Here is a 1,106,883-nt window from a genome sequence, read left to right on the forward strand (position 1 = left end):
GTTATGTTACTCATGGATCATCATGCCTTTCAGTTAGACATTTTTTTTTTGGACCAAGTGATGCCATCTTTATCTTCAACACCAAACTACCCATCTCCTAACTGCTATAGCTGATTAGATAAAAAGTGTAACTGACAAAAAAAAAAATAGCCAATCCTTGGAGTGGCAAGAGGCTTATGCAATTGCTGCAGTGAAAGGAAGGAGGTGGGCAATCGATTTTCTATGGAATTTTAATCTGCAACTAAGGAGAGAATGTGTTTAACTAGGGGTTAAAAATGATGGACTCTACAGAGATACTGGAGAGTGTGCCTATGAGGAAGGTTTAGGACAAATCAGATTCATGTGTGCAGCAGTCTCCCAAGAGAGGAAGGCCACACATTCCAACTTATCAATAGAGGCCAGGGGGCATAGCTGGTGCTTGAGGGCTTTCTTGTTTTGGTGGCAATCTGTCGTATTTTTCTATAAGAACTATATTTTTCTTAAGATAACTTGGAGTGTGTCTCTGTTTCTTGCAACCAAAAGATTCTAAGTAGAATCCTAGTCCAATTCCTGCATTTTCCAAGTGAAAAGACCAATGCTTGAGAACATGATACAATACAAGGTTGATGGCGGCTTTTCCAGGAAGTGATGATGGTTTCCACAGACAGCTGCAACAACATCTCCTAATCAGCATGCCCTTCTGCAATGTGATCTTGCCACTTCTTCATTTAGAGGCAGAGTGTATGTCTCCTCTCCCTTGAATCTAGGCAGACTCTGAGTGCTTTGACCAATAGAATATAGCACAAGTGACATTGTGCCAGTTCTGGGCATTGTTCTTAACTGGCATGGAAGCAGTAGTTACTGCTTCCTCTCTCTTAGAAGCCAGCATCATAAAAGAAGCATGCCTTCCTTGAGACCACAGAAACCCCAGGCACATGGAGACTCCCTGGATGACGAGATGCTGCATGGAAAGACAGACCAAGAGAAAGAAAGAGAAAAGAAGAAAGGGAGCGAGGAGGACACAGAGAGACCAAAGAGTACTTAGATGTCAGTCACCTTAGCAATAAGCCATCCTGGAAGTGAATCCTCTAACCTCAGTCCCTCCAGTTGCTGTCACACATATTAGAGATGAAGCCTTCAGCCAAGTCCTGTCCAAGTTCCTGACCTATAAAATCTTGAGCAAAATAGAGTACTGTAGTTATTTTAAATCATTCAGCTTTGGGTTAGCTTGTTATGCAACAACAATAATCAAAACACAGGGTCACTTGGCTTTCAAATGAGTTTTCTGTCTATGGTGTGTCAATTTTATTGGAATAAAACAATGTATTTAGCAACACATCCAAATGCTTTTTCAAGCTAACACTTTCTTTGGTAAACAAAAAAACACAGGAATGTCACCTTAAAGTCACAGGGACATTTCAGACAAAAACTCAAATGGTGTGAGGCATGTAATTTCATTAATCCTCATTTACAACACCATGGAGGAAGATATAATTTGACTTCACTGTATGGGTGGAGAAGATGAACAATTTAGAAACATAGCCTCAAGATTCTACCATGTGTCAGTGATGCCAAATTTTCAGATTTTCTCACTGATGGTTACTCATTGTCTGGGTTCCAATAGCTGGAGATGGTTATATTTACATCATGGGATACCCATGCCATAAAATTGGTAATTGGTCAGATTCCATTTGTGTTACCAATTTGTGACTAATATCTGACTGGTCAGAAAGAAACTGCTTCCAATTTTTTCAAATCCACATCAACACTTGTTATCATCTGTCTTTCTTATGTTAACCATTCTCATGGGTATTAAGTGGTATTCCTAATGACTGATGATGCTGATTATCTTTGCATGCATTTATTGACCATGTGTATATCTTCTTTGAAGAATGTTCCCATTTTAAAATTCAGTTATTTATCTTTTTATTGTTGGATTGCAAGAGTTCTTTATGTATACTGCAAGAGTTCTTTATATATACTGCATATTAGACCCTTATCAAATATATTATTTGCAAATATTTTTTCTCCTGTTAGACATTGATTCTTAACCAATTTTTGTATCATGTGCAGCATTTTAAGTATCTGATGAAGGCATGGACACTCATCCAGTCGAGTGTACATGCCCATGAAATTTTGAATACATTTTCAGATATTTTTACAAAGATCCCAAAGGCTTAAGAAACCCCAAGAGCTTGTGTCTTTCCCCTATCTCCCCAGGTTTTGCTTTTCTCTAGGATTATGTACATACAGTCTTACAAAAGGAAACTCCTTGCAATGAGAGGAAGAAAACAATTCTCTTGGTGGGTAGCTTGAAGATTCCATTTGGTGACAGAATAGCCTTATTGGGACCACACAATTCTCTATAAGGCTGAGTATGCTGGGTCTTCAGAGAAGAGAGGAAAACTGTGTATGAGACAAACAGATATTTTTTTCTACTCCTGGATGGAGTAGGAAGAAGGGAGAGAACTATAGGCAACGGAGAAACTGAGAGGGGGTTAGAGAAGATAATTCCCAGGGCATATCCTGATGAATTGCAAGTAAATGGATGTTTTTCTAGGGCTGATCAATGGCACTTTCTTAACTACCTTTGTCATGTCTGCTTCTCAACTGGAGAGAAAACGATGAAGTGGAACAGTGAGAACTATTTAAACAGACAACTGGGAGCCAGAGGCTGAGTAAACATTTAGACCTTCCTATTTTTCTAAGGTCTGTTGGAAAAAAAAATCATGAATCTGAATACTAATTTTTTAGACATGCAAAGTTACCATTTAAGCCAAACTCAATGTCTTGTGACAAATTTGCTCCTTTCTGTCTAATATCATTATCTTTGGTTTAAAAAAATAATCAGAAAAATTGTGCTCATTGTTTCAGAAGCTATCAGGAACTTCAAGCCATCATAGAAATTTAGCATTTAAATGTTAGAATTTAAGTCTTTTACCTAATTCCCTACTCATCATGCCTGGTAAAAGGTCATTTAGATTTTGCTTGAAGGCTTTTGATGATGGGGAAGTCACCACCTCATAATAAGGAATCCAGTTGACTTGATCTTTGGGCAGTTCTAACTCTTAGAAAATTCCTTCTTCACTGAGCTGAATTAAGCCTGTACTATCATCACTGATATGTAGCATCATACCAATGTTCCAAATGTCCTACCTAGTGGACATAAACCATAGGTATTCTTTATTTAGCACCATCTATAAGTCAAACACTTACGTGATAGGTGTTGTATATTAATATGTACTTATGATTAATCTTTACAATTCAGGAAGGCAGGAGTATCCTTCCTATTCAATAGGTCGGATTGAGAATTGTATTCATGTTTCAGAGATAATAACAGAAAAACTGGAATATGAACCTTGGTCTATATGATGCCAGAGTTTGAGTGATTGCTACCATGCAACACTGTCTAGCTAAGAATGGTCTACTTTTTTTTTTTTTTGAGACCGAGTCTTGCTCTGTCGTCAGGCTGGAGTGTAGTGGCAGAATCTCGGCTCACTGCAACCTCTGCTTCCCGGGTTCAAGCGATTCTCCTGCCTCAGCCTCCGGAGTGGCTGGGACTACAGGCACATGCCACCATGCCCTGCTGATTTTGTATTTTTAGTAGAGACGGGGTTTCACCATGTTGGCCAGGGTGGTCTTGATCTCCTGACCTCATGATCCACCTGCCTTGGCCTCCCAAGGTGCTGGGATTACATACTTTGTTTTTACCTGAAAGGTTTAAATAATAGAAGATCATGCTGTTTTTCACTGTGCCTACCTTCTGTTCCCTCCTCAGCAAGCAAATAGCATTAGATTCTTTGAATCAAAATCATCTGTTGAATATTTTTATTACAAAGCTCTGTGCCAGCTGCTCTAAACAACATGATTTTTGAGTGGGAATTTGGCTTCTTAATGAATTAACTCACAACCTAGTAGCTACACCAGAAAGTAATACTATTAAGGACTATTTTTGTGGGACAAAGCACAATGGAATATGGATGATGAATAACCAGGTCCATCAAATGCTCTGCCTTTGGAATTATTTTGTTAGTTCATAGTTTTTTCATCTCTTTACAGCTTCAATTTTCACTTTCTTGATGTTGCCTTTCTGCTGGAAATAAGTAGAAACCTAGTCGATAGCTCGATAAATGGTAACATGTTTCTATTTCTTTGTTCTGGTGGGCAACTAGATTTAAACATAAGATTTAGACAAGCTAGCTGGGAAATTTCTATTTATCAGTTGAGTTAGATGTGTATCAAGGCAGATGGTCCTAAAGAGACAGAAGTGGAATTGAGAAGTCTCCATTCTTGAAGAATAGAGTCTGTAGAGGCAATGTGGCCAATGGGGTCTCACTTTTAACCACAGATTTTTAAGTTTTAAAAGTTTGTTTACTCATATTGATATTATACAGCAGGCTCTTGAATAACAAGTGCTAAATAACTGTTATCTGTAGGCCTTGAAGATTTCTGCAACACCAGGCATGGGCTGTTAAATGGAACTTTCATTGTATTCCCCATCTTGTGATGCATAATGGGGTCTTATGTTAGACGAGAGACATTGTAGATGAGTGCACACTACAACATTTATGGGAACAAGAGAGTACATTGATATCATGTTTCATATATATTTATAACTTTGAACTCCTCATGGACTTGTTCTTAGACTTTTGACTAGAAATAAATTCTTCACTATTTAAACAATGTTTTCCCAAACCTTTATGTACCTAGCACCATCCAATTTCTTTTTTATGCCTTGTTATCTCATGGACACAGTGGGAATTGAAAACCAGTGTTTTTAATAAAAAGGTCTTATATTGGTGAACAGGGAATTGAGGACTTGGAAGCTTCTAATTATGTAGCACAGGCAATGAATGCAGGCTGCCTCTGAGTTTACCCTGGTTCCTTCATCCAGCCTGGCAGGCACTGTGGAGGGGCCTTGCACACTGTGTGCTGGGAAGGCATGGTGGGGGGAGAAGAATCTTTTACTGAGAAGGCAAGAATAAAAGGGGTAGAGAGAACTAGGCATGTGATAAAAGCACATAAATCTGTTTAAATATATTCTTAAGATTGCTTTAAAATATTTGGTTCTGGCCTTTCAGAAGAGTCCTGGGGTTTTCAGACTTGAGGCGAAAGGATGATTGTATGAGTCAAGCTGCCTCAGGAATGTTGTTTGTAAATGATAATTTCTTCATTAGTTCTCATTAATTCATTCATTCTGCCAATATTTGCTGAGTGCCAGCCGCTGTCCTAAAGCTGGAGTTCTAGTGATGAACAAGATTGACACAGCCGCAACTCTCATGAAATTCTGGAGACTCTCAGAGGCGTGTGGCCTCTGATCTCACAAGGTAAAAAGAACCCAAATTTCAGATAAAAAGGCATTTATTTTTGGTTAAAAATATTTCCTTTAAGAAACCATCTCCATGTAGTGCAATAATGTCACAGGATTTTAAGACTGAAAGGCTCATGCATTCACGTGATAAATATTTATGAGCTAATATGTTACAAAGCAGTGCCACTGTCTCCGCTAACATTGTTAAAATGGTCAAGACATACAGGTCTGGTGTCCCCCCTTCCCTGAAGGATGGGACTTTACATACCTATGCTGTGGTTCAAGATGTGTTGATTGTGTATTTTGATCTCAGATAGCAATCTCCTCTCACTCCACAGTAATTTCTGAATTCTAAAAAAAGCCTTAATGTAAGCTCCAGGTATTCACAATTTGTTGTGTCTGTCACATGAGATGTCATGGGGTTGTAGCTAATAGGAGAGGAAGAATGAAAGGCAGTGTTCAAGTTTATTTATTCTGTTCTCTCATTTGTAAACAAATTACCTGAACTCAAGAGAGCAGAAGGCACATAGGAGTGACAGAGCCAGTGCCAGGCTGTCCAGTTTTCAGGCAAGTCACCTTTCTAGCTCATCATCTTTCTGTATGGCCATTATGATATTTCTTTGGAATAAAAATTGCTTACCAGGATAAAGGGCAGGTCTTTGTCTCTCTCATTTACCACTGTATCCCCAGTGTCACAATAATGTCTGGTATGTAGCGGATGCTCAATGAATGTTGGTGAAGGAATTAATAAATGAATGCTATAAAGGCTTTTATCAAAAGTAAGTACGACTTAGAGAATATAGTGAAAAGTCAATTAATCCAGCTTTGCCAATAACATACAAAATCAATATGCATGTAGAGTTGGAATTTTTCGTTGGCTTTACTGATCTTTACGATGAGTGTCTTATTAGTCATCTGAATCGCTTTCTGCTGCCTGAATTTCTAGAATAAAACAGCAGGGAGGAGGGTTCCATGGTGTAATGGTTAGCACTCTGGACTCTGAATCCAGCGATCCGAGTTCAAATCTCGGTGGAACCTTTCATATTGGCTGGGTGCTGTGGGAGGCCAAGGTGGGCAGATCACGTGAGGCCATGAGTTCAAACTCAGCCTGGCCAACATGGTAAAACTAAAAATACAAAAATTCAAAATTAGCCGGCATGGTAGCAGGCGCCTATAATCCTAGCTACTTGGGAGGCAGAGGCTGCCATGAGCTTTGCCACTGAACTCCAGCCTGGGTGACAGAAGGAGATTCTGTCTCAGAAAAAAAAAAAAAAGGTCCACAAAATCAGAAATTATTCTTTCATCCAACAGACAGTTGGTCATATACAGAGATTGCAAAGGAATTCCTTACAGATTCTTATTTTTAAAATAACACTAGTTAGAGAGGAGAGGTCATAGGATGGTTTAATTCATGCCATGTACCCTGACCCACAGACACTTGTCACAATGTGTCTGTGTCACAATGTGTCACTGACACATTAGTAAGTGCAGTGATGGGCTGTATAATGAGGTTTCAGCCAATGATGAACAGCATGTGTGGTGGTGGTGCCCTAAGATTATAATACCATATTTTTACTGTACCTTTTGTATGCTTAGATACACAAATATTTACCATGGTATTTCAGTTGCCTACAGTATTCATACAGCGCTATGATGTACAGAGTTGTAGCCTAGGAGCCATAAGCTATACCATGTAGCTTAGGTGTGTAGCACAGATGGCTGTGCCATCTAGGTTTGTGTAATGTTTCCACAGCAATGAAATCACGTAATGACACATTTCTGAGAATGTATCCCTACTGTTAAATGGTGTATGACTGTAAACGACATCCCAGAATGGAGAAGGTTGCTTACGTAAAGAAGATTGCTGTTTAGCTAGAAGATGCAGTTGATAAATACAACAGTTATTTGAGAAAAGAGAAAGGGCTCAGTTTCTTTGGGATACTATGCTGGCAGTTAAATAATCTGTTTTTAATTTTGTCTCTCTAATCTAATGACCCAAAATGAATTATTTCTTGGCATATGCACTGAAGAGAAAGGTTCCAGCTTGTCCTATGTACCACAGACTATTCCAAGTTTATTTCACCACCATTCACAGTGTCCAAAGAATGTTTGGGGTTATGAATGGAATCAGTTAAAGAATAGCCTATTATTTATGCACCTAAGTTAGCTGAAAGTAGACACCATAAAACATATTTTGGAAATGAAATATGTTTTTCCCTATCAAAGTTATCTAATAAGGTACAATTATACCCAAAGGCGGTAGGATTTGATTTTTATAAATGACAACATAGCAGGGACCCATGTTCAAGCAGTTTGGACTTGATGTAAGTCAGCTGTCTAGATAATTAAATGATGCAAGTTCTGATTCTAGGCAAATCATTACCTGATTTAGTAACCTTCTGTGCTCCTTTGCCTGACTTAAGAGTTAGGAGACAGTATATTTTGTCTCTTTTCTGCCAATAACATTCTGTATGACCTTGGAGAAGCCACTTAGATACTCCATGTCTTAGTTCACTTATTTATAAAATGGAAATAATAACCACACCAAGGCCACTTATTACAGGTTGAATTGTATCCTCCAAAAATATGTCGAAACCCCAACCCCAGGAACTATGAATGTGACCTTATTTGGAAATAAGGTCTCTGCAGAGGTAATGAAGTTAAGATGAGGTCATTAGAGTGGACCCTAATCCAATTTGACTGGTTTCCTTATAAGAAGAGGGAAATTTGACCATGGAAAACATACAGAGAGAACTCCATAAGGCAACAGGTGAGAGATTGCAGGGATGCAGCTGTACACCAAAGGATGGGGGCACCGACGGCACCAGAACAGCTGGGAAGAGCTGGTGTAATGGATGCTACCTGGAGTCTCAGGAAGGATGGGAAGGTTGGTACTCAGAGTCTCGGGGGGAGCATGGCCCTGCTGACACCTTGATTTTGGACTTCTGGCTTCCAGAACTGTAGGAATATAAATTTGTGTTGTTTTAAGCTACTGTATTTGTGGTAATTTGTTACAACTGCCTTAGGATTTGATTTTTATAAATGATAAATAGGATTTTATTTTATCCAATCAAATATAATAAATTCCCTAACTAATAAACTAATAAATTGCCTAACTCACAGGGTAGTATGAAACTAATAAATTGCCTAAATCATAGGGTGGTATGATATGATATTAATACTATATGTAAAAATATTTCTACATCTATTAGAACAGGATAAATTGCTGTAGCAATATATAGATCACTTTATCTTTCTTAACCCCAAGAGATATCCAAAAGGAACTTCTGTAAAGCAGACAGTGTTAGGGAAAAGCCAAATTAAGAACTCTGTTAGAAATGCTTTTTATGATTAAAAGAAGATTTTGTTAACAAGATTTTAGCCTTGACAAATTATCTCTAGTAGAACCCTGAAAATACAGCATTTCACTAACATGTTGGAACAACCATTTTCTGCCTTCTTTGATTTTTATATGTTTAAACCATTTCTTTCCCTGAGTATATGAGTTTTCTTCAAGGAAACTTGAGTGCCTTATTCATTACACTTAGAGTGTTGGCTTTGCCACAGGCTACACAACAATCAGAAAATAAAAACGTAGTAAAACTTTTAAAAAATTTTATGATCCTTAACCACAAAAATCCCCTCCATAGGTCTGATTCTCCATTAGACACCCTCAAACAAACCACGGTAATGAAATTCTATCACAGTGTAGTCATTGCACAATTATCTCTGTTAACCTAAAAGAATCATTAGTCCGAAAAACACATTCAGCATTTAAAAAATTATGTTGAGCTTTAGAAAGTATTGTGGCATATTGCCCCCTCTATATACACATATGAAAGGAGTGACTATTGTTTTATATGTATATATACACACAAACATATACACAAATGTATATAATAATAATTATAGATAATTCTTATTAGTTCCTTTTTATTTTTCAGAATTTTCTTCTACTTCTATTGGTCTAATCAGGAGAGAGTTAAATGTATCAGACTGAAAACTGGAGAAACTTTGGAGGTTATCAGGTTTAAATCCCCTCATTTTAGAGATAAGGGAAGCAGAGCATAGCTTTTCAGTGACCTGTTGAAGGTTGCACAGGGATTTGGTGACAGAATAGATTTCCAGTTGCCTGACTTTCAGTCCAGCGCTCTTTCTTCTCTAAAACCATAGTGGTCATACAGACTTGTATTAGTTCTTGGAACTCTCACTAGCTCTGTGACCTTGGATGAGACTCTCAAATTCTCTAAACATGCCTTTACTTGTTTGTAAAATGAGATTAAAAAACCAGGCTGGTAAAAGCTGGAGTACAACCAAAACAAAAATATGCAGGCCACACAGTATTACCCAAGCTGAAAAAAGTTCAGCTTCCCATTATCCCATCCCCACACTACATCAATGACTGCTTGTCTCTCTGTCTCAGCTCAGTCATCAGTTTCTGGGGCATTTCTTCATTGACCCTTGGGGACTTGCACAGGATCCTTCTTTCTGAGCTTGTAGTCCCTGGGGCTCTACCTAGTGTATATGTACCACGTTGCTGTAGTCCAGTTGCCAGGTTATTGAGCTGTAGGTACTTGATAGCAGAAACTATTTATACTCATTATTATGCCTTGTCATTTAAGACAGTACTTAACAAATAAGAATTGCTCAATGAATGATCAATCGATAAATAACAAATACTAGGGGTAGATATATTGAAAATAGGTCTGTATTCTCGTGGAAGGAATTCCATAACTGCTACCAGTGTAAAGGTTGGATGAGCTCTCACACATTGTATGGATCACTTTTCCAAATGATTTTTTTTTAACCTTTGTAATTATATTTTGCTTGGGGTACTGATAAAATAAATTTCCTTGTAGTGCTTGAGCACATACTGACTAAAAGTGGAGAAAAGATAGCTAGTTTAGAGCAATCATAGTTTCCCTGCAGAAAATTCAGTTTAGAATCATGTCCTTGCTGAGTATAAGCTATGGAATACTGTTATTTGTAAATAAACTGAAGATGCATGAAGTGTGAGAAGTGGTTGTAGAAGAGGTGAAAGAGTTCCAAGATTGTTGTCAAATTTCCTGGGCCTGAGTCTGTGTTTCAGTGTCCTATTAATAATGCAGGATAACAAAGTCCACCTCAAAATTTTTGAGGAGAATCAATAAGAAAATGTTCATGAGCACGCCTATGAATGGGAGGAAGTATAATTATTAGTTTGATTAGACAACTGGAGAATAACCATGAGGTCCTCTGCTTGCTTTAGTATCCAGGACCAGAAAATTAAGAAAATTGGCCATTTAATCTTATTAAAAAGGCTTGGAATCTGTTGACAATATGCTAGGGTTTGCTCGGCCATTGATGCTCAGTGACTCTGTGGGAATGCTCCAGGCAGAACTTGGCATGGACAGACGTTAACTGCTAGAACATCTGATGCTAACAGTAGAGATCTGAATACATAGTAGCACTCTTCCTTTGATCCTAGAGTTCTGTTCTAACATGTATTTCAGAGGATTAAAGCCTGAAAATTTCAAATTATTTCTTTCCAATGGACCTCTTATCTGCATGGTTCCTGAAACGTGAGTTTACGTCTACCCCAGGATACATGGAGTTGAAGGTCATAATGCCAATCACACTTGCCTGAGAAATTCAGGTAAACTGTATTGTTGTGCATACAGTTCTTCTGAGGGAACAATACATCAAGCCAGGTCCCATGGACTGCTCTATGAAAGGTCCCATACCAGTGGGCTGAGGCAATGGTTTCTAGAGGCAACAAATATCTCCAGCTATTACTAAAACATATTCTGAGAATGATACCATTTAGTCAATCTCACGATTATCAAGACAGAATCTCCTCTATCATACCCATCTTGTCTTCCAAGAACACACGAGACCTTCGGACTTATTTTTTCCTTCAAGTATTCTTTAGTTTAACCCATTGTAGACAAGTAGTTTACGGATTGGTTAGAAGAGACACAGCCACTACCACTAACATGCACACCTGGTATAAAATTCTTTATTTCTTTATTATTTGTTTTAAGACGGAGTCTCGCTCTGTCTCCCAGGCTGGAGTGTAGTGGCGTGATCTCAGCTCACTGCAAGCTCCGCCTCCCGGGTTCACGCCATTCTCCTGCCTCAGCCTCCCGAGTAGCTGGTACTATAGGCGCCCGCTACCACGCCGGCTAATTTTTTGTGTTTTTAGTAGAGACGGGGTTTCACCGTGTTAGCCAGGATGGTCTCAATCTCCTGACCTCGTGATCCGCCTGCCTCGGCCTCCCAAGGTGCTGGGATTACAGGCGTGAGCCACCGCGCCCGGCCACCTGGTATAAAATTCTAAGGATACTTGGCATATTTAGCCAAAGATACAGAACTTCCCGTAAGTGAGGAGGGTGCACGGGTACACCATGTAGGATCAGATGCAATGTCCCCTTAGACAAAGGGTCTTCTTTTGTCTCCAGATGCCATAGCTGCTGACATTCTCTAAATAGGTGAGATCCCATCAGAATTGAGAAAAAAGTCGAATTCGTGCTAGGCTACTGCCCTTTTATGTTCGGGCTTAAATTTTCAATTCCTTAATTCTGGGAGAACTTATGTTAATCATCTATGCCTTCCACTTAAAGGAATATTTACAAAACTATGTCCTTCTGATTCTCAAACCAAATACATCATCAACAAATCCACATCCTCATCTAGGCAACAAGAACAGATTAAGTATTCCTTGAATAAACATGTACATTTTCAGCTTCTCTGTGTCCTAGAAATCTTACATCCTTTATACCTGTTGAAAAATATTTTTTGGTGGAACTTGTAACGATAGCATCGAGTATAATTTTCCCATAAGTAGAATTATAGGGGTGACTATGTTACTTTGCTCTCTCCAGAATGATACCTTGGAGAGGGTTCAAAAATCCCATCCCTCGGCAGTTACGGTATCTCCCAGCCATGGGCATAGAGGATGGGAGATGCTGCAAGTTGTGAAGAAATCATTCTACTTAGTCTACTGCTGACACTTGCTCTTTTGGTTTATAATGCACAAAAGAGGATTTTCTTTGTTATCTCCCTAGAGCTCTCTCTCATTTTTTAGAGAATGCGAAAGTTCAAGGAAGGTTTTTAATATTTTAATACTATTTGTTTAATACATTTTCACCCTTTTTGCAGAAGGTTCATAGAATAGGACGTATAGATGGCCTCATCTCTTTGTTTTTAATTTTTAGATAAAACCAGGTAGATTTCCAATATAATGACTGTTTAAAAATCTCCCTCTCCATGTATTTTATCAACTTTATATAAAGACATTTGTCTTTTATATTACAGATGAGACATTATAGATTTCCGCAATTTTTTTAATGTTACATGGGATTTAGTCATTTCAATTATGACTTAATATTTGAGTAATGCCACTACTCTCCAGATCTTCTATAATTACAATTCAATTTGTCAGAATTTACTTAATAGCCATGTGCCTAAGCATAAGGGAAACACTTGGTCTGTTTAGCAAACCTTCTGTCAGAGCAGAAATACAAGAAGATTGTAGCTGGTGATTACTGTTTTAGTGTGGGTAGGGTGTGCCATATGATGCAAGATGACTCCTGCCAACTAAGTCAGCAAAGGCTTTTGTTTAGCAGAATTCTGTTTAATAAAAGAAAGAGTTTTGATAAATAGTCTTGTCTCAGATGGATTAAACTATTGATTTACCAATACTGTTCCTATCTTGACCCAAGGGGACACAGTGGATGCCACTTAGAATATTACAAACCCTCTGCCATATGCATGTTGTCTAGCCCATGCTTCAACCCTATCACCTTTCAGCAGATTGCTTTAGACAAGAGATCTCATGGGCAAGGAATCTGCAATGCATATAAGCTTACTTGCTGATTTAATACAAGAGAGTCCTAGACATTGACCTTGTCTTGAGTTATTCTAACTTGGCAGGGCTGTAACACTGCAAAGACCTGCAAATCCCTTTTTAACAAGGCTACCTGAACCAAATGGCACTGATCCAAATACATGAAAATTTAAAGATGTCCAGGAGATCAATAGATTACAGTATTAAAGAGTAGGAAGACTGACACTGCACTTAACTCAGGTCTACTTGTTTATCCAGTCAAGGATTCTGTCTTCAAGCATAATAGCTGCTCTGTTATCACTTTATAAATTGCTGTGCATATCATTTCAGTAATGAACTGAGAGAAGGCATTCTGTTTGAAGATGTTAAAGATACGAAATGCCTCACTAATATCCCCAGATGTTCAATTATTTGAAGGAAATTATTTAATCTCTAAGCAGGTTGTATTTTTAATTTTCCCAAAAACAGCAGGTAGGATGGATATTATAATGTCGATAGAGCCCAAGGCCTTTGAAGCACCCAAAGGCATTGTAGGCCAACCAAAGTGGTTCTCAAGGTAAGAGGCAGTCCAAGAATGGGACGCAGGTGCTTACAATTCTGCTTACAATTCCTTTCTTTCATCATAAAAAATATTCTATAATTTTTCAGGGTGAGAGAGAAATTGGAATACCTATTAACTTGGCACTAAGTAAATCTAAGTTGGCAAGATTTATAGTGTGCCCAGTGCAGAAAAGTTCATATGTGTGCATTATATACCGTGTCTAAAACGGCAGCCTAACACACTGCTACTCTAACGACAATATATTTTGCACAAATGCTCTGTGAGTTTTGTATGGAGAGTTTTCCCTTGGTGATGTGTTTCTAACACATCTCCATTATGATGTGCTGAAAATATCAGTTGTCAAAACCATGGTAAAGGAAGCTCGCAAGTATACGTATATACATATATTTGCTTCTACAGCAAGGCATCTAAACTTAAATATTTATATAATATTTTATTATATAAAGTTTTCTTCAGGTTCCCAGTATAGTCTAGGTTTAACATTCCTAGTGAAAAGCAAAAAATAAAATAAAATTAATGGGTACAAATAAAGGGCTGGAGACTGGCAAAAGCAATATTACTAGAAGAGAAGGCCTGGGTCCTAGTGGTAAGCACCCTATTAATATTATGTGTGCTCTGGGAAGTGTCTTTCTTTAGCAGAGCTTCAGTTTCCACATTGTAACATGATCAAATTTGAATAGGTGATTTTTAAAGTTTATATTTAGTCTAATTTCTATAATAACTATGGTTAAACCAGAACAAAAGTGTAGACAAACTTTTAACATTACAATTCTGTACCTACATGCTGTTCATCCACTTGGTCCATGAAGTTCTCAGCTTTAAATGTGTCCCTGTTATTACAAAGACAGATAAAGGACTTTTCTGTGAAAAGATGTTTGGGGAGGTATTGATGGTTGAGGGCAAATGAAGAAGGGAATGTGCTTTCATTTTGGGTTGGCAGGCACCCCACCAAAAATGAAATAAAGGTGTAATGGGTTCATTGAATAAGATGGGCTCTGTAGAGCACAAGCATAAAACAAGGCAATGTCATTTTCCCTTCAAAGTGTGTCTTCAGTCTCTTTTAGTACTCTCTCTGTGGATTAGTTCTTTTTCTGCCCCTGGATGAAACTTAGGCTGATTTTACTTCTCCAATGATAAACAAACGGTCTCTTGTTTGGGGATTAAAACTTTAGTCTGATCCAATAATCACACAACTCCAGTCCATTGCAGAATATTAATCAAGACTTCAAATGTGTATCCAGGTAAATCTTCTTTCTCCCGTCTTGGGCCTGGCCCAGTCATGGAATCCTAGAGTCCAGAGAAAGGTCAGTGTTGTTTCTTCAATCCTTCCTGATTTTGGTTTCTGACCCATCTCGCTTTGGAGAGGATGATGAGGGAATCAATAGGGAAACAGCAGAGTCTTATCTACTTGGTTACTGCTGCCATCTGTCCTCGGTGCCAGCTACAACTGGGCCGATGTCCAAAAGTGAACCTATCTTTTGGTGAGATTTTATGGGTTTCCAGAGGATCCACTACTGAGATTTATGACTGCAGTTCCCTGAATTTGGTAAATGCTTCTCTTTCAGCTGGTCAGAAATGTCTTCTACCTCAGCTTCTGTGCTCCTTGCAATTCATTTTTTTTTTTTTTTGGAGAGTTAGAAACAAGGTTTATTGAATGGAGAAGGAGATGGGGTGAGGTTTTGAACTGAGCTTAGGGTTAGACAAGAGAGGAGTAACTGAATATGCCCCTTACTTTTTAAGCTTCCAAGCCTGGAGGAGGCCTGAACTAAAAGACAGGAGCAGTTTTACATTGGATAAGAGTTTATAGTTTTGAGAATCACCCTGGGTGAGACTAAGATATTTAGATTGGACAAATTCTTAATGCCCAAACTAAGATACAAGTTGTTTATTATCTTGATGTAATTGTTAAGTAGTGTGACCTATTTTTCATTTTGCTTTGAGACAAAAAAAAGGAGTTGCATCTTGCATCCTATTTTAACTGTAAAATAATTACACCACATAGTTAAGATTAAGGTTCTTAAAATATAACTTGAAGTTTGAACACCATCTCTCCTGTGTCATTAATTAAATATCACCATCAATAATGCAATCACTGTTTCTGTAGACTAAGCAACTTTTTGTGCTTTCTACTTTGGGCTAAGATTATTTCTCTGTGAATCCCCAGTGGTGACTGAAAAAGATGAAGAGAAATCTTAGGAGATATAAATGTGTAAGAAACATTTTGAAGATAGATTGGTTCATCCAGGAGTCTGGCACTATAGCTTCTTTATCTCCGTGTCATCTGCTATGATGACTTGGAAATGAGCAGCTGCAATGAGACAGCACATTGTCTGAATGCATTGGAAAGGGAACATCTCTAATAATAATGCTAGCACTAATGAGCTTCACATTAATTAATGATAGTGACAGTAGTTGAATCTTATTCAAATAACATGAACACAAATAAAAACATGCCCGGGCTTGCTTGTCACACTGCTGCACTGAATGCTACAGTCTGTTAAATAGTTGGGCAACAGCCAAATACCTGGAGTGCATCACAGAATACTACCTGATAATTCTTCAGTCAGTTTCTGTATAAATGAAAACTATTCTTTTATGGCCTTAGATACAAGAAGTGAAGTACAGGCTAAACATCTATATTTGTAGGAGAAAAGCTTCTCCTATATTTTCCATGTAACTGTAAAGTTTCCATTACTGGGGGTTTTTACTGACCCCATTTTACCAACAGTGGTGTCCTGAGATTATGTCCGTAGGCTTATCTCAGAAGGCTAGTGAATTGCTTCCAGAATAATCTTAGAGAGCAGGGTAGGTCCCTCAACAGACCATTGTAAAGTTCTGAGAATATGACTTCTGTGTTCCCCTGTAGACACCTGGATTTTGCTTAGACATGTTGTGCTAGTGTATCAACATGTGCAAATGTCCTGTGGTTGCAACTTTACATATGCTGAGTTTTGCACGGTTCTTCCTAGTGGGTGGAACTCAGTGGGTAGAATTTTAGCATCTAGCTATATATTTTTCCTTTTTGGTACATGTTCCCTCAAACTGGAGTATTTTGACTCGGCATTGCCAGAGAATTTCATGAATCCCTGTAGGCTAAGGTTTCTTAGAGCAAGGTTTCTCAATCTCAACACTATTGAAATTTGCATGGGATAATTGTTGTGGGGAGCGTCCTGTGCCCTCTAGGGTGGTTTGGAGCATCCCTCTCCTCCACCTATTAGATGCCAGTAGAAAACCTAGCCCAATTGTGACAACTAACAATATCTCTAGATATTGCCAAATATCCTCTGGGAGGGGAGCAAAATTATTCCATACCCCCATTTCGGACCACTGCCCTTAGAGGGAGGGTCTTCTTTCTTATTCAAGGACTTCCAAAGAATATTAACAGAGCACCTATGATTCACATTTGTTAGCAAACCTGAAAATACCTTAAAAGGCCCTTGCCAGAGTCACCTTTTAAACTGCAAAATGTGAATAATGCCAATTTTTAGATAGAATGTGCTTTATCTCAGATTCATTGAGATGGGAAATATGGATTCAGCCTTTAAATAGATAATGATATTTTTGAAAGAGCAGGTGCATTTTAATAACATGCTTCTATTTTTGAATGACAACACTACTAATAATGCTACAATCCTAATATTGTAATGATTCAGATATTACCATTAGTAAAATCATCCAGCGAGATGAATTTGTGCATTTTGATCTTTTCATTATATATACATAATGCAAATGTGAAAAAACTTACAGAATAAAATGTTACTACAGATTTTTTTCAAAAGTGAAAAACAAATTTATCTGTTATACGAATAGGGCTGGGAGACAGAAAAAAAAAACAGACAGAAAACTTTAATTGTTATGAGATAGATGGTAGGCAGAAGAGGAGAATAGATGAGCAAAGTGGTCCAAAATAAATATGTTCAAGAGAAAATGGTTTAAAATGACTCTTCTCTCAGAGCTCCAAGGAAGAATTGTTGTGCACAGTTTAGTCTTGGGTAATTTACAGCTCTGAATGTCAGTGCGAACCTTCTCTCCAAGGGAAGGGCATTTACTGAGTGCCTGTAAACGCATTACCTATGCTATCTAATTTAGTAATCCTTTCTACAAGCCTGGAACATTCAGAGGTGCTTGCTTGCTTGCTTGCTTGCTTGCTTGCTTGCTTGCTTGCTTGCTTGCTTGCTTGCTTTCTTTCTTTCTTTCTTTCTTTCTTTCTTTCTTTCTTTCTTTCTTTCTTTCTTTCTCTCTTTTCTTTCTTCCTTTCTTCCTTTCCTCCTTTCCTCCTTTTTCTCTCTCTCTTTCTTTCTTTCTTTCTTTTCTTCCTTCCTTCCTTCCTTTCTCTTTCTTTCTTTTTGTTGTTGTTGTTGTTGTTGTTGTTGTTGTTTTCTCAGAATAAGGGTGGGTGAAAAAACTGGGATGCCTCTGCCCAGAAACCCTAGGGATCACACCGAAAATGAATAAAACTGAAAATACATCACAATGGTACAAGTGATCTAAGAGCTTTCTCTGCCCCATCTTTAAAAGCTGCTTGAATCTACCCAAGCTTCAGGAGTGATAATCTAACCACTATGAAGTTTTAAATCATGATTGTTAGTAGAAAATATCACCTACATTTTTAGAAAATAGGAATATGCGGCCAGGCGCGGTGGCTCACTCCTGTAATCTCAGCACTTTGGGAGGCTGAGGCAGGCAGATCACCTGAGGTTCAGGAGTTCAAGACCAGCCTGACCAACATGCAGAAACCCCGTCTCTACTTAAAAATACAAAATTAGCCAGATGTGGTGGTGCCTGCCTGTAATCCCAGCTACTCAGGAGGCTGAGGCAGGAGAATTGCTTGAACTGGTGAGGTGGAGGTTGCGGTGAGCTGAGACCATGCCACTGCACTCCAGCCTGGGCAACAAAAGCGAAACTCCGTCACACACACACACACACACACACACACACACACACACACACACACACACAAGATTTTGCCTTCTTTGCCAAAAGAAGCTGCTTCTCTTTAATATAGGAAATGAAGTTTCTATGCCATGAGCATGTTTACAGGTTGATTAGTTTATTTTTCTTTGAAGCATTTCTAAAAATATTTTCCTTTCTAATACCAGGTTATTAACTTGAATGCATTCTCATCAGGCCCTGTCTTGGTTCCTGCATAATTCTTAAAGCAAAGGGCTATCTGCTAAGTATCCTAGGAACTTATCAGACTCCCACAAAGTTACCAAGGCTGAAAGAATTGTTTATACAATGTGAATAAAAATACTTTATGCACTGCGATTATAAACCACTGACTCTCAGCTCATACTATAAAAATTCTTCAAGAAGCTGGTATTTTATTTTTGCATGAAAATTTCATTCAGATACATTTCAACTTATAGGACTAGGAAACTAAAAATACTGAAACTCAGTTTCAAGCAAGGAATTGACTTTAATGGAAAAAAAGCATAAAATTTATTGTGGGTCAAGAGACAGGAATACAAGTGTCATCTAGCCTATGTATTTGTCATGTGTAGTAGGAAAGATACTGTTATGTTGCACAATTATAGGTATATTTCCTCCATTTCAATTTTTTGCCGAAGACCTGCCCCCCCATTTGAGTTAATGATGTTTATTCTTTGAGACTTTGTGTCAGACTAAGTATCAGTCTGATACAAAGTATGAGACTGTATCTGTTCACCTTTTTGGGGATTCTTGACCCAGAATGCAGTATCCACACCAACTGTATTGCTTAATTTTTGTAACTTTTTATTTTAAAGTAATTTCAAACTTATAGAAATGTTGTAAATATAATAAAAACACTCTCATATACCATATACTCGAAATCCCAGTTATTGACAATTTATCACATTTGCTTTGTTATGTTCTCTCTTCCTTTCTTCTCCTTCTCATGTGGGTGTACACAGACATAAACACAAACAGATACCATTTTCTTTAAACACAAACAGATACCATTTTCTTTAAACCGTAAGAAAGTAAGTTGTAGAAATGAAATCCCTTTACCTCTAAATCCTTTAGTGTATATTAGTTAAGAAAAACCATGTTCTCTTATATAACCGCAGTACAATTATAAAGATGATAGAATTGCATTCATAAAATATTAATATCTAATTTATAGACTTAATCAAATTTCAATCACTGACACATTTAAGCATTTTATAGAAAAAAATTGTGGTCCAAAATCCAATCATGGGTTGCATTCTGTTACTGTCTTGTCTACTTTTCTCTGGAACAGGTCCTTGGGATTTATTTTTTGATCTTTCATGACTTTGATATATTTTTATAGTATAGACAAGTAGTTTTGTAGAATGTCTATCAATTTGGGTTTGTCTAATATTTCCTCATTATTAGATTTAGCCTATATTTCTTTGCAAGAATACCTTGTGATACTGTGTCCTTAGCACATTGTACCAGGAGGCACATGATGTCATTTTAAACATTACTGGCAATGTTAGTTTTGATCACTTGGTTAAAATGGTGTTTACCAGGGTTCTCCCCTTTAAGTCACCCTATTTTTCTTTGCAATTAATAACTATTTTGTGGGGAGATACTTTAAAGTTATATTTAAGTATCCTCTTCCTTATTGAACTCTCCACCCGTTGGTTTTAGCATCCATTGATGATTGTTCCCTGAATCAATTACTATTATAAGGATTAACAAATTGAGATCTAACTCCATAATTTTCTCTTCATTTATTAGTACTAAATACTATTTTACACAAAATGGAGGCTGAATCCCCGAAGAATGGCTAATTCCAGGGCAAGGGATAGAAAAGGCAAAATAAGCCTGAACTATCTTGTATAGCAAGAAAGCATGGAGTTTCTATAAAAATGATGGGAATATGTCAAAATGATACCAGAGCTGGCCTGAAGGGGCTCTACTCAATACATCTTGGATAATTAGAGCACCAAAATGAATACAATAATATGAAAGGTGGGCTATAATCCATTGACTAAAATAAGAATAATAATGTAAGAATCTATGAGGCCATTGCATGGATGGAGATGGAAGCCATTATCCTCAGCAAAGTAATGCAAGAACAGAAAACCAAATACCACGTGTTCTCACTTATAAGTGGGAGCTGAATGATGAGAACACATGGACACACTGTGGAGTACAACACACACTGGGGCCTGTCAGAGTGTGGGGGTTGGGAGGAGAGAGAGCATTAGGAAGAATAACTAATGGATGCTGGGCTCAATATCTAGGTGATGGGATGATCTGTGCAGCAGACTGCCTTGGCACACATTTGCCTGTGTAACAAACCTACACATCCTGCACACTTACCCCTGAACATAAAATAAAAATTGGAAATAAAAACATAAAAATTAAAAAATAATGAATGAATGAATAGAATATGAATGAATGAATAGAATATGAATGAATAGAATAATGAATGAATAAATAGAAAGTTGTAAATATAAAGCTCTTTCTATTAGAAAGAAAAGAAGACTAGAATGCCCATTTTCTTTTTAAAGAGCCATTGGTTTGATGGAAGTGTGTTAAAAATCTAGTCAACAAGCCAGAACTTCATTACCTCCTCAAAGGTACTTCCAACACATTCCTGAGAGACATAACGGCATCCTTGCTACAGAGAAATGTGAAATTCTTGAGAGGTGTCTCTGCTATGAGACAGAAAAGAATACTGACCCACCGCCATTAGTTCCGGGGAGCATGACACAGAAAAATATTTCAGGGGCTTTAAATCACCAGACTTTAAATCACCAGATTAAGACTTCTAGTCTTATGCCTTTAATAAGAGCTACAGTTAAATATGTTTTATAATACTCCAAGCTGTAATTTAAACCTTGATGCCTCCCTACCTGTCGACAGATAAAGAGGCTCCCTGCTTAGTCAGAACCCTGGCCATCACCTAGTGTTTACTGCTGGTAAGTGTGTCTGTAACATTTTGGAGACTGGAATAGGAAGCTCACTCACCATATGCCTAAATATTTACAAAGTTATATCTCTAGCTAACAATTTTGCTAAGTAAAATATGTTCCACCTTCCTATTCTGAAAAATGTACCATCAAAATTACAAATAAAAGTGTTAATGTATGGCTTTTTATGACTACAAATAAGCAAAAAAGCCAAGTTGGATGAATTTTATTATTGTTGCACATACCTGAACATTCTTTTGATGGTACAGTGATGTTTCCCCCATGAAAGCAGGTTCTGAGGAAAGGACTCTGGTGCAGGCAAACATATTTAGATGGTTTTCCCAGGAAGTACAAGAGATGGAGCAAGAAAATAGAGGCAGGAAAGGATGAAAAGCTAAATAAGTATGTGTTAGTCAATAGTTTACCACCGTGGAAAACTGGGCCTCACTTCCACTGGAGGAAATCTTTAACTAAAACACCCTCCACCATCCTTGCCTTTGTACACATACATGAGGTTGTTTTTCTTCAATACATAGTTCAATTTTAGGAAATTAATTTTCTATGCCAAAAGCATATTTGCAGATTGATTAGTTTATTTTCCTCTAAAGCATTTCTGAAACTCTTTCTTCTTTCTAATAATAGTTGTTTAACCTGAATGCATTTTCATTAGTGCAGTCCACCTCTAAGAATTGTCGCACACTGAGACAGGGAAGCTTGGATATTTTAAAATATATTTTGACTTTCCTTGATTGATGATTGTCTATGAAAGTATTAAATTCTCAGTACTTGAGGCTGTTACATTCACTGTCTGAGCAAGACCCCCATAGCACCAGAGAGAGCTCTCAGAGAAGAAGGAAGTCACAAGCCCTTGAGTTTTTTTTCCAAAAAATTATTTTTTAGATTTTATAATCAAGATTTTTATATGTGTTCTATCCCAAGTAATAAGCTAAATGCATTTTAAGTTCACAAAATTTGTATTTTCATCAAAGATGAAATTCAGAGTAAGTATAAAGTTAAAAATAGTAATATTTCCAGACTTTTAAAGGTCTTTGAAAAAATATTTAAATGACAAGGCAAAGCACAAATTAAACCAACATCAAAATGTTAAATCAAAATCATTTTTAGACAGGTGACTTTTTTATGTTTTATTTTGAAAACTGATTAAATCTTTTAAGACATTTTAAAATAACGTATTTTGTTATAATTTTATATTTACAAAAGTCGTAAAAATAATGAGATAATTCCTCATCTCATTTCCCCTATTGTTAACATCTTACTTTACCATGCTATATTTCTCACAATTAAGAAAGCAACATTGGCCCATCATTATGAACTGAATTCCATATTTTATTCAAATTTCATCAGTTTTCCACTAGTGTTCTTTTCTGTTTTAGAATCCAATCTGGGATACCATATTGCATTTTATTTTTGTGTCTCCTTAGTCTTCTCTGGTCTATGATGGTTTCATAGTCTTTCTCTCTTTTTCATCTTTCTCTCTTGAAAGATGTTAGGAGTACTGGTATTTTGTAGAGTGTCCTTCAGTTGGGGTTTATCTGATGTTTTTCTCATGATTAGATGGTGGTCATAGATTTAGGGGAAGAATACCAAAAAGTGAGGTACTCTTCTTGTCATATGTCAGGGGACACCTGTTATACACATGAGAAGCTGATGTTTGCCACTTCTTCAGTGTAAGTTTACATACTCTATCTTTTGGAGGTGAGCCACTAAATCCAGCTCATAATCACGAGGATGGGGAAATTAAGGTTTGTTTCATATTTTTTGTTATTAATTTATTTTAGGTTCAGAGGGTACATGTACATGTTTGTTAACTGTATATATTGCATAATGGTGAGGTTTGGGTTTCTAGTAAACCATTACCAAATAGTGAACATTGTACTCAATAGGTAATTTTTCAACCCTCAGCCCCTTCTAGCTTTCCCTCTATTGGAATCCCCAGTGTCTATTATTTCCATTTTTATGTCGATGTATATGCATTGTTTAGCTCCAACTTATACGTGAGAACATATACTACTTTGTGTTAGTCCGTTCTCACACTGCTATAAAGAAATACCTGAGACTGGGTAATATATGAAGGAAAGAGGTTTAATTAACTCACAATTCCACAGGGCTAGGGAGGCCTCAGAAAACTTACAATCATGGTGGAAGGGGAAGCAGACACCTCTTACAGGGTGGCAGCAGAGAAAGAGGAGCACGTGTGAAGGAGGAACTGTCAAACACTTATAAAACCATCAGATCTCATGAGAACACACTGACTATCACAAGAAAGGCATTGGGAAAACTGCCTCCATGATCCAATCACCTCCAACCAGGTCCCTCCCTTGACATGTGGGGATAATGGGGATTACAATTAAAGATGAGATTTGGGTGGAGACACAGATTCAAACCGTATCATACTTTATTTTCTCTTTCTGAGTTATTTCACTTAGGATAATGGCCTCCAGCTCCGTTCATGTTTCTGTAAAGATCATAATTTTATTCTTTTCTATGGCTGCATAGTATTTCATGGTGTATTTGTACTATGTTACCTTTATTCAATGTACCATTGATGGACATGTAGGTTGATTTCATGACTTTGCTGTTGTGAATAGTGCTGCAATAAACATATGAGTGTGGGGGTCTTTTTGATAAAACTATTTCTTTTTCTTTGCATAGATACCTAATAGTAAGGTTGCTGGGTTGAATAGTAGTTTGATTTTTACTTCTTTGAGAAATCTCTATGCTGTTTTCAATAGAGATTGAACTAATTTACAGTCCCATCAACAGTGAATATGCATTCCCTTTTCTCCACATCCATGCCAACATCTGTTTGACTTTTTAATAATAGGCACTCTAACTGATGTGAGATGATATTTTATTATGACTTTAATTATGTTTCTCTGATAATTAGTGATGCTGAGCATTTTTTATATATTTATTGGCCACTTGTATGTCTTCTTTTGAGAAGCTTCTGAAGGTTCACTTTCTTTGCCTACTTTTTAATGGGGTTATTTGGTTTTTTCTTGTTGAATTGTTTGAGTTCCTTATATATTCTTGACATTAGTCTTTTTGTTCTGGTTATTATATATTTGTAGTCATTAATCCTTTGTATTTGTATTTTTTTTGGTCTCAATTTCATTTAGTTCTTCTCTCACCTTTGTTATTTTTTTATCTGCTGCTGGCTTTGAGGTTTTTTGTTGTTGTTTTTGTTTTTCTAGTTCCTTGATGTGTGATGTTAGGTTTTTAATTTGAAAGCTTTCTTTTTGGTGTAGGCATATATAGCACTGCTTTTGTTATATTCCAGAGGTTTTGGTATTTTGTGTCTCTATTTTCATTAATTTCAAAAAAAAATTTATTTCTGTCTTAATTTTATTGTTTACCCCAAAGTCATTCAGGAGCAAGTTGTGTAGTTTCCTTGTACTTGTGTGGTTTTGAGAGATACTGTTAGTATTGATTTCTAATTTTATTTCACTGTGGTCTGAGAAGTTACTTCATATGATTTCATTTTTAAAAAATTTATTGAGATTTGCTTTATGTCCAAGCATACAGCGAATTTTAGAGAATGTTACATGCACAGATGAGAAAAATATGTAATCTGCAGTTATTGGGTAGAATGTTCTATAGATGTCTATTAAGTATATTTAGTCAAGAGTCCAGTTTAAGTTCAGTTTCCTTGTTAATTTTCTGTCTTGATTATTTGAGTAGTGCAGTTAGTGAAGTGTTGAAGTCCCCCACTATTACTGTATGGCTGTCTATCTCTTTAGGTCTAGTAGTATTTGTTACATTTTTTCCCCTTGAGGGTGTGACTATGGTATATGTTTTTTCTGATCATTTGACTTTGTTTCTGCATGCTTTCAGGGCCAAGACTCTGTATGGGTTCCTTGGTTATGGGTAGCTTTTGTGAAGTGGCTTTCTCAAATGCTCCTTGTTATAGAGAAGTATTGGATATATGAGCTGACTCACTATCTTCTGTGAGGCTAGGAGTGCAGAAGTCTCAGGATGCTTTTCTTGGACACTAGAACTATGCCCTTCTTACAGAAAGTTTTTTGTTTGGTGGTGCAGTTCAATCTTCAGTCAGGTAGGTGGTGCTTAAGGTTAAGATCTGGCTCATCCTTAGGTAGGTTGGTAATGAGTGGAAGCACCCACCATCATGGTGTGGGGGAGTGGTGAGGAGATTTTATAATGGGATACACTGAAGTCTCTGGGATAGGGGTAACACAGGGGGCCTCACAAGCAACTTGCCATAGACAGACAGGAATGCAATCCACTTTCCTATCATCCCCCTGTTGCAGAGCTCACAAGCTTCAGTTCATATAGACATTGTCTTCTGGCTCCCAGCTGCAGTGCAACTAAAGTCTGCAGGAATGCCCCTCTGGCAGCTACCTCTGAAACGGGCTTGGGGCAAAGGCTCTTCCTCCAGTCCAGAGCAGATAGCTCTGTGACTTGTCTTCCCTCTGTTGCTGGGACCCTGCTGCTCTCTGTAGGGAAAGAAAGATAGTCTCTGCCTTTCATGCATGCCTGAGTGGTGCAGGTTCACTTTAAACAGGGGTGAAGCTGCTGTGAAATGTCCTGGAAAGGCTGTCTCCAAGTGCACTACTCCAGCCCCCAGCAAGGAGAGCCTCTGCTGTGTCTGCAACAGTGGATCGGGGAGTGGGAGATGACCCACTTAATAATAATTAAGTAGTCATTTGGGGAAAATACAAATAAAACCTCAAGTGATATTATTATTGGTGAGGCAAAAATTAGAAGGACTGATGATACCAAATGTTGGACAATATGTAGAGCACTGGAGTTCCCATATACTGTTGGAAAGAGTGTAATTTGGTACGATTGCTTTGGAAATCTGTCAGTATCTACTAAATCCAAATAGTTGGCTATTTATTATCCAGAAATTCCACTCTTATTTACATACTTTCAGAAATGCATTTATTTCTTCACCAAAATGTGTAAGAATGTTTGTAGCAGCTTTACCAAGCAATAGCTCAAAACTTTAAAGAAGCAAAATGAACAGATCCAACAAATATAGGGTAGAAATATCAGATGTTAGTGTGATTTTATGTGGGGGATATGGAAGAATGAGGAGTCCATGATGAATGTCAGGTTTCTATCTTGGCAACTGAGTGGAAATGTGATGACATTTATTGCAAACAAACACAGAACATGGAGCTGATTTGAGGGAAAGGATGAGTTCCTTTTTGGACCCATTGACTTTGAGGTGCATAAAAATCCGGCCAAATGGAGATATTTAGTAGCATAAGGGTATAAATCCCAGGAGAAGAATCTGAATCATAGATGTATTTTCTGAGATATGAACTTTTAGTTCGCAATTAAAATGAATAACATCTCCCATAGAGATCGTGCAGATTGAGATGTTGAGAGGACATATGACAGAACTGAATTGACATTTAAGGAAAAGTACAGAAAATAAAAGTCCACAAAATCTATTAAATCATTCAAAATCTAGAAAGTGCTTGAACACCTAATATAGGCCAAACACAGTTTCGGGCAATGGAGATATATAATTATACTGAACATGTAAATCCTTGCCCTCATGTAGTTTACATTCGATTGGGAGAAACAGACAATAAATAACAAGTTTTTATATTACTTGCCAATAAATGCTGTGACGAAACATAAAACAGGAAATAAATATAGAGATGTTGTTGCGGAAATTTTAAATTTTTAAATTTTTTTATTGTGGTAAATTGTATGTAACATAAAATTTACCATCCTAACCATTTTTAGGCATATAGTTCAGTACTGTAGATACCTTCATTTATATTGTTGAGCAACAAGTCCCCAGAATTCTCTTCATGTTAAAAAATAGAAACTTTATACCCATTAAATAACTCTCCATTCCCCACCTCCCAGCCCCTGGCAATCACCATTCTACTCTCTGTCTCTATGAGTCTGACTACTTTAGGTACCTCAGACAAGGGGAATTGCATAGCTGTTTGTCCTTTTGTAACTGGCTTGTTTTACTTAGCATAATGGCCTCGAGGTTCATTCACGTTGTAGCATGTGTCATAATTTCCTTTATTTTTAAGGCTAACTAATATCCCATTGTACATATAGGTTACATTTTGTTTATTCATTCATCAGTGAACACTTGGATTTCTTCCACTTTTTTGTAATTGTGAATAATGCTACTTTGAACATGGGTGTCCAAATACCTGTTCAAGTCTCTGTTTTCAGTTCTTTAGTGTATATACCCAGCAGGGAAATTGCTAGATCATATGGTAATTCTATTTTTTTATTTTTTGAGGAACTGTCATATTGTTTTTCATAGCAACTGCACCATTTTATATTCCCACACACAGTGCACAAGTGTTCAATTTTTACATGCCTCACCAACACTTGTTACTTTCTGTTGGAAGTTTGTACTTTTAAATAGGGTGATGGAGGTAGGCTTTATTGAGTTGGTAAAATTTGAGTAATGATCTTAAGAAAGTCAGGGCATGCTCCAAATTATGAGAAAGAATAGGTAAATGGCAAGAGGAGTGAGAAAAGAAATAACAAAAATGAAGTCTTCCAAAAAATCACGAGAGGAGGAAAAAAACTTAACATTCTACAGAGAAAAAAATCAGTACTAACAATTATCCATTGATTCATCACCATGAACATCACTGGTGGACCTGACAAGATACATTCTGGTGGAGCAGCGTAAGCACAAACTCCATCACAGGGGACTGAACAATGAATGAATATGGGCTCTTTCCATGCAGAAAATGTTGAATATTTTTAAAAAGTTAGTTGTAAAAGGGAAGACAATGGTAGTGAAGTTGCTGTGGGAGATAGCAGGCTGAAGAAAGGTTTCGTTTGTTTGTCTTTAAGATAGGAAAGTCTTGAGTATGTAGAAAATATTGATGAGAAGAAGCCAGTAGAAAAGAAGAGTTAGTGGTAGAAGACACAGGAATAAGAGGTTAACTAACAAGATCAAGAGATCTCTGGAGATACTGGAGGGATTGAGATCTGAGCCATGAAACTCAATGTATTAGGCCATTCTTGCATTGCTATAAAGAAATATCTGAGACAAGGTAATTTATAAAGAAAAGAGGTTTAATTGGCTTATGGTTCTGCAGGCTTTGCAGGAAGCATGGTGTGGCATCTGCTTGGTTTCTGGAGAGGCCTCAGGGAGCTTTTACTTATGGCAGAAGGTGAAGCAGGAGGAGACATGTCATGTGGTGAGAGCAGGAGCAAGAGAGAGGTGGGAGGTGCCACTCATTTTGAAACAGCCAGATCCCATGAGAATTCACTCACTATCATGAGGACAGCACCAAGCCATGGGGGATCCACCCCCATGACCCAGACACCTCCCACCAGGCCTCACTTCCAATACTGTGGATTACATTTCAACTTGAGATCTGGGGGAATAAATATCCAAACTATATTATTCAGTGAATATCTTTGATGGAAGGCAGATGGAGGAGTTGTTATGTGTGGATGAAGGGAATTTATGTAGCAGACATTTCATGGCTTTTTGATGATGATGTCTATCGTCACTGTAAGGTAGGGTGAGTTCATCTGCTCAGACTGGCAGCAGAGATGGTAGGATTGGATGTTTAAGACAAAGAGATCCACAATTTGTGAGCGTCTGTGAAGTATCTGACTCGAAAAAAAATGAAAGGCTTTGTGGGCAACATTGAGAGTACATTTGAGATAGAAGACTGCAACTAAATTTTTATACTAGCTATTTAATAATTTATAGACACTAAATCATACCTGAGGAAAGCCTAGGTTGTTGTTTCATTAATCCCTAAATTGAGTTAGGAACCTCTAATGACACCTTATCTAATGACAGCTACCTGTGTTGGAGGAATAATGCTGGGAAGGTAAGAATTCAATCCAGTGGGCTCAATCTTTTAATCTCTAACTGGAAAAGTGATGGAAAAGACACATATGTGAACTGAAAACAAGGAAGAATATTTTAATTCATAATAAACTTTTACAATGTAAATGAATACCAATTTAGAAACTGCACTTTTGAAATACTTCTGTTATCTTTGCTGCCATAGGAATTTCTTGGTGAAAGACTGAACTAGCAATTACAAACTTTACAAATGAGGAATACACATGTCCCCTGCCTGGTATCTGTTGCAATTGCCCTTTATTCAATCACCCACAGCTGGAGTAATTGGATCTTTAGGTACAGGTTAATGGGATAATTAGGCAAACACGATCAAACTTGTATACTATGAGGAAATGGATGGCTGCTGTCTCTGAGCCTCCTGTTGTACGCTGTGCTTGTGCAACCTGTTCTTCATTTCTATGGGCAATAAAGTAGGAGATGGATTAGCTGCAAGTGATTTCGTCTGTCTGTAAGTGGAAGTGTGGTTTGATTTAAATGATTTTTAAGAGGCAGTTACAGAAATAACTAGCTAGAGATGAAATGGATGAGGTATGCCTGCTTCACAAAGAGCCAATGTAATTTGGCCCTGGTATTTCATAGTCTTTTGGATGCCATTTTCTCCCTAATACATTAATAGCATGCTCATCCAGGAGGCTGTTTTCTCATAGATCTTACAGAGGAAATAGAAAATGACATGATTCCATGGAAGAATATAATAGAAAGCAAACACCCAGCAGTAAATGCCCAAATAGAGTAAAGCCCATGAAATGGGGAAGGCCCATCACACTGTCTTCTGAAGATTAATATAATTTCATTTATCTTTTTCATGGTTATTTCTATGAGTTCTGACTTCCTAGAACTCTGTGTTATGAGAAATCATGGGAAAGCTGGTGCCTGATTTCCCATTGCCTTTCCAGAAAGATAGACCTACTTTAGGTGCACAGCTATACATACGGGAGTGGGGACTTAACATCACCTATCTTAATATGCACCTGCTACTGAACTCCACCCCTCTTCTTCCTAGTTTGACAACTTCACTATGGGAGTGTTAAGTGAAGAGAATGTCTTATCTCCAATGGTTACAATTGAAATGTCACTATGTTAACCTGAAGTTGCTTTTTCACCTTCTGTTACCATAGATTTGCTTGTTGAGTGATGGTGTATGGGCCAGTAATATGACTTAAGGGAGGAGTCTAATAACTGGTTACAACAGGCCCTTTCAGAGAAAGGCACTGAGATATGACTATCAGGTTTAGACTAATTATATTCTGGAACAATAATTGGGGTCATCAGTTTGGCACTATGCAGATGCTCCTTGACCTACAATAGGGTTGGTTTCCAGTAAACCTATTGTAAGTTGTAAATGCATTTAGTGCACCTAACCTAGCAAACATCATAGCTTAGCCTAGCCTCCCCAAAACATGCTCAGAACACTTAACATTAGCCCACAGTTGGACAACGTTGTCTAACATAAAGCCTATTTTATAATAAAGTGTTGAATATTTCATGTAACTTATTGAATACCATGCTGGAAATGAAAAACAGAGAGCAGTTGTATGGGTACTCAAGGTATGTCAAGGTATGGCTTCTACTGAATGCATATTGCTTTTGTATCATTGTAATGTCAAAATATTTTAAGTCAAGCCATCATAAATTGGGGACTGCCTGTATACAATTTTCATATATTTGGCTCTGCCCAGGGTCTACCTCACATTTTCAAAAATGTAGAAAATTAAAATAAAAACTTTTTATTTATTTATTAAAATAATCCTTTCCTTTTAGAATACTTTTAGAATGACAGAATTATTGTGAAGTTAGTACAAAGTGCCTGTATATTCCATACTCAGTTTCCCCTATCATCTTACATAAGTATATTTCACTTGCAACAATTAATGAACCAATATTGGCACATTATTAATAAATGTTCATAATTTATTCAGATTCTATCTGTTTTTTTTCTAATGTCCTTTTTCTGTTCCAGGATCCCATCCAGGGTACCACGTTGCATTTAGTTGTCATGTCTCCATAGGTTCCTCTTGGTTGTGACTGTTTTTTTACACTCATTTTTAATTGATATTGATGGTTTTGAGGAATATTGGTCAGGTACTTTGTAGGATGTCCCTCAATTTGGGTTGTCTGATATTTTTTCTCATGATTAGACTGGGGTTATGAATTCTGGGGAGGAAAACCAAAGTTGAAGTACTGTTCTTATAGCATCATATCAAGGGTACACACTGTCAATATACCTTAACACTACTGATGTTGACCTTGACCACCTGGCTTGAGGTAGAGTTTTCCAAGTTTTTCCACTATAAAGTTGCTCATTCCCCCTCCACTTTCACACTATGCTTTTTGGAAGAAAGTCGCTGCACACTGCTAACATATAAAGAGTGGTATTATGCTCTACCTCTTTAGTGCAGAGGATCTACAGAAATTATTTGGAAGTCTTCTGCACAGGGATATTTGTCTATTCTCTCCATTTATTTCTTTATTCAGTCACTTATTTACATTAATATAGACTCGTGGATATTTATTTTATACATTGGGTCATAACCCAATAATGTTGTTTTATCATTGTGGAGGGTTGATTTTTTTTTTTTTAGCACTTTCTTTCTGGGTGATATAGTCTGGATATGTGTCCCTGCCCAAATCTCATGTTGAAATATAATCCCAGTGTTGGAGGTGGGGCCCAGTGGAAGGTGATTGGATCATGGGGGTGGATCCCTTATGAATGGCTCAGGCCATCCCCTTGGTGATAAGTGAGCTTTTGTTCTGAGTTTGCAGGAGATCCAGTTGTTTAAAAGTGTGTGGCACCTCCCCACTCCATGCTCTCTCTCACCTGTTTCTGCTTTTGCCATGTGACCTGCCTGTTCCCCCTTTGACTTCTGCCATGATTCAAAGCTCTATGAGGCTTCACCAGAAGCTGACCAGGTGCTAGCACCATGCTTCCTGTAAAGTCTGCAGAGCTGTGAGCCAATTAAACTTCTTTTCTTTATAAATTACCCTGTCTCAGGTATTTTTTATAGCAGTGCAAGAATGGCCTAATACACTGGGACTACAAGAACTTCTAATATCATCATGTGTGTTTCTTTCCTTAGTCCTAGAATCAGCGATTTCTCCAAGAAACTTTTAAATATGGTCTGGAGTCTTTACTAGGTTTTCAGCTTTGTTTCCTTTTCTAGAAATAATCTTCATAAATTCACTAATGTCTAGTTTTTGAAAATTCAGAAACATTAATAAACAAAAACATTTGAGGGAATATAAATTGAGTAAAGGTATGTGAAGCACAGAGGGATCTTGGGGTAGTGACAAACTCTCTATGAGACGGTAATGATGGAGACACATCATTATACATTTGTCCAAATTTATAGAATGTACACATCAAGAACGAACCCTAATGTAAGCTATAGACTTTGGGTGAAAATGATGTGTCACTATAGTTTATCTACTGTAAGAATTTAAAGATGGCTCTGGTGGAGGATGTTGTTAATGGGGAAGCTATGCTGTGTATGGGCAGGGGTAAATGTAAAATCTCTATACATTCCTCTTAATTTTGCTACGAACCTAAAACTGCTCTAAAAATAGTCTTTAAATTATTAAAAAAATGCAGTCATAAGGTTGTTGCTACCTTCTCATATACCTCATCTGTACAGTGTTGTGAGAGATCAAAGACCAAAAATAGAAACTCTTAGGATAAGGCTTTTTGTTCAGTTACTAAAATATTTTTTTGAAAAAAGTTAAAAAGATGATTTGGTGAGAATAATACTGAACCAACACAGGCAGGGGTACTTCAGATAAAGCCTTGGAACCTCACTCTATTTTACTTTTTATTTGAGACAAACCAAAGCAATAACATGCTTAATCATAGTCCATCTATTAGCATATACAAATACAGTTATTATTAACTATTTCTAGAAGTCATACTGGAATATTGGGATGTATAAATTGACCTAAAAATTGTTGGTTGTCTAACAATCTAAATAAATCGTCTTTTTTCAACGTTATTTTTTGCTACAGAAAACTTTTTTTTTTTTTTGGAATGGGGTAGTTATGAGTGTCTTTCTAACTCCCAGTGGAGGTGGTGTTCTATTGTAGAAGGTTGATATTTTATTTTGAAATTTTGAAGTGAGATATGGCAAGATAAGAACTGCTTGACATACTAACTTTACAGTAGTTTGTACAAGAAAATTATCTTCCAGTCCTGAGGCATTCTAGATGGAAAGATCAAAGTGAGTAGCATCTTGACATAGAATATGCTGTTCTACTTTCAAGTCCAGTACTGCTGCTGTCACCCTGACAAAAAGTAAAGTCAATGTTGAGTTAGCCATGAAGGGTTCTAAGGCTATTTTGACTGGAAAGGGGAGAAGATTGAATGAGATAACAATGCAAAATGAGCTGTCTAGATTTTGCAATTGACTTTCCATTTCCTATTCTTTTACTTTTTAGGGCTGTACATTTTATCAATTTTCATAGTGATTAATGTACAAAGAGAAGCCATGGTGGAAGACACCTATGGGAGGCTGGTGGTAAAATCAGAAAGAGGACTGGGGCACATAAAATAATAAAGGTTATAGTAAAATATTTAAAGAGCCAGGCAGCCTCTCCTTGCTGCCTACCAAAATTCTAATATTCATACAGCGAAGGGAGATATGTAGGGACAGGCATTTAAACATCACAGGGAAACTGCTATAAAGTCTGTACCATCTGTGGGAGAAAGCCATGAAACACACATGAACATTATGGGAGGAGTTGCATGAGGGCAGCACCTTGGAATAGAGAAAGTGTAGATTATTTTTCTTTCTCCTTTACACTGAGTATATGCAATCATAAAAAAGGAGGATGGAACCTGGGCAGGAAAAGTGAGGAGAATATATTCCTAGAGAAGATGAGGGTTTTGGTCATGGATCTAAAGTAGGGTTCCTCAACCTCAGTGGCATTACTGACATTTGGGTCCAGATAATTCTCTGTAATGGAAGAGACCGTGCTGAGTGTTAGAAGATGTTTAGCAGCATCCCTGGCCTCTACCCACGAGATGCTACTAGTATCCTGTCAATTATGAGAACCAAAAATATCTCCAGAGATTGGTGAAATGTTCCCTGCAGGACAAAACTGTACCCACATGAGAACCATTGGTCTAGAGGCTTCTAAACAAAAAAAGTGTGTGTTTGGTTCTTTCTCTTTATATATAAGCCAAGTAAAATGAGAATAAAGAAAATATTCACATGAAATTTCTTGTTTAAAGTGTTTAGCAAATAGTAAATGCTCAATTAATTTTAGCCAAGATGATTTGATGCACGGATTAAATGTTACAATGTATGTAAATGATCTGGCATATGTAAGGGAACTTTGATAAATGGTATTAATTTCTTGCAACTCTACTCTTCTAACACAAATTACTACTTAAAAGCTTAACAGGTGTATAGTGTGATATAGTTATTTCACCTATAATAGTACTTTAAGTGCTACGTGGAAAATGAACAAACACATCATATGTAGAATATGTATGATATCTACAGATGTATATTTATTATTATATTTACATATTTATTATTTTTAAGAATGCACACAGCACATAAGTCTTGATTGCATAATCCTTTGTTTGGTCACAAATATATTTTAGAAATATCTAGGAGTGAAGTGACAGATGTAAGTTTAACTTTTTAAGAAAAAACAGTTTTCTAAGTTGTATTATTTTGCATTCACACAAAAAGTTACAAATCCTCTCCAATACTTGGCATGATATGTATTTTTAATTTCAGCCATTTTATTGGAAAGTAGTGATATTCCATGTGGTTTGAATTTGCATTTTCCTGATAACTGGCAATGCAGCTAATATTTTTGGCCATTTGTATGTTTTCCATTGTGAAGTGTCTCTTCAAAGCTTTTACTTTTTGTAAATTGAGTTGTTTGTCTTATTGTGGGTTGAAAGAGATTTCTAAAACCATGGTAAAATATACATACCATAGAATTGAACACCTTAACCATTTTCAAGTGTGCAGTTCAGTAATGTTAAGTACATTCACATATTTGTTCAACTAATCTCCAGAAGTCTTTCCATGTTATAAAACCCATTGAACAAAACTTCTTATTGTCCCCTCTCCCCAGCTGCTGGCAACCAAATTCTCTATGAATTTGACTACTACAGGCACTTCGTATAAGTGAAATCATACAGTATTTGTCTGTTTTGTGATTGACTTATTTTATATGGCATAATGTCCCTCCACATTCATCCATGTTGTAGCATGTGTTAGAATGTCCTTCTTTTTAAAGACTGTATAAATATGCACCTAACACAGGAGCACCCAAACTTATAAAACAATTACTAATAGACCTAAGAAATGAGATAGACAGCAGCACAATAATAGTGGGGACTTCAATACTCCACTGACAGCACTAGACAGGTCATCAAGACAGAAAGTCAACAAAGAAACAATGGATTTAAACTGTACCTTGGAGCAAATGGACTTAACAGACATATACAGAACATTTCATCCAACAACTGCAGCATATACATTCTATTCAACAGCACATGGAACTTTCGCCAAGATAGACAATATGATAGGCCATAAAACGAGCCTCAATAAATTTAAGAAAATTGAAATTATAACAAGCACTCTCTCAGACCACAGTGGAATAAAACTGGAAATCAACCTCAGAAGGAACCTTCAGAACCATGCAAATACATGGAAATTAAATAACCTGCTCCTCAATGAGCCTTGGGTCAAAAATGAAATCAAGATGAAAATTTAAACATTCTTCAAACTGAATGACAATAATGACACAACCCAATCTATCAAAACCTCTGGGATACAGCAAAGGCGGTGCTAAGAGAAAAGTTTGTAGCCCTAAGTGCCTGCATCAAAAAGACTGAAAGAGCACAAATTGACTTTCTAAGGTCACACCTCAAGCAACTAGAAAAACCTGAACAAGGCCGGCCACAGTGGCTCATGCCTGTAATCCCAGCACTTTGGGAGGCTGAGGCGGTGGATCACGAGGTCAGGAGATTGAGACCATCCTGGCTAACACAGTGAAACCCCATCTCTACTAAAAATACAAAAAAGGAGCTGGGCGTGGTGGCGGGCACCTGTAGTCCCAGCTACTCGGGAGGCTGAGGCAGGAGAATAGCATGAACCCGGGAGGCAGAGCTTGCAGTGAGCTGAGATCGCGCCACTACAGTCCAGCCTGGGCGACAGAGTGAGACTCTGTCTCAAAAGAAAAAAAAAAACCAGAACAAACCAAACCCAAACCCAGCAGAAGAAAGGAAATTACCAAGATAAGAGTAGAACTAAATGAAACTGAAACAAACAAACAAACAAAATACAAAAGATAAATGAAACAAAAAACTTGATCTTTGAAAAGATAAATAAAATTGATAGGCCATTAGCAAGATTAGCCAAGAAAAGAAGAGAGAAAATCCAAATAACCTCACTAAGAAACAAAACAGGAGATATTACAACTGACACTACAGAGATACAAAAGATCTTTCAAGGCTACTATGAACACCTTTACACACATAAACTAGAAAACCTAGAAGAGATGGGTAAATTCCTGGAAAAATACAACCCTCCTAGCTTAAATCAGGAAGAATTAGATACCTTGAGCAGACCAATAACAAGCAGCAAGATTAAAATGGTAATTAAAAAATTATCAAACAAAAAAGTCCAGGACCAGGCGGATTCACAGCAGAATTTTACCAAACATTCAAAGAATTGATACCAATCCTTTTGACACTATTCCACAAGATAGAAAAAGAAGGAATCCTCTCTAATTCATTTTATGAAGCCAGCATCATGCTAATACCCAAACCAGGAAAGGCCATAACCAAAAAAGAAAATTACAGACCAATACTTATGATGAACATTGATGCTAAAATCCTTAACAAAATACTAGCTAACTTAATCCAACAACATATCAAAAAGATAATCCACCATGATCAAATAGGTTTTGTACCAGGAATGCAGGGATGGTTTAACATATGCAAGTCAATAAATGTGATGCACCACATAAACAGAGTTAAAAACAAAAATCACATGATCATCTCAATAGATGCTGAAAAAGCATTAGACAAAATCCAGCATTCCTTTAAGATTAAAACTCTCAGCAAAATCGACATATAAGGGACATACCTTAATGTAATAAAAGTCATCTATGACAAACCCACAGCCAACATAATACTGAATGGAGAAAGATTGAAAGCACTCCCTCTGAGAACTGGAACAGGACAAGAATGCCAACTCTCACCACTCCTCTTCAACATAGTACTGGAAGTCCTAGTTAGAGCAATCAGACAAAAGAAAGAAATAACGGGTATCAGAATTGATAAAGAGAAAACGAACCTGTCACTGTTTGCTGATGATATGATCATTTACCTTGAAAACCCTAAGGACTCCTCCAGAAAGCTCCTAGAACTGATAAAAGAATTCAGCAAAGTTTCTGGATACAAGATTAATGTACACAAATCAGTAGCTTTTCTATACACCAACAGTGACCAAGCAGAGAATCAAATCAAGAACTCAACCTCTTTTACAATAGCTGCAAAAATAAAATAAAATAAAATAAAATAAAATAAAATAAAATAAAATAAAATACTTAGGAATATACCTAATGAAGGAATCTAAAGACCTCTACAAGGAAAACTACAAAATGCTGCTGAAAGAAATCATAGATGACACAAACAAATAGAAACACATCCCATGCTCATGGATGGGTAAAATTAATATTGTGAAAATGACCATACTGCCAAAGCAATCTACAAATTCAACACAATCCCCATCAAAATACCACCATCATTCTTCACAGAATTAGAACAATTCTAAAATTCACATGGAACCAAAAAAGAGCCCATGTAGCCAAAGCAAGACTAACCAAAAAGAACAAATCTGGAGACATCATACTATCTGATTTCAACCTATACTATAAGGCCATAGTCACCAAAACAGCATGGTACTGGTAGAAAAATAAGCACATCGACCAATGGAACAGAATAGAGAACCCAGAAAGAAACCCAAAGACTTACAGCCAACTGATCTTTGACAAAACAAACAAAAACATACAGTGGGGAAAGGACACCCTTTTCAACAAATGATGCTGGGATAATTGGCTAGCCACATGTAGGAGAATTAAACTGGGTCCTCATCTCTCACCTTATACAAAAATCAACTCAAGGCCAGGCGCAGTGGCTCACGCCTGTAATCCCAGCACTTTGGGAGGCTGAAGCAGATGGATCACGAGGTCAGGAGATCAAGACCATCCTGGCCAACATAGTGAAACTCCATCTCTACTAAAAATATAAAAATTAGCTGGATGTGGTGGCATGTGCCTGTAGTCCCAGCTACTCATGAGGCTGAAGCAGGAGAACTGCTTGAACCTGAGAGGCGGAGGTTGCAGTCAGCCCAGATTGTGCCACTGAACTCCAGCCTGGTGACAGAGCAAGACTCTGTCTCAAAAAAAAAAAAAAAAAAAAATCAAAATGGATTAAGGACTTAAACCTAAGACCTGAAACTACAAAAATTCTAGAAGATAACATTGAAAAAACCCTTCTAGACGTTGGGTTAGGCAAGGGTTTCATGACCAAGAACCTAAAAGCAAATGCAGTAAAAACAAAGATAAACAGCTGGGACCTAATTAAACTAAAGAGCTTTTGCATGGCAAAAGGAACAGTCAGCAGAGTAAACGACAACCCACAGAGTGGAAGAAAATCTTCACAATCTATACATCTGGCAAAGGACTAATATCCAGAATCTACAATAAACTCAAACAAATTGGTAAGAAAAAAAAAAAACAATCCCATCAAAAGTGGGCTAAGGACATGAACAGACAGTTCTCAAAAGAAGATATACAAATGGCCAATAAACATATGAAAAATGCTCAACATCACTAATGATCAGGGAAATGCAAATAAAAGCCACAACGCATACCACCTTACTCCTGCAAGAATGGCCATAATCAAAAATTCAAAAAACAGTAGAGGTTGGCATGGATGCAGTGAACAGGGAACACTTCTACACTGCTGGTGGGAATGTAAACTAGTACAGCCACTGTGGAAAACAGTGTAGAGATTCCTTACAGAACTAAAAGTAGAACTACCATTTGATCTAGCAATCCCACTACTAGGTATCTGCCCAGAAGAAAAGAAGTCATTATACGAAAAAGATACTTGCATATGCATGTTTATAGCAGCACAATTCACAAGAGTAAAATCGTGGAACCAACCCAAATACCCATCAATCAACAAGTAGATAAAGAAGCTGTGGTATATATTATATATATACCACATATATATATATATGATGGAATACTATGCGCCATAAAAAGGAATGAATTAACAGCATTTGCAGTGACCTGGATGAGATTGGAGACTATTATTCTAACTGAAGTAACTCAGGAATGGAAAACCAAACATCATATGTTCTCACTGATATGTGGGAGCTAAGCTATGAGGATTCAAAGGCATAAGAATGACACAATGGACTTTGAGGACTTGGAGGGAAGAGTAGGAGGGGGTCAAGGGATAAAAAACTACAAATATGGTGCAGTGTATACTGCTTTGGTGATGGGTGACCAATGTCTCACAAATCACCAGTAAAGAACTTACTCATGTAACCAAATGCCACCTGTACAGCAATAACTTATGAAAAAATAAAAAAATTAAAATTAAAATAGAATAAAATCTTTATAATGAAAAAAATTCAAAAAGGCTGAATAATATTCCACAGTATGTATAGACATTTTATTTATCTGTTTATCAGCTGATGGTCCCTTGGGTTGGTTGCTTCTACCTTTTGGCTATTGTGATAATGCTGCTATAAATATAGGTGTACAAATATCTTTCAAGACTTCACTTTCAGCTCTTTTGGGTATAAACTCAGAAGTGAAATAGCTGGATCATATGGCAGTTCTATTTTTAATTTTTTGAGTAACTGTCATACAGTTTTCCATAGCAGTGACAGCAGTTTGCATTCCTTTGAAAGAATATTTTATACATTCTGAGTGCACACCTTTTATTGATATGTGCTGCAAAAATTTCTCCCAGGCTGTGGTTTGCCTTATATTTTCAAAATATACATTTTGAAGGGCAAAAGTTTTTAAATATTATTCAATCTATCAATTTTTCTCATATTGTTTATCTTTTTTTTTTTTTTTAACAGAGTCTCACTCTGTCCCTCAGGCTGGAGTGCAGTGGCGTGATCTCTGCTCACTGCAAGCTCTGCCTCCTGGGTTCATATTCACACCATTCTTCTGCCTCAGCCTCCCGAGTAGCTGGGACTACAGGCGCCTGCCACCACGCCCGGGTAATTTTTTTTGTATTTTTAGTAGAGATGGGGTTTCACCATGTTAGCCAGGATGGTCTCGATCTCCTGACCTCGTGATCTGCCCACCTCGGCCTCCCAAAGCGCTGGGATATTTATCTTCTAAGTTGTCTACCCAGAACCTCAAAGATTTCTTCTTGTTTTCTTTTAGAAGTTAGTTTTACAATTGCAACTCTTGCATTTAGTCTGTGATTCACTTTGAGGTAAGTTGTGCGTATGGTATGAGGTAAGGGTCAATTTACAGTCTTTTTCTATATGAATATTTAGTTAGGCTCACAATATTTGGTAACGACATTTCTTTCCCCATTTATTAATCTCAGCATCTTTGTTGATGTCAATTGGCCATGAATGTGTGGGACTGTATTTCTGTACTTGTTGTGGGAAGTCAGGAACCCCGAACGGAGGGACTGGCTGAAGCCATGGCAGAAGAACATAAATTGTGAAGATTTCATGGACATTTATTAGTTCCCCAAATTAATACTTTTATAATTTCTTACACCTGTCTTTACTGCAATCTCTGAACATAAACTGTGAAGATTTCATGGACACTTATATCACTTCCCCAATCAATACCCTTGTGATTTCCTATGCCTGTCTTTAATCTCTTAATCCCATCATCTTCGCAAGCTGAGGAGGATGTATGTTGCCTCAGGACCCTGTGATAATTGCGTTAGCTGCACAAATTGTTTGTAGAGCATGTGTGTTTGAACAATATGAAATCTAGGCACCTTGAAAAAAGAACAGGATAACAGCAATGTTAAGGGAACAAGAGAGACAACCTTAAACTCTGACTGCTGGTGAGCCAGGTGGAACAGAGCCATATTTCTCTTCTTTCAAAAGCAAATGGGAGAAATATCGCTGAATTATTTTTCTCAGCAAGGAACATCCCTGAGAAAGAGAATGCGTCCCTGAGGGTAGGCCTCTGAAATGGCTGCTTTAGGGGCGGCTGTCTTTTACGGTCTCAGCTGTAGGGATGAAATAAGCCCCAGTCTCCCGTAGTGCTCCCAGGCTTATTAGGATGAGGAAATTCCCACCTAATAAATTTTGGTCAGACCTGTTGTCTGCTCTCAAACCCTGTCTCCTGATAAGATGTTATCAATGACAATGCGTGCCTGAAACTTCATTAGCAATTTTAATTTCACCCCAGTCCTGTGGTCCTGTGATCTCACCCTGCCTGCATTTGCCTTGTGATATCTTATTACCTTGTGAAGCGTGTGATCTCTGTGACCCACACCCTATTCATACACTCCCTCCCCTTTTGAAAATCACTAATAAAAACTTGCTGGTTTTATGGCTCAGGGGGCATCATGGAACCTGCCGACATGTGATGTCTTCCCCAGACACCCAGCTTTAAAATTTCTCTCTTTTGTACTCTGTCTCTTTATTTCTCAGACTGGCCAACACTTAGGGAAAATAGAAAAGAACCTACATGAAATATCGGGGGTGAATTTTGCCCGATATCTGGTGCCTTAATATTACTGCATATGAGTTAACACAATCTCCCCAAATTAAAGTTTTAGATGGGCCCTCAAAATTTTTAGGGCATGGTTTTCCTGCAGGTTTATACTGAAAGTATGGGTATCTCCCATTATGTACTCCATTGTTCCACTGACTTATTTCTAACCTTTCACTAACACCAAGCTGTCTTGATTTTTACAACTCTGTAGTTAGTCTTGAAATCAGATAAGGCAAGTCTTCCAACTTTGTTCTTATTTTAAAAATAGTTTTATTTATTCTATGCCCTTGACTTTCCATGTACATTTGAGATTTTTCTTGGCAATTTATACAAAAACCTTAATGAAACTTAGGATTGTAGCCAATGTATAAATTAATTTGGGGAGAATTTTCATCTTAACAATATTAAGTTTTCCAATCCATGAATGTGATGTATTGCTCCTTTTATTTAGGTATTTTTTTCTCTTTTTCAGTAATGTTTTGAGGTATAGATTTTCAAAATTTTTGTTAGATTTTTCTTACATATCATGTATTTTTCAAGCTACTATGTGTGGAATTTTAAAATTTCCCATTTCCAGTTGCTTGCTGCCAATTTATGAATACAATTAATTTTTACAATTTATTTTAATTGGCAAAAATTATATATATTTATGTGTACAACATAGTGTTTTAATTTATGTATACATTGTGGAATGGTAAATCAAGCTAATTAAGATATGCATTACCTCATGTACTTGTCAGTTTATTTGTAGCAATAACAATTAAAATCTACTCTTTTAGCAATTTTTAAGTATACAATATGTAGTTATATTGTTATTAACTATAGTCACCATGATTTACAATAGAGCAGTTTAACTTATTTTTTTCTGTATAGCTGAAATGTTGTGTCCTTTGACTAACATCTCCCCAATTTCCCCACCCCCCAGCCTCTAGTGACCACCATTTTGCTCTCTATTTCTACTCTATTTCTATGAATTTGACTTCTTTAGATTCAGCATATGAGTGAGATCATGCAGTATTTGTCTTTCTGTGCCTGGTGGCTTATTTTATTTAATATGATGTCCTCCAGGTTTATCTATGTTGTGACAAATGACAAGACTCCTTATTTATTTATTTATTTTATTTTATTATTATTATACTTTAAGTTTTAGGGTACATGTACACAATGTGCAGGTTAGTTACATATGTATACATGTGCCATGCTGGTGTGCTGCACCCGTTAACTCGTCATTTAGCATTAGATATATCTCCTAATGCTATCCCCCCCCCCTCCACCTACCCCACAACAGTCCCCAGAGTGTGATGTTTTATTAAAGCTAAATAGTATCCCATTTTGTATGTATACCACATTTTCTTTATCCATTTATCTGTTGACAGACCCTTAGGTTGATTTCATATTTCAGTTATTGTGAATAGTGCTGCAATGAACATGGAAGTGCAGATATCTCTTTGACATCCTGATTTTATATCCTTTGGATATACACCCAGTAATGGGATTGCTGGGTCAGGTGGTAGTTCTACTTTTAATTTTTTGAGAAACTGATTTTCGTATTTTAACCTATTTCCTGTAACTTTGCTAAAATCACTTCTTGCTTTTGGTAGATTTCTGAGATTTTTCTCAGAACAATCATACCTTCTGCAAATAGAAAAATAGGGATAGTTTTTATCTTTTTTTTTTTACAATGTTTATGATTTTTCTTGATTAGTTTTGCCTTGTTACAATGACTAATACTTCCAATTCATTATTAAATACAAGTGGTTAAAGTGTGCCTCTTTGCCTTGTTTTTGATCTTAGGGGGAACAATTTAGTCTTTGTCCATTAGGCATGATGTTAGCTCTGGGTTTTTTGTAGTTTCTCTTTTTCAATTTAAAAGTTTTATTCCTATTTGCTAGTTGGTCGAGAGATTTTAGAGTGAATTTTGTCAAATGATATATGTACATGTATTGAAGTGATGAAATAGGTTTCTCTTTTATTCTTAATATAGTAAATTACATTGATTTTCACATGTTAAAGCAACCTTGAGTTCCTATAATACATTAATTAGTATTGATGCATTATTGGATTAAGTTTGTGAATATTTGGTTAAGGATTTTTTTATCTAAAGGCATAAAATACCTCTATTGTATTATATGTAATTGTAATATTCTCTATTTTTTGAAAAATTTAGTGTAAAATCAATGTTTTTTAGTTATTATTATTATTATTATTATTATTATTATGAGACTGAGTCTTGCTCTGTTGCTTAGGCTAGAGTGCAGGGGCACCTTCTCAGCTCACTGCAATCTCTGCGTCCCGGGTTCAAGCGATTCTCATGCCTCAAACTCCCAAATATCTGGGAATACAGGCTTCCACCATCATGCCCGGCTAATTTTTTATTTTTTTATCTTTTATTTTTTTGTATTTTTAATAGAGATGATGTTTTGCCATGTTGGCCAGGCTGGTCTCCAACACCTGGGCTCAAGCAATCTGCCTGCCTCAGAATCCCAAAGTGCTGGGATTACAGGCATGAGCCACTGCGCCTGGCCGGTATTCTTTTTGACACTGAGTGTTTGATAGACTTCACCAGTGAAGCCATCTGGAACTGAAATTTTCCTTTTAGAAAGATTTTTGATAGTTAATTCAATTTCTTTAATAGCTGTTAGGTTATTCATATCATCTGTTTCTTCTTGTGTAAATTGTATTTTTCAAAAATTTTTAAAAATTTTATCTAAGTTTTCAAATTTGTTGGCACAAAATTATAATATATATTGTTATAATATATTATATATAAGATAATATTGCATATTATCTTATTATCCTTTTAATATCTTAGGAATCTGTGGTGTAAATCTCTTTTTCTTTCCTAATATTGGAGACTTGTATTCTCTTTCTTTTTGTCTGATCAATCTAGCTAAGAATTTGTTGATTTTATTATCTTTTCAAAGAACTAAGTTTTGGCTTTGTTAATTTCCTCATTGTTTTTCTGTGTTTTTATTACATTGATTTCTGTACTTACATTTATTATTTCTTCCTTTTACTTGTTTTAGGTTTACTTTCTACCTTTATTGCTTTTTAAGACAGAACTTTAAGTCATTTTTAATGTTTAATATGTACATTTAAACCTATGAATTTCCCTTTAGACACTGCTTTCCACAAATGTCGGCATGTTTTATTTTTGTTGTTTTCTATTCAAAATGTGTCTTAATTCCTGTTGTAATATTGTCTTTGACCCAAGCATTATTTCAAAGCATGCTATTTAGTTTTCATATATGTGAAGTTTTCTGAGGTATCTTGTTATTGATTTCAAATGTAATTGTTTTGATCAGCAACTTGCTGTGCGTGATTTTAAACTTTGTGAATACTAATTTAATGGTCCAGCATATCATCTAATTTGGTGAGTATATCATGAGACATAAAAGAACATGAAACCTGCAGTTGTTAAATATAGTATTCTTTAAGTATCGATTAGGTAAAGGTGGTTTATAATGTTGCTCAACTATTCCATGACCTTACCAATTTTGTTTTATTTAATTATTCAATCCATTGCTAAGAGAATGATATAATGCATTAGTATTATCTAGTTCTCCCTCTAACTCTATCAATTTTTACTCCATTATTTTGAAGCTGTTTTATTAAGCACAGTTACAATTTTTGTCCTCCTGTTGAACTTTTATCAATATGAAATGTCCCTCTTTACGTCTGACAATTATTTTTTGTCTTGAAGTGTATTTAGTCTGCTATGAATTTATCTACCGCAGCCTTCTCATACTTATTATTTGCATGGTATATGGTTTCCCATTCACTTAGTTCTAACCTCCTTGGGTATTTTTATTTAAAGGATTTTCCTTATAGGTAGTACTTACTTACTTCAATTTAGTTCTACTCCCTTAATTTTTTTGTTTTCTGTTTTTCTTTTCTTCTGTTCCCACTTTCTTTCCTTCTTTTGGATTATTTGCATATTTAAAATATTTTAATTGACCTCTCGGCATTTTTGGTTCTATTTCTTTGCACTGTTTTCTTATTGGTGGCTTATTGGGGATTATAATATACATGTTTAATCTTTCATAGTCCACTTAGAGCTAAAATTGTACCATGTCGCATAAATGTGGAAACCCAGCAAAAAGGTCCCATTGCCCAAACCCACTCTGGTTTATGCTAAATTTTTATATTTATTAACTGTATGTATTTTGACAACCCCATCAGGTGTTATACTTTTGCTTTAAATATTTTCATATATAAACTAAAGATTTAAATGTAGTGTTTAAATTAACCTAGATATATACTATTTTTGAGCCTCTTTTTCAACTTCTGAAGATCGTAGTTTCCCTCTGGGGTCATTTTTCTTCAGTTGGAGTAAACTCTTTTACCATTCTTTATAAACACGTTTGCTGATAACAAATTCTGTTAGTTTTACTTTGTCTAAAAATGTTTCCTCTGAAACGTTGAAGGATACTTTATGTAGGGATAAAATTTTGTTTTAAATTTTTCACTTACAGTCCTTTGTAAACGTTCTCCATTTTCTTCTGACAAGAAATTTACAGCAGCATATCATATTTTCTCTAGTTGTTTCTCATACTTTATCTTTGATGTTTAACAGATTGATTATGATGTATGCAGGCATTGATTTCTTTGAAATTACCCTATTTAGATTTGCTGACCTTCTTAAATTGTAAATTTGTAAATTTATGTCTTTCACCTAATTTGGGATTTTTTCATTATTTCTTCAAATATTATTTCTTCCCAATGTAGTCGCAGTGGAATTCAAATTATATTTTGTTTTTAATATTATCTCACAGGTTTCTGAGACTCATTTAATTTTTTTATCAATTTTTTTCTGTTTTCCAAATTGGATAACTTCTTCTATGAACCATCCTCAAGTTAACTAACTTTTTCTCTTCAATTCCATTCTGATATTAAGTCCGTCTGATACATTTTTAATTCAGATATTTTATTTTTAAATTATTAAATTTCTTTTGTACCTATATGTAGTTCCATTTCCCTGTGGAAATTTTCTGTCTTTTCATGTATTAAAAAAATAATTTTTTTCTACATTGTTCTTTGTTATGCTTGCTGTTTTAAACTCTTTGTCTGATAATTCCAACATCTGCTCATTATTTTTTTCCCCTCCAGTTTTTCAGGTTCTTTTTCTGTTGAATAAGTTTGATATGTATCATGGACATTGTAATTGTTGTGTTGTGTAGTCACTGGGTTCTGCTACAATCCTCTGGAAAATCTTGCGTTTTTGTGTTAGCTGGATATTAATTCAGTTTGTTCAGACGGCAAATTCTCTTTCACCTCGTGTTTAGTTTTTCAAATCTCAGTTTAGTTCTCAAAGACTTTGCTATGAAGATTCAAATTCTTCCATTTGATTTTAAAGATAAAAAATCCTATTTATCTGCTGAAGTTCTGATTTTATAATGGAAATTAATTTTATAATGGAAATTAAACTTTATAATGGAAATTTAAAATTTTTGTCATATTGTCATTGTGCATTTTAATTAAAAAAGTATAATGGAAATTTAAAAATGTACTTAATGTCTTCGTGCTTATTAATCACAAATATCTTAAATACCATGTTTAATACCTCTAATAGCTCTACTTTTTTGGTCTATTTCTTTATGTTTTTCCTTTCGGTTTTTGGTTACCTGGTTTTGTCCTGATAATACCTGGTAATTATTTCTTAAATGCACAACATTACATAATGTTATATAAACCGCTTTAAAGAAATTTGAGGCTATGATGTTATTTTCCTAGACAGTCTATATATTTTTTTCCTTTTGGGCAGTGGTTATCACTTTTTCCAGTGATTGAGTTTATTTGAAACTGATCTTCAGTCTTTGTGAAAGATGGTTAATTCTAGTTAACCTTTTGGGATTATTTTTGAGAATCCCAAGCAAACAGCTGTTATGATTATCAGACTCCTTCTCTTTAGAGATCCTGAACCGTAATCACATAAAACTGTTGGAATCTCTTCTCAGTTTTTCTCACCCACAATTTCTTGTTTACCTTCTCAGCTTGTTAGCCACTGCGTTAGAATCAGCAAATGTTTCAATAGGAAAAGTAGACTCAAACTGTCATGTTCTCTTTCTCTTCACATTTGGCCTCTCATGTCTTTGCTACCTTGGTAATTTTCCAATGTACTTAAACAGATGGGTTTTTTTTTTGTTTGTATTTTTTTCTAAATTTTATAGTTGTTCTCAAAATGAGAAATTGTCTGTGAGAGACAGGTTTACCAGTACTAAAAACAGAAATCTCTTTGTAGTTAACTTTTTATCTACAGATAAATCTTTGTGTATATTGCGTATGGATTGAATGTTTAAAAAGTAGAAAAATTGTGATTATCATTTAAAAATATTAGATATTATATTTTAACATCATCATATTTATCCTCATGAACATCACAATCATCATCATCATCATCCTAGGCAAAGTGGATCACATGAGGAAAGCCAAACAAAACAAATTTTCTAAAAATACAAAGCAATTTAGTATGACTTGGGCATAAATGTTGAGACAGGAACCATGAAAGTAGCAGTTGGAATCAGATCATAGTTGGCACCCTATATCCAGAAAAAATTTGAAACTTATTCTCTGAGGCATGTAGAGCCTTTGAAAGGTATAAAGCAGATGATCAGTGATGGCCATATAATTTTTAGAAGAGCGAGTTTTAGATTTCATATCATTGAGGGGACTCCTGCCACTTAGTGGGAGGGTATCTGAGATTCTACTTCTCTTCAATGTGTAGGATATTTTCATAACACAAATAAATTTTTCTTTCCCTCCTGTGACTTTCAAATGTTGGATGTTCATTTACATTAAAACTGAGTTATAATAATCTGAACCTAGACTTTAACTCTGTTTTATATTTAAGTGCATACTATTTGTTTTAATATACATGAAATTTTCCAGGAATGCAACTACCATGTAAATACAAAAAGATTTTTATTGCATTGCTGGTAACTTTATCAAGAGTTGTATATTTTTAAAGGAATTATGTCCTAAATGTCAGTGCTGTACATGCTATTTGTTCACAGCCACACATATCTGCATCCAGCTGTGTTTGTCCATTTATCCATTGAGATTCTATATGTGGGTCCAGACAATAATGTACATAATTATGTCTTTGGGTATATTGGTGCCTGAGCATTTGTATATGGAAATATATTATCATATCACAAATTACATTTATTTTATTTCATTGTTAGTGTTTTTATGTCATTTTATTAGTTTTTAAAATTAAGCCCACTGATATGTTAAAATATCTATAAATTTGAATTTAGAACAGTAAAACTACATTAAAAAGCAAATCATATTAAAAGGAGATGTTATGTCCCACAGTGCCATTGGTTGGAAGCACTGTCGTAACATGTATTTTTATTGCATAAAAACCATTCCTATGGCTATGCATGAAACATATATATCATGGATAAAGTAAAAGAAAAGGTGACCAGCTTAGTGACCATGATATTAAATCATGCAAGGTAAAATTCTGAAAAAATCAATGAGTGTGGTGATAGAGAGAAAGAGATGTATTGGTGGTATATGAAAAAGTACAAATGGAAAGAAAGTAGGACTTGAAGCAAATCCAAGTTGGGAAAATGTTTTGTCCTATATAGACTTCAAGATACCAATGTTTTTTAACATAAAAGGCTAGGTATGCATAATCCTAGAAATGTGTGTGTACAAGGCAGCTTTTCTGTTTTCTAGCTCTGTAGAAACTCTTGTTACTGCACCTAGTTGTCACCAATAGACTCCAAAAACACGCATATGCCAAAAAACCTCAGTATCTTCCTACTTAAGCATTTTATCCCTATACTTTCATTACTGATGGTTGATGCCATTACCAACTATTTAGTTACTCAAACTGAAAATCAACATTATGGTTTTTTATTGTAACCACAATTCACCTTTCACCAAGTTCTATCGGATATTGATACGGTTTGGATCTGTGTCGCTACCCAAATCTTGCCGAGACCATCGGTCTTGGAGACCCAAACCCAGCGGTGTTAGAGGAATTAAAGACACACACACAGAAATACAGAGTGCAGAGTGGGAATCAGAGTGCTGACAGCCTTCAGATCTGAGAGCCACGAACAAGTTTTATCCACATATTTATTAACAGCAAGCCAGTGATAAGCATTCTTTCTATAGATTATAGATTAACTAAAACAGGAAACAAAGGGATGGGCTCTGGCTAGTTATCTGCAGCAGGAACATGTCCTTAAGACACAGATCTCTCATGCTATTGTTTGTGGTTCAGGAACGCCTTAAGCAGTTTTCTGCCCTGGGTGGGCCAGGCGTTCCTTGCCCTCATTCTGGTAAACCAGCAACCTTCAGTGTGGGCATCATAGCCATCATGAGCATGTCACAGTGCTGCAGAGATTTTGTTTATGGCCAATTTGGGGGCCTGTTTATGGCCAGATTTGGGGTCCTGTTCCCAACAAAATCTCATGTCAAATTATAATCCCCAGTGTTGGAGGCAGGGCCTGGTTGGAGGTGATTGGATCATGAATGGTTTAGCACCATCCTCTTGGTGATGCTCTCGTGAGAGTGAGTGCTTGTGAGATCTGATTATTTGAAAGTGTGTAGTATCTCCTCCCTCATTCTCTCTCTCTTGCTCCTGCTCTGGCCATGTAAGACAGCCTGCTCCCACTTGGCCTTCCACCATGAGTGTAAGCTCCCTGAGGCCTCCCAAGAAGCAGGTGCCTCCTGTACAGCCTGCAGAACTGTGAGCCAATTAAACCTCCTTTCTTATAAATTACCCAGTCTCAAGTGTTTCTTTAAAGCAATGCAAAAATTGGCTAATACAGATACTCTTTAGAAAGGTTCATCATTTATCTCATTTCTCTCCTTACTGCCCTGTCTACCAAGTATAGGTGCTTGCCATCTTTCATTAGTCTCATGAAACTGCCTTCCAAAAGGTTTATGTGTCTCCAGACTTTACAACCCAAACTGATACTGTCTATTGTGCAGAGTTGCTTAAAACTTCAATCAAATTATGTTTTTCTCCACTTAATACGCATTAACCAGTGGATGCTTCCTGACTCCCTTTTACTTTAGGTGAAACATTTGCAACTTTTATAATCTAAGATGGGTTCCAAAACAATTTTCTATTTTATCTTCTAACTATTCTTTCTCTTTGTCCAGTCCTTGGCTCTCACCATAGTAGATCATTTTGAATTCACCAAGCACATCATGTACAATCCCCATTCCATACTTTTGTTTTCTTCTTCATGCATTCCAGAGGCTTAGTGCTGGGTCCATTGTCCTTTATCAATTGTAGATTAAATAGGGTGTTTATGATTACTTCAATAAAAAGTATTGGGCATCATGCTGTTGGTAAGAAGCATAATTGCCCATTATGTCACCTTATTCCATGTGAAAATAAACTCTAACTTGTATCTTTTGACCTCCTACTCTTATATAGAACAAAATTTTCTTAAGGCTAACAAGCGTCTGTTTCAACCAAATCAGACAAAAGTAGTAAATTATTCCTGCTAAACAGATTGTAGTCCTCAACAAAGCCCATAAAATGTGTTTAGCTTAATCAACTATTATTGGAAATGAGAATCATTTTCAAATTGCTCCAAAGGAAAACAAACCAACAAACTTGTAAACATGTACTTGGCACAGAAATTCAGCTTAATTGAGCTGAAATTTTAAAGAGAGAGAGAGTGAAAGAGAGCTAGAGTGAGAAGCATGTTTGATGAGGGCTGGAAAACCTACATGTCAGCAATAATAAACTTGTTATTTAATAAGGTTAATAATAGATAAAGTAACCTAAAGATGAATTGTTATCACAGTTGACGACCGTTTTATTAAAATGTTAATGGCCTGAGGCAAAAGCAAACTGTTCTCTTAATCTGCCAGAGAACTGCTTTTTTTTTTTGTTTTAGGGATTATCATACCCCATAGCACATGGGATTTGAACAAGCCATGATAAGCATATTTGAAATTTGGACTAGACACCACTCCTGAGATCTTAACTTGACTTAAATTATGAATGCCTTTCACATGCTCATTCATGGTCATACCTCTTCCTGTTATCAGCAAAATGTATGACACATTTTCACACATGGAAATTTATTGAAAGAAATTTCTATGTATGAGTTTCATTTTTCTTTTCAAGGTTGAAAGGCATAACTAGCGAGGTTTTCTTTTGTTTTGTTCTGTTTCTATTTGTTTGTTTTTTTTTCTTCTCACCTACCTCCACGCACATAATAGCAAGCAAAAGACATTCTCTAGCAAATGCAGTTGCCCACACCATACAATGGGCCTTTTCTATAACGGCTGGACTAAAAATGAAAGTATTCAGCAGCACTGTCAAGGACAATCAAGTGAGTCAACCCAAAGCTGACTGTGTATAAATGTGATGAATTACATTGTGATTTGTTTGGGCCCATAACTAGAACCCTGAAAGACCTCTGTCAGATAATAGTGTTTTCTACCAATGTGATACTAGCCCAGATCACAAAGAAAACAGAATTCACATTCAATTCTTTCTTATCAACATTTTTCACAATTTTTTTCTTATAGATATATAGCTATATGTAGTGTATGTTAGTGAAAAAATGCAAATTATAAATATGACATAATATTAACTGTAGTATTGTGTCTCTGAAAGAGGAATAATAAGAACTATTCAATATATTTTGCATTATAAGTGATTTTACATTGTAAGTGACGGGCAGTTGCAAGAAGATGAAGTTGACAGCTATGAAAAGCTGTCATGCTAGCGTGAGAAGAGCATCAATTCAGGGCAGGAAAAGACCTGGAATCTACCTTTTCTAGGAGGGCTAGTGAACACCCAAGGTTACATGCTAGAGTTTTAATACAGAAATCCCATTAGAAAGAGGGAAGCAAAAATCTTCATAAGTCCAAATATGAAGAAAAAATAGAAAATCCAAACAATTGCTAGACCCAGGGAGTAGGAAGTAGTCTATACACAAGTCAGCACAAGCAAATTGGGCTGTAGCATCTGATCTTGTTTTTATGTTCCTTATACATTGGAGAAAAGGGTAGGGTAGAGATTTTGAACCTAAAGACAATTATCTATATCTTTAATGACAATATTTTTATTGTTGGTTTTCTGACTATAAAAAATACATAGTTTTAATAACATTAGGAGTTTGATTATGTGTAATTCATAAATATGTTTTCATGCTAGTAAATACATCATTACCTACTGGGGTAAAAGGAAAACATGGCCATAGTGTTTTTCAGCTTCTCCCATCAAAAGGCAAAACTAATTCTTTTCCTTCCCTCCCTTTCTCCCTTCCTTCCTTCTTTCCTTCCTTCCTCCATTTCTGTTTCTCTCTTTCCTTCTTTCTTTCTTTCTTTTTCTTTTCTTTTCTTTTTTCTTTTCTTTCTTCTTTCTCTCTCTCTTTCTTTCTCTCTCTTTCTTTCCTTCTTGTTGAAATGCATAGTTTTAAAAAATCATCCACATTTTTGTTTATTTTGTGTTTTGCTTGCTATTTTTGAAGCTATAAATATACATTTTATTTGCATTTTTGGTAAGCCTTAGTAAAAAATTATTTGCAGTTTTAAATACAAATTCGTTTTAAAAAACACCATGAATGTTCATGTGCCCATTAACAAATTCAATAATAAAAAGTTACTAATAGAGTTGAAGAATTTATACTAATAGAACCCACCTTGTCTGCCCATTGCTCACAGAGCACACCATGATTCACTTATGCAGTCTTATATATATAATATCCACTTTTTGGCTACTACTTACAGTGCTGCTAGAAACTTTCTTTTGCATGTCTTTTGGTACATACATATATATGATAGGTTTATATACATAGAAGTGATATTGCTGTTCATAGGATATGAAAAGTTCAGCTTTTTGTTGATGTTCCCAAATACTTTACAAAGAGTTTCAAAGAATTTGTGCTGCTGCCCACACAGAATAAGAATTCCAGTTATTTAAAATTCCTTGACAAAATTTGAAATCATCATTTTTTTCACTAGTCGTTCTATTTGGTTTGTATACTTTTTGGTTTTAATTCGTATTTCCCTTATACATAATGAAATTGAGAACTTATCATTGGCCTTTTGGACCATTTGGATATTTTACTTGTATAATTTGATATTAAAAAATTTATTTGAAGACCTTTGATGTTTATTAAGGGATAAACAAAAATTTACATTCTATATAGCACACTTTAAAAATTTGCAGGCTAATGCCAATATAGCCATGTGCTATGTAACGACATTTGGTCAGCAATGGACCCTAAGATTATAATGGAGATGAAAATCCCTATCTCTTAGTGGCACTATAGCTGTCTTAATGTCATATTACAACACATTACTCACATGGTCGTGGTGATGCTGATGTAAACAAACCTACTGCCAATTGTATAAAAGTATAGCACATACTATTATCTATAGTCTACAATATTTTATAATAATAAACTACTATGTATTTGGTTTATGTACTTATTATGCTTTTTATCATTATTTTAGAATGTACATCTTCTACTTATTAAAAAAGTTAACTGTAAAAGAGCCTCAGGCAGTGCCTTCTTCTGGGATACTTCTTCCGTATCCCAGAAGAAGGCATTGTTATCATAGAAGATGACAATTTCATGCATGTTATTGCCTCTGAAAACCTCCCAGCGGGACAAGATGTGGAGGTTGAACACAACGATAGTGATGATCCTGTTCCTGTGCAGGCCTGGGTTCATGTGTGTGTTTGTGTATTAGTTTTTAACAAAAATTTGAAAAGTAAAAAAAAAAAAAACTTTAGAATAAATATGTAAACAAAGTATTTTATAGCGATACAATGCGTTTGTGCTTTCAGTGAAATGTCATTATAAAAGGATCAAAAAGTTAAAAAAATTTAAAAGTACATAAAGTAAAATAGTTATAGTAAGCTAAGGTTAATTTATTATTAAATAAAGAAAAAAAATAAGTAAATGTCATGTAGCCTAAGTGTACGGTGTTTGTAAAGTCTACAGTAGTGAACAGCTAATGTCCTAGGCCTTCACATTCACTCACCACTCATTCACTGACTCACTCAGAGCAGCTTTCAGTCCTGCAAGCTCCATTTGTGGAAAGTGTCCTTTACAGATGTACCATTGTTTTTTGTCTTTAAACAGTATTTTTACTGTACATTTTCTGTTTAGATATACAAATATCGTTGTGTCCAATTGCCTGCAGTATTCAGTATGGTAACATGCTGTATATGTTTATAGACTAGAAGCAATAAGCTGCTGTATAGACTCGGTGTGTAGTGGGCTATATCATCTAGGTTTGTGTAAATACACTCTATAATGTTCATGCAACCACAAAATCACCTAATGAAGCATTTCTCAGTAGGTATCCTCATCATTAAGAGACTGTGATTTGTCTGTAGATTCTTGTGAATTTTATGAGACTAGTTTTATTTCCTTCCTTCCTTCTTTCCATTCTTCCTTCATTTCTTTCTTTTTCCTTTTTTACTTTTTCTACTAGCTATGACCTTTAATAAAATATCAAATAAAAGTAGTGATTGAAATCCGAGGGGGGTTTCTATATTTCACCATTGAATTAGTTTTAACTGTTTATATCTTTTAGTCTTAATTAGATTAAGGGAGTTCCCTTTTTCTTCCTAGTTTGCTAAGGATTTTATGATGAGTGGATGTGATGGTTAATACTGAGTGTCAACTTGATTGGACTGAAAGATACAAAGTATTGATCCTGGTGTGTCTGTGTGAGTGTTGCCAAAAGAGATCAGCATTTGCGTCAGTGGTCTGGGGAAGGCAGATCCACCCTTAATCTGGTGGGCACAATCTAACCAGCTGCCATCGAATGTAAAGCAGGCAGAAAAACGTGAAAAAGAGAGACTGGCCTAGGCTCCCAGCCTACATCTTTCTCCTGTGCTGGATGCTTCTTGCCCTCGAAAATCAGACACCAAGTTCTTCAGCTGTGGCACTCAGACTGGCTCCCCTGCTCCTCAGCTTGCAGACAGCCTATTGTGGGACCTTGTGATTGTGTAAGTTAATAATTAATAAATTCCCATAAAAAATATATATATCCATATGATATATATATCTATATGATATATATCCATATGATATATATATCTATATGATATATATATCTATATGATATATGTATCCATATAGATATATATATCATATTTTTTATGGGAATTTCATATATCCATATGATATATATATCTACATGATATATATATCATATGGATATATATATCATGTAGATATATATATCTACATGATATATATATCCATATGATATATATATCTACATGATATATATATCCATATGATATATATATCTACATGATATATATATCCATATGATATATATATCCACATGATATATATATCCATATGATATATATATCCACATGATATATATATCCATATGATATATATATCTATATGATATATATATCCATATGATATATATATCCATATGATATATATATCCATATGATATATATATCCATATGATATATATCCATATGATATATATATCCATATGATATATATATCTATATGATATATATATCCATATGATATATATATCTATATGATATATATATCCATATGATATATATCTATATGATATATATCCATATGATATATATATCTCTATGATATATATCCATATGATATGGATATATGATATATATGATATATATCTATATGATATATATATCCATATGATATATATCTATATGATATATATATCCATATGATATATATCTATATGATATATATCCATATGATATATATCTATATGATATATATCCATATGATATATATCTATATGATATATATATCCATATGATATATATCATATGATATATATATCATATGGATATATATCCGTATGATATATATATCCGTATGATATATATATCCATATGATATATATATCCATATGATATGTGATATATATATCCGTGTGATATATATATCCGTGTGATATATATATCCGTATGATATATATATCCATATGATATATATATCATATGGATATGGATATATATATCAATATGGATATATATATCCATATGATATATATATCCATATGGATATATATCCATATATATCATATAGATATATATATCCATATGATATATATATCCATATGGATATATATCCATGTGATATATATATCCATATGATATATATATCCATGTGATATATATATCCATATGATATATATATGCATGTGATATATATATCCATATGATATATATATGCATGTGATATATATATCCATATGGAGATATATATCCATATGGAGATATATATCCATATGGAGATATATCTCCATATGGATATATATCTCCATATGGATATATATCTCCATATGGATATATATCCATATGATATATATATCCATATGATATCTATATCCATATGGATATATATCCATATGGAGATATATATCCATTATGATATATATCCATATGATATATATATCCATATGATATATATCCATATGGATATATATCCATATATATCATATGGATATATAGATCCATATATATCATATGGATCTATATATCCATATATATCATATGGATATATAGATCCATATATATCATATGGATCTATATATCCATGTGGATATAGATCCATATATATCATATGGATCTATATATCCATGTGGATATATATCATATATATCATATGGATATATATCCACATGGATATATAGATCCATATGATATATATGGATCTATATCCATATGGATATATATCCATATGATATATATGATATATATCATATGGATATATATCCATATGGATATATATGATATATATCCAATGGATATATATCCATATGATATATATGATATATATCCATATGATATATATCTATATGATATATATGATATATATATCTATCTATATGATATATATGATATATCTATATGATAGATATATCTATCTATATGATATATGATATATCTATCTATGATATCTATGATATATCTATCTATGTGATATCTATGATATATCTATGATATCTATGATATATCTATCTATGATATCTATGATATATCTATGATATCTATGATATATATATCTATGTTATCTATGATATATATATCTATGATATCTATGATATATATCTATGATATCTATGATATATCTATGATATATCTATGATATCTATGATATATCTATGATATATCTATGATATCTATGATATAGATATCTATGATATATATCTATGATATCTATGATATATATATCTATGATATATATATCTATATATCTATGATATATATATCTATGATATATATGATATATATATATCTATGATATGTATCCTATTAGGATATCTATATTTCTATATGACTAATAGGATATCTATATATATGATATCTATATATCTATATATCTATATAACTAATAGCATATATATATTATATATATATCTTATTAGTTCCTATATAGGAGATCTATATATATATATATTCTATTAGTTCTATTCCTCTAGAGAACCCTGACTAACACAGTAGACATTAATTTTTAGTTAACTTTTTAATCAAAATATAACACATACACAGAAGTGTACAACTTATAAAGATACAACATAGGTGTACCAATAAATTCACATTACCAGTAAAACTTGGTATTATCTGTTATTTTCTTGTGGTATTATAGTGGGTATGGAATAGTAGCAACAGTTTAGTTTACATTTTACTTTTTTTTTTTTTTTGAGACCAAGTTTTCCTCTTGTCACCCAGCGTGGAGTGCAATGGCAAGATCTCGGCTCAATGCAACCTCTGCCTCTTGGGTTCAAGCAATTCTCCTGCCTCAGCCTCCAGAGTAGCTGGGATTACAGGCGCCCTCCACCACACCTGGCTAATTTTTGTATTTTTAGTAGAGACAGGGTTTCACCTTGTTGGCCAGGCTGGTCTCAAACTTCTGAGTTCAGGTGATTTGCCTGTCTTGGCCTCCCAAAGTGCTGGGATTACAGGAATGAGCCACTATGCCTGGCCTACATTTTACTATTAAGTGATGACATTGAGCATATTTTTTCTCTGCATATTGACAATGTGGATATCCTCCTTGGTAAAGAGATAAAGTTTTTCTTCTATTTTTCTATTTGATATTCTGTCATATTCTTATTGATTTGTAGGTTTTCTTTTTATATTCTGATGTGAATTATTTGTCAATTCTATGCATTGAAAACATCTTCTATGCTCTATGACTGGTCTTTGCACTTTTGTTAGTGGTGTCTTTTGATAAGCAGCCATATTTAATTTTATAGTAATCTAATTGAAATTTCTTTTTGTTGATAGTTATTGACTTGGGGTTCTGTTTGATTGTATCTGTATTAGCATTATGAATACATTCTCCTAAGCTACCTTTTATAAAACACATATGCATGCAGGCACATATTTATTCTTCGCACTTACACCTATAATCTGTCTGGGATTTATTTGTGTGTGGAGTGAGAGTGGCTAATTTTTTTTTCCTAGTTGATATTCATTTAATGTAGCTCAATTTCCTGGAACAACAATTCATTATCCACTGCTGGATTCTTTTTTTTTCTTCATCCATTTTCCTAGCCCTGTACCAACATCACATTTTCTGATGTATAATTTTGGAAATAAATATTTTTATCTTTTAATTTGAGTCCTCCTGCTTTGTTCTTTTTCAATATTGCCAAGTCTTTGGTTTTCCTTTATCAATTTCAGAATCTGTTTTGTTGATTTAAGCAACAACTCTGTTGAAATTTTGATTGTAATTACATTTAATCTGTAGATGAATGTGGTATATTTGATGACATTCCTATACTAGAAAAAATGCACAAAAGCAAAAATATATAGAGAGTAGAAATGGGCACATGGGAGATCACAATATTGAAGTGTTCATTCATGAATTTAAAAATAACTATAATTAATATTTTCAAGAAAATGGAGCAAAAGAGAATTTTGGCAGAAAATTGGAAGCTGTAAAAGGTATCAACTAAAAAGGAAATAATAGAAGCTTAAAACTACAGTAACTAAAAATAAAAATCCAATATCCAAAGAAAAGCCCTTCTGAACAAAACAAAACAAAACAAAAAACTAAACTACTTCTCTGGAAAAAAAGGAAAGAAAATCCTGAAGAGAATATGAGACCTGTGGAACACATATATATAACACGAGTATAATTGGAGTCCCAGAAAAAGAGAAAGACAATTTAAAATTTAAATAGTTGAACAATTTTCAAAGTCCACTAAAGACATCAAGCTATAAACATTGTATATTTTAATGTAGGTATATTAAAGAGAAACAACACCTATGTGCATCATAGTTACACTATCATTGTAATTTCTGAACATAGAATCAGAAAGTCTAAAACAAAGTACTAGGAATCCAGATTAATAAGTAAAAGATAATGCATCATTATAAATATTTTATTTCAGAAATGCAAAATTAACTCAACGTTATAATATAAATGAAATAATCAAATATAGAAAAGCCGTATGACCACTTAAAATATATAGAAAAAACATTTGATTAAATTCAACATTCAATCATCATAAACCATTTAGCAAACTAAGGAAGGAGGATAACTTCCTTAATTTGGTATAGAGTGTCTTTAAAAATTTACAGATAATATCACCCTTAATGGTGGAATATTGAGATGTTCCTCTCTTAGATTTAGTGTGAGAAGAAATGCTATCAACATTTTTATTCTTTATAGTCCTGGAGGTCCTAGTCAGTGCAATCAAACAAGGGAAATAATATAAGGATTATAGATACAATTATTCTTATTGTCAGATAACACTATTGTGAATTTAGATAACTCAATTCACAGTTGGAATATTCAAGCTAATCAATTAACTTAACAAGTTTCTGGCTTACAAATTCAATATAAACATTAGTGAAGTTCCACATTCCACCAACCACAAAATAATGTCACTTGTAGTAGCATCAAAATGCATACAAATAAGAAGCTGGAAGCAAACTAGGTGTTCAGCAAGTTAGATATATTTTGATATTTCCATACTCAAGAGTTACTATGTATAAAAATGTTGAAAATAATAAAGTAGATCAATAGTATTGAATTAGAAAGATTTATAATGATATACATGTATATTTTTAAAATCCGTAGTGGCTTAAGTATCCAGTAGAAAGTATAAAATTATCTTGTCAGTCAATAAATAAATATATTCTGGTATAGTTTGGATATTTGTCCTCAACAAAATCTCATATTGAATTGTAATCCTCAATGCTGGAAGCGAGGCCTGGTATTTGGGTCATGGGGGTGGATCTCTCATGGCTTGGTGCTGTCTTCTTGACAGTGAGTAAGTTCTCATGAGATCTGGTTGTTAAGTGTGTGGCATCTCCTGCCTCTCTCTCTTGCTCTGGCTCTGGCCATGTGATGTACCTGCTCCCCCTTCACCTTCCACCATGATTGTAAATTTCCACAGGCCTCCTCAGAAGCTGAGCAGATATCAGCACCATGCTTCCTGTAAAGCCTGTATAACTATGAACCAATTCAAACTATTTTCTTTATAAGTTACCCACTCTCAGGTATTTCTTTATAGCCATGCAAAAATGGCCTAAGGCATATTCAAAATGAACAAATGAATAGTGAAAATAAATACTTACTGATTTTAATTTTAGGACTTACACACAAACTTTGCTTAGCACACCCATTTTCTCTACTTCTTATAAAGGTTTTATTTTTCTGTTACTGAAAGTTTGGATTTCCTATATTAATCTATTCCTCTTTTACAAAGATTAAAATGATCTAGTGTAGGGAATTAGAATATCCTTTAAAATATCATAATAGAAATTCTGAGTAGAAAAGTGGGAGGAGGAGAAATGTAGATCACTTTCTATTTTGGCAGCCCATAACCTGTGGAAAGACGGCAAGAAACATTCGTTGAAACTTCTGAACTCCAAATCCTGTGCTAATTAAATGCTTCATATATATCAACTGTCTTTATCCTCTTTGGTAATGCATGTTACTGTACTCTTTGTACAAAAGAAGAATATGACATTTAAAGAAGTTTGGAAATTTGTCTAAAGTCAAAAGTCGTGAACTTATCTGAGATCTTCTCTGTGGGACTAAAAAAGTCCAGGCTCATTCTTTATCCCAAAGCTACTTATATTATCATGTATATCTGAACCACCTAGAGATCTTGGTAAAATGTAGGTTCTGAATCGGTAAGGGTGGAGTGAAAAATACTGCTTTTTCAACAAACTCTTAGGTGGTACCAATGCTGAAAGTCCAAGGTGCACACTAGGAGCAGCAAAGCAGTTTACAACTTATTGCACGACATTTTGATGCAGGCAAACCCCCATATCAGGGCTCAGCTTGGGAGGGTTCTTGGCTTCACTCAGGAAAAAATTCAAGAGTGAGCCAACAGTGGAAGAAAGCGAGTTTATTAGAGCGATAGCGTACAGGAAAATTGCTGCTCCGTAGACAGAGCAGGGGTATCCCACAGGCAGAGTAGCACTCCTGGATTGCTGGCTAGCTATATTTACACCTACTTCTAATTATACGCTGAATCAGGGGAGGATTAGTAATGAGCTTTCTAAAAAAGCATCAGGGAGTTCCCAGAACCATATATGGAAACTTCTGGCCATTGCTATGTCATTTGTAAACTGCCATGGTGTTGGTGGGAGTGTCTTATAGCATACAAATGTATTATAATTCCCAGTCCTAGCTGGTTGGCTGGTTTCTTTGCTACATCCTGTTTTGATCAGCAGGGTCGTGAAAACAAGTCCTGTTGACCTCCTACCTCATTTAAATTAATAAAATAATTGAAATGCAAAATAGCATTTGTAATAAAACCTAAAGAATAATTATATAAAATGTGAAAGGTAAGTATGTAAAATAGATACAGTTGTTACATTGGTAAAACTCAGGTGTTTTCACAGAATGTTTGAATTCTCTATGAATCTAGGACTTAATTGCTCTAAAAGTGTTTGCTTAGCCATTGCAATTTATGGTTATTTTTCTTTCTTGTTCTGATGCATTGGTAGAGATTAATTTGGTTTTTATTTTCCATCATTGACTTAACTAGAAATAGTCATTTCCAAAAGTAAAAGTACATTTTAAAAAAAGGACCAAGATTAATAATTCAGGAATTATAATACGAATTAGATGGGAAGGGAATGTATTCTCTTAAAAGAACTATTTCACCCTGAACTTCTTACAAGTTGCTGTTACATATTGCCTAGAGATCACTTTTGAGTTGAAAAAGTGGTATTTTTGTATACAGTAATCCAAGAATCGTTCTGACCCCTATTCCTTACAGCTAAATAAACTGCAAGGCATGCAGTCTTTGGTGTTCTGCCAGCAGGAGCATTGAGATAAGAATTCCCACTATGAACACCGTGTTATCCTTTTGCCACTATCTACTGATTAAACCTCAAAGGCCCTTTCAAACTGTCAGGGAAAGCACACACAAGGCGTTCTATGTGGATATGTGTGGCAGGGAAGGGCAGGGAGTTCTTGAATTCTACGTTTTGTGAATACCTGACTTTCATCCTTAAAGCACCTTGTGTCCCAGTTTTTGGACATAGTGCAGGATTGTAGCTAGGAAGCTGCGGGACATAGACTGCTAGGAAGGCTTCTGGTAATCAAGGAAACACCAGGTGCATGCTGTAACTAGAACTCAGGGGAAATTATTAGACTCTAGCATATGAGGCAGTTGAGGGTCAAGTCCAGGGCTAAGTAGGAGGGAGCTTAAGTTTGATTAGCAAATAAACAACTTAAACCTATTAGGTCACAGGTGGCAGGAAGCTTATATTATCAGCAAAGGGAAAATATGTATCACAAGGGAGGCACTCCGAACTGGAATGTGTAATAGACGTTTTCATCAGTTAGATAAGGGTGGAGAGGGGAGAAGTTTAGAAATAACTTTTTAAAAATATGTCAATTAGATTCTCAGATGGTGAACAAAAGTGTCTGTGGATTTAAACACAAGTAATATCACTCAGAAACCTGGATCATTTAATGTTATAGATACCCTGAGCAAGAGAGATTTTTTTGTGTGTGTGTGAAGACAGAGTTTTGTTATGTTGCCCAGGCTGGAGAACAGTGGCTATTCACAGGTTTGAACATAACACATTACAACCCTGAACTCCTGGGCTCAAGTGATCCTCCTGCCTCAGCATCCTGAGTAGCTGAGACTATAGGCATGTGTTACTGTGCTTGGCTCTCAGCAGGGATTCTTAATTCTGGTGGGAATAATAGTTTGCTGGGGTATCTGCCTGGTTGACAGACATTTGCCTGAGACCTCATTTATCTAAAGATGGTTCTTGAGTTTTGAGGTTATCTCTGCTTGAAGATCTGGACTGGTGAGTTGTGATTTATAGGAAGGGATGACTGAGGGAGAAGAGAGAGACTGTGATAGCTGGGGAGCAGTCTGACATTCTCTCACTAACAAGGCCCTAGTGGCCCCTATGGTGGTTACCCCACCTGCCTTAAAGCAGAGCTATAGCTGTTTGGTCCTTCCTTACCCAGGGGCTTTGAAACTGTCTTTGAAACAATAAATATGAAATCATATTTATTGCAGGGCTTCTCTTCTTCTAGATTTCATAACAAATACTCTGCGGACGTTGCTTATAATATATCATACACCTGAATGAGAGATGTCAGGGAAGAAGACGTGTACTTTTTCCCTCATTTAGAGATCAAGCTACATATTTTCAGATAGGGAGAAACATCACTGGTTATGAAAATTTTATATGAAATGGTCTGTGTCCAAACACAAGTTATTATAATAACATAATCTTCCTATATGTCCCTTTCAAATATGTGTTAAGCTCTGAATTAGGGTTTTTCATTTAATTTTGACTGTTTCTTTCTTCTCCACTGAGGTCAATCCTAGACTTAAAGGTGGAAAGACTGTAGGCATGATCTATTTTAGCAGTGGCAAATAAGACTCAGATTGCTGGCCAACTCTAATTCTTTGGTTGTAGCTTTCTAGAGCCCTGGATTGAATAGATTTTCCTCCTGAGGGTCAACTGAAAAACTAGTCATGATCAGTTAGTAATCATTTCCATGGATGAAGGTGGAGAAATGGCAATACATACCCTTGACCTTGACCAACTCTATTATTTTATGGTTAAGGAAACCTCACATTAAACAGTATAAATCAGGGGTCCCCAACCCCCAGGTCATGGAACAGTACCAGTCTGTGGCCCATTAGAACCCAGGCTGCACAGCAGGAGGTTAGCGGCACGTGAGTGAGCAAGCTTCATCTGTATTTACAGCCACTCCCCATCATGTGCATTACCTCCTGAGCTCCTCCTCCTGTCAGATCAGGGATGGCATTAGATTCTCATAGGAGTGCAAACTCTATTGTGAAATGAACATGTGAGGGATCTAGGTTTTATGCTTTTTATGAGAATCTAATGCCTGATGATCTGTCACTGTCACCCATCACCCTCAGATGGGATGGTCTAGCTGCAGGAAAACAAGCACAGGGCTCCCACTGATTCTACATTATGGTGAGTATATAATTATTTAATTATATATTACAGTGTAATAGTAATAGAAATAAAGTGCACAGTAACAGTAATGTGATTGAATTATCTCAAAAACATCTTCCCTCCTGGTCCACAGAAAATTTGTCTTCCACAAAATCAGTACCTGGTGCCAATAAGGTTGGGGACTGCTGGTATAAATGACTTCCTAGATAGTAAAGGAGGGCCAGGCTTGGTGGCTGATGCCTGTAATTCTAGCATTTTGAGAGGCTGAGGGGGGAGGATCACTTGAGCCCAGAAGTTTGAGACCAGTGTGGGAAAAATAGTGAGATCCCATGTCTACTAAATAAATAAATATATATTCTATATAAATATAAATATATACATATTATACATATATGCCACCACACTTGTGTGTGTGTGCATATGCCTGTGGTTCCAGATATTTAGGAGGCTGAGGTGGGAAGATGGCTTGAGCCAGGAGGTGGAGGTTGCGGTGAGTCGTGATTGCACCTCTGCACTTCAGCCAGGGTGACAGAGTGAGACCCTGTCCCCTTCATGCAAAAACAATAATGAAAGTAAAGGAGATAAATTTAAAAGCTGTGGAGGCTTACTCCAATCTCTGTGTTCTTTCCATTACACCATCCAAATGATGTCTTTTACTTTTGATGTCTACAAAGAAAATGAGGTAATAAAAACTAGCCATGATTTGTTTGTTAATTATCATACGCTCTTGGGAAGAGACTACGGGGTCCACTCACACATGCTTATCTCCCTTTCATTCACCCATGCACTTTCTCAATGAAGGTACACTGCATTATTTGGAGAATGCCATAAATACCAGTATGACCTAGGGATAAAAATTTGATACTGCAATGTAACTGAAACTTTTGGTAACATTTTGAAAGGTAGGAAGGAACGTTTGGAGCCACTGATTAATGGGTCATTTCATGTGTACAGATGGGTTTAAATGAGAAAGCAAAATAGTGTAGTGGAAAAACATTGAACTAAACAGATGTGGGTCCAAACCTTGGAACTGCTGTGTAGATGTCTATAAAGTCCTAGGAAAGTCACTAATTTTCTCTGGGTCTTGGATTCCTCAGCTGGAAAAATTCAGAGTTAAAAAATGCCTTTTATGATTATTCTAAGGGTTGGAATAATATATCTAAAGCTCATGGCAGTGTAACTGATGAAAGATAACCACTCAATAAATATTAATTTTTACTATATAAAAGCTACAAAGAATTAAATAAAAAATAAAATGCCAATGAATTAGGAAAATTGTTTTTTAAAATCTTCCTGATGCTGAGGCATTAACAGCAACTCCTAAATGCACTTAAAACAATGCATTTCCAGAGTCACTGGGAACCTCTTATCGTCCTACCTGCAAATCTTGTTAAAAATAAAGATGTCTAGGGGTTGTTCCATTCAAGATCTACTACATGAAAATATCTGGGGATAACGCCTCATTGCCTATATTGTTTAACGCACCCAATTCTTGTTGGAAGCCTCAACAACCCTCTTCACCTCATGAATTAGAAATCAATTGAGACATAAGAAAAAGAAGTCAAAATAATACATCAGGTGCTTTCAAGATTTAGGCTGGAAGAGGTAGTTTGTATCTGTGGTCAAGTCTGCCTTCTAATGCTGAGCCCCAGAATTAGAAAAGCATCTCTTCAGTCATAGGCAATGCTAGACCAGGAAGGGCTCACCACAGGGCTGCAGACTTTCAGAACGGAGAGAATGTGAGCCTCCTAAGGCCAACCATCCCACCAGGAAGAGCAGAATCACTTAGGCTAACATACCCTGAGTCAAGTAAACTGTTTTACTTCCTACAGATAAGAAAGGGCAGTGATGTATCAAATAGCCAGGATTATCACTTTAATTTATACCCCTTCCAATACACATGAAAGGAAAGCTCATTAGTGGAAAAAAAAAAAATCTACCACCACCCCCTCACACATCTCCTGAGCAGTTTTTATGCTCATATTTTTAAAGTTTTCTGGTCTAAAGAGTCTACTTTTCTTTCTTTTCTTCTCTTCTTTTTTCTTTTTTTCTTTTCTTTCTTTTCTTTTCTGTCTTTCGCTCTTCTCTCTCTCTCTCTTTCTTTCTCTCTCTCTCTCTCTTTTTTTAATACAGAGTTTCACTCTTGTCGCTCAGGCTGGAGTGCAGTGGTGTGATCTTGACTCACTGCAACCTCCGCCTCCTGGGTTCAAGCGATTCTCCTGCCTCAGTCTCCAGAGTAGCTGGGATTACAGGCACCCACCAGCACACCTGGCTAATTTTTGTATTTTTAGTAGAGACTGAGTTTCACCACATTGATCATGCTGGTCTCGAATTCCTGACCTCAGGTGATCCACCCGCCTTGGCCTCCCAAAGTACTGGGGATTACAGGGGTAAGCCACTGTGCCCAGCCAAGAGTCTACATTTCTGTTCAGTAGCCCTCCACAAACCATTTCAAGTGTCACTCTGATGTAGACTACACCACATTGTGTGCCTGAAATATTTGCAGGGCCTGAGTGTGCAAGTAAAGATGGAGCCGATGCGATGCTGCTACCGCCGTCCTGAACTGCTGTTATGTGTGGTTCTCTTCCCTGCTCCTGGGACACCTCTGACTCTGCTTACCCTCCTCCCAGAGTGGTGACAGGCCATGGGGAATGAAGGTTTAATGTGCCTTTGTCAGTTCACCATATTTTCAAACACCAAGGTTTTAAAGAGCAAGGAAAGTAGAAATAGAAGGAAAATAATCAACACATACATAAAGTAATAGATATGAGGAAAAATAATTACTATGTATGAACACAAATTACATGGAAAAATCCAGATGCTTCTGGTCCTGTATCATCAAAAAGTCATCATATACACAAAATAAATGTACTTATTTTTTATTTGTGGATTTTTTCTTTTGCAAGATGTTGGCAATAAAGACCTCATTTCAACATTACTGTTACCATTATTACTATTGCTATGAGTTATTAAACAGTACTACAGGTTATTTCCTGTTTGAAAGATGAAACCTAGAAATGGGAGAATGGAGTGGTTTCATTGGCTGAAAAGGGCAAGAAAACAAAAGAACTTCATGTTTGCTACTTTCAATCCCAACTCTTCCTCTAACTATCATTCTTTTATTTTTATTTTTTATTTATTTTTTATTTTTTTGAGACAGGGTCTAACTCTGTCACCTAGGCTGGATGGCTCGATCTCAGCTCACTGCAACCTCCACCTCCCGGGTTCAAGCAATTCTCCTGCCTCAGCCTCCCAAGTAGCTGAGATTACAGGTGTGTGCCACCACACCTGGCTAATTTTTGTATTTTTAGTAGAGACAGGGTTTCACCACGTTGGCCAGGCTGTTCTCAAACCCCTGACCTCAAATGATTTGCCTGCCTCGGCTAAGATTACAGGTGTGAGCCACTGCACCCAGCCACTGTCATTCTTTTAATAGTATGCAGCTATGAATTATTTAAATTAGAATTGGATGCTTGGTTGCAAGAAGACATTTGCAACATTTCTGTTGAAGATTAGTATAAAATATATGAGAAATAATTCTAAAATATGCAAGAGAAAGATAAAACATTCTATAGATAATGTGGCAAAAGAAATAATCAATTTACAAAACAGAAATCTGAATGGCTGAGAAATACATGAAGAGACATTCATTCTCACTGATAAAGAAGTGAAAATAAAGATAAAACACCAACTTGTGTCTATGCGATTGGCAAAAAACAACTCAGACAATATCAAGTGCTGACAAGCATGAGGAGAAACCAGTATCATCCATCACTGCTGATTGTCACGAGGGCTGGTCCAGCCCTGTTGAGGTGCAATTTAACTGTGAAATTAAGTTAAAAATGCTCTGTGCTTCAACAATTCTTTTGTAGGTTTTTCTACAGGGAAAACCTGTACAAATATTTTTCTGTAAGAAAACCTGTACAAAGATGAAGTACTTTGTTGAACTACTACAGATTGTAGCGTAGAATTGAAGACAACCCAAGCTACCATCTCATGAGTAACAGGGAAGTTAAGTGTAGAAAATGCACAAAAAGTGATTGTATACAGGAGGAATGATTGTATACAGAAGCCTTCTTTAGGAAGAAAGTGAGGCTCCCACTTGGCACAAGCTATCATGGGCTTCACGTAGTTTTCAGAAGACCTTATGGAAGAAGTTTTAGCTCTTTGAAGTCTGAGAGACCAGGCACCCTCCTCTTTCATCCCATAAGGAGCTGAGTTCAGAAAAAGGAAAGCAGCCAAATTCAAGAGCAAACCAGAGGAAGCAACCATGGGAATGCTTGGGACCCAGCCGAGGTCTCCTGCCAAGAGCCAACACTGTTACAGAGAAGCTAACTCTGCATGTACAGGCCTTGAGGGTTCAATAGCCGTGTTCTGGTTTTTAGCTCAGCCTTTAAGAAAGTGAGTTTCCCCAGGTTCCCCCTTTGTGGGAGCTTTCTTTAAACTCATGCCTCACACAAATCTTTGACCAGCTGAACAGTAGAGTCATTTAGTAAACATTGCGTAGTTACTACACCCCCATTTACATAGGAAAACATGGATAGATTTCAAATACATAATGCTACAATGATAAAAGATGAGAAATACGAAATTAGTAGCAAAATAAAATTCATATACATCTAAAAATACAGAATATAATGCTATATTTTTTCATAGAAACACATATAAGGAAGGAGGGTCTGAAATGTAGAATGAATAGACATACCTTAAATATTTGAGAATGAATGCTGAAGGGGAGGGAAGTGGGATTGGATATGAAATGCAGCAGAGGGAGAGTGAGAGTAAGAGCAAGTGAGAGAGAGAGAGAAAGAGAGAGAAAGGGAGAGAGAATGTCACAACAGTTGATAATGCTAGTATGTCAGGAATAAGGTACAATTAGTGTAATTATGCACATTTGTGTATTACAAATACATAATTAAATATTATAAATAACATATAGAACTATAAATAAAATAGAGATCAATGAGCAGTTCCTGATACAGCATCTCACAATTGTCCACTAAAATACTAATGTGGGCAAAAAGACAAAAATAATACAGAAAACCGTAGCAGAATCTAGAATGAACTTCTACTCTTAGGTCAAAGAAGGTGGAATATAACTATATTATGGCCTGGTAATATTTGGCTTCATAGCATCTGAAAGAAGTTAGGAAGGTGTTTTAACCTGCCTCTCCAATCCTGTCTCCAACCCCGGCTTCTAGCTGAATGACCAGGATGTGTGTTAACCAAAAAACTGGACCACTATCCCTTGATCACAAAGGGCCTGTTCATAGCAATGACCAGAAAGTAATCTCAAATCTCACTTTCTATATCAGAGGCTATCCAGAAGTGGACCAAAAATTATCAGTCACGTCTATGTGCTGCAGCATTATTTGTGATAGTTAGTTCCTTAGTCCAGTTTTGCTGCTGTAGCAAAATACCTCAGACTGTGTAATTTATAGACATTTACTTCTCATAGTTCTAAAGGTTGGGAAGCCCAAGATCAAGGTTCTTGCAGGTTTGGTGTCATATAAGGGCCATTCTCTCTGCTTCCAAGGTGGTGCCTTGTTGCTGCATTCTCCAGGGGGAACCAATGCTGTGTCCTCACATGGTGGAAGATTGAAGGGTAAAAAGGGATAGACTTCCTCTGTCAAGCCCCTTTAATAAGGGGACCAAATCCTATTCATGAGAGTGGAGCCCTCGTGACTTAATCACTTCCCAAAGTCCACACCTATTAATACTGCAGCATCAGGGATTAAGTTTCCACATGAATTTTGGAAGGGACACTGTCATTCAAAGCACAGAAGTAGGCCAGAAGCTCAGTAGCCAGCTGAGAAATAGTAAAATAAATTATAGCCATCTTGTGGCATATAACACACCCATCATAATCATGTTTTTGAAGAAGAGTAAGAAACATAAGAAAATATTCACGATATTACCCAAAAAGTGCAGAAAACAAAAATTATATAGTACTGCACTACTTTTGTTTAAACATTAAATATATGTATATGTACGCTAAGGGTAAATATACCAACATACTGACAATGGATTATATTTGGATGTTAGGAACGGTCATGGTTTTACTTGTTTTCTTTACTCATCTCTATTCCTCTAATTTCTGATAATTAATAGCAATTCCTTTTATAAGTGGTAAAAATAAAAGACAGTGGCAGCTAATGCTAATTGCTTACTCTATGCTGGGCACCATTCTAAGTCCTGTGTATACTTCGTGTGTATAAAGTCTTTTTTATCCTTGTAACAGATCTATGGAGTGAGTACCGTAATTGTACCTGTTTATCTGCAGTTGGAGGTCCCTGAGACAGAAGCTGAGCTCAATGGCACTTGGGCTCGGGAGTCTCAACAGTGTATATGCTGTCATCTAAGTTTCTTTATTCCATGCTTGGAGATAAGTCTTAGTGCAACTTTACAATGTAAGATGGTGGTTTCCTAATAACAGCTTTGGGGCTGGGAGAGTCCAATGGTACCAGGTGAAGGAACTAAAAGAGGGAAGGAAAAGCAAGAGCCTGAAAGACATAAAACTTTTTTTCAAGCTAGTGCTCTCAGTTCTAAAGTCAAGTAGCAAACACACAGTTGTTTAAAGGAGAAAAGTAATTAGTCTGGCTTAATTTTGTTTTATGTACTTCTTCCAAGAAGACAATACAAGAAGCAAAAGAGACATATATTAGCTCCATGATTAGCACACAAACATCTTCTGAGTTGCAAGTTGCATGCTTTATTAGACACTGACATGGATTTTTTTTTTTTGAGACAGAGTCTTGCTCTGTTGCCCAGGCTGGAGTGCAGTGGCTTGATCATGTCTCAGTACAGCCTGGACCTCCTGGGCTCAAGCGATCCTCCTACCTCAGCCTTCCGAGTAGTTGGGACCAAAGGCGTGTGTCACCACACATGGGAAATATTTAAATTATTTTTGCAGAGACAGGGTTTCACTATGTGGCCCGGGCTTGTCTTGAACTCCTGGGCTCAAATGATCCTCCTGCCTTGGCACAGGCATGAGCCACCATGCCTGGCACTGACGTTGGTTTTTGATGAAGGGAGGTACTCAGTAGGGGGTCTACTTTGGAGAGACCACCGAATGCAGAATACTTCCCCCTTGGGGAAATCCACAGAGAGGCAGGTCTTCATCTCTACTGAGATCTTGACACAGAGATGGGCCAATGTGATTCTGCCTCCAGCCTACTCCATATGTAATAAGGCCCTGGTCTAGCTGTTGTTCTCTGTTTTGCTTCATTTATTTGCAATTTCCTGATGGGAAACCCCAGTAAATGTCAGGGTCCAAACAGTAAGGTGAGTCTAGGTAAACTGACCAACTCAGACAAAGCTTGCCTTTCATACCTGAGTAATGATCAGGTGCCATCGTTCAAATTCATTCATTGATCCTTCAGCAGTTGGGGTAACTGAAAAGGTGTCTGTGGTCACCATGTATTTGATGACCTCATTCTGCCCGCTGTGAAAGAGGTAGCTTTTCGTGATGGGCAGACCAAAGCTATTTGCCTCAAGTTCTGATGCTGGGATCTTTTACTGCCACAAAGAACTGATTAAACTTTTAGGTGCTTCATCGGGTCTGTTGGCTCTTGTTAACACTAACCTGTTGTGGTGCCCTTCAAAGTACTTTTTCTTCAGGGTTGCAGTGAACTGAGAGATCTTATTTAGCATTTATTAAATAGTAAATAGCTAATTACTCAAAGTAGCTATTTACATATTGAATTTATTTTTCTTGGCATCTTTAATGTCTGATTAACATTTTCTTCCTACAGCTGGAAGATACTTACACAGAATAAAACATTCCCTTATTTAATCTCAAGTGGAATATACTATAAGTGTGATCATTTTAATTTGTGTCATTTATTAGCAGGAGAGAGGTATCGTACAGGTGGGATGCTCTATCACATGCCAATTAGCAGGTGGCTTAGAGGGCAAGAGGGAAAATTCTTTTACCGGGGGATTATAGAAGTCACAGAAGGAGAAGTTCAGCTGTGGGAAAAATAGAAGAGATGACATTGGGATGCCTAATTTTGGAGACTGGGGACAGAGCTTAAAGAAATGACAATAATACTGTACAGACATCCTAAGAGAATACTTAAAATAGAAAGTCTGGCATCCTCTTTGTAAAAATCACTATTTCTTTTTCTAATCATATGAGAACCAAAGTTAACACTAAAGGAGACCTGACTGACCTAATTAAAGTGTGTTATATGAATGAAGAAATGAAGGCATAGAAAAGTCTTGCCCCAGTGTGGCTTAAATCAGCAGTGTGGATAGATGTAAAAAACTCACCTGCAGTCTCCTTTTCCACTGAATGTTTTAGGAACCCATATGGCAGGATTTCTTGTCTGTAGCATGTTTTTTTTCAATTGCTTCCCAATGGCCCACATCAGGATGTTTGACTACACCACACTTATATCTGGGAGACTTCCAAAGTATGTTTTAAAAAGAGGAATGTGGCAGGTTCATACAAAGCAAGAGAGAGCAAACAATTTCTCCAAGCAGCACATGGCTTCATAATTTAGAAATAGCATTGTGGGAAAATGGTGTCCACCACAAAAGGAAGGAGGAGTCAGCTTTGCAAGGGAGCACAACTCATTTACTGTTATTCTCATTGACCTGTTGAGCTTCTTTTATCCTCTGGCTTCTGGCAGCCAATAGTTAGTTGTACATTGAGGCAATCTCTGTTAGGATTAACTCAAGTGTTTGGCTTATGGCCTACCCACACCACAGCTGTTTGGTACCCTTCCTAGCCAGATTGGAAAACTAAAATATTGCAAAGCAACTTCTCATCTTGGTATGTAATAAGTACTGGATACATATTTCTCAAGTGAGTGAATGCAGAGTGCCTTTTATGATTATGCAGGTTGTGCTTCAGAGGCCCAGCCAAGGGGCATAAATGGGAACTGAAATCCAACTGCCCTCTGGGTGCCAAGCCAGGTGCCCTGGCATGTGGCTGCTCCCCAACTCCTGAAAGAGGTGCTATTTGCTAACTGGTTCACACTCTGAGATGTCTTTTATTCTAGTTTGCACAAAGATGCAAGACAGACTAGCTGTAACCTTGAAGAAATTTATGCAACCTGTGATGAAGTGGGCAGAGCTGACTGTGAGCTTCATGCCCTGCTAAATATAGGTAGCTTTTCAAAGTGCTGCTATTGCAGCAGGAGCTCCCAGAAATTTATAAGGGATCTAGACAAGTGTCTGGGAATTGCCAGTGTTTTCTTCCTGTGCACGTATTATTCTTTTTTTATGAATTCATAATATTCTTAGAGTTGGCACCACATCATTTAATAATTTTTTTCTCTTTATCTCTCTTTTACTCTTTAAGGTTTTCAAGTGAATCTTTTACTATTATATATATTTGAATGCATAGATGCAATATCTCTGTGTCCTTTAACATATATTAGGAATTCAACAAATATTTCTTTAAAAAACTAGATTGTAAAATCCTTAAAAACAAGAAGTATGTCATATGCTTCTGTTCAAGCCTCTTCAGTTTCCAGCACTCTGTGCAGAATTAAATTTGTTAACTGTTTAGCAAAGTACCTTGGACTGACTGAACTCAACACTACTCTCAGAAGTTTTTGGAGACTCCAACCTTCTTCCATGGATTGGTATACTTGGGGTTTCTTGGCATGCTGCAGGTTTTCTAAAGAAAGTCTGTTACTTAAAGGCAGATACCTTCGACTGGATTTTCTGCCTTCACTCTCTACCATTCTCTACCCTACTCCAGGCATTGGGAAGCTGATTCACATGAACTATACAATCAAACTCTCATGCCCTCAGGCTTCTGGTTGGATTTAGTCAGTGGGCATCCCTGGTAGGAGGTTGGAGGGGAGTGGATATTGAGATCTGGATGTTTATTCCTCTAGCTTTCTCCCTGGGAAGTCACTTCAAGGTTGTCTGTGTTCCTCCACCTAAGGTCTCAAGGTCTACGGTCTCACCACGGTCTCTTTCTAAGTGATAATGACTATTCCCTTGTCTCACTCCATGGGGTCCAGGAATAATGGTGGACCTATTATTTCTAGCAAGTTATTTTGCTATTCCTGTAGTTTTCCTACATCCCTACCTCCATCTTTATAAATAGTTACTATATTATGCCCTCTTTAAATTACCCTTGTTTGAGTGTGCCAGTTGTTTCATCTTGCATCCAATGTCGGATTAACTAGCACCATGCTAAAACATAGGTAAACGATGTGAAGCAGCTGGAGTCCCTGCCCTGCACCTTAGTCCTGCCATATGCTGTCTTGGAATAACCCTCTAACTTGGTCTTCTGGCTCCTCTCATTTTTAACTCCATGTTCAGCCTTTGCATCTTGGTTTGCCAGCTTTCTTCATGTGACCCTCAGCTCCAGGGTCTGGTGCAATGTTATTTTCTTCACTTGGATTCAACCATATTTAGAATGATTTTACCTCCCTTTCATATCCCCAGAGGACATTACCCAGAATTTTCCGGGACTTCTCTCTTTATAAGACCAACCCCTGAAGATAGATTTCTAACAAGTCACAACTATATTAAGAGTGAGCAACTTATACGCCCCTTTTCTTATTTACAGGGTGACAATTGTTGAGAGTGGTCTCACCTTTTTCCATTTATAAGAAGACCGCTACCTATACTGCATCAGCTTTAACTTCAGTCTGCTCCCTGCTACCCAGGCTTAGTGTCTTGGAGTACATATTTTACAAAGTTACTGGCCCTTAGTCTAACAGAGCAACAACTTTAACAGATTAATTCCTTAAGTTTGGGACCTTGGGTTATATAAAAGTAAATGAGTTCCCTGATGTTATCAGTTCTATAAATCCAACATTCTGTTATATTTACATAAAATAAAGGTTCATTAAATTTTATCCTCCTTGTACTCTATCCCCAAAATGGTATTATAAATTTTCTTTTCCTAGAGTTCTTAATGATCCAAAATGTACTCTTTAAGGAGATCCACTGGCAATGTTCTGAAATACAGAAGTGCTACCCCTAAGTGTATATATATATTTTTTAACAAAAGATCTGGCTGTTGCTTTTTGTGGATTCATCTTGAAATCTGTGTAAGTGAAATAGTAAACACTAAATGCTGAGACAGGATAGATAAAAATATTAATGTCTCTTTGTTTGCATGTTAGGTGAGAGGCGTTGCTCAGGAAATATTCATGAGAAGGTAAAAGGCTGTAGAAGAAACAGGGTTGATATGCTCCTTAAATGTCAAGTCAGAATTGGTAACAGCACTGAGACTTGATCCTAGTAGCAATGAAGTATGAAAACGGGATACGCTCCAGTATAGCCTTCTGCAGGCCATGAATGGAGGAGTAATTGATGAGGACCTATCAATAAAGAATTCAGGTGATTTTGAGTTCAACACTAGTATTTACTAGGAATCAGAGTGGGTGTCTGACAGACATGAATATACAGAATCTTCTAGAGATCTGACTGATGTGTACATTTGAGTCACAACTGCCGTCTAAGAAGTTATAGGGTTGAGAAAGTGTTCCTAATTTCACTGGTTCATGAGAGTGGTATCCTCATGAGAATAGATCAAGAAAATTTCAGGCTACCGGTAGAGCACCCCATCATCTAAAAGTCTCTAAGGCATTAAGAAGTCCCCTAAGATGATCCCCTGAAGGTCATCAGAACTTGACATTATAGGAAAATGATTTTACCTCAGAGACCTCTGAGAATTGTTTAGGAGAGAAAGGAAAACACCTACCTATCTGCTTCTTGATCTAAGAAACTGTAGTAGAACAGGTGAGTAGTGACAAATAAAAGAATGAACATTAACTATTTACAATAGCAAAGACTTGGAACCAACCCAAATGCCCATCAGTGATAGACTGGATAAAGAAAATGTGGCACATATATACCATGGAATACTATGAAGCCATAAAAAATGAGTTCATGTTCTTTGCAGGGACATTGATGAAGCTGGAAGTCATCATTCTCAGCAAACTAACATAGGAACAGAAAACCAAAAACCACATGTTCTCACTCATAAGTGAGAGCTGATCAATTAGAACACATGGACACAGGGAGGGTAACATCACACACTGGGGCCTGTCGGGGGGTGGAAGGCAAAGGGATGGAGAGCATTAGGTCAAATACCTAATGCATATAGGGTTTAAAACCTAGATGATGGGTTGATAGGTGCAGCAAACCACTATGGCACATGTATACCTATGTAACAAACCTGCATGTTCTGCACATGTATCCCAGAACTTAAAGTAAAATTTAATAAAAAGAATATTAAAAAAGAGAGAAATTTAATTCACATCCAAGAAAAAAAAAACAAAACTACCAAAGAATGAGCATTAGTTTGCTGGATCTGATCATGACAATGGAGGGTTGGAAAGGGTTGGAGGCCCAGGAGCAGATGGGTGGCAATGTTGCTGTTGGTATGCTTGGATCAGAAACCAAACATAAAGGTGGCTTCAGAATGTTTCTTTCTTAAAGAAAATAAATAGAAAGCAAAAAGATATTATCTTACTAGCAGCCATCTCTGGTTGCGCCAGACTGTCTTTCCTAAACTCTGTAACTTCCCATCTCTGCAGCACTGAGTACTTCCCTTTCTCCTCCAGAAAGCCTCTTCTGACTAACCTGGCCCACTGTAAAGTCACTCACCCAGGTGTTGACTCTCCTTCAATACTTACACGTTCCTATCGTATATGTTTGGTCAGCTTACACTTAGATTATAGTCTCATGAAATGAGGGGCAGAATTTCTCAGGCTTCTTTAATTCTCCTCCATCAGCTCTGAGTCTGCCTTATACAAGTAAGTGCTTGATAAATACCTTGATTGAAAGGCTAATAAGACAATACATAATAAACGCACTGGTTGTTAAACTGATCCTGATACTGCCATTGTATTTTAGAATATTCGCAGTGAGTAAAGTCAGGTCATTTTGGCCACGACCATTGGCTAGTTATCTATTTGTCTATTGCTGATATTGTGCCAGGCATTTGATCTTAGAGAGATACCTGAAACGTATTGCACATGTATTAGGTTTTCCTAGGTGTTCTGTCATATTCAATATGTATTCAATTATTGAGCAAAAAATGGATGCTTTGCTAGGATGGCCTGCTCTATGAATGTATATTGAATGAATAAATGCAGTAAGGAACTAAAGGAAAAATGAATGAATCATTAATTGATGACCCTGTATCCCTCTAATCCCTCTAATCATTGGAACTGAGTCTTCCACATTGTAGGTTGAGCCTCATGCCAGACCTTATTACCTAGGACAAGGAGTGAGAGGAATCCTGTCAGGAGGTCTTAAATTCATGATCAACCTAGTCCTTCTGCTGGTCATGCTTTGAATTGGTAACTCAGTTCCTATGTGGCGTGTCTGTGACAAAGTCTTTGTTCAATGCTGTGTCCCAAACTGGATTTCCTATCTCCAAACTTCAGGGTCCTCTTTACTGGATCTCTGATTTCTCATGCTATGCTTCGTAGTGCCATACTAGCCCAGGTAAGGGGATTAGGTTTGATCCTATAGTCATTGGTAAGGCATTGAAGGGATTTAAATCTGAATGTGTTCATCCTTCGGTCAAAGCTCACTGCTGTTTGGATAAGTTTCCCGTTCTTCAGCACAGCACACAAAGTCACTCAGCATCCAGACAGTGTCAAAGTCTCCTGCTTCTTTCCCTGACTCTCTTCCCAGCAGTCTCCATTACTTCTAGAATTTGCCATGTTCCTTCACTTCTGACCTCTCCAATATGGACTATTTTCCCCTCTCATCTTTTCCTGGTTAACTCCTACTCAGTCTTTAGATTTCATCCTTAGCTATCACTTCCTCTGGTAAACTTCCTGTGATAAAGCCTCTGGTATATTCCCAAGATACCACATAATTGCCTCATCAAAACATAATATCACATTGGTTCTGAATACCTTATATTTCTATTTTCTTCATTAGATGTTAAGTTTCATGAGGGATGGGACCATGACAGTCTTCTGTACCATTTTATCTTCAATGATTAATTTTTGAATTGAGAATAATTGTATGGATGAATGGATGGTGATATGGTTTGTTTCTCTGTCCCTACCCAAATCTCATGTTGAATTATAATTTCCAATGTTGGGGAAGGGACCTGGTGGGAGGTGATTGGATCATGGAGGTGGATTTCCCACTTGCTGTTCTCATGATAGAGAGTGAGATATTATGAGATCTGATGGTTTAAAAGTGTGTGGCACTTCCCCATTTGCTCTCTCTCTCTTTCTCCTGTCACCATGTGAAGATGTGCTTGTTCCCCCTTCAACTCCTGCTATGATTATGTTTCCTCAGGCCTCCCTAGCCATGCTTCCTGTACATCCTGTGGAATGATGAGTCAATTAAAACTCTTTTCTTCATAAACTACCCAGTCTTAGGTAGTTCTTTATAGCAATGTGAGAACGGACTAATACAGAGGATATCAATCTCTTTCCTACTTAGATATCCTGTGATTATATTTTAGATTCCTGAAATAGTATAGGATCCAAATATGATCTAGAATAAGGAAACGTATCTGATTTTCTTGTAGGCTTTTGAAAGGGCAGGTGTCACAATGACAGAGAGAGGGAAAAAAATGGAGATCAGAGCAGGTGTCAAGAACCCAAGGAAAGCTTTACCTTACTTAATAGAAAATATGTGTTCTAGAAATGTACTCAATAAAGTGAATTATTACTAAACTAAATGAAGCTACTTAAAATCAAGAGGCATTTGACAGATCATATAGCATGGTGATTTCTACCCAAGCCCAGATGTCATCTTGTCTGCCTATTCTCAACATGGGTAAAACACTCAGAACACTCAGTTTGTCAAGTGACAGGAATCTCTTGCATGGAGAAAATGTTCCATCAATTTCAGAGACCCACTTCTTTAATGAAACAAAAATCCACTTTTCCTGATTTGTAAATTTGGGGCTTTGCAAAATGGATTTTCATTAGGGGCTTATTGATGACTTAGCAAAGGCTTGTTGGGTGAATTGACAAATTGATGAAGGTGAAATGGTTGAAGATAAAACAGATGTGAGGATCATGCAGGGACACAAATGTCTCTTTGGGTCTCCTAAAATCACTGTAGAGAGCAGATGCTCAGAGAGGTTGAAACAATGATGATTCTTCCCAAATTTTTATTTGGGCTTGGAATATATCATTCTTAAGCATTCAGAGTGTATCAGGGCTCTTGCCTTTGTGGAAAGGGGAGTGGGTTCTAAAATGAAAGGGAAATGGCACTTGACTTCTTAGATGGCGGGAACATGCTTTCATTTCAGAGAAACTGCCCTTGTAACTGACATGGAGCAGCGTTGCCAGGAGCAGGCTGCTGGAGCCTACAACAGATGCCACTCTGCATATGGCTGCCTTCTCAACTTTCAAGAAAACAGGTTACCCAAACCCATCTACCTGTCCTTCTTCAGCTGGTGTGTACAGTTGAAAGGAAAACAGAATGTCCTGAAGGGGAAATAAATTAGTGCTTTATTCTTTGGAATTTTATATAACTCTTACCTCCAGGATGTTAGAAATACCATGTTTCCCAAACACTTCTCACTTTGAAATGTACACCTTGGCCATGCTGAGACCCTTAGGGCTCTGGCTTTCCTTTTTTACTCGTCATTCTGTTTTGCCATTACATAAAGTGTGAATTTAGGAGTGTGGCTGTCTGAGACATGGGGATAAAGGCAGCTTTTGGTCATTAGATTGGCTGAAAGCCAGTTCTTTTCTCCTCCTCTGCTGTGGCTCTGAAGCTAACTGCCTGCTGCCATTTCTTAGGGTGAAAAGGGGGAGCTGTCCCTTCCAGGGACCATGAGTCAGGGACCCCTTTGCTTTACCACCTGGAAACTCTACCACTCTTACCACCCTTTATACTTTTGCTTTCATGAAAAATTCAAGTTCACAAAATGTGAGAGAAATTCAGGATTTTGTCTGTATGCAATGGAGGCAAATTGAACATAGCATCTCATGTTACCCAGTACTTTTTAGTTTGGGTTTAAAGTATTAAATTTGTTCCTTCTGTTTTCAATCCTTTTGTTCTTTAGATCTTTCTCTTAGATTCCAGTTGCTTCAGGGAAAGATCTGGTCATTTTATTGTACTTTCTCTCCCGTTCTACTCTATGACCGAACTACCTTTATGTAACTTTGATTTCTGGAGGAATGTATTATTTCTTATGTGAGTACAACACAGTTCGGGAGCCCTCAAGACCACTCTCACTTCTAACACTAACTGCACATTTGAGGGACTCCCAAAGAGTCACTCACATCTAACATTAGCTGCAAGTTCATGGTTTTCCAAGACCACATTGAGGTTCAATAATTTGCTAGATGGACTCAGGCAACTCACTGAGAGCTGTTATACTCATGGTTATGTTTTATACAGCAAGAGAGTACACTACAATCAACCAAGGGAAGAGGAGCATAGGGCAAAGTCTAGGAAGGTTGCAAGCATGGAGTTTCTAGTTGTCTTCTCAGTGGAGCTGTGTGGACAACACTTATTAGTTTCAGCAATGATGTGTGATGATACATAAAAAGGATTGACAACCAGAGAAACTCATCCCTTCCTTGGTGTCTGGAGTTTTGTTGGGGCTCAGCCTTGAGACTTGGCTGACCTCCCGGGTGGCTGACTTTAGTCTTCAGCTCCTCCAAAGGTTAAGCTGACACTGCATGGTCTGAAACACCCTCACCATAAATCACATTTTTAACATAGACTCTGGCATGGCCCAAGGCCCACAGGTAAACAAAGACATTCTTATGAGGCAGGACATTCTAAAGTGTTAGAGGTTACCTCCTAGGAGCCAAACCTGTCTTTGTGCAAGATGAATCCCTTGCTGCACAGAAACTTCATGCCTTTAGTTGAAAATGTCTGGTTTTCTAGTTGTTTCATTAATTCAGCTGGTATCTGCCACTTATTTTCTGTCTTTTTTCAGAGCTTTTTTTCTAGCCTCTATTATGACATAATTTTGTTCTTCCCCAACTGTTGGTTTTCTAACGGTTTTGTTGTTGTTGTTGTTATTGTTGTTTTGTTTTTTAACCACCAGAAGCTTTGTTTGAGATAAATGAAGATTTGGGATTTCCTTCTTGACAACTTTGTTATTCAGAAGGCAAGTCTCCAACTGAATTCTCAAACATACAAATTATTATTAGCTGGCAGGCAAGAAAATTAGTTTTTATTTTTTAAAAAATAGCAGAACCTTTTTTAACTTGATAAAGTCTTGACTTTCTATCCTTTTAAGGTGTTCTGCCAACCTTGAGTAAAGGTTTACTTGAGGTAGATGTGAAATATTCTAGCTTCATGACTCAGGTTAGTAGTGAGGTGACAGAATCCATTTGAGTCTGAATATAGAACCCAGTGCCTGGGCCCAAGGTACCTTTTCCCCGAGCTGTAGGTTGCCATTCTCCTCAGATCCTTATACTCAGTCCAGGAAAGGCAGAGGCACTGATATGATATACTGCCAATCTTGAACTCACTTCACCAATGAAAAGCTATTTCTTGTGTAATTATAAAACACTTCAGGGATGCTAAAGCCATCAAGAGAGTTGAGGTTGGTCGCTTTCTGGAGTGTGGACTCTTGATTATTCTCTCAAATCTTAACTAAACACTGTGTAGTGTGTAATCCGAATTAGAATGCACCAAATGTTAACTAATTGCCCTTAGGATACACATGAAAACTAGCTGAGTATAGCACACAATCTGTGCGGGAATACTTTAAAGTACACGTTAGATAATATAAAAGGCCCTTCAAGAAGTAGCTGTTTCTTTAGCTTCTCCATTGTCGCAAGTTCCCCCTGGATTCTTTGATTCTCGTTCTTTCTTTCTTTTCTTTCTTTTTTTTAAATCTGTCACTTTTGCCAAAAGACTTCTTGGCTCCTTATATCTCCCTTCTCTCACCGTCACTTCTGTAGTCCAATTTGGGCCCCTCCTATACAGGCCCTAGGCAGGAAAGTATTACCCATTCTAGCAAATTTGGTTGGTGCATCATTCTTAAAGCAGTTAAAGAATCCCACACTTAGAGCTTTCCTATTTATTCAACAAATATCTATAAAAACATACTCCTTGTCCACAGACATCTTTTTTGTTGTTAAGGACAGTGGTTCCCAAAAGTGGTCCATTGAGACCAGTAATCTTCAAGACACATTTAGGGGGTCCATAGGTCAAAACTACTTTTATAGTAACTCTAAGGTGTTATTTGCCTTTTTCACTTTGCTGACATTTGCAGTGATGATGAATAAAAAGTAATAACGGGTAAAACTTCTAGTATCTTAACATTAATCAAGACAATAGCACCAAACTGAAGAGAGCCCATTGCAGTTTTCACAGCAATAATAATAATTAATTAATTAAAAAGCCAAGTTTTTCTTGACGTCTTTAATGAAACAATACAATTCAATAATTTTATTAAATCTTCACTCTCAAGTACACAAATATTTTGTGTGACAACTTGAGAAGTATCCATAGGGAATTTCTGCTTTATATTGAAGTATAAATGTTGTCTTATGGTTAAGTTGTGAGCTGAACAACCAGCTTTTTGCATGGAATACTCTTTTTACTCAAAGAAAACACTGATACACAAGCTATGGCTTTTCAGAGTTATGCATTTGATAGACATTTCCTTGAAAATGCCAATTCAAGAAAAAAGACCATGGTATTTGTTGCCAATGATAAAATTTCAACTTTCAGGTAAAAAATGGACGTTTTCAAAACTTGTATCCATGAGCTTTATGACTTTCTAATTCTTAATGATTTTCTGATAAACTCAATGGCAGTATTAACAAATGTGACTTTTTGATATTTTATAATGAAAGATAATATATCTTTCATATTGAACATTTGGAAGATGGACATAACTCAGTAACCAATATTTTCTAACATATCAATGCATGATATCACAAATTCATGTGTAGTAAAATACGATTCCATGTACAAGGTAGACAAATGGATTTTAATGTAGTAGAATAAAAATGTTTACTTATGATTTAAGATTCCACATTGTATCTACATTTTAGGGAACTTTGACTTAATGAGTTTTGGTGTAGTTTCAAAAAAGAATACCTAGAATTATCTGAAAAGGACTATTAAAGTACTCCTCCTTCTTTCCTCAAATTTTTATCTGTGTGAATTCATATTTTGTTCATATGCTTCAGGAAGAGAAGCATGTCTCAACAGATTGAGTACAGAACCATATATGTGAACCCAGCTGTTTCTATTAAGTCAGACATTAAAAAGATTTGCAAAAATGGAAAAGATCATCACTTTTCTCACAAATTTTTTCTTTCAGGAAATATAATTATTTTTATAAAATATTTTTGTAATATTGTTCATTTTAAATAAGTGTATATGTTTACATTTTTTAGTTTTAATTCTAATAAAGTAAATAGCGACAACTATAACTTGTATAAACAAAACTCTTTGGAGCCTAGATAATTTTAGACTTTTATTCATGTTCTGAGACCTACATTTTGACAACATGGTTTCAGAGAAAGGGAATCAGCAGCAGCAGTTTGCCATACAACCCTTAAGAGTAGAAAGTGGTCAGATTTCTTAGAAGTTGATTGTGATTTCATAGCGGTGTTGTTGTTATTGTTGTTGTTGTTGTTTAGACAAGCTTAGGCTGGAGTACAATGGTACAATCAAGGCTCACTCCAGCCTTGAACTCCCGGACTCCAGTGATTTTTCCACTCCAGCCTCCCAAATAGCTGGGACCACAGGTATGCAAAACCATGTCTAATTAATTTTTTTTTTTCCTGTGGAGACAGGGGTCTTGCCATGTTGCCCAGGTTGGTCTCAAACTCTGGCACTCAAGTGATCCTCTCACCTTGGCCTCCCGAAGTGCTGGGATTACAGAGGTGAGCCACTGCGCCTGGCTGCAATTTAATCAATTGACCTCAATATGTTCTCAGAGAAATAGACAAGAATGATTGAATAGAAACTATTTGAAGAGTTAAAAAAATATTGCCCCTATGCTTAACAATATTTTTGGAAGAAATTTTAATTTTTACCTATCAAAGAATTTCTTCCAAAGCATATATAGAGTCATCTTTAACTACTATGGGTGTTTCTATATTTTTTCTATTCCTGAACATAAGACCCAGTATACATTACCTCTTTGCTGGATGTTCCTCTGAATTGGTTTGTTTTACCTAGAATTTTGTTTTACATTTAAGTTTTAATTCCAAATATTAGTTGTTTTTCTCAACTGAGAACTAATTAAAGTATCAACTTGTTTGATAAATTTCTGTGCTCACCAGTCTTCACTGTCTTCTGGGGTTCAAATTGCTTCTTGTTGATGTATACGTTTTAATAATTCTTTCAGATAGGGTTGACTGCAGGTGATTAACTCTTCATATGCTTCAGAAGTAAATGATAATTTTCTATACATTCTATTTTCATGGTTATGTTATTAGCTTTTAGTTTTTTTGTTTTTTTGTTTTTTGCTAATGAAAAATCTAATTACCATTCCTTGGTAGACAACCTGTTTTTGGGGGGTCTAAAAGTAGGCAATAAAAAAGAAAATGTAGGATAAAAGAGGGACATATTTGGGGCAGGGGATGCTTCCAAATCCCACTACATAGAAAAATGTCAATTTTGCTTCTGAAATCTGAATTAGACATATCCCTGAGGCCTATTTCTATTCCCAGCCCATAAGAGATACTTAGTTTAATTTTTTGTTGTTATTTTGTTTTACTTGTATTTTTAAAAGTAAAACATAAATAGTAAATAAATGAGTGAATGAAAGAATGGATAAATGGATAAGGCTTGCTAACTATGTTGACAATAATTTGAAGATTCAAACCTATTGATAATGGAGATGTTGTTGAAGGATCTTTTTCTGCGAATTTAGACTCTAAAGCATTTGTTGATCATAGAGATAAATTAAGAAGTCAGCTTACTGGTCGTATTGGTAGAAACATTGTGTTTCATTCCCCTTTGGAAGGGCTCATGTATTCTTGCTAAGTCTCGCAGGCTGGGTTGGAGTGGGCTTCTGATCCAGAGTGATCAGAAACAGGTGTAATTAGAGGAGCTCGCACACATCATTCCTAGGAGGAAAGTCCTCAGGAATATTTCACAGGCTTGAGCGAAAGGCAAGAAGCCAGGAAGAGAAGGGCTCAGAACTCCATCAATTAATGAAACACAAGTTGATATGAGGCAAAAGATCTAGGGTTATAGTCCCAACCAGAACAAGGGAACTATATGCAAGCCATGGGGACAGGTAACCTGGTTCAATTATAGTCAGATCAGATATCTTGGAAAATTTATTGTGATACCATGCTAACAGACTTTGCAAACTAAATTTAAATTTAGAGAAATAGTTCTTAGTTTCATTTCTCTAAAAATCAATTTGTGTATAGGTGGTCAACACCAGATGTTTGTGAAATCCTAGTATCTGATTCTGCTTGTTAGAATCATACTCTAATTCTAGTATTCTGCTCTGGGCATTTTGTAGGTAATATTGTATGGATTAACAATGATTTTTAAAATATCTTTTAACCATTGAGGATACATAAGCTATTATACCCACTGCTTAAATCTCTCTCTCTTTCTCAGACACACACACACACACACACACACACACACACACACACTCTCACAAACATACTTAAGGATAGGTCTAGGGAGATGTGATATTGCACATGGAAACCCGAAGCAAAATCTTTGAGGTTGATAAACTAAAATTTTGTTAGAACACACACACAAAAAATGTTTACAAACCGTCTTTTAAAATAATGCTCTGCCTAACTTTCCCCCCCCCCCCCCCGCCAGTTTAGGTACATGGCTTAAGTGCTGCCTTGTCTTTAATGCCATCTTCTTGTCAGTTGCTCTGTATGATTAAATCCCGCTACACTCCTTCCCTGTATTATTTATCTCCAGCTTTTCCCTATTGTCAAGCTCCTCCTCCCCACCCTGTTGATGCAAATAGGGGTGTCATCTTTTTGTGGCATTTGTTTTTGTGATGGTCTTTGACCCTACTCTCCTTTTCTTGAGCGACAAGGTCAAAACGGTTTCCTGGTTTTGTTTAGTCTGGAGGTGGCAATGTACATTTGCCTTTAAATCCCTCCCTGGGAAAACCTTGGTTTCCCTTAGAAGCTGGCTAACCCTGCTCCCAACTCACACCTGCTTCCAGCTGCCACGTTTCATTAGCCTGCTGTGCTAAAACACATTCAAATGGCAGGTGCTGACAATTTTACATGATCCCAAAAACCAGGGAAGCTGGATCAAGAGGAAGCTTTTTACCCTGTGAAAATCACACTGAAGAGAAGTGAAAGAATTCAGCTCTTTATTAGTCATTTTGAGTTCCCCGTCTTGAAGAGCTGAGAATGCATGCCTCCGTGAGCTTGAAGCAGGGTATTAGGTGGTTGATAATGGGACTGAAATTTGTAGGCAAAACTCAAATGTACAGAAGGGTGGCTTTATTTCTCCCAAAGTGGAATCTGTTTCCTAAGTCAGTTTAAAATCTCAATCAAGGCATCTTCCCTTTTCAAATATTCTTCCCTCCTCTTCTTCCCCATGACAACGTGGGGATAGAGAGTGAGAAGTTCCACGGGAACAAGGAGGAGGTTTCTGCTTTGCAGACTGTCCCTGCTCCTTGTGTCCTTCTTGCCTCTGCTGAGGTATATCCTGTCCCTGGGGCTGTGGCTATCAGGTTCTTTCTCTTATGCACTCCCTGCTGAGGGAGCCAGCCCATTGTTTGTTGCTCTGAGTGAGGATGCCAGGACTATTGCAGGTTGCTGGGCCATCTGCTGACCAAATGCCCCATCTCAGTTCTCAGGGTACTCTTTGAAGTTCAATGACACTATCTACCTGACTCTTGGATTTGAACTTAGTCTGAATTCTCTGCTATGAGACCTCTCTGCCCCCTTGCTTTGGCAACCTCTGGCAGGAAATTCTACTCTAGATTCTTAGCTAACCCATGTACCCATCTTGGGCTGGTGAATGAATTGGATGATAGGAATTTTTCCAAATATTCTCCATGCCACGCTATTATTATGGAAGACTAGGGGTAGGTATATAGGGGAGCTTTTTCCGGCCCTCACTGCCCACGGCTGTCTTCCAGCTTACCTCTAGTGTGCTTGCACAAGGCTGGGCTGGGCCTGCAATTAGTTCTGTAGACTAATTGGGGTGAGGGCTTGCTGTGCTTTCCTTACCCAAGAGACCTCTTTTACTTGCTTTGTTTGGATTCATAGGACCTAGGAGTAGGATAATTTGAATAAGCATGAGATCTTTAAAGATTCTTATTCTGGGCAGAAGAGTACCTGAAACTTTGGCCCAATGCAAAATTTAATATCCATGCACATAATGTATTCATCATATTTTCTCTTTAGATCATCACAACTTGCATTTAAAAATTCTAACTTCCAAATAGCCCTTGGTGGTTCATTGTAACTTTTAATAGTTAATTTTACATGCTAATATGTTCTAGTCATCTATGATTTGGTAATTTGCTTATTTTTTTAAAAAACATAAAATAACATTTAAAGGCCCTATCCATGCATCAAGAATAAAATATAATTTCTGATAAACTTGGTCACTTGTATTAAGTCTGTTCCCACATGAGCAGCTATATAAAATAATTTATCTCAATTGATGATGTAACAAAAGAAGATGTAGTTCAAATAACTGAAGCAGAGATTGGTGAGGAGATTCCCAGTTTTTAGAAGTTTGAACATCTGCTTGCTGTCCTCAAAACCTGCAAAGTATAGGGTTTCATAGCTGGACTCTAGCATCTCAGATGCTTCAGTAAGTTCAGAGAAACAACTATCTCTTTTGATTTGACAATGCTGGTCTCTTAACATTACCAGGAAAGATGTAAGGTGAGTTACAAATTAAAACGTATACTGAGAGAATTATCTTCAATAAACATAAATGACTATATGTGTGCATGCATATGTTAACTTTTATTGGAAATAAGATACTAGTCTTTCTTTCCTAGCCAGATAACAGAAAAATAGTAAATGTATTTGAAGATGTTAATGTTTATAATTTTGAATCTAGGGATACATTCCTACTCCTAAGTGGAGGAGGAGTGTGTTCATTGTTATTAGAAAATTAACTGTAAGGCAAGAGCCAGTTTAGAACTAGAGTTATTAATACAAGTAGCATTTGTATCACAACGTATAGCTTATAAAGCATTACCATTTGATCCTCACAACAACATTTTGAGAGAAGAGAAAGTTCTAATAATTTATTAGTGAACCCAGATGTTGACACTTTTACAAGATAAATCAAGTAGGAAATAAAACAGGATTCAAGTTTTATAACAATTATTTTGCAAAATAATTTCCTAATAATAGATATATGGCTGCATTTATGTACATTATTTTATCTAATATTTTTTAAGTGGTGAAACAATGTCACCTCTATAAAACAACATGGTTAACCAGCTTGGTTGGTTAACAGATTCATTTGTTAGAAAAAGTTAGAAAAAATTTAAATACATAGAAAAGTAAACAGAATGGTATCATGGACACCCATGTATTCAGTAGCTAAATATAATAATTGTGTGTCTTTTACCATACTTTCTTTATACCATTTTGCTATATCACTTAAAATAAGTTATAGACTTTACGATATTTCATTTCTAAATGCTTTAGAAGCCTTTCTCTAAAAATAGATATATTCCTACTTCACCACTATTATATAATTAACTCTAATTCCCCAATATTTTTTCTATTTCTGTTTTTTAATTTTGGGGGGTACATAGTAGGTGTATGTATTTGTGGGTTACATGAGATCTTTTGATACAGGCATACAATGTGTAATAATTACATCAGGGTAAATGGGTATCCATCACCTCAAGCATTTAACCTTTCTTTACAATCTAATTATGCTCTTTTAGTTATTTTTAAATGTACGATAAACTATTGTTGGCTCTAGTCACCCTGTTGTGCTATCAAATACTATATCATATTCATTCTAACTATATTTTTGTACCCATTAACCATCCCCACTTCCTACCCCACCCCCTACTACTCTTCCCAGCCTCTGGTAACCATCCTTTTACTCTCTATCTCCATGAGTCCAGTTGTTTTAATTTGTGGTTCTGCAAATAAATGAGAACATGTGATGTTTATCTTTCTGTGCATGACTTATTTCACTTAACATAATGACTTCCAGTTCTATCCATGTTGTTGGAAATGACAGAGTCTCATTCTTATGGCTGAGTCGTAGTACTCCATTGTGTATATGAACCACATTTTCTTTATCCATTCATCTGTTGGTGGACCCTTAAGTTGCTTCTAAATCTTAGCTGTTGTGAATAGTGCTGCAATAAACATGGAAGTGCAGGTATCTTTTTGATATAGTTTTCCTTTCTTTTGGGCATGTACCTAGCAGTGGAATAATGGATCATATGGTAGCTTTATTTTTATTTTCTTGAGGAACCTCCAAACTATTCTCTATAGTAATTGTACAAATTTACATTCTCACCAACAGTGTACAAGGTTTCCTTTTTCTCCACATCCTCAGCAGCATTTGCTATTGCCTGTCTTTTGGATAAAAGTCATTTTAACTGGGATGAGATGACATCTCATTGTACTTTTGATTTGCATTTTTCTGATGATTGACAATGTTGAGCACCTTTTCATATACCTGTTTGCCATTTCTATGTCTTCTTTTGAGAAGTATCTATGTAGATCAATTTTGTCAATTTTTTAACCAGATTATTAGATTTTTTTTTCTATAGAGTTGCTTGGGCTACTTATATATTCTTGTTATTAATTCCTTATCAGATGAATAGTTTGCAAATATTTTCTCCCATTCTGTGAGTTGTCTCTTCACTTTGTTGATTGTTTCCTTTGCTTTGCAGAAGCTTTTAACTTGATGTGATCCTGTTTATCCATGTTTGCTTTGGTTGCCTGTGCTTGTAGAGTATTACTCAAGAAATCTTTGTCCAGGCCAGTGTCCCAGAGAATTTCCCCAATGTTTTCTTTTCGTACTTTCGTAGTTTGAGGTCTTAGATTTAAGTCCTTAATTTATGTGATTTGATTTTTGTATACTGTGAGAAATGGAGTTCTAGGATCATTCTTCTGCATCATATGGATATCCAGTTTTCCCAGCACTATTTGTTGAAGAAATTATCTTTTCTCCAATGTATGTTCTTGACAACTTTGCCAAAAATGAATTCATTGTAGATGTATGGATTTGTTTCTGGGTTCTCTATTCTATTCCATTGGTCTTCGTGTCTGTTTTTATGCCAGTATCATGCTGTTTTGGTGACTACAGCTCTTTAGTATAATTTGAAGTCAGGTAATGTGATTCCTCCGGTTTTGTTCTTTTTGCTCAGGATGGCTTTGGCTATTCTGGGTCTTTTGTTGTTCTGTATACATTATAGGATTGGTTTTCCTATTTCTGTGAAGAATGTCATTGGTATTGTGATAGGAATTGCGTTGAATCTGTAGACTGGTTTGGGTAGTATGGTTATTTTAACAATATTGAATCTTCCAACTCATGAACATGGAATATCTTTTCTTTTTTTGTGTTCTTTTTAATTTCTTGCATCAATGTTTTATAGTTTTTATTGTAGAGATCTTTTACTTATTTGGTTAAGTTTATTCCTAGGTGTTTTAATTTATTTGTAGCTATTGTAAATGACATTACTTTCTTGATTTCTTTTTCAAATTGTTCACTGTTAGCATACAGAATTTTTGCTAATTAGTGTATATTGATTTTGTATCCTGCAAATTTACTGAATTTGTTTATCAATTCCAATAGTTTTTGGTGGAGTCATTAGGTTTTTCTAAATATAAGACTATGTCATCTCCAAACAGGGATAATTTGACTTCTTTTCCATTTTGGGTGCCCTTTGTTTCTTTCTCTTGTGTGATTGCTCTAGCTAGGACTTTCAGTATTATGTTGAATAACATGGTGAAAGTGGCATGTTTGTCCGAACCCAGATCTTAGAGTAAAGGCTTTCAGTTTTTCCCCATTCAGTAGGATACTAGCTATGGGTCTATTGTATATGGCTTTTATTGTGTTGAGGTATGTTTCTTCTATACTCAATTTTTCCCAGGGCTTTTATCATGAAGAGATGTGGGATTGTATCCAATGCTTTTTCAGCATCAGTTGAAATGATCACATTATTTTTGTCCTTCATTCTGTTGATATGATGTATCACATTGCTTGATTTTCATATATTGAATCATTCTTGCATTCCTGGGATAAATGACACTTGGTCATGATAAATTATCATTTTAATGGTTGTTGAATTCAGTTTGCTAGTATTTTGTTGAGATTTTTACACCAATATTCATGAGGGATATTGGCCTGCAGTTTTCTTTTTTTGATGTGTCTTTGGTTTTGGTGTTAGGGTAATACTGTTCTCATAGAATGAGTTTAGAAGTATTCCATCCTCCTCTCTCTCTCTCTTTTTTTTTAATACCTTAAGTAGGAATGTATTTGTTCTTTAAATATTTGGCAAAATTCAGCAGTGAAGCCATTGAGTCCTGAACTTGTCTTTGCCGGGAGACTTTATTACTGCTTTGATCTCATTACTTGTTATTGGTCTGTTCAGGTTTTGAATTTCCTCATGGTTTAATATTGGTAGATTGTATGTGTCTAGGAATTTATTCATGTCTTCTAATGTTTTGGCATATAGTTGCTCATAGTAGCCTCTAATGATCCTTTGAACTTCTGCAGTATTGGTTGTAATGTCTCTTTTTTCATCTCTGATTTTATTTGCACCTTTTCTCTTTTTTCTTATTTAGCCTGGCTCCAGTTTTGCCAATTTTATTTATCTTTCCAAAAAACCCACTTTTTTTCACTAAACTTTTGTATTGTCTTTTTTGTTTCAATTTCATTTATTTCTGCAATGATCTTTATTATTTCTTTTCTTCTACTAACTTGGGGTTTGTTTCACTCTTGATTTTCTAGTTCTTCAAGATATATTGTTAGGTTGATTATTTCAAGTTTTCATACTATTTTGGTGTAGGTATTTCTTGCTATAGACTTTCATCTTAGTACTGCTTTTATGGTACCCTATAGGTTTTGGTATGTTGTGTTTTCATTTTCATTTAAGTAATTTTTAAATTTCCATCTTAATTACTTCATTGATCCACTGGTCATTCAGGAGCCTATTGTTTAATTTTCATATGTTTGTATAATTTCCAAAATTCCTCTGATTGTTAATTTCTAGTTTTATTCCATTGTTGTCAGAGAAGATACTTGATATGATTTCTAATTTTTTGAAAGTTTTAAGATTTGTTTTATGACCTAAAATATAGTCTATCCTCGAGAATAACGCATATGCAGGCGAGAAGGATGTGTCTTCTGCAGCTGTTGGATTAAATGTTCTATAAGCATCTATTAGATCCATTTAATCTATAATGCAGATTAAGTCCAATGTGTCTTTGTTGATTTTCTATCTGTATGATCTATCCAATGCTGAAAGTTGGATGTTGAAGTCTCCAGCTATTATCACATTGGGGTTTATCTGTCTCCTTATCTCTATTAATATTTGCTCTAAATATATGGGTGCTGCAATGTTGGGTGTACATATTTACATTGTTATACCCTCTTGCTGAATTGACCCCTTTATCATTATATAATAATATTCTTTGTCTCTTTTTATAGTTTTTGTCTTGAAATCTATTTTGTCTGATATAAGTACAGGTACTCCTGTTCTTTTTTTATTTTCGCTTGCCTAGGATATCTTTTTTCATCCCTTTATTTTATTTCTATGTGTGTCTTTATAACTGAAGTGTGTTTCCTATATGCAAGAGATTGCTGGGTCTTTTTAAAATACATTCAGCCATTTGTGTTTTCATTGGACAGTTAATCCATTTATATCAATGTTATTATTGATAAGTAAGGACTTACTTCTGGCACTTTGTTATTTATTTTCTGGTTGTTGTGTGGTCTTCTCTTCCTTCTTTCCTTCCTATCTTCCTTTTAGTGAAGGTGATTTTCTGAGGTAATATATTTTAATTTCTTGCTCTTTATTTTTTGTGTATTTGTTGTATGTTTTTTATTTGAGGTTACCACAAGTCTTGCAAATAATATCTTATAATCCATTATTTTAAACTGATGAAGAATTAACACTGATTATGTAAAGAAACAAACAAATAAGCAAAGAGAAAACTAATAAAAACTCTGCACTTGTACTTTATCCCCCTGCTTTTAAACTTTTTATTGTTTCTATTTACATCTTATTATATTGTCTATGTCTTAAAAACTTGTTGTAGTTATAATTTTTGATTAGTTCATCTTTTAGTGTTTCTACTCAAGATACAAGTAGTTTATGCACCACAATTACAATGTAATGATATTCTGTGTTTTTCTGTGCACTATTACCAGTGAGTTTTGTACCTTCAGATAATTTTTTGTTGCTCATTTAATATCCTTTTCTTTCAGACTGAGTAACTCCCTTTAGCATTTCTTGTAAGAAAGGTCTAGTGTTGATGATATCCCTCAGCTTTTGTTTGTCTAGGAAGTATTTCTCCTGCATGTTCTGAAGGATATTTTTGCTGGATGTACTACTTCAGGAGAAAAGTTTTTTTCCTTCGGCACTTTAAATATGTCATGCCAGCTCTCCTGGCCTGTAAGGTTTCCACTGAGAAGCCTGTGGCCAGACAGGTCAGAGCTCCTTTGTATGTTATTTGTGTCCTTTCTCTTGCTGCTTTACCATCCTTTCTTTATCCTTGACTTTTGGGAATTTGATTATTTAATATCTTGAGATGGTCTTCTTTGGGTTAAATCTGTTTGGTGTTCTATAACCTTCTTGTACTTGAATACTGATATCTTTCTCCAGGTTTGGGAAATTCTCTGTTATAATTCTCTGAATTATCCCTTTGATGGTTTATTTTGGCCATCTTGCTCTGCATTTCTCTCACTAAGTCCTCAATATTAAGTAATATTCTGTCTATATTCAAATTTCGTGCATTAGCCTTAAAATAGCTTTTAGTGTTGGTGTGTTCAAAGAAAGATCCAGCTCAGGTTCACCGATACCATTTGGTTGTTGTATCTTAATAGTTTTACACTGGGAATCCATACACCCTACCTTCCCGCTTCCCTTCCATTCTATGTACTTCTTGAGCTGACCCAAGTCATTATCCTATGGAAATTTCTATCCTCTATATTTCTCAGATTGCTTTTTTGTTTAACTTGTTCCTCTGATGGCTGCTGTTCCTGTCAACTGGAAGCTAGATCTGCAATCTCAATGAGGTTCAAGTGAGGGATTTTTAGAATCCTTCATCATGGGTAAGGCACAAGGAGCAGAGGTCTGATTGGTCCACCCTTAGTGATGCTGATATTAATAACAATATGAAGGTGATTGGCATTTGCTTGTACTGCATTTTTTGCAGTTTTCATACTTCATAATTAATTTTACTTAATTCTGGACTCGAACTTGAACACATATACTCATCAAATTTTAGAAGTCACCTCTTACTTAAATATGTATACATGTGCTGTTGGTGTGCTGCACCCAGTAACTCGTCATTTAACATTAGGTATATCTCCAAATGCTATCCCTCCCCCCTCCCCCCACCCCACAACAGACCCCGGTGTGTGATGTTCCCCTTCCTGTGTCCATGTGTTCTCATTGTTCAATTCCCACCTATGAGTGAGAACATGCGGTGTTTGGTTTTTTGTCCTTGTGATAGTTTGCTGAGAATGATGGTTTCCAGCTTCATCCATGTCCCTAAAAAGGACATGAACTCATCATTTTTTATGGCTGCATAGTATTCCATGGTGTATATGTGCCACATTTTCTTAATCCAGTCTATCATTGTTGGACATTTGGGTTGGTTCCAAGTCTTTGCTATTGTGAATAGTGCCGCAATAAACATACGTGTGCATGCGTCTTTATAGCAGCATGATTTATAATCCTAACTAACCTGCACATTGTGCACATGTACACTAAAACTTAAAGTATAATAATAAAAAAGAACTCTTAAAGCTAGAAAAAAAAAAGTCACCTCTTACTTTAGGACGTTGCTTGGGTTGTGTAGAAAATGGTATATAAGTGTTTAACCAATATGAAAAGAAACATGCGGAGAGTGTATTTAATTTATCTTTCAAGTCAAACTGAAATTACTATCATTTTCTAATGAGATGCTTTTGATGAAAGAAGAGATAGCCACATCTAGACCACTACTTTTCATTCATTTTTTTCCCCCCTTCAGTGGCCATCTATTTTTTTGGCAAACCATATTCCTTGAGCAGCTTCGCATGTGAGCTCTGCCTTACAAACACTTTAGAGTTCACAAGAACAAATGCAAACTTTAAAGTTTTCTTTTATTCTCTTCATTTTTCTCCAGCACACACATACATATACATATACATATACATACACATATACATATACATATACGGAGAAAGAGAATTGAAAAAAAAGTAACTGATTTACTGAATTTTATGACACGCTTTTCACCTTATAATGATAATCAGGTTAGGGCTCACTATTAATGTGTACATTGGTGTGTGCATGTGTATATTCATATGTGCATATGTACACACACGTATACCTATATGTATACACATATGTATACCCATACACACACATATACACACGGTCATACACATGTATACATATTTATGTCTGTCTTTCTATCTATCTATTTATCTCCAAAAGCTAATTTGAATCTAAGGTATGCTTTGCAATTGATTACATCTTAGAAACAAGGTAATATGTGAGAAAGCCTGGATTAGCTCGATTAAGATGTTTAAAGAGAAATCTCTTTGTTCTATATTCTGTATACTCACATACTTTTCTACATAGTGGTCCTGACATGTTAATAATTTTTAAAGGAGTTTTGCTTTCACTGAGAGTAGCACTTTTACAGCTCTTTGGTGGAGGGACATGTGGCCTGGCTTCACTGATCTGCAAACAACTCCCCCTCTGAGTACTATTATCATCCAGACGGTTTTCTTACTGAGCAGTTATGAAGGTTTATGACCAAGTTATAAACAGGAGAAAGAAGCTTATGTTAATGAGGTCAACACTGTTTCTGTTATGTCTTTGACTTATTAAACAGTCTCCCAAAGGGAATACCTTTTCCAAATGGGCTAAACAGAGAAAGTTTTACCAGCTGAAGACTTAAACTGCAACTGTGCTTAATTATGTGGAACTGCATCTTCATCTACATGTAACCATACAATGATACCTACTTTAATACAACTATTATGTTAATATTTATTTATGTATTTGTACATATAATACTTTATATAATGGTATCTTTGTGTTAGACATCTTGGGCTGCCACAACAAAATACTGCAGACTGGGTGGCTTAAACAACAAGAATTTTTCTCACTGTTGTAGAGGCTGAAAGCCCAAGATCAAGGCGACTGCTGATTCAGTTTCTACATAGGACTCTTTTTGGCTGCCTTCCTCACATGCGACAGAGAGACAGATATTGAACAAGCTCTCCGATGTTTCTTCTTATAAGGACACTAATCCTATTGTGAGGGCCCTGCCCTCATGACCTCTTCTAACCCTACAAAATGGGGATCAGGGCATCAGCATATGAATTTTGGGGAGACACAAACATTCACCCTATAATAATCTTTATATTGAGAGTGAGTGAATGAAAGGAAATACTTATCTCTATTTTGTTGGGTTGATTGATTTACAAATCATCCTGTGAAGATTTGGATCGTATGTGTCTTATTCTCCAGCTGCTGGCTTCTGTATCAGAGAAGGTGCTTCAATTATGGTAAGGATGACACCTGATTAGGTGAGAATGTGCACACCATCAAGTCAGAGTAAGGGCAGGCATTACAGAAAAGTTCAAATATTGAGTGTACGGTTGATTGTCAAAATAGATTAGTTGATCTCAGCACAATGAATACGAGTCCGCTGGTTGCAATTTTGTGGTCAATGCGTCAATGCTTTATCAATTGGCAATTACAGTCTTAGTCCACGATGTATATAGCCTTTGATAAGGAAGTCACCAGCTTGCTACTGGGTGGAATGGATAACGAGACAGCTGCTCATGCATACCAATGAAGGTTTTGTGAATGCAATTTTGGAGAGCCCTTGTAACAATTTAAACCTAAGTGTCTACATTTAGCTTCTGTGTGATATGTGATATGAGACCACTTAATCAGCAAGTTTACCTCTAATTTTCGCTTCACTTGAATTAAAGCTGGCATGATATTGCATACTCTCACAGATATTAGCAACTTTAAAGAGCAGAAAGAAAGAATCTGAAATTAGATGCAGTCCAAGGGAAGAATCACAAGAAAGTCACTGGTGGTTTTGTGTTGTTTTCAAAATTTCACAAATCTCTGATGAATATTCTGGTAAAAGAAACAATTTGCTTCTTCACGGGAACACATTTTTAATGCCATTTATTTCCTACTTTGGCAGCTTAAGACAATCTGCCTACATACAAAGGAAGCAAAACAAAACAAAACAAGCTGTTTGGGGAATTGATTCTTCAGCAAATCCCTCTTGAATGAGCCAGTGTCCCCAGTAAAGAGGAAGAATGCTTTACATCCCCTACTTACCACTCAAATGCCTGACCATTGGGCAGCTGAAAGGTTTCATCAACCTAGATGGCTGAAAAGTCATTGTTGTACCATTTTGTTCTGGATATGTGGCCAGCCCAGGGGTATGAGCTTTGTTCTTTGTGTGAAGAGAAAGAGAATGCAAGCTTCTCATCTCCCCTGTTAGATTATTGAAGAAGTGACTGCTTCATGTATTATTGTAACATTGCTGCTTCCTTTCTGTACATCTGGCAGGACTGAATTCATCTGCAGCCCCAATAATGTTGATATCCACATGCCAATAAAGCAAATTGAGACTTACCCGAAGCAAAGATAGTTGCTTCAGGAGGATGACAAATAGTAAAAGGGATAGTTACAGTTACATAATAACAACAACAAAAAACCCAGAAAATAGCCTACAATTAGGGAAGGCTACCTCTGCAGGAGTTTATGGTAATAAGTGATCAAACAAATATTTATTTTGTGCTGTGAAGTATTATAAGATTTAAGACCTAAAGATGTTAAGGTATTGTCTGTACCTTCAAGGGACCGGCAGAAAGGGAGATCAACATTAAGACAAATGAAAGTATTATGCAAGATGTAATACAAGTTTGTACCATTCACAGGAGAAACTCTTAGGAGAGAGCCAGGCCCCTTCCTGAGGAGGTCAGGAAAGGCTTCAAAAGAGAGGCAAGACATAAAATGTTGAAGGGAGAAAACTTACAATAAATATCACTAGATAGTATATGATAAGTTAACATGAAGACAGCAAAGATCCTATTTAATAACAGCTTAGAGAAGGAAAATTACTTCCACTGGAGAAAAATAACATATAGAGGAACATATAGAGGAAGAAACTGAAGTGAGTCTTGAGTTTCTTGTGTAGTTTGAAGGTGAAAGAAATCTTAAAGCTAAACTATGCTTACATTGCCTTAGTCCCTTCTTGTGTACAATCTTTGGGGGTCCAGATCTAGTGATTCTAAGATATTTTGGGGTAACAGAAAGTTGTTCCCTTTTGGATGTGTATGGAAATAGGAAACATAAGGCTAAGTCATCCCAAGCTGGCTTTGAAATAACCATGTGCTTTCTTTTTTAACATAGTGCCTTTTGTTTTTGTTTTTAAACATGTACAGAAATGCATATAGAACTAGCTTGTCCTTCATTGCAAAAATAGCTCCCAGTGAAACAGCAAGAGGTAAAAGTTATATAGCAGGCAACAACATTATAATACTTGAGAAGGAGAAAGGTGAAGTTCATTTCCTTTAAACATAAATTCAGGAGGGAAAAAATATCTCAGTTTTCATTTTGAATTTGACTCTGTGCCTCTTAGAATATTCTCAAGAATTTTTTAAGTAAATGAATCATTTAGTACATCTTTTAGTCCTCGAATTCCTGAGTGGGTCACTTTCCCTCTGTGTGTTAAGTGAGATATCCTTACAACTATGTAAAGAATGGATTCTTGGTTGGGCAGACTATGTGATCATTAATGATCACTGAGGATCAGTTCTCAGTTTGACATGAGATGGGAGTAGGTTTATCAGCTTTCTTCAAAGATGTGTCTTTCCAATTGAGGAAATTTCGCATGCTTAGGCAACCAGCCACCCACACATGCTAGCGCCAGATAGTAATTTCTGAATATGAGTGTGTGCAACTCCTGGATGTGTGTGGTTTTCTGTGGAAAGTAAACACCCTGTAAACGGTTGGATGGATTAAATAGAGACTTAAATCGGTATACGACATTGGTTACATTTTCGTTAACTCTTCCCTTTCAATTTTGAAATAATTCTTTCTCATACAACAGTGCATGAAACCATTGTGAGAAGGTTTTATGGTGTGGTAAAAAGACTCTAGGACTGTAGAAGTAGTTGGATGAAGCCCTCATTTCTTAGTTGTGCCTTGAATTACCTTCTGAGACCACACCTTCATTTCAGGAGGCTTTGTCTTCTTTCTTTATAAATACATGGGAGTGAGCTAAATTAATGATATAAACAAATCCTCCATATTCACTATTCTATGATTCTAGGGATTCTGTAAATAAATTGGAGTGCCCTTAGTTTCAGAAATGTGACTTTTAGAAATACCTCTGAAATTCCATCTTTAGGAATACTTACGTCTTTGGGTTCCTACAGTGTCTAATTCAACTTGACTACCAGGACACAGCTCCCTATCACTTCGTCATGAGACTGATAGAGGGTTTGGCAATATTGTTTGGATTTTGAAGTTGAGTCACTTAGAACACAGATAGGAAGAGATGATTTACATAAGGTCATATTTGTCATGTGCGTAACAAAACCTGTTTCAAGATAAAGCCACCTTTCTCTGCAGCTCTTAGCTGCGTCAGAGAAGCTTTACTTCTGCCACTATTTCTACTATCTGAGTTTATCCTATGATGACAGAAAAATTAATAGGTGATTATGCCCCTTTGGTAATTTCGGGTAGCTCTGTTGTGTAATGGTAGGGAGGCTGTCAGGTTGAACCAAGACTTTTTATTTGGAATCTTGTGGGAAACCAATTTGCAAGATTCGTCCCATTAGTACTTTGCTTAATTTTCTATGTATTTAGCCAGTGATATCAACAATTATTTTCATCCTAAAGCATTAATTACTTGCCATTATATGCAAGGGATTGTTTTAAGCTCTATGGAAAACACAAGAATGGCCCTTTTCTTCAAAAAGAAAAAAAATCTAGTGAGGATGATTCAGTATATGTTATATATTTATTAATTATTATTGAAAAACAATACTATGTTTTGCTATTTATTCTATTGATATGGTAAAATAATACCTAAGAGACACAGAACAAAATTATAAAGATGTTTGGGTTTTTTATTTATAAGTGATGTTAAATCGTGTAATAGGCAATGACTAGTTATGTTCAGAAACCTAATCTACTTCAGGCCTAAAGGATAAACTTCCAAGTGACCCATGAAAAATTCTTGCATATTAGAGCTACTTTTTCCATTTGATAGAAAGTGAATAATTTAATTTTTTCCAACTTAAAATATATAGGAAAATTATACTACACTAATTTACTTATTAAGAAACTATAATTATTTGGCTTGCATGATGCTCTGTCATTTAAAATGCTTTCACTCTATAGCTTCTTAGTTTTTCTAGTCCAATTTCAAGTCATAGTGTGTGGATATTGATACTTTTGATATTGATATTTCAATTAAAGCTTAGGATGTGGAAAATGATAAGTCAGAAGTATAATTCTCTTTTACTTATAAATGTAGAATATATTTGAACCTCTTTCCAGAGTTTAAAGACGATGACAGGAGAGTAAAATTCCTTGTCTTCTAAGAGTAAAGCCTGCAGGACCATGGGCCAAATAAACCTCTTTTCTTTATAAATTACCCAGCTTCGAGTATTCCTTTATTGCAATACAAATGGACTAAGGCATCTGTTTGGGGAAAGATGAAATTGAAAAAAAAAAGAGTCTACACATTGGAACACATTTCAGAATACTGGATGAAATTGATAGCTATGTCTATGTCAGGTCTTCTCATAGCCATTCATCTGCTAATGCTCATTATGAATATCCTGGTAGGGGATACTGTGGGCATGGTCTTCTAAGCTTATTTGACCAGGAACCACCTTTCTCTTAGACATCTATTAAATATGGAAGAAGTAAAATTTTGAGGAGAAGAGAGCGGACAATGCTGCCTTAGCAGCCATAGAATTTACTCCTTAGGTGAGGAGGCTTGCATGAGAAGAAAGATCTGGAAGGCTCTAATGGTGTCAGCAGACGGGTGCTTCTTCCCTTCCTGCTGTAAAGCCTGTGCAGCACTCAGCTCCAGCCTCTTGCAGCTACCTCAACACTCTCTCCTGCCTCCCTCATCTCCTTTGTTCCAGAAAGAACTTTCTTTGTCTCCATGAATTTTCTCCAAACTCGCTGGCTTTCTGTCTTGTGGCTCACCTCAACACTATCTGAAGATGGAGTCTTCATGCATGTGGGCATCTCTAGTGTCACTTTCCTAGGATAGTCTTTCTTCCATTCACCTCTCATTTTTAATCTTGTCCTTGGGAATCTTCTTGCCAGAGATATTTTTAGTGACTTTTAAAAATAGCATTAAAAACCCTTATCTGAATTCATTAAAACAGTTGTTATATTCTGTAGGATTTGTGTGTGTGTGTCTATGTTTGCAATAGCACCTTTTTTGAACATTTCTCTCCTTTCTTTTGATGCCAGTTTATGAAGTACAGAGAAGCAAATATTAGGCCATGCTTACTGTATTATGGATGTTCATGAATGTGCAGCAACCTAAGAACAGGAATGGAATTCTGTTCTTTTTTTTCCTCAAAATATAAGTATGAAAATGCAGTGTCTAGTTTGTCTCTAGGATTCTGCCCCTAACTAGGTCTGTAACTTTGTGGAATGTAACCACTCTGTGCTTAGCATCTTCATGTGAAAAGTAAGGGTAATTGGAAAGATTAGATGAGAAAGCACATACAAAACATAGAGGAAGGTGCCTGGCATTCCACAGTTGGTGTTTGTACTTCTCTCATTGTTTTTGCCTGCCTTGTTCACTGTTATGGTTTGGCTGTGTCCCCACCCAAATCTCATCTTGAATTGAGGTTCCCATAATCCCCACATGTCATGAGAGGGACCTGGTGGGAAGTAATTGAATCATGAGGGCAGTTACCCTCATGCTGTTCTTGTGATGGTGAGTGAGTTCTCATGAGATCTGATGGTTTTATAAGGGGCTTTTCCCTCTCTTCACTCAGCACTTCTCCTTTCTGCCACAATGTTAAGAAGGACATGTTTGCTTTCCCTTCCACGATGATTGTAAGTTTCCTGAGGCCTCCCAGCCATGCTGAACTGTGAGTCAATTAAACCTGTTTGCTTTATAAATTACCCAGGCTCAGGTATGTCTTTATTAGCAGCATGAGAATCCACTGATACATTGACCTTGCAATTGATTGGGTTCAGATGACGCCCCGAGTGCTCCCCTGGGAGAATTCAGTTGGTTTCAAAGTCACATCAGTGCAGTTGGGCTATAGGAAGAAACCCAATTTCTGGTTGTCTGCTCTAAGACTTCTTTGTGGGTAAAGGCTTCTGTGTGACATGGTTAGTCCAGAGCATGACTCCCAATGACAGAGTATTGCAACATGAATCAGCAGAGACATCTCTGAGGGGGACAGCAGTGTTGGAACTATATTTGAAGGTCATAATAACTGGTAGGTACTGGGATACTGATGACAGACTAAGGATTCAGGCATAGGCCCATATGTTTCACTGCCTGGTGCAAAGCTGTTGCATAGTAAAATGTTCTTTCACTGCAAAAATGGAAAGCAGCCATTTGAACATAAAGGTGCAGATCAGACAAATCCAAGACCAGCCAGAGGGCCCAGGCTACTTCCTCTCAGTGTTCATAAAGGAATATAACTTTTCATTTCTTTTCATCCACTTAGAAAGTAAGATATCTCAGAGTTTCTGAGATTTAATGGAATAATCCACCAAATTAACACAGGTAAACAATATATACAAGTTTGTTCTCCAATAGGTTTAGTTTGCTCTCTCTCTCTCTCTGTGTGTGTGTGTGTGTGTGTGTGTGTGTGTGTGTGTGTCTTTTCCTTTGTGTCCGTCTTTCTGCCTGTTGGGCTACCCTCTCTTTGTGCCTCTGTTTCTACCTTTCTTTATCTCATCTCTCTCTCTTTCTTACTCGCTCCTCTTTCTCCCTCTCTTAGCACATAGAAATGCTACTTAAAAATCTTTTCTCCAACAGCATTTGAAAGAAAATATTCTTTTTTAAATATTCTTTTACCTGTAATTGTTACACACTAAACATCACAAGGCAAGTGATACTTTTCTTTGCCCGAGAGGAAATATCTAATATTTTGGAAACAACCAACTTTTTGAAAATAATAATTTTCACTTCTGTGGTATTCCTGTACAATTTACAGAGAACATCCACATACCTAATCTCATTTAATCCTTGCTGATATTGTTATCATCTCCACATTGTAAATGTGAAAAATTTAGGGATTTTCAGACAGCTGAATGGAGCAATTTATGTGAAATACCTTAATAAGAGTCTGGAATGTGGTAGGAGGCCCGAATTTCCTTTGTCTTTCTTTCTTAGATAACACTTCCAGTCTCAATTAACAATTTTCTTACAACAAAGGACAAACTCTTTCCACATTAAACCATAGCCTGTAAGATAAAGCAGTTAGATGAACTACATACTTCTGGAATAGAAGAAAGAGGAGGTCAGCTATGTGATTTTTTTTTCTACTTCCTTGTATCTGCTGTCTGAAAGCATTTCTCTGTAGATGTAAAGGGCTAAAGCCCATGAGTGACAATTTGGTAAGAGAAAGAAAATGTATATGCTTTTGATTTTTTTGTAAACTTGAAATTTCAGTACACGCATCTGTAGAAACAGACAGTTTTCTATTTTATTTGCTTTCCCCCATCTATTCATTTATCTTAGGTGGACTGCCATGCAGAAAACACAATAAAATACCCTGCCCTGCAGAGCCCTGAATTTGAGGCACACTTGGGGATATGAGAGCCATACACACAAATACAATATAAGCGGTGGCACAGAACAGTGAGCGCCAAGTGGTCATTTTTGTTGGAATGCTTCACAGAACAGATGGGCTTTTATGAGTTTTCTGAAGTTTGTTATTATAAATCTAAACTGTTGTTCTGAGGATTCTTTTCTTCTATATACATTTTAATATCTCTCCTTTTATTTGGTGCGTATGAAATGCAAAGAAAGTTGCTCCTTGGAACTGGGCATCTCAAGGCAGAATAAACTTCCCTTGCTAGTCTCTCCAGTAATCCTCACTCCATATATTCAAGCTGTTTGGTTGGGGGAAAAGACTTGGTAGTAGATCTGTGACCACACCTTAGGTATTAGTTAGCAGATCTCACAGTACACCCAAAGTTTATCTTTTGTTCATGCATTCTAATCCAAGTTATAGAGGTGCAGGATAGGGGTTGGGGATGGCACTCTCCTCCACATGGTCACTCAGGGATCCAGGCTGACAGAATTTTCAACATTGCCAGATGAGGCTTCAGGGTTTGCTAGAGCAAGAAAAGGAAGGACCTGGAGAATAATGAACAGAATATCCATTGCCATAGCTCATGCATCATTTCTTCCCAAATTTCACTGGCCAGAAGTAGTCACCTGACCTTGTCTGTGAGCAAAGGGTTTGGAAAGTATAGTTTTCTTTAAGTTAAAAAGGAGGAATAGAAAATAGAATTTGATGAACGCTGATCTTTTTCTCAGCCTTATTTGATGTTTGGAGAAATAGAAAGTTCAGCATTATTGGGGATTTTGCCATAGGCACACATTTTGCAGCCTTCTCCTTTATTCAGAACAGAAATACATGTAAAGAGGACAATCATATAATTAAAAACATCTATATTTGCCTTAAATTAAAATGACAATTATAAAATAACGAAAATTTCTACATGACAGTCACATTTTGATGGTTATTTTCTTACATTCTCTAAGTACACATTAATGATTGAGCCAGGAAAGACTCTAAAATTTTCTGGGTGGCCAGGACAGGCCAAGCTGGCATAAACTAGATGTGTCTTTAATATTAGGCTCTTGACATTTAAAAATTTAATGAGAAGGGATTTGAAATCAGAATTTTTGCTATTTTCTTTGCTGCTTCAGGCTGAGAAGGGCACTTCTTAATAGTTTTTTTAATGCATATTTTCACCTACTTTTAAAAATAGAAAAAAATTAAAGGCAAAGTCCAAAAACCTGAAGGTAAAAGGAATTCACTTGTCTCATGCACTTCTGGTAGCATTATAAATTAGTAACTCCTTTGGGAAAATAACTCAGTAAAACATATCAAAAGCTTTGCAAGTGCAGTATTGCTACCAATATGTCAAGAGTCATAAAACTGCTCATAACCTCACTAATCCCACCTCTGGGAACCTAACTCCAAGAAACACAGTAATCCCTTATCAACCATTTCAGGTAACATTCATGAAAGGCAGTGTGGTTGGCCACTACTCCAAAAAACTACTTAGGTTAGGTTGTGACTTGATTAAAATTAATGGATTAGGGATATAGAAAATATGGCATTATATAGATTTTTTCAAAATTGAGTAAATAAACATTCTAGAAAGCATCTATTAGCCAAAATGAACTAGCCTATTTGGCATAGACACTGTTTCTTCCTTTTTTTGTTTTTTTTTTTAATTTTTTTTATTTTTTTTTGCAAGCTGACTATTGACTTTGTAAGTTCCTGTGACAGACTTACCCAGAAGTTTTCTTTTCTATAGACTGTATCTCTCCATTTTTTTTTTTTTTTTGAGATAGAGTTTTTTGCTCCTGTGGTCCACGTTGGAGTGCAATGGTGCGATCCCGGCTCACTGCAACCTCCACCTCCTGGGTTCAAGCAATTCTCATGCCTCAGCCTCCAGAGTAGCTGGGACTACAGGTGCACACCACCACACCCAGCTAATTTTTTTTTTTTTTTTGGTATTTTTAGTAGTGGGGTTTCACCATGTCAGCCAGGCTGGTCTTGAACTCCTGAGCTCAGATGATCCACCCGCCTAGGCCTCCCAAAGTGCTGGGATTACAGGTGTGAGCCACCGTGCCCAGCCTTATCTCTCCAGTTTTTAAAATAAACTTGTGCTGGTTGGAAATCTAAAGTGTTTTTCGCTTGTGTTCTTGTGTGTTTTATGTCTTAAGTTTATGTCATAAGTGGCCTTATGCTCCATATTGGCACATTTTTCTAGGTCGAGTCTTCCATTCATATATTAAATAAACTTACTGTCTTCATGTTATGTCTATATTCTGTCACATAAAGAGCAGAAATTATGCTGGGGTTTTTGGCTGTGTTTTGTTTTGTTTTAGGGGACCAGTTTGAATGGGCTATTTATACATTGCCAGGTTAAATATTTGTTTATCCCTAAACTCTAGTTTGTAAGAAATTACCATTTCATAATTCGGGCAGTAAAGGCTATTTGCCTAAAGAACATTTTATATTTATTTCAGCATTATTGATTTCAAAGGAAATAAGTACCCTCAAATAATAAAAAATACAAAGTAATAAATGATCTACTATTAGTATATGAACTATTATGAAACCAAATTAATTGTTATGATGACTATGACTCACCCCATTAGAATGTAAATTCTAAAGAATAAAAATAACAGCTATTTTCTATTGTCTTTTACTCCGTGCCAACTATGCTGTCTCTTACCCCACCCTCACCCTAGTGTAAACATTTATCCTAGATGAAATTCACTGTTAGACTGACACAGGGATCTAAGGTGAATATAGCCAGGCTTTGGGCAGCATCTTTCCCTCCCTCCTGAGCATTTCTAAGCCACTCCCCATCTCAGAGTTTCTGGATTCTGGAAAGCTTGGGTACATAGTGAATCCGCCACAGGATAGGACAAATTCTGCTTTCACCTTTTTCAAAGCCCCTAACCCCAAGTCTAACCTGGAGGCCATATCACTAAGAGACCATGATGTTATGGCTTGCTGAGCAGCTGAGCAGAAATTTGTTCTACTGTTTTACTAGATACTCTGGCCAATACGAGACTGAATGTGTAGGTTTACACTGAGGGAAGATCTAATACAAAACAGGAGCTGCAATAATGAAAAAGGGCTGCAATACAAGAGTTATGAGGAACCCAAATTTATTGAATAGCCTGTGATGTTAACAGACATGACAAAATTCAGTTTTTTTAACACAAAGATGAACTGTAAGCTAACTGCTTGAAAACACATACAAACCAAAAGTCAGAAGAAGCTTTCTTCTGTAAGTATTCAGGGATCCCTTTGGTTTTTCTGGATTTGGCTTCTTAAGAGATCCCATGAAGCTTCTGAACACAACCTTGCATAAATTTTCTTTCAGCACTCCCAAAAGCATCCATAAAAAAACTCACTAATGTTTGAGAATCTCGCTTTATAATGTCCTGATCCTTAATAAGGTTTATTTCTCTTAATAAAAATCAATGGGAATCCTGGTTTCCCTTCGATTTCATCTTTAACGAAGGTTTAAGCACCTGCATCACATATCTCACTTCAAGATAGCTAAGGATTTCTCACTTGGGAGCTAAAACGGGGTTCAGACTCAATGATTATTTTAAGCCCAGTAATTCTGATGGTTTCATTTAACAATGAGGAAACATTGAGCTGTAACATTTGTCACAGTTCTATAGAGCTCTTTCTAAGTTCACGTACCTAAATGCTTTGATTCAAACATATTTATCATCAGATATGTAAAATTATCGACAACATTTCTTTTGATAATTTTTCCAGAAAGAAACTGTCTCCCTCTCATTTTTCTCTAATCCCAGAACTATCACAAACTCTGTTCAAGAATGTCCCATTTAATTATTTACTTGGAATATTTTTACCTTTCTATAAAGCAAGCACCTTGTTATCTCATCTCCCTATAATTACATTTCCATGAAGCTTTGGTCTAAAAGGATGTATGACAGGCACCACAGAGTCTTAGTGTTTTTTGTTTGTTTGTTTGTTTTTTGAGACAGAGTCTCGCTCTGTCACCCAGGCTGGAGTGCAGTGGTTTGATCTCGACTCACTGCAACCTCTGCCTCCTGGGTTCAAGGGATTTTCCTGCCTTAGCCTCTGGAGCAGTTGGGATTACAGGCACCCGCCACCAAACCCAGCTAATTTTTGTATTTTAGGTAGAGATGGAGTTTCTCCATGTTGGCCAGGCTGGTCTCGAACTCCTGACCTTGGGTAATCCGTCTGCCTCGGCCTCCCAAAGTGTTGGGATTACAGGTGTGAGCCACTGCACCCAAGTCTTAGTGTTCTCATAACAGTAAGCTGAAGGAGCAAGTCTGTTAAATTAATCCATTTTTATTAGAAAACAGAGAGAGAAAACAATTTTTTTAATGAAGAAGCTGCAAAACTATAACTTGAAAGTGAAATTACTTATTTGAAACCTCAGTGCCTAGATAAGTGGCAGACACCTTAAAAACATTTAATTTCTGTTTGTTGAACAAATGAATTAATATATGCCCTAAAGATTCATTGCATGGCATTGATCACCACAGGTGTGAAGGATGCTAGACACAGCAAAGTAGTTATAATCAGTGCAGATATATATTTCCATTATTTTAGATTTTTGTTTTTTTCCTAAAAAATAAAATATCACCATCCATATTTCTCATGTAATTTTAAATGCCATTATAAATTGGTATTTGCAGCTATATTTAAGCAAATAGTGAAGAGTAATTTTTAACGGATCAAAAAGTAACATATGTAATACAGTGAAAAATCTTCCTTTCTTTCCAAGTAGCTAAGTGAAAAAGAGGAAACTAAAAGTAATCCCGTGTGTGTGTTATTGGTGTGTGTATGCACTCTCTTCCACTCTGTTGTTGCCCCATGAACATTCACATATTTAATCCTTTCCATAACATGCTGAGGCAGTTACTCTGCTTATTTTCATTTTACAGTTTTTTGCAGAAAACCGAGACTAAGATTATTTAAGTAACTTACCTCAAATTATATAACTGAGTACTGGTAGAACTGAGATTTTAAATCAAACAGTGATTTTGGGACCCATGCTTTTAGGTACTATTCTACATTCTCTTTCTACTAGAATAGTAACACTTCCATAGGTTCTTGGCTAGAATATTACAATTTTAATACTGCGTAGGAAGCTCAGGAATTAATAAAAAAAAGACAGGGAAACAAAAACTGTAAAAATGGATTTCACTGTGACTCACTGAATTCAGAAATAGTTTCCCAGAAATGTGACTACTGGAATTTATCTCTGGGAAATAAATAATAATCTTTCTCTTTTTTTCATTTTGCATCCTTAAAAACTCTATTTCAATGTGTTCTCTGAATGTTCTAGTATCTCTGTGCTTTAATTAGCAGCTGTTTCCAAGTGTGATAGGTGATTCATGCTAGTCTTAATATTGTATATAATTGGATCTCTAAGGCAAATTTATCTGTCAGAGTAAAATTGATCTACAAGTAGCTCCCTCTAGCTAATACCTAAATTAGTTTCACCTGGACTCTGCCCTTTGATTCTTTCTGAATTATACCCAAGGAAGGAAAGATAACAGCTGGTGTAGGAAGCAGCAATTTTATCCTAAAGAGTCTAAGGTGAGTCCAAAATGATTATAAAAGGAACAAGAAGACTAAACATATTTATAGGCTAACTTTGGAAAATCAAGCTTACAACCCATTATATCTTAGAATATTTAGAACCCACTATTAAGAATGGACACTTTGAAGAGTACTGGCCAAGACTCTTACATCAGTGAACAGAATAAAATTATGACTAGGGGTTTTGGATTCCATTATACCTTTTTTTATGGTGTAAATATAGATCCTATGTATTCGCCTGTTCCTCTTGTTTTCTTCTTAGTATTAAGTAACTCCAAACCTACTTACTTTTCTTGAGCAAAGTACACAACGGTCTCTCATTAAACAGATAATCAGTAAGGCTTACTCAGAGGTAGAGTAAATAATGGTTTATTTGTCATGGTTAGAAAAGGCCCTTTCATTCCCAAGTTATATTATAAGGAGTCCCTTACTTCACCAGGCTGTGCCCCTGAGCTCTGTGCAAAATTTGTAACCTGGGCTCCATGTCTTTTCTCCTCCCATCACCTGCAGAACCTCCCCATAATAGTCATCTTTCTTAAAACAGATATCTCAGTGTCCTTATTGCCTAGAACTGGTCCTGCTAGATTATAATATCTTAAATTCTCTTTTTTAAATATCTAACTCCCCAAGCAATGATCTCCCAAAAAGGTGAGAATTTTGTCATCACTATTTAATAGAAAGAATGCTAAAGAAGAAATTGCAAGATCCCGACTTTGGAAATTGCATTTGCTCTCTCTGATCATCAGTATATTCTTCTGTCACATGTAAGATATTGGCCTCACTAGTTTTTCCCAATGTGTTTTCTGAAGAACTCTAATTTTGTTAGATACTCTGCAAACAAAATGAGCCTGCTCTCAAAAAATTGGGAAAATACTCATGTATTCCTCTTAGACATCAGTGACATATGGGAAAGACTCTCAGAAATCCTGTAGTTAAAAAATAATACAAACAGGGATTAGGTTTGTTTCATACATGATTTCCCCTAAATTGTAGACCTCTTTTAAGAAAACATATTAGTATCTTATAACACCAGGATTTCGAGAGAGAATGTTAGGGACAATCAATCTGCAAAATCTCTTCCAACACAAAACCTTCGAAGATTATGATCACTGTGTACCATCCATCAGCATATCACTGTTAAAGTCAAAATATACCCGTGGAGGTAAAATATTAATTGGTTGCCTACTATTAACCTTGCATTTATATTCACCTGAAAAACAAGTTGTTCCATAACCATTATGTAGTAGAAACGATATTAGAACCCATCGATAAGCAGATGAAATTAGTAGTACTTTACTAAAAGAAGTTTAGATGTAGAAGGAGGAGACCAAAGTGTAAAATATAAGAAAAGGCCAGGAGTGGTGGCTTATGCCTGTAATCCTAGCACTTTGGGAGGCAGGAGGATGGCTCAAGCCCAGCAGTTCCAGACCAGCCGGGGCAACATAGCGAGGACCCCTTTCTACAGAAAAAAATGAAAATGAAAATGAAAATTAAAAAATAAAAAAGAATTAGCCAGGCATGGTGGCAGACTTATTTAGTCCCAGCAAATTGGAAGGCTTTGCTTGCGCCCAGGAGTTCAAGGCTACAGTGAGCTATGATTGAGCCACTGCATTCCAGACTGGTTGACAGAGTGAGATCCTGTCTCCCTAGATTTAATAACAGTAAGTATTCTGATGGAATTATATATGGAGTACAATGGAGATACAAGGAATGTTTGGCTAAGCTGGGGAATAAACTGACTACATCAATATAAGAAGGTGTGTCTTGAGATGAGCATTAAGAAGGAGCCAGGATTTATCAATGAAGAACAAATGATTTTCTCAGAATATGATCATCCTCAGGATGGAGGAAGCAGGATGAGATGGAACAAGAAGCAGCGGTGAAGCATCAGAAAACTGCTGATGGGAGGGGAGAAAAATTCAGGGCATTGCCTACAAGGGATATATGGGGCTGAGATTCTCCAGTTAGGCAGCTTAAAAGGGAGTTGAGAAAGTATGGAAGACACAGACACATTTCCCCTGAAACCTTGGCTGTGATAAAAAACAAAACCTATGTAACAAATTCAGATTTCTAACTTCAAATATCCAGAAGGCTTGCTTTATATGATTTAGTATAACAGGGTGACATTTCATTCAGCTGCTTCATAAAAATAGAAAATTGCCTTTTGTTTTCTTCTAGGCTTATATATACCTTGAGGGTATCCAAAGTGTTTCAGAGCAGGCTGTATAATATGTTGCCCTGAGGTAGATAAATCCAAAGATGAAGCAAAATGTAACCAGCACAGAGTTACTGGCCTGATTTTAAGAACTGTTTTCTAGGGAAAGGGAATATAATTCATAATATACATTTCTGGGGAGATAGCATTCCCAGCAAAGAGACCTATATTATTGTAAATATCAAGCAAGCCCAATCCTCTGCTTTCTCCTTACAATTTATCTGCCTCAGGTTGATAATAATAATAATGCACTCACTTCTACAGCATCTCAAATCCAAGGATTTCTGAGTGCTTTGTAAATGTGAATCAATTCTTAAGACACTCCTGTGAGGCAGGTAAAAACTGTTACTAATATTTTATAGAGAAAGTAATATATGAGAGACTTAACAAGTTCTCCATCATTTATTTCTTGGTGCCTGAGATTCTGAGATGAAAATATGCATGCCTGTGTACACACATACACATACACAGAGTGGGCCCTGACATCTGTGGGGCCACAGGATAGAAAGAGGCATGTGTTTAAAAAAAATCGTTGTGATAAAATAGAAGGTGAGTTACAGAATACAGCCATGACTCCAAGGATGCCATGATCACCGTTGCTTGCAGAAATCAGCACGAGCTTCAAAGGGAACACGCTGTTTGGTCACACTCATGAAGGATGATGAGGTGTTCAAGGCACAGGAGGTGAAGGAGGCAGAAGATACATTGTATAAAAAGCCATGAAGACATGAAACTGCATGATATATATAAAGAACTGAAAGGAGTCTTGTATGGCTAGAGCAAGGGGCCACAAACTCACATGCCTACCAGGCTAGGCAAATCATGTAAATGGTAAGTATCTGCATGGAGAGTCTGGTGACCTGTAAATCATGTCTTTGCCACAGAAGGCAGGGGCTGCTACTCATTTCTACTGGATTGTTGCCCTATAGGACTGGAGGCTCAGTGGTGTCATATGTTCTGCTTTTGCAAGATGAACTAGACATCAGAATTTTGAAATCCTCCTAGAGTGAGGAGGATGGTATGGTCCCTCCAATTCCACAGTGAGAGATGTTAGGGTCTTGCCTCTCATCGCAACTCACGCAATGAGGAAGGGTGTTCAGTGCTAGGTGGCTCAAAATGAAAATTTTTTACCCAGCGTATATTGAGATGGTGGTATAGACAGTACTCTCATCTTGGCTTAGAAAGATTACTTCTTGTGTGCTTGAAGGCAAGTCACTTAACTTCTCTGGTCTTAGTTTCCATATCTGTAAAACTAAAGGGCTTGGGCCAGAGGAGCTCTAATAGTCCCCTAAAACTCTCTAATGTAATTGTTTTCGTTGGCATTTCCACACATATAAAAAAGTCCCCAAACGAGACACAACTTCTGTGAAATTTCTACAGTTCATAGTCGTTATTAAGATAATATACAAGAATACAAAAAGGGAAGGTTGGAAAGACAAAAAGAATGAACACACAGAAAACAAATAAAGTAGTATACCTAATTTTAATCACATTACAAACTACATAAAATATTAACGAATTATGCATGCTAATTAAAAGACAAAAATAGAACAGATACAACGTAAGACCAACTCTATGCTGTAAACAAGAGATACAACTTAATATAAAGTCATATATAGCCTGAAAGTGCATGGGAAAAAATATATCAAGAATAAATATAAGAAGACTGGAATATCTATATTAATATCAAGTAAAATAAATGTCAAAACAGTGAATATTACCAAAAGATAAAAAGAAGCATTTAATAATGATGAGGGCTAATGAATTAGGAAGAAGTCATGACCATATGTATGTATTTACTTAATAACAGAGCCTAAAAATATTGAAAGCAAAAATTGACAGAAATGCAAGGAGAAATGAAGATTTCCACCAGACCTCAGGGGGAGATTTCAACTCCCAATTCTCTGCACTAGACAAAGATACCAAGAACATACATTAGGGAAAGGACTGTCTCTTCAATAAATAGTATTGAGAAAACTGGATATCCATTTGCAAAAGGATGAAACTACACCCTTATCTCTTTGTGCTTAACAGGACAACTAGACAAAACAATCAGTAAAGACCTACATGATCTGAACAGCACTATCAGCTAACTTGACAAGAAACTACAAAACATATTTTTTTAAGTGCACATGATACATGATACACTGTCCAAGATGTACTATTTATGGGGTCATGAAAAAAGACTCAGTACATTTAAAAGAATTGAAATCATGCAGAGCATGTCCTTTTACACTGATTGCATTAAAATAAAAATTAATAAAAATGAGTTATCTAGGAAACCTTCAAACATTTAGAAATTAATACATTTTAAGTGATCTATGGGTCAAATAGGAAATTATATGCATTTAAAAATATTCTGAAAATAATAAATATTAAAACAACATCAAAATTTATGAGATGCAGTTAAAGTAGTGATTTAAAAAAATTTATAGCTTTAAATGATTATACTAGAAGTGAGGTCTAAAATTACTTGAGATGATCATATGGTTTTTGTCCTTCATTCTGTTAATATATAATGTATTTTGCTTATTGATTTGTGTATGTTGAATCATTTTTGCATTGCAGGAATAAATCCCTCTTGATCATTTTGAATGATCTTTTTGAGGTGCTGTTGGATTGGGCTGGCTAGTATTTTGTTGAGAATTTTTGCATCTGTGTTCATCAGGGATATCAGCCTAGAGCTTTTTGTTGTTGTTGTGTCTTTTTCTGGTTTTGGTATCATCGTAATGCTTACTTCTTGCAAGGAGTTTGGAAGAATTCTCTCCAATATTTTTGTAATAGTTTGAAAAGAATTGGTATTAGTTCATCTTTAAATATTTGGTAGAATTCAGCTGTGAAGTCTTGGATCCTTGGCTTTTTCTTTTTAGTTTAATTTTTATGGGTATGTATTAGGTACACATATTTATGGGGTACATGAGGTATTTTGGTACAGAAATGCAATGCACAATAATATCAGGGAAAATTGGATATTCATCCCTTCAAGCATTTATCCTTTGTCTTACAAACAATCTAATTATGCTCTTTCAGTTATTTTAGAATGTACAATTAAATTCTATTTACTTTTATTTATTTATTTACATGAGACAGAGTCTTGCTCTGTCACCCGGGCTGGAGTGCAGTGGTGCTATCTTTGCTCACTGCAACCTCTGCCTCCTGGGTTCAAGAGATTCTCATGCCTCAGTCTCCTGAGTAGCTGGGATTACAGGCATTTGTCATGACACCTGGCTAATTTTTTATAATTTTTAGTAGAGATGGAGCTTTGCTATGTTGGCCAGGCTGGTCTTGAACTCCTGGCCTCAAGTGATCCACCTGCTTCAGACTCCCAAAGTGTTAGGATTACTTACAGGCATAAGCCACCATGCCCATCCAATTAAATTTGTATTGACTGTAGTCCTCTTGTGCTATCAAGTATAAGGTCTTATTCATTCTTTTTATTTTATTTGTACTGGGATTTTTTGATGGAAGACTTTTTATTACTGATTCAATTTTGTTACTTCTTATTGGTCTGTTCAGGTTTTCTATTTCATCATGGTTCAGTCTTGGGAGGTTGTCTGTATGTAGGAATTTATCCATTTCTTCTAAGTTTTCCAATTTCTCGGTGTATAGTTGTTCATAGTAGTCTCTACTGATCCTGTGTATTTGTGTGGTGTCAATTGTGAGGTTTCCTTTCTCACCTCTGATTTTATTTCAGTCTTCTCTCTTTTTTTTCTTAGTCTAGCTAAAGGTTTGTCTATTTTGTTTATCTATTCAAAAAACCAACTCTTCATTTCATTGGTCTTTAGTATTTTTAATCTGTATTTTGTTTATTTCTGCTCTGATCTTTATTACTAAGCATCAGTGAACTGTAAATCAAAACCACAATGAGATATGATCTCACCCCAGTTAGAATGGTTATTATCAAAGAGACCAAAAGTAACAAATTTGGGCAAGGATGTAGAGAAAGGGGAACTCGTACTCTGTTGGTGGGAATGTAAATTAGTGCATCCATTATTGGACTAGCGCATTCATACTGTCCATCTAGTGATGGACAATAATATGGAGGTTCCTCAAAAAATTAAAAATATAAGTACCATATGATCCAACAATTCCACTGATGCATATATATCTGAGGGAAAGGAAATCAGTATTTCAATGAGAGATCTGCACTCTCATGTTTATTGCTGCACTGTTCACAATAGCCAAGATATGGAATCAACCTAGGTATCCATCAATGAATGAATGGATTTAAAAATGTAGTATACTTGGGAATACTTTGCAGCCATAAAAAGAACAAAATAATATCCTTTGCAGTTGTATGGATAGAGCTGGAGGCCATTATCCTAAGCAAAATAACCCAGGAACAGAAAACCAAATACCACATGTTCTCATTTTTATAAAGGAGCTAAACAGTGAGAACACATGGATGCTAGGAGGGAAACAACAGATCTGGGGCCTACTTGAGAGTGGAGGGTAGGAGGAAGGAGAGGATCAGAAAAAATACCTATTGGGTACTATGCTTATTACGTGGGTGATGAAATTATCTGTACCCCAGAGCCCCATGACACAGAGTTTACCTATATAATGGATCTGTACCTGTACTCCTGAGCCTAACATAAAAGTTAAAAAAAATCAAGAATCTTTTAAAAAATGTTATATATATATATATATATATATATATATATATAGACACACACACACACACACACAATTGAATGCTATTCAGCCATAAAAAATAATAAAATCCGGCTGGGCACAATGCTCACTCCTGTAATCCTAGCACTATGGGAGGCCAAGCTGAGTGGAGATTGCGTCACTGCACTCCAGCCTGGGCAACAGAGCAAGACTCCATCTCAAAAAAATAATAAAAATAATAAATAAAATTAATGAAATCCTGTCATTTGTGCAACATGGATGAACCTGGAGGACATTATATGAAGTGAATTAAGACAAGCACAAAAGGACAAATACTGCACGATATCACTCATATGTGTAATCTAAAAATTTTGATCTCGTGCAAGTAGAAAGTTAAATAGAGGTTACCAGAGGCTGGGGAGAGCAGGAAGGTGGGGAGGATGGGGAGAAGTTGGTCAATGGATACAAAGTTACAGTTAGGTAGCTGTAATAAGTTCTGGTGTTCTATCACACAGTAGGGTAACTATAGTTAATAATGTATTTTATATTTCAAAATATCCAGAAGAGACAATTTTGAATGTTCTCACCACAAAGAAATGACAAGTATTTGAGGTGATGGATATTCTAATTACTCTGATTTGATCATTATACAATGTATACATATATCAGAACATCACAGTGTACCCCATAAATATATAAAATTATGATGTATTAAGAGAATAAAATTTAAAATAAATCAATTACTTGAGACACTAAAACAATATAGTCCAATTGGGAGAAAAAACCTTTTCAATAAATAGTGCTGGAATAATATAGAAAAAATAAGCTTCAACCCTTACCTCACACCATACATAAAATTTAATTTGAAATAGATCATGGACTTACATGTAAAGAATAAAACCATAAGACTTTTAGAAGACACATAAGAAGATTTTTCATGACTTGAAAGTAGGCAAAGGTAATTTACATAGATCACAGAACAAAATAACTGTGTAGTCAAATATGGTATATTAGTCTTCATAGAATCTACAAATTCCTACTAATAAAAAGCTCCTTTAAAATGAATAGATAAGCTGCACAGTCAGAGAAAAACACCTGTAATATGTATTGGACAAGGGACACTGAGATCCAAGATTTATAAATAATTCCTAAATTTTGAAGAAAAAAGACAATGCAATTAAAATGAGCAAAAGATTTGTCCATATACTTCCTAAAAGAAGATATATGAAGGACCAATAAGCGCATAAAGAGTTGTTCTATGTCATTAATTATTAGAGAAATAAAAATTAAAACCACAGTATGTGTTATTACGTACCTGCTAACATTTTAAAAATGGACAAAACCAAATGCTATCGAGGATGTGGAATAACTAGAACTTTTGTACATTGTTGGTTGTGATGTAAGATGGTTCAGCCTCTGGAGATAAAAGTCTGGTGGTTTCTTATCAAAATGAGTATACCTACCTCAGGACCAAGTAACTTTACTTTTAGATTTCAACCTAAAAGAAATTAAAACATGTTCACAAAACAAATACAACCATGTGTCACTTAATGATGGGGATATGTTCTGAGAAATGTGTCATTAAACATTTGAAATGCTTCATTAAGTAATTTTGTTTTGTAATAACAGAGTGTACTTACACAAATCTAGATGGCACATATATATATGGAAAACCAAATGTCCCAGCACCATTACCGAATATTAATCATTTCCCCTACTCAATCTGCAATGCCAATATCAAATGACATATATCAGGTTTCTATATGCTTCATTATAATCTTTTTTTAAATTATACTTTAAGTTTTAGGGTACATGTGCACAATGTGCAGGTTAGTTACATATGTATACATGTGCCATGTTGGCATACTGCACCCATTAACTCGTCATTTAACATTATGTATATCTCCTAATGCTATCCCTCCCCCTCCCCCCATTCCACAACAGACCCCGGTGTGTGATGTTCCCCTTCCTGTGTCCATGTGTTCTCATTGTTCAATTCCCACCTATGAGTGAGAACATGCGGTGTTTGGTTTTTTGTCCTTGGGACCTCTATTATATATGCTCCGTCATTGACCAAATCATGATTATGTGGCAAATAATTGCACATGAATTTTCACAGCAGTTTTATTCATGATGGCCAAGAAACTGGACATAGCTTACTTATAGAAGAATGAACCAGCAAACTGTGGTATGTTCATATGTTAGAGTACTATTCATTCAAAAGAAAGGAACAAACTACTGTTACATGAAGTAATATGGATGATCTCAAAACTGTTAGGGTAAGTAAAAGAAGTCTTATGCAACTGATAAACTGTTTGATCAGAGTTATATGAAATTGTGAAATGTTCCAAACAATCTTATAATGTAAAAAAGAAAGAATGGAAGGGAGGAAAGGGAGGAAGGAAAGAAGGAAGGAAGGGAGGGAGGGAGGGAGGGAGGGGGGGAGGGAGGGAGGAAGGGGAGGGAGGGAGGGAAGGAAGAAGGAAGGAAGGAAGGGAAGGAAGGAAAGAAGGAAGGAAGGATGGAAGGAAGGAAAGAAGGAAGGAAGGAAAGAAGGAAGGAAGGAAAGAAGGAAGGAAGGAGAAAGAAAGAAAAAGAAAGAAAGAAAAAGAAAGAAAGAAAGGTTGGTTGCTCCTTATGTTCTCAGCAGCAAGGGAAGAATATATTGCAAAAGGGAATAAGGGGGTTTTTAGATTGATGATAATGGTCTATATCTTGATAGGAATTTCAGATATACAGTTACATGCATTTGTCAAAACTCAGTGAATGCACATGTAATATTTGTGCAATTCTTTGAATGTACAGTTTATACCAAAATAGAAATAAAATCAAATATATTGAATTCAGTAGATGATATGCATGTTGAAGTACAAAGACAAAGTGAGGTCTGGTGTAGTGGCTGAGATGGGAGGATTCCTTAAGGTCAGAAGCCCAAGACCAGCTTGGGCAACATAGTGAGGCCTCGTTTCTACAAAATAAACAAACAAATAAATAAAGACAAAGAGAAATAATATCTACAGTTTATTTTGAAATGAATAAAAATGAATATGGATTCGATGGATAGATAAGTGGATAGATGGATAGATATGTGATAAACCAATTACAATGATAGCAATAGAATCAGTGATGATATATGGAAGTTCACTGTGAAATGTTGCTGTTTGAATATTCCCTTAAATAGTGTGAAAATTAATTTTATTTTGAATACTAGCAAGAAAAAAATGAAAAATAAAATTTAAAAATATTTTCAATTACAACAGCATTAAAAAGAAAATATTTAGGAATAAATTTAAAATATATATGTATAAGACCACATACTGAAAACTACAGAATATTGCTGAGTGAAAGACCTAAGCAAATGAAGACATGTGCTTTGAGTCACCAGGGAAATGCAGATTTTAACAACAATGGGATACTACTATACAACCACTAGAAAGCTTTAAAAAGATAGAAAACATCAAGAGTTAGTGAGGAATGGAGAGCAACTGGAACTCTCATATATTATTTGTAAGAATGTAAAATTTTATAAATTCTTTGGGAACATTCAGGCAGTTTAAACTTAAGCATGCACTTACCATGTGACCCAGAAATTCTACTCCTAGGTATCAACCCCAGAGAAATGAAAACGTGTGTCTACACTAAAGTCTTTTACCTGAATGTTCATAACAGCTTTACTCATAATACCACCAAAGTAAATATAACTCAATATTCATCAACAGATGAATAGGTAAGCAAGTTATGTTTTATTTATAATGCAGAACTATATTATATTTTATAATAAAATTTGTATCTGATAAAACATACAGAATATTGATATACGTAACAACATGGATAATTATAAAAACAACAGCTACAACAATAAACACAGAATGAAGAACTCTAAACACAAATTTTATCCATAGAAATTCTAAAAGAGACAATAATTTACTATGAGAGTGCACCCGTGATTGCTTAGGGTCACAATTAGGGACTTGGTTGGGAAGGGCACAGAGGAAGTTCTTTGCATGATGGAAATGCTCTATAGTTGATTGTTGTGGTGGTTACTTAGGCATATGCGTTTGTGTCGAAAATGTCATTCTTCCTTCCAATCTCCATCTATGACCTAATCTCTTTCTAAACTTTTTCTTACTAGGAAATGATATCACCATCTACTTGATCGATTGAGCCTATATCCCATGCATTCTTCTTGACTATTTACTTATGCCCTCCATCTAAAACACCACAAAGTTTATGCTGTATCTTGAAAATATTATTTAATCTGTTCACTTCTCTTTCTTTGTAGTGCTACTCTCCTTCTAAGCTGTCATTATCTCTAGCCTAAATTACAGCAATAGCTTCCTCATTGGCTGTGGTCTTCTATTCTTGGATCCCATAGCTCATTGTTTACACAACAGCTAGAGTGGATGTAAAAAAAATACCTAATAAATAAACAAATAATAATTCAACTTTTTTTGTGGCCTACATAGACTTCCTTGATCTGGCATTGCCTATTTCCCAGCCCCTTCTCCTTCTTCATTGTACTCTACCCACACTGAGCCTCTGTCTGTATTCTGAATTTGCTGAGCTTGTTGCCACCTTTGGAATACTGTATTACCATTCTTTCTGTCATCACCCTTTCACAGTCTCATTGAATTGTTCTTTTCCATACTTCAGGCCTCAACACAAATGTCTCCTAAGTAATGTCCACTTAGAGCATCCTTTTGAAATTAACTGCTCGCCTCTCCCCCCTGCACACACCTCTTATTCTCTATCACATCATCTGTTCTTTTTTATTTTATAGTATTTATTGCATTCTGAAATGACTTATTTGTGTTTTTGTTTAATGGTTTATGTTTTCTGTCACTTGAATGAAAACATGTAAGATAATTTTCAGCCTTGTTTACTGCTGTATCTTGACAGCCCAAAACAATGCCTTGCACAGAAGACTTTCATAAATATTTGTTGTATGAATAAATATGATGACCAGCACTTTGATTAAATATAGGAAGAAAATCAGATGAGTATTTAAAAAATTATTACATTTTGTGATGATTAAAGTAATATATGTTCACTGAAAAAATTTGAAAAATATACAAATCATAAAAGGGCAATAAAATCACTATCTAGGGGTAAAATATGTACAATTTTGGTGACTGTCCTTCTCATTTCTTTCTCTATCTTCTCTTCTCTCTCCTCATTTCCATCAAAAAGGATTATTCTGAATTACCACTATTGGTACTTACCTATATATATCATGAATTTTTTTCAATTGATCAAGTATTTATATAAAGCATGATTTTTAATGGATGCATAGTATTCAATTCTAAGTTGGTATTTACCTGCTTCCTTATTGTTAAACATTAAAGTCTTTGTGCCTAATTTCCTTATTTGCAAATTGGGATAACAAGACCCATCGTTTTCTAGGATTATCATGAGGATTAAAAAAGTCTGATAAATGTTAACTGTTTAGAACAGCTCCTGGCACAGCACTCAATAAAAATGAGATGATGATAATAATTGTTAAGATTACTAATTTTTTTAGTCAGGTCTATAAAACTTTTTCTTTTTAGATAAAGCTATAAAATGTCATGAGAAGCATGGAACCTGAATAAGCCAATGAGCCTAGGAAGTACCATGTGTGAGGACAACATATGAAATATCAAGGACTTGTGCTTCTTAGTTCTTCTTATTCTAGGGGCTATATTGGTTGACTCTGAGATAGCTTGATGTAGAGTATAATTATTAATAAATAGTTCAAGCCTTTGAAGTGCCACATAAAATTCCAGAGGAATGTATCTCCAGCAGTCTCAATTTCCCAATTTAGTATATAATTAATTTAAGCTTCATAGAGGAGAAGCGATGTGGTCACTTTTAACATAAGGCATTCATTGCTGGGGTATTCATTTCTCTCATTGTCTGTCTCCTATAATATTTAGCTTCCTCTAAAATATTAATGCTCTATGAACGACTTAACATAAATGTTTGAGGAAAAGATACTACTATATGGAAAGAATTATAGCAATCCTGACTTTAACTCTTCTACTCTCTGTGGATGGCTTGTTTTGCTTTCTCAAGAGCCCTCTTCTTATGAGGATTTAGTCTCCTCAACAGTCATTACATTGTCTTACTAAGACTGCTTTTCCCATCCTGGAGCTTCTGACCTACAGGCTGTTGGTATCCTCTAAAGACATTTTATATGTGTGGCAAACCCAGATTCATGTTCTGATCATTGTCTGAAACCTCTCATTTATGACATTGAGTTCGTTGTTAATTATATGTATTTGGGGTAGAGTGTCATCTAGCTGATTGCTTACTGCTTTCTCTATGGGCTGCTGAACACAAGTTTCATTTCATGTTCTTAGTAGCTGTAACCAGGTAAATGGATTAGTGAAAAGATAACAATCTAATGTAGCTCTATGTGGGAAATTGTATATGGTCCATTTTTCAAACAACAAGAGAAAAACAGAATCCCTGAATATAAGTACCTTTGAAGGTACTTATATTTAAGGTACTTATATTTAGACTTACAGTTTTAGAAATGGTTTTAAGAGGATCCCATCCTCTGCCTTCAGGGATGAAACCTATCAAAATCCATCCACCACACTATTCATGTTTAAGGGTTCAAGTGCTCCATAGCCACATGTGGGTAGTGGCTACTATATTTGATGTTTCCATCACCACAGATAAATCTAGCAGATTCTAGGAGATTCACGACTTATGTGTTTCTGTAAATACTTTGAAAAGCAAGTGAAAATTACTACTGATGTGGGGGGTGCTAATGGGCTAGCCTATGGAGGAGGGGGACAGCAAGGCCACTTCTAGTGACAAAAGGAGGTGGAGGCAGGACACGAGCCCAAGAAAGTGGGCAGTGAAAGTAGAGCTCACTAGGCGAATGTAGATAAGTCGGATATTCTAGAGAGGCAGAACGATAGACCTGAGCTGAAGAATAAATTATGGAAGAAACTAAGATATTGTCTAATTGCAAGTTGGATTAGTGATAGCTTTTCACAATTCCTTTAATAATCTTTATATGGTTAAATAATTTTATATATTATATACATATTTATAACATATAAAAATACTAAAGTCAAAATTCAAAAATAAAAGAATGAGCAACATGGGCATTCCACAGCAATCTTAAAATAATTAAGGCAAGGACAGAGTTCCAAGATTGATTTTAAGACTGAATCTCTCGAGTCATTCATGGTTGTGGGATTCGAGACAGAATGGCCATTTGTCATGAAAAGACTGGTTATGTGCAAAATCAGAGCTTCAGACTGAGCACTAAGTCATCCTTCAACGGATGCACTTGCAGCTGCATTAAGCGGGGGCCCAGTGAGATCTGAACCGAGGCTGTCTAGGCATTAACAGACAAGGAAGAAGTCAGGGAAAATATTATCCCACAGAAGTAGCCAATGAGTGTAAGATTCAGTCTGTGATACATGGGTATTCCGAGCCTGGGAGCGGGCATCATATATTTCTCAATCAATGGGCAATTCCATGGCTGCCTTGGGGCTGAAATAGTGGAGAACAAAAACAATTGCTAATTCTCAGGCTTATTTACAAAGGGATACAATTCTATTAGAACCATTTTAACAAGTTCCTAAAAGGAAAGGTAGTATACTGTGTACTTTTGTCACCCCAAATCAACGTAACCCCCCATTTCCAGCTCCAACAATGGTACCTTCCCCTTTTCTGAGGCAGAATGGGAGCTGGAATTTTCTATGAGGGTCATTCTGACCTTTATTCCCCTCAGGCACAGACTGAGAAGAAATGAAAGCTCAACTGTATCTCAAAGTCTGTGGTTTGGTAAGTCTCAGCCTTTTCCCACCATCTTTTGCTGGCTCTGCATTTACCATGTTACTACCAAATAGTAATAATAATAAGAAGAAGAAGAAGCAGCAGATCTAGATGATCTTAAGACTGAAGGTGGAGCTAGTGGAAATGGATCTGCTTCTAATGGATTTTCATAAAAATCTCATACACTTCTCAAGGGTGGTGATTCCTATTTGAGAAACTTTTCTAGATTAGCGGTTTTATTTCTTGTTATTTTTAATTAGTCAAAAATATAGACATAAAGAATTCTTTTCAATAGGTAGAGACCTGGGTTTTAAATGAAACCTGATAATTTAGTGTGACTTCTTCCATACGCTGAAATGCATAAGGAGAAGGTTCTTTTAGTTTATTGAGCTATTTACTCTGTGATACTGTAGTGTTTAGAATGAGGACTGAGTGTTATCAAGAAAAGATCAAATGTTTAGCAAGGATAAAACAAGCATGATGTCTTTCAGAAATTTTAATCTAAAATGACTAAAGTATATACTAGCTTTTTAATTACAGAAAAATTTAAACATATACCAAAGTACAAAATATAAGAAAAGCCCATGTGCCCATCTCCCAGCTTCAACAATTATCAACATATACAATATTGTTTCACCTACAGCCCTTCTCTCTATAGCCCTACCTCTGACTGTTTCAGTTTGCTGGAAAGCCTAGAAATTATATCATTTCATCAGCATGCATCTCTGAAGCAAAAGGACATTTTTTTTTTAACATCACAAGCTTCTAGTTTTAACTACAGAAAATACAGGATAGCACATTAAAGGATGTCAAAAGAATACAATCAGCAAAATTCCCAATGCTAATAATTCTACAGGATGAAAACTCAGTTTCCTTAACAAATAAATTACAATGGATAAAATAAGATTAAGGGAAAACCTATAAATGGAAGAGACTCAGACACACATTGATTCTAACCAACAATTATGAGACAATTAAGGAAATTTAAACAGTGACTGGATATTTGATGATATTAAGTGATATTAAGAAATTACCACGTACTTCACACCCCCTCTTTTTTAAAGGTAGGTGAGATAATGACTTTATGGTTGTGGCAAGAATGTAGTTTAATACTTTGCCATTGAAAAATAATATTAAATCCTCATCTATCTGGACAGGTTGATAACCCAGAATGATTCTTAACTGAAGAGTTGTGGGTAATTCTCTTCTTTCTGTGGTAATTTTCATTTACTAAATAGTAGAAGGAGAAAAGTGACAATGAAATATGAAATAAAATGAAATGAAATAAAATAAAATAAAATAAAATAAAATAAAATAAAATAAAATAAGAAATCCTGAGCTCGAAGGTAAACCTACTGACGTCTGAGTCCTTTTGTTTTGAGAAGCCAAGAGCTGGTATTTTTTTAAGGGTTAAAGAACAGTGCAGGGAAGCCATTGCTATTTAAGTGTTTTGGTTTTTTTTCTAATATATCTAGAAACAAACCTGGAGTTTAGTAGTACTTCTCTGCTTTTATGAGTTTTGCCTTATTAAAAGTAGAGGAACCTGTTATCTTATGAATAGTTTACACACCCTCCTCTGTCCTGCAGGGGTGACATAGGCAATTGAAAAAGGCACAGAGAAGATTTCTTGGGCTTTTTTTTTTTTAAAGCTTTCCACACCAAGCCATATATTTAAATAACAGTCTAAGACAGGGAGTGATGAGTCTCTCAAGGAAATAAAGACGGTGCACTCATTACAAGGCTCATTAAGAATAAAGTGCAGGAAGGGGGCTCTGAGAACAGACTCTCATCCTGGTATTTATTAGGACAAAGCACTCTCTTTAATGCGGCACCTAAAAAGCTCTCTGCTGCAATTATTATTAGGCATTAGTGCTTTTACTAACTTCTTGGGATCGTCTTTGCCCTTCTGTCTGCCTTGGCAAACAGTTGACAACAACACCCTTGTGTTCCAGGCTCCTGTGGCAAATTCATTCTCACTTTTCCTGTCTGTGCTCAGGAGTCCTATGTTTCCAGTCTGTGAGGGCACTTGAAAATTGGACCTCCCTTCAGAGCAAATTGAAGGATATCACCACACTTTATTGCTTATTTCTTCTCCTGAGTCCTTCTTTTTTTCCTTCATTGTAGATACAACTCAACTCGTTAGCTCCCTTTTTCTCTCTCTCCCCAAAGGCAACTGTTGGGAAACTTTTTGAAGTATCAAATAATACAACTAGTAAAGAGTTTAAGCTTTGTGGCCCATAGGGTTTCTGTTGCATGTGGTAGTGCAAAAGCAGCCACCAACCATACATAAATAAATGTGTATGGTTGTATTTCAATAAAATTTTACTTACAAAAATAAGTGGTGGCCAGGTTTGGCCACAGGCTGTAATTTGTTAACTTGTATTATAATGTTCTAAAAGGGAAGTTCTCATTCCACTTATGAAATAAAAGTAGCAATGTAGTATTTTCAAAGTTTTAATTTTGTTCAGATGATGGTTCATCAGTTAAATTGTTTTTGTTTTTGTTTTTGTTTTGAGATGGAGTTTTGCTCTCATTGCCCAGGCTGCAGTGCAATGGCATGATCTCGGCTCACCACAACCTCCGCCTCCCGGGTCCAAGTGATTCTCCTGCCTCAACCTCCCGAGTAGCTGGGATTACAGGCATGCGCCACCACACGCAGCTAATTTTCTATTTTTGGTAGAGACAGGGTTTCTCCATGTTGGTCAGGCTGGTTTCGAACTCCTGACCTCAGGTGATCTGCCCACCTTGGCCTTCCAAAGTGCTAGGATTAGAGGCGTGAGCCACCACACCTGGCCTGTCATTTAAGTTTTTAATACCAGCTATGTGCCAGGCTCTGTGCTAGGTACTAAGAATACAGAATCATAAAACCCGAGATTACCATCTTGTAAACAGTTGGACAGACAAGCAGATAGCTACAAAGTGATCTACTTAATGCTATAATAGACATGTGGGTGTATGAGACTGTAGGTTAAGGGAATGAAAGCATTCCTGAGACTTAAAGCATTAAGAAGATTTTACCAGGCAGTGGGCATTTTGAGAGGAAACAGCCTAGGAAAATGCATAGACACCCAAGAAAATAGACCTGTTCCTGGGCCTTTAAGAATTTGAGTGTTACTGCAGCACCAGTATATGTACAGGCTTTAAGGAAGGAGGCTTTAAGCAGGGATGGGAGGAGGAATTATTTAGGAGAACAGGAGGCTGGGCAGGTGGGAAAGTCATGCTCTGTGCTAAGGTGTTAAGCTTTTATTTTGTAGGACATGGGTGCCGTTGAACAACTTTCATCATAGGAATGCCACGGTCAGGTTTCCCTGCTACTGGCTGGGAAAGAATGTGAAAGATGCAATCCATAAGTCCTTAAAGGTTTTGACTGTTCCTCTGGAAAGCTGTCAAAAAGAAGCAAAAGTTTCCAGAACTTGGATGTAGAAAACCAGTAAGACAACTTAAATAGTATGAATATCTTTCCTGTTCACTTTCCATTTGAGCTCCTGGGGCCAACTATGTTAGCAGTGGATGGTAAATGTTTGTTTGCTGCAGAAAGGAATAAATCTCACTTAGTTCAGTGACAAGAGGAGGAGAATCATTAGGGCTAATAATTACACGATCTATAGTGAATAGCTTCCTTCTGAGTATGATTTGAGGGCTGCTAGTAATCCCCTTGCCCTGAAATGACATCCATCCAGCTTCTGCAGCATCTAAAATTACACAACGGGAGATTTGACTTCTTCAGGTTGAGCGTTGCCCTCTCTAGGAAAGGTATTTTAAGATGCAAATGCTCCTAGGAAACATGATATATGATGTCAATCATAACCTAGTGTGAATGAGGATATAAATCTGACAGAGACTCAGGAAAACATAGACCCCTGAAAAGGAAATTAGGAGAAGGCTTTTAAAATAACAAAAAGACTACATAACCAAGGATGCAGAGAGCAAAGGACAAAGACTAACTGCCTCCTTCTCAATATGGCCTAGGGCAGCATTGAGCGTAATAAGGTGGACAAGGAGAGGCATAAAATAGCAACTGATTAATAAACATGGGCAGGAGACGTGTATATTTTTCAGACTCAATGGAATTTTTACTGCTTAACAATTCCAGAGCCAATTTGTAAAGCTGTCTGGGAGTGTTCAGTCTGTGTGAGGCAGACACAGGAAAGGGGAGGGAGACAATTAGGAGGTAAAAGATGCTTCAGACAAGGAATGGGCTGCAAGTGACAACTGAATGAACCCCCCTCTCTCACTTCTGGCAGCTCTTATTCTTTTCCCAACAAGCTCCGACTTGCTGCTTTGTCTTCTGAATGCAAAACTAAAGTGCTTGGGTGAATAAACAAGAACTCTTTATCAAGGAGAGACAGTGTCCACTTTCTCTGGGCTTGGCGTCTGTTCCTGTGCGAGGCCCATTGATTGGAAGCTGGTGAGAGATGCGAGGGCACATTGCCTCCTTGATGACAAAGCAACCAAGTCTGGGATCGCAGACTGAACTCATCAGAAATTGTCCATTTACTTCTGGCGTCATGATGTGAACCTAAGAAATATATTTCTGAAGCAGGGGCCTGCCTAGATAAGGCCAAAAAACCACCTCAGGCTTTCTTGATTGATTCATTTATACATTGAACATTTAACCACATTTACTGCAGACCCACTCTGTGTGCATGTCCTGATTAGATGCTGAGGACATTCAAAGGCACATGCAGGGATGATTATAACACAAGGCAGGTGCACAAGACTGACGGAGAAGTATGCCAAATAACACAGAAGCAAGGTTACCATCTGAGCATAAAGGATAAATAAAAGCTGATATTCCTCAACTGCAGAGGCAACCTAAGAGATGGGACAAGTGTGAAAGAAGAGTCTACATGATAACTTAATGTGCCTAGCAATGTGATTTGAGATAATATGAACAAGTCTGACCGGAATGTGAAGTAATTCAGGAAGTTGAAACCAGGGCCAGCTATATAGTTGCCTGGTCCTATGCAAAACAAAACTGCAGGACCTCTTGTTCAAAGAGCAGGAGATAAAGGGCATTTTAGTGCCCTTAAAGGTACCAAAGTGTGAAACATATCTCTTTCTTCTGTGGTATCTCTCCTGGTCTGTCTTTTTCTTGTCTTTTTGTATTTAATGTCATGTTCCTTGGGAACAGGGCTACATGCTGGCTGAGTGCAAGTCCTCACATATGCCCAGGGCCCTGATCCATGACTCGGCATGTGACAGCACAAGACTCACCAGCTGCCAGGTTTTGTGTCCCACCAGCCACCCTACAGAGGCACCCTGTGACATCCAGAGGTGGGGAAGTCAATCTCCCCTTCCTGTGTGTCTGCACCTCAGCCCATCAGACAGGTGTCCCCCAAAGGATTGCACCCTCCTTTCAGGGACGTACTGTATTTGGATGGGTGTGGGCAAGAAGCTCAGCTCCATTCCCTCTACTGGGTCGGTGCCTCCATCCCCCAGCTGCTCTGAGCATTGGGTCTACCCTTCTCCAGAGTACTGTGCGCAGCCAGTGGTGCTGCCTTGAGAAAAGACGCCTAGGAAGTTATGCATCCTCTCACCTCAGGATTGGGGTGGGACGGGGGGAGGGGCTGGCCTGCAGGTAATAATTGACTGATATGGAGTTGTCATTGTGCTCAACGTGGGACAACTCTGAGGTACCGTTTGCATGCTAGGCTAGACCTCCTACGGACTCCCGCCAGCATTCTCCAAGTGAACCCACATCTTTGTCTAGCTTCTTTCCCCACCATATCCTGATTCTCTCTCTCCTTCAGGTTTCACCTGAAAACACTTCCTCATTAAATCACTTGCACAGGAGCCTCGGTCTCAGATTCTGCTTCTAAGGAAATTCAGCCAAGACAAAGTGAAAATGGAATCAGATGTGCTCATGGTGGGGCTGGGGTCATGTTGCAGGATTTAATAGATAGTCAAAATAGGCTTCATTGAGAAAGTAAGCCTTTCATCAAAGACCTAAAGAGGATGAGAGAAATAACCAAGAGTAGAAACATTCCAGGCAGAGGGCACAATTAGAGCAAAGGCTGTATAGTAGTAAGAATAATACACACTGCCACATCTCCCACTGCCAGATTAGAGGTCTTAATCTGCAGAACTTGTGAATATGTTAAGTTACACAGCAAAGGGAAATTGATGTTGCAGATAAATTAGGGTTGCTAAACAGCTGACTTTAAGATAGAGAAATAAGCCTGGATTATCCAGGTGAGGCCAGTGTAATCACAAGCGTCCTTAAAAGTAGAAGAGAAAGGCAGAAAAGGAGGTTGGAGGAAAGTGTGACCACAGAAGAAAGGCATGGAGATGTAATACTACTGGCTTTGAAGACAGAGGAATAGGATGTGAGCCAGAGGATGTGGATGTCTCTGGAAACTGGAAATGGCAAGGACGTGGATTCTCTCCTAGAGCCTTCAAAAGGAAATACCTTGATTTTAGCCCAGTGAGACTCATGTTCGACTTCTGACCCACAGAATTGCAAGGTAACACATTTCTATTGTTTCAAGGCAAAATTTTGTAATAATTTGTTATGGCAGCCATAGAAAATGAATACAGGCCCTAAGGCAGAAGCATACCTGATATGTGAGATGACCAGTAAGGATGTGTATTAGTCCATTTTCACGCTGCTGATAAAGACATACCCGAGATTGGGCAATTTACAAACGAAAGAGGTTTAATTGGACTTATAGTTGTACGTGGCTAGGGAAGGTCTCAGAATCACAGCAGAGGGTGAAAGGCACTTCTTACAGGTCAGTGGCAAGAGAGAATGAGGAGGAAGCAAAAGTGGTAACCCCTGATAAACCCATCAGATCTCATGAGACTTATTCACTATCATGAGAATAGCACAGGAAAGACCGGCCCCCATGATTCAATTACCTCCCCCTGGGTCCCTCCCACAACATATGGGAATTCTGGGAGATACAACTCAATATGAGATTTGGGCGGGGACACAGCCAAACCATATCAGGAGGCTACCATGACTTGAATCAAGGGAGTGAGAGGAGCATTAGGAGAGGAGGGTAGAGAGGTGTGGTGGACCAGATTGTGGAGGGCCCCATGGGTCATTTCAAGCAAGCAGGGAGGTGTTTATTCTGAAGTGAGGAACGAGCGCACAGTTTTGAGTGACGAAATCTGACACAACTGTTAAAAGGTTCCCTGTGACTGTTATAAGACTAGGCAGCGGTGAGCAAGGGAGACCTGTTAGGAGGCCTTTGCAATCATACAGGTAAGATATAATGGTAGCAAGAATCAGGAGGATAGCAGGGGAGGTGGTACAAAGTAAATACATTTTGAAGATAGTGCCAGCAGGATTTTCTGCTAGACTGAATACGGGAGTGTGAGAGAAAGGTCAGGCAAGAGTGGCTCTAAGGATTTTTCTTGAGCGACTAGAAGAATGAAGCTGCTATCAATTGAGATGGAAAGGGCTTGGAAGTAGAGCTGGTTTTGAATGTGGAGCATGAGACTGGGTGTTCTTTGGAACTTGTTTCACTGGAGATGTCTGTTCTAGCCAAATGAAGATGTTGAGTAGGCAGTTGAGGATACGGTTCTGGAGTTTGTAGACATTTGAACTGTGCATAGACATTTGGGAAGGGCCATCATACAGATCCAACTTAATGCCATGGTACTGAGTGACATGACCATGAGAATGAGGGGACAAGAGGAACAAGAAGTGAGCCTGAAGGAAGGCCAACATTAAGAGGTTAAAGAGAGATAAAGGACACTAAAATGGAGTGGTCATAAGGTAAAATTAGATTCAGGAGAGTGTGTGGTCCTAGAAGTGAAGAGAAGAAAAAATAACAGATAGATGAACTGCATAAAATACATCAAGGAAGACAAGGATTGGTCAGCTACCTTAGTAATAAAGTTATGGGAAACCTTGATGAGAAGAGTTTAATGAAATGGTGGGGAGGAGAGCTTAATTGGAGTAGATAGAAGAGAGAATGGGAAGAAAAACTTGGAGCCAACAAGAATAGATAAGGATTTCTAGAAGTTTTGAAATCTGCAGGCATATTAGCAGGCTGGAAACCCAGGGGACAGTGGATATTGCAGCTGGAGCCTGGAGACAGTCTAGAGGCAGAATTCGTCTTCCTCAGGGGACCTCAATCTTTGCTCTTAAGGCTCTCAACTGATTATATGAGGCCCACCCACATTATGTAGGGTAATCTGCTTTACCCAAATTCTACCAATTTGAGTGTTAACTATATATAAAATACCTTCATAATAACATCTAGACTGGTGTTTAACCAAAAGCTAGGTATCATGGCCAAACCAGTTTAACACATAAAATCAGTTATCATAGCCATAGTGAAGAAAAGTTGTTGATTTTTTTTAAATTTTATTTTTAATTTTTTTTTAGTATGTATGTATGTATTTATTTTATTTTATTATTATTATACTTTAAGTTTTAGGGTACATGTGCACAATGTGCAGGTTAGTTACATATGTATACATGTGCCATGCTGGTGTGCTGCACCCATTAACTTGTCGTTTAGCATTAAGTATATCTCCTAATGCTATCCCTCCCCCCTCCCCCACCCCACAACAGTCCCCAGAGTGTGATGTTCCCCTTCCTGTGTCCATGTGTTCTCATTGTTCAATTCCCACCTATGAGTGAGAATATGCGGTGTTTGGTTTTTTGTTCTTGCGATAGTTTACTGAGAATGATGATTTCCAGTTTCATCCATGTCCCTACAAAGGTCATGAACTCATCATTTTTTATGGCTGCATAGTATCCCATGGTGTATATGTGCCACATTTTCTTAATCCAGTCTATCGTTGTTGGACATTTGGGTTGGTTCCAAGTCTTTGCTATTGTGAATAGAGCTACAATAAACATATGTGTGCATGTGTCGTTATAGCAGCATGATTTATAGTCCTTTGAGTATATACCCAGTAATGGGATGGCTGGGTCAAATGGTATTTCTAGTTCTAGATCCCTGAGGAATCACCACACTGACTTCCACAATGGTTGAACTAGTTTACAGTCCCACCAACAGTGTAAAAGTGTTCCTATTTCTCCACATCCTCTCCAGCACCTGTTGTTTCCTGACTTTTTAATGATTGCCATTCTAACTGGTGTGAGATGGTATCTCATTGTGGTTTTGATTTGCATTTCTCTGATGGCCAGTGATGGTGAGCATTTTTTCATGTGTTTTTTGGCTGCATTAATGTCTTCTTCTGAGAAGTGTCTGTTCATGTCCTTCGCCCACTTTTTGATGGCGTTGTTTGTTTTTTTCTTGTAAATTTGTTTGAGTTCATTGTAGATTCTGGATATTAGCCCTTTGTCAGATGAGTAGGTTGCAAAAATTTTCTCCCATTTTGTAGGTTGCCTGTTCACTCTGATGGTAGTTTCTTTTGCTGTGCAGAAGCTCTTTAGTTTAATTAGATCCCATTTGTCAAATTTGGCTTTTGTTGCCATTGCTTTTGGTGTTTTAGACATGAAGTCCTTGCCCATGCCTATGTCCTGAATGTTTATTTTTTTATGATGAGGATAGATTTGTATATCAATGAAAATAACCTATGAGAGAGAAAAATATTTGATAATGTGGAAGAGAGAGGGGGGAGACTAGCTGGAAGACTGTCCTTGAGAAGGAAAGAAGGATGGGATCTAATATGTTGTGGAGGGATTGAGTTTGGATAAAGCTAGTTCATCTACTTTAACTGGCAGGAACATACAGTCTTCAAATACAAATGCTGCTTAGTGAGAGAAGTTCTTCGGATTGCTTCAAGGATTTCTAATTAAGAAGGAAGCAACATCATCGGATAAAGGCAGAACAGAAGATGATGTAGTGGGAGACTGAGGAAACTGAAAGTGTCTAAAATAATCCAGTGGGAAAGTGACAAAGTGAGTGGACCAGGCATATAGTGTGCTTACCTGGAAGTATAGAGGCTCTCTTGAAATTCGTGGTCGTGAATTTATCAGTCAGTGTGGACAGCCACAGGGCTGTCAGCATGACTAGGCAGAGAACTGTAATTTTCTTGAGTGTGATGAAAAGAGTGACGGAAAGGGAGGTAAGGGGGTCAAGGGTATATGTAAGGAAGTGATTATAATATTTGGCTAGGGAATATTAATGGAATAGGAAGGGAGCCAGTGGAGGGAGGGAATTGGGGTAGGGGGTATAAATGAGTTGGGAAAACCAAGTGATAAAAATGTACAGCCAGCAAATCTGTAGAGAGAGTAAAAAGGTAAGGTGGTTGCCAGGGTTGAGGGAGAATGAATAGATGGAAAACAGGAGATTTATTTTTAGGGAAGTGAAACTATTATATATGATACCATGATGGTGGATAGTGCCATTATACCTTTGCCTATACAATATATAATATACAACACCAAGAATCAACCCTAGATAGACTGTATTTAGTAATTATCAATATCAGCTCATCAGTTTTAACAACTGTACCACAAAAATAGATGATGATAATAGAAAAAAACTTGGGAGTTGGTATAGAGGAACTCTGTACTTTCCACTCAATTTTTCCATAAATCTAAAACTCCTTTTAAAGAGGTTATTTTTTAAATTGTAGGACTGAGTATAATTCTCCATGATACTACTTTATTTTTTTTCTGCATCCACTGCAGCAAATAGAACAGAGCCAGACCCATTAGATAATCAATAGTGAGTTAAACACAGTTCCATTAAATTCAAAGTTGTTTCCTTCAGATTAAAGGAAACAATCAACAGTAAAGAAACAACCTGCAGAATGGGAAGAAATATTTGCAAACTATTCATCAGACAGGGATGGAATATACAAGGAACTCAAACAATTCAACAGCAATAATAATAATCTCACTAAAGTGGGCAAAGGATCTGAAAAGATATTTCTCAAAGAAGAAATAGAAATGGCCAACAAACGTATGAAAAAAAGACTCAACATCATTAATCATCAGGGAGATGCAAATCAAAACCACAATGAGCTATCATCTCACCCCAGTTATTAGGGCTATTATCAAACACAGAAAATAACAGATGCTGGTGAAGATGCAGAGAAAAGGGGATTCTTAAGCATTGTTGATTGGAATGTAAATTAGCATAGCCATTATAAAGACAGTATGGAGGTTCCCAAAAAATTAAAAATAGAACTATCATAGAATGGTAGTCCAATTAAAACTAGAACTATCATATGACAAAATTGCATGTTCTCACTCATATATGGGAGCTTAAAAAGTTGATTTCATGGAGATGGAGAGTAAAATGATTAGTTACCAGAGGCTGGGAAGGGTGTGGGGGATGGCGAGGAGGAGGGGATGAAAAGTTGGCTAATAGCTACACATATACGGTTAGATATATGGGATAAGTTCTAATGTTCAAAAGCACAGTAGGGTAACTATAGTTAAAAACAATGTATTGTATATTTAGAGAGGGCTTGGAATGTTCCTGACACAAATGATGAAAGCTTCAGATGACAGATATCCTAAATACCTGACTTGATCATTACATATTCTATGCATGTATCACTATATCCATGTATCCCATGAATATGTACAAATATTATGTATCAACAAAAGAATTATAAAAAATGTATATACTTACCCAGAAAATCCAACAATAGGAATAAATAATTGTAACATTGAATTTTTAAAATATAGGGTCATGGTTTTAAAATTGAATAAGTAAATAAAACCTATTTAAAAATTAATTTTTGGGTTAGAGAGGCCACACACTTACTTTGTTGGTTTTCAAGTTGGGAAAATGATACAATTTGAATGTTTAAGGGAGGAATGTCAAGGGAGGCTGCGAGCCTGGAGGAAGACAAAATTCCCAAGCCTTGGTCTTCCCATCCAAAGGAAAAGGCACTTTTGATACCTTCTATACAACCTCTCTCTAACAATCTATAAGTCATAGACCGGGATGATAAGAATTTATCTGAGGCCTAAGAAAAGGACCTACTGAGGCCATGTGATCACCAAACTCTCCAATCCCTTAGTGAAAGGCGTACATTGCAATTTTACCAAATACTGTATGTGCCTCTTTCTTTACTGAGGATTTAATGATGAGGTAGTTTTACTTGAAAGATGAAGCTGGTTTAAACATTTTCCATAACAAAGGCTCTAAATACTAAATTCTGTGAAATTCCCACTTGGCTTAAAATAAGAAAAGACATGATCATCATGATGGTACTGGTAAAGGACCTTACACTTTACTGAAAGAGATCATTGTAAATGCAGTCCTTAAGTGATCAAAATGTATTAAAAGGCTTATAGCATGTGGAATAAAGTTATGTTAACTAATTAAATAATTCCAGGTGCAATTAACTTGTTCTTTCATAAAATTGTTAGAAAATATTTTCTCAAGTGTTTGGTTCTTTATTCAGGAATGATTGTATTTCAAAAATTAAATGGTGGAGATGATAAATTAATAGTGGCATTAGATGCATATTAAGTTATCTCTATTATCCGCACACACAGGCATGTTAGCACGGACTCATCATTCAATTAATTGCTTTTTGCTACAGTGAGCTTTCAGTCTTGGGAATGCAACGATCACACACACAGAAAACCAGATGAGCTTTTCGGCCACGTTTTAGAAATAAGAAATCAGATTTTCACTGCTGATGCATACTGGGTCTCTCTCTGTATGACCAGCAGATTTTTGTACTAAATCCTTTCAACTATTGCCATGTGTTCTGAAGGAACATAGTTAGTGAGGCCAAAATGGGAAATTGTCCGTCGACTGGAAGAGTATTTAATTCCTTGTTTGTTTGTTTCTATTAGATTAAAAACCCATTAGGGTGAAGGAGGAGATGAGAGATCATCCATTCAGTCCTGCAAAGAATCTGTCTTGTTTTCTAAAGTGCTTTAGGAAAGGAACTTGCCCAATCTCATTTAGGATCAGATATTTCAGGATCTCATGCTGTCTGGTAACCTTTATGTATGTCTCATTTAACTGCCTCATGCTACTTTTTAGTCTGTCTATACTTTGCTGATTATTGGAAGTGGAGAGTAGACTTGTACCAATCTCTAATTGGAATCTTGATATATTTGAAGATTTGTTATTAATGCCCTATTCATTTTTCTTTTTCATGGCCCAATTTTTTATTGTTTAGGCTTTGAATAATTATCTTTATGGCTTGCTTTATGCTGTTTCTCAAAGTCTTCTGTGTCTTCCTATATTGTGGCATTCAAAATTAGACAAGTTTAGGGGAATGGTAAAAACCCGGCTCTGATGGACTGCACATATTTATAAACAATAGAGCTATATTGTTTAGAAGGGGTATATTCTAATGTCTTCCAAAGCCCCCTCTGCAGTAATATTTCTTGATCATTCCCCATCTTTTATTTTTGTCCTTTGTTTTTATGTATATTTATTTCATAAGTTATTGAAAGACAGCACCATTGCTTTTAGACAACCTTGTATAATGTGAAAAATTCCCCATCTATAATTGTGAAATTCAGTGGATTATTTCCATATTTCAATATTAAATCTTTGCAGAAAATATAAGTAGTCCTAGAACTTTGTAAAGGCATCTTTAGGTGCAAGTTAGAAGCAACCATAAAAATACAGATGTACCTCCTGTGCTTTTTGTCAGTCAATAAGTAATTATTGAGTGCCTCTTATGTATCAGGCAAAGATCAAGATAGGCATCGTCTTTGACTTTATCAGATGGCCTCCTAACGAAGTATATTGAAATATATCTTTATAACTTGGGTCATATTCCAGAAATAAAAGATCACAATGTAAAGAGAAGCTTGGTGACTCTTTTGGATGGGGGGAAAATGATACACATGAACTAGGTTTTAAAACTTAGTCTTAACTTTCCATCCATATAGTAAGCACAGCATGTCAGGACGTAGCATCTTGACTTTTCTCCTGAAGGGACTAGCTGTCTTCGAGGCACATAGTTCGTGTCGGTTGCACACACTAATTTGTAGGATAGTGGTTTTGAATATTGTACATGAAAATCTAGTGAAAGCCATGGATTCTCATTTCAAGAAAAACAATGAACTTGAAACTTAGGATGTTCCCATGGTCCTTGGAATCCATTTATAAAGTCTAGGATAGTAACTATTGATGGCTCAGCATCTTTGTACTAAACCCACTTTCACACCATTTCAGTTGAAGGTGGACAATATCTCAGATGGGTCAAAACGAGGCTTCAGGGGCCAATATGGGACCTCAAGGGGAGAGTTGTAATCTGGCAGAAATCACAAAAATCCATTTTGCCTTCCTTCAGGCATGAAATGGTAAGATGGAAGAATCAAAGAGGACCACAGTGGAGACTAGGGGGAGGTGTTACACAACTCGAAGTTCAGGCTTGCTTCTAGTCTAAGTTTTGAGCTACAGGGATACAGATGGCCTTTGAGTCTCATAATATTCTAACTGGCCCATTACTAAAACAGCACATACAGAGGAAAATTAGGAGCCAAACCTCAGCTATTTCATTCATTCATCAAATATTCATTGAGGGGCTGAAATATCCCAAGCTCCTGTGGAGACCCAGTACCTGGTCTCACAGAGCTCATTTGTTCCACCCCTTGTGATTCACTGATGCAGTGGTAGTTTTTTAAAAAACTACTTGGAGATACAGAAGCTCCTGATCTTGGTCAGCTCCGGCGAGACCATCAATAGGTACTCAATAAATACTTGTTGGTTGATTGGTTTATTACTTTCCCTGATGCATTCTTTTTGTTACAGAATCAGAACAGCTGGGGTTAATAAAAAGAAAAGTTTAGTTTTTAGAGGAGCACAAAGCTACATACACTAATTATAATAAAATATTAAAAAGCTACTTAGGGTAACATAGTTATGAACTTGAAGTGCATACTAATGTGAGATTCATTTTGATGTAAAGCATTTTCAAAATCAGCTATCTATCCTCAGAGTGGCCAAAATAGCAGTCCAGAGACGGACATGGAGCATTTCAAATTCAGCAGTATGCTCTTATTGGCCCAGGGATGGCAATAACACAAGCAGCAGCTGGTAAGAATCTGAGTCTATTCTGACTAGATCATGCTGCCTGAGAGTCTAATTTTGCTTCAAAAATAGTCTAATTTTGCTCACAGTGGAAAAAGTGGTATATTCCTTTAGTGTCAACAGACCAGATTGCATCTCCAGTTTGTTTGATGGGAGAACTTGGTTCTGTTCCCAGATACGGCTCTCCTTCATGGATCATTGAATTACACTAAGTGTTTTGAACAAAGTCAGTTTCAAAACATACTGCTTTCCTCCCAAACCTTGGAATTTCTCTTCATACCAAAGTTCCAAGAGCCTATGCTAGTAGGAAGAGAATCTATGAATACGGGTCATTTCAGTTCCAGACATCAGCTTCTTCATCTGTGGATAGGTAAACCCAAAAGACCCTTCAGGATCTAACATTCTAGGATTTTATAGTGAGTCCTAGAGTTTCTGATATTCTGAAATTTGTGTGAAGATATGTGGCTTATAAGTCTACAAATTGGTGGATAAAAAAAGTAAGTCATTTATGTCAAAAAATACCCAGATTTGAGTATATTATACTTTGGCTTTCAGTGAGGAGACTTTTGATATTGTTCTACTTATCTTTATCGTCACATTTTTTCAGGCAGTAACTATATGTAAAAGAATGTATTACTTCATCAGTTTTTTTTTTAGAGTATTTCTAAGTGAGGGCCCATTACCTGCTTCTAATTCACTTAGTTTCAAACTCTCTGGCCCTAAGTAATGAGCCATGAAGGAGACCAGGTTAGAGAATGACCCGGGAAGGACTTGCAGCCTCCCCAGGGCTCAGGCTTGTTGTCTGGTTGAGGTGCCCTTTCTTTCCAGCATGTGCTCCTCTGTGCAGCCGCCTGTGGCTGCGACAAATCCAGGAGCCTTGCTCCAGGCAGACCACGTTCCACTGAAAACCTGACTTTCTTAAAAATGAACCTGGAAAACTGCAGATGATATAACTTTCTCTCTAATCCATCCCCCAGGAGCATGAGACTGAAGGAAAACCATGGGGAGGATTGATGAGCAGCTCTATTTATATTCTATTGATGGGCTAATCTTGCACACACCTGGAGGTGATCTGAGCTTCTACCCACACAAAGGGATCCTGATGTTGGCTCTGGTACTAACAAGTCCAAACTGAGCTCCGGCACAGCTGGGCTGGAATGGGTAGGTGTATTACCTGGATTCTCAGGGGGACCCAGCTGGGGGTACTCTAGCTGGCAGTTGATCTTGTGGTAAGGGGTGGAAAGAATGGTAAGAAAGGGATGACAGTTCCTAAAAGGAAGCTCCCTGTGACAATTTAAGAGAAAAGAATTCCTCGTTCCTATTCCTCCATTAAAAAAAAAAAAATCCCATTATGTTTCCAGGGTTTTGGTTCTTTTGCTTTTCTCTTTAATTTTTAAGAGTCAAAGAATGTGTCACTTAGCTTCATTATATGATAAATGAAGTTTTATTTTTCTTTAACAACGTCTTACTCCATTTGGTGCCATCCAGAATAGGAGGTTCCCTTTAACACCTAGAGGTTGGATTTTACTCGATCCCATGTCTGAAATCCACTGAGTATTTAGAATTCTTAGCTTTTCTTCAGAATTTCTGGTTGGACTGGGCATACTCACAGGGGGAAAGCCTTTGGAATGTGATAGAAAGCTGTGCTTTGCTGGCTGTTCCCTTATGACTTATTTGGATTGAACAAAGCCAGCTACAGAAGTGGGTGAGGCTATCCCTCATGCTGACAGTTAATTTACCTGGGAGTACAATAATCTGAGGAAGAATCAAATACTTGAAAATTTTGCTTCAGTGAGCAAAAGCTAAATGTTTGTACCATATTGAAAAGTGATACTTTTCTTTGGAATTTAAAGAAAGGAAAAGAGTAATACATTCACTGATGAAAAGCCAGAGGAAAGAGCAGAACTCTTCTTTGGAATATTCACAATTATGAAGCTGGAGAAAACATTGAAATTTTGCACATAATAATTTTTCAGCTGCCGTTTGATAGAACAAGGTCAATGAGGTCTAGATAAAGGATGGGGTGATAAAGCCTTAAAAAGAAAGGGTGTTTTTAAATGTGGCACAGAAAAGAAAGCAGCTGGAGTTAATATCTGATAATATATGGGAGGTGAAAACATGTTGAATCTTGTACAGAAGTTTGATCAGAGAAAGAGTGGGTAATGTTGCTGTCCAAATCAAAGTAACCATTTATAATTAGTTCCACCTGTGCTAAAAAATTATGCTCAGACTGTTCTCAATTCATTGAAATTTACAATCATACAATATTATGAGTAATAGTTACTTCTGAACCAAAGTTAATATGCATCTCTCTATTGACAAAACTTGAGTCTATATTATGTTCCTCTTTGTATCCTCAGCCATTGACACCATATCTGACACCTGGTAGATGTTCCACATGCTGACTACTTGAATGAAATGGCAAATCTATAGCACACTTAAGCTCTCTGGTTTCCCTTTAATATATATCTGGCTAGTCTTAATTGTTTGCTGTAATGAGTTGAGTGATTATTTTTGTCCATGGAAATCTGGCACTGTATGTCATATTTTTTTGCCATGCATTAATAATAGGGCATTTGAAGCTAATGTCTGCTTTAGATCAAGCTTACAAGGTAGTCATCATGATGGCAAATAGAATATTTGGATGAAATGACCAGATTTCCAACATGCCAAAGCAAGGATCATGGCCAATACTTTTTTCCTCACCTGTCTTTGTGTTTCATGACCACATGCTCATTTAGGATCATGTTTCCAGAAAGTAAGAGCAGGTGTTCCAGCCACCACTCCACTGCATACCTCTCCTCTCCCATCAAATGTCTTTCCCTATGTCCTGGACCTCTGGCGGTGGTTTGTGGTGGCATACCAGACTGTCTCATAATGGCACATACTATCTCCCCACAACTCTCCCAAAGGTGAGTGACTAGACTTCTTACAACAGCTTGGAATATTTCTCATATAGCCAAGTTCTACATAAGTTACGGAGAGACCAATTTCACAACTGTCCTACAAATCAGGAATGTTAGCTCTTCCATGTGAGACATGCAGTAGTCAAACCTTCTGGTCTCTTAGCTATCTCAATTGCTGACTAAAAAATGAATCTGCCTAACACATAAGGCATCAAATGCAAAAAGACCTGAAACTTAGCTGTACATAAAGTTTCAAGGAATGCGTAGCCCTAATCTATGCTGAAGCAATATATCAAAAAAGTTGGCCAGGCACAGTGGCTCATGCCTATAATCTCAGCACATTGGGAGGCCGAGGCAGGCAGATCATGAGGTCAGGGGTTTGAGACCAGCTCAGCCAACATGGTGAAACCCTGTGTCTACTAAAGATACAAAAAATTAGCCAGGTATGGTGGCATGTGCCTACAATTCCAGCTACTAGGGAGGCTGAGGAAGGAGAATTGCTCGAATCCGGGAGGTGGAGGTTGCAGTGAGCCGAGATCACACCATTGCACTCCAGCCTGGGCGACAAGGTAAGAGTTCATCTCCAAAAAAAAAAAAAAAAAAAAAAAAAAAAAAAAAAATGTTAAGAGCAAAGATTTTGGAGCTAGACAAACAAGCTGTGGGACCTTGCACAAATCACTTAGACTCTCTACATTTCAGTTTTCTCATGTGTAAAGTGATAATTTTTAAAAATCAGTGGTGGTGTTGTAAGGATTATATGAGGTAATGCATATAAAAAGCTCAGCAGAGCACCTGGAAAATAGTCATCAAAAATTTTACACCATCATCCTCACCACCATCATTATTTCATCATAACATAATCTATGAGAATTCCCAGTAGTGCCATGGTAACTTGAGTCTGAGTTTGCAAAGTGAAAGTTTCCTGGAGATGGAAAAACACAAGAGCTGCCTCAGATGGTAAGATTACCTTGGGTCTCCTACTGTTACCATCACACACACCAAAAGGAGACCCTTGCTAGGCAAAACTTGCAATGAGTGGAAAGCAGTGGTAACAGCACTTAATAACCACTCAGCTACAGTTATTTCCCTTGGGCTGCAGTATGTGTGATTCATAACATAATGCATATAAACTCTCCCAACAGTGAAAAAGCCCTATTTGGGCATCTGATGATCCGTGAATTGAACCAAAGAAGTAATGATACAATCAGCCTGTAAAATGACCAACCCATTTTAAGAACTAAAAATCTATTTTTTAAGCAGAACTGAAACCCATCAGCTCTTTACTGGTGTCCAGATTAATTTGCAGCTACAGAAATCTGTGGACAATGATAATAATTTCTTCAAGACCACAGAAAGACAGAAATAAAAACTCAAGAAAGCCTTATAAATAAGAAAACCTTACAAATGAGAATGTTCAGAAAGTGCTTTACTCAATGTCTTTATGCAAACTGCACTAATTAATCTCATACAAACATGGATATTTTTGTAAAGCATAAGCCCAAGTGCCATTTTATGACCATATATAATTTACAAGTCCTCAAATTACATTAAAATCACCACACACAGTGTTTACAGTTTAATTGCATGGTTATTTACCATTCCCAATCAAGTGTTATTCATTCAGTACCTCTTTTCCTGATCTTACCTAAAAAAGAAGACACTTTTATGCTGGATTTGAGTGGTAAACATTAAAGCATGGTAATACTCAAAGGCAACAAAGATGTGATTTGGAGTAAACAAATTCCATTGACAGAGATTTCAGAGAATGTCCAGGGAGAAAGAATGAAAAGAGATCAACATTTACTAAAATAACATTTCTTTGATTGTTTCAGTTCTACTGAAAAAAGGAAACTTCACTATCTATTGCCCAATATTTATGTAAAGCCAGCTAGGACTATTATCCATATTTTACATAATAAAAACATAGTTCTTCAGTCAAGAAATGTTTATTAAGTGCCATACACATTCCAGATTCTGGGGTAAGAGTAAAGTGTAAAAATAAATGAAGCACGGCCCTTTGATGAACCCACAGATTAGATAACCACTAAGTGTGTTATAGGCATTTCCACAGTTAAGAAATATTTACTACTTATCATCCTTTTGTCACTAAACAATACCATCCTGAAATTAGAAAATCTCACTACCTACCGCCATAGAATATCTGTCTTCAGGAAACTTTCTAAGGCTTAGTTTGTAAAACATGGAGGTGGGGAACATAATAGTACTAATTTTCCTTCAATGGTAATATGATTGTAAAGGCTGAGTAAGACTAAAAACTCTCTACAGATTCCTTCTTTGGGATCTGCCTCTGTAGCTGACTTACATTCCTACCCAGGCAAAATGAAGCTTTATTTGCTTTCCTACGTTGCCTAGCAACTCACAATGCCTCACACCCCTGTTAGGATACTAGACAGTTATATCAGGAAACAGTTATTAGATAAATTAACTAGAATGACCCTTAATTCCTAGGATATAACTTTGAGTTTTGTCTTTGGGGAGCTAAAATTTTTAATAAAGTGGTCCTTATTATGAAGTCCTCGGACCACCTGCATTTACATTTTATCACATTTTGAAATAGTCTTAGGGAATAGACATTATTATCCATATTTTCAATGTGAAAAATTGTTAAACCAGTTAAATAACTTTCTAAAATTTAAATGATTAGAAACTGGGATTCAAACTGATCTCTGCCTGTTTGTCCAGCACATAACCTTTGTACTACATCATGTCACCTTTGGAAAAGTCAGTTTTAACATGTTGATGACTAATCTAATTTCCCAATTAATTGCTCAGTGTTTTCATTAGGCCTCAGCACCTATGTAGATGCTAATATGTTTTATTCAATATTAAATCACAAAAAAAATCTGTAGACCATATACAGCATGCATGTAATTCGTATCTATACAACCACACACATTTTCCTTTAGGGAACTAAGAATGATACATGTAAAATGGTATTTATGTTCTTCATTGCCAATTTTCAAAACAGTGTCACCTTCTGTCTGTAATACATGCAAGTGAAATGTAGCAAACTAAGGTGATTACCTTTTGAAATTGTTGGCCCTAAGATATAGATATTTAAATGACTTTCAATCTGGAAAGTACATTAAACATATGACATGTCATTACCATCCAACAATTATCCAAATGGAATCTGAAATATAAAATTATTTCAAATGCTAAGGCTTTGGAGAAGCTTTGGAAAGATATGCGTAGAGGAATATAAGTCCATTTTGTGCAGTGAATTTTGATAATTGAGTCAAGAATGTAGTTACAAATTCTATATCTCCAACTTTATATCTGGCTCTAAATCAAAGAAACTAAGTACAAAATGAGAGCATAGGATTTAGAGACTGGCATAAAACTGGAAGAAAATAAAACACAATAGGCACAGGCCTCACAGTTTTTGTGGAATATCAGTAACTGAGGATTTTCTTTGGGCTCTGGCTGTGGAATATTAGATATCCATACATCCACTGGGAAGTTATTTAGTTGGTAGTCCTTTAGATGATACATGTATTATAAAGCATGCATGTTTCAAACATGTACATGATGGCTAAAATACAAGATAAGTATTAATATTAAAAAATCCATAAAAGATTTTTAAGGATGTAATTTTTTTCTAAGTATGTGTTATCAAGTGGAATTTGTGGATAAGCTGTTGTAGATCATGATTGGAACATGTCATTATTAAAGAGTGATTAATATTTTAACCCAGTAAAGGAAAATTACAATTAAAGTTTTCAGAGCTGGAACTCCTTAGAGGTGATCTTTTCTGACTCTCTGATTTCACAAGTTAGGAAACAGAGGCAGGAAATTAAATGATTTGTCTAATGTCATTCAGCTAATAGATGGAGGAAGAGATGGTGCTTGAATGATCTTTCTGGAAGAACATTCTTTCAAGTTCACATTTTTCATGGAAATGAGTAAATAAAAGAAACAAAACAGCTTTTGTCAAAACTAAATTTAAAAACTACCATTATTTACAAAAAAGTCTTTTTGAATCCATACTGTATGCTATATGAATAGATATATCCCCCCAAATTTTACTGGATGTTAAATGGCTAAATTTCTACCTCTCACATTAAACATTACCTTGTATATGTAGAGTACTGCACCGTTAGAGCAGAGAAAACAGAAGTTAATACAAATTGTGTTTTTCAAAGATCATACAGTAAGTGAAAAAGCTAGAGCTTCTATTTAGGACCTTGTGATTCTAGAACACACATCCTTTCTGCCTGGCTATGCTACCTTTCACTGAGATGGACTAGGAGAACAAGAAACTTATAACACAGATCCAGCTAACAAAGTGATAATTTAAAAAAAATACACAGAGAAAACAAAGAAAAATAGAAAGTGAGAAAAGAGCTGGAGTAAACATAGAAGATAGGGAGAATGATCCAAATGAAACATAATAGGCTTTGTTTGTCTTTATCATCAAACATTTTGTCATCATATAAGTATAATTCATTTGAAGAATCTCAGTGTTGTGCAAAAATGTAGAATATTACAATCAACTTAGGAATTATCGTAATAAAACCCCTAGGAAAAATTACAATTAACTTGAGTCAATTAGATTTCTCAAGGATCCCTGACTCCAGCTCTGGCTAACAGGAATCCTAATGAGACAATTAATATTAGCTAATATCAGTATGATTGATTTAAAGGGAACATATAATTATATAGATGTGTGTATATAAAAGTGTAGGTTTCTGTATGACTGTGCTTTACATCTATTCAAGTATTCAAAATTCTCAAAATATTTTGAAAGCATGTAAAGATAAGAGAATTCTCATTCCATAGATAAAAAGCTGAGATTTGAAAATCATGCATACTAGGGCTCAGAGGCAAGGTAAACAGCCTTAGAAAACCAGGCTTTTGTGTGAAGCAGCCTATTGAAATGTCAGTACAGTTAAGGAGAGAGTTTGGGGAATATTTGTTGAGTGCCAACCATGTATCAGTCACTTTCGGCAAATTATCTCCTTACCCTTCAGTCTCAGAGGGATATGTTGTTATCCCTATTTTACAGATTAGGAAACTGAAGCTAAATAAGCTTAAATAATGACCAAAAAGAGTGGTCAGCATTGCCATGTATTGTTGTATACTGCACAACAGCATCTGGTAGTGAGGAGAGGCAAATTGGGTCTGCCATACGTTTGTGCTCTGCCTGCCCAGGGATGATCTCTGCTGTGGGGCTGTTATTACGGAGAAAGGAAGTGCCATTTTCTAATTTGCTCAAAGGTCAGTGGTCTCACAGAATTACAGAATAAAAATTTGAGCCCATTTATGCCTGAGGCATAGATCAAGCTTTTTCTACCATGTCTTGAAGCCCCTGGCCCCCCTCAGAAAGATGCAATCAGAGTAAGTCATGAGTAGCTGCAGCCCATCTCATTCTGAAAGGGCTGGACAATCTGAATCTTAAAGAGTTATTGAGGACAATGGAGGAAACTCTCATGGAATTCTCCCCTGACTCTTTGAGACAAAACATTATCTGACCTTGAGATCTGAGTATAGATAGAGGGGGAGGAAAAAAACACAATTTAATATTGATTGAGCTGTTTCATTTGTACGATTTTCTAAAATAATAGAGTCACTGTACCATAAATCATCCTTTGTGGTTTCACAAATCAGTGACAAGAGAATTGGCCCCATGCCTGGCACATAACAGGCACTCAATTCACGTAATTATCAAATCGTACCAAAGGATTTCTGATGTTCTCATCAGTAAGAAAAGTGTTTGAGGATGGTAATGTAAATGGATGTATACTACCATTGATGCTAGAGACTTCATATCTGGCTAATGACTAAACTCACATGCATTATGGAAGTCACAGTGGCTGCAAAAGAAAAGAAAGCCCAGGAAAAGGATTGGTGTTCACACTTTTCTCAGCCCTGGCATCTTGGCTTTTTCTGTCTCCTCCACTAGTCAATAAATTCCTTGGGGATAAGGCTCATGGAGAATCTAGTTTATCTTCAGCAGTTCACACTTAACAAGTGCTCTGTGCATAGTAGGTGCTTAGTGACTGCTATTAAAGATATCAATGTTTCTATCTCCTCCCTCTCCTAATACTCAGAGTCATAAAATTGCCCTCTGGACACTCAGACCTCATATTCTATGTTAGAAAAGGTAGACAAAAGTTATGAAGAAAGTCTGCTTGGGGAGCAAAATATTAAAGAGCAATGGAAAACAGATTGTGTTTATGTTCTGCAATGCATGATCCAGAAATAGCCAGGATTCAGAGAAGAGAGACATTCCAAGAGCTCAGGCTGCTAGAAAAGGTCAAATTAAAACTTAAAGATAGAGATGATGGGGACAAATTGTGCAGGAAGAAAGAGCATCATAAGTGTAGAGAAAGGGGTTGAGAAGAATGAGTGTTCAAGAAAGGACTGTGAGAAGCTATTGACCTGGAGTAGAAAATCCTCATTAGAGGTGTTAAAGTTGGAAATTTAAACCTTAAATCCGTGGGACCCTTAAACTTGACCTTCTATCTTTAGTGAGAGGAGTGGAGTAGGGCTAGGGGTGAGCCACAAAAAGCTGAAGTGCTTCAGACAGTTTTATTTATTAATGTTTCAAAGTTTTAGATGATATCATGTTTTGCTTAATATAATTTTACTCCACCCGGGTTAAATATTTCAATTTTAACAACAACTTTGTAGGAAATAATGTCTCATCCCAAAGTCAAGAGGTGGAGAGGTGAGGAGGAAATATTTTTGAGTCTTTGGGCTTTCTGGAGTTCTTTCGAAATCATACTTTGAAAGGGAAAGTCTACTTGCAACTATGTACAAACTACTCAGTTTTCTTTTTTTTCTTTTCCTTTCTTTTTTTTTTTTTTCTTTTTTTTCTTTTTTTTGAGAGGGAGTCTCGCTCTGTCGCCCAGGCTGGAGTGCAGTGGTGCGATCTCGGCTCACTGCAAGCTCCGCCTCCCAGGTTCACGCCATTCTCCTGCCTCAGCCTCCTGAGTAGCTGGGACTACAGGCACCCGCCACCATGCCCAGCTAATTTTTTTGTATTTTTAGTAGAGATGGGGTTTCACCGTGTAAGCCAGGATGGTCTCGATCTCCTGACCTCGTGATCCACCCGTCTCGGCCTCCCAAAGTGCTGGGATTACAGGCATGAGGCACCGCGCCCCGCCTCTAAGTTTTCTTAAATTCAATCACAGTGTTGGCGCACTATATCGGAGGCAAGATGTGCATGGATGTGGAGTGACATATTGGTATTACCACCATAGGTGCTGCCAACAGCCTGAAAAGTCACAAGAGATCTGTCTGTTCCAAGTTTCACTTCAGAAGCGTTCGTCTTTGCCTTCCTGCTTTTCAGTTAACCCATGGCTAAAATGGTTTTCACTTTTATAAATTGATTTAAAGATGATAGGAATACAAACAAGTCTAGTCCCAGATCAGCAGTCAGTATCAAATAATGTTGCTCTGTTGCCTGCTAGAATACTATGTTATTATAAAGCCAGATGTAGGAAAATGAATGCTAGCTTGGGAGGGTGATGACCCAGGTTTGAATCTCACATCTGTCATAGACCCACTGCCTGGTCACTGTGTAGTGCTGGCTGCCAATAAGGATTAGTATCAGAGCTTTTAGTTGTATCATTTCAGGGAAGGTAATCCAATTCTTCTCAGATCTGTATAGCAATGTTTTGTGGTGAAATATATTTCCATGATAATAGATTTGAAATCCCAGTACACCAGAAGAAATATAAATATAATACAAACTGTTGCCATTGGGCGTTGGTTTTTCCATAGATTTGCTCTAGGGTCCCAGAAAGCAAGTTGCAGCATATACTGATTCTACATATGCAGTATTGACTGACTTGGGATAAACTGCCCCTTCATCCTGTATTTAGTTGCGTGAATCACAAATTTTTCTCTTCTCTATGACCTTCCTTTCTTTCAGAAAGGGAGGGAAGCACAAACTGTAAGTTTTATTAGGCAAAATGATATAATACATTCCAGAGAAGTATGTTTATTCTTCAATGGACATATAGAAGTATTAATCTTTGGAATCATTTAAGACAATTTTAGGAATTGAAAGATTTCCAGCTACAAGACTTGTCTGTGATATGGTCAGAGTATGTTATAGGTGGGGAAGACCCTAGATCCTTTTAGGACTATAACTAGTAGAAATCTCTAAATAAGATGGGGACTCAAAGGCAGACAAGTGTATTCTTGTTTGAGCTTTGCCATTGTCTCTGATACCCTGGACCAATCACTTAGGTCTTCTTTGTTTTAATTGTTTTATTTTAAAATTGGGGAAGGAGGGTTGGAAACACTGGGTTAGATTATTTAGTTTTAACACTTGCTGTTTTAGAGTCAATTTCATTTTTGAATGGGCAAATAAATAGATCCCAATAAAATAAACTTTAACAGAATTATGTTTGCTCTTAAATAGGGTCTCTTGTCAACTTACATGCCACCTGTTGATCCTAGACTCCCCAAATTTCTCAATATGAACGCTGGTATTATTCTTATTATATAGTATAAGTATCAGTCATTTTCCTTGAATATCATGGTCTAAATGCGCTGAACAGGTCAGAGGTAATGTTCCAGTGTTGTAATATAATTATCCTTTTGGTTTCTACCCTCCAACCCATCTTTGAAGATTCTTTGAAGGTTTTTTGTTTGTTTGTTTGTTTGTTTTGAGACGGAGTCTCACTCTGTTGCCCAGGCTGGAGTGCAGTGGCATGTTCTCAGCTCACTGCAACCTCCGTCTCCTGGGTTGAAGCAATTCTGCCTCAGCCTCCCAAGTAGCTGGGGTTACAGGTGTGTGCTACCACACCTGGCTAATTATTTTGTATTTTTAGTAGAGACAGGGTTTCACCATGTTGGCCAGGCTGGTCTCGATCTCCTGACCTCAGGTGATCCACCCACCTTGGCCTCCCAAAGTGCTAGGATTACAGGCCCGAGCCACTGTTCCCAGCCCTTTGAAGGTTTTCTACGTAGACTGTGGCCTATACCTAAATATAGCTTTTTGTATGAAACCCCTTGGGCACTTTCTGGTCTCTCACCTGTGGTGTGCTTTCTGCAGCCGTTGAACACATCGAAAGGTTTCGCTGTTATAGAATGATTTGTCCAAATCACACTGTTTCTCCCCTAAGGCTTGTCTTTTCATAGCACATTCAGGTGTGTCTGCCTCTACTGGGAGCAGGGCAAATAGCTGGTTGGGGTTATGTTTTTCTTGGAGGTAAGAGGAATGACTGTGTTGTTTGTCTAGGTGGTTTGGTTATCATCGTTCTTTTTTAACCTATTATTTTATGAATGGCTTCACTGTAATTAGCTTGTCTAAAGGTTTTACTTTCCAACAGAACTGATTTAATGTCCTCCCCATTTTTTGTGATTTCATCACCTACCACTAGAGCAGTATTTTACCTTATTCACGGTGACCTAGGTTCCATGATTATTGAAGATAAAAGGAAAATGGAGATAGTATTCCCTGGAAATGCAACCTTGGACCACGGAGCTCTTGAAGCTGGTTTCTATATTCTTCTGCTAAGCTTTTAGGGAGCATATGTGAAACTTAAATGGACAAGAATGATTTCAAAAGCATGCCTGCACAGAAAGTCCAGTGTGAAGCAGAGCCTGGAAAAGATTGAACAGATGTAGCAGGTGTAAACATGTTTCCTTATCTTGGTTCCTGGATTTTACATCCTCCTAGAAGACTCTCTGAACTGCAGAAAAGGGTTATTGGTACAGATGGTAAACTGCTAAAATGCCCAGAAGGTTCAAGCTCATCTGTGCTTTTAAAGAAGGGGAGGTTTGTGTGTCGTCTGACTCACAGGTGTTTGGAAGGCTCCAAATTACCTTCAGGTTTTTCTGTTTTACTTTGCTTTAACAGATGTCTTGGGTTATATGTTGGAAGCAGCCACTCCTTATGGTGTCCAAGTGTTTAAAATTGGAAAGAGTGTCCCAAGAGCAAGGGGGTGGAGTTGAGCTATTGGCACACAAGCCTGTGCAGTCATTGCAAATTGAGGCTCTGGGCCTTTCTTGTCTCTGAGCTTCTGCCACTGATTTTTTCCTCTGGTCACTGGTTCTTTATTTTCCTGCATTGCAGAGTTTGTATTGTACAATCTTCTTGGCGTAGACACTTCATTATTCCTGAACCTTAATGTGTCTTGTTCCTGTTTCTTTCTCAGCCTGTGGCTGCAACAGGTGCAAACAGGCTATGACCATATGCATTCAGGTGCTCTATTAGCGTGATTTCTCTGAAGTTAGCTACCCTTCTGTTACAGCCAAAGACTAGCACTGAAATGTATTAGCTTCCTTTCCCAGAACAGGAAACTTTCAGTGAAAAAAGCAAAGCTACATTAGACTAACGTATAGTACAACAGCCTTCATTCTAAAACCTATGCCAATTCTATCATTCAGCCTGAATGTTTGTTCCTGCCATTTATCTCCTCCTACTTTGAATAAGAAGATGTAACATTTCCAGAGAAGAGCATTTTGTAAAATGTATTCCATGGGAGTTTTAATATGTCATATTCGGGGAAAATTCTATGTTGTCAAAAAGTTGAGGAAGTCCTGTATTATATAAAAGTAAACATTTTTTTAAAAACTCTAGGATTTCTTGGGGCCTTTAAATGTGCTAATTTGTGAGTTGAGATCTTGATAAATGCATTATATAGGATTTATCATTATTTATTTAAACAGGAGTTCTTTTCAGTATGTCATGAGACTAGCACTCCTTAGAATACACTTTTGAAAATATTTGCTTAGACAAAACAATAAGGCCCAGGAGACCCACATTTAGTAGCAGTTTGCCCTGGGGAAATTCAATACACTGTTAATGATGTTTTTAAAAATCATCATTAATTTGATGGGTAAAGGGAACTTTTAAGGGTTTAAGATTTTTTTGGATTTTCATGAACATTTTGGTTGATTCCCCAGTACCTTTCTCCCCTGTACTTTTGTAGTCAAGTTATTTGAAAGAGATTGTTCCAGTTCTCAGCTGCTGTTACGGGCTGAGTTCTGTCCTCCAAATTCATATGTTAAAGCCCTAACCTCCAATGTGACTATATTCGGATATGGGACCTTTAAAGAGGTAATTAAAGTTAAATAAGGTGGTGAGATGGGAACCCAATCCAATATGACTGATGTCCTTATAAGAAGAGGGAGGGACTAAGTCCTTATAGACAGACAAGAAAACAGAAAAAAATGCATTTGGAGCTCTCTTTAGTCCCTGCCTGAAGGCTGAAGTTTTCAATTATGTGAACTAAGAAGTTTCTTCTATTACTTAAGCCACATTGTATTGTTTTATCTGGAATGAAAATCACTGTAACTGATGTACAGTTTATATACTATAGGGGCCATAGTGAATCAAGCTTTGATATCAGGTTATATGCCTCAATTTGTGGTTCTTTTGGGTCTTTTAATTAGAAGAAAGGCCAGGTGAGGGCACAGTAGGAAAGTATCATCTGCATGCCAAGGAAAGAGTCCTCAGGAGAAACCAGGCCTGCCAATGCCTTGATCTTGGCCTTCTAGACTCTGAAACTGTGAGAAAATAAATTTCCATTGTTTAAGGTACCCACCTGGTCTATGGTACCTTGTTACAGCAGCTTTGGCAGGCCAATACAGTGCCCATGGGGCCTGTACTGGAATATCAGGGTAATCCCTCCCATCACCCCACTGCAATAGCTTTATATAACCCTGACCTAAGCAGGTCAGTCTCATGATATTTCTTTGGACACAAGGATTAATGTAGTGGTACTATTATTAACATAATCCTTGGACTTTTGTTTAATAGTGTCGAAACGTGCCCTTTTGTTCCCCATGCACACGACTGAGGAAACACACAGCTTCAGGTGCTGCAGGCAGTCATCTTGTGAAGCTAGTCAGAGGGTAAGGGATGGAAGAGACACAGACAAGAAAACAGAAGAGAAATGCATTTGGAGCTCTGATCAGTCCCAGCCTGAAGGCTGAGGTTTTCAGTTATGTGAACTAATAAGTTTCCTCTATTGCTTATGCCACATTGTATTGTTTTATTTGCAATGAAAATTATTCCAGCTGATACACAGGCTACACAGGGGCCATAGTGAATCAAGCTTTTATATCAGGTTACATGCCTCAATTTGTGGTTCTCTCAGGTCTTTTAATTAGATAGATTTCTAAATCCTTTATAAGTAATCAAATTGTAGGTTTCGAAATATGATCCCCTTAATGGGTATAAGGCCACTAGACAGTCTAATAGTGGACATATATAGGGGTAGGAACTATGTCTGTTAAGATTCAGCCAGTTATTAATAAAATCTGGCCCTGGAAATGTATAAGATGAGAAAGTGTGTCCCACTTAGGCTGTAGAAATTGGGGTCTTCTCAAGACATTTAACAATATGAATTTCTAAGACCTGGGTGGCCCTTGATGCTGAAAAATGCATCTCTACAGCTTAATTCCTGGTTTCACTTGGGTAAAGCTGGCAAACTGGATCCATCCACTTTGGCTTTTCTTTTAAGCAAACCACATGTAAGCTTTCCTGAGCTTAAAAACAGAAATGAGGCCACCGCTGGAAGTAGACTGAGTCGAATTTCTCACAGGAGAGGGACATGTTAGCTGGACAGTGTCTTATGCACTAGCAAACACTGCTGTGTCCAATTCTGGCTTGGCAGCTTACTCATTTTCTTGGAATTGGTCACTTTTTCATTTCCTGGATCTAGGTTTTGTCAACTGTATTTGTCAATTTTTGTCAAAATTAATGATCCCGACTCAGGTTTTGTCCACAGGTAAAATTCAAAGGCTAGCAATCAAAACTTCAATCAATAAATATTCATTAAATATTTACTATGTGCCAAGCATAGTAAATATTTACTATGTGCCAAGACACTGAGGTATGTAAAACAGATAAAAATCCCTGTACTCATAGAATTTAGAATTGTGTGCGTGTGTATGTGCACATACAGGGGTACAAATCTATATAATTGTATACAGTATGTCAGATGGGGAAAGGGGTTAAACACTTGTAGGTTTGTACTGTGTCTAACTGCCTAAGCTGGAACAATGTTTCCCAGCATCCCTTTCCTCGTATGGTTCCTGGGTAGAATTGGCCAAAGAGGAATTTTCGCAAGGTTTGGAGGTTGGAAATGAAGCAGCAGCCCTGCTATCTGCACATCATCATGGCTACATGCTGTGAAAGACGGATGCAGAGGTGCCAGAGCCTTCTGCCTCCTCCTCTCCCCTTGCTCTGTGTCCAGCTCTTTCTCCTGTCTGTCCTGCTGACCTACGGCAATCTCAGGCCGACCAATAGAAGCAGAGGCAAGAGCCTTCTGCTGACTTTACCAGCTCTCCGATGCTGCCCAATTCCAGCTCCACGTGCCTCACCACCAGTATTCTTTTGGAAAGCTCCTATTTGTCCATCATCTGCAACAGTGCTTCAGGAGGGCTGCTTCAGGACATTTCTCCAGCCTCCTAGTTCCCTTCTTAGAGGCTTTGTTCCCCAGTTGTTCTTCGTGTAAGGCCTTATTTCTATAATACACCCATGTTTCATCCCACTCTTAGTGGTCCTGCTTCCCTAGTTGAACTGTGACTGATACAAGCATTACGGAAAAGTAAGTAGGGTCAGAAACAGGAAGTGCTTATGGGAAGTGGGCTGTACTTTTAAATAATATAATTGGAGAAGTCTTCACTAAGAAAGAGATATTGGAACATAAAGCCGAAGTGGTAAAGAAAATAATTTAAAAAAAATCCTTTCTCAAGCACATGAAGACTATTCGAAGTATAATCAAAGTAATAAAAGATTTGGCGGAGCAACACCTACAACTTTATATATCTTATAATGCTGCATAAATATAGTAATCGCAAAAATACTCTATGATTTTCTTCAGAGTCTTCTTTTGAAGTTGTATTTTCTTAAACGTTATGGCATCTTGCTGAGGCAAAATCAAGACCAGAATTGTTCTTTGAGCTTTTAGAAGGAAAAGAGCTCTGCAGGTATGAAGCCATAAGGATAAAATATCATCGTTAAGTCACATCGCTCCCTGACTACTGGAGCTCAGCCATCTATTTCCCCAAACACACTCCTCCAGCTTTGTCTCGCGTTTGCAAGAGCAACTATGAAAAGCAAACATGAAAAGTGTAAGGAAATCAGGGGAGACAGCCCCTGAGAAGGAGAAAGTGATATAGGAAAGTGTCTCCGTTGGGATTCGTGGAGATGAACTTCTTGGCTTTAGAGTGTTAAGACAGGATCTGCACTCAGCTGGTGTGCTAGAGAGAGACCAAGCCGCCTAACCAAACAATGCACAGAAAGGAGACCCTCTGCTCCTGTGTTTTTCTATCAGCCGCACCAAGGGCTTGGTTTCCTGGCAACCTGCCACGGTGCCTTCCCTCCGCGGAGGCTCGTCTGCCCCTAGGGGGAGCCAATCGGCTGTCAGCCTCCAAAGAGTGCCTGCTCATGGGATGGCAAGCTGGCTCTCTTGCAGAGCGCAATTAAAGCATCTGCCAGGAAAAGATTGTTTTGAGGCAGGTATGCATTTGATAAATTGGTGTTGTGGGCATCCCATGCCAAGGTATCGGCGGTTGCTAATGGACAATTGTGAACTTTCTTCAAACTCCGAAGTCTTAAGCTAAATACAGGGCGGATGTCTATACACAGTACTCTTTAGATCGTGGCAAATAGTACTCTCACCTATTTGATAATAAATCTGCCAAATTCCGATTTTGCAATGAAAAATGCTTGTTTCATTCTTGGTTTCGGTTTTTCTTAACTAGATAAAATTGGTTGAAATGAATATGTAATAATTTCATACATTTTAATACTTCAAAACGTATGACATTTTGCACATGTATTTCCCTACTTCTAATGTTCTCTCTCTTTCTCTCTCTCTCTCTTTTTTTTTTTTTTTTTTTTTAATCGAGACGAGGTCTCATTATGTTGCCCAGACTGGTCTTGATCTCCTTTGCTTAAGCAGTCTTCCCGCCTCAGCTGCCTAAAGTGCTGGGATTACAGGCATGAGCCATCATGCCTGGTCTCGAACGTTCTCTTGAGGAAGCAATATGCACAAACTAGAAAGTGGGCAGACAGGGAACAGGAGTTTTCACTTGGAGAGGTAAAAGCTGAACATGGCCTTCCATGCATGTGGAAGGCAACTTGGCAAAGAAAAATGTGTCCTACCTACATTCTCTGTTTCTACAACTTCACTTTTTGGACCCACTAACATCAGCTCAGAAGCAAATTCTCCCCACACACTGTGGATGTAGCTTAAATCAAGTCAAAGGGAAGGCCTAAGGGCTAGAGTAGGAAAGTGCCTAACCTTTGCATATGACAACTCACCCAATGACTCGCCTATTTAGAATGGTTCCCATTTACTCAAAATTTGGAAAGAAAGAAAGAAACCAAGCCAAGTTCATGGCAAAGTTCAGCACCAGGAAGAATCTCTTTACTTTAATAATCTCCTCCCATCTTCTTGATTTGATTTTTCACACATTCATTTATTCATCTTACATTCCAGAGAAACTTCTGGTGTAGGCCAAGACAACATCTATAGTTTCATAGAAACTACTCATTGAATTGAAGTAAACAAACTGGAAAGCAAAAGCCAAACAAGCTTGTCCAATCTGCGGCCTGTGGGCTGCAATGTGGCCCAGGGCAGCTCTCAATACTGCCCAACACAAATTCACAAACTTTCTTAAAACATTATATCTTTTTGTGAATTTTTTTTTAGTGTATTTTATGTGTGGCCCAAGACAATTCTTCTTCCAATGTGGTCTAGGGAAGCCAAAAGATTAGACACCCCTGGTCTAGTATTTGTCTGTTTAAACTGTTTCACAAAAGCCAGCAGGAGACACTAGCTGTATTATGAACATCACGTGAATGTTTCTTATCTGACCATACTGCTCAGATATGTTGATTTCCTCCCCCATATATAGTATAAGCTTGCTCCTAGGACAGAATAGGAAAATATCTAATATTATCCTTTGAGTTCAGAAACCTCACTGTGCACACTGATATGCTAGTTTTACATCTTAATGTAGTGAAAATCTAACCTTCCCACCTACGATAAATACACGTAACTTGACCTGTAACTAGATACTTTTCAAATACCAGTGACTGGGCATTCATTCTTTTAAAAAATCCCTCTTCAGTGCTAGCTTCTTCCATTCCTTCTGTAATCACTTGCATATGGGAAATGAAACAGTCCATTGCCTCTATTGTGTTACCTTCGGGATCCCACAGGACTCCCTCTTTACCAAACAAGCAAGGACTATATAAGTAAAATGAGGGCAAATTTTGTAGAACAGCAGGAGAGAAGAATATGAAGATATTTTTTCATCTTTCTTTTTTTTTAAAAAAAAATTCTTATTTGCAAGTTTGCAAGTCTTTCCTTATGACCGAGTAGCTGGAACTCCATTTGGCATACAAAGGTTTATTTTTTGTCTTATTCATCTCATTGAGAATTAGCTTTAAAAAGGAAAAAATATGTATCTTCTTGATATTAAGTTAGTAATGTACTGCTCTAACTAGTCATAATTTATGCTTGAGTCAGTTTGTATCATAAGTATACTTAGAATAAGAATGCCTTACAAGCATTTACCTTTCAAAATAAAATTTTTATGATTTAAAAATATGACATTAAAAACAAATTCTAAAAGAAAAATTATTTTTACGTTTTCCACAGCTCTCCCTAGCTCTTATTTTAATGTTTTATGATGTTTACAAGGCTAGAGTACCAGAAGCCTGCTTTTTTTTCTTTCTCATAATTATTCATGAAATTCAATTAACTTGTCATCAAATGAACTATTATGTTATCTTGGTCTTTTTGACCCTAGCAGTCAGACGTCCTGTAAGATACCTGAATCAAAGTTTTACCTCATTTTCTTCTAAATTTTATTCTTTATGGAAATTAAACCCTTTATGAAGACATCCAAGCATCATTTTAAGCCAACTATTTACAAATCAGCAAAACTATTTATAGCAACATTTAAATAATATAAACATAACGATATATTAAACTCTCTATCCTAACCCTATTTCTCACAGAAAATTTTCAGAAATCGCTCGTAATATATCTCTGATAAAAAACAACAACACCACTTTCTGGGCCTGTGTATAACTTCAATAACATTTTTGAACATTTTTGACTTAATGTCAAAAACCCTCATAAACAGTGTCTCTTCAGTCTCTGCCCTGCAGCAGGAAGGACATGCTATCTTCTGCTCACCTTTTAAAAGATACAAAGACCTGCTTGCCTTTCCAGATTTCCCTGATTTTCTCCCTGTTCCCCATGCAAAAAAAAAAAAAAAAGAAAAAAAGAAAAAAAGAAAATCTCAGAAACAATAAATAAAACTACAGAAGACGATAAAGGACAAAGTAAAGAGAAAGCCTCAAAACAAAAAGAAAAAAATATGCAGCAGTGCAGTGCTGCTGGTGTGCATGAAATACCCTGTGATAGCCTTTTCCTAATCATTAGGGAATAATTTTTCCTTCTCAAGTGAGAGACCTCCTTAGCCCTTTGAAACCTGGGTTGATGTTTACTAATTAATTTATATAGAATGGTCCCTTAGCAACCATTTCAAACAGGATCTGTTACCTCTGCTCTCTGGGTTTAAAGGAACGCATCCTTTTCCGAGACAACCGTGTTTGTAAAGGCCAGCAGCATGCGGCAGTATTCTAGAGACTGGTATCAAGTGATGCTTCCACAACACTTCAATGATGAAAGAACATCTTAGAAGTTGTGATGTTGCTATTTGATGGTGAAATAAGTTTTTCATATCATTTAATTTGTAGTTATTGTTTTACCAGATGGGAAGACTTTTAAACCAATAAATAATCACTGTCTGCCATGCTGTATATATTTACTTATTTACTGGCTTATTGTCATCTCTCACTTACTCTAAAGTATATAAGCTCTACAAGGAAATGATATTTAGTCTGTTTTGTTCATTGCATTCTCAGAATCTAGTCCCTGGCATAAAGTAGCCACTCAATAAATATTTGCGAGCTGAATAAATGAATACATGAATAAGGATTTTCCCGTATTTTGATAAGAGGATAAAGGACAAAGATGAATAATATTTACAAATTTCTTAAGTCACTCTTTGAAGGGATTTTTAATGAATGATTATAAGTGCTTCCCAGGGATTTACAAATTATAATGGGAATTTGATTTTATTTTCACTGTAGTATGTGTTATGATGGGATCCTCCTATTGTGAACCTTGTCACCTAACCCATATCTCCCTACCCTTACTTATAATGTCTTTTTTCTTTTAATAGATTTTATTTTTTAAAAGCAGTTTTAGGTTCATAGCAAAATTTAGAGGAAGGTACAGAGATTTCCCATATATCCCCTGCCCCCACATATGTGTAGCCTTCCCCATTACCAACATTCCTCGGACCAGAGTGGTACATTTGTTACAAACAACCTACATGTCACATCATAATCACCCATAGTCTACAGTCTACATTAAAGTTCACTCTTTCCATCTGGTCCAGGGGTTTATTAGGTTGATAGTTTTTTTTTTTTTAATCACTAATTGAATTCTGGAATTCAATATTGTTCTGTTCAGGGTTTCAATTTCTTCCTGATTCAATCTTGGAAGATTGTGTTTCCGGGAATTTATCCATTTCCTCTAGATTTTCTAATTGTGTGCATAGAGGTGCTCATAATAATCTCTAAGGATCCTTTGTCTTTCTGTGGGATTATTTGTAAAGTCACCTTTGTCATTTCTGATTGTGCTTATTTGGCTCTTCTATCTTGTTTTCTTTGTTGATCTAGCTAGCAGTCTATTGATCTTGTTTATCCTTTCAGAAAACAAACTTTTGGTTTTGTCGATTCTTTATATGGATTTTTGGATCTCAATTTCGTTCAGTTCTGCCCTGGTTTAGTTTTTTTCTTCTCTAGATTTGAGGTTAGTTTGTTCTTGATTTTCTAGTTCCTATAGTTGTGATGTCAGATTGTTAATTTGAGATTTTTCTAACTTTGTGAGGTAGGTGTTCAGAGCTATCAATTTTCCTCTTAACACCACTTTTGCTGCATCCCAGAGATTTTGATATTGTGTCTCCGTTTTCACTGATTTCAAAGATTGTTTTCATTTCTGCTTCAATTTCTTTGTTTACCCAAAAGTCATTCAAGAGAGAGTTGTTTAATTTTCCTATAATTGTGTGGTTTTGAGAGGTCTTCTTGGTATTGATTTCTATTTTTATTCCACTGTGGTTCAAGAGTATGGTTGGTATGATTTTGATATTTTTGCATTTATGGAGACTTGCTGTATGACTGAGCATGTGGTTGACCTTAGAGTATGTTCTGTGTGCAGATGAGAAAAATGTATACTCTGTGGTTGGTGTATAGAATATTAAGTGTCTATTATGTCCAATTGATTGTATCAAATTTAAGTCTAGAATTCTTATTTTTCTGCCTCAATGCTCTAACACTGTCAGTAAGTGTTGAAGTCCCATGTTATTATTGTTTTGCTGTCTGTGTCTTTTTTGTAGACCTATAAGTACTTGTTTTGTAATCTGGGTGCTCTTATGTTGGGTGAGTATATATTTAGGATAGTTGGGTCTTCTTATTGAATTGAACCCTTTATCATTATGTAATGCCCTTCCTTGTCCCTTTTTACTGTTGTTGGTTCAAAGTCTGTTTTATCTGATATAAAAATAGTGACCTTTGCTCTTTTTAGTTTTCTATTTGTGTGATAGATTTCTCTCTAGCCCTTTACTTTGAGCCTATGGATGTCATTAGATGTGAGATGTGTCTCTTGAAGACAGAAGATGGATGGGTTTTACTTTTGTATCCAACGTGCCACTCTATGCCTTTTAAGTGGGGTGTTTAAACCATTTACATTCAAAGTTAATATTGATATGTAATGTTTTGATCATATTGTGAAGTTGTTAGCTGGTTGCTTTGCAGTTTCTATTGTGTGATTGCTTTATAGGGTGTATGGGCTATGTACTTAAGGTGTTTTTGTGGTAGTAGATATTTTATTTTTATATTTAGAACTGTCTTAAAGATCTCTTGTAAGGCTGGTCTAATAGTAACAAATTCCCTTAGTCTTTGCTTGTCTGGAAAATATATTATTCCTCCACTTATGAAGCATATTTTGACAGGATATGAAATTCTTGGTTGGAATTTCTTTTCATTAAGAATGCTGAAACTAGACATCCAATCTCTACTGGCTTGTAAAGTTTCTGCTGAGAAGTCCACTATCAGCCTGATGGGGTTCTCTTCATGTATGATCTGACATTTTTCTCTAGCTGCCTTTAAGAGTTTTTTGTTTGTTTGTTTGTTTTTGGGTTTTTTTTTTTTTAGCATTGACCTTGGACAGTCTGATGAATAAATGACTTGGGGATGCTCTTTTTTTAGAGCGACAGGTGTCCTCTGGATTTCTTGCATCTGGATGTCTATCTCTTTATCATGATTAGGGAAATTTTCTTGAGTTATTCTCTCAAATATATTTTCCCGGTTTTTTACTTTTTCTCATGTCTCTCAGAAATCCCAACAATTTGTAGGTTTGGTTGCTTTATATAATCACATATTTCTTGAAGACTTCATTTGTTTTTCTTAATTCCTTTTCCTTTATTTTTGTCTGACTGGGTTCATTTGAAAGGCCAGTCTTCGAGTCCTGAAATTGTTTCTTCTGCTCAGTCCAGTCTACTGATAGAATTTTCTATTGTATTTTTTTTTTTTTTGAGACAGAGTCTCGCTCTGTCGCCCAGGCTGGAGTGCAATGGCATGAACTCGGCTCACTGTGCCTCAGCCTCCCAAAGTGTTGGGATTTCAGGTGTGAGCCACTGCGCCTGGCCTTCAATTGTATTTTGAAATTCCTTAGGTAAATTTTTCAATTCCAGAAGCCCTGATTGATTTCTTTTAAAAATGTTTATCTCTTCCTGTGTTTCCTGGATTGCTTTAAAAGTTTCTTCTTGTTAATTTTCAACCTTACCTTGCATTTCATTCAGCTTCCTTGCAATCCACGCTTTGAATTTTTTACCTTTTTGTCATTTTTGAGTTTCCATTTTGGTTAGGGATCATTTCTGGAGAGCAAATGTGATATTTTGGTGGTGTCACTACATTCAGATTTTTCATAGTGCCATAATTTTTGCACTAGTACCTTCTCATCTGGAGACACTGACACTTCTAGTTTTTGTAATTATTTTTGTGCACATAGGAATTTTTCTTTTTCTTTCTTTCCACATAATATTATTGTTCTTTTTTCTTCCTCTTTTATTTCTTTTTATTATTTTTTCTTTTCCTCTCTCCTTCCCTTCCTCCCTAGGGGCTGAGACTGTAGAGAATGCTGAGTAAGGTCTTTTGGTTTTGCTTCTATAGACGTAAGTACTTCTATTGGCAGGTTCTTTATTGGGCTGTGTTTTATGACCTATAAGCCAGTAGATGGCACTTATGAGTAAGTGTTTGCTGTGGCCAGTGTGGCTGGATATACACCTGATCCGTGTTTACTGGGAGAAGCTCTCTGTTACTTCAGACAATGGGCTAATCCATGAAGTGCACAGTGGCCTGAGCTCTCTGCCCAGCCCTGAGGAGACGAGGGGCAAAATGGGTGGGGACATATAAGGCAGGTCTGCCTACAGGTCCTCTAATGGCAGGCACAAGCACCAGCACCAGCTCTAAGGGATAATTCAGTAGGCATCCATAAAGCACTCAGAAGCCTGACTAGGTGTGAAGCTGGGAAACTCCCTCAGCCCCAAGTTCTTGCACAGGGGGAGCAGGACAGCCTAAACTCCTAATCCAGAAGAGTGGGTGCTCCAGAGGCCTGGAGAATCTCCCTGCATGTGGAGTGTAGAGTGCCCTCCTGCACCATAATCTCTGGAATTTTTAATATTAATGATTTCCAGCTTAATCCTTTATTTCATGGATTATGACTTTGGTGTCGTATCTTGAAAGTTATCCCCAATACTAAGGTCACCTAGATTTTCTCCTATATTATCTTCCAGAAGTTTTAGAGTTTTGCATTTTACATTTAGGTTAGTGATTTGTTTCAAGTTTATTTTTGTGAAGGTTGAAGGTTTATGCCTAGATTCATTTATTTTTTGCCTGTTATTGTTCACTTCTTCCAGCACCATTTGCTGAAAAGATCACCTCTTCTCCATTGTATTGCTTTTGTTTCCTTTTCAAAGATCAGTTGACTAAATTTATGTGGGTCTATTTCTGGGCTCTCTCTTCTCCTCCATTGATCTATTTGTCTGTTCTTTTGCCAGTGTCACACTGTCTTGATTACTGTAGCTTTATAGTCCAACTTGAAGCCAGGTAGTGTCAGTCTTCCAACTTTGTTCTTCTCCTTCAATATTGTGTATTCTGGGTCTTTTGCCTATCTATATAAACTTTAGAATCAATTTATTGATATTCACAAAATAACTTGCTGGGATTTTGATTAGGATTGCATTGAATTTATAAATCAAGTTGGGAAGAACTGAACTGACAACATGGAGTCTTCCTATTCATGAGCATGAAATATCTTCCATTTATTCTTTGATTTCTTTCATCGGACTTGTATAATTTTTAGTACAGTTTTTTAAATGCCATCTTTACCCAGTTCTGAGGCCCTGCATAAAATTCAGTGAATTCCTCTTCTTGACCAGCCAAATTAAGTCTATACCCCAGTCGCCTCCATTATGGAATTTTCATGAGACTCAGGCCATGATCCCCTTTTGCTAAGCACCTCAGGGCCAGGTACCAAACAACTAAAGACAGCCCCTATGCACCAGTGCTTGCTGAACTTATTCAGAGCAGCCAATCGTAAACTCATTTACCCTCTCTTGCCTATTCCTTCCCTTGGAAACCAGCATGTTTGCCCACAGTTCTGCTTTCTCCCTCTGCCTCAGGACTGACCCTGTTGCTTCCTCTGAGTGGTCTTATGTTAGAGATAGTGGGGTTGGTGGGTATCTGTGTTCTCCCAAGAAAATTGGGCATAAAACTACAACTCTTTCCAATTAGCCTCTCTTGATCTATGCATGGCCTTACCATACCTCACCCAAGGTAACAGAGTTATTAATGAAACATACCACCATCGCAAGATCTCTAACTGATGTATCTGTGCTTCTTTTTGTGGGCTTACTCTCTTGCTGCTGGAGTGAACTTTGCTGTTCATATGGAAAGCTGAAAGCTCTGGAGAAATAACACCCCCAGAGAAGAGCTCTCAGCCAATGGCTAACTGGAATGAGTGTATAAATACTCTAGTTCCCCTCTCCTCAGATCCATTAACTTTGATGCATGCATTTTATGCCACCTCCCAGCCTTTCCCCAGCATCCATCTTCTTACATTGCTAGCTAGATAACCATCTTTATTGCTTGCCTCTTCTTTGCTATCTCACTTTCCCATTCCCCAACCCATGTTTTCCTTTACCTTATCAGTAAACTACTTGGACCTTACTTTGGTTTTCTGTGGTGGCCATGAGAAATTGACATGACAAAAATGTATTCTCCTACAGTTCTAGAGGCCAGAACTCCTTTTGCCAGCTTTACAGGAGCTTCGTTGCTTACCTCTCCCAGCTGCTAGTGCCTTCACAGATAGCTTGGCTTGTGGAAGGATAACTTCAATCTCTGCTTCCATCATCACGTTGCCTTCTCCTCTCCTATAGTCAAAGATCCTTCTGTCCCCATTTTCTAAGGGAAATTGTCATTGGACTTAGGGTCCCCTAATTAAAGATAATCTCATTTCAAGAACCTTAGCTTAATTACATCTCAAAGGCTCTTTTTCCAAATAAGGTCACATTCACAGGTTCTGAGTGGATGTATCTTTTGGAGGAGAATGCCATTCAACTCACTGTAGATCTGAATCCTTGTCTAAGTGTATGCTTCTGGAGGGAACCCAAACTATGACTTTTGGGTCATGTAAAATGAGTTTAGATTGTTTCAGTTAGTTAAGAGTTCACAATGTAGTGACTAGGATCCAGACCCATCCTTTCTTCTGTGGATGCTCTCAGAAGACTGCTGTCTGTACAGAGAAATGGTTTCTATTTCTTAGTCTCAACTTGGCTTCTATCCAATTGAAATAAGTAATGAAGCAAATTTTCATTCTTATCTGTAAATGTTTACAGTCTTTGGAGCATTTCTATAGTAAGAGGAGAAGTGAACCTCATTACTCCAGAAAGAATTACTTTTCTTCTTTATCTCTTTTTTTATTTTCCATGACATTCTTTCCCAACATATAGAAGCATGTCTGAATCCAGAATCCCCAACCTCTCCTTTTAGGCAGGTCACTTCTCCTAAAGATTAATGCAAATGAAGGTCTTGCACAAATATCTCTAATCAGCGTCAGACAAATACCAATCAGGTTCTTTGTGCTCTGGCTCAGTAGGGTGCTATTAAGATGATTGAAAACCAGACCTGTGCATCCCGCCAGCGCTAGTCCTGCCCTGCGCAGTCACATCATGGTGATCTTCTCCACTTTTCTTAGCTGCCAGCCCAGTGTGGTTGATCATCTGGAGAAAAACAATGCGTATTGGGACTCAAACTATGGTGTGGTACAGATTTTGTTTTGAAACCCCAGTTTGAAAATATCCTGTCTGTCGTATGTACAGCAAAGACTGCTGATCATAATTAATATGCATTCAATTTTGTTTATGCTTAAAGAAAAGACATATTCAGAAAGCTTACCTGCAATGTACGTAAGAACATGTCATAATTTAAAAGCTATCTTGGCATGCTGCACTATACAGAACAGGATGCTACATCCCACAGACTACCACGGTGCTTAATTCCTAGCCTAAGAAACAGAAAGAGGGCAAATGGTCTGAAAAATGGACCTCCACCCCAAAATACGTATGAACATATATAATATTATAATATATACTATATATAATGTGACTAATGATAAATATATATAATATGTGCATATTATGTATTACAAACACACATATATACCTATTATATTATGAACATGTATTACATATACACATAATACAGCATACTTTATATATAATATCAGAGCATGTATATAGTTGTATGTGTTATTTATCTATAACTTATTTGAACCTCAATCTCCTCATCTATAAAATGAGGGTTACAATATCTAACTCTAAGATTAGTTTGAAGATTAAATTAGTTATATAAATAGTGTACTTAAAGCCTAGCATACAAGAGGAACTCAATTGTAGTGAGTTTCTTTTTCCTGACATTTATGCATTTAAACTAAATACATGGAAATGTAACCAGGTAGAAAAATTTTAATATGTATTACTTACAATGGTTACCAGAGAAAAGAAACAAGGATCATACTTATTTTCTAAGTGGAAGAGTCTAAATTTATTTCCAGTAAATCAAGGCATCAAAAATAATTGAGTTAATTTTCAGTCTTTCTCTGCTTTCACCATATCTGTTATTTAATACCATCTATAAATATTCCGAATTCTCTATTTCATTTTTATTCTGAAATTTTCATTCCATATATTACCAGGTTCAGATCTGTATACATCATCTGTCTTTTTAAAAAGAGACTAATTAATATACTTTATTAAACTGGACTATTTTTAGGTTTGCTTTTATTTTTAAAATCTATGTTAGTATACACAAAACATTTAGTAAACAGAACCATAAATGAATTATTATTACATTTGTGTAGTGAATTAAAGAAAACTTCAAATTATTTGATATTCCTCCCATCAAGAGTTAGGGTCTACACCCTTCCTCTTGAATCTGAATGGTTTCTGTGACTGTTTAACAAAATTGCCAAAACAATGCTGTACTGGCTCAGGCCTTAAGAAATTAGCAATGTTCCCTTCTTTTCTCTAAGAATGCTGTCTCCAGGCACCCTGAAACACCGTGTAAGAAGTCCGATTACTCTAAGACCACCGTGATGGAGAGAGGGGTCACTTGCAGGTGCTTCAGTTGATGGTCACATTGAGCCCATACCTCCAGCCACCCCTGCCAAGATGCCAAACATGTGAGTGGCATCATCTTCAGCCCTCTATGTAGTACAACCTCTAGCTGAATTCCACTAATGTGCCTCAGTTAATGCCACAGGGAGCAGAACAGTTGCCCTGCTGGGCACTGCCAGCATTCCTAACCCCTAGAACTGTGTCATATAATCAAACAGGGACTGTTTTAAGCTACTAAGTTTTGGAGGTAATTGGCTACATAACAATAGATAATCACAACAATAGATTTACCAAAAGGGAGTACAATGTGTTTCTCTCACTATAGGAATTATTAGTATGGATTCAGAGGATGTGTTGTGATTGCCAGTAAATTGAAATGGATCAACAGAATAAAAAAAAACTATGATATTTTTAGCAACCAAGATAGTTTTATAATTACTTATTGGCCATCTTATTCAAACCTGGGAATATTTCATGATCAATGCTGATTTAAAATGGGGTTCTTCTAAAAAATATTCATTTTTCAGGAAATTATTACGAATATCTGATTCAGACCTCTGAAATTCCCTTGTGAGGCTGTAAATATGATGTTAACATCAGTTTTACTTAAGTTGTAAAATATTCCTGAAATAACTGACATTATAACAGATTCAATGTAATACTGTTCTCTGGTAACACTACAGTTCAGAAGTGAGTGATAAATTAAGTTTTGTGGAATACCAGGTACTATTTGTAATGCTTTTAATAATTTTTATATTTAGAAAATAAATACCAGAGGACAACAAGAGAGTGTAATAATTACCTAGGTCAGCTGAGTATTGAGACATGTTGGGAATACTTAAAATATAAGTAGTTAAGATGAATTGCAAATGGATTCCTTGCTTGAAATCTCCTTCACTTCACTTTCCACCTCTGTCAATTATTCTCTCCTTTCTTTATACTGCACATTTCCCCAGGATAATGAAGTGGGTATTGCATCTATTTTCAAGGCTTTAGCCATAAAATGTACATTCAAGACATAAAACACATTTGAAGAGACCCAGATTTATATTTCTACTCTTGTTCTTTTCACTAAGTTCTAGACCTATATTTTCAATTGCATAAAAATATGTCCTGACTCTCTAACACCACAAACATGTCCAACATTAAAAAAAAGACTCATTAGATCCAACTGCATAATCATTCAAATCTATCAAGCTAGAAACTTTAGGGTGACTTTTATCTTCCTCTTCCATCATCCCACAGATAACTGAACTTCCAATCCTGTGATTTCTATCTCTGAAACATTGCTTCTAGTCTGCCTCATGTCCCTCTCTCCACACAATTTAGGCTCTCATCATCTATTTTCTGCACTTGTGTGATAATCTCTCTCTCTGTAAAGGCAAATCACTTCCAGATTTGTTTTTAAAAACATGTCCAAGAGAAAACAAAATACAGCAAGAAAAAAGTTTTCTTTCAACATAATGCTATAAAAAGCCATGTCCCATCTGAGAAAATGACATGCTTCCTTCATTCTAATTAAATTACTGCAAAAATGTTTAATGTGAATTTTATTAAATTATAAATGACAGAAGTGTGCATGAATCATAAGTGTACAGTTCAGTGAATTTTCAAAAAATGAACACACTAGTAACTTTTTATGTGTAACCACCACACATAAAAAAAGAACACTAGCATTGCCCAAAGCCTCTTGCTTTTTCTCTTCCTAAAGGTAACCACTCGTAGGACTTCTATTGTTATCAATTAGCTTTTTCAGTTTTTGAACTTTACATAAATGGAATAATGGTATAATTCACTTGTGTCAGTTTTCTTTTGTCCAACTATAAAGTTGATGTTTATGTTACGTATAGCAGTACTTTGTTGATTCTTGTTGTTACATACTATTCCCATTGTGTGAATATACTACAGTTAATTTATCCAGTCTGCCATTGATAGACATTTGAATTTTTCAGTTTTAGGCTACTGTAAAGAGTGCATTGTGAACATATTTTACTCATCTTTGGGTTAAATATATATGCAATTTTATTAGCTATGTCCCTAGGAAGGCAACTGTTGGGTTGTAGAAACGTTCATATTTATAAATACTGCTAAATGCTTTTCCCAAGTGGTTATAGCGTTTTTTGGTTTCTTGTAACAGTATATAGGAGTGTCTCTTAATTCAAATCTTGGTAGCAGTTTGTGTCATTAGTATGTTCAATCTTAGCATTTAGTGAGCATATAGTTTTATTCATTGGATTTAAATTACACTCTGTGCTGACTAATGAGATTTGTTCTATTTCTATATGTTTATTGATGATTTGAATACCTTTTTTGATGAAATGCCCTTTCAAACATTTTAAACATTTTTTAAAAGTTGGTTGGTTGCTTTGACTTGATTTTTTGGTAGAAGTTCTTTACATATTTCACACATGATTCCATTCTCGACATATGCATGGCAAGAATTTTTTACTCTGTGGCCTGCCTTATTACTCTTATGAATCTTTTGATAAACATAGGCTTTTCATTTCAATATGATCCAATTTTTCAAGGCTTTTCATTTTGGTTAGTTTTTCTTTAAAAAAAAATCTCTGCATAGATGCGATTTTTTAGAATGGTTATTAATTTACCTTTAACTGGCTGGGCACTATGGCTCATTCCTGTAGTTCCAGCACTTTGGGAGTCTGAGGCGACCAGATCACTTGAGCCCAGGAGTTTAAGACTACCCTTGGAAAATGGCAAAACCCTATCTCTATAAAAAATACAAAAAATTAACTGGATGTGGTGATGCATGCCAGCAGTCCCAGATACTCGGGAGGCTGAAGTGGGAAGATTGCCTGAGCCCAGGAGGTTGAGGTTGCAGTGAGCCAAGAACGTACCACTACACTCCAGCCTGGGTGACAGAGCAAAACCCTATCTCAAAAAGAAAATTACCTTTAACTTTTTGATCTATGGATCATCTGGAATTAATTTTTGTGCATGGTGTGAGGTATGGATAAAATTTATGTTTTTTCCATATAGATATTCAATGAACCTAATGCTGTTTATTGAAAAGGTCATCTTTTTTTCACTGTGGTATAGTGGTATCTCTTTATAAACTGATTATTGCATATTTGAGTGCATTTCTTTATTCTACTAATATTCTTTATTAATATTTTTTCTATTCCATTGATCTATTTAGCTACCCTTATAATAATACCATGCTGCCTGAATCATTATAGCTTTAAAGTAAGTCACAAGATTTCAGAGTAAGACCTCTAACTTTGTTCTGTTTCTTCAAAATTATCTTGACTATTTTTTTTTTTTTTTTTCTGAGACGGGGTTTTGCTCTGTCACCCAGGCTGGAGTGCAATGGCCTGATCTCAGCTCACTGCAACCTCCGCCTCCCAGGATCGAACGATTCTCCTGCCTCAGCCTCACAAGTAGCTGGGATTACAGGTGCCCGCCACCACGCCCAGCTAATTTTTTGTATTTTTAGTAGAGATGGGGTTTCACCATGTTACCCAGGCTGGTCGTGAACTCCTGACCTCGGATGATCCACCCGCCTTGGCCTCACAAAGTGCTAGGATTACAGGCGTGAACCACTGTGCCCGGTCTATCTTGGCTATTTTTTGACCTCATAATTTGTACACAAATTTTAGGATGGGTTTACCTACTTTCACAAAACTAATCAAATATTAATTCTGATTGTTTTATATTTATGCTTCAATTAAAAAATGTTTATGTTTAAAATATGGAGTCTTTCAATCTATGAGTATAGCGCATTCCTTCATTTACTTAGGTGTCTATTTTCTCTCATAATGATCCTCATTTTGTCATAGCAGATTGTAGTATAGTCTCAAGGCTCTCTCCTGCCCACCTTATTTCCCTCCATTCCCCATCATTTGTGCATCTTTCTAAACTCTTTGAACTTTGTAGCATGTCTAGAATACAAAAGGCTATTTCTTACTTCCTTGCCTTTGCATGATATTTTTTTTCCTATTTCTCAAAATTTTTCTTCTCTTCTGTGTCTTGCAATTTCCAGCAATAGTTGAAAACAAAGCTCAACTCCAATTGTCTCTGTTAAATCTTCCCTTGCAGAGTAAATTATATTGTCCTACAAGCACTGATAACACTTTTTCATATCACTGTATTTAATTAATTTATATCACTGTTCCTTCCACTAAAATGAACTCCTCAAGGGGCAAGAACTGCATTTCATTTGCCTTTGTGCCACCAGTACCTTGCACAATTCTTAGCTGAGCAAGAGTTCAACTAGGCCAGGCACAGTGGCTCATGCCTGTGATCCCAACACTTTAGGAGGCCAAGGCAGGAGGATTGCTTGAGCCCAGGAGTTCAAGACCAGCCTGGGCAACATGGCAAGACCCTCTCTCCATGAAAAAAAAAATTAAGAGAAAAAAAATTAGCTGGGTGTGGTGGCATACGCCTCTGGTCCCAACTACTTGAGAATCTGAGGCAGGAGGATTGCTTAAGCCCAGGGGTTCAAGGCTGCAGTGAGCTGTGTTCATGCCACTGCACTCTAGCCTGGGTAACAGAGCAAGATTATCTCAAAAAAAAAAGTTTAACTATTATTTGCCAAATGAATGAATGTGTCCTCATTAGCTAATCTGAACCAATTTATGTACTCAGGCACACTAAATTAGACATAACTTTATATGACTTTCAGGTTTCAGTGTGTCTCAGGGTTACCTGGTATTTAAAATAAACTAAGAGAAAATATAACAAATATACCTTAAAATCCACATCTCAAGAAAAATCTAAGAAACTTCCTATTTCTGTGTTCCCAAGTCTATTGTAGTTTAGTTTAGTGACTCTTATTGTGTATTCCACAGAACGACTACATCAGGATCATATGCAGTGAAATATCAGATCCCCTGGCCCCAAACCTGAACTCAGAACTTCCGAATCAGAACAAAGGGGCTTGAATGTACGCATTTCTTACAAGTGTCTGAGATAATACTCATCGACATTGACTTTTGAGATTCACGAGCCTAGAAATGGCCTTTTGAGTCATTCTTTTAAATGAAAGCCCTAGATCTGCAAGCAGAACTATCCTTTGAGGATTTTGGCTTTAGAATCTCTCCCTGGCTTTCGTTCCCTCTGAGAGGAGGCAGAGTAGTCTGAAATTAGGCTTCCAGAATTAGAGTAGTCTGAAGGCTTTAGCAGCAGGCTGTTTCAGTTAAAAACATAGAATATGTAAGAATCTAATATATCAGAGCTAAGGATAAAGGGAAGCCTAAAGAGAACTGTGTCCTGTTATTATTACGGAAATCCTCCATATTGGATGCCAATCCAGGTCAAAGTTGATTGACTCCTTAGTTCCTGTCCATCCTAGTTTAACCATTGTGTTTCCACCTGTGGTGACATGGACATGGTCCAGAAACTGACACTTCCAATTCTATTTCAATTTTAAGAACACTTAAAGAGCAGTCCCTGAGGGTCAGGATTGGCCATTCGTGGTAGTCCATATAAAAAGCAAAAGAAGAAGTAAGTGGATTATTTCTTCCCCATCCAGGGCACCATGGCCATCTGGATTGCAGATATACAGGTGTGTGTGTGTGTGTGTGTGTGTGTGTGTGTGTGTGTGTGTGTGTGTGTGTGTGTGTTTTCTAGAAAGAAAATACTCATTTCTTGTCCCCCTTTTCCCTTCAACAATGTAAGCCATTTTATTCCACCCAGGAGCTTTGTAATGAAAAAGGTCCCTTGTCTTTTGATGACTTCCAATGAATAATGGTTTGTAACACTAAAATGCCAAACTGCAGGGAAATGGAGGGAACTCGGTTGGTTTACAGGTAAGCAAAGTCAGAACTAAGTAAAAACCCTTTAAACTCCTAGGCAGAATACCAACTAGAAGAATATTTCTGCATCACCTAATTATGATAAGGATTTTTTTATTTCTTCATTATAAATATCTTTCTACACTCACTTTGGCTTCCTGAAGTTTGCATGCTCAGAGATAGGTGAATAACAGCATGAAGAGAGAAAACTGTGCTGCATTTGGAATCAAAGTGTTCAATTATTGGGAGAATGTAGTCCCTGGGACATATGCTGAGGCAGTAAGGGCTGGTCCATTTCCAGATGGAGCTCTTGCACCAAAACCACAGAAGGATTGTGAATTTGATTTCTCATCTAACGAAGCTTCATTTCAAATACAGCTGCCTGAGGATCCTGCTCTGAAACAGATTTACAAGAGAGCCAACAAAGACCGTGTAAAAATAGTTCTAAGCAAAGATCATGTAATAAATGCATAATAATCTCTAGTATCTATAGACTACCATAATTATCACTAAGTCAAATTACTCAATAATTCCAGACCAATGCTTCCTTTGCTATTTGAGGGAAGATACTGATCACAAACGTGACAGTTCTTCTTTGGGGACAGGTCATATCAAGGTGTCAATATTAAGATGAAGCTTCCTTGAAACTTCTCTAATGTTGGAGCGTGATGAGCTTTAGACAAATGGTGATAAGTAAAAGGGACCTACACTTCCCTACGATATTCAAAAGATCTTCTGAAATTAGCAGATATTAAAGAGTCATGAGCATGAAGGGTATAGTCTAACCCAACACCGGCTGCACAGTTAAATGTGCCTAAAATGTGACATATATCGGTGGTATCAAAATTTCCAGCAAAGGAATAGAGACCCCAGTGCTCGTGAAATCATGAATTGCCCACAGGCAATTCCAGGACGAAATTTACTCACATGGAATGATATTAATATTTGCTCAGAGTAGACTATTAGTTCTCAAAATATTGTGAAAGCAAATATGTCAGAAACACTAGAGGCAATTCTCTGATCACTGACACAATGTTCATCTTAGTAAAGGTATGATAGAACCTGAAATTAATTTTGTTAATTCTATATGTGAAACAAAGATGAGGTGCCTAATATGAGTCCCAGCTGCAGTGAGTTGAGATATAAGGCGGGATAATGAATCATTTGATGCCTAATGTACATCATAATCATTGTATCACTGGCAGAGCACAGGCAGTGTCTCTCAACCCAGGTAGCCCATGCTGGGGAGTTTTAAAAATATTGATGACTGTGGTTCTCCCCTCTTATTCTTATTATTTAATAAATCTGGGGTATGCCCTGGGAATCAGTATTTTTTGAAGCTCCCCCAGGTGACTGTAATGTACTACCAAGGCCATGTGCCACTAATCACTGGTGTAGGGCATTATTTCTCAACTTTGTACATGTTAAAAATCACCCGAGAAACTTTTTAAATATCCCAATGTAGTCTGTATCCCAATGTAGTCATCCCAGACCAATTAAATCAGAATGAGAAACTTCTAGATATAGGATTAAAAAAAAAAAAAGGCAGCCTAGGTCATTGCATTTTGCAACCAGGGTTGGGAGTTACAGACAAAGGGTTAGCTTTCTCACAAAGCAAGTTAAATGCATTTTAGTAGCTTTCTAATTTAAAGAATTCTTGCCTGTAAAACATTATTTTGATTGTCAGGAGTCTATCATATATATATGTATACGTATTCATTCATACACATACGCTCATGATGGGATTGCATTGAACTTGCATGTTTGTATCAGAATTTCAACATCAGAAAATACTGGCAGAAAAGGCACTGGAGTTTCTCTTTTCCTTTTTAATTTGTAAAACTGGGACAGATGATTCTCATCTCAGGTTCTGTGAGTAGAAAATCTTTCCTCCAGGAGATACTGTCATTCAGCTGTTCAAATCCTAATGTGCTTGAAAATTGCTGATGTGCTACTTTTTTTTCTTTCCAAAGGAGTTGGTTATGAAATATCTAAAAATGAAGCATGAAACAAAAGAGAGAGTTAACTTATAATTGCTCTGTTGAAACATTTCATGCAGATCTTGGCAGATTGGTGAATCCATTTGCAAATCTCGAAATTTGGAAATCAGCAGTTCTTAGGTATACAGAGTCATTATATTCAAGGATTATGTCACTGTATTTGCAAATGCTAAGTGGGTTTTGAACAAATGAAAGATTGAATAAAAGATTAATTAATATTATATGTAGCAAACATATCACTAGGTGCTTCTAAAATCTTTTACTCATATAACACTGATAAAATTTCTGTGATTCATAATTTTATTATACATGTTCTTAAAATTAAGAAAATGCAAGCTCATAGAAGTTAAGGAATTTTCTCAATATCATACCACTACAAAGTATCAGAGATAGATGATCTCAGATCATCTGCTCCATTGAAGGGCCAGTTTTCATTAATATGTCCAATAAGGTTTTTTTCTCCTTATTTCCTCTATCTCTACATAACTAACATTTGTGAATGGCCTTCTATACCCTCATTTAATTGATGATAAATGCACAATATGGTCTCCATTAACCAGAACTCAAGGGATTGTGACCTTCTGCTGGTGTCAATCCCTTTGCTGTTCCAGTTTCTGTTAGATCATCCTAAAATGTATCATTTAGAAATTTTGCCTTAGTAGGTACAGGACAGTGAATAAAATTTCTACTTTGATGATTTATTGCTTTTCAGAGCCCACGGGGAAAATCAGGTACCATTGTAAAACATAGAAAAAGATAAACTTTTTCAGGTCATTTATGAGTTCCTCCTAAAAGCAATGTTCAGAAAAATATTAAGTTATTCAAAACATCATATAATATTTTATTGATAGCAGAGGCCAAATGTTTAATTTTATGTATCTTCAGTACATAGCAACATAACTTCCATCCAGGAGGCAATTGGCAGATTGTTGTGGCAAGGATAGCAATAGAGATTTGAGGCTTTCTGATATTACCTACCTATACCAACCATTTCTCTAATTCTATTTTTTTATTTTAATCTCAGATATGCATAGGCATGGACACACAACATTATGGAGGGAAAAGAAAACCTCTTGTTAAATACTTTTACCTTGAAGAGAAAATTTCATTCTCCAAGAATGCTTATCTATTCAAAGGCTTTAAAAATAATACTTTTAAGTCTGGGGTAAAGGATGCTCAAGTGTTCATCTGGAAACAGCTGGACATTCTTAGAAAATGCCTCTTTTACTTATCCCTATTCATTCCCACTATATTAGTTTCCTTTTGTGCTGTAACAAATTACCACAAGCAATGATGTAAAACAACACAATTTTATTATCTTATGGTCTGTAGGTTCAGATCTCTACCATGGTTCTTACCGATCTAAAATCAAGGTGTTGGCAGGGCTGTATGCCTTTCTGGAGGCAGAATCTGATTCCTTTCATTTTTCAGCTTCTAGGGAATGTCTTCATTTCTTGGCTAGTGGTCCCTTCCTCTATTTTCAAAGCCAACAACAATACATCTCCCTGATATTTCTTCCATTCTCTCTCTCACCTCAACCAGGACAAGGGATTAGGTTGGGCCCAACTATACAATTCAGGAAAACTTTTTCATCTCAGGGACCTTAACTTACCTGGAAAAAGAGCCTTTGCAGATTAAGGTAACATATCCACAGGTTTCAGGAATTAGAGGACAATATTTGGGGGGGAAAGGGGCAATGTTTTGCCTACCACACCCTTTTTTATCCAATGTCCTCTAGCCTTCTCTCTTTTCTAATATCTTCAGATTTTTTTTTTTTTTTGTGGTGCTGTGGGGAAAACTACATATTTGCTGCAGCCCAAAGTGGCATTATTGGTATAAGGAACTCTGAGATCTGAAATATCTCTTCATGATTTTGGAGGCAGGAAATTCTGGGACATTTGAAGAGTGAAAAATCTCAAAGATAGATCAGTTGTAACAACCAAAAGGAGAGAAGAAAAGATTGGAACAGAAAGCAGGATGTGAACAAACTATTTATGAGCACTGGGCATGGATCATCAGCCTCTCTGAAAGGAGAGGAGGCAAGGGTAAAACTTTCTCCAGTATATCGTGTCAAGGATGCTGCCCTTCATTGCAAAGGCTGAAGGGGAAGAGCAGTCCACTTCCTTTTGCAGATGGTGGGATATTATTCCATGGTGGTCCTCAACTCTTCTGATACCTGTAAGATTTCTCTCCAATAAACTAGAGTGAAGTGAAAAGATATTTAAGTTAAACAAAAACCAAATCTCTCTTTTCTCCTTCATATTCATCTTCTTTCCAACCCACTTCTGTAAAGGTACAAGAGCCCACTTGTGTTCTACAGTAATTGCCATTAAAGCAGACCTGCATTCTGAGACACAGAAGAGAATTAAGTGAACAAGGAACAAGTCCCTATTATGTGTCAGACCCTCTCCCTCTCTCTTAGTTCTTTTAATATTGAGTTAATATTGGTAAGCTTTTGGAAAGAATCTCAGGATGAATAACACTTGAGAAGTAGCAGTGAGAGATTTGAATTTAATCTCTTTCTCCAAAGACCTGTTTTTTTTTTCCTCCCCAAAACTGATTAGGCAGCAGAGCAGGCATTGGCTGAAATTTTGTAATATTGATTGAAGTTAAGATGTAGGCAACAATGAAGAATTACTAGTTTTCCTTAATGATTTTTTTAACATTTTAAGAACAGTATTTGGATGCAGAATACAATAAATGATTGCTATTAATATTTAGAGTCTTGATTTAAATTACCATTAAAGCCTTTCTTTCTGCACATTAGAAAAGCAGCCACGGCATGTACGCAATAATGTATTTCTCACTCAGCTTATTCAATGGTGCAACTATTATGTAAAAGGCTATGAGTTAATCTTGAAGAAGATGCAAAGTATAAAGGACATGATTTTGGCTTCAAAGATTATATGGCATAGGGGAGGATCACACAATAGAACAAATAAAATGAAAGGTAAAATATAAATGCCATAAGGGTGATGGTACAAAGTGCTATGAAAATATATTCTCCAAGGCACTTAGGATAGATTTCATGAAATGGTATTTGCTTCATCATAAGTTGTGACATATTTACAGGATCTGGCAAAACAAAAAACAAGAAGATGGAGGCAGTAATAGGCAGAGGCCTGAGGAGACAGATATAGATGGCTGATTAATGAGATTCCCTAGCGTTCCCATTGCCCATATGCTAGACTGAGTCATCATGATCAGTGAAGCTTAGCAGAGAAAACTTCAGATCACTGTAATCTGAGTCATTAGTCAGTTTCCAAAAATAAGATCATTTTACATAGGTAAAGTTTATATGGTAGATTAATTGTAAAAATAGCCCAAACTTCCCACTGCTTTTCATATCCAAACTTTTTGCAATGTCATACAGCTTTCCTCATCAAGAGACTGCAGGGGTGGAGGAGCGTATCTCTTTCTCCAACCCTTAAACATGGTTTGACCCTATGATTTGCACTGGCCAAAAGAATGCAAGTAAAAGTGTGTGTTGGTTCAAGAAGACTTAAACAATTCCACTTCCTTTTTTGGAAAATTGCGAAAACCATGGGACTAAGCATAGAGCACATGAAATAGGGCTAAGTCATTCCAGTTGTTTCAACTGAGTCCTGAGATATAGGAGACAGTCCAGCTAGAGCAACATAACTGGAAGTCAAAAAGGAGGAGGGGAATATAAATCTACTCTTTCAAGTTTCTTATAGTGTTATTGAAGTGGTATATTATTTGAAGGCAGACTCATCAATCGAAGATGCAAATGACTATTACAAAATAAAATCACATTATTATAGATACAGAAAATAAAAATAGTCTACAAGAAGACACAAAATGAAGTAAAAAAGAATAAAGAACAAATGAAACAGAAAAATATCAAGAGGATTTATATAATACCAACTATATAGAAATTGCATTGAATTTAAACAGTCTAATTAAAAAAATTAGCTGTTAGACTGGGTTACAAAGCAAACACAGCTATACACTGTCTACAAGAATATACTCCAAATATAAAAATATATTTAGTTTAATATAACATGCAGATACAAATCAAGAGGATATTAGAATGGCCATACTAATACTGATCAAAGCACATATCAGATAAAGGAATATTATCAGAAATAAAAAGGGACATTTCATCACGGAGTAAATTCACCAAGATGGTATAACACCCTTAAATGTGTATGCACCAAATAACAGAACCTCAAAACATACCAGGAGAAAAATCTTACCAAACTGAAATTAGCAATAGACAAACTCTCTGTTATAGCTGGCTATTTCAATACTTCTTTCTCAGTAGTTAATAAAACAAGTAGTTATAAATGTCAGTTGGATATTGAAGACTTGAAAAACACAATCACCAACTTCACTGAAGTAGCACTGTTGATGGAAATGTGAAATCTTTCAACCATATATATATATATGGTTGAATATAATTTTTTTTTGAGCCCGAGTCTCACTCTGTCACCCAGGCTGGAGTGCAATGGCAGTCTTGGCTCACTGCAACCTCCACCTCCCAGGTTCAAGCGATTCTCCTGCCTCAGCCTCCTGAGTAGCTGGGATTACAGGTGCACACCACCACGCCTGGCTAATTTTGTATTTTTAGTAGAGATGAGAGTAGACCATGTTGGTCAGGCCAGTCTTGAACTCCTGATCTTTTGATCCACTTGCCTTGGCCTCCCAAAGTGCTGGGATTACAGGCATGAGCCACCATGCCTGGCCAATTTTTTTTTGCATTTTTAGTAGAGACAGGGTTTCACCATGTTGGCCAGGCTGGTCTTGAACTCTTGACCTCAGGTGCTCCACCTGCCTTGGCCTCCCAAAGTGCTGGGATTACAGGTGTGAGCCACCATGCCCAGCCAATTTCAACCACTTTGGAAAACAGTTTGGAAGCTCCTTATCTTTATATCCCTAACACTTCATTCCTAGGTATTTACCCAGGAGAAATGGAGCTGTGTATACACACAAAGACAAGTATATGAATGTTCTTGAAACTTATTCATTAACTTCCAGCCCCAAAGTAGAAAAAAGTAGTGCATCACAATAAACAAATTGTAGTATATTCACGTGAGAGAAAACTACTCAGAAACAAAAATCAAGATCCATGCAACAAGTGGGTCTCTAAAAACATCATACTGTGCAAATGACCCAGAAGAGTTGATTGCTATGGTTCAATTCACATGAAATTCCAAAAAATGCAAGTGACAGATGTAGGTAAATACTTTCCCTAGGGTTAAGGAGGAATGAAGGCCCCTCATGCAAAGGGGCACAGATAAACTTTTTGGTTTTATGAAAATGTTCTATACCTTTATTATGAAGGTTGTTACACAGATGTATATAGCTGCCAAAACTCAGTGAACTGTACACTTAAAATAGGTGTAGTTTACTGAAGGAGGGTCATACTTGTATAAGATTGATTATCAAAAAGAATGTGTCTTACCCCATTCTTAACACCAGCTCCATTTAGATAAATATAACATATACCCAGTGTGTTAATTAGGAAATAATGATCTTAAGAAAGAACATTCTGTAGAATAACATCTGGCTAGGTGAATTTATATCTTGAGATTTTTAATTAAAATTGGTGCTGCCTTCCTCTTTTCTGAAATGGAAATGTGAACACAAATGAGTTTCATCTAGAAGGGAAATCCACAGCTATTACAAGTTCCTTTTCTTGATTAAGATGATACAACAAGGAACACAAATGAAGCACCCAAATAAAAATAGACTGTCTATACTTGTGTTATTCTTGAATGTCTGATGAATGATGCATTGTGGTTACCTAGATATGTTAGCTACATGGACAACTGAGCACTAACCCCCTGCTTTACAATTCTTTAAGTCCTTATTGAACATGAAGAATCAAAAACAGAAAACATTCTAAGTGATATTTATAAGTGGGTTGAGAGATAGCAGAGAAGGAGACTATTTTAGCAAATGGAAAATAATAAATCTGGTTTCAGACATATTAAATTAGAGGTGCCTATAGAATCTCCAGTTGAAGATATCCAGTAAGTAGATAGTGCCACAAGCTTGGAGCTTTAATAAAAGTCAGAGGTGCTGCTGGGGATATGGATATGGAAAGAAAGATTTGGAGGTTGAAGAGAAGAGAAGGGGAAAGAAGGAAATGGTTAATATCTGTTATATACTTTTTTAAAGTTGTATGGTTAAAGACAGGAGAACTTAAAGAGAACTTGCTAGGGATAAAAAAAGTCAGAATATATTTCCCAGCTGAAGCATAGAAATTAGCAAAGAGAATTAAATATAAGATAGAAACATTGGATTTGTGTGGTCTCCATGGAGATGGAAATGCAATAAAGAGCACAACCCGAGTGGCAACGTTGAATTTGAAAAGGAAGAAGAAGATATTGATCTGGGGAATACAGGAAAGAGAACTGGCTGGATTCAAATTATTGTCTATCTTACACACACACACACACACATACACATACACACACCGCTCTCATATTTAAAGTTTGACAGCAAGAAAATTGAAGGGGCTTGAGAGGACAGAAAAAACTGGGGTAAAGTCAGAGGCTTTCTTACAAAGCTGACATTTATAAACTTGTAAAGGCCCACTCTGAAACTTTATTACAAAATTACTCAACAACACTGATGACCTGGAAGCAAGAGTTGAATGACAACTGGTTTATTAGGAATTTCATTTGGGATTAGTGTATGACCAATATAAGAGGAAACTTTCATATGACCTTTTGTGTTTCAAACTTGTGACATATCTATTGATTGGGCATCTGAAGATTGCAAAGCAAGGATTTGGGAAAACTTTTAGAGCAAGAAAAAGTAGTAGATAATGGGGACCTGTTGGGTGTTAGAGAAGGAAATAAGGCCATTGAGTATGGAAGATTAATTTTCAAGGTGGATGTCCTGCTGGAGAGAGAAGGAATTCACTGGAGAAAGAACATTTAGTATGTTTAGGGACTGGAGAACTTGGAGGAACAGGCTCAGAACCAAGTTTATGTCAGAGGAAGGAATAGTGGCTGAAAATGTACTGTGAGAAGCTTATAAAAATTGTCTTCCTTATGATTTTTTATTTCTAACTACAGTTCTACATCTTCAGTACCACCTCCCTTTTTCCATCTCATTCAGTGCACTGGGACAATGGAAGAAGCAAATATAGATGTGAGGGAGAACAGTAGAGGCCATGTTTTCTTTTTGGTCTGTGGATCTCAAAATCAACACCTGGGACAATGGAAGAAGCAAATATAGATGTGAGGGAGAACAGTAGAGGCCATGTTTTCTTTTTGGTCCGTGGATCTCAAAATCAACACCTGGGACAGGGTAGAGGGGAGGAAATGGATCAGAGGTGGGAGGTAGGAGTGAGAAGATCTGAGTAAAATTGGAAACTGAAAATAAGGTCCCAGTGAATGGTGATGGGAGCAATTTGAGCTTTAGGTTCTCCTAAGTACGAAATGGCCTTACGTTGGATATGTGTGTACGTGCCCCAAACCGACTATTCATTCTGTTTATTTACTACTAGTGTAAATATTCTGTGTATACTATCATAATGTTATTGTCATTGTTTTCAAGACTTAGATTGGCTAAGTGGTACCGGGGTTCTGGGTTCTGGTCACCTGTGAGCCAGGAAATTTTTCATTGATATTCTCTCTGATCACTTCCAATCCTCTTTATTTCATACTTGGCTTTTAATATTCACTTGAAGAAGAAGAAAAATATATGTGTGTACATTTATATACACACATAAGACAGCTGAATGAAGCAATTTTGTATATCTGAGATCTGAATTCAGTGTGCTTGTCATTTAAACTCTCTATTTGCATGAGATGTATTAAATACTTCTTAAGAGAATAGGGCCCTAGGGGTCATATTTTCTTAAAACAAGACATATACTTCCATTATGTGCTTCTGTGTCTGAAAAGGATGCACAAGTTATATGTATGGGAGTGAAGAATAGTAACACTGAAATGCATCTTATTCCTGAAGGACTTTTCACAGTTGTGAACTACTTTACTTTGTATTACTCAAGTTGATTTTTTTTATCTCTGTGAAATGGTAATAGAGTTTTATGCCGATCACCATAATATAATGATGGCCTGAAATAGAGCAAGAGTTCCCATACAATTTTAAATGATTCATAGCCACTTATAGAATTGAGATCCTTATTACAACTTTTAAAAAGTAAATACAAATGTGTAAAAAAATAGGGCCAAGGTCTGTCATATCCTTATGTATCCAGCTACTATCAAGACAATAATCTCTGGCAGCTGATTAACATGGAGGAAGACATATGTAAGTTGAAAAAGTTCACTTTTAACGTGCTCTGCTAATGTTTCTCTACCTAGTAATTTGGTGAAACAATTTAGCGAGTGCTTCCACAGTAAATAGGTTTATCTTCAAACCTAATGCTCTTTTCCATCTTAACTGAGCATAAAATTATATCTTTAAAGATCTGCAAGTAAGAAAGGCTTGATGCCTCTTGAGCAGTTCAGTGTGACATATGGTTTTAAATGCAACAATTTTATCTGTATCACACAGTATCTGCAAATTTGAGCTAACGTTCCTGTGGAAACAAGAAGGGATTTATGCCCAAAACTAAAGAAGAAGAAGAAAGAATCTTTTTAGCTGCCATATGTAGAACACTGAAAACTGTATATAAATAGAAAACAATATTGACACTTATGCATCTATAATTTCTTTGGAAACATGTTTTTATGTCTAACTATTCAAACATTTATGGTAACAGAAACCTTGAATAAAAATTCCTACAGGGGTCAGGCAGGTAATAAATATACATGAGTGAAACAGGCCCAGTGAGGATTCAGGTAAACCTGAGTGGGTTGCCCTGTCTTAAGCTGGCAAATGTTTCACAAAATCCAACAGACTGTTGCTATGGAATACTGTTGGCCTGCGGTTGCCAGATCTGCCAAATTTTCAAGAGATGCCCCATAATTTGATCTCATGTAAATTCTCACAATCATATTGGCAACAGGATTTATTTTTAACACAAAGTGTTTTAAAATAACTATTCAGGTCATAGTTGGCATGTGGGCTGCTGATTTGTAACCACTGATGTCTGATGTATGTTGTTAGATTAATGAAAAAACAAATGGTGGGAAGGTGGAAAGTAAAGGAAGAAGGGAAAAAGGAAGGAAAGAAGGGAAAAAGGGAGAAGAAAATCAGTTTTCCACAATATACATAAGGATTTTTTTTTAATTTTTATGGGTACATAATATGTGCATATATTTATGGGGTACATGAGATGTTTTGATACAGACATGCAATGTGAAAGAAACACATCATGAAGAATGGGGTATTCATCCCCTCAAGCATTTATCCATTGAATTGCAAACAATCCCACTATACTCTTTAAGTTATTTAAAATGTACAGTTATTATTGACTATAGACTCCCTGTTGTGCTATCAAATAGTAGGTGTTGTTCATTCTATCTATTTTTCTTAATACCCATTAACCACCCCCACTAGTCTCAATAAAGAAAATATCAGGAGTTCTAATTTGAATTTTAATACGAATGAAAATAAAGTTTATTAAAGGATATATGCAACTGATTAAGCCTTGGAACTTCATTTCTTTCTGATGAACTGTATACACCTGGTAAAGAGTGCAAACCTCAGATAGACCATGGAATTGATTTTGTATATTGTGTGAGACAGGGATTAAGATTTATTCTTTTCAAAATTGATATAATATTGACCTCATACCATGTATTGAAAAGACCATTCTTTCCACAATAGTCAACAATGTCATCTTTATTGTAAATCAAATCTATATATAATATACAAATGTATACACACACACATTAACATCTACAGGGAAAGAAAGAAGGAAAGAAAGAAAGAATGAACGAAAGAAAAAGAAAAAGACAGAAAAGAGGGAGGAAGGAAGGAAGAAAGGATAGTTCTTGACTCCATGTTATATTCCATTATTTGACTATTGCAACAGTACCACACTGTCTTGATTAGTGCAGTTTCATAATAAGTCATATTTGGTAGTGTCTTTCCACTTTGATGGTAGTGGTGTTTTGTTTTTTTCCTAGAATGTCTTGGGTGTATGTAGCCCTACATATTAACATATACATTTTAAATGATCTTGTTAATTTCCAATTCCTTTGGAAAGCATTTGAGTACATAGTTAAACCTGTGTACCCAGGCACTCCACTTTAAGTACCTTCCCCAAAGCACTGTAAGCATGATGTAGCAAAAGACATTCAAGAATCCTCATAACAGCACTCTGAAATAGGCAAAATCTAGAAAAACTAAAATGTTCAATACAGTAGAATGAATACATTGTCTTATATTTATACAAGTAAATGCTACACATAGCAATGAAAATGAACTACTACTATAAGTAATGATATGGATGAATCTTACAATATTGAATTAAAGAAACCAGATACATTTGAGTATAAATTGTGATTCTATGTATACAAACCTTAGAAACCAGCAAAGTAAATTGATGGTATTAGAAGTCAGTATATCAGCTCTCTTTGGAGTGTAAGTAATGACTGAGAGTGGTATAGGGAGGGTAATTGGGTACTTGTAATCTTCTTGGCCTGTGTGCTAGTTACACAAGAGGATTTATTTTGTGAAAATTTCTCAAGCTGTACATTTATGATTTATGTACTCTTTTTCTATGCATCTTGTACCTCAATGAAAATTATTTGAACATATGGATATCATACATGAGCCATAATAGCTTCATTTTGGTTCTGTTTTATTTTGTTCTTACAGAGCAAAATTTGGGAACAAATGGAAAAGTCTGTGGATCCATAGTTTCTGCTATAACAAACAAAGCTTTTATGTTTATATTGCACTTCCATGTCAGAAGAACCTGTGGAAGAATCCAGGAAAATGCCTAGTGTCAATGTGAGGAACGTACATGGATGGCAGCAGACTACCAGGTAACCCAGGAAAGAAACTGTGGAGGAAAAGAGAGAATAAGAGTGGACCAAATGGGCACCTGTATCCTAGACAGGATGTAGAAGTCATATAATTTTGCTTCGTGTTTAGTGAGAATTTTTCTTCCCTTTCCTTCCTTTTCCCTTCCATTTCCTTTCCTTTCCTTTCTTGAAACTTGTATTAACAGCAAACTCATATCGATGCAGCATCAACAGATGAAGCCAAATTTTGCACAAACATCGTAAGATTTCTAACTAACCACTTTAGGGTATGTGTGACTTGTGTCCAGTGGCTTATTAGTGCGAACAAAATCACGGAATCAAACGAGCCTGATGACAACTGCATGGAGTGAGAGATTGGGTCTGGGCCACATGGCATACTCCTATTAGTTTTATATTATCAGTTAATAATAATCGTGTGTTACTGTCTCAACAACCCTGTCATGTAGACAAGAAAACGAATGCTGGGGATATTATGTACTTGATTTCAGGTTGTACTAGTGGTAAATCTTGGGCTCTTGCTGCCAAGATTTGAGCCTTTTTCTTAGACTGATTATTTTCAAATGCCTTTTATCTCCATAATTTTATTTTTAAGGAAACTAAAACGGAGAAGTGTAATGCAAAAAACAGACAAAATGGGGCTACTCTGAGTGAGGCTGCATGAGAAGAATATACCAAGGGCTCTTTGTCCCTCCCCTTCACCCTCTCCTTCTTGGTTTCCAGAGCCAGTCTCTCAGGTGAACCTTCCCTGAGCCTGTGTTCTTCTCAGATGGCAGAGTTTGCAGCAAGAGCTCCCATGTAGTAGTTTACTTTTGGATAAGTGGTTTACTTTTGGACTGGGAAGAGAAGAAGAGTTATATAGCTGGCCATCCCTGTGGGCAACTGGAATTCATACCTGCTAGGACACTCTGGGGGAATTATACAGAATAAGTTTCAGAAAATTGTCCTGAGGAATGGCAACTTGGGAATGTTTACCTACTGGCTCCTGCCTCCATTGGTCAAGCAATCCCCCTGGGAGTTTTAGCCCTCCTCACATTTCCAGTTTTGCCCCTGTGTGAGCACAGAGTAGGTTCCTGCAGGCGTCGCACGCAGCAGCCTGCGTGGGAGGTGACCCACTCGGAAGAGAAGGTGAGAGATGCATGGTGCCAATGAGGAGAGGAGCTCTCAGTCTCAACTTTCCCAAAGCTGGTTTGTCCAGGAATGTTGCTGGAGCAAATGGCAGTTTGAGAGATGGAAGGAGGGGTGCAAGCACCGAATACAAACCCTGGGTTAGGCTTTCTGAAACCTGTTTCACAGTGGCCCACTGCCTATATTAGAATCAACTGGCATGCTCCTAAACTGTAAACTGCTGGGCCATGCCCCAGAACTGCTGCATTGGAATCACCTCAGCTGTGATTCTGGAATCTTCATGTTACATGAACATTGTTAGGTGAGTTATGCACAGTAAAGTTTAAGAACAGCTATTGAACATTTGGATTTGGATTCAGCTGTGACCAGTTTTTGCTGGCTTAAACATCCTGACTCAGGGATACGTCTTTTATAAAAGGGCTGATACCGTTTCTTATCAGGCAAAGCAGTTGCTAATATTAAGTACTGTGAAACAGGAAGGTGATGGAACAATTATTGTGTAAATAGAGATACACACCCCACATGCTTGTATTCTCCTCGGAGATCTTCTCTATTCCCCTTTTCTCATACCTGCTTCAACTTCGAGCCTTTTGGGTTTTATTCAAATACTCTTGACATTTATGCTTGGACACTTGAAAAGTTTTTTCTCTTTACACTATTAAGCATTTTGTTGATTGACTTTGGCCTTTGTGCTTTCTCCAAATCTGTTCTTTTCCTTACCTTTCTCACTCTTCAGGGTATTTCCGGTCTAAATATTGGCCAAATAATTCTCTGCGCTATAATTTATAAAATATTTCCTCTTGGGTCAGGAAAATAAGAGGTTTTATTGCAGTTCAGTTCCAAAAGTAGTAGACAGAGACTGGGTGTTTAAACAGGGCCTGAAGCAAGGTTTTGCCAACCTTTCAGAGGCTGCATAACAAATATTTTTTATTTGCTCCGTCAGGTGTTGGAGTTAGCTATAGCCTCCTGAAGGTCATCTCTGAGCCTTCACTCCCTGTTACCCACACCAACCTTTATGAGTCCCCTATGAAAATAAAATCACCCTAGGAGGGATCATACTAAGCTATAATCAGTTAATACCTTGCTTTTCAATTAACACTCTAGCAGGGATTATTTGAAAGTCGGCTGAGAATAGAAATAGAGGTAGGCTGGCACTTGGAAAGCCTGGTTAGAATAAGAAGAAAGAAAGAAAAAGACAGGAAATCTTTACAATTTTGTTTAAAACTGGTAGGTGGCCCAGGCACTCCAAATCACTTGGGCTGTCTCAGTTTTCCAACCTGTGGTTTAAAGGCACGTGATTGTGAAAATTTGGCTTTTAAGGAGAATCAGGGTCTTCTTGAAGAAACAAACAAATCCAGCAGATCATCCACCTACTCCCTGTTGTTACATATGGTATTATGCCCCTACCAGTGTATGACTACAGTGTATAGAAAGAGAGAGACAGAGACAGAGAGAGAAATGTCTTAACAATCCCCATGCTATCCTTTATTTGCTTTGTGTTCTTTGTGTTTATTGCCAACATAACTTAAAGGTAAGGGGTGCTTAAGTCAACAATATTGATGTGATGGTTGCTACTCTAGTGAGCTACTGGGACAGACCTCATGAGATAAATTACACTCAAGAGATAAATTCATGTTAGGATTAGGATTTTGAACCTAGTCCTAACATAAAAAGAGCAGCATCTCCTCTCCAAAAGGACAAAAGCAAGTTGGTTGCTGTAATTTCAGGTAGTTCCTTGTGTGGTTATATTGTACAATCTACCTCTCCACATCTGCCTGATTAATGATTTTTATTTACTTAATTTTAATACAATAGTACAAAAGAATATATGTGACATATGTATGTTTGTATGTATGTATATATATGTATATGTAAGTCAGGGGTCCTCGACTCCCAGGCCATGGATGGGTACTGGTACTGGTACTGGTTGCTCTTAGAAACTGACATAGCAGGAGGTGAGCAGTGGGTGAGCAGAGCTTCATCTGTATTTACAGCCACTTCCCATTGATTGAATTAACACCTGAGCTCCGCCTCCTGTCAGATCAGCAGTGGCATTAGATTCTCATAGGTGCGTGAACCCTACTGTGAACTGCACATTCAAGGGATCTAGGTTGCCTGCTCTTTATGAGAATCTAATGCCTGATGATCTGTCACTGTCTCCCATCACCCTCAGATGGGACTGTCTAGTTGCAAAAAACAAAAACAAACAGAAAAAAACAAGCTCAGGGCTCCCACTGATTTTACATTATGGTGAGTTGTATAATTATTTCATTAAGTGTTGTAATAGAAATAAAGTGTACAATAAATGTATCAATAATACATTTATTATTAATAAATGTATCAATAATACATTTATTATTAATAAATGTATCCCCAAATTGTCCCTAATATCCCTGTTCTGTGGAAAAATTGTCTTCCATGAAACCTGCCCCTGGTGCCAAAAAGTTGGGAACTGCTGATGTAAGTTATAAAGTGTGATAGTGTAATGAGCAACTGTGAACCTATCATCCAATGAAAATATTCGAACATGGTTGCAATGCTTCCCTGTATTTATCCCCTGCTTCCATGCTGAAATATTCCCCTCATTTTGCACAAACAGTAACCAGTACTTTGAATTTTGTGTAATTATTGCTTACTCTACTTTTATACTCTTGTCATTTGCTTGTTGGTAGGCCTAAATAACAGACTTTTTCAGTTGTGCTTCTTTTTGAGCAGTTCATTAAACATATTACATGGGATATCTTCTTATGAAATTTATTGTTTTTCACTTTGCATCATGGTTGTCTGTAGCTATAGTTCAATCGTGTATTCCATGGAATAGCTATGTCACAATTGATTTATCTATTCTCCTGTTAAAGGAGAATTATGGCTTCCAGTTAGCTGTTGCTGTCATGAGTATACTCTTCTACATCTCCTGTTGCACATCTATGCAAGTGTCACTAACACATATACCTAGGACAGAGTTTCTCAACCTCAGCAGTACTGATGTGTGGAGCCAGATAATTCTTTGTTGTGGGAAACTGTCCTATGCATCGTAACATGTTCAGCAGCATCCCTGGCCTCTACCCACTAGATGTCAGTAGTGTCTCCAAGTTGTGACAACCAAAAATGTCTCCAGACGTTGCCAAAGGTACTCTAGGGGTCAAAATCACTTACCTAGAAATACAGCTGCTGGGTAGAGACAATATGTAAGTATTCACTTTCACAAGAGAAAGCCCAGTTGTTTTCCAAAGTGATTGTAACCACTTAGTGCCTACTGGCTTTCCCATTGATTCACTTCTTCTCTGATACTGGGTATTGTCAGATCTTCTAATCTGAGATAATTAAATAGGTGTAAAACTGTATCTTATTATGGTCATAACTTGTATTTCCTTGATTATTAGCTAGGTTGAGCACCTCATTATATCTGTTTTGGCCATGCTTCTTTCTCTTATCAGTGTTTTGGCTTTTGCCTGTTTTTCTGTTGGGTTGTCTGTTATTGATTTGTAGAAATTATGTATGTATTCTGGAATATATTAATCCTTTGTTGTTAAGTGACTTGTAAATATCTCCCTTTGTTTGCCATTTATTTTTCTTATTCTCTGATGGTGTATTTGCTGAACACAATTTTTAATTTTAATTAAAATATAAAAATTTAACTTAAATACTACAATCTTAATTTAAATATTAAAATATGATAGGATTTTTTTTTTATGGTTAGCATTTTTTACCCCAAGATTACAAAGGAATTTGCCCCTGTTTTCATTTCTGGTTAGGACATGAAAAGAATAGCTCCTTCCTGACTTACTCTCTCTTGGATCAATTACTGTGATGGAAACCAGCTGCCATGTCAGGAGTACACTCAGCTGGCCTAATGGGAGGCCCACACAGAGAGGCACTGAGGTCGCCAATCAATAACCAACACCAATACAGCGCAGGTGAGTGGGTACTTTTGGAATTGGATCCTCCAGCACTCATGAAGCCTTCAAATGACCGTAAGTTTATGAGAAACCCTCATTTAAACCTAATACCCAATGTTATAGCATTAAGAGGTAGAACCTTTTGGAAAGTGATTAGGTTATGAGTGCTTTGCCCTCATGAATGGGATCAGTGCCCTTATGAAAAACATTGACCCACTCCCCAAATTCTAGGTTCTCCTATTCTGACCCTCAGAAAATGGCAGGGATAATGAATATTTATAGTCATTTCATAAAACTTTACGTTTTAGAGTAATTTGCTATTCTGCAATAGATAACTAATACAGCTTCCTTTCTACTTTGCTAATGATCTTTGATTGTGAGCACATTACTTGATCTCTTTGGTGGAAATCCTGCAGCTCAAAAATTGAGAAGGCTTTCTTTCAGTCTGGGTATGCTTTCTGACTATGGCTTCTGTCATTAATGGTAGAAAACTTCTGTTTATCTTGGGTCAGTTCAAGAATTCTAGACTCAGATTCTCTACTTTAATATTTGCTCAAGACTTAGTAACCAACAGCATTGCTACTCTCCTGATCTACCCTTAGGTCATCCTGTTCCTCCTGACCCCTGATTGTTCTGATCCCAGTTCTTCACTGCAGTTCATATGGCAGGAATTTGGGGAGAAGGTTTGAAAATCTCCACCAATTTAAAGGCAAACAATGCTTTGAAGACTTTGTCCTATGTAATAGATAGTAACAGGAGGTTTTCAGAGCACCTAGTCAGCCATAGTGCTAAAAGCAGATAGCCAAAAAGATTTTCCCAAGGCCTTCTCATCTAGAGGAATGGAGCAGACAGCTTCTTTTCAATACATGGGCATTTGATATATGTTATCCAGGGCTTGTGGCACCATATGATGAAGTTGAAACCCTTCTTTTAAGCAACCATTGACCTACTGATGGACAAAAACAAACTGGTTTAGATGTCCCTTCAACATGAGGGTCCACAAATTAGACCTATATCTTCAGCCTTCTCAGATAACACATGCTAAATTATTTAGCTTGCTAAGTGCCAAAAATTCAAACCTCTAATCAGTGTCAGTTTTCCCAAGGCAGAATTTCTGGGAACTACTGACCTGGAAATATGATGGGAATGAGGATGGCCTCTGGCAATAACTCTCTTGCCTCTCTACATCTCAGTTACCAAATGTATAAAATGTAGACATGGTTTGAGATGACTGTCAAAATCTTTTCCAGCTCCCACAATTTTTAAAATATCTATAGATAATGTCCATTACCAGTAAAAAAAAAAAAAAAAAAAAAAAAAAAAGATATATCAAATAGACCCCTCCTAGCTATCAAGCTGCTGAGGTGGTCAAGAAAGAATAAAATTATTTCCAAATTGCCAGTTATCAAGTCCACATTTCTTACTCACAGCCTTGAAGACCCTCTCGTTTTCTCTAAAAAGGCCTCAGATATAGCAGCACTTTTCAAATACTTGCTGCTGTGGTGTGAATGATACTGTCCCCCATAAACCTCATATATTGAAACCTAATACCCAATGTTATAGCATTAAGAGGTAGAACCTTTTGGAGAGTGATTAGGTTATGACTGCTTTGCCCTCATGAATGGGATTAATGCCCTTATGAAAAACATTGAAGGGAGTGCCCCTGCTCCTTCTGCCATGTGAACATGTAGCACCAAGGCACTATCTTTATTTAGAGACAAGGTCTCACTCTGTTGCCCAGGCTGGAGTGCAGTGGTGCTATCATAGCTCATTGCAGCCTTGAACTCCTGGGCTCAAGGGATCCTCCTGTCTCAGCCTCCTGAGGAGCTAGGGCTACAGGCATGTTCTATTATGTCTGGCTATATATTTTTTTACATTTTATTTTTTGTAGAGATAGGATCTTGATATATTGCCCAGGCTGGTCTCGAACTCCTGGCCTCAAGTAATCCTCCTGCCTTAGCCTCCCAAAGTGCTGGGATCACAAGCATGAGCCACCACACCTGGCCAAGGCTCCATCATTAAAGCAGAGAGCCCTCACCAGACACCAAAACTGCTAGCATTTTCATCTTGTACTTCCAGCTTCTAGAACTATGAGAAATACATTTCTGTCGCTTATAAATTACCCAGTTTAAGATGTTTTGTTATAACTTGAATAGGCTAAAACAGTTATTAGTTAGCACATTAACAGGGAGGCGCTTAAAGCTGTCAGAGACAACAGGAATGAGACTCTTGAGTAAGATAAGGGGCAAAAAGGTAGCATTAAAAGAAATGAGAAGACAGCAAGTCAAACTTTGCTAAATTACTATTTTGCTCAGGGGCCAGCCCTGCTTTCAGAAAGAGCTTTATCCTCATTTAAAATACTGGTTTTGTATGCGTGCACATGTATGTATAAATATTTGTATATTATGTATTCACAAGCAGGAAGAATCCATTGACAATCTTGAGGCTGTTTTGTCAGAGAACTTCTTCAGTGGAATCATGGTTTCTTCTTATCCTTTCTAAGCAAAGGGTATTTTTTGCAAAATGAAGGTGAGGAAGCAACTGGGATTTAGGTCTGATGAGAAAGGCTTTGTCTTCACTTGCCTGGGTGAGTCATTCTTAAGCTGCTCCCACCTCCACCTGTCCCCCACCATGCTCTCAACTGTTGCCTGTGCTGTGATCTTGACCTTGAGCGCATTCCCTTGAGCGTACCTTGCAGCCCACTCTAAGGGTTGGTGGCAAACTGAAAGACAACCATGCACCTCTTACACTCTGTGGTTTCCTTTGTCATGTCACTCATATACTGAATGCATTTATGATGACTTGTTCAATTAAATGTACCTTCATTTATCTGGTGGCATTTTCTCATAAAATTCACAAATTCCCTTAATTTTGCTGCTTCCTGCATCAAAAACAGAAAGTTGAAGAAAGATTGTAAGGAAGGTTTCACATTCACATTAAGGATTCTGGTGACAACAGCCTGGTGATTTTTCAGTCAATCAGGATTTCTTTTAGGAAATATAAAGTAGGTGGATAATTATTTAGTTGAGCTTAAAATGTTTCTTCTGCATGAGTTCCAGAGAAAATGAAGATGCTTTTGTTATTAGCAAAGTAATGAAAGGAGGGCCTGAGGTTCTAGAGGTAGGGGAATTTGAGAGGAGGTGGAATTGAGGGAGAGTTTTTCAATTGTGGTGTTAAGGGAAGGGGGAAATGAAAGAAAGAGAAAGGGAGTAAGTGGCTTTTTAAAACAAAACCTGGAGCATTATGTGCCAAGGAAACTAAAATTGACGGAAGAAAGCTAAGTCTAAAGTTGCCATTAGAAATCGTGAATTCAAAATTCATAATTATAGCAAGTTTGATTTGTTCTTCTAATGAAATATTGAATATCTCATGCCATGGAAACAGTCTTTGATTAAATGAGAGATTTTTTTTTTTTTTTAAGACAGAGTCTCACTCTGTTGCCCAGGCTGGAATGCAATGGCGTGATCTCAGCTCACTGCAACCTCCGCCTCCCGGATTCATGAGATTCCCCTGCCTCAGCCTCCTGGGTAGCTGGGATTACAGGCGTACACTGCCACGCCCAGCCAATTTTTGTATTTTTAGTAGAGGCGGGGTTTCACCATGTTGGTCAGGCTGGTCTCAAACCCCTGACCTTGTGATCCACCTGTCTCGGCCTCCCAAAGTGCTGGGATTACAGGTATGAGCCACCGCACCTGGCCTAAATGAGATATTATTAAATGGCAGGAAAATAGTTACATGTACCATCGGGTATACATCTCATTGGGTATTTGCTTGACTATCAAACCCTGGATTCAAGTCTTTCTTTCTAGGCAAACCCTTGACTCACTGGGAAGAGATGCTATGATTCAGGCATGTGAGTATAGAAAATTAAAGTAACATATTTGTTGAGGTAAATTAGCTATCTCTAACATAGGAAGGAGACATTTGTCATTTGATGATGACATATATTCTCCTAGGTCTCTTTTTAGTATTAATATTAGAATAGAATTATAAAATGTTGACACTGGAACAAACCAGCCCATCTGGTTTTTAAGGTTGATTGATTTCCCCAATTTTTGTGTAACTGTATACTTACAAATCTTTAGTTCTTAGTTTATTTATAAGTTGGTGAAGACTAGAGTAGATTAATTCTTAGGTCCTTCCACATTCTATAATTCATGTGTTATCTAACATATTTAATTGTGTTCAAGACACACATCTTTTTCACATTTTAGTGTCTCTAAAATTGAAGTGTGTCTTACAATCAATATTTCTTAGTTACTGTCACAGAATTGTTATTTATCAGGTTTTCCTTTACTATTTTGAAGGTACATAAAATAATGGTGCATTTTACAATGAACGCTATCTTAGCTTTGATGAAATATGCTGTGTAATTGATAACTGCGCCCCAAAGATACCAAACTCAGATAATGGCATCATCCATCAGCCAATCATATCAAAACCAACTTAGTTCATATTCGTGGGCATCTTTGAGAAGTGAATGGAATTTCAATTCCAGAAAAGGATTTAGTTGATGTAGGTTCCATAAATAAATTCTTTTTATATTTCTCTGGACATCTACTTTGGAGATATCCATTCCTCTTTATCTGAAACTGTTTTCTTTTCCTAAGTTTTGACCAAAAGTCAATACATTCAGTGCCCGGATATTCCGGTATAGGAGTGTAAAATAAGCAATTAGAAAGATAGTTCTTTCCTTATAGCTAAATATGTCTGTTTAATAGTTAATTCACAAAGAATTTTTTGAATTTCCATGTATTATGCTATCAACTAAGATAATAAACTGGAAGCAATATCTATCTTCATGGAATAGGCTGTTAAACAATGCAGTGCAAAAAGGACTGCATTGGGGTGAATGGAAGAAATTGCACAGAAAATCTTAAGTCATTAGAAAAGGCTTTCTGTAGAAGGAGATAGCTGAGGACTGAAAGACAAGTCGGCTTAGCCAAGTGAATTATATGGAAAGAAGAGAAGGGCATTCTAAGGAAAGAAAGCAGAGTGTTCAATGACCCATGATTCAAAAGAAAAAGCAACCCATTAGGCTAAGGGAACTAAATCTTGTACACACTGGCTAGACACTCAGAAGGACATCAAGTTTTCTTTCTTTTTCTTTTTTCTTTTTTCTTTTTTTTTTGAGACAGAGTCTTACTCAGTCTGTTGCCCAGGCTGGAATGCAGTGGCATGATCTTGGCTCACTGAAACCTCTGCCTCCTGGTTTCAATTGATTCTCTTGCCTCAGCCTCCCAAGTAGCTGGGATTATAGGCACCCACCACCACGCCTGGCTAATTTTGGTAATTTTTGTAGAGACAGGGTTTCACCATGTTGGCCAGGTTGGTCTCGGACTCCTGACCTCAAATGATTCACCAGCCTTGGCTTCCCAAAGTGCTGGGATTACAGACATGAGCCACCATGCCCTGCCCAACATCAAGTTTTCTAAATCAGTCCTTCCATTTAAAAGCATTTCATCTAATCTGAGCTAAACTCTGCACAAAGCATGAGAAAATTGCAAGTAGACTATTGTCTTGACCACATAAAGCTTGAAATTTCAAAATAGGATTACATAAAAATATTCAGATAATAATACAGTTCTGAAGAAGCCACCAAGGACTTTTTGGTTCTCTCACAGATCTTGAAACTAATAATATTTTTTTACAAAAAAACCTCATCTCTTTAATGTTCACATCTATTGTTCCTTCTCTTTCCCAATCTCAGTGAATAGCCATACCCTGACAACCAAACTGCAAATCTCAAAATCATATTCATCTGTTCAATAACACTCTCCAAATATAATCCATCATCTAGTTTTCTTTCTTGTTCACCTCATTTTTTAGCTATGCTAATATCAGACAAAATGGACTTTAGAACAAAATTTGTTGCTAGAGAAAAAGGACATTTTATGATAATAAAATCATGTGCACCTAATAAGAGGGCCCCAAAATACATGAAGCATAACCTGACAGAACTGAAAGGAGAAATAGACAGTGAGTGATAACCGGGAAGAAGCTACAAATGAGGATATTCTAATGGATTTCTGTTATCTTTGTTTTAATATCTGTGGGTTGTTCAATATTCCCTCTTCTTAATAGAACCCCTATTTTGGGGGAACTCATTTCTCATGGTTTATGTGAGGCTGACCCTAATTTTCCCACCACAGGAATGGGCATATGATGTACATTTCACCAATTAGAATACCACAGGCTCTAGAGTTAAGACAGAATCCAAGACAGGTCAGTTAGAGAACTCAATGGAAATTTACTGCTATGGTACCCCACTTTTTTTGTGTGTGCAAGATTTATTAAGCTGGCATGGTATGATCCATCATGCCTACAACTGAGAAAGAATATGCATGCAAAATTAAGCCAAGCAGAGACAAATGGATTTCAAATAACAAGAGAGCCAGGGCCTTGATAACATTATTTTGAGGTCCTGGATTATTCCTGAGTCTAAAATACCTGTAGACATCTTTGTTATGTGAGCTCTTTTGCTTAAGCCTATTTGAGTTAGGATTTCATCACTTGCAACTGGAAGAGACATAAACAAAAAAGCAGCAGTTAACAATAAAAGTGTATCAGTAAACTAGGTATTTGTAAACATGTATAACTAGTTATTGAGCAGGGATATACACATTAAATGTCTTTATTTTTCTGTAATCCCTGTTTTCTGACCTGACTGGTCATATCTTTCCTTCCTTCATCTGATTTCCTGAGACGATTCCACAGTTTCCTAGAAATGTTCAATTATAAGAATGTTTAGATACATATAACACTTTCAGGAAGTAAAATTTCTGGATAAGGTTAAGCCAAAATTCCAGTCTCACTTCTGATTTGATTTGAATATCTTTCTTCTCACAGCTCAAGCCAGACCCATGGCTCTGGGCCTGCAGTAGGGGAGGGGCCATGTTCTCAACTTTCAGATTTCCTTCTTAGCCTTTCAAGCCTTTATTTAGCTGCTGTTTTTTTGTAGTTCTTTCTTGGCTGATAGTAAATGCCTAGTGTGTTCTCCATTAGAGCAGGCTTCTAAATACTGCTCTGTCATGGATAACTTTTCTTTTTTCTCCCTTTATTTTCCTTTTGAGTTCTTCAGCCAATATCTCTAAACATTGTTCACTGAGATTGTTCCAGGTTATTATTTGATGACATGGGTAATGTGCTTTCCAGCTGACCTGGAGTGACATCCTTTCAGTCTTTGTCCACAGGGATCCATCCTGTTAGGATCCACTCACCCCCAGCACTTTTTAAAGTAGGATCCCATAGAGACAGCCTAAGCTCACTTGGACTAAAGGAAACTCATGCCTCATTTCCATGCCAGACTCTGGGTAGTCTGCTGCCCCCAGGCTCCACTTTCCCTTCCTTGTCTTGCCATGGAAGACAGCTCCAGCCAGCCTTTTATCTTCTGATTTTTTCCACTTTGGCAGCAGACACCAGTATCTATTTTTATGTACACTGTCAAACTTCAGGGGACACAAATAAATTCCTCCTAAATGTCAAGTGCTCCCAAGGCCTCCCTCATCAAACTCTGATGTACTGACTAAACCTAAAACTGTCTGCGAGTTGAAAGTATCCAACTGGAGAGGACAATATGGTGTCTCTTCTTTTGCAGACATCCACAATCTCTACAAAGGTCTCTTTCAGAGCTCCCCTTACTTGGTTAGGTGGGGAGAGCCCTCATTCCTTTTCTTCATGTGCATTTCCCCCTAGTAACAGCTCTTGTCCCTAGGCAGATAATTCTTTCCAACTTACGTCTCTTTTCAGGAACTCCTGTCCATTGCTAACATTGGATAGATGGAAAAGGTAAGTGGGAGAAGTAAGTTCCAGTTTGATCACCCCTTAGTAAACACTTGAAGGATTGCTGGCTGCTCTTTAGAACACAGAAGCACTTATTGACAGTGGTGGTCCTCAATGTGTTTAATGGCGAGTGTGTTTAATGGCTCCTATGGCAGGTCATTAGATGGATTCAGACCATAATGTTGAAACAGTATTCTGTAAAGGCCTTGATGATCCAGAATTTAATCTTTTAGTTTCTGAGCCATTAGGAAATCAAGGGGTTCCAGGCAAGAGGCTAAGGCAGTAGAATGGTGGGGCTCAGGGAAGTGGCTATTTGTCAGTTCTCTAGAAGTATTTCTATGTTTTAGCAACCAAGTACCTGAGAGCCCTGCCTATTTCCTATTCTCCTCAGGATTATTTGCAAGCCCTTCTCATCATTAAGAAACAGGGGCAAAGCACAACATGTACTTGAAAAGAATTGAAGCTTGAGCTAAAATCTCCAGATAATAAAAAAAGTTTTACTCCACATTTTGTTGGAGTCAATGTCCAAGAAATGTTTGAAAAACTTAACTGAGTTAAGGTCAGAGCCTTGGGGAGAGGAACTGCTGAAGGAGAGCAGTAGGCATAAAAGGAGAAGGAAATCAGGAGAATGTGATAAACAGAAAACAAGAGTTTTATGAAAAGTAGACCATTTGCAGCATGGAAGACAAAGACACTGAAGGTGAAGGAAACATCCTTATTTTTATTGATGGCCTTCATAAGAAAATTCTTAGAATGGTGGTGAAGCTGAAAGTGAGAAAAGAGAGATAAGAGAGTAGAGGAGGTGAGATGAAGAAATAAAAGTGACAGATGCAGGCAATTCAAGTGTGGAGTTATAAGGATGGGAAGAAGTTGGATGGTAGTGAGAAGGGCATATGGAACAAGAAAGCTTGCTCGGAAGTGTTTTGTTTTTGTTTTTCAAACATTTAAGTATGTTTGAAGGCAGAAGAGTAGGAGTTGGTTGAGAATAAATGGCTGTGACTGTGAAGAAAATATAAAGCATAGTCCCTTTGCATCTGGAAGGCCTGAGCTCACAAAGATGGGATTGGCTTTGGGAAAGAGGAATTTCACTTCCCCTCCAAGACTGGATGGCAACTTCTGAGTATTTACCAGGGTGTGAAAAAAGAGTGAGTGTGGGAAAAATTAGGAGCTTGAGCCAGTAAACCCCTGTCTTCTGAGTCAAGAGGCAAGAAGATTATTGAGAGTGGCAGAGAGAAAGGAGAGGTCTAGAATATTTTGCAAAGGGTGGGAGAGAATTTGCAGAACTGAATTACCAGGCATCAGGGTGGGTTCCAGCTCGAGTCAACACCAGATTGTTTGGTGAACAGACCCCCATGCTGTGAGGCTCAGGAAAATAAGCAGAGAGAGAGACAGTGGATTTGCTTTTGGGAAAGGAACTGATATAGCTTAGTGGTTAGGCACAGTTAGGGTGAGGAGAAGACAATAGCACAAAGCTGAGTGGCTATGAGTCCAGGCTGAGGAGAGAATCCAGAGAATGAACAGGATGAAGCCGGGGGTTCTGAATAAAATGGCAGACTCCATTTATATAGGAAGCAGATTGTCTAACCATCAAATGGGAGGAGGGGTTGAAATGTTTATTCTTTGGAAAGAGGACCGGGCTCCATGGATGTTGAGGTCCTGGAAGGCCTTGCTGAATTGTGACTGGTGTGGGAAGTTAGGAAGAACTAAAACTTTTCATTAGCTTGGCTTTTGATCTGAAATAAGTTTTGAAAGAGCTATATGCTGGAGAAATAAAGAGGAGTGGCCCTGGAGTCAGACAATAGTGGAGCCACACGGACATATGCAAATATGTGTGTGTTCCCTTGCTTTTGAAAGCAAACATTTTGTTTTCAGCAAACAGCTTGCATCTTGTGCTTCCTTAATAAAAAAAAAAAGTGGGGGAGAAAAGTACATACACAAAACAGCCTGTCACTGCTGGCTTCACAGAGGAGGAAGACAGGCCCTTGAGTGTTTTCCAGTAAGCAGCTCCCTAAGCTGGTTCTCACACGAGAAAGAAACTCAGAGTAACAAAAGGTGCCCGTGAAAGGTTCTTTTAGACTAAAATTTGGTGGAGATTAAAAGAGGGCAAAAGTTCAAATGAGAGGGAGCCACTGCCAAGTAGGCAGAAATCTTAGCCAAGGGGAAGGAAAAGGAGACACTGGTTTAGAATGCAAGTAACCATGGCGAGCCAACAGCTCAATGCTAGAATCTGGTTAAGAAGTAATATCACACAGAGCTGTGATTGTTTATTCAAAGCAGGCCATGAGAGAACAGTTGTCTCCAATGGGTACTTGCACAGCTTGGATTCAAAATTATAAGTACATTTTTAAAAGCGTCCAGCGCTTCTCCCTGACCCATTTGGTATTAAGCAAAAAAGAAAAGAAAGCACAAAGTTTATTCTCAGTGTCTCTTGTGGGTTTAAGACGGCTTTACATATGGAAAAGCATTTTGGTGTCAGCTGTTGAACTGGTTTCTTGCTATTCTGCTTTCAGTTGCCATTGGAAACTTTGGCTGGCTGTGTGGTAACATCACCCATTTCCCAAGGTTCAGAAACCAATGCCCCTCTAAAGGGAAGCAGAGCATTTCTTTCTTTTCAAGTACATGTTGTGCTTTGCCGCTGTTTCTTAGTGCTTGGAAACAGCTAAAGAACTGTGGGAATAAAGATGAAGTATTGAAATGCTTCATCTTGATGAAGCTAAGCATGAAGATAAGCATGATACAATGTAACAAGAGGTTCTGCAGTAGCCAGAAACACAGCTTCACATAAATGCCAAGTCTTCCAACGTAGATTTTCCATTTGCTGTTGTCATCACTATATAGATTGTAGATAGAGGCTGTTATCCTTTCTGTGTAAATGAAATAGTATTACTAGAGAAAGGGCTTTCGGAAGGGAGAGTGGGCTTCTGTTGGTCCTTGAGTCCCTGAAATTTATGAAAAAGCTCCTATATCATTTTGCATGTGCATTTTTTTTTTCTGGGGCAATATGTCCATAACTTTCCTCAAATTATTAGAGTGGTCCATTACCCAAAACACATTAAGAACCAAGGACCTGAAGTATCACCAAGTGAGGCACATTGGCTACACTCCCACATATGGAAAGAATGTAACCTAATGGTTTCAATTATGACAATGCAGTAATATGGACAGTGTACTGGGAAAACTTTCTCCCTAGTTAATGGATACAACATGGTCAACGGGAGGAAATTTCCAGGAGAAGATTGACTCTCTGCTGGTTGGCAGCTGGGAGAAGCGGTGTTCAGCTTTAAAAAAGAATGTGTCATGTTGGTGTTCTCCTTTTATATCTTGAGCTATCGAGGAGTTGGAGAGATACAAAGAGAATCTGCTTTGTCAGGAAAGGAAGAGGTGTGCTTCAGAGCTCAACCTGATGATTTCACAGACCAATTTAGAGCAAAAGGGAAGGGCAGCCTCATCACATGGTCTAGTTCAAGGAGGTAGTCTAGCATAGTGTTCTGGCACTTAAAATATATCATCTGGAATCAGACTGCATGGGTTTGAAACCAGGTCCGTTAAGCAGTAGATAGGAAAGTCAGGTGTTAGTTAAATATCATCCCTTTGCCCAAGTTTCCTTATTCTTAAAGTGGAATTACAATAGTACAACCAGTACTTACTGTTTTAGTCTGCTTTGGGCCACCATAACAAAATACTAGACTGTGTGGCTTAAACAACAGAAATGGATTTTTTCAAAATTCTGGAGGCTGGGAAGTCCAAGATCAAGGTTCCGGCTAATCTGGCTTTAGGTGAGGGCTCTTTTCGTGTCTTACAGATAGCCACCTTCTCACTGTGTCCTTACATGTCCTTTCTTCAGAGCATGAGGTGCAGAAAGAGAAAACTCTCCAGTGTCTCTTCCTTATAAGGAAATTAGCCGTATCTGATCAGGACCCCACACTTAGGACTTTATTTAACATTAGTTACTTCCTTACACGCCCCATCTCCAAATACATCCACACTGTGGGATAGGGGACCTACCTATCAATTCAGGGCACAAATATTTCATCTTTAACACTCATTATTCACAGATTTCATATTTGCAAATTTGTCTGCTCACTACAATTTATTTATAACTCCAAAATCAATACTTGCGGCACTTTCATGGTTATTTGAAGACATGCACAGAGCTGTGAAAAATTTTATTCACCTGATATACATGCTCCCAGCTGAGGTCAAACAAGGCAATGCTCTGCTTTCTGGTTTCAGCTCACATGCTGTAAACACGTGTCCTTTCCACAGTCTAGGTGACGCAACATTTTCACATTTTTGTGCATTTCTGTTGGTGATTTCACCTTCTAAAATGGCCCTAAGTGTAGTGCCAAAGTGCTGTCTGTCTAGTGTTTGTGTGTGCAAGAAGGCTGTGGTGTGTTTTATGGAGAAAATACATGTGTTAGATAAGTTTTATTCAGGCAGGAGTTATAGTGCTGTTGGCCATGAGTTTAATGTAAATAAAACAACATTATATGTTACATGAGGTGCCTTTAAACACAAGCACACATAAAACAGGGTTGTATAGATGTTCAGTTGATGAAAATGCTATCACCGGGGGCTCAAAGGAACCTGACCATTTATTTTTTCTAGGAGCAGCAGTCCAGTTCATTGTTTGTACAGAACATAAGTACTGTGAATAATGTGAATTGATTGACTATGACTCATCAAGCTATTATGAAGATTAAATACGTTTTTATTCATAAAGTCCTTACAAGACTGCTGTCCTACTTTAGGCTGCTATAACAAATACCATAGACAGGGTGGCATAAACAACATTTATTTTCCATTTTTGAGGCAGTGAAATCCAAGATCAAGCTACTAGCTTGACATGGTTTGGATCTGTGTCCCCATGCAAATCTCATGTTGAATTGTAATCCCCAGTGTTGGAGGTGGGGCCTGGTGGGAGGTGATTGGATCATGGCAGCAGGTGGTTTCTCATGACTGGTTTAGCACCATCCCCCTAGTGCTGTTCTCGTGATAGAGTTCTCACAAGATGTGGTTGTTTAAAATGGTGTAGCATGCCCCTCCTTCTCTCTTGCTCCTGCTCCAGCTGTGTAAGACAGGCCTGCTTCCCCTTTGCCTTCCACCATGATTGGAAAGTTCCTGAGGCCTCCCCAGAAGCTGAAACAACTGTGCTTCCTGTGTAACCTCCAGAACCAGGAGACAATTAAGCCTCTTTTCTTTATAAATTACCCAGTCTAGATTTCTTTATAGCAGTGTGAGAACAAACTAACACTTGGCTGATTCGTTTCCTTGTGAAGACCTGCTTCCAGGTTTGCAGATGGGTGACTTCTTGCTGTATTCTTACATGGTAGAGAAAGAGAAAGATCCTCTCTCTCATATCTCTTTAAGAGACAGGAATCTCATTCATGAGGGCTCCATCCTCATGACCTAATTACCTCCTGAAGGCCCCACCTCCTAATGTCGTCATATTGGGAATTAGGACTTCAATACATGAATTTTGGGAAATAAGCATTCAGTCCATAGCAACTGCCTAACTCACAGTAAATGCTCAATATATGCCCTCTATTATTATTTTCTCAGTACTAGAACAGTAAAAGATCCCTCCACAGTTGGAAACAACAACACAAGATATTAAATAACACTCATTGAAAGTGTTATATAGTTAGGCTTTATAGTCAGGCAGAAAAAAAATATATTTACTGCTATGTATTGTCTACCCTGCCATTTATAGGGTAGGGTAGACAGAAATATCCAAAAGTGCTTAAATTTTAGCAGTGGATTATGGCTTAACTTGTATTAATTAGTTTACTCATTCTTCATTTGCATCATCTGTAAAACATTTACTCTGCATATTCATGTTGTGAAATACATGCTGTGGGCATACTAATATGAATAAATCTTGTATATAACTAACTAAATAAATAAAGATATGGGATAAGCAGTGACTTGATGGAAAGGTAAAGAAGATATTAAAGGAATGTAGAGATGGGATAAATTCCCTGAGAGTTCTCTTAGCATTTTCCTGAGAACTTCCTGGTCTTAAAGCCAAGCTGACGTTTGTGATAAAATAGGAGGGAAGCAGCAGCTTCAGTAAGGCCCATGGGCAAGGACCAGGTTGGCCATGATGATCTGTTAGGACTCCATCCCCTGCATTGATTCAACTATAACACTATCATCAATACAGTTTTTTGGTTAAGAGCTTAGGTGCTGACGCCAAGTCTGGCTGTTTTCAAGTTTCAATATTTCCTACTACCAGCTCTGTGACCTTGAGCAAGTTCCTTAATTTCTCTGTGACCCAGTTTCCTTAATATATAGAATGAGGGTGATGATAGTGCCTTCTAGCATTTCTAGATTAAATGTTTGACAAGCACCCTAGAACTGTGTCTGGTACATGACATAGTTTACTTCAATATTTAACAAATAATTAAGTGACCTGAATGTCCCACACCAGACACACAGTAGTAGTCAGATAACATAATTAACAATCAATTGTTGAATGAATAAGTGAAAAGTAAAAGACCCTGGAAAATGCTGGGAGGAAAAAAATATGAAGGCATGACTTAAAAAGAGCTAATTTGATAGTTAAGATACTTTAGATTGCTGCTGCCTTGCATGAAAGCTTCTAATGAGCTGACTTGGTTAATATTTAAAAGTCCAAACTTTATGGCATGGCATATTGACAAGAAAAGGACAGGGTTTGTGGCAGCAACATATAAACCCCCAAATCTCAATGGTTTGGAAACAAAAGTGTGTTTCTTTCTCTAGCAAATTCTGATGAAAGAGTTCTCATCTATTTGATCACTGAGAAATTCAGGCTGAGTTTATCTTGTGATACTATCATCTCATGTCACCCTGTGTGTGAAGAGAAGAATGGAGAAGGGAAATTGATTCTTAGTTGCCGTGGCCTAGATGTGACATATGTCATTTCTGCTCACAGTCCATTCCTCAGCACTGTCGTGTTCCAAAGGCAGCTGAGGGCTGGAAAATGTAGGGCACATATGGATATGCAATGAACAGCTTTCTCAGCCCCATATGGCATGCAAAGACCTCAGTAATCTGTGAGTGGCTATTTCCACCTGTCTTTCAAACCCAGTGAAGGCCTGAGGTCTCATGACACTGACAAATAATCACTCTATGTATGGAACAGGCTTTCATCACATGAAGTCTGGTAATGACACTTGCTAGGTGCTGGCTCTATAGGAGTGACAAATATAGGATATAGCTTCTGCCTTTGAGGAACTTACAGTATGGTAAAGGAAATGCGAAGGTAAGAGTAGAAGGCAATGTAGAATCAATCGCAACTGAGTGCCAGAGATAAGCTAGCTTGGTTTTAGTACAAGGACCTTGAGATCTGGAATCAGGCAGCCCTGGGCCCCAAAGTTCACTACTTGCATTATCTTAAGCAAGTCACTTAATCTCTAACTGTGTGTGTGTGTGTTTATGTGTATGTGTGTGTGTGTGTGTACACACACACACACACACACACATACACATATATACAGGGTGAGAATCCAAAAATCTGATATTGAAAATGCTCCCAAATCCAATATTATTTAAGTGGTGACATGATACCACGGTGGAAAATTCTACACATAAGTACTCAACACAATTTTGTTTCAGGCACAAAATTAATACAAATGTATAAAATTATCTTCAGGCTATGTGTAGAAAGTATAAAAACCATAAATGAATTTTGTGTTTAGACTTAACGTCCTTTTCCCAAGATATATATCTACAAATATTCTAAAATATGGAAGAAAAGTACAAATCCAAAACACTTCTGGTCCCAAGCATTTCAGATAAGGAATACTCAATCTGTATGTATCCTTAAGACTCAATAACTCAAGAAGTAGTAGCTGCTGTTATTTTTAATAAAAGACATCCTTGATAAGAAATAGGTTTTTTTTTCAGACATGGGATAAAATAGGACATTATCCCAGTTACCCTTTTTAAACCTCTGTTGAACAGCAGCCCAAAAGCAAAGGTAAAGATATTATTCATCTAGTCTGAAAGAATTTCTTCTAGATTATCTGGTTGATAGGTATCTCTCATAAGTGGCTCGTCACTCACTCTCCCTTGGTGGAAACACAGACCGTGATAACTCAGAACCTAAGCTTAAAAGATGTTTTCTGCTATGTTTCAGGGGAAAACAGGACCACAAAACCTACACCCAGCAAGACTGCAGTAGCACTTGGTTAGGGATACCTCTGCAGTGGTAAGCAGTACTAGATTTATGCCTCACCAGAGGTACTGCCACTGGTACCCACAGTGCCTGTAACACCCTTTCAGAGGCATGCAGTTGGGATGAAGGGGGCACATAAAATATGAAAGTAACCAATGAACTTCTCATTTTAGCAAACACCTCCCCACTTTCTAGCCTCCACATCCTTAGATATGGGGGACTTCCTTTTCCCAAGTCCATCGCTACTGGTTTTCAAATCATAGTTTACTGAATTATTTCAAAACTTACTGAATGAGAAGTTATTATCCACTTGGCTCTCTTGATTTCCAGAGTCAATTTAGAAGAGCAGATGTTCCGTTTCTTTCCCCAGGCGCTATCTATCCCAGATCGGGGGCCCTGGGAACTGACAGAGGTGTCGACAGATCTCCCATATACATCCTGATTCATGATAAAGGGAGCCTGACTGAATAAAGTTCTCACTCTCTTGTATCACACTACTGACTGTGACAAACATCAGTAGATCCTTTTTTTTCCTACTACCATGAATAAGAATATCATTTTACCATTTCTCTCAGAGCACAGAAGCAAATAGAAAGGAAGAATCCCATTATTTTCATTGCATAAAGCTATCTTGGGCTCTGTTCATCAGAGAGTTCAATTTTGCTGAATAATTCTCTATAGACACGAATGATAGAAGAGGGGATCATTACCCATCTGTTTGCCCTCTCGGCTTTTGTTCAGCCCTTATTGTCTTTTCAATCTGGATCCATCTGATTGCTTTAGTGACGCAGGAAGACATCACCAAATATGAGCACATTCCCAGGCCCAGGAGCCTCTCGCCACACTGAGGCAGAATGATACAGAGTATTTTGCCTTGGAGCATTTCAGCAAACTGGGGCTGGAATACAATGCTTAAGGTCAAGGCAATGGCATCTGTAGCTGGGAAAGGGCCAATGGAGATCATTTTTATCTTCTACTGTACACATGCAGTCTATTCATCACCAGGCATCAAGACCTTTACTGAACAGCCAGGAAAATCACAGAGAGCAGAGCTCTGGTCTCTGCTGTCAGAGTTGCTGTTTGTATTATTTTGCCTTGTTTTTCCCTGGAACCTCATATAAAGCTTTTTCAGGCTTGGGCAAAGCTTTGCTTGGAGTTTCGTGTCAAGAAGACAAATTTAAACTGGAGTTTGGAAAGGAAGGAGAGACTTTTGAGCAGTATTATTTCTGACTTCCAGTTTGTAGAATCCACAGGAAATTCTTTTTGGGAAATGGATATGGTTGCCAAATTGTATAAACTTAATTAGAAAATAAAATGATTGTTTTCTATCAAACCACATCCACTTAAGCCCCATGTGGAAAACCCATCTCTAATTCTCTTCTGACATTCTTTTTGATGTGAGCAGAATTACAGATTATTAAATAGAGACAGTTTAGAATCAAAACCTTTTCATTGCTGAAAATTGCCTTTCACTTATTTTGTAAAGTCCACCTGACTTTCTACGAGCCCTATTATAGAAAGGAAATTGTAGCTATACTTAAATCCTTTCAATTCACGCTCTTAGATCCAATAGGATGTAAAAGGTAAGAGAAACACTAACATCTTACAGGGCCTGGGTTCAATTCTACACTGAAAACACACACACACACACACACACACACACACACACACAAAACACCCTATGTCCTTTACATCTCAGAACTTCATTTTCCTCACCAATAAAAATACAGTTGAACAAAATTGCTTCTAAAGTCCTCTCTTTTTCTGAAAGTGTCTTTTCCTTGATAGTATTTCCTTCGAGTAACATTTGCACTATGTATTTACTATTTCTCTATATTGATTTTGTGGCTACTCTATTAACTAGAAACATACTTACCTTTGTCTTCATGAGTGTAATAGAGGCCAAAATGGAGAAAGTGACATGAACTTCAACCTTTAAAAGCACGTTGTCCTAGACAATTTCTGGGCTGTGCTCCTAATGTACTTGTGATTATGCCTCTTGTTTCATTTAAGATTTGGCAATAAGAAATTTAGAAAGAAGATGCCTATTATGTTTTCATTCTCTCCCCTACCCATTTTCATTTAACAATGCACTGCTATGCTATCATGTACTTATTTTGTAATTTACTGTTAATTTTTGTGACACCATCATAATCAGCATTTCAAAGCATGTGTGAAAGATGCATTGTTTCATGCCGTTTTTGTACAGTAAATTGCATTTTGATGTTATCCATTTTCAAGGTTGCTAAAGCACGCTCATAACAGGTCATCATGATCCTAGATAAAAACAACCCAGAAGCACCAGATTACACATCCCAACTTAAAAAAATACAGGAATCTGATTTTGCCTTTCAGATTCAAAGAACTGGCTTCATCCTGCACTTCTTCAGTGCTTGAGGGAAAAATATAATAAGGTATTAAGATATAGCTTCAAAATTCTGCTCCTCAAAAGTCCTGTGTAGTGTTCACTTACATTTCTGAGAAATAAAGAGAAGAGGTTAATAAGCCACATTTATTAAGTCTCTTCTATCATATATTCCAGATGCTGAATACTTTTGCTTCTAATCCCTAAGTGGGTAGTAGTATGCTTATACTACAGATGAGAGCTAAATGTTTGCAAATATTTTAGAAATTGCTGTATGTGTCACAAAAAGAAAATACACATCTTTTCGGATTTGTTTTTTCTCTGTCTGGTATTTCACAACGAGGACCAAGATTTAAATATTTTTCCGTCTTGCAAAGGATCTTTACTGAGCCAACCATAATGGAGCATGTAATTCATGAGCCCAAAGTCCTTCTCTGCTATAGAAGCATCTACTTGCCCTACACTTTTTATGATAAAAGAGGACACAGTCCCTCCCTCCCTCCCTCCCTCCCTTTTTCTTTTGTTCCTTTATTTTTCATTTACTTAACGACTATGTTTTTAGAATATTTAAAGCTCACAGCAAAATTAGGAGAAATGTACAGAGATTTTCCATATGACCCTTGCCCCTTCACATGCATAGTCTGCCTTATTATCAACATCCCTCTTCTGAGTGGTACATTAGTTAGCATTAATAAGCCTACATTCACACATCATTATCACCCAGAGTCCATAGTTTACCATAGTATAATCTATGGGTTTGACGAAACATATAATGACATATATCCACCATTATAGTATCATATAGAATAGTTTCACTCCCCTAAAAATACTGTGTGCTCTGTCTATTCATGGCCCCCTCCCCAACTCCTGGCAACCACTGATCTTTTTACTGTCCCCATAGCTTTGCCTTTTCCAGAATGTCATATAATTGGAATAATAAGTATGTATCCTTTTCATATTGTCTTCTTTCACTTAATTATATGCATTTAAGTTTCCTCTATGTCTTTTCATGGCTTGATAACTAATTTCTTTTTAACACTGAATAATATTCCATGGTCTGGATGTACCACAGTTTATCTATTCACCTACTAAAGGACATTTTGGTCACTTCCAAGTTTTGGTAATCATGAATAAAACTGCTGTAAACACCTGAGTAACAGTTTAGTCCACAAGCTTATGTGTGGACATAAGTTTTCATCTCCTTTGAGTAAATACCATGGAGAGTAATTGCTAGATCATATGGTAAGAATATGTTTAGTCTGGTAAGAAACTTCTGTTTTCCAAAGCTGCAGTACCATTTTGTATTCCCACCAGCAATGATTGACAGTACCTGTTGTTCCACATTCTTGTCAGCATTTGGTGTTGTCCGTGTTACAGATTTTGGCCATTCTAATACGTGTGTATTGCTGTCTCATTATTGTTTTAATTTGTATTTTCCTGATGACATAGGAAGTGGAACATATTTTCATATGCTTATTTGTCACCTGTATATCTTCTTTCAGATGTTTGTTGCAGTCTTTGGTTTATTGTTTAAATCAGGTTATTTTCTTATTGTTGAGTTTTAAAGTTTCTAATATATTTGATATATATAAATAATATATCAAAATAGTTGTATTTTGGGGCTGATGCTTTGTGTTTTAAAAATTTTTAAATTAGAAACTCAAATTTTTAATAGATATAATATATCCAAATAGTTGTATTTTGATATATTGTATCAAAATATAGTTGTATTTTGATATATTATTTGATATATATTATTTTATATATTAATATATTATTTTGATATAAAAGTATTTGCAAAAAGACTCATGTGATAAAGACCTATATAATAGTACTAATAGGACTATGTAATAGTCCTTTATGATTTATGTCTTTTTGCAGATATTTTCTCCCAGTCTGTGGCTTGTCTTCTTATTCTCTTGTCATTGTATTTAAAAAACCAGAAGTTTTTGGGGTTTTTTTAAGTGTAGCTTCTCAATTTTTATCTCATTATTTGTGACTGGTGTTTTATTCAAAAAGTCATTACCATACCCAAAGTTTTTTATATTTTCTTTGATGCTATCTTCTAGGAGTTTTATAGTTTTTCTTTTTTTCACTGAGGTCTATGATGCATTTTGAGTTAATTTTTGTAAAGTGTGTGTGGTCTTTGTCTAGTTCACTGTTTTGCATGTGGCTCTCCAGTTCTAGCACCATTCACTGAAAGACTATCGGTTGCCTATCTTGATGTGGGTCTCTTTCTGGGATCTCAATTCTCTTCTGTTGATCTATTTCTTTATTCTTTAACTAATATGACATTATCTTGATTTCTATAGATTCATGGTAAGTCCTGAAGTCATGTAGTGTCAGTTCTCAAACTTTGTTCTTCTTCAATTTTGCATCAGGAATTATGGGTTTTTGCCCTCCATAAAAACATTAGAATCAGTTTGTTGATATCTACACAATAACTGATTGGGATTTTTGTTAGGATTGCATTGGATCTATTTTTTCTATTTTTTTCTTCTTCTTTTTTTTTTTTTTTTTTTTGAGATGGAGTCTCGCTCTGTCACCCAGGCTGGAGTGCAGTGGCGCTATTTGAGCTCACTGCAAGCTCCGCCTCCCTGGTTCACGCCATTCCCCTACCTCAGCCTCCTGAGTAGCTGGGACTACAGGCACCCACCACCATGCCCGGCTATTTTTTTTTTTTTTTGTATTTTTTAGTAGAGACGGGGTTTCACTGTGTTAGCCAGGATGGTCTTGATCTCCTGACCTCGTAATCCGCCTGCCCCAGCCTCCCAAAGTGCTGGGATTACAGGCGTGAGCCACCGTGCCTAGCCTGCATTGAATCTATATATCAATTTGGGAGTAACTGACATCTTGAAAATACTGAGTCTTCCTAACTATGAACATGGAATAGCTCTCCATTTATTTAGTTCTTTCTTGATTTCATTGATCACAATTTCATTGTTTTTTGCATATAGATCTTATACATATATTATTAGATTTATAATTAACTATTTTATTTTGGGGGATGCTAATGTAAATGGCATAGTGTTTTGGATCTAGAATTTCACTTGTTCATTGCTGGTATATAGGAAAGCAATTGACTTTTGTATATGAATCTTATATCCTACAACTTTGCCATAATTGTGTAATAGTGTTTTTGTTTCATCAATTTTTAAAGACTTTCTTCATAAATGATTATGTCATCTGCAAACAAAACAGTTTTATTTTCCTTTCCTGTCTGTATATTTTTTACTTCCTTTTCTTGTGTTATTGCATTAGCTAGTACTTCCAATATGATGCTCAAAAGTAGTAGTGAGAGAAGACATCCTTGCCTTCCTCCTAATTTTTAAATCATTGGAAAAGCTTCAGGCTTCTCATCATTAATTAAGATGTTAGCTATAGGTTTTTGTAGATTTTTAAAAAAAATTATCAAGTTAAAGACATTCCAGAATTTTTATCATGAATGAGTATTGGATTTTTTAAAATTCTTTTTTTCTGCATCTATGGATATGATCATGTGAATTTTCTTTTTTTTAATGTTAATGTGATAGATTACATTGATTGATTTTTAAATGTTTATCCAGTCTTGAATACCTGGGATACATCTCACTTGGTGATGGTGTATACTTCTTTTTATACATTGTTGGATTTGATTTGCTGGGGTTTTTTTTGAGAATTTTTACATCTATCTTTATGAGAGATATTGGTTTGTAGTCTTCCTTACTTTTAACACTTTTTCCTGGTTTTAGTATTAGGGTTACTCTTGCCTCATAGAATGAGTTAGGAAGTATCGCCTCTGCTGCTATCCCCTGAAGGAGATTGTGGAGAATTGAAATAATTTCTCCCTTAAATTTGTGGTAGAATTTACCAGTGACTACATCTGGGCCTGATGCTTTGTGTTTTAGAAATTTTAAAATTAGAAACTCAAATTTTTAATAGACGATAATTCAGATTGTCTATTACTTCTTGTGGAATTTTTGGCAAATTGTATCTTTCAGGGAATTGATTCACTTCATTTAGATTACCAAACTTGAGAGCATAGAGGTATTTATACTATTCCTTTATTATCCATTTAATATTTACAGGATCTGTAGTATTGTTCTCTGTTTCATTTCTGATGTAATTTATATCCTTTCTCTTTTTGCATATTAGGCATGGAAGAGGCTTATTAATTTTATTGATCTTTTCAAAGAAACAGCTTTGGGTTTTATTGCTTTACCCTATTGATTTCAGGTTTTTTATTTCACTGATTTCTGCTTTAATTTTTATTACTGCTTTCCTTCTTGTTACTTTGGATTTCATTTGCTTTTCCTTTTCTAGTTTGCTAAGGTAGAAACTTGTATTGTTGATTTTAGATTTTTCTTCTTTTCTAATGTATGCATTCAATGCTATAAATTTCCCTGTAAGCTTTGCTTTTGTACATCCCACAAATTTCAATCTGTGTTTTCCATTTTCATTTAGTTCAAAGTATTTTTAAATGTGTCTTGAGATTTCTTATTTAATTCATGTGTTATTTAGAAGTACGTTGTTTAATCTTCATGTATTTGGGATTTTTCATTTATTTTTTCAGTAATCTCTAGTTTAAGTGTATTTTGGTCTGAGAGCAGAACTTATATGATTTTTATTTTTTAAAATGTGTTAAGGTATGTTTTATGGCCCACAATGTGGTCTACCTTGGTAAATGCTCTATGTGAGCTTCAGAAAAATGTGTTTTCTGCTGTTGTTGCGTGAAGTTGATTATATCCAGCTGATTGATGGTATTGTTGAATTCAAATATATCCTTGCTGCCTTTCTGCCTGCTGGATTTCTCTATTTCTGATGGGGGTGTTGATGTCTCCAACTATAATAATGAGTTCACCTTTTCCTTCTTGCAGCTGTATGAGATTTTGCTTCACTCAGTTCGACTGTCTGTTGTCACATTAAGAATTGTTATGTCTTCTTGTAGCATTGACTGCTTTATTGTAATATAATGCTTCTCTTTATCTCTGATAATTCTCCTTGCTTTGAAGTCTGTTCTGGTTGTGTGTGTGTGTGTGTGTGTGTGTGTGTGTGTGTGTGTAGCATGGTATATCTTTCTCCATCCATTTACTTTTAATCTATGTGTGTCTTTATATTTAAAGTGGGTATCTTGTAGACAACATGTGGTTGGGTCTTGTTTTTAATTCATTCTGACAATCTTTTTTCTTTAAGTAGATCATTTAGACCATTGACATTCAAAGTGATTATTGATATTTAGATATTTAGATTAATATTTACCTGGAACAGTTCTCTAGTTCTTTTTCTTGTTCTTATTTTTGTCCTTTTTTCTGCTATATGTGGTTTTAATCGAGCATTTTATATGATACCATTTTATCTCCTTTCTTAGCATATCAGTTATATTTCTATTTTTATTTTTAGTGGTTGCCCTAGAGTTTGTAGTGTATGTTTACAACTATATATTATATATAAATAAGCACACATAATTATTATGGTTTGGATTTTTCCATCCTCTCCAAAATTCATAGCTTGAAACCTAATCACCAAATCTGCAATGTAATAGTATCGAAAGGTGGGGTCTTTAAGAGGTAATTAAGTAATAAAGACAGAGCTCCCATAGATGAGATTAGGACTCATAAAAAGGCTCAAGGTGGAAGAGGGAGTATACTTCCTCTCTTGCCCTTCCACCTTATATCATGTGAGGACACAGTGTTCCTCCCTTCTAGAAGTCAGGAAGAAAGGGCCTTGCCAGATGCTGGTGCCTTGGTCTTAGACTTCTCAGCATCCATAACTGTAAGAAATAAATTTCTGTTCATTATACATTACCTAGTCTTTGGTATTCTGTTATAGCTGCAGAAAATGGACAAGGACAATAATCAAATACATTGCTGTTATTATGAATTTTGAACAAACTGTTGTCTAATCAATTAAGAATAAGAAAAACAAAAATTTCTATTATCTTCACTTATTCTTTTTTTAATACTCTTCTTTATGTAAATATGAGTTCTGAACTATATTATTTTCCTTCTCTCTAAGGAACTTCTTTTAACATTTCTTACATGGCAGTTCTACTGGCAACAAATTTCTCAATTATTTTTGTTTTTCTGAGAAAATCTTACTACATCTTCAGTTTGGGAGGATAATTTTGCAGAGGGCAGAATTCTAGGTCAGTGGCATTTTTTTTTCTCAACACTTTAAAAATCTCTTCCACTCTCTTCTTACATGTATTATTTCTGAGGAAAAGTCATATATAATTATTTTCCTTGTTCCTCTAAAGGTAAAGTGTTTTTATCCTGATGTTTTCAGGGCTTTTCCTTCATCTTCGGTTTTCTGTAGTTTGAAAATAATGTGCCTAGGGAGGTGGGACAAGATGGCCTACTAGATACAACCAGGAAGTGCTACTCCCACCAAGGAGACCAAATTATTGAGTAAACCACAACTTGGGTGTATCTTCAGATAGAAAATGCAAAGAGTGGATGTAGAAACAATACTGAAGCTGAAGCTAAAGAGGAAGGAAGTTTAGACCCTTGAGTGGGGTACTAGGAGTACTAGGAGTAGTTTCTGGCCCTGAATGGTTCATGGGAAAAGGATGAGTGAGGGAACTGAAGGATGGCTCACTCTCACTGTGGACCTCTTAGATCCTAGCTACAGGTGACTGCATCCCCTGTGATTATGTGAGCAGGCATAGGGACCTGCCTCTCCACAGAAACAGAGACAGGCCTTCAGATGACATAGAGCTGGGAAGCTTTTGTGAGCTGGGCAGCTTCGCCAGAGAGTGGCCATGGACGCCCATCCCCCAGGGCTCCCCATCCCTTTCCAGGAGCTGTAAGTCTCAACTGACCTCTAAGCCAGGAGGCAGCAGGGCTAGCTCCCCATTGGACCTAGGATGCATCTGTTCCAATGGGAAGATGCAAGCTCCCCTGCCCACCAGCCCTTCCCAGGGCTAGCCAACTGCAGGAGCAGGTGCACAGTGCTGTCCTTGCATGCCATACTGAGTGCATTTCTGTACCTGAGTACTTTCCTGGTGACCTGGGAGCACATAAGATCCCCCTGTGCAGCTGGAACCCGACCCCAAGCTGTGGGATGTTCTGGTGTCCCAAGAGCTGTGGTGCTCAGCTGGGGAATATGGAGATATTGCAGGGGAGAACCCCGACCCTCAGAGCATTGAGAAGGGCAAGATGCATGGGTTCCTGGGCCAGGGCAGGAGTGGGGCATGCCTTCCTCTACAAGGCCAGTCTAGAAGTGGTGTGGCTTATTTCCCTGCTGCAGCCTCTGCCTGAGAGAGCCCCACAGCCCAGAACATCTAACAAAAGCAATGTGGATGCATTGCCAGTGATCAGAATGGCTCCCCCAAGTCCCAGGAATGAACCTGGTGAGGAGGCTAGGCCCCACCTCAACCACAGAGCACACTGTGAATGTCAGAAAATACAAAAGAGCTGTGAGAGTGGGTATTAACCTAGCTACCGACCATTACTCTTAAGTGACATCTACTGGATTGCAGCCCAAAAGACAATACCATAAAGATTGCCGCTAATATGTATACCTGTGAACCCAACTGCAAGAATTCATCCACACATAAAGGTCCTGTACAGAGCCCTTGCCCTATGAAAACAACAGAAACAAAGCCAACTGCTTATACCTAACTTACACCAGAGTTAAAGGAACACCAACCACCCAGATGAGAATCAGTGCAAGAACTCTGGTAATTCAAAAAACTAGAGTGTCCCCTTACCTCCAAATGAATCCATTAATTCCCCAACAATGGTTATTAACCACTTTAAAGTAACTGAAGTGGCAGACAGCATCCAGGATTTGGATTGGCAAGGAAATTCATCAAGATTGAGGATAAAGTTAAAACCAAATCCAGAGTCCAGTAAAATAATCCAAGAGCTGAGAGATTACATAGCCATTTAAAGAAAGAACCGAACTAAACTTCTAGAGCTGAAAAACTCACTATAAGCATTTCATAATACAATCAGAAATATTAATATTAGAATAGATAAAGATGAGGAAAGAATCTCAAGAGTTTGAAGACTGGTTCTTCAAATCAACTCAGACAGGAAAGAAAAAAAGAATTTTTAAAAATGAGCAAAACCTCTGAGAAATACGGGATTATGTAAAGATACCAAATCTATGACTCATTGGCATTCCTAAGACAGAAGGAGAGAGAATATGCAACTTAGAAGCTATATTTGAGGACTGTAATTAGGTCATTCTTGCTTTGCTATAAAGAAATACCTGAGACTGGGTAATTTATAAAGAAAAGATGTTTAATTGGCTCACAGTTGTGCAGGTTGTACACAAAGCATAACACAGGTATCTGCTTCTGGGGAGACCTCAGGAAGCTCCCAATTATGGTGAAAGGTATAGGGGGAGCAGACATCTCACATTGGGGAGCAAGAGAGAGAGGAGGAGGTGCCACACACTTTTAAACAACCAGATCTTGCAAGAACTCACTCACTATTACAAAGACAGCACCAAGGAGATGGTGCTAAACCATTCATGAGAAATCCACCCCCATGATCCAGTCACCTTCCTGCCTGGCCCTACCACCAACATTGAGGATTACATTTCAACATGAGATTTGGGCAGGGATAAATATCCAAACTATATCGAGGACATAGTCCACAAAAATTTTCTTAATCTCACTAGAGAGATTTTACATGCAAATCTAAGAGATACAGAGAACCCCAGCTAGATACTGTGTAAGATGACTATCTATCTCTAAGGCACATAGTCTGATTCACAGAGGTCAATGTAAAAGAAAAAATCTTAAATGCATCTAGAGAGAAGGGTCGATTTACATAAAGAGGGAACCCCTTCAAGGTAGCAGCAGACCTGTCAGTAGAAGCCTTGCAAGCCAGAAGAGAATGGTGTACTATTTTTAACAGCCTTAAAGGAAAGAAATTTCAACCAAGAATTTTTATATTCTGCCAAACTAAGCTTCATAAGTGAAGAAGTAAAGTCCTTTTCCAGACAAGCAAATGCTAAGTTGATGCCTTTCAACTAGACCAGCCTTACAAGAGGTCCTTAAGGGAGTGCTAAACAGGGAAACAAAAGACCATTATTGGCCACCACAAAAACATACTTAGGCACATAGCTCACAGGCATAAATATAAAGCAAGGATACAATCAAGTCTATGTAAAAAACAGCTAACAACAGGATGAAAGGATCAAATTCACACATATCTATACTAACCTTGAATGTCAATGGGCTAAATGCCCCATGTAAAAGACAGACTGGATAAAAACATCAGACCAAATCATCTGTTGTCTTCAAGAGACCAATCTCACATGTAACAACACCAACAGCCTCAAAGTAAAAGATGGCAAAAAAAAAAAAAAAAATCTACCATGCAATGAAAAACAAAAAAAGAGCAAGAGTCACAATTCTTATATCAGATGAAACAGATTTTAAATCAATAAAAATGAAGAAGGACAATGAAGGGCATTACATAATGATAAAGGGTGCCATCTGACAAGAAGACTGAATTATCCTAAATATATATGCCCCCAACATTGGAGCACCTACATTTAAAAAACAAGTTCTTCTTTCCCTATGGAAAAACGTAGGCAACCACACAATAATAGTGAAGATTTTAACTCCCCACTGACAGCATTAGATAGATCACCAAGGCAGAAAACTAACAAAGAAACTCTGGACTTAAACTCAACACTTGACCAATTGGACATAAGAGACATCTACAGAACATTCCACCCAACAACTATAGAATAGATCTTTCTCATCTGCACATGGAACATATTCTAAGATTGATCAGATACTCAGTGATAAAGCAACACTCAACAACAAAAAAATAGGGAAAAAATAGGGAAATCATACTAAGCACATTTTTGGACCATAGTGCAATAAAAATAGAAGTAAATATCAAAAAGACCTCTCAAAACTATACAAACATATGGAAATTAAACAACTTGTTCCTAAATAATTCTTGAGAGAACATTGAAATTAAGACGGAAATAAAAAAATTATTTGAAATTGACAAAAATAGGGAGAGAACTTACCAAAATCTCTGGGATGCAGCTATAGCAGTGTTAAGAGGAAAGTTTATAGCCATAAATGCCTTCATCAGGAAGTTAGAAATATCTCAAATTGACAATCTAACTTTCCACTTAAAAGAACTAGAAATAAAAGGAACAAACAAACCCCAAACCTAGTAGAAGATAAATAACTAAAATTAGAGAAAAATTTATGAAAATTTAGATGTAAAAATCCATACAAAAGATCAGTGAAACCAAAAGTGGATTATTTAAAAAAATTAACAAGATTGATAGAGTGCTAGTTAGACTAGCAAAGAAAAAAGAGAAGATCCAAATAAGTACAATCAGAAACTACAATGATGATATTAAAACCTATCCCACAGAAATAAAAAAAGCTCTTTAGAGAATACTATAAACAAATTTATACACACAATTTAGAAAATCTAGAGGAAATGGACAAATTCCTGGAAACACACAATCTCTTAAGATTGAATCAGGAAGAGATTGAAATCCTGAATAGACCAATATCGAGCTCTATAATTGAAGCAGTAATAAACAACCTACAAACAAAATAAGTCCTAGACCAGATGGATGCACAGCTGAATTCTACCAGATGTACAAAGAACTGGTGCCAATCCTACTGAAACTATTCCAAAAAATCAAAGAGGAGGGATTCCTCCCTAACTTATTCTATGAAACCAGCATCAGCCTAATACCTAAATCTGACAGAGACACAATGAAGAAAGAAAAATTCATGCCAATATTCCTGATGAATACAGATGAAAAAATCCTTAAAAAACATTAGCAAACTGCATCTAGCAGCACATCAAAAAGTTAATTCAACATGATCAACTAGGCTTTATTCATGGGATACAAGGTTGGTTCAACATACACAAATTAATGTGATGCACCACATAAACAGCATTAAATATCATATGATCATCTCAACAGATGCAGAAAAAATGATTAATAATATCCAAAATCCTTCCTTCATGATAAAAACCCTCCACAGACTAGCTATCGAAGGAGCATACCTCAAAATAATAAGAGCCATCTTTGACAAACCCACAGCCAACATCATACTGAATGGGCAAAAGTTGGAAGTATTCCCCTTGAAAACTGGAACAAGGCAAGGATGCTCACTTTCACCACTCCTATTCAACATATTACTAGATGTCCTAACCAGAGCAATCAGGCAGGAGAAAGAAATAAAAGGCATCCAAATAGAAAAGTAAAAGTCAAATTATCTCTTTTGGCTGATCACATGATTCTATACTTAGGCAACCCTAAAGACTCTGCCAAAAGGCTACTAGAACTAATAAAAGATTTTAGCAAGGTTTTAGAATGCAAAACCTATATGCAGAAATTGGTGGCATTTCTGTACGCCAGTAACAGCAAGGCTAATAGTCAAATGAAGAACACAATCCCGTTTACAATAGCCACAAAGAAAATGAAATAGCTAGAAATACATCTAACCAATGAGGTGAAAAATTTTTACAATGAGAACTACAAAACACTGTTCAGATAAATCAAAGATGACACAAATAAATCAGAAAACACCCCATGCTCATGGAGTAGGAGAGTCAATATTATTAAAATGGCCATAGAGCCCAAAACTATTTAGAGGTTCAACACTATTCCTATCAAACTGCCAAAATAATTATTAACAGAATTATTTTAAAAATTTTTAAATTTATATGGAACCAAAAAGAGCCCAACTAGCCAAGGCAATCCTAAACAAAAAGAACAAAGCCAGAGGCATCACACTACCTGATAAGGTTTGGCTCTTTGTTGCCATCTAAGTCTCATGTTGAATTGTAATCCCCAATGTTGGAGGAGGGACCTGGTGGGAGGTGATGGGATCATGGGAGTGGATTTACCCCTTGCTGTTGTCATGAGAGTGAGTTCTTACAAGATCCGGTTGCTTGAAAGTGTATAGCACTTCCTTCTTCACTCTCTCCTCTTTCTCCTGCCAGCTTGTGAAGATGTGCTTGCTTTCCCTTCACCTTCCTCCATAATTGTAAGTTTCCTAAGGCTTCCCCAGCCATGCCTGCTATACTCCATGACACTATAAAGATACGTCAACCAAAACAGCCTGATACTGGTACAAAAACAGATGCATAGACCAATGGAACAGAACAGAAATCTCAGAAATAAAGCCACACATCTACAACCATCTGATCTTCAACAGGGCTAACAAAAACAAGCAATGGGGAAAGGACTACCTATTCAATAAATGGTACTGGGATAACTAGCTAGCCATATGCAGAAGAATGAAATTAGACCCTTACTTTTCACCATATACAAAGAATAACTTAAGATAGATTAAAGATGTAAATGTAAGACCTCAAACTATAAAAAGCTTAGAAGAAAACCTAGGAAATACCTTTCTCAGCATCAGCCCTAGCAAAGAAATTTTGACTAAGTCCCTCCAAATAGTTGCAACACAACAGATATTGACAAGTGGGAGCTAATTAAAGAGCTTCTGTACAGTGGAAGAAACCATCAACAGAGTAAACCGACAACCTACAGAATGCGAAAAAATATCTACAAACCATGTATCTGACAGAGGTCTAATATCCAGCTTCTATAAAGAACTTAACCAATCAGCAAGCAAAAACCCACCCCATTAAAAAATGGGCAAAAGATATGAACAGACACGTCTCAAAAGAAGATATGTAAGTGGCAGACAAATATATGAAAACAAGTTCATCATTACTAATAATCAGAGAAATACAAATCAAAACCACAGTAAATGCCATCTCACACCAGTAAGAATGGCTATTATTAAAAAGTCAAAAAATAACAGATATTGGTGAGGTTGCAGAGAAAAAGGAATGCTTATACACTGCTAGTAGAAGTGTAAATTAGTTCAGCCACTGTGGAAAACAGTTTGGAGATGTCTCAATGGACTTAAAATAGAACTACTATTTGACCCAGCAATCCCATTAGTCAGTATATACCCCAAGGAATATAAATTGTTCTGTGATAGGTCACATGCATGTGTATGTTCATTGTAGCACTATTCACAATATCAAAGACATGGAATCAACCTAAACGCCCATCAATGGTGGACTGGATAATGAAAATATGGTACATTTATAACATGGAATACTACGTAGCCATAAAAAAAAACCTCAAATCATGCCCTTTGCAGCATCATGGATGGAGGTGGAGGCCATTATCCCATGTGAGCTAACAGAGCATCAGAAACCAAATACTGCATATTCTCACTTGTAAATGGGAGCAAAAAATTGAATACACATGGACACAAAGAAGAGAACAATAGACACTAGGGCCTACTTGGGGGTAGAGGGTGGGAGGAGGGTGAGGGTCAAAAAACTACCTGTCAGGTCTTATGCTTATTACCTGGGTGGCAAAATAATCTGTGCACCAATTTCCTGCAACACGTAATTTACCTATTTAATGAGATTTAAAAGCAACTTAAGTGTCCTTCAACAGATGAATAAAGGAAATGTGGTACATATACCCAATATAGTATATTCAGCCATAAAAAAAGAAGATCCCACCATTTGCAAAAACATGGATGAAATCGGAGGTCATTATGTTAAGGGAAATAAGCCAGGCATAGAAAGACATACTTCACGCGTTCTCACTTATTTTTGGGAGCTAAAAATTAAAATAATTGAACTCATGGAGATAAAGAGTAGAAGGACGGTTACCAGAGTCTGGGAAGAGTAGTTGGGGTGTGGTAGGAGGGAAGTGCAGATGGTTAATGAGTGCAAAAAAAAATTATAAAGAATGAATAAGATCTAATATTTGCTAGCACAACAAGCTGATTATAGTAAAAAATAATTGTACATTTAAAAATAACAAAGTGTATTGTTAGATTGTTTATAACACAAAGGATGAATGCTTGAGGTGGTGGATACACCATTTATCCTGGTGTTATTATGCACTGCATGCCTGTGTCAAAATATCTCACATAACCTATAAATATGTACACCTACTATGAATCCACAAAAATTAAAAAATTAAAACACGCACAAGTACCCCGAACCTAAAAGTTGGAAAGAAAATATTAAAATTGCATCTAGTAATTTTAATTTGACACGATTTTATTTAAAGCAATAAATTACTTAAAATAGAAATCTCTATCACTAATATTCCCTATAGATTATTTATGCAATCTCTCTATATATATTGAGAGGGAAATAAATAAAATTGAAACAGAAAATATGTAGATGAGAGAGAAAAAGGTAATTTTAAAGTAATATGCTTACATAAATACCCCTACCTTTGCCAAAAGCCCGAAGGGATTTGTTTTCTCCCTTATTTACTGTGGGAACCTGGACAAGATCCTGGAGGTAAATCTCGCAAAATTGGGAGGGTCCCCCTATGACTGGGTGCCCCCTAGAGTTTTTAAGTCTTAGAGTTGCCTGCACGGGGCCTCTAGCAATTTGTCAATTACAGTTCAGATTTTTCCTTCCCTGGTACTGATTCCTGCAGAGGTTTCTGCTTGTGAGTCTCTGCTCCAGTAAGCTGTGACTTCCTGCATTCGACTATCTCTCCAATCTTAGGGGCAATGCTTTGCCCTGTGTCTCACCTCTCTTGCAGATTCAAGAAGAGTTGTTGATATTTTCAGTTTGTTCTGCTTTCTCCATGTTATTAGGACAGAGTGGTAACTTCCAAGCTCCTTACATGTAAAACTAGGTGGGGATATAGTTCTCAGGGACAGTGAACCCAGGCAAGTACACAAAAGTTATCAGTGGGGAATAACTGCTGGAGTCTTATGAACAAGTTGAGTACATTTAAATTTAATTTTCTTAAATCTTTCTATAGCAGGTGAGATTTCTGGACTTTTTTCTATGATGAATACATTTGTATATCTGTCTAAAAATTAAAATTAGAGATTGTGAAAAGCTCCATGAAGTGACCTAGAAACTATGGAAATTTCTTGCAAATGCTAGATGAAGGAAAGTCAACACCAAAGGCAATCTACAAGCTGCACGCACGTTGAAAATACTGAAGGTCACACGTATGTCGTTTTACCAGATGTGCATATCATCACAAATGTACATCCTCAGCAATCCCTATGGCAGGATGCCCAGGGGGAAGAGAAACGGAGACTGTATCTAGGGAAACATCCTTGGCTTCTGCCATCAAATACTGAGATTTAATATTCTTTTTACTTTTATCCAATTAGCAAGTACTTCAGTCATAAGACAGAGTCCTGGAACACACCTCCCCTCCAAAAATTAATGATTTTTATTTTTAACAAGGTGTTGTATTTCTAGGAACAGGAATTTCTTTGTAAGTTTTTCATTTTGTCATTTTCTAGTGCTGGAGCACTTTCCAGGATTCTATAGCTTTTTGACATTGCTGGTTACACCCTAGATATGACAACGACCTATAATCGGAGATAATGTTAAAGGTTCAGTATTTGGAAGTTGTTCTTATGAATTTAATATATTTTATTTTTCTTCTTAGCAGTATCTAGTTGAGTATCTGGTTTTTGTAGAATGAAATTATTGGCACTCATATTCAAGTGATTACCCTGAGGAAATGCTCACTTCTTGCTGTTTCTCTTAGAGAATATGATAATGAATTGACAAAAAAAAAAAAAGATATAAAGGAAAAATGCCAGATTGGTTTAAATCCAGATTCCTGTTGGTACTTTGATAATGGCATATGCTGTTCTTTGTGCTAAGAACAAGAAATCCCAGTCTTCAAAACATTTGGAAGGTAATTTTATTGACAGACAAATTGTCTCACAACAAAGACCCTAGCTCATATGTAAGAATTGGAAACCTGGTCAAGAATTAAATAAATAACATGCTGCCCTTTGTTTTCCCTTGAACGGCTCAGATAGAAAGATGCTTAGCACCCTGGCTGCATATTAGAGTCACCTGGGGAGTGCTGTAAACATACCATTGCTCAGGCTTTCCCCATCTCCTAGGTTTGGGTTCTGTTTTTCTGGAGTAGGGCCAGTCTTTTCAGTTCTAAAACCTGCCTGCGTGAGCCTAATATGTAGTGAGGCTTGAGAACCACTGCAACTTCGGGCAATTCTCATCCATGGAGTGGAACAAAAAGATGGGAACCAGAAACGTGTAACTCAGCCAGAGGAAGAGGGGAAGGAGAGGCAATGAAAAGTTAATGTTAGTTTAGTTTGAACTTTCCTAAATTATTGAAAATCACTATTTTATGTTCCTACTCCATGACAGTGACATGGCTGATTGGAAAGACCCTGATCTTGGTGTTGAGCAAGTGATCAGGTTTCCAATGTTAGAGTCACCCCAATATTTTAGGCTCAAAGCCTCAGAAGCAAGCTTGTTAGAGTTTCTGCTTTAATTATGCCACTTTCCATATTAAGACACCAATTGATGAGAGTGAGATCAGTTTCAAGCTGGAGCTGAGACTCAGGAGTGAAAAATAAACATAAAAAATTGTTTTGTATTCCTACCCCCTCCTTCCTTCTGCTCATGGTTTGCAATCACCACTACTCCCCAACCCCTGTCACTGGCCCACAACTGGTGGAAGCCTCCACTTCTGGCCCAACTTCGTCTTTATCATATATTTATGAGATAAAGATATATATGTGTATGTATATGTGTATGATGTATATATAATATATGTATATATATCCATCTCTAGCCTACTTCAAACTTCTCCTCCCAGTTGAGAATATGACTGCATTTTTTTCCTTTTGTTTCCTTTTTTTTTTTTTTAGTAGGGACAGGTCTCACTATATTGCCTAGGCTGGTCTTGAACTCCTGGCCATAAGCAATCTTCATGTCTTGGCATCCCGAAGTGCTGGCATTACATGCGTGAGCCAGAATGCCCGGCCATAGCTGCCTTTCTTATCCTCTCTTGGTTCTGTAATGCTGCTTTCCTTTCTGAGGATTCTTCAACTCCAGTTCGCCTCGTTTATAGTCTCTCCTACTTCTAGTTCATAGGACTATTTCTACAGTTTTGTCTCCTATTCAAGGCCACTGGCCAAGTTCAGTTTTTTTCATATAATCCTGACAAATAAGCTGGATAAAAATGCTGTCTCTTTTTACAACCAGGGAATTTGAGTACCTGGAGAACGAGACTACAAAATAAAACGTGTTTGTAACATCAAATCCTGACCTTGCCTCATGCAAAATTTTAATAAAGTGAGAATGATAATGTCTGCTTAAAAGTTAGAGTTTAAAATGATATAATGCATTTCATATTGCTGCCATACATTGGCGTGTTCCAACATTTAATCAGTCTCCCCTGTGCTCCCTAGAGGCAGGCTCTCATACAGATTGTTACTTTTATTTAATATCTCAGGTTTGGAACATATGGGATATATTCCTGTAATCCCCCAAAAGGAAGGGTGTGAAGCTTTTCTTGTTTTCTCTAAATTACTCAGGAAACTTTTACAAAATTTTTACCTACATCCATATAATTTATTATTGACAAAATATTGGTGTTTATAAATTGGGAATAGAAATGTCCACAGATGGACTTTAGGGCTGTATTTGTGTTGTTGGAATCTGGATTGCACTGAGGATATTAACAGTTGTTTCAGATGAACTACATTTTCCCTCATTTAAAGTAGACTTGACTTTTTAGACTCGTTTTGGGTTCACAGCAAACTTCTTAAGTGCAAAGTACAGAGATTTCCCATATACTCTCTCCCCACACAAATGCATAGCCTCCCCCATTATCAATATCCACCAGAGTACTACATTTGTTTCAATTGATGAACCTGTATTGACACATCATAATCATCCAGAGTCCATAGTTGGTTTACATCAGGGTTCACTTTTTGTGTTGTGCATTCTGTGGGTATGGAAAAATGTGTAATGGCGTGTCTAACATTGTTGTATCATACAGAGTAGGTTCACTGCTCTAGAAATCCTCCGTGCTCAGCTATTCACCCTTCCTTCTCTCTAATCCCTGGAAACCACTGATCTTTTAACTGTCTCCATAGTTTTGCCTTTTTCAGAATGTTATCTAGTTGGAATCATGCAATATGTAGTCTTTGTCAATTAGCTTCTTTCACTTAGTAATATACATTTAAGTTTCTTGCATGTCTTTTTGTACCTTGGTAACTCATTTTTCAAACACTGAATAATATTTTGTTGTCTGCATGTACTACAGTTTACTTACTCATTCACCCACTGAAGGACATCTTGGTTACTTTTTGGCAATTATGAATGGAACTAAAACATCGTGTGGAAGTTTTTGTTTGGACATAAGTTATGGGATACATGTACAGAAGAATGTGCAGGTTTGTTACATAGGTATACATGTGCCATGGTGGTTTCCTGCACCTATCAACCTGTCATCTAGGTTTGAAGCCCTGCATGCATTAGATATTTGTGCTAATGCTCTCCGTCCCCTTGCCCCCTACCCGCCGACAGGTCCTGGTATGTGTTGTTCCCCTCCCTGTGTCCTCGTGTTCTCATTGTTCAACTCCCACTTAGGAGTGAGAACATGTGGTGTTTGGTTTTCTGTTCCTGTGTTAGTTTGCTGAGAATAATGGCTTCCAGCTTCATCCATGTCCCTGCAAAGGACATGAACTCATTCTTTTTTATGGCTGCATAGTATTCCATGGTGTATATTTGCCACATTTTCTTTATCCAGTCTGTCATTGATGGGCTTTTGGGTTGGTTCTAAGTCTTTGCTATTGTAAATAGTGCTGCAATAAACATACGTGTGCACGTGTTTTTATAGTGGAATGATTTATAATCTTTTGGGTATGTACCCAGTAATGGGTTGCTGGGTCAAACGGTATTTCTGGTTCTAGATCCTTGAGGAATCGCCACACTGTCTTCCACAATGGTTGAACTAATTTACACTTCCACCAACAGTGTAAAAGCGTTCCTATTTCTTGACAGCCTTGCCAGCATCTGTTGTTTCCTGAATTTTAAAAAATCACCATTCTGACTGGTGTGAGATAGTATCTTATTGCAGTTTTTAACTCTTTTGTGTAAATACTAAGGAGTACTATTGCTGTATTGTTAAAAAATGACATTTTTGTTTCAAAATTAATATTTACTGACATTTACAACATGGTAGATTAAATCCACTTTAGAATTGTAATAGAACTTTCAATCAATAGACCCAACACTGAAGCAGGATGCTATACCCAATAGTTGGCTACTTTGAATAATACAAATGTCACAATTTGAGACACTTTTACTGTCTTGAATAGTATACCTCATGCTATGAGGGGCTCCCAATGAACAAACTGATGCATTGTTCTGTTTCTCATGTGTTACGATTTTCAAAGTATTATGCCCCAACTTATTTCCTTGTGCCAATGCTGTGTCTAGTTGAACTTCACTTTAAATATAAGTGATCAGAGCATGCCACTGAACTGGTGGGGAAGGTCTAACAGAAGATATTTAGAGGGGTAGCATGAGGACAGGAGATCTTGTTTGGGGGAATGGGGAGCCTAGGTAAATGAGCTTACTATAATAGAGATATAGTTGTAAGTTAGGGGAAGTGATTCTGAATACAGCGTGATTGTTATCTTCCATGTGTATCTTACAACTTAGCTCCTCTTGGATTAGAGCAGTGGAGAATAGGGACTGTCCATTAAAGCTGAAATTATTTTATTTAGTTTTTTTCTGAGAAAAATTTACAGAACACTGGATAAACAATCTTACTTTGGAAACTCTAGCCCATGGTGTAACCAGAAGAGAAAGAAGCATTTTCCCCTACCTAACCACAGATAACCCTACAGATTTAGCAAAACAAACAGTCAGTGGGCATTAGAGCCTGTCAGAGCCCAGTAGGATCCATCAATGCCAGTGTTGCCACCTATTGGGTATCTAGTAGTGACAAGAAGGCTGTACCAGGGATGTGACCAAGTAGAGTGGCAATGGGGCTTGGCAGAGCAGACTTGATCGAAAGCACAGGTGTAATAAACTTGGGAATTTTCAGCCTGTAGTAGTGAGACCTGGAGGGAAAGTAACACTTCAGGGATGTGGAGCAACAAGGTAGAAGGAGCCTGGGTCCCCAGATGACCCCATGGAGCCGACTCACAATGCTAGCCCTGCCCATGTCTCTCTGGGCCATTAAACAACAGAGATAAAGTTGTCTCCATTTGCCGCAGTGTTATTTTGGGTCTCTTCTAACTGCAGCAGATCTTATATTCTAGTAATGCCTCTCTTTCTCAGTTAGACCATCCTCCACACCATGCTCTTTTGCTAACTTCTGTCTTCCCCTGTGGATATTCCTCTATACAGCCTGTACTTCAGTTATTTCCTATCCCCCTGCCCTATTTCCTGTGAAAACATACATGTGATTTGAAAAATGGCTCAGAGCCCTATTAAGATGTTCTTTAAGAAACTAAATTTTGATTTGTTTGTTTTTTAGAGACAAGGTCTCACTCTGTTGCCCAGGCTGGAGTGCAGTGGTGAGATCATGGCTCACTGCAACTTTAAACTCCTGGGCTCAACCAATTCTCCCACCTCAGCCCCCCTAGTAGCAGGGACTACAGGTGCTCATACCATGCCTGGCTAATGTGTGTGTGTGTGTGTGTGCGTGCATGTGCATAGAGAAAGGATTTCACCAAGTTGCCGAGGCTGGTCTCAAACTGATGGTCTCAAGCGACCCTCTCACCTCAGCCTCCCAAAATGCTGGGATTACAGGTGAGGGCTACCTTGCACAGCTGAAACTAAAATTTTATAAGTGGTAAATATTACTTACATTTTTAAGAAAGGCTTTTGTTGTAAAAGGAAGAAGGAGAGGCTGATGGTAGGGATGTCAGGCAGGTGACTGACAAAGGAGCTGACACTTTTGTGCCTGGGCCCTGTAGGCATCCTTCAACTAACATTTTAATTGTAATCACTGCCCCAACTTGATGTGTGTATTTGTCTGACACTGAGGGAGGAAATGCGGAGGAAATGCACAGAGCTCTCCTGCAAGTATCCTTTATAGTAATCTCAGTGTATTTCCTACAGTATGGCTCATCTGAACTGCTTCCACTCTGAGAACTTAATATTTCCCAAGATGTAAGGCTAAGAAAATAAAAATAATTAAGTGAAAGACATTCACATGGTCAATATTCAAGAGTATTCAGACTAATACAGTTACAAACAGGTTACTATGCTTTGCTATAATAGTCTTTTTACTATATATATGTATCCCATAACATCGCGTAGTATACTAACTACACACAATGAAATTTATATTAAAAATGAAAACAAATATGGAACTGTTGATTTCAAACCCAAATCAGAGCAGAATGGACCTGCCTGAAGTCTGTATCTTCTCTCTGTTTTAGCATATACCTTATGAGATGTTGCTCTGTAGGATATAATATGTCTAGAACGGTGTCTCTCACATCACAGGTGATTAACAAACATTATTGAATTGATGATGAAAGACTGTGCTATGTGAATAACATTAAGCAGGTAAATCACCCCTTGTTATACTTCTCATGCATTTCTAGTCCCTAAGAAACCCTGTGTATGTGACAGACATGGAAAACATGTCAGCTAGAGAAAAAAATTAGAAGAATAGTTAAGGAGAAAAGGGTCGAGGAGAGAAAATGAAAAGAAAGACAAAATTGATGACTCTCTTTTTGTATTCAGCACTGTATTCCTAGAATAAAATTTCTTTATTCAGCAGCAGAGTTAATTTACATCCACTAAGCCCAGGGCAAGGCATCAGAAGGTGGGAAGGAGCAACTCTAAGGCATTGAGAGTATTAATTTCTTTCAAAAATGGGAAAACACAGACACAATTGCTGGCAATTTCTAGCAGTAACTTAAGATGTTGTAGAAAATATTCCTACAGAAACACAAGTACCATGACAGGCTTCAGGTAGGTGGTATGTATTTTTACTTCTTGCAGTAGATACAAACAAACAAACAGGAAGAAAGTGCCAGCTTCCACTTGTAAGGCTCACTGAAGCTAAATCAAGCATTGCTTAGTTCAGAGGAATGGGTTAATTTTCTATTCACTGAATTCCGCATGCCTGACAGGTTGTTGATGACTTATTTTTATTTGCTTAGCTTATTCCAGGTTGTATCACCTGGAATTCTCTCAGCTTGATCAAAATGTAGTTCTAATCAATGAACAGCCACTGATTCCAGTCTTTTAAGGAGGACCATGCCTGCACCTGCTCAGCACACACTCACCCGGTGACCTTTGGCAGAGGATGCTGCTTCTTTCATGAACATGTTCTCATGCGACACCTTCCTTAGTGCTCATTGCAACAACCTGTCCCCAAATTGAAGCTGCAGCAGATCAGTGGTGTGCTGGTAAAGGTTTAATAATAGGCTCTGGGGTTGATAGTTGACTTTGTGAGAAGGAAACCCTCATCTGTAGCATTTGCCAGTTTCTATGGGTAGAACTACACCTACCATGACATATTTTGGTGTTTATGTGCAGCCACAGAGCCCAGAGTTGGAAAGAGATGTGCACAATTGATTCTCAGGAGCTGGTGCAAGCTGGCTGCAGCACACCTCTATGTGTGCAGCTGACCACCCTCCAGGTCCTTCCCAAAACCCACTATTCCTTAACCTCTGAGGTCAAATACTACATCAAGATTTCTCTTAAGAATGTATACTTAGAAAGGTCTCATGGCTGGTTTTCCTCTCTAGAATTCCCACGGGGGCTAATATATATTTGTTCAACTTTCCGACAACGTGACTCTCTGATCCTGCCATTAAAAATCACCATCCCATCCTCTGCCATCCCTTTTCCTTCTCTCTTTCCTCTTTAGCTCTGTTCCACCTGTCCCCGCTCCACTGCTGCCTTCCTTCTACTAGTCCCACAAATAGTTCCCTTATCTCCTGTCCTTCATTTTTTTTTTCTTAACTACTTCCCTCACAATGACCCAAATCATGGAAGTACCCTGCCCCTCCTGATCCAAGCAAGTGTCTAAAGACTATGCTGCCTTTGTCCAAGAAAATAAATGGCATTCTTCCTGTTCACCTCATTGAGTGAGATGGAGGAATCAGAGTACTGCTTTCTCCCTACTGCCTCTTCTTGGCCACTGTTACACTCACATTTCTAAAAACTAACTCATATTTTGTAGTACCTCTTATGTTCTGATGTCATTTCTCTCCACTCCTGTTGCTTTTATCTGTAATTTCCAGGAAAGGTGCCAAACATCCCTGAGGAGTTAAGCACCAGAGTCATACGTTTTTTCGTTTCCCTTTATTTTGTCATTATTCTGATGAGTTTCAGCTACCACTTACTTTTATAAGCACACTCTGGCTTTTTGCCCTCATGCATCATTTATTCTAGCCAAAACGAACTGTTTTCTCATATACACATTTTCTTCTCTCCTGTCTCAGTAGCTATGGCAATTATTTTCCACTTGGTCCCTACCCTGCTCCATTTTCTACCTCAAGCTGTGCTCCAGAGCTGTTCCTACTGACTGTTTCTTGTTGGGATCAGCTGGTGAGAGTTCAAGCAGGGAGGTTGGAGAGTGGGAAGGGAGAGGCTGAGGCTTTTCCTCCTGTCTCTTCCTGTCTCCTCCTGCATCAGCATCATGGCTCTTGCAGCAGCTGCATCCCTCTAGGATGAATGCTCTGTCAGGCCATTCTTTCTACATGGCTACACTCTTCACTGGCTCCCTGAACACTCTTTCCTAGGAGTGACTTCTCACTGTTGCCTGTCCCTAGGCCCCTCATGTCCCTTGTCCATGTCCTTAACTTTGCCAGTCATCTCCATAAATAGTTATTTTGTTACAGTCTTTCCAGAGGTCCATAAGATTACACCTGAGGTTTCCTGCAAAGATAGTAACTACTCTGGGACCAGAGCTAATACCAATTATTCCATCTGGAGTTCCCCATACAGCATTCTCTCCATGTGAACATTCTAGTTCTCTATAAGGTCTAGACCAAATGCTACTTAGTATATAAAATGAGATTCCTGTGTTTCTCCCAGTTGAAAATAATATCTTCCCTCTTAGAAATCCAAAGGCATTTATCTACAGATCTTTTAATGGGTATGAATAATTTACCCAAATAAAAAACAGTCTATGTCTTATCTCTGTCAGATTTGAAGGTGGGATTTAAGTTTGATTCCTAAGTACCAGTGCAGGGTCCTTCAATAAATACTCTGCAAGTATCTGTTGCATGAATGAGCGAGTTATGAGTGTTGTCATCTTTCATTTCTCTACCATTTATATTTTGCCTAGCTCATCTTAACTACTAATAAGCGCTCCTTTAAGCATAGACTTTATGTTGCATATTATCTTTCTTACCTTTCTGTCTATCTCACAAGTTACATTTCTTTATTTGAATCTGCTCAGGCTGCTGTAAAAAAATACTGTGGACTGGATGGCTTCAACAGCAGACATTTATTTCTCACAGTTCTGGAGGCTGGGAGTCTCATGATCAGGGTGCCCGCTGATTTGGTTCCTTGTGAAGGCTCTCTTCCTGGCTTGTAGACAACCATCTTCTTGTTGTGTCCTCACGTGGTGGGGGTTGAGGAGAGAGAGAGAATACAAGAGCATATGCGAACAAGTGAGCACGCTGGCCTCTCCTTATAAGGGCACTACTCCCTTCATGAGGACCCCATCCTCATAACCTCATCTAAACCCAATTACCACCCCAAAGTTCCATCTCTGGAGATCATCATATTTAGGATTAGAGCTTTGACATATAAATTTTGGGGGGACACCATTCAGTCCCTAGTGCATTTCTATAGTTGAACGAACTCATTGATAAGGTTGAGTCCTAAGTTTCTTACATTTTTCTTTTGCAGTATCAGACTTGCGTCTCTCACTTCAACTTTGTATTTCTATATGTAGTCATCACTACTTTAATCTTCCACTATCCCATGTTGATAGAAAGACCCTGCTCTTCAAAAAAGCTCCTCAGCTTGATGTTCACACTTCTTCTGAAAGTCATCTGTATTCTCCTAATAAGCCCAAATCAGAAACTTAGAGTCATCTTTTCATACAATTATTTGACTTCTTGACTCTACCTTTGTAAATTCCCTTGCATATAAAATATTTTTTCTATAAACACTTCAATTGTAATTTATTTTTCCATGTATTTTTTTGCCAACCTTATGCTATATACTAAAAAGTTTCCATATTTCCCATGTTTTCATCATTATATAGACCTATGCTATTTAGAGCTAGAATAAATATTAGAAGCCAAGTTCACCATCTTTATTTTACAGAGAGCTCAATGGGACCAAAAGGGGTCAAATGATTCACTTAATCTCACACATATGGGTAGTGTGGCAAAGCTGGACCAAGAGACTAAATCTCATGACACCCAGTGTAGCATTTTTTCCACTTTCCCAGGATTCAACCTCTATCCTGCTGCCGGATTAATGTTTATCCTCACTAGTCTATTCATGTTGTACTCTTGCTTATTAACTACGTGTGGTTTTTATTCTCCGTTACCTTACAGAGTTAAGTCACTCCAACATTCAGTTAAGTACACTACATCTACATACTCCACTTTCAGCTTTTTTCACTGCTCCAATGTGTGTAAAATTATTTGCATATTATATAGCTTGTTCTTTTCTAGCTACACTCTATGCTCTTCTACCTTCATATCTAATGCTTATCCTTTTACTTTCTTTTCTTTAAATGTACCTGCCCCCATCCCTGACCATCTTTGGAATACATTATAAATGTCATGTTTTTCATTATGCATTTTGATATTCTCTTAACTGGATATACTGTCTCCCTCCTTTAACTCACCTTTACATTTTGTCTGTGATTTGTTATTGGAAGTAATTAATTCTTCCTTATAAAATTGTCTAAGCATATTTGCCTCTTTCCATTTTCCTGTCCCAACTTATGCACCTTTATGTCTCTCATAGCACCAGGCCTAGTATTTTTTTGTACAAAATGGAAACTAAATGTTGATAAGTGTTAATATTTGATAGTCCAAGCCATCGAAGTTAGGTGTTTCATGCACTTGCTTGCTTATTTTTATACATTAGTATCTCTTTGCTCTAATCTCTTAAGATGCATGTTTCATGCACTTGCTTGCTTATTTTTATACATTAGTATCTTTGCTCTAATCTCTTAAGATGCATATCTCACAAATACATTTGAAAATAGTTATTTATCTGCGGGATGGTGGTGCTGTAAAGTTATGGTACAGAATCTTCCTCCTCCAATAAACAAAAGCAAAACAAAAACAACCCTGCCAATTTTCCCATCAGCAGGAAGAAATGGGGAAGGATTATAACCTCAAAAATGATGACCAGTGAAGTAACAGAAAATTCTGATGTCATGGCCAGGTCAACAGAATTCCCAACTCTTATTCCACCTCCAGAAGTGGCACTGAGGATAACTGAGGATATAAGAAGTGACACAAATCCTGAATCTGAATGCTCTGTAACTTGAAAGGAGTGGTTTGAAGGGATGAATTGATGGGTCTGGGAAAATCAAGATAAAACACTTAGTGGATGCTCTACAAATCACATCTGGACCTTGGCAGAAGCAGGAAGGGCCATAGATTCTCTTGCTCCAGCACACAGTGCTAAATTAGGGAAGTAAGCCGAAGCCCAAAAGACTTGAATTCATGCCAAGCTTGGTGTAATGGAGTCCAATGAAGAACATCTGGTGGGATCTCAGCAAGAAGAGTAAACCCAGGACCTCCTCAATCAGTCCCAGCTGTGCTTCCCACTCTCTTCTGTCTGTTCTCTGTACCTTCTAGTACACAGGGGGAAGATAAATAATCCCAGATAAGGTAAGAGTGATGTCAAGGAGAAACCACATACACCATTTCCTAGTAAATATAAGATATTAACAAAGGTACAAGAGGAAAAAAATGGTTTGAGAGTGATGAAAATATATTACAGCCCCCAAATAAAAATATATTAATATATAAATGGAGAAAGGCATTGATTTTAAAACATAACACAGATAATCCAATTTGAAAGAATATACAATCCAAGGAACTAAAATTCCTTTGCTGGTGTTTTGCATTTATTGAATAATCCAATAAGGACATAGATTTAAGGACATAGATTTAGGAAAACAATAATGTAATAAAAGATCAGAATTATGAGAAAAGGAATATTATAAGGAAAAGAAAAAACTGATACAAAACAAACAGTATAGATAAAATAAATTAATTAGAAGCAGCAGGAAACAGAAGTCATCATGGAGATAATGATTTATTTAGTTATAGACAATAGGTATATAAACTATAGTGCATCCACCATAGGGCTATTGATACTGCTGAAGTAAAGACACCAACAAATAGAACAGAAAATAATGAGGGATATAAAAGAGGGAAACTTACCTAAAGTAAATGAATGACTAAATATTTCAGTTAATAGGGCAAATGCCAAGAAAAGTTAATAAAAAGCTAATACTAAAAGACATATTTAGTTATTAAATTTCAAAAATAAAAGCATTCAGAAATTGATGAGTCTGGGAAAATCAAGATAAAACACTTAGTTTCAGAAAAAAAATAGCAAGTTACATAACAAGTGGGAAATCTGATTGGCCTCAGAATAAATATTGAGTTTCAGAAACAATGTAACAAAGTTTCCATTATATATAGCAAATTGCTCTTCAGTTATAAATACAACAGAAAGGCATTTCTATACATTAAATAACAGGTTTAATGAAATTTTACAACAATGAAACTTAAAAAAACCCTCCTTGGAGATTAAATGCAACCAATGAAGAGATAAATCATAATAAAGAATAGAGAAATTAGGAAACCATGGTTATATAACAGGTGGCTGAACACTTACTTCATTTAAGTATGACCTAAGATAAAACAACTGAGGTAATTATTATTGCAGAGTAGAACAGATATATAATAAAACCATCACAAATTAAATATTATAAAAGCAACAAACTCAGAAGAAAAGAGAAATAGAGGTTCTTAATTATATCATCTTTCAGAGGAGTTAATGATGATTACTGAAATTAATATATGTAATTTAAATAAATCTATGCTGAATACAAGTTATTAATTTTTTTTAATTTAGAGGGACATTTTGGTACCTATTACCTGATATGATGAAGACAATATGAAGTCCTACAATGTTTTCATTCACCTTAGTTGCATTTTTCATTATATTCATGTCAAATTAAAATTACTAGCTTCTATTTTAAAACAGCATTTATCCAAGCATATTACTTAGAAATTATGTTGTCGTTTTCTTTCTCATCTACAAAATTTTGTCTAAATTTTTATTTCCCTCTCCACATATGTAGAAAAGTTGTTTAAGTAATCTATATGGAATATTAATGGTAATGATTTCTATTTCAAGTAATTTATTGCTTTCATTAAAATCATGTCAAATTAAAATTGCTAGATGCAATTTTTTAATAACTTTTTCCCAGTTTTTAGTTTGGCTTAATTTAGTTTAGGTTGAATATGCATTATCACTTAAAATTGTCATATTCATATTGCTTCAAAATTATTTTGGTAAATTAATTTTTGACAAAATTATTAAAAGTCCATAGAAAATTATTGGGAAGACCAAGCTACAAAGATAAGACTCCTACTGAAGGAGGTGGAGCAAGATGGCCGACTAGAACCCTTCAGAAATTCCCTCCCTCATCCTCTGCAGGAACATAAAATCAAACAATTATCCATGCAAAAAGCACCTTCATAAGAACCAAAAATATCAGGTGAGTGATCAGAGTACCTGGGTTTAGCATAATAACAAGGACACATTGAAGAGGGTAGGAAGGACAGTCTCTGATGTTCCCTACACTACCCCTACCTCCACTCCCAGCAGTACAGCCAAGAGAGAAAATCTGTGCTTGGAGGAGGCAGAGCAAAGTGAGTTTGGAACTTGGCATTGGAACTCAGTCCCACCCTGTCACAGTCAGAACATAGCACAGGGCAGAATTCTGTTGATGCCATTAAGACAAGCCCTGGGCCCGAGGAGACTTCATCACCCAAGGAGGAGGAAACTGAGTCCCAAACAAACAAGGCCAGACTGTGAAGACTAGAACAAATACCTAACTCTTCAATGCCCAAATAAGGACAAATGTTCATAAGCATGAAGGACATCCAGGAAAATATTACCTCACCAAACAGACTAAATAAGGCACCAGTGAACAACCCTCGAGTGACAGAGATATATAACCTCTCAGATAGGGAATTCAAAATAAATATTTTGAGGCAGCTTGGCGATCTTCAAGATAACACAGAGAAGGAATTCATAAATCTATCTAAGAAATTTAACAAAGACATTGACATTTAAAAAAAATAAATACTGGAGCAGAAAAATTCAATAGATAAACTAAAAAATGTAACACAGTCTTAACAACAGAATTAAGCAGAATAAGGAACTAGTGAACTCAAAGATGAGCTATTTAAAAAATAGGAAGATAAAAAATAATTAAAAAGAATAAAGTGTGCTTACAAGATCTAAAAAATAGTCTCAAAATGGCAAATTTAAGAGTTATTGTCCATAAAGAGGATGTAGATAAAGAGATCAGGGTAGAAAACTTATTCAAATAAATAATAACAAAGTACTTTCCAAACCTATAGAAAATTATTAATATCCAGGTACCAGAAGTTCACAGAACATCAAAGAAGACACAATCCATATAAGACTATCCCAAGGCATATAATCAACTCCCAAAAGTCAAAAACAAAGGATCCTAAAAGCAGCAAGATAAAAGCAAATAATATCTAAGGTCTGATACATCTAGCAATAGACTTCTCAGAGGAAACCTTACAGGCCTGGAGGGAATGGGAATGACATATCCAAAGTACTAAAGGAAATAAAAGCTCCAACTAAGGAAACTGTACCCAGCATAGCTATTTTTCAGACACAAAGGAGAAATAAAAACTTTCCCAGACCAACAAAACCTGAGGGAATTACTCATCACCATACCTGTCTTATAAGAAATGTTAAAGGGAGTTTTCCAACTGAAAAAAAGGATGCTATCATGCAGCAAGAAATCACCTAAAGGTAGAAAAGTCACTGGTAAAAGTTAAGTACACAGAATTATCTAATACTGCCATTGCAGTGTGTAAGCCATGCATATATTTAGTATAAAGACCAAGAGGCAAATCTATAAGAAATAATAACTACACAGGTTTGTTAAGAGATAGGAATTATAAGAAGATATATAGACACAACAAAAAGTCAAAAACCAGGGGAATGGAGTTAAACTGTGGAGTATTTTAATTTTTCTTTGCTTCTGTCTTTTCTTCTTTGGGATCAAAGTTAAGTTGTCATCAGTTTAAAATAACTTGTTACAATTCTGATATGTTTGTTTCAACCATTATTATAACCACAAAGCAAAAATCTAACAGACACACTAAAAAGAAAAAATGAATTAAAACATACTGCCAGAGAAAATCATTTATCCACAAAGCCAGTAAGAAAGAAAGAGGTTCACAAAACAACTGGAAAACAACTAGCAAAATGGCATTAGTAAGTCCTTACCTGTCAATAATGACACTGAATATAAATTGACTACATTCTCCAGTTAAAAGACATGAAGTAGCTGAATAAAGAAATAAGACACAACTATGTGCTCTCTACAAGAAACTCACTTTTTACCTATAAAGACATGTGGACTGAAAGTAAAAATGGATGAAAAATAAATAAGTAAAGATGGAAAAAGATATTTTGTGCAAATTGAAACCAAAAACAAAAGTAGCTATATTTAAAGTACATTTCAAGTCAAAAACTGTAAGAAGAGACAAAGGTCATTATATAATGATTAAAAAGTCACTTCAGCAAGAGAATATAACAACTGTATTTAATTGTAATAAATATATATGCAACCAATTGTATTATATATGCAACCAAAATTAAAGCACTTGTTATGGTTTAAACTTGTGTCCTCACACAAATCTCATGTGCAATTGTAATCCCAGTGTTGGAGGTGGAACCTGGTGGGAGGTGATTAGATCATAGGGGTGGAGTTCTTATGAATGGTTTAGTGACATCACCTTTGGTACTATATAGCCAGTGAGTTCTCATGAGATCTGGATGTTTAAAAGTGTATGTTACCTCCTTCATTTTTTTCTCTCTTCCTTCTGTTCTGGCCACATAAGATGTGCTCGTTTCCCTTTGCCTTCTGCCACGATTGTAAGTTTCCTGAGGCCTCCCCAGCCATGCTTCCTGCAGAGGCTGCAGAACCATTAGCCAATTAAGCCTCTTTTCTTTATAACCCACTCAGTCTCAGGTATTTCTTTATAGCAATGCAAGAACAGACTAATACATCACCCAGACATTTAAAGCGAGTATTAAAGATAGACTACAATACAATGATAGCAGAGGACTTCAACAACCCAGTTTCAGCAATGGACAGATCATCCAGGCAGAAAATCAGCAAAGAAATATTGGAATTAAGCTACATGCTAGGCTAAATCAACTTAACTGATATTTATATTTATAGAACATTTCACCAAATAGATGCAGAAAACATATTCTTCTCATCAGCACATGGAACATTCTCCAGGATTGACTATAAGTTAGGCCACAAAACAAGTCTTAACAAATTCAGAAATATCAAAATCATATCAAGTTTCTTTTTTTGACTAAATAGAATAATACTCTAAATCAATAACAAGAAGAACTTTGGAAACTATAAAAATACATGAAAATTAAACAACTTGTTCTTGAACCATTAATGGGTCAACAAAGAAATTAAGAAGAAAATTTAAAATTTTATTGAAACAAATAAAAATGGAAAGAAAACATACCAAAACCTGTGGAATACAGCAAAAGCAGTACTAAGTGGGAAGTTTTTCATTATAAATGGCTACATCATAAAGTAGAAAGACTTCAAATAAACAATTAATGGCACACCTTAAAGAGCTAAACCTAAACCAACCTAAAATTAGTAGAAGACAAGAAATAATGTCAAAACAGAAATAAATAAAATTGGGACTAAAAAATAGATCAACAAAATAAGTTGGGTTTTTGAAAAGAAAGAAAATTTGGAAACTTTTAGCCAGACTAAGAAGAAAAAGAGAAGAACTAATAAAATTGGAGACAAAAAGAAGACATTACAACTGATAGCACAGAAATGCAAAGAACCGTTATAGACTGTGACGAGCATCTATATGCCAATAAGTTAGAAAACATAATAGAAATGGATAAATTTAGTCTAGACACATACAACCTATGAAGGTTGTTCCATAAACAAATAGAAAACCTGCACAGACCAATAATGAGTAATGAAATAGAAGTAGTAATAAAAAGTCTCCCATCAAAGAAAAGGTGAGGAACTGATGGCTTCCCTGTTGAATTCTATGAAACATTTAAAGAAAAAAATAATACCGATCCTACTCAACCTCTTCAAAACACTGAAGAGGAAGGAATACTTCCAAACTCGTTCTAGATGGCTATTATTACCCTGATACCAAAAACCAGACAGAGACTCGACAACAACAAAAACTACAAGCCAATATCCCTGATCAACATAGATGCAAAACTCCTCAAAAAACTAACAAACCAACTTTACCAACACATTAAAAAGTTCATTAAGGCCAGGCTCAGTGGCTCACACCTGTAATCCTAGCACTTTGGGAGGCCAAGGCAGGTGGATCACGAGGTCAGGAGATCGAGACCATCCTGGCTAACACAGTGAAACTCTGTCTCTACTAGAAAAACAAAAACTTAGCCGGGCGTGGTGGCGGATGCCTACAGTCCCAGCTACTCAGGAAGCTGAGACAGGAGAATGGCGTGAACCTGAGAGGCGGAGTTTACACTGAGCCGAGATCGTGCCACTGCACTCCAGCCTGGGAGATAGAGCGAGACTCCGTCTCACAAAAAAAAAAAAAAAAAAAAAAAAAAAAAAAAAAAAATCATTAACACAACTAAATGAGATTCATCTCAGGGATAGAATGACGTTTCAACATACACAATTCAATCAACATAATACATCACATAATAGTATGAAGGACAAAAATCATTTCAATCAATGTTGGAAAAACATAAAATTTAACATCCTTTCATAAAATTACTTGCAACAAACTGGGTATAGAGGAAACATACCTCAATTTGATAAAAATCATATAAAACAAACCCACGGCTCATGTCATACTGAATGGGGAAAGGCTGAAGGCATTTCCTCTAAGATCTGGAACAAGACAAGGATGCCCACTTTTACCACTTTTATTCAGCATGGTATCAGAAGTCCTAGCCAGGGCAATTAGACAGGAAAAAGAAATAAAGGGCATTTAAACTGGAAAGGAAGAATTTAAGTTGTCCTTGTTTGTGTCTTTATATTTAGAGAAACTTAAAGACTTTACCAAAAAAACTGGTAGAACTGATAAATTAATTCAGTAAATTTGCAGGATACAAGAATCATTAGCATTTCTATACGCCAACAGTGAAGGATGTGGAAAAGAAATCAAGAAAGCAATCCTTTTTACGATAGCCACAAAAAATACCTAGACATAAACTTGACTAAAGTTTTTATCTCTACAATAAAAACTACTAAACACTGATGAAAGAAATTGAAGAAAATGCACAAAAAAGAAAGATATCTCATGTTATGGATTAGAAGAATTAATACTATTTAAATGTTCATACTACTCAAAGCAACCTACAGATTCAATGCAATCCCTGTCAAATACCAATGACATTCTTCACGGAAATAGAAAAAACAATCCTAAAATTCACATGGAACCAGAAAAGACCCCAAATAGCCAAAGCAATCCTGAGCAAAAAGAACAAAGCAGGAAACATCGCACTACTATACTTTGAAATATACTACAAATCTATGGTAACCAAAACATAGCACTGGCATAAAAACAGACATATAGACCAATAAAACAGAATAGAGAACCCATAAATAATTCCTTGCATTTACAGCCAAGTCATTTTTGACAAAGTTGTTAAAAATATACATTAAGGAAAGGACAGTATTTTCTATAAATGGTGCTGGGAAAACTGGATATCCATATGCAGAACAATAAAATTAGATTCCTATCTCACCAATTACAAAATTGACAAATGGGATCATATCAAGCTAAAAAGCTTCTGTACAGCAAAGGAAGCAACCAACAAAGTGAAGAAACCACCTACAGAATTAGGTTGAATTAGAAGAATTAGGCCCCATCTCCCACCATATACAAAATTAGTAAAGAATATTTGCAAACTATCCAAAAATGGACTACTAATCAGAATATATAAGTAACTCAAAACTCAATAGCAAAAACAAAACAAACAAACAAAAAAAACCTTCCAAATAATCTGATTAAAAATGGGCAAAAGACCTTAACAGGCATTTCTCAAAAGAAGACAAATGGCCAACGGGTATATGAAAAAATGCTCAACATCATCAAGGAAATCAAAATCAAAATCCAGATACCATCTCACCCCAGTTAAAATGTGTTATCAAAATAGATAAAATAAATGCTACCAAAGATGTAGAGAAAGGGGAACATTTGCACACTGTTAGTGGGAATGTAAATTAGCACAGCCACTATGAAAAATAATATAGAGGCTCCTCCAAAACTAAAAATATAACTACCATATGATCTAGCAATCCTATTGCTGGGTATATATCCAAAAGAATGGAAATCAGTATATTGAAGAGATATCTAAACAACCCCCTCTTTATTTTTGCAGCGCTATTCACAATAGTCAAGATATGGAATCAACCTAAGGGTCCATCGATGGATTAATGGATAAAAAGAAAATGTGGTGTGTATACATAGGCAATGGAATATTATTCATCCATAAAGAAAAGAATGAAATCCTATCATTTACAGTGACATGGACTGAACTGGAGGACATTATGTTAAGTGAAATAAGCCAGACACAGAGAGACAAATATCACATGTTCTTACTCATAACTGGGAGCTAAAAACATAGATCTCATAAAAGTAGTGGATAGACTCTGGTGGCTACCAGAGGCTAAAAGGTTTGTGAGGGCAGGGGATAGAAGGAATACTACCTAGTGTTTGATAGCACAGTAGGGTGACTATAGTCAATAATAACAACTTATTGACTATTTAAAAATAGCAAAGAAAATTTGGAATGTTTCCAACACACAGAAATTATAAATGTTTAAGATAATGGATACTTCAGTTTCCTGGATTTAATCATTACCTATTGTATGCTTGTATCAAAATACCACATGTACCCCATAAGTGTGTGTAACTCTTATGTATCCAAAAAAAGTAAATATTTTAAAAAACACAAGTCTCCTACTACATAGTGAAGGGCAAAGAAAATCAGCTTTAGTCAGACTTCTGAGACAATCCTAAGTAGCTGAGGTTTGAGCTTCTTTGTTACCTCCAAAAAAAATGTGAAGTTTCCTTTTCCCACCATAATTTTTAAGCCCCACCTATTCTATCTTCTAGCCATCACTTCTTTTGTTTAACAAATAGAACAAATAGTTCACCATATAGTTGCTGTACACAGCGGGAGGAGATTGTCTAGGGAAAGACGGAAGAAGAAAGCAAAATAAATGAAGGCTGGTAAGGATTACAGGAGTAAATGGATACTTATCTCTATCAGTCAGGATTAGCGAGGTCCCGTGATGGTAGCAAATTATCCCAGAGTCTCAATATCAGTACAACAAAGCCTGATAAGTCAGGAAGCTCCTACTGGTATAAGAAGCTCTTCCAGCCGGGCTAGGTGGCTCAAGCCTGTAATCCCAGCACTTTGGGAGGCCGAGACGGGCAGATCACAAGGTCAGGAGATCGAGACCATCCTGGCTAACACGGTGAAACCCCTTCTCTACTAAAAACACACACACACAAAATTAGCTGGGCGTGGTGGCGGGCACCTGTAGTCCCAGCTACTCGGGAGGCTGAGGCAGGAGAATGGCGTGAACCCGGAAGGCGGAGCTTGCAGTGAGCCGAGATGGCGCCACTGCACTCCAGCCTGGGCGACAGAGCGAGACTCCGTCTCAGAAAAAAAAAAAAAAAAAAAAAAAAAAAAAAAAAAAAAAAAAAGAAAAGCTCTTCCAAAGCCGTTGCTCAAACAGCCAGACAGCCACCATCTTGTAACTCTGCCATCTTATTAGGCAATCCCAACAATCATCCAAACAAAGGAAGAAAGAATGGAGAGCAGGGATCCCCAACCCCTGAGCTGCAGGCCAGTACCGGTCTGTGGCCTGTTAGGAACTGGGCTGCACAGCAGGAAGTGAGCAAGCGAGCCATCCACCTCCTGTCAGATCAGCAGGAACATTGGATTCTCCTGGAGCGTGAACCCTATTGTGAACTGCACACATGCGCCGAATCTAGGTTGCATGCTCCTTATGAGCATCTAATGCTTGATGATCTGAAGTGGAACAGTTTCAAGTTTCATCCTGAAACCATTACTGTGGAAAACTTGCCTTCCTTGAAACCAGTCCCTGGTATCAAAAAGTTTGGGGATTGCTGATATAGAGGACTCATTCTTGCTTATTTTTTCCACTGGACTAAAAGTGAAAAACCCCAGTGTGGGTAGCCTGTTGACCAGAAATAGTCACGTCGCCCTGGTCTAACTGCAAGAGAATGTAGGGAGTACAGTATTCCTGTGTGTTTAAGAAGTGGAAAATAAAACAGAATTTGGAGAACACTTAATATTGCCTCTTCTATGTGACATGAAAGTGAGAAAATTATGTGATTAAACATAATAGCCTGAAAAGCTAAAGAAACAGAATGCCTAAAACATCAATATTGCATATATATTATAAGAGAAAGATAAAAGTCTGAGAATAAATCACTAGCCAAAAAAATGCTCAAATATATGAGACCAATTTGTTTTTTGTTACTTGTAACACTGCCCATAATAGGGAAAATCAGGAGAAAAACTGTTTACAGCGAAACAAATTAAGGCATATCCATGCCACAGAATATCACCAAGAAATTTAGAAGAATGAGTTACATCTATATACAAAATTTACTGTATGCCAACAAATTCAATATTCTAGATGAAATGGACAAATTCTGAGAATGACACAAACTACCAAAACTGACCAAATTTTTTTTTCCAATGAGGAGGCCTAGAACAAGTAAGGTGATTGAATTCGTAATCAAAAAACTTCTCACAAATAAAATTTCAGGACCAGTTGTCATCAGTGAATTCTACCAAAGGCTTAAAGAAGAATTTATACCAATCTTTCACAAACTCTTCTGAAAAAATAAAGAACCCATAAGCAAATCTGAAGGGGAGGAAACACTTCCCAACTCATTCCATGATGTCAGTATTACCCTGCTATCAAAATCAGATACAGACATCACAAGAGGGAAAAAAAAACACTACAGGCCAATATATTTTATGACTGTAGATCTTCAACAAAATGCTAGCAAACCAAATACAGCAGCATTTACAATGAATTGTACGCAATGACCATGTGCGTTTTATCCCAAGAACTCGTAATTGTTTCAACATATGAAAATCCATCAATGTAATATCTTATATGAATACAATAAATAACAAAAAATACATTTTTATCTCAATGAATGCAAGAAAATCATGTGACAAAATGTAACACATTTCTGTGATAAAAACTCTTAACAAACTAGGAATATAAAATAACTTCCTCAATCAGATAAAGCATATTTATGATAAACCTATATGCTCCCTATGGTCAGGAGCAAAACGAGGATGTCTGTTCTTGCTACTTTTATCTAATATTGTAAGTGAGGTCCTAGCCAGGGCATTTAAGCAAGACTATAAAACACAGATATATAGATTAGGAAGAAAAGAGTAAAACAATCTCGATGACTTTTTTTTTCTATTTAAAAATCTCAAGGATTTCACAAAAACAAAACAAAACAAAAACAGCTAAAAACAAGTTGTACAAGGGTGCAGTATACGAAATTAACACACCAAAGCCAATTGTATTTCTATACACTGGTAATGAACAATCTGAAAATAAAATTAAGAAAACAATTTCATTTACAATAGTGTCAAAGAGAATATATTAATAATATAATTTTAAAAGTGTAAGAAGTGTAAGACTTACGCACCAAATACTGTAAAACATCATTGAAAGTAGCAAACTAACAAAGACTAAATAAATTTTAAAAACCTTATGTTCATAGAATGAAAGAATATTGTTAAGATGGCAATACTCAAATTGATCTACACATTCAACACAATTCCTATCAAAATCCCAGCTGATTTATTTCCAGAAAGTTGCAAGCCGATTCTAAAATTATCTCACACCTTCTGCCAAAGTTAAATCAGAATGGATGAAAAATCTAAAAGCAATAGCTTAGACTCTAAACTCTTATGAAAAAAGATATGCACAAATCTTCATGACCTTGAGTTAGGCAATGGTTTCTTACATATAATATCAAAAGTACAAGTAAAAACAAAAAATGTTAGACTTCACTAAACAATGTAAAAATGTACATCAAAGGACATTATCAAGCAAGTGAAAAGACAACCTCTTTGCAAGTTGTATACCAGATAAGGATCTAGTATCCAGAATAAAGAACTCTTATAACTCAACAACAAAACGGACAAAGGGTGTGAAGAGACATTTCTCCGATGATGATACACACATTCCCATAAGCACATGAACAGATGCTCAACATCATTATTCCAAATGTAAACCAAAACCACAATGAGGTGCCGCTTCACCCCCACTAGAGGCTATTATCAGAAAAACAGACAATAACAAGGATGTGTGGTTATCTTCCAGTATATCTGATGGGACTGTAAAATGGTGTAGCCACATTGAGAAACAGTATGGCAGTTTCTTAAAGCTAGTGTTACCATGCCTGAAACCGGGTTCTACAATGTGACGCAACAATTCCAATCCTAGGCACATATGCAAGAGAGATGAAAACAAATGTACATAAAATGTATCCATATCAACACTTGTACATGAATAGTCATAGCAGCATTATTCATAATACCTAAAAAGTAGAAACAACACAAATGTCCATTAATTGTAAATGGATAAACAAAATTTGGTATATATACACAATGGTGTATTATTCAGCCATAAAAATGAATGAATTACTGATATATGCTACAACGTGGATAGGCCTTGAACACATGCTATGTGAGAAAAGGCAGATGCAAAAGGCCACAGATTCTACTCATGTAAAATGCCAATAGCAAGCGAATTCTTACACGCAGAATTAGATTAGTGTTTACCTGAGGTTTGGGGAAGGGAAGAATAATAAAGAAGTTTCCTTGTTTGTTTTTGGGTGATGACAATGTTCTGTAATTAGTATTATTGATGGCTGCACAACTTTGTGAAAGTGCTAAAACCCACTGAGTGTTTAACTTAAGAGTGAATTTGATGGTACCTGAAAAATAATTATGGTATACAAAAATGCATAAGAAAAAAATTATCAAGTGATATTGTCAATGGAGAAAATAAGGTTGTAGGATAAAATAGAATATAGGCCCATCTATTTAAAATGTTTGCTTATCCATGTACACATTTATGTGTGAAAATGCTTAAGAACTAAAGTGATGTATGTTGAACTCTTAACAGTAGCTACTTCTGAAGAAGGGTACAGTATTGGGAAGATTTTTAAGGGAAGACTGTACATATTTTGTTTTCTTTGAATGTTAGATAAGGAACATATGTTCATATGTTATATAAAAACTAAATTAAAAGAAAATTAATAAAGTTAGATGTTATGAAATATAAACACTATCTCACCCCACTTTCAATGCCCAGTTCCATTCTCCCCATTTTATAAAATCTTCCCTACTCCATCATATACTGATTTGTTTTATCTGTACTCTTAAAACTCCTGCCCTTTATACACTACATAATTTAGTGCCTTATCATACATTTGACTAAACCAATTACATGAGAGAACCCTTGATAAACTGTAAAACATAAAATAAATGCCATGCCAATACCAATATGTTGGGTAATGCCTTTTGGAATTGTCAGTGTGAAATTAAGAACAGCAAAGCTAAAAATGGAGGCCAAGGTCAAAAGTTAGAAAAATTATGGGCAAGCTGCCAAACCTAAGTCCTTAAAATAATAGTGATGTCACAGGTCAAATGGAAGTTTTATATTCTGGGTTGACATAAAGACAGACTTCAAATATAATAATTTCTGGGCAAATCTAAGCAAGCAGTGTTTGATAAGAAAGTAAGCAATTACAACAGGTCCAGAATTCTCATAGAAAAACAGTAACAAAAAAACAAGACATAGTTGGAAAGGTACATCCCAAAATAGTCTTAAAGGCAAAGTTCTTGTACATGGCATAGTTTTTATTTTTGCACTATTATTTCATATGTTACCCTCAATTTCCCAATCACATTGCAAGACTGCAATTTACCAAGATTTGTTGGATTTAGGAAAAATGCTTGTATTTATCATGCAGCCTCTATATCATTAGATTACATACCTGATTAGTTTTATTGATTTAACTGAAAGGTACTGACCAGTTACAGTGGGGTTGAAAAATAAAAATTAATTTTCCAAAAATATTAAGTCTGTTCCAACTAAACCCAAAGTAAATACTGAATGGTCATGATCACCTAATAAAACATGTGGTGCCTATTTCACAGGGATCATGATAAATCTGACATGGAAAATAAAGTAGAAGAGGGAGTTTGTTGATGCTTGATTTTATCTGACTGTCCCAAACAGCCCAAGTGTCTGACTGAATTTTTAAAATTAATCCTTCTTTCTAACTTTCACTAATGGTATTATGATGATTATTAATGTTCTACTAATAGCAGATAATGTGTATTGAGGGTGTACCTTGTACTGGTCCCTGAGCTGAACATTTTTATATAGAGTATCTCATTTAATACACCACTGCTATAAAGTAGTAACTATGATCACATATATTGGACAGATGAGAAAGCTGAGGTTGACTGAGTATAAACAACTTGACCATGACCACACAGCTAGTAAGTGATAACGATGTGACTCCATTCTGAGCCTAACTCTCAAATTTATGTTCTTTACTCAAATACTACTCTAGCTATACAATACTTAATATCCGAACATCACTCAGGATCCTGGGTTCCCATCCTATCCTGCCATGGTCATCTTCTCCTTCAGGACCTCAAAGGAAGTAATTGTCTAGAGCACAAGGGCAATTAGGGCTTCAGCCTTCAACCCCAATAAAATAACTAGTGAATTAGTCTAGATTCTGCCAGTGACTCTCTTTGAGGAGGCAAATTCTGGGCAAAGTGGCCTCCTTTTGCCTTTTGTCCTGGGCCCACCATCCACTTACTCTGCCAGTGCTGAAGAAGTGTGAGTCTAGAAGAAATGGCCAATCCAAGAGCAAGATGGAGTTTGTGCTTAACATAGAAAGTATCCATTTTTTTAATTTGGCAAAATAACCCGGCACAAAAAATGCCAACATCAACCTATCAAGGGAAATTCTGCAAATAATCTACTTCTATGATGACAGTGGATTTCATTAGATGATAAGAGGAAACTTCCAGCGCTAAGGAGAATGAAAGCAATTTTATCCAAAATATGAGGGTTCTAGAAAGTTATTTCCAGTGCCTCCATTATCCTGACAGGCAGAAATACACACTTTTAATTTGCCTGGAACTGATGACAACAGGAATGAATTAAATATGTAATCAATCATACTGTTAAATGGAAAAACAATAGGTTTCTGCTTACACATAGCTTGAGAGAGAGATCCAGAAGGTATAACATTCATCTGAGTGCAAAACCCACATTAGAGAGAAACTCTACTTTACCTTTATGATTAATAAGGAAAAGATTTTCAAGACACCAATTTTTTGTTTTTGTAAAGTGACATAATATGGAAATAAAAAAGAAAAAGATAGAAATTAGGTTACTCCTGAGAAATCAGTGTTTATAGGGCTAAAAATCAGAAACAATGCCAAACAAGGGAAAAAAAGAATTCACATAAATCAGAAAGGAAATACGACTGTTAATGAAAAGGAACACACAAACAAACCTCCAATGCACAAAGCAATGAATCCCTCACTATCCCATATTTCAAATGAACCACTAGAGAGGGAAAAAAGTGATAGCAACACTTGCAGCTGAAATAACTCTTGCAGTGATAAATTCTCCTCTTTCTTCATGTTGCATTTTTCCCATGATGTTCCTCTTGGTATTCGGCAACTCTTTTAAAAGAAGATACTTGCAAGCACTGACCTCACCTTTGACTATTTGTCTGTCTCCACAGTTCTTTGCAGATATTACTGAGCATCACCATAGATGTCCTTCTTCACCTCTTTATCCACAACTGAAGTATAGCCACCTCAAAGCCTCCAGAGGTGCACACCTTAGATCCATCAGCACAAATCTGCAAAAGCCATTTCTCACTGAGTGGATGATGATGCGATGTATTTGTCTTCTATCACCATCTCTCTGATTATTTTCAAAGATATAGCTACATATTATTAGTAATCTAGTTAGCACTAGTAGAAGCAGCAGCAGTAGCAAACATCCTATATACCCTCCTAACCCCACCTCATTCTTGTGAGATGTTGCTACTATTTGAATCATTATCCCATTTGTAACTTAACCTCAAATAGGAGATTATGGGTTTCTTTTTCTTTCTTTTTTTCTTTTTCCCAATGGGGCTAAAGCCAGCAGGGAATCTTCATTAAAATTCACCGTAAGGCCTATTTGTTTGCCATTTCCCTTCCCCCAAGTCACATATTCCTCCCACCCTGCTGTGAACTGCGCAGAGCAGAGGAATGACCCGTGGAATCTCATGGTCCTGTGGAGGTGCCAAATTAAGCTGCTCATGTTTGCTAAGTAAAGATGACATATATTTACTGTCTCTGGACACCCCTCCAAATAGTAGTATATTCACAACTTTATTTTATTCTGTATTTTAGGAAAGAACATTGCTTTCCTCATGAACAGGTGCAAATACTGCTGACATTTAGAACACTCCTCAAAGGTAGGGACTAAGGATCTAGGCTTGCATGGTGTGAGTTCTTACTGGAGACCAATATCAGGGCATTCTTGGGTGGTTATTATTATCGTTTGGTTATTGCATTCTTCCTCTCTGTCCTGATGAGACATAACTATGCCAGAGTCATACTTCATATTCATCTATAGGAACATCTGGCTCATGTCTAACATTTAATTTCCACACCATTAGAGTCAAACAATACATGTACATCAATAGATAATGTAATGCATTATCATGCAAGGCAGAGAGTAGCAATTTATTAGCCTAATTTAAAATAGCCTTCAGCAAAAAATAGTGCATCTTAATTCAGAGTTTTGAATGGAATGACATGTTTTCAAGTAAAATTCAAAGGTATATACTCAGACATGATTTGGAAGAAGTTTCCTACATATATTATCTTCTGCATTATTCAAGGAGGGAAGATCAATTCTGTTTTTTTATGTTCCAAACAAATCTAATCCATAATAATACAAAAAACAAAGATAGCCCTGGGAGAAAATAAGAAAAGGAACTCCTTGGAACATAACTTAGAAATCACAACTTCAATGTACAGGCTGCTAAGAATCTCTTTGCACATGCTTAAAATCACAGAAAATGTTTTGCTTTGAATGTAGCATGAATTTTGTCTCTATTTCCTAAGACATTTCATTACTATTTTAGGTTTATAGACAATGAATATGTAGAGTGTTAGTTTGTCTTTGTAGGAGAATATTATAACTTCTATAAGAATTTAAGCGATGTAATCTTAGAAATTAGCTTAAGCTATGCAGCTTGCACAAATCATTATAATTATTAAAAACAAATATTCAAATATCTTCTCAGTTCTTATTAATGAAAACCAACCTCTGCTATTCTAACACGTATATTTGATATAGGAAGATGCCCAGTGCTTGTTAACACTGACAAAAACCTTCTCCACTCCCTTAAATAATATAATGGAAATAATAGTATATATTTAGTGCATATATATAGTACAAATTCTAAATTCTGTGACACTCACCAAAGCATAGTCATAAAGCACATTGGATATGACAATTCAGCCTTAGAAGAGATGGAGAAAATTTGTCATCTTGAGGTCCTCAATAGTACTTAAGCTGCTGTTGAGACTTCTCTCAGCAATGATATGCAAGTCCATGGCCAAGCCCTGTGGTAAATGCAAATTATGTAATTTTTATGACCTCTCAGATTAATGGAAGAAGTAAGGGATGCACATACAGAACCAGAATACATAGTATAAAGTGCTAAATGCAGTAAGAAAGTTGGAAAAAATGCTTCGGGAGATAAGGGAGAGAGGAACTGTTTCTGGCTGTGGGAAACAGAAAAGCTTCAAAAAAGGAATTAGCTTTGTGTTGGAACTTGGAGGACAGACTGCATACTGGAGATGTTCAGTGATACAGCCCAGAAGGCAAGGTCCTGGTTTCTAAAGGGAGTCACTGAAGCAGTATGTTACAGTGTACCGGAATTAATTCGGATCATCCTGACCCCATGTCCCCACATCCTACTACTAATTTTTCTCCTGATAGTACTAATCCTTAGCTTGAATTCACCAATTGGGTTAGAAATATTTGCTCCAGTTCAGTTCTTGAGATCTTATATCTGAAACCTATATAGTGATTAACATTTTGTTCCCCTCTATGATACTCTGTCATTGCATGTGATTAATTTGGTTAGGTATTGCTACCACCTGTGCTGTGACCACCCAGGGTGTTAAAAATTTTGTACTAATCCCTGACTGCTTGAACTAATTCCAGTGAACTTCAACCTTTTACAAGTCAATTCCCAAAATATGTTGTTACCATTGATAGTCTTCAAATGAGTTTGTGGCTCCCATTGGCATAACTTTATCCCAAAAGCCTTGAGCTTATCATATATCTAGTAATTTTGTCAGCAATCTCAAATACCTATTTACATGTGCCATACCTTATACCCAGTCTGTGGCACAGGAGCAGATATACAAATTAGGTCTCCCAGTCTTCCAAAGTTTTCTAAAACGGGCATGTATCGTGACCTTGAGTTTCATCTTTCTGATATATGTTATAATAAATGTAATAAAATAAATTAAAAATAAGGGTAAAACTTAGAAATTCACCTTCCCAATCTCCATTCCTCAGCCTCAGTCTCATTTCCCAGAGACAATTACATTTAAATATTTCTAATTTTAGTTCTAGTGTTTGTCACTATAAGTACTGGGCTTTAGATAGCTTATGCACACTCCATTCTACAAAGGAAGAATTTAGTTCCCTTACTAGAGTCTTCTTCTGTTTTCATTCTGATTTACAGTATTTTCAGTTTTTCAAGTGATTGCCTTCATAATTTTAAATGATACTACTCCTTCAATTTGAGATTTCAACATTGAAAATCATAAAAGATTCTTTCTTCTGCTGAATAATATTGAGTGTCCACATTGACCAAATGCTGCACTAGGTTCTAGCAATAAAATGAGTAAAAACAGACATAAACCCTGCCATAGTGAAAATCACCACTTAATGAAAAGGGTGATCAATAATAACAAAACAAAATAAATTATAATAAGTGTGGCCCAAAATAAAATCATTGTGAGATAAGTTATGAGAATTTATATTAAGGAGGTCAGGGATAGTTTCTCAGAAGAGACCACCCTTGATAAGAAATCTGACCAATGAGTAGGATTTATCTATGTGGAAAATTGTAACAAAGGCTTTCTAAGCAGAGGAACAGCTTGTGCAAAGACCCTGTGGCAGAGAAGTAATGGTGAGTGTCAGTGGGACTCAAATGGAGAAAGTTAAGAACTGCAGAGATATAAGAAAGAAAAGATAAATATCGACCGGCCATTTGGAGCTTTGCAGGGTTTATAAAGGAGTTTTGCCTTTATCCTAAGATCAAGGGAAAGTCACTTAATTCTGATCAAATCATGATCAGAATAAGGCTTCTGAAAGTTTACCCTGGTTACAGCTTAGTGGATGTAAAGAAATAAGCTGGAGTCTTATTTCTTTCCCTATAGATCTTACTTCTCAGTCTTAACATTGCTTTCAAATTGCCAATAATTTTCTTATTTTTATTAGCTTATAACTATATATGAGCCTTCAATATTTCCTCTGCAAATTGAGTGTAAATGTTAAAAACAATAAAAACATCTACTACCCTATGTCCTAGCAATCCCATTCCTAGGCATTTGCCCAGACACAAATGAGTGCACACATCCACCAAAATATTGTGGAAGGATGTCCATAACAGATTCATTTATGACAACCAAGAACCAAAACCAAGTCCAATGTCCAACAACAAAAATGGCTAAATTATATCATGTAAAGAAATACTACACAGCAATGAAAAGAAAATGAACTACTGGTAAACACAATGACAAGGATGACTCTCACAATGGCAGAAGTTAGACACAAAATAATACACACCATTGGATTACATTTAGGTGAAGTTTAAGAACTGGCAAAACTAATGAATGGAGAAGGAAGTGTGAATGGTGATTACCATTTTGAGAATGGAAGGATGTGACAGGAAAGGCGCATAAAGACTACTTTTGGGTGCTGGAAATGTTATATATTTTCATCTTGGTAGTTATTACTTAGGTGTGTACATCTTTAAAACTTGATCAAACCTCATAAAGATTAGTGAACTTGACACTCATTTGACCACATATATTCTACCTCAGTAAAAAATGTAAAAAACAATAAACAGCATTTAAAATACTAAGATATTGCAAATATGTCATCCAGATCCAAGTGAGATATCTGGCACATATTCATATGTACCCCTGTAAGGAGATTATTTCAAGAGTGAAAGCCAAATTCATTCTTTAAAAAAATATTCTATCACTTTCTCAAAATCATGCCATATGGACAGTGAACTTTCAAAGTCTACATGTCAGAAAATGTCTTTATTTCACTCTGACTTTATTAATTGTTTGGCTCCAAATCATTTTCTCTCAGAACATGGAGGGAGTTGTTACATTGTTTTCTAGAATATGGTGTTGTTAATGAAAAGTTTAAAGTTATTTTGATTTTTATAACTTTTAAAATTTTCTTTGAAAGCTGTAAGAAATTTTTTTTTACACACAGTGTTCTGAAGTTTCACCATAATTTATGTAGATACATTAAATTTCTATTACAGCTTAACAAATTATCACAAATTTAACTGTTTAAAATAATACTCATTTATTATATCACAGTTTGTGAAGGTCAGAAGTCCAGGAAAGGCCAGCTGAATCCATAGCACAGAGTCTCGCAAGGTTAAAATCAAGGTGTTTACTAAGCTGCATTCTCAAATGGCTAGGGAAGCATCGACTTCCGCACTTTCTCACGTTTTTGGCAGAATTCACTTCCTTGAAGCTGTAGAATTTATGGAAGCTTGCTTTTTCAAAGCCAGCCATAGAAAGAGAATCTCTTCTTCCCGTCTCTGGGCCCAAGAAGGCTTTTTAAAGGGCTTGCTTGATGAGGTCAGGCACACCTAGAAGAATCTCCCTTTCAATTAACTCAAAGTCAAACTGATTGGGGACATTAATTCTATCTGAAAACATCCCTTATCTTTGCCATGTAACGTAACCCAGTATGGGAATGACATCTGTCAGAGTCAGGGGACCCTCTCTATATTTAAGAAGAAGAGATGCCATAGGGCATGTACACAGTGGGTGGGATTCCTGGGAGGCATTTTAAAACACTGCCTACCACGTATTTTTCACACAATTCCTTTTCTTTTTCTTTTCTTTTTTTCTTTTTCTTTTTTTTTTTGTTTTTTGTTTTTTTGTTTGTTTGTTTGTTTGTTTGTTTGGAGTCTTGTTCTGTCACCAGGCTGGAGTGCAGTGGTACAATCTCAGCTCACTGCAACCTCCGCCTCCAGGGTTCAAGTGATTCTCCTACTTCAGCCTCCCGAGTAGCTGGGACTACAGGTGCCCGCCACCACGCTAGCTAATTTTTGAATTTTTAGTAGAGACAGGGTTTCACCATGTTGACCTGGTCTCAATCTCTTGACCTCGTGATCTGCCTGCCTCGGCCTCCCAAAGGGCTGGGATTACAGGCAGGAGCCACTGCACCCAGCCCTTTTTGATACTTTCATAACCACAAAATTCTGAATAATACTGAGCTCAAATAATTGTTGAATAAAGAAATAAACAGATACTTTACAGCTCCTTTCAAATCTGAAGATGTGAATCTTTACTCTGCCCAAAGAAATTTTCCTGTTACATCTTCAAATATGTTTTACCTTTTTTCTGAACACTTTGATTATTTTAATAAATATTATTCACAGCTCAATATTTTCACCCATTTTAAAAATTTCTTTGTCTTTTTCTTTACATTCTTATATATAAGGGTAGGGAGCGATATTTATGAATAGTTCATATCACCAACTTTAACAATTTGTGTCCAAGTTATTATTCAATTATCCTATTCAATGTTTTATTTTGACAATCTTATGCATTTCTAAGAACCGGTTCTGGTTCTTTTATCTTATTCAATTCTGGATATAATGGCTTCTCAAATCTCTCTGAGAATACTGAAATGATCATGTTTAAGTTTTCTTTTCTTCCTGAATTACCTATTTCTTTACAGAATCAAGTTTCTTTTTATAAGGCCCCTTGTTGCTGCTTCTACGCATGTATCTGGTGATTCTTGATTATCCACTCACAGTTGTTCATGAACCACTAAGTAATTTGGATATGGTGGATGAGTCTGTCTCCAATGTGCCATGCTCTTTCCATCTTTGTACTTGAGCTCATACTATGACTCCATCTGCATCTGTTAGGCCTTCTTAGTTCCAACATTCACAAATAGCTCCCATCTTTTGGTATTCACTTACAATGAATATCACACAGTACATGGTTTAGAAGGGTTCTTTATTTTATTTATTTTTTAGATACAAGCTGGAGTGTCACCCAGGCTGGAGTACAGTGGACTGATCACAGCTCCCTGCAGCCTGAAACTCCTGGGCTCAAGTGATCGTCCCATCTCAGCTTCCCAAGTAGCTAGGACTACAAGTGTGTACCACCATACCTGGCTAATTTAAAAACAACAACAAAAACCCAAAACTCTTATAGACAGGGTCTTGCTATGTTGCCCAGGCTGGTCTTGAACTCGTGTGCACTCAAGTGATCCTCCCGCCTTGGCCTCCCAAAGTGCTGGGATTACAGATGTGAACCACCATGGCTGGCTTCCAGTTTAGAACCTAATATCAGTTGAACTTATATTAGCAGGTAACTGATGTGGTTTGCCTCTGCAACTTGTGGTCTGTTTTTCTATTATTCTCCCTTGAAATAGTGGGATGACTGCAAGCTTTGTCTACATGGGTAAAGTGTGCATTGTAGCATGACTGACTTTAGTATGTATCAAAAGGGCCCAGTCAGTTTGTTTAGGGTCCAGCCAATATGGATGGACTTACTCTGGCGTGTAGATGTCATCCATTACTCTGGGAACATATCATTTTCCCCTCTTGGTCAGATCTGCATTTCGTTTAAAATATCTTGTCTGTTGGAAGGTTTACATTAGACTGTGCTGTACTTTTTCATGTATCAGCACCTATATTTCTAGTTCTCCTCTGGCAGACTGTTGCATTTCCTTAATAGCAGCTCTCTGCTTGTATCACAGGATAAAAATGGCTGTGATTCACATGGGGAAGTGGGTCTGGGGTGCCAAGACATTAGTGGCTCAGTTGTTTCATAGACAGTATGTGAATTAATTCCTTGATAACTACCCTAGCCCATTTCTGCTCTCACTCCTTGGCAGTTCTGAGCATATGGACTTCCTCTTCTCTGCCAGAAAGAAGAGCTTCCACTCCTGTTGTGTCATTTGGCTCTGTTCTGGTGGTTTATTATTAATAAGATTCCATCTCCTTTCTATCTTTCAGGTGAATGCTAGATCAGAAAATGCTTACTAATTGAGAGTAGGACTTAACGCACAAGCAAAACTTATTATATCATCGTTCTTTTAATCAATATTTGACTATCTAGTTTGCAAACAATAATAAGTATTGTAGAAGATCAAAAGGAAGAAAAAAGTCCTTCATCCCAGGACTTTGGAATCTAGGAGGATTCAAATAATAATAATGAAGGAATAAGAACATTAAAAGACCCAAAAGAAATAAATGAGCATGTTATGAATCATACAGAATCACAATTTTGAACTGACTACTGCAGAAAACCCTGATATGTTTGAATCATGAATTAGGGCCACGCCAATGAGGAGCTACCACGACCTCATTCCCAAGCTATACGTAGGATAAAGTTGCTAAATCTGAAGGGCTGGTAGCTCAAGAGGATAATGTCTAACAGCGATGAAGCTACTGCTGAAACAGGTGGAATGGAGTTTCAGGCTCTTCCCAGGTGCTGCCTTGGGCTTCTCTGTAAGCTATTATAAGCTAAGCAATTGAGGGTAAGACTTAAAGCACAAGCAAAATGTACTATATCATGGTTCTTTTAATAGAAAAACTATTAAAAGAAATACAATAAATATAATAAAAACTATTCACTCATAGCATATATATTTCCTCCTGATATCTAATTATGTCCTTACTCTCATTTCCCTTTCCTGTTTAGCATGGATGTACAGACCTGGATTTGAGTCCTTCATTCATTACTCATTAACTGGTTAATCTTAGTTGAGTTCTTAAGCCTCCTTAACATCCCACTTACATAAAATAGGGTCAATAGTAGGACCTAATTAATAGGATTGTTTTGAGGAAAGTACACAGTACCTAACAAGTAATAAGAATTCAATAAATGCTAGTTACTTTTACTATTTATGTTTTTGCCATATTTATTTATTTAATAGAAAAACTATTATCAGGAGTAAATATATAGTGCACCAGGGCACATTAGTTTTCTATTTTCTGTGCAATAAATTACCACAAACCTATCAAGTTAATACAGCACAAATTTATTATCTCACAGTTTCCATAGGTAAGAAGTCTGGACGTGGCAAGGCTGGTTTCTCTGCTCAGGGTCTCATAAGTCTGAAATGATGGTGTCAACCAGACTGAGTTCTTGGCTGGAGACTCTGGAGAAAAACTGACTTCTAAATTCATTATCGTTTTTGGCAGAATTCAGTTTCTTGCAGTTATAAAACTGAGGTCCTTGTTACTTTGCTAGCTGTCAGTGGGGGGCTGCTCTCAGCTCCTAGAGGCCACCCTTACCATATGGCCCCCTTTCTATTCCAGTTGTTGTGCCAAGTCAAATCCTGTCATGTTTCAAGTCTTTAACTTTGTCTTTGTCCTCTAGACCCAGATTTAAGGGGCTCCTGTGATTAGGTCGGGCCCATCCAAATCATCTCCCTTTTGATTAACTCAGAGTCAACTCATTAGCATCCCAAATTACATCTGCAAGATCTTTTTTGCTGTGTAACTTAACAGGAGTGATGTCCTTTCATATCCAAGGGTTCCTCTTACAGTTAAAGGGAGAGAACTGTACAAGAATGGGTCCTTGAGAATCATTTTAGAATTATGACTACCACGCAGGGTCTCAGAAATTGCATTCCCCGTGACACCAACACTAAAGGAGGAGAAAAAAAAACATCCCCTTCCCCTTCCTCCATTCATATCTACCCCCATTAATTTCATCCATGTGCAGCCAAACTCCTCTGAAAAAGAAAAGCAAGAAATTCTTTATTGTGTTGAGAGGATTCTGCCCTTGTGCTTTGTGTTGAGGTCTATTTTTACCAGGCTAAATGAGCACTATAAGGGACTTAAAGTAAGAAATGCTTTACTTTTTCTATTCTTAACCTGACAATCAACCTGTAAACCTTGATCCCCTACCAAGAAAAGGCAAATGAATCAAATTTACATTGACAAAGTATCTACAATAGGCATGGCACAAGCTTTACATATTTATATATAAGTTCACTTCTTTCTCAATAGCACATCTGAATATTATCTCCATTTTATGGAAGACAAACCTAGGAGATAAAATAACCTGCTCAAGGCCACAGAAGTGAAGTAAAGAAGCTAGGATTTTCATCTAGGCTGAGGATTGTTAAATATATTAGTACAAGCCCTAGATGTCAGCTACTAAAAAAGACAACTATTTTTATTAGCAGATGTGAGACAGGCATGAGGATGTACAAGTTACTTTGCTTAGCATCATGAGCAAAGCTTCATTGACCTTCAAGGAAAGTGTCTAAAGATCTAAATTTAGTTCCAGGGCTTGACCTACTAAAGCAGTCATCATACTTGTAAAATTCTCATTCTCATTCATCCACAGACCATAAGCCAGTGTCCCAACTAGGGACTTGAAGATGAGTCTACAGAGATGACCAGCGTGGTGCTGGGTGAACTTCATTGCTCCTTTCCTAGTCAAGAAGGCTTAAGTAATAGTGTGAGGAAATACCTGAAGACCCAAACCCTGGTAGAAAAGACACTGTTGTCATGGCAACATTCTAAGTATATTTTTATTTATTCTTTTTCTTACAGAAAAAAATATTTACAGTGGTTTACAGATTTTTAAAATATGGCAAAATAACATAAATAGTAAAAGTAACTAGCTTATATTGAATTCTTATTACTTGTTGGTACTGTGTACTTTTCTCAAAACAATCCTATTAATTAGGTCCTACTATTGACCCTATTTTATATAAGTGGGAATGTTAAAGAGGCTTAAGAACACAACTAAGAGGCCGGGCACAGTGGCTCACGCCTGTAATCCCAGCACATTGGGAGGCCGAGGTGGGCGGATCACGAGGTCAGGAGATCGAGACCATCCTGCCTAACGCGGTAAAACCCCGTCTCTACTAAAAATACAAAAACAAACAAACAAAATTAGCCAGGCGTGGTGGTGGGCGCCTGTAGTCCCAGCTACTTGGGAGGCTGAGGCAGGAGAATGGCGTGAACCCGGGAGGCGGAGCTTGCAGTGAGCCGAGATCGTGCCACCGCACTCCAGCCTGGGCGACAGCGAGACTCTGTCTCAAAAAAAAAAAAAAAAACAAAAACAAAAAAGGACCCCACTAAGATTAACCTAACCAGTTAATGAGTAATGAATAAAGGACTCAAATCCAGGCCTGTACATCCGGTAAACAAGAAAGGGAAATGAGAGTAAGGACATAATTAGATATCAGAAGCAAATATATATATATGCTATGATATATGCTACGAATTACTATGTACTTGCTAACGGAAGGAGACAAATTGGACTTAAAACTTTCAGATGGTACAAAGAAAGAAAACTGATAAATCACTAGCCTCAATGTCTATTTCTAGTGTTCCTAACATAAAATCTATTACTCAACTATGTATGACACTGTAAACATACTCAGTATGACAAGTGAAAACATTATTTTTGATTTTAGGTTTTTTTTTTTTTTTTTTTTTAAATAGGGCTTGCTCTATTATCCAGGCTGGAGTTCAGTGGTGTGATCATGGCTCACTGTAGCCTTGTAGCCTCAATCTCCTGGGCTCAAGCAATCCACCCAACTCAGCCTCTTGAGTAGCTGGGACTACAGGCAGTATATACACCGCACCACACCAGGCTAAGTTCTAAGCTTTTATTTTTTATTTTTTATTTTATTTTTTGAGAGACAGGGTCTCACTATGTTGTTCAGGCTGGTCTCAAACTTCTGGCATCAAGTGATCCTCCCACCTCAGCTTCCCAAAATGTTGAGATTACAGATACAAGCCACTACTCCTGGCTAAAAAACATTCCATTTAGAATATCTGTGGAGAGCACCCTGCATTACTGTATGTATATCTAAGAGCTAATATTGCTGAACATTTATTCTGGGTCAGACAGTTTATGTTTGTTTTATCCTTAATTCTTATCATCCTATGGTGTGAGTACTATTATTATTCTCATTTTACATATGAGCAAATTGAGACTTAGAGAGATGATATATAATAGGTCCAAGGTTACATAGCTAGTAAGTGGTAATGTCAAGATTAAATTCAAGTAGTCAGGTAGAACTTGTAATCACTATGCTATGTTGCCTCCAATTAGCAATTTATTAGTAGCCTTATAGTAGTTTATTGGTGCTATTTCTTATAGCATCACTAAATATACATATTAATCCAAAGTACAGGACAGTTAAGCAAAAAAGAAATTGTTGGGAGTCTGCCTACTCTGGAGTGTAGGCAGAGAAATATTCCATCAGTCCAGGGATAGATTTCAGAGTGCTTGGAGCATGAATTCTCAACATGGGCAATACCATCCAAAAGCAGATGATTATTTGTTCTTAGGAGGCCAGAAAATCTTAGATATTAAAATAGCTTGTAGACTTCTAAAAAGCCACAGTACATAAATATATATACCACTTATCTCTGATATTCAAGTTTCTCTAGGAGCAGGAAGGTGATAAGGAGAAAAATGTCTAAAAAGGCTCCATAAGTGAGCAATTTGAAAAGCAAAAGGTTGAGAAATAACTGTTTAGAGAAATAGATGGACTGCATGTTCTTCAGATTATCTTCATAAATATTATTTCTCTCACCTGCAGATTTGATAGCTACAGAGTATCACCACATTCCAGACTGTCTACTCCGATAGGATCAAAAGTGAAGTTAGTCTGTTACCAGTTGAATACAAATAGTTATGCCCAAGCAGGTATCTGTGAAGGGATAGATTTCACATTTTAACGTGATAACTGAGTTGCCTAACAACTCAGTTATTAGGTCAGTATTAGGACCCAAATGCCACTTTTGCTAGAAATCTGTAGATCATGCCAAGATTCTGCTTATAATGGATTCAAAATTACTTTATACCATGTAAATACATAAGTGGTCAAAGGTGCAAAATTTTATTCCAAATGTTCAGAATAATGTTAGTTTAAAAGTTTTCTGCTACTGGGAAGGGAACAAAAAGCCCTCATCTTATTTAAAGGACTAATAATACATGCCTTTGAGTAAATTATCCCTCTCCCACTCCCACAACTTTTGAATGTGCTTCTAAAAAACGTTTCACTTGTTCATGGAACATCTACCAAGGTAATGGCTTCAGATTTAGATTAATTAAATCATAGCTCTCTTTTCTGGCAAGAATCAGGTTGCAGTTTTGGTGGTCCATTAATTCCATCCCCAAAAGGATGATGGAGTAAGTTAATGCAGCTTTCTCCTATCTGGTCAGGTATTTTACCCTACTTATAAGTTAATAAGTAAGCCTGTTGCTGCTTCAGGAATGCTAGTAGAAGACACAAGACTCCTGAATCAGAGACAAAGGACTTTATTAATCATGGCGAAGCAAGCGACACAAGCACCAGCGTCTTTGCATCAGTTCCCCCTTGATCCCCATGTCCCATAGGGGTGAAGCATAGAGTCCAGGTTGATGCAGTGGCTTTGTCTTACAGCCAAGGAACACTTAGATTGGAAACCTGCTGTTTTTATAGCAAGCAGTAAGCAAGCCTGCTCTTTGTTCCAGAGGAACACATTATCTTATCCCTCAAGGTTGCTTGCTACAAACACAACACTGAAAAATGACCAGGTAAGAGTCGTTAGAGACTTGAATTCTTTGCATATTCAGCAAGAAAACAGGAACAAAAGATACCCAAGGAGGAGTGTCTCCCAACATCTCTCCCCTGGAGTTCTCTTTACTCTGATTTCAATGAGTTGTGATTCTTCCAAAAAAATACTGTGGATACATTTTATTGTCATACTTAACTCCTTGTCCCACTACCTTTATTTCCTGTGGGCTTTTTCTGACTTAGGTAGAGGAATTTCCTGCAAAGTAAGCTGCCATAATTACCCACTTTACTATGGTCTTTATTAATTGTCTATATGTAAATTAAATTATTCACCTTATAAAAAGATGCTAGCAAATTTGAGAAAACAATCATCATCCATATTTGAGTTGCCTCAAAATTTAAAAGCCACTTTCTGAGGTCGAGGTAGGTGGATCACTTGAGCCCAGTTCTATACCAGCCTAGACAACATAGGGAGATCCTGTCTCTACAAAAAAATAACACAAATTAGCCAACCGTAGTGTCACACACCTATGGTCCCAGCTACTCGGGAGGTTGAGGTGGGCATATCACCTGAGCCTGGGAGTTTGAGGCTGCAGTGAGCTATGACTGCACCATTGCACTCTGGCCTGGGTAACAGAGTGAGACCCTCTCTTAAAAAAAAAATTAGAAGCACTGAAAGAATATATAAAAACATGTTTTCAGGAAGCTGGACAACGTAAATTCTAAACTCTCAACTTGGGTTTCTTTGGTATGCTTAAGCATTAGTACCCATTATAAACTTACAGTTATTTCTAATTGTACTTACCCACACAGTCTTTTGGAAAATGACAGTGCTACTCAGTAGGAAGATAATATTTATTGATACTAAATTAATATGGTTGGAATAATCTTTTCATCAATATTACAATGCCCTCTTTTCCACAAATAGGACACATTATAAGAGCCCTATTTTCCTGCAGAGCACTATCAATTCTTATATATTCAATTTTTAATTTAAATAGATTTATTAACAGTTTAAACATAAATGACTAGCAAAATAGTCAAAAGAATTAGCGTCTCTAGGAAACAAAATAGAGGAAGAGGAATTTACAATAGATTTTATTTGACTCCATGCAACATCTCTGCAGCAGGGTATAAATATTTTAAGAGGTGTGTCTTGAGTCCAAACAAAAAAATAAAAAGGACTCTTGCATCCCAGGAGAATTTATATTTAAACTAAGCTATTTGTACTTGTTGCCCAAGACATATTTTAGCACAGTATTTTTGTGGCTCTCATTTCTATAATGATTTATTTGCGCTTTGCCATGTGTAGTTAGGTTCTGGTGAAATCAGATGATCAAATATTGGCATCTTACTCAGTTTGTGTTTTATAGACATGGCCTTATGTACAAGTTTGCTTTTCATCTTTTTGCACTGGAAATTTTGTATTCTTTCCTTGATATGATAACTGCATTGAGCTCCTGTTTAGAAATAATCTGTGGTCAACAAACCAAGGATTTAAGTTCCGAAGCATATTAGACTCATAAAACTGGTATAGTCAAACACCTGAATCCCTTAGATTAAAAATATAAAGACAAAGAGAAGGTGCTTAAGTAAGTTAAAGCTGCCTTGGGGCACCAGCAAGTTATGGGTTGGTGGGTTTTATAAGACTACTTACTATGCCATTCAATTAAAAAAAAGAGAGCAGTTACCATGGCAACGCCACATCTAATGATGCTTATGCTACCTCTGAGATACAAAATACCTTCTTCCAGGGACACATTGACCAACGCAGCCTGTTATGGGAAGTTTTTCATGCCTAATGTTAGCCTTAGAAGACAAAAACTGTATTTCAAGAATATGAGGAGTATACAAACACACACAGAGATCTTAGTTTGCAACATTCAAATATCACAACACATTTTAACTCATTTTCTTTCTTTTCCAACATTTTTAAGGATGAAGTTATTTTTCTAAACTTCAGGAAAATAAAATTCATTTAAGAGAAACATGTATAGTTTTGCTGATATATGGACATAGAAGTATTTTAAATTCTTCCATAAGAGCTACCAAATATGTATAATTTTCTATTGGAATAACACTTTGAGCTCCTGACTATTAACACAGAAATTTGGATATTACTCGTGTTTCAGTAAATTATATATTAACTCCTGGCCAGAAAAATATGTTAAAGTCCTATTCATTTTTTAAAAAATTAAACCTCTTAAATGAAATAATTACTTAAGGAAGTAAAAAATAGTTTGGCTAAATAGTAAAGAATATGGCCTCTATTAATCTCACAAAAAGAAGTTAAATAAATATCAAAGAAAAATATGAATACATAATACAAACAAAACATTTTGGTGTAGAAGGTAATACCTTTTCTACATTATCTCTCAGATGAGTTTTAAGAAAGTGAGTGGGATGCCACCCATTCCAACTTTTTTCTAAACAATAGGTAAATATGCACCAATAAGTATTTTCTTATTCAATGGTGTTTTTATAGAGACCCATGTAAGGACTGTCCTAATGACTATCCAATACTGTGGGGTACTGCACTCAAATCCAATGACCACAGCAGAAACAAATACCTAACAAAGGCAGAAGTTATATATCATATACCTTCTTTGTTTCATATATAGTTCTACAGTTACCAATTTGACGTTTACATTCCTACTCACTTCTGAAAAAAAGACTTAGTATAGTTGCTGCATGAGTATTAGTGTGCTTTTAATGCAAATGTGGTTTATAACCCAAAGGTTTAATGCTTGCTCAGAACTCAAAGGTCAACTGTTATCAATGTAAAAAATTACTTTTTTAACAAAAAGTAAACAAAGTAAAAGTTTGTTGGAAAGTAAAAATTGTTACTTCAATCACAAAATCACATTTTCATGCAGAAACAATGTAATAAATACAGTTTAAGCTCCCTGGAAGGCTCATAAAGCCTATTTGATCTGGGATATAACAGAACTGCTTTAGACTTGCAATAAAATGTAATTGGCTATACTACATATATAATCAAAACATAAAGCTGAAGAATACATCATTTTTATTACAAATGCTAATATTTGAGAAATTAGATTTTATTTCAGCAAAATAATAGACTAATTAGAACTTTTTGGAGCTTTGAAGAAAACTTTAGAATCCTTTGAAAATTTTACTTATTCAATAATTATTCAGAGAGCACCTACTCTGGGCCACATATTGTTCTAGGGGCTACAAAAATAACAATATAGATAAAATTTCTAAGACCTTATTACAATGGCAGAAATAAATAATGAAGAAATAAACAGCAATGAAAACAAAAAATAATTTTCATTGTCACATATGCTGCAAAGTAAATAAACTATATGGCATGATAAAAGTAACTAGGGAAGGCCACTTAAGACACAGAGAACAGAGAGATGATTGTTGAATTAATGTTTAAAAGATAAGCAATACAAATTATAAAAAGAAAGACAGAAACCAATTTCTTGCAGTGAAGTTCCTATTTGGGATGTCAAGATGATAGAATGGGAAGTTTCAGCCTTCAACTCTCCCTCCACCCCCAACCCCCACCCAGAAACACTGATTTTAACAACTACACATGATAGCAATGCTTTTATGGTAGCCCAGTCATTTAGTTAAAATGTTCCAGCACCTCCATGAAGCAAAAACAAAACAAACAAAGAAAAAACTGAAGAATAAATACACTAAGGGGAGTAAGAATAGCTTCACTTTACCCATATTATCCCTCCCCAAGCGCAGCATAGCTCAATGCTAAGAGATTCACTCAGCCTGTGATTTCTCCTAGTGGGAAAAAGGGAGATCAAATGAGTGCCTGGCTTCCCCAGCCTTCTGAGATGCTATCCAGGAGGCTCACTTGTGTTTCACCCCACCCAAAACACAGGGAATATGCATAGCGAAAACATCTAGGGGCAGCTAGGAGCAGGGACAAGAGGAGAGGCTTAGTGGCAGCTGGCACACAAATCTCAACAAGCTGCAGATCCTACTGGCTGGGTTGAAGACTCTGCCTGGATCTCCAAACGCGAGTCTCATGGGGTGTCTCAACTGTGAACATCCAACAAGCTGACATATATCCTCAGCACTCTGCATGTACCACTTGATGTGGCTGGCATCCTGAGCACACCATAGACATCAACATGTATGTGCTCCCTCCACGGAGAGCACACATGAACCACCACAGATTGCATGTGAGCTTTCACACATAGGACACATAAATTAGCAGACAGCCCTGATGGATCAGGAGAAAGTGCACAGCCAAGAACCTTCAGGTCACTGCCCTAAGGAAAATAAACAAAAGGCTCTCAGAGTCCAGCCTGCTTTGTGGGACTGAGAGAAAGCATATAATTCTAAGACACCTCCCCACCACCACCACCACTGAGAAAGAACAAGAGAAATGGGAAAGGCACATTCATATACAGGTCTGAGAGTCCGGGCGTAGTGGCTCATGCCTTTAATCCCAGCACTTTGGGAGGTCGAGGTGGGTGGAAATATGAAGTCAAGAGATTGAGACCATCCTGGTCAACATGATGAAACCCCATCTCCACTAAAAATACAAAAATTAGCTAGGGGGGTGGTGGCATGCGCCTATAGTCCCAGCTACTAGGGAGGCTGAGGCAGAAGAATTGCTTGAACCCAGGAGGTGGAGCTTTCAGTGAGCCAAGATCGTGCCACTGCACTCCAGCCTGGACAACAGAGTGAGATTCTGTCTCAAAAAAAAAAAAAAAAAAAAGAAGAAGAAGAAGGCCTGAGAGCCACCCCCCTCCAGAATCTCTAGCCAGGCTGACTGATAAAAGTTTTGTTTTGTTTTGTTTTTTGTTTGTTTGTTTTATAAGCTAGTTAGCTAGAGTGGAGGATGTGATTGCTCCTTCAACTGCAGCAATGAAAGTCTTCAAGAAACATGAAAGGAAGACGGTAACACAAAGCTTCTAGGAACATAAAAAAAATCAAAGAAATATGACACCATCAGAGTAACAAAATAGCTGAACAGCTGACTCCAAAAAAATATGGATATGAATTGCCTGACAAAGAGGTCAAAATAATTGTCTTTTAAAAACTCAGTTAGCTAAAAGACAACAAAAAAACACAATTAATAAAATCAGGAAAATTATGTATTCACAAAACTAGAAATTCAAGAGAGGTATAAATCATAAAAGGGCAGAAATTCTAGAGCAGAAGAATAAAATAACTCTACTGAAAAATTAAAGAGATTGAAACAGCACAATGAAGTAGTAGAAAGAATAAGCAAACTTGAAGACAGATCATCCATTTCAAATTATCCAGTCAGAAAAACAAAAAGAATAAAAATTAGTGAAAAAAATACTTTGGGATTTATGGGACATCCTAAAGCAAACTGATATACACATTATATGAGAGTCCAAAGGGAACAACAGAAAAAGATAAAGGGGTAGAAAATTTATTTACACAAACTAGAAAACCTAGGTGAGATGGATAAATTCTTGGACATATACACCCTCTCAAGACTGAACCAGGAAGAAATTGATTCCCAAACAGACCAATAATGAGCTCCAAAATTAAATCAGTAATAAATAGTTTACACATAAAAAAGGCCGAGGAGCAGATGGATACACAGCCAAATCCAGCAGTACATCAAAGAGCTATTCCACCATAAACAGATAGGCTTCATCCCTGGGACGCACATTTATTGATTTGAGTATGTTGAACAATTCAACAAATGTGATTCATCACATAAACAGAACTAAAGACAAAAACCACATGATTATCTCAATAGATGTTAAAAAGTCTTTTGATAAAGTTCAACATCCCTTCTTGTTAAAAACTCTCAGTAAACTAGGTATTGAAGGAACATACCTCAAAATAATAAGAGCCATCTATGGCAAACCCATAGCCAACATTATACTGAATGCGCAAAAGCTGGAAGCAGTCCCCTTGAAATCTGGCACAAGACAAGATTACCCTCTCTCACCACTCCTCTTTAACATAGTATTGGAAGTCCTAGCCAGAACAATCAGGAAAGAGAAGGAAATAAGAGACATCCAAATAGGAAGAGAGGAAGTCAAACTGTCCCTCTTTGCAGATGACATGATTCTATATCTAGAAAACCTCACAGTCTAGGACAAAAAGCTCCTTAAGCTGATAAACAACTGCAGGAAAGTTTCAGTATCCAAAATCAATGTACAAAACTCACTAACACTCCTACACACAAACAACAGCCGAGTTGAGATCCAAATCAGGAAGGCAATTCCATTCACAATTTCCACACACATACACACACAAAAAACTCTAGGAATACAGCCAACCAGGGAGATGAAAGATCTCTACAATGAGAATTACAAAACACTGCTCAAAAAAATCAAGACACAAACAAATGGAAAAACATCCCAAGCTCATGGATAGGAAGACTCAATATCATTAATGTGTCCATACTGTCCAAAACAATTTACAGATTCAGTACTATTTCTTTTTTTAATTAATTATTTTTTAAATTATACTTTAAGTTCTGGGATACATGTGCAGAACGTGCAGGTTTGTTACATAGGTATACACGTGCCATGATGGTTTCCTGCACCCATCAACCCGTCATCTACATTAGGTATTTCTACTAATGCTATCCCTCACCTAGCCCTCCCCTCCCCCAACAGGCTCCAGTGTGTGATGCTCCCCTCTCTGAGTCCATGTGTTCTCATTGTTCAACTCCCACTTATGAGTGAGAACATGTGGTGTTTAGTTTTCTGTTCCTGTGTTAGTTTGCTGAGAATGATAGTTTCCAGCTTCATCCATGTCCCTGCAATGAACATGAACTCATCCATTTTTATGGCTGCATAGTATTCCATGGTGTATATGTGCCACATTTTCTTTATCCAGTCTATCACTGATGGGCATTTGGGTTGTTTCCAAGTCTTTGCTATTGTGAATAGTGCCACAATAAACATACGTGTGCATGTGTCTTTATAGTAGAATGATTTATAATCCTTTGGGTATATACCCAGTAATAGGATTGCTGGGTTAAATGGCATTTCTGGTTCTAGATCCTTGAGGAATTGCCACACTGTCTTCCAAAATGGTTGAATTAATTTACACTCCCACCAACAGTGTAAAAGCATTTCTATTTCTACACATCTTCTCCAGCATCTGTTGTTTCCTGACTCATTGCCATTCTAATTCACATGAGATGGTATCTCATTGTGGTTTTGACTTGCATTCCTCTAATGAGCAGTTTCAATCCAAAGAAGACTTTACCAATATATGTTATAATCAAACTCAAAGTAAAAGATGAAATTATGAAAACAGCAAGAGAATAGAGGCTTATGATGCACAAGGGAACCTCCATAAGACTATCAGTATATTTCTCAACAGAAACCTTACATGCCAGGGAGAAGAGGATGATACATTTAAAGTACTGAAAGAAAGAAACTGTCAACCAAGAATACAATACTTTACCTGGCAAAGTTGTCCTCCAAACATGAAGGAAAGATAGAGACTTTCCTGGAGAAACAAAAGCTAAGGGAAATTATCACCATTAGGCCTGCCTTACAAGAAATAATAAAGGGAATTCTTCAAGCTCCAATGAAAAATTAACATGAAAACATATAAAAGTATAAAATTCACTGGTAAAGATAAGCATATAGTCAAATTCAAAGTTGTTACCAATTAAAATAGCCTGTTATAATCATATAAACTATGAGATAAACATACATTAGATACACAAAAAATAAGGAGAAAAATTTAAAGTATACCACTGTAGAAAATCATGAAAGGAAAACAACAAGAGAGGAAAAAAGAAACAAAAGATTTACAAAACAACCAGAAAACAATTATCAAAATGGCAATAGTAAGTTCTTACCTATCCATAGTTTTCTTAAATTTAAATAGATTAAGTTCTCCAATTAAAAGACACAGAGTGAATGAATGGATATAAAAAGAAAATCCAACGATAAGCTGCCTGCAAATGACTCACTTTACTAGTAAGAACACACGAAGACCAAAATTGAAAAGATGGAAGAAGATATTCCGTGCAAATGGAAATCAAAAGAGAGCAGGGACAGGCATACTCACATCAGACAAAATGGACATTTAAGTCAAAAACTGTAAAAATGGACGAAGGTCATTTTATAATAAAGTGATCAATTCCTCAGGAGGTTACCACAATTGTAAGTATATATGCATCAAACATAAAGCATGAAAATATATAACAGATCTGAAAGGAGAAATAGACAATAATAAAATAATAGTAGGATACTTTAATATTCTACTTTCTGTTATTATTATTAATATGAGTTTCATTGAGAAATCATTGTATACTTTGTGGGGTAAAATGTAATTAATTTCTTGATAGATGTATACAATGTGGAATGCTTAAATCAAGCTAGTTAACATATTCTTCACCTTGCTTACTCATCATTTTTATGGTGAGACATTTGAAATTTACTGTCTTAGTTATTTTGAAATGTACAATTATTATGTGCTATAGTCACTGCTATACATTAGATCTCAAAAATTGTTCTGTCTGAAACTCTGTACCCTTAGATCAGCAATTCCTCATTTCCTCCCTCCCACCCCACCCCATCCACAGCCTATGGTAACCATCATTCTGCTTTCTACTTCTGTGATTTCAACTTTTTTAGATTCCACATTAAAGTAAGATCATACAGTATTGGTTTTTCTGCAGCTGGCTTATTTCACTTAGACTATTGTCTTCTGGGTTTCTCCATATTGTTTTAAATGACAGAACTTCATTCTTTTTTAAAGGCTGAGTAGTATTCCATTATATATATATGTATATCTGGTATGTGCATATAGGTACATATGTGTATATATGGATATACTTTGTGTGGATATATGTGTGCACATATGTGTACATATACACACTCATATACATATGTGTCCATGTGTGTATAGATGTACATATATACACATATATACACTCACCAGATATATACCGAAGTGCATATATGTGTATGTATATGTATATATGTACATATATGTATATGTATACATATGTATATATACATATACACACACCAAAAAGCTAAATGTCCTTGGACAAATTGGTAAAGAAAATATGGTTTTCTTCATTCATGTGTCCATGAACATTTAGCACGGGTATATGTGTGTGTGTGTGTGTGTATATATATATATATATATATACACACACACACGTACATTTTATTTATTCATTTTTCCATGGACATCTAGTTTTGTTCTATATCTTGGTTAATGTGAATAATGCTGCAAGAACCCTGGGAAGGCAGAAACCTCTTTGATATATTGACTTCAGATTTCTTTAATATATACTCAAAAGTGAGATTACTGGCCCATAGTTCTATTTTTAGTTTTTTGAGAGACCTACATACCATTTTCTATAATGGCTGCAACAACTTTACATTCCTACCATCAATGTACAAAAATTCCCCTTTCTCTGCATCCTTACCAAAAGTTATCATTACTCTTTTTGATAAAAGCCATTCTAATAGTTGTGAGGTCATATCTTATTATGGTTTTAATTTGCATTTTTCTGTGGATTAGTAATGCTGAGCACTTTTTCATGTACATGTTGGCCATTTGTATGCCTTCTTTTGAGAAATGTCTCTCCAGGTTCTGCTTATTTTTAAACAGGGTTATTTGTTTTCTTGCTATTTAGTTCTTTGAGTTCCTTATATATTTTGAATTTTAAAGCCTTATCAGATGTATGGTTTGCAAATATTTTCTTCCATTGTGTTTGTTGTCTCTTCACATTGTTGCTTCCTTTGCTCTTCAGAAGCTTTTTAGTTTGATGCTGTCCCAGTTGTGTGTGTGTGTGTGTGCGTGCATGCACGTGTGTATGTGTGTGTTTGTCTTTTGCTTTTGTTGCTTGTGCTTTAGGGGTGCTTTCCAAAAACTCATTTCCAAAACCATTGTCTTAGAACTTTCCCCTTATGTTTTCTTCTAGTAGTTTTATAGTTTCAGATCTTATATTTAAGACTTTAATTCATTTTGAGTTGATTTTTATATGGTGCTAGAAAATGATCCAATTTCATTCTTCTGCATGTAGATTTGCAATTTTCTCAACACCATTGAGGAGACTGTGCTTTCTGCATTGTGTGTTCTTGACACCGTTGTCAAAAATCCATTGACCATAGATGGATGGGTTTATTTTTGGGCTCTTATTTTGTTTCATTGGGTAATGTGTCTGTTTTATGACAGTGTCATGCTATTGTGATTATAGTCACTTTATAATATGTTCTAAAATCAGGGAGTGTGATATCTCCAGCTTAGTTTTTATTTTTTTGTTTTGTTCTTTGTTCAACATTGTTTTGTGTATTCAGAATCATTTGTGGTCCTATATAAATTTAGGAATTGATTTTTCCATTTATGTGAAAAATATATGAGAATTTTGATGGAAATTGCATTGAATCTGTGGATTTTTTGGGTAATATGGACATTTCAGCAATATAAATTCTTACTATTCTTGATCATGTTATATCTTTATTTGTATTCATTTCAATTTCTGTCATAGCTCTTCCATAATTTTCAGTATAGAGGACTTTTATCTCCTTGGTTACATTTACTTCTAAGTATTTAAATTTTTGTTGCTACATCTGATCTTCAACAAACTTGATGAAAACAAGCAATGGGGAAAGGACTCCCTATTTGATAAGCAGTGCTGGGAGAACTGGCTAGCCATAGGCAGAAAATTGAAACTGGACCCCTTCCATATACCTTATATAAAAATTAACTCAAGATGGATTAAAGAGCTAAATGTAAAACCCAAAATTGTAAAAACCCCAGAAGAAAATCTAGGCAATACCATTCAGGACATAGTTATGGGCAAAGATTTTATGATTAAATTGCCAAAATCATTTGCAACAAAAGCAAAAATTGAAAAATGGGATCTTATTAAACTAAAGAGCTTCTGCACAGCGAAAGAAACTATCATCAGAATGATCACACAACCTACAGAATGGGAGAACATTTTTGCCATCTATCCATGTGACAAAGGTCTAATATTCAGCATCTACAAGGTACTCACACAAATTTACAAGAAAAAGAAAAACCCATTAAAAAATGGACAAAGGACATGAACAGACACTTCTCAAAAGAAGACATTTATATGGCCAACAAACATATGAAGGAAAGCTCAACATCACTGATTATTAGAGAAATGCAAATCAAAACCACACTGAGATACTATCTCACACCAGTCAGCATGGCGATTATTAAAAAGTCAAGAAGCAGCCAGGTGCAGTGGCTTACGTCTGTAATCCCAGCACTTTGGGAGCCCAAGGCAGGTGGATTGACTGAGGCCAGGAGTTTGAAACCAGCCTGGCCAACATGGTGAAACCCTGTCTCTACTAAAAACAAAAAAATTAGCTGGGCGTGGTGGTGCATGCTTGTAGTCCCAACTACTTCAGAGGCTGAGGCAAGAGAATTGCTTAAATCCAGGAGGTGGAGGTTGCAGTGAGCTGAAATCCCACCACTGCACTCCAGCCTGGGCAACAGAGTGAGACTCTATCTAGAAAAGAAAAAAAAAAAAGTCAAGAAACACTAGATGCTGGCAAAGCTGTGGAGAAATAGGAACTCTTTTACACTATTGGTGGGAATGTAAATTAGTTCAACCATTGTGGAAGACCGTGTGGTGATTCCTCAAAGATCTAGAACCAGAAATACCATTTGGCCCAGCAATTTCATTACTGGGTATATACACAAAGGAATAAAAATCATTCTATTATAAAGATACATGTTCATTGCAGCATATCCACAATAGCAAAGACATGAAATCAACCCAAATGCTCATCAATGATAGACTGGATAAAGAAAATATGGTACATATACACTGTGGAATACTATGCAGCCACAGAAAGAAATGTGATCATGTCCTTTGCAGGGAAATGGATAAAGCTGGAAGCCATTTTCCTCAGCAAACTAACACAGGAACAGAGAACCAAATATTGCATCTTCTCATTTATAAGTGGGAGCTGAACAATGAGAATACATGGACACAGGGAGGGGAACAACACACACTGGGGCCTGTTGGGGGAAGGAAGGGGGTAGAGCATTAGGGAAAAGAGCTAATGCATGCTGGACTTAATACCTAGGTGATGGGTTGATAGGTGCAGCAAACCAACATGGTACACATTTACCAATGTAACAAACCTGCACATCCTGTACACATGTACCCCAGAACTGAAAATAAATAAAATAATAATTTTTTGTTGCTATTGTAAATTAGATTTTTTCCCTTAATTTCCTTTCAAATAGCTCATTTTTAGTATATATAGAAAAACTACTGATTTTTATATGTTTATTTTGTATCCTGCAACTTTATTGTATTTTTATCAGTTCTAACAGTTTTTTTGTGGAGTCTGTAGGATTTTCTCTATATAAAATCATGTTGTCAGCAAATAGAAATAATTTCATTTCTTCCTTTTCTATTTGGATGCCTTTTATTTGCTTTCTTTTCTAATTGCTCTGGCTAGGACTTCAAGTACCCTTTTGAAGAGAAGCAGTGACAGTGGTATTCTTGGCTTGGTGCTGATCTTATAGGAAAAGCTTTCAAATTTTCATTGAAAATGATGACTACAATGGGTTTGCCATTTATGTCCTTTATTGTATTGAAGTACATTCCCTCTTTACTAAATCTATTGAGAATTTTTACCATGAAAGGGTGATAAAATTTGTCAAATGCTTTTTCTGCATCTATTGAAATTTTTTAATTATGTAATTATTATGTAATTTTTGTTTTTCATTTTGTTAATGAGGTATATCACACATATGGACTTGTATATATTGAACTGTCCTTGCATCCCAGGAATAAATCCCACTTGATCGTGATGAATGATTCTTTTATAGGTCGTTGACTTCAATTTGCTAATGTCTTATTTTATTTAAGATTTTTGTATTTATGTTCATCAAGAATATTGGCTTATAATTTTTGTTTCTTTTTATGACCTTGTCTGGCTTTGCCATCAGGCTAAGGTTGGCCTCATGAAATAAGTTTGGGAGTTATTCCTTTTGAGATCCAGAAAGATTCGTGATATAATTTTAAACCTTTTAAATTTGTTAAGATTTTTGTGTGTGTGTGGTGTAGCATATGATCAATCTGCAGAATGTTTCATGTCCATTTGAGAAGAATATGTATTCTACTGCTGTTGGATAAAAAGATTTGTTTATGATTGTTTAGTTCATTTGTTGTAAAATTCATGCAAGTTTAATGTTTTTTTATTGAGTTTTCTGTCTAGATGATATTTCCATTGTTAAAAGTAGAATTTTGAGGTCCCTCTACTGTTATAGTATTGTAATCCCTCTCTTCAGATTATTTAATAGTAGCTTTATATATTTAGGTGCTGTGATGTTGGGTCCATATATACTTATAATTGTTACATCCTCTTGGTGAATTATTCCCTTTATCATATTTAGTGACCTTCTTTGTCTCTTTTTAAAATTTTGACTTAAGGTGAGTTTTGTCTGATATAAGTGTACCTATCCTTGCTCTTTTATGGTTTCCATTTGCATGGAATATCTTTTTCTATCCCTTTACTTTCGGTCTTTGTGCATCCTTACTAGAAAATTGAGTCTCTTTTTAGGCAACATATGATTAGATCTTGTTTTTTACTCCATTCAGCCACTCTGTATTTTTATTAGATAATTTAACCCATTTAAATATAAAGTAATTATTAAAGGTGAGGACTTGCTACTGCCAGTTGGTAATATGCTTCTGATTGTTTTGTAGTTTCTTTTCCTTCCTTCCTTCCTTCTTGCATTCCTTTCTTTTCCCTTCCTTTCTTCCTTTCCTTTCCTTTCCCTTCCTTCCTTTCTTTCCTTCCTTCCCTCCCTCCTTCTTTCTTCTTCCTTCTTCCTTCTCTTTCTTTTTCTTTTTCCTTCCTTCCTTCTTCCTTTCCTTTCCTTTTCTTTCTTTTCTTTCCTTTCTTTCTCTCTCTCTCTCTTTCTTTCGTTCTTTCTTCTCTCATCCTTCTTTCTTCAGGGTCTCTGTGTCGTCCAGGCTGGAGTCCACTGGTGTGATCTCAGCTCACTGCAACCTCTACCTCCGGGTTCAAGCAATCCTCCTGCCTTAGCCGCTCAAGTACCTGGGATTACAGGTGTGCACCTCCACACCCGGCTAATTTTTGTATTTTTGGTAGAGATGGGGTTTTGCCATGTTGCTCAGGCGGGTGTCGAGCTCCTGGGCTCAAGTGATCTGCCCGCCTTGGTGTCCCAAAGTGCTGGGATTATAGGCATGAGCCACTGCACCCGGCTGAAGTCTTTTCTTTCTTTCTTCCTCTCTTGCTTTCTTCCTTTGTGGTGTGATGATTTTCTGTGGCCGTATGCCTTGAATCCTGTCTTTATATATTTTGTGAAATTGCTATAGGCTTTTGGTTTGTGGTTATAATGAGGCTTATATTAAATATCTTAACCTTACAACAGGCTGCTTAAGCTGATAAAAACTTCATTTTAATAATGTACAAAATTTCTACACTTTCCTTTTCTCCCTCCCACCATTCGTGATTTTGATATCAAAATTTATCTTTTTTTAATTTTTATATTTTAAAAATTTATTGTAGTTATTTTTAAATAGTTTTATCTTTTAACCCTCCTAGTAGGGATAGAATTGCTTTACACACCACTCTCACAGTACAAGAGATTCTGCATATGACTATGTATTACTTGTACCATTGAGAATTTTACTTTCATATGTTTTATGTTATTAATTAGCAGACTTTCACTTCAGCTTAAATAACTTCCTTTAGCAATTTCTGTAATGCAGTCCTAGAGGTGATACACTACCTTAGCTTTTGTTTCTCTGAGAAAGTTTTTTTCCCCTCATTTCTGATTGATGATTTTTTTTTTTTTTTTTTTTTTTAGCTTTAGCACATTGAATGTGTCATACTACTCTCTCCTGGACTGCAGAGTTTTTGCTGACAAATCTGCTGACAGCCATGTTGGAACTCTCTTGATTGTGGTATGTCTTTTATCTCTTGCTGCTTTCAGTATTCATTCTTTGCCTGATTTTTCATAATTTAATATGACATGTCTTCATAAACTTCTCTTTGGGTTAGATTTGATTGGTAATCTCTGAGTTTTCTGTAACCAAGTGGTGTCATCTTTCCCAAAATTTGGAAAATTGATAGCCATTATTTTCTTATATGTGTTTTTCAGGACTCTGTCTTTCTCATTTTCCTCAGGAATTGCTATTACGAAGGTTAATTCACTTGACAGTGTTCCATAATTCGCATTGATCTTCTTTACTTAGTCTCTTGTTTTCGTTGTTTCTGCTTCTATGATTGAATAATTTCAAATGTATTTTAGAGCTCACTGATTCTTCCTTATTCTTAATCATGTCTCCTGTTGAAACTTTCTATGGAATTTTTCAGCTCAGTTATTATCTCTAAGATTTCAAATTTTTAATTGTTTTGTTTCTTTGTCAAACTTACCATTTTGTTCATAAGTTGCTTTGTATATTTTATTTAATTTTTGTCCATATTTTCTTGGATTTCCCTTGGATTTTGAATTAATTGTTAGTCTTTTCATAGATCTCCATTTTTATAGAGTTGATTATTAGAACTTTATTCATTTCTTTTGATAGTGTCACATTTCCCTGATTTTTCATAATCCTTATGTCCTTACATAATGCTTGCACATTTGAGAAGATGGCCACCTCTTTCATCATTTGCAGGTGTTCTTTGGAATTTACAGACCTTTACCCTTTAGTCAAGCCTGGGATTTTGGATGGGCTAACTGGTAGCAACCCTGTACAGGCAGACCTTGGTGTTAGGTTCTCTAGTTGGGCTGGGTTACTTCTTGTGCTCTGAGATCAACTGGTATTGTTGGCTGTGCTCCGTGTTCTAGTGATACCACTGGCTGGACTATGCCATCACACAGCTGCTGGCTAGGTCCTGTAAATATTTCTGATTGGGCAGGGATGAATATTGTCTCCATGGCTGGGCAATATTGTCTGGAATCTGAAGTTGAGAAATGCTGTGTGCAGGGCACTGAGGCTGGGTAACATCTCTGGGATTGCTGTTTGGCCCACACTGGGTGGGTAGGGCCAGAGGTTATGTTCCACAGATACGCATGGACTTGGGCTTGCCTCTCAGTGTAAAGTGGGCTTAAGCAGAGTACCAAGAATATGTAGAGTTGCCACTCAACAGCCATGAGTGGGTGGGACCGGATGTTCCCTCCATGAATAACCACTGACCTGCTGTTGCCTTCTGGCCTGGATATGGCTTAACAAGAGCACCGGGGCTATGTGAGGGAGTTGATTAGGGACTCAAGTCTGGCAAACCTATGGAACATGCTTTCTGCCACATGATTCTGTGAGCTAGTCTCTACGTTTTGGTGCCTCTGTCATCTAGAATACAGACCAACAGCCAAGATCTGTACTTTGGTTGCTGTGAGCCCCACCCTTGCTTTTTGTTTCTAATTGACCTCAGGTGATCTATTCCTGCTGGTAATGTCAATGTTTCCTATAGGGCAAGACAGAAATAAGCCCCTTGCAAAGGGTCCCAGAAAGGTGGTGAGCTGAATGTCCACCTTCAACTCACTTCTTCCACTGTAAAAACCATGGATTTTGTCACATCCTCTGTGTGTAGTGCTGTCCTGGGTTATGGGAAGGGTGACATCGCCCAAGAGAACCATTCTTCTTATCTTTTGAATGCAGCATTTTTCAGTTCTAGTTTCCCAGGGGATATCTCAGCCTCACTCCTGAGTTTGGGATATTCACAAAGGTATTTTTGCCTGAGAATATTTGTTAGTTGGATTTCTGTGTGTGGGTGTGTGTGTATAGCACAGGTGTGGGCTGGAGTTGGGGGAGTAGTTTAGCTGAAGAATTCCTGTTCCACCATTTTGCTAACATCATTTCTACCAATATCCCACTTTCAACAGTGGATAGATCATTCAGAATTAAATTAATAAAAAATTGGATGTGACCTTCACATTAAACCAAATGGACCTAAAAATTTATAGAACATTTTATCCAACTGCAGCAGATACACATTTTTCTCAATCACACATGGTACATTCTCTAGGATACATTATGTGTTAGGCCACAAACAAGTTTGAATACATTTCTAAGAATATTGAAATCACGTCAAGTATATTTTCCAATCACAATGCTATAAAACTAGAAATGAATAATATAAAATATTTGAAAATTCACAAACACATGGGAATTAAACAACACACTCATGAACAACCAATAGGTCAAAGAAGGCCTCAGAAGGAAACTTAAAAATATCTACAGACAATGAAAATGGAAACATAACATACCAAAACTTATGGAATGAAGCAAAAGCAGTTCTAAGAGGAAAGTTTATAGCAACAAATGCCTACATTAATAAAAAAGAAAGACTTTAAATAAAAAGCCTAACATTACACTACAGGGAATCAGAAAAAGGAGAAAAAACTAAAACCAAAATTAGAAGGAGGAAGGAAAAAAACAAAGAAATAAATGAACAGAGCAGAAATAAATGAAAATGAGACTAGAAAAGTATTAAAAAAGATTAACAAAACTGGGTTTGCTCCTGAAAAGATAAAATTGAGAAACTCTTAGCTAGAATAGGAAAAAGAGAGAAGATTCAAATAAATAAGATTAGAAATGAAAGATGATACACTACTAGTCAAGACAATCCTAAGCAAAAGAACAAAGTTGGAGGCATCATGCTACCCAACCTCAAACTATACTACAAGGCTACAGTAACCAAAACAGCATGGTACTCATAAAAACACAGACACATAGAAAAATGGAATAAAATAGAGAACTCAGAAATAAGACCACACATCTACAACTATCTTATCTTCAGCAAACCTGACAAAAACAAGCAATGGGGAAAGGGTTCCCTATCTGATAAGTGGTGCTGGGAGAACTGGCTAGCCATATGCAGGAAATTGAAACTGGACCCCTTTCTTACATTTTTTTACATTTAAGTCTTTTTTACATTTAAGTCTTTAATCAAAGACTTAAATGTAAAACCCAAAACTATAAAAACTCTAGAAGAAAATCTAGGCAATACCATTTAGGACATAATCAGGAGCAGAGATTTTATGACAAAAACATGAAAAGCAATTGCAACAAAAGCAAAAATTGAAAAATGGGATCTAATTAAACTAAAGAGCTTCTGCACAGCAAAAGAAACTATCATCAGAGTGAACAGACATGGGAGAATGAAAGAAAAGTTTTGCAATCTATCCATTTAACAAAGGTCTAATATCCAGAATCTACAAGGAACTTAAACAAATTTACAAGAAAAAACCAACCCCATTAAAAAGTGGGCAAAGGACATGAACAGACACTTCTCAAAAGAAGACATTTATGTGGCCAAATAACATGAAAAAAAAAAGCTCAACATCAGTGATTATTAGAGAAATGCAAATCAAATCCACAATGAGATACCATCTCATGCCAGTCAGAATGGTGATTATTAAAACGTCAAGAAACAACAGATGCTGGCAAGGCTGTGAAGAAATAGGAACTCCTTTACACTGTTTATGGGAATGCAAATTAGTTCAACCATTGTGGAAGACAGTGTGGCGATTCCTCAAAGATCTAGAACCAGAAATACCATTTGGCCCAGCAATCCCATTACTGGGTATATAAGCAAAGGAATATAAACCATTCCACATGCATGACTATGTTCATTGCAGCACTATTCACAATAGCAAAAACATGGAATTAACCCAAATGCCCATCAATGATAGACAGGATAAAGAAAATGTGGTACATACACACCATGGAATACTATACATCCATAAAAAGAAATGAGAGCATGTCCTTTTCAGGGACATGGATGGAGCTGGAAGCCATCATCCACAGCAAACTAACACAGGAACAGAGAACCAAACACTGTTTGTTCTCACTTATAAGTGGGAGCTGAACAGTGAGAATACATGGACACAGGGAGGGGAACAACACATACTGGGGCCTGTTGGGAGGTGAAGGCAGGGAGAGGGAGAGTGTCAGGATAAAAAGTTAATGCATGCTGAGCTTAACACCTAAGTGATGGGTTGACTGGTGCAGCAAACCACCATGGCACACGTTTACCTATGTAACAAACCTGCATGTCCTGCACATGTATTCCAGAACTTAAAATATTTTTAAAGAAAACAAGATGACACTTATAACTGATACTACAGAAATACAAAGGATTATTAGAAACTACTCTGAACAATTGTATACCAACAAACTGGATAATCTAGAAAAAAATGACACATTCCTGCATACATACAGTCTACCATGACTGAATCATTATGAAATAGAAAATCTGAACAAACCAATGATAAGTAAGAAGATTGAATCAGTAATAAAAAGTCTTTCATCAAAGAAAAGCACAGGACAGGATGGCTTTGCTGCTGAATTCTACCAAACATTTAAGGAATAACTAATACCAATTATTCTCAAACTTCCCAAAAATTGAAGTGAAAGTAATACTCCCGAACTTAATTTGTAAGGCCAGCATTACCCTGATAGCAAAGCCAGACGAGGTCATAATATGAAATAAAAATTACAAGCCAGCATTCTTGATAAACATATATGTAAAAATGCTAAATAAAATATTAACAAACTGAAATCAACAACCCATAAAAGAATCATTCACCATGATCAAGTGAGATTTATTCCTGAAATGCAAGAAAGATTCAACATATGCAAATTAACAAATTTCATACACTACATTAACAACATTAAGGATAAAAATCATGTGACTATCTCAATAGATGCAGGAAAGGCGTTTGCCAAAATTCAACATTCTTCATGATAAAAAACACTCAACAAATTAGATCTGCAAGGAATGTACCTCAGTACAATAAAGGCTGTATATGACAAGACCAGAGGTAACATTACCATTCATGGTGAAAAGCTGAAAGCTTTTCCCTTACCATCAGTACATAGGTAAAAATGCCCACTTTCACCCCTTTATTTTTCCAATAGGGTACTAGAAGTCCCAGCCAGAGAAATAAGGCAAAAGAAAGAAAGAAAAGGCTTCCAAATAGGAAAGGAAGAGGTAAAATTGTCTCTGTTTGCAGATGGCATATTATATATATATAGAAAACCCTAAGTACTCTATCAAAGAAGTATTGGAACTAATAAATTAATTCAGGATAGAAAATTAATATATAAAAATTACTAGTGTTTCTCTACACTAACAACAAACTACACAATCACATTTACAACAGCATCCAAAATAGTAAAATCCTTAGGAAGAAATTTAACCAAGGAGGTGAAAATTCTACACACTGAAAACTATAAAACATTGATGAAAAAATAAAAAATACACATAAATGGAAAGACATTTCATGTTTATAGACTGAGAGAATCAATATTGTCAAAATGTTCATACTGCCCAAGGCAATGCACAGATTCAGTGAAATTCCTATCAATGGAATTTTATTATAGTTTTATACAATCTATATATATACATATATGTATATACACACATATACGTATATGCATATATATGTATATACGTATATGTATATATGTATATGTGTATATAGATTGTATATATAATATACATTATAAATATATAGATTGTATATATACACATATACATATATACACATACAAATCCCAGGAGACATTATTTTATTATAGTTTTATACAATCTATATATACATATGTGTATATACACATATATGTATATACACATATACATATGTATATACACATATACATATATGTATACATAGATTGTATAAAACTATAATAAAATAATGTCTCCTGGGATTTAAAATGCACATTGAATTAAAATACAAAAAATAAGCACAGAAGTCAGAAGATAGATAAGAGAAAATAAACTGTTCTAAAATTCTTACCTTGTATGAAAAAACCAAAGTTTTCACATAAATAAAAAAAATCCTGAAAATTTTATGGAACCACAAAAATACCAAATAGCTAAAGCAATGTTGAAGAAGAAGAACAAAGCTGCAGGCATCACACTTGGTAAGTTAACAGAAGAGGAAAATGGGCTAAGAGAAAATGAGGTAATCTTGATAAGTTAATATAGGAGAAAAATGGGCTAGATAACAGTAAAATGATATAAACTCAAATATATGTATCAATGATTATATTAAAAGTAAATAGCATATTTAAATTAAAAGACAAAGGAAATGACTGCATAAAAATAACAATGATAGGTTGCTTATAAGAAACTGTGGGAGCCATAGACTATTGGTCCCCTAAAGGTTCACTGAAAAATCCCTGACATGAGGTTGACTGATTAACAGGAGAAAAGGCATACGAATTTATTTAATGTGTTTACATGGGAGTCTTCAGAATGAAGACTCAACCCAAAAATAAGATACAGAAGCTTATATACCATCCTGAGGCCACTGAAAAAAATGTGGACTCAGAGCATGGACCCAAACAGGTTATGTGGGTAAATCAGGTTTACTGGAAAGACAGATCATGAGAGGGAGAAAGGAAGAGGTTTGGCTAGCAAAGGTGAACTTGTTATGTAGATGAAGCCTCCCTCATAGAGAATAGATGGTAAATGTTTCTTTTCAGATTTTTGAAAGTGTCAGACTCTCGATCTCTCCTAGATCCAAGAGAGGCATAGAAATGGATGGCATGGCTGCATTAATGAAGATTCTCTAGGGGTACAAATTTCCCCTACCTCAGTCTGCTAGCCTCGAGGCAGCCATTTCAAATATATATCAAAAGATACATTTTGGGGTAAAATAGTTTTTATTACCTTTAATACATACTTTAAGTATAGTGGCATAAAGATTGAAAGTAAAAGAACAGAAAAAACATGCCATACAAAACACTAAATGTTATATAGTTATGCTAATATTAGATAAATTAGAAGTTAAAGCAGTAGATATAGAGATAAAAATTTAATCATTTAATAATGAATTTAAAACAAAGAAATGAGATTCTAAATTTATATTTACCCAATAATACAGCCTCCAAATATATAAAGAAAATCTCTTAGAGAAATCAAAGAAGCAGGCAAATAGGAGAAGATTTTACTGACAACTCCCAGTTACTGATAAAATTAACAGGCCAAAATTAGTAAAGATATAGATGATACAGATGATTAGGCAACGTGATTAATATACTTGACTTCATTTAAACATATAGAATACTGTGCAGTGGAACTGCAAAATACATATTCTTTTCAATTGTACATGGAACATTACTAAAAACAGATTATATACCAGACCATAAAGTGATTCTGAACAAATTCTATAGTATTAGAGCCATACATAGTATGTTTTCTGTGCCAAGTAAAATTAAAGTGTAACAGAGCCTATATTTTAAAAATCTTAAGGTGTTTGCTCTACTTATTTTCCTTCTCTTTGTCCTTTTCTTCTTCCATGCATGATTGCTTGCACTTAGTCATTTCCATAGAGAGAGAGTAGTCACTAATAATTGATTAACTTTACATCCTGACCCTTGGGAGTTGCCCACTTGATTAATGAACTTGTTTTTCAGGGAACAGTAATTCTTAGGTCATGCTGACCTCCTTGATGGCATTCAGAAGTTTGATTAGCTGAGGGATGCAAGCAGCTTTGATCACTGGGGACCTCACTTCCTGCATATTTACCTTATTCATAAAAGTCACCAGTTATGTTCAAAGCCATGTTGGATTTGAGAGTCTGCCTCTCCTCATGCTTTGGCCAAATCAAATAAACCTTTCTCTGCTCTTAAACAGTGATATATCAGTGTTTGGCTTACTGTGAAAATCGTACTCAAAACTAGCTTTTGGGGTTTTACAACAAATGTAGAAATAAAAGGGGACAACTATAATATCTCAAAATATTTAGACACTAAGCAACATACAAATAAATAATGGATTCAAAGAAGACATCATGATGATAATTTTAAAAGATTTTGGAAATTGGAAGTAGCATGAGAAAAAGGATTCATTACATGTCAGAGATGCTTAATAAAATTAACAGCAGATTTCTCATCAGAAACCATGGAGACTAGAAGAAAATGGGATGACATATTCAAAGCTCTGAGAGACAAAAACCGTGTCAATCAAGAACACCGTATCTGGCAAAATAATTCTTTTAAAATAGAGAAATTAAGACATTGCCAGATAAACAAACATGAAGAGAGTTTGCCACTAGCAGACCTGCCCTCTAGGAAACATTGAAAAGAGTCCTTCAGGCTGAAGAGAAAGAACACGAGACAGTAACTTGAATACACGTAAAGAAAATAAAGAACACTAGTAGAGATATTGACATAGGTAAACATAAATGACAGTAAAACGTATTTTCTGTTCGTAACCCTTTTTTTTCTTGTATCTGATTTAAAAGACAACTGCATAAATCAAAAATTGTAAGTCTAAGTTGATGGACACACAATGTAAAAAGATGAAATTTGTGAAAATAACAGCATGAAAGAGACAGGAAATAGAACTTTATAGAAGCAAAGCTTTTGTATACTATTGAAATTAGGTTGGTGTTAATCCAAAATACATTGTTATGAATGAAGTTGTCATGGTAATCCCCAGGGCACCACTAAGAAAACACTACTTAAAAATGACCCAGGAAATAAAAGTTAAACTTTTTCTACTTTAATGGATACTATCAAGCAAGTGAAAATGGTAAAACTGGAAGAAAGTATTTGCAAATCATATATCTGATAAAGGTCAAATATCCTGAATATATACAGAATTCTTACAACTCAATAATAAAAATAAATTTAAACGAGATTTTAACAATGAGCAAAAGGCGTGAGTAGACATTTCTATAAAAATATACAAATGGTGGATAAGCTTATGAAAAGGTGTTCAATATCATTGGACATTAGGAAAATGCAAATTCAACCCAAAATGCAATGCCAATTTATACTTACTAAGATGGTTATAATTTAAACAAATGAACAAATGTTGGGGACCCTGAAAATATGTTAGAACTCTCATACATTGCCTGTGGACATGTAAAATCATACAGCCACTGTGGAAAACATTTTTTTGCAGTTTCTCAGAAAGTTAAATGTAGAATGACCATAAGATTCAGGAATTATACTCCTCAGTATGTACCATCAGGATTGAAAACACAGATTTGCACAAAAATATGTACACTTGGTACATAGCTGGATTACTTATAACAGCCAAAATGTAGAAACAACCCAAGTGTGTAACAACTGATGACTGGAGAAACAAAATGCTTAGTCATACAATGAAATGTTATTCAGCACAAAAAAGGAAAGAAGTACTGATATATGGCTGAACCTTGACAGCATTATGCTAAGTGAAAGAAACCAGACACGTAAGACTACGTGTTGTATATTCCATTTATATGACATGTCCAGTTCGTGGCTGTTGTCCCAAAGTAATACTTAACACATATTTTTCATGTTCAAAATTGCCCCCATTTGAATGATAAATTGCAAGATAATCCTATTATTGTGTAAAATCTGTGGTAGAGTGTGAAGGTGTGTTTGATTAATCTGAGAGAGAAGAGTAGTGCTATAGAGCAATATTGGATTAGACACTTTTCCAGGATGCATTCCAGAGTAAGTTGCTTCAAACAAATTTGGTAAGACCAAGGACTAGGCCAAAAACAAGAAACAAGAATAGTACATAAGCAATGACAACTAACATGTGAACTTTCTTCTTCTGTAAGGTACATTTATATATGTAATGATAATGACTCAGAAAGTGCTGGGAGGCAAAATTTTCCAAATAATAATCATCTCCTATTGAATAGAAAATGCATGTTCTACCAATTTTAAAAATAGTACCAAGTAGTTTTGTTTTGTGGATTACTGCTCTTCAAGAATGATTCTATCTAGTCCTCCTCATTACTTATAAATAAATACTTTCTAAGGACACTTTTTCCAAATGAAGATTTCATTTCTAAAACCTGTAACAATATTACTTACAAGATTCTTAGTGGAGACCTTGTAAATATACCTGTGCTGTTTCAGGTATTCTAGAAAATTAAGCACATTTCTTACCTTTCTTATTGATAGCTCTTTGCATCCAGAAATACACTATTCATTTTAAATGAAATACGAGTAACTTTCTTAATTCTATGTTACTAAAACAAAACAATTTGAATGTGTTTCTACGATTGAAAGAAAGCATATGTCTGAAGTATCCACTTTTACTAGGAAAATTAACAAAAATGAAAATTGCTTGTGTTGAATATTTAAAAATGTGATGACAATAAAAATTATATTTTCACTAAAGTATTCTAAAATATGATTATTAAATGAATCTCATTGATGTAACAAGGCAGTCTTGAAGTACCTACTTTAGCCTCAAGCATTGTAAATTTTTTTAAAGCCTATTTTGTGGAATACTATGCAGCCATAAAAAAGAATGAGTTCATGTCCTTTGCAGGGACATGGATGAAGCTGGAAACCATCATTCCCAGCAAACTAACACAGGAACAGAAAACCAAACACCACATGTTCTCACTTATAAGTGGGAGTTGAACAATGAGAACACATGGACACAGGAAGGGGAACATCACACACTGGGGCCTGTTGGGGGTGGTGGGCAAGGGGAGGGAGAGCATTAGGACAAATACCTAATGCATGTGGGACTTAAAACCTAGATGATGAGTTGATAGGTGCAGCAAACCACCATGGCACATGTATACCTATGTAACAAACCTGTGCGTTCTGCACATGTATCCCAGAACTTAAAGTAAAATGAAAAAAAAAATGTCTATTTCAAATACTACTAAATATTTGAAGGACATTTTTTCTAATTAGAACAATATACACATTATATTTATAGTTTTTTTAAAACTACATTTTCATTTTTTCCTATGTGACCAACATTAGGAAAACATACTTCAGATTTTGTGGAATCTTCTTTTTGCAATATTTCCTTATTTTTGAACTTTATGTAGCAAAAAGCACTTTTCACCAGTCAGCGTTTACAACTATTTATCTAATTCCTAGTGGTCACAGGAGAGGGTCTGGCCTAAGAAAGACGCATGCTCAGTGGAGCTCATTTGCCTGGCATCTTCCAGGAAGAAAGTATCTGGAATCACTACAGGAGCATCCAGGAAGTTGGTCTCTCTATCTGTCTGTCTCTCTTGGTCTCTTTGTCTCACCCACCTTGTTAGACCAGCTTCTTCCTATCAGAAGAATTAACAGAGAAATGTCTCTAATATCAAATTTCTTAAGGCTGAGAGAAAAAAAAGGCAGAATACCATTTTGTCAGTTATTCCCAAGACAAATACTGTAGGAAATGTGAAAAGTTAGAAAGAGAAAAAGAGAATATGGTTAAATGCCTTTGCACTATATTCAGAAGGAATTGGCCTAAAACAGAGCCTATATGGAAGGAGAACAAAGTTGGGAGACTGGCACTATCCAACTTCAAGACAAAGCTACAGTAATCAAGGCAGTTTGGCACTGGCAAAAAAATAAACAAATAGGCCTACGGGACAGAATAGAGAGCTCCAAAATAGATCCACATAAATATAGTCAACTGATCTTTGACAAACTAGCAAAGGCAAAACAATGGAGAAAAGCTAGTCTTCTCAACAAATGGTACTGGAACAACTCAACATCCATATGGCAAATAGTGAATACAGTTACAAACCTTATACCTTCACAAAAATTACCTAAAAATGAACTATAACCTAAATGTAAAATGTAAAACAATAAAACTCCTGGAAGATAACGTAGGAGAAAACCAAGATGACCTGGTTTAGAAATGATGTTTTAGATATAACATCAAGTAAGTGATTCATGAAAGAAATAACAAAGGTTAGACTTCACTGAAATAAAAAAAAATCTGTTCTGCAAAAGACACTGTTAAGAGAATGAAAAGACAAGCTTGAAATGGGGAGAAACTATTTGCAAAAGACATATCTGATAATAGACTTATCCAAATTGTGCAAAGAACTCTTAAATCTCAACAATAAGAAACAAACAACCCAAAGACAATGGGCCAAAGATATAAACAGACACTTTACCAAAAAAGATATACAGATGGCAATAAGCATATAAAAAGATGTTCAACATCATGGCATTAAAACATCACGCAAATTAAAAAAAACAATGAATTATCACCACACACATAGAAGAAATAAAATCCAAAACACTGACAACACTTAGGATAGAGGTGGAGCAACAGGAACTCTCATTCATTACAGGTGGGAATACAAAAAGGTACAGCCACTCTGGAAGACAGTTTGGCAGTTTCTTTATAAAATGAAACAAACTTACCATATAATCCAGCAGTTGTGCTCCTTGGTATTTACCCAAATGAACTGAACACTTATATCTACACAAAAACCTGCACATAGATGTTTACAGCAGCTTTACTTGTAACTGTCAAAACTTGGAAGCAAGACGATCTTCAGTAGGTGAATGGATAAATAAACTGTGGTACATCCAGATGATGGAATATTATTTATTGCAAGAAGGAAATAAGCTATAAAAACACATGGAAGAAATGTAAATGCATATTACTAAGAGAAAGAAGCCAATCTGAAAAAAGCCAAATGCTATATAATTCCAATTATATGACATTCTGGAAAAGATAAAACTGTGAAGGTAGTAAAAAGGTGAGTGTTTGCCAGGGATTAAGCAGGAGAAAGGGAGGCATAGGCAGGACGCAGAGGATTTTTTTGGCCATTAAAGCTGCTCTGTATGATACTGAATAGGTGAGTACATGCCATTATACAGTTGTAAAATCCCTAGAATGTACACCACCAAGAGTGAACCCTAATGTAAACTATGGATTTGGGGTGACAGTAATGTGTCAGTGTAGGTTTATCAATTATAACAAATGTGTGACTGTGATACAAGATGTTGATAGTAGGAGAAGCTGTGCTTGTGTGAGGGCAGGCTGTATGGGGGAACTCTGTGTGCTCTGTATACAGTTTTTGCTGTGAACTCAAAATGGCTTTAAAAACTAAAGCTTTTTTTTTTTCTTTTTAAAAAAAGAGTTTCTCATTTTATCCTCTGCATTCACTTAGCAAAGATAAAGGTGAGCCTGGAGTTGTTTCTCAAGCCGGGATACTGAAGAAAGAAAGTAAAGGGCTATTGTTGCCTGCCACCAGCTTTCAGATAGCCTGTCAATCAAAGATAGCTTTGTGCTATACTCAAAGACAGCAACACAGCTCCCTGTGCTGGGGTTGTTAAAGTCGTATCTGAAATTGCACTCACTCCTCTCATAGTCCTGAGGTACCAACTCTATTTGTATTTGTGGGCTTCAGTTTTACTCTTTCCAGATAATTTCTGTTTTTTTTTTTTTTCTGGTGTGTAGTTTTTGTTTCACTTGTAAAGTGAACAAAATTTAGAAATCAACGGTAAAAAAATGGAGAGAGCCCCTTAGAATTATTTTTTCATTACAAAAAATTAGCCGGGCATGGTGGCGGGCGCCTGTAGTCCCAGCTACTCAGGAGGCTGAGGCAGGAGAATGGCGTGAACCCGGGAGGTGGAGCTTGCAGTGAGCTGAGATTGCACCACTGCACTCTAGCCTGGGCAACAGAGCGAGACTCCGACTCAAAAAAATAAAAAATAAATAAAAGAATTATTTTTTCATACATACATTTAAAAAACATGGCAATGCTCTATACTTTAGATGATAAAGTTGTTTTGCATGGGAGTATGGGTTATTAATTCTGTTATTGCTATATACGTACACTGGCACTGAACAGTGAAGTAAATGGATGGCAGATGGTGGTAGCCAAGTTTCTCACTGCTGGAGTAGAAATCTATAGATAAGCAAGGGGAGCAAGCTAGAATGATCCATGTGGTAGTAGGTTAGATTTGGATACTTCAGTATCAACTCATGTTTAGCTTAATAAACAGATGGTTATGAATAGTAATATTTATAAATATGTATATATATAGGGGTAAGTATACAGACATGTATTTTCCTTTTCTGTCAGTTGAGGCAAACAAACGACTTAGCAACAAGCACACCTAGCACCAAGATCTTGGTGTCTAATACCATTTTCTAGTAAAGGTAAGCAGGACTTGGAGAAATGGCTGATTTGAGCACCGGGGCTGGAAATATACAAAATGACCTCAAGCATCATGGCACTTTGTTGCTCAGAAATGAAGAAGTACTAAAAGCAAAACAAACAAACAAACTAAAAACCCATAATGATGAAGTTATATTACAAGGACAACAGAAGGAGCTCTCAATGGTCAACCTGGAACAATGGGAGCATAAGAAAAGCAGTATTTATAGCCCAAGGTATTAAATAAGTATTATGTCTGTGAGTGGATACAAATGATTTAATAAATCAATAAATGGGGGAGAAAAGACAAATCACCCATGTAGAAGAATTTCAAGTAAATTATTTAGATACTCCACCCTACATGAAGGGGAGCATAGCTGTTCACTCCTTAAGTGTGGGCTATGCACAGTTACTTCCTTCCAAAGAGTACAGTATGGAAAAGGGGAAAAACAGTTATTTTATAATGGAGAAACCTGACAAACGCTACTTGGCCAGATGATCAAGGTCAACATCAATAGTGATAAGTCATTTTGCTTGTCTGTACATTTGATATGATGTGATGAAAATGACTCTTTACTTCTGTGATCTTCCTCTCTAAAATGTATAACCCTAAGCTAATCATGAAAAAGAAACACCAGGCAAATCCCAATTGAGGGACATTTAACAAAATACCCAGACAGGTACTCCTCAAAACTGTCAAGGTCATCAAAAAAATGTAAGTCTGAGAAACTGTAGCAGCCAAGAGGAGCCTAAGAAAACATGACAATTTGCCAGGCGCGGTGGCTCTCGCCTGTAATCCCAGCACTTTGGGAGGCCAAGGTGGGCTGATCACGAGGTCAGGAGTTCCAGACCAGTCTGACCAACGTGGCGAAACCCCATCTCTACTAAAAACACAAAAAAGTTAGCTAGGCATGGTGGTGGACCCCTGTAATCCCAGCTACTTAAGAGGCTGAGGCAGGAGAATTGCTTGAACCTGGGAGGTGTAAGTTACAATGAACTGAGAACATGCCATTGCATTCCAGCCTGGGTGGCAGAGTGAGACTCTGTCTCAAAAAAAAAAAAAAAAAAAGAAAAGAAAGGAAAAAGAAAAAAAAGAAAACATGACAATTAAATGATTAAATGTAATGTGGTAGCCTGTATGAGATATTGAGATTTTGGAATAGCAAAAGGACAAAACTAAATCTGTATTAAGTATGGACTTAAGTTAATATCAAAGTATCAATATTGGTTCATTAACGTAACAAATGTGCCGTACTATATTTGACTTTACTAACAGGTGAAGCCTAAGAAACACTGTCTAGGCTAAAGGACCAAGGTCAACATCAACAGCGGTAAGTCATATTGATAGTATGTACATTTCATATGATGTGATGTAAATAGCGTTTTAACTTCTGTGATCTTTCTGGTACTGGGTATGTGGGAACTCTCTGTTCTCTCTTTAACATTTTTCTGTAAACATAAAACTAGTCTAAAATAGAAAGTTTATTTTAAAAATCATGGCATTTTGTTGCTCTAGGAAAAGTGATATATAAAAGAATGTGCCTTAATGTGTCTCTGTCATATGCTTGCAGAAAGAGGAGACTTTGGGACTTGGAAGTGATGCCTAAAATAGAGTATTTTTAAAACTATGGAACATAACCTCAATAACATTATTGAGAATGGCTACTTGGCAAATAAGGGAACTTTTGCATCAGAGATTATTTATGATACATCACAATAGCAATCTTAAAAATGGAAGCAGATTCTCAGAGACCTAAAGCACAAATAAATGATAAAGGATTGCAAGTGTAAATATCAGGTTTCTCTAGGATGAAGAAATCTCCTTAAAAAAGGCCTACGTTTCAAAGCCTAGCTGTGCAGGATGAATGAAAATCCATTTGCCCAATAAACTAGAAAATCTAGAAGAAATGGATAAATTCCTTGACACATACACCCTCCCAAGATTAAACCAGGAAGAAGTTGAATCTCTGAATAGACCAATAACAGGCTCTGAAATTGTGGCAATAATCAATAGCTTACCAACCAAAAAAAGCCCAGGACCAGATGGATTCACAGCTGAATTCTACCAGAGGTACAAGGAGGAGCTGGTACCATTCCTTCTGAAACTATTCCAATCAATAGAAAAAGAGGGAATCCTCCCTAACTCATTTTATGAGGCCAGCATCATCCTGATACCAAAGCCTGGCAGAGACACAACCAAAAAAGAGAATTTTAGACCAATATCCTTGATGAACATTCATACAAAAATCCTCAATAAAATACTGGCAAACCGAATCCAGCAGCACAGCAAAAAGCTTATCCACCATGATCAAGTGGGCTTCATCCCTGGGATGCAAGGCTGGTTCAACATACGCAAATCAATAAATGTAATCCAGCATATAAACAGAACCAAAGACAAAAACCACATGATTATCTCAATAGATGCAGAAAAGGCCTTTGACAAAATTCAACAACCTTCATGCTAAAAACTCTCAATAAATTAGGTATTGATGGGACATATCTCAAAATAATAAGAGCTATCTATGACAAACCCACAGCCAATATCATACTGAATGGGCAAAAACTGGAAGCATTCCCTTTGAAAACGGGCACAAGACAGGGATGCCCTCTCTCACCACTCCTATTCAACATAGTGTTGGAAGTTCTGGCCAGGGCAGTCAGGCAGGAGAAGGAAATAAAGGGTATTCAATTAGGAAAAGAGGAAGCCAAATTGTCCCTGTTTTCAGAAGACATGATTGTATATCTAGAAAACCCCATCATCTCAGCCCAAAATCTCCTTAAGCTGATGAGCAACTTCAGCAAAGTCTCAGGATACAAAATCAATCTTCAAAAATCACAAGCATTCTTATACACCAATAACAGACAAACAGAGAGCCAAATCATGAGTGAACTCCCATTCACAATTGCTTCAAAGAGAATAAAATACCTAGGAATCCAACTTACAAGGGATGTGAAGGACCTCTTCAAGGAGAACTACAAACCACTGCTCAATGAAATAAAAGAGGATACAAACAAATGGAAGAACATTCCATGTTCATGGGTAGGAAGAATCAATATCATGAAAATGGCCATACTGCCCAAGGTAATTTATAGATTCAATGCCATCCCCATCAAGCTACCAATGACTTTCTTCACAGAATTGGAAAAAACTACTTTAAAGTTCATATGGAACCAAAAAAGAGCCCACATCGCCAAGTCAATCCTAAGCCAAAAGAACAAAGCTGGAGGCATCACGCTACCTGACTTCAAACTATACTACAAGGCTACAGTAACCAAAACAGCATGGTATTGGTACCAAAACAGAGATATAGATCAATGGAACAGAACAGAGCTCTCAGAAATACTGCCACATATCTACAACCATCTGATCTTTGACAAACCTGACAAAAACAAGCAATGGGGAAAGGATTCCCTATTTAATAAATGGTGCTGGGAAAACTGGCTGGCCATATGTAGAAAGCTGAAACTGGAAACCTTCCTTACACCTTATACAAAAATTAATTGAAGATGGATTAAAGACTTATATGTTAGACCTAAAACCATAAAAATCCTAGAAGAAAACCTAGGCAATACCATTCAGGACATAGGCATGGGCAAGGACTTCATGTCTAAAACACCAAAAGCAATGGCAACAAAAGCCAAAATTGACAAATGGGATCTAATTAAACTAAAGAGCTTCTGCACAGCAAAAGAAACTACCATCAGAGTGAACAGGCAACCTACAAAATGGGAGAAAATTTTTGCAACCTACTCATCTGACAAAGGGCTAATATCCAGAATCTACAGTGAACTCAAACAAATTTACAAGAAAAAAACAAACAACCCCATCAAAAAGTGGGCAAAGGATATGAACAGACACTTCTCAAAAGAAGACATTTATGTAGCCAAAAAACACATGAAAAAATGCTCATCATCACTGGCCATCAGAGAAATGCAAATCAAAACCACAATGAGATACCATCTCACACCAGTTAGAATGGCGATCATTAAAAAGTCAGGAAACAACAGGTGCTGGAGAGGATGTGGAGAAATAGGAACACTTTTACACTGTTGGTGGGACTGTAAACTAGTTCAACCATTGTGGAAGTCAGTGTGGCAATTCCTCAGGGATCTAGAACTAGAAATACCATTTGACCCAGCCATCCCATTACTGGGTATATACCCAAAGGATTATAAATCATGCTGCTATAAAGACACATGCACACGTATGTTTACTGCGGCACTATTCACAATAGCAAAGACTTGGAACCAACCCAAATGTCCAACAACGATAGACTGGATTAAGAAAATGTGGCACATATACACCATGGAATACTATGCAGCCATAAAAAATGAAGAGTTCATGTCCTTTGTAGGGATGTGGATGAAACTGGAAACCATCATTCTCAGCAAACTATCACAAGGACAAAAAACCAAACACTGCATGTTCTCACTCATAGGTGGGAATTGAACAATGAGAACACATGGACACAGGAAGGGGAACATCACACTCTGGGGACTGTTGTGGGGTGGGGTGAGGGGGGAGGGATAGCATTAGGAGATATACCTAATGCTAAATGACGAGTTAATGGGTGCAGCACACCAGCATGGCACATGTATACATATGTAACAAACATGCACATTGTGCACATGTACCCTAAAACTTAAAGTATAATAATAAAATTAAAAAATTAAAAAAAAAGAAAATCCATTTGCCCATGTTAATGAGCAGATTTTCACCAAGTACTAATGATGAGAGTGATATCTCAGAGGATAGGGTGGCCCAGAGAATAGCTGAGATTCCTAGGAAATGTAGGGCAATAGATAGCAAAACTGACCCACAATTAGGTGATCAGGGAGATGAGGAACACACTTTTGCAGCAAAGATTTGTGACTGAAATATGTCAGAATGAAAGATCTGAGACAGGGCTGACTAATACCTGGATGTCCATGTGAGAAGTAAAAGTCGTTGAAGTTCTAGAAGTAATCTGAATGTAAGAACTCAAGGTTTCAAGTTACAGACCTGGGCCCATTATCTGTTTCTCTCCCTCACCAGGCACGGGACAGCAAGTCTTGTAAGCCTTAATTTTGTCATCTGAAAAGTAGCAGTAATAAGGGTGCTTACCTCATAAGGTCGTCATGAATATTAAATAACATATGGTTTTAAATGTTTAAAATAGTGCTTGGTATCTATATATGTAATAAAAGAGGATAGAGAGCTACTATTCTTATAATTATGTTATTACTCATATCATTGTAAAGGATGCCTGTGGGGGGGTGATAGTATATGAGGGAAACACTAAGACAGTGTCTGGCACAAGTTAGGGGCACAGTAAGTGTTTGTTTTTAGAGTACTCTTCTCTGAAATAATGATGGTTCGGCCATGTGATGTGGCAGATTGGGCTTTCAGTCAGGTTCATGTTCATTGATGCCTATTCCTGATTATCTGTGTGGTATTTGGACGTCCAGTAAAGAGTTCTTCATATCTTCTCAGTTTAGTACTCCTTTTTTGTCTGTGTTAATAAGTACATTCTGCTCTAATTATCATAGTTAACCATTGACTGAATATTTAAGGTTTAAGCCCACAATGGTAGCAGTCCAAATCTGCACTTTGTGCTGTAATATATTCTTTTTCCATAGCATCATCTCTACTGAAAAGCATTTGGTGGATATTATGTATACATACACATGGATATTACATGTGTTTCTAAGTTTTCCAGACACTGGTTATTGCATTCTCTCATGCGGGGAAAAGTGAGTAGTAACCAGTGACACTGGCTTTTGTTTGCTTAATTCTACTACTAGGTGTGATGTTCCTTAGAGAGATAATAAAATAAGAACATTATAATTTTTTGCAAAGCTCACACCTTCTGGGCCAGAGGAGCAGAAAATGCATTTTAAATCTATAGAGCTAAAGTCCAATATTTGGGTCTTCTCCTAACTTAATAGGTATGTGTCTTAGTCTGGGTCTCTGAAAGCAGACTGAGACCATGTCTCATGTGAGGTCGTTGAGGTTGTTTACTGGAGAGTGCTGTGGCAAGGACCAAGTACACGGGTAAGAGATAATGAAATAGGAAAAAAAAAAAAGCCAATACAAGGAAGCATTATTAAGCTAGCAACCAGAGAAGATAACTAGAATTCCATCCCACTAGATCTCTTCAGGAGCTTTATGAAATAGGTCTCGTACTATCCACCCACGTATAAAAGAGTGAAGCATTTACCTGCTGTCACCTGATACCTGTACATGTTAACACCCTTACACTTCTGGCTTATGCACAGGTGAGTACTAGATGTGTTTCTGATATAGACAGGAGACAGGGAAATACTGGGTAGAAGTGAGTGGTTCCCCGGCAAAGGCCCCACCCTCAAGCCTGAAGACCTGTGGACCTAAATGAAGACAGGCATTTCTGTTTTTGCACCCCAAAAGTTGACTTTTGGCCTACCATGAGACCTTAGCAGGCACACACACAAGTGGCTGAACGTTGGGACCAGCAGACCAGACAGTGGAACAACATGGCAGAGAAACAGAGAAGAGGAGGGATGCCTGGAGGCCAAGGGGAGTTCAGCCAGGGGAAGTCAGAGAACAGTCTGGCCACTGGGTGGCCTGATTCCAGGGGAAGCCCACTTTCCCACTCCATCCCCCGGTTCTGGCTCCCCATCCATCTCACTGACAGCCGCCTCCACCACTCAATAAAACTTTGCACACATCCTTCCAGTGTGTGATCCAATTCTTCCGGTACACTGGGCAAGGACTCGGGATACAGAAGACTGTCACACTGGCCCCCTGCCCTTGCGATAAGGCAGAGGATCTATTGAGTTGATTAATACATATGCCATCTGCAGATGGCAAATCTAAAAGAGGATGGTAACACATGCCCACTTGGGCTTCGGGAGTCGCAGACACCCACCTCTAGATGCTACCATGGGGCCAGAGCCCCAAAGCACTCAGGTTGGCCTCTGCACCTGCCCATCTGCCTGCTCCCCTGGGGGCATGAACTGCAGGGTGACCAAGCAATGACACCCCGTCACACGTCCTGCAAGAGAAATCAGGGAACTCTCTTGTTTCATTTCCATGAGGTATTCAATACAAGCCATCAGAGAAGTCCCTGAACAGGAACCATGAGGTATGTAGTATGGGCTTCATGTAGGGCTTTGCCTGTTGTGCCTGTGCAAACCTAGACAAAGCCAGCATGGAAGTCGTCAGAGCATGGAAGTGGCCAAAGCAATGGGTGAACTGATGTAGTGGATGGGAGATGCCAGATACACTGTATAAAGTTACTATGTTGTTTAACTTCTCCAGAGCTCAGTTTTCTCATCAATTAAATGCAACTCAATTTAACCCATCAACTAAACATGGAAATGCACTGTTCGACAGACACCATGTTAGATAGTTGAATAAGATTTAGGTTTTCAAGCATGGGTTCCAATTTTGTCAAATGAAATCTTATGCAACCCTCTTAAATGAATCAAACAAATGTGTAGCTGTATAAATTGAAAAGGGGCATAAAGCCCCATATCCCATTCTCCATTCTCAGTCCTAAACTTCACATGTAAGGGACCCTAGAACTCAGAGGAACCCAGTTTAGATGTACTATATCAGGTGCCCCTTCAGTTCACTTCATCCTCTATGTGATTCTGTGGAACCCAGAAAAATTGGCTCCCACAGGGATTAGAGAACAAGCAGTTTTAGGACACTTGCCAGCTGCCATGGAGGCTGACACATATTCCTTATCATCTAACTTAGGCAGCACGGAGAGGCAGCTTTGGCTTAAAGTAAGATCTGTCAAGCTAAAGAATGTTTCTTTAATCACACTTATATGGTACGGTCCTTGAACTTGAATATCAGTGAAGCAGAAAAACAAGTCCACTCCTTTAAGAGAATGCACAGCAAGCCACTAACTGGGAGGAGATATTTGCAATACCTGTATCTAACTAAGAAGTTAATATTAAAATATGTAAAAATGAACTCTTACAAACCCATAAAAAATGATTTAAAAAAAAACCTCATGGGCAAAGAAAGTTGAATGCCACAGAAGATATGCAAATAACCAATAATGTGAGATGTTCAATTTCATTTCTCAGAGAAAAGCTCATTAAAACCACAATATGATATCATGCCATATCACCAGAATAATGAAATTAATAATTGACCTTGTCATGCATTGATGAAGCTACAGAACAACTGGAATTCTCATACACTGTAGTTGAGTATAAATCAAAACAATCATTTTGGAAAACTGTTTAGAAGTATCTTCTAAAGTCTGGTCTATACATGCTTTGATTCAATTTTTCCACTCTTAAATATATGCCCTATTGAAACACATGAATGTGTTCACAAAAAGAACATAAATGTTCATAGCAGCATTACCCATATAGCCCCAAACTGGAGACAATCAAAACGTTCATCCACTATAGAATGGACAAAGCAACTATGGAATCTTGATACAATGAAATTCTGTACATCAATGAACATGAACAAACTACAACTGCATACAACAATATGGAAGAATCTTGTAAATGAAATGTTGGACCATGCACAAAAATGTACATATTTTAGTATTTCATCTACATATAGCTTAAAAGCAGGAAAACATAATTAATATGATTAGAAGTCAAGATGATGGTTGTCTTTGGAAACTTAATGACTGCAAGGGAGTAAGAGGGAGTTTCTGTGTGCTATTTCTGTTTCTGTTTCTTTATTTGAGTGCTGGTTACATGGATATACTCACTATGTAAAAATTTACCAAACTGTACATCTGTGATCATTGTACTTTTTGCCTGTAGTTTATATTTTGAAAATGTATACACACTTGCATACAGACAGCATGCATACACACATGCACACGCAGAGAAATCAACTGTGTGTACAAGGTCTTTACTGTGGAGCTAAGTGCAAGTCTTAAAATCACTGAGGGAGGGGACATCACTTTTTTCTAATGGAGAATCTGTTTCAATAAAAATGTATAAAACAGTTCTGAGAAATACTGATTTGATGGTTTGAAGTAAGAGAGTGTCTTATTTGTGGATATAAGAAATTCATTAGGTCATTGAAACCATGCATTGATTCATTAGATCTATAAATATTGATCTTTTGAGCTTCTTTTTAAAAGGCATTACGCTAGGTACTTAGGGTGATTAAAAACAAATCAAACAAAGGTTCTGTCTTCAGAGAGCTTACGGATCTACTGGGGAATTAAAATATGCATGCTGTGAAGTGGAAAGAACTCAGTACCATAAAAGAGGTACACAGAAAATACTGTAAGAGTTTTGAAGTGGAACAGGTCACTTATGGGAGACTCAAAGACGACTTCATGGTAGAGAGGGGCATTTTCACTTATACTTCTGTCAAAGTAGGTTGAGTTTAGTCATGTGGAGACTGGTGGGTAGGACTAGCTAAGGACCACATTGAGACAGATAAAAGGCTAAACTGGGGAGAATGAGTCACTTTGTCCAGAGCCACAGAGCTTAGAGTGAATAGGTCCATTTATTTGTTTACTGTGAGTAGATTCATTCATTTGTTAATTTGACAAATGTTTATTGAATTCCCCCCATAGGCCAGGACTGGGAATATAACGGTGACTAAGCATTCTGTTCTCTCTGTCCTTGTAGACACTTGAAAGACTAAGGGAAGATAAGTAAGTAAATGAGTGTTTGCAATAAAGCATGATGCAGGTTATGATGGTGCTGGGAGAGCTCAGATCAGGGCTACACAACCCATGGGCTCAGAGAGGGACTCACAGAAGAAATGTCATGTCAACTAAGATCTGAATCATGAGGTGGGGTCAAGTCTATACTGAATCTTAGATTCCAGCCTGAGAAATGTGAACAGAATAGGATATTTTGCATGCATAGAAATTTGAAGAAAAAAATGGCCTACTCCAATCTGGTTTTTTTAAGCAGTTGAATCTTGCTACCACACAGGATGAATGCAAAAGAGGAATTAAGAATAGGAGAGAACACTTAGCATATTTCAGGTGAAAGATAGTAATGTTCTGTGCAACTTTGGCTAGAAAAAATTAGAGAAAGTGATATATTATATTTGAGAGGTATTGGAATGGTAGACCTGAGAGAATGTGTCAACTGATTTTATTTTGGATTATTTTGTATGAGGAAAAAAAAAGGGATGCACAGATTGTGAGGCTAGGTAAGTTGTTTCATGTGCAAAGAGGAAACTCAAAGGAAGAGGCATGCCTGGGATAGATGGGACACTGGTGGGGGCTGCTGAGAGAAGAGAGGTGTGAGACCTGCTTCGGATGCACGCATTGAATTTGAGATGTCAGAAGGAAATATCCTGAAATCCTGATAGAGAATTTTAGACAGATAGAGTGTTAGGGTTTGGGAGAGAATGCTAGAACTGGAAATATAGATTTGGGAGTCTTGTATTACCTGAAAGTATTTATTGAATCCATGAAATCAATGAGATTGTCAAATGACAAATTGTATTGAGAGAAACGGAAGCAGGAAGCCAGTAGTGAGACCCAGGGACAGTGGCAACATTCAGAGGGGCTGAGAAAGAAGGCAGAAATGACAGAGGAGGAGTAGGAAAGAGGGAAGGAGGAAAGTGCCAGAAAATCATCAGAGCAAAGTTTCAGGAAAAGAAGGAAGTGGCCCATGGTGTCAGATGTGATAGCAGTTTCATGATACTAGAGCCTTGCTTAAAAAGAAATGCTACTGTTACATGTATATTGCCTTGGGGAAGGCAATGTGTGAGAAGAACAGATAGAATTGATAATCCTATATTTAATATTTCTCCCAAAGTCAGTTTCCTGTATACTGGAATCCCTAAGAGTTTAAACCAAGTGCTGTGAGCGTATTTTCACTACAGCCAAGACTTTAAAAACCAAACCATTTGAAAATGGTCATTCGGGTGCAAGGATTTTGCAGTTCTGCCTTAGTGTCTATATAAAACAGCTCACTTTAATGCCAACCTAAACTAGAAAGGCAACAAATACTTAACAGCAAAATGTCCTTGATGTTTAAAAATGCTTGTGACAGCATAACATGAAACTAAAAGAAAGGTATTAAAAAATACTAGGCAAAGGCAAACAGAGACTAACTTTTTGAGCACATATTCATCTCAAACAGATAAGAGGAACTGCCTATCTGGTGATGGGAGTCTCTCTTTTGAAAATTTTTATATTAAAATCTGGGAGCAGTTGACATATGTTAATGTCCAAGTGCATCCAGACTTGTCATTTCCTATCTCAGGCAGGTGCACGTCTCATGTCAGTTCTCTTCTTAGGTAGAATGGTTTTACATCCTACTTCGTGCTGTCCTGGTGTAATTATCAATAGTGCCTCTTTCCACTTTCAAATACGTCCCTGAGAAGATGTTAAATGATATGTTTGCTCTGCTTCCAGATCTCCCATACAGTCAGCAAAAATAAGAGTTAAATTTAGGGGCTCTGGCACCAGATGCATTAGAATTTGAATCTAGAAGCTATCATTTTCTGACTTAGTTTTTGGCAATGTTTGTTCTTGAGCAAGTTTTAACTTCTCTGGGCCTCAGCTTTCTCAGATGATAAAGAATAATTACAGAACTAATTGAATAGAGTTATTGTGACGAAGTCACAATGTCCATAAAGGGTTGAGCACATTGCCTTGAACATACACAAGCACCCAATAAATGTTATCAGTTATCATTATCACTGTTGGTATTGTCACACCCCATCTAGAACCCTTCCACAGACTAGGGTTAATTTTGAGCTAAGATGTTTTGCAGCTAATGAACTTCTCACATTCCAAAAGAGTGCCCTTTTCCCAGTGTCAGACTTCCCTGCAGATGTCGTTTCCCTGGTATTAGTGCAGTAAGGGGTGCCCATAATAATCTTTCACCCAAGTGGGTTTAGACCAACATCAAGCTCACTATGGGCTATACAGTAATCAGCAATCACTCCTGGGCCCAATCTGAAGACAGAGATAGAAGTAACAAATTATAAACATACTAAAACCATATAACCAGTATTCTGAGTTCATACCACATAAATTCATAAAGCATTTTGTTATCCTCACATGTATTATTACATGTATAACAATGTGAGCCTTGAAAGAAAAGTATTTTTTTCTTTTAGTTCTAAAATTCAATTTTGTCAACTGAAAAATGAGTCTTAATTCTCCACCTTCTACCACTTCAGTGAACCAATGTAGATGCAAACAGTCAAAACAGAACCAAATTATTTTATGGATTTTTGCACTGCTTCAGAAGTCAGAAAATATGCAAAATCCTCGTTTGCCTTATGTAATTTCCACTATCATTTTGGACCACAAGTCTGGGTCTCATAAATTGTATGGCATAAGTAATGCAATAATACAGTCACTACTTTGCCTTTTTATGTCTTTTTCTGCAGATGGCCTTATTACCAGATTCTCTTTGGTTGATGAAAAAGTTACATCATTAGAGTCATGCTTAATGAAAATATGCATTGCTTCAGTATCACCAGTTGCCTGCATCTGGTCTGATTTTCAGAACTGTAGGATTGCATAGATTCTCTGCAGATCATTGTGTTCAAGGTGTTTAAGTCTGTATATATTTGTGCTTTTATTTTATTTTACTTTTTTGAGACAGAGTCTCGCTCTGTCACCAGGCTGGAGGGCAGTGGCACAATCTCAGTTCACTGCAACCTCCACCTCCCAGGTTCAAGCGATTCTCCTGCCTCAGCCTGCCAAGCAGCTGGGACACAGGCGCACGCCACCACGCCTGGCTAATTTTTGTATTTTTAGTAGAGACAGGGTTTCACCATGCTGGCCAGGATGGTCTCAATCTCTTGACCTCGTGATCCGCCCACCTTGGCCTCCCAAAGTGCTGGGATTACAGACATAAGCCACTGTGCCCAGCCAATGCTTTTAATTTCTATTGTATCTCGTCTTCATGGATGACATTGATGTTTGTGGGTATTCGTGATTGCCTATTAGAACAGCAAAGGCAACAAGTGAACTTCGATATGTTCTGTTCCTAGGAGTACTAACTCTGTTCCTGATTGGTTTCAGCTGAGTGGGGGCAATGGGCAAAACCCGTGGGGTTCCGGTTATAATAATGGGAGGCTTGCAGGTCCTCCAGCAGCCACAGGCTTCTGCTGGCTTTCCAAGGAGTCTCAGCTGCTGCACTCTGTCCTTCCCTCTCCATGTGTAAGAGGTTTCTGGACCAGAAGCAGATCACAGAAAGAAGCAAAAATCTCTTAAATTTCAGATTCTAGACATATTTGCTAAACAATATATGATTCCCTGTTCAAACGACTACAGCAACTTACTGCTTTGAATGATGCATCTTACCTTCTGATTGCCTGAGACTTGTCTGCCTCAAATGAAAAGTACATGATTTCTCCCAAAATATTCATAAGCAGGGCAGAGAAGTAATTAGGAACCTATTATTTTGCCAGCAGGGACCAGAGTATGAATTTTCAGCTTGCTGCTGACTACTTAGATAACTTCAGGTATCCAATGTATCTGAACTTCGTCCTTAAAATTTAAATTATAATAGTAGCCACTATATAAAACTAATGACGATTACATGAGATAATACAAGCAATGTCTGATACTCAGTGTTCAATAAATGCTGGCCATTACTATCTATTAGCCCTTCATTTCTCTGGAGCATTTTGGTTCTTGCAGCAGTACGGTTCCCACCTAGACTGAAACCCTAGATCGTGGTATATGGTTCTTCCTCATCACATCCGTCAGACTTGGTTGAGAATACAGTACAGTACAGAACCTCTTCAGACAGCTACTGCCTCTGCCTTCAGAAATGTCGCTGCTCTGAAGATAGTGCTTAGGGAAGGAGCTAATGACAAGTTACTGAGCTGGAAATAAAGGGGTAAAAAGAATGCCTTTATGGGCGCATGAGTTTTCAAAACCTCTCAGCATATCTATGGGACTTTATTTGGAACCAGTGCCATCTGTTTACCGATGTCTCTGACAGAAATGTGTCCATGAATTTGGACCCTTCTTTTTTTTCCCCCTCAGCTGTGCAGTGTAGCCAGATGTTCTTGTGTTTCAGAAGCAACCACATCCATCAAGCTCTTCGCGGACCTGGATCGTTCATGCTTATGTAACTTCATTTCTCCAGCAGTGAGACTAGTGTGCTTGTTTACCCACTTTTTTTTTCCTTATTTTTTTCTCACATTGCTTTAAATTAAATTAAAAGCCAGCACTGTCACTAATTAACCAAGAGTGGCACATTTGTAAACCTGGATTTGCCTGGTTGCCAGTAGAGAAAAATCCCTCTGCACTCTGCCAAAACCGTGTTTACCAGGCACCATTGGTGTCTTGGCAATGCTGCTTGAGTTTTGTCAGAACATAATGTAGCTGTGTAAAAGATGTCCTTCGGAGATGTTAGCTGACTTGCCTTGTTCCCAGACTTAAATATGCTGTGAACTAATTAACACCAGCGTGAGAGTAAACACTCAAATATCGTTACCTTGCGAATAACAGCACACAAATTTCTGTGCATGGGTTTCTGTCTCCTAAAAAAAGAATGATGATGGTTGTTATCACAGGAAGAGAAAATATTGGGAAAGTAAAGCACTGGCATCTGCTAACCGGCATTCTCTTGTCCCAGTTTCTAGCAATCTTAAATCTCTGAGGTAGAGCCATATTATTCGAAATGTGTGTCATAAGTATTGCAGACTTGGACACAGAAGAGGGAACTGTGACTTTGGGGGCAAATGGGCCATTCAGAAGGTTTGAGAAGGTAACCTGAATTCATGCTAGAAAGAAGAATTTTTTGCCTTCTCTCTCTCCCTTCTGACAACAGAACAGCTTCACTGACAACAGGGCCACTTGAATTCAGGGACTTTTGACTGAAGATGACCTTATTGCTTGGGAAGAGCCTGAGGTTGACACCTTCTGGGCTGTGGAATAAATAAATATGCTTACTTCCTCTGATCCTTGATCTGAAATAACTCTGACAGTGGGAATTGGAGATTCCAAGTGCCCAAAAGAAGTGAGCTTGAAAAGCAGAACAGAGACAAGTTTTATTGAAAAATGCTTATTTTTACACATTACAATGAAAGTATTCACTTTTTTCTTAAAAACTTCATTTTTGTCTAGAAACACAGAATAAAAAGTCACCTTTATATATATACTCTATAACAATGCTGCCCGTAGAACTTTCTGTGAAAATGGAAATGTAATCTGTGCTGATGTGGCCACTGAGCCCTTGAAGTGAGCTAGTACGACTGAGAGTTAGATATTTACTGTAATCTTAGTTAATTTAAATGTGAATGGTCACTTGTGGCTGTGGCCACTGTACTGGGTGGCATACCTGCTCTACAACGTATGAACTATGGCCTTGTTTTTATTTTTGCAAACCTTTTTAATGTTTGGCATAATAGAAGATGGCTGATTCTCATATCTGTTTCTGCATTCTACCTGTTATAATCGTTTTTGCTGAAGTTTGTGAAGAAAATATGACCATACCCAGATATATACTTGGAAAGGGAGATATAAACTCAAGAATTAAGATTTGATGGTTCCTTTCGGCCAGAACCGCCATCTTCCAGTAATTCGCCAAAATGACGAACACAAAGGGAAAGAGGAGAGGCACGTGATACATGTTCTCTAGACCTTTTAGAAAACACGGAGTTGTTCCTTTGGCCACATATATGCGAATCTATAAGAAAGGTGACATTGTAGGCATCAAGGGAATGCATACTGTTGGAAAAGGAATGCCCGCAAGTGTTACCATGGCAAAACTGGAAGAGCCTACAATGTTCCCCAGCATGCTCTAACATTGTTGTTAAGGGCAAGATTCTCGCCAAGAGAATTAACGTGCGTATTGAGCACATTAAGCACTCTAAGAGCTGAGATGGCTTCCTGAAACGCGTGAAGGAAAATGATAAGATAAAGAAAGACGCCGAAGAGAAAGGTACCTGGGTTCAATTGAAGCGCCAGCCTGCTCCACCCAGAGAAGCACACTGTGTGAGAACCAATGGGAAGGAGCCTGAGCTGCTGGAACCTCTTCCCTATGAATTCATGGCCTCGTACGTGTTAAAAAAATAAAAGACCTCTGGACTGTAAAAATGTTTCCCTTCACTGAGTAGAAGTGTGGTGTCCTCTCCCCCAAAGCAATATTTAAAGCAAATTTTAATTGTGCCGTAATTCATATGTAATGTCTTTACTATTCAAATTTAATGTATTTCTTGCTGAAAGACGTGACGTAGCTTATTGTGCAACAAATTACTCAATTGGTTAGAAAATGGCCAGGTATTATGTATGAAATATTTGTACTGGTTTGAAGATAGTACCTCTAAATCATCAAGGAAGAAATAAAATAATTTACAAAATTTTTAAAAAAAGATTTGATAAAATTTACAGTGTTTACTGCCTTATGAAAGACTCTGTTGAGACAGAACCTTACTCTGTTTCCCAGGCTGGAGTGCAGTGACATAATCATGGATCACTGAAGCTTCTACTTCCTGGGCTCAAACAATCTTCCCACCTCAGCCTCTTGAGTAGCTGGGACTGCAGGCATGCACCACCATGTGCTGCTAATTTTTAGAAATTTTTTGTAGAAACGGGATCTCATTATATTGCCCAGGCTAGTCTCAAACTACTGGGCTCAAATGATTCTCCCACTTCAGCCTCCCAAAGTGCTGGGATTACAGGTGTGAGCCACTGCACAAGGCCAAAAGATGTTTTTAAATTAAATTAGCTTTACAAAATATCTTTTAGTGCCACTACCTTCATTCACACAGGCACCAGCAGTTTTACCAACCACTGCATTTGTACTAATAGTACAAATGCCAATGTCGTAAGTAAAAACAAGTAACACCAAAGTATTATCTTATAAATAGTTTAGACTTCTCAGGTCCTTTAAAAGAGTATCAGGAACCCCTAGAATTCTGCAGAGCCCACTCTTAGAAGTGCTCTAGAATCTTCTAGTCTTCCCCATCCTGCACTCCCCTCCTCCCCACCCAATCAAACACACATACCACCCTTTTATCTAACAGAACAGCTTAGCTCTATTCTTGGAGACCTCGGAGCCAACCAATAACAAGGATCTCGATTTTTTCCCCCAAGCAATTAAGTTATATTTCCCAACAAACATAATTCCCACCTTAAAAGGAATTCTGGTGCCATTTGTAAGAATTATTATACTCCTTGTTTACCCTCTCCCATACAAACATCTGTAAATTTTTATTTCATCCCCAAGCTAGTACTTTCAACCTGTCTGCTGGAAAAATCCACCAGGATATGTACCTGTAAATAATTATCTGTTTCTTTGTTTCCTTTTTGACCTATTTCTGCTGTAACACCGTGAGTTTCTTGAAAGAAAATGGAGTTTATTTTATAAATATTAACTGGATGGATAGATGCATGATGTACCAGCTGTGTCTATGGACCCCTCTCCCACACTGACCTGCTTCTCTTCTTGTTTCAGTTGTCTTAATGGTCCTCCCCTTCCACTCATTCATTAAGAGTACTCACTTGAGCTAAGCATCATCTTTGAGCATTTCCTCTTCTTCTGTATAATATATGTGAAAATCATGAGACATAGCTAGTCCTTGGAGAGAAAGAAAATGCATGACTACATGCCATTTGGGTAGGTTGTTACCAGGCTATTGTGAGTAAAATATCTGTCAAATTGGTATTTTTAATTGAAAAAAAGAGTTATGGTTTCTTTTAGCTTTCTGGTTTTCAATGTAAGACTTGGGTGAAATGAGCTCTACTCATATCACCTGGCAATGGCAATGTGCATACTATATTTTAGGAAATTGTCAAAAACTTTAAAAGGATTCTCACAGCTCAGCTCTATTTAAAATTCAAGAGGGAAAACAATTTTTTTTAAAGTCAAGAGGGCTTCAGATGTCCTCCAAGCCCTGGTCTTCCTCACGCTAAAGCTTCCAGAGCCAAACATTGGAGACCCCATTTTTAGCAGAGAACCCACAGCCTCACATTATGTGGGGGCTCAAGGTACCATATTTTAGCCACTAAATTTATTTCTGGACTCTTGTTAGTGACTACATGAATTCTTTAGGGCCCCATGGCAAGGCGGTCTCCAGGGATTTTAACACATTCTGAATTTGGGTTGCAAAGGAGTCTGGAGACTGTTGCTTTCAGCTGGAGCCCAGAAGAACTGACAATGAAAACTGCAATAAAAGCTCCTGGTGACCTCCTGAGGCAATACTGCTACTTTTGAAAATAAACGTATTTACCTAACAATCACTTAGAAGGAAATTTTAAGATATATGATTAAAGCGTATTAAGCTACAGATATAAAAATCTAATCTTCAAAAGGAAGCACGGTATTGTGGGGTAAGAATTGGATCACAAATAAGAGATCTCTTTTATAGCCCTGGTTTCACCCCCAACTAGTTATATGAACTTGGACAAGTAATTGAACTTCTTTGGGTTTCAGCTTCTAGTCTATATATAACATGTGACCTGAACCATAACTTTCTATTTATCTTTGAATTCTCTGGCTTTCTCAATCCATATAATCCTTTGCTTTCCTATTCTGATAAACCAGCCACACACTTGTAGCTTTGCCTTTTGTGACATGAATTCCTAATAATTAAACTGAATTTCATTTTGCTTAGAAACTATTTACTACCATACCAATTATAAAATGCAAATGTGATTATTAGTGTATAAATGATTTGCCTTCCATGTGTACTGAGGCAGGTGTAGTATTAGAAGCCCGGGGTCAAAAGCTCTTCATTTTTCACTAAATGGAATAACTTGTTTTGTCTAACACCTTGGTAAGATCTAGAATCAGCATCACCTTATTTACAAAAAATATAGATGAAAGTTACTTCTAAGCTCTCTGATTTTTCAATCGCAGCCATTTTTAGCAAATATAGATTCATAAATGTGTTATAAATGAATTTTTGGTGCCACAAAAGAAATAGTACTCGAACATAAATTCAATTTTCTCAGCAAGGCAATTTTACTTCCATAGAAGGGTGTGAATCACAGATGGAGCAATGGTGAGAGCACACCTGAACAAGGGAGGGGAAAAGGTTTTTATTCCTGATGCAGGTAACCCCTACTGCTGTGTCGTTCCCCTATTGGCTAGGGTTGGACTACACAGTCTAAGCTAATTCTGATTGGCTATTTGAAAGAAAGCAGGGGTACTAGCCAGAGTGCCAGGGTGAGTAGTTTGGCTGGAAGGGCAGTTACAGAACAGGTGACTCAGGATGATTCAGGTCAGAGCAGGTGACCAGAGGTGACTCAGGATGGAGCAGGTGACCAGGAGTGACTCAAGACAGAGCAGGTGACCAGAGGAACAGATGTGAACTACTGATTAGAACTGGTGGAAAAGGTTGTTTACTGAAACTAGGGGCGAGGAGAACAAGGAAGTTAAATTTTAAAATGGAGAACAACGAACAGGGGAGCTGAACATACTGATACATTAGTTCTTTGGAGAGGATCTCAGAACTCATTGTACTTAACAATTTACGGGCTAAAACCTTTGAAGAGGAATTTATTATATCCTACAAATGCAAGGTCATATACGTGATTAAAATTTTGCATGGCAGATACAAGATGTCACAGTGTGCATTATTTTCTAACTTCTTTATTTTATTGAACGGGACATGATGAATGCCCAGTTATCTTGGTGATGGTATTCATGCCGAGGTTTCCAGTGTCCATGTCCGTGTGTATATCACTAAGTACGAGCACTGGAAAAAGTTGCTTTCTAATAACTTTCCAACATTGCTAGGTTGGTTACAGGGAAGCATTAGCCACAACTGTAGCATAGGATCTTTTCTATATTTCATTGAGAAAGATACACCCCATTTCTTCACCTAAACAGAATATGGTTTGAGCCTCAGTACAACCTTTCATGTGATCAAGCACTGGTGATAACGGGGAGGAGAGGAGTGCTTATTAGTCTTAGACCAAACAGTGATTTACCCTGGAGCAAGTCAGCATGCAGGATTTGTTCAATAAGAACGTGCACGGATTTAAAAAAAAAAGTGCTATGATTCCAAACATGGGGCTAATTCAGAGACAGTGAACTTTTGTCTAGGAAGCAGGCCAATCAAAAGAATCAGCTGTTGTCTCTTAAGAGGTGATGAAAACTGCTGTGTGTATAAGCATGGTTCAGTTGGTTATATGAATTTCTATTGAGGCTGCTTATTACATTTTTAAAATGCAATTTTAGCCACAAAAATTCTTAGAAATTAAATTTTATTTCCTTCTGAACAGACCTTCTGTGAAATGTCTTTTACTAAATATCAGTTTTTTGTCCTTGTCAGACAACTCCAGTTTATTCCTTGCTAAATTGGAGGAGTATGATTCCAGATTCACCTATGGTGAGCTATTTGTTGATCACAGTAAATTTAACATGGCCTTGTTAATATCTACTCTCATCTTCAGGTAATTGAAGTCTCCTAAAGGTACACATTAAACTACAGTGGTGCAAACATCCTTAAATAAAATGGCCAGTGGCAACCTATTTATTCACCCTTTATCACCTTCTCAAAGAATCCCTGTTACAACAAGATGTCATCATCCTAATCTCTCAGGACTAGTTTAAGGATGGCTGCTTACCCTCTCATCTCTCACTCCCGTTAGTTTTATATTTTCTTACCTAGAAATTTCAAGCTACATTAAAAAATGCCCCAAGTTATTTTATTTCCATGCCTTTGGGGAAATTGCTTCTCCATGCCTTTGGGGAAATTGCTTCGAGGTGGCTCTGTCTTTATATTTTGATAACCAAATATAAAATCAGAGCAACAAGAGAAACCAGAATGGAATAGAGGAGCAATTAAATTAATATTGTAGGTGATGTATCTGAATGAACTGAAGTTGGCATAGTATTTAAATTTACTAAGGAAGGTATCATTTGGAAAATTAAGGACAAGAATTTTAATCTGGCAATGTCCCCTCAAAGTCTTACTTAAAACATATACTTCAGCTTTCCTGTACGAAGCTACCTGTCTTTTCTCTCTCTCTCTCTCTCTCATCAGCCCTCATGAGATCCTGCTTTAATTTATGTGAGTAGCTTGCAAGACTGAACTAAGAAAGGGCTGTTTCTAATATAGTAAAGCAAAATAACATCACATTCACTTGAAACAATGTTTTTGAAATTCAAGTTCAAAACAGGTAGTTCAGACTTCACAAATACTTTGGCTTCACACTTGCTTTCCTTCTCTACTATGTCTTCAGTGACATTGTGCAAAAGGGCAAAGGGCAATTCCATTTCCATAGGTTACATTGACTTTGCAGAGCTGAAGAATCAAAAAAAAAAAAAAAAAAAAAAAAGAATGAAAAGAAAAGGAAAAAAAAAAAACACCAAGAAGGCTTGGTTTGGGCCTAGGAACTAAATAAGCACAAGATAAAAATCACAGTGGAAGTGAGTGTCATTGAAATAAAGTGACTTGTTTTTATCGCAAGGCTATTTTCAGTTAAGTCCACTCTAATTCTTATCTTTATTCAACCTACAAGTTATAGATAATGCATGACTATATTAAAATTCTCTTCTTGGCCTGAATCTCCTATCTCCAGTGGACAAGCTGGGTCCTTGACAACTTGATTGTATGTGTGTTGATTTTTAAAAGACAACATGAAATCTTTAAAGTTGGAATTTCCTGATTATTTTAGACCAGGTTCTACATACTGCACTGATATTACAGAGCAATTTTAGAGCAATAGTAATTGCATTAAATGACTTCACATGATTAGTAGAAGCAGCAGGAATAGGTGATCTGTATTGTTTTTGAGAAAGCTCTTAATGAAATATAATATGCATGTAGAAAAGTGTAAAAATCTTAAGTGCTCAGTTTGATGTATTTGAACAAAGCAAACACACCCCTTTAACTATCAGACTAAGGAATGGAACATTAGCACCCAAGAAGCCCCATGCCCTGCCCAGTCACAATTCCCCAAAAAGTAATCACTTTCATGACTTCTAACAACATGGTTTAGTTTAGCCAGTATTCGAAATTTACATATATCGAATTATATAGTGTGTACTCTTCTATGTCTGGTTTCTTTCACTCAGTAGTGTGTGCAGCAATTATTCATGTCATTCATGTGATAGCAGTTCTCATTGCTGTGTAGTATCTTATTGTAGGTATCAACAATATATTAAATATCTATTAATATTTGTGCTCTTACAAATAGTATTTTGGGAACACATGCATATGCATTTCTGTTGAGCACAAACATTTAGGTAATAAACTATGCATACTATATATATTAATGGAGACTGCCAAACTTTTTCAAACAGCTGTACCAATTTTCACACCCATTAGAAGTGGGTGAGGCTTCTAGTTTCCCTACATGCTTACAATCTGTTGATATTGTCAGTCTTTGTTATTGTAGCCAATTTGGTTGTATCGTAGGAGTTTTATATTTTAGTCAGAATTTCCTTGACAACTAATGAAGGTAGATGTTTTTCATATTCTTATTGGCCATTTGGATGTGCTTCTTAGAGAAGTGCTTGTTGAAATCCTTACCTTATTTTTCTACTGATATATCCTTTTGTTACTGATAGGTAGGAGTTTGTTATGTATCCCCAGTATAAGTCTTGTGTGTGTGTGTGTGTGTGTGTGTGTGTGTGTGTGTGTGTGTGTGTATTCATTGCTAATGTCTTCTCCCTCTCTGTAGCTTGCCTTACCACTCTCCTAATGGTGTGTTTTAATGAAACTGTTTTAATCTTAATCAAACTTTTATTTATAATTAGTGCTTTTCAGTCCTGTTTTAAAAATCATTCTCTCCCCAAGTTTCATGAAAATACTCTCTTTTCTTCTAGAGGTCCTAGAGTTTTGCCTTTTACATTTAGATCTATGAGCCACCTTAAATTATGATTTAAACTAATTCTTCCTCTATAAATATACATCTCAACCGACATCATTTATTGAAAATAAAATATTTTCCTTCACTGCATTACAGTTACACTTGGTTATGCCCCAGGAGACTATATATTTGTGAATCCATTTCTGGATTCTCTATTCTGTTCTATTGGTCTGTCATTGAACCAACATCTCACTGTCTTAATTATGAAACTTCAGAACAAATCTTGATATCTGACGGTGTTAGTCCTCCAACTTTGTATTTCCACAAGGTAGCCTGTCATTTGAATGTATATGTTAAAACACGCCTGACAATCTTCACACCCCCAACCCACCATTGCAACAACCCAACAATAGCAACAACAGCAGCAAAACCTATTGGCATCTTGATAGGAATTGTAGTAACCATATATGTTAGTTTGGAAATACTAGAAAAACTTGAAAAAATTGTGTCTCATGAATTTGGAGTGGACGCTAGTTAACTCACTACACTGTTATTAATCATTCTACATGTGTTACTGTACACACCCTTTCTATGATTGGTTACAGGCAACTTAGCAACCCCTAGTATGTTAATCTTTTTTTTTTTTTCTTTTTTTTTGAGACGGAGTCTTGCTCTGTCACCCAGGCTGGAGTGCAGTGGCGCCATCTTGGCTCACTGCAAGCTCCACCTCCCAGGTTCACGCCATTCTCCTGCCTCAGCCTCCTGAGTAGCAGGGACTACAGGCACCTGCCACCACGCCCGGCTAAATTTTGTATTTTTAGTAGAGACGGGATTTCACCGTGTTAGCCAGGATGGTCTCAATCTCCTGACCTCGTGATCTGCCCGCCTCGGCCTTCCAAAGGGCTGGGATTACAGGCGTGAGCCACCGTGCCTGGCCATTAATCTTGAATGTGATTACTGCATATACCAGATCCTGCCACCCTACCCATCTGACTGTAGGTTTTACAGAACTGCAAATGAAGAAACCCTCATTTTGACACCATTAAGATATAAAATGGCCCTCTCTGGGGAGCAGGTTGTCATCAGCAGCTGAAATCAGTAAGACGCTATGGCCAGAACTGGGACATAGTTCATAAAACGTACACTTTACAATTCAAAATTGTAATTCAATTCAATTCAAAAATTCAATTCAAAAATATGAGAATATTTTTAGAATTTAATTAAAAAATAAAATATTGAGTCTTCAGTCTATAAACATGGAATATGCTTCTATTTACAAGTTTTTAAGTGTGTCTGAATACTGTGTTTTTCAGTGCAGAGGTCTTGCATGTCTTTCCTAAGTATTTGATAACTTTTGAGCTATTGTACATAGTACATATTATTTTTAAATTTCTATTTTCTACATGTTTGTTTTATTTATTTTTCCTGGATCTTATCACTGGTCTGCTATAAACTACACCAAGCTGAAAGCAGAAATGGAGACCTACTTAGATTATAAGTAACTATTATGTTAACAGAATTATCTTTGCATATATGAAAAAAGAATGTTGCTCTGCAGAAACACTAGTTATATTTGATCTGTAGTGATCCTAAAGGTAGTTATGAGAAAGAAAATTAGAAAGTGAGTTTTTGATTTTGTTTTTTGCTCAGTTCTGAGTATCTCTTTTACTGTGAGACTATGTAAGTGCATTCTCAGCAAAAATCACAGTAAAGGGTTAAGTGGACTAAATCGGATTTATACTGCCTATGAAGGTGCAATAAATGGGCACATAACTACCCCAGCATGCAAAACTCTTCAGTGTAAATGAGCCAAACCGCTAGTTATTTGTCAACTGCTCTATCATTATCCTGTGCGCATCCACCCCTAATAGGGGCTGTCAGGTTCATATATGGCTTGTATGTTGTGAGTTGTTGTGTCTCTCCTGATAAGTTCCTGTCAGCTGTGGATCTATCTGGTTAGGAGATCAGAGCAAGGAAGAAACAGTGCAGTGATTGACAGTGATCAGAATGGGGTGATGGAATGTGGGACGTGGAGAGAAATGGAGGGAAGATAACATAGAAGCATAAAGAATAAAAAATTGTACACTGTATGGTTGAATTCATACATCTTGTAGCCTGATTGGTAAGCCTCACATTTAAAAAATAAAAATCCTATTACTATTTTCTTCCTAGCAAATGCACATGGAAAATCAATATAACACAACCAGTAAAATAAGTCTCAGCCCAGGAAACAACCCTTCTTTAAGTCCACAAAAAATACATTCAATATGTAAACACAATTTCACATACTTTTATATATTTCTAATAATAAAAGCAAATATGTGAGTTGTATAATTCTCATCTGATGGGGAAACAGAGAATCAAGGAATTTAATGACCAATACCTTGATAAACAGCTAAATTCAGTACTTTTAAATCTTGTTTTAGAATTCTATAAAACCATACTCATATGTTAATTTTATTCCTTCTAGAAATACCTCTTGGCATCCTAAAATATAAATGTAGTGATTCTTACAGTATTTCTAAAGTGCATCAAATTTCTACTCTTTTTTTTACATTTTATGCATTTGTCACTTTGACTATTTCATCAATATTTTCATTAGGTCCAGCATTGTGATTTTTGCTTTATCTCAGGTAGAATTATCAGGAACAAAGAAGCAGCAACCTAACAGTATGGAGGGCATAATGTGGCTCTTTTTTGACAATTAATCATAATTGGTGGTAGAAGCAATGTGGTTAGTTCAATCCAAAGCAACTTCTAAAATGTCAAAAAGAAAATATCAAAACAGAATCAAAGTGAACAAAAGCACAGCCATAATCGACAGCCATGCCCTGGATTCCTGAAGCGTTGAAAACCTAACTGAAAAGTTAAAAGCCTGTTCACACCAACCCTACATTTTGTTTTTCCTCCCGCATTGTTTTCATTTCTTTAGTTTTGGGTTTTTTTTCTTTTTTCTAAAATTGAAGTAACCAATATTTTCTGGCCCACCAGCCATAGAAAAGCTAGGATGGGGAGCAATATAACAAAAGGAGAAAAAAACATACCAAGTGATGAGTCTGGAGATGTGATTTTTCAGTTCCTGCTTATATCTTATAGTTGTGTGACCTCGATCACCTCTCAGGACCAGCCACTTGCTCAGAAAGTGTTTGGGCTTGATGTCACCTAGTGTCCTCATTAGCTCAAAAGTTACTCTGGTCTCTTAACCTAGTGGGGAGAGGAGAGATAGAAGCATGATGAATTAAAAGAGCTTCCAATGGATTGCCACATTTGGACTTATTTTCCCATTCCCAAAGGCTGAAATGAGGTTTAAAGGCTACATGTAGACTGATTTGGGAACAAAAAGATTTTAAATGTTTGTATTAAACTGTTTGAAGTATTATGAGGGATATTGAAATGTCCGTAACACAGTCCGTGTCACAGAGGAGATTTTTCTTTCAATGGAGAAGACATTCTATACAAATACATAATAATGTTGGAAAAAAATCTGAATAAGCCTAAATGGAGTGCTAAAATTACAAAAGTATAAGCATTAGATGCTATAGAAATTCAGAGATACGCAAGACACATCTGGAGGAGCACTGAAGATGATCTTGAAGGAGGGGCTTGGGGAGTGGACAGATTTGGATAAGCAGATGTATATAAGGAGGTGCCCATTTTTGATGAGAACAACATAATCAACTGAATACATAGAAATGCAAGAGGAGATATCTTCCAGGAATAGTGAGAAGAAAGTCATCTTGGATCAGAGGACTGTTGGGAGGTAGGATTGGAGGAGGCAGGGAGTATCCATATTTTATAGATGATGTTCAGGTTGAAGAAGCTAGACTTTGATATTTCACGAGGAGCTAGCAAAGGGAAGGGATTGCAGAGGGAAATTTAATCTTTTAGAAAGATAAAACAAAGGCCAACTGGAAGAATTGATTAAATGAGAGAAGACACTAGCAGCAAGGAGTCAAGCTGGATATCTAGGCAACTGCCAGGTATAGATGAAAATCTAAAGCATTAGCAATGCAAAAAATCACCAGGCATGGTGGCTCACGTCTGTAATCCCAGTACTTTGGGAGGCCAAGGCAGGAGGATCTCTTGAGTCCAGGAGTTCGAGACTGGTCTGACCAACATGGTGAAACCCTGTCTCTACCAAAAAATACAAAAATTAGCCAGGTGTGATGGCAAGCGCCTATAGTCCCAGTTACTCAGGAGGCTGAGGTATGAGAATCATTTGAACCTGGGAAGCGGAGGTTGCAGTGAGCCCAGATAATGTCACTGCAGTCCAGCCTGGGCAACAGTGAGGCCCTGTCAAAAAAAAAAAAAAGGGAAAAATCCAATATTTTCCAGTATTGGAGGAACTTCCTCAATAATTCTCCTTTCTACTTTTCCTTCCTGATCTGAATAAGCCTCTAGACAAAATTGTATTTTCACTCATCAAGCCTAAGAAGGCATCCTAGTCCCTAGTGGTGGTCTTTGGTTAGATGATATAGAATTGATTTTGTAGTTTGCTTCATGGAGGCCACTGGGAACATTGTTCATTGGGATGACCTTTTGTGTTCACACGATTATGGAGACATGACCGAATCCCCATCCTTAGTTCAAAAAGAAAACAAATCTTCTTCATTATTTTGCTGGCTCTCCTCCCTTCTTGATCTCAGCCAACTTTTTTCCAGGGTCTCCTATCTGCTCTCCTCCCATGACGATATTCTTGGATATTTTGTTCCCTTGGAGCCAAAGATACACTCTTTATGTGGTGAAAAAGAGTATGTCTCATCAAAGTCACTCTGGACTAGCTGTCTATAGCCCAGTGATAATAATTCCACTATCTAAAGGAAAAATGTAATTTTACCACAAACACTCCCATGATGATTCAGTCCTAACTCTTGCCAGAGAGAAGGCTACGCCATTTTTTTTTTCTATCCCCAGCACACAGGCTGCTGTGAAGAAGCATCTGCTGTCTAATTCTTTTCTATATTAGGATAAAATGCTTTTTGGCTTGCTGATTTCAGGCCCTTAGGAAAAGAGAAAACAAAGTTTCTCATAAAGTCTTCATTGCACAACCAGTTGGTCTGTGTTCTGGGAACCCCAGGCATGGACTTGAGGACCGAGCCACAGGAGCCATAGCTCAGAGATAATCGGGTCAGGAGCTGGATGTGATGTGCTTGCTCTGGGGGTACAGATGGTATCTATTTAGCTAGAATTCTTCCACTGTGGCTGCCTTAATGCCCAGATCATTTTAACTGGCTTCTTATCACATCTGGGAGGGCCAGCATACTTTTCCTAAAGACTAACCAGATAGAGTTTAGTTTTCTACAGCTCCAACAGAATGAGGCATAGGAATAAAAATCCGCATTCACAGATGAGTATGTCCTTGAGAATGTATCTGGAGAGCACCTGAGGAAAAAGCATTAGAGTGCTATTTTCTTACCAGTTCCTTCCGAGCCTCCTCCCTGCAGGGCTGCTTTTGATGAAGACAAGGGCACACTGTTCCCATGAAGACTCCTGAGCCAGGTCAGGGGCAGGAGCCAAGGGAGGTGGGGCTACTGAAGGAAGCATCACCTGTTGAAGGCTGTTGGCCTATCTCATGAGAAGGCTAGATGGGAAAGTCTAGGACACACACTTTGTATTTTGCTCTCTCCTCTCAAACTCCAGCTTTCTGTGTGCCAGTGAGCTGGCTCACACTGCAAGTACTGGCCATCTGCACAGCATCCCTGGGCACATTCAGAAGTGAACTGGGAGGCCCAAGCTATCCACTGGAAACAATCACATCCACAGGGCTGTGTGCTGTGTTTGTGTTTGTAATATAATAATAATCATTATTGCTGTTATTGTTATGATTTTCCAAACTGGCTCATTTTTATGTATTTCCTATTACCCTCACCCTCATGGATATAGGGAGATAGTTATTGAACATGCCTTAAACTAGGACATCTTATATGTCTTACTATTTGCAATTATTATTTCAGGACCATAAAGAATGCAGCCTCCTTTTCTGTCCAGCAAGATATATTTCAAAGCCAAAGAGAGCCATAACACAATTAAAAGGACTAATTGTTTTAAAAAGTCAAGGTGATGAAGGAGGAAGAGTATTTACTAAGTGATAAACATTTGCTTCTTCACAAAGCCCAGATTTTATGCCTCTAGACATAACATGCCTGTGTTCAGAGTTTTAACAATGCAGCTCTCAAAAGACTTCCCTTTGGTTGTAGGCAATTCACAGATTTTTAGCTTCTTACTCTCTGATTAGGGTTGATGTGCCAGGGAACAATTTTTATTAGGTTTCAACGCATCTGCGGTGCTTAAATAAGAGACTGAAACAGGCACTTGTTCCATGCTGTAGGGTGATAAGTTGCATTAATTTTTATTTTAGGCTGTCTCCAAACATGGCTTTTATAGACTAATAAAAAAGCAATTTTTATAAGTTCACAAAAAACAATGAACACAGTCGAGCATAAATATCTTACAACCAAGGCCAGAGGAAAATAATGAACTAAAAAATCTGCTGAAAGAGGCACAAAAAGCACAATTCCTAGATGCTGCATTCTCGAGGTAAACTCTCACCTACAAGAAAAAGTGTGTAAATGCAAATGTTCACTAGTGTTTCTACCCTGTTCTTACCCTGCTGTATTCTGGAACTCTATTTCCCTACTCTTCACTAATTTATACCCATCATACTCTTTAAGACCAACCTCAAATACTCAGCTTTTTTGGAGTTAATATTACCCATTAATGCCAGTCTTCTTTGGCGTTCCTGTAACACTTACTTTTTAATATTTTGCTTTATATCAATCCTTATGGTGTTGGCTTTTCAAAACTTAACTAGATTGTAAGCTTTTTCATAAATATGGAATTTGTTTTCTTTCTGTAAAAAGAATTCTGCAATAGCATCTAAGACCAATGGTTGATATTTGTTAACTATTTATTGGTACTATAATTTATGTGATGCAAAGGCTATAACCCCGTTAAGTTAACCTCCCAATTCTCCCCTACCATAATAATCCTACGATTCTGGTCTAGGAATCTCATAAAATAAAAAGAATATAAATTCAAGGATTCTATCTTTTCTTTCAATGGATCTTATTAATAATACAGGCCCAGAGCAATTAAAAATATCTTGGATTTAAAGAAAATGTAACCTGTCCACAATTGTTGACCTCAAATTCTAATACTTGCAAGTGTTTTAGCAAAATTCATATGGAACACTAATGCCAGAGCATGAACCAGGGCAGCCTTAATTTGTTTAGGACTCTACCTGATTTGTTTTTAACCTCTGAGTCTAGATTCACAGTTGCATTTTTCTATTTTGCTTGCAATGACTGCAGAAAATCATTACTTAGTTGAAAAATTCACATTTCCATATGGTTGTTCAGAATATTCTTGGAAAAATTAAATAGGAAATGTTTCAGTAAAATTACTCTATTGCCATATCTCCGGAAGGATATTTTATATGGGCAGAATCTATCAGGCAATAAAAAATTTAAAGTGTATTTTGAATAGCTACCTTACCAAAGCTATAACTGAAGGTTTTAAAATAGTGGTAGTACTACATTACTATACAATTTAAAATGCATATATGAAATATATTATCTCAATTAATATTTAATGTATATACCAAAATAATTTTCTCAAAAGCTAAAGAAAAAATTGTCACTTACTCAAACCTTTTGTTTACTTACTGCCAAATGTCTGAATATTTGAAAACTTCCAGATGACTGACAGCAGTTTTGACTTTTGATTCTGCCAGTCTTAGATCACATGATTACCCTTTCGGTTTATAATATAAATCATTGCTTTTACTACTTCTATAAATTTCATGTTCCAGCCACACTATTAGCCTGACATAAAATTGTCTATTGCTTTGATGCTCCATGCAAAAAAGGCAAATAAACAAAATATCCAGGAACCTTAATATACAACCTGTTACCTTAGATAAAGCATCTTGACTTTCTTAGGCCTGTAAGTCAGTTAAGCCTTCGTAGCGCTCAGTGTTAAGGTGCTCATTGTTTTGTTCGCTTATTAGAAAACTAAAAGCAGTACCTAAAATTGAGTTGGGAATATAATATGGATAGGAAAAAACATAGTGTTTTTTCTACTCACACACCCACTTAACACTTCTGTAACCAGGTGCCTGTGGAGTGTTTCCCACACACCAAGCAATGGACACCAGCTGGGTGTCTTCCATTTTAATTCAATACTGTCACAGCTACCTGGAGATTGCATCAGATCCCACAGGTTGAGGGCTCAGTCCCAAAAAACTGCCCAAACTTAAGATGCCAGTTGTATGCCCCAGTTTGTGACCTATGCTTCTGACCAACTGGCTATAAATTGGAGTCTCCATGGTCCCCTCCTTTGAGTTCAATTAATTTGCTGTGGTGTCTCATAGAACTCAGAGAAACTTTATGTTTACCAGTTTATTAATAAAGGATATAATAAAGAACACAGATGAACAGCCAGATGAAGAGATACATAGGGCAAGGTCTGGAAGAGCTTTGAGTGTAGGATTTTCCATACCTGCTGAGTTGGCGTGCGAGCGCCTTCTGGCATGCAAATGTTTTCACTAACCGAGAAGTTCTTTGAAATTAGTCATTTTGGGATTTTATGGAGGAATAATTACATAGATATGATTGATTAAGTCACTGGCATTGGTGAGCAACTCAACCTTCAGCCCCTCTCCTCTCCTCAGAGGTCCAGGGATTGGGGGACGGGAGCTGAAGGTTCCAATCTTCTAATCACATTGTTGGTTTCCTGGCAGCCAGAAAACAAAAGGTACTCCTCTCACCCAGGAAATTCCAAGGAATGTAGGAGCTCTGTGCCAGATGCTCCTATCACTCAGAAAATTACAAAGGTCTTAGGAGTTCTGTGTCAGGAACCTGGGTCAAAGACCTAATATTAGAACAAAAAATTATCCTAGCACCCCTATACACAAGGGGTTTAGGAGCTCTGTGTGTCAGGAATCTGGGGCAGAATCCACATATATATTTCTTATTATATAACAATATCTCCAGGTCCTATTTGCTAGGAAACCCATTCTATATGGCACCTTTGTGGTGGGTATATTCTTTCCTGTGAACCCTTTAGTGGAAGTACGTGACAGGTGGGGGAATTGGAGGCTCGTCTATAATTTCTCTACAGGAGGGATTTGGGGTCTAGAATACTTGCTTGAATGCTGGCTTTACCTAGCAAGAATATCGTTTTACTCAATTTGTTATTATTTTGAGACACTTTGGAAAAATTTCTGGAGATGGTAAGAAGAATTGTCCATGTTATTTAAAATGATGCTAGCAGCTGAAACTAATAAATTCCAAACTGAATGCCTTAACACAATAAAAATTTACTTCTTATTCATATAACATAATGCATATTCCTGGTCAGGTGACTTTTCTCAAGTACCAGGTCAAGCTTTCACCTTCTAAATACCGCCTTAGAGGTATCAGTGATGGCTATGAGATTCTCTGAAAGCACAGCAGTCATGTAGAAGCTCTCCCTCGGAGAGCGTTTCCTCAACCACGCTGTACTATACTTCCTGATTCATAAGTTCATGTCTTTGTAGGGATCAGCAGCTACCAGGGATGACCTTGAAAAGATAGGACTCGTTGTGCACGGGAGTTTTATTTCAAACCTTCATAATTGAGGCTTCTCATTTCCTTTTTCTCCTGACTTGATATTGATTTTCTTCATGCCTGAATGAGTTTTTAATCCTGCCAAGGTGGAAGTTCATATTTGCAACTTTTATTTCTTATTTCAAAAGAAAATGAAAGCTAAAAATGTCTGATTAATTTTCAAAAACTAGAAAAGGTTAGTTCTTTCCCACCCCCATATAGCACAAAAATGAATGTGCTAATTTAGCTGAAATGTTATGAGATATGTACTATTGGGTGGAAACCAAGTATGGAAATTCCATAAACATTTCCCACTGTGGTATCTCTTCAGAGACACCTGCTCGCTTCCTACCAAACAGATTACTATTCCAATAATAAAAATGTAAATACATTCAACATCAGTAAAAAGAAATTCACCTACCAATTTTGGGAAGCCTTAGCTCTCTAAGCAAGTTTTATGATCTTTTACAACATCACAGATGACTCCAGTCATGGATCAATACACTATACACATTTGTATATGAAAATAATGGTAACTGCCCAGATTCTATCATTATCTTCAGCTACAAATTTCAGTCTACAGTTACCATTTCATTATAGTTTTAAATGTTCTCCTCTAAACATTTTTAAGCAACCAACTAGCCTCATGAACACTACTGACTCTTAGTGAAATGATTAGTGGAAGGATAATTGCATGTCAGATGTTGTGTAACTTTTTGGGAGCCAGTTTCCCACAGCATTTTAAGTTCTTGGAATTCCATCGATGATGTTCTCACACTATTCATGCTCAAAAATTCACTGGCAACACACATCTGTGTTTACCCTTTCAATCATGATAATGTCCACAATACTTTTCATATTCCTAGAGGATTAAGTAATACCTCCAGAATCTTAGAAGACAAACATGACTTATGTTGGACTTGAAATAATTCTACCATCCATAATAGGAAGAGTCTAAAATTGGAAACCACCTACACACTAGAAGCAAAAGGTTTTTCATAACTGCCTATTTCTGGCTTAATAGCAAATTAATATAATGAAAAAGATCTGTAATGTAATGACAGAAAACATATAACCCTGGATATGGATCCCATTTCTCGCTCTTCATCTGCAATCCAGATCAATTCTGTCTAAATTGGATAATTTTTTCAATATATGAAATATGCTGTTGTTCATATTGGTACTTTGTTCACAACAACAAATACACATGGAAGCAATCATAGAATGGAGGAAAGTCATCAGTCTTTCCTTATATAGAGTCGAGAAAACTCTTGACTCATCATTACCCTTTCTAAAAAGGTCTTAGGAAAGAAATATAGGTACCATAAGGTCAATTTCCTACAAATCTGGGGTATAATCAGAATTAAAAAAACAGAAAACTCTTGAAACCAGATGTGCTCAAAGCACTTGCCACCACTCTTATTCCCACTCTCTTGGCCAATATCATTAATTGATCACATTAGTCTTTCCCACTGGGGCCGGATTCAGCACAGAATCTTGCTCAACGTACAGTGTTAGCTATCAACTACCAATTAACAATTGAGCTAAGTTGTAACTCAGTATGAAAATCTAGTTGTCATTCTTGACATAGACGATCCCTGGGTAAGAACTAGAGAGAGAGAAAAGCTACACAGTCATGACCTTGGAAATCCTCTCTGTAGATTCAAGTGGTCCTATCTGCAATAAAAGCTGCTATTTACATTCTTGCTGAGGCTATTTCCTTCTGATATGATTTTGCCTTGGGAGGCTCGTGAAGCTTTTCTGGCAAGCATTATCTGTAATGACCATATGCAGGGTATACAGAGTAACAGAGAAAAAAGTTTAACTTTCATTATACCTAGAGTACCCTTTTTCCTCTGTCAAAGTTTCACCAGTGATTAAGCTGTGGCTATACAGGCTGTCAAATGCAGGAACTTCAGCCAAATAGACTGGGCCACCTACCATCATGGTGGGGTCCAAGAAGTACTTTCCAGGGGAAACAGGTCAGGACCGCTTTATTTCTTCTCAGTCTTTGAAAAGTAAAATCTCTGTTGGCTCATAGCCATTTGAGCAACTGTTTCACTGAAAATTATTTCTGCATCATAGACAAAACAACACACATACTAAACCACATGGCCAGTAGCTTTTGTACTAATTGTCAGTCTATCTTTTCTTTCTTTCTTTTATTTGCCCTCATTTCCTCACTTAGTTATTTTCAATTTTTAAAAATCACATTGTGTTGTTTTTAGGCAACTTAAATCATCTGTGGAACAAGGGAAGACATAAATACATAAAAATGAATTAATATGTAAATACATCAAAATTTCCCCCACTAGTCTTCTTATACTATGCAATCCACAAATCTACCACTGAAGGCTTCTGAAAATTATTTGTTTTGATTTTGTTTCTATTAGCTAAAAGGATCTGTTTTCCAAATCATCCAAGAGAAGTATGTTAAAGGCATTAAAATATACCTAAGAACAATAACACAATACCACCAATATTATAAATCTTACGGTGACATTTTATCCACTGGTGCAATGTCCTTTATTTGTACATTTAAGATATTATTGGGCTTTTTTTTTCTACATGAGGAAGCTGGAGCTATTAAAAGTATTCCATGGTTTAACCAACCTTTCGGGAAACATCAGAGGTATAAACAGCTATAAGAAGTTGCTTCGTGTCTCTAGGGGATAATATTCCCCTGAAAGAAGACATTACTTCCTCTCTTTATTTATATCTGTGAAATCTTGCTTTTGACTTGACCAAGCTGAAGAAAATAATGTCTCTCAGGTAACTGATAGACTGTGAAATTAAGTTCAAGAAATCATATCACTTGAAGAAGCAATCTTTATCCCTGACTCTACCTGCCATCACAGGCTTAAAGAAATCTGGCTTTGAACTCATCCATCAGTTCTGTTTCCTCTACTGGTTTTTGCATTTGGTGGAGGAAACTGGTGGTTTTTAGATTGACAGAAAAAAAAAAGTTCAACTGAGAACAAAGCTTTCTTACAGGTATTTTTGCTGGCAGTAGTGTCTTTTTCTCCTTTGAGCCCTCAGAGCATTTCCTAGTTTTGCAAATATTTTCCTTTTGAGGCTGTCTTACCAAAGTTGTCAGCAAGATTTATGATAAATGCAATTTGTAATAGGCAAGGGCTGTTTCTTTGTATGACATTGGCCAAACATATTGCTCTTGACCTCAGTATTTGTAATTGTTGGTGGTTTCAACTTCAGTGTTGAAACGAACTTGATTTCATGTTAGGGAAGCAGCCTATTGTCTTGTTGACAAGAAGTGGCTTCTTATTCTACACAATAAAATTAAATTCACTATTTATTGTGCCATTATTTATGTGTCAGATGGTTGGTGTATATTCTTCTGAGTCAAATAAAAATAATAGGAGTTTTTATTATAATTATTATCCTTATCAAGTAGTTTTAAAAACAATGTCAAGGTGATTAAATAGCAGTTAAATAGCTGACTGGAAATTAGAACTTAAACCTAGGAAAATCTGAATTCCAATCCTGTATTCTACACCATTCTCCTCCCATCATCAATATTCTCTAAATACATTTCTCCCAGGCTTCAACTTTTTAAAATACAAACTTTATACTAATCACCTTTCACGGATCTCTTGATGATAATTACCTTAGAGTATGTATATTCCTTCCCATTTCAAGGAGAATTGAAAAATGCCAGAATTCATGCAGCGGTACACTGTACTATATTTGGTTTTTTCCAAGTTTGCCATGAACTGTGTTTGGAACATTTAAGTTGTTATCTGAAGTGTTTAATTTCAATGCTGTATTTCAGGAACCAGTGAAAATAAATCAACAAATCTTATGCATTATTTTTCAATATACACACAAAAAATCATTGTCTAATGTGATTAACATATTAATGAGATCAGACACCTTATTTGTGTTTAAGTCATTCTAAACATTTTCTTTTTAATATTCTGTGGGATTTTAAAGATATTTCAGGGAATTTTGCCTCACATCCTTTATTTTAATTACTTTTTTCACCATGTCTACCTCCATTTTTTCTTATACTCCATTTTCTTATTGCTCCATTTTTTTGCGTGTATAAAATATTATTTGATTCAATAAGAATGATATGACACTTATACAAGAATGTGTCTGTCAACTGGAAACAAAACTTACCCAATGTAGTTATCATTTTACTTTTCACAGAACAGTTTGGACCTTTAATACTCCCAAAAAGCAATAAGTAGATCTATGTGTTGTTTTAGAAATATTTTATTTCTGCTGATTTTTCTTACTCTTTTCCAGGCATATGCAGCAAACAAATAAGTCTATCTAGCTTTCTGGATTCTGAGAATTGTCACCTTTCAGGCCAGTTTCCAATTGTTCATTCACTTCACTAAGAGCTATGTTTAAGTGCCTGTGTGTGTGCCAGGGACCATACTAGGCACTAGGCTATGGCAGTGAAGCAGATAAAGCCATCTGGGTCCTCGAGAGATCACAAGTCAGGAAAGAAGACAAAGAGAACCCATAATCATACATGTGGTGAGGGCTACAAGAGGAGAAGGACTGAGTGTTGTCTGAACCAATAACAGAAGACTTAATGAGCTTGAAAGATTGAAGGATCAGCAGTATCTTCTCTGAAGAGGTGACATTTGTATGAAGAAATAAAGGAATCAGCCAGATGTCAATGGCAGGGGAGGGACATTCAGGCTTCGCAGGCAACAGGAGTCACTTTTGTGAGGAACAGAAGGTAACATAAGAGGCTGACTCCTTTCCTTGCCCCATGTTCATGGCAAGGATTCTGAACATACTTTATGGAAGTTTATTTTTCCAATGTATAAAATGAAACTTTTAGAAAAAAAAGCTTTTACTACCATATTTCCCTCTTCTCATACATTGGTTATTTTTCAAGTCTTGACAAAGATAAGATGGAGATGAAGCCAGAAGACAATTGTGTGCTATTAGCAAGGAGGTATTAGCAAGGAGCTATTTCAAGGAACCATTATTTTTCCTCACCACAGACATAGTGATAAGTTCTTCTTTTAATTTATAGTTGTTGTAACTCTATGAGATAGCTATGATTTCTATTTTTGCAATGGAGTAAACCGAGGATGGGGGAGGGTAAGTTATTCACTCTGGGTGAATAGAGCTAGAATTTGAAACCAGCTGTCTTTGACTCAAAAGTATAATGCCTCTACAAAGTAGCAAAGGCACAGAGGGGGCTTATCATGAGCATAATTAGGAACAGTGATCATCCAATTTGCGTGAAGTTAAGGAAAGTACACAGGAGATGAGGCTGGAAGGTGCAATGTGATTAGGAAAGTATACAAACAGGTATAAGGGAAATTCTTGGCTTTCTACTCAGAGCCTAGCTCATTTCCAAATAGGTGTCTTCTCATCATCACCAACCCATGCAAGGAAACCTGACCATCCCCAGCTCAAGGGGCCTTATATTTCTACAGATAATTTTAATTCCCTCAACAGCAATTGATCAACAATATATGGCAAAGTCAATCACCTTTCATCACTCCCCAGCTCACTGGAGTTGTTTTAGGAATGCACAAACAACCAAAATGAAAGGGGAAGTATAAGAGGTTCTCTAAGAAGAAGTTCCATTGATTTTCTTTTTTAAATTTCCTGGAAGAGATGTGAGACCCAGAACTGCAGCAGTCATTTCACCACAATCCTGAAGTGGAAGCCAATCGAGGTGAGAACTCTTAAGTTTTAAAGGAGAACATGAAGAAAATATCAAAAGGTGCTTAAGATCTTTGCTCCTGGAATCACCTGGTGACTTCCCATCCTGGCTTTGCCATATACCAGCTGGATGACCATGGGCAAGGTATTTAACTTCTGTAAGCCACCATTCTATGATATGATCCATGTGGATATTGATAAAACCTCATATGGGTTTTGTGAGGATTAAATGAATATATATAGAGAGAGAGAGCTTAGCATCTCACACTCAATAAATGATTGCTTCATTATTAGAACTCAAGCCACAGTGAAATATTTATGTCTCTGATGAAACAGGAAAGTTAATGGCTACGTTTGAGTTTAAGGATCTTGACAAACATTACCAAATATTTAATATGCTAAGGCATGTTTCAGTATAGATTTTCTGTATTTGGTTTAACCAATTACTTTCGTACTCAGAATCAGTGTCGGGAAATTTAGTATTTCAACAAATCTTTCATAGTTAACAAAAGAGCAAAGGCAGTTCAATGGATAAGAGATAGTCATTTAACAAATGGTTCTAGAACAATTGGACATTCCATATAAAACAATAATCTAGACACAGATTTCAGATATTCCACAGTTTACTGAAAATGGATCATAGATCCAAATGCAAACTGCAAAACTTTAAAAATACCAAAAGATAACAGAAGAAATCTAGATGACTACGGGTTTGATGATGAGCTTTTAAATATAACACCAAAAGCAGAATCCATGAAATAAAAAGCTGATACATTGACTTTATTAAAAATAAAAACTTCTTCCCTGCAAAAGACAGTGTTAAGGGAATGAGAAGAAAAACACACATTGGGAGAAAGTATTTGTAAAACACGTAATTGATAAAGAACTTGTGTTCAAAATATACAAAGAACCCTTACAACTCAGCAGTAAGAAAATAAACAGTCAAATTTTAAAAATGGGCCAAAGATCTCAACTAACACCTCACCAAAGAAGATATATATAGATAGCCTGGCAAATAAGCACACTAAAAGGTGTTCAACATCATGTCTTCAGGGAATTGCAAATTAAAATAAGATACCACTGCACACCTATTTGAACGAGTAAAATCCCAAAAACACCACCACCAAATGAGGTGAAGTTGTGGAACAACAGAAACTCTCATTTATTGCTGGCAGGAATGAAAAATGGTAGAGCCACCTTGGAAGACAGTTTGGCAGCTTTCTACAAAGCTTACATAGTCTTACTATACAATCCAGCAGTTACGCTCCCAAGGATTTACTCAATTAAGCTGAAAACTTATGTCCAAAAAAAAAAAGAACCTGCTCATAAATGTTTATAGTAGTTTTATGAGTAGTCTCCAAATATTGTAAGCATTCAAGATGTTCTTCAGTAGAAAAATAAATAAATAAACTGTGGTACATCCATACAATAAAATATTCAGTGAAAAATGAAAAGGCCATGAGAAGACAGGGAGGAAACTTAAATACACATTACTAAATGAAATAAGCCAGTCAAAAAAGGCTGCATACTATATGATTCCAACTGCCTGATATTCTGGAAAAGCCAAAACTCTGGAATAATGAAAAGATCAGTGGTTGCCAGGAGGGAAACAGGAAGAGGGAAGTGGAGAGGAATGAGTAGGTGATATACGATAGATTTTTAGGGTGATAAGCTGTTCTGTATGATACTGCAATAGTGGATGCATGTCTTTATGCATTTGTCAAAACTCATAGAACTGAAAAACACAGAGTAAACCTTACAATAAGCTGTAGACTTCGGTTAATAATAATGTATTAATATTGGTTTACAAATCGTAACAAATACACTGCTCCAAAGCAAGATGTTAACTGTGGAAACTGTGTGCAGGAGAGGGGACGGAATATGGGAACTCTCTGTACTATAATCTAAATTTTTCTGTAAATCTAAATTTGTTCTTAAAAAAGGCAATTAATTTTTAAAAATCAATAGCCATATTTAAGGATTTTAACAAATAGTATCATATATTTAATAGAAGAGTCCATGCTTCAGGGTGTATTTTCTATATTTGCAACTTATTTACTGAGATCCAGAGTCAGTAAATTTATCGTTTCTCCAGATTTGGAACAAGGAAGAGAATCAGTTGTGAAACTGATCATGGTATGTAAAATTATTAAACTGCCTCAACTGAAACTGACATACAGCTCAAGTTTTATACTTCACAGCACCTATGATCCAAAAGATAAAGGGGACTTTCCATGAAATCAGATTAAATAAAGACTTCAGCCTTGGCCCTTTCCTCATTCTAAAGTTCTGCTATCAGCTTCATAAATCACCTAGGTCTAAAGGAAAAACAGAGTTACAGAGGCTAAAATGTAAAACAGTGAGCATCTCTTGATCGTCAGCTGGATCCAAGAACAAGGTACTCAATTTCATGTTCAGAAATCCAAAGAGCCCGAGGAACACATTTCACAGACTTCTACCAGCAAAGGAAGCTTGCATATTTACTCTGCGATTTGGCAATTTGAGTTTATTTCTGTCACAGTAAGATGTTACAGGGGGAGGAGCAAACTACTAGTGGGTTCTCCTTTTGAATCTGGAATGAATTTACTGATGGTTCATCATCTTGGCCCTGAAAAATACTGTTGTAACAATGCAACTATATGTTTTTAAAGTATTTTTAATGGAAATAACATAGATAACCATAAGAATATTTTTAAAAATTAATTTTCATTTTTCTTGCATACCTTTGCATTTACTTTTTATATTCCTAGTAGTGGCAGGAGTATTAATAAAGCAATGATGATTTTTGTCATTATTACTCATTATAGAATCGTTATAGAACCTGGGAGTAAGTCACTTCTTTAACATTTGGGCTGGGATATATAGGGTAGGCAAGTGCCCTTTTTAGCCACAGGCCACCTCAAATCATTGATGAGTAAGAAGAAAGGGTGGTAGACGTGGTGAGTAGAAAACATAGTGGACAGAAGACAGAAAATAAAACATGGCAAGAAAAGATCAAGGTCAAGTGGCAAAGGAGAAGCACAATTACTATTCTGAAATGTGAGTCAGGGTCATACTACTCTGCCCACCCTCCATCTCTGCCAAAATGAGGACTGTCCATTCCCTGGTAATGTGGGTTCTTGGCCCTCTACCTGCATTGATAAATTCACTATACTTTGCAAAGACTATTTTTTTTAATCATGCCAAAATGCAATTCTAAATACGTAATCACAGATACCACTCCCCTCTCCTCAACAACAGGGATTTCCTGAACTCAAAGCTATGGCATCAAGCCATAAAACCCTTTGGGTTACTCTCAGCCTATTCTTGTTTGTTTGGCAACAAAATAAGGCAGAATCAAGAAGCTTAGGAAAACTTCTAAGGAGCTGTAGTCTGTGTGGGATGACCACTCACCACTCTCCATCCCTCCTCCCTGGCAACTTCTCATATTTTCTGTAAAGCAGTGATTTTTCAAAGTGAGGTTTCAGGCTACATAAATCAGAGTCAATTGTCTTGCCTAATAAATATACAGATTCCTGGGCTCTAACATCCTAGGCATGGTGTCTAGTTGCCTGCATTTTTGACAAGCATTTCAATTAGGTCTAAAGGAAAAACAGAGTTAGAGGCTAATATGTAAAACAGTGAGCTTCCCTTGATCGTCAGCTGGATCCAAAAACAAGGTACTCAATTTCATGTTCAATGTGAATTAAAGCTTTCTGTAAGTCCTCCTTCCACCCAACTACCTGCCCCAATTTTGCTCTTTGGTGACTGTCAACTGAGCTTTGCAAGGGTATTAAAAATAACCACCATATTCACAGATACTATTTAAAGAAGTAACTCCTCTCAAGGATGTTTGCATTTTTAAGGAGTCTCCAAGAAGTTATAATCTCTTTCTTGATGAGAAGAGAAAAATGATAATATTAAAGGAAACTACCTTGTCAATTTGTGTTACGCACAAATGCTCAAATAATAAGATAATAATCACAACCAACATTAACAACATTATTGCTAATTCCTATCACAAACCATAAGAGAAGTAATATCTCCTTTTCACTCAAGAAATAACTGAGGGTTCTTGTGATAAAATGCTTTGTTCCAAGGCCATACATTTAGTAGATACCTCAGTCAGCCTCATATTAGGTTGTTTGGGCTACATAATTCTGGCTCTTTCTATTAGACTGTAATTCATTCTGAAAAAAATAATAATAGCTTTTCACAGACAAAATACACGTTAGACACCAGCCTTAGAGAGTTCTGGCGACATCCATTTGGCTAAAGTTGTTAGAACTCTCATTATTTTTATGGACGATTAAAGCATTTTACATGTTTCCAGACATTTCTTTAATACGGTTTAGCACTACTGGGTTGAAAATATGCCATTTTCATTACTGCCCTGAGATTCTCCCTGTGCCCAACTCTTTTTATTTCTGCTACTTTAGTTTCATTTCTATCACCTTTCAAAAAGCAGCGTGTCTCAAATTATTTATCTTTGCGGTTATTTGCATTATTTTGAACTAACTCCAAAGAAAGGTTATAGATTTTTAGAGAAGTGTAGGAAGTGTGGGAATTTATTTGTGTAATTCTTGCTTGTTGACTGGGGAATGAATTCCCAGGGTTTATCAACCTGTTCTGTCAGTTTGACATTTAGTTTAAAGTATTTGCCACTCAGATTCTCAAGGTACACAATCTCCTTCCTATGTTCATCTCTTGGACATTTTTGGAGAGGATCTTCTAGGTGTGAATTCTAGATGCATTTTCCCAACTATTTTAGTTTTTTTTTTTTAATTTTTTTCTAGCAAGAACACAATTCTGAAAGTCAAACTTCCAACATGTGTTTTGGAAACTTAGGTAGCAATTTATTAAAACCAAACATTAGTTTTACTCAAAGACATGACTCGAAGGCTTTGGAATTATTCTGAACTTGTAGGTACTCTTGAAGAAGCTACATGGAGAGAGGCCATCATTCATTTGCTCTGAATAAGAGAAATCAATGGTGAATATAAAGCACATATGATGATCTGCCTTGGTGCATTCATTGCATTTGATGATCCTGGGTGTACTTGTTTCGGAGGCATTGCTCTTTACTCTCTGTTCCTCTGTGTTATCAGAGGAAGAGCAGGTACCAAGGATTTTCCTTTCTATCAGCCACACTTTGGCTGTGTTTGGTCAATGGTAGACACAGGCAGAAGCTTGTGGGAGGTGAGGGGTAAGGAGAGAAGAAACCCAGTATTTCTTTCTCTTCTTCTCTGCCAGCAGACTTTTAGACACTGGTTTTGTACTCTCTACAGGGCCAGCTCCTTCATATCTTTCATATCCAGCACATTCATAATCTCTACACTGCCACTTCTAGCAGGACACGTCTGCTATGCTTCCGGCTTCCAGTCAGTAACCCCAGCCCCTATGCCAGGGAACACTACCTCCTTCCTTTATCTCTCCAGCCTCATACTAGGAGTGGTTTCCTGCTGTTTAAATATCTTAGATTACTCTATTGTGTCTTATTTGCATTTTAAATTCCTCCATCACCTGTATAACCAATTCTCTAAGTGTAGGTACCGGAGCTGGTTTGTATTTTTCTAGTTAAACTCTGACTTACATATCTCTATGCACATGTAATTTATCTTGGTGTTAATAGTGTTTTTTATTTCAGTGCATTGTAATGGCAACATAGAGGAGTGTGGGGAAATTACAACAACTCTATTACCCAAATGTTGATCTAAAATCAATTATTAAGTATTTGCCATTATGTGTGTTTTAATAGAAGAATGTATGTTTTGCTGAAAGAATTTTTTTTACTTGCCATGCTAATCCTTCAGCAACCCTTTCTATTTCTACTTAAGGGAAAGCTTTTGGAAGAAAATAACACACCAATTTTGGGGTTACTTTCTGCTCAAAATTTTATTTCAGGTACGTTACAGATTATAATTTTTTAAATATATTTTAAATTTTAAGCCAGCAGAAATATGGACACCTATGAAATGTTTTCATGGCAGCATCAATTTAAAATTTAAACTAGTACCTAAAACCTCTTCACCTACATTCAAAAAATTAATTGCTAGTATATTTTGTGAATTTGTACACAGTACAAAAGAAGGTCAAATTTACTTTTACCACATGCAGTTTAAATGTTTAAAAAGGCTAACCAGAGACTCCCAAAGCTTGGTTGGACACTCCTCTCTTAGCCAGAAATACTACTAGTGGGGAAAGCCATTCCTAGCTCTGGTCCCAAATTGTTACCAAACAATGCTGGTTTTCTCCAAATCCTGCTTCTTAAAATTCGTGTTTACACAACTAAGCTGTATTTATAGCTTCCATTACGGACAGATGAAGCCATGTGTCTGAATTTTGACCCGTGGAATGTTGGAGAAAGTATGCCCCTTTTAGTCCTGACCCCTAGAAGCTTCCTGAAATCGTCTCCACTTGTGCTTTTCTTTCATTTTGCCCAAAGCAAAGAATATAATTGGAGAACCTGACTTCTTAAAGATGGCAAGCTACAAGCTAGAGCTAGGTTCCCAAATGACTGTGTGAAACAGAGTACAGCCCCTCTACTAGCCCCCAAAGGCTGATATGTATGAGATGCTAATGTGTTGGAAAAATTTGCTTTTACTATGTTAAAACACTGAGATTTTAGGATTAGAGTAGCAAGTATTTACCTTCATTAGTGCACAGATAAATTATGCACTGACAGAACAAAATTTCAGAGATATACTGCTAATCTGAGATGTAAATTTCTCCTTTTGGATTCATTTTACTAATTCTTCCATCTTTTCCTCTCCTCTTCCTTCTCATAATTTCCCTGTGTTCATTTTAATATGGAAAAATAACCTCTGTTGAAATATAAATTTAGGAGGGAATGCTGCCAAAGGCTTATCTTAGGGAGTGCCTTGAGAATTTCACTTGTATTTTATTTTTCATTGCTATAGCAAGAAACCTTTTTGTTAGGCTTTTGAGGGGTGAAACATCAACAGCAAATAACAGGGATTTGCCCCACCTGTTCTCCAAGCTGGACAAAGAACTCACTCTATATTTCTAGCAACTGGGTCTTTCTAAATAGGCCATCAATCTCTTCTAGAAAGGATAATCTGCTCCTTTGCAGGAGAAAAGGCATGAAGGATGTCTTTTAATGAGAACCTTAAACAAATATCAAGGGTTGGCAGGACCATGAGGACAAGGCAGGAAAAAGAACAAATAAATGGTTCAGGATATCTGATGATGTTCTAAGGTCAGAGTCATGCTGGAGCCCGTGAACCAAATGAAGCATGCAGGAGGGACTCCATGTTAAGTGCTTAGGGCCAGTGCATGGAGTAGGGAACCTGTCTCATACTCATTCTCATGCTTCCCTGTTAGTTGACCAACCACCATTTAAGGACTCACTTCTGATGCCCCAAGACAACTGCACACCGAATGGAGTAGTGAAGGCGCAAAATAACCAGTGTTTTGCGAGACTGATAAATCTGTGCCAGCGAGTCTTGAATCTAGATCAGATGGGAGTGGATGCTCCATTACTTAAAAATTGTATGCAACTTTATGCTAGGCATGGACATGCTACATTCTTATTAATTTCCACCCTTCGATATTCTTAACTGATATGGCTTTGTGTAGATTATCCCAAGTAAAATAGGGAACTCAGGGGCTTTAATAATGCAGCTGCTACTTGGATCAAAACTTTTATAGTTAGTATAAGTTTACCTCCTCTTCTGTGTGGCTTCTTCTCTTAGATCATGCTGGCTTCAGAATGGCGTCCTCGGAGAGTAGAAAGAACAACATCTTCGGAGTAAAAAATCTCTCTATCTGGTCATTGGGAAATCAACATATCCTTCTTTGAATTTTTTTTCTTCTTTGGGCTACTTACATCATGGAGCTGTGACCAGGTTGAAGTGATCTATGTGAGTGCATCTAGCATGTTGCCTGGCACATGGCAGGAACTCGGGAAATCTAGAGATACTATGCAAGCATAGTTTCCACAAGTAAATGGACGTTTATATTTCTGTATCCAGGGAAACCCAAGGATAACATCTATTTTAACTAATAAAGGTATAGCCATGCTATTTCCCTCATATCTGCTTGAGCATTTGACTTTCTTCTCTTCATAGTTCCTTTGGGCCTGAAAGCTCCAATAGTAGAAGGGGGATGCAGGACATAGGAAATAAAGGCAGTCATTTTCCTTGGTACGATGAACACCCCACACTTCACACCTTGTCCCAGTACTAGCCCCAGAATGGCAAGGATTTAATTGACCAACTTCTGGTCCAGGAACAGCCATTATCTCCTTGAATTTTTACAATCCCAAGGAAAAGGGATTCGAATCTTCATTTGAGAGATGAAGTCTCTGAGTATCAGAGCATAACGTTACTTGACCAACCTCACATAGCAAATCAGAACTTTATCTGGAATTTACAACAAGGACTTTGTTTATCATTTGACTTACATAGTTGATGTAATTTTCTCATTTTCCAAAATACTTTTCTGCTGTAGTAGCAAAGGCAAGCAGAGAGATGGATTTTCTTCCTCCTCCCACATCCCCACCTTGTTCTTTTTGTATCACTGACAGAAAACCAGAACATTATCTTTGTGACACTAGAAAACTTGCAACTCTCTGACACTGAAAGAAACTGAAGCCAGTGCCAGTTTTCCTTATCTTGGTTCAATAATTCCATCCTCAGAGCTATTCACTGCCACTGGCCGTCGGAGCTCCTCTGCTTCTACAGAAGAATGACCTCTCATTGCACAGTTACCTTCATCCCAAAACACAGAGTAATTTCCAGTTAGGATAGTGAATCGTGACCAAGAAGTAAATACTAATATGTCAAATCTAAATAACAGTTTCACTGAAGATAAGCATTCTACCTATTTTTCAAAACTTTGGAGTTATTATTCAAAGACCACTACGGTTTATGAACACTTCAGTCTGCCTTATAAGCTATTGGGTGAAAAGACACAAAGACGTCAAAATCAAATTTTTTTGTCCCTGGGGACATGTGTATAATAATACAAGATAGGGTACACGTAGTGGTCAGAGGAGAGGAATGAACAGTAAGTGAGTATATGAGTAAGTAAGTAAGTACATGAGGTGATGGGAAAGTCTTCCTGAAAGAAGTGAAAACTGAGAAGTGATTAGGATTCAAAAATACAAGAAGGGGCCGGGCGCGGTGGCTCACGCCTGTAATCCCAGCACTTTGGGAGGCCAAGGCAGGCGGATCACGAGGTCAGGAGATTGAGACCATCCTGGCTAACACGGTGAAACCCCGTCTCTAATAAAATACAAAAAATTAGCCGGGCGTGGTGGCGGGCGCCTGTAGTCCCAGCCGCCTGTAGTCCCAGCTACTCGCTACTCGGGAGGCTGAGGCAGGAGAATGGCGTGAACCTGGGAGGCGGAGCTTGCAGTGAGCCGAGATGGCGCCACTGCACTCCAGCCTGGGCGACAGAGCGAGACTCTGTCTCAAAAAAAAAAAAAAAAGAAAAAGAAAACACAAGAAGGGTTAAAAAAAGAATGATCTAGACCTGGAAGAAGAGGATGAACAAAAGCATAGATGAAAAATATGTGCAAGGAATGGTATAGACATTAAGAAAACAAATTTCACCAGAGAATTAAATTGTGAAGAAAGAAAAAAAATAAGTTCATAAGTTACTTTCAGAAGCTTGTACCGTGTGGAGTGTTATAGGACAGGACAATTGGACTTTATCCAATTGACACTGGGGAGTTTCTAGGGGGTTGAAGTAAGAGGCCATGATGTAAGGGATGTTTAAAATAGATTAAAAGGTCAAACAAAGTTAAATGAAAAGAGCAAGTTCTAGTATTTGATACTACAATAGAAAAATTATAGTTTATAATTTAATGTATGTTTCAAAATAGCTAGAAAATAAATATTGCAACGTTCTCAACCGAAAAAAACGATAAATGCTTGAGGTGATAGATGCCCCAATTACCCTGAATTGATCGTTGCACATTGTATACAGATATCAAAATATCACATATATCCAAAAAGATGTACAACTATAATATAATATATCAATGAAAAAAATATAAAAATAAGTGACCCCCACCCCTGGAAAAAAGTTCAAGGGGGGAGGTTATTCAGGGTAGAAAAACAATTGTTGGAAATAATTCAATTGTCCAATAAAAATTGTTGGATACCTGGAAAAAAAAAAAAGGAATGAAAGAGTAAAAACAAAACATATCAAAAAACAACATAGTTGGATCTAAAATAGTAGAAAGAAACATCACCTGGAATAAATGGCTGAAGGATTTTGCCAGTGGTTCTCAAACTTGAGTATGTGTCAGAATTTTCTGAAGAGTTTGTTAAAACACAGATTTCTGGGTTTGAACTCCAGAGTCTGTCCTTATGGTATAGAATGACAGGCAGGCCAGGTGCAGTGGCTCACACCTGTAATCCCAGCACTCTGGGAGGCTGAGGAAGGCAGATCACTTGAGATCAGGAGTTCGAGACCAGCCTGGCCAACACGGGGTGCAACCCTGTCTCTACTAAAAATACAAAAATTAGTCGTGCATGGTGGCACATGCCTGTAGTCCCAGCTACTTTGGAGGCTGAGGCAGAAGAATGGCTTGAACCCTGGAGGGGGAGGTTGCAGTGAGCTGAGATCACACCATTGCACTCCAGTCTGGGTGACAGAGCGAGACTCAATCTCAAAAAAAAAAAAAAAAATCAGGGCAGAGACATTCTTAAGAGTCCCTAGAAGGTGGGATTATGTACCTGATACTCAATGTCAAGCACCGTATTGTATACATTTCATTTCCCATGGTCAGAGTAGGTGGGCAGTAAAGGCAGGAGATATTGTATTCCTGCATATTAAATCTCACTTGTCATTTTAACATATAATACCATAAACATGTTTCTTTTCCCAAACACCAATAGCTGCACCCAGGCTCTATTTCTGAGGCCAGAACAACAATTTAACAATCACATCACCCAGCAGTGATATGCTATGCATTTTCTGAAATTATCCAAAATGAGAACTCCTGGGATCCATAACTCAGCTCTCCCCTTCCCACATGTGCATGATTTCCTTCACCTCCTATTATGCTCTTTGGACCTGTAGTCACGCAAATGACACAAATGAACAGCTGTATTCAGCCAACCAGATGGTCACATGTGGGAAGAGATGGGATGGAGACAATAGAAGTAATAGCCTATAAAGTAAGTTAGTGCTGCTGAAATTCTACATTTTTTTCTATTAAAACCGAGTGAAAGGTTAATTATTTCCATCCGTATTCACTTAACAGAGGGAATTAATCTCAAAGGCACAGTAAGAAATTTTCAGCAAAATTTCACAACTGCTTATCCCAAAATAGGAGAGGAGAGTGATTGAATGTTTGTTGGAAAGCATGATGGAAGCAATGAACAGGCTTATGTAAAACTCTGCTTGCTTGAGATATATAGCTAAATTGGTAGGTGGTTGGGGAAGAGAACAAGAAAGGAATCCATTCACTCTTTTGAATTAATATTGAACCCTGATGAAACAAAGGATGGTCTTTTGCTTCCTAGGTGCTGTTCTTCTCTAAAATCCAAGCTATTTGAAATGACGATATAAACTTTTCTCAGTTCACAACAAAATGTATGTTTAACATGGGTCACATTTAAAGATGCTATGGACACTCATATTTTGTAGACATAGGAATATTTATAATCTTTCTAAATTTTTCATAATCATGTTTTTACCTTTCTCTTTCAAAAAGTCCTTTCTCGGAGCAGGTTATATGTATATAACCAACCTCATTCATAATAGCACATTTAGTCATATTTCTATATCTGTGGAGAGAGAGAAATGTGTTCTTATTGTGATGGGTACTACTGCTTTGCAATTTATAGATTTACTTGCCGAAGAACCATAAAGCTTATAAATGGCAATTAAAACTCAGGATGAGGGTATTTTACCCATACCTTCATTAATATAAAAAACAATATTGTTCTATTGACTCTGTATTCTTTACAGAAGCATCTAGGGCCCAGATCTTTTGTAAGTAGTTACATAAAATAAAAAGAATGTTATATTCCATTGTATATTAGTACTTAAAAAATAATGAGACACAGGACATAAACCCATTTTATTTTTATTTTTGGCAGTTCTATTAAAAAATAAACATTTGACTTCATTATTAGAAATCAAAAGAAAATATTTTCAGTAAAATTAACTGAATAATAAAACTGTGAAAAAATTTAAAATATGAAAAAAAGAGAGGCTGGATGCAGTGGCTCATGCTTTTAACCCCAACACTTTGGGAGGCTGAGGCAGACAGATTGCTTGACCCCAGGAGTTCAAGACCAGCCTGGGCAATATGGTAAAACTCCATTTCTATAAAAAATACAAAAAATTAGCCAGGCATGGTGGCACATACCTGTAGTCCCAGCTACTCGGGAGGCCGAGGTAGGAGGTTCACTTGAGCCCGGGGAGGTCAAGGCTGCAGTGAGCCATAATCATGCTACTGCACTTCAGCCTGGGTGACAGTGTGAGATCCTGTCCCCAGCCCACCCCACCCCAAAAAAGGACAAGAACCAAATGCTTAACCTTGATTTTATTACATATAAATATTTTCATTTTTTTCTGGTTATAAAAGTGAAGCATGCATATTTGTAGACAACTTGGTAAAGAGCCAAGCGTATAAAGAAAAAAATTTTTTTAAAAAACCATTATTCTAAGGAAAATCAGTATTAATATTTTGCTATATTTTTTCTAGTCACTTCTTTGTACATTAAACATATATATAGTTATATATGTATGTACTAAAAATATCCTATATTTGAAATAGCCAATGCTCCTTTGAAAAATGCACTATTATATATTATTCCCTTTTCCATAATATTTACATTTTTCAGTCACAGAGTATGAATTATTCCCTAATCTAAAGTCATATATATCAATATGAAATTTAGTTGCTACTAATAACGATGTGATAAACTTATCTCCTATTATTGGACTTCTCCTATATTTTTGCACTGTGATGAGGTGGACAGAAATTTGGCAAGCAACTAATCAGCCAGAGCTAAACTGGACTTTTTAGTTGATTTTATAGAGGATGGAAGAGTCAAGCATTCATTCATTCAAATAGTTTTTAATAAATACATTTTTAGGCACCATTCTATGGGGGATATTTCAGTAGACAAAACATATAAAAGTCTCTGGCTTCATTAAGCTTGGATCCCAGTGTTGCCATTTATTAAGATAGAGAAAAGTCAAATAGAAAGTGTTTTGTGGGTTTTAGGTGGGAGGTTGGAGTTGTGAAAAATTCTGCTTCGAACACATTGAGTTTGAGGTGCCCCTGAGGTATCCAACTGAAGGAGCTCAGAAAATAAGTCTGGGCTAGAGATATTGGTTTGGGACTTGTCAGCATACAGATGGGAATTAATACCATGAGAATAGATATAATCATCCAGAGAAAAAGGCTGACCGAGAACTACTGAGAATGTAGGACTTACACCCATGGAGCACCAACATTTTTAAAAGAGATATTTGCAAAGAATATGAGAAGAGAAAAGAGGGAAATGAGACTCCTAAAGTTATGGAGACAAGGAGCCAAGATGAGGAGTGGGTGTACTGGCAGAAAAAAAAAAAAGAAAAGAGAGAGTGGTAACATTTTTTTGAGAAATCAATAAATATAAAGACTAAGTGCACATTTAGAAACATGAAGTTCATTACTAACAGGGATTAGAAATACAACCCTACTCTGAAGGCTATATACTTCTCTGCCATCTTTCCTCCATAGTTCTCACTTCGTTTTAGCCACTTCCTTCTGTGGCCATACCTTGTAATTTGTTCTTTTTGCTGTGCCGCTCCTGAAATCAGATATTACAGTCTGAGATCATCAGCATCATTTCTCCCATTTCACTCCCTCAAATGCTTCCAATACACAAATGTATTTGACATTACACCCCTTGAAGCACCAATCTCTTTTCTTTGTATCCATTAGCATTTTCTGTTCTACAGTCCAACACTCTCCCAAGAACATTGATCAACCTTTACCCAATAAACCAGGAATACCTTAGGGGCAATGGTCATGTGACAATACTCTTGCACTTGTGAACAAATGGAAATGGGAGATTCAGCATAAAAACAAGGTGCATTCGTTTAAGACTTTTGTTTTAATAAGTGGGAGATGAGTTTTAGCAATCTCTTAACAGCAAAACCCAGTAGGAGGCACTGCTACAATTCCATAGTGGATTTAATTGAATTCTGATTAGAAACTTTCAACTCTTTTGTGATGTCCATTAAAAAAAGCCCATCCAAGTACCTGATATTATCACTTATCCAATGAATTCATGTCATTTAGAAATTTCCTGGAGGAGACTGGTTGGACCTATGGAAGACAGAATGACTGGGCTAAATGGCTTTTGTCTTGGTTTGGGTTCCCTCAAAATCATGGGATAAGGGTTCATGTGCAGTGGTTTATTGATATGTGATACCATGGGGGAGGGGGAGCGGTGGGAAACAGTAAGGAAAAAGGGAGTGGAACAGGAAAAGAAAGGCAGCCAGTTATATACCAATTAACCCTTTGAGTAACTGGAGCTTAATCCTGCAGGATTCATTGTAGAATATGCGACTCAGAGTTTCCTCTACTTCCCACTAATCCCCAGGTAGGAGCTGGAGTATTTGTACCTACTAATAATGATCCTCAGTTAGCACAGTGCCCTTGTGGGAAGAAACAGAGAAAACCCTCAGGAAGGAAGTCCTGCATTACAATACGAAAGCAGCCTCTGCTCCAGCCTGTTCTGATGCCCTCCTCTCCAAAGATGCCCTGATAGCTCTAACATTCAATCTCCAAGGTATAGGATTCTGTAGAAATGTATGGACCCCTACTTGGGGAAAGGATTTTGTTTAAAAATTGTTTTATAGATTTGAAGAATTATATTCAAAGCATTTCTATTTATTATTCAGGAGACTCTTTTTTGATTGAACTTCATTTAAATAAACCAGTATGGGAAATGTCTGGTTTGTCTAATCATATAACCCAGTAGAAAGAGATAGTTCCACAATGCACAGATGGCTCAATAAGCCCTAACTTGAAGGAAAGTTCGATCTTGTTCTCCTAATTTTATTCTTCTTACCTTTCTCCTTAGTCAACATAGGCTGGCTTCATTTCAGCATGCAAATTAATCTCCAAATCCCAATGCCTTACCCACAACAAAGGGTTATTTTTCAATCATACTGTATGTCTACATAGTGGCACCATAAACATCTCTGCTCCACATTGTCATTCAAGGACCCAGGCTAACAGAGAGTTCATCTTCTCATAGCTACACCCCATGCAAGAGGCAGCCTCTTTTGTCACTGCAGTAAGGGAAAGAAGTATGAAGAATGTTGGATATAAAAATGCTCTAGGAATAAACGCTCAGTGACACAAAGTAAAACCAGCACTCAGGCAAAAGTTTAATTCTCTCAGCAAGGCAATTTAGTTCTGCAGAAGGGTGCTACCTGCATTAATCAAGATTGCAAGAGCACAGAGAACAAAGAAGACCAGGGGTTTTTTATCCTTAATGCAGTCCCTATCTCTGTGTGACTCCCCCATGGGCTGGGGTTGGACCGCACAATCTGAGCTGACCCAATTGGCTACTTGTACATATTTTCCTAAATATAGAAGGGAAGGGGGACGTGAGGTACACAGGTGGTGCATGTGAGACATGCAGTTTCGGGGGAACAATGGGTACAGGTAACCAAGGGAACAGATGTGAGTTATTGATTAGAGCTGATGGGAAGCGGGTAGGCTGTTTATGGGTAACTAGGGGCAAGGAAGAATAAGAAAGTTGAGTTTGAGAACAAAGGATAAGGAAGTTAACTGGCTAAACTCTTTGAATATAAACTCAGAAAGATTTATTGTATCTTACAAGAATCACATGAGTTTTCACTGTCTCAACTCAATAATGACAAATCATGTCTGCCCACATTGGCCAGAACTATTTACATTGCAAAACCTAGCTGCAAGGTGCTGAGGAACGTAGCGTACAAAGAGTATAGACGATGAGCATTATTGTTTCAGCCATACCTACCAAATAGAAAAGACTTCAAAGATCATCCAGGCCAAAGATTTTCCAGTGGTGCATGCCAGGAGCTCTATTGCTCCCAGCATTCATTAGGGATTCTTGAAGGTGAAAAAGTTATTCTGCCCCCTCCCGCATGTTAATCAGAAAAGCTGTTCTTCATTTTTCCCCATATTGATGTTCCTTATACAATTTTGTTTGAAGAAAGGATTTTGTTGCTTTTTTAAAAAAACATACTTTTGGACTACGCCAAACGTAGTCTAACTTTTTCATTTTAAAGGTAAGAAAAATAAAGCCCCAGTGATATATCTTTTTTAAGGTCATGCAGTTGGTTAGTAGAAAACGTTGTATCAGAACGTTGCTAGGACATTGTCTACGATGACGTTATGCCTCTACAATCTCCTCATTGTTGGGAAAACCTGTTTCTAAGAAGTTTGTCAGGAGTATCTGGAAAAGCTTAAGCCCAATGTGATTTGAAAAAAGAAAAAAAAATGAAAGAAGAAAACAATCAAGAGAGAGGCACATGGCGGGAGGGAACAAGCTTTGGCAAAGTGAAAAACGGGATAAAGAAGGAGTCAGAGAGAAGCGCAGGAGGTGTGAAAATGCTGTGAGCCCAGTTGAGAGAGCCACGCTGTCTAGACTCCAGATGTGAGTACATGGTTTCAGTGAGTCCAGCTCTGGACTCTGTAAACACTTTCCCCAGATGTCGTGGCTGAGCTACAAATCCTTGGACGGGTGACAGAATTGGCTGTTGTTCTGTTCAGTGTGTGACTGGTCATGCTGCAGGCTGCTCTGAGGTTACAACACCAGATAACAAGACTGCCTTACAATCAGTCTTGGATGACCTTGAAGAAGTGAGGCATAGCACTGAGCCCTCGAGTGCCTCCAGAGACAAGTCGGTAGAGCCCAGGCTCTTAGGTATAGCCACCCACCCAACCTGGTTGGAGATCAACCTGACCCCCAAAAGGCAAAATAATAGTGAGAAGCTGAGTAAATAAAGTAGAAATAGGCTACTGTTTGCTAGCAACAGAATTTTGGGTAAATTGCCGTATCTTTCTGGGATTCTCTTTCCTCTGAGGGATTTAATCAAATGGTCTCTAAGTTCCATTTGAACATTGACACTATATAATCCTATAAAATGACGCCATGAAGAAAGGATAAACAAGAAAGTCATGTCTCTTCCAAGATTTTATGATAGAACATAAAAAAGCAAAACATTCTGCTTTGTTAAACAAACTTGGTAAATGCTTGGATTTGCTCTCTGCAAGTCAGCAGCCTCCAGAACCTGGCAATGAGTTGAATGCATGAGAGCTAAGACGGAACAGCTCTGAGGATACAGAAGAGTTCTAGAAAAAGGAAACTATCAAAGGGCTGGCCATAGGCAGTAATTTAGAAATCAACAGAATTTATGTTTCTTAGTCTTCCACTCTCACATTCATTCACTAAACCAATACTTAGCATGGGCTATATGCTATGGCCTAGGGATTTAATGGCAAGGGAAATAGCTCAGTCTTCATTCTTACAAGACTCACAGTATAATGGTGGATGCCAACAATTAAACAAAGCTAAAATAGAGTGTGACAAGGATGATCATGGGGATGAGATGTAGGGGCTGGGGATGGGGAAGGTATCCAGACCAGACTTGGAAGACCGAGATCCTGGAAGAAGTACATTTTAAGTCGAGTCCCATCGGAAAGATGAGAAAGAGTAAGTCAACTGTGCGTGGTGCCTCATGCCTGTAATCCCAGCACTTTGGGAGGCTGAGGCAGGTGGATCACCTGAGGTCGGGAGTTCAAGACCAGTCTGACCAACATGGAGAAACCCTGTCTCTACTAAAAATACAAAATTAGTCTGGCGTGATGGCACATGCCTATAATCCCAGCTACTCAGGAGGCTGAGGCAAGAGAATCACTTGAACCCCAGAGGCGGAGGTTGCAGTGAGCTGATATTGTGCCATTGCACTCCAGCCTGGGCAACAAGAGTGAAACTCCATCTCAAAAAAAAAAAAAAAAATAAGTCAAACAGAGAAGAAAAGTTCTAGGCAACCACTTGAGATACGTTGAGGAAGCTGAAAGTAGTGCATATGGCTCTGCCACTTATTGCCTGTGTCACCATGAGCATGCTATTTAACTTCTCTGTGCCTCAACTTCCTTATCTGGAAAATGGACCAATAATAGGTTGCACAGAGGATTGTTTTTAACATTAATTGAGATGGGACCTACTACAGAGCCTACCATGTAGGAGGTACCCAAGAAATGATATCAAATTATCATATTATGGTTTGGGGTTTAGAAAGAACAACACAAAAGTCAACATGTTGCCCAAGTTTTTAGCTTTAGCACTTGGTTAAACGGTGTTGCCATTCACTCATTTAAGGAATATAGGAAGAAAAGGCAGATGAGGAAGAAGTAAGTCAGTGAGACAGTAAATTCAATTCTGGATGTATTGAGTTGAAGGCAAATGTGCAAGCAGCAGATGGAGTGTACAATAAGTGGCTTAATATACAAATCCAGAGTAAAGGAGAGAGATCTGGGTGAAAGATGTCAACACATATATGTCAAGCTGACTGTAAGGGGCACAAAAATGACGCCTTCCATTTCTCCTTCAGTGTCATATTTTGTCCTTCTGAAAAACTTTTTTCCTTTGATCCACACCCATAGCTGTCAACAAGTAAAGTATTCGCTGAATTGGAAACATTAAGAAAACTAAATTTTTTTTTTTTTGCTTTTGCTTTTTTTTGAGACAGAGTCTTGCTCTGTTGCCAGGCTGCAGTGCAGTGGCACAATCTCGGCTTACTGCAACCTCCGCCTCCCGGGTTCAAGTGATTCTCCTGCCTCAGCCTCCTGAGTAGCTGAGACTACAGGGACGTGCCACTATGCCCAGCTAATTAAATTTTTTTAAGACTGTAAGAAACAGCACCAATAAATAGGTTTTTGAAACCTGACAGTCAAGTGAAGTTGAACTATTGGGCCAACTTGGCCAAGCCACACAGATAGCCACAGGCTCCTAAGACATATATATATATACATATATATATATTTTCCCCTAAACATGCATTATTTTCTGAAATGGTGAGGGTGGTAGATTAATAGGAGCCATCAGACAATATCTGCTGAAGTGAAGACTTTAGATTTTTCCTGACATTTCTTCCTATCCAATAAATCAAATTAGCTACAAAACATCATCAGTGTAGCAGATCTGCGTGCCTCTTCTTTCTGTTTTTCATTTCAAACTAATATCATATAAAATAATTAATGGCTTTCTAAGCATTTTCCAGATCAAAAACACATACATGAGAAAACTGTCACTTTTAAGAGGAAGAAAACAACTTTATTTAACACAAAACTTATTGAAAAATTCAAAGGCTGCCAACTGGGCAGGAAATTAAGGTGAGGTCTCTGAAAATTGTCTCTGCTCATCAACAGGAGGGAACAGCAGGAGGCCTGGCGGCTGTTTCCTAGACGCTTTCCACGTGAAGTCCTCGTTTTGTAAGGCTATAAACTGTCCCAGATAGTATCTCCTTCCCTCCCATCAAGTCTAAAACTACCAAGCCTCGACTCTGGAATTAAATTCTCATCCTAGCAGGCCTTCTTTTCTGCCATTTTCTATGCCCTTGGACGTCCTGGAATCCCAAATTCTGGTTTACAATTCACTTTCATTTAACCATTGAGCTCTCTGTCATAGGTGCTGGGAAATTAGTGGCAAGAGAAAGCTCAGGCTTAGAGAAATATATATTTTTTCAAATGGAAATGGGAGTGAGGGATGCAAGAGCCTTTGAAGATTATTTAATTAATGTTGAATCTGAAATGTAATCCAGCACTCTATCTAGGACAACTCTCCCACCACTCATCATGTAACCCTTATACTGAAGCTGCTGCTACCATTTCTGCTTTAAAAGGCAGGAGATTTTGTGTTAGAAAGTGCAGTATGTGGTATCCCCCCACCTACTCTCTCTCTTGCTCCTACTCTGGCCATGTGATGTACCTGCTCCCACTTTGCCTTCCACCATAAGTAAAAGCTCCCTGAAGCCTCCCCAGAAGTTGAGCAAATGTGGGCACCATGCTTGTACAGCCTGCAGAACTGCGAGCCAATTAAACCTCTTTTGTTTATAAATTACCCAGGCTCACGTATTTCTTTATAGCAATGCAAGAAAAACCCAATTAACTGGTTCTATCTTTTTTTTGAGACGGAGTCTCACTCTGTCACCCAGGCTGGAGTGCAGTGGCGTGATCCTGGCTCACTGCAAGCTCCGCCTCCCGGGTTCACCCCATTCTCCTGCCTCAGCCTCCTGAGCAGCTGGGACTACAGGCGCCCGCCACCACGCCCAGCTAATTTTTTTGTATTTTTAGTAGAGATGGGGTTTCACCATGTTAGCCAGGATGGTCTCGATCTCCTGACCTCGTGATCCGCCCGCCTCGGCCTCCCAAAGTGCTGGGATTACAGGCGTGAGCCACTGCACCCGGCCTGGTTGTATCTTTAATACCAGTTTGAAATCAAGCAAATCATTAACAGGACTTTAAAGTTCAATTCGCCCCTCTGAAAAAAAAAAAAAATGCCGAGCCAGATGTTTCTGTGTTCTGGCATCATTTTATTCATATCTCTGTTTTAGAAATTCTCCACTTTGTCTTAATCTGTTCAGGCTTCTGCAGCAAAATACCAGTATAAGGGTCCAATCCAGAGTGAATGAGGCTAACATAGAAAATCTCCATGAAAAAGAGACAGCAGAAACAAGTAGAAAAATTAGAACTGTGATCTTGGAATATCTAAAAGAAATAAGAAAATGAGTCTATTGAACATGATGGTTAAAGAGAAAATAAAAAACATAGTGGAAGAATATGATTTTATGGAGAAAAAGTGGATTTATAAAATATCCAAGTAGAACTACTAGTCATTGAAATAAAAATCAATGGGAAGTATAAAGAAGAGAAAGACAATTGCAGAGAGAATTAATGAAATGGATGATAGATATGAGGAAATTACACAGAATACTATAGCTAACATTAATAATAATAATCATAATCATAAACAGCAAAGAGGGTTCAAAAGATACAGATGATAGAATGAGAATAACTAAAATACAAAGAATAGGTTTTCCAGAAAAAGTGGTTGGAAAAAAATGCTGCAAACACATTATTCAAAACATTAATGGCTGAGATTTGTTTGGCACTGAAAAACATCATGAGTTCTCAAATTGAAGAAGCACACTGAGCAAGGCTAAAAAACAATTCTGCATTTAGACAGTAATAAAACTAAAGGAACCAAAATCTTAAGAAATTTTAAAAGCAACCAGAGAAATGTGGCAGGTCCCTTATAATAAACACAAATTTGCAACAAAGAAGTCAAAAGGCATAATGAGATTTATCAAAAAACTGAGAGAAATAACTATAAACTTAAATTTTAACACCAGCCAAACTATTACAAAAAGTAAAAAAAAAAAAAGTTGGAAAATAAATTGAGATAATTTATCATCCACAAACCTTTGTTATAAAAACCACAGAAATATAAATATCATTTGGAGAAAAGTTCAAAAGAAAGGAGGCAATGAAATCAAGAACCTAAAGTGTCCAAAGAAACTGAGAGACAAACTAAGGAAGCATTGGTTCTAAAAAGCCATAATAATTAACATAAATAATTTTGGTATGGTACAAATAAAACCCAAAAATAATAATCATAAAATGGAAAATGGAAGGTTTAAGGCATTCTAATGTCATTGTTTTTGTAGGAGTATTAAAGATAAATTATTTAACTTCAAACACTTTTAAATTTAAAATGCCATAAGAAAATTGAAAGAGAATACATATATGCATAACTTTATCTCAGTACAAAAAGAGTGAAAGGAAGGAAGGAAGGAAATATAGTTCAGTCAATCCAATAAAATGCGTAAGAGTAAAGCAAAGGAAAATATTTAAACATCCCAAATATATAGTAGTCTCAATAAAATTAAATAGATTTAAATTGCTTGTTGTTTTGGCCAGTGACCAAAATATAAAATAAAATCCAGCTATATGCTGTCTATGAGACACTTAGGATATAAGTACACAAATGCTTTGAAAATTAAAGGATAAAAAATACATCTGAGAAAATATTGTCAAAAATAAAGCTTGCTTAGCCATGTAAATAGCAGATAAAAAAAGTCTCTAGAAAAAAAAAATCACATAAGGAAAAGATAATCATTACATAATAATGGAAATAAATTGTAAGAGTTATGTAGCAAATTTAAGTTATTTTTGGCACATAGCAATCTAACTTTATATAAATCAAAGATTAATAAAATTGTAATGAGAAACTAATAAATGCAAAGTGAAAACTGTTGACTCAAATTCACACACAAAAAATTAGGAAACAAATAAAACTAAAAATTCTAAAAAAAAAAGAAAAAAAAATGGGTGAGCATAGTGGCTCATGCTTGTAATCCAAACACTTTGGGAGGCTGAGGTAGGAGGATCACTTGAAGCCAGGAGTTTGAGACCAGCCTGGGCAACATACAAAACATCTTCTCCACAAAAAAATAAAAAACTTAGCCTCATAGTGTTACATGCTGTAGTCTCAGATACTGGAGAGGCTGAGGTGGGATGACTGCTTGATCCCAGGAATTTGAGGCTGCAGTGAGCTATGATTGTGCCACTATACTCCAGCCTGGGTGACAGAGTGAGATCTCCTCTCTAAAATAATTTTTTTTAAAAGAAAAAAAAGAAAGGTAAGAATATACAAGATTTGAACAACAAAGCAATAAGCTAGATAAATGGATATATATTGAACTCTCTAATCACTAAGATTATACAATCTTATCCACCATACCTTGAACAGTTTTTAATTAATCATGTACTAGGTCGCAAAAGACTCAACAAATAACAAAAAATTATATAGTAGAGACCATGTTTTTGGATTATGCCATGAAATTGGTATTAAACTATTAAAGATAGCCACAAAGTTACATATTTGAACATTTATAAATTTTATTTGTAAATAATTCTTGGGTCAAAGAGGCTATAATAGAATTTGCACAGTATCTAGAAAGGAATGTGAAATATCACAGAGCAAAACTTTGTAACGCTGCTAATATAGTATTGGCATGTAAATGTATGGCTGACCTGTATAGATTTATGTAAATGAGTTCCAGTGCCTTCTGGCTTCATGATGGTGCCACAGCAGGGGATCAGGTGGAGTTAGGAAAGTGATGTTCGTGGGTTTATTCTCCTGGCATCCTCTCCAAGTGGTTGCCTCCAGATGGCTATGTCCGGCTAACAGTTTCTTCTGAGTTCTAGTAACTGCACCCTTCCCTCATCTCTGGGCCTAAAGGTGAACTACCCAGCTGTGACCAGCCCTCGGTTACTGTGCTATCTCTGGTGGTTCCCACATACTCACATCTTTGTAAGCTGTCATTTTATAAATAAACCCTCCTCAAATTATGCTGTTTTGAGAGTGCCATCTGTTTTCTGTTGAGACCTAATTTAAAAGACTTGTGCTGTCTTGGAGAAAGGGAGGGAGAAAAGTAAGGGTAAAAATGGTGTCACTTTTCTGGTCTCACTGTGATCCGGACATTGGCATAATCTGGATGTGGCAGATGTGCAATTGCTTCTTTTCTTTCCCAGGACACACTTATGGGTTCTCCAGAGACTCCAGAACCTATCCTGGAGGTTCCTCACCACAACCTTGGCCATGGTCAAGGCATCTCTCCTGCAGGTCACCATCTGGCTACCTTTGACCCCCCTCAGACTCTGTGCTTCTGACAGATGGACAACTTCTCTGCCTTTCAGAGGAGAGAGAAGGAAGAGAAGGAAACATAATCAGATGGATGAAGAGGGGCATTTCAATGGGGTGTGTAAGATTTTATTTTTATATTTTTTAAAAGATGTTTATCAAGATTACAAAATATTAGCATTAATAGTAACGTGTTGAATTTGGATGGAGAGTATAGGGATGTCATATTATTTGAAGTATATTTGCAAACATTTACTACTTAGGAAAATGATAATTTTTGAAAGGAGGTAAGTGGCAAGGTATATGAGTCTCTCAAACAGGATCTGGAACACAAGGATTGAGCATCTTTCTGTGGCATCCTATTCCCACTCCATCCCATGACTCCACTGATTCCACCTTGCAGATTTCAGATTCCAGTATATTCTGACCATTGCAGCCCAAAGATCCCTTGCCAGTTTGCCAAATGAGTCCTTTCCAAGTGTTTTCGGTTGGGATCAGGATGGGAATGGAGGAGAGGAAGGTGGGAAAGGATGATAGAATTTCTTTAAAAGTCTGAGCCGCAGATTTAGTCACTCTTTAATCTCATAGGTAGTCCTCCAGCTACTGTTGTCTCTCTTCTCTGCTCTGATTTCTTTTTCCTTAATCTGGTAATCTTCACCACAGCAGCCATTGTTCCTCCCTAGGGAACTTCAACTCCTCTTCATTTCCTTATCTCAGCCAAACCACACCCTACTTCTCTTTAATTTAGGAAATCCAGGAGCAGTGGGAGGTATAAGTGCTGCCTTCAGGCTCCAATAACAGAGTATAGAAATTGTACTAGGAATGTTTGAAGGTTGAATAAAAGGCTACCACCAGGTTGAGAGAAGACAACCTTGTAACAGTTTATATAATTTGCTCCAAGATTCTTCCGCATTACAGAGACTGTCACGGACTGGAATCATACCTTTAAACTTGGCACCTAATTCTGGGCTGTACCGTCAACAGACTCCAAGATTTTCCCTTGACCATCAGTCAGGATCTGTTTGTTTGTACGTATTTGCATCAGATTATATGATACATAGAAGAGTAGAATGTTCAAGTATTTCAATTTGCAGATAAAGAAATTGAAGTCTCAGTAGAGGCAGGTCAGAGTTTAAGACTTGCATTTCTCTCTGACTGCAGGTTCAGTGCTTTTTCTAATTATTGAGTAAGATATGTAGATAACTTTAAAAGGATGCCATGATTTTTATAGTTCAAAAGCATAATATCCCTTTAAACTAACGCTGGGAAATGGGGAACCATTGATCCAAGTTATACAAACATTTTCACTTGTTAGATTATTAATTTGTCAGAAATTTCTGAGAACCTGTTATCTTCAGACACTGAAGTCCACAGGGGTCATAATAGCTCTTTGAAGGAGCCATGGTGCATCTGCCCATGATAGGTGAATTTATATAATGGAAGTAGTTATTTTAGTCACTGCCCATAGGTTTAATTTAACCATTTATTTTTATGAGCACGTTGTAATATTCTACCACCCTCTTGGAGGACAATGTTGGTTCAACATCTCGGTGCTCTGATGCTATCTGGGACACCTTCCAGTTGATGCTCTGGTAGTAAATTTTTGAAGAGTTGGCATTGGCTTTTAAAGTCCTTCCTCTAAAGTAGTCAAATACTTCTTTGTATACAGGTTGGGGATTCCTTGAAAATCAATCATGTATGTCACCCTTTCTAGACACTCAGTAGTTACCAAGAGCATCAAAAGAAAGATGATGCCTGACTGCAGTGCACTGGCCGTTACAGAGAAGTAATGTTTTTCAAACAGTCACCATTCCTTCCTACCCATGCACTGAAGTAGAGAAAAACAAAACCAACCAACATGTATCCCTAGCAGAGGGTCCTGGACAAATCTTGGGCTAATGATGGCCAAATTTATGTGTAAACACAAGAGCAGAAAGGAGATTCAGAAACTAAAGAAGGAGAAAGATGCTGAAGAAGAAACTTAGGCCTTTCTTTTGCCTCTGGAAGGAACACTTATCTATCACTATCACTGTTAAACTTACCTATTTTGCCCTCAAAGCTCTACCATATCAAGTGCCTTCCATTTGCATAGTACTCTTACTTTTGAAGGCACTTGCCAGTGCATTATTGCCATTTGGTTCTCTAGAAATCCCATAACATTGGCAATGAAATTGAGGCTTGTCAAAGGCATGCATATCTCAATAATAGGACCAAAAGCCTAATCCAAAAGCTTCTGGAACAATGCAGGTAGAAGCTTAGAAAGTTTGAAAGTGAAGTGAAAAGGGAAGACCGGAGTTGTTCCACTCTTGATATAACACTCTTCTTGTAGAGCCATAATAACCCAGTTTTAGTCTAGACTATGGCATAAGGCAGATATAAGGGAACAGGTACAGATGATTTTGGAAAGTAATTCTGAAGATTTAAGAAAAATCATTGCAATACTAATGGTTACTTAAGGTAGTCTTGATAAATAATAAAATTTGGTCCTGATAATGACTCAAAAAAGCATCCACACGCATTTCTTCCATTGATTAACTAATTGAAAGCTGCTTTTAGCAGAGGAGTCTCTAATGAGATATACATTTCAGGCACTGGAGCTTCCTACCAGACTTGCCAAGGCAAAATGTGTTCAACTTTTTTCTTTACTAAGCATTCAATCTCTGTATCCTAAGAAAACACCCATAGCCCCTGTCTGATAGCAATTTGCACAGTGCCCACCTTGCTAGGACTTCTGATCATTAGATCTACAGTCTTTGATGACTTGGCCTGAAGGTCTCTCAAGCTTTTCTTGACTTTCCACCCCCAGTGTCAAGCCATATTCTAGAACATGCTGACCACTCACTATCATTACTCTTTTTAAATCTCCCATATCTAAATTGGCCTCACATCCCATCCCCAGCTTTGGTGATTGATACCATATGAGTTAATGATGACACAGCCAGCTATTTCCTGCTGAGACTATGGATACTAACCTAATCTTCCTTGGAATTTTTGGTGATGACTTCTGCAGAGAAGGGAAAGGGGATTAATAAAATGTATTGCACATCACTGTTAAACCATACTCTTGATTAGGTACTCTTCACATTTAATCCTAGCAACAGCTGGTTGGGTTGCCTGTTAATATACCAATTTGCATATGAGGAAACTAAGGCTCACATTGCTTAGTAACTTCTCCTCTGTTGCATGGCTAATAGTATCAGGTGAGCAGGACTCACAAAAGTCAAACCATTGCAGTTTGCTAACATTAACATAGTTTAATCATAAAATAATTATTTCGCACCCTCATGTAACTAGTGCTTTAAGTTTTGGCTGAAGAATAATAACAAGAAGGTGCAATTCTCCCACATCTTCGAGTTATGCTGAACACATAATAACATTTACAGGAACAAATTGGTCCCAGAAGCCTCACAAACAACTCCTCCCTTTCGTTTCACTACCGACTTCAATCTTCTTTCCCAGAGTCTCTGGGTTCAGTGCCTTCTGACCCACTTTGCCTTGTATTCAGATTAGTATGATCAGTACATTGAGGCCTCATTTTAGTTACAATAATCTCTCTCTGCATTGATAAGTTTGTACTAATGCCTGTGAATGGAATTTTCCTTAGACTTTTGCAATAACAAAATGTAACCTACATATCACCTTTTTGGGTTCTCTCAAGACTTTTAAGTACTTTAAAATGTAAGAAATATTGGCTTAAATCTCTAACTCACATAAAATGGGACACCCAGCATCCCAGCTACTATCACTGAGAATTATGTGGAGAAGTTATATTTCTCCTAATTACCTGGTTTTGCATTCTGCTTCTGTTCTTGGTCTCCACAACTGACTTCTTCAACACTTTCTTCCCTTCCAACTCTCTGTCTTATCACTGGAAAAAGCCGTGATCTATCTTATGACTGGAAAATGCCTTCAATTCTCCGAGTACCACTGGCCTAAAGATAAGCGTGCAGCAGGTATTACTGAAGGCCTAGGGCTACACAATGTTGCCACACTGCAGAACAATCAAGAAAGCTACTTGTTCTTTAAAATCCTTTGCCAATCCTACATCCTTGCTTCTAGGGAATGTTCATTATCGTCCTCATCTTCTTGGCTTCAACCACGATGTTCTTATCCTCCTTTCCCTACTATGAGTTCCTGTCTTTGCCTTTCTATTTTTCTGAAGGTTATATTTCCACAACCAAAATGGCCCCACTTTCATTAACATAGGGAACATCTGTGCTCTGTCCTTATAGAACCTAGAATCTCTTTTCAAGTATGCATGATATTGTTTGCCAGATGACATTCAAAACTAAGACAAGACTATAGTAAATAAGTAGATAACATGTGAATATAATAAACTATATTACCAGAAAGAAACTATACATCATAAATAAAAGATGCTATATAGAATAAAGAGAATTTTCATGTGTAATATACAGGGGTTAACATATTTTTAACAAATATTAGAGTATGATTAAAATACCATTTCCACTAAAATTACACCAAATTCTTTTTGTTTATTCTTGAAAAGCCGTGAAATATTTCAGCATCACAAAGACCTTCTGCTTTATATATGTTGCACTTTGCCATTAGAAGAGTACAAAAAATGTGATATCTAATGAATATCTTTAGATGCTAAAGATCTGATAACAGAAAGTGATAAATGTGTGAGTTAAATATGTATGGAAATGTCAACCAATGACAATCAGTATACAAATGAATTCAGATGGTTCCCTGTTTACGATGGAGTCACATTACAATAAACCTATCATAAGCCAAAAATATCAGAAGTTGAAGATACATTTAATGCCTTGATGAACCCATCTTAAATTTGAAAAATTGAAGTCAAACCATTATAAGTCAGGGACTATTTGTAGTTGCATCTCAAGATAGACACAACACAGGGGCACAAACACTATATTCACAATGACAGCTAAGTCCATGGTACATTGACTCTGGGCTTTAATGCAGGAACCAACCTTAGAACTGATGAGAAGGACAGAATGATTGAGTGTATAATGAATTCTCAGACTGAGAAGTATGTAGCAAAGGTTTTCCCCCACGTGTACAACAAAGCCACCTGTAGGCTTTAGCAGACTTGAATCTATTTGATGTTTCTTCTAAAAACTCAAGCCCTGATACCACATTTGAAATTTAGCAGGGCCAAGCCTTGCATGGATGTTTTCCCCTTCCAAATGAAGCCCCTGCCCAGTTATTATTTCTCTTTCCACATTTATTTGTATTATGTTGTATTGTATTGCTTCAAATCATTTCAAAATGTTTTTAATGCAATATGCTTCAGAAAAAAATAGCTCTGAATTCATATGTAATCCTCATGGCATGTTCTTGACATTGACTGTAAAATTCCAAAGCACCTAATTTATTTGATTGATTGATTTTTCAATGTTTTAAAGGATACCAAGCCCAACAGCATATAATTTTTTTCTTATCAAATGGAATGTAAATGAATAAAAGATAATTGCTTTTTTTGTATTCAGCCTTTTTGTCTTCATAAAGTTTTTTTCTCCCTACAGTTCTAAGGTGAATGAAAAAGCATTCTTTTCTTTATATAGCAATAACAACTCACCCTATTATTCCTCATTAAGGTTCATATGAAGGCCCAGCTCAGAGATCTCATGTTGTGTCACCTCCACCAGAATGCTGCCTTGCTCTGCTACAAACAGACCATGATGTCAGCAAATATGGCACAGCCAAGAGACTAGGGCTTACTTTGGACCTTTCCTATTTGGTGAAGAGAAGCACCTGCCTTCAAGGCTCTTTTCTGGTTGGAAGATGCAGTTCTTTCTCTTGAAGTTTGCAGGCCTAAGCACAATGCAAAGAGATTAGGTTTTATTTTTCCAAGGAAACAGGTGGATATAGCCCAGAACTTAGATAAATTCCTGTATATAATGGCCTTGAAGAAGCAATTCTTTTCTTATCTTCTCTCCTCCCATTTCTATCAGTTTTCAACTTGGTTAACAGTATGGGGCTGGCCAAAATTGCATTCCCTTATCTTGCTGACCACTGCAATTCCTCTTTGTAATTCCAGCAGCAGGGTATCAAGTGGTTATAAAGAGGCTAGGAGGCTGAAGGACAGGAAAGAGTATTGCTAAAAACCCACTTCACCAACACTAGCATATTCACGACCTACTGCTTACAAGGTACAAAACCCTCCTTTCCACAGCTCTGGAATCCATAACCTAAGAAGGAAGTTGGACAAAATTAGATTTAATTTTAAGAACACTTTCTAAAGATGATAATAAACTCTGCTTACATCTTTGAAATCTGGAAAGTACTTCAATCAATTATTTGCAGTTTTTATTGTGTTAGTCTGTTTGGGGGAGAAGGATGATTGGTGTAGGCAAAATAATTCTTCCTCTAAATCTATTTCAGACTTCAAATCTGATTATAAGTGCCCTCTTAAATTTGGCTTGTCACATACGCAAAACAAACCAAAATGTGAATTTTTTATTCCAAGAATAGTAAGTTGGCTTGTTTTCATTTCTCTAAATCCAATAAAAAAGCACACTAGGGTGAGATTAAGGGAAATGATCCTGTTATTTGTTTTGCCATAGGCCTTTGTGGGGTTCTACAAGGAAAATAAATCAATTACCAAACTATAGATTGAGTACCTACACTGTGCAATATGAGACCACTAATCTTACGGGCTCTCTCATTTTCTGCAAGATTAACCTTCAAGCTCCAGCACTTCCATAGGATCTTTATGCAGATTAATCAGTGACCTCTAGTTATGTGACAAGACTGTATTAATGTAGCGTTCCCCAAGTATATAACATCACAACTATGGGAAAACACAGCTGCAAGAATGGGTCTGGCTGTGTTAGGTTTGACCCAACACTAAAAGCTAGAAGTACTTTGTCAGTAATCATGTCAAAACAATAAAAGTAGACTATATCTGAGAAAGCATCTGGCTAATGTGCTTGTGGTGTGGTGAACTGGACATAAAGTGAGGACATCTTCTTGGAGGGAAGAGCACTACTCATAGTGCGCTCACTATTTCCAGTGTTTATAAGTATCAGTACAATGAAGCATATTTCTCAGAGTGTCTCTCCAAATTTCAATGGAAATCATTTTCTTACGATCTCTCTCGCTCCAGCTTTATGAAAAAAAAAACTGAATGAATAGAGTTGTTAGGAAAATTTCTAGTGTTGGGTTTAAAGACTTGTTGAAGAAAGGTATTAATAGTTTATCATTGGAGTTAATGATTTGCACCTGAACTGCACAGCTCCCTTATTTTGCCTTTGTATTTAAAGAGTCAGGCACCCCCAGACTGGAGAGCAGGATCCAGTGCAATGGTGACGTCTTGGAAGTAAGGATGTGAGAATCTGTTTATTCAGACAAACTTCCTTTACATCAACTCATGATGAAAAGATGATCCAAAGCCATAAATGTCAAGGAGTAAAAATCAAGGAAAAAAATTTACGAGTTTGGGAGAAAGGCACAGTACAAAAGAGCTTGGCTCCTTTAATCACCACCCTTACCCACAAGCACTACACTGGCAAGTCAACTCAAACCTCAGCTTTCTCACCAATACTCCCAAACCAGACAGATTCTCTTTTGAGAAGATACCCTTATCTGTGACTTCCTTCCTCCTCCCAGGAAGTGGTAACAACAGCTCTTAGGGAAAAACAAGTAAAAGTGGGAAGGAGTCAAGGGATTGACTCTTTCAGAAGGATGTCAAAGGTCAGGGCCTCACGTCAATCCATGTGAGCTATCTCAACCCTGTGGATATCCCACTGTGTGAATGGGTGCACCTCTCAATTAGTTGGGGTGAACCTTGTTATTGAACATTTACGAGATCCTTATAAGTAACCAAGTATTCTAAGATAGACTGCAAATTAACTCAGATTTCTTCACATTATGTAATTCCCTATGAATGTTTTATACTATTTTAAAAGCTTTAATTTGTGTTAAAGAACACAAATTTAATAAATCCAGAATCAAAAGGAAGGGAGGTTACAGGCCTAAGAAAACAAAATGAGGACATAAATAATATCATTGGAGAATACATTGGAAACAAAACACAGCATACACAATTGATAATTACAAAGAGAAAATGGTTTGGGATAAGCCCAGTGAAAGCTCATGAAAAAATATAGAGATTAAAGCAACAGAGAAAAACTAATAGAAATGGAAGACAGATAAATGATCCTACATATAGGCTGGACACGGTGGCTCACGCCTGTAATCCCAGCACTTTGGGAGGCTGAGGCAGGCAGATCACTTGAGGCCAGGAGTTCAAGAACAGCCTGGGCAATATGGTGAAACCCTATCTCTACTAAAAATGAAAAAATTAGCCAGGCGTGGTGGCACATGCCTATAATCTCAGCTACTTTGGAGTCTGAGACATGAGAATCTCTTGAGCCCTGGAGGCAGAGGTTGCAGTAAGTTAAGATTGTACCACTTCACTCCAGCCTAGGCAGTACAGAAAGACTCTGTCTTAAAAAAAAAAAAAAAAAAAAAAAAAGGAAACAATGAACCTACATATAGATATTGGGCAGTCGTAAATTTAAAAATTTAGCAACTTAAGAAGATAAAGCAATTAAAAGTATTCAAAAATTTCCTTAAAATGAAAAAATACTACATTTGCAAATTGACAGAGCACACTATATATTAAGCACACTATACATCAAAACACATCTTGGTGTATGAAACTTACAGGAAAAATAAAGAATACCCTTGAAATCCTAACACAAAAATTAAGTAGCTTCCAAGAGAGAAGAAAAAAGTAATCTCAGCCACACTGAATGATGGGAGTCAGAGGTTTATGAACAAATCTCTAGATGAAGAAAATTGTGGCAGAGAAAATTAAGTTCCACAATGATGTAATTCTAGTCTGAAGGCGATAGGCAGATACTTTAAAATGTTATGGAAACTCATGAATTACAACCGCACAGCCCATTTTTGATATGCTGATTGTCGAGTTAGAAAAAATGAAAAACTAAAATCAAACAAGTTGTGAAATTAACAGTACAAGAATATAGCAGATACAATTTGAGGGTTGCATGCATGGATTAATCTTAAGTAGAGAATTAACACTAAAAATGAGTGCAGTTTATCATGAAATAGAATGTAAATAGAAGAAACTTTGACATAAAACACATAATTAACAAATTAACAGCATAAAACAAAACAAATAATTAACAAAACCAGGAAGCAAGAAGAGAGGAAAATGGGGAGAATGGTAGAAATGTTAATATTCTCATCTTTACAGCAGCAGGTCAATCTGTACAGTGTCAAATGAAAACAGATTGATTAAAAACAGTATTGACTCCAGTCTCTCACAATTTTTCATAAGTTTTTCTAAACTAAAATTATTCTTTAAGAAACGGTAAATCCATGATCTAGGATAATGAAGGAGAATTTGAGCATGCTTTTAAATTCACATCAATTTATCTTTCTTCTATAATTAAATCCTAATAAAATTAAATATAATACTATACTTACTATACAGTATTTTATTTTTCTATTTAACTTTAATCTTAAGTTCAGGGGTATATGTGCAGGTTTGTTATATAGGTAAACTTGTGTCATAGGGGTTTGTTGTAAAGATTATTTCATCACTCACGTGGTAAGTCTAATATCCACCAGTTATTTTTCCTGACTGTCTCCCTCCTCCCACCCCCTACCCTCATGTAGGCCCCAGTGTGTGTTGTTCCCTTCTATGTGTCCTTGTGTTCTCATCGTTTAGCTCCCACTTACAAGTGAAAACATGTGGTAATTAGTTTTCTGCTCCTGTGTTAGTTTGCTAAGGATAATGGCCTCCAGCTCCATCCATGTTACTGCAAAGGACATGATCTTTTTTATGGCTGCATAGTATTTCATGGAGTATATGTACCATATTTTCTTTATCAAGTCTACCATTGATGGGCATTTAGATTGATTTCATGTCTTTGCTATTGTGAATAGTGCTGCAGTGAACGTATGTGTGCACGTGTCTTTATACTAGAATGATTTATATTCCTTTGGGTGTATACCAAGTAATGGGATTGCGGAGTCAAATGGTATTTCTGTTTTAGGTCTCTGAGGAACTGCCATACTGTCTTCCACAGTGACTGGACTAATTTAGACTCTTACCAACAGTGTATAAAAGTTTTAATCTACAACCTTGCCACATCTGTTATTTTTTCACTTTTTAAATAACAGTCATTCTGGGCTGGGCACAGTGGCTCACGCCTGTAATCCCAGCACTTTGGGAGGCCAAGGCAGGCAGACCATGAGGTCAGGAGTTCGAGACCAGCCTGACCAACATGGTGAAACCCCGTCTCTCCTAAAAATACAAAAATTAGCTGGACGTGGTGGCAGGCACCTGTAATCCCAGCTACTCAGGAAGCTGACACAGGAGAGTGACTTGAACCTGGGAGGCGGAGGTTGCAGTGAGCTGAGATCGCACCATTGCACTCCAGCCTGGACGACAAGAGCGAGACTTCATCTCAAAAGGAAAAAAAAAAAAGAAAAAAAATAGTCATTCTGACTGGTGTCAGAGGTATCTCCATGTGGTTTTGATGATTTGCATCGCTCTAATGATCAGTGATGTTGAGTTTTTTTTCATGATTGTTGGCCCCATATATGTCTTCTTTTGAGAAGTGTCTGTTCATGTCCTTTGCCTACTTTTTAATGGGGTTGTTTTTATAAATCTGTTTAAATTCTTTATAAATACTGGATATTAGACCTTTGTCAGATGCATAATTTGCAAAATTTTTCTCTCATTCTGTAGTTTGCCTGTTCATTCTGTTGACAATTCCCTTTGCTGTACAGCAGCTCTTTAGTTTAATTAGATCCCATTTGTCAATTTTTGCCTGTGTTGGAGTTGCTTTTGGTTTCTTGATCATGAAATCTTTGCCTATTCCTATGTTCAGAATGGTATTGTCTAGGTTGTTTTCCAGGGTTTTTATAGCTGTGGGTTTTACATTTAAGTCTTTATAATCCACCTTGAATTAATTTTAGTATATGTTGTAAGAAAAGGAGTCCAGTTGCAATCTTCTGTATATGGCTAGCCAGTTATCCTAGCACCATTTATTGAATAGGGAATCCTTCCCCATTGCTTGTTTTTGTCACGTTTGTTGAAGATCAGATAGTTGTAAATGTGCAGCATTATTTCTGGGTTCTCTAGTCTGTTCCATTGGTCTATGTGTCTGCTTTTGCTCCAGTACCATGCTGCTTTGATTACTGTAGCCCTGTAATATAGTTTGAGGCTGGGTATCATGGTGCTTCCAGCTTTGCTCTTTTTGCTTAAAATTGCCCTGGATATTTGGACTCTTTTTTGGTTCTATAAGAATTTTGAAACTGTTTTTTCTAGTTTTCCTTGGTTAGCTATATTCTTTAGTATTTTTTCAGGGGACAATTGTGACTGTGATTGTGTTCCTGTTCTGGCTCATGGCTTGACTATTTTTAGTGTATAGGAATGCCAGTGTCCTGCACATTGATTTTGCATCCTGAGACTTTGCTGAAGTTGTTTATCAGCTTAAGGAGCTTTTGGGCTAAGACTATGGGATTTTCTACATATAGGATCACACCATCTGTAAAGAGGGATCATTTGACTTCCTTTCTTCCTACCTGGATGCCCTTTATTTCTTTCTGTTGCCTGATTTCCCTGGCCAGGACTTCCAATACTAGGTTGAATAGGAGTGGTGAGAGAGGGCATCCTTGTCTTGTGCCAGTTTTCAAAGGGAATGCTTCCAGCTTTTGCCCATTCCATATGATATTGGCTGTGGGTTTGTCATAGATGGCTCTGATTATTTTGAGATATGTTCCTTTAATATCTAGTTTATTGAGAAATTTTAACATAAAGCAGTTTTGAGTTTTATTGAAAGCCTTTTCTGCGCCTATTGAAATAATCATGTGGTGTCTTTAGTTCTGTTTACATGTTGAATCATATTTATTAAGGGGGATATGTTGAACCAACCTTACAACCCAGGGATAAAGCCTACTTGATCATGGTAGATAAGCTTTTTGATGTGCTACTGAATTCAGTCTGTGAATATTTTGTTAAGAATTTTTGCACTGATGTCCCTCAAGGATATCAACCTGTAGTTTTATTTTTTTGTTGTGTCTCTGCCAGGTTTTGGTATCAGGATGATGCTGGCCTCATAGAATCAGGTAGGGAGGAGTTCTTCCTCCTCACTTTTTTGGAATAGTTTCAGCAGGAATCGTACCAGCTCTTCTTTGTACATCTGGTGGAATTTGGCTATGAATCCATCTGGTCCAGGGCATTTTTTATTGGCAGGTTATTTACTACTGACTCAATTTCAGAGCTCATTATTGGTATCTTCAGGGATTAAATTTCTTCTTGGTTCAGTCTTGGGAGGGTGTGTATGTCCAGGAATTTATCAATTTCTTCTAGATTTTCTAGTTTAGTACATAGAGGTGTTTATAATATTATGTGATGGTTGTTTTCTATTTCTGTGAGGTCAGTGATAATATCCTCTTTATCAGTTCTGGTTGTGTTTATTTGAAAATCTTGTATTTCCTTCTTTTTCAGTCTAGCTAGTGGTCTATCTATTTTAGTAATTTTTTTTAAAAGAACAGCTTCTGCATTTCTTGATCTCTTGAATAGTTTTTTGATTCTCAATCTCCTTCAGTTTAGCTTTAATTTTGATTATTTCTCGTCTTTTGCTAGCTTTGGGATCTGTTTGCTCTTGGTTGTGTAGTTCTTTTAGTTGTGATATTAGGTTGTTAACTTGGGATCTTTCTAACTTTCTGATGTGGGCATTTAGTGCTATAAATTTCCCTCTTAACACTGACTTAGCTGTCTCCCAGAGATTCTCATATGCTGTATCTTTGTTGCCCTTAATTTCAAAGAACTTCTTGATTTCCACCTTAATTTTATTATTTACCCAAAAATTATTCAGGAGCAGCTTGTTCGATTTCTGTATTAGTCCATTTTCATGCTGCTCATAAAGACATACCCAAGACTGGGTAATTTATAAAGAAAAAGAGGTTTCATGGACTCACAGTTCCACACGGCTGGGGAGGCCTTAGAATCATGGCAGAAGGTGAAAGGTACATCTTACATGGTGGCAGGCAAGACAGTATGTGAGCCAAGTGAAAGGGGAAACCCCTTATAAAACCATCAGATCTCACAAGACTTATTCACTACCACGATAACAATATGTGGGAAACCACTCCCATGATTTAATTATCTCCCACCAGGTCCCTCCCATAACATGTGGGAATTATGTGGGCTACAATTCAAGATGAGATTTGGGTGGGAACACAGCCAAATCATATCATTCCACCCCCTTGCCCCTCCCAAATCTCATGTCCTCACATGTCAAAACCAATCATGCCTTCCCAACAGTTCTTCAAATCTTAACTCATTTCAGCATTAACTCAAAAGTCCACAGTCCAAAGTCTCATCTGAGACAAGGCAAGTGCCTTCCGCCTATGAGCCTGTAAAATCAAAAGCAAGTTAGTTACTTCCTAAATACAATGGAGGTACAGGCATTGGATAAATATACCCATTTCAAATGGGAGAAATTGGCCAAAATGAAGGGGCTAAAGGCCCCATGCAAGTCCGAAATTCAATGAGGCAATCAAATGTTAAAGTTCCAAAGTGATCTCCTTTGGCTCTGTGTCTCACATACAGGTTATGGTTACTGCAAGACGTGGAACCTCATGATCTTGGGCAGCTCTGCCCCTGTAACTTTGCAAGGTACAGCCTCCCTCCTGGCTGCTTTCATAGACTGGTGTTAGGTGTCTGCAGCTTTTCCAGGCACATGGTTCAAGCTGTTGGTGGATCTACCATTCTGGGGGCTGGAGGATAGTAGCCCTCTTCTCACAGCTCCACTATGCAGTCCCCTAGTGGGGACTCTGCGTGGGGGCTTCAACCCCACATGTCCCTTCTGCACTGCCCTAGGAGAGGTTATCTTTAATGGTCCTACCCCTGTAGCAAACTTCTGCCTGGACATCCAGGTATTTTCATACATCCTCTAAAATCTAGGTGGAGGTTTCCAAACCTCAATTCTTGATTTCTGTGCACCCACATGCTCAACACCACCTGGAAGCTCCCAAGGCTTTGGGCTTGCACCCTCTGAAGCCATGGCCTATTTTTCCCTCCTATGCCTCTGGGCCCGTGATGGGAAGGGCTGCCATGAAGGCTTCTGATATGCCCTGGAGACATTTTCCCCATTGTGTTGACAATTAATATTTGGCTTCTCATTACTTATACAAATTCCTGCAGCCAGCTTGAATTTCTCCCCACAATATGGGGTTTTCTTTTCTATCACATCATTGGGCTGCAAATTTTTCAAACATTTTATGCTCTGCTTCCTCTTGCCCACTTGGCTGCTGAGAAATTTCTCCCACCAGATACCCTAAATCATTTCTCTCAAGTTCAAAGTTCCACAGATCTCTAGGGCAGGGGCAAAATGTCACCAGTCTCTTTATATAGCAAGACTGACCTTTACTCCAGTTCCCAACAAGTTCCTCATACCTATCTGAGACCACCTCAGCCTGAATCTTGTTGTCCCTATCACCATCAGCATTTTGGTCAAAGCCATTCAACAAGTCTAGGAAGTTCCAAACTTTTCCACATTTTTCTATCTTCTGAGCCCTCCAAACTGTTCCAACCTCTGCCTGTTATCCAGTTCCAAAGTCACTTCTACATTTTTGCATATCTTTGCAGCAATGCCCCACTCTGCTGGTACCAATTTACTGTATTAGTCTGTTTACACACTGCTGATAAAGGCATACATGAGACTGAGTAATTTGTAAAGAAAAAGAGGTTTAATGAACTCAGAGTTCCACGTGGCTGGGGAGGCCTTACAATCATGGCAGAAGGTGAAAAGCATGTATTACATGGTGGCAGGCAAGAGAGAATGAGAGCCAAGTGAAAGGGGAAACCCCTTATATAACCACCAGATCTCATTAAAGTTATTCACTATTATGAGAACAGTATGGAGGAAACCATCCCCATGATTCAATTATTTCCCACCAGGTCCCTTCCACAACATGTGGGAATTATGGGAGCTACAATTCAAAATGAGATTTGGGTGGGGACACAGCCAAACCATATTGATTTCCATGTAATCGTATGGCTGGGAGTGAATTTATTAGACTTGATTTCTAATTTCATTGCACTGTTGTCTGAGAAATTGTTTGTTATGATGTCAGTTATTTTGCATTTGCTAAGGAGTGTTTTAAATTTAATTATGTGATCAAATTTAAAGTATGTGCCATGTGGTGATGAGAAGAATGTATATTCTGTTGTTTTTGGGTGGAGAGTTTAGTAGATGTCTATCAAGTCTATTTGATTCAGTGCTGAGTTCAGGCCCTGAATATCTTTGTCAATTTTCTGTCTTAATGATTTGTCTAAAATTGTCAGTGGGGTGTTAAAGTCTCCTACTAGTATTACAGAGCAGTCTAAGTCTCTTTGAAGGTCTCTAAGAACTTGCTTAATGAATCTGAGTGCTCCTATGTTGGGTGCATATATATTTAGGATAGTTAGGCCTTCTTGAATTGAACCCTTTACCATTATGTAATGCCCTTCTTTGTCTTTTTTTATCTTTTTTGGTTTAAAGTCTGTTTTGTCTGAAACTAGAATTGCAACCCCTGCTTTTTTCTGTTTTCCATTTATTTGGTAGATTTTTCTCTATCTCTTTATTTTGAACCTATGTGTGTCATTGCATGTGAGATGCATCACTTGAAGACAGCATATGAATGGGTCTTGGTTCTTTATCCAACAGGCGACTTTATGTCTCTTATCGGGTCATGTAGCCTATTTACATTCAAGGTTAGTACTGACATGTATGGATTTGATCCTGTCATGATATTAGCTGGATATTTTTCACAGTTGTTTAGTGATTACTTCATAGTGTCATTGGTCTGTGTACTTTGCTGTGTTTTTGTAGTGGCCAGTGATGAATGGTCTTTCCTTTCCATATTTAGTTTTTCCTTCAGGAACTTTCATAAGGCAGGTCTGGTGGTAACATATTCCCTCAGCATTTGCTTGTCTGAAAAAGATCTTATTTCTCCTTCACTTATGAGGCTTAGTTTGGCAAGATATGAAATTCTGGGTTGGAAATTCTTTTCTTTAAGAATATTGAATGTTGGCCCCTGATCTCTTTGGCTTGTAGGGTTTCTACTGAGAGTTCCACTGTTAGTCTGATGAGCTTCCCTTTGTAGGTGACTTGACCTTTCTCTCAAGCTGCCTTTAACATTTTTTATTTCACTTCAACCTTGGAGAATCTGATGATTATGTGTCTTGGGGATAATCTTCTCATGAGTATCTTACTAGGTTTCTCTGTATTTTCTGAATTTGAATGTTGGCCTCTCTAGCTAGATTGGAGAAGTTCTCATGGGTGATATCCTGAAATATGTTTTCCAAGTTGGTTCCATTCTCCCTAACTCTTTCAGGGACACCAGTGAGTTGCAGATTTGGTCTCTTTACAAAATCCTATATTTCTCAGAGGTTTTATTTTTTCCTTTTCATTCTTGTTTCCCTGTTTTTGTCTGGCAGTCTTATTTCAGAAAGGCAGTCTTCAAGCTCTGAGATTCTTTCCTCCATTTGGTCTATTGTGCTATTAATACTTGTGAATGCATTTTAAACTTCTTGTAGTGTGTTTTTCAGCTCTATCCTGTCAGTTATGTTCTTTTCTATACTGTCTATTTTGTCTGTCAGCTCATGCATTGTTTTATCATAATTTTTATCTTGCTTGGATTGGTTTTTAGCTGGCTTGGATTGAGTACTTCTGTAGCTCAATTGCTCCTCTCCATATTCTGAATTCTATTTCAGCCATCTCAACCTGGTTTAGAACCCTTGCTGGAGAGGTAATGTGGTCATCTGAAGGAAAGAGGGCACTCTGGCTTTTTCAGTTGTCAGGGTTCTTGCACTGATTCTTTCTTATGTTTATGAGTGTATCTACCTTCAATCTTTGAGGATGCTGACCTTTGGATTTTTTTCTTTTATCTTATTTGATGACCTTCAGGGTTTGATTATGGTATAAAGTGGATTCTGCCAAATGGCTTTTTTTCTGGAAGATTTTAGGGGGCCAACACGCAGCTCCCAACTTCTGGACTGCAAGCTCTAAATCTGAGGGACTTGTATTTGGCCATGACTTTGTCCTCTGGCTCCTTGAGGTTAGAAATCCACTGTGCTGGCAGGCCCAAGGTGCTTCTGGGCCACTGGTCACTACACTCCCATAGGGCAGTGTCAGACAAAGCATTTTGTAGTGCGGTGACAGTGGAATTCATCCTCACAGCATCAGCTGCTGTAGAGTGCTAGTGGGTGCCAGGGTACCTGCCTCCCTGCAGGCATTCACCACAGTGGTGGAGGCCACTCAGCTAGGTGGGGGTTGAGGGAGCTCCTCCTGGTGACTGTGCGCATGGTCATGCTGGAGGTGGTGTTGGCTTGTAGGCAGGACACTGGTGAGTGCAGGTCTGGGTGCTTTTTCTGTGCCCCACAAGCAGGAGTGGTTGCTTGGGGGAGGTGGAGGATCTGCTGTTCTCTGCACAGTGTTAGCACAAGGGCAGAGCACTGGCTGGGGCAAGGCTGGCCGGCTCTGTGCCTGTCAAGGCTTTGTCAGCAATGGCAGTTGGCAGGGAGAGGTGGGGCAGACTTCATTACCGCTTGCTGTCAGGGCAAGGAATGCAAAACTTGCCTGCAGACATGCTCCAGCAAAGCAATGTGGAAAGTTTCCTTGGTCCCAGGAAGAAGCTGCAGTATGGACAGGGAGCATGTGGGCTGGTGCATGGTTGCAAGGGCCGCCCCATTGGAGCTCTCCACCAGTCAAGCATAGTCTGCCAGAGTGGAAGCTATGGTGTAAGTTCCCAGGGTATCCAAAACTGTCCTCCAAGCATGCATAGCCAGGCTGGGGACCTGGGAGAAGCCAGCGGACCAAAGGGTGCTCAGGTTGGACTGGCCCCTCTCTGCTGGGCAAGAACAAAGAGTTCAGGTCCAACAGATTCCCTAGGGCTAAAGTCTCCTGTGGGACCAAGTTGAACCTAGGGAGATGGCCATCTCTGGCCATGCTCTGCTATAGATGCTCCGTCACTGAATCTCTGGGCTTCATGTCAGCTGGCTTGCTGCCCCTACCACTTTTCTAAGCAGCTGTCCATGCCAACAAGAGTATTCGTGGTGGTTGAGGGATCTCCTCCTGCCAGGGTTCCAGAGGACTCTGGCAGGAGCAGGTTGCTCCTTGCCGGTTCAACACACCCATTTCCCAGGAGCCACTGGGGGACAGGAACAAGTCCCTGTGTGCAATAACCCCATGCAGGTTTGCCAGCTTTCTCCCCCATCAGCCCAGCTTCTGTGTCTTCCCTCCATCCACTCTCAGTGCCTTCTCTCTCAATACTTACTATATAATTTTTTTAAGTATCAAAATAGTACATTGATATTTTGTTTTCTTTGTTTCATTGGGTATAATTTACATACAGTAAAATTTGTTTTTAGGTAAATATAATTCTATGGGTTTGTCAAATAACATCATGTAATCATCACCATGATAAAGACATAAAATATTTCCATCACTCCAGAAATTTTTCTAAGGCCCCTTTATAGTCAATCCTCACTCTAACCTGATCCTGCTGGAAAACCACTGAGAAGTTTTCTGTCCTTATAGCTTTGTCTTTTATTGGATGTCATATAAACATAATTATATTGTGCATTTGAGTCTAATTTCCTTACTTAGCACTGTGCTTTTTTTGATATTCACCTGAGTTACCGCATGCATGTTTGATTTTTTGTTGTTGCAAAATATTATTCCATTGTATGGATATGCCATAATTTGTCTACCTATCCACTTACCATCTGAGGGACATTTGGGTTGCTTCCTGATTTTTGGCAATGAAAAAAGTTGCTGTGAACATTCACACATTGGTTTATGTGTAAACATCTATTTATTTCTACCTCTTTTTGATAAACACCTTTAAATGGGTTTTCTGGTTGTACAATAAATGTGTATTGGTTAATTAACTCACTGAGAAACTGCTGAACTGTTTCTCAAGGTGTTTGTACAAGTTTGTACAATATATCAGAATTCCAGTTGCTCTGCATCCTGACCAACACTTGGTACTGTCATTTTTCAAAAATAACATTTTTCAAAAATATGCCTGGGCACGGTGGCTCATGCCTGTAATCCCAGCACTTTGGGAGGCTTAGGTGGGTGGATCACTTGAGCCCATAAGATTGGGACCAGTCTGGGCAACATGGCAAAACCCTGTCCATACAAATATTCAAAAAATTTAGCCAGGAGTGGTGGTACATGCCTGTAGTCCCAGCTACTTGGGAACCTGAGGTAGGAACATCATCTGAGCCCAGAAGGTCAAGGCTGCAGTGGGCTGTGACTGTGCCACGGGACTCTTGCCTGGGTGAGAAAGTGAGACTTCATCTAAAATATAAATATATATATATATATATAGAGAGAGAGAGAGAGAGAGAGAGAGAAAAGAAAAGAAAATTATACTCTGGTGCTTGCCCACCAACAATGGATTGGATAAAGCAAATGTGGTGCATATATGCTATAGAATGCTACACAGTGGTAAAATAGAATGAAATTATGTCATTCCCAGCAATATGGATTCAGGTGGAGGCCATTATCCTAAGCAAATTAACACAGGAAGAAAAAAAACCAAATATCACATGTTCTCACTTATAAGTGGGAGCTAAACATTGGGTACACATGAACATAAAGATGAAAACAATAAACACCGGTGACTACATGGGTAGGGAATGGTAGAGACAGATGGGGACAGCGGCTGAAAAACTACCTATTGGGTACTGTGCTCACTATGTGGGTGATGGGACCATTTGTACCCCAAACCCCAGTGTCACACAATATACTCATATAACAAGCTTGTACATATATCTGCTGAATTGAAAGTTGAAATTATTTTTAAAAAGAAACATAAAAAATAATGCCAATAGGCATCTAGTTATCTTCTTTGTTTTTTGTTTGTTTGTTTGTTTGTTTTGTTCTATTTGCCTATCTATATACCTGGAATAATGCCTAAAAGTCTGTTTTGTTTTGGCTTAATGGTGGGGTAGAGGGAGGTTTGGAAATTTGTAGCTTTTTCCTGAATTGCTTAAATTCTTTATAATGAGGAAATATTATTTATTAGAAACAAAGTGAGTTTTAGAAAATCTAAATACTATTTTAACAGCTGTTCAACACCCTAAATTATGAATATTCTAAAAACCATTTAACCATTTCTCTATTTCAGGATATTTAGATTGTTTCCAGCTTTTTATAAGATAAGAACAACTGTTCATTTCTTTGTATAAATCTTTGTTAGAGAAAACAGGAAATTTTGAATTTTTAATACATAGTTCCAAGATGCTTAGCAAAATATACTACTGTATACTCCAAAGAAAAATATGTAGGATGCCCGTATCCTCATACCTTTATTTGCACTACATATTTGCATTTATAAAAGTCTCTGTTAATTTGCCAAATAATGGATAGTCAAGTGATCTTTCATTGGCAAATATTTTCTCTATACCGAAGTCTGCATTTCAATCTATTTGTTCTCTTTAGTAAATCTATAATTTTTTTAAGTTTTATTTTAGGTTCAGAGGTATGTGTGCAGGTTTGTTGTAAAGGTAAATTGCATGTTATGGGAGTTTGGTGTACAGATTATTTTGTAACCGAGGTAATAAGCATAATACTTAGTAGGTAGTTTTCCAATTCTCACCCTTCTCACCCTTCTCCCATGCTCCACCCTCAAGTAGGCCCCAGTGTCTGTTGTTCCCTTCTTTGTGTCCATGTGTACTTGATGTTTAGCTCCTACTCATAAGTGAGAACATGTGATATTTGGTTGTCTGCTTCTGTGTTAGTTCGCTTAGGATAATAGCCTCCAGCTGCATCAATGTTTCTGCAAAGGACATGATCTTTTTCCTTTTTATGGCTGTGTAGTATTCCATGGAGTATATGTACCATGTTTTCTTCAACCAGGCTACTGTTCATGGGAATTTAGGTTGATTCCACATACTCGCTATTTTGAATAGTGCTGGGATGAACATAGGCATGCATGTGTTGTTATGGTAAAATAATTTATATTCCTTTAGGTATATACCCAATAATAGGATTGCTGGGTTGGATGGTAATTCCCTTTTGAGTTAAGAAATCACCAAAATGCTTTCCTCAATGGCTGACCTAATTTACATTCCCAACAGTGTGTAAGCATTCCCTTTTCTTTGCAACCTCACCAGAAACTGTAATTTTTTGACTTTTTGATAATAGCCATTCTGACTGGTGTGAGATGGTATCTCATTGTAGCTTTGATTTATGTTTCTCAAACGATGAGTGATACTGAGATTTTTCTCATATGTTTGTTGGCTGCATGTATCTTTTCTTTTGAAAACTATCTGTTCATGTCCTTTACCCACTTTTTAATGGGGTTGTTTTTTGCTTGTTGATTTGTTAAAGTTCCTTATAGGTTCTGGATATTAGACCTTTGTTGGAAGCATAGTTTGCGAATATTTCCTCCCATTCTGTAGGTTGTCTGTTCACTCTGTTGATGGTTTCTTTTGCTGTGTGGAAGCTCTTTAGCTAGGTTGGGGAAGTTTTCATGAATGATATCCTCAAATATATTTTCCAAGTTGTTTGCTTTCTCTCCCTTTCTTTCAAGAACACCAGTGAGTCATAGATTTGGTATCTTTATGTAATCTCATATTTCTCTTATTTGTCTTTATTTATTTATTTTTAATCCTAATGAGTTGTTTCAAAGAACCAGTCTTCCAGCTCTGAGATTCTTTCCTCAGCTTGGTCGATTCTGCTGTTAATACTTGCAATTGTACACTGAAATTCTTGAAGTGAGTTTTTTATAGTTCAGTCAGATACATTTTGTTCTTTCCTAAAATGGCCATTTTTTTCTTTTATCTCTTAAATCATTTTTATTGTATTTCTTAAATTCCTTGGATAGGGTTTCAACTTTCTCCTGGATTTCAGTGGTCTTTGTTCCTATCCATATTCTCAATTCTATTTCTGTCATTTCAGCCATTTTGGTCTGGTTAAAAATCATTGCTGGTTAACTAGTACAGTTATTTGGAGGTAAGAAGACACTGGCTTTTTGAGTTGCCAGAGTTCTTGTGCTAGCTCTTTCTCATCTGTGTGAGGTGATATTCCTCCTATCTTTGAAGTTGTTCTCCTCTGAATGGATTGACTTTTTTTTTCTTTATCATCTTTGATTATCTTGGGGGTTTGATTGTGGTATAAGGTAGGTTCAGTTGACTGGGTTCATTTCTGGAAGATTTTAGGGCTCCAGGGCACAGCTCAGCACTCCTGATGTGTGTGCTCTAACTCTAGGGAGCTGGTACTGAGCCCCTGGCTTTGTTCTCTAGCTCCTGGAGGTTAGGAACCTACTGCACTGGAGGGGCTTAGGTGCTGCCATTTTGCTGGCCAAAGGACTTCTTTGGGGTGGTGGCAGCAGGATCCATGTTCGCTGATGTATGCCAGCAGCTGTGGCAGCAAAGCGGGGTGCATGCACATTGGCTGGGGTGGTGATATGGCTTGGATTTTGTGACCCCACCCAAATCTCATGTTCAATTGTAATCCCCAGTGTTGGAGGAGGGGCCTGGTGGAAGGTGATTGGATCCTGGAGGCCAACTTCCCTTGCTATTCTTGTGAGAGTGAATGAGTTCTCATAAGATGGGTTTGTTTAGAAATGTGTAGCACCTCCCTTCTCTCTCTTCCTCCTTCTCCAGCCATGTAAGACATGACTCCTTCCCCTTTGCCTTCCTCTATGATTATGTTTCCTGAGACCTTTCCAGCCATGCTTCCTGTGCAGCCTGCAGAACTGTGAGTCAATTAAACTTCTTTTCTTTATAAATTACCCAGTCTCAGGTAGTTCTTTATAGCAATGTGAGAACAGACTGATACAGGTGGGGTACTGGTGGAAATGGGGCTGCAGCTTTCCTGCATGTGTGGATGCTGTCAGTGGAGCACAGGTGGGGGCATGGTTGTCAGTGTCCATGCTTGCAGTTGCCCTGGCAGTGGTGGGGTGCTGCCCCACATCTGCCAGCTCTGTGTGTGCATTCACACTGCTGGGGGAGGGGGGTGGTGGAGTTGCCAGCATTCATGTGTTTGCACCATTAGTGGTGGCAGTGCTGGGGGAGCAGGGCCACTGGTATCCACGCACATGACTGCAGTGGTGGCATGGAGGTTGGGAGGAATTTCTGGTGTCCATGCACACATTCATGCTGGTGGTAGTGTTGGCACAGGTGTGGGGGCATAGCTGCTGGCATCTGTGTGCACATTTGCACCGGTGGTGAGGTGGAGCTGCTGGTGTGCATGAACTCGTTAGTGCCAGTGGCGTGACTGTGTGCGTGTGTTTGTGTGTATCACCATTGTCAATGCACGTGTTTATGGTAGCAATGGCAGTATGGCTGAATAGCAACGTTTTGGGGGTTGGGAGGACAGTGAATTGTGGTCACGCTGGCAGCAATGTTGGGTTGTGCACATTCATATACACCAGCAAGGGAGGGAATGCTAGGCTCATCTGTGTGCACACACCAGCAAAGCCATGGCAGGGAGAGGGGGTTATGGGTGAGTGCGTGCCAGCTAAGCAGTATAAGAGTCTGCACTGGGGGTGGGGTTGGGCAGACTGTGCGGGGGACGGTGGGGAGGGGGTGCTGCTCTGCTGGAGCTCTCTAATGGTCAGGCGCCACCTGCTGGTGAAAGAGCTATCATGAGGGTCTCCAGGAAGCACCCTAGTTAGGCGTCATTTGCCAGCGGATGTGGCCAGGCTGGGGCCTTGGGAGAGGCCAGAAGCCAGGAGGACACTCAGATGAAATTGGTTCCATTACATGGGCAAGACCGCCCTGCTCTGTCCAGGTCCAACAGTCTCCCTCTGGCCAAAGTCTCCTGGAGGAACATGGCAGGACTCGGGGGCTGGGCATACCTGGTCCACTCTAGTGCTCCACTGCAGACATTTCTGTACCAAACCGTCTGGGCTCTACAAAGGCTAGAGTACTACAAAGGCTAGAGTACCACCTCTCAAAGCAGCTCTTCGTGCCAGCTCAAGTGTCTGTGGGAGGTCCATGGTAGAGCAGGCTACTCCTCATATTGTCCAGTTCCTTTTTTCTTAAGTCTTACAAACTCTATTCATTTCCAGTTACTTAGGGTAGCACCTTTTCTCCCACTCCTTTCAGTGAGGCTGTTTCATACACTTGTAACACAGTTGCATTCTGTTGTCAGTCTTCATTCATTCCTGGGATCCCATGATCTCCTAAATGATTTTTTTTTTTTCATTTGCCTGTATTAAGTTTCAATCTTTGTGTTGTAAAGTTCTATAACATTTTTGACATATGCACAATGCCAAATACCCACAATCACAGTGTCCTGAAAGATAGTTTTACTGTCCTGAAAATTGTCTGTATTCTACCTATTCTGTCTCTCTTACCTTTCCCCCAAAATGATGACAAGCACAGATCTCTTTAATGCTTCCATAGTTTTGCCTTTTTCATAATGTCATATAGTTAAGATTGGCTTTTTTCACTTAAAAATATGTATTTAATGTTACCCATGTCATGGCTTGATAGTTTATTTCTTTTTAAGTCATTGAATAAATTTCTATTGTTTGGATGTAGCACAGTTATTTACCTACTTGCCTACTGGGGTACATCTTGGTTGCTTCCAAATTTGAACAATTATGAATAAAACTGCCATAAACAGTTATGTGCAAACTTTATGTGGACAGCTTTCAGCTCATTTAGGCAAATACCAAGGAGCTCAATTGTTGAATCTTATGGGAAGACAATGTTTAGTTTTATAAGACTGCCAAACTATTTTCCAAAGTAGCTGTCAGGCCTCTGAGCCCAAGCTAAGCCATCATATCCCCTGTGACCTGCACATATACATCCAGATGGCCTGAAGCAACTGAAGATCCACAAAAGAAGTGAAGATAGCCTTAATTGATGACATTCCACCATTGTGATTTGTTTCTGCCCCACCCTAGCTGATCAATGTACTTTGTAATCTCCCCCACCCTTAAGAAGGTTCTTTGTAATCTCCCCCACCCTTAAGAAGGTTGTTTGTAATTCTCCCCACCCTTGAGAATGTACTTTGTGAGATCCACCCCCTGCCTGCAGAACATTACTCCTAACTCCACCTCCTATCCCAAAACCTATAAGAACTAATGATAATCCCACCACACTTTGCTGACTCTGTTTTGGGACTCAGCCCGCCTGCACCCAGGTGAAATAAACAGCCTTGTTGCTCACACAAAGCCTGTTTGGTGGTCTCTTTACACGGACACGAGTGACAGTAGCTGTATAATTTTTCATCCCCACCAGCAATGAATGAGAGTTCCTATTGCTCCACATCCTTGTCAGCATTTGGTATTGTTAGTTTTTTGCACTTAACATTCTTACGGTTATGTACTGGTATCTTCTTGTTGCTTTAATTTGCAAATCCCTGATGATATATAATGTTGAGCATCTTTCATACGCTTATTTTCATCTGTATATCTTTTTTGATAAGATATCTGTTCAGATCTTTGAGTGGTTAGGTTTCTTATTATTCACTTTTAAGTGTTCTTTGTATATTCTGGATACAAGTTTTTTGTGAGGTATTCTACATACATTTTCTCATAGTCTGTGGCTTGCCATTTCATTTTCTTAACAGTGTCTTTCACAGAGAAGTTTTTAATTTTGATAAAGCCAAACATCAATTTTTCTCTTATGCATCATGTTTTTTGTTTTATTTAAAAGCTCATCACTGAATCCAAAGTAACCTATATTTTCTGTGTCATATTCTAGAAATGTTATAGTTTTGTATTATATAAATAGGTCTATAATCTATTTTAAGGCATTTTTGTAAAAAGTGTAGGGTCTATGTCTAAATTCTGTTGCCATTGCATATTGCTGTCCAATTGTTCCAGTGCCATTTATTGAAAATAGTATCTTTTCTTCATTGATTTGCTTTTGTTCTTCTGTCAAAGATAAGTTAACTATATTTGAAGATGTTTCTTATGGAGAACATTCTAGGTGCATTTTAAATGATTACTTTTCTCATTCCCTGTGCTAGACGTGAGGGAATTTTTCATGAGTCTTCAATCCTTGAGAACCTGATGGGATTCTTAGAGGTAAAAGTGTTGGGGTCCTCCTAAGGTGAGGTGCCCAAGGAATTTCTTACCTTTAGGCTAATCCAGACTCAGCCTCTAGCAATTCATTAACATTTAAGTGTTTCTACCAGTTTATGGCTGCAGTGGCTTTTGCCCAAGGTTAGCTTATCTGGAATGTGATACCTCATATTCACCTGTCTGTAGATTTTATAGGGTGGCAGTTTACCCTGGGATCTCAATTATATATAAATTAAAGAAATGTCCATGATTTTAAGTTTGTTCAGCTCTTGTAAGTGTCACACACGTCTGTGCGAAGAGAGTCCACCAACAGGCTTTGTGTGAGCAACAAGACTGTTTACTTCACTTGGGTGCAAGTGGGCTAAGTCTGAAAAGAGAGTCAGCAAAGGGAAATAGGGGTGGGTCAGTTTTATAAGATTTGGATAGGTAGTGGAAAAATCACAGTTAAAGGGGGTTATTCTCTGGCTGGGGCGGGAGTCACAAGTGCTCAGTGGGGGAGCTTCTGAGACTCATTGTGCAGAAGAAGGAATTTCACAAGGTAATGTCATCAGTTAAGGCAGGAACCAGGCATTTTCACTTCTTTTGTGGTTCTTCTGTTGCCTCAGGCCATCTGGATGTATACACGCAGGCTTGGGCTCAGAGGCCTGACAGTGAGGATAAGAGTGATGATTTCCAAGCTGCTTAGGTAAAGGAGCTGAAAAAAGAAGTCTCTAAATCTTGTTTTTTATAAATCAACATTCATGGCCTTAACTACCATGTTATACTTCTCTCTATTCCCTCCATTGGTCTTTGTGCTCTGTTGATTAAATTGTTACGGTGTTCAAATGTATAGCAGTACCTAATATGATTATCCCCTCCTCATGTCTTCTCTAGCGATGCTTTTTCTAATCTACTTGAAACTTTATTTTTCAGAAAGGCTTTAAGTCATTTTTTTCAAAGCCCTAAAGTTAAATATATTTAAGTTTTATTTGGAATAACATTTAAACCTGTAAATTTAATACAGATGAATTGATATCTTTATAATATTCATTCTCCTCTTACAGTAATATATGACTCGTCATTTATTATGGCTTCATTCTTGATAACTCTTACAAATTTTATAGCTTTTCTTTTTTATAAAGTTCTTATATGCTATCATGTTGAATTTATTAATTGTGTTACATATTCAAAAGTTCTATTCTCTTGTATAATTTCAGGTACTTAGGTTGATGAAGTTTGAAAGTGGTATATTAAATTCCCTCATTAAAGCTTTGAAATCATCTAAGATTCTGAATTTCTTACTATATTTTTAAACTTCTGTGTAGGTTTTTAATAAAATCAACTAGTTACTCTGTCATGAGATTAGAGTTTAAAAAAATCAACTGGCTCTTTTAAAAATTTAATCTATAATTTGCCTTAATGTTTCATTTATTTATTATTTTTATTTTTATTTTGAGATGGAGTCTCACTCTGTCACCCAGGCTGGAGTGCAGTGGCACGATCTTGGCTCACTGCAAGCTCCGCTGCCTGGGTTCACACCATTCTCCTGCCTCAGCCTCCCAAGTAGCTGGGACTACAGGCACCTGCCACCATGCCTGGCTAATTTTTTTGTATTTTTAGTAGAGATGGGGTTTCATTGTGTTAACCAGGATGGTCTCAATCTCCTGACCTCGTGATCCGCCCGGCTCGGCGTGAGCCACCACGCCTGGCCTATTTATTATTTTTTATGAACTTCTATTATTATTTCATATAAATTTTTCCCTATCATATTGAGAACATTAACACATACATTACAGAAGAATTTTCCACTCACTTTATGAGGTAGACTTTTTCATAAATTTTCAGAATAATATTACCTTTCTCTTATGATGAGTTTTCTCCTTCATCTTAACTTTTTTGACTCATATATTTGCTCATCTAACAAAAAATATGCTGAGATTCAGTTCTGCTTCAGTCTCTGGAATATGTGCTTAAGATATAAAGTACTTTGAGACTTTGCCCCAGCAGTCATGAAACAGAGAGTATTACAGTGAAGACAGAGAATGAAATAAATAATTACAATCTGATAAACACTGTCATTGAGGTAGATCACAAATTGGCTGTTAAATCTTAACTGATATCTCTAAACCTCTACTTCCTTGTGTGTTAAAATAGGATAAGAATAACACCTATCTTCTAGGAATATTGTGAGAAAAAATTGAGGTCAAGCATTTAAATGGACAATTAGGTTGGCTGGTACAGAGCAGTTGTTTAAAAACTGTTAGCTATTATTTTTGTCATGAACAGCTCACCATGAACTCCCTGTCTAAAATTCTGCCATCACTCATTTTCTGCCCCAATGACCTGTATTATTTCTTTAAAGCACTTATTTCTATGTGACATTCTCTTATTTGTTTGTTTGCTGTTTCTTGTATACTTCCTCCCATAAGGATGTACATTCAAACAGACAGAGACTATTTTTATTGTCACTGCTTGCTTTTGCCCAGCGTCTGGAAAAAAGATGTTCAACTAAGAATTAATACATAATGTAGACGTTTATTTTTCCAATAGCTTTATTTTCTCAATTTATGGTAATTATAAAAAATATAGAAACTACAAAACTGTATTAAAATATAAAATATCCCTAGTCTCATCATCCAAATGCTGCTTTATGCATTTCAGTGAATTTTCTTCCCAAGTTTTTCTATGTAGATACCAATTAGGCCGTATTGTATGTACAATCATGTATCCTGCTCTTTTTCTTTTAACTTCACAGTCTATGCTTTTTTCTCGTATTTTGAAACTCTTTTTTTCCATGGCTACATAATACAACATTACGTGCTCATTTAGCAAAACTCTAATTATTGCATATTAAGTACTACAACATTTCCTACAGTAACCTAAAAGTATAAGAACAGCATTAAGTATTTTATATCTATATATATATATTCATCTATTCAATAAATACTAATTAAATTTTTATTATATGTTGGGAATAGAAGAGAAAATAAGTAAACAGTGTCCTTGCTGTGATGGAGCTTCCACTCTAGTGGAGAAGACACATGATTTATAACCAATCTCACAATTATTTCTATCATAATTATGAGGTTTTACAGAGGAGATGCATACGGTTTTAAGCATTCTTGTCAAATATAAATAAGGAAAATATCAGAGAAAATAAGAAGAAATGACATTTAAAGTGAGATCTGAATGTTGAGTAGGAATTAGGACAAGAGAGTGAAGAAAGGAAAAGGAATCAAAAGAAGAAATACTCAAACCCCACAGAAAAAAATGAATGAAGGCCATGATGTGGAAATGAGCAGTGGATAAGGAAGAACAAACAGTACAGCATGGGAAGCAAAGGAAAGTGAGTGTGTGACTTGTGTACATGTGTTAATTTGATGCATTCTACATACCTAGAACAGTACCAGGTATAGGTACTGAGAAACAGGTAATAAGGTAGAGACTATGGATTTACCAAATGTGGAGCTTGCACCGAGTTGTTTTGTTGGCAGTGATGATGAGCACTGATTTATCAAGTTAGTGGTAGAGCATGTATGCACAAGCCTGATCCCCACAATAAGGAGAACCAATTCATTGAGTATTAATCCATGGGTTTGGCCTAAGGGTTCCTAGGTTCTAATGGACTGAACAAACCTATCTCATTATGTCGATATTGATGATATTGATTGTCTTTCTTAAGAGCAGTTATTACTCAAAATGGCATCATCTCTTTGTCCATTTGTTTTCAGTGGATTTCAGAGAAATGTTACACATAGCCTCAAAGTTTTGTTTAAAGTTCTGAGAAAGATAGAATGTGAATTGCGTCCTCCCCAAAACTGCAGTGGTGCTAGTAAATGAAAATTGAATTTTACAGTATAACATTCTAATGAACATTTACCACTTAGCGAAATAAAGACCAGTAGGGAAAATACTGAGAGGAAAGAATCATGTAGCATTTGCATTTGATGCTTAACCATTGGCAAAGTCCTCTAGAAAATCTGACCTAAAAAGAAACATTAATTAAATTCATCTTTCCATGTATGCCTTGTGGGAATTATCTACATCAAAGCCATATGAAAAAATAGCAGACTCCAATTATTCCATGAATCTTATGCTTTTTAAAAAATACAAATATTGATTTGCAAGTAAGTTATAGCACTAGGTAGAATTTTCCTTTAATTATATGAGTTAGATAAAGATTTTCTAAATAAATCATTTATACATTCATCAAGCATTTATTAGGAATCTTGCATACAGAAAGCACTACACAGGTGCTACAAGAAGTATAAAGATGTATAAAACACAGTCTTTATTTTCAAGGACTATACAACATCTGCAGTAGGATGTGTGATTATAGAAAAATGGTGACAGCTTTCAGTTTAATAAAATCCAAATTGAGCACAAGGCAAGATAAAAATAACACAGTTTGAGTGCTCATGAGTCTGGTACCAGAACCAATTTTAATCCACATTATTATATCATATGATTTAAATAAGAGGCAATTATTATTTGTACCCCAGAATACATGGCTTATCATGTCACCACAATGACTCACTCTACCTGACATGAAATCCCTCCAAGACTCCCTGATAAGTGAAACAATAAGAACAGGGGGTTGAGTCAATAAACCCAAGTTAGAACTTATTTATATAAGGTACATTTGGTTGAAAAGATGACATTTCAGCTGCCTTTCATTTCAAGCTTCCTGATATCACTAATGTTAATATTGCTTAATATATTCAATTAGTTGGTTCGGCAAGTCTGTCTGCAGCATTATCTTAGTCAAGAAGTAGAATTTTAAAGGTGCTGTGAAGAAGGCCTGTTATCCAGGATCTGATAACATTGTTATTTTATTATTATTATTTTTTACATCCTGAGAGAGGCAAGTAAAATTAAGCTTTTAACTAATCTTCCTCTTCAATTTTTATGCTTGGACTTGTAAAGACAATATGTAATACCTACACTACGAGATGTCATTATCCCTTTAGATGACTGGTGAAATTATACATATACATATATTTGTAGCAATATACATGCAAATGCATATTTCTATGACACTTATACGCTAGTCCCCTCTTACCCAAGGTTTTGCTTTCTGGGGTTTCAGTTACTCACAGTCAACTGTGGTCAGAAAATGGAAAATTCCAGAAATAAACAATTCATATGGTTTTAAATTGCACATCGTTCTAAGGAGCATGACAAAAATCTCATACTACCTGCTCCATCCCACCTGGGATTTGAATCATCCCTTTATCCAGCATATCCACAAACACTCTGCACCTGTTACTCACCTAGGAGCCATCTCAGTTACCAGGGGAGTGTCATGGAATCACATTGCTTCTGTTCTGGTAACCCTTATTTCACTTAATAATGCCCCCTAAGCACAAGAGTAGTGGTGCTGGCATATTGTTAGACTTGTTCTATTTTATTATTAGTTATTGTTAAATTTATAAATTAAACTTTAAACCAAATTTATAAATTAAACTTTATCATAGGTAAGTATATACAGGAAAAACATAGTATATACAGGGTTTGGTACTATCTATGATTTCAGGCATCCACTATGGGTCTAGAATGTGTCCCCAGTGAATAAGGGGGGACTACTATATATATACTATGCATCTCTATCATTGTGATACAAGTATTTCTACTGTGCTATGAAATTTGTTATAAACTCTCACACACATATATTTTTGATCAAAACAGTTTATACCATGACAGATGGTCTATCCACCATGATACATTTAATAACTTGAGACTTGCATTGGTACGGTAGTTTATTTAATATTAAGTTCATTAGAGATAACATCTCATCACTGTGGTCTCCCCAAGGACTTGGAACAGATTGATACTGAAACAAAGTAACACCTTATAGTCCAGAAGTCCATAATCGGATTGCCTGGACTCCAGGGATGTGGATAGGACAGCAGAATTTCACTTAATAGGCCACTCAAAAAGTTATCATCATGAGTTCTACATTTATCTGGAGGAACTGAACTTAAACAGCAGGAGGGCAGCTTAAGAATATCTGCCTTTTGGCAAATTGTATAAAGGCCTTTTACCAGGAGATTTGGAGACAACAAGAGAGGCAACGAACAAGACGGTTATATTTCTGAACTTAATTTGAATTATTATAGTAAAATAAAATTTATCAAATGAACACTCAATAGCATTGGGGTGAGAGAAAGAAGCAAAGCTTTCATCAGTAAAATCTGGGACAGCTGCAGCCCCTCACAAGAGTATCCCCTGTGAATTGTAAGGCTTTTGTAACATGTGACCTTGTACTATTTATAAAAACGAGAGTATTCCTCTAAGAGCCAAGATCTAAGGAATAAAACACAATTGATGTTTCATAGAGTTTGGAGAGAGTATAATGAACCTCTGATGTTAGAAAATGATACCAATTTTGACCTTTATAGCTCTGGAATGGAATCTGGCAATGGATGAGATGAAAGTTTTCCAAAAAATTAACCTCAGCCTTTCTTCCACATCAATATTATTCATTAATTCTGGGAATTTGTCTTTGAATTGCATTTTTTTTCCTCCTCTTATTTATTGCACTCTAGAAGTCTCTGAGGTGGGTCATGATGACATAGTGAAAGAAAAAAATAGCATCTACTTAATTAGCCCCTACTAGTTATTTGCACAGCACTGCACAAGCAGCATCTCATTATTCTCCCAGTGCCCCTGTGAGCCGGGTGTTAAGCTAATAGAGGTGAGGAAACCGAGACATAGAGATGTAGGTAACTCATGGAGCTGGGATGTAATCTCCAGTTATCTGATTCCAAAGCTTGTGATATTTGTCACTGCACTGTAGTAATTCAGCACTAGGAGACAATCTGTGACCTTAAGACTTCCTTTTCACTGGCCTTTTAATTAGAGAACTAAACAGATGTCAGAAAACTTTGATATTGTTGTTCAACTTAAAAAGTGGTGGGCTATATGCAACAAAACTCCAGGAACAGTGCAGGGTAAAGAAGTCACGCACTGGAGATAGGGTGGAGCCAAGATGGCCGAATAGGAACAGCTCCAGTCTACAGCTCCCAGCGTGAGCAACACAGAAGACGGGTGATTTCTGCATTTCCATCTGAGGTACTGGGTTCATCTCACTAGAGAGTGCCAGACAGTGAGAGCAGGACAGTGGGTGCAGCGCACCGTGTGCAAGCCGAAGCAGGCCAAGGCATTGCCTCACTCGGGAAGCGCAAGGGGTCAGGGAGTTCCCTTTCCTAGTCAAAGAAAGGGGTGACAGACAGCACCTGGAAAATCGTGTCACTCCCACCCTAATACTGCGCTTTTCCAACGGGCTTAAAAAATGGCACACCAGGAGATTGTATTCCGCACCTGGCTCAGAGGGTCCTATGCCCACGGAGTCTCACTGATTGGTAGCAAAGCAGTCTGAGATCAAACTGCAAGGCAGCAGCCAGGCTGCGGGAGGGGCGCCTGCCATTGCCCAGGCTTGATTAGGTAAACAAAGCAGCCTGGAAGCTCGAACTGGGTGGAGCCCACCACAGCTCAAGGAGGCCTGCCTGCCTCGGTAGGCACCTCTGGGGGCAGGGCACAGACAAACAAAAAGACAGCAGTAACCTCTGCAGACTTAAATGTCCCTGTCTGACAGCTTTGAAGAGAGTAGTGGTTCTCCCAGCATGCAGCTGGAGATCTGAGAATGGGCAGACTGCCTCTTCAAGTGAGTCTTTGACCCCCGAGCAGCCTAACTGGGAGGCACCCCCCAGTAGGGGCAGACTGACACCTCACATGGCTGGGTACTCCTCTGAGACAAAACTTCCAGAGGAACGATCAGGCAGCAGCATTTGCGGTTCACCAAGATCCGCTGTTCTACAGCCACCGCTGTTCTGCAGCCACTGCTGCTAATACCCAGGCAAACAGGGTCTGCAGTGGACCTCTAGCAAACTCCAACAGACCTGCAGCTGAGGGTCCTGTCTGTTAGAAGGAAAACTAACAAACAGAAAGGACATCCACACCAAAAACCCTTCTGTACGTCACCATCATCAAAGACCAAAAGTAGATAAAACCACAAAGATGGGGAAAAAACAGAGAAGAAAAACTGGAAACTCTAAAAAGCAGAGTGCCTCTCCTCCTCCAAAGGAACGCAGCTCCTCACCAGCAACGGAACAAAGCTGGACGGAGAATGACTTTGACGAGCTGAGAAAAGAAGGCTTCAGACGATCAAACTACTCCGAGCTACAGGAGAAAATTCAAACCAATGACAAAGAACTTAAAAACTGTGAAAAAAAATTAGACAAATGGATAACTAGAATAACCAACATAAGGAAGTCCTTAAAGGAGCTGATGGAGCTGTAAGCCAAGGCTCAAGAACTACATGAAGAATGCAGAAGCCTCAGGAGCCAATGCAATCAACTGGAAGAAAGGGTATCAGTGATGGAAGACGACATGAATGAAATGAGCAAGAAGGGAAGTTTAGAGAAAAAAGAATAACAAGAAACGAACAAAGCCTCCAAGAAATATGGGACTATGTGAAAAGACCAAATCTACGTCTGATTGGTGTACCTGAAAGTGACAGTGAGAATGGAACCAAGTTGGAAAACACTCTGCAGGATATTATCCAGGAGAACTTCCCCAATCTAGCAAGGCAGGCCAACATTCAGATTCAGGAAATACAGAGAACGCCACAAAGATACTCCTCGAGAAGAGCAACTCCAAGACATGTAATTGTCAGATTCACCAAAGTTGAAATGAAGGAAAAAATGTTAAGGGCAGCCAGAGAGAAAGGTCAGCTCACCCACAAAGGGAAGCCCATCAGACTAACAGCAGATCTCTCAGCAGAAACTCTACAAGCCAGAAGAGAGTGGGGACCAATATTCAACATTCTTAAAGAAAAGAATTTTCAACCCAGAATTTCATATCCAGCCAAACTAAGCTTCATAAGTGAAGGAGAAATAAAATCCTTTAGAGACAAGCAAATGCTGAGAGATTTTGTCACCACCAGGCCTGCCCTAAAAGAGCTCCTGAAGGAAGCACTAAACATGGAAAGGAACAACCGGTACCAGCCACTACAAAAACATGCCAAAATGTAAAGACCATCAAGGCTAGGAAGAAACTGCATCAACTAACGAGCAAAATAACCAGCTAACATCATAATGACAGGACCAAATACACACATAACAATATTAACTTTAAATGTAAATGGACTAAATACTCCAATTAAAAGACACAGACTGGAAAATTGGATCAAGGAACAAAATCGATCAGTGTGCTGTATTCAGGAAACCCATCTCACGTGCAGAGACACACATAGGCTCAAAATAAAGGGATGGAGGAAGATCTACTAAGCAAATGGAAAACAAAAAAAGGCAGGGGTTGTAATCCTAGTCTCTGATAAAACAGACTTTAAACCAACAAAGATCAAAAGAGACAAAGAAGGCCATTACATTATGGTAGAGGGATCAATTCAACAAGAAAATCTAACTATCCTAAATATATATGCATCCAATACAGGAGCACCCAGATTCATAAAGCAAGTCCTTAGTGACCTACAAAGAGACTTAGACTCCCAACAATAACAATGGGAGACTTTAACACCCCACTGTCAACATTACACAGATCCATGAGACAGAAAGTTAACAAGGATACCCAGGAATTGAAATCAGCTCTGCACCAAGCAGACCTAATAGACAACTACAGAACTCTTCACCCCAAATCAACAGAATATACATTTTTTTCAGCACCACACCACACCTATTCCAAAATTGACCACATAGTTGGAAGTAAAGCACTCCTCAGCAAATGCAAAAGAAGAGAAATTATAACAAACTGTCTCTCAGACCACAGTGCAATCAAACTAGAACTCAGGACTAAGAAACACTCAAAACCGTTCAACTACATGGAAACTGAACAACCTGCTCCAGAATGACTACTGGGTACATAAAGAAATGAAGGCAGAAATAAAGATGTTCTTTGAAACCAATGAGAACAAAGACACAACATACCAGAATCTCTGGGACACATTCAAAGCAGTGTGTAGAGGGAAATTTATAGCACTAAATGCCCACAAGAGAAAGCAGGAAAGATCCAAAATTGACACCCTAATGTCACAATTAAAAGAACTAGGAAAGCAAGAGCAAACACATTCAAAAGCTAGCAGAAGGCAAGAAATAACTAAAATCAGAGCAGAACTGAAGGAAATAGAGACACAAAAAACCCTTCAAAAAATTAATGAATCCAGGAGCTGGTTTTTTGAAAAGATCAACAAAATCAATAGACCGCTAGCAAGAGTAATAAAGAAGAAAAGAGAGAAGAATCAAATAGACGCAATAAAAAATGATAAAGGGGATATCACCACCGATCCCACAGAAATATAAACTACCATCAGAGAATACTACAAACACCTCTATGCAAATAAACTAGAAAATCTAGAAGAAATGGATAAATTCCTCGACACATACACCCTCCCAAGACTAAACCAGGAAGAAGTTGAATCTCTGAATAGACCAATAACAGGATCTTCAATTGTGGCAATAATCACTAGCTTACCAACCAAAAAAAGTCCAGAACCAGATGGATTCACAGCCAAATTCTACCAGAGGTACAAGGAGGAGCTTGTATCATTCCTTCTGAAACTATTCCAATCAATAGAAAAAGAGGGAATCCTCCCTAACTCACTTTATGAGGCCAGCATCATCCTGATACCAAAGCCTGGCAGAGACACAACCAAAAAAGAGAATTTTAGACCAATATCCTTGATGAACATCAATGCAAAAATCCTCAATAAAATACTGGCAAACCAAATCCAACAGCACATCAAAAAGCTTATCCACCATGATCAAGTGGGCTTCATCCCTGGGATGCAAGGCTGGTTCAACATATGCAAATCATAAATGTAATCCAGCATATAAACAGAACCAAAGACAAAAACCACATGAATATCTCAATAGATGCAGAAAAAGCCTTTGACAAAATTCAACAACGCTTCATGCTAAAAACTCTCAATAAATTAGGTATTGATGGGACGTATCTCAAAATAATAAGAGCTATCTATGACAAACCCACAGCCAATATCATACTGAATGGGCAAAAACTGGAAGCATTCCCTTTGAAAACTGGCACAAGACAGGGATGCCCTCTCTCACCACTCCTATTCAACATAGTGTTGGAAGTTCTGGCCAGGGCAATTAGGCAGGAGAAGGAAATAAAGGGTATTCAATTAGGAAAAGAGGAAGTCAAATTGTCCCTGTTTGAGGATGACATGATTGTATATCTAGAAAACCCCATCGTCTCAGCCCAAAATCTCCATAAGCTGATAAGCAACTTCAGAAAAGTCTCAGGATACAAAACCAATGTACAAAAATCACAAGCATTCTTATACACCAATAACAGACAAACAGAGAGCCAAATCATGAATGAACTCCCATTCACAATTGCTTCAAAGGAATAAAATACCTAGGAATCCAACTTACAAGGGATGTGACGGACCTCTTCAAGGGGAACTACAAACCACTGCTCAATGAAATAAAAGACGATACAAACAAATGGAAGAACATTCCATGCTCATGGGTAGGAAGAATCAATATTGTGAAAATGGCCATACTGCCCAAGGTAATTTATAGATTCAATGCCATCCCCATCAAGCTACCAATGACTTTCTTCACAGAATTGGAAAAAACTACTTTAAAGTTCATATGGAACCAAAAAAGAGCCCGCATTAGCAAGTCAATCCTAAGCCAAAAGAACAAAGCCGGAGGCATCATGCTACCTGACTTCAAACTATACTACAAGGCTACAGTAACCAAAACAGCATGGTACTGGTACCAAAACAGATATAGACCAATGGAACAGAACAGAGCTCTCAGAAATACTGCCACATATCTACAACCATCTGATCTTTGACAAACCTGACAAAAACAAGAAATGGGGAAAGGATTCCCTATTTAATAAATGGTGCTGGGAAAACTGGCTAGCCATATGTAGAAAGCTGAAACTGGATCGCTTCCTTACACCTTATACAAAAATTAATTCAAGATGGATCCAGGACTTACATGTTAGACTGAAAACCATAAAAACCCTAGAAGAAAACCTAGGCAAAACTATTCAGGACATATGCATGGGCAAGGACTTCATGTCTAAAACACCAAAAGCAAAGGCAACAAAAGCCAAAATTGACAAATGGGATCTAATTAAACTAAAGAGCTTCTGCACAGCAAAAGAAACTACCGTCACAGTGAACAGGCAACCTACAAAATGGGAGAAAATTTTTGCAACCTACTCATCTCACAAAGGGCTAATATCCAGAATCTACAATGAACTCAAACAAATTTACAAGAAAAAAACAACCCCATCAAAAAGTGGGTGAAGGATATGAACAGACACTTCTCAAAAGAAGACATTTATGCAGCCAAAAAACCCATGAAAAAATGCTCATCATCACTGGCCATCAGAGAAATGCAAATCAAAACCGCAATGAGATACCATCTCACACCAGTTAGAATGGCGATCATTAAAAAGTCAGGAAACAGGTGCTGGAGAGGATGTGGAGAAATAGGAACACTTTTATACTGTTGGTGGGACTGTAAACTAGTTTAACCATTGTGGAAGTCAGTGTGGCGATTCCTCAGGGATCTAGAACTAGAAATACCATTACTGGGTATATACCCAAAGTATTATAAATCATGCTGCTATAAAGACACATGCACACGTATGTTTATTGCGGCACTATTCACAATAGCAAAGACTTGGAACCAAACCAAATGTCCAACAACGATAGGCTGGATTAAGAAAATGTGGCACATATACACCATGGAATACTACGCAGCCATAAAAAATGAAGAGTTCATGTCCTTTGTAGGGACATGGATGAAGCTGGAAACCATCATTCTCAGCAAACTGTCGCAAGGACAAAAAACCAAACACCGCATGTTCTCACTCATAGGTGGGAATTGAACAATGACAACACATGGACACAGGAAGGGGAACATCACACTCTGGGGACTGTTGTCGGGTGGAGGGAGGGGGGAGGGAAAGCATTAGGAGATATACCTAATGCTAAATGACGAGTTAATGGGTGCAGCACACCAACATGGCACATGTATACATATGTAACAGACCTGTACATTGTGCACATGTACTCTAAAACTTAAAGTATAATAATAAAAAAAGAGAGAGAGAGAGAAGATGCAAATAAATCACCAAGCAAAACAAGAGGGAAAGAATATTTTCCCCTAGTAAAATAAACTTTCAAACCTAGCTGAAATAAACTTATGGTTAAATATTGTAAAAAAAAAAAAAAAAAAAAAAAAAGAAGTCACGCACCAAGTGTCTGTGGTCTAATAGTGTAAGACATTATTGATAGTTGCAAGAATTGCATTACGAAAAGGATAATAACTAACACAGAGCCCCTTCTAACTGGCACACACCCTTCTGAACACTCTCTATGGATTAACTCTAATGAGCACTCTGAGGTAGGTAATATTATAATTTCTTTTTTCCTGATGAGGAGATTAAACAGCAAGGTAAAAAAGTCTCTAAAGGTAGAAGCTGGACTCAACCCCAGCAGACTCCCCCAGAGACTGGGATCTTCACACCCTATTGCCTTAGTATCATGATTTGGCTCGACTTCTTGCTCTAAAGGAATTGGTGCTAGCTTTCATTAAAAGTCAAGAGTACCACCCATATGTGGCTACTTCGAATGTGACTGGGGGGAAAGTGAATCAGCCAGATAAGAAGCTGCTCTCTTGTCTCCTTAAAGCATCAGAGTAGGATGTGACCAACAATCAGAGCGGGGTGTGACATCTCCAGTGGAAGTGGGAAAAGACAATTGTTTAGGAGCACTTACCACACTTACCACCTCCTGACCAGGGTATCTTGTAGGGATTCAGTACGTATTTTTTTGTATCTGACATTTGACATAAAAGGTTTTATCACCAATTCTACCACTTGTCCTAATTCCTTGTTTTGAAAATAAATGCTGCTGCATTTTGTTTGTTTTAATAGTTTTGGTATGGTGACACATTTATATTGTTCAAAAACTAAAACAATTGAAAAATACAGAGATATATTCAGCAAAATGTCTTGATCCTACCTCTTATCCCCATTTACCACTTCACAGCCCACATTGCCTGACCCCAGGAAAGTCCTTCTAATTATGTATCCTTCACTTACTAATACTATGCAAGCAAATGTGAATATGTATTATTTCTCACCATTTTTTGACCAAAGTTATCATATTATATATACTGTTCTCTCTCCTTTTTGAAAAATTAGTAGTTTACTTGGAATCTTTCCAGACTAGCACAGGATTTTTTTTAAGTGTCACTTCATAGTGTTCCATTGTTTGAAGGATCCTAATTTTTCTAATCTTTATTAAACTCTTAATGGACATTTGAGTTGCTTCCAGTATTTCGCTGTTACAAATTCTGACATGCAGGATAACCTTGAATATATTTCATTTAACACATGTGCAGCTATAGCTGCAGGATTAATTCCCAAATTGGAAATGGGTCAAAAGTTATATAAATTCATAATTTTGATAGGTAATATCAAATTGATTATTACAGGTTTTCCCAAGCTTTTTCACATCATAAAACTCATAGTAAATGCAACCATCAAATAACCCATGGGATAAACTTGAAAAGATTTAGAGCTGTATAAAAGATGACTTAGGGCCAAAGGCAAGAAGCGTAGGAGCTGTAAATTGATCGGGATCCATCTAGCTGCCAGAGGGCTGAGGTGATCAATATCTCCCAGGACAGTGGTGGGAAAGCTCCCTGGCAATGCATGCTTCTATCAGCACTGTAGGACAATGCCTATGTCCCTCAGCATCACCAAAGGGGCCTTCTAAATTGTGGTATCTGAATTAACCTGATAGATGAAGAATGGTATATCTATGTGGTTTTACTGTATTAAAAGTGAACCTCATCTTTTTTTATATGTTTGAGCTGTCCATTCAATCTATTTCTTTTTTTTTCTATACAATTATCTTTTACTGTTAATTTGGGGAAGCTATTTATATATTAGGAAAAAGTATTCCTGTGTCTGTGGTAGAAATTGCAATTATTCCCTGCCCCATGTATATTCGTCTCTTTATTCATTATGTTATTGCTGTATTGGTTTTTCTTTTTCAATTTTGCTTGAAGAAGTTTCTTTTCTGTTTTCTTATGTCATCTTTTATCATTTAGGTTTTGAGTTGTTGGTTAAAAGGGAATCCCCCACTTCAGATTTACGTATGGATTTTCCTATTTTTCCTACTATTATAAAAGCTTTTCTTAATTTTAATAAAGAAATGTGTTTATTTGGAATTATTCCTGATGTTTAGTGTGAGGTGTAGATTCCACCTTTTTTTTGTTTTCCAGATGTGTAATACTAACATCATTTACTAAAAAGCCCATCTTTGTTTTCACATTTGGGAAGTGTTTTAATTTTTCTTCATATTGGTTTCTACATTTTTATTATGTGTATTTCTAGAGGTATTGTTTTGCTGTTTTAAATGTTTTCCCATTATATATTCTAACTCCTTGCTATTTGTACATAATAATATATTACTTTCTATTTATTAACATTTTTACACTATAACTTTCCTGAATTCTCTCATTCTTTGTAGTGTTTAAGTTGATTATCTTGGGTTTTCAAATATACTATCATGTCATCTCGACACAGTTACTGTTTACAGTGTTTACGCTTCTAATTTTCCTTCATTGTCTAATCACATTGACTAGTAATTCCAGTACTTTGTGGGATAGTAGAGGTGGTAGTCAACATCTTGATTTTGATTTCAGTAGTATGTCCCAACTGAGCATGATATTGACTTTTTGGATTGAGGTAAATATGTCTCCTATGCTTAAAAAGTGTGTATACATCCTTACTGAACTGAATGTTTTTGTGAAGAATGGCTGTTATACTTTGTCAAATGTCTCTTTGACATATATGAAAATGATCACAATATTTCTTCAACATTATAAGCTATGTATTAACAAATTTCTGAATAACAAACCATCCTTGTACTTAAAGAAACACCGTATTGAGGTATGAATACATACAAAAAGCTGTACATATTTCACATGTACAACTTGATGACTTTGGAGTTAAGAACACACCAGTGAAACCATCACTACATCAATTATCATATCTCTCTCTTCCAAAAGGTTTCTCACACCATCTTTGTTTATCTACATTTGTGATAAGAACACTTAACATAAGATCTACCCTTTTGGCAAAATTTTCAGTATACAATACCATACTGTTAATTATGGACATGATGCTGCACAGTAGATCAGTAGAAATTATTCATCTTGCATAGCTAGAACTTTGTACCTTTTGAAAAGTATCTCCTTGTTTCCCCTTACCCCCAGACCCTGGCAACCATCATTTTACTGTCTGCTTCTATGAGTTTGACTATTGTAGATTTCTCATATAAATAGGATCATGTAGTATTTGTCCTTCTGTGTCTGGCTTATTTCACCTAGCATAATGCCCCTCCAGGTTCATTCATGTTGTTGCAGATGGCAGGATTTCCTTCTTCTTAAAGGCTGAATAATACCACATTGTCTGTGTATACCACATTTTCTTTATCCATTTATCTGTTCGTGTACATTTAGGTTGTTTCCACATCTTGACTGTTGTGCATAATGATGCGATCAATGAGCATGTGAATGCAGATATTTCTTAGAGATTCTAATTTTATTTTCTTTGAGTAAATACCCAGAAGTGGAATTGCTGGATCATATGGTAGTTATACTTTTCATTTGAGAATGCTGCATCCTGTTTTTCTTAATGGCTGTACCAATTTACATTCCCACCAACACTGTGCAAAGACTCCTTTTTCTCCACATAGTCGCTAACACTTGTTATCTTTTGGTTTCTTTGATAATAGGCATCCTAATAGATGTAACATGATATTGATTTGCATTTTCCTGATGGTTGTACTTCTAAAATCTTCTTTCAAAATAATGATTCTTTTTACATACTTTTGAATTTCATTTGCTAAAAATTTCTTTAGAATGTTTTTGTTATTATTGATAACTGAGATTAATCTATATAGTTTTGTTTGTGTGCACATCTTTATCAGGTTTCATTACCAATTTTATACCCCCTTTCCAAAATGAATTGAGATTTTCTTTTGTCTAGTCTTTTCCAGAACAATTTAAATAGCATTGGTATTATTTGCTTTTAAAATATTTGAATTCCTTTATGAAACTGTCCAAATCTGCCACTTTGCTGGGAATAACCTTTGCATAATTTTGTCTATTGCCTTTATTGAAGTAGTTCTGTTTAGATTTTCTGTCATTCGTGTTGTCATTTTGTGTAAATCATATTTTTTTCATCCAAGCTTTTCAATTTAGAATTCTTATGAATCTTTAATTTCTTCTATTCTTATGTGGTCATTTCCTTTTTACTATCTGGTTGTGTGTTTCATTGCTTGTTTGTTTTTAATTGCAGTTTTTTTTTCTTTTTCTTGATTAAGTTAGATAATATTTTGCTATTTTTTTCAAAGAAACATCTTTTGTTTTTATATATCAAATCCATCATTTTTCTAATTACTAGAATTAGAAAATACAGGCCATAGGGTCTCTGTCACAACTGTGCCATTATAACATGAAAGTAGCTGTAGATCATTTGCAGATGAGCGAGTAGGACTGCATTCCAGAAAAACTTTATTGTAGATTCTGCATCCTAAATTTTATACAATTTTCACGTGTTGAACTATTATCCTCTGATTTTTTTCAACAATTAAAAAATGAGAAAACCATATTTTGTAGGTCATATGAAAACAGGCATTGAATGAGATTTGGCATAAACTGTGGTTTGCTGGTCTCTATTTCATCTGCTGTATCTTTAGACATTCATTTCTTTATACGATATCTATTGGTTCCTTAATGTGAATAGTAAAAACTTTCCTGTATTTTCTTCCTGTACCCTTCTTTCTTCAATGTTATTCTGTCAACATTTTCTTTCTTTTACTTCATACTGTTAAATAAGAATGTACTTCCATTGTGTGAGTTATGAACATTTATTGACAAGCTTTGACCCTAAGTGATCATAGATAATGCAACTTATAAATGTATCCACCTTCTTTTCAATATTTTTCTTCAACTTTTTTGGTGTATAATATTTATATAGTCAGAATATACAACAATTTATTTGCCACATTCTACTCTCCAGAGTCTATGCCAACTCCCCAGAACCAAGCCAGCTCCCAGAGGCATTCTGGACCCAGGGTTCTTGGCACAAAATTTCCAAAAGACAGAGGGTCCCTTTGAGCCATGTCCCGGAACCTAAAACCAAGCCAAAATAGCTTTCAGAGAGAGAGAGCGTGCGCGGCAAAGCAGCTTCAGAACATTTTGTGTCATATATTTGCTGCTAGCCTCTTTGCTTTATAATCTTTTAAACATTATTTTTTCTTCCTGAATGTTTTAGTCTGTTATTGTTAGTCATTTCAAAGAGGCTCCTATTAAGGCTTTTGTGAGGCTAGACTCTCATTCCTCTCCATGGCTTCCCGCTCAGCACTCTGCCTCTGCTCTCTCTAGCTCTGTTTACTTATAAGCTTGCTTTTGGCAGTCAGTTAAGTTTATTTTACATTTTACTGAAGTGTGAGGGGAAATACTGATAGAAAAACTAAACAAAATTCCTCACAAAATGGTATCACCCGAATGAGCAAAGTACCTGAAAGAGTCAAACATCCGGGTGCCCAGAACTTAAAGCCTGATTTTTCTTCCGTATAAGGCACCCTTAGCCTTTCTTCCTGCTCTGGCAGGTGATAAGATCATCTGAAAATTAATCAGTAGTGGAGAGGGGCCTGTATTCATTGTCAACCCACATTGCAAGTCTGGGTCTCTGCTTCCCCACGTTTCTTGTCTGTATTGCCATAAGCTTATCAGAATAGGGTGCACAAACTCCTTTGTTGCTGCTTTAAAGAAATGGAAATGCTAGATCTTCTATTAAGTTAAAGGGAAATTTTTCCTACTCCTGACCCAGCTATCAATGATTATTGTAAAATAACATCAAATAATTTATCCCTTAATATAGTCATGTGTCTCACCATAAGATATATGTTTTCAAAGAAAAATTACAGTAGCCATATATAAAACTAAAGGTATATAAAATGATATTGAACATATAAGTTTATGTGATTTTTCATGGCAATTCTAGTAGAGTTGACATTAAGCAGACATGAATGTGGAGATATATATGATTATATATAGAGATACACACACATATGTCTTTCTTTAAATATTTCAATAGCTGATATACATTCTTATAATCTTTTTGGAGTAATGTGGCAATTTAACACAAAGGAAAAATATAATTTATAAAAGCAAATACAGTCATCTGAAAAGATTATTCCCAAAGGATATAAAAAGGGGCTGAATGTTATCTGTGAAACAGAGGAGGAAGAACAAGAACTTAGAAATATTGGTGAAAATAAAAATACAGACAGACTAAGGGACCCTACATAAGAAATTGGAATAACCCATGACAAAGATGTTGTACAAAGTAGACGCCAGCTCTGTTTCCAGCTTTCTACATCCCCGAGTACAACTTAATGTCTTCATGTGAATTTTAGTGTGTCTTTTTTTTTACAATAAAATTATCATGGGTTATCGATAACACATTATGTTACTGGCCTGGGCCTTCCACATTCAGGGGTATTTCAGATGTCCACTGAGATATAGATACCACTGCTGAAATTCATTTCCCTGAGAAATGCAATAGTATTAGTCAAAGTAGCTATATAATGGTGAGGTAACAAACATTCCTAAAATATTAGTGTCTTATAACAACAAAAGTATGCTCTGGCTACCTGTCTATTTTGAATTGACTGTGGAATCTATTCCACATCTCTTTACTCCAGGTCCCAAGCTGGGAGCCCTGTCTGTAACAGGGGTATAGCTAGATCCTCTGACGGCAGAAAGTAGGAAGTGTACAGAACTCAAACTGTCTCCTAGCACTTGTACTCAAATTTCACTTTCCAAAAACAACTTAAAATAACACGCCCAACATCAAGGAGATAGGGAAATGCAATCTTACCATGTAACTGGAATGAGGAAAGCTACATTATCATTGAGCAGCCCTAATGCCTACCTGAAATGAACACTTTGATCATATTTCCATTGTATTTCTATGTTACTAATACGAACAAAGAAATTTAAACTATTAAATGTTATAGTTCATTAAATTTTAACTATTTAATTTGATCTCCCAAAGTTAAAAATGAAACCTTCTAGGATATATTTTAAATGAAATGTGGTAACTTCCAATAAGAAGATAGAAAACACAGGCTGAAAAGATTTGGAGTAGTAAGAGAAATTTTGCTAAGACACTTCTCCCCTATTTTCCCTATAGAACAAAAGCCTTAATTTGCAGAGGGAAGGGGGAAGGGCAACAAGTACCATTGCCTATTGCAAATAGGAGAAGAGAATGGGGAAATAATCTCTAACCCTCAGGAAGGAGCAGGAATACAGGCTGAGCTCAGGACTACATGGTCAGTGGTGAAACCCAGAAACACAAGATGTAGGTACTTGATGATGACCTAAGAGTGAAGCTTAGTCAAAACAGATAATGCCCCAATGCTCCATGACAGGCTAACCAGCATGTAGTAAGAAGTAACTTTCAAGAAATAGACCCTCTCTATACGTGGCATTAAGGAAAGACTAAAAGCTGATAGTTGAGTAGATACTGAAAATAAAGAGGGTAAAAACCTTCAGGCAAAATAGTCCCCACTCTAACACAAAGCATCACTAGAAGAATATGTGGTGCACTGAGGATAACCATTGCAACAACAAACCTAAAACACAGCTCAACTTCTAATTAGATTAACCCTAACCTCTCCACAATAAAATCCTCGCAAAAGAAAACTATGCTCATTTCCAAGAATAAATGCTGTGTACCTCAGCCTTTACTATAGTACACAAAATTTCAAGTCTTCAGTAAAAAGTACAAAGCATAAGAAAAATAAAGAAAAAAGTCCAGCACATTCCTAAGAAACAAAGCAATCCTTAAAAGCAGACTCAGATATGACACAGAGATTGGAACTATCTCCCAAGGAGTTTCAATTAAATATGATTCAGATATTAAAAGGTCTAATTGAAAAGGTAAATAACATACAATATCAATTGGGTAATTTCAGCAGAGAGGAACAAACTGTAAGAAAGTATTAATTAGAAGTGCTAGAAATGAAAAATACCGTAATGGAGTAAAGAACACCCTTAACAGGTTCATAGCAGAGTTGACATAGTCAAGGTATATTCATTTGGTAAGGCTGCCACAAAAAAGTAGCACAGACTGAGTAGCTCAAAAAACAGCAATTTATTTTCTCACAATTCTGTAGTCAGAAGTCTAATATTAAGGTGTTGGTAGAGTTGGTTTCTTCTGAGGTTTCTTGGGGCCAGGGATCAGGGGCAGACAATTCAGCTCATAACATAAGAAAGATATAGCAAACTTCAAGATACGCTCATAAAAATTACAAAAACTGAAACTAAAAAAGAAACTTCAACAGAAAAGCTCATTCAAGAGCATATGTAATTTTATATTACATAAAATATATGTAATTGGAATCTCAGAAAAAAAAACAGAGCAGAGAAAAAATAATAATGATGAAGAATTTTTTTTTAATTAGACAGACATCAAGCCTCAGACATAAGAAACTCAGGAAACCCCCAGCAGGAAAAATACCAAACATACAAGCATGCATGTACACCACACCACACCTATGGCTATAATATTCAAACTGACTTTTTTTTTTTTAAGGCAAAAAAAATCTTGAAATAAGTCAGAGAAAAAGACATTATCTTGACAAGAACGAGGATAAGAATTAAAGCAGCTTTTAGTCAGAAACCATACAAACTAGAAAACAAGGAAGTAAAATATTTAAATGTCTGAAAGAAAAAGAATGCTGTCAGTCAATAATTCCGTGTTTCTAAAAAAAATTATAAATTCTTAAGAAAATAAGAACGTTTTTCAGGTTAATAAAAATAAACTGATAACTTGACAGAAGACTCGCTCAAGAAATATTGGATGAAGTTCTTTGGGTAGAGAAATACAACAACAGAAAGAAACTTGCATCTACACAAAGAAAAGAAGAGTGCTAGAGAAGGTCGCATGAAAATGTTTTCTTATTTTTAATTACTCTAAAAGATAATTGACTGTTCAAACCATAGATAGTAGGAATATGTAGTATGTCCACAGCACATACAAAAGCCCAGTGTATGGCAACAATAGCACAATAAATGAAAAGGGCAAATTGGGAACATACTGTTATAAAGCTCTTACACTACACATGAAGAGATAATCTTATTTAAATGTAGACATTGATTGATTAAATATGCATGTTGCAAACTCTAAGGACCACCACTAAACAGTTCTTAAGAGGTATAAATAATATGTCAATAAAGGAAATAAAATAAATCATTAAAAATGACCAAAAAGACAGAAGGGGAAGAAAAAAGAAAATAGAAGGAACAAATAGAAAATAGTTACAGAGTTAGTATATTTTAATCCATGCATATCAGTTGACATCACCAGAAGAAACAAATTGTCAGACTGGATAAAAGATCAAGATCCATGTATATGTTGTCTATAAGAAATTCACATTAAATATAGAACTATACATATGTTAAAATTAAAAGGATAAAAAAAGATATACCTACAAACATTAACTAAAAAAAAGACTAAGTAGTCATATTAGTAACAGACAAAATAGACTTCAGATTAAGAAGTATTATCAGAGATAAAGAGAGATATTATATAAGGCTAAAGAGTCAGTTCTCCAAGGAGATACAAGAATGTTAATGTTATCCATCTAACAACAGAGTTTCAAAATAGATAAAGAGACAACATACAGAATGAAAGGAGAAATAAATAAATCCACAATTATGGTTGGAGACTTAAATTCCTTTCTCAGTAATGCATAATACAAATAGACAGAAATCAGTAAGACTATGAAAGACCTAAAAACATTATCAAACATCTTGACCTAACTAGAATTTATAGAAAGTTTTTAGAAATCTAACAAAAAATAGAATAGACATAGAACATTCAAAAGATAAACAATAGAATTTTTAAGCCTTAACAATGTAAAATAGTAGAAATCATATATTCTCAGACCATAATGGAACTAAACTAGAAATCAATAAAATAAAAATAATAAGAAACTCCCAAATGTTTTGATAAAAAAAAACCTTCAAAATAACCTATGAGTCAAAGAGAAACTCTCAAGTAAAATTTTAAAATATTTTGAACTCACAAAAAACACCCTAGAAATACAACCTATCAAAAGTTTTATGATGCTGTTATTGCAGTACACATGTGTGGAATTATATTATTCAATGTTTATATTGAAAAGAAAAAATATTTGGCAGATTAGTAACCTAAGCTTCCATGGTAAGAATCTAAAGGCAAACTTCAAAATAAGCAAAAGAAAGAAAATACAAATTAAAAAAAACACATGCAGATGTCAATAAATTTAAAACAAAAGAACAATAGAGAAAATAAATAAAACTAAAAGGTGTTTCTTTGGAAAAAATTAATAAAATGTATAAAGCTGTAGCCAGAATGACCAAAAATAAAAAGGAAAATCATAAATTATTGATATTAAGAATGAAAAATGAGACATCACTAGAGAATCTACAGACATTAAAAGGCTGTAAAGGGAATATTTTAAACTACTCAATGCACATAAATTTAACAACTTAAATAAAGTCAACAAATACTTGAAAGATACATTATAAAACTTATTCAAAAAGGAATAATTTGAATAGTTCCATATCTGTTAAAGAAATTTATGTTTTTACTTTGAAGCCTTTCAAGAAAAAAACTCTAAGATTAGATGGTTTCACTTGAGTGTCCTACCAGATACTTAAGGAAGGAATAGTATAAAGTCTATTTAATGTTGTCTAGATAAAAGAATAGAAAGTAATTTTGGAATGCCAGCATGAAGAGCTCTATAAAGCTTCTTCATAATTATAAATCACAATTGTTGAAAATTATAAAAAGCAACTATTTAAAATTTCTAGAATTTGTCCTAGGGGATACAGCAAGTTAAGCAGATTTATTCAAGAGAATCTATCAAATCTAACTTTTGGTAAGAAAAGAGAGAGTCTATCGAATTCAATCCATGACCTTCCCCTGCCCACCACCAACTCAATGTGATGGAAGCCTTCTCTAGGAAGATGCAGTCAAGAAGATGGAGCTCCATCTCCCAAAAGATACAGTTTAGGGCTACAGTTTTCCCTGGGTGAGAAAAGTCACAAGAATTCCTTATTTATTCCCCAACTTTGTGTTACAGGAGCTGTATTCCAGACAAGTGGAGCTAAGATGTCTGAGGTTCCTTTTTTTCAGCCAGTTCCCACTTGTAGAGCTATCTCAGGAGCAAAAGACTGAGAATTCTGGACCCCAATTACCCTTGCCTTACAGTATTTAGAGGGTGGAAGTTTCATGCCAGGACAGTCAAGCTGAGAAAAACAATGGCTATCATACTTGCCCAACATACAATCTGTACAACAGTGGTATCACTCTGAGAAAGAGATCACTGTCCTCATGCCCAGGTCTAGAGCAGTGGCACAGTGAGAAAGGCAGCCCAAAAGAGCAGACAGTTCTATAGCTCTCCCAATGAGGCTGACTTTATTTAGAACACAGTGCAGAAGGTTAAGCTTCTGAAGGTTGTCAAAATCAATGAATATTTGGCTGATCAGCAATTCAGAGGAGGCTGGTACTCCATGGTAACAATAAGCAAAATTGTAAATAAGCTAGAATTTTAATTCATAAAAGGAAGGAAAGCTCATTTAGCCCTCCTGGGATAAGAACAAGTCTCGCTCTCTGCTGGCAAGATGGCTGAATAGGAACAGCTCCTGTCTGCAGCTCCCAGTGAGACCAACACAGAAGGTGGGTGATTTCTGCATTTCCAACTGAGACCAGGAGATGCCCTCATGTGCCTATACCACCAGGGTCCTGGGTTTCAAGCACAAAACTAGGCGGCTGTTTGGGCAGACAACAAGCTAGCTGCAGGAGTTTTTATTTGTACCCCAGTGGTGCCTGGAACCTCAGTGACACAGCCCCTGGAAAGGGGACTGAAGCCAGGGAGCCAAGTGGTCTCGCTTAGAGAATCCCACTCCCAGAGAGCCCAGCAAGCTAAGAACCACTGGCTTGAAATTCTCGCTGCCAGTCCAGGAGTCTGAATTCAGCCTGGGATGAACAAGCTTGGTAGGGGGAGGGGCGTCCACCATTACTGAGGCTTGAGTAGGCAGTTTTCCCCTCCCAGTGTTAATGAAGATGCTGGGAAGTTCGGACTGTGCAGAGCTCACCACAGCACGGCAAAGTGGCTGTGGCCAGACTGCCTCTCTAGATTCCTCCTCACTGGGCAGGACATCTCTGAAAGAACGGCAGCAGCCCCATTATAGATAAAACTCCCATCTCCCTGGGATATAGCACCTGGTGGAAGAGGTGGCTGTGGGTGCAGCTTTGGTGGACTTAAGCATTCCTACCTGCTGGCTCTGAAGAGAGCAGCGGATCTCCCAGTATAGTGCTTGAGCTCTGCTAAGGGACAGACTGCCTCTTCAAGTGGGTCCCTGACCCATGTGCCTCCTGACTGAGAGACACCTCCCAGCAGGGAATGACAGAAACCTCATATAGGAGAGCTCCAGCTGGCATCGAGTGGGTACCCCTCTGAAATGAAGCTTCCAGAGGAAGGAGCAGACAGCAGTCTTTTCTGTTCTGCAGCCTCCAATGGTTTACCCAAGCAAACAGGGTCTGGAGTGCACCTCCAGCAAATTCCAGCAGACCTGCAGAGGAGGGGCCTAACTGTTAGAAGGAAAACTAACAAACAGAAAGCAATAACATCAACATCAACAAAAAGGATGCCCACAGAAAAACCCCATCCAAATGCCATCAGCATCAAAGATCAAAGTTAGTTAAATCCACAAAGATGAATAAAAAACAGTGCAAAAATGTTGAAAATTCCAAGAACCAGAATCCCTCTATCTCCAAACGATCACAAATCCTCTCCAACAAGGGCACAAAACTGGACAGGGAATGAGTTTGATGAATTGACAGAAGTAGGCTTCAGAAGGTGGATAATAACAAACTCCTCAGAGCTAAAGGAGCATGTCCTAACCCAATGCAAGGAAGCTAAGAACCTTGATAAAAGGTTACAGGAACTGCTAACTAGAATAATCGGTTGAGAGAAGATAAATGACCTGATGGAGCTGAAAAACACAGCACAAGAACTTTGTGAAGCATACACAAGTATCAGTAGCTGAATCAATCAAGTGAAAGAAAGGATATCAGAGATTGAAGATCGACTTAATGAAATAAAGCATGAAGACAAGATTAGAGAAAAAAGAATTAAAAGGAATGAACAAAGCCTCCAAAAAATATGGGACTATGTGAAAAGACTTAACCTGCAACTGGTTGATGTACCTGAATGTGATGGGGAGAATGGAACCAAGTTGGAAAACACTCCTCAGGATATTATCCAGGAGAACTTCCCCAACCTAGCAAGATAGGCCAACATGCAAATTCAGGAAATACAGAGAGCACGACTAAGACACCCCTCGAGAAGAGCAACCCCAAGACACATAATCGTTAGGTTCTCTAAGGCTGAAACAAAGGAAAAAATGATAAGGGCAGCCAGAGAGAAGGGTCAGGTTACCTACAAAGGGAAGCACATCAGACTAACAGTGGATCTCTCTGCAGAAACCCTACAAGCCAGAAAAGAGTGGGGGCCAATGTTCAACATTCTTAAAGAAAAGATTTTTCAACCCAGAATTTCATATCCGGCCAAACTAAGCTTCATAAGTAAAGGAGAAATAAAATCCTTTACAGACATGCAAATGCTGAGAGATTTTGTCACCATCAGGCCTGCCTTACAAGAGCTCCTGAAGGGAGCACTAAATATGGAAAGGAAAAACTGGTACTAGCCACTGCAGAAATGTAACAAAATATAAAGACCAATGACACTGTGAAAAAAACTGCATCAACTAATGTGCAAAATAACCAGCTAGCATCATGATGACAGGATCAAATTCATACCTAACGATATTAACCTTAAATGTAAATGGGCTAAATGCCCCAATTAAAAGACACAGACTGGCAAGTTGGATAAAAAGTCAAGACCCATCAGTGTGCTGTATTCAGGAGACCCATCTCACATGCAAAGACACACATAGGCTTAAAATAAATGGATGGAGGAATATTTACCAAGCAAATGGAAAGAAAAAAAAAGCAGGGGTTGCAATCCTAGTTCTGATAAACCAGACTTTAAACCAACAAAGAACAAAAAAGACAAAGAAGGACATTACAAAATGGTGAAGGGATCAATGCAACAAGAAGAGCTAACTATCCTAAATGTATATACCCAATACAGGAGCACTCAGATTTATAAAGCAAGTTCTTAGAGATCTACAAAGAGACTTTGACTCCCACACAATAATAGTGGGAGACTTTAACACCCCACTGTCAGTATTAGATCAATGAGACAGAAAATTAGAAGGATATTCAGGACGTGAACTCAGCTCTGGACCAAATGGACCTAATGGACATCTACAGAACTCTCCACCCCAAATCAACAGAATATACACTCTTCTCAGCATCACATAGCAATCATTCTAAAATCGACCACATAATTGGAATTAAAACACTCCTCAGCAAATGCAAAAGAATGGAAATCATAACAAACAGTATCTCAGACCACAATGCAATCAAATAAGAATTCAGGATTAAGAAACTCCATCAAAACTGCACAACTACATGGAAACTAAACAACCTGTTCCTGAATGACTACTGGGTAAATAACAAAATTAAGGCAGAAATAAATAAGTTATTTGAAACCAAGGAGAACAAAGACACAACATACCAGAATCTCTGGGACCCAGCTAAAGCAGTGTTAAGAGGAAAATTTATAGCACTAAATGCCCTCATCAGAAAGTGAGAAAGATCTAAAACTGACACCCTAACATCACAATTAAAAGAATTAGAGAAGCAAGAGCAAACAAATTCAAAAGCTAGTAGAATACAAGAAATAACTAAGATCAGAGCAGAACTGAAGGAGATAGAGATATGAAAAGCCCTTCAAAAAATCAATGAATCCAGGAGCTGGTTTTTTGAAAAGACAACCAAAATACATAGGCCACTAGCCAGACTAATAAGGAAGAAAAGAGAGAAGAAACAAATAGACACAAAAAAATGGTAAAGGGGATATCACCACTGATCCCACAGAAATACAAACTACCATCAGACAGTACTATAAACACCTCTGTGTAAATAAACTAGAAAATCTAGAAGAAATGGATAAGTTCCTGGACACATACACCCCTCCCAAGACTAAACCAGGAAGAAGTTGAATCCATGAATAGACCAATAACAAGCTCTGAAATTGAGGCAGTAATTAATAGCCTATGAACCAAAAAAAGCCCAGGACCAGACAGATTCACAGCCGAATTCTACCAGAGGTACAAAGAGGAGCTGGTACCATTCCTTCTGAAATTATTCCGAACAATAGAAAAAGAGGGACTCCACCCTAACTCATTTTATGAGGCCAGCATCCTCCTGGTAACAAAACCTGGCAAAGACTCACACACAAAAAAATTTCAGGCCAATATCCCTGATGAACATTGATGCCAAAATCCTCAATAAAATGCTGGCAAACTGAATCCAGCAGCACATCAAAAAGTTCATCCACCATGATCAAGTCAGCTTCATCCCTGGGATGCAAGGCTGGTTCAACATACACAAACCAATAAACGTAATTAATCACATAAACAGAACCAGCAACAAAACCACATAATTACCTCAATAGATGCAGAAAAGGCCTTTGATACAACTCAACACCCTTTTATGCTAAAAACACTCAGTAAACTAGGTATCGATGGAATGTATCTCAAAATAATAAGAGCTATCTATGACAAACCCATAGGCAATATCATACTGAATAGACAAAAACTGGAAGCATTCCCTTTGAAAACTGGCACAAGACAGGGATGCCCTCTCTCACCACTCCTATTCAACATAGTATTGGAAGTTCTGGCCAGGGCAATCAGGCAAGAGAAAGAAATAAAGGGTATTCAAATATGAAGAGACAAAGTCAAATTGTATCTGTTTGCAGATGACATGACTGTATACTAAGAAAATCCCATCATCTCAGCCCAAAAACTCCTTAAGCTGATAAGCAACTTCAGCAAAGTTTCAGCATACAAAATCAAGTGCAGCAATCACAAGCATTCCTATACACTAATAATAGACAAACAGAGAGCCAAATCATGAGTGAACTCCCATTCACAACTGCTACAAAGAAAATAAAATACCTAGGAATACAACTTACAAGGGATGTGGAAAAGCCTCTTCAAGGAGAACTACAAACCACTGCTCAAGGAAATCAGAGAGAACACTAACAAATGGAAAAACATTCCATGCTCATGGATAGGAAGAATCAATATTGTGAAAATGGCCATACCGCCCAAAATAATTTTTAGATTTAATGTTATTCCCATCAAACTACCATTGACTTTCTTCACAGAACTAGAAAAAAGTACTTTAAATTTCATATGAAACCAAAATGGTGCTAGTGAAACTGGCTAGCCATACACAAAAAACTGAAACTGGACCCCTTCCTTACACCTTATACAAAAATTAACTCAAGATGGATTAAAGACTTAAATGTAAAACCTAAAACCATAAAAACCTTAGAAGAAAACTTAGGCAATACTATTCAGGACATAGGCATGGGCAAAGACTTCATGACTTACACACAGAAAGCAATTGCAACAAATGCCAAAATTGACAAATGGGATCTAAGTAAACTAAAGACCTTCTGCACAGCAAAATAAACTATCGTCAGACTGAACAGGCAACCTATGGAATGGGAGAAAATTTTTGCAATCTATCCATCTGACAAAGGGCTTAAACAAATTTATAAGAGAAAAACAAAGAATTTACAAAGAACTTAAACAAATTTATAAGAGAAAAACAACCCCATCAAAAAGTGGGCAAAGGATATGAACAGACACTTCTCAAAAGAAGACATTTATGCGGCCAACAAAAGATGAAAAAAAGCTCATCATCACTAGTCATTAGATAAATGCAAATCAAAACCACAATAAGAAACCGTCTCATGCCAGCAGTTAGAATGGTGATCATTCTAACAAGTCAGGAAACAACAGAGGCTGGAGAGGATGTGGAGAAATAGGAACACTTTTACACTGTTGGTGGGAGTGTAAATTAGTTCAACCACTGTGGAAGACAGTGTGGTGATTCCTCGAGGATCTAGAATCAGAAATACCATTTGACCCAGCAATCCCATTACTGGATATATACCCAAAGAATTATAAATCATTCTACTATAAAGACACATACATGTGTATGTTTATTGCAGCACTATTCACAATAGCAAAGACTTGGAACCACCCCAAATGCCCATCAATGATAGACTGGATAAAGAAAATGTGGTACATATACACCCTGGAATACTAGGCAGCTATAAAAAAGGATGAGTTCATGTCCTTTGCAGGGACATAGATGAAGCTGGAAACCATTATTCTCAGCAAATTAACCAAGGAACAGAAAACCAAACACCGCATGTTCTCACTCATAAGTGGGAGTTGAAAAACGGGAACACATGGACACAGGGAGGGGAATATGACACACCAGGGCCTGTCGGTGGGTGGGGGGCAAGGGGAGGGAGAGTATGAGAACAAATACCTAATGCATGCGGGGCTTGAAACCTAGATGATGGGTTGATGGGTGCAGCAAACCACCATGCACATGTATACCTGTGTAACAAACCTGCATGTTCTGCACATGTATCCCAGAACTTAAAGTATAATAATAATAATAATATTAAGAAAAACAAGTCTTAATGACTGGTATCAAAGACTATCCCAAAAAACCTCTTTAATTTAGTCAGACGGTAGAGCAACTTATGTCCTGGGGCATTGTTGAAAACAATGGCACAATTATTGGAGGCTAACAGCTGAGTGTGGTACCAAGATAGGCCGACCAGCTAGAAGCTCAGCAGAAATAATAAAGAAAAGACAGTTAAAGCAAAACTAACTAAAGCCACTTTTATCCATGGAAGTTGGGGGTGGATAGGATGACTGTGCACATACTCAGAGCTGTGACCTCTGAGGTGCAGCATCAGAGGATGTACACTATAGAGTGATAGACTTCACTGAAATATTAAGTCACTAAATAAATAAACAAGCAAAAATAACAAAAACTACAAACCCCTGGTTGGGAGAAAATAAATCAGTATCCAGAGTTGCAACAATAAATTATTTGCATGTCCATACTAAAAACTAAAAAGCTCACAATATATGAAAACACATAGGAGACCACAACTTATAGATGGAGGAGAAAGGAGGCAGCAGAAACTGACTTTAAGAAGGCCCACTAAGACTTCAAACTAGCTAAGATGAATATATTTTAAGAACAACTAGAAACATGCTTAAAGAAGCAAAGAAAGGCCTGATGACAATTCCTCATAACATAGATAGTATCAATAAAGACATAGAAATTATAAAAAGGAACCAAATAGATATTGTAGAGTTGAAGAATACAATAACTAAAATGAAAAACTCTCTAGGGGGACTCAACATAAAATTTGAGCTAGCAAAGAGTCCGTAAATTTGAAGATAAATCAATAGAGATTAAACAATCTGAAGAACAGAGAGAAAAAATTTACAAAATGAACAGAGCCTCAGAGAAAGGTAATATACCATTAAACACACCAACATATGTGTAATGCAAATAGGAGAAGAAGGCAAGAGAGAAAAAAGAGAAATAATATTTGAAAAGAAATGAATAAAATCTTCAGAAATTTGATAGAAAACATAAATCTACACATCCAAAAATTCATTCAGCTGCAAGCATGATAAATGCAGAGATCTACCTGCAGAGCCATCATAGTGAAAATGCTGAAAGACAAAGAAGAGAAATTTTTTGAAAGCAGTAGGAGAATATCACCCATTGAGCAAAAGGAAATGCAATGAAATTAACACAGACTTTTCAACAGAAGCCAAAGAGGCCAGGAAGCAGTGGGATAACATTCACAAAGTTATAAATAGAAAAAAAAAAAACTGCCAACTAAGAATTTTATATTCAGCAACACTATAATTTTTAAATGGAGGAATTAAAATTAAGACATTGCTAGATAAACCAAAACAGAAATAATTTGTTGTCTGCAGAAACACCTTGCAGGAAATTCCACAGAAAGTTCTTCAGGATGAAAGGAACTGACACAAAATCTACATTCAAAATAAAGAGTATCAATAAAGGTAATTATGTAATTACTAAAGACAGTATAATTGCATATTTTTTCTTTCCTTTATTAAATGATTTAAATGGCAATTATATAAAACAATAATTATACAATTGTCTTTTTGGACCTATAACATATAGAAATGTAATATATATAACAGTAACAACACAAAGGACCAGGTGGGCACAAATTTGTATTGGAGCAAAGAAAAGACATTAGATATTATAACAACAAAATGACGTTAAGGAAAGCAGAAAGAGTAAATACATGGTAATTATAACAAGCTCAATAAATATATACTTCTTTTCTCAGCCTATTTAAAAGACAAAATCATATAAAGTAATAATTATAGTAGTATATGATTGTATTTGTAACCAAAATAAATGTAATATATACTATAATAATAGCAAAAGAAAGAGAAAGGAGAAGATACAGCTAAGTAGGAAGAGCATCACTGAGGAAGGCTAGATGTTAGGCTTACTAAACATTTGGTTACCTGTTTTAAATATGTTAAAAGAAGGAAAAGAAACAATGCCTAATGAACTAAAAGTAAAGTATGAGAAAGGAAAATAAACAAATGCAAACTCTAGATTTAAAAATAAAATAACTTGGCCGGGCACGGTGGTTCATGCCTGTAATCCCAGCACTTTGGGAGGCCGAGGTGGGTGGATCATGAGGTCAGGAGATCGAGACCATCCTGGCTAACACGGTGAAATCCCGTCTCTACTAAAAATGCAAAAAATTAGCCAGGCATGGTGGCGGGCGCCTGTAGTCCCAGCTACTCAGGAGGCTGAGGCAGGAGAATGGTATGAACCCAGGAGGTGGAGCCTGCAGTGAGCTGAGATCTCTCCACTGCACAATGCACTATAGGCTGGGTGACAGAGCGAAGACTCCATCTCAAAAAAAAAAAAAAAAGGTGGGGGAGGAGCCAAGATGGCCAAATAGGAACAGCTCTGGTCTACAGCTCCCAGTGTGAGTGACGCAGAAGATGGGTGATTTCTGCATTTCCAACTGAGGTACCGGGTTCATCTCACTGGGGAGTGCCAGACAGTAGGTGCAGGACAGTAGATGCAGCGCACCATGCACGAGCCGAAGCAGGGCGAGGCATCGCCTCACCCGGGAAGCGCAAGGGGTCAGGGAATTCCCTTTCCTAGTCAAAGAAAGTGGTGACAGATGGGACCTGGAAAATCGGCTCACTCCCACCCTAATACTGCACTTTCCCAACGGGCTTAAAAAACGGCACACCAGGAGACTATATCCCACACCTGGCTGGGAGGGTCCTACGCCCACAGAGTCTCGCTCATTGCTAGCACAGCAATCCAAGATCACACTGCAAGGTGGTAGCAAGGCTGGGGGAGGGCTGCCTGCCACTGCCCAGTTAGTTGTTTGATTAGGTAAACAAAGTGGCCAGGAAGCTCGAACTGGGTGGAGCCCACCACAGCTCAAGGAGGCCTGCCTGCCTCGGTAGGCTCCACCTCTGGGGGCAGGGCACAGACAAACAAAAAGACAGCAGTAACCTCTGGAGACTTAAATGTCCCTCTCTGACAGCTTTGAAGAGAGTAGTGGTTCTCCCAGCATGCAGCTTGAGATCTGAGAATGGGCAGACTGCCTCCTCAATTGGGTCCCTGACCCCCGAGTAGCCTAACTGGGAGGCACCCCCCAGTAGGGGCGGACCGACACCTCACACAGCTGGGTACTCCTCTGAGACAAAACTTCTAGACGAATGATCAGGCAGCAGCATCTGTGGTTCACCAATATCCGCTGTTCTGCAGCCACCGCTGCTGATACCCAGGCAAACAGGGTCTGGAGTGGACCTCTAGCAAATTCCAACAGACCTGCAGGTGAGGGTCCTGTCTGTTAGAAGGAAAACTAACAAACAGAAAGGACATCCACACCAATAACTCTTCTGTACGTCGCCATCATCAAAGACCAAAAGTAGATAAAACCACAAACATGGGAAAAAAACAGAGCAGAAAAACTGGAAACTCTAAAAATCAGAGCGCCTCTCCTCCTCCAAAGGAACGCACCTCCTCAGCAGCAACGCAACAAAGCTGGACGGAGAATGACTTTGATGAGCTGAGAGAAGAAGGCTTCAGACAATCAAACTACTCTGAGCTACAGGAGGAAATTTGAACCAATGGCAAAGAAGTTAAAAGCTTTGAAAAAAAATTAGACAAATGGATAACTAGAATAACCAATGCAGAGAAGTCCTTAAAGGACCTGATGGAGCTGAAAACCAAGGCGTGAGAACTACGTGACAAATGCAGAAGCCTCAGTAGCCGATGCGATCAACTGGAAGAAAGGGTATCAGTGATGGAAGATGAAATGAATGAAATGAAGTGAGAAGAGAAGTTTAGAGAAAAAAGAATAAAAAGAAATGAACAAAGACTCCAAGAAATATGGGACTATGTGAAAAGACCAAATCTACGTCTGATTGGTGTACCTGAAAGTGACAGGCAGAATGGAACCAAGTTGGAAAACATGCTGTAGGATATTATCCAGGAGAACTTCCCCAATGTAGCAAGACAGGCCAACATTCAGATTCAGGAAATACAGAGAATGCCACAAAGATACTCCTCAAGAAGAGCAACTCCAAGACACATAATTGTCAGATTCACCAAAGTTGAAATGAAGGAAAAAATGTTGAGGGCAGCCAGAGAGAAAGGTCGGGTTACCCGCAAAGGGAAGCCCATCAGACTAAGAGCTGATCTCTTGGCAGAAACTCTACAAGCCAGAAGAGAGTGGGGACCAATATTCAACATTCTTAAAAGAATTTTCAACCCAGAATTTCATATCCAGCCAAACTAAGCTTCATAAGTGAAGGAGAAATAAAATCCTTTAGAGACAAGCAAATGCTGAGAGATTTTGTCACCACCAGGCCTGCCCTAAAAGAGCTCCTGAAGGAAGCACTAAACATGGAAAGGAACAACCAGTACAAGCCACTGCAAAAACACCAAAATGTAAAGACCATCAAGGCTAGGAAGAAACTGCATCAACTAACGAGCAAAATAACCAGCTAACGTCATAATGACAGGACCAAATACACACATAACATTATTAACTTTAAATGTAAATGGGCTAAATGCTCCAATTAAAAGACACAGACTGGCAAATTGGATAAAGAGTCAAGACACATCAGTGTGCTGTATTCAGGAAACCCATCTCACATGCAGAGACACACATAGGCTCAAAATAAAGGGATGGAGGAAGATCTACCAAGCAAATGGAAAACAAAAAAAGGCAGGGGTTGCAATCCTAGTCTCTGATAAAACAGACTTTAAACCAACAAAGATCAAAGAGACAAAGAAGGCCATTGCATAATGGTACAGGGATCAATTCAACAAGAAGAGCTAACTATCCTAAATACATATGCACCCAATACAGGAGCACCCAGATTCATAAAGCAAGTCCTTAGTGACCTACAAAGAGACTTAGACTCCCAACAATAATACTGGGAGACTTTAACACCCCACTGTCAACATTACACAGATCCATGAGACAGAAAGTTAACAAGGATACCCAGGAATTGAACTCAGCTCTGCACCAAGCAGACCTAATAGAAATCTACAGAGCTCTCCACCCCAAATCAACAGAATATACATTCTTTTCAGCACCACACCACACCTACTCCAAAATTGACCACATAGTTGGAAGTAAAGCACTCCTCAGCAAACGTAAAACAAGAGAAATTATAACAAACTGTCTCTCAGACCACAGTGCAATCAAACTAGAACTCAGGACTAAGAAACTCACTCAAAACTGCTCAACTACACGGAAACTGAACAACCTGCTCCTGAATGACTACTGCGTAAATAATGAAATGAAGGCAGAAATAAAGATGTTCTTTGAAACCAATGAGAACAAAGACACAACGTACCAGAATCTCTGGGACACATTCAAAGCAGTGTGTAGAGGGAAATTTATAGCACTAAATGCCCACAAGAGAAAGCAGGAAAGATTCAAATTGACACCCTAACATCATAATTAAAAGAACGAGAAAAGCAAGAGCAAACACATTCAAAAGCTAGCAGAAGGCAAGAAATAACTAAAATCAGAGCAGAACTGAAGGAAATAGAGACACAAAAAACCCTTCAAAAAATTAGTGAATCCAGGAGCTGGTTTTTTGAAAAGATCAACAAAATTGACAGACCGCTAGCAAGACTAATAAAGAAGAAAAGACAGAAGAATCAAATAGACGCAATAAAAAATGATAAAGGGGATATCACCACTGATCTCACAGAAATACAAACTACCATCAGAGAATACTATAAACACAGCTATGCAAATAAACTAGAAAATCTAGAATAAATGGATAAATTCCTCAACACATACATCCTCCCAAGACTAAACCAGGAAGAAGTTGAATCTCTGAATAGACCGATAACAGGCTCTGAAATTGAGGCAATAATCAATAGCTTACCAACAAAAAAAAGTCCAGGACCAGATGGATTCACAGCCGAATTCTACCAGAGGTACAAGGAGGAGCTGGTACCATTCCTTTTGAAACTATTCCAATCAACAGAAAAAGAGGGAATCCTCCCTAACTCATTTTATGAGGCTAGCATCATCCTGATACCAAAGCCTGGCAGAGACACAACCAAAAAAGAGAATTTTAGACCAATATCCTTGATGAACAGTGATGCAAAAATCCTTAATAAAATACTGGCAAACCAAATCCAGCAACACATCAAAAAGCTTATCCACCATGATTAAGTGGGCTTCATCCCTGGGATGCAAGGCTGGTTCAACATACACAAATCAATAAATGTAATCCAACATATAAACAGAACCAAAGACAAAAACCACATGATTATCTCAATAGATGCAGAAAAAGCCTTTGACAAAATTCAACAACCTTCATGCTAAAAACTCTCAATAAATTAGGTATTGATGGGACGTATCTCAAAATAATAAGAGCTATCTATGACAAACCCACAGCCAATATCATATTGAACGGGCAAAAACTGGAAGCATTCCCTTTGAAAACGGGCACAAGACAGGGATGCCCTCTCACCACTCCTATTCAACATAGTGTTGGAAGTTCTGGCCAGGGCAATTAGGCAGGAGAAGGACATAAAGGGTATTCAATTAGGAAAAGAGGAAGTCAAATTGTCCCTGTTTGCAGATGACATGATTTTATATCTAGAAAACCCAATTGTCTCAGCCGAAAATCTCCTCAAGCTGATAAGCAACTTCAGCAAAGTCTCAGGATACAAAATCAATCTACAAAAATCACAAGCATTCTTATACACCAATAACAGACAAACAGAGAGCCAAATCATGAGTGAACTCCCATTCACAATTGCTTCAAAGAGAATAAAATACCTAGGAATCCAACTTACAAGGGATGTGAAGGACCTCTTCAAGGAGAACTACAAACCACTGCTCAGTGAAATAAAAGAGGACACAAACAAATGGAATAACATTCCATGATCATGGATAGGAAGAATCAATATCGTGAAAATGGCCATATTGCCCAAGGTAATTTATAGATTCAATGCCATCCCCATCAAGCTACCAATGACTTTCTTCACAGAATTGGAAAAAACTACTTTAAAGTTCATATGGAACCAAAAAGAGCCCGCATCGCCAAGTCAATCCTAAGCCAAAAGAACAAAGCTGGAGGCATCACGCTACCTGACTTCAAACTGTACTACAAGCCTACAGTAACCAAAACAGCATGGTACTGGTACCAAAACAGAGATATAGACCAATGGAACAGAACAGAGCCCTCAGAAATAATGCTGCATATCTACAACTATCTGATCTTTGACAAACCTGACAAAAACAAGAAATGGGGAAAGGATTCCCTATTTAATAAATGGTGCTGGGAAAACTGGCTATCCATATGTGAAAGCTGAAAACTGGATCCCTTCCTTACACCTTATACAAAAATTAATTCAAGATGGATTAAAGACTTAAATGTCAGACCTAAAACCATAAAAACCCTAGAAGAAAACCTAGGCAATACCATTCAGGACATAGGCATGGGCAAGGACTTCATGTCTGAAACACCAAAAGCAATGGCAACAAAAGCCAAAATTGACAAATGGGATCTAATTAAACTAAGGAGCTTCTGCACAGCAAAAGAAACTACCAACAGAGTGAACAGGCAACCTACAGAATGGGAGAAAATTGTTGCGACCTACTCATCTCACAAAGGGCTAATATCCAGAATCTACAATGAACTCGAACAAATTTACAAGAAAAAAACAAACAACCCCATCAAAAAGTGGGCAAAGAATATGAACAGACACTTCTCAAAAGAAGACATTTATGCAGCCAACAGACACATGAAAAAATGCTCATCATCACTGGCCATCAGAGAAATGCAAATCAAAACCACAATGAGATACCATCTCACACCAGTTAGAATGGCAATCATTAAAAATTCAGGAAACAACAGGTGCTGGAGAGGATGTGGAGAAATAGGAACACTTTTACACTGTTGGTGGGACTGTAAACTAGTTCAACCATTGTGGAAGTCAGTGTGGCGATTCCTCAGGGATCTAGAACTAGAAATACCATTTGACCCAGCCATCCCATTACTGGGTATATACCCAAAGGATTATAAATCATGCTGCTATAAAGACACATGCACACGTATGTTTATAGCGGCACTATTCACAATAGCAAAGACTTGGAACCAACCTAAATGTCCAACAACGATAGATTGGATTAAGAAAATGTGGCATATATACACCATAGAATACTATGCTGCCATAAAAAATGATGAGTTCATGTCCTTTGTAGGGACATGGATGAAACTGGAAACCATCATTCTCAGCAAACTATCTCAAGGACAAAAAACCAAACACCACATGTTCTCACTCATAGGTGGGAATCGAACAATGAGTACACACGGACACAGGAAGGGGAACGTCACACACCAGGGACTGTTGTTGGGTGGGGGGAAGGGGGAGGGATAGCATTAGGAGATATACCTAATGCTAAATGACGAGTTAATGGGTGCAGCACAACAACATGGCACGTGTATACATATGTAACAAACCTGCATGTTGTGCACATGTACCCTAAAACTTAAAGTATAATAATAATAAAATTTAAAAAAAAAGGAGCTCTATTTGCAAAAAAAAAAAAAATACAGTAACTCAAACAAAAACACATTAGAGGATAGGGATAGAGAGGCACAATAGCATGTTTTAGTTGGCAAAGCTGAAGATAGAGCAAAAGAATCAGCAAACTTGAAGACAGGTCAACTCAGCCTATCCAGTCTGAGAAACAAAAGAAGGATGAAGAAATAAAACAGCTTCAGAGAACTGTGGTACACCATCAACTATACCAAGATATGCATAATGAAAGTTCTCAAAGAAAAGGTGAAAAAGGGATAAAATTAATACTTGAAGAAATAATGGCCAAAACCCCTAGTTTCAGTGAAAAGCATTAGTATTTACATCCAAGAAGCACAACAAACTCTAGGTAGAATTCATTTTAACAGATTTACACTTAACTGTATCATAGCAAATTTATTAAAAGATAAAGAAGTCTTGAAAGAGCAAGAAAAGCAATGCATCACTAGTGATCCTCAATAATATTAACAGTTGATTTCTCATTCAGAGACTATGGAGGCCAAGAGGAGGTGGGACAGTGTATACAAAGCACTAAACAGGCCAGGTGCAGTGGCTCACACCTGTAATCCCAGCACTTTGGGAGGCCAAGGCAGGAGGATCACTTGTGGTGAGAAGTCTGAGACCAGCCTGACCAACATAGTGAAACCGTGTCTCTACTAAAAATACAAAAATTGGCCAGGCATGGTAGTGTGAGCCTGTAATCCCAGCTACTCAGGAGGCTGAGGCAGAAGAATGGCTTGAACCTGGGAGGTGGAGTTTGCAGTGAGCCGAGATAGCACCATTGCACTCCAGCCTGGCTGACAGAGCAAGACTCCATCTGAAAAAAAAAAAAAAAAAAAAAAAAAAAGAAAAGCACTAAACAAAAAAGACTGTCAACCAACAATTCCACATCCAGCAAAACTACTGCTCAACAATTAACAAGAAATTAAAATATTCCCACATAAACAAAAACTGATTTGTCACTGACCAACCTGCCCTATAATACAAAGTCCTCTATCTGAAATAATATGATACATTAACTCAAATCTACGCAAAGAAATCAAGAGCACTGATAAAGACAAATACATAGGAAAACATAAAAACAGTTAAATGTACTTTTGTTTGTAAATCTTTTTTTCTTTTATGTGAGTTAAAATACAACTTTGTAAAGTAGTAACTATAAATATGTATTGATGGGCATACAATGTATAAAGATATTGTGTGACAATAATAGCACAAATCTTGCAGGTGAGAAGAGAATATAGCTACATAATAGCAAAATTTGTATATGCTATGGAAATTAAGTTAGTAGTAATCTGAACTAGATTGTTATATGTTGAGATGTTAATTGTAACCCCTAGGGAAACTACTAAGGGAATAACATGAAGAACATAGAAAAATAAATGACAAGAGAGTTAAGATGGCATTTTTGGAAAAAAATATGATTTCACAAAAGAAGGCACTAATTGAGAGATAGAGGAATAAAAATAACAGTACCACTAGAAAACAAAACAAGACAATTTAAAAGAATAGTAGAGATGAATTCTATCTTATCAATCATTACATTAAATGTGAATGAATTGAACAAGACAGATGTGCAAAAGGCATTTTTAAGGAAAAACCATGATCTAACTATAACCATGATCTAACTATATGCTGTGTACGTGAGACAAACTTTAGATTCAAAGGCACACACAGGTTGAAAGTAGAAAGAGGAAAAATGATATACCTTGTCAACAGTAAACAAAAGAGAGCTGATATACTAATATCAGACAAAACAGACTTTAAGACAATAATTGTCACTAGAGGCAAAGAAGGACATTCTTTCAATAATAAAAGGCTCAATCCATCAAGAAGATATAGCAATATAAATTTGTATGCACCTAACAACACAACACCAAAAACTCAAAGCAAAACTAACGAGATTGAAGGAAGAAACAGACCATTCAACATTAATATTTGCAGACTTCAATATCTCACTTTCAATAATAGATACACATTTAATCTACATATTTCTAAGCACTGCTTTAGCTGAATTCCATACACATTAGCATGTTGTATTATACATCCATTCATCTCAGAGTATTTTTAAATGTCTCTTGGGATTTCTTCTTTGACACATTGATATTTAGTAATGTGTTGTTTAATCTCCACCTATCTGTGAATTTCCCACATTTCCTTCTCTTATTGATTACTAATTTCATTCCATTGTACTTGGAGAACATATACTGTATGATTTCTACACTTTAAAATTTATTGAGACTTGTTTTATGGCTTTGTATGTGATATATACAAAGCTATAGATAGTCTATCCTGGAGAACGTTCCATGTGCCCTTGAGTAAACTGTGTATTTGTTGTTATTGTTTGGGGTGTTCTATAGACATCTGTTAGGCCGATTAAGTCTATAATTTTGTTAAAGTATTTTTTATGAAATAGAGAATTTCATAGACAGATATAAACTACCAAAAATGACTTAAAAAGAAACAGAAAATCTGATTAGACGTACAATAAGTAAAGAGACACAATTTGTAATCAACAAAGTTCCCACATAGGAAAGCCCAGAACCTGATGGCTTTGTTGCTGAATTCTACCAAGCTTTTAAAAAGAATGCCAAGTCTTTCTCCAAAGCTTCCAAAAAAAATTGATGTGGATAAAACACTTTCAATTCATTCTTTGATACCAATATTTTCTTGATATCAAAACCAAACAAAACATTCTGGGGGAAAAAACTGCAGACCAAAATTATTTATGAATATAGATGCAAAACTCAACAAAATATTGGCCAACCAAATCCAGCAACATATAAAAGACTGAAAAACTGCCCCAGATTGAAGGAACTAAGGAGACACGATGACTAAACATAATGGGGAATTATGGATTGGATCTTAGAACAGAAAGATAACTTAATTTAAAAACTGGTAAAGTTAGGCTGGGCGCGGTGGCTCATGCCTGTAATCCCAGCACTTAGGGAGGCCGAGGTAGGCAGATCGCAAGGTCAGGAGTTTGAGACCATCCTGGCTAACATGGTGAAACTCCATCTCTACTAGAAGTAAAAAAAAAAAAAAAAAAAAAAAAAAAAAAAATTAGCCGGGCGTGGTGGCAGGTGCCTGTAGTCCCAGCTACTCAGGAGGCTGAGGCAGGAGAATCGCTTGAACCCAGGAGGTGGAGGTTGCAGCGAGCTGAGATTGCACCCCTGCACTCCAGCCTGGGCAAAAGGGTGAGACTCCATCTCAAATAAATAAATAAATACATAAATAAATAAAAACTGGTAAAGTGTAGATGAAGTCTCTAGTTAACAGCATAGTACCAATGTTAGTATTATTTTGATAATTTTACTGTGCTTGTGAAGGCTGCTATCATTAGGGAAAGCTAGGAAACTAGGGAAAGGTAGATAGGAACTCTACCATCTATATAGTATGTCTAAAATTATTTCAAAATAAAATTTTTTAAAGAAAAACTCTAGTCCAAATGTTCATCAGAAGTAGAAGAGATAAATAAGTTACTGTGGTTACATTTTGATAAAAGAGAGAAGGTGTAAAGATATGGAGAGTATACCAGGGTAGTTTCTGAGATGCTGTCCATGTTCTATTTCTTGTCTTGCATTGTGATTACACAGTTTTCAGTTATTTGCTTTGTGAGAGTTCATCAAGATGTAATTCAATTGCACTGTTACATTTCAGACATAGCACTGGCTTCTAAATTCAAATGGTTCTATTAAAATCAAGATTAATGAGTCAGGTTTAAATCTAAGGCCAACGGCATTAACTGTATCAGAGAATGCTCTGGTGCCTAAACGAAAATGTTACTACAACGTAGCATTTGATTAATAAAAACATAGCCCCCATAAAGGGGTAAATCTCAAAAACGTCCACTAGAGACCAATAGTTTGTGCTGTCTCTCTTGAGTTTTCTACAGGGACAGTCATAATATCTATAAATAACAACATTTTCTTTTCTAAAGTTAAGTTTTGTTTTACCAGTTTTATTTAATTTGTTCTAGTTCCAAAACACCATTAAATAATTTGGAAAGCATAGGTATTTCAACGGCTTCAGTTCTACATAACAGAAACCCCAAATAAATGGGGCTTAAATAAATCAGATTAATTATTTCACTTCAGATAACCCTAAAATAGAGTTATTTCGGGGCTGGTAAATGTATCTCCACAACATTATTCAATGATCCAGATTCTCTCCATCTTTTCTCTCTGCTATCCTCAGAAGGTTGCTCACTCCTCATGGTTGCAAGAAGGCTGCTGTACCTTCAGCTTCTGTATTCTCAGTGAAAACATAATAAAACCATAACACATTGACTTTCATGCATCATTTATGCCCGTTTTCCCAGAAGCCCCACAACAGACATCTCACATTTTATTTTTCTAATTTTATTGTACATTCTTTTCTAAGGCAACCTTCGCTTAGGCAAACAGAACATTACCAGGACTGGCTTCGACTTGTCAAGATGCATCCTCTGGGACTAAAGAGGGGCCCAGCATCCAATGGAACACACAGACACACAGTGCCTGAATCATATTGAGGTTCTATTAGCAGAAGGAAGAGGAAATAATTCTTAAGTAGGAATTCACCAGCTGTTAGAAACAGCGTCATTTTATTATTCTTTACTGTAATAATACATTATTTACAGGGGATTCAGTGTTCCCTGTGAAGAATGATGCAGCTGTTGGTTGAGATACTCTTTATAATATTAAGGGAGTATCATTCTATTTCTAGTATTCTGAGAATTTGTATTGGCAACAATATGTATGTAGTACTTAGTCAAATCCTTTGTTTTGTGTTGGTTTCTGTTTCTGTCTTTGCTTTTTTACTTTGGTGGGGGTACAGTTGGCCATTGGCCTAGACGATAACCTTTAGCTTATTGACATGCTTCGTTTCATTAAGAAACTTTCTAATGTCTAATGTTGCATCCTCTTTAATTTCTCAGAATATACCTTCTTTGGGCATGGGAATATTTGGTTTTTAATATAATTCCAGATTTGACCTCAAATTGTTCTTCAAACAAGGATCTGAATTGATTTAACATACATGTTTACAAAACAGGTTTTATTAATGGCTTTATGTAATGGTTATAATAATCATAAAGTGATTTTAAAGCTATTTATGTTTCATTTATTCAATGAAATTAAAAAAAAATTCTTTTCTGTATCATTAGGTCCCAGAACCTTTATAGATCTTGGTTCTTGGTTTATTTTAATTTTTGTAATTTAGGAAAAAAGATCAGTTTTATAAATTTTTTTCTAGAAAATCATGAAATAATAAAAACATAAATAAAGTAGCTTAAAGGTATACAAAGTATTATCTTGTATTTTTTCTCTCTGTAGTTATTCATTTCTAATTTTGAGTATTTACATTATCTTTAGACTTCCCACAGGGTTTTCTGTTTTATTAAAATTTTAAAAGAACCAGCTCTTGGATATATTTGCTAAATCATTAAATCATTAACTATCAGCTTTTGTTTTTGATATGTTTTTCTTCTTATTTTTGAGTTGCTTTGTTGTGCATACTTAATTTCTATGATAGAATATTTTATTTACATACTTACATTATTCTAGCATAATGTTAGCACTCAAGGATCTGAAGTAGTGTGTAAAAAGATCTTTGGCCACCTGTTATAGTGATATTTTTAATCACATTATGATTAGTTCTAAAATACTCTAGAATTAAATATGTTATTAACTTATTGCTCTTTATTAATTATAAAATTTCAAGCAATACAGAAATATGAAATAAAAAATAAACTTTCTACTGTACCTTACCTCAAACCAGCTTTCTTTCCAATGCTACCAACTGCTAACAGTCCCTTTATTGTTTTAAATATTTTTTTACTTACGTTAATATGCATTACATTTTTTAAATGCTGTAAATGTTCATTCTTATGTTCATATCATTGCCAGCATGTACAAATATTTCTTTATAATAGATTTCAGGGAATGGGTTTCCTGGGTCAAGGTGTATGTACATGTTTAATTTTGATAACTATTCTCAAATTGCTCTCCACAAAAGGCTGTGTTAGTCCGCACAACAATAGTATGTGTCCATGCCCATTTTCCTACATCCTGGCCAACCTTGATATATAACCAACATTTTAATTTATAATTTGATCACCATGGTTTTTAGCAGATAAGTTTTAATTTCTAAAAGCTTTTTTTTTATGTTGTTGGTAGTGGTTGTTTAATCTCTTACTATTCTTTCAAAATTTTCTTGCAACAATTCAATACAAGAATGTAAATGGTAAAAATTATGTTTTTCAAAATGTGTTGAGATTTCTTCTGCAGCTTCTATTGGTAAAATGCCATGAGTGCCTAAAAGAAGCATTTTCTCTAAAATATACACACTTTAAAATCTTTTCAACATTAATGTATTATTATTATATTGTTTGGGTTATCATATCTGTATTTTGTATCTAGCTACTATTCTTTCAAAACTAAAAAGTTGTTTAAGACTTTAATTACTATGCAAATTTATTATAGCTTTCATTTAGTTAAAATCTCTGTATATTCCTGAAGTTAAATTATAGAATCCTAATCTGACCAAGAAAATACATCAACATACTTAGAGTTCACATATAAATGATAGTGTATATATTTCTAAGCAAATAACAAGTCCAGGCTTCTGGTTCCTCCCTTCAACCCAGATTTGGAGATGCCAATGGCAACTAATAGAAAGTATTAGTGAAAATCCTAGGGAGTGACAGAGTGAATCAGTCCCAGTATGTGGGAAACAGCTTCCAATAGGAGAGCTCCAGGGCGGGCGTGCATTTGTGGCCTGGCCTAGAGAGAGTTTTCTAGTAGTGCCCTTTTCTTTAATTGCTTGTACCTTTGCTCCATTGGGCAGCCAATAGCAATAAATATTTCAATGATCCAGAACATTTTTCTGCATTCCCTGAACTAAGCAATAACCTTAAAATGTGTCTACTCTTGGATTAAAACCCAACTTGGATCAGAAGCACTGGGGAACTTTCTCAGCAGCCAAGAGATGCCTGGGGAGGTAAAGAGGCATGGATTACAAGGGAGAGGCTCCCTGTTATGAAGCACTCCTCCCTCCAGTCTCACTGGAGTGATTGCAAGCTTCAAGCTCAGGCTTTCATCAATTCCCATAAAGTTGACAAAACTAGTCAATACAGCTAATGATGACAGAGGATAAAATTTCAGTTACTGTGAAATCAATAGTTTTGAGGACTTAAAATGAAAGCAAAATAACAAATTCAGGGAGATCTACAAAAGGAAATAGCCCTAACGAAAAAGAAAGAAGAATTTAAAATACTCATAGATGGAAGAGGATATTTGGAACATGAGGTAGGAAAAAGCAGCTATGAAGAAAAATCAATTGTAGGTATTTGGGATAAGAGATATATAGTTGTTGAATAATCTCAATGGATAGATACATTTGGTGAGCAAGGGGTTAGGTCAAAGTATATTCCTAGAAGGCATCAGGAAAGGATAAGTGAGAAAGGAAAGGTAACAAACAGGGAAGAGGACAGGAGACATTCAACATCTACCCAATAGGAGTCCCAGGAAAAAATGTAAACAGAGAGGGGGAATAATTTGAGAATATAATGGCAATTTTACAAATAGTAAATGTTGTCATAATATTTTGGAATAACAGGGCTCAGAGAGTGTCACATAGGGTAGAAAAGTACCCTAGATGCATTTTAGTAAAATTTAAGAACACCATAGACAAAGAAGAACAACAATAGATTCTAGAGAAAAAAATCAGATTCTCTCTAAGGAGTAAACATTGGATTGGCATTAAATAGCTTAACAGCAACGCTGGCTTAAGAAGATAATCGAATATTATTTTGAAAGGGCTGAAGAAATTAAAGTTTAATAAAGAATTTCATATATACCTCAATTTGCACTTAAGATAAAAGACGATTAAAGATATTCTCAGGCTAAAGGGTCTCAAATAGTATTACAACATGATCTACTTTGAAAGAATTTTTGGATGTTGTATCTCAGGATGAAGAAAAACAAATGCAGAAGGCAATAAGATATAGAGGAAAGACAGATGGGTGAACTTGTCAAAATAGGCAAAAATTTGTAAGAATTTAATCCATATAATCTGGTATTAAAACTCTAGAAAATACTTACTTGACTAGAAACTGGAGGCAGTATTCATGGCACCAATGGAAGATGAGAACATGCCAGCTAAATGGCTTGCTGGCCCAGGGCAATATATAGATGTATCTGAGCTTTAGTTTTGTTTGTTTTCCTGAGCTTTAGTTTTGCCAAATAATAAATAAGCATGCATTTGAGTGTTAATAAATTAGAGGTAACCACCAGGAGAATAAAAATAGAATGAAGAACTTTTAGACAAGAAAAATTTCCTCTACCCACTGGAAAATAGAGAATGTATAGTAAGAAAGCATAAGAAATAGAAAACAAAGTAAAATGGTAGGAATAAGTCCTAGTGTAGCAATAATCGCAACAATAACAAAATAGTTTATTTATGGCCCACTATATTCTAGAAATGAATTAGGGTGACTTTCAAAGAAATACTGTATCAGCAAGATAAACTAAATCTAAAATACAAGAGAAAGTAAAGCTATGATAGGAAGATTCAGTCATAGGTAAGGTATATACACCTAATGCTGGCTTCAAATAATGCCTCAAATACCAAAAGATTGATAATGGATACCTATTAGAGCAAGTTTAGAAATTCAAATACATGATATTGCTGCTTTCTTTTGAGATGTCACATCTCAGAATCTTGTCTAATTGGTCTGCGACTCCAACCTCACCTGTCACTCTCCTGCCAGCCACTGAGAATTGTACAGTAATAACTTCACACACTAACACCAAAATATTAGTCAGGATAGTTACCTAATTAAAAACATTTTCCCTCTGTTCCCTTTAAACTGATGAAAAAGTGTCTCTCTGAAATACCAATATTGTTCTACAGCTTTTGTTATAATTTTCCTTTAAAGACATATATTCTTGCATAGCACCAAAGAAGAGAATTTCCCATTTCTAAAAGATTATTTCATATTTTCCTTAATCATATATGCATGAGATAGTATCACAGCAAAACCTCATTCAATACATGTATTTTAACAGTTAGACCACAAGTTATACACTCTAATTGTATGACTAAACAAGCCATTTTCTGAACTTATTATTCCCTCATTAATAGAGAGAGGTTAGGATAAATGATCTTTAAAATATCCCACACTTTTCATATTTTATATTTCCCTTCCATATTGACTTTGTTGTAATTCATTCATGGAATAATTTACTTTAACATATATTACTTTTTAATTCTATGAAGTCGTATTTATTGTAGAAACAAAGAGCTGAGGTGTGAAGAAAAAATCACCCATAAATCTGATCATCTTTGTCTATTAACATTGTTTTATTTATATAGCACTTTGCTTATTATTTTATATCAGTGACATCATATTTACATGAAATCTTATGTTATATTTCTATTGCTTAATACAAAATTAGAATTTACATGTAACTAAATTTGCTACCATATTTACACAGTTATAAATGTTGCAATGCATGTTGCTGTCTATACCCATGTGTGTTTGGGAAGTTTTTTCTTAATATAATTTCTATGTCAATGATACAAATAATGTTCTATTTAGGTAACATTTCTCGAGGGCTTACTAATGTATCAGACATTGTTCTAAGTGTTTCACAGATATTAACTCATTTATCCTCACATCAACTTGTTGAGCAAGGTCTTATTATTATCCATCCTCTCTAGAGGCAGAATTTGAGGCACACAGGAGAGGTTAAATACTTTCCTCATGGCCAGATAGTAAGCAGCAGAATTAGAGTTCAAATCCAGGTTCTGAAGATGGAAACATGAGAGGAGCACCTCTGAACAAATATTCTCATGCCCTTAAGACTGAGTTTTAGTACCAGTTTTTTCAAGATGATGCACAGAACATGCTATGATATCAATTTTCTATTAAAATGGTAGTGTGGCACCTTTATGGCATAGAAAGAACTGGACTACTTCAGTGTCTACATGACTTCTTTAGGTAAAAGGGCGCACATCAGTGTCTAAAGGTCTTTTTTTTTTTTTTGAGACAGAGTATTGCTCTGTCACCAGGCTGGAGTGCAGTGGCACAATCTCTGCTCACTGCAACCTCCGACTCTCTGGTTCAAGTGACTCTCCTGCCTCAGCCTGCCAAGTAGCTGGGATTACAGGCACATGCCACCATGCCCAGCTAATTTTTGTATTTTTAGTAGAGACAGGGTTTCACCATATTGGCCAGGATGGTCTTGATCTCCTGACCTCATGATCTGCCTGCCTCAGCCTCCCAAAGTGCTGGGATTATGGGCATGAGCCACCATGCCTAGCCTAAAGGTCTTCTTTAGATAAAAGGTCACACGTGGAGCATTTCCTTTTAGAAGCAGTTTTCCCAGTCTATGAGTTATCTAAAGGTACTGAAGGAGTCCAAAATTCATATGCCTACGACCCTCTGTGTGATGGATAAGAAAACTTATAAGGATCACAAGAAACACTCTAGATCTCAATGCACACATTAGTTCTGTAGCAAATATAAATTTGTAAAAGATGTATTTGTTTATGTTTTTGGCTTTCTTTGTTAATATGTTATTTTTAATAACCTGAAATCACAAGTTATTTAAATATAAACTACTCTCCTAAAGAATTGAACATTAACTGCTATGCAAAGTATTCCTGGCTTCCTCCTTAATTCCCATGTGCATGAGTGACATGGCCAGTGGGTAGGCATGGGAAGCACTGAAGTTCACATGGACCCAGTAGCACCAAATGCAGCTCAGGTTCACTTTAGCAAAACTCCCTAGTATCATTTTTATAAGTAGGTTTATTATTTAATTAGTCAAGTTTTCATCCACATTGCCTATTTTTCTACTGCGCTCTGCCAAAAACACTCTTTGGCAGATGGTAAAATAATGAAATTGTTGGCTCCAAAATCCAAAATCTTGGAGATAATTAGAAGATTTGATACAGGTAACATTTATTAGTCATGAAGAGCTTGACAGCATGGAGAATTTTTCAACCCACACAATTTCTAAAGGGAGAAAAAAAATCTTTTTTTAATGATACTGATCAAATTATGTTTCTGTGACAGGAAAGGAGAAATACATTTTATAAGGCCTAGCTGGACAGCTTCTTCATTCAAGCATAGCCTACACAGAGAAGGAAGGAAAGTCTTTAAAAAAGTCTTTTCCACAACGGCAAATACGAACAATGTTTGAAAATTTCTCTCTGTTCTAGTTAAATCAGTTGGAACTTCACCAGTTAGAAATGAATACCAAGAATCATCTTGGAAATCATTTAAAGTAGCTATGAGTGAACAAAAATGTCTTCAAATTAACAACTTTCCTCCTTTCTTAGCATAAGCATCACTCTTGGGCTGGGAAGGAACTCCTGTGCAGGGTCATTTGCTGGTTATAGCAGCTTACAGTTTTAAGATGTAACCATTTTAGCTATTTAAAGCAAGAAGGCAGGAAGGCAGGCAGAAAGAAAGAGGCTTATTTTTTTTTTTCTGTTTTTCCAGTTGAAATATAATGATCTTTAAAAGAGAGAATTTCAAAAGAGAATGGCTGGCTCTATAGATGTTATCAAAGATTGGGATTAATTCTTTTGTATTATGAAAATGGAATGATAAATTGGCAAAGAATGAAATACAGCTATAAGGACTAGGAAAAAATATTTTTCAAAGAAGATTTGTTAACCAGACACTTCTGGAAACAGGGACTGTTAAACTCTAAAAACACGCCTTATTGTAGATATCTGATACAATTTAAAAATAACAATAATAGATAGTTTTCAAGTAAACATGACCTGGAAGGTGGTGAGAAACAATTCATCAGGAGCATAAATCATGATAGAATATGATCATCATAATAGCTGACGTTTATCAGGCAGGTCATATGTGCAGACACTGTTCAAAGTGCTTTATACACATGAACTCATTGATTACCTACAACGTTTCAGTGAGGTAGTTTTCAAGGCTTTGGTAGATTAGATTGCTTGACTAAGGTTGCAGAACTGTTAACAATATAACTGGAAACTGAACTCAGGAAATATAATTTCAGAATCCATGGTTTTAACCTCTATGCAATATGACCTTATCCTAATACAAGGATGATAAGGTAAATTTAAAATTTATCTGTAGGCTCTTGGCACAATCTTTTATGTAGAGGTGAAACCATTATGAAGGTATATATGTTCTGTAATAATGAAAGGGTATGCCTCGTTCAAAGGAAATTGATCTTAGAGCAAGATGTAACAGTATTTCATGTAAAGAAGGTGTACATGATTTGACCAAAAGAAGAAAGAAAGGAAGGAAAGGAATAAAATATCTATGGTGCTAACATAGAAGAAATACACAAACATGCTAAAGGACACTTTTGAAGGCAAGAAAAAATAATAATTTTATTGTTAAGAATATTGTAGGCTTTCAGATAATATTCCAGATATCTCAGATGATAGCCATGGTTAACATTTTGGTACTTTGTATGTATGTATGTGTGTATAAACAAATATACATATATGAATTCAATAAATATTAATTGAGTTCCTACTGCCAGATACTGTTGGGTTTTCTGTGTTTAGAGTGAAGAACAAGCCTGCTCTCACACTTATGGGAGAAATAGAAAATTGTAAAAATATTAGTTACTAATAACATATAAAGAAAAATTTATCATGATGAAAGAAGGAATCAATGAGCTATTTTATTTGAATGCTGAGGAAAGGTCTTGTTGAACTCAAATAAAGGGAGGGAGGTGGGTGAGAAAGAGATAAGCAGGAGGAAGAGGTGGGGGGGGCAGTGGGGGCCAATGATGGTCTGGAAAGAAAATTCTAAGCAGAAGCAGCAGCAGGGTAAAAAAACTGGTGAAAGAACATACTCTGGTTGTTTAAGAACAGCAAGAAAGTGGAGCTGGAGAGGTTTCAGCAAGAGGTGAGGAAATATCGAAAAATGAAATCAAAGAAACAGGCCCAACCTTGTCATGTTTATCAGTTTGGGCTTCTTGCTAAAGAGTGTGGGATGCTATTGTAAGATTTTGAGCAGGAGAGTGAAATGATTTGATTTCCACCTTAGAAATCTCATCCACATCACTATGCAAAAGAGCAAAATCAGGATAACCAGTTAGGAGGCTGTGAGAATATTTTAGAGATGAGGTGATGGTATGAAGTCTGATATGCCAACTGGACTTCTATGTGAAAAATATCTTGTAGACTGTTGGAAAAACTGGTCAAAACTCAAAGGAGAGGCAGGACAGAAGATATACATTTGTGATGCCTCAATATATAGATAATATTTAAATCATGAGTCCCATAGAAATGAACATAGATTAAAAAAATGAAGAAAAAAAGAAATGTGAGGACCAATACCTGGAAAATTCCAATACTTACAAGTTAGGGAATGGAAGAAAGAGCAAGGGAGACTGAGAAGTAGTATCTTGTGAGGTAGAAGAAGAATCCAGAGGCCACAGAGTCCTGAAAATTGTGAGAATAAAGTGTTTTATGAAAAAGGGAATTATCAATGCATTTGACTATAGATAGACAGAGATAGAGATTGAGCTATAAATATGTTTGAGCTTTTTAAAACTGGAAATATAGTGAATAATATTTATTCATATTTTCAGCATATTTTAATTTCTGTATAACATTCAAATCAGAAGCCATTTTAAGAAAGACTATAAGATGATAAGATATAGGTCTAGAAAAATGCTTTTTTGGTAAGCTACTTTGATTCCCTAAGTAAAAGTCATTAGATAAGGCTCTGCTATGCTGTTATGAATGCAATAATCAGTATGAACCACATCATAAGAGAGAAAAGAATGAGTGGTTCCTCTTAGAATCAGTGTTTTTGGGGGTAGTAGATTTTACAATTACTCAAAATTAAACAATTTAAGTAAATTACCAGTGATTCTGGGGGACTTGGAGAGCCAGGCTGACTAAGGCTAAGAGGAGAGAAGAGGAAAAAAAGTGAATCCCTCCATCCTGGCTAACACAGTGAAACCCTGTCTCTACTAAAAATACAAAAAATTAGCCAGGCGTGGTGGTGGGTGCCTGTAGTCCCAGCTACTCAGGAGGCTGAGGCAGGAGAATGGCGTGAACCCAGGAGGAGGAGCTTGCAGTGAGCCGAGATTGCACCACTGCACTCCAGCGTGGGCGACAGAGCAAGACTCTGTCTCAAAAAAAAAAAAAAAAAAGTGAATCCCCTCTTTTTTCAAAGCCTTGGATTGGTAGATGCTCATGTTTTGCCCACAAAAGGCTTCTACTTGTTGAGCTAGCTATAAGAAGGTGAAGAGTGTGGGGGAAAGGAATATGTCTACTGGGTTAACCCCCATGTGTCAAGCCTGTCCAAAATCTGCAGCCATAACTTCCATTATATCTCATTGGCCAGAACTTAATCATGTGGCCGTCACTGTCTGAAAGTTAAAGGGGTTAGTTTTTGTTTGTTTGTTTGTCTTTAAACTAAGAATACTGTTGCTCTCAATGAAACTAGTATTCTACAGTAGGGAAAGACAGGATAATAACTAATGTGTGAATAAATAGAAGTCTCTGGATAGGAACCTCGAGATACACTTATGCTTTTTTCAGTCCTCATTTCTCATCGTATTTCTTCCTCCAATATAATACAATTCTATATTTGTATTTAATTTATTGTGCTTTATTGTCTAGGTCTTTACTCATACTAAATTCACTCTGCTAAGAACACTTTTCTCCTTTCCCTTTCATATGGCTTAATTCTTCCAATTTTTCCACTCTCAGCTTAAATGTTACTTCCTCAAATCTGCATTGCCTTTGTTGTCCTCATCAGCATTAGCATCGTGAATATTATTATTATTAGTTTTGCTAAACACTGAGGACAGATCACTTCCGCCTATTAACCATTGGCTAGTAGTTTATCATTGAATACCTCGCTTAGTCTACACTCTCAAGGAAGAAGAATGCAGAGCCCAATGCAGGTGGCTAAATTCCAGCTCATGTTTTCCTCTTTTGAGGCTCCTATCTGGAAGGTATAGCGTCCATCCTTTACCTAATTATGGACCATTGTTTCTTCTCCATTTGTTTTGGTTTCTTTTAGAGAGGCAACTATTATACATAGATTGAATCTTCATTCTCTGACCAATGCTAATGGGAGTGTGGTTTAGGTTCCTCAGTGATTATGTTGTACAGCTGCTCTGAGCCTTGCCATTGTTCGCTTCTGAAAATGCAATCACTTGAATTCTTATCAGATCTTAGTTACAAGGTAGCAAACAAACCGACTGCTCTGCTCATGCTGAAAGAATTCAGGAGGTCTGTGTGTAGAATCTGATTTATAATCCTTATAAAATAAAGTACCATTCCAGAGTTACTAGTGCCATTGCTCAAGTCTTGCTGCTCACCAGTGTGAAATTAGAATAGTTATCCAGGACTTCAGGAAGGTGGCTGACAAGAAATACCTGGAGTTTGTTGCCCCAACAAGAAAGGACCAAGACAATGAATAAACAGCTAAGATTTGACTGGAGTATTGAAGGGAGAGCACTGGAGTGCATTGGAGGGGTGGAGACACACCAATGATGATTGGGAGTCCAGAAAAGCAGCAAGGAGGCACCAGGCCTCTTCTGGCCCCCTGGCTCAGATCAGATCGATAGGAGTCAGGAAGGATTTTTTTGTGTGTGGGAAAAAAAAAATGCCAGCCCCCATTGCCACCACAAACACTTATGGTCCTTCTACAAGAGAATCCCTAGTCCTCACAAGCCCTGAATCCAGTTTGGAGAGCTTCTGGGAATTCGTGCAGATGCATTGCCTCAGACTAGGAGCATGAGGTATGCATTCTGCACTCCCCACCTACCTGCTGGGAGCCAAGCTGCTGCAGCATGACACCATCTTGAGAACAGAGCCACCTCTGGAGTTTACCCTGCTCTGGGGGCCAGAAGCCACTGCAACCTCTCCAGCACTGGGACTCCTTTATTGTATCAAGCCCACATGGGTGGCTGAATGCCACAACCCTAGCTGCAAGGAACTAGGCTAAGGATCACCTATGACTTTGTTTCTGTACAGCAGGGATATCAACCCCTGCTGCTACACTTTCAGGCAGAGAAACCATCTGTCAGTTCACCACAGATTGAATCTACCCTTGAGCTGGCCAAACTGCTGCATGCCCTCCACAGGAGAGGCCCTGAGCCTCTGAGCAGCTGATACACCCCCAGGGTGGTGGAGTGGTTGCCCACCCATGCTCGAGACTAAGAAACAGCCCCACATCCTTCCCCTTATTCCCGCAAACATGTCCCTAGCTGGCCCAATGGTCCTGGGACCCCAATAAGGACCTGAGAAATAGTCCCACAGGCCATCCCTGGAATGCATTCCCCCAGGCTGGCCAGGAGCTATTAGCTCGTGGGCCAAACCTGAGAAATAGCCTCATGGGCCACCTTTGCTGGGTATGTGCCAAACCAACTAAGCAGCCTTCCACCCACATCTTGGGCGTGAGAAACAGCTCTGCAGGTTGCCTCTGGCAGACACACCCCCAGGCCAGCTAAGTAGCTGTGTGCCTACATCCCAGGCCTGAGAAACAGCCCTGTGGGCCACCCCAGCAGAAACACCCTCACACCAGCCATGCAGCCATGTCACAGGCCTGAGAAACAATTCTGCGGGTTTCCATTGGCAGACATGCCCCCAGGCCAGCTGAGCAGCTGTGCACCTGCACACCAAGCCTGAGAAATAGTCCCACGGGTTACCCTTGATGGGCATGCCCCTAAACCAGTTGAACAGCCTTGCACCCACATTCCAAATCTGAGAAATAGCATCATAGGCCCACTACCCCACCCAGCAGACACATCCCCAAGCCAACCGTGCAGCCTTGAGCCTATATCCCAGGCCTAAGAAGCAGCTCTGTGGGCCACCCCAGCAGACATGCACCCAGGCCAGCCAAGAAGTTGTGAGATTGAAAACTTGTCAAGTCTCAGGGAGAGACGGACATCTGGGTCTGGGAAGCTCAAAGAATCCCACATGGATTCAACCCAAACAGATCGTCTTCAAGACACACTATAGCCAAATTGTTGAAAGTCAAAGGCAAAGAAAGAATTCTAAAAGCTGCAGGAGAGAAGTGTCAAGTCACATATAAGGAAATCTCCATCAGACTAGCAATGAATTTTTCAGCAGAAACCTTACAGGCCTGGAGAAAATGGGATGATATATTGAAAATACTGAAAGAAAAATATGCCATCCAAGAATAGTGTACACAGCCAAGCTAACCTTAGGAAATGAAGGAGAAATGAAATATTTCACAGACAAGCTATACCTAAGGGAACTCATCACCACTATATCAGCCTTACAGGAAATCCTCAAGAGGATTGGATGTGAAAAGATGATAACCACTATTATAAGAACATGTGGAACTATAAAACTTACTGGTAGAGCTGATAATAAAGGAGAAAGAGAAAGAAATCAAAACTTATCACTACAGAATACCCCACCACAAAAATAAACAATAAGAGAGAAAGGAAAGAAGAAAGAATATACAAAACAACTGGAAATCGATTTTTAAAATGACAGGAGTAAGTCCTGACCTAATGAGAGGTGACAACGTGCCAGCAGCCCTCGCTCACTCTCGGTGCCTCCTCGGCCTCGGCATCTGCTCTGGCCATGCTTGAGGAGCCCTTCAGCCTGCCAATGCACTGTGGGGGCCCCTCTCTGGGGCTGGTCGAGGCCAGAACCGGCTCCCTTTGCTTGCAGGGAGGTGCGGAGGGAGAGGCGTGGGTGGGAGCGTGCAGCCCTCACAGGCCGGGGGGGATTCCAGGTGGGCACAGGCTCAGTGGTCCTCACACTTGGCATAGCTGGCCGGCACCTGCTGGGCTTGATCAGGGGACAAACTCCCTCCAGGCTGCTGGAGTGCCCAGGCTAGGTGCCAAAGTCCCGTGGTGAGTGCCAGTGAGAAGTGAAGCTGGCTGGGCTTCTGGGACAAGTGGGGACTTGGAGAACTTTTCTGTCTAGCTAAAGGATTGTAAACGCACCAATCAGCACTCTGTGTCTAGCTAAAGGTTTGTAAATGCACCAATCAGCGCTCTGTGTCCAGCTAATCTAGTGGGGACTTGGAGAACTTTTGTGTCTAGCTAAAGGATTGTAAATGCACCAATCAGCACTCTGTGTCTAGCTAAAGGTTTGTAAATGCACCAATCAGCACCCTGTCAAAATGGACCAATCAGATCTCTGTAAAATGGACCAATCAGCAGGATGTGGGTGTGGCCAGATAATGGCATAAAAGCAGGCCACCCGAGCCAGCAGCAGCAACCTTCTTGGGTCCCCTTCCATGCTGTGGAAGCTTTGCTCTTTTGCTTTTCACAATAAATCTTGCTGCTGCTCACTCTTTGGGTCCACACCGCCTTTATGAGCTATAACACTCACTGCGAAGGTCTGCAACTTCACTCCTGAAGCCAGCGAGACCACAAACCCACTGGGAGGAATGAACAACTCCAGATGCACTGCCTTTAAGAGCTGTAACACTCACCGCAAAGGACTGCAGCTTCACTCCTGAAGTCAGTGAGACCACGAACCCACCAGAAGGAAGAAACTCTGGACACATCTGAACATCTAAAGGAACAAACTCCAGACACACCATCTTTAAGAACTGTAACACTCACCATGAGGATTTGCGGCTTCATTCTTGAAGTCAGCGAGACCAAGAACCCACCAATTCCGGACACGTTTTGGCAACCATGAAGGGACTTTTAATTGCCATGCAGTGAGACTTTCACCTATCACCAAGCAGTGAGTACCATCGGACCCCTTTCACTTGCTATTCTGTCCTGTTTTTCCTTACAATTCAGGGGCTAAATACTAGGCACCTGTCGGCCAGTTAAAAGTGACTAGTGTGGCCGCCGGACTAAAGACACGGATGTCAGGCTTTCTGGGAAAGGGCTCTCTAACGACCCCCAACTCTTCGGAGTAGGGAGCGTTGGTTTGCCTGGAACCAGCTTCTGCTTTTCCTGTACTCTGGGCTGAGCCAAGGGTCGACAGAGAGGAAAGCCATTGAGCTCTGGGGTCCCGACAACAAGTTGGTTGACCCTGCAGCCATGAGTGGCTCTCTCAAAGGCATGTTGCCCAAGCGAGACTTGCCCATCTAGCCTATCTATCCTGACCCTTGCCTCCTGGGTCCTAATGCCTGTCAGACAAACTTCCTCTTGCCTCTTTTCTCCAAGGCTAGTCCCGCTTCTAAAAACCACTCCCTGCCTCTGGTACTTTTCCAGTTTCTCCTCTAAGGATGATTTCTAGTATAAACTCCAGGACTCTGTTACCTTCTTTAGGCACCTGGGCTCACCAATCAGAAAGACATAATTTTTGCCCAAAGCTCCATCGTAGGAGGGACTATCTGGAATTTTAGGATCCCTCCTCAGACAAGCAGGCCTAACAAAAGCTATTCCTGAAGCTAGGATATGGGGAGCCTCTGAAATTGTATCCTTCCTATTCCTATAAGTGGGGACAAAAGGCATCACTCTTCCAACTCTGGAGATCCCTTCCCTCCCTCAGGGTATGGCCTGCCACTTCATTTTTGGGGCATAACACCTTTATAGGACATGGGTAAGGTCCCAATACTAACAGGAGAATGCTTAGGACTCTAACAGGTTTTCGAGAATGTGTTGGTAAGGGCCACTAAATCTGATTTTTCTCAGTCCTCTTTGTGGTCTAGGAAGACAGGTAAGGGTGCAGGTTTTTGAGAATGCATCAGTAAGGGCCACTAAATCTGACCTTCCTCGGTCCTTGTGGTCTGGGAGGAAAACTAGGGTTTCTGCTGCTGCATCAGTGAGTGCAACTATTCTGATGAGCAGGGTCCAGGGACCCTTGTGGGTTCTTGGGCAGGGGGAGAAACAAAACAAACCAAAGCCACGGGTGGTTTTGTCTTTCATATGGGAAACACTCAGGCATCAACAGGCTCACCCTTGAAATGCATCCTAAACCATTGGGACCAATTTGACCCACAAACCCTGAAAAAAAGGCAGCTCATTTTTTTCTGCACTATGGCTTGGCCCCAATATTCTCTCTCTGATGGGGAAAAATGGCCACCTGAGGGAAGTATAAATTACAATACTATCCTGCAGCTTGACTTTTTTTAAGAGGGAAGGCAAATGGAATGAAATACCTTATGTCCAAGCTTTCTTTTCATTGAAGGAGAATACACAACTACATTTTACATCTCACAGGAGGACCTCTCAGCTTACCCCCATATCCTAGCCTCCCTATAGCTCCCCCTCCTATTAATGACAATCCTCCTCTAATCTCCCCTGCCCAGAAGGAAATAAGCAAAGAAATCTCCAAAGGACCACAAAACCCCCCAGGCTATTGGTTATGTCCCCTTCAAGCTGTAGGGGCAGGGGAATTTGGCCCAACCTGGGTACATGTCCCCTTCTCCCTCTCTGATTTAAAGCAGATCAAGGCAGACCTGGGGAAGTTTTCAGATGATACTGATAGGTACATAGATGTCCTACAGGGTCTAGGACAAACCTTCAATCTTACTTGGAGAGATGTCATGCTATTGTTAGATCAAACCTTGGCCTTTAATGAAAAGAATGCAGCTTTAGCTGCAGCCTGAGAGTTTGGAGATACCTGGTATCTTAGTCAAGTAAATGATAGAATGACAGCCAAAGAAAGGGACAAATTCCCTACCAGTCAGCAAGCCATCCCCAGTATGGATCCCCACTGTGACCTTGACTCAGATCATGGGGACTGGAGTTGTAAACATCTGTTGACCTGTGTTCTAGAAGGACTAAGGAGAATTAGAAAAAAGCCCATGAATTATTCAATGATGTCCACCATAACTCAGGGAAAGGAAGAAAATCCTTCTGCCTTCCTCGAGCAGCTATGGGAGGCCTTAAGAAAATATACTCCCCTGTCACCCAAATCACTGAAAGGTCAATTGATTCTAAAAGTTTATTAATCAATCAGCTGCAGATATCAGGAGAAAGCTCCAAAAGCAAGCCCTAGGCCCTGAACAAAATTTGGAAACATTATTAAACCTGGCAACCTCGGTGTTCTATAGTAGGGACCAAAAGGAATAGGCCCAAAAGGAAAAGGGAGACCAGAGAAAGGCCACAGCCTTAGTGATGGCCCTCAGACAAACAAACCTTGGAGGTTCAGAGAGGACAGAAAATGGAGCAGGCCAATCAACCGGTAGGGCTTGTTACCAGTGTGGTTTGCAAGGACACTTTAAAAAAGATTGTCCAACGAGAAACAAGCCAACCCCTCGTCCATGTCTGCTATGCCAAGGTAATCACTGGAAGGTGTGCTGCCCCAGAGGACAAAGGTTCTCTGGGTAGAAGCCCCCATCCACATGATCCAACAACAGGACTGAGGGTGCCCAGGGCAAGTGCCAGCTCATGTCATCACCCTCAGTGAGCCACAGGTACATTTAACCATTGAGGGCCAGGAAATTGACTTCCTCCTGGACACTGGCGCGGCCTTCTCAGTGTTAATCTCCTGTCCTGGACAACTGTCCTCAAGGTCCGTTACCATCCAAGGAATCCTGGGAGAGCCTGTAACCAGGTATTTCTCCCACCTCCTCAGTTGTAATTGGGAGACTTTGCTCTTTTCACATGCCTTTCTTGTCATGCCTGAAAGTCCCACACCCTTATTAGGAAGGGATATATTAGCCAAAGCTGGAGCTGTTATCTACATGAATATGGGGAACAAGTTACCCATTTGTTGTCCCCTACTTGAGGAGCGAATTAACCCTGAAGTCTGGGCACTGGAGGCACAATTTGGAAGGACAAAAAAATGCCTGCCCAGCCCAAATCAGGCTAAAAGATCCCACCACTTTTCCTTATCAAAGGCAATATCCCTTAAGGCCTGAAGCTCATAAAGAATTACAGGATATTGTTAAACATTTAAAAGCTCAAGGCTTAGTAAAGAAATGCAGCAGTCCCTGCAACACCCCAATTCTAGGAGTACAAAAACGGAATGGTCAGTGAAGACTAGTGCAAGATCTTAGACTCATTAATGAGGCAATAATTCCTCTATATCCAGTTGTACCCAACCCCTATACCCTGCTCTTTCAAATACCAGAGGAAGCAGAATGGTTCACTGTTCTGGACCTCAAGGATGCCTTCTTCTGTATTCCCCTGCACTCTGACTCCCAGTTTCTCTTTGCCTTTGAGGATCCCGCAGACCACATGTCCCAACTTATGTGGACGGTCTTGCCCCAAGGGTTTAGGGATAGCCCTCACCTGTTTGGTCAGCTACTAGCCCAAGATCTAGGCCACTTCTCAAGTCCAGGCACTCTGGTCCTTCAGTATATGGATGATTTACTTTTGGCTACCAGTTCGGAAGCCTTGTGCCAGCAGGCTACTCTAGATCTCTTGAACTTTCTAGCTAATCAAGGGTACAAGGTGTCTAGGTCGAAGGCCCAGCTTTGCCAACAGCAGGTCAAATATCTAGGCCTAATCTTAGCCGGAGGGACTAGGGCCCTCAGCAAGAAACGAATACAGCCTATACTGGCTTACCCTCACCCTAAGACATTAAAACAGTTGCGGGGGTTCCTTGGAATCACCGGCTTTTGCCGACTATGGATCCCTGGATACAGCGAGATAGCCAGGCCCCTCTATACTCTAATCAAGGAGACCCAGAGGGCAAATACTCATCTAGTAGAATGGGAACCAGGGGCAGAAACAGCCTTCAAAACCTTAAAGCAGGCCCTAGTACAAGCTCCAGCTTTAAGCTTTCCCACAGGACAAAACTTCTCTCTATAGGTCACAGAGAGAGCAGGGATAGCTCTTGGAGTCCTTACTCAGACTCGTGGGACAACCCCACAAACAGTGGCATACCTAAGTAAGGAAATTGATGTAGTAGCAAAAGGCTGGCCTCACTGTTTAAGGGTAGTTGCGGCAGTGGCTGTCTTAGTGTCAGAGGCTATCAAGATAATACAAGGAAAGGATCTCACTGTCTGGACTACTCATGATGTAAATGGCATACTAGGTGCCAAAGGAAGTTTATGGTTATCAGACAACCACCTACTTAGATACAAGGTGTTACTCTTTGAGGGACCAGTGCTTCAAATACATACATGCATGGCCCTCAACCCTGCCACTTTTCTCCCAGAGGATGCGGAACCAATCGAGCATGACTGCCAACAAATTATAGTCCAGACTTATGCCACCAGAGATGATCTCTTAGAAGTCCCCTTAACTAATCCTGACCTTAACCTATATACCAATGCAAGTTCATCTGTGGAGAATGGGATATGAAGGGCAGGTCGTGCCATAGTTAGTGATGTAACCATACTTGAAAGTAAGCCTCTTCCCCCAGGGACCTGCGACCAGTTAGCAGAACTAGTGGCACTTACCCGAGCCTTAGAACTGGGAAAGGGGAAAAGAATAAATGTGTATACAGATAGCAAGTATGCTTATTAAATCCTACATGCCCATGCTGCAATATGGAAAGAAAGGGAGTTCCTAACCTCTGGGAACCCCCATTAAATACCACAAGGAAATCATGGAGTTACCGCACACAGTGCAAAAACCAAAGAAGGTGGCAGTCTTACACTCCCAAAGCCATCGAAAAGAGGAAGGAGAGGGGAGAACAGCAGCGTAAGTGGCTGGCAGAGGCAAGAAAAGACCAGCAGAAAGGAAAGAGAGAAAGAGACAGAAAGTCAGAGAGAGAGAAAGAGACAGAGAGAGGAAGAGACAGAGAAAGAGAGAAAGACAAAGATAGGAAGTCAAACAGAAGGAGACAGAGAGGAAGAGACAGACAGAAAGTCAAAGAGAGAAGGAAAGAGAGGAAGAGACAAAGGAGTCAAAGAGAGAGAAAGAGATAGAAGTAGCAAAAAAACAAAAAACAAAACAAAACAAACAGCATACCCTATTCCTTTAAAAGCCAGGGTAAATTTAAAACCTATAATTTATAATTGAAGATTTTCTCTGTAACCCTATAACACTCCAATACCACCTTGTTGTCAGTGTAAACAAGGGCATAGCCTGAAAGCACTGAGACCACTGACAGCCCGTAGCCTTCCTATCAGAAATCCTTAACCCAGCAGGTTTCCTAACAGGGTATCTAAATCTGAAGGTCCGACCAGACATAGGAAGAACTCCCTTCAGGACAGGATGATAGATGGTTCCTCCCGGGCGATTAAAGAAAAAGACACAATAGGTATTAAAATTGCCTAATAATTGGTCTGCTCAAACGTGCGAGCGAGCTGTTTGCACTCAGCCAAACCTTAAAGTCCTTACAGAATCAGGAAGGAGCCATCTATACCAATTTTAAGTCAATATGGACTGAACAAGGTCTTATCAATAGCAAAGAATAATTGAAATCCCAAACTTACAAGGTTTTCAACATAAGTAAAGGTTTCTCAAAGTTAACAGTGTAAACATATATGATCCTAACTTCTAATCTTATGGAAATCAGACCCTCAAAGCTCAAGTCCGTCAGCGCAGAGCCATACAATTAATATCCCTACTTATAGGGTTAGGAATGGCTACTGCTACAGGAACCAGAATAGTCAGTTTATCTACTTCATTATCCTACTACCACACACTCTCAAAGGATTTCTCAGACAGTTTGCAAGAAATAATGAAATCTATCCTTACTCTACAATCCCAAATAGACTCTTTGGCAGCAGTGACTCTCCAAAACCCCTGGGACCTAGACCTCCTCACTGCTGAGAAAGGAGGACTCTGCACCTTCTTAGGGGAAGAGTGTTGTTTTTACACTAACCTGTCAGGGATGGTATGAGATGCCACCTGGCATTTATAGGAAAAGGCTTCTGAAATCAGACAATGCCTTTCAAACTCTTATACCAATCTCTGGAGTTGGGCAACAAGGCTTCTCCCCTTTCTAGGTCCAATGGCAGGCATCTTGCTGGTACTCACCTTTGGGCCCTGTATGTTTAACCTCCTTGTTAAATTTGTTTCCTCTAGAATCGACGCCATCAAGCTATAAATAGTCTTACAAATGGAACCCCAAATGAGTTCAACTAACAACTTCTACCGAGGACCTCTGGACTGACCCACTGGCCCTTTCACTGGCCCAGAGAGCTCCCCTCTGGAAGACACTACAACAGCAGGGCCCCTTCTTCACCCCTATCCAGTAGGAAGTAGCTAGAGCAGTCATTGGCCAAATTCCAAACAGCAGTTGGGGTGTCCTGTTTAGAGGGGGAATTGAGAGGTGACAACATGCCAGCAACCCTCGCTTGCTCTCGGCACTACACAGATAAGCCTCAGAAACATTTTGCTTAGTGAAATAAACCAGACACAAAAGGTCATAAATTATATTGTTTCACTCATAAGAAATATTTGGACTAAGTAAATGCATAGAAATGGAAAGCAAATTACTTGTTAACAAGAGCTGTATAAAAGAGGGAATGGGGAGTGACTGCTTTATGGTATAGTGTGTCCTTTCAGAGTGATGAAAATGTTTTGGACCTAGATAGAGGTGTTGCTCATACAACACTGTGAATGGACTGAATGCCACTATATTGTAAATTTAAATAGTTAATTCTATGTTGTGTGAGTTTTAACTCACATCTTTGCCAACACTTACTACTTTCTGCTTTTTAAAAAAATTCTAGCCATCCTAGTAAGTGTACATTGATAACTCATTGTGGTTTTCGTTTAAATTTCCCTAATGGTTAATGATGTTGAGCATCTTTCAATGTGCTTAATGACCATTGTATATCTTCTTTGAAGAAATGTCTATTCAAGTCCCTTGCCCATTTTAAATTGGATTATCTTTTTGTTACTCAGTTACAAGAGTTATTTACAGGCCGGGCGCGGTGGCTCACGCCTATAATCCCAGCACTTTGGGAGGCCGAGGTGGGCGGATCATGAGGTCAGGAGATTGAGACCATCCTGGCTAACACGGTGAAACCCCGTCTCTACTGAAAATACAAAAAATTACCTGGGCGAGGTGGTGGGCTCCTGTAGTCCCAGCTGCTTGGGAGGCTGAGGCAGGAGAATGGCATGAACCCCGGGAGGCGGAGCCTGCAGTGAGCCAAGATCGCACCACTGCACTCCAGCCTGGGTGACAGCGAGACGCCGTCTCAAAAAAAAAAAAAAAAAAAAAAAAAAAAAAAAGTTATTTACATATTCTGAGTACTAGACATTTATCAGATATGATTTCTCTAATTCTATAGGTTGTTTTTACTTTCTTAATAGTGTCCTTTGATGCACGGAAGGTTTTAATTTTGATGAAGTCCAATTTATGTATTTTTTCTTATGTTGCTTGTGTTTTTGTGATACCTAAGAATCTATTGCCAAATCTAAGGTCATGAAGATTTTGGAGCATGTGTTCTTGTACTGTTTCCCAGTGCTTCCAAATTGGATTAACTCCAGTGGTAGCTGCCTTAATATTTAACATATTACTGGCTACATTCCTTGTCTTTGTGTTTCACTTCTCACTTACCTCCTGATTTTCTCCACACCTCCAAAATAAACAACTTGCACACGAGGGCATTGGCTCAAAGTCTGATTCTAGAAGAATCAGATCTAAGCTTCTAGAAGAAGCTGATCTAAGATTCGAGCCCAGGATTGGGGCTCGACGTCTTTAACTCAAAACCCCACTGAAATTTCATCATATTCTTCTGGCATTCAGCATTGTAAAAAAAAATGATGCAATCTGTTCTCTATGCAGGTGTTATAAGGCTCCTTTAAAAATCCATAAACCAAAAATGAAACTGTGTGTTCATATTAAGTGAAATTTCTCATTATTTTTTTTCTAGATTGTGGCACTACCTTTTTCTTCTCCACATTTGATATGCCAAAAAGCAAGATTACAACAAATTTAGTTTAAAGATCTAATTGGTTTTTATTTGCAATTCTAGAATTGAGCAACATCTCAATCTATAAAATGGAATAGATATTCTAATGAGCTGAGCAGAAGATGTTGGCTTTATAGTCAGAGAAAAGGCTGAAGAAAGCAGAAATAAGGAATGAAAAATAGATTTGGTCATTTCAAAGTTGCTTTCCTCATAGAGTTAAAACAAAGGGAACTTTCTTATCATGCCAGCTCATGTAAACTGGGTCCTTCTGATTGGTTATTGTGACTCTCCTGATTTTCTGGAAATCTGGCCCATTTCAGAGTTCAGTTTAAGTGGCAGCTAGCACTAAGAATTCTATTCTGGTTTGGTCTGGTGTGCTGGGACCTCATACAGGAGCTTAGTCCAAAATAATGGCCTCTCTTGAATTTCTTTGAAATGTATTTTGGCCTTAAAAGGTTTTATTATATATTGTTGACCATTGCTTTTCCAGTTTTTAAAAAATCATTTTATAGAGAAAGAATTATAAATAAACTGAATATTTAAATTTTGCCCAGTATCATTCTTGTATTCATTTTCTGCCACAGTAATTCTACTCTGAATTGCTTCTAACAAGAATTTTAAGCCTAGCATAGTTTTGGTTCGAGTACATTTATTTCTCCTCTGTTAGACATTTCTCATCTTGTATTTCACTGTTTATCTCATGTAATCCTAATTTATCATATTTTGCTTAAAACATGAAAAATTTATTCTAAAAACTTCTATTTTGCAGAGCAAAACCTCTGTAGGTAGACTCGCTGCTTAATTATTAGAACTATAGTTTCCTTTGTTTTAGAATTGATATACAGGCCCTATGCTTGCTGTCATTTTTATTTTCATTCTTCTTCAAACAAAAGTAGCTTCATTCAGATCAACAGAATGCCAACAAGCAAGTGCTGCTCTACTTTGAACTTTATGAGGTTCCCTTCTCAAATCTGAAGCTCAAGGGAAAGCTAATTTTTATAGGTCCAAGTAAAATTTATAGTCCTTAACCTTAACTTATACTTTTTAGACTGCTACCCCAGGCTGAGGTAAGAGCTTCTCTGGCCCCATTTGCTTGCTTTCTAACAGTGAGGAGGTGTTTTTATCCCAAGTAATATGAAAACCCACAGGCTTTTCCTATCTCTTTCCCTTCCTCTTGCTTAGTGCTGATTTCACAAGATAGAGAATATCACTATTATTCCCCCGTCTCTACCATGCTCCACCTCAAAGGACTTGCAGTTTTAATCTGTAACGTATCTGGAAAAAAAAAAAAAAAAACAGTTGCTATGTTTGAGTATGGGGAGGAATCAAAGGGAGAGTGAGGAAGGTTGGTGGGATCTGAGAGGTGAGAAATGTCTGACAAAGTTTCCTTTCCAGAAGTTTGCATATGAGTTGATTTCTTATTCTGATCTGTGTGGATTGTGACGGGGAATTATTTCCTTCTAGAAAAACCTCTGTAGAGTGTTGGTTGTCTTTAGCTTTAGTTTGTCTCATTTCGGTGCATTTTTTATGCTTCTATCCATAGGAAGTTGGAAAGGGTCACATCCCAAACCTGAAAAGCAAAACCAAAGGCTGCATATGAAACTATGAGGTTGTGTGTCTGTGTTTGGAAGAAAGTTGGAGGTGGATAACGTGTAAGGACTTAAATAGAGTGTACTTTGTTCACTGCTGCCTTCTTCAGATTTGAAGATCACAGATGGGGTTTGATAATGCGGTGCCCCAGCCCAAGAGAAGACGACAATAAAATAATGAAGGAGGAACCTAAGAGCAGCTAAGCATGCCTAAAGTAGGAATATATTTCTAGCTCATTTCTTCCCCACTCATAACTATTGAAAAGCAGCTGGCTGTTTCTTTAATTTAATCCTTTGTCTATCTTAGAGTTGACAAAGCAGGTTCTATTTAAAGGAGCCTTTTACATTTTCAAAGGAGAAAAAAATGGGGTGGGGGTGGCATATTATATGAGGAAACTTTAAAAACTCTTCACAAAATATATATGTTGCAGGAGAAAAGTATCAGGGGAGAACCAAATGAGTTCGATGTTTCCTTGTTTCTGCAGTCTCTTGACCTGAGTTCTAATCCTGAATCACTGCCACATGACCTTGGCAGGTCATTTCATTTGTTTGGATCGCAGGTACTCTTCTGATCTTCTGGAATTCTTCCTGGGGTTTTAAATGTGTACATCTTCCACTCTGAATTTCCTCCTGTGACCTGCCAAATTCACAAATAACACGGGAGAGGCTGTCGCACTGCATTTAGTTCTGCAGGATCACCAGCATGTGGGTGGATTCAAATCTATGATCTTACTATTTCATTTAACCCAGATGCTGCATTTCTTCTGCTTTCTCAGCTTAAGTGAGGTAGACTTGGACTGAGATGAACTGGCTTCATCCCAAACTGGAGAAGACAGATACTACCTGGCAAAAGCAAATATCTGGAGGAACAGACAGTTTGTCCCTTCTATTGAAAGCACATGTCTAGCTTTAGCTGGTAACCTCTTCAGTCTTAAAGCTATATTGAATTCATAATCAGAGCACTGGAAGAGACAGTAAGAACTCATCTCTTGTGTTCCTTTGACTGTTATAGAAAACTTCTATTTTCCCAGATAAATTGGTAAACCATCCATCCACCTTTGATTAGCCATTATAATGCAAGCAACATTTGACATAGATGACCCATATCAGCAAATAACCCATGAGTTCAATATATTAGACTTTGAGATGTATTATGTTATTTTTTCCCCCATCAGCTTATACTTCTGCTCAGGAAAAAAGAAAATCTGCATATTTCATCCAAAGATGACTACTACTTTTTCACATTTTAATATCTCTCAAATTAGAATGCATTTTACAACTGATGTTTTGTCATAATTTTTATTAGCAGGATCTTAGAGGTGATGTTATTAATATGTTAAAAATTATTACATCTTAAAGTTGATAGTGTCTTAGATTATGTTAAATATGGAAGTTGTAATTTCTTGCAAAGCTTTTGTCTTGATAGTACATGGTATTGAGGAGGCAATAGAAAGTAAACTTAGGAAGTGAACTTGAGAATTAGAGATTAATTAATTTAAATTACCATTTAAATTAAATGGTATGTGTTTGCCTTATGTCTTGCCTGTGGTCAGCTTTTTGAGTGCAGAATTTAACTGCATATTTTACTTATTCAATATGGTACCTTATTTATTATGAGCATTTTTATCTACATTGTCATAATACAAATACGTAATCATTCATTGTGAGAGAACAAGATCACTGTAAAGAAAAGAGAAGAAGCTAGCATTAAATTTCCAACTTACTATTTGTGTTGACCAAATTTATACAACAGCAATCTTTTGCATTACTTTATATAGGAATTTTTCTATGATAAACCAAAATATTAGGAAAATTCATTAGGTATATCTGTAATCAAGAATCTCTTATGCCAGTGATTTTCAAACTTGGTTGCACATGAAAAATCACGAAGAAGATTTTAGAAAATACCTGTGAAGTCTGGACTCCATCACACACTAAATTAAAGCAGAGATTCTGGGAGTAGGGTCCTGACATTTTTAAAATACACTTCTCCAACAATAGAGAAAATGAACAATTGTATGTGAACAAATTGGATAATCTAGATGAAATGGACAAATTCCTAGAAACACATAACCTACCAAGACCAAATCATGAAGAAACAGAAAATCTGAATAGACCTATAGCTAGCAACGAAACTGAAGCAGTAATAAAAAACCTTCCAGCAGAGAAAACCCTAGGACAAGATGGCTTCATTGGTGAGTTCTTTCAACCATGTAAAGAAGAATTAACATGAATCCTTATCATGTTTTTCTTCAAAAAAATTGAAGCGAACATTTCCTAACTTATTCTATAAGGCCAACATTACCCTGATACCAAAGCCAGACAGACACTATAAGAAAACTACAGACCACTATCTTCGATGAGTAATGAAATAAAAATCCTCAACAAAATACTAGTAAACAAAATTCAACTGCATGTTTAAAGGATTGTACCCCATGATCAAGTGGGATTTAATCCTGAAATGTAAGAGTGGTTCAATATTTGAAAATTAATCAATACAACACATCACATCAACAGAATGAAAGGAAAAAAATAACATGACCATCTCAATTAATACAAAAAAGGCCTTTGACAAAATTCAACACCCTTTCCTGATAATACACTCAATATTAAGAATGGAAAGAATTTATCTAAACATAGTAAAGTCCTACCTGAGAAAGTCACAGCTAACACTATGCTCAATCATAAAAGACTGAAATATTTTCCTTTAAGATGAGGAACAAGGCAAGCCTGCTTTCACCACTTCTCTTCAACACAGTACTGGATGTCCTAGCCAGAGCAATCAGTCAAGAAAAAAATGGCATGGCATTTAAATTGGATAGAAACAACACAATTATTATCAGTCACAGGCAACATAATCTTATATGTAGGAAACCCTAAATATTACAAACAGACACACAGAACAGCTAGAACTAAAAAATGAATTCAGCAATTTCAAAATCCAAAATTAACACTCGAAAGTCAATGGCATTTCCGTAACAATATACAGTCCAAAAAGGAAATTAAGAAAACAATTTTGCTTACAATAACATCAAAAATAATAAAATACTTAGGAATAAACTTAACCAAATAGATGAAAGACTTGTAGAGTGAAAATTACAAAATGGTGCCAAAGGAAATTAAAGAAACGAGTAAGTAGAAAGATATTCCATGTTCATAAATTTGAAACATTAGTATTTTTAAGATATCAATAATACCCAAGGCAATAAAGAAAATGTGGTACATATACATGGTAGAATACTATGCAGTCATAAAAAAGAATGAAATCACATTCTTTGCAGCAACATGGGTGGAGCTGGAGGCCATTATCCTAAGCAAATTAACACAGAAAAACAGAAAACCAAATACTGCATGTTCTCACTTATAAGTGAGAGCTAAACATGGAGTACACATGGAGACAAAGAAGGAAACTATAGATACCAGGGCCTACTTGAGAGTGGAGGATGGGAAGGATTGAAAAACGACCTATCAGGTATTATTCTGGTTCCTCAGGTGACAAAATTGTCTGTACACCAAACCCCCATGACATGCAATTTACCCATGTGACAAACCTGCATGTGTACCACTTGAACCTAAAAGTTGGAAAAGAAAAACAATACCCAAAGCAATCTATAGATTCAATTCAATCACTATCAAAATCCAAGAATCCCAAAATTCTGTTTCATACAGAAATAAAAATAAGCCATTTAAAAATGTACATCGAATTTCAAGGAACCCCAAATAATCAAAACCATCTTTAAATTGTAGAGCAAATGTGAAGGTCTCATACCTCCTGATTTCAAAACTCACTACATACCTACACTAATCAAAACAGTGCAGTACTGGCATAAAAACAGACATATAAATCGATGGAGTAGAATAGAGCCCAGAAACAAACCCTTACAATATGTAGCCAAATGATTTCAACAAGGGTGCCAAAACTATTCTGAAGTAAAAAGTTTTGTCAGCTGATGATGCTGGGTAAACTGGATATCCACATTCCAAAGAATGAAGTTGGACCCTTAACACCATATACAAAATTAAACTCAAAATTAATCAAAGACCCTAATGTACAAACAAACTATATAACTCTGAGAAGAAAACATAAGGTAAAAGCTGCATGACATTAGATTTGGCAATGATGTATTAAATATAAAACCAAAACCACTAGCAACAAAAGAAAAAACAGATAAATTGGACTTTGTTAAAATGAACAACTTGTGTGCTTCAAAGGACACTAACAACAGGGTGGCAGGGTGTGATGACTCACACCTGTAATCCCAGCACTTTGGGGAGCCAAAGCAGACAGATCACTTGAGCTCAGGAGTTCAAGACCAACCTGAGCAACACAGCAAGATCCCATCTCTACCAAAAAGAAATTGGCCAGTTGTAGCGGGGTATGCCATGATTATGCCACTGCATTCCAGCCTGGGGTATGCCATGATTATGCCACTGCATTCCAGCCTGGGAGATGCAGTGATACCCTGACTCAAAAAATATGTGTATCTTAACAACAGAGTGAAAACGCAACCCAAAGAATGGAAGAGAATACTTGCAAATCATGTATCTGATGAGGGGTTGATATTCAAACTATATATTTAAAAAAAACCTTTTACTCAGCAACAACAGAAAAAGCCAACCTGATTAAAAACTGAGCAAAAGACTAGAATGGATATTTCTCCAAATAACATATGCAATGGCCAATAAGCATATGAAAAGATGCTCTATATCACTCATCACTAGGGAAATAGAAATCAAAATTATAATGAGATAACACTTCACATTCACAGGATGGCTATTTTTTTAAATTTAAAAACAAAACGGAAAATAATAGGTGTTGGTGAAGATGTGGAGAAATTGAAGCCTTTATTTATTGCTGGTGGGAATAAAATATGGTGCAGCTGCTATGGAAAATGATATGATGGTTGCTTAAAAAGTTAAATTAGAATTTCCCTGTGATCCAGCAATTCCATTTCTGGTTATATATACAAAACAATTAAAAGCAGTAACTTGAACAGATATTTGTACACCCATGTTCATAGCAACATTATTCACAATAACCAAAAGATGGGAACAACTCAAATGCACATTGACTGACAAATAGATAAACAAACAGTAGAATATACATATAGTGGAGTATTATTCAGCCTTAAAAAAAAAAGAAATTAAGAAAAATTTGACACATGCTTCAAGATAGATGAACCTTAAGGACATTATGCTAAGTGAATAGCCCAATATAAATGACCAATACTAGGTGATTCCACTTATATGAGATACCTAGAGTAGTCAAATTCATAGAGACAGAAAGTAGAATGCTGGTGACAGGGGCTGGGGGAGGGGGAAATGGGGAGTCATTTAATGAATACAGAGTTTCCATTTGGGAAGATGAAAAAGTTCTGGAGATGAATGGTGGAGATGGTACACAGCAATGTGAATGTACTTAATGCCAGTGAACTATGCACCTAAAAATAGTTAAAATGGCAAATATTATGTTATGTATATTTGCCATAATTAAACATTAAATTCAAAAAAACCCAAACTTCCCCAGGCGTTTTCATACAGCCAAGTTTGAGAACCATGGAGTTATACCAAATGATTGTCTCAAGTAAGCCTGGACACATTTGACAGTTGAGTTCTTCTAGATGGAAACACAAACGGTTTTGCTCCATGCGATTCCCTGCTTCTAACACAGAGCTTGTCACAATTTATAATAATCCTATCTCCTTTACATTGACCCCAATTATGTGTCAGAAATTGTGCAAGGCCAATTGTTCTCAAAGATTAGCGTGCATCAGAATTACCTGGATGACTTGATAAAACTTGACCCGAAGAGTTAGGTATAGGTTATTGCGTTTCTAATAATTCCCTAATGGTGTTGGACTGGGGACCACAGGTTGAGCACTACTTTGCCAAGCACTTTTTATGTTACAACAACATGTACAACAATCTATGGGGAAGGTATCATAGGGAGGCTGAGGCATCAACATATTAAATGATTTGTGCAACATTACACGCCAGGAGGTATCAGAGATGGGATTAAATCCCAGGACTCTCTTACTCCCAGTCCCCTCCAATTATTGCCATTTCACCGTGCTCTGCAAACGTGTCATTAAATGGATAAATATCTTTAGTAGGTTCTCAGCAGACTTCAATGGAAAACTAAAATTTGCTTAAAAATATTTTTTTAAAAAACTTAAAGTCAGTGGAGGGGACAGTCTTTTACAGACTTACTCAGTAGCAGTCCAAGGTGGTGTTTGCAAATGTCATCACTTGCCCATATTCAATCACATGCCATTTGGATCTAGCAGTGAATTTCACTTGTTAGCAATTTAGCTGATGGTACCCTTCCCCTGTCAAATTATTTTCAGGCATGCTCCCTCTTTGGTGCTAGAAATGTCTTCTCTCTCTTTCTATATATTTTTCTAACTTATTAATTCAACTTACCACTATCCCCAAGGAGGCCATTTTCCATGCCCACTGGTTGGTTTTTGTCTCCCCTCTTTAATCCTTATTTCTATTCACAAATAGACTTGAACAACTTCTTTTTTGCCCAAACGGTTCAAACATTATGTTATAAAAATAATGGGCAAAGAAGGACTTTCCCCTTATTAATATCTACAGAAAAGGGGGAAAAATCAGAGAAAGAAAAAGAAAACACATGTAGAGAAAAATAGGAAATAGCAAATAAGTTGGAATTCCCAACTAGTTGATATTCTTTATTCAAATGTTTACTTAATAATAGCAACAGCTACCATTGACTGGGTACATATTAGGTGTCAAACTCTGTGCCAAGTAAATAGCTAAAAAATACTATCTGTTTTAGTCCTGCCAAGAAAAACATCTGAGGTGGCTATTTTTATCACCATTTTATAGATGTGGAAATAGGCATAGACAAAGTTAGGTAACTTGTCAGATGTAGATAGCTGATATGCCTAGCTCTAAAAGTTGAGGCTTTCACCCATTATAATCTTTTATGCAAAAACGAAGGGATAGTAATGGATAAATATCTCTAGTTCACTCAGGTGATCTCACCACTTACAATCCATTCTCACGCTGCTAACAAAGACATACCTGAGTCTGAGTAATTTCTTTTTTTTTTTTTTTTTTGAGACGGAGTCTCGCTCTGTTGCCCACGCTGGAGTGCGGTGGCACGATCTCGGCTCACTGCAAGCTCCGCCTCCCGGGTTCACGCCATTCTCCTGCCTTAGCCTCCTGAGCAGCTGAGAGTACAGGCTCCCACCACCACGCCCAGCTAATTTTTTGTATTTTTAGTAGAGATGGGGTTTCACTGTGTTAGCCAGGATGGTCTCAATCTCCTGACTTCGTGATCTGCCCGCCTCTGCCTCCCAAAGTGCTGGGATTACAGGCTTGAGCCACCGCGCCCAGCGAGACTGAGTAATTTATAAAGGAAAGAGGTTTAATTGACTCACAGTTCAGCGTGTCTGGGAAGGCCTCAGGAAAGTTACAGTCACGGTGGAAGGGGAAGCAAACAGGTCCTTTTTCACGTAGTGGCAGGAAGAAGTGCTGAGCCAAAGTGGGGAAAAGCTCCTTATAAAACCATCAGATTAACCTACTCTCATGAGAACAGTGTGTGGGAAACCACGCCCATGATTCAATTATCTCCACCTGGTCCCTCACAAGACACGTGGGGATTATGGGAACTACAATTCAAGATGAGATTTGGGTGGTGACACAGCCGAACCATATCACCACTCAAGGAGAACACGTTGAGATTGTTTTCTACTTTGTGAAACTTATTTCAAAGTAGAATCCCTGATACTAATGGCTTGGTCATCTCTCGCCCACTAAAGTCGGCTTTGTGTATAAGTAGAGGATATCTAAGGAGGTTAGTCATGTATGGCTTTAGAGAATGGTCTTTGGAGTCAGACTGCCTCAGTTTGGATCCTAATTCTACCACAATATCTGTATAATATTGGACAAAATACTGAATCTCTCTGTGCCTCACTTTCCTTAATGGTAACACGAGGTAATAATTGTACCTAACTCATAACAATGTTGTGAAGATTAGCATGGACATCATGTACAGCTCTTAGAATAGTGCCTGGAACATTGAATGCTTAATACACATAGCTATTATTAGTGTTATTATCAAATTTCAAATAGTGGCCTTGTTTTATAATTATCATCTATTTTATGGCAAGATTTGGAGTGTTTTTACCAATTTCTAGATTGTGTTTTTCCATCTACCCTCATGGTATAACATGATACCATTAAAGCTATCAGGTGGCAAGACAGATGAGTGCCTTTTCCCATTTGTTTTTCTGTGAGTAATTATATCATAATTCTCCTGGAGGCTATAGCTGTGAAAGAACAACTCAGATTAACCATACCACCAAAATTTGTCCTGCAATTTCATGCAAAGTGACTTCACACAAGAAAAAATGTTTTCCTAAAATATGTGTATAGGCTATTGTAATATTTGTGGTTGCAAAATGAAAGCTATTCCTTCCTTTTGCTACACCCTTCAATATTTGCTCAGGTGCAATTTGATTTCCACATGAACTAATTCAGAAAACTTACCAGAGTTACAGAGAAGCTGTCATTTCAGCCTCTAGTAACTTCTCAAACAAAATCACTTTCCCGAAAAATGGTTACATAAAGTACCTCTAATAAATCTCTTCGTGTATTTGTGCCTGATTATAAACCCCATCGGCAATCTGCCTTTTAGCATGAGCACATTTTTAATCAAGCAGTAAAGTATTCCGAGTATAAAGTTCATCAAAGCTGGAGCTGCAGTGAACTGTTTTGTCCCCCTGGTAAAGGAGCTTGGCTGGAGAGTTTATTGCAGTTGCCCCAAAGTTCTGTTCCCTGTGCGCCTGACTGCGCTTCCCAAGTGGCAGGGAAGAGTAAACTTGAAGGAGATCATGTTGATTTTCTTATACTAGGGCCCATCATTCCAGATGGATCGCTTTTTTTCTTAACAAAAGAAGAGTTCACAAAGTCTATCCCTCAAAGACATCTTCATTCGACAATCATATGAGTAATAAAATAATAAGTAATGAGACAAAGCTCAGTTAACACCAGAAGTAGATTTTATATTTACAAAATATGAGAAGAAGTAGGCAAATTATGCAAAGGAGCATGGAACGCATGCTGTTTCAGCTCAGGGCCACTGTAGTTGGATTCCTATAGGATGTGTGATCGTTGGTAACTCCTCTACCAGGGCAGTGGCTTCTGAACTTGAAGCAGTCCACTAGTAATTTTATGTCTCTCTGTTTGCTGATTTATGTTTTAAATAAATGACATGTATTCCTTTAAATTGTAGTTGGAAATGTTTCACTGTTTTTTTTCCAAGCCTGCATATATAATGACACAAAGGAGAATGAAGAGTAATTTAAATGTGCTCCTTCACTTGCTTTAAACTGAGATGTGATTAATAAGTGAAGAAAAACATTTTTTAAGTAAATACCATTTTCAAATGTACATTATTTTATTTCAAAAATATGAGGTATATCTTCAGCTCTATGTTTACATGTATATTACATACATTTTTATTTTTATGCTGTTGACTTAAAAATAAATATTTAGACAGAATTTACAGTTAGCAGGTCAATGAGGCACTTAAAGTAGTCTACAAGTTCAAAAGCCAATAAAGTTTAGGACTCTGCAAATCTGGCTGGTATTCCAAGTTAAGCCATGTGTCATCAGTGACCTAGAAATGATGGTGTTGTTACTTTGAGGGAATGTGCAAATGATGAGCCTGGAGAGATAAATTAAGAAAGAGAAAACAAGCTAGAATAGTCTGGATGCTACACATTACTTAATTATCAGATTATGATTGAGTGTCTTGATCCAAATGCTTAGTATAGTATGTCCTCACTTAACGTCATCAATAGATTTTAGGAAACTGTGATTTAAAGCGAAATGACATATAATAAAACCAACTTGACCACAGGCTAACTGATATAAACAAGAGTTAAGTTCCTACAGTGTATTTATGGTCACACAAACATCATTAAACTTCTATATAAAGGCCCAAACACTTCTAATATTAAACATTGAAATAAATGTGGGTTACACATTCATTTGAGAAAGATGAACACAAACCAACAAGATAATTATTTACCCGCTGATTCCAGCTCAGGCTTGTGGGTGGCCAGAGCCTATCCTGAGAACTCAGGGCAGGAACCAGCCCTGAACAGGCCTCCATCCCATCACGGGGCACACTCACACATACCCACACTCACACTGAGACCATGTAGACACACCAGTTAACCTAACAGGCACAGCTTTGGGATGTGGGAGGAAACCAGAGGACCCAGAGAAAACTCAAGCAGACATGAGGAGAGTATGCAAACTCCACACAGACAGTGGCCCTAGCCAGGAATCCATTTTTCTCATCAACATTATCAGGAAATGATGTTGAATGAAACTATGTTATTCCAGGACCTTCTGTATTATGCTGATTCTTACAAGAAAAATACAGATGAAGATAGTTTTTGATCTGATGCTTTAATTCAGATTATTAAGTCAAAATAAGAGTAGCTCCCACTAATAACTACTATTCATGTCTTGTCTTTGCTATGAGGATCTTCTTGCCAGCCTGATGTTTCCATTGTAATCTTTCCCAAATGCTATATCCAAGGTTACTCAACTCTCGTCCTGCAGGACTCCTTAGAACGAGTGTCCTACGTCATTGACTCATCCCAGCTCCTTCTCTTTCATAAAGCCCAATACGTCTCATTTTTTCTCTACATTCCTCTACTATGTTATTATATTTTCATATATTTTTTAGCTGTCTAGATGAATAGTGTCTCTTCCATTGTCTGTGAATTTTGCTATGTTCATGGCACAGACAAAAATCATTCCATAAATGCCCCCCCCACCTCTCTCCCAAAAAGCAGCCAGCTACAATATGTGCAATCAGATTTCTTAAAACATGGAGGCAGAGATTGTCATTACTGCTTGATAGTGACCTGGCCTAGTAAAGAAAGGCTGTATGCAAGTTAAAAATGAAGATTTTTTCCTCAGTAACAAGTTTGAAATAAATTGAATTGAGACACTTTTGTTTGTACAGGTGGAAGGGATCTTAGTGATTACTTAGTCCTACAACTTCATTTAATAAAAGAGACACCTGAAGCCCAGAAAGATGGTGTCTTAGCTCTGTGTAGCCACGACAGACCTGGAGCCAAGTCCCTGGACTCCCAGGCAGGCTCTTGCCACTGCTCCACTCAGCTTCTCTGAGCCTGCCAAGTGATGGCCATTCTTGAGCTGAATCACTAGGAATGAATTCTCAAGCCCATGTTATTATCCATGTTTAATCACAAAATGATGGCAATTTTGAGTAAATCACTAAAATTCTCTGTATCTCATTGTTTCCATTTGTAAAATGTGTGGCCCTTCATTTGCATCAGTTCATTCAGAGGGATAAGTTATAGGTGTGTATATACATATTAAATGACATACAGAAGTCTTCTCAAAGCAAGTAGTACTTTTGAAGGCATCATTTAGAAATTTTTTCTCAACCAGCAATAGTATAATCAAGGGAGAAAATAAATTACTTTCAGTCTTGAAAGCAACAAGAAGACTCTATCTCTTATCCTCCAAAAGCATCATTTAATTACCCACAGTGATACCAACTCAATGGACCACCTATCCCAATTAAGTGGCAGTGCATGCTAATTATCGTTAGACTTAATTGGTTTCCCAATTCAGCAACTTTCCTGATCAAGTATGCCCCAGTTAAGCGGCGCTTATTGAACCACCTGAATCTTGCTTAGAAGAAAACAAAAGAAAATTTCCCATCTCAAGTTCAGCAAATAAAACCTAGTCTCACCAAGTCACACTAGCCAGTTTCTAATTAATTTTGCAAAGCATACACTAAGGTTGGGTACAGGAAATGTAACTTCTTCCAATTAGAAATATTTTATTAAAATCAAGTAAGATTAAGTAAGACATTTCAAACAATAATCAATAAATGTGTAAAAATTTATAGTTACTAATATATCCCCCCCTTTCTTTGTTACACACATTTTTATGACCACAATGCTGTGATTATTTCATCCTTTCGGATTTTCCAGCCCAAGATATACTGTGTTTGGTAATAATATATCTTGAAGAGTAGGTAAGCATAAAGAAAGAAATTATGTTCTTGGGCTCAATTTCCCAGAGAAATTTATGTGCGTATTTGTTTCCTAGCTTAAATTACGCTAGTAAAACATGAATGTAAAATTTGCTACTTGAGAACCACTCAGGACAAGGGGGACCTTGGTTGAGTGGGCTCCACAATCTGCATAGATCTTGAAAGATAAGGGATGAGTATACACTGGAAGGAGATATTCCTCCTTCTGGAAAGTTGAACATTTGCAGTGGCATATAATATAGACACACATGCTCTTGTATTAGAAGTTGTGTCTCTGGAGTAATTATTCCAGGTATGCTCAATGACAACTACATTCCCTCATTTGAACAGGTTAGTGGGACTTAAGAAAACAGATTGGCATTTTTGAGCTCTTCTTTGAGTAAAGCTAGAATTCTCACCTTAGACCCTTCCTACCAGAATGAGAAAGAGGGTAGCATAAAGTAAAAAAATAAAATAAAATAAAATAAGTGACTTCAAAATTCCCACTTTCTTCAGGTCACCCTGCAAAATGATGAGAGAAGAGAAAAGGTGGGACAATCTGGTGAAATCAGGTAATGTCCTGGGGCCAGTTTTTGCATTTCCTTCCGGGGCAGGAAAGCTGTTCATATATATCTGGGAAAGAGCCCTGTGACTGTAGTGGCCTTGGTGAAAAGCCTGCTGCACAACATGTGTGGCACCAGCAGCAGTATCACCCAGAAGGATGTGTTGATGTACTGCCCAGTGGCCTTAGCGAGCCTTGCTCTTTGTAAGCATACTGGGTAGTCGAGGATTGCAGATCAGCAGGGAAATAGTGAAAAGAGCAGGGGCATACGGAGTGGGAGGGGGGCTGACAAAATGACAGCACACAAACCGGCAGGGAGGGGAGTGGAAAGCCACTTGGGATGGACTCTAGGCCTCTCCTTGACAAGTGTTGTCCCATCTCCTATGGTCACAAAAAGGCCTATCAAGGAATTCAAGGCTAATCAACAAGAAGACTTTAACCTTGTGGAGTTGGCAACAGTCTGCAAGATACATTCTCAGAAGCAAGGAAAGGATTCTTCAGAAATTGCCACGTTATGACTATTGTAATGATATTGCATTGGTCGGGGGTGCTTCTTATGCCACTAACAGAGAATAATAATAATAGTAACAAATAATATTGTTATAGTTGATCTCAGTTTTCTTTGGACTGGCTTAAAATACTTTGGTTTTGGGCTCATGGTTCCAAAAAGGAAACAAAATGTATAACTTAAAGTGATTTACCTCTTTTTCAATAATCTAGCACACATTACATAAGAGTTGGTGGAGGCTGCTACGACAGTAGAGCCAGTTATTGGCAACATCAAAACATAGGAAGACACCTAAATTTCTAAGATGCTATTTAATTAATATCAGTGTTCCCTACAATATGTAAAATCACCTCAAATACAATTTCTATATTCTACTCATAATTAAATTAAGCTGTTTTGGCCTAAAGCAGAGCTGGGAAGCAGAATCATTGAAGGTAGGACTGGAAGGGAACTCAGATATCACTTATTCCCAGACACTCATGTTACATCTAAGGAAATAAAACTTTAATCACTAAATGAGTTAGCCCAGGAAAAACCATGTTTCCCGATTATTATGTAGTACTATTTTTGTTATCCATGTGGGAAGCCTCCTAAGTACTTTCACTGTGCTTTCTGGTCTCTTCCTTCTTACCAAACTCGGAAGAGATCTGATACTAGGTATACACTGCTGTGTTTTCTGAAGACCTTTCTTCCAAATCTGATAGAATCAAATAGCAGTATATCTTGATATGTTGATGTTTTCTATCTGCCAAGGGAAACTTCTCTGAGAAAATAAAGAAAAGTTCATTTCTGGACATGGCTGGATAGGTGGGCAAGACCAGAGGAATCATGGCTGTTCCAAGTGCTGGGGAATCATTGCAATCCTTGTCAGTGAATAAGTGATTCAGGTTCGACTGTAAGATGAGTGAAAAAAAATAAAATAAAGAAAGATCTATCAAGTAACCAGCAATACTAGTTACAGTTATTTATGTGGACTGCTAAACTGTTGGCCTGAATTATCATGGAACAACACGTATTATTATGTGTCAGATTAACTTTGTTGTAAGTTGCATTTCATTCATTTTCTGTCACTGGCAATTATTGAACACTTTCTCTATACCAGATTACTCTTCTTTTTCCTTTCTTTTCCCACTGAGCTCCAAGTTTCCCTTTTTAGTATTTCCCTGTCTTCCTCCTTATCTCTGGTGATAACCTTATCCCTGTTATAACTGACTTCATTGGTTGCCTGCCAACAGCTACTCCCTATCTTTGTTAAAGAAACAAAATTTTGTTCACATATACCCATATTCTTTTTTCTCTACAGCCATATTTTTGAGGAAAGGACAGCCCCAGCCCCAATAGATTTTGGTTTGTCTAAATTAATTCTGGTCACTTCATTTTCTTTTCAATGATGTGTTTAGGAAGGACTCGGCTGTGGCTAATGAGATATGAAGGTAAGGCTACTGAAAAAGCTCCACAGAAAGATTTCTTAGCTCTTAAAATGAAACTCCAAAGGAAAATATGTGGAGTATTTTTTTTCACCATATCTTGACTTTACATGAAAATATAAGTAAGAATGCGATGGATGCCGGAAGCTGTAGCAACCATCTTGTGACCATGAGGAAATTAGCACATCTAGGGATACCAGATAAACACAGCAGATACGAGAGATGGGAAGAACTTAGATCCTCTATATTTTTGAACAACTAAATTGCCTGACACTGAGCCACCCTACCCAGGATTATGTGTTATATAAGACAATACAATGTTCTTATTACTTAAGCCTTTTGTTTAGATTTCATTTTACTTGTTGCTAAGTCCATTTCATAATATAGTAGTGACCTGGTTAAGTGAAAAGATTTTAAAGTGAGACAAACCAGTATTTAAGGGCTTGCTCTTCCACTTAATATCCGTTATTTAGGCCGGGCGTGATGGTTCACGCCTGTAATCCCAGCACTTTGGGAGGCCAAGGCGGGTGAATCACAAAGTCAGGAGATCGAGACCATCCTGGCTAACAAGGTGAAACCTCGTCTCTACTAAAAATACCAAAAAAAATTAGCCGGATGTGGTGGCGGGCGCCTGTAGTCGCAGCTACTCGGGAGGTTGAGGCAGGAGAATGGCGTGAACCTGGGAGGCAGAGCTTGCAGTGAGCCGAGATCGTGCCACTGCACTCCAGCCTAGGCAACAGAGAGAGATTCCTTCTCAAAAAAATAAAAAATAAAAAAACTATATATATATATAATCTGTTATTATTCATCAAATCTAAAAATGCATAATATAACACATAGGATTCATTAAAAGAAAGTTAGTTCATAATTAAACAGTGGCTCTGGGTAATAGCAAAAATTAACAAGGTAAAAAGGATATTTAGAAGGAACATCAGAGACAATATCAAAAGGCATAAAGCATGCAACTGTGATCTAGACTTATTTTAAGTCCAGAATTTATCTTCCCAGAGCATTGAGTCAGAACTAATAAACTTCTAAAAGCTCTGAATATGTCTAGATTTGAAACACAGAAAATTATTAATTGAAAGAAGATTTTATTGGGCATCTTTTAACACGTTGTCATGCCCTGTAGGTTATGCAAGGATGAAGACATCTAAGCAAAAGTGAAGTTTGAGAAAATAAAGAAAATATAAAATATTTCATCTAAGTATATATATTTATGTATACTTTAACTTAAGTATATATAAATCATGCATTCTTAATTCTGCAGTAGACTTGCCTTCAGGATACAATCTGATTGAAAGTGCCTTGAAGGCAAATCGTTGGTCTAGGAATAGTAGAGGAAGAAGGCCACTTATAAGAGTGAATTAGACAGGGTAAATATCTTCAAGAATAATTCAGGGGTGTCCAATCTTCTGGCTTCCCTGGGTGACATAGGAAGAAGAAGAGTTGTCTTGGGCCACATGTAAAATATACTAACACTAACGAGGGCTGATGAGCTAAAAAAAAAAAAAAGTCACAAAGCAATCTCATGTTTGAACAAAGTTTACACATTTGTGTGTTGGGCCACATTCAAAGCGATCCTGGGCCACATGCAGCCCACGGGCCACAGGTTGGACAAGCTTGGAATAATTGATGGGTCATACAGCTTATCCAAAAATGAAGGAGTGGAAAAGAAACGCAGTAGGAAAAGGGATTCATTTGTTCAACAAATACTGAATGATCACTACATGCTAGGCAGTATGACGGGTGCTTGGAACACGTGTCTTTTCTCAGAGCTTTCAGTTAAGTTTACCATTCAACCACTCATACATACCACCCACACATGTCTGATATTAACTTCCAAGGTAAAGTATTAAAAATGAAAATACTAATTATATTTCAAAATTGCTTAAAATATTTATATTGGTTATATCCCAAGAGCAATTTAATAGTTTGATGTATTTTGTCTTACTTTTAAAGAAAAATGTATTGTTATTGGAGAATCTCTACTAGCAGTTGCTGAAAAAGAACCTGGTTCTGGGATATTCCAGAGAGCTCTGGCTGAGTGACATTCTCTGCTGATTTACAAAGTGGCATCAGATCATCTTTCCCACACCTGGAGCAGCTCAGCCAACAGCAGCTTGCAGGTGTCACTCAAGTCTGGCTAAAGGCTGGCTCCAGCAAGTCTAGCCAGGACCTGGCTTAGAGATTCCCTGTCCTGGAAGGGCCTACCTCCCGTGAGTGTGGGCCCCTCCCACCATGAGTACATGTATGTGGGTGGTTGGGAGTATGTACACTCCCCCTTGTAACCCTCCATCCATCCATTTCAGCGTCTAAATAGTATCAAGCCCTTAAAATAACATTAAGACACGTTCCAGCTTGCCCTGCCAGTCAAAGGAAAAAGGAGAAAAAAAAAAAAAATTGAAACCCTGCATTTCAGAACCCCAAGGGCTTTTTGATTTGTTAGGTTTAGCGGTTTAGAGGATTAAAAAGGCAGAAATATTAGGAAGAAAAAGAAAAAAGAAAGAGCCAGCATATTAATTGAAGCAAATCTAATGAGATGCTGGGCTACAGGAAAAAAAAAAAAATGGTTCTACTACCTGAGCAAATCTTATTTATTATTCTTGCTTTACAATTAAAAATTTAAAAACTAATAATAATTTCCTAGACATTTTTCTTTTTCTTGCTATGCTAGTCACATTTCCCAAATCCTTTATCAACGCTGCTCTGCATATGAATGGGCTGTAATTGAACTGTCACATTCATGAAGGTCAGTAACCTTTCATTAGGAAGAATGTGCCTTTCTTGATAAATTGTAAAGTCCCAGAGGATTTGAAAGCATATTCAAAAAAAAAAAATTCTGTCTACTATACCTTGATGAACAAAATGCAGATTTTTCTCTGTTATTTTGTGCATGAGGCAAGAGAGCGATTGCTTGTGTTTTTATTTAACATGCTTTTTGTGTGGGGTTTGTTGTTGTTGTTATTGTTTGGGTTTTGGGGGGTTTTTTGAGCCAAGGGAGGGGAATTCTCTCCACAGCCCACCAACCTTGGCTTTTTGTGTTTTTTGTTTTGTTTTGTTTTGTTTTTGTCAGCAGCACTATGCAAAATTGTCTAATGGAAGCTTTTCCTGAGTCTTTAAGCAAAATGAAAAACTTAAATTTCCTTTCTTAAAAAAATAACACCATTCTCTCTGCTGTTTTAAAAAGTAGAAATTATGAATGCTATTCTTTCCCCTTGTAGTACACTTCAGCACTTGCTATGGAAAAGACCAAAGTCATTATGTGGAGATAAAGACCTACCTGAGTGATGCATATTCTGCTAACCCCACCCTATGATTTAGGCAGTGATTAACACGGACAAGCACTCAGCATCCCCACTTTTGTGTTGAAGATGGCTGACCCCAGAGTGATCCAGGCCCTGCCAGGGATGTCTGCTTGTGCTTCTGCGTAATTTGACTTGAGACCCCTCTGGGGATTTTCAACCAAAGCTTTAGGCTCACTCAACCAGCACTAACTCCCAGCTCCCCTTTAGTTCAACCAGTCTTTCGTCCCAAACTACAAGTTATGTGTAGCTTTTAATGTATGCTTGTATTTTAAATGGAAGCTATCTGCCAATTTTGAAAACAGTTTCTTTATTCAATTTTATCAACTTTAAATTGGATTCAAAAGATTGTTCTGGCATTATTGAGATTGAAATGCACATAAACTACTTAACAGGACATCTGAAAGATATTAGTGCAAAGACTAAAATAAAAAGACATGAGGAACACAATGTACCACGGTTTCTGCCATAATGATAGGCTCCATGCTTATTTGATACATTTAGGGCGTCAATTCCTTAAGAACTTTCTCACTGCCCAAACATGTAATACATAATCTGTACATGAAAAATTTAAATTTCTTATGAAACAAACAGAAAATAGAAGGATTTTAGCAGAGAAATTCTTTTTACAAAGAATGTGGTCTTCATTTGTAGGTCTATGTGGTTGCATGGCGGGAATAGCAAAGAACTTTCTATCAAAAAAACTAGTAATTCCCTACAGTATTAGGTAGGTTCCAACTAAGAAAACAAAACCTATACCAGATAATTCAAAAGAAAAAAAATGTAATGGTGGGAAATGTTTTTTGAAGATATGAAAAGAGCTGAGAGAGCAAACAGGGAAGGTAACAACTGCAGAAAGTGGCTACCACTTTAGGGCTACAGGGACAGTGAGAAGAGGTGGTGTTACTGGGGCCTCAATGATGACTGCAGCTGCCAATACCTGTGCATTGGGATGTTGCAGCTAAGATGTGCAAGTACAGCTATGAAACATGATTTCAAGGAAATCAAACTAATGATTCAACCAAGTACATTAGAATTGGCCTCCAAACAGCTCAATTGGTAGAAGCTGGAACTATGGTAAGCCTGCCTGGAGGGAGCTGGCAATTTGAAGAAAAGAACTGGCTAGTGGGAGCTAAAGCCACTGATGAGACACAGCAGAGACCTTGCTAGGCAGAAAGAAACAGGGAAATCATCTACTGTCTCCTTCCCTCTGGTGCCAGTCTCCCACTAGAGCCTCCCCTTGTTACCTGGAAGCAAGCTGGTAAGAAAGCCTGGAAAAGGTTGATGTAGGTTCAAACCCTAGTAGGATAGGGATAAGGGCATGGAATGCATTTCAGAGCTAAGAGGGATGGTCTGCAGTACCATTGGCTTTTTTGTATACATTCTCACAATGGGTAGTCTAGGGCAAACACTATTGTAGGGTCCTACGAATAGGATATATAGGCAGGAAAATAACAGCATTAAATCATGGCAATAAAATAGACAATAAGTTCTTAAATTCATCCTAATAGCCAACAAAACAACTCCTGAGCAATTTCTCAAGAAGTAAAGGAAAAAGAATCTTCATAAAGAAAACCCATTTTGCCAGCGAAATGGCCAAACCTAACCATTTTCAATGTTTTGACTAGGTGGAACTTATAAAAAAGTATAGTCCCTGTTATGAATCTCACCAGGGCAAGATCAATACTTAGTTCACAATTTCCTGGGATGGGTTTGATGATTCTTGTTGGGTTTAGTTGGTGCTCATTGCAACCACCCATACATGTGTGTTCAGATGCTGAGAACCACGACTGTGCTTAAAACCATGATTTCAAAGAAATAAAACTACCTTTTAGAAAAAGTTTGCCAGAATTCACCCCAAAATAGTTTTTTCTTCTTTAACCCCTTTGACAAATTTAAATATTTTAAAATATCAAACTAAAAGTCTTCCCAATACTGCAGATAAAGATAGAATATTCTTGGATGTACATAAGATTTTATTTTGGATTATTGTTATTTTTCTTTTGTTTTGTTTTGTTTTGTTTGTTTTTTGAGATGGAGTCTTACTCTGTTGCCCAGGCTGGAGTGCAATGGCATGATGTCAGCTCACTGTAACCTCCACCTGCCAGGTTCTAGGGATTCTCATGCCTCAGCCTCCTGAGTAGCTGGGATTACAGGCATGCACCACCACGCTCAGTTAATTTTTATATTTTTAGTAGACATGGGGTTTCACCATGTTGGCCAGGCTGGTCTCGAACTCCTGACCTCAGGTGATCTGCCTGCCTCAGCCTCCCAAAGCGCTGGGATTACAGGCATGAGCCACTGTGCCCGATCATATTTTGGATTATTATGTGCCTTTTTTTAAAAAAAGAAATGATTATTCAGGGGATTCAGAGTTGTTTTTGTTTGTTTGCTTGTTTTTGTTTTTGGTTGGAACTTTTAATCTTCCAATCTTCTTCCAATTATTCTGGGTTACTTTTCCCTGTGCAGTTGAGAAAGAGTTGAGATGACTGACTAAAAGGGAAGGAGCCTTTTGACATAAGCTCAGAATTTCTAAGCCACTGGAGAAGACTGGGTTACTCAGTCTTCACACCCACATGATTCCTTGGGTCAATGATGTCCTTGCTCTGACAGCGGCTTTCAAATTAGAATCCCACAAGTTCCCCAAAAGTATAAAGTAATGTTTGAAGGGAAAAGAGAAATATAAGGTAGAGGTATGTGTGGGGCGGGGGGGAGGGCGGCGTTCTGTGCCCTCGAATCCTACCTCAATCATAGGAGCTTCACGAATTAGGGTGTAGATATTGTGGTTGGCTTCCTAAGCCATTTCATCACATTCTTCACCAGTCTCTCATCCTGCATGATGAGGAGCTGACTGAAGTCCTTAAGCCAATTATGTAAACTCATTGTTCCTTTTACTGATTGGTTCAGCAGTTCAGGCAGAAGCCAATCAGCAGATGCCATGCCCCTGTAGACATTTGAACCAGGTTGACCCCTTGAGACCTAAAGAAAGGAAATTAGTTCTGTTAGGAGAGAAGTGCTTTCTCCAGCCACATGTGAACAAGGAAGAGTTGCCACCCTGCATGCACTTGGAGCCATCTGATGACTACTGGGGGAATCATTCTTGGGATCAAATAACACTGGCATGGTTAGTACAGAGAGAGAGTAAGAACTGGTCCCTTGCAGAATTTATCAAACAGCTGACTCAGTCAACCCTAAAGCTCAAATGTCTTCTTATGTAAGATAATATTTTTCCTTTTGTTTAAGCCTGTTTGAGTTGGATTTTCAGTTACCCGCAGTAGGAACTATCATAATTGATACAATGTCCCACCTATAAAAAGATGAAAAACACTGCTCTAGGGGAACTTCTAAAAAACCTTACATTTCAGATAGGCATTTTAACTGATATTTTTCACTTTTCTAATTCTAAAGAAGTATTCTGACCTTTAAAATGGATTTTAATATAGTGAAGTTTCATGTTTAGAAGTCCTTCTTTTGTTTCAAAGGGCCTTCTTGCTCTGTAAGTGTTAAGCTTGTACAAATGGGCTTAAAAAAAATCTGCGCAGCTGAATAAGGTTTCTGTTGTTGTTGTTGTTGTTGTTGTTTTCATGTTTACATCCTCTATTTCCCTTTCCTTCCTTGTGACACTTCCAACCCTTCTCTTTAGCCCACACTGTGATACTGCCCAGACTGTCCCTGGGCTGCTCAGGATTTTGGTCTAGGTCCTAACTGGGTCTGTCCACTCTAAATATATATTCTGCTACGTGGTCTTCCCTGCACCCCAATTCTCACTTAAAATGCAGCCACTGTGAGTTGTTCTCAAGTCAGCTTGGGGGAATCATTAATAAATTTGTTCATGCTGAATTCTTTATGACCAATAATGGCAATGGAAACCTTAATTAGGAACCAGTGCACCTTGTACACAATAGAACGTCTATGTTTGCTTGGTCAATAGAAAGGTTAGGGAAATGAATATATGAACCCATCTATAGAGTATTTATGATTGATCAGAGAACTCTTGAAATCACATTATAACCCTCGCAAATGAATCTACAATAGAATCTCAGGCACAGTGAGCCTTCCTTGGACTGGTTCTGAGAAGAGGCACCTTTCTCAGGGTTACTGGAATCACAGCATTTATTTAACCATGTACTTCACGCACAGAGCCAAAGCCAGTGGCAGAGGTATTCATAATAAAAAAGGCCTGACTGCTGGAGACAGGTGTTGCGGGAAACTCCCCCACTCTTAAAGCTAGTGTGAACACCATCCAACATTCAAAGAGCTGCTCACGAGTCTCTGCTGCGGCCTGGCAGCCAGTCCTTCCAACCCTCTTTCCATTCTGTGCTGCCTCATGTTTACACAGTGAAAATGAAACTGTTGCCAGTGTTAATACAGCATAATTTATAAGCTGAGAAGAGAACTCAGCATGCATTCCCTTTTCAAGCGAAACAGACTGTTACTTTCAGAACCAACTGAAGGGTGGAGACAGTTCTTGGAAACCAAGGCAACTGCTGATTCCCTAGATCCTTTCCGCCTCACAGGATCTGCCTCTCATGAGGCTGGCAGGACCAACTCACAGAAAAGACGGGTAATGAAAAGCCTCTTCCCTGAATTACAGAAGGGAGATTCATCGGATGAAGCCATTTTATTAGACTCCAAAAATTCCCTTAAACCTCCATTACAGAAAAGGGACTCAGGGGACTTGGGGTCAGAGGCCTCGCTTATTAGAGAAGGACTATAACACTGAATTAATTTCTCATGCATTAGGTATGATTTCAGAGATACCTGAAAGCCAGACTCTATCTCAGAAGCTGGACAGAGGGCACAATTTCCTTTGGGTTTGGTAAAAGATGCCTGTATCCCTATCATACCCATCCTCCTTCCTGCTAACATAGTAACTGAGATTGTTTAACTACACACACACACACACACACACACACACACACACTCTTCCAAACTCTAAGACCACTCTTGCCTCAAAGAGAGCAAAAGGTGAGGTGTTCTAGGGCAGTTGCTGACCAATGTTAAATCAACCTTGCTGGTCCCATCCTAAATGGAGAGGTAGTTAGGCCTGTCTAAAATTGGGTTCCTACCTTTTCTCTAGGTCTTAGGGTGATTTTTATCCGGTCTCCTAATTACTGAATTTATGACACTTCTTTTAGGAATCTGCCCTGCCAGATACTCCCTGAGGGCCTAACTATTGACTTCTCTAAGAGCTTGGGTTTGAATTGGACCTTGTACAATGATACCCGCCTTCTTGCTATGCCTTGATGTTTTAGACTTATGGTTAAGCTCACCTTCCTTCCTATCTGCCTGTTCCTGCCATCATTTGCTGCCATGTTTAGAGCCCCAGCCTCTGCCTAGCTCCATGCTATCTATCTGAATGACAACTAAACCCCAGTTATAATAGAGTATTGAGCCCTAGATCCCCCTTGGGACATGATGCTCAGGATCATAATGGGTCAATTATGCTGATTATCCTCTCATCCCCACCATTACTGATAATGAGCCATGGTACTCAATGTAATGTTAAGGAGAGGATGCTCAGGAGCAAACTGGAAGGTGGCTGCTGCCTGGGAGGAGTATGATAAAGACCCTCACATCACATTCCACTTTCATGGCTCCAACTTGCACAGCTAAACACACATCCGTCCTTCTGTTGAACTTGGCCTTGGTCTCCAAGATCCAACCTGGCACTAGAAAAGCATGTAACTGGGACCCCTATCGCAGCTACCTAGTATGTTTTGAGTTCCTCAGTGTCTAAGAGACTGCCTTACACAATACTTTCCTTCTTCATTTCCATTGCTAAACCACACTGATATCTTTAGAATGAGATGTGTTATCTCCTATAGTCCTATTGCACTTAAAACTTTATAAAGATATAAGCTCCCAATCCGTCGCTAGACCATCAGAACCTTGTTGGAAATCAGGCATTCAATAATTATTTACTGCTACTGTTTTTGAGTGTAATATCTAGATGAGAAAGAATGAGACCTGGGACAGATACATTTTTATTGTGGAAAAGAAATAAGCTATGAAGACATAAATTTGCCTTTGGGTTTTCTATGGGTGGGGAGTGGAAGACACATGCTTACATAGACTAATGGGCTAGGGGTGTGTCTTTGGGATTCACTCAGCTGTAGCATTGCCAGGGACCAAACAATCCAGAACCAATAATGGTCAACATAGAGACTGGACTCCCAGCTCTTTGGGGCAACTGGCCTTCCCCACCATTTCCTGTATTTTCCAAATACCCAGCTCATCCTAACCCACTTTTGACTAGGAAATACGTTAATCAAACCAACATGAATATAAAGACATTTTGTTCCATGTGTTTTGAAATTAATCCCAGAAGCCTATAAAATGTAGTTAAGTCAAAGAAAACAGTATGGAAAACTATGTTGATTTTCCAGGGCACATTAAATGGAATTAAGGTAAGTATTCTCTTTTCCATGAGCTTTCTAAGAGGCATACGAACAGAGACACTGACAATGTCAGGTCAAAGCACATATAAAAGAAAATTAAATTAAGTTTAGCCTAAAGCTGCCTCCTTACATATTTCAAATTTGGCATAAAGGTTTCTTCATACATAGTGAACTGTAATCTACCTGGATGTATAAACAGACTGTAATCTAGTCTTGTGCTAATCACCAAGTTTTGGGCAAAGGTGGCCAACTATTCAAACCCTGTTCAAATAAGGCAAATGCCAAGCTGGAAGCAACCTAGTTGTTTCTGTATCTGACTTCTGTTTTCCATACCTCACTTTCCTTTTTCTGTCCATAAATCTTCTTTAACCATGGGGCAGCCCCGGAGTCTCTCTGAATCTGGTTCACGGGCTGCCCAATTCATAAATCATTCTTTTCTCAATTAAACTCTGTTAAATTTAATTTCTCTAAGGATTTTTTTTTGTTTTCTTTGTTTTTGTTTTTTTACAAATTCATGGCTTAGTTAAGCAAATCTTGTTAAATAAATATTGTTTTAAACCCAGAAATATGTCCAAGTACATGATCTTTATAAATAACTCAGTTCATACTCTCTGTTGATCTCATCCACTCACTTGTTCCTGCATCTGCCTTTCTGTAAGCAAGGACATCCTGATGGCTCATGGGAAGATGACCTCTGGCGCTTGCCTCTGGCCACCTGGGTTTTCTTCAGCCACACTGTTTGATGTTGCTTCTGTGACCTCGGTGTTTCACAGACTGACCAAGTTTTGTCTCCTCTTAAAGCCACTGAGTACATGTGACATGGGGACAAGGGTCCACACAGGTGGTTGTCTTAAACACTGGCTACCACATATAGGAGTCCTTTAGGGTAACACTTCACATATGTGGTAGAAGGAATTTTAAAATAATAGAATTTTTTTTTGCTTTGTTTTAATATTTCATCTGACAAGACCCAGCAAGACCTTTCTGCTCAGCTAAGCAAACCAAATTTGAACAAAACATATTTTTTCTTTTTGGTTCCCCAAAAGCTAACCAATACAAATGGGATAGATAAAATTTGAAAATGTCAGACTTTTTCTTAAAAGTATTACAGGCTTAATTATCTTATTATTTTATGAATTAAACTGTGAAGATGAAAGATCAAGATAGCATTGCCCATTACCTTAGAGAAGGTAAGTCTGTGTTCCAACTGATATGTACATTTTTCCTTTCATTCATTCTCTTTCTCGATAGTTTCTTAAAAAGTTTACTTGGACTTGGCTGGGTGCGGTGGCTCATGCCTGTAATCCTAGCACTTTGGGAGGCCAAGGTGGGCGGATCATCTGAGGTTAGGAGTTCAAGACCAGCCTGGTCAACATGGTGAAATCCCATCTCTACTAAAAACACAAAATTTAGCTGGGCGTGGCGGCACATGCCTGTAATTCCACCTACCTGGGAGGCTGAGGCAGGAGAATCACTTGAACCTGGGAGGCAGAGGTTGCAGTGAGCCAAGATCCCACCACTGCACTCCAGCCTGGGTGACAGAACAAGACTCTGCCTAAAAAAGAAAAAACAAACAAACAAACAAACAAACAAAAAAACAGTTTACTTGGACTTTATGAAGGCCTAAGTGAGTGTTTTAATAGGATGTTTCTAACTCTTAAAAATCATAACATATTGAATCGGCAGAACACAGGATTTTTAGAGAAGTGAAACTCCTCCACATGATACTGTCATGGTAGATACATGTCACTATAAATTGGTGCATACATTCATACAGAGAACGTCCAATATCAAGAGTAATACCTAATGTAAACTATGGACTTCAGGTAATCATGGTGTGTCAATGTAGGTTCCTCAGTTGTAACAAATGTACCTCTCTGATAAGGATGTTGATAACAGGGGAGGCTATGCATGTGTGGTGGCAGGGGTATGGGGGAAATCTCTGCATTCTTCTCTCAATTTTGCTGGGAACCTAAAACTCCTCTAAAAATAAGGTCTATTAAAAATTATAAATATAATATTATATACAAAAATAATATATTTTTATATGATAACAGGATTCTACTACATTCAGACACCTCACTAGCTTTAACCTTCCAGAATAAATAATTGGGAACCATGTTGCATTCTCATTGTTTTGAGTTTCAGGATATTAACATAATGATAAATACCCTCTACTAAAGTACCCTTTAGTAGATTGTATGGCCCTGGGAGGTCTTCAATAAGTCAGGGACACTTTCACCATCTGAGTATCTTTTTTTTTTTTTTTTTTTTTTTTTTGAGACAGAGTTTTGCTCTCGTCAGCCAGGCTGGAGTGCAATAGCGCCATCTCAGTTCACTGCAACTTCTGCCTCCCGGGTTCAAGTGATTCTCCTCCCTCAGCCTCCCAAGTAGCTGGAATTACAGGTGCCTGCCACCATGCTGGCTAATTTTTGGATTTTTAGTAGAGATGGGGTTTCACCACATTGGCCAGGCTGGTCTTGAACTCCTGACCTCAGGTGATCCACCTGCCTTGGCCTCCCAAAGTGCTGGGATTATAGGCATGAGCCACCATGCCTGGTTCACCATCTCAGTATCTTATACTTTAGATGTCCCCGTGCTCAATTCCTTCACATATAAATAAGAAATATTCTGACATTTGATATTTTGCAAGGTTTAACTAGTGGATATTAATAAATATATTTAGACTCACATTAGAATGAGCCAATTATATGTAGTGGCAGGGAGAGAAGGCAACCCTGCCCTTCTTTTGGGAATAGTACAAAAGGCAGAAGTGCAATGCTTCTCTAATGTATGACTAATTTATTTGAACTAGTTAATGTCTTATTCTTGCACTTTCCAAACACCTCAGGAGATTGTGGGTGTCAAACAGTTGGAAAAATTTAGGCATTTCAACTCCTCAATTCTCCATCTCTAACAGCAATGAGCATTTTAATAGAATGCTCATTTAGCAAACATTTAATAAGCATTAATAGAATGGTCATTTAATAAACATTTATTCATTCATGCTAACATCAGATTCAGAAAGAATCACAATCTTTTTCCTTACCATCTGAAAAATTAAATTAGATACTTCCCAGATCTCCATCCCAATACTGCTGATGGTGTCAAAGACAAAACGGGCCTGGGAGTCTAAGGGAGACTAAAGAGAAATGACAACTAAATGCTATGCTTAATCCCTGATAGGGTCTGCTAATGACAAAGAGAAGAAAAAAGCCCTAATGGTCTATATTGGGACAACTGGGGAAAATTTAATGTTGGTTTTTTTGTTTGTTTGTTCATTTTTGCTTTTTGTTTTTTGACGGAGTTTTGCTCTTGTCGCCCAGGCTAGAGTGCAAGGCACCATCTTGGCTCACTGCAACCTCCACCTCCCAGGTTCAAATGATTCTCCTGCCTCAGCCTCCCAAGTAGCTTGGATTACAGGTGCCCACCACCAGGCCTGGCTAATTTTTGTATTTTTAGTAAATAGGGGGTTTCGCCATGTTGGTCAGGCTGGTCTCGAACTCCTGACCTCAGGTGATCTGCCCACCTTGGCCTCCCAAAGTGTTGGGATTACAGGCATGAACCACTGTGCCTGACCGATTGTTTACTAGATAATGATGTTGTATCAATTTCGAATGTCCTGGTATGATCATTGTATTGTGGTTATGAGAATGTCTTTGTTCTTAGATGCTGAAGTATTAATAGATGAAGGGTCATAATTGGAGACAACCAACTTTCAAATGGTTCAAGAAAAAAATGTAAAAATAGATGATAAATGTAAAAATAGATGATAAATAGATAATAGACAGATAGGTGATGGACATAAAACAAATGTGGCAAAATGTTAAGACTTGATGATTCTAGGTGAAGGAATAACATATGTTTGTTCTTCATACTTTTATGGGACAATCTCTTCATAGGTTTAAACTGTTCAAAATAAAAAACTAGAGGAAATTAAAAATAACCCAGGGGAGCAGAGGTATATGTAAGGTACAAATGACAAAATATTGATCATGTGTTGATGACTGATTATGCTGGCTGGGGGTTTATGGGATGTTCATCAAACTAGTCTTTCTATTGTTGCATATTTTAGAAGTTTCTACAATAAGGATGATATGGTTTGGCTCTGAGTCCCTACCCAAATCTCACTTACAGTTGTAATTCCCATAGTCAGGGGAGGGACCTGGTGGGAGGTGATTGGATCATGGGGCAGATTTTACCCTTGCTGTTCTCATGTTAGTGAGTGAGTTCTCACCAGATCAGATGGCTTACAAGTGTGTGGCACTTCCTCTTTCACTCTCTCTCCTGCCGCCATGTGAAAACATGCTTGCTTCCCCTTTGTCCTTCCACCATGATTGTAAGTTTCCCGAGGCCTTCCAGCCATGCTTCCTGTACAGCCTGCAGAACTGTGAGTCAATTAAACCTCTTTTCTTTATAAATTGCCCTGTCTCAGGTAGTTCTTTACAGCAATGTGAGAATGGACTAATACAAAGGAAGTGTTTTTCTTTTCTTTTCTTTTCTTTTTTAATAGAGGGAGAATAATCCCTCTCACCCTATCTCTTAGTTTTCTTCCATGCTCTTTTTGAATGAAAGCCTCTCTCCACTTTAGCCAGAAAACCAACCATAATTATTGCCCTGTTTTCCTAACAGGGCAGTGGACTATGGAATGAGATGAGAAACTTGTGTTAATGGCAACTAAATTACTGGCCCAGTGATTCCCTTTTTCTCCCTTCATTAATATCTACAAGAAACCAGTATTTCCAGTGCATTGGCCTCATTTGATGTTAGGACCTGGAAGAAAAAGATAGAACAGCACAATTGAAAAGAAAACCTCTGTGGAAGCAACCCAGATGCCCATTGATGGACGAATGGATCAAAAACATGTGGTACGTACATACAATGGAATATTGTCCAGTCTTAAAATGGAAGGAAATTCCACCACATGCTATTCCACCACATGCTACAATGTAGATGAACCTTGAGGACATTATGCACAGTAAAATAAACCAGTTACAGAAAGATAATTACTAAATGATCCCTCCTAAATGAGGTACTAGAGGAGTCCAATTCATAGAAGCAAAGAGTAGAAGGGTAGTTGCCAGGGGCTAGGGTGGGGGCTGGGGGCTGGGTGGGTATTGTTTGGTGAAACAGAGTTTCAGCTTAGGATGATGAAAAATGTTCTGGAAGTGGATGGTGGTGATGTCTACCCAAATTGTGAATGTACTTAATAGGGTCTAAACTGTATACCTAAAAATGGGTAACATGGCACATTTTATGTGATACATATTTTATCAAAATAAAAAGGAAGAAAGAAAGGAAAAAAAAGGCTCTGTCCTTAAAGATCTTTGAAGTGTTGAAGCATCCTTGAGTTCAATACTTGCAATGTCCAGGGGGCAAAAATGTCTTATGTTAAGTGAAATAAGTCAGGCACAGAAAGGCAAATATCACATGTTCTCACTCATATGTAGAAGCTTAAAAAGTTGATCTTGGCCAGGCGCAGTGGCTCACGCCTGTAATCCCAGCATTTTGGGAGGCCAAGGCGGGCGGATCATGAGGTCAAGAGATCGAGACCATCCTGGCTAACACAGTGAAACCCCGTCTCTACTAAAAATACAAAAAATTAGCCAGGCATGGTGGTGGGCAACTGTAGTCCCAGCTACTTGGGAGGCTGAGGCAGGAGAATGACGTGAACCCGGGAGGAGGAGCTTGCAGTGAGCCGAGATCGTGCCACCTCAGCCTGGGCGACAGAGCAAGACTCTGTCTCCAGAAAAAGTTGATCTCATGGGGGTAGCTCTGGAAGGGTGTGTGTGAGGGGGTAGGAGGTGGGATGAAGAGAGGTTGGTTAATGGGCATAAATGTACTGTTAGACAGAAAGAATAAGTATAATGTTTGACAGCAGAGTAGGATGACCCTAGTTGACAATTTATTGTATGTTTTCAGGTAGCTAGAAGAGAGGATTTGAAATATTCCCACCACATAGAAATGATAAATACTCAAGGTAATGGATACCCAAAATACTCTGACTTGATCATTACACATTGAATGCATGTAACAAAATATCACATGCAACCCATATATATGTACAAATGTTATGTATCAATTTTTAAAATGAAAAAGAAAGGCAAATCTAAGAAAAAACAAAACAGTTGTTTCCTAGGGCTGTGTAAATTGCAGCTACTGGTAGGAACTCTCATATTAAAAGGGAACCCAAACCAGGGCGGCTTGAGGAGGCAGCTTCCCAGAAAGGATGGCTTTTTGAGCTGCCTTGTGGGGAGACCCTGCTGTGTGTCCCCAGTTCACCAGCAGTTGACTAGGAGTGAAGGGAGAGGGGAAGATTTCCTGGTAGTGTCTCTTGTAATACCTTGTTAGTACTTGTAATCAACATGGCTAGGATGAAAGAATTCTGGCTTCAGAACAGAAACATTGTGCTTTAAATTAAATCAGTTCCCTGCTGGGAGCCACTTACTCCCCTTCTTTACCACAGCCAGGGAAACAATTCAGAGGTTTCTCTGCATGGTTAGCAGCATGAGTGACCTTCAGTCTTCCCACTTAAAATCGATTCAAGATGATCACGCTGCCTTAAACAAAAGTCTCCATCTCACCCTTCCCGTTTCTCCTCCTCTTCCTAGTATCTCTGTCTCTGTCTCTGTCTCTCATAGAGAGCCTCACGTTTATTTGTCTTATGCCTGTGTGCACAAGAGGGGCTAAATCCACCCCAAATGTATCACCCTTCCACCTGGCTCAGGGCTGACAGTGAGATTTTGCATCTCCTCACTCTCCTCTCTCCTCCCTGAAGAACAGCAAGCCAGATGGCCATTCCCCAGTCTCCCAGCATGAGTTTGACTGACAGGAGCCTTTGATAAACCTTGGAAGAATGAAGTCATCTCCGGGTCACCGCGGTTGCCTGGCCTTTAACACCCCACACAGACCACCATTATCTGTTGAATAGGAGACAAAGGAAATTAGCCCTGCTTCCCTATCATCCCCATTATTTCCAGGCTGATTTAAACAAGGAAGCAATGAGATGCCCTTCACTTTTCTCCAAAAGGTACAAATGTCAGCTGTTAAAAAATGCAAACAAGAGGCTTTCCTATGTTAATGGTGGGTTTCTTTGTTATAGCTGAGAAGTGGAAAGTGCATTTTATTCACTGCCTTTGAGGAAAGACTTAACAGGATTCTAAACAACTTCCTTAACTATACATACCTCAGAGCCACCTATGAGCGTGCCTTCAGGGTTTTAGCTGGAAAAAGAAGGGAGGAAGTGGGACTTCATTCCCAATCTTTAACATCAAAGAACCTGGACAGACAAGTTACAAGAGTGTTCGACCCATTTAACCCTTTTTTTTTTTTTTTTTTTTTTTTTTTTTTTTTGAGTTTCACTCTTGTTGCCCAGGCTGGAGTGCAATGGCGCAATCTTGGCTCACTGCAACCTCCACCTCCCGGGTTCAAGCAATTCTCCTGCCTCAGCCTCCTGAGTAGCTGGGATTATAGGCATGTGCCACCATGCCCAGCTAATTTTGCATTTTTAGTAGAGACAGGGTTTCACCATGTTGGCCAGGCCGGTCTTGAACTCCCGACGTCAGGTGATCCACCTGCCTCAGCCTCCCAAAGTGCAAGGATTACAGGCGTAAGCCATCATGCCCAGCTTTAACCCTAAAATTGAAAAGGAAAAAAAAAAAGATTTCTCTCCTCTTTCCCAAAACAATTTTCTCCCACAAAGTAAATGTTTAAGTGCCAACAGAGCAAAAAATGAGGCAAGGGTACCATAGAATTGTCATTTAAGGGAATTGTGGCTGATTGTCTCCTGTCATTGTGTTGCAAGAGGCAGCACGTGTGTGTGTGTGTGTGTGCACATGTATGCATATGTGGGCATTTGTGTATACACATTATAGCAGAAAGGCTCATTATTGGGAAGAAATTTATTCATAACTATTCCATAGTTTCTGAATATTAGGAGTTGGTGTAAATAAGTTCTCTTTAGATGACAGCCCACACTTTTTCTAAGAAGGCAATGCTCACCATTGTTACCATTTAGGCTATAATACTTTAAAGCTCTGAGTGCTGCAAAACAGCCAGAAGATTTCAATGAAAGGGCAAGTACCAGAGAAATCAAGACACTGCAGGTGAATGAATGACTCAATCAATAGACACTTGCTGGGCATCAGGGCCAGGCATTGCACTAGGTCCCTCAAGGGATACTAATTTGAAGGCATAGTCCCCACAAAAGGTTTCCAGCCTAGTAAGGAAACAGGAGTGAGACTGGGCCTTATTCCTAAAGTGGAACCTACATAAGTGAAAAGGTGAGAGGAGGCCCTCCCAGAAATAAACTAAAGCCTGGAGAAGAAAGAGAACTACGTGTTGAGGGGTTTCATGGGAATGGGAAGTACTTTTATGAATGGGGTTGAATTGTTGAGGGGTCGTATTTTCTGGATGAGGAATTTACACTTCCTTCTTGTATTAGTCTGCTCTGACTACCATAACAAAAGACTACAGCTGGTGGTATAAGCAATAGAAATTTATTTCTCTCTGTTCTGGAGTCTGTAAGTCCAAGGTCAAGGTGTCAGCAGGTTTGGTTTCTCCTGTGGCCTCTCTTCTTGGCTTGCAGATGGCCACTTTCTCTCTGCATCTCTCTGCATCCTATGTAAGTCTCTATGCATGCATATTCCTAATCTTTCTCTTTCTTCTTATAAGGACACCGGTCATATTAAATTAGGGCCTCATCCTAATGACATCATTTAGTGTTAATTACGTTATTAAAGGCCATACCTCCAGATATAGTCACATTGGGGATTAAAGCTACAACATAGAAATTTGGGTTAGGACACAGTTCAGTCTTTAATACTTCATTAGGCAACAGGAATGCAGGGACTGATGGGAGAGGGGGACCCTCAGGATGAGAAGTTCTTTTAGAAGCCTGAGTGAATTAGTGAAGAGAGGGGCAAACTAAGAGACAAATTAGAAGGCTATTAAATTAGGCAACAGGTAAAATGGAAAGGACCTGAACTTGATGTTGGCAGTAAATGAAACAGGATGCAAAATAAAAGTGTTAAGACAAAATCAATAGGACTTGATGACTGATCAGATATGGCAAGCAAGAGAGAAGAAAGATGACTTCAGGTTATGATTCTGAGAGCCTCGGGAAGTGGTTGAAAGATGAAATGGTACAGAGGAGGTACTGATACCAAAAGATGGAGTAGAAAGGTTATGATGTCTGCAACTTAAGCTCAGACACACTATGTTAGAAACCCAAGGTTTGTCATCTTCTGTGTGTGAGACCTTAGCAATTTACTTAACCTTCCTGCGTCTCAATGTACATTTGTGTTGAGTTGGGGTGATAGCAGCAACCTCACTGAGTGGTTCACGTTTTATAGATAAAAGGATATCTCCTAATTCCACTGAGATAAAATTCAAAATTACCATGACGGATTGCAGAAGAAGCTTAAGAACAACATATCATTCAAACTGTGGTGAGGTCCTTTAGGCAGAAGAGTTCAAAATCAATAAAACAAAGAACAATGATATAGACATAAGAGTCACACTGAACCGTGAGATGAACATGGAGGCTGTAACGTAGCTTAGAAACAAGTCTGATCTTGCGCACATGCAACAGAAATGCAACACTTGAGAACCATAAAATAATTATTTGCACTGGAAGGTAAGACACATTTTTTTTTTTAAATGGCAAAAGGAAGCTAGGTGTGGTGGCTCACATCTGTAACCCCAGCACTTTGAGAGGCCAAGGTGGGCGAATCACCTGAGTTCAGGAGTTGAGGACTAGCTTGGCCAACATGGTGAAACCCATCTCTACTAAAAAATGCAAAAATTAGCCGGGCATGGTTGTGCGCGCCTGTAATCCCAGCTACTCGGGAGCCTGAGGCAGGAGAATTGCTTGAACCCGGGAGGTGGAGGTTGCAGTGAGCCGAGATGGTGCCACTCCACTCCAGCCTGGGCAACAAGAGCGAAACTCCATCTCAAAAAGACAAAGGCAAAAGGAATAGAAGAGATTGCTAAGGAAGGGAATCATCTCCTACCAACTGCTGAAAAGTTATTGTTTGGGGAATAGTAATCAATTCTCCATCTCTACTGAAGGTGAGAGGAGAAACAAAATGGACTCAAAGCAAATTAGAAGACATAGAAATGATCTCTAAGGAAGAAACTCTGACAAAGTGGTAAGCATATGCTCTGGGCTGAATTATGTCCCCCCAGTGTTGACATGTTGAAGTCCTAACCCCCAGTGCCTCAGAATGTGACTGTATTTGGTGAATGGGTCTTTAATTGGGTGATTATGTTAAAATGAGGTCTTGAGGGTGCACCCTAATTTAATCTGACTGGTGTCCCTTTAAGAAGAGGAGATGAGGCCAGGTGCGGTGACTCATGCCTGTAATCCCAGCACTTTGGGAGGCCAAGGCGGGTGGATCACCTGGGGTCGGGAGTTCGAGACCACCCTGACCAACATGGAGAAACCCTGTCTCTACTAAAAATACAAAATTAGCCAGGCATGGTGGCTCATGCCCGTAGTCCCAGCTACTTGGGAGGCTGAGGCAGAAGAATCGCTTGAACCTGAGAGGCAGAGGTTGTGGTGAGCTGAGATTGTGCCACTGTGCCATTGCACTCTAGCCTGGGCAACAAGAGCGAAACTCCGTCTAAAAAAAAAAAAAAAAAAAGGAGAGGAGGACAAAAGCACAGAGAGAAGACCATGTGAGGATACAGAGAGAAGACGGCCATCTACGTGCCAAAGGGAAGGGCCTCAGAAGAAACCAGCCTGACTGACACTTTGATCTAAGATTTTCAGCTTCTGTGAGGAAATCAATTACTGATGTTTAAGCCACACAGCCTGTGGTATTTTTTTAGGACAGCCTTAGAGCCCACAATACTGAAGATTCTTGTAGCATCTCCCTGCTTTGCAATTTTTAAGAACAGACTAATCAAATTATGAGGGGAGATCTCATCAAATCTTCAATTAACATTTTTATTCCTTGATGACAGCTCCCATCATTGTTGGTCCAGAAGGTTCTCTTGTTCAGAGACTTAATGTGATTTTCAAATAGTTCGAGTTATGCTCAGCACCACAGAAGCAAATGCCCCCACCTTTGCCATGATTGGTTTTCTGGAATCACAGAAAAACAGAACACAAAATGGCCTTCGAGAGTACTGTCTAAATTCATTATGTAGCTTAATTGGGCCAATTTGAATACTTTTGTAGCAATCCTTGGGTCCCTTGGGATGCAGCGCAGTTCTTAAAGTGGTGATTATTTCATTTTTTTACACTTGGAACTCCAATTCTTTGTAATTAATTATGCAAAAAATGTAAGAGAAGTTTGTGGAAGTAAAGCATCTTGGTATTGCCTAAAAATTAAAAAACTTCCAATTCAAAACATGAATCCTTCTGTACATGTCACCCAGTGGCTAACTAAATGCCTTTAATTGTCAGAAACTCATCTTCATAGGGCTGCCCCTGTGGTTGCGTGAGGGTGGAACTCTGTATTTCTGTGCCTTTCCTTGGCTGATAGCAGCTTACAGTAGTTGTTCTTTTAGTCCACCCAGCATGCCTCCCCATCCTACCCCTCACCTTGTCCATGACCCAAGCCCAGGGAAGCAAAGTACTTTCCAAGTATTTTTCAGGCTTAGCTGACAGTAAAGAGCCTTCTTTTCTTTTCTCTCTGGTTGCTTGATGAATGACAGTCTGGGGGAACATAACGCAGTAAGATAATATCAAGTTTGTTGTAAAAGTAAGTGAGAGAGAAAGAGAGAGAGAGAGAGAGAGAAACACCCTGGTCCTAGTTTTCACTATGGCTAGCCCTTTTTCTGACTTTCCCACCATTTGGTTATGTGAGCCAATAAGCCCTTCTTGTTTGCTTACGATACTTCCAGTTACATTGTCATCACATGCAAATATGAAACTTGGCTGAGGAATAAGTATAATACATCCTCTCCAAATGTTTGGAAGCCATCATTAGAGAGATCATATTTTTATTGTCAAATTAGGGCACTTTTGAGAGTGAAATACAATGCAAATTGCAATTATACTGGGACAATAGCCATACACTTAGACCAGTCCAATAAACTTATTGTTAGTCTTCTTACCCTTACTCTTTCCAGTTCACACATCCCTGATTTTTTCTTACAAGTCATGGTTAGGAATCCCTCACCACGTTGACTGATATTCTTTGGACACTTGGCAGTTTGCCAGTGTCTTACAATGTGTTAGCTAGAATTGAATCCAGTTCTCAACATGTAGTTGACCAGGGCAGCAGATTACTTGGTTGGGAGCATATATTCCCGTGAATCCCATTGATGCAGCCTCAAACTGAATCTCCCTCTTGCTCTCACTCTCCTCTTTAACAGCACTTTACACTGTGGCTAGTGCCTGGTTGGTGTTTAAAGACCAAAGAATAAATGGCTCACTTTGAGATGGAAGTCAACTATAATCCAGTTAACTTTTGGGGATGGAACTTCACATCTCTCTGTCTTAAATATCATCTTGTTAGTGTGAGTTTATATCTCACAATGTCATTGTTTCTCCCAACCTCTGCTCTTTATTAAATTTAATAAGCATATCATCTCTGTATTATTATTATTGATGTTGATATTAGCTAACCCTTAGTGCTTCTTATATGCCAGTCCTTATTCTAAGCATTTTAAATTCAATATTCAGAATAAAATTATGAGATGAATATTATGACTATTCTCATTTTGAGGATGAAGGAATTGAGATACAACAAGGTAAAGGAGATTGCCTAAGGTCACAAAGATAATAAGTAGCAGAGTCAGGTTTCAGTGCAGACACTCTTGCTCCAGAATTCGTCTTCTTAACCACCTTGCTATTCCTATTCAATTAATTGAAGATTATTATTATTATTGAGATGGAGTCTTGTTCTTTCACCCAGGCTGGAGTGTAGTGGCATGATCTTGGCTCACTGCAATCTCCGCATCCTGGGTTCAAGTGATTCTCCTGCCTCAGCCTCCTGAGGAGCTGGGATTACAGGCACCCATCAGCATACCTGGCTAATTTTTTATTTCTAGTAGAGACGGGGTTTCACCATCTTGGCCAGGCTGGTCTTAAACTCCTGACCTGGTGACCCACCCGCCTTGGCCTCCCAAAGTGCTGTGATTACAGGCCTGAGCCACCGCACCCAGCCCAATTAATTGATTACTAAGATGTGTAACAGGACAGGGTCAAGGAGACAGACTGTGGCATCCTACCATGAATACACAGCACTCAATGAGTTTGTTCTGTTTCATTATCTACTACTGTACATAATTGTATGATAGTAAGCATATAAAAAACACAATGTCATATGTCTTGCTGAAGCCAAGATACACTCTTCCCATCTGAATGTTTTAAATGCTTACAAAACATCATCTTATTAATCCAATCTAGAATTTTCTCTTGAGCTAATGTCAAATTAATAGTTTTGTTCTTTGTATTATTTTCTTCCTCCTTTCCCTCCTTTCTTCCTTCTCCTTCTCTTTCCTTCTTTCTCTTCCCTCCTCTCCTTTTCTCTCTTTTCTCCCTTCCTTCCTTCCCTCTCCTTCCTCTCTTCCTTCCTTCTTTCCTTCCTTCCTCCCTCCCTCCTTGCTTTCTTCCCTCCCTTCCTTCCTTCCTCCCTTTCTTCCTTCCTTCCTCCCTTCCTCTTTTCTTCTTTCTCTTCCCTTTCTCTTTCTTCCTTTCTTTTTCCTTCCTTCCTTCCTTTCTTCTTTGCCTCCCCCTTCTTCCTTCTTTCCTTCCATCCTTCCATTCTTCCGCCCCCTTTTTCATTCTTTCTTCTCTGTCTCTCAGAAGAGTTACATTTGCCTGACTGCCTGCCTCTAGTCTATTCTCCCATGCTCTGTGATTTCTTAAAGATCATAGCACTTGCCCTGGAAGTCCTCTCTTAACCCAAGCCTCTGATTTCTTCGGGTAAAAATTTGAATTTACTTAGGGATGTTAGCTAACCTGTGGCTCTTTCACCTAAGAAATTATAGCTGTTAGCAGAATCTGCAAATTTGTACAACTGGTTCAACATAGGCTTGCCAGATCAACCAATGACTTGAACTAACTTTGAAGATCTTTCCTCCTTTTGTGAACATAATTTCACTTTGCGATATTTTAATCTCAACCTAGCCATTGTAAGAACAAATCAAAACACAAGACAATGATAGCAACCACTGTAACTGGCACAGAATGTACTCCCCAACCTACCCCAGACCCCAAGCGATTACTAGGCCAAAGGTTTCAAAAGTAACAAGACAATTATTTGAATAATTCTGAATGCAGAAACTGAAAAAATGAAGTGTACAAAAATTGAAGAAATACCTGATGCTATGGTCATCCTAGATACAAGTTCTTTTGGAGACAGAGAAATACAAGGTCATAAATGGAATCATAGCTGTGGAAATTAGTCTAATTACACAAACACAGGGCCTAAAATTAATTCAGAAAATCTTGAAGGAATTAAATAAAGTCCAGATATAAATAAATATAAAAAAAACAGTACTCTTGACCAATCTGGCTATTGGATGCCCAACTGCCTGCCACTGGAAAGGGCAGAGCCAACAACAAATACTGCCAGCCAGGAGATGAGTTTTTTCACCTCTCTGCAAGGCTGAATAGAAGGAATTTAATTTGCCCGCTTGGCTCTTATGCAATGCCAGGTAACCTTAGAATAAAGAGGGCTTTGAGGGAGAAAGCCAGATTTCCCCAACATGTTGCTGCAATCATATTCTCCTCCTGTCAGATGCCTGCAGACACAGTGACTGACTTGTCCCAGACTGCTCATTGCTATCGCTCAGATCCATGAGGCTGTGTCTCCCACAGAGAAGGATGGGAGATACAAAGGCTCCAACTGCTCTCACTGTGAAAACTCCACAGTGAAATTCCATCAGACAGAAGCCAGCTCTCTGCTGAGTGAATTGGGCCTTTTATCAGTCAGATTTGTATACATTATAGAAAGAGCCAAAGAAGGGAGTTACTGTACACTTCGTATATTTTTAGTTCCCTAGGATTAGTTGCTATTGGACTGAACGTTTGGGGAAGAGAAGAAAAAATGCAACTTCAGTCCTCTGTGTATGCTGGTGGCTTCCTGAGGTCTCCAAGTTTTTCTGGACTTGCCTGTTTGCTTTTCTGATATACCATGGTACGTTCTGTAGCACAAAGGGCATATTATCTATTTCATCTTCCAAATTTTACCTCTGCTTCATTTGTTTTTCAAATAATTTACTAATGAGGGCCACTGTGTGTGTGTGTGCATATGCATGTGTGTGAATAAACACATGCACATGCACACAAACTTTCATTCATCTGATTTTAGTTTTGAGCCTAACTCATCCTACTCACCCAAAGCAGCACAATAAAAACATTTCTGTTGGCAGAATCAGCGGGGAAACCTTTGCAATCCTCTTACTTTCTTCATTGACTTTACTTATTGCAAAAGCAGTTCCTTGTGGTAAAATAAAAACAAAAACAAAAAAAAAGCAAATAAGTAGGCTATGTGGATGTAGAGATAGCATTGCTGTCATTAGATTTACAATTTAAAAAAACTGACATTGTTGACTTGGTCTTCTACACAGTTTTATAAATAGAAACAATTCTTCTACCATTTTATTCACTGGCATAATTTTTCGGTCATTCTTACTTCTTCCCCTCAACTTTCTTTCAATTATCTAAGGTTTCAATTATTCATCAAATATTTATTGAGCCCCTGTTATGTGGTAGGCATGTACTTGGTGCTGAGGATGGGATGGGACAATGAATAAGACAAGCATGGCCTTTGCCCTCCTAGACCTACAGGATATTCCATTAAAAATATGACACAAGGCTTATTCCCATAAAAATCCCTCAAATTACATTTTAGACACTATTATTAGGGATCAATGCAGGGAAGATGCCATATCTCTAGGGACAGAAGAAGAGGTAAAGGGATGAAAATTAACCAAGGAAAATAATCTGTTCAGCAAGGTTTGTAGACATACTACTGTATGGCTCTTGAAGGCTGTATACAGAAGACGGAGTCCTTGCTTTCTTCTTCCATCCCTAAGAGATAAATCTGATTTCCAAACTTCAGGCTGGTTTCTACTTCCTCCTAAGCTACTGTCTACACTCCCTTCTAGTTTTTTCACTGATGCTGCTGAACCAATGAACTTCATCAGGCTCTACTTCTTTGGGATGCAATTTGAGTGTCCTAAGGTAAAACACCTATCTCTTTACATGGAAGTGGTTTCTGGGCCCGGCTCAGAAAGACCCCCAGGCTTGGTTTAAGGCTCTGCTGTTGCTGCCTTAAAATTCTTGATACTTTCAAACAAAGGGGTTCCACATCGTATTCACAAAGACTTAAACATTATGTAACCAGTCCTGTCCTTAGAATTAATGGGCAACCGGTAGAAAATTTTGGACCTGGTGGGTGGAGAGACTCTGCTCGGACGCTAATTTTAAGCTCTTATCCTCCACCTAGGTTTAATAGATAACAAGCTTTGGAGATTATGGCATTGGACAATTACTTATAAATGCTCAAGAAATAATTCAAGTGATTACTGCCCTATATATGTACTTGACAAAAATTTACTGAGCCAAATTCTTACAGATGGACCAAATGAAGCTTAAGGGTTTCACTGACCAATCTCTTATGAGCTCTTTGACAGTCATTGTGTTGTTAAAGGAGAAATGAAAAAAAAAGCCTATACATTATTGTTAAATCATATCTAACAATGCTTATGTAGAATATGAAACTTGGAATCATGAGACCTGGGTTCAAATGCAGATTTTCTGTCTTACCTATTACATGACCTTGTTTGAGCTACTTGTGCATTTGGGGGCTTTAAAATTTTTTCTATCTAGAAAACAGGGAGAATAATACTATGTTCTGGGTCATTGTGAGGATTAAATTAAATAGTGTAGGTTAAAGTGCCTATCAGAGTCTGTGCCGCACAGTAAACACTCAATAAATCATTGTGCTGGTTTGATATAATTATAACTCTTTACTTAGAAATAGAATTCCTCTGCATGCATTCATTAAGAAAAAATAATGAGTTATTATTAGAGTTTAATAGATTATAATTTCTCAAAAAAAGCTGATCATTATACTTATTTTTACCTCTCTTCTTTTTATCTTCTCAACACTAGCCAACATTACTACCAGTGGCACAAGGATTCTTTTCATTAAATAGGATTTATACTCTACACTTACAGGGACATGAATCTTTAATAAGGTTCAGTCAGATTCCAGGAATTTTGTTTATGTGGTGTGTGTATGTGCACAGCTATGCACAATTAATCAGAGTTTTCAAAGTAGAATCAAGTTAACTTACCACCAAGAGTCCTCTGTCCCCTGCTGCTTCACCAAATTACTACTGTCACTCTTTGTAGAACCCAACCAGTAAAGAATTTGGGGTTTCATCTAAAGATGTGTCTGTGTGGATCATTTGTACATGAGAAACAAATAACCATTGTTTTCTTTAACCAGTGCCCTTTTAGCCAACCCACAAAATAGACTTTGTACTTTCTTTAATTTAAAAAGCAGAACTCACATCAACTAAGTTGGATTTGGCATAATTTTAAGAAGAAACATTATCATTACATTCAATTCTCTTGTTATTCTTGGCTTTGAAAGGTGAACGTGAGGTTATCATCCAGGTTCGTGGAAAGCACTAATGATGGTCTCAGGGAAAAGGGCAGTTTCGACATCTCCAAGGTAATGGTTGTGGTTGTGGTTCAAGAGCTTCTCTATCCAGGACTGCCAAGAGTACATTTCATTATAACCATAGACCATGGCAACTATTCAAGAAGTAAATTCCATGAATTGTGAAAGTTTTTTTATATATTTATTATAAAATATTTGGAATTGTTTGACAGACTTGAGTGTTAACTATTTGGCTGTAAATTTTACATATGTAACCCAAAATAACTCAATGAAATAGCTTTGTTTTACAGAAGGTGAAACTGAGGTTTAGTGAATTTGAGAAATGCTCCAGATTATACTTGGACCTGGAAAAATCAGGACTAAAACCAAGCCTGTCAAACACAAAAGGTGGTGCTCTTACCCAGAATGGCACTCTGTCTTCTATTCTGCCATTTACCCTCCAGCTCCATACCTCCTCCTACTTTCCTCATTTACAACTGAGAACATAGAGAAGTGAGCTCGCCTGCAGGGCTTACCACGGAAGAGAAAAGAGTACGTAGACAGAAACCAGTTACTTAAATATTAGATCCACAAGCTCGATGTTCAATTCAGAGGTTTCCTAAATATCCTGACCTTACAGCTATCCTCATGCAATAGTGTAACACCAAAAAATATATTAATATACATGAATACAAATGAAAATTATACCTCCTACAAATTATCTTTTTAGAAATAAGACTGGGCTTAAGCTTACAATAAGTACTTTCAGGATACAGACATCTTTTAAACATGTAGCATAATTTTGCTATTTAATAATCTGGAAGAAAAAATCAATAATCATCATGGTACTAGCTATTAAAAATAAATCTGTATTTTCCACATTCTACTATTCTAAATAAACCATTTGTAGTAGGGTTGGCAAACATGCTCATACTCAATTTCATTCTATGCAAGCATTGCACACGTGAGGGACTCACGGTTTGTTTGTTGATGTTGGCCAAGTTAAAACCTCCATTGCTATCTGAACATGTGAAAGTTTTCAAACCTGCTAACATGGAGTTTGCACCTGACATAAGGGAAAAACATTTTAACAAGCTTTATTGCATCTGTTGAGAGAAAATGAAATGAAGTTTGCAGTGATATTTGCTTTTTAACAGAGCCAGTGAAAAAGCTGTGGAAAGATAAACACAGAAAACAAAAAAAGAGAGAGAGAACTCACTCAGATTATGCTTTTCTTTCTCATTTCATGTTTTTCTGACTCCCACCTACTTTTCTCTATAATTTTCTGCCCAGGCTGAAAAGTATAAAATCCTTTTACATCTCTACATGCCAATTTCCACAGCTTCTGCTCCTTGCTAGCAAGTAAAACGTGGTCCAGCCAGAAGACTGCTGGCTGGTTGTTATGCCATGAACACCAGAAAATCCCAAGGAAACACGCAGAGCTCTATTCAAATGGCCACTGAAAGCGCTATACTGGGAGAAAAAGAGGGGCTGTCTCTTACAGTTTTTTTAACTGGGCATCCTTGAATCAAAATAATTTCCCAACCCTTTTACTAGCTTATTATCTCCTGCCCCCTTCCAAATATATATATATATAAAATTAGCTTTCTGGATTCAACATGTAGGTCACTTCATTCAAGCTTCTGTTCAAATGTCACCACCTCAGAATTGCCTTTGCCAAACACACTATGTAAAATGTCACCCCGCACCCCTGACACCTTCTATCCCATTTTCTCTTGCTTTATTTTTCTTGATAGCAATGATCACTACCTGATACTGCATCTTTTGTTCATTTATTTATTGTTTTTCTCTCCTTCCAGCATGTATGTGCCATGAGAGTAGATTAATTGACTACTGTACCCCAAATGTGTTGAACAGGATCCCACATCTGATACTCAATATATGTTTGTGGAATTAATTAAATACCTGTGAAAACAAGCTGAACCATATGGAGCTGGCAGCAGTATACTGACATGCTATTTTCTGATGTCATTTGTTCTCACCTCATTCTGCCTGAAGAAAACCTTTTCAGGGAGGCAATCTTCAGTCCAAGTTTCTTCCACTTCTTTCTTCTGTTCTCTGTGTAGTCAGCCCAAAGGATATTTGAGTTCAATTTGCAGAGAAATGCCATAGATAGAAATGATAATGTCCCTTCAACTTAAAAGGGCCGAGCATGTTTTGAAAGTGTTTTATGAACTGGAAACCTTTCTATGAGATATTCCACTGTAGCCCCATAAAACCTTACACCCTGCTGGAATTTCATCCTGTTAAATTTGGCAGTGTTTCCTTCCTCAAGTAATGAGTTCAATTCATGTTTTCATTTAAGTTCATACCCAGATACAAATCAGTGTCACTGCCACAGGCAACGATTCGCAGAATTCCCAGGCGCCAGGGCTGAGGGATGGCGGGTTCAGAAGAATGAATGCCAAATTCTCTTTTTCACTGGGGGCAGTGTAGCATTTACTGTCATAAGCCTGCCTCATGCGAGGTCCCATGGAGGCAGTTGGCTAAGTGGGCTTCCGGCTTCTATCTCAACGCAAGCTCGTCTTCTAAAGCCTCTCTGGATTTCCTGTGGTAATCCTTCTTTGTGTACCTCTGAGAAAGAAACAATAATCGTTCAGTATTTTTTCTTTCTTTCTTTTTTCCAAGAAGAGAGTTCAAGAGCACAAGTGGTTTTAGTTAAGCATTCAATAAACACTTTGGCAAGAATGAGGAAAGCTGTGTAGAAAAGACCTAGCAGTTCTTCCAGTTGTATTAATAGCTTAAGGGGGTATTTTCCCATGAGGAAAATAGGGCATAGTCAATACTATGAGAGCCCACCTCTGTCCTTTGCTGATACATCAGGTAATTAAAATCTTATACTTACTCAATGGCTCTTTTAAACATGGTATTATCAAGGAATGATTGTTTTTGCAACAAAGATGGTAACAATGACAGCAAGAGCACCAGTGTGGGAAGTTCTTCTCTGCCTGTCGGGGAATCTATCCTGATTTGCAATGACACTATGACTTCTTGCAAGCAAACACCTGGAGACTGGGTCTAACTAACTGGGCAGGTAGTGCTGAGCTTCAAGGCAATGCTATCACGTAAGCCTTCATTAGGAGCGGCACTGCAGCCAGCTCTTCCCTTCCTCAAGCCACATTCTCAGACTTCAAAGAGATCTCACCCATTTGAAGGAGAAAAGACAGTGGAGCACAAGGTTGGAAAATAACAGAAGGAAAGCAGTTAAAGGAAAGTAAAAAAAGAAAAAGATAAATTGAAAAGTAAAGTGTTTGTCTTCTTAATATTCAAGAGATCTAGCTAATTTACACACATACACACACACACACATACACACTCATATTTTGCTAGCCCTTTTACCCAGCTGTAAATTTGTGACTCTGAGCTTCCATAATCAGAGGACTGAAGCCATTGTACTAAGAACCTCAAATCTTAGTATATAGTTCCACTGCTTTTCTTCATGCCAGGTGAGGCAGACAACTGAGCCCACAGTGAGCTGATGGTTGACAGACCCCTCTGAGAGATCTGTCTGTGGAACTCCCTTGGTAGATAGATGGCTATGCTATGCTGTGAAACATAGTTTCTTTGTGTACAAATTGGAATAACATTTAGATGCCTGATGATGCTTTACAAGGCCTTCTCTATTAAAAGATAGTTATCTTTCTACTCTCCCTTTAGAGGCTTCTTCTCAACCCTAATTTGGTCCCACTGCTTAGAGATCACTATGCTACCATTTGGCATAAAATTGACATAAAATTGCATGTCTTCCAAATTGTCCCATAATAAGCTGAAATATACATGCAAGTATTCATGTAATATAACTTTTATATCAATGCAATGTATTCATTAATTAATGTGTTAATTCATCAATTATTTGTTGAACACCTACTAATTCCAGGTATTGCCAAAGAAGCCGGACACTGTGAGAAGGTATAATGAATACAAGTTCTTTGGCGTGTATTAAAAATATGAGGCTTACATGGGAAACAGTCAGTTGTTAATATACACTGTACATCATTCAGGAGATATTGTATATAAAAGCTATTTCAGACACTAAGGCATTTGGTCCAAGGCATATTCTCTACATTACAAGCAAATTCTATTTTGCTTATTCAAATAATTCTTGGCATTTTGAATGGTTATATTTTAAGTTGTCATATCTCAACCCAACATGCAGGAAGTGACCTCGCTTTGAAACATTGTGTTTAATCAGGAGTTTTGATCTGGTGTGACATCAGTGTGCCTGTTGCAAGAAACTGTTCTAAGTCCAAGAGCAAAAGCCATTGTCTCCATTATCTGTATCACACCTACAGATGAGCTGGATTTTGCCATGGGATGTCGAAAGGTAGAAGTTCACAACCTGAGGCTTTAGTTCTGAAGGATAGGTTCAGATAGCTGCAGAAATGGAAAAATAATTCATCACCCTATGAAGAACTACTACAGAGACCAGAATGTTCTTCTGAAACCAATGGGAAGCAGGGCCTGCCGGACTGTTTAAGATATGCAGCCAGTGATTTCTTGAAAGAAGATGAGAGGAGAGAGGGAAGATTAGGACAGAACTAGCAAGAGCTGTGAGGGGAACCGGCAGAAAGGAAAACGGCCGATGCCAAGTTGTCAGTGGAGAAGGAGTGTGATGCTCTTACAGCGCTAGAAGAGGTCAATAAATCACCACCCTTATCTTGCAAACAGAGCCTGTGACTTCAAAAATTAGCTCATTTATTCTGCACAATTAAATTTATTGAAGCGTGACAGTAAAAGTTTAGCAGGCAGTGAAGCAGAAAGCCAGCAACAGCCGAGGCGAGCATCTGAGTGAATGACACAATTAGTTGATTTTCATTTTATTTATCAATATAATTATTGAATTGTATTTATCCTTTTTCACAGATTTCTACAATTATTACTGCTCGGGCCTCTAGGGAAAGAATTAGTTCGAATTCTCAGACTAAGTTAATGTGATTATGGAGCTGCTAATAAAAGGAAAGTTCTTTAAAGTGCTACACAATCTTGTATTCAATGTCACTCCCATCATCGGGCTTAGAAAACCAGTCCCTTTTCATGTGAATGTGGTAAATTGAATTTAAATTTGTATATGTATGGAATTCCCCAGGTGGGAACTGAGCTGGGGCTGGTCAATGCCCTCCTTTCTGGGACTGTAAAGGATTTGTCTTGTATTTAAAATTGGAGACCAGAATATTTGAATATGATGAAAAAAGAAATCCTCAAGAATTTCCTAACCTTTACGAAGTCTGGAAAAGAAAGAAGGATAGAGGTGATGGAACTGCTTTCTTTTTTGTTTTATCTTGGCTTTATCAGGACTTGGCATTCCACTATGTCCCTGTGAAAGCATGTCAAAAAAAAAAAAAAAACAGAACAAATATAAGTTGTTAAGACAGTATGCATGTTCTAGAGGAGAGATGGAGCGCAGCCTGCCACACAATTTCTGGGAACCTAGTTTATCCCCCTGAAGCAGCAGTGTAGGAATGTACCAGCGTACCAGCTGTATGAATCTGAGTCATCTTCTCCCAATACATCAAGACAATGGGTGCCAAAGTACACCCTTCCTGCATGGTCCGAAAAATAACCCATTTCCTAGAGAAGGGAACTCAATCTCATTCATCATCTCCAGGCCTTTCAGTTAAATGTTTTCTTGGTCTGAGAGACGGTCAGTTTCTCTGTGAAGGTGGAGTGAAGACAACTCAAGTTCAACTTCTAATAAACCCAACAAAGTATATAAGTTCCCAAGAAACCTGTTAAAGCAGTGATTTTCAAGCTCAGAATCTATAAGGATCATGGGGTACAAGTTAAAATGAAGATTCCTAGGTCCTATCTCCAGAGAGGAATTGGGCTTGCATTTTAAAATGAATATTCCATTGGCTGTGGCTTGGGAACCAACTTCGAGAAATATTAGAAGTGCTAAAGTAAATCATGAACTTGAATAGTGGCAGCTCTTCCAAAGATAAACGGTTCTGCCATCCATAAAACTGGGAGAACTGCTGACTCACAGGTGAAGAAAACACTAAATTCTGACCCTAATATAGCACCTAACACACAAACTAAAGCAGGATTTATCACTGCCACATATTCAGCGTGATCATTTATCTAGTTCTTATTAATGTGGGATAATACTCATAGAAAGAGCTACTATTTATTGTCGCTATTATAACCCAAAATAATTCTTTCCTTTTTTAAAGTTTTATTTCAGGTTCAGGGATACATATGAAGGTTTGTTACACAGGTAAACTTGTGTCATGGGGGTTTGTTGTACAGAGTATTTCATCAACCAGACATTAAGCCATGTACCCAATAGTTATCTTTTCTGCTCCCCTCCTTGCTCCTACCCCCACCCTCAAGTGGAACCCAGTGTCTGCTGTTCCCTTCTTTGTGTTCATGAGTCCTCATCATTTAGTTCCCACTTATAAGTGAGAACATGTGGTATTTGGTTTTCTGTTTTCTTTATTTCTCTTTTTCTTCAACTTTCCAATTTAATCTGTCAGTAAGACCTGTCTGTTCTGCATCCAAAATATGTCTCAAATCTGTCTACTTTTGGTAACCACTAGTTTAAGTCTGCTAAGTCTCACTCTGGAAGCTCAGTGTGGCTGAAGCAGAGTGGGTAAGAGAGTCCTGGATGTTCATATTAGTAAGCTAGCCAAGGGCCAGATCATATAGGGTCCTGTAGGCCCCCGACTTTAGACTCTATTCAAAATGTGATGGGAAACCACTAGAGTACTGAGATGTCATAAGCATCAAGATGTGATTCATCCTTTTAAAAGGTTCATTCTGACAGCTAAATGGAGTACAGGCTGTTAAAAATATATAAAATGAATTCAATATTAGATTAAATTCTGAAGTCACGGGACACGATTTTAGAAAGATACTCTAGTCCATTGTTAATTGCCAAATAAACAGATCTCCAAGGGGGATGGGGAAAGTCTCTTCTTTTATGACCCATTCCTTTGTAATTCATAAACTATCTTTGACATGATTGCACCCAATCTAAGTGATACTATAACTCAATTTTTTGGATACATACTTAAATTAGATTTCAAATGGTCACAAAGATTTAAGTATCATTCTTCTCCCTGTGCATTTTGAGAGAGGCTAGCAATGAACTACATAGTTCAAGATAAAGAAAACACATAATTTGTTAGAAGATATATAATACAGAGCATATAAATGTCTATCATTCATAAGCTTGTATCATCCTGGGCTAGCAAGACAGAAATTTTTATCAGTGTCACTTCCTACCTACCTATTCTTTTTAAAATGGGGGTGGGGTGGGAGGTAGGGTGTGGAAAAGAGTATAAAGTATTCATGAGTCATTGGACAAAGGTCTGACTTACCTCTGTGATGACTGGACTTCAACATAAGAGCACAGGAGGCCAGGTGCGGTGGCTCATGCCTGTAATCCCAGCACTTTGAGAAGTTGAGGTGGGTGGATCACTTGAGGTCAGGAGTTTGAGACCAGCCTGGACAACATGGTGAAACCCAGTCTGTACTAAAAATACAAAAATTAGCTGGGCATGGTGGCACGCTCCTGCAATCCCAGCTACTTGGGAAGCTGAGGCAGGAGAAATGCTGGAACCTGGGGAGATGGAGGTTGCAGTGAGCCAAGGTTACGCCACTGCACTCCAGCCTGGGCGACAGAATGAGACTCCATCTCAAAAAAAAAGAAAGAAAGAAAGAAAGAAAGAGCGAGCACAGGGGCTAAAATTATGCCCAAGTGGAATAAATATACTTCCTGTAAAGTGAAATAGAGAGGGCCAAATAGTTCACTTCCAGTTAAAAGAGTGGAATGAGATATGAAGTTTACAAGTTGATTTTCTAGTGCCTAAGATGTACCCGTGGCCAAGGGCTAATTGTCAATTTACATGTGTGCACAAATTTCAAACACAGCTTTCAAGCTGTATGTGAACAAGCTAAATGAACTCCAGCAGCTCTGTTTGAATATAATGTTTCCCTGAAATTTTTGTTTCTGTGGCAGACACTTTAGACCTTGAAATCATTTTCGGTTGAATTCCCATTCACACTCTCTTAATAATACCCAATACCAAATGCACATATTAAAATTTCCAAGAAATTACCATTTTCTTTGGAGTTGGGCTTCCCAGAAATCTCTCTCATGGATTTTAATGCATGTGCTGTAAATGAACCAGCTTTTGCATTTCATTAGGACAATTGCTTTTATGACATATCCTAGGTGAGGGGCTGATAACTTTCCCCAAAGAGTGGATTATGTCTATGTATATTGAGACACAAATATTGTTAATCTTTTCGGAAGCTCTCAACTTATCTCTCTTTCTCTCTTTCTCTTTCTCATTTTATCAGTGAGAAAGACCCATGTCAGGTCACCCTTCCATTACTGTATTTTAGTAAAACACCACACTGTGAGATACAGGATCTGTTTCTGGAGAAATGGTGAATGAACCAGATGACAGAGCCCAGAGGATAGGGAGTTAACTCCTCATGGAGTGAAACTAGGCCAGTTAGAAGTGAGAGATGGGAGATAACTAGGCAAATACATTTCCCATTCTTTCTGTCTGTGGGTTACTCTGGAGAGAGGTTCTCCCTATAAACTTTCTGCAAAATCCTCATGTACAGAATTAACAACTCTATTGAGTGACCTATGGCTTATTATAAAGTAGTAGCCAAGGTGATAAGACATTGCATTCCATTCTTACTTTGCTTCCTGTATCTTTCACTCTCACCTTCATTGCCATGATCTTGCATCCCCAGTAAAATGTTAACATTGATTCCTTGTCTTAGGATCTGCTTTCTAAAAGACCCAGTAAGACACAGTGTTTTCTGTAGATGTGGAGGAAGGAGGCAATTCAACCAGCTTAACACAGCCACTAAGACTCACAACTCTGAGTAAGCATCAAAATTATCTGTGATTCTTTTTAAAAATACAACTTTTTTTTTTTTTTTTTTTGAGACTGAGTCTCACTCTGTCACCCAGGATGGAAGGCAGTGGCACAATCTCCACAATTTCAGCTCACTGCAACCTCCACCTCCCAGGTTCAAGTGATTCTCCTGCCTCAGCCTCCCAAGTAACTGGCATTACAAATGTGAACCACCACGCCCAGCTAATTTTTGTATTTTCAGTAGAGACGGGGTTTCACCATGTTGTCTGTTTTTTTTTTAAATTTATTATAATTATACTTTGAGTTTTAGGGTACATGTGCACAATGTGCGGTTAGTTACATATGTATACATGTGCCATGTTGTGCGCTGCACCCACTAACTCATCATCTAGCATTAGGTATATCTCCCAATGCTCTCCCTCCCCCCTCCCCCCACCCCACAACAGTCCCCAGAGTGTGATGTTCCCCTTCCTGTGTCCATGTGTTCTCATTGTTCAATTCCCACCTATGAGTGAGAATATGCGGTACCATGTTGTCCAGGCTGGTCTCGAACCCTTGACCTCAGGTGATCCACCCGCCTTGGCCTCCCAAAGCGCTGGGATTACAGGCATGAGCTATCGCGCTTGGCCAAAAACACAGATCTTTCACCAACCTCCTGCCTGAGCCACTCTGAGTTTCCAATGGTAGAGCAGCTACAGATTTACAAATCCCCTCCAATAATTTTGATGCACTGATAGGTTGCCTACAGTCTAGGGAACTAATACTACTCTGACCTTTCATAAGACGGGGAGTCGAGATCCAGGAATAGATTATTATATCACTTCCCCAACTAGAACCAGTTAGCTAGACAGGCTTTACAAGTTTAGATTGAAATGCAAATATAACAAAGAAAACAACATAAACCCTTATCAGGGTAAGTATCATATCATGCCAAAATGTAATAAAATTTACACAAATTGATAAATCTCATTTGCCTCTCTAACTTAAGAAACCCAAAAAAGTGGCTTGCTCTGTAAGATCACCTACGTAGTTAATAAGCAACCTAGAACAAGAACCTGCCTCGTTATTTTTCAGGCCAGTTTTCTACTCCACTTCCGACTGTGATGACAAGGCTGGGGCAAGAAATGATTTACCACGAAAGATGTTTTTCTTGTTGTTGGTGTTGTTTGTCCTCCATTTATTTATTTATTTATTTATTTAGAAACTTTTATTTTAGGTTCAGGGGTAAACTTGCAAGTGTGTTACATAAGTAAATTGCGTATCATGGGGGTTTGGCATACAGATTACTTCTTCACCCAGATGGTAATAAGCATTGTACTTGATAGGTAGTTTTTTTTCTTTTCTTTCTTTTTTTTTTTTTTTTTTGAGTTGGAGTCTTGCTCTAGTCGCCCAGCCTGGAGTGCAGTGGCGCGATCTCGGCTCACTGCAAGCTCCGCCTCCCGGGTTCACGCCATTCTCCTGCCTCAGCCTCCTGAGTAGCTGGGACTACAGGCGCCCGCCATGGCACCCGGCTAATTTTTTGTATTTTTAGTAGGGACGGGTTTCACCGTGTTAGCCAGGATGGTCTTGATCTCCTGACCTCGTGATCTGCCCGCCTCGGCCTCCCAAAGTGCTGGGATTACAGGCGTGAGCCACCGCGCCCGGCCCTTGATGGGTAGTTTTTTGATCCTCACTCTTCTCCCTCCCTCCACCCTCAAGTAGGCCCCAGCGTCTGCTCCCTTCTTTGTGTACTCAGTGGTTAGCTCCCGTTTATAAGTGAGAATATGCAGTACGTGGTTTTCTGTTCCTGTACCACAAAAGTTTGAGTGTAAAAAGAGGACCAAAAAAGAAGGCCAGAAATAAGAAAAGTGGTAGCAAAATGGAAAGCGAGGCCTCTCCAAAGGTATGTTTTTCTAACTTCAACTTGGGCTTGGAGTTGGCTTACATGCCCCCTCCTTGACTGAGTCACTGACAGCCACATCCTTGGACTTAATTTGACCTCTGACGCACACATTGTAAACCTCTGATAGGGTGAAAAAGACAATGAAACATGGTAAACATTTATTTTGGTTCTGCCTATCTCACTATGTAGGAAACCAAGAAGAAGAAACTAGGGAAACTTTCACGTGTTTGAGTTTCTTCTTTTGTGAGCTAGAGAACAAAAATTGGAACTTTGATGTAATAGTTTTCACTAAGAACAAAATACAGTATTAGATTCATTCACCTTGGATACTAAGATGACATGTTTTCACAGTTTATCATTTTAACAAGATTCTATTAGGATACATAGCTATTTAACTGAAAGTATTTAAAAGAAGTGAGTTAATGACAATCCAATAAAAAATTTGATTACTAGAAAGCAAAACAGAATTACTATTTATGCCATGACTGTATGAGCATTATGCCATAGTTGCTGTTCTAAGCATTTTATGTGCTTTTAAACATTTAATCACTGCCACAATCTTATATATAAGGTATTATTATTCTGATTTTACAGATAAAGGAAAAAGGTAGAGTTGGGTAGGTGGGTAGTTAAGAGGTTAAGGAGTTGGATTTGCAATTCAGATCCAACTCCAAAGCCCATTTTCTTTCTTCTATACTGTACGTACCATGGGGTTACCATAAATATTAGATAAACTTTAACAACTTCAGCTACATATCAAATGATATCATTAAGTAAAATCCTTAATTTAGAGATTTGGAAAGACATTCTTTTCTCTTTGCAGACTATCACATAGATAGTAGATTTGCTCCTCATGTGGAAATAAAAATGTTTTGAAACATATTCAATCTTCTTGAAGTCACTTTCAATCTCTTTTCTCAGGCTAACTAGTGTCAAACCATAAATGGCTATGATCCTCATCCAGCTAAAATTAGCTTTGTTTTAGTCTTGTTACGAAAAGCTGTTGGATGTGCAATAGGCTAAGAAAGTTGGATACAGATCACCTAAAAATGAAATAGCATAGGAAAGAATTATTTTTCCACCAATAAGCTGTGCAAAAAATATAACATATTCACCAATGCCAGAGTATGTAAATCACAGAGTAGTTATTGGAATAGAGTTCTGAAGCACATGCCCCATTACTAATGAGTCCATTTTGCCTGAAGGGCTTTCTCCAGCCTCAGTCCTACTCTCTTCTCCTAGAGCATCAATTTCAGTAACTATCACCTTTTGTTAGAAATCCTCCCCCGATATTAAAATGTTCTGGCTTTCTTATCAGTGGATTCTCGCCCAATATTTTTTATCCAAAGAAATTTTACCAAAATATATAAAATAAAATGAAGTGTTTTATATATTTTGTTTAACCTTTACTACTAGTAATATAACAACTAAAATTTATTGAGGCCGACTGCGGTGGTTCACGCCTGTAATCCCAGCGCTTTGGGAGGCTGAGGTGGGCAGATCACCTGAGGTCGGGAGTTCAAGACCAGCCGGGCCAACATGGTGAAACCCTGTCTCTACTGAAAAATACAAAAATTAGCCAGGCATCATGGCTCATGCCTGTAATCCCAGCTACTCGGGAGGCTGAAGCAGGGAGAATTGCTTGAACCCACGAGGTGGAGGTTGCAGTGAGCCAAGACCATGCCACTGCACTCCAGCCTGGGTGACAGAGCAAGACTCCATCTAAATAAAATAAAATAAAATATAAAATAAAATAAAATTATTGAGCACTTAGGTGTAAACAGGCACATTTCATACATTTTCTTTTTCACATTCCCCAACGCTTTGTGCCATAGGCATCATGATTTTCCTCTCTCTCTCTTTTCTTCTCTTGCTCCTTTTTTCTCTTTCTGTCTTCTCTTTCTCTTAAAAATGTTCAAACTGAGACTCACCAAGCAGAATTATTTGCATAGGATCACACATGCACACATGGGAGTCAGGCCTGCTCAACTCTCAAACCCAGCTCCTTTGCCTGTAAGGATTGCATCGGCAGGATGTGGGCCAGCCTATGTAAGGCTGTGGGTCAAAGAAAATAGATCCCCTAGGCTGCTTGAAGGGTGGTGGTGGTAGTGGTGGTCATTCTGTATTTGCTATCCAAAAATAACTGATATTATTAGATTGATGCAAATGTAATTGCATTTTTCACCATCAAAAGTAGTTGCAAAAACCGCAATTACTTTTGCACTAATCTAACTACTTCAATTTTCTTGAAAATTTAGGTAAGACTGAGTCAGGTCCTCACTTTTTCTCAAAAAAAAAAACCAAAAACATAAAACCATAAAACAACAAAAACTTTAAATTTCCTTTTTTTTTTTGGCAACCAACCAAATTGATTACATGATTCAAAGGCTTAGTCAGCTCTATTTTTCTCCAAAATACCTCAGCAGGCACTTTTTAACAGAAGACGTACTTTTGATAGCTACGAATTAATTATTTTTGACTAATATTAGATTCTGTTTCGTCTTACTACATTGAGCACATTTGAAAGATATTTCTGTGAGTCTGAACCCTGTGTGTTTTAGAGTCCTTGGCATATGCAACTTTTTGTTACATTGCCCATGTTGTACCCAATAAAGTTAAAGACTTTTCAGAATTTCGGAACCGCTTTAATGTGAGGGGGTTTTGGGGAATGCTATTACCCTCTCCCTATTTGACTCAAACTCCCATCTGACACCCTGGGCTGAATTTAAGTGACGCAGCCTAGCCCTTCTGCTTCTGCGGGAGATGACAGCTCTGTCTTCACGAGAATTTGTTAGCTGTTAGAACTTTGTGTTCTCCTGGTAGATACTTTAGGAACTTCTGATATTCACTCAAAGCCCCAGGTGACATAAAACTCAGAAGAGATGCAGTGAAGAATTGGGAATGACAACTAACAAATACTAAAGTATCATTTCACCCAATTTCTGGCCAGGCAGAAAGGAGGAAAGAAGGGAAGGAAGGGAAGGAGGGACAAAGGAAGAAAAGAAGGGAGGGAAGGGAGGGAAGGAGAGAAGAAGTGAGGAAGAGAGAGAGGAAGGGGAGAGGAAGAAAGAAGAAAGAAAGAGAGGGAAAAAGAAATGAAAAGAAAAAAATGTTTTGGTTACGTGTTTTTGTTGCTAGATCTACATACACAAAGCCAAGTGGAAAGTTGAAATTAATTAGATAAATAAACTAGAAGATAAAGCTTTGTAAAAGATCCAGAGAACTCCGTGATATGACCGACCATCACATTAGTCTTACTGATAATACAGTTGTTTTGGCCTAAAAAGCAGTTGAAGGAGGAGTGGTAGAAGCTGGAGATGTGTCTGGAGGAGGCAAGATGCAAATGAAGTGGAAGGCGGAGGCAGAAGGAGAAAGCGGGGGGGGGGGGGGGGGGATGGGGGGGTGGGGAAAGCAGAGTCAAGTAAGGCCTGCAAAGAGGGAGACAATATTCACCCTGAGAAAATAATTTCTTTTCTTTTTTTTTTCTTTTTCTTTTTCTTTTTTTTTTTTTAGAGGGAGTCTTGCTTTGTCACCCAGGCTGGGTGTAGCAGTGGTGTGATCTCGGCTCACTGCAACGATTGCCTCCTGGGTTCAAGCAAGTCTCCTGCCTCAGCCTCCCAAGTAGCTGGGATCATAGGCGTGCACCTCCATGCCCAGCAAATTTTTGTATTTTTGGTAGAGATGGAGTTTTGCTGTGTTGGCTAGGCTGGTCTCGAACTCCTGACCTCAAGTGATCCACCCACCTTGACCTCCCAAAGTGTTGGGATTACAGGCATGAGCCACTGCCACCCATCAAAAAATAATTTCTTATAAGCTTCTTAATCTTTTGAGTATTCTAAGAAGCCACAGTAGTTATTTCTTTATTATTTTTGATATAGGACTTCACAATTTATTAACTCTTTAAGACTATAATCTGAGTTTTATCTAATCTATCTCTTGAAATCTCTCTCCAAAATATATCTTAGTCATTTACTTGATAATCAATGTATTATTATGATCTAATGATACTACTTGGTATCATAAAATATTAAACAACACAAATTTCTGTGTGGCATTAATAAGGAAAATACCTCATCAGGTCCATATATTTATAATAATAATTTCAAAATCACTTATATGGGCATTGATACAAAAAGTGTTTTGAAAAAATAAAACAAGGCTTTCCAACATGTAATAATAGTCACTTGAAAATGTCTTACCCTCCTCTCATTCTGGTCTTCCATCATTTTCCAAGCTAACGAAATCTGATTCTCTAAATAAAATCACAGTAGATATGAACATCAGAACATCAGGAAAGGCTATCTTTCCTCACATCTGTATTCCACACAGAAAACCTAAGAGGCTGAAATGAAAGATCTTTTGGAAACTCCATCCTCAGTAGCTCAAAATTTTACACTTTTATATTTTCTCAGAAATCTGAATATAACATTCCCAGATATAATTTCCCCAATGCTTCCTTAAATTAGATAAGAAAATATTGTTGTTCATCATCCAGGAATAGCAAATCAATTGGTCTAAACATGAAAAGTAAAACAATCTAAATGGATATACTTGTTTCTCCTTTGATAATATATGATTTGCTCATAAAGTTACGAATTAAGCTACTTAACAGGTTATTGAAAATCTGATCATGTGAACATTCTGTTTTTGGATGTTTTCTTGGACATTTTACAAGATACAGAGTAAAATAGACACCAAATCCAACAGATCACCTAATGAAAGAGAAACAAATTTAGAAGTTGACAGTTCTGTGCTAGTATCAGTGTAAAAATACACGACAAAATCAAAATTATTCCCATGGCCTACTGACTATGAAAATTTGATTTTTTTTTTTCCCCTGTAGCTGTTTAGGCAACTAGTTTTAACTCAAATACACAGTTTTGTAGTTTGGCTGTTTCATATGTACCATAAATTTGTTCCCTCTTTGTAACTACTGATAAATGCTCTTGATTTGAATTGTGTGATATATGTTTCGAAACAAAAATAAATGTCCTACACTTGTATATACTTTTCTGTTTACAAAACACTTTCATACACATTACCAGTTCTCACACTAAATCTATGAGCTAAATTACTTTGCCCATATTACTGAAAAGAAAACTAATGTTTAGAGTTACAAAATGACTTTCCCAAGGACACAAAGCTAGTCAGTAGTAGAAACAAGATGGCAACCCTCTTTATCTGTGTCTCAGCCCAGTCAGCGTCCTTTTCCTCTACACAACAATTAGCTCCTTCCAAGAACTACCCATGAATATAGGTACTGATTCCTACCTTCAAGAACCTTCTATCCCTACTGGGTCACAGAACTGTCCAGTCAAGACCAAGTCATCTATCCCTTTTTCTTTCAGTTATCTCTTCTGCACCTGCTTTGTTTGAAGAGAGGTAATAATACCCAAACTTAGGAAATAATTCACAGCCCTTCAAGCAAATTGGCCTACTAAAAGCGTGCGTTCATATGCACTACTGTAAAAGCACAGTAATTAGATTTATACCTTATGCTCCCCAGCCAACAATGGATTAAAATGGCTGTGTCCTTTCTAAAATTTCCAACCTTAAAACAGGGATTATCTTTTGCTTCAAAGTCACCTTCAGGTAATTTTCTCTAAACAGATAAATAAGTATAAAGTTGAATTTTCATTTTTGGATGATTCTTTGCAGTTTTCCTTGAAATGCCAATTAAAAAATTTTTTTTCATATGTAACATACCCAAATAGAGGAACATACTAAAATTTAAAATTGGCATGAGGCTACTAGACATTCAGAATTTACTTAAACTTACTTGAATTTACTTAGCAAATTTCCTTAACATTATTTCCTAGAGATGACAAAATCCTTTGCCTTAGAAAAGTCTAATAAAAATGTGTACTTTTACCTTTTGCTAGACAATGCAAAATCCTAAGAACATGTAAATTCCATTTATCACCATCTCTTCTCATACACTATTATTCTTCTTATGTATTTTAATTCTACATATTTTAAAATTCCGCAGATATTATAATTATTATTGTCTTACATAGTCAAAATCAATTTAGATTTAGGTGCATATTTACCCCTTTTCTTGCTCTTCCTTCCTTTTTGCAGCTCTGAATATCTTCTGAGATTATTTATCATCTTCCTAAAAAGTGCTTTCTATAATTTTAATTAAACGTCTTCAGCGGAAAGTTCTAACCACTCCATTGCCTTACCTAGACTCTAGTGATGTCTTTCTTACCACTTTTACTTTCGAAAGATACTTTCACTCAATATGGAACTTCAAGTTTGTAGTTGTTTTCTCTCATTATTTTGAAGCTATAATTTCATTGTATTCTTGCTTCTGCATTTTTTTTTTTTTTTAGTGAAGACAACTGTTAGTATAATTTTTCTCTTCAATGAAGGTAATATCATTTTTCTCTGTCCAGTTTTAGGATTTCTTCTATAATTTTGGCTTTCAGCAACTTTGCTGTGATGTCTTAAATATAATTTTCTTTATATTTATAGTGCTGGAGTTTATAGACCTTTTATAATATTGGGCTTTATATTTTCTACTAGTTTTGGAAAACTCCCAACCATTGTCTCTTGCAATATCGCTTCTACCGCATTGTCTTTCTCTTCTCCTTCCAGTATTGCAACTATATGTATCTCAGTCCTTTTCACTACTTTTCTTCTTTCTCTTACACTCCAATTTTATTCTTTTTGATTTCAATTTGAAATTTTTTTGTCATATTTTTCAGGATAATATTTCTCTCTTTCTTCAATCTATCTACATTAAATTAAATAAGCTATTGTTTTTAAAGTTCTTGAATTTCCATTCAGTTCTTTTTTCTTTTTAAATATGTTTTAGTTTCACACAAAAATCTTAATCTGAGTTTTCAACATAGTAAGCATAGATATCTTTAAATCTTTGCCTACAAATTCCATTTTCCAGATCCTCTCTAGGCATTTTTCTATGTTTTATTTCTCTTGATACTCAGCCTTCAGTCATTTGTCCTCGTTCTGCTGTTTTTTGGTTTTTGGTTTTGTTGTTGTTTTACGGACGGGGCCTCACTTTGTCACCCAGGCTGGAGTGCAGTGGCATGATCATGGCTCACTTTAGCCTCTAGCTCCTGAGCTCAAGCAGCCCTCCTACCCCAGTCTCCTGAGTAGCTGGGATCACAAGTGTAAGCCACAGATCCTGGTTATTTTCAGCTGAGTGCAGGACATTGCATTTTTATAAAATGTAGAGATAATCTGTAACCTAGAATGGTATCTTTCTTTAACAGGAACTTATGTTTGCTTTTGGCAGGCAGTCAGGAATACTTGCAATGCTAAATGATCTTAATCTAATCATGAATTAAAATAATTTGTAGCTGGGTTTCAACCCCTGCAAGAACCTATTTGTTATTTTTCACCTTATTGTAGCTCTTTGGGATTTCAACCGAGAGTCATGAAGTTTACTACAATACCACACTTTCCTTGCTGGGCCAGGAAGTTCTATTTTCCCAGATCTGTAAATCTGTCAAAAATTCAGTTGATCTTCTTAGACTCTCAGCCACTAATTTTTGGAATATATGATGGCCTGAGGAGAAAAGAAACTCTCAAAGGAAGCTTTTATTTTTTTCCCCCTCTGGCTTTCATTCTTCTCCTTGGTTTTGGTTTTGGTTTCTATAATTCCTCACTGCCTTATTAGCTTTCTAATACATCAGTAAGATATATTTTTATACTGTGTCCAGGTTTTTCAGTTGATCTTAGCAGACAGTCAGAATTTCCTAATCCACCATTACTAGGAGAGAAGCTCTGCACTATCGCAAGAAGAAAACAAATGCAATAGTGTGTCTGTGGTACATAGGATCTTTACATTTGCAGCCAAAAAGGAATTTAGAAATTATCATTTAATTCAACTCTCTTGTTTTACAGATGAGCAAAATAATGGTAGCTGGTTAAGCCAGAAAGATTGGAGGAAAACCTGTCCCTCTGCATGCCCCTCTTTGAATGTGAGACCTTATACACATTTGGAGGAGGCATGAAGAGGCTCAACAGGAAGTAAAAGTTGGAGGAGAATACTGTCTTAGCTTTAAATGTGTTCTCCAATCCATACACAGATCCAATGGTAAAAGTGGAAACTGGTCAGGCATGGTGACTCATGCCTGTAATCCCAGAACTTTGGGAGGCCGAGGTGGGTGGATCACCTGAGGCCAGGAGTTGGAGATCAGCCTGGCCAACCTGGTGAAACCCCATCTCTAGTAAAAATACAAAAATTAGCCAGATGTGGTGGCATGTGCCTGTAATCCCAGCTACTCCCAAGGCTGAGGCAGGAGAATCGCTTGAACCTGGCAGGCGGAGGTTTCAGTGAGCCAAGATCACGCCACTGCACTCCAGCCTGGGTGACAGAGCGAGACTCTGTCTCAAAAAAAAAAAACAAAAAACAAAAAACAAAAGAAAACCAAAATCAAAAAGGTGGAAACTTTACTGAGAAAAAGTGTTTAAGCACAAGCTCTTACTAATTATTAACTGATGATGATATTATATAGATCCAAAGGTGACCACTAAAATGATAGGCTTAAAAATGAAAACAAAGATTTAATAAACAAAAAACTGAGCAGAGACATCAGTGGCTATACTATATGGTGAGATAGATTCCACAGAATTATTCCAAGCAAGTCACAAAACAAGTAAACAAGGAGGCCAGCAAGCAAAAAATAATAACAAATACAACCACTGGGAGAGAGGATTTGGAATTTAGAATTTCAACAATGTAGTATCTAAAATGTCCAGTTTTCAACAAGAGATTACACGTCATGAAAGAAGTAGAAAGTGTGACTCATACAGAGGGAAGGAGATGTTTATTAGAAACTACATTTGTGAGGGCCCAAGTTGGACTTAGAAGAAAAAGCAACTATCATAATTACATTTACAGCATATTTAGAAAATCGTATTTAAAGAATTAAAGAAAAACATGATGACAATTACCTAGCAAATAGAGAATATAAATGAAGCAGTAAAAAGTATTTTTTAAAAAGAAGAAAATGGAAATTTGGGGATTAAAAAGTACATTCAATGAAATAAAAATTCACTGGAGGTATTCAACAACTGATTTGAGCTAGCAGGAAAAATAGTCAGAAAACTTATAAGATAGATCAATAAAAATTAACTAATCTGAAGGACAAAAGTAAAAATGAAGAAAAATAGAGCTGCAGAGATATATAGGAAACCATCAAACATATCAACATATATGAAATGGAAGTCTCAGAGAAAAAAAGACAAAAGGGGAAAAATATTACTGAAGGAAGTTCTTCAGGATGAAAGAAAATGACACTAGACAGTGACTCAAATTCACATGAAGAAATAAAGACCACCAATAAGGTAATTACATACTAAAAAGTATATTTTTCTTTCAACTGATTTAAAAGCATACATAATACATTTTCTTGAAAAGATCACATGCTAGGCAATAAACAAGTTTTAATAACTTAAAAAGGCTGAGGGACTGGCGTGGTGGCTCATGCCTGTAATCTCAGCACTTTGGGAGGCTGAGGTGGGTGGATCACGAGGTCAGGAGATCAAGACCATCCTGGCTAACAAGGTGAAACCCCCATCACTACTAAAAATACAAAAAACTAGCCAGGCATGGTGGCAGGCCCCTATAGTCCCAGCTACTCAGGAGGCTGAGGCAGGAGAATGGCATGAACCTGGGAGGCGGAGCTTGCAGTGAGCTGAGATCACACCACTGCACTCCAGCCTCAGCAACAGAGTGAGACTCTGTCTTAAATTTTAAAAAAAGGCTGGAGTCAGACCAAGTATGTTCTCTAACTACAACAGAATTAAATTAGAAGGAAAAACTGAAAGAAATTTTGGAAATCCATAAACATTAAAAAATTTAACCACCCATTTCTTACTAACTCATGAGTTCAAGAAGAAATCACAAAGAAAATTAGAACATTTTATACTGAAAGAAAACAAAACAACCTATCAAAATTCATGGGATGCAGCAAAAGCAGTGCTTAGGAAGAGAGTTGTTTGTATCTTTAACCTGATAGTAGAATATAAGAAACATATCAAATTAATAACTTAATCTTCCACCTTAAGAAAATAGAAAAGAAAAGCAAACTAAGTACAAATACTTCTGGAGAAAAGAAAAAAATAAAGAAAAAGAAAAAAATAAAGAAGTAGAATCCATGAAATGGAAAACAGAAAGCACTAAAGAAAAATTAATGCAAACAATAGTTGGTCCTTTAAAAGATCAACAAAATTGACTGGCTAAGGGAAAATAAAGAGAGAAAAGATATAAATTACCAAAACCAGGAATTAAAGAGTGGACATCACACAATCTCTATAGACACTAAAAGAAAGAGAATGCTATGAACAAACTTGTGCCAACAAATTAGGTAACTAAGATGAAATGGTCAAATTCCTAGAAAGACACGAATTACTAACAATGACTAAAGAAGATACAGAAAATGGAATAGACTTATAACAATCAAAACTATTGGATTAATAACGAAAAAATTTCCCATGAAGAAACAACTAGGCCCAGAGGCTCCCTTGGTGAAATCTCTGCATTACTTTCATCTGCAATCCTCGCACTTTGGGAGGCCGAGGAAGGCGGATGACAAGCTCAGGAGATCGAGACCATCCTGGCTAACATGTTGAAACCCCATCTCTACTCAAAATACAAAAAATTAGCCAGACGTGGTGGCAGGCACTTGTAGTCCTAGCTATTCGGGAGGCTGAGGAGGAGAATGGTGTGAACCTGGGAGGTGGAGCTTGCAGTGAGCCAAGATCGTGCCACTGCACTCCAGCCTGGGCAACAGAGCCAGACTCTGTCTCAAAAAAAAAAAAAAAAAAAAAAGAAAGAAAGAAAAATTAATGCCAATACTTCACAAACTATTCAAGGTAATAGAAGAAAAGGGAATAGTTTCTAACTCATACTGTGAAGCTGATATTACCCTGTTATACAGCTAATCAAAGATATTACAGTAAAATAAAACTACACTGATATATTTCATATATATTGATATAAAAACCCTCAACAACATTTTAGCAACTCAAATCCAGAACTTAAGTAAAAAGGATTATATAGTATAATCAAGTACAAGTACACTGTATCCCAGGAGCATGTAATTGCTTTAACATCCAAGAATCAGTTAATGTAATATATCATGTTAATAGGATAAAGGACAAAAATACATAACCGCCTCAATCAAATCAGAAAAAGCATTTGACAAAACTCACTCATTTACGATTTTAAACTCTCAACAAGGCCAGTGTGGTGGCTCACACCTGTAATCCCAGCACTTTGAGAGGCTGAGACGGGTGGATCACAAGGTCAGGAGATCCAGACCATCCTGGCTAACACGGTGAATTTCCTTAGCCTGACAAAAGACATCTACAGAAAACCTACAGCTAACATCGTACTTAATAGTATACTTTCCCCCTAAGACTGGAAACAACCCAAGGGTGTCTGCTGTTATCACTTCTATTAAACATATTCATGGAAGTCCTGGCCAATACATTTAGACAATGAAAATAAATGGCATCTACATTGGAAATGAACAAATTGAACTTTTCTTATTTGTAGATGACATTATCCTGTATGAAGAAAATTCTCAGGAATCTACAAAACACTACTAGTACTAATAAATTAGCAAGTTTGCAGAATACAGAATCAATATACAAAAATCAGCTGTATTTCCATATCCTAGCACTTAACAATCTGAAAATGAAATTACAAAAACAATTCTAATCATAATAGAATCAAAATAATAATTAGAAATAAGTTTAACAAAATCAATACAAGACTTGAACACCAAAAACTATAAATACGTCTGAAAGAAACATTAAAAGCTTTAATAAATGGAGAAACATTCCATGTTTATGGATTGTAAAAGTCAATATTGTTAAGATATCAATTCTCTTCAAATTAATGTACAGGTTTAATGCAGTACCTAACAAAATCCTAGCAGGAATTATTGCAAATTAGTAGTCTTAAAATTTACATGGAAATGCAAAAGAATCAGAATAGCCAAAACAGTTTTGGAAAAATCCAAAGTTGAAGAACTTCCACTTCCTGATTTTAAAATTTACTATGAAGCTACAATAATCCGGCATAAGGATAGACACACAGACGGTTTGTAACTTATAATGGTTTGACTTATGAATTTTTTTTTACTTTACAATGTAATGATGTTATGCATTCAGCAGAAACCATATCTTGAATTTTGAAGTTAGATTTTTTTCCCAGACTAGTGGTATGTAATATAATACTCTCTTGCAATGATGGGCAGTGGTGGTAGGCCACAGCTCCCAGTCAGGCGTGCAATCACAAGGGCAAACAACCCATACTCTACAGTGAACTGTGTTGTTAGCCTTCTTTGGCATTATGTTTTGTGTTTTTGTATCTCATCATGTCAACAAAATGTCCATTTTTGACTTAATGACGTTTTCAACTTATCATGGGTTTATCACTGTGTAACTCCATAATAAGTTGAGGAACATCTGTACAAGTCAGTGAAACAAAATTGATAGTACAAAAATAAACCCTTACATTTAAGGTCAATCAATTTCTAGCAAAGTTACCAAGGTTATTCAATGGGAGAAATGATGGTCTTTTTAATAAATGGTGCAGGGTCAGTTAGGTAACAACCTGCAAAAAGATGAATTTAGACTCATCTTACATTCTACAAAAAAGTTAAATTCAAATGGATTATAAACTTAAATGTATGAGTTAATATTAATACTATAAAGAGTTAGGCAGCACATTCTTAGATATGATACCTAAAAAGCACAATCCATAAAATAAAATATTGATGAATTTGATTTCTTCAAAATTTAAAACTCTTGCACTTCAGAAGACATCATTAAGAAATGAGAACACAAGCCATGTACTAGAAAAAAATTATTTGCAAATGAGATATATGACATATAACTTGTATTCAACATATATTCAACATATGTATGTATTCATACATACATATTCAACATATGTATGTATTCAACATATATAAAGAGCATTTACAACTTAGTAAGACAAACAACTCAATTAAAACAGGTAGGCTGGGCACGGTGGCTCACGCCTATAATCCCTGCACTTTGGGAGGCCGAGGTGGGTGGATCACGAGGTCAGGAGATTGAGACCATCCTGGCTAACATGGTGAAACCCCGTCTCTACTAAAAATACAAAAAATTAGCCAGGCGTGGTGGCGGGCGCCTGTAGTCCCAGCTGCTTGGGAGGCTGAGGCAGAAGAATGGCGTGAACCCACAAGGCGGAGCTTGCAGTGAGCTGAGATCGCGCAACTGCACTCCAGCCTGGGCAACAGAGCGAGACTCCATCTCAAAAAACAAAAAACAAACAAACAAACAAAACAGGTAAAAGGCCTTCTTCCCCACCCCACCTCCCCTCCACCCCCAGTGTTGCTAGACCTGTAGATCTGTGTTGAGCCACAGATATGAGTTTCTGTTTCTCAGGATGGGGTTTGTTAAAGTTGTCAAGAGTAAGGCCTACTTTAAGAGATACTAAGTGAAATGTAGAAGACAATGACAGGGTAAAACTGATTACTATGCTCAGAAATCCTTGGTGATATAAGATAAAAATAAGTATAACATGCCTAAATACAGGGTGATAGTTTGTGTAACAGATAGAGATATCATTTGACAGATTGCTTATGCCCATATAGGAGGGAATATGATAATGTATGCAGCTTATGCATATGAGCTGCCAAAACATGGTGTGAAGGTTGGCCTGACAAATTATGCTATAGCATACTGTACTGGCCTCCTGCTGGCCTGCAGACTTCTCAGTAGGTTTGGCATGGACAAGATCTAAGAAGTCCAAGTAGAGATGAATGTAGATGAATACAATGTAAAAACCATTGATGGTCAGCCAGGTGCCTTTACCTGCTATTTGGATGCAGGCCTTGCCAGAACTACCGATAAACTTTTATGGGGTCCTGAAAGGAGTTGTGGATGGAGGTTTGTTGATTCCTCACAATATTAAACGATTTCCTGGTTATGATTCTGAAAGCAAGAAATTTAATGCAGAAGTACATCAAAAGCACATTATGGATCCAAATGCTGCAGACTACATGTGTTATCTAATAGAAAAAGATGAAGATGCTGACAAGAAATGTTTCTCTTAATACATAAAGAACAGCATAACTTCAGACATGAAGGAGATGTACAAGAAAGCTCATGCTGCTATATAAGAGAATCCAGTCTATGAGAGGAAGCCCGAGAAAGAAGTTTAAAAAAAGAAGTGGAACCATCTGAAAATGTCCCTTGCCCAGAAGAAAGATCAGGTAGCTCAAAAGAAGACAAGCTTCCTCAGAGCTCAGGAGCAGGCTGCCAAGAGCTACCTACACTGAACAATTTTCTGTGAGAATTTTTCAGATAAAGACAATAAACTTATTGACTAAACAAATAAAAAAGAAATAAAAAAACAAGCCAAATATTTGAATAGATATTTCACCAAAAAAGATGTAGGAATGCTAATAAACACATGAAAAGATTCTCAGTGTTGTTAATCATTAGGAAAATGAACATCCAAATCACAATGAGATATAATTTCATTCCCACTAGATAGCCATAATCCAAAATACAAATAGAGACAAGGGCTAACTAGAATGTGGAGAAAATGGAGTGTTTCACATGGCTAGTGGGAATGTAAAATGGTTCAGCCACTTTGGAAACAGTTTAGCAGGTTCTTTAACAAGTTACATATAAATTTACCAAGTGACTTTGCAATTCTCTTCCTAGTTGTCAGCCCAAGAGAAGTTAAAGCACATGCCCATACCAATATTTTCATGTGAATAACACTCTCCATAATAACCAAAAAGTGGAAACAGTACAAATTTCCAACAACTGCTGAATGGATATACAAAATGTGGTATATCCCTACAATGGAATACTATTCAGTAATGAAAAAGGAAAGAAGGACTGATACATGCAACAACATGGAATAATCTCCAAAACCTTATGCCAACATAAAAAAGGTAGGCACAAAAGACTACATTTGTATGTATCCTTTTATATGAAATGTCTAGGAGAAGCAAATCTATAGAGACAGAGCAGATTAGTGGTTACCTAGGGCTAAGGTAGGAGAAGGGACTGACTACAAACACAAGCAGAGGCTCTTTTTGGGTGATAAATATGTTCTAAAACTCATTTTGGTGATGGTTGTAAAACTCTGTAATTTTACTAAAAATTATTAAATTATACACTAACATGGGTAAATTTCGTAGTATGTAAATTATACCTCAATAAAGCTTCTGTTTTGGTCATTCTGCAGACATAAAACAGCACCATCCAAACTTGAGGTTTCGATATTGAGACAGATGATGCCACGGACACACCAAGAGGGTATGAAAAAGTTTATAATGCACACAATGAGACTTTCTGGGGATAGCAGAACAGGCTTTCCAAATTGGTCTGGTAATGACTTGAATAGCAAGAAAGGGGAGACCAGCTTGGGGTTTTTATTGTGGTTAGGTGGCAGGACTCGGGTGAGGGTTCTCCTTATGGGCAGGACTTGCATAATTTGAAACTCCCACAATTACCAAAGAAGGGGATATCCGGAATTTATTATAGGCTTCTCCAAATGTGAGCTGAAGGGGATGAAAGATGGGTGTGACTTCAAAGCTGTCAGCAGTCAAACGTCAAAATTGGAGTCAAGTTCTTTATTAAAACTGTTTTAAAAATTATTTTCTACTAGAAGGTCTTGACTTATTCCTGAAGTTATTTTACATATTCCCCATGCACACCACAGTAAACTCTTCCTATGGCCCTTGCCAGTCTTTGTTGTCCATTCATTATTCCCCTCAGTAGACAATGAGCTGCTGTGATCTTTAAAGTCCCACTTCTTTCATAATATGTGGAATACGGTAGACACCATAATTGTTAAAAACAGGTGACAGACTATGTGGAGTGATTAAAAGCAGAAAAGAAGGGAGCAGAAAAAAATCAAGTGGCAGCCGGGCGTGGTGGTTCACGCCTGTAATCCCAGCACTTTTGGAGGCCAAGGTGGTCGGATCACTTGAGGTTAGGAGTTTGAGATCAGCCTGGCCAACACCATGAAACCCCATCTCCACTAAAAACACATAAATTACCCAGGTATGGTGGTGCATGCCTGTTATCCCAGCTACTTGGGAGGCTGACGCAGGGAGAATTGCTTGCGCCCAAGAGGAAGAGGTTGCAGTGAACTGAGATCATGCCACTGCACTCCAGCCTGGGTGACAGAGTGAAACTGTGTCTCAAAAAAAAAAAAAAAAAAAAAAAAAAAAAATCAGGTGGGTGAGGAAAAATCTTCCCGAAAAACCGTGCTCCTTCTATTTTCTACCTCAAGCTCTATGGATGGCTTCATCTTAGATTATTTGACTTCTTCATGTTAAGAAAATGGAAAGTAATAGTTTAATGAAAGTGAAGTTAATATTTTCTTTGTTGCCAAAGGAACAATATTATATGAACCTTAATTGTTTCTTGTTTGACTACTAAGTATATACTTTCAATATTATGTTTTAGTATCCTTAGTTCTTGCCCTTTTACTTCAGCTCCTTACATTCAGAAAAACATTAATCCTATGATTCTGGGTATACCTTGTAAACCTTTCTCTCCAGTCTCTTATCTCCCAATAAGTTCCAGGCTCTACAATACCATCTTTATTCATTGCCTGGTTGACTATAAGTCCTTATTTGCCAAAGAAAGTTCCAATTTACTGTTGTTGTGAAGAAATTATTGATAGATGATTTTTAAGTAATTCAGCCTGGATATTAACTTATGTAATCATGCTACACATTATCCATGGATAGACTTCAGCAATTTTTAACTAGGATGGCAGACCATTCAATTTTAGATCAATCTTGTATAATTGTATATAGCTATGCCATAGTGTTGTAAGGATATTTAGCTTTGTTAGATCTTTCTTTATATCTGTGTGTGTATGTGTGTACATAATTTATAATATAAAGTCATTGAGAAATCACTGACTTAACAGTCTTATGCAAAAGTGCTAGTCTTGGGTATAAATCATGCCTAGGTAAATCATATAATCTCTTTGAGTCTCAAATTCTCTGTAAAATGGAAGTAAAAATCCTTGCCTTGCAGTAAAGCAAATAATGACATGTGGTTGGAAGCTCTTAGAAAATTTTGTAATTTCACACAATTTTAAGATAGTATTAAACCTATTTTCAGCTCCTAAAGAGATGACCCAGATATATAATCAGTTGGGAACACAAGAGAATCATATACAAATATTATCAAGAAGCCAAGAGCTTGTCCATACACAGACTGTAAGTGGTTTGCAAGTTCGGATGAAGGAGTGTGTACTTAGATGATGTGATCAAGGATAGTCTTTGAGGTGTGTGGCAGATCCTTCTGACTCACTAACTCAACACCCACTTCCAATCCATTCCTCTTTACCTAATTGTATTATGAATGTGGGAAATTTAAGTGTTAATTTGTCATGCCTCCTTGCCCATGCATTTGGCAGGCAATACATTTTTTGGTCAATAAAATACAAAATAATGTCTCTCTCTGGGGTCACTTGGGAAAATTTTTGCTAACTTGATAAGAGGACAGATAAGGGGAAGCAAAGCTCCTTCCCCGCTCTTTTTTTCCTTGACATGATGGCCATCAAGTGATGATGCCATAAAAGTCCAGCAGACTAAAGATGATGCAGTGGATTGCCTCCCTCTGGATCTCTTATTCTATGTGAAAATCAATTCTTTATTGAGCTGTTCTTAGTTGGATTTGTTGCAGGCAAAATAACTTTTTAGTAACACAAGACATTTACTTTGTGAGAGGTAAATTATTTCTCTAGTCAAGTACTGGCTGGAAGAAAAACCCCCATTGCAATGGCTACAGCTAGAACAAGCCGATTTAAATACAAAGGAGGCAAACATAGTATAACAGGTTTTGTTTCCCTGAATTTTGTTCCAGTAACCAGGGCCCTAATCTAGTGTTGCTGACAGGATTTCTCACATATGCTTAGAATGCCCACTTGGTTTTGGCCTCTGTTGTTCAGCACGTGTTTCTTCAGAGGGATAAGTAGGTAGATAATAACTATGTGGAGATGAATATTTGAGTCAACATGTGAAAGTACTTTCTAACAACTAGGGCTGCTCAACATGACCCACGTGGCACTTACACTCTTCTAACAAACCAATCCATTGGAGAAGCCATGGAATGGGCTTCCTGAGTGGAAAGCAGGGTGCTTTTAACTCTGAAAGTCTAGACTATCTGATTATGGGTCTGTATTAGAAGTTACCCTTGTGCAATAAGAAGCAGCCTCTTCCCATAAGGAGTTTAGAACATAAGAAATTCTCTGGTGAAGAAAGAAAGATATTGACATAATAAGGAAGTTGTCTATATTGCCTTATTCAAACCTTGGTGAAAACTTAGCTTATTTTGTTTTATATGTGCATTGGGGAGTACAAGCTATTTTCATGCAGTCACCTGTCTGCTTCTGGGGATATCAAGTGACCATTTAGAGTGCTGGCCCAGGCAGCATGGGATTCCAGTTTTCTACTGTTATCTGGCTCAGAAAGCAGCTCATGCAGGCCAAAAAGAAATGAAATGATGATTGTACTGCAGACAATGTAACTGATCTCTTCCTTTAAATGCTAAAGGGACAAAAGTCATTGAGGATAATTTTGTCTACATCATTTCTCCAAGTCTGAATAGCCATGGAATTTCAGACATTTACAGGACTAAGAATTTCTAGTTAGTCTGCAAATTTATTCAAAATTATTTTATGGGCCAGGCACGGTGGCTCACGTCTATAATCCCAGCACTTTAGGAGGCTGAAGCAGGTGGATCACCTGAGGTCCAGAGTTTGAGACCAGCCTGGCCAACATGTTGAACCCCCATCTCTACTAAAAATACAAAAAATTAGCCAGGTGTGGTGGCAGATGCCTGTAATCCCAGGTACTCCGGAGGCTGAGGCAGGAGAATCGCTTGAGCCTGGTTGCAGTGAGCTGAGGCGGAGGTTGCAGTGAGCCAATATTGCACCACTGCTCTCCAGCCTGGGCAACAAGAGCAAAACTCCGTCTCAAAAACAAAAACAACAACAAACTATTTTATGTTAGTCACTTTATATGTATTATCCAATTTAATCCTCACATTAATCATTATCCCTATTTTACAGCTGAGGAAACTGAGACATAAGAAGTACAAGTCCCTTAGCAAATTAACGTGGGAACAGAAAACCAAATAATGTGTGTTCTCACTTCTAAGTGGGAACTGAATAATAAGAAAACATGGACACATTGGGGAAAACAACACATGCTGGGGCCTGTTGGAGGGTTGGGGGTGGGAAGAGAGAGAGGATCAGGAAGCATAGCTAATGGATGCTGGGCTTAATACCTAGGTGATGGGGTGATCTGTGCAGCAAACCACCATGGCACACATTTACCTATGTAACAAACCTGCACATCCTGCATATATACCCCTGACCTTAAAATAAAAGTTGGAAATAAAAAAAGGAAGGATAAATGATTTTTACAAGGTATCAATATCTAATAAGGAACAGAGTAAGATTCAACTCTAGGTTTATTTTGGCTCCAAAACTTATACTCTTACTATGCTATTTACTTGCTTTGTATTATTTAATGGTATATGTTTGCCGAGTTCCACTCAACACTTTTTACCATTTATCTAGACAAAGAGAAACTGCAATCACATGGCAGCTGCTCAGTAATTCCCTTAGGGCATCACTGTGTGTGGTTAAGATACAGCATGATAAGATGGACAAGCATGGTAAAGTGCCTTATATCAAAACAGGACAGATAGATATGCATAGGGGGCATCTGAACCATGTATCTTTAAAGTTATTCTTCATGAACTCCAACCCTTTCATTTTACTGAAGAAAATCATCAAGGTTAGTAGGTGTCAAGGAATATTTTTTAAAAGCAGTGTCAGAGCAGAGAGAGCCATTTCTCCTCTTCCTTGGACCCTTTCTCTTAGTTGCTACCCAATCTCTGATGGTCATGTTTATTATTTAATTTTAAAAGAAAAACAACATGTTCAAGCATTTTAGATAGTAAAGTTCAGATACTACAGCCATTCTGTAGTAAGAGAAGAAAAGGAGTCCATGCTTTGTTTGAAGCTTGTATCACATAATATATTCTAGATAATGATGACTTAAGTGCACACAGAAGTATGTATGAATATGTAAGCACTTTGAAATTCAAACAAACCCTATGGGTTAATCTTTATCTGAAATAGAAAATGACCCGACCAGCACACCAACATACACACAGAAGAAGGAGAGCACATATTTATCCTTTGTAAACTTCTTGCATGTTTTATGGCTTTTGCTGCCTAGAAATTTCTTTTCAGGACTAACTAAAACGGCTCTTACAAAGATTTAAACTCATATCTTGCTATGCTGTATTCTCCACAGACAGACAGCAGGTGGGGAGTTTAGAAACAACGTTTCAGGAGGTGAGGGGGTAGGGTTTTAACCAGGGTATATGCTTCTCACAGCCTCCGCATCCTTCTATGAGAAATGATTGAGTTGGACTTGAACTCTTAAGTTTGTTATTGGCTCCAAAATACCATAATGCTATGAAAATAGGTGCTAATTGTCCCTGTCGAATTTTAACCCCTCTAGAGTAGGATTAGAAGACATAGCATCTTCTAAATCTGATGCTTCCATTATAGAACTGTTTATCCCAGTCAAAATGGATCAGTAACAGGGTTTATAAAGGCCTAGATGATCAAGCGGTTAATCATGCTTAAGCAGAGGGAAGATAACACAATTTTCAACATTCATTTTTTTCTTCTTATTTTAAAAATTGGCTTCTATATGCCCTCAATCTTCACGAGTAAGGAAGAGACACTCCACAGAGATATTGCTAGGAGGCTAAATGAACCACATGGCATGTTGAAGCCTGTACATCAGCAGATGCTGCATCTTCTCCCCTGTAACAACTCACCTTTCTTCACTGAATGCTACAAACTCTTAGCCCTTAACTCTGTTAAACTCATCTCTATGTGTTGTAACCAAGGCAGTCCTTGTGCAGAAAACAGGCATGCATCTTATGCATCTAAATCCACAAAGCCAAAGATAGCATGTGTACCTCTTTATTTCTGCATAAAAGAACACCAAGTTTACACTTCCACTTTATTCTACACCTTTTCTTTATTTGGAATCAATGAGTGGCAGCAAAAGGGGCAGAGAAGGGACTTTCTGAGTATGTATATTAATCTATTTTTCACGCTGTTGATAAAGACATACCTGAGACTGAGAAATTTACAAAAGGAAGAGTTTTTTTGGACTTACATTTTCACATGGCTGGGGAGGCCTCACGATCATGGAGGAACACAAGGAGGAGCAAGTCACATCTTATGTGGATGGCAGCAGGCAAAGAGAAAGAGAGTCTGTGCAGGCAAACTCCTCTTTTAAAAACCATCAGATCTCGTGAGACTTATTAACTATTGTGAGAACAACATGAGAAAGTCCTGGCCCCATGATTCAATTACCTATCACTGGGTCCTCCCATGACACATGGGAATTGTAGGAGTCACAATTCAAGATGAGATTTGGGTGGGGACACAACCAAACCATCTCAGTATGCAAACGCAATAACAAAACAAAACAAAATGGAAAACTACATTAGAAATTTACATGTACATAATTATTATATGTATATTTCAGGAAATGGCTTCTTTGTTATTTTAATTTCAGAACAGCATTAAAAACTATAAAACAAGATTTTAAGCACTTTCCTGCTGAGCTGATGACTTAATTTATTTTTTTAATTTGTTATAACCACACAAAAACATACATTCTTTGGTGACCTCAGCAGCCTGAGTGCTGCATGTATTATTTGCTTTAAGAGATGGATGAGGTAGCAGAGGCAATTTCTTATGGAATCCCTTGGTTTTCACCTCCCTGCTCCACACCCTTCCCTACAAATTTGGTTGCCAATTCAGCATTATGAATTTATTAAGTGTTCTTGGTGTGTTTAATGGGGGAGAGAGAGAGAAGGTATAAATCGTAGGCTAAAAAATAAACAAAAAACAAAAAACTCTGCTTTCTACATTCGCCCTGCATCTTTTCGCTCCAATGCGATAGAGGACTCTCTCATCTTCCATAAGATATTCATGTTCACATTTAGCTTGAGGCCCTCAATGTTCCTAGAGGGTTTCAAAACCCTCAATGTTGCAATAATGTTTCAACCTGTGGTTTTGGATATTTCCAGGGACTAAGTCATCCCCCAAGTCTCCACAGAATACCCATGCTACCAGATTATGAGGTCATCATTATTACCCTTTCTTGATAGTATTAGCTTCTAGTCTAGGATTTTTGGTGTTTTGGCTTATTTTTTTAAATCTTGCTATCTAAAAGAATAGTAAACGGTAGTTCAGAGCTTAGGTAAAAGACATAAAAGTCATCTGTGTTACATATGAGTGTTTGAAGGAGAAGTTAAAGATCTGACTGCTAGTGGTAATGAACTAAAGCCCTCCCTGTATCCATTTTCCAGGAATACCCCTGAGGGTAAGCACCACAAAATGGCATGGATTCCCCATCCTGCCAGTAGTACTACTAGCTCTGTAGCATAAATGAGGGTCAGGTGATAGGAGCCAAGAGGATTTTGACAAAAGCAGCATTTCTCACAGCTGCAGAAGGGCTGCCACAAAAGAAAATTTAGGAATTCAAAACTTTCTCTGACTCTTATTGCAAATTTAGATGGCTACTGTTGTATAACAGTAGAAATGTAAATCGAGACCTAAAAATGTTTCTTGGGTGGAAAAATGTTTACTACACGATATTTAGTGAAATAAGAAAAATGCAAAACTAAATGGTATGAACTCACATTTGGAAAAGAACAGAAATGAAGCTAAAACAAAACATCAGAGAGAGAGAGAGTTTAGAAAGAGAATGGAGGTAATTAGACAAAAATGTTAATAATAGATGGTAAGATGATCTATGGTTATTAAATTTTTAATACATTTTTGTGTTTACTATAAAATAACAAAATAGATATTCTAAACATATATTTAGGGGGAGAGAACTGTTAAGAAACTGTCTTACAGCCTTAACTGGTTTAACACATAATGATCACATCTTTCACATTTGTGCCATCTTGTCATGAATTATTTCAATTTTCCTCCTCCATAAAAATTTTCATCTCGCCTGTTGGAGGCTGAAAATTGAAGGCACTAATAAGTCAAATGATCTTTCAATTCCCATCTAATTATAACAGAGTTTAGATCGATGAAAAATCTTTAATGTTTATTATGAACAAGGTATCAGGGCTGAAAACAAAAGTTGCTGGGCTAGTAAAGGACTGAATGTGTCATCATGAGAAATAAGTTAGAAAAGAGTATAAAGTGGTAAAAAAAATTTAAAAGAGACCATTGTTTGCAAGAAAATAAGCAGGGTAAGTTGTGTGATCATATTTCTCACATTAGAGGTGAGATCTCTGATAATCAACAGTTTGTCCCAGTTGGAACATAATCACAATGTTTCTTTTTCTTTTTCTTACCATGGGGAAACCTAAAACATGTACTCCATGAGTAACAACTATAACTATTATTTATTGGTTGTGTGCCATGTGCCAGATTTATCAGGAAACCTGTAGTACAATATTTTACACATAGTGTTGTGTTTAATTCTAAGAAAATATCCCATCTTTATAATAACAAAATTGTGGCTGAGGTTAAGCCACTTGTCCAATGACACACCCATAAAAAGTGCATAACCCACACTTGAACCCATGTCTGTCTGACCCTGAGCCTATGCTTTTTCCAACATTCTACAAAATCCTACAACAGGTAATGGGAACACAGGATATTATCTAAAAAGCTGGTTGGGCTAAGAGAAAGCTAGGATTCCTCTTAGGGAGATAACTTTACCTTTGGTTAGGAAGTCACTTCAATTTAATATTGGGTTATGAAGGTTGAATTAGTTGGGATAAGACAACAGCAATTAAGTGATTTAAGGCACATAGAAATGTCTTTCTCACTATCATAATGATCTAGGGGGTCCCAGTTCAGGGCATGGCTCTCCTCCACGTGACTATTCATGAGCCCAGTCAGAGGTCATCTCCACCATCTTCAAGATGTGATTTCCAATATGTAACCACTCCAACCCTTGGGAAGGAGGAAAGAGCACAGAGGAGCACACACATGAGTATCTACAGGTCAAGCTTGGAAGAGGCCCCTGTCAGTTGCACTAGCATTCTGCTAGTGGGAGCAGAGTACCCTGGCAATACCTCCAGAAAGAAGACTTGAGTTGAAAAGACAAAGAAGAGCAGAGGTTCCGAAGGCAGTAGAAATAGGCATTGTAGCTAGAGCCAAAAGGAAAAGCTCTAATCAGTCTTGGAGAAATTTGGGCAGGCTGAGTTTCCCAGAGTATGGGCTTTGGGGCATCCAGCCATTTTCTTGAAATATTCACTGAGGGTAGTCCCAGAATGCTGGAGAATTTGAGGATATTCTGGTTAAAAATAGCATGGATAGCTGTGGTAGAGAAGAGTGATCACTAAACTTAAAAGCAGAAATTCAGGCATCTTAATCCAGACTTTGCTACAAACTAGTTGTTTGATTTGGGGTAAATCTCTCCATCACCCTAAGCCTCAACTTTCTATGTCATTAAATTTTAAAAAATGTTAATTACTCCACAGGGTTGTTGACTAATGAAATGAGATAAAGTATGTGAAACACATTGGGACTTGTAAAATGCTATACAAATGGAAGGTAAAACAGCACCACCGACCTAGAAAATGCATTGAATATGACCTTTTCACATGTGTTTGAGGTATGTTCATGGTTAATAGTGGGGAGAAGAGCAAGGGCTAAAAAACACTACGAGGGCGAAAATACACTGCAAAGAAGCTATTTGGGGTTGGAGGAAGATTTGAGTGAAAAAAAAAAAACCATACATCAGTGATACATTAGTCATGTTTTGAAAGGAATTTTGCCAAAAATTTGATCAATCTCTTCTTCAATATTTGATATTTTTACCCAGTGAAAAGACCAAGACATTTAGAAATGCAGTGCACAAGAGAAATTGCGCGTATTTTAGATTTAAAATCTAGTCGGCAATTAATTTTGCTTGTGTGTGTATGTATGCATGCGTGCATGCATGTGTGCATTTAAACGATGCTTTCTAATAGCTTTGATTGCTGCAGTTTCCTAGATTTTACTTGCCTTTTGCTCTGTAGAGTTAATTAAATACCACAGAAATGTATTTACTATCTCAAGTTCCACACACTCGTGAGGATTTTGTCATTGACTTTGGTCCAAACAGGACACCTTTAGGAACATAGCAACACTTATCTGCTTTTGGGAAAAGCTAATGCGTCATTGACATGTCAGTATTGCTATTTCACCTCTTAATGTCCCTGGCTCACCTAGTTATTATGTATATCAAAAATATCCTTGGAACTAGGAGTTAATTTCTACATACTTTTAGAATATATTTCCCAGTGAAGGGTGCACAGGGCCTCCTTGTACATTTTCTTACAACTTCCTGTGATCTGTAATTGCTTCAAAAATAAATACTTTTTCCTACATATATATAAATAAATATATATTACATATGATATATGTAAATATATATAAATAAATATATAGAACTTTTTTTTTTTTGAGACAGAGTCTCGCTCTGTCGCCCAGGCTGGATGGAGTGCAGTGGCACAGTCTCGCCTCTCTGCAAACTCTGCCTCCCAGGTTCAAGTGATTCTCCTGCCTCAGCCTCCCAAGTAGCTGGGATTACAGGCATGTGCACCATCACGCCTGCTTAATTTTTGTATTTTTAGTAGATATGGGTTTTTGCCATGTTGGTCAGGCTGTTCTCGAACTCCTGACCTCAGGTGATCTGCCCACCTTGGCCTCCCAAAGTGTTGGGATTACAGGTGTGAGCCACCATGCCTGGCCTCCCTACATATTTCTATTACATATCAGAGTACAGAAAATTTACTTGGAACTCTGGTTAAAGCATTTCTGTCACCTTCCAAATGCAGTACTTGAAATACTACCCACTGGGTTTCAGGTAAAAGAGGATTTTCCATTCAGATGCTATCCAAGTTATAGGACAAAAAGGATTTTCTAAAGTTAGGTTTCTTAGTAGAAGGCATCCTTTTAATTCAGAAGCCACTGTGAAAAAACAATTAAAAATGCAGTCATTAGAGCTAAGTTCTTCCTTTTGACAAAACCCCCAAGGAAAAAAAAAAGGACACTCTGTAGGTTTATAAAAATCTATTGGGTGGGCCTTCTCAAAGCATTGTGATCCAACCAAAGCACTGTTACTTGGCATGTATTTTAACACTTCAAAGAATATTTACTGAAGGTTTTTAATGTGAAAGCTACTGTGCTGGGATTGTAGAGAAAAATGAAGACACCATCAAAAAAACCCAGTCACTTAGGCCATTATCTTTAATCCCTTCCTCATCCTCTGCATCCAAATAGCCTGCAGGTTCTATAGATCCTACCTTTTCCACAACTGCCACATCATTCTCTCTTATTCCCATTCCCATTGCTACTTTCTAAAGTCATAGGACCAGCTCTCCCCAGAATAACAATAACTGTGCCTCAGACTTGTATCTCTCCAATTCTTTTGTAACATCACCATCAGTATTATTTTTTTCAAATTGAAATATCATGTTGCTCTTAAAATCCCTTATTGACTCACCATTACCTAAGCTATCTATTTTCAATTCCCATTTTGTACAGTGAGAAACTTCTTTAAAGCAAAGGAACCTCAACATATTAAACAGTTGAAATCAATTGGTATTGTATGATAATAATTTATCTGATGAATCCAAACTAGTTTATTATAAGCCCAGTCAATGAGAACATGGAGATATTGACATTATCACCAAAATTTGAAAACAGACTTGTGTATAAAATTGTAATCTTGTATCAGCCTCAATATCCAGTTTTATTTCTGAGTTTGGTTTAAAATTTAGAGTAGTTAAAAATAAAATCCACCCTAATTCACACTGATAAATACTTGAAATTAGGAACAGGTTTCTAAATAGTTACTTTTGCAAACTCATGGTATTTTTTTTCAATTAAATAGAATGACAGAAGCTTTATTTTGAGGATTGTGCAAAAGGATGTGAATTTGGCAGCACAAGTTAATTGCACTGGTCATCTTTAGTGTATTTCAATATGATTTCTTACATATTTGTGAGGGGTTCCTCCTTTAATTGCAGTTATTAAAATAATTTTAAAATATAACAATATAAAATTCAAATCAACAACCATAAAGCAGAATCAGGTCCAAACTTCTTAGCATATTAGTGTGGCCTACGAAACCCTCTATTATCTTGTCCTTGTATACTTTCTCCAATTTTGTCTTCCCATCTTTGTCCCCAGGCTCTAGCCCCTATCAATTATTTTTGGTTCTTTAAAAATGCTGTGATTGTCAACCTTTGGTTTCCTGTCTCTCACGTTTTCCTCTGCCTATAATGTCCTTAGAGTTTTCCCTTCTATAGAATCTCACTTCCCTCCAGAAGGTTTGGCCACTCTCCTTATGCCCCATCTACTCAAGGGAAAGGAATCTGCATTATACCCTTTATTGCATTTATTTGTTATTACTTGTAACCTTCATCCCCAGACTTGATGGAAGGACCATGTGTTGTTCATGTTTGCAGTAAATTTACATTGTGTCAAGTTAGCTTAGCAGGAAATACAATTCCCAGAATTCCCTGTATGGCTTTTCATTGGGGTTGGCATAAGCGAGAATTGTGCAAGATTCAGAGGCATATGTGTATCAGCAGCCATTCATCCCTGGAGGTCAGCGTAAGGCACCAATGGCTGCAGCAGCTCACAAGCATCGTTGCTGATTCTGGCTCATGCTGTGGTGAGAGAGCAGCTGCTGAGCCCACAGCTTCTCTAGGCCCTGCCAGATTCCACTCCGGAGCTTCTCCAAGTCCAGGGCCAGCCTCATTTGCAGCTCCATGGCAAAGGAGAGTAGCTTCTTCTGCAGACCATGCATGTCATTGATTTCATGCATTCCATGTTGCCTTTACAAGTTCTATTTGTCCTCACTTCCCCTGCTTCAGATCCAGCGTTTCTTCCCAACTGCTGACCTGCCATGTTTTCAGGTCCACCAGACATAGCAGTAACAGCCTTCTGTGGACTTCTTCATGAGTGCCTGCAATTGAGTAAGGTCTAATTCCTAGAATAAATTACTTACTTGATATCATTCATAGTATTTCTACTTCACAGATCAAGCCCTACCTTATACAATATTACACTCCAGAATGTAATTCAATATTTGATCCTCAGCAGGTATTTGTTCAATAAATACTCTTCACTCTCATTAACAATCATCATTAACCAATCTGGTGGCAAAAGTAGGAAAGATATAAGCCAGAGAAGAAATTAATGAGAACCTTAAGGTTTGGCTTTATAGATACCAGAACAATAAGTCATCTTAGATATGATTATGTACAAGGTGAGTTCAGAGGAGATAAATATGTAAAAACAATGTCTGCACATTTTTTTTCTGGGGAGAGATTGGGCCCATTGCTTTTTAACAGATTCTGAAAGGACCAGTGTTATAGGTACAGCCTTTATTTTATAGATGTGAAAATTATAGCTGGGAGATCTTCACAACACAACAGAATAATAACAGAACACAGGCCAGAACCAGGTCTTCTGATCTTAACTTTTATTTTCCTTGAACTCTAGCATGGAAAATAGCACTAAAACAAAATTTTAATAACAAAAATGCTGCAGCAGGGGAGAGACAATGAAAGATACTGTAAATACTTCTGAGCTCTCAGCAGCCTCAACCTCACTAATATTCTTATGGAACCCACTGACAATTGGCAGTCATCTGTCTATCTTAGAGCAGGCAGGTGAGCACAAAGAGTTTAAAGCATGGATGATGATCAAAAGGCTAGTCTGGATGTATTCAGAGGCTTCCAAAGTTTCATTTCTGACTTAGAAATGTTTTTCAAATGGTGTGGTTCCCTAAACTATTTTTCCAACTCAGATTTCCCTCAATAAATGCATGGTTTGTTATTTCTGTGGTAACTTGACCCCACTCTTCTGCCTATTCTGAAGTCCTCTTCACTGCTGCTACCACATATATGAACTATTAGTGCCCTTGTACATATGACAAAAAGAAATACATGTTTTAAATTATCTCCCTTTAGTTTCAAGAAAAAAAAAGAATAAGAAAAGAAACCAAAAAGCAAGTAGAGACAAATGATAGCAGAATTTTCTTGGTTACATTATCCAGAAGCAGGCTCTGTGATGGAGATTGTCTGCAGAAGTTTTATCGGGGAGTTCTTGCAAGACAAGTACCTACAGGAAAGTGAAAGAAGCAGAATTGGACGGAGAAAAAGATAGAACTATGATGCAGCTGCAAGAAAAGTCTCAGCTAATCCCATGGGGAGCTCTGAAGCTGGCATGCCCCATCAGCATTATCCTGAATTGAGGTAAAGAGAGTGAGAACTTCGTACCCCCCACAACAACTAGTCATTGGATGCAGTCATAATCTTGAGAATGGCAACTCCCATCAGCCAAGGGTATTTCCTAGGCAGGGACTCCACTGTGATCTATCAGATGCTAACACTCCTGGCAGCTGGAGAAATGAGCACCTCAATCCCAGAAGGGATTTGGGTAGCTCACCACAACTTTCACTCTAAACCACTACTTATGCCACTCAGATCAACTTGCTTTGTATAATAACGTTATCCCATCTGGAGGCAGCTCTTTCAAGATTCTGGATGGCCTTGTATATTGGGGAAAGTTTTAAGAAGACTGTGAGTGAGCTGAACTATAGTCCTCCATGCTGCAGCTTGTCCTCTACTTCCTTATCATTCAGGATGTTCCTCTTCTTCTGATGCTAGATTTCCACCCTTCCCTAGCACCACCTTCCCTAGCTTCTCAAGATGGCTTACCTGATGGAGTAGCACAGACCCTCATTCCTGAGAAGTGAGTCCCTAGTTATCATGCTTTCTAAGGCCATGGCTGCTGATTTTATTATTTAAACATCAAAACTTGGCCAGGAAGTACCTGTGGATTACCTACAGGCCCAACGTATTCTTAACTACCTCAATTTTATAACAGCAATCCTATATCTTCTGAGGATCAGGATCATTTGCCTTTGCCAGAATGTGACACCTCTTCTTGATTGCTAGTCTCTTGGCGTGAAGACCCTGGACTGACCAGGAAGCAGTTATAGCTTAAACTTTAATAGGACTCCTGGAGAAAATGGCCCCCCTCTGAAAAACTGCATGTCCAAATCTGTAAATCTCACAGATGTGCAATGAGAAATAAAAATTCACAAGTGAGTCCTGGGGAGTGATCATAAACAAACACATTCTTGCTTCCATGCCCTTGGTTCCTGGGCCCAAATATTCTATTTATTGAAGACACAGCATCATTTAAGGGCTACTGATTTAGGCAGATTATGGTGTCTTAAGGAATAGCACTCCATCTTTGCAGGGTATCACCTCCCAATTAGCACCTCAGCTGTCCCTTCATAAAGCTGTTCTGTCATGCCTACAACTCCTGGATGGCTTAGTATATAATAAGACCAGGAGGTCCATGGCCATGTACCCACCACCATGTCTCCTTTTTCTATAAAGTGGGTGAATGGTTTGAATCAGATATTATTTAGTACCTGTGCTGGTGGATCCAATACTCTTTAAGTCTACTGATGTTGTGCTGGCTGAAGCCCTGAAATCAAGAAAGGCAAATCCATAACTGGAGCATATGCCAATTTCAGTCAAGATTAGTGACTGCCTCTTCCAAGGTAGAGGGGGTCCAAAAGTAATCAACTTAATCCTAAATTGCTGGTTGCTCTCCTCAAGATATGGTGCTCAGCACTGGTTTCTGTTGCTAGGAGGTCAGATATCTGGCAGTAGTAGGTGTTAAATCTGTTCAATGAGTGGGAGCCCATGCTAGTGCATTCATGCAAACCCAACATCTCTGTTAATATGGTTCCTTGGTACACAAACCCATTCCCTCAGCACTAGTGAACTAATGGAGATATAATGGATACCATCAACCTTCATCCTTTAGGTCCTTAAGGTTATTCTATCTCTGCCCCAACATTTATTATCTTGATTGAGTGAGGGTCATTCTCAGAGTCTTCCACTTGGTCTTCCTCTCTACAGTATCTCTAACCCCACAGATCAAGGAACTGATGTGCAAGTTCTGCCAACTACTAACCATCTCTGTTCCAATTATACACATAAGGACTGGAGAAATTGACCACTAGGTAGATATAGCACTCCGTCTTTGCAGGGTATCACCAGAACAACTGTAAGTCAGATCTATATCAGGATTCCACTTATTACTCGGCCCTCATATACCCTGACTCTAATAGGGAGGACATGATGAAGCTTCTTCAGATCCCTCAGTATTGGCATCAACCTGAACTTTGTGTGGAGCAATCCTTGGAAAGTGTGAGTATTCTCCTTTCTTCAGTGTATGGTTACCCAAGTAAATGGCTATAGGACTCTTTAGGGGAAAACTGGCAGGTTCATTACTGTATATAATTCTCATGGCTTTACAGAATTCTTCATCCTGGGAATCCAGACTCTCCCTCAGTCAATGGGTTCAAAGTCTAAAACCTAGCTCAGGTCTGGAAATTGGGCAAATGACTTGTTATGAAGGAAGCTTCCCTCAGCCGCCTGTCTCCTGTCATTGATTTCTTTTCATAGACTGAACTGTACTTTTGTTGACTGGCCATTTATCCTTTCCCTGGGGTGCTGTGTTCTACATCCAATCTCCACAACTTTCTGTGGTCCAGGGCCCCCAGCCGCCACTCCAACCTTGCCATTCATTAAGATGATTACACCAATCTTTTTTGCTGATGGTTAAATGACTTTATCATTTTGGCATCCTATCTGCTCCATTGCTTCCTGGGAGCCCCTTTCTGAAACATTTCCTACTATCAACCTGGCCTACAGGAACTAGTCAAAAATTCTGTACCCCTCTCATCGGCACATTTCTTACCTCTTCAGTGAATGTTGTCTCCTATGAGCCCTTCTGCAGAGCGTAGTTGGCGAACGGATTTGCAGGCTATGTATAGCATATCCACTCTTGCATGTCTGCTGCTTTGAATCTTTTAATCTGTTATTCCATCATCTGCCAAGGTAGCTCTGGAATCCCACTTTATTAAGGGTGGGTTATTGCTATCTCCAAGTTCCACATGCCATCCTACCAGCGTATTAGCACCATTTCTTGGAACTTCACCAGGGTGTTAATTCTGTGTCAGAGGAAAGTGTTATGATAGTAATAAAAACTCTCCCTTATTTAATTTTTTGTTCTAATCGTGTGATTTAGCACCCTCAGGATTCAGTTCCATGATAATCTCTAGTTCTTGCTGGTATATGTTAACTAGGTCCAGTGGCTCTTTCAGAGTATAAGTGTATTTTTCCTTGCCAAGCCCAGAACTTCCCAGGATGTTACATAATGACTTAATCCTAATTTATTGCCTAGTGGCCAGAGGAGATGAGGAGGGATAAACTCTAACATGATTGTTGCTGTCCTGCAAGGCAGTGGTGTCCTCATTGTCTTCAAGAAAAAAGATTTTCAATAGGAAGGGTGGGTCACTTCTGCTGGCCCCAAGACTTCATGGGTATCTGGGATTTTAATATTTTTGAGTGCCTTGATTTAAGTACTTTGGGGTCTACTCTGACCCAACAAGGGGCATGACCTTGAGAAAGCAGCTTTGCCATGGTTGAGAATTTAACCTTTTCTAGAGCTTTGTTATCCTTATAATTCAGTCTTGGGGCTGATCTTTGACTTATTCTGCCCTCTGGCTATATGGCTAAGTCTATTTATGTGCTACCAAAGAGACCCTCTGACTTTCACTCTTTGCCTTTAGCTGGTGATTAATCACTCTCAACCTTCCACTGTCTTTCTCCAATGCAAAATTTGTGCTCAGCAACAGCCATTTGAGTCCTTTGTCTTTATAACACTATTACCTCATGTTATCAAATGCCTGAAATATTGTAATCTGCCCAAGCATTCCCTTCCATCAATATTGCATCCCAATGTAAAATTGTAAAGTTTTCACAACTACACAACTACCACATGGCAGGGGCTGTGAGCACTCTACCTACCACCAGTGATGAGATTTCACTACCTGCCAGTCCATACATAAAGTACACTTGATCTTAGCCAAAAGACCAAGAAACAGTTGGCCCATGCATAATCTAGCTCCAAAACGCCACTTTAGAATTTGCTTCTTCAGACCACTTCCGGCACTAATTCTCTTAGGTTAGGTTCCTTGAAATATGGACAACGAGATGGAAATTTTCATTACAGAAATATAATCAAGAAAATTAGGCAGCCATGGAGGTGTGCCACACAGATTTACCCACAAGACAACCTGCTTCAAGGAAATAGTTTGAGAGTCTCCCAATGCTACAATTTAAGATTTTTTGCAAGGTTTACACTGTGATCACAATTTCCTTGGGTTTCTCCAGTCAAGTTACTGGCCACGGTTGGGATACTAAAGCCAGGACATTTCTGCCTGACTCAGGACTCCTCTAATAATCACTGTTCTGATTCACTTCATCGGCCTGATCAAGACTTTCTCAGAGTATGCTGCAGGCAGTTTGAAATTTTTCCTACCCAATCCTACTTCCTTCCTTCTTTCCTTTCACAGATGTCAGACCTGTAGCCCAGTTTGAAGTCTCTCTTGATGACTCCTGCTTCCTCTGCTTTTCATTTTTCATAAGTATTTTCCCCAATATGTACATATTTACACGTCTAATTTCAGCTTGACATCTACTTTTCGGAGAACCCTAATTGACACAGGAGTGCTCTCAGGAAGAACTCCTGTCAGGGATTCAAAAAAAAGGAAAAGTGTAAAGGAAGAAATTAAACTCTAGTACATTGGTAGGAAAGGGACTGTCTGGTTTTACGGGGAGTTCTGGACCTGAGATGGCCCTTCAGAATTTTCCCAAATTGAGGCAAAAGGATCATCCATTTATACCTTGCATCCATGAGCCATTGAATAAAGGCTACCACAAGGAGCAACACAACATTGGATGAGTCAACTCCTTTTAGCTGAGGACAAGTCCCAGGGAAAGCCTCAGCTGTGAACCATTAGCAGCAAACACTGCAGTCAGCTAAGGGAATAAGTGTCTTCCTCCCCAAGGGGAGAATGTAGCTGCATACAGCATCTGCTTCAAAGGGGAAACTATTATTATAGTTAAAGGACAATGGTAATAAGCTGCCCCCTTTATAGAGGGAAAACATCACCTTTGATAAAACTCTATAAATGAGTGGAGCACACTTCTGTTATTAGGGCAAAGGTCAAGAGAAGAGAATCCCACAAGTAGAGCAACTGGGAACAGAGATATCTCTACATATCAATGGAGTGTGCTTTGTATGGGTTAAACACATTTCTTCCTGGTGTTCTGTGTGCCAAAATGGGAAGACATTTCTTCCTCTTCTCCTTATAAAGAGAATGGGAGAGATATGGTCAATTGTTCAGCCAACCTAAAGTCAGGCAAAAGGTCAGGGTAAAGGGAGTTCCTACTTTTATTGGTGCATACAAATTATTTTCTCACAGCAAATAAAAATAGCAGTAGCTACTCCTAACTAAGTGTCTACTGAGAAACAAGAATGTTTCTTACAGCATGTATGGCACTTGCCATATCAATGTATTGAATCCCAAATAACCACATGAAGTAGGTATCTCCATTAAATGGTCGAGCCAACTAATTATTAGAACATTGATAGTTTTTCCCAATGTTACACAGCCAAGAATCCACAGACTTGTGATCAAACCCAGTTTTCCTTGGCTCCAAGAAGAATTTTCTTTACACTCTCCAATGCTTTCAAATTCACTTGGAAATTGGAGTTCCAAATGCAAATGCTTTTATTCTCTATCACACCCTTCACTTTAAAGGAAAGACAAAAGCCAAAGCCTCAGAGGCCCTAGACGGTAATGATCAAGTCCATTGATAATTATGATTAGGCAATAATTGCACAGGAGTTTGTTACAGCAGTGACAGAATTCACCTGAAGATTGGGAACTTGTTCTGTGAAACATGTGCTCTCTGCCAGTGTGCATTCACTCAACAGCATTTGTTCAATAGTATCTCTATTCTTCCACCTAACTGTGCTCCCCTTATTTGGCAATCTTCAAAATACAGGCTGCTGTGTGCATGTGCACACACATACACACACACATAAAGATTCTCCTACTCTTCAATTATTAGATGCAGCAGGCTGTTAGGGTTTTTCATTCTTTTTCCATATTCAACCCTTTGATGTGTTGCCTGTACTATTCTTTCCCCATGAGCTAACAAGGCTGTCTCTAAGGAGGGGTTCAGGGGCAACCAATTAGAGAGAGAATGTGAGGGTGATCAGAATAGTGCAGCCTGCTGAGAGGCTGTCATTTACAGACTTAAAGGCAATGCAATCATTGCTAAAGGCTTGGGTTTCAACAAGAGCTGTAGCATTCCAGCCATATTTCCAGTCATCTGAATTTGATGGGTTGTGTTTTTTTTGTGATTTACATTGTTTAATTTTTTTCTGTTTTAAAAATAACCATTGCTTACATTTTAAAATACCTAATAATAGTGGTAATCTCTTTGCAATAAAATATGGATGATGGTAACCTGCTCATAAAATGCAATGCTGTGAAAAGAATCTAACAACCATTTGAATATATATATATGTAAATTACTGATGGTTGTGAATAGAATTTCAACATATACATGAAGAAAATGGAAGAAAATTGTGCCACTCTCTGTGTGTAAAAGCCAGAGGTGATGCCATGTTACAGTAGTAAATTTAGGTCCTCCCAAATCAGCATATGTAAAATGTAAGCTTATAATAACACAGCTAAGTCTCCATGATAATATTTACCGTCCTCAAATGTATATGACCAGAGCAGCCGCAGAAGAACAGAGTGGGAAGGAACCTCTTAACTTTACTTTGATGCCTCAATTTGTTCACAGTAAGAAATCAATCCTGACTTTTTAAAATTTACTTGAGTCTTGAAAGAAAAGCTGATCTGATTTTTTTGAAGGAATTAGAAAGAATAGGAACAAAATGGAGGGGGATGGCCCTGAGAAAAGATCACTCTGTCTATCTCCCACCCCCACCAACTCAATAAATGATGGCCGCATTCAGCAGACCACTCCCAATTCCTCCCAGCCAGAGTTCCTAAGTGTCCTGGCTAACTGATGCTGGATTTTGTCTGTAACAATTTCCACCAATTATTAAGGGGCACACAGACAGGTTTTGACACAATCAAGTGTTAAACAGAAACACAAACAGAAGGATTGTGTGTCTAACCAACATAAACAGATGTCAAGGAGTGAAAAATTATGCCTTTTTTTAAAGTCAGTATGTCTGTGTGTTTGCGCTAACATATGCCTAGAACATGTGTATTTTGAAAGGTAAGCATGAGGAGTAACGAGTTAAGAAACAACAAAGCTTCTCCTTGGGAAAAAAAAGGAAGGAAAGGAAAGGAAAGGAAATTACTGTTGTAGTTTCAGTACGTTTAAAGTGTTTTAACATTACATTTTGCATCCATTTGGAGGGGTGGGAGACAGTAGGCAGGTTGTTGTGGCTACTGAACTGAGAAATCTGAGAACATGGGGATGTGGGCTGAGTTGGTGACCTAAGTCAGAGGGATTCACTCTTTGTCTAGAATGTGAAATCAACTTTCCCTGATACAAAAATGAGCTGATCTCCACAGGTATTCTTCAAGGGCAGAACAGAAATGGAGAAATAGATTCAACTGAGAAAGCAAGTTTAAACAGGAAAAGACAGAACTCAGCTAGGAGCTCTTGAAGGGGGCTGATGTAGCGTTAATAGTTCTGGATATTACCTTAAAAATGTGGATAAGGATGCCAAGCTTCCCCAAGAAAAGGCAGAATCAGACTTAATGGGAGAGAGAAATATCTTTTAGGCAATCTAAGCCAGGGAGGGTTCAGGAAATGAATGTTTGAATGGGTGCTCTCTGTCAGGTACTGTGCTAGGCACTTCGCAAATGTTATTTTAGTTAATCCTTATAACAATTCTATGAGGTAAGGAATATATTTCACATTTTGCCAAGGAAAAAATTAAGGTAACACAGGATAAATGTTTTCCTGAGAATCACACCACACAGCGAGTATTCAAGCCAAGCTCTGTCTGCCTGACTTCTAGGAACTGGGACCCAAGAGAGCTTCAGGAGCAGTAAATACACCTGTACCAGGGTGGTGGATGACCTGGGGGAGTCTTTGGGGGTTCACAATAGAATGTCTTAATTAGTGAAAGAAATTAGGAAACAAGTTCTTGAAGGTGTTGGACATTCTCCAGAACTTGCTGTAGTATCAATTTGAATCTAATGCAGACAGTCTGAGGAGCTTGTACTTATTGAAGAAGATTCGATGCGGAGACCCCAAAAGACTCCAGGGGACTTCTGCAGGTCTTCAGCAGCCATGGAGGTGAACCACTCAGAGCTCCCTTGAAAAAAGAACCTGCAGTGAGGAGTAGACAACCTGGCTGACAACCTCCAGGTCCACTCCTTCAGGATCTGCTGCAGTGATTATGCAGAGGCAATGTTCTCCCAGGGAAGGGTGAGCCAATATGAGGGGAAGCAAAGCAAGCTTGACCCACATGAAATTGTGGTGATGGTTAACAGAGCATAGTGTCACCAGGGGTGAAATAGACAAGCAGCCATCAAGGGTGCTGTTCAAATCTGTAATCCTCAGTAGGAAAGAATCAGGGAGCAGGAGGCAAAAGGACATTTATCCCAATAAAACATCATGATCTTTTGCCACTGATGTGGTGAATGTATTCCTTTCAGGGAAGGATAAGGAAGAGCATGTATTCACATGCAACAGGGAATTATATTTTTTACAGTTTTACACCCAACTCCATATTCGTTTTCCTATGCACTATTTTAACATAGTCCAAAACTTCTAGAGTGTGTGGACATCTAGCAGAACATCACAACGATCCATTATATCCATCAAATCATGCTGATAGAGAAGCAAAAGTCACAGTTGGGTAATGTGCTGTTTGCATTAGTAGGAGTCATGCACTCCACAAAGAGAGAAATAAACCCTACAACAATTCAAGGACCTGTCTCTTCGGCAACATTTTTAGGAGCCCAGTAGTCAGGGGGTACACTGAGATATCCCCTCCAAGTAATAATTAGTTTGCTGCATCTTATACTCACTACCATTAAGAAAAAAGCACGATACCTGAACAAAAGGTTGTTTGAATTTTGGAGGGAACACATACTACACTTAGGATGCTCGTCCAGCCTATATGCCAGGTAACATGGAAGTCTGCCAGATTTGAGAGTTATGTAAAACAGAAAAGAGTTCTGGATCAGGTTTCAGATGCAGTGCAAGGAGCTCTGACTCTTGGGCCATATTATTCTACAGACCTATTGTGTTGGTGGTATCATTGGTGGGATAAAACGCAGTGTGGAGCATATGGCAAACCACAGTGAGAGGGATCATAAGTTCAGGCCCCTCGGTTTTTTGGAGCAAGGTGCCATCTGCAGCGGAGAATTCAATACCTTTTGAGAAACAGCTCCTGGCATGTTACTAGACCCAGACACAGAAAGAATCTTGACCACTGAGCACCAAGTGAACATGTATCTGGAACTTCCCATTAGGGGCTAGGTTTCATCAGACACACCAACTCATAAAGATAAACTACTCAGAAACAATCCATTGTCCAAGACCAGAAGGCATAAGTTAGTTGCAAGGATAGATAGCACAGACTCTCACTTCAATCACTACTATTGCTCCTCCCCCTACTCACACCTATGTCTGTATGGGAGTCCTCATAGGATGAGGTGTAAGAAAAGGGAAAAGCCTCAGTTTGTTTTATGAATGGATCAGCCTGGTATATTTGTGTAAGCTGGAAATAGATGGTGGCTGCATAATAGCAGCTTCCAGATGTGGCCGTCCAAGCAGTGGAAAGGGAAGCTCTTTCCAGCTAACAGAGCTGCAAGTGGTGAATCTGCCCATTCATTTTGTAAAGAAGTGGTCCAAAGCAAAAAAATACATACAGACTTCAGGGCAGTGATCAATAGCCTGGCCATTTGGCAGGACCCTGGCAGAAAAAGGTCTGCAAGATTAGAGACCAGGAGGTCCAGGGTAGGGGCATGTGAATGGGTACATGGGAGTGGGCATAAAGTGTGAAGATGATTTGTTGCATGTTACTTTCCACCAGAAAGCACCCACCACAAAAGAGGCACTGAGGAACCAAGTAGGCAAAATGACTAAGTTCACACTAGCCAGCCTCTGGTAGTGGAAACCTTGGAAGCAGCACAACGGGTATGTGTTCAAATGGCCATGTAGGCAGAGACAGCTTATATGCTTGGGTCTATTAGACTTTTTCAGGCCAATTCAGGTAAAACTGCCTCTGCTAGCTGCAGAGACCAATGCTGAGTTGCTGGTACAGCACAAGTTGAAGAGACCAACTGGCTGCTTTGTGGTATATTAACTACATTGGCACATACCACCTCAGGGCTAGACAGCTATACTAAGCACAATTTCACCCTTCATACCAGCAGAGCTTCAGCCAACACCACTATCAGAGGCTTTTAGAATGTCTGATTCACACGCATGAAATCCCACACAGCACGGCGTAAGATCAGAGGACCCTTACCATAGTGAAGGAAGTGTGAGCGTGGGCCATGACAATGGGATCCACTGATTGTATCACAAATCACAACATCCAAAAGCAGATAACCTGATAGGGCATTAGAACAGCTTGCTTGAGGCATGGTTGATACACCAGCTCAGAGCTAATACTCTGCAAGAATAAGTTGCTATCTTCTGGGATGAGTATACACACTAAGTTGGATACCTCCATATCCGTTACATACCTATAAAAAATAAAAAGGATGCAAGGCTTTTCAAACCAAGGAATGGAGTGGCTCCACTCACAATGACCTATTGGAGGCACTTTTGCTTCTCATTCCTGCTACTCTGAGTTCCTAAGGGATAAATATTCTGGTCCCTAAAAGGGTGTACTCTTGCCAGGGGACAAGTTTACTGTTAACTTCCAGGTTCAGATGCTGCCTGGGCACTTTGACATTCTTGTATACAGGGACCAGCAAGAATGAAGACTAGCCATCTTGGTAGAGGTAGGAGGAGATAGAGCTGCTGTTAAATAACAGAGGCAGAGAGAAGAACATGTGGCACCCAGGCTATCCACTTGGACATTCTCAATACTCCTTTGCCAAGTTGTAACCTGATGGACATATGCATGAACCCTGAACTGAGATGGGTATGAGAAGCCATAAGGGCTTAGCCTCCTTAGGAATGAGGGTTTAGATCATACCACCAGCTAAGCCATTGTGTGGAAGTGACAGCTGAGGGTGAAGGGTGTTTAGAATGAAGAGTGGGTAGTAGAGTCGGGAAATGATGGGTACCAGTTGCATTTTTTAAACTACTGGCAGCTACAAGGGCTGGAGTTTGCCCTACTATCTTCCCTTTTCTAAATTTTCTTTCATGAAAAGAGGAAGGAAAAGGGGCTCACAGAAGCCAGGGAGTTGCTGCTATGTGGATTTGTGGGGAAGCAGAGCTGAGTGGCTCATGGGATAGGCTGTTTTGCCATAGAAGTTAACTGCCCACATCTCCATTGAAGAACAAACCTGTTATGAGAAGTGTAATGAGTGGACAGGTTCCAGTTGCTGCACCTTCAAGATCTGCCATAGTTTTCACGTTGAAACCAAGTCCTCTCCAGGCAACTTCTAGCCAAGGACTAAGGATGATGGTGGTGGGGCAGTGAGTGCCAGAGGCAGGCCATTTCTGCCCAGTGCAGGATTCTTTCAATGTGCAATCTTTGCTCCAGGGATTCCCATCAGCTTGGTTGAGACTTTTTTGGAGCAGTGCTGCAACCTGAGCCTCTTTCTACCCATCCTTCTTCCTTCCCTCTCTTCTTTCACAGATGGCAGACCTGCATCACCATTTGAAGCTCACCCTCTACCTCCTGATCCCTCCACTCTTTAACCTTCACAGACATTTCTTTCAAAAATCTTTTCAGATTCTGCCTTTGCATCCTTTTCCCAAAGGACCCAAAGAGACATAAGAAGTATGTAAAAAAGGAGTCAGAGACTAGCTTGTGAGAAAGAGCTGTACTCTTGTATTTCAATAAGGGCTATAGGTTTATATTTCAAGAAGAACCAAGGAACAAATTCACAGTTTCTGTTTTGAGATTTCTGAAACCTTTATCACTGTCTCAGTGCTTGTTTCTTGTTTGCCGCTGCTTGGTTTTGTTGTATTTACTTACAGTAAAAATTCCCCAAAATAGAAAGGAGTAGCAGTGCCAGTTTTAAAGAGAGAAGAAGTTAGAAACTGTATTCTGTTTTTCTGCTACCCTGGGCAGACAAGAATCCAGCAGGGAAAACCTGCTGGTGGCAGGGGAAGTGATAGCAGGATACTTAGCCAATGATGAGGGGGAAAAACTAAACATCTATTTAACACCAACTTGGGCCAGGTTTCACACTTTCCCACTAAGATGTATTTGAAGCATTTAAGTGTCCAAGTTGGTCTTTAGTTTTCCTTAAGCAAAGTGATTTGGATTACAAGGTCATTGGTTTGGCATTTTGGAAGTTTTCGAATACAACCTGATCTACTTTAGTAAGGCTACCAAGAACAGGGATTCTGAGGCACAGGAAAAGAACAAGAGCTATGTTCATAACTGCCCAAGCATAAAAAAGGATGGCCAGGCGTGGTGGCTCAAACCTGTAATCCCAGCACTTTGGGAGGCCGAGGCAGGCAGATCACCTGAGGTCAGGAGTTCGAGACCAGCCTGACCAACATGGAGAAACCCTGTCTCCACTAAAAATACAACATTAGCCAGGCATGGTGGTGCATGCCTGTAATCCCAGCTACTTGGGAGGGTGAGGCAGGAGAATCACTTGAACCCGGGAGGCAGAGGTTGCAGTGAGCCGAGATCGTGCCATTGCACTCCAGCCTGGGCAACAAGAGCGAAACTCCATCTCAAAAGTAAATAAATAAATAAAAGGCCACTGGACATTTTCCTAAGGTGATAATTCAATCGTAGAAATTACTTTTACTGTAGTGAGAAGTAACCGTGAGATTATTTGGTACATTTGGAGGGGGAAAAAGTGGTGCCTAAGGCAACTAAGGAGAGTGAGAGGAAATAGAATAGAGAATATTGGCAAAGATCATGAAAGGGTATGAAAGTGAAACTCCAACTGTAAGAGAAAAACCACTACCAATTAATAATAGTTGTGGTGGTAGTAGTAGACACCCTGGTATCAAGTATTGAAATGTGACATTCCCAGGGATTCTTATAGGAAACGAGAAACACCTAAAATTAAGTCACTTAGAAATCATTTCTGAAGGTGTCTAACCTCATTCATTTTATTTGAGCCCACCTGAGATTAGCTGAGCCCTATCCAGACAAGCAGAACCACCAAACCCACCCACAGGCTTGTGAGAAATATTGAGTGGATTTTTTAAGCCATTAAATTTTGATGTGCTTGTTATGCATCAATTGCTAACATACACATAGAGTAGTATCATAAAAATTTTAATAGATTACATGTTCTGTTAATATTTGTTTTATTTTGCAAAATAGTTTAAAATTATTTTCACCTTTTACCTTTTCCAACCCTACCAAAGAAACCAAAATAAATAGCCTCATATATACATATCTTCTTCTCACCTTTTTCCATATTCTTAGTCTCCCATATACACTGATGTACATTTATCGACTCTTTTCTAAGGGTTTTGTTTAAGAGATCATACTGTATATTTTTCTCTGTCTTCCTTTGCTCATCTAACAGTACACTCTGCGGATAATTCCAAGTCAATGAATCTAGATATAGCTCATTCTTTTTAAGAGCTCCATAACATTTCATTATATAAATATACCACAGTTTATTGAACCATTCTTCTAATCACAAGTATTCCGATATTTAACAGTTTCTTGTCATTACAAACAATGCTATAATAAACATATTTCTTCTACTTTCCTAAAATTCTTAGTTCTAAGTTTACTCTAAACTTTTTTTTACTCTAAACTTCTAATATTCTTATATACCAGTGCTTTTATTTCTATAATGTGATGAAGACCCAGAGGAGATAGCTAGGTCAATAGGTATGTGTATTGTTTTAAACAGATATTTCCAGAATAGTTTTCCGTAAACAGGAAGAAATTCACATTTCTACCAGTGATATAGGTTATGCCCTTCCCTCCACAACTCACCCCTGCCACTGTCTCCTCCTCTCTAGGTCTTGCCATCAATCTTTAGTTTGGCATGACCATATATGGATGCTGATCCTGGCTCCCATGAGCACCAGCAAGAGAGACAAAGTTCTTTGCTTCCCGCGCTCTTCTTTCTTGCTCCTTACATGAAGGTGGGGCTCTATGGCTACATCGATGGTTGTGTACAGCCTGGGCTGCTGTCCCCTCCCTTGTGTGATATCCACACATTCCAGTTTCCCTGTTCTCTAGCACACGCAGCAGTCCTCTCCCTGAAGATGAGAAATGTCCCTGACTTCCACTCTTCTGGCAGCTGCTTGAGCTCTCAATGTCTTAACAGAGACTTAAGAAATTCTTCATTTTTTCTTTTTATTTTCTCTGGCTTTCTTTTTATTTTCCAGAGCCTTCTCAGCTTAAAGCTGCAGAACAAATCTGCGGGGCAAAGGGCAGGAGTTGAGGATGGTGTAAGCACGATCCCTAAGCACCATGTACTTAAAATACTCCTTCATTTCACTCTCTGCACATTGGCCATGCTCTTGGGAAAAGCTTCCTAGATGATTCTTTTCCTTGAGGCTCCATGGGCTTAGACCACCACTGGCCTTCCAGGATGTCTGCGTTTGTAGTGTGTACAATCTGGGATCTACTTTATAGCCACCAAAGATCTTTACTGCATATGGGTATCAAAGGGAATTAGCTTTTCTTCATTATCTGTTCTTATCTTACAAGAATTTGCAATATTGACTAATTAATGGTCCTCACACTCACATTATTTGATCCTCACAAATCAACACACAGTCAATAGCAAAGAACATAAAAGAAATCCATAGAAAACTAAAGGAAAAAAGATAATCTTGTAATGACTTGAAAATCTTTGCTTCTCTTTTCAAATGTAAGTTCTTTTCTCTGAGAAACAAGATGGAAAGAATGAAGAAGATGGAATTTCTGAGCAACATCTATGGGGATATGCATGTGAGCACAGGCTACAACATGTTCTCTGGCCTCTATGACATTGGAAGTGGCAAGAGAAAATGTGTATAACCACGGCCAAAAGAAGCCTTCTTCCTTTCATTCTATCTTTGACCCTGAATTATTTATTATCCTTAGAAGCACAATAGAGATCAATGTGATTGACATTATAAGAACCAAAGATTTTACTTCCAAGGAAACTTACTTTTCAAAAAGTCACTGTGGATGGGTTAACCCAGCTGGCAACATAGATATGATTTTCCTTCTCTCTACATTGTCTTTTTTGACTAGGCAGGCAGTTGAATGGCTCTATAAGCCAGAGACCACTGAGATATAAAACAAGGTGATGACTCACCTTGAACAGGATGGAATTGACATGCTATCACCTTGTAGAGATGTAAGTGCCAGAAACACAGTTGGAATTTTGATGGGTAATAATTATTAAATCTGAATAATTAAGCATATCTATTCTTAGGGATTATTAGACCTAATAATTATTACCCAGGAAAAATATGTGTGTCTTTGAAATCTACATTTTATCACCAATGATGAGCCTGTCAATTCCATCCCATTAGCCAGCTTTTGTTACCATCTAATGTTAATATGAGGAAGTCACTGGAAATCACAGTTTATAACGGTATACACTTACATGTACTGTTTAGTGAAGTATAAACTATCAAAAGACTTTACTATTTATGCACAGAACACCTAACATTCTGATTCATTAAAAACAATTATAGTGTGACCAGATAGCACTTCACACTTCTCATTCTAGCAACTTCACTAAAAGAAAGGAAAAAGACAAGTGAAGGATCAACATTTATTGGCTACATACAGATGCTGACTATTTTACATTCCCCATTCCATATAATAATCACAACTACTTTATTATTAGTCTTTGGTTATAAGGAAACTGAAGCTTTGAGAAATAAAGTCCCTTGCCTGGTCCACAGAACTGGTCAAGGATAAAGGTGGGATTTGAACCCAGATCAGCCTATTTCTCATGCTTCACAACATAAGATATATGTTCCATGAAGCATAATTCAATAAAAGGAAAAAAAAGCAAACCATTTGACTAATAATTTCAGGCTGTATATGGAGTGGAATTCAAAAGTCACATGGATTTGTACAATAAACTGATGTTTATTGTACAAATAAAGGCCACAGATTTGAACCAGGCCTGTCTGATTTTAAAGCTATGTACTCTCCACAACCCTGCTGTATCTCCACCAACACATATTCTTTATCCCCATTGCTGAGAGAAACAAATGTTGCCAAATGCTTTCCAGAAAAGCAACTTGAATTTTCTTTGAGATTACTATGGGTTTGTTAAACTTGATTGACCCTAATATTACAGTTGGAAATAAAAGGTTGTTTTTAAAAGCAAAAATTAGGGGTAAAAGGGTTAAAAACTTTTTTTTAATTGGCACAAGGCAACTTTCAAAGGAAAGTTGAGAACACCAAGCTGGGGCAGAAACAGACAAGTCACTGGGCAGAGGCAGAAGCCCAGGGATTAGCAGTAGCTGGCATGGTGATGCTGGCAGCAGCTGCAGCAGCATTCATTTTACTCAATTCATCTTATTTCAGCTATCAAACCAGGTGGTCACAGGAACAATGAGGGTACGAACTTGTTTTCAGGATGTTGCCAAATGTTTTCCTCAAGAAAACATGATTCAGATATGTTATATCATTGGAGTATTTACAAGGTCAAGGAACACCCATAGCGCTTGATGACACATCAGAAAGGAAGTATTAAATCTGGGTTAAAGAGCTGGACTGACTGTGTGAGCCCCATAAAGTGTGTTCTGTTCTGTTAGGCATCATGAATTTTGTTAGAAATCAGCCCAGGATAAAGAACATGTTAATTTGACCTCCAAAAGCCTTCAGGCACTATATGCGTTTGTAAGTAGTAAAAGTAAACCACAGAGATTTGTTTCGGGTAACCAGATAGAAACATGAGGCAGAAAAGGAAAAGTTCTGTATTTCAATGTCTTTATTTTCAGTATGGGCCGAGGAGTGCAGATCACTGCTTTTAAAATCACCAGTCATGAAATCAATTCAGTGGCACTGACAAATATTATTTTAAAATGAACTACAATAGAAAATAGCAGAGTATATTGCCTATAGTAAAAGTAAGAATTGTTTCATTAAAATTTCCTTCAGTTATGTACATACAGGCACACATAAGTTTGTGTGCACTGGAACACAATATATAGAATTTCTTAATGTGTGTCACAAATAAATTTGAAAGCCACTGGTCTAGATGACATCTAAAGTGGCTTCTGGCTCTAAAACCACATGATTCTGCTTTCATGCAAGTTGGTGGCATCCGGCGCAACTTATTGCAGCCTCCAAGTTTCCTGTAGGTTGCTTAGAGTTGACTACAAATGGTCTCAGAGGGGCTGATGTGTCAGAGCTGCAATCTGCCAAATCCAGGGCAGCTCCACTTTCATCTCCGGTACATAGTGTGTTAAGCAGCAAGGTGTGCATGCATTAAGGGCAATACAGCCTCTGGAAACAAAAAATAGCTTGAGACCCATGGTCCAGTGATATGCTAAGAAACCTAGAGCCTGTGATTCCCCTACAGACAGGGAAGAGATGCTAAAATGTCCCCATATGGGCCAAACACATTATGTATTTTCTGCTTTTGTGTGTGTGTGTGTGTGTGTGTGTGAGAGACGGAGTTTCGCTTTTGTGGCCCAGGCTGGAGTGCAATGGTGTGATCTTGGCTCACTGCAACCTCCACCTCCCAGGTTCAAGCGATTCTCCTGCCTCAGCCTCCCAAGTAGCTGGGATTACAGGCATGTGCCACCACGCGTGGCTAATTTTGTATTTTTAGTAGAGACGGGGTTTCTCCATGTTGGTCAGGCTGGTCTTGAGCTCCCAACCTCAGGTGATCCGCCTGCCTGGGCCTCCCAAAGTACTGGGATTACAGGCATGAGCCCCCTATCTATATTAGTTTATTTCATTTTCACAACGCTTTTAGGCTATTAGGTCTCTCTTCCCTCTTTGGCTATTATGTCTCTCTTCCCTCTTTTAATAGTTGAATAAAAAGGAGTTTAGAAAAATAAGTAAGTGACATGCTCAAGGCCACAGATTTGAATCTAGCTAGGGCTGAACCAGGCCCTGTCTGATTTTAAAGCTATGTACTCTCCACAACCCTGCTGTATCTCCACCAACATATATTCTTTATGCCCATTGCTGAGAGAAACAAATGATGCCAAATGCTTTCCAGAAAAGCAACTTGAATTTTCCTTGGGATTACTAAGGGTTTGTTAAACTTGATTGAACCTAATATTGCAGTTGGAAATAAAAGGTTGTTTTATAAAAGCAAAAATTAGGAGTGAAAGAAGAAAAGGTAAGTATGTAGAGGGAATTAGAGACCGATAAGGTTCCCAATATCAGACAGTTCTTTTTAGAATGACTATCTGAAAAACAAAGGAGAAAAAGGGAGAATGCTGAATTCAGCTTTCACAAAGTCATGAACAGCTGGAGTGTTTCTGCATGATTTATCCCAATGTAACAAGTTTGGAATTTTTAAGTTTTGGGAAGGAGAGATGAAATGAAGTTCATGTTAGTTTTGGGTTATCTTTGTAACAGTTACTCTTTGATGCCTAGGAATCTTCAATTTGGAAATCTAGATAATATGTTCCTTGCACAGCGAAGATTTGAGAATCATCCCCTGGACTTGGAACATTAACCTTCCTACCTCAGGACTACTTTACCCATTGAAACCAGCCTCTTTTGTGGGAGGCATTTCTTGGCTTTCTTGCTAGAGTTTAGGACTCTCCACCGGCGTTGTGTTAGCATTTCGATGAGGACAACAGTTCACGGGAGACCTTTCTTCAAACACTGAGTTTCTGGTTCATTCAAATTTCTGTTTTGGGCTCCCAGAAAAATACCATGGAGACAGGACAGATGTGCCAGTGAACTAGGAACATCTGGAGAGTTTGACTGAGTGGGTCAGGATATGCTCCAGAGGTACAACGACCTTCCCTTATTTGTGGTGACAAGAGCTTCTACTTTGAGATTGGCAGGGGCCCCAGAAACCTGCCAGTTTACATTGCTAGGCAAACGATGAATGGTACTGTTACAGTCAGTGCCACATTTTAAAGACCTTGTTTGGACAGTAAATTGGCTTGAAATAAAACATGAAGAATCTGGCTGTGATTTCAATGCCCAGGTGAGATGGTTTCAAAGCCTGGGGGAAAGGGCAAAGAGGGTGTGAATCTTCAATCAAGAAACTAAATAGCAGCTGTTCCCATAGGTGAGCAGTACAAATGATTCTGCTACTGAGATAGGCTTATAACAGATCCAAACTAATCTTGGTGAAACTGTGCTCTAAATGATTAGTGTTAACAAGCATTTACTAAGACAGTTGCATTATTTTCTCCCTTAGAATTTCAGAGCCTAGCAAACCCCTCCTGCCCCCCTGCCCCTCTGTTTGTCATTCCATTACAGTATCTGTTTTGTTTTGTTTTGTTTTTTTCATTTCTACAAAGGAAAAAGGGCACTCCCAAGGATGGGCATAAAGATGGAATCATTAGGAAACAATAACAAACTGTTCATTCTCATTCAGGGCATCAGCTATAGATTCCACCCAATTATTATTCCTCCCAACTATTTAGTACACATCAGGAGGCTACTTTGATCCCCAGGAGTTGCATAAGCAGACCAAATACTTGAATCTACTCTCTTAATATGCAGGAGGTGAGAATGAACTTTAGAAGTCCAGCTCATGGTCTCATCATGACCATAAGTCTATCTTTTCTTTTTGACAGTGACCTTTTAATTCAAAGAGTGCCCATTTTCCTAAAGGTTTCACACTATTGCCCAATTCAGTGTTGAAGAATGCTTCCTCCAGTTTCCAACTTCTACTTGATTTAAATATTGCCCAAGTTGGTCACTCTCAGGAGCTGATAAAGCGCTAGGTACAGGCTGTGACAAATATTTGATTTTTAAAAAAGTACGTGCCAGTTATCTGCCCATAGAATATCAGAGAGGTATTGAGGAATTATTCTTATGTATCTTTATCCTGCCACTTTAACTTAAAAAATTTTTTTTGATGGAAACTTTATAGTGAGGAAATAGCAGCTGCAGGCACAGGAAACCCAAAGTATGAAGATTTTGCTAGGGCACAGTAAAGCTTTCAGTGGTCTAGTTGAGGATGAGGAGGGGCAGTCAGGGGCCCAGAACTGAGGACTGCAGAGGTAGGATAGATGTTATGTGGGAAATGTACCCACTCTCTTTTGTCCGACATTCCTTAGACTTATGCCAGTATTCCTTACTCTTAACCTGTTGCTGTTTTGTCCTTTTCCTCTTCTACCCACAAGCAAACAAACAAATTAAAAAGATAACTTAATTCCAGGCTGTTGATGAGAAATGTGGAGTACCTGTCAGAAAGCATCACAGTATAATGCAAAGAAGAGGAGGCTGTGTTCAGACGCTTGAGCTGTCATGGATTGAAAGGATCAATATTATGAAAATGACCATACTGCCCAAAGCAATCTACATATTCAATGCAATTCTTACCGAAATACCAGTGTCATTTTTCACAGAATTAGAAAAACAAATCCTACAATTCATATGGAACCAAATAGATCCCAAATAGCCAAAGCAATCGTAAGCAAAAAGAGCGAAACCAGAGGCATCGCATTACCTGACTTCAAACTATACTACAAGGCTACAGTAATCAAAACAGCATGGTACTGATATAAAAGTAGATGTATAGACTAGTGGAACAGAATTTGAAAACCCAGAAATAAATCCAAATACCTACAAGCAACTGATCTTCACCAAAGCAGAAAAAAATATACACTGTGGAAAGGACTCCCTGATCAACAAATGATGCTGGGAAAATAGGATAGGCACATGCAGAAGAATGACACTGGGTCCCTATTTCTTACCATATACAAAAATCAACTCAAGGTAGATTAAAGACTTAAGTGTAAGACCTGAAGCCATAAATATTCTGGAAGGAAAACTAAGAAAAATTCTTCTGGACATTGGTTTATGCAAAGAATTTATGACTAAGACCTCAAAAGCAAATGCAACAAAACAAAAATAAATTAATGAGACTTAATTAAACTAAAAAGTTTCTGCACAGCAAAAGAAATAATCAACAGAGTAAATAGCCTACAGAATGGGAGAAAAATATTTGCCAACTATACATCCAACAAAGGACTAATATCCAGAATCTACAAGAAACTGAAACAAATTAACCAAAAAAGTAATTATCCCATTAAAAAATAGGCAAATGACATGCACAGACATTTATCAAAAAAAGATACACAAATGGCCAACAAACATATGAAAAAATACTCAACATCACTAATCATCAGGGAAATTCAAACTAAAGCCACAATGAGACACCATCTCACACCAGTGAAAATAATCAGAATGGCCATTATTAAAATGTCAAAAACTGGCTGGGCACAATGGCTCACTCCTGTAATCCCAGCACTTTGGGAGGCCAAGGCAGGCAGATCGTCTGAGGGCAGGAGTTTGAGACCAGCCTAGCCAACAAGGCAAAACCCCATCTCTACTAAAAATACAAAAATTGGCCGGACATAGTGGCATGCACCTGTAATCCCAGTTACTTGGGAGACTAAGACAGGAGAATCACTTGAACCCAGAAGGCGGAGGTTGCAGTGAGCTGAGATCATGCAATTTCACTCCAGCCTGGACAACAAGAGCGAAACTCTGTCTCAAAAAAAAACAAAAAAAGTCAAAAACTAATAGATGTTGGTGCAGATGCAGTGAAAAGAGAATGCTTATACACTGTTGGTGCAAATGTAAATTTGTACAACCTCTGTGGAAAACAGAATGGAGATTTCTCAAGGAAGTAAAAGTAGATCTACCATTTTATCCAATAGCACTACTGAGCCACTACTAGGTAGCCACCCAAAAGAAAAGAAGTCACTGTACCAAAAATATACCTGCACTCTGTTTTTATTGCAGCACAATTCACAATCACAAAGATATAGAATCAACCTAAGTGCCCATCAACTGATGAGTGGATAAAGACAATTTCACACCATAAGATACTACTCAGCCATAAAAAAAGAAGAAAATAATGTCTTTTGCAGCATCTTGGAAGGAACTTGAGGCCATTATCCTAATAAGTAACCAAATACCACATGTTCTCACTTACAGGTGGAAGCTAAGCTATGGTTATATAGGAACATATAGAACGGTATAATGAACATTGGAGACTCAAAAGAGAGAGTGGGAGGGTGGTGAGTAATGAAAAATTACCTATTGGGTACAATATACACTATTTAGGTAAGAAGTACAATAAAAACCCAGACTTCATCATGTAACCAAAACCCACTTATACCCCTAAATCTATTGAAATTTTTTTTAAAAATGAAGATACCTGAGCTGACATCCTGGTTGTGTGACTGGTAACAGTGTGATAGATGAACTCCCAAATAACTAGAGAAAATGATTTTTCATTCAAAATGCCCTTTCTTCCCGCCAGTTTGGCACTATACCTATATGTAAGGTTGCCCCTGTTGAGAGCTGTAAAGACAGTGAAATGGTGTGAGTGATCAAAAACCAAAAATGTTATTTTTATCTCTTAGTTTCAAGGTAAGTATAAGTACAATATAAACATGGACTGCTTCTCTCGTGGGTTTCTCCTATTGAATCTCTTTCATTCATTCTGTGGGGTTTGCTTCATCTCTTTTGATTTAATTTTGTGCCTATGGAGCTCTCCTCTACTTTTCCCAAACTCTTTAAGCGTGTCTTCCTATCTGTGGTTTTTGAATCAAGAATGATCTGATGGCTGTATTCACAAACACTATGGCTTTTCTGAAAGGTGTCAGTACAAGACTTCAACCCAGTCCCTTTTTCCTTGAATTTTTTCCAGAGGTATGATGTTTCTGGGAGCTAAGACTCAGAGGAAGAAACAGATACAAGACTACGTCTATATGACATAAAGCCAGTGACTAATAAATTGTTCATTAAATATATATTCTGGTCAGTGAAGATGTCTATCAGAAAAGTTGTTTGGCAAATTATATGAAAATAAAAACATCATGTGTGTGAATCTTTCATTTGTCTTATTAGTTGTCATAGTGTAGCACCAAAATTAGGAATATAGAGGTTAGAAATACATGAAAGAAATACGAGATAAAAGAAATGTATCAATTATTAGGTTGGGGCCAAACTGATTACGGTTTTGCCATTACATTTAATGGCCAAAACCGCTATTACTAACTAACCCAAATATTTCTTGGCATCTGGAAAAATGAGTTTTCAGTGTACATTCTACAGATTTCATGAACACGAGATTATGTATTTCATATACATATTTCTTAATTAGATTTCATTAAAGAAACAAAATAAATGACACACAAACTAAAACAACCTCCACTTTTACAATAAAAATTAGGTCTCCAGATTTATTTTTGTTGATTTCCCCTATTATTTCCCTGTTTAATCCTTTGCCCCTTTCTTCAAAAAGACAAAGTGACAAAATTCCAGAGTCCAGCTGTAACCTTTAGGACTTAGTTTTAACTTAGCCCCATCTTCTTTCCTGACATACTCCCTCAATGAAAGGTAAATATCAGCTTTATTTTTTGTCAGTCCACCCTCAATTAAAACATTTAGGGACTCATTATCCATATAGCATACTGTGCAGGATGTATCTATGTCCTCCCCCTTCCTTTCTTTCTTAACTTTTACCCATTTTTCTTCCCATTAACAGTTCACTCTGTCTGCTCATGAAGGAAGAACCATAATTGCTGTTAAGTGTTCAGGTAAAAGGGTCAACGGTATTCTGATAATTTAAAAGGAGTGTCTCAAACAAGGTAGGTAGGGGATTGTAATTTTGCGCATGTTCATAATTGAGGGTTAGCTGTATTTCACCATAGTCACCAGCTAAATGAAGACGTTAGAACAGACTCTCTGAGCTACACCATCTAATTTAATTCTAGGGATGCTCCAAGAAAGGTCGCTGTGTAAAGAGATAAACCAAGGTCTCCACATTCTCCTTTTTTTTTCACTCTCCTCTAATAAAAGAGTAGCTATTCCTTATAAATTTTTTAAAGCAAATTTGAATGTTCTGCCTCTACTAATAAGCACCCAGAATGATAAAATACAGACATTACTCACACAATATGAGCACTGCTGAAACTACAAACACATCATTTTCTATTGCAAGCAGAGCAAGAAATAGCTATTTTTGTGGATCTGCAGAGTGATTTGATTGTGTACAAAAGAAGCAAGTGAAAATCACACCAGAGTGAAAATTGTATTACACACATGAGGAAGATAACTTACCAGTCTGTGCACAACTAATGGTTAGATATGGAATGAAGTTCGTTTGAGCCCTTAACTGGAAAAATATACTCTAGAACTTTTCACTGGAAATATATTTTTAAGGAATAAACATTTTGTTGTTGATGTCATGGTGGTGGTTTTTTGTTTTGGCTTTCTCTGTTAGTTTAAGGCAATTGTTTTTAGGGCTTTCTCAAGAAAAAATACTTGAATAACTAGTAAGTGGTGATTGCTCACCCAGGAATTAATCAATTTGTTATATACTTTCTTGATATGCCCCATATTCATTATGGTATTTGAAAAAAAATTAGAGAACCCACTGGAGTTGTTATTATGATTAAATGAAATAGTCAACATCATAAATAAATAAATACTTAAATGAGAGGCACATATCAGGTGCTCTGTAAGTGTTGGCTGTCAGGGATAACACATTTACAAAGACTACTGTCTCTTACCATATAAAGTATTCCAATTTTTGCTTCTGCATCATTCCTAATTCCAGCGGTTTGGGATGAGTAATTGGTCCAGCCCCATCCCTTAACTTTCTCTGTAGAAAATACAAAGTTCCACATGCAAAAAAAAAAAAAAAACCAACAAAAAACAAACAAAAAACCCTGCTAGTTAGAGAAGAACAATTTCTTGAGGTTGTTAACAGAGAAAAATACACTTGCCTCTTTTTTATTTGACTTACTAGATTTTTAAAATCATATTTGGCAAAAAAAAAAAGAAGGGAAGGAAGGATGGGTAAAAATAGAAAAGTAACTCCCAGGCCATTTGCATGGGCAAGGCCATAAGCTAAAATAGCCAAATTATCCATTAAACTAAAATAAACTTAACTTCAGACACTATAATCTCCCCTATTTCAGTTTCTCCAATTTGCTTAAGGGAATAAAATTTTATTAAGTAATATTGGAGAAAAACACATTTATCTTATACTGAGAAGTATCACTTTCCATTTAGGGGTGCCTGGATTTTAATGATAACAGCAAAAAATCTGGGGTCTTTCTACTGTGCCCGCATATTTTTATGGACAAGATTTATTTGACAGAAAGTAACCATTTCATTACTTCAGGAGATTACATTCAAATTTAGATATATATGTACATAGGTATGTATACATACATCTATATACACACAACTGTTCATTTATACATGTAGATAAATACACGCATGTATCCATATGAACATATGCAGAGAGAGGGAAAGTTTTATCAAAAATGTAATTTAGTATCCTTTTTTAAAATGTTAATATTTATCACAGGGCTTAAATGTTCAGTTGGTGTTTTTAACAATCATATGCATGTGTGCAAACATCATCCAAATCAAAATGGAGAACGTTTCCATCACTGGACAAAGTAATCTAGGGTTCCTTTTCAGTCAACCCCTATTCTACAGAAGCAACCACTTTTTAAGTTCCATCTCTATAGATTAGTTTTGCCTGTCCTTGGAATTTTAACAAATGGAAAATACAATATGTTTTCTTTTGTGTCTGGCTTTTTTCACTCAATATAATGTTTTTGAAATCATTTCATGTTGTTGAGTTGATCATTGTTTGTTCCTTCTTACTGGTATATTACATGAATAATCCACAAATTATGTAGTCATGTTCCTGATAAAGAACATTTGGTTTGTTTTTGTTTTTTGGCTATTATGAATAAGACTATTATCAACATCTTGTAAAAGATGTTGTACAGTCGTATGTTTTTCATTTTCTTGGGTAAATACCTAGGAGTGCAATTACTGGGTTAAGGGTAAGTACATGTCTAACTTCATAAGAAATTGCCAAACTTTTTTTCAGCATGATTGGCCCACTCCTGTGAGCAATGTACTACAGTTCCATGTGTTCCACATCCTTGCAAAAATTTGGTATTACCAGGCTTCTTCTCTTTTAGCCAATCTAATCAGTGTTCAATAGTGCCTCATGATAGATTTAATAGTCTTTTTCCTTGTGATTAATGATGTTGAGTACATATTATGTTTGTTGGCCTCTTTTGAGAGGTGTATATTCAAGTCTTTTGACTATTTTATAGTGGGTTGTTCGCTTTTTATTGTTTTGTAGGAGTTACTTATATACTTTGGGTTAGATTATTTTATGAGACATATGAGCTACAAGTATGTCTGAGGCTGGCATGTCCATGTTTAATGAAATACGTGAAAAGAAGAATATTGTAATTTGGATAAATTCTAGTTTATCAATTTTTGTTTTCCTTTCATCTTGTCTGAGAAATATTTGCCTATCTCTAAGTCACAAAAGTAGTCTCATATGTTTTCTGCTAATAGCTAGATTACTAAAAATTAGTTTTCTGTATATGTGTGAGTCTATTACTAGACTCTTTATTTTGTTACACTGATTCATTTTTCTTCTTGACACCAACACCACACTGCCTTGATTACTGTGACAATATAAGTTTTGAAATCATGTAACGCTAGCTCTCCAACTTTGTTCTTTTTCAGAGGTGTTTTGGCTACTCTAGCTAGGTACTGTGCATTTTATACAAATTTCTGAATAAACTTGTCAATATCAATTTCTGCCAGAAAAACAACTCTGAGATTTTAATAAGGCTGTACATACACCATACATCCATTTAAGGATAATTGACAGCTTAAACATTTTGAGACTTCTGACAGATGAACAAGTTATAACCTTCCTGCATATTTAGGTCTTCTTTAATTTTTCTCAGGAATGTTTTGTAGTTTTTACTCTACAAATATTGGAAATCTTACGACAAATCTCTTCTTTCAATGTTATTGTAAATGTTATAGTAAATGTCTCATACATTTTAAGTTACTGTAACTAATTTACTTTTAATCATTATAAAAGTATTTTAATTCATCAGACTTATGCTTCTTGAGTTAATGCTTTCAATTTTTTTGTCTTTTCTGTGTCTTTTTTGAGTAACTTTCTATGTGGATTATAATGAGTTTAATTTTAAACTTTTGAGGAGATTTTCTGGTATTAATTATTTTTATAGCTTTTAATGTTTTTTAAAAATTGTTTTGAAATAACTTTACCACTGAATATTAAAAGAAGAATGAAACTTATTATGTAACACAACACTACATAGGAGGAGAATTTAACATCCTTTTAGCTCCTGTATCCCATTTTATAGTGTTTAGATGTATTACCTAACATTTTAAATGTTATTTTTATATACAGTATGAATACCATTTCAATAATTAATTTTTAACATTTAGATTTATGATACTTATAAGGCATTTATAAAAATTATTTTGAATTATCTTCACACTGAACTGGCTTAAATAATCAATTCTTTGATATCTTGATTTGTTCATTTCATGTTTTCTCTTTTGAGTTATTTCCCAGGTAACTAAAGTAGCATATTTTATCACCTTGTTCTTACAGCAAAAACAGATGTTCCATATATTTTGATTGCCTTCACAAAAGAAAAAATCTTGACTTTTAAATTATTTCATAAAAACTTTTCTTCTGAAAATTCAGTAGATTCTCTAAAGAAGCCCTTATAGCCTTCTAATTACTCTTATAATGTTTTAGAAGAGAGATCTAAAATCAGCCATGTTTTACTTTTTTTAGATTATCAGTATATTTTTCCATTAGGATACATACAAAATTTTTCCTCTTGATTTCTCTATTTCAGAATTTTGTCCTAATGGATTTTTGTCTGGTTACTTTTTAATTAATTTTGCTTGGGATGTAAGGAGACCTTTTGATTGGGAAACATTTATCACTTTTTCTCAAAATGTTTTCTTTGGTTATATTATTGATTATTGCACTAATTCTTTTTTTCTTCTCTTACTAAATAATATTACTATTCTAAAGGCATGATGTAAGTTATTTTTATTCAATGTCATTCGCCTTTTTCCAAACTATCTGTCCTATTGTCTAAATTCTTGGAGAGCTTCTTCAGTTTGTCACCAGTATCAAAAAATTCAGTCTTGCTGAGTATTCATTTGGCTCCTTGCTCTCTTTGATGAAGATTTTATTTCTGCTATTATATTTATTGTGTTCTTACAATCTTTTCTTTTTAAATCTCGCTCATCTCCCTTTCCATCATAATACCTCTTTGCTTTGTTCTTTGGAATTCCTCTCACATATTTCTCAGTGGTGTCATTATACATTCTACGGAGACTACTCAGGGTTTCCTAAAACTTTATTCTGCCTTCACTAGCAGAAATCATACGTGAAAATATTGTCATTGTTTTGAATCTTTGTAATGATGTTTCTTTTTTTAATTCCAATGCTTTTTATCAGTTGTCTCAATCAATTCAGGCTGCTATTGCAAAAATATTATATAAAAATATAATAGACTAGGTGGCTTAAACAACAAATATTCATTTCTCATAATTCTGGAGGGTGAGAAGTCCAATATTAGGGACTGGTAGATTCAGCTTCTGGTGAGGGTCCACTACCTGGTTCATAGACAGTCATCTTTCCACTGTGTCCTCACATGGCAGAAGGGACAAGAGTGCTCTCTGGGGTATTTTTCATAAGGGAACTAACCCCATTCATAGGGGCTCCACCCTTATGACATATTCACCTCCCAGAGGCCCCAAATTCTAATACCATCACCTTGGAGCTTATAAATTCAAAATAGGAATTTTTTACTTTTGTTTTAAATTCCGAGGTATATGTGCTGGATATGCAGGTTTGTTACACAGGTAAACGTGTGCCATGGTGGTTTGCTGCACAGATCATCCCATCACCTTGGTACTAAGCCCAGCATCCATTAGCTATTCTTCGTGATGCTCTCCCTCCCCTTACCTGCTCCCTACCCAAAGGCCCCAGTGTGTGCTCTTCCCCTCTATGTGTCCATGTGTTCTCATCATTCAGCTCCCACTTATAAGTGAGAACATGCAGTGTTTGGTTTTCTGTTCCTGCATTAGTTTGCTGAGGATAATGGCGTCCAACTCCATTCATGTCCCTGCAGAGGACATAATCTTCTTCCTTTTTATGGTTGCATAGTATTCCATGGTGTATATATGCCATATTTTCTTTATCCAGACCATCACTGAAGGGCATGTAGGTTGATTCCATGTCTTGAACAATGAATAGTGAACAGTGCTGCAATGAACATATGTATGCATGTATCTTTATTATAGAATGATTTATATTCCTTTGAGTATATATCCAGCAATGGGATTGCTGGGTCAAATGGCATTTCAGCCTCTAGGTCTTTGAGGAATCGGCACACTGTCTTCTGCAATGGTTGAACTAATTTGTACTCCCATCAACAGTCTAAAGGTGTTCCTTCTTCTCCACAACCTTGCCACCATCTGTTGGGTTTTACTTTTTTTTTTTTTTTTTTTTTTTTGAGATGGAGTCTCGCTCTGTCGCCCAGGTTGGAGTGCAGTGGCGCAATCTCAGCTTACTGCAAGCTCCGCCTCCCGGGTTCACCCCATTCTCCTGCCTCAGCCTCCTGAGTAGCTGAGACTACAGGCACCCGCCACCATGCCCGGCTAATTTTTTGTAGTTTTAATAGAGACGGGATTTCACCGTGTTAGCCAGGATGGTCTCGACCTCCTGAACTTGTGATCTGCCCGCCTCCGCCTCCCAAAGTGCTGGGATTACAGGCATGAGCCACCGCGCCCGGCCCCGGGTTTTGTTTTTTAGTAAAAGCCATTCTGACTGGCATGAGATGGTAACTCATTGCGATTTTGATTTCCATTTCTCTAATGATCAGTGATTCAACATAGGAACATTTACAGGGACACAAACATTCAGTCTGTGATACCAGACTTGATGGATTTCATATTCCTACTTCATACATCCTATAATCAGAAGATTTCTAGCCACAAATGATATTTTCCAATAAAAATGGTTTGTATCTTTCTCTTGTCCCCATTCAATGTCATCTTGGGTATTGGAAGAATCCTTTTATTAATTTTAACCTGGAAGACATAATTGTGGTCATTCTTCCTAGTAAAATTTCTATAATCATGTATGCATTTAACTTAACGTTATTCTGTTTAATTATTTGGAGTTAATTGTATCTCTGCTATTTCTTTCATGCTCTAAGCCTACTGAATACACAGCAAGAAAACAAAAATGACCAATTTTCTGCTCTCAATGCTCTTCTTGTTCTATATCTTAATCAGCCATGGTCTACTTCCTGGAACCATATGTGTCAGGGCACAATATACTACAACTAATCCTGTTTCCCATTTACACCAGTTGATACTCCACCTCATGTTTTTCCCTGTAAGTTTCAGTTTCTAAATGAATATACACGAGGAGGTGCCGGTGAGGGAGGAGAATAAGAGTGAGTACGCTGGTTGCTTCAAGCACACATTCATGAAGCAAACAATTAACTTTCAATGGTACAAATGCAAAACCTCAAAACCTTTCTGCTATTGTATTTATTGTGTTCTTGCAATCTTTTTAAAAATCTCACTCATCCACTTTTCCATCATAATACCATATCAATGGTGGAATTAGTGGTTCACCTTTTCAGGTTGGCAATTTTTCTTGGTTTCTGGAATGTGTTCATCACATTCTCTGTTAAGCTCCACAGTAATCTTAGCTAACGCAATTTGATCTTAGATTTTGCAAAAATGGACTGGTACTTGTTGCTTTTATTTTTGTTGTCAGTTTTTGTTGTTGTTATTTTTTTTTCCTGTGTCCTCATAAGGATTTTAGGAAAAAACCAGAACCATTATGTTAGGGACAGATTATCTGACCACATTTTAAAATAGAAGGCCATTAGAATCCTTCTTCATTGCCATTGAAAGCCTTCATTCATTTATTTCACATTAATCTGTCAGCAACCACATACATAACATTTGACTTTCTGACCTTCCCTTACTCATATCGTCAGTACAAAGCGAAATTAATCACTGCTTCTGAATAAGATAGCCTCTGATTTTTCACTATTCAGCACACCATGGTGGAAGTCTTATAGAGAAAACACTCCCTCTGAAACCATTTCACCAATGTCAGAGAAAGAGAGAATACTCTTTTTACAACACATGCACACCTTTGAAATACTATAGGTTCAGTTCCTGACCACTGCAATAAGCTAATATAACAATAAAGCAAGTCACACGAATTTTTTGGCTTCTCAGTGCATATGAAAATTAGGTTTACACTATAACATCTAACACCAGTCAAACTAGCTATTATTAAAAAGTCAAAGAATAATAGATGCAGGTGAGGCTGTGGAGAAAAGAGAATGCTTATACACTGTTGGCAGGAATGTAAGTTAATTCAGCTACTGCGGAAAGCAGTTTGAACATTTCTCAAAGAACTTAAAATACAACTAACATTTGACCCAGCAATTCCATTACTCAGTGTATACCCAAAGGAAAATAAAAAGTTCTACCAAAAAGACACATGTTCATCACAGCACTAGTCACAATAACAAAGACATGGCATCAACCCAGGTGCCCATCAACAGTGGATTGGAAAAAGAAAATGTGGCACATATACACCATGGAATACTATGCAGCCATGAAAAAGAATCAAATCATGTACATTGTAGCAATATGGATGCAGCTGGAGGCCATTATCCTAAGCAAATTAACACAGAAATAGAAAGTCAAATACAGCATGCTCTCACTTATAAGTAGGAACTAAACATTGGGTACACACAGACATAAAGATGGGACCATAAGACACTTGAGTTTACTAAGGGGAGAGTGGGGACAAGGGCTGGAAACCTACCTAGTGAGTACTATGCTGACTACTGGGGTGGTGGGATCATTTACACCCCAAACCTCAGTGTCATGCAATACACTCATGTGACAAACCTGCACATGTACCTCTTGAATCTAAAACAAACACTGAAATTATAAAAATCAAAACAACAACAACAAACTAACTTACTCTTTGATTCATAGGCTACAGAATGGAAGTTATGCTAGCAGGCATGAAAACAACATTAATCTCCTTGTACATCTCCGTCAGAGATCTTAGGTGACCAAGTGCATTGTCAATGAGCAATAATATTTTGAAAAAACTCTTTTTTCTGAGCAGCAGGTCTCAAGAGTGGACTTAGAATACTTAGTAAACCATATTACAAACAGATATGCTGTCATCTAGGCTTAGTTGTTCCATTTATAGAGCACAGGCAGAGTAGCTTTAACATTATTTTTAAGGGCCATAGGAATTTTTGGATGGTAAATGAGCATTGGCTTCAACTTAATTCACCACCTACATTAGCCTCTAACCAGAGAGTCAGCCTGCCCTTTGAATCTTTGAAGCCAGGCATGGACTTTCTTCTCTAGCTATGAAAGTCCTAGATGGCATCTTTCAATAGAAGGATGTTTCATATACATTGAAAATGTGTTGTTTAATGTACCCCCCTTCATCAATTATCTTAGATGTGCTGGATAACTTGCTGCAGCTTCTCCATCAGCACTTGCTTTTATGTTTTGGAGATGGCTTCTTTCCTTAAATATCATGAATCAACCTCTGCTAGCTCCAGCTTTTCTTCTGCAGCGTTCTCACCTCTCTCAGCCTTCATAGAATTGAAGAGAGTTAGAGCCTGTGAATTAGGCTTTGACTTAAGAAAATGTTCTGCCGACCAGGCACAGTGGCTCACGCCTGTAATCCCAGCACTTTGGAAGGCTGAGGCGGGTGAATCATGAGGTCAGGGGTTCAAGACCAGCTTGGCCAACACGGTGAAACCCCATCTCTACTAAAAATACAAAAAATTAGCTGGGTATGCTGGCAGGCGCCCTGTAATCCCAGCTACTTGGGAGGCTGAGGCAGGAGAATCTCTTAAACCCAGGAGGCAGAGGTTACAGTGAGCTGAGATAGTGCCACCGCACTCCAGCCCGGGCAACAGTGCAAGAGTCCGTCTCAACAAAACAAGAAAATGTCGTGGCTAGTTTGATCTTTAATTCAGACCACTAAAACTTTCTCCACATCAGCAATATGTTTATTTTGCTTTCCTGTCATTCGTGTGTTCACTGGAATAGTACTTTTAATTTCTTTCAAGAACTTTTCCTTTACATTCACAACCTGGCTAATTGTTTGGCACACAAGGCCTAGCTTTTGGCCCATCTCAGCTTTTGACATGACTTCCTCACTAAGCTTCATCATTTGTAGTTTTTAATTTAAAGGGAGAGATGTGTGACTCTTTCTTTCACTTGCACATCCAGAGGCTATTGTGGGGTTGTTAGTTGGCCTAATTTTAACACTATGTCTCAGGACTGGGGATGCCCCAGGAGAGGGAGTGAGATAGAGGAGTGGCCAGTTAGTAGAGCAGTCAGAACACACACATTTATCCATTAAGTTCACCGTCATATATGGGTGTGATTTGTGACACCCCAGGACAATTACAACAGCAACAGCAAAGATCACCAATCACAGATCACCAAAAAAATATAATAATGATTTTAAAAAGTTTGAAATACTACCAGAATTATCATAATGTGACATGGAGACAAGAAGTGAGTACACGCTGTTGGAGAATTGGCACCAATAGACTTGCTTGAAGCAGAGTTTCCACAAACCTTCAGTTTGTAAAAAACACAATATCTGCAAAGAGCAATAAAGCAAAATGCAATAAAATGAGGTATTCCTATATTTGAGTGTAATGGAACAGTTTATATTCTCTTTACTTTCCTCTCATTGTTTTTACAGCCATTAATCATATTTCAGCATTACCAGTAGAGACCTCTTGCCATCTTGGTGAGGTATGGAAGGAACTAGTGTGGCGGACTCAAAAGGACATTGAATTAGTATTGTAAAAATTTAAGCTAATCCTGGCTCTGTTACTAACAAGGTTTGTGACCTAGGTCAATCACTTAATCCCACTAGCTCTCAGTTTTTTCATCTATAAAATCATTTTCCCTTTCAACTCTCCTTCTATAATGAAAGAAAAATATTACACAAATTCTCATGGAGTGAAAGCCATTATCAAGGTACATCAGATTATCCAGTTATGCCACACATTTCCAAATCTCGTAGTTTATATAACCCCAACTTTCAGATCAACTCTTTCTTCATGTGACAGAGTTTCTCTGAGCTCAGAGGCTCAGTATTAAATTAGCCTAATATCTCTTTCCATTATAACTCTACAGTGCAATTCTAGCTGTTAGATTCTTAACTTTTTGGACCAATTTCTGCCTTGATTCATTTTCCTGTCCTAACTTCATGCACCGGTGACCTGAGCATTGCCTGGTGCCCGACATTTGGCTTAATGCTCTGCTGTTGGTGTCTTGAATTTCTTAAGAATTTTATATCTGAACTTGTATTTTGGGAGTGAAGTCCTTTGGGACCATGGAACATGTATGTTGTCTTAGGCAGTTTGGGCTGCTATAACAAATTCTCACAGATTGGATGGCTTGAACACAAACATTTATTTGTCATAGTTCTGGAAATCCAAGATCAGGATGCCAGCATGGTCCGGTTCTTGTGAGGGCCCTATTACAGGTTGCAGACAACCAACTTTTCCTTGTATATGTACATGGCAGAAAGAGAATAAGCTAGCTTTCTGGGCTGTTCTTACAAGAGCACTAATCCCATTCCCAAAAGCCCCATGCTATGACCTAAAGGCCCTACCTCTAAATACAAACACATAGGGATTAGGGTCCTATCATATGAATAAATGAATTTGGGGGTAACACCAACATTCAGCCAATTCACATATGAACAGAGGAGATATGCACAATGTACATGTCCACCATCCCTTGCAGCCCCATTTTCACAGAGCATTCACGATGCCCCATTGGCCCAGAATTCTGGAGAGCACATGATCCATGGGAGTTCAGCAAGACCCAGAGCGTATAAGGTAAACACGTTACATCTGCAACTGGGTAAGGCAGGCTGGGGAGATAGGGATCCCTGACTCCAAGAGTCTCTTTATATTCTAACCAGAACTTGCTTCTAATGCCGAAAGAAGTCAGGGACACGCTAAGAAATAAATGAATAAGGAACCCCCTCATGATCTTTCTTACGTTTTATTTTCTTGTATTAACCAACCATTTATGCTGAAAAAGGATAAAATTCAAGGAAAGGGAAAGATATGGCAACACGTTGTCCTCTTTTGTTTCCTTTTTAATCCTTCTTTACTCATCGGTAAACTCACAGGTACAGAGTTTTGGTAGAATGTGGGCATATAAAGAAGTCAAAAAAGTAGTTTCGTATCGCGTTTCCACTGCCTGGTAAGAACAGAATACATGTGCACACATGAACCTGTTCATAGTGAAGACTCTTGGGCCCCACTTTTAACCTACAAAATCAGAATCTGCAGTTTAACAGGCCTCCAAGGTGATTTGAAAGGACTTTAATATTTGAGAAGCATCAGCCTCAATTTAAAATGATTTTTAAATGGTGGGATGGAGACAGAGAGAGAGAGAGAGAAAGGAAGAATGAGAGGGAGGGAGAGGAAAAAGAAAGTAAAAGAAAAGCACCGCCAAAAGTCTTTTATTTCATCCATATTTAGTCTGAAGCCGGGGCCTTGTTCCATCGTTTCCTTTACTCACTTTTCTTCTTTTTGTTTTGTTTTTTCCAAGTCTTTTTGTTGCTGTTGTTATTATACTGAAGAGCTACATGAGACAGAGAGCTTGGCAGCCTTCCCACAATCCTCAGCATGTGGGAATAGCAAGTAATAAAGTGTTCGCCCTGCCAACTGGTGGTTCCATGTAAATGTCTCTGTTAACAACCAACACTGCTGCTAGCAGCCATCGGAGCAAAGCGGCAAATCTGTTCCTCTCTCCGGTGTGGAAAACACTACCGAAAAAGTCACCTAATTACTTGATTAAGATATATCAATCCTGGAAATTGTTGATCTAGAACATTGAGTCTCTGACATTTAGTTCATTCTTGATTAAACAGAATAGTTTCCACCTGACTCTTTGTGTTATCTCCCAGTACTGTGTGCCATGCCCAGAATTCTAACAGAAGAACCTTTTTTTATGGGGGAGAGAGAGAAAAAAAATACAGTTTGCGGTCAGATCCTTTCAGCTGTTTTAGTACAGACCTTCAATAAGCCCCTGTGTTAATAATGGGAAAGATAGAAGACCCGGAAAGACTAAGGCTCTCTATAAGCCTCTGATAATAATTGAGAAAATCATTCTTTCTTTTTTTGTTTTTTTGAGACGGAGTCTTGCTCTGTCGCCCAGGCTGGAGTGCAGTGGCGCAATCTCGGCTCACGGCAAGCTCCACCTCCCAAGTTCACGCCATTCTCCTGCCTCAGCCTCCTGAGTAACTGGGACTACAGGCGCCCACCACCACGCCCGGCTAATTTTTTTTGTATTTTTAGTAGAGGCGGGGTTTCACCATGTTAGCCAGGATGGTCTCGATCTCCTGACCTCCTGATGCACCCGCCTCAGCCTCCCAAAGTGCTGGGATTACAGGCGTGAGCCACCGCGCCCTGCCCATTATTTCTTTTAAGCATCCTAATTCTCTTATTTTGAAAAACACTGAGAATTTTCTCCCATACCTAGGCTACAAAAACCCAGTCCCACCCCACCCTATTGAAATGCATCATTGAGGAGGATTTCTTCCTGTACATTCTCACACCCAAATTTATTTCCATTTCTTTCTCCCCACAAGATGCAGTTTATCTGATTCAGTCATTATCCACCTGAGGCAGGAGTGGATGCAATTTAGTGGCAAGCTGCTTCTTTTGGTCATGATGCCGCACCACCACTTTAAGAGCATCAGGTAGCCTACCTTCAGGGATCACCAGCACCAAGAATTGAATAATAATGAAAAACTTCTTCCAAAGATTGAATTTTCTTTGAAAGCTACAGTGAGAGGAATGAAGACCAGGATAACACCCCCAAGAAGCCATATTGTGTGTTAGTTATTTCAAAGAAGCGGTTACTATTTGCAACTAAAATAAATGGGCCTCATTTTACTCCCAGAAACACCTTCCTTAATTTAAAAAGAATGAACATTTGCTGTTATTATCAACTTCTGGTTGACATTCAAGTAAGGCTGTTTACCATAATTCCATGGTTTCTTCTTCATATGACCGTCTGGCTATTGTCACATAAATAAAAACCCAGAGAAGACTGTTTAGAATGATCCCGGCTTTCTTTCTACTTCTGAAACATAATGAACCAGGTAGCAAGTCAGTATCATCTGGGACTGCACATACATCCAGAAAAGTAACACTGTTTAGCCCAGTGCCAAAGCACCACATCCAATCCATCCATGTGATCTCGGGCTTTAAAGAGAAGTGAGTTTATTTGGTGCTATCATAAAACTAGAATCCAGAAGAGAAAATGAGCCTTCAGTGGCTCAGTTTTAGCACCATAGGACACAAATTTGTTTCAGCTGGCACAAAGAGAGATGTATAAGCTAGAATAATTTCCATTTTACCAAAGGAATAGATAGAGCTTTCAGAGTCAAGTCATTGCTCTCCTATCCCATATAGAAATGATATAAGAGCAAAGTGTAGTATATCTTGACCACTGTAGTATTAGAGTTCTAATAGAACTAATTATATATTTATAAAATTTATTATATATTTATAATTTATATAATATATATAATTTATATATATTCTATTAGAACTAATAAAATAGTTCTAATTTTGTTCTAATTAGACTCTTTTGTTGACTTAAAGGTAGGAGAAGCCCAAAGTGTCCTAGTAGCAATCTTAATTTCCAGTTTAATGGAATCATTGTTGTGTCTCCTGGTAGTAGCATTCCTCCCTCTGGAACTAAGACCTCTAGGCCAGCAGAATGTAATATCACAGGAACAGGAAGCAAAAATTTTGCAAGTGGATAACTAGGGGTAATGGTGAGTGGTGTCACTTCCACTTCCACCCCTTGATTCTTGGACCCATGAATCCTGGCTATGGGAGAAACAGTACCATATATTGGACCCTGATTCAGAGCATACACAGCCTTTTGGAGAACTTTGCCCCAGCCCTGCAAAGTATTGTCACCTAGTTGGCATTATAATTGTGACTTCAAAAGGCCATTACACCATCCTATCAATCCAGCTGCTTCAGGATGATGGGGAACAAGGTAAGACCAGTGAATTCCATGAGCATGAGCCCACTGCTGCACTACTTTAGCCATAAAGTGAGCGCCTTGGTCAGAGTCAATGCTCTATGAAATACCATGATGGTGGATAAGGCATTCCTCGAGTCCACAGATGGTAGTCTTGGCGGAAGCATTGCATGCAGAATAAGCAATCCCATATCCAGAGTTTCTATTCCAGTGAGGACAAACCTCTGCCCTTTCCTTGATGGAAGAGGTCCAGTATAATCAACCTGCCACCAGGTAGCTGGCAGATCACCCAGAGAATAATGCCATATCGAGGGCTCAATGTTGGTCTCTGCTGCTGGCAAATTGGTCACTCAGCAGTGGCTGTAGCCAGGTCAGCCTTGGTGAATGGAAGTCCAAGTTGCTAAGCCCATGCCTAACCTCCATCCCTGCCACCATGGCCATTTTGTTCATGGGCCCATTGGGCGATGACAGGGGTGGCTGGGGAAAAAAGGCTGAGTGATGTCCACAGAACAGGTCATCCTATCCATTTGATTATGAAACTCCTCCTCCGCTCACCCATTGGTGAGCACTCACATGGGAAACAAAAATATTCAGTTTTTGACCACTCGGAGAGGTCCATCCACATATCTCTTCCCCAAATTTCTTTGTCACCAATTTTCCAATCATGCTTCTTCCAAGTTCCTGACCATCCAGCCAAACCACTGGCTACAGCCCATCGAGTCAGTATATAATCACACATCTGGGCATTTCTCCTTCCATGCAAATTGCACAACCAGGAGCATGGCTCAACATTCTGCCCACTTGGAAGACTTCCCTTCGCTGCTGTCCTTCAGGGATGTCCTAGAAAGGGGCTGTAGTGCTGCAGCTGTCCACTTTCAAGTGGTGCCTGCATATCATGCAGAACCATGTGTGAACCAGGCCCTAGTCTTCTCTTCCTCTGTCAACTGATCATAGTCTTCTCTTCCTCTGTCAACTCCCCATGAGGTCATAGGTGCAGGCTTGCAGAGAGAAAGCAGGGTGGTAAGAGTGGAGACCATGGGCATTTGAGTCACTTCCTCATGTAACTTACTTGTCCTTTCAGTACTTGCACTAGCCCAATAGCATATATACCACTTCCATTTGATGATGGAATGCTGCGGTGCACGACCCACTTCATGGCTAGATAGGTCAGAAAGCAACCAGTTCATGATAGGCACTTCAGGTCACAAGGTGACTTGATGACCCATAGTCAAATGTTCAGTTTCCACCAAAGCCCAGTAACAGTCCAAGAGCTGTCTCTCAAAAAGAGAGTAGTTATTTGCAGAAGATGGCAAGGCCTTACTCCAAATTCCCAGAGGCCTCCACTGTGATTCATCAATGGGAGTCTGCCAAAGGCTCCAAACAGCATTGCTATCTGCCACTGACACCTCAGGCACCATTGGATCTGCTGGGTCATATGGCCCAAATCACAGAGCAACTTGCACGGCAGCCTCGACCTGTTGCAGAACCTTCTCCTGTTCTGGACCCCACTCAAAACTGGCAGCCTTTCGGGTCACTCAATAAATGGGTCAGAGTTAACACACCCAAATGAGGAATGTGCTGCCTCCAAAATCCAAATAGGCCCACTAAGCATTGTGCCTCTTTCATGGTTGTAGGAGGGGTCAAATGCAGCAACTTATCCTTCACCTTAGAAGGAATATCTCAACAGGCCCCACACCACTGGACCCCTAGAAATTTTGCTGAGATAGAAGGTCCCTGAATTTTAGTCAGATTTATTTCCCATCCTCTGGCACACAAATGTCTCACCAATAAGTCCAGTGTGTTTGCTACTTCTTGCTCACTGGATCCCATTAGCATAACACCATCAATGTAATGGACCAGTGTGATACCTTGCAGAAGCAAAAAGCTATCAAGTTCTCTCCAAATAAGATTATGACACAAAGCTGGTGAGTTGATATATGCCTGAGGTAGGACAGTAAAGGTATGTTGAAACAGCTGAAGGCAAATTGCTTCTGGTGGGCCTTATAGACAGGAATATAGAAAAAGGCATTTGCCAAGTCAATGGCTGCATACCAGGTAGCAGGAGATGTGTTAATTTGTTCAAGCAATGAAACCACACCTGGTACAGCAGCTGCAATTGGAGTCACCACTTGGTTAAGCTTATGATAATCCACTGTCATTCTCCAAGATCCATCTGTCTTCTGCACAGGCCAAATGGGAGAGTTTAACGGAGATGCGGTGGGAATCACCACCCCTGTATCCTTCAAGTCCTTGATGGGGGCTCTAATCTCCACAATACCTCCAGAGATGTGATATGGTGTTTGATTTACTATTTTTATAGGTAGAGTCGGCTCTGATGGCTTCCATTTGGCCTTTCCCACCGTAATAGCCCTCACCCTACCAGTCAGGAAGCCAGCGTGGGGGTTCTGCCAGCTGCTAAGTATGTCTGTGCCAATTGTGCATTCTAGCACTAGGGAAATGACCACAGGATGACTCTGGGGACCTACTGGACCCACTGTAGTTTGGACCTGAACTAAAACTCCATTAATTACCTGACCTCCGCAAGCCCCTACTTTAACGGAGGACCACAATGACATTTTGGGTCCCCTGGAATCAATGTCAGCTCAGACCCAGTGTCCAGTAGTCCCTGAAATATCTGATCATTTCCCTTTCCCCAATGCACAGTTACTCTGGTAAAAGGCCAGGGTCTCCTTGGGGAAGGATGGGAGATTCACTGCATAAATTATCAGTAATGTAGTGGGGTCCTTCCTCAAGGGGACCTAGCCTCCCCTTCATTCAAGGAGTTCTGTGTCTGTAAACTGGCTCAAGTCTGGAAATTGATTGAGGGGCTGTGGTTCTCTCTTCTTATAATTCAAATTAGTCTTTTGTCCGTTTGATCTAGACGTTTTCTGCTTGTATAAATTAAGTAGGAATGCAGTAGGCTTCCTATCAATTTCACTTCTAGGAACACTGTGGTTAATTATCCAATGCTAGAGCTCTACAAGAGTCAGACTATTCTGATTGCCACTTTGCCTCTGCTGTCCATTATGGTAGTTACGTCCACTTTGTCTTTGATGGTTGAGTGCCACCACTTGGCCCCTGCCACCTTGGGATCTAATTACTCCCATTATATTTAAATTTTGTAGTTGAGTGACTGTTGTTCCCACCATTAGATCTGACGTACGGAAAACAGCAATTACAGGGCTCTTCAAAAATGCAAGTGCTGCCCTCACAAATCTATTTCACAAGTAACTGGTCAAGGGTATACCTTCTGGACCCTCCCAGCTGGGAAGACTAGGTCTAAAGTGACTAATCCACTCTAGTCTTCCAATCTCCCTAAGCCTTTGAATCCCTTCTACACTAAACCAACGGAGATCAGGTATTTCTAGCTTGCTCCCAGTGGGCCATCTTTTAATCCATATTTCAGCTAACCAAGCAAATAAACTATTAGAACCTTTTTTTTAAACTCCCTGAGCTGCAACATTAAAAACAGAGTCCCTACTTTGTGTGCCCAAATCAATAAATTCAACCTGATCCAACTCTGTGTTCCTTCCACCATTATCCCATACCGTTAATACCCATTCCCATGCCTGTTCTATTTCTGCTTATATAAATTAGAGAACTCAAACAGTTCTTTTTGAGTATAGCACACCTCCTCATGGGTCACACTCTCAACCTCACCTCTTGGGGCCCACCAGGTCTTTAGTTATAGGTCTAGAAGCAAACAGGAGTATTGGGGGTGCCTCCAGAGAAGAATCAACGTTATTTTGCCTGGCAACTGCCTCGGGGAGGCTATCACTATTGCCTTAGGCAGCACAGGGTTTATCCCCTCAGACAAAGGTGGAAAGGCTGATGGCAGCATGGGTTGGGGAGGGAATGTTGTCACTACTGGGGATGGGGAAGCTGTTCCTTCTGGCAAACAAGGTCCATCAGAGTTTACAAACTCAGTGTCCCCAGCTTCAGCAGGGTCCCACACATCCCCATTCCAAGTTGCAGGGTCCCATTCTTTTCAAATCAATGCTCTCACTTTAACAGTAGACACCTGACAAGGTTGTGCATGCACCTTTCATTGCAGGTCAGCCACTCGCATGATAAGAGCTTGTGTCTGTTTTTCCACAATTTCAGTTCTTTTTCTACAGGGGATAAGACTCTCACTCAGGGCAATCTTAGCAGATTTGAGGCTCAGTATCTGCTTCTGAAGCCGGGAGACAGAATCCCTGAGTTCACCAATTTCTCTCATCATTTTGTCCACTGAACTTAGGAGTAACCAACAAGCCTCACTATATTCCTTGGTTCTCCACGTATGGTCAAAGGTATTATCTATAGAGTCACTAAACTCCTTGCCTCTCACGAGCAGTGAATCAGGAATGTCAAATGCATTTATTCTATATAACTCTCTAGTTTACACCAAGGACTATCAGTGGTCTCCATACTATTAGAAGTAGAGTCCTTAGCATTTTGGGGTCCAATCATATTAAACAGCTAACTCCAGAAGCCCCAAAACCAATGAAAGAACTCCATTCTTAATATTCTGTTCCTCTAGAACCACTCCTGGTACCAAAATCTGTACTAGTCAGGGTTCTCTTAGAAGGACAGAACTAATAGGAGGTATATATATAATATATATTTATATTATATATAGTATATATAATATATTACATATTATATATTATATATAAATTATATATTTTATATATATATATAAAGTTTTAACTTTATTGGAAGAAATATGGGAGAAAGATGTAGGCTGGGAGACTAGGCCCATCTTGCCTCTTCACATTTTTCTGTCGGCTTTATATTCTCTGGAGTCTGCTTAGACGGTGCCCACCTGATTAAGGGTGAGTCTGCCTTTCCTAGCCCACTGACTCAAATGTTAATCTCCTTTGGAACACCCTCACAGATACACCCAGGATCAATATTGCATCCTTCAATCCAATCAAGTTGACACTCAGTATTAACCATCACAACAACCACTCAGTCAAAACCTCGACAATCTCAGTTTTAAATATTGTATCCTATTATCAAAGTCACTGCTCTTAACTATTATACATCCCTGTCTCTATAAATTTTGAAAATGCCTTAAGTATCTGAAGTATATTTTCTGTATACCTCCCATAATAAAAGAAAATTACTCAAATGTCTTCAAACCATGCTCCTATTTGATGTTCAGAAAAGTAGTCACTAATACATAGGTCACTGGAAAAATACCTAGCTGTCTCTTACAGCAGTTCCACCATATTTTAAATAAAACACAAGTCATATGCACATCTCTTGTTTGGATACTCCAGCAACACTCAGATAATGACACTTAAAAATACCCATGATCATTCCAAAGGATAGCTGCTGATAACCACTTGAGGAAACACACAAATTATTTAATGTTCTATACTTAGTATATAGCACATTTTTCTGAATATGCATTGGGTGGGAAATTACTGATAATTCTGGAATAAGGGAAATTAGCTTCAAGATTTCCAAAGCTATTCCTGGCTGTCACTTCAGATCAAAATCTTTAGCCAATCCAGGTAGTTCCTCATGTCTAAATTTGTAATAATTATGCTTTTCCATTGTGTATGAGGTAAGAATTAACCACCTGTACTTGGCACATTAAGAAACTTCTAGACAAGCTTTCTCTCTTATATTTTTTAGTGCTGTGTACTCCCTTTCTAGTAGAGGTTTACTTACAGTAAAAGGAGAAGATGCACAAACGGAATGCATCTGAAACCTTTAGAAGAGAAGAAATATCTGCGGGCCTTGGTATAATCTGCAGCTAACGTGAGCATTCTTGCACAGAAGCAAAAATAATGGAAGCTTTTGGTAAACCCAACACAACTGGCAACTCTCTATTTTTTTAATCATTTCTTACCTTCCTCATGGCTGTTCTCTTAATTCTCTGACCATGTTTTTAAGACTCATACGTTAGACATTTTTCCTCTAACCAAATATAATGTCATTGCCTAGGGTTCTCTCTTCCAGTCTCTTCTCTTCTATTTGCTCTCCTTAGATAATTTAATTTACACCTATGACTAATATTTAAACTCATGATTTTCAAGTGTACACCATCAATTCCATTCTCTTTTCTAGGCCTGACCTCCTATTCATCTTCAATCTTATGACCTTCAGACAGTTCATTCATACAGAGTCTAAAACTAAACCCAAAATCCCATTGTCCTTAAAATTTTACCTTTCCCAATGTTTCCAAACACAGTTAACAGGATCTACATCTAATCAATAAACTGAACTAGAAACTTGAGATCATTCTGTTTATTTTACTAGACTGTAAGCCACATGATTGTAAGAACTTTGCCTCACTAGTCCCCATATACACAACAGGTAGCAAAGCACCAGGCATATGGCAGGTGCTTAGTAAATATGTAATCAATAGATTAATAAACCTTTGACTCATTCTTTTCCCTTTTCTTATTACTCATCTGGTTACTAAATTTTGTAGCTCTGTTCTAGAAGCATTTCTGGAATTCATCCTCTTTTTTCCATTTCTCCTGCCCCTGTCATGGACTTCTTTTCTGTATCTTATTCTTCTCATGGTCATACATCCTCTACACTGCCACAAAGTTATCTTTCCAAAATAAAATTCGATCAGGTTGCTCTCCCAAGGGAACATTCCTGTTGGTCTCTCAAACTCTTCAATATGGGCTTCAGTCCAAATGTTTAGCTCTCACCATCTGGCATTTCTCTAATATAAACCTTATGGTCTACCCAGTTGGACTTGTTTTCATTCTTAAACACAGTGCATATTCTTCTATTTCCCATTAATTTGTTCATACTCTTCTCTTTGTCTGAAATGCTCTTCCACTCTTCTTGTCTCCTGGCAAGGCAAATCAACATTATCTCCTCTGTGAAATTTTCTCTTTCCCATAGATTCTTCCTATCTTGTTTGCCCATTGCCATTTGCTCAGCATTCTCTCAAGGACTTTCATATTATTTTTATTTCATGTTGATTTTGTCTGCCACATCATAAGATTCTTAAAGAAGGAACCATGCTGAATTTGTTTTTACTGCTCCCACTCCCCAGCAAGTATAGCATATAGTGGCCATTCAGTACATATTTTAAATTGAGTCATTGTGTGGCATATTGAGGAGAAACTTTAAGTCTGTATTGAATATGAAGTGGATGCTTGGCAGTATGCTTGCACCAAAATTCTGGAAATCTTCAATATACCATGCAAAACTAGTGATTAAAGCATTATTACTACTAAAGACTTAAATCTAAAACTGCTAAAATAAAACATTGGAGAAAAGTTCCAGGACATTGGCCTGGGAAAAATTTTCATGAGTAGTAATAGCCCACAAGAGCAGGCAATCAAAGCAAATATGGACAAATGGGATCACATCGAGTTAAAAGCTTCTGCACAGCAAATGATACAAAAAACAAAGTGAAGAGACAACCCACAGAATGGGAGAAAATATTTGCAAACTACCCATCTGACAAAGGATTAATAACCAGAACACATAAGGAGCTCAAACAACTCTGTAGGAAAGAATCTGATAATCTGATCAAAAATGGGCAAAAGATTTGAATAGACATTCTCAAAAAACAAGACATACAAATGGAAAACAGGCATATGAAAATGTGCTCAATATCACTGATCATCAGAGAAATGCAAATCAATTTTGCGTTTCATCAGAGAAATGGAAAACTACAATGTTGTATCATCTCTTCCCAGTTAAAATGGCTTATATCCAAAAGACAGGCAATAACAAATGCTGGCAAGGATGTGGAGAAAAGGGAACACTTGTCCACTGTTGGTGGGAATGTAAATTAGTACAGCCACTATAGAGAAGAGCCTGGAGGTTCCTCAAAAAACTAAAAATTGAGCTACCATAAGATTCAGCGTCCTACTGCTGGGTATACGCCCAAAAGAAAGGAAATCAGTGTATCAAAGAGATATCCTCACTCCTATGTTTGTGCAGCACCATTTATAACAGTTAAGATTTGGAAGCAATCTAAGTGTCCATCAACAGATGAATGGATAAAGAAAATTGATACATATTCACAATACAGTACTATTCAGCCATAAAAAAAGAATGAGATTCTGCAACAACATGGATGGAACTGAAGATCCTCATGTTAAGTGAAATAAACCAGGCACAGACAAACATTGTATTTTCTCACTTATGTGTGGGACTTAAAAATCAAAACAGTTGAACTCATGAACATAGGTAGTAGAAGGATGGTTACAAGAGGGTGGGAAAGGCAGCATGGGGCTGGGGAAGAGGTGGGGATGATCAATGGGTACAAAAAAAATAGAAAGAATAAATACCTATTAATTGAGAGCACAATAGGGTGACTATAGTCAATAACAACTTAATTATACATTTTAAAATAACTTACAGAGTGTAAATGGATTTTTTGTAACTCAAACGACAAATGCTTGAGGGCATGGAGACCCCATTTTCTATAATGTGATTATTTCACATTGCACACCTGTATCAAAACATCTCATGTACCTCACAGATATATACACCTACTATGTACCCATAAAAATTAAATATAATTTTTTAAAAAAACATTACTACTAAAACTCAGGTTATACAATGGAATAGGGCAAAGGGCTGAGAGAAGAGACAGAGAGCAGTTAGCAGTTTGTTTTTATGTGTGTAAGAATTATGTGGACAATTTTCACTTTTCTGACCTTGAATCATAAGCCTCCAAGAAGTCCACCTACACATGGTTTCCTGATGAGGTCAGCATGAGCCCTACTCCAGTACTTGCTACAGTTGTTTATCTAAGCAGGAGCAAGTAACAACTGGTACGGTTTCAACCTACAGTGAGTGGAACGAAAAATGGTTTGGCACAGACATCAAAACTATGTTAACATCATCGAGCACTGAGGTGGGGGCGGGGGCAAGCTTTATCCTACTTTACTTTCTGGAAATTATCTTTCCTCTATTTACAATACATTATGATCCTCTGGATAGGTGCTGATAGATGTGTGAGAGTCTGTGTCATTGTATGTCATTATATACATATATCTTTATTTCATTTATTCCATCAGCAATATAAACTGATTAAAGATGGTTCTATATCTAATAGAATACATTTTCAAAAACTAAAAGAAATATATTCTGCTTGAAATAATCCTATGTTGTTTAAAGATCTCTGAATTGAGTCCATATGTATAGATAACAAAAGGCCATAGTTGTATTTTTGAATTTTAACTTACCTACATTTCACTTTACCTTTAGCCCCTCATGACATCCTCTATCTAACACAGCAAGAGCCTTGGATTTACATCAATATCAGTGGCTTGTTTGCTTTTTTAATACTTAATAAAGATTTCTACTATTTGATCTGAAATTTGCCTATGAAAAGAGCATTGCACTTGGTAAATACATAGCGAAATGTTGCTATTCAAATGAATGATTAATATAAAGAGGACTGGCATCCTTAGTTGGTAATCTAGGGCCACATATGAGTGGGAACCTTGTAGCCCACTGCTAAGCCACAGACTCCTGCCATGCTGGGGTTGAAGGGGGAAAGAGTCTTACAAATCCCATCAGGGCCAACCTTCTCAGCATCCATAGATATGGATCTTTGCCAAAGAAGATAATCCCCTCTGCCCCCCACCACTACTGGTTTCATGGTATTAAGTCCTTCAATTTGAGACAGAAATTCTCCTCTCACCATTGGAGGGAGGTATAAAACCCAACTGAGACAGGAACATAAGACTATACTGATTTAACCACATGATAAGTAAGAATTAGTAAACAAAATCAGAACTTTTCATAAAGCCTTTTTAAGTTACATTTTGGATAACATCTTCAGGGAAAGTAAGCATGAGGAATAAACCTAAAAGGATGACAAAAAGGGAATTTCCAACTTGATGGGGGAAAGCATAATGAAGAAAGACTTAAATGAAAATAAATTTGTATTTATTGAAATCACTTGCTCACAACTGATCAAAAATGATAAAACCAATAATAGTGATAATAATTGAGTGTTGTTATATGCAAAATAATAAGCTAACCATTTTTTATAGGGTTATCTGATTTAATCCTCTAACAGAATCATGGGAGGCAAGTAATATTGTCCTCATTTCACAAATAAATGTTGCAGGTGTTCATTAACTTGCTCAAGGTCATATAGTTTAAAAAGTTTTGCAACTGAAATGGACTCTTAGGTCTGTCTGCCTCTAAATCCCATGCTCTTTCTTATAAAACACAAGTTATATTTATATAATGCTTTCCACACAGGTGTTGTTTTGTTTTGTTTTGTGAGACAGTCTCGCTCTCTCGCCCAAGCTAGAGTACAGTGGCATGATCTCGGCTCACTGCAACCTCCTCCTCCCAGGTTCAAGTGATTTTCCTGTCTCAACCTCCTGAGTAGCTGGGATTATAGGCGCATGCCACCATGCCTGGCGAATTTTTGTATTTTTAGTAGAGACGGGGTTTCACCATGTTGGTCAGGCTTGTTTTGAACTCCTAACCTTGTGATCCGCCTGCTTTGGCCTCCCAAAGTGCTGGGATTACAGGTGTGAGCCATCACCCCCAGCCACAGGAAGTTTTTATATGTGGTTCCTCCTCCTCCAATTCCCACTTCAAAGTGGAATAAAATTTAGTAACAGTTGTAAAAGATTGGGTTCAAGACAGAAACTGAGTTCAGTCTTAAAGATACTAAAGAAAGTAACATTTTACATGCCCGAATTTTGATACCTGAGAATACTCTCCCAGCTTGTGGTCTTGATGGGGTACTTTATTTGAATTCAATGGATAGGTCAACCTGGAACTTTGGTTTGTAATCTGCTGCAACTCTGCTGACCAGTTGACTTCAGCAAAGGAAATCAATGATCCTAACCAAATCTCATGTGGCTTAGAGGGGCCAACCAAATACATTCCCTCAACTAGAGGAACTATCCAGTTAGATTTTGCATTTGATGTTAACCATGTTAGATTGCCACTAATGAAGACCAACTGAACATTTTTTATTGTTTTTATTATTATTGAACGGCAAGCTAGACAGTGGCTCCCTCAGGTAACAGTTACTGAGCTTCCACTGTTGGCCAGGCACTGTTATAGGTGCCGGAGAGTCCACAGGACCATGATGAACAAGGTCATTGCTTACACAGGACTTTTGCTCTAAAAAGAAACAGTGACTCATTAAAAAGAAAGAAAATAATGGAGAAAATACCAGAATTAAACAGGGTGATGTGAAGGGATGTGGGGCTAGAACATCCTTTCTATGTTCAAAGATGGCCTTTTAATTAAATGACTTTTAATACACATCAAATGAAAAGATTATCAAACATTCAAGATGATTTTTTAAGTCCCAAATATATTCATAAAGTTTATTAGTAAGACAACCACTTATTCTGGGTAATAAATATTCAAGCCAGTTTGGCTATAATAAAGACATAACAGGTAAGTAGTTACTCCTTGAAATAGTCTATGGAATACAGCTGCCTGTCAAGATGATTTAGAAATTCCGAACTTGTTTCTTTTATTCTCCCAAGATCATTGATTATTAATTGCACATTCATGAGTTTTAAAGAAAGAAACAATATTAATTGGGCTTTGTGGGGGACCTTGTAAAATTGTGCAAGAGCCAGAGAGGCTGATGAAAGGAAAAGATTAATACCCATGTAGTGCCAGGAGGGTGACTAATGCGATTACTTCCTTATGAGGCTGTAGCTCTCAAACTCTCGATTCCAATTTTAACAGAACAAAGTATATTTGAAGCTCATGCACTGACTTTTTGCCCAAAAATATTTGAAAATTATTTTTGCTGCAATTAGAAACTTTATTCCAGAGATAAGAAGAGTTTTCCTATCCAGAATTAGATAATTATCATATTTGTGAACAAATTGGCTTTAGCCACAGTGAATAATACAAGTAGGTACAAGCACCAAAAATGTTACCACCGAATAGTTTTCTTTTGTATGGAAATTCTAGTCAATCTAAAGTATAACAGCATAAGGAATTTATTTATTATGGCCATTTCTTCATATAACATCACGGTTATGAGTGGTCTTTTACGATATTTATTATACGTTTTTAATTTGGATTCAATGTATCTGCATTGGATTTTTTTTCTTTCTAAACACAAATCTCTATCTATACTTACGTAATAATGACAATGCATTCTTTAATTAATTGTAACATTCTCAGTGTGGCCCTTATTATTGTTTTTCTTAAATACAGCAGGAATTACAACAACTTCACTCTACTAAGTGTTTAATTTTTAATTGAAGATGCACAAAAATTAGCCATGTCTTTCAGCTCGTCCTAAGAGAAGTCACCTGTCAACCTTCAATACAGTCAGAAGGATTCCAGGAGCAAAATGAAGAAAACTGAGAGCAGTGTTTCACTTATAAGACTAAGAGAATTTAAAAGACCCTTTTTAATGAATAAAATAAGCATTTTTATTTATGTTATCTATTTTATCTACTTTATCTAAGCATGTTATCTATAGTCATATAACTAATCACCCTAAAACTTAAATTTATTATCTCTCATATTTCTGTGAATTAGCTGAGCACAGCTTAATGGTTCTTGCTTGGGGTCTCTAAGGCACCTGCAGTCTGACTAAGTTGGACTGAGTGGCCACAGTGGCTCACTCTCATGGCTGGCAGATGATGCTGGCTCTTAGCTGGGAGCTTAGGTAGCTTGTCCATGTGACTTGGGCTTCTCACATCAGGGCAGCTGAGTTTCAAAAGCAAGTGTTCCAAGACACTAAAAGAAGAAATGTACTAGTTTTCCATTACCATGTAACAAATTACCACAAACTTGGTGGCATAAAACAATGCCCATTTATTATCTCACAGTTTCTGTAGGTCAAAAGCCTGGGTATGGTTTAGCTGGGTCTTCTGCTCAGGATCTCACAAGGCCTGATCAAGGTGTCAACCACGGTTACAATCTCAACGGAGGCTTAAGATCCTTTTTCAAGCTCACTTGGGTTGTTGGCAGAATTCATTTCTGGCAGTTATAGAACTCAAGGCAACTGCTTTCTTTGAGACAAACAGGGGAATGTCTCTGAGCTCAGGAAAGACATAAGCTTTTCTTTTTGTTTAAAAAAAAAAGAACAGCTGTCCAGCCACGATGGCTCACGCCTGTAATCCCAGCACTTTGTGAGGCCAAGGTGGGCAGATCACGAGGTCAAGAGATCGAGACCATCCTGGCCAGCATGGTGAAACCTCATCTCTACTAAAAACACAAAAATTAGCCAGGCATGTTGGTGGGCACTTGTAGTCCCAGCTACTTGGGAGGCTGAGGCAGGAGAATCACTTGAACCCAGGAGGCGGAGATTGCAGTGAGCTGAGACCACGCCACTGCACTCCAGCCTGGTGACAGAACGAGAGTCTGTCTAAAAAATAAAAATAAATAAATAAATAAAAGGACAGCTTTATTGAAATATAACTTGCTCATTTAAGGTATGAAATTCAATAGTTTTTAGCAGAGTTGTGCAACCATCATTGCTTTCTAACTTTAGGACGCTTTTGTCATCCCAGAAAGAAACCCTGTGCCCATTAGAAGTTACTTTTTTTTTTTTTTTTTTTTTTTGAGATGGTGTCTCACTCTGTCACCCAGTCTGGAGTGCAGTGGCATGGTCCCGACTCACTGTAACCTCTGCCTCCTGCATTCAAGTGATTCTCCAGCCTCAGCCTCCCGAGTACCTGAGACTACAGGTACACACCACTGTGTCCAGCTAGCTAATTTTTGTATTTTTAGTAGAGACCAGGTTTCACCATACTGGCCAGGCTGGTCTTGATCTCCTGACCTCAGGTGATCTGCCCGTTTCGGCCTCCCAAAGTGCTGGGATTACAGACATGAGCCACCGCACCTGGCCAAGCAGTTACTTTCAGTTCCACCGCTGCCCCTAGCCCTAGGCAACCAGTAATCGTTTTTATCTCTATAAATTTTTTCCTGTTTAGTTATATTAGTGGAATCATTCACATTCACAAAAGACTTAGTGACTGATTCATAATCATGAGTCACTAAGTCTTTTGTGACTTAGCAAATGTTTTCAAGATATAATGTTGTATCATGTATTTGTACTTTATACTCTTTTATAGCTGAGTAATATTTTTATGGATATACCACATTTTATTTATCTATCAATGTTGATAGACATTTAGATTGTTTTTATTTGGGGATTATTGTGAATAATGCTACTATAAACATTCATGCAGAAGTTTTTGTGTGCACATATGCTTGTATTTCACTTGGTTTTATACCTAGGAGTGAAATTGCTAGATTATATGGTAACTCTATGTTGAACAATTTGAGGGACTGCTAAACTACTTTCCAAAGCAGCCACACAATTTTCCATTCTCACCAGCAATGTATGAAGATTTCTATTACTCCTCAACTTTTTCAACACTTGTTATTATCTGTCTTTTTTTTATTATTACAACCATCCTATTGGGTGCATAGTATCTCATTGTGGTTTTGATGTGCATGTCCCTAATGACTAATGATTTGAAGGTATGTTTTTATGTGCTTATTAGCCACTTGTATACCTCCTTTGGGAAAATATCTATTCAAATCCTTTATTCATTTTTAAAATTGAGTTATTGTTATTTCAATTCCTGAGTTTCCACAGGTTTTCTTAAAATATATTATGAATACATTTCTTGCTAGATATATGATTTGCAAATATTTTCCCAATTTCATTGGTTGACTTTTCACTTTCTAGATTATATCCTTAGAATCATTACAATTTTAATTTTGGTGAAGTACAATTTATCTTTTTTGGTCTTTTGCTACTTTGCTTTTGATGTTGTATCTAAGAAATTATTGCCTGCCCCAAGTTCATGATGTTTACCGTATGTTTCCTAAGCGTTTTATAGTTTTAGCCATTGCATTTAGGTCTCAAATCCACCTTGTGTTTATCTCTGTGTATAGTGTGAGGAAGGGGTCCAACTTCATTCTTTGGATATCCATTTGTTCCAGCACTACTTGTTGCAAAGACCTAGCCCTCTTTAAAAGGACCACCTGACTAGTTCTAACCTAACCAAGATAAAGTCCCTTTCATTAATTCAAAGCCAACTTACTAGAGACCTTAATTACATCCAGAAATGCCTTGGCCATTGCCATATAAGGTAGCATAATTCCTGAAGTGACATATGTCATAGTCACAGGTCTCATCCCAAATCAAGAGAAGTCTACAGAATGAGGCATGCACTCTATGAGGTAAAATTTTGGAGGACAACTTAGAATTCCCACTACCATGGATAACTACCAGTGTCTTCAGGCCTGGACTTGAAAACTGACAGAACATCATTGCCATCATATTCTATCCACTAAGCAGTTATAGGGCCTACCAAAATGCAAAGGAGGAGTAATAGGGTTCACCTTTTCATGAAAGGAGTTCCTAAGAACACCTGCCTGTCTTTAATCTGCCACAACCTGTTATCATAAAAAGAAGTTTTAGAGATGGTTGTTTGTTTGTTTGTTTGTTTATTGGATACAGAGTCTCACTCTGTCACCCAGGCTGGAGTGCAGTGGCACGATCTCAGCTCACTGCAATCTCCACCTCCTGGGTTCAAGTGATTTTCCTGCTCCAGCCTCCTGAGTAGCTGGGACTACATGTGTGCACCACCACACCTGGCTAATTTTTTTGTATTTTAGTAAAGATGGGGTTTTGCTCTGTTGGCCAGGCTGGTTTCAAACTCCTGACCTAAGGTGATCTGCCCATCTTGGCCTCTCAAAGTGCTAGGATTACAGGAATGAGCCACTGTGCCCTACCTAGACATGGTTGTTTATTAAAATATTTTAATTCTAGTTTTCTTTCTTCTATTTTAAGATTCTTAAATACTCTGAAAATCAAGAAGACAATTTGTTGTAAAGAAAAGTCTGAAACAATATAATAACTACCTATGTTTATATACTGAAAAGAAATTAGAAACCCAATTCTTACAGGAATCTGGCCTCTTCCTCTGTTGATTTGTGCTTACCATATGCCCAGGTGAATCACCTTGGCTGTTTCATACAGTGCATTTCTTCTTTGTGAGCAACAGGTGACCTATGAATGACCTTAGAAAGATGATTCAACTCATATACAGAAGCAGTTTTCTCAGAAGTAAGAGGTCCAAATGACTTGATTAGAACTGAAAGAGAAGGCCTCATATTAATGTTAGTGCTACCAACAACTCTACCCCAACAAATTACTGTTTACTCCCCACTCCAGCTTAATTCTAACAAGGTAGAATAAAGACACCAAACGGCACTGAGTAATCTATGCCAATTTTTGTTAAAGTGTACAGGAAATGAAGACCTATACCAATATGCAAATTTCACAGGTATAAGCAACCTGTAGTGGTTAAGACATTTCACAAAGCTTGTCCTCATGCAAGAGGATGGGCAAAGTTTATTTTATTTTATTTTAAATAAAGTACTTCATCCCTGCACAAGTGAATAGGCCTATCTTACATACATAAGAAACATACTCCAGAAATATATGAAAACCAACTGTCTCTCTGTCTCTGTCTCTCTCTGTCTCCCTCCCCCTCTCTCTCACCAGCCTCTCTATCTCTCTGTCTCTTTTTCTGTCTTTCTCCCAGAAGATAACTGAAATGGAAATCTGAGGGAGGTTGACAGAATACTATATGAAGGAACAATCAGGATATTAAAATAGGTATAGACTTTCTTGGAAAAAAATGTACAATTACTGTATTAGCCTAAGCTGAAATAATTATAAGTGTCTTTTTTTCATGATCACGAGGCAGAAAAAAAACACAAAACAAAACAAAAAACTGGAACTCAAAATAAAATATCTAGCTTGGTACCAGAGCAGTTTCTAAAACTTATCCTGATTAGTAGGCTAAACAAAAAATCCTCATGTCTGAGCTTGTATCTTCATTTTCTAAATGGTGATAATCATATCTAACCTACCTATCTCAAAGAGGTATATTATAAGAATCCAGTAAAATATGTTCATATGTCTTTTTTCATAATTTTATTTTAAATTTAGGGGTACTTGTGCAGGTTTGTTATATAGGGAAAATTGTGTCATGGGGGTTCCTTGTACAGATTATTTTGTCACCAAGGTATTAAGCCTAGTACCCATCAGTTATTTTTCCTCTCTCTCCTCCCACCCTTCATCCTCTGATCAGCCCCAGTGTGTGTTGCTCCCCTCTATGTGTCCATGTGTTCTCATTTAGCTCCCACTTATGAGTGAGAACATGTGTTATTTGGTTTTCTGTTCCTGTGTTAGTTTGCTAAGAATAATGGTCTCTAGCTCCATTCATGTTTCCGCCAAGGACATGATCTTGTACTTTTTATGGCTGCATAGTATTCCATGGTGTATATGTACCACATTTTCTTTATCCAGTCTATCATTGATGGGCATTTATGTTGATTCCATGTCTTTGCTATTGTAAATAGCACTGCAATGAACATATGCTGGCATGTATCTTTATAATAGAATGATTCATATTCATTTGGGTATATACCAGTAATGGGATTGCTAAGTTGAGTGATATTTCTGTTTTTAGGTTTTTGAGGAATTGCCACACTGTCTTCCACAATGATTGAACTAATTTATGCTCCCACCTACAGTGTATAAGCATTCCTTTTTCTCCACAATGTTGCTAGCATCTGCTATTTTTTGACTTTTTAATAATAGCCATTCTGACTGGTGTGAGATGGTATCTGATTGCAGTTTTGATTTGCATCTCTCTAATGATCAGTGATATTGAAGCTGTTTTTCATATGCATGTTGGCCACATGTATGTCTTCTTTTAAGAAGTGTCTGTTCATTTCCTTTGCTCACTTTTCACTGGGGTTCTTTTCTTCTTGTACATTTGTTTAAGTTCCTTATAGATGCTGGATATTAGAAACTGCAAAAATTTTCTCCCATTATATATGTTGTCTGTCCATTCTGTTGATAGTTTCCCTTGCTGTGCAGAAGCTTTTTAGTTTAATTAGATCCCATTTATCAATTTTTGCTTTTGTTACAATTGCTTTTGGTATCTTCATCATGAAATCTTTGTCTGTTACTGTGTCCAGAATGGTATTGCCTAGGCTATCTTCCAGGGTTTTTATAGTTTTAGGTTCTACATTTAAGTCTTTAATCCATCTTGAGTTAATTTTTTTTCTATGGGGAAGGAAAGGGGTTAAGTTTCAATCTTTTGCATATGGCTAATCAGTTATCCTAACACCATTTACTGATTAGGGAATCCTTTCCCCATTGCTTGTTTTTGTCAGGTTTGTTGAAGATTAAACAGTTGTAGGTGTGCAGCCTTATTTCTGGTTCTCTATTCTGTTTCATTGGTCTATGTGTCTGCTTTTATACCAGCATCATGCTGCTTTGGTTACTATAGCCCTGTGGTATTGTTTGAATTTGGGTAGCATGATGCTTCCAGCCTTGTTCTTTTTGTTTAAGATTACCTTGGCTATTTAGGCTCTTTTTTGACTCCATATGAATTTTAAAATAGTTTTTTTCTTAGTTCTGTAAAGAATGTCAGCGGTAGTTTAATAGAAATAGCATTGGTCTATACATTGCTTTGATCAGTATAGCCATTTTAATGATATTGATTCTTCCTATCCATGAACATGGAATCTTTTTCCATTTGTGTCATCTCTGATTTCTTTGAACAATGTTTTTTAATTATCTTTGTATAGATCTTTCACCTCTCTGGTTAGCTATATTCCTAGGGTTCTTTTTTTTTTTTTTTGGTTGTTGTTGTTGTTGGGTTTCTTTTTTGTTTTTTTGTTTGTTTGTTTTTTTGTGGCAGTTGGGCCTGGGATTGTGTTCCTGAGTTCACTCTGAGCTTGACTGTTGTTGGTGTACAGGAATGCCAGTGAGTTTTACATAATGATTTTGTATCCTGAGACTTTGCTGAAGTTGTTTATCAGGTTAAGGAGCTTTTGGGCTGAGACTACGGGGTTTTCTAGTTACAGGATCATGTCATCTGCAAACAGGGGTAGTTTGACTTCCTCTCTTTGTATTTAGATGCCCTTTATTATTTTCTTTTATGATTTCCCTGGCCAAGATTTCCAATACTATGTTGGATAGAAGTGGTGAGAGAGGCCATCTTTGTCTTCAGCTGGTTTTCAAGGCGAATGCTTCCAGCTTTTGCCCACTCAGTATGATGTTGGCTGTAGCTTTGTCATAGAAGGCTCTTATTATTTTGCTGCATATTCCTTCAATACCTAGGATTTTTGAGAGTTTTTAACATGAAGGGGTGTCGAAAGCCTTTTCTATGTCTATTCAGATAATCATGTGGTTTTTCGCCTTTAGTTCTGTTCATGTGATGAATAACATTTATTGATGTGCATATGTTGAACCAACCTTACATCCCAGGGATGAAGCCTACTTGATCGTGGTAAATAAGCTTTTTGATGTGCTACTCAGTTCAGTTTGCCAGTATTTTCTTGAGGATTTTTCATCAATATTCATTGATAAAAATGGCCTGAAGTTTTCTTATTTTGTTGTGTGTCTGCCAGGTTTTGGTACCTGGATGATGCTGGCCTCATAGAATGAGTTAGGGAGAAGTCCCTTCTCCTCAACTTTTTGGAATCATTTCAGCAGGAATGGTACCAGCTCTTCTTTTCACATCTGGTAGACTTCATCTGTGAATCTGTCTGGTCCTGGGCTTTTTTTGGTTGGTAAGATACTTATTACTGACTCAATTTCAAACCTCATTACTAATCTGTCCTGGGATTCCATTTCTTCCTGGTTCAGTCTTGGGAGGGTCTAAGTGTCCAGGAACTCATCTATTTCTTCTTGATTTTCTAGTTTATGTGCATAGAGGTGTTCATAATGTTCTCTGATAGTTGTTTGTATTTCTGTGGGGTTTTGGTAATATCCCCCTTGTTGTTTCTGATTGTGTTTATTTTAATCTCCTCTCTTTTCTTCTTTATCAGTCTAGCTAGTGATCTGTCTATTTAATTAATATTTTCAAAAAAAAATAAAACCTCCTGCATTTGTTGATCTTTTAATTGAGACATGATTTTTTGTGTCTCAATCTCCTTCAGTTCGTTTTGCTCTTGTCACCCAGGCTGGAGTACAATGGCATGATCTCAGCTCACTTCAACCGCCACCTCCCAGGTTCAAGCAATTCTCCTGCCTCAGCCTCCTGAGTAGCTGAGATTACAGGCGTCTGCCACCACACCCACCTAATTTTTATATTTTTTGTAGAGATGGGGTTTCACCATGTTGGCCAGGCTGGTCTTGTATGCCTGACCTCAGAGGATCCACCCACCTTGGCCTCCCAAAGTGCTGGGATTATAGGCATGAGCCACCACACCAGGCCTGGTTATTTCTTGTTTTCTGCTGGCTTTGGGATTTGTTTGCCCTTGGTTCTCTAGTTCTTTTAGTTCTGATATTAGGTTGTTAACTTTCTAACTTTTTAATGTGGCAGTTTAGTGTTGTAAATTTTCCTCTTAACACTGACATAGCTGTCTCCCAGAGATTCTGGTATGTTGTATCTTTGTTCTTATTCATTTAAAAGAACTTCTTGCACTTTGGGAGGCTGAGGCGGGCAGATCACGAGGTCAGGAGATCGAGACCATGGTGAAACCCCTTCTCTACTAAAAATACAAAAAATTAGCCGGGCGCGGTGGCAGGCGCCTGTAGTCCCAGCTACTCGGGAGGCTGAGGCAGGAGAATGGCGTGAACCCGGGAGGCTGAGCTTGCAGTGAGCCGAGATCGCGCCGCTGCACTCCAGCCTGGGCGACAGAGCGAAGACTCCGTCTCAAAAAAAAAAAAAAAAAAAAAAATCCCAGGTGGTTTCTGGGAAAAAAGATAAAATTATTATCCAAATATCGTGCCTAGAATCATGTGTCTCTCGGCCTAACACGTCAGGGGCCTAAGTTGGCATCTTCTGCCTTTCTCAAGTTCGGCTTCTTAAATTTTTATACTAAGAGCAACACGGGGTCAGATACTGTGTGATACTGTTGTTTCTCAGAGAAAAGTGAGACTCCCTTTTTTTGTCACATATTCAGAGTTTTTGTAGAAAAAAATTATTATAGTTTTTAATCCATTCCCAGTTTGTGAGCTATTTAGCTGAAGAAAAAAAAAAAACTATTATTCCTCTTTGCAGCAATAAGGAGTCACAGGATGAAAACTCAGAAAAATTAAAGCATCAATAGCTGCTGCTTAGCACTCAACAGTTATTGAAAAATCCTTTTCATATACTTTCTCTGTTTTTTGTTTTTGTTTTGAGACAGGGTTTCACTCTGTTGCCCAGGTTGGAGTGCAGCTACAGGAACCCGGTTCACTGCAGTCTTGACCTCCTAGGCTCAAGCAATCCTCCCACCTCACGCTCCCAAGTAGCTGGGACTGCAGGTGTACGCCACTGTGCTCAGCTAATTTTTAAAATTTTAGAGATGGGATCTCACTATGTTGCCCAGGCTCGTCTCAAACTACCGGCCTCAAACAATCCTCCCACCTCAGCCTTCCAAAATGCTGGGATTACAGGTGTGAGCCACTGCACTCAGCCTTGCATTGCCTTTCTTAATGCTACCAAGAACCTTAGAAGATGGAGACATAGAAATCATCGTCTCCATTTTGCATATCAGAAACTGAAGCTCAATGAAGTTACATAATTTGGCCAAAGTTACTCAAGTAGCAGTTAGTAGACTGATTGTTTTAATCTTTACACCAGCAGCACAAATCTGAATATTCCTTTCCATATACATATCTCTTTATAAATTGTACATACATTAATATTATTAACATTATTAATATGTTGAATATGTTATAAAACATACTATCAAAATGGGAATTTTAAAGGGTGAGATAAACATAAAATAACCATTATTTTTTGTTACATATTTTTTATCAATGAAATAAAAGTTTTTTCACACACAAAAAGTAGTATTCATGACATTTTTAGTACAAAAAGTATGACTCAATATGCTCTATTTTTTTGAAGAATTTTATTTAATACCTGTGATTTAGCAATATGAAATTCTGGTTCTAAATTCAGTTTATTTTGATACTTGATTTTATGGCCAGATAAATGGAAAAGCCACTCAACATTAACATATAAATATAAATAGAAGAAGTACATTGTTGATCATACTGATTAAATTGTGGAAATTATTTTCAAGTTCATCTAGTAATTATGCAATGTTTTCTCTTAAAATTCTGTTAAAAATTTCCTTCTTATCTGACCTCTGCTAATTATTCTTGCCAACTAATCAGAAGATATTAAGGTACAGCAATTTTACATTATTAACAAATAAGCTCAGACTTCCAGTTTTAGCTCTGGCAGATAAAGAGCTTGGAAGTCATTACTCTCATTTTCTCAACAAGATAAAGTTGAACCAACTGACAAATCAATGACTTTTCTTGTACCCATGAGGTAGCAGGGCAAACCACAACCCAGAAATCTCAGCTGAGATCTGCTTATCTGGACAGGAACTACTGGAGCCTTAAACTAGAAGAAACACATAAATAGTAATTTTGATGACTTAGAGGAGACAAAACATGTACTAGCTTTTGATTGAGAAAATCCTGGCAGTTGCAGTCTTAGGAGGGCCTCCTCACTTTTACATTTAGAAACCCCAACAAGCCTTCATGGTGAAGAGACAAGAAAAATCCCCTCATGGTTCTGGTAGGGACAATCATAGTAAAACACCCTCAGAGCATTCTCCATGACAAAAGCCTACTCTCCAGTTGGTGGGGGAAAGACTTGACCAGAGCTTTAAAAACCACCTGGAGGAAGGACATTTGTCTGACTTCTTGTCTCAGCTTAGAAGGGAACAAAACTATGGAACCTTTGCAAAGGTCAAAGCCCCAGAACTCAGGCCTGCTGAAAACAGAGATTTTATTAGTAGATTACAGAACACTTCCCTTGCCCTACCTTACCACCACACCAGCAAGACTCCACTAGAATAACAGTGACTTACAGCTGAAAGAGCACATTGCTATTTATGTGTTTCTGCTACTTTAAGCCTCCAGTAGTTCCTGTCCAGACAAGCAGATCTCAGCTGAGATTTCTGGTCTTAGTCCAGATTCCATATGTTAGTCCATATTCCATGTCTTAGTCCATTCATGCTGCTATAACAAAATCTATAGACTGGGTGGTTTAAACATCAAACATTTATTTCTCACAGTTCTGGAAAGTAAGAAGTCCAAGATCAAGGAGCCAGCACATTTGCTGTCTGGTGAGGACCCAGTTCCTATTTCATGGATGGTGTTTTCTTGCTGTGTCCTCACATGGAAGAAGGGACAAACGAGCTCCCTTGGGCCTCTTTAATAAGGCACTAGTCCCAATCATAAGGGTTCTACCCTCTTGACCTAGTCATCTTTCAAAGGCCCCCTCTTCCTAATACCATCATATTGGGGGTTATGATTTCAACATATGAATTTGTGGGACCACAAACATTCAGACCATAGCACACAAACTCTATCTGAGGAGTATTTCTTAGGGAATCATGAAGCAGTAAAAAACATAGATACTCGAGGAATTTGAGACCACTACCACCTATAGCTATAGCAAACATTAAGTTGGGCCCAACTCCTAGCCAGATTGAAGCTGCTATGTTGCCTGGGGTATATACCCTGGGGTTCGTCATCACGCACCAGGAAAATTTAGGACATGGACACACAGGAGGAGTTTAGGAGTGGAGGTTTAATAGGCAGAAGAGAAGAGAAAGAGAAATGGGTCTCCTCATAGAGAGAGGGGTCTCCAAGTGGAAAGGACTGGCTAGCAGTGAATGGGCCAGATTTTATAGTCAGGTTTGAGGAGTCGGTGTCTGAATTACATCGGACTCACAGATTGGTTCTATCAGGTATGACCTTTACGTAGTGCACAGGGAAGGCTGGTCTCCTCACCCTAATCTTATTATGCAAATTAGCTTTCCAGTTAATTGGTGCCATCTTGTCTGCTCCTTACTGTACATGTGGCTGGCAAAGAAGGTAAGAAGGAGCCACCCTCTTGAACATGTCTAGTCCCTAGTTCCTGCCGGTATTCACACTTGCAAGCTTCCAGCTTGCTTATCTATGTCTGCAGCTTGACTTTACAGTCATGTTCTTTGTTAGAAAATGATTTGGGGCTGCTTTTCATTAAAAAGAAAAGCCTTACCCAGGACTTCTGTACCCTCACTATCTGCCTAAGTGATTTCTTCATAACTCCCATATCAAGATTACCATAAATCTTCACACGAAAGGCCTAATTACCTCAGTTCCTATTACCTTATATGTCATGCCTTGATTTCAACAACAAAAACAAATAGAAGACATGCTAAAAAGCAAATTAAAAAAAAATCTCAGATATGACATAGATTTTGGAATTATTAAGCAGAGAATTTTAAAATGCTACAATTAATATGTTAAGAGATGTAGTAAAAAAAGTAAACAACACACAAGAACGGATGAGTAATGTGGGCAGAAAGATGAAAATTCTAAGAAAAATCAAATATATTCAAACCCACATAACAGAATCTGTTCTAATTGAGAAAACATTAAAAAAACACACACAATCAAATAAGTAATGGCACCACCCTCAGCCTCTCTTTGATAGGGGGCTACTTCTCTTGTTCTAGGATTTCCTCTCATATGTGGCAAGGGACACTCTCACATATCAACCTAATGAATAAACCAGTATCAATCTATTAAATGTATATGCACCCCACTTTGGCAACAACTGCACTATAACCTAATAGCCAAGTCCCCATCTACATTGGGCAATTGATCTATGAAAGAAGAGCTAATTTATGTTCTAATTCAATTTTCCATTGAGACCCTTGGTTGAACTATGTCCTCCAATGATTGCATTTTTTTTATATAGTGAGGAATAATACTTTCCACTTAACCTGCCAGATGCCCTGAATTCATATCGAGAATCAAAAACTAGTCACAGTAAACCAGTATTTAAAAAGAGATAAATCGGCTTCATTAAGAGTCAGTTCAGGCCAGGTGTGGTGGCTCATGCCTGGAATCCCAACACTTTGGGAGGCCAAGGCAGGCAAATTACTTGAGGTCAGGAGTTCGAGACCAGCCTGGCCAACATGGAGAAACCCCATCTCTACAAAAAATTAAAAAATAAAAAATTTAGCTGAGTGTGGTGGTGTGTGCCTGTAATCCGAGCTACTCAGGAGGCTGAGGCAGGAGAATTGCTTGAACCCAGAAGGCAGAGGTTGCAGTGAGCTGAGATCACACCACTGCACTCTAGTCTGGGTGACAGAGTGAGACTTCGTCTCAAAAGATAAAGTAAAATAGTAAAAAAAGAGTCAATTCACCATTCACTTAATTTGGAAATAGAGTTGTCTCCAGTTAATATTTATCCGTTATTTTAACTGATGTTAGCAGGAATGAAGGAGTCTTGGTTTTGACACTTTCTGTAGTTAATTGTGACAGTTCTATTCATCCAATATTCACCTTCCCCCCTTCACTTCCCAGCCCTCTTTAAATAAGGCAGAGCCACCTAACTAGCTCTGGCCAATGGGGTGTGAGCAGAAGTGACAGAAAGGTATGAGCTCTTCATGTACAGTCTGTTCCTTATGGTGGAACCTGTGTCAGCAGTATCCTTAAGCTTCCATGAGTAGGAGAGCCTCATACCACCTCCCTTCATACATGCAACTATACTGGATATGTAGCATAAGCAAGAAAAACACTTGTTTGATTAAGTCAACAAGATTTCCAAGTTCATTTATTATCTTAGTATAACTTGGCCAATCCTGAATGATACAGTAATCCTGAGGCAATTATGGCTCTTGTTTTCCTTTTCTGTAATAAGAAGGAAACTACAAATGCACTCTATCTGCTCCATGAGTTGTCACACAGAATGAGTTATAGGTTAATTAGTGGGTAAACCCATTACACATGGATTGGAAAATGCACCCTAGCACTATGTAGATGAACACTATAGTTCCTATAGACTCTATCTTTCAGAAAAACGGGATACATTTTTAGTGTAAGGATACAGATGGCCTATAATTGTCTCAATATTGGTCTAGGTCCTTCTAATCAGAATAATAAATTCTAACCTCATTTGATTTACCTCAAAGTGTTTTTGCAAATAAAGGCCTTCTATTTGGAGTTTATTTATTCTCCCTTCCTCCATGTGTACATCCATGCACATTGGCTTCTCCATGACCTGTATAACTATAAATGAATAATTAAATGAATAATAAACTTAATGCATTGATCATAAATATTTATTTCTTAAAACAATAAAACAATTTTGACATATCAAGACTCTGGAATGTGTTATTCTCCAATTATGGATGTGTTGGCCCTTTGCAGAAAAAGATAACTATGTGGAGAGAGATGGGAAAGTCAGAGTAGAATGGGCTCAGGCAGAACCTACCTACATATTTCTTCAGCTCTAAAGCTCTGAATATTACATAAAATGTTCATGAATAATTGAAAACTAAAAGCAGAAAATGTATTGTTGAGTGACATTTTAAATGACTCACAAGTTAGTTCTTTAAGTTAAAAGATAAAAAAATACAATACTGGAAGCAATGTTTTGTGTTATCAGTATGATTCATTAATTTAAAAATAAGCCAATGTTCAAAAAAGAAAGCAAATCAATTTCATTTTTTCTATGTGTACAGCCTAATGACTTATAAAAACAAAAGTGATAATGTGGCCTACATATTGTGTTAGAAATATTAATAATCCAACTGTTGAAAGTGATATAAATTTGCTCAATTCTCCTACTTTAAGTAAAAGACATTACAACACAGCATGTTGAAATCTAACTAAATGATAGTATTGAAATACTGTGTTGTATGTTTTACACCTGAACCATTGTGTCTAACACTCAGAGGTCTTTAAAAAATTTTTTATTATACTTTAAGTTCTGGGATACATGTGCAGAACATGCACATGTATTTACTATACTTAAGTATTTATTATACTTTAAATTCTGGGATACACGTGCAGAATGTGCAGGTTTGTTACATAGGTATATTATGTGCCATGGTGGTTTGCCGCATGCCTCAACCTGTCATCTACATTAGGTATTTCTCCTAATGCTATCCCTCCCCTAGCCCTCTAACCCCCAACAGGCCCCGGTGTGTGATGTTCCCCTCCCTGCGTCCATGTGTTCTCATTGTTCAACTCCCACATATGAGTGAGAACATGCGGCGTTTGGTTCTCTGTTCTTGTGTTAGTTTGCTGAGAATGATGGTTGCCAGTTTCATCCATGTCCTTGCAAAGGGCATGAACTCACTCTTTTTTATGGCTACATAGTATTCTATGCTGTATATATGCCACATTTTCTTTATCCAGTCTGTCATTGATGGGCATTTGGGTTGGTTCCAAGTCTTTGCTATTGTGAACAGTGCTGCAATAAACATAACGTGTGCAGGTGTCTTTATAGTATAATGATTTATAATCCTTTGGGTATATACCCAGTACTGGGATTGCTAGGTGAAATGGTATTTCTGGTTCTAGATCCTTGAGAAATCACCATACTGTCTTCCACAATTGTTGAACTAATTTACACTCCCACCAACAGTGTAAAAGTGCTCCTATTTCTCCACATCCACTGAGAGGTCTTTTTAAACAACATTCTGGGTTTTTAAAAAGAATTTTATAAGTCACTTACTTTTCAATAATTTAACCTTTTACTTTCATACTGGGTTTTAAAGACATATAGTAAGATAAGCACTTTATAATCAATTGATTGGCTAAGTACAAAAAAATTGAAAGAAGAGAAACTTGAAATTTATAATTCTTCTGTGCCTACCTCTAAACATTAAATGTTTACCATAAGCATCAGTCCTGATCACAAAGGAAATACTTTTAGCATATATTTTATATTTGATTTATCCTAAGACATGGCTTCAAGTGCCTTCTATGAATCAAGCACAGCATTTGACATTAAAGGACATAGTTTCTGACAGCACGGAGTTCACAGTCTAGTGAGGAAGACAAGGGAACAGATAACTACAATGAATGTACTGCAAGAAAAGATCCTTTGGGGAAGCTATAGAAACCCATGGGAGAGGACTAACCCAGGCTGGAATGGGCATGACTATGAAAAAGTGAGTAGGATTTAGCTAAGAGAAAGACAATGAGGACACTCTTGAGAGAGGAAAGTTTAAGTAACAATGCAGAAGAAAGTGTGTATCTTTTTAGATATATATATATAAATACTTCTATTATACTTTAAATTCTAGGGTACTTGTGCACAATGTGCAGGTTTGTTACATATGTATACGTGTGCCATGTTGGTGTGCTGCACCCATTAACTCATCATTTACATTAGGATACCCAAAGGATTATAAATCATGCAGCTACAAAGACACATGCAGACTTACGTTTATTGCAGCACTATTCACAATAGCAAAGACTTGGAACCAACCCAAATGTCCAACAATGATAGACTGGATTAAGAAAATGTGGCACATATACACCATGGAATACTACGCAGACATAAACAATGATGAGTTCATGTCCTTTGTAGGGACATGGATGAAGCTGGAAACCATCATTCTCAGCAAACTATCACAAGGACAAAAAACCAAACACCGCATGTTCTCACTCATAGGAGGGAACTGAATAATGAGAACACTTGGACACAGGAAGGGAAAGTGTGTATCTTTGAGGAACTTCTAACTGCATTGAACACTGGCTATACGACTGAATCACAGGCAGTGCCACCCAATGGAACTTTTTGCATTGATGGGAATATTCGTATTGTCTTCACTCTAATACAGTAGGCTACTGTAAAGCCACTAGTCACAAGTGGTTGTAAAGTACTTTAAATGTGGTGAGTGTGACTAAGGAATAGAAATTTTAATTTTATTCTATTTTAATTTATTTTAAATGACATTGAAGCAGCCATGTATGGCCAGTGGCTATCTTACCAGCAGCACAACTCTAGATTATCAGTTGCCGAAACATGAGGCAGAACACAAGGCTCACACTTCGAAGAGTTTTATAAGCCAGATGAAGTAGTTTGGATTTCAGACCAAAGGTAAAGAGGAGTTAGTGGTGAAGAATGTTAATCAAGGAGAGATGTGATCAAATTCCTTTAGAAATATCACTCTGACAGCTGTGTTTAGGATGCAAGGAGGCTCAAGTCTTGAGGCGAAGACAGCAGATAAGCTTATGGTTAGAGTAATACAAATGAAAAATGAGAACCCCATTAAAGACAATGGCAGAGAGTATGAGGAGGAGGAGAGAGATGTGATTGAATGTGAGATTAAGGGACAGTAGAAAGAGACATTCTAGTGTCTGGATTACACACATAGGTGGAAGAAAGTGTCAGTCACCAACATGTGCAATAGGAGTTAAGAAAAATGTGAAGTGTTGCTCTATTTAGGTGATATTGAGTATGAATTGCCTGTGGGACAGTGAAGTAAAAAAGACATAATAAGGAGTTGGGTGACTATGTTAGCAAATAGAGAAACAAACAAAAATAGCACCTAGACATACTTTGTTCAGTCTTTATATTAATTGGCAGAAATTTCACAAGCTGTTAACATCTTTTAATGTCAAAGAATTTAGATTTATACACATTCACTATAAAATATTATTAAAGGCAATGTAATCAGATTCATAAAGTGCTTGTAAGCTTCACTTTAAACATCAATTATCATTATGTAATGTTTTGAAAAGTATCTTATTTATTTAATCTTTTGGATTAGTTATATTTTGGATCGACTTGAAATTAGTGATTTCTCAGATATGAAATTAGGGTGTCTTTCCAAACTTTCCAAAGGTGCATTTCTGGTGATGGATGATATTCTACATCAAATAGGTTTAATTTTAGAATAAGATGAATGTTCTTTTACTAGCCAATGAGATAAATGTTTGCTTTCCAAAAAAAACAAAAACAAAAACAAAAAAAAAACTTTCTCTCATAAAAGAAAAAAAAAAGCTTTTATTATTTCAGAACACATTCTGGGAACTGACTTAAATCCATTATTCAGGTTTCTACAGAGAATTATGGCTCATCTCAAGATATACAAAAGTTATAAAATAGAAAATATCATCTCAAATCTACACAATAACTATTTTTGGGTCCTCAATCCACATCTGACCTCTAAAAATAAATCTTCCTGAGAAAGTATAGTCCACTAATACATTTCCATTTTAGTCACAAATAGTAGTATGATCACTGGTTCCAAGTGCCTCTTTGGGACCTGGATGTTCCTCCAATGATTTGTATATGTCTTTGTAATTTTCACTCTGAATGTCTAGTTCCTTTTTGTGGTTCCTTTAAAAATATAACACACATCTTCAAACTACAACCTGGCTGTACCCTAAAAGTTTGTCTGGGTAGGCCGTGTGGCACCCAGAATATATGTTTGCCATAGAAAGAGTGTTGTAAATGTTGGAGAGGTTCCCAGATAACACACAAACACTTATCAGCCCTGTGGATGGAGCTAATGGCACTGCAGAATCTTAGGCTTTAGGACGTAAGTTGTTCAAGACTCTGAGACCTGGAAGGCAGGAGTGATGAAAAACCTGGGGAAGGGCTATACATTGAAGAGGAAGAAGAAACATATGCTGAATGGTGCCAAGAAAAAGGACAAGGGCTGAGATTGTAAGAAATGTTTTTTTAAAAAAGCAAACAAACAAACAAAATACTTTTGAAATGAGGAAGAGGGAGAGAGAAAAAGATGGGGGGAGAAAGGCTATATTACAGTTTGATGTTGTTTTCTATTTTGCTTTCACTCTAACCCTCTAGTGGTTAGTGAAGGAGGAAATCAAGAGCAAGGGAGAAGCGAAAGGTGAAGGGGAGCTTTCTCTGTCTTTTCCCCTCCCCTCTCCTTCCAAGAATTAGCTCCTTCCAGCCATACTCATATTCCACCCCCAACATGATGGCCACATCATGTTGAGATAAAAGACTGTATACAAATTTTTAAAACTTCAAAAAAACAAAGGCTACCCAGTGAACTGTTTTATATAGATAATTATAATATTGGTCACTGTCTTTTGGAACAATTGCCTGCTGTGGTCACACAGCTGTAATGAAGAGATCACGCTGTGAAGTGAAAAGTCTCCTTTTCCTCTGGGATTAGATACATATTTGCCTTCTTCTAGAAAGGTTTCGGAACACAGGGAGGAGAGAAACAGCGGTAAGGAGCAGCAGAAGAAATTGTCTTGATCTCCCGTTTTGCTAGACTGGAGAAAAGGTGCTTTTACAGGAAACTCGGTTTGCAAACACTGAACATCTTTTGTGTTTCTTGTTGGCAAAGCAATTGATTCTAGTTAGAGATTGGCTGGGTGCCACCGTGTAACCAGTTTGTCTTTTCTGTTCTGAAAAGTATAGTAGGAAGAGCTACAATTGAGGCTTCTTTTTTTCTTTTCTTATTATAGTCTGTTTATACCATTTTTTTTTTGCCTACTACCGCTTCTGCCATGAACAACTGCACGCGATTACACAACTGCACCCGATTCCTAAGTCACATTTCATAATACTTTAAAAAAAATAACAAAAATATACCTTTCGAGACATTTTAAAAAATAAGTGGGAGAAGACAGTTTTTATACCAGTATGCCTGCCTCCCTAATGTGATTCTTTTACCTTTCCCTCCTGAGAAAGAAACCAAAGCCAAACCCTTGTGCTATAAGCAGAAAAGGTAACAGAGGGTGTATTGAAACTCGGTAATGCTAACACAAAGATGGACTACACTGTGAGCGTGGCACTTAAGGAGCCGAGAACAGCTGCGGCAACCATTACTTTTCTATTTAATTTCTTTCATAGATATAAACATTGTAACACTCAGTTCTATTTAAATATCAATTCAGTTTTATTAAGAAAGGAATGAACATCTACTATTGATACTTTATTTATTAGCTCCTGTCTGCCCTCTGTTTAAAAAAGTTTGGATACTTTTATCATGGAAAGTATTATTCAAACGATTTCATGGTAAACATTAATAATTGGCTTTGGTGTAATTGACACTTTGAAAGCACCAGTAGTTGAGGAACTTGCAGAGAAGCCATGGAGGCGCTGAGGCCTCGGAAGCGCATCTCTCCTCCCCTCACAAAGCGGGCTACAATGGTGGCAGGGAGGGGATGGGTGAATCCACTCCCTTGAGGCAACTGCATTCTCATTAGCAAGCTGTGATTTGGGACTGATTCTGAGCAACATCTATTGTGAGTATGTACTTGTGTGTCTGGGCTTGGGTTTGGAAGACAAAGCCCATGCCAAGAAAGCAGGTCAAGGAGGTAAGCCCTTCACCTAGAACCAGGAAGAGAGAGGCCTTTTGTTTGCTGTCACACATTGAAGAAGGCTTAACTGACTCTCCTTCACGATAGTGAAACAGGTTCTGCAAAATACACATCCAAACTTATTCTTCAAAAGGCAATATCTAGCATGAAATCCAAGCAAGAGGCCAAGCAGAAAAAGCCTTGATTGTTGTTGCATGGATTAATTGCTCTCAATGCCGAAGGTGAAAGGAGATACCTTCATTTTAGCAAATGTCTTGTTGGCAACAGAAGAATCTGTTAAAGCATTAACATTTAAGTGTATTTTATTAAAATGTCACAGAATATTTTAAAAATATACTACTAATCAAAAGAGTTTTTCCCTAGAAGGTTATCAGGTCATTTTTGCATCTTAATCAATTTTAAGTTTGAAAAACATAGTGACCCTACCACATTAAGCTGAAAAACTTAACTATTTAGTAATACACATTAGTGAAACATTCTTGACAGAAAAACTAAACTTTAAAAACTAAACAGTGTGGCTAGGTGCGGTGGCTCACACATGTAATCCCAGCACTTTGGGAGGCCAAGGCGGGCAGATCACGAGGTCAGGAGTTCAAGACCAGCCTGACCAACATGGTGAAGCCCCATCTCTATTAAAAATACAAAAATTAGCCAGGCATGGTGGCAGGCACTTGTAATCCCAGCTACTCAGGAGGCTGAGGCAAGAGAATCACTTGAACCTGGGAGGTGGAGGTTGCAGTAAGCCAAGATCGTGCCATTGGACTCTAGCCTGGGCAACAGAGCGAGACTCCATCTCAAAAATGACTAACTAACTAAATAAATAAACAGTGTGTATTGTTCCCCTCCTTGTGTCCATGTGTTCTCATTGTTCACCTCCCACCATGAGAACATGTGGTGTTTGGTTTTCGGTTCCTGCATTAGGTTGCTGAGGATAATGGCTTCCAGCTCCATCCATGTCCCTGCAAAGGACATGATCTCGTTCCTTTTTAGGGCTGGATAGTATTCCATGGTGTATATGTACCACACTTACCTGGAACTTAAAATAAAAATAAAAATAAAAAAACTACACACATAAACTCAAAAATGCTTTATATTGTGATGGTAATAACCCCAGTGTTTGGAAACAAGTTTAAGGCAAAAACATGAAGTCACATTTTTGAGTCAAAGTTTATTTTTCACTAGGAAAACTGTAAGCTAAAGGAATTAATAAATTATTTTAAATAATTAAGGTTGGCACGGTGGCTCACGCCTGTAATCCCAGCAATTTGGGAGCCCAAGGTGGGTGAATCGCTTGAGTTCAAGAGTTCGAGACCAGCCTGGGCAACATGGCAAACCTCATCTCTACAAAAAATACAAAAATTAGCCAGGAGTGGTGGTGCATGCAGGCAGTCTCAGCTACTTGAGAGGCTGAGGTGGGAAGATAGTTTGACCCCGGGGGGGTGGAGGTTACATTGAGCCAAGATTGTGCCATTCCACTCCAGCCTGGGTGACAGAGCGGGACCCTGTCTCAAACTAACGAACTAACAAAAATTAACAGAGTGGTAACGTCATAATTAGGACTACTTATGAGTAATTGATAGTGAAGATTATTGATTTTTTATTTCATTTATCTACTATATGGTCATGCAGAAAGCATATTCTAGTCTATTTCATTTTAAAGGTTGGTTTATTTTTATTATAAAGAAATGTATGCTCATCAATAAAAGGAAATAAACCAGGTAAAAAATGACCCATAATTTTGGCATTTAAAAACAATCTCTATTAGCATTTTGATCTATTTCCTTTTGATTTTATTTCTTTATAGGTATATATTTGTACATATTTATAATATATTCATCTAAATACATACAAAATTTTGTTTCCTGCTTTTTAGGTTTTTTATACCTGCTTTTTCTTTAAACATTTGTATGCATTTAATAAGACATTTCTCTTTTGCTGATGATAAAGGACTTTGGGAAGTTATATTTAAAAGATTAAGATCACCATTAATTTGCTGACAGTGGAGATAACTACATCTTGGTGTATATCCTTTTCATTTGTAGTTTATGCAAATCTATCCATTCATTCATTCAGATATATTTTTGGAGGAGCTGTTATGTTCTAGGCTGTCTCTTGTGTCAGGAATACAGTAGTGAATGAAACAAAGATCTTTGCTCTCATGGAGTTTACATTCTAGGTAAAGGAAACAGAAAATAAAGAAGTAAAATATTCAGTTTGTGAACAATGATAAGTCCTATGGAGGAAAAGAAATCAGGAAAAGGACGTGAGATGAGCAGGATGATTTGCCATTGAAATAAGGTAATAAAGGAAGGACTCAATGAGACTAAGACATTTGAGCTAAGACAGAAAAGACGTGAAGAAGTAAGAAGACTGAACATCTTACAGAAAGAAGAGTAAGTGCAAAGGTCCTGAGGTAGGAGTGTGACCAGTGAATTCTAGAAAAAGCAGAAGGCTACAAGCAGATATAATGGAGAGTACAAAGGCAAGACTCCAAAAGGTATAGCGAGTGAGACTCTTCCTTTTCTCTGCATGAGATGAGAGGCCAGTGGAGAATGTTGAGTAAAGAACTGACCTGATCTAGTTTACGTTTTAAACAGTCTATTCTGGAATTTGTGTTGAGAAAAGCTACAGAGGGATAAAGAGGATCAGTAGGAGATTATTGCAATCATCCTTGTGTGAGAGATGGTGGCTTAGACTAGAGAGTTAAGAGTAACAGTGGGCTAGGCGCAGTGGCTGACACCTGTAATCCCAGCACTTTGGGAGGCCAAGACGGGCAGATCACGAGGTCAGGAGATCGAGACCATTCTGGCTAACACAGTGAAACCCCTTCTCTACTAAAAATACAAAAAATTAGCCGAGGGTGGTGGCGGGCGCCTGTAGTCAGTCCCAGCTACTTGGGAGGCTGAGGCAGGAGAATGGCATGAACCTGGGAGGCGGAGCTTGCAGTGAGCCAAGATCTCACCACTGCACTCCAGCCTGGGCGACAAAACGAGACTCCGTCTCAAAAAACAAAAAAAAGAGTAACAGTGATATAAAGAGTTTGCATGTCTCTGGAAGATTCAGACAAGATTTGCCAACGTAGGTGTGAGAGAAAGTGAAACGTTAAAGGTGAGCCCACCTTTAGTCTGAGCATGTGTTAGGATGTAGTTGCATTTACAGATGCTCCTCAGTTTAGGATAGGGTTAAATCCTAATAAACCCATACTAAGTTGAAAATATCCTAAGTAAAAAATGCATTTAATACACCTAACCCACCAAGAATCATAGCTTAGCCTAGCCTCCCATAAACGTGCTCAGAGATTTACAGTAGCCCACAGTTGGGCAAAATCACCTGTCACCAGAGTCCACTGTAGAATGTCGAGTGTTTACCCTCGTGACCGTATGAGGAGCTGTCACTGCCCAGCATCGCGAGGGTGTCATACCACACATCACTAGCCTTGGTGATATGGGAAAATATTACAATTCCAAATTCAAAGTATGATTTCTACTATGTATCACTTTCACACCATTGTAAAGTAAAAAAAATTGTAAATCAAATATGTAAGTTAGAGACAGTCTGTACTAAGTTGAGGAAGACTAATAGAGGAACAGCTTCGTTGGGAGAGACAAGGAATTTAGCTTTAGACATTGAGTTAAATGGGATATGTAAATCTACAAGTGAAGGGAGTAGTCCAGTCTAGAGATAGTTGTTAGAATATTTATGATATTTAAAGCCATGTGATAGGATGAGATCATGAGAGGAGTGGCAGGGCAGGAGATTGACTCAGGCAGAGAAAAGAGTTTTACAAGAGTGATTAACAAGACAAAATCTGGTAGACCAGTCAAATAAAATTTTATTAAATCACAGGCTATCCTAAAGAATGAATAATCTTGTGACTTTGGATTTTAAAATTTTAAGTGGACTTTTCAGAAAATAACCCTGGCTTCTAAGTTGTCTAGCTAATATAGCAACGAATATGGTATGCAGACCTCTGAAACCACCTAAAATAGTACATTGGGGAATGGAAAGAAAGCATTAGAGTCTACGGCCATACCACCCTGAATGCCCCCGATCTTCTCTGATCTCAGAAGCTAAGCAGGGTTGGGCCTGGTTAGTACTTGGTATGGGAGAAAGCATTAGACATCAATCTTGTAAGAATTTAAAGTTCAATAGATTATTATAGTATATATTTTTTTGAATTGACAATAATACGTGAACATGCGTACGTACATCTAAAAACATTTTTAGAGGTGGGAGATAAATGCTTGTAAAACACTGTACTGTAGTGAAAGAATTGGCAGAAAGCTGAAAAGGCCTTTTTGCTCATTAGTTGTGTTATGGTTGATCTAGAATCAACCTGTGTTTGGATACATCCTTGTATATGAGTAAAAAGGCCACTAAGTGACCAACTGCTTGGCTCCAGTTAAGATAGGCTCTATAATGCCAGCTCTAATGTTCTTGTCCAGCACACACACGCTGGAGGCCCTGAGGTCCTAGTGGCCTCTCAGCATCCACTCCTGCCACCTACACTCATGATAGTAGCATGCAGAGCTGCGCTGGGCCTCAGCCACAGCAGCCAGAGGAATATTGGTTGCATGGTGAAATCGGAGGGCTTGAGAATATTGCCCTGCTTCCTTTGTTCTGTTTCTCTGCAATTATTTTATCTGAGAGAGACCCTCTGGGGTTCCTGCATTTGTCCTCTGAGGAGGGGCCCCAGCACAGCAAAGTCTGGAGGCTGCTTAAAAACCCTGCGTGTGGCACTGTGATCATTTCTCGTCATTTATTTTTGCTGAAGCTATGTACCTTTGATTAAACCTGGCATGGCACTTTAGAAGTCACTGATACACATCAAAGAAGTTAGCGCTCCTAGATCAAAATAGACTGAAGGTTTGGACCTGAACCAGCGCTGCTTGAACACTAAGAACAGACCACAGCAGGAGGCAATTGCTTTTGGACAAGAATCAGGAAATAACCAAATGGATTTCCTCTATTTCTTCCTTCATTAGCAGCATGGCAAATGCCTTCACCCTTTTAGAAGAGAAATCTTTATTGGATTTTTATCCATAAATCAGTTTGGGGGTAAAATTCGAGGTGGAAAACTTAAAGAACTTCCTAAACTGTAAAAGTTTGTAATAAAGATGAACACAATTTATGCTCGATGAATGGGATAAATACCCCAATTTTTCTTTTTATTTTATATGCAGTTGTTGATAGAGCTCAAAGGCATTTGAAGAATGTAGATTTACTTTGTTTAGATTTGGTGATCTGGGAACAATTAAAAAGATCACACAGATCGATCAAGTGGAAAAATTATACATGTCGATATGCCTTTGAGGAGTTTTTTCCAAAGACATTTTGAGAGAATGGAGGAGTTTCATTTTTATATAATCTCTCCTCAAAGGTGAGTACCTGACTTGTAATAGACATCCAATAAGTATTTGCATAAATTATTTTAAATGCTAATTTCTAAATCATATCTAATATAAATAAATTTATTAAACAGATCATAAATCATCTATTTAAAAATAAACTCAGCTGAGTTGGTAGAAGGATAAGAATAATTACTAGAGCAAAACATCCAATAACCAGTAATTCCATTTTGACTTTTTTAACAATGAGATTTCTAAGTGCTGAGATTAACAACCTCATTTGTTCTTCACAATAGTTCTGTGATGTAACTATGTTATTGATCTCTTTCTACAGACAAAGCCATTGAGGCTTTGAGAGTAAATTAATGCTCCTATGATCAATCAACTATTTATAGCAGTCCATTGGCAAACTTTTTCTGTAAAGGACCAGATAGTAAATATTTTAGGCTTTCTTGCACCATACAGTTGTTACGACTACTCACCTCTGCTGTTGTAGCATGTGAACAACCATAGCCCATACATAAATAAATGACTGTGGCTGTATTCCAGTGAAACTTTAATTATGGGTTGAATTTTGAATTTTGTATAATTTTCATGTCATGAAATATTATTATTCAATTGATTTTTTTCCCGGATCATTTAAAAATGTTAAACACATTCTTATTTCACAGGTTGCACCAAAAGAGGTGGTGAGCTGGATTTGGTGCACAGGCAGTAGTTTACCAAGCCCTGATAGAAGGGGCAGGCTCAGGAGTTAAACTTAGATTTTCTACCACAGTCCATGTTCTTTCCACTACACCATATGGATTTGTTTCATAATTGAGGAGAGGCCCTAGTCAGAGGCTTGAAATCTGGAGAGTTTTAACTGCTGTTCCTACTTTTAAAATTAAGTATAAGACTCAAACATTTTAAGCTTCTGCATCCAAAAAGAAAGATAGAGTAATCACCGGCAGTAGAGTAATTACCAAAGAGAGAGCCAATAGCAAGCCCAGCGAACACTTCATTGTCAGCTAGACGGTTTGGCTAAAAGTAAATTTAATACTCATTAAGAAATGAACATTGCTTTAATGCCACTTCAGAGGCTGGTAAATTGTAGCTAGCTCTAAGCAATTCAGGAAGCTGGCCCATTACTTTACGGCTGACATGTACTTACAAACAAATCCTTCAGAAGGCAGGAAGATCGGGAGAAGCCCCATAGTGGAAAGATGAAGTGTCCCCTGAAACAGCCCAGACCTGGAATTCTACCCCTTGCAAAGGCTTATAGGCATGGTCATAAGTAGAAGAGGGAGTGGGTGTTGATTGTACTGAAAATATGGCACACAAACTCCATAAAGTACAGCCCCACAGAGGAAAGGTTTTGAGAATTGCACCTGTCTATGAAAATAGTGATTAAAAACACACTCTTATCAAGGTACATTTCATCATTTTTATATTTGTTTTCCTCCTCCCATATCAGGATTTATTACAACCCCTCTGAAGCATGAAGCTGAAATTTGTCTCCTTAAACCTCTCTTCCCTGAGTGATTTTGTTGGGATAGAGTGGTTCCTAAGAGCTTAGCAATTGCTGGTGTGCTATGGAATAAAACTGTCAGAGTGATTTACAAATACATATTGCAGAAAATAGGAAAATACATTTTAAAAACCTTGTCATTTCGTCTTCTATAGAAAACAAAGGCAATGAGGGAGAGAGTTCAAAATAATAAAAAAGGCTTTGTTAATTATGAGGCATTTACAACCTCAAAATCACGTCATAGTGCCATGGGAACTAGCAGGTATCCAAGTGTCTCAGATCTAAAATAACAGGTGCTAATTGCCCAAGTGATAGATGACTTTAGTGAAATGTACTTAGATAAGTAAATTAGCGAATGAAAGAAGGCAATGAGTGACTAACTACATACATGTACTTACACACACTTTTTGGGATACTTTGGATTTTTTTTTAATTTTGGAATGCAAGGAGTTAATCATCTTGCATATTCCCCATTTCCTTTTGTTCTGGCTCTTCTATGACATTATGAAATTAAAATGTAGAAATTAACCCAAAATGCTGGCGTTGTCTTTAAATTGCTTTTAGTATTCTATTTGCCTAAAAGCTATACTTGATGAGCTTCCTCATCTATGGGTTTGGTAGGTGCAACATATGAGCTTGTGGGAAAATATTTCATCAGAATAGCATTAATATATCTTTGCTCATAATGGATATTCTCTGCTGCACTACCCTTTGAAAGGAAAATGCATACTCATGCAGTATTGTGAATGGATAAAGGAAGAGAGGAAGGATTCTATGCAGAAGAGAGATGATTTTACTCCTGCCACTTAGACAGATAGGTACAGAGATAGATATTTAAGTGCATCCTTCAAGCATATAGACAGATATTTAAAATTTTATAGACAAGTTCTTGCCAACCTTTTTTTTTTTTTAAGATGGAGTCCCACTCTGTCACCCACGCTGGAGTGCAGTGGTGCAATCTCAGCTCACTGCAACCTCCACCACCTGGTTCAAGCAATTCCCCCACCTCAGCACCCCCTAGTAGCTGGGATTACAGGCGTGCGTCACCAAGCCTGGCTAATTTTTGTATTTTTTGTAGAGACGGGGTTTCACCACGTTGGCCAGGCTGGTCTCAAACTCCTGACCTCTGATGATCCCCCCGACTCGGCCTCCCAAAGTGCTGGGATTACAGGCGTGAGCCACCACGCCTGGCCGCCAACCTCTTTTTAATGAAACATATAGAGAGTGTTTATTTGTGATAACACTGTGGCAAACCGCAAGGAGTGTGAAAACAGTTATTTGGAATTTGGTATAAAATATTATTTTATTTTACTGACATTGTAAAATTTTGGTAAGAAAAAGAAAATGCAACATATTAGGAAAGATATAAATTATTTCTAAAATGAAACTTCAAACACTTAAAGAGAAATTTGAGCCTGCTTTTATAATACTAGGTTTTAAGGTTGAAATGGTTCTACATGATTCCTAGCCAAGGTGTCACAATGATGATTTCCTCAAATTTTCAGTATTTGCTCTCTGAAATATTTCCATGTAAGTAAATAGTGTATATTTTAAACATTTCTGAAACCATTCAGTCATTTACAATAATTGATTTTTTTAATCTGATAATTCTTCCTTTTCTTATTTATCAGCTACATTATTGAAATTTCCTGAGATAATGTATTTGGACTTTAAGCCCAAGTGAATTTTTTTTCATATTAAATGTTCCAGAAATAATGATGAAGTTTCAATCTGCAAAGCATGCATACATTTGCTAGGACAGCCACCTGGCAGCTAGCTCATATGCTGCTAAAGAGCAGATCCAGCAAATGAACATCAAGTATATAATTTATGTAAAGGTAAGGATTCAGGGGCTGTATAGCAATACATTCACTGTAGCTCCCCTCCTCTCATCCCTGATTTCCCACCCTCTACCTACAGGATTCCTTTGGGCTGAGTGCCACGTACTCTGTCTGTGCACTTTGTACATGAAATCTAGGAGGCCTTGTACCCTGGTTAATAGTGGGCTACCACAGACACTGCAGCTGGTATGAATACATATGTCCAGGTGCTTAATCATCTCCTTGGCTATGCTCAGCTGTCATGGTAGACTGGAATGATGGATGTTGCTCATGATCTTCTTTACAGTGGGGCTTTTCTGGTGGGCCTGTAAAGTGTTCCATTGGAGGGTCCAAGAATACAAGGAAGAACCTGCATGTGCTTAACCAGACCAGCCCAGGGCTCCATCTATATACTCTAGCTTCTTGACTTCCTAACCAAATGGACAAATGTCTAGCCTTAGAACACCCTTTTCTGTCCACAGATAAACCAGGGACTCTGAGGGTCTAGAAGCCACCTGACAGAGTCTCTGTAGAAGAGATGTGCTTCCAGCCAGTGTTACTGGGAAAGGAAGGGTTTCCTGTGCAGCCCGCAGACCAGGACCTTTTTTTGTGCAGGACAGGTCAACTCCTTTCCAGCAATTACATCTCACGCTTACGCCAACTGACCACAATCTCAACCAGCGAAGCTTTAGTTACTTATTCCTGAGATTTCTCACCTGCCTGTCCCAAGCATGAGGCAATTGTAAAAAGAGAAAAACAGAGCTTGGTCAACATCAGATATACAACTCAAAGAACTAAATATTAGTTTTTGCTTTACAGGTAAATACATGTTAATGTTAAAAAATTCTCTTGAAAAATAATTTTTATCTTACTGTCATAAAAACTGTGATCTTGGTGAAATCACTGAATGATAAAGAACTTTAAAAATGTTTCTGAAATAAATTACATCTCTTGCGTAGATTTTGCTTTATCCTGAGATTTTTTTCAAAGAAATTTTACTTTGACTTTGGTTAACATGTTAGGATTGGCATTAAAAATATACGTTTTGCATGAGATAAAAATTAGATCACTAGTACTTCCAATTTTTAGTGTTTTCAAAATAATCATTAATATATGTAAATTACTTGTTAAAATGGTCCCCGTTCTTTAAGTTATCTAAACACCTAAATAGTTTGGTAGTAGAAAATTTAAGGTCATTTGTAAAGTATAAGATTTGAGGTACAATTCTATGAGACCAGGACAATTCACAGGCAACAAATCAAGCATTACAAACCTGATATATTTAGACAGCTACTTGTCATGTCTGGGTACACATCACAGGTACCATGGAAAACAGCAGAAAGAGCCACGACTACAAGGCTATGTTCTAGTTATTTGGTTACATAGATACAGCCATGGTCTAGCAATTTAAGCGGTAGTATTTAATAAAAGAGAAAGCAAATTAAAAATGAGTTGTATTGATAAATGTGATTAACTCAATTTAAATTTCAAGGCTTTAATATTTTAGTAGGCTTAGTCTTTTGTTCTTAGTCACATGCATAATTACTTTTCCTCATTCTTTTGATTTAGTGACAGAAAAATCTGAATAATCTTTGTAGAAAAATATACAGTGGGAAAAACTGATCTAAATGAGAATAAATGTTGCCAAAGTCTTGTGGTTACATTGTATATGACCAAGTGCAAAAACAAACCATTATAATCTCACTGATTGTGGTTAAAAATAAATATCTCATTTCCTCTAAGTATGATGAAGCAAGAGAATGTTTATCTAGTTAGTTTTTAACTCTAATAGTTTATGTCAAAATTGAAACAGGAAAAAAAATTTCCAGCATATAAATCCCAGGATATAGGCTGGCTGCCACACAACTCTTTGTTTTCTCCCATTTTCTTAAGCACAGGATACACTCAAATTCCACAGAACAGGCAAAATTCAATGGCTTCATGAGTAGTCTTTGAGAACATACTTCAATGGTTTATCATTGTCAAATTCAAAGTTCTCAAAAAAGCATATCAGAGTCACCAGGAGATGTCAAATTCAAAGGTTCTCAATAAAAGCACATCAGAATTACCAGGACAATAGCTTCCAAATACATATTTCACAAAAGATAAATTATGCAAATCAATAAATAGTAAACTTACCTCCAATCCACTCTAGTTTGGTGACCTCTTAAACTCAAAAAGACCAATACAGGAATGCTCTCTATGCAGGTATATTCTGAGATTGTGTGTGTGTGTTTGTGCACGTGTGATGTGACACACATACATATACCAGCTTCTGCAGAGATCCCAGACCCTGCCTTTATGCAGAAGGCATGGTTAGAATGGGGATTTGCCAAGCATACTTTCTTCTGCTTCCTGGTTGTGTGATCATCACTCTGGCCATGTTTCCCTCTCATTCTGCCATGGAGCGTATAAGAGCCCAGATTGGCAAAGACGGAACCAGCACTTGCCCATAATAATTTGGGAAATTCTGTGGCCTCATTCAGAAACCTTCAAACATTCATGGGTTTTGGTAGCCCAGAGAGCGGAGTATAGGAAGGGGCCAAGATTTCTCTGTTTTCCCTGGAAACATGGATGTCTAAATATCAGAAATGGCAATACTGTCTTAATAATACCTCCTGTTCATGGACAAATTCTGTAAATTTTTATTTGTCAGGATAAGTACAGTCTATGAATAATTAATTATTATGCAGTTATTCTTTCCTGTTTTTTTTTTTTTTTCTTTTTCCTTTTCTTCTAACCTAACACTCTCCGCCAGGGAAATCAATCACACTAAACATTTACTAACAGGATCTCCCACTTTGGCTACACATTGGGATCACCTAGAGAGCTTGTTAATATACTGGTAGTTGGGTCCCACTCCTGGAAGTTTTACTTTGATTGGTCTGGGATGGACCTGGGCATCTGGATTTTTTTTATGTCACCAAGGACCTTTTCTTTAACTTTTATTTTAGGTTCAGGGGTCCAAGTGCAAATTTGAAATACAGGTAAATTGCATGTCACAGGGGTTTGGTGTACAGATTTTATTTTGTCACCCCCTGGTAATAAGCATAATCCCCAATAACCAAGGAAGTGAAATATCCTTGTAGAGACAAGGATATTTACAAAACACTATTCAAAGGAATTAAAGATGGCAGGTAGTTTTTCGATCCTTACCCTTCTCCCATGTTCCACCCTCAAGTAGGCCCCAGTGGATGTAGTTCCCTTCTTTGTGTCTATGTGTACTCAAATTTTAGCTCCCACTTATAAGTGAGAACATGCAGTATTTGGTTTTCCGTTCCTGTGTTAGTTTGCTTAGGATAATGGCCTCCAGCTCCATCCATGTTGCTGCCAAGGACATGATCTCATTCTTTTTTATGGCTGCATAGTATTCCATGGTATATATGTACCGTCTTTTTAAAATCCAGTCTACCATTGATGGGCATTTAGGTTGATTCCATGTCTTTGCTATTGCGAACAGTGCTGCAATGAACATATGTGGGCATGTGTCTTTTTGTGGTAGAATGATTTACATTCTTTTAGGTATATACTCAACAATGGGATTCCTGGGTCCAATAGTAATTCTGTTTTAAGTTCTTTGAGAAATCAACAAACTGCTTTCTACGACAGCTGAACTTTACATTACCACCAGCAGTGTATAAGCATTCCTTTTTCTCTACAACCTCGCCAGCATCTGTTATTTTAATAATCGCCATTCTGACTGATATGAAATTATTTGCATTTCTCTAATAATTAGTGATCTTGAGCATTCTCAACAAACTAGGCATGAAGGAACATACTTCAAAATAATGAGTCATCTATGACAAACCCACAGCCAACCTCATATTGAATGGAAAAAAGCTGGAAGCATTTACCCTGAAAACCAGCTTGAGCCAAGGACGCCCACTCCTACCACTCCTATCCAACACAGTGCTGGAAATACTAACCAGAGCATTCAGGCAAGAGAAAGAAATAAGGGCATCCAATTAGGAAAAGAGAAAGTCAAACTATCCCTGTTTGCGAACAATATGATTCTGTGCCTAGAACGCCCCATAGTCTCAGCTCCCTGATCAGATAAACAACTTCAGCAAAGTTTTAGGATATAAAATCCAGGTACGAAAATAACTAGCATTCCTATACACCAACGTCCAAGCTGACAGCCAAATCAATAATGCAATCCCACTCACAATAACCACAAAAAGAATAAAATACCTAGGAATATAGCTATCCAAGGAGATGAAAGACCTCTACGACAAGAATTATAAAATACTGCTCAAAGGAATCAGAAATGGCACAAACAAATGCAAAAATATTCCATGCTCACAGATAGGAAGAATCAATATTATTAAAGTGGCCATACTGCCCAAAGCTGTTTACAAATTCAATGCTATTTCTATAAACTATCAATGACATCCTCCAGATAATTAGAAAAAAACTATTTTAAAATTCCAATGGAACGAAAATAAAAGAGCCCCAAAAGCCAAGCCAATCCTAAGCAAAAAGAACAGAGCTGGAGGCATCACATTATCCCACATCGAACTATACTACAAGACTACAGTCACCAAAACAGCATGGTACTGGTACAAAAACAGACTCATAGACCAATGAAATAGAATAGAGAGTCCAGAAACAAAGCCATACACCTACAGCCATCTGATCTTCAACAAAATTGACAAAAATAAACAATGAGGAAAGACTCCCTATTCAAAAAATGGTTCTGGGATAACTGGCTAGCCATACGGAGAAGACTGAAACAGGATTTCTTTCTTACACCATATACAGAAATCAACTCAAGATGGATTAAAGACTTAAATGTAAAATCTAAAACTATATTTTAAAAAACCCCGAAAGATAACCATTCTGGACATAAGACCTGGCAAAGATTTTATGATGAAGATGCCAAAGCAATTGCAACAAAAATTGACAAATGGGATCTAATTAAATTATAGAGCTTCTGCACAGCAAAGAGTAAACAGACAACCTAAACATGGGAGAAAATATTTGCAAACTATGCATCCAACAAAGGTTTAGTGTCCAGAAGGAACTTAAATTTACAAGCAAAAAAAAATTATGAAAAAGTGGGCAGGAGACATGAACAGACATTTTTCAAAAGAAACATGTATGTGGCCAACAGCATATTTAAAAAAGCACCTGAATTTTAAAAAGCTTTCTAAGTAATTCTACTGCAAAGCCAAGATTGAGAATCACTGTGCTACAGAGAAAATATTCTGTCTGGGAGTGCAAGAAGTTTTTTTTTTTTTAAGTGAGTAAATCAACATGATCCTGCATTCTATTTCTGAAAAAAAAAGACACCTAGTGCTCTAGGGGTAAATGATGGCCTAGTCACCTTAATTTAGAATTTGCAGCTTTGTTCACTGTTTTACAGTCTCCATGTTATTAATTTTCTGTTTCATAAACCTGACAAACATAATTCTTAATTACATACCTTACACTCCACCCTCACAGCAATGGTTTCTCTCAGAACTCTCATCTGATATAAAGCTATAGTACAATGTCCCACTATATTAAATTTCAATTTAATTATCTTTATTACAGCATCACCTCCTTGGAGGAAATTATTAACTCTGAGATGAGCTTATAATAAGAGAGAAAGGTAATGCAGGGAGCCTTGCCCTAAAGCCTTGTGCTATATATAGGCTGTAGTTACAGGCTCAAGAGCAACAATAAAATGGTTGAAAAAGGAGCTACTCTGCCATATCCTCGGCTCCCTGTGATGTGATCCCTCAAAGGTCCCTACTGGCACACACAAAGCGAATGGCATGAGAAATAGGTCTTACACACACACACACACACACACACACACAAAATGCACAAGTCATTTGTGTGTGTGTGTGTGCACGCACACTTTAGTTGAAAGCAGAGAATAATTCGCAAATAATTAGCCCAGGTGAGACCAGGAAGCTGTCCATGGACAGTACACATTCATTACACCATAGTTAATCTTTTAAGAGTTAAACTTTACTTAGCACCATGTACTTTAAAAAAAAAAAAAAGCTTAGGGTGTTTTGCCTTAAAACATTACTTGAAGTGACTTTCAATGACTCTCTTTAAACTTGGTTTGAAAATTAAAAGAGCTAGAAGCCAGCAAGCTTCCCAAAAGTAATTAAGTCCCTCAATTAACACTAAGGGGCTTGAATCCCATGCAACTATGGTATTAGGTGACCGAGAAAAAATGAACTAGAAAATGGGATCACAGAGCTTTGAGACTGTGTTATTGAAGCAAAATAATAAAATAAACTTTATTATCACTTATTCGGCATTTAAATAACAGGTATTTACAAAAAGTACTTTGGGGTCAACCACTGTCAGGAGTGAACTGTCACCATGCCACATACATGCCTCACCACTCCCGTTTTTGTTCTTTTTAAACATGTCAGGAAGTTTAGGCACAGAAAAATTCATTTGTCCAAACTTCAGACAATGGAGTCCAACATAAACACAGACAATAACAGTGACACTTGAAATAGTCAGTGAATTGGGCGATCAGTATGTAGCTAGGACACCAGCTTTAGCCTAAGTTGAACTTACTATAGGATATTGACATCTTTTGGGGTCCTGGAGACGTGGCAGGGAGAGGGTTCAAACTAAGAATGCTCCTTGATAAAGAGAACATATTGAGGGAGAACATGTTGAGATGCTTAAGTGAACAGCCAAAGGGGAAAGGGTTTTTTGAGTATGTGCTGTGCCTTTTATTTGCATAACCCCACCCTCTGCTTAGGGAGAGAGGGTGGTAATAAAGAGCAAAACTTGAGTTAGACATGACACTAAAATTTCTGTGACAGATTGGGGCAAAAGCGCCTTATCTATTGGGGGGTTCTAACAAGTAGAAATGAGCAGAAAGGACTCTTTCCAGAATTAGTAAATATTGGAAGCTAGAGGAGGTAGGAAGTGGCTTCATGGCAACACTGCAGCTGTGCTTTTCATGATCATTAATGGATCTGATGGAATAAGACAGTGGAAAATGGTGAGTATTGGGCAGTAGCTGAGAGTCTGTATTAATGGGGGAAATGTGAGGGTATGAGAGGTCTTGTTCTTATGATCAAATGGGTGTGACCTGAGTAAAGACAGCTGATTATTTAATATTTAGAATCCAAGGAAGATTCTCCCTGAATTGTAAATTGGCAGCCTCACTGGGCACACTGGCTGATGCCTATAATCCTAGCATTTTGGGAGGCCCAGGTAGGCAGGTGGCTTAAGCTCAGGAATTCGAAACCAGCCTGGGGAACATGGTGAAACCTCATCTCTACAAAAAATACCAAAAAGTACCCAGGCATGGTGGTGCATGTCTGTAGTCCCAGCTACCCAGGAGGCTGAGGTGGGAGGATCATCTGAGCCCAGGAGGTTGAGGCTGCAGTGAGCCATGATTACACCGCTGCACTCCAGCCTGGGTTACAGAGTAACACCCTGTCTCAAAAAAATAAAATTAAATTAATGAATAAATAAGTAAACTGGCAACCTACTTAGCCAAAATATACAATCTTTCTATTCTTTATTATTATTACAACTTTGTGTAACATGTTGCCTGTAGACATTTAATAATCTTGCTCATTAATTGAGACCTAGATGAACAAATAGTATCAAGTTCCCACGGTTCCTTATTTGGGCTTTCCCCTGCTGTGTGCAAAGGTTCTATATGGTTTTACTAGATCCATCAGTCAGAGCTCAGCCAGGAAGATTGAAACAACTTGAGGAATTTCTAATGCAGGTAACAATGTAGAAAATTGGTTACTTAATATTGGAAGATCTAAAAGAGCAAAAAGGAGAGGGTTTGATCAGTAACTGCAAGATGATACTTCTATCCTGTCAGTGACAAGACTGAAAGGGAAAATACTATTCAAGAGCCCATAATCTCTGCCATTAAAGCTGCTGGATAATCTCCTGCTGCTGTCAGAGCCACCACTGCCACTACTTGGCAAGACCATAGAAGTAACCTGCTTCTTCTGCTACTCTGCCTATACACTGCCTGAAGCCAAGAGAGGAAAAAATGCCCACAATCCTTAAAAAAATAAAAATAAAAAAAAAACTTTATTTTAAGATCAGGGGTATATGTGCAGAATGTGCAGGTTTGTTACACAGGTAAACCTGTATCATGAGGGTCTGTTGTACAGATGATTTCATCACCCAGTTATTAAGCCTAATACCCATTCGTTATTTTTCCTGACCTTCTCCCTCCTCCCACCCACCACCCTGAGAGGCCCCAGTGTGTGTTGTTCCCCTCTATGTGTCCATGTGTTCTCATCATTTAGCTCTCACTTATAAGTGAGAACTTGCGGTTCCTGTGTTGGCTTGCTGAGGATAATGGCCTCCAGCTCCTTCCATGTCCCTGCAAAAGACATGATCTCGTTCTTTTTTATAAAATGCTCTCAATCTTATTCCCACCTTCCAATTTCCTGGTAGGACCTCCCGCTAGGAGAGTATAAGAAAGCTGCTTGGTAAGGAGGGAATCTTGTTAAAAATAAAGTTCGCAGACTTTCAGTTTGCTTATAAGAGAGAAACACAGATGCACGAGCCTGGAGCTGATAGCCAACAGACAAGAAATCAGCCCTTTGGGTTACCCAACTCAAAGTTAAGCAGGAAGCCAACAATATTGCAATAGTCCTATGAGATTAAATTTCATTGCCAAATATAATTTGTTTCATAAAAATTATAAATGATTGCTACATAGTGTAACAGGTAACCACCAATTTTCTCCTCTTGTTTTGTGATCCATAGATATAGCTGTGAAAGGCTTGCTTCTATTTACAAAAATTTTAGTTGAAAAACATTTATAAAAACAAGAAAATATACATAGTATATTACAACCAATAATATACAGTCAATATACATAACATATGTTTTATTAGATGAAGAAAAAGTGCAAGAAAGGAAATCTAATGTTTGTCACAGGGCCAAATACAATATCTGAGGATAAAATTTGATGAAAATAGCATTATGAAAATTCACTCCTATTAGATGATGGCTTTTTCATGTCAGCTTGATAACTTCCAGGAAATAAATGAAGGCATTTTAGAAATCAAAGTGATATAATCATATAAGTGGTGCCTTATAAAAATTCTTAATGGTACAGTATACCAGCTCCAAACTATGACAACATTAACCACATCAGGAGAAAGTAATGAATTATAATAAGTCTGGAGACAAGCAAAGAAATAATTAATATCTCTGAATCAATTTTATGGAGCTATTATCTTAATTTTGTGGTATTTTGAATAGAATACAAAATATTGAGTAACAAAAGCAAGATATTAATTAAACGGGTGATTTCTGAGACTTGTTGGTACACATGCTACATTTTTTCGTTTTGTTGGAGACTGGAGTGTTACATTTCATTTTTGGAGAAAGTAATCATCTACTTTTCCAAAGCAAGTTAGCAGTCAAGTAGAATCTAAATGACAAGTACCATTTCTCCTCAAAGGTGATATCTACAGACCACACATTTTATGAAAGAAGGATCAAGTCCAAATTATTACAATTTATTTATTCACACTGATAGACTATGCCACACACTAATAGGTGGTTCAAAGCAAAAGCTATATAATTGGTTTTGGATTTCCCAATCTCCTTTATTTCTAATCAGTATCTATTGTTCCTAGGCCAAGGATCCTGTCCTGTGAGGAAGCTAGTAGTATCACTCCTCCAAGCCCCAGAGATGACTCTGGTTTGGTGGAGACAGTGGATAAAATATCTGAGCAGACAAGAGAGGCAGCCTCTAGACACACTCCCCCTACAGGAGTTTAAGGGCCTGAGGCTGGGGAACAGCTACCAGCACCAGCAGCAATGCCCTGGAGTCAATCTTATGAAGCTTAGGAACTTTGAGCAATCACTATCATTCAGGCGACCCCTTGCAACAAACAACCATGATGTGCAGAGAGGGAAGACACTGTAACTAGAAGAGAATATTGGATACACTTGCCTTATTATGTAGTCTATTAGTAATCCTAGGACAGCCTCTAGCCAAAAAAAAAAAAAATGTCTTAAAGCTTAGTATACTTGATTTGGTATTTCACCTTTCCTGTGCCCGCCTCCCCAGTCAATCAAAGTGTTTATCCTGATTTCCTCTTAGAGAAGACATGTGCTTACTCTTTGCAATATTTGCTATGTTTATGAAATACAGGGTGCAAATTATATATTTCATAAAGGAGAGATATGTTTGTATTAACGGCATGATCTTATGCTTATAATCTCTCTTTAATCTGGATGTGAGTGATTATATGAAAGTGAGTCCATAATTTAAGTTGGTAATTTTTTTCTGTCTTATCGGTACACAAAGTGATGGCATATTTTACAATCTTTGGTGTTATAGATTAGATAAAATATGTAATTCAGTTAGTAAATGTGAAATATTGCACAAATTTCAGACCCCTGCTGCATAAAATGTGGAGGTCAACACTTAACTAAAATGATTTTTTAAAGTTTCTTCCACTTTCAAAACCTGTCAAACTATTTACTAGATCTTCAGCAAAAAAGGTATTTGGTAAAGAAATTGAGATACCAATGACAAATAATCTATCAAGGAAACTTAAGTTATTGTTCAAAATTAGTAGGCAGGAAATAGTTTAGTTGAGGACAAGACCAGGCTGCCAAAGACAGAGAGAGAGTGACAGCGAGAGAGAGAGAGAAAGCTTAAAAGCCCAGAATAAAACTGCATATACAATATTTAACATGTTTTAATATTTCTTGAAATGCACACACTGTATTACCTGAGCTGCTGAAGTGTGTAGTAGCAAACACAACCCTTCTCCATATCTCATATTTTAAAGAATTGAGAAGTTACATTCATAATTTATAAATCAAATTAGAAATTTTCTGATTGGAAAAAAGAAGAAATTTGATGCCCCCCAAAAATGCCTGAGAATGTATCCCTGTGGATGTTGACCTGGGGAAAGCCATTTAGTCATTTCATCTATTGAAGATAAAATTATTTTGATCCTCTAAGCTATCTCAAAATTTGAATGTCTTCTGTGTTATGATAAAATGCCCTTTCCCTTTAGCCTTCTGAAACAGAGTGCACTCAGAAAGCCTGCTAGATGCATTACAGAGACACATCAGGCATTCTGCAAGCTGAAGATTCTCCACTTTGATCTCCCAGCAAGCTGACTGTGGCACAGTGTCCCCACAGAGTTGAATGCACTGCACAGGAGGGTCTTTTAACTAAAGTGCACACAGGGAAAATTTCATGAGGTTCTTATGAAGTGGTTTGTTTTAGCTCTGAATGGAGGAAAAGAAGTAGAGAGGAAAAGGGGAAATGGTCTTATGACATAAAGATCCAGTTGGACCTGGTGTGATTTTTATCATCTTAAAGCCTGTTTGAGAAGACTAACCTCAAAGTATGAGACTGTCTCAATACAGCACATAAAAAATGGAAGGCAAAAAGTAGCTGGTCTGTAAACAACCCACAAAGCAAATTGCCAGTTGATATTTCCTGAACTAGAATTCTTTGAGTTACAATGGGAACAGCTTCTCGGTATATAAAGAGCATGAGTCTTCTCTTTGGTTCCAACGGAGCTTTGTCATGACTTGTAATGAGCTGAACATTGTAATGCATGTTCTAAAAAAAAAAAAAATTGACTGTGACTGTGTGTGCAAAAATACAATGCACATGCACCAGGATGTTAACAAAACAGCACCTGCACAAACTAAGATTGCAACTCTATTCTCAGCTTATCTTTGCTTTTCACTCACTGGGATCATTTCTCTTTCAATGGGAAGGAAAGCCGCACATGCAAGCAGAATTCCTACATTAAACTGGAGCTACCACTTTCATATGAATCAGAGCTCAGTAAACACAACAAAAATCTGAAAAATTTTAAGTCCAAATATTGTCTGTCACATAAATACAATAAGCTTCCACAATGTTAATAGCAATAGATGATAAGTAACACAGGCTTTTAAACCTGAGGTTGGAATTTAAGAGAGGTACTACACAATTATAGGCTATTTAAAATTGTTTTAAGTTGACTATACACATAAGAAGTATTTGTTCAAACTTTAAAGCTGTCCTTAAAAATAACATCATTAATAGAGGTATAGAAATTAATGTACAGATGAGTGAAAATACATAAATAGCAAAAAATGATTACATTTATTTGTCCTTTAAAAATGCCAAGAGTTAACACAGTTCTCTAAATCTAATCCATCATCTGTTCATGGTACACAAGTGACAGATTTGCTGATTAAGAACAGATAACCCAGGTAAACAATAAAAACCACCACAACTAACAAATAGTGAATGCTCATATTCACTAGAAGTACCATGCCTTGTGCTAAATACTTTAAATTTTTATTTAGTCCTTCAGTGCTCTGTTGGGGAGGTACTTGTTATGCTTTGAATTTAGCAGATGACCAACCTCAGGGTTCAGCTTTATGAACCTTGCCCCTGTCGCATAGCTAGTAAGCAGCAGAGCTGGGCAGTGTGGCATCCCACTCCTCCCCTGGATCTAGTCATCACATATTTCTCAGTCGCTATACCTATAATAGGAAAAGGGCAAAACGACGTTGAGGATGCCGTTATTTGGGCAAATGTACATTTTTTAATTGTGGGAAGTGAGAGTGCTTTCTATAGTAAGGCCAGTTGGAAGTGAACAGTGAGTATCGCTAATCTGAATCATTACAGTATTACAAAATGAAGACGTGAAACAACCAAAGAATTTCATATTGCAAAGAGTATTAGAGGGCATCATATCCTACCCAACATAGGGGTTCTGTCCAGTGCATTCCTGACAGATGGCTGCACTTGAACACTTCCAGTGATGGGGCATTCACCAGCCACTAGGCAGCTTATTCCAATTTTGAATGACTTGAATTTTTAGAAAGGGCATCACTACATGGAGCCAAAAATCAGAGCTACTATCACTTCAAGTAATTACTACATGCTGTATCACTTGATCATTGAAGAAACTATTGTCTCACTGTAAAATATGGGAGGTAAAGTATATACAAGAGGCAGCATATTTAATTGCATAAGTGGCATGTCCAGGTTTGGATTTCTTCCTCAGTTGTGTCAATGCCAGTGAAATCCAACAGCAAGCCTGGATTATACTGCATAACCCCAAATAAAATTTACCAGCAAACCAAGGGCATCCCACATCACATAATTATTGTACTTTGTTGTATCAGCTTAACGTCTATTGTGTCGGTAAAGACATACCAAATATCTGATTGAAGCCAGATTCAGAACTGGGCATGGTAGCAGCAAACATGCAGTAGGTCTGTGAACAGGTAATTGCCACTATAAACCCTCTAAGTGAGGCGCGAAGGAGGACATGAGCTATAATTTATACATGTAGTGTGTAATGGAGGACACACAGGCAGCTGATGGGTGACTGTGGCTCCTCACACTGTCAGCTTGCCTTAGAGGGCAGGGCTGCTGACGGAGCAAGGCATAGTGCCCATTGCACGTGCCCATTCCGTACATCCAACCAAAGAGACTAAAATTCAGGGAAAATATTTGCTCTCAAAGCAAACAGAATCAGCATACACTTTAATCTGTTCTATAGATACACAGTGCCGCCTCTTAACCAAATGCCTTACTCTTGAGCAGTTCACTGCACTCTGTAACCAAACGTCAGACAGGACAGGAGAATGTAACTCCTTCATTTCTAGAGAGAAGTGCAAAGTTTGCTCATATTGCCTAATATTTTACATCCCTTGTGTCTAAAATTAAAATCCCAGCAGTGACCCAGGCTTGACTGTATTCTAAATAGAAGCTACATCAAAAGAGCTTAGGAGTCTGGCTTCCTAAGCCAGGGTCATGAATTGATACTTCACTGCTGACTTCTTCTGCCCCAATCTCTAAGAGAAGCTCTAGCTGGCCTCCAGAATTGGCAAAATTCTGTGATGTCTCTCTAAATCGAAAATCTATTGTTAAAAACAAACTTCTTTTAAGAGGTTGACTGATTTTTGTGAGTATCCATAGTTTTTATCAGCATCCATAGACATCCAATGGCTTCTGACATTAATTTTATTGAGTTTTTAACTCAAAAGTTATGTTAAATGCATGTTCTTGTCTTTTTGCATTTCAATCTATTTTTTTAAATATTTGAAAGTATTTGAATTTCAAAATAAGCTTTCACCTATTACAGGTTATCCCAGAAGTCTTAGTGGAGTTTTGAGCTTTCATAACTTAGGCAGAAACAAATGCTACAAACTTCCAAAGACCATTTGTCATATTTCTGGTTACCTTTCCTCTAGGCTCATGCAGTTTTGTGAATTTTTCAAAATCTGTTTTTAACTTTTTCCAGTTTCTCTTAATGAAAATGGTACACACTGACTAGAAAAATAAAATAAAAAAATCAGTTAAGATTCCCAAAATTGCATACATATTAAAAATATAAATAATTACTATTTTAAGAGACACTTGAACAAGACAGTACATTCATACTTCTGAAATAATTAAAGCTCAAAAGTGAATTAAGGGTTTTTGAAGACTCTGTATAATGTTCCAGTTCTGGAGCCCTGCAGAGACAGCATATGTCAGGTGGGAATATAGCAACCCAAAAGCCATCTCTGTATTTACGCTTCTTTACTCACTGCCTGAAAATGAAGAAGCATAATATAGAAAGAGGACCCCCATCTTTAAGACGTCATTTCCACTTTGTGAATGCATAAATTAATGGAGAAGTTTCAAAAAGAGCATCTTCCCCAGGTCAAACCCTGGGCTCTGCCCCATGGCACATGATTCAGATTTAGAGAGCAACATTTCACCCACCATATCGCTATCGAATCTAATCATAATGAAGACAGAAGAGATTTTCTTAACTTGAGCACATAAAGTCAAAGCTTACAAAGAGTCTGCTTGGAGAGATTTGGGCATATATGCAGACTTGATTCATTCTTTCTACTCTCAAGACTAGAAAAATCTAAGAAAGTTGAGGGTTGTGCTCAAGTTTGTATTCCCCTTCTTTAGGCCCCTTTTCTGCCTCCTGCCTTCCCAGCTCCTCAAAGAGACACTGAATGTCACCACCACAGAAAAATCAAACCAGACTGTGAGAAGGCCAAAGAACTCTTTATCACTCAGTTTATATGAAATAGTCAAGCAGAAAATAATCTTTCAGCCTAGTCGCATTGACTCATTTCATGAATGAGAAAAATAAAGGGAAGAACATTTTTATCATACTGTGTTTTATTAATCTTGGGATAAAAGTCTGAGCCGGAACTTAAGCATTCCCCTCTCAAAAGGGTACGGTGTCAAAGACACCACAGAGATAGCTTATGTTAACCACATAGACTGTAATCTAGCTGCAGGTAGGGACCATTCTATTCATTGTCCAATCACTACCACAGAGCTGGTACATGGACTACGATCAGCAGATGTTTGTTTCACAAAATGTAGCTCTCAGGACAATATAAATTGTTTTTTTTTTTTTTGAGACGGAGTCTCGCTCTTTCGCCCAGGCCAGACTGCAGTGGCGCTAACTGGGCTCACTGCACTCTCCACCTCCCGGGTTCACGTCATCGTTCTGCCTCAGCCTCCCGAGTAGCCGGGACCACAGGCGCCCGCCACCGCGCCCGGCTAATTTTTTGTATTTTTAGTAGAGACGGGGTTTCACCGTGTTAGCCAGGACGGTCTCGATCTCCTGACCTCGTGATCCGCCCGCCTCGGCCTCCCAAAGTGCTGGGATTACAGGAGTGTGCCACCGCGCCCGGCCAATATAAATTTTTATATTATAAAAAGCTATTAGAGTATGTTAACCTTTTGCTTCCACATATTCTGGGTTGGATAAAAAAACAAGAATGTTTTTAGAGTAAAGGGATAATACTGCATTCTAATTTTGATGGAAAGAACAAATTCCAGGAAAGAATTGCAATCATTCTGGTTTAAATTTTTAAAGGAGGAGGAGGAAGGGGCACACAGAAAGACAAAGTGCGTTGAAAGAAGAAAGAAGCCTAGAAAATAGCACAGAATACTGAAGAGACACAGAAGAGAACACGAAGAGATTGCAATGGGACTGGGACTTGGAACCACTTTCTGTACATGTTGTTTTAAGTATTAATTTTTGTGTAAATGGCATATAAGATCCTCATCCACCATCTACATAAAAGATTGTGGTGCCAAACAGGACTGCCCCGTGTGGGCTTTGTTTCCAAGTCAGCTTTCTCACAAGCATCTCTCCATTTTCTGACAAATGAAAGGAACAAGTTCATTGGAACAAGGAGGGTGTATTGTCTCTATTTGCCGTTGGCTGGTTTGCTTCCTTGGGGGACTTAATGAAGGAGCAGCATTTGGGCAGGAGGGAAAGAGCTTTGGAGTTGTCAAAAAGCACTAGTTAAAAAGCTTCAAACTGGGTCTTGCCAGAGTGTAACTGCTGTGGAAGAAAACATTTGAAAACAAAACATGCATTTTTAATAAATGGAGACATAAAAGTTATTTTTATTTGATCTGAGCCTGACATTATTCTGTGCTTCTAAATTCCTTTGGATACACTAGAAGTTTCAATTCCCATGTCACCTTCAGAGTGCTTTGAGGAATGTGAATATTGTGCAATTATCTTTTGGATGAATGGAAAGAAAAGGTAATCTTTCCTTGAATGATAACCTTTACTCAGCCTTAAATATACAAGAAATGCTTCATTTCTCACTTTCTTTATCTGACACACTGAAACAACACCAATAATTGTTCAGGCCTCTTGCAGAGATTCTCTGCTCCCTATTTCGTATCAGAAGTTTTTATAAATGTTTCTCACGTGAAGTTTAAATTGATCAGCATTTAACTAGGTAAATTGGAGACTTCTTTGTTTGCAATTCTTTCTCAGTCTTTTGCCCATAAATCAAGGAACTGAATGGACTTAAAGACCTCCCATCATTTTGTAGATGATGAAACTGAGACCCAGAATGTCTGATATTTGTGCAAGATCACCTTGCTAGTTCTGCAGACCCAAAACACACCCATTCTTCAAGCCTTCCACTGTTTCTTCTGCTTAATAATAAAACATACACCATAAAAAGCAGTTGCTGTTTTTTGAGGCACAGTGCTAATGCTTTAAATACATTAAGATATTTTTCTTCATTATCTCCTTACAAGATAATTATTATTCTCTTCACTTAGATAAGAAAGCTGGTAAGAATCCAAAAAGGTAGCATAACTTACCCAATGTTACAAAGCTGGACAGTGGCAAAACCTGAACTAGAACACAGCTCAGACTGACCCCAAAACCAGAATAGCTAAGCTAACATATCCCTGAAATTCAAAATAGAATGAAAACCTGAATATGAAAATAGAAACAGAGACACACGTCTCCTTGGGTACTGTAACAACAACAACAACAAAAGTGAAAATCAGGCTGTTTCTTGAACTAATGGGAAGAAATCCAATCTAGATATTAGAGTCCTTGCCAGTTCCATAAATCACCTAACTGAGGAATATTGGGAAAATTCAGCCTCACTGAGCCTTGGAGTCATGCTCTCTAAGGCCAGTGTTAATGCTACCTGCTCCATCTCCTTCACCAGACCACCGAGAGGATCAAATGAGAAAGATAAATATGAAGACGTTTCCAAATAATTATCAGAGAATTATAATTTTAAATTCTAAGACCCACTGGAAAGGGTCTCAAAATTATGCACTTCTTATTAATTGCAGAAATAAATAGATAGATGAATTAATACAAAAATTAAAAAATGAACATTTCTCCACCATGTTGCTTAGGGGAAAAATTACCTAAAAGATTTGCTTCTCTGATTTGAGAATCCTCTTGCTATTTATATGATGCCAAGAAACACTGAAAGCAAATGAGGGTGTACTTGGTTGATTAGTGTGCTCCCCGAATCATAGCTACCCAGAACCTCAGAATGTGACTTTATTAGGAAATAGTACCTTTATAGATGTAATTACTTAGAGATCTCGAGATGAAATCATTATTGGATTTAGGGGGATGATTTCCCTAAAACCAGTGACTGGTGTCCTTATAAGAAGAGGACAGGACACAGAGACACACAAAAGAAGGCCGTGTGAAGGTGGAGGCAGGGATGGGAATGATGTTGCCATAAGTCAGGGAACACCAAGAGCCACCAGAAGCTGGGAGAGGCAAAAGATTCTCTCCTAGATACGTTAGAACACATGTGGTGGCTCTGCTACCACCTTGATTTCAGACTTCTGGCCTCTAGAACTGTGAGAGAACAAATTTCTGTTGTCTTAAGCCACCTAGATTGTAGCTGTTTGTTCCAGCCCTAGGAAACATATAGAAAAGGTAATGAGCCTTCATCAGTTATGTTCTCAAGTCACCAGGGAGGTGGCTTCTCCTCCATGCCCATCCTCGGATGCTCCCCTGAATGGGTGAGGCTCTTTGGACAGTACTGTACCAGTTGTTTATAGGCAATTTCCACTCCAATTGATCAGGGCTCAGCTGCTAAATAGGATAAATATCTTAAATATCCCCTCAGCTCACAGGTATTATAGGGAAGCAGTATTCAGTTGTAAATATATGATTCACTCTAGCTGCTTATCTATTATTATGTTTGATATAATTTTGTGTTCAGAGCTTTTCATGAATAGACTGATGCTGGATGGAACTAGAAGCTCATCTGAGTCAAGAATGAAAATGTTGGTGATAAAAATTGCACATTTTAGATTTGAGCACATCTTATGGTCTCAACAGAAAAGGTCCCCGGGATGATAATTACTTTTACTTTTCACCTTTGCTACAAAAATAATATAAAAGATAGGAAATGGGAAAGAGCTGCTTCAGCTTATTAAAAAAGAGACAGTGGGCATATTTTTTAAACTCTGTTTACATATTAAGGGGCTTGAGATCACCACCATGGTCAAAGGGTACTGGGACTCTGCACAGAAGACCCTCAATTAATATTTGATGGAAGGACAAAGAATAAATGATTTTTACATATATCTTACCTTAGTAAAATTACTATAGGATCTGCTACAGTATGTGATCATACAGACTGAAATATCTGGCAAATTATAAAACATTTATTTGCATATAGGGCAGTAGGAGGTGGACATTTCTTAGGCAGGGTCAGTTCCGGGAATACCCTGCTCTTCTTCCCTTTTCTTCCTAAAAAAGTGAGTTCATGTCCTTTGCAGGGACATGAATGAAGCTGGAAACCATCATTCTCAGCAAACTAACACAGGAACAGAAAACCAAACACCGCATGTTCTCACTCATAAGTAGGAGTTGAACAATGAGAACACATGGACACAGGGAGGGGAACAACACACACCGGGGCCTGTCAGGGGGTGGAGGGCAAGGGGAGGGAGAACATTAGGAGAAACACCTAATGTAGATGAGGGGTTGATGGGTGCAGCAAACCACCATGGCACGTGTATACCTATGTAACAAACCTGCACGTTCTGCACATGTAGCCCAGAACTTAAAGTATAATTTTTTTAAAAAAAGCATTTATTTGTATATAGGGCAGTGGGAGGTGGATATTTCTTAGGCAGGGTCAGCTCCGGGAATACCCTGCTCTTTTTCCCTTTTCTTCCTAATTCCTCCTATGTCACCAGTATTAAGGACATCTTAACCAGACAGATTAAAAGTCTAAATAACCATGAGGGGCTGTGGGGGAGAAGCATACAGCTTAACTGTAATGAAATTATAATGTTTAACACTCTTTACCTCACTGATCCTGTGACTATACCCTAAGGCCCCAGTGACTATACCCTAAGGCCCCACCCCACATATGTCTTCCCCAACAATAATGAAGGCAAAAGAATAGAAACAGGTGTTCCCCATGAATGCCTGGACCCCAAGGGCACCACCTGTGTCCGCATAAATCCAACGCAAACAGTATCCAGCACAGTTGTGAGCAAGGTTATAGGACTCATCATGGTCCCCTGCCAAGGCAGGAAAATGAGGACAGGTAATTTGACTCTTTTAAGCATCAGAGATACACTGCCAAATACATGGAAGGGGACAAAATTTTCTTCCTTCTTGAAATTCTTAGTGAAAGAAGTAGAACTCAGCCAATACAAAATGAAACTTCTAAAAGTGGATTAAAAATATCAGGCTGGGCACGTGGCTCATGCCTATAGTCCCAGCACTTCGGAAGGTCGAGGCAGGAGGATCACTTGAGCCCTGGGCAACATGGTGAGACTACTTCTCTACAAAAAATTAAAAATATTAGCTGGGTGTGGTGGTACATGCCTGTTGTCCCACCTCCCCCAGAGGCTGAGGTAGGAGGATGACTTGATCCTGGGAGGTTGAGGCTACAGTGAGCCGTGATGGTGCCACTGCATTGCAGCCTGGGCGACAGAGCAAGACCCTGTCTCAAATATACATATATCAAACAGTTCTCAGAGTACACATGGCTTTATTTTACCATGTGGTTCATTCACAAGAATATGCCAAATTATACTCACCAGGAATTGAGGATACTATCAGCTCCAGAAATGGACACAGCAAGTTGCTGGTTGGGAGTCCTGTATTTCACAGGGCCCTTTTGTCCCCAGGTTTGGTGGTAAAGCTCCCTTTCCTTGGCAACAGAACTACAGGAGAAGTGGCTGGACAAGTGTTGCTTGTATTTCTACCTTCAGTAAGGGAACTCCATAGGAAGATGTGCCAGATCTTTTTTTAACACAGCTGGCAGCCTGAAGCAGCAATGCACGTGGATATCTAAGAGCGGGGAGACATTCAGGGAAGACAGGGCTAATGGAGCCACAGGGTGAAGTGTCTGATCCGCTCTAACAACCTTCTCAGTACCAACCAAAGCTATTTCTCCTCCCAAAGCAATCACACATGATTAAAATGCCATGTTCCTCACAATATTCTGGGGGAGTCACATTTACTGTGACTCTCAGACATTTTGCCTTTATTGGGCAAAAGTGAGACCCATTGTACCCCAGGCCGCCTGTTGAGTGGATGCTTGGGGGCTACAAATCTGATAGCCTACTGGGGGGATGGTTACCGTACTTTCATATGTTGAAAGTACGCTGCCAAGCTAGATGTGCTGAAAGAGCCATTTGGAAATGACACGCTAAGAACCAGAGAGCCTCCTTGATAACAGTCAGTCTCAGCATTGCCAGATTCAGGCTACTAGGAGTTACAGTTACAATTTCCCCAGGACAATGTTTCTTAAGAAATGTGTCCGATCTTTGGTATTTTTGCATGATGGATTTTCTTGACATAATGCTGGACCCAACACCTGGGCCTCATCAGCCCCATTGTTAATGATTTGTGAATGCTTTATGGTCTTTGGGCATATAAAGGTGTGCCCTCAGGTACACCGTCTCTGTACACATCACGCCTTCCGTGCACAATCGTCAGTGTGTGGGAAGTTCCTGGGGCCTCTCCCCCAAATGCTGTGTGAGAAAATGAGATCTAGTATCATAAAAATTTTTTTAAAAGAACTCCCAAACTGTAGATCCCTTTTAAAACTTCATCATAGTGGTTCAAATCTGTGCTAGTGTATACAGTACTTAGTATACTTTGTTCATTAAATTGGCTTAACTGAAAAATATTTAATTCATTTAGATACTGGCAAAGATCCATTTTTTTAATTTACAAAATCCCCTTAAAATATGAATCGTCTCAGTCTGTTTTGTTCCTACAGGTTTACCTTAACAGTTAAAATATCTTTTGTCATTTCTCCTGGTTTTAAGATATTTCTTTCCCATAACCAGGGTGTCAGCACACAGAACAAGCAGGTCAATGGTTTTCAAAGTGATTTCTAGCTGCACTTTTTTTTTGAGGCGGAGTTTCGCTCTTGTCGCCCAGGCTGGAGTGCAATAGTGTGATCTCGGCTCACTGCAACCTCTGCCTCCCGGGTTCAAGCGATTCTCCTGCCTCAGCCCCCCAAGTAGCTGGGATTACAGGCACCCGCCACCACATCCAGTTACTTTTTTTTTATATTTATAGTACGGACAGGGTTTCATCATGTTGGCCAGCCTGGTTTCGAACTCCTGACCTCAAGTGATCTGCCTGCCTCAGCCTCCCAAAGTGCTAGGATTACAGGTGTGAGCCACCGGGCCCGGCCTAGCTGTACTTTTATAGCAAATAGGACCCTTGGATGATAATTCCAATTGCACTGGAATGTTACCTTGCAAAATGTGTACAGATTAAAAAACTAAAAGGGGAAAAAAATGCTTGCCAAATGGTCACTGAAAATTGCAGAAATTAAATGCTCAAGACAAAATTCCAAGCATTTAATATAATCAAGTGGCAGTGGGGTTTGTCTACCGCACTGCCACAGACTAATGGCTCAAGTTCCTGCTTTGCAAATCTGATTTCTTGCTCAGAATGTTGCTCATAATTGGCTTCTAGGCCAGGATGCCCATTGAGATGTAGGAAATAGCTGTTGTTGATATTATGATACCGAAAAGGGTCTGTCAGATTTTTCTTTCCTGTAACCACTCACTTTCTCTTTGCCTCTTGTCACATTTCCCCCCGTCTCCTGCTCATTTTACCCACATTAAAGCTGTAAGTAAATAAATGACAGGCTGTGGCCTATCATCAGGTGACAGATCATCCTGCCTGGGCTCTGAAGAACGGAGACGTTGTCATCTGTCTGGTCCCCCTCACATTCCCTGTCAGCCTCACCGCATCCGGGTGGCATGTCACAGTCATCGGAGCAAGATGAATATAGCCGTGTAAACATCAGCTTGGGAGCTGAGTCAATCAAACACGGGACTCTAACTGCACAGAAGCCCTTTGCTGCCGGAAAAGAAAAGCACTCAGAGAGAAAGAAATGCCTTTCAGTGGCCTGTTTCTGCTTCCGCTGCTGCTACTTATTTCTTAATTGAATTTAACAGGTTGTGGGTTTTGTTGAAAGGGAAAAGTCATAATTTTTCCCCATCAAGAGTAGGGGACTTAACACAAATCTTGCTGTTTTAGAGCTGATCAATAGTTATTGGATTTGCCCAATCAGCCAAAGGAGAGGAGAGGCAAATCAAAGCCATAGCCCACAAGGACTCTTAGAGAGCTTTACAGCCTCCACCAAGATGAAAGTTAGACAAGTTGCAAGAAACGACAACAAAGGAGATGATGAAACATCTCCTCGGCTGAGCTCAAGTGGCATTTGGAAGAATAATTTGGAGGGTTGTTCCAAAACAAATAATGAACCATGTATTAAAATAAACAAAGTCATAAAAATGTCAGGAGGAATGCCAGAATAATAATGACTTCCCAGTGCGAGAGAAAAGTCAAAGGAGGATAATGCAACCTCCTCCTGAATGAAAACAGCCAGTGCTCTCTGTCCCCATGGACTTTCCATCTCCTTCTGGATACGGCTTAAGAAGCTTTTGGAGCTGCCATTTTAGAAGCTGTCTTTCACGGTACATAAGGAGAAAAAGTGGATGGATCCTTCCCTTGTTCTGTTAAAAAAGTAACTGTCCACCACCACATAGCTTTCTCATGTATCTGCAGTGCATGTGGAAAGACTCCTATGAGGAAGGTACCTTCTGCTGAGATTTCCTGAACACCCTGACCCTCACCTTGGGAGCAGCCATTGACAAAACTTGTACTATGGGAGGCCCTTTGGCTAAGCATTGATGATTTCTGAAAATGGGGTCGTTTTGTTATTTCTCTGTCAAAAGGATTTATGTAACTATCCAGCAGTATAAAGCATCAGAGTAATAGTACCGATGAGCCCAGAATTATCCCAAACCATAGGGATTCTGAGGCAACAATTGCAGAGTTCATATGTAGCATTAAACTAAAAGCCACTGAACACTGAGTTGATATCCTATCCCTATGTTCCTTGATCTACCACTGAAGACCCTGAAAGTCCTGGTCCCAGCCTAAATTTTCAGCCACACTTCTTTTTCTTTTCTTTCTTTCTTTCTTTTTTTTTTAGATGAAGTTTCACTCTTGTTGCCCAGTCTGGAGTACAATGGCACAATCTTGTCTCACTGCAACCTCCACCTCCCGGATTCAAGCGATTCTCCTGTCTCAGCCTCCCAAGTAGCTGGGATTACAGGCACCCACCACCATGCCTGGCTAATTTTTGTATTTTTAGTAGAGATGGGGTTTCACCATGTTGGACAGGCTGGTCTTGAACTCCTGGCCTCAGGTGATCCACCTGCCTCGGCCTCCCAAAGTACTGGGATTACAGGCCTGAGCCACCATAGGCGGCCTACACTATTTTTAGGAAACTATATTACTATCAGTGGCCTGTACTTTCCTGTATTTGGGATATTGCTTTTATTACCCCCACCCCTGGAATATGTCTCATCCTTCCATGTATCCATCAAACATACACTGGCCTAGAAATTCCATTTCTAGACATTCATCAACAAGAAAACAATTTCCTTCAAGATTCTCTTTTCAGTATGTTTACAATAAAAAAAGATAGCAACCCCAAATTCTCAACATTATATAATACTTAAATAAATTATAACACATCCATATGTAATAATGTAGTATTCAGGCAATAAAAAATGATACCATAGATTAATATTGATTCTCATGGAATAATATTCATGATATATATTTTTGATGGAGAAAAATAAGCTACAGAACCAACCTGTACAAATGGTTTTGCTTTTATAAAAAGCAACATATCTATATATGTATATATTCATTTACATCCATATTCAAAATTTTATTGAGAGTGTAGAAATACATACCAATGTATACATGTGTTATTTATGGATCAAGAAATTGTTTCGTGTGTATGCATGTCATTTATTTATATTTTACAACCTTTCAAAAGTAAACATGAATTACCTCAATATGGAAAATAATTTTAATGTAAACTATCCTTCAAACTCTAGCTCAAATGCCTTTCTTCCCACACAAAGCTTTACCTAAAACTTCATCAGTAAGCTCTTCTTTTTCTGAACTCCTGTATCTATTTTATGCCATTTAAATTTCATCTTGGGTTAAATACATTTGTGTATTATTAAAATATAAACTGCATGAGAGGAGCAGTCCTTTCTAATTTATTCTTGCATGTAAACTTGTAGCAAATGTTTACAAATATCCATTGTATGAATAAATATTGTGTGCCTAATCAGTAATTCTAAAATTTAGCTGCATATCAGAATTACTTTGAAAGTGTTTTAAAAGCACAGAGTCCTGGGCCTATCAATGCTTTTAGGTCAGAGGTGGAGAATTACGGTCCTACCATTCCTCCTAGACAATTCCAGTTTAATCTGGGAAATTATCCTTCCACCTAGCACGCTCATACTACCTGCCCACATACTTGAGCTTTGGGTCGTTAATGCCCTGAATTAATTCCTGCCCTTGCAAAAAGTATATAAGCAATCATTAACTGATCAGACTTAATAATCAAAGTGCCCGGAATATTACAAGTGTTTTAACAAATGTTTGTTAAATGAATAGTTATATTCTTCTGTCATGTTCCTAAGAGCTTGTACTTGTGACTTCCTCCAGAGTTCTCTCTCTGATTGCCTTGATTTGCCCCTTTTCTGTCTCCCCGATACTCCTCTAATTGTCTTCTTGAGAGCTGATTCACCTCTTAGCCTGATCATAATATTTTTGTAAGTACAGATTTTTCAGCCAGGTTGGCACAGGAAAATTAGCTGTGCACATGAAGGAAGCTTCAAGATCAACATCAAAAGTTCTTTGGTGGGTAATGGGATCTGGGGTTGAGTATTTAGTAATGGGATTAATCCATGATCTGAGAGGTGAGTCAGGGGCAGTTGGGAGCAGTGAAAATCATTGTCTGGTGGTAGAGAGATGGGAAGAGAAGGAAATCTAAAAAAGGATATTCCAACAGCATTAATTCAGGGAGAGAGCTGCACATTGGGTACATGGCAATTCCATCAAGAAAATTTAAGTAGGGAGACAGTTCAAAGAATTTGTCCATATACTTTCTCTGCCCATTTGTCATTGTCACTTATTGTCACTGTTGCTTATAAGCTTTGCTCTTCATTCATCATTTCTCCTAACCTTTCACTTGCCTGGTCCTAAATCCCAGGATCCTTTCAATTCTCTGGCATGTCTTAGTCAGTCCAGTCCTAGGAGTCATTGTATGTATCTGACCACAGAAAAGATTGAGGTAGAAGGTGCTGATGGGAAGAGAAACAAAATATGAAATTGAACATGAATTGGTCTTTAGACCATTGCATTGCTATAAGCCACCCTTCACCTGTGCAATCATTATACTGAAACAATATAGCACATACAGTGTCATCTATTGCAACGTTATCTAACTGCAAATCCTTCTCTGTAGAGGTCAAATTTACCTTTTCTGGGTACTCATGAATTGTAGGTTTTTAAAAACCCATTAGCAAGCACTGAGATCTGTTGTCTCAAGTTTTCTATTTGAAACCAATATATGTGGCAAAAATATGTTCCAATTTTTATTTTTAGTAACAATGAAGAAGATAATTTGGTAGTTAGAATGTGTGTGGATGTGCATTAATATCATTACCGCACTTCTGACTTTCCAAATGTGCCCTGTTTTTAATTGAAATAAAACCACTATCAGACACTTCGGAAATCATTTTAGAATAATTTTGAAGACATTTGTTCATAGAAAAAAATGAGTCTTACTATCATATGATTTAAGTATTTAAAAACAAAGTCTAGTAGCTTTTAAGGAAATTAAGTAATTTTAGCTTCGAGAGCATCTTTCTCCAAAAGCTAGTTATCTGGGAAATAAAATTGCATAAACCACCATTCTGGATACTTCTTTTGCATGCTTAATTGACTGAAGGATGTAAGATTTTCCCTAAAAAATCTGTATATTTACCTTGAATTATCATTTGATGCCTCTTACTCCAGACCTCTCTCTTTTTGAGCATCTGGTCTGTGGTCCTTGGTCTCAAGTTTGTTTCTGGATTCTCTGTAGAGACCTGTCTGTCACTCAGATTTCCATAGTAAACATACTAATACCTTTTTTTCTCTTTATGAATTATATTTTATAAAAATCTTAAATTTTCTCAAATTTGTCTAGCACCCTTCCCTTTTCTTTACCAAGATAGAAAATATGATGAATCCATAGAAACAACATCCACATTAATTATAAATTTATAATTTTCCTCCTTCTCAGGTGAAAAGACAGGCACACAGAAAAGCATCCTTTTAACCTTTACTGCATGCACGACGAGGGTCAAATGCAGAGAGACTATGTACACACATCCAAGGCAATGGGGGGGAGTGTGAGAGGGAAATAGAGACAGAGACAGACAGACGGGGGGGAGAGAGAGAGACAAAAGAGAGAAAGAGAATGAGAACAATGAAGAAAAAGAATGTAGCATACATATGAACACTAAACCAGAAGTGAAAAAATATGCCATTTAAGAGTGTAAACTCTGAGGTCTGAAGTCCAAAAGAAGGAAGTCCAAGGGGCTTTGATGGTGAGATCATATCTGTGCTATTACAGAGGGTCCACCTCTAATCAGTTTACGAATGTTTTTCTTTCTCCTGCCTACTCCTGCCCATTCACACACACACACACACACACACACACACACACACTCTCTCCCACAGACACACACAGACTCACACATACACACAAATTCACACATACACACACTCATACACACAGAGGTGCATACAGTCACACATATGCACACATTGACAATCACACATACATATGCATTCATACACTCACACATACACACCCCTGGCACACACATTTGCACACTCACCATGCACATTCACACACTAACACATACACACATACACACTCACACACATACACATTCACACACAGTCACACACATATACACATTCACACACAGTCACACATACATACACAAACATACCCAGACTCACACATACACACACATTCACACGCTCACACATATATACACGTTCACACACACATTCACATATACACAGACTCACACATCCACACACTCCCACACACATACATGCATACACACATTCACACATATGCACACATTTACACACACATACACTCACACACACACATTCGATTCACTCACACACATACATGCATACACACACTCATACATACACACACTCACAAACAGAGGTGACCATTTCAGAGGAGCAGAGTGCACCCCCTGCGCCTGGCCCACTTCTCCCAAGATAGAGAACAATTTGGCATGAGGAAACATTTAGGTCTAAGAGTCTCCTTTGAGAAAATCTATTTTACAAAAATACAACCACACAGCACATATACATGGGAGTATCTGATGACTTCACCCAAGAATCCTTCATATTTTAGAAGGATCTGCCGCAAGATTTTTCTAAGTAGCAAATATCATTAAATCATTTATTTAAAATAACATATAATCTATAAATAAATGTTACAAAAGCAATTCCAACATCATAAATTCAGGCATGGCTCTCCAGATTTTGGAGGCATCTTCACTTTTGAACCATATTTCTTTGTAATTTTATACAAAACTATGAAAAATTAACTCCCATGGGAGTCACACATAGCCTTATAAAGATTCTCAAATGTCGGTTCTGGATAAGTACTTTGGCTCTAATCTGTTATATTTCTCTTCCACTTTCAGCTAGTGTAAAGTTATAAAAGTTTACTCTAAAAATTAAAATAGTTAATAGAGAAAATTTCAAGGAACTTTCATAAGGAACAGCATACATATCTCTACAATAAACCCCTTAATGAATAACGTTATCAGAGTTATTTAGGCTAAAATTAATTAACCTAAATTTTCAAATTGAATCCCAAAAACTGTGGATGCTGCCTTTCGTGTTGGCATGCAAAATTAAGCCTGCATCTGTTTCCATTCAAAAGTTCCATCAATGGGCACTTTCAATTGGCTTGCTCCGTAAGTAATTCAGAAGGTGGAACAGCAAAAAGATAAAAGGGTTCATTAAGTGATTAAAGTCACTGGAATTGATAATTTTTTTATATCAAAAGATTTCACAAAGAAAATGCGACTGTAGGGAAGTTTGGATTAATTTTTTTTTTTTTAACCTTGGGGGAAAGGGAGAGAGTACAATTAAATTAAGGGAGGTTCACGAACAGTGTGGGAAGTCAAGATTCTAATTTACATGAAGCTCTTCAGGGCCTCATAGGGGTCATAATAAACATGATTTGGGGGATAATCATTTGACTTGAGTTGACCAGAATTAACTTGCTAGAATAAAGGGAGACTGAGGCTTTCCCAGCTTCCGCTTGGGTGGGGAGCTTGTACCATTATTTGAATGAGTTATGCATAGCCTGAGAGTGCTTTTTGAATTTGACAAAAGGCATCTTCACACAAGTGCCCACCCAGTCAACTTTTCCATGCTTTCAAAGTCTTATAATCACTGGTGAAAGAGAACGCTTCTGCACCAGCACTGCAAGGGATGAGGACAGCACGTGTTCAGGGGAGAGAAGTAGTCAGTGGCTCCTGCACCAAGAGGCAAAGGACAAACATGCACCTCAGCATCTCAATCTTCACCAAACCATGAGAAAATTCTCAGTGCCTCAGAGCTTCCACTTTCTTTTCTTAAAGAAGGCTATCGCTTTACAGATATTTCCTAATGTATTTCTAGGAACCCTTCAGGGGGGTCTATGAGTCATGCATCAGACCTGTCTTTTGCACACATCTGTGGTTGGCCAAGTCAGGGCTCTGCTGCCTTAGAATGCAAGAGTTTCCCAAGGAACCTGGGCTGCACTAGAATTCTTCCCTCACTGCCTGAGGCATTGTCATCACCTTTGAGTAAGTGAAGAGAGACTAGAACGTTATTACCTCTGTATGCGATGAACCTCACCTCATAATACACTCCATGGCCATGGTGAGTCAGAACACCACTGCAGCTTGGCGCTAGTGAGCTTAATGATACAGGTCCATATCACTACTTTTGTAAAATAAGAAGTAAATTTCCTCCATTGCAATTAGGAATTAGGATAAGGGAACCAGAAAACACTGGTTTGGGGGCTCAAGCTCCCAAACTTTACAGAAAACTTACTAATAAAATAATTTTGTCCATAGGGTGTAAAATGCTGTTAGAATGGCTGATCCAGAAAAATTTTATTTTTCAGTTGCGACACTGTACCTACTACTATCACTTTCCTCCATTTGGAGAGGGATGGGATGAGATATATATATATATTTTTTTTTCCATATTTCCATCCCTGGGGATAAACTCAGTAGGCTAGAGTATAGAAATAATATTCAATATTTACATTGATATACATTTTTAAAAAATAATATCAACCACACAGAAATTATATGAAAGGAGTTTGGGCAGAGAAGTGACACAATAGACACAATTTGATTCAGGCTTTGTTTTTAGTCCAGCCCTGCAGTTCCCAAACTGTGCGCTGAGGGCACCCTGGTGCTGCGGTGATTCATATGGGCACTGCAGGATGGACTACATTTTAGAGGAAAACATAGTGACATTTGTCAAATACCACATGAGCTATTATTACCACGACTTTTCTTGGACATAAATCAACTTAATAAGCAGGCTTGGACCTAAACTCAATTAATAAATGGAACTATTAGGTTTAGGGTGTTTTTGTTTTGCTTTAGCTAGATGTACTTTGAAAAAGAGCTAAGACACTAAAGATGCTGTGAATGGAGTAAGTTTGGGAACCCATGGTCTAGCCAGGTGATGATGGCTGGCATTCCTGTGCTCAATCTCCGGCAAGAAAAACAAATATGGCCAAGTCCTATTGCTTGGAATGGTTTGGAAATAACATAATACTTTTGCAAAAACTAGTTTTCCTAAAATATGGGAAATTTTGACTTACTTGCATATTGATATGGTTAGGCTTTGTATCCCCACCCAAATCTCATCTTGAACTGTAATTCTCATAATCCCCATAATCCCCATGAGTCAAGGGAGAGACCAGGTGGAGATAATTGAATCATGGGGGTAGTTTCCCCCATGCTGTTCTCATCATAGTGAATTCTCACAAGATCTGATGGTTTTATAAGGGACTCTCCTCCATTTGTTGGGCACTTCTCCTTCCTGACGCCTTGTGAAGAAGGTACCTTGCTTCCCTTTCGCCTTCTGCCATGATTATAAGTTTCCTGAGGCCTCCCCAGCCATGCTGAACTGTGAGTCAATTAAACCTCCTTCCTTTATAAATTACCCACACTCCAGCAGTTCTTTATAGCAGTATGAAAACAGACTAATACACATACTTACATTGTAAAAGTAGTTTAATATAGATGAAAAATACAGTCAACTAGCACTTCTTCCTTGTTTTCTTATTCAATAAGTTAGGACTTAGAAAAAGTTTCGAGTTCACAGATTGCCTAAATATCTTCTTCACTCATCATTCAAAAACTGGTGGTTCGTGAAAACAGTTTTTTCACGAGACATGCCCACCTGTGAGAAATCATGTTTCTTCGTATGATAGGTCATGGTAGGAAACTAATCCTAAGCAGGAAGACATGTTCCTAGATATATAATATAGGCTTCTCAGAACCATTCACATGAAATTTGACCCTAAAGCAGCAGTCCTCAACCTTTTTGGCACAGAGATTGGTTTTGTGAAAGACAATTCTATGAACCAGGGTGGATGGGTGTGTTAGCCTATTTTCACACTGCTGATAAAGAGATAACTGAAACTGGGAAGAAAAAGAGGTTTATTAATTGGACTTACAGTTCCACATGACTGAGGAGGCCTCAGAATCATGGCAGGAGGTGAAAGGCACTTCTTACATGACATGAGAAAAAAAAATGAGGAAGATGCAAAAGCAGAAACTCCTGATAAAACCATCAGATCTCGTGAGACTCATTCACTATCATGAGAATAGCATGGGAAAAACTGGCCCCCATGATTCAATGACCTCCCCCTGGGTCCTCCCACAACACATGGGAATTCTGGGAGATATAATTCAAATTGAGATTTTGGTGGAGACACAGCCAAATCATATCATTATGCCTCTGGCCCCTCCAGATCTCATGTCCTCACATTTCAAAACCAATCATGCCTTCCCAACAGTCCCCCAAAGTCTTAACTCATTTCAGCATGAACCCAAAAGTCCACAGTCCAAAGTCTCATCTGAGACAAGGCAAGTCCCTTTTGCCTATGAGCCTGTAAAATCAAAAGCAAGTTAGTTACTTCCTAAACACAGTGAGGGTCCAGGTATTGGCTAAATACAGCCACTCCAAATGGGAGAAATTGGCCAAAACGAAGGGGTTAAAGGGCCCATGCAAGTCCCAAATCCAGCAGGGCAGTCAAATTGTAATGCTCCAAAATGATCCCCTTTGACTCCAGGTCTCACATCCAGGTCACGCTGATGCAAGAAGGTGGGTTCCCATGGTCTTGAGCAGCTCCACCTCTGTGGCTTTGCAGGGTACAGCCTCCCTCCCGGTTTCTTTCACGGGCTGGCATTGAGTGTCTGTGGCTTTTCCAGGTGCACTGTGCAAGCCATCAGTGGATCTCCCATTCTGGGGTCTGTAGGACGGTGGCCCTCTTCTCACGGCTTCCATTAGGTGCTGTCCCATTAGGGACTCTGTGTGGGGGCTGTGAACCCACATTTCCCTTCTGCACTGCCCTAGCAGAGGTTCTCCATGAGGGCCCAGCCCCTGCAGCACACTTTTGCCTGGGCATCCTGGTGTTTCCATACATCTTCTGAAATCTAGGTGGAAGTTCCCAAACCTCAATTCTTGACTTCTGCATAGCTGAAGGCTCAATACTATGTGGAAGTTGCCAAGATTTGAGGCTTGTACCCTCTGAAACCATGGGCCAAGCTGTACCTTGCCCCTTTTAGCAATGGCTAGAGTAGCTGGGATGCAGGGCACCAAGTCCCTAGGCTGCGCACAGCATGAGGACCCTGGGCCCAGCCCATGAAACCATTTTTTCCTCCTAGACTTCCAGGTCTGTGATGGGAGAGGCTGCCATGAGACCTATGACATGCCCTGGAGACATTTTCCCCATTGTCTTGAGGATTAACGTTAGGATCCTTGTTACTTATGCAAATTTCTGCAGCCAGCTTAAATTTCTCCTCAAAAAAATGGGTTTTTCTTTTCTACTGAATTGTCAGACTGCAAATTTTCTGAACTTTCATGTTCTGTTTCCCTTTTAAAATGGAATGCTTTTAACAGCGCCCAAGTCACCTTTTGAATGCTTTGCTGCTAGAAATTTCTTCCACCAGATACCCTAAATCATCTCTCTCAAGTTCAAAGTTCCACAAATCTCTAGGGAAGGGGCAAAATGCAGCCAGTCTCTTTGCTAAAACATAACAAGAATCACCGTTGCTCCAGTTCCCAACCAATTCCTCATCTGCATCTGGGACCACCTCAGCCTGGACCTTATTCTTAGTATCACTATCAGCTTTTTTGTCAAAGCCATTCAACAAGTCTCTAGGAAGTTTCAAACTCTCCCACATTTTCCTGTCTTCTTCTGAGCCCTTCAAACTGTACCAACCTCTGCTTGATACCCAGTTCCAAAGCTACTTCCACATTTTCAGGTATCTTTTCAGCAACACCCCACTGTACTGGTACCAATTTACTGTATTTGTCCATTTTCACACTACTGATAAAGATATACCCAAAACTGGGAAGAAAAAAAGGTTTAATTGGCTGGGCACGGTGGCTCACATCTGTAATTTCAGCACTGTGGGAGGTCGGGGTGGGCGAATCATGAGGTCAGGAGATCGAGACCATCCTGGCTAACACAGTGAAACCCCATCTCTACTAAAAAATACAAAAAATTAGCCAGGCCTGGTGCCTGTAGTCTCAGCTACTCAGGAGGCTGAGGCAGGAGAATGGTGTGAACCTAGGAGGCGGAGCTTGCAGTGAGCCAGGATTGCACCACTGCACTCCAGCCTGGGTGACAGAGCAAGACTCCATCTTAAAAAAAAAAAAAAGAGAGAGAGAGAGAGAGAAAGGGGTTTAATTGGACTTACAGTTCCACGTGGCTGGGAAGACCTCAGAATCATAGCAGGAGTTGAAAGGCACTTCTTACATGGCAGCGGCAAGAGAAAAAGTGAGGAAAATGCAAAAGCAGAAACCCCTGATAAACCCATCAGATCTCGTGAGACTTATTCACTATCACAAGAATAGCATGGGAAAAACTGGCCCCCATGATTCAATTACCTCCCCCTGGGTCCTTTCACAACATGTGGGAATTCTGGGAGATACAATTCAAGTTGAGATTTGAGTGAGGACACAGCCAAACCTATCAGAGGGGGTATAGAGGAGGAATGGTTTCAGGATGATCCAAGTGCATTACATTTATTTTGCACTTTAGTTCTATTATTATTACATTGTAAAATATAATGAAATAATTATACAACTCACCATAATGTAGAAACCTTGGGATCCCTGAGCTTGTGTTCCTGCAACTAGAAACACAAGGGGGTGATGGGAGACAGTGACAGATCATCAGGCATTAGATTCTCATGAGGAGTGCACAACATCGATCCCTCCTGTGCACAGTTCAAAATAAGGTTTATGCTCCTATGAGAATCTAATGCCACTGCTGTTCTGACAGAAGGTGGAGCTCAGGCAGTAATGCGAGTGATGGGGAGTGACTGTAAATACAGATGAAGTTTTGCTCACTTGCCTGCCACTCACCTCCTGCTATGCAGCCTGGTTCCTAACAGGCTACAAAACTGGTACCGGTCTGTGGACCAGGGGCTGGGGACCGCTGTGCTAAAGTATTTACTTCACTACAGTTTTTGATACTGGATGGCCTTGGAGAGCAATGCCCCAAAATGAAGGCTGCAGAAGCAGCGCTCTCTGACCTCCTGCCCTCCTGTCTCTGACCTCTCATTCTCCCCTGAGGCTAGCAGTAGAAACTAGAATCCCTCTTCCCCAAGTCAGGTCATAGAATCTAGAACCCCTTTTTCCCAAAGCCGGCCACATGACCTAAAAATGTTGTTCTAACTTTTCCTTTATCTTTCTGTGTAAAAACTGACAGTAAATAAATTAATCTGACTTACCTTATTTGACTGTAGGTCATAAGACTCTCATTCTAGAGAGGGTTATGCCCCATACCCAGAAGGAAGGAAAGCTGCTTAGAGAGGCCAAGAAGAATCTAGACAGACAGGACTTGCTGCATTTTCCCACTCAGTCTATTGGTATTAGATGACACCCTTGTTGTCCAATCACAGTTCTACATGGCAGTTCATACTTTATTGAACCTAAGCATATAAATGGACAGTTTCCTCTGTACCTTTGGGTATTCATTTTGAAGGCACTCATGGCATGTAAAACTATGACCAAGTAAATTTCTATGCCTTTGCTCCTATTAATATGCCTTTTGTCAATTGAGAACCTTTAGAGGTTGAAGTGGAAGATCTTCCCGTGGCTCCTTTAATACTTTGAGTACCATTTGTCAAAAAAGTAAATAGGTATAATATTGTGAGCTATAGGGTTTCTGTTAAGATGCTATTTAAAGACTGTTGAAAATATCTAAAACCTTACCATTATTTCTTCCCAAGACAAATCTTTCCAAGGCATTTTTTGCAGGGAGGAGTTACTAATACAGAGTAGAAATAACCCTTTTCTATAGGGTGTCTCCGTTGTCTCAGTTAAGTTCTGCTGGAGTTTGTGGTGGGTCAACTTGAGTAAGATAACACCACATAGACTTGAATCCCCTTCCCTGTATAATTCTAGTTTCAAATAGACTCCAAAGAGGATCTGGAGCAGAAGTGAGGCAGCGGCCAGTACACTCTGAATGAAGTGGTGAGAAGTAGATGCTGGTGTTCCCAGCTCATCTTCACTCTTCTCTATTCTGTGTTCAGTTCCTCTGTCCCAGTGGACACTGTTGACCAACGGCAGCCTGGGGCCCGCCAGCAAATGTTTGGCAGCAAACTCACAGAAGCAGCTGCCACACAGAGGCATGCTCCCCAAGGCCCTGCATGGCCTCCCCTTCCCAACCACCTCGGACTTCCTGACCACTGACTCTTCTGATGCCCCCACTCCTGCCTTCCCCCACTCCCCCAGCTCCTTCTACACTGGAAAAGCTCTCATTCCTGTAATAAACCCCTGGTCCCGTGGCTCACAGTGGTTCCCTGACTGATACAGGTACGTACTGTAGACACTCAAAGTGACGAAGAAAACTTGAAAAATGATTCTCCAGTAAATGTGATTTTTCTTGTAAGTAATTTCCTTATGGGAACATTGAACTGGAATACAAAGTATCTGTCATTAATTAGTTCTGTTTTTAAAAAACATCCTAGACCATTGCTCCTTAAATCCTTCTATTAATACTAAAGAAGACTTGGGGGTGGGGAAACAACACATATATGCATAGATTGTCTAAAATGCATTAAAGTTACTCAAATTTCTTATGGACTTTTCCCCCTGAGGAAGAAGAAAATGTTTCTATCGTCAGGGAAATAGTCCTATTTGGTGTAGTTTTCTCTTTCAGTCAAGCAGTTTCTTTCCAGATTTAATAAACAGCTTTCAAAAGGGGTATAAAAGTGTCTGCTCAAAAGCCTGCAGTCTGTTATTTGTGGAAGTGCCTGTGGATTCACAGACCTGTTTCCAGAGGGTTGGATTATCATCTTGTGATAACTCATTGCTCAGCACTGAGTAATACAGTTCTGTGGGCAAACAAAAAAGCCATTCTTTTTTGGTGACAAAAGATGAAGCTAGTTATTAACAATTTGATACAAAAGAAGTAAAAAGGACTGGAAATGAGGAGTCAAGCCAGGTTTGGCATCTATTATTCACACAAAACCTTCTAGTAATGACAACTACCCCAATCATAGAAAACTCCTATTCAGAGGACTCATTATCTTGCTTCACTGTCAAAAGTATAGATGATAGATAACATCCAATGACTGTCAAAATTAAAATCAAATCAATTTTAATGAAAGAAAATAGACCATTTCTGTCTGTTGATTCCAGGGAAAATGTAGGATGATGAATTTCTGAAACCTTTAATTTATCATTTCGCCCTGAAAAGTACCTGTTTTTGCAAATACTTTCTATATTGTCAACATCCTTTAAGAAAAAAAAAAAGAAGTATATCTGCTTAAATACTGAGCACTATTTCTCTGAATTCCAGTCTACTGAGTTTATTCCCAGAGACATTTTTTTCTATATTATCTCAGAGTTGCAGGCTTCATCAAAGGTCATCAGATCCACTGATTTTTGTCAAATATCCCCATGTTATTTCATCTGATAAACTATAATTTGCTATTGGCCTTTTGAAATTTTAAAGAATGGGAAACAATAGCTGTTTTTTTCTAAAATAAACAACAACCTCCACTAAAAATTAAACTGAAAACTCAAACAAATAAAAATCAAAGGAAAAATATGAGAAGGCTCACAATTCAGAAGGCTTAATCTCATTTAATAGTTAATCTGTATTTCTTTTTATTTATTTTCCACGTGAATACGGGGCCAAATTCTCCATAAACGTTAACATAATGAGAACAAAGGAACACATGTGACAATTTCCTTCTGAAGTTAATATTTTAAAAATGAATTTATCTCATATCGCAAAGATCACACACTATTTACAAACAGTGGAAGGCTGAAGCCAAACATGTCTATTAGCCAGATGTTATTTTACTATTCTTTTAAAGGAATACTTAATTTTATGACACCACTGTGGCCCTTCAGAACTGTGGAGGACATGAATGTATTAATATAATGCATTTTTCTATTTCTTGAAATATGTAGAAAACAAAACACCAAAATAAGTGAGTATCAGATGGCTGGGCCCGCAGTTCCATGTGCCTTACCACAGCAGATCTGAACCCTAAGCAGCATTTTATTTATTAGTGTCATTACTTTATTTATCCCTAGTATGGCTCAGGAACAAATACTTTGATGTTTTCACATTTCCACAGCAGATAAGTGACCAGCATGGTTCTTGTCAAATGAAAGGCAGTCAGTATATATTGGCAAAAAAAAATGGATCTGAGAGAGAAAGCAACCAAAATAAACTAATTCGAATAACACCCTACATTGCTCCCAGTCATCTCAATGTCTTCGTTTTTAAAAGGGCTAGTACCCCATGTTTGGTGATTGCAGCCTATGTCTCGATACCCTCTGTCCCTGAAGGTTCAGACAACCTCTGAAGCTACTATTTACTGCGAGCACTTGGCTTAAAGATGTAGCAAAAGGTTTGGCTAAAAGTTTATCTGAATCAGCTATTTTAGAAATAATTTATGAGTAAATACCTACTCTAATGTTTGTGTAATAAAATGTATATATATATTTTCCATGTTAGAAGCCTACCGAGGGGATCAATGCTACTGATTTAAAGACATTGAGTTTCAGGAAGTTCCTATAAATCTGTTACTATGACACTAGTACTTCAGTAGGAAAATAAGGAAAGGGCATTAATGGACTGGTTACTGAGGAGTAAAAAAAAGGACAGTGTAGTTTCCATATTACTTTTCTGTGCAGATGCTACATATAAAATGAAATAGTCAGTTTTGCCAGTAATAAAAATCATAAATAAAAGCAAAATACAATTTTTGGATAACAGAATAGCAAGCGATTCTTTTCTTTTTCCCTTCTTTTTCCTCCTTCCTTCCTTCTTCCTTCCTTCCTTTTTCCCTTCTATATTTTTCTTTCTTTTTGTTGATAGATGGAAACTAAGTTGGTTCAAACTTTTTGAATAGTCATTTAACTTCTTCCAAAAGCTTTTAAATGTTCATCATTACAGGTGAAAATGGGCATTCGAATACTCTATTCATCAGAGTATAACATTAAAAAAACTTCATAAATGAAAATTTAGAAATATATTTTAGTATTTCAAATGTTTACATCTATTGAACATTTCCACTTATATTAGTTTTTTCTAAAAGAAAATAGTCTTGCAAATGTGCAAGGGTACATAATGGAGAGAATCTGATAACAATCCCAACATCTATCAATCAGTAAAGGAAGTGTTAAATGAAACCCTAGTTCATCCGTAAAATGTAATAGTAGGCAGGGATTATGAAACTAACACATCTGAGTATATTGATGGAAACATTGTTCAATATATAATGGCAAATTGAAAAATAAAAAGTAAATTGCAGAACAGTATCCTAAAGGTAGTCTAATTTTTAAATTTTAATATTAAGAATAATAGGGGGAGGTTCCAAGATGGTTGAATAGGAACAGCTCCAGTCTACAGCTCCCAGTGTGAGTGATGCAGAAGATGGGTGATTTCTGCATTTCCAACTGAGGTTCCGAGTTCATCTCACTGGGGCTTGTCAGACAGTGGGTGCAGGACAGTCGGTGCGGCCCACAGACCATGAGCCGAAGCAGGGCGAGGCATCGCCTAACCCGGAAAGTGCAAGGGGTAGGGGAATTCCCGTTCCTAGCCAAGGGAAGCCATGACAGACGGCACCTGGAAAATTGGGTCACTCCCACTCTAATACTGCACTTTTCCAATGGTCTTAGCAAACGGCATACCAGGAGATTATATCCCGTGCCTGGCTCGGAGGGTCCCACACCCACGGAGGCTTGCTCACTGCTAGCACAGCAGTCTGGGATCAAACTGCAAGGCTGCAGTGAGGCGGGGGGAGGGGTGCCCGCAATTGCTGAGGCTTGAGTAGGTAAACAAAATGGCCAGGAAGCTCGAACTGCATGGAGCCCACTGCAGCTCAAGGAGGCCTACCTGCCTCTGTAGACTCCAACTCTGGGGGCAGGGCATAGCTGAACAAAAGGCAGCAGAAATTTCTGCAGACTTAAATGTTCCTGTCTGACAGCTTTGAAGAGAGTAGTGGTTCTCCCAGCATGGAGTTTGAGATCTCAGAACAGACAGACTGCCTCCTCAAGTGGGTCCCTGACCCCTGAGTAGCCTAACTGGGAGACACCTCCCAGTAGGGGCCGACTGACATCTCATATGGTCAGGTGCCCCTCTGAGATGAAGCTTCCAGAGGAACGATCAGGCAGCAACATTTGCCACTCTGCAATATATGCAGTTCTGCAGCTTCCGCTGGTGATACCCAGGCAAACAGGGCCTGGAGTAGACCTCCAGCAAACTCCAACAGACCTGCACCTGAGGGTCCTGACTGTTAGAAGGAAAACTAACAAACAGAAAGGACATCCACACAAAAAACCCATCTGTATGTCACCATTATCAAAGACCAAAGGTAGATAAAACCACAAACATGGGGAGAAACCAGAGAAGAAAACCTGAAAATTCTAAAAATCAGAGTGCCTCTTCTCCTCCAAAGGAACACAGCTCCTCGCCAGCAATGGAACAAAGCTGGACGGAGAATGACTTTGACGAGCTGAGAGAAGAAGGCTTCAGATGATCAAACTTCTCTGAGCTAAAGGAGGAAGTTCAAACCCATTGCAAAGAAGTTAAAAACCTTGAAAAAAAATTAGACGAATGGCTAACTAGAATAACCAATGCAGAGAAGTGCTTAAAGGACCTAATGGAGCTGAAAACCATGGCACGAGAACTACGTGATGAATGCACAAGCCTCAGTAGCCGATGTGATCAACTGGAAGAAAGGGTATCAGCGATGGAAGACGAAATGAATGAAATGAAGCAAGAAGAGAAGTTTAGAGAAAAAAGAATAAAAAGAAATGAACAAAGCCTCCAAGAAATATGGGACTATGTGAAAAGACCAAATCTACATCTGATTGGTGTACCTGAAAGTGACGGGGAGAATGGAACCAAGTTGAAAAGCACTCTGCAGGATATTATCCAGGAGAACATCCCCCACCTAGCAAGGCAGGCCAACATTCAAATTCAGGAAATACAGAGAACGCCACAAAGATACTCTTCGAGAAGAGCAACTCCAAGACACATAATTGTCAGATTCACCAAAGTTGAAATGAAGGAAAAAATGTTAAGGGCAGCCAGAGAGAAAGGTCAGGTTACCCACAAAGGGAAGCCCATCAGACTAACAGGAGATCTCTCAGCAGAAACTCTACAAGCCAGAAGAGAGTGGGGGCCAATATTCAACATTCTTAGAGAAAAGAATTTTCAACCCAGAATTTCATATTCAGCCAAACTAAGCTTCATAAGTGAAGGAGAAATAAAATACTTTACAGACAAGCAAATGCTGAGAGATTTTGTCACCACCAGGCCTGCCTTACAAGAGCTCCTGAATGAAGTACTAAACATGGAAAGGAACAACCAGTACCAGCCACTGCAAAAACATGCCAAATTGTAAAGACCATCAAGGCTAGGAAGAAACTGCATCAACTAATGAGCAAAATAACCAGCTAACATCATAATGACAGGATCAAATTCAAAAATAACAATATTAACTTTAATTGTAAATGGGCTAAATGCTCCAATTAAAAGACACAGACTGGCAAATTGGATAAAGAGTCAAAACCCATCAGTGTGCTGTATTCAGGAAACCCATCTCACGTGCAGAGACACACATAGGCTCAAAATAAAGGAATGGAGGAAGATCTACCAAGCAAATGGAAAACAAACAAAAGCAGGGGTTGCAATCCTAGTCTCTGATAAAACAGACTTTAAACCAACAAAGATCAGAAGAGACAAAGAAGGCCATTACATAATGGTAAAGGGATCAATTCAACAAGAAGAGCTAACTATCCTAAATATACATGCACCCAATACAGGAGCACCCAGATTCATGAAGCAAGTCCTTAGTGACCTACAAAGAGACTTAGACTCCCAACAATAATAATGGGAGACTTTAACACCCCACTGTCAACATTAGACAGATCAACGAGACGGAAAGTGAAGAAGGATACCCAGGCATTGCACTCAGCTCTGCACCAAGCAGACCTAATAGACATCTACAGAACACTCCACCCCAAATCAACAGAATATACATTCTTCTCAGTGCCACATCACACTTATTCCAAAATTGACCACATAGTTGGAAGTAAAGCACTCCTCAGCAAATGTAAAGAACAGAAATTATAACAAACTGTCACTCAGACCACAGTGCAATCAAACTAGAACTCAGGATTAAGAAACTCACTCAAAACCGCTCAACTACATGGAAACTAAACAACCTGCTCCTGAATGACTACTGGGTACATAACGAAATGAAGGCAGAAATAAGGATGTTCTCTGAAACCAACGAGAAAAAAGACACAACATACCAGAATCTCTGGGACACATTCAAAGCAGTGTGTAGAGGGAAATTGGTAGCACTAAATGCCCACAAGAGAAAGCAGGAAAGATCAAAAATTGACATCCTAACATCACAATTAAAAGAATTAGAGAAGCAAGAGCAAACACATTCAAAAGCTAGCAGAAGACAAGAAATAACTAAGATCAGAGCAGAACTGAAGGAAACAGAGACACAAAAAACCCTTCAAAAAATTAATGAATCCAGGAGCTGGTTTTTTTAAAACATTAACAAAATTGATAGACTGCTAGCAAGAGTAATAAAGAAGAAAAGAGAGAAGAATCAAATAGATGCAATAAAAAATGATAAAGGGGATATCACCACCAATCCCACAGAGATACAAACTACCATCAAAGAATACTATAAGCACCTCTATGCAAATAAACTAGAAAATCTAGAAGAAATGGATAAATTCCTGGACACATACACCCTCCCAAGACTAAACCAGGAAGAAGCTGAATCCCTGAATAGAACAATAACAGGCTCTGAAATTGAGTCAATAATTAAGAGCTTATCAACCAAAAAAAGTCCAGGACCAGATGGATTCACAGCCGAATTCTACCAGAGGTACAAGGAGGAGCTGGTACCATTCCTTCTGAAACTATTCCAATCAATAAAAAAAGAAGGAATCCTCCCTAACTCATTTTATGAGGCCAGCATCATCCTGATACCAAAGCCTAGCAGAGACACAACAAAAAAAAGAGAATTTTAGACCAATATCCCTGATGAACATTGATGCAGAAATCCTCAATAAAATACTGGCAAACTGAATCCAGCAGCACATCAAAAAGCTTATCCATCATGATCAAGTGGGCTTCATCCCGGGGATGCAAGGCTGGTTCAACATATGCAAATCAATAAACATAATCCATCATATAAACAGAAGCAAAGACAAAAACCACATGATCGTCTCAATAGATGCAGAAAAGGCCTTTGACAAAATTCAACAACGCTTCATGCTAAAAACTCTCAATAAAGTAGGTATTGATGGGATGTATCTCAAAATAATAAGAGCTATGTATGACAAACCCACAGCCAATATCATACTGAATGGGCAAAAACTGGAAGCATTCCCTTTGAAAACTGGCACAAGACAGGGATGCCCTCTCTCACCACTCCTATTCAACACAGTGTTGGAAGTTCTGGCCAGGGCAATCAGGCAGGAGAAAGAAATAAAGGGTATTCAATTAGGAAAAGAGGAAGTCAAATTCTCCCTGTTTGCAGATGACATGATTGTATATTTAGAAAACCCCATCATCTTAGCCCAAAATCTCCTTAAGCTGATAAGCAACTTCAGCAAAGTCTCAGTATACAAAATCGATGTGAAAGAATCAGAAGCATTCTTATACACCAATAACAGACAAACAGAGAGCCAAATCATGAGTGAACTCCCATTCACAATTGCTTCAAAGAGAATAAAATACCTAGGAATCCAACTTACAAGGGATGTGAAGGACCTCTTCAAGGAGAACTGCAACCCATTGCTCAATGAAATAAAAGAAGACACAAACAAATGGAAGAACATTCCATGCTCATGGATAGGAAGAATCAATATCGTGAAAATGGCCGTACTGCCCAAGGTAATTTATAGATTCAATGACATCCCCATCAAGCTACCAATGACTTTCTTCACAGGATTGGAAAAAACTACTTTAAAATTCATATGGAACCAAAAAAGATCCCACGTTGCCAAGACAATCCTAAGCCAAAAGAACAAAGCTGGAAGCATCACACTACCTGACTTCAACCTATACTACAAGGCTACAGTAACCAAAACAGCATGGTACTGGTACCAAAATGGAGACATAGACCAATGAAACAAAACAGAGCCCTGAGAAATAATACCACACATCTACAACCATCTGATCTTTGACAAACCTGACAAAAACAAGCAATGGGGAAAGGATTCCCTATTTAATAAATGGTGCTGGGAAAACTGGCTAGCCATATGTAGAAAACTGAAACTGGACCCCTTCCTTACACCTTATACAAAAATTAATTCAAGATGGATTAAAGATTTAAATGTCAGACCTAAAACCATAAAAACCCTAGAAGAAAACCTAGGCAATACCATTCAGGACATAGGCATGGGCAAGGACTTCATGTGTAAAACACCAAAAGCAATGGCAACAAAAGCCAAAATTGAGAAATGGGATCTAATTAAACTAAAGAGCTTCTGCACAGCAAAAGAAACTACCATCAGAGTGAACAGGCAACCTACAAAATGGGAGAAAATTTTTGCAATCTACTCATCTGACAAAGCGCTAATATCTAGAATCTACAAAGAACTTAAACAAATTTACAAGAAAAAATCAAACAACTTCATCAAAAAGTGGGTGAAGGATATGAACAGACACTTCTCAAAAGAAGACATTTATGCAGCCAACAGACACATGAAAAAATGCTCATCATCACTGGCCATCAGAGAAATGCAAATCAAAACCACAATGAGATACCATCTCACACCAGTTAGAATGGCGATCATTAAAAAGTCAGGAAACAACAGGTGCTGGAGAGGATGTGGAGAAATAGGAACACTTTTACACTGTTGGTGGGACTGTAAACTAGTTCAACCATTGTGGAAGTCAGTGTGGTGATTCCTCAAGGATCTAGAACTACAAATACCATTTGACCCAGCCATCCTATTACTGGGTATATACCCAAAGGATTATAAATCATGCTGCTATAAAGACACATGCACACGTATGTTTATTGTGGCACTATTCACAATAGCAAAGACTGGGAACCAACCCAAACGTCCATCAGTGATAGACTGGATTGAGAAAATGTGGCACATATACACCATGGAATACTATGAGCCATAAAAAAGGATGAGTTCATGTCCTTTGTAGGGACATGGATGAAGCTGGAAACCATCATTCTCAGCAAACTCTCACAAGGACTGAAAATCAAACACCGCATGTTCTTACTCACAGGTGGGCATTGAACAATGAGAACACATGGACACAGGGTGGGGAACACCACACACTGGGGCCTGTCGTGGGGTTGGGGGAGGGGAGAAGGATAGCATTAGGAGATATACCTAATGTAAATGATGAGTTAATGGGTGCAGCACACCAACATGCTACATGTATACATATGTAACAAACCTGCACGTTGTGCACATGTACCCTAGAACTTAAAGTATAATAATAAAAAAGAATAAATTTAAAACAGAATAATACATAGTAGCATGTCTATTTCTGAAACATTTAGATTTTTAGAAATTTATATTTCATTTATAATTGGGGAAAATGTGTGTGTGTGTGTATGTGTGTGTGTGTATGTGGGTGCGCTGAAGAATTTGACTCAGAAATTCCATTTCTAGAAATTTTTTTCTAATAATGAATAATATGCTTCTTACAAGAACTTATTTAAGTGGAGAATGAGTTGAACATTGCATGCATATACTCAAATTCTATTCAGTAAATTTCAGTGATGTTTTAAGATTTTTTGAAATTAAAATGTTATTTTTTTATATATATTTATATATTTATATATATTTACATATATATTTTTTTTGACATGGAGTCTCCCTCTGCAGCCAGGATGGACTGCAGTGGTGTGATCTCGGCTCACTGCAACCTCCATCTCCCGGGTTCAAGAGATTCTCCTGCCTCAGCCTGCCAAATAACTGGGACTACAAGCACCTGCCACCACGCCCAGCTAATTTTTGTATTTTTAGTAGAGACGGGGTTTCACCATGTTGGCCAGGATGATCTCTAGCTCTTGTCCTCATGATCCAGCGGCCTTGGCCTCCCAAAGTGCTGGGATTGCAGGTGTGAGCCACCGTGCCCAGCCTAATATATTTTTAATTTAGATGGGTTATAAGGTTTACATCTACTGTGACATCCTTTTTGCAGACAACTTCTATAAATGTTCCTTATGTTTGTAAGCAAAATACATACGTGAACATAGATAAATGTATATACACATGCAAATAAAAGCATCTGGCAGAATGTGAATGGTGGTTAATTTTTTTGTTGTTCCAGTTATGAATACTTTTTTCCATCTTTGTTTAATGATAATTTCATTTTTTCCTCAGAAGGCATATACAAATTTAAAATTTTTTAAACACATGAATAGAAACTGACAATGACAGCAATAGAAATACATGTCTAATAAATAAGGTATATTTATTAGGATAATCAAAGAAATATAAATTAAAGCAATAATGACATGCAAATTTCCACTATAACACTGGCAAAGATTTCTGAGAGGACTCACTGGTGGCACGAGTTGAGAGACTGCCCTTGCATTGCTCTTGAAGGATAGATTGGTCTAGACCTTCTGGAAAGCAATTCAGCAATAGTTACGAACCTTCAAAATGCTCACAAGTTGGGCCATTAACTTTGCTTCTGAGAATATATCCTAAGAAAGTAACGAGTTAAGGGTAAAGATGTATGACATTTGGCCATTTAAAATTATGAAAAATAAGAAATAAATAAAGTACTCAATCATGGGGGACATAGCTAAATCATAATCATATCTGACCTATTTATAATTAGGAGAAAAATTATGTATGTATGTGTGTTAAACCACTTAACATGATTTCAAATAAGTTGGATAATGATCACGTTATAATAATGTGAAGTGGAAAATAAAGAGCCAGGACTCCAAATTATACACGTAGTATAATTTTTAAAAATGCAAGAAAATACATTAACATGTAATATTTTTCTCACTCACTATTTGTGGAATAATTGAAAGTAGTTTGCATGTCTATCTTTTTACTCTGTATGTTTTAAAAAAATGTGTCACTGTGTTAGCCTGTAGTCCCAGCTACTCGGGAGGCTGAGGCAGGAGAATGGCGTGAACCCGGGAGGCGGAGCTTGCAGTGAGCCGAGATCGCGCCACTGCACTCCAGCCTGGGCGACAGAGCGAGACTCCGTCTCAAAAAAAAAAAAAAAAAAAAAAAAAAAAAAAAATGTGTCTTTAAGAATTATTTGAAAATTCATTGAGTGAAAGGCAAGGGCAAACACAAAAATTTATACATGATGCAGGCTCCAGGAAACATATGGGCCAAGGGTTTTCACGACACACACTGGGCCAGGCTCTTGCCGTCCCACGTACAGCAGCCCTGGGCCAGGTATGGCTGCATATACCATGCTTTGTGCTCCTCTAGAGCAACCCTAAACCCTTGTGTGATATAGAGAAACAGATATCTGATCTTAATTTCTTGGCTCACGATTCCTAAAATCCTTGTAATCTTCAAAGTGACAAGTGGCTTTTAGTATACTAGTGAGTTGACCAGTGGCTGGCCCTACGTATCTTTAGGATGGTGGCTTTTCACTGGAAAGACCAAGACAGGATTTGAGGGTTGGGACTTTCAGCCCCACTCCCCAGTTTCTGGGGTGATCACCAATGGTTTGATCACCAATGGTTTAATCAATCATGCCTACATAATGAAGCTTCCATAAAAACACAAAAGGACTATTCAGAGAGCTTCCAGATAGCTGAACACATGGAGGTTCCTGGAGCAGGGAGCCTGGGGAGGACACGGAAGCTCTTCATCCCTTCCCGTATACCTCACCCTATGCATCTCTTCATCTGTATCCTTTGTAATATCCTCTGTAATAAACCAGTAAATGTAAGTAAGTATTCACCTGAGGTCTAGGAGCCACTCTAACAAATTAATCAAACCCTGGGAGGCATTATGGGAATCCCAATTTATACCTGGTCAGTCAGAAAAACAGGTGAAACAACCTAAGGCTTTAAATGGGCAGCAGAAGTGGGGATTAGTCTTGTGAGACTGTAGCTCAACCTGTGGGGTCTGAATGCTATCTCTATTGGAATTGAACTGGAGGACACCCAGCTGGTGACTACTGCAGAATTGATTGCTTACTTGATATAGAGGGTGAAAATCCCCACACATTTGGTCACGGAAGTCTTCTGTGTTGATTATTTAAGTAAGGGTATAGGAGAAACTGAGTTTCGTTTTTTCCCTGTATCCTCAGACCTTGCCACCTCACATATTTACACAGGAGTTGTGAGGGGCAGCAGCAACCAATCAATGAAGAAGAACCGGAGGTTTACCTTATCTGATCGCAGATTAAGGTTTCTGCGATCAGAAGTGTGGTCCCTGCATCAGCAGCATCAGAATCACCTAAGGACTTATACATGTAAATTCTCAGGCCCCACCCCAGACCTATGGAATCAGACACTCTGGAGGTGGAACCCAGCAATCTATGTTTTGAAAAGTCTCACAGAGATTTGGTGCGTACTGAAGTCTGGGAACCACTGGCTTTGCTGATGTGAGAAACCTTCTGTCCTCAGGAGGACAGGGCTGAAATTATGCATATCTGTGCTGGTTTTGGCTGCAAGCATTGAAGCTAGAGGATCTGAAGGAGAGTCTGGGATCTTTCACTGGGCAAATTGCTGGTCTTGCCACAAACGTCATGGCTTCAAATGGCTTTAAAACCAAAGGCAGAATGTGCTTATTGTGTTTGCAGAGCTTTGGTTCTGAAAAGGAATTGGGAAATGGTCTGATTTCTACATTTTTAAAGAAGAGAAAAAGACAGTCAGCAAGGTGAAGTGATTTGATGGGGCCTCGTCATCAGACAGAATCTGTACTGAAGTCAGCTATCAGTTTTAAATCACACACTGTTGTCTACCAAGCAAAAAATCATAATGGGAGTCTTTCATATTTATTCTTCTAAAAAGTCAATATTCTTTTATATCCCAAACAAATGAATAGAAACATTTATTTTATTTAATAATATCCCCAGTGTATCTTCCAGTCATGCTGTCGAACATCTGTCTATTTTGAACGGCCCTGTGATATTATCTATTCAAAACATAGCTAAAGAGATGCTGTGAGTTGGAAAAAAAAAACTGGGAGGCCAAATAATTCATAGTTGAGGAAGCTAAAATACATAGAGATTATTAAATTATGTTAATATTTTAAAATTTTGAGTCCACTAGGATCTTGTTATTCTTAGTGTGGTCAGTGGTGCAGATAGCATTGCCATCCTATTTAGGATGGTAAAAAGGCAAGAAATAGCCATTGTGTATGCAACTGACAGTGTTTTTTTTTTTTTTTTTTTTTTTTTTTTTTGAGACGGAGTCTCGCTCTGATGCCCAGGCTGGAGTGCAGTGGCGCAATCTCGGCTCACTGCAAGCTCCGCCTCCCGGGTGACAGTGTTGATTTTAAAAGGCATTGGTAGAGTTTACCAGCCCTGCAGGTCCAGGGAATGTTGATGATTAGTAACCACAGTCCCTAAGCCAGGAACTCTCAGCCACATCATGAAGACCTGTGTTCATGATTAACACCTTGGTTACCTCTGATGCTTTAGTAAATATAATTGTTCAGTGTCAAAATGGTCTTTCTTCTTAAAATCATGGTGATAATAGATGATAGATGCAGCTTTCCCCCCTTCCTTGCAAATGTAAAAGCTAGCCACCCAATGTCAGCCCCTCATATTTTCATTAATAATTTCACTGGCCAGTGAAATTTCAAAATCAGTTTGTAAGGCTCAGTTATGGCATTAACCATCTCTCAACTAAAGGGTTTATTATTAACATGATTATGAAACTTTCAGAACGGAAGAAAAGTTTTGAGAGCAATATTAAGGAGGTTTTAAAGGTGAAAAATAAATCATGTCAACTTTCTGCACCTAACATAATAAATAATTTCACATGGGGGATATTCCTTTCCAGTCTTTGTTCACATGATTACATATTTTAACACAGATATAATCATGGCATAACTGTAATTTTGAGTCCTGTTTTATCACTTTAGTGCCGTATTGTAAACATTCTCATTAGAATGCCATTTGAACAAGAAGTGTTCAGGTGAAAGATATTAAAGCAATGAACCCCCTGAAAAACTGACAACCATGTGAAAAGTTTCTGTTAAAGTCCATATATTTTAAACCACTCAGGAATTGAAGAAATTGTTTCTTTTGCTTTAAATTTAGCTTTTATTGACAATCCAAAATCAGTAATCATGCACTAAAGCCCCTAAAAAATATGGCGCTGATTTTCAAAGAGAAGATATGCATTGCAAGAGGCAAATGGGCCTTTTGGCTAAAGAAAAAATACTCTTCATTCTTTGCTCTTATTAGGGATTTTGTGATTATGCACATTCTGGTATTTGATGACGTTTCATGGATCTGCAGTGTTAAAAAAATTAAAATGGAGGCAACAGTTTAAACGTACCCCAAGTCCAACCACCCATAACCACATAGGCAAAACTTGTCATCCTGAAAAGCCAGCTCTAATTATAAACAAAACACAAAGCATAAGCTTTACACCCTTGTCAGAATGATTCAGTGAAATGAAACCAATCAGCTAGAGACAAATCAGCTTACACAGCTCTGCTTGCCTTACAAAGAATGTTAATGTATAACAGCCAATTGCAAAAAAGGTCAAAACACTTCCTCCTTTATGCTTTATAAACTGGCTGTAACTGCCATAAGGAGAGCTTCTAACCATCTACACTTCAAAGTCTCCCAGTTGGCAAACAGCTCTTTTGTATACACAATAAAATGTTCTAACTTGATCAGATTTTATTTTTGACAGTAGAAATACTTGACACGTTAGGCTAAAATGAGATGTGTGTCTGTGTTCTAAATGGAAAAAATGCTAACTATGTCCAGTCATTCCAACTGATGGTCAAGAGTGAGAAAGATAAACAGATAACAAGGGACTTGTAGCAAATGACATTTCCCTTTCTTTCTGTGCTCAGAAGCGCACAGGGCATGGTTCCACCAGGATGCTGTATGTAGAGGAAAGAGCCTCACATATGCAGTGTGGATTCTGCTGCCCAGTTCCTGAGATTCCTCAGGCTATCATCCTTCACACCTTATTCTCCCACTAGACCATGAGCTCCTAAATCACATATGAGTGCTTTCTTTTTCTACTCTAAGTTCTAACCATAGTTGTGAACAATGTGGTGCTCACTAGATACTGACTGAATTTCTAAATTAATCATGAAACAAATTCCATGATATTTTTTAAGACAACAGTACAGTTGGCCCTCTGTATTTGTGGGTTCCACATGCAGGGATTCAACCAACTGCAGATCGAAAATATTTGGGAAAAGACAATAAAAAATAATATAACATTTTAAAAAATACAAATAAAAGCAATAAAGTATAACAACTATTTACACAGCAATTTCATTGTATTAGATGTTGTGTATAATCTAGAGATGATTTAAAGTATACGAGAGGATATGTGTACATTATTTGCAAATACTACACCATTTTATGTAAGGGACTAGAACATTCATAGATTTTGGTATCCTTGGGGTCCTAGAACCGATCTTCCGTGGATACCAAGGAACCACAGTATTCACTGACTGTTTTTTAAACCTGTGTTTTCTATCTATGGACCCTCTCCAAGATGCTTCCTTCATCAAAGGACATATCTAATAAATTGCCTCTCTGATTCAATGTGGCAATTTGTTAAAACAGAAGAACACTTTGAGACCACAAGGGCACCATTTCATCAATTGCCCCTTTGCTTCCACTGTGAAAGCTTCAATGAGCATACTTACAGGCATCATAAAATACCAACTGTGTGGCTTCATTGGGGACCAGTGCCATTGTCTCAAAACTAACTAGTCTGGATTAATTGTTGTGTGATAGGAATGGAGGAAACATTTTCAGAGGAGCAGTCACTCACAAACACCAATGATGAGAGTATTGACTGGCACAACCTTTCTAGGGGAGCTGGCAACACGTCCGAAAACATCTTGGCACACACAAAAAAATGCACTTCCAGGAATTTGGTCTCAAGGAGTATTTGCGGAAATATACAAAATCTTTTAGTAATATTTATGGTAGTAAAATTTACAGATCTTTTATGAGAATGCTGATCATTTTAATATGTGCATGACACTGAGTTTCCTAAAATCACAGAAATTCAGTGGGGTGGAGCCTGTACCTTTTCCTTCCTGAAGAGGTGTTTTCTATGCAAAGGGGGAATCTGATACATGACAGAGCCCTCATGAACCAGGATGTATCACATGCTGCATTTGGGAAAAATGAGGGAACACTGGGGTTTCAATTACCAAAGCAACAACTTTTTCTCCTCTAAATTTCCAGACATCTACTTTTACCTAATAGCCAGGAATAATCAACAGTTAGAAGTTACATGTTAATAGGATATTTGTTTGTTGCCATTGGAAAAATACATACTAAGCATTATAAATCAACATTAATATATATGTGTGTGTGCATGTGTTACTATATATGTGTGTGTGTGTATACACATACACACACATATATATAAAACACTTCTTGTTTTTTGTTTGAGATGGAGTCTCACTCTGTGGCCACGCTGCAGTGCAGTGGCATGATCTCGGCTCACTGCAACCTCTACCTCCTGGGCTCAAGCAATTCTCCTGCCTCAGCCTCCTAAGTAGCTGGGATAACAGGCATGCACCACCACACCTGTGTAATTTTTGTATTTTGTAAATTTTGTATTTTTAGTAGAGACAGGGTTTCACCATGTTGGCCAGCCTGGTCTCCAACTCTTGACTTTAGGTGATCTGCCCACCTCAGCCTCCCAAAGTGCTGGGATTATGCGTGTGAGTCACAGCATCCACCCTATAAACAGCACTTCTGCAGGCAATTAAAAATAACTTAAAAGGAGGGCGGAGCCAAGATGGCCAAATAGAAACAGCTCCAGTCTACAGCTCCCAGTGTGAGCAACACAGAAGATGGGTGATTGCTGCATTTCCATCTGAGGTACCAGGTTCATCTTGCTAGGGAGTGCCAGACAGTGGGTGCAGGTCAGTGGGTGCAGCGCACCATGTGTGAGCCGAAGCAGGGCGAGGCATTGCCTCACTTGGGAAGCACAAGGGGTCAGGGAGTTCCCTTTCCTAGTCAAAGAAAGGGGTGACAGACGGCACCTGGAAAATTGGGACACTCCAACCCTAATACTGCGCTTTTCCAATGGGCTTAAAAAACTGCACACCAGATTATATCCCACACATGGCTCGGAGGGTCCTACGCCCACAGTCTCGCTCATTGCTAGCACAGCAGTTGGAGATCAAACTGCAAGGTGGCAGCGAGGCTAGGAGAGGGGCGCCGCCATTGCCCAGGCTTGCTTAGGTAAACAAAGCAGCTGGGAAGCTCGAACTGGGTGGAGCCCACAACAGCTCAAGGAGGCCTGCCTGCCTCTGTAGGCTCCACCTCTGGGGGCAGGGCACAGACAAACAAAAAGACAGCAGTAACCTCTGCAGACTTAAATGTCCCTGTCTGACACCTTTGAAGAGAGTAGTGGTTCTCCCAGCACGCAGCTGGAGATCTGAGAATGGGCAGACTGCGGTTCATGAAAATCTGCTGTTCTACAGCCACCGCTGTTCTGCAGTCACCACTGCTGATACCCAGGCAAAAAGGGTCTGGAGTGGACCTCTAGCAAACTCCAACAGACCTGCAGCTGAGGGTCCCGTCTGTTAGAAGGAAAACTAATAAACAGAAAGGACATCCACACCAAAAACCCATCTGTACGTCACCATCATCAAAGACCAAAAGTAGATAAAACCACAAAGATGGGGAAAAAACAGAGCAGAAAAACTGGAAACCCTTAAAAAGCAGAGCGCCTCTCCTCCTCCAAAGGAACGCAGTTCCTCACCAGCAATAGAACAAAGCTGGACGGAGAATGATTTTGACAAGTTGAGAGGAGAAGCCTTCAGAAGATCAAACTACTCCGAGATACAAGAGGAAATTCAAACCAATGGCAAAGAAGTTAAAAACTTTGAAAAAGAAATTAGATGAATGTATAACTAGAATAACCAATGCAGAGAAGTGCTTAAAGGAGATGTTGGAGCTGAAAGCCAAGGCTCGAGAACTACGTGAAGAATGCAGAAGCCTCAGGAGCTGATGTGATCAACTGGAAGAACGGGTATCAGTGATGGAAGATGAAATGAATGGAATGAAGCGAGAAGGGAAGTTTAGAGAAAAAAGAATAAAAAGAAATGAACAAAGCCTCCAAGAAATATGGGACTATGTGAAAAGACAAAATCTACGTCTGATTGGTGTACCTGAAAGTGACGGGGAGAATGGAACCAAGTTGAAAAGCACTCTGCAGGATATTATCCAGGAGAACTTCCCCAACCTAGCAAGGCAGGCCAACATTCAAATTCAGGAAATACAGAGAAAGCCACAAAGATACTCCTCGAGAAGAGCAACTCCAAGACACATAATTGTCAGGTTCACCAAAGTTGAAATGAAGGAAAAAATGTTAAGGGCAGCCAGAGAGAAAGGTCAGGTTACCCACAAAGGGAAGCCCATCAGACTAACAGCGGATCTCTCGGCAGAAACTCTACAAGCCAGAAGAGAGTGGGGGCCAATATTCAACATTCTTAGAGAAAAGAATTTTCAACCCAGAATTTCATATTCAGCCAAACTAAGCTTCATAAGTGAAGGAGAAATAAAATACTTTACAGACAAGCAAATGCTGAGAGATTTTGTCACCACCAGGCCTGCCCTAAAAGAGCTCCTGAAGGAAGCACTAAACATGGAAAGGAACACCAGTACCAGCCACTGCAAAAACATGCCAAATTGTAAAGACCATCAAGGCTAGGAAGAAACTGCATCAACTAATGAGCAAAATAACCAGCTAACATCATAATGACAGGATCAAATTCACACATAACAATATTAACCTTAATTGTAAATGGACTAAATGCTCCAATTAAAAGACACAGACTGGCAAATTGGATAAAGAGTCAAGACCCATCAGTGTGCTGTATTCAGGAAACCCATCTCACGTGCAGAGACACACATAGGTTCAAAATAAAGGGATGGCGGAAGATCTAGCAAGCAAATGGAAAACAAAAAAAGGCAGGGGTTGCAATCCTAGTCTCTGATAAAGGAGACTTTAAACCAACAAAGATCAAAAGAGACAAAGAAGGCCATTACATAATGGTAAAGGGATCAATTCAACAAGAAGAGCTAACTATCCTAAATATATATGCACCCAATACAGGAGCACCCAGATTCATAAAGCAAGACCTGAGTGACCTACAAAGAGACTTAGACTCCCACACAATAATAATGGGAGACTTTAACACCCCACTGTCAACATTAGACAGATCAACGAGACAGAAAGTTAACAAGGATATCCAGGAATTGAACTCAGCTCTGCACCAAGCGGACCTAATAGACATCTACAGAACTCTCCACCCCAAATCAACAGAAGATACATTCTTCTCAGTGCCACATCACACTTATTCCAAAATTGACCACATAGTTGGAAGTAAAGCACTCCTCAGCAAATGTAAAGAACACAATGTAAAGAACACAATTTCTTTAGAGCAAATGTAAAGAAACTGTCTCTCAGACCACAGTGCAATCAAACTAGAACTCAGGACTAAGAAACTCACTCAAAACCGCTCAACTACGTGGAAACTGAACAACCTGCTCCTGAATGACTACTGGGTACATAAAGAAATGAAGGCAGAAATTAGGATGTTCTTTGAAACCAACAAGAACGAAGACATAACATACCAGAATCTCTGGGACACATTCAAAGCAGTGTGTAGAGGGAAATTTATAGCACTAAATGCCCAAAAGAGAAAGCAGGAAAGATCAAAAATTGACACCCTAACATCACAATTAAAAGAACTAGAGAATCAAGAGCAAACACATTCAAAAGCTGACAGAAGGCAAGAAATAACTAAAATGAGAGCAGAACTGAAGGAAATAGAGACACAAAAAGTCCTTCAAAAAATTAATGAATCCAGGAGCTGGTTTTTTGAAAAGATCAACAAAATTGATAGACTGCTAGCAAGACTAATAAAGAAGAAAAGAGAGAAGAATCAAATAGACACAATAAAAATTGATAAAGTGGATATCACCACTGATCCCACAGAAATACAAACTACCATCAGAGAATACTACAAACACCTCTACGCAAATAAACTAGAAAATCTAGAAGAAATGGATACATTCCTGGACACATACACCCTCCCAAGACTAAACCAGGAAGAAGCTGAATCTCTGAATAGACCAATAACAGGCTCTGAAATTGTGGCAATAATCAATAGCTTACCAACCAAAAAGAGTCCAGGACCAGATGGATTCACAGCCAAATTCTACCAGAGGAGTAGAATTCTACCGAATTCTACAAGGAGGAGCTGGTACCATTCCTTCTGAAACTATTCCAATCAACAGAAAAAGAGAGAATCCTCCCTAACTCATTTTATGAGGCCAGCATCATCCTGATACAAAAGCCTGGCAGAGACACAACAAAAAAAGAGAATTTTAGACCAATATCCTTGATGAACATTGATGCAAAAATCCTCAATAAAATACTGGCAAACTGAATCCAGCAGCACATCAAAAAGCTTATCCACCATGATCAAGTGGGCTTCATCTCTGGGATGCAAGGCTGGTTCAACACACGCAAGTCAGTAAATGTAATCCAGTATATAAACAGAACCAAAGACAAAAACCACATGATTATCTCAATAGATGCAGAAAAGGCCTTTGACAAAATTCAACAACGCTTCATGCTAAAAACTCTCAATAAATTAGGTATTGATGGCACGTATCTCAATAAGAGCTATCAATGACAAACCCACAGGCAATATCATACTGAATGGGCAAAACCTGGAAGCATTCCCTTTGAAAACGGGCACAAGACAGGGATGCCCTCTCTCACCACTCCTATTCAACATAGTGTTGGAAGTTCTGGCCAGGGCAATTAGGCAGGAGAAGGAAATAAAGGGTATTCAATTAGGAAAAGAGGAAGTCAAATTGTCCCTGTCTGCAGATGACATGATTGTACATCTAGAAAACCCCATTGTCTCAGCCCAAAATCTCCTTAAGCTGATAAGCAACTTCAGCAAAGTCTCGGGATACAAAATCGATGTGCAAAAATCACAAGCATTCTTATACACTAATAACAGACAAACAGAGAGCCACATCATGATTGAACTCCCATTCACAATTGCTTCAAAGAGAATAAAATACCTAGGAATCCAACTTACAAGGGACATGAAGGACCTCTTCAAGGAGAACTACAAACGACTGCTCAATGAAATAAAACAGGATACAAACAAGTGGAAGAACATTCCGTGCTCATGGATAGGAAGAATCAATATCATGAAAATGGCCATACTGCCCAAGGTAATTTATAGATTCAATGACATCCCCATCAAGCTACCAATGACTTTCTTCACAGAATTGGAAAAAACTACTTTAAAGTTCATATGGAACGAAAAAAGAGCCCGCATCACCAAGTCAATCCTAAGCCAAAAGAACAAAGTCGGAGGCATCATGCTACCTGACTTCAAACTATACTACAAGGCTACAGTAACCAAAACAGCATGGTACTGGTACCAAAACAGAGATATCGATCAATGGAACAGAACAGAGCCCTCAGAAATAACGCCGTATATCTACAACTATCTGATCTTTGACAAACCTGACAAAAACAAGCAATGGGGAAAGGATTCCCTATTTAATAAATGGTGCTGGAAAAACTGGCTAGCCATATGTAGAAAGCTGAAACTGGACCCCTTCCTTACACCTTATACAAAAATTAATTCAAGAAGGATTAAAGACTTACATGTTAGACCTGAAACCATAAAAACCCTAGAAGAAAACCTAGACATTACTATTCAGGACATAGGCGTGGGCAAGGACTTCATGTCTAAAACACCAAAAGCAATGGCAACAAAAGTCAAAATTGACAAATGGGATCTAATTAAACTAAAGAGCTTCTGCACAGCAAAAGAAATTACCATCAGAGTGAATAGGCAACCTACAAAATGGGAGAAAATTTTTGCAACCTACTCATCTGACAAAGGGCTAATATCCAGAATCTACAATGAACTTAAACAAATTTACAAGAAAAAAACAAACGACCCCATCAAAAAGTGGGCAAAGGATATGAAGAGACACTTCTCAAAAGAAGACATTTATGCAGCCAAAACACACATGAAAAAATGCTCATCATCACTGGCCATCAGAGAAATGCAAATCAAAACCACAATGAGATAACCATCTCACACCAGTTAGAATGGCAATCACTAAAAAGTCAGGAAACAACAGGTGCTGGACAGGATGTGGAGAAATAGGAACACTTTTACACTGTTGGTGGGACGTAAACTAGTTCAACCATTGTGGAAGTCAGTGTGGCGATTCCTCAGGGATCTAGAACTACAAATACCATTTGACCCAGCCATCCCATTACTGGGTATATACCCAAAGGACTATAAATCATGCTGCTATAAAGACACATGCACACATATGTTTATTGCGGCACTATTCACAATAGCAAAGACTTGGAACCAACCCAAATGTCCAACAACGATAGACTAGATTAAGAAAATGTGGCACATATACACCATGGAATACTATGCAGCCATAAAAAACGATGAGTTCATGTCCTTTGTAGGCACATAGATGAAACTGGAAATCATCATTCTCAGCAAATTATCACAAGGACAAAAAACCAAACACCGCATGTTCTCACTCATAGGTGGGAATTGAAAAATGAGAACACATGGACACAGGAAGGGGAACATCACACTCTGGGGACTGTTGTGGGGTGGGGGAATGCGGTAGGGATAGCATTAGGAGATACACCTAATGCTAAATGACGAGTTAATGGGTGTAGTACACCAACATGGCACATGTATACATATGTAACAAACCTGCACATTGTGCACATGTACCCTAAAACTTAAAGTATAATAATAATAAAATAAAATAAAATAAAAAAATAACTTAAAAAAGAAATAAGAAATGTATCTCTGTCACATTATTTAAAGTTCTATGAGAATGGAACATCTCTGACAGTCCAAACATTTTAACACCGTCTTAAACTTAGCATCACCTTCTTTTATGTGTCTCTTTAAAATACTAGTTATACTATTACTTTCAACTTTTCTGATTGCTGTATTCAAGCTATGTTTGTGGTAACTATGATCTACAAAGCACTATATATGTAAGATTTTTTCCTGAATATATAAAAAGATCTGATTTCCATACCAAGGATTTTGACATCTAATTTGCACAAATAAAACATTAAAAGAGTTTAAACCATACCTCCCCCTACCCCAAAAGGAAAAATCAAATCATAGACATCAACCTGTTTATTGTGAAACCCAAGATTTAAAGAAAAATAAAAGCAAAAACAACAGAAAAGTTGAAATAAATTTTGTTTGATGTTAGACACAGTACGTGGGACTCTATCAACAATTCCATTGCAAGAGGAAAAATCAAATTGGATGTATTTTTTATTAAGATTTTTTCATTCTTAAAAGGCTTATAGTCACTTCACACTATGAAGGTTTCAATATACTTAATGAACATAAAACACATTTAATCATTCTTCCTGTCTACTTCCAACAGTAAGGCATTACCTCCTCCAGCCACTAGGCCCAGAGTACCTTCTCTCCACAATATTTTCCCTCTAATGTGGACACAGAATAGTCCATCAAATTCCTCATTTTTCACCCTAACACAACTTAAAAGAATCGGCAAACCAATATTTTGTTTCATGGTCCCTCGTAGCCACAGAAAGCACCCATTGTTCATCTTCGACTTTTCCTTCTGCTTCAGCAATGGTTGATCCTCTGCAGGGGGCAGTGAATGATGGCCCTCAGGCCAAATCTGGGGAATAACCTGCTTTCAATAAATATTTAGCTAAGAAAGCACATAACATAAATTTCACCATCTTAACAATTAAGGATATATAACACATTTCAAGTATTTTTCATCTTGCAAAATGGAAACTCTACGTCCATTAAACAACTCCCTGAAAAACTAAAACTCTGCATCAATTAAACAACTCCCCATTTCTTCATTGCTCCAGCCCCTGGAAAGCACAATTCTACTTTCTGTTCCTGTGAATTTAACTACTTTCAATGCCTTATATGAATGGAGTCATACAATATCTGTCTTCTTGTGACTGGCTTATTTTCAAGGTTAACCCGGGTTATAGCATGTGACAAGATTCCTCCTTTTTAAAAGATGAATAATGCTCCATTCTATGTACATGCCCCATTTTCTTTACTCTTCCGTCCATGGACATTTGGATTGCTTCCACTCTTGGCTATTATGAATCATGCTACAATACACATGGCTATACAAATATCTGAAATCATGCTTTCAGTTCTTTTGAATATATATCCAGAAGCAGGATTGCTGAATTATATGATAATTCTACTTTTTATTTTTTGAGGAATCTCCATAATATTTTCCATAGTGGCTACATCATTATACATTCCCTCCAACATTGCACAGAAGTTCCAATTTCTGCACATCTTCTCCAACATTTGTTGTTTTCTGTTTTGTTCTTTGTGGGTTTGTTTTTTAATAGTGGACATCTGAACAGATGGAAGATGATACCTCATTGTGGCTTTGTTTTGCATTTCTCTAATGATTTATAATGTTGAGAGCATAGTTTCATATGCTTGTTGACAATTTCTTTGGAGAAAAGTCTCCCAAATCATTCACTCATTTTTAAATTGGTAACTTTTTTGGTTTTTCTTGAGTTGTAGGAGTTTTAGTATATTCTGTATACTAACCCCTTATCAAACATGATTTACAAGTATTTTCTCCCTTTTTGTAGGTTGCCTTTCACTCTGAAAATCTAAATTTAATGCCATGAAACTTTTCTCCTGTTTTCTTCCAGGAGTTTGATATTTTTAGGGCATACATTTAGGTCTTTAATCCATTTTTAGCTAATTCTTGAATGTAATGAAATGTAAAGTCCAACTTCATTCTTCATTATTTTGCATGTGGCTATCTAGTTTCCCAATGCTATTTTTTTTAAAGAGACTGTACTTTCCCTACTGAGTAGTCTTGGTGCCATTAAAGAAAATCATTTGAACATATATATGAGATTTTATTTTTGGACTCTCCATTCCATTAGTCTACATGCCTGTCTCTATGCCAATACCACATCATTTTAATTACTATAGCTTTATAATATGTTTTGAAATAAAAGAGCTTTGTTCTCTTTTCTTTCAAGATTGTTTTTGCTATTTGTGGTCCCTTATGATTCTATATAAATTTTATAAATTTTTTCTATTTCTACAAAAAATGACATTGGGATTTCGTTAGGGATTATATTGAAGCTGCAGATTGCTTTGGGTAGTGTGAACATTTTCCAAACATTAAGCCTTTCAATCCATGAACACAGGGTAGCTTTCCATTTATTTGTGTCTTCTTTAATTTCTTTCAGTAATATTTTGTAATTTTTATGTATAAACCTTTCATCTCCTTGGTTAAGTTTATATTTAATTATTTTATTCTTATGCTATTGTAAATAAAATTGCTTTCTTAATTTCCTTTTTGGATACATTGTTGTTAGTGTATAGAAACAAATGATTTTTGTATGTTGGTTTGTACCCTGCAACTTTGCTGGACATGTTTATTCATTCTGACAGGTTTGTGTGTGTGTGTATGTGTGTGTGTGTAATCTTCAGAGCTTTCTATATACAAGATCATGTCACCTGTGAACAAAGATACTTTTACATCTTCCTCTTCCATTTGAACTACTTTTATTTCTTTTTCTACCCTAATTTCTCTGGCTAGGACTTTACATACTATGAGTATCGTTGACTTGTTCCTGATCTTAGAGAAAAAGCTTTTGATTTTGCACCATTGAGTTTCACCACTAAGTTAGCAGTTGGCTTTTCACATATGATCTTTATAATGCTGAGGTTGTTTCCCTCTGTTGTTAGTTTGTTAAGTGAGTTTATCATAAAGAGTATTACATTTTGTCAATGCCTTTTCTGTATCAATTGAGGTGATATTAGGTTTTTATTATTCATTCTGTTAAGGTGATCTATTACTTTGATTTCCATATGTTGAATCATTCTTGCATTCTAGGAATAAATCCACTTAATCATGGTGTATAATCCTTTTAATGTGGTGCTGAATTTGGATTGCTGTTATTTGGCTGAGAATTCTTATATCAGTATTTATTAGAGGTAATGGTCAGTAGTTTCTTTTTCTTGTAGTATGTTTGGCTCTAGTGTCAGTGTAATACTGGCCTCATATAATGAGTTTGGAAATGCTTCCTCCTCTTCAATTTTTTTAAAGAGTTCCAGGAGAATTGGTATTAATATTTTTTAAATATGTGATAGAATTCTCCAGTGAAGCCATCTGATCTTGGGTTTTCTTGTTGTGTTGTTTTGTTTTGTTTTGCTGGGGGGAGGCTTTTGTTTACTGATTCAGTCACCCTACTAGTTATAAATCTATTCAAATTTTTTATTTATTCATGATTCAATCGTGGTAGGCTGTGCTTTTATAGAAATTTATCCATCTCTTCTGGGTTATCCAATTTATTAGTATGTAATTATTCATATGTTCTCTTATAATTCTTTTGAATGCTGAGGCATCAGTAGAAGTGCCCATTCGTTTTAAATTCCAGTCTTTTGAATCTTCTTTTTTGTTTGTTAATCTAAGACTTTGTCAGTTTTGTTCTTTCTGAATAAAGAATTCTTTGTTTTGTTGATTATTTTCTATTGTTTTTCCATTATTTATTTTATTGTTTATGTTCTAATTATTTTTCCCTTCCTTCTGCCAGCTTTTGGTTCCATTTGTTCTTATTTTTGTGAATTCTTTTTCGGAGTTCTCTCTTCTTTCTTACATGAGCATCTATGTCTATAAACTTCCTTCTCAAAAGTGCTTTCACTATCTCTGATAAGTTTTGGTACACTGTTTTCATTTCATTTATCTCAAAATCTTTTCTTTTCTAACTTTTATTTTCAGTTCAGGAGTACATGTGCAGGTTTGTTATATAGCTAAACTCATGTTATGTGGGTTTGTTGTTCAGATTACTTTGTCACCCAGATATTAAGCCTAGTACCCATTAATTATTTTTCCTGATCCTCTCCTTCCACTTTCCATAATCAAGGTCAGTCCAGTGTCTATTGTTATCCTCTATGAGTCCATGTATTCTCATCATTTAGCTCCCACTTATAAGAACATGCAGTATTTGGTTTTCTATTCCTGTGTTAGTTTGCTAAGGGTAATGGCCTCCAGCTCCCTCCATGTTTCTGCAAAGTACATACTCTCATTTTTATATGGCTGCATAGTACTCAATGATATATATGTACCACATTTTCTTTATCCAGTCTACCACTGATGGGCATTTAGGTTGAACCCATGTCTGCTATTGTGAATAGTGCTGCAATAAGCATACACATGCACGTGTCTTTATGACAGGCTGATTTATATTACCTTAGGTATATACCCAGCAATGGGATTGCTGGGTCAAATGGTAGTTCTGTTTTTAGGTCTTCAAGGAATCACCATACTGTTTTCCACAATGGTTGAACTCATTTACCCTCCCACCAGCAGTGTATAGGCATTCCTTTTTCTCCACATTCTCCCCAGTACCTATTATTGTTTGACTTTTTAATGATAGCCATTCTGACTGGTGTGAGATGGTATCTCATTGTGGTTTTGATTTGCATTTCTCTAATAATCAATGATGTTGAGCTTTTCTTCATATGATTGTTGGCTGTATGTATGTCTTCTTTTGGAAAATGTCTGTTCATGACCTTTACCCACTTTTTAATGGAGTTGTTTTTTTTCTTATAAATACAAGTTTTTTATAGATGCTGGATATTAGACCTTTGTCAGATGCATAATTTGAAAACATTTTCTCTCATTCAGTAGGTTGCCTGCTTAATCTGTTCGTAGTTTATTTTGCCGTGCTGAAGCTCTTTAGTTTAATTAGATCCCATTTGTCAAGTTTTTTTGTTGTTGCAATTGCTTTTGCCTCCTCATCATAAAATCTTTGCCTGTTCCAATGTCCAGAAAAATATCATTTAGGATGTCTTCCAGGTTTTTTATAGTTTTGGGTTTTACATTTTAGGCTTTACTCTATCTTGAGTTAATTTTTGCATACGGTGTAAGGAGGGGTCCAGTTTCAGTTTTCTGCATATGGCTAGCCAGTTACCCCAGCAACATTTATTGAATAGGGAGTCCTTTCCCCATTGCTTTTGTAAGGCTCATCAAAAATCAGATAGTCATAGGTATGCAGTCTTTTTCCTGGATTCTCCATTCTGTTCCATTGGTCTATGTATCTGTTTTCATACCAGTACCATGACGTTTTGGTTACTGTAACTCTGTATTATAGTTTGAAGTCAGGAAGTGTGATGCTCCCAGCTTTGTTCTTTTTGCTTAGGACTGCCTTGGATATTTAGGCTCTTTTTTGATTCCAAACAGATTTTTAAATAGTTTTTCCCAATTCTCTGAAGAATGTCAATGGTAGTTGGACAGGAACAGCATTAAGTCTGTAAATTTCTTTGGGCAGTATGGCCATTTTAATGATATTGATTTTTCCTATTCATGAGCATAAAATGTTTTTCCATTTGTGTCATCTCTGATTTCTTTGGACAGTGTTTTGCAGTCTTTCTTGTACAGATCTTTCACATCCCTGGTTAGCTGTATCCATAGGTATTTTATTCTTTTTATGGTAATGGTAAATGGGATTGCATTTCTCACTTCACTCTCAGCTTGACTGTTGTTGGTGTATAGGAATGCTAGTGATTTTTGTATGTTGATTTTGTATCCTGAAACTTGGCGAAGGTTGTTTATCAGATCAAGGGACTTTTGGGCCAAGAGTAGGGGGTTGTTTCAGTATATGATCATGTCATCTGCAAACAAGAATAGTTTGATTTCCTCTCTTCCTATTTGGATTTGCATACCCTTTTTTTCTTTCTCTTGTCTGATTGCTCTGGCCACAACTTCCAATATTATGTTGAATAGGAGTAGTGAGACAGGGCATCCTTATCTTGTGCTGGTTTTTGAGACAGAGTCTCTCTCTGTCACCCGGGCTGGAGTGCCATGGCGTGATCTTGGCTCACTGCAAGCTCTGCCTCCTGGGTTCACACCATTCTCCTGCCTCAGTCTCAGGAGTAGCTGGGACTACAGGCACCCACCACCATGCCTGGCTAATTTTTTGTATTTTTAGTAGAGATGGGGTTTCACCATGTTAGGCAGGATGGTCTCTATCTCCTGACTTTAGAATGCTTCCAGCTTTTGCCCATTCAGTATGAATGGCAAAGTTGTCTGTGGGTTTGTCATAGACAGCTTGTATTAGTCAAGGTTCTCTATAGGGACAGAATTAATGAATATATATATGTGTGTGTGTGTATACATATATATGTGTGTGTGTATATACATATTTCTACAGATACATAGGAGTTTATTAAGTATTAACTCACATGATCACAAGGTCCCACAATAGGCCGTCTGCAGGCTGAGGAGCAAGGAGAGCCAGTCTGATTTCCAAAATTGAAGAACTTGGAGTCTGATGCTCGAGGGCAGAAAGCATCCAGCACAGGAGAAAGATGGAGGCTGGGAGGCTTGGCCCATCTTGTCTTTTTCACATTTTTCTGCCGGCTTTTTATATTCTAGCCATGCTGGCAGCTGATCAGATGGTGTCCACCCAGATTAAAGATGGGTCTGCCTTTCCCAGCCCACTGACTCAAATGTTAATCTCCTTTGGCAACTCCCTCACAGACACAACCAGGATGAATACTTTGTATCCTTAAATCCAATGAAATTGACACTCAGTATTAACCATCACACAGCTCTTACTGTTTTGAGGTATATTCCTTCAATACCTAGTTTATTGAGAGTTTTTAACTTGAAGAGGTGTTAAAATTTATCAAATGCCTTTTCTGCATCTATTGAAATAATCATGTGGTTTTTGTCTTTAGTTCCATTGATGTGCTGAATTATATTAACTGATTTGCATATATTGAACCAACTTTGCATCCCAGGAATAAAGCCTACTTGATTGTGGTAGATAAGTTTCTGATGTACTGCTGGATTTGGTTTGCCAGTACTTTCTTGAGGATTTTTGCATTAATGTTTATCACAAATATTGGCCTGAAGTTTTTTGTTGTTGTTGTGTCTCTGCTGGCTTTTGGTATCAGGATGATTCTGTCCTCACAGAATGAGTTAGGGAGGAGTCTCTCCTCAATTTTTTGAAATCGTTTCAGTAGGAATGATACTAGCTTTTCTTTGTACATCGGATAGAATTTGGCTGTGAATCCATCTGGTCCTGGGATTTTTGTCTGTTTGTTTTTGGTTGGTAGGCTATTTATTACTGATTCAATTTCAGAGCTCATTGTTGAATTGTTCAAGGATTCAATTTCTTCCTGGCTCAGTCTTGAGAGGGTGTATGTGTCCAAGATTTCATCCATTTCTTCTAGATTTTCTAGTTTATGTGCATAAAGGTGTTCAGAATATGCTCTGATGGTTATTTGTGTTTCTGTGGGGTCAGTGGTAATATCCCCTTTGTCATTTCTAATTGTTTAGTTGGATCTTCTTTTCTTATTCATTAGTCTACCTATTTTATTAATTTTTTCAAAAAATCACCTCCTGGATTTGTTGACCTTTTGAAATGTTTTTCATGTCTCAATCTCCTTCAATTCAACTCTGATTTTGAATATTTCTTGTCTTCTGCTAGCTTTAGGATTTGTTTTATCTTGGTTCTCTAGTTCTTTTAGTTGTAATGATAGGTTACATTATGTAACCTATCATTTGTAACCTATCAGTTGTAATGATAGTTTACATAATGATAGAAAAATGAGATTCTTCTAACTTTTTGGTGTGGGCATTTAGTGCTGTACATTTTCATTTTAACATTGCCTTAGCTGTGTCCCAAAGATTCTGGTATGTTGCACCTTTGTTCTTATTAGTTTGAAAGAACTTATTGATTTCTGCCTTAATTTCATTATTTACTCAAAAGTCATTCAGGAGCAGGTTATTTGATGTCCATGGAATTGTATGGTTTTGAGTGAATTTCTTAATCTTGATTTCTAATTTCATTCCACTGTGGTCTGAGACAGTAGTTTTTATAATTTCAGTGTTTTGCATTTGCTAAGGAGTGCTTTGTGTCCAATAATGTGATCAATTTTAGAGTATGTGCCATGTGGCGATGAGAAGAATGTAAATTCTGTTGCTTTTGAGTGAAGAGTTCTGCAGATGTCTATCAAGTCTATTTGATACAGTGCTGGGTTCAGGTTTTGAATATGTTAGTTTTCTGCCTTGATTATCTGTCTAATAATATCACTGGGGTGTTCAAGTCTCCCACTATTATTGTGTGGGAGTCTAAGTCCTTGAAGGTCTTTGAGAACTTGCTCTATGAATCTGTGTGGTCCTGTGTTGGGTGCATATACATTTAGAATAGTTAGATCTTCTTGTTGAATTGAACCCTTTACCATTGTGTAATGCCTTTGTCTTTTTTGACGTTTGTTGGTTTAAAGTCTGTTTTGTCTGAAATTAGAATTGCAATCTCTGCTTTTTTCTGTTTTCCATTTGCGTGGTTAATTTTTCTCCACCTTTTTATTTTGAGCCTATAGCTGTCCTTGCATATGAGATGGGTCTCTTGAAGACAACATATCAGTGGATCTTGTTTCTTTACCCAGCTTGCCACTCTGTGCCTTTTAATTGGGGCATTTTGCCCATTTACATTCAAGGTTACTATTGATATTGTGTGGATTTTATCCTGTCATCATAACGTTAACTGGTTATTATTCAGACTTGTTTATGTGGTTGCTTTATAGTGTCACTGTTCTTTGTATTTAAGCATGTTTTTGGTGGCTGCTAATGGTCTTTCCTTTCTGTATTTAGTGCTTCCTTCAAATGCTCTTGTAAGGCCCATCTGGTGGTAATAAATTCTCTCCATATTTGCTTGTCTCAAAAGTATCTTATTTCTTTTTCACTTATGAAGCTTATTATGGATGGATATGAAATTCTTGGTTGGAATTTGTTTTTTGTAAGAAGGTTGCATATTAGCTGGCAATACTTTCTGGCTTGCAGGATTTCTGGTGAGATGTCTGCTGTTAGTCTAATGGTCTTCCCTTTGTAGATAACCTGACCTTTCTCTCTAGCTGTCTTTAACATTTTTTCTTTCATTTCAGCCTTGGAGAATGTGTTAATTATGTGTCTTGTGGATAATCTTCTTGTGAAGTATCTTACTGAGGTGCTCTGCATTTCCTGAATTTGAATGTGGGCCTCTCTAGCTAGGTTGAGGAAGTTCTCATGGATGATATCCACAAATATGTTTTCCAAGTTGCTTGCACTGTTTCATCTCCTTCAGGGACACCAATTAGATTTGGTCTCTCTAAATAATCCAATATTTCTCAGAGGTTTTACTTGTTCCTTTTCATTCTTTATTCTCTATTCTTGTCTGCCTGTCTTATTTCCAAAAGCTATTCTTCAAACTCTGAGATTCTTTCCTCAGCTTGGTCTATTCTTCTATTAATACTTTTGACTGCATTATGAAATTCTTGTAGTGTGCTACTCAGCTATGTTAGGTTAGTTACATTATTTTCTATACTGGCTATTTTGTCTGTCTGCTCCTGTATCATTTAATTGTGACTTTTAGCTTCCTTGGATTGGGTTTCAACATACTCCTACATCTTAATGATTTCCATTCCTATCCATACTCTGAATTCTATTTCTGCCATCTCAGACATCCCAGCCTGGTTCAGAACCCTTGCTGAAGAAGTGGTGCAGTCATCTGGGGGAAAGAAGGCACACTGACTTTTTGAGTCATCAAAGTTCTTGCACTTGTTCTTTCTCATGTTTTGGGGCTGATGTTTCTTTAATCTTTGAAGTTGCTAACCTATGGATGGACTTTTTTTTCATTTTATCCTATTTAATAAACTTGAAGGTTTGATTGTGGTATAAAGTGGATTCATTCAGCCAACTGGCTTTGTTTCTGGAAGATTTTAGGGGGCCAGTGCTCAGCTCCCAAGTCCTGGACTACATGCTCAGACTCTGGGGGACTTGCATAAGGCCCCAATTTTGTTGTCAGGCTCCTATAGGTTAAGAATCCACTGTGCTGGGGAAGGGGGCTGCTGACAAGGTGCTCCTGGACCAGTGGTCACTACACTCCAATGAGTGGTGTCAGCCAAAGCATTTCATAGTGCAGTAGCAGAAGGATACATCTTTGTTTGCATGTGCCAGCAGCAGGAGCAGCACGAAGAGGTGCATATTCATTGGCTGCAGCAGAGTGCTTGCCAGTGCTGGGATGCCTGCCTCTGTATGTTCATTCACCACAGCGGAGTGGGCAGCATGGCTGCAGGGTGCAGGGGGCTCCTGCTGGGGACTGTGCACTCGATTAGGCTGATAGTGGTGTTAGCACATGAGTGGGGTATTCACTATTTCCTAATTTACCTCGTGATTTCTTTTTTGACCCATTGGTTTTTAAAGAATGTGTTTTACAATTTTTTCATATTTGTAGACTTTCCAGTATTCCTTCAACTGGTAATTTCTAGTTGCATTGCATTGTAGTTGGAAAAGATACCTTGCATGATTTCAATTGTCTTAGTTTGTTAAGATTTGTTTTGTGACCTAAAATGTAGTCTCTCCTGGAGACTGTTGCACATGTGCTTGAGAAGAATGTGTATCCTCCTGTTGTTGGAAGAAATGTTCTGTACATGGCTGTTAGGTACAATTGGTCCACAGTAGTCCCCCCTTATCCTTGGTTTCTCTTTCCGTGGTTCTAGTTACTCATGGTCAAACGAGGTCTGAAAATATTAAGTGGAAAATTCTGAAAATCAATAATCAAAAGTTTTAAATTGTGCATCATTCTGAGTAGCATCTTGCTCCAACCTGTTTGGAATGTGAATCATCCCTTTCTGCAGCATATTCATATTTTAGATATATTTTTCCATCTTTTCCCTTATAGCATATGTGTGTCTTTAAAGTCTATTGTAGACAGCATATGGATGGCTCTTGGTTTTTTGTTGTTTTTAATTTTTTATCTATTCAGCCAATTTATGTCTTTTGATTAGTTTAATTCATTTACCTTTAAAATACAGTTGACCTTTCTGCAACATGTGTTTGAACTGTGTGAGTCCACTTAGGTATGGATTTTTTTTCAATAAATGTTACACCCTGTGCCTGCCTCTCCTGCCTCCCCTTCCACCTCTTCCACCTCTTCCACCACTGCCACCCGTGAAACAGAAAGACTAACCCCTTCTCCTCCTACTCCTCCTCAGCCTACTCAATGTGAAGACAATGAGGATGAAAAACTTTATGGTGATCCATATCCACTTAATTAATAGGAAATGTATTTTCTCTTTTTCAGAATTTTCTTTCTAGAATTTAAAAGTGAATGTATTTGTACAATTTGATACTTTCATTAGCCAGCGAACATTTGGAAAAGTACAGAACAAATTGCCAACATAAGGACATAAATAACCCCATTGCTTGTTATTGTCAACTTTGTTGAAGATCAGATAGTTGTAGGTGTGTGACTTTAATCCTTGGTTCTCTATTCCATTCTATTCTATTGGTTTATGTGTCTGTTTCTGTACCACAGAAACAGGGGAGGACTTACTATTGTCATTTTTTAAATATCTTTTGGCTATTTCATTCGTCTTTTCCTCTCTTATTGCCTTCCTTTGTTTTCACTAGCTTTTTTTGTCCCATGCTGTTTGGTTACTGTAGCCTTATAGTATAGTATAGTTTGAAGTTGGGTGATGTGATGTCTCCAGCTTTGTTGTTTTTTTTTTTTAGGACATATGCTGGTTTTACATCCTTACACTTCACTGAAGCCATTTATCAGCTCAAGGAGCCTTTTGGCAGAGCCTTCAGGATTTTCTAGGTATAAAATCATATCATCAGTGAAGAGAGATAATTTGACTTCATCTTTTATTATTTGGATGCCTTTTATTTCTTTCTCTTGCCTGATTCCTCTGGCTTGAACTTCCAGTACTATGTTGAATAGTAATGGTGAGAGAATGTTCTTATTAACATTTTCTATTATGTAGTTTACTTTATTGTAAGGGTACAGTACTAATAGATATAACAAACAAATATGTGTGAATTGACGATTTATGCTATTTTTAAGGCATCCAGTAAATCACAGGCTATTCGTAGTTAAGTTTAGGGTAGTCAAAAGTTGTATGCAGATTTTCAACTATGTGGGAAATTGATTCCCCTAAGCCCCATGTTGTTCAAGGGTCAACTCATTACTGATAGGGGAGGACTTACTATTGTCATTTTTTAAATATATTTTGGCTATTTCATCCGTCTTTTCCTCTCTTATTGCCTTCCTTTGTTTTCACTCACTTTTTTTGTAGTGATATGCTTTGATTACCTTCTTATTTCCATCTGTTCATCCTCTATAGGTATTTTCTTTGTGGGAACCATGTGAATTACAAAAAATATCTTAAGTTTATAATAATCTATTTTAAACTGTTAACAATTTAACTTCATACTAGTACTCTTCCACTTTACATCTCTGCCTTCCCACCCTACACACTTTATGTTATTAATGTCACAAATTGCATCTTTTTATACTGTGCATTCATTAACATCAATTTAGAGTTATTTTATGCTTGTCACTTAAATTTTATACAAGAACTAAAAGTATCTTATGAACCAACATTATGATACTACATGAGTGAATATTTGCCTATATATTTATCTTTACCAGAGAGCTTTATATATTTGTGTGGTCTTGTGTTGCTATCTTATATCCTTCCCTTTCAACTTGAAGGACTCCCTTTAGAATTTATTGCATACCAGGTCTACTGGTGATGAACTCTCTCAGCTTTTGTTTATCTGGGAAAGTCTTAATTTATTCTTCATTTTTGAAGGATAGTTTTGTGTGATGTAGTATTCTTGGTTGGCAGGGTTTTTTCTTTCTTTCTTTATTTCAGCACTTTAAATCCATCCTCTTTTCTTCTGCAAAATTTCCTCTGAAAAATTCACTGATAATCTTCTAGAAGCTCCTTTGTGCAAGATAGTCATTTTTCTCTTGTTGATTTCAAGATTGTATCTTTGTGATCTCTGGGAGTTTGATTATAATGTGTCCTGGTGTGAGTCTTTTGGAGTTTTTGAGTTAGAGTTTGTTGAGCTCTTTGAATTTCTATGTTCATTCCTTTCCTCAGATTTGGGAAGGTTTTGGCCATTATTTCTTCAAATAGTTATCCACTTCTTTCCCTCTTGCTTTTCCTCTGGGATGCTCATATTGCTTGATAATGTCCCTTAAGCCTTTTAGGCTCTTCACTTTTCTTCATTTTGTTTTCTTTATGCTCCTTTGACTTGGTACTTTGACCTCCTTGATAGATGACCTGCTTTTGTAAATTAAAATTTTCTTAGAACACAGCTGCACCCATTCATTTATGTATTGCAAACCCTTTTGTACCTTTTGCGCTACATGGGCAAACTGTGTCATTGCAATGATATATGGGCCCACAACTTTAAGTATGGCCCACAAGCCTAAAATATTCTGGCCTTTTTCAGAAAAAAATTACCCTGATCCCTGCCTAGAAGAGTGTATCTTGTCTACAAAACAACAGAGTATCTTTTGCAAAGAGTAAGTATTATAAGGATTCTGCTTCTTTCATCCCCTAAGACAGGGGTCCCCAACCCATAGGCCATGGACCAGTACCAGTCTGTGGTCTGATAGGAACCGGGCCACACAGCAGGAGGTGAGCGGCAGGTGACTGAGTGAAGCCTCATCTGTATTTACAGCCACTCACCATCTTATATGATTTGGCCATGTCCCCACCCACATCTCACCTTGAGTTATAATAACCCCTATGTGTCAAGGGCAGTTCCCCCATACTGTTCTCATGGTAGTGAATAAGTCTCATGAGATCTGATGGTTTTATAAATGGGAGTTCCCCTGCACAAGCTCTCTTGCCTGCCACCATATAAGATGTGGCTTTGCTCCTTGACACCTTCCACCATGATTATGAGGTCTCCCCAGCCATGTGGTACTGTGAGTCAATTAAACCTCTTTCCTTTATAAATTACCCAGTCTCAGGTTTGTCTTTATTAGCAGCATGAGAACAGACTAATACAGTAAATTGGTACTCGTAGAGTGGGGTGCTGCTATAAACATACCTGAAAATGTGGAAGTAAATTTGGAACCGGGTAATAGGCAGAGGTTGGAACAGTTTGGAGGGCTCAGAAGAAGATAGGAAAATGTAGGAAAGTTTGGAATTTCCTAGAGACTTGGAGGGATCAGAAGACAGGAAGATGTGGGAAAGTTTGGAACTTCCTAGAGACTTGTTGAATGGCTTTGACAAAAATGCTGATAGTTATTTGGACAATAAAGTCCAGGCTGCAGTGGTCTCAGATGGAGATGAGGAACTTGTTGGGAACTGCAGTAAAGGTCACTCTTGCTATGCAAAGAGACTGGTGGCATTTTGCCCCTGCCCTAGAGATCTTTGGAAATTTGAACTTGAGACAGATGATTTAGGGTATCTGGTAGAAGAAATTTCTAAGCAGCAAAGTGCTCAAGATGTAACTTGGGTGCTGTTAAAAGCATTCAGTTTTATGTATTCACAAAGATATGGTTTAGAATTGGAACTGATGTTTAAAAGGGAAGCAGAGCACAAAAGTTTGCAGGCTGACGATGCGATAGAAAAGAAAAACCCATTTTCTGAGGAGAAATTCTAGCTGGATATAGAAATTTGCATAAATAACAAGGAGCTAAATGTTAATCACCAAGGCAATGGGGAAAATGTCTCCAGGGCATGTCAAAGGTCTTGGCAACAGCCTCTCCCATCACAGGCCCAGAGGCCTAGGAGGAAAGAATGGTTTCATGGGCCAGGCCCAGACCCCCCACCCCGGCTCTGTGCAGCCTAGGGATTTGGTGCCCTGCATCTCAGCTACTCTAGACATAGCTAAAAGGGGCCAAGGTACAGCTCAGCCGATGGCTTCAGAGGGTGCAAGCCCCAAGCCTTGGCATCTTTCATGTGGTGTCGAGTCTTCGGGTGCACAGAATTAAAGAACTGAGGTTTGGGAACCTCTGCTTAGATTTCAGAGGATGTGTGGAAATACCTGGATGTCCAGGCAGAAGTTTGCTGCAGGGTTGGGGCCCTCATGGAGAACCTCTGTTAGGACAGTGCAGAAGGGAAATGTGGGGTTGGACCCCCCACACAGAGTCCCCACTGGTGTACTGCCTAATGCAGCTGTCAGAAGAGAGTCACCATCCTCCAGACCCCAGAAAGGTAGATCCACCATGAGTTTACACCATGCACCTGGAAAAGCCACAGACACTGAACTCCAGCCTGTGAAAGCAGTCAGGAGGGAGGCTGTACCCTGAAAAGCCACAGGGGTGGAGCTGCCCAAGACCATAGGAACCCATCTCTTCCATTAGCATGATCTGGATATGAGACATGGAGTCAAAGGAGATCATTTCAGGGCTTTAAGATTTGGCTGCCCAACTAGATTTTAGATTGCTTGGAGCCTTTAGCCCCTTTGTTTTGGCCCATTTCTCCCCTTTGCAATGGGAGCATTTACCCAATGCCTGTACATCCATTGTATCTTGGAAGTAACTAACTTACTTTTGATTTTACAGGCTTATAGGCAGAAGTGACTTGCCTTGTCTCCAATGAGACTTTGGACTGTGGACTTTTTAGTTAATTCTGAAATGAGTTAAGACTTTGGGGGACTGTTGGGAAGACATGATTGGGTTTTGAAATGTGAGGACATGAGATTTGGGAGGGGCCAGCCATGGAATGATGAGGTTTGGCTGTGTCCCCATCCAAATCCCACCTCGTATTGTAATAATCCCCATGTGGAGATTATTGAATCATGGGGGCAGTTTCCCCCATACTGTTCTCATCATAGTGAATGAGTCTCACAAGATGCCCTGGTTTTATAAATGGGAGTTCCCCTGCATAAGTTCTCTTGCTTGCTGCCATGTGAGATGTGACTTTGCTCCTTATTCACCTTCCATCATGAATGTGAGACCTCCCCAGACATGTGGAACTGTGAGTCAATTAAATCTCTTTGTAAATTACCCAGTCTCAGGCATGTCTTTATTAGCAGCACAAGAACAGACTAATACACCATTGCTCACACTACTGCCTAAGCTCCACCTTCTCTCAGATCAGGGGTAGCATTAGATTCTCAAAAGAGCACAAATTCTATTGTGAACTGTGCATGTGAGGGATCTAGGTTGTGCACTCCTTATGAGAATCTAATGCCTGATGAGCTGTCACTATCTCCCATCACCCCGAGATAAGAGTGTCTAGCTGCAGGAAAACAAGCTCAGGGCTCCCACTGATTCTATATTATGGCGAGTTGTATAATTATTTCATTATATATTACAATGTAATAATAATAGAAATAAAGTGCACAATAAATGTAATGCACTTGAATCATTCCAAAACCATCCCCTCCTCCATGGGCTATGGAAAATTGCCTTCCATGAAACCAGTCCCTGGTGCCAAAAAGGTTGGGGACTGCTGCCCTAAGAGGAAATGAATAAAACACAGTAAAAACAAAGAAGAATTTGCAGGTAAATGCTGAGCTTCAATCATCCCACAGGATTTGGACAAAAACTGGTTCAAGTGTGTAGCTCTCCTGGTTAATAAATGTGCTTTACTCTTTACTCATCAAATTTTGGAAACCTTCAGGCAATGATAGATTAATCGACCCCATGGCATTTAAGTTAGATATGGAACTACAGCAAAGAAAATTCTTGATATAATATATGTAAGTTTTTACACAGTATATTTGTATATAATTACTTCTAAGTTTCATGACAGAAGTCCTTCAAAGAAATCAAGCTAGTTGAAACATTGCAATATGAAAAATTCTCTTGAGGCCTAATGGGTTTTCATTGACTTCAAAATGATTTACAGATCAGATTGCCTAGTTTTCAATATTGGATACTTCCCTTTTATTACACTCACTTTTCCCATTCCCATACCTTTGTCTCTCTTCTCAATGTGTTATTCTTCTGTTAATTATCCTTAGCATCAATTCTTCTCAAATGATGCAATTTCTACACTTGTTTTCCTATATGCTGCATTAACTGATTTTTTCCCATTCACTTCCCCATCTCCAGACATGATGTACACAAATCACTGAATGGCTAATGAAAGCCCAGGTTCTATTCTTGGGTTTGCCACCATCTATCTTCGTAACTTAAGGATATCTTATTATTCCATGAGTGTTAGATTCACCTGAAGCAGAGGAGATTGACCCAGCATCTCTAAAATATGTCAAAAATGTGTGGATAAGATAAAATTTAAACTATTTGCTTCTCAGCAAGAAACGTAACAAGTAACAGGTGTTTTAGAAGCTATGAGTGCAATGATTCACAGCAATATACCAGATGTACATGGGCAGATTATCTTCAGAGCTGCCAAGAAGATGCACAGAGGCATTTCCATCAAGGACTACAAACCATGAACTAAGCTCTTCCAGCCATATTGCCAGACATGCCTCTAGAGCCAACAAAACTGGGTCTGATTTAACATAATTCATCATCCCTATTTTCTAAGAAAATACATGCTGCAGACTATAAAATATATGGAATTTATATAAAATATAATTTATTAATTTTGTATAGAATTATATAGAATTTATATAAAATATAAATCTTAATTTTGGATTATTAAATACATAATATAATTATGTAATGTCATACACAATAATTGTATGTATTTTACTTCAATTACTTCCAATTGGTTTGTAGTTTAATTTTAAGAGTACAGAAGAACTGCAGGCACATTAGTCTCCAGTTCCTGCCTCTGCCCTCTCTAATTGATATGTCCTTGTCCTGAGCTTCTAGCTCATAGAAGCAATTAATTTTCCTCTTCACAGATATGGCTACTAATTATACCAATTCCTAACACTGGATCCAGGAAGGCCCATCCATATTTCATCCAGCAACTTATAGGGTAGCCTGATTAAAGGTAATTCATTAGCTAGTCAATTACTTGCATTGCTCTAGAACTGAGTAGAGAATACGGCCATGCTCAAAGAAGGAAACAGAGAAGATGAACAGTAAGAAGCACTGTTGCTATCACTGGGGCCCTATGAGTCACGAAAGGAGGTAAAAGAATTAGCGTGTACTACTTCTCTACAACCCTGCAATGATTTCCCACAGCTTCTTAGAAAATTCAAGCGTCTTTCCTCTGACAAAAGGCTGCAATACACTGGACATTTGTCTGTCTCCCACATCTCACTCTGTCTATTCTCTCCATTGCTCCTTACACTCCAATCATACGGTTTTCTGATTTTGTTGTTGTTGTTGTCTTTCTTGTCTTGAATAACTGTGTTTGTTATAACTTCTACCTGGAATATATCTCCTTGCATGGTTGGCTGCTTCTCATTATTCAGAACTTAGCTTATATGGCACTTGTTCTCCTACTATCCAATCTACATTAGAATCTTCCTAGTCATTCCCTAACCCATTGGCCTGTGCTTCCCTTCTGCTAAATTAGATTTTTTCCTTTTTTATTGTCTATCTCCTCCTACCAGAAAAAAGTACATGAGAGACGAAGGGCCCTTAATTGTATTATTTTTTGTTGCATCTTCATTGACTAGAACAGAGAATGGCATTAGTATTCATGAATTACTAATAGAATAAATACATGAGCGAAAAGATAATATGATAATGAGACCCTAATACTGCCATGTATCTGATGGATTTCTGATTTCAGTTCCAGGCTACATGTATTCTTACAATAGATTCACATTTTTTTAAGTGATTTCCATTTCTGCTCCTTGCAACCAAAAGTCATCATATACTTGAGACTCTGTGTGACTTTGAGCAACAGGTCATCAACCACCACACCCCCAAACTGGAGCCTTCTCCCACACTGGGCACATTCCCAAAACAGCCCTGTGGATTCTCCACATGCTTCTATAACCGGTCATACGGGATTTCTAATTAATTTGCACAGACTTTGATTTCATACAATTTTTGGAGGACAGAAAATATGCTTTTTATAATCACATTTTATTTTTGCAGTTGGCTGAGTTTATATCCTTACATTCTTGGTTTTCTAATTTCATTAATTTGTATTCTACCACAGCTGGTAGTCTACTGGGAAGTTTGTTTTTTAACTTCATGAACTTTGTTAAGGTAGAGAGATTTTAAATATGGCAAAAAAATTACTTTTCAAACTAAACATATTCATTAGTAATTTAAAGTACATAGTATTACAAATAATGAGTTTCAATATCCAATTGTAACTCCCTGTGACAATGAAAGTTGTGACTAATTGAAGATATACAATGAGGTGTTGATTATCTTGAAGATGCCCTTGTGGAAGGAGTAAGGGCTAGAGGCATCTTTTTTATTTCTAAGCCCTCATAACTATCCTCAACTATTTTTAGGTGTTAATACTGTGATCCCAAAGCATTCCATTCCCATCTAGATGTGCTCAGCATCTTTAACTACACTGCCCTCCACCTGTATAGAGTTGAGGCACCCAATACCTAGAAAAGTTCCCTTCTCTCCATGTACTAATAATTTCCAGGAATTTCTCCAGAATCTGGTTACTCTATCCTCAACTACTCTAGTTTTTTAGGATCTGGTTCTTGCTGGTTTTTGACTTTTGGCCTGCCCCTTCAGACTTAATTGGTTCCATAGCTTGTGTTCACCCAAATTTTTATTTTTAGTTTATTCTACACCTTGCAGCTAAGAGTCATCGCTGTCCACTTCCATACAAAACCCAACTTCCTGAAGCCCAGCAGGGACCCAATGCAAGGCCCACCAATTACTTGGGAGAAGAGTTCAGATAAATTTTCCTGTATCCCATTACAAATCATTATCAGATATAATTGCTTCAAAGTAATAGAACAACTGTGTAATACTAAAAAATTTACAGTGAAACACACTACTCTCACCGAGTTTCCAGGGTCCATTCCATTTATTCACTACTGGGAGAATAGGAAACATTTTATTCATGTCTCTATGGGTAACGAGAGAAGTTGAAAACAATACAGGAATGGACTGGGGGCTGGCAATGGAAATGTAAAGGAAAAGATAGAAGTGAGAGATGCTAGAAATGAAAATGTGATAAGGACCTGGCTGTTATATATATATTAGGCACAAAGGAGACAAAACTTTCTACAATAATGACAATTTTTCCAACTTGAATGATTGAATGCTTCATACCAGTAGCAAATAGGCAAGTGAAAAGGAGAACAAGAGCGGAAGGAGTTGATAATTAAGGCAATTATTTAAAAAGTAAAACACAGAGTCAAAAATATATTTAGTTGTATATTTTTAACTAATGTGGGAGTGGTCAGAGAAAATGACTATATCAACTCATTTATCCCTGAATGAATGAGTTGTACATGAAAGAGACAAATGAGACGTAATCTCTCTCTCTGCTGGCTCTGGGACCCTTTCTGCCACCTCCTATGAACTTTCCTTTCCCAGACTACAACTCATATTTTAATCTACACCTTGGGCTCTGTTAACTAAGATGAGCATAAGGAAAAAGAACGCAGAAATTAAAGAGAAAAGAAGTGCTCAATGAGTTAAAAGAATCAAGCAAGTGCAACGTTACCCCAAGCCAAAATATAAAGGAACTTCAAGAGAAAGAGAGGAGAAAACAATTTGAAGTGCTAGAGATTTCAAAGCAAATGCATTTGCAGCTTGAAGATTACTAGATAGTCAATAATTAGATATAGCAGGAAATGGGGGAAGTATCGCTGTATAACAAAGAACTGACTGCATTTGCTTTTTCATTCTATGGTGATAGTATTCATTTTGGGAAAAGGTTCTACATATAAGAAAGTAAATCAGTGATCGTTTTGAGTGCATGTGTGAACAAAAAGGGCACTTTCTACCCTTAAAAGAGGGTAAAAAAAACCACTTAATTTCTATGCAAAGCAGAGTGGAAAAAAACACCAAGGACCGGCCAGGCACAGTGGCTCACACCTGTAATCCCAGCACTTTGGGAGGCCGAGGCGGGTGGATCTCTTGAGGTCAGGAGTTCAAGACCAGCCTCGCCAATATGGTGAAACCCCGTCTCTACTAAAAATACAAAAATTAGCCGGGCATGGTGGTATTTGCCTGTAATCCCACCTGCTCAGGAGGCTGAGGCAGGAAAGTCACCTGAACCTGAGAGGCGGAGGTTGCAGTGAGCCGAGATCACACCACTGCACTCCAGTCTGGGCGACAGAGTGAGACGCTGTCTCAAAAACAAAACAAAACAAAACAGGAAGAAAGAGTGGATCAAGAGCCTGGAGAGAAATTAAAATTAATAAATAAATAATGATAAATGTGAAGATGAGCTAGGTAAAGAAAGAGCCCTAGTGCCAAGTTAAAGGCCTTAAGAAGAGAGGAAGCTGATGCCCTATTTTCAGCAATGGCTGATAAATTTTTGAGACTGTAATGCCTGATAATAAATTAACATCCACAAGGATTTTACTGTAGCTATTCATAAGAGAATGAAGAAATTAGGGTGGTGTCCACCATAGGGAAGAGTCAGACAGCAAGAGAAAGAATCTTCAAGTACTGAGAGTGATGATTAAGAAGAAAATTACTGTGTGGTCCAATAAACAGCTATCAATCTCCCTGAAATCCACAATAATATCAGTAATAGTTTCAAAACTTTATACAGTGTTGCTATAGATGGAATGTTTGTATACCCTCCAAAATTCTTACGTTGGAGCCTTGATCTTCAATGTGATGGTATTTGGAGGTGGGGCTTTGGGGTATAATGAACGGAATTAATGCTCTTATATGAAAGAGACAAGAGAGAGATGGTCTCTCTCTCAACCACGTGAGGACACAGGGAGAAGGTGGAGGTCTGCAAACCAGGAAAAGGGCCCTCACCGGAAACTAGACCATTCTGGTCACCTGATTTTGGACTTTCATCTTTGAGAACTGTGGGAAATAAATGTTTGTTGTTTAAGTCACCTACTCTATGACATTTATTATAGCAGCCCAAGCTAACTAAGGCAGGGATAGAGTCTTGTGCCAACATATTTGGATATTAAAATAAAGGGTGATCTTCAAAGTCTAGAGAACTTGATGACACCAAGTCAGTTGACTCTTGGGCTATAATAGTTTCACCGTTTGCGCTTTTGTTTTTGTAATCAGTGTTGCCAGCAGATGCCTGTAGTGAGCAGGTAATGGCTTATTTGGTGTCATTTAAGGAATTAGTCTCCGCTTAAAATTATCTCCCTACACTTTGAGTATTACAAGTTATAGATTAATGTGTATAGGAAAATATCAGTCATGTTCACATTGGTCTAAAAATTAGTTAAAACAAATTCTCCTTCCTCTAGAGGCTAGCTAAGATTATTTGAAAGTTTTGATGAGAAGCAACAGGGGAAAGAAATAAGACACTGGGAGATGGAAACCCAAGCTATGGCAAGGAGAAACTTTCAGGGCCCAACAAGTGGCACTAATGCCCTGGGTGCTGGAAATGATGAGGTAGAGTGAGAGGAGATGGGTGTAATGGTGCCAAAGATAATTCCAACTATTCAGAAATTTTACCTAGAGCACTGCATTTTTAAAAAATCATAATTCAAATTGTCAATTTCCCCATCATTCGTTTTTTCTTAACCATTTCTGCCTCTTCACTTTCTGTTCTTCCAAAGTGATCTTTAATTATTTGTTTTAGCTCTCTCTCCTTTCTTTTCTTTCTCTAGATGTCTGAACAAGCTGAGAAATGGTTAAATTCAAACTACAGGAAAAGGAGGTGAGATTAACAGAGTGACTTGTCAGCTAGTTGGCATTGAGAAGCCTCAAATCCCAGAATCCGACAACATTTTTCCTGGATTTTGACCATAGTCTCTGTTTAGTTCACAGACAACCTATCCATATATAGTCAACTCTTCAGTAATTACACTCAGAAGATAGACTTTGAGACTCATCCAAGAAGTAAAGGGTCACATTGTCTTCTGAGTTTAATTTCTCACCTCAGCTGTTTATTTCCTCTGAATAAAGCCTGTGGGATTAGAAAGGGAATCAGTTACATATCCCAAAGCAACTCTTTTAGCTACAGCAATCAGTCCGAGTTCCTATCTTGAGTTTTAATGACGATTAACATCTCTATGATCTTCTGTGTTGGACTGAATTCTATCTAAGGAGAAAACTTGGTAAAATATTTTAAAGCAATCACAAAGCTATTGCTCAGAACAGGTGTGAGTAAATTATAGCCCACAGGCCAAATCTGCCCTGTTGCCTGTTCTCATAAAGTTCCATTGGAACACAGCCACATTTATGTGTTCATATATTGTCTGCTGCTGCTTTTGCACAACTGCAGCAGAACTGAGTAGCTGCAACAGAGATCATCTGATCTTTAAAGCCAAGAATATTTATTATCTGGCCCTTTATAGAAAAAAGTTTGCCAACCCAATTACATCTTCCAGTATAGGCCTCCTTAAATATGTATGCTTCTTGTTCATTAATCATGCTTAACTGATTTACTGCTAAAAGGATATGAATAGCATGGGAACTAGCAAAATCATGGATTAAAAATAAATATTTGAAGTATCCGCAAAGCTGCATGTGCCACAGTCAGTTTGGTGTTTCTCTAACTCTCTTTGACCATTTTGAATAGAACACAGGCTTCCAGAAATCTGCAGATCTCCAGTGAGCATTTTCCAACCCTTACACAAGTTCTTCAAAGATTTTCAGCTATTACTTAGCAAGCTTGAAGCAACATACTGTTATCAGGAGGTAGAATTTTGATTTATGAAATAGTACAACAGAGCAAAAGGTATTAGTCACATCTGTACTAGATGAGATATTTATAACACAACTGCTATCAGCTCCCAAATTTCAAAACCTTTTAAACCACTTTAGCTTAGAGTACATTTCAAACACATTTTCGACTAGAGATCAACATTCAAAAGTACTTTAAAAAATACAAGTTGGAGAAAATATTCAAACTCTTTAGTATAAATATAGCGTCTTAGTATCTCTAATAAGTGGTAGTGTGAGATTTTCTCATTGTTTAATATTTTCTAGAAGCAACTCCCTTGATCATAATCTCTAAAACCTGCCCATAAAGTAAAAAAGAGTAACATTCTTAAAAGAAGTATTATTCTTTTATAGAAGATACCAATGGTGTGAGCTTGGAAAATGTGTGATTTTACGAAACATAGTTGGACCATTTTGTGTATAAAACAAATAAAATTTGAAAAATATTTTCATATCCCAATTGGCATATTTCCCTCAGGTTTTTAGACCTGTTTGTCTGAAATTTTAATACCTTTTTTTTTTTTTTTTACTCAAAATAGGCACTGCTGCGTCTGCCTTTTTCTTAAGTTCTCTTTGTTTTTAACCTGTTTCTAAAGGCTGTTTCAGACCAATATTTATGGGTAAGACAATTCTTGGTTTGTAACTTTTGCACTCATTACATGTTGTAACAAATATATTGCCAGCCTTCAACAATCCAGAATTGCTTAAAATTCTAAGAAACTGATATTAAAATAATTTCCAAACACTAAGTTTACAGAACATTCAGGGTTTAATTTGATGCATCTCACATATCTAAATTTAGCAAACTATAAAACAGCAGTTCTAACTGGTTCCAAAGATGATCTAGTTCAGAGTTGGCTATCTAACTAAGACGATATGCCAAATCCTAATGTTTTCACTCCTTGCTTGAGGAGAGTGTTGTCACTGTGGTTTAAGGAAGATTTTTTGTGTTTAAGAATCTCCTTGTGACTGGTGCAAAGCAGTGATATCCTGTTAATTTGTTTTAATTTTTCCATAGGTTATTGGGGTACAAGTGGTGTTAAGTTACATGAGTAGGTTATTTAGTGGTGATTTGTGAGATTTTGGTGCACCCATCATCTAAGCAGTATACACTGCACCCTATTTGTATCCCTCACCCTGCCCCACACTTCCCCACAAGTCTTCAAAGTCCATTGTGTCATTCTTATGCCTTTGCGTCCTCATAGCTTAGCTCCCACGTATCAGTGAGAACATACAATGTTTGGTTTTCCATTCCTGAGTTACTTCACTTAGAATAATAGTCTGCAATCTCATCCAAGTGGCTGCAAATGCCGTTAATTCATTCCTTTTTATGGCTGAGTAGTATTCCATCATATATATATTTTATATATATGTATATATATACATATACATATACACACACACCACAGTTTCTTTATCCACTCATTGATTGATGGGCATTTGGGTTGCTTCCACAATTTCGCAATTGTAAATTGTGCTTCTATAAACATGCATGTGCAAGTATCTTCTTCGTATAATGGCTTCTTTTCCTCTGGGTAGATACCCAGGAGTGGGGTTGCTGGATCAAACAGTAGTTCTACTTTAATTCTTTGAGGAATCTCCACACTATTTTCCATAGTAATTGTACTAGTTTACATTCCCACCAGCAATGTAGAAGTGTTCCCTGATCACTGCATCCATAGCATCATCTACTGTTTTTAAAAATTTTTTTTATTATGGCCAATCTTGCAGGAGTAAGGTGGTATCGCATTGTGGTTTTGATTTGCATTTCCCTTATCATTAGTGATGTTGAGCATTTTTTCATATGTTTGTTGGCCATTTGTATATCTTCTTTTGAGAATTGTCTATTCATGTCCTTAGCCCACTTTTGATGGAACTGTTTGTTTTTAAATTGCTGATTTGTTTGAGTTCATTGTAGATTCTGGACATTAGTCCTTTGTCAGATGCAGAGATTGTGAAGATATTCTCCCACTCTGTGGGTTGTCTGTTTACTCTGCTGACTGTTTCTTTTGCCATGCAAAAGCTCTTTAGTTTAATTAAGTTCCAGCTATTTATCTCTGTTCTTATTGTATTTGCTTTTGGGATCTTGGTCATGAAATCCTTGCCTAAGCCAATGTCTAGAAGGGTTTTTCCAATGTTATCTTCTAGATTTTTTTTTTTTTCTGAAACGGAGTCTCACTCTGTCGCCTAGGCTGGAGTACAGTGGTGCGCTCTTGGCTCACTGTGACCTCTGCCTCCCGGGTTCAAGCGATTCTCCTGCCTGAGCCTCCTTAGTAGCTGGGATTACAGGTGCCTGCCACCACCCCCGGCTAATTTTGTACTTTTAGTAGAGACGGGGTTTCACCATATTGGCCAGGCTAGTCTCGATCTCCTGACCTCGTGATCCGCCCATCGTGGCCTCCCAAAGTGCTGGGATTACAGGCGTGAACCACTGTGCCAGAATTTTTATAGTTTCAGGTCTTAGATGTAAGTCCTTAATCCATCTTAAGTTGATTTTTGTTGCCATTAATTTTAAATGTAGCAGAAGCAGCTTAATGTTGATTTGCAAAATTCTCCTACATGTATTATTTCATTCATTCCTGGGAAGAGGATATTGTTATTACCTGCTTTTCACAGATGTGGAATGTGAGCTCAAAGAAGCTAAATTTTACTGGTTGTGAAGCTAGATGGATACAGAATTTGGATTCAAACCTGGGTCTTTTAACTCCAAGATCAGATCTTGCAAAAAGAACAAAGGTAATTAGAGTTTGGACAGATATGAGAGGTCAAAGCAGGCCAAACAGGTGAGCAGTACTAATCTCCAGGATAGTCTGGGTATTAAAGCAGTTGGAACTTCCACAAAGTCAGGGTACACAGTAGATTCAAAGCTAGGAAGACAAGGATCATAACAATATAAATAGTAGGAAATGTGGTAAAACAGAAGACCCAAAATATAATGGGAACCAGGGAACCCTCAGAAGCTGAAGAGGAAAGCAAAGTTGATAACCAAAAGTCCTAGCAAAGAGTCAGCAATCAGAAAGTTACAGGAATTGGGCCAGACACGGTGGCTCACACCTGTAGTCCTAGCTCTTTGGGAGGCTGAGGTGGGAGGATCACCTCAGTCAGGAGTTTGAGACCAGCCTGACCAACATAGTGAAACCCCATCTCTACTGAAAATACAAAAGTTAGCCAGGCATGGTGGCACATGCCCATAATCCGAGCTACTTGGGAGGCTGAGGCAGGAGAATCACTTAAACCTGGGAGGCAGAGGTTGCAGTGAGCCGAGATCATGCCATTGCACTCCAGCCTGGGCAACAGAGCATGACTCCATATTAAAAAAAAAAAAAAAAAAGAAAGTAAGTAAGTAAATAAGTTACAGGAATTGAGGAAACAAGAGAAAGCAGTAGAGAAACATGATTTCCTCCATTTATTCATCAAGACTTCATTGACTAATTATTTGAGTTCAGGCACATTGCTACGCTGAGAATACATTCAGCACTATCCTGGCTCTCCACAGTTTTATAATATTTTAGGAAAGATAAAAATACAACCAAGTTATCATATTCTTTTATTTATTTATTTATTTATTTTCTGAGATTCAGTCTTGCTCTGTTGCCCAGGCTGGAGGCAGTGGCGCGATCTCGGCTCACTACAACCTCCGCCTCTCAGGTTCAAGTGATTCTCCTGTCTCAGCCTCCCGAGTAGCTGGGATTACAGGCATGCACCACCACACCTGCTAATTTTTGTATTTTTAGTAGAGATGGGGTTTCACCATATGGGCCAGGCTGGTCTGGAACTCCTGACCTCAGGTGATCTGCCCACCTTGGCCTCCCAAAGTGGTAGGATTACAGGCATGAGCCACCGTGTGCAGCCCCAAGTTATCTTCTTAATACTATTGGAATGTATGCTTAAAAATGGTTAATATAGCAAATTTTATGTTGTATATATTTTAACACAATTGAAAATAAATTTAAATATATGTTTTAGAAAGAGATAAAGAGATGTACGTACATAATTACTATACGGTTATACGGTATTACAAATCCTAGCAGGAATGTCATCTATAAAATTGTGTAGGAGCACCAAGAAGAAATCACATACAGCCCCAATGACAAGAGATAATCTTAATAACTGCTTCATAAGCAAAAGCTTTCATATCATTCTGGGAAGGCTGAATTGAGTTTTGAAGAGCAACAAGCTTGAGAACTCTTGACTGATTTATGGATGAAGAAGGCCAATAGGAATATAGTTTCACCAACATTCAGCAGCAACCTACTGATAACCAGCCAAGACAGAATAAGCGAAAATAGTACAGAGGTTAAAAGACCCAGGAGATGCAAAAGTACATCCCCAGGAGAAAGGAACAGAGGTGACCTGATAGATGATGCAAGAAAGGCACACGGACTCCTCCTGCTTCACAATGTTGCTTCAAATCAATTCTGGTGCTAATTAATTAGGGTGACTATACAATGTATTGACCAAACCTAGTATTGACAGTAAAGTGGATGTCTACTAATAATTATCCAGGGCAACTGGGATAAATGGTGATCTTATATATTCGACTCTGGCTATGGGAATTTGGCCAAGTTCCCTTTGTGAGCTTCCATTTAAATGGGAACTATATCTACTCCAGAACTGTGAGCTTTTAATTTAAAAATGTGTGTGTGTGTGTGTGTGTGTGTGTGTGTGTGTGTAAAATGCCAATTTATTGTAGACAACTGAAAAAATATTATTGATAAGTAATTAAATAAAATAATCTAGGATCTATCCCAATTCCAACTTTGGCCTTATGCCATTAATATACACTCATTAATGGAAAGTAGAAATGACAGGGTAATCACGACGTTTAGAAGCTGAATGGGTGGGGAAATTTACTTGCACAAGAACATTCTTGATCCATTTCTGCCTACCAGGGGGCTTCTGCTGCAACTGATGTAACACTGCAGACCTCTGCATTGCAAACAGAGGTCTTCCTAAGGGAGTTATCACAGACACAGGGCCAGACAGGGCAGACACATCAGGGAATAGCTTTATGTTCGAAAGAAACACCAAGTAATCTGTATGTTCTTAGGTCTGAACATCACAAGTGATCCCTTTTTCCAACTAATGGTTTCCTTCATCCCTGCTCCTTGTTTATAATGGCTGTGGGGAGTAGACCTAGGAGAGCAACTGTTGCAAATGAGCAGATCCTATGTTTGTTTCTCTCTTGTTTTGTCAGAGGGTCCAAGTGAATGCTGCAAAATTATGGCAAAAAGTAGGTGGACAGTTCACCAAAAATAAGGGATAATATTATCTTTGGTATTGTAGGTGACAATCAGGTCCTTGGGAGATCTTACTATAGACAAGCCAGAAAACATGTACCCACCTCTATTTCAATTTCTTTTAGGGTTTATGTATTAATAGCTCAGTTTCAGTTTTCAATATGGCTTTAGGGCTAAAGGCACAATGTAGGGGAGAATACAACAATTAGTAATTTTCTCAATCTGTACTGGTCCTAAAAACCCACACTTGTAGCCCAAATGTATCTTATAATTTACACGCAGACTTCTCTCCTTGTGTATACATTACGGTTACAGGTTTTGTTACTGAGTTATCTGTTGACCTTGACTTTGAATTGCTTGATCTCTCAGTGTCTCTGCTTTGCTTAACCTTAATGGCAACAATATTTTTCCTACTTTCTAGGACAGGTAAAACATGTGCTTAAAAAAAAACCCCTTTATAAGTAAAAAATGGTAATGAAGTAAACCAGAAATAAGTTTCAAGTTTTGTTACTTCCATTAAATTACATGACCTCAGACAAGTCACCTTATTTCTCTGGGCCTTGTACTTCTCATCTGTATAATGAAGGGACTAGGCTAAGTCACTTCTAGTTCTAATGTCCCTTAAAATCCCTTCTAGTTCTAATGTTCTACCATTCTATCATTCTAAAGCCAAGCCCTTCAGACAACCAGGGTATAAGGAAGAAGGTAAGTATTTCTTACACCCTGCAGAGATTTTTAAAAAGAAAAGAAAAAGAATGTTGTTATTTATTCTTGAGATAACTTTAGGTCTTTGGGAAAGCAGGACTAGGCAGATCTTCTCTCTTATGGAGTAATTTTTTTTTTTTTTTCAAGAAAAGATGCTATGTGCCCCTCTTGGGTGAGCACTTAATTTCCAGAATTAGAATCAATCCCAATGAAATGAAACATTCATCACAAGTGATAAAACACAAAGGTATTTGTCACAGCGTTAATAATATATGGCTACATTTAAAGCAACTCTATTGACCTGGCAATGACAAGGTGCCATTCTGAACAGCCATATAAAGTTTCCAAAGCAACAAGCAAACACTTTCACTTTATACTCCAGAGGCACATTTTGCACATTTATAAGGCACACACACACACACACACACACAAAAGAAGGAAAGAAAAAGATATTATGTATGATGGTTGATTTTAGGTGTCAAGTTGACTGGATTAAGGAATATTCAGTTAGCTGGTAAAGCATTATTTCTGGGTATGTCTGTGAGGGTGTTTCTGGATGAGACTGGCCTTTGAATCAGTAGACTGAGTAAGGAAGATCCACCCCAATGTGGACAGGCACCATTCCATTGGCTGAGGGTCCAGATAGAACACAAGCAGAGGAAAGGTGAATTTGCTCACTCTCTCTACTGAAGCTGAGATGCCCTTCTGCCCTTGGACATCAGAACTCCAGTTTCCCTGGCCTTTGGACTCCAGGACTTGCACCAGTGCCTCCTTGCCCTCCCTCCCGACCCCCGTCCTTGATTCTTGCACCATTGACTTGCACCATTGACTTACACCGTTGACTTCGCTGGTTCTGAGGCTTTCAGACTTAGACGGAGCCACTCTAATGGCATCCCAGGGTTTCCAGCTTGCAGATGGCCTGTCCATGGGACTTCTCACTTTCCATAATCACCTGAGCCAATTCTCCAAATAAATCCGCTCTTATCTCTCTATCTGTCTATCTGTATATATCCTATTGGTTCTCTCTCCCTGGAGAACCCTTATTAATACACTAGGTAATTTTCTTTAAACCCTCAATGAGAAACTAAAGTAAAAAATTTATGCCTTACACATTTTGAAGACATAGATAACTTATACGTATAATAAATTTAATAAATATGATTTCAAGTTTTGCAAAGGTAAAATCTTTTTTTAGATTCAAATATCCAAAGTAGGAAGAAGCCTCCAGAATTATTTAGCTTGATCTCTTGCTACTGTGAATGACCCCAGAGTCTGCTGCACAAAAAACACCTCGGTGTTGGTGCTTAGGAACTGAAGTTCTTGTCCTGGTAGCAGCCAAGTGACGTGAAGGAAATATAGGCTTAATTCCTTATTTGCAAAGGAACATGTTTGAATGCCAAATATTATACATTATTAAAGTCATTCCAGATAGGTAGAGATCTGTCCTTTGCTGAAACAACTATAAGTACAATGATGATGACAACAAAAGCAACAGACATCCGGAGAAACAAGCTGTATAAAACCTAACATCAGTAGTGGATGGAGTCAGAGTACAAGGGCTTTCTTAAACTTAATTCTAATCCCTCAATTTAGTTGAAGTCCATTTCTGTCCTCAGTGAAGACATAATTGCTAGTCCTCCTTAACTTAAGCCAGAGTTTTCCATACACATAAAGATAGTTATTAGTTATGCTTTTGCTCTCCTTCATTTGTTTCTAGTGTCAAATATAATTTTTCTTTAAAGTCACACTTCCCTCTTTTGGGGATGGAAGGCAAAGGAATTGCAGTTTCTAGTATATGGCTTCTCTATTTCCAAAAGAGCATTCTTAGAAATGCCAAACTGACTCTGGTTAAGAAAATAAATTTACGGCCAGGCATGGTGGCTCACACCTGTAATCCCAGCACTTTGGGAGGCTGAGGTGGGTAGATCATGAGGTCAGGAGTTTGAGACCAGTCTGGCCAACATGGTGAAACCTCGTCTCTACTAAAAATACAAAAATTAGCCAGGCGTGGTGGCACACTCCTGTAATCCCAGCTACTCAGGAGGCTGAGGCAGGAGAAGTGCTTGAACCCAGAAGGAGGAGGTTGCAGTGAGCTGAAATCATGACACTGTACTCCAGCCTGGCGATAGAGTGAGACTCTGTCTCAAAAAAAAAAAAAAAAAAAAAAAAAGAAAGCAAATTTACATTCCAATAAAGTAGAATCATGCAACCAAATTGGTAACATCATTTTTAGATCTATTTGTTTTCCCGAGTATTCTGTACAGTTGTTGCTCGGTTCTTCATACAACATTACCCAACAGTGTCTGGGACCCTCTGTCTATAGCTCCCTTTCCTTTCCTACTACAAATTAAGAATCCTTCATCTGAAAATCCAACATATGAAATGCTCTGAACTCCAAATCTCTTTCAGCACTGATACAACTCCACAGGTGGAAAACTGTACACTTGACCTCATCTACAAACTTTGTTGCATACACAAGATTATTTAAAATATTGTGTAAAATTACCCCAGCTTATGTGCATAAGTTACATAAGAAACATAAATGAATTTCATGTTTGGATTTGGGTCCCATCCCCAAGATATTTCATTATGCATTTTCAAATATTTCAAAATCCAAAACAAAAAATCAGAAATCCAAAACACTTTTGATCACAAGCATTTTGGATAAGGAATACTCAACCTGTATTGCTATTTGGCCATCAGTCTAAAGGAAAGCACTTTTCCATCAGGGAAAAGAAGGAAAAAGAAGCTATTGTCTAGCCTGACCCTGCTCTTTTATTTCCACACAGTTTACTACTGTGATCCCTAAAATGTCGAGATGATATTGGTTCCACCAAAGGTAGAGTGTATTGGTGCAAATACCAGGTAGAAACAATTATCCAACATTCCTACCTCACCCCAATCCACACATGGCCTCCCATAGGCCTTCTGAGGCAAGATGACACAAGGCAAATATTTTCTTTAATTAAAGAAATTGTCCCAAACCTTGCTGCCAAGAAGTGAGCCACAACTTTTAGTTAAAAGTAAGAAATCAAACGAACTAAACTAGCCTTTTCAGCAAAGCTACAAAGAGATTTTCAGGCAACGAAATTCTTAAAGATTCTATCAACAAAAGACGCTGGACATTTTCCTGAACACAAAGTTGTGGATATTTTTGGATGCTGGAAAACATGTGATTGTCTAGGAACACAGAAGTATGCCATACAAATGTCCAGGACCCACTGGAAGAGAAAACTCTGCAAAGTCTACAACTGCGATATTTTAAGATACTTTTACAGAATGTACCTAATTATGTCATTCTAAACCTTAAACCTACATGAACACGTATCAGAGCCAACATCTTTACATCATGCACACATGTTTAACATCTCACTAACGCTTGTGAGCAGGAGAATAAAGTCTTTGTGTTAGCAACAAAAGCATCATACTGCTTCCTTCAGACAACACCCACTTTTGTGTAGCCAAACCCTCCAACTCTGAAGCTTTTAATAAGCCACTTGCCCACAAATTAAAAGAGATTCTCCAATTCCATCACTAGAAAAGAATGTGATTTCAGCATCACAAGAGTAAATAAAATAGTAATCCTAGTGCCATAAATTATGCATCTTTCATCTCAAAGGACAATAAATAAAGCATCTTTCATCCCTATGAATCCTGAAGCAGTTAACAATTTATACACTAGCATGTGGGAATCAATTGATTCATCACTGAAAGGCATCCTGCTCTGGGATGCTGTGGTATTTTGTTAATAGCACACACAAGCCTTATTGAAAGATGAGAAGCAAGGAAATGTTACTCCAATGGTTTACGTTTGAGAGATTTAAGTAGAGGTGATAGGACTCTAACTGCAATTCACTCACAGTAAGAGTTCTCTCTCATTTGAGCTCAAGACTTCCCAGACACAAAGGTGTAATTCTTCAAAGGTCATTGCTAGTGTTCCCATTTCTTCTCACATGGTTTTTTACAATACACTTTTTTGAAGCAAATATTTACTCACATCATTCACCTGTTGAAATACCTTGTCACTCTTCTTTGCCTAGCATGAAACTTCTTAGTACGGCATGAATGGTTCTTGACCTTCTAGCTGCTGATTTTGGAAGATCCTCCACCATTCAATGACCCTGGATGAGTTATTCTCAACTGTTGGGAGAGAAGGATCCAGGGTAAAGATAAGGCGACCATATACCTTGCCATTCAATCTGAGCCACATATGAGAGTGCAAGGAACATACAACAGTAATATTTACATCAGAACAAGAGTAAACTGGGAATGTCCATAGCACACAGGACTATGACTCCCCCCAGTGAAGGGAAACATCTCATCAGAGTTTCTGAAAGGTTTGTGTAGGGGGTCATAAGTAGTTTGATAAAACATATTTAATATTCCTGGTGCCTTTGTAACAGCATCCATAGCTGAACAACACATTTCTGGCTGGCTTGGCTTCTCTAGAAGACAGAATGAGAAAGCATTATAGGAGTTTTGAGTTTTGAAAGGTTGAATAACACCGTTCTAGAATTGGCATGGCAAAATTCTGTCTGAAAACCCACCAAGCTCTCTGAGCTGCTCTTGAAGACATGTGGTACCACTTCAGTGCTCCTGAAGAGAGCTGGCATGATCAGAAAGAGGAGCTCTCCTCCCAAGCCCTTGTCTCTGGCACTGAATGAACCTCTGGATGGGTGCCAAAGGCTTTACAAAGGTTGTATTTTCCTCATTCACACGTTAGAGATATAACATCACTGGTGATGACTAGTACCAAGAGCCATATTTTCTCATTCCATGCCAAATATGGCATTTCATTAATGAACTAGGCATCTCTCTATATATTATAGACCCTGGAGTTAGTTATGATCAAATAGGAAAAATTTTATCTACTGAACCATTAACATCACTCTACAAGTATTTACATTTTTCTTTAAAAAACCTATTTTCACTGTAATCCCAGCACTTTGGGAGGCCAAGGCAGGCAGATCACCTGAGGTCAGGAGTTCAAGACCAGCCTGGCCAACATGGAGAAACCCTATCTCTACTAAAAATACAAAAAATTAGCTGGGCATGGTGGCAGGTGCCTGTAATCCCAGCTACTTGAGAGGCTGAGGCAGAATTGTCTGAACCCAGGAGGCAGAGGTTGCAGTGAGCCAAGATCACACCATTGCACTCCAGCCTGGGCAACAAGAGTGAAACTCCAACTTAAAAAAAAAAAAAATTCAAATACATATTCAACACTGAGACTCTATAGTACCACAATGCAGCAGCACATTGACTTGGCTTCTGAAAAGTACCTTACAGCATCCTTTCCCCAGTCTTGGCTTCTGAAAAATACCTTAAAGCATCCTTTCCCCAGTCTTGGGCTCAGTCTGTGTGAGAGTTAGGTTTTCTGCTTGTTTGGTTTTAACTTTAAAAAAAAAAATTGTGGCCAGGCGCGGTGGCTCATGCCTGTAATCCCAGCACTTTGGGAGGTGGAGGCGGGCGGATCACCTGAGGTCAGGAGTTCGAGATCAGCCTGGCTAACACAATGAAACCCTGTTTCTACTAAAACTACAAAAAATTAGCTGGGCGTGGTGGTGCGTGCCTGTAATCCCAGCTACTCGGGAGGCTGAGGCAGGAAAATCGTTTGAACCCGAGAGGCGGAGGTTGCAGTGAGCCGAGATTGCACCATTGCACTCCAGCTTGGGTAACAAGAGCAAAACTCTGTCTCAAAAAAAAAAATGTATAACATAAAATCAAATTGGGCTGCACTCTAAGATACATGAAAGCACATACCCACAGAAAATAAGCTGCCTCCAAGTCTGCAAGTCTTAGACTTTGCAAATATTGACAATGTCAGCCTGTAAGAGCCTTTACACATGTACACATTCAATCAATACATGGATTGATACTTAGATCTAGAGGCAGTTAAAAAGAGCAGTGTTCAAGGATAGTAAGGAAGAATGACTTGTTTGCAGCCCTGGTTTCTGAACACACTGCAGAGCTCAGAAAAGAGTAGGTGTTCAATAAATATTTGTGGAATAAGTGTTGAAAGAACACCTATAAATCTTTCTCTTCTCACAATGACTCAAACATATAAAGCAGAATGATGGCCCTTGGGCTAGGAAGGTTGGCCTGCGTGATTTCCCCGTTAGCCTGCCTGATTCCAGGTGGGAAGAAAACAGCTTGGCTGCCTCTGCTTAACCTCAAGCTCTTAGCTTTCCCATAACTTTATTAGATAACTCATCTTTTCCTCACCCAAGACAGATTGAGGAACCTATGCATATCCTAGGGTGAAAAAGTAGTACTCTGCACAGGAATGACTCAGCTGTAATGACAGGCCATGGATCCGAGAGGGCAGCTGGTTTCCAATATTCACCCTTCTGTGGACTTAACGAACCTACTGAGGCCAGCTCTAAAAACACTGACTCTTACACATTGAGCCTATCTTTGCAAATTAATTGCAGTCCAGGACCACCACAATGTATGACCTATTCTGCTCTACACAGTGACACTGTGCCTATCCACTCACATAAAGCTTTCTTGATCAAGTATAATGAAAGAAAGATCCAAAAGAGTACACAACTTGACCAGGAACTACTACTACCACCAAAAGAGAAACCAGCATTAGCTTAAGGGAGGAGTTCTTATACATCTGGCATTATTTGGGAACAAGGTGTTCCAGATTTATGAATTTGCCAGAGTTTAGGAAAAGGCAGACTCTGTGTGAAGAACATATGCAATGGACATGCGATAACTAAGGATGGAAATTAATTACATCTGTGCAAGAAGCAAGTGGGGGCCAGAGAGAGGGCAAGGGAATCAAGCCCTCAAGAGCTCATAAAGAGACTGAGGGGAATTCTGGGTTTTTCAGGACACATAGGGATTTGGGCTGATTTCATGTGAATCTAAAATGATAGAGTGACTCCCCAGTAACACTGGGGAATCAAGAAACTTGCAAATTTAGGGCTAGAACCCAGGTGTTTTCAACCAGTCAGCCGCTCTTCCCAAACATCATTTTGCCCTTCACATATGTGATAACATGCTCTATAAAGTTGCCCAAGTTTGAGAGGAATTTTTAGAATATAACTTTACAAAGGACAGATGTGTGTTTTATATTTATATTTATGTAAAACACACGTATATGTGTGTGTGAGGGAGAGAGAGAGGGGGGCTTTATATAACGCACAGCAAGGGTTTTATTTTCTCCCTTCTGCATCTGTAAGCTCATTTCTAATCAGAGAGCCGTTTCACAACACAGGCAGCTGAGGAAGAAGATTGGCCCTTCAGGGCGAGCCGGCTTGTTTCCACTTGCTACAGAGGTGAGGAGTAGTGGTGCTGCCAGCTGCCCTGATAGTGACTCCGTCTGCCCTGCCCCCACCATCGCCCCAGGCCGTGCCACACCTCCCCAAGCCAACTGCTGGGCTTCTGAAGGCACCCTGAGATACCAAGCGTTACCTGGCAACCGCGCACCTGTGAGCCAGGTCAGCCAGGCAGGTGGTGCTAACCTGTGTGTTCAGGTCTGAGGGCGCCCAATGCGTTCCTGTGCTCCCTCATTACAGCTCACTCCCTCGGCCCAGAGAGAACAGAGCTGATTGTTTTCCTTCTCGGTTTCCTAGAGACAACAGATCCACTGATTAGCTTTCTCCATCAAGCATTCAAAAAGGCCAAGCTACACACCGTAACATTAACCTTGAACTTGGAACTCTTAAGAAAGTGCCCAGTTTTATTTGGGGAAAAGATCTCTGCCAGCAAAGCCGATCCTTAATTTGGGAAATGTAAGGAAAGAACTCAGAGTAGTTAATAATAAATTATAATGCATGCGTATAAAAAGAGAAAAAAAATATGTAACAATTATGCTTTCATTTTGTTTGGTTTTGCTTTGATCTCTGTTCTTCCCCACCCCATCGCCACCAGAAGAGGTTCACCTGTCTGAGGAGAGATGATGAGATGGCTCTGGGATGGGCCTCTCTGGCCATTTCAAGGAGCAAGCGGTTCAGGGTTTGACCAGCTGTGACTCTCCACTGTATCCAGAGTTCCCGCTGCTGGCATGGAAACCTGACATTGACCTCACTTCTTGTCTGCTGACCTTGCTCATCTCAGGCACCATTTTCTGGAAGCAGATGAACAACTGTAAGGACAGAGAACTAGGCTGCTGCAGTGCCTCCTCCTTCCATCGCCCCAAGGGGAGTAGGTCTGGGCAGGGAAGGACCCAGCCAAACGTGGTTGTCTGTACGCTGCTGGGGCAACCCCAATAAATATTTTGTAAATGTTTCTTTAGTCCCCCTTAGTGCATTAAGAAAAAAAATTCTGTGCTTATTTTTGCATGTACCATATCACTAGCTTTGTAGTTGTAGGCATAGATTAAGTTGCATTAGAAATCCGACTTCCTTTATTACATTACTCTAGTTCTCCCTTCTTTTCTCTGCCTTTATTTGTTCCCCAGTCATTTCTGTCCTCTCTCATTCTCCCCGCATGTGACTTTTTGTCTTAACCCATTACTTTTTGCTGTACTGTCTCTTCCATGCCATCCAACTTTATCCCATGGACTGTGTGTCCTGAAAATGTCCAAATTAGGTGTTTATGCCTCTATAAAAAGCATTTTCTGAATCACCCTTAGGAGATCAATCCCCTGTCCTCCTGCTCTTTGCTCCGTAAGAAAGATCCACCTACGACCTCAGGTCCTCAGACCGACCAGCCCAAGAAACATCTCACCAATTTCAAATCCGGTAAGCGGCCTCTTTTTACTCTCTTCTCCAACCTCCCTCACTATCCCTCAACCTCTTTCTCCTTTCAATCTTGGCGCCACACTTCAATCTCTCCCTTCTCTTAATTTCAATTCCTTTCATTTTCTGGTAGAGACAAAGGAGACATGTTTTATCCACGGACCCAAAACTCCAGCACCAGTCACGGACTAAGGAAGGCAGCCTTCCCTTGGTGTTTAATCATTGCAGGGACGCCTCTCTGATTATTCACCCAGGTTTCAGAGGTGTCAGACCATGCAGGGATGCCTGCCTTGGTCCTTTACCCTTAGCGGCAAGTCCCGCTTTTCTGGGGGAAGGGCAGGAACCCCGACCTCTTATCTCTGTGCCCCGATCCCAAATTTCCACACCCTGACCTCTTATCTCTGCACCCCAATCCCTTATTTCCGTGCCCCAACCTCTTATCTCTGTGCCCCAACCCCTTATTTCTGCACCCTGACCCCTTCTCTGCTTTTCTGGAAGGCAAGAACCCCCCACCCCTTCTCCGTGTCTTTACTCTCTTTTCTCTGGGCTTGCCTCCTTCACTATGGGCAAGCTTCCACCTTCCATTCCTCCTTCTTATCCCTTAGCCTGTGTTCTTAAGAACTTAAAACCTCTTCAACTCTCACCTGACCTAAAATCTAAGCATCTTATTTTCTTCTGCAATGCCACCTGACCTCAATACAAACTCGACAGTAGTTCCAAATAGCCGGAAAACAGCACTTTCAATTTTTCCATCCTACAAGATCTAAATAATTCTTGTCATAAAATAGGCAAACGGTCTAAGGTGCCTGACATCCAGGCATTCTTTTACACATCGGTCCCTCCCTAGTCTCTGTTCCCAATGCAACTCGTCCCAAATCTTCCTTCTTTCCCTCCCACCTGTCCCCCCAGTCCCAACCCCAAGCGTCACTGAGTCTTTCTAATCTTCCTTTTCTACAGACCCATCTGACCTCTCTCCTCCTCACCAGGCCGAGAGCTAAGTCCCAATTCTTCCTCATCCACCGCTCCTCCACCCTATAATCCTTTTATCACCTCCCTTCCTCACACCCGGTCCAGCTTACAGTTTCATTCTGTGACTAGCCCTCCCCCACCTGCCCAGCAATTTACTCTTAAAAAGGTAGCTGGAGCTAAAGGCTTAATCAAGGTTAATGCTCCTTTTTCTTTATCCCAAATCAGATAGCATTTATGCTCTTTTTCATCAAATATAAAAACCCAGCCCAGTTCATGGCTCATTTGGCAGCAACCCTGAGACACTTTACAGGCCTAGACCCTAAAAGGTCAAAAGGCCGTCTTATTCTCAATATACATTTTATTACCCAATCTGCTCCCAACATTAAATAAAACTCCAAAAATTAAATTCCAGCCCTCAAACCCCACAACAGGACCTAATTAACCTCGCCTTCAAGGTGTACAATAATAGAGTAGAGGCAGCCAAGTAGCAACATATTTCTGAGTTGCAATTCCTTGCCTCCACTGTGAGACAAACCCCAGCCACATGTCCAGCACACATGAACTTCCAAACGCCTAAACCACAGTGGCCAGGTGTTCCTCCAGAACCTCCTCCCCCAGGAGCTTGCTACAAGTGCCAGAAATCTGGCCACCACCCCAAGGAATGCCCACAGCCCAGGATTCCTCCTAAGCCATGTCCCATCTGTGCAGGACCCCACTGGAAATCAGACTGTTCAACTCACCTGGCAGCCACTCCCAGAGCCCCTGGAACTCTGGCCCAAGGCTCTCTGACTGACTCCTTCCCAGATCTTCTTGGCTTAGTGGCTGAAGACTGATGCTGCCCGATTGCCTCGGAAGCCCCATAGACCATCACAGACGCCGAGCTTTAAGTAACTCTCACAGTGGAAGGTAAGGCCGTCCCCTTCTTAATCAATACGGAGGCTACCCACTCCACATTACCTTCTTTTCAAGGGCCTGTTTCCCTTGCCTCCATAACTGTTGTGGGTATTGACGGCCAGGCTTCTAAACCTCTTAAAACTCCCCAACTCTGGTGCCAACTTAGATAATACCTTTTAAGCACTAGTTTTAGTTATCCCCACCTGCCCAGTTCCCTTATTAGGCTGAGACACTTTAACTAAACTATCTGCTTCCCTGACTATTCCTGGACTACAGCTACATCTCATTGCCGCCCTTCTTCCCAATCCAAAGCCTCCTTTGCGTCCTCCTCTTGTATCCCCCCACCTTAACCCACAAGTATAAGATACCTCTACTCCCTCCTTGGTGACCGATCATGCACCCCTTACCATCTCATTAAAACCTAATCACCCTTACCCCACTCAATGCCAATATCCATCCCACAGCATGCTTTGAAAGGATTAAAGCCTGTTATCACTCACCTGTTATAGCACGGCCTTTTAAAGCCTATAAACTCTCCTTATCATTCCCCCATTTTACCTGTCCTAAAACCAGACAAGCCTTACAAGTTACTTCAGGATCTATGCCTTATCAACCAAATTGTTTTGCCTATCCACTCCATGGTGCCAAACCCATATACTCTCCTATCCTCAATACCTCCCTCCACAATCCATTATTCTGTTCTGGATTTCAAACATGCTTTCTTTACTATTCCTTTGCACCCTTCATCCCAGCCTCTCTTCGCTTTCACTTGGACTGACCCTGACACCCATCAGGCTCAGCAAATTACCTGGGCTGTACTGCCGCAAAGCTTCACAGACAGCCCCCATTACTTCAGTCAAGCCCAAATTTCTTCCTTATCTGTTACCTATCTCAGCATAATTCTCATAAAAACACACGTGCTCTCCCTGCCGATCATGTCCGACTAATCTCTCAAACCCCAACCCCTTCTACAAAACAACAAGTCCTTTTCTTCCTGGGCACAGTTGGATACTTTCACCTTTAGATACCTGGTTTTGCCATCCTAACAAAACCATTATATAAACTCACAAAAGGAAACCTAGCTGACCCCATAGATCCTAAATCCTTTCCCCACTCCTCTTTCTGTTCCTTGAAGACAGCTTTAAAGACTGCCCCCATCCTAGCTCTCCCTGACTCATCCCAACCCTTTTCATTACACACAGCTGAAGTGCAGGGCTGTGCAGTTGGAATTCTTACACAAGGACCGAGATCGCGTCCTGTAGCCTTTTTGTCCAAACAACTTGACCTTACTCTTTTAGGCTGGCCATCATGTCTCTGTGCAGCAGCTGCTGCCGCTCTAATACTTTTAGAGGCCCTTAAAATCACAAACTATGCTCAACTCACTCTCTACAGCTCTCATAATTTCCAAAATCTATTTTCTTCCTCACACCTGACGCATATACTTTCTGTTCCCTGGCTCCTTCAGCTGTACTCACTCTTTGTTGAGTCTCCCACAATTACCATTGTTCCTGGCCCAGACTTCAATCCGGCCTCCCACATTATTCCTGATACCACACCTGACCCTCATGACTGCATCTCTCTGATCCACCTGACGTTCACCCCATTTCCCCACATTTCCTTCTTCCCTGTTTCTCACCCTGATCACACTTGGTTTATTGATGGCAGTTCCACCAGGCCTAATCGCCACACACCAGCAAAGGCAGGCTATGCTATAGTACAAGCCACTAGCCCGCCTCTTAGAACCTCTCATATCCTTTCCATCGTGGAAATCTATCCTCAAGGAAATAACTTCTCAGTGTTCCATCTGCTATTCTACTACTCCTCAGGGATTATTCAGGCCCCCTCCCTTCCCTACACATCAAGCTCAGGGATTTGCCACCGCCTAGGACTGGCAAATTAGCGTTACTCAACATGCCCCGAGTCAGGAAACTAAAATACCTCTTGGTCTAGGTAGACACTTTCACTGGATAGGTAGAGTCCTTTCCTACAGGGTCTGAGAAGGCCACCACGGTCATTTCTTCCCTTCTGTCAGACATAATTCCTCAGTTTGTCCTTCCCACCTCTATACAGTCCGATAGCAGACTGGCCTTTATTAGTCAAATCAGCCAAGCATTTTTTCAGGCTTAGTATTCAGGTGAAACCTTTATATCCTTTACAGTCCTCAGTCTTCAGGAAAGGTAGAACAGACTAATGGCCTTTTAAAAACACACCTCACCAAGCTCAGCCACCAACTTAAAAATGACTGGACAATACTTTTACCACTTTCCCTTCTCAGAATTCAGGCCTGTCCTTGGAATGCTACAAGGTACAGCCCATTTGAGCTCCTGTATAGACGCTCCTTTTTATTAGGCCCCAGTCTCATTCCAGACACCAGACCAACTTAGACTGTGCCCCAAAAAATTTGTCATCCCTACTATCTTCTGTCTAGTCATACTCCTATTCACCTTTCTAAACTACTCATACATGCCCTGCTCTTGTTTACACTGCCAGTTTACACTGTTTCTCCAAGCCATCACAGCTGATATCTCCTGGTGCTATCCCCAAACCGCCACTCTTAACTCTTGAAGTAAATAAATAATCTTTGCTGGCAAGGCTATGTTGAACCTCCTTAGGCACTCTCTAATTAGATGTCCTGGGTCCTCCCAATTCTTAGTCCTTTAATACCTGTTTTTCTCCTTCTCTTATTCCGTTTAGTTTTTCAATTCATACAAAACTATATCCAGGCCATCACCAATAATTCTAAATGACAAATATTTCTTCTAACAACCCCACAATATCACCCCTTACCACAAAATCTTCCTTCAGCTTAATCTCTCCCACTCTAGGTTCCCACGCTGCCCCTAATCCCGCTTGAAGCAGCCCTGAGAAACATCACCCATTATCTCTCCATACCACCCCAAAAAATTTTCACTGTCCCAACACTTTACCACTATTTCATTTTGTTTTTCTTATTACTATAAGACAGGAATGTCAGGACTCTGAGCCCAAGCTAAGCCATCATACCCCCTGTGACCTGCACGTACACATCCAGATGGCCAGTTCCTGCCTTAACTGATGACATTCCACCACAAAATAAGTGAAAATGGCCTGTTCCTGCCTTAAAGGATGGCATTATCTTGTGAAATTCCTTCTCCTGGCTCATCCTGGCTCAAAAGCTCCCCGACTGAGCACCTTGTGACCACCACTCCTGCCCGCCAGAGAACAACACCCCTTTTTCCTTTACCTACCCAAATCCTATAAAACAGCCCCACCCCTATCTCCCTTCGCTGACTCCCTTTTCGGACTCAGCCCACCTGCACCCAGGCAAAATAAACATCTTTATTGCTCACACAAAGCCTGTTTGGTGGTCTCCTCACACGGACACGAGTGAAAACCCTGCTGGTTCAAAAAGGCACAGTATAAAGGAAGCCGAACAGTAAAGTCAGTCAGGAGCCCACTGGCTTCCAAAGACTTTTTATGAGTAGGCAATCCTCAATTTAAAGATACAAATCCTGGTTGCTTTTGTTCTAATCAGTTCCATTTCTTGTGTTCAGGAGTCATTTCTGAATCACCTTATTCCCTTAAATCTTTCATTGTTAAACTTCGCCCCTAAGAGTGCTTGTTCTCCAGTTACTTTACACATTCTAATTCCAGATTAAATCCTCACGGGCTCTGAGCTGCCAGAGGTAAAGTAAGATATTCCTCAGAGCTCCTTTAAAAGATCTGAGCACAATGATGTGAGATTGCAGGTGACTCTGAGGTTCTTCCACCTTTTCTCGCTTCCAGTCTTCTCACAGAGACTCAGATATTTTCTTGTAGTCGAGAAAACTGCTGTGCTGCTACTGTTGATTTTTCAAATGTGTTACTTTTTTAAAATTTTCAATGTAGGAATGGAATACCAAGCAAGCTGTTTTTTAGGAAAACTAAATCTCTCCCTTTAGGGGTCTTTTATAATTTACTTTGTTTCCCAACACTGGGATTTTACAAACCTGTTTCTGGCTTACAATCTCACTTGGAGAAAGAAAATCTGCAGCTTTTGGTGATAAGGTTGATTGTGTTTTGAGTTTTCTTGTTTTAACAAGAAACATTTACATGTTTTATTTGATATATATATATATATATATATATATATATATATATAAAAGAAATCATTAGCAGTGCCCAAAGTTAATAGCCTAAGAATGTATAGCATAATATACTGCAGTGTCACTGATAGAGTGAAAAAGATTTAACATAGGACTCAGGGGGAGAAAGTATAAACAGTAAGAAACTATTACTACTCCAACTAGTTCTGAAAGAGCTCAATGTGAAACCAACCAGAAAATGATCATCCCACAACCATAACTATAAAGCAGTAAAAAAGACAAAAGCTCTCTGGCATTGTGAAAAATCCATAAATAAAAAGCACCCCCAAAGCATTTGCTAGCAAAAGTATTTAGTGCAGCAGTAAAAAAGAGTATTTGTTTTCTTTATATTAAGTGATTTTTTATGGAATCTGTACAATTAAACACTACATAAGAACACCAGAACTGGAGTTTGCGTTTGTACCTCATTGAGTTTAGAATCAGGAAGATGCAGAATCTGAAGAGGCGACATGCCTTACATTGTATAGTCAAGGTTACTTGTAATGTTTTGTTAAGTAGAAAGTGTCCCATACTGAAAAAAAAATAATTTTTTGAATGTACATATATACACACTGCCACACAATATGAAAACAAGGTTCTCTTTTATAGCTTTATATTTAAATAAAGAGTTGCATTCTGAAGTTGATAGCTCCACTCCAAAAGGCAATCCTATCAGGCCCATCTTCCTATCAGATATATTTTAGTTAAGGAAGATATTATCTTATTTCATTTTATTGATATTCATTAGGCCACATAAGAAAGGGAGATTTTTCTTAAAGACGAAGTTGTCAGCTGAAAGGAAGCCACAATAGACCTCAGCACCAAGCCCTAAGCACTTAGAATAAGTAGCAGCAAATTAAAGAAAAGATGTGATAAATTATACACAATATCATCATCATTTAGTAAGTTAAAGACTTCCACATCTTAATAAAACATCAGGGACCTTGATGTCAATAATGAACCTAATAATGCTAATCATAACAGTAGTGTTACCTTATACGTGTTTTGTCCCTTGATGAGTCCAAGTGACTACAGTGGATGGGTCAGCAGTTTCACCCCTCACATTCACTCTACGGTGTACAGAGGTAATTATGGCCCCCAAATGGACAGAACTGCTGGCGCTGAAGGCACAGTGACAGAAGCTGGCATAACCTCCACCCCAATATCATTCACAAAGGACTTGCTTGTGCAATGTCGAGTGGAACCATGTGCCCTTCCAATGGCTAGACTCTCCTGAGGAAATGTGAAAGGGAGGTATTATCACTGCTAGTTTGGACCATATGCAGTTTCCAACAACTGCCTTAAAAATGACCCACATGGGCAAGGTGGTTCATGCCTGTAATCCCACCACTTTGGGAGGCCGAGAAGGGCGGATCACCTGAGGTCGGGAGTTCGAGACCAGCCTGACCAACAAGGAGAAATCCCATCTCTACTAAAAGTTCAAAATTTGCCAGGTATGGTGGCGCATGCCTGTAATCCCAGCTACTTGGGAGGCTGAGGCTGAAGAATCACTGAACCCTGGAGGCGGAGGTTGTGGTGAGCCGAGATTGCACGATTGCACTTCAGCCTGGGCAACAACTGTGAAACTCTGTCTCAAAAAAAAAAAAAGACCCACATGGATAGCAATTTCATGTGGGTGCAAACTAATAACTGACAAACTTAATACAGAACTTGAGCCATTGAGAACAGTTTGCCTATTGCAAAAGGGGGGTTCTTAACTGGTCCAACCCTACTTGTTTTTTACAAATCTTTTCTCTCTGAGAATGAGAGCAATTTGGGGAATATACACCTGGTTATACCAAAGATTAAATCAAACCATGTCACTTTAGAATTTACAAAGAACTTTTAAGACATTAGGCTCTGTAACCTCACAACAATCCTTTGAGATCATTATTGCTATCGCCTTTTTGGAGACAGGAAACTGAGGCAAAGAGAAGTTCAGTGACTTGCCAGAGATCACAAAGGTACTTAATGTTCAAGCCAGGATTCAAGTACAAATCTTTGTTTCAAAATGCAGTGTTCTTTCCACTTTATTCCAGTGCCGATATCAGCCACTGTGAATGCCTTTTAAACATCTACAATATGAAAGGCACCATAATCTGTAATGATTGTACATGGAGGGAGGTGGATCAGGGAAAGTGCAGATTTAAAGCTGATTCCCAGGTTCCAAATCTATGCATCAGGGAGGATTTCCCCTGTATCAGCAAAAATAGGGCATTCTTGAGGTAAAATAGGGTTTAGAGGGAAAGGCCATAAGTATAAGTTTAAGCTCAGTGTTTGAAATTTTATAGTGTATCTTGGAGGTGGCCAATAGTGAGAGAGCTCAGGAAGGAAGTTGAGAATTGGGATGAGATTACCACAGGAAGCTGGATGAGATCAATCACGGAAAAGAAAGGAAGGGGAGGAAGGCTGTGAATAAAATAACAGGGGAACATAGAGGGTGGGGAGGAACACATATATTCAGAAAGACAGAAAAAGCGAAGTCTCATTTCAGAGAGTGGAAAAATTAGTCTTAAGATGGGAAAGGACACTACATCCCCAAAGATAAAAAGGAAAGACAATGGAATGTAGTAACCGCATAAAGAAATTGTGACCCTGAAGGAAGAAGAATTGAGGAAGTGCATGTTGGATAATCCCAACTTTCTCATTAACAACAAATGAAAGAGATGGGTTTTATGTTCTCAAGAGTAACATTTTGGGATGGCTACTGCAGAGGAAATTAGAAGGAACTAGAGATAAATAAAACCAAATCTGCTCAGTAGGGAGGACCTAAGTGTTTTGAGCGAATTTGAGTATGTAGTGGAGAAATGATCACAGTTACCGGGAAATTATCCCAAGGGTAGAGAAATAGAAGAATTTAATCAGGTTTAGGAAATAAACAGGAAACCTACACTATAAGGTAAAAAGAACGAGAGGAATTTTAACCTGACTTGACAAGTTAGCTAAGATGGCTAAACATAAAGTCTAAGCTATATAGGCAAGAGAGAATGGAAATTTTAAAAAAGATATCAATAAATCAGGTTCAGTAGGTATGGGAGGTAGAGTATGGAAATATAATCTGTGTGTTGATTTGGTAGGCTGGACATGTAATCTCAAATTCTCCACAGTTTTTACCCCTCCCACTTTCATTTTCAGCTATTTACTTTATCTGCCTGTCCCTTGAGAACATGTGAGTTTGTAACTATTTGTCAAAACTTTCTCCATTCTTTACTCCTCATTATCTCCTAAATACCCTTTGTATTAGCTTCCAATAGTAGCTGTAAAAAATTAGCACAAACTGGGCAACATAAAACAATAGAAGTTTCTTCTCTCACCGTTCTGGAAGTCAGAAGTCAGAAATCAGGGTGTTGATAGGGCCATGCTCCTTTTGGAGGTTTAAGGGGAAAATTGTTCCTTGCCTCTTGTCAACTTCCATTGGTTGTCACAAGGCTGTATCTTTGGGGCCACCATTCAATCCACTTCATACTTCAACCTATCCTCTAGCCACATCCACTCCAAAACACACACACACACACACACACACACACACACACACACAATGCCACTTAACCAATTTTCACTAATAGCACTGATGTCTTCCTAATTTTTCGTTATAAAGCTTTGGTTTTCATGAGGTTTTCTACAGTATTGGACATCATTAACAATTGCAGATGTCTGCAAACATCACCTTGCTACTTTCTCTGCTGTCCATTCTTCATGCCATTCCTATTGGGCTCATTTGTTAATACCGTCTACTCCCCCATCCTCTTAAATGGTGATGTACACCAGAGGGCTCCCTCTTCTCTCCTCATTTTTTGCTCTCTGAATAAAGCTACACTCACAGTTTCAACTACATCTCTGTGTTCATTATGCCCAATCTATATCCAACCCTGACTTCTTGCCTGATTTTTACACTAGCACCACCCAATGGAACTCGCTGTTATGATGGACAGATTCTATGTCTTCACCGTCCAACACAGTAGCCACTAGCCACATGTAGCTATTGAACGCTTGAAATGTGATCAGTGCTTAAATTTAAATAGCCACATGTTGTATTGACTACCTTACTGGATAGTGCAAATCTAGTCTCCTCTACCCTATATGTCAGTCCTAGTGAATTTGTTGCCAGCCACACTATATGTCTTTCCACATACTCTTCTCTTTGCTTGGGTAAGTCACCATTTATCCTTCAGGACTCAGCTCATCTGTGAAGCCTTTTTAACAACTCCAGGTTGAATTACTTGACCCTACTTTTGTCTTTCCACAACTCACTTTCAATAACGTATTTATATATAAATATATAATTTTAATTTTATATGTTTGTATCCATTTCCCTCACTATACCATGAACTCCTTGAAGAACAAGGCTCTGTCTTAATTTGTTCTGCACTCTTTACAAGCCAACACAGGACATGGCACTTGCTCACTGAATCAATGAAAGAAATGAGTGACTACATTTTGCTTAGAAGTCACCCTGCATTGTCTTAGAGATAAAGCTTATCAAGTTGCAAATTCTAAAATACAAGGGGCTTCTACCCCCTTATATAATCTCCTCATGAGAATGGCCAAGTCAGGACAGTTCAGGAAGCTTTTAAATCTGTGCATTAGATGATAGAGAATCCTGTTTTTTGTTTGTTTTTGTTTGATCTTAGTTTTAGTTTTTAATGTGTTGCACTTTTAGGAGACTTAAAAACTAGAAGTTAACATGGCTAACTGGGCACATGAGCCATTTGGCTGTCACCCTTCATGCTTAAATGCAAATCATTGTAGGAATCACTCTTCTCTGGAATCTGAAATACAGTCATTCGGAGAATTCCAAATAGTGAGGCATGATTTTTCAAAAATATGCTTTTAAGAAAACAGAGTTGACATTTCTTTGCTACAGGAGGAAAGGAGAGAAAAAGAGAAATTCTGCTCTAATTTTGGCCACAGGATGTGCACAGGGGTGTGTGCATCTCTTAATGGGGTGAAGGAGAGCATTAGTAAAGGGTTAGGCAGGCATGCAGACTGTAGAGAAGGCAACTCATGGAGGCTTTTTCTGTTTCTGTGCATTCCGCCCAGCCTTCATTGCCTATGGCTGCTCTTTTTATGAAAATTGGCGCATATTTAACTGCTATAGCTGTTGGCATCTAGGCTTAGTTTTACCCACAGAGGAGGCATTCATTCACGTTTTAGCTATCATTTCCATTAAAGCTTGCAAGTACAAATGGTACCCAATCTAAATGGGTAAGGCATGACCAAATAAATATATCCCCTGAATACCCTAAACATGGGGTATCTAGAAACACAGTGGTGGTACTTATTGAAAGTGACATTAACTACAAACTTAAAATTTTCCTTCCTAAGTATATAGAAAAGCCAAATAATCTTGTGCAGAAGGTAGGGAGTAGGAATTCCATTAAGATATTACATGGAAAAAAAAAGCTTTAGTCCCATTTTGTCTATTTCAAGCTCCATTTTATTCATATTGTAACTTAGAGAATCATTCAGTGAAATAGAGTGGGAGGAAGAATATGGTCTACATTTCCTTGGAACTTTAGATACATTTTTCTTTCCTGTTTTATCTGTGCATGCAGGCGACATCTCCTTAATGAGAGTCTTCAAACTTCTTTGCCTTTTAGAAGTATCTCTGCTGTGCCCTGGGACACCAGTCACTGATTTTAGCTTTTAAATATGCTCATGATATAAAGTAATTTTTTCCTTAGTGCTATTCATTGTTTTACCTGTCTCAATGGGAATTATGAGTTTGATTAATGGGCAGAAAGATTTGGCCCTTGTTAGAGTCCTTATCTCTATTCCTCCCTGCTGCATGCTGCTTCCGACAGTCTCTGAATGCTCAAGAATAATATCTGCAAATGAAGATTAAAATAAGAGTAAAAATAAAAGTTTATCCATGGATTGTTTATCCATGGTCCTGGCATTAGTGGTGACTGTTTATATTAAAAGAATTCATAAATACATGCATACATTCAGTCATACATTCATGTATTCATTCAACAAACAACAGGCATTGTGCTTGGCACTGAGAAGAGTCTGGAGTGATTTTAGGTTCTACTAAATTAAAACAAGACAGTGGCCATTTAGCTTCACATTATATGATAATGAAAATGGATATGGGAAGGGAAGTAAGCATGGAAGGTCCTATTTGTTCTGTTTTAATTTGGTCGCTAGCTATGTATACTTAATCAAGTAGATAATCAGGAAACACCTGTGTTCAGTGAATTAATAAAAATGTATGACACATACTTCTGATGAAACAAATGACCAATCTTGGAATCCACAGGTGCTACAAAAATAACCACAAATAACCAGGCAACTAGTCCCATCATCACTGGGAGTGCATGCTTTGAGTCAAACATGGATATTTATCACTCGAGTAGCTCTTAAAGGTGAAGTAATGCTTGTGGGTTTACTCATGAGCTCAAGGAATAAGGATTACTTAAAAACACTAAGTATTTAGGTATGGGAAGTAAAATTAAAACACAAGATTTCAGTGAGAACTTCGACTTGATTTATCTAATGAAGAGAAATGTGCTATTTGGGCAGGTCTACACCTTCATGTGCATGTATGAAACCAGACAAGTATGAGAATTTCTTTTGTCTTCGGAGTAATCAAGTAAAATAATATTCTATCACTAGAATGGCACTAATACTAACTCTTTGGAAAACAGTGTATTTTTTCTCCACTTGGGGAAAATATGAGTAAGTTAACTAAAATAAGCTGGAAAATATTCCTGACTCGTTCAAATGCAATCTGTGAGCTCCAAAAATAAATAAAGATTGCTCCTAAGAAGTCTAGAACATGATAGGATGCAAAGCAGTGGTAACAGATTAAGTACTCTGATGCTTCCAAACATCTGAATCAGCCTGTTCTGCCTGGTTAACATGAAAATAAGATGTGAGCAAAGATCTTAAATTGTAACTTTTCTCACAGGTCCTCAGATTGGAAATTTTAAAAATACAGTCGATGAAATTTAAGTACTGATCCTTGGCATGTGTGGGAGAGGGTCATTTACAAATGAAACATTTACAAATTAATATTTCATACTTGCTGATGGACGTCAGATGCACTTAATAGCACTGCTATTAAAGGAATAAAGATTATGCTTAATTATAAAATAAATATGTTCTGCTTAATCATACACATGCATAGGTACATACACATACAAAAGACTCATGCACATGCTGTCTCTCTCTCTCTCCTCCCAGCCCCTCACCAATGTCTTATCTAATCCTTAATAAAGAGGAATTCAAGCCCAAATGACAGTAGGTATAAAATTGATTACAAAGCAAAATTTTCAGGTGATGCAGGCTGGGAAGATGTAAATGTTTCGCAGGAATTATGATGTCACTTATGTTTCTGCCCAAAGGAGGGCCCCATTTCAGCTCAATCCCAATCAGGAAGTTATTCTTCACATCAAAGGAACATATTTTATACATGGCTGGGTAGAACACACAGCATTTAGATGCTAGAGAGCTAGAGCAGAAGGGCCTTATATACTGAGATGAGCAAATTTCTGTGATGATAATTTCTTCCTGGAAAAGGATTTTATCACATGGCCCTGGAAGAGGAAAATACCATCTTCAAAATATTCTTAACAACAGACTTTGAGTAGAGGCAAAAGCTGAGACTTGCAATTTTGTGGAAATAGTAATAAACTGACCCCAGCTGGAGAGTGAGAGTTCATGTGAACCTATACCAGCCTAGACAGCTGCAGTCAGCTGAACCTCAGCCTACCTCATATCTGTAAGAATAAATGCTTATTTTTTTTACTTACTGAGATTTTTATGATTATTTGTTATGAAGCAGTAGCTAACTGATACAGAGAGAATAACTATCTTCAAGTATATGAAGACATTTTCTTTCTTTTCTGGAGATGAGAAAATGCTAGAAAAGATTCAGGTTAAAAATAAAGATTAGTATTGTTAGTACCTTTACATGAGAGTTTCAATTGTGGGAAAGACAAATGCTGAAGCCTTAGCATCTAGAAAGAACAAATGAAATGATCTTTCTTCCTTCATATGTATTGATTTCAGACATGAAGTCACAGATAAGTTTATAAAAATAGAAATGTCATTTGAAACTCTGCCAGTTTCTAAAAATAGATAAGAAATGTGTCCTTTACAAGGAGCTACTCTACCACAATATAGAGGGTCAATCTAGTACTTTTGTTAAGACATGGTTTATCCTGGTCCTCATTAACTTGAATCTAGTTTCTCAGAACAAATATTCTCTTAAGAAATGACAGAGAGGCTGGGCATGGTGGCTCACGCCTGTTATCCCAGCACTTTGGGAGGCCGAGGTGGGCAGATCATTTGAGGTCAGGAGTTTGAGACCAGCCTGGCCAACATAGCAAAAGCCCATCTCTACTAAAGATACAAAAATTAGCTGGGCTTGGCGGCGCACGTCTGTAATCCCAGCTACTGGGGATCACGCCACTGCACTCCAGCTTGGACGACGGGGAGTGAAACTCCGTCTCAAAAAAGAAAAAAAGAAATTACAGAGAAACATCACAAAACTAAAATAATAAACTTTTCGTTAAACTAAACTTTTAGTTAAATTGAAAGATTTTACTTTTTCAAATTGTTTATTGATGACAACCAAGAATCTCTGGCAAATAAATTTGCTTATATTTGCAAATATAGAGCATATTTGTTAAGGCTTTTTCTAGAGTCAGATATAATAAATTCAGATCTCAGTTCTGACATGGATTAGTCATGGGGCCTTTGTAGGAAGTTGGTTTCTGAGTTCTGGTTGTCTATGAAGTAAGAAATTACGCACAATAAGTAGTTAACAAAGAGAAGCCACTCCACTATCATAATCAATGCCATCATCTTCATCATCATCATCACGATAATCAGAAGTTTAGGGGAAGAGGAGATAGAATCAAAGCTGTGCCTTAGAAGATGAATTTAGTAGGACTATGCAGAATGAATGGGACCAAATGAGCAAACTAGAAACACTAATAGTTTTATTTAGAATATTCCTATCTTTGTCATCACCCTCTTGAGATATCCCACACACCCACACACCCACACACATCAGAGGTGGAGTGGAAATCCTAACAGTAAAACACATGTAAGGCAAGGCTGGCACTTCTGCCTAAAGTACATAACAGCCAAAGATGCAGGCTGAAACATTCCCTATGCCCACTTTGCTCAGGAGCTCAGCATTGGCTAATGGACAGACAGACTCCAGGCTTGTGCCTAGAGCTCTCGCCCTGAGCACTCCCTTGTGATGCTCCCGCAGGGTTTCTTTGCTGCCTACGCTCCTGGCCATCTGTTACAGTGGCATCACGCCAGCTGACAGGATAGCTTGCTGGCTTTGCCGAAGCCCAGAGGCCAAGGAAAGGGTTTAGACAAGAAGCCCTTACAAAACTCTCAGATGTGTCTGACGAGAGCTCCAGGTTGCCTCTCCCTTTCCCCATACACCAAGGCTGAGAGTGGTTTTCTGCTTCACAACATTTTATCTCACCTGTTGATTTAACTAGTTGGGTCTCCAATCTAAATCTTGAAATCTGGAGAGGAGAAAAACATGAAGCATGTGTAGGTACCTGTGGCTGCCAAGCAGACAGGTGGTGTTATTGCCTGCTTCTTGGCAGGGCTAACGGGCAGCAGCAGGGTTTCCATCAATACCCCGCTAGAGCCTCCTCTAATTCCCCAGTGTTCTCCTTTGTTCCCCATGATTCCTCCCTCTGTTCGTCGGTCATTACACTATCTATAAGATTTAGCAAAGATGTCTTCGCTTGACTTGTTTTCCAGCTCTTTGCTTACAAATTTATATGAAAAATATTAAAACCTATCCACATAAGTTATTCTTACAAGACATGAGAAAAGACATTTAAATACAACCGGTGTTTTAAACTAATGCTTTATGTGAGACTGAAGGATGTTTTATAATTACATTTAAAGTCATACACCACTGCAGCGAATAGAACCAAAGGAGGAAAAATCAATTGGAAATTAATACAATAAAAATATTCAACCTAATGACCAAGAACATTTTTAGTTCATATTCAATTATGTATTAGCTTTTTTTAAAAAAATAAGCTAGGCGCGGTAGCTCACACCTGTAATCCCAGCACTTTGGGAGGCCGAGGTGGGCGGATCACCTGAGGTCAGGAGTTCAAGACCAGCTTGGCCTACATGGTGAAACCCCATCTCTAATAAAAATACAAAAATTAGCTGGGCATGGTGGCATGTGCTTGTAATCCCAGCTACTTGGGAGGCTGAGGCAGGAGAATCGCTTGAACCCAGGAGGTGGAGGTTGCAGTGAGCTGAGATCATACCACTGCACTCCAGCCTGGTGACAGAGCGAGACTCCATCTCAAAAAACAACAACAACAACAAAAAATAAATAAATAAATAACAGAAAATTCACTCAAATGTCTAGAGCATGTGGTAATAATAAGTACAACAAAAACACTTTGGATAGTCCTAATAATAGATATGTGCACCTATATTAGGAAGAAAGCTTAGAAATAACTGGAGTTTAAATCTTACCTGATGATAGAAGAATGTTGATTTTCTAGGCCAATATATACTCATTCATTCATTCAGCAACTAGGGACTGGGCATCTACCAGATGTCAGTCGCTGAACTAATGTTTAATAATAGGAAAGAAATCATTCAGAACATCTCCCATCAAGGATTTCATTATCTAATGTCACATGTGATTATGTGACCAGACAAATATAAAGCAAAGAACAAATGCAGTGATTGGGATATAGACAGGTATTAAGAGAGTGCTTACTCCATCCCAGAGGGACTTAGAAAAAACTTCCTGGAGAAGATGAAAGACAGTTTTTGTTAAAAATTTGAATACATAAGGCACAAGAAGAACTAGATATCACTTGTCTTTACTTAACAGGTTGAATAATTCTGCACTATTCACTATTCAAATGTTGCAAAATTTCTGGGTCAGATTAAAAAAGAATCTATGAAAAGGGAATAATTCTTGTTCTCTGTCACCAGAGTGGATGTAAAAACCAACAAAGATAAAGGATGTGAAAATACTTAGGAAAGTGTACAGCATTGTGTAACTGAACGTTATGATTATCATTTTACCTCTGGTATTCTTTTTTATCTACCTGCGAATCAAAACACAAACACAAAAACCAACAGAAAAACCTGCAATAAATGTGCAGAGTGTTCTTTGCTTATCCATTTCAGAGGTGTAGTTTTCTAGAGATTATGAAATCATAGCCCCAGCAGAGGCTTTGCAGGGGGAAGGGGGTCCGGTTGTCCATTTCCCTGACTTCAGAGGAAGGACAGAGCCCCACATAGTAGCCAACCTCTCCCATTTATCCCAACACTGGCAAGGCTATTTTCCTCTCCAGAAACCTCCTCCTTGCCAGAATGCATCATTGTTCACATTAAGAGTGGGATATACAGGCCGGGCGCGGTGGCTCACGCCTGTAATCCCAGCACTTTGGGAGACCGAGGCGGGCGGATCATGAGGTTAGGAGATCGAGACCATCCTGGCTAACACGGTGAAACCCCGTCTCTACTAAACAAAATACAAAAAATTAGACTGGTGGCGGGTGCCTGTAGTCCCACCTACTCAGGAGGCTGAGTCAGGAGAATGGTGTGAACCCGGGAGGCGGAGCTTGCAGTGAGCCGAGATCACGCCACTGCACTCCAGCCTGGGTGACAGAGCAAGGCTCCGTCTCAAAAAAAAAAAAAAAAAAAAAAGAGTGGGATATACAATATAGGAAAAGTTGGAGATGCTGACTATTGCTCTGGCTTCTCAGGAAACAACAAACAAGACTAAGTTTCAAGTTCGTGAATGCAGATGATTATGGTTGATACGCTTTCTTCTAAGTAACTCAAGTTGCCTCCTGACACTCAGTTTAGAGTCAAAGAATGAGCCTTTTGAAAATATGTCTAGTCCCTCTATGAGTAAAAGTCACTCAGAGGTTTACAGTGGGTAACTGAGAGGAAATGGACAAAATAGAAAACAGCCGTAACATTGTATAGTATATTGCTACTGGCCACAGGGGCAGAAGATTTAAATTCCAGACCCAACCTAGTCACTGCTTTGCTGTGAAAACATCTATCTATAAAACATTCGATGGGAACTTCATTTCTTCATCTATTACATAAAGGGAATAGACCAAGGAATTCCCAGGCTTCCTTCCAGCTCTGGATTCTAAATCTGGAACCAAGAAATTCCATCCACAAGCTCCACCCATAGGAGTAATGGTTTCTCCTACTAGTCTCATTGACCCATGAGGGCTTTCTAATGCTTACAAGAAGCCCATAAAGGACTATAAATCTCTATGAATAATATGACAGATTTTCAATTTCTGTCATTTATAAACTTGTAATTAACTCTCATCGATAAGGATCTTATTTAAAGATTATCGCCTCTTATTTAAAGCGGTGAAATGATTAACTTTCCTAAAATGTTTGATTTTTTTGCTTCCTTCAATTACTGCCCAGTACTATTGGTATTAATTTTTCAGAAACAAAATAAACATGGCACTTTTCTTTTTTGGAGTGTCCAAGAAGAGTGAAGTTCTTGGATTCTATTTGAGTCAACATTTAGGATTAGCTATTTCCCAGAAGGTGGGGGGGGGGGGGGTGATATTTTAACATCTAAATATTTGAAACAAAAAATAAGTGAGTTGATTCACATAGACGTATATATCATTCGCAAGCATGTACATATATTTTCCCTGATGCACCATCTCAGTAAAATATCACAGAGAAAAAATGTCAGACATACATAGCATAGCAATCAAGGGCTAATGAAGATCCAGGTATTAAATCAATTAAGAAGTATCAAAAGCTACCTAATCATCAAGGAACAAAATTGGCACCACAATATGTAGTGAGTATGGGAAAGCCTAATCTACTAAACATACCCTGCAGTCACATAATTGCATGTAATTTTACCAGCATAATTAACTAATTTAATTACCACTTCTCAAGTGCATCAATTATTGACATTACAGAGTTTTCAGACAGCAGAATTACTGTGTGGTACATCCAGAGAATGCAAAATGCTTTGTACGCCTATTTTCCCAGTCACAGTCAACTACTGAAGAGGAATGTGAAGTCGGAGGTGGAAATAAGTCCTATCCTGGAAGACTCAGTTGGAGGGCAGGTTTAAAGATGGAATGACTCAAATGTGTCTGGCAGGAGGCAGAGAAGGGGAGGAAGCCCCAAGACTACGCTCTTCAAAGCAGTTCTTTGCAAGGGTGCAGACAAAATATGCAAAGCTCAGTCAGAAAAAGTAATAGAAGGCCCTAATTTAATATAAAAAAAAAACCAAAACTACACAACAGCAATTCAAAATGTCCCTAAGAATACTTTCATGAAGAAAAGGAAATAAAAGAAACAGAAGTTTGAAGCAACACTTTAGGAAAAAACAGAAGCTTGCTCTTGAGAGTAAGGTTTTTCTATTTTATATCTTTTTTCTTTAATAACTGTTGCTCAAACATTTAATATAGGGGATCTTCCTGGAAAACTGCTTGAGCTTATCAAGTCAGAGAGATGTCATTTCATGGTGGTTTTTTAAAAAGTTGGAGGCAGTATCAATCGAGAAATTTCATCATGCTATGAAAGTCGTGATCGTGAATGGCTGGAAGTTCTAAGAGCTATGGCATGGTTTTCTGTTTCTTTTCACATTGCCCTCCTGTACCTGACCTTTGTACAGTTGCTTCATAGTGTGTGGAGGTGGCTGAACTGTGAAATAATGTTCACATTAGCAAGCCATTTTAATGAGACAATTGAATATGGAGTAAAGGATGTGAGACTAACATGTCTTTCTTACCTTTTGAGCCCTTGAATATCTACATTGTCTTCAGATTTAAATCAAGATTTTTTAAGCCCATTATTAACACTGGAAAAAAGAAAGTATTTCTTACTTCCATCTTTAAGGGTTTACCTATTGTATTAATTTTAAATGACTTAGTCAGGAAATTCAGAGATTCAGTCAAAGAAAAGAAAATTGGGCCAGTGTAGTGACTCATGCCTGTAATCCCAGCATTTTGGGAGGCTGAAGCAAAAGGCTTCCTTGAGCCCAGCAGTTCAAGGAACTGGGTGACATAGGGAGATCCCATCTCTACAAAAAAATTTAAAATATTGCCAGGCCTGGTGGCATGCACCTGTGGTCCCAGCTACGCAGGAGGCTGAGGAGGGAGGATCATTTGAGCCCAGAAGGTTGAGGCTGCAGTGGGCTGTGATCATGCCACTGCACTTTGGCCTGGGCAACAGAGCCAGACTCTGTCTCAAAAAAGAAAAGAAAAATATGTTTTCACTCATGGTTGGAAACGCAGTTATATTTTAAAGACCTGACCCATATATTGAGAGAAACTTTCAAAGCTTGGGAATAAGTGGTTGCGAAGGAATCAGGCTGGGTTTCCCAAAAAGATAATTTCTGTGAATCATGTTTATTTACCTTATATAATAAACTTGTTGAAACTGAAAGTTGGTAACCTAGAATTATTACTTCATCCTTGGCATGTGTCATTAAGAAGGGTAAAGTTTTCAATTGCATGAAGTTCCCTTCAGCCCCACCGCCTAGGCTATAGTTTTTTCATACCACTTCTCCCTCCCTCACCACCTCTGAATGTCATAGAGCTCTTTTTCATCTTCTCTTACCTTCTACTGTAAATTGGCTTAAATTTAAGTCAATGTATTATCTCTCCTAGGGGTATTTAATGTAATCTTCCTCCAAAATTTTATATGTAAAATTTAGGCCTTTAGAAACAATTATGACTTTTTAATACTATTTCTAGTATTAATAATCAAGTGAGAAAAGGTAATTTGGGGGGTGACACGGGATAGGTGGCGAGACAAACTTCACTGCCCACCTGACACTTTATCAGATTAGTAATTCTCTTCTTCTGAAAAAGGTTTTTTCTAGTCTTGGGACACACCCCTGCGAATCAAACTTACTGATCTTCTTCAGTCCTGATCCAGTTCTCTATTAAATGTATTAACACAGCCCACAAAAGAGCCAATAGGCCCAGTGCAGTGGCTCACGCCTGTAATCCCAGCACTTTGGGAGGCCAAGGTGGATGCATCATTTGAGGTCAGGAGTTCGAGACTAGCCTGGCCCACATGGTGAAACCCTGTCTTTACTAAAAATACAAAAAAATTGGCCAGGCATGGTGGCACATCCCTGTAGTCCCAGCTACTCAGAAAGCTGAGGCAGGAGAATTGCTTGAACCCAGGAGGTGGAGGTTGCAGTGAGCGAAGATCGTGCCACTGCACTTCAGCCTGGATGACAGAGTGAGACTCTGTCTCAAAAAAAAAAGGAGTCAATAAAATGTGTTCTGCATGAGAAACAGCCTTTCTACATCAGGAGTGACTGTTTTGAGAAGTGTATTAGCTTAAGTATAGTCCTCTATACTTTTTTCCTCTAGAGAAAAACTCTACTAATTGGGCTTAAATTAACTTCAGTCCTCAGTTCACCCAAAATATTGGTATTTTCTCCTCACTTCCTATTATCCTTACCCACTGTACTTTACTTTCTGTACCATGGATCTCTGTGCACAATGGTTCAAGAAGACCAGTATAAAGGAAAAAGAGGCCACTCTAGTCAGCTGGTGCTAACATAATTCAATTTGACCATAAATGCCCCTCCCCATCATTAAGGAGAAGATATGGACCATATGGAAAGAAGCAATGGTCCTTGGAGAAAGCAAATACATATAAGGCATATTTCCTCCTAGTGGCATTCATAATCTGGCCAGATCTTCAGACTAGTACATACATTAGAACAATGCAAAAATAAGTCATGTGTTTTCACAGCTCAGTGGGAGAGAAAACTTCTAGAAAGGGTGCTCTGGAAAGTCTTCATGGAAGACATAATATTTTAAATAAACCTCAAAGGAAAGATAGAACTTAACACAGAGAGGCAAGAGAAAAGAGAAGAACCAGCAAAGGGCATATCTTGATCAAACACACAGAGATAAAAAGCTTATGAGGGATGGTCAGTATTCACAGTATTCATGAAGCACAAGGGCACATACAAAATCAGGAAGGAAGTAGGGATGAAAGGAAGGAAATATTTAGGGGAGTGAGGTCCCAGAGCTCTAGTTTCAGTCCTACTACTATCTAGTCATAAGACCCAGAAAAGTCACTTCACCTTTGCAGACGTAAATTGAACAGGTTTAACTGAGTGATCCCTATGGACCTGCCCAAGTCTCCATAAATCTTGGGAGTTGAATGTTAAGTTTGCCATTTTACAAACTTACAAATCTTTCTTTTCTCTTTTCTTCTTTGACACGTGTTGATGGTCTTCTCCATGCCTACTACACTCTCTAATTGTGTCTCCCATGCTGAGCCCATTTATCTTAAAACAATCAGATACACAATACAGCTCCTGGCCACATATTGGAGGTGGAATTATAGGGCTTTGTATTAGGCAGGTGATATGGTTTGGCTCTGTATCCCCACCCAAATCTCATCTCAAATTGTAATCCCATGTGTCAAGGGAGGAACCTCATGGGAAGTGATTGGCATGGGGGCAGTTTCCCCAAGCTGTTCTTTGATAATGAGTGAGTTCTCACGAGATCTGATGGTTTAAAAGTGTTTTGACAGCTGCCCCCTTGCTTGCTTTCTCTCTCCTGCTGCCACGTAAGACGTGCCTTGCTTCCACTTTGTCTTCCACCATGATTGTAAGTTTCCTGAAGTCTCCCTAGCCATGTGGAACTGTGAGTCAATTAAACCTCTTTTCTTTATAAATTACCAAGTCTTGGGCAGTGCTTTAGAGCAATGTGAGAATGGATGAATACAGAATTCTCCAAAGGGACAGAACCAAGAGGACTATATATATATATGTGTGTATTATCTCTGATAAACTCATATATATATATATACACATACACACATATACACATATATACACATAAACAGATATATACACATATATACATATACACACACATACATATACATATATATACATATATATACACATATATATATATACATATATATATATATATGTATATATATATATATCCTTTTCCTCCAGACCATCCTGGGTTGGGTTAAACTAATATATATATATATATATGAGTTCATCAGAGAGAATTAGCTTACATGATTACAAGGCAAAGTCCCACAATAGGCTGTCTGCAATCTGGGGAAAGAGAGAAGCCAGTAGTGTGGCTCAGTCCAAATCCAAAAGCCTCAAAACCAGCAAAGCCAACAGTCCAAAGTCTGAGTCCAAAGGCCTAAGAGCCCCTGGGAGGGAGGCTGCTGGTGGAAGTTCCAGAGTCCAAAGGCTGAAGAACCTGGAATCTGATGTCCAAGGGCAGGAGAGGAAGCCAAGTATCCAGCACAGCATGAGAAAGACAGAGAGAGCTGGCTCAGCAAGCGAGCTACTTATCCCCCTTCTTCCACCTGCTTTGTTCTCCTCTGGCAGCAGCCTCACAGATATACCCAGGAACAATGCTTCACCAGCCATTGAGGTAATCTTAACCCAGTCAAGTTCACAATCTTAACCAACACAGGCTCCCTGCAGAGGATATCCAAATAACAGTCAGGTGCATCAAGGATGCCTGTAGATTGTTTTGGTCATCTAGCTCCTTTCTTTTCCATCAACAGTTTTCAAAGTGGTCTGTCTACTTGGCCTCTATGCTCTCAAACTATAGTATCATTTCTTATACTCAGAATTGGTTTCTGCCATCACACATTTTACTGAAACGTTATTTTCAAAGATTATTGGTGACCTCCTAATCACCATTCTATGATAATTCTCTATAGAATTTTATATTGCTGACTTATGGATACAGGAAAGTGGCATTCATGGCCCAGAGCCATAATCACTTCCATATTTAGGAAGTTGATTTGGGGGATGGTCAGGACAAAGTGGAGAATGGTGAGTTTCCGGGACCGATAAATACTACAGATCAACTCAGCATCCTCCAGAAACACTGAGAGGATTTTTCCTCCTAACAGTAAATAAGTAGCATCTTTTCCAACATCAATCAATTTGTTGGTTATTCCATACCACATGGTGGCCAGCAATTCAATTCAATTCAATTCAAAATGGGTCAAGGCTCAGTCCTACAAGACTGCCCCGCGTAAGATGTCAGCCACAATGGGGTGTTCATGAGATAGGTAGGCTGGTTGCTTCCTTATTTTAAAGTAGGGAATAAGATGGTCTGGAGGACCATCTGAAGGATTGCTGGGTCAAATGGTATTTCTGGTTCTAAATCTTTGAGGAATCACCACACTGTGTTCCACAATGGTTGAACTAATTTACACTCCCAGTGTAAAAGCATTCCTATTTCTTCGCAACCTCACCAGTATATGTTGTTTCTTGACCTTTTAAAAATTGCCATTCTGACTGGTGTGAGATGGTATCTCATTGCGGTTTTGATTTGCATTTCTCTAATGGTAAGTGATGATAAGCTTTTTTTTCCATATGTTTGTGGGCTGCATACATGTCTTCTTTTGAAAAATGTCTGTTCATATCCTTTGCATGCTTTTTAATGGGGTTGTTTTTTCTTGTAAATTTGTTTGAAGTTCCTTCTTAGCCTAGCCTTTAAGAGCTTGCACAGTCTTAGCCTTGCTAAATGTTTCAGATGCTTTTTCTTTTCCCCTATACATGTAACCCTCACTCCAGTTATATTGCTCTATCTGTTCTGGTGTATTGGAGTTGCTCGTAGACCTGAAATTGAAAGACCAGAGTTCAAGTCCAACCTCAGCCACCTGATTTTTATGGGACTTAGAAAACCCACTTATCTCCCTGAGAATATTTCATAGGAATAATAAATACCATCATCTTAAGGTTGTATTGATTAAAAAATTAAATAAAAAAAACAAAAAAAAAGTTTAACAAATCCCACCATACTATACAAGCTAAAGTATTTATTAGTTACTATTGAATCAGGAAACAGAAACTGTGTCCCACTTACTACTTTATTTCTGGCCCCAGACATAATGCCTAACACATAGGCCATCAATAAATATTAACTGAGTAAATGCACAAATGAATGATATTATAATTGGCTTTGCTGTCTCCTGAGATTTGTGAAGAACTTTTTCTGACACCATAACTTACTTCCTCTGACTCTTATGCCTTTATGAGCTGTAAAATTTTAGCTACATTTTTATGTGAGTCTGACTTGTCTTCTCAGCCAGACCTTAGTTGAATTGAGGAGAGAGATTTTATTATATCTCTTTGTATTCTTGCATAGTATCTATCATCTTGGCAATAACTTTACATCTTTTAGCAATAATATAAAACATTGACACTATTCCTAATACAATTATTTAAATTATCAAGAACGTGTGTGTGTGTGTGTGTGTGTGTGTGTGTGTGTGTACATAACAGATCTAACTAGGCCAGAGAGCTAGAATCACTTCTGAATTAACCGGACTCTGAAATCAAACATCTCACCCTTATTAGCAGGTGTTTCCAAATTTAGTGTCCCTCTCTGCTACTAATTTGGGGAAAATACCTTCCATTACACACCTTCGTTCCACCAACCAAAATGTTATCTAAGATGTCATCCTTGGACAAATATGTTTTTCATCAAAATTTTCTACTTGACATGTGTTTCATTTCTTTTCATTCCTAAATATAAAAAATATTTAATTTTATAGAAACATGAGTACCTCTTATGCATATGACCTTAGACTTTTTGTTTGCTTGTTTAAAAATAAGTCTATTTGAAAGGGATAATTGACAGAACATTCGAATAATTTTTTGGAGCTTTATGGCAATGAGAAGAAGGAAAAGTTCTCTGGGCTTGAGGAATAAGAGTAACAACCATCAGTGTCTCATCTCACAAATTGAAATTTTAATTCATGCAACTGACTTCTTCACTTTAGCTTTTTACCATCAACATAAGGGATCTTCCAGTAGAATCTGAACAATTTACATCGCGTGTCATTGTAACAGCTTTTCATTTTGTTGCAGTTGAGGCTGGTAGAAGCCTAAGAGTTAATTTTAATAAGACTAATCAGCCAATCTTGACAATAGAAGGGAAGGAACAGGGACAGGTAGATGACTGTATGTTTTGACATTGGACCATTAACATGCAAATCATATGCAAAATCATATGCTAACAACTTTGCGCCTTTGTTTGTGGTTGGACACTTTTTTCCCCCAAATGGACTACAGCCCTGATTCAATCCTACACAGAAAGGCACTTAGCAAGGCATCTGATATGCACAAGAAAAATATAAAATGTTTTCTGAGTGCTTGTTTTGACCTCTTCGGAGGAGTGGAATTCCTTTAAATTTGACTTTATTGCCTGCTCATTGGAAGGGAGCACCGAAGCATGGCAGGGAACAGAAGCCCATGTAATGCCCATACCCACCACACACAGTAAATAACAGTAGTGAGAATGCAGTCCAGCCAGCACAGGCAGCGTCCTTCACATCATCCAGAGGCCACGGCAGAGCTCCCAGGGACAAGCAGCGTTAATTATAGACTAATGATTCCATTTGCATGCACATTTTTAAAAACAGTAGTGAATGTAGTCCTAATAATTGAGGATGAGTGAGATGAGGCCGCATTAAAATGCTCTACTGAGTCTCTTATCTCATTTTTTAAAAAGACCTCTGTCACCTTGGTGCTCCTTGGTACACATTAATATTGGGTAACCATGCGGTATGGAACATTATGCTGGTTCTTTATAGATTCAATCACTTCATCAACCTGTTTCTGAAGTGTTTCCCTTCTCTACAACCTCTTATAATCATAAACTCAAGATACTGGTGGGGGATAAAAAAAAAAATACATCATAATTTTGGATGTAAGTGGGAAGACAAAATGAAATACAAGAAATTTTGAAGTAGGTAGGAAGAGAAAGATTACACAATTAAATAGTAAGTCAGACATTTTGTATGTATATTGGGATTTTGTTCTGGTACAATCAAGTACCAGTTTACATAGTTCAGGCAACCATGCAGCAGGAGGACATGAGGGGAAAAATCAATTTAGCAGAATAACTCGTCTCTAGCCTTAAAGTCATGGAGGCTCTTCAGACCATTATGGACTCAAAAGTATACCTTGTGCCCTCAGAAGAGTACATCAGCCAAACCAAGAGCTAAGACTTGCAGCTTATGAGGGCCAGAGGCCAGGGATGCCCTCAGCTGGACTTTGTCTCCATAGGCTTTCTCCAGCCATTGCCAGAAGAGCTGCTGGTCATCCAGAAACACAAATCACTTTTTATGCAGAGTGATTTGTGTTCTGAATTTAGAATAGTCAAGCAGATGGCAACTCAAGGAGATCTGTGTTTCCTCTTAAAGTTTCTTCTTTTTAAAAACTGATTTGCATAAGACTTGTTATATACACTCTTTGTTGTTTTTTGTTTTTGTTTTTTTCATTTCATTCATACTCAGATTTTGGGACAGAAGCATATGAAACAAACTTAAGTATTGGTTCTAAGCCCATGTGGGTGGCATCTCTCACTTTGACTTCCTAGTCCCCACAACTTCTTGACAGTACAATTTTTTTTTAATTTTTCTCACACGGAATAAAGATAAATTTCATTTAGCAAAAGAAAAAAATGACAACTCCTCATTCTCCTCATAACAATTCTCAATATATTCATGTTCTCCCAATATGAGGAACATTGAAAACTGAACCGTGGCACTTTAAATATTTAAAATCTACAATTTCAATAAGGCCTCTTCATAAAAGTCATGGCATAAGGAATGAAGACCTTTGATGGGCTAGAGTTTGTATAGGATGTGCTAAATAAATGCCTGATGTCACATTGATAGTCCAAACTCATGGTTAAAACAAGGCTCGGGTGATCAAAAATCAAACGTCCTTATAGAAAGGCTCTAAGAAAGTAAAGTTCATAGAATATTTACAACCAAGGAACGCTATCAAGATCATCTCTTCCTATGTCCACATTTTGGAGATGAAAAAACTGGCACCCAGAGGTTATTGCGTGTCACTGATCACCAGGCTTGTTAGTAACAGAACTAGAATTAAAACACAAGTCATCTGGCATGCATCCTAGAGTTTGAGGTGGTTTTTTCACTCCCATGTGTGATGGGTTATAATAAAACTTTTCACAAGAAAATAGAGCTGGGAAAGTTTGTGTCTCTTCATTGTTTCACGGTATGAACATGGTATGGGCAATTCTCACAAACTTCCAGGTATGTTTGTCCATTCATAGGAGATAAGCATTAGAACCTCCCCTAGAAGGATTTTTTAGCCTTATTATTATTAATTATATCAATGTTAACTTTTTATATTGCTATAGATTTTTCCCTTTCAAAGTAGTTTTATAAGCTTCATTCATTCACTCAATTACTGTTTCTTAAGTACTGTACAATCAGTTGTCTTTTATCTACATTATTTTATGTAATTATTAGTTTGTTTTACAGGCTGAGAGAGAGAAAGTAACCTGTCTCAGGTTATTGTTACTGGTCAGCGTCAGAATCATGAATCAAACACTGGTCTCTCTGACTCCAAAGCCCAAGTTCTTACCGATGATTTATTCACTCATTCATTCATTCATTCATTCAACAAATATGCATGAAGTCCTACCATTGGTAAGCACTCTCTAGACATCAGTTTAAAGGTATGAACAAGATGGACTGAGTTCCTGTCCTCATGGAGCTTACTTTCTAGGGGGAAAACAGCTATAAGCAAGCAAATTTATAAATAAATGACACAATTTCTGATAAATGCCAAGAAGAAAAGCTAAGGGAAAAAAGGGGGGTGGAGTGGTATTTGGGAACATACTTTAAATAGAGAGGGAAGGGAAGGACACTCTCAGCAAATGATATCTAGGCAGAACCTCTATGATAAGAAAGAGTGAGCTACAGAAATCTCTAATGAAATGAAGACTTAGAAAATTAAGCCAAATCACAGAAAAATAAAATCACCCTCCCTGAAGTCACACAGCACTAAGTGGCAGAGTGGGAATCAAAGACGAGGCTCCCACTCCTGCCTTCTTTCCACTACTCCACACACGGTTTTCTGCAGCTCAACCTTAAACCAATCAGCTGTGTCATTTTATTTTTCTTATATTCTCCCTAAGTATTTCAAAAAATTTTTTCACACAGAGACAAACAAGGGAAAGATACGTCTTCCCTTTGCCTGGTAGTTAACCAATAAATTCACTAAACACCTTCTAAGAAGCAGTTCTCAGAGGATATCAGACGTAAGAATTCTTCACTTTTACTAAAGGCAGAGGGGAACAAACATTCTCATAGTTGGTGTGTCTTCTTGAATAATATTTCTTCCTACTGATATGACTAGGAGTGGTTTCTATAATACATTTGTGTCTATTTTATTTATTTTTGAATTTGTACTAAGTCTTGTTTGTTCCCCACTAGCCAAAATTGGAAGAAAATCCAATATGAGGACAATTACAGGGATTGGCCCCTACTGTGCTGGGATTATCTGAAAACCCTGGGCTGGCACAGTCCAAGAGTCCTGGGAGAGGGGCCTCTGGCTTTCTATCCTTGGTAGTCTCCCCAAGCAATGCTCATTGTCCAAGCTCACATGGCACTCAGATAGGTGGAATGGCTCTAGCAGCAGTGTCCATGCTTTCCAAGTCAAAGTCAGCAGCCGGGATCCTCACTGTCACTCCCAAGGCCACACATGTGGTGATTGATCTCCAGGCATTCCCATGGAATGGAAACCTGCTACCTACAGAGGAAATCCATGGGAATAGATGCCATTTGCCACCTACACAGCACATTGCCTTCTACCTTCCAAGTGCTGGGGACTCCAGCCCTCTTTCTTACATTGGCTCCTGTCTGTCTCTTACCTTCTTCTCTCTGAGACAATCTGGATGATGTATAACCAGAAAGATTATCTCCTCCCTCCCCGTTCCTTCTCAAACTTAGACTTCATAAAACTCACTTGGAAAATTTATCAAAACACAGGTTGCTGGTCCCCACCTCAGAGATTCTGAATCAGTAGACCTGAGATAGGGCCTAAGAACTGACATTTCTAGCAAGCCTTTAGGAGATGCTGCTGCTGCTGATTCCTGGACCAGGCTTTGAGTAGCTCTTCTTATGTTATTCTTGCTTAAAGGGGAGAAAAAATTACCTTTTTTATTCTTTTTGCAAAGTATAGGGCAGCAAAAAGACAGGATCCTAATTAATTTTTCAATAACTCACACCGTTACACTAGCAAAGACAGGAGAGGGAGAAATTAACAAAGGATATTTTATTCTCTGAAACACAGGTGTGGAATGCTTTTCTGAGGGGGACTTCGCTGGCAGGACCTCTTAACCACTGCTGCCACCCCTCACCAGAGCTTGGCTCATAAACCCACTCTCAGGTAGACCAGCTGCAAGGGGAACAATTGGGTAATTTCTCCTAGGCAAGTCTAGGCATTTCCTTTTCACTACCAATTAGCTAGCCACACTAGACTGCTCAGCCGCCCCAGCCCAGAATGCAATCCACACAAATACTCATTGTGTGGTAGATAGTGTCTCTGGCAGCATCAAGAATTTCATACTAAAAGTTCAGGGGGAGGTGAGAGGGGAAAAAATTAAAAAATATACACGTGTGATACATTTCAAAAACCAAGAACTTTATCTCTTGCTACCACTATTTTTCCACACTTTTGATTTCTACACTACATGATAATCTTGTGAACAGTCAGCCTCTGCCTTCTATTATAATATCCCACTAAGGCTATCTTCTTTCACCTTGGTGTTTTGCTGGCTTTGGCAGAGGAGTAGCCTGGACTCTTAGAGGAGAACATTTATACCTTATATCTCCTTTCATAGTCTACACATTTACCCAACCTCATTCTAAAGAATGGCCCCTGGATTCTGCAAGAAATGCTATACATGTGCACCACTGTGCAAAGAATCAAAGAACTCGGGCAGAGAGTGTATAATATTGTGTGGAAAGTTTTGCTTCCCCATGATATATCTGTGCTTTCATAACAAAGCTGGGCAAACCAGAATGAAGAGTGTGCTCTGGAGGCACTTTTAAAAAGCCACCTCTAAATCAGCTCTGTCTCGATTAGCTGTTTTCTCTAAGGTAAAGTAATCTTGAGTTGCTTGTGGGATTCTAAGGTACACTCTGGATATGTAAAGAAGCAGCCTGGTAAAAGTTAGCCCAATGCCTGTGTCTGGGCGCATGCCACAGTTCCGACAGGATGCCTTCGATATTGCCAGAGAGCCTTTAATGGGGCAGGAGGAAGATGGAGAAAGATCCCCGCCAACAACACTGTTCATATAGAGCAACTTGATGTTGTTACGGCAGCACAGTTCTCAAATTCAATCTCATCATGGACACAACCAGGAAAGAGAAAAGAGAGCTGCATTTTTCCTACCCTGGGGCTACGCTCAATTTAGGTATCCTGTCAGGAAAATTTTGCCTTTTCCCTTTTTCAGCAGCCTGTAATATGAGAGCACCAGACATCACAATGCATCATTCATTCATTCATTCATTATTCGACCTTTCTCTCGCACATTCTCTCTTTAAGTCAGGACCCATCAGGGCGACAGTGAAATTCTTGACGGGAAGGGTTTGCTGAGGAGCCCCAAGGTAACTCAATTTCCCTCAACAACCAGGAGGAAACAGGGTGATTATTGATTCAACAGAAAACAGAATATTTGTGGATTTAGGGTCAATAAAACAACCTCCACAAATGTTAAAGTAAACAAGGAAAAATATAGCTTTAAAAAATGGACAACTAGGAGAATTTCTTTTCACATAGCAATGCAATTTTCTCCTCACAGTGATAGTCATAATTTCATACCCTTTCTGTATGTGAGAAGAGAGAGCTGGGCATTTTAGCCATCTATTTGCTAATTAATATTCCAACCAAAAATGCTGTGCTATAGATATTGGAAATCAAGTTTCCCACAGGACTGTCACATTGTGTTTAACCCAAAGCAATGATGTTTCTGCTTACGGCTCTGAAGGTTTCATGACTGTCTGCTGTGTCTTCATTCTCCTTTGGAACTTCTCCAATTTCCCCAGAAACACAGGTGGTCTTTTGAATAAACAGAACTAACATATTGAGCTCCATAAGCTCTATGATGATATGCATTTCTCTCATTCACAGCTGTTGCTTGCACAGTTGGAATAATGTGCAACTATGAGGCGGCTACTTAGTGAACTGGAGGTTCCTATTTAGAGTGTGAATTCTTAGAAAGGCATCTTCAGGTAAAGAAGAAACAGAAAATAACAAGTGATGCTCCACAGGGATCTGTACACTTTTCATTATCTGTGCAAGGGAAATGAAAACATGTGTTTAGGAATCCATTGAAGAAGTTGATGGTATTCATCCTATTTCAGAGGAATCCCACGCCAAGAGGATTTCTTTCCATCATAAAAATAATTGGTACCGAAGGCCCTGATCAATCATGCTCTATACTTCTGGCATTTAATAGAACTCAAATGTTAGCTGTAATAAAATATTTTGCCATCTCTCATTCATCTAAGACTAAAAAAAATGTGAGGCATTCATAGAATTATTTTATAAAGTCCATTTTACAATGATGTCACTGTCAGTGTTCAAGGGTTTAAACAACATAAGCAGAATCAACAACCAAGCAAAGACAATTATGTTTATACCAAAAAGTTCTGACATCTCTCTCAGTGTAGCAATCTAGAAATGTTCTTAGCTATCATTCCTCTTTGGATATAAAGTTAATTATGAAGTTTTTCAATAGCTTTACTAGTTAAACTGCACATCATATTCGCAGCTACCAAAGGAAAGGTATTAGCAGATGAAACGATGTCACTATATGCCTAAAAGGTAAAAGAAAATTTCTAATTTAAAAAAACTATTGATAATACACGAATATATTTTATATCAGAAGTTTGAAAATGACATGTGAAATTTAAACTGAACTTTCCATTTAGGATGGCAGAATAAGCATGAAATGAAATCTCATCCTTTTTCACTAAACTCAAAGAAATTATAGAAAATAGATAGAGTAACCTAATTAATACATATTTGTGTTTGAAAACCAAAGAAGAATATCTCCATAGATTAGAAAGACACATTTCAAAATAGGAAAAAACAGAAAACTAAAGTGATAAAAGAGGCAAATGGTTTAAAAATATTATACTGCTCTGTGTGTGTGTGTGTGTGTGTGTGTGTGTGTGTGTGTAGTGTGCATATCTGCAACCTTATGAAACATACCATCTAGTTGTTTACACCCTAAGGATCATTTAAAACTTGAACTTTAAGTTGTCAAGATTTGAGTTGGTGCTGCTACAAGATGGTCTCCTAAGGAGATCATCATAATCCATAATGAACAAGGAAAAGCTCTTTCTTAGGAAATGAAAACAGAGCTGCAAGACACCAAGCAACTAGAAATCTAACACTTGAAGGAGGCAAAACAAGATCCATGTATGGAACCATTTAAACTTGAAGGAATAGAAATAATGGAATATTCTGAAAAGGGTTTTTAAAAATATGTATGTTCACTATCCAGGGAGATAATAACTAAAGATGGAAATAGTTTTTTGTTTTTTACAGAATGTAGAAAATATTGCTATTGAGCAATGCCTGACATATATTAAGCAGTCTATGAATGTTAGCCATTATTTCCTTTCACTACAATATTGAATCTATAAAGGCAGAGAATTTTGTCTGTTTTATTAAATGCTATATTCTACAGCATCTAGAAGAATTTCTTATACAAAGTGAAAATTGAACAATTAATTTTTAGGGAAAAGAATAAATTTGGTGTTTATATATTAAAAATACATTAAATTATTAAATAAGAGTAGTGGTTGTGAAACAATAATAGGTTTATATAAAAATGATTAGATAACATAATTATGAGCAGAATAATTATTGAAATAAAAAATATGAGATTCAGAATGTATCATTAAACATAATTGCTCTGAGAGACTCACCTTCTTATAATAACTAGACCCTGGGGAAAAAAAAATTACTCTTGGAGGTATTGTTGATATTACAAAAGAAAGGAGAGTTCTCCAAAAAAGCTCTCAAAGAAATAAACATGAGCACAGTCAGGAATACAGGGCTAGGGTTTCTGAAGCTAACATCTGAGATGGGAGAGCTCAGGAATCAGTTTAGAAATACACAGGAAAAGTAGGCTAGGGTAGGCACGACTCAAGGCCACAGAGTTGAGAAGCTGAGCTAGGGCAGAAGAGACTTATAGTATTGGGAGCTGGAGAGAAACTAATATAATGGAAATCTATACTATGTAAATCTGCAGAAAGACAGAGATAAAATGTTCTGAAATTTGAGTATTGTTTAAGATGTAAAGGTATTAATATTAGATTTTGTGATATTAACTATGCCTGATGAAAGTTCAATGGTAACTAATAAGAGATTAAAAGGAGAGTATATAAATTTGAGTGAGAAAAAAAGTTAAGTAGATCAAGCAGAACAAAAATATTCAATATAAAAATAGTAAAAAGGGAAAAAAAAATGGGATAAATATAACTTAATTTTAAAAAGACTCCTAAAGCAATAATCAGGATAACCAAATGGACTAAACTCATAGGTTTGAGAAAAAAGAGAGTCACATTGGATTTAATAAATATGTTAGTCCTGAAGGACTTACCATGATTAAGAACAAGTAATCAACTCACAAACAAAATTAGCAAAATTACTGCTATTAGCATCAGTATGCATAAATAAGAAATAACAGATTTAGACTCACAAAAACTGCAGATGTTTAACTTGTTGGATATATGTCATAGCTATATGAAATGTTTTAAAAAGTAAAATATTCAATGTAAAGCACTCAGCAAGAAGTTATTGGGAATAAAAATAAAATTTTAGGGAAAAAGGGCTTTTAGGAATGAAAAACATATTTGTAGAAATCAGAAACGCTGTGGATGGGTTAAACATCAGCTTGATGCAAGAAAGAGAGAAATGGTAAACTGGAAGATATATCCAAAAGCTATCCACAATACAGGAAAAGAAGGAATAAGGAAATGAGAAAATAGGAAAAAGATTTTAAGAGATCTTGGAGGATAGCTTGATAAGGACCGACATAAGTTTACTTGCAGACTCATGTAGGCAGCATGGGGGGATGGGGGAAAGGCAATACTTAAATCTTTCAGAAAGGATAAAAAATATGAATCTGCAGATCTAATAAGTACAACTTGTTCTAAACAGGATGAATCAAAATAAATCCCCTAAGATGTGTCTTAGTGAAACTAGAAGATACCAAGGACAAAAAATATCATGCATTTAGAGAGGCAGGATAAGATCATGTCTTGTTTAGGATGAAAGCAAAGATATTGTTTAACTTTAGATTTTGTTATATTAAAACATATAACAAAGTAAAAGTTCAATGATAATCAAAAAGAAATTAAAAATAGAGTGTGAACATTTGAGTGGGAGAAAAGACTGAATAACAAAAAAATCAAATTATTCAACCCAAAAATGGTAAGAAAGAAATATGGCAGAAGTAGAAATTAAGTGAAAAAGTGCAAAATATTTCAAGAATCAGGTTAACCAAATGGATTGCACTCAGAAATTGTTTTCTAAAAAGTGAATCACATTGAATTTAGTAAATGTGATTTAGTTTTCTCATGGTTAAAGACAATGGCAGTTATGTAATAATCTCTCACAAATTTCCTTCACAAATATAATGAAACAACTACATAACCAGGAAAATCCTACACAAAAAACATGGCCTCACCATTTATATCAGTTTGCTCAGGCTGACATAACAACATACCACAGGCTGGGTGGCTTAAACAAAATAAAGTTATTTCTCCTTGGAGCCTGGAAGTCCCAAATCAAGGTCCGGCGGGGTTCCATTTCTGGTGAAGGCTCTCTTCCCCATTTGTAGAAAGCTACTATGTCCTACATCTCTTTACTCTGAGTACACGTAGAGGGAGAGGGAGAAAGTGGGCTCTCTGGTGTCTTTTCTTAGACGGACACTAAGCCTATTGGATCTAGGCCCCATCCCTATAATCTCTTTTAACCTTACTTCCTTACTCCAAATATAGCCACACTGGGTGCTAGAGCTTCAACATATGAATTCTGGGGTTGTGATGGGGGAAACATATACATTTAGTCCGTAACATTTTGCCCCTGGTTGCCCAAAATTCATTCTTTCTCACATACAAAATATGCTCATCGCATCCTAGCACCCCCCAAAGTCTTAACTCATTTCAGCATCAACTCTGAGATCATATCTAAATATGATCTCAAATCAGATGAATGAGTCTGCAGGTAAGATTTATTCTGAGGTGAAATAATACCACACATCTACAACCATCTGATCTTTGACAAACCTGACAAAAACAACAAATGAGGAAAGGATTCCCTATTTAGTAAATGGTGCTGGGAAAACTGGCTAGCCATATGTAGAAAGCTGAAACTGGATCCCTTCCTTACACCTTATACAAAAATTAATTCAAGATGGATTAAGGACTTAAATGTTAGACCTAAAACCATAAAAACCCTAGAAGAAAACCTAGGCAATACCATTCAGGACATAGGCATGGGCAAAGACTTCATGACTAAAACACCAAAAGCAATGGCAACAAAAGCCAAAATTGACAAATGGGATCTAATTAAACTAAAGAGCTTCTGCACAGCAAAAGAAACTACCTATCAGAGTGAACAGGCAACCCACAGAATGGGAGAAAATTTTTGCAATCTACCCATCTGACAAAGGGCTAATATCTAGAATCCACAAAGAACTTAAACAAATTTACAAGAAAAAAACAACCCCATCAAAAAGTGGGCAAAGGATATGAACAGACACTTCTCAAAAGAAGACATTTATGCAGCCAACAGACACATGAAAAAATGCTCACCATCACTGGCCATCAGAGAAATGCAAATCAAAACCACAGTGAGATATCATCTCACACGAGTTAGGATGGCGACCATTAAAAAGTCAGGAAACAATAGGTGCTGGAGAGGATGTGGAGAAATAGGAACACTTTTACACTGTTGCTGGGACTGTAAACTAGTTCAACCACTGTGGAAGACAGTGTGGCAATTCCTCGAGGATCTAGAACTAGAAATACCATTTGACCCAGCCATTCCATTACTGGGTATATACCCAAAGCATTATAAATCATGCTGTTACAAAGACACATACACACGTATGCTTATTGCGGCACTATTCACAATAGCAAAGACTTGGAACCAACCCAAATGTCCACCAATGATAGACTGGATTAAGAAAATGTGGCACATATACACCATGGAATACTATGCAGTCATAAAAAAGGATGAGTTCATGTCCTTTGTAGGGACATGGATGAAGCTGGAAACCATCATTCTCAGCAAACTATCGCAAGGACAGAAAACCAAACACCACATGTTCTCACTCATAGATGGGAATTGAACAATGAGATCACATGGACACAGGAAGGGGAACACCACACACTGGGGCCTGTTGTGTGGTGGGGGAGGGGGGAGGGATAGCATTAGGAGATATACCTAATGTAAATGACGAGTTAATGGGTGCAGCACACCAACATGGCACATGTATACATATGTAACAAACCTGCACGTTGTGCACATGTACCCTAGAACTTAAAGTATAATAATAAAAATGAAAAATAAAAATAAAAAAAAATTTTTAAAAAGATTTATCCTGAGGCAAAATTCACTTCCGGCTATGAACCAGTAAAACTAAGTACAAGTTATGTGTTTTCAAAATACAGTGGTGTGACATGCATAGGATGGATATTCTCATTCAAAAAAGAAGAAATGAGAAAAAAAAATGACACTGATGAGTCCTAAACAATTCTAAAACCTAGCAAGACAAATTCTATGAAATCTGAAGTATCCAGAATAATGCTCTTGAGTTCAATGCTCTCTCCTCCAGGCTTACAGGGGTGGTAGTGATGCAGGGCAGTTAAGCCCCAAATTGAGGCTTAGCCTAGGAGGGTTATTTGCTTTGCCCAGGAGGGAATTCAAGGGCGAGCCAGTGGTAGAAGAAAACAGCTTTACTGAAGCGGCAGTGTTGCAGCTGCAGCATTGTTGCAACTCAGGCAGTGTTACAGCTCCGGAACAGCTCCTGCAGAGCAGGGCTACCCCATAGGCAGTGAAGAGCAGTAGCTCAGGGCTGTTCTGCAGTCATCTTGATACCTACTTCTAATTACATGCAAACTAAAGAGCAGTTTATGCAGAAATTTCTAGGGAAAGGGTAGTAACTTCTAGGAGGTGGGGTCGTTGCCATGAAAAGGGGTGGTAACTCCCAGATGTTGCCATGGTAATGGCAAACTGACATGGCACGCTGGTGGATGTCTCTTATGGAAAGCTGCTTCTGCCCCATGCCTGTTTGAGGGAGTCAATTTGGTCCAATGCCTGAGCCCCGACTCTTGGATTGAGTCCCACCTCTGGAGTCAAGTCTCACCTCCTGCCTCAGTAGCATCACCCCAACAGCTCTGTGAGGGTAGCCACACCACTGAGACATTAGGCCATGGCATCCCTGACCCAAAAAAACAAAAAGGCCCCAACCTTTGACGTCAACAGAATGACCTTTAATGCCCATAGTTATAACACCATAATTATAACAACATTCCATTCATAATTATTTATGTATTCTCTAAGAAGATGGAGGCTCTCCTGTTTTCTTTTTGAGTACTCATCAGAATCACCTTTAACATTCATCTTTCTCCTAACAGTCTTTTAGAGCAATTTAGGCTTGGTTTAGCATATATCTCAAACTCCTCCAGCCTCTGCCCATTACCCAGCTCTAAAGCTGCTTCCACATTGTTACAGCAACATCCCACTTACTGGTACCAAAATCTGTATTAGTCAGGATTCTTCAGAGAAACAGAAGCATATATACATATATATATATATATATATACACACACACACACATATATATATACATATATACAGAAACAATAGTATATACATATATACTGTTGACTTGAACAGTATTTGAACTATGTGTGTTCACTTATATGCAGATTTTTTTCAATAAATACACTGGAAAAGTTTTCGAACATGTGCAATAATTTGAAAAACTCAGATGAAGTGTGTAGCCCAGAAATATTGAGAAAATTGAGGAAACTTTAGATGTCACGATTGCATAAAATATATGTAGATACTAGTCTATTTGATCATTTACTACAATAAAATATACATAAATCTGTTACAAAAAGTTATACTCGGTCAAACATGCACACACAAACCACACATGGCACTATTTTCAGTTAAGAGGAATGTAAACAAATGGAAAGATGCAGTATTAAATCATAACTGCATAAAATTGACTATAGTACTCACTGTAGTACTGCAATAATTTTGTAGCCATTTCCTGTTGCTATTGTGGTGAGCTCAAGTGTTGGGAGTATCCTCTTAAAATGCCACGTGACACTAATCACTAATCATCTCCACATGAGCAGTTTGTCTCTTCAGAAAATTGCATATTACAGTAAAAAGTGTTCTCTTGCAGTTCTCAAGCATTTTTCATCATGTTTAGTGCAACGCCATAAGCCTCGAATAGCACCATGGGACCCATACAAAGTGCCATGAGTGATGCTGGAAGGGCTCGCAGGAAGCAAAGCCATGACATTACAAGAAAAAGTTGAATTGCTTGATATGTGTGCAGCTTTGCTTGATTGAGGTGTGCAGCTGTGGTTGCCCACCATTTCACAGATAAATTAATCCAGCATAAGGAGTGTTATAAAAAAAAGAAAAGGAAATTCTTAAAGCCATCACTGCAGCTACCACAGCAGGTGGGAAAACCTTGCATTTCTTTTGGAAAATAGCTTTTTATCTCATATTGAAAATGCAGCTTTTATTTGAGTGCAGAATTGCTATAAGAAAGGCACACCTATAGACTCTAAAATGATTTGAAAACAGGCAAAGTCATTATATGACAAATCAAAGTAAAAGGAAGGTAAAGGATCTAAAGCTGGAGAATTTAATGTCAGCAAAGGATGGTTTGATAATTTTACAAAGAGGTTTGGCTTTAAAAAACGCAAGATAACAAGAAAAACACCTTCTGCTGGCCCAGAGGCAGCAGACAAATTCCCAGATGCCATTAAGAAAATCATTGAGGAGAAAGGGTATCTGCCTGAACAGGTTTTAATACACACAAAAGTGCTCTATTCTGGAAAAAAAAAAAATCCACAAAGGACATTTATTAGTAGGGACGAGAAAAGAGCACCAGGATTTAAGGTAGAAAGAGATAGGCTAACTCTACCTTTTTGTGCAAATGCAGTCAAATTTATTATTAGGAATGCCCCCATCTACAAAGCTGCTAACCCCCAAGCCTTGAAGGGAAAAGATACATACCTACTTCCAGTCTTCTGATTGCACAAGAAGGACCGGACAACAAAAATCATTTTTCTGGATTGGCTCCACCCATGCTTTGTCCTTGAAGTCAGGAAATACCTTGCCAGTAAAAGACTGCCTTTTAAAGTTCTTTTGATATTGGACAATGCCCCTGGCCACTCAGAACTTTATGAGTTCAACAAGCAAAGTGGTCCACTTGCTCCCAGTCACAATGTGTTTAACTCAGCCTCTAAATCAGGGAGTCACAGGACCTGTAGGGCTCATTACACATGGTACTTTATGGAAAGGATTGCCAACACTATGGAAGAGAACCCCTGTAGAGAGAACATTATGAAAGTCTGGAAGGATTACACCACTGAAGATGCCACAGTCGTTATAGAAAAAGCCACAAAAGCCATCAAACCTGAAACAATGAATTGCTGCTTGAGAAAACTGTATCTAGATATTGTACATGACTTCTTAGGACTTACAAAGAGCCAATCAAGGAAATCATGAGAGATTGTGACGGCAAAAAAAAAAAAAAAAAAAAATGGAATGTGAAGGGTTTCAAGATATGGATCTTGGAGAATTCAGAAGCTAATACATGCCACACCAGAGGAATTAACAGAAGATGACTTGATGCAGATGAGTGCTTCCAAATCTGTGCTAGATGATGAAGAAAATGTAGAAGAAGCAGTGCCAGAAAACACATTTACATTAGACAATCCAGCAGAAGGATTCTGATTATTCAACACTGTTTTTTATTTCTTTTACAACTTGGACCCATCTATGATGTAGAAACATTTTCAGGGAAATGAAAAAGCAAAACGTTAGAGGGGAATTATGACACATTCCTGTAAAGTTACACTAAGTATGTCTGACTCTCCTGCTTCTCCTTCCAACTCCTCCACCTCTACCACTCCTGGGACAGCAAGATTAACCCACTGTCCTCCTTCTCCCCCTCAGCCTACTCAGTGTGAAGATGATGAGGATTAAGACCTTTATAATAATCCACTTACACTTAGTGAATGGTAAATATATTTTCTCTTCTTTATGTTTTCTTAGCAACACTTTTTTTCCTTTGGTTTACTTTATTGTAACGATAAAATATACAATATAAAAAACATAGAAAATATTGTTAATCAACTGTATAAGTTAACAGTAAGGCTTCCAGTTGATAGTAGGCCATTAGCAGTCAAGTTGTTGGGAAATCAAAAGTTATACATGGATTTTTGGCTGTACAGGAGAGTTGACACCCAACCCCCACATTGTGAAGGATCAACTATATATAAGAAATTATCTCACGTGATTATGGAGGCTGACAAGTCCCCAGATCTGCAATTGAGAAGCTGGAGGCCTAGGAGAGCCAAGGGTATAATTCTAGTCCAGGACCTAGGAAGAACTGATGTTTCAATTCTAGTTCAAAGTCAGGAAAAATGGATGCCCCAGCTTAAGACAGTCAAGCAAGGAAAAATTCCCTCTTCTTTGTGAGAGGGATTGATTTTTTTCTATTCAGATCTTCAACTGATTGGATCAGGCCCACTCTGATTAGGAGAGGCACTATGCTTTACTCAGTCTATTAATATAAATGTTAAATTCATCACAAAATACATAATACACCTCACATAAATGCCCACAATAATGTTTACCAAATATCTGGGCATTCTGTGGCTCAGTCAAGTGGACACATAAAATCAGCCATTACATCATTACTTAAAGGCTGAGAATGCCAAAATTGCCAAAATCACCAAATTCCAACCTGCAGCCTCTCATACTTGCCTCTACTGCCCCCAGCTAGCTGCAAGTCTTTACAGTGAACAAATGCAAAGCAAGAAAGAAAACAAAGCATACTAAAAGACTTAAACAGATTATGTTCATGGAAGAATTGATTAAAACTATACCAAAAGACACCAGACCCAAGTGATTTCACTGTGGTACGCTATGACACCTTCGAACATCAAATAATCCCAATGCTGCATGAATTATTCAAGAGTATTGAAAAAGAAAGAAAACTCTCAAATTCCTTTTTTGAAGTAAATATGTTATCAACTGATACAGCAGATAAAGGGAAGAAAACCAGAGACTAATCCCACTAATAAATATCAATGCAAATATACCCACACAAAATATTAGTAAACAGAATCCAATACCACTTTAAGAAAGTAATATGGGATGACCAACTGGGTTTTATTGCCAGAATATAAGTTGGCTCAATATTAGAAACAACGTTAATATATTTCACCATAGTAATAAATATAAAGGGGAATACATGATTATCTTCATAAATGCTGACAAAAACCTTTGACCAAACTTAACACTCATTCATTAATAGAAAACACTCAAGAAATAGGAATGAAGAGGTACTTTCATAACATAATAATCTCTATCTATCTAGAGACAGAGATAGACAGAGATAGAAATAGAAATTTAGAGATAGTGATGGAGATGGAGATAGATAAAGACATGTAAATGCTAAAGCCAGAATCTTATTTAATGGAAAAACATTAGCTGAGGAACAAGGCAAAGATTTTTACTATCTCTACTATTCAACATTGTACTAGACTATAAACCAATATGATTAAACAAGAGAAAGTCATTAGTGACATAAGAATGGGCAAAGAAGAAATAGAATTATCTCTATTTGCAGATGGTAAGATATTATACCTAGAAACCCTCAAAGAATCAATGATAAAACTAACTTAAATTGTAAAAGAATTCAGGAACCTATCAAAATATAAAATCAATAGCCTTTATATACACAAACAATAAATAGTTAGGAGACATATACATGGTAGAGAGAAGCTCTTTCACCCTTGCAACAAAAGAGATAAAAGACTTAGTATGACATTTAACAAGAAATATGCAAAACCTACATGATGACAATTTTAAATCATCCCTAAAAGACACAAAAGTTTGAAAAAATAGCCCCTGCTCTTGGATATGATGATTCAACATTATAAAGATGTCAGTTTTTCCTAAATAAATTTGTAAATTAAATGCAATCGCAATAAAAATACCAAAAAGCAATTTTAAGGAGATAGGGAAGTTCATACTAAAGTTTGTATGAAAAAAGGCAAACATGCACAAATGTTCAAGACAATAATACAAAAGAAAGAACTACAAGAAAGAACTAGCCCTACCAAACATTAAAACATATTATAAAGACTCTATAATTAAAATATTATAACAGTGGCACATAAATAAGCAAATAAATCAGTAGAATTGAATAAAAGTGCAGAAATAAACACAAATATCTATGAAAATTTAGTATATGACCAAGGCGCCATCTCACATCACTGGCAGAAAGCATAGAAAATCTCAGTAAATGGTCTTAATACCTGAAGAGTGAATCAGCCACTTGGAAGATTGGACAAAATAATTATTTTAAATGTAGCATAAAAAGATGAAAAGCTAAGATAAAAATTGAAACATTTGGAATAGACACCCAAAACTGTGATACTCCCCGATGATATTTCTAGAAGCAAATGATAGAAGAAATGAAAGAGAAGCAATACTAGAACAAATAATGGCTGAGAATTTTCTAGAACTGGGAGAAAAAAAAAATGAGTCTTTAGAATGACAGTGCTCACTAAGTCCAAGAAGGAAAAAAACATAACTTTACTCAAAATACCATGAACACAAACATAACAACAGAGAAAATTATAAAATCTACCAGAGAAACAAGAAAGTTTCATCTTCAAAAATAAGAATCAGAATGACATCAGAACTTTTATCAGTACCACAGAATGCAAGAAAGCAATGGAAAAATATTTCTAAATCCTGAGAGAAAATAATTTGATCCTTGAATTCAATGCACAATAAAACTTCATGAATAAAAATAAATAAACTCTTCAAAAGTAAAAGTAAAATATGGGTATGTTAACATGTTAGCATATTATACTACCTATAGATTCTCCCAGAAGTCAACTTCAAAAGGCAATGTTTTAACAAGAAGAAAAACAAATCCAAAAGGAAGAATTTTGATAAATAATTCAATTGAAAGTTAAACATAAGTAGTAAAAACCTATCAGTGATATCTAAATAAATAAAAATATATGAACAATTAGTTCAAATTAAAATTCCAGATGATAATATTGGGTTACTTGGGATTTTGGGGGACAGGGGAGGAGCAGCTTGTGAGTGGAACCCTAGAAGAAAAAATATTCTAACATTCTTATCTTATCTTCTCCAGTGGAATAAGAAGGTAACTGAATAACCCAAGACTTTTTAGAAAATTCTAAGTTTAATAAAGTGTTCAAAATGTATAGGTAATCATAGAAGGATAGAAATTGAATGTATAGCTTTTAAACCAGAGGAGGAAAAAATGGAGGAAAATAAAAATACTATATTTCAAAGAGATGAAGGTAATGTGGTTCTCAGAGGAGCATTTATAAATTTTAAATTATTTATTAAAGTAAATACAATTATTTATTAAAAACAAGTGGAATTAAATAAATTATTTTTTCTACAGAATGTGCTAGAAAAAGAATAACAAAATAAACCCAAATAAAGCAAAGGGAAAAAATAAAGAAACCTCCTCAATCATTGTGGAAGACAGTGTGGCAATTCATCAAGGATCTAGAACTAGAAATACCATTTGACCCAGCCATCCCATTACTGGGTATATAATCAAAGGATTATAACTCATCCTACTATAAAGACACATCCACACATATGTTCATTGCAGCACTATTCACAATAGCAAAGACTTGGAATCAACCCAAATGTCCATCAGTGATAGACAGGATAAAGAAAATGTGGCACATATACACCATGGAATACTATGCAGCTGTAAAAAAGGATGAGTTCATATCCTTTGCAGGGACATGGATGAAGCTGGAAACCATCATTCTCAGCAGACTAACAAAAGAACAGAAAACCAAACACGCACATTCTCAGTCATAAGTGGGAGTTGAACAATGAGAACACATGGACACAGGGAGAGGAGTATCATACACCAGGGCCTGTCCGGGGATGGGGAGTAGGGGAGGGATAGCATTAGGAGAAATATCGAATGTAGGTGACAGGTTGATGGGTGCAGCAAACCACCATGGCACGTGTATACCTATGTAACAAAACTGCACGTTCTGCACATGTACCCCAGAACTTAAAATATAATAAAAAAGTAAAATAAACCTCAAAATCATAAGCATACAAAAAAATCAGAATTGATTAAACAAACAGTTGATTAAACAAACAGGAATAAAGTGCTTCTGTATGTTCAAGAAAAAAAACACCCCAGCACTTTGGGAGGCTGAGGTTGGTGAATCACTTGAGGTCAGGAGTTCAAGACCAGCCTGGCCAACTTGGTGAAACCCAGTCTCTATGGAATATACAAAAATTAGCTGGGCATAGTAGCAGGCACCTGTAGTCCCAGCTACTTAGGAGGCTGAAGCACAAGAATTGCTTGAACTAGGGAGGCGGAGGTTGTAGTGAGCCGGGATCCCAACACTGCACTCCAGCATAGGCAACAGAGTGAGACTCTGTCTCAAAAAAAGAAAAAAAGAAAAGAAAAAGGAAAAACACAAAATAATAGTAATAGTAAGTTAAAAACAAAGAAAACACAAGTAATAAATGTAGCTACAAGTGAAAACATTTTAACTTTTTTTATAATTATATAAAATCCATTTATATAATGGATTTATACTATCCATTATATTTTTCAAATACCAATAAACTCGAAAACCTCCATGAAACAGACAATTTTCCAGAGAAATATAAATGGCCAAGGAGCAGTAGAAAGCCTGAATAGACTAATTCACACAGAATGAATTTTAAAAAAATGCCAGTGTTCTACTGTTCCAATGTTACTGGTATGATATAAAACCAGGGTTTATCTACTTACACTTCTTACTGTGCTAATTTCTGTTTTTGAGTGGGTGGGGTGGGGGGGACAGAGTATTGCTTTTGTGGCCCAGGCTGGAGTGCAGTGCCATGATCTCAGCTCACTGCAACCTCCGCCTCCTGGGTTCAAGCGATTCTCCTGTCTCAGCCTCCCGAGTAGCTGGGACTACAGGCGCACGCCACCACGCCCAGCTAATTTTTGTATTTTTAGTAGAGATAGGGTTTTACCGTGTTGGCCAGGATGGTCTCGATCTCTTGACCTCATGATCCACCTGCCACGGCCTCCCAAAGTGCACTGTGCTAATTTTTAAGTTAAGACTTTGTTGACACTAACATGAACTACGAAAAGGAATTTAAGCAGCTGTCATAACCTGTGCCTACAGGCAGTTAGCATCTGGTTATTTTTACAAATATGAAAACCTTTACTAAATTTGTTCTGTTTTTTAAAAAATTAAATACTATAACAATTGATATAATAAAGGCATCACCTTCACATCCAGTGGCATTCTTTTTTTTTTTAATTTTTTTTTCTTTTATTATTATACTTTAAGTTTTAGGGTACATGTGCACATTGTGCAGGTTAGTTACATATGTATACATGTGCCATGCTGGTGTGCTGCACCCACTAACTTGTCATCTACCATTAGGTATATCTCCCAATGCTATCCCTCCCCCCTCCCCCCTCCCCACAACAGTCCCCAGAGTGTGATGTTCCCCTTCCTGTGTCCATGTGATCTCATTGTTCAATTCCCACCTATGAGTGAGATTATGCGGTGTTTGGTTTTTTGTTCTTGCGATAGTTTACTGAGAATGATGATTTCCAATTTCATCCATGTCCCTACAAAGAACATGAACTCATCATTTTTTATGGCTGCATAGTATTCCATGGTGTATATGTGCCACATTTTCTTAATCCAGTCTATCGTTGTTGGACATTTGGGTTGGTTTCAAGTCTTTGCTATTGTGAATAGTGCCGCAATAAACATATGTGTGCATGTGTCTTTATAGCAGCATGATTTATAGTCCTTTGGGTATATACCCAGTAATGGGATGGCTGGGTCAAATGGTATTTCTAGTTCTAGATCCCTGAGGAATCGTCCAGTGGCATTCTTAATTACATTAAATTTATAGTTTCCTTTGCCTTGGAATGCTCACTTCATAGAGACCATGCTTTTCAAGTTTCCAGATATAATAATAAATGTCCAAGTTGTACTTGATTAGAAAATACAGGGGGAAAATCCTATAGGAAGTAAAAGGAAAGTTCTTCTTTCAGTATTCCAGGTATCTAAGTGAAAGAGAGAATGAGAGAGAGAGAGAAAGAGAGAGAAAGCAAGAGAGATATAGAAGGAACCAAAACTCTCTTGAAGTACAGTTAATAATAATAACATACAGTCAATAAAAGCTATTAATAATAATATATAGTGAATAAGAAACTATTAATCCTGATTGTCACTGTGGTAGGCAAAATAATGCCCACCCCCTCCAAAGATGTTCAGCCCTAATCCTGGAACCTGTTGATACGTTACCCTACACAGAAAAGGGCCTTGGCAGGTATAATTGAGGTTAAGAATCTTAAAATAGGGAGATTGTCCTGAATTGCCTGGGTTGGCCCAATCTAATCACATGAGCTTTTAAAAGACAGCTTGCCCTGGCTAGAGACAGAGATGCAACAGAAAGGAAGGTCAGAGACACCAAGTGTGAGCAGGATTTGACACCACAACCATTGCTGATTCTGAGATATAGGGGACAACATGCAAGGGCAGCAGGGAGATCTCTGGGAGCTGAGGGCTGCCCCTGGACTACAGACAGCAAGGAAACAGGGGCCAGGATCTCACAACCACAAGGACCCAAATTCTGCCAACCACCTGAATGAACTTGAGTGTGGATCCTTCCCCAGTGCCTCCAGAACATAATGCAGCTCTGCTATCTTGATTTTACTCTGGTGCAACCCTTAGCAGAGAAACCAGCTGAGCCACACTGCATCCAGACTTCTTACCAACAGAAACAACAGGTGCTGTTCTAAGCCGCTAAATTTGTGGTCATTTGTATTGCAACAATAGAAACCTACTACAACCACCATCCAAAATAGCAAATATAAAGCCAAGATGACCTTACTCTACACACACCAAAGAAAGCCTTCAAGTGTTCCCAAGGCTATCCCCATGATTTGGAGTAGGCATTTTCCAATACTGAACTCACCAACACGAAGACATTTTCCATCATGTTAGCCTCATCTTTACTCCCATGTGTTAGCACATTATGATGAAATGAAACCACTGCTTCGTTCTACTGGTGTTTCACCATATGGTAGTGGATCTGTGTTTGCTATTATGTGCCAGATGGCACTGGGACACCAACCGCTTACAGTGTCATCTAAAACATAGAGACAAACAAAAATTGAGGAATCCCTGCTGTAGAAACTGGATACAAGAAGTTTCATGAGTATGTTAGGATTCATGATATTTAATTTGAACTGACCATGAGCCCGTTTTAAGACTTCTGTCCCAGTGTGAGTCTGACCCCTAAATTATACCACCACAACACAGTGCTGAAAACTTCTTTGTTATCTGTGATACCTTTACCAATCAGAGAAAGCAATTTAAAATACTCAGGTTCTCAGCCATCTGTCATTATTAATGCCCAATTTTATTATGTAACTTCCTTGGAAAGTTTTGATGGTATAAGATCTTTCTGACACACAGCTACAAGTTGATAAAAAGGCACATATTTTACCATGTGACATTTCATATTGGTTTGCATCTGATACCAGGTGAAAGATTTGGAGGATCGAGAAACTTCCTATCACAAGCTATTCACATGCTATTTAGCTATCATAAGCTATTTAGCTACTTAGCATTAGCTATTCATTTATTGTCAACATGAACTATTTGCCATAAATATGACTTTTTAAAATATAATATATTGTTATAGATTTCTATATCACATGTGCTGGTGACATCACATGGAAACCAACCAGGAATATTTTTCAGCTAGATGGGAAGGGTCTTGTCCTGGAGTTTCAGGTCAGGATACAAGAATACTATAAGCCAAGCACAGTGGCTCATGCCCATAGTCCCAGCTACTCAGGAGGCTAAGGTAGAAGGATCCCTTGATCCCAGGAGTTCAAGTCCAGCCTGGGTAACATAGTGAGACTTTGGCTCTAAAAAATAAAAAGAAAGAAAAGAAAAAGGATGATATAGACAAAAGGTGGCCTGTTAAGAGAATGCCAAAGATCCACATGTTACTCTATGATCAAGAACAGGAGTCAGTCCTTCTAAATTGACTTATAAGTCTTGACAGTCTCCATTGATAGAGAGCTGGGGATTTATGAGAAAATCCTACTCTGAGAATTTTTCATAATTTTGCTACTGTTAATTAAGGTAGAAAAAAAAGGATTTCTGCATCAGTACTTAAGCATTCCAAGACTGTCATTATAGGTCCAGAACACAGGATGTCTAGACTAATATATAACCTCTCAAGAAAATTAACTGCAAGAGACATCCTTCCTGATGTACAATCACAAGAAATATTTTCTGTTTAATCATCTGGCATTAACTTTTTTTTCAGCAACGCCTGTTGAAGACTAACTAAGTACCAATGTGAAGGCAACACATACTTAGTTCATTTTAAGTTAAGAAGTAGAGTCACTTGGAATTTCTGTACTCACACATACAGGACAGAAATAGCCTAACAACCAAGTACCAATTAAGTGGTTACAATTTGATATGACTTTTGGGGAAAAGGGTGCTAAGAAATGCCGTGTGTTATAATTTCTTTTGTGTTTCTTTCTCTGTGTTGATTACCCCAGAGCAATTTTACAGCAAGAAAGTGATGACTTGTTAAAGAACTCTTCTTTCCTTTTCTGTTTATCACTGTTCTCAGCAGAGGTGACAGATGCTTCATATGGGTACTAGAACCTGACAAACTCTGTTCATTCTTTTTTCTTTTTACATGTAATTGAATTTTTTTTATTATACCTTAAGTTCTGAGGTACATTTGCAGAACGTGCAGGTTTGTTACATAGGTATACACGTGCCATGGTGGTTTGCTGCTCTGTTCATTCTTTTACAAAACAAAAATTTTTTAATATTTACTGTGTGCCAGATGATGTAAGAAGAAAACTGCAAAAGATAGAGTTTCCACTTAAAAAGTAGGATCTCACAGCTTATAAAAAGATTCTTGCATATACATTTATAATGACTAGAATATCTACAACAAATATCATGTCTCTATTTTGTGAATAAGTTCACATGAGGAATTTATTATGGGCCCGTCCATGTTTCTATATTTGATAATTTTTTTTAAAATTACATCCTCCAGCATTTCCACACACTTCTAAAGCATTCCACATTAGAAGTTTTATATTTCTTTCTTTCATAGCACACATTTTAAATAAGCTTCCACCAGAGAGGGAAACACATAGTTCAGTTAGAACACTAACTCTCGATCATACTATAAAATAGATTCTTTCTATGGAGGTGTTTTATAGACTTTCCCTGTCCAATATTGCAGCTACCACAAGTTGAACATTCTTAATGTGACAATCCAAACTCTGAAATGCTCCAAAATTCAAAACCTGTTGAGCACTGACATCACAATCTCAGTGGGAAATTACACAACTGACCTCATGTACACAAACTTGGTTTCATGCACAAAATTATTTAAAATATTATATAAAGTTGCCTTCGGCTTACATGTATAAGGTGTATATGAAACATAAATGAATTTTGTGTTTCAACTTGGGTCTCAACCCCAGTGTATCTCAGTATAAATATTCTAAAATTAGAAAAAAGTTGAAACTGGAAATACTTCTAGTCTCAAGCATTTTGGATAAGGGATACTCAATCTGTAATGATACATGGCTATTTAAATTTAAATTCTTTAAAATTAAATAAAGTTAAAAATGCATTTCCTCAGTTGCCTTTGCGGTAATCACATTTCAAGTGCTCAATAGCTAGCAGCTGCTATGATGGACTGCAGAGATTATTATCTTCATCACAGAAAGTTCTACTGAACAGCACATTTACGGTTGTCACTTATAATTATCCTTACCCACAAAGGATAATATTTTCTTGGCCTAATGTCTTAGCCTTTAAGTACAATTGTAGGCTGCAAAGGAGGTGTGAGAAGATATACACCAACACTTATTGTTACCTGAGGAAACTGATGCTTAGAAAGTTTTAGTTGACAGAAAGATCACTCCTGAGGTTTTCCTCTAGATTCAGAAGTCCCTCTTGCATTAAAATTTTTAGCCTTTTGTTCCCTGACAGAAGAATGGTGGCTGATTGAAATCAAGGGCTCGGACGATCAGATTTTATCTACTATGACAGTGCTTATTGATTTGTAATAGCTGCTTGATTCACGCTCTTGAGCTCAGAGAGAAAAAGTGGTTTGATATATTAATGATGACTTGCAGGTCAAGAGTTGATGTCACGCTTGCCAGGCATTTTCTATCACTGCAAGTATGAGCTAGAAACTAATATAGCTGGCAACTAATATGTATACACGGAGTAGTTAGAAGCACATGCAGAAGTAAGACAGTGTGGAGGCAGGCACTGATATATTTCATATCCTCTAATGGAAAAATCATTCTTCAGTTTGGGCTCTGGTACTTCAGAGGGATAGAGAGAGAACTCTGGTGATAAAAAGAAAAACTTTAAATTATTCTCTTACTCATTCCCTAAACCCTGAATAACCCAGTCCACCTTCTCTCCATCTTTTATAAGAGATATGAGTCCTGACTGAAGCAAAAAAAAAAAAACACTGTTTGGAATGGGTCTAAGAGACAAACTATAAAATAACTTTCCAAGAGAATCTTTTATGGAGAACGTAAAATGTCACCTCTTTTTGCAGGAGTCCAGAAATATGTTTTCTTAAAAAACAGAAGACATATGAAAAGACTGTTTCAGGGCACATGATTCTGCAGTAGTCTCTAGAGAGATTTATGAAATACAATTTCTCATTCTTAGAATGTTGCCTATCCATTGTGTAAGTTCCTAGTGCACTCTGTCCCTAGAAAAATAATGTATCATTGGCCGGGTGCGGTGGCTCATGCCTGTAATCCCAGCACATTGGGAGGCCAAGGTGGGCAGATCACCTGAGGTCAGTAGTTCAAGATCAGCTAAAATACAAAAAAATTAGCCGGGAGTGGTGGTGGGCTCCTATAATCCCAGCTACTCGGGAGACTGAGGCTGGAGAATTGCTTGAACCCAGGAGATGGAGGTTGCAGTGAGCCGAGATCACGCCATTGCACTCCAGCCTAGGCAACAAGAGCAAAACTCTGTCTCAAAATAATAGTAATAATAATAATAATAATAATGTATTATTTTGCTCACACACACAGAAAGGCAGTCTGAGATCTGCTTTACCTTTAATTTTCTATGTGGAAGGTTTGCTTTTATACATTTCAAAGCAAATTTCCAGCCTTTTCCATATAAAGCTCCTCGTTGAAAGCTCTGGTTCAGCCACTGTGAAGTTACTCAGAGGTTGAATCCAGTTTAAGGTTGAATGGGAGCTTAGCTTCACTTTCACTTTTCTATAGAATTTTGTCCATTATACTATGGACCATACATTCACTGAAAGAAAAAAAAATGTAAATCTCCTTTTCCCTCTTCGTTAGCAATGCTTATAGAATATATTGGTTAAATGAGTTTCTTTGATAAACTGTGGTTTTTCAATAATCTCTATAAAATTGTTCTCTATTTTCTGGGATAACAAAGAGTTTGCAGTATGAAAATAGAAGTAATTTCTAAAGTAAGTATTTAAAGAAAAAATTCTCTAGAAGGCTCAATATATAATTGAATATTTGCTTCATTTGTGTGATCAGGAGCATATACATACACATTCATATAGAAGAAACATTAACATATATATATAGATAGATATATAGAGATATATAATTATTTTTAAAGACTAGTTTCACTCTGTCGCCCAGGCTGGAGTGCAGTGGCGAGATCTCAGCTCACTGCAACCTCCACCCACTGAGTTCAAGTGATTCTCCTGCTTCAGCCTCCTGGGTAGCTGGGATTACAGGCATGCACCAGCCTGCCTAGCTAATTTTTTGTATTTTTAGTAGAGATAAGTTTTTACCATGTTGGCCAGGCTGGTCTCGAATTCCCGACCTCAGGTGACCCGCCCACCTCAGCCTTCCAAAGTGCTGGGATTACATGCATGAGCCACTGCGCCCAGCTGAAAAAATATATCTAAGGAAAATAATTTAATTTGGTTCTTGTTGAAATGTTTACATTATTAAGATTTTTTTGCTCTAAGTTATAATTTGGTCCCACAGTTCATGATGGCATCATTCTGACAATCTTATTTCAATTAATAAGATTCACCATTTAATAACGAAAATATCTTTGACGGCCTAAATCAAACTAGCAGGTATTAATCCAGAACAATGTGGCTGCTAGATGATGGGCCTCTCCATGTTTCTTAAACATACACACTAGTTATAAAACAAGAACAAGAGTGACATAGAATAATGCACAGCCCTTCTACTAGCCAGATATTTCAGCATGCACAAAAGTGAATGTCTGAGGATTTATAGGTGTACTTTAAAAATTCAAAATATAAAAAATAGAAGAAAATACAGGAATTTTTAATAATCTTGGAGTGGAGAAATAACCAAAATAGTCACTAAACAGCGGTGGTTTTAAAAAAGTTATACATCTAGTCTATGCAATGTTATGCAGCTTTGAAAAAGACTACAGGAGGTAAAGTCTTGTGTGAGAAAACATCAAATATAATAATAAATATAATATGGTCCTACATGAAATATGTATGTAGTGTGTCAACATATATACACACATATATAATATCTGTCTGTAAAGCTTGTATATAAAATGAAGAATGCCTATATGAAGAGTATTTTTAATATGACATTTGAATGTTTTAATTACTAACCTTTCTCCAAAAACATGTATTAAAAAAAAATAAAACAAGGACAGAGTTAAAGATTTAACCTGGAGATGTAAGTGGAATGTCCAACTTTTAACATTTACTGAGCGCTTGCAATGTGGCAGATATTAAATGAACATGTAAAGGGTGAATGATTATATTTCATGTAAATAATTATATTTACACAAAATGTAAATTTGTTCATTTAATCCTTATAGATCTGCAGGGCACAGTTAATAATTATATTTCATATATGAGATAACTAAGATTCATAGTGGTTGGCTAATTTGTCCACAGTTACACAGCTGATAAATGCCAACATGGATGCCTGATCAGTCCGACACCAAATTCTCTCTCTTTTGTGATGAATAGGTAAGAAGTGTTTTATATTAACATATCAAAGCACCAGCTTATGAGAGTTGGTGTCTGCTTACTGAATTATGGTGTTTTATATATCTATATATGGTTATTTCCAAAGTACTTGAAAATGATCATTTAATTCAAGTATATCAATGCATATTGAATGCTTACTTTGTATTAGGCACTATGCTAGGTCATAAGAACAAAAAGATGACTAAGAGGTTGTGTAGGTCCTCAAGCAGCTCAGTCCAGCAGAAGAGAAAAGGAAATAAACAAATATTTACAAAAATGCCATCCTAAATACCATGTAGTCAAGGTACAAAGTGCTTTGGAGGAAAGAAGGTGGACTATTATTGGGGGGAATACATGCCAGTTGAAAACCTGTTTATAAGATCTATTTACTTAGCAAGCTTTTTCTACATACCATTTGGAACAGAATCTTAATATAAATTTTAATCAATTCCCAAATAGTGGATTTAAAATTTTTAAATGGTATCATCATTAAGACTAACATTTAAGTGTATTTCACAAACAGCCTAACACACATTCTAGCTATTCTAAAAGGAAATAAGACCAATCATATAACATAGATAATTTTTTTAGAAAAAAAATTAGAGGAGAATGGAGGGGACATTCCTCTTTTAGTCATATGTTCATGAAATTCTTGAATGGTTATATAATAATTTATTGCCCTGTTAGTTTGGTTTTACAGGAAAAATTAAGAATCAAATATGACTGATTAACTCCTATCTGGAGTCTCTTCTCCACCTACAATTTCATGTGAGCATCTATCAGACTCCACAATATGAATTAAATTAAGAATCATCAAAAAGTTTCTTTATTTTGCATGTTTTGCTCATAAATTACAGAAAGTTGAGAGTTGCACCGACCTTTTTAAAACATGATAATATTTTGAATGCTTAGATGTAAGTTACACCATATTAAAATATTTTAGTAATAATATGAGGAATATTTAAGGTTCTAATTAGTTCTTCTCATAGACAATACATATATTTTTCAATATTAAAAACAAAATCTTACTGCCAATAAAATTATAGCACTCAAAATTCTGCTATTTTCTTAAGAAATTTTTAATTAAAACTTATTTTTATTCCAAACAAAATGGTGATAGCTCCATTTTTTGTTATCTGCTTAAGGTATCCTTTATAGAGTACTGTATAAACATACTACCATACTACCAAGAGACAAAAGGCAGGACAAATGATTCTTCCTTTGTACCACTCCAGTTGGCCTTTCTTTGATGGGCAACTACAGGACTAATTCTCTCCTATATCTCTGTTCCTGTCTATTCTATTCCTAATTCAGTGGTCCCATAAACTGAAGTTGGGCAACCTAAGAGGAGGGAGGGGTAACTGGCATTGGAAACAAATGTGTTACTTAAGAAAGTATGTTGGAGATCAGATCAACCTCCTGATTAATACATCATTGTAGATTTCTCTTAACTCCATAAAATAGAGGACTTCACAACCATTCTTTTACTGTAATTTATGTTTTAGATTTCAGCTAAAAATCATCAGAGAGTAATCACCAGACCATAAGAATTAGGCATAGTCTTTTCATGGACTAATTTTATCTGTAAAGTGGGAAAGCTAAACTTGATCATCTTTAAGGACTGGCTCTTAAATTTGTGAGGTCTTGATGCTCAGGAATTAGGTAAAACATTTGTCTGCTCTTATGTATCAGGAATGTTTCTCTTCTTTATGCAGAAAGTATATAATTCTAAGCATTTTAACTTCTATTTTCATAAAAGAGTCAGGTAAATAGTCCATTAACACAGTAGAAGATTTAGAAGATTATTGGGCAGATTCCTATGACTTTGTGTGCCCCTAATAAAATATTAGCAAACTGAATAAAACAAAATAATAAAGACATACTAAACAAGCTAGGCTGTTTGTGAGTAGGTGAAGCAAACAGCAACCTAAGATTTATTGTTTGAGAAAAACCAACACAGTCTCTCCTCCCGTCTTCCTCTCTATAAATAGACAGGTATAGGTGCATAAATATATTCATATATCTCAAATATGTACATTGCAAAAAAGATGGGAAGCAAATGGAACAAGTTGTCAAGAGTAGTTACCCCTGGATGGTGAACTACAAATGATTGTTATCTGGTTCTCTCTACTTTTTCTGCACTCCCTAAATTTCCCGCTATTTATAATTTTAAAAATATATTTAGATACCACTAATTTGTTTCTACTAATAGCCCCCAGATGTGGGATGCTTGACATTTTTAGCAAGAAATAATTTTAAATAATTTTAGCATACAAGAGCATCTATGGCTTAAGTGCCTATGAGCAAGAAATGTAAGAAGTTTGATTTAAATACAGAAAAAGCTAACTTCACATGCCACAAAGGGGCACTTACAACAATAAAAAAAAGTGTACTCTGGTACAAAGTGATGGTTGGTGGGAAGTTTACACTTCATAGTTTATATCAAGAGATTAGCTTATGTCAATTTTGTAAGACCTATTCATTGCATGATGTGATGAACAAAGAGAAAAAAAGTATAAATCATCCATTGACTATTTGTGGGATATTTAGAAGGAATTAAAGTAGAAATCTAAGGCATTTATTTTAATGTCATATTTTAGACTCCAGATTCACAGAAGCCCAGTTCCTTGGAACCCTACTTGCCTTTAAGAAAAGATTACACTTACTGATGCGACAGGGTGTCTATACACATTGATGTGACACAATGAAATAGAAACTATAAAGGAACAGAAACATATGATTGGGTTTCATAAAGATGTGAAGGTGTTCGCACTCAACACGGACGCTGGGATTGAGCTGGTGTCCTCTTCTCCCTTCTCTCATTGCTGCACTTGAGATAAATAGAATCACAGAATTAGGAAAATTGCAGAGCTATGTTATGGAAACTAATTTGCAATTTCCAAAGAGAGTTACAGAAGAAAAAAAAAAGTTAACTGCTTCTTCAGCCTTCCATAAATTATGAGTGCTTGATTAGAGAAGCAAGAGGCCAGAGAAACAGAGGAGTGGAGAAGAGGACTCCACAGATGAGCTTCTCCAGGAAGGTGAATGATGCCCCGTGATCTGGAGAAGGTCATGGATTCTAAACCAACAGTTGTTGGGAACATTCCGTGAGAACATGTGTCTTCTTTTGGATAGATACGACTGACAAAAAAAAAAAAAAAAGAGTCAACCTTCTGTTGCAATATGTGCCATAGAAGGCTTTTGAAGCTTTTACCTCATTATGACTGAAGATCTTGTCTGGGAAAATCATCAGAAGAAAGTATCTATGCTACTTGATTAATTGGAGGAAATGTTGAACATTTATTGACTTCAACTAAGTATGTGTTCAGATATTTCCTGTTTTTTTTTTCCATGTTTGGGTGAGTAAATCTGTAGAATAGGTGATATTTTATTAAAAAGCAACCATTTATGAATGGTTGAATCAATATTTTAAATGCATTTACATGTATTTTGCATCGTTTTAATCCTCCTAAGATAGTCATTACTAGCTTCATTTTTGACGTTAAATGACTGAAACCAAGAGAGTAAAATGACATACCTAAGGTCTCCCAGACTGCAAATGGAGGGATTGAAATGCAAAGCTATGTTTTCTGGCTGGAAAGTTCTTTTATTTGTTTATTTATTTGGTTTTTTTTTAATTTATTTATTTATTTTTTGAGATGTAGTCTCGCTCTTGTTGCCCAGGCTGGAGTGCAATGGCACAATCTCAGCTCACTGCAACCTCCACTTCCCAGGTTCAAGCGATTCTCCTGCCTCAGCCTTCCGAGTAGCTGGGATTACAGGTGTGTGCCACCACGCCTGGCTAATTTTTGTATTTTTAGTAGAGAAGGGGTTTCTCCATATTAGCCAGGCTGGTCTCGAACTTCTGACTTCTCCACCCACCTCGGCCTCCCAAAGTGCTGGGACTACAGGCGTGAGCCACCGCACCCAGCTTCTGGCTGTAAATTTACTTTGCACATATAGCATCAGATCTCCATCTATCTAATGTGACTCATGTTAATGATATATCTATTATTCCTATTTTATGAAGAGCTCTTTTAAAGAATGGATCAAAAATATTGCTGGTTTTCATTAGTGAGAAAGCTTATATGATTTTTTTCTTCCAGTTTAAAATGTGAGAATTATTTCAGGATTTTTCCTAATATTGAACCATTTTTAAATTGCTGGCATCATGTTTTTTTTTTTTCCCTTAATGTGTTGCTGGATTCAATCTTCTCATTTTATCTCCTATGTTTGCAGTTATTCATAAGTAAAATTGCCCTGTGGTTTTATTACGATACGTTATTTATGTCAAGTTTTGTTTTCACTGCTCTTTTTGTTTAAAAAAAAAAAACTTTGTTCATGCTTCACAACACATCAAATAGTTGTGGTATCATTTATTGCTTAAATTTGGGGAGACAATTCACCTAACAAAAAAATAAAAAGTAAAGTTTCTCACATCTGAAGAATATGAAAATTGTCTCATTCTTTTTAGAGACAGACGGCGGGTCTCAAACTTCCAGGTTCAAACCATCTTCTTACTTCAGCCTTTTGAGTAGCTAGGACTACAAGTGCACCACCAGGCCGGGTATGCATCTTTTTTTTTGAGACAGAGTCTTGCTCTGTCTTCCAGGCTGGAGTGCAGTGGTGCCATCTCGGCTCACTGCAAGCTCTGCCTCCCGGGTTCACGCCATTCTCCTGCCTCAGCCTCCCGAGTAGCTGGGACTACAGGCACCTGCCACCACACCCGGCTAATTTTTTGTATTTTTAGTAGAGACGGGGTTTCACCACATTAGCCAGGATGGTCTCGATCTCCTGACCTCGTGATCCGCCCGCCTGGGCCTCCCAAAGTGCTGGGATTACAAGCATGAGCCACCGCGCCCGGCCCAGGCCGGGTATGAATCTTATCTTTAGTTTCCACAACGGTCTTTAGCAAGCAAACTTGTATTGGCATCTGGATCATGGAGCTTTTCTCTTAACCTCTCAGCCTAAGCTGAGGAGTTGATTTAACTCAAAGGGAACGAGGACCACCAAGAAGGAATATTATCTGTCATATTTTAAAAATGAGTATAATCATCTTAGAGCCTGAGATTCCAGACTACTTGGCCAAACTACTAAACTCCAACTGTCTCTGTAAAAATACATTGTTTTCAATCTACAAAATGTCCCAGGAATAGGGCAGCTCACTACCAAGGACCCAGGGCTCTCATTGGTCCACTCTGCCATTCTCTGTGTGTTATCAAGACACAGTCCCAGGTGTCACAGGCTGACATGTTCCTATCCAGAGAGAAAGGGAGGGATTCCCTCCACATGCCTGTCTTATTAGGTAAAATATTCCCCAGGAGCCCCTAGCAGACATCTCCTCCAGTCCCTTTTACCAGGATTGGGTCTCATACCTATACCATAAGGGCAAGGGAGATGAGAATGCAAGTATTTCTATTGTGGGAGAAAGGTCTCCCAGCAATCAAGAAAAAAGATAAAGAAATAGCTGTTTTGGAGACAACCAAGAGTTTTGCCACAGGAGAATAGAGGAGGAGGGGTACCCACGTGAGACCCACTCAGGAGGGTTAAAAGAGCAGCAAAGAAGAGAGCGTGTGGGTACAAAAGGCAAACCATTGTTTTCTTCCCAGCATTGACTAAGAATTGTATAGGAGAGAGTATAGGAGGGAATTATCTTTAAGTATCTTGCATGTGATAGGCTTTGAATAAATTTTGAATTTCCCCATGAGGTTGAACGGATTGAAACATAAGGTTGATGGGGCTAAGACGTAATTATGGTAACTCAGGATAGGAGTGTTTGGGTGCAAATCTTATTTTTTACATTGAAATCAGAGAACGCAGCAGTGCCTTTTACAACCATCCTGGTGGCAGTCAGAGACAGGGTCTATGACCTGGACACTGCAGGGGCTCAATCGTTATACCCACACAGGTGTGCTTTTCACATGAGACCCAGGTGAGAGAGACTATTACTTTCCTACATTCTTCTTCACTTTATCAACCCATTAATACTATCTTTCACCACGGTGATGAGAATGACTGACACATGGGAACAGAGATTCATTTTTCATTGTGAAGGAAAAAAATCCCACCTCCAACATGGCATTAAAGAGTACCAATTCCTTATCCTTCTTTGTGTTAAGTGTGTGTTACTTAGGCTTAGCTCATCTGTGTTTAATTGGCTTCCTTCATGCTCTCTCCATGAAGCCAGAGATGTACATACTAAACACAGGAGTTTTTGACAGCTTCCCTTTCCCTAGGGCAAGATTGCTCAACTAATAATAACTAAGATATCTTTTGACAAGTGCAGCTAAGAGCTGGGAAAGCTTAGTCAATCTACATCAGCCTTGTTGGCACTTTCTTTCCATTTCCTACCTGCATTTTCTTGAATGATGGAAACTGGAGAATGACTGTAGAACCTACGAGATCCAGGAGAGGCAGTGGATGAAATCAGGCCTGGAAGGTTAGTGAGGAATGAATGCAAAACCAGACTTATATTGATCAGGGAAAGGAAAATACTTTTTCCAACTACAATTGCAGCTGAAACCCATAAATTAGATGATTGAAGCAATAAGACATGTGAAATGGCTTTTAAGTCCACTACCCGCTCTGTGTAATAAATTTCAAATGACATCGAGGCTTTTAGTGGAAAGAATGATTTATTGCCATCTGCAAGAAGGAAGCTTTCAGGGATTATCTCTAAAGTGGCAAAACACTATTCCAAATTTCACAAAATTAGCAAAGCTTCATGAAGCTTGGTGACTGAACTGACAAGCAAGCTAGGTCAAAAAAAATTTTTTTAATGGAACAAAAATATTGCAAATGTGCATTCTCACATACCAATACTTAGAGGTGTATTAATTACTCAAAAATAATCTAAATTCCACATTAAATGAAAACCTCCTTTGATTTGTTAGAAAAAATCCTGAGGATATTTAATTTTTGAATTATTTTAATATATGTGTATATCCCAAAAGAATAGATACATAGAAAAGTATAAACCTATTCCTACTCACTTTTGGCATGAATTAATTCTAAATTGATTTACTTTCCTTGCCTCGGGCAACACCCTCCGTTTATCTCTTCATTTAGAAGGAGCTGAGGCAGTTCAGCAATGAACCACCTGAACAGGTGAGAGGAAACAATCATGGAACTAACTCTACATTGCAGTGTGCTCTTACCTCTGCGATTAGGTTCACACCCGTAATCCCAGCATTTTGAAAGGCTGAGGCAGGAGGATCACTTAGGGTCAGGAGTTTGAGACCAGCCTGAGCAACAGGATGACACCCCGTCTCTACAAAAAATTATAAAAATTGGCAGGATATGGTGGTGAGTGTCTGTAGTCCTAACTACTCAGAAGGCTGAGGCAGGTGGATCGCTGCAGCCCAGGAGTTCGAGATTACAGTGAGCTATGATCGCACCACTGCACTCCAGTCTGGGTGACAGAGTGTGACCCTGTCTCTACGGGGAAAAAAAATGTTAGTAGGCAATTCAGGTAGAATCTGAGAGGTTCTTACAAAAATGCATACTTGTCAAGCAGAAGAGTCTGAAAGAAAATGACAGGGAAATCTGCGTATTGGGACAGGAAACAATAAGAATGATGCTATGAAGTCTGAGACCTGAAAGATTTCCTAGACTTTTTGCTTCCCTCTTGTCCACCAAGTCCTTTTATTCTAGGAAGTTTGCAAAGAATTGGAAAGTGGGAAATTAAGAAGCATGCTTTCTCTACAGACAATAGGCTTTCACTGTCAGAATCTTGGATTTCCAGTGTGCAATGTACCCAGCAGGTTTTCTGGGTTTTGTCCCTGTCCAGGCCCAGCAGTATCTGGCTATTAAGAGGGTGCACCTGCAAGCTTACAGGCATGGTTTCTCATCAGTCTCCAACTCTGCCTCTTCTAACTAGTCCCCTCACTTTCTGAGGACACATTCAATTCTAAGATATAATTGGCATCTGTTAATTAACCATATATTGCACTTCCTTGTTTTCCTTCTATGTCACCTATTTTACCACTACAGAGACTCAGATTTAATTATCTCATCTGTCAAGACAATAGTCTAAGAAAGAAAATGTTTTGGATATTAACACAGTCTCTTTTCTCCCCCTGTAAATCTAATGGAAGTGTATTCCAATTTTTAATGATTTCTCAATTACTGTAAGATAGAAAAATAGCAAAAAAAAGTGCCTCTTTCAATTTACATAATTAAAATGAATATCTTCCTTAGACAATTTTCAGGTTGCCATTCTTGAAACTATACATGGTTTAATTGTTCATAAGTGGTAGGACTAATGACTACAATGGAAGAGAACTTTACAGTTTAATATCTCATCTTTCCTCAACGCCTCTTCATATAAACAAATTCTTCCTATAAATGATAATTAGTGATAAAAGCCATAAAACACATTATATTTGAGGTAGCCAGTGTCTTCACGTATACCAAGGTATACTCTCCCACTTATCATTTACAAAAATATTTTGTCTCACAAATTTATATGAATATCAAATAAATGAGTTTTCCAACATTTACATTTCCACTAAATCTGAAGGTAAAGAGAACTAGTTCCTATCTGAAGAAATGAAATATTCCTCAAGCAAGTAGACCCATAATTTTACACATGATGGAAAAGTATTTTAGTCAGGGATAAGCTCCCAAAACCCTGTGATATGAATTCAGAAATTAATTAAAGAGTAAATTTTTTCTCAGTTTCCAAGTTAACTGAAAGACCTGCATGCAGGAATATTGGAGCCTCAGCATAGAAAGTATTCAAAAATAATATGATTCATTGTAAAGCAGTTCTCTCTTGAAATCCATCTGTTCTAATTATCTATTGCTGTGCAACAAACCACTCCAAACTCAGTGACATAAAATAGCAACCATTATGCTCACAGGATCTGTGGGTTGGGATTTTGAACAGAGTACAGTGGGGAGGGCTTATTTGTGCTCCAGGACATCTGGGGCCTCAGCTTGGAAGGCTCCAGTGGGTTGAGGGTGACTCAACAGTCAGGGGTTGGTATCACCTGGAAGCTTCTTCACTCACAGTCTTTTATTCTAGGAGGTTTATTCTAGGAAGTGCCTGAGCTGGGATAACTCAAAGGCTGAGCCCAGCTTGGACTGTCATTCAGCATGCCTGCACACAGTCTCTCCACGTGGCTTGAGTTTCTCACAGCATGGTAGCTGAGCTCCAGAAAAAGCCTTCTGAGATGGAGCATCTGGAAAATGAGTCTTCTAGAAGACCAAGGCTGACACTACCTGGTTTTTTTTTCCTGCCCAGCCTCAGAAGGTATGCAGTATCACTTTCACCAAATTCCACTAGTTACAAGCGAATTCTGAAAGGCAGCCCAGTTTCAAAGGGGGTGAAATGAGACTCTTCCTCTTGATAATAGAGTTGCAAAGTCACATTGTCAAAGAGTATGTGGGTTGGAAGTTATTGTCAAAGCCATCTTTGGAATATGCAGCCTGGCCAACCATCAAGGGAAGAGGATTGAATGTGAAATGCTTTTACTATCTTTCATATGACAATCTATGCTAGGTAATTTACACATAATATCACTGAATTACCAACAACTTTATGCTTCAGTTCTAACACGAGCCACATTATATTAGCAATATCTATTTTTAATCTGTCTCCTCAACTAGTTGATAAATTACTCCAGAACAAGAATTTTATTTTTATCTGTTCCCAGTGCCTTGCATGATACCAGGCATGTAATAGATGCTCAAATATTTGTGAAATAAAAATCTTCTCTGTAATAGATCTGGTCATAATTATTCACTTACATACATTTTCCCTGTTCAACTCCCTGCCTCTTGCTGGCTTCGACTTTGTCTTGCTTATCCCCAAAACTTAACACTATGCCTGGTACACAGTAAGTTCCCAAAATACATATATTTAGAGCTGAACTAGTCTTTGTTAAGAAGATAGCCCCACTATATTGAAACCAATAATGGAACTGCTGTGAGGTTAAAGATAATTAACTACATCCATCGCCCTATAGTAATAGAAACCAAAAGCACATATTTCCCTTATCAAATAAACAAATTAATTTCTAACAAACTACTCCAAAAGCTATTGGGTTAACATAACAAATGTTTTATTATCATTTGAGATTCTGCACATTGACTAGGCAGTTCTGATATTGGCTGATTTGCAGTTATTCAAGCACTCAGTTGATCTGGAACCACCAAGATGACTCCCTCCCATTGCAGGCAATTGATGCTGGCTGTTGGCTGAGAGCTTAGATTGGCAGCCTGCTAGAAGTCTTGTAAGATGCTTCTCCCTGGGAGACATGAGCATCTCACAGCCATGGGGCTGTGTTCCAAGAGGGTGGACCAAGAACAAGCGTTCTAAGGGAGAAGAAATGGAAGCTGCTAATCTTCATAAAAGCTAGACTCAGAACTGCCACAGTATCACTTAGCCATATTTTATTGGTTAAGCTGTCACAGCACCACTGAGATTCAAGGGTTGAGAAAATAAGTTTCATTCTCAAAGGGGTGTGATCAAGAATATGCAATCATCTTTAATCCACCGCAGAATGGGAAAAAGGAAAAACAAGTGCAGACTACTTTGGTGCAACTTCTTTTGTTTGCGAATAAGTAGAATAATCCAACACTACACCAATGGTTAAGCAAAGCTCAAGGTGGAGATTCTAAATTGATTCCTGCACAGCTCAGAGACAGAAAACCTGGCCTTTTCCTGGTTGTCTAGTAAGACTTGGGTGCTTCACGGAAGGGATTTATGTTCTCTCTTTATAAATCATTTGAGATAGCCTAAGTGAAGAACACAAGCCAGTTGGACATATACCAGCTAACACCCTGCCCACTTATTTTAACCAATGCTAATTAGGGGAAAAAGTTTCCTGGGAAAATAGTCATAATTTTAGCTAAAAAAGAAAAAATAGAGTTACAAACTTGCATTTGTAATATCATCCCAATTATGTTTTACTTCTGTGTAATAAGTTGAAGCATGTTAAACAAATTTTATGGGAAGCCATTGTTTTGGGCTGAGCTCCTGCATTAGACCCCTACAGACTAGACCAAATCAAAATGGAGTCACTTGTGCTACGTGCCACATAATCAAATTGAAACTTTAAGAAAGCGGGTAGATCACCAAACCGGCCAGTTTTTTTCCTGAAAACAGGATGCTCACGACCACCAACTGGAATGGGACCAGTCAATGTAATAGGGAAGTCCCTTCTGCTTTAACCCTTATAGGATAGGTAAACTGAAGTAATGAGATGTTAACCAATCCACTTTTTTCTAGTGTGTTTTTTCCTTGTTCCCATCTTACAAAACCCAACCCTTCTGTCATACCCTGCAGAACACATATTCTATTTTATATGAAATGCTGTCCAGATCTAGGATGTCAAATAAAAGCCAATTCGATCTTTAAGTTAAACTTGTAATTTTGTCTTTTGGCAGGTGTTGGGCATTTGTTGCAATAGTATATGAAAACTCAAATTTGTTATCTTCTGCTGCTTTTAGATGAAGCTTCTTGTGCATACTTGGAGGATAAGTTTTCAGGTATTATATGTCAAGACTGGAACCGCCTTAGCTCCTGGGTAAGTTAAATGGTCTGTGCTGGGTCTAAGGGCCTAGAATCTGGCCATTTGAAAGAGAAAGGTGTTTAGGGGAGTTTTTAAATACTATGATTCAAATGAATCGGAAATAAAGGCTGAGTATTTCTCAGGGCTGAAGGAGAATGTGGCCTGATTTGGGATGCACAAATCAGCAATTAGAAGAGTAGAGGAATTCCTGAGGAATGTGAGGAAAGAATAAGAAGGTTGCCAATACCTTCAATGAGAGAGCCTAGATGACAAGTTTAAGTGTTCTTGTCTTAGTCTGTTTTGTGTTGCCAGAAAAGAATACCTAAATCTGGGAAATTTATAAAGAAAAGGGGTTATTTAGCTTATGGTTCTATAGATTGGGAAGTTCAAGGGCATGGTCTTGGCTTCTGGTGAGGGTTCTCCTGCTGAGTCACAACATGGCAGAGACAGTCAAAGAGAAGCAAACACGTTCAAAGAGGTAAACCCAAAGGGCATCCTGGCTTTATAACAATGCACTGTCTCAGGAGCTAATCTATTCCCAGGAGAACTAATCTAGTTTCACAGAGTAAGAACGCATTGTCAAGAGAATAATGCTAAGCCATTCATGAGGAATCCATCCCATCCCCTGTGATCCAAACACCTGCCACTAGTCCCCACCTCCCAACACCACCACAATGGAGATCGAATTTAGTCCCCACCTCCCAACACCAGCACACTGGGGATTGAATTTCAACATGAGTCTTGGTGGGGCAAACCAAACCATAGAAGTGCTTGAAAGGCAAGCTGGAGGTGTCAGGACCTCCACACGGAGGTGCACGGGAGGGCCTCTGAAGGCAGAATACTAAGCTCAGTTGATTTGGGAACCACAATAGGTCCCCATGTGGAATGGGGCAAGGGAACTGGGAGGTGCAGTCTCCAGTTCACTAGATAAACTGAAGAACAGAGGCCCACCCTAACTTATTGGATTGTAGAAATGCTGTCAATCTGTTCTAGCCTAAAAAACGAGGAGGAAAGCACTAAAAATAACTAAGAGTAAACTGCAACATAATAAACAAGAATGCAGTCAGATGAAATTTGATTGTACCCAATGTTAAGAAATGTGAAAGGCCAGAAGCAGTGTCTCACACCTATAATCCTAGCACTTTGAGAGGCCAAAACAGGAGAATCACTTGAGCCCAGTAGTTTGAGACCAGCCTAGGCAACATAATGAGACCCTGTCTCTACAAAAAATTGAAAAATTAGCCAGGCATGGTATGGTGACTTTCACCTGAGGTCCCAGCTACTCGGGAGGCTGAGGTGGGAGGATCCCTTGAGCTCGGGAGACTGAGGCTGCAGTGAGCCATGGTATGCCCCTGCATTCCAGCCTGGGTGATAGAGCAAGACTCTGTCAAAAAAAAAAAAAAAAAAAAAGAGAGAGAGGGAGAAAACAGAGAGGGAAAAAGAAGGAAGGAAGGAAGGGAGGGAGGGAGGAAGGAGAAAGAAAGAGAGAGAGAAGGAAGGGAGAAAGAAAGAAGAAAGAAACAAAGAAAAAGAAAGAAAGAAAGAAAGAGAAAGGAAAGGAAAGGGGGAGGAAGGGAGGGATTAGATTAGATTACATTTTTTTCTTTTTTTTTTTTTTTTGAGACAGAGTCTTGCTCTGTTGCCCAGACTGGGGTGCAGTGGCGCAATCTCAGCTCACTGCAAACTGCCTCCCAGGCTCAAGCAATTCTCGTGCCTCAGTCTCCCAAGTAGCTGGGATTACAGGCGTGAGCTACCATGACGGGCTAATTTTTGTATTTTTAGTAGAGACGATGTTGGCCAGGCTGTTCTCGAACTCCTGACCTCAAGTGATCCACCCGCCTCGGCCTCCCAAAGTCCTGGGATTACAGGCACGAGCCACTGTGCTTGGCCGAGATTACATTCATCCAAAGAGCAATTTAGATCTATTTTCTCCCTCTCTCACAATTTCTCTCTCTCATACACATACACAAAGAAAACACACTATAACTTAACAATTGTTATTTATATGCTGTTAAATTATGGCTGGCACTGTTTAATTTTTCGAGTCTTTTCTTTGCAGTGAATATGCATTAACTTCAAAATTGCAAAATATACACAGGAAAAAAAGAGCATAATTAGATGACAAGCCAAAACCCAAAGTATATCCTACTTTCCAGCAGTTCCTCTTGATCTGTAATAAGACACGTCTCCAAGCAAAATCCAAGGCATGAGTTTATATGGTCAAAAGCAGAGCAGGAAGATTGAAGCAAAAATAGTTCTCCTAAGTAGAGAAGAACTAGCTGCCTAGTGTTTACAAATGCTGGCATAAACCGCCTAACAGCTCTTATTTTAGCACACTTACTATCTATTTTCACTATTTCCAAAAGGTAGGAGATTACTCTGTGGCAGATTCTAGGAATGTGTCTTTACTCTCATTTCAGTGAAATTAAGCTTTCTATGTTTCTCCAGAATAAAAGAATAAATAAAACGATATTTCAAAACAGTATCCATTTTACTTTCACGTGTCTGGATGAAGTGAGTTCTAGAGGGAGGTAAGAGGGAGAAGGCAACAAGAGAGAGCAGGAATAGTCAAGACACTGTTTTCAAAAAATAATAACTAAAAGAAGAAGAAAGAGAAAGGATGAGAGTGGTATTTCTAACCTATGTCATACTAGAGACCCCCAAAATATACATTTCTTTCTCTAAGACTCCAGGAGTGAAAAACAGAAATGATGTAGAAGAAATACACACTGTCTTTCATCAAGCAGTTTAAGGTTGAGACATAGTGAATGGGACCAAGGCAGAAAAAACATGACATGACACAGCGACTTCCAAGTTCATCAACTGTCTTTTTAAAATATTGCATCGAAACCCAGCTACTCGGGAGGCTGAGGCAGGAGAATCGCTTGAACCCAGGAGGTGGAGGTTGCAGTGAGCCGAGGTGGTGCCATTGCACTCCAGCCTGGGTGACAGAGAGAGACTCTGTCTCAAAAATATATACATATTGCATCAAGAGACTGAATAAGGTGTGTGTGTGTGTGTGTGTGTGTGTGTGTGTGTGTACGAGCAGGGTGGAGAGAGAGAGATTGATTTTTAGGACTTAGCTCATATGATTGTGAGACTGATATATCTAAAATCTGCAGAGTAGTCCAGCAGGCTGGAGAACCAGGGAAGAGCTGATGTTGCAGCTTGAGTCCAAAGGCAGTCTCCAGGCAGAATTTCTTCCTCCTCGGGGAACCTCATTTCCTTTAAGACCTTCAACTGGTTAGATGAAGCCCACTCACATTGTGGATAGTGCTCTGCTTCACTTGAACTCTACCAATTTAAAAGTTAATCACGTTTTTAAAATACCTTCATTGCAACATCTAGATTGGTGTTTGGTCAAACATCTGAGCACCATAGCCTGGCCAATCTGACACATAAAATTAACCATCTTGAAACCCAAACACTTGAAAAACCAGAGAAAACTCAGGAAAAAAGTAAAAGATGACGCAATCGGATGATTAAGTGGTGTCATAATGTATGTAATTTTTCTAAACATACTACTCATTAACAGAAGTTAGAGCATCAATTTGAATGTAGTTATTCTACAGTGGTTGGAAGTCAACCTCCCTGGTTAAAGAAAAAGGTATCAGATTTCATCTGTTTTTCTGAATCAGGTGAATGTTTTAAAGTACCTTGTCTCTAAGCCAGCTTTCACTACGACATTGCTTTTCAGAAAGCACTATTGATTCCTATGGCTATCTTGTGGTTGCTGCAATAAGTCTAAATTATTCCTGGGTCTCAAGTGAGACCCTCATCATCTGGCCACCACACTTAACCTTATTTCCTTCAATTCCCCAGCTGCAACTTCTACACTCTATACTATTCATGCTGCATAGCTTTTATTTTCTTTTAGTCCACAATGACTTCCCCATTTTTCTCTGCCTATTCACCAAGCATAACTATCCTTCACAGATCAAATTAGGTTCTACCTAATCTATCAAATCACATTCATCTATGAATTCTTCTCTGACTACTCTTGTCTACAGTATATAGCCAACCTTCCTGGTTAAGGAGAAAAGTATCAAATTCCATCTGTTTTTGCCAACGAGCCTTTCTTTATTGAATACTTTATAATATAATAAAGTAACATAATATCAATGACACTAGTGTAATAAATTCAATTCCATTAATTTTTTGAAAATTTTGCTGATATAAGGAAGAGAAACAATAAATATATTGTTCTAAGGAATTGCATCATTGTCCAAATGATTTATAGTTATAGGAGCACAAAATTTTATTTTCAGTAAAAATGTTTATTGAGCCTCTCAATAAATAGAAATAATTATATATAGTTATATGCTATACATAATATATAAAACATTATGTATATTGAGGGTTGTGTGTGTGTGTGTGTGTGTGTGTGTATATAATGTATACCAAGGCTAGGCTCTTGAGATAAATATATCCTGGGCTAGGCTCTTGAGATAAATTAAGAAATACAATCACAATTTGGTAGGGAAGAAGAAACAAACCAAAGATCAAACTTATTTTCAATATATCATGATACCTGTGTAGCACATACATGAGCAAAGTACTTAGAAACCACCTAATGCAGCTGCGTTATTTCAAAGCTGAAAATATTGAGCTCATAAAGAGCGTGTATATTTAGGTAGCGGAATCTGGGACTGGACTCTAAGCCGTTTATTGGTTGCTTCAACCTAATTAAAGTCTACAAAGAGAAAATTATCTACAGAGAAAATGTTTACTCAGTAGCATAGCAAATCAGCACAGCTCTGGATTTCACCTGAAAAACATCTCGCCAAGCTCTCAGGCCAGGAATATGCTTTTTTTTTTTTTTTTCTGGTTATAGAGAAATGGTCCAGCCAGGGAGTGGTAGAGCATTAATCTCACCATTAAGGCTCTGACATTGCTGAGGTCTTTACCACCAGTGAGTAGCAATTATTTTTGTAGTAGAGGTCCATGTACAGAGAATTGATTCTCCAGTGCATATGAATATCCCCTATTAGCCCCACTTGATAAGTGGGAGCTGTGCTTTCGCCTGCCTACAATTGCCCAATCGAACAGTCTCTCTTCATGCATAAACATCACTCCTGCTATCACTAATGGGAAAGGGTTCCACAGGGCTGTGGAAAATAGAGCCCACAGTCTTTTGATAAATCTGTCAAATGTGACATGTTCTATGTGAAGAGCAGCACCATGGCTGATTAAATGAGCAACCCAGTGTACAGTACAATAATGTGTCAAAGCACTTCAGTGCAGACAGCTGTTTGCAGCTCTGGGAGAAATATCAGGACTTAAAATGAGAGTCATTAGCAGGAACCCAGGTAAAAATGTCCACACTGCCAACATCGCAGACCTCTCTCATTGATATGCCTTTCACCTCCCTTCCCTCCTTTACCTTGTTTTGGTCACTCTCTTAGGACCAAATACATACATCTGGACAAGGAATTCTGTAGTACTGAGGTGACAGGCTGGAGACAAGAACACAGCTTACCTGTCGTCTGTGTGGATGCAGCACAGGCCTACAACCTATCTCTGTCTGTCCTTCAACATTGTGACCACAGGACATGTTGTGCCTGGCAAAATTCTCACCAATCAAAGCTTTCCCTTGAGGGTCCCTGGTCTCCCTTCTGCATGCATGCACCCAGGACCCTCACACCGCTCCACAAGCCCCATCCAGCGTCTACCAGGATCCCTCGGAGCTCCCACCTCCCTATCATCTGCCTTGGGGCATCCAAAGAGTTTCTAAATTCGGTAGAATAAAGGCTATAGTGTTATTCCTCTTTTTTGTATTTTAAGTAATTTGATAAAAATCTTACATGAATTGGTTGAAAGCAGGCCGATCCTTAGAACAATAAAATTATCAGATCCCCTATTATGCTGATGAAATGGACTTGTAAATAGCAGCTAAGGGTAATATTAAGAAATAACTGTACCTGGAGGCTAACTGTTACCAGAAATAACAGTTTGGCATCATCCGGGATAAAATAAAATTATTGTATTGTATGAAAATTTCCAAATTGGAGAATATTTTTTAAAATAGGTCAATTCATTCAGATACCTGGAAGAATACTTTTCACTTAATAATTATAAATAAGAGTATTAAGTACCTACCACATACTTCTCATTGTGCTAACTGTATTGCCTCATGTCAGTCTCACAATAGCATCCTGAACTACGTAGCACCCTTGCGTATGCTTTATAAATAAGAAAATTTATAATTAAAAGAGTAATTTGCCTAAGATCCCACAGATAATAAATGATGGAGCTGGGATCTGAATTTAGGTTTATCCGACTTAATCACGTGTGGGGCTGATGGCTAAACAACATTGTTTCTCATGAGCCAATTCATGTCCATGAAACCAAAAGAAAGGTACAGTGTTCTTCTAAAGTCAGTTGCCCTATAGGGCTCTTTGATGGTCTAAGTGTCTAATTGGTAATACCAGTGCTTGCATTTTTTTTTAGGTAAAAATAAGTTTCCTTTCATATTATGTGTCTAGAATGCTAGAATCTTCTCTGAGTATTTGCTCAAGCACGTAAAGAGATTAAACTCCATTTTAAAAATAGTAACGGCTTTGTTTATAACTATTCTCACAGCCTACCTCCATAGGTAAGGTTAAAATTGACATCAAAGTAATTTACAACATTTGAATGTCTGGTATCTAAAACTTACAAATTTCTTTTTAATAAAAAATGAAAAATATTCTCCCTTTAGTCTGATCACATAATTTAATCATGAACTAACTTTGATACTAAAGGTGATAGGAACTCTCATCTTTGAGCCAAAGCAGCAGGAGGAAACTCACTGAATTAAGTTTGATTATCAGAAACGTGATGAACTAGAGTTGATCATGAACTGTAGTATCCCAGATTTTAGAAAAATGCTTTCTGTGAGTTACAATTTCATGTTACAACTTCAACTTTTATAGTCAATACACACTGCCCTCCATTTATGGAAGAACTGTGTATCTTTTACAAAATAACTGAGCACATCATTTATCACGTTACCCAGTGTCCATTCCATAAAGATCCAAATGACAGATCCCTTCCAGAATTTATTGCAATTGTCTTTCCAGAATAACTTGTGGCCTCCACAATTACTATTCAATACATACCACCCAACCCCTGGATTTCCTATATTGTTTTTGTGCCAAGACTATATTGTGCTTTGTCCTTTGTGAAACATGGAGCCCAATATAATCTTAGCAATAGCAACCAACCAATCATGAACTCCTGTCAAATTTCTGCTGTTTCTCTAAATGATCTTTGATATATCTACTTTTTTCTTTTTGATGTTTATCTTTACTGTCCAACTGTATTTATAGTTTAGTTTCATAAATTGTTGCTTATATTACATGGGTAAAGTCAATAGATAACTACAAATTAGATAGATGAATGGATAGCTATACACATTTACATAACATACATAAATAAATATATACACTCGGTCGTCGGCAAAGCCCGAGTCCTGTCCTCTCGCTCTCCACCCACCCCTCCCCCAACCCCGGAGAACATGAACTTCACCACTCGCTCCACCTTCTCCACCAACTACTGGTCCCTGGGCCCAGCTACAGGCTCTGCCAATTAGCAGCGCGGCTAGCCTCTATGCAGGCGCGGGGGGGCTCTGGTTCCCGGATGTCCGTGTCCCGCTCCACCAGCCTCCGGGACGGCATAAGGTCCGGGGACCTGGCGCAGGGATGGCCAGGGGTCTGGAAGGAATGGGAGGCATCCAGAACAAGAAGGAAACCATGCAAAGCCTGAACTACCGCCTGGCGGTCAGAGTGAGGAGTCTGGAGACTGAGAACCGGAAGCTCAAAAGCAAAATCCGGGAGCACTTGGAGAAGAAGGGACCCCAGGTCAGAGACTGGAGCCACTACTTCAAGACCATCGAGGACCTGAGGGCTCAGATCTTCGCAAATACTGTGGACAATGTCCGCATCTTTCTGCAGATCGACAATGCCCGTCTTGCTGCTGATGACTTTAGAGTCAAGTATGAGACAGAGCTGGCCATGCGCCAGTCTGTGGAGAGCGACATCTATGGGCTCCACAAGGTCATTGATGACACCAATGTCATCAATGGCTGCAGCTGCAGACAGAGATCGAAGCTCTCAAGGAGGAGCTGTTCTTCATGAAGAAGAACCACAGAGAGGAAGTAAAATGCCTACAAGCCCAGATTGCCAGCTCTGGGTTGACCATGGAGGTAGATGCCCCCAAATCTCAGGACCTCGCCAAGATCATAGCAGACATCTCGACCCGATATGACAAGCTGGCTCGGAAGAACCGAGAAGAGCTGGACAAGTACTGGTCTCAGCAGACTGAGGAGAGCACCACAGAGGTCACCATGCAGTCCGCCAAGGTTAGAGCTGCTGAGATGACATTCATGGAGCTGAGACGTACAGTCCAGTCCTTGGAGATCGACCTGGACTTGATGAGAAATCCGAAGGCCAGCTTGGAGAACAGCCTGAGGGAGGTGGAGGCCTGCTATGCCCTGCAGATGGAGCAGCTCAACGGGATCCTGCTGCACCTGGAGTCAGAGCTAACACAGACCCGGGCAGAGGGACAGCTCGCCAAGCCCAGAAGTACAAGGCCCTGCTGAACATCAAGAGCGAGCTGGAGGCTGAGATCGCCACCTACTGCCTCCTGCTGGAAGATGGCAAGGACTTCAATCTTGGTGATACCCTGGACAGCAGCAACCCCATGCAAACCATCCAAAAGACCACCACCAGCCAGATAGTGGATGGCAAAGTGGTGTCTGAGACCAACGACACCAAAGTTTGGAGACATTAAGCCAGGAGAAGCAGAGTACCCTTTGGGGACCAGGAGGCCAATAAAAAGTTCAGAGGTAGATAAATAAACATATATGTATATGGACACATATATACACACACAGAGGTGGTACAGTAAAATGAAATTGAAGATGGGGACTTAGATTCTAATTCAAGATGGCTAACTAGAGACATCAGACATCCACCCTCTCCAGAAAGAAGAACCAAAATTATGAATAGACAGTTGTACCCCAAATAGAATATCTAGTAAAGAACACCAGAACTCAACAAAGAACTCACAGGAAACATCTGAGGCACTGAAGGGGAAGGAAGCAAGTGACCACTCAACCAAGGTTGGCCAGGAGCCTCACCTCAGGTGGCTCAGTATTGCTGGGTAAGAGTTAGCAAGAGAGCTTTGTTGCCCCACATCCCTGCCATGGACTCCTGCCATCTGAACTGCAGGAGAGCTCCTCTACCCATATGTACAGTCATACAAGTATGAGTGGCAGTTTGGAGACCCTGTGAGGTCATTGCACCAGACAGGAAACTCGCACTGGGCCAATTACTCCCCACCCCAATACTTGAACACCTGTGGAGAGGGTGCCATTTGGGGAACGCAGCCATCAGGGGACTCCATCTTACCCTGAGAACAATAGCCCCCATATCTCCATACCCCGGGAGCTCTCACTGACATTTCCCAGTGTCTACTAGGAGGGCTACAGCAGCACAGAGCTGGCTGGTCCCAAAGGTGCTACAGGGTCCTCAGTTCTCTAGTCCACAGGGAGTGCTACTCACTGGAGAAGAGATGGTACAAGTGCACCAAAAGGCAGCCCTCGAGACAGAGCAAAACAAAGCATGTGCTTTCCAGAGTCCAAGAGCTGCCTGTCTAAAACTGTGAGGAGTGACCCCACCCCCCAGAAGCAGCACAAACTCTGTGCTTGCCTTTGTAAGCGAAGGGTAAAATCCACTCCCACAGGTGGGGTGGTCTCTGTGCTTGGGCACTCAGGTAGGAAACAGGACCCCTACCCTTCCTCCACACACCCACTTCTGCTGCTGTCAAAGGCTGGGGCCGATGAGTTAGAGAACTACCTGTCTGGGGTGGTAAGTGGCAACTGTGACACCACTGGCAGAGTAGCCTTCTTGCCTTGGCTCATGAGTGAGGCAGGTCCCTCACCCCCTGCAACATGGCACTACAGCACTACTGCTCCAGCGATCAGATGAGCCTGAGAGCAGAGCGTCTGGGGCTATGGGGGTAAGTGAACCACAGCCACTACCACCACCACTCATTACCTGAAGTATCATCTCACCACTGCTACTGCCATTACACACACCACACTAGCTATCCAGAGCCCTGAGAACCTGCTCAACCACCCCCAGCCCACCACTGCCACTACCAGTACCTGAGCAAACCACCTGGAGTCCGAAGAATTGGCCCACCATTAACTGCCAATGCAGATGCCAGCGTAAACTGCCCTGGGGCTCAAAGTCAGGCATGCATAGCCCACCACTGCCACCACTAGGGCCTGAATATTGGCCCATCTGGCTTCCCAGTCCCCCACAAATTCACCACAACCTCCATAAATGACTGCACCCTAACCCCCATGAGAAAATCACAGAAAGCACTAACACTGTTTATAGCCAAAGAAATCACACAGAGATTACACTACTGGTTGCACCCAGAATCAAAGCTAAAGTGCTGTACTCAACCAACACCATGGATATATCTTTAGGAAAAGTTCTATCCTACAAAAATAAATTTAAAAATAGGAAGAAGTGACTATTACACAAGATGGGTAGATATCCACATAAGGACACAGAAAACATGAAAAGGCAAGGAAATATGACACCTTTAAAAAAACACAATAATTCTCCAGCAATAGATCTCAGTCAACAGAAATCTTCAAAATGCCAGATAAATATTCAAAATATTGATTTTAAAGAAGCTCAGTGAGACACAAGAAACTTCTGAAAAACAATATTTAAAACAATTTTAATTAAGGATACAAATGAGAAAGTTACCAAAGAGATAGATATTTTTAAAAGAACCAAATAGAAATTTTAGAAATGAAAAAAACAGTGAAGGAAATACATAATATATTTGAAAGCTTCAACAATAGACTAGATCAGGCAGAAGAAAGAATCTCAGAATTTAAAGACAGGTCTTTCGAAATAACCCATTCAGGTTGGTCTGTGCAGCAAACCAGCATGGCACATGTTTACCTGTGTAACAAACCCACACATCCTGCACATGTAGCCTGCAATTTAAAATAAATGTTGAAAAAATAAAAGAAATAACCCATTCAGACAAAAATAAAGAAAAAATAATAAAACAGAATGAGCAGAGGCTTCATGACATTTGAGACAACATAAAATAACCAAAGTATCCCCAAGGACAAAAAAAAAGCAGAGGAAAGATAAGAAAACCAATTTAAAGAAATAACAGATGAAAACTTCCTAAGTTGAGCAAAAGATTTAGTAATTCAGATAAAAGAGGCTCAATGATCCCAGGCAGATACAATGAAAAAAAGGTTTTCTCCACAGCACATTATAGTCAGATGCTCTAACATCAAAGATACAGAGTGAATTCTAAAAACATCAAGAGAAAGCCTGTAGTCACTTGTAAAGGAAGTCCCATCAGACTAACAGCAGATTTCTCAAAAGAATTCTTACGGGCCAGAAGAGAACGTGATAATATAGTCAAAGGGGGAAAAAAAAACCTGTCAGCCAAGAACACAATATTTAGTAAAATTATTATTCATAATTGTCTTTCCCAGTAAAGCAAATACTGAAGAAATTCATTACCACTAGACCAGACCTACAAGAAACATTCATGGTAGTCCTATACCCGAAAGCAAAATAACAACATTTACTATCATGAAAACACACAAAATATAAAACCCACTGGTAAAATGATCACACAAAAAAGGAAGAGAAAGGACTCAAATGGTATCACTACAGAAATCAAACAGATCACAATGACAAACAATAAGAGAAAAAGAAACAAAGAATATATAAAACAACTGGAAAACAATATATAAAACAGCTGAAAAACAATTAACAATATGACAGGAATGAAGCTGCAATATCAATAATAACCTTGAACATAAATTAATTAAATTCTCCACTTATATAGAATGTCTGAATGAATTTTAAAAATACAATCTAACTATATGCTGTTTACAAGAAACTCACTTTACCATTAAACACACATATAGCCTAAACGTAAAGGAATTAAAAAAAAAGTCACACAAATGGAAACTAAAAATGAGGAGGAGTCACTATACTTATATCAGATAAAACAGACTTTAAGTCAAGAATAGTTTTTTTAAAAAGGACAAAGAAGGTTACTATATAATGATAAAGGATTAATCCAGCAAAAGGATATATAAAAACTCTGAATATATATGCACCCAACACTAGAGCACCCAGATTCATAAAGCTAATATTGCTAGTGAGGTACTTCACAAAACTAGTAGGGTACTTCAATACCCCACTCTCAGCACTAGACAAATCATCTAAATAAAAAAAGCAACAAAGAAAAATTGGATTTAAACTGTATTTTAGACTAAATGAAACTGACAGACATTTACAAAACATTCTGTTCAACAAGTGAACATATGAAGCATTTTCTAGGACAGACCATGTTCAGCCACAAAACAGTCTCAACAAATTTTTAAAAATCAAAACCATATCAAGTATCATTTCAGACTACAATGGAATAAAACTGGAAATAAATACCTAGAGGAACTTTGGAAACGATACAAATACATAGAAATTAAACAAGTTGCTCATGAATGACCACGAAGTCAATGAAGAAACTAAAATGAAAATCAAAGAGTTTCTTAAAATAAATGAAAATGGAAAAACAGCATACCGAAACCTGTGGAATACAGCAAAAGCAGTGCTGAGGGGAATTTGCAACAATAAACCCCTAGATCAAAATGTAGAAGTGCTACAAATTAACAATCTAATGACACATCTCAAGAAAACAGAAAAGCAAAAACAAAATAAACCCAAAATTAGCAGAAGAAAAGAAATAATGAAAATCAGAGTAGAATTAAATGAAATAGAGAGTTAAAAATACAAAGGATCAATTAAAAAAAAAAGTTGATTGCTTTAAGCCACTAGCTACACTAACCAAGAAGAGAGAAGACCCAAATAAACAAAGTCAGAAAAAGGAGACATGGAAACCAATACCACAGAAATATAAAACGATACAGAGACTATTAAGAGCAACTATATGCCGACAACATGGAAAACCCAGAGAAAACGGATAGATTCCTAGAAACATCCCACCTCCCAAGACTGAATCAGGAAGAAATAGAAAACCTGAACAGACCAGTAATGAGTAGCAAGATTGAGTCAGTAATAAAAAGTCTCCTGACAAAGAAAAGCCCAGAACTGAATGTATTAATAGCCAAATTCTACCAATCATGCAAAGAAGAACTAACACTAATCCTCCTGAAACTCTTCCAAAAAATCAAAGAGGAAGGAATTTTCTCTAACTAATTCTATGAGGCCTGCATCACCCTGATGCCAAAACCAGAGAAGGACACAACAAGAAAAAAAAATTACAGGCCAATGTTTCTTTTTCTTTTCTTTCCTTCTTTTTTTTTTTTTTTAGATGGAGTCTTGCTCTGTCACCTAGGCTGGAGTGCAGTGACGTGATCTTGGCTCACTGCAACCTATGCCTCCCGGGTTCAAGTGATTCTCCTGCCTCAGCCTCCTGAGTAGCTGGGACTACAGGCGTGCTCCACCACACCCAGCTAATTTTTGTACTTTTAGTAGAGATGGGGTTTCACCATATCGGTCAGGCTGGTCTCGAACTCCTGATGTTGTGATCCACCCGTCTTGGCCTCCCAAAGTGCTGGGATTACAGGTGTGAACCACCCTGCCCAGCAGGCCAATGTTTCTGATTAACGTAGACACAAAAGCCCTCAATAAAATACTAGCAAACCAAATATAACAGTACATCAAAAAATAATAATAATATACCTCAATCAAGTGGGATTTATAACAAAGATGCAAGAAGGGTTTGCATACACAAGTCAACAAATGTGATATATCACATAAACACAATTTAGGACAAAAACCATATGATCATCTCAATAGGTGTAGAAAAAGCATCTGATAATAATCCAATATTTTTTCATGATAAAAACTCTCAATAAATTAGACATAGAAGGAACACACTTCAAAATAATAAGGACCATATTCAACAAACCCACAGCTAACATCATACTGAATGGGAAAAACTTGAAAGCCTTTCCTCTAAGGACTAGAACAAGACAAGAATGCCCACTTTCACTACTCCCACTCAGCATAGAACTGAAAGTCCTAGCCAGAGCAATCAGGCAGGTGAAAGAAATAAAAAGAATCCAAACTGCAAGAGAGGAAGTCAAACTGTTCCTTTTTGCTGATGATATAATCCTATATGTAAAGAAAAAAAACTAAAGACTTCACCAAAACCTCTTAGATTTGATCAATGAATTAAGATGCAAAATACAAAAATCAACATACAAATCTCAATAGTGTTTATATAAACCAATAATAATCTAGCCAAGAAAGAAATCAAGAAGGCAATCCCATTTACAATAGCTACAAAAAATACTTAGAAATAAATTTAACCAAGTAGGTGAAAGATCTTTACTAGGAAAATTGCCAAACACTAATGACAGAAATTGAAGATGACACAAACAAATGGAAAAACACCCCATGTTCACAGATTGAAAGAATTTAAAACGATCATATCGCCCAAAGCAATCTACAGATTCAGTTCAGTCCCTATTAAATTGCCAGCATTATTCTGTACAGAATTAGAGAAGACAGTCCTAAAATTTATATGGAACAAAAAGCCTGAATAGCCAAAGCAATCCAGAGCAAAAAGAACAAAGCTGGAGATATGACATGACCTGACTTCAAAATATATTACAAAGCTACAGTAACCAAAATGGCATGGCGCCGGTATATTAAAAAAAAAAAAAAATATATATATATATATATATATATATATGTAGACCAATGGAAAAAAAATAGAAAACCCAGAAATAAAGCCACATATTTATAGCCAACTGATATTTAACAAAGTCAAGATCTTTGAGGAAAGGACACCCTCTTCAACAAATGCTGCTGGGAAAATTGGATAGCCACATGCAGAGAATGGAACTGGGCCCCTATCTTTCAAGATATATGAAATTCTAATCAAAATGAATTAAAGACTTAAATGAAAAACCCAAAATATAAAAATACTAGAATAAAATCTAGAAAAAAAGCTATCCTGAACATTGAGCTAAACAAAGAATTTATGACTGAGCCCTCAAAAGCACAGGCAACAAAAACAAAAATTGGTAAATGGTACATAATTAAATTAAAAAGCTTCTGCACAACAAAAGAAATAATCAACAGAGTGAAAAGACAACTTACTTATTGAATGGGCAAAATATTTGCAAACGATTCTTCCAACAGAATACTAATATTAAGAATATTCAAGGAATTCAACTCAACAGGAAACAAACAAATAATGTCATTAAAAAGTAGACAGAGGACCCATCAGTGTGCTGTATTCAGGAAACCCATCTCACGTGCAGAGACACACATAGATTCAAAATAAAGAGATGGAGGAAGATCTACCAAGCAAATGGAAAACAAAAAAAGGCAGGGGTTGCAATCCTAGTCTCTGATAAAACAGACTTTAAACCAACAAAGATCAAAAGAGACAAAGAGGGCCATTACATAATGGCAAAGGGATCAATTCAACAAGAAGAGCTAACTATCCTAAATATATATGCACCCAGTACAGGAGCACCCAGATTCATAAAGCAAGTCCTTAGAGACCTACAAAGAAACTTAGACTCCCACACAATAATAATGGGAGACTTTAACACCCCACTGTCAACATTAGACAGATCCACGAGACAGAAAGTTAACAAGGATATCCAGGAATTGAATTCAGCTCTGCAACAAACGGACCTAATAGACATCTACAGAATTCTCCACCCCAAATCAACAGAATATACATTCTTCTCAGCACCACACCACACCTATTCCAAAATTGACCACATAGTTGGAAGTAAAGCACTCCTCAGCAAATGCAAAAGAACAGAAATTACAACAAACAGTTTCTCAGACCATAGGGCAATCACACTAGAACTCAGGATTAAGAAACTCACTCAAAACTGCTCAACTACATGAAGATTGAACAATCTGCTCCTGAATGACTACTGGGTACATAACGAAATGAAGGCAGAAATAAAGATGTTCTTTGAAACCAACGAGAACAAAGATACAACATACCAGAATCTCTGGGACACATTTAAAGCAGTGTGTAGAGGGAAATTAATAGCATTAAATGCCCACAAGAGAAAGCAGGAAAGATCAAATATTGACATCCTAACTTCACAATTAAAAGAATGAGAGAAGCGAAAGCAAACACATTCAAAAGCTCGCAGAAGGCAAGAAATAACTAAGATCAGAGCAGAACTGAAGGAGATACAGACACAAAAAACCCTTCAAAAAATCATTGAATCCAGGAGCTGGTTTTTTGAAATGATCAAAAAAATTGATAGACTGCTAGCAAGACTAATAAAGAAGAAAAGAGAGAAGAATCAAATAGATGCAATAAAAAAGTGATAAAGGGGTATCACCACTGATCCCACAGCAATACAAACTACCATCAGAGAATACTACAAACACCTCTATGCAAATAAACTAGAAAATCTAGAAGAAATTGATAAATTCCTCAACACATACACCCTCCCAAGACTAGACCAGGAAGAAGTTGAATCTCTTAATAGACCAAAAACAGGCTCTGAAATTGAGGCAATAATTAATAGCTTACCAACCAAAACAAGTTCAGGACCAGATGGATTCACAGCCGAATTCTACCAGAGGTACAAGGAGGAGCTGGTACCATTCCTTCTGAAACTATTCCAATCAATAGAAAAAGAGGGAATCCTCCCTAACTCATTTTATGAGGTCAGCATTATCCTGATACCAAAGCCTGGCAGAGACACAACAAAAAAAGAGAATTTTAGACCAATATCCCTGATGAACATCGATGCAAAAATCCTCAATAAAATACTGGCAAACCAAATCCAGCAGCACATCAAAAAGCTTATCCACCATGATCAAGTGGGCTTCATCCCTGGGATGCAAGGCTGGTTCAACATATGCAAATCAATAAACATAATCCAGCATATAAACAGAACCAAAGACAAAAACCACATGATTATCTCAATAGATGCAGAAAAGGCCTTTGACAAAATTCAACAGCCTTCATGCTAAAAACTCTCAATAAATTAGGTATTGATGGGATGTATCTAAAAATAATAAGAGCTATTTATGATAAAACCACAGCTAATATCATACTGAATGGGCAAAAACTGGAAGCATTCCCTTTGAAAACTGGCACAAGACAGGGATGCCCTCTCTCACCACTCCTATTCAACATAGTGTTGGAAGTTCTGGCCAGGGCAATCAGGTAGGAGAAAGAAATACAGGGTATTCAATCAGGAAAAGAGGAAGTGAAATTGTCCCTGTTTGCAGATGACATGATTGTATATTTAGAAAACCCCATCGTCTCAGCCCAAAATCATCTTAAGCTGATAAGCAACTTCAGCAAAGTCTCAGGATACAAAATCAATGTGCAAAAATCACAAGCATTCTTATATGCCAATAACAGACAGAGAGCCAAATTATGAGTGAACTCCCATTCACAACTGCTTCAAAGAGAATAAAATACCTAGACCAATTTACAAGGAATGTGAAGGACCTCTTCAAGGAGAGCTACAAACCACTGCTCAATGAAATAAAAGAGGACACAAATGGAAGAACATTCCATGCTCTTGGATAGGAAGAATCAATATCGTGAAAATGGCCATATTGCCCAAGGTAATTTATAGATTCAATGCCATCCCCATCAAGCTACCAATGACTTTCTTCAAAGAATTGGAAAAAACTACTTTAAAGTTCATATAGAACCAAAAAAAGAGCCCACATTGCCAAGTCAACCCTAAGCCAAAAGAACAAAGCTGGAGGCATCACACTACCTGACTTCAAACTATACTACAAGGCTACAGTAACCAAAACAGCATGGTACTGCTACCAAAACAGAGATATAGACCAATGGAACAGAACAGAGCCCTCAGAAATAATGTCACATATCTACAACTGTCTGATCTTTGACAAACCTGACAAAAACAAGAAATGGGGAAAGGATTCCCTATTTAACAAATTGTGCTGGGAAAACTGGCTAGCCTTATGTAGAAAGCTGAAACTGGATCCCTTCCTTACACCTTACACAAAAATTAATTCAAGATGGATTAAAGACTTAAATGTTAGACCTAAAACCATAAAAACCCTAGAAGAAAACGTAGGCAATACCATTCAGGACATAGGCATGGGCAAGGACTTCATGTCTAAAACACCAAAAGCAATGGCAACAAAAGCCAAAATTGACAAATGGGATCTAATTAAACTAAAGAGCTTCTGCACAGCAAAAGAAACTACCAACAGAGTGAACAGGCAACCTACACAATGGGAGAAAATTTTTGCAATCTACTCGTCTGACAAAGGGCTAATATCCAGAATCTACAATGAACTCAAACAAATTTACAAGAAAAAAACAAACAACCCCATCAAAAAGTGGGTGAAGGATATGAACAGACACTTCTCAAAAGAAGACATTTATGCAGCCAACAGACACACGAAAAAATGCTCATCATCACTGGCCATCAGAGAAATGCAAATCAAAACCACAATGAGATATCATCTCACACCAGTTAGAAGGGCGATCATTAAAAAGTCAGGAAACAACAGGTGCTGGAGAGGACGTGGAGAAATAGGAACACTTTTACATTGTTGGTGGGACTGTAAACTAGTTCAACCATTGTGGAAGACAGTGTGGCGATTCTTCAGGCATCTAGAGCTAGAAATACGATTTGACCCAGCCATCCCATTACTGGGTATATACCCAAAGGAATATAAATCATGCTGCTATGTTCACAATAGCAAAGACTTGAAACCAACCCAAATGTCCAACAATGACAGACTGCATTAAGAAAATGTGGCACATATACACCATGAAATACTATGCAGCCATAAAAAATGATCAGTTCATGTCCTTTGTAGGGACATGGATGAAGCTGGAAACCATCATTCTCAGCAAACTATCGCAAGGACAGAAAACCAAACACCGCATGTTCTCACTCATAGGTGGGAATTGAACAATGAGAATACTTGGACACAGGAAGGGGACCATCACACACTGGGACCTGTTGAGTGGGGGGAGGAGAGAGGGATAGCATTAGGAGATATACCTAATGTAAATGATGAGTTAATGGGTACAGCACACCAACATGCTACATGTATACATATGTAACAAACCTGCACATTGTGCACATGTACCCCAGAACTTAAAGTATAATAAAAATATATACATATATAAAATAAAATTTTTTAAAAATTAAATAAAAAACGTATACAGAGGAAATAGACATTTCTTAAAAGAGGACATACAAATGGCCAACAGGTATATGGAAAAATGTTCCCTGGCACTAATCATCAGAGAATTGCAGATCAAAACCACAATGAGGTATCATCTTAACCCACTCAGAATGGCTATTGTTAAAAAGACAAAAAATAACAGATGTTGGTGAAGATGCACAGAAAAGAGAATTCTCATACAGTGTTGGTGGGAATGTAAACTGGTACAGCTAGTATGAAAAATAGCATGGAGTTTTCTCAAAAATATAAAAATAGAATTACCATTCAATCCAGCAATCCCAGTACTGGGTATCTACCCAAGGGAAAAGAACTAATATATCAAATGGATATCTGCACTTTTACATTTATTGAAGTACTATTCAGAATATAGCAAAGAGATAAAATCAAACTAAGTGTCTGTCAATGGAAGAATGGATAAAGAAATTGTGGTATATATACATAAGGGAATACTATTTAGCTATTTAAAAAGAATGAAATAATGTCATTTGTAGCAACATAGAAGGAACTGGAGGTGGTCTTAAATGAAGTAAGGCAGGCACAAATGAAAAATATCATACACTTTCATTTGTATGTGGGAGCTAAAAAGTTTGATCGCATGGAGGTAGAGAGTGAAAAGGCAGAAAACAGAGACTGAGAATCATGAATGGGAGAGCAGATAGGAGGGAGGGTGAAGAAAAATGTGTTAAAGGGTACAACCATACGGTAAGATAGAAGGAATATATTCAATGTTTAATAGTAGAGTAGGATGACTATACTTAAAAAAAATGTATTGTACGACTGGGCGCGGTGGCTCATGCCTGTAATCCCAGCACTTTGGGAGGCCGAGGGGGGCGGACCACAAGGTCAGGAGATGGAGACCATCCTGGCTAACATGGTGAAACCCCGTCTCTACTAAAAATACAAAAAAAAATTAGCCAGGCTTGGTGGTGGGCACCTGTAGTCCCAGCTACTTGGGAGGCTGAGGCAGGAGAATGGCGTGAACCTGGGAGGCGGAGCTTGCAGTGAGCCGAGATCGCGCCACTACACTCCAGCCTGGGCGACTGAGCAAGACTCCGTCCCAAAAAAAAAATGTATTTTACATGGGTGATGACCACCTTAAATACCCTGACTTGATTACTATGCATTATATACATATTATAAAATCACATTTACTCCATAAATTGGTACAAATAAAAAACGAAGATGGGGACTTGATTCATTAGTAAGCAATTATCCTTACAAGGAAAGAAAAGCTCTTCATTATAATATTCTGCTTGCTTAAACACTGGCCAGCCATTTGCCACAAACAAGACAAAAATGTTTGGATGAGTCCAAGCCAATACTTCATTGGAAAATCAACTTAAAATGCATGTCACACCAATTAGTCCCCAAGGAAAACACATTATAAGACAGTAGATGGAGAACCAAAAACTTTCCTGTCCAACTGAGAACCCTAGAGGTGGCCAATAAATAGAGGATAATGATGATGTTATCAACACCTATCTGTAGCTCTGTGGATATAAGAACGAATATTTTCTACATATATAATACATAACCTTTCATAGATTATTCAGTCAATGCTCAGGTCATACCTGCCAGTCCTTATTCCCTTATATTATCTTTAAATAAAGGCCATATATTTAAAATTTTTAAAAAATTATAAATCAGTGTGTAACATTTGTCACTAATATAGAAGAAAGTTTTAAAATATGGCCAACTTACACTTCAGTTCACCTCTTCAAGGTTGATGGTGGTGCCTATTTAGAATAGTAAAATTTCACCAAGCAGATTTCCTCCAGTTGTAGATAATTGTGAAAAGAATAAAAAATTAAATGTGCAAAGAACATGAACAAACACTTCACAAAAGAAGACATTCATGTGGGGAAAATATGAAAAAAAGGTCATCATCACTGATTTAGAGAAATGCAAATCAAAACCACAATAAGATGCCATCTCATGCCAGTCAGAATGGCAATTTTTAAAAAGTCAAGAAACAACAGATGCTGGTGAGGTTGTGGAGAAATAAGAACGCTTTTACACAGTTGATGGGAATGAAAATTAGTTCAACCATTGAGGAAGATGGTGTGGTTATTCCTCAAAGATCTAGAAGCAGAAATACCATTTGACCCAGCAATCACATTACTGGGTGTATACCCAAAGGAATATAAATCATTCTACTACAAAGATACATGCACATATATGTTTATTACAGCACTATCCACAACAGCAAAGACATTGAATCAACCCAAATGCCCATCAATGATAGACTGGATAAAGAAAATCTGGTACACAGACACCATGGAATACTATGAAGCCATAAAAAGAAACAAGATCACGTCCATTGCAGGGACACGGACGGAGCTGGAAGCCATTATCCTCGGCAAACTAATGCAGGAACAGAAAACCAAACACTGCGTGTTTTCTCTTATAAGTGGGAGCTGAACTACGAGAACACATGGACACAGGGAGGGGAACAACACACACTGGAGCTCTCGGGGGATGGGGTAGGGGAAGCTAGACATCAGGAAAAATAGCTAATACATGCTGGGCTTAATACCTAGGTGATGGGTTGATAGGTGCAGCAAACCACCATGGCACACGTTAACCTATGTAACAAACCTGCACATCCTGCATATGTACCCTAGAACTTAAAATTTAAATTAACTTTAAAAATTAAAGCAGATTGTTAAGACAATTATATGTATTTGAAATAAAAAATATTACATCTTGGGTAATATTAATATAGTAACATAATTAGGCAATGCCATAAAATATTGATAAATAAAGAGATATATTCATGAAGATTGAAAAGTTATCAAAATGACTCGCTATAAAGCTATAATACATTAAAGTACAATGGAGCACTGCCTCCACCCAACTATTTTTTTCATTTATTACATTAAAAAAAAGTAAGATACTGCTGTATATAAACTACTGTTCTGGACATGAGAGGAACAATAAAATAAGCAGTCTCTGCCTTCAAAAGTTTTGTGACTTATTTAGTGTTCAAATATACTCTAATTTGGGGGTTAGAAGCCTCAGAATCTGTGTCTGGCTCTGTCCATCCTTAGTTATATGTTGCCACCTTATCGCAGTTTAACCTTGATTTATCCATCCTACTATTTTAGGATTTTATGAGATTCTATTCCTATTTAAGGTAAAAAGCTTTGTGCTTCCTTCTCCATTTCTATACTTTTTTTCTCTTCATTGCCAGCTGAAAGAAAAGCCTCCAAGAAAACCTCCCTGCCCATGGTCTTCACTTACGTCGTTGGCTAGAGTGACTACTACTCAGCTACTCAGGAGTGAATTCTCTGTAGAAGATTCTCTTTGAAGGTCAGTAAAATTACACTGCATTGAATAGGGCTAACATGTTTACCGTATTAATTACTAAATTGCTGCTGACTCTTCAAAAGATTGGGGTTTTTTAGTTACTTTAAGAACGGTTTTAAAACAAAAGTATACAGTGGTTATCCTGGATGGAGCAATAAGCAACTTTTTTGCAATTTCTGAAAACTAAAGGCACACTTGAGACTCCAGTCCTGTATCACAGGCATGAGGGTTACCATTACGAATAGAAAATGCAGCATTTCAGGGTTTGAGTAAGATGAGTTCCTACACTTCTTTTTTCTACTGATCAGATTAAGTCCTATTTAAATCATTGTCAGCCACCTGTCAGATTATCTCAGAAAGAGAACATATAGAAAAAAATAAAGAAAAAAAAAGACAAGAATTTTCCAAACCCTGGGTTAGCTAAAAGTATAAAGTGTGATAAATCTGACGGGTTCTTTCTATTTGCTATGACTCTAGATTATTCAGCAGCACTCTTGGACTTAGAGAAAAATATACAAATCTTGAGTTTTTATGTTTGGTCTACTTAATGTCACAGGTTCTGCATAATGTGACAGCATTGCATAATGTACATTGGAAAAAATGCATTGTTCTATTCATTTCATTCTCATAAAGCTCAATTTCAAATCTTAGACTGGAGGTAAATTTAGTGGCATTGTCCTAAAGGCTATTATTTGAATCTCTGCAACCTTGGGCATGTAGTATATGACTATTCACTAATAAAGTTATTTAGACTACAGGTCAGAAGGGTGTTCTGAAATCTATTTCAGAAGAATTACTGTAGAGTTTCCAGTTAGGAACATGGCAAAGTCTGAAGACTCTCTTGATACAAACTTTAAGAAACAGTTAATAAAAGATAGCCAGACTCCTTTTAAATGCTTAGCTGAGCTTTCAGGAATTAGAAGGTAATCTCTAGAAGCCAGAAAGAAAAGGGAATTTAAAAATCAGATAGTAGGACTTGAGCATACTCTGTGGCTGTCTAGTTTGGGGAAAGGGGAAGATTCTATCTTGGTCACTTATGGCCTGGTTTTTAGTATCCACGTGATGAACAAACATAAGGCCACCCTCTATGTAAAAAAAGGAGTTGAGAAAGAAGGCCGGGCGCAGTGGCTCACGCCTGTAACCAGCTCATAAAACTGGGATCCTTGAAACCATATAAGGCAAAGAGGACAAGGGGGTAAATCTGACAGTAGGTACAGGAAGAGAACAAGAAAGGCCAAAGAATCTTACCGGTCTTTTTCTGGGCTCTGCTAGAAAAGAAAAACAAGCAAACAAAAAACCTCTCTTGAAAATTGCGGCCGGGCATGGTGGCTCACCCCTATAATCCCAGCACTTTGGGAGACTGAGGCAGGCAGATCACCTGAGGTCAGGAGTTCGAGACCAGCCTGGCAAACATGGTGAAATCCTGTCTCTACTAGAAAAACAAAAAAATTAGCCAGACATGGTGGTGCATGCCTGTAGTCTCAGCTACTTGGGAGGCTAAGGCAGGAGAATCGCTTGAACCCGAGAGGCGGAGGTTGCAGAGTCAATATGGCACCACTGTACTCTAGCCTGGGTGACAGAGTGAGACTCCGACTTGAAAAAGAAAGGAAAATAAAGTATCAATCCACATATATTTTCTCCATGGTCAGATACTACGACATGGTCTAGGAAACTCCAAGCTGATAAGTAATACAGAACTTGGTCATGAACCATTGATAGTCCCGGAGCACCTAGAAATGTCCAAAGCTCAGACCCAAAGGATTATCATAGAAAGAATAAGCCCTACCTAAAAGATGTGATCACAATGAAAAATTGCCAAACACAAAACAAATCAATCCAACATGCACAAGCCTAAGCAAGATTTGAATTGTAAGAACTTCAGATGATAAAACAAAAATCAGAAAGTGAATAAAGAATAAGTAAAATAATTAAAAACATAAAAGCCAGTTGTCAAGTTGCTTAAGCTAAAATAAGAGACTGGGGGAAAAAAACTGGAAAAAAATAGCCATATAGAACTTGTACAAATAAAAAATATAATCATTGAAATTAAAAAGAGAAAGAGACTGCAGAAGTAACAAAAACATCCATCAACACATGAACAAAAATGAATAAACAAATATGGCATAGCCATACCCTGGAATTTTTTTTTGGCAATAAAAATAAACGAAGTACTGATACATGCTACAACATGGATGAAACTTGAAAACATTAGGCTAAAAACATTATGCTAAAAATTCAATGGACAACTTAAAGAAAAGATTAGACACAGCTGAGAGAATTTGTGAACTATAATATGGATCTAAGGAAATTGCACAGAATAAGGCACTGAAAATCATAAAGTTAGAAAATATAAAGCAGTGATAAAGAGACATAACAGATAAAAATGAGGACTTTCAATACATGGCTAAGATCAGTTCCAAAAGAAAAGGATAGAGGGAGATAATTTGCAAGGACACAATAGCCAAAATTTCTTAGAAAAGATGAAATACGTAAATTCTCAGATTGAAGATGCATGTCCAGTGACTCTAAATGAGCATAAATAAAAATAAATCCACACCTAGACACATTATCCTGAAACCAAAGAGTACTAGAAAAGAGAAATGAATTTAAAAGCCACCAGAAGGCAGAGTAAATTATCTGCAAAGGGACAAAATTAAATAGATAACAGACAATAGAGGCTACATGACAATGGAATTATATGCTGAAAATATTTACAGAAAATAATTGTCAAACAAGAAGTTGCGTCTAACTAAACTATACTTTCTTAAAAGCGAGAAAAAATTGGCAAAAAGAAAGAAAATCTAAGGAAATGTACCACTTACAAATGTTCACTAAAAGAAATGCTAAGTAATATTTAATGAAAAAGATAATTGAGCCTAAATTGAAGGAGTAGATGCAATAAACAATACTAAACAAATCAATCAATGAGCAAGTATGGACTTCATAAAATAACACCAGCTAAATATAAGATAAAATGTAAATTAAAATATTACACATAATTACTCATATATGGCATGAGAGATTTGCAGATTTAAAAATTTAGCTTCTTTTGTCTTGAAAAAGTTAAAGATAACCAATACTTAACTTTAGGTTAAGTTAAAGATTTCTTACTCAAATTTTAAAGGTAGCTATTAAGAAAATACAAACAAAATCTTTATCTTCAAAACCATTAGAAAAGGGAAAAAAATGAAGACAAACAAAATTTAATACATTTAATAGGTACCTGTAGAGAAGGAAAAAAGCCAAGAAAAATGCAATAAATAACAGCATAAAAGTAGGAAGTAGAAACACAAACTCAAATAAATGTAGATAGACACAAACCAACAGCTGAAAAACAGGGATTCTCAGATTGGATTTAAAAAATTAAACCTAGCCATAGACAAATTAAATTAGGCACTGTTGATGCCCCTCATTCCACCTGAGTTCCCCCGCAGCTGCTACCTGTACCCTGACAGCTCCCCAAGTGTCCAGTTCCTTAGACTCTAATATCTCTGTGCAGGATCTGTATGCTAAAAACTGCAAAACACTGATGAAAGAAATTAAACAAATCTATATAAAATGAAGAGATTATCATGTTCACATATTTAATAACTTGATATTATTAACATGAAAATTTTTCTCAAATTTAAGTATAGATTTAATATGAACCCAATCAAAATCCCAAAGGAAAATGTTTGAAAAAGACCACAGTTGCAGGATGCATACTATGTGATTTTATAATCTACTATAAAGGTATGGTTATCAAGACTAAACTTATAGTATCAGAATAAACCCACACAAATATGCCCAACTGATTTTTACAAAGATACAAAGGCAACTCGTTGAAAGAATAGGCTTTTCAACAAATGTTACAAGAACAATTAGACACTTGTATTCAAAAAGCTAATCAACCTATACTCACACCTATTACTGTAATTAAATTAGAATAGATCATAGGTATAAAAGTAAAAAATGTAAAACTGTTAAAACTTTTTAAATAAATCAGAAAAAAAAGCTTTTGACCTTGGGCTAGGCAAAGAATTCTTAGCCACAATACCATAAGCACAACCAATAAAAGACAAAAAAAAAAAAACCAATCATTTGGACTTCCTCATAATTAAAATTATTTGCTCTGTGAAAAACATAGTAGAATGAAAGGCAAACTACCAATTGAGAAAAAATATTTGCAAATCACATGTCTGACAAAAGACTTGTATCCAGAATATATAAAAAACTATCAAAACTCAGCAATAAAGAAACCAATAAAAGAATGGACAAAAATCTGAATGGACACATTATCAAAAAAGTTACAGATGACAAACACCTGAAGCACAATGAGAAACTGCTACACACTTTTTACAATGGCTAATATTAAAAATTCATAAATAAGTAACTGACCATGCCAAGTGCTGGCGAGAATATAGAGCAACTGAAACTCTCACAGGGTACCTGTGGGAATGCAAAATTGTACAGTCACCATAAAAAGCTGTTTGATATTTCTTATAAAATAAAACACACTTGCTATACAGCTGAACAATTCCACTCCATTTGCCCAGTTAGAAACAGACTATTGTATGTATATGAGCTTAGGATATGACAGACCTGCCCTAACAAATCACTGGGGAAAGATGGGCTATTCAATTAAATGGTGATAAAATAATTACTGATGTATGGTAAGAGATGCAACTAGATCCTTACCTTGCATTACAGACATGCATGCACACACACACACACACACACACACAGAAATGGATTAAGACCTAAATGTGAAGAGTTAACTCTGCAATTTTGGAATGAAATATAAAGAATAATGTACAATATTTGGGTCGAAGAGAATTTTTTTTTTTAGGTTTTGTTTTTTGTTTTTGCCAGGATCTCACTGTCACCCAGGCTGGAGTGCAGAGGTATGATCTCGGCTCACTGCAAGAGATTCTCCAGCCTTAGCCTCCCAAGTAGCTGGGACTACAGGCATGCACCACCATGCCTGACTAATTTTTGTATTTTTTGTAGAGACAGGGTTTTGCCATGTTCCCCAGGCTGGTCTCAAACTCCTGAGCTCAAAGCAATCCACCCGCCTCGGCCTCCCAAAGTACTAGGATTATAGGTGTCAGCCATCGCACCAGACACGAGGATTTTTATATAAACACTACACCGCAATAAGATAAAAAAAAAAAAAAGATGCTAAATCTGACCATTGCAACTAAAAAATTTCAATGCGAAAAAGATTTTTTAACAAAGGAGAAACAAACAAAAAAGATAACAGATTGGGAGATTTTGTAGTACTATTTTGTAGAATTCTATGTTCTGTATTATACAAATGCAAACAACTAATACCATCCAGGACATAGGAAGAAATCTTTAAAAAAAAAAACAAAAAAAAAAACAAAAATTTCAGTCAAACAGTGAGCAAAGGATGTAAATTTAAATGTTATAAAACCCTGAATAGCTGTTAATTTATAAAATACACATATTTATATTTAGTCCTTCAGGGAAAAAAACTCATGAAAAAAATCTGTGGTTTATTAATACAATGGAATACTATATAGCAGTTTAAATAGATGAACATATATCTACACAAACCTTAAAACATATTGTTGAGTGAAAAAAATAAGTTGCAAAAGGACACTTTCAGGGGAACATCAAAAATATACATTTTTAAATCATATTGTAAGTTTTCATGCATTTAGAGTTTCAAAAACATTTAAAAATGCCTGGGAAAAGTTCACATCAATTTCTCAAAAGTGTCTTCCTCTGAGGGTGAAAATGTAGATATAGCTGTAGAGTGCTGTTTGTATAAAATCTGTGTGTGTGTGTGTGTGTGTGTGTTGTGAAAGTGAGAAAGATGGAGAGAGAGAAAGAGAAGAGAAAGAGTTGAAGTAAACACGGCAAATGTTAACTATTTAAACTTGGTGTTGCATATATTTTCTGTGTGTTTGAATTTTTTATAATTTTTAAACAATTTATTTAGAGAATCACAGCATTTCATACATGTTTTAAACAATGTCAAAATTATTACAGCACTCAGTTATCCTCCCAAATAGCTCCATAAAAGGGCAACATTCTTATGTGCTTCTGCAAAATAAACTTTATTCCTATTTCGTATATCACTCTTGTTTAAAGATTGAAGTAAGCCCGGCACAGTGGTGGGTGCCTATAATCCCACCTACCCGGAAGTCTGAGGCAGGAGTTCAAGACCAGCCTGAGCAACTGAGGAAGATTTTGTCTCAAAAAGAGAAAAAAATATAGGTTGGAGTAAAACACTGAGCTTTAATATCATTAAGAATTAAATTCATATCATTAAGAATTTCCAGCCAGGCATGGGTGCTTACACCTGTAGTCTCAGCATTTTGAGAGGCCAAGGTGGGAGGATTACTTGAGGCCAGGAGTTCAAGGTCAGCCTGGGAAAGAGGAAGAACCTGTTTCAATAATAATAATAATAATAATAATAATAATAATAATTTCCCAGGAACAAAAGGGGCCATAGTTTAAGACTAAAGCTATATCACTTATGACCTGTCTCTTCAATGTTCTTACCTGCATTTAATTATTGGGCATTGTATATTCTTTCAGCAAATATTAGAGTAACATTCTAAGAACATTTCTTCCTTTTGCCTGAGGGGGCAGAGCCTTAGGTAAAGCAATGAGATTAGGAATAGAAACTAAGGAAAGTCAAGATTTTAATTGTATGCCCCAGTCTAGTTGCCCCCACTGATGCCCATAATTTATAAGAAGTTTTCAAAGCTGTACCCAGGAAATGATATTCAGAAAAGTCTTCATGTTTCCTCCACTTCTTGCAGGATGCCATGAATTATTTAATCTTCTAGAATTCCTTAAGCTTCTTTTTGCAAAAAAAGTTTTCCCTCTACTTTGACAGTCATATCACTTTTTTTTCTTCCGGTGTCTTCGTGAAACTCTTGATGTGAAAACCTCGCCTTCCTAGACAACTGCTATTTGAAATGAAAAGCTGCATGGGTCTTGTCAGCCTCCATCTTACACTATTTAATTTTCACTGTGGAGTTCACAAAATGGCCATTTCTATAATGCATTTCATGTTTCCGGATAGAGAAGATTGCTAGCACAGTAAATATCCATCTAAGCCTCTTTCTCATCAACAAAACATGTCGTTTGTAGTACCCACACATCAACAGAACTTCCTCAAGCCTGCCACTATTGCTTTTTCATAATTATATTTTATAATCCTCCTTTACACACGAGAGCTCAATTCACTTCCTCCTACAATGCATTAGCATCCTCTTCAAATCCATTAGTGGTATCACAAGCTCCACAGCATCATTCCCTCTTCAAAATATTTTATTATTAAGTTACTGTACTGCGAGCTGGGAGTCTATGAATATTTAAGCAAGGCATCGTATGTTTATGTACACTCTGCCAAGACAAAAAAAAAAGCCTATTCACCCTAATATTTTGGCAGTGGATTAAAAGCTGCTATGTACCTTAAGAAAAATGTTTGCTGAAGTTGCAAATGATTGTTAAAAATAAGTATATAATTTATTTTTAGAAATTCTTGATGATTTAATCCTTACCTGTTCTTCAGTCTGCAAATGAAGCGTCAGTGCTAGCTAGCAGCAGGGATAGGAACAGGCGAACTGACTCTAGTATTCCAAGACACGTGGACAGTCCTTAGCACTGAAAACTCATTTCAGTTTTGCTGGCTCTACTTCACTTTTTAGCATTTGAAACTCATCAGCTCTACGTATTGTTGGTTATGGTAACATAACCAACATTATTGTTTATAATTCTCTAAGCTATACTACTCTCTTGAGTTAATTTGGTACATGGATAGCCACTAATATCCATTAACTTCATCCGGAATAATTATATGATTTGATGCACTGCATAGTTGAGATGCAAAGACACAAAAAGGAGAAAGAGACTGCAGAAGTAACACCAATGTCCATCAATAGATGAGCAAAAATGAATAAACAAATATGGTATAGCCATACCCTGGAATATTTTTTGGCAATAAAAATAAATGAAGTACTGATAGATGCTACAACATGGATGAAACTTGAAAACATTATGCTAAGGAAAAGAAGCCAGTCACATACACAGACACAGACACACACACACACACACACACACACACACACACACACACACACAACATGAATTATATAATGAATTCATAGGAAATGTCCAGAATAGGAAAATCTATTAGTGGTTATTTAGGACTATGGGTCTCAGAGTGGGGGATAAGAGACAATGGGGTGATAGCTAAAGGGTAGAGCGTTTCTCTTTGCGATGATGAAAACATTCTAAAATTGACTGTGGGGATGGTTGCACATATCTGTTAACTATACTAAAAACCATAGAATTGTCCAGTTTACATGAGTAAATTATATCATGCATAAATTATATCTCAATAAATTTTTTTTTAGAAAATGAATTTAGTAATCAATTTCATTTTCTGAACAAAAAAGGCATGAATTAATTCATTAGTTACACCATCTTGGACCCTTGCCATCAGGTTCTCAAGGTGTGTGTGGAAAGGGAGGTGGGATGGGAAGAGTATTGATGTATGAGTTGACAAGGAAGGGATGACCTAGAGCAGAATCACTGTGCAGTTTATCAAACTACATGCACCTCTTCTCCCTACAGATAGAGTGCAGTTCCCCACCCCTATGTCAGGAACTACTGCTCCATGAGGAAGCTATTGATGGTGGTGGGTCATCTATCTAAAAGAGCGGTTGAAAATGTCTGTTCTACTGATGGTATCAATAAGGTGCTAACAACAATAAACAAAAGCAGTGATCAACATTAGAGATTTATTTAAGGAAATGTAGCTACCATGCTATCATTTAACAAAGATAATTGGCAACCTGTTTCTCTTTAGCAATGTTTGACCTTATTCCATACAGGTTAATGCTCACAATAAGGCAGCGGGGGGATAGGGGACATTTTTTTAAGCCAAATCAAGCTGGCAATATTTATGTCAAGCCTGATCCGCAGTAAAAGTTTCCGAAGGAAACATGATGTGGAGAGATGAAATCATTGTGTAAAATAAATAAATGCTAACTTTATGAAGCCCTGTGTATTAGGTTTCCTTCCCTGTTTGATTTTTTCTTTTGATGTTGAGAGTCTTCTTGAAACCATCCTCCCTTTGTTCCTTTGACACTGTGTCAGCTACTGCTGCCTCTTTTCAAATGATACCTAACTCTTGCATAGTATTTATTATGTGTCAATCACTGTTCTAAGGGTCTTATTTACCCCATGTAATCCTCTCAACAACTCTGTGATATGGTACTATTAACTCTATCTTTAAACATGAGGAAATTCAAGGGCAGAAGTTTAAGTAACCTTTCATTTATACTCTTTCTGCCCCGTCTTGAAGTGGCTTCTGACTCCTTCATGGAACGTGGGCCAGGGGAAATAGAAGTTTTCATTCAACTGATAATTGTTGTGAGTTGGCATCCTACACTGAAAGTCAGGAGGGTGGTGAGAAGTATCTCTCTCAGGGGTCATTTTGTGGGTTCTTGGAGACTCCCATCACTGGGAGAACTTTCACCTGCAGTTCCCTTGAGGCTGGCAATGCAATGATCCTCGGTTACCACTGCCTCTGCTCCTGCACTCAAGGAATTAGACAGATTGGGTCTGTTTGGTGAAGTCTGTTTTCTTCTTCAAAGATGATCTGACCTTAGAATCTGAGATCATCTCAAGCTGATGTTCTTTCTCTTACTTGTCCCAAATTTAATGCACAGGAAACATTCATTTGTCTCAGCAGCACCTGCTAATTCAGGCTATATAACACTGCAGTCACTTCTTCCTCAACTTTTCCAACGGAAGTCAGCCAGTGGATCCCATGCCTGTTACACGTCTTAGGTAGGAGTTGGATTGTCCCCTGGGTCTTCTCACTTTGAGGAACATGCATCAATCCTCAGGATTATCTCAATGAGTCCTTTCTTAGTAAGTTGAGGAACTGAACTCAATTAATATCTCTTATTGTGATGAGGTGGGAAAGAACTCACAGAACCCATGTAGGTCTCCCTAAAAATTCTCTCTCTCTACATGTTCCCCTTTCTGGACCCTTTTATGTCCTTTATTTTTAGGGAGGGAGTTAAACGTTTTCTATATGTTTTTTGCCACCCACTTTTAAACTCTTAGTTTAGCACCACTTCATTTTGGAGACATAAAATGGTGTCTGAAACATCTATTTTATGTATATGTTTATATATAACATAAAGGTATCTTCATGTTTATTTCTGTTTCCTCTATAGAACTATTTGTTCACTGATGGTGTGAACCAGGTCTATTGTATTCACCATACTAGGTGAATACCTACATAATAGGCATTCGTACAATATTTGTGCAGTGAATGAATGCATAAACATGTATTTTTTACTTACTCATACAAATACAGAGAGATAGCTCAGAAAGACACACAACCCAGCTCTAACCATGAAGCCATATGGTCCCAAAAGCAATTATCATTTTTTTCCACCAAAAAAATTGTTTTTTACATTTTGAGCCTTTCCTGTAAATCCATCAGTTAAGTAACAAACATTATTTTCAGAGTTCTACACATTTCTGCCAAAATGTCAATCACGCCGTGACACAAACAGGCACTTTTTAAAATAAAGCAATTTACAATACAATTGTATACTAAGTGCCATGAATTCTCAGCTGTACAAAAATATCTGGCCTCTCTGCTAATGAAATGAAGGAAAACATAATTGACAGTTATCTTATGAGATTTCATTGTAATGCACATGATGTTATAATAAATCTGGTTACTGGAAATTCTGTGGTACACTGTTTAAAGGATATTAATTGATTGCCTTGGAGTCAGCTTATTTTGAAATTCCTGTTGGTGAGCTTTGATACAAAGGTACTATACATATGAAGTAGGTTATAACAGGTCTTTTCTAAGCCCAATGCATATGATCAGTGAAATAGGAGTTTTATAAAAACCTCAGTTACCATCTATGGCCAATTTATAACAGATGTGGCAATAAAAATTGCAATGTGAAACTAATAAAAAGATTCTCCATATTAGCCTTTCCATGGTACCTTTTCTGGATTAGTAATTCTAGAGCAAATAAAGGAAAACTAACTCTCTGCAAAACAAAACCACTCAAAAATTTAAAAAATGAAATAAAATAAATTTTTAATATGAAATAATTTGACAATTGTGTCATGAGTGAGAACTTGTTTAACTTTTAAAATATAGGGGCTTTGGGCTGGGTATGGTGCCTCACGCCTGTAATTCCAGTATTTTGGGAGGCCGAGGCAGGCAGATCACGAGGTCAGGAGATCGAGACCATCTTGGCTAACACGGTGAAACCCTGCCTCTACTAAAAATACAAAAAATTAGCCGGGCGTGGTGGCACATGCCTGTAGTCCCAGCTACTCAGGAGGCTGAGGCAGGAGAATCGCTTGAACCTGGGGGGCAGAGGCTGCAGTGAGCCGAGATCGCGTCACTGCACTCCAGCCTGGGGGACAGAGCGAGACTCTGTCAAAGAAAGAAAGAAAGAATGGAAGGAAGGAAGGAAGGAGGGAGGGAGGGAGGGAGGAAGGCAGGAAGGAAGGAAGGAAGGAAGGAAGGAAGGAAGGAAGGAAGGAAGGAAGGAAGGAAGGAAGGAAGGAAGGGAAGGAAAATGTAGGGGCATCGTTGGCTTGATTTTAAGAAAACATATGTGAGGGTATTGTTTTTTCCACTGTTGGTGTTTTTACAGCAACACCCTAACAAGATTCATTAACATAAAAGTTGGGTGGAGGTTTACAGCATGCTTCAGAGAGAATCTTCAAAATTTGTGAACGTCAAGTTAGCAAAGTAAGTTGTGAACATTGCAACCTAAAGTACTCCAGAATACCTATACTTAAGGTAAAAACTTCATTCAAACACACAAACTTAATTTAAGTAACATATAGAAAAATATGTAGATGTTTTAATAAACTTATTTTTATTATTCCAGTCACATCTTTGATATAGTGTAGACATAATTTGGGTTCTGAAACCAGGTATTCGCAGATGCACAGAGCAGGGGCTGAAAAGAAACAAGGAAGGAGCATCTAGATGTAACATGATGAGGAAGAGCAACCGGGCAGAGCCTACCAGAGGTTGCTACAAAAGGATGGAATGCTCGAATGGTCTTCAAGGTTCCATCCTTGCTGCTCACCTTCCTCACTTCATATCCTTTCCTGGTTCAATGCATCCACTCCCTGGAGTAGCAGAGACTGAGAGTGGCCTCCAAATATTCACTGTTCTCCCATATTTTGTTGTATACCAGTCTGTAATTTTTAATTAAAATTAGCTAAAAAATTATCTTAGCTAATTTTAATTAAAATTAGCTAAAAGACATTGCACTTTTCAAGTGTATGGGTGAGCTTAATAATGTTTAACCATGGCTTTATTAAGTGAATGCTTGGGTCTTCAACATTAAATTCAACTTACTTCACATTAATGTTTGCAAATACATTATCATCAATTCTTACATATTTCACATCAACCAACTTGAAGTGCAGAAGGCTTGCACTCAAATAACTCTTCTGAGGTGACAAAGAAGCCCAAGACTTGAGTCCAAGTCTCTAACCAACAATGACTATATCAACACTGGTAAACTCATATGAAGGAACTTCAAGGTTGGGAGGTGCAAGCCCCTTCCTAATCCTGCCAAAAGCATCATAGTGTGACCCATGGCAAGGGCAGTAATAACTACCAGAATGTCCTGCAAATGCAGTGAGTACATAACCAAGGCGAATGCAAACACTTATCAGGATAACCTACTTAAAGTTATGGGGTACATGTCCAGAACGTGCAGGTTTGTTACATAGGTATACATGTGCCATGGTGGTTTGCTGCATCCATCAACCCGTCATCTACATTAGGTATTTCACCTAATGCTATCCCTCCCTTAGACCCCCACTCCCTGACAGCCCCAGTGTGTGATGTTCCCCTCCCTGTGTCCATGCGTTCTCATTGTTCAACTCCCACTTATGAGTGAGAACATGTGGTGTTTGGTTTTCTGTTCTTGTGTTAGTTTGCTGAGAATGATGGTTTCCAGCTTCATTCATGTCCCTGCAAAGGACATGAACTCATCTTTTTTTAAGGCTGCATAGTATTCCATGGTGTACATATGCCACATTTTCTTTATCCAGTCATCATTGATGGTGATAGACTGCATAAAGAAAATGGGGTTTCCTTACTTGTTCTAAATCATGCTGTGGATCCCTCAAATGGGACCTTTCAACTGCAGCTTCCTAGTCAGTTTCCTTTTTGGTTCTGTGGCCCACAAACAGGAGTTTGCCTCTATCTTTGAAAGCCATATTCTTGTCTTCTGGAATATCGGATAACTCGAATTTGATTTTGACATGGCCAACACATCAGCAGAAGCCCTCACGCTGGGAACAAACTAGGGGAAGACATTGTTGGCACCATATGTGATAGTAGCTGTTGCAGTTGACAAATAAGAGTAGCCTTTTCTTGCCTTGCTGCTCTTTTTTGAAGACTTTGTACTATCTAAAACTTCAGTGCAATGCTACCCAGAAAAGGCAAGCACTTTGATGTCCATAAGGGAACAATTAACAGAAGCAGGGACATTGAGGCCCACGTACTGGCCACCCAGCAGCTCCCGGCACAGGAAGGGCCGCTTCATGTCCAGCACAGGCAGCTCTGGGGCAGCAGGCACTGCGGCCCACACCAGGGGCCACAGTGCACCTGCCACTTCATGGCACGTGGCCAACAGGATGGGCGCTAATCTACATTTATAACAGAACTCCAACTAGCTGGGCATATATCCATCCAGTTAAATTACTACATTACCCAGAATCCCATGACTTCACTATGTTCTAGTCAATGAGAAATAAACAGAAGTGTGGTGCTTCCAAGGAGTTTCTTTTGAAAGGAAGATCACAGCCCTCTTTTCTTCTCCAAATTGCAACCCATAACAACATGCAAAGATATGAATGTTAGAACTCTGGCAGCAGCTTTTGCCCTAGGTAGCTGAGAGGTGAGCTGGAACGAGATAAAATTGTTGTAGAGTTATGATTCTCTCTCTGAATTATATATCTCTAAAATTCTTTTAGGTGAGATAGAAATGCATTTTTGTCTTCGTTAAGTCACTGTTACATGCAGTACCTGTAGTAAAATCGAATCTTAACTCATAAGTGTGGCTTTAGGACACAACTCCAAAATCAATGCTCCAAACCCTGCTTTCTTCCCAAAGATTATGACCTAAATATCCAGCCACCTTCTGGATAGCTTTATCTGAATATATCAACACTTCCCCCAACACACACACACACACACACACACACACAAACTTAGCAAGAATAAAACACAACCCATATTTCCTCCAAAATATGCTTTTTATGCTGTATTTCCTAGCTCAATTTGAAGGAAGATGCAACCATTTATTTGCTGAGTGACATATCAGGGGAATCTTTTTGCTTCCCATTCCTTCCCATCTGCCAGTAACCAGCATTCCTCCTGCAAGATGTCTGGGATCTTCTTACCAGCAGCTATCACGTATTGCTCTCTCCATCCCATTGTCACCATTCTGGTTTTGACCCTTACAAAGCCTTGCCTGAATCATAGTAACAGCCTCTTAACTGGTGTGCCTGCCTCTAGTTTCAACTCTACTAACAGCCTTCTACAATCCTATATGAAAATCTAATAGCATCATTTCCTGGCTTAAAATCTTTTCATGGCTCTCATTAAGGATGGAAAAAAGCCAAGTTCTTTGGCATGGTATTTAGGGCCCTTCAGGATCTAGCCAGCACTGAGTCCCCTAAAGCAAATCCTAATATAGCTCTCTTTACTATCTTCTCCTATTGCCCACTAAAGCAATACTCAGTCTCTGGAAAGCTAGGCTTTTCCAGTCCCCAGCACCTTCGTCATAGCATTCTCTTCATCTGGAATGACTTTTCCCCTACTTACATGTCCAAATAATTCACCTAAATATACAGCTCAGGTGACAACATTGCTGTGAAGCTGTCACTGATGTCTGCCCAATAAAATTCATATATACTTTTAAACTTGTACCTTGAAAGTTGCATGGCAATTGTTTATCTGCAAACTTGACTCCGATGATAAACTGTGAAGTGGTTAAATCGAGGATTATGTCTATTCATCTTGGCAGTCCCACCTGAAAAATAATAGGTATTTATTCCAATGGTAATAATAATAATAGCCAACTCTAATTGAGAATATCCTATACACTGACACCTTTGTAAGTACTTTATTTGTATCTCAATTAATTACCAATGAGGAAGCACTATTACTATTTTACATGTAAAAACAAAGGCACAAACACATAAAGTAACATACACAGCTAGAGAGTTAGGCTTCGGATCTAGGAAGCCAGCTTCATATCTGTGCATTTAACCTTGGAATGGCTACATTAGGATGCTCCCAAATAAGCATCTTTGCTTTCTTCTAATGTTTCTCAAATTGTCCAAGACCTTATGAGGTTCAAAAATAGATGCTAAATCTATGAGGAGAGAGTGGAGGTCAAAAGAAATGTATTCATATTTGCTAGAAAAAAAAACAGATTGCCCAATTTTTAAAAATGGATTGCCCAACATAGATATTTCCAAACATAGAAGATGATCAGAACTCCCTAGGGAACTTTGTAAAATACGCATTCCCGGTCCCAACCAAGATCTAGTAAATCGGCATCCCGAAAGTTAAAGGAAAATTTGTTTAAAGTAAATACAAAATTTCTGGGAATTTTAAGCAATGTGTTGCTATTTAGACTCAAGTCCAGAAATATATTTACATACTATGTCTCCAAAATTCCCCAAACATGCAAGTCTAATTCATTAAAATGTGAAATTAGCTACCTTGGCATTGCTCATTCTCAGTGAACCCATGCTGGCTCCTGGTGACCATTCCTCCACAAACTGTCCCTTCCATAACCTACTACAGAGGGTTGCAGGATTATCAGTGTGCAGTTTTGCAACTTTAAAACATATATTTTGTCTCCTTTATGATGATTGAGGCAACATTTTCCATTCAACAGTATTTCCTTTCTCCCTAAATTCTCAAAATATTTCTGGCAGTAATTCTACAAGTTACTTCTGTATCTTAGGGTGTGATGGATCTAAATGCAGTGTGAGGAACTCATTTCAAAGAACTGGGCATTTTCTTCCTCTTAGCCATGTTTGTCCTATTCTTTCAAAATGATAGAGAATTTAATAATGTTATTCTTTAAAATATTATTTTATGTTGATATGACTTCATATTAAAATGTTTTTTAGTGTTAACTGTTTTATTCATATTTTATTTTAAATAAATTTCTTCATGTAAATTTACTGAAGAACGAGCAATTCAGACAAAAGCACTATGAGGAGGGGAAGAGTGTATCTATCACATAAGATGTGGAGAGATATAGGCTATAGCTTAAATGCTTGACTTCCTTTAACCTGTACGATACAAGTTTAATTGAATTTTGTTAGTTAAAAGAAAAAACTGTTTCATGGAGAAAGTGAGATTAGTGTCAGAATTAGAACACAGATCTTCTGATTCTTAAACTAAGACCCTTCTCCCCTTATCACCTAAGTGGTTTTCAATGCAGTATAATGCACATACAACACAAGTTTGAGCATTTCTTGAGTTAGAATGATTGTGTCTGACAATCAAGGTTCAAAGGCAGAAAATATCCATTACAAATAAAGTGACTCTGGACAGGTCCCCTATCCTCCCTAAAATCCAGTTCCTCATCTTCAAGTTGTCCACATCTCATATTCTCACTATTTGTGTTGAATCAAATGAGTTAACACATATAGGGCTTTACACAGTGTCTGGGGATATTATTATTAGTCAGATGATATCCCTTAACATGAATACTAGAATGGCAATGACAGAAATAATTCTTGGCATAATTATCTGGTCTAAAACAATAGAACTTGTTCTATTTTCTGAAATCTTCCTTCTCATCTTTCTCAAATGTAATTGCTATATTTATTTTCATTTATTTCTTTTAAAATATGGAATGTTTTTTATGAATTTGCATGTCATTCTTGTGCAGGGACCATGCTAATCTTCTCTGTATCCAATTTTAGTATATGTGCTGCCAATACCAGCACTAATTGACATATTTAAATATATCTATTTTTTATATCTCACAGAATTGTATGAAACAGCGTTAGTATTTGGCATTTTGAACTAATCAAAAGCAAGATGCTTAAGAATTTAACTCAAATTAACATTAACATTGCCACTTTCACAGGGATGGTATAAAAAGTTATGATGTTACTAAAGACTCAGCTGGATTCCCGTCAGTGCTAATAATGCTTGAACTTCATCAGCTATTAGTGCAATTTAAAAATGCTTTCAACATTTCCTCACAAACCACACCTCCTCCTAAATAATTTCTCTTGATCATTCCAAAGCATGTCTTTAACTTGCTGACTCCATCAGCTCATCAGACTGAATAGGACAAACAAGGAGAGGAACCTTGACCCCTCTCCCAGTCAGATATCATCAGAATGCAGAGCTTCTACGTTCTCCAAAGAGGAACAAGGGATTTACTTATAAGAAATAATTCCCGGCCAGGCGCAGTGGCTCAAACCTGTAATCCCAGCACTTTGGGAGGCTGAGGCGGGTGGATCACCTGAGGTCAGGAGTTCGAGACCAGCCTGATCAACATGGAGAAACCCTATCTCTACTAAAAATACAAAATTAGCTAGGTGTGGTGGCGCATGCCTGTCATCCCAGCTACTTGGGAGGTTGGGGCAGGAGAATCGCTTGAACCTAGGAGGCGGAGGTTGCAGTGAGCAGAGATCATGTAATTGTACTCCAAACTGGGCAACAAGAGCAAAACTCCATCTCAAAAAAAAAAAAAAGAAAAGAGAAATAATTCCCAAGTCCCTTGATATGAGACATGGCATTGGGTCTCCAATTATTACAGAGTAAATTAAGCTTTATTTCATTTAATTTTTGTTGAATCAATCACTTAATGTTTAAAGTAAATAGAGTGGGTGCTATATAATATGGTTGCATTGGGGAGACAGCAAATGAAGAGTGTCCCACACAAATATTGATGGAGTCATCAATTTTTTAAAAATTAAAAATCAAGACTTGAAACAGTGCAGTACTGAATTTTTGTAATTAACTGTGATAAAAAGTCTAACAATTAGACATTTCTCTGCAGTAAATTTTATATCTCCCTTAAAAATTTCATACCTTTCATGTCCATTGTGACAGATCAGAGGAAAAGTATGAGGGTTTATATAACACGTTAAATATAAAAGTTATCTAGCTTCAAGTGAAACTACTTTTTTATTCAAAATAATTCAACAATAACCCTTCATATATGATTGATCATTAAATCCATCAAATACACAGTACAGGACAAAATTTTTATCACTACCTAGTAAAATCTGTCTAAAGAAATTCAAGTGAAAAGAAGGCATGATTAAAGTATTTCAGTTCCCTTTAGGGGTATGTAAATGTAGGTCAGTATGTTTCAGTGGTCAGAAAGAGGTTAATGCCAGCTCTAGACTTACTCAAAAGGTCCATTTGAGGTTATGATAATTTTGATAGCACGGTAATAATTTCCGGACATCCCCCCACCTCACCATTTTCCCAAACCTTGAGAAAGCCTTCTGATTCTTCCCATATATGCCACTTTTACAAAGGAGCAGAGCCTTTGAAAGAAAAACATTTTTGGCTCTGTTAATGCTAGTGTATTCTTCCAGCCCAGTATTCAGCGTTCAGGACTGGACAGGCAATTACATGCAAATTTGTCGGGAGCTAGGAGGTTCATTTACTACATTCAACCCCATAGAGGAAGATCAATAGAAGTGCAAAACTTAATCCTAGATGAAAGCACCATGTTCAGGTAATGGTTATAGAGTTAAGGCCCTCAGAAGAATGTTAGGAATCAAAAGGGCATGCTAGAGAAAGGCATTATGCATAGTGCTTTTTTGAACCATATGGGAAAGACAACAGACAAAGTGAACCAAAGAGTTGGAACACAAGAAGGTAGACATGCAGTTCAACACAAATTGTTAGGGTTTTTCAAAAGATATGAATGAGGATTGGACCAATTAAAAATGGCTGCCTCGAAAACCTTTTGTTGGTTATTTAAAGAATAGTGGGGTACAAACAATTGCTCAAATGTAAACCATGCAAGCCATGCTAGCATTTAACTCTGAACTAAAAGGGGGACTCCTTACTGCTAGTTTTCCTGTCTCTTAGTTTTTGTGTGGGTTTTCCTGATGTCTCCCCCTGCCCGAGGCCACATACTCTGTTGACATTTAATAAAAGTTATTGAGCAGTTCATAATAAATATCTAGAAGAATATATACATTAAGAATTATCATGGATTTCATGGAAGACAGATAATGGAAAAGAACAGGGTGGGAACTACTTTGTGTTGTAGAGGCTAGTGATTGTTCTGATCGGTTGTTAAGTAATTTGAATATCACCACAAAGTATGAATGGGTATGTAGCCTGCATTACCAGAGGAAGATAAAAGTCCTTAAAGCATATAATTAGTCTTCATCAATACCAACTATCAATGTCTTCAGAAAGAATTGTGGGGATACTCGACCTGGTGTCCAATGGATTTTTCAGAGGATCCTTGAATGATTTCCAAAATTCTCATGCACCAACTAAAATTGCAGGCAAATTTTTATGTACATTTTGCCATTTACTGTTCCCATTTACTGAAGAAAGAAGTCTTTAAGAAGATTTAGAAATTTTTTGAAACAGAAAAAAAAAAGCCAGAGTCTCTAAAGAATAAGCAAATTGGCCAGCAATTTCTCTGTAGATTAATCTAGGTCTCCTAAGAAGGAGATGTCAAAGACAAGATTAAACATGCAAGGACTTTATTAGAGGAAATGTCTGTGAGAAAAAAATGGGGGAAGAGTCAGAAAGACAAAAAGACCCATTAGGCCAAGATGCAAGTCTGACCCTGAGAGAAGAGAGGAAAGAAATCACCCCCAGGCCATCATGTGGTCTATGGAAGGTTATAGGAGAGTTCCTGAACCAAAGTTGGTCATCAGTGGAGTTCCACGTCTCACAAGAACAGGTATGCCTCGGTTATCTCTGCCATACTCAGTTTGGAGGAAACTGGTGGGAAGCATGGCCTCAGCCCAGACATGGCAATGGATTTTAGAGCCTAGCAGCTAGGGCCCTTCGTCAGTCTTGTTTGCTGCAGTTGAAAGTCTGCAAAGCACATTTCTTTTGACGCCCCCCTCCTCCAACCAACACACTCAGTCTAAGTCATGTTATTGGTCAACTCTGGTCTCCAACCTGCCCATACACTTGTTCAGGAAATCAGACTGAATTACATGCAGCTGGAACTAGTCACTTACTTTCCTCATGTTTCCTTGTCTTGATCTATATAATAATCCGAATTTGAAACTTGTTTAGATCGCTAATCCTTTAATACATTTTAGACATACTGCCAGGCTTTGCCTTCATAATTTTTTCTGGCTTTTATTCAAAACTGAAAAAAAAAAAAGATTTCTGTCTTTCTCCACCTAGTTGTCCTTGAATTAGGCATTCACAAATAGAGCTCAAGAGTTCATTATGGTAAGATACTGTATTAGGTGCAGGGTGGAATATGATGAAACACAAGCTATTAACTGTATAATCCCAGATTCAGCTTTTTAAATTGAATGAGAGAGGCAGACAGGAAAGAGCATGACCAATAGATAAAATTCCATAAGAAAACCTCAGCAGTCACAACCTAGAAACACAATGTATATGCCTCAACATGATTACTTTGGTGAATTACAATGTCATTTCAGAAAACTGCTCTCATAGTACTTTGATAATGATACATATAAGTGATACATTAAAAAAAAAGTATTATGGCTAGAAGGCCTTGGTTTAGTGACATTGACCCAATTCTGATTTTGAAGTTTACAGTAGCATGCGTAATCTATGTTACTTAATGGAACCTAATCAAAGACAGTTATTTCCATGAGAAAATTGTCTAAAATCTTGGCTTAATTCTCTGTATTGAAACTTAAAGAAGGGCGAGAAAGCAACTTCAAGAACAAAAAAATATAATTTAAAAACAAATAACAAACTAGAAAGTATTTACAGTATACATTGTAAATCTTTAATTTACGAAACACTTTCACAAATCAATGATAAAATGATAAATATACAAATTTAAAAATTGGCAAAAGTAGTGAATACAAAATGTGCAGAAGAAATACACACAGATCATATATGAAAAAAATCAACTTCACTTATAATGAATGAAATGCAAGTTAAATAATAAACTTCCATTTTCATTTACATAATTGACAATTCATAAAAATAATAAAATTTACCATTGGTAAGGATATTGGGAAGCAGTTCTCTCCTGGAAATAGTTTGAAATTTCTGTTGAAGGCAATATTATACACTAAAGGCCTTAAACAAGGTCTGTTTTTGACCCAGATTCCACTTTCAGAAATATAGCCTAAAGAAATATTACAGATATGTAAAAAGCATATAACAATATTTAATAAATGGATTCATAACTATAAAATAGAGGCTTGCTTAAGGATATTAATAAAATGAAATATTACGTAGCCATTAAAAATCATGTTTAGAAAAAATAACTATTAACATATGACAGATAACATGTTTCTGATAAGTTTCTGTATTAGTTCGTTCTTGCAATGCTATAAAGAACTACCGAGACTGGGTAATTTATAAAGAAAAGAGGATTAATTGACTCACAGTTCCACAGGCTGTACAGGAAGCATGGCTGAGGAGGCCTCAGGAAACTTACAATCATGGCAGAAAGTGAAGAAGAAGGAGCCACGTTTTACATGATCAAAGAAGGAGAAAGTGTGAAGGGGAAGGTGCCACACACTTTTACACAATGAGGTCTCATGAGAGTCACTGACTATCTTGAGAACAGCAAGGAGGAAATCCACCCCCATAATCCAATCACCTCCCACCAGGCCCCTCCTCCAACACTGGGGATTACAATTTTACATGAGATTTGGGTAGAGACACAAATCCAAACCATATCACTTTCTAAATGAAATGGTAGGTTCCATTTTTTTATTTTGTATCTGCATTTCTATTGATTTTGCAGGACAGTTCCAAGATAATAATTTGATGGCAGCAGACTTCTGGTTTTGATTCAAAGTTCTGCTGTAAAATCAATAGCTCCATGCCTATTACTTGAAAAATATGCCAGACAATAGAGTTTTTGACAATGCACCAGTGCTTATTTTATGTGAATTTAAAGAACATATGGGCAGGGATATTATTCAAATACTCCAGTCATGATTTATCAACCCCAAATAGCCAAGCTGATAGTATGAAACGGACTATGGAGGATGACCTAAAGTAAACTCTTAGAAAAGAGGACCCAGTATGGGCTGTGCACAGTGGCTCACGCCTGTAATCCCAGCACTTTGGGAGGCCTAGGCAGGTGGATCACGAGGTCAGGAGATCGAGATCATCCTGGCTAACACAGTGAAACTCCGTCTCTACTAAAAATACAAAAAAAAAAAAAAAAAAAAAAATTAGGCGGGTGTGGTGGCGGGCGCCTGTAGTCCCAGCTACTTGGGAGGCTGAGGCAGGAGAATGGCATGAACTCGGGAGGCGGAGCTTGCAATGAGCCAAGATCGTGCCACTGCACTCCAGCCTGGGCGACAGAGCCAGACTCCATCTTAAAAAAAAAAGAAAGAAAGAAAGAAAAGAAAAAGAAAAGAGGACCCAGTATGACCTGGCAAAGTGCAGAGAGAGAGCCAGCCTCACAGTCAGCAGATTCTAGGCAGAGCCCTGCTCTGTCACCCTCCAAAGATGGAGCCCTTTTCATCTCTCAACTTCAGTTGCCTCACCAGTAAGATAAGGATACTACCCTCCAGAGAGGACTCATACGAAGATTACGGATGATGTATGTAAAGGCTTCACCCTCCCCATATCTAACAGAGGGTCGGTATTTCTGAAGCACTAGCAATTAAAAGCGGTTTCATCACTTTTAAAAACAGGAGTAGTCCTACTGAATTACTAATGGAGCCACAACCCTATCCAGCCAGACTTAAAATGGGATTCACAAGGCAAATAAGCAAATGGATGTTTATTTCACCCAAGAAGACAAACTTCAAGAAGAAAACCTCAAAATTTGTTAGTGGTCCTACCAGTTTGACCTGGATTGATTTATCATCACACACTTGCAATCTAGGGATACTGCATGTTCTGTGGACGTTATCTAGACCTGTGTGTCTTTGCACTGTTTTCAGAAGAAAAATCATCTAATGTCCTATCATTGCCTATATGATAATAACTAGTATGATTTATTAAGCAACTATTGTGTCAAGCCCTCAGATGCTCTACATATATAACTTTATCTACAAAACTCTTGCTAAGTATGTACTATTCTCACTTAATAGGAAAATGGCGTCTAAGCAATTAAAAATCTTAGGCCAGGCACGGTGGCTCATGCCTGTAATCCCAGCACTTTGGGAGGCTGAGGTGGGTGGATCACCTGAGGTCAGGAGTTCAAGACCAGCCTGGCCAACGTGGTGAAACCCCATCTCTACTAAAAATACAAAAATTATCCCAGCATGGTGGTGGGCACCTGTAATCCCAGCTACTTGGGAGGCTGAGGCAGGAGAATTACTTGAACCCAGGAGGTGGAGGTTGCAGTGAGCCAAGATCACACCACTGCACTCAGCCTGGGTGACAAGAGCGAGAATATGTCTCGAAAAAAAAAAAAGTGTTCATGGTTATTTTAGAAGTCATATGTTCTTTAGCATGGCACATAAGGCTCTTCACAACTTTGTAACTAGGCTGCAATTTTCTCATGTATAAAATGTTTAAAAGACAGTAGTATCTGGGATGAGAGAGGATAGTGGTGAATGAGGATCACCTTGAGCTGTATTATTTGTGGGAAACTTGATAGAGGTGGAGGAATCAGTTGGGTCCTCGTGTAGAAAAGATTTAGAGAAGCAAAGAGTAAGATATGAATCCCATGTATGACAGGAAAAAAAGATGTTCTCAAGCAGCATCAGTGGCCCAGATGAGGAAAGTCCAAATGAGTTTGTAGTGAACTAGCTCCATCAAGAACTGGAAAATATTCAGTAAATGGTGGTTGTGATTGTAGATCATATTTCTTGGAAGGTTCAGAATTAGAACCCTAACTGTGATACCAATATACAGAAGGAAAAATAGAAAAATATACGTGTTAATCTTCTTGCCAACTCTAAAGAGAATAACAAGATTGCAAATAATGCTAATTTGAGCAATATGTTGATAGATTCATATAAGCAGATATATCTGTAATTAATTCAAGTAAAAATGTTTTAAAACTCTATGCCATGTTTCTCACTACGAACATGCACCTTTTTCATTCTTAATGTCTTCAAAATAGAAGTGCATCTTAGAGTCAAAGGTACCTTAAAGTCACTGTAACCAGGCAGCACTCTTGACTTAGTTATCTTCTTACTCATAAGCAAAGTTGGTTGCTTTTCTTGGTGGCTTACCTGTAAAACTGCAACTTCTTTTCTTTTTTCTTTTCTTTTTTTTTTTTTTTTTTTGAGACGGAGTCTCGCTCTGTCGCCCAGGCTGGAGTGCAGTGGCACAATCTCAGCTCACTGCAAGCTCTGCCTCCCAGATTCACGCCATTGTCCTGTCTCAGCCTCCCAAGTAGCTGGGACTACAGGCGCTCGCCACCACGCCTGGCTAGTTTTTTGTATTTTTAGTAGAGATGGGGTTTCACCGTGTTAGCCAAGATGGTCTCGATCTCCTGATCTCCTGATCCACCCACCTCAGCCTCCCAAAGTGCTGGGATTACAGGCGTGAGCCACCGCGCCCGGCCACTGCAACTTCTTAGTTTTCAGCCAACAAAACGTTTAAGAGCCATTAGAAAAAAATAGGAGCTCTAATTGTTGCTTGAAATCCTTCCATTGACATTTTCTGGGAAGACTGAGAAGACATAAAACTAGCCAAAAGTTGTCAATTACTTAGAATTTAATGCCAATGACATTCGTGCAATAGTCCTGGAAATATCCTGACTCACTAGTCCACTTCATGCACAGAAGAAAACACTGTGGAAAAACATGGATATACATGACTCTGAGTTGAAAAATAATTCAGAAGAGTCAAACTCTGAATTTGAAGACAGTTTGGGAATACCTTTAATATACTTTACCTCTGTTTTCCCTTTTTTGAATATATGAGTAATATGTGATTAAAACTTCTATATCCGAATCCGTCTAAAGAGCTCTGTCAACAAGTATGAAATAAAAATTCTTCAGTAATAAGAATACATTGTGTCAGGGTTTAATTAGCATTTTTTTCTATCTTGGTACAATAAATGGTGTTTTAGAGTTGAGGAAATAAAGGACTAACTGAAGAATACCTTTAAATGCTTTCAAAACTCCTTAATTCCTATCAAAACAGATGGAAACCCTGTCAAGAACAGTGGTCCATCAGCTGGTAAACAGAATAAATAATGCAGAAATTGTACAGTATAATTATCCATCATTACAGCAAACATGTTCCTTTAGCCCCAAAATGAGTAATCCTATAATGAATTTACTCCAAAGTATCTAAGGTGAGTAAGCAATTCTTTTGTAGTAAACTACTTGCTGCTATGAGGTAAATTAACTATTCCAGACACCATTTAAAAAATCACTTCTTACAGAGTACTAAATTGTACACTGATGTTCTAGGCAGTTAATTTGCCACACAGGAGAATTTTTGTCCTATGGGGTATTTTATTCCTCTTACCTCACATGGATCATGTAGAGTCTAAGAAAGTCATCTAGACTACTGCGACTATTTAAATTTGTGCCATTTAAATGAAATACACTGTGAGGTTCATAACAAAAATAAATTGAATTGAATATTGTTAGGGAACTTGGTAGAATTTCTTTCAGACAACAATCTGGGTAGTGGTTTTTAGTGTTGTTTTGTTTTTTTGGTTTTTTTTGAGATGGAGTCTCACTCTGTTACCCAGGCTGGAGTGCAGTGGCATGATCTGAGCTCACTGCAACCTCCGCCTCCCGGATTCAAGCAATTCTCCAGCCTCAGCCTCCCGAGTAGCTGGTATTACAGGAATGTGTCACCAAGCCTGGCTAAATTTTTTTGTATTTTTAGTAGACATGGGGTTTCACCATATTGGCCAGGCTGGTCTCGAACTCCTGACCTTGTGATCCACCCACCTCGACCTCCCAAAGTGCTGGGATTACAGGCGTGAGCCACCGTGCCTGGCCTAGTGTTTTTTGTTTTTTTTTAAGGGAAAAAAATATGAGTAGGTTTAGGGTTTGATGGTTCTTTGACTCTAGTTTCTTACAGAGTTTCTGTTTTGATATATAGTATTTTATTACCTGTCCTCTTTCTGTTGCTAGGCAGATGGGACATGTTGCTATGTGACATTTTACACGACCACTTTTATGCAGCTTCAACAGTAATGACCAGGGGTCATGAAAACATAATCACACACACTAAAAACTGGAGCACTTGCCTTTTTGTTTCTGGAAAACTACAAATAATATACTCAAAATAGTTTCTTAGGGTATAACAGTCATGATAATATATTTATTAAATAAGTTTTTTACTATATATTACCCCTTTAGAGGTTCACAAAGACCCAGTGTAAACATCATCATCATATTTCAGGTGAGAAAAAGGAGACTATGAAAAGTCAGATCAAATGAAAAATACATGGCCACGAGGGGAAATGAGTTCTATTCATTGGACTTTTTAACCCAGAAAATATCAAAATTCTCTCCAAAGCAAAGGAAAGCTGGAAGTTTTACACTTGCACTAACAGCTAATTTCAAGATATATTTTTACTTCCTATAGCTCTAGGTGCTAACTTTACATCCTTCTTACTCTTTAATGATACTTAATAATAATGTTGACAGATATCAATTACCTGATACTGAGTTCTACTAGGCAGCCAAATAAATGTTTTCCCTATACCAGCCCACAATATCCTCACAACAGCGGAAGATTATGAAGAATCCAAGACTCAGAAATCTAAAATCAAGGTCATTTAACACATCGTGGAGCCAGGATTAAAAGTGACATGTGCTGACTTCTAAACCTACACCTCTAACCACTACACTGTACTGTCCCAGCTGCCAGGTCTTTCAGAATTATCAGAAGTCTCTTTGCATTTGAGTACAGGTTGTTCTTTCATACCTACAGTTTTAATTAATGTTTCTCATTCTCAAAGAACACAGTACAAATGTGTTTAAAAAGCAATAAAACATTTGCCTTCAGAAGGCATGGTAAATAGTTGGATGATAGAGAACTGAAAGACAATTAGCATACAATGACAATAATGCAGGTATATGTGCATGTAATTAATTGCTCTAGAACACACGAAACAGAGAAAAGCCAGTGGCCCAGTATGTGGTTCACTAGAATGAGCACTGCAACAGGGACCTAAAACCTGATTTTTGGTCCATTTTTAACATGCATTTATTAAATATTGAATAGATGCAAAGAAACATTTTAAAAAACATTTGTAAATATCTGTAGTTGAAGAACCACAGCAAAATCAATGCTTATCTCTGGACCATAATGTTAAATAGAGCATTAACGTGATCTGTGGAGTCCCTGCTTCCCTCCTTCCATGGGGAACTACTTTCCTAAATCTCATGTTTCTCATTCCCTTTGTTTCTTTGTAATTTTATCACACAATTTGCATCCAGAAACAATGTATTGCTTAGTCACTTATAATTTAGAACATAAACTTTCCTATATTCATCAGTAGTATTCTGTGACTTGCTTTTTCCGTAACATTAGATTTCTGAGATTCATGCATGTACTTGCTTGTTGTTACTTGTGGCTGAAGTTCATTTCCTTGATTTTCTGCATGTATGTGGATACACCATTTTTCGTATGACTATGCCATATATTTTATCCATGCTCATTTTAATGGGCATTTTCATTGCTTCCAGTTTTTTGCTAGTATAAAAGTTACCAGCCTAAAGATTTTCCTATCTTTCTTATACAAAAATTTCTCTAGAGTATATCCCTGCAAGGAGACTTGCTGGCTCACAGGATGTGCATACGGTCAACTTTCCTAGATAACGTCTAGTGATATTCCACAGTGTTTGTACAAGGTATACACCTTCAGTGTGCAAAAGTTATGGTTGCTCCATAGACTTACCAACAATTGTTTCAGTCAACCTCCTAATTTTCACCTATCTGCTGCTGAGTATGAAATGCTATTTCATTATGGTTTTAACTTGCATTTCTTTGAAGACTATTGAAATTAAGCTCCCTTTCATTTCTTTAGAAACTGTTCAAGTGTCTTCTTCTGTGAAGTACCTGTTCTAGTCTTATTGTCCATTTCTGCACTGGGTTTTCTTTTTCAGTCTGATTTGCATGCATTCCTTATGTATCCTGAATACGAATCAATTTTTAGCTATGTGTGCTACAAATACCTTCTGTCGGTCAGAGGCAGATATTTTCACATTCTCTATGAGGTCTTTTTATGAACAAAAGTTCTAAATATTGTTGAAAACAATTTTTCAATAGTTTGTGGTTCTTTTTTGTTTTGTTTTGTTTTGAGACAGAGTCTTGCTCTATCGCAGAGGCTGGAGTGCAGTGGCGCCATCTCGGCTCACTGCAAGCTCCGCCTCCTGGATTCACGCCATTCTCCTGCCTCAGCCTCCCGAGTAGCTGGGACAACAGGCGCTGGCCACCACGCCCGGCTAATTTCTTTTGTATCTTTAATAGAGATACACACGGTGTTAGCCAGGAAGGTCTCGATCTCCTGACCTCGTGATCCGCCCACCTCGGTCTCCCAAAGTGCTGGGATTACAGGCGTGAGCCACCTCGCCCGGCCAGTTTGTGGTTCTTTTTAAAGACATCTATTCTTACACTAAGGCTATGTGGATCATCTCATCCATCATTTTCTAAAAGTTTCCGTTTTACCTTTCACGCTTCAGTCTTCAATCATCCCAGAACAGATATCTGTGTTGTATAAAATATGAGGTCTAATTTAACTGTTATATTATATGGATGGTTCCAATGTCATTGGTTGAAAATTTTATATTTTCCTTAGTGCCCTGCAATGCCATCTGGATCATAAATCAAATTTCCAGACATGTGAGGATGTATTTGGGGCCCTCTGTTCAATTTAATTATTGTCTTTGTTAGCCCATTTGGCAATATCATATTGTCTTAATTATTCTACATTTACATTAATTCTTGGTATCTGGCAGGAAAATTTCTTCACCTAAGTTTTTGGTTCTGGACCCATGTCTGAGTTCTGCATGGCTCCTGACTCTTTCAAATAAATTGTAGGATCAGTTTTAAAGCATCACCAAAAATGTTATGAGTTTTAATGGAATTTTAATCTATTAAATATATTATTTAATTTTTATTAAAATTTGCATCTTTAGGAAATTGAATTTTCTTGTCCATGAATACCATAGAGTACTCCACTTATATAGGGCTTTTCCAATGTGTTCTCACAAGGCTTTATTATTTTCCCTGTAAAAGTCATGCATATCTTTTATAGATTTTTTTCTGTAAGTGCTTTACATTTTTTGCTATTATAAATCACATTCTCTTTTTAAATATTGCCTACTTGTTTTTGAGTTATGAATAGAACTATATTGATTTTTTGTACATTGATTTTATATCTAGCCACTTTGCTAAATTCTCTTGCTAATTTAATAAATAATCTGCATATTATTTTGTTTTCTACACAGTTATATGCAAATAATAACCATCTCATTTTTTACAAACCATATACCTTCACAATTTACTTATTTATTTATTTTTGTCTTAATGAGCTGGTTAGAATCTCTAGTGTAATGTACATAAGAAATAGTAATGGTGTGGGGCGCGGTGGCTCATGCCTGTAATCCCAGCACTTTGGGAGCCCTGACGGGCGGATCACGAGGTCAGGAGATCGAGACCATCCTGGCTAACACGGTGAAACCCCGTCTCTGCTAAAAATACAAAAAATTAGCCGGGCGCGATGGTGGGCGCTGTAGTCCCAGCTACTCGGGAGGCTGAGGCAGGAGAACGGCGTGAACCCGGGAGGCGGAGCTTGCAGTGAGCCAAGATTGCACCACTGCACTCCAGCCTGGGCGACAGAGCAAGGCTCCGTCTCAAAATAAAAAAAGAAATAGTAATGGTATGAAAATTTCATGTTCTTGATCTTGAGTTAATTTTAAATTAACTGCGAATTATTCCACTAAGATGCTGCACATTACTTGAAGATAAATATTATCTACTTTTAGTCCGCTATAAGTTTTTATAATGAATAGATTATAGATTATGAATTTTATCAAAAGCTTTTTCCTTCATCTATTGAAGTGGTGTACTTTTCTCCCTTTATTAATATAATAAATTAAAATTTAATTTTTTTCCATGTGAAGCAAGCCTTTAATTCCTGGAATAATGCCAATTTCGTCCAGTATTCTTTTTTATATAGTGTGTGATTCATTTTATTAATGTTTTGTTTAAGAAATGCTCTTCTTTCTCTATGCACAAGATCAGACTTTCTAGTTCCTACATTCGTTTGTATGAAATTTGAATAATTTATTCCTCGAATGTTACATAATCCACATTGACTAAGTCATCTGGGAATAATGTTTTGCTTCGGTTTTGTTTGTTTCTTTGTGAAAAGGGGAAGTTTTTAACTGCTGAATCAATTTCTTTAATGATTATAGGATTATGTGATGATCTATTCTTGTTGCATTAATTATGGAAAATTATATTCTGAAGACTGTTTCCAGGTCTAATAAGACTTCAGCGTTAGCATAATGTTGTTTATTATTCTCTGATTATGAAGACTCTGCAGTAATATCCTCTTTTATTTCAAAATTATTACTTCTGCGCTCTCTTTTCTTGATCAATTTGGTTGGTGGATTGTCTTTGTAAAGAACAAAGTTTGGTTTTGTCGGTTCTATTTTACTTTCGTTTTTTATTTTATTGTAAATTCCACTTGATCTATTTTTAGGTTACATTCCATTTAGGTTTTTTTAGTGTGATAAATAAAAATCTTAGCTCATTAATGTTCTGTCTTTTTTTGTCTTTTAATATATATATTTTTGGTTTTGTTCTATTCTAAAAATTTTCTAATTTTTATTATAATTTCCCATTTGGCCCATGCTTTACTTAAAATTATGTTTGTTTGTTTTGGGGGGGGGGTGTTACTGTTTGTTTGTTTGTTTTAGAGACAGAGCTTTGCTCTGTCACCCAGGCTGGAGTGCAGTGGCAAGGTCTCGGAGCCCCTGCTTCCCAGGTTCAAGGGATTCTCCTGCCTCAGCCTCCCAGGTAGCTGGGAATACAAGCATGTGCCACCATGTCCAGCTAATTTTTGTATTTTTAGTAGAGACGGGGTTTCACTATATTGGTCAGGCTTGCCTGGAATTCCCAATCTCAAGTGATTCACTTGCCTCAGCCTTCCAAAGTGCTGGGATTATAGGCGTGAACCACTTTTCCCAGCCTAGAATTATGTTTCTTGATCTTCAAAATGCCTATGGTTTTGTTGGTTATAGTTTGCTGTTGGTTTCTAACTCAATTGTTTTGTGCTCAAAAAAATGAATGAGATCAATCTTTGAATTTGTTGAGTCTTACATGGTGGCCCAGTATATGATATTGTTTTCCATAAATAACTTGAGATAAATATAGTGTTAACAATTAGCTCTTGTTAATTAAGCTCTTTAGATCTTCTCTATCTTTACTGATTTTTTTTTGTCAGCTTAATCTAATAAGCACTAAGACACAATTACTATAATGATAGACTTGGGTATCAACTTGTCTTTGCAGGCCAGTCAATTTTTGCTTTATAAGTTTTGAGGCTTGGTTACTAAGCACATATAAGCTCAATACACACACACACAGACAACTTCTTGTTAGCTAGAAATGTTTATCATATAATCACTCCTTATCTCTAGTTAGTCATTTGATTTAATGTCTATTTCCTCTGACATCAATAGAACTATCTCAAATTCCTTTGACTAGTATTTACCTGGTTACTTCTAAAGACATATATATGATAATATATAAGAAATATATATAAGTGTAAATCTATATGTGTGTATATGTATGTCTATATGAAAAACATATTATTAATATATGTATATGTTTGTGTATGTACATATGTATGAAAAAGATACATATGTATCTTTTTCTCTCTGTCTGCTTTTAAGATCTTCTGTTTGTCTTTGGTGTCTTCAATCTACTCTCTAATATCCCTATGTGTAGATTTCTTTGTGACTATCGTATGTCATTTATTATGGTCTCTGGCTTTGAGGATTGGTAACCTTAATAGCTGGAAAAAGTTTCATCGATTATTTATTTAATGATTGCCTCTTCTCCATTTTCTCCTTTAAGGACCCTAATTTATTTTCATCTCTCTTTCTTATTTTTCACCTGTTTTTCCTTATTCTGTATTACAAGTAATCTTAGATTATTATATCTCTGTCCTAATGTGTATAATCTGTTTGTACCATTTGTTGAATGTTTATTTTCAAATATCACCTGTTTCCATATTCCTAAAAACTAACTATATTTGATTTTTTAAATCTACTTGATCATGAAGTCTCTTGCTCATTTTCAATTCCCTTTTTAATCTTTAAGCATATTGATAATGTATATTTTATTCTACCTGCCAGATAACTCTAATATTTGATGTCTTTGAGATTGTACTAACCTTTGTTTACACCAAGGCTCATTCACAGTGCCTTATTTCCTTGTATATTTTGTTATACTTGTATCTGAGTGATGAGGTTCAGGGCATGTTACCTCAAAACATGGCACCTTGGCATTTGAAAAAAACAGCAGAAGCAAGAAGGTCTCACTGACCTTCTCCTGCCATTCTCCACTGAAGCAGGCCATCCAGAAAAGAATTTTCTGAACTTCCCCTAGAGTAAGTCATAAGACATTGAGGAAAGGAATAAAGACACAGAGTTGCTAAGAAGCATCCGAACAAACAGATCATGCTAAGTTCCCCCTGGTTTGTTACCATTAGATCATACCCTTTTGTCCTCCAATCATATTTCTGCAATAGTCATTCATTAAAAACAGATTTCCCTGTTTCTTTGTGTCTTCATTTCTGAAGGCTCCCATGTCATGTAAAAGTTATAAATAAATTTGTATGCTTTCCTGTTCTAACCTGTCTTTTGTTATAGCGGTCTCAGCCATGAACCTTGTAATGAATGGGTGAGGAATCTTTTCTCCCATACATGAGTTTATCTTTCTCAGCATTAGTCTTTGCTTCTGTCAGATGCCTGGTCATACTGGTAACCAAAGTTCACTTTAAATTAAATTATTGGCTTAAGGTTCCTGAGACTATGCAGGTATAAAATTCAGATGTGAATTCTCAGGGTAAACATTCTCCCTTAACCACAGCCAACTCCAAGGTTCAAGACAAGAGATTGCTCCTTCTATCAGTGCTACCTGTTCCCACACATACAATCCAGGACAGGGACCAGTTTAATTCTAGAGACTTTTACAGTGAGGATGTAGCCTATTGGGGTCCCAGTTTTATTCTGCTAATCTCTTACTAGATTCCTGTCCTCTCCCCTCCTCTGTGGGAATGCAAAAGCCAAACCTCAAGGTTATCTGGATTCAGCAAATACCTTCTTGGTGAAAGCAGCTTCCATGCTAATTTACATCTCCAGATCCCTGCTTTCACTTAGTTATTAACCTCTGAGTAAGTTGTCAGATTTAGCAAATAAAAATGCAGGATGCTCAATTACATTTGAATGTCAGATAAATAATTTTGTATACATATGTTTCATGCAATATTTGAGACATACTCATATAATAAAATTATTTATTGCTTATCTGAAATTCAAATTTGACTGGATTTCCTGTGTTTGTTTTCTGGCAACACTGCCCTGAAGAAATTCTTATTTTCTTGCCAGTTCGTTGATGTATCTAGGGAGCCTTTCAAAAACTGAACAGCATTTTTGTTGTTTTCTGCAAGAAGGTCAGTCAAGTTTGCATACTGCTAGAAGCAGAACTCATTTTTGCCTTTCTCTTACCACCTACCCACCTTATGAAACTGGGGAAGTTACTTGCCTCTGTGAACCTTAACCACTCACAGTATTCTGACTGCATATCCTGAAATTTGGAAAGGACCTTAGAGATCATCTCTTATAATCTCCTTATGTTAAAACACAGAAAACTGAGACTCAGACAAGTAAAACAATAAGGCCAATATTATACCCAATTTAGAGTCAGGGTGGAAACCAGAAATCCTGCCTCCTCACTCATTCAGCATTCTTTCCATTCTACCATGTTGACCGTGAGGATCAAAGGAGCTAAGTAATATCAAGGCACTAGGCAGAACATTGAAAGTACATAAAGCCTTAGAATAAAAGTAAGGTATTCAAAATGATTTTGATTACAGAGTCTAACACAAAAATTGGGCAGCTTAAATGTGAGATTTACTATGGAATAATATTTATGGAAGGAACCTCATAGGAATATAATAACATATTTATACATTCTTTCCTTCTAGGAATCTTAAACATAACAATGAGAATTTTCTACAAATATTTAAAGAAAATTAATGATATTAAAATAAAATATCTGGCCAGAAATATAGTTTATTAAACAAGAATTTTTGGCCTAGAACATAATATATTCTCCATAGCAAATAAGACAAAAAACAGAACTTAATTAGCAAAAGCCCTCTCTTCTTTTCTCCTTCCTCTTTTCTTACAAAGAAATGCTTTCAGAATGCTTAAGACTCTTACCATGCTACTTTCTTTGCTACAATCAGTGCATGATTGCCACTCAAATTGCTATACTGGTCCTTTTTCCTCTAGCTCTGCATAAAAAGAAGATGCAGATGAATGGATTTTCTGTGGGTTAATTTATTAGGAGTGCAAAGCAATTATCAGCAAGGTAAATCATGGAACATGAAGTACACTGTTACATGCTGGTTGCTGTATAATGTAGGTCCCTTGGCCACAAATGCAATTAAAGTGTTATATTTTATTCCTTTTAATTTTATCTCCTAGTCTATCCTTGGCTTAACCCAGACAAGTTTAAACGTATGTCAATATATGATCAATAGGTGGAAGTGTATAGTATTCACCACAAACAATTTCTTTATTTTTGGTGCTATGGGATAAATTTTCATGATATTATAGCATAAATCTACAAAATGGGGGTTAGAAAATGTAACTGTAGGACTCCATTCCCAGGACATCAGCTTGTCAGTTTCTTGTGTGGCTGTAATCGGGTGAAATTATATTACTGTCATGTGACCAGAGACTGGAGGGAGGTGAATTAAGCAGTGCTTGCAAATGCCTGTCACATGAATAGTATCTAAATCTTCTGTTTTTAATTTTAAAGGGCAGGTCCAAAGAAAGTCATGTTTACCAGGCTCTCAGGACTCATAAAATAAAGCCTTAACAGCAGAACCAAGCCTTTTACCTCACAGACCAGTCCAAGTCTGAATACTATGAACATGATAGAAAGGCACCACTTCAACAAGGAGAGTGGGGCTAAAATCCCAGTTCTGTCATAGCTAAATTTGGTCATTAGGATAACCAATGATTTCACCCTCCTTTCTTCAACCCCTGCAGTGAAATTCTAGTATAACCTGTATCACACTGGATTGTAATGTTTCCTTACATGTCTTTCTCCCTATCAGCTCCATCTTTAGCTCTTTGATGATGCTGAATGAGGGACAATCTTGTAAGAATCAGTACTCCCCTGCTCAGAACCATTTAGATATTTTAGCAGCTCATCAATAACCAAGATTTTTATTAATCTTTTTTTTTAAAAAAAGGTTTTCATGGCTCTTTGTGCCATGATTTAGAATTTGACCTTGATTCAGTTTCCTCATTCAGTTTCTCCTCGCCTCAGTTTTCTCATTTACAAAGTGGTAAAAACAACAACTGCCTGGTAGGATTATTAATAACACATTTAAAAATATATATTTTGTAGATTAACAGAAGCTATTGTGATAATGTTGGTTATTCTTTGTTCACCAAGAGCTATAAGCCAACAGCAATATTTAAAATGATACCTTCAAGGCAATACATCAGGAAATACCAAGAAACAGACCATTAAACTTGAAGAAAGTGACAAAACGATATCAATAAAGTAAATGGTCAGGATAAGTAAGGTTAGAAAGAAAAGATGATTGGATAAAGTGAGTCTGTATTCTGAAACAACACACATGGGTTAGAGGAAAGAGGACGGAGGCTGGGCATAGTGGCTTATGCCTGTAATCCCAGTACTTTGGGAGGCCAAGAGGGGCGGATCACCTGACATCAAGAGTTCAAGATCAGCCTGGCCAACAGGGCAAAACCCCGTCTCTACAAAAATACAAAAATTAGCCGGGTGTGGTGGCATGCATCTGTAGTCCCAGCTACTTGGGAGGCTAAGGCAAGGGAATTGCTTGAACCCAGGAGGCGGAGGTTGCAGTGAGCTGAGATTGCATCACTGCACTCCAGACTGGACGACAGAGCAAGACTTCATCTCAAAAAAAAGATGATGGCAAATGTGAGACCATAGGGAACGCTGGGATTTAGTGGGAAATTGTTGGTTTAGTGTAAAGAAATGAGGTGGGAAGAGGTGCCCTCTCTATTCAAAATAGTAAAAAAAAAAAAAAAAAAAGTAAAAAAAAACTATCACGAGGTTGAAACATTCCTATTCATCCTAATGAACAATTAGAAACTTTCAGGGATTCTGGAGCAACAGAGAAAGGCAGAGAAAGTCAGTAATTTGACTATCATTTTGGCCCATCTGTAGGGCAAGAAAAATGTATTTTCCTCACCTGTCTCAAGTTCATGGCTAAGGTCCCTGTAACAAAAGAAAGATTAACAAGGGGAAAGCATACCATTTTATTTAATGTAAGTTTTTCATGACACAGGAGCCTTCAAAAGAAAATGAGACCCGAAGAAATAGTTAAACCTGTGTGTTTTAATGCTAAATTTGAAGGGTGGATAGTCGTGAAGAAATATAATATGACCAAGGGGGTATGATCTAATGGTAATAAACTGGGGAAAACTTAGCAGGGCCTGTTTGTTCAGATTCCTCTCTGTGACCCTTTGTCTTCAGAAATAAGGATAGCCCTTTCCTCTGGGTATAGGGAGGGTACCTCCCACATGAAGTTCTTATGAACTACGTCAGAGGAAGGTCAGAAAATCCTCCCTAGGTTTTATGACCTGCTTTGGGGGGAAGGTCAGGGAGACCTTCCTGCTTTTGTGGTTTTCCCAAATTCCTTTAGCCTAAAATATTCAGGGATACTATATCCTGAACCCCAGTACATGTTTATATCATTTTTTTTTTAGCTTACTAGGTTCTATTACAGAAAAAGTCTTGAAAAAATGGAAGAAACCCACCCGAAGGCTGCTGTCATCACACAGATAAGAGGTGGCGAAGGCGGTAGGTGCAGTAGGTGACTGATTCTGTGATGTATGCTCAAGGGTGAAGGAAGATCAACAACTGTTCAGACTGTTTCTTCCCTAACCTAGCTGAATCCTCAAAATACAAGCAGATGCCTTCCCTGTAACAAAAGTCTCTGTCCATAGTGATAGTGTAAATGCCCCAGAGAGAGAGTTAAAATTAAACTTCTCACATTTTAGCACCTCTGTGTGAATACATTTGCTTGTTTGTTTTTCCTAGAGCAGATGTCCATAAGGGATTGTCAGGAAGGTGGTAAGAGCTCTGAGCCCTAAGTGGGTGGCAACCATCACTGACGCAGAGAAGGACATTAAAAGGGGTGGCTGGGGGTGTTGAATGTTAGTTCTCTTCTGCAATTTTGCCTGAGGCTGCCCTTGAGGATGATAGTGCTGACCACGACAATAAAACTCTGAATAATCACTAAATGTGGTCAAGGGAGAATTAAAAACTAATGTTAAAATAAACAGCGATGTTAAAACAGTGTTTCCCCAAATTCACCCTTTTGCTTTTGGGAGAATTCAGTTATTGTGCGTGCCCCTGCTCCTTTGTGTGAACAAATTTTAGCTTCAATTCAGTTCTGCATTGCACTTCTATTACACAAATGTCTCTTTGGCTTCAACTGCCTTCCTTCACTTGAGATAACCCATCATTATTGTTTCCACTTATCTATGAAACATGTGTTTTATGTTTAACTTGCATGTACAAATTGAAGCGGGTTGTCAACATTACTATGGACTGATATATTCTAAAATAAGTAGATGCAATGATATTGCCTCAGTGTTGTAAGCACCCTCTTTGCATCTGCAGCTATCCCCTCTCATGCTAAATTGTGTTCTTTTGAATAATTTAACGCTTTTGTTATTTAAAATGTGATGTATTCATGCTTTGTGTCCGCAACGCCAGTGAAAGCTCTTAGAGGTTTTATTCACCTCTATCCCTCAGCACCCAACACTAGTCTCTTTACTTAGGAAAATACTTGAGTTTTTCAGGCTTAACTACATATTACTCGTTATGGATGGGAGTGCTTGCTCTTTTTAGGGTTGACAATTTTGCACTGTATGATACTTTAAGTAATTATGTTTATAATCAATTAGTGAGGGCAGGGGATGAGGGACTCTCAAAACCACTTTTGAGTGCATAGTGAAACATGATTAAATCAGATTCCACAACTTCGACATTTGTGTAAATTTGAGTGTGATTCGTGCATGGAGCTGTTGAGTCCCCTGTTCATCAACTTGGGGTACAAAATAAGGTTTCATATTCAAAATGAATTATTTTGAATACTCATGCTTTCTTCATCTTGCTCGTAGCTGAATTCTTTTCCAAAATGCAGCTCTCTAAATGAGTCCTGGGGACCTCCAGGAATTCAGTCACCATTCCTGACTCCGTTCCCTCTGTTGCTTGCCTTTTGTGGACCATCACATTGTTCCCCGCACATCATACTCCTGTGGCTGCATGGACCATTGAACCGTGACGTCAGCACGTCCTGCTAATTCTACCTTTAGGTTCTAGGCTGCAACTACCCTCCTAATTTCCTCTCCTACCACTCTTTCCTTCATACTCCATGCATTTTCACAGGCCTTTCGTGGTAGTCACACATTCACCACTTCCCACAGGCCATTCCCTCTGCTTCGAATGTCCTTTCTACACTGCACACCCCTCATCCAAATGGGCAAACATTTAAATCTTAGCCAAATTGTTATGTCCTCCTTACCACTATCCCTGACTCTCAGAATTAGCTATCCGCCCTCCTTTCTCCAATCCCTACAGTGAAATTCTAGTATAACATGTATCACACTGGATTGTAATGTTTCCTTATGTGTCTTTCTCCCTACCAGCTCCATCTTTAGCTCTTTGATGATGCTGAATGAGGGACAATCTTGTAAGAATCAGTGCTCCCCTGCTCAGAACCATTTAGATATTTTAGCAGCTCACCAATAACCAAGACTTTTATTAATTATTTTAAAAAAAAAAAAAAGGTTTTCATGGCTCTGTGTGCCATGATTTAGAATTTGACCTTGATTCAGTCCAAACCACATTCTAAGAAAATCTGATTTAGGTGAAGCATTATGTGGCTATTATATTAGTACATTTGGGAATGGCAGAGCAGATATGGATATATACAGCAAGTTGTACGGAGGATAAGAGAGGTGGGTAAAATTAACTTTCCCATTTAAATGTTCCAGAAAATTTTAAAAACTGAGCTGTCAGAGAAAAAAAGCAAAGAACCCACATATTGCTACTCAGCATAATTTTGCTTAGAAAATAGCATTATTTCTGCTTGATTTGATTTCATGTGGTTAAGTTTGGAGGAAATGTTATTTATTATACCACAGCTAAGCTTATGTAATTATCCACAAATGTTCTAGTGTAGTACATACAGCCAACAACAGGAATGCTTGTTGCATCAATTTGGAAAAGAGAGGAAAAAAATTAGCCATGTAATAGTTAATTCAATTTATAAAATTAAATGTGTATTAAAAATATGTCTGGTAAATATTATGCCATCTGCACATGCTCAAACAGTAAGCCTGGTTAATATTTTATAGTTTATCTGATAAAGTTAACAAAAGAATTTAGTCAGAGTGGAGACATACACTGAATATTTCATCACCTTCTTAATTGCAGAATACAGACAAGACATTTTTTTCCCTTTGGGAAAAATAAATGTTAAAAGTTATTACAGATGGAATCAGTTTGGCAATTAGGTTGAAATCCAACTGAAACCAAGCAGAAATGGATGGCTACAAACATCACAGTACCAAAGTATTTTCAGCCAATTCCATCCATTTACATGATGAAGCAGAAATGTTGATAGCAATGCTGTGAAACTCGGCTAGCAGAGGTTATATTAACACAGGAGGAAAACTGGCTTTGTGCCTTTTTCCCCAATAGTTAATTTGCAGTCATCAAGAGCTGTCATTCTTATGCACAGCAGACAATATGATATACCTAAGGCTTTTCAGTCTGACTTCTGATTTAAAGGTCTTCAGCTTATGCTGTGGACCTTAACCTTGAAGCCAAGTGCAAATTAGCTTTAAATCAATGAAGCTGATTAAAGCTCCATTGTGGTTGAGCCCTTAATAGAAGAAGGGAAGGGAAGGAACCACTTGAAAACAGCAAGATTGGCCTCTCTTAACTTGGAACATATGTAATGCTTTTCAGCTCTTCTCTACCCTGACAAAACCATGAATGGTTTTAAGGCTATTTACCTGCTAAGAGAATGGAACCAAATTTTCCAATTCAGTGGAAGAGGTCAAGTGAGAATCAAAGGTATTTTTCACAAGCACTAGGATATAAAAGGTTATTTTAAAAAGAAATAAAGAGGAGAACATCAAAACACCTCCCTAATGGAGGCCAAGAGAACCAAGTTTCTATCATGTGAAAAAAAAAAATCTTAGATTGTAAAGGTGCTGTGGATTTCTGTTTGTTTTGTTTTATGTTTTTTAGATTTACCGTTTCTCAAAACAGGAGGATGTTGCAACTTCTGACCATCTACAGAAAATGTTTCTTTTCCTCATAAATGAATATGTCTGTAAAAAAATATGCCTGCAGAAAAGTTATTTGCTTTGAAAGTGGCCAGAATAAACTCTAGGCAAAGCAGGGTCATTTGTTTATTTATAACCCACCACCAGTACCACCTATCCATAGCCACAGGAATCACTTTACCTGAGTGATTTACCAATTCTTCCTAATTTTTCTGGGGCTATCAGCATCTGGACAAATTCAATTTTTACAAAAGAATATACATATATATATATATTTATTTATTTATTTTAGAGATGCGGGGCTCAGTCTTACTGTGTTGCCCAGGCTAGACTCCAACTCCTGAATTCAAGTGATCCTCCCCTCTCAGACTCCCGAGAAGCTGGGACTCAGCTACTGTGCCAGGCAAGAACAATTCTTTTTATAACATCTTCAGAAACATTAAAATTATAGACTAGAAAGACTATTTCAAATAGAGAAAGGCTCACTTTTCCTGCCTAATGTAATTCTTTAATGTTGCAATTTAATTTGCCCTTCACAGAAACACCATCCCACTGTAACAGATTATAGGGAGTGACCTTCTCAATCCCATCCAAGGTATGGATGGGTCCTTGTCTTTATATTTCAGGCATGCTGAATTTTAAATTAGGGAAAAGAAATTTTACCGAGAAAACTGGAGAAAAAAAACAAATACAAAAAGGCAGGAGCTAAGGAGTCATAGAGTACAGGTAATTTAATAATACAGAGTTGACCATGCCTACTAACTACATTAGTTATTATTTATTAAGTGCTTACAACCATGCTTAGCAGATAGCATGTGCTCAATGCATGTGAGCTGTTGTCTGTTATTCCAATGGCTCGGATGCACACTTGACCATGCAGAGTCCACAATCCTTCTTACTCCTCCCTTGAATGTACATGCTGCCAAAACTCTGCTTTGAAGCCCTCAAAATTTCCTCTCCCACTCCAATTTCTATGGAACTTTAATAGACAGAGAACAAGAGAGCTGAACTAAAAAAGAAATCAGTCACTGTGACCTAACCAAGTTACTAAAAACATGCTAAGAGTCACCAAAGGCTGAGAAGTATCAACACATAAAAGCATGTACACTAGAAACAGAGCAAAATACTTAATTCCCCAGTCTTGAAAGTCAAACAGGCCGGGCACGGTGGCTCACGCCTGTAATCCCAGCACTCTGGGAGGCCAAGGCAGGGGGATCACGAGGTCAGGAGTTCAAGACCAGCCTGACCAATATGGCGAAACCCCGTCTCTACTAAAAATACAAAAATTAGCCGGTATGGTGGAACGTGGCGGTGATCCCAGCTACTCAGGAGGCTGAGGCAGGAGAATTCCTTGAACCCAGGAGGCAGAGGTTGCAGTGAGCCCAAGATCGCGCCACTGCACTGCAGCCTGGGCAACAGAGTGAGACTCCGTCTCAAAAAAGAAAAAAAGAAAAGAAAAGAAAGTCAAAGAGACCTGTTTCCCCACACGTATCTCTACATCTCTAGTTTATCTTGTATAAGCTTCCAAGACAGGGAAAACTAAGGAACAATACAGACATGAACTGGCCAATGAAAATAGAAAGAGAATAGAGAATGGAGATAGGGGAGGCAGTAGAATGCTAGGAAAGATGGGAGAAAGAAAGGGAAAAAGACAAATTCCTGAGAAAAAGGAATGAGGCAACAGATGAACAGCATGAGTTGAGACGAATTAGGTGTAATGTTCCCCCAAGATGAGTGTGAATGGCAACTGACGAGGACAGAGAGCTCTGCTCTTCACAGACTCAGGGTGACAAGGTTCTGCCCATTCACTGAACTGTTGCTACACAGCTCTAGGAGGACAGCAAAGTCAAGGAGAGAGAACACGCACCAGCATGACTAGACAGCCAGGACCTAGTGGGTGATAATCATCACGATTTTTTAAACCACAACCACCTTCTGTCATTAACAGGATGTTGTGAGAACAAGGAAATTTTCTGTCAGATGCTGAAATCTCTGGAAAGAGGTACCATTTAAATGCCAACGTTTATTATCAATGATGATGGTGGTGATCAAGATGATGATGGAATGATGATGACTTACATTCAGAATCTCCGTACCTAGAACTATCTGCCTCAATGATGCCCAAGCACCTTTCAAATTTCATTAACTCTTACCTGTGTTTTAATTAATCATCATTTTAATAACCCTGGAAAGCATTCTAGAGGCTGCTGATAAAATGAGAAGCAAAATTAAATGATTAAGAGTAACTTTCATCTGACCGTGGGAAAATCACAGGCACTTTTGATGGCCTCATTTTGCTAGCGAACAATGCCATTCATCTGGATACATCCCATCCATGACTAGGACTAACCTTACAAGTAGATAAAGGCAGCATTCCAGAATGGTATAATTTAAGAAGCTTTCCTTGCCCCAAAATATCTCCCTTGCCCAGACATAAAAATACCCAACAATCTGTCTTTAAAGGTCTGTTCCTCTGGATTTCTCAGCAATGAGGTCTCCATTTTTAAAATGCAAATGCTTCTGGATTTTATCAAGAAACTCAGCTATCTTCACATCCTATAAATAGCTGTGGTTGTTTTTAATCTGATGTTTTCAACCTCTCTGAGGAGGGATCCCTGGCTGCATGAAATCATTAGTCATCCTAAAAACTGGGGTGGCACCAGACAGAGTAACAAGCATTTGAAAAATTAAAATAAATAAAAGAGAACAGCAAGCCCCCAACACAAGTCATTCATTTGGAGATTTTTGTTTAAGACTGATTTACCCCAGGTTATTTTACACATCCAGAGCTAGAATATGCCAGATTGCAAGTTAAAAGAGGACGCAAAGTAAAACATCTTCTGTAGCTCTAATGAAAACCAGCATCCAGGGAGTCCCAGTGGTTGTGCCCAACTTTCTTCTGCTAATACTCAAAGCAAGGAGATGAATAGTGTCCCATCCCTTAGCCACACATCCACCTCCTGCCCCATTATTCTGGCTTTCATTTTTGCAGCCACAGAACTAGAGGAAGGAAGTTCTGGAATTGCTGGCAGAGGGACCAAGACATATATACTCCCTCCAGTCACTGGCACTCTCACTGCCAAAATTCCTCCTTCGTTTACCACATTGCTCCCCTGCAGACTCAGGGCTCACACCCCTCAAAGAGGGCACAGAGAGGTGAGTATCTTTCTAAGGACCTACTGTACTTCCTTCCAGATGAAGGTGCCAGCAAGCTTTCAGAATTTCTTTTTTAATCTTTTTATGCATCATAGAAAGCAAAGAAAACTTGTTTGAGCCTTGAATCCTGGAGGGGAAGTAGACTAGCCTTCCACATACCTGGATGCAGTTCAATACTTGATTAGAAGACAATTGCTTGTTAGTCAGCTGCACAGGCTGAGATAGGTCACCAGCCCACAACCTAAGCCCTTCACCTCAGACAGACCACCCAAGTTCACCCACAGGGGCAGAGCGGGCCTAGCACCTCAGGCACCCTGCCACTGACATATATGCACCCCAGGAAAAGGAAATTGTATGTGTGTTCTGCCCACTTTTCTTAAGCATCATGAAAATCTCCGTGTACTGCCACCAAGTCTTTTGTGAGTGTGTGTGTATTTGTGTGTATGTGTCTATGTTGATATCTAACTATATGTAGATACACACACAAGGACAGAAACAGGGATATTCCCAACAGCAATACTGCATTACCAAGAGCTCATTTTCATCTGGCTGGCCAGCACTACAAAGTGGCTGTGTATTCTCGTGTAACACTCCTTGTCACCTACACCAATGTATGTGCACTGCCTAGAGAAGCCAGACTGAATCATGGCAGGGAAGACATCATCTCGAGTATCTTTAAGCTCATTATCAGCAAAGTTTATGTTAGCAGGGTTAATAGATGCTCTTCTGAGTCTATTTCTCTTCTCCCTACACTACCTACATTCCTATAACTCACCACTCTCCCTAACCCCTGTAAAACTTTACTTGTCCCATTGTTTGTGAGTAACTCAGTCTAGTACTTGGGTTTTCATACAGTTTTCAAATGTGGTTCCATTGATGTTGAGATGCATGAGAATCCTCCCAGATCTTGCCTGCTTGTGTCATCCACATTTTATCCTCCATATTTCAGCTAAGAAAGTTTCAAGTAGGTCCATCCGCATTTTAACTTCTGACTTTGAAAAATCTTGATGGAACCAGGATGAATTTCAGCCTGATGCTACTTGCAGATCACTTGTCTCCTCTCCACAGTAAGTAAGGTTTACCCATGACAAAGGCTATCATCTAAGAAAGCCACTTTGTGAGAGCAGCAGAAGGGCCACAGGAAGTTGCTTACTCTAGCTTTGTTTCATATTCTACTGGATGGCAAAAGTGTGGATAACTCTTGGCAGCCACTACTGGTTGGATGGCATTTTGCTTAGACTCCCCAGTGACCCTGAAGAACGTGCATACTTCTATTTTCTGAATAAGAGTTTCTACAAATCCCCAGAGATAGCTTTTCAATGTACAAATGTCCCATCAGTCTGCTCCTAAGACCACTTAAAGTCAGTATCTGCTCTAGTCCATATGACACTTAAGGAACAAGGGCCATTTTTTAATGCAACATGACTCACAAAATCTCTTCCTGGGTAGCTTATGAAAAGGAGGGAAACCAACTAGGGGAATATTGCTTTTATAAGTCAGCCTTAAAGAAAATAAGAAAAAACAAGTTGATTTTCAAAGCTATTCTTCTTGAACAAACTCAATATGTAGCTATTGAAATAACATATTTTGTAGTGTGCCCTTAAAATGACGTGAATAATACAGGGGAAACATTAAAACAGAAAGGCTTCCTTTACAGATGCTACTTAAGAAACTTAGACCCCGGAATTAAAATTTAAATATTTTAATGCCTTTTTACATTCCCTTTTGCCCCATCCCATTCTTCAAAAGAAGATGTTACTATGAAACAGAACAAGATACCATTTAACATCAAAATGTCTAAACTTTCTAGAGGGGATACATTACTCTTTATTAGTTGATTTGATTGGGTAAATATTCCTCGTGTGTATTTGATTTTTGTGCTGGCATTCATTACTCCATTGAGTAGGAACTATTTAATAGCTTCCATATATTTAAAATAAGTTCAAACCAGCTACAAGTATAAAGATTGTATCTATAACCAAGGCCAGGCACTGTGGCTCACCCCTGTAATCCCAGCACTTTGGGAGGCCGAGGTGGATGGATCACTTGAGGTCAGAAGTTCGAGACCAGCCTGGCCAACATGGTAAAACACTGTCTCTACTAAAAATACAAAAATTAGCCAGGTGTGGTGGCACTCACTGTGGTCCCAGTTACTTGGGAGGCTGAGGCAGGAGAATTGCTTGAACTCAGGAGGCAAAGGCTGCAGCAAGCGAAGATTGTACCACTGCACTCCAGCCTGGGTGACAGAGCAAGACTCCATCTCAAAAAAAATAATAATAATAATTTAAAAATAAAGATTGTATCTATAACCAAACAAAGCATACATAATGGAAAATAATTTACATCTCAGCCTACATAAAATATGGAGGAATATCAGATATATCAATAGTGGTATGATTACTTGCCCTCAATTTTGAGAACTATTATTTGCTTCCCCAAACCACACCCCAATCTTAACTCAAAAAAACTTAAAATAAATTGATCCACACTGGGAGTACAAAATATATAGTTTCAGATAATTTTTCTGCTCAGAGATTTAAAAGTGTAGGTCAATTTTGATCATCTTTAAAATTTTTTTAATTAAAAAAATTTTAGAATTTGACAAGAACCTAAATCTACTTTGTTGCAATTTGATAGCTGTAACAAGAAAAATTGACATCTTGGTTTACAAGGTAACATGTAGGAAACACTTATGAAGGGAAAAAAACTAAGACAAAAGAAAGATCTATATGTAGAAAATATGGGCCTGGCACAGTGGATCACTCCGGTAATCCCAGCACTTTTGGAGGCCAAGATGGGTGTATCACTTAAGGCCTGGGGTTCGAGACCAGCCTGGCCAACATGGTGAAACCAAGTCTACTAAAAAGACAAAAATTAGCTGGGTGTGGCCTGTGATCCCAGCTACTCGGGAGGCTGAGGCAAGAGAATCGCTTAACCGGCAGGTGGAGGCTACAGTGAGCCGGGATCGCACCACTGCATTCCAGCCTGGGCAACAGAGTGAGCCTCTGCCTCAAAGAAAAGAAAGAAAGAAAATGTGTAAACAATAAATTTTAAAGCTGATAAAAATAATATATGATGTTTTCCTCCCTAGGAATTGGTGAAAAATGTCTATACAAAATATCCCAGGGCTTCCCTTAATTTCTAAAGCAGACATTTTGGGACTAAACCACAAGCCAATCAAGAAACCATATGTTGACAGTATAAGAATGTGAAGAAACTTTTCTGTTGGTAGAAAATTCCACCCCTATGGAAGACAAAAAAAAAAAAAAGTGTTTAAGTAGAGTTAAGGGGAAAAAAAAAGCCCCGGTGAGTTTAATAAGCACCATTATTGCTGAGAAATCTAAAAGGGTGATAATATGAATCACAAAAGAAGTACAATAGGGCAGCTATTTGAAATTTGTTTTTCACACATCTAGTGTAAAAACAACGGCTCTTGCAAGAAAGGTCAATCCACCCACATGTTAATCTCCAATCAAACAGCACTTCGAGAATCCAAATGTGATTGCAAATCTCTCACATGCCAAGATGAAGGGGTTTTTCATTTCGATCTATCTATTACAACCAGCATTTTATATTCATTATGGTCAGGGGTTGAAGGGCACATTAGGTACTTGGCTGGTGCTGAATTCCAGCACTTCCCTCATTATACTAGAATAGAATTAACATATGAACACACACACAACTATGCTATAGTAACATGAAGTGTCTGACTTAACCTCACCCAAGTAATGAGATTCCGATGTAAGGCTTCCTCTCCAACCTTATTTCATCCCCCTGAAACCATTGCAGGGGGGCTCCTCAGCATGTCACAGCTCGCCGCATGTGCCCTAATAACAAGGCGCACCAGGAGGAGTGAAGAGCAAAGTTCAATTAGCAGAGTGTGTCCTTGCTTTTGTAAGTTTAGGTGAAACCCTGAAACTTCCTTTATCAACACATGTGATTGTGTCTTCACTTTCTTTTTAAACATAGTTCAGGTACTTTATTTGTAATTATCAAATGTAATACATAAGGAGAAGTGCCTAAAACAAATGTACACCTTAATGAACTACTGACATGCACAGCAACGTAACTGGCTCTCATGGCAAGACATACTATAAGAGAGTCCCAGAGTTGCCACTTCTTCGATATAAATGCCTCCCTTCCTGCAGCTGTAACCAGTATCCCTGAAATATCTATTTGCTTCCTGGCTTTCTTTAAGATTTTATATATAATTCGCCGGGCGCCGTGGCTCACGCCTGTAATCCCAGCACTTTGGGAGGCTGAGGCGGGCAGATCACGAGGTCAGGAGATGGAGACCATTCTGGCTAACACGGTGAAACCGCGTCTCTACTAAAAATACAAAAAAATTAGCCGGGCGTGGTGGCGGGCGCCTGTAGTGCCAGCTACTCAGGAGGCTGAGACAGGAGAATGGCATGAATCCGGGAAGGCGGAGCTAGCAGTGAGCCGAGATCGCGCCACTGCACTCCAACCTGGGCAACAGAGCAAGATTCAGTCTCAAAAGAAAAAAAAAGATTTTATATATAATTATACATGCCTAAAATATGATTACATTATGTCTGTTTCATTGATGTGATTCCATTTGCATAGGATATATCATGTCTGGCCTTTTTTTTGTTCAATATTATGCCCTTAAGGTGGATCCACATTTCTTGTGTATTTGTAATTTATTCATTTTTATAGTTGCATACTACTCCAAAGCATGAGTATGTCATAATTAACTCATGTATTTGATTGTTGATGGGCATTTTGGCTCATTTTAATATATACACATATGCATACACACATATATTTTGGTCCATTGCAACGAAAATCTTAAGGCTGGGCATGGTAGCTGACACCTGTAATCCCAACACTTTGGGAGGCCGAGGTGGGCAGATTACTTGCAGTCAGGAGGTCAAAGCCAGCCTGGACAACACGGTGAAACCCAGTCTCTACAAAAAATACAAAAATTAGCCTGGCATGGTGGTACATGCCTGTAGTCCCAGCTACTCGGGAGGCTGAGGCAGGAGATTTGCTTGAACTCTGGAGGCAGAGGTTGCAGTGAGCTGAGATCACACCACTGCACTCCAGCCTGGGTGACAGAGCAAGACTCCACCTCAAAAGAAAAGGAAAAAAAAAAAAAAAAGAAAAGAGAAATGTTAGATACCTTCTGATATACATCAGCAGGAATTTATGGTGAACATATATAGAAGAGTGAAATTACTGACTCATAGGGTATATGTATGTTTAGCTTTACTAGACACAAGCAAAAATTTTCCTGCGTTTCCATCTCACAAGCAATGCATGAGGGTTCTTGTTGCTTTACCTTCCCAATAACACGGAGGGTTTTTTTCTTGTATGTTTGTTTTGTTTTGTTTGGAATTTTGTTGCTGGTCCGGCTGGTGACCCTTCCCTTTCTAAGCAGAATAGTTTGAAGGGAAGGTCTCCTTGGACTTTCTGAAGCTCTTAAAACCTGTAATCATTGACCCATTCTAAAGGTCATAAACACTTCCTGTGCACTATTAAAGAAACTTAATTAGAACCTACTGAGGTGATAAACTATATTAATTCCAAATGACCTGCTACAATTTATAATATCTGGAGAAAATCCAGTATAAAAAAGACTAAATTGATCAAGGACCCAATAGACCTACAACTAAGATGACAGAAGAACAAAGCAGGACTTGCTGTGTTGTCTCTAAATCAAATAAATAAACATGGGATTGGAGAAAAAACTCAGATCTTATTACTGTGTCTGAGAAAAATTAATCACAAAGAAATATAAATCTGAGAAAAGTAGTATGGGAATTAAATAAAGTAAAAACCTACTCTCCCTTAATTTCTGTATCCTCCTACACATGCACGTACACTCACACACACACATTCACTCACCACCTCCAGCATTAATTAGTGAGTGACTTCTTTCCCTTGAAATGCTGACAAGTTCCAGCTGAATACACTAAAAAAAGAAAATTGAAAATCATTTGAATATGGGTTTATATTTTTCCAAGAATGTATTTCTGTCATGACTGAGTTCCTACACACAGAGCCTTATACAAAATGGGCATTTTCTTCACAAGTTTTCTGCTAAACAGGGATCTACATGAACACCCCAAGGATGTTTACTAAACAACTCTTTTTTTTTCTATTTAGAAAATTGACAGGAAATATAAATTTGTATGGGAAAGCATAGAAAGGACACAGTCAATAGATGCCTCCATAACCCTTAGCAAAGTGTTTGATTCACTGGCTTTTAAAATCAGGACTATGTCTTTCCTTACCTATGTCTTTTTAGACAGCAGAATGAATCAAAATTTAATTTGTTTTGGAGATTATTTACTGTTGCATATCTCATCTGTGGCAAAATCCTGCAATGCGTAGGTTAGATCAATAGTTAACTGGGAGATAAAATATCTTGAATTGATCGCTTTTCTGACATGAACTCATTTACAAACAAAAGGAAGAGATTTTAGGAGGTATTTAATAGACGATGGACCAGTGGGTCACAATTATCGTATTTATCTGAAGAAACTTTTAAAAATGCAGATGCCCTAAAAATTCTGATTCAGTGGTATTGGAATATCATATGTATTTTTAAGAATGAGAAAACTTGGGGCCAGGCATGGTGGCTCACGCCTGTAATCCCAGCACTTTGGGAGGCCAAGGCGGGCGGATCACGAGGTCAGGAGATGGAGACCATCCTGGCTAACACGCTGAAAACCCGTCTCTACTAAAAAATAGAAACAATTAGCCAGGCGTGGTGGCGGGCGCCTGTAGTCCCAGCTACTCGGGAGGCTGAGGCAGGAGAATGGCGTGAACCCAGGAGGCGAAGCTTTCAGTGACGATCGTACCACTGCACTCCAGCCTGGGCGACAGAGCGAGACTCCGTCTCAGAAAAAAGAAAAAATAAAATAACATAAAAAATAAGAATGAGAAAACTTGAGACTGTAATAACTCATATACTCCTTGGTGAGTAGATAAGTTCATTAGGTCTTATGTATAGGGCACTGCCCGGTGGCAACAGGATACCCCTAGAGAGCTGCACTGTGGCCGGGCACAGTGGCTCATGCCTGTAATCCCAGCACATTGGGAGGCCAAGGTGGGTGAATCACCTGAGGTCAGGAGTTTGAGACCAGCCTGGCCAACATGGTGAAACCCCGCCTCTACTAAAAACACAAAATTCGCTGGGCATGGTGGCACACGCCTGTAATCCTAGTTACTCGAGAGGCTGAGGCGGCAGAATTGCTTCAACCTGGGAGGTGAAGATTGCCGTGAGCCAAGATCACACCACTGCACTCCAGCCTGGCAGACGGGAGGAGACTCTGCCTAAAAAAAAAAAGAAAAAAAAAAGAGTTGCACAGCCTCCCATCTCTAAGCAACTTTAAGTTCATTTTCTGATTCTTTGTCTACTCTGTGTGTGCATGTGTGATGAGACCGTTTTCCCTGTTTTCCTTGGTATGTTCCCAGCTATGCCCCGGGATGTTTGGGTTCTCAGGGACACCTGCTCCTGAGCTGGGTACCATGACCTTGGCTCATGACCCAGCCTTCAAGACCCAAGCAGCGGACGTACACCCTTAAGTACCCTGGTGGGGGACCCATCACACCACCCCCTGGTGGCTCTGAAGACTAGTTAATGTTAAAAACAATTGAAATAGGCCGGGCACGGTGGCTGACACCTGTAATCCCAGCACCTTGGGAGTCCAAGGCTGGCGGATCACGAGGTCAGGCGATGGAAACCATCCTGGCTAAGACGGTGAAACCCCGTCTCTACTAAAAATACAAAAAATTAGCCGGGCGTGGTGGCAGGCGCCTGTGTCCCAGCTACTCGGGAGGCTGAGGCAGGAGAATGGCGTGAACCCGGGAGGCGGAGCTTGCAGTGAGCCGAGATCGTGCCACCGCACTCCAGCCTGGACAACAGAGTGAGACTATGTCTCAAAAAAAAAAAAAAAAATAAGAAAGAAATAAATAAATAAAGAAGAAGAAACTTGAAAAAAAATCAAGTAACAAAAGACTGAATCCTTATATTTGTGACATTTTTAAAGATTATTAACATTAGTGAGTGTATCAAGTTTATGGTGTGGCATGCCCAGGCTGCTCCTTTTACCCCCTCCTTGCCGCCTTCCCACCCATGGTAATAAAGAAATATGACAATGACTTTGTCTTTGCACCCTGTTTCTTTTCACAAGGGCTACTTTTAGCTAAGCTCATTGTGCGTTTTTTCACAATATGTAAGACTTTATTTCTGAGAGGTCACTAACAACATTCCACTATGTTCTGGTTGATGATAACTTTGTTCCACATATTGCCATTGTGTCCAAACATTTGTACTTTTTCAAATATGAAAGAACCAAAGAACCAAATTGGTCAAAGGTTAGTTTTTTTAAAGCCACAATATTTTTGGTCTACTTTTTTATTTGAAGAAAAGTATTACCATGTGCTCTATTAACATTGCTCTATGGAACAATTCACAAAAGAAGCAATCAAAACTCCAGATAAAAACCTGTGTATTTTAGCAGCCCTGCAAATTATCAAAATTTCACTGGGATAATATGTATTGTTACCAAATGAAGTGAAAGTGGAATCTAAGTTAACACTTTATTCAAAGCAACTGAGACTCAGTGACTCCCCAGATACACATTGGCAAGGTTCCAACCCCGACCAAAAATAATGATCCTCAATCCTGCCCATCCCAAACCCTGGCCTACCCCCTCAAAGATGGACAAGGAGATTTCCAATGCTAAAGCTATAACCATGAGAAAAAACAAGCCACTAAATTCAAGCTATAAAGTAATTCACTACAATTTTGCATTTTTCCTTTTCAAATAATTAATATAGATATTTTGTCTTGTAGCCAAAATGGCATGCTTTCTATTAAAGCAGCACAGGCTAAAACTGTGGTCATTCTAAATAGAAGACTATAAGAACCAAAGCATCAAATGATTGCTATATATCTGAACTAGAACTTTATGATTAATTCTATAAAAATAATAATTAATCTTCTGAATACCAAATGGCAGACACTATGCAGAATAAGATAACACAAGAAACTCAGTGATAACAGATCATTAAGAAGCAATATGGTTTTCTTGAATAATAACAAAATGTTGTTTCCTTCCCTCTAAAAACAAAAAACTATTAGCTAAAGCATTACTTGAATGGCCTATTAAAGCCAAATAACTAATAAAAAACATGAGGTTATTATCCTCAATGATTAAAAATCGCCACCCATTATAAATATATCCAGTAATCTGAAATTGCTTAAAAGGAAATCAGATATACACACCATTTCCCCAGGATGAAAGCTGATTTCTTTTCTTTTATTGTCAAAGTGCTTTCTTTTTAAAGAAATGTTTCTTTCCCACAATGAATAAATAAACACAAACATTCAGAAATCCTTACAAACAAGTGCAATGATACCCCGTCTTCATAATAAATAATGTCAATTTTAAAGAAACAAGACATTCAACTTTACCAGGTAAAGTCATTCTCATCCCTTCTCTCTGTTCCACACATTAAATATAACCCAAGCCATTGTAAGTGAAGTGAGGTCAAAAAACACTCAAGATAAAAATTTGATTCTTGGAATTAGAACATAGACTTGGCTTTCTCTAGTCAAGTAAGAGTGCTAAATGCATTGTCCTCCCTGTGGTCAGCAAATTGGAAAAACTTTAATTTTTTTAAAGGTTCATTTGACATTCTTAAGGGTTGTCTCTTTAATATAGTACTTGAAAACAAACGTCGCACTTTCTTATACTCCTAAAAGAAAACAATAGTAATGTGCTTAAAAAATGATCTTCATATTATTAGAAAATGTTTTTGTTTTTATAACTGTGACTATATAAACCAATACCTGAAAGGTCATTATTTTTTCTAACCCATATAACATAACCAAATATAAGCCTTAGTATTAGCTTTTTACTGTGTAATTATTTTCTTAAAAAAAAAAAACTTTTGTGTGAGAGTATGGTAGAACAAAATATAGTAAGAAAATATTTCAGGTATAGAACTAACATATTTTAAATATTTAAATATATAACTGAACTGTGTGTGTGTGTGTGTGTGTGTGTGTGTGTGTGTGTGTGTGTGTGTGCGTGCGTGTGGTGGATATTCTCAAAGGCTGAAAACATCCACAAATCTTGAGTCTAGAATTAACCAAGCATTGGAATTAGTAGTGGCCTTAGGACCTTCTGCCAAACCATGATGTCAGGTAACTTCAGTTTTAATGGTCTGTTTTTTCACAGAGGTCAGAAGACCAAGCCTACAGTCATCCCCTGTGAACAAGTACAGTGAATTAAGGAAACACACTCACATACACACATACGGTATATGTGATATAGATATAGAACTTTGCCTATCTCTTCCTTGACTTGGGATAGAGGGGGAAAGTCTCCATTAAGATTTCAATCACGTAGCATTGGGACTACAATTCATACTATTTAACCCTAAAACTCTAAGCTGATAATTATTTTTAAATGGTCCTTCATTGGTAGTGGTTCCTAGAACTGAGTAAAACCAAAGGTGAATCTCAATTTAAAGGAAACACTTTCAACTCAGGCCTAGAAGAATCCTACAATCAAGAGTTAAATTCTCACAGCTAAAAAGAAAACAGTGTATTTGTTATTAGCTCGAGCTGGGAGGGATAACAAATAACAAATCAGGTCCACAAACCTACAGATACTGGAATAATCAGATAAATAATAAAAAGTAAATTAATTATATTGAATATATTTAAATAAGAGGGCATTTAAATTCTTTCAGAAGAAGGGGAGACTAAATGAGGTATATTTGAAATATAACCACATAGATTATATAGAAATGAAATATATAATAATTGAAATCAAAACTTTAATAAACTAGTTAAATATCTGGAAAGACAAAGCTGAAGACAAAATCAATGCACTGGAAAGTAGATCTGGGGAAATTATACAATATGAAGTCCAGAAGGATAAAGGGAAAAAATATATGAAAGGAAGGGTTAAAAAAAAAAAAGTGGGCCATAAATAGAGGTTATCTAATATTCATCAACTGACATGCATAAAAGAAACAACAGAAGAATGGGGGAGAGAATATTCAAAGAAATTTGCTAAGGTTTGTTTTAGAATTAAGAAAAAATGCAAGTTTTCAGATTCCCAATATACCCTAAGTAGAATAAATAAAGAGAAATCTATCTCTGGACACACTGAAAAACCTGCAGAGCAACAAAGACAAAAAAAAAAAGACCTTAAAAGAAGTCAGAGGTTAAAAACAAATTTTTAAAAAAATAATTAGGCAGCTGACTTTTCAACAGTAATAACAGAAGCCAGAAAAGAGCAAAATTATATCAAAAAGTGCTACTGAAAAATGTCAATTTTATAGACAGTAAAATTACGGTGTAGGAATATGGGCACAATAAAGGCAACAAACAAGACTTTGAGTCTGTACTATTAACAGAGGCTAAATAAAGACATGCATATGTGATTTAACTTAGTAAAAATAAAAATGAGGAAAAAAGTAAAGCCTAAGAGACAAGAAAGAATGGTGAGAAACTCAAGAAAAGAAACTAGCGAACATGGGTTAATCTTTAATAAACAACCCTGAATATATAAAACAATATCTTTAGCCAAGTGTGGTGGTGCACACCTGTAGTCCCAGCTACCCAGGCGGCCTGCTGAGGTGGGAGGATCGCTTCAGGCCAGGAGGTCGAGGCTACAGTGAGCCATGTTTGTCAAATAAGAAAGCAGAAAAGTAATGGGAATTCAACTATTCTAAAGTCACTACATTGTTGGACAAGTGAAGAATCAGTTTAAGATTATAAAATTAAAAATTCAGAGTAAATTCTAGTAAAACAAATACTAGAGTAAAAATAGAATTGAGGGTTTACAGTAACACATTTGAAATAAATCCAAATGTATGACTAATCACAGTAAACTTAAATGGACTACACATGTTAAAAGTCAAGGTGTTTCAGGCTAGATTTTTAAAAATTCAGATATCAAATATATTTGATGTATCTGAATATATGTATTTTAATACATGTATTTTAATTCTAGTATATCTGAATATATGTATATTCAGATATATTAAAATATATATCACATATAACATATATTCAGATATATTAAAATTCAGATATACTGATTCAGTTTACATTAGACAACATAAAATATAAAACTAATGTCAGAAATGATATAATTTATAACAAAAAATAATTCTAGAGATAAAGAGAACACAATAGTGTAAAAGGTTAAATTCACCAGAAAGATATGATAATTTAAGTTTGTATATGCTCAAAATATAATTTCAATATGAAAATTGAATTTCATGAAATTCATGAAATTCGATGACATTTGAGAGAACTACAAAGGTAAACTTACAAATCTGTCTTCATAGTAAGATTTTAAAACACCTTTCTCATTAAGAAATAAGCAAAGATAGCCAGGCACGGTGGCTCATGCCTCTAGTCCCAGCACTTTGGGAGGCCAAGGTGGGAGGATCACTTGAGGCCAGGAGTTTGAGACCAGTCTGGCCAACATGGTGAAACCCTGTCTCTACTGAAAATACAAAAATTAGCCAGGCATGGTGGCATGCACCTGTGGTCCCAGCTACTTGGGAGGCTGAGGCATGAGAATTGCTTTAACCCAGGAGGAAGAGGTTGTAGAGAACTGAGATCATGCCACTGTACTCCAGTCTGGGTGACAGAGCAAGACTCTGTCTCAAAATAAATAAATAAATAAATAAATAAATAAATAAATAAATAAATAAATAAAAAGAAAAAAGAAAAGAAAAAGAAATAAATAGGAACACAGAACACGATTTGTATCCTCAATATTATAAACTATATTAAATTATTTCTAATAATTGGAAAATACAGATTTTCTTAAACCACATGTAGATCATTTGCAAATTATAAAATGTTCTTTTATGAAAATATAATAATTACAAAAATTGATAGTCACAGAAAACGTATTAAATGCTCATACACTTGAAAAATAAAAATATACTTGTAAGTAACTCAGTGATGTTGGTAATAAAATATTTAGAGAAAAAATTAATGTATTCAATGCCTACATCATGAGTAACAAAAGACTGAAAAATACTGAACTAAGGCAAAAACTTAGAAATTAAAAAAATAGAATGGCCCCAAATAAAGTAAGTGGAAAATAAAAAAGAATTAAAACATACAATAGGGGATCAAAAATGCAAAGTTGGCCCTTTAAAAAAGACTATTAAATTCACAAACCTCTGCCAAGTTTGATTAATAGAGACATCATACAAATAAACAATATTGTAATGAAATGGGTATATAACTACAGGTGCTCCAACAATTAAAAAAATAGTAAAAGAATATTATCAAGTTTATTCTACCAATAAAGTTATAGATAAATTCTTTAAAAATATATTTTACTTAGCTTGCAAGATGGACTCAAGAAGAAATAGACCACATGAATAGTTTTAAAACTATTAAAGAAAAAATCTTTTTAAGGTTTGAAGCCTGATTTTATTAGGCAGCTGTGTGATGTTGGTTTAGTTCTAAACTTTTATATATAAACAGGGATGGTATTAAGTAACTCACAAGTACATTTCAGCTCAAATGTAGGTAATTTATGGAGAAAGTACCTTGTGAAATGTTACTGGTAGTACTAGTTATAGTTACATGGGCATTAAAAGCAACATGACCTCTGCATTGGGGTAGATTAAGTAACAAGCATGATTCTCCCCTCACTTCCCCTCCACAAATGCAGACACAAGTAAAGTTAGAGGCAACTTTTAATACATCTAAGGCCTTTGGGATGGATTGGGCATAGGAGGAACCTAGGGGACTACTGGTCTTTTGGGTAGATGTTGGTCTCTTCAGCCTTTAGTAGAATTAGATGGGGTAGAGTATTACAACTGTATCTCATTCTTTTTATTTTTTCTTTTCTGTTTTTTTTTTGACAACTCTTTTGTTTTTTGACAACTAAAAATTGCATATATTTATCGTCTACAACATTATGCTTTGAAATCTGTATACATTATGGAATGATTAAATCAAGCTAATTAACAAACGCATTACCTCATATACTTATTTTTTTGTGTGTGGTGAGAACACTTAAACTATACTGTCAGCAATTTTCAAGAATACAGTTTTCGAGAATGCATTGTTATTAACTATAGTCACCATGTTTCACGATAGATCTTTTGAACTTATTCCTCCTGTTTAACTGAAACTTGACACCCTTTGACTAACATTTATCCAGCCCACCCAGCCCCTGACAACCCGCATTCTGCTGTCGAATTCTGTGAGTTTAACTTTTTTAGATTCCACATATAAGCGAGATCGCATGATATTTTGCCTTTCTTTGCCTAGCTTATTTCACATAACATAACATCCTCCAGTTTCACCCATGTTGTCGCAAATGATAGAATTTGGGGTTTTTTTGTAAGGCTGAATAGTGTCCTATTGCGTGTATATACCACATTTTCTTTATTCTCCCATTGAAGGACCCTTAGATCGATTCCATCTCTTGGCTATTGTGAATAATGCTGCAGTGAACATGGGAGTGCAAATATCTCTACAACGTACTGATTTTATTTCCTTTGGAATATATCCTGCAGTGGGATTGCCAGGTCATATGATAGTCCCATTTTAATTTTAGGAAGAAACAGAAGAAAGTAGAATGGTGGTTGCCAGGGACTGGAGGAACAGGAAAAATGGGGAGTTGTTTAATAGGTACAGAACTTCAGTTTTGCAAGATGAAAAAGTTCTGGAGATGGGTTGCACAACAAAGTGGACATATTTAACACTACTGACAGTACACTTAGAAATGGTTAAGATGGTAAATTTTATTGTGTGCTTTTTTTGCTGCTACAATACAAAATTTAAAATTCCAATTTTAATTTCTTGAAAAATGTAAATTTCCTTCAACTTCAGAAAATTTATTAATATAATTTACCATATTAAAAATTATAGGAAAAATATGATTAGAGATAGGGAAAAAAGCGTTGATTAAAATCAATGTTCATTCTTGAGTTTTAAACAGCCTAAACTTGAGTTTGAGACCAGCCTGGCCAACATGGTGAAACCCTGTCTCTACTAATAATACAAATATGAGCCAGCGTGGTGGCAGGTGCCTGTAACCCCAGCTACTTGAGAGGCTGAGGCAAGAATCGCTTGAACCCGGGAGGCGGAAGTTTCAGTGAGCCAAGATCGTGCCACTGCACTCCAGCCTGGGCAACAGAGCAAGATTCTGTCTCAAAAAAAAAAAAAAAACAGTCTAAGCTTTTCGTCAAAACTTATCTTCATATAGTTACACATACATACGTACTTTACAACAAACATCATACTTAATGGTAAAACATTAAAAGAACTCCTTTTTTTTGGTTGTTTTTTGAGAAGGAGTCTTGCTCGCTGCCCAGACTGGAGTGCAGTGGCGCAATCTCGGTTCACTGCAACCTCTGCCTTCCGGGTTCAAGCGATTCTCCTGCCTCAGCCTCCCAAGTAGGTGGGATTACAGGCAGTCGCCACCATGCCCGGCTAATTTTTGTATTTTTAGTAGAGACGGGGTTTCGCCATGTTGGCCAGGTTGGTCTCGAACTCCTGACCTCCGGTGATCCGCCCGCCTCGGCCTCCCGAAGTGCTGGGATTACAGGCGTGAGCCACCGCGCCCGGCCCAAAGAACGCCTTTTAAAATCTTGGAAAGACATATGCTATTACCACTTTTATATTAACTCTATTCTGAAGGTCCTAATACCAAAAAAAAAAAAAAAAAAAAAAAAAAGATAGGGTGGATGTAGGAGACAAACAGGAAGCAGCAGAAGGGAAGAAGAAAAGAAAGAAATAAGGAAGAAAAGAGAGGCAGGGAAGGAGGGAAGCAGAAAAAAAGAAAAAGAAAAGAAAAGTTAAAGTCATAAGGAAAGGAAATAATAAAATTATTATTTTTCTTACATGATATTATTTTTCTTACAAGATGCTCTTCAAAAAATAATCCGTCAATCTATAGATAAACTATCAAATTTAGTAAGACAATACAATAAAGTTGCTAGATACGGTTGATACATAAAAGTCAATCGCATTACCATAGAAGAGCAATACATAGAGCATTTAATGGATTTAAAATATCACATTTCTAATGCCATCAAAATATTATGTATCCAGAACAAAACCCATGTGAGACCTTTAAAGAGAAAATTACCAACTTTTGTTTAAAGAAGGTATAAATAAATGGAGATATTTATCATATTCATGGATTAGAAAATCCAACATTGTGATATCAAAGAATATGTCAACTCCTCCAATTGAACTGCAGATTCATGGCAGTTTCAACCAAAACTCAGAAAGGACTTTATATGGAATCTATGAAGCTGATTCTAAAATGTACATGAAAGAGCAAAGGATCAAGAATAGTCAAGACGCTCATGAAGAAGAGTCAAGTAAGAGTTCATCGTCTCCCCGATGTGAACACAAACAAGCCATTCTTAATTAAGATGGTGTAGAATTAGGACATATATAGTGAAATACACTAACAGAACACAACTGAGGGCCATGAGATAGACCCAGGTATACATGCAAATCTAACATATGATAGAAGTAACATCATACACCAACAGGAAAGCAGGGGCCACTTAATAAATAATGCTTCATAAAACATGGATGACCAGTTACCCCTTTAGAACAAGTGCAATTGGACCTCTTCCTCACATCATAGGCAAAAAAACAGTTTCAGACTGATTGAGGGCTTAACACTTTTTAAAAAAGAATGTGATGTCTTTTTGATAGAAGGATATCTTAAATAAGACCAAAAAAAAAGTAAAATCATAAAAAAGTGGTTGATGTCATTGAAAGCTAAGAACCTCAGTTTATCAAAAGATATCTTAAGAAGAATGAAAATCCCAGCCACAGAGTAATAAAGATTATTTGTAATGTATATCATCATCTGAGGATCAGTGTGAGATTATCCCTAATAATCAGTAAAAAAATAGCTCAGTAGAAGGGGAGCAAACTATATGGAAACGCCAAAACATGAATGACCAATAAACATGAAAAATGATCAACCTCATTAATAATCAAGGCGAGGAAAATAAAAACCAAAATGAGGTAAAATTTTACCACCCTCAGGTTGACAAAATTTAAAATTCTGACAACATAATGTGTTAGGAAGAATATAGAGTAACTGGAACTCGTATACACTGTGGTAGGAGTGTTTTCTTTTTAGAAAATAATTTTGCCATTATCGTGCAAAGCTGAGGAAGTACGGGCCAATTTAATTCTACTGTGCAAACACATGAAATCAGTTTAGGGGTTACTATTTTGTTAATAAAAATTATAGACTAGACAGAATAGAAATTAATAATGCATCACAAAGGCAAGATGCCCTAGGGATGATGTGGCACCTGTGTGCCAAGAAGCAAGTATAATAATGATTGTAGCAGCATTTTTTATAATAGCAAAATAAATGGAAACAACCCAAATGTCCACCAGCAGTAGAACTGGTAAACAAAACAGTTATACAAAATAAATAAATTCAAGCCTTACTGTTCTTATCAGTAAGGATATGGAATACCCTGTTCCAGAAGTTTCTGCTCTTGTTAATTCTCCCTTTTCCTCTGGAGAATAAAAATCTGTTATTTCTGGATATCTGCCCTCTACACTGTATTTACATAAAATTGACCTATTGAATTCAATCCATGGTTTTATTTCAGAACTAGAAAATACCCAAGATCCTTATTTATTCTATCACTTTCCCGTTTCTTCCATCTAATTTCCCACTTCCATTTCCTCCCTCACCTCAAAATACACACACATACTCACACACACATTTCTTGACATCCTCGTAATTTGACCTCTAAAAACCTCAGGTCTTTGAAAATACCTGTCAAAAAAATACTATCACCGTCTCTCTGCAGTGGTAGTTTAATGCCCTTAAAACCCTCACTCCTAGCTCTACCTTTAGGAACAAGAAAACAATTTTTCAATACCTGAACAAGAGCAGAGGATGATTAAGATACAAATTTTATATGCTAGTTTATTTTATTTCTAATTATATTCTTAGTAAATGATGTTAATATTTAATGGGAATGACTTTGACACTCAGTGCTTTGCCCAGTAAAACCAGAGCCCTTAGCATTTTATTGGCACTAAAGCAGTCAGCTGTGACACAGGATAACGGCAAGGGTAAAGAAGATCTGCTCCGTCCCTAAATTAAATGTCTCCTCAATGACTCAAATGTTCAGGTAGAAACAGCAGTTGCTCAAAGAAAATGACTCCTTTACACTGAAAAACAATCAACAGAGCGTTTCCCACAAATCCAAGGAGACGGTAACACATAGAGAGGAGATCATAATAATTTTAATGGGTGTTGACAATATTATCATAATAGAGTTGCCTGTTTAAACCAATGCTGACCCTACTGCATGTGTATGTACAATGTGGTTTAAGTAAACCGAAGCAGATGCAATACATATAATTCAGAAAGAACTGGAAGGATTGTCTACTCCTCTTGCTGTCAATGAGAAAAGGGTGAAACAAATGACTTACTGAACACTGTATATTTCAACAGCATTGCCTCTCATGTTCAACACAAAAATCACAAAGGCAGTCATTGGTGAGGATCCCTTGTCTGCTAGATCACTATTCTCCAGCATGTTATGATGCCCATTAAATGAAAGATAAATTATAGGTGTTTGTTTATTTTACAATGATTTACATATGACTTCTCATGCTGTATATTTCCTTAGTGCACATAAAAATATGACTTGAGTGAAACATCTCCTACAATTTTACTACTTGCCTCTTGACTAGCCTGACGTGTCCATGGCCAAGTCGCTAGGTTTTTTGTTTGTTTTGTTTTGTTTTTGTTGTTGCTTTGGGTTTTTTTGGTTTTGTTTTTGAGACAGAGTTTTGCTCTTGTTGCCCAGGCTGGAGTGCAATGGCGCGATCTAGGCTCACCACAACCTCCGCTTCCCAGGTTCAAGCGACTCTCCTGCCTCAGCCTCCTGAGTAGCCTGGATTACAGGCATGCACCACAATGCCTGGCTAATTGTTTGTATTTTTAGTATAGACGGGGTTTCTCCATGTTGGTCAGGCTGGTCTTGAACTCCTGACCTCAGGTGATCCGCCTGCCTGGGCCTCCCAAAGTGCTGGGATTACAGGCATGAGCTACTGGGCCGGCCGTAAAGTAGGCTTTATACAGAAGATACATTTCATCCATTTAGCTTAGTAGCATGTAAACAGACAGTAACTTAATGCCAAGCTACTTCATGAAGCATCATCATCAAAATTATTGTTTTCATGTATCTATTTCTGTGTGGCTCTATACTAGGCATTATGAAAAGTCGGAATGAAAATATCTAGCCCTTTCAGGATATACAATTTAACACAAAATGGGAAAAATCAGCATACTCATATAGACACTAAGCAGAAGCAGAAGATTAGTATGTTTTATTATATTAAATGGTTAGATGAATGAAAAGGAGTTGTAAGATTTCACTTCAGGATGGTTAGGGTCTCACATGAAAATATCAACCTCTCAGGCTGGGTGCGGTGGCTCACGCCTGTAATCCCAGTACTTTGGAAGGCCGAGGCGGGCAGATCCTGAGGTCGGGAGATCAAGACCATCCTGGCTAACACAGTGAAACCCTGTCTCTACTAAAAAAAATACAAAAAATTAGCTGGGCGTGGTGGCGGGCACCTGTAGTCCCAGCTACTCGGGAGGCTGAGGCAGCAGAATAGCATGAACCCGGAAGGTGGAGCTTGCAGTGAGCTGAGATCGCGCCACTGCACTCCAGCCTGGGTGACAGAGCAAGACTCCGTCTCAAAAAAGCAAAAAAAGAAAGAAAAAGAAAATATCAACCTCTCTGTCCTGAAGGCTTATTTGAGGAGTTGGGTTTGAAGAGTTGCCTTAATCATTAATCAGAGGAGCTTGTCAAGGGTTTCAGAGAAAAGGAACACTCCAGAAGAGACCAAAGCATAGAGTAACTGATAACAGGGGCATGATTACTAAGAGAGCCAAGGGGAATCTTCAGTGCAGTGGAGCTCGATGTAGTTCAAGATCAGTTAAATATATTTCATTTATATACCACCCCCCTTTGTGAATCCATTCATTCGGCCAGGTAGACCTAGTGTTTTCTAATGCTTATCTATTACTCCAGAAGACTCTATTTGCTTTGAGTTCCTAAATACGTCAAGTCAGCAATCTCTAAAAACCTATATTAGAAAAATATTTACATTTAAGAATAGTCCCTCAATTTCACTTAATTTCTAGTGTGGATAGTTCAATCAACACTGATTGAGCCATCTACACTAGGAAAATTTTGGCATCTTGTGTTCTCTCGAAATTATATAGTTCTTTGATTCTTTTAGGCTAGAAGTTCTTCAAGTGATTCTGCTGCACATTGAAGTTGAAAACGACTGCTTTATACCTGTCAGGCAATGGAGCATGCACACTTACCCAGGCTCTCTTTGTTAGAACAGGCATTTCGGCTCAACTGTACAAATACTGCAAGAAAAAAAAAACGGTTTTATAGCTGAATATTAACATTGAAAATGGCATATTTCTGTTGGTCATAAATACTCTCTCAAATGGGAAAACATTGTTAAATACTGTGCACTTATAAACTTTCAGAGTAGTCAGCATTGTAAATAGTGGTGTTTTATAAACTATTTTCCAATACATTGCCAATGAAGACAATAGACAAGAAGCTCCCAAGGGTCTTCATTCCCCTCCTGGGTCTCCCAGTGATAAGGACGCTAATAGGCTGAGATCTCACAGAATTTCAATAAGAGTGTCAGAGGTATTTGAACCAAAGCAACTCCATCTTGAATAGGGGTTGGGTAAAAAAAGACTGAGATCCCACTGGGCTGTATTCCCAGGTGGTATTACTCACAAGATGAGATGGGAGGTCGGCACAAGATACAGGTCATAAAGACCTTGCTGATAAAACAGCATGCGGTAAAAGAAGCTACCAAATCCCACCAAAGCCAAGATGGCTAAGAAAGTGACCTCTGGTTGTCCTCACTGCTCATTATATGCTAATTATAATGCATTAGCATGCTAAAAGACACACCCAACAGCATCATGACAGTTTACAGATGCCATGGCAACATCAGGAAGCTACCCTATATGGTCTAAAAGGGGGAGGAAACCTCAGTTCCGGGAATTGTCCACCCCTTTCCCAGAAGACTTATGAAGAATACACCCCTTGTTTAACATATAACCAAGAAATAACTTAAGTATTATCCGTGGAGCAGCCCAAGCTGCTGCTCTGTCTGTGGAGTTGCCATTCTTTATTCCTTTGCTTTCTTAACAGATTTGCTTTCAATAAACTTGCTTTCTTAATAAACTTGACTGGAATACTTTCTTGTGTGAGATCCAAGAGCCTTCTTTGGGATCTGGATTGGGCCCCTTTCCGATAACAAGAATTCACTTTTCTGTGTATGACAGGTGAGAGGATGGCCCCCCGGGAAGAAAGTTTGGAAAAAGTCTCCTGGACCGGAAGTGGAAGGGAGGAAGGGAGGGAGGGAGAGAGGGAAAGAGGAAGTGGGGAAAAAAGACCTGAGATGTCTTTCTTGACCACAGGCAGGTCCTTCATGGTCCTTTTCCTGGCAGATCTTAGACATCTCATGTGCTTTGCCCAGTTCTCACTGTTGATGCCTAGAAATTAATGGTTTCATAGTGGGATAATGCCATTCCTCTGAAGTCTAGGTCTGATACCCATCAGCAGTATTTAAAACCACACAACCCTTTTTGAAATACCAAAATAGCTAAGCCGAATAAAAAATATAAACTTTGACAGGCAAACTAAGATGCTTTCATGCATTTTATGCTAAAACCCTACCAACTCTCCGTAAAACTCTTTACCTGCGTTCGCCCCATCCCCCGCTTCGCATTGTTCTCAGTAATGAAGACCTCCTTGCCATCACTAACACCAATTAGCTTACACCAAACTTCAGGACGCCAAGGAAAAGGAAAAATCACTCCTCCAGCAGCGGTCATTTAAGAAAAAAAAAATTGATAATAATGTGGAACTCCCTCCAAAATTAGCCTACACCGTGATATAAATTGGTTTTCTTTGTGATCTAAAATTGACTCGCAGTTGACTAGTTAGAAAATAGTTGCTGAAAAGCCGGGGCCTTGGAGCTTTCGGATCCTGCCCGCCTTTCATCATGTAAACAAACGCATCAGATTTAAAGCTTTCCCATAATTGTTATGCTAACCTTGGAGCGCAACCTCTCCATTTGCATTTGAAGGAGCTAAATATTAGGCAGGAAAGAAAGTGCTCTTTTTGAAAGCCTGAGAAAATGTCCCCGCTCGGGGCTGCTCCGCCATCTGGGCCGCGGGCTGGGCGCGCGGCTCCCGCCCCCAGCTCCTTGGCAGAGGCGCCGGAGGAAGGGGCGCCGCGAAGGGCCGTCATCTTGTTGGAAAAGAATGCAGAAATGCCCCCCTAAGGCTGAATGAGCACCACTTCCACACTCAGGGCGGGGGAGGCCGGGGGACGTGGGAGCGGCGCGCCAGGAGCGAGGCGTCCCTGGTGACAGCGCGTCCCGAGGGCTCTCCCTTTTCCCAGAGCGCATACCAAAGGCCGACTCCTTTGCAGGCTCCACGAGCCCCATTCGCGGTGGAAAGGGGCGTTCCAGACTGCAGGGTGAAGGGCTCCGGTGTGTGTGGTGTGTGTGGTGTGTGTGTGTGTGTGTGTGTGTACGCGCGCGCACGCCCTTAAGGAAAAATCCATCTTTTATAAGTGCTGTGGCCCACTTTTAACTGGATCTCGTGGAGTACTCAGATACAGCCGGTATACTGAAGGCTAATAGCATCAGCACACTTTCGCGCATTAATCTTGGAGTAATTAAAAATAAAAACAGTGAGCTATGGGGTTTTGTTAAACAAGGGAGAAAAAAGGTTCCAACCTCCCATCAGCCTATTCTGGGGGAATCCAGAGAGCCCATGCATCCCTCTACCTTTTCATGCAACCTGCACACAAAGCATGTCTATCGGGAGTCACGGGGAAATCATTCCTGGGAGAATATCTAAGGCATCATAAACCAGAACAGAGCTGGAGGGGGATAAGATGCTGCTAGATTGAAAGAATGTAATTATTTTCTTTCACCACTTCTCATTTTAATCTCATTTCTAATATAACTCAAAGGTGCTTTGATTTTAAAATGATTTTTCTGCTGTCAGAATTAGCATTTTTCACTAGTCCTAGGAGACATTCCAGAGGAGAACGGCATTTTTATTTTCCTTTTCTCCCCCCATGATTTCACAAAGGCTTCTCATGCATCGCTGGACTGTATTACAAAGTTAGGGGATTTTTTTCCCTCTCCTCAAAGGAAGATCATTGAGGCTGCAAGTAACCCTGGTAGCTGCTAGGAGATGGAATTCTTCAGGCTAAAACTGCATGTTGCACAAATAACTGGCAAAAAGAGGAATGCAGGGCAGCACTTGAGTCCTCCACAGGAGCAGAAAAGATGCAGGAGTGACCCTGCAGAAAATATTGGGATAAAAAAAGGACAGTTTTTTGTTTTTCTTAGCCATAAACTAAATATCAGTGTTTGACAAGTCTCTAAAATGCACCAGTTGCTATTCATTCTATTTACTTCATAAGTATTTATTAAGGGCTACGTGTTTTGTTTGTTTGGTTCTTAGGAGTCAGAACTTGGCCTCAGGCAGACCTGGGTTCTCACACTTAATTACCTTAGAGGCCCCAAAACAGTTACTTAGCCTTGCTGAATCTCGGTGTTTTCATCTGTAAAATGGGTGTTTTGTGCCCATCTCAGGGGACTATTTTCAGGATTAAAAAGCTCAGTGCCTAGCACATAGTAAGCAACCCATAAATCATCTTCATCATCATTGTGGTCACTGTCTTGTCTCTGAAGACTTTAAAAGGATCTTTTATAACTTAAATGAAGCAAATGAAGAAAGCATCCAAACATATTTATTTGTTGCCAAATTCTTTTCTAGCTGCTGGAGATAAACAGCTCCTTTGTAGAGGGTAGACAATGAGGGTGGAGGAGAGGATAGGATGACAGGGGTCCTCAGCCCTGGTTGCACATTTGAATCACCTGGAAAGATTTTGCAAAACCAAGTCCCACCTGATTGCATGGAATAGCACCTAGGCATTGTTTTTCGTGGTGTTGTTTTCAATTCCCAGGTGATTCTAATGTACAATCAGGGTTAAAAAACACTAACTTAGAAGCTGTCACCATTATCCAAGTGAGAGATGCTGGTAGCTTTTATCAGAGTGATAGAAGTGGAGATGCTCAGAGATGGTCATAGTCAGGACACGTATTAGAGGTAGAAGCAAATCAACCTGCTAATGGATTGAAAGTGATGAGGATGGGTGAGGAGACAAAGAGGAATCAGGAACCTCCTAGTTTGGGACGACAGTACAGATGATGATTCCATTTCCCAGGATGGAGAAAATGAAGGGAATACAGGCTGGGGAATGGAAACCATAGAGCTGAAGACTGGAACAAAAATACTGACCATGTTATGTATGAGATGCTTATTGGACATATATTAATATAACATTAACCTCATTTGTAAGTGGACAAATCCAGCAGGCAGTTGATTTGCAAAGAAGCCAGAACACTAAATGTCATGTGTCTGAGCACTGCCAAAAAAAACTTTCTGTGAAGATGAAAATACTCTAAATCTGCACTGTCCAATACAGCAGCCGCCAGCCACGTGTGCGTATTGAGCATCTCAAATCAGGTTAGGCTGGTGTGGCTGAGGAACTGAATTTTAATTTTATTTTATTTTAATTGGCTTAAATTTAAACAGCCATATGTGGCAGGTGGCTATCCTATTTGACAAATTAGGTATGTATTGATGATTCCCATCTTTATATATTTGGCCTGAACTACTTCTTTCAGAATCTGACTTCTCACCACTTGCCCTAGTAACAGGTCAAAGCCACTATCATCTCCAGTCTAGAGTATTGCAACAGCCTCCTACTGTTAACAATGTCCTCCGCCCACTCTTGTCACTTCTATTATATATTCTCAAAACAGCAGCCAAAATGATCTTCACAACCTGATGTTCATTTATCATGAAAATCATACCAGGTATTTCCTCTACTTAAAGCCATATAATGACTCCCCATCTTGACACAGTAAAACCCAAAGTCCTTCCAATAGTCCACAAAAAAGCCCCCTCTTTGTCTCTCTGACACTGCTTCACACTTTTCTGTTCCTACTGTAGCACTTTTCACCTTCTGTTGTACTGTATAATTAACTCAGTTATTTTATTTATTGTCCGTCTCTGTCTTAGTAGAAAGTAGTCTCCCTTAGGGTGGGGATTTATGACTATTTTGTTTACTATTTTATCCTCTGGTACCAAAAACACAGTACCCTGATACATATTAGGCACTCAGTACACACTTATTGAATGACTGAAGCAGCATATAGATAATAGATACTCAGCCAGGTTAACCAGAGAGAAAGGCTGTAGACAGAAAATAGGAGAGGCTCCAGGATTGAGCCCTGGGCCATCCAACATTCAGAACCTCACTGTCCAATATGGAAGCCCTGGGCCATCCAACATTCTGAACCTCACTGTCCAATATGGCAGCCATATGTGGCTATTTTAGCACTTTTGAAATATGCTCATCCCAACTGAGATGTACGGTTAAGTCACAGGATTTTGAAAACGTAAGTATTTATTTTTAAAAGAAGAATGCAAAGTATCTCAATTATATCGATTACTTATTGAAATTACAGTATTTGTATATATTGAATTACATATAATATTAAAATCAATTTTATTGATTTTTTACATTTTTAACATGTAAATTAAATACTAGGATACTGAATATCACATATGTGGCTCGTGTCATATTTCTATTGGACACACTGGTTTAGAGAATGTGAAGAATAGCCAGCAGGGGATTCTGTCCAGTGAGATAGGAGAAAACAGGAGGCAAGCGTGGTGCATAAAAGATTACAGAAATAATTGTTTCATATAGGAGAGAACAGCTAACCAGATTGAATGAATGAGATACAGATGGAGAACTGACCAAGGGATTTGCCAAAATGAAGATTATTCTTAGTCTTGACAAGAGTGGTTTCAGTGAAGTTGTGTGGATGGGAGCCCTACTGGAGAGGGTTTGAAGTCAGTATGAAAAGTGAAGACGTAGAGACAACCAACGTAGACAACCCAATCAAAAATGTTTTGCTCTGAGAAGTTGTGGTTGCTGGAGGTAAACAGAGGAAAAAAATATTTAATGGGAGATATTTTTTAAGAATATTTGACAACTGAAGGAAATGATCCAGGAGAGATAAACCTGAATTGGAAAATCTTGGCTAACTACATATAATATAGAAACACGGCACTTTAAAACTGAACAGGCCCTTGAAGATCATCTTCGACAAACATTTTGCATTACAACTAAGAATTTTGAGGTTCATACAGGTGAATGATCAATGTCATACATCACAGCTGAAACCAGAATCAGAAACAACATCTACAAATGAACACTTGCTTGAATTGAGTTCATTTCTGCAGAGACAAACATTTTCAAATTCTAATATATTTGACCCACTTTTTGCCTTATAAAGCAGGATATTTCCATAATTTCTAGTGGTTCATTAAGAGCTAACATTAAGTGCAGTGGTGCAATCTCGGCTCACTGCAACCTCTGCCTCCTGGGTTGAAGTGATTCTCCTGCCTCAGCCTCCCAAGTAGCTGGGATTACAGGCACACGTCCCTATGCTCAGCTAATTTCTGTATTTTTAGTAGAGACAGGGTTTCACTATGTTGGCCAGGCTGGTCTCAAACTCCTGGCCTCAAGCAATCCACCCGCCTTGACCTCCCAAAGTGCTGGGATTACAGGCATGAGTCACTGGCCTTATGTGTCAATTATTTTTAATTGATACATAATAATTGCACACATTTATGGGATACAGAGTGTTATTTCAATATAAGTATACAATGTGTAATAATAAAATCAGAGTAATTAGCATATACATCATTTCAAACATTTATCATTTCTTTGTGTTGAAAACATTCAAAATCTGCTCTTCTAGCTATTTGAAAATATACAATAAATTGTTAATTACTGTCACCCTATAGTACTATAGAACACTAGAACCTATTCCTTTTATCTAGCTGTGATTTTGTATTTATCAACCAACTTCTGGCTATCCCTCACTTCCCAGCCTCTAGTAAGCACTATTCTACTCTCTACTTCTATAACATAAACTTTTTTAGCTTCTGTATAAGATTAAGAACATGCAATATTTGTTGTTCTGTGCCTGGCTTATTTCACTTAATGTAATGTCCTCCAAGCTCATCCATGTTGCATTGAATGACAGGACTTTGTTCTTATTTATGACTGAATAGTATTCCATTGTGTACATTTACATACCACATTTTCTTTATCCATTCATCCATTCATGCACACAGGTTGATTTCATGTCTTGGCTATTGTGAGTAGTGCTACAATAAACATGGAAGTGTATATATCTCTTTGATATATTGATTTCCTTTACTTTGGATATATACCCAGTAGTTGGATTGCTGGATCATGTGATAGTTCTATCTGAAGTTTTTGAGGAAACTTCATACTGTTTTCCATAATAATTGTATTAATTTACATCCCCACCAACAGTGTATGACAGTTTTCCCTTCTCTGCATTCTTGGTTAATTTTTTCTTTTTGGTAATAGCCATTCTAAGTAGGATGAGATGATATTTCATTGTGGTTCTGATTTGCATTTTCCTGATGATTAGCAATGTCAAGGACTTTTTCATATACCTGTTGGCCATTTGGTTTTTTGTTTGTTTGTTTCTTTGTTTTTTGTTTTTTTGAGGCAGAGTCTCCCTCTGTCACCCAGGCTGGAGTATAGTCGCGCAATCTTGGCTCACTGCAACCTCCACCTCCCGAGTTCAAGCAGTTCAGCCTCCTGAGTAGCTCGGACTACAGGCACATGCCACCACACCCAGCTAATTTTTGTATTTTTAGTAGAGACAGGGTGTCACCATATTAGTCAGGCTGGTCTCGAACTCCTGACCTCAGGTGATCCACCTGCCTTGGCCTCCCAAAGTGCTGGGATTACAGGCAAGAGCCACCGTGCCCGGCCCTTTTGGCCATTTGTATATCTTCTTTTGAGAGATGTCTCCTCATTTGCCCATTTTCTTATAGTCTGGATAATTCCCATGTTAGATGCAGTAAATTTGGTTTTCTGCTTATCCTGAGGTCAAAAAAACATGTTTATCCAAACCCTATTGAAAATCTTTAAATGTCTTGTTTTCCTTTCCTTACCATGTAGGAAATTGAACATAATTTGATATTTTTAATGACTCAATATTTTTCAGTGCCTCAGAGCATCACGTTCAATAAAATTTCACTATATATCTAGCACTTCAGGTGTAGATATATAGTGAATATACGGAGGGATATTTTACATTGTTTATTTCTATAAACTTCGTAGTATAATACCATACTTATTTTATTTGCTTTTTTTTTTCTCAAAAAGGTGAGGTAGAATACAGTGTCAGGTAAGGAGGTTACCTGTTAATTCAAGTCTTACCACCTTTTTTCTATCTCTTGAACACTAAAATGATACAATACTGCTAACTCATCAAAAATACAACATCTGTTAAGGGGTTTGGGTTTGAGGTTTTGTTTTTGTTGTTGTTATATTGCTGATGTGTTTGTGGTGATTTTTCCACATCCCTCACTTAGAAATTGTTATGAACAGTAATACATCTTCACAAGATGACTACGCTGAGTTGAGTCATTCTGTGGCCACAAAGAGGCATGCTTTCACATACAAGTGGACTCAGATGAATTACTTGGTATCACAGAAGAAAGATATATGTGAACTTGACCACATACCTTTTTTCCACTCTAGTTCCACATCAGTACCTATCCTTCCCCAGTCCAAGGCTGATCCTTATATCACACCTTATTTGTTTTCTCACAGTACACACTAGCTCAGGTCTCACCAGCTATAAACTTTCCTCACCCCTTCCTTACTGCATATCTTCCTTTTGCTACCACACCTCTGGAAAAAAGTACTTTGCATCCACTGTCTCTGATTCCTCCTAATCTTCCATGTAGAGACCCTTCTCAGTCTTTATTTTTCTTAATTTCCCAGGGGTCTCTGACATAGTTGAATCTTTCATCTGGAAACTAACTCTCTAACTCTCTTCTCTAAACTACCATTTTACCTTTTCCTTTTTCCCTCTTTTTTTTTTTTTTTGGAGACAGAGTCTTGCTCTGTCACCAGGCTGGAGTGCAGTGGCGCGATCTCAGCTCATTGCAAACTCCACCTCCTGGGTTCAAGCGATTCTCTTGCCTCAGCCTCCCTAGTAGCTGGGATTACAGGCATGTGCCACCACGCCTGGCTAATTTTGTATTTTTAGTAGAGACGGGGTTTCTCCATGTTGGTCAGGCTAGTCTCAAACTCCCGACCTCAGGTGATCCGCCCTCCTTAGCCTCCCAAAGTGCTGGGATTATAGGCATGAGCCACTGCGCCTGGCCAATTTTTTGTATTTTTAGTAGAGACGGGGTTTCGCCATGTTGGCTAAGATGGGTTTCGACCTCTTGACCTCGTGATCTGCCCGCCTCGGCCTCCCAAAGTGCTGGGATTACAGGCATGAGCCACCGTGCATGGCCAACCTTTTCCTCTCTTTTCTCCTCCTTCCCCTCTGCCCACTTCTTGGTCTCCCTCACTAGTTCTTCCCTGTGTGCTGCCTGAAGATCTGTCTTCCCAGAGTTTCAACCTCAGGCCTCTCCTCCCCTTCTTCTACTCTCTGTGAGTTATTTCATCCACTTCCCAAGCCCTAATTACCACCAATACCCTGAACTCAGAAGTTTCTTGAGCTCCAACTGCATATATTTAGTAATCTCTGGGCATCTCTACCTGGATGTCCTGGGAGTTACCTCAAAATTACTACATCTCAAATCAAACCCATTGGCCAAGCTGTTTCCTCATGAATTACTGGAACCAACCAGTTACCTAGTCACCCAAGCCAGAAATCTCATAGTTCCTTTCAATCCTGCTTTCCCTTCAACTCCTGCAGTCAACTGATTTTACCTTAAGTACTGATAACAATCTGCAGATTTATATTTATGTTTGTATACATTTATATATTTGTAAAAATACACTTTTCCTCAAATCTGGTATGTGGCATTCGTTTAGATGGTCACCCTTTTCCTCTGGTTTTCCTCTTTCCAGTTGTTCAATGGGGAGTTGCTCCTCCTTTCCCATCCTGCACATTGTTTCCAGGCTCATCTTTCCAAAACTCCAGAACACAAATTTGAACTATTATTGCTCTTCCTGAAAACTTTTGTGGGCCACCTTCCCCACCCCCACCATGGAATAACGTTCAGAATATTTGTCAGAGCACGTCATGTCCTCACATCTCGCTTTAGCCTGCCAACCCCAATGCCTCTGCACATGCTCCTACCACAATGCTCACTCTCCCTGCCCGACACACCCCTGGCTATCTCCCCCACCTGGAGCTCCTACTCCACCTTCCAGACATCTGGTCAAAACCTCTTTTATAGCATTCGTTACAATGCATTATAATTATTAGTTTGCACGTCTCCCACGACATTGTCTTGTCATTATTAAATGACATAAGCTGCTTAAAAAACAGGGAGCCTGTTTTTCTCACTGTTGTATTTACACCGTATAGCATCATACTTGGTTGGTGTAAGATGTGTTGGACTTGAATGACTTAGTGGTGTACTCTGTCTCAGTGAGAGAACCGATCTGGTCTAATGAGCTAATCTTCATTGCCTACCCTGTTGACAGGTTTCCTCCCAGACACAAGAGACAGGTGATTTCTGCCTTCAGACACAGTGTGTCTTCCTGATTTGTGACAAGAGGAACAGCCCCCCGTTTTCTTCATTCTTCCCAGGAGAATAAATTGCATTACACAACTGTGGGGTCGACATGCTTTATCAAGGGCATACTCTGTTGATCTGTTCCAATCTTCCTTGTCTCTCCTGTTCGTTCTCTGAGCCTGTCAGCCCTTTTTCAAAAGTGAAAACACCACAAAACATTTCTGTAATAACATGGTGTATATTATCACATTAGCTACAGTTATAATAAAAGTGGCTATATAATCAGATTATACTTTCCTCATAGCCATAGGAATAATGGTGCTTTATCAGGAAATGTGTATAACCAAATGGAAACTCACTAATGCAACAGGAAATTATCAAACATAATATAATTCAGGAGTCTCAAACTGCTAGTGTCTCAGTAGGTATAGGGGAAAAAAAATCTATTTTACTGTAATGAAACTCTTAAAAGAGACCTGCTTATTACTTTTGTAAAAAGTGCTCAGCATATGTTTTCTCCTTATGCAATGATTTCTTGTTTTGTTTTGTTTTTACTTGAATGCTATTTGTGAATTTTTGTTGAATATCGGAAGAATACAAAAGTTATCAGTGGTTAAGGTAAAAAGTCATTCAATTTTTAAAAATATGGACTCATACTGTCAAACTGCTAAGAAGGTTTCCAAACAGCTTCTGTAAGTATAATCCACATAACAAAATATCAGTACCCTATGTATTGTGAAAAGTGACAAGCTTTCTACTTGTGTGCACAAACAGATAAGCAAGACGATACATAGCACGTCATTTAGCCAGTGCTCAAATTCTACCCAAAAATTAACTTTGATTTACATCCAAAACCATAAACAAATATACAAAATCTATGTAGTTGCGATTTTTGCCTTTGCTAAACACTTGTTTCATGATAGCCATAGTATCAAATTCAAATAAAAAATTAAATGACTTTTCTGCTTCACAATAAATCAAACTCTTGCTGGAATTTAAAGGAAGTACAAAGAGTTTATTTTACATTCTCGAAAAAATTCTCCACTAGTCCAGGATTAGGGAAAGAGAGACTAAATCAAGGGACAAGGCAGAAATTCAGTCCAAAGACATATTTCCTATGCCATCTCTATGTATGTGCATATGTATATACATGTTGATAGATGGTATATATATGTAATAGCTGTATAGATGGATACCTACTAATACAATATATACATAAATAAATATGTCTATATTAATATCACATATAAATATTAATATATACATAAATAGAATATATTTTATATACTAGTAATATGTGTTAATTATTTTATATTAATAATTATTATAATTATTGATTATAAATGTGTTATAGTTGATATATTAAAGGTGATATGTTAGTGTATATTATAAATGTGGTATATATACTACGTAATATACAATATGTATATATTGGATAATATTATGTGCATAATGAGTAAGTGGCGATCTCCCACACTGGGAACTTAGAAGGAGAGAAGTCTGTTTAAATGAGCTCTTCAGTGGCCTACTCTACTGAGGTGCAGACCTCTTCTGACCTGAATTCCCAACCTATGAGAACATAGGTTTCAACAACTGAAACCAAGTGAAGGCACTTAGGATAGACTGGAAATACTCATTTCCACCACTTGGGCCTTTTGGCTATTTTGTTTCCTATCCTGTCTTGTTTCCTACCAGAACATCTCTGCTTTTCAGTCTCAGTATCTGATTTGACCTTGGGGGGCTGCAGCCATGTGAACCAGCCCAGCAGCCACCCTTCCACTGATGGCACAGCTGTTCTCCCCTCCAACATCTAAATGTAGCACAAAAGGAGAATGAGATTTGGTAACAATAAAACCAGATACATTGGTTTATAGTTTTAAAAATCATGCTATTCCATGGCAATCATTAAAAAGTCAGGAAACAACAGGTGCTGGAGAGGATGTGGAGAAATAGGAACACTTTTACACTGTTGGTGGGACTGTAAACTAGTTCAACCATTGTGGAAGTCAGTGTGGCCATTCCTCAGGTATCTAGAACTAGAAATACCATTTGACCCAGCCATCCCATTACTGGGTATATACCCAAAGGACTATAGATCATACTGTTGTGAAGACACATGCACACGTATGTTTATTGCGGCATTATTCACAATAGCAAAGACTTGGAACCAACCCAAATGTCCAACAACGATAGACTGGATCAAGAAAATGTGGCACATATACACCATGGAATACTATGTAGCCATAAAAAATGATGAGTTCATGTCCTTTGTAGGGACATGGATGAAATGGGAAATCATCATTCTCAGTAAACTATCGCAAGAACAAAAAACCAAACACTGCATATTCTCACTCATAGGTGGGAATTGAACAATGAGATCACATGGACACAGGAAGGGGAATATCACACTCTGGGGACTGTTGTGGGGTGGGGGAGGGGGGCGGGATAGCATTGGGAGATATACCTAATGCTAGCTGACGAGTTAGTGGGTGCAGCGCACCAGCATGGCACATGTATACATATGTAACTAACCTGTACAATGTGCACATGTACCCTAAAACTTAAAGTTAATTAAAAAAAAAAAATCATGCTATTCCAACAACTTTACTCTGTCATTCCACATGGCAACTTGGAGATTGGTGGGGGTGTTTGGAGACTATAGGGAGAAATAAGAGCCAATGTAGGATGGGGACAGGTGGTGTTATAGGATGGCGACAGGTGGTATTAATTGAAAATTATATATCAAGGAAAAAATCATCTTGGTCTGTAGTTTGAGAACAAAGCCAAAGGAATAAACAAGCACCGCAGGAAGTGTCTTTGTATATGCAGAATCAAGACAGAAAACCAGTTTTCTATCCTTCAGAACAAACCCTTTATCCTCGTAGACGGGAAGTAATCAAGATTCCGTAAACATCTCCAATGTCTCCAACAGTTCCTGACTGCCCAGCTTCTTCTCTTTTGTCACTAGTTACCATTGCCTTGGTCATTTCAATGCATTTCTGTCCAGATTTGGACTCCCTGCCTTCCTTTATGCAATTGATGATACTGTTTCTCAGAGCACTGTAGCCCCTACAAGCCAGATCTTGGTAGAGGACCCCCATGTCCGGGAGGCCACACAATAAATGTGGAGCAGAGAAGTCACACGGAAACTCACTCAAGTTACATTACGCTTAAATATCCTGATTTGATGAGGTACAGATTTGTAATGAATCATCACCCCCTTAATAATACTGGCTTTGGCCGGGCGCAGTGGCTCATGCCTGTAATCCCTGCACTTTGGGAGGCCGAGGTGGGTGGATCATGAGGTCAGGAGATCAAGACAACCCTGGCTAACACAGTGAAACCCCGTCTCTACTAAAAATACAAAAAATTAGCCGGGTGTGGTGGCGGGCGCCTGTAGTCCCAGCTACTCAGGAGGCTGAGGCAGGAGAATGGCGTGAACCCAGGAGGCAGAGCTTGCAGTGAGCCGAGATCGCACCACTGCACTCCAGCCTGGATGACAGAGAGAGACTCTGTCTCAAAGAAAAATAAATAAATAAATAATGATAATAATAATACTGGCTTTTTATATCTCAAGCCCAGAATTTAAAAAGTCTTGTATTAGAACCATTCCGTTTAGGTTACAGGAGGACAAGTCACAAAGACACAGACTTCATTTGTCCTGTCTTTTTGTATTTTGTGCATCAAAAAATCCTTAAGCACAGAAATCACTCTGAAAATGCTCTGCCTGGCTATCAACGGCCCAGAGATTCAGAGTAAAGGCTCTCTTACCATAATGCTTCTGTCTGATCCCTGGCTCATGCATTTTAAAGGGGCCAGACCTTGGCATTTAATTTAAACTCTGTATACTTTAACCTCCTCATCTGGAAATGAGGGGTAGTAGTAATAATAATAATAGCCATATGGACTTATTATGAATATTAAATGAGACAATATGTGTGATGCGCTTGGTACAGTGCAGGGCATGAAGTAGTAAATGTTGGTTTTTATGACTTAAATAATGTATTGCTGGTAATAATGATCACTATTGTTCATTCACAATTAATATTAAGAATAAATATGTTATTTATTCTTTATATTGTCAAATACATTTTGCTTAAAGTTTAGTATTATTGCTAAAATATGTAGCAGTCTTTGTGTTATTTCAGCTATCACAAAGAATATATTTTGTATAATCATTCTAAGGAAACAATGGGCCGGGCAAGGTGGCTCACGCCTGTAATCCTAGCACTTTGGGAGGCCGAGGCAGGTGGATCACCTGAGGTCAGGAGTTCGAGACCAGCCTGGCCAACATGGTGAAACCCAATCTCTACTAAAAAGACAAAAAATTAGCCAGGCGTGGTGGCGGACACCTGTAATCCCAGTTACTTGAGAGCCTGAGGCAGGAGAATCACTTGAACCCGGGAGGTGGAGGTTGCAGTGAGCCGAGATCGCGCAACTACATTCCAGCCTGGGCAACAAGAGCGAAACTCCAATCTCAGAAAAAAAAGGAAACAAAAACATGAATAACTTCCAGACATAAGCCTATGGATGCCAAACAGCTTCATAGAGTCACATATGGCTGCAATGATTTCCCATCGTTTCTCCTGTCTCTGCTCCACTATGAAAATCTTGTCAATTAACCTATATCATGTCTAAACCCAAGGTATCCCTGGTCACCTAGGATCTTTAATCACTGTGGTTCAAAGTAAGCACAGGCTTCTGAGACAGAAGAAATACTAGCTTTTGCTTTTTGAAACCCAGAAGTGCATTTCTCTACTTCCACAGAGAAATGGTCCCAAATGTAGCAGGAAGAACATGGACTGCACCAGGACTGTGGATGGACCTGGAGGGGACAAGCTGGTGGTAGAGTGAGGATGCTGAACATATGGGAAAGTGTCCTAGAGTCCGAGGCTTTCAGCAGGTCTCTCCTTGAGAGATGGGGCCATAGTTGGGGAGAGAAACTGGAGGAAATTTTATATAGAACTTAGAGTAGGCAAAAAAGCATGATGTTATTAGAGGTTAGACCCTTCAGTTGAATAGATTCTACAGTAGACACAGGCTCTGATTTAAAAAAAAAAAAGGACATATAGGAGTATTCATTGCACAGCTAAGTTAGTTTTAAAATGTGACTGAGGCCAGGTGCGGTGGCTCATGCCTGTAATCCTAGCACTTTGGGGAGGCCAAGGTGGGTGGATCACCTGAGGCCAGGAGTTCAAGACCAGCCTGGCCAACATGCCGAAACACGTCTTTACTAAAAATACAAAACATTAGCTGGGCTTGGTGGTGGGCGCCTATAATCCCAGCTATTCGGCTGAGGCAGGAGAATAGCTGCAACCTGGGAGGCAGAGGCAGCAGTGAGCTGAGATCGGCCCACGGCCCTCCAGCCTGGGCAACAGAGCGAGACTCTATCTCAAAAAAAAAAAATAAAATAAAATAAAATAAAAAGTGACTAAGTAGAAACAGTTAGATCTTGGCCCCAAATTTGGGGCACCTTGTCACGCAGATTCTCTGACTTGCATATTAGATGCTCTGTTCTTTCCTAGATGAGTCTGGAAGCAATTGCATAGACAACCATTTTAGTCATATAACTTCATTCTTAGAAGATTCTTAACCAGTAACTGAGAATAAGTTTTGTTTCTATTTAAAGATGGTGAGAGTAATTACTGAATCATAATGCTGAGACATCCTGTTTGGCATCAAACGCTCTACCGATGCCAAACAGACTTTTCTTTCCTTACCTGAAGGAGAATGCCAGTAGGCCTTTATGTCACCTATCAGGAGTTCTCCTGTTCATCATCATTCTGAATTACCTTAATTACACATTTAAAAATCAAACTCATGTCCACAGTATGAGTATCGGCAGACTCTATACATTGCCATGATCATTCTACTTTAATTTTTATTAAGAACAACTGTGGCTCTCTCTATTCAAGGGATTCCCAAGATTTTACGGTTCTTTTGTTTGGAGAGAGAAAAACAGAAGTCAAAGATCAGAGAAGCCTTCATGAAATTGATGGACTAATAGTGGACAGCTTAGCATGCATGCTAGCATGTAACTTTCACCACCTCATTCCCTATCCCACACTTTTCAATCACAAAGTAAGTTCTAGTGTTGTGACTCCATTCTTGTCTCTTTGTGCTACATGTGAAAATTTGGGGAAGCATGTTGGTTACTCTGTAAAAGCCTTTAGCAGATTTACTTCCATTTGATCCCATGAGTTTGGAGAGTGAACCTCTCTAACCCCTAAAGGGGGCTTTCCTGTTTCATGACACCAGCCGTGAGACTATCTCAGTCTTAGCAAATGTACGAAGTCTCCAAATGCTCATCAACTTCCTTAAATGCTGTTAAAGAACTGTCCCTCCAGAAAGGGTTTGGAGTGTATTGGTTGGTGAAGTATGAGTCCAGAGGTAGACTCATGTAAATAAATTTGATCCTAGCACATCTCACGTCTTTCTTTTTTAGACAATGCTGTACCTAGTGCCATTGAGTGAGTGTGTTAGGTTTTCCTCATTACCAACATTTACTTGGCATTTTCAGAAATTTCTGATGGCTGTGGCTGAGTTTTCCAGTCCCAAGGGACACAGCATTTTTCTTCCATATCTTACTTCACTGGCCCCAGGTGTGTCAAAGTCTTAAGTAAAAACTAGGGCACAATATTTTGATGTCCATGGAATCTGAAAGGGCGGAAGCCATGGTACAGTCAAACAGATCCCCACAGAAATGATCTATTCATAACTAAGAAAGGAAGACTATCACTGCATAGATGGGGGTTACCAGAAGTCACCATCATTCTTTCATTCAACAGACATTTATTTATTTGTTTGAGACGGAGTCTCACTTTGTCACCCAGGCTGTGTACAGTGGCGTGATCTCAGCTCACTGCAACATCCACCTCCTGGGATCAAGCAATTCTCCTGTGTCTGGGATTACAGGCACCTGTCACCAAGCCCGGCTAATTTTTATATTTTTAGTAGAGATGGGGTTTTGCCATGTTGGCCAGGCTGCTCTTGAACTCCTGACCTCAGGTAATCCACCTGCCTTGGCCTCCCAAAGAGCTGGGATTACAGGCAAGAACCACTACGCCTTGGACACAGGGTGGGGAACATCACACACCAGGGCATGTTGTGGGGTGGTGGTAGGGGGGAGGGATAGCATTAGGAGATATACCTAATGTAAATGACGAGTTAATGGGTGCAGCACACCAACATGGCACATGTATGCATATGTAACAAACCTGCACATTGTGCACATGTACCCTAGAACTTAAAGTACAGAAAAAAAAAGAGCCACCATGCTTATTGAGTCACATTTATTGAGCATCTACTATGATTGAGGCACTGTGGGAGATATAAATATAAATATGAAACAGTCTACTTTTAAGGAAAAACTTATGAATGACTAGCATGTACCATATTTTATATTCATTATTCCAATTCATACTTACAACAGCATTTTGAGCTTGGAAATAATTATCCCCGTTTGATAGATAAAGAAACTGAGGCTCAAAGAATATAATTCGTTTGCTCAGACAAGATCCGACAGCTGGTAAGTAGCAGAGAGAGAACTGTCTGACTCCACAATATAAAGTTACCTTCATGTGAATGAAAAGACAGTTACTGCGATAAGTAGAAATCAAGGAAATATGTGATATGTCCAAGAGAAGAAAAAATAAAATCTTATAGGATTTCAGAGGAAACAGGTAAGAACCAGACCCCACAAAAAATGAGCCCCGGCTCATCTGCTGATTGGCATAGAGCCAAACTGTCTTAGAAATACATTGGAATGTAGCGTTGCATTTACATAGATTAAAAGTTTGGGGAGAAGACAGTTCACATCTTTATGCATGGATACTGTCACACATTGGTGAATCGGTCCCCAAAATCCCCTGTCAGGAGACCAGCTGGGACTCAGTGGGGAAAAGGCCAGTAAGGACCTCTTCACCCCTAGATCATTTTCTGAAGTAGGAGCCAATCCTGTTTTCCCCTTCTGGAAAACTGATATCCACAAATTTGAAGTATAAATATCCATTTTCCACCCCAGTTGGAGCAATTATTGGCATTAAGTACTGGCTTATCTGCTGGATCTGTGAAAAAAAAAATAGGCAAACTATAAGAATATAACAAAATAAAATCACTTTTTCCACATTTGGTAGCAAACTTGAATTACTTTACATTTCTTGTACTCCATTTCTCATGTCTGAGCTCAAAATAATACAGTAATAAAAACACATTTTATATAGTACATCACAGTACAATAGAGTACATTTGTTCTCCACAATTCCTCTGAGATAAATAGGAATTCATCTCCCCATATTAGAGATGAGAAAAATAGTTCAAAGAGCTTATGATTCCAAGGTTCAGAAAAAGTGTCTTTCTAGGATTACAGAGCCAGTAAGTGCAAAGCTAGACCTGTGGGCCAGACCATCCAGGATGCTCCTTTCTAGACATGATGTGGTCTCACAATACATATGGAATTTACTCTCTACTTTTCATCATCAACGGTGACACTTCAAGAAAGTGATTGCTTGGCCAGGTGCGGTGGCTCACACCTGTAATCCCAGCACTTTGGGAGGCTGAGGCTGGCAGATCACCTGAGGTCGGGAGTTCAAGACCAGCCTGACAAACATGGAGAAACCCCGTCTCTATTAAAAATACAAAATCAGCTAGACGTGTTGGTGCATGCCTGTAATCCCAGCTACTCGGGAAGCTGAGGCAGGAGAATCCCTTGAACCTGGGAGGCGGAGGTTGCAGTAAACCGAGATCGTGCCATTGCACTCCAGCATGGGCAACAAGAGCGAAACTCCATCTCAAAAAAAAAAAAAAAAAGAAAGAAAGAGATTGCTCTTGCCAATTTTCCCCTAAGCAAAAGTCACACTAATTCACATATATCTCAGCATTTTTACCTTCAGTATGAAAGCCCCATACTTTACACAAAACTGCATCTATATTGCTGAAATTCTAATATAGCTTCGTGCTACTTTCTAGCATTGCAGAAGACTTTAAATCTTTTTCGCTCTGTCTACCCTAGATAACCATATGTAGGAAATGACACAAATGAATGGAAGAATTCCACGCACATCTAGACACGGGAATGGGTTATGATTTCAGTAATAAGCTTAGTTACAAAGCTGATCCAAAACAATCATTTAAGCAAAGCTTAGTTCATTTGAGTAAAACACAAATTAAACAATAAGTTTTCCAAACAAGATCTGAAATCATCGGCATCTCCACAGTTCCCAGGAGAAGCAAACAGGCAGGTAAAGAACCTGTGTATACATTTGCATCTGCAAATAAGGACAACTGGATGTAGCAAATCTCAGTTTTAAAAAATGTTCTTTATATAATCAGTTTTTAAATGTTTTATTTTCTTATTTACAGAACTCAAATACAACAAAACCACTGACCATATTTCAGGAACATGAAAATTATACAATGAAAAATAATTATGAAGATTTAATACTATTAAAAACATAGACATTTTTCCATGTGAACACATTCATGCTGTGAGCATGGACAGTTTACAAAGAGTCATTTCCACTCCACCTCACTCTTGCCCAATTACTTTTTGGGAAAATATTTATAATATATTTTCAAGATATTGGGTATGCACACTTCACTTAACCTGATGATATGTGTTGGGTTTAATAATGTGTTACCAAGTCATAACCTTATCATTTGGAGATAGTCTAGAGAGGCAGTCAAAATGGCCAAGTTTATGCAAAGTTGCAGAAACGAAAGACCAAATTGAATAAAAAGAAAATAACTGGCCGGGCGCGGTGGCTCACACCTGTAATCCCAGCACTTTGGGAGGCTGAGGTGGGCAGATCATGAGGTCAGGAGTTCAAGACCAGCCTGGCCAACATGGTGAAACCTCATCTCTACAAAAAATACAAAAAAAAAATTAGCCAGGCATGGTGGCGGTCACCTGTAATCTTAGCTACTCGGGAGGCTGAGGCAGAGAATTGCTTGAACCTTGGAGGTAGAGTTTGTAGTGAGCCGAGATCGTGCCATTGCCCTCCAGCCTGGGCAACAGAGCAAGACTCCGTCTCAAAAAACAAACAAACAAAAAAACTAAAAAAAAAAAAAAAAACCAACCCACCGAAAACCTAATCATTTTGGTCCCTCTTCCTTTTGCTTCAGGATTCTTTTTGTAAGTGCTACTAGAATCCTGCTCCCAGCTATCTAATCCTGGGCCTTTGCAGATCCACAGTGGCGTGAGAACCTTAGGTTATAATAATAAGATTTGAACACCACCACATTCAGCACTTCCTAAGATTCAGGGACTGGGCAGTCTTTTCACCTACATACAACCTTGCATGTAGCAAATAACATAAAACCCAGTTTGAGAGGGAGCATATCTGGAATGCAATGATGTTTCATGGAAAATGGGGTACAGACATAATTCCCCCTGAATACAGTTCATCAGTGCTTTCCACAAAAGTGAGTTTTGATGAGATATCTAGTACCTAGGAAATACAAAATATAATATGAATTTATTGGGTTGTTCAACACTCCCCCAACGTTTCACAGTTTTTAATCATTCATAATCTGAACCATTTACTCTAAGAGTTTGTGATTTGACATTCTCATTGCCATCTCGTTATTATGAAATAAATGGAAAATCTAAAACCAAATGTATATAAATAGGTTACTTTATGCTTTAATTCATGGAAAATAGTTTTTAAGTCTTTTTTATTATTTTAAGAAACGAACTAAAAGTAAGTAATCAAGAAGAATCAAAATATTGGATGTAACTGTCTAACTTCTGTATCTGTTTATTTATCTATAAAATAGGATTGACAATGTTGTCCTAAACTTACAGAGGAATATAAATGTAATAAGCCTTTTAAATCTCTGCTTTGTAAACCACAGAGAAAAAGGCGCTATGTAAATATTGTTATCTTTGTGCCTCATTATCTGAGCTAATGATAACTGTAGAAAAGTTAGGTCAAATAACATTAAATGGACACTAGAATAAAATTTCAGTTTCAATGTGTTGTTTTACCATTTACATTGACAAGTGAGGATTAAAAAAAAGCATAAAGGAAATATAGCAAACACTTTGATTAGATTATGTCACCAAAATTCCAATGTAGAAATAATATCTAAAATAACAGCAGTTTCTGTTTCTGCCAACTTCTAAAATAAAAACCAACTCAGATTCAGCGTATCAGTAGAAATTAAAATAATACATTTTAAAAAATTCTCTAACCTGCTTCTAAAAATCATAACACAATTCTGATAATTGACCAATAGCATCATTTTGAGCTACTTAATTACACATCATTAGCAAGAGTAAAAATGCCAAGAAGCTCATACTGACATGGTTTCCATTTTTGGGAAATGGTCAAGTGATTCTTATGCAGGCATAGCTTACTCTGTGACTCAGAGGCACAGTTTTTACAGAGAACCAGAAAGGTTCTATGACTGGTACGAAACATTGAGCAGAAGGAGAATGGGGCCCACATATTACTACCCTCCACTTAATGTTTCATTTTTTGCACATTTATTTTGAACAAGCCTTAAGTCTCTTAGCCCATGTATCTGAGATTTTGTGAGCCGATCTGCAAAATCCAATCTGAAGCTCATCCCAATACACAACAATAAGTGAATCCTTCAGGTATAGTGCTGTGCAATCGTTAATGCTTTACAAACTCTCATTTGCCTCCTTCAAGCCAAGGGAGTATCTTACTTATCTCTATTTTCTTTGGGCTGGTGCAAACTTTCAAAACACAGTGAGTGTTTTTATTTAGTTAATAACAATAGGTCCCTAATCAGGTCCCTAATTTATTAATAAACCAGGTTTGCCTCAGGTTTGAATAACAAACAACTTTTCTAGCTCAATTTGTCATTTATTTTCTTTTTGTTTTGTCTCTCTCTCTCTCTCTCTCTCTCTCTCCCTCCCACCTCCCTTGGGCTTTTATTCCATCTCTAGCTTATCCATACTTCTATCACTGTCTTATCAGCTTCAAAAGTTGTCCAAAGCCCTGTGGCTTTTTTCTCCACTGGGAAAGTGACAACCTAAGCCAGGATGCTGAGCCCTGTGTCTGCTTTCTGCTTGCTCAGCAAAGACCTTAGTCGTATTGCCAGTGCTCCTGATCACTCACTCACCTCCCAGGATGGGTTTTTTTGTTTTTGTTTTTTGGTTCTTTTTTAAATTTTCACAGTCAGAAGTAGGGAAAGCTGAGTGTTAATGGTTATTTACAGTAGGGGTCCTCAACCCCCAGGCCACAGATTGTACCAGTCTGTGACCTGTTAGGAACTGGGAACCAGGCCACAGAGCAGGAGGTGAGTGGCAGGCAAGCAACTCACATATGAAGCTTCATCTGTATTTACAGTCGCTCCCCATTGCTTGCATTACCGCCTGAGCACTGCCCCCTGTCAGATCAGTGGTGGCATTAAATTCTCAGAGGAGCATGAACCCTATTGTGAACTACACATGCAAGGGATCTAGGTTGTATGCTTCTTAGAAGAATCTAATGCCTGATAAGCTGTCACTGTCTCCCATCACCTCCAGATGGGACCATCTAGTTTCAGGAAAACAAGCTCAGGGCTCCTACTCATTCTACACTATAATGAGTTGTATAATTATTTCATTATATATTACAATGTATTAATAATAGAAATAAAGTGCACAATAAATGTAATGCTCTTGAATCATCCTGAAACAATCCCCCCTCCACTGATCCATGGAAAAATTGTCTTCCACAAAACCAATCCCTGGTGCCAAAAAGGTTGGGGGCCACTGATTTACAGGGTGCATTTCCCAGTAAGACATCTTCAGGATGTTCCCATTACAATCAAAGCATTTTCCTCCACCTAAGCACTCCATCCCTTACTTGCTTATCCTTTGAAGCCAGAGATCCTACTCTTCATGTGTTCCACTGGACATTTAAGGATTTTATGAATCACTAACCCTCAGACGCCCTTAAAAATCACTCTGTTTTTCAGCTCAAAACCCTGCTACACAGCCTAAGGAAGAAACAGTAAGTAAAACCATTTTTTAAAGAGTTTATCTACTGTCATCATCAAGAATTTATTAAATGCTGACCAGGCATGATGGCTCATGTGTGTAATTCCAGCACTTTGGGAAGCTGAGGCAGGAGGATCACTGTAGTCCAGATGTTGGAGACCAGCCTGGACAACATAGTGAGATCCCTCTACTATATATATATATATATATATATATATATATATTGTTTGTTTGTTTGTTTTTTTAATTAGCTGGGCATGGTGGCACACACCTGTGGTCCCAGCTACTTGGGTGGCTGAGGTAGGAAGATCACTTGAGCCTGAGAGGTTGAGGCTACAGTGAGCCATGATCATGCCACTGCACTACAGCCTGGGCAACAGAGCAAGACTGTCAAAAAACAAACAAAAAAGGATTGCCGTATGGAACAGTGCTTAGAAGTATTTTTAAAATTGCATCAAAACCGTAGATGGTTAACATGACCTAATACCCCACTCTCCTCTGAAGTTCAGGACAATGCAAAAGCATTGGATGCATCACCAGGAAATGTGAGTTTTAAGCCTAAATAACAAATTATCTAAGCCTAGTTTCCTCATCTGTCTACCTCCAGGAACTGTTGTGAAGAGCTGCAGGTGAAATTAATTGATAAGTGGTAAAATTTACTCACGTAAGCTTTTTATACCTTTTCATTCATACATATTTACCTTGGGAAAAGAGAGAAATGAGTAGAAGTAAAATAAAAGGGAAGGAGAGAAATGTCATAGGTGTACCAATAAATCTCTGCAAGATTTCCTTTGACATCCTTCTGTAGCAATATGGTCTACTGTCAAACAAACGTTTCTTTAAGGGACTCTCTAATCTCTACCCTAAAGCTCTCATCCTGAAATAATGTCCCAAATATCATAACCAATTTGTTCTGACCACTAAACAGGCCACTTCGTTGTTCCTACAATAAGCCAAAAATCATATTATAACCCTAATTAATACTCATGATGATGGGCAGGCACTAATCTGATATGTAATGACCAAGAGTTACAAATCCTTAATAGGTAATTTTGCCATACTCAGCAGCTTTGTTATCCAAATTACTTTGCTCAAACAACGGTCACCCCATTTGGCTTTAACTCCTATGGCGTGAGACCAACCCAGCCTAATGCTTTCTTGGTGACTAGCTCTAGTTCAAGGGGCAGCATGTCCCCTAGGACATAGGAAGTCTCGGATCTACTGGAAAGACATCATCACATACTTTACTAGGAATAAGAGAAGTGATGACTAGAGGCTTCCATGTCAAGTTTATTTTCTCAGGAATGGGGGTGTAGTACAGGATAGCTAGGTTTTCCAAAGCAAGTTCACAAGCCTTATAGCTTCAGTCTTATGAACAATCTATCTTTTGACATTTTTTTTTTTCTCAAAGGTGTTCTGGAAAGCAGAGAATGTGGGAACATAATAAACATGAGTCACATGGGGGTGGAGGACCCCCCACTAGGGGCCTGGCATTTGGAGATAAATAGACTGTGAGAAGGTTACTGAAATTGCATTTGACTGGCCAAGTTCTCTTTCAGTGGAGTAGCAATGTGAAATAAAACGCAATACAATGGCTCCGAAGGATTGTTTGTAAGGATAAATAGGACAGGAGACAGACTCTCATGTGCTATGTTTTTCCCATTGCAGATTAATTTAAAAACCACTTATCTAATAAAAAATTTACTGTTAATTGATACCAGTTAAGTACTACTACTGTTAGTACTATTAAGTACTATTAGTACAGAAGAGATTTATTTCATCTCGTGCTGTTTGGAAATTTGACATCATCCCTGGCTTTCACCTCACCCCGCCCCCCCCCATTATAATCCATTGGAAATGGGACAGCGACAAGAGCTATTTAATGTGTCACAACACAGAGTGAGGGGAAGAAGCGCTGGAAGTGGAGGCTTTTCAAAGAGTGGAGGAAATAGTGAAGCATGATGATTACAGAATATGGTTTTTTTTCTTCTTTCTCCCTCCTTTTTTGTATGAGCTTTGTTTTTGTTTTTGTTTTCTTATTTTATGGCTAAAGTGTTATTCCTAAAGGGTGTGTTCTTTCAGGTTTATGGCCCTGACTAATGGAATTGCTCTAAATAACATTTTGATCTTGTAAGGTCACCCAGAGTGCTATACCTTTCCTTTAATGAGTCAGGTCTGGACCAGGCATTTCCCAGAATTGAGATGGTAATGAAGTCATTAGTTTCTTCCTACTTGAAGCCCTGGCTAGAAAGCAGAATTCTATGGGCAAAGTCTGAGTGGGCTTTTTTCATAAATCTCACACCCAGCTGAGCTGTAACACCTGTTACATTTTCCCAGGAGCTTGAGCCATAAGACCATTTCCAATCTATTTGCTCTTCTTCTTCCACAGGACACTGACAAAGGCAGGGGTCCTGTTTTCTAAGGCACTGCTAATTGAAAATCTCTGGCTGGTGCAAATGTGAGCTCAAACCCACAAGAGTTCCAAATAAGGCCCCAATGATTATTTCCTCCTCTTTTTAAAAATAGCCTTTATAATGCAGGTTATACAAGATTAATTTGTTCGAGGGAAAAATAGTCATTGAACCCTTGCCCCCAATAAACTTTTGCTTTCCATGCACAGTTTTTTAAAAAAGAAAGAAAGGAGAGGGGAAAATAATAAAACCCAGAGATCAGCTAACCCTACAAGCCCTGTGTTTGTGGGAATTGAAGGATGGGGGTAGCATTAAAGTGTGTTTGCTTTTGCTGTGGGCTTTTAAAATCTTTCCTATTTATTAATTTTGAACACAAGAATTGGGAACAAAATTGAGTCAGATGATTGTGCAGATGTAAAGTGATTACAATGGCAATGGAAAGTTTAAAAGAAAATTGTATTTTCATAACCTGAGTAATTAAAAGAAGAGGCAATTTCCCTATAGAATCCTTGAAAGGAAAAAAAAACACGCATCCATCAATAGAAAAGATGGGCAACTCCAGCCCTAATAACAGTAGAGGGGGGGGAAACCCTGAAAAACAAGGACAGGATTATGTGTCAGATGACATTTGATATAAACACATTCACGATTACATATTGCTCTGGGAGTCAGAACACCCTAAGGGTGTGAGTCTTGAAGTCAAAACTTTGAGACCCACAAGTCATAACACAGCCAGTTATCAACTGTTCCCTGTAGTCCCACCAACTGCATTCTTCACCGAAATCCCCTAAAGAAACAAACTGCCTCTGAATTCTGTACTGTGCTTCATTGGTTATTTTTTTGTTTCTTTGTTTGTCGCTTTGGGGATTTGTTGTTGTTGTTTTTAAGTATATTGCTTGTATTATTGTCATTGTTTGAGCTAGGTACTTTTGTATATCTCATTCTTAAGATACATTCTCATTAACTATTTTCCTGCTTGTCTAATAATTGAGAAGATAGTCTCAGCTTTTTACTATGAGGAGGGAGTATTGATCAGTAGGAAGAGGCTATCATTTCATTGCAAGAGAAAAAAGTAAATTTTTAAGTAATTGTTTAATAAGCTCTATTCCCAGAGCAAAAAATTGTTTTCATTTTATTTTGTTTTGTTTATTTATTTATTTATTTATTTATTTATTTTTGAGACAGAATTTCGCTCTGTAGCCCAGGCTGGAGTGCAGTGGCACAATCTCTACTCACTGCAACCTCCGCCTCCCAGGTTCCAGCAGTTCTCCTGCCTTAGCCTCCCAAGTAGCTTGGATTACAAGCACCTCCCACCACACCCGGCTAATTTTTGTATTGTTAGTAGCGAGAGACGGGGTTTCACCATGTTGGCCAGGCTGGTCTCGAACACCTGACCTCAAGCCTCCTAAAGTTCTGGGATAACAGGTGTGAGCCACGGTGCTGGTTCAAATAGTTTTAATTCTACTGTGACATCTATATATAGGTCTAAATCCAATCGTGAAAAGAGCTGAGGTGACCAGAACCTTCAATACTTACTGAAATAGTTCCTAAACCATATACGAGTCCCTAAAAAATAAATTTGGATGCGTATTTATTGAAAAGGAAAGAGGTTCCCAATCCATCACTGAGGAAAAAGCTTTTAAATGGACCCACTTGAAAGCTGTCATTGTTTGGCGGGTCAAAAATGTTCAAATATTTGCAATTTCCTATTTTAACTTAAATATTATGCAAGACAATATGAATATTATGATCTGATTTTGTTGTTTTTTAATATATACTCTGAAAATTTAGCAGCAGTTATCCTTGGGATGGGATTATGGGTCACTTTTACTTCGTTTCCTCTTTTGGCTTACCTATATTTTTTACTTCTTCAGGAATAAATCCCTGGGTTTACCCTCAAGCTCCAGTCTGAAGCTAGCCAAAATATTTGAGAAAATATTAGTCATTTCCTTGTGGCTGCTGTCAATCTTCATCCCCATTCTCAGCCTACTTGTACTCTTCAGGGTTGTTGAGTTTTTTCCCTATCCGTATTTCAGCAATTCTAACTATTAATACATAACCCATAGGGTTTGACACTACAACGAGTCAAACAATCTGATAAGTTAAAAATCACATTGGGGCCGGGCGCGGTGGCTCACGCCTGTAATCCCAGCACTTTGGGAGGCCGAGGCGGGTGGATCACGAGGTCAGGAGATCGAGACCATCCTGGCTAATACGGTGAAACCCCGTCTCTACTAAAAAAATACAAAAAATTGGCCAGGTGTGGTGGCGGGCGACTGTAGTCCCAGCTACTTGGGAGGCTGAGGCAGGAGAATGGCGTGAACCCGGGAGGCGGAGCTTGCAGTGAGCCGAGATCGCACCACTGCACTCCAGCCTGGGCGACAGAGCAAGACTCCGTCTCAAAAAATAAAGAAAAAAAAGAAAAAGAAATCACATTGGATTAGGAAACAAATCTACAATTCACCTGGATTTCTTTTTCTCTACCTAAACCCACTATAAATATAATATGTCACAATTCTGTCCAAAGAATTTTACGTTCCTGTCCACTGCACTGAAAATTAGAGATAGGCTCTCACAGAGGAAAAGCCATGCAAAACAAAGACTCTCAACAGCCTGAATGGAAATTTCTAGAAAAAATATGGTTCAGGTGGTAACTTCTTATCCGTTAAGAAGGACCAGTAACATTGATTCTGTCAGACATATCTTCTCTCATTTCCAGAAGTTTGGATTATTTCTAGATTTTTCTATCTCTTTCTCATCACCTACTCCTTTAGTTCCCTGCTTATCAAATGAGTGCTTTTCTGGCTTTGCATTGATCATCGCCAATTTTTACTTTTCTTCTTTCTTGTTTTATTTGGCCATTGTTGTCCAAGAGAGCTAAACTTTGCCATCCTGTTTTGCCAATAGATTCTATCATTTATTTCAATATTTCCTGTCAGATATTAGTACCTGACTTGATGGATTTTCTATTTTGTATGTGTTAGTAATGAATATTAGTGTTTATAATCTTCTTTAAAGCTCAGAATTTATTTTAAAGGGAACTATTAAATCTTTAGGTTGGTGATACTGATCTATGTTTTAATGATGGAAAGCTGGGGAAAAATAATTTTAAATTAAACCCCACACCATTAACAGAGGCAGCATGAAGTGTTAGAAATTAAATTGCTTGTAAGTGGAGGTTATAACCCAGGTTCTGTAACAAACTCTGGGTGACTTTGAGCATGTGTCACTTAACCTCTTTGGGCCTTAAGTATCATCATCTGTATGTTAAAAGATTTTCAAGAGACAGAACATAGGTCTCTCTATTTCTACTTTTATTTGGCTCTCAATCCATTAATCCATAAATCCTCTTTGAGCTCCTGTGTGACTCTGATGCAACATTGATTGTCTACAATGACCAATAGCCAAGATCCACCCGGCCTGTGATTCCCACAGCTCTGAGACTCAGCTCTGAATCTTGAGTTGCCAAGGCACAGAGATTCTCTTATTATTTCTTTACTATTTCCTAATGGCTCTTTTGGTTTTCAAGGCACAGAAAGAATTCTCCTGACAGATGCTTCCACTGGGTGCAAGTAGCCCTGCTGCATAAACTTCTCCTATGCAACAGCTGATGGAATTGAGTTTCACTGTGTCCATAGATGTCCAACACCATATTTAGGAATTTCCCAGACTCTCATTCTTCCCCAAATTCCCACCCAAACTGCACCCCTGTGGAACAGAAGTGAAAATTGACTAAGAATGTTATTCAGAATCAAATGGGAAAGTTTCCACAGCTCCAGGTAATAAAAGTAAAAAGACAGGGTGATCTTTGAATTCCTCTGGAGAAAAATTAAAATGTTCTTTATTAGTTGCTATAGTGTCCAAGGAAAGCCTCCTCTCACCCTTTTTTTTTTTTTAAATAAGGGCTTCTCCTTCCTACACAGTTCTTTTAATACAAGTGAAAAATTCCAAATTCCTCATTTGTTTAGCTTGAAAATCCCCTGCACATTCCCACAAACTACTTCCTTTTCTCTCTTTTTAGCAAGACTCCCCTCTCTTTAATGAAGAGAAGTTCAGAGGGTTTTTCCCATGAATAGATGGCAGGCACCTGGGAGTTATGAATTTTAAAGTGATCATTTTCTTTCAGCCATGCTGGACAATGGGCATCTCCTTTTGACTCACTTTCACAGCTTTGAGAGGCTCTCAGATCAGCCACATTCCAATCGGACTGGAGTCAGATCAGAGCTGTGCTGGACCGCATCAAGGTCTCGCACAGAAAGACAAGGAGCAGATGGCCGGCACCGAGCCCTCCTCCCCCTTTCAGCGTGCAAAGGCAGGCAATGTGGGAAAGCGTTCGCCCGGCATTGCCTATTGATCCCTGAATAGAACCACCGCATGCCACCAGCCTGTAGGTATGAACCTCTGTTAACAGATGGTGAGATCATTATGAGCAATTAATTCCTTTAATGTATCAGTGGGAACATGTTGGAAAAGATGATGCAAGCACTGAGTGAATAGTGAACTTCTCACTCCTGGGGGAGCACGCAGGATCTACCTTGGGGGGTGCTGGGAATATCTTCCCAGGCTGCATCTATGTCCCAGGCTGGAGACAGGAGCTGGGAACTGACTCCACAGAACAGAGGTGTGGTTTTCATTAACTAATTGTGAATCCTTGCCTTTCTTCATGATTAATGCCAGATTTGTCTCTAGGTCATTTTTATATATACACAAGAATCATCCAAAACACAGAAACAAACAAAAACAATGTTGGTCAGTAAGTCCAAGATGCATGGGGAATTGTTTCACAGAAATCAGCAAAGTATCAGGTCATGGGTCACATTTGCTAAACACAAATATGGTTGTGACAGTTCTAAATTGAAAATAAATGTTGCTTTTGACAAAGATAAAAGAATGATAAAAATATGCACAGCCCAGCATTGGAGTAAGGAAGACTAAATGTTTGGACGTGTTATAAATTAGCACTTTTAAAAGAGGATTTAAAAAAAAAATGAACCCACATATATAATGAATTGGAGCAAATGACACATGTAGCAAATTATTTCCCCCAGCATAAGCTGGAATAATTTTTAGATCTCAGTAACAATATGAGAATGACTATCAGTGGCCAACTGAAAAAACCTGGTACCCTGTTATTCAGAAATGGCTCTGAGTACTAATCAATGCAATAACAATGGCGTTTTTACACGTTTCCCGACTTCTTTTTTTTTTTTAATATTTCATAGTGGAGGTGTTTTTCTTTCACAGGAAAAAGAAAAATCTTCTAACACAGTATGGATCATTGGGCAGAAGACAGAAAATACAGAAACAGGAAATACAGGCAACTATTCACTTAATTCATATTTAAATGACACTTTTTGCTTGTAATTAAGACACTCAAGTAGTGTCTCTGTTCATGAAATTTACATAACTGTACAATAGCTTGCCTAAATGAACAGCAAATGGCAGTTAACCTTGAAGTGTATTATCTTAATTGAATAAATCTGGCTTTAATTCAATAAATTAAAAACATAGAAATAATATCGCAAAGACTTTTAAAAACAGACTTGCCACCCCCCATAAATACAGCATGGTACTGTTTATAGCTGTGTTGGAATGCTCGGACATTTTCCAGTATGATTTTAGAACTCTAAAAGCATTCCGGTACACACTTGCTGTTTTTCCATCATTGTTTCCAAAGCAAATCAATGTCACTTTCTGGAAATCATTGATAAGAATATCTGAACACGAAATCAAAACACATAAGCTTGCTTATATGAGATGGTTCCTCATCTGGGCTTCCAATTTCTCCATCTCCATGGGAAATCTGGTCTTTCTCTTTTTCAATTCTGTATCACTGAGTGTCCTATGACATAGAGAAAAGACTAAATAGAGGAAAATCGTTTTCTTGCATAGGAAATACACATTCCCATCACTTTTCCATTTAAATCAGATTTACATGGATCATAAATCCCTTCAGCATAGGAGAACTGACAAAAGATGCTAAATTCTCCCCTCCCAAAGTTTGTTGCTTTAATCAGCACCATCGTGTTTCAGTGATTATATAGTTAAGGAGAAGAAATCATGCAATATGTTTTTATTTGCATGAAATAAGTTAATTAGGCACCACCTGTGCCTTGTATCAGTCAACTAGGGGAAAAAAAGGCAGGAGAACACAGGTGTTCTAAGAGCATCATAGTAGATTTTATACATTAATTTAAAAATTCTAAAATCTAAAATCACTTATCAGAATCCAGCAGCGCATATTGCTAAGGAATAACCCATGCACGATTGCGCACGCACACACACACACACACACACGCACACACACACAGATATAAATAAAAATCGCTGTGAAGAAATTCCTGGTTTCTTGGCCAGCAAGAAAAAAAAGGTCGTAATTCATTCTTTCCTCGTTCTCACAGTGTTCACTATTGTACCATCTGCAATATACAATGTACATGCTCAGCCATAACCCATACGGCTGGAAAAGAAGCATTCACACTGTGAATTACCATTTTTCCCAGCATCTAGCTCTAGTCAAAGACAGCACAATAATAAACTAGAAGCTCCTTTGTCTGTTAAACATTGTTCTTCATTACTACATGAAAAGCAAATTGTCTTTGTATAGAGGAAGAGTGGCACACACGGCCATGGGAGTGGGGGAAGGGATTTGTCTCTCTCACTGACCACCTCACAGCCACGGCGGCCATTCTTCTTTCTCCACTTGCCCACCCAACTATGCCTTGGAAATTACTTCATCTGCAAGCCCATTGGGGATAGATCCCTTGCTCCATTGAGTGAGATGTTGGATTAGAGACTCATGGTATGCTTTTACACTGAATGTCCTGACGCTTACATCCACAGATATGTATTTTTAAAATCAATTTGGTGTGTCACTTTTTACTTTTTTATGAGAAGTGAAGCTTATCCCAGACATTCTTTTTTTCTGGGCTAAATATACTCAGCAAGTTATTGTGGGTTGTTTGGGCTCCTAAGAGCCAAGTGAAAAGCAAGCAAGGAAGAAAACCAAGAAAATATTTGGAGCAGCAGATATAGATAAAAATGTAAATATACAGCTATAGCACATAGTAATGCTTACTATGAAAGTTAAGAAAATGTATACATTAGACCAGAACTAACTCATCCAATGAAAGGGTCCTTGTAATGGAAATCGGTCACTTATAAGAAATTAATGATGGCCTAAAGGTTTTTTATTCTTTTGGATTTAACAAATTCCAACAAATCTTTCACCCAATGAACTTGCTTACAAAAACTTTACCAAATTAAAATATCATGACTATCTACATGAAGGCCAATGGGCAAACTCAAGTCTTTATTTCAAATGTCAAAGAAAATTGCTTCTTTGTGACAGCTCGTTTCACTCTCAATGGATCGTTGCCATAGTGTGTTGCTGGAAAAGTGTGCCAGGAGATGTAGAAGGGTGCTCTGACAGGCATAAAGTGAGCGGCAAAAGTCAGATCTGTAGAATTCACCGTACTGGATAGGGACTGGCTGAACAAAATAAACCACCTGATTATCAGTCCCAAAGTAGTTCAGTTTGTGTGTTCACTGTTAAAAAGAAGCTGAGATCTCATCAGAGACTAGTAAAAATCACTGGGGAGAGAATGTCCAAAGATAAACTGTGGACATAAAACAGCTGTTTCTATATTGCCGGGTTTTGCAGTATGACTTTGTGATTGCTAGTTTTCCTCCCTTGCATGGGAATAATACTTGGCTCACCGAGTTGTCATTAAGCTTCAAAAACATTATATGTATAAAATAACTCCAATAATTTCCCGTATATAGTAGGTTCACAATAAGTGCCAGTTGCCTTTTCAGATGCAGATTAACATTTGATTTTAATTTAGGAAGAAAAGAACTTAATTGCCAAGTACCATGTTCACATTCATTCTCTTACAGGAGACATAATTTTTTATTTTTAATGTGCCATACTTGACAACCTGAGAACTTATGATTGTGAAGTAATCATAATGATTCCTCCCAACTTTGAAATGCTGTTATTCTGGAATATTCCCCAATTTCTAAACTTTATATACTCAACCCAGAAAATAAGTCTATTCTCCTAGAGGTCACAACTATAATCTATCTAAAGAGAAGCCTGCTTATGTATTTTTACCATGTGACATGTGACTTAGGGCTAGCTTTGACTTAGGCAGGCCCATTCTATGTAAACATGATGCTGACATCACCAGGAGACAGAGGAAGAATCTCAGTCCATGCCCATGAGAAAGTGGTAAAAATACATGAGTCACATTAGAAACATCTGTCTTCAATCCCAAATTAAGGACTTCCCAGAATAAGGGACAACTGGTGGACCACATGATCTGCTCTCCAACTTGAACTATTTGCTTATTTGTCTTAATTCTATCAATATATAAAAAATAGCTAATGGTTTCCCTTTCTTAATAATACTGCATTTCCTTGAGAGTTTGCATGCTGGTTTCCAAATTGTTACAACAAATATATTTTTTTCTTTTAATTTTCAGCTTGAATGCCCCTTCTTAATTTAGAATGACAATATTTGTTCCTCAACTCATAAAACAAAGCATTTATTAACAGTCCCTATAATTCTGCTTTTTGTCACTTGCAGGGAAACATGTTGAACTTACTGACTGTAGATCTTCACATTTAAGATTCTCCCTTTTCAATATCTTTTTTCTCTTCTTCTCCATGGGCCCTTCTTCATCGTTTCAAACATACATAGATATCCTCAGTCTAGAGCAGTTGTTCTAAACTGGGGACAATTTTACCTCTAGGGGACATTTAACAATGTCTGGAATCATTTTTGTTGTCAAGTTGGGTGGAGGGGTGATACTGGCATCTGGTGGGTAGAGGTCAGAGCTGTTGCAGAATTTCCTACAATGCACAGGGTAGCCCCATTGCCTGCCCCCACAACAAAGAATCATCCAGCTCAAAATATCAATTGTTTCAAAGTGGAGAAGCCCTCGTCTAGAGGGGAAAACAAATGTTTTTAAAAACTAGTTTTATATAATTTTTGCATCTAGCTACTCCCTACACATCCTTTATTTCATTGCTAAACTTTTCTCCTTTATTTGCTTTTTTTTTTGAGACGGAGTCTCGCTCTGTCGCCCAGGCTGGAGTGCAGTGGCGCGATCTCGGCTCACTGCAAACTCCGCCTCCCGGGTTCATGCCATTCTCCTGCCTCAGCCTCCCAAGTAGCTGGGACTACAGGTGCCCACCACCACGCCCAGCTAATTTTTTGTATCTTTAGTAGAGACGGGGTTTCACCATGTTAGCCAGGATGGTCTCGATCTCCTGACCTCGTGATCCACCCGCCTCGGCCTCCCAAAGTGCTGGGATTACAGGTGTGAGCCAACACGCCCAGCCTTTTTTTGCTTTTTTTTTTTTTTTTTTTTTTTTTTTTTTGTTGGAGAGATGGAGTTTTGCATTTTTGCTCAGGCTGGTCTCAATCTCCTGAGCTCAAATGATCCATCCACCTCGGCCTCCCAAAGTGCTGGGATTACAGGCGTGAGCCAGTGCACCCAGCCCATTGGTAAACTTTTCTAAGACATCTCCCCTGCATCCATATTCTATTATGCTCTTAATCTTCTGCAGCTGATTTTCCTTCCAAGAAAGTCACTGCAACTGCTCTCTTTAGGGTCACCAACCTCCTTAATTGTCAAATCAAACAATCCAATAAACATTTTTTCCATCCTTATCTTATTTTGACACCTCTATTGCATTCAAACTGTTGGTCTTTTCCTCCTTCTTATAATACTCTTGTCTCTTTCTCTTTGCCCCTTGACACAATCCTCCTCAAATCTTCATCCTTGTCATCATAATCATCATCATCATCAATCCATCATCACAACTCCTAACATCACATGCGTCACTTCATTCTGTTCTCCATTTAAATCCCCCTATCAGGAGCACTTCTACACTGCTGGTGGGAATGTAAACTAGTACAGCCACTATGGAAAACAGTGTGGAGGTTCCTTAAAGAACTAAAAATAGAACTACCATTTGATCCAGCAATCCCATTACTGGGTATCTACCCAGAGGGAAATAAGTCATTATTTGAGGAAGACACTTGCACATGCATGTTTATAGCAGCACAAGTCACAATTGCAAAATCCTGGAACCAACCCAAATGCCCATCAGTCAATAAGTGGATAAAGAAACTGTGGTGTATATATACAATGGAATACTACACAGCCATAAAAAGGATTGAATTAACAGCAATTGCAGTGACCTGGATGAGATTGGAGACTATTATTATAAGTGAGGTAACCCAGGAATGGAAAACCAAACATCGTATGTTCTCACTGATATGTGGGAGCTAAGCTATGAGGACACAGAGGCATACGAATGACACAATGGACTTCGGGCACTTGGGGGGAAAAGTGGGAGGGGGGAGAGATAAAAGACTACGCATATGGTGGGTGCAATGTATACTGCTCAGTTGATGGGTGCACCAAAATCTCACAAATCACCACTGAAGAACTCTAACCAAATTCCACCTGTACCCCAATAACTTATGGAAATATATTTTTAAAAATAACAAAACCATAAATACATAAATAAGTAAATAAATAAATAAATAAATCCCCCCTATCAGAGAGGTTTCTCCTGGCTACCCTACCCAATGTAACACCATCTGATCTTTCTATCCTCTTGTTTCTCTTCATAGCATTTTTTGCCACCCAATATTATTTTATATGTGAATTTTAATTTTTTCATTGTCTCTTCTCGCCCCACTCCCTTTCCTCCAGATTGTAAGGTTTATGATAGAATAGGAACAATATCTATCTTGTTCACTTCCATCTTATTAGTACCTAGTACTCAGTAGCTACACAGGCATATTTGTTGAATGAATAAAAGGATGAGTAAATGAAGGGAAACGGGGCCTATGAAGTGCTTTCTAGTAGCAGGCACTGTGCTTAGTTAGCACAGTATCCTTCCAGCACTGGTAGTATATGCTTTCTTACAACTCTTTGTCTCCTAAGATGCTGCTCCAAGTCGATACTCCTATTTCGATGACCACTTCTCTGTCTCCTTTGATGCCTCCTCTTCTTCCTCTTACTGCCTGGCTACTTCTAAGATTCCCTCCTTGATGCTATGCCATCCCATTGCTCTGTGCTCCCTTTGACAGCATGTTTTAGTGTCCCGCTTCAGTGGCCCCAATAGCACAAAATTCAGTATGTCACACCTCACATCTGCAGAACCAGCTGTATTATTCATCCTTGTGGCAGACCTACCACGTCTAGGTCAGTGCTGTTGCTGGTGACTGTTTCAACATTTGCAAAGGCCTTGATGCAGGAAGAGGCCTTGATGCAGGAAGAAGCCTTGAACGTTTAGGGAAGTGGTGAAAGTCCAGTGTGGCTGGAATGAGGAGTGAGGGGTGCAACAATGATAAAATATGCTGGTGAAGAAATCTTTACTGGACACCCCTTATGTGTATACAATTATCTAAGATGTGTGGGCAAAAAATTAAAGATGAACTTGATGCCCCTTCATCAATAAAGTTTGGTGATTTAGTATCACAAGCATACTGTCTAAATGGTGCTCATGTCTGTGTCCCAATCAAACACCTTTATTTCACTGTGTAAAGCCCCCCCCCCCCGCCCCCCCACCGCTTGCATCCTTTCTGACGTTCCCCTATGGTCGATTTCACTGCTCCTGCTTACTTCACAAAACCAATTATCAGGCATTGTTTATTTTTTAAAATGGTGATCTCTATATAACATTATTCAGAACAAGAAAATATAGTTTTATTTTAAAGTGTTAAGAATCCACATGGAACTTAAATTACATGTAACAGAGGAAAGCACAGTTTTTGGAAGTGGCCATATAACTTTAAAAAGATGGGCCGGGTACAGTGGCTCAAGCCTGTAATCCCTCAGCACTTAGGGAGGCCGAGGCGGGTGGATCACCTGAGGTCAGGAGTTTGAGACCAGCCTGGCCAACATGGTGAAACCCCACCTCTACTATAAAAATACAAAAATTAGCCAGTTGTGGTGGCAGCCACCTGTAATCCCAGATACTCAGGTGGCTGAGCCAGGAGAATCGCTTGAACCCAGGAAATGGAGGTTGCAGTGAGCTGAGATCACACCACATAGCACTCCAGCCTGGCGACAAAGTGAGACTCCGTCTCAAGAAAAAAAAAAAAAAAGATGCCATTAGCTTTTCCCTCTTGTACCCAACTAAGTTTTCTTCTTCAAAGTATTTTTTTCCTTCCTATGACTCAATTTTCTTCTATCCAGGTTCTTTGCCTTTATGGAAAAGTCCTCAATGGTAAGCAACTGCTGAAAGAAATCACATATAATGTGAGTTATCAAGGGGAATTTGAAAGAAAAGTAATTTCTTTCTAGGAATACCAGCCAAGACAAAGAAGAAGCTGAGTGTATGTAAGTGTGTGTGCATGTATACATGTGTCTGCTTATGGCAGTATTTATACATAACATGGAATCAGCTTCTGAGGTATTCTTAGACATCGTCTACTTTTAAAATTTTCAAATAGTCATGAACCCAATAAGTAATGAATAAATAAGAGATGACTTCCACTATAGGTGAGGCAATTACATAGATAACTTATTTTAAAAACCTTTTGAGAAAAAATAAGCAGATATTGTAAAAAAAAAAAAAAAGAGTAAGTTTAAGCATTTTGGAAACTGTAAGGTATTAGACAAATGCAACATGTTATTCTTATTAATAAATAATAACTTGTACATTACTTGGCTTTGCACATTTAGATATACGGTGTGACTGAAACATTATCATTGGGAGCCGCTTTAAATATAAGTGTGAAGTAAATTTGAGAGAGAATCTAGAAGAATTACTTTTTTCTTTCTGAACTTGTCTTAGAATGTTTATAGTTGAAGTTTTTTTTTTATTTTAAATCACTGTTTTTCTTTTCTATACTAATATGTCTTCTATACTAATTATCTTCTAGTCTAATATGCCTGGACATGAAGTGAAGATGGGAGTGTAGATGTAATATTCTGCTTAGAAAGATTTGTATTTCTGTGATACTATATACCATCAGTTTAACTGATTAAAAGAACTAACCAACTGGCAACCATGGGTGTTTTCATTACTTGGGTATTTTAGCACATTTTCAACTGAGAGAGATAAAAGAGATAGAAACCACTTGGGAATCACGGATAATAACAGGGTATATTTAGATAATGGAAATTTGATATTAATTTTGGGGAGAAATAGCTGAAATCCTGCAATATGTGGAATCAAGAACGTTGGTTATTTGTCGGGTCCCTGTATTGCACAGTTTAAAACTGATGCTTATAAGAATCGCTTGGTTTGCAAAATTGCCAAGGGAGTAAATGACTTAATCAACCTTTCCCATTTTTATCTGCAGTCAATCTAAGCTTATTATTATCAAACCACTCAAGTGATGGCCCCTGATTGAAGAGAACATTCCATGGGGAACAACATGAGTAGCCTTCCCTCCTGGGAGGGGGGATATCCACAGACATTGCAATGTTCTTTTTTTCACCTTCAGCCTCTATAGGTAGAAACTTAAAAGCCATTTTGAACATTATCTCATTATCCCTTCACTTTTGAACTAGGAGTTGATTACCCTTAATTTGCAAGGGGGCACTGTATTGAGAAGTAAGCCGATTTCACTAATGTTACATACAAAGCACTCTGCACCAAGCTAAGAACAGAATTCAGACCTTCAGGTCATGATTCAACCTCTGCCTCTGTATTTGCATAGCATATTATGAATAGGATCCTCTCCTCTTCTGAAAAATAACAAGATATTATTAACAAAAAGAATCCTTTAATGCACACTTAAAATCCTGTTTCTTAAATCAAAGGTGGCTATTTCTGGAAAAGAAATAAATTCAGGCATTCAAATATAGCAGTGGTTTTATTTTATTTATTTGTTTTTCCAGTTAGAAAGCTGCTCTGTTCAATAAGAGCCCAAATGAATGACTACATTCTTCAAAGAGACAAACTAAGGTAACCCTGATTGTTATGTTGACTTTGTTAAAGGCGATGGCCCAAAGCATTAGTAATTAAAGCTCATTTAAAATTAATTTAATTTTCAGGAGCCCATAAACTCATAAAATCAGACACATGTAAAATAAACAGCTACAGATGCATTTTTGAAACCTAATAGTTTCCAAAGTGAAAAGATGGAACAAGAGAAGGAGAAAGAAAAGGGAATAAAGAGAGAGTGAGGAAAGAGAAAGTGCCCAGTATTAGTCTAAGAAGCTTGTCTTTTGAGCCCCAGTCCACTGTTTCAAAGGCAGGATTAGTTAGTTCACTTAGTAAAATTTCAAGTTGCTGAAGCATCATTGTGCTTCTCTTCAGAATGGAGCCAAATTAGATGGAGACATTGGAAAATGCTTCTCTGGGAAAACATTAATTTTGTACACATTTCTCAAAACAGATGAGAGCTCCCATTTCTACTACCTTAACTCTGCAGAAATTAATTAACTACTTTTGGCAGTAGAGTATTACCCAAGCTTTACATTGATGAAAGCTTCAACTATTCCTCACAACTTTTAGACACAGGCTTTTAGATGACCAAACATGAGTTTTGGGAAAAGTGACTAATATATCTAAACAGTGGTCCAACTTTTATTTTTAAAAATAAAATGAAAGATGTAGAAACACCTTATTTTCAAAATAAGGGTTGGGAGTGAGAAACCTACTTGTGCAAATGTGGAAAAGGACAGTGGCATCTACAGTAAGCTGCAAGTGTAGATGTTTGAGTGTAAGAGCTAGAGGTGGAGTATGCATGTGGGAGAGCAAAGGACATGAAGATAAAAGTAACAGTCTCCTTTCTCTCCCTATCCCTTTCTCTCTTTACAGAATACACACTTTCAGTCAATGAAATGACCTAATACTGAAAATACAATGGCCTCAGAAAAGACAGACTATTTACAGAACTCTATTCGTGAAACAGACATTAGAGACAATCCAATCCGATCTCTGTTACATTCAGTAAGTCCAGCAAAAGCCCCTGGATAGTGATGTTTGTTTTCTCTCACCAGCTCACTTGTAGTTGAGGCTGACAAGCAAAAGCCCCTGGATAGCAATGTTTGTTTTCTCTCACCAGCTGACTTGTAGTTGAGGCTGACAAGTTTAGAAAACTTGTCTAGAAGTCTGCCACCCATTTGGTGGCACAGAGCAATTCTTAGAAGGCTATTCTAAGTCCTAATTCTGCTCTCTTGAGCAACACAGGATACAATATGTTGCTCCTCTTCATCTGCAGGCAATAGTATGGTGATCAGACCTGGGTCAGAGAGACATGGGTGGATTACTGAACCTCTCTAAGCATCAGCTTCATTACCTGTAAAAGGAAATAACAGGTATTTCCAATCCTCAGAAAAAGGATTTTTGTTAGGGTTAATGAAATAATGCACTTAGAACAATGCCTAGAATTTAACTAATGCTTAACTACATTAGCTGCTTTGATGGTGTTTAGGTGTCAGACAGCCCTGAGTTCAAATCTCAGCTCCACTGTTTAGTAGCTGTCCTTAGATTAATACATTTATCTGAGCTTCTGTTTTTTTTTATCTTTGATATGTCTATCTCACAAGGGTTTTGTAAGATTTAATGAAAAACATTTAAAGTTTTTGTAAGATTTAATGAAAAACATTTAAAGTGGCTGATATTTGGCTCTAATATTTTTATCGTCATTGTCATCAGTGAACACTTAATCAATGTCCTCCTTAAATTATATTGCTAGAAACTGATAAAAAACAATTCTAAAGTAGTCAGAATCAGCCCAAAGGGTACCGTGAAGACTGTCTCCCTTGACCCTAAACATGATACAGTAGTCCTGCCACTCCCCCCACAGTCCCCCACCACCCCCACAACCCCCTGCACCATCCATGGTTTTGCCTTCTGCAGTTTCAGTTACCCTGGCCCAACTGTCATCTGGAAATATTAAATGGAAAATTCCAGAAATAAACAATTCATAAGTGTTAAACTGCACACCGTTCTGAGTAGTGTGATGAAACCTTACACCATCCTGCTCCATCCTGCTTGGGACGTGAATCATCCTTTTGTCCAGCATATCCACACTGTATGCACTCCCTGCCCATGAATCACATAGAAACCATCTCGATGAGCAGATCGGCTGTCGCCATTTCACAGTGCTTGTGTTCAACTAACCCACATTTTACTTAGTAATGGCCCCAAAGCATGAGAGTAGTGATGCTGGCAATCTGGCTATGCCAAAGAAAAGTGCATCCTTTAAGTGAAAAGATGAAAGTTCTCAACTTAATAAGGAAAAAATATATATACTGAGGTTGCTAAAGTCTACGATAAAAATCGTTTATCCATGAAATTGTGAAGAAGGAAAAAGAACTTTATACTAGTTCTGTGGTTGCACCTCAAACTGCGAAAGTTATGGCCACAGTGCATAAGTGCTTAATTAAGATGAAAAGGCATTAAATGTGCGGGTGGAAGACATGAACAGAAACACGTTCCGATTGATGGCCATCGGGTTCGGTGCTATCTGCAGTTTCAGGCATCCACTGAGGGTCTCGAAGTATATCCCCTGTGGATAAGGGGTGGGGGACTATTGTACATTCTTTAATGCCGTCTAACATTGTATTTGTTTTTCTTCTTTTAGACCCTTAGAAATAAGAGTATGAAAGAGAAAATACATACTCTGGAATCCACTGGTCCTACCCCACTTATTCAGAATAATTCAATTAAAAACAACATACACCATATAGGAACGTCAACAGTGAAGGTGAGTCGCATGAGAATTCTCTTTTGAAAAAGACGTATTTATACTTATTTATCCAGTCCAGTAATTACTCTGCAAACACTTGCCAAGAGCCTACAGACTGCGTCAAGCATAGCCTTACTCTCTAGCTCTCTATGTCTCATGATTCAGGGGCATCTGGGATCCTATGACCTGTTTAACAGAATCCTATTTCTCTTAGATGGCCTTAAAATGACCTCTGTGTGATTTGCTCTACATAATTATTCATGTTTCCCAGAGAGGTAACATTATGTAGGTCTTCGAAATACAGATTTCAAATTGAAAAGGTTGAACTACCTCCCATCAAGATGGTAGCATATGAAAGGGCAATACATTCCAATCCCAACACAGCTAACCAGTGCATAAATCACCTGGACTTCTCCCTCATCTACAGAATAAGGGCACCATTCTAAGTAGTGTAAAAAGTTCCTTCTAGCCTTCTCATTCGAACATTATGTAACTGCATTATTCTATCATTAAGAATTTCCAGGCTGGGCGCAGTGGCTCCAGCCTGTAATCCCAGCACTTTGGGAGGCCCAGGCAGGTGGATCACCTGAGGTCAGGAGTTGGAGACCAGCCTGGCCAACATGGTGAAACCCCATCTCTACTAAAAAGACGAAAATTAGCTGGGCGTGGGGGCAGGTGCCTGTAATCCCAGCTACTCGGGAGGCTGAGTCAAGAGAATCACTTGAACCCAGGAGGCGGAGGTTGCAGTCAGCCGAGATCACGCCACTGCACTCCAGCCTAGGCGACAAGAGTGAAACTCCGTCTACAAAAAAAAAAAAAAAAAAGAATTTCCTGTAACACAAACTACCCATCTATGTATGTCCTAGGATAATAGCCCTTGGGTCAGTCATCACAGAATCAAATCAAAAGCTGATTTCTTTGTTAACTCTCTAACAAATGTTCTAGAGGAAATTCCTGATGTCCCATAATATATGAAACCAGCCTCAAAAAAATTCCTGCACCACACAGTGCTGCTTTTCCTACCAGCTAACTTCCCTCCTCATTCCTATTTCTTTCAAGTTACAGAAGTCCATTTTGTTCATATATTTAATTGCCACGAGCTTCAAAGGAGGCCAAGCCCCACCTGGTCCCAGGGGTTAAAGGTTTGTTGGCCTTAGCAAATCAGCATTATTTTAATCCCCTTGCCAATGGCTGGTTTAGGATTGGTTTGCTGTTAAAAATGCATATTTGAGAGGAAGCTCCTTTTTCCTACCCCTTTGTTGAGCTATATGAGGTGATGCTCAGAGCTTCTGCAGCCATCTTGTGATCACGGGACCATAAACCTGAATATGGAAGTAAAGACATCAAACACAGCAAAGCAGAAAAATGGAAAACACCCAGGCCCTTCTTGACATTGTTGAGTTGCTGAGTTAACTGACTCTGATTAGTTAACTTGTCTACTTGTTATCTGAGATTTAAAATAGTCCTTTTTCATGGTTGTTTCTCAAACTGTAATGTGACTTCAAATAACCTGTGTGTCTGATTAAAATGCAGATTCTGATGTATTATAGGAGGCCCTGGGCTGGGTCTAGGGATTCTGCAGTTCTGACAAGCTCCCAGGTGAAGGTGACACTGCCAGTTCTGAGCCCAAACTCTGAGTAAGAAGGGTTTAATTCACTTTAGATAGATATTCAGTGACTAGTAGCTGAAATCATCCTAAATGACACAACTCTTAATCTAGTATTTTCTCTCATCATCTCCTACCTGTGTTGATGAATCTATTTAAGGACCTAAAAATTTTAACATTAATTTCAGTTGCTGTTAACCTGCATGCAGTTCATGCTTTGACTCGATTCCTCGCACTTCAATACCCCACCATCACTGGCACCTTCTTATTCTTTTCTGCCTTAAATAGGGCATTCACGAGTCCCAGCACCCACAGTGGGACAAAGGCGCCTGTGAATGCTAGGTGCCTTTGCCCTGCTCTAGCGTGGAGAGCTTGCCAGCACACCTGGCCCAAAGGTGATGCAGCTGCATGCACGTCGGTTCCTTCCCTGCCATCTCCAGCTCTAAAGAGAAATGCTTGAGCGCTTTTGCAAATCAAAACCTTTTCATCCTGAATTTGGTGATTCACCCTGAATGGTGTCTTCTTGGAAAGTCTGTAATGCACTATTGTGTAAGATGGGTAAAATTGGCCTGTCTCATTGACAACGCTCTTCTCATGGCTCAGGATGAGCTGAGGGAGGCGAGAGTCACAATAAAAAGGGTTCTTTACAAACGGCCTCCCTCCCGGGTCGATGTAGCCACGCCAGCGTACCTGCGTGGGATGGATGGGCTGCCTACGCCCGCTGTTGGTATCACTGCCCCCTTTATTCCTCACATCCCTCTGGATGAGAATTAGGTTTCAGCAGGTATGAAGATGGTGCTTGTTTTTAACAAGGAAAATTTACAAAGCTTCCATACTGAAAAAAAAAAAAAGTGTGGGGGAGGCAAGCATTCAACGGCCATGCCAAATTTGCTTTTCCCCAAAGCAGGGAGAGACAAAGGAAATCCCAAGCATACCTCCCAGACACAAAGAACATGTGTTTACCCTCCAAATTCAAGCAAGTGAACTCAGCTCATTATCCCAGGAGCCGGCCACTGAGTCTATCCAGTTCAAAAAAATGCCTACGGTCCCATTCAGAGAGTGGAGTTTTATCTTTGTATTCAGAGTCAACTAACACTTCTTTTCACAGCAGACAACTCTACACTATGAACTTTCACATATATTATCTTATTTGATCTCTTCAACAACCAACCCTGTCTGGTAGATACTGGAATTAGTAAGAGAAAACTCCAGAATCTGAAATGTGCCTATTGAGCCCAAGAAAGAAATTTTTTCAAGAGGAAAAGCTAAAATTGCATTGCTAAACTCTGTTAAATAGTGCTAGAACAGTTTTCAGAGCAATCTATACTTTTTATTTTCCATGCAGCTAAAACAGACCTCTCCTTGGCTTGTGCCTCAGTGGGACAGTCCTGGTCTTTGCAGACAGAAAGACTGACCACCAGAACCTTGCCCTGGTAGCTTGTAGCCCTGGATTTATAACCCACAGTCACCTTGATAGGCCAGGACGATCTGGTCACAACTTGTCATGTCAGCCGCCAGCAAGCTAAGTCCAGCCCTTGGCCAAGTGTGTGTGGCTCTCTCAACTTTGTTTATTTGGATTCATTGCTGGTGTTTTAACATCTAGAGATGTCACATAAAAACCTGGATTTTTGAATTCTCCAAAGAAGTCAGAAGATCTGGCTGTACTACACCGTGGGATAATCCCTCTATGTCCTGGGCAGTGGGAGTGCCTCGAATCAGGGAAGGTGGTCTCCAGCTGGCCCACAAAAGCTCTCCCTGCTGTCTTTCCAACATGGGGGCCAGTGTTGTTTGTCAAATATCTATCATTCTACACCAGGGTCTCTCAGCCTCAGCACCGTTGGCATTTGGGGCCGGCCTATTCTTTGCTGTGGGGGCTGTCCTGTACATTGCAGGATGTTTAGCAGCATTCCTGGTCTCTGCCTACTAGATACCAGTAGCACCCTCCACCCCTAGTTGTTCCAAAATATCTCCAGGCATTGCCAAATGTTCCCTTTTTGGGAGTTGGAGACAAATTTCCCCGGGTTGAGAACTCCAGCTCTGCATACATGCAGCCCTCGTCAATCATTTCAGGTACTAGCCAAGCCCCCATCGATCAGTACTGGAGTCCGCATCTCCTACTGCCCCCCCAAATAGCCCTTCATACTACTACTGATGAAAATTCTAGACATACACACTGATTTCCTTCAATGCAGGCTTTGTGTTCCCTTTAAAATGAGTGTTGGCCTGGGTGAGGCACTATATTAAGTATCAGTCATTTATATATGTTGAAGTCTCTAGATCTTTTCTTAAGGGTAAATTTTCACAGAGGAGAGGATAAGGAGAGCCTGAAACCACTATCCCCTGAAGGAAGGTTGATAAAAGAAAGTGCTTTTAAGAAGGAAAGGGAACAGAGACAGAGTAACAAATGGGTTACGGCATTTGCTTAAGTGCCAGCCCAGCAGGCATCTGCCTGAAACATAGCTTTATGGGGATCACCTGTGCACACTCTGCAATTTACTGCTTTGAATGAGTAGGAGAGTAGATTTACGCAAGTCCGCCTCCCTCTGCCTGGCTTAATGATGCACCTCATCGTATTCTGATGAAATCTAGATGCAATCATATTCTTGTCTTAACTAGTTGTGCTGGCAAGGGGGTCTTTCTCCAGAACTGAAATTTCTCATGTTGGCAACATAGCTAAGAAAAACATACCCATTTGCCAGCTCCCCTCATTGCTGGCCCTAATTAAAGAGGATGGTGCTGCTCCTTTGAAAATGGCTGTTGAGGTCAAGGGGATGCTGAAAGGAGGAGAACCCTCTGCAGGGGTGATTACCCCATGTGTCCTCTTAGCAGGAACATTGGGATCTGGTGAAGGGTATATTGCATCACAGGATCCAAGGAGAGTCATTCGGAGAATCCTGGAGCTACTCAAACCTAACTTTACAAATTCTTTATAATTAAGCAGCCACGTAACGTCATACACCCAATCCTCTGGAGTGTGGCCACAGCAGTACCCAGAGGAAATTTATAGACTCAAAAGAAACTACTAGAGATCAAGAAGAATGAAGATTAATAAACTCAAAAATCTAGAAAAAAAAAGTAAAATTTTTTAAAAGTAGAAGGAAACTATAAGAATAAAAATGGATATTAATTAAAAAGAAGCAATAAAATAGGCAGTTTTGAGAAGTATGATATAAAAAAGACATCAAAGTCATAAATAACATCAGGTATAAAAAGGGGCACATAGGTATAGTTACAGATGAGATTTTTTAAATTCTACAGTATAGGAGATCCTCTGTGCTTTGTGCCAGTCAAACCCTACCTGAAACTTTTGCTTATTTCTGCCCAACAAAGACAAGTGACCCTCTCATAATACTCTAGGCATAGCTCTATTATAGCACTTCATCATGGTATATACTTTTTTTATTTGTCTCACTAACTTACTAGCCCCAAAATTCTTTTATAGAAGGGAATATATCTTACTTATTTCTGTACTGTAGCTCTAGGCATGCCTGGGATACAGTTAATATATAATAAATATTTGATACATGAATACATTCAGAGAAGACTAACAGGCTGATGAAACATGAAAATTCCATCATGAGGAAGGAAATGAGGATATCTACTCTTTTTTTTTTTCAAGACAGAGTTTCGCTCTTGTTGCCCAGGCTGGTGTGCAATGGTGCGATCTTGGCTCACTGCAACCTCTGCCTCCTGGGTTCAAGTGATTCTCCTGCCTCAGCCTCCTGAGTAGCTGGGATTACAGGCACCCCCTACCATGCCCAGCTAATTTTTGTATTTTTAGTAGAGATGGGGTTTTCACCATGTTGGCCAGGCTGGTCTCGAACTCCTGACCTCAGGTGATCCACTGGCCTTGGCCTCCCAAAGTGCTGGGATTACAGGTGTGAACCACCGTGCCCAGCCTACTCTTCAAAACAAATGATTGCAGAACACAACATAGTTGTCTGCCTTCAAAAGTGTATGGGCTGCACACCAGTTTGAGGGACAGAGAAAGACCCTGTCTCTTCAAAAAAAAAATGTATAGGTCTGTCAAGGGGAGGAAGATTAGATTTTTCTGTATAGACCCATGGAATAGAATTTAGACCAAAGTACATAACGTAAGCAGATTAAGATTCGAGTAACAGTAGAGCCAATAGGATTACTTGATTTATTAGGAGCTTTCCTTCCCAGTAAGCTTCTATTTAAATTGTTTATAGGTAAGAAGTACCTCTTACTTCTTTCAAATTAATAATGCATCTTCCTGTCTTTCTTCCCATACATGAACCCCTACTTCAGCCCCAAACCACCTGAAGACAGTACAGGACTCTAATATAGTGGATGGTCAAGAACTGTCTGGGGCCAGCTTAGGGTTATAACCATGTACATACTACTTCCCACATCTCCATCAGATTTTCAATTATGGAAATAAACCTCAGCAGGTTGGTATGAAGCCTGATTCTAGAAAGGCTAAATATGCCACTAAGCTGCCTGCCAGACGCTGCTAGTATCAACATTCTGCTCTTCATTCCAAATTGCAGTTTAAAATCAGTGCTTCTTTTTCCCAAATATCATGTCCACCTGTTTATGTCTTCTTTTCCTCTCTGACCAGCATGAAAATATTTCTTTAAAAAATTGAATTAATGACTTTTTCTCTTCACCAACTTCATTAAATGTAGAGATTAGACTGATTTTTTAACCTGATCAGAGTTCACCATCTTCAAATACTGCAAGGGTGTTGTTCCTCATGCAAAGACACTCTTTTTTTATTATTATTATACTTTAAGTTCTGGGATGCATGTGCAGAACGTGCAGGTTTGTTACATAGGTATACACGTGCCATGGTGGTTTGCTGCACCCATCAACTCATCGTCTACATTAGGTATTTCTCCTAATGCTATCCCTCTCCTTGCCCCCAACCCCTGACAGGCCCCCGTGTGTGCTGTTCCCCTCCCTGTGCCCATGTGTTCTCATTGTTCCACTCCCACTTATGAGTGAGAACATGCAGTGTTTGGTTTTCTGTTCCTGGTTAGTTTGCTGAGAATGATGATTTCCAGCTTCATCCATGTCTCTGCAAAGGACATGAACTCATTCTTTTTTATGGCTGCATAGTATTCCACGTGTATATGTACCACATTTTCTTTATCCAGTCTAACATTGATGGGCATTTGGGTTGGTTCCAAGTCTTTGCTATTGTGAATAGTGCTGCAATAAACATACATGTGCATGTGTCTTTACAGTAGAATGATTTATAGTCCTTTGGGTATATACTCAGTAATGGGATTATTGGGTCAAATGATATTTCTGGTTCTAGATCCTTGAGGAATTGCCACACTGTCTTCCACAATGGTTGAACTAATTTACACTCCCACCAACAGCGTAAAAGCATTCCTATTTCTACACATCCTCTCCAGTATCTGTTATTTCCTGACTTTTTAATGATCGCCATTCTAACTGGCATGAGATGGTATCTCATTGTGGTTTTGATTTGCATTTCTCTAATGACCAGTGATGATGAGCTTTTTTCATATGTTTGTTGGCCGCATAAATGTCTTCTTTTGAAAAGTGTCTGTTCATATACTTCACCCACTTTTTGATGGGGTTTTTTTTCTTGTAAGTTTGTTTAAGTTCTTTGTGGATTCGGGATATTAGCCCTTTGTCAGATGGATAGATTGCAAAAATTTTCTCCCATTCTGTAGGTTGCCTGTTCACTCTGATGATAGTTTCTTTTGCTGGCAAACACACTCTTGCTATGCTCACCTAAAGTTACATTTTCTGTGAATACCACTTTCAGACAAGAAATGCAATTACAAAAATTATATCTGATATTTATAATTTCTTAGGCCTATACCTGCGGTGAATTGGTTACACACTAGAGGAAATGCAAATTACTTTGAATTCAGGTAGAAGAGTATTCTCAGACGTGTTTATTGAAAATTCTACAGCAAAACAAACGTAGCAGCTTAGAGAATCAGTAAGAGCTAGAGAGATGAAAATTTTTTACCTGCTCAAATTCAAAATATTGCCTGTGTGCATTTGCATATATACATATATGCTGTAAATATATAAGAATATGTAATACACATTCATTGTCTCAAACAATCAGGGCTAGCCACCGAAGCACATCCCTCAGGTTGTTTTTGTGGAAAGCTGACTTCACTAGCATATTTATTTCTTTGCTCCCCAAAACCTGGCTCTTCACAATGGCAAACCTTTTGGGAATACATAAAATATGCAACAAATGTGTTTGTCAGCTTGCCTAGTTTCTAATTGAAAGCCCCAAATCACCAGAATAAAAGTAAATAGGAAATTATGTTTAATACACCAAATCAATGAAAAGCATATAAAAGTTAAAATTGTCCTTTTTCATGAAGCCCCCAACTGTGTGCTGGTTGAAGAAATGACAGATCTTCTTGAGTTGACTTCTGTGCATATATGTTCCTTGATGCAACCTGAAGTTCTCTGTAGTGAACGTTAGTTCCCGAAATTATTCAGAAGGGTGCTGTTCACTCGTCAGAGTCTTAATGAAGGGGAAAACAGAACAGGGCATTTTTCTGGGAGGGGAGAATTATATCCTTTTCTCCTGTGGGTATTGTGGTCTGCTTACTTGCTTGCTTGCTGGCTGGCTTGCTTGCTGGTGAATTTTTGCTTTGTAGAGAGTTTCTGGTTTCCTTGGGAAGTTGTGTTTCTGATCACTACATTGGACACACACATACCCTTTTCCAGAGTATCTGCTGTGTCATATCATTGTTTTATTAATTACACTCCTTGGACTTAATGTTAAACAGATTGGATAGAAAGGTGATAGATGGAGAGAGAAAGAAAGAGAGAGAGAGAGAGAGAGAATCATGTACCCTCTGCTATATTCCAGTCCTCAAAAGCTTTAAATTCCCCCAAAAAGTGCCTGACAGAAGAGAAAAAAATCAAATTTTTGCAAGTGATCTGCACTTTCACCAGAAAGTGACCCTAGTGTGCATTTGATGTTATTTTCAGCTGCCCAATGTCTGAATCCCCTTCCTAAAATCAAGGCAGCTTCTACTATATGAATCTTTACAGAAGGCAGAGCTCATCTCCCCTTTAGAAGCCTAAAAGGCCACTTTTCTGTGACCTCTGCCAAACTGGCCAAGGTTCATGGACATATGACCTAACCTCAGACAATCAGATGCTACCACCCAAGACATTTAACCTGGTGGCCATGATGAAAAGACACAGAGATGGTGGAAAATGTGCACCGCCATTAACATCCAGTGACCACTGCAGTGGCAAAGGCAGTGCCAGCTAGGGTAGCAGTATTGTCCTCATCAGGACACTTCATTTGCTCCTGCCCAACTACCAAGCATGGTTATCCAGGCTTCCTGGAAATTCTGTGAGACAATCAGTAGTTTTTCTTTTTATTTTCTTTTACTATAAATGTTTATCAGTACAACACATGTATGGAGTTGACAAATCAAGTAGAAGAAGAAGAGTTAGGAGGAAAAGCAACTACCCCTGCTTCTGCTGTTAGTTCCTCTCATCCTCCAACCATGCTCCCTAGGCACTTTTAACTTCTTTATCTATTTCTCCTGGAATTTATCTCCATGTTCCAAAATAACATACTTACACTACTAGTCTTTGATTCACCAATATTAGACATTAATAATTGACTTCCTCTAAAGGTTAGATGAGGATTTAGCCTCTCTATCCCTTCTGTACATTCCTTCACCCAATCCTCCAAATACAGTTACATAACCACTTTATTTAAACCAACATATTATGTCCACATTATAAGGTTTATATAAAGGCATGTAGTGCATTCTGATTATCTTCTTTTTGTGCCATCAATTTTTGTCTCACCTTTTTAGAGTTGCTGGTAGTTTTCTGTATACCAGTCGTTGATATTTTCCCAATGTTTGATTGTACAATAATTTCTGATAATTTCTGTGTCTTTTTCCAGATGCTGTATCATATCAGATAATCTCTTCATGCCCCCTTTTTTCCTTGGGGATTTGATGTTTATCTGGTGGCTCTCTTTCCATTTGAAAGATTTTCTCTGATATTTGCAAGTTATTAGCCATCTGAGAACTATAAGACATTCATAGAGTGATGGCCTAAAACCAATGGGAAATCCCGTGCACATGAGCGGGCACATGCCCTGGATTCTCTCTAGAGTGAATGGGGAAGTCTACTGCTTCTTGGTGAACTCCTAAGTCCATGGAAGTTTTTTGTTTTTGTTTTGTTTTTGTTTTTTCTGGGGCTGTTTAATGCCTCCAGAATAGAATCCACCACTCTTTCTCACTGGGGTATAAGCCTGGCCCCTGACTTCTCTCAGGAGAGAGAAGCAAGGCATCCTACCAGGGCCAGCTACATACATTGCAAGGCCCAGCACAAAATGGAAATGTGGACCCCTTGTTCCAAAAGCAGGGAAAATGGCACTAATGTTACTAAAATATATAACTTTTTCTTTTCTTCTGCAGTCTCTTTCTTGAATTGTCATAGTGTTTTGTTTTTACTATTTAAAGTTATTCTAAGTTTAAAAAGATTAAAAATTTAAATAATTAGCATGAATTTTTCAGTGTTCATCTTTATGTTGTGCAATGCCAGTTTTAAATGCAAATAAAAGCACATTTAATACTTAAACAGGACGACTGAAATTACACAATTTGTATTTCATAGTGTGTACTTGAATATAAGTTTCATTCTTACCAGAAAAATGGAAATGCTGCACAAAAAAATAAATAAGTAAAAACTCAGTCATTTTTATCTTACTTTCATTTCCTTTTTTTAAAGACAGAATCTCACCCTGTGGCTCAGGCTGGAGTGCAGTGGCATGATCTCGGCTCAATGCAACCTTTACCTCCTGGGTTTGAGCGATTCTCATGCCTCAGCCTCCCACGTAGCTGGGATCACAGGTGTGTGCCACCATGCCTGGCTAATTTTTGTAATTTTTAGTAGACAGGGTTTCACCATGTTGACCACGCTGGTCTCAAACTCCTGGCCTCATGTGATCCACCCACCTTGGCCTCCCAAAATGCTGGGATTACAGGAGTGAGCCACTATGGCCAGCCTATTTTTATCTCACTTCTTAATAGATACATATTCTACTAACACTCTACATTCCTTACTGAAGAATAAATTAGGACAGAAAAGAAACTCTGAGTCTTACTACCTGTCCCATTCCATGTCATCATTTTTACTGTAGGTAGTTTGGCTAATACAAGTAACAGGAGTAGAAAGGACATGATGGGGTTCCTCGGAGGTCATCGTTCTTAGAATGCATTGCCTTGTTCCTGCCTTTGAAAGTCGTTATTGGAACAGGCAGTGTGGCTTCTCAGGCCTGTCAGCAGCAGCATACTAACTCACAGACTCAACAGCTTGCTTTGCACTCACTTTGAGGCTTGCTAACCTACCATACATCCTGGGTCCACTGAAGTTCTGTGCTCATGGGACATCAGAAACACTATATTTAAATAGGGCAGCAAGGAACAGTGGACACATGTATTATGCATCTCTCCTCTGCTCACATTCATGCTTCGTCATCCCATCAAACTTCACTTATAAAACACAAGTTCAAAGATAAAATTATTCAGAATTTCAAGATGGCAGAGGAGAGCATTAAGTCAAGCACAGAGTCGATCTGAGTACTTCGCCCTGTGCCTTGTTTCCTACTCATCATTATGCAGGGCTTTCATTCAAGTCCGTTTTCAACACAACTGCCTCACCCTCACCTACAGTGGCGCCTGGTTTCTCTGAGTCTGTAACCTCCTCTCCTGTTCAGTTTCTTCAGAGAATAAATCTTTTATTTTTGAGATGGAGTCTCGCTGTCCCCCAGGTTGGAGTGCAGTGGCGCGATCTCCGCTCACCACAACCTCCACCTCCTGGGTTCAAGGGATTCTCATGTTTCAGCCTCTTGAATAGCTGGGACTACAGACGCTGGCCACCATGCCTAGCTACAGAGAATGCATCTATTCTGTGTTAAAGAACCATATCTTAAGGCCAGGTGCGGTGGCTCACATCTGTAATCCCAGCACTTTGGGAGGCCGAGGCAGGCACACGAGGTCAGAAGTTCAAGACCAGTCTGGCCAACATAGTGAAACCCTGTCTCTATTAAAAATACAAAAAAATTAGCCAGGTATGGTGGTGTGCACTTGTAATCCCAGCTACTTGGGAGGCTGAGGCAGGATAATCGCTTGAACCCGGGAGGCGGAGGTTGCTGTGAGCCGAGATCGCACCATTGCACTCCAGCCCAGGTGACAGTGCGAGGCTCCATCTCAAAAAAAAAAAAAAAAAAAAAAAAACTATACCTGGAACATAAGGCAGATCTAAGAGGCACATGGGGAACAGGTCAGGGTTGATAAGGGTCTCAGTGGGATCAGCATGAATAGGAAGTCAGGTAGGTCCCTGGAGCCTGGGCAGGGCAAAGAAAAGTGGGTAGGCAGGGTATGAAATATCAGAACAGTGTCAATATGGGCATGAAAAATTAATCTGCTATTGACACATCAATTTCTTTATTTAACTGAAGGTTACTGTTTCTATTAAAGAACATGTTGCACATTAAAAATGCCTTTTTTAGGCCTTTGACAAAATTCAACAACCCTTCATGCTAAAAACTCTCAATAAATTAGGTATTGATGGAACATATCTCAAAATAATAAGAGCTATTTATGACAAACCCACAGCCAACATCATACTGAATGGGCAAAAACTGGAAGCATTCCCTTTAAAAACTGGCACAAGACAGGGATGCCTTCTCTCACCACTCCTATTCAACATAGTATTGGAAGTTCTGGCCAGGGCAATCAGGCAAGAGAAAGAAATAAAGGGTATTCAATTAGGAAAAGAGGAAGTCAAATTATCCCTGTTTGCAGATGACATGATTGTATATTTAGAAAACCCCATTGTCTTAGCCCAAAATCTCCTTAAGCTGATAAGCAACTTTAGCAAAGTCTCAGGATACAAACTCAATGTGCAAAAATCACAAGCATTCCTACACACCAATAACAGACAGCCAAATCATGAGTGAACTCCCATTCACAATTGCTTCAAAGAGAATAAAATACCTAGGAATCCAACTTATAAGGGATGTGAAGGACCTCTTCAAGGAGAACTACAAACCACTGCTCAATGAAATAAAAGAGGACACAAACAAACAGAAGAACATTCCATGCTCATGGATAAAAAGAATCAATATCATGAAAATGGCCATACTGCCCAAGGTAATTTATAGATTCTATGCCATCCCCATCAAGCTACCAATGATTTTCTTCACAGAAATGGAAAAAACTACTTTAAAGTTCATATGGAACCAAAAAAGAGCCCTCATTGCCAAGACAATCCTAAGCCAAAAGAACAAAGCTGGAGGCATCACATTACCTGACTTCAAACTATACTACAAGGCTACAGTAACCAAAACAGCATGGTACTGGTACCAAAACAGAGAGATAGACCAATGCAACAGAACAGAGGCCTCAGAAATAACACCACACATCTACAACCATCTGATCTTTGACAAACCTGACAAAAACAAGCAATGGGGAAAGGATTCCCTATTTAATAAATGGTGCTGGGGAAACTGGCTAGCCATATGGAGAAAGCTGAAACTGGATCCCTTCCTTACACCTTATACAAAAATTAATTCAAGATGGATTAAAGACTTAAATGTTAGACCTAAAACCATAAAAACCCTAGAAGAAAACCTAGGCAATACCATTCAGGACGTAGGCATGTGAAAGACTTCATAATGAAAACACCAAAAGCAATGGCGACAAAAGCCAAAATAGACAAATGGGATCTAATTAAACTAAAGAGCTTCTGCACAGCAAAAGAAACTACCATCACAGTGAACAGGCAACCTACACAATGGGAGAAAATTTTTGCAATCTACCCGTCTGACAAAGGGCTAATATCCAGAATCCACAAAGAACTTAAACAAATTTACAAGAAAAAAAAACCCCATCAAAAAGTGGGCAAAGGATATGAACAGACACTTCTCAAAAGAAGACATTTATGCAGCCAACAGACACATGAAAAAATGCTCATCATCACTGGTCATCAGAGAAATGCAAATCAAAACCACAATGAGATACCATCTCACACCAGTTAGAATGGTGAACATTAAAAAGTCAGGAAACAACAGATGCTGGAGAGGATGTGGACAAATAGGAATGCTTTTACACTGTTGATGGCAGTGTAAACTAGTTCAACCATTGTGGAAGACAGTGTGGCGATTCCTCAAGGATCTAGAACTAGAAATACCATTTGACCCAGCCATCCCATTACTGGGTATATACCCAAAGGATTGTAAGTCATGCTACTATACAAACACATGAACATGTATGTTTATTGCAGCACTATTCACAATAGCAAATACTTGGAACCAACCCAAATGTCCATCAATGATAGACTGGATTAAGAAAATGTGGCACATATACACCATGGAATACTATGCAGCCATAAAAAAGGATGAGTTCATGTCCTTCGTAGGGACATGGATAAGGCTGGAAATCATCATTCTGAGCAAACTATCACAAGGACAGAAAACCAAACACCGCATGTTCTCACACATAGGTGGGAATTGAAAAATGAGAACACTTGGACACAGGGTGGGGAACATCACACACCAGGGCCTGTCATGGGGTGGGGGGAGGGAGGAGGGATAGCATTAAGAGAAATACCTAATGTAAATGATGAGTTAATGGGTGCAGCAAATCAACATGTCACATGTATACCTATGTAACAAACCTGCACGTTGTGCACATGTACCCTAGAACTTAAAGTATTTTTTTTAAAAAAAAAAAAGCCTTTTTTCTTTTTTGAGATAGGGTCTTGCTCTATCGCCCAGGGTGGAGTGCAGTGGCTCAATCTTGGCTCACTGCAACCTCTGCCTCCCAGGTTTGAGGGATTCTCCAGCCTCAGCCTCCCTAGTAGCTGGAATTACAGGCATGTGCCACCATGTCCAGTTAACTTTTGTATGTTTGGTAGAGACTGGGTTTTACCATGTTGGCCAGGCTGGCTTCAAACTCCTGACCTCAGGTGATCCACTGCCTGCCTTGGCCTCCCAAAGAGCCGGGATTACAGATGTGAGCCACCGCGCCCAGCCAAAAAAATGTCTTTATTAAGTATGGCATCGTGAGAACTTGTGATTTCCTCAACGTGTTTTTGTTGGTGTAATGGGATTTAATGGATCTTGGGGTTTACACACCTGGTATTGCACCCTGGTTCCAGTATTCCCCAAGGGTAGCCATAGACAATTTATTTAACCCCACAGAGCTTTGCTTTTCTCTTCTGAAAGTAAATGGAGGTAACTATATCTAATCTCAGACCACTGTTGTGACGATAACGTGAAAATTGAAATTATATAGCATAGGGCCTAACACCATCTTGATGCATAATGAATATTCATTTTCTGCCTTGTTTTCGATATTATAAAAATCTCTTATGAAGATATTTAAGTGAACCAAATGTCAAATTGAGAATGATAGAGGCCAAAACAGACTTTTTTAATCCTCAGAGGACAATGGATAATAGGTGCTATATAAGCACACAATTTTTTTTATTACACTAATGACTTATCCTCAGAGGACAATGGATAATAGGTGTTATATAAGCACACAATTTTTTTATTATACTAATGACTTTGCATATATATGTGGTATTAAGTGATAATGTATAACTGGCTTTTATTTACACATTGTGCACAAATAAATTTGTTTCAATTTGAACAAGTGGAAGTGGTTTATTCTGGAATTTTTTTGGATCTCTTTTATTTTTTTAAAGACAGGGTCTCACTCTGTCACCCAGGCTGGAGTGCAGTGCGGTGATCATAGCTTATTGAAACCTTGAATTCCTGGGCTCAACTGATCCTCCTCCTTTAGCCTCCCAAGTAGCTGAGACTACAAGTGCATGCCACCATGCTCAGTTAATATATTTTTATTTTTATTTTTGTAGAGATTGGGTCTCACTGTTGCCCAGGCTGGTCTCCAACTCTTGACTTCATGCAATCCTCCCACCTCACCCTCTTAAAGTGCTGAGATTACAGGCATGAGACACCATGCCCCACTGACCTAGTTTTTAGACATATCTTCACTGTTTCTAATTGGATATTTCACAACAAGAATGTCTTTGTTCATTTTGAACATTCAACAGTTTTATATTTTGTTATTTTAAGGTGTACTCCAGATGTCCTTTTTAATGTTGCTGTTTGCAGTTATGTCAAGTCATCAAACCATGGCTATCAAGGTGCCATATTGCAGTCCATTCATGACCCATGTTCAAATGGGGTTCCAGTAAGTGCGTCTTCAGCACTGGTATGCTTGGTGCATCCCAGGTCCTCCTTTTCAGCAATCATGTTTTGCTTTTTAATATAAATGATAATGATTGTCAGGGGATGCTACAGAAACAACTCAAGAACCTCAATGGTATGTGTGACTGGTCCAAGGTTTAGAGTCAAGTACAGGACTAAATCACCATAGATATCAGACCTTCAGTTTAACCAGAAGAATAAATCTCTGTAGAAGTGTCATAAAGGTACAGTGCATATTCAATACAATGTAAAATGGTAAGAAAACTAGCAAACCTAACACAAACCAGCACAGGATTGAGTGCCAGGTAATTGATGATGAGAGTATGGTCCATGTTAGAATGTAAGAAGGTGTTAGAAGTGATCACCTATCCAGGTGATCACTCCGGATAGTGGAGCTGAGAATAGAAGGTGGGTTTCCCTAAACTCTGAAAGTGGGGATGTGGCTAGATAAAGAAGATGCAGCAAAGTCGTTACACTGACAGGAGACTATCCACATTATCTCATCGGAAAAGCCTTAATGATTCTCATAGTTAGGGGAGTAGTCATGTAATACATATTCTTGATGCACCAGGATTATTGGTTTTGTGCCTCGCCTTTGGTATTATAAAAATCTTTTACGAGAAATGATGACTTCGAGTGCAAGGAAGAGGATGGAAATACTTGACTCTCACTGGAAAACATGAGAAAGTTCATTCTGCTCTTGTCTTCCCCCATCTGCTCTGCAGGAAAGTAAATGCCCTTGGCACTGCCACAAAGCTTCTTCAAAGGAATTTGTGAAAGGGAGAGAAAAACTTTGCAGATGCCCTAGAGCTTCAGATGGCTTGCAGCCCCTTCTTGACAACACTCCCTGAAGACGGCCATTTATGACCTCCCCTTAAAGAAAAAAAACAGACTTGCTTCACTTCCAGCTTTTAAGCTTACTTGCAGGTATTTCCTGCATATATCTTGCTTAGCAATGACTCCATTTCATTAACAAACTATCCAATAATCCTGTTGTTACCACTCACTTCACAGCTGAAATACCTGGACCACAGAGAAACACCTGCCTAAAATTGCATGGATCAGCAGAAGCAGGAACAACTTTAAAATTCCCAATCCACTCAACAAGAATCTCCCAAGTATAGGGAGAGTGTCGGGATAACCTCCCAGTTCTGTTCTTAGCCCTTGCTTGTTGACTAGCTTTCTTGGCACACTGATGTATGAGAAATATGGCTTCCACTGTGTACATACATACATACAGAATGGTACAGGGAGTAGTCTTTTCCTCCTTGTGATAAACAAAAATAGCCATGCCTACATCAATACAAAATAACTACACACCTTTTTTTTATCCTTTGGATTTGCCCTTGGAAACGGTCATCTATTAACAGCAATTGGATGATTTTTTTTTAATGGACTGGCACAGGTGGTCTTGTATTTGACTCACTGGAATAGACAGTATTTTCTTTGGTAGGACCAACTGGAAAACGTTGGTTGGTTTTTGAGACACAAGGGACATAACCAGCGTTTTCAGACAAACCTAAGTCAGGTAAGCAAGCCTCTTTTCAAATCCCCAGTTTCAACGCAAGATAAACTTCTCTAAGATTTAAGTCAGTGTAAAATGTATGAGGTACCTCTTCCTTCCAGCATCCCCCGTGCTTGATGAGGCAAAAGGAAGAAGACGGCGAGTGTTTAGCTGCCTTTTAGAGGATATTCATGAAAATCAGAAGAATGGCATGTGACACCTGTGGGAAAAGTTAAGGAAATTAAGATTCTTACATCGGAAAAAAATAACCCCTGGGGTGAGTTAATCTTCATGTATGTAAAGAGTAAATAGCTGCAAGATGCCATCTGATTTACTATAATAAGGGCAAAACACAAATTACTACATCTGAATTGCTGTCGATATAGCCATATTACGCAACGAGGAAAGTGTAACCGGATGTTAAATTAGGCCTCATCGTATCTTGCTCTCGATTAAGGTGCCAATATATTAACAGATATCATAAAAAATATGAAACAGATCCTTAAATGCAGAGTTACAAAAGGGTTTGTTCCGTAACTCCTGAAGCCTCTCACTTACTTTGAAAATACAAAAGAATGGACATAGAGGAGACAAGAAGCAATAGTAAAAAGATTCTTCTGCAGACGACAGTTGCTATGCCTTGAGTCTGCCCATTCAGAAAGGGGTGGGGTGGAAGAGAGAGCATCCTCTGTCACCTCGAGCCTAGACTGGACCATTGAAGATCTAGAAATGGGCAGTTGGAGGATACAGAGGACTGGTTCCTGACTTAGCCTGAGAAAGCTGAATCAGCCCATGAAAGCAGGATCCAAATGACATTGGGATTCATCTTCACTCTCTAGCAAAGGGTATGTAACCTATCCCCATGGACCAGATAGGAGCTAAAGCGGCTTGCCATTGGGTCCCGTACACCAGGGTGGAATGCAGAGGGGCCCAAGGACCACAATGCTGGAGATGAAATCCGTCAGAACTACATCCTGACTTCTGTTTGATTATGCAGATTCAAAGGAAAGGCATTCTGGCTCTAAAAACAAAAACAAAATTGGAAGATATAAGTAAGACTAAGAAAAAAGGAAGGAAACAACTCCCTTGCTTTTAGGTTTGCTCAGAGTGAAGCAAGATGAAGAAAAATCAGTTATAAACTTTAAAGTAAGGTGTCATGCTACTGATATAAAGAGAAATTAAGAGTTTTGAGGCAAAACCAGCTGTCAGACAGGTAGAAAATATGATATAGCTCTTGAGAAAAGAGAATGCTCCTGGAACAGATGGGCGCGCCTCTGAGCTTTATAAAGCATTAACTAGCTGTTTAAATAAGACCTTATCAGATGTTTTCAATGCAATTTTGGAGGTGAAATGGAAAAAAAAAAAAAAAAACAAAGTCCAAGGCACAAAGGGAATTGATATCACAAATAAGAGACACTCTTGAATTCAGAGTGCAAGTTATTGTACAAAGTTTTTCTTTAAGACTAGCCACAGTATTTGTAAAACATGGAGCATATTACAAAATCTGCAATTAAAGTAATATATATTGCAATATTAGCCTTTAAAAGAGAGACATACTTAAGGAAAAAGATAGTTTGTGATGATATGTACAGCTCTTCATCTGAGACCAAAAGGGCAAGCAAACATTCATATCCACACTACTATAGGTAATCGTTTTTCTTGTAATCGTACTCAGCTATGAATACATTCACAAGAAAGGAGAAAAATCACAAAAGGATAAAGGAAAAGATTGAGTCTGTGTTGAATGTATTGATACTCAATACTGTGTTAAAAATATGTATTTAAAAAATAGAGCTCAGTCCATTGCACAGAAAATAAAAGAGACAGTGGGTTTTCTTGTCAGATGGCTCACATACGTACATACTTAATTCAATCAGCAAAGGTTTATCAAGTGCCTCAGGGTGCCAGGCAGTGGACTAGGTGACCCAGTAGGGAAGATAAATAATATCCAAACTCTACCATCCATGAGCCTCTCTTTCATGCCTGTTGCTCTCACTACTAGTACCTATTGCAAATTGACTTACCCATAAATGCTACTCACACTCACACATTTGGCCACCAAGCTGTAGGAATGGTGGAGGGGCCATTCCAGGTGTGGAGCTAGAGAGATGGAGTAGGAAGTGAATATGGAGCCTCAGACGCCACCCAACAGACAGACTGGAGTGAGGAAATGCGTAAGACCAGCACTCCACTGGATGTAGAGCCATAATCTAACCACGGTTCACATTAACGTCCACACCATGACTGTATGTCATTATTTAGAGTGGGAAGAGAGGAGAAATCAGAAAAGGGGACGGAAGATAGCATCTGTGCCTATAAAATGTAAGCATATGTATTAAGAAACAACACAGAACAATCCCGGGATGAAAGACATCGAAGAGTAGGGAAAACAGAATGGATGAAACCTATTTTAATTGTCATTTTTTGACAGAATTCACATTGTTTAAGAGGTCATTAAATTAGGCATAGTGGTTTAAAATTTGGAGTTTTGCCCCTAAGAAACTCAGGATTAAAACTATGGCTCTGCCACCCACTTCATGAGAAACCCCTAAGGTTCATTTTCCCCATCTGCAAAATTGAAATAAAGCAGTGCCCACAAAGGGTTGCTGTAAGGGTTAAATTAGATGAAGAACACAAAGTACATTTATCATAGTGTGTGAAAATTATCAAAGGATTCAACAAATGTTTTGTTATTATTAATATTACCGTTATTAAGCCTGCTTACAATGAGGCAACTTTTAAACTTTATTATAAAGACATAACTATTCTTCTGACTTCTCAGGGCATCTTGTTTGCAAAGTACTGCAGAGTTTATTATCAAGGCATTCAACAAATAGTTATTAAGGATCTATTATATTGCAGATACTGTGCTGGGAATGTACCAGGGGGCAGGACAGGTCTGATTCCTGCTGTCATAGAGCTCAGAGTTTGGAAAAGAAATTACTCTAGAAACGTTATTGGCAAAGTTCTTGGCATCAGAGAATGTCAAAACAATCTTTCCAAGATGCATACATGGGTCAAATAACTTTTACAGAACAAGTAAGAAAATCTCCCCTGTAAGAATACTAGAAGGAAGAAAAAAAAATGGACCTGAAAAACTCAGGCCTCAGAGAAGATGGAACATTTATCTGATAAAGGATCTTTGGATTAATTTAATTCTGCTGCCCACAAGCCTTGCTATTCCACACTCAATTTCTCTGATGCTTCCTCTCCTCTTGACCTTCCCTGTCACTATTCTAGTTCCTCATCTCTCACAGGTACTACTGCTAATGACTCCTTACTGTGCCTCTGACATCTGGGCTTAGGCCCCTCTCATCATTCCTTCAACCTTCCCTTCTTTCAAGGCATTTCCAATCATCTCATTCTGTTCAAAACTCTGCAACACCCTCCCATTGCCCACAGGGTACAATTCAACGGCTTTACACAGCAAACAAAGCTGTTCGCAAACCAGATGCTTCTTATGTGTCAGGTCTCACCATTTCTTCTATCAACATTTTTATCCCGTTTTGACTACTTAAGGGTTTCAAAAGTACCATACTGTCTCTCACCTCTCTCTTTTTTCCACATTCCCTCTGCCCAAAATGTCCCAGCCTCCTTTGTAGGGCTCCTCCAGCATTATCTCTGCTCTTCAGACCTTGATTTTAGGAATCCTAATGTTGCATCACATGATTTGTTTGTTTGCTTTTGTGTCCATCTCTCCGCTGGATTGTAAGCTCCTTGAGAGCGAGTTTAGTATCTTTTATTTTGGAATCTCTACATCTGTGATATTGCATAAGCCAAAACAGATACCCAGTGAGCCAGCAGCTATGTTTTACAAAACTTTTTTCACATTCATTACCTTATTTGATATGCCTAGAAATGGTGCCTTTTAGAAACCAGGTGTAACTGGTAGAGCAGGTTTGAGGCATTTTTACATTGTCAAATGATAAAACCAAAATTAAGAAATATTCAGAAGAGGTAGACTAGGGTTACATAAAGAAAAATAGCAGAAGATTTTCCTCAAACTCTTGCATTATCTTCACATTATCTCTCCTGCTAGACTATGTGACCTCTGAGTATAGGATTAAAAGCAAAAGAAACTGAAAAATAAAGGTAAATCATATAGCAAGAAAGCAGAAGGGATTTTCAGATGCAACACAATAAATGAATCTATTTCATCACTCCCTCGTTGTTAGTCACTCCTCAAAAAATTTACTCCCACAAAAGAATTTTCTGAAGTGTCTTCTATCTTCAAACCAAACAAAAAAACTTTCAAAATTTATGACCTATTTATTTTTTTGCTCTTTACAGCCCTCAGCTTCAAATTTCCAAAATGTTATCAAGTATTACATTTAATCTTATAACAAACTTACATCCCAGGTAGGATGTTGCCTATAGGACTCATGCTGGGTGATGCCTGGGTGATCCAAACAGGGAAACAATATTCCTTTAAGCCACATTAGCTCTCAACGGTGTCACTGGTCACGCGTAGAGAGGCAAATTCATGAGCAGCATTGGGGAGTTAATGAACGGCTGGCCAGATGGTGCCTGTCAGAAGGTGTTGACTTTTTAGACAACTGGGACTGTTTCCTGGGAGTAAATGAGAGGTGCAGCAGGGACGGATTGCATCTCAATCACACAGAAACAGACAGATTCACTGCTAATGAAAATAATCACATAGCCAGGCATATTTTTCCTCTTTTGATTTTATTTGTTTGTTTTACCTGGTAGATATAGAGGAGGATCTAGCTGAAACTATAACATCATATTAAACAACGCAATGGAGTAAATATGAAAAGCTACCTACAAACTATTAGTATTCTTAATTAGGAAAAATCAAATAGAATAAGGAAAAATAATGCAAATTAGTGGTAAACTAACCTGGAATTAATAAGGGTATTTTGATTGCTATAGCATGAACTACTTGAAAATAAATAAAATTTGAAATACAATAGTGACCTGCAGATGTTATTGAAATATCATTCAAACTGGTGGAGTCCATTAAGGATATTCTCACACTTTTGACTTTCCAGCATAATACATCTGAAATGAACCACTTTTACTAATTTGACCATTTTCACTTGCTGCTTTGCTGAACTGCGGAAGTTTTCCTATTACATGCTTACTGACATCTTTGGCAGGTAAACCTTGATACTCAATGCCCACATTTCAGCAGATATAATAAGTAGAAAACTTCATTGACTTTTTTGTTGCTATCAGAGAATATTACCTAAACATTTGTCTGCCTGTTGTGGTTACTCATAGATACTGCATAAAATCAGTTAAATAAATGCCATCACCAAACTATGGGTAGCCTGTTTGGTCACAGTAACAGACTCAGCAGATTGGGCAACTCTATTTCTTACCAGCTATGTGACCTCAGGCAAGTTGTTTAGCCTCTCCTTGTCTTGGCGCCCTGGTTAAAGTGAAGATTCTATGAAATGAATGCAAAGAGTTTGACACAGTAGCTAGCATGTAGTCAACTCTCGTAATGCTTCTCTTTCCTGACTACAAAGAGCTCTCAGTCCAGGTCATTCATTCATTTCCTTCTTATGTTTCCATCCTCCTTGATTGCACACACTGGGTTTGTCTTCAACCTTGTGTCCATCCTAAACAGGCTTCTAGAAATTCAGAGCGATGTATCTGAAAATTTGCCTTGTTATCTAATAAGAGGCAGTGACTGTATGGAGCATAATATTAAGACACTTAATATTTTACCATCATTTTTTGCCACTTGAGTCAACCCCCCAGCAGGGGTCAATGTAATGGATTTTTCTAGTACAATTTCCTCTATGCTTTGAGGATTTCCTGGGGGCAGAGATTTCTTACAGACAGCTTAAACAATGCAATCAGTGGAAATAGATGAAGTTCCATATTCCTAGCACTGACCACAATATGTCATTTTTTTCTTTCTTAAAGGTGATTTATTTTTATCTGTTTGGTTGTGAAACAAGGATCAGATTATACACATATACACATTGCTCAGAACATGAGGTTAAGCGTTTGCTCAGCTTCCATCTCCTTCTGCATTAGATATTGAAGCAACTGTCAAGATGTGGAACAGGATTTTGTTGTTGTTGGGATAATAATGGCATATATTTATTTCCAGTAGACTTAATAAAATATAATGAATAACAAAATGGGAAAGATTTAGACAATTTCTACCTATGTGTAAATGGAAAAGAAGGCAAAAGCACTCAAAAGAGAACGTTAAAAACGTTCAGCACATCACGTTGCAGCATGATTAGCATGGTACAGAACAGAGAGGTGATGCTGCCCTTGGGTACCACATTTAGTTCAGCCAACCTGGAATATAATGTGCAATGACCACCTTTTAGACATCGACTTTAAAAACCATGATAGCTAACTCAGAAAAGTCTCTGGTTTTTAAAACTTACCTTAATTTCAACTCAAGACACTCCATTTGAGACAAATATCCTTGATGTTAAAGCTGAATGACTAGAATTCTATTAAAACTATTATTAAGTTGATTTGAATAACGCTTTGTGAAGACAATGACCTGTGAACAGAACTATTTATATTAAAAAGCAACAATGTTTCTATGTTTTAGTCTCTTGTCACGCCTCTCTCAATACTATGCTTTTATCTGGTTCACAGCGTCATCAGTGAGAATCACAGCATTCAGACCCAAGTATACTCAGCACTCTTGATTACTTTCACATTGAGAGTAATGCATGTATAATTGCAAATCAGTTGGCCTCCTAACTCTAACCCATTAGGTTTTCACATATCCATTAGTACAATTTACAGAATTAGAAGTGCTTCACTCACAAACATTTGCAGGCCACCTTTATCCAGTTACTTAAGAAAGTTTACTTGCATATTGCATGTGAGATGGCCACATAAACATGGATAGTATTCCACCTGGAACTGTGAAATATGCATGTCTCAAATAGAAGTTGAGTTTTAACAAAGACTTTCTTCCCAAGGAACCACGATTTTCACACTGCAAGTTCAAAAGTAGGATTAGCTTAATCTCAATTCTAGTTTCTTACTAGGAAAATAGCTTTTCTCCACTAGACTCAAACATGTTCAGAAGAAAAGAAGACTGAGGATTGAGATGATGCTCTGGATCATTTAGACCAAATCCACTCTATCCTCATATATTTGTACCATATAGCCTTTTTGCCTCAGTTCTATTTTTCTTTTTCTTTGCAGGCACCATTACAGAAGAATTAAATACTGATAGATAAAAGTTAGCCTCGCTATAAGAATACAGTCAAATTGGCTGGGCACGGTGGCTCATGCCTGTAATCCCGGCACTTTGGGAGGCCGAGGAGGGCCGGATCACCTGAGGTCAGGTATCGAGACCAGCCTGGGCAACATGGTGAAACCCCGTCTCTACTAAAAATACAAAAATTAGCCAGGCGTGGTGGTGGGTGCCTGTAATCCCAGTTACTCGGGAGGCTGAGGCAGGAGAATCGCTTGAACCTGGGAGGCAGAGGTTGCAGTGAGCCAAGATCACACCATTGCACTCCAGCCTAGGCGACAGAGCGAGATTTTGCCACACACACACACACACACACACACAAAAACTAACAAAAAAAGCCACCCAAATTAGCCAAGCCAGAGAAATGCAGTAGTGTATTAATTCACCAGTGCTCATCAAATGAGGCTGAACAGGTTAAAAACTGGAATTTCTGGGCTTCTGCCCCACTACGATAAAACCACTTATGTAAAGGTTTAATTCCTGAGTACAGTGACCTTGAGTAAATTTCCGTGTCCTCCAGGCTTGTCCTCCCCCACAAAATCTTCCCTGACTGCCTAAGAATTCTTAAAATTCCTTTCATGTGAGGCAAATTTTTTCATTTCAAAAATGGCTGTAGAAGAAGCTATACATTTACTTAATTTTACATTAACATATGGATATCCTTAGAAGGGGTACCTCCTCTCTTAGTAAAATTCAAAGCCATTAAAATTTAGCACTGGAAGGAGAATCTACTACTGAGGAAGGTTGGATTCGTGGGACATCGACTCTTTCCTGTTCCACTGCTTGCCAGTTTTTTGTTTTGTTTGGTTTTGTTTTGTTTTTGTATTGTTTTGTTTTGTCTTTTGAGACAGAGTCTCACTCTGTCTCCCAGGCTGGAGTGCAGTGGTGCAATCTCAGCTCACTGCAACCTCTTCCTCCTGAGTTTGAGCAATTCTCCTGCCTTAGCCTCCCAGGAAGCTGGGATTACAGTCTCCTGTCACCATGCCTAGCTAATTTTTTTGCATTTTTAGTAGAGACAGGGTTTCACCATGTTGGCCAGGCTGGTTTCGAACTCCTGATCTCAAGTGATCCACCCGCTCTGGCCTCCCAAAGTGCTAGGATTACAGGCATGAGCCATCACACCCAGCCTCCTCACCAGTTTTACCCCTTTGGGTTCTCTCCCTGTGGTTACTGTGGCAGCCCCCATACTAACCCTCAGGAATACCATGCTCTTCCATTAATATTCTGAGTCATGTATGGCTAAAACTTCTTTTCTTAGTGCCTCTTAGCATAGCAGATACTGACTGGAACACCCAGGTCTTTATTCTGTATTAAAATACAACGCTGACCGGAGCAGGGGAAATAGAGAAAACAAGAAAAGGAAAGAAAGAAAGGGAAGTCACACGCTATGACTCTGTATCTAGGGGCTTTATATGTCTGGGAGCTATTTCATTTTGTCCCCACATCATTCAGATAGGGAAGGTTTCATTATTCATGCTTTGTAAGTGGTACAAGACTCAGAGACTTAGGAACTTGCCCAGAATCAATCACTGGTAAATGACAGAGCTGAAATCCAAACCCAGGTGTGCATGACCTCACAGAGTAAGGTCACGCCTGGCTCACATCAAGGGCTTGCTCAGTTGAGGGCACCAAAGGACCCCCACAGCCTCTCCATTAAGTTGCTTAGGTTCCCCAGTAACTCCCCATAACCAATCTATCTCTGTAGGGAAGCTGCTGACACCTTCCAAAGGTAACCACCTCTCTGACACCTGACTAAGCTCATGGGTCAGATCAAAAGAAACACCCTGCCGCCCACCAGGATTTGTCTCTCTGGGTTTTGGCTGTCCAGCCTGAGACACTCTTTCCAAGGTGACTGATACCCACTCAAATCCAGTAGGTCCCTGACCTTTACACACAGACCACTACACAACAGTGCCTTATGACCACACAGGCTTCCATATGCCTTCCGCACAGCAGTTGCACACAATGTAACAACGGAGAATACTTCCCCTACAGACAACAGTAGCCTATTCTTACCTGAGGAGGCTACTAATTGTAGAAAGGAGGAAGAATAAGGTAGAAACAACTGTGAGCAAATGGGCTAAAGAGAAGAGCAGTTTGGATGTTAACAAAATCAGTCCCTTTCCCCTTTCTCCGTGAAGATCCTGCTCATTTCTGAGGCTCAGCACAGATTCCTCATCCTAGTGAAGCTTTCTCTGTTGTCTCCATGTAGTCCCAATTTACCCATTCTCTAATCCCATAATATTTTGTTTATACCCTTTTTATTCCCCTAAAATTATGCTGTCCTATGATATAATTAGTTGTTTATGGTCCTCCACCCCAAGTAAAGTGAAAGCTCCTTGTGAGCAAGGATTGTGCCCAGTCTTACGCAGTTCCCCAGGCATGTGCGAGGTAGTAACAGTAGTAATAATAGTAATGGTAATGGCCACCATTTATTAAGTACTTACCACTGAGTACTCCTATCCATGCAACCCTTGCAATAAGGAACATTACCTGTCTTTTACAGATGTAGACACCAAAGTTTAAAATGACTAAGCAGCTTCCCCAAAGTCAGACAACCAGTATATGGCTTCCATCCCACATCTGACTAACTCCCAAAGGATGTGGTTTTTCCCAGTCACCTCCAAATAAGTGTTTACTGAAAGAATAATAGTAAAACTTCACCTGTTTCCCAATTTTCCACTGCAAATGCCTCCAAGTAAATTAAACAGGCAGAAGAGATTTTCTGTTGTTGTTGTTGTTACTGTCCAATAGGGTCCTGCCGAAGAAATCCAAATTTCATGGGCTTGTACTTCTAAGAGTCATCAGTAGCTCTGACATAAACATGTATGCATATAAAAAATAAATATGTATCTAAAGATACACCATTTTACTTTTATCTCTTCCATTATTTAGGTGGTCCTCTTATACTGGAGATATTCGTTTACCTATTATGAAGCAAGCCGGCTGACTCACTACTGTTCTAATGATAGTCTGTCTCCCTGACAACTCCTATAGATAACCTGGGGATACTCACACCCTGTGGGAAGGTATAAAACAAACCAGAGAATTTTCTGAGATCTATATTAGTATGTATTAAGCAATGTGAATTCAGTATTTTCATTTTTAATAGAATGAAAAATCTATAAGAAAACTAAATAGTCTTCAGATTATTTTCTGTGGGGAAAAAAATGATTCATTCCTCGATTAATCAAGCTTCATGGCACTGCGCACAAAATCCGTTTGCCAGAGGTCAGTGCTGTGAATATTAAATGGTTTTTGTGCTAGAATATTTAGATTATCCTAGCTTTTGGATACAAAGACTATTCCTACTCCACTGAGGCAGAGAAGTGTCTTCTACCTGATGATAGTGTGAATCGGACATGAGCAGACAAGCCATGAGGAATATGAAATTACCATTATTGATGGTGGGGAAGTTAGAAGTAAAGAAAGAAAAATAAAGATAAGGAAGTCACACAAACACACTTAAAGACACATTCTTGGGAGAAGAGAATAGGAAAAGAGATGCTATGGCCACTATGGTACATTGGGCAGCCAGGATCTTATATAAAGACCAAAGCGATAGGCTAACAACAGTATAAATCTCCATTGATGTTATAAGGTTTAAAAAATGTCTTTCACTCATTTGGTTCATCAATGAATCAAATTAATTTTTTTTAACAAATTGACTAGGGTTATTAACTCTGTTGGGCTGTTATTGGGAAAACAAGAAAATAATAAAAGATGGTTTTTTCCCTTGGGGCTCTCATAGTCTCCACTGCACATATATTGAATGCTTGCCCTGGGCCAGGCACTGTTCCCATGTCTGTTGGCCCCACTAGATAAGAAATCTTCAAATGTAGGAAAAGACAACCATGTAAGAAAACCATTACGATGAGGCATAATCAGTGCTAACGGTGGGATGGCCTTGGGATATATTATCAATATATTATTAATATATTGATTGAGATTATCTTGATTAATGACTAAATGCTAACTATATTGCATGGCAACATGGGCCTGAGACACTCTGCCACTTTTGAAAAACAACAGAGAAAATTAGCCAGGCATGGTAGCCAGTGCTGTAGTCACAACTACTCACTCGGGAGGCTGAGGCATGAGAATTGACTGAACCCAGGAGGCGGAGGTTGCAGTGAGCTGAGATCATGCCACTGCACTCCAGCCTGTGTGACAGAGCAAGACTCTGCCAAAAAACAAAACAAAACAAAACAAACAAACAAAAAACCAGTATCCTCATGGTAGCATCCCAGTGTCTTTAAGGGAATGGAAACAGAGGTGGCTGGAAACAAGGGCAGAAGCCAAGCATAAAGGATCTCAGATACTTTCTTCTGGATTTTGAACTTTATCCCATCAGTAATGGAGAAATACTAAGGAACTAAATGTACACAGAGAAAAATATAACCAACAGCATAAGGGAATAAATATGAAGAACTAATGATTAAGAGCTAGGAAGGTGAATGAACAAAGAAATGAGAAGATTATTTGTGGCAGACATGACAACCATTTCTTACCCTCCTTTCTCTTGCTTGACTCTCACTACAAAGTCAAAAATCAGGATACTGGCTTTCTAGCCTCCTTTAGAATTAAAGTAGGTCATGTGACCAATCATGTTGCCATAGGATCCTGGTTAGGACAATGAGCTTAAAAGAATATTCGCTGGGGCTTTCTGCATACACAAACCCTAAGGAATTGTACTAGTTAACAAAGATTTTCCTTTCTAAATAAGAGTAAAGGCTCACCAAGCAAGATTCCTCTCATCCCCTGCCACTCCCTGTTTAATGCCTTTGTAAAAACTGTAATTTGGTGAATCCCAATACTGTAATGGCCAATTTAGGATCATGATCGGGAGGTTCAGGGTACTGTTTCCTAAACTGATATCAATCTCTTCAAATAAATCATTCCTGCCTGAAGTGTCTCCTCTAGTGAACAGACCGTCAGTAACCACCCAATTATCACAACTTCTTTTCTAAAGTAAGTAAACAAAACTTCATTTTGCAGCATCATCAGGTTCAACAGAGTCAGAAAAATAAAAATAAACAGCAGATAAGTGAAGAATAAAGTGAAGTCCCATATGGGTTTTTGTTCAGATGGCCATGCAACGTAATTTAATAGAATGAGCACTAGACAGAAAGCCAGATTCTGCTACTTGCTTTGTTTTTCATTAGATTATCAGGTTAGATGAACTACAAAACGAGGAAGCCAACTGGGAATCAGGACCTGAAACAGGATTCATCTCCTGGGCTTGAAGTCCTGCTGGATACAAAGACGGCCATGAATAATGGCCCAGGAAAAGCCCAGGTGAACTACTGTGTTCTTTCTGCTGCTGTGTTTTATTCCTGCCTTTCTTTATGTTGGTGTTCTACTTCAAGATCACAGAGAAACCGGAACCTACCTCTTTACAACTTACGGTAGGAGGAATTATTAGTAGAATAGAAACTTGGGTCCTGGAAGCTATCTAGGAATGTATTGCCATAACTGAGTTCCAGATCAGAGTGAGATCAATAGCCTTTAGAGTTGTTATATATAAATCAGTGCAGCCCTTCCTTTCTAAAGTGGGACTGATCTTGAAGACAGGGAGGCTGTTTGGCCACTCCTGGGGACACGCGGTGAAGCTATATGGGAAGGATGGATTCCCACCAGGAAAAGAGAAAAGATCTGATAGGCTTCTTTCTATCTGGCTGAAATGAAGGCCTAGAATCTCCAAGTTTACTCACTTCTGATTTTCCTGTGACTATTCTAAGATCCAATTCAGAGCTTTGCTAAAAAGTAGAGCTACATAAAGTATAGATTTTCTGTACTTCAATTTTAATGAGGGATGCTGAGAAGTAGGCTTAATCCCCCCAAAATTCATTGCAATGTGTATACAAGAACCTCTGGGACATATGGGTATACCTTACTTTATTGTGCTTCACAGATATTGGGAGTTTTGTTGTTATTGTTTTGGTGTTTTTTTTTAGAGACAGGGTCTCACTCAGTTGTCCAGGCTGGAGTGCAGTGGTGTGATCATAGCTCATTGCAGCCCCAAACTCCGGGGCTCAAGCAATCCTCACACCTCAGCCTCCGGAGCAGGTGGAACTACAGGTACAAGCCACCGCACCCAGCAGATATTGTATTTTCTTTTTACAAATTGAAGGTTTGTGGCAACCCCACTTTGAGCAAGCCTCTTGGCATTTTTCCAACAGCATGTGCTCAGTTTGTGTATTTGTGTCACATTTTGGTAATTCTTACAATATTTCAAACTTTCACATTATTGTAGTATCTGTTATGGTGATCTGTGATCAGTGATCTTTGATGTTACTACTGTAATTTTGGGGAGTGGCACAAATTGCATCCATATAAAATGGCAAATTTAATACACAAATGTTGTGTGGTTTTGTGTGTTCTGAATGCTCCACCAACCAGCCATTTGGCCATGTCTCTCCTTCCCTTGGGCCTCCCTATTTCCTGAGACACAACAATATTAAAATTAGGCAATTAAAAACCCTGCAATGGCCTCTAAGTGATTAAGTAAGAGTTGCACATCTTTCACATTAAATCAAAAACTAGAAATGATTAGGCATAGTGAGGAAGGCATATCTAAAGCCAAGATGGGCTAAAAGCTAGGCCTTTAGTACCAAACAATTAACCAAGTTGTGAATGCAAAGGAAAAGTAATTCAAAAATAATATTAAAAAGTGCTACTCCAGTGAACACACAAATGATAAGAACACAGAACAGTTTTATGGCTACTATGTAGAAAGTTTAAGTGGTCTGGATAGAAGATCAAACCAACCACAACATTCACAACATTCCCATAAGTCAAAGCTTAATTCAGAGCAAGACTCCAACTCTCATTAATTCTATGAAGGCTGAGAGAGATGAGGAAGTTGCACAAGAAAAGCCTGAAGCTAGCAGAGGTTGGTTCATGACGTCTAAGGAAAGAAGCCATCTGAGGTTGGTTCATGACGTTTAAGGAAAGAAGCCATCTGAGGTTGGTTCATGACGTTTAAGGAAAGAAGCCATCTCTAGAACATCAAAGGATAAGGTGAAGCAGCAAGTGCTGATATAGAATCTGCAGCAAGTTATCCAGAAGATCTAGCTAAGATCATTGATGAAGGTGGCTACACTGAACAGCCGATTTTCATTGTACATGAAACAGCCCTATATTGGAAGAGGATGCCATGTAGGACATTCATAGCTAGAAGGAAGAAGTCAATACCTGGTTTCAAAGCTTCAAAGGACAGGCTGACTCTCTGTTAGGGACTAATGCAGCTGGTGTCATTAAGTTGAAGCTAGTGCTCATTTACCATTCCAAAAATCCTAGGGCCCTTAAGAATTATGCTAAATCTACTCTACTTCTGCTTCATAAATAAAACAACAAAGCCTGGATGACAGCACATCTGTTTACAACATGGTTTATTGAATTTTTAATTTTTAATTAATTTATTTTTTAAGTTATTTTATTTATTTTTTAATTATTTTATTTAATTTTTAATTTTTAATTTTTTATTTGTATTTGTATTTTTTTTTTTTTTGAGACAGAGTCTCACTCTGTCGCCCAGGCTGGAGTGCAGTGACGCAATCTCGACTCACTGCAAGCTCCGCCTCCTGGGTTCATGCCATTCTCCTGCCTCAGCCTCCCGAGTAGCTGGGACTACAGGCGCCCGCCACCACACCTGGCTAATTTTTTGTATTTTTAGTAGAGATGGGGTTTCACTGTGTTAGCCAGGATGGTCTCGATCTCCTGACCTCGTGATCTGCCCACTTCAGCCTCCCAAAGTGCTGGGAGGTTTACTGAATATTTTAAGCCCACTGTTGAGATCTTTCATTTGGGCAAAAAAAAGCCTTTCAAATATTACTACTCACTGACAATGCACCTGGTTACCCAAGAGCTCTGATGGAGATGCACAGGAGATGAACATTGTTTCCATGCCTGCTAATACAGCATTCATCCTGTAGCCCATGTATCAAGGAGTCATTTCGACTTTCAAATCTTATTATGTAAGAAATACATCTTGTAAGGCCATAGACAGTGATTCCCTTGATGGATCTAGGCAAAGTACATGGAAAACCTTCTGGAAAGGGATCACCATTCTAGATGCCATTAAGAACAACCATGGCCGGGCACAGTGGCTCACCCCTGTAATCCCAGCACTTTGGGAGGCTGTGGTGGAGGATAACTTGAGCCCAGGAGTTGAGACTAAAACCAGCCTGAGCAACACGGCAAAACCCTGTCTCCAGGAGAAAAAAAAACTAACTGGGTATGGTGGCATGTGCCTGTAGTCCCAGTGACTTGGAAGGCTGAGGTGGGAGGATCGACTGAGCCCGGGATTTCAAGGCTGGCTGCAGTGAGCCATAATCATGCAACTGCATTCCAACCTGGGCAACAGAGTGAGACCCTGTCTCTAAAAAAAAAAAAAAAAAAAGAATCATGATTAATGGAAGGAAGTCAAATATCACCATTAACAGGAGTTTGGAAGAAGTTGATTCCAAACCTAATGGGTGACTTTGAGGGGTTCTAGGCTTCAGGGGAGGAAAGAATCACAGATGTGGTAGAAATAACAAGAGAACTAGAGTTAGAAGTGGAGTCTGGGCCGGGCGCAGTAGCTCACGCCTGTAATCCCAGCACTTTGGGAGACCAAGGCGGGCGGATCACAAGGTCGGGAGATCGAGACCATCCTGGCTAACACGGTGATACCCCGTCTCTACAAAAAATACAAAAAAAAAAAAAAAAATTAGCCAGGCGTGGTGGCGAGGGCGTGGAGGCTGAGGCAGGAGAAGGGCATGAACCCAGGAGACAGAGCTTGCAGTGAGCCGAAATGGTGCCACTGTACTCCAGCCTGGGCGACAGAGCTAGACTCCGTTTCAAAAAAAAAAAAAAAAAAAAGAAGTGGAGTCTGAAGATGTGACAATTGCTGTAATCTCACAATAAAACTTGAACGCATAAGAAGTTGCTTCTTATGGATGAACAAAGAAAGCAGTCTCTGGAGATGGAATCTTTTCCCGATGAAGATGCTATGAACAATGTTGAATGACAAAGAGGGATTTAAAATATTACATAAACCTAGCTGATTAAGCAGTGCCGGGGTTTGAGAGGATTGACACCAATTTTGAAAGAAGTTCTATGTGAGTAAAATGCTATCAGACAGCATTGAATGCTACAGAGAAATCGTTCGTGAAAGGAAGTGTCAACCAATGTGGCAACCTTCACTGTTGCCTTAAGAAATTGCCACAGCCACCTCAACCTTCAGCAACCACCAACCTAACCAGTCAGCAGCCATCCACATCCAGACAAGACTCTCCACCAGCAGAAAGATTATGACTCACTGAAGTCTCAGATGATTGCTGGCAATTTTTAGCAACAAAATATTTTTAAATTATGTAAGTTTTTTAAGCCATAATGCTATTGCACACTTACTAGAGTATATATGGTATAGTATAAACTTAATAGAGTATATACGGTATAGTGAAAACTTATAGAGTATGTATGGCATAGTGTAATAGAGTATATACGGTATAGTGTAAACTTAATAAGAGTATATATGGTATAGTGTAACCTTTATGTGCGTTTAGAAACCAAAAAACAAATGTGTGACTTGTTTTACTATGATATTTGCTTTATTGTGGTGGTCTGGAACCAAACCTGTGATATCTCTGAGTTATGCCTATATAGAAGTAAAACAGAGCTTAATTAAAGACAAAAACTATTCCCGGCCAGGAGCGGTGGCTCACGCCTGTAATCCTAACACTTTGGGAGGCCAAGGCGGGCAGATCACCAGAGGTCAGGAGTTTGAGAGCAACGTGGCCAACACGGTGAAACCCCATCTCTACTAAAAATACAAAAAATTAGCTGGCCATGGTGGCAGGCACCTGTAATCCCAACGACTTGGGAGGCTGAGGCAGGATAATCTCTTGAACCCGGGAGGCAGAGGTTACAGTGAGCTGAGATTGCACCACTGCACTCCAGCCTGGGTGCCAAGAGCAAAACTGTCTCAAAAATAAAAAAAAAATAAATAAATAAAAAATAAAAAAAATAATAATAGTAAACTATTCCCTAACTAGCTCTGGACTAATCCAATTTGTACACTACCTTTAAAAGTTCCTTAAGCACTATGTTAACAATAAGGAGTAACAAAAGTCATATTAAACTGATACTACCCCAAATTTGTAAATCCATTTTGTAAAACCCTCCTTGTATTGTTGAATGTTTTATTGTTTACTTTTTGTATGATTGCTTATTGTTACATAGTTCTCTGCTGGGGTTTTGAATCTCTTAGATTCAAAACATCTTTTAGAGATTCTTAGTTTTACAGCTTCTGAAATGACAACACAGCTAAAACAGAAGGAAATACAGTATCAAACCCCTGCTGGTGTGATTCTGTATAGCTTACCCAGAATGGAAACATTGTGTTTATAAATTTGCATATCAACTCCAACCTGTGTAGGGATATGAATTGCTTCCTGTAGCTGTTCTTGTGTTTTCCTGAAAGTAAAGCATGCCAATGGAGTATGCCAGAGAGCTACTACTATCTTTTCTCTCCACACACACACAGGAATTATGCTAACCATTTAACTTCAATCTGTCTAGGAAACAGATTTTTTTTAATTAGAAGATTTGAGAGGTGTAACGCTTACTATTAATAAAACAAATGATAAATCAATGCAAGATTTTAGTTAGAACTAATATATTTCTAATAAGTTTATTTTGACAAGTATATAATATGCTATCATCTCTGATTCTGATTAATACATTGATCATCAAATGAGACACTGGAATGTGGAATGCATTATCTCAGGTATCCTATTTCAAGGGCTTCAGTTGTGGCAATTGAATATAATCATTTCAGTGCCTTGTAATTGTCAATGTCTGATCCACAAATATGATATATGCCTGAAAAGATGCATTGTAAACAGTATCAGGGTAAAGCCTCAATAAATTAGTAGCTTCTAGCTACTGGCATTTGAATCCAATAAAAAAGAAGCACTAAGGAAGATAGTTTTAAAAACGGATCTGGCTGGGTGCAGTCGCTCATGCCTGTAATCCCAGCACTTTGGGAAGCTGAGGTGGGTGGATCACCTGAGGTTAGGAGTTCGGGACCAGCCTGACCAATATGGTGAAACCCTATCTCTACTAAAAATACAAAAATTATCTAGGCGTGGTGGCGTGCAGCTGTAGTCCCAGTTCCTTGAGAGGCTGAGACATGAGAATTGCTTGAAACCGGGAGGTGGAGGTTGCAGTGAGCCAAGATCACGCCACTGCACGCCAGCCTGGGAGACAGAACGAGACTCCCTCTCAAAAAAAAAAAAAAAAAAAAAAAAAAAAAAAAAGGATCTAGGTTCTGGAATAACATGACCATAATGTGGAACAAAAGATTCAGTTTAGAGAGGACCATGCCCACAGCTGCCACCAGCAAGGCCAGGACACTGCAACACTGTCTTACATATTCAAGGCTGATCATGAGTGCTATGGGCATGTTGGAGTTGTGGCTGCAAGAAATGCAGTTCTCAGAGTGTGATGTTCCCCTTCCTGTGTCCATGTGTTCTCATTGTTCAATTCCCACCTATGAGTGATAATATGCGGTGTTTGGTTTTTTGTTCTTGCGATAGTTTACTGAGAATGATGATTTCCAATTTCATCCATGTCCCTACAAAGGACATGAACTCATCATTTTTTATGGCTGCATAGTATTCCATGGTGTATATGTGCCACATTTTCTTAATCCAGTCTATCATTGTTGGACATTTGGGTTGGTTCCAAGTCTTTGCTATTGTGAATAGTGCCACAATAAACATACGTGTGCATGTGTCTTTATAGCAGCATGTTGTGGGGTGGGGTGGGGGAAGGGGGGAGGGATAGCATTGGGAGATATACCTAATGCTAGATGACGAGTTAGTGGGTGCAGCGCACCAGCATGGCACATGTATACATATGTAACTAACCTGCACATTGTGCACACGTACCCTAAAACTTAAAGTATAATAATTAATAAATAAATAAATAAATAAATAAAAAGAACTGCAGTTCTTTCTACACTGTGTGTAAGAAAGAAGTTTTGACTTCTGGTTGCAGCAATCATTAGCAGAACCTACATCTACTAAAAAAGATGCAGCCTATTTTTAATGCGCTACCGCCAAGATCTGAATTGCCTTATGGTCTGACTTGCCCACTGCTTTCAGAAACTGGGCCTGAGCATCAAAAGTATATTCACATTTCTAAATACTTTAAGAATTATCTGAAATGTTCTTGGACCCTTAACTTAATGTGCACCTTTACTAGTACAAGTCATCTAAAGCTGCTTTGGACAGAAGTGCTAAAGGAACATAGGATAAGCTTTACAGAAATGTCCCATCTCCATCCAAACTCTACTCCTTGCTATAAATGTGTATTAAATATTTATATATTCTGGATAAAAGTTCTTTATACTTTGTGGGTAGAAGTTGTATGTTCTGAATAAAAGTTCCTTATACTTTGTGGGTAAAAGACATTTTTTTGAAGAAATTCACAAGGTAACTTTAAATTTCATATAGAAATACAAAGGACCTAGACTAGCTGAAACAACTTTGAAAAACAACAAAGTTAGAAGATGAACACAGCCTAATTTCAAGATTTATTTTAAAACTACAATAATTAAGATGGTGTGCTATGGTGTTAAGATAGACAAAGAAATAGTCTAGAGAGTCCAGAAATAGACCCATACTGTATTAGTCTGTTTTCACACCACTCTAAAGAATACCTGAGACTGGGTAATTTATGAAGAAAAATGGCTTAATTGACTTACAGTTCTCTATACCTGGAGAGGTCTCAGGAAACTTACAATCATGGTAGAAGGTGAAGAGGCAGCAAAGACCTTCACATGGTGACAGGGGACAGACAAGGGGAAACTGACAGACACTTTTAAACCATCAGATCTCATGAGAAATCCCTCACTATCACAAGAACAGCATGGGGGAAACAACTCCCATGATCCAATCATCTCTCACCAGCTACCTCCCCCAACAAGTGAGGATTACAATTTGAGATGAGATTTAGGTGGGGACACAGAGCCAAACCATATCACATACACAATAACAAATTGGAGGTTTTTTGGACAACTATTCTAGGAAAATTCAATGGAAAAATGAAAAACTTTTCAATAACTGGTGCTAGAAAAAAAAATCCATATGCAAAAAAGTGAAACATAACATTTGATTCACATACACCAAAAAATTAACTCAAAAGTGAATCACAGGCCAGGTGCGGTGGCTCACACCTGTAATCCCAGCACTTTGGGAGGCCGAACCAGGTGGATAACATGAGGTCAGGAGTTTGAGACCAGCCTGGCCAACAGGGTGAAACCCTGTCTCTACTAAAAATACAAAAATTAGCCAGGTGTGGTGGCACCTGCCTGCAATCCCAGCTACTTAGGAGGCTGAGGCACAAGAATCACTTGAGCCAGGGAGACGGAAGTTGCTGTGAGCAGGGATCACACCTCTGCACTACAGCCTGTGCAACAGATCAAGACTCCGTCTCAAAAAAAAAAAAAAATGGATCACAGAGTCAAATATAAAATTGTACAACTTCTAGAAGAAGGCATAGAAGAAAATCTTATTGACTTTGGATTGGGCAAATATGTTTTAACTAGGACCCAAAAAGAAAAAATTGACTGGATGTCATCAAAATGTTAAAACTTTGCTAAAATTTTGCTATTTAAAAAACACTGTTAAGGAAATGAAAAGCTAGCCTACAAATTAGGAGAAAACATTTGCATTAACATGTAACTATAAAGGTTTGTACACAAAGTGTTTGTTCTTTTTTTTTTTTTTTTTTTTTTAGAGACAGGGTGTCACTCTGTCATTCAGGCTGAAATGCAGTGGCATGGTTATAGCTTACTGTAACCTCAAACTCCTGGGCTCAAGCAATCCTCTCGCCTTAATCATTGCTTATGGGAATGCAAATGGATCTGCCACTTTGGAAAAAAATTATAAAGCAGTTCTTTATAAAGCTAAATATACACATACTATATGTCCCAGCAATTCCCCTGTTAAGTACTTACCCAAGAAAAATGAAAGTAAAATTTGTGCTCAAGTTCAGAGCTGCTTTATTTTTAATGTCAATAATTGTGAAAAACTAGAAAGAACTCAAATACCTATCAACTGGTGAAGGGATTAAATAATAAGTGAAATATTATTCAGCAACAAATAAGAATGAACTGATAACAAACAATAAGATGTTACAAAAAGCATTATATTAAATGAGAGAACCAGAGAAAAAAGACTATAAAGTTCCAGGTATATGAAATTCTAGAAAAGCCAGACTATAGTGATAAAAAGCAGATCATTATTACCATGGAGTAAAGAGGCAGGTAAAGGAAGTCACTGCCAAGAGGCCCACTGCAACTTTTAGACGTAATGGAAATGTTCTATATCACGATTGTGGTAGTTGTCACAGAGCTGCATATGTTTGTCAAAATTTATCAAATTATATGCTTAAAATTGAATTTTAGGCCGGGGTAGTGGCTTACACTTGCAATCCCAGCGACTTGGGAGGCCGAGGCAGGAGGATCAGTTAAGGCCAGGAGTTCAAGACCAGCCTAAGCAATACAGTGAGATTCCCGTCTCTACAAAAAAAGAATTTTTTTAGTTGGCCAGTGTGGTAGTGTGTACCTGTAGTCCCAGCTACTTGGGAGGCAAGAGGATGCCTTGAGCCCAGGAGTTTGAGGCCGCAGTGAGCTATGATCACACCACTGCACTCCATCCTGTGCAGTGTGCAAGATCTTGTATCTAAAAGAAAAAAAAAAGAATTTTTTAATTTTTATTTATTTATTTTGAGACAGAGTTTCACTCTGTTGCCCAGGCTGGAGTGCAATGGCATGATCTTGGCTCACTGCAACCTCCGCCTCCCGTGTTCAAGCAATTCTCCTGCCTCAGCCTCTCGAGTAGCTGGGATTACAGGCATGCACCACCACACCTGGCTAATTTTTGTATTTTTAGTAGAGATGTGGTTTCACCGTGTTGACCAGGTTGGTCTCGAACTCCTGACCTCAGGTGATTCACCCTCCTCGGCCTCCCAAAGTGCTGGGATTACAGGTGTGAGCCACCGCACCTGGCCAAAAAAAGAATTTTATTATATGTAAATTATGCCTCAATAAAGCTAACAAAAAATAGGAGGTTGCAATCAATCCCATGTATATCCTATGTGGACATGCAGGTGCCTCCTCATTACCACAGTTCATATCTAGGAAAAGCTTTCCAGAAGCTTTATTTTTAGACTGGTGGAATTAACAGTGCAAAATATCAGCCTCAACTCAAAAAAAGTCACCTAGCAATATATTAAGTTAAAAATATTATTTTACAAATGCTCCTATTTTTTTATTTCCATAGGTTTTTGGGGGAACAGGTGGTGTTTGGTTACATGAATAAGTTCTTTAGTGGTGATTTCCGAGATTTTGGTGCACCCATCACCCTTTATTGTAATCAGAATAATGTAAAATTCTTCCTTGAGTTTAGATGTTAGGGTTACATAATACATATAATTTGTGGATATAAGTATGGACTCTTCCGTAACAACGATTGTGGAATTACTGGTCCCGGTTGATATTCTATTCTAGGAAAACTACTTTTAAGTTTTCTACTTGCTAGGCCTCTTCAAAACAGTGAGCAGGAGTGATATCAAGAAATAAACTGCTCTGATGCCTTACTTGTATCTCAGAATAGCGAGCAAATTAATCAATGAAATTTTTCCAAAAGGTTATGGACACAGACAAATAAAATGAAGAGACATCAAGTGAATGTTTGAGGCATGTGGCAATGTCTTAAAGCAGACACACTTTTTTTTTTTGAGACAGAGTCTCACTCTGTTGCCCAGGCTGGAGTACAGTGGCGTGATCTCGGCTCACTGCAAGCTCCGCCTCCCAGGTTTACTTACACCATTCTCCTGCCTCAGCCTCCCGAGTAGCTGGGACTACAGGCGCCCGCCACCACACCCAGCTAATTTTTTGTATTTTTAGTAGAGACGGGATTTCACTGTGTTAGCCAGGATGGTCTCGATCTCCTGACCTCATGATCCACCTGCCTAGGCCTCCCAAAGTGCTGGGATTACAGGCGTGAGCTACCGCACCTGGCCAAGCAGACTCACATTTTCTATTCATGGACATTTAATCTATGATGGACCAAATGACTACAGACATGAGAAAACAATATGTGAGTATAGTCTGTTGGCTGGCAAGTCTAAAATACAGGATTCTATATTTACAAACATGGACATTAGCCAGTTATGATTATACAAAAAATGACTGGCAGATGGAAAATGCTATAATGGGATGTATTTTTTTTTTTTTGTCTTTTTGTTGAGACGGAGTCTCGCTCTGTCGCCCAGGCTGGAGTGAAGTGGTGCAATCTTGGCTCACTGCAACCTCTGCCTCCTGAGTTCAAGCGATTCTCCTGCCTCAGCCTCCCAAGTAGCTGGAATTAAAGGCGCCTGCCACCACAGCCAGCTAATTTTTTGTATTTTTAGTAGAGATGGGGTTTCACCATGTTGGCCAGGCTGGTCTTGAATGCCTAACCTGAAATGATCCACCTGCCTTGGCCTCCCAAAGTGCTGAGATTATAGGCGTGAGCCACTGAGCTCAGCCTGTATTTTAAAAAGATACAAAATGATGTGTACATATCTCAATGATTTTTTAATACACCCAGGAGATCAAAAGACATACATAAAAATGTTAACAGTGATTGTCGATGAGTATTTTTTATTCCTTTCTATAATTTCCAAATTTTTATGAGAACATATTATTTTCATTATATTGACTTTAAGTAGACAGAAAGGAACACAAATAACACATCAGTGAGTTCATCACGGTAGGCAATTTGTTTCACTCTACTAAGCTTACTATTTATACTTCAAGTGTTCCTTACTAGGGAAGAACTTTCACCTTGCACATAACAGTGTGACCTGCAAATAGTTCAGCTTCTACAAAATTCAAGTCAGTTGAGCAAGACAGCAATGGCTGGGAACACTTAACTACCAGGGCAGGTGATTCAGCACCTTAATATCAACAGTGCTCAGAAATGGAAACTTCCTCATTGTAAATGGCTTCTTCAAATGCTACATTCAGTTTGACACAAAGATAGTTCCCCGTACAACAAGCTTATTAGTGTATTTTTAATATGAGGTAAAGGTATAAAACCATAGAATTCATTTTCTTGAAAGTAAATGCAGAACAAGGCATTATCTGTTATAGAAGCATATGAAATGTGTTGAAAATTTACAAAGAAAACTGATGCTGTGGGAAAATTTAAGTACATTTCACATTGACAATCCAAAATATGAGAAAAATGTCTGGTGCATGTTTTGGGGAATGTTCATGCAAGATAACAGACTTTGAATATAAACAAGTACCTAGAAAACATTTTTGAATTACTAAAAACGATATCTGTTCTTTTAAAAATGTATGGATTTGTGAAATAAATACCAGAAAATACCTGAAGGGGTGTAGTTATTGAGCTGGGCTACAAAGCTATGCATTTTACCTAAGACACTCTACTGACAAAAATACAAAATGGAAAAGCCTGACTTTTTGCAAGGAAAAATAAACCACAGGGGATCCAACTCAATCACAAAACATTATGCATTATGTAACATATTCATTTGAACCATTCCCTGAAATACAAACAATTGCTTCATCAAAGAGGTAATAATAATATCAAATATTTGCTGAAATAGTATCTAATATTTGCTGAATTTATAGTATACACCAATGACTATTCTAAGAACTGATGTTTTGTATTAATTCATGGAATATCTACACATAGGAAATAGTATTTTTCTTCTGACTCTATCCAGAATTGACAAAGCGGATGGTTGGCTACTCTTGACCACTTCTCCCTAAGTCTATATCAAAAAAATTTTAATTAAGTGGTAATATGGGTGTTTTTTTTTAAATCTCATGCAACAAATTAATACTTTCAAAATTACCCTTAAAACCAGGGGAAATGCTCTCATCAAATATTCCTTGGAATTATTCAAATCCTACCTGACATTTTTCTGACTGATCATTGCTCTGTATTATTAAGTACATTTTGTCAAAGTATTTATCATTGTTCACTAGCACTATTCTATGTACTTATTGTCACAGATTAGTGTCTGTCTAGAACAATGTCTACCTACCTCATTTGAATATAATGCTTTTTCCAAAGACTAAAAGCTCCTGGAGACTAGGGACCAGTTTTATCTTTATTTGGGTGGGGATTGGGGGGCAGAACAGTGCTGTACACTGTAGGTGGTTCAGTTGCTTTGAGCTGAAGTCCATTAAGCACTAATGTTTGAAAAGAATTTTCTTCACCTTAGCATGCAGTCAAATAACCTTGAAAGAGTCTCAGGTGTGAGGCAATATTAAAAGTGCAAGGCTGCCTGCACAGGTAATTAATAGAAAGAAAGCAGGACTCAACTCATTCCCTGCGAAAATTCAGTAGTGGCATCTTTAGTAGAGCAAAAATCAGTTTTCAAGTACAGTATTAAATGACCTTCCTTCCTGCTCTGGCCCGAAGTAAATTAAATTAAGAGGCGTCAAACATGCACCCTCCCATGTGACATGTTCAGGCCCTGCTTGGGCTCATTACCAAGTAGGAAACTTTGGGCACATCTGTGTGCCTTGCCCGGCCTCATTTTCCCTTTCTGTCAGTTGGAGTAACCTCAAGAGGTCTTAATGAGGCCATGTAAGTAATGCACTTCCTCACTTAGTGAGCACTCAATCAATGGTAGCCAGCTAATCATTACCTCTCAGTAGCCTGTTGGTGGAGCAAAACATGGATGTTTGGTTTCACAGCAGACTTTGGAAGATAGCTCTGTTAGTGAAAGAGAGGGCTTCTCTTAGCCTGAGAAATAACTGAGCCAAAGGCTGTGATGGCCCGGTACTGTTCATCTGGTGAATTCTGTATGGAACACCCTCAAAGACTTAATATTCGCAAAACAGCTTTTTCCTGCCCACCCCCAATCCCCACCCCAGCAAGAATGTCGCCTTTTTCTAGCTGTGGGGCACTAGGCAGACTCCTCTTCCAGTAGCTCCAGAGATGAGTCCCACAGGTCCCAGCCACAGTTCAGCACCCGCTCCAGCTGTGGTGACCTTGAGCCCTCTCTCAAAAGCCTGACGGTCAGGCTCAGGAGTTGGAGTTAGAGTTTACCAAAGAAATGAACCAATAGGATATATATAGAGAGAGCGCAAGAGATAAGAAAATACATTATGGGAATTGACTCCCGTGATTATGGAAGATGAGAGGTCCCACAATCTGCCATCTGCAAGCAGAAGAACCAGGAAAGCCAGTAGTGTAATTCAGTACAAGGCCCAAGTCCTGAAGACTAAGCAAGCCAACGGTGTAAGTTCTGGGGTTTCAAGGCCCAAGGAGCAGGAATTCTGAGGTCCTAGGGCAGAAGTTGGCCATCCCAGCTCAAGAAGATTCACCCCTTTTCTGCCTTTTTGTTCTATCTGGGCCCTCAAGGATTGTATGGTGCTCACCCACATTGATGAGAGTGGATCTTCTTCACTCAGTCCATGAATTCAAATGCTAATCTCTTCTGCAGATACCCTCACAGACACAGCCAAAAATGATGCTTTACCAGATATCTGGGCATCCTGTAGCCCAGTCAAGTTGACACATGAAATTAACCATCACAGTGTGGGTATTGCAGGGAGAGAAACTGTGTAAAGGCTGGGAGGTTACAGTGTATAAGTAGTTCTACGCTGGCCAGGGAATAGAATGGATGTAGTCCACGGTTTCTAGTTTCCATGGCTGAATGGTGGTGTCACTCAATGCTGAGCCTCAGTTTCCTCAAGTAGGCACATTTACCATCATAACACCTGCCTTGCCAACCTCAACATGTTATTTGATAATCAGAGAAGCTAAGAGACTCACAAAAGTATATTTTGGAAATAAAAGTGCTCATTATTTTTTCAAGACACTATTTGAAAAATATTCAAGAGACGTATCTCCCAGCTTCCTTGAGAATCTTAGACAAGTCACTGGACTCAGTTAGCTTGTCTGGAAAATGGGAATAACAACTCCATCTCACTAGGTTATTGTGAGACATGAAAATACAAATACTGTTTGCCTTCTGCAAATCCCAAAGTCAGCAAAATGTATATTAATTAATTAAATGTATCTCCCAAGGAGCAAACTTGAAGTTTCTGAGACATAATACAAGAGCCAGAAGTCTTTCTATTGCAATATATTAAAGCAGCATTTGTACTGCTGCCTCGCCCCCGGCCATTCCCGGCTGCATCTGTGGCACATGCTTTCTTTAATCTCACACAGTTTTCCTTCAATGAAGTTGGAAGATCGAATCCAATGTTTTGCCATTCCTTGCTCCCTTTTTTTTCTTTAGGTTGTTCTTTTCCTAACAGATTTTCTATACCCTATCATACCCCATGCCTTAGGAATTAAGAGTTGCCCCAAACAGTCCTTTGGGTAAAGCTCTGCACCCAGCATGCTTTGGCCCTGCTCATTCACAGATGGCTGTGCCTGGATATGTTTGCTCCAGGGGTGGCTTAGGACCCATGAAGTTCTTGTTTCCCTTGGAGATTAGAATTGCAAGGTTCACACGGGGTGCATTCAGCTCACACATACTTTCACACGTACTTTCGGTCTCTGTAAAAATTAAAATGCAGCAGGTATTGTTCCTGCAAATCTCTATGCAAAAACATTCTGCCCGCGCTGGCCAAGGAAATCAAGCCCATTATAGCTCCTTGTGCTCATCCTTCCTTCCAAGAAGAGAGGTCTCATACATATTAGGCTGCTGTAAACAGCAAGAAGATTGTTTTTAAATACATTCTTTTTGGCTTTTAAGTCTCTTTGGCTTTTGAATATGAGTGAATTAATATGGTCTTTGACATCACAAGAGTAAAAACAAACCACTGAAAAATGAGTAGTGAAGATTTGAATAGAACTAAATATTCCAAATCTGATTAGAAAATGCTTGTCAATCCCTCTGTGTTTCTCCCCGTATCTAACATCTCCCAAACCATATATTCTTCCCAATAATACCAAAAGGAGAGAAAAGATATTTAACCTATAGAATCATATAGAGTGTGAATCTTAAAACATTAATTTCTCTCAAAGTAAATCTAGTGCCTATGGGCACTAGCAGCAGAGCATAGCTGCTAACACCTTCGTCCAACAAATCAAGGTTTAAATCCTGGTCCTGCTCCTTGGTATCTAATGACCTTAATTAAAGTGTTGTAATATTTCTGAGGTATTGGGATTTGATTAGAGGCATCCACTGGCAATAATTTGAGCAATGCTTTGACTACATCATTCCAGGTACTGCTCAGCAACAATTCAGAGAATTCATCCTTAAGATTCTGTTCTTTTCGAAACACATCCAGTACCAAAATCTGTATCAGACAGTGCTCACCTAGAGAAGCAGCACCAGTGGGAGGTAGATGATAAAATGATAAATAGATTATGTAGGTAGGTAGATAATTCATTACAGAAAATTAGCTTACTATCGTGGAGGCTGACTAAGCAAGTCCAACATCCCTAGCCCAGGGAACCAGGAAGGAAAGATCATGAGCAGAATGATACTCATGGGCACAGGCCAGCACTGTCATCCACAGATAGAATTTCATCTCTTTGTAAGAAAAACGTGGGGTCAGGCGTGGTGGCTCACGCCTGTAATCCCAGTGCTTTGGGAGGCCTACGCGGGCGGATCACGAGATGAGGAGTTCGAGACCAGCCTGACCAACATGGTGAAACCCCATCTCTACTAAAAATACAAAAATTAGCCAGGCGTGGTGGTACACACCTGTAATCCCAGCTACTCAGGAGGCTGAGGCAGGAGAATTGCTTGAATCCGGGAGGTGGAGGTTGCAGTGAGCCGGGATCTTGCCACTGCACTCCAGCCTGGGCGACAGTGAGTGACTTCGTCTCAAATAAAAAAAAGAAAAGAAAAAAGAAAAACTTCAGCCCTGTTTTGAAGGCCATCCCACTATTCAGTAAGGCCCACCCAGATTTTCTAGGGTAACCTCTCTTATTAAGGTTAAGTGGTTAATGGCTTTAATCACATATGCAAAATACCTTCATAGCATGACATAGGTAAGTGTTTGACTAACTGGAGACTGTAGTCTAGTCAAATTGACACATTAAAACATCAACAAAAGTTGTTTTTTAAAAATTCTGATTCTTAGGTGTAAACCTAACAAACATCTGCATGACCTCTGCATTGAAAACTACAAAATATTAGGAAAGAAATGTTAAAAGACATAAATACATGAAGGGTTATATACCATGTTCACAAACTGGAAGGTTCAATATTGTAAAGCTAACAGTGCTTCCCAAATTTAACTGTAAATTAACGTAATCCCAATTTTATTCCTAGCAAATTTTGAATCGATATTGGAATTAACAAAAAAAATTCTAAAGTTTATATAAAAATGCAAAAGGCCAAAATTAACCAAAATAATCATTTCATTTCTTGCTGAAGAAAGCTTATACTCTAGATATTAAGACTTATGGAGTGAAAATTATTAAAACAGTATATATTGCCATAAAAGACGAGACTGGATAGATTCATGGAACAGAATGGAGTCCGGGAACTGAAACACACACATGAGGTTAACTGATTTATGATGAAGAGGCCACTCACTACAATGCAGTGGGGAAATCATAGAATTTTCTACAAATGGTTCTGGCTCAATTGGATAGCTATGGGAAAAAAAATCTTTATTCTTACCTCATATCATATACACACAGGAAAATCTGTCCAAGAGGTACTGTAGATCTGAATGTGAAAGGTAAAACAATAAAACTTAGAAGAAAACATATGAGAGTATCTTCATGACTTTGGAGCAGGCAAAAATTTTACAAATAGGACACAAGAAGCGCTAGGTATATAAGTATAATTATATATTTTTTAAACATATATATTAAGATTTTCTGTTCATCAAAGGGTACCATTTAATCATTTCATGATGTATATGTATATCAAAACATCACACCATACACCTTAAATATATATAATAAAAATAATAATTGTTTTAGCAGACTAAAAAAAAGGGCACCATTAAGAACCAATAGAGTGCAGAAATAGGTCCATATGTAAATAATCAATTGATTTTGGCAAATACGCCAAGATAATTCAATGGAAAAAAGAAAATGGTACTGAAATAATTGAATCACCATATAACAAAAAATGATCTTTGAATTCCACCTCACACCTTTAAAATACAAATGTTCAAGATATACCACATGTATCACATACCTCAATGTAAAAGCTAAAACTATGTGCAGGTAATGGTCTGGCTCTTGATCTGGATGCTAGTTGCAGGGTTATGTTTTCAAGCTATACACTACACTTTGTTGTATGTTTACTGTAATTCTATTAAAAGAAAACACTATGTACAATCCTGCACCACATAACAACATCTGGGTGGATGATGGAAGATTATAGTAAGATTGTAATCTTATAAGATTATAATACCATATTTTAACTGTACTGTTCCTCTGTTTAGGTATGTTTAGATACACAGATACTCACCACTGTTACAACTGCCTGTTCACTACAGTAATATGCTGTACAGGTTTGTAGCCTATACCATATAGCCTGGATGTGTAGTTGGCTACACCAAGTTTGTGTATATACACTCCATGATGTTTGCACAAAGAAACTGCCTAATGATGCATTTCTCAGAATGTATGGCCATCATTAAGCGATGCATGACTCTGTCTGTATGTATATATGTATGTGTATATGTATACAATCATATGTATATGTGTGCATGTGTGTACACACGTATACATGTATATACAAATGTATATGTATACATGCATATATGTATTTTACATTGAGGTATGTGATACATCTTGAACATTTGTATATGCATACACGCATATATGTAAAAGCTAAAACTATGTGCAGGTAATGGCCTGGCTCTTGATCTGGATGTGTATATATGCGTGTATACATACTTACAAACATATATTTTATATATACACACACAAATATATATACACATATAAGGGTGTGTATGTGTGCATGTGTATTTGCTTCAAGCCCCACCCAATCTTCCAATATTACCAACTGTCTCTCACACCCTAATTCCACAAGGCTAGAAGCACTCTCCCCTACCTTGAACTTTAATTGTATTTATTTGTAACTCCCTTATGCTGCATCTTTCTTTCTTTCCTATAGTAATGTTGCCAGGATAGATTGTATTTCCTCTACTAGACTGTAAATATATCCATCAAAGTGTTTTGGCCAGAGCAAGTGCTCAGTAATTTCATGAAGGAAAGAATAAAACCTTAGTTTAGTTTTAAAACAAGCCTGACTCCTCAGTTTTTCTTTTTAAGCAGCCATTATAACATCAAACTATTTCCTCTGATTAAATGAATTACGGATAAAGTCCAGTGTGAATTAATTTCAGGCATAAATTCTATAATTTTTTATACATAGTCCACCTTGTGTATTTTAATAAAGCAATATGACTGGTAATTTTTAAGTAATTGATACCTATAGATTTTAATTTCTAAATTAAAATATATATTTCAACATAAAACAGTAGTCACTATTGGATAGAGAGAGAAAAGCATTACAGTCTGGTGGTCAATAACTTTAGTAGGTATCTGAACTGCCGTAGCACGTCACGTTAAACTGTTACTCAGTCCACTTTCCTCCCTAGACTTGGAGCCCCTCAAAGACAGGAACTACATCTTACTCTTTTTGCACGTCCAAGGTCAATTACAGATCTTTGCTCTGTGTGTACACATAGTACTCACAAATCATACATTCTATATATATATATATATATATATATAGTTTTTTTTTTTTTTTTTTTTTTTTTTTGAGACGGAGTTTTGCCCTTGTTGCCCAGACTGGAGTACAATGGCGTGATCTCGGCTCACCACAACCTCTGCCTCCCAGGTTCAAGCGATTCTCCTGCCTCAGCCTCCCGAGTAGCTGGGATTACAGGCATGTGCCACCACGCCCAGCTAATTTTGTATTTTAAGTAGAAACGGGGTTTCTCCATGTTGGTCAGGCTGGTCTTGAACTCCCAACCTCAGGTGATCCACCCACCTCAGCCTCCCAAAGTGCTGGGATTACAGGCATGAGTCACCACGCCCAGCCAAAATATTTTTGACAAAATAGAATGAGTGACTTGAAATAAGGAGATCTTCATTTTAAGCCCTGCCTAGCTTTGAAGTCTTCCTGTATGCCTAACAATAAGATATTTCTTTCCTTCCTTCCTCATTCTCTCCTTTTCTATCTACAATAGCAATAACAACAATACTGCCATGAAAATTACAATTTCTACATTGAGTCTTCTTACCAATGTACTTTTTCTTCTTATCACACATTATACTATTTCAAAGCAACAGTGACATCTGTTTTGGGAGAAGTTGAGTCTTAGGACTCTCCTGTGTCCTGGTATGTTTAAACATAAATACTTAAGATCAGCTAGGGTTAATAGGTCCCAGATAAGTGTCATGTCCATCATTTCACCCTGCCCTTTAAATCACTGGCCTCTCTAAATATTTTGGGGTTGCAAATATATTTTCTTTCAAATGTAACTCCCATTGATTGAGATATCTTGGGTTCCTCTATTGAGATTCTGAAGTTACCTTCAGTCTCAGCAAGACAGAATGCTACAATTAATTAGTAAGGGAAGATGAACGATTGGTATGCATGCTATATTCCTGCCATCCCTTTTCCGTGGCCCTTATTTAATGCCAAAGTGAAAATTCAAATATCCATTCATTTATTCATTGTTTCCTCCATCCATTCAAGATACGCATACTGAGCACTATGCTAGGCCCATAATGGCCAATGTGATTACAGAACTAGCTAAGAACTCTAGAATAACACTTACTCATAGGTCATTTTGATACAGATAATTTTCTTATTGTTTGTATAATCAATTTAATGGTATTGATTAGTGAGAGTTCATTGGCCAGGCCTGTGTTAAAGAATACTATTGTCTTTTAAATATGCTATTCCATTTATCTTAAAAAGCATTCCTGTTAATTGCAGGGGCACAGATGTTTCTATACCCCTTTTACACATAAGAAACTGAGGCATAATAGAGCATGATGTAGCAAAACAGATCATTGGATTTGGGTTTTTCTAATCATAAAATGTTATATTAAAAAAATGTCCTGGTAATCATTCTAGTTTCTCCACAATAATGTTCTGTTTTTGTGACCTCCCAAGAAATGCCCCTTTCATGAACTCATTCACTGCATGCCTAGACTTTGCTAAGTATGGAAAGGTCAGCACTCAAATGTTGGCAGGGAGTAAATTTAAATAAAATTGAGAAAGTGGCACTATAATTGCAACTGCCTTTAGGAAATGCAGAGTTTAAATAGTTGTATTTTCTTCTTTCCTCCCTTTTGAGTGTGCTTTTTGATTCAGATGTCGGAAAGCCATAGAAATTTTTAAAAATAATAATGTATTATACACCTGCAATCTTTGCAGCTGATCACCTAAGGTATCTCCTAATTTTTTTTTTTTTTAAAAAAAAGGTGTGTGTGTGTGAAAGAGAGCAAAGAGTTGAGACAGTGTGTGTGTGTGTGTATGTGTGTGTGTGTAATGTGAAGCAAGAGGAGGAAGAAAGCTTACACAGAAATCCCGCAGGAACAGAGCCCAGGGTGCTATTTTCTTTTCTTTGCATAAGAACCACAGGGCACTACGAATGACCAGAGAGTAAAAGTCTTTGATTCTCTGCAACCCTAGGTCATGCCGTGTAGATAGAATAAACCCTAAGATTTGGGTAATTTATTTTAAAAACCTGGTACTTTGTACCAGCTTGAGAGCTGGTTACCCCTCCTTGAAACCAAACTTTCATTTTCTAATTTTATTTTCCAGGCAACTTCCCATGAAAAAAAATTAGGAGAAAGTGTATTTCCTGGCGCTGTGTCAAGCTCTCAAGAATGAATACTTGGATAGATAAGGCAAGTACATCACTAAGATCAAATGACGTCTCTGCTCTAATCTAAATTCAACCAATTTTAAATTTCAGGGTTTCAAGTTGTTTTTAGGTCCTATCTTTAGAGTCACTCCTTTCAATGATATATCATTTCCTCCAGGTTGAGATTTTTAAAATATTGCTCAATTATTTCCTAGTAAAACATTATTGCCTAGGTGTTTCTTAAGGAATTTCCTGACTCTTGGAAATTATTGGTCTACCAAACATTTGTGAATGTAATTAATTCATTTTCTTGATTCCATCGGTGTGATATCACATGTACAAATTATAATATACAGATCTGCTTTCTGGCAGGGAGCACCATGTGTTTAGCACAGCAATCTATTATACCACACACACATTATTCATTAACACTAATGGACATCATGTGCATAAAACCCACTCATTAATTGGAAAATTAAACTCCCTTGTGTATAAATAAATCACACCCTCAGCTATATAAAGGCACTTATTTTTATCTTTAAATTTGTATTTTAGTGATTGTTTAAGAAACGCAATCGGATTGGTCTATAGTATCTTTTACTATAGCAAAGATTTGGCTGTGCTGAGAACAAACTCTACATCATCCAAAAGTCTTTCTTTTGGTTACTAACATTCCAAGTGTAGCCAAAAGACACACGGTTGAAGTTTAGAAACATTCTGCAGGCTGATAAAAATGCAAGTAGGTCCTCTAAGTAGGAAAAACTTTTGGCTGAGTTTCAGGGAAAAAGGCTTCTTAAACTCAAAATACCACCTTTCCCTGTTTCTTTACCTGAAATGCCCAGTGAACCATCACCAGTCCCTCTGTTGTGATTTTCTCAGCTGTAAAGTGAGATACTAATAAGACCTATCTCGTTAGGCTGTTGGGAAGACTTAATGAAATGACAGACACGAAAGGCTTCCCATAGGATCTGTTAGACAAAGGCTACAAAAGAAGGATGAGATGATCCACCACTTAAATCATGATAACTCATGACAACACGGTCCTACTATGTGTCAGTCACTCTACAGAATGCTTGTCTTACCTTATCTCAAATTAATCCTCACAATTCTGACAGAGAGTTATGATTATTCCCAACGTACACATGAAAGACAGTTACAGTTCATAGGAATCGGGCTCAGGGAGGTCAACCAGCTCTCTCAAGGTCACACAGATTCTTATGCAAGGATTCTGTGTGATTATGGTCTTGCTCTTTCCCTGATCAGAATAAGCTGAAGTATACATGCAGAAATAGGAGATTTTTTGTCCTAGAAAAATATCCAACGTCCCATAAATTACCATGATGTCCTTTTTTGTAGCTTCTCAGGGAATCCTTGAAGATAGTAGTTTTAGAAAACTGAAAAATATTTTTTAATAATATAGCTAAGTATAGATAGATTCAATGACAGAAACTAGAATATTAAGCATCTTCAGCATCAAATAAATGAGTGCTGAGTAACTCTGGAACCTTGCAAGCTCTCTCAGCTCACACTTGCCTTGCTTCACATATGGGGGGGAAGAGAAATCCAGTTACATTCTTCTATTTGTTTGTCAACATTTCCTAATACAACTGCCAAAATGTCAACCTAGACTTTTTAGAAAAAGAAAGAAAAGGATTGGGTTAAAATAAGTAACTACAAAAGAACGAGGATGATTTTATCCACATTTATACAGCTATTTTAAAAATGTTTAATCATAATATGATTAGTGTTTGGAAAGATTTGTCTAGTTTAAAAATAGTTTTAAAGTTGTGAAAAAAATGTTTTAAATAAATAAGAGGCTCTGAGAACCATCTAGCATTTACAACATTGTTAAGAACTGACTGAAGTGTCATTTAAGTAATGCTTCTGAAATTTCCTGCACAAACTAGTGCCTTTATATGTGGACATAAACAGTTTCTCCATTGCAAACAACACGTCTTTGCTTTAAACAAAGATGAATCCTTCAAACGGAGATTAGTATCAGTGTTTCTTCAACACACAGTAAAAATTCATTATGACTTTCTCTATTAATGTATCCTTGCATAATTTATTTTACATTTGGACACAAGAAATGCTGTAAAAATTTATTTGGAAAAAAATGCAGTTTATTGTAGTCTGAAAAAATTTTCCATATATGCACTGCAGCTCTTCCTAGATACATCAATTAACGGAAGATTTTTAAAAACAGTTTTAACTAAAAAAAATAAAGAACATTAATAATATTTTGGGGTTTTTTTTCCTCAAACTCAATACAGCCATATTCTTTGATTGGTACATTTTTGTATTTGTTACCACTCAGTATACCTAGGAATCTAAAATGCTGGCATTCTGAAACATAACCATTAGGATAGTTGTTACATATTTAATTTCATGCTCCACTCAGCATAAAGCAGTTGTGGGACTACAGACCAAAGCAAATTAAGTGGCTTCTTAGATAATTTCCTGCTTAATTGAAAGCAGGTAGCTTTTTAAAAGTAATAATTGGTTCTGTTTCAAATGATTGTAAAGTTATTTCTTTTTTTGAATACATGGTTATAGAATAACTTTCTACTTAATCCAAACACAATGAGTTGGGAGTCTCCCACTGAGTGTAAGGGACAAGAAAGTGATCTAGTTCTGGTAGCAAATAAATGGGGGTAGGAGTGGATGTGGGACATGGGGCAAGGCAGGGGAAGAATGGCATGGTGTTTGGGTTGGAACACACACAGACATGCACATGCATATGTATGTACAGTTACACCAGTTACACAAGTTCAGGTTGAATATCCCTTATCTGAAATACTTGGGACTAGAGGTTTTTCAAATTTTTTTGGATTTTGGAATATTTGCATATACATAATGAGATTATCTTGTGATGCTCCCCAAGCCTAAGCACTAAATTCATTTATGCTTCACATATACCTTATACACATAGCCTAAAGGTAATTTTATATAATATTTTAAATAATTTTGTGCATGAAACAGAGTTTTGACAGCAACTCGCTACATGAGGTCAGGTGTGGAATGTTCCACTTGTGGTGTCATGTCAGAGCGCAAAAAATTTCAAATTTTGGAGCATTTCAGATTTTTGATTTTTGAATTATGGATGCTCTGTGTGTGTGCGCGCGTGCGTGTGCACACGTGTACACATATATATCATTAACATATACAATAGATTGGGTTTCATTTCTGTCTGCTCTACTCTTACCATTGGACTAATGTTAATAAGTGGTCTATTATGAGATTGATTGCCCTGGTTCATACCTTCCAGACAGGTTTTCCTTATTACAGTGTAAAAACAAACTATCTGATATGATGGTCTATCATCACATAGAAATAAGAGTATCAGCTGTGATGCTCTATCTTGCTTTTGGAGATACAGTCCAAGGAGTATGAATGTGAGCACACTAATAAAGAGACATGAAAAGAATTCAGTTAACATAAATGCCTATATATTGGGGGGACAATAGAATTCTCTTTTGTCAGGAGTCAGTATTCAGAGTTTTTCGTTTTTGTTTTGTTTTTGAAATGGAGTTTCGCTCTTGTTGCCAAGGCTGGAGTGCAATGGTGTGACCTCAGCTCACTGCAACCTCCACCTCCCGGGTTCAAATGATTCTCCTGCCTCAGCTCCCAAGTAGCTGGGATTACAGGTATCTGCCATCATGCCTGGCTAATTTTTTGTATTTTTAGTAGAGACGGGGTTTCATCATGTTGGCTGGTCTCGAACTCCCGACCTCAGGTGGTCCACCCACCTCGGCCTCCCAAAGTGCTGGAATTACAGGTGTGACCCATGGCATCCAGCCTCAGAGTTTTTCAAATAAATTAGAAAAAGCTTTTAAGTCACAAAAAAAAAGAGAATGTTTTCTTGTTGCATAGATTGAACAGAATAAGAGAGACAGAGACAGACAAATGAAAAGATATTCTTCAGAACCAAAAATTTTTAAAAACTGCAAGAAAAAAACATATACTGAATTTTTACATTCATCAATTGCCATGGTGATTCATGCAACTGATAACAGTGAGCATCAGCACCCTAGAGCTATGGAGTAAGTGCTAAGAGATGCGCTTTTGGTATTTAATGAAATTCTAACTTGCCTGCAGTTTTTTTTGTTTTGTTTTGTTTTGTTTTTGTCGCTGCTACTTTGAATCACTGCTGTCAACCAGGCTGCACTTGGAACCACTAGCTATGCAGTTACAGTGCAATGTATTAACAAATCCATTTTTATTTTTCAATACTTGGAACCACCCTGTAGTACTAAATGCTTGGTTTCCCATTTTTGTGGCATTCCCAAGAATATTTTTAACAGTCATTTTTAAAATGTCAAAGGAAGGAAAGAAGAAATGAAGAGAAGGGGAAGGGAGGGAGGACAGAAGGAGGCAGGGCTTCCAGCAGAGGAGCCATGAGTGAGTCTTGTAGTCATGCTGGAAATAAATGTTCACCAGCTATTTCAGTGTTCCACCCTCATAGCAGACTTCGTTTCCCTACCTACTTGAAGTTGGGCATGGTAATGCATGTGTTTTGGTCCTTGGAAAATCTCAATTGACGTTTATCAATTCCACCAGGCAGAAGCCTTTCTGGATGTATCTTGCTTCCCCCCCGCTTCCTTGTGCCACAGCCACCAACTCTCTTAAGACAGTAGAGGTCCATCGGCCTCACTCAAACCTGGAAGGAGAAAACATTTAGCCAACCCATCATGGATATGTAGCAGGAGCAAGACATAGATCTTTGTTTCTATGAGCAACTAAGATTTCACTGCAACATAACTTAACCCTAATTAATATAGCAGGTGATGGGAGAGAAATAAGAATTCAACTTGTAGCAGCAATTGTCATAAAATTGAAAAGAGAAAACAAGGTGAAAAGAAAAAGATGGCATAAGAGAATATGAAGTTCTAGAATGAATATGAAACTGAAAATTCAAATACTGGCAATAACTGGTCAAGAAACAAAGAACAATGCTAACAGAATTCTATCAGTTACCCCATAAAGCATAGAGAAAACAGTCCTGGGGAATATTAGTTTTGAGACTCAGGAGGATATTTTATGTCTCCTTTGACCTATTTTAGCGTTTTTCCAACACGCCTTCCCTTAATGCTCAATAGAATTTTTCAGAAATTCCTGAAGGAAAAATGAGCATAAGTTGGTTGTCGCTTGAGTGTGTTGTATGAAAGACAGGAAGATGGTTGCGTTTCTCACTTTAGGATCTGAATCAATGGTGGTACTGTTCAATGAGATGGAGAACACAGAAGGGAGATGAATTAGGATATGCTGAGATTGAAAAGCCTGTGTGACATCCAAATGGAGACATCCAGTGGTAACTGCAGATTCAATAAATGAGTTCGAATCTGTTAGCTTTTTCGTAAGACCAGAATTATGGAATTGGATAAGATTATCCAAGGTCAGTATATATGAGAAAAAGAGGGCAGAACCTCAAATTACAACAACATTTAAGGAATACGTAAGAAAAAAAAAACCTCAAAAGAAAATTAGAAAGTACAGTCAGAGAAATAGGAAGAACTTTACCTACTGAAATTTCCAGGCCCTAACCTTAACCTCAAACTTTTCTCCCAGTCTTTCACTTCCTGCTCATGGTTTTACTTCCGTGTCTATTCTACTACCATAACCAATCACTTTTACCTATCATTTTGTATTCTCAATAGTCTTTTTTCTTGACTTACACCACTACCCTATCATACCTGGATCATTTTTTAAAATTCACATTTCTATTCTTACAAGGATATCTTCCTTACAACTATTTTTCTAGCTATTCCTGAGCCTAAAGAGTTAAGAGGCTTCCAGAGTAAGTCCTCTGACTCAAATACTCAGCCTAATTGTTTGGCTTCCTTAATCACTATTCAGGTAATATATAGAGCATGACCACAGGAAGAAAGAACTAATATTTGAACATATATTATGTGTTAGTCATGCACTGTGGTGGGTCTTTTATATACAACATATTTACTCTTAACAATATCATGAATTTTTATTGACCTTAAGAAAGTTAAGAATTTTGACCAAGATCTCATTGCAATACAGATATTCTGCCTCCAAAGCCTTGTCCACACCACCAGGCTCGGCTGCCTTCCAAATAATAATGCATTGCTCCTTTCTTCAAAATATTTTCACTGTTTGGGCAAGAGAAAGTCCACATATGCTAAAATTATTTTAAAGCTGTTTCAAATCCAACAGAAGTAGAAACTGATACCCCTTCACAATGAAGGGGAGAGACTATAATCTTTGTGTTAAACAGGCATAGCTAGGTTGTTTTTAACCCGGGCTGTACTTTTTAGAATCATCTACTTTTAAAAGCAATGGGTCTTCAACTTTCAGAAAGATGGAGCAGTGTTCCATCTATTTCAGACATAAGAAGGTTGAAGACAAGGTGAACAGAAGGCGGCAAATCAGCTAGGGAACTTGGGACCCGATGAACAACAGGTGGTGAGTGCTCTGAGTTAATTTTTTGCCTCAAATATCCCAGATTAGGTGCTGGAGAAGACAGAAACCCAGAAATACCAACAAGTATCAACCCAAAAAGCCTCAACAGAAACCTGCCCTCTCTAGAAAAAGGATAAGCAAAATGGCTACCTAGCCAGACAGAAGATGCTTGGACAGTAACAGCCAAACACCACAGAGAAAACTGTGGCCTCACCTCCACCCCCACCAGCAAAAACTGAGTGGGAGGCTCCATTTCCACCATTGCCAGATACCCCAAAACTCCTATCCAAGTGGTGTCATAGAGGAAAAGCAGAGAGCTAGGAACTTCATCTCCACCAGGCAATAAGGAGTCTTCACCACCACCACCACACTGATGGTGCTCATGGAGACCACATGGAGAGTATGGACTTCCATCCCATCCTGCAGTAATAAAATGCTCCTCCCCACCTCACTGGAGTGGCATCAGAAAAAGTTAGTGGAGAGGTAGAACTTTCACTCCTGCCCAGCAGAAACCAGACCACCCCAACTCAACTCAACAATGTCAGTAGAGGCCAAGCAGTAATGAGTCTTCATGCCCCTCCCAGCCAGGATGATAGCAACAGAGGTTTAATGGAGAACTAGAACTTCCACCCTTGCCCAGGAGTTATGAGGAGTCCCTCACCCCCAGTTATTAACATTGGCATGGATTTCTATTTCCGCTTGGCAGCAATAAAGCAGCACCACCATAAAAATGTTTTAATGAGTAATTATGAACATGCCCAAAACAAATGGAAAAAAAATTAAAAGTCTCAGCAAGGAAATCAAAGATATAAATAAGAACCAAAAGGAAATTGTGTTAGTGGAAAGACAGCAGAATTAAAAACTCAATGGATGACCTAAACAGCAGAATGAAGGGAACAAAAAAAGGAAACAGTAAACTTGAAGATAACAATAAAAATTACCCAATCTGAAAGCAGAGAGAAAACTGATATTTTTAAAAATGAGCAGGGCCTTTGGGACCAGTAGGATTATAACAAAACATCTAATATATCTTTAAAGACTAGGAAGGAGAGAAGAAAAAGGGTGTGGCTGAAAAGTATTTGAAAAAATAACAACTGAAAACTCCCCAAATTTAGCCAAAGCATAAACCAACAGATTCATAAAACTATCAATGAATGCCAAGAAGGATAAATGCAAAGAAATCACTACTGAAGCACATTATACTCAAACCTCTGAAAATAAAGACGGAAAAAGTCTTGAAAGTGGCAACAACAAATAATACCTTATTTATAGGGGAAAAAAATTTAAATGACAGATTTCTCAACAAGAAACATGGGGGCCATAAGGAAGTGGCATAACATTTTTCAAGTACTAAAAGAAAAGAATTGTCATCTCAAAATTCTATATCCAGCAAAAATATCCTTCAATAATGAAGGAAAAATCAAGACATTTTCAGTTGAAGGACAACTAAGATAGTTTGTCACCAACAGACCTATTTAAAAGAATAACTAAAGACGATGGGCATGGTGGAACACACCTGTAATCCCAGTACTTCTGGAGGCTGAGGTGGAAAGATCGCTTGAAGCCAGAAGTTCAAGACCAGCCTGGGCAACAAAGCAAGACCCCATCTGTACAAAAAATTTAAAAAGCTGGCTAGGGTGGTGGTGCTACATTGGAGGGTGAAGAGAGGATTGCTTGAGTGCAAGAGTGTGAAGCTGTAGTGAGCTATGATTGCAGGACTGAACTCCAGCCTGGCTGAGAGAGAAAGATCTTGTCAAAAAAAAAAAAAAAAAAAAAAGCGAAAGAGTTCTCTAAACAGAAAGAAAATGATAATTAAAAACAGAAAACTTGTAACATCAAGAAGAAAGAAAGAAGACAGAAATCATAAAAAAAACCATGGGAAAATATAATAGGTTTTCTTTCTCCTCTTGAGCTTTCTAAGTATTTGACTATTGAGACAAAGATTATAACACTATCCGGTAGGGTTCTAAATGTATGTACAGGAGATACTTAAGACAATTATATTGCATATTTATATTATAAAGTGAAGGGATATGAAGGGAGGGAAGACTTTAACACTTCACTTGAACTGGTACTCCATTAACACCAATAGAGTTAGTAAGCTATGTAACTATAATACAGTAGCTACAGCAACCATTAAAAATGCTATACATTTGCACTCAAAAACACTATACATAAATCAAAACGGATTTTTATAAAATGTTTAAGTAGCCCAAAGCAAGAAAGAGTTTAAAAAAAGGAAGACAGAGCAAATATTAAATAAAATAGGAAACAAAAGCATAAACGTATATCAATAATTACATTTAATGTAAATGGTCTAAATATAACTATTAATAAAATGAGATCACAGAATGAATTTTAAAAAAAGAGATGACCCAACTATATGCTATCTACAAGAAGCTCACTTCAAATATAATGAAATAGGTTGAAAGTAAAAGTATAAAAAAAAGTCATGAAAGTATTTGAAGAAAGCAGGGATGGCTATATTAAAAGAAAGTAGACTTCAAAGCAAAGGACAAGAGACAGAGAGAAATATAATTCACCAAAAAGAATTACATAAGCAATTCTAAGTGAACTGTATTAGCAATTCTAAGTGAGTATGCACCAAGTAACAGACTTATAAAATATGTGAAGCAAAAACTGATAGAACTGAAGGGAGAATTAGATATATCCACAATTATAGTTGGGGACTTCAACACTCCTCTCTCAACAACTGATAAAACAATTGGATAGAAAATCAGCAAAGATATAAGAGAACCCAATAACATCGTCAAGCAACAGAAGCTAACTGACACTTCCAGAGCACCCCGCCCAACACTAGCAGCATTCTCTTTAAGCAATCACAGAGCATACACCAAGATAGATCATATCCATAACACAAACTCATGAAATTTAAAAGAATTAAATCATATGGAGTGTATCCTCTGACCATAATGAAATTAAAGTAGAAATCAGTAACAGAAAGATAATAGGAAAATAACCCAACACTTGGAAACTAAATTCCCTATAAAATAATCCATAGCTCAAAGAGGAAGTCTAAGTGGAAATCAAAACATACACTGAACTGAATGAAAATAAAAACACAACATATCAAAATTTGTGGATGCAGCAAAAACACTGCTAAGAGGGAAACTTATAGAACTAAAAGCTTACATTAAAAAGCAGAAAAAAATCTCAAATTAAAATCTAAGATTATACCTCAAGAGCATAGAAAAGGAAAAGAAAAACCCAAAGAAAGCAGAGAGAGGGAATAATAAAGAGAAAACCAAAAATCAGTGAAATTGGAAACAAAATCAGTAAAAGATGGTTCTTTGAAAAAAAAAATCAATAAAATGCACAAATCCCAATCAAGACTGACAAATTAAAAAGGAGAAAAAAACATAGTAGGAAAGAAAGCAGGGATATTACTACAGATCCTGCAGATATCAAAGGGATAGTGAGTAAATACCACATAAATTAGACAAAATTAGACGATAAAATGACCCCATTCCTCAAAAAGCACACATTATCCCAACTCACACAATATGAAATAGATCATTTAAATAGCACTTTATTGAGAAAACTGAATTCATAATTTTTAAATTACAGAAAAAGAAAACTCCAGGGCCCGCCAGATTGTTTTACCACACTATTCTAACAAATGTTTAAAGAAGAATTAACACCAATTATACATATACTTTCCCCAAAAATAGAAGAGGCACGAACACTTCCCAATTTATTTTAGGAAGCCAATATTATCCTGCTATCCAAACCAACCAAAGATTGCATGAGAGAGAGAGAGACAGGGAGACAGAGAGAGATAAACAGAGACAGAGACAAGAAACTACAGACTGATATCTTTCGTTAATGTAAGTGCAACAATCAACAAAATATTAGCAAATGGCCTTCAGCACTATATCAACACAGAATTATATACCATGAGCTAGCATCCTAGGGATGAAAGACTGATTTAACATTCAAAAATCAATCAATATATTAATAATCTACCATATTCACAAGCTAAAGGGAAAAAAATCATGATTCATCAGTTGATGCAGAAAAAGTACTTAACAAAATTCAACATCCATTCATAATACAAATTCTCAGAAAACTGGGAATGCAGGGAACTTCCTCAAACTGACTTTTTAAAAACTTGAAGAAAAAAAACCCTACAACTAATATTATACTTAATATGAAAGACTGAATGCTGGCCTGGCATGGTGGCTGTAATCCCAGCACTTTGGGAGGCCGAGATGGGCAGATCACCTGAGGTCAGGAGTTCCAGACCACCCTGGCCAACATGGCGAAACCCCATCTCTACTAACAATACAAAAATTAGCTAGGCGTGGTGGCACACACCTGTAGTTCAGCTACTTGGGAGGCTGAGGTGGGAGAATCACTTGAATCCGGGAGACGGAGGTTGCAGTGAGCTGAGATCACACACTGCATTCCAGCCTGGGTGAGAGAGAGAGACTTGATCTCAAAAAAAAAAAAAAAAAAAAAAAAAGACTGAATGCTTTCTCCCTAAGCTCAGGAACAAAACAAGGATGTCCCACCTCACCACAACACAATATTGGAAGTTCTAGCCAGCACAATAAAGCAAGAAAAGGAAATGCAAGGAAGAACTAAAACTGTTGCTATTTGCAGATGACAGGTTTCCCTACGTTGTAAAAAAAAAAAAAAAAAATCCAAGAAACCTTCTAAAACAAAAAACCCCAAAACAACAAAACTCCTAGAGCCAGTAAGTTCAGCAAAGTCACAGAAAGATCAACATGCGAAAATCAACTATACTTTTATACACTGGGTCCTACTTGAGTATAGAGTGGGAGGAGGGGGTGGATTGAAAAACTACCCATCAGGTACTGTGCTTATTACCTAGTGATGAAATAATCTATATGCCAACTCCCCGTGATGCATTATTTCTTATATAACAAACTAGCACATGTACTCCAAACCTAAAAGTTAAAGAAAAAAAAATTAAAAACTTGAATTTTATTAAAAACTTTTTCTCTCCAAAAGATCCTTTTTTTGGGGGGGGGGAGATGGAGTTTTGCTCTTGTTGTCCAGGCTGGAGTACAACTGCGCGATCTTGGCTCACTGCAACCTCCGCCTCCCAGATTCAAGCAACTCTCCTGCCTCAGCCTCCCGAGTAGCTGGGATTACAGGCATGCGCCATCAGGCCCGGCTAATTTTTGTATTTTTAGTAGAGACGGAGTTTCTCCATGCTGGTCAGCCTGGTCTCGAACTCCCGACTCAGGTGATTCACCCGCCTAAGTCTCCCAAAGTGCTGGGACTACAGGCGTGAGCCACCGGATGTGGCCCAAAAGATCCAAAAGACAGCAAAAACACTGGGAAAAACTATTTGCAAACCACATCTCTCAGGGGTCCCCAAGTCCTGGGCCTCAGACTGGTACAGGTCAATGGCCTGTTAGGAAGCTGGCAACACAGCAGGAGTTAAGCACCTCCTGAGCCAGCATCACCACCTGAGCTCTGTCTCCTGTCAGATCAGCCAGGGCATCCGATTCTCACAGGAGAGCGAACCCTACTGTGAACTGCGAATGCGAGGGATCTAGTTTGCATGCTCCTTATGAGAATCTAACTAATGTCTGATGATCTTAAGTGGAACAGTTCCATCTGGAAACCATTTCCCCCACCACCCCCACTTCCGTGGAAAAAACTGTCTTCCACGAAACTTGTCCCTGATGCCAAAAAGGTTGAGGACTGCTGATGTAACTGATAAAGGACTCATGTCTGTAATTTAAAGAACCTTCAAAACTCAACAGTAACAGAACAAATTAAGAAAATAAGAAAATGACACGAAGAGGGATTTCACTGAAGAGGATATGTGTATGGCAAATAAAGACATGAGAAAATGGTCAACATCACTAGTCATTAGGAAAATGCAAATTAAGACCAGAGTGAGGTATCACTGCACACCTAATCGGAACAGTAAAAGTAAAAAAAAAAAAAAGTGACAATACAAAATACTGGTAAGGATGTGGAAAAACTGGATCTCTCATATATGGCTGCTGGGAATGTAAAATAGTACCACATTTCTGGAAAATAGTTCAGCAGTTTCTTTAAAAATTAAACACATACTTACCATATGACCCAGCAATCACACTCCTGGACATTTATCCCAGAGAAATGAAAATTTAGGTCCACAGAAAAACCTGCAAGCAATTTTTCAAGACAGTTTTATTTGTAATAGGCACTCCCCCCCGCCAAAAAAAGAAGGAACCAAAATGTATGATAGGTGAATGCTGAATGATTAAACAAACTGTGTTACACCCATAGTGTAGAACTCAATAACAGAAAGGAACAAACTAGAAATACCTGCAATAACTTGGATAAATCTCTAGGGCATTCTGCTGAGTTGGGTGGGGTGGGGGGGTGGGGGGGATGGTGAGCTAATCTTAGAAGGTCACAAGCTGTGAGGACCAATTTATAAAACATTCCCCAAACGACAAAATTATAGAAATGGAGAACAGACTGATGGCTGCAAAGGGTTAGGGATGGTGTGGGGGAAAGAAAGGGACGACCATAAAGGGACTGTATGAGAGAGATCTTCGTGGTGTTGAAATAGTTTGTATTTTGATTGTGGTAATGATTACAAGAGTCTTCAGGGATAAGGTGACACAGAATCACAGGCACATTTTATCTCAGTGTCAATGTCCTGGCTTTATTATTGTGCTCTAGCTATGCGGAATGTAACCAACAGTGGAGGCTCTATCAGACTTCTCTGTACTATCTTTGCAACTTCCTGTAAGTCTATATTCAAATAAAAAGTTAAAAAAATCGGTGCCCAGGCCACATCCCAAACCTTGTAAATTAAAATATCTAGGGGAGGAACCTAAACAACTGCATTTTTTTTTTAAATGCACGAGGTAATTTTAAAGTGTAGCTAGAGTTAGGAACCACCGCCAGCTGGTATTATTACCGAAACTACAAGCAGGTGGAACACCTGTAAGTCTGGTGGAAGATGATAAGGAAGGAGAAAACTAAATATACAAATCTATGTTAGCTTTCTTGAGGGTTTTATTCTCCTAATGTTAAAACCTAGTATTAAGTGAATCCAAATAATGTGGATGGGATAATCAGTCATCCATTATGATACAGACCATTTTACACAAAAAAGGCCAGCCCCAATAGACTATTCTTTAGATTCTTAAGCATTTGGTATCGATGTTACAATTTTAAAATGCTAAAAAGCAATTACAATCACATTTAAATATGCAGCAATTTTAGAAAATCAATGTTTCACCGAGTTTCTTATTTTAGATGAATAACAAAATGAGTTCAAATTTTTGTGTTGACTACCACCAGCAGCGACCCGTGGGAAGTAAGTGAAAAGCAAGTATTCCTATTTTGACTACACATTCTAATGTATTGGTTATTTATATTTATGATCACCAACTATTATCTATTAGACTCTCCGGATTTAACTGTTTAGGAAGTGAGCTATAGACATATGGAAGCCAAGGATTATTTTGAGCCAATAAACAGTGACTTGACCAACCGAATGCCTTGTGTGGTTATTAATCATTCTATATCACCATCATCAAAAGACACTGTGCATCTACTCAGCTGGGCCAGGGGATTAAAGGTTTAGGAAAGAGTCCCTCCTTGCCTTTAAACGGTTTAAAGTCTGTTTGAGGATGGGTCCAAATACATAAAATGATGAATAACAAAGCGAAGAACATGCTGAAATCTGGACTGACAGAAGAAAAGGGCCAAAGGGCTTGTTTTTACTGGAAGTATTTTTGCATAAGCTGGGAAGGGAGTTTGCATCTTCTGGACTCATAGATCAGACAAATGAGCAGCTTCAACAAAGCAGATTTATGCTATCCACCAGGAAGGTTTTGCTTAGTTGTCAGTTGTGGACTTTCTTCCAAAAATGCAGCTGTTTTGAAGCAAGAAATCTGGCACCAAAAAATAAATAAAATGAAATTTTAGAGTAAGAATTACCTCCCACCCAATTCTAATCAACAGCTACGTCTCCCTTTCCTCCACCTTCAAGATTTAAAGGTCTGGGGTGGAAACTGGAGGTGGGGCGGGGGGGCGAATGAGCTATTTGCCTTGCCCCAAGACCACCAATCTCCTCTGTGTCTCTCTCTCCAAATACGACCCTCACACACTCTCTAACCTAATTTACACTGCTACAACTTCCCAGATTTGTTTTACCTTCTGGAAAGATTTATCCATTTGGAAGCGTTCTTGAAGTTGCTAACTGTCGTGAAGTTCGATTTGAAAGCAAAAGAATGACCGCGTTTTAACAGACGAAAAGTGCAAATTCTTTTTTTAAAAAAAAAAGTTCTTTTGTGATTATGGGAGGTAATCAACAGCTACTCAGACGTTCTTCTCTTAAACAGCTGAGGTTTATCATTTTCGCTATTATGACAATGAATTTTTTCCTCCTTTGCTTTCTGCCTTTTGGCAGGAGCCTCGACTCTGCAGGTGTTAGCGCTGCAAGGGCCGAACCCAACCGCCAGAATGTCTGCCGAGCCTAGCATGGGATGCTGCCCAGCAAAACAGCACCCAGGGAGAGGGCGACTGAGGAAGACAGCCTGCAAGCGCGCTTCAGAAGGGACTGGGACCAGAGCCCTAGAAAACTACAGCGAGTGGATTCCCTGGCAGGGGAAACCCGCGAGAGCCTGGGGAAAAAAAAACGAGAGGGAGAGAAAGAAACTCACCCGGGCGCCCTGAAGCCCAGCGCAAGCAAGCGAGTGAGCGCGCAGGCTGGCTGGGCTGCTCCAGCTGGAAGTCATTGTGAGGGCTGGCGTCTGCGTTGTCAGGGCGACCGCCCGGCCGGCGCCAGCGGAGGGGGGAGGCGGGCTCCGTGAATGGGTGACGTCACGCAGCCGGCGCCAGGCAGTCTGGGCGGCCGAGCCAATGAATCAGCTGTCCGGAGGAGGCAGCGCAGCGCGGCGCGCGGGAGGAGGGTGCAGGAATGCGCCTGGAGCCGCGCGGCCCGGGAGGGCGCGAGATGTCTCCGCCCGCCTGGTCGCCCCGCGGCGGCCGGAGGTCCCAGCGTCCCAGGCTCGGCCATGCCGGTGCCCCCCACGCCCAGTCCGCGGCTGTGCCCGCGTCCCTAGTTTTCCGCCGGTTACCCCCACGGGCGCGCGCTCTGCGGGGAGGCCCACGAGCTGGGGGGGCCGCTGGGGTGGTGTCAGAGAGGATATTTTCACTTACTGCGACTGTGGCACTTATTTAAAAGGAAACATACAATAAAACTTGTCCTTGTAGATAAAATAGACTTTGAAAGTATTGATGAATTCACTGCCACCTTACTGTGCGCTCCGCATTGTGCTGGGTGTTGGGTATCACAAACAATGAAAGGACCAGGGCTCGGAAGTTCCCAAAATTGAACTGGGTAGAAAAAAAGTGTAAGGAACTCATGATTCAGACTACAGCCGACTGCTCTTCCAATATTCTATAGTGTGGGACTATAGGGTGCCTTTAAAGTTCTAGAAAGCAAATGGCTCCAAAGATTTCCATTTTTTTGGTGTTTTTGTGTTTTGCTTTTCCTCTGTCCTGCTTTGCTCTCCATTACAGTGTCCTGTAGGTGGCCAAGTACTGGGTTAAGGTCATTTCAGTATCCCCAGTATTTGACGCTCTCCCTGACTCCTGGTAAGGGCTGGACATTGTTGATGGGTAATCCACAATGCAAGAGCAAATAATTTTAAGTAAAGGCTGGAGTAAAAAGAGTACTTCTGAATTCCTAAACATCTTTTTGGGTGCTTACTTGTTGGTTTTTGGTGGTTTTTCAAGAGTAGTGATGCATCATTACTGAAACTGGAAAACCAGAGTGTGGCCCAGACTCACATTATAGTAGATGTCGTTAAATCAGCCCTTCCTGCTGAAGTCTGTGCCCCCGTTTTTAAATCTGGAAGATGAGATCTGGTGAGATATTCTCTTAAGACTCATGAAGTTCTAGCAGTCTATCATTGTATTTATCAACCTTCCAAACGAATGACTTTATTCCTATCACAGTATGTGATATATGTGACATTCATTTAACAAACACTTCAGGGTCCCTGCTATGCAAATACTATGTACTGGAAGTTTTAACTGAAATTTTTTTGGAATAAAAGTTAAGGGCCTGGCGGCTCATGCCTGAATCCCAGCACTCTGTGGGGCCGAGGAAGAGTTCGAGACCAGCCTGACCAACATGGTGTCCGGAATTGTTGGGTTCTTGGTCTCACTTACCTCAAGAATGAAGCCGCAGACCCTCGCGGTGAGTGTTAACAGTTCTTAAAGGCGGCGTGTCTGGAGTTTGTTCCTTCTGATGTTCTGATGTGTTCAGAGTTTCTTCCTTCTGCTGGGTTCATGGTCTCGCTGGCTCAAGAGTGAAGCTACAGACCTTCCCTGTGAGTGTTACAGCTCATAAGGCAGCATGTCTGGAGTTGTTCGTTCCTTCTGGTGGGTTTGTGGTCTCGCTGGCTTCAAGAGTGAAGCTGTAGACCTTCACGGTGAGTAGCACAGCTCATAAAGGCAGTGGGGACCCACAGAGTAAGCAGCAGCAAGACTTATTGCAAAGGGCGAAAGAATAAAGCTTCCACAGCGCCTAAGCGGACACGAAGGGGTTTTTACTGCTGGCTGGGGCAGCCTGCTTTTATTCTCTTACCTGGGCCCACCCACATCCTGCTAATTAGTCCGTTTTACAGAGAGCCGAGTGGTCTGTTTTGACAGGGCGCTGATTGGTGCATTTACAACTCCTGAGCTAGACACAAAGGTTCTCCACATCCCCACTAGATTAGCTAGATAGAGAGCGTCCACACAAAGGTTCTCCAAGTCCCCACCAGAGTAGCTAGATACAGTGTCGACTGGTGCATTCACAAACCCTGAGCTAGACACAAAGGTTCTCCACATCCCCACTAGATTAGCTAGATACAGAGTGTCCACACAAAGGTTCTCTAAGTCCCCACCAGAGTAGCTAGATACAGAGTGTCGATTGGTGCATTCACAAACCCTGAGCTAGACACAGGGTGCTGATTGGTGTGTTTACAAACCTCGAGCTAGATACAGAGTGCTGATTGGTGTATTTACAATCCCTTAGCTAGACATAAAGATTCTCCAAGTCCCCACCAGATTCAGGAGCCCAGGTGGCTTCACCCAGTGGATCCCACACAGGGGCCGCAGGTGGAGCTGCCTACCAGTCCCACGCAGTGGGCCCACACTCCTCAGCCCTTGGGTGGTGGATGGGACTGGGCGCCATGGAGCAGGGGGCGGCGCTCGTCAGGGAGGGTCAGGCCGCACAGGAGCCCATGGACGTCGGGGGAGGCTCAGGCATGGCTGGCTGCAGGTCCCAAGCCCTGCCCCGCAGGAAGGCAGCTAAGGCCCACCGAGAAATTGAGCACAGCAGCTGCTGGCCCAGGTGCTAAGCCCCTCACTGCCCGGGGCCAGCACCGCCGGTGGGCCGCTCTGAGTGCGGGGCCTGCCAAGCCCATGCCCACCTGGAACTCGCGCTGGCTCGCAAGCACCGCCTGCAGCCCCAGTTCCTGCCCGCGCCTCTCCCTCCACACCTTCCTGCCAGCTGAGGGAGCCGTCTCTGGCCTTGTCCAGCCCAGAAAGGGGCTCCCACAGTGCAGCGGTGGGCTGAAGGGCTCCTCAAGTGTCGCCAAAGTGGGAGCCCCGGCAGAGGAGGCGACGAGAGCGAGCGAGGGCTGTGAGGACTGCCAGCACGCTGTCACCTCTCAATGGTGAAACCCCATCTCTACTAAAAAAAAAAAAGCAAATTAGCTGGGTGTGGTGGTGCACGCCTGTAGTCCCAGCTACTCAGAAGGCTGAGGCAGGAGAATCACTTGAAGGTGGCAGAGGTTGCAGTGAGCCGAGATGGTGCCACTTGCACTCCCACCTGGGCAACAGAGCAAGACTCCATCTCAAAAAAAAAAAAAAAAAGAGGGGAGAGAGAGAAAAAAAGAAAAGGAAGGAAGAAAGAGAGAAACTACAAAACAAAGCAAGTGCTAATAAACGGGTATAGGCCAGTTTATCTTGATGTGCATGAAGTCACCTGGCAATTGGATGAAATGCAGAAGAGGCTTGGGATTCTGCATCTTTAACAAGCTCCCAAGTGATGTTGATATTGCTAACCCTGAACTGCACTTTGAGTAAAGAGAATCTTGACCACAGAGTACCAAGGAAAGCATAAAGTAAGAATATAATGGATATAAAGTGGTCTGGGTTCTTAAAACCTGTGGAGAAGATGAGCTTGAGCCAGGTGATTGTGCATATGATTGGCTGAGGGAATGAAAAAGCAGAAGAAACAGCATAAATAACAATTGCATTGGAAGGAAAGGAGCAAAAAATAAGTTGAGGGGTGAAGAGGATTTTGTCTGACTTCAATTAAAAATATTTAGGGAAACTATAAAAAATGGGATTGAAGATTTACTGGTGGGGTAAGACAAACTTAGAGGTTATGAGTCCCAGTTTAATTTGGTGTAGTTGAAACTGAGCAGCAGTACAATCTCATTAGATAATGGCAGAGCTCAGAATGGAAGCCAAACCTGAGAAATTTAGATTACAAATACCTTACACATAGAGTCTTTGATATAAGAAAAGCCACTTGTCATTGTTGTGCAAGGTGAAAATATGAGGGAAGAACAAAAACAAGCGAAGAGACCCATAGGAAATAATATTAATCGTCCAAGCATGGAGTTTTGGGGACGGTTTGGTCTAGGGAAGAAGAGGAAATATCAAGTGAAGAGGTGAATCAGAAAAATTTTGTGTTTGCATGAATTGTAATGGCTGCCACCAGCTGATTAAATCATCCATTTATGTAAGAAAAGGAAAAAACTTCCCTCCATCCCTCCCATGGTCCAATGAAGCATTTTTCAACCCTGACCTCACATCGGCATTACTATTTTTTTTCAGTGGGAATTCCTGAGCTCCACCCCACAGAAATTTAATCAGAATCTCTGAGAGTGGAGCCCTAGAATCAGTATTTTTAAAGCCTCCCTAGGTGATTATAATGTGCAGTCAGTGTTGAGAATCACTAATCTAATATACAGTCACCAGCTCATTTTGTAGGCTTCATTTCTGCCCCTGAACATTTCCCCCAGTGTTAACTATTATACTAGCACTAGATCATTTTTAATACTGGGTGTGTTTTGTGGCGGATTTTGATGGTTTATAGCACATTCTCTAAGCTCAATGTCTTCCATCCCTCATTAACTGTCATGGTTTAGTTGTGAACATACCCTGATATCTCTCATTGGCAAGAGAAGGAACAGTGATTTGGCACGTGACTGGATGGAAATGATAAACCTGGTTTATGAACCTATATGGTACCATAGTGTGGCAGTGCAGTTATTTTACTTGATTTTATCTTTGCTTTAATAATCTACTTTAACAGCCTCTTTAGGATTAGAACTGATGAATGAGCCCTTAAAATAGCGACTTGGACCATTGGAACTTTTATTTTGCGTCTTCTCTAAAAAATAATCGTTACTTGCTGGAAAAAAAAATCTGAATGTGAGAAGAGTGTATAGTCTTTTCCTTGGTGACTAACTTAACTTTTAAAACTTCATTGATTCATTTATTCCTCTAAAATTAATTGAGTACCTCCTATGTGCCAGGTACTTTTTCAGATAGGAGGATGCCAAGAGAAGAAAAGCATTTTCTCTGTCTTCAAAGAGGAAAAGATGAGCATAGTGAATTTCGGGTGTTGTATTTATTCAGCTTGGACGTTTAAAAGATACTTGGCTTTCCCATACTATCTTGACATGCATTTTGTGAGTATTTTTAAAAATTCATTTATTTACTTTTTAAAAAAGAAAACTAATGAATGTATGTGGTTTAAAAACCAAAGAAAATATGTTCCCTTTCATTCTTGTCCTATGTCTGCCTAATTCCCTCTCACACCTTACAGAAGCCACTATTAATTTCTTACCTATCCTTTGAGAGTTATTTTTTTGAATATACTAGCAGATATAAACATATTCTCATTTTCTCCCATTTTTACACTGTTCTGTATCTTTTTAAAATTTAAAAATATCGGGAGGATATCTTTCTATATGTGCACATTCTGTTTTCATTTTGTTATTCTTCCATAATATTCTATTGTCTCAAAGTACCACAGTGTATTTCTCTTACTGCTAGTGATGGTAATTTAGGTTGTTTCCAATCTTTTGTTACGAAATTACATAAACAACCTTGTGCAACATCTGTGTCATTTTGTCCGTGTGCACTAGAAGTATTACCTGTAGGATAAATTTCTGCAAGCAAAACTATTGGGTCTTTTAAAGGGTGTATGTTAACATTTTTGATTGTTTCCTTAAGATAAATTCCTAGGCATGAAATTCCTGGTTTTTGATATTCACTGAGAAATTGCCATCTAGAGAGTTCTTACTGATTCATTTTCTCACTTGCATGGTATAAAAGTACCCATTTCTCTGAAACCTTGCCGGTATTGGAAAATACCTTTTTAAAAATATATCTTTGTTTACTTCATGGGTAAAGAATTGCATATCTATTACCTTAGCATGCATTTCTATGAATAATGTATAATTTGAACTTTATCATATTTATTAGCCATTGCGTGATTAGAGGTTTGTCCATCTCTTTTGTCCAGTCTTGAAGAATTTTTATTTTTATTACTGGTTTGTAATACATTAATACACTAATCATAATAATGATCTGTTTATTAAACCCTCGCCTCGTTCCAGGCACTGTGCTAAGCATTTTTAATTGGTCCGATGTATTGTAAATATTTTATCTGAGTTTGGTATGTGTCTTTAATACTTATTTAAACATTATTTCCTCTTAAAAACCTTTAGAAAGCTGTACAAATTATGTGATAAAATAAACTGATCTTTTATGTGTTTTTGTTTGCTTGCTTAACACACAGGAAACTCTATCCACTCTAAAATCAGCTTAGCATTCACTTTGATTTTTCTAGTTCCTGTAGGACTTTAAGTAATTTTTAAAATAAATTAATTACTATTTACAAATGGTTAGCTAACTACAATGTAACTAACTTTTTCTGTTTCAAGAAAATATTTTTATACTTTTTAAAGCAATTCTTTTATTATTTTTTATTTATTTATTTATTTTTTTTTTTTTTGCGATGGAGTCTTGCTCTATCGCCCAGGCTGGAGTGCAGTGGCGCGATCGCAGCTCACTGCAACCTCTGCCTCCCGAGTTCAAGTGATACTCTGCCTCAGCCTCCCAAGTATCTGGGATTACAGGCACCTGCCACCATGTCTGGCTAATTTTTTTGTACTTTTAGTAGAGACGGGGGTTTCGCCATCTTGGCCAGGCTGGTCTTGAACTCCTGACCTTGTGATCCACCCGCTTCGGCCTCCCAAAGTGCTGGGATTACAGGCGTGAGCCACCGTGCCTGGCCAAAGCAATTATTTTTACACATATGAATCACTAAAAACACAGGGGCAGGGGAAGGACTAAAACTGCCCATAATCCCATCAACCTGAGACAATCTCTATTTAACATTTAGAGCAAATCTAGTTGATTTTCTATATGTAAATAAATATCCATATACTATGTATTTTTTACAGAAATGGCATTATATTATGCATATGTTTTGTTGCTTGCTTTTTCCCCCTCTTAGCCGTGTAGAGTGAATAACATCTTTTTATGTCAATAACCCCTCACCCTCATCATTATCCATTGTATGGAAGAGAACTCTTTAATGAGATCAATTTCCCCTCCAGAAGCAGGAAACCTGGGCAGAAGCATTCCATGAGAAACCTCACCTGCCTGTTTGATGTTCATCCGTTCAGAATTTCCTAAGGCAGTTTAATCCCATTGTTTCTCAACTACTTTCCGTTTCTTTGAGGGCCTAACAGCCCGCAAGAAAAGGGGAATGCAGTGGTCAATCATTAACCTGCTCCAACGAGAGAGACAACTCAGAAAGAAAACAAAAACACTTTTTTTTTTTTTTGGCAAGACCTGGTTCAAAATCTTATAGTTTTTTTCCGCAAATTGTTTTCAGTCCTCTTTCCCATACCCCGTTGTCTTTGTCTCCCTAGCCTATATGCACACCTCCCTTCAGATAATTTTTAACTTACGCTCTTTATTTCTTAACAAAAATAATGACATGACTTGCTCTCCCAGAGCTCTGACCTTAGGTTTGTTCTAGCTGCAACACTAGTATAGACCATTCTATTAATTATGAATGTATTCATGTGTATAGAGGCAATGGTAGACCAGTGGTAATGTTACCTTATTCTGGAGACTTACACTTATAAATAAATAATGAGATGCTTCTGTGAAATGCCTTTAGCAAAGGCAGGGGAAAGCATTACTTCTCGAAAGACTGTACACTTGAAAGATTGAAAGCTGATACCAAAGGCTCTTCAGTAAGATATAAACCACGTCTGTGGAAAAAAAGAAAATAACATGAAAGAAGTGAACTGGAAATTCTATAATGCTAAATTGGGGACCAAAATTTTCTAGATGGCAAGTGTAAAATCTAAGTGAACAGATCAGAGAACCTAAAATAGATTCTTGGAGATGTAGGAAAACTGATCTCTGATCCTCCAAATATCTTTCTATGTTATATGTTTAAAATAAATCACTACACTTAAAAATCTGAGATGTTATTTATAATAAAATGCTACATTCCCATCATATCCTGTTAAAGATGGTATTGAAAAGTTGGGTTAAGTAATTCCAATGAGAGATTGGTATGTATGATTGATGGGTTATTATTAAACAGCATTTTTTTCTATCTTAACTAACTTATATTGGGCTTGTGTATTAAGCTAGATATTCAAGTCTAGATACTAATTAAAACAGCTTCATGAAGTATAGTGGCCACTGGCTTCCTGGGAACATTTTTTCTGCGCTGCATATTCTAGTCAGTTTCTAGCAAATAGAAAATGCTTTGTGGTTGCCACTAGAGGGCAAATAGCCTCCTGGACTTCTCTTTGACCAAAGAGTATCTTGGTCCAAGCAGCCAGTTTTAAGGTCTCATATAAACTAGTCTTAAATCTTGCATTGCCAATTGTTAGTCAACTCACCGACTCAGCAAACTCAGAACATTTTAATTTGTTTTAACTCAAAATTTAAATAAGTTCTTTTATCAGTCTATTTACATGGCCCAATCTGGGATGATAGATCTCTTCGCTGAGTGCACTAACTTCTGACCTTCTTATCCTACCCCTTTCCGATCTAGATATTAAACCCCACTGCTCAGCCAGCAAGGTGACCTAACTTCACAGCATTCAACAGCATTCTTAGACCTTAGAGTGACATCAAAGGCATTTCCCAGTCTGATTCGTTTCTGCTTAACTTTCCAATCTCTCCTCCTGCCATTCCCTCATAGTCCCTTTACTCTGCACTACTACAGAGTTGCTGGCACTTTCTCAAATATATGATGTTATTTCGTGCCCTCCTGTCTTTACTCAGGCTGTTACTTCTACCTGGGATGCTGGCACTGCCCACGACACACTGTTGAAGACTCAGTTCAGGTATTACCTATAAGAAAGCCTTATACTCTTTGCTGATCCCCTTTTTCTTTCCCCTCTTTCTTTCCAGAGCAATAGATTTACTTTTCCCTCCTCTATGCTCCTCTAGCATCTTTTACACACCTCAATAATAATACTAACTCTCCTCTTGTGATTATGTCTAGCAGAATATGAATATTCAGTCTATTTTGAAATGTGAACTCAGTTGTTTCGTCTTTTCTTTGCTGCATTAGGAATTGTTAGGAGTTCTAGAAGAGGGATGGAATGCAAACAACAACTCCCTTCCTCTCCAGGAAGAAGAGACCTGAAGCCCACGATTGTGGTTTTTGAAGACTGAGCTCTCTGCCCTTGAGTAAGGAGGTCCAAGATTTCTCCTTGATAAAAATGTGGACTGAAATGCTAGTTAAAAGAAGCAATTAGGGCTTTTGGTATAGAGAAATATTTGGAAGCTGAAGAGACTGAGGTGGACTGGAAAAGATTTGGAGATGCCAAACATCACAACTCAGAGACAGGAAAGTGGTCTGAAAATATAGCAGCTGCCTGGAGGTGCCAGGTGAGTGGGCTTGGAGAAGAGCCACGATGAGGGCCACTGTTGGAGTCATACTGAAGAAACTCTTCACAGCCCTCCCCAGAGGACCATGCAGTTAAGCGGCAATTCTGCCTCACGTAGACAAATAATCATGGAAGGTGATTCGCAGCCTGTGATCAAGTTCTTTTTTATCCAAGCAAAAATAAGTGATTCCTGAAAATTATCAAAATAATCAAACACAAGGAGAGTCTGAGAAACTGTCACAGCCAAGAGGAATCTTAAGGTGACATGATGGCTAAAGGCAATGTGGTACTCTAAATGGGATCTTGGAAAAGAAAAAGAACATTGGGGGAAAACTACAGAAATCTGAATAAAGTAGAGGCTTTAGTTAATAATGTATCAGTATTGGTTTGTTAATTATAATTATATATACCATACTAAGGTAAGATGTTAATAATATGAGAAACTGGGTGTGGAGTATATCCAATGTATCTGTCTTTCCAATGTCTTTGTAAATCTAAAATAGTTCTAAAAAATAAAGTTTATTTAAAAAGAAGGAGAAGGAGGAAAACACAGACTAACCTGTGAGGATGTGTCCTCCAAAACCCTCAGGACACTGGAAGCACCCAGGGGACCTGAACTCATGAATTCCTTGGGTATAGGGATTGACTCATGCTGACATTCTCCATGGCCAGTGCACAGTATCTGGTTTTAACTAGTGGTCAATGCATAGTTACTGAATTAAAATTCATTTCCAGTAAGGAAGACGCAAGAGGCAATAATGTTTTTCTTCTGATGATAAATAAAACTGCAAAATATATTTTGTGTACTTAAGTTGATTGAAAATTTTGTAAGGATATCCAGTTCAACAGAGTTCACCCTGACATTTGGAAAAACTGTGCTCTTAGTGCAGAAAGTAACACAAGACTCCATTCTTTAAGAATACTACTATTTTGCCAGACGTGGTGGCTCACGCCTGTAATCCCAGCACTTTGGGAGGCTGAGGTGGGCGGATCACGAGGGCAGGAGATGGAGACCATTCTGGGCTAACACAGTGAAACCCCGTCTCTACTAAAAAATACAAAAATTAGCTGGGAGTGGTCACACGTTCCTGTAATCCCAGCTACTCAGGAGGCTGAGGCAGGAGAATTGCTTGAAAACCCAGGAGGCGGAGGTCACAGTGAGCCGAGATCGTGCCACTACACTCCAGCCTGGGCAACAGAGTGAGACTCCATCTCAAAAAAAATAAAAAATAAAAAAGAATACTGCTATTTTTTCTGATGTTCTGATGTTAACCTGGAGGAAAACCATCCTTATAAAAATAAGATATTAAAATCAGGGAAGAAAATACACAAATAGAGATCGGGTACATAATATCTAATAGTTTTAAGTAAAGAATAAAGGTTCAGTTTCTTTTTCATATAAAAGGAAGCAAACATATTAAAATTCTCCTAAGTACTAATGTTTGAAGTACATAGACTGAAAATTGAAAGTGCTCATATATTTTTGATATGAAATTGTTCTCTGATGTTTTTTAGTCTAGTAAAAGTCCCTTGACAAATGATACTTATTAAATAGTATTTTATCCATGGTTACTTCAAAATAATTTGTTATATAGACATTGTATTTTTAAAGTTTGTCTATTTCATGATATTTGTCTTTCAGTATGGTAAGGTATAGTAGAAACTTTATACTTAAAAGAAGAAGATGTTGCAGAAAGGAAAGATGGCCAAAAAATAAAGGTTCAGATCATGAATTTGAAAGCTTTCCTCTGTCCAGATTCTCCACATTGACTGAATCAATTGGGGGTCTTGCTGATGACTCAGGACTCTGCTAAACTGTCTTGCTTATCACAAGGGCGACTATCAGCCACACAAATATAAAGCTGTAACCCTCTCTCCTTGGCAAGGAAGTAAAAACCAAATAGATTTTTAGCTTGAACAGGCAACCCAAACTGATAGTTTATTCTTGACATATTGAGAAAGATAAAAAGGTCATTTTTTGGTACTCTCAGAATAAATAAATGATGTTTTAAAAAGTACTCATGTCCAGATGATGGTAATTACATGAGACAGATGTGGTGTTTCTCTCTCAAAATAAAATAAATGAAAGGAATGAAGAAAAGGAGAGAGGACAAAGAAATGCATATGATTCAAAGCAACAGGGTAGTAAGAGGTCTGGGTGGTATAGAGAGGAAAGAAAACTGAGTAGATACCCTCTCTTCCTGCCAATAACTCTATGAGTTGACTATCTAACCTGCTTTAAGGCCTACTACACTTGTAAGTTTATGTGCCTTTTTTTTTTTTTTGAGATGGAGTCTTGCTCTGTCACCCAGGCTAGAGTGCAGTGTCACCATCTTGGCTCACTGCAAGCTCCGCCTGCCCGGTTCACGCCATTCTACTGGCTCAGCCTTCCGAGTAGCTGGGATTACAGGTGCCCGCTACCACGCCCAGCTAATTTTTTGTATTTTTAGTAGAGACGGGGTTTCACCGTGTTAGCCAGGATGGTCTCGATCTCCTGACCTGGTGATCCACCCACCTCGGCCTCCCAAAGTGCTGGGATTACAGGTGTGAGCCGCCGCGCTGGCCGTTTGTTTAGGTGCCTTTTCTAACTTTCTTAACAACTTCAACAAATCAATTATTATGCATATATTTTAGAAATGAGGATGCTGGAGGGTCAGATTGTTTAGTAACTGATCCAAGGTCACCTACCTAGTAGGAAGCAAACCCAGGGGTCAAATGTAGATCTATTTGATTCCATAAACTGTGGAACCTTCTATACTACCTCTCAGAATTTCCCTGTCAAAACTTTTCCGGAATGATTTTGGATTAAAAATTTTGATTGGTTAATTCATAGTAATAAGAGCTACCAAAAACCCAATTCATTGTTGAAACTAATTGAACCTCATCAATTATTTCAACTTTTTTTGTATCTCTAATCTTTGCTATCTTTTGCGATCTATAAAAAAAGATTTTCTTATTTATGCCAAATTCTTTATGCTATACTATGATACAAACCAAATCAATCTGCAATTTGTTGCACTGGTCCCATTATGCTACATCCGCATGCAGAATGTTGAGAGCAATGCTCAAAAATCTGATTTTCTGTATATGTTATTTGTGACCCATATAGTGTTTTAATTCCGAACATTTCTTTTGGTTAATTATTATTGCTTCCAATTCTCTGTGGAAAGTTTGCATCTTGACTCTTAATTTCTTAAAATATCAGTGGTGGCCATTTTACAGTCTGTGTCTGAAAACACCATTATCTGGATCCCACTGTAGTTCTGTTTCTGGTGCCTGTTTTTCTTTTGTTTTTTGGTCACATCCTGTCTCCTTGTTTGCCTGGTTGTTTTCTTTTCTTTTCTTTTTTGAGATGGAGTCTCGCTCTGTCACCCAAGCTGGAGTGCAGTGGCGTGATCTCTGGCTCACTGCAACCTCCGCCTCCTGGGTTCAAGTGATTCTCCTGCCTCAGCCTCCTGAATAGCTGGGATTACACGCATGCACCACCATGCCTGGCTAATTTTTGTATTTTTAGTAGAGACGGGGTTTCACCATGTTGGCCAGGCTGGTCTCAAACTCCTGACCTCAGGCGATCCGCCCGCCTTGGCTCCCAAAGTGCTGGGATTGCAGGTGGGAAACACCATGCCCAGCCTGGCTGGTTGTTTTCTATTGCCAGATGTCGCATGTGGAAATTGTCACAAGACTCTGTATGATGCTTTGTTCCTCTAGAGAAAATGTACACATGCTTTGGCAAGCAGCTAGGTTAGACGCACTAGTAACCTCAAAACACTTTAATCCAATCAGCAATTGGAGATCATCTGAGGTTGAGTTTCAGTTCCTGTTAGATGTGATATAGTTCCAGTTCAGTATTATCCTTAGGTATAACTCCTCTGGATCCAAATTGCCTGCCTGAGATATTTATCACGATCCCTACTCTTTAACAAACACTGACCTCCCATTTTTGGTCCCCCAGCTCTATGAGTCTGTCCAGCTCTCTGTTTTCAACCTTTAAGCCACAGCTTTCAAAATCAACAATCATCTTTAAGAGAAAAGTGAACCCAAATACCAGGTTTACCTCCATGGACTTTCATCTTCTCCCTGCTCTTGACTCCATAATTCTTCACTGTTTTGTTGGCTCTGCAAAAATTTCAGATTTTAATATTTTTTAATATTTAGTTCGGCTTCTCTAGCTGTTACTGGGAAGGTTGATCCAAAATAACCTAGGCCATCATTGCTGGAAGAGGATTTACCTCTACAATATCAATTATTTTTACTTCCTGTCAATAAAGACATATAGTTTTGACTTAAATTGAGATGTTTGGTTTCTCATAAAAAATTAGGAGCTATGGCAAACTGATCCCAAGTTTCTGCATATCAGCCATCTGTTGAATCAGAGTAAGGGCTGCCACTTAGAGATGGGTCAGGCAGCATCCAGTTCACAGCATCGTTTGTTCCAACATCTTAGTTTCTTATACCAGAAACTTGACAAGTGGCAGAATGCCTAAAACTAAGACATAAGAAACATCTAAACACCTAAAACTAAGATGTAAGATGTTTCTTACATCTTAGTTTCTTACACTTTTATTCATTTCTGCCACTTGTCTGCCCCTTTTAGGCATTTGCTTTTCTGACCTCTGGTTCAAGTTAGTAATTACAAACCAGGCAACAGGGATCCAAATAAAATATCCCAAGTTCTTTTCCCACAATATTATTTAGCACCCAGCAGCAACACAGGTTCTGCTTAGTCCCATTGATAAACCCTCAGAACTAAAGAAATGTTCGTTCATATACTTCTGTGCCTTTACTTGAAGTAAATCTCACAACATTGTTTTTATAGTATATTCTACACCAAGTTTGCAATCACAGATATTTCTCTTTTTTAACCCACAAACTTGGATTATCTACAACATGACCAAGCAATTCTAATCTGTATCAATTATTTAAAGATTTACAATTCCTTCTTTAATTGAATCTCATCCTTGTTTCCTCAACTGAACTAACTAAATTATTGTGCATGGAATTTTGCAAAAATTAATTTGAATAATAGTGATTGTTAAGGTTTCAGGGGAAAGGTTAACTTTCTCATAGATTCTATCCATGATTGGCAAATATTCATTCCATTTCTCACTCATCAAATATTTGAGCAGACGCCCTGTACCAGGCAGGCAGTGTCCTGAATGCTGAAGATGCCAAGATGAATAAGACACAAGCCCTGACCTAGAGAAGCTCACTGTGGTAGGGAGACAGACATGAAAAACAGTCCTTACAACACTCTGTGATAAATATTATAATCGAGTTATGAACCAAGAGCTATGGGAGTAAATGACTAGGTATGTCTGAGGAGTGGAAAAAAAAAGCTTCTCAGAGCAAATGGCATTTCAACCTGCTCTTAAAAGGATAATCTCGGTGCTGGTCCAGTACGGAAGAGGAAGGGGTTTTTGTGTCTTCTTACCTGAACCGTGCTACCCCAGAAGCTCCCACTAGTAACCCTGCCTCACATTTTTAACTCTAGCAATCCATTATCTATACGGATCTTTTTTTTTTTTTTTTTTTTTGAGACAGAGTTTCGCTCTTGTTGCCCAGGCTGGAGTGCAGTGACACCATCTCGGCTCACTGCAACCTCCGCCTCCCCGGTTCAAGCAATTCAACTGCCTTAGCCTCCCAAGTAGCTGGGATTACAGGTGCCCACTACCATGCCCAGCTAATTTTTTGTACTTTTAGTAGAGACGGGGTTTCACCATGTTGACCAGGATAGTCTTGAATTCCTGACCTCAGGTGATCCGCTCGCCTCGGCCTTCCAAAGTGCTGGGATTACAGGCATGAGCCACTGCGCCCAGCCTATACTGATCTTTCCAAATCACAAATATTATCACTGATTTCCCATCCTTTTCACAATGAATTCAGACCCCTTGGCTGGCATCAAAGGCCTTTGTCATTCTAAGCCCCCATTCAACATCCAGCTCCAGTTCCTGCCATGCCTCCCAGGCAGGGAATGTGCTGCAGGTGGAATGGAACTTAAAAGACCATGGTACCACATGTTTCCATGTCTTTTGCATGAGTTTCCTCTGCCTCATGCATGTTGTCTAAGCCTCTTTCCATAGCACTTTATGAATGCCTGTATTAGCACCTATCCACTATATAGTAAAACCTATTTACCTTATCTGAGTTCATCCAAAAGACCACTGGATCCATATAGCTTGGCCCATTACTTAACACACAACTGTTTCTCAATGTATATTTGGGATCAATGAATGAATTAAAGAAACACTGCCATAACTAGTGTGGCTAAATTCGAGGGTAAAGGCAGAACCTGGAATGAGATGAGATGCATAAGGTACCACTATGTATGAAGATAACTATATCCCAGGTTATATACATACTTTTATTAAGATGCTGCTGCTAAATCTCTCAGAAATACTGTTGTTCACTCGTGTCCAAGAGTGTATCATAGTCAACAGATTTTTCAGTATCATTTGGTTTAACAAAATATCCTTCTTGGACCATAATAATAAAGGAAAATTTGAGATACCCTGACAGTGGCATCAGAAACACACACACACACACACATACATATCTATGTATGTGTGTGTGTGTGTATATTACTTAAAGTAAAACATAAGTATAGCTACATCTTCGAATGGATTTTTCTAAGGCTTTTGTCTGTGCTATTTCTGTTTATTCTTCCTGATTGCAGATCTCAGTTGTTATCTGTTGGGTCTGAGATCTTCATAGGTCTAACTCGGGTCCTAATTTTCCTCAAAAGTTGGAGTTCTAAATGTAATTTGGTACCCAGATTGTACTCTGGAATGGATAAAGTACATTAGTGGAAAAACTGGTGAAATTCAAATGAAGTTTGTAGCTTAGTTGATAGTAATATAACTAAGTTCTTGGTAATCACAAATGTGGCATAGTTATGGAAGATGGAAGCATCTGGGAAAACTGGATAAAGAGTGTATAGGAACAATCTGGATCTACCTTTGCAACTTTTCTGTACACCTAAAATTATTCCAAATAAAAATTTTATTTAAAAAAATTGAAGAACGTTAAGAATTATGTTCAGAGCATTATGTCACCTACAGAGAAATCAAATTCACTCGAAGACTGACCCCATGATGTATTATTACAACCTGATATATCTTAGGCGCCTCATACTGCAGGGAATCAATGACTTCCTTTACAAAGGTTCTTCTGTGCTGTTCTTTGCCTTCCAGACTTTCTGGATTTTAGATTTGTATGTATATTCTAGGGAAAAGTCACACGTATCTTGTTTGTTATGCGTATTGTCTTCACCTAGAACTGATATTCCCAGGGTCCCTCATTAAGCTAGAAAAGTCACTGGGAAGTAATCTGTATTCTTTGAATAATAATACTAAACAAGAACAGCTAAATATAAAAAATAAAAAACATTTACCATAGAAATTCTTTGGTGGTATATTTCTTTTTCATTTTTAATATCAATAACAGTAATTCATGTTTGTTGTGGAAACTTTAGGAAGTAAAGACAAAATGTGTATTTTGTTTTTATTGTTATAAATTAATATTTAATTGTTCTAAGGAAAAAGAACATTCAATGTACTGTAATTACATGTTAAGATGACTGTGGAAACAGAATGAAATGCTAGATTTTGTTATGACAAGCAGACGTTTCTAAGTAATATCACATAAACAGTACATAGCTTAACAAAGCAAGAAGCATCTTCTGCTGGGTTACTACCATGGCTTGCGCCTATATAAATACAACCTGCATAAACGAGAACAAAAACTTGTAAGAATCCAGTGACTTGAAATATCAGATAATTGGCTGGGCACGGTGGTTCACACCTGTAATCCCAGCACTTTGGGAGGCCAAGGCGGGCAGATCACCTGAGGTCAGGAGTTCAAGACCAGCCTGACCAACATGGGGAAACCCCATCTCTACTAAAAATATGAAAATCAGCCAGGTGTGGTGGCACACATCTGTAATCCCAGCTACTTGGGAGGCTGAGGCAGGAGAATCACTTGAACCCACAAGGCGGAGGTTGCAGTGAGCCAAGATCGCACCACTGTACTCCAGCCTGGGTGACAGAGTGAGACTCTGTCTCAAAAGAAACAAACAAACAAACAAACAAGGAAATATCAGATAATTAGCCAACCTACTGCCTAATCCGCTCTGTGGAACATCTCAGCTTAATAATAAAGTTATTAAGTGACCCATTCTTCTCCAAGACTGCTGGCTACTAGCGGGGCCTCTTCTTAATGCTACCAAGAAGAGTATTCTCTCTCTGAGAATATGCAAAAATATCATTTTAATATATGAGATTCTGAAATCCACAGGCAAATGGATCAAATAAAGAAAGGACTAACCTAAGTGGGAATAATTTTGTTTGACCCCCACAAAGCGACTGGGCAAATCAGACCAGATCCATAATCAGAGTTTCCAAGTGGCTGGCAGCGCTGTTTCCTGACCAAAGTTAGAGAAGTGCAAAAGACACAGGTGACCTCACAGGCCGCCTGACAAACCCCTGAATGTTCTGTAGTCAGAGATGAAAGGACGGTAGAAGATAAGAGGAGTTTTAAATTACAGATCTTAGCATCAGTGTGTGCTAGCTGAAGGAGGAGGCTCAGAGGGCGATGAACACGCTACAAAGAGCCTTGTGAAGTGGGGCATGGAGTGTGTCCCCTAATCAGCAGACATTCTATTAGAGTGCATTCATTCATTTCATCTATCCTATTTACAAGGAAACCCAGGAATAATTTCAAATGACAAGTAAGAAAAAGAGAAATATATATATTTTTTTGACTTAAAGACTTGGAAAAGATTCTTCTACAATGCATTCTTCCACTTGGAAAGTAGGCACTTTGGGTGGCTGTATCAACAGTACGAAAACACAGAAAAGCATTTTTTCTTGAAAGAAATTACTAGATGGTATCTTAGCAGACTGAATTTAGAAACAGGTGATAATATTTTTACACAAATTGATATGCTCCTATCTACATTCTGAATATAGCAAATTTAAAAGTCGTCTTTCTTTCCTGTGCTTGCTGTCCCAACGCACAAGATGATGTAGATAAGGCACCTCCCATTTTAATGGGCTCCTCCCTTGCTTGTGAGGTTTCTTCCAGGCTGTGTCATGTTAACAGCATTTGACCTGGCTGAGGAACTCCCTGCTCCTTGAAACCATTTCTTTCCTTCTCTTCTCTTTCTCACTGGCCACTCTTCTCATGCTGACTTTCTGCTTCCTCTTCTCCGCAACCTCGGAACGTTGAAGGGATGCAGAACTTGGCTCTGGGACCCCCTCTCTAGCTACTCTCTCTCCCTAGAAGACATTCTGCAGTCTTACCATTTCATATTCCATTCACGTAGAGATAATCACTCCCAAATGCATATCTCCAGCCCAAATGTATATCTCCAGCCCAAATGTCTCCCCTGAACACTAGATTTAGATGTCCAATTACCTACTCAACATTGCCATACTAATGCTTAGTAGGCATCTCAAATTAATATTTGCAGAATTCAACTCTTCTTCCCCCAAACCTGCTCCTCACACAGGATTCTCTGTCAATATCAAAGTCAACCCTGTCCTTCCAGATGTTGAGACCAAATGCTACAGAATCGTTTTTGACTCTTCTCTATGACCCACATTCGCTCCATAGGCAAATCCCACTGGCCATGCCTTCCAAATACATTCAGTTACTTCTCAACACCTCTGCAGAATCACCCTGGTCAAAGCCTGGATGATTACAGTAGCCTCCTCCTTCCTTCTGTTCTTTTGTTCCACAGAATGGTCTCAACACAGCCGCCAGAGGCTCTTCCCCTATGTCTCTCAATATCTTACTGACCATTGCTTAAAAACTTGCTTGAGGGAATGGCTGTCATTCCCGTGGAAGACAAATCATAATACCGTTCAACTTAAATTTGTTTAAAAAGAAGATTTCATATGAACATGTTAATTAATTAATTGGAAGCATATAATACTGGAGTTGAGCAAAAAGTTACAAATTAATCAGTTCTTTTTTTTTTTGAGACAGAGTTTTGTTCTGTCGCCCAGGCTGGAGTGCAGTGGTACGATCTCGGCTCACTGCAACCTCCGCCTCCCAGGTTCAAGCGATTCTTCTGCCTCAGCCTCCCGAGTAGCTGGGATTATAGGCGCGTGCCACCACGCCTGGCTAATTTTTGTATTTTTAGTAGAGACGAGGTTTCGACACGTTGGCCAGGCTGGTCTTGAACTCCTGACTTCAGGTGATCCGCCTGCCTGGGCCTCCCAAAGTGCTGAGATTACAGGCATGAGCCACTACACCCAGCCCTCAAATCAATCAGTTTTATGCTGTCATTGCATTGAGGACAAAGTTGAAGCAGAGAAGATTAAATGAGCCTCACTCAGTCCATGGTAGAGCTAGCACCACAGTCAGATTAGGTCTCGGGTCTCATTACTTCTCAGAGCGGGGATCTATGAGGTTTTATTTATTTATTTATTTATTTTTTCCCCAGAATATTTTGCAAAGGATTAGTCACATTTTCCCCAGATCAACTGATTTTTTCTTCAGATAATGCACTAATTACAGAAGTTATATAGTTCAGTTTCATAAAAAGATATGCTGTATGTAACTTCGGCTTAAAATGAAGTACCAGAGTTAAGAATATGTTTCTCATGATTTATAATTCTGTTGAATTTTGAGATCTTTTAGGGAGTGAGCTCATGTTGTTCTCACCAAACTCAGTGAAGAGTTTTCATTGTCAGAAGAAGGGCTCCACCCTCACCTTTGCTGGCTCTGATCAACATCAATGCCAAAGTGGCTGTGGTGGTTACACTGCATTGGGAGTACTCCAAAGCGAAACTTGGCTGGGTAAACTCTACTCCTCCTTTCTCTCCTAAGAGGCTATATTTGGAGAACCAGTTTGCCCTGCTCATCTTGGGGTTTTTATATTTATTTTTTGACAAATTCTTCCCCAACCATGCCTGGCTTGATATTAAGCTTGAAAGTATAGCATGCACATGAATACTAGTATTTAAATGATTAGTGGTTAGACTTCTAAGACTAAGTATACTGTGGATGCATACCTATCTATATAGATATTGGTTGGCCTCCCAGGCTCAGGTAATTCTCCCACTTCAACCTCCCAAGTAGCTGAGACTATATAGACATGCCAACATGGCCGGCTAAATTTTGTATATTTTGTAGAGACAGGGTTTTGCCATGTTGCCCAGGCTGGTTTCAAACTCCTGGGCTTAAGCAATCAGCCCACCTTGGCCTCCCAAAGTGCTGGGATTACAGGTATGAGTCACCAAACCCAGCTTTTAAAGTTCTTCTCCTACCTTTACTGATGGCAACTGCTAACTAATTTTAGTCTTTCATTTTGAGATAACATCTTTCAGAATTGTTGTGAGGTTAAAGGTTACATCTATATGTAGAGCCATTTCATAGTGCTTAATACATAGGCAATAAATAATAAATAATGCATATACTTCTCTAAATTGTAAACTTTAAGTAACACAGTTATAGGGGAATTAGGTATTTATTTTCCTGCTTTAATTAGAAGATTGAATTTGCCAATGCTCTGTTGCATATGAGGTAAGTTGTTGCAAATTCTTTTTAGAACCTTACAGACTCTACTTTCTAGTGTCCGTAAAAAAGCAAGTCGGTAAAATTGTGGAAGATAACAAGAATTCATCTGTATGATAAAACTATAGAGTAATGAGTCTATTTTTCTTTGATGATTTATAGAAATAAAAATTGATCATTTAGAACCAAACTTTGTGTTTTCAGATCACAGCTACTAAATATCCCCCAAGTTGCAGATGACACTATTGTGTTAGATGGTAAACATGCACATAGCAAACTCGTTGCCTTAAAATAAGTGCTAAATCTTTTGCAAAATAAAATATTAGTGTTAATTGATATAGGCCAAGTACCTTCATCACCAAGATGCCTCTTTATCTCTTGGCTGCCTTTACTAAAGTGGTATTAGGTATTCAGAAGTGAAGTCCAGTGAAGCATTTTACTAAATCTATAATTGTAAAGCTAATTGGATGTTGCACATTAAGAAGAAATAGCCAGCACAGTGATGTAAGAAGGCTGTGGAATCAGAATCATACGTTTGTAAGAGACCTAGATAATTTCCAGTTCAATCACCTAGCCAGATCATAATATTCTACTTTAAATATCTGAATGTAGGGGAAATTCCATGTATTTAGTAAATAGATCATGTTCTAGTAACTGTAATTAACATAGCTCATTGGTTCAAAATACAGTCTCTAATATTTTTGCCTCCTTGTATTTGCTTTCCTAAATGTCACACCTGGATCCCTGACCACATCCCTTGTATTTTCTTATCTATGTTATATCTGAAAAATTTGGGCATTTGCTTAGTTAGTGCCTAGATACTTCTGAATTGCTGATCCATTCTACTTTTTCTCCACCCACCACCAACTATAAAATACCCTTTATTCAGCATGTTTTACAATCATTGGTAAAATCATAAAAATTAAATGGGCCCAAAGAGAAGTCATATTGTTCTAGATATGTAATTTTTATTCATGACACAGGAAGGAGAATAGCAGGGAGATTCTGAGCCAGTTCCCCTTCTCTGCCATGTACCATCCCATTAGCAAGTTGAAAAATGGTCTTTGGAGCTGGCTACCACACCAGCTTCACCTGTTTACTCACCCCTAATATCTAGGATTGTCTCCAAAATTAGTGACAAGAACAGTAGAAATAGAACTATGGTCATCACATCTTTCTACTTTTTGAAACAATTCTAAGTTTGATCAAGACATAAGACAGATAACACTTATTTTTTAGGCTACTCAAGTCAGAAGGAAGGAGGAGGCCCCTTTATAACACCTGCCATAAATATTGTAGAACCAGCATTTTAAGAAAATTAGAGCCAATCTTCTTCAGCTCACCTGAACAGATACAAAGATGCTCCAGGAGCCTGATGCCTAGGCAAACACGCTACTGCAGGATACTATCACCATTTCATGTCCTTTCAGAAATTAAATAATAGATTTCTGATTGCCTGGATTATAAAACTGCTGTTTCATCAACAAGTTTAAACATTAATCATATTCCAACTGGAAACAGGAGAAATCATTTTTATTCTAAGAATATTTTTATTCCAAGACAAATTTTGCCAAAATAAACAACATGTATTGGTGAGATTATAGCCATTTTAAAACTCATATTGTTGAATAGAACACTTATACTTACTTAAATTAGATAACTCTGTTTGGCCATTCCAAAAAATAAATGAGCATCTGAATCTCTAAAAAGAAACTTTTTATCAAAAAAGAAATTTTTTGATAAAAATTGCTTTTCTATTTACTTAGGCCTCATTTACATTTTTACCAATAGGACAGAGGGTTTATCTTTTGCCATGAGATTACAGTTTAGCAGTTACCACGATTTCAAAAGAAAACTGGTCCAACCTAGGGGAATAAAAAGATTTGGGTCAATAAGGGTAAATATAGTGATTAGCTGGTGTGCAGGAAAGATAAAAACTCTATTGCCGGCCGGGCGCGGTGGCTCACGCCTGTAATCCCAGCACTTTGAGAGGCCGAGGCGGGCGGATCACAAGGTCAGGAGATCGAGACCATCCTGGCTAACACGGTGAAACCCCGTCTCTACTAAAAATACAAAAAATTAGCTGGGCGTGGTAGCGGGCGCCTGTAGTCCCAGCTACTCGGGAGGCTGAGGCAGGAGAATGGCGTGAACCCGGGAGGCGGAGCTTGCAGTGAGCCGAGATCGCGCCACTGCACTCCAGCCTGGGCGACTGAGCGAGACTCCGTCTCAAAAAAAAAAAAAAAAAAAAAAAAAAAAACTCTATTGCCAAACTGTTTGTAGCCGCATTTATGTTCTGATTTTAGGAGATGATTGAGCAAGAAAATAAAGAGTTGAAAGGAAAGAATAGGAAGTTGAGCCTAGCGAAGAACGCTGAGTAGAGAGAGAACCAACAGGGGCAGCGGAGGTCCTAACATGATCCGACTCATCATGAACGTCACGGTTCCTGTTCTTGCTCTTGCAGAACCCCCACATGCTCTTCTTTCTACCCCGATAGCCTCTCCTTCCCACTACTTTCCTCACCTGAGAAAATATCTAGCAAATTTATAATTTAAAGTTTTAGTTGCTCTCCTAAAGCCTTTTGCTAAGTGTACTAGAACCTTCCTGGGACATCATCTGATCTAATGGATACACCACTACTCTGCTCCAGCCCTTTTGCTTCCCATATCAACAGGCCAGCCACTCTCTGAACATACGCAAAATCTGCAGGTCATCTCTAAACAACTGTATATTGGGATGTCATCCTAGTAGATTGTGCCAACCCACCTGGACAGCCTTGTTATATGAATAATTCTCTTTACTGACCTGCAAAAACATAAGGAAGAAATGGCCTTGCCTCTAAGATGCTTTGCTTTAATCAAAGATCTGAAACACACAATCCTCACATAGCTTGAAAAGAATTGTCTAGTATTATGTCAACAAATGCACATTGTCCTGCAACATTGAGATAAAATAAGCACATCAGACATGTAAGAGTACCCAGCAAAAAAAATGAAAACAATTAAAATATTTATTTAAAAAATTTGTTAAATAAGTTATGGCACGTCTATGTAATAGAATATTATGTAACCATAAAAAGTATGACAATGAAAAGTAACTATTGCTCTGGAAATATCTCTACATTATGCAAAGTGAAAAATTTGATGTCCAAAAAAAGAAATACACACTATAATTTTTGTTCAATAAATAATATTTATATGCATAATACATACATGAAGAAAATCTGGAAATATGCACAATAAAATAGTTACAGAGGTTATTTTTGGTGTGGATTTGTGGATTACTTTTATTTTCATCTTTAGGTTTTGCTGATATTTTTATCTTTATGTTTTTTGACATTTTTACAATTTGTCTATGAAAAAGAAAATAGAAATACATAAATAAATAGAAAATAAATAATTAAAAGACAGAAAATCATTAAAGTTATTTTAAAATAAGCATTGCCAGAGAGTTAATGATAGATGGCTTCCTGAATGAAGAACCACGCGTCACTAAATCCTACAATGTTGTTTTTCAAGAGTTGATGACTGTGGTTTGGAAGAAGAGAGAGTGGAAAGTGTTTTAGATAGAGTGTCCTGAGATAAGGTAAAATACTAATTGAATATAAGGAAACGAAAGTTGAAGCTGGGCGCGGTGGCTCAAGCCTGTAATCCCGGCACTTTGGGAGGCCAAGGCGGGTGGATCACGAGGTCAGGAGATCGAGACCATCCTGGCTAACACGGTGAAACCCCGTCTCTACTAAAAGTACAAAAAAATTAGCCGGGCGTGGTGGCGGGCGCCTGTAGTCCCAGCTACTCGGGAGGCTGAGGCAGGAGAATGGCGTGAACCTGGGAAGCGGAGCTGGCAGTGAGCCGAGATCGCGCCACTGCACTCCATCCTGGGCGACAGAGTGGGGCTGCGTCTCAAAAAAAAAAAAAAAAAAAAAAAGAAAGTTGAGTGTTTAAACTGAAGCAGAGCAAAGAACAAGCGAGAACCTTGCAGTTTCACTCCTCCAAGCTTCTGCACATGCTGTTTTCACTACCATGGAACATCTTCTGCTGATGAAGTCCTCTTTCAAAATCAAGCTCCAGCAACTCTTCCTCCATCAAATTTCCTTTGACTCAGGCTTTGGTTTTTGTCCCCACTGTGCCCTCTGGATGCCAGTATTGTTGAACAGAACACACTGTATTGCATCAACTGATTTTTAATTTGTTTAAGCCATTTTCTAAGTAACAAGTTCCATGAGGGTAAAGGACTTATTTTTCTTGAACACAGTCTTGTCATATAGTAAATGTACCATACATGTTTGTGTGGAATTGGCTTGAATTGACTTTAACTGAACTGAAACCATTTTGGAGAAGATTGGTTAGCAGAGAGCCTGAAAAGTGGGGCTGAAGAGATAGGGTTGCTAGAATTCATAATATAGAGGTTTTAAGCATATACCTCATTGGTATAGGAGGATGGTTCTTCCAGAAGCTGGATAAAAAAATGCATTACCACTTTTCAACCGTGTTCTCCAGAGTTGGGAGTTGGCAGTTCTGGAAAGGCTGCTAATGGACAATGTTGGAAGGTGCCAAAAATGATCCATTTAACAATCTGCCAAAGGGTACATTTATTTTATTTATTACAGTTTGTAGATTCCTGATAAAGACTGAACAGTGGGTTGAAGATCAATGTTAAAAATATATTCAACAAGTTACTTTCATATGATACAATTTCAATCCTATGCCACAAGCCTTGATGACAATATATGTTGCATTTTTTGCAATGTTGTCACAGTAATTGTCTTATTTTGCCTGATAGCATATATTTTGCTTATTTTTAGAACATAATATAAACAGATTCATATTTTAATGTTGACCTAATGAACAAAATATTTTTAAAATGGTAAGTATGGTTTTATCAGACCAAGTATTGTCTACAGCTTGACCAAACTTTTAGATTTTTGTATTGAACAGTTATATTTGAAAATATATTTCATTAAGGCTTTTAGTCTTTTAAGATTATACTTTTGATTTAATTCTATTCAAGGGAAAATAGTTATACCTGTAATCCCCTGCAAAGAGATGATTTTGTTTAAACTGGAGGCTTTTAATATAGAATTGCCAATGTTGATAAAGTTCAAAGTTAACCCAGTTCTTTTTCCTTTAATTGTGATTTTTAACATTCCTTTAGTGCTTTGTTGCACATGTTATGATAGTAGAAAAAATGTACTAGTTCAATTATTTCATATACGACTTTTTATACTGTTCATCAACTTTACACACAGTCACTTTCCACTAGTAGTACAAAGGTCACTGACATCACAGCCTATCCAACAACTGGTGACAACTGTGTAGGGAGCTACAAAAATGACTCAAAAATTCCTCTTTGTGGGAGAAAAAAGGCAGCTGTTTCTTGAACATTGTATCAGTTCTTAGCAACCATGACCTAGATGTCAATAAAATGGGAAAGTCTTTTCTCTCAGTGAAGGCTGATTTACTGTGATTGACCCACATTCAGTATTCAGTTGGAAGATGCAAAGCAATTTACTGTTTATTTAGTGTCTTTTCTCTAAGTAATTAAAATACATTTAATAATGCTTTTTCTATATTTTGGAATTATTTTGCATTCACCTTAAAAGAAAGAAAAATAAAATTAAAACTTTTTCATTAATGTGAATCTAGAAATAATTTCTGCTATGAGTAGAATAGCTTTTATTTATGACTTCACTTGTGGTATTATCTGCTGAAAGAAAGAATGTAGCAGACAAATGCATATCACTATGGGAATGAATTTTAAGGAATAATAATAATTCTTGTCTCGCATTTCTCTACTAAACTATAATTATGAGTTAAAGCACCAATTTGATCTATTTGGCATCTTCATAACCATTTTACCTATTACAAGCCCCCTTTCAACAATGGTATAGCCATCGGTGGACATTCAGTATCTAGTATTCACTAGATACTGGTGTATTACCCCCTATCATTCATTTACTGCCTTTCTCCTGGGGCTTTCAAAAGCAGTTAATCTTCACTCCATCCCTGTGAACCTCTTGCTAGATGGAGAAGCTGTGCTTGCACGGATTGAACCACAGAATTTTAAAGGCAAAAATATGTTACCCATTGGGAATCTTTGCTCCTTGCTCTGGAAATAGCAGTGGGATATATCTAATCTTGAGAGCCTCTTTTCTTTTCTTGCTAAGAAAAAAGTGGAGAGGAAAATAAAACAGTAGACCATCTTCAATATGGAATAATGAGGCTTCTTATCTTCCCCACCCAGTGGGTGTTTGTACCAAGGCAGTTGCCAACTGGGGTAATCAAGGCAGCAGAGGCTACAACAGGAGTGAAGCAGAGAAGCAAGAGTACAGAACATGGCTTTAGTTTTTGCAAAAGGGAGAAACATTTCAAATAATTAGATAGGGTCCTCCTTGAAGCCTTAAATCCATGTCATGCCATACAAACCAGAAAGAGTGAATGTGTTTTTTAGTGTAGTCCATTTCCAACAAGTGATGAAATATGTTAATGAGTAACCACAATAGCTGAAATATTAAATTAGTCTCATGACTGCTTTGGAGGGTATTTCACTACCGTTCAGTTAATGCTGTGATACCTAGCTGACAACAATATGATACAGAGTTAGTAAGATAATAAACACATTCATCATTCTCAGGCTCCATTGTGGCCCTTGGATAGAAGGTTTCATTTCTCTTGGGTAAATACCTAGGAGAAGAACAGATGGGCCATATGGTATCTATATGTTTAACTTTAAGAAACTGTCAAATTGTTTTCCAAAGTAATTTTCCTCATTTTACATTCCCACCAGCAGTGTATGATAGTTCCAGTTGCTCCATATACCAGCACTCAGTATGTTCCGTCTTTAATTTTGGCAGTTCTGGCAGGTGTGTAGTGGTGTATCATTATAGTTTGGATTTGAATGTCCCAAATGACTAATGATGTTTAGTACCTTCCATGTGCTCATTTGCCATTTTTATTTCTTCCTCTTTTTTTTTTTTTTTTTTTTTGAGACAGGGTCTCACTCTATTGTTCAGGCTGGAGTGCAGCGGTGCGATCTCAGTTCACTGCAGCCTCAACTACCCACCCAGAATCAAGCGATTCTCCCACCTCAGCACCACCACCACTACCTCACCCCGCCCCCCCAGTAGCTGGGACTACAGGCGTGCACCACCATGCTCAGCTAATTTTTTGTATTTTTTGTAGAGACAGGGTTTCACCATGTTCCCCAGTCTGGTCTTGAACTTCTAGGCTCAAGCAATTCGCCTTGCCTCAGCCTTCCAGAATGCTGGGATTATAGGGGTGAGCCACGGCACCTGGCTTATTTCTTCTTTATTGGATTGTATGTTCTTTTGCCTACTTTTTAATTAAGTTGTTTATTTTCTTATTATTGTGTTGAAAGCTCTTTATATACAGTATTCTGAGTACAGGTTCTTTATATGTTTGGATACAAGTCCTTTTTGAAGAAATTCACAAACTGATTCTAAAATTCATATGGAAATGCAATATCCCCAGAATAGCCAAAACAGCTTTGAAAAAGAACAGAGCTGGAGGATCAATGCCTCAACACTATCTGATTTCAAGCCTTATTATAAAGCTATAGTAATCAAGAAAATGTGGTAGCAGCATGAAAACAGATAATCTGTCCAATGGAATAGATTTCAGAGGCCAGAAACAGAGTGACACACACACACCGTACACAATTAATTTTTAACAAAGGTGCAAAGGCAATTCTTTGGAAAACAGGTAGACTTTTCGACAGAGTGCTGAAACAATTGGATCTACAAATGCAAAATATTAATTTCAACCCATATCTTGCACCACATACAAAAATAACCTCAAAATGGATCATAGACCTACACATAAAACAGAAAACAAAGACTGGAGACATAATTTGTGGGTCCTAATGCAAAATGAAAATGCAGGTTCCCTTGTTCAAAAATTACTAAGAATTTCAAGAAGGCAAGAGCACTAACCCAAGCATACAGCTCTTCTGAGTGCAGGACCCTGTGTGACTGCATAAGCTGTACACCATGCAAGCAACCCTACCTAAGAAATATAAAAATTCTAGAAGAAAACCTATGAGAAAACCTTTGTTACCTGAGCTATGAAAGATTTCTTAGATAGATCCAATATTAAAAATATGAGCCATAAAGGAACAAACTGATAAACTAGACACCAACAAAATTTAGGGTGGGCATGGTGGCTCACGCCTGTAATCCCAGCACTTTGGGAGGCCAAGGTGGGCAGACCACCTGAGGTCAGGAGTTCAAGACCAGACTGAACAACATGGTGAAACACCATATCTACTAAAAATACAAAACTAGCCAGGTGTGGTGGTGGGCGCCTGTAATCCCAGCTACTTGGGAGGCTGAGGCAGGAGAATTGCTTGAACCTGGAAGGCGGAGGTTGCAGTAAGACAAGATCATGCCATTGCATTCCAGCCTGGGCAACAAGAGTGAAATTCTGTCTCAAAAAAAAAAAAAAAAAAAAAAAAAATCAAAACTTCTGCTCTAAAAGAAGATTGTGAAATAAATGAAAAGTCAGTCCACAGACTGAGAGATATTTGCCAAAAATGGTAATACATTTTAACATGGTTTGCCCACTTATGTGCCAACCGCTGTTCTAAGAACTTTACTGAATTTCTTATGCAGGGACCATATATATAATATGTGTATCTCATAAACACCTTATGAAGTAAATGCAATTTTAATCTTCATTCCAAATATGAAAGGTATAGGAATTTAAGAACCCAGCTGAATGATATAAAACTAATAAGCAAAGAGGCCAAAATTGGGGCTTAGGCTGTCTCACTTCAGAGTCCATGCTGTTTATATCTCCTAAGGTAAAAACAAATTCCACTTATTTCTCCCCATTTTTCTGTCTTTTAATCTAAGGGGGGCTTTCAAAAAGTCACTTCTTATTTAAACCAACTACCTTTAAAACTCCCCAAACAAGGCATTTTTGACAGCCACATCTGCCCAGCCATGTTCAACGTACAACGTCCTCTTCCTACAAGCCTTTTCCAGGACCTAGCAAACTAAGGGTTTATCAGCATTTCCGGGACTAGTATCAGCAATCCAAGGGTAGCACAAGTAATTTTGTAACACTTAGTGCCTGATAAAGCAGCCTTGAGCTTGAATTGCCACATTGCCCAACTTACTCTTTGGGAGCAAGGGACAGTCCTGCTGCAGAGTACATAGTGGTTTCTTATGCCCTCAAAGAATGCACGTGCCTCTTTCTGTGACGACAAACCTACAGAGTGAGCAAGGCATTGGAACATTCACGTTTATCTGTGTATGAGTCCACTCACTGTTTCCCTGGAGGCTATGGAGAAACAAGTATCAAGTCCTAAAAAGGCACTGGGAATGAATAGCACAATATGCTTCCATACCCTTGCTTCATGTAAACACAGGGTGACTATGACTTCTAAAGGCCTGGGTGTTGCAGTTCAGTGAGGGCCCGATTTAGTAGCTAGAATACATCTCAGGGAGGACAGCAGACCTCTTTGTCTGGAGGAAGGGTGTATCCATGACTCTGGTCATCACGGCTTTCTAGCAATTCTCCTATGAATGTTTAATTCTAGGTTCCTACAGAGGTATATTTTGGGAGTCTCGAGCATTTCCATGACAAAAGGATTTGGGTTAGCCCATTTTACTTTTACAAGTGCAAGTGAAACACTTTGATGTAAAAGAGTCACCAACAGACTAAGTTACCTTCTCTGCACAGTAGAAATAACATAGCTTGTAAGGTTTATCCAAAATCTGAGTGATAATTGGGTAAACTGTTTTGAATTATCAGTGCCAGGAGTCTTCCATGATTCCAGCTTTGATGTCATGTAAGTGTCTATGCCTAAGAATACAAAAACATACATTGCATAGACCCTAGTACTCTCTGGTTTCATGGACCAAAACGTGCAGGATTGTATTCCTTATTCCCATAGTATAACTTTTTAGGTAGCACTTTAATTTTTTAATGTCTTCATGCCTTCCAACCTTCAAAACAAGGAGCACAGTAACTGCCTCTGCCTACTCTGCCAGCAGGATTTACGAATCACATCTTTCCTGGGTGTTCTTGATCTTGTGGCTGAGGTACATTCCTTTGAAACCACCTCTTCCACCCCACCCCACATAGAGTAACTCAGTCTTTCTAACTTTAAGCCAGTCACACAGAGCATCTCCAACAAAACCTGAAACTTAGGCATTTGGCACTTGTCACACCCAAGGCATGGCTTTCTGAGATTTAGCAAATTCCAAAAAGGTCGATATGATTCTTCCTTTGTGTTACGTATTCAAAACTTAAATTTTAATTTTAATCGTTAGGATATGTAAAATGTTTAAATGTAAGTGTGTCCTGGGCATATTAGCATAGTTTTATTTTGCCAAACAGAGGAAAGTCTTGGGTTTTGAATTTGGAAGCAAATTTTAAACTCTCGGAAAGAGAAAGATCAATGGAACAAAACATCTGTACATATATCCATTTATTATTATCGTCTGTGCTCATATGACTGGCTCCAAGATAATAGCTTACAACCAGTAGTGCTGGCTTCACCGACTTCCCATTTAAAATTACAACATTTTCTCTGTATTTGCATTAATTTAATGATGTATATGACTATGCCTGTCTTTAGAAGAAAGCCCTTCTGAGTTTCATAATTCTGATTTTCTCGATAAATGTGTATGTAGACCATCTACGTATGCACATAAATAAATGAGAATGGCACTTGTTTCCAAACAATTATTAGAAGCAGTAACATACAAGGATTAGGGGAGAGGAGGGTTATTGCATCTACCTGTGAAACCAGAATTAAATAGTTGCTCCTCATTTCATCAGGAAAAAGGAATGTGCTCTGGGGAATAGTGCAATAGTCATAAAGCACTGACATAGCTAAACAAAATATCTGCCTGGTGCAGGTATTTCAGTTCTGGGAATGGATGCAGAAAAAGTCCATATAGGGGTAGACAGGAAGAAATGAGGTCCATGTCTCTTTCTTTCAATTATCTATGAAAATGAAGACACCAATCCATGTCATGTACACGAATGAAGAAAATTCTTGGCTTAATTCATCTCCAAGCGTGTCTAAAGGTGGGAGGGTTTGTAGAGTGAAGGCACTCAAAATTCATTTCCCCATTGTCTGAGAACTTTTATGCACCTTTCTCATCTGAAGGGCTCAATTTTTTCTTGAAGGGTACACACAATGCTCCACCAAAGCTCATTGTGCAATTTTATTTTGAACCCTTGAAGGACAGCTTTTCTCTAAGAAATCTAACACAAAAACGCCCTTAATTAACAGGCTTTTTTTTGCAGGGTGGGGCCCAAGCGGGATCCCAGAGACTGGAAGTGTGAATTTTAATGCTTTGCTGTCAAAGGAGGCGACTCTGGACATTCTCATCACCTTATTTAAAGCGGGGTACGCTGACTAATACGTGAAGCTGTGCATTAATGGCCTAAATTAAGTTACAGGTATGAATTTTACATAAAACAGATTAATATTATATGTCATAATGGAATTTTAAATATTCCGTGTCCATGCATTTTTAATCTTTACGTGCTCTAATTGAATGCGCAAGGCAACTGCATTTCTTGAGCCCACTTTTGCATTTAGATGGGGTAAAAGAACCCCCCCCTACGTTTTTGTTTTATTTATATTCCCTTCACCAAAAACCTGCATTCGATTCGGCATTCTTTTCTTTCTTCTTTTTTTTCTCCTTTTGCTAAGCTTTAGCATTTTTTAAAAAGAAAACGGAAAGGCTACACATTCCATTCCATCATTATGGTTTCGGCAAATGTGAAAAGGCGAATAATGAAACGGAGGAGGGAAATATAGAACAGAATGAACGTGCCTTCTTGAACAGCGCGTCTTTCTTAAGGCACTGGAATCCCACGGATGGAGTGATGGGTGGCGGAGGGTCCCTGGGCGCTGTGCTATTAGGAATGGCAGGGTATCCGCGAGCAGGGCCCAGGCGCTCCCTCAGCAGCCTAGTCGGGATAAGGGGGGCGGTGGAGAGTGAATTCCGGCCGCACATTCCCGCAGTTCTTCGCAGGAACTTCGCTCTCTCTTTTCCCCTCCCTTGGGCACACATCAGCCTGGCCCGACTCCCACTCAGCTCTCTTTTCTCAGAACCCCGACCCACAGCGTTGACGGAATGGAGTGCCCTTCCCATTGGCCCGAGCGTCATTCCCCGAGGTGGCACTGCCCGCCTGATTGGCTGGCCACTCCAGACCCCCCGCCCACTCCTCCACTCGGGTAGCCGGACTCCCCGCCCCCCAGCACCGCCCGGAGCCCCCGCCCTCGCCTCTCCCTCCGCGCCCCCGCCCGCGCGCCCAGCGGGCTCCGCTCGGCTCGCGCTGCGACCCGGCCCGCGCGCTGGCCCCGCCCCCGGGGCGCACGGCTCTATAAATAGAGCTGCGCGGCGGGCCGGGCGAGAGCGTAGTGGAGGAGGCGCGGTTGTGAGTAGTACCGGGAGTGGGGGGGATCCCGGGCTAGGGGAGCGCGGCGGCCGCGATCGGGCTTAGTCGGAGCTCCGAAGGGAGTGACTAGGGGGCCCGGGTGGGCTACTTTTCTTCCGGTGCTTTTGCTTTTTTTTCCCTTGGGCTCGGGCTGAGTGTCGCCCACTGAGCAAAGATTCCCTCGTAAAACCCAGAGCGACCCTCCCGTCAATTGTTGGGCTCGGGAGTGTCGCGGTGCCCCGAGCGCGCCGGGCGCGGAGGCAAAGGGAGCGGAGCCGGCCGCGGACGGGGCCCGGAGCTTGCCTGTCTCCCTCGCTCGCCCCAGCGGGTTCGCTCGCGCAGGGCGCAGGGCGCGCGCGATGAAGGCGGTGAGCCCGGTGCGCCCCTCGGGTCGCAAGGCGCCGTCGGGCTGCGGCGGCGGGGAGCTGGCGCTGCGCTGCCTGGCCGAGCACGGCCACAGCCTGGGTGGCTCCGCAGCCGCGGCGGCGGCGGCGGCGGCAGCGCGCTGTAAGGCGGCCGAGGCGGCGGCCGACGAGCCGGCGCTGTGCCTGCAGTGCGATATGAACGACTGCTATAGCCGCCTGCGGAGGCTGGTGCCCACCATCCCGCCCAACAAGAAAGTCAGCAAAGTGGAGATCCTGCAGCACGTTATCGACTACATCCTGGACCTGCAGCTGGCGCTGGAGACGCACCCGGCCCTGCTGAGGCAGCCACCACCGCCCGCGCCGCCACACCACCCGGCCGGGACCTGTCCAGCCGCGCCGCCGCGGACCCCGCTCACTGCGCTCAACACCGACCCGGTGAGAGGCCGGCCGTGGGCGGACGCCGCGGGGGATGGGAGGGTGGTGGCGTGGTGGCGGGACGCGGGCGCTCACCGTCCTCCGGGCAGGGGCGGGCCAGGAATGACAGCCCCCTCCCCCTGCTCCTCCGGGCTCCCCCGGGCCGCCAGCAGCCGGCCGGGCTCGGCGAGCGCGGGTCCGGAAGAACGCGCAGGGCGGGACTCGGGGCTGTGCGCGCCCTGGGCTGTCAAGTCCTGCCTGAGCCCGGAGGGACCCCCCGGGCTACAGCTGGGGTGGGGGCATCGGCGCGCCAGCCCGATTTCCGAGGACAATCCAGGACCGTGTCGAGCGCGTTGTCTGCGCCTGCTAACCTTTCCCTTGGTGTTCGGTTGCTGTTCCAGGCCGGCGCGGTGAACAAGCAGGGCGACAGCATTCTGTGCCGCTGAGCCGCGCTGTCCAGGTGAGCGCGCATTTCCCGTCTCGGGTGGCCGGTCACCAGAGACGCCTGTCCCCGAGGGCTTCCGGGGCCAGGCACCGCGGTGTTCTTTGCCCCCAGCATTTCTGAGAGCAAACTCCCAAGGAAGTAAATCCCCTCTCTCCCTGCCACCTAAGTAGCAAGTAAACCCGTACTTAGCCTTAGAACTCGAGGTTCAGTCTCAGTGGAGACGGGTCAGCTCTTGTCCCCGCCGTCCCCGTGTTTTTTCTGGTGGTCAGCGGGCTCTTCTGCCTTCCCTAGTTCCCGAGGGAGGGCACCCTCGTGGGCATGGGAGCTGCCCCGGTGTCCTCCCGTGCAGTCTGTCACCCACAAAGGGGGCCGCGGGCAGCGCCCCGGAGTGGGTCCCCTCTCCGGGCTTCCCGAGGGCCGCAGCTGCCTGCTCGGCGCCTGGCCCGGCCGCGGGCTGCGGGTGTTGTCTGACCTGGTGGTTTGTTTTGGGTTGTTGATCAAGCATGTCTTGAGTTTGGTCGGTGGCGCCAGTTAGTCTGCAGCGAGAAGGTTCACACACCCCCTCTATTCATTCCTCTTCCACAGGTGTGCGGCCGCCTGAGCCCGAGCCAGGAGCACTAGAGAGGGAGGGGGAAGAGCAGAAGTTAGAGAAAAAAAGCCACCGGAGGAAAGGAAAAAACATCGGCCAACCTAGAAACGTTTTCATTCGTCATTCCAAGAGAGGGAGAGGAAAGAAAAATACGACTTTCATTCTTTCTTTGCACGTTCATAAACATTCTACATACGTATTCTCTTTTGTCTCTTCATTTATAACTGCTGTGAATTGTACATTTCTGTGTTTTTTGGAGGTGCAGTTAAACTTTTAAGCTTAAGTGTGACAGGACTGATAAATAGAAGATCAAGAGTAGATCCGACTTTAGAAGCCTACTTTGTGACCAAGGAGCTCAATTTTTGTTTTGAAGCTTTACTAATCTACCAGAGCATTGTAGATATTTTTTTTTTTACATCTATTGTTTAAAATAGATGATTATAACGGGGCAGAGAACTTTCTTTTCTCTGCAAGAATGTTACATATTGTATAGATAAATGAGTGACATTTCATACCATGTATATATAGAGATGTTCTATAAGTGTGAGAAAGTATATGCTTTAATAGACTACTGTAATTATAAGATATTTTTAATTAAATATTTTTTTGTAAATATTATGTGTGTGTTTTTTTTAATCTATGGGAATATTTCTTTTGGAAAATTATTTTTCAGCTCAATTACAGAGCTTCTTGATATCTTGAATGTCTTTTCTGTTTGGCCTGGCTCTTAATTTGCTTTTGTTTTGCCCAGTATAGACTCGGAAGTAACAGTTATAGCTAGTGGTCTTGCATGATTGCATGAGATGTTTAATCACAAATTAAACTTGTTCTGAGTCCATTCAAATGTGTTTTTTTAAATGTAGATTGAAATCTTTGTATTTGAAGCATACATGTTGAAAATACACCTTATCAGTTTTTAAGTACAGGGTTTTATAGTGTAATATATACAGAGTAAGTGTTTGTTTTTGTTTTTCAACTGAGGTCAAAATGGATTCTGAATGATTTTGCATATGGGATGAGGAAATGCTTGGATCCTTAAGGAGTTTACGAAATCTGCTGTTTTATCAAAGTGAAAAAAAATTGCTTATTACTCTTCATTTTACACTAAAGCTTAATGTCACTAAGTTTCATGTCTGTACAGATTATTTAAATCATGGAAATGAAAAAATGTTCTCTGCTTGCTACCAAAGGACAAACTCTTGGAAATGAACACTTTCTGCTTTCCTTCCTCCAAAGAATTAATAGGCAACAGTGGGAGAAAAAAAAGGCATAATGGCAAATCCTTCAAGCAGGGATAAAAGTCGATCTTCAAACATTAACTTAAGCAGACCAAAAATTCTGATGACCGCATCTAGATTATTTTTTTATAAAAATGATTTTCACTATAGCTATGTTAGTTACGCTAAGCTACTGTCCAATCTCTTGTGATGTGTAACTTTTACATGTGAATATTAAAGTAGATTTCTCTGTCTTGTACTGTGATTTCTGGTCTCATTTCTTTAAAACCTTACTCTTATTTTTCTTTTAAGGCTCTTTTTTCTCCTTAAGGAAGGTAATATTTTCTAGGTTAGATAGGACTATCAGGGTTTGTGAACATTATGCATTTAATGTTATGGGTACTTTACACAAAAGTTAGATGGAATTTTTAGAGTGAAAGAGAATTAAGTAGGATTTAATTGGGTGCTTTGTAAATAGTCAACTGTGTGTATAACGTGGTCTGTTTGATTTTTAAAAGGAAAGGATTTGTTTCAGATTATACAAGAATAAAAGTATTATAGACCCAAGGGACTTTTTATGAGGTCAAATTCAAATATTTATATGAATATGAAATACCATGGTCCCTAGTAGTCAGTTGAAGTGGCAATGTCTAAACAGAAATGAACAAAACTAATGCTAGCAGGTTAAAATCAATCAAAAGGTTTAAAAATTGATTCTGTCCTCAGCATGTTATTTCCTCAGCTCTGATAATTTACTGGTCTTGAGTATTTTTAGAATTTGGTGTATTTGATGTTGAACGTTATAAAGTCAAAGAACTGCTTGTTTAGATGAGGTTTATTTTTATTTTTGATATTATTCATTCTTGTCACACATCAAGAAGAAAACACTAGAGCACTGCTGGAATTCCAAATCTGAAGAATTCTAACGACTGCATTCTTTGTTATTAAAAAGGGCACAATCCTTCCTTTTTATTTGGCAGTTTAATTTCAGTAGGAAGCATGTCACATGTGCACTGTTGGTTAGAATTATGCATCTGTCATGCCTGACTGCTGAACCCTACCTAAGCCTTTTGGCGCAGTTTAAAACTTATACTGGTGGACTGTGAACCTCAAAACAAATGGGTATTTTTGGGTTTTGAGGATAGATGTTACTCCTTAAAGTTTATATTTGGGGCATGAAAAACTACTAAAAGAAGAAAAGTGCTACAGATACTACATTTCAAAGAGTTGGCATTTTCCCTTTGGCCACTCAAGCAGCATTTGATGTATCTAAAGAAACAAAGTCATTGTTTATTTTTTTAAAAATTATATGCAGTTGTACAAGATACTACATTCCATTGAAATGTTGGCTATGTCCTAACCAGGCAACCAGATAACAAAAACATTTTGAGTCTTTTATCTAGGTAGTTCTAATTATTCAGATACTTAGTTTAACAAAGGAAAATATCCTGACTTCTCTCATTTCATTTGTAGACTTTTCATTGTATAGGCACAACCAAAGAGTCAGACTGGTTTAAAACCCCAGAAGGAAAAAAAGTATCCCACACAGTGGATGTTGTTTCTAAGAATGCTACAAAATCCTGACATCTCAGACATCTCAATGTTAAAGGAAGGAAAAAAATAACTTTTCATTTCAAAGAACTAATATACTTTGATATTGTGTAAACCTTACTCAAGTTTATTGTCAAGCTTTAACTGCCTTTTTAGAACTTTTTAAAATTTCGAGCCCACAAATCTATTGTATTAGTTGCCTTCTATAACAATAAATCTTCACTGAGCAAAAGGCTCTGGAGTTTGTGGTTTTTAATTGACTTTTACTGAGTTATGCAATTTTTCATTATCCAGAATGGGTCTCTTGATGGATCACCTCAATTATTTACAGTGTTTCTTACCATGTTATGAAAAGTGGCGATATGAATGGAAAGAAAATCTAGTTTGAATGCTGGAGAAAGCTTCTCTACTCTAGTCCCTGCTTAGGATAGGAAGCAATATTCCTAAAGAAGGCAGCAGGATGATGTCCAGGGAAAACTAATTAAAAAAAAAAAAGTTAAACAATGCAGACAGAATTTATTTCACAGTAGTACAGAGCCAAATGAAACTGGCTCTGCCTTTCTAGCTGGTGCACTTTAATTATATATATGTTAATCAGCCTAGATAGCCTTTGGGTCTCGACAGGGCCAAACACCAAACCCTGCAGGCTTATGAGGAAGGAAAACCTTCCCGTTTCTGCTTTGCAAGTCCAGGAAATTAATTTAACCCGTCTCAGAATGAATCTTAATAGGGCTGCCCTCAGTAGGTATTCTTCAGACCCAGATGATTTCTTTCAATTACAACCCAGGATATTTTGCTAAAATATTAGTTATATTAATTAGAACCATTGCCCAAAAGGTTTTAGGATTGTAACTTTACTTACAGTTCTACCTTGAGCACTGATTTGATCGATACTTTAAAAGATATAACCCTTACAAACGAGAACTAATTTGTTCAAGGGAGACAACCCGCAGTCATATATACTTAATTGAAAATGCTCTCAAATTTGCTATGAATTTGTAAAGTGTGTTTTGCATTCAAGTGCCTCCTTCATATTTATTCATATTCTGGCTCCTGCTAAAAAGTTTTGCCTAAGTGTTAAAACTTAGGTCTCAACCACATTGCCAAAGGTTTTCTCTACTTACCAAAGCCAAAGTAAGGCCATGGTGAGGCTGCTGGAGTTCCATCATTCATAAGTCTTCACAGTAAATCCACACATGGGATATGAAAAGAGCTGTAAAAATTGAAGTAACTTGAAAAGCCCCTCTGAGTCCATAAGAGTAAACACTTCAGTTTCTGGGGAAAGAAGAACAAAATGCATTATCTGTATTCCACTGGCTAAGATATAACTGAAGAGGAATTGAAGATAAAATGTTTAAATAAAGAGACCCATGAAAAATTTTCTACATGAACCCATGAAATTTTTTTTAATAAGAAACCTCACACTTTAGATGAGAATTTTCTAAGAGATTACATTAATATTAGCACAATATGCAAATTCCTGGTGAAACAAGACACTATTATTTGCCTTTAGTTACTGTTTCCCAATTCTTTATGATATAAAATACCTATCAGGACTTTGGGCAGGCATATAAAAGTCACATTTTAAAATGCTATCTTTTATTTCAAAGTTTAATTTCCGAAGGAAAGTATTGTACTTGTAGAGTTCTTCATGCAAGTTCATAGACTGTTTCTTAAGTATTTATTTAAATATCCTCTTAAATATTTTAAATGTTTTTCAAATACTACTTCCTTCATAAGGTTTAGCAGTTAATTGAGTGATTGTAGTTAAGTATGAGTGTGTATGTCTAAAAATAGTTCACCGACATACAGAAAAATATCTTTCAAAAGGGATTTTTACTCTAAAAAGTAAGTAAACTTTTCTCTATTTTCTCTCCTTTTTTAGTTCCTAAGATTGGGAATTTCCATAAAGGTGTACCTTCCATTTTTTTGGACTGCTGTAACCAACCATATTATGTTTAAGCATAAGGCAGGACCGAAACTAAAGAACAGGTGAATCAACTGTCATGTATATATCATCTCCTAGAATCTGGTTTAACCTCATGATTAATTTCAGAGAGAGCGAGAGAGAAATAGGGAAGTTCTTATTTGTAGGTCAAACCTCAGAGAAAGCCAGGAAAACAGACATAAACTTATAGACCAAAATTTTACAACTTACCTAAGCAATAATTATTGGAAACACTTTTCATACAAGTTTAACCTGAGTCCACAGCTGTAGTTAAAACAAAGTAGGGTTCTTTGTTTGAGACTTTTCTTTGCCTGTCCTGCGGTGCCTAACAAAGTAACCTTGTAAAATATTTGTTACTAACTGAACTGAATGCCCCCTTAAGAGTCTCTTCCCAGAGTATTTAGTCACTCCTTCTTTGCCCTTTCATCTGCATTGAGTTGCAATTGAGCTTAAGACCAATATATCTAACTGCGTCTGGTCCTCTCCACCTCTGAAAAGCAGTAGATTCCAGATAGGATTGATGGTATTCCCCAAAACTGCCCCTCTTTCTGAATTCCTTATCTTGGCTAATGCCACCTGTCATCACTCAAGTCAGAAATCTGGGATTGTGCTTGACTTTCTCCTGCCCCATCATATTCAACTGAGCACAACAATTCCTGCTAACATTCTCTCAGATCCTCCCCAGCCTCCCAGCCTCACTGCTACTCTATCAGTATCTGTATCTCCATTTCACATCAGAACTCGCAGTCAGCTCCTATTCTAGTCTCCTTGCCTCACCTTTCTTTATCTTCTCTACCTTCCATGTGCTCTAACTGCATGACTCCTCAACAGTCACCCTCTGCCTATGCAGGCAAGTCCAGTTTCTTGGAGCAGCATGCAAGGCCTCCTCGTGACCTGGACCTATGGATCCTTCAAGAGCCATTCCCTCCTGGACCTACAGATCCTTCAAGAGTCATTCCCAGCTGTCCTCTGTCTCTTCCACTTCTGGCTGTCTTCAAGCACACATGTTATGCTAAGATCTTGCCCCCTATATGCTAGACAGCAAAGCATGCTTATTTTGTTAGTCTTAACAGTGTATGCTTGATTTCCTGAGAGTTAAGAAGGGAGCAACTTCAGGAAGGACACACGTGGACTGTAGAACAATGCAGTGAAGGAGGGGGCACCTGTCCAGACAGCCAAACCACCTAAGTCAGCCTTGCCCACCTGTGAGTAAGAGCTAAGCCATCTACATTCAAAATGGCATCCTCTTTCACTCTTTCTTTCTTTGCGCAGTGTATTACCCCCTGCCTTGATCTCGGACCCTCGCTCCCACTCTTGGCTGTTGCTAAACTCCTACCCGACCATCATTCAAGACTCAACTGTTACCTCTTCAGCAAAAATTATTTGATGCCTCCCCTCCTCACCCCCGAAACAGCATCCACGCCCCCCTGCTATATTATAATTATTTTCACATGTCTGTGTTTCTGGTAGATCCCTGACCCTCCAAAGATTCCAGACCACAAGTACTAGGAGAACATTCCTGTAACTCTTTGTGCCAGCAAATCTAGCAAATTCTTTGCAGCTCAAAATTGCAGTGGAGAGATTTTTATTATCTTTAAAAGCCTTTGGCTGCCTTAAACATGGAAAACAGATAAGCTGCGTGTTCTTGAGAATGAAGGAGTGTGGTCAGCCTAGGGCAAAGAGAGTTTAAAGGAGAGACTGAGAAGGGGGAAGAGAGGCAGAGAAGATCCTGTATCCCCAGAAAAAAATTAAAAATAAAAGAAACAGTACTGACCCATGTTGGAATAAGGAAACAAAGACACGTCAGTGCCTGAGATGAAAATGTGGGGTAAGGGGAGATGACTCCCACTGACGTAGGTTGTGATGGGTCTGAGCAAGCAGGGGACTTGGGAAAAATTGTACAGTTAAGTCTCTGCGTGTGTTTCTTTACTCTCGTGAATTGGTGAAGTGATGTGGGATGGATCAGTTACAATTCATGCAATGAATCCTCATGAGTCAGTCTTGAAAGGGCAAGCTTGCTGCCTGAATGGGAAAGCCTTTCACAGATAGAAGTTTTCATTACCCCTACCATGATCTGAGGCCCTAGAGTGGAATCGTATAACTAGAAACCTGGAGGCCGGGCACGGTGGTGGCTCACGCCTGTAATCCCAGCACTTGGGAGGCCGAGGCAGGTAGATCACTTGAGGTCAGGAGTTCGAGAACAGCCTGGCCAATATGGCGAAACACCGTCTCTACTAAACATACAAAAATTAGCCGGGCTTGGTGGTGGGCACCTGTAATCCTAGCTCCTAGGGAGGCTGAGCCAGGAGAATTGCTTGAACCCAGGAAGTGGAGGTTGCAGTGAGCTGAGATTGCACCACTCCACTCCAGCCTGGGTGACAGGGCAAGACTCCGTCTCAAAAGAAAAAAAAAAAAAAGAAAAAAAGAAAGAAACATGGAATATGTCTAACAACATTCCTCTCATTTTCCAGGGAAGGAGACAGAAGCTGAAAAGGTGAAGTGATAAGAGTCAGATCTAGAACCTAGTTTCCCCATCTCTAAGCCAAGGCCACAAAGTTCAGTGTGGATGGATTCTATTTTAGTTTACTCTTCAGTGGTTTATCTCGTTCCCTATCCTAATCTACAATTTGCCTCATGTTCTTTCCTAAGAAGTGGGGTTCAAATCTTAAGCAAATAATTATTAAATGCTGGACTGATCTGGCTGCCTTTTAAAAAAGAGAGCAGAGATAAAGTACTTTAATTACGAGGATCAAGAATTGCAAAGCTCTTGGACAAATGAGCAAAGGCAATTCAATGGAGAAAGGATGGTCTTTTCAACAAATGATGCTGGAAAAATTGGACTTCCACAATTAACTTAGGCACAGACCTTAAACCTCTTACAAAAGTTATCTCAAAATGGATCATAGACCATTATATTTTAAACATAAAGTGCAAAACTGAAAATTCTAGAAGAAAACGCAGCAGAAAAATCTATGCGATCTTGGATTTGGTGATGAATCTTTAGATATAATACAACATCAAAAGCACATTCTACGAAAGAATTTCAACCTGTGTTGTCCTCCACAATTATATCCACGTGTGTGCACAGACCTACCCTTCAGTCTATGGGAACAGTGTAGAGTGGGGAAAGGGCAGAGACTGTCCGGCCAAGCCAAAAGACTTGGGTTCTAGTCAGAGGCCTGCACCTCATTAGCTGTGTCCCCTCAGGCAAGTCACTTTTCCAGATTCCAATTTTCTCATAAGTAAAATGAGTATATAATAATTCTAACCTAGCTCAGATGGTTCTTAAAAGAGAAAAAGAAAGTAACATACATGAAAATATTTACAAGACAATGGTTATAATTTTGGTATATATAAAAATCATCTGGGCCAGGTGCGGTGGCTCATACCTGTAATTCCAGCACTTTGGGGGGCTGAGGTGGGTGGATCACCTGAGGTCGGGAGTCTGAGACCAGCCTGACCAACATGGAGAAACCCCGTCTCTACTAAAAATACAAAATTAGCCGGGCGTGGTGGCGCATGACTGTAATCCCAGCTACTCAGGAGGCTGAGGCAGGAGAATTGCTTGAACCCGGGAGGCAGAGGTTGCGGTGAGCCAAGATCACGCCATTGCCCTCCAGCCTGGGCAACAAGAGCAAAACTCCATTTCAAAAAAAAAAAAAAAATCTGAAGAGATGACTTTCTGAATTCCACTAATCCAGGTACCCCCCACCACTGAGATTCTGATTCATCAGGTGTGGGGTACGACACAGAAGTCTGCATTTGAGCTTTCACCTGGTGAATGAGGCAAGTCTCCCAGGAACCATTGAGAAACAGTATTGTAAGCTCCAAAATGGTATGTAGGTGTAAGCTATTATTGTTATGCCACACACGGTGTGTTTCTCCTACTCTTCGACACCAATTTCTAATTTTCCAGGAGCTCTTATCGAGTAAAGAGGAAAGGTTAATATAATATCAACAGAAGTGGCAATAACAGCTCATGGGAGGAGGAAGTTGGTAACAGGAGATGCCCAAGAGGGAGCTGCTGCATACAGGAGACCTTGGAGTGGGATCCTGGGACAGGTCTAGGGTCAAGATGTTGAGTCCTTCATACCCTTGATCTTCATTCCAATCTAGCTATGTGTCAAAACATTTATAATAACCCACTTTGTTCTCACACGCAATCATTGTTTTCTAAGCAAAAACCTAAAAGAAAGAATTTTTTTCACCCTCTTATATGTCCTTCCAAATCATTACCTTCTCTCTTTACCCCTATGTGATGTTTGGAGAAGCTAGTAGGCCTATATAGGTAGCCATGAGCAGGATTGCTTTAATGGTAAAGAGATTCTTCTGGAAAAACAAATTTAGAAAACAAAATTTCATTTCCCCTAGTGTAGTATATCATCCTAAGGGATTGCCTACAACATGATGTAGAAAAAGAGGCTAAATGGTCTTATCTCAACTGCTGCATTTGCCTTAGAACTATCCTAATACATGGCTATCTAACACAAAAATACTAAATCCATGTAAAATTGGGATATGCTGTAATACAATAATACCTTAATTTCATATATTAGATTCCTTCTTCATAGAATTGTATACAATTTTCATGAATTAAAAAACAATGAAGAATAACTTCAATTCTTCCAAAATTGAATAAGATCTTTTATAAAGGAAAAATCAGAAAGTTTGTAGAATTAGATTCTGAGCTCTAACACTTACTGTGTGGCCTCAGGCAAGTTACTTAACCTCTCTGAGCCTTTCTAAAACTTTCTCTTATAATGGTGACACAGTACTACTCAGCCCTGAGAGTCTCCCCTAACACAGTGTCAGGCACATGAACTATTCAGTATTTGTAAGTTCCTCCCCTCTAAACATTTCTATCCGTATTCATCCTGCTGCTTCAAGGAGGTAGGTTTTCAGCAAGTCGCATGCTTGCTGAATAGGGACAGGAATGATTAGCATGTGTCTGCCCTCTTCCAGTATGAAAACGGGGTTAAGAAGAATAGAGGAGCAGGGGGTGTGTGTGTTCACTCCATATGGAGGACAAAGATTTCAAAAATGCACAAACATTTCAGGGAGAAGAGATTTTTAAGCCTTCCCAGTGCAGAAGCTATTTTCTGTTTCATTTATTTCTCTTCAGAATAAACCTGAAGTTCTCTGCGCACCGAAGACATAAATGACATAAATGTTGATGGAAGGAGAAGGATTTGAGGAAGGACGAGAGTCTGAGGAACAAGAAAGGACTGCAGTAGTGAAACAGCAGAAGAAACGAGGTGACGGCCTCCAGGAAATTAAAAGGGGGCCTCATATCTGTTGCTTTTGCTGTTAACACGGTCAGATGGGATACTTGTTTGCTTTTTGATCCATTTTCTGATAGTTAACTAAGTGCTGTAGGACTGACATAAATGCTGAGGATGGGACAGAGGGAGGAACTCTACACATGAACTCCCATATTCAGGGCCAAGTCATCGGGCTACCCTAATAATAGTCTCCTGGTAGAAAATTCTGAAAACGAAAGACATAATAACAGAGTGGTACACAGTATGCCATGTGGTATTTAAGAGACAGACTAAGGTTGAAAACAACATAAAATTTATGTATTTCTTCATGACTTAGAAAAGTGTACCTTTTATAATTTATGTTTAACATAATTTCTAGTGGCTATGCTTCCCTAAAAACTAAAGCTGAGATTAATTCAACAGGATGGAGACACCAGTATTTGGGAGTTCATTATGTTCTTTGCAATAATTCAACGAATCAGAAAATAATAGAATTTTGAAATAAAATCCAATTCCCTCATTTTACCGAAAATGAAACTGAGGCTGTGACGCTTTAAAATATGCCTTTTGAGGCTGGGCATGGTGGCTCACTCCTATAATCCCAGCACTCTGAGAGGCCTAGGTGGGAGGAGCATGTGAGCCCAAGAGTTCCAGACTGTCCTGAACAACATAGCACAACCTTGTCTCTATAAAGAAAATTAAAAAAAATAACCGGGCATGGTGGCACGCGTCTATAGTTTCAGCTACTCAAAAAGCTAAGGTGGGAGGATCACTTGAGCCCAGGAGCTCAAGGCTGCAGTGAGCCATGATCGTGCCACTGCACTCCAGCCTGGGTGACGGAACAAGACACTGTCTCTACAAAAAAATAAAAATAAAATAAAAATGTGTCCTTCATAAGATGACCTAACTTAGGGGCAGAGCTGCCAGCAAAATTTCAGGGCTTCCAACTCACAGTCAAGGAGACTTTATTGAGTTCAGTACATAGTAGAATCATTTATATTATCAGAGCATTTCTTTTTTTCAGTATTTATCTTAGGAGTTGTTTCTTTTAAAAATTCCTATTTGTTCTGATGCATATATTTCCTTTTTTTTACAGATCATTTTTCTCTTATAAAAATTCTGTAAACACAGCCATTCTTTCTGTATTTGTAATTTGAGGACCGACTGGAGTTATTCCTGAGAGGGCTATGTTCCTGAGAGAACAAAATTATTGTTTTTGAAACTCTAGAGAGAACTGCTCTGGCAAAAGAAATGTATCTTTTCATCTACAGTCATTCTGAGGTGAAAGATCTCATGATCACTCTGGACTATACAACCCACAAGCAGACTTCAAGGATACCTACAGGAACCCCAGAAGTCCTGATTGATCACACAGGCCCTAAAGACCCTATCAACTTGTTTATCAACTTGCAATTCTAATTTCCTGACAGTAAAACACCAGTAAAAAATAATCTCCTCCCTCAATATTTTAGAGAATGCAAAGAAATACACAGTCACTGTAGACCTGTGAGCTTTTGCCAAGTTTGGTTTTCATTATTATACATATGAAGAGAATCATCTTCGCCAAAATCTATAAAGGGGCTGATTAACTCAGCTCTGTAGTAATTGTTTCATATTAAATCAGTCCAAAAGTTTAGGGCATGTTTCTCAGGAACTCTTTATCTAGCATCAGGTATGTATCTAAACAGTATAGTATCTGTTAATTTTGAAGTTATATAAAAAAAGAAAATGTGCATTTTCACACGTCTTAGTAGAAGCTCTTTACAGTTTATATAATCCAATGTTGATAGAGTAAAATTTTTTTATTCTTTCCAGTAATCAAAAAGTAGTCAAAATAAACAAAAGTTTCGACTTTTAGAGGTATCATTTTTTAGATTAGATTGCTTATATGGTTTGATGCTTTCTTAGAAGGTTGAATGATTCTAAAATGCTTTTAAGAAAAACATCAAGAATAAAAAGAATTACTTAAAACCAGGTCAAATAAAAGATTATCAGAGATCTCATAAGGCTTGCAATATCATTTCAAGATTTATTTTAAAAATAAGATTGCATTTTGTTCACTATTCTTCCCCTGCCAAAAGACACAGAACTTCCTTGTGAAACTGTGTTTAGGATCCATACCATAATATCATCTTTTCCAGGAAACTGAATCATAAAGAGGTCTATAGGGTGATCCTAGGAATGAAATCCCAAAATTCCGCAGGATGGGGCTAAGGTTTGTATTTTCAACCTGAGAACTTCAGGCTGCTTCTCCTTCAGCAACCTCCTCCTCTTCTCCACTGCAGCTCCCCCCAGCCTCCCTGAAGTCCCAGGGAGCTGGGGCCTGTCCTTCCTAACACAAACTTTCTTTCTTCTGGAAGTGCTGGAAAATCTCAGAGAGACTCACTGTCTCCCACATCCTGTAAATTTACCCAGGAGAGAAGCACTGTGCACACTTTGTGAGGAGGGTCGCGCTCATTGGAGAGACTCCGTGAAAGCAACGAGGAGACTGTACAAGCACACACGCAGCCTCTTCACCTCACACTCCACAGCTATTTCTCATGCACTCTGGCCTTAACTTTGCTGACCTTGCCACCGCAAGGTTTTATATCACTAAATAACAGAGCACGAGGCTGCCATGGTGGACAATCTGCCTGCACTTGCCCCTCCACATCACCAAAGCTCCTTAGATCCCATTCATCAAATATTTGCTTTTACACTTAAACACACGATTTATGAAACACAATTTCTGGTTCACCTAACCCTTGCATGACGTGAGTTTTGAAAAACCAGTAAATTTTCCTGCTGACATTCCTCAAGTTACACGCTTTCCTGGTCCTACAGGCAGTGCAAGTTATCTGCTGCCCTCTTTTGAATTTTAGGGCACACTGCACTCCTAAATAGGGCCTATTGCCTGAAGACAGCCTCTTTTCCCTGTCTAGGGGCTGCTTCAACCTTCTGGCTAATCCAGAGCCTACTGGAACAGCACTTTAACTCCCCTTTTGAGTGCTACTTTCTCTGCTGGTGTTCTTCCAAAGCAAAAGCAAAACCAATTTTATGAAGCAGCAAAAGAAGTATAAAGCATGCTATTACTTGTTCTTTTCTTTTTTCCCAGCTTATTGAGGTACAATTGACAAATAAAAATTCCATATATTTAAGGTATACAACTTGATGTTTTCACATATGTATACATTGTAAAATGATCATCGCAATCAAGCTAATTAACTTATCCAACACCTGATATCATTACCATTTGTGTGTGTATGTGTGTGCTGAGAACACTTACGCTCTACCCTCTTATCAAATTTCAAGTATACAGCACAATATCATTAACTATTGTCACCATGTTGTACACTGGATTTCCAGAACTTACTCATCTTGCATAACTGAAAATTTGTCCCCGTTGACCAACATCTCCTTACTCCCCCAGCCTCTCCCCATAACTACCCTTCTAAACCTGCTTTGATGAGTTTTACCTTTTTACATTCCATATATAAGTGAGGTTATACAGTTTTCTGTTTCTGGTTTATTTCATTTAACATCCTCCAGGTTCATCCATGTTGTCACAAATAGGAGGATTTCCTTCTTTTTTAAGGTCGAATAATATTCCAGTATGTATATATACACTACATTTTCTTTACCTATTCATCCATTGACAGATGCTTAGGTTGTTTCCATATCTTCGCTATTGTAACTTCATTTCTTATCCGCCTGCCCCCTCTGGGCTGATCTATTAATTCCCCTAAAGTGTCTGCATGTAGTTCTGTTGATAAAGATACTGAAATGAAGAGGTATGCCAGAATACGATTTGCAAGCCTGTCCAGCTGAAGATAGCCATCCTTCCCAGACAGTAGAGGTTGAGGTTCTCACAGCAGTGACAGGTCACAGGGACATAGGCTGCCCTTCTAGGAAGTTAAACCTGCTGGGCTAGGCACGGCTCATTAACCCAGGTTTTGTGCAGACCTCCCCAATAACTGCTCTCTGCTGCAATGGGATCATTCTCCAGTAACCATTGGTACCATGGCCTCTCCCTCAACCCCTCCCTCATAACATCTCCCTGTGCTACCCTGACGTCCCTGGATAATCAACGCTCCTGTTTCCTAGTGCCTACCAAACAAGAGAAAGAACAGGTGAACATGCCCCCTAAAAATAAAAACAAAGAAACTATTGCCATCTTTTCCTCAAAATCATGCGGGGTTTTTTGGAGGACAAGAAGATAGCAACAATATAGTGCTGAGAAAAATCATAGTATTGTGTCTGGAATTGGTGGGTTCTTGGTCTCACTGACTTAAAGAATGAAGCCGCGGACCCTCACGGTGTTACAGCTGTTAAAGTGGCGCGTCTGGAGTTCGTTCCTTCTGATATTCGGATGTGTTCAGTTTCTTCCTTTTGGTGGGTTCGTGTTCTCGTTGGCTCAGGAGTGAAGCTGCAGACCTTCGCGGTGTTACAGCTCTTAAGGCGGCGCATCTGGAGTTGTTCGTTCCTCCCAGTAGGCTTATGGTCTCGCTGGCTTCAGGAGTGAAGCTGCAGACCTTCACGGTGAGTGTTACAGCTCATAAAAGCAGTGTGGACCCGAAGAGTGAGCAGTAGCAAGATTTATTGCAAAGAGCAAAAGAACAAAGTTTACACAGCGTGGAAGAGGACCCCAGCGGGTTTCCACTGCTGACTAGGGCAGCCTGCTTTTATTCTCTTATCTGGCCCCACCCACATCCTGCTGATTGGTAGAGCCGAGTGGTATGTTTTGAGGGCGCTGACTGGTGAGTGTACAATCCCTGAGCCAGACACAAAGGTTCTCCACGTCCCCACCAGATTAGCTAGATACAGTGTCCACACAAAGGTTCTCCAAGGCCCCACCAGAGTAGTACAGAGTAGATACAGAGTGTGGATTGGTGCATTCACAAACCCTGAGCTACACACAGGTTGCTGATTGGTGTGTTTACAAACCTTGAGCTAGATACAGAGTGCTGATTGTTGTATTTACAATCCCTGAGCTAGACGTAAAGGTTCTCCAAGGCCCCACCAGAGTAGCTAGATACAGTGTTGATTGGTGCATTCACAAACCCTGAGCTAGACACAGGGTGCTGCTTGGTGTGTTTACAAACCTTGAGCTAGACACAGAGTGCTGATTGTTGTATTTACAATCCCTGAGCTAGACGTAAAGGTTCTCCAAGGCCCCACCGGAGTAGCTAGATACAGTGTTGATTGGTGCATTCACAAACCCTGAGCTAGACACAGGGTGCTGATTGGTGTGTTTACAAACCTTGAGCTAGACACAGAGTGCTGATTGCTGTATTTACAATCCCTGAGCTAGACGTAAAGGTTCTCCACGGCCCCACCAGACTCAGGAGCCCAGCTGGTTTCACCCAGTGGATCCCGCACTGGGGCTGCAGGTGGAGCTGCCTGCCAGTCCCTCGCCGTGCACCTGCACTCCTCAGCCCTTGGGTGGTGGATGGGACTGGGTGCCGTGGAGCAGGGGGCAGCGCTCATCGGGAAGGCTCGGGCCGCACAGGAGCCCACGGAGCGGGTGGGAGGCTCAGGCATGGCGGGCTGCAGGTCCCGAGCCCTGCCCCGCGGGAAGGCAGCTAAGACCCGGCGAGAAGTCGAGCGCAGCACCGGTGGGCTGGCACTGCTGGGGGACCCAGTACACCCTCCTCAGCCGCTGGCCCGGGTGCTAAGCCCCTCATTGCCCGGGGCCGGCAGGGCCGGCCGGTTGCTCCGAGTGCGGGGCCCGCCAAGCCCACGCCCACCCGGAACTCCAGCTGGCCTGCAAGCCCCGCGCGCAGCCCCGGTTCCCGCTCGCGCCTCTCCCTCCACACCTCCTTGCCAGCTGAGGGAGCCGGCTCCGGCCTTGACCAGTCCAGAAAGGGGCTCCCACAGTGCAGCGGTGGGCTTAAGGGCTCCTCAAGTGCCGCCAAAGTGGGAGCCCAGGCAGAGGAGGTCCCGAGAGTGAGCGAGGGCTGTGAGGACTGCCAGCATGCTGTCACCTCTCAGTATGACTGAGTCTAAGAATGTCTTATCAGAAAGTTGATTTCTATTTTTCTATGGCAATCTCTTTGTCTATCTGTCTCTCACAGGCATCTTTGAGCTCCCCCGACTCCCTATAGATTTTTCAGCTTGATCATAAAACATCATTCCCCTTTGACCTGTCTCTTTGCCATAGTAGTCTCATATTGCAAATGGCCATTACCTGGTCATCGAGAGGGAGGAGTGATCTCACTGCAGCTCCAAATAGGGAAAAAAAAATGAATGGCACTGTCCTTCTCCCAGCAAAACAAATGCTGAAATTGTCGGATGGTCCAATCAGGCCACTAGAAGATTAAAATGCACCAAAAAAATACAGACGCCTTCCCAAACCAGTGGGCAAATGTCCCTCTGTACACAATGGCCAGCTTCCTGGGTGACAACCTGTGCAATTGAACAATGCCCTGAGCATTGAAGGGCCCACACTTAGTTTAATGTTCTGCTATCACTGTCCTGAAATTCTTCCTAATTTTATTTAACGAGGGGCCTGCCTTTTCGTTTTGCATAAGCCTCAGATTATGTAGCTGGTCCTGCACAGCATTGAGGAATAGCTCAGTCCTGAGGCATCCGATTTCCAACTGCAATGGTGGGTTTTTCACTGTTTATTTATTTTGGGGATGGGATGGCATGTGGTTTGCCTGGTACCTGTTTCGGTTCTCTTAGCTAGAACGCCTGCTTGTTGGGGCAATGCTGCGTGGCTGACTGGCAGTTACAGTCCCAGGGACGACAGGCTTGGTCAGTTATAGAAAGTGAAAGTTTCCATGGAGAACCGTGTGATGCGCCTGGAAGGAATCATCATGGCAGGTAGAAAGGTGCTGAGAAATTCTGCACGGAGGAGATAGTTCAGTAAAAAGAGAGGTTCATAAGCAACTCCCAGGAGTAATCTTGTTGTGTCTAGAAGGAAGAGACAAGAAAAGCCATTTCTTCCAGATTCTTCCTTTTCAGTTGAAGCCACAAGACCCCTGGTGCACACTCAGCTGATGTTCTTTATGTTTCCTACTGTTTACTCTGAATTCTTCCTGAGGTTTTGCAGAGAAGCACTACATCAACACAATTTCTTTTATTACGATGCCATGTCATATCATATATCTCCTGTTCACATTAGGTTGACATGGTGCTGCGTTTGTGGATGAGCATATATGGATACATATTATCACAATCACTACAGAATAGCATTTATTGAGTGACCACTACACTATTAGATGCTGCAAACCGACATGTGAGAGCACAAATAACAATTTAATAACAGAAAAAAATGACACTCCTTCTATTTAATCCAACTTGCAGAAAAACAAAACAAAATAACTACTCCATATTTCCTCTCCATGCCTGCTGTACGGTGGCGAGAAAGACCTCTAAAATGCATAAAGCTCTTATCTTCGTTTATTCCCCAAAGAATAATAGATCAGTCAGAGCTCTGATGCTGTTTTAATAATGTACAATTTACAATTCATTGGTTACCAAGCACTCACAGTATAATTAATTTTGCAGACCTGTTCAGCAAATCCACATGGTTTTGTACAATATAGGGAGGAGGAGTGGTGGCAGTGGTGCCAGGAGGAGGGGGGCAGGAGTGGGGAAGGACGAAGGAGAAAACTGTCTTCTCTCCTTTTTCTTAGTGAAGTAGCCGAGTCCTGCACCAGCTGGGCAGATTGGCAGATAACTGCCATGGCTGAATGAGAGACTCAGTCTGAGATACAAACATCTCCCCACCGAAAAGTTTACACCAGCGAAAACTGTGGTCCTGAGGGTACCCTGTTCAGTCTCATGGGGAGATCACACTAAGGAAACCTGCTGACCAAACCACAGAGCTACATTAAGCATCTCTCTTCCAGAAAGGAAGTGATCCCCTCACAGACTGGAGTTGACCCACGAACTGCAATGCTCTTTAGGAGTCTGGCAGCTCTAGGGATCAGCTAGTTTTCTCAAAGGTGGCATTATTTCTTTCTTTCCACACCTCCTCATTTATCAGCATATCTCTTGTGTTCTCCTCTTTCTCTTATTGGCTGTCTTTGCTTCATCAAAGTTTCTAATTCCCCTACATACAGCCCACCAAGGCCTCCTGCCCCAACTCTGCCCTAAGCAGCCCCCTTCCCATCATCTGAATATATGTCTTAGGATGCTTTTGTTCATATTTCCAAGAGAAACTCTGATTGGCCCAGCTAGTCTTTTTCTGACCAGGGTTATAGGTGCTGTTCAGCCTGAGGGTTTTCTGCCCTTCTGTAGGGTACCCGCTTCTATCCCCATCAGCTGTGAGACGGACAGTGTGGGGTCACAGGATAAAAAAGAGGGGCCTGGGACTGCTCCTCCATCAGTAACTCTGGGCAAGGCAGGTTCTGCCCAGAGACACTCTGTCTAGGCACATGCCACAATGGGGCCAGGTGCACCTCAGACCCAAGTCTGTCCTTCAGGCGGCAGGGCCACGTTCTTGGGGCAGGCCCACAAGGGGCCTGGAAGGAGGCAGAAAACTGCCTGCAATTTCCCCTGATTTTCAGTGTATGTTTCCAAGTTTTTCAGTGTATGTTTTCCAAGTTTTACCAGCTCCTAGACTCCTGCTAACCCTCTTTGAGAACTATCCTCAACATACACGCCCACACATACACAGGCACCCATGGGCACACACACGCATAGGCACCCAGACACACACACACATTGGGACTTGGCATCTCCTACTCTCAATCAGTCTGTGACCTCTGTCTAGCTCTGAATCTGCTCAGCTTTTCTTTCTATAGGGCTCTGGTACCTGTTCTATGTCCTCCCCAGCATCTGACCTCAGCCAAAATTGTTTTTTGCTGTGACTCTCTTGTCACATCAAGTGCCTTGAAGGGACTCCCATTTTCTAAACCACAGAGTCTATGACAGATGGACAAACACGTGTTACTGTCAGGGCATGCTGGGTCACAAACGATACGGAGCTGATGTCTATCAACTGTCTCGTGTCAGTTTACTCAACAGCATTTGGAGTATGATGTTTGGCCAACTTCTGTCAGAGTTACGAGGGCCTTCCTGTTGCTGCTTGTCACCCAAACACCTCAAATTCTTAGGGTTTGCTTTGGTTTATGGCCAAAACATAGTCTTCAACCAAAATAAGCTTAATTTAGGATTCACTCGATCCTTCTTAATATTTTCATATTCATCCCACTCTATCTTTTTGTGAAATTCTTTTCCCCTTGATCATTTTTTCATGTCCGACCTAATTTCTCCCTTCAGTCTTCAGGATCTCCTGATAATCATTTATTCCATGGCAACTCCCTGATCTACCCATCTGGCCCAGTAGGGTACAGTTTATTTTATTCCTTAAAAAGATTGCCTTCAATTCTGCACAGTCACATCTGACTGTTGTGTTTTTTTTTTTTTTTTTTTTTTTTTTGAGGCAACTGTCATGGGCATCCTAAGTGCCCCTGAAATAGAAGACCCTGATTTTCACTGGGAAGCAGATACATGTGATCCCTTAGGGGAAGATGGAATCTTTTCTTACAGCAACCAGGCATTACAGATAGCTTTATGTGTGGGCAGATGGGGACTCTGGTGCAAATTTATAAAGTGCTGGGATGACTCATTGATTTTCAAAAGACCCTTCTGCCTATCTCCTAACTAAATGGTTTCCTATCACATGGGGAGGTTTAAAAATTATGGATGCCAGTCACTCACTGGGATTAATGAAGTCAGAATGTCTGGAATTGGGGTCCAGACATGAGTATGTGTTTTAATTCCCTAAGTGGTTCTAATGTGTACCGTTGTTGAGAACTCTTCCTTAGTTCAGTGGTTTATAAACTTGGCTGCACATTGGAATCACCAGGGAGTTTTAAACAATACACACGCCTGGGTCTCATCCCTGGAGATTTTGACTTAATTAGTCTGGGTTTTGGCCTGGCCATTGATAGTTTCAAAGCTCCCCAAGGGGTTCTAATATGCAGCCAAGATTGAGAACCAGTACCTTAATGAACAACCTGAAACTTCAACATTGGGCTATCTAGGTAGCCTGTATTTTTACTTGCTAATCTTGGCCTATCCTATCCAGAAGGTTTCCAGAGAGCAGGTTGTGGGAGGGGAGCCTGGAAAAGGCACACAGACATGGAGACCCTGCGAGGAGGGCATGAGGAACACCATGGAAAGACCACAAGACGAAGAATGTTTATGCCAAACACAAAATTATTTTTGGCTATTGAACTCCTCTATGTATGCATTCTGCCACATGTTAGAAGCAATCAACAGAATCTCCTCTCCCAACAGTTTAGATGGCAGAGGGCATTGTTGGCTAGAATCCCACAAAACTCCACTGAGACCATCGCCAGCAGCAGACAGCTTCAGTTTAGAATCTTATAACTGCCTCAGCAACAACTAGGAAGAGGTATGATCCACAGCTAATTTACTAACATTCTAAGTTTTTAAACGTAGCATTTGCTATATTTAGAATTGTAAATTTGTGAACATTCTAAATATAGAATTTAATCTGATCTCAAAAGGGAATTCAATTTTACTCAAAGGCCTGAAAATATCTGGTTTTGACTTAATGGTGATAGTAAGCTGCTTCTAGAGAGGCAGAAAAAAAAAACACCTTCAAAACTCGGGAGAGACAGGAGATAGGAAAATAAGTATGATAAAGCTTCCCTAAATCCCCAGTAAATCTATTTTAAGGCCTTGTATTCTTTTATACCTTTTCCCCCAACCTCCACATTAATTCACCTGTCATTTTTTCAAGGACATTTTACATTTCACTTTTCCTTTGTCTTCTACATTTGTAGATACCCAGGGAATTTCCTGTCACCCAGTTTCCAAAACTTTTCCAAACCAAATGCACTTACACCTGGTAATGTGTAATGCCAGTATGCCTAGGAGAACTGGGTCTCTGTCCAGAAATCCTTCCGTGGACTCCTGAGATGCAATACACGTCAACCTATTAGGTTACCAGGGTCTAGAAAAACAAGTGTACTTAGGGACATTGTTTCTGTTCCACTTCAAATGATATTGAGATGGTTCAGTCTGGCTGAGCATGAAGTCAATATCCCAGAAGAGTATGGGAGTATTTCTCTCACAGATTACCTGGGTACGCACCCGGTTCCCCGTCAGGTTCTCCGTGGTTCATTTCCCTAAAGTTCTCTCATCATCATCTCACTGCCTCATCCAGTCACTCCAGGAGTGACCCTTCCCCAGGCACCTTTGATATCATTCAACCCTAGGTCTGACCACTGCCTGAGACACCCGTCACCCTGCAAGCCCTATCTTTTTAAAATGGAAATGGTATTGCCTTTCCAGAGATCATCTAAAAAAGAATTTCAGGAAAGTACTCTTTGCATTCCAGCATAAGTAAAGAGAGTGGAACTCTTCTGCAGCTGGGCAAAACCATCTAAGTGTTGAAAATAAGAGACATTCTTCCTCCTTTTTGCACTGGGCATGCCAAACCTCCCCCTCACACAGTCACATCTCAAGGCTGTAACTCAGCAGATATGAGCAGTCGGTTTGCAATGACAACATCAGGTACCAAGGCTGTTCAGTTTATCCATCTCCCCAAATCAACTTTTTACAAGATCTCTTCCCATCTCTCCCTCTGCATAAAATTAAAACCCCTGGAACTCAGAGGAGCCAAGCTAACCACCAGGAAGCACACACTTGGACAAGTAAGGAGCTGCCAATCATTTTAAGACCTGTTGGGCAAGCTTATCAGGTTCCCGATTCCTCCAGTATAAAATGCCTGGCGGTTTCAATGATCGAGATAAGCACAGCTGTAATCTACCATGATCCAGAGCTTATTCACAGATCACAGCTGTGTAATTTCAGGTAACATGCTTCCCTTGTTTGGATTTGTTTAACATTGTTAAATATATAGTCAGACCATCTGCACAGTATTTTTTTTAAATTGGAAATTACAACCATAACTTCCTTTTTATATATCAATAAACTAAACAGCAAAATTTCAAAGGGATCCTTCTGCACCAAGCAGTGAAGCAGAATGCCTGTCCCACGCCACACCACTGCCTAATTGCACACTAATTGGACAAACGTGATTAAATATTTCAAGATCTTTACTAATTGCCTCTATTTTAGCTTTAAAATTTGCTTGCCACCAACAAATTTAATGACACTGGTGTCTAGTCATCAGCAAAAAGCCCAAGAGTTGCTCTTTAAAATGTACCTAGTCAGAATATTTACTGATTGTGCATTGTTTCCAATGTAGCTTAATTAGAAATCCAATCAGTTCGCTAAGTCTAATTATACTTGATTTGTAGATTCAGACTATGATACATAATGAAGCCAAGCAGCTAACAGTAAACGTGCCTGAAATGTAACAATAAGAGAAATATTTTTTAATGTACGTCTTGTCACTTTAGAAAATCAAGTAATACACACGATCTTTCACGATGGGGATTTTGGAGGTTTGAGCTTTGCAAAGTTTCCATGAAACAGATTCCAATTCCACTGGGAAGAGCTGCTTTGAAAGATCATGGCCAGAAAATATTTCTATGTCTCCATATTAAAGATTAAAAAGAAAAAAGAAACAATTGCTTTCTTCACATTGACTCTGTGAGAAACTTTTGTGGCATTATTTCACAGAAGTTGATTTGATGAAGCTGATATGGTTAAAATAGATACATCTTATTTTAAAAATTATCCTCCCAGAAATTTCATTTAGCTATCTTGGAAAATGCCTTATCCGATGCCTAAAAACCACAATGCTTATATAAGCAAATATTCAAATTTGTGTGGGCATAAGTGTGTATATACACAACATTTTACAAGAGAAAACATTTCTATACATATTATCGTATGCCTGCAATAATTTGCAACCAACTGTTGCTGTGTGAAGACAGGCTAGGTGAGGTGGAGAAAGGCAAGAAAGCTTTATTATTTTCAATGCGGATTAAAATAACAACCACCATTGACTCAATCATCCAAATAGTTTGAGACAAAGCAGTATTGAGAGAGCCCTAAATACCCCTCACACTATGACCCAGAATTCAAGCATCTCCCTGTTGGCATTCGGCACACAGACATGGTGTAATCACTAAATGGGTTTGATGCTGAAAACTGGACATCTCACCTCACCTTGCAATTGTCATCTGCCAAAAAAGGCCATGTTTGGGAACCGTAAGGATGCTGGTGATAATGCTGGTTCAAAACAAATCTCCAGAGTCAAGTTCATTTCATTTTCATTTTAAACACAGTGGGAGAAATCAATAGGCGAATCAGAATGGGTATAAAGGAAATGCAATTTCTAAGCTTTGGGGATTATAATATAAACATAATAGAGGATGACTCAAAACAACCTGAAACTCTAAATTAATTACTGTTGACTGTTCAACAATAGACTATTACTTTAGCATATTTATCTTTCTTTTAATGGAAAACTTATCATTTTCTAACAACATAGCCTAACAGAAACATTGAAATATTCTTGGCTGAGAAATTCTGTAGAAGTGCAAAATCTGAGCAGTTGTAATTTTTGCATTAAAAACCAACCATTTACATGCACATTCTGTTGTTGCTTTTAAAAGCTTTGCAGGCCAGGCATGGTGGCTCACGCCTGTAATCCCCGCACTTTGGGAGGCCGAGGCAGGTGGATCACTTGAGGTCAGGAGTTCGAGACCAGCCTGGCCAACATGGTGAAACCCCGTCTCTACTAAAAATACAAAAATTAGCCAGGCATGGTCGTGCATGCCTCTAATCCCAGCTACTCAGGAGGCTGAGGTGGGAGAATCGCTTGAATCCAGGAGGTGGAGGTTGCAGTGAGCAAGATTGCACCACTGCACTCCAGGATGGGCAACACAGCAAGACTCTGTCTCAATATAAAATATAATAAAATAAAATATAAGAGTTTTGCAATAAAATTGCTCCATTGTGTGTGTACATATGCACACACACACATACGTCCGCACAGACACCCATATGCAAAATTTTTAAAGAATTTTGGATGAATTCCTGATTTTTCTTTTTCCTTTTTTTTTCAAAAGCACTTCATAGCATGTACTGAACCTGGAGAGTTTTCCTTTGCTTTCAGTTCTTTGCCTTCTGACATGGGTCCAAATCAATGTAGCTTCTAGCCAGGACCTTTGTTTATACTGTGCCCTGTGTAGCTCTTGCTTTTCCCCTGTACTCTGGTGTAAGGCCTTATTGATTAATTTCTCAGCATTTAAGCAAAATGCTAAAAACAGAGTTTGTTGGTTGATTTGTTTTTCAATCAGAATTCATCACACTGACCTTTGGGTTAACAGAGAAAGTCCTCATTGGCCTCATTTGAGCATAACACTATAGAAAGTCTCTTCTTGACCTGTCTTCCCAAGGACGGATTGCTTTGGGAATATTGCCACCTGGATTATCCAGCACAGACAGGTATGGAAGCAGGGACAAGACACAAATCTTATTATTTCTCTAGGCTGAAGCAGGCAGGTCTCACCACCTTCCTTAATTGATTGAGGTGAGAGAAAAGAAGACGTAAATACAAAATCTAGACTCTCCTTCAGATCAGCTATTCCAAAGCAAAAGTTGGCAACCATATTACCCATTTAAAAAGCATGGTTTCTGTATGTAATTGTCATGAACTGAAACAAAATAATTTTTTTAATGTTGCAAAAAATAATAAGAATATAGAAAAGCATATCTTCACGAAGTCCTAGGAGATGAGGTAAGAAAAGAACCTCCTGGTGCAGTCTTCTCACTTCTAAATGTCAGAGAATTTCTAAAGGAGTGTTTTGTTCCCTTTTTTCCTCACAGCTTAGTTTTATCTTTTCCTCTTCTTATTAATAAGGCCTGGCCCCTCGTTAACATGCAGCCGGAACCTAATGAGCCTTGCAGACTCCTGTAATTTCTTCACTGTTGAAAATGCCTGACACTAATCTATGCCATTTATACTAATAAGAGGTGGATCAGCTGATATTTGGTGCAATGAAAATATGCTAAATATACTTTATTGAATTGCACATAGTTAGTTCTTCCCAGTTCACTGTATTACGGCAACAGATGCACAGTCATTACCTCTGCGCTCTATGTGTGGCAAAACCTTTGGTTTGAATAAATAAGAGAAGAAGGAGCCAGATATTTGATATGTTAGCTTCCTTTTTTTTTTATTTTCATGCTGACAATATTGACTTTCAAACTCCCACCTCAGAAAAGCCATCTTTTAGGTGATTTTCAAAGCACAAATAACAGTGCTTCCTATTGAAACGGCAATGAACTGAAGATCTGACCTAATCTACGATATTTTATATGACGTGGACTTTAATGAATGCTAAATTTAAGTGGATTTTGCATAGAGCTTATCAATTACATCCATAAGGATCCCAAAAGTATGAATCTTGGTGATTCATACTTTTCTAGTGAATACCAAAAAAAGTGCCCAATTTTAATCTATGTTGAATATCTTGTTATTATTATATTAGGCAAAAGCAACCTTTTAAAATTTTTGCATTACCAGTCTAATTTTTTTTGATGACTCTGTCGTATTTGCGTTTCTTCTCTTACTTGAGAGGCACATGACTGAGGAGACAGACTGCAGGTGTTAGTAAATGTTTCCAACACTTATGTCAATACCTGTATTTGGCTCAGACATCACAAACCAGAGGGTGCTTTTTAAAACCTTATTTAAAATCTACATATTTATTCAAAACACTCAGCTATCGTTGCATCTTCTGAGATGTGCTGTGAATAAGATAGAGGCTTAAGGGTCCTGAACTAAACATTTATACCTGTGGACCCACAATACATAATAGCCTCCAATAAGTGAATTCCCTAGTAAGTAAGTTCACCAGGGTAGGATTAGTCTTTTGAGGGAAGTTGATTACATCATTAAAATTTCTCATTAACTATGCTCATATTTGACCAAAGATTTAGGAAAAGGATAGTAAAACAATTCAGAAGGCAGAGACGAGGTGAAAATGTCAAATAGCATCCAAAACCTCAGTTCCTCCATGATAATAGTATTTTTCTCTTAACAGGACTTACATTTGAAAATAGTCGCAAGCTATTCAATGATGAAGAAAGAAAACTGTAACACGCATTGCTATTTAAACATATTTCCCATGTACCCACCTGGTAGCCAGCACTCTTGACTGTCTCCTGACCAATATTTTCTTGCAACATGTTTCATGTTTGTCTGGGCAGTATATATTGCACTTATCCACAAGCATATTTTTTTCAGATTTCCAAATGTCCTCTGATTTATCCTCTAAGAGAATCATGAGTCCCTTCCATCTATACCTCTTCCCTTGGACAATTACTTTATCTGTGCCTTCTAGAATCTGTTGTCCCTTAACCTTTGCCAGCACAGGTGCAGTAACTCCCCAAAGATTAAGAGTCTGATTGTAGGTGTGATTGAAATTCGCTTGGCTTCCCTTCAGAATCCAGTGCCCTAGCCTACTAAATCACCTCCTATAATCTTGTGCACTTAGGCAAAGCAAACAAAATAATCTGCCAGGAAACACTAATGGTGGAGTGTCAACACAGACATCGTTTGTATTAACTGTCCTATTATTATTGCCCTGCTCCTTAAATCCAATCAAACTTCAATTCCCATTCTGCAGGGGCTGGGTGTTAATTAGAAAGAATGTGTGTTTGCATGTACCTATGTGCACACACACATGCCCCTTTGTATACCCATATACCCCTCACACATGCATGTGTGTGCCCATGGATGCAGGTCTCATTACTAATTAATTTAACTTCCAAGTGCTGCCCCGTATTTCCAATTTGTCGTTCCAATGCACAAAAGCATATATTCTGCATGCATGTCTTCTGCCCCAAATCTCGACATTTTCTAACAGATGTTAGCTAATGTGGTTGTAGAAGGTTCACTGTGGATGCTGCGAGCCCAATAAATCTTCCTCTTAAATGTAGGCACTCCACCATCCCAGCATCTTATACCTATAATACATTTTAATTACTTGGTTATTCAAATTATACTAAATTAGATTTGCACAGAACAACACCATGGATTGCTCCATTTAAATTTAATCCGCCACAAACAACCTAAAATCGGCAAGTGCGCTTTTATTAGAACTTGCAGGAGCCACTGAAGTCTGATACCTTTAAAATTATTAAGTGACAAAGATTACTAGCACTAAGGTTCTACTTTGCTTCCCCATTAGCCATTTAGGTGACAGCTGCTGTATTACACATAAAGATGAACCATTCCTTGAGGGATGATAGTGGCTCCGCTGTGACACTGCTGGCATAAAGCATTATCAGACCATGGCTGAGCTTGGAGCCACCGAAGTCTCCTAGGCACCTATCAGTACCCTCATTATCTGCATCACAGAGTGCCGAGAACGAACACTGCCAGGCCTCACAGCTTCGCAGCTCATTTGAGAAGCGGAAATTAAATGTCCCAGGAGAGAAAACAGGCACACTGTAACAGCACCGGCGCTGTACACCAATAACATGTCGACCGCTGTAGCACTGACTTCTATCTCATTAATTTAATAGGCTCCTGGAATGAGGATGGGAAGGTAGAGAGGCAGCCTTGACAAGGAGATTACTGAGCAGCGCCGGCATTGTGTGTTTTGCGAGCTCGTAACAGAACGAGGACTTACTGGAGGTATCACAGCTCTTCAGATATTTGTTGGGGCTTTTAGAAGCGCTGCACAGCAAAAAGAAATGAAGGGTGGGAGAGAGAAAAAGAGAGAAGGGGAGATCACCGAACAGGAGCAAAATTAGCTGATCATAAACATGATCTATGTTTATATTATGCAGCATTCCAATGTAAGGTGAAGAAAGCGAAGAAGGCTAGAGATAAAGGCACTCTCTGCACACAGAAAAAAAAAAAAAATCCCTGATCGTGTGTGTGTGTGCATGTGTGTTGGAGGAGCCTATTGAACAGAAGCCTTTGCCCTGATGAAACTGTTTTTATAGCACCATTTTCATAAAATTCAGAAATGCTTTTGCTGCAGAAATATCAGCTCCTTTATGACCAGAGTGACACCAAGCAAAACAAAGCTAAGAGCCAAGAGACTATTCGGATAAGTCAGACCAAAGAAATTTTCCCTTAAGCAGAACATGATGGCTGAAGTCTGCAGGTGACGGAAACAACAGTGTTTTTTTTCACCTTGAATCATCAGATCATGCTCTCAATTCTCAGCCGGGTAGACCCACCCTTCATATAGGATTCAGATCCCTGCTCAACCAGAGAGACGCAAGACAGTCAGACTCCAAGATTATCAACATAGATTTTTGTACACTGGATTTTTATTTTTAATAACTGTTCTCCATCGTTGTCATTTGTTTAAAGGCCTCGAGAGAAACAAAGATCAAGAAATCCAGTCTCCTCTACCTTTTGACATTGCTGAGAATGGCTCTTTGTGTATTGGTTAAAGGAACAACAAGGCAAGACGTGGTGACTTTTGTGGTAATGAGTAATTAGCAATGGTATTTATAGCATCCTGGGTAAATCTCTGATCAGTGTGATCTTTGTCTTCATGCTGCAGCCTGACAGAATTACAGGATAGTGGAAAGAGTGCTTGCTGTTTCCAGTATCAGGGAAATAGGTTTCGTATACCAGCTGCAATATTTACTTGCTGTGTGTCTTTGGGCAAGTCACTTTACCTCTCTGAGCCTCAGGGGTTTTGGGTTGTTTTTTCTGTTTTTGTTGTTGTTGTTGTTTTGTAAGTAAGAAGAGAGGACTGACACCTCCCTCTTCACCTGGCTGTGAGAATTAAGATAATGTAAATGAAAATCATTGGTATGGTATGCTAGTGTTCAAAGTTGTTTCATCAGATCAGACCCTATATTACTGATTTATCCTCCTCTGTGTTCAAAAATAGATTTCTGAGGGAATACCCACTGTAAGGGAGGAGGGGAGCTTTATTAAAGAGAGGCAACTAATGAAAAGCAGGGGGTAGCATGAACAGAGAGGCTCTTTCTGTCATACATCTGGCTCCCAGGGGCCTGTTTTTCCTGGTGGGGATGTTCTCAAGCTGCATCAGTCATAGGTTGCTTGGGGATCTGAAGAATGCTGAGGACCTCTTTGCTTAGAAAAAAATTCACTAGTGCTTATAATTTCAGAGATTCATAGACTTCCAGCCATGGACCCCAGGTTAATAAAACTTGTTACAGAGAAAGGGTATGTTGTGAGACTTTATGTGATATCAGAAGAGAAATCAACCCAGTCCTCCACACACACACACACACAGACGCATGAACACACACACGCGCGCGTGCACACACACACACACTCTGGATAATCCAAGCCCTTTTTTGTAGCAACGCAAGTGAATTACAGAGTTCTGAGAATCACAGGCCATCAGCATTCTCCTGTTTCCGATTTTGTGCAAAACCCCTATCCTTTTCCACCTTTAGGATGAGGATATACTTGAATGTTGAACTCCTGAAGGCTTGAGGCCAGTCCTCTTCCTGGACCACTGGAATGTCAGGAGCTAAAATAGCTCCGTACCAATCACCTTGATGGACGGTGAGCTGTGGCGAGGACAGCTGGGGTGTTTCTGTCTTGTCAGAGTGTCCCCACCTTCAGCAAGGAGCTGGGGTTTCACCTACTGAAGACTGGCCCCATTTAGTCCAGTGTTCGTCTCTGGTTCTTTTCCCAGCAGAAGACTAGATTCCTGACCCCCAGTTCAGACTTGGAAAACTGGAACTTCTGCCATGTCCAGTCGCCAGCCTCTTCTGCACATCCTGCTCGCCTCTCCCAGACACTTCCTATTCCTATTGCTGCCACCTGCCCAGGTAGCCTGTCCCATCTGGTGGCCTGAGGGCAGCACGAAGTCTCTAGATACTAGCTGGTCCTTTGTCTGACAGGCTCTGGACACAATGGACACTCAATAACTATTCTTAAATAAATGACCTAATAATATATTAAAGAAAAGGGATGGAGGAGGAAGAGGAAAAGAATAAAAGGTGGACAGGGGTTAATAGGGGCTTGGGTGGGGAAGAAGTGTCACCACAGCTGTCACCTGCTAAGTGTTAGAATAAAGTGACAATCTCAAAATGTCATACTACTTTTTCCTACTCCACTTCAAATACAAGTTTCCTGAATATTGATGGGAGTGGAGGAAGACAAGAGACGATGCCCTACAAGGGAAAACCCACAGAAGACACTGTGGCCATGCCTCCCCTTCCTACATTCTGTCCTGTTCCCCTGGCAGAAGGGAGTTTGTCATTCATGAGAGCATCATGACCCCACTAAGAAAGGGTGATGCTTTCCCCAACATGTATCAATCATGCAATAGTAGACCTGCTTATTACTTGCAAAGGGAATGTGTTCCTTCAAAGCCCTCCTTGAAGACCTACAGAACAGCCCCCAGGAAACTCCCCACACTGTACATGAAAATCTGCTTTGCCAGAACGTGACTCCTGTTCCACATAAAGCTCACCTTGACCCACAAAGTTATTCCTCCTACTGAAAAAAAATAAGGGGAGGCACTGTGACTACTTCTCATTATTGCAGAAAAGTTACAGACTCCAGATAAAAGACTGCACTGCTCTTTGTCTATGAAACCTACCTGGGAAAACAGAAATCTGATCAACCAACCAAGACTGTATGGTCTTAGAGACACACTTGCCCTGAGCAGGATATTCTGTCAGAAATTAAATCCAGGTTACCTATAGAACAAACAGACAAGCATCTGCAATGACAACAGCCTGACACTCTAACCCAGTGGTTCTAAATCAAGGGTAGTTGTGCCCCCTAGGGACATTTGGTAATATCTGGACACATTTTTAGTCGTCACAACCAGGGGGTGCTACTAGCATCTAGAGGGTGGAGGTCAGAGATAACCGAGAAACCCCCTACAATGCACGGGACAGCTTTCCGCAACGAAACATTATCCAGCCCAAAATGTCAATAGCGCTGAGGTTGAGAAAGCTCAGCCTAGTTGAGGTGAACTACGCTCACTAGTTTTTTTGTTTGTTTGTTTCCAGCAACATTCTACCCTTCCCATCTTCTTCACTTCCTGGCTTCTCCTGCCTCATCTACCATATTTATTTCTTTTTCACGCTCTGACCCAGACTTCAGCCAAGCTCCAAGCTACATACATACAAATTTTGACCCTGACCCCAATTTTTTTTTTCTTTTGACTGTACCACAGTGACTAAAATTTCTACTTCAATCATGCATTGAGATAAAAGAGCTTAACGTATCAAAGTTCTCGCAATAGGAAAGCTTCTGCTGGGTGTAGTGGCTCATGCTTGTAATCCTAGCACGTTGGGAGGCTGAGGTGGGCAGATCACTTGAGGTCAGGAGTTCGAGAACAGCCTGGCTAACATAGTGAAACCCCATCTCTACTAACAATACAAAAATTAGCCAGGCATGGTGGCACGTGCCTGTAATCCATCTACTCGGGAGGCTGAGGCAGGAGAATTGCTTGAATCCAGGAGGCAGTGAGCCCAGATCGTGCCATTGCACTCCAGTCTGGGGGGCAAGAGCAAAACTAGAAACTACTTCTCAAAAAAAAAAAAAAAAAAAGCCTCATAAACCACTTTCAGACATTTGCAATGAAAGGTCACTTCTAAAGTCTAGAAAAGACCTGTGGGAATGAGGCACCTGGCTGAAAGCTTGTGATAAATGGCCATAGATCTGGGAAGCTTTGAGTGCACAGTGGCTTTTGAGAGCAGGCCTAGATATTATGGCACAAGGTGTGGTCCTTAACAGCTGGGAAGTGGTGTGAGGAATCGGGGAGCTAAGGGGAGAGAGAAGGGCCAAACAAGAATGAATAAGGAGAGCCCTTCTGAAAGAAAAAAAGGAAACTAAGGCTACATTGAACTTTATGCAATTCTGCCCATGGGTCATTGGCCCAAACACCTGAACTCTTGCACCAGAAGGAACTCACCTCTCCGTCCTCCAATGTGATTCTCCCCCAAACCTACACCAACACATTCCTCAGTTTTCTATCCCAATCTCACTTACTCCACAAAGCCTTCTTTAACTAATTCTATTTTCACCTGCATGCTCTCCACAGTTAATTGCTCAGTTGGTTTTCTATTCATCTCCACTCATTTTTAAAGGAAATTCTATCACACTAAAGCAGCTTCTTACAGGACTAAACTTCTTTGTGTTGACTTTCCTTCTTTTTTTTTTTTTTTTGAGACGGAGTCTCCCTCTGCCACCCAGGCTGCAGTGCAGTGGTACGATCTCAGCTCACTGCAACCTCCGCCTCCCAGGTTCAAGCAATTCCCCCTGCGTCAGCCTCTTGAGTAGCTGGGATTACAGGCGCCCACCACCACTCCAGGTAATTTTTTTATTTTTTAGTACAGACAGGGTTTCGCCATGTTGGTCGGGCTGGTCTTGAACTCCTGAACTCAGGTGATCCGCCCTCCTTGGCCCCCCAAAGTGCTGGGATTACAGGCGTGAGCCACCACACCTGGCCAACTTTCCTTCTCATAGTTAAAATATTCTTCTGATTTGATTATTACACATTGTATACAGGTATCAAAATATCACATGTACCCTTAAAGTGTGTACAACTATTATGTCAATAAAAATTCTTCTACAAAAATCTTCTTTTTGGGGTTAATTTCATGATACAAAAAACCTAACACCCTGTCTGATGGTGATAATCTAAGATAGGTATTATGAGAAAAGAAGGAGAGCATTGCCTGATAAGTGTCTACTGTGTGTCAAACACTGTGCTAAGCATTTTAAATACCTTATCTCATTTAATTCACTTAATAATTTTGTAAAGCAGATAGTGGTATCCAAGTTTTTAAAGACATGGAAACTGAAATCAGAGAAAGAGTATAAATTGTGCAAGATCATACAATTGATAAGTGGCAGACTGGCCTGAGTTTTAACCCTAGAAGAATAACCCAAAGGTAAAAGATTTGCATCAAATATCTCTGCCTTCTCATGATGTTACATTATGGATCTATCATTTACTGACCTAACTAAATATAATACACTTTTTATTTTGGCATAATTTTAGATTTACAGAAAAGTTGTAAGATAGTAAAGTGTTCCCATATAACCATCACTCATCTGCCCTTAATTTTAACATCTTATGTTACCATAGTACTTTTGTTTGTTTGTTTTGTTTTGAGACAGAGTTTTGCTCTGGTCGCCTAGGCTGGAGTGCAATGGTGCAATCTTGGCTCACTGCAATCTCCACCTCCTGGGTTCAAGCAATTCTCTTGCCTCAGCCTCCCAAGTAACTGGGATTACAGCTGCCCGCTTCAACACCCGGCTAATTTTTGTATTTTTTGTAAAGATGGGGTTTCACCATGTTGGCCAGGCTGGTCTCGAACTCCTGACCCCAGGTGATCTGCCCGCCTCAGCCTCCCAAAGTGTTGGGATTACAGGAGTGAGCCACCATGCCCAGCCACCATAGTACATTTTTTAAAACTATGAAATTAACATTACTAAAAAATTATTAACCAAATGCCAGACTTTATTTGGATTTCCCCAATTTTTGTAGCAATGTCCTTTTTCTGTTCTAGGATCCCTTTTGGGGATACCACATTGCATTTAGTTGCCATGTCATCTTAGTCTCCTCTGGTCTGTGACTGCCTCAGACTTGCTTTGTTTTTCATGACCTTGGCAGTTTTGAAGAGTACTGGTCAGGTATTTTGCAGAATGACCCTCAATTTGGGTTTGTCTGATATTTTTCTCAACAGTTAATTGCTCAGTTAATTTTCTATTCATTTTCACTCATTTGTAGACTAGGATTGTGAGTCTTAGAAAGAGTATCGTAGAGTGAGATGTCCTTCTCATTACATCATATAAGAGGGGACATGATATTAACATGACTTATTGCTGGTGATATAAATCTTGATCACTTATTAAAGATTGTGCCTGCCAAGTTTCTCCACTATAAAGTTGCTATCTTTTTGTTTCTCATGCTCTATTTTTTGGAAGCAAATCCATCCCATACTTCTCCAGGGGGAGAGGAATTATGTAACCCTCACTGGAGGAGAAAGTATCAACCTACAGTATTTGGAATTCTTCTGCAAAAAAGATTAGTCTCTTCTTCCCTAGTTATTTATCTGTTCAAGCATTTATTGTCAACAGTGTGGACTTGTGGATACTGATTTTATTCTTTGGGCTATAATCCAATACTATCATTATTCATTTTGTTGCCATTTATATATTTAGCCTGCATATTTTTTTTTCAGAAATTAAAGTCTAAAATGTTCTCATCAGTCATATTAGGTAGAAATTATTTTATTTATCTTAAATGTATCTCTTCCCAGCTTCCTCCGTTGTCCCATAGTTCTGGGATTGTGAGATTTGCTCCAGGGCTGCCACACTGCAGAACTCCAGGGGGTGCTGATCACAATGTCAATGATGCATGGTGCCCCCTGCTGTTGTGCAACATGGAAAGACAGGCCAACTCTGTTTCGCATGATTTTATACATTTTCACCAGATACCCTCCTTTCAACTTTCATTGTTTCAGATTAAGAAGAGTCCCACTTTTTCTTTACCACAACACTATCAGACATAAGCTCTATTCATAGAGACATACATTCTCAATCCTGAAAATTCAGATTTCAGCCTTTATTTGCCACATAGATCAACTTTAGTCTTGCTACTGGGACCCTGATGTGTGGGTGTCTTCTTCTAGAATGTTGCTTAAACAAAGTTGCAGTTAGCAGGTCTTTATCCATCAGTTCTTGAAGGAGCTGTTGCTGGTGACTGGAGTGGAGGAGAGGGTGGTGGAGGGAGGAATGGTGAGGAGGGGTCAGCTATCAACAGATGGCAGTCCGTAAGACTGGCTTTTACGTTGTAATAGGCAGTGTGTGCAAATGGAAGTTGATATGTTATTACTTGAATTATTCTTCTCTGATTCTTCTCCAAGTTTGCTATATTTTTCTTGAACTGTGCAGAACTATACACAGGACACATAGAAATACCTAATGGTTTTGAGGACATTTCTACTTTCTCCTCAACCATCTTCTTTATGTGCTCCAAAATGTATGCATAGGAAGCTGTCTGATCTGTGGGATTTTTTTTGTTTGTTCATTTTTTTTGTTTTTTGTTTTTTGTTTTTGAGACAGGGTCTAGCTCTGTTGCTCCGGCAGCCGGATCACAGCTCACTGCAGCCTTAAACTCCTGCGCTCAAGCAATCCTCTCACCTCAGCCTTGATCTGCTGTTTTGAAGGAATAATCTACAGTTACCCTCAGATCCATCTCTTGTGCCAAGGCCTATCTTAGGTGCCATCACCCCCAAGAGGCCTCTTGAGACCTCTCTTTCAGTTTAGGGCCCCCTTGGGGTGTTGGGGCCCCCTTGAGCTCCCTGACACACTGTCATAGCACATGCTCTCCTACTGATCTTCCCCGCTGGACTGTGAGATCTGGGGGGTAGGGATCTCAGTAGCTCGTACGATGACTGGAACACACTGGGTAGTTTTACATATAAATGAAGAGTCAATGGTTCATAGTCCATCAAGATTTACCCACAGTGAAATTCATCCACTACATTGTCCCCATATGCTCAGGTGATAAAAACAACCCTTACAGTTTCTAGGCATTTACTACTCATAAGAACTCAGTATTATGTGGCTATGTGGTAATTTTCCTGTCCATTTTCTCTTCCAGGTAATTTTAAACCATGTTATATAATTATAAACCAAGCAGAAGTCTGGGGGCTTCTACAACCAATAATTCATACGGTGATGTATCAGCTTAACTTAATCTTTTGTTTGCTGCTCTGAATAATGATTATTAGTAAATAATTCCATAGTAAAATCATTCTTATTTTAGAAGACATCTGTTCCCCTTTAATAGGTCAGCCCTCCCCAAAGAGGAAAGGATTGGCTATAAGAGCCCTCTGCTATCTTCCCTTCCCATCAGCCTTCACCCTTCAAATGAGAAGTAGGCAATTCGATTTAAAGTAAAAAAGAAAGTTTCCTGTTTAAAAGTATGTGTGTGATTAAAAAATATATATAGATGCATATCTATTTTATTTTTTAATATAAAGAATTAAAAAATTTAAAAGTGTGTTTGTGATTAAAAAATACACATATGCATATATTTTATATTTTAGAGTGGTTTAAATTTAACAACAAACTTGAGTAGACAGTATAGAGATTTCCTATATACTCTCTGCCCCCACATGCCCAGCCTCCACCACTATCAATATACCACCAAAATGGTACATATATGAATCTACATTGACACATGCTTATCAGCCAAATGCCATAGTTTACATTAGGGTTTGCTCTTGGTGCTGTACATTCTGTGGGTTCAGACAAATGTATAATGACAAGTACCCACCATTTATATGGTTTGGATATTCTGTTCCCTCCAAATCTCATGATGAAATGTGGCCACCAGTGTTGGAGGTGGGCCTAGTGGGAGGTGTTTCAATCATGGGAGTGGATCCCTCATGAATTGCTTGGTGCTGTCCTCATGGTAATGAGTGAGTTCTCATTCTATGAGTTCATGCAAGATCTGGTTATTTAAAACAGCTTTCCTGCCCCTGCGCTTGCCATGTGATATGCTGGCTCCACTCACCTTCTGCCATGATTGGAAACTTCCTGAGGCTCCCCCAGGAGCAAATGCCAGCATCATGTGTCCTGTACAGCCTGCAGAACCGGGAGCCAAAATATTCCTCTTTTCTTTATAAATGACCCAGTCTCAGATATTCCATTATAGCAATGCAAACTGACTAATACAGATGGTGCTGTACATCTGTGGGTCTAGACAAATGTATAATGACATGTATCCACCATTACGGTATCGTACAGAGTCTCTTCACTGCCCGAAAAGTCCTTTGTGCTCTGCTTATTCATCCCTTCCTCCTCACTAATCCCTGGCAACTGCTGATCATTGTACTACAGAGAAAAACGAAAAATTCATTTTTCTTAGTGCTGAATTCATTGTCTGGATATACCACAAAAGAAAACTTTCTGATAAAGCATGACACACTTATAGTGAAGTACACAAACCATTAGAGCACAACTGGATACATTTTCATAAAATGGACACCCCTGTGTAGCCAGCACCCATATCTAGAAGCAAATCATTTCAGTACCACAGAAGTCCCCTGCTGCCCTGTTCTAGTCAATGCTCCCAAAGGTTAACCAGTGTCCTGTCATCTAACATCATAGATTAGTTTTCCCTGCATAAAGACAGTTCAGAAGTGGACTTTGGAAACATTTCTTTTCATGAGAAACCTAGAAGACAACCAGCAATTTCCTCCTGGAATCTGACATAAGTCTAAATTAAAGAGAAAACCTGGGAGATAGAATAGTATTTCTTCTTTATTTTCAGAAAGGACATTTACTAGTTCCCTCCTAGAGGTGAAGGATGCATTTAAAGTGCTTGTTTCCTCTCTATATGGTCAAGCTTGCACAATACCAAAATGGGCTGTCCACAAGTGACAAGTCTAAGCATATCATTTATTTGACATTGCCTCGGCCAGAGAGTAGTTGTTTCTTTGAATGCAACATTTTAAATAAAACACAGTCAGATGGAATGTGGATTGTGTAGCTATTCTGTGAATTAGTTTGCTCTCAGGATTCGAGACATATTTAACCTGTGTTAACAGCAGACCTGCCTGGGAACATTGCAGATCTCTATCCTCAAACCCATACTACCTGGGGGCTGCAATATTAGCCAATGTCCTTAAGGCAAAAAAAAGGGGGGGAAGGTTTTAACAGTGGACCATAAAATGTTGAAATACACACTCACACACACACACATGCATGCATATTCACACACAAAACACATATATAGACAAAAATAACCCATAAACTTTCAAGATAGAATGGGAAAAAAGCAACAGGTACTTCTTTTTCTTTATTATCATAGAGAGTTATTATTCATGCAACAGAAGAAAAACCAGATAGCCTCTCCTATCGCAAGCATGAGAACTTCCGCAGCTCAAAATGATCAGCTAGAAAACCCTCACGTATCACGGGTCCCTGGACAATCACTGTTATAAGAGGGTGGGCTGCATTTTTAAAGAGTCACGTGATATTTTGAAGGATGTAAGGTGACTTACCATGAAGGGTCAGCTGACATTCTCTGCATAAAATTCAGGTTGAGGTTTGATTTATTGGAGAGTCAACACACTTGTCTTTTGGCTGTTGTCAGCAAGCACAGACAGAGGCCACCAAGAGTCCCCCAGGAAGCCCTGAGCATCTATATCATTAGCCCAGGAAGGAGTAAGCACAGCCCAACCTCTCCTTAAGAAGCAGCAAAGAGCAGGAATTAAATGGGAGAAGATCAAATACTTAACACGCTCTATTATATAACACAGCTCCCTAAAATAGGAAACGAAAACATTTAGCGAATAATAACAGCTATGACAACAGCTTTTATTAAGTAGTTATTATATGACAGTTATTATATTAAGTGTTTATAAACATCCTGTAATTTAATCCCTACAACAATTCTACGAGCTAGGTGTTATTTATTACTATCATTATCTTTTTATAGGTAAAGGAAAGGAACTTGCCCAAGATCGCACACCTTGGAAGTTGCAGTGCCTGCTTTGTCTGTCCTCTTAGATACTATGCAAGTCACAGGCCAATAAATGCATTATGTTATTATGGCAGTGGGAATGCTGGATGATTGAAAGACTTGTTCAAGACAAAGAAGACACCCATGGCAGAGCTAAAATAAGAATAATTTGCTCTTTAATAGTAAAGTAATTCTTTGTCTTAACCATCTGATCCTAATGAAAAATGACTGATGATTTAATGCAGACTAAAAACCAAAACTTGAATTGATTCATTGACATGGACAAAACTAGAATTGCCTGCAAATATTCCCACAGCAGTGATAAGAGCCACCCTTACGAAAGAAATGAAATATGCATGAAGGCTGCAGGTGGCAACCCCGCTATCCCCAAAGAGTATACCTTTCCTCCGTGGGCCTTGCTTACTCCACTTCCCTTCCCCCTGAGACCCAGAGGTCTCACATTCTTTTCCCTTCCTTCCCATTAACCCTTGGACTTGAAGAAATAAGACAATTCATCATAGAAAACATAAAGTAGCGATTATTATCCCAAGTACAACCAAGAGGATACTATTCAATGCAAACTGAGGATTCAAAATTGCTTTGAACTTGGTTAATCTTTTGGTGTTTGTCTGATAATAAAACAAATCTAAGAAGACTTTTTTTTGCATAATTTTGTTCATGTGTTTTCAAAATATGTTAATGCACCCAACACTCATATTTGAATTTCTAAGTACTCACACCAGTCTCCAATAAAAGGAACCAGGGCTCCTTGGTGAAATAGCTGATTCTAGAGCTGGGTCAAGGAAAATACAAGATGAGCTTAGAGCATGATCTAGTGCCAAAAATAAGGAAGTGCTACCAAAAAAATGGTGGAGTATGTCATAGGAGCCAACCGGAAAGAGCTCCTAATGGCCAAAGCTGGAACAATTTGAGTAACAAAAGAAATAATATTGTATTGGATTACAATCCAAAGCATAAAATAAATATACATAATGTCATATTGATATAAATAATGATCTAATAAATAAATAGGGGAAAAGAGACAAATCATCTCTATAGAAATTGCCAAATAATATATGCTGATACACCCCCTTCTAAAAGTAGTAGGCTAGTTTTAGTAACTTGCTTTCAAAGAATAGATATTGGGAAATGGGAAGGTAGTAACTTTTCAATACAGAAACCTGGCAAATACTACCTTACCCAATTGATCAAGTTTAACTTCACCAGTGATAAGTCATGTTGATATCATGTACTTCCTGATCTTAAAAGCCACTTCACTCTGTGATATTCTTTCCTTTTTTTTTTTTTTGTGAGATGGAGTCTTTTGTTGCCAGGCTGGAGTGCAATGGCACGACCTCAGCTCCCTGTGACCTCTGCTTCCCAGGTTCAAGCAATTCTCCTGCCTCGGCCTCCCGAGTAGCTGGGACTACAGGCACACGCCACCATGCCCAGGTAATTTTTGTATTTTTAGTAGAGACGGGGTTTCACCATTTTGGCCAGGGTGGTCTCAATCTTTTGACTTCGTGATCTGCCCACCTTGGCCTCCCAAAGTGCTGGGATTACAGGAATGAGCCACCGCGCCCAGCCTGTGATATTCTTTCCAAAAACTCACAGATCTGATTGAATCATGAGAAAAACATCGAACAAACCCAAATTGGTGCACATTCTACAAATATACATGACAAGTCAATATCGTGAAAACAAAGGATGGCTAAGAAACTCACAGGCCAGAGAAAACATGATGCCTAACTGCAACGTGGCATCCCAAAACTGGTGAAATCCAAATAAAGCTGAGAGTTTAACTCATGGCAATGGAACAACTTAGTTTTGACAAGTGTACTATGGTTATATAAGAAGTTAAAATTAGGAGAAATTGAAACTAGATGATATTAATAATTTAGTGAAAACTAAATGGACAAAACAATTAACATAGATAGGATAAATAAAACAGATGAGAAACATGAGGGGTGCCAGTTTGGTTCAAACCGAGGACTTGTTCCAGGTATTAATGATGTGTCCCAGAAGCAAAATCTGTTCTGTTTTGAATACATAGGGAAACCTTGGTCACTTGGGATAGTCATGAAATTTTAAGAGGAACACTTAACAAATGTGTTAAAATTGTTAATCAGTTAAGGGCAACCTACAGACCTCTAGAATTTTTTTCTCAGTTAGGCAAGGAGATGAGCAAGGTCTGAGAAAACATATTGTCTCATATTGATGCTCATTGACAAAGAAAATTTCCCACTCACCTTACTGAGTCAGTGAAAACTTCAAGTGTTTTTGAATGAAAGCTTCAATCTGTGGCTTGTATGCATGACTGAAAATGACTTTGCAAATTAGCATCTTTTGCCTATTCTTACAAGGCAGTCTCACTTCAGTACTCCACCTGTAAGTCAAAGCAAACATGGAAATTCTAACCTGGAGCTGTAGGGTATACACCCCCAGGGAGGTGAGTTGGATTCTTTCCATGGTCTGAACCAGCTGGTTATGTACTCATCTGTCAGATTTGCTGAAAATGTGTTCAACCTTGTTAAGAAACCCTTGAAAGACCTGAGGAAAGATCTTCATAAGTATTTTCCTAGTCCAATGAGAGAAAGATAAACAACACGTTCCCCAGCAGTTCACAGTCATTACCAAGTAATTTGATACCTTCCATACAAAAATAGACACTGAAGATCACTTTGAATAGCTTCTTGAAACAAAAGTCTCCTGGAAATATTTGACCAGTGTATAAAACATTCAAAATTTATGGCTGCCAACATTTTTGTGTACCCTTCTAACATTTTAAATTTCCTACATAGGTAAAATCTATGAAGAATTCATATTGCTAGAATGCCTTGCAACTAGGGTGTACCTGATTGACTTGGCTTCAGCCAACTATAACACCCATGAGAGGCTTGATTCAGAAGTAACCATCATGAAGAAGTGGCTGGGCAGGCGTATGGACCTTCTGTCAAGCACGAGGGCAAAAAATGTTGTTCTTTCTGGAACAATAGTGTTCAGTGCTAACAGTCATGGTTGCCCATCAGCAGTGCTCATGTTTCTCAAGGGATACCTTAGTGTAATTGGGCATTACAACTGTGCAGCCTCAAAATCTGGCTTTCTTATCCTAATGAACCTTTGTGAGTTACTCAAAACCCTCAAATAGATTTCTTGGCTGCTTGAGGTAGCCGCATTGAATTCTGTTGTTTGCAACTAAGAACCCCCATCCACACAATTAGTAGTAATTAAATATTTTTCTTCTTTCTAATTATATACATGGGAGTTGAAATGTGCTTAACATAAAAGTAAAGCCTAGAGTTATCTTACTCACTAAGAATCTCATTTTCACCTTCAACTAGTCATATGAAATCAAATATCCTTTATTGCTGCCAAAGAGAAACAAGTTTACTCGATGATTAACTTAATTTTGGTACATATTTTTGCAGATCAATTTGATTATAGCTTACATTTCATTTATATTCATGTTTGAAATTAATTGTTCAATGAACAACATTATTTTGTTTTCATGGAATTTATTTCGATGAACAGTGAATCATCATAGGAAAAATAATGAGTATAATAGCATATGCGGTATATGACATGGACAAAAATTGGGAAGGTGACACACAAAGGACAAAAGTAGAGAAAAGAGTTCATAAATATTCCTAAATGAATCAGAGAAAAGTTTACAAAGATGAGAGCACGAGGCAACTATTGAGGCAAGGGTTTGCAGGATAGGCAAGGAAGAATGAGAGAATTCCAGGCAGAGACCAGAAGTGAGGAAACAAGAGGACTGGAACGGCATGGTGTGCTGAGGAAAACTCTGACAGTGCAAAATGACTGGAGAGTGAGGTATTAGACAGAAGTAAAGTCTGTTGAATAAGCGTAAAGATGCAGGCATGGGTCCTGAACATAAAGAGCCTCATATATCTTGCGTAAGATTTTAGAGTTTATGGAGGATAGGGAGCAACTGAAGAATTTTAAGTGCTGGAACACATCATTAGATTCACTTTTTAAAAACACAACATTTAAAAAGAGACCCTTTCCAGGAATATTTGAATTTTACTAGAGACCAAGCCCTGTATAAAAAAGATAGTGCTCTGATGGTAGAATCTCAGGCATCATTCAGAAATGAGAAGACTACTCCCAGATGGTAACATTGTACCTTGCATTAGGTTTACCTGTAAGACTGGCTTTGTTGGAAATGAAAACTAGATGTTAGCTTAATGTGATCCTGAAGTGGCTTGAAACAATAGATACAATCTCCAGAAAATTAGACCACATCAGGAGAACAGTGGCCAAGCTGCCAATATTGAAAATGCTAGCTGCCTGTGGAAATGAGTGGTAAGTCTATAGCAGGGGCCGTGGGTTACTTGGTTCTCTCTCTCAGTTCCTTCACAGTTCCCTAGTGTGATCTGAGGACAACCCATGTCTCACAAGGAGATTTCTCAAAATGTAAAGCAAAGCCCCCTCTGCTTTTTCACATCTCAAAGTCAATGCCATATCTTGGTTCTAAATATTAACTTGGAGGTAATCATGTTTTCTAAGTGATGTAGTCTTTCAAGATTGAAAAGCAAACTATCCATTTCATCTCCAGTTTTATTCAAATCTTTATGATTCTTCATTAAATACAGTTGGTATCACAATACTTTCACTTTTGTGTGGGCAAGGACCTGAGTATGGCCAGAAGAAGCCAGGCTGTGTGGCAATCTTAGCAGGAGACTGAGATCCCGCTGGAGCGCTTCTGCATCCTATCTGTGCCAGTGATGCTTCTTCCTGGGGGCCTTGTGGCCGTGGTTTCTGAGGTCTACTTTTGCTTTCTATGGTCACTCTGGACGATATTTGCAGGATTTCTTCAACATAACACTTTTCTTGCTCCAGCTGTTTTAATCCCAAACTGAATGGAGCTGCTAGGTTTATCAAGACATTTTGGGCTGTTTGAGAAAGATAAATAGGCAATTCTGTCTGTCTGTCTGACTGTATTTGTGTTTCTCTGAGTCTCTCCTGTGTCTTCAACCACCGGCTGAACAGTGAAATATTCCATTAATCGATTGTTTTATCGATATGGTGCCAAGCAGCCAATGAGACAAAATCTTTTCCACAAAATCAACACTCTGTATCTGTTTATATGCAGATACAGAGGTAGATATACACAGTCCCTGACTTAGGATAGTTCAACTTATGATTTTTTAACTTTACAGTCGTTTTATTGGGATAGTAAATGCATTTTTTAACTTACGATATGTTTGACTTATGATAGGTCTATTGGGATGTAAACCCATCGTAAGCTGGGGAGCATCTGTAGATGTCAATGTAGACATACATATGGATAAATAGAGACATATGGGAGGGATTGAGTGAATTAATCAGCTTTAGCACTGCCGTGATCTCTTACTAACCCCAAAAGTGTCATATCTTTATGACCTAGGATTTCCACTCTGCCTTTGTATAACATAAACTCTTGAAAGAAATTCAAGTGACTGAGTAATTTGCTTTCCTACTCATTTATTCTTTCCCATTAAATTTAAAATTGTCATATTAAATGTCTATATCAATCTGCATTTGGAAGCTTCAAAGCCAGGTGTTCCATCCTTTTTGTTTAGTTTCTGGGGGCCTAAACTATTTAACTAAGATCCTGAATGTTTACAAAGCACCAAGGAGAAGAGCGCAACTAAGGGGAGAAGCCAGCTCCACACACAACTGCCACAAGATAACCATATATAGTTATGTCTCTTCTGTCATGTCTTAATTTTCACTAATCAGATATATATATTATAGGCTTGGGTCCTATTTTGCTTAGCCGAGGACAGAATCACTGATCTTTGATCTACTCATCTAACTTTGGTTTAATTTTATAGTTTTCAGGGTGGTGATATCCCCTCGGTCTTAATTATCCACAAACCTCAACAACCAGGGGTCAGTCCTCTGGCCCAGCTCCATTTCCCCATTGTCTATCTTGTGATTGGACTGTATTACGGTCCTATTTGATTATCTCTGCCAATGTTGTCCTTTATTGGAATAACTGAACTGACTACATGTCTTTACAGACACAGGAGTATATTAAAAGCCAACTGGACTAACAATAAATACAATGTAAAGTAACATAATTATAAGGCTTTAGGGGAAATCAGTGTAAGTTTTAACCCCAAATAATAAAAATAACCCCATAATATCGTATTATGAATCTGCCAGAAATGAAAAAGATAAACTATTTTGCTTAATTTGAATTCAAATACATCACATAAAAATTAAATATATTGAGTCATTGTTAATAATTATTTTAAAATTGAAAGAGACTGGTAAGAGAATAAAAAGACAATTCACAGACTGAAAAACAAAAATTATTTAAAAATTTTCCACTACTTTAATTCCCCTTAGAAATTAAATAATATAAATTACCATTATTTAAAAAAATTACGCTTGCCTATTTTTTTAAAAGTAAACAACACTGAAAATTATAATAAAGAAATCAACAAAAGACCTAAAATTCAACCACCTAGAAATAGTTGACTAGTTTGTGCCCTTCCTTCCAGACGCCTCTCTTGCATGTAACACATAAATGGATACCTAATAAACAAAAGTAACTTTATAACAATTGAAGCATAATATACTTGTTACTCATTTATTACATTTTTCTACTTTAAGGAAGCTGTTTATCCTCTTGTTGAATCATCTTTGTTAGCCCTTCCTATCAAGAATTCTCTCTCTATTGCCTTCATTATTATTTTTTTCTCCTCGATATTCAGTTAATTCTGAAGTCTTTTCTTTAAGACAGTTCTAGGTGCACCTATTCTGTTACTTGCTGATAATTATTTATTTTATTTTATTTTATTTATTATTATTATTTTTGAGACGGAGTCTCGCTCTGTCGCCCAGGCTGGAGTGCAGTGGCGCTATCCTGGCTCACTGCAAGCTCCGCCTCCCGGGTTCATGCCATTCTCCTGCCTCAGCCTCCCGAGTAGCTGGGACTACAGGCGCCCGCCACCATGCCCGGCTAATTTTTTGTGTTTTTAGTAGAGACGGGGTTTCACCGTGTTAACCAGGATGGTCTCGATCTCCTGACCTCGTGATCTGCCCACCTCAGCCTCCCAAAGTGTTGGGATTACAGGCGTAAGCCACTGCGCCTGGCCGATAATTGTTTATTACATCAAGTAATGTAGGTGTTCTGTTTCTCAATATATTCCCTACGTATTCAAGTTCCCTTTTACTCTTTTGTAGTGTTGTTGCCATTTCATCTGCTTGGCCTTCTGTTTTGCTGAAGTGCTTAAACAGCACAAAACACTTTTCACAGAGAATTCTTCAATTCTTTTGGTTAAGTTTTTGTAAATTTGGGTTTTAAGTGTTATCTTGTGGCTTTAATTTGTATCTTCCCAATGACTAATGCTGTTGAGCATCACTTCCTGTGCTTATTTGCCATCCATGTATCTTCTCTGGTGAAGTGTCTGTTTAAATCTATTGCCCATTTTTTCAAATAGTTGTTTTCTTATCATTGAGTTTATTCTGGATACAAGTCCTTTACGAGATATTTGCTTTGCAAATATTTTCTCTCAGTCTGTGGATTGTCTTTTTATTCTCTTACCAGTCTCTTTCAAAAGCCAGAACTTTTTCATTGTGATGAAGTTCAATTTGTCAATTTGTTCTTTTATTGATTGTATTTTGGTATCATATCTAAGAAAACTTTCTCAATCCCAGGTCACAAAGGTTTTCTCCTATTTTATGTTGTAGAACTTTTATAGTTTTATGTTTTACACTTAAGTCTATAATCCATTTTAGGTTAATCTGTGTATATGGTGAAAGTATGAAGTTTTTTGTTTTTATTTTGTTTTGCATGTGTTCTAGTACCAGTTTTTCCAACACCATGTGTTGAAAAACTATCCTTTTTGCACTGAATTGCCTTTGTGCTTTTGTGAAAAATCAGTTGGTCATATGTATATATGTCTGTTTTGGTTTCATTGATTTGTGTGCCTATAATTATGCCAATATCACAGTCTTGATTACTATAGCTTTATAATAATCTCAAAATTGGATTGTGCTATTCTTCTAAATTTGTTATTCTTTATTAAAGATGTTTTGGATATTCGTGGTTTTCTTTTTTTTTTTTTTTTTGAGACAGAGTCTCTCTCTGTCATCCAGGCTGGAGTGCAGTGGCGGGATCTCAGCTCACTGCAAGCTCTGCCTCCCGTGTTCACGCCATTCTCCTGCCTCAGCCTCCCGAGTAGCTGGGACTACAGGCAGCCGCCACCACGCCCAGCTAATTTTTTTTGTCTATTTTTTAGAAGAGACGTGGTTTCACCATGTTAGCCAGGATGGTCTCGATCTCCTGACCTCGTGATCTGCCCACCTCGGCCTCCCAAAGTGTTGGGATTACAGGTGTGAGCCACCACAACCGGCCTATTCGTGGTTCTTTATATTTACATATTAATCTTACAATCAGTTGTCAATTTCTCCAAAAAAAAATTGAAGGTAATTTTCGTTGGAATTGCAGTGAATCTGTAGATCAATTTGTGGAGAGTATACATCTTAACACTATTGAGTCTTTGGACTCTATATAGTTAAGTCTTCTTTAATTTCTCTAAACACTGTTTTGTAGCTTTCAGTGTACAGATAGATATTTTCCATGTTTTGCCATATTTATCCCTAAGTATTTAATTTTTTTGGATGTTATTTAAATTGATGTCATTCATTTTAAATTTCATTTTCAGATTGCTCATTGCTATCATATGCAATTAATTTTTGTATATTGATTTTGGATCCCACAATCTTGTTAAACCCATGTATTAATTCTAGTAACATTTTGTAGGTTCCACTGTAAGAAGAAAACCCTAAGTATTTTCTACTTAAACAGTTATACCATCTGTGAATAAAAATAGTTTTACTTTTTCCTTCTCCATACGGATAGTTATATTTCTTTTCAATTGCCTTGTATATAGTAAGAAAATGTATTACATTTTACAATGTTGAATAGAGGTGGTGAAACAGACATCCTTACCCTTATCCTGATTTTGAAAACATTAAGTCTTTCACCATTAAATATAATGTTATCTGTACTTTTTTTGTAGATGTCCTTCCTCAGGATGAAAAAGCTATCTTTTATTCCTAGTTTGCTGAGAGTTTTTATCAGGAATGGACATTAGATTTTGTCAAATGTTTTTTGGTGTCTACTGAGGCAACACTATTTCAGTTTCTCAAAATGGTAAATCACAATATTTGAATGTTAAACTTATCTTGTATTCCTGGGATTAAACACAACTTGGTCACGATTCTATTTATACATTGTCGGGTTCAATTTGCTAAAACTTTACTTAGGATTTTTTTGCACTTATGTCTATCAGAGACAGTGGTCTGCAGTTTTCTTTTCTTGTGTGTCTGATTTTGGTATTAGGGTAATGCTGTCTTGTAGACTGCATTGGAGAGTAGTCCCCTCTCTTCAATTTTCCGGAAGCACTTGAATAGAATTGATGTTATTTCTTAAACGTCTGGTAAATTTACCAGTAAAGTCATCTGGACAATGAATCTTTTGGGGAGATGGTTTTTAACTAAACATTTAATTCAACAGATTTTTGGCTAGTCAAGTTACCTACTTTTATTTCTTGAATGAGTTTTGGTAGTTTTTAATCTTTCAAGGAATCTGTCCAGTTTATCTAAGTTGGCAAGTTTATTGTCATAAAGTAGTTTATCTTTATAATATATGTAGATTCTGTATTTATATAATTCTTTCATTCATACTACTCATTCACACTATTGATCATTTGTGTCATTTCTCTTTTTTTCTGATCGACCTGGCTAGAACTTTCTCAATTTCATTTATCCATTCAAAGAAACAGCTTCAGGGTTCATTAATTTTTCTATATTGTTTTCTGTTTTCTACTTTTATCTTCTTTAAGATGGAGTCTCACTCTATTGCCCAGGCTGGAGTGCAGTGGTGCAATGTCAGCTCACTGCAACCTTGACTTCTCAGGTTCAAGTGATTCTCATACATCAGCCTCTTGAGTAGCTGTGACTACAGGTCCCACCACAGTAGCCACCACAGCCGGCTAATTTTTGTATTTGTAGTAGAGACGGGGCTTCTCATGTTGGCCAGGCTGGTCTTGAACTTCCGACCTCAAGTGATCCACCCGCCTAGGCCTCCCAAAGTGCTGGGATTACAGGCATGAGCCACCGCGCCTGGCCTGTTTTCTGCTTCTTTATTTCTGCTTTGATTTTTATTGTTTCCTTTCTTCTATTTGCTTCGAGTTTAATGTGCTCTTCTTTTTCTAGTTTTTTTTAAAGATGAAGCTGGAGTCATTCGAGACATTTCTTTTTTTCTAACATGGCACTTAGTGCTATAAATTTTCTTTTAAGCACTGCTTTAGTGCATCCCACAAATTTCAATGCATTATATATTAATTTCATTCAGTGCAAAATACTTTCTACTTTCCCTTTAGATTTGCCCTTTGACCCATTATATTACTTAGAGGCACACTATTTAATTTCCAATATTTATGGATTTTCTAGAGATATTTCTACTAATGATTTCTAATTAAATTCCATTGTCATTAGGAAATGTACTTTATAAGACTTGAATTCTTTTAAATGTATTGAGAATAGTCTTATGGCCCAAAATATGGTATAGTTTGGTAAATGTTCATATGCACTTGAAAAGAATGTTTATTCTGCAGTCGTTGGGGGGAGTTTTCTATAAATGCTAATTAGATCAAGTTGGTTGATAGTGTTGTTTAAATTTTTTATATTTTATTGCTTGCCCGTCTAATGATTTTATCAACCATTGGCAGACAGGTATTGATATCTCAGACTATTGTGAAATAAATCCATCCAAAGACACTTAGATAATTGAGTAGCCAAATTAAAGAAGAAAACCACATCATTATATTTTTAAAGGAAAAATTTGGGGAATGGGGCATCAATTAACATAAAGGAATGAATCAGTAGGTGTAGAACTGAATGCATGGGAGGAGATCTTTGCTGATCCCTGAAGCAGTCATTTAGGTAACCACCTATTGTACTTATGCATAAAGATAGGACCCTTCCATTAGTTCCCACTGTGAATTTTCTAATGGAGGAAGTTGAGACGTATGAGATGAACCCACTTGAAAATGAAAAATTTGTCCGGGAATGACAGTCTTTAGGGACACCCTTAGCTGCAGTCACAAGCAGCAATACTGTAATGTCGTTAACCTCATTCCTCTCGTTCTACAAAAGGTAACTTTATCTGTGAACTGTGCATCCACACACTCACACAGATAAGAGGCCATTAACAAAAGCATGAGTGTTGGCGGCCCCACCAACTCTATCTAACCCAGTTAGCACATTTTCTAGCATTTTGTCATGAAGTCATTGGCAGTGTTAGTGTTCGAAAACTGCATGGCTCAGATGTTTCTAAACCCTTTTAATCCATGACAAAGGCCTCGCTTTATTGTTGTTTTGTTTTCCTTCGCTGCCCTACAGCATGGCAGCCAGTGTGCGCTCCTGATAAGCAGTGAGCCATGCAGATGCGGTTCAGTTTCCTTGTGCACACCACCATGCAACCTGCCAAGGCCCCAGTGTGGAAGGCAGCATGGCTTCCCCTCCCCGCTCCCAGAGCCAATGCCAGTGGCACCCTGCGCAATGGTTAGCCAGCCAGATAACTTCAGAAGAACACAAAATTAATTTTTTGTGACACAAGTGACATTTACCATTAACTAATTTTGGAGATGCAGCATAGCTAATGTAAATAATTTCATTCTAATCCAAGTGAGATGAAAGCAGCAACCTTCCAACTTGGAGCAAAAAGGAAAAGAAACTGCTACTATGATAATGGACGTTTAAGAGGTTACTTTCTTTCTCTTCCTGGCTTTTCATGGTAGGTATGAAGATAAGACTACACTGGTTCAGAAAACAATGCTGATACTTGCTGTTCTTGACAGAAAAGGCTCTTCTGTGTCTAGGGGAGTGTGACAAAGGAAACAAGAGAGGAGACTCTTTAAATGGTGGTCGCCAAAATAAACTGGATTGAGAACAAAATGTGTGAAGGAATTGACAGTCAGTTGAGTCTATGGCCTAAATGACTATCTTCACTACCAAGTTCAGAGGAAGGGCTAAATCAGTGCACACACGGATTCTAAGGGGACCCCTGGGCTTCTGGTAGCAAATGACGGGACAGAGTAGAGTCACGTTTGAGAGCAGCTATAAAATGGTTGGGACAGAGGCGTCAATGTACAGGGCAATTTAGAATCCAGTGGAGAAGGCCAGATGCCAGAAGAGCACTGAGAATCAAGTGGATTACAAGATAGAGGCCTATTTCCTGGATTAGAGGCTAATAGCTACATCTGGATTTGAAGAATGAGAATCAGCGGAATCCATAATGACAGACCACATGGAAGGTGGAGGTATGAGACAATATGAGATAGTGGAAGTCAAAGACCACTTGTTAAAAACCCACTCAGTGATGGCATGCATCTTTAAACTGCAATGCCAAGTCCCTACCACCACCCCTGATTCTTAAAGGAACTAACATGATTTTGAAAGCTACTTCGAATTCTGCATACACTGCAGGTCAATATCCTCGAACAGTTCATGATAAGAGCTGCGTATCTAAACTTTCAGGGCCTTTTCCATTTTCTTCCTGGATTTTTCAAATGATCAAGAGACACTATCCTCCTATCTCAAGAAACATACAGTAAATTACAGAGAGCTAGAAAGGGTAGAATAATTATATCACAGAAATTGTATTTTTCTGACAATATGCTTTTAACAAAACAATTTTCATTCCAAGCTTCCTACCATCTTTTACCTTTCAACTCTGCCCATGCCACATCTTCCCTGGTACTTTCTACCCTCCAAATAGCAAGGGCAGAATGAGCTATCCCACCATAGTACCCACATGAAAGCAGTCTCTTCCCAGCCTGGGAGGCGAGAGCCCATTTTCCACCAAATGTCTAGTAGATGTCCCGGACTGAGATTCTGTCCATCTATCAATCAGCTTTACAAAACAGTGTTATACAAATGATTGAGAGACACTTCCAATCTTCTTGGCATTCATTGATCACACTATGTCTCTCCTTCAGTTTGCTTCAGATTACTTCCTAATCCATCCCCCTCCTCATCTCAAACTGCTTCCTACAATTTCACGTAAGCCTTGAGTTACATTTTTTAAAGTCCCTATAACCTGCCACTTCCCTAAATCCACTGCCTATAACATCTTTTCTGAACCTGGGACAACACCCAGTGCGTACTCATACTCTCTCTAGCATAACTGGTTGTTCAGAGATTCTAACTAGAAAAATCTGTTTCTCCTCCTCCTACCAGCCATAAACCACACCCCTGCCATCTTTTAAGATCTAACTCAAATCACGTCTCTTGGCTTCCCCTGGTTATGCAAGTTAGTATCTAATACCTAAGCTCAGCTCTCTCAGGTCCATCTGTTCTTCCTTCCTTTTTTCCTTTCTCCCTTGCTTCCTTCCTTCTTCCCTTTCTCCCTTCTTCTTTTCCTCCCTTCCTCCCTCCCTCTCTTTTTCCCTTCTTTCTTCCCTTCTTCCCATTTTCTTTCCTTCCTTCTAGCAAACAGTTAATGACCTCCCACTGTATACCAGGCACTCACTCTTTAAGGAACTGGGTTACAGGAGTAAACAAGACAGACAAGGTCTTGTTCTTACCAAGTTTACATTCTAGAGGGTGGAGACAGACAATAAACTATTAAATAAATAAACAGGAAAACTGTCGGATATGCGATAGTGACTGTATGGATAGTTAATGGGATGAGGAATGTTCAGTGGATACTTTAAATGGGTGGTAGGGAGGGCCTCTTTGAGGAGATGACATTTAAGTTATGATTGAAATGACTGAAGGAGGAATCCATGCTTCCTACCTGGAGGGAAGAGCATTCCAATGCGGGGAAATTTCCAGTGCAGGGGCCCTAAGATAAAGTCTAATTGGGAAAATATTATCTTTTACCTTATTGTGTCTATGCCATAACTACACGTGTTATAGGTAATGTAATATATATTGCACATGTAATAAACATGTAATACTATGAGGGACCATCCACATTAATTATATGTTTACAAACTTTTTCTTCCCCAGTGGATTCTGTTCAGAGTATGCAGTAAACTATTACCCAAACTAATAAGTTCTCGACCTACATTTGAAGATATTGACTAAGAATCAGATCCAAACCTCTCATATCTGAAAGGAAAAGTGACAAATTTCTGAATAATAGTACGTGAATTTATTCTACAGCTGCTTTCTGGACCAAATGATGCCTAAACCCAAGAGAGAAATTAATGCACAGTTCATCAAGATTTACACGTAAGCACACGCCTAACTCTTGACTTTTTCTCATTAACTTTTATGGTGCAAAGTTCTTTGAGCTGCTCCCTTTCACAGAATGACCCCATGTTCCCCATCATCCATTAACCAGCTTTCCCTAGCTCAGTTGAACACATCGTAAAATTATTTTCAGTAAGAAACCAGCTATACATTTTATGACTTATATAATAAAGAAACAAGAAAAATATGCACTTTATAAAATGATAATATGCTGTCATATGGAGCTTTTAAGTTAATGGGACATATAGGAAATGGTGTCGTTAACAAAAAGAAAAAAGAAAAAGAAAGTAATATATTATCATATCCTCAGTGCTGCTGCTGGCTGCATTTGGGTCCACAGTGCAAAGAATGGAGCAAAAACTCATAAAATAGGAAACGCGCAAATAATGTCACTTTGCGCCTTAGAACGCCGAAGTTTTCTGAATTAAAAAAATAATAAAAACCAGCCTGGCCAACATGGTGAAACCTCGTCTCTACTATAAATACAAAAAAAAAAAAAGAAAAAGAAAAAAAAGAAAAGAAAAAAGAAAAGAAAATGCCGGGCATGGTGGCGAGCGCCTGTAATCTCAGCTACCTGGGAGGCTGAAGCAGGAGAATTGCTTGAACCCGGAGGCGGAGGTTGCGGTGAGCCGAGATCACGCCGCTGCACTCCAGCCTCGGCGACAGAGAGAGACTCTGCCTCAAAATAATAATTAATAATAAAAATAAGGTAACAGCTCAGCTCACATCAGTGAACATAGGTGTGTGAACCTGCTTGTCTTGGCTTTCCAGCAGGCAGACGTCCAGGGACATGCGGCCGGAAGAACCGGATTTCAGCCCAGCTGAGTCACCACAGCAGCCGCCTTGTGATGGATGTAGCCCGCAGGGGGATCCAGCCGCCTCGAAACAGGTATGAATTGTGAAGTGGGCCAAAGAGAGCAGATCAGCTGCTCCACAGTCTGGTTCAGGTTTCACACAGAAACAGGGAAGTGATGATAAATTTGCAAGTACACAGGCACAAAAGGTTCTCACTCACAGCTGGTGCATCTCATTCCACTCTTCAGAAAATCAAGGGCAAAACTGGTTGTTAAGAAGCCTTGTGATTTTCATCTCCTGAGAATAGCTGAGAGTAACCAAGATATTGGAAAGCAGTGATAAAGCCTGGATTTGTTTTCAGTTTTTATTACAAACATTAAGCTACTGATTACGGGGGAGGCAATGTTTTTTAGTAATAAAGGACACAGGTTCAGGAGCCAACATGCCTGAGTTCAAATGTCTCTGTTATTTACGAGGTAACTTTGGAGGTTACTGCAATGTGCTGTTTCTCATTGTACCCATCTATAAAATGGGAATATTAGTAATATATAGCATACAGGATTGTTGTGAGGATAATTGAAGTTATTAATTAAAGTGCTTGGCCAGGTATGGTGGCTCACATCTGTAATCCCAACACTGTGGGACGCTGAGGTGGGAGGATCACTTAAGTCCAGGAGTTTGAGACCAGCCTGGGCAACATGGTGAAATCCTATCTCTACCCAAAAAAAAAAAAAAAAAAAAATCGAAAATTAGGCAGGTATGGTGGCACACACCTGTGTAGTTCCGGCTGCTTGGGAGGATAAGGTGGGAGGATCGATTGAGCCTCGGGAGTTCAAGGCTTCAGTGAGCCGTGATTGCACCACTGCACTCCAGCCTGGGTGACAGAGCAAGACCTTGTCTCAAAAAAATAAAATAAAAATAAAGTGCTTAAAGCTATACTCAACCAATAGTAAGTGCTGTACTTGGTAATTCTTCCCTAGTATCCTAACATGAGAAAACTACTGGGAAGTCATCCCTGGTGTAAAACATTTAGGCCCTGATGGAGCCCCACCTCTCGGGAGACAGTTTATTCTATAGCAAGAAAGTTGCTGTGTGCACACGTGCACACACACACACACACGTACGTAAACCATAACAGACCTAGTGGTGACACTTGCCACCTGAGAAAAAGTGGGCTTAGAATCAGAATATGGCTTAATTATCCTATGAGAAATGCTTCAGGAAAAACTACACTGCTCATGAATCTTTAATGTATTAAAGTGGATCAGAAAAACCTGTGCAGCACTGTATTAGTCAGGAGTTTCCAGAGAAACAGAACGGATAGGACATATATAATTAATTATATAAGAAGAGACATAGGAATTGGCTCATGTGATTATGGAGGCCTAGAAGTCCCATAAAAATCTGCTGTCTGCACACTGAAGAACTGCAAAAGCCAATGGTGTAATTCGGTCTAAGGCCTGAGAATCAGGGGCCAATGGTGTAACTCCTGGTCTGAGTCTGAAAGCCTAAGAACCAGAAATGCTGATGTCTGAAGGCGGGAGAAGACATGTGTCTCAGCTCAAGCAGAGAGAGTGAATCCACCCTTTATCTTTTTGTTCTTTCCAGGGCCTCAAGGGATTGGATAAGGCCTACCCACATTGCTGAGGGTGGATCTTGTTACTCAGCCTACTAATGCAAATGCTTATCTCTTCTGGAAACATCCTCACAGATACACCCAGAAATTATGTTTAACCAGCTATCTGGGCATCCCTTGGTCCAGCCAAGTTGACACATGAAATCACCGATCACAAACACTTCGTTGCTTCATTGCTTATCAAATAAAGCAACTCTTCTATTGTCTATTAATGTTAACTTCCAAGATGGTGAGTCAAGTGCTAGCTAGTCAACTCTGTCACAAGGACTTCAAAATAGTCTTGTAGACACATCAGAAGGAAGGCTGCCAATCATTTGTAGAGTGCTCCAGAAAAGTGAGGACTCTAATCATACAACTTCAGAGCTGTCCCCACAGCAGTATCCCCTGGGGAGCTGGACAGATACTCCAAATCAGAGTTCATGCCAGGCAAATTAGGTCAGAACCTCTGTGAGTGGGGCCCAGGCATTGATGTGTTATTAAGACTCCCCTGATAATTCTGATACACAATGACATTGGACAACCACTGAATGGACCAATGCTTTTACTTTGCAAATAGGGACACTGAGGCCAACAAAGTGATTTCCTAAGGCCATGGAGTAGGGGGGTGTGGCTCCTGAGTGGCAGAGCTAGGATTAGTCCAAGGCATTTTTCATCCAACCCAAGTGCCAATAATTCTCAAATGGTGGGGAGTGGGGGGAGGGAGCAGGGATTGCAGGAGATGGAGCATATCAGAATCATATGGAATTACTTTTCATAGAATCACACCAGCACCACCACCGCTGCCGTGTTCCACCTCCCACCCCTCAAGTTGTTTTAGGATCTGATATGACTCTAACACATTCCTGCTGCCCAGCAATAATTCCCAAACATCTGAACCATCGGACGTGTGCAGACCCTACCCCATCCTGAAGCTGCAGCCCAGAATCTTTACCATTAAAAAGTTCTTTAGCTCTGCTGGGCGCGATGGCTCATGCCTGTAATCCCAGCACTTTGGGAGGCCGAGGCAGGCAGATCACAAGGTCAGGAGATCGAGACCATCCTGGCTAACACGGTGAAACCCTGTCTCTACTAAAAATACAAAAATTAGCCGGGCGTGGTGGCAGGTGCCTGTAGTCCCAGCTACTTGGGAGGCTGAGGTGGGAAAATGGCGTTAACCTGGGAGGGGGAGCTTGTAGTGAGCCGAGATCGCACCACTGTACTCTAGCCTGGATGACAGAGCAAGACTCCATTCAAAACAAAACAAAAAAAAGTTCTTTAGCTAATTCTTACATGAATCGGGGTTTGAGAAATACGGTGATGCCCAGATGGTCAGTTATTGAGGTAGTAGCACATTATTCATGATTAATAAAACTTAGGATAAGAATGGACAATGAGGAGGGTATTTTGAAAGGAGGGGTTCTGGTGGGCTGACACAAGCACGCAGGGAGCAAAGGTCTATAACAGACATCTCAGATCTTCCCAAGCCTGGGCAGAATTTTGTGCGACATCTTGCATTTCCCTTATTCTCAGGAGAATTAAACTGAAGTTAAGATACCTTAGTTTCCCCTTATTTGCTCTGTCTATGCAATCTTGATGTCTGTTTTATCTCCAATGTAATTAACAGTGAATAGAAGGGTGAACATGGATGTTTTTGAGTGGAGCCCCTGGTGTCAGGGGCTTTACAAATAGGGACAGCTGAGGCCAACAAAGTGATTTCCTCAAGGCCATGCAGGGGCTCCTGAGTGGCAGAGCCAGGACTAGTCCAAGGTTTTGGAAGAATCCCGACACACACAAGTCTTTTCATGGATCAAGCAGGCCAGTACTGCATGTCATAGCTTATCTGGGTTCATAAGAGGAAAAAAGAACACTAGCCGAGACCCTAAAAAGCACACACCATCAATGTGCCCTGTCTTAATCATGATCAGTTCTGCTTGTTAGGGGGCATTGATTGGGAGATGGTATATTTGCCTGAGGGTAGTGCTAAGCTTGGGGGCATGGTGAATTATTTTGTAATTGGGAAGGGATTTGCCATATAGAAGTTTGTGACTCAGGGTTGAGTCTGTAGCTCATGATGCAACCCAAATCCTAGGACACGTGGTCAATAATGTGCCTTATCTTAGGATTCTCCCAGCCAGACTTTTGCATAAGTTGTCTTTCTAGCAGTCAATTAACATGGTGAGATCTATTTCACCCACCGTGGCATCTCTCTAGAACAACTGAAAGGACTGGTGCAGCCACAGCTCGCTCCCCTCTACAATAACTTTCTGTCTGTTGCTGGGGTGAGTGGGAGACTGCAGTCTGGATGGGGCTTTTCTCCGATAGTCACAGATTCCTGCTTCTCCAGGCAGCAGCCTTACGTTTGAAGCATGCTGCAATATAAAAAATCAGGCTTTTGCTGAAAGCCTTCCTTTGTCTGCTTTCTAGCCTAGTTTGCCATCCAAAAAGATTCCACAGAGTTGATGTTTCCGCTCCTTTAATTCAGTGCTTGGGATGACACAGCCCCAGTCCAGCTGTCCACCCAGCAAAGGGGTGTGTGTAAATGTTGCCCAGTTTTCTCGGCCTCTTTTCTTTCTTTGGGTCGGAAGCAAGGCTGTCACACTGTATGTTGTTATTTAAGGGATATGCTGAGATGTTTCCTTTCTGTGGTGGCAAAGATCTTTTCAAGGGAGCCTCTTTATTCCTCTGACATTTCACTCTTGAAAAGATGACCCAGTTCCTGCAGAATAACAAAGGATGCACACAGAGAAAACAGATTCCCCTGGAGGCCTGATAAACCCAGGTGAACTCTGGCCAACTGAGTTTCCCTCAGAGAGCTGGGCAAGCTGCCAGGAAGCTGAGGAAGATAGTCACATCTCAAAGATAATATGGACAAATTAAGATCTGCTTAGCTTTGAGCTGTCTTTCAGAATTTCTCTTTGATATGAATCCATGTGAGGACATCTGGTCTACCAGTTGTCTCCTTTAAGGCCAAGTGGGGTTTCGTTGGGGCCTGAGGATTCATTGCTAAGCCTGGGTTCCTGAACCAGTGTGAATGAACCAGAGCAGCCCCCAAGGTTTCCAGGACTCAGATGAGCTCACATTCACCACAGGTGCTGGCCTCTGTAGAAATTACTAGTTGTAGAATCTGGGGAGGGCAAGGGCTCAGCGAATAAGGGGCTAAGCACCATGTCCCATGCAACTCAAAAACTTCAAATATTACAATTATCGATCTAATCATTGCTCGGAAAATTCCAAATAGAAGTTGGTTCCTTTCAACCCAAATGTCCATCAATGATAGACTAGATAAAGAAAATGTGGCACATATACACCATGGAATACTATGCTGCCATAAAAAAGAATGAGTTCATGTCCTTTGCAGGGACATGGATGAAGCTGGAAACCATCATTCTCAGCAAACTAACACAGGAACAGAAAACCAAACACCACATGTTCTCACTCATAAGTGGGAGTTGAACAATGAGAACACATGGACACAGGGAGGGGAACATCACACACTCCCTGTCAGGGGGTGGGGAACAAGGGGAGGGAGACCATTAGGACAAATACCTAATGCATGTTGGGCTTAAAACCTAGATGATGGGTTGATAGGCCCAGCAAACCACCATGGCACATGTATACCTATGTAACAAACCTGCACGTTCTGCACATGTATCCCAAAACTAAAAGTAAAAAAAAAAAAAAAAAAAAAAAAAAAAAGTTAGTTCCTTTATTCGGATCTCTTTGCCATTCTTCTCAGATATTTCCTATTTACCTTTTCCTTTTTTGACAACAGAACTAGAGAAATGCTCAAGATCTAATTTCCTTCTCCTTGACTCTCCTCTTTTTAGGGTGCATCTAAATGATAAAGCTATAGCTGCTTTTGTGCCTGGCCTGTAATTTGCCTTTCCAAGGCCAAATGTTATCTGTTTGGTGGTGTTGTATACAGAGAAAAAGGGATTCTTTAGGAGATGTGTTCTTTTCATCAGATTCTGTGATCAAAGAATGCCAATAAAGACAGACATTTGACTTTCGTAATTTGTTCTGTATCTTCTCTTATACAATATTCCCTATTTTTTTACATTTTTGATCTAATGCATTGCCTCTCTGTAGCCATCTCTTTCTCATTTAGTCATTCAACAAATGGTTTCCATAGGTATTGCTCTAGGACTGGAAAAATAATAAAGCTCCCTGCCCTCTAGGAGGTGATGGTCAAGAGGGAGAGATGCACACAAGATCTTCACAACATCATTAGGAACAGAACCAAGTACTAGAAGAGAGACAGGTACAAAGTACCTCAGGAGCAGAAGAAATGCAGCTTATTCTACCAAGGAAGAACTGGGGAAGTTTTACAAAGGAGGTCCTGTTTATACTTGGCCTTTAAGAATAAACAGGTCTTTGTTAAGTAGATAGTGTTGAGAGCAACTGAGGAAGAAAGAACAGAACATGCAGAGGTCAGTAATCAAAATGGCACGTGGGCTTCTGTAGAAACCGCCAGTGGCTGAGTGAGATGTGAGGCTGTCAAGGTGAACTAGGGGCCTGCCTGCAGGAGGATGTTTAGAAAGATAATTCCAACGCCATCACTGTCATCCTCATAGTCACTGCACAAATATGCACTGGGTACCACTATGTGTTAGGTGCTATTCCAGGTGACAGCAGTGCAGCACTGAGCAAAACTGGGCCAACTGTCCCATCTACTCATTGATAGTCCCCAGGGGAAAGATAAAAGTGAAATCAGGATTTTAATCTGCTTGAACTTGAATTCCTTTTTTAAAAATTATGGATATATTATACAGCAGGTCAGTAGCAGAGTAGTCAGAGCTAGAACTTGAACACTGTCCTAAGATTCAGCCCCTACTTCGCCTCTGTGAAATGCATGCTTAGTGGAAGGTAAATGTTCAGTGGCATCAAAGCTACTATGTGTCTGCAGTGAGCGCACATTGGCAACAATGATGGGAAAATGTGTTTTGTACACACAAACACATGTCTGTTTGCTTACACATACATGTCCATTCTGCACGAATAGCAGACTTGTGAGTGGGAGAGGCAGGTGTGGAGTGATGGCTATAGAGTCACGGTACATCATGAAACCACTCCAGAGCAGGTGCTAAACACTTGTGACCCTCATGTGCCCCAAGTGTCAAGAGAAGTCATCTCCAGACCCATGCCAGCTCCACAGTGATCAGGGACAGTCATGCCACCTCTGTCTTTCTGCCAGCATATCCATCACTCCGTTGGTTTTCTGAATGCCTAATGCATGTTCAGCTCTAAAGAGGAGACAAAAATTTATGTAATGCCTTCCACGTGCCATGATCATATGTCTACTTTCATCTGTGTCATCTGGTTTAAGCCTCATAATAAACCTATGAGGTAGGCATTGCCATTCCCAAATTTCTTTTGAGTAAACTGAGGCTTAGAGAGGTTAACTTGCCCATGCCATGGAACTTATAAGCAGCCACCATTGCCAAGAAAGGTATGTGGGTTAGAGGTTAAAGTCTGTACAGGGAATCCTCACTTGATGTCACTGGTAAGTTCTTGGAGGCTGTGACTTTAAGTGAAATCACATAAAGGAACCAATGTGACCATCAGCTAATTGATATAAACAAGAGTGACGTTCCCTTGGCAAATTTCTGGTCACAAAAACACCGAACTTCTCTTAATTAATTAATTAATTAATTTTGAGACGGAGTCTCGCTCTGTTGCGCAGGCTGGAGTGCAGTGGCGCGATCTTGGCTCACTGCAAGCTCTGCCTCCTGGGTTCATGTCATTCTCCTGCCTCAGCCTTCCGAGTAGCTGGGACTACAGGCGCCCACCATCACGCCTGGCTAATTTTTTTGTATTTTTAGTAGACATGGGGTTTCACCATATTAGCCAGGATGGTCTCCATCTCCTGACCTCGTGATCTGCCCGCCTCGGCCTCGGCTGGGGTTACAGGCATGAGCCACCACGCCCAGCCCAAACTTCTTAATAAAGACCAAAACAGTTTTAATATTAAACACTGAAATAAATGTGAGCTACACATACATTTAAGAAAGATTAATAAAAACAAGATAATGATTTACCCAATTTTTTATGAATCAGTAAGTGACAGTGACGTAGTGGTGGTGGGTCAGATAAAAAAATTCATGTCTGCCAAGCAAAAATTGTAAGGAGCCCCTCCTACAAGCATGCAGTTCAGAAACAATCACGAATACGGTGGGCCTCCGAGAGCTTTTGTACTGCATCATTTATTGTCATGTGTCTATACGATTATTGTATGCTTTATGAATGTTTATTTTGCAATAATTTGTACTCATTCACTTATTCATTTTTTCCAGTCTGCTCAGTTGAGTTCAGGGTCATGAGTGCTCAGGGTACCAGATGGGAACCAGCCCTGTGCAGAATGCCATCCATCACAGGGCGTACCCATACACACCCACACTCACTCACACCGGGACAGTGCAGACATACCGATTCACCTAACATGCACAGCTTTGGGATGTGGGGGGAAACTGGAATACCTGGAGAAAACCCACACAGACAGTGGCCCTGGCTGGGATCTTTTTTTTTTTTTTTTTTTTTTTTGGTCAACATTATAGTGAAACATTGTCAAAAGAAAGGATGTTATTCCAGGACTTGCTGCAGGTCGGAGTTCATCCTAGCTCTGCTCTGGGACAGAGAAATAATCTTGGGTCATCTTGGAGAAGTTTCTCACTCTTCCTTAGCCTCAATTTTCTCATTTGGAAAAGAAGGATGAAAATAATTTCAGAGGGTTATTAGGATGAAGTAAGACAGTGGTTATGTAATTAACCTCTTGCCTCACATATAGAAAGCATTCAATACATAACAGCTATCTTTTTTTTTTTTTTTTTTGAGTTGGAGCCTTGCTCTGTCGCCCAGGCTGGAGTGCAGTGGCGCAATCTCAGCTCACTGCAAGCTCCGCCTCCCGGGTTCACGCCATTCTCCTGCCTCAGCCTCCCAAGTAGCTGGGACTATAGGCGCCCGCCACTGTGCCCGGCTAATTTTTTGTATTTTTAGTAGAGACGGGATTTCACTGTGTTAGCCAGGATGGTCTCGATCTCCTGACCTCATGATCCACCCACCTTGGCCTCCTAAAGTGCTGGGATTACAGGCGTGAGCCACTGCGCCCAGCCCATAACAGCTATCTTAATAAATGGTGAAGCTGGGAGTCCCAGGCTCTCTATTACAGCACTTCCATAGGAAACCTTGGTGAGTTTCCATTTCCATTTTGTCAGCTTCACCCTCAATGTCAAAGAGGTGCTGCCAGTTCAAGGTCGAAGTCTAATGAACCATGAAAGAACAGCTTTCAGGTATGAGCCACCAGCTGGGATGCTTCTTGGGATGCTTCTTACCTATTGTTCTCTCTCTCTCTGTCTCTCTCTCTCTCTCTCTCTCTCTCTCTGCACTTAGCCCCTAGTGACCCTTAAGAATAAAGACAGCAGCCATTCTGGGGCACTGAAAGTATGTAAGGATGTTTCTCTTCATTGGGTAGCACAGGCAATAATACAACCCCAAATAATACATAAAGCTATATGATGAAACTAGCCTAGCATGCCTGAAAATACCAACATTCAACAAATAGTCATTGAACGCCTATTTAAGCTAGCCACCAGTCATACAAAGAACTCACAAGTTTGCCCACAGAGGGCTTGAGGTCAAGTCAGGAATCCCAACAAGCACAGAAGTTCAGTTTGGGGCAGTGAGCGCTCAGTGCTGCAAGAGCAGAGGAAAGGGGCATCCAAAACATTGGGATTTAGGGAAGGTACAGGCCATCACTCTTCCCTGGCACCACAGTTACCACAGAAAAGGAAAAATGATCCTCCAATGGCCCAAAGCCTATCAGCCTCACACACAGAGGGGACTTATGGTTGGGAGTGCAAGTCTCCCACCCTGGCCTCCTGGGCCATCAGGTTGGCATGTGGATAGCACAGGAATGGTACTGTAGATAACTGGCCAGGTCTATCCACAAGCTTCAAAGGCATCCTCTGACTGGGTTCCATTTATATTACAAAATGAACCGTTTTCCCCAAATTTCCTTGACCATTTAAATCTATTTGTATTTCTTCCCACTTAAGTACTTAAAGTTCAAATATAAATTTAACACTACGGGTAATTTCCCACAAAGTTTCAAAATATGATCCTTGGCAGGATTATGAAACTTCTTCAGGTCATTCTGGTGGAGGATTAGAGGTGAGAAGCGGATGGAGAGGCACAGAGGGGGATGCAGTGCCAGGACCTGGCACTATCACCAAATATCAGTGTGGTCCACCTGGCTAGGGTGGAAGGAAGAAGGAACACTCCAAAGACAGCAGGGCATATCTGAGCCTCACAGCAGGAGCTAAAAAACTTGCACTGAAATTACTTAGATTTCTTTAAAGTCTCCCTGTAAAGCTACTGCCATATCTAAAGAGGTTTGCTTGTGTACATGAGTGTGTGTTTGTTTTACTTTTAAGGATTGTGAAGCACCAGGATGCTTGATAATGCAATGCCTCAAGCGCCTGCCGTAGTTTTGGCTGCTATGTTTTAGTCTTTGCAAACACAATCACTATTTTGAAGATAGTTCCTTAACCCTGTTCCTATACCTGACTTTGTGCTGGGCATTGCAGGGCCGTGAAAGACAAGTTATGTCCTCTGAGCTGCTTATGTGCAGAGGCTGACACAGAGACTGCACCTACAATTGGAAAAACTTTGAGCAAGTATATAAATCAAATGATGAAAAAGAATAACACTCTGAAGCAGCATGGGGTAAATGCTGCATATAAATCTTTGCATTACTGCAAACCTCGAAGGTACTGCAACTACCCTCAGGTGCTTTGGAACCATTCCAACATGCATAGTTTAGTTAAATGCACCTATCCAGATGTCGAAATAAAATTAAGGCCTTTCTTGGACTCCATACCAGAGAATTCCATAGACATCTCTACATGACTAAGTCACTTCTTTAACTATTTAGTGTGGTGTGAAGGGCCTGGGAGAGAATTTAGAAGTTGGAAATGTCTAAAAAGTTAGAAAAGAAGAATTACAAGGAAAAATGATTAGATGAAACCATTCTACTTCTAGGAAAGCGAAGTAAAAATGAAAGCTCTTCTAGGGCGGACTTAAATGAAAAGCCCCCTCTGGCCCCTAGAAACTAGAGGGAACAGAGAAGGACCCCAGGTGCAAGGAATAAGGACCTGACGTGGGTGAGTGGGAAGGAACAGAGCATGAGTCCAATTTTGTACTTAATCTCCAGGTAAATTGGAATGGATCCTCATATCCCTAGTACTCTTCTCCAGCAATCTGGAAAATTTGGCCAGGATTTGTACCATTTTGCCACTAGACACTGCTGGAAGACAGATAAGATATTGTAGTTAAGGTTCTTTGGGATGCAAGTAACAGAAACTGCCTTTAGCTATAAATGAAATTTACTTAAAGATACTGGGTTAACTCACTGAATGCAAAAGAAAGCTGAGACAAACAAACAAATCAAAACAAGTTCCAGGAAGGGCAGAATCTATAAGCCTTCTCTCTGAAACCCTACTGTTATGGTGACTTAAGTCTACCATTCCCAGGTTTTTCTCTCTTGCTCCTGGAAGAATCTGCTGGTCAGCCCTGCATCAATTGTGAGGCCAAGAGCAGGAACAAGGATGCAATACAGGCATGGCAGCTGAGCATCAACTGTAGTTTAGGTGCAGTTGCCAGAGCTGAGAGGTTTCTTTGTGAGCCACCCCCATGGTATCCACTACTCTCTAAGACGAGCTCATGGTACGGCAGTCCATGGTGATGAGTTGCATTAAAGCTTCACATAGGGAAGAGAGAGGGAGTGAAAACAGGTATACATTAGAGGAGGAATCTAAGAAAGAGTACTGTGCTGGAGAAAATTGTTAAGCATGGAATGTATTACCAAAAAACCCACCAACAGCTGAAACTAGGAACTGAATGTTAAAAAAAATAGACTATGTTCTATAAAAAGATGGCTAAGTTGTATGTCTGTCCCAAAGACAAGACGACCTCCTGAGGCTTTCTCCAGTACTAAGATTTTGTGATTCTGTGATAAAATGTCACCCTATTGTTATGATTCGCATTTCTCAAACCCTGTCCATTAGATGTTAATCGATGTTCTATGAATAACAGTTTCAAACAAGTTCAAAGACTATTAAAGTTAAACCTTTGTTATTGTTTATGTTTGTTTGCTTTTCTTTTTTTGCTGCAGGACATCTCTCAATCTTAATATATATACCACGACTCTCCAGAAAAGGACAGGATTATGAATGCAAGATTTACCAAATGTATTTGACACAGAATCTTTTGGTTGATGAATGATTCTTTTTTTTTTTTTTTTTTGAGAGTGAGTTTCACTCTTGTTGCCCAGGCTGGAGTGCAATTGCATGATCTCAGCTCACTGCAACCTCCGCCTCTCAGGTTCAAGCGATTATCCTGCCTTAGTCTCCCGAGTAGCTGAGATTACAAGCACCTGCCACCATGCCCAGCTAGTTTTTGTATTTTTAGTAGATACGGGGTTTCACCATGTTGGCCAGGCTGGTCTTGAACTCCTGACCTCAGGTGATCTGCCCGCCTCAGCCTCCCTAAGTGCTGGGATTACAGGCGTAAGCCACCACACCCGGCCTTGAAGAATGATTTGGAATACTCTTTGAGCGACTCCTAGTGACAGATTAGGGAATTTTGTGTTCCACAGAACACAGTTCAGAAAACACCACATTAGTCTATGTATTTCTTGGTGTACTTCAACTAGTTCAAATGGTTGACACACAACGCTCCCTGCTTTCTTGATAATGTTTAATTTAATTCTAGATTTATTTTACACAGGCTTTTTTTGTTAATTCATATACAGTAAAATTCATTCTTTGTGGTGCACAATTTTACAGATTTTGAAAAATTCCTAGAGCTATCTACAACTACAGTCATAATAAGAACAGTTCCATTGCCCCCCAAATTCCCTCATGCTGCCTGTTTATAGTCAAACCCTTCCCCAGACCTGATCCCTGGCACCCATTGGTCTGTTTTTCATCCCTTTGGCTTTGCCTTTACAGAATGTCATATAAATGGAATCGTGTATTATGTCACCTTTGGGCCTGGCTTCTTTTACTTAGCAAAATGCATCTGACATTCATCCATGTTGTTATGTGAATCAATAGTTTGTTCCTTTTCATTGTCGAATTGTATTCCCTTGTTTGAATGGGCCATAATTTGTTTTCCCAGTCATCCACTGAAGAAGGTCATATAGCTTTTTACTTGTCAGAAAATGATAAATCAAATGAGCATGTGTTCTTAGCTAACAAATGAAGCATACTCTTGGGTACTATAATATCAAATGAAATTTTGTCTCAGTCAAAGAGAATATCTGATAAACTGCAAATGATTATGTTTTTCTTTTACTTGAGAATAAAAACCATGAGAACATACTGGGTTTGTCCACATCATCATTAAACATAAAAATATCCCAAATAAATTCCCATAAAACTTAAGAGATTTCCCACAGAAGCTGTCCCTGCCAGATAGGAAAACTAGTTAATAGAATATCCCAGAGGTATTTAAGAATTATTGGTTATTTCATCATGCACCATGACCTCATTTATAGAGCAGACAAAACAACTCTCTTAGAAGTAGGAGGTGATGGGCAGAGGTGAAGTTCCTTTCATAAGAAAAATAAGATCAACAGAATATTACTTATGAAGATCAGAGTAATGTGTTGCATCCACTAACCCACTTACTACCTCATTTCATTCTGAATATATCCTCTACTCTCCACTGATCCTTGTGGAAATTCATCAGGGTTGCATTTACAGACCAGGAGTGTCTCATGTTACAAGATGAGACAGGTCACCTTTGGATGACTCAATTCAAGAAAACTTGTCAATTCAAACTCCCCAGTCTGCGACTGCCTCTAAACCCACTCCAAAGAGTTTTGCTCTCCTACTGACAATCATGCATTTCCTCTATGGCTTTAAAAGGAGGACTTTGGCCTTGATGCTGTTTTCCTGGAGAAAAACTGTTTTGGATCTCAAAGCATCTCTGCAGACAAAGAGCTACAGAGACACCTTTTATTTCTGCTATTGTTTTCTTTGTTTCATTTTGTTTTGTTTGATGCACTTTGTGGAGGTCAAGCTTACTTCTCTGAAAATGTATGACAGTCTCTCCGGCCATTTCCAGGATTCCAAGAGTAACTCCATCTAGAAGATGTAAGATTCCCAGAGTTTCTCAAAGACATCGTGTTTAAGGAGGAAATGGTCTTATTTCACTGGCTTGATATTGAGTGTTGAACAATTTCTATTATTCATGCAACAAACATTGAATAAGTCCTAGGGCAGAGAGCACAGGACAGTGAACAGGATAGATGCCAGTCCCGGCCTTCATGTATCTGATAGACACAGGAGAACCGACATGCTTTAAAACAATTTAATGGGGCTAAAAGCTGTTTGAAGCTGGCTTCATGGCTCTATGAGAATATCATCAAACTGTCTAAATTCTAGGAAATTTTCCAAATAATGACCGCAAGAAATTGGCTACAGACTTTAACTTCCCACAAAGATACAATTCATTATTGTGCATTCTCCTTAAGACTGAAAGTGCAAAAAACTGTTCGGACTTATAAAAATTAAAGAAAAACAAATTTATAAAAGTAAAGGAAAATGCTGTTCATTTGAAATTGTGTGTGCCCAGAAAGGCCACTGCATTCCCTTAAAGAGAATATCCCTCAAGATAGTTGAGAACTCAGATATAAAAAGTGAAAATAAAGGCTTTTAAAAAATTGTCATTTAGATTAAATGTCATTTGTTTTTAAGATGTCCCAAATTCTACCCATTAAAAGAAGATAGTGAGAATTCTGTTAGGTCACTGATGGGTACTGACAGCTTTCAATGTGGGCCCCAGGCTCTGCTGGGCTTCCAGGTAGATATTAACTGCCTTCCCCTCCAGCCCAGAGAAGGGGGCCTATCCCCACCCCACTGCACAGAAAGATGCCAACTTTAGCTAAGCTCCCTGTAAGGAGGTGGTTAATTAGGAGGACCCAGAAAGATGTGATAGTGGGAATGGAGCAGTCACAGAAGCTGAAAACCTCAGAGATACCACTCCCCTGTACCCACCACAGATCATGGTGGGCCAGGCTTTGCCCAAAATGAAGTCAGGTCTCAGAGTCTCGCTCTGAATCATGATCCTCATTCCTCACTGTGAGTGTATTCATCATAACAAATTATCGTAGACTGGGTGACTTAAATGACAGAAACTTATCCTCATGGCCCTGGAGGCTGGTGATGGGAATTTTTCAGCTCCATCATAGTCTTATGGGACCACTGTCATTTTTGAACCAAACCTTGCTATGCGGTGCGTGACTGTGTGTGAATGAGTGAATGAATGTATGAATGGCTCTTTGTTCCAGCTCTATCTCTTATTAGCCATTTTTTCCTTGAGTAATTCAATTTACCTACCCAAGCCTAAGGATTCTAAAGTTAGTGCCTTAATTCACATGGCAATTGTGTAGCTCCAATAACAGAAAATATATAAAAATACTTTATGAACATTTTACTTAAATTTTAAGAGTTACTATTCTGGTCTGTCAAAACACAGAGAAAAGAAGACAAACAACTAATTTTTATGAGTCCAACTAAAATAGATTTTTTATTTTCTTAATATAGCAAGTCTATGCAAATCCACATGTATGGGGCCAATTTTCCAATTCCAGTCTCATCCTAGGAGTTCCCAGATGTCCAGAACTCATAATATAAACATTAGAGAGCACTATTAAATTATAGCAAGGGCATGGCACTTCTCTTTATAGCAATCCAAGGTCAAATGAACCTCTAATGGGACACATAGAGATTCTTCTCTTGGATGACTTCAAAAAGGGCTTGGGGACATACATGTTTATAAAAAACATAATCAGGACTCAGAATTTATAAGTAAAATTATAACACAACTTTGGAATCCAGGCTGCAGAAGTCCAGTGGTATTTAAACTTGAAATGAGATGAAAACTCTGCTATTCCTTCGGTTTACCTGTCCTGTGCACCAGATTTAATTATGTGGGGCAGAGGGCAAACAGACATCAACCTCAGTTCCTGGGAGATGAAGCTGGACTTATTTATTTTTCTCTCATTTTTTTTCCACAAAAACTATTTCAGGGTTTACTTTGACCCAAATCCCCTGTTGGCCTGCTTTGAGGATGAGGTGAGAGATCTGAGGACTGAGAAGTAATGAAGGCCAAGCATCTTCATTTGTAAGAGGGAAAGAAAAAAAAAATAGAAGCAAAGGAAAATGGAACAGGCTTGTAAGGTAATTAGCCATTTTCAAATGCAGCGATGGGCAAAGGAAACAAAACGTAGAACATGTATTAAAAGTCAAGCAGATGGTTTAGAAAATACAGCTGTAGGATCACACAGATTTTGACCATCCAAACCAAATTCAATTATCATGTCTGTGCTGCTTTTCTCTTTCTGCGACTGAAAGGCTATTATTAGGTGCTCTCTCTCTCTCTTTTTTACATCTCCAAGTAATGCCTTCGTAAAACATTCCAAAAAGTAAACATTAGCTTTAGGCCGTTTGATTACTGGTTTCCCAGAACGCTATGTTCTGTCCCGTTTCTCTCCATATTCCTTTAATATTAAAAATAGGAAATGACTGAGGCGGTTGAATGGATCTGCCTTGGAGGCTGTTCCCCCAGCCAGTCTCTCAAGCATTGTTGGGTCCTCATCCCACCAAACCCCATTTCATCTTTATGACATAGACAGCCCTATGCCAAGCAGACGAAACCAGGGCACCCACCATATCTAACATGGAAAGTATTTAGAAACTGAGCCCTTCCTTCTTCTCCACAATTATTAATTTCTTAACAGTGCCTCGCTTTGTTTAAAAAGCTTCCTTGACTGTGGCTCATTTTAGGTAAAGGTCGTTTTAGTTTTCGCATTGGCTTAGCATCTGAATGGAAAGAACTGACTATAAATGAGTCTTTGAACAGGTGAGGTAAACGGAGCCCTGGATAAGAAGAAAGCTCACAGAAGGTCTTCCTTGGTCTAGCAGAACCCAGGAACTGATCTGGGCTGACACAGGGATCAGTTGTGATTCCAGCAGATACTCTTATTCCCACACTACTTCCTTCAAGCTCTGAGCTGACTCAGGGGAAAGCATATCTGACAATCCTCGTAGTAGGAACCATTCCCTGGAGTGTCAAAAGGTAGAAAGGCAGCTAACAAGTCAGGCCATGAATTACTTTGCTGGTGGGGACAGATACCAGATGAACATATGTACCCGGGTTCTGCACAAAAATGTCTTTCATGCTCCTCAAAAACAACGTCACAAAGTTTGTCCCAGTGAGTTTGTTTGCCCTCAATATGTGCCTCTGAAGCAAAATGAAAAGAGAAAATGTGAAGGAAAGCAATGGTCATTGCAATTAAGCTAGCAAACAACTTAATCCCGAAGCCAAATTCATTCTCACATAAATTTAAATAACATTTTAGAAAACCTTAAATTATCCGTCATTTCAAATTCTATTCTGTGCTTTGGTAACATTCTTAAGCACATTCGTACACATTTAGAATTGTTGGACACATACTATTTTGCCTTTTCCTTTTGAAATGTAACATGATTTCACACATTTCCATACATCACCATTGTCCACGAACTCATTTGTAATAGCAACACGAAACTCAGTCTTTCATTAGTTTAGTCATTCAACAAATATTTCTGAGCACCTCTAGTTACTAGAGACTTATATATTATCAAAGAGAGGATCCCTAAGGATAACCCAACAGGGTTGTTTTTCAACAGTCTTAAAACTGATCTCTTTATATTTTATTTATTTTGCAAAGTCAGCCTTCTGTATCACCAAATAAAGAGAGATTTTTCCTCAAGAAAAAGTGAACGTAAAGTACAAGGTCTCACTTCACTTTCTGTGCCTTAATCTCTTCTATGGAAAATGAGGGAGGGATAAATTTGATACCCAAATCCTTTCTTTCCCTGGAATTCTGTGGTCTAGGTTTAAGGAAACAGTAGCAACATAACGTGTTTTGTTTTGTTCAAGCATCCTACAATTGCTCTTGGAGTCATTATGCTGTCTCTAGTCTCTAATTCACCAGAAAAACACTTAAGCAAGAACATCGAATTTTTGTTGTAAAGCCCCACTAAATGTTTAGCTGCAGCGTGTGAATCCTCAGAAACAGACCAGGAATTTAGGAACTGGGAACAAAGGGACATATCTTTCGCTACGATAAGGGAAGAACAAGGAGGCCTTTGGGAAAACAAGAATAATCCCATTATGGGATTCAATGAGAGAAGAGAAAATTGTTTCCTCTTAATAAATATGACTTTATTTCATTCCAGCCACCTATTAATCCAAATTAAAAAAAAATGTTCTTGGCACTGGTGATTCCTGTCTGAGCCCATTGCTGTTCTGATTTCCCACTGAGATCTACAAGTGATCAAGAGATCAATAATTCCAAATGGTGTTTTTACAGGAGCATTTCCTTCCAGAGTATGAAAATGCTCTTTCATGAAGACAGATGGACGCAGTCTGCAGGACCCTGCTTGCTCGAGAGAAACCGTCTTTGAAAACTTTTGACAACCAGCGGGGTAGCACGTCTGTTTCTATTTAAATGAGCTCATTACAGTTAATATTTTTGTGACTTCCAACCAGTTGTTCAATCATTTCTCAAGTGTGATACGTTTTAATCAAAAACGAAACACTTTAGGACACAGATATTGTTAACACCCCATTTTCACTACATCTTTTCTGGAACAAAGTTTCTGGAATAAGGAACTTTTTTAAAAAGTGGGGGATGGTACTTATGATATTTCTTTGTTTGTTGGAATAGAGAAAGTGGAATGATAAACAGGCCCCAAGTTATTGTAAGAATGACATGTCCCTCGTCTACTTTCATAGGTCTGTTTCTTCGGTAAGCCATTTTCTGATCTCGCTTAGAGGATTTTATTTTATTGACTACTTTAAAAGATATAGTAAATCTAGTCTATCTGGCATTTTATTGACCAAAATAATCTAGTAAATGGCACTTCTGAGTTTATCAGCAAAATAATAGTTGACGCTTATAATGATGATGGACAGAGGAGAATAGGCTACCAGCCAAAAGGTCAGATGGCAACCAAAGCAGACGCCCAGATTCAGGAAATGTCAGAAAGTGACACTTTTGAAGAGAAGAAAACTCTCCTTATTGTAGGACTGCAAAGTGTGATTCTGGGGGCATTCTAATACTGGGGATTAAGGGACTCCCTTAAATGTTATTGAAGTGGAACTTTAGTCAGTGTACATTTGAAATGGTAACCTGTATGGGAGAACAGTCTTCTAGGTTGACATTTGAAGTGGTATTGCCATGGCAAATGTACCCTAGAGGCATGGATCTAAACGGAATCTACGAAAGACAGAGTGCAGAGTAAGAAATTCTTATTACTGCCATGCTAGTGCAAAGATAAAAATCACTGGGATGCCGGAAGAGCTGTGGCATTTCAATAAGCCACCACTGCTCTACGGTAATGACCAACAGGACACTCAACACCCCATGTGCACAAATCAGCCATGGAATCTTAATTCGACTTCTTGATAAAAGAGATTAAGTTGATGGAACCATGCAAATATAGCATTCAATTTGGTAGCAAATGATGGCCACTATAAATTAGTAAATTGACATTCGGGTCCAGATTTATCTCACGCAAGCTGGATGGCCCCTGGGCAAAGCTGGGATGTTCATTCCTAATTCACATTATGCAGTGAGGTCCAGCTTACACTGATGTCAACTCCCTGACTAACAGAATTACCAAACTATTGATGCCTCTGCTTTTGTTACCCAAGAAAGATTAAATAATGTTAAATAGAAATTGTATTATATTTTAATTCCTTAAAAAGTATAATTGAAATAATAAAAATAATACCTAATAGTTATTGAGTATTTGCTAAGTGCCAAGCACTATTTTAAGTGTTTTAATGTAGATAGATAGATAGATAGATAGATAGATAGAGAGATAGATGCATTTTAATGTATAGACAGATAGATAGATTTAATCTTCATGGCATTCCTAAGAATATTCCCATTTTACAGATGAGGCAATAGAGGCACAGGGAAGTTAAATAAATTGCCAAGATCACACAGCTGGTGAAAGGCATAGTCCAGATTTGAACTCTGGCAATTTAGATCTTCAGTCCATCTTCTCAATTATTAGACAAAATCTCTCTATTAAATAAATGTTTTATTGAGCAGTATATGCCATTGACCAAAGAAGTCAGAGAAAAGTTTTACTGAGTTAAACAAGATTTTTCCATTTATAATAGCATTCCCTAGCATTGTTTTTGTTCCCCCCTGGTTTGACTTTGGTATTCAGAATACATCTTTTTTCATAACTCCCATGTGTCTGAGGTCAGGATTTTCACATGTGGTGCAAACACCCATTCCCAAATCAACCCCTTGACTTCCAACCGCAAGTTTACTAGGAGTAATTAAATACTCTGCAATGCAAAGATCATGTCTGGGCCAGATAAAGCAAGGGCAGGGTGGAACTTGGCCGCAATGTTTTGTTTTTCAGTGCATATACTGAGACTACACGGCCGGCAACTTTCACCTCTTATATTACTTTTCTCCTTTGCCAATTATTGACCCTGGGACCAGTAAACAAAAACTTGTCTTCCTTGCTGCTCTGAAGCAAATATACAATTAAAACACAGGTGTGTTTGTCTTATTAGAATCTTTGCCATGGAAATTCTAAAATATTACCAAGGCAGGGTCATGTTATCTTGCTGTGTTACTGAACAGGAGAGATGGGGAAGTCTAAATAGAGACACTAAGCCCAGAATGTGCCTAGCCCAGGGGCACCTGCAAAGAGGAGTATGTAAAACAGGTGCTCTGACCACAAGCATTGTGTAAGGGGATGACATTGTCCATGAGGAGGACCACAGTGGCCAAGCCAAGCTCATAGAGTGGAGACCCCAATCTGTTTCTAATCAACATCACTCAGGGGTCAAAGTCGTAATAGCATCAGGTTGATGAGATAGGGACGGGAGCTGGAGATCCACTGATGAGCTAGCTGGGATGGACTGGGCATCTTCCACAGTGCAATCTTTACTCAATCATTTATTCATTCATATAAATATACTGTTGAAGGCCAACTATATTTCAAGCACTGAGTAAGACAGGCACTATCCCCTGATCCCAAGGAATGTGTAGCCTAGCTCAGGAACCCAGCTCAGCCAGAAGTCAAATTCCAATCATCAGGCCTATCTGGAAGAAGTGGGAAGAGGGTGTCGTGATATAGACAAGATGAACAGTTTGGGGTAAAGCATGCAGAGTATTTCCAGTCTAGGACCTGTGTTTGCTGGAACATCTGCAAAAACAAGAAGACCACTGGTAAAGTTCAGAATCTGCAGGGTCAGAGTCAGTTAAGTTTAGAATAGCAAGCATGTCACCTGATAGAAGAGGCTGATCCTGGGCTAGGCACGGTGGCTCATGCCTATAATCCCAGCACTTGGGGAGGCTGAGGCAGGTGGATCGCTTGAGGTCAGCAGTTCAAGACCAGCCTGGCCAACATGGCAAACCCCATCTGCACTAAAAATACACAAATTAGCTGGGTGTGTTAGTGCATGCCTCTAGTCTCAGCTCCTCAGGAGGCTGAGGCAGGAGAATTGCTTGAACCTGGAAGGCAGAGGTTGCAGTGAACCCAGATTGTACCACTGCACTCCAGCCTGGGAGACAGAGCAAAGATTCTCTTTCCAAAAAAAAAAAAAAAAGAAAGAAAGAGAGAAAAAGAAGAAGAGGCTGATCATAAAACAGGTTGTCTGCTCTCTGTCCAGGTGCAACTTCTTGCTGCTGGGCAGCCAATGCTCCACAGACCTCTAGCCTAGACTGAAGATGGCCCCATTCTTGCAGGAGGACTGCCCACTGATGCAGGGGCTGGGATGCTGGGGTTGGCAGAAGGTGCTGAGGGCACACTTGGAATTCATGGTATTATGTATATTTTTGGCATCAGATTAACTTTTCTCTAAGTGTTTATCTCTGATGGACATTAAGATTAATCTTGCATTCACTGAGAGCACACCAAATCATGGCAGAGAAAGGCAGTCCAAATGAATGGTGCATGAGAGAAAGGGACTACAAGATACCTAACATTTGGCTAATAGTGAATTAATAGAGAGTCAGTGATGTAAAATGCAATTCATTTTCATATAAGTAGATAGACATATATATATATAAGATATATAGAACATATACAGACATAGGCATGTGTGTATATGTGTGTGTATGTGCATATATATATATATATATATATACACACACACACAGACATACATACATATATATCTCCAAATACATGTGGCTTCTACTTTGAGCTTGACAAATATTTCTGGCCATGTGACCTACTATAGAAAGTTATTTAGGCCTTTTTTTCAAGATGGTAGATTAGAGCTTTACAGTGTGCCTCAGCCACTTGGAAATAGCAAGATAGTACATAAAGATCAATTCTGTAAGCTTTAATTCAAGAAGGAAAATGGGAATCCACCAGAATTGTGAAGGACACCCCAGATCCCAGAGAGGAGAATGCCAGCAAGCAGCTCCCATGATGGTAACTGACTGATAAAAGGAAAGAACGAAAAAAAAAAAAAAATCCTACCTGCGTGAAAACAATTACAAAAGTTAGAAGTGTCAATGTCCCAGATGAGAAGGAACCAGCACAAAGATTCTGCACCATGAAAAATCGGAATGTAGTGACACCACCAAAGGATTGCACTAGCTCTCCAGCAATGGTCCCTAACCAAAATGGAAACTCAGAAATGACAGACTAATAATTCAAAGCATGAATTGCAAGGAAACTCAATAAGACCAAGACAAAGTTGAAAATAAACACAAACAAACCTCTAAATCAATCCATGAAATGAAGGAAGATATTTATCTCTTCCTTCATCTCTTCCTTCATTTCATGGATTGATTTAGAGGAAATCAATCAGAACTTCTGGAACTGAAAAACTCACTTAAGGAGTTCGAAATGCAATTGAAAGATTTGTCAATAGACTGGACTGAGCAAAATAAAGAATTTCAGAGCTTGCAAGCTGGTCTTCTGAATTAACCCAGGCTGACAAAAATAAAGAAAAAGAATTTTTTTTAATGAGGAAAGTCATTGAGAACTATGAAATTATGTAAAGTGACCAAACCTATGAATTGTTGGCATTGCTGAGAGAGAAGGAGGAAAAGCAAACAACCTGGAAAATGTATTTGAGAAAATAATTCAAGAAAACGTCCCTAATCTTGCTAGAGAAGAGGACACCCAGATGCAAGAAATCCAGAGAACATCTGTGAGATACTATACAAAATGAACACCACCAAGACATATAGTCACCAGACTGTCCAAGGTCAATGCTAAAGAAAAAATCTTAAGGGCAGCTAGAATTAAAGGGCAGATCATGTACAAAGAGAACCCCATCAGACAAAAAGCAGATGTCTCAACAAAAACTTTACAAGCTTATTTTCAGAAAATATTCTTGTATTCTTAAAGAAAATAAATTCCAACCAAGAATTTTATATCCCATCAAACTAAGCTTCATAAGTGGAGAGCTAAAATCTTCTCTAGACAAGTAAGCACTAAGCAAATTCATTACCACTAGATCGGCTTTAGAAGAGATCCTTAAAGGAACTCTAAACATGGAAAAAACAAACAAACAAAAAATACCTGCTACCACAAAAACACACTTAAGGACAGAGCCCATAGACCCTGTAAAGCAAAAACACAGTAGAAACTACAAAGCAACTAGCTGACAACTTCATGATAGTATCAAAACCTCACATTTCAATGTTAACCTTGAATGTAAATAGTCTAAATTCCCCACTTAAAATGCACAGAGTGGCACGCTGGATGAAAAAACGAGACTCATCCACCTGCTGTCTTCAAGAGACCCATCTTACACATAACAACACCCATAGGCTCAAAGTAAAGGGTCGAAGAAATATCTACAACACAAACAGAAAAAAACAAAAAAGAGCAGGGGTCCCTATTCTTATATCAGATAAAACAAACTTTAAACCAGTAATGGTAGAAAGGAACAAAGAAGAACATTACATAACGATAAAGGGTTCAATTCAACAAGAAGACTTAATCCTAAATACATATTCACCCAACATTGTCGCATCCAGATTCAAGTACTTCTAGACCTACAAAAAGACATAGTCACAAAATAATAGTAGGGGACTTCAACATCCCACTGACAGCATTAGACAGATCATCAAGGCAGTAAACTAACAAGGAAATTCTGAACTTAAACTTGACACCTGATCAATTGGACCTAACAGACATCTACAGAATACTTCACCGATTAACCACAGAATATACATTCTTCTCATCTGCACATGGGACATACTCTAAGATTGACCACATACTTGGCCATGAAGCAGGTCTCAATAAATTCAGAAAAATCAAAATTAAACTAACCATACTCTCAGGCTACAATGAAATAAAAATAGAAATCAATATGAAGAAGATCTCTCCAAACTACACAATTACATAGAAATTAAACAACTTTCTCCTGAATAACTTTTGGGTAAACAATGAAATCAAGGCAGAAATAAAAAAGTATTTGATATAAGTGAAAAGACACAAAATATATAAAAATCTCTGGGATATAACAAAAGCAGTATTAAAAGGAAAATTAATAGTACTAAATGCCTAACTCAAAAACTTAGAATGATCTCAAATTAATGATGTTCCTCTGACATCACACTTAGAAGAACTAGAAAAGCAAGAACAAACTAACTCTAAAGCTAGCAAAAGAAAAGAAACAACTAAAATCAGAGTGGAACTGAACAAAATTGAGGCCCCAAAATCCATACAAAGAATCAACAAAACCCAAAGTTTGTTACTTGAAGGAAAAACAAGACTGATAGACTGATAGCTAGACTAACAAAGAAAAAAAAGAGAGATGATCCAAATAAGCAGAATCAGAAATGACAAAGGTAACATTACAACTGATTCCACAGAAATGCAAAAGATCCTCAGAGACTATTATGAACACTTTTATGCACACCAACTAGAAAAATCTAAGGGAAATGAATAAATTCCTGGAAACACACAATCTCCCAGGATTGAACTAGGAAGAAATTGAAACCACAAACAGGTTAATATCAAGTTCTGAAATGGAATCGGTCATAAAAAGCCTACCAACAAAAAAAATTCCTGGACCAGATGGATTCACAGCCAAGTTCTACTAGACTTACAAAAAAGAGCTGGTACCAATTCTACTAAAACTATTTCAAATAGAAACTCCTCCCTAACTCATTCTACAAAGCTAGCGTCCGCCTGATACCAAAACCTGTCAAAGACACAATGAGGAAAGAAAACTACAGACCAATATCTCTAATAAACACACGCAAAAATCCTCAACAAAATGCTAGCAAACTAAATTCAACAGCAAATCAAAAAGTTAATTTGCCATGATCAAGTAGGCTTCATTCCTCGGGTGCAAGATTGGTTTTGACATATGCAAATCAATAAATGTGATTCACCACATAAACAGAATTAAAAACAAAAACCATATGATCATTTCAATAGACATGGAGAAAGCTTTCAATAAAATCCAACATCTTTTGCGCAAAAATCAGTACTGTTTCTATACATCAATAATGTTCAAGTTGCGAGAGAAATCAAGAATGCAATTCCATTTACAATGGCTACCAAAAAAAAAAATTCCTAGGAATATATCTAACCAAAGAGGTGAAAGATCTCTACAAGAATAACTACAAAACAGTGCTAAAAGAAATCATAGATGACATAAACAAATGGAAAGATATTAAATATTATGGATTTGAAGAATCAATATCATTAAAATAGCCATAATGCCCAAAGCAATCTACAGATTTAGTGCTATTTCTATCAAACTAACAACAATTATTTTTTACAAAAGACTAATCTAAAATTCATATGGAACCAAAAAGGAACCCAAATAGTCAAAGCAATCCTAAGGGGGAAAAAAAGCCAGAAGGATCACATTACATGTCTTTATACCACAAGGCTCCAGTAACCAAAACAGCATTGTACTGATACCAAAACACATACATAGACCAATGGAACAGAATAGAGAACTCAGAAATAAAACTGCACACCTACAGCCGTCTAATCTTCAACAAAGTCAACAAAAATTAGCAATAGGGAAAGGGATCCCTGTTCAAAAAATGGTGCTGGGATAGCTGGATAGCCATGTGCAGAATGAAACTGGACCCCTACCTTTCACCACATACAAAAATTAACTCAAGACAGATTAAAGATGTAAATATAAGACCTCGAACTATAAGAATTCTGGAAGAAAACCTCAAAAACATCACTCTGAACATGGGACTTGAGAAAGCATTTATGAGTAAGTCCTCAACACCAATCGCAACAAAAACAAAAATTGTTAAGTGGGCCCTAATTAAACTAAAGAGCTCCTGCACAGCAAAAGAAACTGTCAACAGAGTAAACAGACAATCTGCAGAATGGGAGAAAAAATTCACAAACTATGCATCTGACAAAGGTCTATAGAATCTATAAGGAATTCTTCAAACTATGTCTTCAAACAGAATCTATAAGAAACTTAAACAATAGGCCAAGCAAATTACAAATAACCTTACTTAAAAATGGGCAAAAGACATGAACAGACACTTTTCAAAAGAACACCTAGAGGCAGCCAACAAAGACCTGAAAAAATACTCATCACTAATCATCAGAGAAATGTAAATCAAAACCACAATGAGCTACCATCTCACACCAGTCAAAATGGCTATTAAAAAGTTAGAAAACAACAGATGTTGTCAAGGCTACAGAGAAGAGAGAATGCTTACACACTGTTGGTGGGAATGTAAATTAGTTCAGCCACTGTGGAAAGCAGTTTGGAGACTTCTCAAAGAACTCAAAACTATTATTTGGCCCAGCAATCCCATTACTGTGTATTTACCTGAAGGAAAATAAATTGTTCTATCAATAAGACACATGAACTCACATGTTCATTGCAGCATTATTCACAATAGTAAAAACATGAAATCAACCTAGGTGTCCATCAGTGGTGGATTGGTTAAAGAAAATGTGATACATATACACCACCGAATACTATATAGCCATTTAAAAAATAAAATCATGACCTTTGCAGCAACATTGATACCACTGGAGGCCATTATCCTAAGCAAATTAACATGGGAATAGAAAATGAAATACTGTGTGTTCTCACTTACAAGAGGGAGCTCAACATTGGGAACTCATGGACATAAACATGGCAACAATAGACACTGGAGACTACCAGAGGGGGAGGGAAGTTTGGGCAAGGATTGAAAAACTAACTGCGGGGCATTATTCTCAGTACCTAGGTGACAGGATCATTTGTACCCCAAACCTCAGCATCATTCAATATGCCCAGGTAACAAACTTGTGCACAGGTACCTCCTGAATCTAAAATAAAAGGTGACAAAGGAAAAAGAAAGTTATTTAGCCTCTCAACAAACTAAATTTTTGCCCATTTTACACATAAAACAATTTAATCTGTAGTAATATTAACTTGCCCATTGAAGATTTAGTATGAAGACTAGATAAATGCCATGTGTTCAGCAAGTACCGTGTTGCCTGACACTTAATACGTGCTCAGTAAAAAGCAAAGCATTTGCTAGTTACTCAGTCCTCTCAGTTCATGAACGGAGAGAAGGTTACCAACCAAGAATCCTCTGTCTCAAGCCTCACAGTTCATTAGGAAATGCAAAATCCACTCCAGAAGCAAGTAGAGGATCTTGCTCAGACCCAAGTTCTTTTCATAGCTCATGGTGGGGCTCTAAGGAGGAGGTTGAGTGCCAGGTAGGGCTATGGGAACCTAAGGAAGCATGTGGATTGCTATGCTCATCTGGCAATGGCTGTGACTTCTAGGACCAATAATACATACCCAGGCAAATGGGATTAAACTGAGCACTTGAATTATCCTGAACACAGGAGATGGATGAAGGAGCATCTCAGATCACATTGTAGGTGCTGCTTGTATTTCTATCCTCACCTTAGCTGAACTGTCTAGAAAGCTATTTGATATCTGTGACGTCAAGGTAGAGCTCAGTGGCCACAAATAAGAATCTCAGCCCTGGTGCTCAGCAGAAAGGGCTACAAAAATGCATAGACCCATGATTTGAGTTGTTTCATATCAGACTTATTTTTCCCCAAGGTTTGCTTGATTGCCCCCACTTCCTAGCTTTACTCTCCCGTGAAATAACATTGATCGGCTCTCTCACAGTTGTCCGAGTTGTGCATCAATCCCCTTAAGTTGGAATGGCATGCATGCTTCTCACTGTTCCTTGTAAAGTGCAACCCTGCTGCCCTCTGTAGCAGGCTCTTTATTTCCTCCCTTGTGCTAATCAGAAACATTTAGCTGCTTTCCTGCTCAGAGGCTGAATTAATAAATTACAAATGCCTGTTATCAAAGATTTGGAGGTTTTGACAAGTGATTTAGTTGATCACAAATGCAAGACTGTGTCAGGGAGAACCCGTGTTTTCAGGATGTAGAAGGTGGATCAGCCTTGAATTTGAAAAATAAACAGGCGAGTTTGATGAGCTCAAATGCATGGCAGAGCTTCTTAATATTTCCTGAGGTTCTAATCAAAGGAGCATCTTAACTAGTCCCAGAGGGAAATGAAAGATGAAAGGCCCACTCTACCTTGCCTTATCATGACTTTCCCCCCACCTCCACCTCATTCCTTTTGCCTGTTTCTAAAAATATCTTGGCAGGTAAGAATTAGTACTAGGATGTTATTTAGTCAAAAACAAAAACAAAAACCCACTGCATAATGTACCGTACCTTTAAAATTTTTAACATCTATTAAATTAAAATCAAGGAAATTGACATAGATAGGATGAAAGAAGATACAGCACCTCTAGCTTATGCCAACTAAAAATAAGAATTATTAATGAAGCCCAGCTTTCTTCTGCTGTGCACATTAATTATTTATGATAATAATACTCTGTACTGCCATATTAAAGAATTTTCTTCACCCAGCTTCTCAGAAAACTCCATCTTCTTGGGGGGAAAAAGGGAACCTCAACATGTTAAGCCCACAAAAGAACACATTCCTCTTCGTATATTTATTATACTGGAAGATGAATATAGTCTTGGGTTATTAAACTGGAATGAAAAACACATCTTATTAGAACTTACATGGTGATTTTTATTCTCACTAGTTTCATATAAACTTAATGATGCAGACTGCATTTTATGCTCATCTATTTTAAAATGGTGCCTGGAGCAAAAAAAGCTTCCATTAATGCCAGTTTGGTATTTCAAATACAATTTGATGTAATTTACTTCAAATATATGTGAACAGAGAAGGATAATACCAGTGCATTTTCTAGATTCAAATGTGACTTAGCTCATGGCAATGATTTGTTAAATCTAAGTTTTTTGCAAAAGAAAGAAAAGCCAAAAGAAAATTTTTGTTAGTTATAAAATACAAGACATATATATAAAAGAATGAGTCTAACCAGTTTTTGAGGAGAGAAGAGAAAATGGTGGGTTTTATGATAGAAGACTATTTTAACTTTATTCTCGGTTTTAATATTTATCAACCACAAGTAAATAATAACGCATTTTCCCCAGTGATGTGCTGAGCTATCGAAACGCATTGTTTTCTCATATTCATATATTGTAGCATTATATTCATGGATATGTCAACATCAAATCTTGCAGTTTAGAGAGATTTGATATGTTTTAAGCTTGGCAGAGAAATATTAAATAAATGTTTATATTTCCTAATCTTCAAATTTTCTCTCAGTGATTTTTAGAAGAACTATATTTAAAAGAACTTTAAAAAATAATCTTAAATATTATTGTCCTAACAGCTGCTTCTAGAAACACATCAAGCCTGATTTGATGGGTGAATCTCAAAGGGAGAGTTCATGTCATCTCATCCTCTTTACTTGGTGATCAACGTGCTTGCCTGTCTGTTTCCCTTGCTGCGTGTTGACGCTAGGTCAGACTTCACGTTAGGAACGGGTGGCTGGTGTGTCTGTTGGAAATGCTCACAAAGGCATCTTGATGCACTGTAGCTGTCCAAGGTCTCTTCCCTACAGAAACACGCTCTAAGAGGATTACAGAGCTCGTGCTAATTCAAAGGATTTAATATTTTGCTGTGACACCCCGAAAACAAATAGAGAGCCCTGCCATTCCATCTCTACTCCACTTGCTGTGAGAAATTGGTTTTTAAGGGGCCAATCATTGCTTATTAACCTGAAAATATCCCTTCTACTGAAACACCAGCTGCTGAAAGGAGAAGGGTCCCAATATTAATATCCCCACTGATTTTTCAGCACGGTGGCACCTCTCTGGAACACAGAGAAGTTGAGTGATGATAGATTTGGGCTGCGTTTTCTCTTTCTCATTCCTGGCCAGGCCTGCCATGTGCCTGGGCTGTGGGCAGCTGTCCTCATCCTTCCCTTCCTGATTTCCTCAGGGAAGCAACCTTGCTGTGAAGCGGCTGGGCTTGCTGGGAAACAGGAGAAATTGTAGGAGGAGAAGGACTGGCTAGGGGTAAAGGAAACCCAGAAAATGCTGTGCAGTGGCCTGTCTGCAACATGGCCCCCACAGGCAGGCAGCATAAAGCATAACGTCTGTCCTGGTCAAGGACTAGGTTCTCTGAGAAAGGAGGTACAATCTCCTAATGGGTAAGATACTGATTTAGGAATACTGTCTTCTCATTGCCTTAAAGGTGCCAACCTGGTAAGCAAAACATAACCTCTAGTTTCACAACTTTCCTGCATCCAAGGCTGGAGTTAGGAGCAGGGTGATGGGAGAGTCTGGGAGGGAGGCTGCATCTAGAAAGAAAGACAAGGGAGAAGAGTTGGCTTTTACATTTCATAGGCGTGTCAGCAACCAATATGTTTGCTTCCTTGGCTGCCACTAATAAAGGCAGTTCTTAAGAAAAATAAACAAGCCTATATTTTAGGAAGACTCATACATTTCCAGGAATCCTGGCTATGTGTGTCTATGCCAACAGTCACCCCACCCCCCACCCTAAATGCAGTGGGTTCTGCTTTCCCCATTGTCCTTATATAGGAGCAAAAGAACAGGTTTTCTTTCTTTTTAAGTTCTGCAAAAACCTTAGGAAGTATTAAGTGACTCCTTTTTTTTTTTTTTTTTTTTTTGAGATAGGATTCACCCAGGCTGGAGTGCAGAGGCACAATCACCACCCACTGCAGCCTCAACCTCCTGGGCTCAAGTGATCTTCCTACCTCAGCCTCCCGAGTAGCTGGTACTACAAGCATATGCCACCAAGCCTGGCTAATTTTTCTTAAGAGACAGGGTCTCCCTGTGTTGCCCAGGCTTGTCTCCAACTCCTGGGCTCAAGCATTTCTCCCACCTCAGTCTCCTCAAGTGCCGGGATTACAGGCATGAGCCACTGTGCCCCTACTCCATTTTTTTGTTTGTTTGTTTTTTAAGCTACATCATTTGCATTTCCAACTAGAAGCTAGAAATGACTAGCACTATAACTGTGTCAAAAATCTAGGTCTTAGTCTGAGCCCAGTAAGAAGCCCACCTAGAAGGGATTCAAGCAGACCGCAAAAATGTACCGATATTTCTCGTTCAACTTGCCTTTTCCTCATTAGCCAGATGATAAGGAGACTCAGCAAAATCAAAGAAGTGCCTCTAACAGTGTAAGAAGCGCATTTCATATTACAAGCCCAGAGACACACACAGAAACACAAAACTGAAAAAAGTCTCACAAAACAATACTTATGCTTTCTTTCTTTCTTTTTTTTTTTTTTTTGGAGACGGAGTCTCACACTGTCACCCAGGTTGGAGTGCAGTGGCGCGATCTCGGCTCACTGCAACCTCTACCTCCCGGGTTCAAGCGATTCTCCTGCCTCAGCCCCCCAAGTAGTTGGGACTACAGGCGCCCGCCACCACACCCTTTCTATAGATGGGAATATGCTCATATTTCTATTTTATTCTATTCCAATTTCAAGAGCTCAGTTGATTGGACAGCCCACTACTGGGTCACCATGCTGGGTTTGAAAACCATGAAGTCAAAGGACAAGCCCCAAGTTCTATAATGCTTTAGGATTTTCCAGAGTCCCGGTCTGTCTTCTATTTACTTGTAATTGTGGAAGAACATGTTCTATAGATTGAGTGGCAAAAATACATTTAAGAGCAGAAACTGTTTTTCTTTCTCTACTTTGCAGGGGAAAGAAAAGAGCATACCTATAAGGAGATAGAAACAAAAAAGCCATCTAACCGTTTTGAATGAGTGATGGTCAGGAATCTGGGGGAACAGAAAAAGGGAAGTAATAACATGGCAGGGGACTGGAGCTTTGAGCATAAAGCATCCAGAATGCCCAGTGTCCACTTTACATTGTTTGCCTTACTCCAACGTAACCCTCTCCGTACCTCTGTACTGTAGTAAAGTCTGATACATTCAAATAGCCCCTGTGGTAAGATGGAAAAGGAAGGACCTCAACCATTCAATGGAATGTGAACTGTCTCACATGCGCTCTCTACCAAGTGAAGTGTGCAGGAAGCAGAAGCCTACTGAGGCGTCCAAGTCCAGCCTTTCTAGAGAGTGACCACTGGCACCATAAGGAGCCAGCTGTGTTTACCAGGAGGAGAAAAGGAGGAGAGTGATACTTCAATGAGGATGTGACCTCAGCAAGCATGCTGATCTGAGTAAGAACTCTGGCATACATTTATTTAAACTATGAAGGATTTAGGTGTTTCTTTTTTTCATGGTTGCTATATATCATCATAAGCCAAAAGCTTCGGCCTTTAATGCCAATGAATCATTCATTTTTCCACCAAATATTTATTGAGCATATCTTAGGTAGCGGACCCTATTCTAGAGGCAGTGGAGAGAAATAAGGTGGAGTTCCTACTCTTCATGACAACTGTATTTTAGCAGTAAATCAATGTGTACATATCCAAACTGCTAAACAGTGATAACTGCCACAAATATTGCGTTGTGGGCATTCAAAGAGGAGTAGGTTATCTCTCAGTATTGAGATTGGAGAAGAATTCATGAAGGACTAGAGTTGGAGAGATGGTATTTGACATTCAAAGACTGGGAGATAAGAGAGAACCCAGCATTGGCAAACTATTAGAACAAGAACATGGGGTCAGTGTAATGAAATGTAAAATTGCTTTTTCATCTTTATCACCCCAATGCCTGGCAAAAAGCAGGGACTCGGCAAATAAAATTAACTGGCCCTTACAGAGAAAGAATCAGAAACGCTAACTTATTTGTTCCTGAACAGACAAGCCACAGGCTAGTGTTAAGATTCCAAAACAAATGGAAGAACTGTGAGAAAGTTACTACAGATCTCAGTTGTTAATTAGTTATTTCATCTAGTTTAACAGATTTTTCCATTCATGAGGATTTGGCCTCCCAAATCTGGCTTCTCGTCAGAATGATCTGGAGAGGTTTTCACAACTGCAGATCCCCTGGCACCACTCGGGAATTTTGATTCAGCAGGTCTGTGGTGGAGCCCAGAAATTAGAGAGAAGAGGCACCATTCCTTCTACAGTCCTTCATTCAACATAGTAATTAAGGTTTTGCATCCCCCACTTTGCAGTATTTCTTTATTAAACATACTTTTATCTATTTCCTTTTTACCATGCCATCTAAATATGCTGTGAAAGAAATACAATAAAATGTGGCACTCTAAGTGAACTTGTTTAGATAATCGCAGTCATAGGTAATGTTAATTACCTCATGGACCCATTGAAACTACTGAAAACTGAAATCAAGTTTTCATTTCTGCTTTTGCTAAGGAAGGACTTTTCCACTCAGGGCTTATACAATTAATTAGTTATTAGTATTTTTGTGTTTTCAAAAAACTCAAATGACAAATTGTACATTTACCCCAGTTTCAATTGTATTTTGTTGTAGTTCACTGACGGTGATGGTAAGTCATAGAGATTTTGTTGATTCTCTAACTGTTATCCATTGAACTTGTAAGCTCTGCAGGCTTCTCATTACTTGCAGACTTGACAATAATACCTTCTATGTCTTCATGCACATCTTAATGAAAATGTGGAAGAGAATGGCGTGAAGAACAACATCCAATGGGCAGTCACTAGAAATCTCTATCTACAGCTGTTTGGAGCCTGGCATTCTACTAATTAACCTAACTCAACATATTAGCTTCCAATACGTATTACCCTATCTTGTCAACAAAGATCTCACAAAGGATGCTATCAAACACCTTGCTGGAGTCCAGAAATAGGACATCTGATGTGTTTCTCTGATTTACCACATAAGTAACCTGTCAGCGAAGGCATGAGAACAACAGGACGTAACTTGTCCTTAGAACTCTTGCTCCATCCCGCTAGAAACTGTGTTTGCAAATAATTGTCTTCATATGCAAATCTGGAGTCTGATCTGAGATTTCAGTCATGTAGGGCATGCTCTTTCTGGGATTGGTGCTAGTTGTCCTTAGTTCAGCCATACTTTCTTTGACAATCTGGCCAGCTTTTTGAGAACTGACTTGAGTAGAGATACAGTTTGTGCCATGCAACAGTGTTTTCCCTTTGTGTGAAACCATTACACCTATCCTGAGACCACATCCCAAACTGTGGCCCTGTCAGGGTCCATGCTCCATCAGTTGACCTGAAATTCATCCACACGAATAACCCAGGTAAACTGAGTATCTTGCTCCACCACCACTCTCAGTCAACAAAAAGACAGTAAAGGAGTATTTTGGGTTTATTCATTTTTTTACCTCTCTCCACAATGAATTAGAGCCATCCCATATATTTTTATTGATTATTGCTAACAATTTCTGCTGCTAACACACACACTTGCAAAATTTTTATTATTTCTAACGGAACAACACCCATGTACAAAAAGAAACTCAGATACTGTCTTAGTTCATTTTGTGTTGCCGTAAAGGAATACCTGAGGCTGGGTAATTGTAATGAAGGTTTACTTGACTCAAGTATTCTGCTCCGTAACCTGAAGTATTCTGCTGGCTGCAAGGTTCAAGATTGGGCATCTGATGAGGGCCTCAGGCTGTTTCTACTCATAGCAGAAGGCAGAGGGGAGCCAGAACCATGTGGTGAGAGAGGAAGCAAGAGAGAAGGGAGAGGTGCTGGGCTTTTTTTTAGCAACCAGCTCTAGGAACAACTAGCAGAGTAAGAACTCACCCCTGAGGGAGGGCATTCATCTGTTCATGAGAAATTGGCCCGGTGACCCAAACATCCCCCATCAGGCCCACCTTCAAGAGATTTGGTGGGGACAAACCATATCCAAACCATAGCAGATATACAGAGGCTATTGTGCTCAACCACAGAGAAAGATTTTTTAATTGTTTTTATTTTTATTTTTTGAGAGAGAGTCTCTCTCTATCACCCAGTCTGGAGTACAGTAGCACAATCATGGCTCACTGCAGCCTTGAATTTCTGGGCTTAAGCAATTCTCCTGACTCAGCCTTCTGAGTAGCTAGGACTACAAGCACATGCCACCATACCCAGCAAATGTTTCAATTTTTTTAGAGATGGGGTTCTTGCTTTGTTGCCTAGGTTGGTCTTGAACTCCTGACCCTGAGCGATCCTCCTGTCTCAGCCTCTCAAATTGCTGGGATTACAGCCATGAGTCACTGCAAGAAAGATTTTTTTTTTAAAGCCTGTGATTCAGACCAAGCATTGGCAGACAAGGATTCACTGGCCAAATTTAGCCCGTGATGTGTTTTTGAAAGAAGCACAAGCAAAACAGTTGTTATATGAGTACATACAAATATCTTTGATTCTCCTCCTGACCTGCAAAGCCTAAATATATTCTGTATCCTAAATATAGAAAAAAAATTGCTACCCTGATTTAGAATAGCCAAACTCATCATGAAACAGTCACAAATCCACTGAAGTTTGTTGTTAATTTACATTTTGCTTAAAAAAAAAAAAAGTACGGAGTTAATACTTACCACCTCCTTGCCACTGAGCGACATGTTGAAAGCAACCTAATATATTTAGGGCTTGTTTAGGGGGTGGAAAGAGACTTGAAACCATAGGGCATCAGGAACCCAAGGTCTCTGCCTCCTGGCCCTATAAGCAGCCCTGTTGGGCATTCATTTGATGTGAATTAGTTAACAAAGCAAACGAGAGATCTTGCCATAAAACAGCACCCTTTCTCCATGGTTACTGAGACAAAGTCTCCAAAGAGGCTAATCAGCTATATTAGAATGAAGATGACACAAATCATTGATGTAAATAAGCAAATTAAGAAAAGGATCAAAGTTTCCCTTTCCCCACAGTAATTCAAAGTATCTTTCCAAGCTTCTAAATTCTAAAGAGCATAAAATGAGGATAAACATAGAAACTATAAAACAGCAGATTATATAAATAAAATTAGAAGGCATACTCCTAATCTCATATTTCCTACTGATGTTTGCCACCATTCAGTGATGCCAAAGCACAAGCTGCCATCAGATCCTAAGCTCAAGGTAAGGGTGAAAAGCAGAAACATCACCCTCCATGTCATAGTTGCTATGAGTTAGTATAAGTCTAGCTGCTATCAGATCCACTGATTTGGGACTCATCTTTTGACAAAGTATATATGCTGATGAAAAGCTGCTTTCGTTGCAGAGAGACTGCTAATTGTTTGATTATACAGGTCTTCACATTAATGAAGCACTATTCCATGGGTTTGGAGCATGGCGTGCAACCAAATTACCAGCCCAGCACTCATGCTGTGAAATCTGATTATTCATTAGCCAGTCAGTGAGTGGTACCAACATCTTTTCTTTTTTCAAACCATCAAATGAGAATGACTGCTGTTCTCCATCCCCCACCCCCCACTTCAAGAATATGAGGATTTGAATTTGTTGCATGTGGGAAAGGGGAACGGCAGAGAGAGATGGGGTTTCCATAGGAGGTTTTTTTTCCCCACACATTTAATGCAATGTATATCATGACTAACAGGGAGCAATATGGATTGGCATTTCCTGCAAAAACTGATCACTGCTCACATCATCAGGCTTCACATGTGATCTATCCTGGGCCTCCTTGACCAAGCTCTCAACCACCAAATGTGGTTGCTCGAATGAACTGGAACTTTACTGTCTCAGAACTGATTGATGAGAATCACTATAAGGCAAGTGTTCAAAGTAAAACAAAGGGAGGGAAGTCTTTTGTGTGCATGAGTGTGTGTGTGTCTTTTGTTCTTTTATTTGTTTATTATAAGAACTTTTACCTCCACAAATAAAAATAGGGTAGTCATAAGAGGACATAATTACCAGATTGATTTATGAAAATCATTTTATATATTTTTTGTAATTGAACAAAATGCTTGCTTCATTTACATGGCAAAAAAGATTATGTCCTTTCTGTCTAAAGCCAAGATTGATAGGGATTTAGTGTGACAAGTTTAAAGAACGCATCTCTCATCTATTTCAATGCCAGCATCAAAAGTCAAAAAAACTCAGCTATGACTGCTCTATTTATAACTCAAGCTGGATTGGGTTTCCAAATCAAATGATAGGAATTCCATCTTCTTTACCAAAGAAAGATACTGACACTCTGGCAAATGGGATTATCTCTAATGAGATTACACACAAAGTGATTAAGATGTGAATTGACACTCCCCAGGAGAGACAAAGAGGTTCCTAAAGAAGCAGAGACAGAAATCAGTAAAGTACAGGAGGAAGAGCCTTTCCCAAGAAGGGGGACTCATTTCATAAAGCCCTAATGAGAGAATTAGGGACCAACCTTGCTTTTTTTAACCTGTGCCCAAGAAAATAAAAGTTTGAAATCATCATTAAGAGGGCCCCAGATGCAAAATGAAAATGACCCCAAACCTATTTCAGACCATGTTTAATAACAGAACATTTAGAGGCTCTCTTCCCCATTGGCAAGGCATCTCTCCAATAACTGTTTGCCTTATATGCTTTCAACATGCAGACTGCCCTGAAGAAATATTCTCAAATGATTTTCCTATATTGAATTATGTTCTTTTATTGCTTAAAGGAAACATAGAGATACTTAAGCATGCTCATTTTATGGATGAAGAAACTGAGATTCCGGAGGCTTGGAGACTTGCTTGGGGGTCACAGTGGTTTTGACAGCTGGGACTACAACAGAAATCCTTGATGTAAGGCTGGAGAAGTAATCAATTGAACAGGGCCAAAATAATGTAGACCCACAAAAGGAAAGACAAATATGTGAATTGAATGGCAAAGGGAATAATATCAGTTGTGAAAATCTCTGTTAAAAACAAGACAATAAGCTGGGCGTGGTGGCTCACGCCTGTAATCCCAGCACTCCGGGAGGCCAAGGCAGGCGGATCACAAGGTCAGGAGTTCAAGACCAGCCTGGCCAACATGGTGAAACCCCATCTCTACTAAAAACACAAAAATTAGCTGGGCGTGGTGGCGTGCACCTGTAATCCCAGCTACTTGGGAGGCTGAAGCAGGAGAATCACTTGAAGGATTCTTCACCCAGGAGGCAGAGGCTGCAGTGAGCCGAGATTGTGGCACTGCACTCCAGCCTGGGCAACAGAGCGAGACTCAGTCTCAAAAAAACAAAACAAAACAAAACAAACAAACAACAACAAAAACCAAGACAATAAGTCTATCATTTAGTTTCATCAACTCCTCTGAGGCTACCATAGAATATTGTATTTCTCATGTCATCCTGAACAATGCATCAGTCTCAGATTCCCACAGCTCATGAACCAATGCTGGAAGAAACGAACTCATACACCTATAGGCACCAGGAGACATACTGGAATTCGAGGGGTGGGAGATTCCAAGTATTGCTTTAGTTTCTCATCTTAACTTACTATATGACCTTTAGAAATTCTTTTATCTAAAGTTATAAAATGGGTATAGTAATACTTATCCGTCCTACTAGGGTGTTATGAAATGTCACTAATCAGACTAGTTTACAAAGCACTTTGAGACTTCCAAATGAAAAGTTCCACATACAATAATTATGAGTATTAGCATTATTATTAACATAACAACTTAGTTACCAGCTTCATTATCACTTGCTCTCTTGACTTCTTGCTAAGAAAGACATTCTCAATAGTTTTTTGCTTCCCCACTTACAGGTCTTCGTAAGAAGGATTTTTAGCATACCAGTACATGGGTCAAGAAACCATCCAAGAAGTCACATTGTTACAATTTCATGTGTTTTATTCTAATTAAATACCCAAATCAACCACGTTATGGTAAACATAACATAGTAGTTTTAAAACTGGTTTTAGTCACAGTTCCCGTTAACTATGTGATAAAATCTATGACACTGCTTCTGGAAAACCGCATACATACATTGCATACATACATTTGCAATCAATTTAAAGATTAAGTTGATTAAACATTAAAGATTAAAACCCTAAATCTAGGAAATATTTATGTAATCACCCACTACTGCCCAGGCACTGTTCTAGGCACTTGAGAACAGCAGTAAATAAGACAGAGCAAGATCTCTGCCCTGGTGGATCTTGCATGGGTATCAGGAAGCAGACAATTAAAAAATAATAAATAAGGTCTATTATGTTAGAAAAGGATAAGTTTTATGCAATAAAGAAAAAGTAGAGCTAAAAGTAAGCTAAAAGGAATAGGAAACACTGTGCAGACCCTCTGTTCAAAGGATGAAACAGTGTAGTCCAGGTAAACCTTATTGAGAAAGTAAATTTTGAAGAAACAATTTGAAGGAAGTCAGCCAAGTCTATACCTGGTGGAAAAGTATTTCAGGCAGAGGAAGGAGCCAGGATGCAACCCCTAAATTGGGCCAGTAAGCAAGGGGAGAAGCAGTAGGAGGTGATGTCATTATCGCAATGATGGTAGTTTTACCCAGGATGGTAGCAATAGGGGAACAAAATGATCAAATGGTCAGTCTGGAAACAGCTGGAGGCAGAGTCAATGGAGTTTGGAAGTAGAGCAAGGGAGAAAGCAGAGAGGGTTAAAGCTGACTCTTGGTTTTTGGCCTGAGCAACTGGAAAATGGAGCAAATTTGAGGAGTAAAGCTATTCAAGAACTCCTGTGCACTTTGCATTTTCCCTGCTGAACCCTTAGAGCTGAAAATATCATCTGACACATATCAGGGGCTCAGTAGACATTTATTGCATGAATAAATCCTCTCGTAACAATGGAGAGGATACCACACAGAATATGGGTGTACTGTCACACAATACCCCACGTCACAGAAATCCCCAATCATTCTTCCAGTATTATCTCCTTCATCTTTCTGGGATTTAAATTAAGGGTGAATATGTAGAGTTTCAGCTGCAGGGTTACCTCACTTCGACTCCATCCCTGCCAAGCCAGCTGTTTATTAATTTATTTTTTTTAATGGGGATATAAGAGGGAATCTCAGAAATATGCAACTAACTAGCAATAGGAATGACAAGGGGGTTATAATTTATCATCCAAAGAAATTACATCAAAGCTCCAAATAGCTTTAACTGATAATATTATCAACATCAGTCAGTACCCCTTTCTTCTTCTTCTTCAAGGTGGTCACTTCAGTCCAAGACAGTATTTCAAAGAATCAGTGAAAAAAGAGTCCCAGCGCAGAGACACATGGAGTAGCAAAGAAAACTGGCAAGGTGAGGGCTGTCTATGCTGCTATTGCAGTACCAAAGAGTTCAGAAGTCGCCAAAACATGCATGTATCTGTTTTTACAAAGTACTGCCCAGTAGAATATGTTTAAGTCAAATGTATGAGAAACCGCAACATCAAAGACAATTCCCATTGAAGCTGAAAGCATCAGGCAGAGTTGAACAATGGAGAAAGTTGAACAATGGAGAAAGTTGAACAAAGCTTTGTTGTAGTCAGTCATTCCCACAGATTGCTTCACAATTCACTTGCTAGTTGTGACCTCGAAGTTGAATTAACCTCAAATTGTTGATCTGCCACCCTAATATAGAGAGGTAAGAGGCACTCTGTGATACTGATAGAAATATTTTATTCAAGCAAAGAGCTTTGGATTCCATATATGCTCATTCAATTCACTCAACAACACATCTGAGCAGTGGTTTAAGACTTTCGTCCCATTAGTAAACTCTTAAGTCTTCTTGCTAACTCCCACCCATGTTCACTGAGTTTGAAATTGACAAAAAGGAGTGGGCTTAAATGCTAAAATGTTAGAACATTAAAATATCAACTAATGCAGTTCCCTCACTGAAAAGTGAGAAAGTTGAGATCCAAGGATGTAGACCTGCTTATGCTACATTTGTTTAAACCACAGTCAGGCAAAAGCACAGCTAGATCCCATGTTACAGACAGGACTCCCAGGTAAGCTTTTTCCTGCTATACATGTGTCTCAAACTCTTCCTACCGGCAAGCCCTCATTCATCTAAACAGGCAGGCTGAGAAACTCCAACTTTGTTGATTTCTAATTGAACCACACCTATGGTAGCAATGGCTTCAAAGGTTGGACATCATGCTGAATACCTGCTAAAGAAAAGAGCTTTCTCCTTTTGATATTTCTATAGTTGCTAGAAGCTTGGGGCTATAAACCTGGTTCTGCTGTTGACTGGCTGGGTAATCCTGGACAAGTTAGGAAACTGTGCCCCATTTTCCTCTTGTACAAGATAAAAGCACTGCAATCCACTGACCCTAAGGGAGCCTTGCAGGTTTAAGATTACATGAGTCGATGAATAATCTCCCTCTTTAACAGTAGTGTCTTTAATTATTTGAAGATTTATAGTAATTTAGCACCTTCCTTCCCTCCATGAACATAACTTCACATTAGGGAAATGGATCAGTAAATTTTGATAAATGGATATAATAAAATAAGCAACAATCTTAAATTATATATGCAAAAAGTTAGTAATAATGCAGGAGATACTTTTTTGTTATGCTGATAATTGAGGAAATCAGAACGCGATTGTATATATATTATCCCAAGTATATGTGTTTTCTACCTTGCACAACATTTAAAATAGTGGTTGGCTCTGACAGCTGGAATCAAGGGTGGATACTTGGTTTTCTACTTTTTTCTTTGAGTTTGTCTCTATTTTCCATGAAACAAAAAGCCACTTTATTTTTAGGGAAAATAAATAAGCTTTGTTTTTTAAAAAGATTTATGACCCTGGCATTTTGCAAGTACCTGAAAATTTATGCATTTAGCAAACATAGACTCTGCTCAGAATATAAATGAGCCCTGATAGGTAGAATGTATCTCATGCCTCTTCTAAATTTTAGTAGTTACCTAACAAATGTTTTTGCCCTTGACTCTAATGCTAGAAAAATCAAATCACAAGACTGTAAGGCTAGAGTTGAGAAGTGAAGTCTTCTACAAGAGCCAGGAAAGATGCTTTTCAGCAACCAGTTTGAATTCTCACATAGTATAAGCCACATGGTAGAAAATAAATAAAAGCAGATTAATTGATTGACTTATGGCCAAAAAGTATCTGGCTTCAGCTTTCCCCTTATGCCATTTGTGAAACCTGCAGCTCAGGGGCCCCTATCCAGGCCGAGTGGTACTTTCTAGCCTATGGCTCCTAACTGAGGATATAGACTTGAAAAACAAGAGTCAGAATACCTAGACCAGAGATGGCAAATATACAGCTCAAGAGCCACTGCTCTCTGCTTCCATGTCCTTGGCAAGCATTACTGATGGATAAGGCTTCCATCCTTTATTCTTGAAAACAAACTCACAGACTTGGAAACAACATTGGCCATTCCTAGCAACCACTGGGAGCTGGCATGTGGTAAGAATCCAATTCACTACCTCTTACTTGGGTGAAGTATTTTTGTTGTTGTTGTTGTTGTTGTTGTTGAGACGGAGTCTCACTTTGTCACACAGGCTGGAGTGCTGTGGCGCAATCTCGGCTCACCGCAACCTCCACCTCCCGGGTTCAAGTGATTCTCCTGCCTCAGCCTCCCGAGCAGCTGGGACTATAGGCATGTGTCACCATGCCCAGCTAATTTTTGTATTTTTAGTAGAGACAGGGTTTCACCATGTTGGTCAGGCTGGTCTTGAACTCCTGACCTCGTGACCCACCCGCCTTGGCCTCCCAAAGTGCTGGGATTACAGGTGTGAGCCACTGTGCTCAGCCAGGATGAAGTCTTAAGATAGTTATGCAGCAATGTCTTCAGAGGAACAAATGAAAGATATTTGATAAATGAATGGATGGATGTGAGTCTTGTAATAAAAATGCTTTGACAACTCTAAAGTGCAAGGCATCAAAATCTTGACTGTGGATGAAAGGAGGATTCACTTCAAGCTGGCTTATTCACAGACTTGGCAACTTACTGCTGGTTGCTGGCAGGAGGTCTCAATCCCTTGCCAGATGGATTTCTTTATAGGGCTACATATCTGTTGTCACAACACGGCAGCCGACTTCCTCCTGAGCATGTGATCCAGGAGAACACAAGGCAGAAGTCACAATGCTTTGTATGGCCTAACCTCGGAAGTTGCACCCTATCCTTTCCTCACTATCCTGTTGTTTATACAGGCCAGGTCTATACAATATGGAAGAGTACTACACACGAGTATGAATACAGGAGGCAGGAAACACTGGGAGCCATCTTGGAGGCTGGCTACCACATAAGTCCCTGTAATGGAGTTAAAGAAGTTTGAGATTCAATCCTTGCTCTCAAGGAACTCACAGTGTAGTTGAAGGAAGCCCATATATGCAAACAACAACAACAATAAAAACCAACAATCTGCTTAAAGAAAAAATAAAACCTATGACAGACTGCTAGAAACCCCCAGTATCTAAGTTCTCTGCCTCTTCTTGGGAATACTACTACATTTCATTTCCCACCTCCGTTGGGTTTTGGTCTGGCCGTATAACTGGTTTTGGGCAATGGAATATAAGTGGAGATGATACGTGTCACCTCCAAGCTGAGGTAGTAAAGAGCAGCATTGCCACCTCCACACTCTTTCTCCTTTATTTGATGGTTATGGCATGTAGAGGGTGGAGTCACTGTGTTCCTGAATGACTGTTTAGAGCAGGCTATGGCCCACACCTTCCCTGGACCCATGCTGGGCTTCAATATGTTTTCACAAAACTCACATGTGAAATTTTATTGCTATTTGTTTCAGCCCCTGGTATTATTTACCCTAGCAAACAAACAAAGTCATCCAAGGCAACAACCAATCTGTGCAAAATAAATGACTGTAAGCCTCCTCCAGATGAATCCATGTTTTACGAGACTTCTTCTCACACATGCATGGGGCTCAGCTCAGTGCAATGGCCCAGTAGACATTCCATAATTATTGAGACAGAGAGTATAATAGAAAAAGTAGGCAGCAACACTTCAGAAAACAGCCTGAGTGGATTCTTCACATTGCTTTGCAATCTCTTTCTCCCAAACCCCTTCCCTCAATAACAGTAGCCAGCAGGAATGCAGTAAATCTCCTATATGGTTTTCCTGCCATTAGCTAGTCTCTTTCCCCACACTCCATGTTGTACAGTGCCATGAGAGGAATCTTCCTTAAGGTCAACTCTGATTGTACCATTCTTCTGCTCAACAATCTCCAGTGACTCCCCACTGCTATCCAAATTAAGTTATGTGCCTTATATTCACTTTCAAGGCTGGAAACTACCTTATATTTTGCTCCTTTCATTCATTCATTAAGCAAATTTCTATGGACCTACATTGCACCAGACACCACATTAAATGCTAATTAGGTATGGCTCTTGCCCTTAAAAAGCTCAGGGTCAGGCATGGTGGCTCATCATGCCTATAATCCCAGCACTTTGGGAGGCTTAGGTGGGAAGATCACATAAGACCAGCCTGGGCAACCTAGCAAGACCCCATCTCTACAAAAAATAAAAATAAAGAAATTAAAAGGAAAAAATCTCAGTCTAGTGAGGGAATGATAGCACAATGTGAAAGTAAAAGAGGTAACTCAAAAGTGATTAAGCAGTAGAAGTATAGAGGAAGTGATAGCTATTTGGTGTAAGATTTCACTTAATAAAAATGGAATGCTTGCTATGCTCCACATCCACTTCATACTTTATTCCACTAAAAAGCCATTCTCCCACTCTAGAATACCATCTTTGCACCAGATTTACAGAAGAGTTACAAAGAGTGTACAGAGATCCCTCATGTACCCTCACCCCACTCACCCTAATGTTAACATCTTGCATAACCATGGCAATTTGTCAAAACAAAAAATTTAACATTGGTACACTATTAAACTATAGACTTTATTTGGGTTTCACCAGTTTTTCCACTAATGTCCTTTCCTTTTTCCAGGTTTCCACATTGAATTTGGTTAGCATGTTTTCTTAGTCTCCTTAATCTGTGATGGTCTTTTATTGGTTTTTATAACCTTGACAATTTTGAAGAGTACTGGTCAGGAATTTTGTAGAATGTCTCCCAATTTGAGTCTTTCTGATGTTTTCTCATGATCAGACTGGGTTTTGGGAATGGATAATACAGAAGTGAAGTGCCCTTCTTATCACATTATATCAGAGGGTATGTGATGTCAACATGACTTGTCCTTGATGAAGCTAATCTTGATCACTTGGATAAGGTGGTATTTGTGAGGTTTCTCCATTGTAAAATTTCTGTTTTTCCCTTTCCATGCTCTATTCTTTGGAATCAAGTCACTAAGTCTAGATGACACCGAAAAGGAAGGGGATCAAGCCTGTGACCGAGGAGAGGGGAGTATCCACATATATCATTTGGAATTCTTCTGCAGAAAGATTTATTTGTCCATTCTCTCTCCTTCCTTCCTCCCTCCCTCCCTCCCTTCCTTCCTTTGTTTTCTTTCTTCAATTATTTATTTGTATTACTGTGGACCTATAGATATTTTCTTCTTTCCTTGAGTTGTGTGATGCTCTGCCATTTTTAACGTGACGTTCATAGATACATGCTTAAGGTTATATACTACATTAAGTGCAGTCTTATCATCTTTCTTGACAGTAAACTTCCAGGAAAAGGAATGTGCCCTATTTCACTTATCATCAAAGTTAGGTCAAATGTCACCTTCCAGATGCCTACATTGGCCAGTCCTTTAAAGTAGCGCCCACCCCCCACTGCTGTCAGTCACTCTCAGATTATTCTGTAACATTTTTATTTTCTTTATAACACTTGCTGCTTGGTAGTAATTTTATAGACTTATTTATATACTTAATATTTGTCTTTTCCCACTAGAATAGCAGCTTCCTGAGATCAGGAGCATTGTTTTTCTTGTTCATTTCTGTATTCTCAGTGTCACAAACAGGGTCGGGCACATTGCCAGTACACGGTAAATGTTTACTGAGTAACTCAATAAATCTTCATATTTCTCACTATGCCCAGTGACTGGCCTTAGAGAGATCAATAACTACTAATGAGTGGAATCTGGAACTCTCCCAGTACCTGTTAAATTATGGTTAAATACATTTTTATTTATAAAATTCTAATGCATAAAAATAATTTTCAGAACAACACTGACATTAAAAATAAAAATAACAAACATCTGAATATGTCTTTGCTGTCAGGCAGCAGATTCTACTTCCTGATTGTGTTGTATTCCTGTTAACACTGGAAATTCAAGTCAGTGTTCTCTGAGCCCACACCAGCTGGCTGCGCAATGGAGAACAAGAATAGAAATAGAGAGAATTGTCCCAGGTGCTGAGGGTCTCTGGCTCATGCCTAATCCACAAAGTAGGCCACTGAGATGTGCCTGGGTGGTCAGATAATAAAGAGACTGACTGGCATAGGATGAAGAAAGAAAGAAGAAAGAAAGGAAAGGAAGGAAAGAAAGGAAAGAAAGAAAGAAAAAGAAAGAAAGAAAGAAAGAAAAGAAAGAAAGAAAGAAAGAAAGAAAGAAAGAAAGAAAGAAAGAAAGAAAGAAAGAAAGAGAGAAAGAAAGAAAGAAAAAAAGAAAGCAAGCGAGCTGGCCAAGGCTGCCAACTATCTAAATTTGAGTTCATTATGGTAGAGCCATTTTAAGCCTCATGGAGAATTTACCCAGTTGGGGAAGAAAGAAACGGAAATCTGAAAAGCCAGCAACAGTCCTTTCCCTTAACTGGAGAGGTGGCTGAAGGCTGGTAGGAATTTGGACTTTTCTTCCCAGCTTGTTTGGTAAAAATTATCAATGGCTGACATTTAAGAGAAATGAAATCTGATGAGGCAGAGTAAATGCAGTGTGAATGATTTGCTTTTCCCCATAACTGAGTGGATAAACATGATTATTTACTTAATAAAGAATTCTTTGATGTTCCCAAAACAATCCTATTAGTTTAATAAATGGTTGAAAAATTATGATTTATACAAGCTTGGTTAATAAATATACTCTGCAGTCTCTGTCCATTTATCATTGATTTCCATATGTTTGTACAGACAGCTGAGTTCTTTCTTTTCCTCTGAATGCTGCATTTGCAGGAAAATCAGGATTGAATTTAAAACATGAAATAATCATTATAAACCTCCTAGGTAAATAGTACTGACTCATTTACTCATACACTGAAGAATCAGGGCCAGCACCCAGGAATAAGAATCTTTTTCTATTTTTTTTCTGTCTTTTGGAAGAGAAAACTGACCCAGGGTATATCATCACCCCTAACTCAGTGCCAGAGTTGGGGAAGATAGGAGAAACTATATGTACTCCATGATCATTGCCTGCCAAAAGCACTTACCGGTGCATCAGAGATGAGCTTCTGAAAAGACTAAGAGCAAAAATCTAGTATCTGATCTCAAGTATGAAAGGCCATCCTGAGTCATATTATGAGGCTGCCATAGTATATTAATATATCTCACAGGCTTACTCTTTTAGATATGCCAAGTTTCTAAAATCATTGTCTTTGTAATCAAAAGCTTTTACTAAATACGTCACATGGTGGTAAGATAGTGAGCCCCTTTCAGTTGAAGTATGCAAGCTGAATCTGAATGGCCATTTGTGAAAAATGCTTTGAAAGAACATGTAGAGCAGATGGAGGGTTGGCTTGCAGGAACTCCAGGGTTTTCTTTTTTTTTTCAACTCCAGGGTTCTATGCAGTCAGCCACCTAATATCTTACAATCTAAATAGGAGGAACCATGTGGATGCTAGTCAATATTGAAAACCTACAATTAAAATAATTAAATTAAATGAATACATAAATTAGGTGAGAGCACCTGGACATTTGGTGGGAAGGTGAGTGAGGAGGATATGAACCGTACTTAGAAGGCAATCTATTACACATGCTGTAAAGGTAGGAGACGAATTCTTATTGGAATGACAGATTAATATTTCAAGAGTTAGTGAGTGATGGGAGTATAACAGAGCTGTCACTGCTCCACTCATACCCCCTAGGCCTTATTACTTTAACACCTGCCTGCCCAACTTCCAACCCCCAGCAGCTGCATCTCTTTGCCCCTGAGCAAACATAGCGACTAGCTTCTAATGAATAGAATGCATCAGAAGTATTTGTTTTCCACTCCCGAAATTAGGTCATAAAAGGCATTGTAGCCTCCTCCTTGCTCTTTATCTTGGATTGGTCACTCTGGGGGAAGCCAGCTGCCATGTGGTGAGGATAATTGAGCAAGCTTATGAAGAAGTTCACATGGTAAGAAACTGAGGCCTCCTGCCAACAGCCCTGTGAGTGCGCCATCTTAGAAGTGGAACTTCCAACCTCAGTGAAGCCTTCAGGTGCCTGTGGCCCCTGCCAACATCCTGATTGACACCTCTTGGGCAAGAACCACCCAGCTAAGCTGCTCCCAAATTGCTAACCCACAGAAACTGTGACATAATAAATGTTTATCATTGTAAGCTACAAAGTTTTAGGGAGGAGAGTAATTTGTTACACAGCAATAGATAACAAATACATTCAGACTAAGCTAAAATACAGAGAATGATCAATAAGGTCAAAGGCCAAAAAAAAAAAAAGTTCAAAGGCTTGGGAGATGAGGAGCAAGACAAAGCGTGGCTTATATTATTTTTAACAAAAAGTAGAATGATACTGTTTATTTCATATATGAATTTTTTAAAAGCTGAACCTCAGATGGAAATTTATCAATCATAATTCTTAGATCATGACAGTTGTCTTTCATTCAGCAATGATCCTCTATTTTATTTATGATTTTAGTAATATAATGCACACTTATAAAACCAATGTTCAACTCAAGAACTAACTAGTCATTTACATTCACCTACACATAATTATATATTTTTCACTTAATAATATACCATATTTCTTCCTCATACCATTAAGTACACTTCTACATAATTTTTTTATGTCTACACAGAATTCTGTAATGAATATTCATACTTGATTAAACCAGTTCTTTATTGTTGGACATTTAAAATAGTCCCAACTTTTTGTTATTAAAAATAAGATGGTGATGAATATCCTCATGCATAAATTAATGTGCTGCTGTGATTAATTCCTTAGGATACATTCTCAAAAGTGTGGTGGCTCACACCTGTAATCTCAGCACTTTGAGAGGCTGAAGTGGGTGGATCACGAGGTCGGGGTTCAAGACCAGCCTGGCCAACATGGTGAAACCCTGTCTTTTCCAAAAATACAAAAATTAGCCAGGTTTGGTGGTGTGTGCCTGTAATCCCAGCTACTCGGGAGGCTGAGGCAGGAGAATTGCTTGAACCTGGGAGGCAGAGGTTGCAGTGAGCCAAGATCATGCCACCACACTCCAGCCTTGGTGACAGAGCAAGATTCCCTCAGAGAAAAAAAAAAAAAGTGCAAGTCTCTATGAAAAGGCAAAATCCAGCTCTACTGCTCCTGCAGCAACAGCTATCCCTGGCCTATCAGAAATGTCTCATCTTCTCCATACGAAGCCTCTGGATCATACACCTAGATCCAAGCAATTCAGTTTCCTCTGAAACAGTGGTCCCCATCGTTTTTGACACCAGGGACCAGTTTCGTGGAAGACAATTTTTCCACAGATGGTGTGGGAGGGATGGTTTCAGGATAAAACTGTTCCACTCCAGATCATCAGGCATTAGTTAGATTCTCCTAAGGAGCAGGCAACCTAGATCCCTCGCATGCACAGTTCACAGTAGGGTTTGTGCTTCTATGAGAATCTAACGCCAAGGCTGATCTGATAGGAGGTGGAGCTCAGGTAGTAATGTGAGCTATGGGGAGCCGCTGTAAATACAGATCAAGCTTCACTCGCTCTCCCGCCGCTCCCTTCCTGCTTTGCCACCTGGTTCTCAACAGGCCACAGACTGG

General features: G+C 38.3%; 1 protein-coding gene, 3 long non-coding RNA genes, 2 other non-coding genes and 3 pseudogenes across 7 annotated transcripts; 5 read left to right on the forward strand and 4 right to left on the reverse strand.

The window, feature by feature from the left end:
* The first annotated feature begins 6,256 nt into the window (after window positions 1–6,256).
* On the forward strand, window positions 6,257–6,328 carry TRNAQ-CUG (transfer RNA glutamine (anticodon CUG)). The gene has a single exon. It is a non-coding gene; the product is annotated as a tRNA-Gln (tRNA).
* A 181,299-nt stretch (window positions 6,329–187,627) lies between these two features.
* LOC134810171 (uncharacterized) lies at window positions 187,628–298,438 on the forward strand. Its single transcript, XR_010157578.1, has 4 exons — window positions 187,628–187,797; window positions 192,678–192,839; window positions 280,922–281,018; window positions 296,223–298,438. It is a non-coding gene; the product is annotated as an uncharacterized LOC134810171 (long non-coding RNA).
* Window positions 235,334–326,294, reverse strand: LOC104006740 (uncharacterized). The gene is made up of 5 exons (XR_001718295.3): window positions 326,110–326,294; window positions 320,655–320,814; window positions 254,764–254,907; window positions 252,997–253,142; window positions 235,334–235,914 (listed from the first exon to the last, which is right to left on the reverse strand). It is a non-coding gene; the product is annotated as an uncharacterized LOC104006740 (long non-coding RNA).
* Window positions 326,295–470,678: 144,384 nt separating this feature from the next.
* Window positions 470,679–969,068, reverse strand: LOC134810172 (uncharacterized). Its single transcript, XR_010157579.1, has 16 exons — window positions 968,335–969,068; window positions 967,781–968,072; window positions 966,254–966,323; window positions 949,569–949,616; window positions 948,642–948,763; window positions 941,513–941,629; window positions 929,556–929,649; window positions 919,791–919,901; window positions 859,930–859,977; window positions 810,621–810,723; window positions 706,588–706,772; window positions 706,168–706,274; window positions 702,693–702,835; window positions 493,911–494,502; window positions 475,781–475,886; window positions 470,679–470,909 (listed from the first exon to the last, which is right to left on the reverse strand). It is a non-coding gene; the product is annotated as an uncharacterized LOC134810172 (long non-coding RNA).
* Window positions 516,071–517,586, forward strand: LOC100609281 (large ribosomal subunit protein uL18-like; annotated as a pseudogene).
* LOC471864 (keratin, type I cytoskeletal 18-like) lies at window positions 780,577–781,850 on the forward strand (annotated as a pseudogene).
* Window positions 807,947–810,476, reverse strand: LOC100609370 (cytochrome b-c1 complex subunit Rieske, mitochondrial-like; annotated as a pseudogene).
* On the reverse strand, window positions 812,561–812,665 carry LOC112209576 (U6 spliceosomal RNA). Its single transcript, XR_002944413.1, has one exon. It is a non-coding gene; the product is annotated as a U6 spliceosomal RNA (small nuclear RNA).
* A 32,959-nt stretch (window positions 969,069–1,002,027) lies between the features above and the next one.
* Window positions 1,002,028–1,005,368, forward strand: ID4 (inhibitor of DNA binding 4). 2 transcript variants are annotated; one of them, XM_016954975.4, is made up of 3 exons: window positions 1,002,030–1,002,873; window positions 1,003,254–1,003,312; window positions 1,003,883–1,005,368. In XM_016954975.4, exons 1-2 carry the CDS (start codon window positions 1,002,433–1,002,435, stop codon window positions 1,003,296–1,003,298), a joined length of 486 nt encoding a protein of 161 aa, XP_016810464.1. In that variant the 5' UTR covers window positions 1,002,030–1,002,432; the 3' UTR covers window positions 1,003,299–1,003,312; window positions 1,003,883–1,005,368. The 2 variants fall into 2 exon arrangements, with proteins under 2 accessions (XP_001170946.3, XP_016810464.1); XM_001170946.7 differs by lacking the exon at window positions 1,003,254–1,003,312 and having other exon boundaries at window positions 1,002,028–1,002,873.
* Window positions 1,005,369–1,106,883: the final 101,515 nt, after the last annotated feature.

Source organism: Pan troglodytes, chromosome 5 (assembly GCF_028858775.2).
Source record: "Pan troglodytes isolate AG18354 chromosome 5, NHGRI_mPanTro3-v2.0_pri, whole genome shotgun sequence".
NCBI lineage: Eukaryota > Metazoa > Chordata > Mammalia > Primates > Hominidae > Pan > Pan troglodytes.

Excerpts from the sequence above, each read along its gene's own strand:
- ID4 (XM_016954975.4), top strand. The coding sequence starts at position 1,002,433 with ATGAAGGCGGTGAGCCCGGTGCGCCCCTCGGGTCGCAAGGCGCCGTCG. Across the intron at positions 1,002,874-1,003,253 it reads CTGCGCTCAACACCGACCCG|GCCGGCGCGGTGAACAAGCA; the intron begins GTGAGAGGCCGG and ends TTGCTGTTCCAG.